This window comes from Poecile atricapillus, chromosome 38 (assembly GCF_030490865.1).
Source record: "Poecile atricapillus isolate bPoeAtr1 chromosome 38, bPoeAtr1.hap1, whole genome shotgun sequence".
NCBI classification, from domain to species: Eukaryota; Metazoa; Chordata; class Aves; order Passeriformes; family Paridae; genus Poecile; species Poecile atricapillus.
In genome coordinates, this window is record NC_081286.1 from 262,101 (window position 1) to 1,415,533 (window position 1,153,433).

A 1,153,433-nucleotide genomic window follows, 5' to 3' on the forward strand; every position below is an offset into this window, starting at 1 on the left:
GAGCGTGGCATAGCAAAATGAAACAGGAAAAAGCATTTGCTACATGTGCCCTTGTTGTCGCCTAACAACAGGTAGCAGCATAAACCAGATGCGGGTGAAGTTCTTGCAGGTGACACCAAACGTCAAATGAGCAAGCCGGCTTACCACAGCTACAGTCCTCCGACAGTCTGAAAGCTTTGCGCACAAGCCGCATGCTAAGCGCCTTCCTTTGCCTTTTAGCAGTGCTCGTGCATTGCCAGCACTAGGCGTGAATGCTCACTATACCGCACACACGATTCGTTGTGCCCGGTGCCAAGCGCTCTGGAGCACTGTTTATGACGAAGCGGAACACATCTTGCCGCTCCATTCTCAGAGCTCCTGAGTTAAGCAATCAGCAACTCTTGCTGCGAATGCCAGAGGAAAACATTTCCAATGTGTCTGGCAGGGAGAAACTGAACCTGGAGAAAACCTTTGTCAGGAGCTGGCACCTGCACCTTACACACACACAGATTTGCATCACATTTAAATGGCCGAGCTCTTTCTTCGGCAAGTTGAAAGCTGCTGTCAGAAGGCTGTGCTCCTTGTCAGATGGAAGCAGCAGCACGCACATAGCAGTTTGGCAAGCACTAAAGAGCCACAGAAGAGTGTGGCATAGCAAAACGAGACAGGAAAAAGCATTTGCTACATGTCCCTTTGTTGTCGCCTAACAACAGGTAGCAGCATAAACCAGATGCGGGTGAAGTTCTTGCAGGTGACACCTAACGTCAAATGAGCAAGCCGGCTTACCACAGCTATGGTCCTCCGGCAGTCTGAAAGCTTTGCGCACAAGCCGCATGCTACGCGCCTTCCTTTGCCTTTTGGCAGTGCTCGTGCATTGCCAGCACTAGGTGTGAATGCTCACTATCCCGCACACACGATTCGTTGTGCCCGTTACCAAGCGCTCTGGAGCACTGTTTATGACGAAAGCGGAACACATCTTGCCGCTCCATTCTCAGAGCTCCTGGGTTAAGCAATCTGCAACTCTTGGTGCGAATGCCAGAGGAAAACATTTCCAATGTGTCTGGCAGGGAGAAACTGAACCTGGAGAAAACCTTTGTCAGGAGCTTGCACCTGCACCTTACACACACACAGATTTGCAGCATATCTAAATGGCCAAGCTCTTTCTTAGGCAAGTTGAAAGCTGCTGTCAGAAGGCTGTGCTCCTTGTCAGATGGAAGCAGCAGCACGCACATAGCAGTTTGGCAAGCACTAAAGAGCCACAGAAGAGCGTGGCATAGCAAAATGAAACAGGAAAAAGCATTTGCTACATGTGCCCTTGTTATCGCCTAACAACAGGTAGCAGCATAAACCAGATGCGGGTGAAGTTCTTGCAGGTGACACCTAACGTCAAATGAGCAAGCCGGCTTACCACAGCTACGGTCCTCCGGCAGTCTGAAAGCTTTGCGCACAAGCCGCATGCTAAGCGCCTTCCTTTGCCTTTTAGCAGTGCTCGTGCATTGCCAGCACTAGGCGTGAATGCTCACTATCCCGCACACACGATTCGTTGTGCCCGGTGCCAAGTGCTCTGGAGCACTGTTTATGACGAAAGCGGAACACATCTTGCCGCTCCATTCTCAGAGCTCCTGGGTTAAGCAATCTGCAACTCTTGGTGCGAATGCCAGAGGAAAACATTTCCAATGTGTCTGGCAGGGAGAAACTGAACCTGGAGAAAACCTTTGTCAGGAGCTTGCACCTGCACCTTACACACACACAGATTTGCAGCATAACTAAATGGCCAAGCTCTTTCTTAGGCAAGTTGAAAGCTGCTGTCAGAAGGCTGTGCTCCTTGTCAGATGGAAGCAGCAGCACGCACATAGCAGTTTGGCAAGCACTAAAGAGCCACAGAAGAGCGTGGCATAGCAAAATGAAAGAGGAAAAAGCATTTGCTACATGTGCCCTTGTTGTCGCCTAACAACAGGTAGCAGCATAAACCAGATGCGGGTGAAGTTCTTGCAGGTGACACCTAACGTCAAATGAGCAAGCCGGATTACCACAGCTACGGTCCTCCGGCAGTCTGAATGCTTTGCGCACAAGCCGCATGCTAAGCGCCTTCCTTTGCCTTTTGGCAGTGCTCGTGCATTGCCAACACTAGGCGTGAATGCTCACTATCCCGCACACACGATTCGTTGTTCCCGTTACCAAGCGCTCTGGAGCACTGTTTATGACGAAAGCGGAACACATCTTGCCGCTCCATTCTCAGAGCTCCTGAGTTAAGCAATCTGCAACTCTTGCTGCGAATGTCAGAGGAAAACATTTCCAATGTGTCTGGCAGGGAGAAACTGAACCTGGAGAAAACCTTTGTCAGGAGCTGGCACCGGCACCTTACACACACACACAGATTTGCAGCATATCTAAATGGCCAAGCTCGTTCTTAGGCAAGTTGAAAGCTGCTGTCAGAAGGCTGTGCTCCTTGTCAGATGGAAGCAGCAGCACGCACATAGCAGTTTGGCAAGCACTAAAGAGCCACAGAAGAGCGTGGCATAGCAAAATGAAAGAGGAAAAAGCATTTGCTACATGTGCCCTTGTTATCGCCTAACAACAGGTAGCAGCATAAACCAGATGCGGGTGAAGTTCTTGCAGGTGACACCTAACGTCAAATGAGCAAGCCGGCTTACCACAGCTGCGGTCCTCCGGCAGTCTGAATGCTTTGGGTACAAGCCGGATGCTAAGCGTCTTCCTTTGCCTTTTGGCAGTGCTCGTGCATTGCCAGCACTAGGCGTGAATGCTCACTATCCCGCACACACGATTCGTTGTGCCCGGTGCCAAGCGCTCTGGAGCACTGTTTATGACGAAAGCGGAACACATCTTGCCGCTCCATTCTCAGAGCTCCTGAGTTAAGCAATCTGAAACTCTTGCTGCGAATGTCAGAGGAAAACATTTCCAATGTGTCTGGCAGGGAGAAACTGAACCTGGAGAAAACCTTTGTCAGGAGCTTGCACCTGCACCTTACACACACACAGATTTGCAGCATATCTAAATGGCCAAGTTCTTTCTTAGACAAGTTGAAAGCTGCTGTCAGAAGGCTGTGATCCTTGTCAGATGGAAGCAGCAGCACGCACATAGCAGTTTGGCAAGCACTAAAGGGCCACAGAAGAGTGTGGCCTAGCAAAATGAAAGAGGAAAAAGCATTTGCTACATGTGCCCTTGTTGTCGCCTAACAACAGGTAGCAGCATAAACCAGATGCGGGTGAAGTTCTTGCAGGTGACACCTAACGTCAAATGAGCAAGCCGGCTTACCACAGCTGCGGTCCTCTGGCAGTCTGAATGCTTTGGGCACAAGCTGGATGCTAAGCGCCTTCGTTTGCCTTTTGGCAGTGCTCGTGCATTGCCAGCACTAGGTGTGAATGCTCACTATCCCGCACACACGATTCGTTGTGCCCGGTGCCAAGCGCTCTGAAGCACTGTTTATGACGAAAGCGGAACACATCTTGCCGCTCCATTCTCAGAGCTCCTGGGGTAAGCAATCTGCAACTCTTGGTGCGAATGCCAGAGGAAAACATTTCCAATGTGTCTGGCAGGGAGAAACTGAACCTGGAGAAAACCTTTGTCAGGAGCTGGCACCTGCACCCTACACACACACAGATTTGCATCACATTTAAATGGCCAAGCTCTTTCTTAGGCAAGTTGAAAGCTGCTGTCAGAAGGCTGTGCTCCTTGTCAGATGGAAGCAGCAGCACGCACATAGCAGCTTGGCAAGCACTAAAGAGCCACAGAAGAGTGTGGCCTAGCAAAATGAAACAGGAAAAAGCATTTGCTACATGTGCCCTTGTTGTCGCCTAACAACAGGTAGCAGCATAAACCAGATGCGGGTGAAGTTCTTGCAGGTGACACCTAACGTCAAATGAGCAAGCCGGCTTACCACAGCTACGGTCCTCCGGCAGTCTGAAAGCTTTGCGCACAAGCCACATGCTAAGCGCCTTCCTTTGCCTTTTGGCAGTGCTCGTGCATTGCCAACACTAGGCGTGAATGCTCACTATCCCGCACACACGATTCGTTGTTCCCGTTACCAAGCGCTCTGGAGCACTGTTTATGACGAAAGCGGAACACATCTTGCCGCTCCATTCTCAGAGCTCCTGAGTTAAGCAATCTGCAACTCTTGGTGCGAATGCCAGAGGAAAACATTTCCAATGTGTCTGGCAGGGAGAAACTGAACCTGGAGAAAACCTTTGTCAGGAGCTGGCACCGGCACCTTACACACACACACAGATTTGCAGCATATCTAAATGGCCAAGCTCGTTCTTAGGCAAGTTGAAAGCTGCTGTCAGAAGGCTGTGATCCTTGTCAGATGGAAGCAGCAGCACGCACATAGCAGTTTGGCAAGCACTAAAGGGCCACAGAAGAGTGTGGCCTAGCAAAATGAAAGAGGAAAAAGCATTTGCTACATGTGCCCTTGTTGTCGCCTAACAACAGGTAGCAGCATAAACCAGATGCGGGTGAAGTTCTTGCAGGTGACACCTAACGTCAAATGAGCAAGCCGGCTTACCACAGCTGCGGTCCTCTGGCAGTCTGAATGCTTTGGGCACAAGCTGGATGCTAAGCGCCTTCGTTTGCCTTTTGGCAGTGCTCGTGCATTGCCAGCACTAGGTGTGAATGCTCACTATCCCGCACACACGATTCGTTGTGCCCGGTGCCAAGCGCTCTGAAGCACTGTTTATGACGAAAGCGGAACACATCTTGCCGCTCCATTCTCAGAGCTCCTGGGGTAAGCAATCTGCAACTCTTGGTGCGAATGCCAGAGGAAAACATTTCCAATGTGTCTGGCAGGGAGAAACTGAACCTGGAGAAAACCTTTGTCAGGAGCTGGCACCTGCACCTTACACACACACAGATTTGCATCACATTTAAATGGCCAAGCTCTTTCTTAGGCAAGTTGAAAGCTGCTGTCAGAAGGCTGTGCTCCTTGTCAGATGGAAGCAGCAGCACGCACATAGCAGTTTGGCAAGCACTAAAGAGCCACAGAAGAGTGTGGCCTAGCAAAATGAAACAGGAAAAAGCATTTGCTACATGTGCCCTTGTTGTCGCCTAACAACAGGTAGCAGCATAAACCAGATGCGGGTGAAGTTCTTGCAGGTGACACCTAATGTCAAATGAGCAAGCCGGCTTACCACAGCTGCGGTCCTCTGGCAGTCTGAATGCTTTGGGCACAAGCTGGATGCTAAGCGCCTTCGTTTGCCTTTTGGCAGTGCTCGTGCATTGCCAGCACTAGGCGTGAATGCTCACTATCCCGCACACACGATTCGTTGTGCCCGGTGCCAAGCGCTCTGAAGCACTGTTTATGACGAAAGCGGAACACATCTTGGCGCTCCATTCTCAGAGCTCCTGAGTTAAGCAATCTGCAACTCTTGGTGCGAATGCCAGAGGAAAACATTTCCAATGTGTCTGGCAGGGAGAAACTGAACCTGGAGAAAACCTTTGTCAGGAGCTTGCACGTCCACTTTACACACACACAGATTTGCATCACATTTAAATGGCCAAGCTCTTTCTTAGGCAAGTTGAAAGCTGCTGTCAGAAGGCTGTGCTCCTTGTCAGATGGAAGCAGCAGCACGAACATGGCAGTTTGGCAAGCACTAAAGAGCCACAGAAGTGCGTGGCATAGCAAAATGAAACAGGAAAAAGCATTTGCTACATGTGCCCTTGTTGTCGCCTAACAACAGGTAGCAGCATAAACCAGATGCGGGTGAAGTTCTTGCAGGTGACACCTAACGTCAAATGAGCAAGCCGGCTTACCACAACAACGGTCCTCCGGCAGTCTGAATGCTTTGCGCACAAGCCGCATGCTAAGCGCCTTCCTTTGCCTTTTGGCAGTGCTCGTGCATTGCCAGCACTAGGCGTGAATGCTCACTATCCCGCACACACGATTCGTTGTTCCCGTTACCAAGCGCTCTGGAGCACTGTTTATGACGAAAGCGGAACACATCTTGCCGCTCCATTCTCAGAGCTCCTGAGTTAAGCAATCTGCAACTCTTGCTGCGAATGTCAGAGGAAAACATTTCCAATGTGTCTGGCAGGGAGAAACTGAACCTGGAGAAAACCTTTGTCAGGAGCTGGCACCGGCACCATACACACACACACAGATCTGCAGCATATCAAAATGGCCAAGCTCTTTCTTAGGCAAGTTGAAAGCTGCTGTCAGAAGGCTGTGCTCCTTGTCAGATGGAAGCAGCAGCACGCACATAGCAGTTTGGCAAGCACTAAAGAGCCACAGAAGAGTGTGGCATAGCAAAATGAAAGAGGAAAAAGCATTTGCTACATGTGCCCTTGTTGTCGCCTAACAACAGGTAGCAGCATAAACCAGATGCGGGTGAAGTTCTTGCAGGTGACACCTAACGTCAAATGAGCAAGCCGGCTTACCACAGCTACGGTCCTCCGGCAGTCTGAAAGCTTTGGGCACAAGCCACATGCTAAGCGCCTTCGTTTGCCTTTTAGCAGTGCTCGTGCACTGCCAGCACTAGGCGTGAATGCTCACTATCCCGCACACACGATTCGTTGTGCCCGGTGCCAAGCGCTCTTGAGCACTGTTTATGACGAAAGCGGAACACATCTTGCCGCTCCATTCTCAGAGCTCCTGAGTTAAGCAATCTGCAACTCTTGCTGCGAATGTCAGAGGAAAACATTTCCAATGTGTCTGGCAGGGAGAAACTGAACCTGGAGAAAACCTTTGTCAGGAGCTGGCACCGGCACCTTACACACACACACAGATTTGCAGCATATCTAAATGGCCAAGCTCGTTCTTAGGCAAGTTGAAAGCTGCTGTCAGAAGGCTGTGCTCCTTGTCAGATGGAAGCAGCAGCACGCACATAGCAGTTTGGCAAGCACTAAAGGGCCACAGAAGAGTGTGGACTAGCAAAATGAAAGAGGAAAAAGCATTTGCTACATGTGCCCTTGTTGTCGCCTAACAACAGGTAGCAGCATAAACCAGATGCGGGTGAAGTTCTTGCAGGTGACACCTAACGTCAAATGAGCAAGCCGGCTTACCACAGCTATGGTCCTCCAGCAGTCTGAAAGCTTTGGGCACAAGCCGCATGCTAAGCGCCTTCCTTTGCCTTTTGGCAGTGCTCGTGCATTGCCAGCACTAGGCGTGAATGCTCACTATCCCGCACACACGATTCGTTGTGCCCGGTGCCAAGCGCTCTGGAGCACTGTTTATGACGAAAGCGGAACACATCTTGCCGCTCCATTCTCAGAGCTCCTGGGTTAAGCAATCTGCAACTCTTGCTGCAAATGCCAGAGGAAAACATTTCCAATGTGTCTGGCAGGGAGAAACTGAACCTGGAGAAAACCTTTGTCAGGAGCTTGCACCTGCACCTTACACACACACAGATTTGCAGCATATCTAAATGGCCAAGCTCTTTCTTAGGCAAGTTGAAAGCTGCTGTCAGAAGGCTGTGCTCCTTGTCAGATGGAAGCAGCAGCATGCACATAGCAGTTTGGCAAGCACTAAAAAGCCACAGAAGAGTGTGGCATAGCAAAATGAAAGAGGAGAAAGCATTTGCTACATGTGCCCTTGTTGTCGCCTAACAACAGGTAGCAGCATAAACCAGATGCGGGTGAAGTTCTTGCAGGTGACACCTAACGTCAAATGAGCAAGCCGGCTTACCACAGCTACGGTCCTCCGGCAGTCTGAAAGCTTTGCGCACAAGCCGCATGCTAAGCGCCTTCCTTTGCCTTTTGGCAGTGCTCGTGCATTGCCAACACTAGGCGTGAATGCTCACTATCCCGCACACACAATTCGTTGTGCCCGGTGCCAAGTGCTCTGGAGCACTGTTTATGACGAAAGTGGAAAACATCTTGCCGCTCCATTCTCAGAGCTCCTGGGTTAAGCAATCTGCAACTCTTGCTGCGAATGCCAGAGGAAAACATTTCCAATGTGTCTGGCAGGGAGAAACTGAACCTGGAGAAAACCTTTGTCAGGAGCTTGCACCTGCACCTTACACACACACAGATTTGCATCACATTTAAAATGGCCAAGCTCTTTCTAAGCAAGTTGAAAGCTGCTGTCAGAAGGCTGTACTCCTTGTCAGATGGAAGCAGCAGCACGCACATAGCAGTTTGGCAAGCACTAAAGAGCCACAGAAGAGTGTGGCCTAGCAAAATGAAAGAGGAAAAAGCATTTGCTACATGTGCCCTTGTTGTCGCCTAACAACAGGTAGCAGCATAAACCAGATGCGGGTGAAGTTCTTGCAGGTGACACCTAACGTCAAATGAGCAAGCCGGCTTACCACAGCTGCGGTCCTCTGGCAGTCTGAATGCTTTGGGCACAAGCCGGATGCTAAGCGCCTTCGTTTGCCTTTTGGCAGTGCTCGTGCATTGCCAGCACTAGGTGTGAATGCTCACTATCCCGCACACACGATTCGTTGTGCCCGGTGCCAAGCGCTCTGAAGCACTGTTTATGACGAAAGCGGAACACATCTTGCCGCTCCATTCTCAGAGCTCCTGGGGTAAGCAATCTGCAACTCTTGGTGCGAATGCCAGAGGAAAACATTTCCAATGTGTCTGGCAGGGAGAAACTGAACCTGGAGAAAACCTTTGTCAGGAGCTGGCACCTGCACCTTACACACACACAGATTTGCATCACATTTAAATGGCCAAGCTCTTTCTTAGGCAAGTTGAAAGCTGCTGTCAGAAGGCTGTGCTCCTTGTCAGATGGAAGCAGCAGCACGCACATAGCAGTTTGGCAAGCACTAAAGAGCCACAGAAGAGTGTGGCCTAGCAAAATGAAACAGGAAAATGCATTTGCTACATGTGCCCTTGTTGTCGCCTAACAACAGGTAGCAGCATAAACCAGATGCGGGTGAAGTTCTTGCAGGTGACACCTAATGTCAAATGAGCAAGCCGGCTTACCACAGCTGCGGTCCTCTGGCAGTGTGAATGCTTTGGGCACATGCTGGATGCTAAGCGCCTTCGTTTGCCTTTTGGCAGTGCTCGTGCATTGCCAGCACTAGGCGTGAATGCTCACTATCCCGCACACACGATTCGTTGTGCCCGTTACCAAGCGCTCTGGAGCACTGTTTATGACGAAAGCGGAACACATCTTGCCGCTCCATTCTCAGAGCTCCTGGGTTAAGCAATCTGCAACTCTTGGTGCGAATGCCAGAGGAAAACATTTCCAATGTGTCTGGCAGGGAGAAACTGAACCTGGAGAAAACCTTTGTCAGGAGCTGGCACCTGCACCTTACACACACACAGATTTGCATCACATTTAAATGGCCAAGCTCTTTCTTAGGCAAGTTGAAAGCTGCTGTCAGAAGGCTGTGCTCCTTGTCAGATGGAAGCAGCAGCACGCACATAGCAGTTTGGCAAGCACTAAAGAGCCACAGAAGAGTGTGGCCTAGCAAAATGAAACAGGAAAAAGCATTTGCTACATGTGCCCTTGTTGTCGCCTAACAACAGGTAGCAGCATAAACCAGATGCGGGTGAAGTTCTTGCAGGTGACACCGAACGTCAAATGAGCAAGCCGGCTTACCACAGCTACGGTCCTCCGGCAGTCTGAAAGCTTTGCGCACAAGCCACATGCTAAGCGCCTTCCTTTGCCTTTTAGCAGTGCTCGTGCATTGCCAGCACTAGGCGTGAATGCTCACTATCCCGCACACACGATTCGTTGTGCCCGGTGCCAAGTGCTCTGGAGCACTGTTTATGACGAAAGCGGAACACATCTTGCCGCTCCATTCTCAGAGCTCCTGGGTTAAGCAATCTGCAACTCTTGCTGCGAATGCCAGAGGAAAACATTTCCAATGTGTCTGGCAGGGAGAAACTGAACCTGGAGAAAACCTTTGTCAGGAGCTTGCACCTGCACCTTACACACACACAGATTTGCAGCATAACTAAATGGCCAAGCTCTTTCTTAGGCAAGTTGAAAGCTGCTGTCAGAAGGCTGTGCTCCTTGTCAGATGGAAGCAGCAGCACGCACATAGCAGTTTGGCAAGCACTAAAGAGCCACAGAAGAGCGTGGCATAGCAAAATGAAAGAGGAAAAAGCATTTGCTACATGTGCCCTTGTTGTCGCCTAACAACAGGTAGCAGCATAAACCAGATGCGGGTGAAGTTCTTGCAGGTGACACCTAACGTCAAATGAGCAAGCCGGCTTACCACAGCTACGGTCCTCCGGCAGTCTGAAAGCTTTGCGCACAAGCCGCATGCTAAGCGCCTTCCTTTGCCTTTTGGCAGTGCTCGTGCATTGCCAACACTAGGCGTGAATGCTCACTATCCCGCACACACGATTCGTTGTTCCAGTTACCAAGCGCTCTGGAGCACTGTTTATGACGAAAGCGGAACACATCTTGCCGCTCCATTCTCAGAGCTCCTGAGTTAAGCAATCTGCAACTCTTGCTGCGAATGTCAGAGGAAAACATTTCCAATGTGTCTGGCAGGGAGAAACTGAACCTGGAGAAAACCTTTGTCAGGAGCTGGCACCGGCACCATACACACACACACAGATTTGCAGCATATCAAAATGGCCAAGCTCTTTCTTAGGCAAGTTGAAAGCTGCTGTCAGAAGGCTGTGCTCCTTGTCAGATGGAAGCAGCAGCACGCACATAGCAGTTTGGCAAGCACTAAAGAGCCACAGAAGAGCGTGGCATAGCAAAATGAAAGAGGAAAAAGCATTTGCTACATGTGCCCTTGTTGTCGCCTAACAACAGGTAGCAGCATAAACCAGATGCGGGTGAAGTTCTTGCAGGTGACACCTAACGTCAAATGAGCAAGCCGGCTTACCACAGCTACGGTCCTCCGGCAGTCTGAAAGCTTTGGGCACAAGCCGCATTCTAAGCGCCTTCGTTTGCCTTTTAGCAGTGCTCGTGCACTGCCAGCACTAGGCGTGAATACTCACTATCCCGCACACACGATTCGTTGTGCCCGGTGCCAAGCGCTCTTGAGCACTGTTTATGACGAAAGTGGAAAACATCTTGCCGCTCCATTCTCAGAGCTCCTGGGTTAAGCAATCTGCAACTCTTGGTGCGAATGCCAGAGGAAAACATTTCCAATGTGTCTGGCAGGGAGAAACTGAACCTGGAGAAAACCTTTGTCAGGAGCTTGCACCTGCACCTTACACACACACAGATTTGCATCACATTTAAATGGCCAAGCTCTTTCTTAAGCAAGTTGAAAGCTGCTGTCAGAAGGCTGTACTCCTTGTCAGATGGAAGCAGCAGCACGCACATAGCAGTTTGGCAAGCACTAAAGAGCCACAGAAGAGTGTGGCCTAGCAAAATGAAAGAGGAAAAAGCATTTGCTACATGTGCCCTTGTTGTCGCCTAACAACAGGTAGCAGCATAAACCAGATGCGGGTGAAGTTCTTGCAGGTGACACCTAACGTCAAATGAGCAAGCCGGCTTACCACAGCTACGGTCCTCCGGCAGTCTGAAAGCTTTGCGCACAAGCCACATGCTAAGCGCCTTCCTTTGCCTTTTAGCAGTGCTCGTGCATTGCCAGCACTAGGCGTGAATGCTCACTATCCCGCACACACGATTCGTTGTGCCCGGTGCCAAGCGCTCTGGAGCACTGTTTATGACGAAAGCGGAACACATCTTGCCGCTCCATTCTCAGAGCTCCTGGGTTAAGCAATCTGCAACTCTTGCTGCGAATGCCAGAGGAAAACATTTCCAATGTGTCTGGCAGGGAGAAACTGAACCTGGAGAAAACCTTTGTCAGGAGCTTGCACCTGCACCTTACACACACACAGATTTGCAGCATAACTAAATGGCCAAGCTCTTTCTTAGGCAAGTTGAAAGCTGCTGTCAGAAGGCTGTGCTCCTTGTCAGATGGAAGCAGCAGCACGCACATAGCAGTTTGGCAAGCACTAAAGAGCCACAGAAGAGTGTGGCATAGCAAAATGAAAGAGGAAAAAGCATTTGCTACATGTGCCCTTGTTGTCGCCTAACAACAGGTAGCAGCATAAACCAGATGCGGGTGAAGTTCTTGCAGGTGACACCTAACGTCAAATGAGCAAGCCGGCTTACCACAGCTACGGTCCTCCGGCAGTCTGAAAGCTTTGCGCACAAGCCGCATGCTAAGCGCCTTCCTTTGCCTTTTGGCAGTGCTCGTGCATTGCCAACACTAGGCGTGAATGCTCACTATCCCGCACACACGATTCGTTGTTCCCGTTACCAAGCGCTCTGGAGCACTGTTTATGACGAAAGCGGAACACATCTTGCCGCTCCATTCTCAGAGCTCCTGGGTTAAGCAATCTGCAACTCTTGCTGCAAATGCCAGAGGAAAACATTTCCAATGTGTCTGGCAGGGAGAAACTGAACCTGGAGAAAACCTTTGTCAGGAGCTTGCACCTGCACCTTACACACACACAGATTTGCAGCATATCTAAATGGCCAAGCTCTTTCTTAGGCAAGTTGAAAGCTGCTGTCAGAAGGCTGTGCTCCTTGTCAGATGGAAGCAGCAGCATGCACATAGCAGCTTGGCAAGCACTAAAAAGCCACAGAAGAGTGTGGCATAGCAAAATGAAAGAGGAGAAAGCATTTTCTACATGTGCCCTTGTTGTCGCCTAACAACAGGTAGCAGCATAAACCAGATGCGGGTGAAGTTCTTGCAGGTGACACCTAACGTCAAATGAGCAAGCCGGCTTACCACAGCTACGGTCCTCCGCAGTCTGAAAGCTTTGCGCACAAGCCGCATGCTAAGCGCCTTCCTTTGCCTTTTGGCAGTGCTCGTGCATTGCCAACACTAGGCGTGAATGCTCACTATCCCGCACACACAATTCGTTGTGCCCGGTGCCAAGTGCTCTGGAGCACTGTTTATGACGAAAGTGGAAAACATCTTGCCGCTCCATTCTCAGAGCTCCTGGGTTAAGCAATCTGCAACTCTTGGTGCGAATGCCAGAGGAAAACATTTCCAATGTGTCTGGCAGGGAGAAACTGAACCTGGAGAAAACCTTTGTCAGGAGCTTGCACCTGCACCTTACACACACACAGATTTGCATCACATTTAAATGGCCAAGCTCTTTCTTAAGCAAGTTGAAAGCTGCTGTCAGAAGGCTGTACTCCTTGTCAGATGGAAGCAGCAGCACGCACATAGCAGTTTGGCAAGCACTAAAGAGCCACAGAAGAGTGTGGCCTAGCAAAATGAAACAGGAAAAAGCATTTGCTACATGTGCCCTTGTTGTCGCCTAACAACAGGTAGCAGCATAAACCAGATGCGGGTGAAGTTCTTGCAGGTGACACCTAACGTCAAATGAGCAAGCCGGCTTACCACAGCTACGGTCCTCCGGCAGTCTGAAAGCTTTGCGCACAAGCCACATGCTAAGCGCCTTCCTTTGCCTTTTAGCAGTGCTCGTGCATTGCCAGCACTAGGCGTGAATGCTCACTATCCCGCACACACGATTCGTTGTGCCCGGTGCCAAGCGCTCTGGAGCACTGTTTATGACGAAAGCGGAACACATCTTGCCGCTCCATTCTCAGAGCTCCTGGGTTAAGCAATCTGCAACTCTTGGTGCGAATGCCAGAGGAAAACATTTCCAATGTGTCTGGCAGGGAGAAACTGAACCTGGAGAAAACCTTTGTCAGGAGCTTACACCTGCACCTTACACACACACAGATTTGCAGCATAACTAAATGGCCAAGCTCTTTCTTAGGCAAGTTGAAAGCTGCTGTCAGAAGGCTGTGCTCCTTGTCAGATGGAAGCAGCAGCACGCACATAGCAGTTTGGCAAGCACTAAAGAGCCACAGAAGAGCGTGGCATAGCAAAATGAAAGAGGAAAAAGCATTTGCTACATGTGCCCTTGTTGTCGCCTAACAACAGGTAGCAGCATAAACCAGATGCGGGTGAAGTTCTTGCAGGTGACACCTAACGTCAAATGAGCAAGCCGGCTTACCACAGCTACGGTCCTCCGGCAGTCTGAAAGCTTTGCGCACAAGCCGCATGCTAAGCGCCTTCCTTTGCCTTTTGGCAGTGCTCGTGCATTGCCAACACTAGGCGTGAATGCTCACTATCCCGCACACACGATTCGTTGTTCCCGTTACCAAGCGCTCTGGAGCACTGTTTATGACGAAAGCGGAACACATCTTGCCGCTCCATTCTCAGAGCTCCTGAGTTAAGCAATCTGCAACTCTTGCTGCGAATGTCAGAGGAAAACATTTCCAATGTGTCTGGCAGGGAGAAACTGAACCTGGAGAAAACCTTTGTCAGGAGCTGGCACCGGCACCTTACACACACACACAGATTTGCAGCATATCTAAATGGCCAAGCTCGTTCTTAGGCAAGTTGAAAGCTGCTGTCAGAAGGCTGTGCTCCTTGTCAGATGGAAGCAGCAGCACGCACATAGCAGTTTGGCAAGCACTAAAGAGCCACAGAAGAGTGTGGCATAGCAAAATGAAAGAGGAAAAAGCATTTGCTACATGTGCCCTTGTTGTCGCCTAACAACAGGTAGCAGCATAAACCAGATGCGGGTGAAGTTCTTGCAGGTGACACCTAACGTCAAATGAGCAAGCCGGCTTACCACAGCTATGGTCCTCCAGCAGTCTGAAAGCTTTGGGCACAAGCCGCATGCTAAGCGCCTTCGTTTGCCTTTTGGCAGTGCTCGTGCATTGCCAGCACTAGGCGTGAATGCTCACTATCCCGCACACACGATTTGTTGTGCCCGGTGCCAAGCGCTCTGGAGCACTGTTTATGACGAAAGCGGAACACATCTTGCCGCTCCATTCTCAGAGCTCCTGGGTTAAGCAATCTGCAACTCTTGGTGCGAATGCCAGAGGAAAACATTTCCAATGTGTCTGGCAGGGAGAAACTGAACCTGGAGAAAACCTTTGTCAGGAGCTGGCACCTGCACCTTACACACACACAGATTTGCATCACATTTAAATGGCCGAGCTCTTTCTTCGGCAAGTTGAAAGCTGCTGTCAGAAGGCTGTGCTCCTTGTCAGATGGAAGCAGCAGCATGCACATAGCAGTTTGGCAAGCATTAAAGAGCCACAGAAGAGTGTGGCATAGCAAAACGAGACAGGAAAAAGCATTTGCTACATGTCCCTTTGTTGTCGCCTAACAACAGGTAGCAGCATAAACCAGATGCGGGTGAAGTTCTTGCAGGTGACACCTAACGTCAAATGAGCAAGCCGGCTTACCACAGCTATGGTCCTCCGGCAGTCTGAAAGCTTTGCGCACAAGCCGCATGCTAAGCGCCTTCCTTTGCCTTTTGGCAGTGCTCGTGCATTGCCAGCACTAGGTGTGAATGCTCACTATCCCGCACACACGATTCGTTGTGCCCGTTACCAAGCGCTCTGGAGCACTGTTTATGACGAAAGCGGAACACATCTTGCCGCTCCATTCTCAGAGCTCCTGGGTTAAGCAATCTGCAACTCTTGGTGCGAATGCCAGAGGAAAACATTTCCAATGTGTCTGGCAGGGAGAAACTGAACCTGGAGAAAACCTTTGTCAGGAGCTTGCACCTGCACCTTACACACACACAGATTTGCAGCATATCTAAATGGCCAAGCTCTTTCTTAGGCAAGTTGAAAGCTGCTGTCAGAAGGCTGTGCTCCTTGTCAGATGGAAGCAGCAGCACGCACATAGCAGTTTGGCAAGCACTAAAGAGCCACAGAAGAGCGTGGCCTAGCAAAATGAAACAGGAAAAAGCATTTGCTACATGTGCCCTTGTTGTCGCCTAACAACAGGTAGCAGCATAAACCAGATGCGGGTGAAGTTCTTGCAGGTGACACCTAACGTCAAATGAGCAAGCCGGCTTACCACAGCTACGGTCCTCCGGCAGTCTGAAAGCTTTGCGCACAAGCCGCATGCTAAGCGCCTTCCTTTGCCTTTTAGCAGTGCTCGTGCATTGCCAGCACTAGGCGTGAATGCTCACTATCCCGCACACACGATTCGTTGTGCCCGGTGCCAAGCGCTCTGAAGCACTGTTTATGACGAAAGCGGAACACATCTTGCCGCTCCATTCTCAGAGCTCCTGAGTTAAGCAATCTGCAACCCTTGGTGCGAATGTCAGAGGAAAACATTTCCAATGTGTCTGGCAGGGAGAAACTGAACCTGGAGAAAACCTTTGTCAGGAGCTTGCACCTGCACCTTACACACACACAGATTTGCATCACATTTTAATGGCCAAGTTCTTTCTTAGACAAGTTGAAAGCTGCTGTCAGAAGGCTGTGCTCCTTGTCAGATGGAAGCAGCAGCACGCACATAGCAGTTTGGCAAGCACTAAAGAGCCACAGAAGAGTGTGGCCTAGCAAAATGAAAGAGGAAAAAGCATTTGCTACATGTGCCCTTGTTGTCGCCTAACAACAGGTAGCAGCATAAACCAGATGCGGGTGAAGTTCTTGCAGGTGACACCTAACGTCAAATGAGCAAGCCGGCTTACCACAGCTACGGTCCTCCGGCAGTCTGAAAGCTTTGCGCACAAGCCGCATGCTAAGCGCCTTCCTTTGCCTTTTGGCAGTGCTCGTGCATTGCCAACACTAGGCGTGAATGCTCACTATCCCGCACACACGATTCGTTGTGCCCGGTGCCAAGTGCTCTGGAGCACTGTTTATGACGAAAGCGGAACACATCTTGCCGCTCCATTCTCAGAGCTCCTGGGTTAAGCAATCTGCAACTCTTGCTGCGAATGCCAGAGGAAAACATTTCCAATGTGTCTGGCAGGGAGAAACTGAACCTGGAGAAAACCTTTGTCAGGAGCTTGCACCTGCACCTTACACACACACAGATTTGCAGCATAACTAAATGGCCAAGCTCTTTCTTAGGCAAGTTGAAAGCTGCTGTCAGAAGGCTGTGCTCCTTGTCAGATGGAAGCAGCAGCACGCACATAGCAGTTTGGCAAGCACTAAAGAGCCACAGAAGAGCGTGGCATAGCAAAATGAAAGAGGAAAAAGCATTTGCTACATGTGCCCTTGTTGTCGCCTAACAACAGGTAGCAGCATAAACCAGATGCGGGTGAAGTTCTTGCAGGTGACACCTAACGTCAAATGAGCAAGCCGGCTTACCACAGCTACGGTCCTCCGGCAGTCTGAAAGCTTTGGGCACAAGCCGCATGCTAATCGCCTTCGTTTGCCTTTTAGCAGTGCTCGTGCATTGCCAGCACTAGGCGTGAATGCTCACTATCCCGCACACACGATTCGTTGTTCCCGTTACCAAGCGCTCTGGAGCACTGTTTATGACGAAAGCGGAACACATCTTGCCGCTCCATTCTCAGAGCTCCTGAGTTAAGCAATCTGCAACTCTTGCTGCGAATGTCAGAGGAAAACATTTCCAATGTGTCTGGCAGGGAGAAACTGAACCTGGAGAAAACCTTTGTCAGGAGCTGGCACCGGCACCTTACACACACACACAGATTTGCAGCATATCTAAATGGCCAAGCTCGTTCTTAGGCAAGTTGAAAGCTGCTGTCAGAAGGCTGTGCTCCTTGTCAGATGGAAGCAGCAGCACGCACATAGCAGTTTGGCAAGCACTAAAGAGCCACAGAAGAGCGTGGCATAGCAAAATGAAACAGGAAAAAGCATTTGCTACATGTGCCCTTGTTATCGCCTAACAACAGGTAGCAGCATAAACCAGATGCGGGTGAAGTTCTTGCAGGTGACACCTAACGTCAAATGAGCAAGCCGGCTTACCACAGCTACGGTCCTCTGGCAGTCTGAATGCTTTGGGTACAAGCCGGATGCTAAGCGTCTTCCTTTGCCTTTTGGCAGTGCTCGTGCATTGCCAGCACTAGGCGTGAATGCTCACTATCCCGCACACACGATTCGTTGTGCCCGGTGCCAAGCGCTCTGGAGCACTGTTTATGACGAAAGCGGAACACATCTTGCCGCTCCATTCTCAGAGCTCCTGAGTTAAGCAATCTGCAACTCTTGCTGCGAATGTCAGAGGAAAACATTTCCAATGTGTCTGGCAGGGAGAAACTGAACCTGGAGAAAACCTTTGTCAGGAGCTTGCACCTGCACCTTACACACACACAGATTTGCAGCATATCTAAATGGCCAAGTTCTTTCTTAGACAAGTTGAAAGCTGCTGTCAGAAGGCTGTGATCCTTGTCAGATGGAAGCAGCAGCACGCACATAGCAGTTTGGCAAGCACTAAAGGGCCACAGAAGAGTGTGGCCTAGCAAAATGAAAGAGGAAAAAGCATTTGCTACATGTGCCCTTGTTGTCGCCTAACAACAGGTAGCAGCATAAACCAGATGCGGGTGAAGTTCTTGCAGGTGACACCTAACGTCAAATGAGCAAGCCGGCTTACCACAGCTGCGGTCCTCTGGCAGTCTGAATGCTTTGGGCACAAGCTGGATGCTAAGCGCCTTCGTTTGCCTTTTGGCAGTGCTCGTGCATTGCCAGCACTAGGTGTGAATGCTCACTATCCCGCACACACGATTCGTTGTGCCCGGTGCCAAGCGCTCTGAAGCACTGTTTATGACGAAAGCGGAACACATCTTGCCGCTCCATTCTCAGAGCTCCTGGGTTAAGCAATCTGCAACTCTTGGTGCGAATGCCAGAGGAAAACATTTCCAATGTGTCTGGCAGGGAGAAACTGAACCTGGAGAAAACCTTTGTCAGGAGCTGGCACCTGCACCTTACACACACACAGATTTGCATCACATTTAAATGGCCAAGCTCGTTCTTAGGCAAGTTGAAAGCTGCTGTCAGAAGGCTGTGCTCCTTGTCAGATGGAAGCAGCAGCACGCACATAGCAGTTTGGCAAGCACTAAAGAGCCACAGAAGAGTGTGGCCTAGCAAAATGAAAGAGGAAAAAGCATTTGCTACATGTGCCCTTGTTGTCGCCTAACAAGCGGTAGCAGCATAAACCAGATGCGGGTGAAGTTCTTGCAGGTGACACCTAACGTCAAATGAGCAAGCCGGCTTACCACAGCTGCGGTCCTCTGGCAGTCTGAATGCTTTGGGCACAAGCTTGATGCTAAGCGCCTTCCTTTGCCTTTTGGCAGTGCTCGTGCATTGCGAGCACTAGGCGTGAATGCTCACTATACCGCACACACGATTCGTTGTGCCCGGTGCCAAGCGCTCTGGAGCACTGTTTATGACGAAGCGGAACACATCTTGCCGCTCCATTCTCAGAGCTCCTGAGTTAAGCAATCTGCAACTCTTGCTGCGAATGCCAGAGGAAAACATTTCCAATGTGTCTGGCAGGGAGAAACTGAACCTGGAGAAAACCTTTGTCAGGAGCTGGCACCTGCACCTTACACACACACAGATTTGCATCACATTTAAATGGCCGAGCTCTTTCTTCGGCAAGTTGAAAGCTGCTGTCAGAAGGCTGTGCTCCTTGTCAGATGGAAGCAGCAGCACGCACATAGCAGTTTGGCAAGCACTAAAGAGCCACAGAAGAGTGTGGCATAGCAAAACGAGACAGGAAAAAGCATTTGCTACATGTCCCTTTGTTGTCGCCTAACAACAGGTAGCAGCATAAACCAGATGCGGGTGAAGTTCTTGCAGGTGACACCTAACGTCAAATGAGCAAGCCGGCTTACCACAGCTATGGTCCTCCGGCAGTCTGAAAGCTTTGCGCACAAGCCGCATGCTAAGCGCCTTCCTTTGCCTTTTGGCAGTGCTCGTGCATTGCCAGCACTAGGTGTGAATGCTCACTATCCCGCACACACGATTCGTTGTGCCCGTTACCAAGCGCTCTGGAGCACTGTTTATGACGAAAGCGGAACACATCTTGCCGCTCCATTCTCAGAGCTCCTGGGTTAAGCAATCTGCAACTCTTGCTGCGAATGTCAGAGGAAAACATTTCCAATGTGTCTGGCAGGGAGAAACTGAACCTGGAGAAAACCTTTGTCAGGAGCTTGCACCTGCACCTTACACACACACAGATTTGCATCACATTTAAATGGCCAAGTTCTTTCTTAGACAAGTTGAAAGCTGCTGTCAGAAGGCTGTGATCCTTGTCAGATGGAAGCAGCAGCACGCACATAGCAGTTTGGCAAGCACTAAAGGGCCACAGAAGAGTGTGGCCTAGCAAAATGAAAGAGGAAAAAGCATTTGCTACATGTGCCCTTGTTGTCGCCTAACAACAGGTAGCAGCATAAACCAGATGCGGGTGAAGTTCTTGCAGGTGACACCTAACGTCAAATGAGCAAGCCGGCTTACCACAGCTGCGGTCCTCTGGCAGTCTGAATGCTTTGGGCACAAGCTGGATGCTAAGCGCCTTCGTTTGCCTTTTGGCAGTGCTCGTGCATTGCCAGCACTAGGTGTGAATGCTCACTATCCCGCACACACGATTCGTTGTGCCCGGTGCCAAGCGCTCTGAAGCACTGTTTATGACGAAAGCGGAACACATCTTGCCGCTCCATTCTCAGAGCTCCTGGGGTAAGCAATCTGCAACTCTTGGTGCGAATGCCAGAGGAAAACATTTCCAATGTGTCTGGCAGGGAGAAACTGAACCTGGAGAAAACCTTTGTCAGGAGCTGGCACCTGCACCTTACACACACACAGATTTGCATCACATTTAAATGGCCAAGCTCTTTCTTAGGCAAGTTGAAAGCTGCTGTCAGAAGGCTGTGCTCCTTGTCAGATGGAAGCAGCAGCACGCACATAGCAGTTTGGCAAGCACTAAAGAGCCACAGAAGAGTGTGGCCTAGCAAAATGAAAGAGGAAAAAGCATTTGCTACATGTGCCCTTGTTGTCGCCTAACAACAGGTAGCAGCATAAACCAGATGCGGGTGAAGTTCTTGCAGGTGACACCTAACGTCAAATGAGCAAGCCGGCTTACCACAGCTACGGTCCTCCGGCAGTCTGAAAGCTTTGCGCACAAGCCGCATGCTAAGCGCCTTCCTTTGCCTTTTAGCAGTGCTCGTGCATTGCCAGCACTAGGCGTGAATGCTCACTATCCCGCACACACGATTCGTTGTGCCCGGTGCCAAGTGCTCTGGAGTACTGTTTATGACGAAAGCGGAACACATCTTGCCGCTCCATTCTCAGAGCTCCTGGGTTAAGCAATCTGCAACTCTTGGTGCGAATGCCAGAGGAAAACATTTCCAATGTGTCTGGCAGGGAGAAACTGAACCTGGAGAAAACCTTTGTCAGGAGCTTGCACCTGCACCTTACACACACACAGATTTGCAGCATAACTAAATGGCCAAGCTCTTTCTTAGGCAAGTTGAAAGCTGCTGTCAGAAGGCTGTGCTCCTTGTCAGATGGAAGCAGCAGCACGCACATAGCAGTTTGGCAAGCACTAAAGAGCCACAGAAGAGTGTGGCCTAGCAAAATGAAACAGGAAAAAGCATTTGCTACATGTGCCCTTGTTGTCGCCTAACAACAGGTAGCAGCATAAACCAGATGCGGGTGAAGTTCTTGCAGGTGACACCTAACGTCAAATGAGCAAGCCGGCTTACCACAGCTACGGTCCTCCGGCAGTCTGAAAGCTTTGCGCACAAGCCGCATGCTAAGCGCCTTCCTTTGCCTTTTAGCAGTGCTCGTGCATTGCCAGCACTAGGCGTGAATGCTCACTATCCCGCACACACGATTCGTTGTGCCCGGTGCCAAGTGCTCTGGAGTACTGTTTATGACGAAAGCGGAACACATCTTGCCGCTCCATTCTCAGAGCTCCTGGGTTAAGCAATCTGCAACTCTTGCTGCGAATGCCAGAGGAAAACATTTCCAATGTGTCTGGCAGGGAGAAACTGAACCTGGAGAAAACCTTTGTCAGGAGCTTGCACCTGCACCTTACACACACACAGATTTGCAGCATAACTAAATGGCCAAGCTCTTTCTTAGGCAAGTTGAAAGCTGCTGTCAGAAGGCTGTGCTCCTTGTCAGATGGAAGCAGCAGCACGCACATAGCAGTTTGGCAAGCACTAAAGAGCCACAGAAGAGTGTGGCCTAGCAAAATGAAACAGGAAAAAGCATTTGCTACATGTGCCCTTGTTGTCGCCTAACAACAGGTAGCAGCATAAACCAGATGCGGGTGAAGTTCTTGCAGGTGACACCTAACGTCAAATGAGCAAGCCGGCTTACCACAGCTACGGTCCTCCGGCAGTCTGAAAGCTTTGCGCACAAGCCGCATGCTAAGCGCCTTCCTTTGCCTTTTAGCAGTGCTCGTGCATTGCCAGCACTAGGCGTGAATGCTCACTATCCCGCACACACGATTCGTTGTGCCCGGTGCCAAGTGCTCTGGAGCACTGTTTATGACGAAAGCGGAACACATCTTGCCGCTCCATTCTCAGAGCTCCTGGGTTAAGCAATCTGCAACTCTTGCTGCGAATGTCAGAGGAAAACATTTCCAATGTGTCTGGCAGGGAGAAACTGAACCTGGAGAAAACCTTTGTCAGGAGCTTGCACCTGCACCTTACACACACACAGATTTGCAGCATATCTAAATGGCCAAGTTCTTTCTTAGACAAGTTGAAAGCTGCTGTCAGAAGGCTGTGATCCTTGTCAGATGGAAGCAGCAGCACGCACATAGCAGTTTGGCAAGCACTAAAGGGCCACAGAAGAGTGTGGCCTAGCAAAATGAAAGAGGAAAAAGCATTTGCTACATGTGCCCTTGTTGTCGCCTAACAACAGGTAGCAGCATAAACCAGATGCGGGTGAAGTTCTTGCAGGTGACACCTAACGTCAAATGAGCAAGCCGGCTTACCACAGCTACGGTCCTCTGGCAGTCTGAATGCTTTGGGCACAAGCTGGATGCTAAGCGCCTTCGTTTGCCTTTTGGCAGTGCTCGTGCATTGCCAGCACTAGGTGTGAATGCTCACTATCCCGCACACACGATTCGTTGTGCCCGGTGCCAAGCGCTCTGAAGCACTGTTTATGACGAAAGCGGAACACATCTTGCCGCTCCATTCTCAGAGCTCCTGGGGTAAGCAATCTGCAACTCTTGGTGCGAATGCCAGAGGAAAACATTTCCAATGTGTCTGGCAGGGAGAAACTGAACCTGGAGAAAACCTTTGTCAGGAGCTGGCACCTGCACCTTACACACACACAGATTTGCATCACATTTAAATGGCCAAGCTCTTTCTTAGGCAAGTTGAAAGCTGCTGTCAGAAGGCTGTGCTCCTTGTCAGATGGAAGCAGCAGCACGCACATAGCAGTTTGGCAAGCACTAAAGAGCCACAGAAGAGTGTGGCCTAGCAAAATGAAACAGGAAAAAGCATTTGCTACATGTGCCCTTGTTGTCGCCTAACAACAGGTAGCAGCATAAACCAGATGCGGGTGAAGTTCTTGCAGGTGACACCTAATGTCAAATGAGCAAGCCGGCTTACCACAGCTGCGGTCCTCTGGCAGTCTGAATGCTTTGGGCACAAGCTGGATGCTAAGCGCCTTCGTTTGCCTTTTGGCAGTGCTCGTGCATTGCCAGCACTAGGCGTGAATGCTCACTATCCCGCACACACGATTCGTTGTGCCCGGTGCCAAGCGCTCTGAAGCACTGTTTATGACGAAAGCGGAACACATCTTGCCGCTCCATTCTCAGAGCTCCTGGGGTAAGCAATCTGCAACTCTTGGTGCGAATGCCAGAGGAAAACATTTCCAATGTGTCTGGCAGGGAGAAACTGAACCTGGAGAAAACCTTTGTCAGGAGCTGGCACCTGCACCTTACACACACACAGATTTGCATCACATTTAAATGGCCAAGCTCGTTCTTAGGCAAGTTGAAAGCTGCTGTCAGAAGGCTGTGCTCCTTGTCAGATGGAAGCAGCAGCACGCACATAGCAGTTTGGCAAGCACTAAAGAGCCACAGAAGAGTGTGGCCTAGCAAAATGAAACAGGAAAAAGCATTTGCTACATGTGCCCTTGTTGTCGCCTAACAACAGGTAGCAGCATAAACCAGATGCGGGTGAAGTTCTTGCAGGTGACACCTAACGTCAAATGAGCAAGCCGGCTTACCACAGCTACGGTCCTCCGGCAGTCTGAAAGCTTTGCGCACAAGCCACATGCTAAGCGCCTTCCTTTGCCTTTTAGCAGTGCTCGTGCATTGCCAGCACTAGGCGTGAATGCTCACTATCCCGCACACACGATTCGTTGTGCCCGGTGCCAAGCGCTCTGGAGCACTGTTTATGACGAAAGCGGAACACATCTTGCCGCTCCATTCTCAGAGCTCCTGGGTTAAGCAATCTGCAACTCTTGCTGCGAATGCCAGAGGAAAACATTTCCAATGTGTCTGGCAGGGAGAAACTGAACCTGGAGAAAACCTTTGTCAGGAGCTTGCACCTGCACCTTACACACACACAGATTTGCAGCATAACTAAATGGCCAAGCTCTTTCTTAGGCAAGTTGAAAGCTGCTGTCAGAAGGCTGTGCTCCTTGTCAGATGGAAGCAGCAGCACGCACATAGCAGTTTGGCAAGCACTAAAGAGCCACAGAAGAGCGTGGCATAGCAAAATGAAAGAGGAAAAAGCATTTGCTACATGTGCCCTTGTTGTCGCCTAACAACAGGTAGCAGCATAAACCAGATGCGGGTGAAGTTCTTGCAGGTGACACCTAACGTCAAATGAGCAAGCCGGCTTACCACAGCTACAGTCCTCCGGCAGTCTGAAAGCTTTGCGCACAAGCCGCATGCTAAGCGCCTTCGTTTGCCTTTTGGCAGTGCTCGTGCATTGCCAACACTAGGCGTGAATGCTCACTATCCCGCACACACGATTCGTTGTTCCCGTTACCAAGCGCTCTGGAGCACTGTTTATGACGAAAGCGGAACACATCTTGCCGCTCCATTCTCAGAGCTCCTGAGTTAAGCAATCTGCAACTCTTGCTGCGAATGTCAGAGGAAAACATTTCCAATGTGTCTGGCAGGGAGAAACTGAACCTGGAGAAAACCTTTGTCAGGAGCTGGCACCGGCACCATACACACACACACAGATTTGCAGCATATCAAAATGGCCAAGCTCTTTCTTAGGCAAGTTGAAAGCTGCTGTCAGAAGGCTGTGCTCCTTGTCAGATGGAAGCAGCAGCACGCACATAGCAGTTTGGCAAGCACTAAAGAGCCACAGAAGAGTGTGGCATAGCAAAATGAAAGAGGAAAAAGCATTTGCTACATGTGCCCTTGTTGTCGCCTAACAACAGGTAGCAGCATAAACCAGATGCGGGTGAAGTTCTTGCAGGTGACACCTAACGTCAAATGAGCAAGCCGGCTTACCACAGCTACGGTCCTCCGGCAGTCTGAAAGCTTTGGGCACAAGCCGCATTCTAAGCGCCTTCGTTTGCCTTTTAGCAGTGCTCGTGCACTGCCAGCACTAGGCGTGAATGCTCACTATCCCGCACACACGATTCGTTGTGCCCGGTGCCAAGCGCTCTTGAGCACTGTTTATGACGAAAGCGGAACACATCTTGCCGCTCCATTCTCAGAGCTCCTGAGTTAAGCAATCTGCAACTCTTGCTGCGAATGTCAGAGGAAAACATTTCCAATGTGTCTGGCAGGGAGAAACTGAACCTGGAGAAAACCTTTGTCAGGAGCTGGCACCGGCACCTTACACACACACACAGATTTGCAGCATATCTAAATGGCCAAGCTCGTTCTTAGGCAAGTTGAAAGCTGCTGTCAGAAGGCTGTGCTCCTTGTCAGATGGAAGCAGCAGCACGCACATAGCAGTTTGGCAAGCACTAAAGAGCCACAGAAGAGTGTGGCATAGCAAAATGAAAGAGGAAAAAGCATTTGCTACATGTGCCCTTGTTGTCGCCTAACAACAGGTAGCAGCATAAACCAGATGCGGGTGAAGTTCTTGCAGGTGACACCTAACGTCAAATGAGCAAGCCGGCTTACCACAGCTATGGTCCTCCAGCAATCTGAAAGCTTTGGGCACAAGCCGCATGCTAAGCGCCTTCCTTTGCCTTTTGGCAGTGCTCGTGCATTGCCAGCACTAGGCGTGAATGCTCACTATCCCGCACACACGATTCGTTGTGCCCGGTGCCAAGCGCTCTGGAGCACTGTTTATGACGAAAGCGGAACACATCTTGCCGCTCCATTCTCAGAGCTCCTGGGTTAAGCAATCTGCAACTCTTGCTGCAAATGCCAGAGGAAAACATTTCCAATGTGTCTGGCAGGGAGAAACTGAACCTGGAGAAAACCTTTGTCAGGAGCTGGCACCTGCACCTTACACACACACAGATTTGCAGCATATCTAAATGGCCAAGCTCTTTCTTAGGCAAGTTGAAAGCTGCTGTCAGAAGGCTGTGCTCCTTGTCAGATGGAAGCAGCAGCATGCACATAGCAGCTTGGCAAGCACTAAAAAGCCACAGAAGAGTGTGGCATAGCAAAATGAAAGAGGAGAAAGCATTTGCTACATGTGCCCTTGTTGTCGCCTAACAACAGGTAGCAGCATAAACCAGATGCGGGTGAAGTTCTTGCAGGTGACACCTAATGTCAAATGAGCAAGCCGGCTTACCACAGCTGCGGTCCTCTGGCAGTCTGAATGCTTTGGGCACAAGCTGGATGCTAAGCGCCTTCGTTTGCCTTTTGGCAGTGCTCGTGCATTGCCAGCACTAGGCGTGAATGCTCACTATCCCGCACACACGATTCGTTGTGCCCGGTGCCAAGCGCTCTGAAGCACTGTTTATGACGAAAGCGGAACACATCTTGCCGCTCCATTCTCAGAGCTCCTGGGGTAAGCAATCTGCAACTCTTGGTGCGAATGCCAGAGGAAAACATTTCCAATGTGTCTGGCAGGGAGAAACTGAACCTGGAGAAAACCTTTGTCAGGAGCTGGCACCTGCACCTTACACACACACAGATTTGCATCACATTTAAATGGCCAAGCTCTTTCTTAGGCAAGTTGAAAGCTGCTGTCAGAAGGCTGTGCTCCTTGTCAGATGGAAGCAGCAGCACGCACATAGCAGTTTGGCAAGCACTAAAGAGCCACAGAAGAGTGTGGCCTAGCAAAATGAAACAGGAAAAAGCATTTGCTACATGTGCCCTTGTTGTCGCCTAACAACAGGTAGCAGCATAAACCAGATGCGGGTGAAGTTCTTGCAGGTGACACCTAACGTCAAATGAGCAAGCCGGCTTACCACAGCTACGGTCCTCCGGCAGTCTGAAAGCTTTGCGCACAAGCCACATGCTAAGCGCCTTCCTTTGCCTTTTAGCAGTGCTCGTGCATTGCCAGCACTAGGCGTGAATGCTCACTATCCCGCACACACGATTCGTTGTGCCCGGTGCCAAGTGCTCTGGAGCACTGTTTATGACGAAAGCGGAACACATCTTGCCGCTCCATTCTCAGAGCTCCTGGGTTAAGCAATCTGCAACTCTTGCTGCGAATGCCAGAGGAAAACATTTCCAATGTGTCTGGCAGGGAGAAACTGAACCTGGAGAAAACCTTTGTCAGGAGCTTGCACCTGCACCTTACACACACACAGATTTGCAGCATAACTAAATGGCCAAGCTCTTTCTTAGGCAAGTTGAAAGCTGCTGTCAGAAGGCTGTGCTCCTTGTCAGATGGAAGCAGCAGCACGCACATAGCAGTTTGGCAAGCACTAAAGAGCCACAGAAGAGCGTGGCATAGCAAAATGAAAGAGGAAAAAGCATTTGCTACATGTGCCCTTGTTGTCGCCTAACAACAGGTAGCAGCATAAACCAGATGCGGGTGAAGTTCTTGCAGGTGACACCTAACGTCAAATGAGCAAGCCGGCTTACCACAGCTACGGTCCTCCGGCAGTCTGAAAGCTTTGCGCACAAGCCGCATGCTAAGCGCCTTCCTTTGCCTTTTGGCAGTGCTCGTGCATTGCCAACACTAGGCGTGAATGCTCACTATCCCGCACACACGATTCGTTGTTCCCGTTACCAAGCGCTCTGGAGCACTGTTTATGACGAAAGCGGAACACATCTTGCCGCTCCATTCTCAGAGCTCCTGAGTTAAGCAATCTGCAACTCTTGCTGCGAATGTCAGAGGAAAACATTTCCAATGTGTCTGGCAGGGAGAAACTGAACCTGGAGAAAACCTTTGTCAGGAGCTGGCACCGGCACCATACACACACACACAGATTTGCAGCATATCAAAATGGCCAAGCTCTTTCTTAGGCAAGTTGAAAGCTGCTGTCAGAAGGCTGTGCTCCTTGTCAGATGGAAGCAGCAGCACGCACATAGCAGTTTGGCAAGCACTAAAGAGCCACAGAAGAGTGTGGCATAGCAAAATGAAAGAGGAAAAAGCATTTGCTACATGTGCCCTTGTTGTCGCCTAACAACAGGTAGCAGCATAAACCAGATGCGGGTGAAGTTCTTGCAGGTGACACCTAACGTCAAATGAGCAAGCCGGCTTACCACAGCTACGGTCCTCCGGCAGTCTGAAAGCTTTGGGCACAAGCCGCATTCTAAGCGCCTTCGTTTGCCTTTTAGCAGTGCTCGTGCACTGCCAGCACTAGGCGTGAATGCTCACTATCCCGCACACACGATTCGTTGTGCCCGGTGCCAAGCGCTCTGGAGCACTGTTTATGACGAAAGCGGAACACATCTTGCCGCTCCATTCTCAGAGCTCCTGAGTTAAGCAATCTGCAACTCTTGCTGCGAATGTCAGAGGAAAACATTTCCAATGTGTCTGGCAGGGAGAAACTGAACCTGGAGAAAACCTTTGTCAGGAGCTGGCACCGGCACCTTACACACACACACAGATTTGCAGCATATCTAAATGGCCAAGCTCTTTCTTAGGCAAGTTGAAAGCTGCTGTCAGAAGGCTGTGCTCCTTGTCAGATGGAAGCAGCAGCACGCACATAGCAGTTTGGCAAGCACTAAAGAGCCACGGAAGAGTGTGGCATAGCAAAATGAAAGAGGAAAAAGCATTTGCTACATGTGCCCTTGTTGTCGCCTAACAACAGGTAGCAGCATAAACCAGATGCGGGTGAAGTTCTTGCAGGTGACACCTAACGTCAAATGAGCAAGCCGGCTTACCACAGCTATGGTCCTCCGGCAGTCTGAAAGCTTTGGGCACAAGCCGCATGCTAAGCGCCTTCCTTTGCCTTTTGGCAGTGCTCGTGCATTGCCAGCACTAGGCGTGAATGCTCACTATCCCGCACACACGATTCGTTGTGCCCGGTGCCAAGCGCTCTGGAGCACTGTTTATGACGAAAGCGGAACACATCTTGCCGCTCCATTCTCAGAGCTCCTGGGTTAAGCAATCTGCAACTCTTGCTGCAAATGCCAGAGGAAAACATTTCCAATGTGTCTGGCAGGGAGAAACTGAACCTGGAGAAAACCTTTGTCAGGAGCTGGCACCTGCACCTTACACACACACAGATTTGCAGCATATCTAAATGGCCAAGCTCTTTCTTAGGCAAGTTGAAAGCTGCTGTCAGAAGGCTGTGCTCCTTGTCAGATGGAAGCAGCAGCATGCACATAGCAGCTTGGCAAGCACTAAAAAGCCACAGAAGAGTGTGGCATAGCAAAATGAAACAGGAGAAAGCATTTGCTACATGTGCCCTTGTTGTCGCCTAACAACAGGTAGCAGCATAAACCAGATGCGGGTGAAGTTCTTGCAGGTGACACCTAACGTCAAATGAGCAAGCCGGCTTACCACAGCTACGGTCCTCCGGCAGTCTGAAAGCTTTGCGCACAAGCCGCATGCTAAGCGCCTTCCTTTGCCTTTTGGCAGTGCTCGTGCATTGCCAACACTAGGCGTGAATGCTCACTATCCCGCACACACAATTCGTTGTGCCCGGTGCCAAGTGCTCTGGAGCACTGTTTATGACGAAAGTGGAAAACATCTTGCCGCTCCATTCTCAGAGCTCCTGGGTTAAGCAATCTGCAACTCTTGGTGCGAATGCCAGAGGAAAACATTTCCAATGTGTCTGGCAGGGAGAAACTGAACCTGGAGAAAACCTTTGTCAGGAGCTTGCACCTGCACCTTACACACACACAGATTTGCATCACATTTAAATGGCCAAGCTCTTTCTTAAGCAAGTTGAAAGCTGCTGTCAGAAGGCTGTACTCCTTGTCAGATGGAAGCAGCAGCACGCACATAGCAGTTTGGCAAGCACTAAAGAGCCACAGAAGAGTGTGGCCTAGCAAAATGAAAGAGGAAAAAGCATTTGCTACATGTGCCCTTGTTGTCGCCTAACAACAGGTAGCAGCATAAACCAGATGCGGGTGAAGTTCTTGCAGGTGACACCTAACGTCAAATGAGCAAGCCGGCTTACCACAGCTACGGTCCTCCGGCAGTCTGAAAGCTTTGCGCACAAGCCGCATGCTAAGCGCCTTCCTTTGCCTTTTGGCAGTGCTCGTGCATTGCCAACACTAGGCGTGAATGCTCACTATCCCGCACACACGATTCGTTGTTCCCGTTACCAAGCGCTCTGGAGCACTGTTTATGACGAAAGCGGAACACATCTTGCCGCTCCATTCTCAGAGCTCCTGAGTTAAGCAATCTGCAACTCTTGCTGCGAATGTCAGAGGAAAACATTTCCAATGTGTCTGGCAGGGAGAAACTGAACCTGGAGAAAACCTTTGTCAGGAGCTGGCACCGGCACCATACACACACACACAGATTTGCAGCATATCAAAATGGCCAAGCTCTTTCTTAGGCAAGTTGAAAGCTGCTGTCAGAAGGCTGTGCTCCTTGTCAGATGGAAGCAGCAGCACGCACATAGCAGTTTGGCAAGCACTAAAGAGCCACAGAAGAGTGTGGCATAGCAAAATGAAAGAGGAAAAAGCATTTGCTACATGTGCCCTTGTTGTCGCCTAACAACAGGTAGCAGCATAAACCAGATGCGGGTGAAGTTCTTGCAGGTGACACCTAACGTCAAATGAGCAAGCCGGCTTACCACAGCTACGGTCCTCCGGCAGTCTGAAAGCTTTGGGCACAAGCCGCATTCTAAGCGCCTTCGTTTGCCTTTTAGCAGTGCTCGTGCACTGCCAGCACTAGGCGTGAATGCTCACTATCCCGCACACACGATTCGTTGTGCCCGGTGCCAAGCGCTCTTGAGCACTGTTTATGACGAAAGCGGAACACATCTTGCCGCTCCATTCTCAGAGCTCCTGAGTTAAGCAATCTGCAACTCTTGCTGCGAATGCCAGAGGAAAACATTTCCAATGTGTCTGGCAGGGAGAAACTGAACCTGGAGAAAACCTTTGTCAGGAGCTGGCACCGGCACCTTACACACACACACAGATTTGCAGCATATCTAAATGGCCAAGCTCGTTCTTAGGCAAGTTGAAAGCTGCTGTCAGAAGGCTGTGCTCCTTGTCAGATGGAAGCAGCAGCACGCACATAGCAGTTTGGCAAGCACTAAAGAGCCACAGAAGAGTGTGGCATAGCAAAATGAAAGAGGAAAAAGCATTTGCTACATGTGCCCTTGTTGTCGCCTAACAACAGGTAGCAGCATAAACCAGATGCGGGTGAAGTTCTTGCAGGTGACACCTAACGTCAAATGAGCAAGCCGGCTTACCACAGCTACGGTCCTCCGGCAGTCTGAAAGCTTTGGGCACAAGCCGCATTCTAAGCGCCTTCGTTTGCCTTTTAGCAGTGCTCGTGCACTGCCAGCACTAGGCGTGAATGCTCACTATCCCGCACACACGATTCGTTGTGCCCGGTGCCAAGCGCTCTGGAGCACTGTTTATGACGAAAGCGGAACACATCTTGCCGCTCCATTCTCAGAGCTCCTGAGTTAAGCAATCTGCAACTCTTGCTGCGAATGTCAGAGGAAAACATTTCCAATGTGTCTGGCAGGGAGAAACTGAACCTGGAGAAAACCTTTGTCAGGAGCTGGCACCGGCACCTTACACACACACACAGATTTGCAGCATATCTAAATGGCCAAGCTCTTTCTTAGGCAAGTTGAAAGCTGCTGTCAGAAGGCTGTGCTCCTTGTCAGATGGAAGCAGCAGCACGCACATAGCAGTTTGGCAAGCACTAAAGAGCCACGGAAGAGTGTGGCATAGCAAAATGAAAGAGGAAAAAGCATTTGCTACATGTGCCCTTGTTGTCGCCTAACAACAGGTAGCAGCATAAACCAGATGCGGGTGAAGTTCTTGCAGGTGACACCTAACGTCAAATGAGCAAGCCGGCTTACCACAGCTATGGTCCTCCAGCAGTCTGAAAGCTTTGGGCACAAGCCGCATGCTAAGCGCCTTCCTTTGCCTTTTGGCAGTGCTCGTGCATTGCCAGCACTAGGCGTGAATGCTCACTATCCCGCACACACGATTCGTTGTGCCCGGTGCCAAGCGCTCTGGAGCACTGTTTATGACGAAAGCGGAACACATCTTGCCGCTCCATTCTCAGAGCTCCTGGGTTAAGCAATCTGCAACTCTTGCTGCAAATGCCAGAGGAAAACATTTCCAATGTGTCTGGCAGGGAGAAACTGAACCTGGAGAAAACCTTTGTCAGGAGCTGGCACCTGCACCTTACACACACACAGATTTGCAGCATATCTAAATGGCCAAGCTCTTTCTTAGGCAAGTTGAAAGCTGCTGTCAGAAGGCTGTGCTCCTTGTCAGATGGAAGCAGCAGCATGCACATAGCAGCTTGGCAAGCACTAAAAAGCCACAGAAGAGTGTGGCATAGCAAAATGAAACAGGAGAAAGCATTTGCTACATGTGCCCTTGTTGTCGCCTAACAACAGGTAGCAGCATAAACCAGATGCGGGTGAAGTTCTTGCAGGTGACACCTAACGTCAAATGAGCAAGCCGGCTTACCACAGCTACGGTCCTCCGGCAGTCTGAAAGCTTTGCGCACAAGCCGCATGCTAAGCGCCTTCCTTTGCCTTTTGGCAGTGCTCGTGCATTGCCAACACTAGGCGTGAATGCTCACTATCCCGCACACACAATTCGTTGTGCCCGGTGCCAAGTGCTCTGGAGCACTGTTTATGACGAAAGTGGAAAACATCTTGCCGCTCCATTCTCAGAGCTCCTGGGTTAAGCAATCTGCAACTCTTGGTGCGAATGCCAGAGGAAAACATTTCCAATGTGTCTGGCAGGGAGAAACTGAACCTGGAGAAAACCTTTGTCAGGAGCTTGCACCTGCACCTTACACACACACAGATTTGCATCACATTTAAATGGCCAAGCTCTTTCTTAAGCAAGTTGAAAGCTGCTGTCAGAAGGCTGTACTCCTTGTCAGATGGAAGCAGCAGCACGCACATAGCAGTTTGGCAAGCACTAAAGAGCCACAGAAGAGTGTGGCCTAGCAAAATGAAAGAGGAAAAAGCATTTGCTACATGTGCCCTTGTTGTCGCCTAACAACAGGTAGCAGCATAAACCAGATGCGGGTGAAGTTCTTGCAGGTGACACCTAACGTCAAATGAGCAAGCCGGCTTACCACAGCTACGGTCCTCCGGCAGTCTGAAAGCTTTGCGCACAAGCCGCATGCTAAGCGCCTTCCTTTGCCTTTTGGCAGTGCTCGTGCATTGCCAACACTAGGCGTGAATGCTCACTATCCCGCACACACGATTCGTTGTTCCCGTTACCAAGCGCTCTGGAGCACTGTTTATGACGAAAGCGGAACACATCTTGCCGCTCCATTCTCAGAGCTCCTGAGTTAAGCAATCTGCAACTCTTGCTGCGAATGTCAGAGGAAAACATTTCCAATGTGTCTGGCAGGGAGAAACTGAACCTGGAGAAAACCTTTGTCAGGAGCTGGCACCGGCACCATACACACACACACAGATTTGCAGCATATCAAAATGGCCAAGCTCTTTCTTAGGCAAGTTGAAAGCTGCTGTCAGAAGGCTGTGCTCCTTGTCAGATGGAAGCAGCAGCACGCACATAGCAGTTTGGCAAGCACTAAAGAGCCACAGAAGAGTGTGGCATAGCAAAATGAAAGAGGAAAAAGCATTTGCTACATGTGCCCTTGTTGTCGCCTAACAACAGGTAGCAGCATAAACCAGATGCGGGTGAAGTTCTTGCAGGTGACACCTAACGTCAAATGAGCAAGCCGGCTTACCACAGCTACGGTCCTCCGGCAGTCTGAAAGCTTTGGGCACAAGCCGCATTCTAAGCGCCTTCGTTTGCCTTTTAGCAGTGCTCGTGCACTGCCAGCACTAGGCGTGAATGCTCACTATCCCGCACACACGATTCGTTGTGCCCGGTGCCAAGCGCTCTTGAGCACTGTTTATGACGAAAGCGGAACACATCTTGCCGCTCCATTCTCAGAGCTCCTGAGTTAAGCAATCTGCAACTCTTGCTGCGAATGCCAGAGGAAAACATTTCCAATGTGTCTGGCAGGGAGAAACTGAACCTGGAGAAAACCTTTGTCAGGAGCTGGCACCGGCACCTTACACACACACACAGATTTGCAGCATATCTAAATGGCCAAGCTCGTTCTTAGGCAAGTTGAAAGCTGCTGTCAGAAGGCTGTGCTCCTTGTCAGATGGAAGCAGCAGCACGCACATAGCAGTTTGGCAAGCACTAAAGAGCCACAGAAGAGTGTGGCATAGCAAAATGAAAGAGGAAAAAGCATTTGCTACATGTGCCCTTGTTGTCGCCTAACAACAGGTAGCAGCATAAACCAGATGCGGGTGAAGTTCTTGCAGGTGACACCTAACGTCAAATGAGCAAGCCGGCTTACCACAGCTATGGTCCTCCAGCAGTCTGAAAGCTTTGTGCACAAGCCGCATGCTAAGCGCCTTCCTTTGCCTTTTGGCAGTGCTCGTGCATTGCCAGCACTAGGCGTGAATGCTCACTATCCCGCACACACGATTCGTTGTGCCCGGTGCCAAGCGCTCTGGAGCACTGTTTATGACGAAAGCGGAACACATCTTGCCGCTCCATTCTCAGAGCTCCTGAGTTAAGCAATCTGCAACTCTTGCTGCGAATGCCAGAGGAAAACATTTCCAATGTGTCTGGCAGGGAGAAACTGAACCTGGAGAAAACCTTTGTCAGGAGCTTGCACCTGCACCTTACACACACACAGATTTGCAGCATATCTAAATGGCCAAGCTCTTTCTTCGGCAAGTTGAAAGCTGCTGTCAGAAGGCTGTGCTCCTTGTCAGATGGAAGCAGCAGCATGCACATAGCAGCTTGGCAAGCCCTAAAGAGCCACAGAAGAGTGTGGCATAGCAAAATGAAAGAGGAGAAAGCATTTGCTACATGTGCCCTTGTTGTCGCCTAACAACAGGTAGCAGCATAAACCAGATGCGGGTGAAGTTCTTGCAGGTGACACCTAATGTCAAATGAGCAAGCCGGCTTACCACAGCTACGGTCCTCCGGCAGTCTGAATGCTTTGGGCACAAGCTGGATGCTAAGCGCCTTCGTTTGCCTTTTGGCAGTGCTCGTGCATTGCCAGCACTAGGCGTGAATGCTCACTATCCCGCACACACGATTCGTTGTGCCCGGTGCCAAGCGCTCTGGAGCACTGTTTATGATGAAAGCGGAACACATCTTGCCGCTCCATTCTCAGAGCTCCTGGGGTAAGCAATCTGCAACTCTTGCTGCGAATGCCAGAGGAAAACATTTCCAATGTGTCTGGCAGGGAGAAACTGAACCTGGAGAAAACCTTTGTCAGGAGCTGGCACCGGCACCTTACACACACACACAGATTTGCAGCATATCTAAATGGCCAAGCTCGTTCTTAGGCAAGTTGAAAGCTGCTGTCAGAAGGCTGTGCTCCTTGTCAGATGGAAGCAGCAGCACGCACATAGCAGTTTGGCAAGCCCTAAAGAGCCACAGAAGAGTGTGGCATAGCAAAATGAAAGAGGAAAAAGCATTTGCTACATGTGCCCTTGTTGTCGCCTAACAACAGGTAGCAGCATAAACCAGATGCGGGTGAAGTTCTTGCAGGTGACACCTAACGTCAAATGAGCAAGCCGGCTTACCACAGCTACGGTCCTCCGGCAGTCTGAAAGCTTTGGGCACAAGCCGCATGCTAAGCGCCTTCGTTTGCCTTTTAGCAGTGCTCGTGCATTGCCAGCACTAGGCGTGAATGCTCACTATCCCGCACACACGATTCGTTGTGCCCGGTGCCAAGCGCTCTGGAGCACTGTTTATGACGAAAGCGGAACACATCTTGCCGCTCCATTCTCAGAGCTCCTGAGTTAAGCAATCTGCAACTCTTGCTGCGAATGCCAGAGGAAAACATTTCCAATGTGTCTGGCAGGGAGAAACTGAACCTGGAGAAAACCTTTGTCAGGAGCTTGCACCTGCACCTTACACACACACAGATTTGCATCACATTTAAATGGCCAAGCTCTTTCTTAAGCAAGTTGAAAGCTGCTGTCAGAAGGCTGTACTCCTTGTCAGATGGAAGCAGCAGCACGCACATAGCAGTTTGGCAAGCACTAAAGAGCCACAGAAGAGTGTGGCCTAGCAAAATGAAAGAGGAAAAAGCATTTGCTACATGTGCCCTTGTTGTCGCCTAACAACAGGTAGCAGCATAAACCAGATGCGGGTGAAGTTCTTGCAGGTGACACCTAACGTCAAATGAGCAAGCCGGCTTACCACAGCTACGGTCGTCCGGCAGTCTGAAAGCTTTGGGCACAAGCCGCATGCTAAGCGCCTTCCTTTGCCTTTTGGCAGTGCTCGTGCATTGCCAGCACTAGGCGTGAATGCTCACTATCCCGCACACACGATTCGTTGTGCCCGTTACCAAGCGCTCTGGAGCACTGTTTATGACGAAAGCGGAACACATCTTGCCGCTCCATTCTCAGAGCTCCTGGGTTAAGCAATCTGCAACTCTTGCTGCGAATGCCAGAGGAAAACATTTCCAAGGTGTCTGGCAGGGAGAAACTGAACCTGGAGAAAACCTTTGTCAGGAGCTGGCACCGGCACCTTACACACACACACAGATTTGCAGCATATCTAAATGGCCAAGCTCGTTCTTAGGCAAGTTGAAAGCTGCTGTCAGAAGGCTGTGCTCCTTGTCAGATGGAAGCAGCAGCACGCACATAGCAGTTTGGCAAGCACTAAAGAGCCACAGAAGAGTGTGGCCTAGCAAAATGAAAGAGGAAAAAGCATTTGCTACATGTGCCCTTGTTGTCGCCTAACAACAGGTAGCAGCATAAACCAGATGCGGGTGAAGTTCTTGCAGGTGACACCTAACGTCAAATGAGCAAGCCGGCTTACCACAGCTACGGTCCTCCAGCAGTCTGAAAGCTTTGCGCACAAGCCGCATGCTAAGCGCCTTCCTTTGCCTTTTGGCAGTGCTCGTGCACTGCCAGCACTAGGCGTGAATGCTCACTATCCCGCACACACGATTCGTTGTGCCCGGTGCCAAGCGCTCTGGAGCACTGTTTATGACGAAAGCGGAACACATCTTGCCGCTCCATTCTCAGAGCACCTGAGTTAAGCAATCTGCAACTCTTGCTGCGAATGCCAGAGGAAAACATTTCCAATGTGTCTGGCAGGGAGAAACTGAACCTGGAGAAAACCTTTGTCAGGAGCTTGCACCTGCACCTTACACACACACAGATTTGCAGCATATCTAAATGGCCAAGCTCTTTCTTCGGCAAGTTGAAAGCTGCTGTCAGAAGGCTGTGCTCCTTGTCAGATGGAAGCAGCAGCATGCACATAGCAGCTTGGCAAGCCCTAAAGAGCCACAGAAGAGTGTGGCATAGCAAAATGAAAGAGGAGAAAGCATTTGCTACATGTGCCCTTGTTGTCGCCTAACAACAGGTAGCAGCATAAACCAGATGCGGGTGAAGTTCTTGCAGGTGACACCTAATGTCAAATGAGCAAGCCGGCTTACCACAGCTACGGTCCTCCGGCAGTCTGAATGCTTTGGGCACAAGCTGGATGCTAAGCGCCTTCGTTTGCCTTTTGGCAGTGCTCGTGCATTGCCAGCACTAGGTGTGAATGCTCACTATCCCGCACACACGATTCGTTGTGCCCGGTGCCAAGCGCTCTGGAGCACTGTTTATGATGAAAGCGGAACACATCTTGCCGCTCCATTCTCAGAGCTCCTGGGGTAAGCAATCTGCAACTCTTGCTGCGAATGCCAGAGGAAAACATTTCCAATGTGTCTGGCAGGGAGAAACTGAACCTGGAGAAAACCTTTGTCAGGAGCTGGCACCGGCACCTTACACACACACACAGATTTGCAGCATATCTAAATGGCCAAGCTCGTTCTTAGGCAAGTTGAAAGCTGCTGTCAGAAGGCTGTGCTCCTTGTCAGATGGAAGCAGCAGCACGCACATAGCAGTTTGGCAAGCACTAAAGAGCCACAGAAGAGTGTGGCATAGCAAAATGAAAGAGGAAAAAGCATTTGCTACATGTGCCCTTGTTGTCGCCTAACAACAGGTAGCAGCATAAACCAGATGCGGGTGAAGTTCTTGCAGGTGACACCTAACGTCAAATGAGCAAGCCGGCTTACCACAGCTACGGTCCTCCGGCAGTCTGAAAGCTTTGGGCACAAGCCGCATGCTAAGCGCCTTCGTTTGCCTTTTAGCAGTGCTCGTGCATTGCCAGCACTAGGCGTGAATGCTCACTATCCCGCACACACGATTCGTTGTGCCCGGTGCCAAGCGCTCTGGAGCACTGTTTATGACGAAAGCGGAACACATCTTGCCGCTCCATTCTCAGAGCTCCTGAGTTAAGCAATCTGCAACTCTTGCTGCGAATGCCAGAGGAAAACATTTCCAATGTGTCTGGCAGGGAGAAACTGAACCTGGAGAAAACCTTTGTCAGGAGCTTGCACCTGCACTTACACACACACAGATTTGCATCACATTTAAATGGCCAAGCTCTTTCTTAAGCAAGTTGAAAGCTGCTGTCAGAAGGCTGTACTCCTTGTCAGATGGAAGCAGCAGCACGCACATAGCAGTTTGGCAAGCCCTAAAGAGCCACAGAAGAGTGTGGCATAGCAAAATGAAAGAGGAAAAAGCATTTGCTACATGTGCCCTTGTTGTCGCCTAACAACAGGTAGCAGCATAAACCAGATGCGGGTGAAGTTCTTGCAGGTGACACCTAACGTCAAATGAGCAAGCCGGCTTACCACAGCTACGGTCCTCCGGCAGTCTGAAAGCTTTGCGCACAAGCCGCATGCTAAGCGCCTTCCTCTGCCTTTTGGCAGTGCTCGTGCATTGCCAGCACTAGGTGTGAATGCTCACTATCCCGCACACACGATTCGTTGTGCCCGGTGCCAAGCGCTCTGGAGCACTGTTTATGATGAAAGCGGAACACATCTTGCCGCTCCATTCTCAGAGCTCCTGGGGTAAGCAATCTGCAACTCTTGCTGCGAATGCCAGAGGAAAACATTTCCAATGTGTCTGGCAGGGAGAAACTGAACCTGGAGAAAACCTTTGTCAGGAGCTTGCACCTGCACCTTACACACACACAGATTTGCATCACATTTAAATGGCCAAGCTCTTTCTTAAGCAAGTTGAAAGCTGCTGTCAGAAGGCTGTACTCCTTGTCAGATGGAAGCAGCAGCACGCACATAGCAGTTTGGCAAGCACTAAAGAGCCACAGAAGAGTGTGGCCTAGCAAAATGAAAGAGGAAAAAGCATTTGCTACATGTGCCCTTGTTGTCGCCTAACAACAGGTAGCAGCATAAACCAGATGCGGGTGAAGTTCTTGCAGGTGACACCTAATGTCAAATGAGCAAGCCGGCTTACCACAGCTACGGTCCTCCGGCAGTCTGAAAGCTTTGCGCACAAGCCGCATGCTAAGCGCCTTCCTTTGCCTTTTGGCAGTGCTCGTGCATTGCCAGCACTCGGTGTGAATGCTCACTATCCCGCACACACGATTCGTTGTGCCCGGTGCCAAGCGCTCTGGAGCACTGTTTATGATGAAAGCGGAACACATCTTGCCGCTCCATTCTCAGAGCTCCTGGGTTAAGCAATCTGCAACTCTTGCTGCGAATGCTAGAGGAAAACATTTCCAATGTGTCTGGCAGGGAGAAACTGAACCTGGAGAAAACCTTTGTCAGGAGCTTGCACCTGCACCTTACACACACACAGATTTGCAGCATATCTAAATGGCCAAGCTTTCTTAGGCAAGTTGAAAGCTGCTGTCAGAAGGCTGTGCTCCTTGTCAGATGGAAGCAGCAGCATGCACATAGCAGCTTGGCAAGCACTAAAGAGCCACAGAAGAGTGTGGCAAAGCAAAATGAAAGAGGAAAAAGCATTTGCTACATGTGCCCTTGTTGTCGCCTAACAACAGGTAGCAGCATAAACCAGATGCGGGTGAAGTTCTTGCAGGTGACACCTAACGTCAAATGAGCAAGCCGGCTTACCACAGCTACGGTCCTCCGGCAGTCTGAAAGCTTTGTGCACAAGCCGCATGCTAAGCGCCTTCCTTTGCCTTTTGGCAGTGCTCGTGCATTGCCAGCACTAGGCGTGAATGCTCACTATCCCGCACACACGATTCGTTGTGCCCGTTACCAAGCGCTCTGGAGCACTGTTTATGACGAAAGCGGAACACATCTTGCCGCTCCATTCTCAGAGCTCCTGGGTTAAGCAATCTGCAACTCTTGCTGCGAATGCCAGAGGAAAACATTTCCAAGGTGTCTGGCAGGGAGAAACTGAACCTGGAGAAAACCTTTGTCAGGAGCTGGCACCGGCACCTTACACACACACACAGATTTGCAGCATATCTAAATGGCCAAGCTCGTTCTTCGGCAAGTTGAAAGCTGCTGTCAGAAGGCTGTGCTCCTTGTCAGATGGAAGCAGCAGCATGCACATAGCAGCTTGGCAAGCACTAAAGAGCCACAGAAGAGTGTGGCCTAGCAAAATGAAAGAGGAAAAAGCATTTGCTACATGTGCCCTTGTTGTCGCCTAACAACAGGTAGCAGCATAAACCAGATGCGGGTGAAGTTCTTGCAGGTGACACCTAACGTCAAATGAGCAAGCCGGCTTACCACAGCTATGGTCCTCCGGCAGTCTGAAAGCTTTGGGCACAAGCCGCATGCTAAGCGCCTTCCTTTGCCTTTTGGCAGTGCTCGTGCATTGCCAGCACTAGGCGTGAATGCTCACTATCCCGCACACACGATTCGTTGTGCCCGGTGCCAAGCGCTCTGGAGCACTGTTTATGACGAAAGCGGAACACATCTTGCCGCTCCATTCTCAGAGCTCCTGGGTTAAGCAATCTGCAACTCTTGCTGCAAATGCCAGAGGAAAACATTTCCAATGTGTCTGGCAGGGAGAAACTGAACCTGGAGAAAACCTTTGTCAGGAGCTGGCACCGGCACCTTACACACACACACAGATTTGCAGCATATCTAAATGGCCAAGCTCGTTCTTAGGCAAGTTGAAAGCTGCTGTCAGAAGGCTGTGCTCCTTGTCAGATGGAAGCAGCAGCACGCACATAGCAGTTTGGCAAGCACTAAAGAGCCACAGAAGAGTGTGGCATAGCAAAATGAAAGAGGAAAAAGCATTTGCTACATGTGCCCTTGTTGTCGCCTAACAACAGGTAGCAGCATAAACCAGATGCGGGTGAAGTTCTTGCAGGTGACACCTAACGTCAAATGAGCAAGCCGGCTTACCACAGCTACGGTCCTCCGACAGTCTGAAAGCTTTGGGCACAAGCCGCATGCTAAGCGCCTTCGTTTGCCTTTTAGCAGTGCTCGTGCACTGCCAGCACTAGGCGTGAATGCTCACTATCCCGCACACACGATTCGTTGTGCCCGGTGCCAAGCGCTCTGGAGCACTGTTTATGACGAAAGCGGAACACATCTTGCCGCTCCATTCTCAGAGCTCCTGAGTTAAGCAATCTGCAACTCTTGCTGCAAATGCCAGAGGAAAACATTTCCAATGTGTCTGGCAGGGAGAAACTGAACCTGGAGAAAACCTTTGTCAGGAGCTTGCACCTGCACCTTACACACACACAGATTTGCAGCATATCTAAATGGCCAAGCTCTTTCTTAGGCAAGTTGAAAGCTGCTGTCAGAAGGCTGTGCTCCTTGTCAGATGGAAGCAGCAGCATGCACATAGCAGCTTGGCAAGCCCTAAAGAGCCACAGAAGAGTGTGGCATAGCAAAATGAAAGAGGAAAAAGCATTTGCTACATGTGCCCTTGTTGTCGCCTAACAACAGGTAGCAGCATAAACCAGATGCGGGTGAAGTTCTTGCAGGTGACACCTAACGTCAAATGAGCAAGCCGGCTTACCACAGCTACGGTCCTCCGGCAGTCTGAAAGCTTTGTGCACAAGCCGCATGCTAAGCGCCTTCCTTTGCCTTTTGGCAGTGCTCGTGCATTGCCAGCACTAGGCGTGAATGCTCACTATCCCGCACACACGATTCGTTGTGCCCGTTACCAAGCGCTCTGGAGCACTGTTTATGACGAAAGCGGAACACATCTTGCCGCTCCATTCTCAGAGCTCCTGAGTTAAGCAATCTGCAACTCTTGCTGCGAATGTCAGAGGAAAACATTTCCAATGTGTCTGGCAGGGAGAAACTGAACCTGGAGAAAACCTTTGTCAGGAGCTGGCACCGGCACCATACACACACACACAGATTTGCAGCATATCAAAATGGCCAAGCTCTTTCTTAGGCAAGTTGAAAGCTGCTGTCAGAAGGCTGTGCTCCTTGTTAGATGGAAGCAGCAGCACGCACATAGCAGTTTGGCAAGCACTAAAGAGCCACAGAAGAGTGTGGCATAGCAAAATGAAAGAGGAAAAAGCATTTGCTACATGTGCCCTTGTTGTCGCCTAACAACAGGTAGCAGCATAAACCAGATGCGGGTGAAGTTCTTGCAGGTGACACCTAACGTCAAATGAGCAAGCCGGCTTACCACAGCTACGGTCCTCCGGCAGTCTGAAAGCTTTGGGCACAAGCCGCATTCTAAGCGCCTTCGTTTGCCTTTTAGCAGTGCTCGTGCACTGCCAGCACTAGGCGTGAATGCTCACTATCCCGCACACACGATTCGTTGTGCCCGGTGCCAAGCGCTCTTGAGCACTGTTTATGACGAAAGCGGAACACATCTTGCCGCTCCATTCTCAGAGCTCCTGAGTTAAGCAATCTGCAACTCTTGCTGCGAATGTCAGAGGAAAACATTTCCAATGTGTCTGGCAGGGAGAAACTGAACCTGGAGAAAACCTTTGTCAGGAGCTGGCACCGGCACCTTACACACACACACAGATTTGCAGCATATCTAAATGGCCAAGCTCGTTCTTAGGCAAGTTGAAAGCTGCTGTCAGAAGGCTGTGCTCCTTGTCAGATGGAAGCAGCAGCACGCACATAGCAGTTTGGCAAGCACTAAAGAGCCACAGAAGAGTGTGGCATAGCAAAATGAAAGAGGAAAAAGCATTTGCTACATGTGCCCTTGTTGTCGCCTAACAACAGGTAGCAGCATAAACCAGATGCGGGTGAAGTTCTTGCAGGTGACACCTAACGTCAAATGAGCAAGCCGGCTTACCACAGCTATGGTCCTCCAGCAGTCTGAAAGCTTTGGGCACAAGCCGCATGCTAAGCGCCTTCCTTTGCCTTTTGGCAGTGCTCGTGCATTGCCAGCACTAGGCGTGAATGCTCACTATCCCGCACACACGATTCGTTGTGCCCGGTGCCAAGCGCTCTGGAGCACTGTTTATGACGAAAGCGGAACACATCTTGCCGCTCCATTCTCAGAGCTCCTGAGTTAAGCAATCTGCAACTCTTGCTGCGAATGCCAGAGGAAAACATTTCCAATGTGTCTGGCAGGGAGAAACTGAACCTGGAGAAAACCTTTGTCAGGAGCTTGCACCTGCACCTTACACACACACAGATTTGCAGCATATCTAAATGGCCAAGCTCTTTCTTCGGCAAGTTGAAAGCTGCTGTCAGAAGGCTGTGCTCCTTGTCAGATGGAAGCAGCAGCATGCACATAGCAGCTTGGCAAGCCCTAAAGAGCCACAGAAGAGTGTGGCATAGCAAAATGAAAGAGGAGAAAGCATTTGCTACATGTGCCCTTGTTGTCGCCTAACAACAGGTAGCAGCATAAACCAGATGCGGGTGAAGTTCTTGCAGGTGACACCTAATGTCAAATGAGCAAGCCGGCTTACCACAGCTACGGTCCTCCGGCAGTCTGAATGCTTTGGGCACAAGCTGGATGCTAAGCGCCTTCGTTTGCCTTTTGGCAGTGCTCGTGCATTGCCAGCACTAGGTGTGAATGCTCACTATCCCGCACACACGATTCGTTGTGCCCGGTGCCAAGCGCTCTGGAGCACTGTTTATGATGAAAGCGGAACACATCTTGCCGCTCCATTCTCAGAGCTCCTGGGGTAAGCAATCTGCAACTCTTGCTGCAAATGCCAGAGGAAAACATTTCCAATGTGTCTGGCAGGGAGAAACTGAACCTGGAGAAAACCTTTGTCAGGAGCTGGCACCGGCACCTTACACACACACACAGATTTGCAGCATATCTAAATGGCCAAGCTCGTTCTTAGGCAAGTTGAAAGCTGCTGTCAGAAGGCTGTGCTCCTTGTCAGATGGAAGCAGCAGCACGCACATAGCAGTTTGGCAAGCCCTAAAGAGCCACAGAAGAGTGTGGCATAGCAAAATGAAAGAGGAAAAAGCATTTGCTACATGTGCCCTTGTTGTCGCCTAACAACAGGTAGCAGCATAAACCAGATGCGGGTGAAGTTCTTGCAGGTGACACCTAACGTCAAATGAGCAAGCCGGCTTACCACAGCTACGGTCCTCCGGCAGTCTGAAAGCTTTGCGCACAAGCCGCATGCTAAGCGCCTTCGTTTGCCTTTTAGCAGTGCTCGTGCATTGCCAGCACTAGGCGTGAATGCTCACTATCCCGCACACACGATTCGTTGTGCCCGGTGCCAAGCGCTCTGGAGCACTGTTTATGACGAAAGCGGAACACATCTTGCCGCTCCATTCTCAGAGCTCCTGAGTTAAGCAATCTGCAACTCTTGCTGCGAATGCCAGAGGAAAACATTTCCAATGTGTCTGGCAGGGAGAAACTGAACCTGGAGAAAACCTTTGTCAGGAGCTTGCACCTGCACCTTACACACACACAGATTTGCATCACATTTAAATGGCCAAGCTCTTTCTTAAGCAAGTTGAAAGCTGCTGTCAGAAGGCTGTACTCCTTGTCAGATGGAAGCAGCAGCACGCACATAGCAGTTTGGCAAGCACTAAAGAGCCACAGAAGAGTGTGGCCTAGCAAAATGAAAGAGGAAAAAGCATTTGCTACATGTGCCCTTGTTGTCGCCTAACAACAGGTAGCAGCATAAACCAGATGCGGGTGAAGTTCTTGCAGGTGACACCTAACGTCAAATGAGCAAGCCGGCTTACCACAGCTACGGTCGTCCGGGAGTCTGAAAGCTTTGTGCACAAGCCGCATGCTAAGCGCCTTCCTTTGCCTTTTGGCAGTGCTCGTGCATTGCCAGCACTAGGCGTGAATGCTCACTATCCCGCACACACGATTCGTTGTGCCCGGTACCAAGCGCTCTGGAGCACTGTTTATGACGAAAGCGGAACACATCTTGCCGCTCCATTCTCAGAGCTCCTGGGTTAAGCAATCTGCAACTCTTGCTGCGAATGCCAGAGGAAAACATTTCCAAGGTGTCTGGCAGGGAGAAACTGAACCTGGAGAAAACCTTTGTCAGGAGCTGGCACCGGCACCTTACACACACACACAGATTTGCAGCATATCTAAATGGCCAAGCTCGTTCTTAGGCAAGTTGAAAGCTGCTGTCAGAAGGCTGTGCTCCTTGTCAGATGGAAGCAGCAGCACGCACATAGCAGTTTGGCAAGCACTAAAGAGCCACAGAAGAGTGTGGCATAGCAAAATGAAAGAGGAAAAAGCATTTGCTACATGTGCCCTTGTTGTCGCCTAACAACAGGTAGCAGCATAAACCAGATGCGGGTGAAGTTCTTGCAGGTGACACCTAACGTCAAATGAGCAAGCCGGCTTACCACAGCTATGGTCCTCCGGCAGTCTGAAAGCTTTGGGCACAAGCCGCATGCTAAGCGCCTTCGTTTGCCTTTTGGCAGTGCTCGTGCATTGCCAGCACTAGGCGTGAATGCTCACTATCCCGCACACACGATTCGTTGTGCCCGGTGCCAAGCGCTCTGGAGCACTGTTTATGACGAAAGCGGAACACATCTTGCCGCTCCATTCTCAGAGCTCCTGGGTTAAGCAATCTGCAACTCTTGCTGCAAATGCCAGAGGAAAACATTTCCAATGTGTCTGGCAGGGAGAAACTGAACCTGGAGAAAACCTTTGTCAGGAGCTGGCACCGGCACCTTACACACACACACAGATTTGCAGCATATCTAAATGGCCAAGCTCGTTCTTAGGCAAGTTGAAAGCTGCTGTCAGAAGGCTGTGCTCCTTGTCAGATGGAAGCAGCAGCACGCACATAGCAGTTTGGCAAGCACTAAAGAGCCACAGAAGAGTGTGGCATAGCAAAATGAAAGAGGAAAAAGCATTTGCTACATGTGCCCTTGTTGTCGCCTAACAACAGGTAGCAGCATAAACCAGATGCGGGTGAAGTTCTTGCAGGTGACACCTAACGTCAAATGAGCAAGCCGGCTTACCACAGCTACGGTCCTCCAGCAGTCTGAAAGCTTTGCGCACAAGCCGCATGCTAAGCGCCTTCCTTTGCCTTTTGGCAGTGCTCGTGCACTGCCAGCACTAGGCGTGAATGCTCACTATCCCGCACACACGATTCGTTGTGCCCGGTGCCAAGCGCTCTGGAGCACTGTTTATGACGAAAGCGGAACACATCTTGCCGCTCCATTCTCAGAGCACCTGAGTTAAGCAATCTGCAACTCTTGCTGCGAATGCCAGAGGAAAACATTTCCAATGTGTCTGGCAGGGAGAAACTGAACCTGGAGAAAACCTTTGTCAGGAGCTTGCACCTGCACCTTACACACACACAGATTTGCAGCATATCTAAATGGCCAAGCTCTTTCTTCGGCAAGTTGAAAGCTGCTGTCAGAAGGCTGTGCTCCTTGTCAGATGGAAGCAGCAGCATGCACATAGCAGCTTGGCAAGCCCTAAAGAGCCACAGAAGAGTGTGGCATAGCAAAATGAAAGAGGAGAAAGCATTTGCTACATGTGCCCTTGTTGTCGCCTAACAACAGGTAGCAGCATAAACCAGATGCGGGTGAAGTTCTTGCAGGTGACACCTAATGTCAAATGAGCAAGCCGGCTTACCACAGCTACGGTCCTCCGGCAGTCTGAATGCTTTGGGCACAAGCTGGATGCTAAGCGCCTTCGTTTGCCTTTTGGCAGTGCTCGTGCATTGCCAGCACTAGGTGTGAATGCTCACTATCCCGCACACACGATTCGTTGTGCCCGGTGCCAAGCGCTCTGGAGCACTGTTTATGATGAAAGCGGAACACATCTTGCCGCTCCATTCTCAGAGCTCCTGGGGTAAGCAATCTGCAACTCTTGCTGCGAATGCCAGAGGAAAACATTTCCAATGTGTCTGGCAGGGAGAAACTGAACCTGGAGAAAACCTTTGTCAGGAGCTGGCACCGGCACCTTACACACACACACAGATTTGCAGCATATCTAAATGGCCAAGCTCGTTCTTAGGCAAGTTGAAAGCTGCTGTCAGAAGGCTGTGCTCCTTGTCAGATGGAAGCAGCAGCACGCACATAGCAGTTTGGCAAGCACTAAAGAGCCACAGAAGAGTGTGGCATAGCAAAATGAAAGAGGAAAAAGCATTTGCTACATGTGCCCTTGTTGTCGCCTAACAACAGGTAGCAGCATAAACCAGATGCGGGTGAAGTTCTTGCAGGTGACACCTAACGTCAAATGAGCAAGCCGGCTTACCACAGCTACGGTCCTCCGGCAGTCTGAAAGCTTTGGGCACAAGCCGCATGCTAAGCGCCTTCGTTTGCCTTTTAGCAGTGCTCGTGCATTGCCAGCACTAGGCGTGAATGCTCACTATCCCGCACACACGATTCGTTGTGCCCGGTGCCAAGCGCTCTGGAGCACTGTTTATGACGAAAGCGGAACACATCTTGCCGCTCCATTCTCAGAGCTCCTGAGTTAAGCAATCTGCAACTCTTGCTGCGAATGCCAGAGGAAAACATTTCCAATGTGTCTGGCAGGGAGAAACTGAACCTGGAGAAAACCTTTGTCAGGAGCTTGCACCTGCACTTACACACACACAGATTTGCATCACATTTAAATGGCCAAGCTCTTTCTTAAGCAAGTTGAAAGCTGCTGTCAGAAGGCTGTACTCCTTGTCAGATGGAAGCAGCAGCACGCACATAGCAGTTTGGCAAGCCCTAAAGAGCCACAGAAGAGTGTGGCATAGCAAAATGAAAGAGGAAAAAGCATTTGCTACATGTGCCCTTGTTGTCGCCTAACAACAGGTAGCAGCATAAACCAGATGCGGGTGAAGTTCTTGCAGGTGACACCTAACGTCAAATGAGCAAGCCGGCTTACCACAGCTACGGTCCTCCGGCAGTCTGAAAGCTTTGCGCACAAGCCGCATGCTAAGCGCCTTCCTCTGCCTTTTGGCAGTGCTCGTGCATTGCCAGCACTAGGTGTGAATGCTCACTATCCCGCACACACGATTCGTTGTGCCCGGTGCCAAGCGCTCTGGAGCACTGTTTATGACGAAAGCGGAACACATCTTGCCGCTCCATTCTCAGAGCACCTGAGTTAAGCAATCTGCAACTCTTGCTGCGAATGCCAGAGGAAAACATTTCCAATGTGTCTGGCAGGGAGAAACTGAACCTGGAGAAAACCTTTGTCAGGAGCTTGCACCTGCACCTTACACACACACAGATTTGCAGCATATCTAAATGGCCAAGCTCTTTCTTCGGCAAGTTGAAAGCTGCTGTCAGAAGGCTGTGCTCCTTGTCAGATGGAAGCAGCAGCATGCACATAGCAGCTTGGCAAGCCCTAAAGAGCCACAGAAGAGTGTGGCATAGCAAAATGAAAGAGGAGAAAGCATTTGCTACATGTGCCCTTGTTGTCGCCTAACAACAGGTAGCAGCATAAACCAGATGCGGGTGAAGTTCTTGCAGGTGACACCTAATGTCAAATGAGCAAGCCGGCTTACCACAGCTACGGTCCTCCGGCAGTCTGAATGCTTTGGGCACAAGCTGGATGCTAAGCGCCTTCGTTTGCCTTTTGGCAGTGCTCGTGCATTGCCAGCACTAGGTGTGAATGCTCACTATCCCGCACACACGATTCGTTGTGCCCGGTGCCAAGCGCTCTGGAGCACTGTTTATGATGAAAGCGGAACACATCTTGCCGCTCCATTCTCAGAGCTCCTGGGTTAAGCAATCTGCAACTCTTGCTGCGAATGCCAGAGGAAAACATTTCCAATGTGTCTGGCAGGGAGAAACTGAACCTGGAGAAAACCTTTGTCAGGAGCTGGCACCGGCACCTTACACACACACACAGATTTGCAGCATATCTAAATGGCCAAGCTCGTTCTTAGGCAAGTTGAAAGCTGCTGTCAGAAGGCTGTGCTCCTTGTCAGATGGAAGCAGCAGCACGCACATAGCAGTTTGGCAAGCACTAAAGAGCCACAGAAGAGTGTGGCATAGCAAAATGAAAGAGGAAAAAGCATTTGCTACATGTGCCCTTGTTGTCGCCTAACAACAGGTAGCAGCATAAACCAGATGCGGGTGAAGTTCTTGCAGGTGACACCTAACGTCAAATGAGCAAGCCGGCTTACCACAGCTACGGTCCTCCGGCAGTCTGAAAGCTTTGGGCACAAGCCGCATGCTAAGCGCCTTCGTTTGCCTTTTAGCAGTGCTCGTGCATTGCCAGCACTAGGCGTGAATGCTCACTATCCCGCACACACGATTCGTTGTGCCCGGTGCCAAGCGCTCTGGAGCACTGTTTATGACGAAAGCGGAACACATCTTGCCGCTCCATTCTCAGAGCTCCTGAGTTAAGCAATCTGCAACTCTTGCTGCGAATGCCAGAGGAAAACATTTCCAATGTGTCTGGCAGGGAGAAACTGAACCTGGAGAAAACCTTTGTCAGGAGCTTGCACCTGCACTTACACACACACAGATTTGCATCACATTTAAATGGCCAAGCTCTTTCTTAAGCAAGTTGAAAGCTGCTGTCAGAAGGCTGTACTCCTTGTCAGATGGAAGCAGCAGCACGCACATAGCAGTTTGGCAAGCCCTAAAGAGCCACAGAAGAGTGTGGCATAGCAAAATGAAAGAGGAAAAAGCATTTGCTACATGTGCCCTTGTTGTCGCCTAACAACAGGTAGCAGCATAAACCAGATGCGGGTGAAGTTCTTGCAGGTGACACCTAACGTCAAATGAGCAAGCCGGCTTACCACAGCTACGGTCCTCCGGCAGTCTGAAAGCTTTGCGCACAAGCCGCATGCTAAGCGCCTTCCTCTGCCTTTTGGCAGTGCTCGTGCATTGCCAGCACTAGGTGTGAATGCTCACTATCCCGCACACACGATTCGTTGTGCCCGGTGCCAAGCGCTCTGGAGCACTGTTTATGATGAAAGCGGAACACATCTTGCCGCTCCATTCTCAGAGCTCCTGGGGTAAGCAATCTGCAACTCTTGCTGCGAATGCCAGAGGAAAACATTTCCAATGTGTCTGGCAGGGAGAAACTGAACCTGGAGAAAACCTTTGTCAGGAGCTTGCACCTGCACCTTACACACACACAGATTTGCATCACATTTAAATGGCCAAGCTCTTTCTTAAGCAAGTTGAAAGCTGCTGTCAGAAGGCTGTACTCCTTGTCAGATGGAAGCAGCAGCACGCACATAGCAGTTTGGCAAGCACTAAAGAGCCACAGAAGAGTGTGGCCTAGCAAAATGAAAGAGGAAAAAGCATTTGCTACATGTGCCCTTGTTGTCGCCTAACAACAGGTAGCAGCATAAACCAGATGCGGGTGAAGTTCTTGCAGGTGACACCTAATGTCAAATGAGCAAGCCGGCTTACCACAGCTACGGTCCTCCGGCAGTCTGAAAGCTTTGCGCACAAGCCGCATGCTAAGCGCCTTCCTTTGCCTTTTGGCAGTGCTCGTGCATTGCCAGCACTCGGTGTGAATGCTCACTATCCCGCACACACGATTCGTTGTGCCCGGTGCCAAGCGCTCTGGAGCACTGTTTATGATGAAAGCGGAACACATCTTGCCGCTCCATTCTCAGAGCTCCTGGGTTAAGCAATCTGCAACTCTTGCTGCGAATGCTAGAGGAAAACATTTCCAATGTGTCTGGCAGGGAGAAACTGAACCTGGAGAAAACCTTTGTCAGGAGCTTGCACCTGCACCTTACACACACACAGATTTGCAGCATATCTAAATGGCCAAGCTTTCTTAGGCAAGTTGAAAGCTGCTGTCAGAAGGCTGTGCTCCTTGTCAGATGGAAGCAGCAGCATGCACATAGCAGCTTGGCAAGCACTAAAGAGCCACAGAAGAGTGTGGCAAAGCAAAATGAATCAGGAGAAAGCATTTGCTACATGTGCCCTTGTTGTCGCCTAACAACAGGTAGCAGCATAAACCAGATGCGGGTGAAGTTCTTGCAGGTGACACCTAACGTCAAATGAGCAAGCCGGCTTACCACAGCTACGGTCCTCCGGCAGTCTGAAAGCTTTGTGCACAAGCCGCATGCTAAGCGCCTTCCTTTGCCTTTTGGCAGTGCTCGTGCATTGCCAGCACTAGGCGTGAATGCTCACTATCCCGCACACACGATTCGTTGTGCCCGTTACCAAGCGCTCTGGAGCACTGTTTATGACGAAAGCGGAACACATCTTGCCGCTCCATTCTCAGAGCTCCTGGGTTAAGCAATCTGCAACTCTTGCTGCGAATGCCAGAGGAAAACATTTCCAAGGTGTCTGGCAGGGAGAAACTGAACCTGGAGAAAACCTTTGTCAGGAGCTGGCACCGGCACCTTACACACACACACAGATTTGCAGCATATCTAAATGGCCAAGCTCGTTCTTAGGCAAGTTGAAAGCTGCTGTCAGAAGGCTGTGCTCCTTGTCAGATGGAAGCAGCAGCACGCACATAGCAGCTTGGCAAGCACTAAAGAGCCACAGAAGAGTGTGGCCTAGCAAAATGAAAGAGGAAAAAGCATTTGCTACATGTGCCCTTGTTGTCGCCTAACAACAGGTAGCAGCATAAACCAGATGCGGGTGAAGTTCTTGCAGGTGACACCTAACGTCAAATGAGCAAGCCGGCTTACCACAGCTATGGTCCTCCGGCAGTCTGAAAGCTTTGGGCACAAGCCGCATGCTAAGCGCCTTCCTTTGCCTTTTGGCAGTGCTCGTGCATTGCCAGCACTAGGCGTGAATGCTCACTATCCCGCACACACGATTCGTTGTGCCCGGTGCCAAGCGCTCTGGAGCACTGTTTATGACGAAAGCGGAACACATCTTGCCGCTCCATTCTCAGAGCTCCTGGGTTAAGCAATCTGCAACTCTTGCTGCAAATGCCAGAGGAAAACATTTCCAATGTGTCTGGCAGGGAGAAACTGAACCTGGAGAAAACCTTTGTCAGGAGCTGGCACCGGCACCTTACACACACACACAGATTTGCAGCATATCTAAATGGCCAAGCTCGTTCTTAGGCAAGTTGAAAGCTGCTGTCAGAAGGCTGTGCTCCTTGTCAGATGGAAGCAGCAGCACGCACATAGCAGTTTGGCAAGCACTAAAGAGCCACAGAAGAGTGTGGCATAGCAAAATGAAAGAGGAAAAAGCATTTGCTACATGTGCCCTTGTTGTCGCCTAACAACAGGTAGCAGCATAAACCAGATGCGGGTGAAGTTCTTGCAGGTGACACCTAACGTCAAATGAGCAAGCCGGCTTACCACAGCTACGGTCCTCCGACAGTCTGAAAGCTTTGGGCACAAGCCGCATGCTAAGCGCCTTCGTTTGCCTTTTAGCAGTGCTCGTGCACTGCCAGCACTAGGCGTGAATGCTCACTATCCCGCACACACGATTCGTTGTGCCCGGTGCCAAGCGCTCTGGAGCACTGTTTATGACGAAAGCGGAACACATCTTGCCGCTCCATTCTCAGAGCTCCTGGGTTAAGCAATCTGCAACTCTTGCTGCAAATGCCAGAGGAAAACATTTCCAATGTGTCTGGCAGGGAGAAACTGAACCTGGAGAAAACCTTTGTCAGGAGCTGGCACCGGCACCTTACACACACACACAGATTTGCAGCATATCTAAATGGCCAAGCTCGTTCTTAGGCAAGTTGAAAGCTGCTGTCAGAAGGCTGTGCTCCTTGTCAGATGGAAGCAGCAGCACGCACATAGCAGTTTGGCACGCACTAAAGAGCCACAGAAGAGTGTGGCATAGCAAAATGAAAGAGGAAAAAGCATTTGCTACATGTGCCCTTGTTGTCGCCTAACAACAGGTAGCAGCATAAACCAGATGCGGGTGAAGTTCTTGCAGGTGACACCTAACGTCAAATGAGCAAGCCGGCTTACCACAGCTACGGTCCTCCGACAGTCTGAAAGCTTTGGGCACAAGCCGCATGCTAAGCGCCTTCGTTTGCCTTTTAGCAGTGCTCGTGCACTGCCAGCACTAGGCGTGAATGCTCACTATCCCGCACACACGATTCGTTGTGCCCGGTGCCAAGCGCTCTGGAGCACTGTTTATGACGAAAGCGGAACACATCTTGCCGCTCCATTCTCAGAGCTCCTGGGGTAAGCAATCTGCAACTCTTGCTGCGAATGCCAGAGGAAAACATTTCCAATGTGTCTGGCAGGGAGAAACTGAACCTGGAGAAAACCTTTGTCAGGAGCTTGCACCTGCACCTTACACACACACAGATTTGCATCACATTTAAATGGCCAAGCTCTTTCTTAAGCAAGTTGAAAGCTGCTGTCAGAAGGCTGTACTCCTTGTCAGATGGAAGCAGCAGCACGCACATAGCAGTTTGGCAAGCACTAAAGAGCCACAGAAGAGTGTAGCCTAGCAAAATGAAAGAGGAGAAAGCATTTGCTACATGTGCCCTTGTTGTCGCCTAACAACAGGTAGCAGCATAAACCAGATGCGGGTGAAGTTCTTGCAGGTGACACCTAACGTCAACTGAGCAAGCCGGCTTACCACAGCTACGGTCCTCCGGCAGTCTGAAAGCTTTGCGCACAAGCCGCATGCTAAGCGCCTTCCTCTGCCTTTTAGCAGTGCTCGTGCATTGCCAGCACTAGGCGTGAATGCTCACTATCCCGCACACACGATTCGTTGTGCCCGGTGCCAAGCGCTCTGGAGCACTGTTTATGACGAAAGCGGAACACATCTTGCCGCTCCATTCTCAGAGCTCCTGGGTTAAGCAATCTGCAACTCTTGCTGCGAATGCCAGAGGAAAACATTTCCAATGTGTCTGGCAGGGAGAAACTGAACCTGGAGAAAACCTTTGTCAGGAGCTGGCACCGGCACCTTACACACACACACAGATTTGCAGCATATCTAAATGGCCAAGCTCGTTCTTAGGCAAGTTGAAAGCTGCTGTCAGAAGGCTGTGCTCCTTGTCAGATGGAAGCAGCAGCACGCACATAGCAGTTTGGCAAGCACTAAAGAGCCACAGAAGAGTGTGGCATAGCAAAATGAAAGAGGAGAAAGCATTTGCTACATGTGCCCTTGTTGTCGCCTAACAACAGGTAGCAGCATAAACCAGATGCGGGTGAAGTTCTTGCAGGTGACACCTAACGTCAAATGAGCAAGCCGGCTTACCACAGCTACGGTCCTCCGGCAGTCTGAAAGCTTTGCGCACAAGCCGCATGCTAAGCGCCTTCCTTTGCCTTTTGGCAGTGCTCGTGCATTGCCAGCACTAGGCGTGAATGCTCACTATCCCGCACACACGATTCGTTGTGCCCGGTGCCAAGCGCTCTGGAGCACTGTTTATGACGAAAGCGGAACACATCTTGCCGCTCCATTCTCAGAGCTCCTGGGTTAAGCAATCTGCAACTCTTGCTGCGAATGCCAGAGGAAAACATTTCCAATGTGTCTGGCAGGGAGAAACTGAACCTGGAGAAAACCTTTGTCAGGAGCTTGCACCTGCACCTTACACACACACAGATTTGCAGCATTTCTAAATGGCCAAGCTTTCTTAGGCAAGTTGAAAGCTGCTGTCAGAAGGCTGTGATCCTTGTCAGATGGAAGCAGCAGCATGCACATAGCAGCTTGGCAAGCACTAAAGAGCCACAGAAGAGTGTAGCATAGCAAAATGAAAGAGGAAAAAGCATTTGCTACATGTGCCCTTGTTGTCGCCTAACAACAGGTAGCAGCATAAACCAGATGCGGGTGAAGTTCTTGCAGGTGACACCTAACGTCAAATGAGCAAGCCGGCTTACCACAGCTACGGTCCTCCGGCAGTCTGAAAGCTTTGCGCACAAGCCGCATGCTAAGCGCCTTCCTTTGCCTTTTGGCAGTGCTCGTGCATTGCCAGCACTAGGCGTGAATGCTCACTATCCCGCACACACGATTCGTTGTGCCCGGTGCCAAGCGCTCTGGAGCACTGTTTATGACGAAAGCGGAACACATCTTGCCGCTCCATTCTCAGAGCTCCTGGGTTAAGCAATCTGCAACTCTTGCTGCGAATGCCAGAGGAAAACATTTCCAATGTGTCTGGCAGGGAGAAACTGAACCTGGAGAAAACCTTTGTCAGGAGCTTGCACCTGCACCTTACACACACACAGATTTGCAGCATATCTAAATGGCCAAGCTCTTTCTAAGGCAAGTTGAAAGCTGCTGTCAGAAGGCTGTGCTCCTTGTCAGATGGAAGCAGCAGCACGCACATAGCAGTTTGGCAAGCACTAAAGAGCCACAGAAGAGCGTGGCATAGCAAAATGAAAGAGGAAAAAGCATTTGCTACATGTGCCCTTGTTGTCGCCTAACAACAGGTAGCAGCATAAACCAGATGCGGGTGAAGTTCTTGCAGGTGACACCTAACGTCAAATGAGCAAGCCGGCTTACCACAGCTACGGTCCTCCGGCAGTCTGAAAGCTTTGCGCACAAGCCGCATGCTAAGCGCCTTCCTTTGCCTTTTGGCAGTGCTCGTGCATTGCCAACACTAGGCGTGAATGCTCACTATCCCGCACACACGATTCGTTGTGCCCAGTGCCAAGCGCTCTGGAGCACTGTTTATGACGAAAGCGGAACACATCTTGCTGCTCCATTCTCAGAGCTTCTGAGTTAAGCAATCTGCAACGCTTGCTGCGAATGCCAGAGGAAAACATTTCCAATGTGTCTGGCAGGGAGAAACTGAACCTGGAGAAAACCTTTGTCAGGAGCTTGCACCTGCACCTTACACACACACAGATTTGCATCACATTTAAATGGCCAAGCTCTTTCTTAAGCAAGTTGAAAGCTGCTGTCAGAAGGCTGTGCTCCTTGTCAGATGGAAGCAGCAGCATGCACATAGCAGCTTGGCAAGCCCTAAAGAGCCACAGAAGAGTGTGGCATAGCAAAATGAAAGAGGAAAAAGCATTTGCTACATGTGCCCTTGTTGTCGCCTAACAACAGGTAGCAGCATAAACCAGATGCGGGTGAAGTTCTTGCAGGTGACACCTAATGTCAAATGAGCAAGCCGGCTTACCACAGCTACGGTCCTCCGGCAGTCTGAATGCTTTGGGCACAAGCTGGATGCTAAGCGCCTTCGTTTGCCTTTTGGCAGTGCTCGTGCATTGCCAGCACTAGGTGTGAATGCTCACTATACCGCACACACGATTCGTTGTGCCCGATGCCAAGCGCTCTGGAGCACTGTTTATGACGAAAGCGGAACACATCTTGCCGCTCCATTCTCAGAGCTCCTGGGGTAAGCAATCTGCAACTCTTGCTGCAAATGCCAGAGGAAAACATTTCCAATGTGTCTGGCAGGGAGAAACTGAACCTGGAGAAAACCTTTGTCAGGAGCTTGCACCTGCACCTTACACACACACAGATTTGCATCACATTTAAATGGCCAAGCTCTTTCTTAAGCAAGTTGAAAGCTGCTGTCAGAAGGCTGTACTCCTTGTCAGATGGAAGCAGCAGCACGCACATAGCAGTTTGGCAAGCACTAAAGAGCCACAGAAGAGTGTGGCCTAGCAAAATGAAACAGGAAAAAGCATTTGCTACATGTGCCCTTGTTGTCGCCTAACAACAGGTAGCAGCATAAACCAGATGCGGGTGAAGTTCTTGCAGGTGACACCTAACGTCAAATGAGCAAGCCGGCTTACCACAGCTACGGTCCTCCGGCAGTCTGAAAGCTTTGCGCACAAGCCGCATGCTAAGCGCCTTCGTTTGCCTTTTGGCAGTGCTCGTGCATTGCCAGCACTAGGTGTGAATGCTCACTATCCCGCACACACGATTCGTTGTGCCCGGTGCCAAGCGCTCTGGAGCACTGTTTATGATGAAAGCGGAACACATCTTGCCGCTCCATTCTCAGAGCTCCTGGGGTAAGCAATCTGCAACTCTTGCTGCGAATGCCAGAGGAAAACATTTCCAATGTGTCTGGCAGGGAGAAACTGAACCTGGAGAAAACCTTTGTCAGGAGCTTGCACCTGCACCTTACACACACACAGATTTGCATCACATTTAAATGGCCAAGCTCTTTCTTAAGCAAGTTGAAAGCTGCTGTCAGAAGGCTGTACTCCTTGTCAGATGGAAGCAGCAGCACGCACATAGCAGTTTGGCAAGCACTAAAGAGCCACAGAAGAGTGTGGCCTAGCAAAATGAAAGAGGAAAAAGCATTTGCTACATGTGCCCTTGTTGTCGCCTAACAACAGGTAGCAGCATAAACCAGATGCGGGTGAAGTTCTTGCAGGTGACACCTAATGTCAAATGAGCAAGCCGGCTTACCACAGCTACGGTCCTCCGGCAGTCTGAAAGCTTTGCGCACAAGCCGCATGCTAAGCGCCTTCCTTTGCCTTTTGGCAGTGCTCGTGCATTGCCAGCACTAGGTGTGAATGCTCACTATCCCGCACACACGATTCGTTGTGCCCGGTGCCAAGCGCTCTGGAGCACTGTTTATGATGAAAGCGGAACACATCTTGCCGCTCCATTCTCAGAGCTCCTGGGGTAAGCAATCTGCAACTCTTGCTGCGAATGCCAGAGGAAAACATTTCCAATGTGTCTGGCAGGGAGAAACTGAACCTGGAGAAAACCTTTGTCAGGAGCTTGCACCTGCACCTTACACACACACAGATTTGCAGCATATCTAAATCGCCAAGCTTTCTTAGGCAAGTTGAAAGCTGCTGTCAGAAAGCTGTGCTCCTTGTCAGATGGAAGCAGCAGCATGCACATAGCAGCTTGGCAAGCACTAAAGGGCCACAGAAGAGTGTGGCAAAGCAAAATGAATCAGGAGAAAGCATTTGCTACATGTGCCCTTGTTGTCGCCTAACAACAGGTAGCAGCATAAACCAGATGCGGGTGAAGTTCTTGCAGGTGACACCTAACGTCAAATGAGCAAGCCGGCTTACCACAGCTACGGTCCTCCGGCAGTCTGAAAGCTTTGTGCACAAGCCGCATGCTAAGCGCCTTCCTTTGCCTTTTGGCAGTGCTCGTGCATTGCCAGCACTAGGCGTGAATGCTCACTATCCCGCACACACGATTCGTTGTGCCCGGTGCCAAGCGCTCTGGAGCACTGTTTATGACGAAAGCGGAACACATCTTGCCGCTCCATTCTCAGAGCTCCTGGGTTAAGCAATCTGCAACTCTTGCTGCAAATGCCAGAGGAAAACATTTCCAATGTGTCTGGCAGGGAGAAACTGAACCTGGAGAAAACCTTTGTCAGGAGCTGGCACCGGCACCTTACACACACACACAGATTTGCAGCATATCTAAATGGCCAAGCTCGTTCTTAGGCAAGTTGAAAGCTGCTGTCAGAAGGCTGTGCTCCTTGTCAGATGGAAGCAGCAGCACGCACATAGCAGTTTGGCACGCACTAAAGAGCCACAGAAGAGTGTGGCATAGCAAAATGAAAGAGGAAAAAGCATTTGCTACATGTGCCCTTGTTGTCGCCTAACAACAGGTAGCAGCATAAACCAGATGCGGGTGAAGTTCTTGCAGGTGACACCTAACGTCAAATGAGCAAGCCGGCTTACCACAGCTACGGTCCTCCGACAGTCTGAAAGCTTTGGGCACAAGCCGCATGCTAAGCGCCTTCGTTTGCCTTTTAGCAGTGCTCGTGCACTGCCAGCACTAGGCGTGAATGCTCACTATCCCGCACACACGATTCGTTGTGCCCGGTGCCAAGCGCTCTGGAGCACTGTTTATGACGAAAGCGGAACACATCTTGCCGCTCCATTCTCAGAGCTCCTGGGGTAAGCAATCTGCAACTCTTGCTGCGAATGCCAGAGGAAAACATTTCCAATGTGTCTGGCAGGGAGAAACTGAACCTGGAGAAAACCTTTGTCAGGAGCTTGCACCTGCACCTTACACACACACAGATTTGCATCACATTTAAATGGCCAAGCTCTTTCTTAAGCAAGTTGAAAGCTGCTGTCAGAAGGCTGTACTCCTTGTCAGATGGAAGCAGCAGCACGCACATAGCAGTTTGGCAAGCACTAAAGAGCCACAGAAGAGTGTAGCCTAGCAAAATGAAAGAGGAGAAAGCATTTGCTACATGTGCCCTTGTTGTCGCCTAACAACAGGTAGCAGCATAAACCAGATGCGGGTGAAGTTCTTGCAGGTGACACCTAACGTCAACTGAGCAAGCCGGCTTACCACAGCTACGGTCCTCCGGCAGTCTGAAAGCTTTGCGCACAAGCCGCATGCTAAGCGCCTTCCTCTGCCTTTTAGCAGTGCTCGTGCATTGCCAGCACTAGGCGTGAATGCTCACTATCCCGCACACACGATTCGTTGTGCCCGGTGCCAAGCGCTCTGGAGCACTGTTTATGACGAAAGCGGAACACATCTTGCCGCTCCATTCTCAGAGCTCCTGGGTTAAGCAATCTGCAACTCTTGCTGCAAATGCCAGAGGAAAACATTTCCAATGTGTCTGGCAGGGAGAAACTGAACCTGGAGAAAACCTTTGTCAGGAGCTGGCACCGGCACCTTACACACACACACAGATTTGCAGCATATCTAAATGGCCAAGCTCGTTCTTAGGCAAGTTGAAAGCTGCTGTCAGAAGGCTGTGCTCCTTGTCAGATGGAAGCAGCAGCACGCACATAGCAGTTTGGCAAGCACTAAAGAGCCACAGAAGAGTGTGGCATAGCAAAATGAAAGAGGAAAAAGCATTTGCTACATGTGCCCTTGTTGTCGCCTAACAACAGGTAGCAGCATAAACCAGATGCGGGTGAAGTTCTTGCAGGTGACACCTAACGTCAAATGAGCAAGCCGGCTTACCACAGCTACGGTCCTCCGGCAGTCTGAATGCTTTGGGCACAAGCTGGATGCTAAGCGCCTTCCTTTGCCTTTTGGCAGTGCTCGTGCATTGCCAGCACTAGGTGTGAATGCTCACTATCCCGCACACACGATTCGTTGTGCCCGGTGCCAAGCGCTCTGGAGCACTGTTTATGATGAAAGCGGAACACATCTTGCCGCTCCATTCTCAGAGCTCCTGGGGTAAGCAATCTGCAACTCTTGCTGCGAATGCCAGAGGAAAACATTTCCAATGTGTCTGGCAGGGAGAAACTGAACCTGGAGAAAACCTTTGTCAGGAGCTTGCACCTGCACCTTACACACACACAGATTTGCATCACATTTAAATGGCCAAGCTCTTTCTTAAGCAAGTTGAAAGCTGCTGTCAGAAGGCTGTACTCCTTGTCAGATGGAAGCAGCAGCACGCACATAGCAGTTTGGCAAGCCCTAAAGAGCCACAGAAGAGTGTGGCCTAGCAAAATGAAAGAGGAAAAAGCATTTGCTACATGTGCCCTTGTTGTCGCCTAACAACAGGTAGCAGCATAAACCAGATGCGGGTGAAGTTCTTGCAGGTGACACCTAACGTCAAATGAGCAAGCCGGCTTACCACAGCTACGGTCCTCCGGCAGTCTGAAAGCTTTGGGCACAAGCCGCATGCTAAGCGCCTTCCTCTGCCTTTTAGCAGTGCTCGTGCATTGCCAGCACTAGGCGTGAATGCTCACTATCCCGCACACACGATTCGTTGTGCCCGGTGCCAAGCGCTCTGGAGCACTGTTTATGACGAAAGCGGAACACATCTTGCCGCTCCATTCTCAGAGCTCCTGGGTTAAGCAATCTGCAACTCTTGCTGCGAATGCCAGAGGAAAACATTTCCAATGTGTCTGGCAGGGAGAAACTGAACCTGGAGAAAACCTTTGTCAGGAGCTTGCACCTGCACCGTACACACACACAGATTTGCAGCATTTCTAAATGGCCAAGCTTTCTTAGGCAAGTTGAAAGCTGCTGTCAGAAGGCTGTGCTCCTTGTCAGATGGAAGCAGCAGCATGCACATAGCAGCTTGGCAAGCACTAAAGAGCCACAGAAGAGTGTAGCATAGCAAAATGAAAGAGGAAAAAGCATTTGCTACATGTGCCCTTGTTGTCGCCTAACAACAGGTAGCAGCATAAACCAGATGCGGGTGAAGTTCTTGCAGGTGACACCTAACGTCAAATGAGCAAGCCGGCTTACCACAGCTACGGTCCTCCGGCAGTCTGAAAGCTTTGCGCACAAGCCGCATGCTAAGCGCCTTCCTTTGCCTTTTGGCAGTGCTCGTGCATTGCCAGCACTAGGCGTGAATGCTCACTATCCCGCACACACGATTCGTTGTGCCCGGTGCCAAGCGCTCTGGAGCACTGTTTATGACGAAAGCGGAACACATCTTGCCGCTCCATTCTCAGAGCTCCTGGGTTAAGCAATCTGCAACTCTTGCTGCGAATGCCAGAGGAAAACATTTCCAATGTGTCTGGCAGGGAGAAACTGAACCTGGAGAAAACCTTTGTCAGGAGCTTGCACCTGCACCTTACACACACACAGATTTGCAGCATATCTAAATGGCCAAGCTCTTTCTAAGGCAAGTTGAAAGCTGCTGTCAGAAGGCTGTGCTCCTTGTCAGATGGAAGCAGCAGCACGCACAAAGCAGTTTGGCAAGCACTAAAGAGCCACAGAAGAGCGTGGCATAGCAAAATGAAAGAGGAAAAAGCATTTGCTACATGTGCCCTTGTTGTCGCCTAACAACAGGTAGCAGCATAAACCAGATGCGGGTGAAGTTCTTGCAGGTGACACCTAACGTCAAATGAGCAAGCCGGCTTACCACAGCTACGGTCCTCCGGCAGTCTGAAAGCTTTGCGCACAAGCCGCATGCTAAGCGCCTTCCTTTGCCTTTTGGCAGTGCTCGTGCATTGCCAACACTAGGCGTGAATGCTCACTATCCCGCACACACGATTCGTTGTGCCCGTTACCAAGCGCTCTGGAGCACTGTTTATGACGAAAGCGGAACACATCTTGCCGCTCCATTCTCAGAGCTCCTGGGTTAAGCAATCTGCAACTCTTGCTGCAAATGCCAGAGGAAAACATTTCCAATGTGTCTGGCAGGGAGAAACTGAACCTGGAGAAAACCTTTGTCAGGAGCTTGCACCTGCACCTTACACACACACAGATTTGCAGCATATCTAAATGGCCAAGCTTTCTTAGGCAAGTTGAAAGCTGCTGTCAGAAGGCTGTGCTCCTTGTCAGATGGAAGCAGCAGCATGCACATAGCAGCTTGGCAAGCACTAAAGAGCCACAGAAGAGTGTGGCATAGCAAAATGAAAGAGGAAAAAGCATTTGCTACATGTGCCCTTGTTGTCGCCTAACAACAGGTAGCAGCATAAACCAGATGCGGGTGAAGTTCTTGCAGGTGACACCTAACGTCAAATGAGCAAGCCGGCTTACCACAGCTACGGTCCTCCGGCAGTCTGAAAGCTTTGCGCACAAGCCGCATGCTAAGCGCCTTCCTTTGCCTTTTGGCAGTGCTCGTGCATTGCCAACACTAGGCGTGAATGCTCACTATCCCGCACACACGATTCGTTGTGCCCAGTGCCAAGCGCTCTGGAGCACTGTTTATGACGAAAGCGGAACACATCTTGCCGCTCCATTCTCAGAGCTCCTGGGTTAAGCAATCTGCAACTCTTGCTGCAAATGCCAGAGGAAAACATTTCCAATGTGTCTGGCAGGGAGAAACTGAACCTGGAGAAAACCTTTGTCAGGAGCTTGCACCTGCACCTTACACACACACAGATTTGCAGCATATCTAAATGGCCAAGCTTTCTTAGGCAAGTTGAAAGCTGCTGTCAGAAGGCTGTGCTCCTTGTCAGATGGAAGCAGCAGCATGCACATAGCAGCTTGGCAAGCACTAAAGAGCCACAGAAGAGTGTGGCATAGCAAAATGAAAGAGGAAAAAGCATTTGCTACATGTGCCCTTGTTGTCGCCTAACAACAGGTAGCAGCATAAACCAGATGCGGGTGAAGTTCTTGCAGGTGACACCTAACGTCAAATGAGCAAGCCGGCTTACCACAGCTACGGTCCTCCGGCAGTCTGAAAGCTTTGCGCACAAGCCGCATGCTAAGCGCCTTCCTTTGCCTTTTGGCAGTGCTCGTGCATTGCCAACACTAGGCGTGAATGCTCACTATCCCGCACACACGATTCGTTGTGCCCAGTGCCAAGCGCTCTGGAGCACTGTTTATGACGAAAGCGGAACACATCTTGCTGCTCCATTCTCAGAGCTTCTGAGTTAAGCAATCTGCAACGCTTGCTGCGAATGCCAGAGGAAAACATTTCCAATGTGTCTGGCAGGGAGAAACTGAACCTGGAGAAAACCTTTGTCAGGAGCTTGCACCTGCACCTTACACACACACAGATTTGCATCACATTTAAATGGCCAAGCTCTTTCTTAAGCAAGTTGAAAGCTGCTGTCAGAAGGCTGTACTCCTTGTCAGATGGAAGCAGCAGCACGCACATAGCAGTTTGGCAAGCACTAAAGAGCCACAGAAGAGTGTGGCCTAGCAAAATGAAAGAGGAAAAAGCATTTGCTACATGTGCCCTTGTTGTCGCCTAACAACAGGTAGCAGCATAAACCAGATGCGGGTGAAGTTCTTGCAGGTGACACCTAACGTCAAATGAGCAAGCCGGCTTACCACAGCTACGGTCCTCCGGCAGTCTGAAAGCTTTGCGCACAAGCCGCATGCTAAGCGCCTTCCTTTGCCTTTTGGCAGTGCTCGTGCATTGCCAACACTAGGCGTGAATGCTCACTATCCCGCACACACAATTCGTTGTGCCCGGTGCCAAGTGCTCTGGAGCACTGTTTATGACGAAAGTGGAAAACATCTTGCCGCTCCATTCTCAGAGCTCCTGGGTTAAGCAATCTGCAACTCTTGGTGCGAATGCCAGAGGAAAACATTTCCAATGTGTCTGGCAGGGAGAAACTGAACCTGGAGAAAACCTTTGTCAGGAGCTTGCACCTGCACCTTACACACACACAGATTTGCAGCATATCTAAATGGCCAAGCTTTCTTAGGCAAGTTGAAAGCTGCTGTCAGAAGGCTGTGCTCCTTGTCAGATGGAAGCAGCAGCATGCACATAGCAGCTTGGCAAGCACTAAAGGGCCACAGAAGAGTGTGGCAAAGCAAAATGAATCAGGAGAAAGCATTTGCTACATGTGCCCTTGTTGTCGCCTAACAACAGGTAGCAGCATAAACCAGATGCGGGTGAAGTTCTTGCAGGTGACACCTAACGTCAAATGAGCAAGCCGGCTTACCACAGCTACGGTCGTCCGGCAGTCTGAAAGCTTTGTGCACAAGCCGCATGCTAAGCGCCTTCCTTTGCCTTTTGGCAGTGCTCGTGCATTGCCAGCACTAGGCGTGAATGCTCACTATCCCGCACACACGATTCGTTGTGCCCGTTACCAAGCGCTCTGGAGCACTGTTTATGACGAAAGCGGAACACATCTTGCCGCTCCATTCTCAGAGCTCCTGGGTTAAGCAATCTGCAACTCTTGCTGCGAATGCCAGAGGAAAACATTTCCAAGGTGTCTGGCAGGGAGAAACTGAACCTGGAGAAAACCTTTGTCAGGAGCTGGCACCGGCACCTTACACACACACACAGATTTGCAGCATATCTAAATGGCCAAGCTCGTTCTTAGGCAAGTTGAAAGCTGCTGTCAGAAGGCTGTGCTCCTTGTCAGATGGAAGCAGCAGCACGCACATAGCAGCTTGGCAAGCACTAAAGAGCCACAGAAGAGTGTGGCATAGCAAAATGAAAGAGGAAAAAGCATTTGCTACATGTGCCCTTGTTGTCGCCTAACAACAGGTAGCAGCATAAACCAGATGCGGGTGAAGTTCTTGCAGGTGACACCTAACGTCAAATGAGCAAGCCGGCTTACCACAGCTATGGTCCTCCGGCAGTCTGAAAGCTTTGGGCACAAGCCGCATGCTAAGCGCCTTCGTTTGCCTTTTGGCAGTGCTCGTGCATTGCCAGCACTAGGCGTGAATGCTCACTATCCCGCACACACGATTCGTTGTGCCCGGTGCCAAGCGCTCTGGAGCACTGTTTATGACGAAAGCGGAACACATCTTGCCGCTCCATTCTCAGAGCTCCTGGGTTAAGCAATCTGCAACTCTTGCTGCAAATGCCAGAGGAAAACATTTCCAATGTGTCTGGCAGGGAGAAACTGAACCTGGAGAAAACCTTTGTCAGGAGCTGGCACCGGCACCTTACACACACACACAGATTTGCAGCATATCTAAATGGCCAAGCTCGTTCTTAGGCAAGTTGAAAGCTGCTGTCAGAAGGCTGTGCTCCTTGTCAGATGGAAGCAGCAGCACGCACATAGCAGCTTGGCAAGCACTAAAGGGCCACAGAAGAGTGTTGCATAGCAAAATGAAAGAGGAAAAAGCATTTGCTACATGTGCCCTTGTTGTCGCCTAACAACAGGTAGCAGCATAAACCAGATGCGGGTGAAGTTCTTGCAGGTGACACCTAACGTCAAATGAGCAAGCCGGCTTACCACAGCTACGGTCCTCCGGCAGTCTGAAAGCTTTGCGCACAAGCCGCATGCTAAGCGCCTTCCTTTGCCTTTTGGCAGTGCTCGTGCACTGCCAGCACTAGGCGTGAATGCTCACTATCCCGCACACACGATTCGTTGTGCCCGGTGCCAAGCGCTCTGAAGCACTGTTTATGACGAAAGCGGAACACATCTTGCCGCTCCATTCTCAGAGCTCCTGAGTTAAGCAATCTGCAACTCTTGCTGCGAATGCCAGAGGAAAACATTTCCAATGTGTCTGGCAGGGAGAAACTGAACCTGGAGAAAACCTTTGTCAGGAGCTTGCACCTGCACCTTACACACACACAGATTTGCAACATATCTAAATGGCCAAGCTCGTTCTTAGGCAAGTTGAAAGCTGCTGTCAGAAGGCTGTGCTCCTTGTCAGATGGAAGCAGCAGCACGCACATAGCAGTTTGGCAAGCACTAAAGAGCCACAGAAGAGTGTGGCCTAGCAAAATGAAAGAGGAGAAAGCATTTGCTACATGTGCCCTTGTTGTCGCCTAACAACAGGTAGCAGCATAAACCAGATGCGGGTGAAGTTCTTGCAGGTGACACCTAACGTCAAATGAGCAAGCCGGCTTACCACAGCTACGGTCCTCCGGCAGTCTGAAAGCTTTGGGCACAAGCCGCATGCTAAGCGCCTTCGTTTGCCTTTTAGCAGTGCTCGTGCATTGCCAGCACTAGGCGTGAATGCTCACTATCCCGCACACACGATTCGTTGTGCCCGGTGCCAAGCGCTCTGGAGCACTGTTTATGACGAAAGCGGAACACATCTTGCCGCTCCATTCTCAGAGCTCCTGGGTTAAGCAATCTGCAACTCTTGCTGCGAATGCCAGAGGAAAACATTTCCAATGTGTCTGGCAGGGAGAAACTGAACCTGGAGAAAACCTTTGTCAGGAGCTTGCACCTGCACCTTACACACACACAGATTTGCATCACATTTAAATGGCCAAGCTCTTTCTTAAGCAAGTTGAAAGCTGCTGTCAGAAGGCTGTACTCCTTGTCAGATGGAAGCAGCAGCACGCACATAGCAGTTTGGCAAGCACTAAAGAGCCACAGAAGAGTGTGGCCTAGCAAAATGAAAGAGGAAAAAGCATTTGCTACATGTGCCCTTGTTGTCGCCTAACAACAGGTAGCAGCATAAACCAGATGCGGGTGAAGTTCTTGCAGGTGACACCTAACGTCAAATGAGCAAGCCGGCTTACCACAGCTACGGTCCTCCGGCAGTCTGAAAGCTTTGCGCACAAGCCGCATGCTAAGCGCCTTCCTCTGCCTTTTAGCAGTGCTCGTGCATTGCCAGCACTAGGCGTGAATGCTCACTATCCCGCACACACGATTCGTTGTGCCCGGTGCCAAGCGCTCTGGAGCACTGTTTATGACGAAAGCGGAACACATCTTGCCGCTCCATTCTCAGAGCTCCTGGGTTAAGCAATCTGCAACTCTTGCTGCAAATGCCAGAGGAAAACATTTCCAATGTGTCTGGCAGGGAGAAACTGAACCTGGAGAAAACCTTTGTCCGGAGCTGGCACCGGCACCTTACACACACACACAGATTTGCAGCATATCTAAATGGCCAAGCTCGTTCATAGGCAAGTTGAAAGCTGCTGTCAGAAGGCTGTGCTCCTTGTCAGATGGAAGCAGCAGCACGCACATAGCAGTTTGGCAAGCACTAAAGAGCCACAGAAGAGTGTGGCATAGCAAAATGAAAGAGGAAAAAGCATTTGCTACATGTGCCCTTGTTGTCGCCTAACAACAGGTAGCAGCATAAACCAGATGCGGGTGAAGTTCTTGCAGGTGACACCTAACGTCAAATGAGCAAGCCGGCTTACCACAGCTATGGTCCTCCGGCAGTCTGAAAGCTTTGGGCACAAGCCGCATGCTAAGCGCCTTCGTTTGCCTTTTAGCAGTGCTCGTGCACTGCCAGCACTAGGCGTGAATGCTCACTATCCCGCACACACGATTCGTTGTGCCCGGAGCCAAGCGCTCTGGAGCACTGTTTATGACGAAAGCGGAACACATCTTGCCGCTCCATTCTCAGAGCTCCTGAGTTAAGCAATCTGCAACTCTTGCTGCGAATGCCAGAGGAAAACATTTCCAGTGTGTCTGGCAGGGAGAAACTGAACCTGGAGAAAACCTTTGTCAGGAGCTTGCACCTGCACCTTACACACACACAGATTTGCAGCATATCTAAATGGCCAAGCTCTTTCTTGGCAAGTTGAAAGCTGCTGTCAGAAGGCTGTGCTCCTTGTCAGATGGAAGCAGCAGCATGCACATAGCAGCTTGGCAAGCACTAAAGAGCCACAGAAGAGTGTGGCCTAGCAAAATGAAAGAGGAGAAAGCATTTGCTACATGTGCCCTTGTTGTCGCCTAACAACAGGTAGCAGCATAAACCAGATGCGGGTGAAGTTCTTGCAGGTGACACCTAACGTCAAATGAGCAAGCCGGCTTACCACAGCTATGGTCCTCCGGCAGTCTGAATGCTTTGGGCACAAGCTGGATGCTAAGCGCCTTCGTTTGCCTTTTGGCAGTGCTCGTGCATTGCCAGCACTAGGTGTGAATGCTCACTATCCCGCACACACGATTCGTTGTGCCCGGTGCCAAGCGCTCTGGAGCACTGTTTATGACGAAAGCGGAACACATCTTGCCGCTCCATTCTCAGAGCTCCTGAGTTAAGCAATCTGCAACTCTTGCTGCGAATGCCAGAGGAAAACATTTCCAATGTGTCTGGCAGGGAGAAACTGAACCTGGAGAAAACCTTTGTCAGGAGCTTGCACCTGCACCTTACACACACACAGATTTGCATCACATTTAAATGGCCAAGCTCTTTCTTAAGCAAGTTGAAAGCTGCTGTCAGAAGGCTGTACTCCTTGTCAGATGGAAGCAGCAGCACGCACATAGCAGTTTGGCAAGCACTAAAGAGCCACAGAAGAGTGTGGCCTAGCAAAATGAAAGAGGAGAAAGCATTTGCTACATGTGCCCTTGTTGTCGCCTAACAACAGGTAGCAGCATAAACCAGATGCGGGTGAAGTTCTTGCAGGTGACACCTAACGTCAAATGAGCAAGCCGGCTTACCACAGCTACGGTCCTCCGGCAGTCTGAAAGCTTTGCGCACAAGCCGCATGCTAAGCGCCTTCCTCTGCCTTTTAGCAGTGCTCGTGCATTGCCAGCACTAGGCGTGAATGCTCACTATCCCGCACACACGATTCGTTGTGCCCGGTGCCAAGCGCTCTGGAGCACTGTTTATGACGAAAGCGGAACACATCTTGCCGCTCCATTCTCAGAGCTCCTGGGTTAAGCAATCTGCAACTCTTGCTGCAAATGCCAGAGGAAAACATTTCCAATGTGTCTGGCAGGGAGAAACTGAACCTGGAGAAAACCTTTGTCAGGAGCTGGCACCGGCACCTTACACACACACACAGATTTGCAGCATATCTAAATGGCCAAGCTCGTTCTTAGGCAAGTTGAAAGCTGCTGTCAGAAGGCTGTGCTCCTTGTCAGATGGAAGCAGCAGCACGCACATAGCAGTTTGGCAAGCACTAAAGAGCCACAGAAGAGTGTGGCATAGCAAAATGAAAGAGGAAAAAGCATTTGCTACATGTGCCCTTGTTGTCGCCTAACAACAGGTAGCAGCATAAACCAGATGCGGGTGAAGTTCTTGCAGGTGACACCTAACGTCAAATGAGCAAGCCGGCTTACCACAGCTATGGTCCTCCGGCAGTCTGAAAGCTTTGGGCACAAGCCGCATGCTAAGCGCCTTCGTTTGCCTTTTAGCAGTGCTCGTGCACTGCCAGCACTAGGCGTGAATGCTCACTATCCCGCACACACGATTCGTTGTGCCCGGAGCCAAGCGCTCTGGAGCACTGTTTATGACGAAAGCGGAACACATCTTGCCGCTCCATTCTCAGAGCTCCTGAGTTAAGCAATCTGCAACTCTTGCTGCGAATGCTAGAGGAAAACATTTCCAATGTGTCTGGCAGGGAGAAACTGAACCTGGAGAAAACCTTTGTCAGGAGCTTGCACCTGCACCTTACACACACACAGATTTGCAGCATATCTAAATGGCCAAGCTCTTTCTTGGCAAGTTGAAAGCTGCTGTCAGAAGGCTGTGCTCCTTGTCAGATGGAAGCAGCAGCATGCACATAGCAGCTTGGCAAGCCCTAAAGAGCCACAGAAGAGTGTGGCCTAGCAAAATGAAAGAGGAGAAAGCATTTGCTACATGTGCCCTTGTTGTCGCCTAACAACAGGTAGCAGCATAAACCAGATGCGGGTGAAGTTCTTGCAGGTGACACCTAACGTCAAATGAGCAAGCCGGCTTATCACAGCTATGGTCCTCCGGCAGTCTGAATGCTTTGGGCACAAGCTGGATGCTAAGCGCCTTCGTTTGCCTTTTGGCAGTGCTCGTGCATTGCCAGCACTAGGTGTGAATGCTCACTATCCCGCACACACGATTCGTTGTGCCCGGTGCCAAGCGCTCTGGAGCACTGTTTATGATGAAAGCGGAACACATCTTGCCGCTCCATTCTCAGAGCTCCTGGGGTAAGCAATCTGCAACTCTTGCTGCGAATGCCAGAGGAAAACATTTCCAATGTGTCTGGCAGGGAGAAACTGAACCTGGAGAAAACCTTTGTCAGGAGCTTGCACCTGCACCTTACACACACACAGATTTGCATCACATTTAAATGGCCAAGCTCTTTCTTAGGCAAGTTGAAAGCTGCTGTCAGAAGGCTGTGCTCCTTGTCAGATGGAAGCAGCAGCATGCACATAGCAGCTTGGCAAGCACTAAAGGGCCACAGAAGAGTGTGGCAAAGCAAAATGAATCAGGAGAAAGCATTTGCTACATGTGCCCTTGTTGTCGCCTAACAACAGGTAGCAGCATAAACCAGATGCGGGTGAAGTTCTTGCAGGTGACACCTAACGTCAAATGAGCAAGCCGGCTTACCACAGCTACGGTCCTCCGGCAGTCTGAAAGCTTTGTGCACAAGCCGCATGCTAAGCGCCTTCCTTTGCCTTTTGGCAGTGCTCGTGCATTGCCAGCACTAGGCGTGAATGCTCACTATCCCGCACACACGATTCGTTGTGCCCGTTACCAAGCGCTCTGGAGCACTGTTTATGACGAAAGCGGAACACATCTTGCCGCTCCATTCTCAGAGCTCCTGGGTTAAGCAATCTGCAACTCTTGCTGCGAATGCCAGAGGAAAACATTTCCAAGGTGTCTGGCAGGGAGAAACTGAACCTGGAGAAAACCTTTGTCAGGAGCTGGCACCGGCACCTTACACACACACACAGATTTGCAGCATATCTAAATGGCCAAGCTCGTTCTTAGGCAAGTTGAAAGCTGCTGTCAGAAGGCTGTGCTCCTTGTCAGATGGAAGCAGCAGCACGCACATAGCAGCTTGGCAAGCACTAAAGGGCCACAGAAGAGTGTTGCATAGCAAAATGAAAGAGGAAAAAGCATTTGCTACATGTGCCCTTGTTGTCGCCTAACAACAGGTAGCAGCATAAACCAGATGCGGGTGAAGTTCTTGCAGGTGACACCTAACGTCAAATGAGCAAGCCGGCTTACCACAGCTACGGTCCTCCGGCAGTCTGAAAGCTTTGCGCACAAGCCGCATGCTAAGCGCCTTCCTTTGCCTTTTGGCAGTGCTCGTGCACTGCCAGCACTAGGCGTGAATGCTCACTATCCCGCACACACGATTCGTTGTGCCCGGTGCCAAGCGCTCTGAAGCACTGTTTATGACGAAAGCGGAACACATCTTGCCGCTCCATTCTCAGAGCTCCTGAGTTAAGCAATCTGCAACTCTTGGTGCGAATGCCAGAGGAAAACATTTCCAATGTGTCTGGCGGGGAGAAACTGAACCTGGAGAAAACCTTTGTCAGGAGCTTGCACCTGCACCTTACACACACACAGATTTGCAACATATCTAAATGGCCAAGCTCGTTCTTAGGCAAGTTGAAAGCTGCTGTCAGAAGGCTGTGCTCCTTGTCAGATGGAAGCAGCAGCACGCACATAGCAGTTTGGCAAGCACTAAAGAGCCACAGAAGAGTGTGGCCTAGCAAAATGAAAGAGGAGAAAGCATTTGCTACATGTGCCCTTGTTGTCGCCTAACAACAGGTAGCAGCATAAACCAGATGCGGGTGAAGTTCTTGCAGGTGACACCTAACGTCAAATGAGCAAGCCGGCTTACCACAGCTACGGTCCTCCGGCAGTCTGAAAGCTTTGGGCACAAGCCGCATGCTAAGCGCCTTCGTTTGCCTTTTAGCAGTGCTCGTGCATTGCCAGCACTAGGCGTGAATGCTCACTATCCCGCACACACGATTCGTTGTGCCCGGTGCCAAGCGCTCTGGAGCACTGTTTATGACGAAAGCGGAACACATCTTGCCGCTCCATTCTCAGAGCTCCTGGGTTAAGCAATCTGCAACTCTTGCTGCGAATGCCAGAGGAAAACATTTCCAATGTGTCTGGCAGGGAGAAACTGAACCTGGAGAAAACCTTTGTCAGGAGCTTGCACCTGCACCTTACACACACACAGATTTGCATCACATTTAAATGGCCAAGCTCTTTCTGAAGCAAGTTGAAAGCTGCTGTCAGAAGGCTGTACTCCTTGTCAGATGGAAGCAGCAGCACGCACATAGCAGTTTGGCAAGCACTAAAGAGCCACAGAAGAGTGTGGCCTAGCAAAATGAAAGAGGAAAAAGCATTTGCTACATGTGCCCTTGTTGTCGCCTAACAACAGGTAGCAGCATAAACCAGATGCGGGTGAAGTTCTTGCAGGTGACACCTAACGTCAAATGAGCAAGCCGGCTTACCACAGCTACGGTCCTCCGGCAGTCTGAAAGCTTTGCGCACAAGCCGCATGCTAAGCGCCTTCCTCTGCCTTTTAGCAGTGCTCGTGCATTGCCAGCACTAGGCGTGAATGCTCACTATCCCGCACACACGATTCGTTGTGCCCGGTGCCAAGCGCTCTGGAGCACTGTTTATGACGAAAGCGGAACACATCTTGCCGCTCCATTCTCAGAGCTCCTGGGTTAAGCAATCTGCAACTCTTGCTGCAAATGCCAGAGGAAAACATTTCCAATGTGTCTGGCAGGGAGAAACTGAACCTGGAGAAAACCTTTGTCCGGAGCTGGCACCGGCACCTTACACACACACACAGATTTGCAGCATATCTAAATGGCCAAGCTCGTTCATAGGCAAGTTGAAAGCTGCTGTCAGAAGGCTGTGCTCCTTGTCAGATGGAAGCAGCAGCACGCACATAGCAGTTTGGCAAGCACTAAAGAGCCACAGAAGAGTGTGGCATAGCAAAATGAAAGAGGAAAAAGCATTTGCTACATGTGCCCTTGTTGTCGCCTAACAACAGGTAGCAGCATAAACCAGATGCGGGTGAAGTTCTTGCAGGTGACACCTAACGTCAAATGAGCAAGCCGGCTTACCACAGCTATGGTCCTCCGGCAGTCTGAAAGCTTTGGGCACAAGCCGCATGCTAAGCGCCTTCGTTTGCCTTTTAGCAGTGCTCGTGCACTGCCAGCACTAGGCGTGAATGCTCACTATCCCGCACACACGATTCGTTGTGCCCGGAGCCAAGCGCTCTGGAGCACTGTTTATGACGAAAGCGGAACACATCTTGCCGCTCCATTCTCAGAGCTCCTGAGTTAAGCAATCTGCAACTCTTGCTGCGAATGCCAGAGGAAAACATTTCCAATGTGTCTGGCAGGGAGAAACTGAACCTGGAGAAAACCTTTGTCAGGAGCTTGCACCTGCACCTTACACACACACAGATTTGCAGCATATCTAAATGGCCAAGCTCTTTCTTGGCAAGTTGAAAGCTGCTGTCAGAAGGCTGTGCTCCTTGTCAGATGGAAGCAGCAGCATGCACATAGCAGCTTGGCAAGCCCTAAAGAGCCACAGAAGAGTGTGGCCTAGCAAAATGAAAGAGGAGAAAGCATTTGCTACATGTGCCCTTGTTGTCGCCTAACAACAGGTAGCAGCATAAACCAGATGCGGGTGAAGTTCTTGCAGGTGACACCTAACGTCAAATGAGCAAGCCGGCTTACCACAGCTATGGTCCTCCGGCAGTCTGAATGCTTTGGGCACAAGCTGGATGCTAAGCGCCTTCGTTTGCCTTTTGGCAGTGCTCGTGCATTGCCAGCACTAGGTGTGAATGCTCACTATCCCGCACACACGATTCGTTGTGCCCGGTGCCAAGCGCTCTGGAGCACTGTTTATGACGAAAGCGGAACACATCTTGCCGCTCCATTCTCAGAGCTCCTGAGTTAAGCAATCTGCAACTCTTGCTGCGAATGCCAGAGGAAAACATTTCCAATGTGTCTGGCAGGGAGAAACTGAACCTGGAGAAAACCTTTGTCAGGAGCTTGCACCTGCACCTTACACACACACAGATTTGCATCACATTTAAATGGCCAAGCTCTTTCTTAAGCAAGTTGAAAGCTGCTGTCAGAAGGCTGTACTCCTTGTCAGATGGAAGCAGCAGCACGCACATAGCAGTTTGGCAAGCACTAAAGAGCCACAGAAGAGTGTGGCCTAGCAAAATGAAAGAGGAGAAAGCATTTGCTACATGTGCCCTTGTTGTCGCCTAACAACAGGTAGCAGCATAAACCAGATGCGGGTGAAGTTCTTGCAGGTGACACCTAACGTCAAATGAGCAAGCCGGCTTACCACAGCTACGGTCCTCCGGCAGTCTGAAAGCTTTGCGCACAAGCCGCATGCTAAGCGCCTTCCTCTGCCTTTTAGCAGTGCTCGTGCATTGCCAGCACTAGGCGTGAATGCTCACTATCCCGCACACACGATTCGTTGTGCCCGGTGCCAAGCGCTCTGGAGCACTGTTTATGACGAAAGCGGAACACATCTTGCCGCTCCATTCTCAGAGCTCCTGGGTTAAGCAATCTGCAACTCTTGCTGCAAATGCCAGAGGAAAACATTTCCAATGTGTCTGGCAGGGAGAAACTGAACCTGGAGAAAACCTTTGTCAGGAGCTTGCACCTGCACCTTACACACACACACAGATTTGCAGCATATCTAAATGGCCAAGCTCGTTCTTAGGCAAGTTGAAAGCTGCTGTCAGAAGGCTGTGCTCCTTGTCAGATGGAAGCAGCAGCACGCACATAGCAGTTTGGCAAGCACTAAAGAGCCACAGAAGAGTGTGGCATAGCAAAATGAAAGAGGAAAAAGCATTTGCTACATGTGCCCTTGTTGTCGCCTAACAACAGGTAGCAGCATAAACCAGATGCGGGTGAAGTTCTTGCAGGTGACACCTAACGTCAAATGAGCAAGCCGGCTTACCACAGCTATGGTCCTCCGGCAGTCTGAAAGCTTTGGGCACAAGCCGCATGCTAAGCGCCTTCGTTTGCCTTTTAGCAGTGCTCGTGCACTGCCAGCACTAGGCGTGAATGCTCACTATCCCGCACACACGATTCGTTGTGCCCGGAGCCAAGCGCTCTGGAGCACTGTTTATGACGAAAGCGGAACACATCTTGCCGCTCCATTCTCAGAGCTCCTGAGTTAAGCAATCTGCAACTCTTGCTGCGAATGCCAGAGGAAAACATTTCCAATGTGTCTGGCAGGGAGAAACTGAACCTGGAGAAAACCTTTGTCAGGAGCTTGCACCTGCACCTTACACACACACAGATTTGCAGCATATCTAAATGGCCAAGCTCTTTCTTGGCAAGTTGAAAGCTGCTGTCAGAAGGCTGTGCTCCTTGTCAGATGGAAGCAGCAGCATGCACATAGCAGCTTGGCAAGCCCTAAAGAGCCACAGAAGAGTGTGGCCTAGCAAAATGAAAGAGGAGAAAGCATTTGCTACATGTGCCCTTGTTGTCGCCTAACAACAGGTAGCAGCATAAACCAGATGCGGGTGAAGTTCTTGCAGGTGACACCTAACGTCAAATGAGCAAGCCGGCTTACCACAGCTATGGTCCTCCGGCAGTCTGAATGCTTTGGGCACAAGCTGGATGCTAAGCGCCTTCGTTTGCCTTTTGGCAGTGCTCGTGCATTGCCAGCACTAGGTGTGAATGCTCACTATCCCGCACACACGATTCGTTGTGCCCGGTGCCAAGCGCTCTGGAGCACTGTTTATGATGAAAGCGGAACACATCTTGCCGCTCCATTCTCAGAGCTCCTGGGGTAAGCAATCTGCAACTCTTGCTGCGAATGCCAGAGGAAAACATTTCCAATGTGTCTGGCAGGGAGAAACTGAACCTGGAGAAAACCTTTGTCAGGAGCTTGCACCTGCACCTTACACACACACAGATTTGCATCACATTTAAATGGCCAAGCTCTTTCTTAAGCAAGTTGAAAGCTGCTGTCAGAAGGCTGTACTCCTTGTCAGATGGAAGCAGCAGCACGCACATAGCAGTTTGGCAAGCACTAAAGAGCCACAGAAGAGTGTGGCCTAGCAAAATGAAAGAGGAAAAAGCATTTGCTACATGTGCCCTTGTTGTCGCCTAACAACAGGTAGCAGCATAAACCAGATGCGGGTGAAGTTCTTGCAGGTGACACCTAATGTCAAATGAGCAAGCCGGCTTACCACAGCTACGGTCCTCCGGCAGTCTGAAAGCTTTGCGCACAAGCCGCATGCTAAGCGCCTTCCTTTGCCTTTTGGCAGTGCTCGTGCATTGCCAGCACTAGGTGTGAATGCTCACTATCCCGCACACACGATTCGTTGTGCCCGGTGCCAAGCGCTCTGGAGCACTGTTTATGATGAAAGCGGAACACATTTGCCGCTCCATTCTCAGAGCTCCTGGGGTAAGCAATCTGCAACTCTTGCTGCGAATGCTAGAGGAAAACATTTCCAATGTGTCTGGCAGGGAGAAACTGAACCTGGAGAAAACCTTTGTCAGGAGCTTGCCCCTGCACCTTACACACACACAGATTTGCAGCATATCTAAATGGCCAAGCTTTCTTAGGCAAGTTGAAAGCTGCTGTCAGAAGGCTGTGCTCCTTGTCAGATGGAAGCAGCAGCATGCACATAGCAGCTTGGCAAGCACTAAAGGGCCACAGAAGAGTGTGGCAAAGCAAAATGAATCAGGAGAAAGCATTTGCTACATGTGCCCTTGTTGTCGCCTAACAACAGGTAGCAGCATAAACCAGATGCGGGTGAAGTTCTTGCAGGTGACACCTAACGTCAAATGAGCAAGCCGGCTTACCACAGCTACGGTCCTCCGGCAGTCTGAAAGCTTTGTGCACAAGCCGCATGCTAAGCGCCTTCCTTTGCCTTTTGGCAGTGCTCGTGCATTGCCAGCACTAGGCGTGAATGCTCACTATCCCGCACACACGATTCGTTGTGCCCGTTACCAAGCGCTCTGGAGCACTGTTTATGACGAAAGCGGAGCACATCTTGCCGCTCCATTCTCAGAGCTCCTGGGTTAAGCAATCTGCAACTCTTGCTGCGAATGCCAGAGGAAAACATTTCCAAGGTGTCTGGCAGGGAGAAACTGAACCTGGAGAAAACCTTTGTCAGGAGCTGGCACCGGCACCTTACACACACACACAGATTTGCAGCATATCTAAATGGCCAAGCTCGTTCTTAGGCAAGTTGAAAGCTGCTGTCAGAAGGCTGTGCTCCTTGTCAGATGGAAGCAGCAGCACGCACATAGCAGCTTGGCAAGCACTAAAGAGCCACAGAAGAGTGTGGCATAGCAAAATGAAAGAGGAAAAAGCATTTGCTACATGTGCCCTTGTTGTCGCCTAACAACAGGTAGCAGCATAAACCAGATGCGGGTGAAGTTCTTGCAGGTGACACCTAACGTCAAATGAGCAAGCCGGCTTACCACAGCTATGGTCCTCCGGCAGTCTGAAAGCTTTGGGCACAAGCCGCATGCTAAGCGCCTTCGTTTGCCTTTTGGCAGTGCTCGTGCATTGCCAGCACTAGGCGTGAATGCTCACTATCCCGCACACACGATTCGTTGTGCCCGGTGCCAAGCGCTCTGGAGCACTGTTTATGACGAAAGCGGAACACATCTTGCCGCTCCATTCTCAGAGCTCCTGGGTTAAGCAATCTGCAACTCTTGCTGCAAATGCCAGAGGAAAACATTTCCAATGTGTCTGGCAGGGAGAAACTGAACCTGGAGAAAACCTTTGTCAGGAGCTGGCACCGGCACCTTACACACACACACAGATTTGCAGCATATCTAAATGGCCAAGCTCGTTCTTAGGCAAGTTGAAAGCTGCTGTCAGAAGGCTGTGCTCCTTGTCAGATGGAAGCAGCAGCACGCACATAGCAGTTTGGCAAGCACTAAAGAGCCACAGAAGAGTGTGGCATAGCAAAATGAAAGAGGAAAAAGCATTTGCTACATGTGCCCTTGTTGTCGCCTAACAACAGGTAGCAGCATAAACCAGATGCGGGTGAAGTTCTTGCAGGTGACACCTAACGTCAAATGAGCAAGCCGGCTTACCACAGCTACGGTCCTCCGACAGTCTGAAAGCTTTGGGCACAAGCCGCATGCTAAGCGCCTTCGTTTGCCTTTTGGCAGTGCTCGTGCATTGCCAGCACTAGGTGTGAATGCTCACTATCCCGCACACACGATTCGTTGTGCCCGGTGCCAAGCGCTCTGGAGCACTGTTTATGACGAAAGCGGAACACATCTTGCCGCTCCATTCTCAGAGCTCCTGGGGTAAGCAATCTGCAACTCTTGCTGCGAATGCCAGAGGAAAACATTTCCAATGTGTCTGGCAGGGAGAAACTGAACCTGGAGAAAACCTTTGTCAGGAGCTTGCACCTGCACCTTACACACACACAGATTTGCATCACATTTAAATGGCCAAGCTCTTTCTTAAGCAAGTTGAAAGCTGCTGTCAGAAGGCTGTGCTCCTTGTCAGATGGAAGCAGCAGCATGCACATAGCAGCTTGGCAAGCACTAAAGGGCCACAGAAGAGTGTGGCAAAGCAAAATGAATCAGGAGAAAGCATTTGCTACATGTGCCCTTGTTGTCGCCTAACAACAGGTAGCAGCATAAACCAGATGCGGGTGAAGTTCTTGCAGGTGACACCTAACGTCAAATGAGCAAGCTGGCTTACCACAGCTACGGTCCTCCGGCAGTCTGAAAGCTTTGTGCACAAGCCGCATGCTAAGCGCCTTCCTTTGCCTTTTGGCAGTGCTCGTGCATTGCCAGCACTAGGCGTGAATGCTCACTATCCCGCACACACGATTCGTTGTGCCCGTTACCAAGCGCTCTGGAGCACTGTTTATGACGAAAGCGGAGCACATCTTGCCGCTCCATTCTCAGAGCTCCTGGGTTAAGCAATCTGCAACTCTTGCTGCGAATGCCAGAGGAAAACATTTCCAAGGTGTCTGGCAGGGAGAAACTGAACCTGGAGAAAACCTTTGTCAGGAGCTGGCACCGGCACCTTACACACACACACAGATTTGCAGCATATCTAAATGGCCAAGCTCGTTCTTAGGCAAGTTGAAAGCTGCTGTCAGAAGGCTGTGCTCCTTGTCAGATGGAAGCAGCAGCACGCACATAGCAGCTTGGCAAGCACTAAAGAGCCACAGAAGAGTGTGGCATAGCAAAATGAAAGAGGAAAAAGCATTTGCTACATGTGCCCTTGTTGTCGCCTAACAACAGGTAGCAGCATAAACCAGATGCGGGTGAAGTTCTTGCAGGTGACACCTAACGTCAAATGAGCAAGCCGGCTTACCACAGCTACGGTCCTCCGGCAGTCTGAATGCTTTGGGCACAAGCTGGATGCTAAGCGCCTTCGTTTGCCTTTTGGCAGTGCTCGTGCATTGCCAGCACTAGGCGTGAATGCTCACTATCCCGCACACACGATTCGTTGTGCCCGGAGCCAAGCGCTCTGGAGCACTGTTTATGACGAAAGCGGAACACATCTTGCCGCTCCATTCTCAGAGCTCCTGAGTTAAGCAATCTGCAACTCTTGCTGCGAATGCCAGAGGAAAACATTTCCAATGTGTCTGGCAGGGAGAAACTGAACCTGGAGAAAACCTTTGTCAGGAGCTTGCACCTGCACCTTACACACACACAGATTTGCAGCATATCTAAATGGCCAAGCTCTTTCTTGGCAAGTTGAAAGCTGCTGTCAGAAGGCTGTGCTCCTTGTCAGATGGAAGCAGCAGCATGCACATAGCAGCTTGGCAAGCCCTAAAGAGCCACAGAAGAGTGTGGCCTAGCAAAATGAAAGAGGAGAAAGCATTTGCTACATGTGCCCTTGTTGTCGCCTAACAACAGGTAGCAGCATAAACCAGATGCGGGTGAAGTTCTTGCAGGTGACACCTAACGTCAAATGAGCAAGCCGGCTTACCACAGCTATGGTCCTCCGGCAGTCTGAATGCTTTGGGCACAAGCTGGATGCTAAGCGCCTTCGTTTGCCTTTTGGCAGTGCTCGTGCATTGCCAGCACTAGGTGTGAATGCTCACTATCCCGCACACACGATTCGTTGTGCCCGGTGCCAAGCGCTCTGGAGCACTGTTTATGACGAAAGCGGAACACATCTTGCCGCTCCATTCTCAGAGCTCCTGAGTTAAGCAATCTGCAACTCTTGCTGCGAATGCCAGAGGAAAACATTTCCAATGTGTCTGGCAGGGAGAAACTGAACCTGGAGAAAACCTTTGTCAGGAGCTTGCACCTGCACCTTACACACACACAGATTTGCATCACATTTAAATGGCCAAGCTCTTTCTTAAGCAAGTTGAAAGCTGCTGTCAGAAGGCTGTACTCCTTGTCAGATGGAAGCAGCAGCACGCACATAGCAGTTTGGCAAGCACTAAAGAGCCACAGAAGAGTGTGGCCTAGCAAAATGAAAGAGGAGAAAGCATTTGCTACATGTGCCCTTGTTGTCGCCTAACAACAGGTAGCAGCATAAACCAGATGCGGGTGAAGTTCTTGCAGGTGACACCTAACGTCAAATGAGCAAGCCGGCTTACCACAGCTACGGTCCTCCGGCAGTCTGAAAGCTTTGCGCACAAGCCGCATGCTAAGCGCCTTCCTCTGCCTTTTAGCAGTGCTCGTGCATTGCCAGCACTAGGCGTGAATGCTCACTATCCCGCACACACGATTCGTTGTGCCCGGTGCCAAGCGCTCTGGAGCACTGTTTATGACGAAAGCGGAACACATCTTGCCGCTCCATTCTCAGAGCTCCTGGGTTAAGCAATCTGCAACTCTTGCTGCAAATGCCAGAGGAAAACATTTCCAATGTGTCTGGCAGGGAGAAACTGAACCTGGAGAAAACCTTTGTCAGGAGCTTGCACCTGCACCTTACACACACACACAGATTTGCAGCATATCTAAATGGCCAAGCTCGTTCTTAGGCAAGTTGAAAGCTGCTGTCAGAAGGCTGTGCTCCTTGTCAGATGGAAGCAGCAGCACGCACATAGCAGTTTGGCAAGCACTAAAGAGCCACAGAAGAGTGTGGCATAGCAAAATGAAAGAGGAAAAAGCATTTGCTACATGTGCCCTTGTTGTCGCCTAACAACAGGTAGCAGCATAAACCAGATGCGGGTGAAGTTCTTGCAGGTGACACCTAACGTCAAATGAGCAAGCCGGCTTACCACAGCTATGGTCCTCCGGCAGTCTGAAAGCTTTGGGCACAAGCCGCATGCTAAGCGCCTTCGTTTGCCTTTTAGCAGTGCTCGTGCACTGCCAGCACTAGGCGTGAATGCTCACTATCCCGCACACACGATTCGTTGTGCCCGGAGCCAAGCGCTCTGGAGCACTGTTTATGACGAAAGCGGAACACATCTTGCCGCTCCATTCTCAGAGCTCCTGAGTTAAGCAATCTGCAACTCTTGCTGCGAATGCCAGAGGAAAACATTTCCAATGTGTCTGGCAGGGAGAAACTGAACCTGGAGAAAACCTTTGTCAGGAGCTTGCACCTGCACCTTACACACACACAGATTTGCAGCATATCTAAATGGCCAAGCTCTTTCTTGGCAAGTTGAAAGCTGCTGTCAGAAGGCTGTGCTCCTTGTCAGATGGAAGCAGCAGCATGCACATAGCAGCTTGGCAAGCCCTAAAGAGCCACAGAAGAGTGTGGCCTAGCAAAATGAAAGAGGAGAAAGCATTTGCTACATGTGCCCTTGTTGTCGCCTAACAACAGGTAGCAGCATAAACCAGATGCGGGTGAAGTTCTTGCAGGTGACACCTAACGTCAAATGAGCAAGCCGGCTTACCACAGCTATGGTCCTCCGGCAGTCTGAATGCTTTGGGCACAAGCTGGATGCTAAGCGCCTTCGTTTGCCTTTTGGCAGTGCTCGTGCATTGCCAGCACTAGGTGTGAATGCTCACTATCCCGCACACACGATTCGTTGTGCCCGGTGCCAAGCGCTCTGGAGCACTGTTTATGATGAAAGCGGAACACATCTTGCCGCTCCATTCTCAGAGCTCCTGGGGTAAGCAATCTGCAACTCTTGCTGCGAATGCCAGAGGAAAACATTTCCAATGTGTCTGGCAGGGAGAAACTGAACCTGGAGAAAACCTTTGTCAGGAGCTTGCACCTGCACCTTACACACACACAGATTTGCATCACATTTAAATGGCCAAGCTCTTTCTTAAGCAAGTTGAAAGCTGCTGTCAGAAGGCTGTACTCCTTGTCAGATGGAAGCAGCAGCACGCACATAGCAGTTTGGCAAGCACTAAAGAGCCACAGAAGAGTGTGGCCTAGCAAAATGAAAGAGGAAAAAGCATTTGCTACATGTGCCCTTGTTGTCGCCTAACAACAGGTAGCAGCATAAACCAGATGCGGGTGAAGTTCTTGCAGGTGACACCTAATGTCAAATGAGCAAGCCGGCTTACCACAGCTACGGTCCTCCGGCAGTCTGAAAGCTTTGCGCACAAGCCGCATGCTAAGCGCCTTCCTTTGCCTTTTGGCAGTGCTCGTGCATTGCCAGCACTAGGTGTGAATGCTCACTATCCCGCACACACGATTCGTTGTGCCCGGTGCCAAGCGCTCTGGAGCACTGTTTATGATGAAAGCGGAACACATTTGCCGCTCCATTCTCAGAGCTCCTGGGGTAAGCAATCTGCAACTCTTGCTGCGAATGCTAGAGGAAAACATTTCCAATGTGTCTGGCAGGGAGAAACTGAACCTGGAGAAAACCTTTGTCAGGAGCTTGCCCCTGCACCTTACACACACACAGATTTGCAGCATATCTAAATGGCCAAGCTTTCTTAGGCAAGTTGAAAGCTGCTGTCAGAAGGCTGTGCTCCTTGTCAGATGGAAGCAGCAGCATGCACATAGCAGCTTGGCAAGCACTAAAGGGCCACAGAAGAGTGTGGCAAAGCAAAATGAATCAGGAGAAAGCATTTGCTACATGTGCCCTTGTTGTCGCCTAACAACAGGTAGCAGCATAAACCAGATGCGGGTGAAGTTCTTGCAGGTGACACCTAACGTCAAATGAGCAAGCCGGCTTACCACAGCTACGGTCCTCCGGCAGTCTGAAAGCTTTGTGCACAAGCCGCATGCTAAGCGCCTTCCTTTGCCTTTTGGCAGTGCTCGTGCATTGCCAGCACTAGGCGTGAATGCTCACTATCCCGCACACACGATTCGTTGTGCCCGTTACCAAGCGCTCTGGAGCACTGTTTATGACGAAAGCGGAGCACATCTTGCCGCTCCATTCTCAGAGCTCCTGGGTTAAGCAATCTGCAACTCTTGCTGCGAATGCCAGAGGAAAACATTTCCAAGGTGTCTGGCAGGGAGAAACTGAACCTGGAGAAAACCTTTGTCAGGAGCTGGCACCGGCACCTTACACACACACACAGATTTGCAGCATATCTAAATGGCCAAGCTCGTTCTTAGGCAAGTTGAAAGCTGCTGTCAGAAGGCTGTGCTCCTTGTCAGATGGAAGCAGCAGCACGCACATAGCAGCTTGGCAAGCACTAAAGAGCCACAGAAGAGTGTGGCATAGCAAAATGAAAGAGGAAAAAGCATTTGCTACATGTGCCCTTGTTGTCGCCTAACAACAGGTAGCAGCATAAACCAGATGCGGGTGAAGTTCTTGCAGGTGACACCTAACGTCAAATGAGCAAGCCGGCTTACCACAGCTATGGTCCTCCGGCAGTCTGAAAGCTTTGGGCACAAGCCGCATGCTAAGCGCCTTCGTTTGCCTTTTGGCAGTGCTCGTGCATTGCCAGCACTAGGCGTGAATGCTCACTATCCCGCACACACGATTCGTTGTGCCCGGTGCCAAGCGCTCTGGAGCACTGTTTATGACGAAAGCGGAACACATCTTGCCGCTCCATTCTCAGAGCTCCTGGGTTAAGCAATCTGCAACTCTTGCTGCAAATGCCAGAGGAAAACATTTCCAATGTGTCTGGCAGGGAGAAACTGAACCTGGAGAAAACCTTTGTCAGGAGCTGGCACCGGCACCTTACACACACACACAGATTTGCAGCATATCTAAATGGCCAAGCTCGTTCTTAGGCAAGTTGAAAGCTGCTGTCAGAAGGCTGTGCTCCTTGTCAGATGGAAGCAGCAGCACGCACATAGCAGTTTGGCAAGCACTAAAGAGCCACAGAAGAGTGTGGCATAGCAAAATGAAAGAGGAAAAAGCATTTGCTACATGTGCCCTTGTTGTCGCCTAACAACAGGTAGCAGCATAAACCAGATGCGGGTGAAGTTCTTGCAGGTGACACCTAACGTCAAATGAGCAAGCCGGCTTACCACAGCTACGGTCCTCCGACAGTCTGAAAGCTTTGGGCACAAGCCGCATGCTAAGCGCCTTCGTTTGCCTTTTGGCAGTGCTCGTGCATTGCCAGCACTAGGTGTGAATGCTCACTATCCCGCACACACGATTCGTTGTGCCCGGTGCCAAGCGCTCTGGAGCACTGTTTATGACGAAAGCGGAACACATCTTGCCGCTCCATTCTCAGAGCTCCTGGGGTAAGCAATCTGCAACTCTTGCTGCGAATGCCAGAGGAAAACATTTCCAATGTGTCTGGCAGGGAGAAACTGAACCTGGAGAAAACCTTTGTCAGGAGCTTGCACCTGCACCTTACACACACACAGATTTGCATCACATTTAAATGGCCAAGCTCTTTCTTAAGCAAGTTGAAAGCTGCTGTCAGAAGGCTGTGCTCCTTGTCAGATGGAAGCAGCAGCATGCACATAGCAGCTTGGCAAGCACTAAAGGGCCACAGAAGAGTGTGGCAAAGCAAAATGAATCAGGAGAAAGCATTTGCTACATGTGCCCTTGTTGTCGCCTAACAACAGGTAGCAGCATAAACCAGATGCGGGTGAAGTTCTTGCAGGTGACACCTAACGTCAAATGAGCAAGCTGGCTTACCACAGCTACGGTCCTCCGGCAGTCTGAAAGCTTTGTGCACAAGCCGCATGCTAAGCGCCTTCCTTTGCCTTTTGGCAGTGCTCGTGCATTGCCAGCACTAGGCGTGAATGCTCACTATCCCGCACACACGATTCGTTGTGCCCGTTACCAAGCGCTCTGGAGCACTGTTTATGACGAAAGCGGAGCACATCTTGCCGCTCCATTCTCAGAGCTCCTGGGTTAAGCAATCTGCAACTCTTGCTGCGAATGCCAGAGGAAAACATTTCCAAGGTGTCTGGCAGGGAGAAACTGAACCTGGAGAAAACCTTTGTCAGGAGCTGGCACCGGCACCTTACACACACACACAGATTTGCAGCATATCTAAATGGCCAAGCTCGTTCTTAGGCAAGTTGAAAGCTGCTGTCAGAAGGCTGTGCTCCTTGTCAGATGGAAGCAGCAGCACGCACATAGCAGCTTGGCAAGCACTAAAGAGCCACAGAAGAGTGTGGCATAGCAAAATGAAAGAGGAAAAAGCATTTGCTACATGTGCCCTTGTTGTCGCCTAACAACAGGTAGCAGCATAAACCAGATGCGGGTGAAGTTCTTGCAGGTGACACCTAACGTCAAATGAGCAAGCCGGCTTACCACAGCTACGGTCCTCCGGCAGTCTGAATGCTTTGGGCACAAGCTGGATGCTAAGCGCCTTCGTTTGCCTTTTGGCAGTGCTCGTGCATTGCCAGCACTAGGTGTGAATGCTCACTATCCCGCACACACGATTCGTTGTGCCCGGTGCCAAGCGCTCTGGAGCACTGTTTATGACGAAAGCGGAACACATTTTGCCGCTCCATTCTCAGAGCTCCTGAGTTAAGCAATCTGCAACTCTTGCTGCGAATGCCAGAGGAAAACATTTCCAATGTGTCTGGCAGGGAGAAACTGAACCTGGAGAAAACCTTTGTCAGGAGCTTGCACCTGCACCTTACACACACACAGATTTGCAGCATATCTAAATGGCCAAGCTCGTTCTTAGGCAAGTTGAAAGCTGCTGTCAGAAGGCTGTGCTCCTTGTCAGATGGAAGCAGCAGCATGCACATAGCAGCTTGGCAAGCCCTAAAGAGCCACAGAAGAGTGTGGCATAGCAAAATGAAAGAGGAGAAAGCATTTGCTACATGTGCCCTTGTTGTCGCCTAACAACAGGTAGCAGCATAAACCAGATGCGGGTGAAGTTCTTGCAGGTGACACCTAATGTCAAATGAGCAAGCCGGCTTACCACAGCTACGGTCCTCCGGCAGTCTGAATGCTTTGGGCACAAGCTGGATGCTAAGCGCCTTCGTTTGCCTTTTGGCAGTGCTCGTGCATTGCCAGCACTAGGTGTGAATGCTCACTATCCCGCACACACGATTCGTTGTGCCCGTTGCCAAGCGCTCTGGAGCACTGTTTATGACGAAAGCGGAACACATCTTGCCGCTCCATTCTCAGAGCTCCTGGGGTAAGCAATCTGCAACTCTTGCTGCGAATGCCAGAGGAAAACATTTCCAATGTGTCTGGCAGGGAGAAACTGAACCTGGAGAAAACCTTTGTCAGGAGCTTGCACCTGCACCTTACACACACACAGATTTGCATCACATTTAAATGGCCAAGCTCTTTCTTAAGCACGTTGAAAGCTGCTGTCAGAAGGCTGTACTCCTTGTCAGATGGAAGCAGCAGCACGCACATAGCAGTTTGGCAAGCACTAAAGAGCCACAGAAGAGTGTGGCCTAGCAAAATGAAAGAGGAGAAAGCATTTGCTACATGTGCCCTTGTTGTCGCCTAACAACAGGTAGCAGCATAAACCAGATGCGGGTGAAGTTCTTGCAGGTGACACCTAACGTCAAATGAGCAAGCCGGCTTACCACAGCTATGGTCCTCCGGCAGTCTGAATGCTTTGGGCACAAGCTGGATGCTAAGCGCCTTCGTTTGCCTTTTGGCAGTGCTCGTGCATTGCCAGCACTAGGTGTGAATGCTCACTATCCCGCACACACGATTCGTTGTGCCCGGTGCCAAGCGCTCTGGAGCACTGTTTATGATGAAAGCGGAACACATCTTGCCGCTCCATTCTCAGAGCTCCTGGGGTAAGCAATCTGCAACTCTTGCTGCGAATGCCAGAGGAAAACATTTCCAATGTGTCTGGCAGGGAGAAACTGAACCTGGAGAAAACCTTTGTCAGGAGCTTGCACCTGCACCTTACACACACACAGATTTGCATCACATTTAAATGGCCAAGCTCTTTCTTAAGCAAGTTGAAAGCTGCTGTCAGAAGGCTGTACTCCTTGTCAGATGGAAGCAGCAGCACGCACATAGCAGTTTGGCAAGCACTAAAGAGCCACAGAAGAGTGTGGCCTAGCAAAATGAAAGAGGAAAAAGCATTTGCTACATGTGCCCTTGTTGTCGCCTAACAACAGGTAGCAGCATAAACCAGATGCGGGTGAAGTTCTTGCAGGTGACACCTAATGTCAAATGAGCAAGCCGGCTTACCACAGCTACGGTCCTCCGGCAGTCTGAAAGCTTTGCGCACAAGCCGCATGCTAAGCGCCTTCCTTTGCCTTTTGGCAGTGCTCGTGCATTGCCAGCACTAGGTGTGAATGCTCACTATCCCGCACACACGATTCGTTGTGCCCGGTGCCAAGCGCTCTGGAGCACTGTTTATGATGAAAGCGGAACACATTTGCCGCTCCATTCTCAGAGCTCCTGGGGTAAGCAATCTGCAACTCTTGCTGCGAATGCTAGAGGAAAACATTTCCAATGTGTCTGGCAGGGAGAAACTGAACCTGGAGAAAACCTTTGTCAGGAGCTTGCACCTGCACCTTACACACACACAGATTTGCAGCATATCTAAATGGCCAAGCTTTCTTAGGCAAGTTGAAAGCTGCTGTCAGAAGGCTGTGCTCCTTGTCAGATGGAAGCAGCAGCATGCACATAGCAGCTTGGCAAGCACTAAAGGGCCACAGAAGAGTGTGGCAAAGCAAAATGAATCAGGAGAAAGCATTTGCTACATGTGCCCTTGTTGTCGCCTAACAACAGGTAGCAGCATAAACCAGATGCGGGTGAAGTTCTTGCAGGTGACACCTAACGTCAAATGAGCAAGCCGGCTTACCACAGCTACGGTCCTCCGGCAGTCTGAAAGCTTTGTGCACAAGCCGCATGCTAAGCGCCTTCCTTTGCCTTTTGGCAGTGCTCGTGCATTGCCAGCACTAGGCGTGAATGCTCACTATCCCGCACACACGATTCGTTGTGCCCGGTGCCAAGCGCTCTGGAGCACTGTTTATGACGAAAGCGGAACACATCTTGCCGCTCCATTCTCAGAGCTCCTGGGTTAAGCAATCTGCAACTCTTGCTGCAAATGCCAGAGGAAAACATTTCCAATGTGTCTGGCAGGGAGAAACTGAACCTGGAGAAAACCTTTGTCAGGAGCTGGCACCGGCACCATACACACACACAGATTTGCAGCATATCTAAATGGCCAAGCTCTTTCTTAGGCAAGTTGAAAGCTGCTGTCAGAAGGCTGTGCTCCTTGTCAGATGGAAGCAGCAGCATGCACATAGCAGCTTGGCAAGCCCTAAAGAGCCACAGAAGAGTGTGGCATAGCAAAATGAAAGAGGAGAAAGCATTTGCTACATGTGCCCTTGTTGTCGCCTAACAACAGGTAGCAGCATAAACCAGATGCGGGTGAAGTTCTTGCAGGTGACACCTAATGTCAAATGAGCAAGCCGGCTTACCACAGCTACGGTCCTCCGGCAGTCTGAATGCTTTGGGCACAAGCTGGATGCTAAGCGCCTTCGTTTGCCTTTTGGCAGTGCTCGTGCATTGCCAGCACTAGGTGTGAATGCTCACTATCCCGCACACACGATTCGTTGTGCCCGGTGCCAAGCGCTCTGGAGCACTGTTTATGACGAAAGCGGAACACATCTTGCCGCTCCATTCTCAGAGCTCCTGGGGTAAGCAATCTGCAACTCTTGCTGCGAATGCCAGAGGAAAACATTTCCAATGTGTCTGGCAGGGAGAAACTGAACCTGGAGAAAACCTTTGTCAGGAGCTTGCACCTGCACCTTACACACACACAGATTTGCATCACATTTAAATGGCCAAGCTCTTTCTTAAGCAAGTTGAAAGCTGCTGTCAGAAGGCTGTACTCCTTGTCAGATGGAAGCAGCAGCACGCACATAGCAGTTTGGCAAGCACTAAAGAGCCACAGAAGAGTGTGGCATAGCAAAATGAAAGAGGAGAAAGCATTTGCTACATGTGCCCTTGTTGTCGCCTAACAACAGGTAGCAGCATAAACCAGATGCGGGTGAAGTTCTTGCAGGTGACACCTAACGTCAAATGAGCAAGCCGGCTTACCACAGCTACGGTCCTCCGGCAGTCTGAAAGCTTTGCGCACAAGCCGCATGCTAAGCGCCTTCCTCTGCCTTTTAGCAGTGCTCGTGCATTGCCAGCACTAGGCGTGAATGCTCACTATCCCGCACACACGATTCGTTGTGCCCGGTGCCAAGCGCTCTGGAGCACTGTTTATGACGAAAGCGGAACACATCTTGCCGCTCCATTCTCAGAGCTCCTGGGTTAAGCAATCTGCAACTCTTGCTGCAAATGCCAGAGGAAAACATTTCCAATGTGTCTGGCAGGGAGAAACTGAACCTGGAGAAAACCTTTGTCAGGAGCTGGCACCGGCACCTTACACACACACACAGATTTGCAGCATATCTAAATGGCCAAGCTCGTTCTTAGGCAAGTTGAAAGCTGCTGTCAGAAGGCTGTGCTCCTTGTCAGATGGAAGCAGCAGCACGCACATAGCAGTTTGGCAAGCACTAAAGAGCCACAGAAGAGTGTGGCATAGCAAAATGAAAGAGGAGAAAGCATTTGCTACATGTGCCCTTGTTGTCGCCTAACAACAGGTAGCAGCATAAACCAGATGCGGGTGAAGTTCTTGCAGGTGACACCTAACGTCAAATGAGCAAGCCGGCTTACCACAGCTATGGTCCTCCGGCAGTCTGAAAGCTTTGGGCACAAGCCGCATGCTAAGCGCCTTCGTTTGCCTTTTAGCAGTGCTCGTTCACTGCCAGCACTAGGCGTGAATGCTCACTATCCCGCACACACGATTCGTTGTGCCCGGAGCCAAGCGCTCTGGAGACTGTTTATGACGAAAGCGGAACACATCTTGCCGCTCCATTCTCAGAGCTCCTGAGTTAAGCAATCTGCAACTCTTGCTGCGAATGCCAGAGGAAAACATTTCCAATGTGTCTGGCAGGGAGAAACTGAACCTGGAGAAAACCTTTGTCAGGAGCTTGCACCTGCACCTTACACACACACAGATTTGCAGCATATCTAAATGGCCAAGCTCTTTCTTGGCAAGTTGAAAGCTGCTGTCAGAAGGCTGTGCTCCTTGTCAGATGGAAGCAGCAGCATGCACATAGCAGCTTGGCAAGCCCTAAAGAGCCACAGAAGAGTGTGGCCTAGCAAAATGAAAGAGGAGAAAGCATTTGCTACATGTGCCCTTGTTGTCGCCTAACAACAGGTAGCAGCATAAACCAGATGCGGGTGAAGTTCTTGCAGGTGACACCTAACGTCAAATGAGCAAGCCGGCTTACCACAGCTATGGTCCTCCGGCAGTCTGAATGCTTTGGGCACAAGCTGGATGCTAAGCGCCTTCGTTTGCCTTTTGGCAGTGCTCGTGCATTGCCAGCACTAGGTGTGAATGCTCACTATCCCGCACACACGATTCGTTGTGCCCGGTGCCAAGCGCTCTGGAGCACTGTTTATGATGAAAGCGGAACACATCTTGCCGCTCCATTCTCAGAGCTCCTGGGGTAAGCAATCTGCAACTCTTGCTGCGAATGCCAGAGGAAAACATTTCCAATGTGTCTGGCAGGGAGAAACTGAACCTGGAGAAAACCTTTGTCAGGAGCTTGCACCTGCACCTTACACACACACAGATTTGCATCACATTTAAATGGCCAAGCTCTTTCTTAAGCAAGTTGAAAGCTGCTGTCAGAAGGCTGTACTCCTTGTCAGATGGAAGCAGCAGCACGCACATAGCAGTTTGGCAAGCACTAAAGAGCCACAGAAGAGTGTGGCCTAGCAAAATGAAAGAGGAAAAAGCATTTGCTACATGTGCCCTTGTTGTCGCCTAACAACAGGTAGCAGCATAAACCAGATGCGGGTGAAGTTCTTGCAGGTGACACCTAATGTCAAATGAGCAAGCCGGCTTACCACAGCTACGGTCCTCCGGCAGTCTGAAAGCTTTGCGCACAAGCCGCATGCTAAGCGCCTTCCTTTGCCTTTTGGCAGTGCTCGTGCATTGCCAGCACTAGGTGTGAATGCTCACTATCCCGCACACACGATTCGTTGTGCCCGGTGCCAAGCGCTCTGGAGCACTGTTTATGATGAAAGCGGAACACATTTGCCGCTCCATTCTCAGAGCTCCTGGGGTAAGCAATCTGCAACTCTTGCTGCGAATGCTAGAGGAAAACATTTCCAATGTGTCTGGCAGGGAGAAACTGAACCTGGAGAAAACCTTTGTCAGGAGCTTGCACCTGCACCTTACACACACACAGATTTGCAGCATATCTAAATGGCCAAGCTTTCTTAGGCAAGTTGAAAGCTGCTGTCAGAAGGCTGTGCTCCTTGTCAGATGGAAGCAGCAGCATGCACATAGCAGCTTGGCAAGCACTAAAGAGCCACAGAAGAGTGTGGCATAGCAAAATGAAAGAGGAAAAAGCATTTGCTACATGTGCCCTTGTTGTCGCCTAACAACAGGTAGCAGCATAAACCAGATGCGGGTGAAGTTCTTGCAGGTGACACCTAACGTCAAATGAGCAAGCCGGCTTACCACAGCTACGGTCCTCCGGCAGTCTGAAAGCTTTGCGCACAAGCCGCATGCTAAGCGCCTTCCTTTGCCTTTTGGCAGTGCTCGTGCATTGCCAACACTAGGCGTGAATGCTCACTATCCCGCACACACGATTCGTTGTGCCCAGTGCCAAGCGCTCTGGAGCACTGTTTATGACGAAAGCGGAACACATCTTGCCGCTCCATTCTCAGAGCTCCTGGGTTAAGCAATCTGCAACTCTTGCTGCAAATGCCAGAGGAAAACATTTCCAATGTGTCTGGCAGGGAGAAACTGAACCTGGAGAAAACCTTTGTCAGGAGCTTGCACCTGCACCTTACACACACACAGATTTGCAGCATATCTAAATGGCCAAGCTTTCTTAGGCAAGTTGAAAGCTGCTGTCAGAAGGCTGTGCTCCTTGTCAGATGGAAGCAGCAGCATGCACATAGCAGCTTGGCAAGCACTAAAGAGCCACAGAAGAGTGTGGCATAGCAAAATGAAAGAGGAAAAAGCATTTGCTACATGTGCCCTTGTTGTCGCCTAACAACAGGTAGCAGCATAAACCAGATGCGGGTGAAGTTCTTGCAGGTGACACCTAACGTCAAATGAGCAAGCCGGCTTACCACAGCTACGGTCCTCCGGCAGTCTGAAAGCTTTGCGCACAAGCCGCATGCTAAGCGCCTTCCTTTGCCTTTTGGCAGTGCTCGTGCATTGCCAACACTAGGCGTGAATGCTCACTATCCCGCACACACGATTCGTTGTGCCCAGTGCCAAGCGCTCTGGAGCACTGTTTATGACGAAAGCGGAACACATCTTGCTGCTCCATTCTCAGAGCTTCTGAGTTAAGCAATCTGCAACGCTTGCTGCGAATGCCAGAGGAAAACATTTCCAATGTGTCTGGCAGGGAGAAACTGAACCTGGAGAAAACCTTTGTCAGGAGCTTGCACCTGCACCTTACACACACACAGATTTGCATCACATTTAAATGGCCAAGCTCTTTCTTAAGCAAGTTGAAAGCTGCTGTCAGAAGGCTGTACTCCTTGTCAGATGGAAGCAGCAGCACGCACATAGCAGTTTGGCAAGCACTAAAGAGCCACAGAAGAGTGTGGCCTAGCAAAATGAAAGAGGAAAAAGCATTTGCTACATGTGCCCTTGTTGTCGCCTAACAACAGGTAGCAGCATAAACCAGATGCGGGTGAAGTTCTTGCAGGTGACACCTAACGTCAAATGAGCAAGCCGGCTTACCACAGCTACGGTCCTCCGGCAGTCTGAAAGCTTTGCGCACAAGCCGCATGCTAAGCGCCTTCCTTTGCCTTTTGGCAGTGCTCGTGCATTGCCAACACTAGGCGTGAATGCTCACTATCCCGCACACACAATTCGTTGTGCCCGGTGCCAAGTGCTCTGGAGCACTGTTTATGACGAAAGTGGAAAACATCTTGCCGCTCCATTCTCAGAGCTCCTGGGTTAAGCAATCTGCAACTCTTGGTGCGAATGCCAGAGGAAAACATTTCCAATGTGTCTGGCAGGGAGAAACTGAACCTGGAGAAAACCTTTGTCAGGAGCTTGCACCTGCACCTTACACACACACAGATTTGCAGCATATCTAAATGGCCAAGCTTTCTTAGGCAAGTTGAAAGCTGCTGTCAGAAGGCTGTGCTCCTTGTCAGATGGAAGCAGCAGCATGCACATAGCAGCTTGGCAAGCACTAAAGGGCCACAGAAGAGTGTGGCAAAGCAAAATGAATCAGGAGAAAGCATTTGCTACATGTGCCCTTGTTGTCGCCTAACAACAGGTAGCAGCATAAACCAGATGCGGGTGAAGTTCTTGCAGGTGACACCTAACGTCAAATGAGCAAGCCGGCTTACCACAGCTACGGTCGTCCGGCAGTCTGAAAGCTTTGTGCACAAGCCGCATGCTAAGCGCCTTCCTTTGCCTTTTGGCAGTGCTCGTGCATTGCCAGCACTAGGCGTGAATGCTCACTATCCCGCACACACGATTCGTTGTGCCCGTTACCAAGCGCTCTGGAGCACTGTTTATGACGAAAGCGGAACACATCTTGCCGCTCCATTCTCAGAGCTCCTGGGTTAAGCAATCTGCAACTCTTGCTGCGAATGCCAGAGGAAAACATTTCCAAGGTGTCTGGCAGGGAGAAACTGAACCTGGAGAAAACCTTTGTCAGGAGCTGGCACCGGCACCTTACACACACACACAGATTTGCAGCATATCTAAATGGCCAAGCTCGTTCTTAGGCAAGTTGAAAGCTGCTGTCAGAAGGCTGTGCTCCTTGTCAGATGGAAGCAGCAGCACGCACATAGCAGCTTGGCAAGCACTAAAGAGCCACAGAAGAGTGTGGCATAGCAAAATGAAAGAGGAAAAAGCATTTGCTACATGTGCCCTTGTTGTCGCCTAACAACAGGTAGCAGCATAAACCAGATGCGGGTGAAGTTCTTGCAGGTGACACCTAACGTCAAATGAGCAAGCCGGCTTACCACAGCTATGGTCCTCCGGCAGTCTGAAAGCTTTGGGCACAAGCCGCATGCTAAGCGCCTTCGTTTGCCTTTTGGCAGTGCTCGTGCATTGCCAGCACTAGGCGTGAATGCTCACTATCCCGCACACACGATTCGTTGTGCCCGGTGCCAAGCGCTCTGGAGCACTGTTTATGACGAAAGCGGAACACATCTTGCCGCTCCATTCTCAGAGCTCCTGGGTTAAGCAATCTGCAACTCTTGCTGCAAATGCCAGAGGAAAACATTTCCAATGTGTCTGGCAGGGAGAAACTGAACCTGGAGAAAACCTTTGTCAGGAGCTGGCACCGGCACCTTACACACACACACAGATTTGCAGCATATCTAAATGGCCAAGCTCGTTCTTAGGCAAGTTGAAAGCTGCTGTCAGAAGGCTGTGCTCCTTGTCAGATGGAAGCAGCAGCACGCACATAGCAGCTTGGCAAGCACTAAAGGGCCACAGAAGAGTGTTGCATAGCAAAATGAAAGAGGAAAAAGCATTTGCTACATGTGCCCTTGTTGTCGCCTAACAACAGGTAGCAGCATAAACCAGATGCGGGTGAAGTTCTTGCAGGTGACACCTAACGTCAAATGAGCAAGCCGGCTTACCACAGCTACGGTCCTCCGGCAGTCTGAAAGCTTTGCGCACAAGCCGCATGCTAAGCGCCTTCCTTTGCCTTTTGGCAGTGCTCGTGCACTGCCAGCACTAGGCGTGAATGCTCACTATCCCGCACACACGATTCGTTGTGCCCGGTGCCAAGCGCTCTGAAGCACTGTTTATGACGAAAGCGGAACACATCTTGCCGCTCCATTCTCAGAGCTCCTGAGTTAAGCAATCTGCAACTCTTGCTGCGAATGCCAGAGGAAAACATTTCCAATGTGTCTGGCAGGGAGAAACTGAACCTGGAGAAAACCTTTGTCAGGAGCTTGCACCTGCACCTTACACACACACAGATTTGCAACATATCTAAATGGCCAAGCTCGTTCTTAGGCAAGTTGAAAGCTGCTGTCAGAAGGCTGTGCTCCTTGTCAGATGGAAGCAGCAGCACGCACATAGCAGTTTGGCAAGCACTAAAGAGCCACAGAAGAGTGTGGCCTAGCAAAATGAAAGAGGAGAAAGCATTTGCTACATGTGCCCTTGTTGTCGCCTAACAACAGGTAGCAGCATAAACCAGATGCGGGTGAAGTTCTTGCAGGTGACACCTAACGTCAAATGAGCAAGCCGGCTTACCACAGCTACGGTCCTCCGGCAGTCTGAAAGCTTTGGGCACAAGCCGCATGCTAAGCGCCTTCGTTTGCCTTTTAGCAGTGCTCGTGCATTGCCAGCACTAGGCGTGAATGCTCACTATCCCGCACACACGATTCGTTGTGCCCGGTGCCAAGCGCTCTGGAGCACTGTTTATGACGAAAGCGGAACACATCTTGCCGCTCCATTCTCAGAGCTCCTGGGTTAAGCAATCTGCAACTCTTGCTGCGAATGCCAGAGGAAAACATTTCCAATGTGTCTGGCAGGGAGAAACTGAACCTGGAGAAAACCTTTGTCAGGAGCTTGCACCTGCACCTTACACACACACAGATTTGCATCACATTTAAATGGCCAAGCTCTTTCTTAAGCAAGTTGAAAGCTGCTGTCAGAAGGCTGTACTCCTTGTCAGATGGAAGCAGCAGCACGCACATAGCAGTTTGGCAAGCACTAAAGAGCCACAGAAGAGTGTGGCCTAGCAAAATGAAAGAGGAAAAAGCATTTGCTACATGTGCCCTTGTTGTCGCCTAACAACAGGTAGCAGCATAAACCAGATGCGGGTGAAGTTCTTGCAGGTGACACCTAACGTCAAATGAGCAAGCCGGCTTACCACAGCTACGGTCCTCCGGCAGTCTGAAAGCTTTGCGCACAAGCCGCATGCTAAGCGCCTTCCTCTGCCTTTTAGCAGTGCTCGTGCATTGCCAGCACTAGGCGTGAATGCTCACTATCCCGCACACACGATTCGTTGTGCCCGGTGCCAAGCGCTCTGGAGCACTGTTTATGACGAAAGCGGAACACATCTTGCCGCTCCATTCTCAGAGCTCCTGGGTTAAGCAATCTGCAACTCTTGCTGCAAATGCCAGAGGAAAACATTTCCAATGTGTCTGGCAGGGAGAAACTGAACCTGGAGAAAACCTTTGTCCGGAGCTGGCACCGGCACCTTACACACACACACAGATTTGCAGCATATCTAAATGGCCAAGCTCGTTCATAGGCAAGTTGAAAGCTGCTGTCAGAAGGCTGTGCTCCTTGTCAGATGGAAGCAGCAGCACGCACATAGCAGTTTGGCAAGCACTAAAGAGCCACAGAAGAGTGTGGCATAGCAAAATGAAAGAGGAAAAAGCATTTGCTACATGTGCCCTTGTTGTCGCCTAACAACAGGTAGCAGCATAAACCAGATGCGGGTGAAGTTCTTGCAGGTGACACCTAACGTCAAATGAGCAAGCCGGCTTACCACAGCTATGGTCCTCCGGCAGTCTGAAAGCTTTGGGCACAAGCCGCATGCTAAGCGCCTTCGTTTGCCTTTTAGCAGTGCTCGTGCACTGCCAGCACTAGGCGTGAATGCTCACTATCCCGCACACACGATTCGTTGTGCCCGGAGCCAAGCGCTCTGGAGCACTGTTTATGACGAAAGCGGAACACATCTTGCCGCTCCATTCTCAGAGCTCCTGAGTTAAGCAATCTGCAACTCTTGCTGCGAATGCCAGAGGAAAACATTTCCAGTGTGTCTGGCAGGGAGAAACTGAACCTGGAGAAAACCTTTGTCAGGAGCTTGCACCTGCACCTTACACACACACAGATTTGCAGCATATCTAAATGGCCAAGCTCTTTCTTGGCAAGTTGAAAGCTGCTGTCAGAAGGCTGTGCTCCTTGTCAGATGGAAGCAGCAGCATGCACATAGCAGCTTGGCAAGCACTAAAGAGCCACAGAAGAGTGTGGCCTAGCAAAATGAAAGAGGAGAAAGCATTTGCTACATGTGCCCTTGTTGTCGCCTAACAACAGGTAGCAGCATAAACCAGATGCGGGTGAAGTTCTTGCAGGTGACACCTAACGTCAAATGAGCAAGCCGGCTTACCACAGCTATGGTCCTCCGGCAGTCTGAATGCTTTGGGCACAAGCTGGATGCTAAGCGCCTTCGTTTGCCTTTTGGCAGTGCTCGTGCATTGCCAGCACTAGGTGTGAATGCTCACTATCCCGCACACACGATTCGTTGTGCCCGGAGCCAAGCGCTCTGGAGCACTGTTTATGACGAAAGCGGAACACATCTTGCCGCTCCATTCTCAGAGCTCCTGAGTTAAGCAATCTGCAACTCTTGCTGCGAATGCCAGAGGAAAACATTTCCAATGTGTCTGGCAGGGAGAAACTGAACCTGGAGAAAACCTTTGTCAGGAGCTTGCACCTGCACCTTACACACACACAGATTTGCATCACATTTAAATGGCCAAGCTCTTTCTTAAGCAAGTTGAAAGCTGCTGTCAGAAGGCTGTACTCCTTGTCAGATGGAAGCAGCAGCACGCACATAGCAGTTTGGCAAGCACTAAAGAGCCACAGAAGAGTGTGGCCTAGCAAAATGAAAGAGGAGAAAGCATTTGCTACATGTGCCCTTGTTGTCGCCTAACAACAGGTAGCAGCATAAACCAGATGCGGGTGAAGTTCTTGCAGGTGACACCTAACGTCAAATGAGCAAGCCGGCTTACCACAGCTACGGTCCTCCGGCAGTCTGAAAGCTTTGCGCACAAGCCGCATGCTAAGCGCCTTCCTCTGCCTTTTAGCAGTGCTCGTGCATTGCCAGCACTAGGCGTGAATGCTCACTATCCCGCACACACGATTCGTTGTGCCCGGTGCCAAGCGCTCTGGAGCACTGTTTATGACGAAAGCGGAACACATCTTGCCGCTCCATTCTCAGAGCTCCTGGGTTAAGCAATCTGCAACTCTTGCTGCAAATGCCAGAGGAAAACATTTCCAATGTGTCTGGCAGGGAGAAACTGAACCTGGAGAAAACCTTTGTCAGGAGCTGGCACCGGCACCTTACACACACACACAGATTTGCAGCATATCTAAATGGCCAAGCTCGTTCTTAGGCAAGTTGAAAGCTGCTGTCAGAAGGCTGTGCTCCTTGTCAGATGGAAGCAGCAGCACGCACATAGCAGTTTGGCAAGCACTAAAGAGCCACAGAAGAGTGTGGCCTAGCAAAATGAAAGAGGAAAAAGCATTTGCTACATGTGCCCTTGTTGTCGCCTAACAACAGGTAGCAGCATAAACCAGATGCGGGTGAAGTTCTTGCAGGTGACACCTAACGTCAAATGAGCAAGCCGGCTTACCACAGCTACGGTCCTCCGGCAGTCTGAAAGCTTTGCGCACAAGCCGCATGCTAAGCGCCTTCCTCTGCCTTTTAGCAGTGCTCGTGCATTGCCAGCACTAGGCGTGAATGCTCACTATCCCGCACACACGATTCGTTGTGCCCGGTGCCAAGCGCTCTGGAGCACTGTTTATGACGAAAGCGGAACACATCTTGCCGCTCCATTCTCAGAGCTCCTGGGTTAAGCAATCTGCAACTCTTGCTGCAAATGCCAGAGGAAAACATTTCCAATGTGTCTGGCAGGGAGAAACTGAACCTGGAGAAAACCTTTGTCCGGAGCTGGCACCGGCACCTTACACACACACACAGATTTGCAGCATATCTAAATGGCCAAGCTCGTTCATAGGCAAGTTGAAAGCTGCTGTCAGAAGGCTGTGCTCCTTGTCAGATGGAAGCAGCAGCACGCACATAGCAGTTTGGCAAGCACTAAAGAGCCACAGAAGAGTGTGGCATAGCAAAATGAAAGAGGAAAAAGCATTTGCTACATGTGCCCTTGTTGTCGCCTAACAACAGGTAGCAGCATAAACCAGATGCGGGTGAAGTTCTTGCAGGTGACACCTAACGTCAAATGAGCAAGACGGCTTACCACAGCTATGGTCCTCCGGCAGTCTGAAAGCTTTGGGCACAAGCCGCATGCTAAGCGCCTTCGTTTGCCTTTTAGCAGTGCTCGTGCACTGCCAGCACTAGGCGTGAATGCTCACTATCCCGCACACACGATTCGTTGTGCCCGGAGCCAAGCGCTCTGGAGCACTGTTTATGACGAAAGCGGAACACATCTTGCCGCTCCATTCTCAGAGCTCCTGAGTTAAGCAATCTGCAACTCTTGCTGCGAATGCCAGAGGAAAACATTTCCAGTGTGTCTGGCAGGGAGAAACTGAACCTGGAGAAAACCTTTGTCAGGAGCTTGCACCTGCACCTTACACACACACAGATTTGCAGCATATCTAAATGGCCAAGCTCTTTCTTGGCAAGTTGAAAGCTGCTGTCAGAAGGCTGTGCTCCTTGTCAGATGGAAGCAGCAGCATGCACATAGCAGCTTGGCAAGCACTAAAGAGCCACAGAAGAGTGTGGCCTAGCAAAATGAAAGAGGAGAAAGCATTTGCTACATGTGCCCTTGTTGTCGCCTAACAACAGGTAGCAGCATAAACCAGATGCGGGTGAAGTTCTTGCAGGTGACACCTAACGTCAAATGAGCAAGCCGGCTTACCACAGCTATGGTCCTCCGGCAGTCTGAATGCTTTGGGCACAAGCTGGATGCTAAGCGCCTTCGTTTGCCTTTTGGCAGTGCTCGTGCATTGCCAGCACTAGGTGTGAATGCTCACTATCCCGCACACACGATTCGTTGTGCCCGGTGCCAAGCGCTCTGGAGCACTGTTTATGACGAAAGCGGAACACATCTTGCCGCTCCATTCTCAGAGCTCCTGAGTTAAGCAATCTGCAACTCTTGCTGCGAATGCCAGAGGAAAACATTTCCAATGTGTCTGGCAGGGAGAAACTGAACCTGGAGAAAACCTTTGTCAGGAGCTGGCACCGGCACCTTACACACACACACAGATTTGCAGCATATCTAAATGGCCAAGCTCGTTCTTAGGCAAGTTGAAAGCTGCTGTCAGAAGGCTGTGCTCCTTGTCAGATGGAAGCAGCAGCACGCACATAGCAGTTTGGCAAGCACTAAAGAGCCACAGAAGAGTGTGGCATAGCAAAATGAAAGAGGAAAAAGCATTTGCTACATGTGCCCTTGTTGTCGCCTAACAACAGGTAGCAGCATAAACCAGATGCGGGTGAAGTTCTTGCAGGTGACACCTAACGTCAAATGAGCAAGCCGGCTTACCACAGCTATGGTCCTCCGGCAGTCTGAAAGCTTTGGGCACAAGCCGCATGCTAAGCGCCTTCGTTTGCCTTTTAGCAGTGCTCGTGCACTGCCAGCACTAGGCGTGAATGCTCACTATCCCGCACACACGATTCGTTGTGCCCGGAGCCAAGCGCTCTGGAGCACTGTTTATGACGAAAGCGGAACACATCTTGCCGCTCCATTCTCAGAGCTCCTGAGTTAAGCAATCTGCAACTCTTGCTGCGAATGCTAGAGGAAAACATTTCCAATGTGTCTGGCAGGGAGAAACTGAACCTGGAGAAAACCTTTGTCAGGAGCTTGCACCTGCACCTTACACACACACAGATTTGCAGCATATCTAAATGGCCAAGCTCTTTCTTGGCAAGTTGAAAGCTGCTGTCAGAAGGCTGTGCTCCTTGTCAGATGGAAGCAGCAGCATGCACATAGCAGCTTGGCAAGCCCTAAAGAGCCACAGAAGAGTGTGGCCTAGCAAAATGAAAGAGGAGAAAGCATTTGCTACATGTGCCCTTGTTGTCGCCTAACAACAGGTAGCAGCATAAACCAGATGCGGGTGAAGTTCTTGCAGGTGACACCTAACGTCAAATGAGCAAGCCGGCTTATCACAGCTATGGTCCTCCGGCAGTCTGAATGCTTTGGGCACAAGCTGGATGCTAAGCGCCTTCGTTTGCCTTTTGGCAGTGCTCGTGCATTGCCAGCACTAGGTGTGAATGCTCACTATCCCGCACACACGATTCGTTGTGCCCGGTGCCAAGCGCTCTGGAGCACTGTTTATGATGAAAGCGGAACACATCTTGCCGCTCCATTCTCAGAGCTCCTGGGGTAAGCAATCTGCAACTCTTGCTGCGAATGCCAGAGGAAAACATTTCCAATGTGTCTGGCAGGGAGAAACTGAACCTGGAGAAAACCTTTGTCAGGAGCTTGCACCTGCACCTTACACACACACAGATTTGCATCACATTTAAATGGCCAAGCTCTTTCTTAGGCAAGTTGAAAGCTGCTGTCAGAAGGCTGTGCTCCTTGTCAGATGGAAGCAGCAGCATGCACATAGCAGCTTGGCAAGCACTAAAGGGCCACAGAAGAGTGTGGCAAAGCAAAATGAATCAGGAGAAAGCATTTGCTACATGTGCCCTTGTTGTCGCCTAACAACAGGTAGCAGCATAAACCAGATGCGGGTGAAGTTCTTGCAGGTGACACCTAACGTCAAATGAGCAAGCCGGCTTACCACAGCTACGGTCCTCCGGCAGTCTGAAAGCTTTGTGCACAAGCCGCATGCTAAGCGCCTTCCTTTGCCTTTTGGCAGTGCTCGTGCATTGCCAGCACTAGGCGTGAATGCTCACTATCCCGCACACACGATTCGTTGTGCCCGTTACCAAGCGCTCTGGAGCACTGTTTATGACGAAAGCGGAACACATCTTGCCGCTCCATTCTCAGAGCTCCTGGGTTAAGCAATCTGCAACTCTTGCTGCGAATGCCAGAGGAAAACATTTCCAAGGTGTCTGGCAGGGAGAAACTGAACCTGGAGAAAACCTTTGTCAGGAGCTGGCACCGGCACCTTACACACACACACAGATTTGCAGCATATCTAAATGGCCAAGCTCGTTCTTAGGCAAGTTGAAAGCTGCTGTCAGAAGGCTGTGCTCCTTGTCAGATGGAAGCAGCAGCACGCACATAGCAGCTTGGCAAGCACTAAAGGGCCACAGAAGAGTGTTGCATAGCAAAATGAAAGAGGAAAAAGCATTTGCTACATGTGCCCTTGTTGTCGCCTAACAACAGGTAGCAGCATAAACCAGATGCGGGTGAAGTTCTTGCAGGTGACACCTAACGTCAAATGAGCAAGCCGGCTTACCACAGCTACGGTCCTCCGGCAGTCTGAAAGCTTTGCGCACAAGCCGCATGCTAAGCGCCTTCCTTTGCCTTTTGGCAGTGCTCGTGCACTGCCAGCACTAGGCGTGAATGCTCACTATCCCGCACACACGATTCGTTGTGCCCGGTGCCAAGCGCTCTGAAGCACTGTTTATGACGAAAGCGGAACACATCTTGCCGCTCCATTCTCAGAGCTCCTGAGTTAAGCAATCTGCAACTCTTGGTGCGAATGCCAGAGGAAAACATTTCCAATGTGTCTGGCGGGGAGAAACTGAACCTGGAGAAAACCTTTGTCAGGAGCTTGCACCTGCACCTTACACACACACAGATTTGCAACATATCTAAATGGCCAAGCTCGTTCTTAGGCAAGTTGAAAGCTGCTGTCAGAAGGCTGTGCTCCTTGTCAGATGGAAGCAGCAGCACGCACATAGCAGTTTGGCAAGCACTAAAGAGCCACAGAAGAGTGTGGCCTAGCAAAATGAAAGAGGAGAAAGCATTTGCTACATGTGCCCTTGTTGTCGCCTAACAACAGGTAGCAGCATAAACCAGATGCGGGTGAAGTTCTTGCAGGTGACACCTAACGTCAAATGAGCAAGCCGGCTTACCACAGCTACGGTCCTCCGGCAGTCTGAAAGCTTTGGGCACAAGCCGCATGCTAAGCGCCTTCGTTTGCCTTTTAGCAGTGCTCGTGCATTGCCAGCACTAGGCGTGAATGCTCACTATCCCGCACACACGATTCGTTGTGCCCGGTGCCAAGCGCTCTGGAGCACTGTTTATGACGAAAGCGGAACACATCTTGCCGCTCCATTCTCAGAGCTCCTGGGTTAAGCAATCTGCAACTCTTGCTGCGAATGCCAGAGGAAAACATTTCCAATGTGTCTGGCAGGGAGAAACTGAACCTGGAGAAAACCTTTGTCAGGAGCTTGCACCTGCACCTTACACACACACAGATTTGCATCACATTTAAATGGCCAAGCTCTTTCTTAAGCAAGTTGAAAGCTGCTGTCAGAAGGCTGTACTCCTTGTCAGATGGAAGCAGCAGCACGCACATAGCAGTTTGGCAAGCACTAAAGAGCCACAGAAGAGTGTGGCCTAGCAAAATGAAAGAGGAAAAAGCATTTGCTACATGTGCCCTTGTTGTCGCCTAACAACAGGTAGCAGCATAAACCAGATGCGGGTGAAGTTCTTGCAGGTGACACCTAACGTCAAATGAGCAAGCCGGCTTACCACAGCTACGGTCCTCCGGCAGTCTGAAAGCTTTGCGCACAAGCCGCATGCTAAGCGCCTTCCTCTGCCTTTTAGCAGTGCTCGTGCATTGCCAGCACTAGGCGTGAATGCTCACTATCCCGCACACACGATTCGTTGTGCCCGGTGCCAAGCGCTCTGGAGCACTGTTTATGACGAAAGCGGAACACATCTTGCCGCTCCATTCTCAGAGCTCCTGGGTTAAGCAATCTGCAACTCTTGCTGCAAATGCCAGAGGAAAACATTTCCAATGTGTCTGGCAGGGAGAAACTGAACCTGGAGAAAACCTTTGTCAGGAGCTGGCACCGGCACCTTACACACACACACAGATTTGCAGCATATCTAAATGGCCAAGCTCGTTCATAGGCAAGTTGAAAGCTGCTGTCAGAAGGCTGTGCTCCTTGTCAGATGGAAGCAGCAGCACGCACATAGCAGTTTGGCAAGCACTAAAGAGCCACAGAAGAGTGTGGCATAGCAAAATGAAAGAGGAAAAAGCATTTGCTACATGTGCCCTTGTTGTCGCCTAACAACAGGTAGCAGCATAAACCAGATGCGGGTGAAGTTCTTGCAGGTGACACCTAACGTCAAATGAGCAAGCCGGCTTACCACAGCTATGGTCCTCCGGCAGTCTGAAAGCTTTGGGCACAAGCCGCATGCTAAGCGCCTTCGTTTGCCTTTTAGCAGTGCTCGTGCACTGCCAGCACTAGGCGTGAATGCTCACTATCCCGCACACACGATTCGTTGTGCCCGGAGCCAAGCGCTCTGGAGCACTGTTTATGACGAAAGCGGAACACATCTTGCCGCTCCATTCTCAGAGCTCCTGAGTTAAGCAATCTGCAACTCTTGCTGCGAATGCCAGAGGAAAACATTTCCAATGTGTCTGGCAGGGAGAAACTGAACCTGGAGAAAACCTTTGTCAGGAGCTTGCACCTGCACCTTACACACACACAGATTTGCAGCATATCTAAATGGCCAAGCTCTTTCTTGGCAAGTTGAAAGCTGCTGTCAGAAGGCTGTGCTCCTTGTCAGATGGAAGCAGCAGCATGCACATAGCAGCTTGGCAAGCCCTAAAGAGCCACAGAAGAGTGTGGCCTAGCAAAATGAAAGAGGAGAAAGCATTTGCTACATGTGCCCTTGTTGTCGCCTAACAACAGGTAGCAGCATAAACCAGATGCGGGTGAAGTTCTTGCAGGTGACACCTAACGTCAAATGAGCAAGCCGGCTTACCACAGCTATGGTCCTCCGGCAGTCTGAATGCTTTGGGCACAAGCTGGATGCTAAGCGCCTTCGTTTGCCTTTTGGCAGTGCTCGTGCATTGCCAGCACTAGGTGTGAATGCTCACTATCCCGCACACACGATTCGTTGTGCCCGGTGCCAAGCGCTCTGGAGCACTGTTTATGACGAAAGCGGAACACATCTTGCCGCTCCATTCTCAGAGCTCCTGAGTTAAGCAATCTGCAACTCTTGCTGCGAATGCCAGAGGAAAACATTTCCAATGTGTCTGGCAGGGAGAAACTGAACCTGGAGAAAACCTTTGTCAGGAGCTTGCACCTGCACCTTACACACACACAGATTTGCATCACATTTAAATGGCCAAGCTCTTTCTTAAGCAAGTTGAAAGCTGCTGTCAGAAGGCTGTACTCCTTGTCAGATGGAAGCAGCAGCACGCACATAGCAGTTTGGCAAGCACTAAAGAGCCACAGAAGAGTGTGGCCTAGCAAAATGAAAGAGGAGAAAGCATTTGCTACATGTGCCCTTGTTGTCGCCTAACAACAGGTAGCAGCATAAACCAGATGCGGGTGAAGTTCTTGCAGGTGACACCTAACGTCAAATGAGCAAGCCGGCTTACCACAGCTACGGTCCTCCGGCAGTCTGAAAGCTTTGCGCACAAGCCGCATGCTAAGCGCCTTCCTCTGCCTTTTAGCAGTGCTCGTGCATTGCCAGCACTAGGCGTGAATGCTCACTATCCCGCACACACGATTCGTTGTGCCCGGTGCCAAGCGCTCTGGAGCACTGTTTATGACGAAAGCGGAACACATCTTGCCGCTCCATTCTCAGAGCTCCTGGGTTAAGCAATCTGCAACTCTTGCTGCAAATGCCAGAGGAAAACATTTCCAATGTGTCTGGCAGGGAGAAACTGAACCTGGAGAAAACCTTTGTCAGGAGCTTGCACCTGCACCTTACACACACACACAGATTTGCAGCATATCTAAATGGCCAAGCTCGTTCTTAGGCAAGTTGAAAGCTGCTGTCAGAAGGCTGTGCTCCTTGTCAGATGGAAGCAGCAGCACGCACATAGCAGTTTGGCAAGCACTAAAGAGCCACAGAAGAGTGTGGCATAGCAAAATGAAAGAGGAAAAAGCATTTGCTACATGTGCCCTTGTTGTCGCCTAACAACAGGTAGCAGCATAAACCAGATGCGGGTGAAGTTCTTGCAGGTGACACCTAACGTCAAATGAGCAAGCCGGCTTACCACAGCTATGGTCCTCCGGCAGTCTGAAAGCTTTGGGCACAAGCCGCATGCTAAGCGCCTTCGTTTGCCTTTTAGCAGTGCTCGTGCACTGCCAGCACTAGGCGTGAATGCTCACTATCCCGCACACACGATTCGTTGTGCCCGGAGCCAAGCGCTCTGGAGCACTGTTTATGACGAAAGCGGAACACATCTTGCCGCTCCATTCTCAGAGCTCCTGAGTTAAGCAATCTGCAACTCTTGCTGCGAATGCCAGAGGAAAACATTTCCAATGTGTCTGGCAGGGAGAAACTGAACCTGGAGAAAACCTTTGTCAGGAGCTTGCACCTGCACCTTACACACACACAGATTTGCAGCATATCTAAATGGCCAAGCTCTTTCTTGGCAAGTTGAAAGCTGCTGTCAGAAGGCTGTGCTCCTTGTCAGATGGAAGCAGCAGCATGCACATAGCAGCTTGGCAAGCCCTAAAGAGCCACAGAAGAGTGTGGCCTAGCAAAATGAAAGAGGAGAAAGCATTTGCTACATGTGCCCTTGTTGTCGCCTAACAACAGGTAGCAGCATAAACCAGATGCGGGTGAAGTTCTTGCAGGTGACACCTAACGTCAAATGAGCAAGCCGGCTTACCACAGCTATGGTCCTCCGGCAGTCTGAATGCTTTGGGCACAAGCTGGATGCTAAGCGCCTTCGTTTGCCTTTTGGCAGTGCTCGTGCATTGCCAGCACTAGGTGTGAATGCTCACTATCCCGCACACACGATTCGTTGTGCCCGGTGCCAAGCGCTCTGGAGCACTGTTTATGATGAAAGCGGAACACATCTTGCCGCTCCATTCTCAGAGCTCCTGGGGTAAGCAATCTGCAACTCTTGCTGCGAATGCCAGAGGAAAACATTTCCAATGTGTCTGGCAGGGAGAAACTGAACCTGGAGAAAACCTTTGTCAGGAGCTTGCACCTGCACCTTACACACACACAGATTTGCATCACATTTAAATGGCCAAGCTCTTTCTTAAGCAAGTTGAAAGCTGCTGTCAGAAGGCTGTACTCCTTGTCAGATGGAAGCAGCAGCACGCACATAGCAGTTTGGCAAGCACTAAAGAGCCACAGAAGAGTGTGGCCTAGCAAAATGAAAGAGGAAAAAGCATTTGCTACATGTGCCCTTGTTGTCGCCTAACAACAGGTAGCAGCATAAACCAGATGCGGGTGAAGTTCTTGCAGGTGACACCTAATGTCAAATGAGCAAGCCGGCTTACCACAGCTACGGTCCTCCGGCAGTCTGAAAGCTTTGCGCACAAGCCGCATGCTAAGCGCCTTCCTTTGCCTTTTGGCAGTGCTCGTGCATTGCCAGCACTAGGTGTGAATGCTCACTATCCCGCACACACGATTCGTTGTGCCCGGTGCCAAGCGCTCTGGAGCACTGTTTATGATGAAAGCGGAACACATTTGCCGCTCCATTCTCAGAGCTCCTGGGGTAAGCAATCTGCAACTCTTGCTGCGAATGCTAGAGGAAAACATTTCCAATGTGTCTGGCAGGGAGAAACTGAACCTGGAGAAAACCTTTGTCAGGAGCTTGCCCCTGCACCTTACACACACACAGATTTGCAGCATATCTAAATGGCCAAGCTTTCTTAGGCAAGTTGAAAGCTGCTGTCAGAAGGCTGTGCTCCTTGTCAGATGGAAGCAGCAGCATGCACATAGCAGCTTGGCAAGCACTAAAGGGCCACAGAAGAGTGTGGCAAAGCAAAATGAATCAGGAGAAAGCATTTGCTACATGTGCCCTTGTTGTCGCCTAACAACAGGTAGCAGCATAAACCAGATGCGGGTGAAGTTCTTGCAGGTGACACCTAACGTCAAATGAGCAAGCCGGCTTACCACAGCTACGGTCCTCCGGCAGTCTGAAAGCTTTGTGCACAAGCCGCATGCTAAGCGCCTTCCTTTGCCTTTTGGCAGTGCTCGTGCATTGCCAGCACTAGGCGTGAATGCTCACTATCCCGCACACACGATTCGTTGTGCCCGTTACCAAGCGCTCTGGAGCACTGTTTATGACGAAAGCGGAGCACATCTTGCCGCTCCATTCTCAGAGCTCCTGGGTTAAGCAATCTGCAACTCTTGCTGCGAATGCCAGAGGAAAACATTTCCAAGGTGTCTGGCAGGGAGAAACTGAACCTGGAGAAAACCTTTGTCAGGAGCTGGCACCGGCACCTTACACACACACACAGATTTGCAGCATATCTAAATGGCCAAGCTCGTTCTTAGGCAAGTTGAAAGCTGCTGTCAGAAGGCTGTGCTCCTTGTCAGATGGAAGCAGCAGCACGCACATAGCAGCTTGGCAAGCACTAAAGAGCCACAGAAGAGAGTGGCATAGCAAAATGAAAGAGGAAAAAGCATTTGCTACATGTGCCCTTGTTGTCGCCTAACAACAGGTAGCAGCATAAACCAGATGCGGGTGAAGTTCTTGCAGGTGACACCTAACGTCAAATGAGCAAGCCGGCTTACCACAGCTATGGTCCTCCGGCAGTCTGAAAGCTTTGGGCACAAGCCGCATGCTAAGCGCCTTCGTTTGCCTTTTGGCAGTGCTCGTGCATTGCCAGCACTAGGCGTGAATGCTCACTATCCCGCACACACGATTCGTTGTGCCCGGTGCCAAGCGCTCTGGAGCACTGTTTATGACGAAAGCGGAACACATCTTGCCGCTCCATTCTCAGAGCTCCTGGGTTAAGCAATCTGCAACTCTTGCTGCAAATGCCAGAGGAAAACATTTCCAATGTGTCTGGCAGGGAGAAACTGAACCTGGAGAAAACCTTTGTCAGGAGCTGGCACCGGCACCTTACACACACACACAGATTTGCAGCATATCTAAATGGCCAAGCTCGTTCTTAGGCAAGTTGAAAGCTGCTGTCAGAAGGCTGTGCTCCTTGTCAGATGGAAGCAGCAGCACGCACATAGCAGTTTGGCAAGCACTAAAGAGCCACAGAAGAGTGTGGCATAGCAAAATGAAAGAGGAAAAAGCATTTGCTACATGTGCCCTTGTTGTCGCCTAACAACAGGTAGCAGCATAAACCAGATGCGGGTGAAGTTCTTGCAGGTGACACCTAACGTCAAATGAGCAAGCCGGCTTACCACAGCTACGGTCCTCCGACAGTCTGAAAGCTTTGGGCACAAGCCGCATGCTAAGCGCCTTCGTTTGCCTTTTGGCAGTGCTCGTGCATTGCCAGCACTAGGTGTGAATGCTCACTATCCCGCACACACGATTCGTTGTGCCCGGTGCCAAGCGCTCTGGAGCACTGTTTATGACGAAAGCGGAACACATCTTGCCGCTCCATTCTCAGAGCTCCTGGGGTAAGCAATCTGCAACTCTTGCTGCGAATGCCAGAGGAAAACATTTCCAATGTGTCTGGCAGGGAGAAACTGAACCTGGAGAAAACCTTTGTCAGGAGCTTGCACCTGCACCTTACACACACACAGATTTGCATCACATTTAAATGGCCAAGCTCTTTCTTAAGCAAGTTGAAAGCTGCTGTCAGAAGGCTGTGCTCCTTGTCAGATGGAAGCAGCAGCATGCACATAGCAGCTTGGCAAGCACTAAAGGGCCACAGAAGAGTGTGGCAAAGCAAAATGAATCAGGAGAAAGCATTTGCTACATGTGCCCTTGTTGTCGCCTAACAACAGGTAGCAGCATAAACCAGATGCGGGTGAAGTTCTTGCAGGTGACACCTAACGTCAAATGAGCAAGCTGGCTTACCACAGCTACGGTCCTCCGGCAGTCTGAAAGCTTTGTGCACAAGCCGCATGCTAAGCGCCTTCCTTTGCCTTTTGGCAGTGCTCGTGCATTGCCAGCACTAGGCGTGAATGCTCACTATCCCGCACACACGATTCGTTGTGCCCGTTACCAAGCGCTCTGGAGCACTGTTTATGACGAAAGCGGAGCACATCTTGCCGCTCCATTCTCAGAGCTCCTGGGTTAAGCAATCTGCAACTCTTGCTGCGAATGCCAGAGGAAAACATTTCCAAGGTGTCTGGCAGGGAGAAACTGAACCTGGAGAAAACCTTTGTCAGGAGCTGGCACCGGCACCTTACACACACACACAGATTTGCAGCATATCTAAATGGCCAAGCTCGTTCTTAGGCAAGTTGAAAGCTGCTGTCAGAAGGCTGTGCTCCTTGTCAGATGGAAGCAGCAGCACGCACATAGCAGCTTGGCAAGCACTAAAGAGCCACAGAAGAGTGTGGCATAGCAAAATGAAAGAGGAAAAAGCATTTGCTACATGTGCCCTTGTTGTCGCCTAACAACAGGTAGCAGCATAAACCAGATGCGGGTGAAGTTCTTGCAGGTGACACCTAACGTCAAATGAGCAAGCCGGCTTACCACAGCTACGGTCCTCCGGCAGTCTGAATGCTTTGGGCACAAGCTGGATGCTAAGCGCCTTCGTTTGCCTTTTGGCAGTGCTCGTGCATTGCCAGCACTAGGTGTGAATGCTCACTATCCCGCACACACGATTCGTTGTGCCCGGTGCCAAGCGCTCTGGAGCACTGTTTATGACGAAAGCGGAACACATTTTGCCGCTCCATTCTCAGAGCTCCTGAGTTAAGCAATCTGCAACTCTTGCTGCGAATGCCAGAGGAAAACATTTCCAATGTGTCTGGCAGGGAGAAACTGAACCTGGAGAAAACCTTTGTCAGGAGCTTGCACCTGCACCTTACACACACACAGATTTGCAGCATATCTAAATGGCCAAGCTCGTTCTTAGGCAAGTTGAAAGCTGCTGTCAGAAGGCTGTGCTCCTTGTCAGATGGAAGCAGCAGCATGCACATAGCAGCTTGGCAAGCCCTAAAGAGCCACAGAAGAGTGTGGCATAGCAAAATGAAAGAGGAGAAAGCATTTGCTACATGTGCCCTTGTTGTCGCCTAACAACAGGTAGCAGCATAAACCAGATGCGGGTGAAGTTCTTGCAGGTGACACCTAATGTCAAATGAGCAAGCCGGCTTACCACAGCTACGGTCCTCCGGCAGTCTGAATGCTTTGGGCACAAGCTGGATGCTAAGCGCCTTCGTTTGCCTTTTGGCAGTGCTCGTGCATTGCCAGCACTAGGTGTGAATGCTCACTATCCCGCACACACGATTCGTTGTGCCCGTTGCCAAGCGCTCTGGAGCACTGTTTATGACGAAAGCGGAACACATCTTGCCGCTCCATTCTCAGAGCTCCTGGGGTAAGCAATCTGCAACTCTTGCTGCGAATGCCAGAGGAAAACATTTCCAATGTGTCTGGCAGGGAGAAACTGAACCTGGAGAAAACCTTTGTCAGGAGCTTGCACCTGCACCTTACACACACACAGATTTGCATCACATTTAAATGGCCAAGCTCTTTCTTAAGCACGTTGAAAGCTGCTGTCAGAAGGCTGTACTCCTTGTCAGATGGAAGCAGCAGCACGCACATAGCAGTTTGGCAAGCACTAAAGAGCCACAGAAGAGTGTGGCCTAGCAAAATGAAAGAGGAGAAAGCATTTGCTACATGTGCCCTTGTTGTCGCCTAACAACAGGTAGCAGCATAAACCAGATGCGGGTGAAGTTCTTGCAGGTGACACCTAACGTCAAATGAGCAAGCCGGCTTACCACAGCTATGGTCCTCCGGCAGTCTGAATGCTTTGGGCACAAGCTGGATGCTAAGCGCCTTCGTTTGCCTTTTGGCAGTGCTCGTGCATTGCCAGCACTAGGTGTGAATGCTCACTATCCCGCACACACGATTCGTTGTGCCCGGTGCCAAGCGCTCTGGAGCACTGTTTATGATGAAAGCGGAACACATCTTGCCGCTCCATTCTCAGAGCTCCTGGGGTAAGCAATCTGCAACTCTTGCTGCGAATGCCAGAGGAAAACATTTCCAATGTGTCTGGCAGGGAGAAACTGAACCTGGAGAAAACCTTTGTCAGGAGCTTGCACCTGCACCTTACACACACACAGATTTGCATCACATTTAAATGGCCAAGCTCTTTCTTAAGCAAGTTGAAAGCTGCTGTCAGAAGGCTGTACTCCTTGTCAGATGGAAGCAGCAGCACGCACATAGCAGTTTGGCAAGCACTAAAGAGCCACAGAAGAGTGTGGCCTAGCAAAATGAAAGAGGAAAAAGCATTTGCTACATGTGCCCTTGTTGTCGCCTAACAACAGGTAGCAGCATAAACCAGATGCGGGTGAAGTTCTTGCAGGTGACACCTAATGTCAAATGAGCAAGCCGGCTTACCACAGCTACGGTCCTCCGGCAGTCTGAAAGCTTTGCGCACAAGCCGCATGCTAAGCGCCTTCCTTTGCCTTTTGGCAGTGCTCGTGCATTGCCAGCACTAGGTGTGAATGCTCACTATCCCGCACACACGATTCGTTGTGCCCGGTGCCAAGCGCTCTGGAGCACTGTTTATGATGAAAGCGGAACACATTTGCCGCTCCATTCTCAGAGCTCCTGGGGTAAGCAATCTGCAACTCTTGCTGCGAATGCTAGAGGAAAACATTTCCAATGTGTCTGGCAGGGAGAAACTGAACCTGGAGAAAACCTTTGTCAGGAGCTTGCACCTGCACCTTACACACACACAGATTTGCAGCATATCTAAATGGCCAAGCTTTCTTAGGCAAGTTGAAAGCTGCTGTCAGAAGGCTGTGCTCCTTGTCAGATGGAAGCAGCAGCATGCACATAGCAGCTTGGCAAGCACTAAAGGGCCACAGAAGAGTGTGGCAAAGCAAAATGAATCAGGAGAAAGCATTTGCTACATGTGCCCTTGTTGTCGCCTAACAACAGGTAGCAGCATAAACCAGATGCGGGTGAAGTTCTTGCAGGTGACACCTAACGTCAAATGAGCAAGCCGGCTTACCACAGCTACGGTCCTCCGGCAGTCTGAAAGCTTTGTGCACAAGCCGCATGCTAAGCGCCTTCCTTTGCCTTTTGGCAGTGCTCGTGCATTGCCAGCACTAGGCGTGAATGCTCACTATCCCGCACACACGATTCGTTGTGCCCGGTGCCAAGCGCTCTGGAGCACTGTTTATGACGAAAGCGGAACACATCTTGCCGCTCCATTCTCAGAGCTCCTGGGTTAAGCAATCTGCAACTCTTGCTGCAAATGCCAGAGGAAAACATTTCCAATGTGTCTGGCAGGGAGAAACTGAACCTGGAGAAAACCTTTGTCAGGAGCTGGCACCGGCACCATACACACACACAGATTTGCAGCATATCTAAATGGCCAAGCTCTTTCTTAGGCAAGTTGAAAGCTGCTGTCAGAAGGCTGTGCTCCTTGTCAGATGGAAGCAGCAGCATGCACATAGCAGCTTGGCAAGCCCTAAAGAGCCACAGAAGAGTGTGGCATAGCAAAATGAAAGAGGAGAAAGCATTTGCTACATGTGCCCTTGTTGTCGCCTAACAACAGGTAGCAGCATAAACCAGATGCGGGTGAAGTTCTTGCAGGTGACACCTAATGTCAAATGAGCAAGCCGGCTTACCACAGCTACGGTCCTCCGGCAGTCTGAATGCTTTGGGCACAAGCTGGATGCTAAGCGCCTTCGTTTGCCTTTTGGCAGTGCTCGTGCATTGCCAGCACTAGGTGTGAATGCTCACTATCCCGCACACACGATTCGTTGTGCCCGGTGCCAAGCGCTCTGGAGCACTGTTTATGACGAAAGCGGAACACATCTTGCCGCTCCATTCTCAGAGCTCCTGGGGTAAGCAATCTGCAACTCTTGCTGCGAATGCCAGAGGAAAACATTTCCAATGTGTCTGGCAGGGAGAAACTGAACCTGGAGAAAACCTTTGTCAGGAGCTTGCACCTGCACCTTACACACACACAGATTTGCATCACATTTAAATGGCCAAGCTCTTTCTTAAGCAAGTTGAAAGCTGCTGTCAGAAGGCTGTACTCCTTGTCAGATGGAAGCAGCAGCACGCACATAGCAGTTTGGCAAGCACTAAAGAGCCACAGAAGAGTGTGGCATAGCAAAATGAAAGAGGAGAAAGCATTTGCTACATGTGCCCTTGTTGTCGCCTAACAACAGGTAGCAGCATAAACCAGATGCGGGTGAAGTTCTTGCAGGTGACACCTAACGTCAAATGAGCAAGCCGGCTTACCACAGCTACGGTCCTCCGGCAGTCTGAAAGCTTTGCGCACAAGCCGCATGCTAAGCGCCTTCCTCTGCCTTTTAGCAGTGCTCGTGCATTGCCAGCACTAGGCGTGAATGCTCACTATCCCGCACACACGATTCGTTGTGCCCGGTGCCAAGCGCTCTGGAGCACTGTTTATGACGAAAGCGGAACACATCTTGCCGCTCCATTCTCAGAGCTCCTGGGTTAAGCAATCTGCAACTCTTGCTGCAAATGCCAGAGGAAAACATTTCCAATGTGTCTGGCAGGGAGAAACTGAACCTGGAGAAAACCTTTGTCAGGAGCTGGCACCGGCACCTTACACACACACACAGATTTGCAGCATATCTAAATGGCCAAGCTCGTTCTTAGGCAAGTTGAAAGCTGCTGTCAGAAGGCTGTGCTCCTTGTCAGATGGAAGCAGCAGCACGCACATAGCAGTTTGGCAAGCACTAAAGAGCCACAGAAGAGTGTGGCATAGCAAAATGAAAGAGGAGAAAGCATTTGCTACATGTGCCCTTGTTGTCGCCTAACAACAGGTAGCAGCATAAACCAGATGCGGGTGAAGTTCTTGCAGGTGACACCTAACGTCAAATGAGCAAGCCGGCTTACCACAGCTATGGTCCTCCGGCAGTCTGAAAGCTTTGGGCACAAGCCGCATGCTAAGCGCCTTCGTTTGCCTTTTAGCAGTGCTCGTTCACTGCCAGCACTAGGCGTGAATGCTCACTATCCCGCACACACGATTCGTTGTGCCCGGAGCCAAGCGCTCTGGAGACTGTTTATGACGAAAGCGGAACACATCTTGCCGCTCCATTCTCAGAGCTCCTGAGTTAAGCAATCTGCAACTCTTGCTGCGAATGCCAGAGGAAAACATTTCCAATGTGTCTGGCAGGGAGAAACTGAACCTGGAGAAAACCTTTGTCAGGAGCTTGCACCTGCACCTTACACACACACAGATTTGCAGCATATCTAAATGGCCAAGCTCTTTCTTGGCAAGTTGAAAGCTGCTGTCAGAAGGCTGTGCTCCTTGTCAGATGGAAGCAGCAGCATGCACATAGCAGCTTGGCAAGCCCTAAAGAGCCACAGAAGAGTGTGGCCTAGCAAAATGAAAGAGGAGAAAGCATTTGCTACATGTGCCCTTGTTGTCGCCTAACAACAGGTAGCAGCATAAACCAGATGCGGGTGAAGTTCTTGCAGGTGACACCTAACGTCAAATGAGCAAGCCGGCTTACCACAGCTATGGTCCTCCGGCAGTCTGAATGCTTTGGGCACAAGCTGGATGCTAAGCGCCTTCGTTTGCCTTTTGGCAGTGCTCGTGCATTGCCAGCACTAGGTGTGAATGCTCACTATCCCGCACACACGATTCGTTGTGCCCGGTGCCAAGCGCTCTGGAGCACTGTTTATGATGAAAGCGGAACACATCTTGCCGCTCCATTCTCAGAGCTCCTGGGGTAAGCAATCTGCAACTCTTGCTGCGAATGCCAGAGGAAAACATTTCCAATGTGTCTGGCAGGGAGAAACTGAACCTGGAGAAAACCTTTGTCAGGAGCTTGCACCTGCACCTTACACACACACAGATTTGCATCACATTTAAATGGCCAAGCTCTTTCTTAAGCAAGTTGAAAGCTGCTGTCAGAAGGCTGTACTCCTTGTCAGATGGAAGCAGCAGCACGCACATAGCAGTTTGGCAAGCACTAAAGAGCCACAGAAGAGTGTGGCCTAGCAAAATGAAAGAGGAAAAAGCATTTGCTACATGTGCCCTTGTTGTCGCCTAACAACAGGTAGCAGCATAAACCAGATGCGGGTGAAGTTCTTGCAGGTGACACCTAATGTCAAATGAGCAAGCCGGCTTACCACAGCTACGGTCCTCCGGCAGTCTGAAAGCTTTGCGCACAAGCCGCATGCTAAGCGCCTTCCTTTGCCTTTTGGCAGTGCTCGTGCATTGCCAGCACTAGGTGTGAATGCTCACTATCCCGCACACACGATTCGTTGTGCCCGGTGCCAAGCGCTCTGGAGCACTGTTTATGATGAAAGCGAAACACATTTGCCGCTCCATTCTCAGAGCTCCTGGGGTAAGCAATCTGCAACTCTTGCTGCGAATGCTAGAGGAAAACATTTCCAATGTGTCTGGCAGGGAGAAACTGAACCTGGAGAAAACCTTTGTCAGGAGCTTGCACCTGCACCTTACACACACACAGATTTGCAGCATATCTAAATGGCCAAGCTTTCTTAGGCAAGTTGAAAGCTGCTGTCAGAAGGCTGTGCTCCTTGTCAGATGGAAGCAGCAGCATGCACATAGCAGCTTGGCAAGCACTAAAGGGCCACAGAAGAGTGTGGCAAAGCAAAATGAATCAGGAGAAAGCATTTGCTACATGTGCCCTTGTTGTCGCCTAACAACAGGTAGCAGCATAAACCAGATGCGGGTGAAGTTCTTGCAGGTGACACCTAACGTCAAATGAGCAAGCCGGCTTACCACAGCTACGGTCCTCCGGCAGTCTGAAAGCTTTGTGCACAAGCCGCATGCTAAGCGCCTTCCTTTGCCTTTTGGCAGTGCTCGTGCATTGCCAGCACTAGGCGTGAATGCTCACTATCCCGCACACACGATTCGTTGTGCCCGTTACCAAGCGCTCTGGAGCACTGTTTATGACGAAAGCGGAGCACATCTTGCCGCTCCATTCTCAGAGCTCCTGGGTTAAGCAATCTGCAACTCTTGCTGCGAATGCCAGAGGAAAACATTTCCAAGGTGTCTGGCAGGGAGAAACTGAACCTGGAGAAAACCTTTGTCAGGAGCTGGCACCGGCACCTTACACACACACACAGATTTGCAGCATATCTAAATGGCCAAGCTCGTTCTTAGGCAAGTTGAAAGCTGCTGTCAGAAGGCTGTGCTCCTTGTCAGATGGAAGCAGCAGCACGCACATAGCAGCTTGGCAAGCACTAAAGAGCCACAGAAGAGTGTGGCATAGCAAAATGAAAGAGGAAAAAGCATTTGCTACATGTGCCCTTGTTGTCGCCTAACAACAGGTAGCAGCATAAACCAGATGCGGGTGAAGTTCTTGCAGGTGACACCTAACGTCAAATGAGCAAGCCGGCTTACCACAGCTATGGTCCTCCGGCAGTCTGAAAGCTTTGGGCACAAGCCGCATGCTAAGCGCCTTCGTTTGCCTTTTGGCAGTGCTCGTGCATTGCCAGCACTAGGCGTGAATGCTCACTATCCCGCACACACGATTCGTTGTGCCCGGTGCCAAGCGCTCTGGAGCACTGTTTATGACGAAAGCGGAACACATCTTGCCGCTCCATTCTCAGAGCTCCTGGGTTAAGCAATCTGCAACTCTTGCTGCAAATGCCAGAGGAAAACATTTCCAATGTGTCTGGCAGGGAGAAACTGAACCTGGAGAAAACCTTTGTCAGGAGCTGGCACCGGCACCTTACACACACACAGATTTGCAGCATATCTAAATGGCCAAGCTCGTTCTTAGGCAAGTTGAAAGCTGCTGTCAGAAGGCTGTGCTCCTTGTCAGATGGAAGCAGCAGCACGCACATAGCAGTTTGGCAAGCACTAAAGAGCCACAGAAGAGTGTGGCATAGCAAAATGAAAGAGGAAAAAGCATTTGCTACATGTGCCCTTGTTGTCGCCTAACAACAGGTAGCAGCATAAACCAGATGCGGGTGAAGTTCTTGCAGGTGACACCTAACGTCAAATGAGCAAGCCGGCTTACCACAGCTACGGTCCTCCGACAGTCTGAAAGCTTTGGGCACAAGCCGCATGCTAAGCGCCTTCGTTTGCCTTTTGGCAGTGCTCGTGCACTGCCAGCACTAGGCGTGAATGCTCACTATCCCGCACACACGATTCGTTGTGCCCGGTGCCAAGCGCTCTGGAGCACTGTTTATGACGAAAGCGGAACACATCTTGCCGCTCCATTCTCAGAGCTCCTGAGTTAAGCAATCTGCAACTCTTGCTGCGAATGCCAGAGGAAAACATTTCCAATGTGTCTGGCAGGGAGAAACTGAACCTGGAGAAAACCTTTGTCAGGAGCTTGCACCTGCACCTTACACACACACAGATTTGCAGCATATCTAAATGGCCAAGCTCTTTCTTAGGCAAGTTGAAAGCTGCTGTCAGAAGGCTGTGCTCCTTGTCAGATGGAAGCAGCAGCATGCACATAGCAGCTTGGCAAGCCCTAAAGAGCCACAGAAGAGTGTGGCATAGCAAAATGAAAGAGGAGAAAGCATTTGCTACATGTGCCCTTGTTGTCGCCTAACAACAGGTAGCAGCATAAACCAGATGCGGGTGAAGTTCTTGCAGGTGACACCTAATGTCAAATGAGCAAGCCGGCTTACCACAGCTACGGTCCTCCGGCAGTCTGAATGCTTTGGGCACAAGCTGGATGCTAAGCGCCTTCGTTTGCCTTTTGGCAGTGCTCGTGCATTGCCAGCACTAGGTGTGAATGCTCACTATCCCGCACACACGATTCGTTGTGCCCGGTGCCAAGCGCTCTGGAGCACTGTTTATGACGAAAGCGGAACACATCTTGCCGCTCCATTCTCAGAGCTCCTGGGGTAAGCAATCTGCAACTCTTGCTGCGAATGCCAGAGGAAAACATTTCCAATGTGTCTGGCAGGGAGAAACTGAACCTGGAGAAAACCTTTGTCAGGAGCTTGCACCTGCACCTTACACACACACAGATTTGCATCACATTTAAATGGCCAAGCTCTTTCTTAAGCAAGTTGAAAGCTGCTGTCAGAAGGCTGTGCTCCTTGTCAGATGGAAGCAGCAGCATGCACATAGCAGCTTGGCAAGCACTAAAGGGCCACAGAAGAGTGTGGCAAAGCAAAATGAATCAGGAGAAAGCATTTGCTACATGTGCCCTTGTTGTCGCCTAACAACAGGTAGCAGCATAAACCAGATGCGGGTGAAGTTCTTGCAGGTGACACCTAACGTCAAATGAGCAAGCTGGCTTACCACAGCTACGGTCCTCCGGCAGTCTGAAAGCTTTGTGCACAAGCCGCATGCTAAGCGCCTTCCTTTGCCTTTTGGCAGTGCTCGTGCATTGCCAGCACTAGGCGTGAATGCTCACTATCCCGCACACACGATTCGTTGTGCCCGTTACCAAGCGCTCTGGAGCACTGTTTATGACGAAAGCGGAGCACATCTTGCCGCTCCATTCTCAGAGCTCCTGGGTTAAGCAATCTGCAACTCTTGCTGCGAATGCCAGAGGAAAACATTTCCAAGGTGTCTGGCAGGGAGAAACTGAACCTGGAGAAAACCTTTGTCAGGAGCTGGCACCGGCACCTTACACACACACACAGATTTGCAGCATATCTAAATGGCCAAGCTCGTTCTTAGGCAAGTTGAAAGCTGCTGTCAGAAGGCTGTGCTCCTTGTCAGATGGAAGCAGCAGCACGCACATAGCAGCTTGGCAAGCACTAAAGAGCCACAGAAGAGTGTGGCATAGCAAAATGAAAGAGGAAAAAGCATTTGCTACATGTGCCCTTGTTGTCGCCTAACAACAGGTAGCAGCATAAACCAGATGCGGGTGAAGTTCTTGCAGGTGACACCTAACGTCAAATGAGCAAGCCGGCTTACCACAGCTACGGTCCTCCGGCAGTCTGAATGCTTTGGGCACAAGCTGGATGCTAAGCGCCTTCGTTTGCCTTTTGGCAGTGCTCGTGCATTGCCAGCACTAGGTGTGAATGCTCACTATCCCGCACACACGATTCGTTGTGCCCGGTGCCAAGCGCTCTGGAGCACTGTTTATGACGAAAGCGGAACACATCTTGCCGCTCCATTCTCAGAGCTCCTGAGTTAAGCAATCTGCAACTCTTGCTGCGAATGCCAGAGGAAAACATTTCCAATGTGTCTGGCAGGGAGAAACTGAACCTGGAGAAAACCTTTGTCAGGAGCTTGCACCTGCACCTTACACACACACAGATTTGCAGCATATCTAAATGGCCAAGCTCGTTCTTAGGCAAGTTAAAGCTGCTGTCAGAAGGCTGTGCTCCTTGTCAGATGGAAGCAGCAGCATGCACATAGCAGCTTGGCAAGCCCTAAAGAGCCACAGAAGAGTGTGGCATAGCAAAATGAAAGAGGAGAAAGCATTTGCTACATGTGCCCTTGTTGTCGCCTAACAACAGGTAGCAGCATAAACCAGATGCGGGTGAAGTTCTTGCAGGTGACACCTAACGTCAAATGAGCAAGCCGGCTTACCACAGCTACGGTCCTCCGGCAGTCTGAATGCTTTGGGCACAAGCTGGATGCTAAGCGCCTTCGTTTGCCTTTTGGCAGTGCTCGTGCATTGCCAGCACTAGGTGTGAATGCTCACTATCCCGCACACACGATTCGTTGTGCCCGGTGCCAAGCGCTCTGGAGCACTGTTTATGACGAAAGCGGAACACATCTTGCCGCTCCATTCTCAGAGCTCCTGGGGTAAGCAATCTGCAACTCTTGCTGCGAATGCCAGAGGAAAACATTTCCAATGTGTCTGGCAGGGAGAAACTGAACCTGGAGAAAACCTTTGTCAGGAGCTTGCACCTGCACCTTACACACACACAGATTTGCATCACATTTAAATGGCCAAGCTCTTTCTTAAGCACGTTGAAAGCTGCTGTCAGAAGGCTGTACTCCTTGTCAGATGGAAGCAGCAGCACGCACATAGCAGTTTGGCAAGCACTAAAGAGCCACAGAAGAGTGTGGCCTAGCAAAATGAAAGAGGAGAAAGCATTTGCTACATGTGCCCTTGTTGTCGCCTAACAACAGGTAGCAGCATAAACCAGATGCGGGTGAAGTTCTTGCAGGTGACACCTAACGTCAAATGAGCAAGCCGGCTTACCACAGCTATGGTCCTCCGGCAGTCTGAATGCTTTGGGCACAAGCTGGATGCTAAGCGCCTTCGTTTGCCTTTTGGCAGTGCTCGTGCATTGCCAGCACTAGGTGTGAATGCTCACTATCCCGCACACACGATTCGTTGTGCCCGGTGCCAAGCGCTCTGGAGCACTGTTTATGATGAAAGCGGAACACATCTTGCCGCTCCATTCTCAGAGCTCCTGGGGTAAGCAATCTGCAACTCTTGCTGCGAATGCCAGAGGAAAACATTTCCAATGTGTCTGGCAGGGAGAAACTGAACCTGGAGAAAACCTTTGTCAGGAGCTTGCACCTGCACCTTACACACACACAGATTTGCATCACATTTAAATGGCCAAGCTCTTTCTTAAGCAAGTTGAAAGCTGCTGTCAGAAGGCTGTACTCCTTGTCAGATGGAAGCAGCAGCACGCACATAGCAGTTTGGCAAGCACTAAAGAGCCACAGAAGAGTGTGGCCTAGCAAAATGAAAGAGGAAAAAGCATTTGCTACATGTGCCCTTGTTGTCGCCTAACAACAGGTAGCAGCATAAACCAGATGCGGGTGAAGTTCTTGCAGGTGACACCTAATGTCAAATGAGCAAGCCGGCTTACCACAGCTACGGTCCTCCGGCAGTCTGAATGCTTTGGGCACAAGCTGGATGCTAAGCTCCTTCGTTTGCCTTTTGGCAGTGCTCGTGCATTGCCAGCACTAGGTGTGAATGCTCACTATCCCGCACACACGATTCGTTGTGCCCGGTGCCAAGCGCTCTGGAGCACTGTTTATGACGAAAGCGGAACACATCTTGCCGCTCCATTCTCAGAGCTCCTGGGGTAAGCAATCTGCAACTCTTGCTGCGAATGCCAGAGGAAAACATTTCCAATGTGTCTGGCAGGGAGAAACTGAACCTGGAGAAAACCTTTGTCAGGAGCTTGCACCTGCACCTTACACACACACAGATTTGCATCACATTTAAATGGCCAAGCTCTTTCTTAAGCAAGTTGAAAGCTGCTGTCAGAAGGCTGTACTCCTTGTCAGATGGAAGCAGCAGCACGCACATAGCAGTTTGGCAAGCACTAAAGAGCCACAGAAGAGTGTGGCATAGCAAAATGAAAGAGGAGAAAGCATTTGCTACATGTGCCCTTGTTGTCGCCTAACAACAGGTAGCAGCATAAACCAGATGCGGGTGAAGTTCTTGCAGGTGACACCTAACGTCAAATGAGCAAGCCGGCTTACCACAGCTACGGTCCTCCGGCAGTCTGAAAGCTTTGCGCACAAGCCGCATGCTAAGCGCCTTCCTCTGCCTTTTAGCAGTGCTCGTGCATTGCCAGCACTAGGCGTGAATGCTCACTATCCCGCACACACGATTCGTTGTGCCCGGTGCCAAGCGCTCTGGAGCACTGTTTATGACGAAAGCGGAACACATCTTGCCGCTCCATTCTCAGAGCTCCTGGGTTAAGCAATCTGCAACTCTTGCTGCAAATGCCAGAGGAAAACATTTCCAATGTGTCTGGCAGGGAGAAACTGAACCTGGAGAAAACCTTTGTCAGGAGCTGGCACCGGCACCTTACACACACACACAGATTTGCAGCATATCTAAATGGCCAAGCTCGTTCTTAGGCAAGTTGAAAGCTGCTGTCAGAAGGCTGTGCTCCTTGTCAGATGGAAGCAGCAGCACGCACATAGCAGTTTGGCAAGCACTAAAGAGCCACAGAAGAGTGTGGCATAGCAAAATGAAAGAGGAGAAAGCATTTGCTACATGTGCCCTTGTTGTCGCCTAACAACAGGTAGCAGCATAAACCAGATGCGGGTGAAGTTCTTGCAGGTGACACCTAACGTCAAATGAGCAAGCCGGCTTACCACAGCTACGGTCCTCCGGCAGTCTGAATGCTTTGGGCACAAGCTGGATGCTAAGCGCCTTCGTTTGCCTTTTGGCAGTGCTCGTGCATTGCCAGCACTAGGTGTGAATGCTCACTATCCCGCACACACGATTCGTTGTGCCCGGTGCCAAGCGCTCTGGAGCACTGTTTATGATGAAAGCGGAACACATCTTGCCGCTCCATTCTCAGAGCTCCTGGGGTAAGCAATCTGCAACTCTTGCTGCGAATGCCAGAGGAAAACATTTCCAATGTGTCTGGCAGGGAGAAACTGAACCTGGAGAAAACCTTTGTCAGGAGCTTGCACCTGCACCTTACACACACACAGATTTGCATCACATTTAAATGGCCAAGCTCTTTCTTAAGCACGTTGAAAGCTGCTGTCAGAAGGCTGTACTCCTTGTCAGATGGAAGCAGCAGCACGCACATAGCAGTTTGGCAAGCACTAAAGAGCCACAGAAGAGTGTGGCCTAGCAAAATGAAAGAGGAAAAAGCATTTGCTACATGTGCCCTTGTTGTCGCCTAACAACAGGTAGCAGCATAAACCAGATGCGGGTGAAGTTCTTGCAGGTGACACCTAACGTCAAATGAGCAAGCCGGCTTACCACAGCTACGGTCCTCCGGCAGTCTGAAAGCTTTGCGCACAAGCCGCATGCTAAGCGCCTTCCTTTGCCTTTTAGCAGTGCTCGTGCATTGCCAGCACTAGGCGTGAATGCTCACTATCCCGCACACACGATTCGTTGTGCCCGGTGCCAAGCGCTCTGGAGCACTGTTTATGACGAAAGCGGAACACATCTTGCCGCTCCATTCTCAGAGCTCCTGAGTTAAGCAATCTGCAACTCTTGCTGCGAATGCCAGAGGAAAACATTTCCAATGTGTCTGGCAGGGAGAAACTGAACCTGGAGAAAACCTTTGTCAGGAGCTTGCACCTGCACCGTACACACACACAGATTTGCAGCATATCTAAATGGCCAAGCTTTCTTAGGAAAGTTGAAAGCTGCTGTCAGAAGGCTGTGCTCCTTGTCAGATGGAAGCAGCAGCATGCACATAGCAGCTTGGCAAGCACTAAAGAGCCACAGAAGAGTGTAGCATAGCAAAATGAAAGAGGAAAAATAATTTGCTACATGTGCCCTTGTTGTCGCCTAACAACAGGTAGCAGCATAAACCAGATGCGGGTGAAGTTCTTGCAGGTGACACCTAACGTCAAATGAGCAAGCCGGCTTACCACAGCTACGGTCCTCCGGCAGTCTGAATGCTTTGTGCACAAGCCGCATGCTAAGCGCCTTCCTTTGCCTTTTGGCAGTGCTCGTGCATTGCCAGCACTAGGCGTGAATGCTCACTATCCCGCACACACGATTCGTTGTGCCCGGTGCCAAGCGCTCTGGAGCACTGTTTATGACGAAAGCGGAACACATCTTGCCGCTCCATTCTCAGAGCTCCTGGGTTAAGCAATCTGCAACTCTTGCTGCGAATGCCAGAGGAAAACATTTCCAATGTGTCTGGCAGGGAGAAACTGAACCTGGAGAAAACCTTTGTCAGGAGCTTGCACCTGCACCTTACACACACACAGATTTGCAGCATATCTAAACGGCCAAGCTCTTTCTAAGGCAAGTTGAAAGCTGCTGTCAGAAGGCTGTGCTCCTTGTCAGATGGAAGCAGCAGCACGCACAAAGCAGTTTGGCAAGCACTAAAGAGCCACAGAAGAGCGTGGCATAGCAAAATGAAAGAGGAAAAAGCATTTGCTACATGTGCCCTTGTTGTCGCCTAACAACAGGTAGCAGCATAAACCAGATGCGGGTGAAGTTCTTGCAGGTGACACCTAACGTCAAATGAGCAAGCCGGCTTACCACAGCTACGGTCCTCCGGCAGTCTGAAAGCTTTGCGCACAAGCCGCATGCTAAGCGCCTTCCTTTGCCTTTTGGCAGTGCTCGTGCATTGCCAGCACTAGGCGTGAATGCTCACTATCCCGCACACACGATTCGTTGTGCCCGGTGCCAAGTGCTCTGGAGCACTGTTTATGACGAAAGCGGAAAACATCTTGCCGCTCCATTCTCAGAGCTCCTGGGTTAAGCAATCTGCAACTCTTGCTGCGAATGCCAGAGGAAAACATTTCCAATGTGTCTGGCAGGGAGAAACTGAACCTGGAGAAAACCTTTGTCAGGAGCTTGCACCTGCACCTTACACACACATAGATTTGCAGCATATCTAAATGGCCAAGCTTTCTTAGGCAAGTTGAAAGCTGCTGTCAGAAGGCTGTGCTCCTTGTCAGATGGAAGCAGCAGCATGCACATAGCAGCTTGGCAAGCACTAAAGAGCCACAGAAGAGTGTGGCAAAGCAAAATGAAAGAGGAGAAAACATTTGCTACATGTGCCCTTGTTGTCGCCTAACAACAGGTAGCAGCATAAACCAGATGCGGGTGAAGTTCTTGCAGGTGACACCTAACGTCAAATGAGCAAGCCGGCTTACCACAGCTACGGTCCTCCGGCAGTCTGAATGCTTTGTGCACAAGCCGCATGCTAAGCGCCTTCCTTTGCCTTTTGGCAGTGCTCGTGCATTGCCAGCACTAGGCGTGAATGCTCACTATCCCGCACACACGATTCGTTGTGCCCGGTGCCAAGCGCTCTGGAGCACTGTTTATGACGAAAGCGGAACACATCTTGCCGCTCCATTCTCAGAGCTCCTGGGTTAAGCAATCTGCAACTCTTGCTGCGAATGCCAGAGGAAAACATTTCCAATGTGTCTGGCAGGGAGAAACTGAACCTGGAGAAAACCTTTGTCAGGAGCTTGCACCTGCACCTTACACACACACAGATTTGCAGCATATCTAAACGGCCAAGCTCTTTCTAAGGCAAGTTGAAAGCTGCTGTCAGAAGGCTGTGCTCCTTGTCAGATGGAAGCAGCAGCACGCACAAAGCAGTTTGGCAAGCACTAAAGAGCCACAGAAGAGCGTGGCATAGCAAAATGAAAGAGGAAAAAGCATTTGCTACATGTGCCCTTGTTGTCGCCTAACAACAGGTAGCAGCATAAACCAGATGCGGGTGAAGTTCTTGCAGGTGACACCTAACGTCAAATGAGCAAGCCGGCTTACCACAGCTACGGTCCTCCGGCAGTCTGAAAGCTTTGCGCACAAGCCGCATGCTAAGCGCCTTCCTTTGCCTTTTGGCAGTGCTCGTGCATTGCCAGCACTAGGCGTGAATGCTCACTATCCCGCACACACGATTCGTTGTGCCCGGTGCCAAGTGCTCTGGAGCACTGTTTATGACGAAAGCGGAAAACATCTTGCCGCTCCATTCTCAGAGCTCCTGGGTTAAGCAATCTGCAACTCTTGCTGCGAATGCCAGAGGAAAACATTTCCAATGTGTCTGGCAGGGAGAAACTGAACCTGGAGAAAACCTTTGTCAGGAGCTTGCACCTGCACCTTACACACACATAGATTTGCAGCATATCTAAATGGCCAAGCTTTCTTAGGCAAGTTGTAAGCTGCTGTCAGAAGGCTGTGCTCCTTGTCAGATGGAAGCAGCAGCATGCACATAGCAGCTTGGCAAGCACTAAAGAGCCACAGAAGAGTGTGGCAAAGCAAAATGAAAGAGGAGAAAACATTTGCTACATGTGCCCTTGTTGTCGCCTAACAACAGGTAGCAGCATAAACCAGATGCGGGTGAAGTTCTTGCAGGTGACACCTAACGTCAACTGAGCAAGCCGGCTTACCACAGCTACGGTCCTCCGGCAGTCTGAAAGCTTTGTGCACAAGCCGCATGCTAAGCGCCTTCCTTTGCCTTTTGGCAGTGCTCGTGCATTGCCAGCACTAGGTGTGAATGCTCACTATCCCGCACACACGATTCGTTGTGCCCGGTGCCAAGCGCTCTGGAGCACTGTTTATGACGAAAGCGGAACACATCTTGCCGCTCCATTCTCAGAGCTCCTGAGTTAAGCAATCTGCAACTCTTGCTGAGAATGCCAGAGGAAAACATTTCCAAGGTGTCTGGCAGGGAGAAACTGAACCTGGAGAAAACCTTTGTCAGGAGCTGGCACCTGCACCTTACACACACACAGATTTGCAGCATAACTAAATGGCCAAACTCTTTCTTAGGCAAGTTGAAAGCTGCTGTCAGAAGGCTGTGCTCCTTGTCAGATGGAAGCAGCAGCACGCGCATAGCAGTTTGGCAAGCACTAAAGAGCCACAGAAGAGCGTGGCATAGCAAAATGAAAGAGGAAAAAGCATTTGCTACATGTGCCCTTGTTGTCGCCTAACAACAGGTAGCAGCATAAACCAGATGCAGGTGAAGTTCTTGCAGGTGACACCCAACGTCAACTGAGCAAGCCGGCTTACCACAGCTACGGTCCTCCGGCAGTCTGAAAGCTTTGCGCACAAGCCGCATGCTAAGCGACTTCCTTTGCCTTTTAGCAGTGCTCGTGCATTGCCAGCACTAGGCGTGAATGCTCACTATCCCGCACACACGATTCGTTGTGCCCGGTGCCAAGCGCTCTGGAGCACTGTTTATGACGAAAGCGGAACACATCTTGCCGCTCCATTCTCAGAGCTCCTGGGTTAAGCAATCTGCAACTCTTGCTGCGAATGCCAGAGGAAAACATTTCCAATGTGTCTGGCAGGGAGAAACTGAACCTGGAGAAAACCTTTGTCAGGAGCTTGCACCTGCACCTTACACACACACAGATTTGCAGCATATCTAAATGGCCAAGCTCTTTCTTAAGCACGTTGAAAGCTGCTGTCAGAAGGCTGTACTCCTTGTCAGATGGAAGCAGCAGCACGCACATAGCAGTTTGGCAAGCACTAAAGAGCCACAGAAGAGTGTGGCCTAGCAAAATGAAAGAGGAGAAAGCATTTGCTACATGTGCCCTTGTTGTCGCCTAACAACAGGTAGCAGCATAAACCAGATGCGGGTGAAGTTCTTGCAGGTGACACCTAACGTCAAATGAGCAAGCCGGCTTACCACAGCTATGGTCCTCCGGCAGTCTGAATGCTTTGGGCACAAGCTGGATGCTAAGCGCCTTCGTTTGCCTTTTGGCAGTGCTCGTGCATTGCCAGCACTAGGTGTGAATGCTCACTATCCCGCACACACGATTCGTTGTGCCCGGTGCCAAGCGCTCTGGAGCACTGTTTATGATGAAAGCGGAACACATCTTGCCGCTCCATTCTCAGAGCTCCTGGGGTAAGCAATCTGCAACTCTTGCTGCGAATGCCAGAGGAAAACATTTCCAATGTGTCTGGCAGGGAGAAACTGAACCTGGAGAAAACCTTTGTCAGGAGCTTGCACCTGCACCTTACACACACACAGATTTGCATCACATTTAAATGGCCAAGCTCTTTCTTAAGCAAGTTGAAAGCTGCTGTCAGAAGGCTGTACTCCTTGTCAGATGGAAGCAGCAGCACGCACATAGCAGTTTGGCAAGCACTAAAGAGCCACAGAAGAGTGTGGCCTAGCAAAATGAAAGAGGAAAAAGCATTTGCTACATGTGCCCTTGTTGTCGCCTAACAACAGGTAGCAGCATAAACCAGATGCGGGTGAAGTTCTTGCAGGTGACACCTAATGTCAAATGAGCAAGCCGGCTTACCACAGCTACGGTCCTCCGGCAGTCTGAATGCTTTGGGCACAAGCTGGATGCTAAGCTCCTTCGTTTGCCTTTTGGCAGTGCTCGTGCATTGCCAGCACTAGGTGTGAATGCTCACTATCCCGCACACACGATTCGTTGTGCCCGGTGCCAAGCGCTCTGGAGCACTGTTTATGACGAAAGCGGAACACATCTTGCCGCTCCATTCTCAGAGCTCCTGGGGTAAGCAATCTGCAACTCTTGCTGCGAATGCCAGAGGAAAACATTTCCAATGTGTCTGGCAGGGAGAAACTGAACCTGGAGAAAACCTTTGTCAGGAGCTTGCACCTGCACCTTACACACACACAGATTTGCATCACATTTAAATGGCCAAGCTCTTTCTTAAGCAAGTTGAAAGCTGCTGTCAGAAGGCTGTACTCCTTGTCAGATGGAAGCAGCAGCACGCACATAGCAGTTTGGCAAGCACTAAAGAGCCACAGAAGAGTGTGGCATAGCAAAATGAAAGAGGAGAAAGCATTTGCTACATGTGCCCTTGTTGTCGCCTAACAACAGGTAGCAGCATAAACCAGATGCGGGTGAAGTTCTTGCAGGTGACACCTAACGTCAAATGAGCAAGCCGGCTTACCACAGCTACGGTCCTCCGGCAGTCTGAAAGCTTTGCGCACAAGCCGCATGCTAAGCGCCTTCCTCTGCCTTTTAGCAGTGCTCGTGCATTGCCAGCACTAGGCGTGAATGCTCACTATCCCGCACACACGATTCGTTGTGCCCGGTGCCAAGCGCTCTGGAGCACTGTTTATGACGAAAGCGGAACACATCTTGCCGCTCCATTCTCAGAGCTCCTGGGTTAAGCAATCTGCAACTCTTGCTGCAAATGCCAGAGGAAAACATTTCCAATGTGTCTGGCAGGGAGAAACTGAACCTGGAGAAAACCTTTGTCAGGAGCCGGCACCGGCACCTTACACACACACACAGATTTGCAGCATATCTAAATGGCCAAGCTCGTTCTTAGGCAAGTTGAAAGCTGCTGTCAGAAGGCTGTGCTCCTTGTCAGATGGAAGCAGCAGCACGCACATAGCAGTTTGGCAAGCACTAAAGAGCCACAGAAGAGTGTGGCATAGCAAAATGAAAGAGGAGAAAGCATTTGCTACATGTGCCCTTGTTGTCGCCTAACAACAGGTAGCAGCATAAACCAGATGCGGGTGAAGTTCTTGCAGGTGACACCTAACGTCAAATGAGCAAGCCGGCTTACCACAGCTACGGTCCTCCGGCAGTCTGAATGCTTTGGGCACAAGCTGGATGCTAAGCGCCTTCGTTTGCCTTTTGGCAGTGCTCGTGCATTGCCAGCACTAGGTGTGAATGCTCACTATCCCGCACACACGATTCGTTGTGCCCGGTGCCAAGCGCTCTGGAGCACTGTTTATGATGAAAGCGGAACACATCTTGCCGCTCCATTCTCAGAGCTCCTGGGGTAAGCAATCTGCAACTCTTGCTGCGAATGCCAGAGGAAAACATTTCCAATGTGTCTGGCAGGGAGAAACTGAACCTGGAGAAAACCTTTGTCAGGAGCTTGCACCTGCACCTTACACACACACAGATTTGCATCACATTTAAATGGCCAAGCTCTTTCTTAAGCACGTTGAAAGCTGCTGTCAGAAGGCTGTACTCCTTGTCAGATGGAAGCAGCAGCACGCACATAGCAGTTTGGCAAGCACTAAAGAGCCACAGAAGAGTGTGGCCTAGCAAAATGAAAGAGGAAAAAGCATTTGCTACATGTGCCCTTGTTGTCGCCTAACAACAGGTAGCAGCATAAACCAGATGCGGGTGAAGTTCTTGCAGGTGACACCTAACGTCAAATGAGCAAGCCGGCTTACCACAGCTACGGTCCTCCGGCAGTCTGAAAGCTTTGCGCACAAGCCGCATGCTAAGCGCCTTCCTTTGCCTTTTGGCAGTGCTCGTGCATTGCCAGCACTAGGCGTGAATGCTCACTATCCCGCACACACGATTCGTTGTGCCCGGTGCCAAGCGCTCTGGAGCACTGTTTATGACGAAAGCGGAACACATCTTGCCGCTCCATTCTCAGAGCTCCTGAGTTAAGCAATCTGCAACTCTTGCTGCGAATGCCAGAGGAAAACATTTCCAATGTGTCTGGCAGGGAGAAACTGAACCTGGAGAAAACCTTTGTCAGGAGCTTGCACCTGCACCGTACACACACACAGATTTGCAGCATATCTAAATGGCCAAGCTTTCTTAGGAAAGTTGAAAGCTGCTGTCAGAAGGCTGTGCTCCTTGTCAGATGGAAGCAGCAGCATGCACATAGCAGCTTGGCAAGCACTAAAGAGCCACAGAAGAGTGTAGCATAGCAAAATGAAAGAGGAAAAATAATTTGCTACATGTGCCCTTGTTGTCGCCTAACAACAGGTAGCAGCATAAACCAGATGCGGGTGAAGTTCTTGCAGGTGACACCTAACGTCAAATGAGCAAGCCGGCTTACCACAGCTACGGTCCTCCGGCAGTCTGAATGCTTTGTGCACAAGCCGCATGCTAAGCGCCTTCCTTTGCCTTTTGGCAGTGCTCGTGCATTGCCAGCACTAGGCGTGAATGCTCACTATCCCGCACACACGATTCGTTGTGCCCGGTGCCAAGCGCTCTGGAGCACTGTTTATGACGAAAGCGGAACACATCTTGCCGCTCCATTCTCAGAGCTCCTGGGTTAAGCAATCTGCAACTCTTGCTGCGAATGCCAGAGGAAAACATTTCCAATGTGTCTGGCAGGGAGAAACTGAACCTGGAGAAAACCTTTGTCAGGAGCTTGCACCTGCACCTTACACACACACAGATTTGCAGCATATCTAAACGGCCAAGCTCTTTCTAAGGCAAGTTGAAAGCTGCTGTCAGAAGGCTGTGCTCCTTGTCAGATGGAAGCAGCAGCACGCACAAAGCAGTTTGGCAAGCACTAAAGAGCCACAGAAGAGCGTGGCATAGCAAAATGAAAGAGGAAAAAGCATTTGCTACATGTGCCCTTGTTGTCGCCTAACAACAGGTAGCAGCATAAACCAGATGCGGGTGAAGTTCTTGCAGGTGACACCTAACGTCAAATGAGCAAGCCGGCTTACCACAGCTACGGTCCTCCGGCAGTCTGAAAGCTTTGCGCACAAGCCGCATGCTAAGCGCCTTCCTTTGCCTTTTGGCAGTGCTCGTGCATTGCCAGCACTAGGCGTGAATGCTCACTATCCCGCACACACGATTCGTTGTGCCCGGTGCCAAGTGCTCTGGAGCACTGTTTATGACGAAAGCGGAAAACATCTTGCCGCTCCATTCTCAGAGCTCCTGGGTTAAGCAATCTGCAACTCTTGCTGCGAATGCCAGAGGAAAACATTTCCAATGTGTCTGGCAGGGAGAAACTGAACCTGGAGAAAACCTTTGTCAGGAGCTTGCACCTGCACCTTACACACACATAGATTTGCAGCATATCTAAATGGCCAAGCTTTCTTAGGCAAGTTGAAAGCTGCTGTCAGAAGGCTGTGCTCCTTGTCAGATGGAAGCAGCAGCATGCACATAGCAGCTTGGCAAGCACTAAAGAGCCACAGAAGAGTGTGGCAAAGCAAAATGAAAGAGGAGAAAACATTTGCTACATGTGCCCTTGTTGTCGCCTAACAACAGGTAGCAGCATAAACCAGATGCGGGTGAAGTTCTTGCAGGTGACACCTAACGTCAACTGAGCAAGCCGGCTTACCACAGCTACGGTCCTCCGGCAGTCTGAAAGCTTTGTGCACAAGCCGCATGCTAAGCGCCTTCCTTTGCCTTTTGGCAGTGCTCGTGCATTGCCAGCACTAGGTGTGAATGCTCACTATCCCGCACACACGATTCGTTGTGCCCGGTGCCAAGCGCTCTGGAGCACTGTTTATGACGAAAGCGGAACACATCTTGCCGCTCCATTCTCAGAGCTCCTGAGTTAAGCAATCTGCAACTCTTGCTGAGAATGCCAGAGGAAAACATTTCCAAGGTGTCTGGCAGGGAGAAACTGAACCTGGAGAAAACCTTTGTCAGGAGCTGGCACCTGCACCTTACACACACACAGATTTGCAGCATAACTAAATGGCCAAACTCTTTCTTAGGCAAGTTGAAAGCTGCTGTCAGAAGGCTGTGCTCCTTGTCAGATGGAAGCAGCAGCACGCGCATAGCAGTTTGGCAAGCACTAAAGAGCCACAGAAGAGCGTGGCATAGCAAAATGAAAGAGGAAAAAGCATTTGCTACATGTGCCCTTGTTGTCGCCTAACAACAGGTAGCAGCATAAACCAGATGCAGGTGAAGTTCTTGCAGGTGACACCCAACGTCAACTGAGCAAGCCGGCTTACCACAGCTACGGTCCTCCGGCAGTCTGAAAGCTTTGCGCACAAGCCGCATGCTAAGCGACTTCCTTTGCCTTTTAGCAGTGCTCGTGCATTGCCAGCACTAGGCGTGAATGCTCACTATCCCGCACACACGATTCGTTGTGCCCGGTGCCAAGCGCTCTGGAGCACTGTTTATGACGAAAGCGGAACACATCTTGCCGCTCCATTCTCAGAGCTCCTGGGTTAAGCAATCTGCAACTCTTGCTGCGAATGCCAGAGGAAAACATTTCCAATGTGTCTGGCAGGGAGAAACTGAACCTGGAGAAAACCTTTGTCAGGAGCTTGCACCTGCACCTTACACACACACAGATTTGCAGCATATCTAAATGGCCAAGCTCTTTCTTAGGCAAGTTGAAAGCTGCTGTCAGAAGGCTGTGCTCCTTGTCAGATGGAAGCAGCAGCACGCACATAGCAGTTTGGCAAGCACTAAAGAGCCACAGAAGAGTGTGGCATAGCAAAATGAAAGAGGAAAAAGCATTTGCTACATGTGCCCTTGTTGTCACCTAACAACAGGTAGCAGCATAAACCAGATGCGGGTGAAGTTCTTGCAGGTGACACCTAACGTCAAATGAGCAAGCCGGCTTACCACAGCTACGGTCCTCCGGCAGTCTGAAAGCTTTGCGCACAAGCCGCATGCTAAGCGCCTTCCTTTGCCTTTTGGCAGTGCTTGTGCATTGCCAGCACTAGGTGTGAATGCTCACTATCCCGCACACACGATTCGTTGTGCACGTTACCAAGCGCTCTGGAGCACTGTTTATGACGAAAGCGGAACACATCTTGCCGCTCCATTCTCAGAGCTCCTGAGTTAAGCAATCTGCAACTCTTGCTGCGAATGCCAGAGGAAAATATTTCCAATGTGTCTGGCAGGGAGAAACTGAACCTGGAGAAAACCTTTGTCAGGAGCTGGCACCGGCACCTTACACACACACAGATTTGCAGCATATCTAAATGGCCAAGCTCGTTCTTAGGCAAGTTGAAAGCTGCTGTCAGAAGGCTGTGCTCCTTGTCAGATGGAAGCAGCAGCACGCACATAGCAGTTTGGCAAGCACTAAAGAGCCACAGAAGAGTGTGGCCTAGCAAAATGAAAGAGGAAAAAGCATTTGCTACATGTGCCCTTGTTGTCGCCTAACAACAGGTAGCAGCATAAACCAGATGCGGGTGAAGTTCTTGCAGGTGACACCTAACGTCAAATGAGCAAGCCGGCTTACCACAGCTATGGTCCTCCGGCAGTCTGAAAGCTTTGCGCACAAGCCGCATGCTAAGCGCCTTCCTTTGCCTTTTGGCAGTGCTCGTGCATTGCCAGCACTAGGCGTGAATGCTCACTATCCCGCACACACGATTCGTTGTGCCCGGTGCCAAGCGCTCTGGAGCACTGTTTATGACGAAAGCGGAACACATCTTGCCGCTCCATTCTCAGCGCTCCTGAGTTAAGCAATCTGCAACTCTTGCTGCGAATGTCAGAGGAAAACATTTCCAATGTGTCTGGCAGGGAGAAACTGAACCTGGAGAAAACCTTTGTCAGGAGCTTGCACCTGCACCTTACACACACACAGATTTGCAGCATATCTAAATGGCCAAGCTTTCTTAGGCAAGTTGAAAGCTGCTGTCAGAAGGCTGTGCTCCTTGTCAGATGGAAGCAGCAGCATGCACATAGCAGCTTGGCAAGCACTAAAGAGCCACAGAAGAGTGTGGCAAAGCAAAATGAATCAGGAGAAAGCATTTGCTACATGTGCCCTTGTTGTCGCCTAACAACAGGTAGCAGCATAAACCAGATGCGGGTGAAGTTCTTGCAGGTGACACCTAACGTCAACTGAGCAAGCCGGCTTACCACAGCTACGGTCCTCCGGCAGTCTGAAAGCTTTGTGCACAAGCCGCATGCTAAGCGCCTTCCTTTGCCTTTTGGCAGTGCTCGTGCATTGCCAGCACTAGGTGTGAATGCTCACTATCCCGCACACACGATTCGTTGTGCCCGGTGCCAAGCGCTCTGGAGCACTGTTTATGACGAAAGCGGAACACATCTTGCCGCTCCATTCTCAGAGCTCCTGGGTTAAGCAATCTGCAACTCTTGCTGCGAATGCCAGAGGAAAACATTTCCAAGGTGTCTGGCAGGGAGAAACTGAACCTGGAGAAAACCTTTGTCAGGAGCTGGCACCTGCACCTTACACACACACAGATTTGCAGCATAACTAAATGGCCAAGCTCTTTCTTAGGCAAGTTGAAAGCTGCTGTCAGAAGGCTGTGCTCCTTGTCAGATGGAAGCAGCAGCACGCACATAGCAGTTTGGCAAGCACTAAAGAGCCACAGAAGAGCGTGGCATAGCAAAATGAAAGAGGAAAAAGCATTTGCTACATGTGCCCTTGTTGTTGCCTAACAACAGGTAGCAGCATAAACCAGATACAGGTGAAGTTCTTGCAGGTGACACCTAACGTCAACTGAGCAAGCCGGCTTACCACAGCTACGGTCCTCCGGCAGTCTGAAAGCTTTGGGAACAAGCCGCATGCTAAGCGCCTTCCTTTGCCTTTTGGCAGTGCTCGTGCATTGCCAACACTAGGCGTGAATGCTCACTATCCCGCACACACGATTCGTTGTGCCCGTTACAAAGCGCTCTGGAGCACTGTTTATGACGAAAGCGGAAAACATCTTGCCGCTCCATTCTCAGAGCTCCTGAGTTAAGCAATCTGCAACTCTTGCTGCGAATGCCAGAGGAAAACATTTCCAATGTGTCTGGCAGGGAGAAACTGAACCTGGAGAAAACCTTTGTCAGGAGCTGGCACCGGCACCTTACACACACACACAGATTTGCAGCATATCTAAATGGCCAAGCTCGTTCTTCGGCAAGTTGAAAGCTGCTGTCAGAAGGCTGTGCTCCTTGTCAGATGGAAGCAGCAGCACGCACATAGCAGCTTGGCAAGCACTAAAGAGCCACAGAAGAGTGTGGCATAGCAAAATGAAAGAGGAAAAAGCATTTGCTACATGTGCCCTTGTTGTCGCCTAACAACAGGTAGCAGCATAAACCAGATGCGGGTGAAGTTCTTGCAGGTGACACCTAACGTCAAATGAGCAAGCCGGCTTACCACAGCTACGGTCCTCCGGCAGTCTGAAAGCTTTGCGCACAAGCCGCATGCTAAGCGCCTTCCTTTGCCTTTTGGCAGTGCTCGTGCATTGCCAGCACTAGGTGTGAATGCTCACTATCCCGCACACACGATTCGTTGCGCCCGTTACCAAGCGCTCTGGAGCACTGTTTATGACGAAAGCGGAACACATCTTGCCGCTCCATTCTCAGAGCTCCTGGGTTAAGCAATCTGCAACTCTTGCTGCAAATGCCAGAGGAAAACATTTCCAATGTGTCTGGCAGGGAGAAACTGAACCTGGAGAAAACCTTTGTCAGGAGCTTGCACCTGCACCTTACACACACACAGATTTGCAGCATATCTAAATGGCCAAGCTTTCTTAGGCAAGTTGAAAGCTGCTGTCAGAAGGCTGTGCTCCTTGTCAGATGGAAGCAGCAGCACGCACATAGCAGTTTGGCAAGCACTAAAGAGCCACAGAAGAGCGTGGCATAGCAAAATGAAAGAGGAAAAAGCATTTGCTACATGTGCCCTTGTTGTCACCTAACAACAGGTAGCAGCATAAACCAGATGCGGGTGAAGTTCTTGCAGGTGACACCTAACGTCAAATGAGCAAGCCGGCTTACCACAGCTACGGTCCTCCGGCAGTCTGAAAGCTTTGCGCACAAGCCGCATGCTAAGCGCCTTCCTTTGCCTTTTGGCAGTGCTTGTGCATTGCCAGCACTAGGTGTGAATGCTCACTATCCCGCACACACGATTCGTTGTGCACGTTACCAAGCGCTCTGGAGCACTGTTTATGACGAAAGCGGAACACATCATGGCGCTCCATTCTCAGAGCTCCTGAGTTAAGCAATCTGCAACTCTTGCTGCGAATGCCAGAGGAAAATATTTCCAATGTGTCTGGCAGGGAGAAACTGAACCTGGAGAAAACCTTTGTCAGGAGCTGGCACCGGCACCTTACACACACACAGATTTGCAGCATATCTAAATGGCCAAGCTCGTTCTTAGGCAAGTTGAAAGCTGCTGTCAGAAGGCTGTGCTCCTTGTCAGATGGAAGCAGCAGCACGCACAAAGCAGTTTGGCAAGCACTAAAGAGCCACAGAAGAGTGTGGCCTAGCAAAATGAAAGAGGAAAAAGCATTTGCTACATGTGCCCTTGTTGTCGCCTAACAACAGGTAGCAGCATAAACCAGATGCGGGTGAAGTTCTTGCAGGTGACACCTAACGTCAAATGAGCAAGCCGGCTTACCACAGCTATGGTCCTCCGGCAGTCTGAAAGCTTTGCGCACAAGCCGCATGCTAAGCGCCTTCCTTTGCCTTTTGGCAGTGCTCGTGCATTGCCAGCACTAGGCGTGAATGCTCACTATCCCGCACACACGATTCGTTGTGCCCGGTGCCAAGCGCTCTGGAGCACTGTTTATGACGAAAGCGGAACACATCTTGCCGCTCCATTCTCAGCGCTCCTGAGTTAAGCAATCTGCAACTCTTGCTGCGAATGTCAGAGGAAAACATTTCCAATGTGTCTGGCAGGGAGAAACTGAACCTGGAGAAAACCTTTGTCAGGAGCTTGCACCTGCACCTTACACACACACAGATTTGCAGCATATCTAAATGGCCAAGCTTTCTTAGGCAAGTTGAAAGCTGCTGTCAGAAGGCTGTGCTCCTTGTCAGATGGAAGCAGCAGCATGCACATAGCAGCTTGGCAAGCACTAAAGAGCCACAGAAGAGTGTGGCAAAGCAAAATGAATCAGGAGAAAGCATTTGCTACATGTGCCCTTGTTGTCGCCTAACAACAGGTAGCAGCATAAACCAGATGCGGGTGAAGTTCTTGCAGGTGACACCTAACGTCAACTGAGCAAGCCAGCTTACCACAGCTACGGTCCTCCGGCAGTCTGAAAGCTTTGCGCACAAGCCGCATGCTAAGCGCCTTCCATTGCCTTTTGGCAGTGCTCGTGCATTGCCAGCACTAGGTGTGAATGCTCACTATCCCGCACACACGATTCGTTGTGCCCGGTGCCAAGCGCTCTGGAGCACTGTTTATGACGAAAGCGGAACACATCTTGCCGCTCCATTCTCAGCGCTCCTGAGTTAAGCAATCTGCAACTCTTGCTGCGAATGTCAGAGGAAAACATTTCCAATGTGTCTGGCAGGGAGAAACTGAACCTGGAGAAAACCTTTGTCAGGAGCTTGCACCTGCACCTTACACACACACAGATTTGCAGCATATCTAAATGGCCAAGCTTTCTTAGGCAAGTTGAAAGCTGCTGTCAGAAGGCTGTGCTCCTTGTCAGATGGAAGCAGCAGCATGCACATAGCAGCTTGGCAAGCACTAAAGAGCCACAGAAGAGTGTGGCAAAGCAAAATGAATCAGGAGAAAGCATTTGCTACATGTGCCCTTGTTGTCGCCTAACAACAGGTAGCAGCATAAACCAGATGCGGGTGAAGTTCTTGCAGGTGACACCTAACGTCAACTGAGCAAGCCAGCTTACCACAGCTACGGTCCTCCGGCAGTCTGAAAGCTTTGCGCACAAGCCGCATGCTAAGCGCCTTCCATTGCCTTTTGGCAGTGCTCGTGCATTGCCAGCACTAGGTGTGAATGCTCACTATCCCGCACACACGATTCGTTGTGCCCGGTGCCAAGCGCTCTGGAGCACTGTTTATGACGAAAGCGGAACACATCTTGCCGCTCCATTCTCAGAGCTCCTGAGTTAAGCAATCTGCAACTCTTGCTGCGAATGCCAGAGGAAAACATTTCCAATGTGTCTGGCAGGGAGAAACTGAACCTGGAGAAAACCTTTGTCAGGAGCTGGCACCGGCACCTTACACACACACACAGATTTGCAGCATATCTAAATGGCCAAGCTCGTTCTTCGGCAAGTTGAAAGCTGCTGTCAGAAGGCTGTGCTCCTTGTCAGATGGAAGCAGCAGCACGCACATAGCAGCTTGGCAAGCACTAAAGAGCCACAGAAGAGTGTGGCCTAGCAAAATGAAAGAGGAAAAAGCATTTGCTACATGTGCCCTTGTTGTCGCCTAACAACAGGTAGCAGCATAAACCAGATGCGGGTGAAGTTCTTGCAGGTGACACCTAACGTCAAATGAGCAAGCCGGCTTACCACAGCTACGGTCCTCCGGCAGTCTGAAAGCTTTGCGCACAAGCCGCATGCTAAGCGCCTTCCTTTGCCTTTTGGCAGTGCTCGTGCATTGCCAGCACTAGGTGTGAATGCTCACTATCCCGCACACACGATTCGTTGTGCCCGTTGCCAAGCGCTCTGGAGCACTGTTTATGACGAAAGCGGAACACATCTTGCCGCTCCATTCTCAGAGCTCCTGAGTTAAGCAATCTGCAACTCTTGCTGCGAATGCCAGAGGAAAACATTTCCAATGTGTCTGGCAGGGAGAAACTGAACCTGGAGAAAACCTTTGTCAGGAGCTTGCACCTGCACCTTACACACACACAGATTTGCAGCATATCTAAATGGCCAAGCTCTTTCTTAGGCAAGTTGAAAGCTGCTGTCAGAAGGCTGTGCTCCTTGTCAGATGGAAGCAGCAGCACGCACATAGCAGTTTGGCAAGCACTAAAGAGCCACAGAAGAGTGTGGCATAGCAAAATGAAAGAGGAAAAAGCATTTGCTACATGTGCCCTTGTTGTTGCCTAACAACAGGTAGCAGCATAAACCAGATGCGGGTGAAGTTCTTGCAGGTGACACCTAACGTCAAATGAGCAAGCCGGCTTACCACAGCTGCGGTCCTCCGGCAGTCTGAAAGCTTTGCGCACAAGCCGCATGCTAAGCGCCTTCCTTTGCCTTTTGGCAGTGCTCGTGCATTGCCAGCACTAGGTGTGAATGCTCACTATCCCGCACACACGATTCGTTGTGCCCGTTGCCAAGCGCTCTGGAGCACTGTTTATGACGAAAGCGGAACACATCTTGCCGCTCCATTCTCAGAGCTCCTGAGTTAAGCAATCTGCAACTCTTGCTGCGAATGCCAGAGGAAAACATTTCCAATGTGTCTGGCAGGGAGAAACTGAACCTGGAGAAAACCTTTGTCAGGAGCTTGCACCTGCACCTTACACACACACAGATTTGCAGCATATCTAAATGGCCAAGCTCTTTCTTAGGCAAGTTGAAAGCTGCTGTCAGAAGGCTGTGCTCCTTGTCAGATGGAAGCAGCAGCACGCACATAGCAGTTTGGCAAGCACTAAAGAGCCACAGAAGAGTGTGGCATAGCAAAATGAAAGAGGAAAAAGCATTTGCTACATGTGCCCTTGTTGTTGCCTAACAACAGGTAGCAGCATAAACCAGATGCGGGTGAAGTTCTTGCAGGTGACACCTAACGTCAAATGAGCAAGCCGGCTTACCACAGCTACGGTCCTCCGGCAGTCTGAAAGCTTTGCGCACAAGCCGCATGCTAAGCGCCTTCCATTGCCTTTTGGCAGTGCTCGTGCATTGCCAGCACTAGGTGTGAATGCTCACTATCCCGCACACACGATTCGTTGTGCCCGGTGCCAAGCGCTCTGGAGCACTGTTTATGACGAAAGCGGAACACATCTTGCCGCTCCATTCTCAGAGCTCCTGAGTTAAGCAATCTGCAACTCTTGCTGCGAATGCCAGAGGAAAACATTTCCAATGTGTCTGGCAGGGAGAAACTGAACCTGGAGAAAACCTTTGTCAGGAGCTGGCACCGGCACCTTACACACACACACAGATTTGCAGCATATCTAAATGGCCAAGCTCGTTCTTCGGCAAGTTGAAAGCTGCTGTCAGAAGGCTGTGCTCCTTGTCAGATGGAAGCAGCAGCACGCACATAGCAGCTTGGCAAGCACTAAAGAGCCACAGAAGAGTGTGGCCTAGCAAAATGAAAGAGGAAAAAGCATTTGCTACATGTGCCCTTGTTGTCGCCTAACAACAGGTAGCAGCATAAACCAGATGCGGGTGAAGTTCTTGCAGGTGACACCTAACGTCAAATGAGCAAGCCGGCTTACCACAGCTACGGTCCTCCGGCAGTCTGAAAGCTTTGCGCACAAGCCGCATGCTAAGCGCCTTCCTTTGCCTTTTGGCAGTGCTCGTGCATTGCCAGCACTAGGTGTGAATGCTCACTATCCCGCACACACGATTCGTTGTGCCCGGTGCCAAGCGCTCTGGAGCACTGTTTATGACGAAAGCGGAACACATCTTGCCGCTCCATTCTCAGAGCTCCTGAGTTAAGCAATCTGCAACTCTTGCTGCGAATGCCAGAGGAAAACATTTCCAATGTGTCTGGCAGGGAGAAACTGAACCTGGAGAAAACCTTTGTCAGGAGCTTGCACCTGCACCTTACACACACACAGATTTGCAGCATATCTAAATGGCCAAGCTCTTTCTTAGGCAAGTTGAAAGCTGCTGTCAGAAGGCTGTGCTCCTTGTCAGATGGAAGCAGCAGCACGCACATAGCAGTTTGGCAAGCACTAAAGAGCCACAGAAGAGTGTGGCATAGCAAAATGAAAGAGGAAAAAGCATTTGCTACATGTGCCCTTGTTGTTGCCTAACAACAGGTAGCAGCATAAACCAGATGCAGGTGAAGTTCTTGCAGGTGACACCTAACGTCAAATGAGCAAGCCGGCTTACCACAGCTACGGTCCTCCGGCAGTCTGAAAGCTTTGCGCACAAGCCGCATGCTAAGCGCCTTCCTTTGCCTTTTGGCAGTGCTCGTGCATTGCCAGCACTAGGTGTGAATGCTCACTATCCCGCACACACGATTCGTTGTGCCCGGTGCCAAGCGCTCTGGAGCACTGTTTATGACGAAAGCGGAACACATCTTGCCGCTCCATTCTCAGAGCTCCTGAGTTAAGCAATCTGCAACTCTTGCTGCGAATGCCAGAGGAAAACATTTCCAATGTGTCTGGCAGGGAGAAACTGAACCTGGAGAAAACCTTTGTCAGGAGCTGGCACCGGCACCTTACACACACACACAGATTTGCAGCATATCTAAATGGCCAAGCTCGTTCTTCGGCAAGTTAAAAGCTGCTGTCAGAAGGCTGTGCTCCTTGTCAGATGGAAGCAGCAGCACGCACATAGCAGCTTGGCAAGCACTAAAGAGCCACAGAAGAGTGTGGCCTAGCAAAATGAAAGAGGAAAAAGCATTTGCTACATGTGCCCTTGTTGTCGCCTAACAACAGGTAGCAGCATAAACCAGATGCGGGTGAAGTTCTTGCAGGTGACACCTAACGTCAAATGAGCAAGCCGGCTTACCACAGCTGCGGTCCTCCGGCAGTCTGAAAGCTTTGCGCACAAGCCGCATGCTAAGCGCCTTCCTTTGCCTTTTGGCAGTGCTCGTGCATTGCCAGCACTAGGTGTGAATGCTCACTATCCCGCACACACGATTCGTTGTGCCCGTTGCCAAGCGCTCTGGAGCACTGTTTATGACGAAAGCGGAACACATCTTGCCGCTCCATTCTCAGAGCTCCTGAGTTAAGCAATCTGCAACTCTTGCTGCGAATGCCAGAGGAAAACATTTCCAATGTGTCTGGCAGGGAGAAACTGAACCTGGAGAAAACCTTTGTCAGGAGCTTGCACCTGCACCTTACACACACACAGATTTGCAGCATATCTAAATGGCCAAGCTCTTTCTTAGGCAAGTTGAAAGCTGCTGTCAGAAGGCTGTGCTCCTTGTCAGATGGAAGCAGCAGCACGCACATAGCAGTTTGGCAAGCACTAAAGAGCCACAGAAGAGTGTGGCATAGCAAAATGAAAGAGGAAAAAGCATTTGCTACATGTGCCCTTGTTGTTGCCTAACAACAGGTAGCAGCATAAACCAGATGCGGGTGAAGTTCTTGCAGGTGACACCTAACGTCAAATGAGCAAGCCGGCTTACCACAGCTACGGTCCTCCGGCAGTCTGAAAGCTTTGCGCACAAGCCGCATGCTAAGCGCCTTCCTTTGCCTTTTGGCAGTGCTCGTGCATTGCCAGCACTAGGTGTGAATGCTCACTATCCCGCACACACGATTCGTTGTGCCCGTTGCCAAGCGCTCTGGAGCACTGTTTATGACGAAAGCGGAACACATCTTGCCGCTCCATTCTCAGAGCTCCTGAGTTAAGCAATCTGCAACTCTTGCTGCGAATGCCAGAGGAAAACATTTCCAATGTGTCTGGCAGGGAGAAACTGAACCTGGAGAAAACCTTTGTCAGGAGCTGGCACCGGCACCTTACACACACACACAGATTTGCAGCATATCTAAATGGCCAAGCTCGTTCTTCGGCAAGTTGAAAGCTGCTGTCAGAAGGCTGTGCTCCTTGTCAGATGGAAGCAGCAGCACGCACATAGCAGCTTGGCAAGCACTAAAGAGCCACAGAAGAGTGTGGCCTAGCAAAATGAAAGAGGAAAAAGCATTTGCTACATGTGCCCTTGTTGTCGCCTAACAACAGGTAGCAGCATAAACCAGATGCGGGTGAAGTTCTTGCAGGTGACACCTAACGTCAAATGAGCAAGCCGGCTTACCACAGCTACGGTCCTCCGGCAGTCTGAAAGCTTTGCGCACAAGCCGCATGCTAAGCGCCTTCCTTTGCCTTTTGGCAGTGCTCGTGCATTGCCAGCACTAGGTGTGAATGCTCACTATCCCGCACACACGATTCGTTGTGCCCGTTGCCAAGCGCTCTGGAGCACTGTTTATGACGAAAGCGGAACACATCTTGCCGCTCCATTCTCAGAGCTCCTGAGTTAAGCAATCTGCAACTCTTGCTGCGAATGCCAGAGGAAAACATTTCCAATGTGTCTGGCAGGGAGAAACTGAACCTGGAGAAAACCTTTGTCAGGAGCTTGCACCTGCACCTTACACACACACAGATTTGCAGCATATCTAAATGGCCAAGCTCTTTCTTAGGCAAGTTGAAAGCTGCTGTCAGAAGGCTGTGCTCCTTGTCAGATGGAAGCAGCAGCACGCACATAGCAGTTTGGCAAGCACTAAAGAGCCACAGAAGAGTGTGGCATAGCAAAATGAAAGAGGAAAAAGCATTTGCTACATGTGCCCTTGTTGTTGCCTAACAACAGGTAGCAGCATAAACCAGATGCAGGTGAAGTTCTTGCAGGTGACACCTAACGTCAAATGAGCAAGCCGGCTTACCACAGCTACGGTCCTCCGGCAGTCTGAAAGCTTTGCGCACAAGCCGCATGCTAAGCGCCTTCCTTTGCCTTTTGGCAGTGCTCGTGCATTGCCAGCACTAGGTGTGAATGCTCACTATCCCGCACACACGATTCGTTGTGCCCGGTGCCAAGCGCTCTGGAGCACTGTTTATGACGAAAGCGGAACACATCTTGCCGCTCCATTCTCAGAGCTCCTGAGTTAAGCAATCTGCAACTCTTGCTGCGAATGCCAGAGGAAAACATTTCCAATGTGTCTGGCAGGGAGAAACTGAACCTGGAGAAAACCTTTGTCAGGAGCTGGCACCGGCACCTTACACACACACACAGATTTGCAGCATATCTAAATGGCCAAGCTCGTTCTTCGGCAAGTTGAAAGCTGCTGTCAGAAGGCTGTGCTCCTTGTCAGATGGAAGCAGCAGCACGCACATAGCAGTTTGGCAAGCACTAAAGAGCCACAGAAGAGTGTGGCCTAGCAAAATGAAAGAGGAAAAAGCATTTGCTACATGTGCCCTTGTTGTCGCCTAACAACAGGTAGCAGCATAAACCAGATGCGGGTGAAGTTCTTGCAGGTGACACCTAACGTCAAATGAGCAAGCCGGCTTACCACAGCTGCGGTCCTCCGGCAGTCTGAAAGCTTTGCGCACAAGCCGCATGCTAAGCGCCTTCGTTTGCCTTTTGGCAGTGCTCGTGCATTGCCAGCACTAGGTGTGAATGCTCACTATCCCGCACACACGATTCGTTGTGCCCGTTGCCAAGCGCTCTGGAGCACTGTTTATGACGAAAGCGGAACACATCTTGCCGCTCCATTCTCAGAGCTCCTGAGTTAAGCAATCTGCAACTCTTGCTGCGAATGCCAGAGGAAAACATTTCCAATGTGTCTGGCAGGGAGAAACTGAACCTGGAGAAAACCTTTGTCAGGAGCTTGCACCTGCACCTTACACACACACAGATTTGCAGCATATCTAAATGGCCAAGCTCTTTCTTAGGCAAGTTGAAAGCTGCTGTCAGAAGGCTGTGCTCCTTGTCAGATGGAAGCAGCAGCACGCACATAGCAGTTTGGCAAGCACTAAAGAGCCACAGAAGAGTGTGGCATAGCAAAATGAAAGAGGAAAAAGCATTTGCTACATGTGCCCTTGTTGTCACCTAACAACAGGTAGCAGCATAAACCAGATGCGGGTGAAGTTCTTGCAGGTGACACCTAACGTCAAATGAGCAAGCCGGCTTACCACAGCTACGGTCCTCCGGCAGTCTGAAAGCTTTGCGCACAAGCCGGATGCTAAGCGCCTTCCTTTGCCTTTTGGCAGTGCTTGTGCATTGCCAGCACTAGGTGTGAATGCTCACTATCCCGCACACACGATTCGTTGTGCCCGGTGCCAAGCGCTCTGGAGCACTGTTTATGACGAAAGCGGAACACATCTTGCCGCTCCATTCTCAGAGCTCCTGAGTTAAGCAATCTGCAACTCTTGCTGCGAATGCCAGAGGAAAACATTTCCAATGTGTCTGGCAGGGAGAAACTGAACCTGGAGAAAACCTTTGTCAGGAGCTGGCACCTGCACCTTACACACACACAGATTTGCAGCATAACTAAATGGCCAAGCTCTTTCTTAGGCAAGTTGAAAGCTGCTGTCAGAAGGCTGTGCTCCTTGTCAGATGGAAGCAGCAGCACGCACATAGCAGTTTGGCAAGCACTAAAGAGCCACAGAAGAGCGTGGCATAGCAAAATGAAAGAGGAGAAAGCATTTGCTACATGTGCCCTTGTTGTCGCCTAACAACAGGTAGCAGCATAAACCAGATGCGGGTGAAGTTCTTGCAGGTGACACCTAACGTCAAATGAGCAAGCCGGCTTACCACAGCTACGGTCCTCCGGCAGTCTGAATGCTTTGTGCACAAGCCGCATGCTAAGCGCCTTCCTTTGCCTTTTGGCAGTGCTCGTGCATTGCCAGCACTAGGCGTGAATGCTCACTATCCCGCACACACGATTCGTTGTGCCCGGTGCCAAGCGCTCTGGAGCACTGTTTATGACGAAAGCGGAACACATCTTGCCGCTCCATTCTCAGAGTTCCTGGGTTAAGCAATCTGCAACTCTTGGTGCGAATGCCAGAGGAAAACATTTCCAATGTGTCTGGCAGGGAGAAACTGAACCTGGAGAAAACCTTTGTCAGGAGCTTGCACCTGCACCTTACACACACACAGATTTGCAGCATATCTAAACGGCCAAGCTCTTTCTAAGGCAAGTTGAAAGCTGCTGTCAGAAGGCTGTGCTCCTTGTCAGATGGAAGCAGCAGCACGCACAAAGCAGTTTGGCAAGCACTAAAGAGCCACAGAAGAGCGTGGCATAGCAAAATGAAAGAGGAAAAAGCATTTGCTACATGTGCCCTTGTTGTCGCCTAACAACAGGTAGCAGCATAAACCAGATGCGGGTGAAGTTCTTGCAGGTGACACCTAACGTCAAATGAGCAAGCCGGCTTACCACAGCTACGGTCCTCCGGCAGTCTGAAAGCTTTGCGCACAAGCCGCATGCTAAGCGCCTTCCTTTGCCTTTTGGCAGTGCTCGTGCATTGCCAGCACTAGGCGTGAATGCTCACTATCCCGCACACACGATTCGTTGTGCCCGGTGCCAAGTGCTCTGGAGCACTGTTTATGACGAAAGCGGAAAACATCTTGCCGCTCCATTCTCAGAGCTCCTGGGTTAAGCAATCTGCAACTCTTGCTGCGAATGCCAGAGGAAAACATTTCCAATGTGTCTGGCAGGGAGAAACTGAACCTGGAGAAAACCTTTGTCAGGAGCTTGCACCTGCACCTTACACACACATAGATTTGCAGCATATCTAAATGGCCAAGCTTTCTTAGGCAAGTTGAAAGCTGCTGTCAGAAGGCTGTGCTCCTTGTCAGATGGAAGCAGCAGCATGCACATAGCAGCTTGGCAAGCACTAAAGAGCCACAGAAGAGTGTGGCAAAGCAAAATGAAAGAGGAGAAAACATTTGCTACATGTGCCCTTGTTGTCGCCTAACAACAGGTAGCAGCATAAACCAGATGCGGGTGAAGTTCTTGCAGGTGACACCTAACGTCAACTGAGCAAGCCGGCTTACCACAGCTACGGTCCTCCGGCAGTCTGAAAGCTTTGTGCACAAGCCGCATGCTAAGCGCCTTCCTTTGCCTTTTGGCAGTGCTCGTGCATTGCCAGCACTAGGCGTGAATGCTCACTATCCCGCACACACGATTCGTTGTGCCCGGTGCCAAGCGCTCTGGAGCACTGTTTATGACGAAAGCGGAACACATCTTGCCGCTCCATTCTCAGAGCTCCTGAGTTAAGCAATCTGCAACTCTTGCTGAGAATGCCAGAGGAAAACATTTCCAAGGTGTCTGGCAGGGAGAAACTGAACCTGGAGAAAACCTTTGTCAGGAGCTTGCACCTGCACCTTACACACACACAGATTTGCAGCATAACTAAATGGCCAAACTCTTTCTTAGGCAAGTTGAAAGCTGCTGTCAGAAGGCTGTGCTCCTTGTCAGATGGAAGCAGCAGCACGCACATAGCAGTTTGGCAAGCACTAAAGAGCCACAGAAGAGTGTGGCATAGCAAAATGAAAGAGGAAAAAGCATTTGCTACATGTGCCCTTGTTGTCACCTAACAACAGGTAGCAGCATAAACCAGATGCGGGTGAAGTTCTTGCAGGTGACACCTAACGTCAAATGAGCAAGCCGGCTTACCACAGCTACGGTCCTCCGGCAGTCTGAAAGCTTTGCGCACAAGCCGGATGCTAAGCGCCTTCCTTTGCCTTTTGGCAGTGCTTGTGCATTGCCAGCACTAGGTGTGAATGCTCACTATCCCGCACACACGATTCGTTGTGCCCGGTGCCAAGCGCTCTGGAGCACTGTTTATGACGAAAGCGGAACACATCTTGCCGCTCCATTCTCAGAGCTCCTGAGTTAAGCAATCTGCAACTCTTGCTGCGAATGCCAGAGGAAAACATTTCCAATGTGTCTGGCAGGGAGAAACTGAACCTGGAGAAAACCTTTGTCAGGAGCTGGCACCTGCACCTTACACACACACAGATTTGCAGCATAACTAAATGGCCAAGCTCTTTCTTAGGCAAGTTGAAAGCTGCTGTCAGAAGGCTGTGCTCCTTGTCAGATGGAAGCAGCAGCACGCACATAGCAGTTTGGCAAGCACTAAAGAGCCACAGAAGAGCGTGGCATAGCAAAATGAAAGAGGAAAAAGCATTTGCTACATGTGCCCTTGTTGTCGCCTAACAACAGGTAGCAGCATAAACCAGATGCGGGTGAAGTTCTTGCAGGTGACACCTAACGTCAAATGAGCAAGCCGGCTTACCACAGCTACGGTCCTCCGGCAGTCTGAAAGCTTTGTGCACAAGCCGCATGCTAAGCGCCTTCCTTTGCCTTTTGGCAGTGCTCGTGCATTGCCAGCACTAGGCGTGAATGCTCACTATCCCGCACACACGATTCGTTGTGCCCGGTGCCAAGCGCTCTGGAGCACTGTTTATGACGAAAGCGGAACACATCTTGCCGCTCCATTCTCAGAGCTCCTGAGTTAAGCAATCTGCAACTCTTGCTGAGAATGCCAGAGGAAAACATTTCCAAGGTGTCTGGCAGGGAGAAACTGAACCTGGAGAAAACCTTTGTCAGGAGCTTGCACCTGCACCTTACACACACACAGATTTGCAGCATAACTAAATGGCCAAACTCTTTCTTAGGCAAGTTGAAAGCTGCTGTCAGAAGGCTGTGCTCCTTGTCAGATGGAAGCAGCAGCACGCACATAGCAGTTTGGCAAGCACTAAAGAGCCACAGAAGAGTGTGGCATAGCAAAATGAAAGAGGAAAAAGCATTTGCTACATGTGCCCTTGTTGTCACCTAACAACAGGTAGCAGCATAAACCAGATGCGGGTGAAGTTCTTGCAGGTGACACCTAACGTCAAATGAGCAAGCCGGCTTACCACAGCTACGGTCCTCCGGCAGTCTGAAAGCTTTGCGCACAAGCCGGATGCTAAGCGCCTTCCTTTGCCTTTTGGCAGTGCTTGTGCATTGCCAGCACTAGGTGTGAATGCTCACTATCCCGCACACACGATTCGTTGTGCCCGGTGCCAAGCGCTCTGGAGCACTGTTTATGACGAAAGCGGAACACATCTTGCCGCTCCATTCTCAGAGCTCCTGAGTTAAGCAATCTGCAACTCTTGCTGCGAATGCCAGAGGAAAACATTTCCAATGTGTCTGGCAGGGAGAAACTGAACCTGGAGAAAACCTTTGTCAGGAGCTGGCACCTGCACCTTACACACACACAGATTTGCAGCATAACTAAATGGCCAAGCTCTTTCTTAGGCAAGTTGAAAGCTGCTGTCAGAAGGCTGTGCTCCTTGTCAGATGGAAGCAGCAGCACGCACATAGCAGTTTGGCAAGCACTAAAGAGCCACAGAAGAGCGTGGCATAGCAAAATGAAAGAGGAAAAAGCATTTGCTACATGTGCCCTTGTTGTCGCCTAACAACAGGTAGCAGCATAAACCAGATGCGGGTGAAGTTCTTGCAGGTGACACCTAACGTCAAATGAGCAAGCCGGCTTACCACAGCTATGGTCCTCCGGCAGTCTGAAAGCTTTGGGCACAAGCCGCATGCTAAGCGCCTTCGTTTGCCTTTTGGCAGTGCTCGTGCATTGCCAGCACTAGGCGTGAATGCTCACTATCCCGCACACACGATTCGTTGTGCCCGGTGCCAAGCGCTCTGGAGCACTGTTTATGACGAAAGCGGAACACATCTTGCCGCTCCATTCTCAGAGCTCCTGGGTTAAGCAATCTGCAACTCTTGCTGCGAATGTCAGAGGAAAACATTTCCAATGTGTCTGGCAGGGAGAAACTGAACCTGGAGAAAACCTTTGTCAGGAGCTTGCACCTGCACCTTACACACACACAGATTTGCAGCATATCTAAATGGCCAAGCTCTTTCTTAGGCAAGTTGAAAGCTGCTGTCAGAAGGCTGTGCTCCTTGTCAGATGGAAGCAGCAGCACGCACATAGCAGTTTGGCAAGCACTAAAGAGCCACAGAAGAGCGTGGCATAGCAAAATGAAAGAGGAAAAAGCATTTGCTACATGTGCCCTTGTTGTCGCCTAACAACAGGTAGCAGCATAAACCAGATGCAGGTGAAGTTCTTGCAGGTGACACCTAACGTCAACTGAGCAAGCCGGCTTACCACAGCTACGGTCCTCCGGCAGTCTGAAAGCTTTGGGAACAAGCCGCATGCTAAGCGCCTTCCTTTGCCTTTTGGCAGTGCTCGTGCATTGCCAACACTAGGCGTGAATGCTCACTATCCCGCACACACGATTCGTTGTGCCCGTTACCAAGCGCTCTGGAGCACTGTTTATGACGAAAGCGGAAAACATCTTGCCGCTCCATTCTCAGAGCTCCTGAGTTAAGCAATCTGCAACTCTTGGTGCGAATGCCAGAGGAAAACATTTCCAATGTGTCTGGCAGGGAGAAACTGAACCTGGAGAAAACCTTTGTCAGGAGCTGGCACCGGCACCTTACACACACACACAGATTTGCAGCATATCTAAATGGCCAAGCTCGTTCTTCGGCAAGTTGAAAGCTGCTGTCAGAAGGCTGTGCTCCTTGTCAGATGGAAGCAGCAGCACGCACATAGCAGCTTGGCAAGCACTAAAGAGCCACAGAAGAGTGTGGCCTAGCAAAATGAAAGAGGAAAAAGCATTTGCTACATGTGCCCTTGTTGTCGCCTAACAACAGGTAGCAGCATAAACCAGATGCGGGTGAAGTTCTTGCAGGTGACACCTAACGTCAAATGAGCAAGCCGGCTTACCACAGCTATGGTCCTCCGGCAGTCTGAAAGCTTTGGGCACAAGCCGCATGCTAAGCGCCTTCGTTTGCCTTTTGGCAGTGCTCGTACATTGCCAGCACTAGGCGTGAATGCTCACTATCCCGCACACACGATTCGTTGTGCCCGGTGCCAAGCGCTCTGAAGCACTGTTTATGACGAAAGCGGAACACATCTTGCCGCTCCATTCTCAGAGCTCCTGGGTTAAGCAATCTGCAACTCTTGCTGCAAATGCCAGAGGAAAACATTTCCAATGTGTCTGGCAGGGAGAAACTGAACCTGGAGAAAACCTTTGTCAGGAGCTTGCACCTGCACCTTACACACACACAGATTTGCAGCATATCTAAATGGCCAAGCTTTCTTAGGCAAGTTGAAAGCTGCTGTCAGAAGGCTGTGCTCCTTGTCAGATGGAAGCAGCAGCACGCACATAGCAGTTTGGCAAGCACTAAAGAGCCACAGAAGAGCGTGGCATAGCAAAATGAAAGAGGAAAAAGCATTTGCTACATGTGCCCTTGTTGTTGCCTAACAACAGGTAGCAGCATAAACCAGATGCGGGTGAAGTTCTTGCAGGTGACACCTAACGTCAAATGAGCAAGCCGGCTTACCACAGCTACGATCCTCCGGCAGTCTGAAAGCTTTGCGCACAAGCCGCATGCTAAGCGCCTTCCTTTGCCTTTTGGCAGTGCTCGTGCATTGCCAGCAGTAGGTGTGAATGCTCACTATCCCGCACACACGATTCGTTGTGCCCGTTGCCAAGCGCTCTGGAGCACTGTTTATGACGAAAGCGGAACACATCTTGCCGCTCCATTCTCAGAGCTCCTGAGTTAAGCAATCTGCAACTCTTGCTGCGAATGCCAGAGGAAAACATTTCCAATGTGTCTGGCAGGGAGAAACTGAACCTGGAGAAAACCTTTGTCAGGAGCTTGCACCTGCACCTTACACACACACAGATTTGCAGCATATCTAAATGGCCAAGCTCTTTCTTAGGCAAGTTGAAAGCTGCTGTCAGAAGGCTGTGCTCCTTGTCAGATGGAAGCAGCAGCACGCACATAGCAGTTTGGCAAGCACTAAAGAGCCACAGAAGAGTGTGGCATAGCAAAATGAAAGAGGAAAAAGCATTTGCTACATGTGCCCTTGTTGTCACCTAACAACAGGTAGCAGCATAAACCAGATGCGGGTGAAGTTCTTGCAGGTGACACCTAACGTCAAATGAGCAAGCCGGCTTACCACAGCTACGGTCCTCCGGCAGTCTGAAAGCTTTGCGCACAAGCCGCATGCTAAGCGCCTTCCTTTGCCTTTTGGCAGTGCTTGTGCATTGCCAGCACTAGGTGTGAATGCTCACTATCCCGCACACACGATTCGTTGTGCCCGGTGCCAAGCGCTCTGGAGCACTGTTTATGACGAAAGCGGAACACATCTTGCCGCTCCATTCTCAGAGCTCCTGAGTTAAGCAATCTGCAACTCTTGCTGCGAATGCCAGAGGAAAACATTTCCAATGTGTCTGGCAGGGAGAAACTGAACCTGGAGAAAACCTTTGTCAGGAGCTGGCACCTGCACCTTACACACACACAGATTTGCAGCATAACTAAATGGCCAAGCTCTTTCTTAGGCAAGTTGAAAGCTGCTGTCAGAAGGCTGTGCTCCTTGTCAGATGGAAGCAGCAGCACGCACATAGCAGTTTGGCAAGCACTAAAGAGCCACAGAAGAGCGTGGCATAGCAAAATGAAAGAGGAAAAAGCATTTGCTACATGTGCCCTTGTTGTCGCCTAACAACAGGTAGCAGCATAAACCAGATGCAGGCGAAGTTCTTGCAGGTGACAACTAACGTCAACTGAGCAAGCCAGCTTACCACAGCTACGGTCCTCCGGCAGTCTGAAAGCTTTGCGCACAAGCCGCATGCTAAGCGACTTCCTTTGCCTTTTAGCAGTGCTCGTGCATTGCCAGCACTAGGCGTGAATGCTCACTATCCCACACACACAATTCGTTGTGCCCGTTACCAAGCGCTCTGGAGCAGTGTTTATGACGAAAGCGGAACACATCATGGCGCTCCATTCTCAGAGCTCCTGAGTTAAGCAATCTGCAACTCTTGCTGCGAATGCCAGAGGAAAATATTTCCAATGTGTCTGGCAGGGAGAAACTGAACCTGGAGAAAACCTTTGTCAGGAGCTGGCACCGGCACCTTACTCACACACAGATTTGCAGCATATCTAAATGGCCAAGCTCGTTCTTAGGCAAGTTGAAAGCTGCTGTCAGAAGGCTGTGCTCCTTGTCAGATGGAAGCAGCAGCACGCACATAGCAGCTTGGCAAGCACTAAAGAGCCACAGAAGAGTGTGGCCTAGCAAAATGAAAGAGGAAAAAGCATTTGCTACATGTGCCCTTGTTGTCGCCTAACAACAGGTAGCAGCATAAACCAGATGCGGGTGAAGTTCTTGCAGGTGACACCTAACGTCAAATGAGCAAGCCGGCTTACCACAGCTACGGTCCTCCGGCAGTCTGAAAGCTTTGCGCACAAGCCGCATGCTAAGCGCCTTCCTTTGCCTTTTGGCAGTGCTCGTGCATTGCCAGCACTAGGTGTGAATGCTCACTATCCCGCACACACGATTCGTTGTGCCCGTTGCCAAGCGCTCTGGAGCACTGTTTATGACGAAAGCGGAACACATCTTGCCGCTCCATTCTCAGAGCTCCTGAGTTAAGCAATCTGCAACTCTTGCTGCGAATGCCAGAGGAAAACATTTCCAATGTGTCTGGCAGGGAGAAACTGAACCTGGAGAAAACCTTTGTCAGGAGCTTGCACCTGCACCTTACACACACACAGATTTGCAGCATATCTAAATGGCCAAGCTCTTTCTTAGGCAAGTTGAAAGCTGCTGTCAGAAGGCTGTGCTCCTTGTCAGATGGAAGCAGCAGCACGCACATAGCAGTTTGGCAAGCACTAAAGAGCCACAGAAGAGTGTGGCATAGCAAAATGAAAGAGGAAAAAGCATTTGCTACATGTGCCCTTGTTGTTGCCTAACAACAGGTAGCAGCATAAACCAGATGCGGGTGAAGTTCTTGCAGGTGACACCTAACGTCAAATGAGCAAGCCGGCTTACCACAGCTACGGTCCTCCGGTAGTCTGAAAGCTTTGCGCACAAGCCGCATGCTAAGCGCCTTCCTTTGCCTTTTGGCAGTGCTCGTGCATTGCCAGCACTAGGTGTGAATGCTCACTATCCCGCACACACGATTCGTTGTGCCCGGTGCCAAGCGCTCTGGAGCACTGTTTATGACGAAAGCGGAACACATCTTGCCGCTCCATTCTCAGAGCTCCTGAGTTAAGCAATCTGCAACTCTTGCTGCGAATGCCAGAGGAAAACATTTCCAATGTGTCTGGCAGGGAGAAACTGAACCTGGAGAAAACCTTTGTCAGGAGCTGGCACCGGCACCTTACACACACACACAGATTTGCAGCATATCTAAATGGCCAAGCTCGTTCTTCGGCAAGTTGAAAGCTGCTGTCAGAAGGCTGTGCTCCTTGTCAGATGGAAGCAGCAGCACGCACATAGCAGCTTGGCAAGCACTAAAGAGCCACAGAAGAGTGTGGCCTAGCAAAATGAAAGAGGAAAAAGCATTTGCTACATGTGCCCTTGTTGTCGCCTAACAACAGGTAGCAGCATAAACCAGATGCGGGTGAAGTTCTTGCAGGTGACACCTAACGTCAAATGAGCAAGCCGGCTTACCACAGCTACGGTCCTCCGGCAGTCTGAAAGCTTTGCGCACAAGCCGCATGCTAAGCGCCTTCCTTTGCCTTTTGGCAGTGCTCGTGCATTGCCAGCACTAGGTGTGAATGCTCACTATCCCGCACACACGATTCGTTGTGCCCGTTGCCAAGCGCTCTGGAGCACTGTTTATGACGAAAGCGGAACACATCTTGCCGCTCCATTCTCAGAGCTCCTGAGTTAAGCAATCTGCAACTCTTGCTGCGAATGCCAGAGGAAAACATTTCCAATGTGTCTGGCAGGGAGAAACTGAACCTGGAGAAAACCTTTGTCAGGAGCTTGCACCTGCACCTTACACACACACAGATTTGCAGCATATCTAAATGGCCAAGCTCTTTCTTAGGCAAGTTGAAAGCTGCTGTCAGAAGGCTGTGCTCCTTGTCAGATGGAAGCAGCAGCACGCACATAGCAGTTTGGCAAGCACTAAAGAGCCACAGAAGAGTGTGGCATAGCAAAATGAAAGAGGAAAAAGCATTTGCTACATGTGCCCTTGTTGTTGCCTAACAACAGGTAGCAGCATAAACCAGATGCGGGTGAAGTTCTTGCAGGTGACACCTAACGTCAAATGAGCAAGCCGGCTTACCACAGCTGCGGTCCTCCGGCAGTCTGAAAGCTTTGCGCACAAGCCGCATGCTAAGCGCCTTCCTTTGCCTTTTGGCAGTGCTCGTGCATTGCCAGCACTAGGTGTGAATGCTCACTATCCCGCACACACGATTCGTTGTGCCCGTTGCCAAGCGCTCTGGAGCACTGTTTATGACGAAAGCGGAACACATCTTGCCGCTCCATTCTCAGAGCTCCTGAGTTAAGCAATCTGCAACTCTTGCTGCGAATGCCAGAGGAAAACATTTCCAATGTGTCTGGCAGGGAGAAACTGAACCTGGAGAAAACCTTTGTCAGGAGCTGGCACCGGCACCTTACACACACACAGATTTGCAGCATATCTAAATGGCCAAGCTCGTTCTTAGGCAAGTTGAAAGCTGCTGTCAGAAGGCTGTGCTCCTTGTCAGATGGAAGCAGCAGCACGCACATAGCAGTTTGGCAAGCACTAAAGAGCCACAGAAGAGCGTGGCATAGCAAAATGAAAGAGGAAAAAGCATTTGCTACATGTGCCCTTGTTGTCGCCTAACAACAGGTAGCAGCATAAACCAGATGCGGGTGAAGTTCTTGCAGGTGACACCTAACGTCAAATGAGCAAGCCGGCTTACCACAGCTATGGTCCTCCGGCAGTCTGAAAGCTTTGCGCACAAGCCGCATGCTAAGCGCCTTCCTTTGCCTTTTGGCAGTGCTCGTGCATTGCCAGCACTAGGTGTGAATGCTCACTATCCCGCACACACGATTCGTTGTGCCCGGTGCCAAGCGCTCTGGAGCACTGTTTATGACGAAAGCGGAACACATCTTGCCGCTCCATTCTCAGAGCTCCTGAGTTAAGCAATCTGCAACTCTTGCTGCGAATGCCAGAGGAAAACATTTCCAATGTGTCTGGCAGGGAGAAACTGAACCTGGAGAAAACCTTTGTCAGGAGCTGGCACCGGCACCTTACACACACACACAGATTTGCAGCATATCTAAATGGCCAAGCTCGTTCTTCGGCAAGTTGAAAGCTGCTGTCAGAAGGCTGTGCTCCTTGTCAGATGGAAGCAGCAGCACGCACATAGCAGCTTGGCAAGCACTAAAGAGCCACAGAAGAGTGTGGCCTAGCAAAATGAAAGAGGAAAAAGCATTTGCTACATGTGCCCTTGTTGTCGCCTAACAACAGGTAGCAGCATAAACCAGATGCGGGTGAAGTTCTTGCAGGTGACACCTAACGTCAAATGAGCAAGCCGGCTTACCACAGCTACGGTCCTCCGGCAGTCTGAAAGCTTTGCGCACAAGCCGCATGCTAAGCGCCTTCCTTTGCCTTTTGGCAGTGCTCGTGCATTGCCAGCACTAGGTGTGAATGCTCACTATCCCGCACACACGATTCGTTGTGCCCGTTGCCAAGCGCTCTGGAGCACTGTTTATGACGAAAGCGGAACACATCTTGCCGCTCCATTCTCAGAGCTCCTGAGTTAAGCAATCTGCAACTCTTGCTGCGAATGCCAGAGGAAAACATTTCCAATGTGTCTGGCAGGGAGAAACTGAACCTGGAGAAAACCTTTGTCAGGAGCTTGCACCTGCACCTTACACACACACAGATTTGCAGCATATATAAATGGCCAAGCTCTTTCTTAGGCAAGTTGAAAGCTGCTGTCAGAAGGCTGTGCTCCTTGTCAGATGGAAGCAGCAGCACGCACATAGCAGTTTGGCAAGCACTAAAGAGCCACAGAAGAGTGTGGCATAGCAAAATGAAAGAGGAAAAAGCATTTGCTACATGTGCCCTTGTTGTTGCCTAACAACAGGTAGCAGCATAAACCAGATGCGGGTGAAGTTCTTGCAGGTGACACCTAACGTCAACTGAGCAAGCCGGCTTACCACAGCTACGGTCCTCCGGCAGTCTGAAAGCTTTGCGCACAAGCCGCATGCTAAGAGCCTTCCTTTGCCTTTTGGCAGTGCTCGTGCATTGCCAGCACTAGGTGTGAATGCTCACTATCCCGCACACACGATTCGTTGTGCCCGGTGCCAAGCGCTCTGGAGCACTGTTTATGACGAAAGCGGAACACATCTTGCCGCTCCATTCTCAGAGCTCCTGAGTTAAGCAATCTGCAACTCTTGCTGCGAATGCCAGAGGAAAACATTTCCAATGTGTCTGGCAGGGAGAAACTGAACCTGGAGAAAACCTTTGTCAGGAGCTGGCACCGGCACCTTACACACACACACAGATTTGCAGCATATCTAAATGGCCAAGCTCGTTCTTCGGCAAGTTGAAAGCTGCTGTCAGAAGGCTGTGCTCCTTGTCAGATGGAAGCAGCAGCACGCACATAGCAGCTTGGCAAGCACTAAAGAGCCACAGAAGAGTGTGGCCTAGCAAAATGAAAGAGGAAAAAGCATTTGCTACATGTGCCCTTGTTGTCGCCTAACAACAGGTAGCAGCATAAACCAGATGCGGGTGAAGTTCTTGCAGGTGACACCTAACGTCAAATGAGCAAGCCGGCTTACCACAGCTGCGGTCCTCCGGCAGTCTGAAAGCTTTGCGCACAAGCCGCATGCTAAGCGCCTTCCTTTGCCTTTTGGCAGTGCTCGTGCATTGCCAGCACTAGGTGTGAATGCTCACTATCCCGCACACACGATTCGTTGTGCCCGTTGCCAAGCGCTCTGGAGCACTGTTTATGACGAAAGCGGAACACATCTTGCCGCTCCATTCTCAGAGCTCCTGAGTTAAGCAATCTGCAACTCTTGCTGCGAATGCCAGAGGAAAACATTTCCAATGTGTCTGGCAGGGAGAAACTGAACCTGGAGAAAACCTTTGTCAGGAGCTTGCACCTGCACCTTACACACACACAGATTTGCAGCATATCTAAATGGCCAAGCTCTTTCTTAGGCAAGTTGAAAGCTGCTGTCAGAAGGCTGTGCTCCTTGTCAGATGGAAGCAGCAGCACGCACATAGCAGTTTGGCAAGCACTAAAGAGCCACAGAAGAGTGTGGCATAGCAAAATGAAAGAGGAAAAAGCATTTGCTACATGTGCCCTTGTTGTTGCCTAACAACAGGTAGCAGCATAAACCAGATGCGGGTGAAGTTCTTGCAGGTGACACCTAACGTCAAATGAGCAAGCCGGCTTACCACAGCTACGGTCCTCCGGCAGTCTGAAAGCTTTGCGCACAAGCCGCATGCTAAGCGCCTTCCTTTGCCTTTTGGCAGTGCTCGTGCATTGCCAGCACTAGGTGTGAATGCTCACTATCCCGCACACACGATTCGTTGTGCCCGTTGCCAAGCGCTCTGGAGCACTGTTTATGACGAAAGCGGAACACATCTTGCCGCTCCATTCTCAGAGCTCCTGAGTTAAGCAATCTGCAACTCTTGCTGCGAATGCCAGAGGAAAACATTTCCAATGTGTCTGGCAGGGAGAAACTGAACCTGGAGAAAACCTTTGTCAGGAGCTTGCACCTGCACCTTACACACACACAGATTTGCAGCATATCTAAATGGCCAAGCTCTTTCTTAGGCAAGTTGAAAGCTGCTGTCAGAAGGCTGTGCTCCTTGTCAGATGGAAGCAGCAGCACGCACATAGCAGTTTGGCAAGCACTAAAGAGCCACAGAAGAGTGTGGCATAGCAAAATGAAAGAGGAAAAAGCATTTGCTACATGTGCCCTTGTTGTCACCTAACAACAGGTAGCAGCATAAACCAGATGCGGGTGAAGTTCTTGCAGGTGACACCTAACGTCAAATGAGCAAGCCGGCTTACCACAGCTACGGTCCTCCGGCAGTCTGAAAGCTTTGCGCACAAGCCGGATGCTAAGCGCCTTCCTTTGCCTTTTGGCAGTGCTTGTGCATTGCCAGCACTAGGTGTGAATGCTCACTATCCCGCACACACGATTCGTTGTGCCCGGTGCCAAGCGCTCTGGAGCACTGTTTATGACGAAAGCGGAACACATCTTGCCGCTCCATTCTCAGAGCTCCTGGGTTAAGCAATCTGCAACTCTTGCTGCAAATGCCAGAGGAAAACATTTCCAATGTGTCTGGCAGGGAGAAACTGAACCTGGAGAAAACCTTTGTCAGGAGCTTGCACCTGCACCTTACACACACACAGATTTGCAGCATATCTAAATGGCCAAGCTTTCTTAGGCAAGTTGAAAGCTGCTGTCAGAAGGCTGTGCTCCTTGTCAGATGGAAGCAGCAGCACGCACATAGCAGTTTGGCAAGCACTAAAGAGCCACAGAAGAGCGTGGCATAGCAAAATGAAAGAGGAAAAAGCATTTGCTACATGTGCCCTTGTTGTTGCCTAACAACAGGTAGCAGCATAAACCAGATGCGGGTGAAGTTCTTGCAGGTGACACCTAACGTCAAATGAGCAAGCCGGCTTACCACAGCTACGATCCTCCGGCAGTCTGAAAGCTTTGCGCACAAGCCGCATGCTAAGCGCCTTCCTTTGCCTTTTGGCAGTGCTCGTGCATTGCCAGCAGTAGGTGTGAATGCTCACTATCCCGCACACACGATTCGTTGTGCCCGTTGCCAAGCGCTCTGGAGCACTGTTTATGACGAAAGCGGAACACATCTTGCCGCTCCATTCTCAGAGCTCCTGAGTTAAGCAATCTGCAACTCTTGCTGCGAATGCCAGAGGAAAACATTTCCAATGTGTCTGGCAGGGAGAAACTGAACCTGGAGAAAACCTTTGTCAGGAGCTTGCACCTGCACCTTACACACACACAGATTTGCAGCATATCTAAATGGCCAAGCTCTTTCTTAGGCAAGTTGAAAGCTGCTGTCAGAAGGCTGTGCTCCTTGTCAGATGGAAGCAGCAGCACGCACATAGCAGTTTGGCAAGCACTAAAGAGCCACAGAAGAGTGTGGCATAGCAAAATGAAAGAGGAAAAAGCATTTGCTACATGTGCCCTTGTTGTCACCTAACAACAGGTAGCAGCATAAACCAGATGCGGGTGAAGTTCTTGCAGGTGACACCTAACGTCAAATGAGCAAGCCGGCTTACCACAGCTACGGTCCTCCGGCAGTCTGAAAGCTTTGCGCACAAGCCGCATGCTAAGCGCCTTCCTTTGCCTTTTGGCAGTGCTTGTGCATTGCCAGCACTAGGTGTGAATGCTCACTATCCCGCACACACGATTCGTTGTGCCCGGTGCCAAGCGCTCTGGAGCACTGTTTATGACGAAAGCGGAACACATCTTGCCGCTCCATTCTCAGAGCTCCTGAGTTAAGCAATCTGCAACTCTTGCTGCGAATGCCAGAGGAAAACATTTCCAATGTGTCTGGCAGGGAGAAACTGAACCTGGAGAAAACCTTTGTCAGGAGCTGGCACCTGCACCTTACACACACACAGATTTGCAGCATAACTAAATGGCCAAGCTCTTTCTTAGGCAAGTTGAAAGCTGCTGTCAGAAGGCTGTGCTCCTTGTCAGATGGAAGCAGCAGCACGCACATAGCAGTTTGGCAAGCACTAAAGAGCCACAGAAGAGCGTGGCATAGCAAAATGAAAGAGGAAAAAGCATTTGCTACATGTGCCCTTGTTGTCGCCTAACAACAGGTAGCAGCATAAACCAGATGCAGGCGAAGTTCTTGCAGGTGACAACTAACGTCAACTGAGCAAGCCAGCTTACCACAGCTACGGTCCTCCGGCAGTCTGAAAGCTTTGCGCACAAGCCGCATGCTAAGCGACTTCCTTTGCCTTTTAGCAGTGCTCGTGCATTGCCAGCACTAGGCGTGAATGCTCACTATCCCACACACACAATTCGTTGTGCCCGTTACCAAGCGCTCTGGAGCAGTGTTTATGACGAAAGCGGAACACATCATGGCGCTCCATTCTCAGAGCTCCTGAGTTAAGCAATCTGCAACTCTTGCTGCGAATGCCAGAGGAAAATATTTCCAATGTGTCTGGCAGGGAGAAACTGAACCTGGAGAAAACCTTTGTCAGGAGCTGGCACCGGCACCTTACTCACACACAGATTTGCAGCATATCTAAATGGCCAAGCTCGTTCTTAGGCAAGTTGAAAGCTGCTGTCAGAAGGCTGTGCTCCTTGTCAGATGGAAGCAGCAGCACGCACATAGCAGCTTGGCAAGCACTAAAGAGCCACAGAAGAGTGTGGCCTAGCAAAATGAAAGAGGAAAAAGCATTTGCTACATGTGCCCTTGTTGTCGCCTAACAACAGGTAGCAGCATAAACCAGATGCGGGTGAAGTTCTTGCAGGTGACACCTAACGTCAAATGAGCAAGCCGGCTTACCACAGCTACGGTCCTCCGGCAGTCTGAAAGCTTTGCGCACAAGCCGCATGCTAAGCGCCTTCCTTTGCCTTTTGGCAGTGCTCGTGCATTGCCAGCACTAGGTGTGAATGCTCACTATCCCGCACACACGATTCGTTGTGCCCGTTGCCAAGCGCTCTGGAGCACTGTTTATGACGAAAGCGGAACACATCTTGGTGCTCCATTCTCAGAGCTCCTGAGTTAAGCAATCTGCAACTCTTGCTGCGAATGCCAGAGGAAAACATTTCCAATGTGTCTGGCAGGGAGAAACTGAACCTGGAGAAAACCTTTGTCAGGAGCTTGCACCTGCACCTTACACACACACAGATTTGCAGCATATCTAAATGGCCAAGCTCTTTCTTAGGCAAGTTGAAAGCTGCTGTCAGAAGGCTGTGCTCCTTGTCAGATGGAAGCAGCAGCACGCACATAGCAGTTTGGCAAGCACTAAAGAGCCACAGAAGAGTGTGGCATAGCAAAATGAAAGAGGAAAAAGCATTTGCTACATGTGCCCTTGTTGTTGCCTAACAACAGGTAGCAGCATAAACCAGATGCGGGTGAAGTTCTTGCAGGTGACACCTAACGTCAAATGAGCAAGCCGGCTTACCACAGCTACGGTCCTCCGGTAGTCTGAAAGCTTTGCGCACAAGCCGCATGCTAAGCGCCTTCCTTTGCCTTTTGGCAGTGCTCGTGCATTGCCAGCACTAGGTGTGAATGCTCACTATCCCGCACACACGATTCGTTGTGCCCGGTGCCAAGCGCTCTGGAGCACTGTTTATGACGAAAGCGGAACACATCTTGCCGCTCCATTCTCAGAGCTCCTGAGTTAAGCAATCTGCAACTCTTGCTGCGAATGCCAGAGGAAAACATTTCCAATGTGTCTGGCAGGGAGAAACTGAACCTGGAGAAAACCTTTGTCAGGAGCTGGCACCGGCACCTTACACACACACACAGATTTGCAGCATATCTAAATGGCCAAGCTCGTTCTTCGGCAAGTTGAAAGCTGCTGTCAGAAGGCTGTGCTCCTTGTCAGATGGAAGCAGCAGCACGCACATAGCAGCTTGGCAAGCACTAAAGAGCCACAGAAGAGTGTGGCCTAGCAAAATGAAAGAGGAAAAAGCATTTGCTACATGTGCCCTTGTTGTCGCCTAACAACAGGTAGCAGCATAAACCAGATGCGGGTGAAGTTCTTGCAGGTGACACCTAACGTCAAATGAGCAAGCCGGCTTACCACAGCTACGGTCCTCCGGCAGTCTGAAAGCTTTGCGCACAAGCCGCATGCTAAGCGCCTTCCTTTGCCTTTTGGCAGTGCTCGTGCATTGCCAGCACTAGGTGTGAATGCTCACTATCCCGCACACACGATTCGTTGTGCCCGTTGCCAAGCGCTCTGGAGCACTGTTTATGACGAAAGCGGAACACATCTTGCCGCTCCATTCTCAGAGCTCCTGAGTTAAGCAATCTGCAACTCTTGCTGCGAATGCCAGAGGAAAACATTTCCAATGTGTCTGGCAGGGAGAAACTGAACCTGGAGAAAACCTTTGTCAGGAGCTTGCACCTGCACCTTACACACACACAGATTTGCAGCATATCTAAATGGCCAAGCTCTTTCTTAGGCAAGTTGAAAGCTGCTGTCAGAAGGCTGTGCTCCTTGTCAGATGGAAGCAGCAGCACGCACATAGCAGTTTGGCAAGCACTAAAGAGCCACAGAAGAGTGTGGCATAGCAAAATGAAAGAGGAAAAAGCATTTGCTACATGTGCCCTTGTTGTTGCCTAACAACAGGTAGCAGCATAAACCAGATGCGGGTGAAGTTCTTGCAGGTGACACCTAACGTCAAATGAGCAAGCCGGCTTACCACAGCTGCGGTCCTCCGGCAGTCTGAAAGCTTTGCGCACAAGCCGCATGCTAAGCGCCTTCCTTTGCCTTTTGGCAGTGCTCGTGCATTGCCAGCACTAGGTGTGAATGCTCACTATCCCGCACACACGATTCGTTGTGCCCGTTGCCAAGCGCTCTGGAGCACTGTTTATGACGAAAGCGGAACACATCTTGCCGCTCCATTCTCAGAGCTCCTGAGTTAAGCAATCTGCAACTCTTGCTGCGAATGCCAGAGGAAAACATTTCCAATGTGTCTGGCAGGGAGAAACTGAACCTGGAGAAAACCTTTGTCAGGAGCTGGCACCGGCACCTTACACACACACAGATTTGCAGCATATCTAAATGGCCAAGCTCGTTCTTAGGCAAGTTGAAAGCTGCTGTCAGAAGGCTGTGCTCCTTGTCAGATGGAAGCAGCAGCACGCACATAGCAGTTTGGCAAGCACTAAAGAGCCACAGAAGAGCGTGGCATAGCAAAATGAAAGAGGAAAAAGCATTTGCTACATGTGCCCTTGTTGTCGCCTAACAACAGGTAGCAGCATAAACCAGATGCGGGTGAAGTTCTTGCAGGTGACACCTAACGTCAAATGAGCAAGCCGGCTTACCACAGCTATGGTCCTCCGGCAGTCTGAAAGCTTTGCGCACAAGCCGCATGCTAAGCGCCTTCCTTTGCCTTTTGGCAGTGCTCGTGCATTGCCAGCACTAGGTGTGAATGCTCACTATCCCGCACACACGATTCGTTGTGCCCGGTGCCAAGCGCTCTGGAGCACTGTTTATGACGAAAGCGGAACACATCTTGCCGCTCCATTCTCAGAGCTCCTGAGTTAAGCAATCTGCAACTCTTGCTGCGAATGCCAGAGGAAAACATTTCCAATGTGTCTGGCAGGGAGAAACTGAACCTGGAGAAAACCTTTGTCAGGAGCTGGCACCGGCACCTTACACACACACACAGATTTGCAGCATATCTAAATGGCCAAGCTCGTTCTTCGGCAAGTTGAAAGCTGCTGTCAGAAGGCTGTGCTCCTTGTCAGATGGAAGCAGCAGCACGCACATAGCAGCTTGGCAAGCACTAAAGAGCCACAGAAGAGTGTGGCCTAGCAAAATGAAAGAGGAAAAAGCATTTGCTACATGTGCCCTTGTTGTCGCCTAACAACAGGTAGCAGCATAAACCAGATGCGGGTGAAGTTCTTGCAGGTGACACCTAACGTCAAATGAGCAAGCCGGCTTACCACAGCTACGGTCCTCCGGCAGTCTGAAAGCTTTGCGCACAAGCCGCATGCTAAGCGCCTTCCTTTGCCTTTTGGCAGTGCTCGTGCATTGCCAGCACTAGGTGTGAATGCTCACTATCCCGCACACACGATTCGTTGTGCCCGTTGCCAAGCGCTCTGGAGCACTGTTTATGACGAAAGCGGAACACATCTTGCCGCTCCATTCTCAGAGCTCCTGAGTTAAGCAATCTGCAACTCTTGCTGCGAATGCCAGAGGAAAACATTTCCAATGTGTCTGGCAGGGAGAAACTGAACCTGGAGAAAACCTTTGTCAGGAGCTTGCACCTGCACCTTACACACACACAGATTTGCAGCATATATAAATGGCCAAGCTCTTTCTTAGGCAAGTTGAAAGCTGCTGTCAGAAGGCTGTGCTCCTTGTCAGATGGAAGCAGCAGCACGCACATAGCAGTTTGGCAAGCACTAAAGAGCCACAGAAGAGTGTGGCATAGCAAAATGAAAGAGGAAAAAGCATTTGCTACATGTGCCCTTGTTGTTGCCTAACAACAGGTAGCAGCATAAACCAGATGCGGGTGAAGTTCTTGCAGGTGACACCTAACGTCAACTGAGCAAGCCGGCTTACCACAGCTACGGTCCTCCGGCAGTCTGAAAGCTTTGCGCACAAGCCGCATGCTAAGAGCCTTCCTTTGCCTTTTGGCAGTGCTCGTGCATTGCCAGCACTAGGTGTGAATGCTCACTATCCCGCACACACGATTCGTTGTGCCCGGTGCCAAGCGCTCTGGAGCACTGTTTATGACGAAAGCGGAACACATCTTGCCGCTCCATTCTCAGAGCTCCTGAGTTAAGCAATCTGCAACTCTTGCTGCGAATGCCAGAGGAAAACATTTCCAATGTGTCTGGCAGGGAGAAACTGAACCTGGAGAAAACCTTTGTCAGGAGCTGGCACCGGCACCTTACACACACACACAGATTTGCAGCATATCTAAATGGCCAAGCTCGTTCTTCGGCAAGTTGAAAGCTGCTGTCAGAAGGCTGTGCTCCTTGTCAGATGGAAGCAGCAGCACGCACATAGCAGCTTGGCAAGCACTAAAGAGCCACAGAAGAGTGTGGCCTAGCAAAATGAAAGAGGAAAAAGCATTTGCTACATGTGCCCTTGTTGTCGCCTAACAACAGGTAGCAGCATAAACCAGATGCGGGTGAAGTTCTTGCAGGTGACACCTAACGTCAAATGAGCAAGCCGGCTTACCACAGCTGCGGTCCTCCGGCAGTCTGAAAGCTTTGCGCACAAGCCGCATGCTAAGCGCCTTCCTTTGCCTTTTGGCAGTGCTCGTGCATTGCCAGCACTAGGTGTGAATGCTCACTATCCCGCACACACGATTCGTTGTGCCCGTTGCCAAGCGCTCTGGAGCACTGTTTATGATGAAAGCGGAACACATCTTGCCGCTCCATTCTCAGAGCTCCTGAGTTAAGCAATCTGCAACTCTTGCTGCGAATGCCAGAGGAAAACATTTCCAATGTGTCTGGCAGGGAGAAACTGAACCTGGAGAAAACCTTTGTCAGGAGCTTGCACCTGCACCTTACACACACACAGATTTGCAGCATATCTAAATGGCCAAGCTCTTTCTTAGGCAAGTTGAAAGCTGCTGTCAGAAGGCTGTGCTCCTTGTCAGATGGAAGCAGCAGCACGCACATAGCAGTTTGGCAAGCACTAAAGAGCCACAGAAGAGTGTGGCATAGCAAAATGAAAGAGGAAAAAGCATTTGCTACATGTGCCCTTGTTGTTGCCTAACAACAGGTAGCAGCATAAACCAGATGCGGGTGAAGTTCTTGCAGGTGACACCTAACGTCAAATGAGCAAGCCGGCTTACCACAGCTACGGTCCTCCGGCAGTCTGAAAGCTTTGCGCACAAGCCGCATGCTAAGCGCCTTCCTTTGCCTTTTGGCAGTGCTCGTGCATTGCCAGCACTAGGTGTGAATGCTCACTATCCCGCACACACGATTCGTTGTGCCCGTTGCCAAGCGCTCTGGAGCACTGTTTATGACGAAAGCGGAACACATCTTGCCGCTCCATTCTCAGAGCTCCTGAGTTAAGCAATCTGCAACTCTTGCTGCGAATGCCAGAGGAAAACATTTCCAATGTGTCTGGCAGGGAGAAACTGAACCTGGAGAAAACCTTTGTCAGGAGCTTGCACCTGCACCTTACACACACACAGATTTGCAGCATATCTAAATGGCCAAGCTCTTTCTTAGGCAAGTTGAAAGCTGCTGTCAGAAGGCTGTGCTCCTTGTCAGATGGAAGCAGCAGCACGCACATAGCAGTTTGGCAAGCACTAAAGAGCCACAGAAGAGTGTGGCATAGCAAAATGAAAGAGGAAAAAGCATTTGCTACATGTGCCCTTGTTGTCACCTAACAACAGGTAGCAGCATAAACCAGATGCGGGTGAAGTTCTTGCAGGTGACACCTAACGTCAAATGAGCAAGCCGGCTTACCACAGCTACGGTCCTCCGGCAGTCTGAAAGCTTTGCGCACAAGCCGGATGCTAAGCGCCTTCCTTTGCCTTTTGGCAGTGCTTGTGCATTGCCAGCACTAGGTGTGAATGCTCACTATCCCGCACACACGATTCGTTGTGCCCGGTGCCAAGCGCTCTGGAGCACTGTTTATGACGAAAGCGGAACACATCTTGCCGCTCCATTCTCAGAGCTCCTGAGTTAAGCAATCTGCAACTCTTGCTGCGAATGCCAGAGGAAAACATTTCCAATGTGTCTGGCAGGGAGAAACTGAACCTGGAGAAAACCTTTGTCAGGAGCTGGCACCTGCACCTTACACACACACAGATTTGCAGCATAACTAAATGGCCAAGCTCTTTCTTAGGCAAGTTGAAAGCTGCTGTCAGAAGGCTGTGCTCCTTGTCAGATGGAAGCAGCAGCACGCACATAGCAGTTTGGCAAGCACTAAAGAGCCACAGAAGAGTGTGGCATAGCAAAATAAAAGAGGAAAAAGCATTTGCTACATGTGCCCTTGTTGTCACCTAACAACAGGCAGCAGCATAAACCAGATGCGGGTGAAGTTCTTGCAGGTGACACCTAACGTCAAATGAGCAAGCCGGCTTACCACAGCTACGGTCCTCCGGCAGTCTGAAAGCTTTGCGCACAAGCCGGATGCTAAGCGCCTTCCTTTGCCTTTTGGCAGTGCTTGTGCATTGCCAGCACTAGGTGTGAATGCTCACTATCCCGCACACACGATTCGTTGTGCCCGGTGCCAAGCGCTCTGGAGCACTGTTTATGACGAAAGCGGAACACATCTTGCCGCTCCATTCTCAGAGCTCCTGAGTTAAGCAATCTGCAACTCTTGCTGCGAATGCCAGAGGAAAACATTTCCAATGTGTCTGGCAGGGAGAAACTGAACCTGGAGAAAACCTTTGTCAGGAGCTGGCACCTGCACCTTACACACACACAGATTTGCAGCATAACTAAATGGCCAAGCTCTTTCTTAGGCAAGTTGAAAGCTGCTGTCAGAAGGCTGTGCTCCTTGTCAGATGGAAGCAGCAGCACGCACATAGCAGTTTGGCAAGCACTAAAGAGCCACAGAAGAGCGTGGCATAGCAAAATGAAAGAGGAAAAAGCATTTGCTACATGTGCCCTTGTTGTCGCCTAACAACAGGTAGCAGCATAAACCAGATGCGGGTGAAGTTCTTGCAGGTGACACCTAACGTCAAATGAGCAAGCCGGCTTACCACAGCTATGGTCCTCCGGCAGTCTGAAAGCTTTGGGCACAAGCCGCATGCTAAGCGCCTTCGTTTGCCTTTTGGCAGTGCTCGTGCATTGCCAGCACTAGGCGTGAATGCTCACTATCCCGCACACACGATTCGTTGTGCCCGGTGCCAAGCGCTCTGGAGCACTGTTTATGACGAAAGCGGAACACATCTTGCCGCTCCATTCTCAGAGCTCCTGGGTTAAGCAATCTGCAACTCTTGCTGCGAATGTCAGAGGAAAACATTTCCAATGTGTCTGGCAGGGAGAAACTGAACCTGGAGAAAACCTTTGTCAGGAGCTTGCACCTGCACCTTACACACACACAGATTTGCAGCATATCTAAATGGCCAAGCTCTTTCTTAGGCAAGTTGAAAGCTGCTGTCAGAAGGCTGTGCTCCTTGTCAGATGGAAGCAGCAGCACGCACATAGCAGTTTGGCAAGCACTAAAGAGCCACAGAAGAGTGTGGCATAGCAAAATGAAAGAGGAAAAAGCATTTGCTACATGTGCCCTTGTTGTCACCTAACAACAGGTAGCAGCATAAACCAGATGCGGGTGAAGTTCTTGCAGGTGACACCTAACGTCAAATGAGCAAGCCGGCTTACCACAGCTACGGTCCTCCGGCAGTCTGAAAGCTTTGCGCACAAGCCGCATGCTAAGCGCCTTCCTTTGCCTTTTGGCAGTGCTTGTGCATTGCCAGCACTAGGTGTGAATGCTCACTATCCCGCACACACGATTCGTTGTGCCCGGTGCCAAGCGCTCTGGAGCACTGTTTATGACGAAAGCGGAACACATCTTGCCGCTCCATTCTCAGAGCTCCTGAGTTAAGCAATCTGCAACTCTTGCTGCGAATGCCAGAGGAAAACATTTCCAATGTGTCTGGCAGGGAGAAACTGAACCTGGAGAAAACCTTTGTCAGGAGCTGGCACCGGCACCTTACACACACACACAGATTTGCAGCATATCTAAATGGCCAAGCTCGTTCTTCGGCAAGTTGAAAGCTGCTGTCAGAAGGCTGTGCTCCTTGTCAGATGGAAGCAGCAGCACGCACATAGCAGCTTGGCAAGCACTAAAGAGCCACAGAAGAGTGTGGCCTAGCAAAATGAAAGAGGAAAAAGCATTTGCTACATGTGCCCTTGTTGTCGCCTAACAACAGGTAGCAGCATAAACCAGATGCGGGTGAAGTTCTTGCAGGTGACACCTAACGTCAAATGAGCAAGCCGGCTTACCACAGCTGCGGTCCTCCGGCAGTCTGAAAGCTTTGCGCACAAGCCGCATGCTAAGCGCCTTCCTTTGCCTTTTGGCAGTGCTCGTGCATTGCCAGCACTAGGTGTGAATGCTCACTATCCCGCACACACGATTCGTTGTGCCCGTTGCCAAGCGCTCTGGAGCACTGTTTATGACGAAAGCGGAACACATCTTGCCGCTCCATTCTCAGAGCTCCTGAGTTAAGCAATCTGCAACTCTTGCTGCAAATGCCAGAGGAAAACATTTCCAATGTGTCTGGCAGGGAGAAACTGAACCTGGAGAAAACCTTTGTCAGGAGCTTGCACCTGCACCTTACACACACACAGATTTGCAGCATATCTAAATGGCCAAGCTCTTTCTTAGGCAAGTTGAAAGCTGCTGTCAGAAGGCTGTGCTCCTTGTCAGATGGAAGCAGCAGCACGCACATAGCAGTTTGGCAAGCACTAAAGAGCCACAGAAGAGTGTGGCATAGCAAAATGAAAGAGGAAAAAGCATTTGCTACATGTGCCCTTGTTGTTGCCTAACAACAGGTAGCAGCATAAACCAGATGCGGGTGAAGTTCTTGCAGGTGACACCTAACGTCAAATGAGCAAGCCGGCTTACCACAGCTACGGTCCTCCGGCAGTCTGAAAGCTTTGCGCACAAGCCGCATGCTAAGCGCCTTCCTTTGCCTTTTGGCAGTGCTTGTGCATTGCCAGCACTAGGTGTGAATGCTCACTATCCCGCACACACGATTCGTTGTGCCCGGTGCCAAGCGCTCTGGAGCACTGTTTATGACGAAAGCGGAACACATCTTGCCGCTCCATTCTCAGAGCTCCTGAGTTAAGCAATCTGCAACTCTTGCTGCGAATGCCAGAGGAAAACATTTCCAATGTGTCTGGCAGGGAGAAACTGAACCTGGAGAAAACCTTTGTCAGGAGCTGGCACCTGCACCTTACACACACACAGATTTGCAGCATAACTAAATGGCCAAGCTCTTTCTTAGGCAAGTTGAAAGCTGCTGTCAGAAGGCTGTGCTCCTTGTCAGATGGAAGCAGCAGCACGCACATAGCAGTTTGGCAAGCACTAAAGAGCCACAGAAGAGTGTGGCATAGCAAAATAAAAGAGGAAAAAGCATTTGCTACATGTGCCCTTGTTGTCACCTAACAACAGGTAGCAGCATAAACCAGATGCGGGTGAAGTTCTTGCAGGTGACACCTAACGTCAAATGAGCAAGCCGGCTTACCACAGCTACGGTCCTCCGGCAGTCTGAAAGCTTTGCGCACAAGCCGGATGCTAAGCGCCTTCCTTTGCCTTTTGGCAGTGCTTGTGCATTGCCAGCACTAGGTGTGAATGCTCACTATCCCGCACACACGATTCGTTGTGCCCGGTGCCAAGCGCTCTGGAGCACTGTTTATGACGAAAGCGGAACACATCTTGCCGCTCCATTCTCAGAGCTCCTGAGTTAAGCAATCTGCAACTCTTGCTGCGAATGCCAGAGGAAAACATTTCCAATGTGTCTGGCAGGGAGAAACTGAACCTGGAGAAAACCTTTGTCAGGAGCTGGCACCTGCACCTTACACACACACAGATTTGCAGCATAACTAAATGGCCAAGCTCTTTCTTAGGCAAGTTGAAAGCTGCTGTCAGAAGGCTGTGCTCCTTGTCAGATGGAAGCAGCAGCACGCACATAGCAGTTTGGCAAGCACTAAAGAGCCACAGAAGAGCGTGGCATAGCAAAATGAAAGAGGAAAAAGCATTTGCTACATGTGCCCTTGTTGTCGCCTAACAACAGGTAGCAGCATAAACCAGATGCGGGTGAAGTTCTTGCAGGTGACACCTAACGTCAAATGAGCAAGCCGGCTTACCACAGCTATGGTCCTCCGGCAGTCTGAAAGCTTTGGGCACAAGCCGCATGCTAAGCGCCTTCGTTTGCCTTTTGGCAGTGCTCGTGCATTGCCAGCACTAGGCGTGAATGCTCACTATCCCGCACACACGATTCGTTGTGCCCGGTGCCAAGCGCTCTGGAGCACTGTTTATGACGAAAGCGGAACACATCTTGCCGCTCCATTCTCAGAGCTCCTGGGTTAAGCAATCTGCAACTCTTGCTGCGAATGTCAGAGGAAAACATTTCCAATGTGTCTGGCAGGGAGAAACTGAACCTGGAGAAAACCTTTGTCAGGAGCTTGCACCTGCACCTTACACACACACAGATTTGCAGCATATCTAAATGGCCAAGCTCTTTCTTAGGCAAGTTGAAAGCTGCTGTCAGAAGGCTGTGCTCCTTGTCAGATGGAAGCAGCAGCACGCACATAGCAGTTTGGCAAGCACTAAAGAGCCACAGAAGAGTGTGGCATAGCAAAATGAAAGAGGAAAAAGCATTTGCTACATGTGCCCTTGTTGTCACCTAACAACAGGTAGCAGCATAAACCAGATGCGGGTGAAGTTCTTGCAGGTGACACCTAACGTCAAATGAGCAAGCCGGCTTACCACAGCTACGGTCCTCCGGCAGTCTGAAAGCTTTGCGCACAAGCCGCATGCTAAGCGCCTTCCTTTGCCTTTTGGCAGTGCTTGTGCATTGCCAGCACTAGGTGTGAATGCTCACTATCCCGCACACACGATTCGTTGTGCACGTTACCAAGCGCTCTGGAGCACTGTTTATGACGAAAGCGGAACACATCATGGCGCTCCATTCTCAGAGCTCCTGAGTTAAGCAATCTGCAACTCTTGCTGCGAATGCCAGAGGAAAATATTTCCAATGTGTCAGGCAGGGAGAAACTGAACCTGGAGAAAACCTTTGTCAGGAGCTGGCACCGGCACCTTACACACACACAGATTTGCAGCATATCTAAATGGCCAAGCTCGTTCTTAGGCAAGTTGAAAGCTGCTGTCAGAAGGCTGTGCTCCTTGTCAGATGGAAGCAGCAGCACGCACATAGCAGTTTGGCAAGCACTAAAGAGCCACAGAAGAGTGTGGCCTAGCAAAATGAAAGAGGAAAAAGCATTTGCTACATGTGCCCTTGTTGTCGCCTAACAACAGGTAGCAGCATAAACCAGATGCGGGTGAAGTTCTTGCAGGTGACACCTAACGTCAAATGAGCAAGCCGGCTTACCACAGCTACGGTTCTCCGGCAGTCTGAAAGCTTTGCGCACAAGCCGCATGCTAAGCGCCTTCCTTTGCCTTTTGGCAGTGCTTGTGCATTGCCAGCACTAGGTGTGAATGCTCACTATCCCGCACACACGATTCGTTGTGCCCGGTGCCAAGCGCTCTGGAGCACTGTTTATGACGAAAGCGGAACACATCATGGCGCTCCATTCTCAGAGCTCCTGAGTTAAGCAATCTGCAACTCTTGCTGCGAATGCCAGAGGAAAACATTTCCAATGTGTCTGGCAGGGAGAAACTGAACCTGGAGAAAACCTTTGTCAGGAGCTGGCACCTGCACCTTACACACACACAGATTTGCAGCATAACTAAATGGCCAAGCTCTTTCTTAGGCAAGTTGAAAGCTGCTGTCAGAAGGCTGTGCTCCTTGTCAGATGGAAGCAGCAGCACGCACATAGCAGTTTGGCAAGCACTAAAGAGCCACAGAAGAGCGTGGCATAGCAAAATGAAAGAGGAAAAAGCATTTGCTACATGTGCCCTTGTTGTCGCCTAACAACAGGTAGCAGCATAAACCAGATGCAGGTGAAGTTCTTGCAGGTGACACCTAACGTCAACTGAGCAAGCCGGCTTACCACAGCTACGGTCCTCCGGCAGTCTGAAAGCTTTGCGCACAAGCCGCATGCTAAGCGACTTCCTTTGCCTTTTAGCAGTGCTCGTGCATTGCCAGCACTAGGCGTGAATGCTCACTATCCCACACACACGATTCGTTGTGCCCGTTACCAAGCGCTCTGGAGCACTGTTTATGACGAAAGCGGAACACATCATGGCGCTCCATTCTCAGAGCTCCTGAGTTAAGCAATCTGCAACTCTTGCTGCGAATGCCAGAGGAAAATATTTCCAATGTGTCTGGCAGGGAGAAACTGAACCTGGAGAAAACCTTTGTCAGGAGCTGGCACCGGCACCTTACACACACACAGATTTGCAGCATATCTAAATGGCCAAGCTCGTTCTTAGGCAAGTTGAAAGCTGCTGTCAGAAGGCTGTGCTCCTTGTCAGATGGAAGCAGCAGCACGCACATAGCAGTTTGGCAAGCACTAAAGAGCCACAGAAGAGTGTGGCCTAGCAAAATGAAAGAGGAAAAAGCATTTGCTACATGTGCCCTTGTTGTCGCCTAACAACAGGTAGCAGCATAAACCAGATGCGGGTGAAGTTCTTGCAGGTGACACCTAACGTCAAATGAGCAAGCCGGCTTACCACAGCTATGGTCCTCCGGCAGTCTGAAAGCTTTGCGCACAAGCCGCATGCTAAGCGCCTTCCTTTGCCTTTTGGCAGTGCTCGTGCATTGCCAGCACTAGGCGTGAATGCTCACTATCCCGCACACACGATTCGTTGTGCCCGGTGCCAAGCGCTCTGGAGCACTGTTTATGACGAAAGCGGAACACATCTTGCCGCTCCATTCTCAGAGCTCCTGGGTTAAGCAATCTGCAACTCTTGCTGCAAATGCCAGAGGAAAACATTTCCAATGTGTCTGGCAGGGAGAAACTGAACCTGGAGAAAACCTTTGTCAGGAGCTTGCACCTGCACCTTACACACACACAGATTTGCAGCATATCTAAATGGCCAAGCTTTCTTAGGCAAGTTGAAAGCTGCTGTCAGAAGGCTGTGCTCCTTGTCAGATGGAAGCAGCAGCATGCACATAGCAGCTTGGCAAGCACTAAAGAGCCACAGAAGAGTGTGGCAAAGCAAAATGAAAGAGGAGAAAGCATTTGCTACATGTGCCCTTGTTGTCGCCTAACAACAGGTAGCAGCATAAACCAGATGCGGGTGAAGTTCTTGCAGGTGACACCTAACGTCAACTGAGCAAGCCGGCTTACCACAGCTACGGTCCTCCGGCAGTCTGAAAGCTTTGTGCACAAGCCGCATGCTAAGCGCCTTCCTTTGCCTTTTGGCAGTGCTCGTGCATTGCCAGCACTAGGCGTGAATGCTCACTATCCCGCACACACGATTCGTTGTGCCCGGTGCCAAGCGCTCTGGACCACTGTTTATGACGAAAGCGGAACACATCTTGCCGCTCCATTCTCAGAGCTCCTGGGTTAAGCAATCTGCAACTCTTGCTGCGAATGCCAGAGGAAAACATTTCCAATGTGTCTGGCAGGGAGAAACTGAACCTGGAGAAAACCTTTGTCAGGAGCTTGCACCTGCACCTTTCACACACACAGATTTGCAGCATATCTAAATGGCCAAGCTCTTTCTTAGGCAAGTTGAAAGCTGCTGTCAGAAGGCTGTGCTCCTTGTCAGATGGAAGCAGCAGCACGCACATAGCAGTTTGGCAAGCACTAAAGAGCCACAGAAGAGTGTGGCATAGCAAAATGAAAGAGGAAAAAGCATTTGCTACATGTGCCCTTGTTGTCACCTAACAACAGGTAGCAGCATAAACCAGATGCGGGTGAAGTTCTTGCAGGTGACACCTAACGTCAAATGAGCAAGCCGGCTTACCACAGCTACGGTCCTCCGGCAGTCTGAAAGCTTTGCGCACAAGCCGGATGCTAAGCGCCTTCCTTTGCCTTTTGGCAGTGCTTGTGCATTGCCAGCACTAGGTGTGAATGCTCACTATCCCGCACACACGATTCGTTGTGCCCGGTGCCAAGCGCTCTGGAGCACTGTTTATGACGAAAGCGGAACACATCTTGCCGCTCCATTCTCAGAGCTCCTGAGTTAAGCAATCTGCAACTCTTGCTGCGAATGCCAGAGGAAAACATTTCCAATGTGTCTGGCAGGGAGAAACTGAACCTGGAGAAAACCTTTGTCAGGAGCTGGCACCTGCACCTTACACACACACAGATTTGCAGCATAACTAAATGGCCAAGCTCTTTCTTAGGCAAGTTGAAAGCTGCTGTCAGAAGGCTGTGCTCCTTGTCAGATGGAAGCAGCAGCACGCACATAGCAGTTTGGCAAGCACTAAAGAGCCACAGAAGAGCGTGGCATAGCAAAATGAAAGAGGAAAAAGCATTTGCTACATGTGCCCTTGTTGTCACCAAACAACAGGTAGCAGCATAAACCAGATGCGGGTGAAGTTCTTGCAGGTGACACCTAACGTCAAATGAGCAAGCCGGCTTACCACAGCTATGGTCCTCCGGCAGTCTGAAAGCTTTGGGCACAAGCCGCATGCTAAGCGCCTTCGTTTGCCTTTTGGCAGTGCTCGTGCATTGCCAGCACTAGGCGTGAATGCTCACTATCCCGCACACACGATTCGTTGTGCCCGGTGCCAAGCGCTCTGGAGCACTGTTTATGACGAAAGCGGAACACATCTTGCCGCTCCATTCTCAGAGCTCCTGGGTTAAGCAATCTGCAACTCTTGCTGCGAATGTCAGAGGAAAACATTTCCAATGTGTCTGGCAGGGAGAAACTGAACCTGGAGAAAACCTTTGTCAGGAGCTTGCACCTGCACCTTACACACACACAGATTTGCAGCATATCTAAATGGCCAAGCTCTTTCTTAGGCAAGTTGAAAGCTGCTGTCAGAAGGCTGTGCTCCTTGTCAGATGGAAGCAGCAGCACGCACATAGCAGTTTGGCAAGCACTAAAGAGCCACAGAAGAGTGTGGCATAGCAAAATGAAAGAGGAAAAAGCATTTGCTACATGTGCCCTTGTTGTCACCTAACAACAGGTAGCAGCATAAACCAGATGCGGGTGAAGTTCTTGCAGGTGACACCTAACGTCAAATGAGCAAGCCGGCTTACCACAGCTACGGTCCTCCGGCAGTCTGAAAGCTTTGCGCACAAGCCGGATGCTAAGCGCCTTCCTTTGCCTTTTGGCAGTGCTTGTGCATTGCCAGCACTAGGTGTGAATGCTCACTATCCCGCACACACGATTCGTTGTGCCCGGTGCCAAGCGCTCTGGAGCACTGTTTATGACGAAAGCGGAACACATCTTGCCGCTCCATTCTCAGAGCTCCTGAGTTAAGCAATCTGCAACTCTTGCTGCGAATGCCAGAGGAAAACATTTCCAATGTGTCTGGCAGGGAGAAACTGAACCTGGAGAAAACCTTTGTCAGGAGCTGGCACCTGCACCTTACACACAAACAGATTTGCAGCATAACTAAATGGCCAAGCTCTTTCTTAGGCAAGTTGAAAGCTGCTGTCAGAAGGCTGTGCTCCTTGTCAGATGGAAGCAGCAGCACGCACATAGCAGTTTGGCAAGCACTAAAGAGCCACAGAAGAGCGTGGCATAGCAAAATGAAAGAGGAAAAAGCATTTGCTACATGTGCCCTTGTTGTCGCCTAACAACAGGTAGCAGCATAAACCAGATGCAGGTGAAGTTCTTGCAGGTGACACCTAACGTCAACTGAGCAAGCCGGCTTACCACAGCTACGGTCCTCCGGCAGTCTGAAAGCTTTGCGCACAAGCCGCATGCTAAGCGACTTCCTTTGCCTTTTGGCAGTGCTCGTGCATTGCCAGCACTAGGCGTGAATGCTCACTATCCCACACACACGATTCGTTGTGCCCGTTACCAAGCGCTCTGGAGCACTGTTTATGACGAAAGCGGAACACATCATGGCGCTCCATTCTCAGAGCTCCTGAGTTAAGCAATCTGCAACTCTTGCTGCGAATGCCAGAGGAAAATATTTCCAATGTGTCTGGCAGGGAGAAACTGAACCTGGAGAAAACCTTTGTCAGGAGCTGGCACCGGCACCTGACACACACACAGATTTGCAGCATATCTAAATGGCCAAGCTCGTTCTTAGGCAAGTTGAAAGCTGCTGTCAGAAGGCTGTGCTCCTTGTCAGATGGAAGCAGCAGCACGCACATAGCAGTTTGGCAAGCACTAAAGAGCCACAGAAGAGTGTGGCCTAGCAAAATGAAAGAGGAAAAAGCATTTGCTACATGTGCCCTTGTTGTCGCCTAACAACAGGTAGCAGCATAAACCAGATGCGGGTGAAGTTCTTGCAGGTGACACCTAACGTCAAATGAGCAAGCCGGCTTACCACAGCTATGGTCCTCCGGCAGTCTGAAAGCTTTGCGCACAAGCCGCATGCTAAGCGCCTTCCTTTGCCTTTTGGCAGTGCTCGTGCATTGCCAGCACTAGGCGTGAATGCTCACTATCCCGCACACACGATTCGTTGTGCCCGGTGCCAAGCGCTCTGGAGCACTGTTTATGACGAAAGCGGAACACATCTTGCCGCTCCATTCTCAGAGCTCCTGGGTTAAGCAATCTGCAACTCTTGCTGCAAATGCCAGAGGAAAACATTTCCAATGTGTCTGGCAGGGAGAAACTGAACCTGGAGAAAACCTTTGTCAGGAGCTTGCACCTGCACCTTACACACACACAGATTTGCAGCATATCTAAATGGCCAAGCTTTCTTAGGCAAGTTGAAAGCTGCTGTCAGAAGGCTGTGCTCCTTGTCAGATGGAAGCAGCAGCATGCACATAGCAGCTTGGCAAGCACTAAAGAGCCACAGAAGAGTGTGGCAAAGCAAAATGAATCAGGAGAAAGCATTTGCTACATGTGCCCTTGTTGTCGCCTAACAACAGGTAGCAGCATAAACCAGATGCGGGTGAAGTTCTTGCAGGTGACACCTAACGTCAAATGAGCAAGCCGGCTTACCACAGCTACGGTCCTCCGGCAGTCTGAAAGCTTTGTGCACAAGCCGCATGCTAAGCGCCTTCCTTTGCCTTTTGGCAGTGCTCGTGCATTGCCAGCACTAGGCGTGAATGCTCACTATCCCGCACACACGATTCGTTGTGCCCGGTGCCAAGCGCTCTGGAGCACTGTTTATGACGAAAGCGGAACACATCTTGCCGCTCCATTCTCAGAGCTCCTGGGTTAAGCAATCTGCAACTCTTGCTGCGAATGCCAGAGGAAAACATTTCCAAGGTGTCTGGCAGGGAGAAACTGAACCTGGAGAAAACCTTTGTCAGGAGCTGGCACCTGCACCTTACACACACACAGATTTGCAGCATAACTAAATGGCCAAGCTCTTTCTTAGGCAAGTTGAAAGCTGCTGTCAGAAGGCTGTGCTCCTTGTCAGATGGAAGCAGCAGCACGCACATAGCAGTTTGGCAAGCACTAAAGAGCCACAGAAGAGCGTGGCATAGCAAAATGAAAGAGGAAAAAGCATTTGCTACATGTGCCCTTGTTGTCGCCTAACAACAGGTAGCAGCATAAACCAGATGCAGGTGAAGTTCTTGCAGGTGACACCTAACGTCAACTGAGCAAGCCGGCTTACCACAGCTACGGTCCTCCGGCAGTCTGAAAGCTTTGGGAACAAGCCGCATGCTAAGCGCCTTCCTTTGCCTTTTGGCAGTGCTCGTGCATTGCCAACACTAGGCGTGAATGCTCACTATCCCGCACACACGATTCGTTGTGCCCGTTACCAAGCGCTCTGGAGCACTGTTTATGACGAAAGCGGAAAACATCTTGCCGCTCCATTCTCAGAGCTCCTGAGTTAAGCAATCTGCAACTCTTGCTGCGAATGCCAGAGGAAAACATTTCCAATGTGTCTGGCAGGGAGAAACTGAACCTGGAGAAAACCTTTGTCAGGAGCTGGCACCGGCACCTTACACACACACACAGATTTGCAGCATATCTAAATGGCCAAGCTCGTTCTTCGGCAAGTTGAAAGCTGCTGTCAGAAGGCTGTGCTCCTTGTCAGATGGAAGCAGCAGCACGCACATAGCAGTTTGGCAAGCACTAAAGAGCCACAGAAGAGTGTGGCCTAGCAAAATGAAAGAGGAAAAAGCATTTGCTACATGTGCCCTTGTTGTCGCCTAACAACAGGTAGCAGCATAAACCAGATGCAGGTGAAGTTCTTGCAGGTGACACCTAACGTCAAATGAGCAAGCCGGCTTACCACAGCTATGGTCCTCCGGCAGTCTGAAAGCTTTGGGCACAAGCCGCATGCTAAGCGCCTTCGTTTGCCTTTTGGCAGTGCTCGTACATTGCCAGCACTAGGCGTGAATGCTCACTATCCCGCACACACGATTCGTTGTGCCCGTTGCCAAGCGCTCTGAAGCACTGTTTATGACGAAAGCGGAACACATCTTGCCGCTCCATTCTCAGAGCTCCTGGGTTAAGCAATCTGCAACTCTTGCTGCAAATGCCAGAGGAAAACATTTCCAATGTGTCTGGCAGGGAGAAACTGAACCTGGAGAAAACCTTTGTCAGGAGCTGGCACCTGCACCTTACACACACACAGATTTGCAGCATATCTAAATGGCCAAGCTTTCTTAGGCAAGTTGAAAGCTGCTGTCAGAAGGCTGTGCTCCTTGTCAGATGGAAGCAGCAGCACGCACATAGCAGTTTGGCAAGCACTAAAGAGCCACAGAAGAGCGTGGCATAGCAAAATGAAAGAGGAAAAAGCATTTGCTACATGTGCCCTTGTTGTTGCCTAACAACAGGTAGCAGCATAAACCAGATGCGGGTGAAGTTCTTGCAGGTGACACCTAACGTCAAATGAGCAAGCCGGCTTACCACAGCTACGGTCCTCCGGCAGTCTGAAAGCTTTGCGCACAAGCCGCATGCTAAGCGCCTTCCTTTGCCTTTTGGCAGTGCTCGTGCATTGCCAGCACTAGGTGTGAATGCTCACTATCCCGCACACACGATTCGTTGTGCCCGTTGCCAAGCGCTCTGGAGCACTGTTTATGACGAAAGCGGAACACATCTTGCCGCTCCATTCTCAGAGCTCCTGAGTTAAGCAATCTGCAACTCTTGCTGCGAATGCCAGAGGAAAACATTTCCAATGTGTCTGGCAGGGAGAAACTGAACCTGGAGAAAACCTTTGTCAGGAGCTTGCACCTGCACCTTACACACACACAGATTTGCAGCATATCTAAATGGCCAAGCTCTTTCTTAGGCAAGTTGAAAGCTGCTGTCAGAAGGCTGTGCTTCTTGTCAGATGGAAGCAGCAGCACGCACATAGCAGTTTGGCAAGCACTAAAGAGCCACAGAAGAGCGTGGCATAGCAAAATGAAAGAGGAAAAAGCATTTGCTACATGTGCCCTTGTTGTCGCCTAACAACAGGTAGCAGCATAAACCAGATGCAGGTGAAGTTCTTGCAGGTGACACCTAACGTCAAATGAGCAAGCCGGCTTACCACAGCTACGGTCCTCCGGCAGTCTGAAAGCTTTGGGCACAAGCCGCATGCTAAGCGCCTTCCTTTGCCTTTTGGCAGTGCTCGTGCATTGCCAGCACTAGGCGTGAATGCTCACTATCCCGCACACACGATTCGTTGCGCCCGTTACCAAGCGCTCTGGAGCACTGTTTATGACGAAAGCGGAACACATCTTGCCGCTCCATTCTCAGAGCTCCTGGGTTAAGCAATCTGCAACTCTTGCTGCGAATGCCAGAGGAAAACATTTCCAATGTGTCTGGCAGGGAGAAACTGAACCTGGAGAAAACCTTTGTCAGGAGCTGGCACCGGCACTTTACACACACACAGATTTGCAGCATATCTAAATGGCCAATCTCGTTCTTAGGCAAGTTGAAAGCTGCTGTCAGAAGGCTGTGCTCCTTGTCAGATGGAAGCAGCAGCACGCACATAGCAGTTTGGCAAGCACTAAAGAGCCACAGAAGAGCGTGGCATAGCAAAATGAAAGAGGAAAAAGCATTTGCTACATGTGCCCTTGTTGTTGCCTAACAACAGGTAGCAGCATAAACCAGATGCGGGTGAAGTTCTTGCAGGTGACACCTAACGTCAAATGAGCAAGCCGGCTTACCACAGCTACGGTCCTCCGGCAGTCTGAAAGCTTTGCGCACAAGCCGCATGCTAAGCGCCTTCCTTTGCCTTTTGGCAGTGCTCGTGCATTGCCAGCACTAGGTGTGAATGCTCACTATCCCGCACACACGATTCGTTGTGCCCGTTGCCAAGCGCTCTGGAGCACTGTTTATGACGAAAGCGGAACACATCTTGCCGCTCCATTCTCAGAGCTCCTGAGTTAAGCAATCTGCAACTCTTGCTGCGAATGCCAGAGGAAAACATTTCCAATGTGTCTGGCAGGGAGAAACTGAACCTGGAGAAAACCTTTGTCAGGAGCTTGCACCTGCACCTTACACACACACAGATTTGCAGCATATCTAAATGGCCAAGCTCTTTCTTAGGCAAGTTGAAAGCTGCTGTCAGAAGGCTGTGCTCCTTGTCAGATGGAAGCAGCAGCACGCACATAGCACTTTGGCAAGCACTAAAGAGCCACAGAAGAGTGTGGCATAGCAAAATGAAAGAGGAAAAAGCATTTGCTACATGTGCCCTTGTTGTCACCAAACAACAGGTAGCAGCATAAACCAGATGCGGGTGAAGTTCTTGCAGGTGACACCTAACGTCAAATGAGCAAGCCGGCTTACCACAGCTACGGTCCTCCGGCAGTCTGAAAGCTTTGCGCACAAGCCGCATGCTAAGCGCCTTCCTTTGCCTTTTGGCAGTGCTTGTGCATTGCCAGCACTAGGTGTGAATGCTCACTATCCCGCACACACGATTCGTTGTGCCCGGTGCCAAGCGCTCTGGAGCACTGTTTATGACGAAAGCGGAACACATCTTGCCGCTCCATTCTCAGAGCTCCTGAGTTAAGCAATCTGCAACTCTTGCTGAGAATGCCAGAGGAAAACATTTCCAAGGTGTCTGGCAGGGAGAAACTGAACCTGGAGAAAACCTTTGTCAGGAGCTGGCACCTGCACCTTACACACACACAGATTTGCAGCATAACTAAATGGCCAAACTCTTTCTTAGGCAAGTTGAAAGCTGCTGTCAGAAGGCTGTGCTCCTTGTCAGATGGAAGCAGCAGCACGCACATAGCAGTTTGGCAAGCACTAAAGAGCCACAGAAGAGCGTGGCATAGCAAAATGAAAGAGGAAAAAGCATTTGCTACATGTGCCCTTGTTGTCGCCTAACAACAGGTAGCAGCATAAACCAGATGCGGGTGAAGTTCTTGCAGGTGACACCTAACGTCAAATGAGCAAGCCGGCTTACCACAGCTACGGTCCTCCGGCAGTCTGAAAGCTTTGCGCACAAGCCGCATGCTAAGCGCCTTCCTTTGCCTTTTGGCAGTGCTCGTGCATTGCCAGCACTAGGCGTGAATGCTCACTATCCCGCACACACGATTCGTTGTGCCCGGTGCCAAGCGCTCTGGAGCACTGTTTATGACGAAAGCGGAACACATCTTGCCGCTCCATTCTCAGAGCTCCTGGGTTAAGCAATCTGCAACTCTTGCTGCAAATGCCAGAGGAAAACATTTCCAATGTGTCTGGCAGGGAGAAACTGAACCTGGAGAAAACCTTTGTCAGGAGCTTGCACCTGCACCTTACACACACACAGATTTGCAGCATATCTAAATGGCCAAGCTTTCTTAGGCAAGTTGAAAGCTGCTGTCAGAAGGCTGTGCTCCTTGTCAGATGGAAGCAGCAGCATGCACATAGCAGCTTGGCAAGCACTAAAGAGCCACAGAAGAGTGTGGCAAAGCAAAATGAATCAGGAGAAAGCATTTGCTACATGTGCCCTTGTTGTCGCCTAACAACAGGTAGCAGCATAAACCAGATGCAGGTGAAGTTCTTGCAGGTGACACCTAACGTCAACTGAGCAAGCCGGCTTACCACAGCTACGGTCCTCCGGCAGTCTGAAAGCTTTGTGCACAAGCCGCATGCTAAGCGCCTTCCTTTGCCTTTTGGCAGTGCTCGTGCATTGCCAGCACTAGGTGTGAATGCTCACTATCCCGCACACACGATTCGTTGTGCCCGGTGCCAAGCGCTCTGGAGCACTGTTTATGACGAAAGCGGAACACATCTTGCCGCTCCATTCTCAGAGCTCCTGAGTTAAGCAATCTGCAACTCTTGCTGCGAATGCCAGAGGAAAACATTTCCAATGTGTCTGGCAGGGAGAAACTGAACCTGGAGAAAACCTTTGTCAGGAGCTGGCACCGGCACCTTACACACACACACAGATTTGCAGCATATCTAAATGGCCAAGCTCGTTCTTAGGCAAGTTAAAAGCTGCTGTCAGAAGGCTGTGCTCCTTGTCAGATGGAAGCAGCAGCACGCACATAGCAGCTTGGCAAGCACTAAAGAGCCACAGAAGAGTGTGGCCTAGCAAAATGAAAGAGGAAAAAGCATTTGCTACATGTGCCCTTGTTGTCGCCTAACAACAGGTAGCAGCATAAACCAGATGCGGGTGAAGTTCTTGCAGGTGACACCTAACGTCAAATGAGCAAGCCGGCTTACCACAGCTATGGTCCTCCGGCAGTCTGAAAGCTTTGCGCACAAGCCGCATGCTAAGCGCCTTCGTTTGCCTTTTGGCAGTGCTCGTGCATTGCCAGCACTAGGCGTGAATGCTCACTATCCCGCACACACGATTCGTTGTGCCCGGTGCCAAGCGCTCTGAAGCACTGTTTATGACGAAAGCGGAACACATCTTGCCGCTCCATTCTCAGAGCTCCTGGGTTAAGCAATCTGCAACTCTTGCTGCAAATGCCAGAGGAAAACATTTCCAATGTGTCTGGCAGGGAGAAACTGAACCTGGAGAAAACCTTTGTCAGGAGCTGGCACCTGCACCTTACACACACACAGATTTGCAGCATATCTAAATGGCCAAGCTTTCTTAGGCAAGTTGAAAGCTGCTGTCAGAAGGCTGTGCTCCTTGTCAGATGGAAGCAGCAGCACGCACATAGCAGTTTGGCAAGCACTAAAGAGCCACAGAAGAGTGTGGCATAGCAAAATGAAAGAGGAAAAAGCATTTGCTACATGTGCCCTTGTTGTTGCCTAACAACAGGTAGCAGCATAAACCAGATGCGGGTGAAGTTCTTGCAGGTGACACCTAACGTCAAATGAGCAAGCCGGCTTACCACAGCTACGGTCCTCCGGCAGTCTGAAAGCTTTGCGCACAAGCCGCATGCTAAGCGCCTTCCTTTGCCTTTTGGCAGTGCTTGTGCATTGCCAGCACTAGGTGTGAATGCTCACTATCCCGCACACACGATTCGTTGTGCCCGGTGCCAAGCGCTCTGGAGCACTGTTTATGACGAAAGCGGAACACATCTTGCCGCTCCATTCTCAGAGCTCCTGAGTTAAGCAATCTGCAACTCTTGCTGCGAATGCCAGAGGAAAACATTTCCAATGTGTCTGGCAGGGAGAAACTGAACCTGGAGAAAACCTTTGTCAGGAGCTGGCACCTGCACCTTACACACACACAGATTTGCAGCATATCTAAATGGCCAAGCTCTTTCTTAGGCAAGTTGAAAGCTGCTGTCAGAAGGCTGTGCTCCTTGTCAGATGGAAGCAGCAGCACGCACATAGCAGTTTGGCAAGCACTAAAGAGCCACAGAAGAGTGTGGCATAGCAAAATGAAAGAGGAAAAAGCATTTGCTACATGTGCCCTTGTTGTCACCTAACAACAGGTAGCAGCATAAACCAGATGCGGGTGAAGTTCTTGCAGGTGACACCTAACGTCAAATGAGCAAGCCGGCTTCCCACAGCTACGGTCCTCCGGCAGTCTGAAAGCTTTGCGCACAAGCCGCATGCTAAGCGCCTTCCTTTGCCTTTTGGCAGTGCTCGTGCATTGCCAGCACTAGGTGTGAATGCTCACTATCCCGCACACACGATTCGTTGTGCCCGTTGCCAAGCGCTCTGGAGCACTGTTTATGACGAAAGCGGAACACATCTTGCCGCTCCATTCTCAGAGCTCCTGAGTTAAGCAATCTGCAACTCTTGCTGCGAATGCCAGAGGAAAACATTTCCAATGTGTCTGGCAGGGAGAAACTGAACCTGGAGAAAACCTTTGTCAGGAGCTTGCACCTGCACCTTACACACACACAGATTTGCAGCATATCTAAATGGCCAAGCTCTTTCTTAGGCAAGTTGAAAGCTGCTGTCAGAAGGCTGTGCTCCTTGTCAGATGGAAGCAGCAGCACGCACATAGCAGTTTGGCAAGCACTAAAGAGCCACAGAAGAGTGTGGCATAGCAAAATGAAAGAGGAAAAAGCATTTGCTACATGTGCCCTTGTTGTCGCCTAACAACAGGTAGCAGCATAAACCAGATGCAGGTGAAGTTCTTGCAGGTGACACCTAACGTCAACTGAGCAAGCCGGCTTACCACAGCTACGGTCCTCCGGCAGTCTGAAAGCTTTGGGAACAAGCCGCATGCTAAGCGCCTTCCTTTGCCTTTTGGCAGTGCTCGTGCATTGCCAGCACTAGGCGTGAATGCTCACTATCCCGCACACACGATTCGTTGCGCCCGTTACCAAGCGCTCTGGAGCACTGTTTATGACGAAAGCGGAACACATCTTGCCGCTCCATTCTCAGAGCTCCTGAGTTAAGCAATCTGCAACTCTTGCTGCGAATGCCAGAGGAAAACATTTCCAATGTGTCTGGCAGGGAGAAACTGAACCTGGAGAAAACCTTTGTCAGGAGCTGGCACCGGCACCTTACACACACACACAGATTTGCAGCATATCTAAATGGCCAAGCTCGTTCTTCGGCAAGTTGAAAGCTGCTGTCAGAAGGCTGTGCTCCTTGTCAGATGGAAGCAGCAGCACGCACATAGCAGCTTGGCAAGCACTAAAGAGCCACAGAAGAGTGTGGCCTAGCAAAATGAAAGAGGAAAAAGCATTTGCTACATGTGCCCTTGTTGTCGCCTAACAACAGGTAGCAGCATAAACCAGATGCGGGTGAAGTTCTTGCAGGTGACACCTAACGTCAAATGAGCAAGCCGGCTTACCACAGCTACGGTCCTCCGGCAGTCTGAAAGCTTTGCGCACAAGCCGCATGCTAAGCGCCTTCCTTTGCCTTTTGGCAGTGCTCGTGCATTGCCAGCACTAGGTGTGAATGCTCACTATCCCGCACACACGATTCGTTGTGCCCGTTGCCAAGCGCTCTGGAGCACTGTTTATGACGAAAGCGGAACACATCTTGCCGCTCCATTCTCAGAGCTCCTGAGTTAAGCAATCTGCAACTCTTGCTGAGAATGCCAGAGGAAAACATTTCCAATGTGTCTGGCAGGGAGAAACTGAACCTGGAGAAAACCTTTGTCAGGAGCTTGCACCTGCACCTTACACACACACAGATTTGCAGCATATCTAAATGGCCAAGCTCTTTCTTAGGCAAGTTGAAAGCTGCTGTCAGAAGGCTGTGCTCCTTGTCAGATGGAAGCAGCAGCACGCACATAGCAGTTTGGCAAGCACTAAAGAGCCACAGAAGAGTGTGGCCTAGCAAAATGAAAGAGGAAAAAGCATTTGCTACATGTGCCCTTGTTGTCGCCTAACAACAAGTAGCAGCATAAACCAGATGCGGGTGAAGTTCTTGCAGGTGACACCTAACGTCAAATGAGCAAGCCGGCTTACCACAGCTACGGTCCTCCGGCAGTCTGAAAGCTTTGCGCACAAGCCGCATGCTAAGCGACTTCCTTTGCCTTTTAGCAGTGCTCGTGCATTGCCAGCACTAGGCGTGAATGCTCACTATCCCACACACACGATTCGTTGTGCCCGTTACCAAGCGCTCTGGAGCACTGTTTATGACGAAAGCGGAACACATCATGGCGCTCCATTCTCAGAGCTCCTGAGTTAAGCAATCTGCAACTCTTGCTGCGAATGCCAGAGGAAAATATTTCCAATGTGTCTGGCAGGGAGAAACTGAACCTGGAGAAAACCTTTGTCAGGAGCTGGCACCGGCACCTTACACACACACAGATTTGCAGCATATCTAAATGGCCAAGCTCGTTCTTAGGCAAGTTGAAAGCTGCTGTCAGAAGGCTGTGCTCCTTGTCAGATGGAAGCAGCAGCACGCACATAGCAGTTTGGCAAGCACTAAAGAGCCACAGAAGAGTGTGGCCTAGCAAAATGAAAGAGGAAAAAGCATTTGCTACATGTGCCCTTGTTGTCGCCTAACAACAGGTAGCAGCATAAACCAGATGCGGGTGAAGTTCTTGCAGGTGACACCTAACGTCAAATGAGCAAGCCGGCTTACCACAGCTATGGTCCTCCGGCAGTCTGAAAGCTTTGCGCACAAGCCGCATGCTAAGCGCCTTCCTTTGCCTTTTGGCAGTGCTCGTGCATTGCCAGCACTAGGCGTGAATGCTCACTATCCCGCACACACGATTCGTTGTGCCCGGTGCCAAGCGCTCTGGAGCACTGTTTATGACGAAAGCGGAACACATCTTGCCGCTCCATTCTCAGAGCTCCTGGGTTAAGCAATCTGCAACTCTTGCTGCAAATGCCAGAGGAAAACATTTCCAATGTGTCTGGCAGGGAGAAACTGAACCTGGAGAAAACCTTTGTCAGGAGCTTGCACCTGCACCTTACACACACACAGATTTGCAGCATATCTAAATGGCCAAGCTTTCTTAGGCAAGTTGAAAGCTGCTGTCAGAAGGCTGTGCTCCTTGTCAGATGGAAGCAGCAGCATGCACATAGCAGCTTGGCAAGCACTAAAGAGCCACAGAAGAGTGTGGCAAAGCAAAATGAAAGAGGAGAAAGCATTTGCTACATGTGCCCTTGTTGTCGCCTAACAACAGGTAGCAGCATAAACCAGATGCGGGTGAAGTTCTTGCAGGTGACACCTAACGTCAACTGAGCAAGCCGGCTTACCACAGCTACGGTCCTCCGGCAGTCTGAAAGCTTTGTGCACAAGCCGCATGCTAAGCGCCTTCCTTTGCCTTTTGGCAGTGCTCGTGCATTGCCAGCACTAGGCGTGAATGCTCACTATCCCGCACACACGATTCGTTGTGCCCGGTGCCAAGCGCTCTGGACCACTGTTTATGACGAAAGCGGAACACATCTTGCCGCTCCATTCTCAGAGCTCCTGGGTTAAGCAATCTGCAACTCTTGCTGCGAATGCCAGAGGAAAACATTTCCAATGTGTCTGGCAGGGAGAAACTGAACCTGGAGAAAACCTTTGTCAGGAGCTTGCACCTGCACCTTTCACACACACAGATTTGCAGCATATCTAAATGGCCAAGCTCTTTCTTAGGCAAGTTGAAAGCTGCTGTCAGAAGGCTGTGCTCCTTGTCAGATGGAAGCAGCAGCACGCACATAGCAGTTTGGCAAGCACTAAAGAGCCACAGAAGAGTGTGGCATAGCAAAATGAAAGAGGAAAAAGCATTTGCTACATGTGCCCTTGTTGTCACCTAACAACAGGTAGCAGCATAAACCAGATGCGGGTGAAGTTCTTGCAGGTGACACCTAACGTCAAATGAGCAAGCCGGCTTACCACAGCTACGGTCCTCCGGCAGTCTGAAAGCTTTGCGCACAAGCCGGATGCTAAGCGCCTTCCTTTGCCTTTTGGCAGTGCTTGTGCATTGCCAGCACTAGGTGTGAATGCTCACTATCCCGCACACACGATTCGTTGTGCCCGGTGCCAAGCGCTCTGGAGCACTGTTTATGACGAAAGCGGAACACATCTTGCCGCTCCATTCTCAGAGCTCCTGAGTTAAGCAATCTGCAACTCTTGCTGCGAATGCCAGAGGAAAACATTTCCAATGTGTCTGGCAGGGAGAAACTGAACCTGGAGAAAACCTTTGTCAGGAGCTGGCACCTGCACCTTACACACACACAGATTTGCAGCATAACTAAATGGCCAAGCTCTTTCTTAGGCAAGTTGAAAGCTGCTGTCAGAAGGCTGTGCTCCTTGTCAGATGGAAGCAGCAGCACGCACATAGCAGTTTGGCAAGCACTAAAGAGCCACAGAAGAGCGTGGCATAGCAAAATGAAAGAGGAAAAAGCATTTGCTACATGTGCCCTTGTTGTCACCAAACAACAGGTAGCAGCATAAACCAGATGCGGGTGAAGTTCTTGCAGGTGACACCTAACGTCAAATGAGCAAGCCGGCTTACCACAGCTATGGTCCTCCGGCAGTCTGAAAGCTTTGGGCACAAGCCGCATGCTAAGCGCCTTCGTTTGCCTTTTGGCAGTGCTCGTGCATTGCCAGCACTAGGCGTGAATGCTCACTATCCCGCACACACGATTCGTTGTGCCCGGTGCCAAGCGCTCTGGAGCACTGTTTATGACGAAAGCGGAACACATCTTGCCGCTCCATTCTCAGAGCTCCTGGGTTAAGCAATCTGCAACTCTTGCTGCGAATGTCAGAGGAAAACATTTCCAATGTGTCTGGCAGGGAGAAACTGAACCTGGAGAAAACCTTTGTCAGGAGCTTGCACCTGCACCTTACACACACACAGATTTGCAGCATATCTAAATGGCCAAGCTCTTTCTTAGGCAAGTTGAAAGCTGCTGTCAGAAGGCTGTGCTCCTTGTCAGATGGAAGCAGCAGCACGCACATAGCAGTTTGGCAAGCACTAAAGAGCCACAGAAGAGTGTGGCATAGCAAAATGAAAGAGGAAAAAGCATTTGCTACATGTGCCCTTGTTGTCACCTAACAACAGGTAGCAGCATAAACCAGATGCGGGTGAAGTTCTTGCAGGTGACACCTAACGTCAAATGAGCAAGCCGGCTTACCACAGCTACGGTCCTCCGGCAGTCTGAAAGCTTTGCGCACAAGCCGGATGCTAAGCGCCTTCCTTTGCCTTTTGGCAGTGCTTGTGCATTGCCAGCACTAGGTGTGAATGCTCACTATCCCGCACACACGATTCGTTGTGCCCGGTGCCAAGCGCTCTGGAGCACTGTTTATGACGAAAGCGGAACACATCTTGCCGCTCCATTCTCAGAGCTCCTGAGTTAAGCAATCTGCAACTCTTGCTGCGAATGCCAGAGGAAAACATTTCCAATGTGTCTGGCAGGGAGAAACTGAACCTGGAGAAAACCTTTGTCAGGAGCTGGCACCTGCACCTTACACACAAACAGATTTGCAGCATAACTAAATGGCCAAGCTCTTTCTTAGGCAAGTTGAAAGCTGCTGTCAGAAGGCTGTGCTCCTTGTCAGATGGAAGCAGCAGCACGCACATAGCAGTTTGGCAAGCACTAAAGAGCCACAGAAGAGCGTGGCATAGCAAAATGAAAGAGGAAAAAGCATTTGCTACATGTGCCCTTGTTGTCGCCTAACAACAGGTAGCAGCATAAACCAGATGCAGGTGAAGTTCTTGCAGGTGACACCTAACGTCAACTGAGCAAGCCGGCTTACCACAGCTACGGTCCTCCGGCAGTCTGAAAGCTTTGCGCACAAGCCGCATGCTAAGCGACTTCCTTTGCCTTTTGGCAGTGCTCGTGCATTGCCAGCACTAGGCGTGAATGCTCACTATCCCACACACACGATTCGTTGTGCCCGTTACCAAGCGCTCTGGAGCACTGTTTATGACGAAAGCGGAACACATCATGGCGCTCCATTCTCAGAGCTCCTGAGTTAAGCAATCTGCAACTCTTGCTGCGAATGCCAGAGGAAAATATTTCCAATGTGTCTGGCAGGGAGAAACTGAACCTGGAGAAAACCTTTGTCAGGAGCTGGCACCGGCACCTGACACACACACAGATTTGCAGCATATCTAAATGGCCAAGCTCGTTCTTAGGCAAGTTGAAAGCTGCTGTCAGAAGGCTGTGCTCCTTGTCAGATGGAAGCAGCAGCACGCACATAGCAGTTTGGCAAGCACTAAAGAGCCACAGAAGAGTGTGGCCTAGCAAAATGAAAGAGGAAAAAGCATTTGCTACATGTGCCCTTGTTGTCGCCTAACAACAGGTAGCAGCATAAACCAGATGCGGGTGAAGTTCTTGCAGGTGACACCTAACGTCAAATGAGCAAGCCGGCTTACCACAGCTATGGTCCTCCGGCAGTCTGAAAGCTTTGCGCACAAGCCGCATGCTAAGCGCCTTCCTTTGCCTTTTGGCAGTGCTCGTGCATTGCCAGCACTAGGCGTGAATGCTCACTATCCCGCACACACGATTCGTTGTGCCCGGTGCCAAGCGCTCTGGAGCACTGTTTATGACGAAAGCGGAACACATCTTGCCGCTCCATTCTCAGAGCTCCTGGGTTAAGCAATCTGCAACTCTTGCTGCAAATGCCAGAGGAAAACATTTCCAATGTGTCTGGCAGGGAGAAACTGAACCTGGAGAAAACCTTTGTCAGGAGCTTGCACCTGCACCTTACACACACACAGATTTGCAGCATATCTAAATGGCCAAGCTTTCTTAGGCAAGTTGAAAGCTGCTGTCAGAAGGCTGTGCTCCTTGTCAGATGGAAGCAGCAGCATGCACATAGCAGCTTGGCAAGCACTAAAGAGCCACAGAAGAGTGTGGCAAAGCAAAATGAATCAGGAGAAAGCATTTGCTACATGTGCCCTTGTTGTCGCCTAACAACAGGTAGCAGCATAAACCAGATGCGGGTGAAGTTCTTGCAGGTGACACCTAACGTCAAATGAGCAAGCCGGCTTACCACAGCTACGGTCCTCCGGCAGTCTGAAAGCTTTGTGCACAAGCCGCATGCTAAGCGCCTTCCTTTGCCTTTTGGCAGTGCTCGTGCATTGCCAGCACTAGGCGTGAATGCTCACTATCCCGCACACACGATTCGTTGTGCCCGGTGCCAAGCGCTCTGGAGCACTGTTTATGACGAAAGCGGAACACATCTTGCCGCTCCATTCTCAGAGCTCCTGGGTTAAGCAATCTGCAACTCTTGCTGCGAATGCCAGAGGAAAACATTTCCAAGGTGTCTGGCAGGGAGAAACTGAACCTGGAGAAAACCTTTGTCAGGAGCTGGCACCTGCACCTTACACACACACAGATTTGCAGCATAACTAAATGGCCAAGCTCTTTCTTAGGCAAGTTGAAAGCTGCTGTCAGAAGGCTGTGCTCCTTGTCAGATGGAAGCAGCAGCACGCACATAGCAGTTTGGCAAGCACTAAAGAGCCACAGAAGAGCGTGGCATAGCAAAATGAAAGAGGAAAAAGCATTTGCTACATGTGCCCTTGTTGTCGCCTAACAACAGGTAGCAGCATAAACCAGATGCAGGTGAAGTTCTTGCAGGTGACACCTAACGTCAACTGAGCAAGCCGGCTTACCACAGCTACGGTCCTCCGGCAGTCTGAAAGCTTTGGGAACAAGCCGCATGCTAAGCGCCTTCCTTTGCCTTTTGGCAGTGCTCGTGCATTGCCAACACTAGGCGTGAATGCTCACTATCCCGCACACACGATTCGTTGTGCCCGTTACCAAGCGCTCTGGAGCACTGTTTATGACGAAAGCGGAAAACATCTTGCCGCTCCATTCTCAGAGCTCCTGAGTTAAGCAATCTGCAACTCTTGCTGCGAATGCCAGAGGAAAACATTTCCAATGTGTCTGGCAGGGAGAAACTGAACCTGGAGAAAACCTTTGTCAGGAGCTGGCACCGGCACCTTACACACACACACAGATTTGCAGCATATCTAAATGGCCAAGCTCGTTCTTCGGCAAGTTGAAAGCTGCTGTCAGAAGGCTGTGCTCCTTGTCAGATGGAAGCAGCAGCACGCACATAGCAGTTTGGCAAGCACTAAAGAGCCACAGAAGAGTGTGGCCTAGCAAAATGAAAGAGGAAAAAGCATTTGCTACATGTGCCCTTGTTGTCGCCTAACAACAGGTAGCAGCATAAACCAGATGCAGGTGAAGTTCTTGCAGGTGACACCTAACGTCAAATGAGCAAGCCGGCTTACCACAGCTATGGTCCTCCGGCAGTCTGAAAGCTTTGGGCACAAGCCGCATGCTAAGCGCCTTCGTTTGCCTTTTGGCAGTGCTCGTACATTGCCAGCACTAGGCGTGAATGCTCACTATCCCGCACACACGATTCGTTGTGCCCGTTGCCAAGCGCTCTGAAGCACTGTTTATGACGAAAGCGGAACACATCTTGCCGCTCCATTCTCAGAGCTCCTGGGTTAAGCAATCTGCAACTCTTGCTGCAAATGCCAGAGGAAAACATTTCCAATGTGTCTGGCAGGGAGAAACTGAACCTGGAGAAAACCTTTGTCAGGAGCTGGCACCTGCACCTTACACACACACAGATTTGCAGCATATCTAAATGGCCAAGCTTTCTTAGGCAAGTTGAAAGCTGCTGTCAGAAGGCTGTGCTCCTTGTCAGATGGAAGCAGCAGCACGCACATAGCAGTTTGGCAAGCACTAAAGAGCCACAGAAGAGCGTGGCATAGCAAAATGAAAGAGGAAAAAGCATTTGCTACATGTGCCCTTGTTGTTGCCTAACAACAGGTAGCAGCATAAACCAGATGCGGGTGAAGTTCTTGCAGGTGACACCTAACGTCAAATGAGCAAGCCGGCTTACCACAGCTACGGTCCTCCGGCAGTCTGAAAGCTTTGCGCACAAGCCGCATGCTAAGCGCCTTCCTTTGCCTTTTGGCAGTGCTCGTGCATTGCCAGCACTAGGTGTGAATGCTCACTATCCCGCACACACGATTCGTTGTGCCCGTTGCCAAGCGCTCTGGAGCACTGTTTATGACGAAAGCGGAACACATCTTGCCGCTCCATTCTCAGAGCTCCTGAGTTAAGCAATCTGCAACTCTTGCTGCGAATGCCAGAGGAAAACATTTCCAATGTGTCTGGCAGGGAGAAACTGAACCTGGAGAAAACCTTTGTCAGGAGCTTGCACCTGCACCTTACACACACACAGATTTGCAGCATATCTAAATGGCCAAGCTCTTTCTTAGGCAAGTTGAAAGCTGCTGTCAGAAGGCTGTGCTTCTTGTCAGATGGAAGCAGCAGCACGCACATAGCAGTTTGGCAAGCACTAAAGAGCCACAGAAGAGCGTGGCATAGCAAAATGAAAGAGGAAAAAGCATTTGCTACATGTGCCCTTGTTGTCGCCTAACAACAGGTAGCAGCATAAACCAGATGCAGGTGAAGTTCTTGCAGGTGACACCTAACGTCAAATGAGCAAGCCGGCTTACCACAGCTACGGTCCTCCGGCAGTCTGAAAGCTTTGGGCACAAGCCGCATGCTAAGCGCCTTCCTTTGCCTTTTGGCAGTGCTCGTGCATTGCCAGCACTAGGCGTGAATGCTCACTATCCCGCACACACGATTCGTTGCGCCCGTTACCAAGCGCTCTGGAGCACTGTTTATGACGAAAGCGGAACACATCTTGCCGCTCCATTCTCAGAGCTCCTGGGTTAAGCAATCTGCAACTCTTGCTGCGAATGCCAGAGGAAAACATTTCCAATGTGTCTGGCAGGGAGAAACTGAACCTGGAGAAAACCTTTGTCAGGAGCTGGCACCGGCACTTTACACACACACAGATTTGCAGCATATCTAAATGGCCAATCTCGTTCTTAGGCAAGTTGAAAGCTGCTGTCAGAAGGCTGTGCTCCTTGTCAGATGGAAGCAGCAGCACGCACATAGCAGTTTGGCAAGCACTAAAGAGCCACAGAAGAGCGTGGCATAGCAAAATGAAAGAGGAAAAAGCATTTGCTACATGTGCCCTTGTTGTTGCCTAACAACAGGTAGCAGCATAAACCAGATGCGGGTGAAGTTCTTGCAGGTGACACCTAACGTCAAATGAGCAAGCCGGCTTACCACAGCTACGGTCCTCCGGCAGTCTGAAAGCTTTGCGCACAAGCCGCATGCTAAGCGCCTTCCTTTGCCTTTTGGCAGTGCTCGTGCATTGCCAGCACTAGGTGTGAATGCTCACTATCCCGCACACACGATTCGTTGTGCCCGTTGCCAAGCGCTCTGGAGCACTGTTTATGACGAAAGCGGAACACATCTTGCCGCTCCATTCTCAGAGCTCCTGAGTTAAGCAATCTGCAACTCTTGCTGCGAATGCCAGAGGAAAACATTTCCAATGTGTCTGGCAGGGAGAAACTGAACCTGGAGAAAACCTTTGTCAGGAGCTTGCACCTGCACCTTACACACACACAGATTTGCAGCATATCTAAATGGCCAAGCTCTTTCTTAGGCAAGTTGAAAGCTGCTGTCAGAAGGCTGTGCTCCTTGTCAGATGGAAGCAGCAGCACGCACATAGCACTTTGGCAAGCACTAAAGAGCCACAGAAGAGTGTGGCATAGCAAAATGAAAGAGGAAAAAGCATTTGCTACATGTGCCCTTGTTGTCACCAAACAACAGGTAGCAGCATAAACCAGATGCGGGTGAAGTTCTTGCAGGTGACACCTAACGTCAAATGAGCAAGCCGGCTTACCACAGCTACGGTCCTCCGGCAGTCTGAAAGCTTTGCGCACAAGCCGCATGCTAAGCGCCTTCCTTTGCCTTTTGGCAGTGCTTGTGCATTGCCAGCACTAGGTGTGAATGCTCACTATCCCGCACACACGATTCGTTGTGCCCGGTGCCAAGCGCTCTGGAGCACTGTTTATGACGAAAGCGGAACACATCTTGCCGCTCCATTCTCAGAGCTCCTGAGTTAAGCAATCTGCAACTCTTGCTGAGAATGCCAGAGGAAAACATTTCCAAGGTGTCTGGCAGGGAGAAACTGAACCTGGAGAAAACCTTTGTCAGGAGCTGGCACCTGCACCTTACACACACACAGATTTGCAGCATAACTAAATGGCCAAACTCTTTCTTAGGCAAGTTGAAAGCTGCTGTCAGAAGGCTGTGCTCCTTGTCAGATGGAAGCAGCAGCACGCACATAGCAGTTTGGCAAGCACTAAAGAGCCACAGAAGAGCGTGGCATAGCAAAATGAAAGAGGAAAAAGCATTTGCTACATGTGCCCTTGTTGTCGCCTAACAACAGGTAGCAGCATAAACCAGATGCGGGTGAAGTTCTTGCAGGTGACACCTAACGTCAAATGAGCAAGCCGGCTTACCACAGCTACGGTCCTCCGGCAGTCTGAAAGCTTTGCGCACAAGCCGCATGCTAAGCGCCTTCCTTTGCCTTTTGGCAGTGCTCGTGCATTGCCAGCACTAGGCGTGAATGCTCACTATCCCGCACACACGATTCGTTGTGCCCGGTGCCAAGCGCTCTGGAGCACTGTTTATGACGAAAGCGGAACACATCTTGCCGCTCCATTCTCAGAGCTCCTGGGTTAAGCAATCTGCAACTCTTGCTGCAAATGCCAGAGGAAAACATTTCCAATGTGTCTGGCAGGGAGAAACTGAACCTGGAGAAAACCTTTGTCAGGAGCTTGCACCTGCACCTTACACACACACAGATTTGCAGCATATCTAAATGGCCAAGCTTTCTTAGGCAAGTTGAAAGCTGCTGTCAGAAGGCTGTGCTCCTTGTCAGATGGAAGCAGCAGCATGCACATAGCAGCTTGGCAAGCACTAAAGAGCCACAGAAGAGTGTGGCAAAGCAAAATGAATCAGGAGAAAGCATTTGCTACATGTGCCCTTGTTGTCGCCTAACAACAGGTAGCAGCATAAACCAGATGCAGGTGAAGTTCTTGCAGGTGACACCTAACGTCAACTGAGCAAGCCGGCTTACCACAGCTACGGTCCTCCGGCAGTCTGAAAGCTTTGTGCACAAGCCGCATGCTAAGCGCCTTCCTTTGCCTTTTGGCAGTGCTCGTGCATTGCCAGCACTAGGTGTGAATGCTCACTATCCCGCACACACGATTCGTTGTGCCCGGTGCCAAGCGCTCTGGAGCACTGTTTATGACGAAAGCGGAACACATCTTGCCGCTCCATTCTCAGAGCTCCTGAGTTAAGCAATCTGCAACTCTTGCTGCGAATGCCAGAGGAAAACATTTCCAATGTGTCTGGCAGGGAGAAACTGAACCTGGAGAAAACCTTTGTCAGGAGCTGGCACCGGCACCTTACACACACACACAGATTTGCAGCATATCTAAATGGCCAAGCTCGTTCTTAGGCAAGTTAAAAGCTGCTGTCAGAAGGCTGTGCTCCTTGTCAGATGGAAGCAGCAGCACGCACATAGCAGCTTGGCAAGCACTAAAGAGCCACAGAAGAGTGTGGCCTAGCAAAATGAAAGAGGAAAAAGCATTTGCTACATGTGCCCTTGTTGTCGCCTAACAACAGGTAGCAGCATAAACCAGATGCGGGTGAAGTTCTTGCAGGTGACACCTAACGTCAAATGAGCAAGCCGGCTTACCACAGCTATGGTCCTCCGGCAGTCTGAAAGCTTTGCGCACAAGCCGCATGCTAAGCGCCTTCGTTTGCCTTTTGGCAGTGCTCGTGCATTGCCAGCACTAGGCGTGAATGCTCACTATCCCGCACACACGATTCGTTGTGCCCGGTGCCAAGCGCTCTGAAGCACTGTTTATGACGAAAGCGGAACACATCTTGCCGCTCCATTCTCAGAGCTCCTGGGTTAAGCAATCTGCAACTCTTGCTGCAAATGCCAGAGGAAAACATTTCCAATGTGTCTGGCAGGGAGAAACTGAACCTGGAGAAAACCTTTGTCAGGAGCTGGCACCTGCACCTTACACACACACAGATTTGCAGCATATCTAAATGGCCAAGCTTTCTTAGGCAAGTTGAAAGCTGCTGTCAGAAGGCTGTGCTCCTTGTCAGATGGAAGCAGCAGCACGCACATAGCAGTTTGGCAAGCACTAAAGAGCCACAGAAGAGTGTGGCATAGCAAAATGAAAGAGGAAAAAGCATTTGCTACATGTGCCCTTGTTGTTGCCTAACAACAGGTAGCAGCATAAACCAGATGCGGGTGAAGTTCTTGCAGGTGACACCTAACGTCAAATGAGCAAGCCGGCTTACCACAGCTACGGTCCTCCGGCAGTCTGAAAGCTTTGCGCACAAGCCGCATGCTAAGCGCCTTCCTTTGCCTTTTGGCAGTGCTTGTGCATTGCCAGCACTAGGTGTGAATGCTCACTATCCCGCACACACGATTCGTTGTGCCCGGTGCCAAGCGCTCTGGAGCACTGTTTATGACGAAAGCGGAACACATCTTGCCGCTCCATTCTCAGAGCTCCTGAGTTAAGCAATCTGCAACTCTTGCTGCGAATGCCAGAGGAAAACATTTCCAATGTGTCTGGCAGGGAGAAACTGAACCTGGAGAAAACCTTTGTCAGGAGCTGGCACCTGCACCTTACACACACACAGATTTGCAGCATATCTAAATGGCCAAGCTCTTTCTTAGGCAAGTTGAAAGCTGCTGTCAGAAGGCTGTGCTCCTTGTCAGATGGAAGCAGCAGCACGCACATAGCAGTTTGGCAAGCACTAAAGAGCCACAGAAGAGTGTGGCATAGCAAAATGAAAGAGGAAAAAGCATTTGCTACATGTGCCCTTGTTGTCACCTAACAACAGGTAGCAGCATAAACCAGATGCGGGTGAAGTTCTTGCAGGTGACACCTAACGTCAAATGAGCAAGCCGGCTTCCCACAGCTACGGTCCTCCGGCAGTCTGAAAGCTTTGCGCACAAGCCGCATGCTAAGCGCCTTCCTTTGCCTTTTGGCAGTGCTCGTGCATTGCCAGCACTAGGTGTGAATGCTCACTATCCCGCACACACGATTCGTTGTGCCCGTTGCCAAGCGCTCTGGAGCACTGTTTATGACGAAAGCGGAACACATCTTGCCGCTCCATTCTCAGAGCTCCTGAGTTAAGCAATCTGCAACTCTTGCTGCGAATGCCAGAGGAAAACATTTCCAATGTGTCTGGCAGGGAGAAACTGAACCTGGAGAAAACCTTTGTCAGGAGCTTGCACCTGCACCTTACACACACACAGATTTGCAGCATATCTAAATGGCCAAGCTCTTTCTTAGGCAAGTTGAAAGCTGCTGTCAGAAGGCTGTGCTCCTTGTCAGATGGAAGCAGCAGCACGCACATAGCAGTTTGGCAAGCACTAAAGAGCCACAGAAGAGTGTGGCATAGCAAAATGAAAGAGGAAAAAGCATTTGCTACATGTGCCCTTGTTGTCGCCTAACAACAGGTAGCAGCATAAACCAGATGCAGGTGAAGTTCTTGCAGGTGACACCTAACGTCAACTGAGCAAGCCGGCTTACCACAGCTACGGTCCTCCGGCAGTCTGAAAGCTTTGGGAACAAGCCGCATGCTAAGCGCCTTCCTTTGCCTTTTGGCAGTGCTCGTGCATTGCCAGCACTAGGCGTGAATGCTCACTATCCCGCACACACGATTCGTTGCGCCCGTTACCAAGCGCTCTGGAGCACTGTTTATGACGAAAGCGGAACACATCTTGCCGCTCCATTCTCAGAGCTCCTGAGTTAAGCAATCTGCAACTCTTGCTGCGAATGCCAGAGGAAAACATTTCCAATGTGTCTGGCAGGGAGAAACTGAACCTGGAGAAAACCTTTGTCAGGAGCTGGCACCGGCACCTTACACACACACACAGATTTGCAGCATATCTAAATGGCCAAGCTCGTTCTTCGGCAAGTTGAAAGCTGCTGTCAGAAGGCTGTGCTCCTTGTCAGATGGAAGCAGCAGCACGCACATAGCAGCTTGGCAAGCACTAAAGAGCCACAGAAGAGTGTGGCCTAGCAAAATGAAAGAGGAAAAAGCATTTGCTACATGTGCCCTTGTTGTCGCCTAACAACAGGTAGCAGCATAAACCAGATGCGGGTGAAGTTCTTGCAGGTGACACCTAACGTCAAATGAGCAAGCCGGCTTACCACAGCTACGGTCCTCCGGCAGTCTGAAAGCTTTGCGCACAAGCCGCATGCTAAGCGCCTTCCTTTGCCTTTTGGCAGTGCTCGTGCATTGCCAGCACTAGGTGTGAATGCTCACTATCCCGCACACACGATTCGTTGTGCCCGTTGCCAAGCGCTCTGGAGCACTGTTTATGACGAAAGCGGAACACATCTTGCCGCTCCATTCTCAGAGCTCCTGAGTTAAGCAATCTGCAACTCTTGCTGAGAATGCCAGAGGAAAACATTTCCAATGTGTCTGGCAGGGAGAAACTGAACCTGGAGAAAACCTTTGTCAGGAGCTTGCACCTGCACCTTACACACACACAGATTTGCAGCATATCTAAATGGCCAAGCTCTTTCTTAGGCAAGTTGAAAGCTGCTGTCAGAAGGCTGTGCTCCTTGTCAGATGGAAGCAGCAGCACGCACATAGCAGTTTGGCAAGCACTAAAGAGCCACAGAAGAGTGTGGCATAGCAAAATGAAAGAGGAAAAAGCATTTGCTACATGTGCCCTTGTTGTTGCCTAACAACAAGTAGCAGCATAAACCAGATGCGGGTGAAGTTCTTGCAGGTGACACCTAACGTCAAATGAGCAAGCCGGCTTACCACAGCTACGGTCCTCCGGCAGTCTGAAAGCTTTGCGCACAAGCCGCATGCTAAGCGCCTTCCTTTGCCTTTTGGCAGTGCTCGTGCATTGCCAGCACTAGGTGTGAATGCTCACTATCCCGCACACACGATTCGTTGTGCCCGGTGCCAAGCGCTCTGGAGCACTGTTTATGACGAAAGCGGAACACATCTTGCCGCTCCATTCTCAGAGCTCCTGAGTTAAGCAATCTGCAACTCTTGCTGCGAATGCCAGAGGAAAACATTTCCAATGTGTCTGGCAGGGAGAAACTGAACCTGGAGAAAACCTTTGTCAGGAGCTGGCACCTGCACCTTACACACACACAGATTTGCAGCATATCTAAATGGCCAAGCTCTTTCTTAGGCAAGTTGAAAGCTGCTGTCAGAAGGCTGTGCTCCTTGTCAGATGGAAGCAGCAGCACGCACATAGCAGTTTGGCAAGCACTAAAGAGCCACAGAAGAGTGTGGCATAGCAAAATGAAAGAGGAAAAAGCATTTGCTACATGTGCCCTTGTTGTCACCTAACAACAGGTAGCAGCATAAACCAGATGCGGGTGAAGTTCTTGCAGGTGACACCTAACGTCAAATGAGCAAGCCGGCTTACCACAGCTACGGTCCTCCGGCAGTCTGAAAGCTTTGCGCACAAGCCGCATGCTAAGCGCCTTCCTTTGCCTTTTGGCAGTGCTCGTGCATTGCCAGCACTAGGTGTGAATGCTCACTATCCCGCACACACGATTCGTTGTGCCCGTTGCCAAGCGCTCTGGAGCACTGTTTATGACGAAAGCGGAACACATCTTGCCGCTCCATTCTCAGAGCTCCTGAGTTAAGCAATCTGCAACTCTTGCTGCGAATGCCAGAGGAAAACATTTCCAATGTGTCTGGCAGGGAGAAACTGAACCTGGAGAAAACCTTTGTCAGGAGCTTGCACCTGCACCTTACACACACACAGATTTGCAGCATATCTAAATGGCCAAGCTCTTTCTTAGGCAAGTTGAAAGCTGCTGTCAGAAGGCTGTGCTCCTTGTCAGATGGAAGCAGCAGCACGCACATAGCAGTTTGGCAAGCACTAAAGAGCCACAGAAGAGTGTGGCATAGCAAAATGAAAGAGGAAAAAGCATTTGCTACATGTGCCCTTGTTGTCGCCTAACAACAGGTAGCAGCATAAACCAGATGCAGGTGAAGTTCTTGCAGGTGACACCTAACGTCAACTGAGCAAGCCGGCTTACCACAGCTACGGTCCTCCGGCAGTCTGAAAGCTTTGGGCACAAGCCGCATGCTAAGCGCCTTCCTTTGCCTTTTGGCAGTGCTCGTGCATTGCCAGCACTAGGCGTGAATGCTCACTATCCCGCACACACGATTCGTTGCGCCCGTTACCAAGCGCTCTGGAGCACTGTTTATGACGAAAGCGGAACACATCTTGCCGCTCCATTCTCAGAGCTTCTGAGTTAAGCAATCTGCAACTCTTGCTGCGAATGCCAGAGGAAAACATTTCCAATGTGTCTGGCAGGGAGAAACTGAACCTGGAGAAAACCTTTGTCAGGAGCTGGCACCGGCACCTTACACACACACACAGATTTGCAGCATATCTAAATGGCCAAGCTCGTTCTTCGGCAAGTTGAAAGCTGCTGTCAGAAGGCTGTGCTCCTTGTCAGATGGAAGCAGCAGCACGCACATAGCAGCTTGGCAAGCACTAAAGAGCCACAGAAGAGTGTGGCCTAGCAAAATGAAAGAGGAAAAAGCATTTGCTACATGTGCCCTTGTTGTCGCCTAACAACAGGTAGCAGCATAAACCAGATGCGGGTGAAGTTCTTGCAGGTGACACCTAACGTCAACTGAGCAAGCCGGCTTACCACAGCTACGGTCCTCCGGCAGTCTGAAAGCTTTGCGCACAAGCCGCATGCTAAGCGCCTTCCTTTGCCTTTTGGCAGTGCTCGTGCATTGCCAGCACTAGGTGTGAATGCTCACTATCCCGCACACACGATTCGTTGTGCCCGTTGCCAAGCGCTCTGGAGCACTGTTTATGACGAAAGCGGAACACATCTTGCCGCTCCATTCTCAGAGCTCCTGAGTTAAGCAATCTGCAACTCTTGCTGAGAATGCCAGAGGAAAACATTTCCAATGTGTCTGGCAGGGAGAAACTGAACCTGGAGAAAACCTTTGTCAGGAGCTTGCACCTGCACCTTACACACACACAGATTTGCAGCATATCTAAATGGCCAAGCTCTTTCTTAGGCAAGTTGAAAGCTGCTGTCAGAAGGCTGTGCTCCTTGTCAGATGGAAGCAGCAGCACGCACATAGCAGTTTGGCAAGCACTAAAGAGCCACAGAAGAGTGTGGCATAGCAAAATGAAAGAGGAAAAAGCATTTGCTACATGTGCCCTTGTTGTTGCCTAACAACAAGTAGCAGCATAAACCAGATGCGGGTGAAGTTCTTGCAGGTGACACCTAACGTCAAATGAGCAAGCCGGCTTACCACAGCTACGGTCCTCCGGCAGTCTGAAAGCTTTGCGCACAAGCCGCATGCTAAGCGCCTTCCTTTGCCTTTTGGCAGTGCTCGTGCATTGCCAGCACTAGGTGTGAATGCTCACTATCCCGCACACACGATTCGTTGTGCCCGTTGCCAAGCGCTCTGGAGCACTGTTTATGACGAAAGCGGAACACATCTTGCCGCTCCATTCTCAGAGCTCCTGAGTTAAGCAATCTGCAACTCTTGCTGCGAATGCCAGAGGAAAACATTTCCAATGTGTCTGGCAGGGAGAAACTGAACCTGGAGAAAACCTTTGTCAGGAGCTTGCACCTGCACCTTACACACACACAGATTTGCAGCATATCTAAATGGCCAAGCTCTTTCTTAGGCAAGTTGAAAGCTGCTGTCAGAAGGCTGTGCTCCTTGTCAGATGGAAGCAGCAGCACGCACATAGCAGTTTGGCAAGCACTAAAGAGCCACAGAAGAGTGTGGCATAGCAAAATGAAACAGGAAAAAGCATTTGCTACATGTGCCCTTGTTGTCACCTAACAACAGGTAGCAGCATAAACCAGATGCGGGTGAAGTTCTTGCAGGTGACACCTAACGTCAAATGAGCAAGCCGGCTTACCACAGCTACGGTCCTCCGGCAGTCTGAAAGCTTTGCGCACAAGCCGGATGCTAAGCGCCTTCCTTTGCCTTTTGGCAGTGCTTGTGCATTGCCAGCACTAGGTGTGAATGCTCACTATCCCGCACACACGATTCGTTGTGCCCGGTGCCAAGCGCTCTGGAGCACTGTTTATGACGAAAGCGGAACACATCTTGCCGCTCCATTCTCAGAGCTCCTGAGTTAAGCAATCTGCAACTCTTGCTGCAAATGCCAGAGGAAAACATTTCCAATGTGTCTGGCAGGGAGAAACTGAACCTGGAGAAAACCTTTGTCAGGAGCTGGCACCTGCACCTTACACACACACAGATTTGCAGCATAACTAAATGGCCAAGCTCTTTCTTAGGCAAGTTGAAAGCTGCTGTCAGAAGGCTGTGCTCCTTGTCAGATGGAAGCAGCAGCACGCACATAGCAGTTTGGCAAGCACTAAAGAGCCACAGAAGAGCGTGGCATAGCAAAATGAAAGAGGAGAAAGCATTTGCTACATGTGCCCTTGTTGTCGCCTAACAACAGGTAGCAGCATAAACCAGATGCGGGTGAAGTTCTTGCAGGTGACACCTAACGTCAAATGAGCAAGCCGGCTTACCACAGCTACGGTCCTCCGGCAGTCTGAATGCTTTGTGCACAAGCCGCATGCTAAGCGCCTTCCTTTGCCTTTTGGCAGTGCTCGTGCATTGCCAGCACTAGGCGTGAATGCTCACTATCCCGCACACACGATTCGTTGTGCCCGGTGCCAAGCGCTCTGGAGCACTGTTTATGACGAAAGCGGAACACATCTTGCCGCTCCATTCTCAGAGCTCCTGGGTTAAGCAATCTGCAACTCTTGCTGCGAATGCCAGAGGAAAACATTTCCAATGTGTCTGGCAGGGAGAAACTGAACCTGGAGAAAACCTTTGTCAGGAGCTTGCACCTGCACCTTACACACACATAGATTTGCAGCATATCTAAATGGCCAAGCTTTCTTAGGCAAGTTGAAAGCTGCTGTCAGAAGGCTGTGCTCCTTATCAGATGGAAGCAGCAGCATGCACATAGCAGCTTGGCAAGCACTAAAGAGCCACAGAACAGTGTGGCAAAGCAAAATGAAAGAGGAGAAAACATTTGCTACATGTGCCCTTGTTGTCGCCTAACAACAGGTAGCAGCATAAACCAGATGCGGGTGAAGTTCTTGCAGGTGACACCTAACGTCAACTGAGCAAGCCGGCTTACCACAGCTACGGTCCTCCGGCAGTCTGAAAGCTTTGTGCACAAGCCGCATGCTAAGCGCCTTCCTTTGCCTTTTGGCAGTGCTCGTGCATTGCCAGCACTAGGTGTGAATGCTCACTATCCCGCACACACGATTCGTTGTGCCCGGTGCCAAGCGCTCTGGAGCACTGTTTATGACGAAAGCGGAACACATCTTGCCGCTCCATTCTCAGAGCTCCTGAGTTAAGCAATCTGCAACTCTTGCTGAGAATGCCAGAGGAAAACATTTCCAAGGTGTCTGGCAGGGAGAAACTGAACCTGGAGAAAACCTTTGTCAGGAGCTGGCACCTGCACCTTACACACACACAGATTTGCAGCATAACTAAATGGCCAAACTCTTTCTTAGGCAAGTTGAAAGCTGCTGTCAGAAGGCTGTGCTCCTTGTCAGATGGAAGCAGCAGCACGCACATAGCAGTTTGGCAAGCACTAAAGAGCCACAGAAGAGCGTGGCATAGCAAAATAAAAGAGGAAAAAGCATTTGCTACATGTGCCCTTGTTGTCGCCTAACAACAGGTAGCAGCATAAACCAGATGCAGGTGAAGTTCTTGCAGGTGACACCTAACGTCAACTGAGCAAGCCGGCTTACCACAGCTACGGTCCTCCGGCAGTCTGAAAGCTTTGCGCACAAGCCGCATGCTAAGCGACTTCCTTTGCCTTTTAGCAGTGCTCGTGCATTGCCAGCACTAGGCGTGAATGCTCACTATCCCACACACACAATTCGTTGTGCCCGTTACCAAGCGCTCTGGAGCACTGTTTATGACGAAAGCGGAACACATCATGGCGCTCCATTCTCAGAGCTCCTGAGTTAAGCAATCTGCAACTCTTGCTGCGAATGCCAGAGGAAAATATTTCCAATGTGTCTGGCAGGGAGAAACTGAACCTGGAGAAAACCTTTGTCAGGAGCTGGCACCGGCACCTTACACACACACAGATTTGCAGCATATCTAAATGGCCAAGCTCGTTCTTAGGCAAGTTGAAAGCTGCTGTCAGAAGGCTGTGCTCCTTGTCAGATGGAAGCAGCAGCACGCACATAGCAGTTTGGCAAGCACTAAAGAGCCACAGAAGAGCGTGGCATAGCAAAATGAAAGAGGAAAAAGCATTTGCTACATGTGCCCTTGTTGTCGCCTAACAACAGGTAGCAGCATAAACCAGATGCGGGTGAAGTTCTTGCAGGTGACACCTAACGTCAAATGAGCAAGCCGGCTTACCACAGCTATGGTCCTCCGGCAGTCTGAAAGCTTTGGGCACAAGCCGCATGCTAAGCGCCTTCGTTTGCCTTTTGGCAGTGCTCGTGCATTGCCAGCACTAGGCGTGAATGCTCACTATCCCGCACACACGATTCGTTGTGCCCGGTGCCAAGCGCTCTGGAGCACTGTTTATGACGAAAGCGGAACACATCTTGCCGCTCCATTCTCAGAGCTCCTGAGTTAAGCAATCTGCAACTCTTGCTGCGAATGCCAGAGGAAAACATTTCCAATGTGTCTGGCAGGGAGAAACTGAACCTGGAGAAAACCTTTGTCAGGAGCTGGCACCTGCACCTTACACACAAACAGATTTGCAGCATAACTAAATGGCCAAGCTCTTTCTTAGGCAAGTTGAAAGCTGCTGTCAGAAGGCTGTGCTCCTTGTCAGATGGAAGCAGCAGCACGCACATAGCAGTTTGGCAAGCACTAAAGAGCCACAGAAGAGCGTGGCATAGCAAAATGAAAGAGGAAAAAGCATTTGCTACATGTGCCCTTGTTGTCGCCTAACAACAGGTAGCAGCATAAACCAGATGCAGGTGAAGTTCTTGCAGGTGACACCTAACGTCAACTGAGCAAGCCGGCTTACCACAGCTACGGTCCTCCGGCAGTCTGAAAGCTTTGCGCACAAGCCGCATGCTAAGCGACTTCCTTTGCCTTTTAGCAGTGCTCGTGCATTGCCAGCACTAGGCGTGAATGCTCACTATCCCACACACACAATTCGTTGTGCCCGTTACCAAGCGCTCTGGAGCACTGTTTATGACGAAAGCGGAACACATCTTGCCGCTCCATTCTCAGAGCTCCTGAGTTAAGCAATCTGCAACTCTTGCTGCGAATGCCAGAGGAAAACATTTCCAATGTGTCTGGCAGGGAGAAACTGAACCTGGAGAAAACCTTTGTCAGGAGCTTGCACCTGCACCTTACACACACACAGATTTGCAGCATATCTAAATGGCCAAGCTCTTTCTTAGGCAAGTTGAAAGCTGCTGTCAGAAGGCTGTGCTCCTTGTCAGATGGAAGCAGCAGCACGCACATAGCAGTTTGGCAAGCACTAAAGAGCCACAGAAGAGTGTGGCATAGCAAAATGAAAGAGGAAAAAGCATTTGCTACATGTGCCCTTGTTGTCACCTAACAACAGGTAGCAGCATAAACCAGATGCGGGTGAAGTTCTTGCAGGTGACACCTAACGTCAAATGAGCAAGCCGGCTTACCACAGCTACGGTCCTCCGGCAGTCTGAAAGCTTTGCGCACAAGCCGGATGCTAAGCGCCTTCCTTTGCCTTTTGGCAGTGCTTGTGCATTGCCAGCACTAGGTGTGAATGCTCACTATCCCGCACACACGATTCGTTGTGCCCGTTGCCAAGCGCTCTGGAGCACTGTTTATGACGAAAGCGGAACACATCTTGCCGCTCCATTCTCAGAGCTCCTGAGTTAAGCAATCTGCAACTCTTGCTGCGAATGCCAGAGGAAAACATTTCCAATGTGTCTGGCAGGGAGAAACTGAACCTGGAGAAAACCTTTGTCAGGAGCTGGCACCTGCACCTTACACACACACAGATTTGCAGCATAACTAAATGGCCAAGCTCTTTCTTAGGCAAGTTGAAAGCTGCTGTCAGAAGGCTGTGCTCCTTGTCAGATGGAAGCAGCAGCACGCACATAGCAGTTTGGCAAGCACTAAAGAGCCACAGAAGAGCGTGGCATAGCAAAATGAAAGAGGAGAAAGCATTTGCTACATGTGCCCTTGTTGTCGCCTAACAACAGGTAGCAGCATAAACCAGATGCGGGTGAAGTTCTTGCAGGTGACACCTAACGTCAAATGAGCAAGCCGGCTTACCACAGCTACGGTCCTCCGGCAGTCTGAATGCTTTGTGCACAAGCCGCATGCTAAGCGCCTTCCTTTGCCTTTTGGCAGTGCTCGTGCATTGCCAGCACTAGGCGTGAATGCTCACTATCCCGCACACACGATTCGTTGTGCCCGGTGCCAAGCGCTCTGGAGCACTGTTTATGACGAAAGCGGAACACATCTTGCCGCTCCATTCTCAGAGCTCCTGGGTTAAGCAATCTGCAACTCTTGCTGCGAATGCCAGAGGAAAACATTTCCAATGTGTCTGGCAGGGAGAAACTGAACCTGGAGAAAACCTTTGTCAGGAGCTTGCACCTGCACCTTACACACACATAGATTTGCAGCATATCTAAATGGCCAAGCTTTCTTAGGCAAGTTGAAAGCTGCTGTCAGAAGGCTGTGCTCCTTATCAGATGGAAGCAGCAGCATGCACATAGCAGCTTGGCAAGCACTAAAGAGCCACAGAACAGTGTGGCAAAGCAAAATGAAAGAGGAGAAAACATTTGCTACATGTGCCCTTGTTGTCGCCTAACAACAGGTAGCAGCATAAACCAGATGCGGGTGAAGTTCTTGCAGGTGACACCTAACGTCAACTGAGCAAGCCGGCTTACCACAGCTACGGTCCTCCGGCAGTCTGAAAGCTTTGTGCACAAGCCGCATGCTAAGTGCCTTCCTTTGCCTTTTGGCAGTGCTCGTGCATTGCCAGCACTAGGCGTGAATGCTCACTATCCCGCACACACGATTCGTTGTGCCCGGTGCCAAGCGCTCTGGAGCACTGTTTATGACGAAAGCGGAACACATCTTGCCGCTCCATTCTCAGAGCTCCTGAGTTAAGCAATCTGCAACTCTTGCTGCGAATGCCAGAGGAAAACATTTCCAATGTGTCTGGCAGGGAGAAACTGAACCTGGAGAAAACCTTTGTCAGGAGCTGGCACCTGCACCTTACACACACACAGATTTGCAGCATAACTAAATGGCCAAGCTCTTTCTTAGGCAAGTTGAAAGCTGCTGTCAGAAGGCTGTGCTCCTTGTCAGATGGAAGCAGCAGCACGCACATAGCAGTTTGGCAAGCACTAAAGAGCCACAGAAGAGCGTGGCATAGCAAAATGAAAGAGGAAAAAGCATTTGCTACATGTGCCCTTGTTGTCGCCTAACAACAGGTAGCAGCATAAACCAGATGCAGGTGAAGTTCTTGCAGGTGACACCTAACGTCAACTGAGCAAGCCGGCTTACCACAGCTACGGTCCTCCGGCAGTCTGAAAGCTTTGCGCACAAGCCGCATGCTAAGCGACTTCCTTTGCCTTTTAGCAGTGCTCGTGCATTGCCAGCACTAGGCGTGAATGCTCACTATCCCACACACACGATTCGTTGTGCCCGTTGCCAAGCGCTCTGGAGCACTGTTTATGACGAAAGCGGAACACATCATGGCGCTCCATTCTCAGAGCTCCTGAGTTAAGCAATCTGCAACTCTTGCTGCGAATGCCAGAGGAAAATATTTCCAATGTGTCTGGCAGGGAGAAACTGAACCTGGAGAAAACCTTTGTCAGGAGCTGGCACCGGCACCTTACACACACACAGATTTGCAGCATATCTAAATGGCCAAGCTCGTTCTTAGGCAAGTTGAAAGCTGCTGTCAGAAGGCTGTGCTCCTTGTCAGATGGAAGCAGCAGCACGCACATAGCAGTTTGGCAAGCACTAAAGAGCCACAGAAGAGTGTGGCATAGCAAAATGAAAGAGGAAAAAGCATTTGCTACATGTGCCCTTGTTGTCACCTAACAACAGGTAGCAGCATAAACCAGATGCGGGTGAAGTTCTTGCAGGTGACACCTAACGTCAAATGAGCAAGCCGGCTTACCACAGCTACGGTCCTCCGGCAGTCTGAAAGCTTTGCGCACAAGCCGCATGCTAAGCGCCTTCCTTTGCCTTTTGGCAGTGCTCGTGCATTGCCAGCACTAGGTGTGAATGCTCACTATCCCGCACACACGATTCGTTGTGCCCGTTGCCAAGCGCTCTGGAGCACTGTTTATGACGAAAGCGGAACACATCTTGCCGCTCCATTCTCAGAGCTCCTGAGTTAAGCAATCTGCAACTCTTGCTGCGAATGCCAGAGGAAAACATTTCCAATGTGTCTGGCAGGGAGAAACTGAACCTGGAGAAAACCTTTGTCAGGAGCTTGCACCTGCACCTTACACACACACAGATTTGCAGCATATCTAAATGGCCAAGCTCTTTCTTAGGCAAGTTGAAAGCTGCTGTCAGAAGGCTGTGCTCCTTGTCAGATGGAAGCAGCAGCACGCACATAGCAGTTTGGCAAGCACTAAAGAGCCACAGAAGAGTGTGGCATAGCAAAATGAAAGAGGAAAAAGCATTTGCTACATGTGCCCTTGTTGTCGCCTAACAACAGGTAGCAGCATAAACCAGATGCAGGTGAAGTTCTTGCAGGTGACACCTAACGTCAACTGAGCAAGCCGGCTTACCACAGCTACGGTCCTCCGGCAGTCTGAAAGCTTTGGGCACAAGCCGCATGCTAAGCGCCTTCCTTTGCCTTTTGGCAGTGCTCGTGCATTGCCAGCACTAGGCGTGAATGCTCACTATCCCGCACACACGATTCGTTGCGCCCGTTACCAAGCGCTCTGGAGCACTGTTTATGACGAAAGCGGAACACATCTTGCCGCTCCATTCTCAGAGCTTCTGAGTTAAGCAATCTGCAACTCTTGCTGCGAATGCCAGAGGAAAACATTTCCAATGTGTCTGGCAGGGAGAAACTGAACCTGGAGAAAACCTTTGTCAGGAGCTGGCACCGGCACCTTACACACACACACAGATTTGCAGCATATCTAAATGGCCAAGCTCGTTCTTCGGCAAGTTGAAAGCTGCTGTCAGAAGGCTGTGCTCCTTGTCAGATGGAAGCAGCAGCACGCACATAGCAGCTTGGCAAGCACTAAAGAGCCACAGAAGAGTGTGGCCTAGCAAAATGAAAGAGGAAAAAGCATTTGCTACATGTGCCCTTGTTGTCGCCTAACAACAGGTAGCAGCATAAACCAGATGCGGGTGAAGTTCTTGCAGGTGACACCTAACGTCAACTGAGCAAGCCGGCTTACCACAGCTACGGTCCTCCGGCAGTCTGAAAGCTTTGCGCACAAGCCGCATGCTAAGCGCCTTCCTTTGCCTTTTGGCAGTGCTCGTGCATTGCCAGCACTAGGTGTGAATGCTCACTATCCCGCACACACGATTCGTTGTGCCCGTTGCCAAGCGCTCTGGAGCACTGTTTATGACGAAAGCGGAACACATCTTGCCGCTCCATTCTCAGAGCTCCTGAGTTAAGCAATCTGCAACTCTTGCTGAGAATGCCAGAGGAAAACATTTCCAATGTGTCTGGCAGGGAGAAACTGAACCTGGAGAAAACCTTTGTCAGGAGCTTGCACCTGCACCTTACACACACACAGATTTGCAGCATATCTAAATGGCCAAGCTCTTTCTTAGGCAAGTTGAAAGCTGCTGTCAGAAGGCTGTGCTCCTTGTCAGATGGAAGCAGCAGCACGCACATAGCAGTTTGGCAAGCACTAAAGAGCCACAGAAGAGTGTGGCATAGCAAAATGAAAGAGGAAAAAGCATTTGCTACATGTGCCCTTGTTGTTGCCTAACAACAAGTAGCAGCATAAACCAGATGCGGGTGAAGTTCTTGCAGGTGACACCTAACGTCAAATGAGCAAGCCGGCTTACCACAGCTACGGTCCTCCGGCAGTCTGAAAGCTTTGCGCACAAGCCGCATGCTAAGCGCCTTCCTTTGCCTTTTGGCAGTGCTCGTGCATTGCCAGCACTAGGTGTGAATGCTCACTATCCCGCACACACGATTCGTTGTGCCCGTTGCCAAGCGCTCTGGAGCACTGTTTATGACGAAAGCGGAACACATCTTGCCGCTCCATTCTCAGAGCTCCTGAGTTAAGCAATCTGCAACTCTTGCTGCGAATGCCAGAGGAAAACATTTCCAATGTGTCTGGCAGGGAGAAACTGAACCTGGAGAAAACCTTTGTCAGGAGCTTGCACCTGCACCTTACACACACACAGATTTGCAGCATATCTAAATGGCCAAGCTCTTTCTTAGGCAAGTTGAAAGCTGCTGTCAGAAGGCTGTGCTCCTTGTCAGATGGAAGCAGCAGCACGCACATAGCAGTTTGGCAAGCACTAAAGAGCCACAGAAGAGTGTGGCATAGCAAAATGAAACAGGAAAAAGCATTTGCTACATGTGCCCTTGTTGTCACCTAACAACAGGTAGCAGCATAAACCAGATGCGGGTGAAGTTCTTGCAGGTGACACCTAACGTCAAATGAGCAAGCCGGCTTACCACAGCTACGGTCCTCCGGCAGTCTGAAAGCTTTGCGCACAAGCCGGATGCTAAGCGCCTTCCTTTGCCTTTTGGCAGTGCTTGTGCATTGCCAGCACTAGGTGTGAATGCTCACTATCCCGCACACACGATTCGTTGTGCCCGGTGCCAAGCGCTCTGGAGCACTGTTTATGACGAAAGCGGAACACATCTTGCCGCTCCATTCTCAGAGCTCCTGAGTTAAGCAATCTGCAACTCTTGCTGCAAATGCCAGAGGAAAACATTTCCAATGTGTCTGGCAGGGAGAAACTGAACCTGGAGAAAACCTTTGTCAGGAGCTGGCACCTGCACCTTACACACACACAGATTTGCAGCATAACTAAATGGCCAAGCTCTTTCTTAGGCAAGTTGAAAGCTGCTGTCAGAAGGCTGTGCTCCTTGTCAGATGGAAGCAGCAGCACGCACATAGCAGTTTGGCAAGCACTAAAGAGCCACAGAAGAGCGTGGCATAGCAAAATGAAAGAGGAGAAAGCATTTGCTACATGTGCCCTTGTTGTCGCCTAACAACAGGTAGCAGCATAAACCAGATGCGGGTGAAGTTCTTGCAGGTGACACCTAACGTCAAATGAGCAAGCCGGCTTACCACAGCTACGGTCCTCCGGCAGTCTGAATGCTTTGTGCACAAGCCGCATGCTAAGCGCCTTCCTTTGCCTTTTGGCAGTGCTCGTGCATTGCCAGCACTAGGCGTGAATGCTCACTATCCCGCACACACGATTCGTTGTGCCCGGTGCCAAGCGCTCTGGAGCACTGTTTATGACGAAAGCGGAACACATCTTGCCGCTCCATTCTCAGAGCTCCTGGGTTAAGCAATCTGCAACTCTTGCTGCGAATGCCAGAGGAAAACATTTCCAATGTGTCTGGCAGGGAGAAACTGAACCTGGAGAAAACCTTTGTCAGGAGCTTGCACCTGCACCTTACACACACATAGATTTGCAGCATATCTAAATGGCCAAGCTTTCTTAGGCAAGTTGAAAGCTGCTGTCAGAAGGCTGTGCTCCTTATCAGATGGAAGCAGCAGCATGCACATAGCAGCTTGGCAAGCACTAAAGAGCCACAGAACAGTGTGGCAAAGCAAAATGAAAGAGGAGAAAACATTTGCTACATGTGCCCTTGTTGTCGCCTAACAACAGGTAGCAGCATAAACCAGATGCGGGTGAAGTTCTTGCAGGTGACACCTAACGTCAACTGAGCAAGCCGGCTTACCACAGCTACGGTCCTCCGGCAGTCTGAAAGCTTTGTGCACAAGCCGCATGCTAAGCGCCTTCCTTTGCCTTTTGGCAGTGCTCGTGCATTGCCAGCACTAGGTGTGAATGCTCACTATCCCGCACACACGATTCGTTGTGCCCGGTGCCAAGCGCTCTGGAGCACTGTTTATGACGAAAGCGGAACACATCTTGCCGCTCCATTCTCAGAGCTCCTGAGTTAAGCAATCTGCAACTCTTGCTGAGAATGCCAGAGGAAAACATTTCCAAGGTGTCTGGCAGGGAGAAACTGAACCTGGAGAAAACCTTTGTCAGGAGCTGGCACCTGCACCTTACACACACACAGATTTGCAGCATAACTAAATGGCCAAACTCTTTCTTAGGCAAGTTGAAAGCTGCTGTCAGAAGGCTGTGCTCCTTGTCAGATGGAAGCAGCAGCACGCACATAGCAGTTTGGCAAGCACTAAAGAGCCACAGAAGAGCGTGGCATAGCAAAATAAAAGAGGAAAAAGCATTTGCTACATGTGCCCTTGTTGTCGCCTAACAACAGGTAGCAGCATAAACCAGATGCAGGTGAAGTTCTTGCAGGTGACACCTAACGTCAACTGAGCAAGCCGGCTTACCACAGCTACGGTCCTCCGGCAGTCTGAAAGCTTTGCGCACAAGCCGCATGCTAAGCGACTTCCTTTGCCTTTTAGCAGTGCTCGTGCATTGCCAGCACTAGGCGTGAATGCTCACTATCCCACACACACAATTCGTTGTGCCCGTTACCAAGCGCTCTGGAGCACTGTTTATGACGAAAGCGGAACACATCATGGCGCTCCATTCTCAGAGCTCCTGAGTTAAGCAATCTGCAACTCTTGCTGCGAATGCCAGAGGAAAATATTTCCAATGTGTCTGGCAGGGAGAAACTGAACCTGGAGAAAACCTTTGTCAGGAGCTGGCACCGGCACCTTACACACACACAGATTTGCAGCATATCTAAATGGCCAAGCTCGTTCTTAGGCAAGTTGAAAGCTGCTGTCAGAAGGCTGTGCTCCTTGTCAGATGGAAGCAGCAGCACGCACATAGCAGTTTGGCAAGCACTAAAGAGCCACAGAAGAGCGTGGCATAGCAAAATGAAAGAGGAAAAAGCATTTGCTACATGTGCCCTTGTTGTCGCCTAACAACAGGTAGCAGCATAAACCAGATGCGGGTGAAGTTCTTGCAGGTGACACCTAACGTCAAATGAGCAAGCCGGCTTACCACAGCTATGGTCCTCCGGCAGTCTGAAAGCTTTGGGCACAAGCCGCATGCTAAGCGCCTTCGTTTGCCTTTTGGCAGTGCTCGTGCATTGCCAGCACTAGGCGTGAATGCTCACTATCCCGCACACACGATTCGTTGTGCCCGGTGCCAAGCGCTCTGGAGCACTGTTTATGACGAAAGCGGAACACATCTTGCCGCTCCATTCTCAGAGCTCCTGAGTTAAGCAATCTGCAACTCTTGCTGCGAATGCCAGAGGAAAACATTTCCAATGTGTCTGGCAGGGAGAAACTGAACCTGGAGAAAACCTTTGTCAGGAGCTGGCACCTGCACCTTACACACAAACAGATTTGCAGCATAACTAAATGGCCAAGCTCTTTCTTAGGCAAGTTGAAAGCTGCTGTCAGAAGGCTGTGCTCCTTGTCAGATGGAAGCAGCAGCACGCACATAGCAGTTTGGCAAGCACTAAAGAGCCACAGAAGAGCGTGGCATAGCAAAATGAAAGAGGAAAAAGCATTTGCTACATGTGCCCTTGTTGTCGCCTAACAACAGGTAGCAGCATAAACCAGATGCAGGTGAAGTTCTTGCAGGTGACACCTAACGTCAACTGAGCAAGCCGGCTTACCACAGCTACGGTCCTCCGGCAGTCTGAAAGCTTTGCGCACAAGCCGCATGCTAAGCGACTTCCTTTGCCTTTTAGCAGTGCTCGTGCATTGCCAGCACTAGGCGTGAATGCTCACTATCCCACACACACAATTCGTTGTGCCCGTTACCAAGCGCTCTGGAGCACTGTTTATGACGAAAGCGGAACACATCTTGCCGCTCCATTCTCAGAGCTCCTGAGTTAAGCAATCTGCAACTCTTGCTGCGAATGCCAGAGGAAAACATTTCCAATGTGTCTGGCAGGGAGAAACTGAACCTGGAGAAAACCTTTGTCAGGAGCTTGCACCTGCACCTTACACACACACAGATTTGCAGCATATCTAAATGGCCAAGCTCTTTCTTAGGCAAGTTGAAAGCTGCTGTCAGAAGGCTGTGCTCCTTGTCAGATGGAAGCAGCAGCACGCACATAGCAGTTTGGCAAGCACTAAAGAGCCACAGAAGAGTGTGGCATAGCAAAATGAAAGAGGAAAAAGCATTTGCTACATGTGCCCTTGTTGTCACCTAACAACAGGTAGCAGCATAAACCAGATGCGGGTGAAGTTCTTGCAGGTGACACCTAACGTCAAATGAGCAAGCCGGCTTACCACAGCTACGGTCCTCCGGCAGTCTGAAAGCTTTGCGCACAAGCCGGATGCTAAGCGCCTTCCTTTGCCTTTTGGCAGTGCTTGTGCATTGCCAGCACTAGGTGTGAATGCTCACTATCCCGCACACACGATTCGTTGTGCCCGTTGCCAAGCGCTCTGGAGCACTGTTTATGACGAAAGCGGAACACATCTTGCCGCTCCATTCTCAGAGCTCCTGAGTTAAGCAATCTGCAACTCTTGCTGCGAATGCCAGAGGAAAACATTTCCAATGTGTCTGGCAGGGAGAAACTGAACCTGGAGAAAACCTTTGTCAGGAGCTGGCACCTGCACCTTACACACACACAGATTTGCAGCATAACTAAATGGCCAAGCTCTTTCTTAGGCAAGTTGAAAGCTGCTGTCAGAAGGCTGTGCTCCTTGTCAGATGGAAGCAGCAGCACGCACATAGCAGTTTGGCAAGCACTAAAGAGCCACAGAAGAGCGTGGCATAGCAAAATGAAAGAGGAGAAAGCATTTGCTACATGTGCCCTTGTTGTCGCCTAACAACAGGTAGCAGCATAAACCAGATGCGGGTGAAGTTCTTGCAGGTGACACCTAACGTCAAATGAGCAAGCCGGCTTACCACAGCTACGGTCCTCCGGCAGTCTGAATGCTTTGTGCACAAGCCGCATGCTAAGCGCCTTCCTTTGCCTTTTGGCAGTGCTCGTGCATTGCCAGCACTAGGCGTGAATGCTCACTATCCCGCACACACGATTCGTTGTGCCCGGTGCCAAGCGCTCTGGAGCACTGTTTATGACGAAAGCGGAACACATCTTGCCGCTCCATTCTCAGAGCTCCTGGGTTAAGCAATCTGCAACTCTTGCTGCGAATGCCAGAGGAAAACATTTCCAATGTGTCTGGCAGGGAGAAACTGAACCTGGAGAAAACCTTTGTCAGGAGCTTGCACCTGCACCTTACACACACATAGATTTGCAGCATATCTAAATGGCCAAGCTTTCTTAGGCAAGTTGAAAGCTGCTGTCAGAAGGCTGTGCTCCTTATCAGATGGAAGCAGCAGCATGCACATAGCAGCTTGGCAAGCACTAAAGAGCCACAGAACAGTGTGGCAAAGCAAAATGAAAGAGGAGAAAACATTTGCTACATGTGCCCTTGTTGTCGCCTAACAACAGGTAGCAGCATAAACCAGATGCGGGTGAAGTTCTTGCAGGTGACACCTAACGTCAACTGAGCAAGCCGGCTTACCACAGCTACGGTCCTCCGGCAGTCTGAAAGCTTTGTGCACAAGCCGCATGCTAAGTGCCTTCCTTTGCCTTTTGGCAGTGCTCGTGCATTGCCAGCACTAGGCGTGAATGCTCACTATCCCGCACACACGATTCGTTGTGCCCGGTGCCAAGCGCTCTGGAGCACTGTTTATGACGAAAGCGGAACACATCTTGCCGCTCCATTCTCAGAGCTCCTGAGTTAAGCAATCTGCAACTCTTGCTGCGAATGCCAGAGGAAAACATTTCCAATGTGTCTGGCAGGGAGAAACTGAACCTGGAGAAAACCTTTGTCAGGAGCTGGCACCTGCACCTTACACACACACAGATTTGCAGCATAACTAAATGGCCAAGCTCTTTCTTAGGCAAGTTGAAAGCTGCTGTCAGAAGGCTGTGCTCCTTGTCAGATGGAAGCAGCAGCACGCACATAGCAGTTTGGCAAGCACTAAAGAGCCACAGAAGAGCGTGGCATAGCAAAATGAAAGAGGAAAAAGCATTTGCTACATGTGCCCTTGTTGTCGCCTAACAACAGGTAGCAGCATAAACCAGATGCAGGTGAAGTTCTTGCAGGTGACACCTAACGTCAACTGAGCAAGCCGGCTTACCACAGCTACGGTCCTCCGGCAGTCTGAAAGCTTTGCGCACAAGCCGCATGCTAAGCGACTTCCTTTGCCTTTTAGCAGTGCTCGTGCATTGCCAGCACTAGGCGTGAATGCTCACTATCCCACACACACGATTCGTTGTGCCCGTTGCCAAGCGCTCTGGAGCACTGTTTATGACGAAAGCGGAACACATCATGGCGCTCCATTCTCAGAGCTCCTGAGTTAAGCAATCTGCAACTCTTGCTGCGAATGCCAGAGGAAAATATTTCCAATGTGTCTGGCAGGGAGAAACTGAACCTGGAGAAAACCTTTGTCAGGAGCTGGCACCGGCACCTTACACACACACAGATTTGCAGCATATCTAAATGGCCAAGCTCGTTCTTAGGCAAGTTGAAAGCTGCTGTCAGAAGGCTGTGCTCCTTGTCAGATGGAAGCAGCAGCACGCACATAGCAGTTTGGCAAGCACTAAAGAGCCACAGAAGAGCGTGGTCTAGCAAAACGGGGCAGGAAAAAGCATTTGCTACATGTGCCCTTGTTGTCGCCTAACAACAGGTAGCAGCATAAACCAGATGCGGGTGAAGTTCTTGCAGGTGACACCTAACGTCAAATGAGCAAGCCGGCTTACCACAGCTATGGTCCTCCGGCAGTCTGAAAGCTTTGCGCACAAGCCGCATGCTAAGCGCCTTCCTTTGCCTTTTGGCAGTGCTCGTGCATTGCCAGCACTAGGCGTGAATGCTCACTATCCCGCACACACGATTCGTTGTGCCCGGTGCCAAGCGCTCTGGAGCACTGTTTATGACGAAAGCGGAACACATCTTGCCGCTCCATTCTCAGAGCTCCTGGGTTAAGCAATCTGCAACTCTTGCTGCAAATGCCAGAGGAAAACATTTCCAATGTGTCTGGCAGGGAGAAACTGAACCTGGAGAAAACCTTTGTCAGGAGCTTGCACCTGCACCTTACACACACACAGATTTGCAGCATAACTAAATGGCCAAGCTCTTTCTTAGGCAAGTTGAAAGCTGCTGTCAGAAGGCTGTGCTCCTTGTCAGATGGAAGCAGCAGCACGCACATAGCAGTTTGGCAAGCACTAAAGAGCCACAGAAGAGCGTGGCATAGCAAAATGAAAGAGGAGAAAGCATTTGCTACATGTGCCCTTGTTGTCGCCTAACAACAGGTAGCAGCATAAACCAGATGCGGGTGAAGTTCTTGCAGGTGACACCTAACGTCAAATGAGCAAGCCGGCTTACCACAGCTACGGTCCTCCGGCAGTCTGAATGCTTTGTGCACAAGCCGCATGCTAAGCGCCTTCCTTTGCCTTTTGGCAGTGCTCGTGCATTGCCAGCACTAGGCGTGAATGCTCACTATCCCGCACACACGATTCGTTGTGCCCGGTGCCAAGCGCTCTGGAGCACTGTTTATGACGAAAGCGGAACACATCTTGCCGCTCCATTCTCAGAGCTCCTGGGTTAAGCAATCTGCAACTCTTGCTGCGAATGCCAGAGGAAAACATTTCCAATGTGTCTGGCAGGGAGAAACTGAACCTGGAGAAAACCTTTGTCAGGAGCTTGCACCTGCACCTTACACACACATAGATTTGCAGCATATCTAAATGGCCAAGCTTTCTTAGGCAAGTTGAAAGCTGCTGTCAGAAGGCTGTGCTCCTTATCAGATGGAAGCAGCAGCATGCACATAGCAGCTTGGCAAGCACTAAAGAGCCACAGAACAGTGTGGCAAAGCAAAATGAAAGAGGAGAAAACATTTGCTACATGTGCCCTTGTTGTCGCCTAACAACAGGTAGCAGCATAAACCAGATGCGGGTGAAGTTCTTGCAGGTGACACCTAACGTCAACTGAGCAAGCCGGCTTACCACAGCTACGGTCCTCCGGCAGTCTGAAAGCTTTGTGCACAAGCCGCATGCTAAGCGCCTTCCTTTGCCTTTTGGCAGTGCTCGTGCATTGCCAGCACTAGGCGTGAATGCTCACTATCCCGCACACACGATTCGTTGTGCCCGGTGCCAAGCGCTCTGGAGCACTGTTTATGACGAAAGCGGAACACATCTTGCCGCTCCATTCTCAGAGCTCCTGAGTTAAGCAATCTGCAACTCTTGCTGCGAATGCCAGAGGAAAACATTTCCAATGTGTCTGGCAGGGAGAAACTGAACCTGGAGAAAACCTTTGTCAGGAGCTGGCACCTGCACCTTACACACAAACAGATTTGCAGCATAACTAAATGGCCAAGCTCTTTCTTAGGCAAGTTGAAAGCTGCTGTCAGAAGGCTGTGCTCCTTGTCAGATGGAAGCAGCAGCACGCACATAGCAGTTTGGCAAGCACTAAAGAGCCACAGAAGAGCGTGGCATAGCAAAATGAAAGAGGAAAAAGCATTTGCTACATGTGCCCTTGTTGTTGCCTAACAACAGGTAGCAGCATAAACCAGATGCAGGTGAAGTTCTTGCAGGTGACACCTAACGTCAACTGAGCAAGCCGGCTTACCACAGCTACGGTCCTCCGGCAGTCTGAAAGCTTTGCGCACAAGCCGCATGCTAAGCGACTTCCTTTGCCTTTTAGCAGTGCTCGTGCATTGCCAGCACTAGGCGTGAATGCTCACTATCCCACACACACGATTCGTTGTGCCCGTTACCAAGCGCTCTGGAGCACTGTTTATGACGAAAGCGGAACACATCATGGCGCTCCATTCTCAGAGCTCCTGAGTTAAGCAATCTGCAACTCTTGCTGCGAATGCCAGAGGAAAACATTTCCAATGTGTCTGGCAGGGAGAAACTGAACCTGGAGAAAACCTTTGTCAGGAGCTGGCACCTGCACCTTACACACACACAGATTTGCAGCATATCTAAATGGCCAAGCTCGTTCTTAGGCAAGTTGAAAGCTGCTGTCAGAAGGCTGTGCTCCTTGTCAGATGGAAGCAGCAGCACGCACATAGCAGTTTGGCAAGCACTAAAGAGCCACAGAAGAGTGTGGCCTAGCAAAATGAAAGAGGAAAAAGCATTTGCTACATGTGCCCTTGTTGTCGCCTAACAACAGGTAGCAGCATAAACCAGATGCGGGTGAAGTTCTTGCAGGTGACACCTAACGTCAAATGAGCAAGCCGGCTTACCACAGCTATGGTCCTCCGGCAGTCTGAAAGCTTTGCGCACAAGCCGCATGCTAAGCGCCTTCCTTTGCCTTTTGGCAGTGCTCGTGCATTGCCAGCACTAGGCGTGAATGCTCACTATCCCGCACACACGATTCGTTGTGCCCGGTGCCAAGCGCTCTGGAGCACTGTTTATGACGAAAGCGGAACACATCTTGCCGCTCCATTCTCAGAGCTCCTGGGTTAAGCAATCTGCAACTCTTGCTGCAAATGCCAGAGGAAAACATTTCCAATGTGTCTGGCAGGGAGAAACTGAACCTGGAGAAAACCTTTGTCAGGAGCTTGCACCTGCACCTTACACACACACAGATTTGCAGCATATCTAAATGGCCAAGCTCTTTCTTAGGCAAGTTGAAAGCTGCTGTCAGAAGGCTGTGCTCCTTGTCAGATGGAAGCAGCAGCATGCACATAGCAGCTTGGCAAGCACTAAAGAGCCACAGAAGAGTGTGGCAAAGCAAAATGAAAGAGGAAAAAGCATTTGCTACATGTGCCCTTGTTGTCGCCTAACAACAGGTAGCAGCATAAACCAGATGCGGGTGAAGTTCTTGCAGGTGACACCTAACGTCAAATGAGCAAGCCGGCTTACCACAGCTATGGTCCTCCGGCAGTCTGAAAGCTTTGCGCACAAGCCGCATGCTAAGCGCCTTCCTTTGCCTTTTGGCAGTGCTCGTGCATTGCCAGCACTAGGCGTGAATGCTCACTATCCCGCACACACGATTCGTTGCGCCCGTTACCAAGCGCTCTGGAGCACTGTTTATGACGAAAGCGGAACACATCTTGCCGCTCCATTCTCAGAGCTCCTGAGTTAAGCAATCTGCAACTCTTGCTGCGAATGCCAGAGGAAAACATTTCCAATGTGTCTGGCAGGGAGAAACTGAACCTGGAGAAAACCTTTGTCAGGAGCTGGCACCGGCACCTTACACACACACACAGATTTGCAGCATATCTAAATGGCCAAGCTCGTTCTTCGGCAAGTTGAAAGCTGCTGTCAGAAGGCTGTGCTCCTTGTCAGATGGAAGCAGCAGCACGCACATAGCAGCTTGGCAAGCACTAAAGAGCCACAGAAGAGTGTGGCCTAGCAAAATGAAAGAGGAAAAAGCATTTGCTACATGTGCCCTTGTTGTCGCCTAACAACAGGTAGCAGCATAAACCAGATGCGGGTGAAGTTCTTGCAGGTGACACCTAACGTCAAATGAGCAAGCCGGCTTACCACAGCTACGGTCCTCCGGCAGTCTGAAAGCTTTGCGCACAAGCCGCATGCTAAGCGCCTTCCTTTGCCTTTTGGCAGTGCTCGTGCATTGCCAGCACTAGGTGTGAATGCTCACTATCCCGCACACACGATTCGTTGTGCCCGTTGCCAAGCGCTCTGGAGCACTGTTTATGACGAAAGCGGAACACATCTTGCCGCTCCATTCTCAGAGCTCCTGAGTTAAGCAATCTGCAACTCTTGCTGAGAATGCCAGAGGAAAACATTTCCAATGTGTCTGGCAGGGAGAAACTGAACCTGGAGAAAACCTTTGTCAGGAGCTTGCACCTGCACCTTACACACACACAGATTTGCAGCATATCTAAATGGCCAAGCTCTTTCTTAGGCAAGTTGAAAGCTGCTGTCAGAAGGCTGTGCTCCTTGTCAGATGGAAGCAGCAGCACGCACATAGCAGTTTGGCAAGCACTAAAGAGCCACAGAAGAGTGTGGCATAGCAAAATGAAAGAGGAAAAAGCATTTGCTACATGTGCCCTTGTTGTTGCCTAACAACAAGTAGCAGCATAAACCAGATGCGGGTGAAGTTCTTGCAGGTGACACCTAACGTCAAATGAGCAAGCCGGCTTACCACAGCTACGGTCCTCCGGCAGTCTGAAAGCTTTGCGCACAAGCCGCATGCTAAGCGCCTTCCTTTGCCTTTTGGCAGTGCTCGTGCATTGCCAGCACTAGGTGTGAATGCTCACTATCCCGCACACACGATTCGTTGTGCCCGGTGCCAAGCGCTCTGGAGCACTGTTTATGACGAAAGCGGAACACATCTTGCCGCTCCATTCTCAGAGCTCCTGAGTTAAGCAATCTGCAACTCTTGCTGCGAATGCCAGAGGAAAACATTTCCAATGTGTCTGGCAGGGAGAAACTGAACCTGGAGAAAACCTTTGTCAGGAGCTGGCACCTGCACCTTACACACACACAGATTTGCAGCATATCTAAATGGCCAAGCTCTTTCTTAGGCAAGTTGAAAGCTGCTGTCAGAAGGCTGTGCTCCTTGTCAGATGGAAGCAGCAGCACGCACATAGCAGTTTGGCAAGCACTAAAGAGCCACAGAAGAGTGTGGCATAGCAAAATGAAAGAGGAAAAAGCATTTGCTACATGTGCCCTTGTTGTCACCTAACAACAGGTAGCAGCATAAACCAGATGCGGGTGAAGTTCTTGCAGGTGACACCTAACGTCAAATGAGCAAGCCGGCTTACCACAGCTACGGTCCTCCGGCAGTCTGAAAGCTTTGCGCACAAGCCGCATGCTAAGCGCCTTCCTTTGCCTTTTGGCAGTGCTCGTGCATTGCCAGCACTAGGTGTGAATGCTCACTATCCCGCACACACGATTCGTTGTGCCCGTTGCCAAGCGCTCTGGAGCACTGTTTATGACGAAAGCGGAACACATCTTGCCGCTCCATTCTCAGAGCTCCTGAGTTAAGCAATCTGCAACTCTTGCTGCGAATGCCAGAGGAAAACATTTCCAATGTGTCTGGCAGGGAGAAACTGAACCTGGAGAAAACCTTTGTCAGGAGCTTGCACCTGCACCTTACACACACACAGATTTGCAGCATATCTAAATGGCCAAGCTCTTTCTTAGGCAAGTTGAAAGCTGCTGTCAGAAGGCTGTGCTCCTTGTCAGATGGAAGCAGCAGCACGCACATAGCAGTTTGGCAAGCACTAAAGAGCCACAGAAGAGTGTGGCATAGCAAAATGAAAGAGGAAAAAGCATTTGCTACATGTGCCCTTGTTGTCGCCTAACAACAGGTAGCAGCATAAACCAGATGCAGGTGAAGTTCTTGCAGGTGACACCTAACGTCAACTGAGCAAGCCGGCTTACCACAGCTACGGTCCTCCGGCAGTCTGAAAGCTTTGCGCACAAGCCGCATGCTAAGCGCCTTCCTTTGCCTTTTGGCAGTGCTCGTGCATTGCCAGCACTAGGCGTGAATGCTCCCTATCCCGCACACACGATTCGTTGCGCCCGTTACCAAGCGCTCTGGAGCACTGTTTATGACGAAAGCGGAACACATCTTGCCGCTCCATTCTCAGAGCTTCTGAGTTAAGCAATCTGCAACTCTTGCTGCGAATGCCAGAGGAAAACATTTCCAATGTGTCTGGCAGGGAGAAACTGAACCTGGAGAAAACCTTTGTCAGGAGCTGGCACCGGCACCTTACACACACACACAGATTTGCAGCATATCTAAATGGCCAAGCTCGTTCTTCGGCAAGTTGAAAGCTGCTGTCAGAAGGCTGTGCTCCTTGTCAGATGGAAGCAGCAGCACGCACATAGCAGCTTGGCAAGCACTAAAGAGCCACAGAAGAGTGTGGCCTAGCAAAATGAAAGAGGAAAAAGCATTTGCTACATGTGCCCTTGTTGTCGCCTAACAACAGGTAGCAGCATAAACCAGATGCGGGTGAAGTTCTTGCAGGTGACACCTAACGTCAACTGAGCAAGCCGGCTTACCACAGCTACGGTCCTCCGGCAGTCTGAAAGCTTTGCGCACAAGCCGCATGCTAAGCGCCTTCCTTTGCCTTTTGGCAGTGCTCGTGCATTGCCAGCACTAGGTGTGAATGCTCACTATCCCGCACACACGATTCGTTGTGCCCGTTGCCAAGCGCTCTGGAGCACTGTTTATGACGAAAGCGGAACACATCTTGCCGCTCCATTCTCAGAGCTCCTGAGTTAAGCAATCTGCAACTCTTGCTGAGAATGCCAGAGGAAAACATTTCCAATGTGTCTGGCAGGGAGAAACTGAACCTGGAGAAAACCTTTGTCAGGAGCTTGCACCTGCACCTTACACACACACAGATTTGCAGCATATCTAAATGGCCAAGCTCTTTCTTAGGCAAGTTGAAAGCTGCTGTCAGAAGGCTGTGCTCCTTGTCAGATGGAAGCAGCAGCACGCACATAGCAGTTTGGCAAGCACTAAAGAGCCACAGAAGAGTGTGGCATAGCAAAATGAAAGAGGAAAAAGCATTTGCTACATGTGCCCTTGTTGTTGCCTAACAACAAGTAGCAGCATAAACCAGATGCGGGTGAAGTTCTTGCAGGTGACACCTAACGTCAAATGAGCAAGCCGGCTTACCACAGCTACGGTCCTCCGGCAGTCTGAAAGCTTTGCGCACAAGCCGCATGCTAAGCGCCTTCCTTTGCCTTTTGGCAGTGCTCGTGCATTGCCAGCACTAGGTGTGAATGCTCACTATCCCGCACACACGATTCGTTGTGCCCGTTGCCAAGCGCTCTGGAGCACTGTTTATGACGAAAGCGGAACACATCTTGCCGCTCCATTCTCAGAGCTCCTGAGTTAAGCAATCTGCAACTCTTGCTGCGAATGCCAGAGGAAAACATTTCCAATGTGTCTGGCAGGGAGAAACTGAACCTGGAGAAAACCTTTGTCAGGAGCTTGCACCTGCACCTTACACACACACAGATTTGCAGCATATCTAAATGGCCAAGCTCTTTCTTAGGCAAGTTGAAAGCTGCTGTCAGAAGGCTGTGCTCCTTGTCAGATGGAAGCAGCAGCACGCACATAGCAGTTTGGCAAGCACTAAAGAGCCACAGAAGAGTGTGGCATAGCAAAATGAAACAGGAAAAAGCATTTGCTACATGTGCCCTTGTTGTCACCTAACAACAGGTAGCAGCATAAACCAGATGCGGGTGAAGTTCTTGCAGGTGACACCTAACGTCAAATGAGCAAGCCGGCTTACCACAGCTACGGTCCTCCGGCAGTCTGAAAGCTTTGCGCACAAGCCGCATGCTAAGCGCCTTCCTTTGCCTTTTGGCAGTGCTCGTGCATTGCCAGCACTAGGTGTGAATGCTCACTATCCCGCACACACGATTCGTTGTGCCCGGTGCCAAGCGCTCTGGAGCACTGTTTATGACGAAAGCGGAACACATCTTGCCGCTCCATTCTCAGAGCTCCTGAGTTAAGCAATCTGCAACTCTTGCTGCGAATGCCAGAGGAAAACATTTCCAATGTGTCTGGCAGGGAGAAACTGAACCTGGAGAAAACCTTTGTCAGGAGCTGGCACCTGCACCTTACACACACACAGATTTGCAGCATATCTAAATGGCCAAGCTCTTTCTTAGGCAAGTTGAAAGCTGCTGTCAGAAGGCTGTGCTCCTTGTCAGATGGAAGCAGCAGCACGCACATAGCAGTTTGGCAAGCACTAAAGAGCCACAGAAGAGTGTGGCATAGCAAAATGAAAGAGGAAAAAGCATTTGCTACATGTGCCCTTGTTGTCACCTAACAACAGGTAGCAGCATAAACCAGATGCGGGTGAAGTTCTTGCAGGTGACACCTAACGTCAAATGAGCAAGCCGGCTTACCACAGCTACGGTCCTCCGGCAGTCTGAAAGCTTTGCGCACAAGCCGCATGCTAAGCGCCTTCCTTTGCCTTTTGGCAGTGCTCGTGCATTGCCAGCACTAGGTGTGAATGCTCACTATCCCGCACACACGATTCGTTGTGCCCGTTGCCAAGCGCTCTGGAGCACTGTTTATGACGAAAGCGGAACACATCTTGCCGCTCCATTCTCAGAGCTCCTGAGTTAAGCAATCTGCAACTCTTGCTGCGAATGCCAGAGGAAAACATTTCCAATGTGTCTGGCAGGGAGAAACTGAACCTGGAGAAAACCTTTGTCAGGAGCTTGCACCTGCACCTTACACACACACAGATTTGCAGCATATCTAAATGGCCAAGCTCTTTCTTAGGCAAGTTGAAAGCTGCTGTCAGAAGGCTGTGCTCCTTGTCAGATGGAAGCAGCAGCACGCACATAGCAGTTTGGCAAGCACTAAAGAGCCACAGAAGAGTGTGGCATAGCAAAATGAAAGAGGAAAAAGCATTTGCTACATGTGCCCTTGTTGTCGCCTAACAACAGGTAGCAGCATAAACCAGATGCAGGTGAAGTTCTTGCAGGTGACACCTAACGTCAAATGAGCAAGCCGGCTTACCACAGCTACGGTCCTCCGGCAGTCTGAAAGCTTTGGGCACAAGCCGCATGCTAAGCGCCTTCCTTTGCCTTTTGGCAGTGCTCGTGCATTGCCAGCACTAGGCGTGAATGCTCCCTATCCCGCACACACGATTCGTTGCGCCCGTTACCAAGCGCTCTGGAGCACTGTTTATGACGAAAGCGGAACACATCTTGCCGCTCCATTCTCAGAGCTTCTGAGTTAAGCAATCTGCAACTCTTGCTGCGAATGCCAGAGGAAAACATTTCCAATGTGTCTGGCAGGGAGAAACTGAACCTGGAGAAAACCTTTGTCAGGAGCTGGCACCGGCACCTTACACACACACACAGATTTGCAGCATATCTAAATGGCCAAGCTCGTTCTTCGGCAAGTTGAAAGCTGCTGTCAGAAGGCTGTGCTCCTTGTCAGATGGAAGCAGCAGCACGCACATAGCAGCTTGGCAAGCACTAAAGAGCCACAGAAGAGTGTGGCCTAGCAAAATGAAAGAGGAAAAAGCATTTGCTACATGTGCCCTTGTTGTCGCCTAACAACAGGTAGCAGCATAAACCAGATGCGGGTGAAGTTCTTGCAGGTGACACCTAACGTCAACTGAGCAAGCCGGCTTACCACAGCTACGGTCCTCCGGCAGTCTGAAAGCTTTGCGCACAAGCCGCATGCTAAGCGCCTTCCTTTGCCTTTTGGCAGTGCTCGTGCATTGCCAGCACTAGGTGTGAATGCTCACTATCCCACACACACGATTCGTTGTGCCCGTTGCCAAGCGCTCTGGAGCACTGTTTATGACGAAAGCGGAACACATCTTGCCGCTCCATTCTCAGAGCTCCTGAGTTAAGCAATCTGCAACTCTTGCTGAGAATGCCAGAGGAAAACATTTCCAATGTGTCTGGCAGGGAGAAACTGAACCTGGAGAAAACCTTTGTCAGGAGCTTGCACCTGCACCTTACACACACACAGATTTGCAGCATATCTAAATGGCCAAGCTCTTTCTTAGGCAAGTTGAAAGCTGCTGTCAGAAGGCTGTGCTCCTTGTCAGATGGAAGCAGCAGCACGCACATAGCAGTTTGGCAAGCACTAAAGAGCCACAGAAGAGTGTGGCATAGCAAAATGAAAGAGGAAAAAGCATTTGCTACATGTGCCCTTGTTGTTGCCTAACAACAAGTAGCAGCATAAACCAGATGCGGGTGAAGTTCTTGCAGGTGACACCTAACGTCAAATGAGCAAGCCGGCTTACCACAGCTACGGTCCTCCGGCAGTCTGAAAGCTTTGCGCACAAGCCGCATGCTAAGCGCCTTCCTTTGCCTTTTGGCAGTGCTCGTGCATTGCCAGCACTAGGTGTGAATGCTCACTATCCCGCACACACGATTCGTTGTGCCCGTTGCCAAGCGCTCTGGAGCACTGTTTATGACGAAAGCGGAACACATCTTGCCGCTCCATTCTCAGAGCTCCTGAGTTAAGCAATCTGCAACTCTTGCTGCGAATGCCAGAGGAAAACATTTCCAATGTGTCTGGCAGGGAGAAACTGAACCTGGAGAAAACCTTTGTCAGGAGCTTGCACCTGCACCTTACACACACACAGATTTGCAGCATATCTAAATGGCCAAGCTCTTTCTTAGGCAAGTTGAAAGCTGCTGTCAGAAGGCTGTGCTCCTTGTCAGATGGAAGCAGCAGCACGCACATAGCAGTTTGGCAAGCACTAAAGAGCCACAGAAGAGTGTGGCATAGCAAAATGAAACAGGAAAAAGCATTTGCTACATGTGCCCTTGTTGTCACCTAACAACAGGTAGCAGCATAAACCAGATGCGGGTGAAGTTCTTGCAGGTGACACCTAACGTCAAATGAGCAAGCCGGCTTACCACAGCTACGGTCCTCCGGCAGTCTGAAAGCTTTGCGCACAAGCCGGATGCTAAGCGCCTTCCTTTGCCTTTTGGCAGTGCTTGTGCATTGCCAGCACTAGGTGTGAATGCTCACTATCCCGCACACACGATTCGTTGTGCCCGGTGCCAAGCGCTCTGGAGCACTGTTTATGACGAAAGCGGAACACATCTTGCCGCTCCATTCTCAGAGCTCCTGAGTTAAGCAATCTGCAACTCTTGCTGCAAATGCCAGAGGAAAACATTTCCAATGTGTCTGGCAGGGAGAAACTGAACCTGGAGAAAACCTTTGTCAGGAGCTGGCACCTGCACCTTACACACACACAGATTTGCAGCATAACTAAATGGCCAAGCTCTTTCTTAGGCAAGTTGAAAGCTGCTGTCAGAAGGCTGTGCTCCTTGTCAGATGGAAGCAGCAGCACGCACATAGCAGTTTGGCAAGCACTAAAGAGCCACAGAAGAGCGTGGCATAGCAAAATGAAAGAGGAGAAAGCATTTGCTACATGTGCCCTTGTTGTCGCCTAACAACAGGTAGCAGCATAAACCAGATGCGGGTGAAGTTCTTGCAGGTGACACCTAACGTCAAATGAGCAAGCCGGCTTACCACAGCTACGGTCCTCCGGCAGTCTGAATGCTTTGTGCACAAGCCGCATGCTAAGCGCCTTCCTTTGCCTTTTGGCAGTGCTCGTGCATTGCCAGCACTAGGCGTGAATGCTCACTATCCCGCACACACGATTCGTTGTGCCCGGTGCCAAGCGCTCTGGAGCACTGTTTATGACGAAAGCGGAACACATCTTGCCGCTCCATTCTCAGAGCTCCTGGGTTAAGCAATCTGCAACTCTTGCTGCGAATGCCAGAGGAAAACATTTCCAATGTGTCTGGCAGGGAGAAACTGAACCTGGAGAAAACCTTTGTCAGGAGCTTGCACCTGCACCTTACACACACATAGATTTGCAGCATATCTAAATGGCCAAGCTTTCTTAGGCAAGTTGAAAGCTGCTGTCAGAAGGCTGTGCTCCTTATCAGATGGAAGCAGCAGCATGCACATAGCAGCTTGGCAAGCACTAAAGAGCCACAGAACAGTGTGGCAAAGCAAAATGAAAGAGGAGAAAACATTTGCTACATGTGCCCTTGTTGTCGCCTAACAACAGGTAGCAGCATAAACCAGATGCGGGTGAAGTTCTTGCAGGTGACACCTAACGTCAACTGAGCAAGCCGGCTTACCACAGCTACGGTCCTCCGGCAGTCTGAAAGCTTTGTGCACAAGCCGCATGCTAAGCGCCTTCCTTTGCCTTTTGGCAGTGCTCGTGCATTGCCAGCACTAGGTGTGAATGCTCACTATCCCGCACACACGATTCGTTGTGCCCGGTGCCAAGCGCTCTGGAGCACTGTTTATGACGAAAGCGGAACACATCTTGCCGCTCCATTCTCAGAGCTCCTGAGTTAAGCAATCTGCAACTCTTGCTGAGAATGCCAGAGGAAAACATTTCCAAGGTGTCTGGCAGGGAGAAACTGAACCTGGAGAAAACCTTTGTCAGGAGCTGGCACCTGCACCTTACACACACACAGATTTGCAGCATAACTAAATGGCCAAACTCTTTCTTAGGCAAGTTGAAAGCTGCTGTCAGAAGGCTGTGCTCCTTGTCAGATGGAAGCAGCAGCACGCACATAGCAGTTTGGCAAGCACTAAAGAGCCACAGAAGAGCGTGGCATAGCAAAATAAAAGAGGAAAAAGCATTTGCTACATGTGCCCTTGTTGTCGCCTAACAACAGGTAGCAGCATAAACCAGATGCAGGTGAAGTTCTTGCAGGTGACACCTAACGTCAACTGAGCAAGCCGGCTTACCACAGCTACGGTCCTCCGGCAGTCTGAAAGCTTTGCGCACAAGCCGCATGCTAAGCGACTTCCTTTGCCTTTTAGCAGTGCTCGTGCATTGCCAGCACTAGGCGTGAATGCTCACTATCCCACACACACAATTCGTTGTGCCCGTTACCAAGCGCTCTGGAGCACTGTTTATGACGAAAGCGGAACACATCATGGCGCTCCATTCTCAGAGCTCCTGAGTTAAGCAATCTGCAACTCTTGCTGCGAATGCCAGAGGAAAATATTTCCAATGTGTCTGGCAGGGAGAAACTGAACCTGGAGAAAACCTTTGTCAGGAGCTGGCACCGGCACCTTACACACACACAGATTTGCAGCATATCTAAATGGCCAAGCTCGTTCTTAGGCAAGTTGAAAGCTGCTGTCAGAAGGCTGTGCTCCTTGTCAGATGGAAGCAGCAGCACGCACATAGCAGTTTGGCAAGCACTAAAGAGCCACAGAAGAGCGTGGCATAGCAAAATGAAAGAGGAAAAAGCATTTGCTACATGTGCCCTTGTTGTCGCCTAACAACAGGTAGCAGCATAAACCAGATGCGGGTGAAGTTCTTGCAGGTGACACCTAACGTCAAATGAGCAAGCCGGCTTACCACAGCTATGGTCCTCCGGCAGTCTGAAAGCTTTGGGCACAAGCCGCATGCTAAGCGCCTTCGTTTGCCTTTTGGCAGTGCTCGTGCATTGCCAGCACTAGGCGTGAATGCTCACTATCCCGCACACACGATTCGTTGTGCCCGGTGCCAAGCGCTCTGGAGCACTGTTTATGACGAAAGCGGAACACATCTTGCCGCTCCATTCTCAGAGCTCCTGAGTTAAGCAATCTGCAACTCTTGCTGCGAATGCCAGAGGAAAACATTTCCAATGTGTCTGGCAGGGAGAAACTGAACCTGGAGAAAACCTTTGTCAGGAGCTGGCACCTGCACCTTACACACAAACAGATTTGCAGCATAACTAAATGGCCAAGCTCTTTCTTAGGCAAGTTGAAAGCTGCTGTCAGAAGGCTGTGCTCCTTGTCAGATGGAAGCAGCAGCACGCACATAGCAGTTTGGCAAGCACTAAAGAGCCACAGAAGAGCGTGGCATAGCAAAATGAAAGAGGAAAAAGCATTTGCTACATGTGCCCTTGTTGTCGCCTAACAACAGGTAGCAGCATAAACCAGATGCAGGTGAAGTTCTTGCAGGTGACACCTAACGTCAACTGAGCAAGCCGGCTTACCACAGCTACGGTCCTCCGGCAGTCTGAAAGCTTTGCGCACAAGCCGCATGCTAAGCGACTTCCTTTGCCTTTTAGCAGTGCTCGTGCATTGCCAGCACTAGGCGTGAATGCTCACTATCCCACACACACAATTCGTTGTGCCCGTTACCAAGCGCTCTGGAGCACTGTTTATGACGAAAGCGGAACACATCTTGCCGCTCCATTCTCAGAGCTCCTGAGTTAAGCAATCTGCAACTCTTGCTGCGAATGCCAGAGGAAAACATTTCCAATGTGTCTGGCAGGGAGAAACTGAACCTGGAGAAAACCTTTGTCAGGAGCTTGCACCTGCACCTTACACACACACAGATTTGCAGCATATCTAAATGGCCAAGCTCTTTCTTAGGCAAGTTGAAAGCTGCTGTCAGAAGGCTGTGCTCCTTGTCAGATGGAAGCAGCAGCACGCACATAGCAGTTTGGCAAGCACTAAAGAGCCACAGAAGAGTGTGGCATAGCAAAATGAAAGAGGAAAAAGCATTTGCTACATGTGCCCTTGTTGTCACCTAACAACAGGTAGCAGCATAAACCAGATGCGGGTGAAGTTCTTGCAGGTGACACCTAACGTCAAATGAGCAAGCCGGCTTACCACAGCTACGGTCCTCCGGCAGTCTGAAAGCTTTGCGCACAAGCCGGATGCTAAGCGCCTTCCTTTGCCTTTTGGCAGTGCTTGTGCATTGCCAGCACTAGGTGTGAATGCTCACTATCCCGCACACACGATTCGTTGTGCCCGTTGCCAAGCGCTCTGGAGCACTGTTTATGACGAAAGCGGAACACATCTTGCCGCTCCATTCTCAGAGCTCCTGAGTTAAGCAATCTGCAACTCTTGCTGCGAATGCCAGAGGAAAACATTTCCAATGTGTCTGGCAGGGAGAAACTGAACCTGGAGAAAACCTTTGTCAGGAGCTGGCACCTGCACCTTACACACACACAGATTTGCAGCATAACTAAATGGCCAAGCTCTTTCTTAGGCAAGTTGAAAGCTGCTGTCAGAAGGCTGTGCTCCTTGTCAGATGGAAGCAGCAGCACGCACATAGCAGTTTGGCAAGCACTAAAGAGCCACAGAAGAGCGTGGCATAGCAAAATGAAAGAGGAGAAAGCATTTGCTACATGTGCCCTTGTTGTCGCCTAACAACAGGTAGCAGCATAAACCAGATGCGGGTGAAGTTCTTGCAGGTGACACCTAACGTCAAATGAGCAAGCCGGCTTACCACAGCTACGGTCCTCCGGCAGTCTGAATGCTTTGTGCACAAGCCGCATGCTAAGCGCCTTCCTTTGCCTTTTGGCAGTGCTCGTGCATTGCCAGCACTAGGCGTGAATGCTCACTATCCCGCACACACGATTCGTTGTGCCCGGTGCCAAGCGCTCTGGAGCACTGTTTATGACGAAAGCGGAACACATCTTGCCGCTCCATTCTCAGAGCTCCTGGGTTAAGCAATCTGCAACTCTTGCTGCGAATGCCAGAGGAAAACATTTCCAATGTGTCTGGCAGGGAGAAACTGAACCTGGAGAAAACCTTTGTCAGGAGCTTGCACCTGCACCTTACACACACATAGATTTGCAGCATATCTAAATGGCCAAGCTTTCTTAGGCAAGTTGAAAGCTGCTGTCAGAAGGCTGTGCTCCTTATCAGATGGAAGCAGCAGCATGCACATAGCAGCTTGGCAAGCACTAAAGAGCCACAGAACAGTGTGGCAAAGCAAAATGAAAGAGGAGAAAACATTTGCTACATGTGCCCTTGTTGTCGCCTAACAACAGGTAGCAGCATAAACCAGATGCGGGTGAAGTTCTTGCAGGTGACACCTAACGTCAACTGAGCAAGCCGGCTTACCACAGCTACGGTCCTCCGGCAGTCTGAAAGCTTTGTGCACAAGCCGCATGCTAAGCGCCTTCCTTTGCCTTTTGGCAGTGCTCGTGCATTGCCAGCACTAGGCGTGAATGCTCACTATCCCGCACACACGATTCGTTGTGCCCGGTGCCAAGCGCTCTGGAGCACTGTTTATGACGAAAGCGGAACACATCTTGCCGCTCCATTCTCAGAGCTCCTGAGTTAAGCAATCTGCAACTCTTGCTGCGAATGCCAGAGGAAAACATTTCCAATGTGTCTGGCAGGGAGAAACTGAACCTGGAGAAAACCTTTGTCAGGAGCTGGCACCTGCACCTTACACACACACAGATTTGCAGCATAACTAAATGGCCAAGCTCTTTCTTAGGCAAGTTGAAAGCTGCTGTCAGAAGGCTGTGCTCCTTGTCAGATGGAAGCAGCAGCACGCACATAGCAGTTTGGCAAGCACTAAAGAGCCACAGAAGAGCGTGGCATAGCAAAATGAAAGAGGAAAAAGCATTTGCTACATGTGCCCTTGTTGTCGCCTAACAACAGGTAGCAGCATAAACCAGATGCAGGTGAAGTTCTTGCAGGTGACACCTAACGTCAACTGAGCAAGCCGGCTTACCACAGCTACGGTCCTCCGGCAGTCTGAAAGCTTTGCGCACAAGCCGCATGCTAAGCGACTTCCTTTGCCTTTTAGCAGTGCTCGTGCATTGCCAGCACTAGGCGTGAATGCTCACTATCCCACACACACGATTCGTTGTGCCCGTTGCCAAGCGCTCTGGAGCACTGTTTATGACGAAAGCGGAACACATCATGGCGCTCCATTCTCAGAGCTCCTGAGTTAAGCAATCTGCAACTCTTGCTGCGAATGCCAGAGGAAAATATTTCCAATGTGTCTGGCAGGGAGAAACTGAACCTGGAGAAAACCTTTGTCAGGAGCTGGCACCGGCACCTTACACACACACAGATTTGCAGCATATCTAAATGGCCAAGCTCGTTCTTAGGCAAGTTGAAAGCTGCTGTCAGAAGGCTGTGCTCCTTGTCAGATGGAAGCAGCAGCACGCACATAGCAGTTTGGCAAGCACTAAAGAGCCACAGAAGAGCGTGGTCTAGCAAAACGGGGCAGGAAAAAGCATTTGCTACATGTGCCCTTGTTGTCGCCTAACAACAGGTAGCAGCATAAACCAGATGCGGGTGAAGTTCTTGCAGGTGACACCTAACGTCAAATGAGCAAGCCGGCTTACCACAGCTATGGTCCTCCGGCAGTCTGAAAGCTTTGCGCACAAGCCGCATGCTAAGCGCCTTCCTTTGCCTTTTGGCAGTGCTCGTGCATTGCCAGCACTAGGCGTGAATGCTCACTATCCCGCACACACGATTCGTTGTGCCCGGTGCCAAGCGCTCTGGAGCACTGTTTATGACGAAAGCGGAACACATCTTGCCGCTCCATTCTCAGAGCTCCTGGGTTAAGCAATCTGCAACTCTTGCTGCAAATGCCAGAGGAAAACATTTCCAATGTGTCTGGCAGGGAGAAACTGAACCTGGAGAAAACCTTTGTCAGGAGCTTGCACCTGCACCTTACACACACACAGATTTGCAGCATAACTAAATGGCCAAGCTCTTTCTTAGGCAAGTTGAAAGCTGCTGTCAGAAGGCTGTGCTCCTTGTCAGATGGAAGCAGCAGCACGCACATAGCAGTTTGGCAAGCACTAAAGAGCCACAGAAGAGCGTGGCATAGCAAAATGAAAGAGGAGAAAGCATTTGCTACATGTGCCCTTGTTGTCGCCTAACAACAGGTAGCAGCATAAACCAGATGCGGGTGAAGTTCTTGCAGGTGACACCTAACGTCAAATGAGCAAGCCGGCTTACCACAGCTACGGTCCTCCGGCAGTCTGAATGCTTTGTTCACAAGCCGCATGCTAAGCGCCTTCCTTTGCCTTTTGGCAGTGCTCGTGCATTGCCAGCACTAGGCGTGAATGCTCACTATCCCGCACACACGATTCGTTGTGCCCGGTGCCAAGCGCTCTGGAGCACTGTTTATGACGAAAGCGGAACACATCTTGCCGCTCCATTCTCAGAGCTCCTGGGTTAAGCAATCTGCAACTCTTGCTGCGAATGCCAGAGGAAAACATTTCCAATGTGTCTGGCAGGGAGAAACTGAACCTGGAGAAAACCTTTGTCAGGAGCTTGCACCTGCACCTTACACACACATAGATTTGCAGCATATCTAAATGGCCAAGCTTTCTTAGGCAAGTTGAAAGCTGCTGTCAGAAGGCTGTGCTCCTTATCAGATGGAAGCAGCAGCATGCACATAGCAGCTTGGCAAGCACTAAAGAGCCACAGAACAGTGTGGCAAAGCAAAATGAAAGAGGAGAAAACATTTGCTACATGTGCCCTTGTTGTCGCCTAACAACAGGTAGCAGCATAAACCAGATGCGGGTGAAGTTCTTGCAGGTGACACCTAACGTCAACTGAGCAAGCCGGCTTACCACAGCTACGGTCCTCCGGCAGTCTGAAAGCTTTGTGCACAAGCCGCATGCTAAGCGCCTTCCTTTGCCTTTTGGCAGTGCTCGTGCATTGCCAGCACTAGGCGTGAATGCTCACTATCCCGCACACACGATTCGTTGTGCCCGGTGCCAAGCGCTCTGGAGCACTGTTTATGACGAAAGCGGAACACATCTTGCCGCTCCATTCTCAGAGCTCCTGAGTTAAGCAATCTGCAACTCTTGCTGCGAATGCCAGAGGAAAACATTTCCAATGTGTCTGGCAGGGAGAAACTGAACCTGGAGAAAACCTTTGTCAGGAGCTGGCACCTGCACCTTACACACAAACAGATTTGCAGCATAACTAAATGGCCAAGCTCTTTCTTAGGCAAGTTGAAAGCTGCTGTCAGAAGGCTGTGCTCCTTGTCAGATGGAAGCAGCAGCACGCACATAGCAGTTTGGCAAGCACTAAAGAGCCACAGAAGAGCGTGGCATAGCAAAATGAAAGAGGAAAAAGCATTTGCTACATGTGCCCTTGTTGTTGCCTAACAACAGGTAGCAGCATAAACCAGATGCAGGTGAAGTTCTTGCAGGTGACACCTAACGTCAACTGAGCAAGCCGGCTTACCACAGCTACGGTCCTCCGGCAGTCTGAAAGCTTTGCGCACAAGCCGCATGCTAAGCGACTTCCTTTGCCTTTTAGCAGTGCTCGTGCATTGCCAGCACTAGGCGTGAATGCTCACTATCCCACACACACGATTCGTTGTGCCCGTTACCAAGCGCTCTGGAGCACTGTTTATGACGAAAGCGGAACACATCATGGCGCTCCATTCTCAGAGCTCCTGAGTTAAGCAATCTGCAACTCTTGCTGCGAATGCCAGAGGAAAACATTTCCAATGTGTCTGGCAGGGAGAAACTGAACCTGGAGAAAACCTTTGTCAGGAGCTGGCACCTGCACCTTACACACACACAGATTTGCAGCATATCTAAATGGCCAAGCTCGTTCTTAGGCAAGTTGAAAGCTGCTGTCAGAAGGCTGTGCTCCTTGTCAGATGGAAGCAGCAGCACGCACATAGCAGTTTGGCAAGCACTAAAGAGCCACAGAAGAGTGTGGCCTAGCAAAATGAAAGAGGAAAAAGCATTTGCTACATGTGCCCTTGTTGTCGCCTAACAACAGGTAGCAGCATAAACCAGATGCGGGTGAAGTTCTTGCAGGTGACACCTAACGTCAAATGAGCAAGCCGGCTTACCACAGCTATGGTCCTCCGGCAGTCTGAAAGCTTTGCGCACAAGCCGCATGCTAAGCGCCTTCCTTTGCCTTTTGGCAGTGCTCGTGCATTGCCAGCACTAGGCGTGAATGCTCACTATCCCGCACACACGATTCGTTGTGCCCGGTGCCAAGCGCTCTGGAGCACTGTTTATGACGAAAGCGGAACACATCTTGCCGCTCCATTCTCAGAGCTCCTGGGTTAAGCAATCTGCAACTCTTGCTGCAAATGCCAGAGGAAAACATTTCCAATGTGTCTGGCAGGGAGAAACTGAACCTGGAGAAAACCTTTGTCAGGAGCTTGCACCTGCACCTTACACACACACAGATTTGCAGCATATCTAAATGGCCAAGCTCTTTCTTAGGCAAGTTGAAAGCTGCTGTCAGAAGGCTGTGCTCCTTGTCAGATGGAAGCAGCAGCATGCACATAGCAGCTTGGCAAGCACTAAAGAGCCACAGAAGAGTGTGGCAAAGCAAAATGAAAGAGGAAAAAGCATTTGCTACATGTGCCCTTGTTGTCGCCTAACAACAGGTAGCAGCATAAACCAGATGCGGGTGAAGTTCTTGCAGGTGACACCTAACGTCAAATGAGCAAGCCGGCTTACCACAGCTATGGTCCTCCGGCAGTCTGAAAGCTTTGCGCACAAGCCGCATGCTAAGCGCCTTCCTTTGCCTTTTGGCAGTGCTCGTGCATTGCCAGCACTAGGCGTGAATGCTCACTATCCCGCACACACGATTCGTTGTGCCCGGTGCCAAGCGCTCTGGAGCACTGTTTATGACGAAAGCGGAACACATCTTGCCGCTCCATTCTCAGAGCTCCTGGGTTAAGCAATCTGCAACTCTTGCTGCAAATGCCAGAGGAAAACATTTCCAATGTGTCTGGCAGGGAGAAACTGAACCTGGAGAAAACCTTTGTCAGGAGCTTGCACCTGCACCTTACACACACACAGATTTGCAGCATATCTAAATGGCCAAGCTTTCTTAGGCAAGTTGAAAGCTGCTGTCAGAAGGCTGTGCTCCTTGTCAGATGGAAGCAGCAGCATGCACATAGCAGCTTGGCAAGCACTAAAGAGCCACAGAAGAGTGTGGCAAAGCAAAATGAATCAGGAGAAAGCATTTGCTACATGTGCCCTTGTTGTCGCCTAACAACAGGTAGCAGCATAAACCAGATGCGGGTGAAGTTCTTGCAGGTGACACCTAACGTCAAATGAGCAAGCCGGCTTACCACAGCTATGGTCCTCCGGCAGTCTGAAAGCTTTGGGCACAAGCCGCATGCTAAGCGCCTTCGTTTGCCTTTTGGCAGTGCTCGTGCATTGCCAGCACTAGGCGTGAATGCTCACTATCCCGCACACACGATTCGTTGTGCCCGGTGCCAAGCGCTCTGAAGCACTGTTTATGACGAAAGCGGAACACATCTTGCCGCTCCATTCTCAGAGCTCCTGGGTTAAGCAATCTGCAACTCTTGCTGCAAATGCCAGAGGAAAACATTTCCAATGTGTCTGGCAGGGAGAAACTGAACCTGGAGAAAACCTTTGTCAGGAGCTTGCACCTGCACCTTACACACACACAGATTTGCAGCATATCTAAATGGCCAAGCTTTCTTAGGCAAGTTGAAAGCTGCTGTCAGAAGGCTGTGCTCCTTGTCAGATGGAAGCAGCAGCACGCACATAGCAGTTTGGCAAGCACTAAAGAGCCAGAGAAGAGCGTGGCATAGCAAAATGAAAGAGGAAAAAGCATTTGCTACATGTGCCCTTGTTGTTGCCTAACAACAGGTAGCAGCATAAACCAGATGCGGGTGAAGTTCTTGCAGGTGACACCTAACGTCAAATGAGCAAGCCGGCTTACCACAGCTACGGTCCTCCGGCAGTCTGAAAGCTTTGCGCACAAGCCGCATGCTAAGCGCCTTCCTTTGCCTTTTGGCAGTGCTCGTGCATTGCCAGCACTAGGTGTGAATGCTCACTATCCCGCACACACGATTCGTTGTGCCCGTTGCCAAGCGCTCTGGAGCACTGTTTATGACGAAAGCGGAACACATCTTGCCGCTCCATTCTCAGAGCTCCTGAGTTAAGCAATCTGCAACTCTTGCTGCGAATGCCAGAGGAAAACATTTCCAATGTGTCTGGCAGGGAGAAACTGAACCTGGAGAAAACCTTTGTCAGGAGCTTGCACCTGCACCTTACACACACACAGATTTGCAGCATATCTAAATGGCCAAGCTCTTTCTTAGGCAAGTTGAAAGCTGCTGTCAGAAGGCTGTGCTCCTTGTCAGATGGAAGCAGCAGCACGCACATAGCAGTTTGGCAAGCACTAAAGAGCCACAGAAGAGTGTGGCATAGCAAAATGAAAGAGGAAAAAGCATTTGCTACATGTGCCCTTGTTGTTGCCTAACAACAGGTAGCAGCATAAACCAGATGCGGGTGAAGTTCTTGCAGGTGACACCTAACGTCAAATGAGCAAGCCGGCTTACCACAGCTACGGTCCTCCGGCAGTCTGAAAGCTTTGGGCACAAGCCGCATGCTAAGCGCCTTCCTTTGCCTTTTGGCAGTGCTCGTGCATTGCCAGCACTAGGTGTGAATGCTCACTATCCCGCACACACGATTCGTTGTGCCCGGTGCCAAGCGCTCTGGAGCACTGTTTATGACGAAAGCGGAACACATCTTGCCGCTCCATTCTCAGAGCTCCTGAGTTAAGCAATCTGCAACTCTTGCTGCAAATGCCAGAGGAAAACATTTCCAATGTGTCTGGCGGGGAGAAACTGAACCTGGAGAAAACCTTTGTCAGGAGCTTGCACCTGCACCTTACACACACACAGATTTGCAGCATATCTAAATGGCCAAGCTCTTTCTTAGGCAAGTTGAAAGCTGCTGTCAGAAGGCTGTGCTCCTTGTCAGATGGAAGCAGCAGCACACACATAGCAGTTTGGCAAGCACTAAAGAGCCACAGAAGAGTGTGGCATAGCAAAATGAAAGAGGAAAAAGCATTTGCTACATGTGCCCTTGTTGTTGCCTAACAACAGGTAGCAGCATAAACCAGATGCGGGTGAAGTTCTTGCAGGTGACACCTAACGTCAAATGAGCAAGCCGGCTTACCACAGCTACGGTCCTCCGGCAGTCTGAAAGCTTTGCGCACAAGCCGCATGCTAAGCGCCTTCCTTTGCCTTTTGGCAGTGCTCGTGCATTGCCAGCACTAGGTGTGAATGCTCACTATCCCGCACACACGATTCGTTGTGCACGTTACCAAGCGCTCTGGAGCACTGTTTATGACGAAAGCGGAACACATCTTGCCGCTCCATTCTCAGAGCTCCTGAGTTAAGCAATCTGCAACTCTTGCTGCGAATGCCAGAGGAAAACATTTCCAATGTGTCTGGCAGGGAGAAACTGAACCTGGAGAAAACCTTTGTCAGGAGCTGGCACCTGCACCTTACACACACACAGATTTGCAGCATAACTAAATGGCCAAGCTCTTTCTTAGGCAAGTTGAAAGCTGCTGTCAGAAGGCTGTGCTCCTTGTCAGATGGAAGCAGCAGCACGCACATAGCAGTTTGGCAAGCACTAAAGAGCCACAGAAGAGCGTGGCATAGCAAAATGAAAGAGGAGAAAGCATTTGCTACATGTGCCCTTGTTGTCGCCTAACAACAGGTAGCAGCATAAACCAGATGCGGGTGAAGTTCTTGCAGGTGACACCTAACGTCAAATGAGCAAGCCGGCTTACCACAGCTACGGTCCTCCGGCAGTCTGAATGCTTTGTGCACAAGCCGCATGCTAAGCGCCTTCCTTTGCCTTTTGGCAGTGCTCGTGCATTGCCAGCACTAGGCGTGAATGCTCACTATCCCGCACACACGATTCGTTGTGCCCGGTGCCAAGCGCTCTGGAGCACTGTTTATGACGAAAGCGGAACACATCTTGCCGCTCCATTCTCAGAGCTCCTGGGTTAAGCAATCTGCAACTCTTGCTGCGAATGCCAGAGGAAAACATTTCCAATGTGTCTGGCAGGGAGAAACTGAACCTGGAGAAAACCTTTGTCAGGAGCTTGCACCTGCACCTTACACACACATAGATTTGCAGCATATCTAAATGGCCAAGCTTTCTTAGGCAAGTTGAAAGCTGCTGTCAGAAGGCTGTGCTCCTTATCAGATGGAAGCAGCAGCATGCACATAGCAGCTTGGCAAGCACTAAAGAGCCACAGAACAGTGTGGCAAAGCAAAATGAAAGAGGAGAAAACATTTGCTACATGTGCCCTTGTTGTCGCCTAACAACAGGTAGCAGCATAAACCAGATGCGGGTGAAGTTCTTGCAGGTGACACCTAACGTCAAATGAGCAAGCCGGCTTACCACAGCTACGGTCCTCCGGCAGTCTGAAAGCTTTGCGCACAAGCCGCATGCTAAGCGCCTTCCTTTGCCTTTTGGCAGTGCTCGTGCATTGCCAGCACTAGGTGTGAATGCTCACTATCCCGCACACACGATTCGTTGTGCCCGGTGCCAAGCGCTCTGGAGCACTGTTTATGACGAAAGCGGAACACATCTTGCCGCTCCATTCTCAGAGCTCCTGAGTTAAGCAATCTGCAACTCTTGCTGAGAATGCCAGAGGAAAACATTTCCAAGGTGTCTGGCAGGGAGAAACTGAACCTGGAGAAAACCTTTGTCAGGAGCTGGCACCTGCACCTTACACACACACAGATTTGCAGCATAACTAAATGGCCAAACTCTTTCTTAGGCAAGTTGAAAGCTGCTGTCAGAAGGCTGTGCTCCTTGTCAGATGGAAGCAGCAGCACGCACATAGCAGTTTGGCAAGCACTAAAGAGCCACAGAAGAGCGTGGCATAGCAAAATAAAAGAGGAAAAAGCATTTGCTACATGTGCCCTTGTTGTCGCCTAACAACAGGTAGCAGCATAAACCAGATGCAGGTGAAGTTCTTGCAGGTGACACCTAACGTCAACTGAGCAAGCCGGCTTACCACAGCTACGGTCCTCCGGCAGTCTGAAAGCTTTGCGCACAAGCCGCATGCTAAGCGACTTCCTTTGCCTTTTAGCAGTGCTCGTGCATTGCCAGCACTAGGCGTGAATGCTCACTATCCCACACACACAATTCGTTGTGCCCGTTACCAAGCGCTCTGGAGCACTGTTTATGACGAAAGCGGAACACATCATGGCGCTCCATTCTCAGAGCTCCTGAGTTAAGCAATCTGCAACTCTTGCTGCGAATGCCAGAGGAAAATATTTCCAATGTGTCTGGCAGGGAGAAACTGAACCTGGAGAAAACCTTTGTCAGGAGCTGGCACCGGCACCTTACACACACACAGATTTGCAGCATATCTAAATGGCCAAGCTCGTTCTTAGGCAAGTTGAAAGCTGCTGTCAGAAGGCTGTGCTCCTTGTCAGATGGAAGCAGCAGCACGCACATAGCAGTTTGGCAAGCACTAAAGAGCCACAGAAGAGCGTGGCATAGCAAAATGAAAGAGGAAAAAGCATTTGCTACATGTGCCCTTGTTGTCGCCTAACAACAGGTAGCAGCATAAACCAGATGCGGGTGAAGTTCTTGCAGGTGACACCTAACGTCAAATGAGCAAGCCGGCTTACCACAGCTATGGTCCTCCGGCAGTCTGAAAGCTTTGGGCACAAGCCGCATGCTAAGCGCCTTCGTTTGCCTTTTGGCAGTGCTCGTGCATTGCCAGCACTAGGCGTGAATGCTCACTATCCCGCACACACGATTCGTTGTGCCCGGTGCCAAGCGCTCTGGAGCACTGTTTATGACGAAAGCGGAACACATCTTGCCGCTCCATTCTCAGAGCTCCTGAGTTAAGCAATCTGCAACTCTTGCTGCGAATGCCAGAGGAAAACATTTCCAATGTGTCTGGCAGGGAGAAACTGAACCTGGAGAAAACCTTTGTCAGGAGCTGGCACCTGCACCTTACACACAAACAGATTTGCAGCATAACTAAATGGCCAAGCTCTTTCTTAGGCAAGTTGAAAGCTGCTGTCAGAAGGCTGTGCTCCTTGTCAGATGGAAGCAGCAGCACGCACATAGCAGTTTGGCAAGCACTAAAGAGCCACAGAAGAGCGTGGCATAGCAAAATGAAAGAGGAAAAAGCATTTGCTACATGTGCCCTTGTTGTCGCCTAACAACAGGTAGCAGCATAAACCAGATGCAGGTGAAGTTCTTGCAGGTGACACCTAACGTCAACTGAGCAAGCCGGCTTACCACAGCTACGGTCCTCCGGCAGTCTGAAAGCTTTGCGCACAAGCCGCATGCTAAGCGACTTCCTTTGCCTTTTAGCAGTGCTCGTGCATTGCCAGCACTAGGCGTGAATGCTCACTATCCCACACACACGATTCGTTGTGCCCGTTACCAAGCGCTCTGGAGCACTGTTTATGACGAAAGCGGAACACATCATGGCGCTCCATTCTCAGAGCTCCTGAGTTAAGCAATCTGCAACTCTTGCTGCGAATGCCAGAGGAAAATATTTCCAATGTGTCTGGCAGGGAGAAACTGAACCTGGAGAAAACCTTTGTCAGGAGCTGGCACCGGCACCTTACACACACACAGATTTGCAGCATATCTAAATGGCCAAGCTCGTTCTTAGGCAAGTTGAAAGCTGCTGTCAGAAGGCTGTGCTCCTTGTCAGATGGAAGCAGCAGCACGCACATAGCAGTTTGGCAAGCACTAAAGAGCCACAGAAGAGTGTGGCCTAGCAAAATGAAAGAGGAAAAAGCATTTGCTACATGTGCCCTTGTTGTCGCCTAACAACAGGTAGCAGCATAAACCAGATGCGGGTGAAGTTCTTGCAGGTGACACCTAACGTCAAATGAGCAAGCCGGCTTACCACAGCTATGGTCCTCCGGCAGTCTGAAAGCTTTGCGCACAAGCCGCATGCTAAGCGCCTTCCTTTGCCTTTTGGCAGTGCTCGTGCATTGCCAGCACTAGGCGTGAATGCTCACTATCCCGCACACACGATTCGTTGTGCCCGGTGCCAAGCGCTCTGGAGCACTGTTTATGACGAAAGCGGAACACATCTTGCCGCTCCATTCTCAGAGCTCCTGGGTTAAGCAATCTGCAACTCTTGCTGCAAATGCCAGAGGAAAACATTTCCAATGTGTCTGGCAGGGAGAAACTGAACCTGGAGAAAACCTTTGTCAGGAGCTTGCACCTGCACCTTACACACACACAGATTTGCAGCATATCTAAATGGCCAAGCTTTCTTAGGCAAGTTGAAAGCTGCTGTCAGAAGGCTGTGCTCCTTGTCAGATGGAAGCAGCAGCATGCACATAGCAGCTTGGCAAGCACTAAAGAGCCACAGAAGAGTGTGGCAAAGCAAAATGAAAGAGGAAAAAGCATTTGCTACATGTGCCCTTGTTGTCGCCTAACAACAGGTAGCAGCATAAACCAGATGCGGGTGAAGTTCTTGCAGGTGACACCTAACGTCAAATGAGCAAGCCGGCTTACCACAGCTATGGTCCTCCGGCAGTCTGAAAGCTTTGCGCACAAGCCGCATGCTAAGCGCCTTCCTTTGCCTTTTGGCAGTGCTCGTGCATTGCCAGCACTAGGCGTGAATGCTCACTATCCCGCACACACGATTCGTTGTGCCCGGTGCCAAGCGCTCTGGAGCACTGTTTATGACGAAAGCGGAACACATCTTGGCGCTCCATTCTCAGAGCTCCTGGGTTAAGCAATCTGCAACTCTTGCTGCAAATGCCAGAGGAAAACATTTCCAATGTGTCTGGCAGGGAGAAACTGAACCTGGAGAAAACCTTTGTCAGGAGCTTGCACCTGCACCTTACACACACACAGATTTGCAGCATATCTAAATGGCCAAGCTTTCTTAGGCAAGTTGAAAGCTGCTGTCAGAAGGCTGTGCTCCTTGTCAGATGGAAGCAGCAGCATGCACATAGCAGCTTGGCAAGCACTAAAGAGCCACAGAAGAGTGTGGCAAAGCAAAATGAATCAGGAGAAAGCATTTGCTACATGTGCCCTTGTTGTCGCCTAACAACAGGTAGCAGCATAAACCAGATGCGGGTGAAGTTCTTGCAGGTGACACCTAACGTCAACTGAGCAAGCCGGCTTACCACAGCTACGGTCCTCCGGCAGTCTGAAAGCTTTGTGCACAAGCCGCATGCTAAGCGCCTTCCTTTGCCTTTTGGCAGTGCTTGTGCATTGCCAGCACTAGGTGTGAATGCTCACTATCCCGCACACACGATTCGTTGTGCCCGGTGCCAAGCGCTCTGGAGCACTGTTTATGACGAAAGCGGAACACATCTTGCCGCTCCATTCTCAGAGCTCCTGAGTTAAGCAATCTGCAACTCTTGCTGCGAATGCCAGAGGAAAACATTTCCAATGTGTCTGGCAGGGAGAAACTGAACCTGGAGAAAACCTTTGTCAGGAGCTGGCACCGGCACCTTACACACACACACAGATTTGCAGCATATCTAAATGGCCAAGCTCGTTCTTCAGCAAGTTGAAAGCTGCTGTCAGAAGGCTGTGCTCCTTGTCAGATGGAAGCAGCAGCACGCACATAGCAGCTTGGCAAGCACTAAAGAGCCACAGAAGAGTGTGGCCTAGCAAAATGAAAGAGGAAAAAGCATTTGCTACATGTGCCCTTGTTGTCGCCTAACAACAGGTAGCAGCATAAACCAGATGCGGGTGAAGTTCTTGCAGGTGACACCTAACGTCAAATGAGCAAGCCGGCTTACCACAGCTATGGTCCTCCGGCAGTCTGAAAGCTTTGGGCACAAGCCGCATGCTAAGCGCCTTCCTTTGCCTTTTGGCAGTGCTCGTGCATTGCCAGCACTAGGCGTGAATGCTCACTATCCCGCACACACGATTCGTTGTGCCCGGTGCCAAGCGCTCTGAAGCACTGTTTATGACGAAAGCGGAACACATCTTGCCGCTCCATTCTCAGAGCTCCTGGGTTAAGCAATCTGCAACTCTTGCTGCAAATGCCAGAGGAAAACATTTCCAATGTGTCTGGCAGGGAGAAACTGAACCTGGAGAAAACCTTTGTCAGGAGCTTGCACCTGCACCTTACACACACACAGATTTGCAGCATATCTAAATGGCCAAGCTTTCTTAGGCAAGTTGAAAGCTGCTGTCAGAAGGCTGTGCTCCTTGTCAGATGGAAGCAGCAGCACGCACATAGCAGTTTGGCAAGCACTAAAGAGCCAGAGAAGAGCGTGGCATAGCAAAATGAAAGAGGAAAAAGCATTTGCTACATGTGCCCTTGTTGTTGCCTAACAACAGGTAGCAGCATAAACCAGATGCGGGTGAAGTTCTTGCAGGTGACACCTAACGTCAAATGAGCAAGCCGGCTTACCACAGCTACGGTCCTCCGGCAGTCTGAAAGCTTTGCGCACAAGCCGCATGCTAAGCGCCTTCCTTTGCCTTTTGGCAGTGCTCGTGCATTGCCAGCACTAGGTGTGAATGCTCACTATCCCGCACACACGATTCGTTGTGCCCGTTGCCAAGCGCTCTGGAGCACTGTTTATGACGAAAGCGGAACACATCTTGCCGCTCCATTCTCAGAGCTCCTGAGTTAAGCAATCTGCAACTCTTGCTGCGAATGCCAGAGGAAAACATTTCCAATGTGTCTGGCAGGGAGAAACTGAACCTGGAGAAAACCTTTGTCAGGAGCTTGCACCTGCACCTTACACACACACAGATTTGCAGCATATCTAAATGGCCAAGCTCTTTCTTAGGCAAGTTGAAAGCTGCTGTCAGAAGGCTGTGCTCCTTGTCAGATGGAAGCAGCAGCACGCACATAGCAGTTTGGCAAGCACTAAAGAGCCACAGAAGAGTGTGGCATAGCAAAATGAAACAGGAAAAAGCATTTGCTACATGTGCCCTTGTTGTTGCCTAACAACAGGTAGCAGCATAAACCAGATGCGGGTGAAGTTCTTGCAGGTGACACCTAACGTCAAATGAGCAAGCCGGCTTACCACAGCTACGGTCCTCCGGCAGTCTGAAAGCTTTGGGCACAAGCCGCATGCTAAGCGCCTTCCTTTGCCTTTTGGCAGTGCTCGTGCATTGCCAGCACTAGGTGTGAATGCTCACTATCCCGCACACACGATTCGTTGTGCCCGGTGCCAAGCGCTCTGGAGCACTGTTTATGACGAAAGCGGAACACATCTTGCCGCTCCATTCTCAGAGCTCCTGAGTTAAGCAATCTGCAACTCTTGCTGCGAATGCCAGAGGAAAACATTTCCAATGTGTCTGGCAGGGAGAAACTGAACCTGGAGAAAACCTTTGTCAGGAGCTTGCACCTGCACCTTACACACACACAGATTTGCAGCATATCTAAATGGCCAAGCTCTTTCTTAGGCAAGTTGAAAGCTGCTGTCAGAAGGCTGTGCTCCTTGTCAGATGGAAGCAGCAGCACGCACATAGCAGTTTGGCAAGCACTAAAGAGCCACAGAAGAGTGTGGCATAGCAAAATGAAAGAGGAAAAAGCATTTGCTACATGTGCCCTTGTTGTTGCCTAACAACAGGTAGCAGCATAAACCAGATGCGGGTGAAGTTCTTGCAGGTGACACCTAACGTCAAATGAGCAAGCCGGCTTACCACAGCTACGGTCCTCCGGCAGTCTGAAAGCTTTGCACACAAGCCGCATGCTAAGCGCCTTCCTTTGCCTTTTGGCAGTGCTCGTGCATTGCCAGCACTAGGTGTGAATGCTCACTATCCCGCACACACGATTCGTTGTGCCCGTTGCCAAGCGCTCTGGAGCACTGTTTATGACGAAAGCGGAACACATCTTGCCGCTCCATTCTCAGAGCTCCTGAGTTAAGCAATCTGCAACTCTTGCTGCGAATGCCAGAGGAAAACATTTCCAATGTGTCTGGCAGGGAGAAACTGAACCTGGAGAAAACCTTTGTCAGGAGCTTGCACCTGCACCTTACACACACACAGATTTGCAGCATATCTAAATGGCCAAGCTCTTTCTTAGGCAAGTTGAAAGCTGCTGTCAGAAGGCTGTGCTCCTTGTCAGATGGAAGCAGCAGCACGCACATAGCAGTTTGGCAAGCACTAAAGAGCCACAGAAGAGTGTGGCCTAGCAAAATGAAAGAGGAAAAAGCATTTGCTACATGTGCCCTTGTTGTCGCCTAACAACAGGTAGCAGCATAAACCAGATGCGGGTGAAGTTCTTGCAGGTGACACCTAACGTCAAATGAGCAAGCCGGCTTACCACAGCTATGGTCCTCCGGCAGTCTGAAAGCTTTGGGCACAAGCCGCATGCTAAGCGCCTTCCTTTGCCTTTTGGCAGTGCTCGTGCATTGCCAGCACTAGGCGTGAATGCTCACTATCCCGCACACACGATTCGTTGTGCCCGGTGCCAAGCGCTCTGAAGCACTGTTTATGACGAAAGCGGAACACATCTTGCCGCTCCATTCTCAGAGCTCCTGGGTTAAGCAATCTGCAACTCTTGCTGCAAATGCCAGAGGAAAACATTTCCAATGTGTCTGGCAGGGAGAAACTGAACCTGGAGAAAACCTTTGTCAGGAGCTTGCACCTGCACCTTACACACACACAGATTTGCAGCATATCTAAATGGCCAAGCTTTCTTAGGCAAGTTGAAAGCTGCTGTCAGAAGGCTGTGCTCCTTGTCAGATGGAAGCAGCAGCACGCACATAGCAGTTTGGCAAGCACTAAAGAGCCAGAGAAGAGCGTGGCATAGCAAAATGAAAGAGGAAAAAGCATTTGCTACATGTGCCCTTGTTGTTGCCTAACAACAGGTAGCAGCATAAACCAGATGCGGGTGAAGTTCTTGCAGGTGACACCTAACGTCAAATGAGCAAGCCGGCTTACCACAGCTACGGTCCTCCGGCAGTCTGAAAGCTTTGCGCACAAGCCGCATGCTAAGCGCCTTCCTTTGCCTTTTGGCAGTGCTCGTGCATTGCCAGCACTAGGTGTGAATGCTCACTATCCCGCACACACGATTCGTTGTGCCCGTTGCCAAGCGCTCTGGAGCACTGTTTATGACGAAAGCGGAACACATCTTGCCGCTCCATTCTCAGAGCTCCTGAGTTAAGCAATCTGCAACTCTTGCTGCGAATGCCAGAGGAAAACATTTCCAATGTGTCTGGCAGGGAGAAACTGAACCTGGAGAAAACCTTTGTCAGGAGCTTGCACCTGCACCTTACACACACACAGATTTGCAGCATATCTAAATGGCCAAGCTCTTTCTTAGGCAAGTTGAAAGCTGCTGTCAGAAGGCTGTGCTCCTTGTCAGATGGAAGCAGCAGCACGCACATAGCAGTTTGGCAAGCACTAAAGAGCCACAGAAGAGTGTGGCATAGCAAAATGAAAGAGGAAAAAGCATTTGCTACATGTGCCCTTGTTGTTGCCTAACAACAGGTAGCAGCATAAACCAGATGCGGGTGAAGTTCTTGCAGGTGACACCTAACGTCAAATGAGCAAGCCGGCTTACCACAGCTACGGTCCTCCGGCAGTCTGAAAGCTTTGGGCACAAGCCGCATGCTAAGCGCCTTCCTTTGCCTTTTGGCAGTGCTCGTGCATTGCCAGCACTAGGTGTGAATGCTCACTATCCCGCACACACGATTCGTTGTGCCCGGTGCCAAGCGCTCTGGAGCACTGTTTATGACGAAAGCGGAACACATCTTGCCGCTCCATTCTCAGAGCTCCTGAGTTAAGCAATCTGCAACTCTTGCTGCGAATGCCAGAGGAAAACATTTCCAATGTGTCTGGCAGGGAGAAACTGAACCTGGAGAAAACCTTTGTCAGGAGCTTGCACCTGCACCTTACACACACACAGATTTGCAGCATATCTAAATGGCCAAGCTCTTTCTTAGGCAAGTTGAAAGCTGCTGTCAGAAGGCTGTGCTCCTTGTCAGATGGAAGCAGCAGCACGCACATAGCAGTTTGGCAAGCACTAAAGAGCCACAGAAGAGTGTGGCATAGCAAAATGAAAGAGGAAAAAGCATTTGCTACATGTGCCCTTGTTGTTGCCTAACAACAGGTAGCAGCATAAACCAGATGCGGGTGAAGTTCTTGCAGGTGACACCTAACGTCAAATGAGCAAGCCGGCTTACCACAGCTACGGTCCTCCGGCAGTCTGAAAGCTTTGCACACAAGCCGCATGCTAAGCGCCTTCCTTTGCCTTTTGGCAGTGCTCGTGCATTGCCAGCACTAGGTGTGAATGCTCACTATCCCGCACACACGATTCGTTGTGCCCGTTGCCAAGCGCTCTGGAGCACTGTTTATGACGAAAGCGGAACACATCTTGCCGCTCCATTCTCAGAGCTCCTGAGTTAAGCAATCTGCAACTCTTGCTGCGAATGCCAGAGGAAAACATTTCCAATGTGTCTGGCAGGGAGAAACTGAACCTGGAGAAAACCTTTGTCAGGAGCTTGCACCTGCACCTTACACACACACAGATTTGCAGCATATCTAAATGGCCAAGCTCTTTCTTAGGCAAGTTGAAAGCTGCTGTCAGAAGGCTGTGCTCCTTGTCAGATGGAAGCAGCAGCACGCACATAGCAGTTTGGCAAGCACTAAAGAGCCACAGAAGAGTGTGGCATAGCAAAATGAAAGAGGAAAAAGCATTTGCTACATGTGCCCTTGTTGTCACCTAACAACAGGTAGCAGCATAAACCAGATGCAGGTGAAGTTCTTGCAGGTGACACCTAACGTCAACTGAGCAAGCCGGCTTACCACAGCTACGGTCCTCCGGCAGTCTGAAAGCTTTGCGCACAAGCCGCATGCTAAGCGACTTCCTTTGCCTTTTAGCAGTGCTCGTGCATTGCCAGCACTAGGCGTGAATGCTCACTATCCCACACACACGATTCGTTGTGCCCGTTACCAAGCGCTCTGGAGCACTGTTTATGACGAAAGCGGAACACATCATGGCGCTCCATTCTCAGAGCTCCTGGGTTAAGCAATCTGCAACTCTTGCTGCAAATGCCAGAGGAAAACATTTCCAATGTGTCTGGCAGGGAGAAACTGAACCTGGAGAAAACCTTTGTCAGGAGCTTGCACCGGCACCTTACACACACACAGATTTGCAGCATATCTAAATGGCCAAGCTCGTTCTTAGGCAAGTTGAAAGCTGCTGTCAGAAGGCTGTGCTCCTTGTCAGATGGAAGCAGCAGCACGCACATAGCAGCTTGGCAAGCACTAAAGAGCCACAGAAGAGTGTGGCAAAGCAAAATGAATCAGGAGAAAGCATTTGCTCCATGTGCCCTTGTTGTCGCCTAACAACAGGTAGCAGCATAAACCAGATGCGGGTGAAGTTCTTGCAGGTGACACCTAACGTCAAATGAGCAAGCCGGCTTACCACAGCTATGGTCCTCCGGCAGTCTGAAAGCTTTGGGCACAAGCCGCATGCTAAGCGCCTTCGTTTGCCCTTTGGCAGTGCTCGTGCATTGCCAGCACTAGGTGTGAATGCTCACTATCCCGCACACACGATTCGTTGTACCCGGTGCCAAGCGCTCTGGAGCACTGTTTATGACGAAAGCGGAACACATCTTGCCGCTCCATTCTCAGAGCTCCTGGGTTAAGCAATCTGCAACTCTTGCTGCGAATGCCAGAGGAAAACATTTCCAATGTGTCTGGCAGGGAGAAACTGAACCTGGAGAAAACCTTTGTCAGGAGCTGGCACCTGCACCTTACACACACACAGATTTGCAGCATAACTAAATGGCCAAGCTCTTTCTTAGGCAAGTTGAAAGCTGCTGTCAGAAGGCTGTGCTCCTTGTCAGATGGAAGCAGCAGCACGCACATAGCAGTTTGGCAAGCACTAAAGAGCCACAGAAGAGCGTGGCATAGCAAAATGAAAGAGGAAAAAGCATTTGCTACATGTGCCCTTGTTGTCGCCTAACAACAGGTAGCAGCATAAACCAGATGCGGGTGAAGTTCTTGCAGGTGACACCTAACGTCAACTGAGCAAGCCGGCTTACCACAGCTACGGTCCTCCGGCAGTCTGAAAGCTTTGGGAACAAGCCGCATGCTAAGCGCCTTCCTTTGCCTTTTGGCAGTGCTCGTGCATTGCCAACACTAGGCGTGAATGCTCACTATCCCGCACACACGATTCGTTGTGCCCGTTACCAAGCGCTCTGGAGCACTGTTTATGACGAAAGCGGAAAACATCTTGGCGCTCCATTCTCAGAGCTCCTGAGTTAAGCAATCTGCAACTCTTGCTGCGAATGCCAGAGGAAAACATTTCCAATGTGTCTGGCAGGGAGAAACTGAACCTGGAGAAAACCTTTGTCAGGAGCTGGCACCGGCACCTTACACACACACACAGATTTGCAGCATATCTAAATGGCCAAGCTCGTTCTTCGGCAAGTTGAAAGCTGCTGTCAGAAGGCTGTGCTCCTTGTCAGATGGAAGCAGCAGCACGCACATAGCAGCTTGGCAAGCACTAAAGAGCCACAGAAGAGTGTGGCCTAGCAAAATGAAAGAGGAAAAAGCATTTGCTACATGTGCCCTTGTTGTCGCCTAACAACAGGTAGCAGCATAAACCAGATGCGGGTGAAGTTCTTGCAGGTGACACCTAACGTCAAATGAGCAAGCCGGCTTACCACAGCTATGGTCCTCCGGCAGTCTGAAAGCTTTGGGCACAAGCCGCATGCTAAGCGCCTTCGTTTGCCCTTTGGCAGTGCTCGTGCATTGCCATCACTAGGCGTGAATGCTCACTATCCCGCACACACGATTCGTTGTGCCCGGTGCCAAGCGCTCTGAAGCACTGTTTATGACGAAAGCGGAACACATCTTGCCGCTCCATTCTCAGAGCTCCTGGGTTAAGCAATCTGCAACTCTTGCTGCAAATGCCAGAGGAAAACATTTCCAATGTGTCTGGCAGGGAGAAACTGAACCTGGAGAAAACCTTTGTCAGGAGCTTGCACCTGCACCTTACACACACACAGATTTGCAGCATATCTAAATGGCCAAGCTTTCTTAGGCAAGTTGAAAGCTGCTGTCAGAAGGCTGTGCTCCTTGTCAGATGGAAGCAGCAGCACGCACATAGCAGTTTGGCAAGCACTAAAGAGCCACAGAAGAGCGTGGCATAGCAAAATGAAAGAGGAAAAAGCATTTGCTACATGTGCCCTTGTTGTTGCCCAACAACAGGTAGCAGCATAAACCAGATGCGGGTGAAGTTCTTGCAGGTGACACCTAACGTCAACTGAGCAAGCCGGCTTACCACAGCTACGGTCCTCCGGCAGTCTGAAAGCTTTGCGCACAAGCCGCATGCTAAGCGCCTTCCTTTGCCTTTTGGCAGTGCTCGTGCATTGCCAGCACTAGGTGTGAATGCTCACTATCCCGCACACACGATTCGTTGTGCCCGGTGCCAAGCGCTCTGGAGCACTGTTTATGACGAAAGCGGAACACATCTTGCCGCTCCATTCTCAGAGCTCCTGAGTTAAGCAATCTGCAACTCTTGCTGCGAATGCCAGAGGAAAACATTTCCAATGTGTCTGGCAGGGAGAAACTGAACCTGGAGAAAACCTTTGTCAGGAGCTTGCACCTGCACCTTACACACACACAGATTTGCAGCATATCTAAATGGCCAAGCTCTTTCTTAGGCAAGTTGAAAGCTGCTGTCAGAAGGCTGTGCTCCTTGTCAGATGGAAGCAGCAGCACGCACATAGCAGTTTGGCAAGCACTAAAGAGCCACAGAAGAGTGTGGCATAGCAAAATGAAAGAGGAAAAAGCATTTGCTACATGTGCCCTTGTTGTCACCTAACAACAGGTAGCAGCATAAACCAGATGCGGGTGAAGTTCTTGCAGGTGACACCTAACGTCAAATGAGCAAGCCGGCTTACCACAGCTACGGTCCTCCGGCAGTCTGAAAGCTTTGCGCACAAGCCGCATGCTAAGCGCCTTCCTTTGCCTTTTGGCAGTGCTTGTGCATTGCCAGCACTAGGTGTGAATGCTCACTATCCCGCACACACAATTCGTTGTGCCCGGTGCCAAGCGCTCTGGAGCACTGTTTATGACGAAAGCGGAACACATCTTGCCGCTCCATTCTCAGAGCTCCTGAGTTAAGCAATCTGCAACTCTTGCTGCAAATGCCAGAGGAAAACATTTCCAATGTGTCTGGCAGGGAGAAACTGAACCTGGAGAAAACCTTTGTCAGGAGCTGGCACCTGCACCTTACACACACACAGATTTGCAGCATAACTAAATGGCCAAGCTCTTTCTTAGGCAAGTTGAAAGCTGCTGTCAGAAGGCTGTGCTCCTTGTCAGATGGAAGCAGCAGCACGCACATAGCAGTTTGGCAAGCACTAAAGAGCCACAGAAGAGCGTGGCATAGCAAAATGAAAGAGGAAAAAGCATTTGCTACATGTGCCCTTGTTGTCGCCTAACAACAGGTAGCAGCATAAACCAGATGCGGGTGAAGTTCTTGCAGGTGACACCTAACGTCAACTGAGCAAGCCGGCTTACCACAGCTACGGTCCTCCGGCAGTCTGAAAGCTTTGGGCACAAGCCGCATGCTAAGCGCCTTCCTTTGCCTTTTGGCAGTGCTCGTGCATTGCCAGCACTAGGCGTGAATGCTCACTATCCCGCACACACGATTCGTTGTGCCCGTTACCAAGCGCTCTGGAGCACTGTTTATGACGAAAGCGGAACACATCTTGCCGCTCCATTCTCAGAGCTCCTGAGTTAAGCAATCTGCAACTCTTGCTGCGAATGCCAGAGGAAAACATTTCCAATGTGTCTGGCAGGGAGAAACTGAACCTGGAGAAAACCTTTGTCAGGAGCTGGCACCGGCACCTTACACACACACAGATTTGCAGCATATCTAAATGGCCAAGCTCGTTCTTAGGCAAGTTGAAAGCTGCTGTCAGAAGGCTGTGCTCCTTGTCAGATGGAAGCAGCAGCACGCACATAGCAGTTTGGCAAGCACTAAAGAGCCACAGAAGAGTGTGGCATAGCAAAATGAAAGAGGAAAAAGCATTTGCTACATGTGCCCTTGTTGTTGCCTAACAACAGGTAGCAGCATAAACCAGATGCGGGTGAAGTTCTTGCAGGTGACACCTAACGTCAAATGAGCAAGCCGGCTTACCACAGCTATGGTCCTCCGGCAGTCTGAAAGCTTTGCGCACAAGCCGCATGCTAAGCGCCTTCCTTTGCCTTTTGGCAGTGCTCGTGCACTGCCAGCACTAGGTGTGAATGCTCACTATCCCGCACACACGATTCGTTGTGCCCGTTGCCAAGCGCTCTGGAGCACTGTTTATGACGAAAGCGGAACACATCTTGCCGCTCCATTTTCAGAGCTCCTGAGTTAAGCAATCTGCAACTCTTGCTGCGAATGCCAGAGGAAAACATTTCCAATGTGTCTGGCAGGGAGAAACTGAACCTGGAGAAAACCTTTGTCAGGAGCTTGCACCTGCACCTTACACACACACAGATTTGCAGCATATCTAAATGGCCAAGCTCTTTCTTAGGCAAGTTGAAAGCTGCTGTCAGAAGGCTGTGCTCCTTGTCAGATGGAAGCAGCAGCACGCACATAGCAGTTTGGCAAGCACTAAAGAGCCACAGAAGAGTGTGGCCTAGCAAAATGAAAGAGGAAAAAGCATTTGCTACATGTGCCCTTGTTGTCACCTAACAACAGGTAGCAGCATAAACCAGATGCGGGTGAAGTTCTTGCAGGTGACACCTAACGTCAAATGAGCAAGCCGGCTTACCACAGCTACGGTCCTCCGGCAGTCTGAAAGCTTTGCGCACAAGCCGCATGCTAAGCGCCTTCCTTTGCCTTTTGGCAGTGCTCGTGCATTGCCAGCACTAGGTGTGAATGCTCACTATCCCGCACACACGATTCGTTGTGCCCGTTGCCAAGCGCTCTGGAGCACTGTTTATGACGAAAGCGGAACACATCTTGCCGCTCCATTCTCAGAGCTCCTGAGTTAAGCAATCTGCAACTCTTGCTGCGAATGCCAGAGGAAAACATTTCCAATGTGTCTGGCAGGGAGAAACTGAACCTGGAGAAAACCTTTGTCAGGAGCTTGCACCTGCACCTTACACACACACAGATTTGCAGCATATCTAAATGGCCAAGCTCTTTCTTAGGCAAGTTGAAAGCTGCTGTCAGAAGGCTGTGCTCCTTGTCAGATGGAAGCAGCAGCACGCACATAGCAGTTTGGCAAGCACTAAAGAGCCACAGAAGAGTGTGGCATAGCAAAATGAAACAGGAAAAAGCATTTGCTACATGTGCCCTTGTTGTCACCTAACAACAGGTAGCAGCATAAACCAGATGCGGGTGAAGTTCTTGCAGGTGACACCTAACGTCAAATGAGCAAGCCGGCTTACCACAGCTACCGTCCTCCGGCAGTCTGAAAGCTTTGCGCACAAGCCGCATGCTAAGCGCCTTCCTTTGCCTTTTGGCAGTGCTTGTGCATTGCCAGCACTAGGTGTGAATGCTCACTATCCCGCACACACGATTCGTTGTGCCCGGTGCCAAGCGCTCTGGAGCACTGTTTATGACGAAAGCGGAACACATCTTGCCGCTCCATTCTCAGAGCTCCTGAGTTAAGCAATCTGCAACTCTTGCTGCGAATGCCATAGGAAAACATTTCCAATGTGTCTGGCAGGGAGAAACTGAACCTGGAGAAAACCTTTGTCAGGAGCTGGCACCTGCACCTTACACACACACAGATTTGCAGCATAACTAAATGGCCAAGCTCTTTCTTAGGCAAGTTGAAAGCTGCTGTCAGAAGGCTGTGCTCCTTGTCAGATGGAAGCAGCAGCACGCACATAGCAGTTTGGCAAGCACTAAAGAGCCACAGAAGAGCGTGGCATAGCAAAATGAAAGAGGAAAAAGCATTTGCTACATGTGCCCTTGTTGTCGCCTAACAACAGGTAGCAGCATAAACCAGATGCAGGTGAAGTTCTTGCAGGTGACACCTAACGTCAACTGAGCAAGCCGGCTTACCACAGCTACGGTCCTCCGGCAGTCTGAAAGCTTTGGGCACAAGCCGCATGCTAAGCGCCTTCCTTTGCCTTTTGGCAGTGCTCGTGCATTGCCAGCACTAGGCGTGAATGCTCACTATCCCGCACACACGATTCGTTGCGCCCGTTACCAAGCGCTCTGGAGCACTGTTTATGACGAAAGCGGAACACATCTTGCCGCTCCATTCTCAGAGCTCCTGAGTTAAGCAATCTGCAACTCTTGCTGCGAATGCCAGAGGAAAACATTTCCAATGTGTCTGGCAGGGAGAAACTGAACCTGGAGAAAACCTTTGTCAGGAGCTGGCACCGGCACCTTACACACACACAGATTTGCAGCATATCTAAATGGCCAAGCTCGTTCTTAGGCAAGTTGAAAGCTGCTGTCAGAAGGCTGTGCTCCTTGTCAGATGGAAGCAGCAGCACGCACATAGCAGTTTGGCAAGCACTAAAGAGCCACAGAAGAGTGTGGCCTAGCAAAATGAAAGAGGAAAAAGCATTTGCTACATGTGCCCTTGTTGTCACCTAACAACAGGTAGCAGCATAAACCAGATGCAGGTGAAGTTCTTGCAGGTGACACCTAACGTCAACTGAGCAAGCCGGCTTACCACAGCTACGGTCCTCCGGCAGTCTGAAAGCTTTGCGCACAAGCCGCATGCTAAGCGCCTTCCTTTGCCTTTTGGCAGTGCTCGTGCATTGCCAGCACTAGGTGTGAATGCTCACTATCCCGCACACACGATTCGTTGCGCCCGGTGCCAAGCGCTCTGGAGCACTGTTTATGACGAAAGCGGAACACATCTTGCCGCTCCATTCTCAGAGCTCCTGAGTTAAGCAATCTGCAACTCTTGCTGCGAATGCCAGAGGAAAACATTTCCAATGTGTCTGGCAGGGAGAAACTGAACCTGGAGAAAACCTTTGTCAGGAGCTTGCACCTGCACCTTACACACACACAGATTTGCAGCATATCTAAATGGCCAAGCTCTTTCTTAGGCAAGTTGAAAGCTGCTGTCAGAAGGCTGTGCTCCTTGTCAGATGGAAGCAGCAGCACGCACATAGCAGTTTGGCAAGCACTAAAGAGCCACAGAAGAGCGTGGCATAGCAAAATGAAAGAGGAAAAAGCATTTGCTACATGTGCCCTTGTTGTCGCCTAACAACAGGTAGCAGCATAAACCAGATGCGGGTGAAGTTCTTGCAGGTGACACCTAACGTCAAATGAGCAAGCCGGCTTACCACAGCTACGGTCCTCCGGCAGTCTGAAAGCTTTGCGCACAAGCCGCATGCTAAGCGACTTCCTTTGCCTTTTAGCAGTGCTCGTGCATTGCCAGCACTAGGCGTGAATGCTCACTATCCCGCACACACGATTCGTTGTGCCCGTTACCAAGCGCTCTGGAGCACTGTTTATGACGAAAGCGGAACACATCATGGCGCTCCATTCTCAGAGCTCCTGAGTTAAGCAATCTGCAACTCTTGCTGCGAATGCCAGAGGAAAACATTTCCAATGTGTCTGGCAGGGAGAAACTGAACCTGGAGAAAACCTTTGTCAGGAGCTGGCACCTGCACCTTACACACACACAGATTTGCAGCATATCTAAATGGCCAAGCTCGTTCTTAGGCAAGTTGAAAGCTGCTGTCAGAAGGCTGTGCTCCTTGTCAGATGGAAGCAGCAGCACGCACATAGCAGTTTGGCAAGCACTAAAGAGCCACAGAAGAGCGTGGCATAGCAAAATGAAAGAGGAAAAAGCATTTGCTACATGTGCCCTTGTTGTCGCCTAACAACAGGTAGCAGCATAAACCAGATGCGGGTGAAGTTCTTGCAGGTGACACCTAACGTCAAATGAGCAAGCCGGCTTACCACAGCTACGGTCCTCCGGCAGTCTGAAAGCTTTGCGCACAAGCCGCATGCTAAGCGCCTTCCTTTGCCTTTTGGCAGTGCTCGTGCATTGCCAGCACTAGGTGTGAATGCTCACTATCCCGCACACACGATTCGTTGTGCCCGGTGCCAAGCGCTCTGGAGCACTGTTTATGACGAAAGCGGAACACATCTTGCCGCTCCATTCTCAGAGCTCCTGAGTTAAGCAATCTGCAACTCTTGCTGCGAATGCCAGAGGAAAACATTTCCAATGTGTCTGGCAGGGAGAAACTGAACCTGGAGAAAACCTTTGTCAGGAGCTTGCACCTGCACCTTACACACACACAGATTTGCAGCATATCTAAATGGCCAAGCTCTTTCTTAGGCAAGTTGAAAGCTGCTGTCAGAAGGCTGTGCTCCTTGTCAGATGGAAGCAGCAGCACGCACATAGCAGTTTGGCAAGCACTAAAGAGCCACAGAAGAGTGTGGCATAGCAAAATGAAAGAGGAGAAAGCATTTGCTACATGTGCCCTTGTTGTCGCCTAACAACAGGTAGCAGCATAAACCAGATGCGGGTGAAGTTCTTGCAGGTGACACCTAACGTCAAATGAGCAAGCCGGCTTACCACAGCTACGGTCCTCCGGCAGTCTGAAAGCTTTGCGCACAAGCCGGATGCTAAGCGACTTCCTTTGCCTTTTAGCAGTGCTCGTGCATTGCCAGCACTAGGCGTGAATGCTCACTATCCCGCACACACGATTCGTTGTTCCCGTTACCAAGCGCTCTGGAGCACTGTTTATGACGAAAGCGGAACACATCTTGGCGCTCCATTCTCAGAGCTCCTGAGTTAAGCAATCTGCAACTCTTGGTGCGAATGCCAGAGGAAAACATTTCCAATGTGTCTGGCAGGGAGAAACTGAACCTGGAGAAAACCTTTGTCAGGAGCTGGCACCGGCACCTTACACACACACAGATTTGCAGCATATCTAAATGGCCAAGCTCGTTCTTAGGCAAGTTGAAAGCTGCTGTCAGAAGGCTGTGCTCCTTGTCAGATGGAAGCAGCAGCACGCACATAGCAGTTTGGCAAGCACTAAAGAGCCACAGAAGAGTGTGGCATAGCAAAATGAAAGAGGAGAAAGCATTTGCTACATGTGCCCTTGTTGTCGCCTAACAACAGGTAGCAGCATAAACCAGATGCGGGTGAAGTTCTTGCAGGTGACACCTAACGTCAACTGAGCAAGCCGGCTTACCACAGCTACAGTCCTCCGGCAGTCTGAAAGCTTTGCGCACAAGCCGCATGCTAAGCGACTTCCTTTGCCTTTTCGCAGTGCTCGTGCATTGCCAGCACTAGGCGTGAATGCTCACTATCCCGCACACACGATTCGTTGTGCCCGTTACCAAGCGCTCTGGAGCACTGTTTATGACGAAAGCGGAACACATCTTGGCATTCCATTCTCAGAGCTCCTGAGTTAAGCAATCTGCAACTCTTGGTGCGAATGCCAGAGGAAAACATTTCCAATGTGTCTGGCAGGGAGAAACTGAACCTGGAGAAAACCTTTGTCAGGAGCTGGCACCGGCACCTTACACACACACAGATTTGCAGCATATCTAAATGGCCAAGCTCGTTCTTAGGCAAGTTGAAAGCTGCTGTCAGAAGGCTGTGCTCCTTGTCAGATGGAAGCAGCAGCACGCACATAGCAGTTTGGCAAGCACTAAAGAGCCACAGAAGAGCGTGGCATAGCAAAATGAAAGAGGAAAAAGCATTTGCTACATGTGCCCTTGTTGTCGCCTAACAACAGGTAGCAGCATAAACCAGATGCAGGTGAAGTTCTTGCAGGTGACACCTAACGTCAACTGAGAAAGCCGGCTTACCAAAGCTACGGTCCTCCGGCAGTCTGAAAGCTTTGCGCACAAGCCGCATGCTAAGCGACTTCCTTTGCCTTTTGGCAGTGCTCGTGCATTGCCAGCACTAGGTGTGAATGCTCACTATCCCGCACACACGATTCGTTGTGCCCGGTGCCAAGCGCTCTGGAGCACTGTTTATGACGAAAGCGGAACACATCTTGCCGCTCCATTCTCAGAGCTCCTGAGTTAAGCAATCTGCAACTCTTGCTGCGAATGCCAGAGGAAAACATTTCCAATGTGTCTGGCAGGGAGAAACTGAACCTGGAGAAAACCTTTGTCAGGAGCTTGCACCTGCACCTTACACACACACAGATTTGCAGCATATCTAAATGGCCAAGCTCTTTCTTAGGCAAGTTGAAAGCTGCTGTCAAAAGGCTGTGCTCCTTGTCAGATGGAAGCAGCAGCACGCACATAGCAGTTTGGCAAGCACTAAAGAGCCACAGAAGAGCGTGGCATAGCAAAATGAAAGAGGAAAAAGCATTTGCTACATGTGCCCTTGTTGTCGCCTAACAACAGGTAGCAGCATAAACCAGATGCGGGTGAAGTTCTTGCAGGTGACACCTAACGTCAAATGAGCAAGCCGGCTTACCACAGCTACGGTCCTCCGGCAGTCTGAAAGCTTTGCGCACAAGCCGCATGCTAAGCGCCTTCCTTTGCCTTTTGGCAGTGCTCGTGCATTGCCAGCACTAGGTGTGAATGCTCACTATCCCGCACACACGATTCGTTGTGCCCGGTGCCAAGCGCTCTGGAGCACTGTTTATGACGAAAGCGGAACACATCTTGCCGCTCCATTCTCAGAGCTCCTGAGTTAAGCAATCTGCAACTCTTGCTGCGAATGCCAGAGGAAAACATTTCCAATGTGTCTGGCAGGGAGAAACTGAACCTGGAGAAAACCTTTGTCAGGAGCTTGCACCTGCACCTTACACACACACAGATTTGCAGCATATCTAAATGGCCAAGCTCTTTCTTAGGCAAGTTGAAAGCTGCTGTCAGAAGGCTGTGCTCCTTGTCAGATGGAAGCAGCAGCACGCACATAGCAGTTTGGCAAGCACTAAAGAGCCACAGAAGAGTGTGGCATAGCAAAATGAAAGAGGAGAAAGCATTTGCTACATGTGCCCTTGTTGTCGCCTAACAACAGGTAGCAGCATAAACCAGATGCGGGTGAAGTTCTTGCAGGTGACACCTAACGTCAAATGAGCAAGCCGGCTTACCACAGCTACGGTCCTCCGGCAGTCTGAAAGCTTTGCGCACAAGCCGGATGCTAAGCGACTTCCTTTGCCTTTTAGCAGTGCTCGTGCATTGCCAGCACTAGGCGTGAATGCTCCCTATCCCGCACACACGATTCGTTGTTCCCGTTACCAAGCGCTCTGGAGCACTGTTTATGACGAAAGCGGAACACATCTTGGCGCTCCATTCTCAGAGCTCCTGAGTTAAGCAATCTGCAACTCTTGGTGCGAATGCCAGAGGAAAACATTTCCAATGTGTCTGGCAGGGAGAAACTGAACCTGGAGAAAACCTTTGTCAGGAGCTGGCACCGGCACCTTACACACACACAGATTTGCAGCATATCTAAATGGCCAAGCTCGTTCTTAGGCAAGTTGAAAGCTGCTGTCAGAAGGCTGTGCTCCTTGTCAGATGGAAGCAGCAGCACGCACATAGCAGTTTGGCAAGCACTAAAGAGCCACAGAAGAGTGTGGCATAGCAAAATGAAAGAGGAGAAAGCATTTGCTACATGTGCCCTTGTTGTTGCCTAACAACAGGTAGCAGCATAAACCAGATGCGGGTGAAGTTCTTGCAGGTGACACCTAACGTCAACTGAGCAAGCCGGCTTACCACAGCTACGGTCCTCCGGCAGTCTGAAAGCTTTGCGCACAAGCCGCATGCTAAGCGACTTCCTTTGCCTTTTAGCAGTGCTCGTGCATTGCCAGCACTAGGCGTGAATGCTCACTATCCCGCACACACGATTCGTTGTGCCCGGTGCCAAGTGCTCTGGAGCACTGTTTATGACGAAAGCGGAACACATCTTGCCGCTCCATTCTCAGAGCTCCTGGGTTAAGCAATCTGCAACTCTTGCTGCGAATGCCAGAGGAAAACATTTCCAATGTGTCTGGCAGGGAGAAACTGAACCTGGAGAAAACCTTTGTCAGGAGCTTGCACCTGCACCTTACACACACACAGATTTGCAGCATAACTAAATGGCTAAGCACTTTCTTAGGCAAGTTGAAAGCTGCTGTCAGAAGGCTATGCTCCTTGTCAGATGGAAGCAGCAGCACGCACATAGCAGTTTGGCAAGCACTAAAGAGCCACAGAAGAGCGTGGCATAGCAAAATGAAAGAGGAAAAAGCATTTGCTACATGTGCCCTTGTTGTCGCCTAACAACAGGTAGCAGCATAAACCAGATGCGGGTGAAGTTCTTGCAGGTGACACCTAACGTCAAATGAGCAAGCCGGCTTACCACAGCTACGGTCCTCCGGCAGTCTGAAAGCTTTGCGCACAAGCCGCATGCTAAGCGCCTTCCTTTGCCTTTTGGCAGTGCTCGTGCATTGCCAGCACTAGGTGTGAATGCTCACTATCCCGCACACACGATTCGTTGTGCCCGGTGCCAAGCGCTCTGGAGCACTGTTTATGACGAAAGCGGAACACATCTTGCCGCTCCATTCTCAGAGCTCCTGAGTTAAGCAATCTGCAACTCTTGCTGCGAATGCCAGAGGAAAACATTTCCAATGTGTCTGGCAGGGAGAAACTGAACCTGGAGAAAACCTTTGTCAGGAGCTTGCACCTGCACCTTACACACACACAGATTTGCAGCATATCTAAATGGCCATGCTCTTTCTTAGGCAAGTTAAAAGCTGCTGTCAGAAGGCTGTGCTCCTTGTCAGATGGAAGCAGCAGCACGCACATAGCAGTTTGGCAAGCACTAAAGAGCCACAGAAGAGCGTGGCATAGCAAAATGAAAGAGGAAAAAGCATTTGCTACATGTGCCCTTGTTGTCGCCTAACAACAGGTAGCAGCATAAACCAGATGCGGGTGAAGTTCTTGCAGGTGACACCTAACGTCAAATGAGCAAGCCGGCTTACCACAGCTACGGTCCTCTGGCAGTCTGAATGCTTTGTGCACAAGCCGCATGCTAAGCGACTTCCTTTGCCTTTTAGCAGTGCTCGTGCATTGCCAGCACTAGGCGTGAATGCTCACTATCCCGCACACACGATTCGTTGTGCCCGTTACCAAGCGCTCTGGAGCACTGTTTATGACGAAAGCGGAACACATCTTGCCGCTCCATTCTCAGAGCTCCTGGGTTAAGCAATCTGCAACTCTTGCTGCGAATGCCAGAGGAAAACATTTCCAATGTGTCTGGCAGGGAGAAACTGAACCTGGAGAAAACCTTTGTCAGGAGCTTGCACCTGCACCTTACACACACACAGATTTGCAGCATAACTAAATGGCTAAGCTCTTTCTTAGGCAAGTTGAAAGCTGCTGTCAGAAGGCTGTGCTCCTTGTCAGATGGAAGCAGCAGCACGCACATAGCAGTTTGGCAAGCACTAAAGAGCCACAGAAGAGCGTGGCATAGCAAAATGAAAGAGGAAAAAGCATTTGCTACATGTGCCCTTGTTGTCGCCTAACAACAGGTAGCAGCATAAACCAGATGCGGGTGAAGTTCTTGCAGGTGACACCTAACGTCAAATGAGCAAGCCGGCTTACCACAGCTACGGTCCTCCGGCAGTCTGAAAGCTTTGCGCACAAGCCGCATGCTAAGCGCCTTCCTTTGCCTTTTGGCAGTGCTCGTGCATTGCCAGCACTAGGTGTGAATGCTCACTATCCCGCACACACGATTCGTTGTGCCCGGTGCCAAGCGCTCTGGAGCACTGTTTATGACGAAAGCGGAACACATCTTGCCGCTCCATTCTCAGAGCTCCTGAGTTAAGCAATCTGCAACTCTTGCTGCGAATGCCAGAGGAAAACATTTCCAATGTGTCTGGCAGGGAGAAACTGAACCTGGAGAAAACCTTTGTCAGGAGCTGGCACCGGCACCTTACACACACACACAGATTTGCAGCATATCTAAATGGCCAAGCTCGTTCTTAGGCAAGTTGAAAGCTGCTGTCAGAAGGCTGTGCTCCTTGTCAGATGGAAGCAGCAGCACGCACATAGCAGTTTGGCAAGCACTAAAGAGCCACAGAAGAGTGTGGCATAGCAAAATGAAAGAGGAAAAAGCATTTGCTACATGTGCCCTTGTTGTCGCCTAACAACAGGTAGCAGCATAAACCAGATGCGGGTGAAGTTCTTGCAGGTGACATCTAACGTCAAATGAGCAAGCCGGCTTACCACAGCTACGGTCCTCCGGCAGTCTGAAAGCTTTGGGCACAAGCCGCATGCTAAGCGCCTTCCTTTGCCTTTTGGCAGTGCTCGTGCATTGCCAGCACTAGGCGTGAATGCTCACTATCCCGCACACACGATTCGTTGTGCCCGTTACCAAGCGCTCTGGAGCACTGTTTATGACGAAAGCGGAACACATCTTGCCGCTCCATTCTCAGAGCTCCTGGGTTAAGCAATCTGCCACTCTTGCTGCGAATGCCAGAGGAAAACATTTCCAATGTGTCTGGCAGGGAGAAACTGAACCTGGAGAAAACCTTTGTCAGGAGCTGGCACCGGCACCTTACACACACACACAGATTTGCAGCATATCTAAATGGCCAAGCTTTCTTAGGCAAGTTGAAAGCTGCTGTCAGAAGGCTGTACTCCTTCTCAGATGGAAGCAGCAGCACGCACATAGCAGTTTGGCAAGCACTAAAGAGCCACAGAAGAGTGTGGCATAGCAAAATGAAAGAGGAAAAAGCATTTGCTACATGTGCCCTTGTTGTCGCCTAACAACAGGTAGCAGCATAAACCAGATGCGGGTGAAGTTCTTGCAGGTGACACCTAACGTCAAATGAGCAAGCCGGCTTACCACAGCTATGGTCCTCCGGCAGTCTGAAAGCTTTGGGCACAAGCCGCATGCTAAGCGACTTCCTTTGCCTTTTGGCAGTGCTCGTGCATTGCCAGCACTAGGCGTGAATGCTCACTATCCCGCACACACGATTCGTTGTTCCCGGTGCCAAGCGCTCTGGAGCACTGTTTATGACGAAAGCGGAACACATCTTGGTGCTCCATTCTCAGAGCTCCTGGGTTAAGCAATCTGCAACTCTTGCTGCAAATGCCAGAGGAAAACATTTCCAATGTGTCTGGCAGGGAGAAACTGAACCTGGAGAAAACCTTTGTCAGGAGCTTGCACCTGCACCTTACACACACACAGATTTGCAGCATATCTAAATGGCCAAGCTCTTTCTTAGGCAAGTTGAAAGCTGCTGTCAGAAGGCTGTACTCCTTGTCAGATGGAAGCAGCAGCACGCACATAGCAGTTTGGCAAGCACTAAAGAGCCACAGAAGAGCGTGGCATAGCAAAATGAAAGAGGAAAAAGCATTTGCTACATGTGCCCTTGCTGTCGCCTAACAACAGGTAGCAGCATAAACCAGATGCGGGTGAAGTTCTTGCAGGTGACACCTAACGTCAACTGAGCAAGCCGGCTTACCACAGCTACGGTCCTCCGGCAGTCTGAAAGCTTTGCGCACAAGCCGCATGCTAAGCGCCTTCCTTTGCCTTTTAGCAGTGCTCGTGCATTGCCAGCACTAGGCGTGAATGCTCACTATCCCGCACACACGATTCGTTGTGCCCGGTGCCAAGCGCTCTGGAGCACTGTTTATGACGAAAGCGGAACACATCTTGCCGCTCCATTCTCAGAGCTCCTGGGTTAAGCAATCTGCAACTCTTGCTGCAAATGCCAGAGGAAAACATTTCCAATGTGTCTGGCAGGGAGAAACTGAACCTGGAGAAAACCTTTGTCAGGAGCTTGCACCTGCACCTTACACACACACAGATTTGCAGCATATCTAAATGGCCAAGCTTTCTTAGGCAAGTTGAAAGCTGCTGTCAGAAGGCTGTGCTCCTTGTCAGATGGAAGCAGCAGCATGCACATAGCAGCTTGGCAAGCACTAAAGAGCCACAGAAGAGTGTGGCATAGCAAAATGAAAGAGGAGAAAGCATTTGCTACATGTGCCCTTGTTGTCGCCTAACAACAGGTAGCAGCATAAACCAGATGCGGGTGAAGTTCTTGCAGGTGACACCTAACGTCAAATGAGCAAGCCGGCTTACCACAGCTACGGTCCTCCGGCAGTCTGAAAGCTTTGGGCACAAGCCGCATGCTAAGCGACTTCCTTTGCCTTTTAGCAGTGCTCGTGCATTGCCAGCACTAGGCGTGAATGCTCACTATCCCGCACACACGATTCGTTGTGCCCGTTACCAAGCGCTCTGGAGCACTGTTTATGACGAAAGCGGAACACATCTTGCCGCTCCATTCTCAAAGCTCCTGAGTTAAGCAATCTGCAACTCTTGCTGCGAATGCCAGAGGAAAACATTTCCAATGTGTCTGGCAGGGAGAAACTGAACCTGGAGAAAACCTTTGTCAGGAGCTTGCACCTGCACCTTACACACACACAGATTTGCAGCATATCTGAATGGCCAAGCTCTTTCTTAGGCAAGTTGAAAGCTGCTGTCAGAAGGCTGTGCTCCTTGTCAGATGGAAGCAGCAGCACGCACATAGCAGTTTGGCAAGCACTAAAGAGCCACAGAAGAGTGTGGCATAGCAAAATGAAACAGGAAAAAGCATTTGCTACATGTGCCCTTGCTGTCGCCTAACAACAGGTAGCAGCATAAACCAGATGCGGGTGAAGTTCTTGCAGGTGACACCTAACGTCAAATGAGCAAGCCGGCTTACCACAGCTACGGTCCTCCGGCAGTCTGAAAGCTTTGCGCACAAGCCGGATGCTAAGCGCCTTCCTTTGCCTTTTGGCAGTGCTCGTGCATTGCCAGCACTAGGCGTGAATGCTCACTATCCCGCACACACGATTCGTTGTGCCCGGTGCCAAGCGCTCTGGAGCACTGTTTATGACGAAAGCGGAACACATCTTGCCGCTCCATTCTCAGAGCTCCTGGGTTAAGCAATCTGCAACTCTTGCTGCAAATGCCAGAGGAAAACATTTCCAATGTGTCTGGCAGGGAGAAACTGAACCTGGAGAAAACCTTTGTCAGGAGCTTGCACCTGCACCTTACACACACACAGATTTTCAGCATATCTAAATGGCCAAGCTTTCTTAGGCAAGTTGAAAGCTGCTGTCAGAAGGCTGTGCTCCTTGTCAGATGGAAGCAGCAGCATGCACATAGCAGCTTGGCAAGCACTAAAGAGCCACAGAAGAGTGTGGCATAGCAAAATGAAAGAGGAAAAAGCATTTGCTACATGTGCCCTTGTTGTCGCCTAACAACAGGTAGCAGCATAAACCAGATGCGGGTGAAGTTCTTGCAGGTGACACCTAACGTCAAATGAGCAAGCCGGCTTCCCACAGCTACGGTCCTCCGGCAGTCTGAAAGCTTTGCGCACAAGCCGCATGCTAAGCGCCTTCCTTTGCCTTTTGGCAGTGCTTGTGCATTGCCAGCACTAGGTGTGAATGCTCACTATCCCGCACACATGATTCGTTGTGCCCGGTGCCAAGCGCTCTGTACCACTGTTTATGACGAAAGCGGAACACATCTTGCCGCTCCATTCTCAGAGCTCCTGGGTTAAGCAATCTGCAACTCTTGCTGCAAATGCCAGAGGAAAACATTTCCAATGTGTCTGGCAGGGAGAAACTGAACCTGGAGAAAACCTTTGTCAGGAGCTTGCACCTGCACCTTACACACACACAGATTTGCAGCATATCTAAATGGCCAAGCTCTTTCTTAGGCAAGTTGAAAGCTGCTGTCAGAAGGCTGTGCTCCTTGTCAGATGGAAGCAGCAGCACGCACATAGCAGTTTGGCAAGCACTAAAGAGCCACAGAAGAGTGTGGCATAGCAAAATGAAAGAGGAAAAAGCATTTGCTACATGTGCCCTTGTTGTCGCCTAACAACAGGTAGCAGCATAAACCAGATGCGGGTGAAGTTCTTGCAGGTGACACCTAACGTCAAATGAGCAAGCCGGCTTACCACAGCTACGGTCCTCCGGCAGTCTGACAGCTTTGCGCACAAGCCGCATGCTAAGCGACTTCCTTTGCCTTTTAGCAGTGCTCGTGCATTGCCAGCACTAGGCGTGAATGCTCACTATCCCGCACACACGATTCGTTGTGCCCGGTGCCAAGCGCTCTGGAGCACTGTTTATGACGAAAGCGGAACACATCTTGCCGCTCCATTCTCAGAGCTCCTGAGTTAAGCAATCTGCAACTCTTGCTGCGAATGCCAGAGGAAAACATTTCCAATGTGTCTGGCAGGGAGAAACTGAACCTGGAGAAAACCTTTGTCAGGAGCTTGCACCTGCACCTTACACACACACAGATTTGCAGCATATCTAAATGGCCAAGCTCTTTCTTAGGCAAGTTGAAAGCTGCTGTCAGAAGGCTGTGCTCCTTGTCAGATGGAAGCAGCAGCACGCACATAGCAGTTTGGCAAGCACTAAAGAGCCACAGAAGAGTGTGGCATAGCAAAATGAAAGAGGAGAAAGCATTTGCTACATGTGCCCTTGTTGTCGCCTAACAACAGGTAGCAGCATAAACCAGATGCGGGTGAAGTTCTTGCAGGTGACACCTAACGTCAAATGAGCAAGCCGGCTTACCACAGCTACGGTCCTCCGGCAGTCTGAAAGCTTTGCGCACAAGCCGCATGCTAAGCGACTTCCTTTGCCTTTTAGCAGTGCTCGTGCATTGCCAGCACTAGGCGTGAATGCTCACTATCCCGCACACACGATTCGTTGTTCCCGTTACCAAGCGCTCTGGAGCACTGTTTATGACGAAAGCGGAACACATCTTGGCGCTCCATTCTCAGAGCTCCTGAGTTAAGCAATCTGCAACTCTTGCTGCGAATGCCAGAGGAAAACATTTCCAATGTGTCTGGCAGGGAGAAACTGAACCTGGAGAAAACCTTTGTCAGGAGCTGGCACCGGCACCTTACACACACACAGATTTGCAGCATATCTAAATGGCCAAGCTCGTTCTTAGGCAAGTTGAAAGCTGCTGTCAGAAGGCTGTGCTCCTTGTCAGATGGAAGCAGCAGCACGCACATAGCAGTTTGGCAAGCACTAAGGAGCCACAGAAGAGTGTGGCATAGCAAAATGAAAGAGGAGAAAGCATTTGCTACATGTGCCCTTGTTGCTGCCTAACAACAGGTAGCAGCATAAACCAGATGCGGGTGAAGTTCTTGCAGGTGACACCTAACGTCAACTGAGCAAGCCGGCTTACCACAGCTACGGTCCTCCGGCAGTCTGAAAGCTTTGCGCACAAGCCGCATGCTAAGCGCCTTCCTTTGCCTTTTAGCAGTGCTCGTGCATTGCCAGCACTAGGCGTGAATGCTCACTATCCCGCACACACGATTCGTTGTGCCCGGTGCCAAGTGCTCTGGAGCACTGTTTATGACGAAAGCGGAACACATCTTGCCGCTCCATTCTCAGAGCTCCTGGGTTAAGCAATCTGCAACTCTTGCTGCGAATGCCAGAGGAAAACATTTCCAATGTGTCTGGCAGGGAGAAACTGAACCTGGAGAAAACCTTTGTCAGGAGCTTGCACCTGCACCTTACACACACACAGATTTGCAGCATATCTAAATGGCCAAGCTCTTTCTTAGGCAAGTTGAAAGCTGCTGTCAGAAGGCTGTGCTCCTTGTCAGATGGAAGCAGCAGCACGCACATAGCAGTTTGGCAAGCACTAAAGAGCCACAGAAGAGTGTGGCATAGCAAAATGAAAGAGGAAAAAGCATTTGCTACATGTGCCCTTGTTGTCGCCTAACAACAGGTAGCAGCATAAACCAGATGCGGGTGAAGTTCTTGCAGGTGACACCTAACGTCAAATGAGCAAGCCGGCTTACCACAGCTACGGTCCTCCGGCAGTCTGAAAGCTTTGCGCACAAGCCGCATGCTAAGCGCCTTCCTTTGCCTTTTGGCAGTGCTCGTGCATTGCCAGCACTAGGCGTGAATGCTCACTATCCCGCACACACGATTCGTTGTGCCCGTTACCAAGCGCTCTGGAGCACTGTTTATGACGAAAGCGGAACACATCTTGCCGCTCCATTCTCAGAGCTCCTGAGTTAAGCAATCTGCAACTCTTGCTGCGAATGCCAGAGGAAAACATTTCCAATGTGTCTGGCAGGGAGAAACTGAACCTGGAGAAAACCTTTGTCAGGAGCTGGCACCTGCACCTTACACACACACACAGATTTGCAGCATATCTAAATGGCCAAGCTCGTTCTTAGGCAAGTTGAAAGCTGCTGTCAGAAGGCTGTGCTCCTTGTCAGATGGAAGCAGCAGCACGCACATAGCAGTTTGGCAAGCACTAAAGAGCCACAGAAGAGTGTGGCATAGCAAAATGAAACAGGAAAAAGCATTTGCTACATGTGCCCTTGTTGTCGCCTAACAACAGGTAGCAGCATAAACCAGATGCGGGTGAAGTTCTTGCAGGTGACACCTAACGTCAAATGAGCAAGCCGGCTTACCACAGCTATGGTCCTCCGGCAGTCTGAAAGCTTTGGGCACAAGCCGCATGCTAAGCGACTTCCTTTGCCTTTTGGCAGTGCTCGTGCATTGCCAGCACTAGGCGTGAATGCTCACTATCCCGCACACACGATTCGTTGTTCCCGGTGCCAAGCGCTCTGGAGCACTGTTTATGACGAAAGCGGAACACATCTTGGTGCTCCATTCTCAGAGCTCCTGGGTTAAGCAATCTGCAACTCTTGCTGCAAATGTCATAGGAAAACATTTCCAATGTGTCTGGCAGGGAGAAACTGAACCTGGAGAAAACCTTTGTCAGAAGCTTGCACCTGCACCTTACACACGCACAGATTTGCAGCATATCTAAATGGCCAAGCTCTTTCTTAGGCAAGTTGAAAGCTGCTGTCAGAAGGCTGTACTCCTTGTCAGATGGAAGCAGCAGCACGCACATAGCAGTTTGGCAAGCACTAAAGAGCCACAGAAGAGCGTGGCATAGCAAAATGAAAGAGGAAAAAGCATTTGCTACATGTGCCCTTGCTGTCGCCTAACAACAGGTAGCAGCATAAACCAGATGCGGGTGAAGTTCTTGCAGGTGACACCTAACGTCAAATGAGCAAGCCGGCTTACCACAGCTACGGTCCTCCGGCAGTCTGAAAGCTTTGCGCACAAGCCGCATGCTAAGCGCCTTCCTTTGCCTTTTAGCAGTGCTCGTGCATTGCCAGCACTAGGCGTGAATGCTCACTATCCCGCACACACGATTCGTTGTGCCCGGTGCCAAGCGCTCTGGAGCACTGTTTATGACGAAAGCGGAACACATCTTGCCGCTCCATTCTCAGAGCTCCTGGGTTAAGCAATCTGCAACTCTTGCTGCAAATGCCAGAGGAAAACATTTCCAATGTGTCTGGCAGGGAGAAACTGAACCTGGAGAAAACCTTTGTCAGGAGCTTGCACCTGCACCTTACACACACACAGATTTGCAGCATATCTAAATGGCCAAGCTTTCTTAGGCAAGTTGAAAGCTGCTGTCAGAAGGCTGTGCTCCTTGTCAGATGGAAGCAGCAGCATGCACATAGCAGCTTGGCAAGCACTAAAGAGCCACAGAAGAGTGTGGCATAGCAAAATGAAAGAGGAAAAAGCATTTGCTACATGTGCCCTTGTTGTCGCCTAACAACAGGTAGCAGCATAAACCAGATGCGGGTGAAGTTCTTGCAGGTGACACCTAACGTCAAATGAGCAAGCCGGCTTACCACAGCTACGGTCCTCCGGCAGTCTGAAAGCTTTGCGCACAAGCCGCATGCTAAGCGCCTTCCTTTGCCTTTTGGCAGTGCTTGTGCATTGCCAGCTCTAGGTGTGAATGCTCACTATCCCGCACACATGATTCGTTGTGCCCGGTGCCAAGCGCTCTGTAGCACTGTTTATGACGAAAGCGGAACACATCTTGCCGCTCCATTCTCAGAGCTCCTGGGTTAAGCAATCTGCAACTCTTGCTGCAAATGCCAGAGGAAAACATTTCCAATGTGTCTGGCAGGGAGAAACTGAACCTGGAGAAAACCTTTGTCAGGAGCTTGCACCTGCACCTTACACACACACAGATTTGCAGCATATCTAAATGGCCAAGCTCGTTCTTAGGCAAGTTGAAAGCTGCTGTCAGAAGGCTGTGCTCCTTGTCAGATGGAAGCAGCAGCACGCACATAGAAGTTTGGCAAGCACTAAAGAGCCACAGAAGAGCGTGGCATAGCAAAATGAAACAGGAAAAAGCATTTGCTACATGTGCCCTTGTTGTCGCCTAACAACAGGTAGCAGCATAAACCAGATGCGGGTGAAGTTCTTGCAGGTGACACCTAACGTCAAATGAGCAAGCCGGCTTACCACAGCTACGGTCCTCCGGCAGTCTGAAAGCTTTGCGCACAAGCCGCATGCTAAGCGACTTCCTTTGCCTTTTAGCAGTGCTCGTGCATTGCCAGCACTAGGCGTGAATGCTCACTATCCCGCACACACGATTCGTTGTGCCCGTTACCAAGCGCTCTGGAGCACTGTTTATGACGAAAGCGGAACACATCTTGCCGCTCCATTCTCAGAGCTCCTGAGTTAAGCAATCTGCAACTCTTGCTGCGAATGCCAGAGGAAAACATTTCCAATGTGTCTGGCAGGGAGAAACTGAACCTGGAGAAAACCTTTGTCAGGAGCTTGCACCTGCACCTTACACACACACAGATTTGCAGCATATCTGAATGGCCAAGCTCTTTCTTAGGCAAGTTGAAAGCTGCTGTCAGAAGGCTGTGCTCCTTGTCAGATGGAAGCAGCAGCACGCACATAGCAGTTTGGCAAGCACTAAAGAGCCACAGAAGAGTGTGGCATAGCAAAATGAAACAGGAAAAAGCATTTGCTACATGTGCCCTTGCTGTCGCCTAACAACAGGTAGCAGCATAAACCAGATGCGGGTGAAGTTCTTGCAGGTGACACCTAACGTCAAATGAGCAAGCCGGCTTACCACAGCTACGGTCCTACGGCAGTCTGAAAGCTTTGCGCACAAGCCGCATGCTAAGCGCCTTCCTTTGCCTTTTGGCAGTGCTCGTGCATTGCCAGCACTAGGCGTGAATGCTCACTATCCCGCACACACGATTCGTTGTGCCCGTTACCAAGCGCTCTGGAGCACTGTTTATGACGAAAGCGGAACACATCTTGCCGCTCCATTCTCAGAGCTCCTGAGTTAAGCAATCTGCAACTCTTGCTGCGAATGCCAGAGGAAAACATTTCCAATGTGTCTGGCAGGGAGAAACTGAACCTGGAGAAAACCTTTGTCAGGAGCTTGCACCTGCACCTTACACACACACAGATTTGCAGCATATCTAAATGGCCAAGCTCTTTCTTAGGCAAGTTGAAAGCTGCTGTCAGAAGGCTGTGCTCCTTGTCAGATGGAAGCAGCAGCATGCACATAGCAGCTTGGCAAGCACTAAAGAGCCACAGAAGAGTGTGGCATAGCAAAATGAAAGAGGAAAAAGCATTTGCTACATGTGCCCTTGTTGTCGCCTAACAACAGGTAGCAGCATAAACCAGATGCGGGTGAAGTTCTTGCAGGTGACACCTAACGTCAAATGAGCAAGCCGGCTTACCACAGCTACGGTCCTCCGGCAGTCTGAAAGCTTTGCGCACAAGCCGCATGCTAAGCGCCTTCCTTTGCCTTTTGGCAGTGCTCGTGCATTGCCAACACTAGGCGTGAATGCTCACTATCCCGCACACACGATTCGTTGTGCCCGTTACCAAGCGCTCTGGAGCACTGTTTATGACGAAAGCGGAACACATCTTGCCGCTCCATTCTCAGAGCTCCTGGGTTAAGCAATCTGCAACTCTTGCTGCGAATGCCAGAGGAAAACATTTCCAATGTGTCTGGCAGGGAGAAACTGAACCTGGAGAAAACCTTTGTCAGGAGCTGGCACCTGCACCTTACACACACACACAGATTTGCAGCATATCTAAATGGCCAAGCTCGTTCTTAGGCAAGTTGAAAGCTGCTGTCAGAAGGCTGTGCTCCTTGTCAGATGGAAGCAGCAGCACGCACATAGCAGTTTGGCAAGCACTAAAGAGCCACAGAAGAGTGTGGCATAGCAAAATGAAACAGGAAAAAGCATTTGCTACATGTGCCCTTGTTGTCGCCTAACAACAGGTAGCAGCATAAACCAGATGCGGGTGAAGTTCTTGCAGGTGACACCTAACGTCAAATGAGCAAGCCGGCTTACCACAGCTATGGTCCTCCGGCAGTCTGAAAGCTTTGGGCACAAGCCGCATGCTAAGCGACTTCCTTTGCCTTTTGGCAGTGCTCGTGCATTGCCAGCACTAGGCGTGAATGCTCACTATCCCGCACACACGATTCGTTGTGCCCGGTGCCAAGCGCTCTGGAGCACTGTTTATGACGAAAGCGGAACACATCTTGGTGCTCCATTCTCAGAGCTCCTGGGTTAAGCAATCTGCAACTCTTGCTGCAAATGCCAGAGGAAAACATTTCCAATGTGTCTGGCAGGGAGAAACTGAACCTGGAGAAAACCTTTGTCAGAAGCTTGCACCTGCACCTTACACACACACAGATTTGCAGCATATCTAAATGGCCAAGCTCTTTCTTAGGCAAGTTGAAAGCTGCTGTCAGAAGGCTGTACTCCTTGTCAGATGGAAGCAGCAGCACGCACATAGCAGTTTGGCAAGCACTAAAGAGCCACAGAAGAGCGTGGCATAGCAAAATGAAAGAGGAAAAAGCATTTGCTACATGTGCCCTTGCTGTCGCCTAACAACAGGTAGCAGCATAAACCAGATGCGGGTGAAGTTCTTGCAGGTGACACCTAACGTCAAATGAGCAAGCCGGCTTACCACAGCTACGGTCCTCCGGCAGTCTGAAAGCTTTGCGCACAAGCCGCATGCTAAGCGCCTTCCTTTGCCTTTTAGCAGTGCTCGTGCATTGCCAGCACTAGGCGTGAATGCTCACTATCCCGCACACACGATTCGTTGTGCCCGGTGCCAAGCGCTCTGGAGCACTGTTTATGACGAAAGCGGAACACATCTTGCCGCTCCATTCTCAGAGCTCCTGGGTTAAGCAATCTGCAACTCTTGCTGCAAATGCCAGAGGAAAACATTTCCAATGTGTCTGGCAGGGAGAAACTGAACCTGGAGAAAACCTTTGTCAGGAGCTTGCACCTGCACCTTACACACACACAGATTTGCAGCATATCTAAATGGCCAAGCTTTCTTAGGCAAGTTGAAAGCTGCTGTCAGAAGGCTGTGCTCCTTGTCAGATGGAAGCAGCAGCATGCACATAGCAGCTTGGCAAGCACTAAAGAGCCACAGAAGAGTGTGGCATAGCAAAATGAAAGAGGAAAAAGCATTTGCTACATGTGCCCTTGTTGTCGCCTAACAACAGGTAGCAGCATAAACCAGATGCGGGTGAAGTTCTTGCAGGTGACACCTAACGTCAAATGAGCAAGCCGGCTTACCACAGCTACGGTCCTCCGGCAGTCTGAAAGCTTTGCGCACAAGCCGCATGCTAAGCGCCTTCCTTTGCCTTTTGGCAGTGCTCGTGCATTGCCAGCACTAGGTGTGAATGCTCACTATCCCGCACACATGATTCGTTGTGCCCGGTGCCAAGCGCTCTGTAGCACTGTTTATGACGAAAGCGGAACACATCTTGCCGCTCCATTCTCAGAGCTCCTGAGTTAAGCAATCTGCAACTCTTGCTGCAAATGCCAGAGGAAAACATTTCCAATGTGTCTGGCAGGGAGAAACTGAACCTGGAGAAAACCTTTGTCAGGAGCTTGCACCTGCACCTTACACACACACAGATTTGCAGCATATCTAAATGGCCAAGCTCGTTCTTAGGCAAGTTGAAAGCTGCTGTCAGAAGGCTGTGCTCCTTGTCAGATGGAAGCAGCAGCACGCACATAGAAGTTTGGCAAGCACTAAAGAGCCACAGAAGAGCGTGGCATAGCAAAATGAAACAGGAAAAAGCATTTGCTACATGTGCCCTTGTTGTCGCCTAACAACAGGTAGCAGCATAAACCAGATGCGGGTGAAGTTCTTGCAGGTGACACCTAACGTCAAATGAGCAAGCCGGCTTACCACAGCTACGGTCCTCCGGCAGTCTGAAAGCTTTGGGCACAAGCCGCATGCTAAGCGACTTCCTTTGCCTTTTAGCAGTGCTCGTGCATTGCCAGCACTAGGCGTGAATGCTCACTATCCCGCACACACGATTCGTTGTTCCCGTTACCAAGCGCTCTGGAGCACTGTTTATGACGAAAGCGGAACACATCTTGGCATTCCATTCTCAGAGCTCCTGAGTTAAGCAATCTGCAACTCTTGCTGCGAATGCCAGAGGAAAACATTTCCAATGTGTCTGGCAGGGAGAAACTGAACCTGGAGAAAACCTTTGTCAGGAGCTTGCACCTGCACCTTACACACACACAGATTTGCAGCATATCTGAATGGCCAAGCTCTTTCTTAGGCAAGTTGAAAGCTGCTGTCAGAAGGCTGTGCTCCTTGTCAGATGGAAGCAGCAGCACGCACATAGCAGTTTGGCAAGCACTAAAGAGCCACAGAAGAGTGTGGCATAGCAAAATGAAACAGGAAAAAGCATTTGCTACATGTGCCCTTGCTGTCGCCTAACAACAGGTAGCAGCATAAACCAGATGCGGGTGAAGTTCTTGCAGGTGACACCTAACGTCAAATGAGCAAGCCGGCTTACCACAGCTACGGTCCTACGGCAGTCTGAAAGCTTTGCGCACAAGCCGCATGCTAAGCGCCTTCCTTTGCCTTTTGGCAGTGCTCGTGCATTGCCAGCACTAGGCGTGAATGCTCACTATCCCGCACACACGATTCGTTGTGCCCGTTACCAAGCGCTCTGGAGCACTGTTTATGACGAAAGCGGAACACATCTTGCCGCTCCATTCTCAGAGCTCCTGAGTTAAGCAATCTGCAACTCTTGCTGCGAATGCCAGAGGAAAACATTTCCAATGTGTCTGGCAGGGAGAAACTGAACCTGGAGAAAACCTTTGTCAGGAGCTTGCACCTGCACCTTACACACACACAGATTTGCAGCATATCTAAATGGCCAAGCTCTTTCTTAGGCAAGTTGAAAGCTGCTGTCAGAAGGCTGTGCTCCTTGTCAGATGGAAGCAGCAGCATGCACATAGCAGCTTGGCAAGCACTAAAGAGCCACAGAAGAGTGTGGCATAGCAAAATGAAAGAGGAAAAAGCATTTGCTACATGTGCCCTTGTTGTCGCCTAACAACAGGTAGCAGCATAAACCAGATGCGGGTGAAGTTCTTGCAGGTGACACCTAACGTCAAATGAGCAAGCCGGCTTACCACAGCTACGGTCCTCCGGCAATCTGAAAGCTTTGCGCACAAGCCGCATGCTAAGCGCCTTCCTTTGCCTTTTGGCAGTGCTCGTGCATTGCCAACACTAGGCGTGAATGCTCACTATCCCGCACACACGATTCGTTGTGCCCGTTACCAAGCGCTCTGGAGCACTGTTTATGACGAAAGCGGAACACATCTTGCCGCTCCATTCTCAGAGCTCCTGGGTTAAGCAATCTGCAACTCTTGCTGCGAATGCCAGAGGAAAACATTTCCAATGTGTCTGGCAGGGAGAAACTGAACCTGGAGAAAACCTTTGTCAGGAGCTGGCACCTGCACCTTACACACACACACAGATTTGCAGCATATCTAAATGGCCAAGCTCGTTCTTAGGCAAGTTGAAAGCTGCTGTCAGAAGGCTGTGCTCCTTGTCAGATGGAAGCAGCAGCACGCACATAGCAGTTTGGCAAGCACTAAAGAGCCACAGAAGAGTGTGGCATAGCAAAATGAAACAGGAAAAAGCATTTGCTACATGTGCCCTTGTTGTCGCCTAACAACAGGTAGCAGCATAAACCAGATGCGGGTGAAGTTCTTGCAGGTGACACCTAACGTCAAATGAGCAAGCCGGCTTACCACAGCTATGGTCCTCCGGCAGTCTGAAAGCTTTGGGCACAAGCCGCATGCTAAGCGACTTCCTTTGCCTTTTGGCAGTGCTCGTGCATTGCCAGCACTAGGCGTGAATGCTCACTATCCCGCACACACGATTCGTTGTTCCCGGTGCCAAGCGCTCTGGAGCACTGTTTATGACGAAAGCGGAACACATCTTGGTGCTCCATTCTCAGAGCTCCTGGGTTAAGCAATCTGCAACTCTTGCTGCGAATGCCAGAGGAAAACATTTCCAATGTGTCTGGCAGGGAGAAACTGAACCTGGAGAAAACCTTTGTCAGAAGCTTGCACCTGCACCTTACACACACACAGATTTGCAGCATATCTAAATGGCCAAGCTCTTTCTTAGGCAAGTTGAAAGCTGCTGTCAGAAGGCTGTACTCCTTGTCAGATGGAAGCAGCAGCACGCACATAGCAGTTTGGCAAGCACTAAAGAGCCACAGAAGAGCGTGGCATAGCAAAATGAAAGAGGAAAAAGCATTTGCTACATGTGCCCTTGCTGTCGCCTAACAACAGGTAGCAGCATAAACCAGATGCGGGTGAAGTTCTTGCAGGTGACACCTAACGTCAACTGAGCAAGCCGGCTTACCACAGCTACGGTCCTCCGGCAGTCTGAAAGCTTTGCGCACAAGCCGCATGCTAAGCGCCTTCCTTTGCCTTTTAGCAGTGCTCGTGCATTGCCAGCACTAGGCGTGAATGCTCACTATCCCGCACACACGATTCGTTGTGCCCGGTGCCAAGCGCTCTGGAGCACTGTTTATGACGAAAGCGGAACACATCTTGCCGCTCCATTCTCAGAGCTCCTGGGTTAAGCAATCTGCAACTCTTGCTGCAAATGCCAGAGGAAAACATTTCCAATGTGTCTGGCAGGGAGAAACTGAACCTGGAGAAAACCTTTGTCAGGAGCTTGCACCTGCACCTTACACACACACAGATTTGCAGCATATCTAAATGGCCAAGCTTTCTTAGGCAAGTTGAAAGCTGCTGTCAGAAGGCTGTGCTCCTTGTCAGATGGAAGCAGCAGCATGCACATAGCAGCTTGGCAAGCACTAAAGAGCCACAGAAGAGTGTGGCATAGCAAAATGAAAGAGGAAAAAGCATTTGCTACATGTGCCCTTGTTGTCGCCTAACAACAGGTAGCAGCATAAACCAGATGCGGGTGAAGTTCTTGCAGGTGACACCTAACGTCAAATGAGCAAGCCGGCTTACCACAGCTACGGTCCTCCGGCAGTCTGAAAGCTTTGCGCACAAGCCGCATGCTAAGCGCCTTCCTTTGCCTTTTGGCAGTGCTTGTGCATTGCCAGCACTAGGTGTGAATGCTCACTATCCCGCACACATGATTCGTTGTGCCCGGTGCCAAGCGATCTGTAGCACTGTTTATGACGAAAGCGGAACACATCTTGCCGCTCCATTCTCAGAGCTCCTGGGTTAAGCAATCTGCAACTCTTGCTGCAAATGCCAGAGGAAAACATTTCCAATGTGTCTGGCAGGGAGAAACTGAACCTGGAGAAAACCTTTGTCAGGAGCTTGCACCTGCACCTTACACACACACAGATTTGCAGCATATCTAAATGGCCAAGCTCTTTCTTAGGCAAGTTGAAAGCTGCTGTCAGAAGGCTGTGCTCCTTGTCAGATGGAAGCAGCAGCACGCACATAGAAGTTTGGCAAGCACTAAAGAGCCACAGAAGAGTGTGGCATAGCAAAATGAAACAGGAAAAAGCATTTGCTACATGTGCCCTTGTTGTCGCCTAACAACAGGTAGCAGCATAAACCAGATGCGGGTGAAGTTCTTGCAGGTGACACCTAACGTCAAATGAGCAAGCCGGCTTACCACAGCTATGGTCCTCCGGCAGTCTGAAAGCTTTGGGCACAAGCCGCATGCTAAGCGCCTTCCTTTGCCTTTTGGCAGTGCTCGTGCATTGCCAGCACTAGGCGTGAATGCTCACTATCCCGCACACACGATTCGTTGTTCCCGGTGCCAAGCGCTCTGGAGCACTGTTTATGACGAAAGCGGAACACATCTTGGTGCTCCATTCTCAGAGCTCCTGGGTTAAGCAATCTGCAACTCTTGCTGCAAATGTCAGAGGAAAACATTTCCAATGTGTCTGGCAGGGAGAAACTGAACCTGGAGAAAACCTTTGTCAGAAGCTTGCACCTGCACCTTACACACACACAGATTTGCAGCATATCTAAATGGCCAAGCTCTTTCTTAGGCAAGTTGAAAGCTGCTGTCAGAAGGCTGTACTCCTTGTCAGATGGAAGCAGCAGCACGCACATAGCAGTTTGGCAAGCACTAAAGAGCCACAGAAGAGCGTGGCATAGCAAAATGAAAGAGGAAAAAGCATTTGCTACATGTGCCCTTGCTGTCGCCTAACAACAGGTAGCAGCATAAACCAGATGCGGGTGAAGTTCTTGCAGGTGACACCTAACGTCAAATGAGCAAGCCGGCTTACCACAGCTACGGTCCTCCGGCAGTCTGAAAGCTTTGCGCACAAGCCGCATGCTAAGCGCCTTCCTTTGCCTTTTAGCAGTGCTCGTGCATTGCCAGCACTAGGCGTGAATGCTCACTATCCCGCACACACGATTCGTTGTGCCCGGTGCCAAGCGCTCTGGAGCACTGTTTATGACGAAAGCGGAACACATCTTGCCGCTCCATTCTCAGAGCTCCTGGGTTAAGCAATCTGCAACTCTTGCTGCAAATGCCAGAGGAAAACATTTCCAATGTGTCTGGCAGGGAGAAACTGAACCTGGAGAAAACCTTTGTCAGGAGCTTGCACCTGCACCTTACACACACACAGATTTGCAGCATATCTAAATGGCCAAGCTTTCTTAGGCAAGTTGAAAGCTGCTGTCAGAAGGCTGTGCTCCTTGTCAGATGGAAGCAGCAGCATGCACATAGCAGCTTGGCAAGCACTAAAGAGCCACAGAAGAGTGTGGCATAGCAAAATGAAAGAGGAAAAAGCATTTGCTACATGTGCCCTTGTTGTCGCCTAACAACAGGTAGCAGCATAAACCAGATGCGGGTGAAGTTCTTGCAGGTGACACCTAACGTCAAATGAGCAAGCCGGCTTACCACAGCTACGGTCCTCCGGCAGTCTGAAAGCTTTGCGCACAAGCCGCATGCTAAGCGCCTTCCTTTGCCTTTTGGCAGTGCTTGTGCATTGCCAGCACTAGGTGTGAATGCTCACTATCCCGCACACATGATTCGTTGTGCCCGGTGCCAAGCGCTCTGTAGCACTGTTTATGACGAAAGCGGAACACATCTTGCCGCTCCATTCTCAGAGCTCCTGGGTTAAGCAATCTGCAACTCTTGCTGCAAATGCCAGAGGAAAACATTTCCAATGTGTCTGGCAGGGAGAAACTGAACCTGGAGAAAACCTTTGTCAGGAGCTTGCACCTGCACCTTACACACACACAGATTTGCAGCATATCTAAATGGCCAAGCTCGTTCTTAGGCAAGTTGAAAGCTGCTGTCAGAAGGCTGTGCTCCTTGTCAGATGGAAGCAGCAGCACGCACATAGAAGTTTGGCAAGCACTAAAGAGCCACAGAAGAGCGTGGCATAGCAAAATGAAAGAGGAAAAAGCATTTGCTACATGTGCCCTTGTTGTCGCCTAACAACAGGTAGCAGCATAAACCAGATGCGGGTGAAGTTCTTGCAGGTGACACCTAACGTCAAATGAGCAAGCCGGCTTACCACAGCTACGGTCCTCCGGCAGTCTGAAAGCTTTGCGCACAAGCCGCATGCTAAGCGACTTCCTTTGCCTTTTAGCAGTGCTCGTGCATTGCCAGCACTAGGCGTGAATGCTCACTATCCCGCACACACGATTCGTTGTGCCCGTTACCAAGCGCTCTGGAGCACTGTTTATGACGAAAGCGGAACACATCTTGCCGCTCCATTCTCAGAGCTCCTGAGTTAAGCAATCTGCAACTCTTGCTGCGAATGCCAGAGGAAAACATTTCCAATGTGTCTGGCAGGGAGAAACTGAACCTGGAGAAAACCTTTGTCAGGAGCTTGCACCTGCACCTTACACACACACAGATTTGCAGCATATCTGAATGGCCAAGCTCTTTCTTAGGCAAGTTGAAAGCTGCTGTCAGAAGGCTGTGCTCCTTGTCAGATGGAAGCAGCAGCACGCACATAGCAGTTTGGCAAGCACTAAAGAGCCACAGAAGAGTGTGGCATAGCAAAATGAAACAGGAAAAAGCATTTGCTACATGTGCCCTTGCTGTCGCCTAACAACAGGTAGCAGCATAAACCAGATGCGGGTGAAGTTCTTGCAGGTGACACCTAACGTCAAATGAGCAAGCCGGCTTACCACAGCTACGGTCCTACGGCAGTCTGAAAGCTTTGCGCACAAGCCGCATGCTAAGCGCCTTCCTTTGCCTTTTGGCAGTGCTCGTGCATTGCCAGCACTAGGCGTGAATGCTCACTATCCCGCACACACGATTCGTTGTGCCCGTTACCAAGCGCTCTGGAGCACTGTTTATGACGAAAGCGGAACACATCTTGCCGCTCCATTCTCAGAGCTCCTGAGTTAAGCAATCTGCAACTCTTGCTGCGAATGCCAGAGGAAAACATTTCCAATGTGTCTGGCAGGGAGAAACTGAACCTGGAGAAAACCTTTGTCAGGAGCTTGCACCTGCACCTTACACACACACAGATTTGCAGCATATCTAAATGGCCAAGCTCTTTCTTAGGCAAGTTGAAAGCTGCTGTCAGAAGGCTGTGCTCCTTGTCAGATGGAAGCAGCAGCATGCACATAGCAGCTTGGCAAGCACTAAAGAGCCACAGAAGAGTGTGGCATAGCAAAATGAAAGAGGAAAAAGCATTTGCTACATGTGCCCTTGTTGTCGCCTAACAACAGGTAGCAGCATAAACCAGATGCGGGTGAAGTTCTTGCAGGTGACACCTAACGTCAAATGAGCAAGCCGGCTTACCACAGCTACGGTCCTCCGGCAGTCTGAAAGCTTTGCGCACAAGCCGCATGCTAAGCGCCTTCCTTTGCCTTTTGGCAGTGCTCGTGCATTGCCAACACTAGGCGTGAATGCTCACTATCCCGCACACACGATTCGTTGTGCCCGTTACCAAGCGCTCTGGAGCACTGTTTATGACGAAAGCGGAACACATCTTGCCGCTCCATTCTCAGAGCTCCTGGGTTAAGCAATCTGCAACTCTTGCTGCGAATGCCAGAGGAAAACATTTCCAATGTGTCTGGCAGGGAGAAACTGAACCTGGAGAAAACCTTTGTCAGGAGCTGGCACCTGCACCTTACACACACACACAGATTTGCAGCATATCTAAATGGCCAAGCTCGTTCTTAGGCAAGTTGAAAGCTGCTGTCAGAAGGCTGTGCTCCTTGTCAGATGGAAGCAGCAGCACGCACATAGCAGTTTGGCAAGCACTAAAGAGCCACAGAAGAGTGTGGCATAGCAAAATGAAACAGGAAAAAGCATTTGCTACATGTGCCCTTGTTGTCGCCTAACAACAGGTAGCAGCATAAACCAGATGCGGGTGAAGTTCTTGCAGGTGACACCTAACGTCAAATGAGCAAGCCGGCTTACCACAGCTATGGTCCTCCGGCAGTCTGAAAGCTTTGGGCACAAGCCGCATGCTAAGCGACTTCCTTTGCCTTTTGGCAGTGCTCGTGCATTGCCAGCACTAGGCGTGAATGCTCACTATCCCGCACACACGATTCGTTGTGCCCGGTGCCAAGCGCTCTGGAGCACTGTTTATGACGAAAGCGGAACACATCTTGGTGCTCCATTCTCAGAGCTCCTGGGTTAAGCAATCTGCAACTCTTGCTGCAAATGCCAGAGGAAAACATTTCCAATGTGTCTGGCAGGGAGAAACTGAACCTGGAGAAAACCTTTGTCAGAAGCTTGCACCTGCACCTTACACACACACAGATTTGCAGCATATCTAAATGGCCAAGCTCTTTCTTAGGCAAGTTGAAAGCTGCTGTCAGAAGGCTGTACTCCTTGTCAGATGGAAGCAGCAGCACGCACATAGCAGTTTGGCAAGCACTAAAGAGCCACAGAAGAGCGTGGCATAGCAAAATGAAAGAGGAAAAAGCATTTGCTACATGTGCCCTTGCTGTCGCCTAACAACAGGTAGCAGCATAAACCAGATGCGGGTGAAGTTCTTGCAGGTGACACCTAACGTCAAATGAGCAAGCCGGCTTACCACAGCTACGGTCCTCCGGCAGTCTGAAAGCTTTGCGCACAAGCCGCATGCTAAGCGCCTTCCTTTGCCTTTTAGCAGTGCTCGTGCATTGCCAGCACTAGGCGTGAATGCTCACTATCCCGCACACACGATTCGTTGTGCCCGGTGCCAAGCGCTCTGGAGCACTGTTTATGACGAAAGCGGAACACATCTTGCCGCTCCATTCTCAGAGCTCCTGGGTTAAGCAATCTGCAACTCTTGCTGCAAATGCCAGAGGAAAACATTTCCAATGTGTCTGGCAGGGAGAAACTGAACCTGGAGAAAACCTTTGTCAGGAGCTTGCACCTGCACCTTACACACACACAGATTTGCAGCATATCTAAATGGCCAAGCTTTCTTAGGCAAGTTGAAAGCTGCTGTCAGAAGGCTGTGCTCCTTGTCAGATGGAAGCAGCAGCATGCACATAGCAGCTTGGCAAGCACTAAAGAGCCACAGAAGAGTGTGGCATAGCAAAATGAAAGAGGAAAAAGCATTTGCTACATGTGCCCTTGTTGTCGCCTAACAACAGGTAGCAGCATAAACCAGATGCGGGTGAAGTTCTTGCAGGTGACACCTAACGTCAAATGAGCAAGCCGGCTTACCACAGCTACGGTCCTCCGGCAGTCTGAAAGCTTTGCGCACAAGCCGCATGCTAAGCGCCTTCCTTTGCCTTTTGGCAGTGCTCGTGCATTGCCAGCACTAGGTGTGAATGCTCACTATCCCGCACACATGATTCGTTGTGCCCGGTGCCAAGCGCTCTGTAGCACTGTTTATGACGAAAGCGGAACACATCTTGCCGCTCCATTCTCAGAGCTCCTGAGTTAAGCAATCTGCAACTCTTGCTGCAAATGCCAGAGGAAAACATTTCCAATGTGTCTGGCAGGGAGAAACTGAACCTGGAGAAAACCTTTGTCAGGAGCTTGCACCTGCACCTTACACACACACAGATTTGCAGCATATCTAAATGGCCAAGCTCGTTCTTAGGCAAGTTGAAAGCTGCTGTCAGAAGGCTGTGCTCCTTGTCAGATGGAAGCAGCAGCACGCACATAGAAGTTTGGCAAGCACTAAAGAGCCACAGAAGAGCGTGGCATTGCAAAATGAAACAGGAAAAAGCATTTGCTACATGTGCCCTTGTTGTCGCCTAACAACAGGTAGCAGCATAAACCAGATGCGGGTGAAGTTCTTGCAGGTGACACCTAACGTCAAATGAGCAAGCCGGCTTACCACAGCTACGGTCCTCCGGCAGTCTGAAAGCTTTGGGCACAAGCCGCATGCTAAGCGACTTCCTTTGCCTTTTAGCAGTGCTCGTGCATTGCCAGCACTAGGCGTGAATGCTCACTATCCCGCACACACGATTCGTTGTTCCCGTTACCAAGCGCTCTGGAGCACTGTTTATGACGAAAGCGGAACACATCTTGGCATTCCATTCTCAGAGCTCCTGAGTTAAGCAATCTGCAACTCTTGCTGCGAATGCCAGAGGAAAACATTTCCAATGTGTCTGGCAGGGAGAAACTGAACCTGGAGAAAACCTTTGTCAGGAGCTTGCACCTGCACCTTACACACACACAGATTTGCAGCATATCTGAATGGCCAAGCTCTTTCTTAGGCAAGTTGAAAGCTGCTGTCAGAAGGCTGTGCTCCTTGTCAGATGGAAGCAGCAGCACGCACATAGCAGTTTGGCAAGCACTAAAGAGCCACAGAAGAGTGTGGCATAGCAAAATGAAACAGGAAAAAGCATTTGCTACATGTGCCCTTGCTGTCGCCTAACAACAGGTAGCAGCATAAACCAGATGCGGGTGAAGTTCTTGCAGGTGACACCTAACGTCAAATGAGCAAGCCGGCTTACCACAGCTACGGTCCTACGGCAGTCTGAAAGCTTTGCGCACAAGCCGCATGCTAAGCGCCTTCCTTTGCCTTTTGGCAGTGCTCGTGCATTGCCAGCACTAGGCGTGAATGCTCACTATCCCGCACACACGATTCGTTGTGCCCGTTACCAAGCGCTCTGGAGCACTGTTTATGACGAAAGCGGAACACATCTTGCCGCTCCATTCTCAGAGCTCCTGAGTTAAGCAATCTGCAACTCTTGCTGCGAATGCCAGAGGAAAACATTTCCAATGTGTCTGGCAGGGAGAAACTGAACCTGGAGAAAACCTTTGTCAGGAGCTTGCACCTGCACCTTACACACACACAGATTTGCAGCATATCTAAATGGCCAAGCTCTTTCTTAGGCAAGTTGAAAGCTGCTGTCAGAAGGCTGTGCTCCTTGTCAGATGGAAGCAGCAGCATGCACATAGCAGCTTGGCAAGCACTAAAGAGCCACAGAAGAGTGTGGCATAGCAAAATGAAAGAGGAAAAAGCATTTGCTACATGTGCCCTTGTTGTCGCCTAACAACAGGTAGCAGCATAAACCAGATGCGGGTGAAGTTCTTGCAGGTGACACCTAACGTCAAATGAGCAAGCCGGCTTACCACAGCTACGGTCCTCCGGCAATCTGAAAGCTTTGCGCACAAGCCGCATGCTAAGCGCCTTCCTTTGCCTTTTGGCAGTGCTCGTGCATTGCCAACACTAGGCGTGAATGCTCACTATCCCGCACACACGATTCGTTGTGCCCGTTACCAAGCGCTCTGGAGCACTGTTTATGACGAAAGCGGAACACATCTTGCCGCTCCATTCTCAGAGCTCCTGGGTTAAGCAATCTGCAACTCTTGCTGCGAATGCCAGAGGAAAACATTTCCAATGTGTCTGGCAGGGAGAAACTGAACCTGGAGAAAACCTTTGTCAGGAGCTGGCACCTGCACCTTACACACACACACAGATTTGCAGCATATCTAAATGGCCAAGCTCGTTCTTAGGCAAGTTGAAAGCTGCTGTCAGAAGGCTGTGCTCCTTGTCAGATGGAAGCAGCAGCACGCACATAGCAGTTTGGCAAGCACTAAAGAGCCACAGAAGAGTGTGGCATAGCAAAATGAAACAGGAAAAAGCATTTGCTACATGTGCCCTTGTTGTCGCCTAACAACAGGTAGCAGCATAAACCAGATGCGGGTGAAGTTCTTGCAGGTGACACCTAACGTCAAATGAGCAAGCCGGCTTACCACAGCTATGGTCCTCCGGCAGTCTGAAAGCTTTGGGCACAAGCCGCATGCTAAGCGACTTCCTTTGCCTTTTGGCAGTGCTCGTGCATTGCCAGCACTAGGCGTGAATGCTCACTATCCCGCACACACGATTCGTTGTTCCCGGTGCCAAGCGCTCTGGAGCACTGTTTATGACGAAAGCGGAACACATCTTGGTGCTCCATTCTCAGAGCTCCTGGGTTAAGCAATCTGCAACTCTTGCTGCGAATGCCAGAGGAAAACATTTCCAATGTGTCTGGCAGGGAGAAACTGAACCTGGAGAAAACCTTTGTCAGAAGCTTGCACCTGCACCTTACACACACACAGATTTGCAGCATATCTAAATGGCCAAGCTCTTTCTTAGGCAAGTTGAAAGCTGCTGTCAGAAGGCTGTACTCCTTGTCAGATGGAAGCAGCAGCACGCACATAGCAGTTTGGCAAGCACTAAAGAGCCACAGAAGAGCGTGGCATAGCAAAATGAAAGAGGAAAAAGCATTTGCTACATGTGCCCTTGCTGTCGCCTAACAACAGGTAGCAGCATAAACCAGATGCGGGTGAAGTTCTTGCAGGTGACACCTAACGTCAACTGAGCAAGCCGGCTTACCACAGCTACGGTCCTCCGGCAGTCTGAAAGCTTTGCGCACAAGCCGCATGCTAAGCGCCTTCCTTTGCCTTTTAGCAGTGCTCGTGCATTGCCAGCACTAGGCGTGAATGCTCACTATCCCGCACACACGATTCGTTGTGCCCGGTGCCAAGCGCTCTGGAGCACTGTTTATGACGAAAGCGGAACACATCTTGCCGCTCCATTCTCAGAGCTCCTGGGTTAAGCAATCTGCAACTCTTGCTGCAAATGCCAGAGGAAAACATTTCCAATGTGTCTGGCAGGGAGAAACTGAACCTGGAGAAAACCTTTGTCAGGAGCTTGCACCTGCACCTTACACACACACAGATTTGCAGCATATCTAAATGGCCAAGCTTTCTTAGGCAAGTTGAAAGCTGCTGTCAGAAGGCTGTGCTCCTTGTCAGATGGAAGCAGCAGCATGCACATAGCAGCTTGGCAAGCACTAAAGAGCCACAGAAGAGTGTGGCATAGCAAAATGAAAGAGGAAAAAGCATTTTCTACATGTGCCCTTGTTGTCGCCTAACAACAGGTAGCAGCATAAACCAGATGCGGGTGAAGTTCTTGCAGGTGACACCTAACGTCAAATGAGCAAGCCGGCTTACCACAGCTACGGTCCTCCGGCAGTCTGAAAGCTTTGCGCACAAGCCGCATGCTAAGCGCCTTCCTTTGCCTTTTGGCAGTGCTTGTGCATTGCCAGCACTAGGTGTGAATGCTCACTATCCCGCACACATGATTCGTTGTGCCCGGTGCCAAGCGATCTGTAGCACTGTTTATGACGAAAGCGGAACACATCTTGCCGCTCCATTCTCAGAGCTCCTGGGTTAAGCAATCTGCAACTCTTGCTGCAAATGCCAGAGGAAAACATTTCCAATGTGTCTGGCGGGGAGAAACTGAACCTGGAGAAAACCTTTGTCAGGAGCTTGCACCTGCACCTTACACACACACAGATTTGCAGCATATCTAAATGGCCAAGCTCTTTCTTAGGCAAGTTGAAAGCTGCTGTCAGAAGGCTGTGCTCCTTGTCAGATGGAAGCAGCAGCACGCACATAGAAGTTTGGCAAGCACTAAAGAGCCACAGAAGAGCGTGGCATAGCAAAATGAAAGAGGAGAAAGCATTTGCTACATGTGCCCTTGTTGTCGCCTAACAACAGGTAGCAGCATAAACCAGATGCGGGTGAAGTTCTTGCAGGTGACACCTAACGTCAAATGAGCAAGCCGGCTTACCACAGCTACGGTCCTCCGGCAGTCTGAAAGCTTTGCGCACAAGCCGCATGCTAAGCGACTTCCTTTGCCTTTTAGCAGTGCTCGTGCATTGCCAGCACTAGGCGTGAATGCTCACTATCCCGCACACACGATTCGTTGTGCCCGTTACCAAGCGCTCTGGAGCACTGTTTATGACGAAAGCGGAACACATCTTGCCGCTCCATTCTCAGAGCTCCTGAGTTAAGCAATCTGCAACTCTTGCTGCGAATGCCAGAGGAAAACATTTCCAATGTGTCTGGCGGGGAGAAACTGAACCTGGAGAAAACCTTTGTCAGGAGCTTGCACCTGCACCTTACACACACACAGATTTGCAGCATATCTGAATGGCCAAGCTCTTTCTTAGGCAAGTTGAAAGCTGCTGTCAGAAGGCTGTGCTCCTTGTCAGATGGAAGCAGCAGCACGCACATAGCAGTTTGGCAAGCACTAAAGAGCCACAGAAGAGTGTGGCATAGCAAAATGAAACAGGAAAAAGCATTTGCTACATGTGCCCTTGCTGTCGCCTAACAACAGGTAGCAGCATAAACCAGATGCGGGTGAAGTTCTTGCAGGTGACACCTAACGTCAAATGAGCAAGCCGGCTTACCACAGCTACGGTCCTCTGGCAGTCTGAAAGCTTTGCGCACAAGCCGCATGCTAAGCGCCTTCCTTTGCCTTTTGGCAGTGCTCGTGCATTGCCAGCACTAGGCGTGAATGCTCACTATCCCGCACACACGATTCGTTGTGCCCGGTGCCAAGCGCTCTGGAGCACTGTTTATGACGAAAGCGGAACACATCTTGCCGCTCCATTCTCAGAGCTCCTGGGTTAAGCAATCTGCAACTCTTGCTGCAAATGCCAGAGGAAAACATTTCCAATGTGTCTGGCAGGGAGAAACTGAACCTGGAGAAAACCTTTGTCAGGAGCTTGCACCTGCACCTTACACACACACAGATTTGCAGCATATCTAAATGGCCAAGCTTTCTTAGGCAAGTTGAAAGCTGCTGTCAGAAGGCTGTGCTCCTTGTCAGATGGAAGCAGCAGCATGCACATAGCAGCTTGGCAAGCACTAAAGAGCCACAGAAGAGTGTGGCATAGCAAAATGAAAGAGGAAAAAGCATTTGCTACATGTGCCCTTGTTGTCGCCTAACAACAGGTAGCAGCATAAACCAGATGCGGGTGAAGTTCTTGCAGGTGACACCTAACGTCAAATGAGCAAGCCGGCTTACCACAGCTACGGTCCTCCGGCAGTCTGAAAGCTTTGCGCACAAGCCGCATGCTAAGCGCCTTCCTTTGCCTTTTGGCAGTGCTTGTGCATTGCCAGCACTAGGTGTGAATGCTCACTATCCCGCACACATGATTCGTTGTGCCCGGTGCCAAGCGCTCTGTACCACTGTTTATGACGAAAGCGGAACACATCTTGCCGCTCCATTCTCAGAGCTCCTGGGTTAAGCAATCTGCAACTCCTGCTGCAAATGCCAGAGGAAAACATTTCCAATGTGTCTGGCAGGGAGAAACTGAACCTGGAGAAAACCTTTGTCAGGAGCTTGCACCTGCACCTTACACACACACAGATTTGCAGCATATCTAAATGGCCAAGCTCTTTCTTAGGCAAGTTGAAAGCTGCTGTCAGAAGGCTGTGCTCCTTGTCAGATGGAAGCAGCAGCACGCACATAGCAGTTTGGCAAGCACTAAAGAGCCACAGAAGAGTGTGGCATAGCAAAATGAAAGAGGAAAAAGCATTTGCTACATGTGCCCTTGTTGTCGCCTAACAACAGGTAGCAGCATAAACCAGATGCGGGTGAAGTTCTTGCAGGTGACACCTAACGTCAAATGAGCAAGCCGGCTTACCACAGCTACGGTCCTCCGGCAGTCTGAAAGCTTTGCGCACAAGCCGCATGCTAAGCGACTTCCTTTGCCTTTTAGCAGTGCTCGTGCATTGCCAGCACTAGGCGTGAATGCTCACTATCCCGCACACACGACTCGTTGTGCCCGGTGCCAAGCGCTCTGGAGCACTGTTTATGACGAAAGCGGAACACATCTTGCCGCTCCATTCTCAGAGCTCCTGAGTTAAGCAATCTGCAACTCTTGCTGCAAATGCCAGAGGAAAACATTTCCAATGTGTCTGGCAGGGAGAAACTGAACCTGGAGAAAACCTTTGTCAGGAGCTTGCACCTGCACCTTACACACACACAGATTTGCAGCATATCTAAATGGCCAAGCTTTCTTAGGCAAGTTGAAAGCTGCTGTCAGAAGGCTGTGCTCCTTGTCAGATGGAAGCAGCAGCATGCACATAGCAGCTTGGCAAGCACTAAAGAGCCACAGAAGAGTGTGGCATAGCAAAATGAAAGAGGAAAAAGCATTTGCTACATGTGCCCTTGTTGTCGCCTAACAACAGGTAGCAGCATAAACCAGATGCGGGTGAAGTTCTTGCAGGTGACACCTAACGTCAAATGAGCAAGCCGGCTTACCACAGCTACGGTCCTCCGGCAGTCTGAAAGCTTTGCGCACAAGCCGCATGCTAAGCGCCTTCCTTTGCCTTTTGGCAGTGCTTGTGCATTGCCAGCACTAGGTGTGAATGCTCACTATCCCGCACACATGATTCGTTGTGCCCGGTGCCAAGCGCTCTGTAGCACTGTTTATGACGAAAGCGGAACACATCTTGCCGCTCCATTCTCAGAGCTCCTGGGTTAAGCAATCTGCAACTCTTGCTGCAAATGCCAGAGGAAAACATTTCCAATGTGTCTGGCAGGGAGAAACTGAACCTGGAGAAAACCTTTGTCAGGAGCTTGCACCTGCACCTTACACACACACAGATTTGCAGCATATCTAAATGGCCAAGCTCTTTCTTAGGCAAGTTGAAAGCTGCTGTCAGAAGGCTGTGCTCCTTGTCAGATGGAAGCAGCAGCACGCACATAGAAGTTTGGCAAGCACTAAAGAGCCACAGAAGAGTGTGGCATAGCAAAATGAAAGAGGAAAAAGCATTTGCTACATGTGCCCTTGTTGTCGCCTAACAACAGGTAGCAGCATAAACCAGATGCGGGTGAAGTTCTTGCAGGTGACACCTAACGTCAAATGAGCAAGCCGGCTTACCACAGCTACGGTCCTCCGGCAGTCTGAAAGCTTTGCGCACAAGCCGCATGCTAAGCGACTTCCTTTGCCTTTTAGCAGTGCTCGTGCATTGCCAGCACTAGGCGTGAATGCTCACTATCCCGCACACACGATTCGTTGTGCCCGGTGCCAAGCGCTCTGGAGCACTGTTTATGACGAAAGCGGAACACATCTTGCCGCTCCATTCTCAGAGCTCCTGAGTTAAGCAATCTGCAACTCTTGCTGCGAATGCCAGAGGAAAACATTTCCAATGTGTCTGGCAGGGAGAAACTGAACCTGGAGAAAACCTTTGTCAAGAGCTGGCACCGGCACCTTACACACACACAGATTTGCAGCATATCTAAATGGCCAAGCTCTTTCTTAGGCAAGTTGAAAGCTGCTGTCAGAAGGCTGTGCTCCTTGTCAGATGGAAGCAGGAGCACGCACATAGCAGTTTGGCAAGCACTAAGGAGCCACAGAAGAGTGTGGCATAGCAAAATGAAAGAGGAGAAAGCATTTGCTACATGTGCCCTTGTTGCTGCCTAACAACAGGTAGCAGCATAAACCAGATGCGGGTGAAGTTCTTGCAGGTGACACCTAACGTCAACTGAGCAAGCCGGCTTACCACAGCTACGGTCCTCCGGCAGTCTGAAAGCTTTGCGCACAAGCCGCATGCTAAGCGCCTTCCTTTGCCTTTTAGCAGTGCTCGTGCATTGCCAGCACTAGGCGTGAATGCTCACTATCCCGCACACACGATTCGTTGTGCCCGGTGCCAAGTGCTCTGGAGCACTGTTTATGACGAAAGCGGAACACATCTTGCCGCTCCATTCTCAGAGCTCCTGGGTTAAGCAATCTGCAACTCTTGCTGCGAATGCCAGAGGAAAACATTTCCAATGTGTCTGGCAGGGAGAAACTGAACCTGGAGAAAACCTTTGTCAGGAGCTTGCACCTGCACCTTACACACACACAGATTTGCAGCATATCTAAATGGCCAAGCTCTTTCTTAGGCAAGTTGAAAGCTGCTGTCAGAAGGCTGTACTCCTTGTCAGATGGAAGCAGCAGCACGCACATAGCAGTTTGGCAAGCACTAAAGAGCCACAGAAGAGCGTGGCATAGCAAAATGAAAGAGGAAAAAGCATTTGCTACATGTGCCCTTGTTGTCGCCTAACAACAGGTAGCAGCATAAACCAGATGCGGGTGAAGTTCTTGCAGGTGACACCTAACGTCAAATGAGCAAGCCGGCTTACCACAGCTACGGTCCTCCGGCAGTCTGAAAGCTTTGCGCACAAGCCGCATGCTAAGCGCCTTCCTTTGCCTTTTGGCAGTGCTCGTGCATTGCCAGCACTAGGCGTGAATGCTCACTATCCCGCACACACGATTCGTTGTGCCCGTTACCAAGCGCTCTGGAGCACTGTTTATGACGAAAGCGGAACACATCTTGCCGCTCCATTCTCAGAGCTCCTGAGTTAAGCAATCTGCAACTCTTGCTGCGAATGCCAGAGGAAAACATTTCCAATGTGTCTGGCAGGGAGAAACTGAACCTGGAGAAAACCTTTGTCAGGAGCTTGCACCTGCACCTTACACACACACAGATTTGCAGCATATCTAAATGGCCAAGCTCTTTCTTAGGCAAGTTGAAAGCTGCTGTCAGAAGGCTGTGCTCCTTGTCAGATGGAAGCAGCAGCATGCACATAGCAGCTTGGCAAGCACTAAAGAGCCACAGAAGAGTGTGGCATAGCAAAATGAAAGAGGAAAAAGCATTTGCTACATGTGCCCTTGTTGTCGCCTAACAACAGGTAGCAGCATAAACCAGATGCGGGTGAAGTTCTTGCAGGTGACACCTAACGTCAAATGAGCAAGCCGGCTTACCACAGCTACGGTCCTCCGGCAGTCTGAAAGCTTTGCGCACAAGCCGCATGCTAAGCGCCTTCCTTTGCCTTTTGGCAGTGCTCGTGCATTGCCAACACTAGGCGTGAATGCTCACTATCCCGCACACACGATTCGTTGTGCCCGTTACCAAGCGCTCTGGAGCACTGTTTATGACGAAAGCGGAACACATCTTGCCGCTCCATTCTCAGAGCTCCTGGGTTAAGCAATCTGCAACTCTTGCTGCGAATGCCAGAGGAAAACATTTCCAATGTGTCTGGCAGGGAGAAACTGAACCTGGAGAAAACCTTTGTCAGGAGCTGGCACCTGCACCTTACACACACACACAGATTTGCAGCATATCTAAATGGCCAAGCTCGTTCTTAGGCAAGTTGAAAGCTGCTGTCAGAAGGCTGTGCTCCTTGTCAGATGGAAGCAGCAGCACGCACATAGCAGTTTGGCAAGCACTAAAGAGCCACAGAAGAGTGTGGCATAGCAAAATGAAACAGGAAAAAGCATTTGCTACATGTGCCCTTGTTGTCGCCTAACAACAGGTAGCAGCATAAACCAGATGCGGGTGAAGTTCTTGCAGGTGACACCTAACGTCAAATGAGCAAGCCGGCTTACCACAGCTATGGTCCTCCGGCAGTCTGAAAGCTTTGGGCACAAGCCGCATGCTAAGCGACTTCCTTTGCCTTTTGGCAGTGCTCGTGCATTGCCAGCACTAGGCGTGAATGCTCACTATCCCGCACACACGATTCGTTGTTCCCGGTGCCAAGCGCTCTGGAGCACTGTTTATGACGAAAGCGGAACACATCTTGCCGCTCCATTCTCAGATCTCCTGGGTTAAGCAATCTGCAACTCTTGCTGCAAATGCCAGAGGAAAACATTTCCAATGTGTCTGGCAGGGAGAAACTGAACCTGGAGAAAACCTTTGTCAGAAGCTTGCACCTGCACCTTACACACACACAGATTTGCAGCATATCTAAATGGCCAAGCTCTTTCTTAGGCAAGTTGAAAGCTGCTGTCAGAAGGCTGTACTCCTTGTCAGATGGAAGCAGCAGCACGCACATAGCAGTTTGGCAAGCACTAAAGAGCCACAGAAGAGCGTGGCATAGCAAAATGAAAGAGGAAAAAGCATTTGCTACATGTGCCCTTGCTGTCGCCTAACAACAGGTAGCAGCATAAACCAGATGCGGGTGAAGTTCTTGCAGGTGACACCTAACGTCAAATGAGCAAGCCGGCTTACCACAGCTATGGTCCTCCGGCAGTCTGAAAGCTTTGGGCACAAGCCGCATGCTAAGCGACTTCCTTTGCCTTTTGGCAGTGCTCGTGCATTGCCAGCACTAGGCGTGAATGCTCACTATCCCGCACACACGATTCGTTGTTCCCGGTGCCAAGCGCTCTGGAGCACTGTTTATGACGAAAGCGGAACACATCTTGCCGCTCCATTCTCAGATCTCCTGGGTTAAGCAATCTGCAACTCTTGCTGCAAATGCCAGAGGAAAACATTTCCAATGTGTCTGGCAGGGAGAAACTGAACCTGGAGAAAACCTTTGTCAGAAGCTTGCACCTGCACCTTACACACACACAGATTTGCAGCATATCTAAATGGCCAAGCTCTTTCTTAGGCAAGTTGAAAGCTGCTGTCAGAAGGCTGTACTCCTTGTCAGATGGAAGCAGCAGCACGCACATAGCAGTTTGGCAAGCACTAAAGAGCCACAGAAGAGCGTGGCATAGCAAAATGAAAGAGGAAAAAGCATTTGCTACATGTGCCCTTGCTGTCGCCTAACAACAGGTAGCAGCATAAACCAGATGCGGGTGAAGTTCTTGCAGGTGACACCTAACGTCAACTGAGCAAGCCGGCTTACCACAGCTACGGTCCTCCGGCAGTCTGAAAGCTTTGCGCACAAGCCGCATGCTAAGCGCCTTCCTTTGCCTTTTAGCAGTGCTCGTGCATTGCCAGCACTAGGCGTGAATGCTCACTATCCCGCACACACGATTCGTTGTGCCCGGTGCCAAGCGCTCTGGAGCACTGTTTATGACGAAAGCGGAACACATCTTGCCGCTCCATTCTCAGAGCTCCTGGGTTAAGCAATCTGCAACTCTTGCTGCAAATGCCAGAGGAAAACATTTCCAATGTGTCTGGCAGGGAGAAACTGAACCTGGAGAAAACCTTTGTCAGGAGCTTGCACCTGCACCTTACACACACACAGATTTGCAGCATATCTAAATGGCCAAGCTTTCTTAGGCAAGTTGAAAGCTGCTGTCAGAAGGCTGTGCTCCTTGTCAGATGGAAGCAGCAGCATGCACATAGCAGCTTGGCAAGCACTAAAGAGCCACAGAAGAGTGTGGCATAGCAAAATGAAAGAGGAAAAAGCATTTGCTACATGTGCCCTTGTTGTCGCCTAACAACAGGTAGCAGCATAAACCAGATGCGGGTGAAGTTCTTGCAGGTGACACCTAACGTCAAATGAGCAAGCCGGCTTACCACAGCTACGGTCCTCCGGCAGTCTGAAAGCTTTGCGCACAAGCCGCATGCTAAGCGCCTTCCTTTGCCTTTTGGCAGTGCTTGTGCATTGCCAGCACTAGGTGTGAATGCTCACTATCCCGCACACATGATTCGTTGTGCCCGGTGCCAAGCGCTCTGTAGCACTGTTTATGACGAAAGCGGAACACATCTTGCCGCTCCATTCTCAGAGCTCCTGGGTTAAGCAATCTGCAACTCTTGCTGCAAATGCCAGAGGAAAACATTTCCAATGTGTCTGGCAGGGAGAAACTGAACCTGGAGAAAACCTTTGTCAGGAGCTTGCACCTGCACCTTACACACACACAGATTTGCAGCATATCTAAATGGCCAAGCTCTTTCTTAGGCAAGTTGAAAGCTGCTGTCAGAAGGCTGTGCTCCTTGTCAGATGGAAGCAGCAGCACGCACATAGAAGTTTGGCAAGCACTAAAGAGCCACAGAAGAGCGTGGCATAGCAAAATGAAAGAGGAGAAAGCATTTGCTACATGTGCCCTTGTTGTCGCCTAACAACAGGTAGCAGCATAAACCAGATGCGGGTGAAGTTCTTGCAGGTGACACCTAACGTCAAATGAGCAAGCCGGCTTACCACAGCTACGGTCCTCCGGCAGTCTGAAAGCTTTGCGCACAAGCCGCATGCTAAGCGACTTCCTTTGCCTTTTAGCAGTGCTCGTGCATTGCCAGCACTAGGCGTGAATGCTCACTATCCCGCACACACGATTCGTTGTGCCCGTTACCAAGCGCTCTGGAGCACTGTTTATGACGAAAGCGGAACACATCTTGGCGCTCCATTCTCAGAGCTCCTGAGTTAAGCAATCTGCAACTCTTGCTGCGAATGCCAGAGGAAAACATTTCCAATGTGTCTGGCAGGGAGAAACTGAACCTGGAGAAAACCTTTGTCAGGAGCTTGCACCTGCACCTTACACACACACAGATTTGCAGCATATCTGAATGGCCAAGCTCTTTCTTAGGCAAGTTGAAAGCTGCTGTCAGAAGGCTGTGCTCCTTGTCAGATGGAAGCAGCAGCACGCACATAGCAGTTTGGCAAGCACTAAAGAGCCACAGAAGAGTGTGGCATAGCAAAATGAAACAGGAAAAAGCATTTGCTACATGTGCCCTTGCTGTCGCCTAACAACAGGTAGCAGCATAAACCAGATGCGGGTGAAGTTCTTGCAGGTGACACCTAACGTCAAATGAGCAAGCCGGCTTACCACAGCTACGGTCCTACGGCAGTCTGAAAGCTTTGCGCACAAGCCGCATGCTAAGCGCCTTCCTTTACCTTTTGGCAGTGCTCGTGCATTGCCAGCACTAGGCGTGAATGCTCACTATCCCGCACACACGATTCGTTGTGCCCGGTGCCAAGCGCTCTGGAGCACTGTTTATGACGAAAGCGGAACACATCTTGCCGCTCCATTCTCAGAGCTCCTGGGTTAAGCAATCTGCAACTCTTGCTGCAAATGCCAGAGGAAAACATTTCCAATGTGTCTGGCAGGGAGAAACTGAACCTGGAGAAAACCTTTGTCAGGAGCTTGCACCTGCACCTTACACACACACAGATTTGCAGCATATCTAAATGGCCAAGCTTTCTTAGGCAAGTTGAAAGCTGCTGTCAGAAGGCTGTGCTCCTTGTCAGATGGAAGCAGCAGCATGCACATAGCAGCTTGGCAAGCACTAAAGAGCCACAGAAGAGTGTGGCATAGCAAAATGAAAGAGGAAAAAGCATTTGCTACATGTGCCCTTGTTGTCGCCTAACAACAGGTAGCAGCATAAACCAGATGCGGGTGAAGTTCTTGCAGGTGACACCTAACGTCAAATGAGCAAGCCGGCTTACCACAGCTACGGTCCTCCGGCAGTCTGAAAGCTTTGCGCACAAGCCGCATGCTAAGCGCCTTCCTTTGCCTTTTGGCAGTGCTCGTGCATTGCCAACACTAGGCGTGAATGCTCACTATCCCGCACACACGATTCGTTGTGCCCGTTACCAAGCGCTCTGGAGCACTGTTTATGACGAAAGCGGAACACATCTTGCCGCTCCATTCTCAGAGCTCCTGGGTTAAGCAATCTGCAACTCTTGCTGCGAATGCCAGAGGAAAACATTTCCAATGTGTCTGGCAGGGAGAAACTGAACCTGGAGAAAACCTTTGTCAGGAGCTGGCACCTGCACCTTACACACACACAGATTTGCAGCATATCTAAATGGCCAAGCTCGTTCTTAGGCAAGTTGAAAGCTGCTGTCAGAAGGCTGTGCTCCTTGTCAGATGGAAGCAGCAGCACGCACATAGCAGTTTGGCAAGCACTAAAGAGCCACAGAAGAGTGTGGCATAGCAAAATGAAACAGGAAAAAGCATTTGCTACATGTGCCCTTGTTGTCGCCTAACAACAGGTAGCAGCATAAACCAGATGCGGGTGAAGTTCTTGCAGGTGACACCTAACGTCAAATGAGCAAGCCGGCTTACCACAGCTATGGTCCTCCGGCAGTCTGAAAGCTTTGGGCACAAGCCGCATGCTAAGCGACTTCCTTTGCCTTTTGGCAGTGCTCGTGCATTGCCAGCACTAGGCGTGAATGCTCACTATCCCGCACACACGATTCGTTGTTCCCGGTGCCAAGCGCTCTGGAGCACTGTTTATGACGAAAGCGGAACACATCTTGGTGCTCCATTCTCAGAGCTCCTGGGTTAAGCAATCTGCAACTCTTGCTGCAAATGCCAGAGGAAAACATTTCCAATGTGTCTGGCAGGGAGAAACTGAACCTGGAGAAAACCTTTGTCAGAAGCTTGCACCTGCACCTTACACACACACAGATTTGCAGCATATCTAAATGGCCAAGCTCTTTCTTAGGCAAGTTGAAAGCTGCTGTCAGAAGGCTGTACTCCTTGTCAGATGGAAGCAGCAGCACGCACATAGCAGTTTGGCAAGCACTAAAGAGCCACAGAAGAGCGTGGCATAGCAAAATGAAAGAGGAAAAAGCATTTGCTACATGTGCCCTTGTTGTCGCCTAACAACAGGTAGCAGCATAAACCAGATGCGGGTGAAGTTCTTGCAGGTGACACCTAACGTCAAATGAGCAAGCCGGCTTACCACAGCTACGGTCCTCCGGCAGTCTGAAAGCTTTGCGCACAAGCCGCATGCTAAGCGCCTTCCTTTGCCTTTTGGCAGTGCTTGTGCATTGCCAGCACTAGGTGTGAATGCTCACTATCCCGCACACATGATTCGTTGTGCCCGGTGCCAAGCGCTCTGTAGCACTGTTTATGACGAAAGCGGAACACATCTTGCCGCTCCATTCTCAGAGCTCCTGGGTTAAGCAATCTGCAACTCTTGCTGCAAATGCCAGAGGAAAACATTTCCAATGTGTCTGGCAGGGAGAAACTGAACCTGGAGAAAACCTTTGTCAGGAGCTTGCACCTGCACCTTACACACACACAGATTTGCAGCATATCTAAATGGCCAAGCTCTTTCTTAGGCAAGTTGAAAGCTGCTGTCAGAAGGCTGTGCTCCTTGTCAGATGGAAGCAGCAGCACGCACATAGAAGTTTGGCAAGCACTAAAGAGCCACAGAAGAGCGTGGCATAGCAAAATGAAAGAGGAGAAAGCATTTGCTACATGTGCCCTTGTTGTCGCCTAACAACAGGTAGCAGCATAAACCAGATGCGGGTGAAGTTCTTGCAGGTGACACCTAACGTCAAATGAGCAAGCCGGCTTACCACAGCTACGGTCCTCCGGCAGTCTGAAAGCTTTGCGCACAAGCCGCATGCTAAGCGACTTCCTTTGCCTTTTAGCAGTGCTCGTGCATTGCCAGCACTAGGCGTGAATGCTCACTATCCCGCACACACGATTCGTTGTGCCCGTTACCAAGCGCTCTGGAGCACTGTTTATGACGAAAGCGGAACACATCTTGGCGCTCCATTCTCAGAGCTCCTGAGTTAAGCAATCTGCAACTCTTGCTGCGAATGCCAGAGGAAAACATTTCCAATGTGTCTGGCAGGGAGAAACTGAACCTGGAGAAAACCTTTGTCAGGAGCTTGCACCTGCACCTTACACACACACAGATTTGCAGCATATCTGAATGGCCAAGCTCTTTCTTAGGCAAGTTGAAAGCTGCTGTCAGAAGGCTGTGCTCCTTGTCAGATGGAAGCAGCAGCACGCACATAGCAGTTTGGCAAGCACTAAAGAGCCACAGAAGAGTGTGGCATAGCAAAATGAAACAGGAAAAAGCATTTGCTACATGTGCCCTTGCTGTCGCCTAACAACAGGTAGCAGCATAAACCAGATGCGGGTGAAGTTCTTGCAGGTGACACCTAACGTCAAATGAGCAAGCCGGCTTACCACAGCTACGGTCCTACGGCAGTCTGAAAGCTTTGCGCACAAGCCGCATGCTAAGCGCCTTCCTTTACCTTTTGGCAGTGCTCGTGCATTGCCAGCACTAGGCGTGAATGCTCACTATCCCGCACACACGATTCGTTGTGCCCGGTGCCAAGCGCTCTGGAGCACTGTTTATGACGAAAGCGGAACACATCTTGCCGCTCCATTCTCAGAGCTCCTGGGTTAAGCAATCTGCAACTCTTGCTGCAAATGCCAGAGGAAAACATTTCCAATGTGTCTGGCAGGGAGAAACTGAACCTGGAGAAAACCTTTGTCAGGAGCTTGCACCTGCACCTTACACACACACAGATTTGCAGCATATCTAAATGGCCAAGCTTTCTTAGGCAAGTTGAAAGCTGCTGTCAGAAGGCTGTGCTCCTTGTCAGATGGAAGCAGCAGCATGCACATAGCAGCTTGGCAAGCACTAAAGAGCCACAGAAGAGTGTGGCATAGCAAAATGAAAGAGGAAAAAGCATTTGCTACATGTGCCCTTGTTGTCGCCTAACAACAGGTAGCAGCATAAACCAGATGCGGGTGAAGTTCTTGCAGGTGACACCTAACGTCAAATGAGCAAGCCGGCTTACCACAGCTACGGTCCTCCGGCAGTCTGAAAGCTTTGCGCACAAGCCGCATGCTAAGCGCCTTCCTTTGCCTTTTGGCAGTGCTCGTGCATTGCCAACACTAGGCGTGAATGCTCACTATCCCGCACACACGATTCGTTGTGCCCGTTACCAAGCGCTCTGGAGCACTGTTTATGACGAAAGCGGAACACATCTTGCCGCTCCATTCTCAGAGCTCCTGGGTTAAGCAATCTGCAACTCTTGCTGCGAATGCCAGAGGAAAACATTTCCAATGTGTCTGGCAGGGAGAAACTGAACCTGGAGAAAACCTTTGTCAGGAGCTGGCACCTGCACCTTACACACACACAGATTTGCAGCATATCTAAATGGCCAAGCTCGTTCTTAGGCAAGTTGAAAGCTGCTGTCAGAAGGCTGTGCTCCTTGTCAGATGGAAGCAGCAGCACGCACATAGCAGTTTGGCAAGCACTAAAGAGCCACAGAAGAGTGTGGCATAGCAAAATGAAACAGGAAAAAGCATTTGCTACATGTGCCCTTGTTGTCGCCTAACAACAGGTAGCAGCATAAACCAGATGCGGGTGAAGTTCTTGCAGGTGACACCTAACGTCAAATGAGCAAGCCGGCTTACCACAGCTATGGTCCTCCGGCAGTCTGAAAGCTTTGGGCACAAGCCGCATGCTAAGCGACTTCCTTTGCCTTTTGGCAGTGCTCGTGCATTGCCAGCACTAGGCGTGAATGCTCACTATCCCGCACACACGATTCGTTGTTCCCGGTGCCAAGCGCTCTGGAGCACTGTTTATGACGAAAGCGGAACACATCTTGGTGCTCCATTCTCAGAGCTCCTGGGTTAAGCAATCTGCAACTCTTGCTGCAAATGCCAGAGGAAAACATTTCCAATGTGTCTGGCAGGGAGAAACTGAACCTGGAGAAAACCTTTGTCAGAAGCTTGCACCTGCACCTTACACACACACAGATTTGCAGCATATCTAAATGGCCAAGCTCTTTCTTAGGCAAGTTGAAAGCTGCTGTCAGAAGGCTGTACTCCTTGTCAGATGGAAGCAGCAGCACGCACATAGCAGTTTGGCAAGCACTAAAGAGCCACAGAAGAGCGTGGCATAGCAAAATGAAAGAGGAAAAAGCATTTGCTACATGTGCCCTTGCTGTCGCCTAACAACAGGTAGCAGCATAAACCAGATGCGGGTGAAGTTCTTGCAGGTGACACCTAACGTCAACTGAGCAAGCCGGCTTACCACAGCTACGGTCCTCCGGCAGTCTGAAAGCTTTGCGCACAAGCCGCATGCTAAGCGCCTTCCTTTGCCTTTTAGCAGTGCTCGTGCATTGCCAGCACTAGGCGTGAATGCTCACTATCCCGCACACACGATTCGTTGTGCCCGGTGCCAAGCGCTCTGGAGCACTGTTTATGACGAAAGCGGAACACATCTTGCCGCTCCATTCTCAGAGCTCCTGGGTTAAGCAATCTGCAACTCTTGCTGCAAATGCCAGAGGAAAACATTTCCAATGTGTCTGGCAGGGAGAAACTGAACCTGGAGAAAACCTTTGTCAGGAGCTTGCACCTGCACCTTACACACACACAGATTTGCAGCATATCTAAATGGCCAAGCTTTCTTAGGCAAGTTGAAAGCTGCTGTCAGAAGGCTGTGCTCCTTGTCAGATGGAAGCAGCAGCATGCACATAGCAGCTTGGCAAGCACTAAAGAGCCACAGAAGAGTGTGGCATAGCAAAATGAAAGAGGAAAAAGCATTTGCTACATGTGCCCTTGTTGTCGCCTAACAACAGGTAGCAGCATAAACCAGATGCGGGTGAAGTTCTTGCAGGTGACACCTAACGTCAAATGAGCAAGCCGGCTTACCACAGCTACGGTCCTCCGGCAGTCTGAAAGCTTTGCGCACAAGCCGCATGCTAAGCGCCTTCCTTTGCCTTTTGGCAGTGCTTGTGCATTGCCAGCACTAGGTGTGAATGCTCACTATCCCGCACACATGATTCGTTGTGCCCGGTGCCAAGCGCTCTGTAGCACTGTTTATGACGAAAGCGGAACACATCTTGCCGCTCCATTCTCAGAGCTCCTGGGTTAAGCAATCTGCAACTCTTGCTGCAAATGCCAGAGGAAAACATTTCCAATGTGTCTGGCAGGGAGAAACTGAACCTGGAGAAAACCTTTGTCAGGAGCTTGCACCTGCACCTTACACACACACAGATTTGCAGCATATCTAAATGGCCAAGCTCTTTCTTAGGCAAGTTGAAAGCTGCTGTCAGAAGGCTGTGCTCCTTGTCAGATGGAAGCAGCAGCACGCACATAGAAGTTTGGCAAGCACTAAAGAGCCACAGAAGAGCGTGGCATAGCAAAATGAAAGAGGAGAAAGCATTTGCTACATGTGCCCTTGTTGTCGCCTAACAACAGGTAGCAGCATAAACCAGATGCGGGTGAAGTTCTTGCAGGTGACACCTAACGTCAAATGAGCAAGCCGGCTTACCACAGCTACGGTCCTCCGGCAGTCTGAAAGCTTTGCGCACAAGCCGCATGCTAAGCGACTTCCTTTGCCTTTTAGCAGTGCTCGTGCATTGCCAGCACTAGGCGTGAATGCTCACTATCCCGCACACACGATTCGTTGTGCCCGTTACCAAGCGCTCTGGAGCACTGTTTATGACGAAAGCGGAACACATCTTGGCGCTCCATTCTCAGAGCTCCTGAGTTAAGCAATCTGCAACTCTTGCTGCGAATGCCAGAGGAAAACATTTCCAATGTGTCTGGCAGGGAGAAACTGAACCTGGAGAAAACCTTTGTCAGGAGCTTGCACCTGCACCTTACACACACACAGATTTGCAGCATATCTGAATGGCCAAGCTCTTTCTTAGGCAAGTTGAAAGCTGCTGCCAGAAGGCTGTGCTCCTTGTCAGATGGAAGCAGCAGCACGCACATAGCAGTTTGGCAAGCACTAAAGAGCCACAGAAGAGTGTGGCATAGCAAAATGAAACAGGAAAAAGCATTTGCTACATGTGCCCTTGCTGTCGCCTAACAACAGGTAGCAGCATAAACCAGATGCGGGTGAAGTTCTTGCAGGTGACACCTAACGTCAAATGAGCAAGCCGGCTTACCACAGCTACGGTCCTACGGCAGTCTGAAAGCTTTGCGCACAAGCCGCATGCTAAGCGCCTTCCTTTACCTTTTGGCAGTGCTCGTGCATTGCCAGCACTAGGCGTGAATGCTCACTATCCCGCACACACGATTCGTTGTGCCCGGTGCCAAGCGCTCTGGAGCACTGTTTATGACGAAAGCGGAACACATCTTGCCGCTCCATTCTCAGAGCTCCTGGGTTAAGCAATCTGCAACTCTTGCTGCAAATGCCAGAGGAAAACATTTCCAATGTGTCTGGCAGGGAGAAACTGAACCTGGAGAAAACCTTTGTCAGGAGCTTGCACCTGCACCTTACACACACACAGATTTGCAGCATATCTAAATGGCCAAGCTTTCTTAGGCAAGTTGAAAGCTGCTGTCAGAAGGCTGTGCTCCTTGTCAGATGGAAGCAGCAGCATGCACATAGCAGCTTGGCAAGCACTAAAGAGCCACAGAAGAGTGTGGCATAGCAAAATGAAAGAGGAAAAAGCATTTGCTACATGTGCCCTTGTTGTCGCCTAACAACAGGTAGCAGCATAAACCAGATGCGGGTGAAGTTCTTGCAGGTGACACCTAACGTCAAATGAGCAAGCCGGCTTACCACAGCTACGGTCCTCCGGCAGTCTGAAAGCTTTGCGCACAAGCCGCATGCTAAGCGCCTTCCTTTGCCTTTTGGCAGTGCTTGTGCATTGCCAGCACTAGGTGTGAATGCTCACTATCCCGCACACATGATTCGTTGTGCCCGGTGCCAAGCGCTCTGTACCACTGTTTATGACGAAAGCGGAACACATCTTGCCGCTCCATTCTCAGAGCTCCTGGGTTAAGCAATCTGCAACTCTTGCTGCAAATGCCAGAGGAAAACATTTCCAATGTGTCTGGCAGGGAGAAACTGAACCTGGAGAAAACCTTTGTCAGGAGCTTGCACCTGCACCTTACACACACACAGATTTGCAGCATATCTAAATGGCCAAGCTCTTTCTTAGGCAAGTTGAAAGCTGCTGTCAGAAGGCTGTGCTCCTTGTCAGATGGAAGCAGCAGCACGCACATAGCAGTTTGGCAAGCACTAAAGAGCCACAGAAGAGTGTGGCATAGCAAAATGAAAGAGGAAAAAGCATTTGCTACATGTGCCCTTGTTGTCGCCTAACAACAGGTAGCAGCATAAACCAGATGCGGGTGAAGTTCTTGCAGGTGACACCTAACGTCAAATGAGCAAGCCGGCTTACCACAGCTACGGTCCTCCGGCAGTCTGAAAGCTTTGCGCACAAGCCGGATGCTAAGCGACTTCCTTTGCCTTTTAGCAGTGCTCGTGCATTGCCAGCACTAGGCGTGAATGCTCACTATCCCGCACACACGACTCGTTGTGCCCGGTGCCAAGCGCTCTGGAGCACTGTTTATGACGAAAGCGGAACACATCTTGCCGCTCCATTCTCAGAGCTCCTGAGTTAAGCAATCTGCAACTCTTGCTGCGAATGCCAGAGGAAAACATTTCCAATGTGTCTGGCAGGGAGAAACTGAACCTGGAGAAAACCTTTGTCAGGAGCTTGCACCTGCACCTTACACACACACAGATTTGCAGCATATCTAAATGGCCAAGCTCTTTCTTAGGCAAGTTGAAAGCTGCTGTCAGAAGGCTGTGCTCCTTGTCAGATGGAAGCAGCAGCACGCACATAGCAGTTTGGCAAGCACTAAAGAGCCACAGAAGAGCGTGGCATAGCAAAATGAAACAGGAAAAAGCATTTGCTACATGTGCCCTTGTTGTCGCCTAACAACAGGTAGCAGCATAAACCAGATGCGGGTGAAGTTCTTGCAGGTGACACCTAACGTCAAATGAGCAAGCCGGCTTACCACAGCTATGGTCCTCCGGCAGTCTGAAAGCTTTGCGCACAAGCCGCATGCTAAGCGACTTCCTTTGCCTTTTAGTAGTGCTCGTGCATTGCCAGCACTAGGCGTGAATGCTCACTATCCCGCACACACGATTCGTTGTGCCCGTTACCAAGCGCTCTGGAGCACTGTTTATGACGAAAGCGGAACACATCTTGCCGCTCCATTCTCAGAGCTCCTGAGTTAAGCAATCTGCAACTCTTGCTGCGAATGCCAGAGGAAAACATTTCCAATGTGTCTGGCAGGGAGAAACTGAACCTGGAGAAAACCTTTGTCAGGAGCTGGCACCGGCACCTTACACACACACAGATTTGCAGCATATCTAAATGGCCAAGCTCGTTCTTAGGCAAGTTGAAAGCTGCTGTCAGAAGGCTGTGCTCCTTGTCAGATGGAAGCAGCAGCACGCACATAGCAGTTTGGCAAGCACTAAAGAGCCACAGAAGAGCGTGGCATAGCAAAATGAAACAGGAAAAAGCATTTGCTACATGTGCCCTTGTTGTCGCCTAACAACAGGTAGCAGCATAAACCAGATGCGGGTGAAGTTCTTGCAGGTGACACCTAACGTCAAATGAGCAAGCCGGCTTACCACAGCTATGGTCCTCCGGCAGTCTGAAAGCTTTGCGCACAAGCCGCATGCTAAGCGACTTCCTTTGCCTTTTAGTAGTGCTCGTGCATTGCCAGCACTAGGCGTGAATGCTCACTATCCCGCACACACGATTCGTTGTGCCCGTTACCAAGCGCTCTGGAGCACTGTTTATGACGAAAGCGGAACACATCTTGCCGCTCCATTCTCAGAGCTCCTGAGTTAAGCAATCTGCAACTCTTGCTGCGAATGCCAGAGGAAAACATTTCCAATGTGTCTGGCAGGGAGAAACTGAACCTGGAGAAAACCTTTGTCAGGAGCTGGCACCGGCACCTTACACACACACAGATTTGCAGCATATCTAAATGGCCAAGCTCGTTCTTAGGCAAGTTGAAAGCTGCTGTCAGAAGGCTGTGCTCCTTGTCAGATGGAAGCAGCAGCACGCACATAGCAGTTTGGCAAGCACTAAAGAGCCACAGAAGAGTGTGGCATAGCAAAATGAAAGAGGAGAAAGCATTTGCTACATGTGCCCTTGTTGTTGCCTAACAACAGGTAGCAGCATAAACCAGATGCGGGTGAAGTTCTTGCAGGTGACACCTAACGTCAAATGAGCAAGCCGGCTTACCACAGCTACGGTCCTCCGGCAGTCTGAAAGCTTTGCGCACAAGCCGGATGCTAAGCGACTTCCTTTGCCTTTTAGCAGTGCTCGTGCATTGCCAGCACTAGGCGTGAATGCTCACTATCCCGCACACACGATTCGTTGTGCCCGTTACCAAGAGCTCTGGAGCACTGTTTATGACGAAAGCGGAACACATCTTGCCGCTCCATTCTCAGAGCTCCTGAGTTAAGCAATCTGCAACTCTTGCTGCGAATGCCAGAGGAACACATTTCCAATGTGTCTGGCAGGGAGAAACTGAACCTGGAGAAAACCTTTGTCAGGAGCTGGCACCGGCACCTTACACACACACACAGATTTGCAGCATATCTAAATGGCCAAGCTCTTTCTTAGGCAAGTTGAAAGCTGCTGTCAGAAGGCTGTGCTCCTTGTCAGATGGAAGCAGCAGCACGCACATAGAAGTTTGGCAAGCACTAAAGAGCCACAGAAGAGCGTGGCATAGAAAAATGAAACAGGAAAAAGCATTTGCTACATGTGCCCTTGTTGTCGCCTAACAACAGGTAGCAGCATAAACCAGATGCGGGTGAAGTTCTTGCAGGTGACACCTAACGTCAAATGAGCAAGCCGGCTTACTACAGCTACGGTCCTCCGGCAGTCTGAATGCTTTGCGCACAAGCCGCATGCTAAGCGCCTTCCTTTGCCTTTTGGCAGTGCTCGTGCATTGCCAGCACTAGGCGTGAATGCTCACTATCCCACACACACGATTCGTTGTGCCCGTTACCAAGCGCTCTGGAGCACTGTTTATGACGAAAGCGGAACACATCTTGCCGCTCCATTCTCAGAGCTCCTGAGTTAAGCAATCTGCAACTCTTGCTGCGAATGCCAGAGGAAAACATTTCCAATGTGTCTGGCAGGGAGAAACTGAACCTGGAGAAAACCTTTGTCAGGAGCTGGCACCTGCACCTTACACACACACAGATTTGCATCACATTTAAATGGCCAAGCTCTTTCTTAGACAAGTTGAAAGCTGCTGTCAGAAGGCTGTGCTCCTTGTCAGATGGAAGCAGCAGCAAGAACATAGAAGTTTGGCAAGCACTAAAGAGCCACAGAAGAGCGTGGCATAGAAAAATGAAACAGGAAAAAGCATTTGCTACATGTGCCCTTGTTGTCGCCTAACAACAGGTCGCAGCATAAACCAGATGCGGGTGAAGTTCCTGCAGGTGACACCTAACGTCAAATGAGCAAGCCGGCTTACCACAGCTACGGTCCTCCGGCAGTCTGAAAGCTTTGCGCACAAGCCGCATGCTAAGCGCCTTCCTTTGCCTTTTGGCAGTGCTCGTGCATTGCCAGCACCAGGCGTGAATGCTCACTATCCCGCACATACGATTCCTTGTGCACGTTACCAAGCGCTCTGGAGCACTGTTTATGACGAAAGCGGAACACATCTTGGCGCTCCATTCTCAGAGCTCCTGAGTTAAGCAATCTGCAACTCTTGATGCGAATGCCAGAGGAAAACATTTCCAATGTGTCTGGCAGGGAGAAACTGAACCTGGAGAAAACCTTTGTCAGGAGCTTGCACCTGCACTTTACACACACACAGATTTGCATCACATTTAAATGGCCAAGCTCTTTCTTAGGCAAGTTGAAAGCTGCTGTCAGAAGGCTGTGCTCCTTGTCAGATGGAAGTAGCAGCAAGAACATGGCAGTTTGGCAAGCACTAAAGAGCCACAGAAGAGCGTGGTCTAGCAAAACGGGGCAGGAAAAAGCATTTGCTACATGTGCCCTTGTTGTCGCCTAACAACAGGTAGCAGCATTATCCAGATGCGGGTGAAGTTCCTGCAGGTTACACCTAACGTCAAATGAGCAAGCCGGCTTACCACAGCTACGGTCCTCCGGCAGTCTGAATGCTTTGTGCACAAGCCGGATGCTAAGCGCCTTCCTTTGCCTTTTGGCAGTGCTCGTGCATTGCCAGCACTAGGCGTGAATGCTCACTATCCCGCACACACGATTCGTTGTTCCCGTTACCAAGCGCTCTGGAGCACTGTTTATGACGAAAGCGGAACACATCTTGGCGCTCCATTCTCAGAGCTCCTGAGTTAAGCAATCTGCAACTCTTGGTGCGAATGCCAGAGGAAAACATTTCCAATGTGTCTGGCGGGGAGAAACTGAACCTGGAGAAAACCTTTGTCAGGAGCTGGCACCTGCACCTTACACACACACAGATTTGCAGCACATCTAAATGGCCAAGCTCTTTCTTAGACAAGTTGAAAGCTGCTGTCAGAAGGCTGTGCTCCTTGTCAGATGGAAGCAGCAGCACGCACATAGAAGTTTGGCAAGCACTAAAGAGCCACAGAAGAGCGTGGCATAGAAAAATGAAACAGGAAAAAGCATTTGCTACATGTGCCCTTGTTGTCGCCTAACAACAGGTAGCAGCATAAACCAGATGCGGGTGAAGTTCCTGCAGGTGACACCTAACGTCAAATGAGCAAGCCGGCTTACCACACCTACGGTCCTCTGGCAGTCTGAATGCTTCGTGCACAAGCCGCATGCTAAGCGCCTTCCTTTGCCTTTTGGCAGTGCTCGTGCATTGCCAGCACTAGGCGTGAATGCTCACTATCCCGCACACACGATTCGTTGTTCCCGTTACCAAGCGCTCTGGAGCACTGTTTATGACGAAAGCGGAACACATCTTGCCGCTCCATTCTCAGAGCTCCTGAGTTAAGCAATCTGCAACTCTTGATGCGAATGCCAGAGGAAAACATTTCCAATGTGTCTGGCAGGGAGAAACTGAACCTGGAGAAAACCTTTGTCAGGAGCTTGCACCTGCACCTTACACACACACAGATTTGCAGCATATCTAAATGGCCAAGCTTTCTTAGGCAAGTTGAAAGCTGCTGTCAGAAGGCTGTGCTCCTTGTCAGATGGAAGCAGCAGCATGCACATAGCAGCTTGGCAAGCACTAAAGAGCCACAGAAGAGTGTGGCATAGCAAAATGAAAGAGGAAAAAGCATTTGCTACATGTGCCCTTGTTGTCGCCTAACAACAGGTAGCAGCATAAACCAGATGCGGGTGAAGTTCTTGCAGGTGACACCTAACGTCAAATGAGCAAGCCGGCTTACCACAGCTACGGTCCTCCGGCAGTCTGAAAGCTTTGCGCACAATCCGCATGCTAAGCGCCTTCCTTTGCCTTTTGGCAGTGCTTGTGCATTGCCAGCACTAGGTGTGAATGCTCACTATCCCGCACACACGATTCGTTGTGCCCGGTGCCAAGCGCTCTGGAGCACTGTTTATGACGAAAACGGAACACATCTTGCCGCTCCATTCTCAGAGCTCCTGAGTTACGCAATCTGCAACTCTTGCTGCGAATGCCAGAGGAAAACATCTCCAATGTGTCTGGCAGGGAGAAACTGAACCTGGAGAAAACCTTTGTCAGGAGCTTGCACCTGCACCTTACACACACACAGATTTGCAGCATATCTAAATGGCCAAGCTCGTTCTTAGGCAAGTTGAAAGCTGCTGTCAGGAGGCTGTGCTCCTTGTCAGATGGAAGCAGCAGCACGCACATAGCAGTTTGGCAAGCACTAAAGAGCCACAGAAGAGCGTGGCATAGCAAAATGAAAGAGGAAAAAGCATTGGCTACATGTGCCCTTGTTGTCGCCTAACAACAGGTAGCAGCATAAACCAGATGCGGGTGAAGTTCTTGCAGGTGACACCTAACGTCAAATGAGCAAGCCGGCTTACCACAGCTACGGTCCTCCGGCAGTCTGAAAGCTTTGCGCACAAGCCGCATGCTAAGCGACTTCCTTTGCCTTTTAGCAGTGCTCGTGCATTGCCAGCACTAGGCGTGAATGCTCACTATCCCGCACACACGATTCGTTGTGCCCGTTACCAAGCGCTCTGGAGCACTGTTTATGACGAAAGCGGAACACATCTTGCCGCTCCATTCTCAGAGCTCCTGAGTTAAGCAATCTGCAACTCTTGGTGCGAATGCCAGAGGAAAACATTTGCAATGTGTCTGGCAGGGAGAAACTGAACCTGGAGAAAACCTTTGTCAGGAGCTTGCACCTGCACCTTACACACACACAGATTTGCAGCATATCTAAATGGCCAAGCTCTTTCTTAGGCAAGTTGAAAGCTGCTGTCAGAAGGCTGTGCTCCTTGTCAGATGGAAGCTGCAGCACGAACATGGCAGTTTGGCTAGCACTAAAGAGCCACAGAAGAGCGTGGTCTAGCAAAACGGGGCAGGAAAAAGCATTTGCTACATGTGCCCTTGTTGTCGCCTAACAACAGGTAGCAGCATAAACCAGATGCGGGTGAAGTTCTTGCAGGTGACACCTAACGTCAAATGAGCAAGCCGGCTTACCACAGCTACGGTCCTCCAGCAGTCTGAATGCTTTGCGCACAAGCCGCATGCTAAGCGCCTTCCTTTGCCTTTTGGCAGTGCTCGGGCATTGCCAGCACTAGGCGTGAATGCTCACTATCCCTCACACACGATTCGTTGTTCCCGTTACCAAGCGCTCTGGAGCACTGTTTATGACGAAAACGGAACACATCTTGGCGCTCCATTCTCAGAGCTCCTGACTTAAGCAATCTGCAACTCTTGGTGCGAATGCCAGAGGAACACATTTCCAATGTGTCTGGCATGGAGAAACTGAACCTGAAGAAAACCTTTGTCAGGAGCTGGCACCTGCACCTTACACACACACAGATTTGCAGCACATTTAAATGGCCAAGCTCTTTCTTAGACAAGTTGAAAGCTGCTGCCAGAAGGCTGTGCTCCTTGTCAGATGGAAGCAGCAGCACGCACATAGCAGTTTGGCAAGCACTAAAGAGCCACAGAAGAGCGTGGCATAGCAAAATGAAAGAGGAAAAAGCATTTGCTACATGTGCCCTTGTTGTCGCCTAACAACAGGTAGCAGCATAAACCAGATGCGGGTGAAGTTCTTGCAGGTGACACCTAACGTCAAATGAGCAAGCCGGCTTACCACAGCTACGGTCCTCCGGCAGTCTGAAAGCTTTGCGCACAAGCCGCATGCTAAGCGCCTTCCTTTGCCTTTTGGCAGTGCTCGTGCATTGCCAGCACTAGGCGTGAATGCTCACTATCCCGCACACACGATTCGTTGTGCACGTTACCAAGCGCTCTGGAGCACTGTTTATGACGAAAGCGGAACACATCTTGCCGCTCCATTCTCAGAGCTCCTGAGTTAAGCAATCTGCAACTCTTGCTGCGAATGCCAGAGGAAAACATTTCCAATGTGTCTGGCAGGGAGAAACTGAACCTGGAGAAAACTTTTGTCAGGAGCTTGCACCTGCACCTTACACACACACAGATTTGCAGCATATCTAAATGGCCAAGCTTTCTTAGGCAAGTTGAAAGCTGCTGTCAGAAGGCTGTGCTCCTTGTCAGATGGAAGCAGCAGCACGCACATAGCAGTTTGGCAAGCACTAGAGAGCCACAGAAGAGTGTGGCATAGCAAAATGAAAGAGGAAAAAGCATTTGCTACATGTGCCCTTGTTGTCGCCTAACAACAGGTAGCAGCATAAACCAGATGCGGGTGAAGTTCTTGCAGGTGACACCTAACGTCAAATGAGCAAGCCGGCTTACCACAGCTACGGTCCTCCGGCAGTCTGAAAGCTTTGGGCACAAGCCGCATGCTAAGCGACTTCCTTTGCCTTTTGGCAGTGCTCGTGCATTGCCAGCACTAGGCGTGAATGCTCACTATCCCGCACACACGATTCGTTGTGCCCGGTGCCAAGCGCTCTGGAGCACTGTTTATGACGAAAGCGGAACACATCTTGCTGCTCCATTCTCAGAGCTCCTGGGTTAAGCAATCTGCAACTCTTGCTGCAAATGCCAGAGGAAAACATTTCCAATGTGTCTGGCAGGGAGAAACTGAACCTGGAGAAAACCTTTGTCAGGAGCTGGCACCTGCACCTTACACACACACAGATTTGCAGCATATCTAAATGGCCAAGCTCTTTCTTAGGCAAGTTGAAAGCTGCTGTCAGAAGGCTGTGCTCCTTGTCAGATGGAAGCTGCAGCACGAACATGGCAGTTTGGCAAGCACTAAAGAGCCACAGAAGAGCGTGGTCTAGCAAAACGGGGCAGGAAAAAGCATTTGCTACATGTGCCCTTGTTGTCGCCTAACAACAGGTAGCAGCATAAACCAGATGCGGGTGAAGTTCTTGCAGGTGACACCTAACGTCAAATGAGCAAGCCGGCTTACCACAACAACGGTCCTCCGGCAGTCTGAATGCTTTGCGCACAAGCCGCATGCTAAGTGCCTTCCTTTGCCTTTTGGCAGTGCTCGTGCATTGCCAGCACTAGGCGTGAATGCTCACTATCCCTCACACACGATTCGTTGTTCCCGTTACCAAGCGCTCTGGAGCACTGTTTATGACGAAAACGGAACACATCTTGGCGCTCCATTCTCAGAGCTCCTGAGTTAAGCAATCTGCAACTCTTGGTGCGAATGCCAGAGGAACACATTTCCAATGTGTCTGGCATGGAGAAACTGAACCTGAAGAAAACCTTTGTCAGGAGCTTGCACCTGCACCTTACACACACACAGATTTGCAGCACATTTAAATGGCCAAGCTCTTTCTTAGACAAGTTGAAAGCTGCTGCCAGAAGGCTGTGCTCCTTGTCAGATGGAAGCAGCAGCACGCACATAGCAGTTTGGCAAGCACTAAAGAGCCACAGAAGAGCGTGGCATAGCAAAATGAAAGAGGAAAAAGCATTTGCTACATGTGCCCTTGTTGTCGCCTAACAACAGGTAGCAGCATAAACCAGATGCGGGTGAAGTTCTTGCAGGTGACACCTAACGTCAAATGAGCAAGCCGGCTTACCACAGCTACGGTCCTCCGGCAGTCTGAAAGCTTTGCGCACAAGCCGCATGCTAAGCGCCTTCCTTTGCCTTTTGGCAGTGCTCGTGCATTGCCAGCACTAGGCGTGAATGCTCACTATGCCGCACACACGATTCGTTGTGCACGTTACCAAGCGCTCTGGAGCACTGTTTATGACGAAAGCGGAACACATCTTGCCGCTCCATTCTCAGAGCTCCTGAGTTAAGCAATCTGCAACTCTTGATGCGAATGCCAGAGGAAAACATTTCCAATGTGTCTGGCGGGGAGAAACTGAACCTGGAGAAAACCTTTGTCAGGAGCTTGCACCTGCACTTTACACACACACAGATTTGCATCACATTTAAATGGCCAAGCTCTTTCTTAGGCAAGTTGAAAGCTGCTGTCAGAAGGCTGTGCTCCTTGTCAGATGGAAGCAGCAGCATGCACATAGAAGTTTGGCAAGCACTAAAGAGCCACCGAAGAGCGTGGCATAGAAAAATGAAACAGGAAAAAGCATTTGCTACATGTGCCCTTGTTGTCGCCTAACAACAGGTAGCAGCATAAACCAGATGCGGGTGAAGTTCTTGCAGGTGACACCTAACGTCAAATGAGCAAGCCGGCTTACCACAACAACGGTCCTCTGGCAGTCTGAATGCTTTGCGCACAAGCCGCATGCTAAGCGCCTTCCTTTGCCTTTTGGCAGTGCTCGTGCATTGCCAGCACTAGGCGTGAATGCTCACTATCCCTCACACACGATTCGTTATGCATGTTACCAAGCGCTCTGGAGCACTGTTTATGACGAAAGCGGAATACATCTTGCCGCTCCATTCTCAGAGCTCCTGAGTTAAGCAATCTGCAACTCTTGGTGCGAATGCCAGAGGAAAACATTTCCAATGTGTCTGGCAGGGAGAAACTGAACCTGGAGAAAACCTTTGTCAGGAGCTTGCACCTGCACTTTACACACACACAGATTTGCATCACATTTAAATGGCCAAGCTCTTTCTTAGGCAAGTTGAAAGCTGCTGTCAGAAGGCTGTGCTCCTTGTCAGATGGAAGCAGCAGCACGCACATAGAAGTTTGGCAAGCACTAAAGAGCCACAGAAGAGCGTGGCATAGCAAAATGAAAGAGGAAAAAGCATTTGCTACATGTGCCCTTGTTGTCGCCTAAAAACAGGTCGCAGCATAAACCAGATGCGGGTGAAGTTCTTGCAGGTGACACCTAACGTCAAATGAGCAAGCCGGCTTACCACAGCTGCGGTCCTCCGGCAGTCTGAATGCTTTGGGCACAAGCCGCATGCTAAGCGCCTTCCTTTGCCTTTTGGCAGTGCTCGTGCATTGCCAGCACTAGGCGTGAATGCTCACTATCCCTCACACACGATTCGTTGTGCACCTTACCAAGCGCTTTGGAGCACTGTTTATGACGAAAGCGGAACACATCTTGGTGCTCCATTCTCAGAGCTCCTGAGTTAAGCAATCTGCAACTCTTGATGCGAATGCCAGAGGAAAACATTTCCAATGTGTCTGGCAGGGAGAAACTGAACCTGGAGAAAACTTTTGTCAGGAGCTGGCACCAGCACCTTACACACACACAGATTTGCAGCACATCTAAATGGCCAAGCTCTTTCTTAGGCAAGTTGAAAGCTGCTGTCAGAAGGCTGTGCTCCTTGTCAGATGGAAGCAGCAGCACGCACATAGAAGTTTGGCAAGCACTAAAGAGCCAAAGAAGAGCGTGGCATAGAAAAATGAAACAGGAAAAAGCATTTGCTACATGTGCCCTTGTTGTCGCCTAACAACAGGTAGCAGCATAAACCAGACGCGGGTGAAGTTCTTGCAGGTGACACCTAACGTCAAATGAGCAAGCCGGCTTACTACAGCTACGGTCCTCCGGCAGTCTGAATGCTTTGCGCACAAGCCGCATGCTAAGCGCCTTCCTTTGCCTTTTGGCAGTGCTCGTGCATTGCCAGCACCAGGCGTGAATGCTCACTATCCCGCACATACGATTCATTGTGCACGTTACCAAGCGCTCTGGAGCACTGTTTATGACGAAAGCGGAACACATCTTGGCGCTCCATTCTCAGAGCTCCTGAGTTAAGCAATCTGCAACTCTTGATGCGAATGCCAGAGGAAAACATTTCCAATGTGTCTGGCAGGGAGAAACTGAACCTGGAGAAAACCTTTGTCAGGAGCTTGCACCTGCACTTTACACACACACTGATTTGCATCACATTTAAATGGCCAAGCTCTTTCTTAGGCAAGTTGAAAGCTGCTGTCAGAAGGCTGTGCTCCTTGTCAGATGGAAGCAGCAGCACGAACATGGCAGTTTGGCAAGCACTAAAGAGCCACAGAAGAGCGTGGCATAGAAAAATGAAACAGGAAAAAGCATTTGCTACATGTGCCCTTGTTGTCGCCTAACAACAGGTAGCAGCATAAACCAGATGCGGGTGAAGTTCTTGCAGGTGACACCTAACGTCAAATGAGCAAGCCGGCTTACCACAACAACGGTCCTCCGGCAGTCTGAATGCTTTGTGCACAAGCCGGATGCTAAGCGCCTTCCTTTGCCTTTTGGCAGTGCTCGTGCATTGCCAGCACTAGGCGTGAATGCTCACTATCCCGCACACACGATTCGTTGTGCACGTTACCAAGCGCTCTGGAGCACTGTTTATGACGAAAGCGGAACGCATCTTGCCGCTCCATTCTCAGATCTCCTGGGTTAAGCAATCTGCAACTCTTGATGCGAATGCCAGAGGAAAACATTTCCAATGTGTCTGGCAGGGAGAAACTGAACCTGGAGAAAACCTTTGTCAGGAGCTGGCACCTGCACCTTACACACACACAGATTTGCATCACATTTAAATGGCCAAGCTCTTTCTTAGGCAAGTTGAAAGCTGCTGCCAGAAGGCTGTGCTCCTTGTCAGATGGAAGCAGCAGCACGAACATGGCAGTTTGGCTAGCACTAAAGAGCCACAGAAGAGCGTGGTCTAGCAAAACAAGGCAGGAAAAAGCATTTGCTACATGTGCCCTTGTTGTCGCCTAACAACAGGTAGCAGCATAAACCAGATGCGGGTGAAGTTCTTGCAGGTGACACCTAACGTCAAATGAGCAAGCCGGCTTACTACAGCTACGGTCCTCCGGCAGTCTGAATGCTTTGCGCACAAGCCGCATGCTAAGCGCCTTCCTTTGCCTTTTGGCAGTGCTCGTGCATTGCCAGCACTAGGCGTGAATGCTCACTATCCCTCACACACGATTCGTTGTTCCCGGTGCCAAGCGCTCTGGAGCACTGTTTATGACGAAAGCGGAACACATCTTGCCGCTCCATTCTCAGAGCTCCTGAGTTAAGCAATCTGCAACTCTTGGTGCGAATGCCAGAGGAAAACATTTCCAATGTGTCTGGCGGGGAGAAACTGAACCTGGAGAAAACCTTTGTCAGGAGCTGGCACCTGCACCTTACACACACACAGATTTGCATCACATTTAAATGGCCAAGCACTTTCTTAGGCAAGTTGAAAGCTGCTGTCAGAAGGCTGTGCTCCTTGTCAGATGGAAGCAGCAGCACGCACATAGAAGTTTGGCAAGCACTAAAGAGCCACCGAAGAGCGTGGCATAGCAAAATGAAACAGGAAAAAGCATTTGCTACATGTGCCCTTGTTGTCGCCTAACACCAGGTAGCAGCATAAACCAGATGCGGGTGAAGTTCTTGCAGGTGACACCTAACGTCAAATGAGCAAGCCGGCTTACCACAGCAACGGTCCTCTGGCAGTCTGAATGCTTTGCGCACAAGCCGCATGCTAAGCGCCTTCCTTTGCCTTTTGGCAGTGCTCGTGCATTGCCAGCACTAGGCGTGAATGCTCACTATCCCGCACACACAATTCGTTGTGCACGTTACCAAGCGCTCTGGAGCACTGTTTATGATGAAAGCGGAACACATCTTGCTGCTCCATTCTCAGATCACCTGGGTTAAGCAATCTGCAACTCTTGGTGCGAATGCCAGAGGAAAACATTTCCAATGTGTCTGGCAGGGAGAAACTGAACCTGGAGAAAACCTTTGTCAGGAGCTGGCACCTGCACCTTACACACACATAGATTTGCAGCACATCTAAATGGCCAAGCTCTTTCATAGACAAGTTGAAAGCTGCTGTCAGAAGGCTGTGCTCCTTGTCAGATGGAAGCAGCAGCACGCACATAGAAGTTTGGCAAGCACTAAAGAGCCACAGAAGAGCGTGGCATAGAAAAATGAAACGGGAAAAAGCATTTGCTACATGTGCCCTTGTTGTCGCCTAACAACAGGTAGCAGCATAAACCAGATGCGGGTGAAGTTCCTGCAGGTGACACCTAACGTCAAATGAGCAAGCCGGCTTACTACACCTACAGTCCTCTGGCAGTCTTAATGCTTTGTGCACAAGCCGGATGCTAAGCGCCTTCCTTTGCCTTTTGGCAGTGCTCATGCATTGCCAGCACTAGGCGTGAATGCTCACTATCCCGCACACACGATTCGTTGTGCACGTTACCAAGCGCTCTGGAGCACTGTTTATGATGAAAGCGGAACACATCTTGCCGCTCCATTCTCAGAGCTCCTGAGTTAAGCAATCTGCAACTCTTGATGCGAATGCCAGAGGAAAACATTTCCAATATGTCTGGCAGGGAGAAACTGAACCTGGAGAAAACCTTTGTCAGGAGCTGGCACCTACACTTTACACACACACAGATTTGCATCACATTTAAATGGCCAAGCTCTTTCTTAGGCAAGTTGAAAGCTGCTGTCAGAAGGCTGTGCTCCTTGTCAGATGGAAGCAGCAGCATGCACATAGAAGTTTGGCAAGCACTAAAGAGCCACCGAAGAGCATGGCATAGCAAAATGAAACAGGAAAAAGCATTTGCTACATGTGCCCTTGTTGTCGCCTAACAACAGGTAGCAGCATAAACCAGATGCGGGTGAAGTTCTTGCAGGTGACACCTAACGTCAAATGAGCAAGCCGGCTTACCACAGCAACGGTCCTCTGGCAGTCTGAATGCTTTGCGCACAAGCCGCATGCTAAGCGCCTTCCTTTGCCTTTTGGCAGTGCTCGTGCATTGCCAGCACTAGGCGTGAATGCTCACTATCCCGCACACACAATTCGTTGTGCACGTTACCAAGCGCTCTGGAGCACTGTTTATGACGAAAGCGGAACACATCTTGCCGCTCCATTCTCAGATCTCCTGGGTTAAGCAATCTGCAACTCTTGATGCGAATGCCAGAGGAAAACATTTCCAATGTGTCTGGCAGGGAGAAACTGAACCTGGAGAAAACCTTTGTCAGGAGCTGGCACCTGCACCTTACACACACACAGATTTGCATCACATTTATATGGCCAAGCTCTTTCTTAAGCAAGTTGAAAGCTGCTGTCAGAAGGCTGTGCTCCATGTCAGATGGAAGCTGCAGCACGAACATGGCAGTTTGGCTAGCACTAAAGAGCCACAGAAGAGCGTGGTCTAGGAAAACGGGGCAGGAAAAAGCATTTGCTACATGTGCCCTTGTTGTCGCCTAACAACAGGTAGCAGCATAAACCAGATGCGGGTGAAGTTCTTGCAGGTGACACCTAACGTCAAATGAGCAAGCCGGCTTACCACAGCTACGGTCCTCCGGCAGTCTGAATGCTTTGCGCACAAGCCGCATGCTAAGCGCCTTCCTTTGCCTTTTGGCAGTGCTCGTGCATTGCCAGCACTAGGCATGAATGCTCACTATCCCGCACACACGATTCGTTGTTCCCGTTACCAAGCGCTCTGGAGCACTGTTTATGACGAAAGCGGAACACATCTTGGTGCTCCATTCTCAGAGCTCCTGGGTTAAGCAATCTGCAACTCTTGCGGAGAATGCCAGAGGAACACATTTCCAATGTGTCTGGCATGGAGAAACTGAACCTGGAGAAAACCTTTGTCAGGAGCTGGCACCTGCACCTTACACACACACAGATTTGCAGCACATTTAAATGGCCAAGCTCTTTCTTAGGCAAGTTGAAAGCTGCTGTCAGAAGGCTGTGCTCCTTGTCAGATGGAAGCAGCAGCACGCACATAGAAGTTTGGCAAGCACTTAAGAGCCACAGAAGAGCGTGGCATAGCAAAATGAAACAGGAAAAAGCATTTGCTACATGTGCCCTTGTTGTCGCCTAACAACAGGTAGCAGCATAAACCAGATGCGGGTGAAGTTCTTGCAGGTGACACCTAACGTCAAATGAGCAAGCCGGCTTACCACAACAACGGTCCTCCGGCAGTCTGAATGCTTTGCGCACAAGCCGGATGCTAAGCGCCTTCCTTTGCCTTTTGGCAGTGCTCGTGCATTGCCAGCACTAGGCGTGAATGCTCACTATCCCGCACACACGATTCGTTGTGCACGTTACCAAGCGCTCTGGAGCACTGTTTATGACGAAAGCGGAACACATCTTGCCGCTCCATTCTCAGAGCTCCTGGGTTAAGCAATCTGCAACTCTTGGTGCGAATGCCAGAGGAAAACATTTCCAATGTGTCTGGCAGGGAGAAACTGAACCTGGAGAAAACCTTTGTCAGGAGCTGGCACCTGCACCTTACACACACACAGATTTGCATCACATTTAAATGGCCAAGCTCTTTCTTAGGCAAGTTGAAAGCTGCTGCCAGAAGGCTGTGCTCCTTGTCAGATGGAAGCTGCAGCACGAACATGGCAGTTTGGCTAGCACTAAAGAGCCACAGAAGAGCGTGGCATAGCAAAATGAAACAGGAAAAAGCATTTGCTACATGTGCCCTTGTTGTCGACTAACAACAGGTAGCAGCATAAACCAGATGCGGGTGAAGTTCTTGCAGGTGACACCTAACGTCAAATGAGCAAGCCGGCTTACCACAGCTACGGTCCTCCGGCAGTCTGAAAGCTTTGCGCACAAGCCGCATGCTAAGCGCCTTCCTTTGCCTTTTGGCAGTGCTCGTGCATTGCCAGCACTAGGCGTGAATGCTCACTGTCCCGCACACACGATTCGTTGTGCCCGTTACCAAGCGCTCTGGAGCACTGTTTATGACAAAAGCGGAACGCATCTTGCCGCTCCATTCTCAGAGCTCCTGAGTTAAGCAATCTGCAACTCTTGGTGCGAATGCCAGAGGAAAACATTTCCAATGTGTCTGGCAGGGAGAAACTGAACCTGGAGAAAACCTTTGTCAGGAGCTGGCACCTGCACCTTACACACACACAGATTTGCATCACATTTAAATGGCCAAGCTCTTTCTTAGAGAAGTTGAAAGCTGCTGTCAGAAGGCTGTGCTCCTTGTCAGATGGAAGTAGCAGCACGAACATAGAAGTTTGGCAAGCACTAAAGACCCACCGAAGAGCGTGGCATAGAAAAATGAAACAGGAAAAAGCATTTGCTACATGTGCCCTTGTTGTCGCCTAACAACAGGTAGCAGCATAAACCAGATGCGGGTGAAGTTCCTGCAGGTGACACCTAACGTCAAATGAGCAAGCCGGCTTACCACACCTACGGTCCTCTGGCAGTCTGAATGCTTTGTGCACAAGCCGCATGCTAAGCGCCTTCCTTTGCCTTTTGGCAGTGCTCGTGCATTGCCAGCACTAGGCGTGAATGCTCACTATCCCTCACACACGATTCGTTGTTCCCGTTACCAAGCGCTCTGGAGCACTGTTTATGACGAAAACGGAAAACATCTTGGCGCTCCATTCTCAGAGCTCCTGAGTTAAGCAATCTGCAACTCTTGGTGCGAATGCCAGAGGAACACATTTCCAATGTGTCTGGCATGGAGAAACTGAACCTGAAGAAAACCTTTGTCAGGAGCTGGCACCTGCACCTTACACACACACAGATTTGCAGCACATTTAAATGGCCAAGCTCTTTCTTAGGCAAGTTGAAAGCTGCTGTCAGAAGGCTGTGCTCCTTGTCAGATGGAATCAGCAGCACGAACATGGAAGTTTGGCTAGCACTAAAGAGCCACAGAAGAGCGTGGCATAGAAAAATGAAACAGGAAAAAGCATTTGCTACATGTGCCCTTGTTGTCGCCTAACAACAGGTAGCAGCATAAACCAGATGCGGGTGAAGTTCTTGCAGGTGACACCTAACGTCAAATGAGCAAGCCGGCTTACCACAGCTACGGTCCTCCGGCAGTCTGAATGCTTTGCGCACAAGCCGGATGCTAAGCGCCTTCCTTTGCCTTTTGGCAGTGCTCGTGCATTGCCAGCACTAGGCGTGAATGCTCACTATCCCGCACACACGATTCATAGTGCACGTTACCAAGCGCTCTGGAGCACTGTTTATGACGAAAGCGGAACACATCTTGCCGCTCCATTCTCAGAGCTCCTGAGTTAAGCAATCTGCAACTCTTGGTGCGAATGCCAGAGGAACACATTTCCAATGTGTCTGGCAGGGAGAAACTGAACCTGGAGAAAACCTTTGTCAGGAGCTGGCACCTGCACCTTACACACACATAGATTTGCAGCACATCTAAATGGCCAAGCTCTTTCTTAGGCAAGTTGAAAGCTGCTGTCAGAAGGCTGTGCTCCTTGTCAGATGGAAGCAGCAGCACGCACATAGAAGTTTGGCAAGCACTAAAGAGCCACAGAAGAGCGTGGCATAGAAAAATGAAACGGGAAAAAGCATTTGCTACATGTGCCCTTGTTGTCGCCTAACAACAGGTAGCAGCATAAACCAGATGCGGGTGAAGTTCCTGCAGGTGACACCTAACGTCAAATGAGCAAGCCGGCTTACTACACCTACAGTCCTCTGGCAGTCTTAATGCTTTGTGCACAAGCCGGATGCTAAGCGCCTTCCTTTGCCTTTTGGCAGTGCTCATGCATTGCCAGCACTAGGCGTGAATGCTCACTATCCCGCACACACGATTCGTTGTGCACGTTACCAAGCGCTCTGGAGCACTGTTTATGATGAAAGCGGAACACATCTTGCCGCTCCATTCTCAGAGCTCCTGAGTTAAGCAATCTGCAACTCTTGATGCGAATGCCAGAGGAAAACATTTCCAATATGTCTGGCAGGGAGAAACTGAACCTGGAGAAAACCTTTGTCAGGAGCTGGCACCTACACTTTACACACACACAGATTTGCATCACATTTAAATGGCCAAGCTCTTTCTTAGGCAAGTTGAAAGCTGCTGTCAGAAGGCTGTGCTCCTTGTCAGATGGAAGCAGCAGCATGCACATAGAAGTTTGGCAAGCACTAAAGAGCCACCGAAGAGCATGGCATAGCAAAATGAAACAGGAAAAAGCATTTGCTACATGTGCCCTTGTTGTCGCCTAACAACAGGTAGCAGCATAAACCAGATGCGGGTGAAGTTCTTGCAGGTGACACCTAACGTCAAATGAGCAAGCCGGCTTACCACAGCAACGGTCCTCTGGCAGTCTGAATGCTTTGCGCACAAGCCGCATGCTAAGCGCCTTCCTTTGCCTTTTGGCAGTGCTCGTGCATTGCCAGCACTAGGCGTGAATGCTCACTATCCCGCACACACAATTCGTTGTGCACGTTACCAAGCGCTCTGGAGCACTGTTTATGACGAAAGCGGAACACATCTTGCCGCTCCATTCTCAGATCTCCTGGGTTAAGCAATCTGCAACTCTTGATGCGAATGCCAGAGGAAAACATTTCCAATGTGTCTGGCAGGGAGAAACTGAACCTGGAGAAAACCTTTGTCAGGAGCTGGCACCTGCACCTTACACACACACAGATTTGCATCACATTTATATGGCCAAGCTCTTTCTTAAGCAAGTTGAAAGCTGCTGTCAGAAGGCTGTGCTCCATGTCAGATGGAAGCTGCAGCACGAACATGGCAGTTTGGCTAGCACTAAAGAGCCACAGAAGAGCGTGGTCTAGGAAAACGGGGCAGGAAAAAGCATTTGCTACATGTGCCCTTGTTGTCGCCTAACAACAGGTAGCAGCATAAACCAGATGCGGGTGAAGTTCTTGCAGGTGACACCTAACGTCAAATGAGCAAGCCGGCTTACCACAGCTACGGTCCTCCGGCAGTCTGAATGCTTTGCGCACAAGCCGCATGCTAAGCGCCTTCCTTTGCCTTTTGGCAGTGCTCGTGCATTGCCAGCACTAGGCATGAATGCTCACTATCCCGCACACACGATTCGTTGTTCCCGTTACCAAGCGCTCTGGAGCACTGTTTATGACGAAAGCGGAACACATCTTGGTGCTCCATTCTCAGAGCTCCTGGGTTAAGCAATCTGCAACTCTTGCGGAGAATGCCAGAGGAACACATTTCCAATGTGTCTGGCATGGAGAAACTGAACCTGGAGAAAACCTTTGTCAGGAGCTGGCACCTGCACCTTACACACACACAGATTTGCAGCACATTTAAATGGCCAAGCTCTTTCTTAGGCAAGTTGAAAGCTGCTGTCAGAAGGCTGTGCTCCTTGTCAGATGGAAGCAGCAGCACGCACATAGAAGTTTGGCAAGCACTTAAGAGCCACAGAAGAGCGTGGCATAGCAAAATGAAACAGGAAAAAGCATTTGCTACATGTGCCCTTGTTGTCGCCTAACAACAGGTAGCAGCATAAACCAGATGCGGGTGAAGTTCTTGCAGGTGACACCTAACGTCAAATGAGCAAGCCGGCTTACCACAACAACGGTCCTCCGGCAGTCTGAATGCTTTGCGCACAAGCCGGATGCTAAGCGCCTTCCTTTGCCTTTTGGCAGTGCTCGTGCATTGCCAGCACTAGGCGTGAATGCTCACTATCCCGCACACACGATTCGTTGTGCACGTTACCAAGCGCTCTGGAGCACTGTTTATGACGAAAGCGGAACACATCTTGCCGCTCCATTCTCAGAGCTCCTGGGTTAAGCAATCTGCAACTCTTGGTGCGAATGCCAGAGGAAAACATTTCCAATGTGTCTGGCAGGGAGAAACTGAACCTGGAGAAAACCTTTGTCAGGAGCTGGCACCTGCACCTTACACACACACAGATTTGCATCACATTTAAATGGCCAAGCTCTTTCTTAGGCAAGTTGAAAGCTGCTGCCAGAAGGCTGTGCTCCTTGTCAGATGGAAGCTGCAGCACGAACATGGCAGTTTGGCTAGCACTAAAGAGCCACAGAAGAGCGTGGCATAGCAAAATGAAACAGGAAAAAGCATTTGCTACATGTGCCCTTGTTGTCGACTAACAACAGGTAGCAGCATAAACCAGATGCGGGTGAAGTTCTTGCAGGTGACACCTAACGTCAAATGAGCAAGCCGGCTTACCACAGCTACGGTCCTCCGGCAGTCTGAAAGCTTTGCGCACAAGCCGCATGCTAAGCGCCTTCCTTTGCCTTTTGGCAGTGCTCGTGCATTGCCAGCACTAGGCGTGAATGCTCACTGTCCCGCACACACGATTCGTTGTGCCCGTTACCAAGCGCTCTGGAGCACTGTTTATGACAAAAGCGGAACGCATCTTGCCGCTCCATTCTCAGAGCTCCTGAGTTAAGCAATCTGCAACTCTTGGTGCGAATGCCAGAGGAAAACATTTCCAATGTGTCTGGCAGGGAGAAACTGAACCTGGAGAAAACCTTTGTCAGGAGCTGGCACCTGCACCTTACACACACACAGATTTGCATCACATTTAAATGGCCAAGCTCTTTCTTAGAGAAGTTGAAAGCTGCTGTCAGAAGGCTGTGCTCCTTGTCAGATGGAAGTAGCAGCACGAACATAGAAGTTTGGCAAGCACTAAAGAGCCACAGAAGAGCGTGGCATAGAAAAATGAAACAGGAAAAAGCATTTGCTACATGTGCCCTTGTTGTCGCCTAACAACAGGTAGCAGCATAAACCAGATGCGGGTGAAGTTCCTGCAGGTGACACCTAACGTCAAATGAGCAAGCCGGCTTACCACACCTACGGTCCTCTGGCAGTCTGAATGCTTTGTGCACAAGCCGCATGCTAAGCGCCTTCCTTTGCCTTTTGGCAGTGCTCGTGCATTGCCAGCACTAGGCGTGAATGCTCACTATCCCTCACACACGATTCGTTGTTCCCGTTACCAAGCGCTCTGGAGCACTGTTTATGACGAAAACGGAACACATCTTGGCGCTCCATTCTCAGAGCTCCTGAGTTAAGCAATCTGCAACTCTTGGTGCGAATGCCAGAGGAACACATTTCCAATGTGTCTGGCAGGGAGAAACTGAACCTGGAGAAAACCTTTGTCAGGAGCTTGCACCTGCACTTTATACACACACAGATTTGCATCACATTTAAATGGCCAAGCTCTTTCTTAGGCAAGTTGAAAGCTGCTGTCAGAAGGCTGTGCTCCTTGTCAGATGGAAGCAGCAGCACGCACATAGAAGTTTGGCAAGCACTAAAGACCCACCGAAGAGCGTGGCATAGCAAAATAAAAGAGGAAAAAGCATTTGCTACATGTGCCCTTGTTGTCGCCTAACAACAGGTAGCAGCATAAACCAGATGCGGGTGAAGTTCTTGCAGGTGACACCTAACGTCAAATGAGCAAGCCGGCTTACCACAACAACGGTCCTCTGGCAGTCTGAATGCTTTGCGCACAAGCCGCATGCTAAGCGCCTTCCTTTGCCTTTTGGCAGTGCTCGTGCATTGCCAGCACTAGGCGTGAATGCTCACTATCCCTCACACACGATTCGTTGTTCCCGTTACCAAGCGCTCTGGAGCACTGTTTATGACGAAAACGGAAAACATCTTGGCGCTCCATTCTCAGAGCTCCTGAGTTAAGCAATCTGCAACTCTTGGTGCGAATGCCAGAGGAACACATTTCCAATGTGTCTGGCATGGAGAAACTGAACCTGAAGAAAACCTTTGTCAGGAGCTGGCACCTGCACCTTACACACACACAGATTTGCAGCACATTTAAATGGCCAAGCTCTTTCTTAGGCAAGTTGAAAGCTGCTGTCAGAAGGCTGTGCTCCTTGTCAGATGGAAGCAGCAGCACGCACATAGAAGTTTGGCAAGCACTAAAGAGCCACCGAAGAGCGTGGCATAGCAAAATAAAAGAGGAAAAAGCATTTGCTACATGTGCCCTTGTTGTCGCCTAACAACAGGTAGCAGCATAAACCAGATGCGGGTGAAGTTCTTGCAGGTGACACCTAACGTCAAATGAGCAAGCCGGCTTACTACAGCTACGGTCCTCCGGCAGTCTGAAAGCTTTGCGCACAAGCCGCATGCTAAGCGCCTTCCTTTGCCTTTTGGCAGTGCTCGTGCATTGCCAGCACTAGGCGTGAATGCTCACTATCCCGCACACACGATTCGTTGTGCACGTTACCAGGCGCTCTGGAGCACTGTTTATGACGAAAGCGGAACACATCTTGGCGCTCCATTCTCAGAGCTCCTGAGTTAAGCAATCTGCAACTCTTGCTGCGAATGCCAGAGGAAAACATTTCCAATGTGTCTGGCATGGAGAAACTGAACATGGAGAAAACCTTTGTCAGGAGCTGGCACCTGCACCTTACACACACACAGATTTGCAGCACATCTAAATGGCCAAGCTCTTTCATAGACAAGTTGAAAGCTGCTGTCAGAAGGCTGTGCTCCTTGTCAGATGGAAGCAGCAGCACGCACATAAAAGTTTGGCAAGCACTAAAGAGCCACAGAAGAGCGTGGCATAGCAAAATGAAACGGGAAAAAGCATTTGCTACATGTGCCCTTGTTGTCGCCTAACAACAGGTAGCAGCATAAACCAGATGCGGGTGAAGTTCCTGCAGGTGACACCTAACGTCAAATGAGCAAGCCGGCTTACCACAGCTACGGTCCTCCGGCAGTCTGAAAGCTTTGCGCACAAGCCGCATGCTAAGCGCCTTCCTTTGCCTTTTGGCAGTGCTCGTGCATTGCCAGCACTAGGCGTGAATGCTCACTATCCCGCACACACGATTCGTTGTGCACGTTACCAAGCGCTCTGGAGCACTGTTTATGACGAAAGCGGAACACATCTGGCCGCTCCATTCTCAGATCTCCTGGGTTAAGCAATCTGCAACTCTTGATGCGAATGCCAGAGGAAAACATTTCCAATGTGTCTGGCAGGGAGAAACTGAACCTGGAGAAAACCTTTGTCAGGAGCTGGCACCTGCACCTTACACACACACAGATTTGCATCACATTTAAATGGCCAAGCTCTTTCTTAGGCAAGTTGAAAGCTGCTGCCAGAAGGCTGTGCTCCTTGTCAGATGGAAGCTGCAGCACGAACATGGCAGTTTGGCTAGCACTAAAGAGCCACAGAAGAGCGTGGTCTAGCAAAATGAAACAGGAAAAAGCATTTGCTACATGTGCCCTTGTTGTCGCCTAACAACAGGTAGCAGCATAAACCAGATGCGGGTGAAGTTCTTGCAGGTGACACCTAACGTCAAATGAGCAAGCCGGCTTACCACAACAACGGTCCTCCGGCAGTCTGAATGCTTTGTGCACAAGCCGCATGCTAAGCGCCTTCATTTGCCTTTTGGCAGTGCTCGTGCATTGCCAGCACCAGGCGTGAATGCTCACTATCCCGCACATACGATTCACAGTGCACGTTACCAAGCGCTCTGGAGCACTGTTTATGACGAAAGCGGAACACATCTTGCCGCTCCATTCTCAGAGCTCCTGAGTTAAGCAATCTGCAACTCTTGATGCGAATGCCAGAGGAAAACATTTCCAATGTGTCTGGCAGGGAGAAACTGAACCTGGAGAAAACCTTTGTCAGGAGCTGGCACCTGCACTTTACACACACACAGATTTGCATCACATTTAAATGGCCAAGCTCTTTCTTAGGCAAGTTGAAAGCTGCTGTCAGAAGGCTGTGCTCCTTGTCAGATGGAAGCAGCAGCACGCACATAGCAGTTTGGCAAGCACTAAAGAGCCACAGAAGAGCGTGGCATAGAAAAATGAAACAGGAAAAAGCATTTGCTACATGTGCCCTTGTTGTCGCCTAACAACAGGTAGCAGCATAAACCAGATGCGGGTGAAGTTCTTGCAGGTGACACCTAACGTCAAATGAGCAAGCCGGCTTACCACAACAACGGTCCTCCGGCAGTCTGAATGCTTTGCGCACAAGCCGGATGCTAAGCGCCTTCCTTTGCCTTTTGGCAGTGCTCGTGCATTGCCAGCACTAGGCGTGAATGCTCACTATCCCGCACACACGATTCGTTGTGCACGTTACCAAGCGCTCTGGAGCACTGTTTATGACGAAAGCGGAACACATCTTGCCGCTCCATTCTCAGAGCTCCTGGGTTAAGCAATCTGCAACTCTTGATGCGAATGCCAGAGGAAAACATTTCCAATGTGTCTGGCAGGGAGAAACTGAACCTGGAGAAAACCTTTGTCAGGAGCTGGCACCTGCACCTTACACACACACAGATTTGCATCACATTTAAATGGCCAAGCTCTTTCTTAGAGAAGTTGAAAGCTGCTGTCAGAAGGCTGTGCTCCTTGTCAGATGGAAGTAGCAGCACGAACATAGAAGTTTGGCAAGCACTAAAGAGCCACAGAAGAGCGTGGCATAGAAAAATGAAACAGGAAAAAGCATTTGCTACATGTGCCCTTGTTGTCGCCTAACAACAGGTAGCAGCATAAACCAGATGCGGGTGAAGTTCTTGCAGGTGACACCTAACGTCAAATGAGCAAGCCGGCTTACCACAACAACGGTCCTCTGGCAGTCTGAATGCTTTGCGCACAAGCCGCATGCTAAGCGCCTTCCTTTGCCTTTTGGCAGTGCTCGTGCATTGCCAGCACTAGGCGTGAATGCTCACTATCCCTCACACACGATTCGTTGTTCCCGTTACCAAGCGCTCTGGAGCACTGTTTATGACGAAAACGGAACACATCTTGGCGCTCCATTCTCAGAGCTCCTGAGTTAAGCAATCTGCAACTCTTGGTGCGAATGCCAGAGGAACACATTTCCAATGTGTCTGGCATGGAGAAACTGAACCTGAAGAAAACCTTTGTCAGGAGCTGGCACCTGCACCTTACACACACACAGATTTGCAGCACATTTAAATGGCCAAGCTCTTTCTTAGACAAGTTGAAAGCTGCTGTCAGAAGGCTGTGCTCCTTGTCAGATGGAAGCAGCAGCACGCACATAGAAGTTTGGCAAGCACTAAAGAGCCACAGAAGAGCGTGGCATAGAAAAATGAAACAGGAAAAAGCATTTGCTACATGTGCCCTTGTTGTCGCCTAACAACAGGTAGCAGCATAAACCAGATGCGGGTGAAGTTCTTGCAGGTGACACCTAACGTCAAATGAGCAAGCCGGCTTACCACAACAACGGTCCTCCGGCAGTCTGAATGCTTTGCGCACAAGCCGGATGCTAAGCGCCTTCCTTTGCCTTTTGGCAGTGCTCGTGCATTGCCAGCACTAGGCGTGAATGCTCACTATCCCGCACACACGATTCGTTGTGCACGTTACCAAGCGCTTTGGAGCACTGTTTATGACGAAAGCGGAACACATCTTGCCGCTCCATTCTCAGAGCTCCTGAGTTAAGCAATCTGCAACTCTTGATGCGAATGCCAGAGGAAAACATTTCCAATATGTCTGGCAGGGAGAAACTGAACCTGGAGAAAACCTTTGTCAGGAGCTTGCACCTGCACTTTACACACACACAGATTTGCATCACATTTAAATGGCCAAGCTCTTTCTTAGGCAAGTTGAAAGCTGCTGTCAGAAGGCTGTGCTCCTTGTCAGATGGAAGCAGCAGCATGAACATAGAAGTTTGGCAAGCACTAAAGAGCCACCGAAGAGCGTGGCATAGCAAAACGGGGCAGGAAAAAGCATTTGCTACATGTGCCCTTGTTGTCGCCTAACAACAGGTAGCAGCATAAACCAGATGCGGGTGAAGTTCTTGCAGGTGACACCTAACGTCAAATGAGCAAGCCGGCTTACCACAGCTACGGTCCTCCGGCAGTCTGAAAGTTTTGCGCACAAGCCGCATGCTAAGCGCCTTCCTTTGCCTTTTGGCAGTGCTCGTGCATTGCCAGCACTAGGCGTGAATGCTCACTATCCCGCACACACGATTCGTTGTGCACGTTACCAAGCGCTCTGGAGCACTGTTTATGACGAAAGCGGAACACATCTTGCCGCTCCATTCTCAGATCTCCTGGGTTAAGCAATCTGCAACTCTTGATGCGAATGCCAGAGGAAAACATTTCCAATGTGTCTGGCAGGGAGAAACTGAACCTGGAGAAAACCTTTGTCAGGAGCTGGCACCTGCACCTTACACACACACAGATTTGCATCACATTTAAATGGCCAAGCTCTTTCTTAGGCAAGTTGAAAGCTGCTGCCAGAAGGCTGTGCTCCTTGTCAGATGGAAGCTGCAGCACGAACATGGCAGTTTGGCTAGCACTAAAGAGCCACAGAAGAGCGTGGTCTAGCAAAATGAAACAGGAAAAAGCATTTGCTACATGTGCCCTTGTTGTCGCCTAACAACAGGTAGCAGCATAAACCAGATGCGGGTGAAGTTCTTGCAGGTGACACCTAACGTCAAATGAGCAAGCCGGCTTACCACAACAACGGTCCTCCGGCAGTCTGAATGCTTTGTGCACAAGCCGCATGCTAAGCGCCTTCATTTGCCTTTTGGCAGTGCTCGTGCATTGCCAGCACCAGGCGTGAATGCTCACTATCCCGCACATACGATTCATAGTGCACGTTACCAAGCGCTCTGGAGCACTGTTTATGACGAAAGCGGAACACATCTTGCCGCTCCATTCTCAGAGCTCCTGAGTTAAGCAATCTGCAACTCTTGGTGCGAATGCCAGAGGAAAACATTTCCAATGTGTCTGGCGGGGAGAAACTGAACCTGGAGAAAACCTTTGTCAGGAGCTGGCACCTGCACTTTACACACACACAGATTTGCATCACATTTAAATGGCCAAGCTCTTTCTTAGGCAAGTTGAAAGCTGCTGTCAGAAGGCTGTGCTCCTTGTCAGATGGAAGCAGCAGCACGAACATGGCAGTTTGGCAAGCACTAAAGAGCCACAGAAGAGCGTGGCATAGAAAAATGAAACAGGAAAAAGCATTTGCTACATGTGCCCTTGTTGTCGCCTAACAACAGGTAGCAGCATAAACCAGATGCGGGTGAAGTTCTTGCAGGTGACACCTAACGTCAAATGAGCAAGCCGGCTTACCACAACAACGGTCCTCCGGCAGTCTGAATGCTTTGCGCACAAGCCGGATGCTAAGCGCCTTCCTTTGCCTTTTGGCAGTGCTCGTGCATTGCCAGCACTAGGCGTGAATGCTCACTATCCCGCACACATGATTCGTTGTGCACGTTACCAAGCGCTTTGGAGCACTGTTTATGACGAAAGCGGAACACATCTTGCCGCTCCATTCTCAGAGCTCCTGAGTTAAGCAATCTGCAACTCTTGATGCGAATGCCAGAGGAAAACATTTCCAATATGTCTGGCAGGGAGAAACTGAACCTGGAGAAAACCTTTGTCAGGAGCTTGCACCTGCACTTTACACACACACAGATTTGCATCACATTTAAATGGCCAAGCTCTTTCTTAGGCAAGTTGAAAGCTGCTGTCAGAAGGCTGTGCTCCTTGTCAGATGGAAGCAGCAGCATGAACATAGAAGTTTGGCAAGCACTAAAGAGCCACCGAAGAGCGTGGCATAGCAAAACGGGGCAGGAAAAAGCATTTGCTACATGTGCCCTTGTTGTCGCCTAACAACAGGTAGCAGCATAAACCAGATGCAGGTGAAGTTCTTGCAGGTGACACCTAACGTCAAATGAGCAAGCCGGCTTACCACAGCAACGGTCCTCTGGCAGTCTGAATGCTTTGCGCACAAGCCGCATGCTAAGCGCCTTCCTTTGCCTTTTGGCAGTGCTCGTGCATTGCCAGCACTAGGCGTGAATGCTCACTATCCCGCACACACAATTCGTTGTGCACGTTACCAAGCGCTCTGGAGCACTGTTTATGACGAAAGCGGAACACATCTTGCCGCTCCATTCTCAGATCTCCTGGGTTAAGCAATCTGCAACTCTTGATGCGAATGCCAGAGGAAAACATTTCCAATGTGTCTGGCAGGGAGAAACTGAACCTGGAGAAAACCTTTGTCAGGAGCTGGCACCTGCACTTTACACACACACAGATTTGCAGCACATTTAAATGGCCAAGCTCTTTCTTAGGCAAGTTGAAAGCTGCTGTCAGAAGGCTGTGCTCCTTGTCAGATGGAAGCAGCAGCACGCACATAGAAGTTTGGCAAGCACTAAAGAGCCACAGAAGAGCGTGGCATAGAAAAATGAAACAGGAAAAAGCATTTGCTACATGTGCCCTTATTGTCGCCTAACAACAGGTTGCAGCATAAACCAGATGCGGGTGAAGTTCCTGCAGGTGACACCTAACGTCAAATGAGCAAGCCGGCTTACCACAGCTACGGTCCTCTGGCAGTCTGAATGCTTTGTGCACAAGCCGGATGCTAAGCGCCTTCCTTTGCCTTTTGGCAGTGCTCATGCATTGCCAGCACTAGGCGTGAATGCTCACTATCCCGCACACACGATTCGTTGTGCACGTTACCAAGCGCTCTGGAGCACTGTTTATGACGAAAGCGGAACACATCTTGCCGCTCCATTCTCAGAGCTCCTGGGTTAAGCAATCTGCAACTCTTGATGCGAATGCCAGAGGAAAACATTTCCAATGTGTCTGGCGGGGAGAAACTGAACCTGGAGAAAACCTTTGTCAGGAGCTGGCACCTGCACCTTACACACACACAGATTTGCATCACATTTAAATGGCCAAGCTCTTTCTTAGGCAAGTTGAAAGCTGCTGCCAGAAGGCTGTGCTCCTTGTCAGATGGAAGCTGCAGCACGAACATGGCAGTTTGGCTAGCACTAAAGAGCCACAGAAGACCGTGGTCTAGCAAAACGGGGCAGGAAAAAGCATTTGCTACATGTGCCCTTGTTGTCGCCTAACAACAGGTAGCAGCATAAACCAGATGCGGGTGAAGTTCTTGCAGGTGACACCTAACGTCAAATGAGCAAGCCGGCTTACCACAACAACGGTCCTCCGGCAGTCTGAATGCTTTGCGCACAAGCCGCATGCTAAGCGCCTTCCTTTGCCTTTTGGCAGTGCTCGTGCATTGCCAGCACTAGGCGTGAATGCTCACTATCCCGCACACACGATTCGTTGTGCCCGTTACCAAGCGCTCTGGAGCACTGTTTATGACGAAAGCGGAACGCATCTTAGCGCTCCATTCTCAGAGCTCCTGAGTTAAGCAATCTGCAACTCTTGGTGCGAATGCCAGAGGAAAACATTTCCAATGTGTCTGGCAGGGAGAAACTGAACCTGGAGAAAACCTTTGTCAGGAGCTGGCACCTGCACCTTACACACACACAGATTTGCATCACATTTAAATGGCCAAGCTCTTTCTTAGACAAGTTGAAAGCTGCTGTCAGAAGGCTGTGCTCCTTGTCAGATGGAAGCAGCAGCACGCACATAGAAGTTTGGCAAGCACTAAAGAGCCACAGAAGAGCGTGGCATAGCAAAATGAAAGAGGAAAAAGCATTTGCTACATGTGCCCTTGTTGTCGCCTAACAACAGGTAGCAGCATAAACCAGATGCGGGTGAAGTTCTTGCAGGTGACACCTAACGTCAAATGAGCAAGCCGGCTTACCACAGCTACGGTCCTCCGGCAGTCTGAAAGCTTTGCGCACAAGCCGCATGCTAAGCGCCTTCCTTTGCCTTTTGGCAGTGCTCGGGCATTGCCAGTACTAGGCGTGAATGCTCACTATCCCGCACACACGATTCGTTGTGCACGTTACCAAGCGCTCTGGAGCTCTGTTTAGGACGAAAGCGGAACACATCTTGCCGCTCCATTCTCAGATCTCCTGGGTTAAGCAATCTGCAACTCTTGCTGCGAATGCCAGAGGAAAACATTTCCAATGTGTCTGGCAGGGAGAAACTGAACCTGGAGAAAACTTTTGTCAGGAGCTGGCACCTGCACCTTACACACACACAGATTTGCATCACATTTAAATGGCCAAGCTCTTTCTTAGGCAAGTTGAAAGCTGCTGTCAGAAGGCTGTGCTCCTTGTCAGATGGAAGCTGCAGCACGAACATGGCAGTTTGGCTAGCACTAAAGAGCCACAGAAGAGCGTGGTCTAGCAAAACGGGGCAGGAAAAAGCATTTGCTACATGTGCCCTTGTTGTCGCCTAACAACAGGTAGCAGCATAAACCAGATGCGGGTGAAGTTCTTGCAGGTGACACCTAACGTCAAATGAGCAAGCCGGCTTACCACAACAACGGTCCTCCGGCAGTCTGAATGCTTTGCGCACAAGCCGCATGCTAAGCGCCTTCCTTTGCCTTTTGGCAGTGCTCGTGCATTGCCAGCACTAGGCGTGAATGCTCACTATCCCGCACACACGATTCGTTGTGCCCGTTACCAAGCGCTCTGGAGCACTGTTTATGACGAAAGCGGAACACATCTTGCCGCTCCATTCTCAGAGCTCCTGAGTTAAGCAATCTGCAACTCTTGATGCGAATGCCAGAGGAAAACATTTCCAATATGTCTGGCAGGGAGAAACTGAACCTGGAGAAAACCTTTGTCAGGAGCTTGCACCTGCACTTTACACACACAGAGATTTGCATCACATTTAAATGGCCAAGCTCTTTCTTAGGCAAGTTGAAAGCTGCTGTCAGAAGGCTGTGCTCCTTGTCAGATGGTAGCAGCAGCACGCTCATAGATGTTTGGCAAGCACTAAAGAGCCACAGAAGAGCGTGGCATAGAAAAATGAAACAGGAAAAAGCATTTGCTACATGTGCCCTTGTTGTCGCCTAACAACAGGTCGCAGCATAAACCAGATGCGGGTGAAGTTCCTGCAGGTGACACCTAACGTCAAATGAGCAAGCCGGCTTACCACAGCTACGGTCCTCCGGCAGTCTGAAAGCTTTGCGCACAAGCCGCATGCTAAGCGCCTTCCTTTGCCTTTTGGCAGTGCTCGTGCATTGCCAGCACCAGGCGTGAATGCTCACTATCCCGCACACACGATTCGTTGTGCCCGGTGCCAAGCGCTCTGGAGCACTGTTTATGACGAAAGCGGAACACATCTTGCCGCTCCATTCTCAGAGCTCCTGAGTTAAGCAATCTGCAACTCTTGATGCGAATGCCAGAGGAAAACATTTCCAATGTGTCTGGCAGGGAGAAACTGAACCTGGAGAAAACCTTTGTCAGGAGCTTGCACCTGCACTTTACACACACACAGATTTGCATCACATTTAAATGGCCAAGCTCTTTCTTAGGCAAGTTGAAAGCTGCTGTCAGAAGGCTGTGCTCCTTGTCAGATGGAAGCAGCAGCACGCACATAGAAATTTGGCAAGCACTAAAGAGCCACAGAAGAGCGTGGCATAGCAAAATGAAACAGGAAAAAGCATTTGCTACATGTGCCCTTGTTGTCGCCTAACAACAGGTAGCAGCATAAACCAGATGCGGGTGAAGTTCTTGCAGGTGACACCTAACGTCAAATGAGCAAGCCGGCTTACCACAGCTGCGGTCCTCTGGCAGTCTGAATGCTTTGCGCACAAGCCGCATGCTAAGCGCCTTCCTTTGCCTTTTGGCAGTGCTCGTGCATTGCCAGCACTAGGCGTGAATGCTCACTATCCCGCACACACAATTCGTTGTGCACGTTACCAAGCGCTTTGGAGCACTGTTTATGACGAAAGCGGAACACATCTTGGTGCTCCATTTTCAGAGCTCCTGAGTTAAGCAATCTGCAACTCTTGATGCGAATGCCAGAGGAAAACATTTCCAATGTGTCTGGCAGGGAGAAACTGAACCTGGAGAAAACCTTTGTCAGGAGCTGGCACCTGCACCTTACACACACACAGATTTGCAGCACATCTAAATGGCCAAGCTCTTTCTTAGGCAAGTTGAAAGCTGCTGTCAGAAGGCTGTGCTCCTTGTCAGATGGAAGTAGCAGCAAGAACATGGCAGTTTGGCAAGCACTAAAGAGCCACAGAAGAGCGTGGTCTAGCAAAACGGGGCAGGAAAAAGCATTTGCTACATGTGCCCTTGTTGTCGCCTAACAACAGGTAGCAGCATTATCCAGATGAGGGTGAAGTTCCTGCAGGTGACACCTAACGTCAAATGAGCAAGCCGGCTTACCACAGCTACGGTCCTCCGGCAGTCTGAATGCTTTGTGCACAAGCCGGATGCTAAGCGCCTTCCTTTGCCTTTTGGCAGTGCTCGTGCATTGCCAGCACTAGGCGTGAATGCTCACTATCCCGCACACACGATTCGTTGTGCACCTTACCAAGCGCTCTGGAGCACTGTTTATGACGATAGTGGAATACATCTTGCCGCTCCATTCTCAGAGCTCCTGAGTTAAGCAATCTGCAACTCTTGATGCGAATGCCAGAGGAAAACATTTCCAATGTGTCTGGCAGGGAGAAACTGAACCTGGAGAAAACCTTTGTCAGGAGCTTGCACCTGCACTTTACACACACACAGATTTGCATCACATTTAAATGGCCAAGCTCTTTCTTAGGCAAGTTGAAAGCTGCTGTCAGAAGGCTGTGCTCCTTGTCAGATGGAAGCAGTAGCACGCACATAGAAGTTTGGCAAGCACTAAAGAGCCACAGAAGAGCGTGGCATAGCAAAATGAAACAGGAAAAAGCATTTGCTACATGTGCCCTTGTTGTCTCCTAACAACAGGTTGCAGCATAAACCAGATGCGGGTGAAGTTCCTGCAGGTGACACCTAACGTCAAATGAGCAAGCCGGCTTACCACAGCTACGGTCCTCTGGCAGTCTGAATGCTTTGTGCACAAGCCGGATGCTAAGCGCCTTCCTTTGCCTTTTGGCAGTGCTCATGCATTGCCAGCACTAGGCGTGAATGCTCACTATCCCGCACACACGATTCGTTGTGCACGTTACCAAGCGCTCTGGAGCACTGTTTATGACGAAAGCGGAACACATCTTGCCGCTCCATTCTCAGAGCTCCTGGGTTAAGCAATCTGCAACTCTTGATGCGAATGCCAGAGGAAAACATTTCCAATGTGTCTGGCAGGGAGAAACTGAACCTGGAGAAAACCTTTGTCAGGAGCTGGCACCTGCACCTTACACACACACAGATTTGCATCACATTTAAATGGCCAAGCTCTTTCTTAGGCAAGTTGAAAGCTGCTGCCAGAAGGCTGTGCTCCTTGTCAGATGGAAGCTGCAGCACGAACATGGCAGTTTGGCTAGCACTAAAGAGCCACAGAAGAGCGTGGTCTAGCAAAACGGGGCAGGAAAAAGCATTTGCTACATGTGCCCTTGTTGTCGCCTAACAACAGGTAGCAGCATAAACCAGATGCGGGTGAAGTTCTTGCAGGTGACACCTAACGTCAAATGAGCAAGCCGGCTTACCACAGCTACGGTCCTCCGGCAGTCTGAAAGCTTTGCGCACAAGCCGCATGCTAAGCGCCTTCCTTTGCCTTTTGGCAGTGCTCGTGCATTGCCAGCACCAGGCGTGAATGCTCACTATCCCGCACATACGATTCGTTGTGCACGTTACCAAGCGCTCTGGAGCACTGTTTATGACGAAAGCGGAACACATCTTGCCGCTCCATTCTCAGAGCTCCTGAGTTAAGCAATCTGCAACTCTTGATGCGAATGCCAGAGGAAAACATTTCCAATGTGTCTGGCAGGGAGAAACTGAACCTGGAGAAAACCTTTGTCAGGAGCTTGTACCTGCACTTTACACACACACAGATTTGCATCACATTTAAATGGCCAAGCTCTTTCTTAGGCAAGTTGAAAGCTGCTGCCAGAAGGCTGTGCTCCTTGTCAGATGGAAGCAGCAGCACGAACATGGCAGTTTGGCAAGCACTAAAGAGCCACAGAAGAGCGTGGTCTAGCAAAATGAAACAGGAAAAAGCATTTGCTACATGTGCCCTTGTTGTCGCCTAACAACAGGTAGCAGCATAAACCAGATGCGGGTGAAGTTCTTGCAGGTGACACCTAACGTCAAATGAGCAAGCCGGCTTACTACAGCTACGGTCCTCCGGCAGTCTGAATGCTTTGCGCACAAGCCGGATGCTAAGCGCCTTCCTTTGCCTTTTGGCAGTGCTCGTGCATTGCCAGCACTAGGCGTGAATGCTCACTATCCCTCACACACGATTCGTTGTGCCCGGTGCCAAGCGCTCTGGAGCACTGTTTATGACGAAAGCGGAACACATCTTGGCGCTCCATTCTCAGAGCTCCTGAGTTAAGCAATCTGCAACTCTTGGTGCGAATGCCAGAGGAAAACATTTCCAATGTGTCTGGCGGGGAGAAACTGAACCTGGAGAAAACCTTTGTCAGGAGCTGGCACCTGCACCTTACACACACACAGATTTGCAGCACATCTAAATGGCCAAGCTCTTTCTTAGACAAGTTGAAAGCTGCTGTCAGAAGGCTGTGCTCCTTGTCAGATGGAAGCAGCAGCACGCACATAGAAGTTTGGCAAGCACTAAAGAGCCACAGAAGAGCGTGGCATAGAAAAATGAAACAGGAAAAAGCATTTGCTACATGTGCCCTTGTTGTCGCCTAACAACAGGTAGCAGCATAAACCAGATGCGGGTGAAGTTCCTGCAGGTGACACCTAACGTCAAATGAGCAAGCCGGCTTACCACAGCTACGGTCCTCCGGCAGTCTGAAAGCTTTGCGCACAAACCGCATGCTAAGCGCCTTCCTTTGCCTTTTGGCAGTGCTCGTGCATTGCCAGCACCAGGCGTGAATGCTCACTATCCCGCACATACGATTCGTTGTGCACGTTACCAAGCGCTCTGGAGCACTGTTTATGACGAAAGCGGAACACATCTTGCCGCTCCATTCTCAGAGCTCCTGAGTTAAGCAATCTGCAACTCTTGCTGCGAATGCCAGAGGAAAACATTTCCAATGTGTCTGGCAGGGAGAAACTGAACCTGGAGAAAACCTTTGTCAGGAGCTTGCACCTGCACTTTACACACACACAGATTTGCATCACATTTAAATGGCCAAGCTCTTTCTTAGGCAAGTTGAAAGCTGCTGTCAGAAGGCTGTGCTCCTTGTCAGATGGAAGCAGCAGCACGAACATGGCAGTTTGGCAAGCACTAAAGAGCCACAGAAGAGCGTGGCATAGCAAAATGAAACAGGAAAAAGCATTTGCTACATGTGCCCTTGTTGTCGCCTAACAACAGGTAGCAGCATAAACCAGATGCGGGTGAAGTTCTTGCAGGTGACACCTAACGTCAAATGAGCAAGCCGGCTTACCACAGCTGCGGTCCTCTGGCAGTCTGAATGCTTTGCGCACAAGCCGCATGCTAAGCGCCTTCCTTTGCCTTTTGGCAGTGCTCGTGCATTGCCAGCACTAGGCGTGAATGCTCACTATCCCGCACACACAATTCGTTGTGCACGTTACCAAGCGCTTTGGAGCACTGTTTATGACGAAAGCGGAACACATCTTGGTGCTCCATTTTCAGAGCTCCTGAGTTAAGCAATCTGCAACTCTTGATGCGAATGCCAGAGGAAAACATTTCCAATGTGTCTGGCAGGGAGAAACTGAACCTGGAGAAAACCTTTGTCAGGAGCTGGCACCTGCACCTTACACACACACAGATTTGCAGCACATCTAAATGGCCAAGCTCTTTCTTAGGCAAGTTGAAAGCTGCTGTCAGAAGGCTGTGCTCCTTGTCAGATGGAAGTAGCAGCAAGAACATGGCAGTTTGGCAAGCACTAAAGAGCCACAGAAGAGCGTGGTCTAGCAAAACGGGGCAGGAAAAAGCATTTGCTACATGTGCCCTTGTTGTCGCCTAACAACAGGTAGCAGCATTATCCAGATGCGGGTGAAGTTCCTGCAGGTGACACCTAACGTCAAATGAGCAAGCCGGCTTACCACAGCTACGGTCCTCCGGCAGTCTGAAAGCTTTGCGCACAAACCGCATGCTAAGCGCCTTCCTTTGCCTTTTGGCAGTGCTCGTGCATTGCCAGCACCAGGCGTGAATGCTCACTATCCCGCACATACGATTCGTTGTGCCCGTTACCAAGCGCTCTGGAGCACTGTTTATGACGAAAGCGGAACACATCTTGCCGCTCCATTCTCAGAGCTCCTGAGTTAAGCAATCTGCAACTCTTGCTGCGAATGCCAGAGGAAAACATTTCCAATGTGTCTGGCAGGGAGAAACTGAACCTGGAGAAAACCTTTGTCAGGAGCTTGCACCTGCACTTTACACACACACAGATTTGCATCACATTTAAATGGCCAAGCTCTTTCTTAGGCAAGTTGAAAGCTGCTGTCAGAAGGCTGTGCTCCTTGTCAGATGGAAGCAGCAGCATGCACATAGAAGTTTGGCAAGCACTAAAGAGCCACAGAAGAGCGTGGCATAGCAAAATGAAAGAGGAAAAAGCATTTGCTACATGTGCCCTTGTTGTCGCCTAACAACAGGTAGCAGCATAAACCAGATGCGGGTGAAGTTCTTGCAGGTGACACCTAACGTCAAATGAGCAAGCCGGCTTACCACAGCTACGGTCCTCTGGCAGTCTGAAAGCTTTGCGCACAAGCCGCATGCTAAGCGCCTTCCTTTGCCTTTTGGCAGTGCTCGTGCATTGCCAGCACTAGGCGTGAATGCTCACTATCCCGCACACACAATTCGTTGTGCACGTTACCAAGCGCTTTGGAGCACTGTTTATGACGAAAGCGGAACACATCTTGGTGCTCCATTTTCAGAGCTCCTGAGTTAAGCAATCTGCAACTCTTGATGCGAATGCCAGAGGAAAACATTTCCAATGTGTCTGGCAGGGAGAAACTGAACCTGGAGAAAACCTTTGTCAGGAGCTGGCACCTGCACCTTACACACACACAGATTTGCAGCACATCTAAATGGCCAAGCTCTTTCTTAGGCAAGTTGAAAGCTGCTGTCAGAAGGCTGTGCTCCTTGTCAGATGGAAGTAGCAGCAAGAACATGGCAGTTTGGCAAGCACTAAAGAGCCACAGAAGAGCGTGGTCTAGCAAAACGGGGCAGGAAAAAGCATTTGCTACATGTGCCCTTGTTGTCGCCTAACAACAGGTAGCAGCATTATCCAGATGCGGGTGAAGTTCCTGCAGGTGACACCTAACGTCAAATGAGCAAGCCGGCTTACCACAGCTACGGTCCTCCGGCAGTCTGAATGCTTTGTGCACAAGCCGGATGCTAAGCGCCTTCCTTTGCCTTTTGGCAGTGCTCGTGCATTGCCAGCACTAGGCGTGAATGCTCACTATGCCGCACACACGATTCGTTGTGCACCTTACCAAGCGCTCTGGAGCAGTGTTTATGACGAAAGTGGAATACATCTTGCTGCTCCATTCTCAGAGCTCCTGAGTTAAGCAATCTGCAACTCTTGATGCGAATGCCAGAGGAAAACATTTCCAATGTGTCTGGCAGGGAGAAACTGAACCTGGAGAAAACCTTTGTCAGGAGCTTGCACCTGCACTTTACACACACACAGATTTGCATCACATTTAAATGGCCAAGCTCTTTCTTAGGCAAGTTGAAAGCTGCTGTCAGAAGGCTGTGCTCCTTGTCAGATGGAAGCAGCAGCACGCACATAGAAGTTTGGCAAGCACTAAAGAGCCACAGAAGAGCGTGGCATAGCAAAATGAAACAGGAAAAAGCATTTGCTACATGTGCCCTTGTTGTCTCCTAACAACAGGTAGCAGCATAAACCAGATGCGGGTGAAGTTCCTGCAGGTGACACCTAACGTCAAATGAGCAAGCCGGCTTACCACAGCTACGGTCCTCTGGCAGTCTGAATGCTTTGTGCACAAGCCGCATGCTAAGCGCCTTCCTTTGCCTTTTGGCAGTGCTCGTGCATTGCCAGCACTAGGCGTGAATGCTCACTATCCCGCACACACGATTCGTTGTGCCCGTTACCAAGCGCTCTGGAGCACTGTTTATGACGAAAGCGGAACACATCTTGCCGCTCCATTCTCAGATCTCCTGGGTTAAGCAATCTGCAACTCTTGATGCGAATGCCAGAGGAAAACATTTCCAATGTGTCTGGCAGGGAGAAACTGAACCTGGAGAAAACCTTTGTCAGGAGCTGGCACCTGCACCTTACACACACACAGATTTGCATCACATTTAAATGGCCAAGCTCTTTCTTAGGCAAGTTGAAAGCTGCTGCCAGAAGGCTGTGCTCCTTGTCAGATGGAAGCAGCAGCACGAACATGGCAGTTTGGCTAGCACTAAAGAGCCACAGAAGAGCGTGGTCTAGCAAAACGGGGCAGGAAAAAGCATTTGCTACATGTGCCCTTGTTGTCGCCTAACAACAGGTAGCAGCATAAACCAGATGCGGGTGAAGTTCTTGCAGGTGACACCTAACGTCAAATGAGCAAGCCGGCTTACCACAACAACGGTCCTCTGGCAGTCTGAATGCTTTGCGCACAAGCCGCATGCTAAGCGCCTTCCTTTGCCTTTTGGCAGTGCTCGTGCATTGCCAGCACTAGGCGTGAATGCTCACTATCCCTCACACACGATTCGTTGTTCCCGTTACCAAGCGCTCTGGAGCACTGTTTATGACGAAAACGGAACACATCTTGGCGCTCCATTCTCAGAGCTCCTGAGTTAAGCAATCTGCAACTCTTGGTGCGAATGCCAGAGGAACACATTTCCAATGTGTCTGGCATGGAGAAACTGAACCTGAAGAAAACCTTTGTCAGGGGCTGGCACCTGCACCTTACACACACACAGATTTGCAGCACATTTAAATGGCCAAGCTCTTTCTTAGACAAGTTGAAAGCTGCTGTCAGAAGGCTGTGCTCCTTGTCAGATGGAAGCAGCAGCACGCACATAGAAGTTTGGCAAGCACTAAAGAGCCACAGAAGAGCGTGGCATAGAAAAATGAAACAGGAAAAAGCATTTGCTACATGTGCCCTTGTTGTCGCCTAACAACAGGTAGCAGCATAAACCAGATGCGGGTGAAGTTCTTGCAGGTGACACCTAACGTCAAATGAGCAAGCCGGCTTACCACAACAACGGTCCTCCGGCAGTCTGAATGCTTTGCGCACAAGCCGGATGCTAAGCGCCTTCCTTTGCCTTTTGGCAGTGCTCGTGCATTGCCAGCACTAGGCGTGAATGCTCACTATCCCGCACACACGATTCGTTGTGCACGTTACCAAGCGCTTTGGAGCACTGTTTATGACGAAAGCGGAACACATCTTGCCGCTCCATTCTCAGAGCTCCTGAGTTAAGCAATCTGCAACTCTTGATGCGAATGCCAGAGGAAAACATTTCCAATATGTCTGGCAGGGAGAAACTGAACCTGGAGAAAACCTTTGTCAGGAGCTTGCACCTGCACTTTACACACACACAGATTTGCATCACATTTAAATGGCCAAGCTCTTTCTTAGGCAAGTTGAAAGCTGCTGTCAGAAGGCTGTGCTCCTTGTCAGATGGAAGCAGCAGCATGAACATAGAAGTTTGGCAAGCACTAAAGAGCCACCGAAGAGCGTGGCATAGCAAAACGGGGCAGGAAAAAGCATTTGCTACATGTGCCCTTGTTGTCGCCTAACAACAGGTAGCAGCATAAACCAGATGCGGGTGAAGTTCTTGCAGGTGACACCTAACGTCAAATGAGCAAGCCGGCTTACCACAGCTACGGTCCTCCGGCAGTCTGAAAGTTTTGCGCACAAGCCGCATGCTAAGCGCCTTCCTTTGCCTTTTGGCAGTGCTCGTGCATTGCCAGCACTAGGCGTGAATGCTCACTATCCCGCACACACGATTCGTTGTGCACGTTACCAAGCGCTCTGGAGCACTGTTTATGACGAAAGCGGAACACATCTTGCCGCTCCATTCTCAGATCTCCTGGGTTAAGCAATCTGCAACTCTTGATGCGAATGCCAGAGGAAAACATTTCCAATGTGTCTGGCAGGGAGAAACTGAACCTGGAGAAAACCTTTGTCAGGAGCTGGCACCTGCACCTTACACACACACAGATTTGCATCACATTTAAATGGCCAAGCTCTTTCTTAGGCAAGTTGAAAGCTGCTGCCAGAAGGCTGTGCTCCTTGTCAGATGGAAGCTGCAGCACGAACATGGCAGTTTGGCTAGCACTAAAGAGCCACAGAAGAGCGTGGTCTAGCAAAATGAAACAGGAAAAAGCATTTGCTACATGTGCCCTTGTTGTCGCCTAACAACAGGTAGCAGCATAAACCAGATGCGGGTGAAGTTCTTGCAGGTGACACCTAACGTCAAATGAGCAAGCCGGCTTACCACAACAACGGTCCTCCGGCAGTCTGAATGCTTTGTGCACAAGCCGCATGCTAAGCGCCTTCATTTGCCTTTTGGCAGTGCTCGTGCATTGCCAGCACCAGGCGTGAATGCTCACTATCCCGCACATACGATTCATAGTGCACGTTACCAAGCGCTCTGGAGCACTGTTTATGACGAAAGCGGAACACATCTTGCCGCTCCATTCTCAGAGCTCCTGAGTTAAGCAATCTGCAACTCTTGGTGCGAATGCCAGAGGAAAACATTTCCAATGTGTCTGGCGGGGAGAAACTGAACCTGGAGAAAACCTTTGTCAGGAGCTGGCACCTGCACTTTACACACACACAGATTTGCATCACATTTAAATGGCCAAGCTCTTTCTTAGGCAAGTTGAAAGCTGCTGTCAGAAGGCTGTGCTCCTTGTCAGATGGAAGCAGCAGCACGAACATGGCAGTTTGGCAAGCACTAAAGAGCCACAGAAGAGCGTGGCATAGAAAAATGAAACAGGAAAAAGCATTTGCTACATGTGCCCTTGTTGTCGCCTAACAACAGGTAGCAGCATAAACCAGATGCGGGTGAAGTTCTTGCAGGTGACACCTAACGTCAAATGAGCAAGCCGGCTTACCACAACAACGGTCCTCCGGCAGTCTGAATGCTTTGCGCACAAGCCGGATGCTAAGCGCCTTCCTTTGCCTTTTGGCAGTGCTCGTGCATTGCCAGCACTAGGCGTGAATGCTCACTATCCCGCACACATGATTCGTTGTGCACGTTACCAAGCGCTTTGGAGCACTGTTTATGACGAAAGCGGAACACATCTTGCCGCTCCATTCTCAGAGCTCCTGAGTTAAGCAATCTGCAACTCTTGATGCGAATGCCAGAGGAAAACATTTCCAATATGTCTGGCAGGGAGAAACTGAACCTGGAGAAAACCTTTGTCAGGAGCTTGCACCTGCACTTTACACACACACAGATTTGCATCACATTTAAATGGCCAAGCTCTTTCTTAGGCAAGTTGAAAGCTGCTGTCAGAAGGCTGTGCTCCTTGTCAGATGGAAGCAGCAGCATGAACATAGAAGTTTGGCAAGCACTAAAGAGCCACCGAAGAGCGTGGCATAGCAAAACGGGGCAGGAAAAAGCATTTGCTACATGTGCCCTTGTTGTCGCCTAACAACAGGTAGCAGCATAAACCAGATGCAGGTGAAGTTCTTGCAGGTGACACCTAACGTCAAATGAGCAAGCCGGCTTACCACAGCAACGGTCCTCTGGCAGTCTGAATGCTTTGCGCACAAGCCGCATGCTAAGCGCCTTCCTTTGCCTTTTGGCAGTGCTCGTGCATTGCCAGCACTAGGCGTGAATGCTCACTATCCCGCACACACAATTCGTTGTGCACGTTACCAAGCGCTCTGGAGCACTGTTTATGACGAAAGCGGAACACATCTTGCCGCTCCATTCTCAGATCTCCTGGGTTAAGCAATCTGCAACTCTTGATGCGAATGCCAGAGGAAAACATTTCCAATGTGTCTGGCAGGGAGAAACTGAACCTGGAGAAAACCTTTGTCAGGAGCTGGCACCTGCACTTTACACACACACAGATTTGCAGCACATTTAAATGGCCAAGCTCTTTCTTAGGCAAGTTGAAAGCTGCTGTCAGAAGGCTGTGCTCCTTGTCAGATGGAAGCAGCAGCACGCACATAGAAGTTTGGCAAGCACTAAAGAGCCACAGAAGAGCGTGGCATAGAAAAATGAAACAGGAAAAAGCATTTGCTACATGTGCCCTTATTGTCGCCTAACAACAGGTTGCAGCATAAACCAGATGCGGGTGAAGTTCCTGCAGGTGACACCTAACGTCAAATGAGCAAGCCGGCTTACCACAGCTACGGTCCTCTGGCAGTCTGAATGCTTTGTGCACAAGCCGGATGCTAAGCGCCTTCCTTTGCCTTTTGGCAGTGCTCATGCATTGCCAGCACTAGGCGTGAATGCTCACTATCCCGCACACACGATTCGTTGTGCACGTTACCAAGCGCTCTGGAGCACTGTTTATGACGAAAGCGGAACACATCTTGCCGCTCCATTCTCAGAGCTCCTGGGTTAAGCAATCTGCAACTCTTGATGCGAATGCCAGAGGAAAACATTTCCAATGTGTCTGGCGGGGAGAAACTGAACCTGGAGAAAACCTTTGTCAGGAGCTGGCACCTGCACCTTACACACACACAGATTTGCATCACATTTAAATGGCCAAGCTCTTTCTTAGGCAAGTTGAAAGCTGCTGCCAGAAGGCTGTGCTCCTTGTCAGATGGAAGCTGCAGCACGAACATGGCAGTTTGGCTAGCACTAAAGAGCCACAGAAGACCGTGGTCTAGCAAAACGGGGCAGGAAAAAGCATTTGCTACATGTGCCCTTGTTGTCGCCTAACAACAGGTAGCAGCATAAACCAGATGCGGGTGAAGTTCTTGCAGGTGACACCTAACGTCAAATGAGCAAGCCGGCTTACCACAACAACGGTCCTCCGGCAGTCTGAATGCTTTGCGCACAAGCCGCATGCTAAGCGCCTTCCTTTGCCTTTTGGCAGTGCTCGTGCATTGCCAGCACTAGGCGTGAATGCTCACTATCCCGCACACACGATTCGTTGTGCCCGTTACCAAGCGCTCTGGAGCACTGTTTATGACGAAAGCGGAACGCATCTTAGCGCTCCATTCTCAGAGCTCCTGAGTTAAGCAATCTGCAACTCTTGGTGCGAATGCCAGAGGAAAACATTTCCAATGTGTCTGGCAGGGAGAAACTGAACCTGGAGAAAACCTTTGTCAGGAGCTGGCACCTGCACCTTACACACACACAGATTTGCATCACATTTAAATGGCCAAGCTCTTTCTTAGACAAGTTGAAAGCTGCTGTCAGAAGGCTGTGCTCCTTGTCAGATGGAAGCAGCAGCACGCACATAGAAGTTTGGCAAGCACTAAAGAGCCACAGAAGAGCGTGGCATAGCAAAATGAAAGAGGAAAAAGCATTTGCTACATGTGCCCTTGTTGTCGCCTAACAACAGGTAGCAGCATAAACCAGATGCGGGTGAAGTTCTTGCAGGTGACACCTAACGTCAAATGAGCAAGCCGGCTTACCACAGCTACGGTCCTCCGGCAGTCTGAAAGCTTTGCGCACAAGCCGCATGCTAAGCGCCTTCCTTTGCCTTTTGGCAGTGCTCGGGCATTGCCAGTACTAGGCGTGAATGCTCACTATCCCGCACACACGATTCGTTGTGCACGTTACCAAGCGCTCTGGAGCTCTGTTTAGGACGAAAGCGGAACACATCTTGCCGCTCCATTCTCAGATCTCCTGGGTTAAGCAATCTGCAACTCTTGCTGCGAATGCCAGAGGAAAACATTTCCAATGTGTCTGGCAGGGAGAAACTGAACCTGGAGAAAACTTTTGTCAGGAGCTGGCACCTGCACCTTACACACACACAGATTTGCATCACATTTAAATGGCCAAGCTCTTTCTTAGGCAAGTTGAAAGCTGCTGTCAGAAGGCTGTGCTCCTTGTCAGATGGAAGCTGCAGCACGAACATGGCAGTTTGGCTAGCACTAAAGAGCCACAGAAGAGCGTGGTCTAGCAAAACGGGGCAGGAAAAAGCATTTGCTACATGTGCCCTTGTTGTCGCCTAACAACAGGTAGCAGCATAAACCAGATGCGGGTGAAGTTCTTGCAGGTGACACCTAACGTCAAATGAGCAAGCCGGCTTACCACAACAACGGTCCTCCGGCAGTCTGAATGCTTTGCGCACAAGCCGCATGCTAAGCGCCTTCCTTTGCCTTTTGGCAGTGCTCGTGCATTGCCAGCACTAGGCGTGAATGCTCACTATCCCGCACACACGATTCGTTGTGCCCGTTACCAAGCGCTCTGGAGCACTGTTTATGACGAAAGCGGAACACATCTTGCCGCTCCATTCTCAGAGCTCCTGAGTTAAGCAATCTGCAACTCTTGATGCGAATGCCAGAGGAAAACATTTCCAATATGTCTGGCAGGGAGAAACTGAACCTGGAGAAAACCTTTGTCAGGAGCTTGCACCTGCACTTTACACACACAGAGATTTGCATCACATTTAAATGGCCAAGCTCTTTCTTAGGCAAGTTGAAAGCTGCTGTCAGAAGGCTGTGCTCCTTGTCAGATGGTAGCAGCAGCACGCTCATAGATGTTTGGCAAGCACTAAAGAGCCACAGAAGAGCGTGGCATAGAAAAATGAAACAGGAAAAAGCATTTGCTACATGTGCCCTTGTTGTCGCCTAACAACAGGTCGCAGCATAAACCAGATGCGGGTGAAGTTCCTGCAGGTGACACCTAACGTCAAATGAGCAAGCCGGCTTACCACAGCTACGGTCCTCCGGCAGTCTGAAAGCTTTGCGCACAAGCCGCATGCTAAGCGCCTTCCTTTGCCTTTTGGCAGTGCTCGTGCATTGCCAGCACCAGGCGTGAATGCTCACTATCCCGCACACACGATTCGTTGTGCCCGGTGCCAAGCGCTCTGGAGCACTGTTTATGACGAAAGCGGAACACATCTTGCCGCTCCATTCTCAGAGCTCCTGAGTTAAGCAATCTGCAACTCTTGATGCGAATGCCAGAGGAAAACATTTCCAATGTGTCTGGCAGGGAGAAACTGAACCTGGAGAAAACCTTTGTCAGGAGCTTGCACCTGCACTTTACACACACACAGATTTGCATCACATTTAAATGGCCAAGCTCTTTCTTAGGCAAGTTGAAAGCTGCTGTCAGAAGGCTGTGCTCCTTGTCAGATGGAAGCAGCAGCACGCACATAGAAATTTGGCAAGCACTAAAGAGCCACAGAAGAGCGTGGCATAGCAAAATGAAACAGGAAAAAGCATTTGCTACATGTGCCCTTGTTGTCGCCTAACAACAGGTAGCAGCATAAACCAGATGCGGGTGAAGTTCTTGCAGGTGACACCTAACGTCAAATGAGCAAGCCGGCTTACCACAGCTGCGGTCCTCTGGCAGTCTGAATGCTTTGCGCACAAGCCGCATGCTAAGCGCCTTCCTTTGCCTTTTGGCAGTGCTCGTGCATTGCCAGCACTAGGCGTGAATGCTCACTATCCCGCACACACAATTCGTTGTGCACGTTACCAAGCGCTTTGGAGCACTGTTTATGACGAAAGCGGAACACATCTTGGTGCTCCATTTTCAGAGCTCCTGAGTTAAGCAATCTGCAACTCTTGATGCGAATGCCAGAGGAAAACATTTCCAATGTGTCTGGCAGGGAGAAACTGAACCTGGAGAAAACCTTTGTCAGGAGCTGGCACCTGCACCTTACACACACACAGATTTGCAGCACATCTAAATGGCCAAGCTCTTTCTTAGGCAAGTTGAAAGCTGCTGTCAGAAGGCTGTGCTCCTTGTCAGATGGAAGTAGCAGCAAGAACATGGCAGTTTGGCAAGCACTAAAGAGCCACAGAAGAGCGTGGTCTAGCAAAACGGGGCAGGAAAAAGCATTTGCTACATGTGCCCTTGTTGTCGCCTAACAACAGGTAGCAGCATTATCCAGATGAGGGTGAAGTTCCTGCAGGTGACACCTAACGTCAAATGAGCAAGCCGGCTTACCACAGCTACGGTCCTCCGGCAGTCTGAATGCTTTGTGCACAAGCCGGATGCTAAGCGCCTTCCTTTGCCTTTTGGCAGTGCTCGTGCATTGCCAGCACTAGGCGTGAATGCTCACTATCCCGCACACACGATTCGTTGTGCACCTTACCAAGCGCTCTGGAGCACTGTTTATGACGATAGTGGAATACATCTTGCCGCTCCATTCTCAGAGCTCCTGAGTTAAGCAATCTGCAACTCTTGATGCGAATGCCAGAGGAAAACATTTCCAATGTGTCTGGCAGGGAGAAACTGAACCTGGAGAAAACCTTTGTCAGGAGCTTGCACCTGCACTTTACACACACACAGATTTGCATCACATTTAAATGGCCAAGCTCTTTCTTAGGCAAGTTGAAAGCTGCTGTCAGAAGGCTGTGCTCCTTGTCAGATGGAAGCAGTAGCACGCACATAGAAGTTTGGCAAGCACTAAAGAGCCACAGAAGAGCGTGGCATAGCAAAATGAAACAGGAAAAAGCATTTGCTACATGTGCCCTTGTTGTCTCCTAACAACAGGTTGCAGCATAAACCAGATGCGGGTGAAGTTCCTGCAGGTGACACCTAACGTCAAATGAGCAAGCCGGCTTACCACAGCTACGGTCCTCTGGCAGTCTGAATGCTTTGTGCACAAGCCGGATGCTAAGCGCCTTCCTTTGCCTTTTGGCAGTGCTCATGCATTGCCAGCACTAGGCGTGAATGCTCACTATCCCGCACACACGATTCGTTGTGCACGTTACCAAGCGCTCTGGAGCACTGTTTATGACGAAAGCGGAACACATCTTGCCGCTCCATTCTCAGAGCTCCTGGGTTAAGCAATCTGCAACTCTTGATGCGAATGCCAGAGGAAAACATTTCCAATGTGTCTGGCAGGGAGAAACTGAACCTGGAGAAAACCTTTGTCAGGAGCTGGCACCTGCACCTTACACACACACAGATTTGCATCACATTTAAATGGCCAAGCTCTTTCTTAGGCAAGTTGAAAGCTGCTGCCAGAAGGCTGTGCTCCTTGTCAGATGGAAGCTGCAGCACGAACATGGCAGTTTGGCTAGCACTAAAGAGCCACAGAAGAGCGTGGTCTAGCAAAACGGGGCAGGAAAAAGCATTTGCTACATGTGCCCTTGTTGTCGCCTAACAACAGGTAGCAGCATAAACCAGATGCGGGTGAAGTTCTTGCAGGTGACACCTAACGTCAAATGAGCAAGCCGGCTTACCACAGCTACGGTCCTCCGGCAGTCTGAAAGCTTTGCGCACAAGCCGCATGCTAAGCGCCTTCCTTTGCCTTTTGGCAGTGCTCGTGCATTGCCAGCACCAGGCGTGAATGCTCACTATCCCGCACATACGATTCGTTGTGCACGTTACCAAGCGCTCTGGAGCACTGTTTATGACGAAAGCGGAACACATCTTGCCGCTCCATTCTCAGAGCTCCTGAGTTAAGCAATCTGCAACTCTTGATGCGAATGCCAGAGGAAAACATTTCCAATGTGTCTGGCAGGGAGAAACTGAACCTGGAGAAAACCTTTGTCAGGAGCTTGTACCTGCACTTTACACACACACAGATTTGCATCACATTTAAATGGCCAAGCTCTTTCTTAGGCAAGTTGAAAGCTGCTGCCAGAAGGCTGTGCTCCTTGTCAGATGGAAGCAGCAGCACGAACATGGCAGTTTGGCAAGCACTAAAGAGCCACAGAAGAGCGTGGTCTAGCAAAATGAAACAGGAAAAAGCATTTGCTACATGTGCCCTTGTTGTCGCCTAACAACAGGTAGCAGCATAAACCAGATGCGGGTGAAGTTCTTGCAGGTGACACCTAACGTCAAATGAGCAAGCCGGCTTACTACAGCTACGGTCCTCCGGCAGTCTGAATGCTTTGCGCACAAGCCGGATGCTAAGCGCCTTCCTTTGCCTTTTGGCAGTGCTCGTGCATTGCCAGCACTAGGCGTGAATGCTCACTATCCCTCACACACGATTCGTTGTGCCCGGTGCCAAGCGCTCTGGAGCACTGTTTATGACGAAAGCGGAACACATCTTGGCGCTCCATTCTCAGAGCTCCTGAGTTAAGCAATCTGCAACTCTTGGTGCGAATGCCAGAGGAAAACATTTCCAATGTGTCTGGCGGGGAGAAACTGAACCTGGAGAAAACCTTTGTCAGGAGCTGGCACCTGCACCTTACACACACACAGATTTGCAGCACATCTAAATGGCCAAGCTCTTTCTTAGACAAGTTGAAAGCTGCTGTCAGAAGGCTGTGCTCCTTGTCAGATGGAAGCAGCAGCACGCACATAGAAGTTTGGCAAGCACTAAAGAGCCACAGAAGAGCGTGGCATAGAAAAATGAAACAGGAAAAAGCATTTGCTACATGTGCCCTTGTTGTCGCCTAACAACAGGTAGCAGCATAAACCAGATGCGGGTGAAGTTCCTGCAGGTGACACCTAACGTCAAATGAGCAAGCCGGCTTACCACAGCTACGGTCCTCCGGCAGTCTGAAAGCTTTGCGCACAAACCGCATGCTAAGCGCCTTCCTTTGCCTTTTGGCAGTGCTCGTGCATTGCCAGCACCAGGCGTGAATGCTCACTATCCCGCACATACGATTCGTTGTGCACGTTACCAAGCGCTCTGGAGCACTGTTTATGACGAAAGCGGAACACATCTTGCCGCTCCATTCTCAGAGCTCCTGAGTTAAGCAATCTGCAACTCTTGCTGCGAATGCCAGAGGAAAACATTTCCAATGTGTCTGGCAGGGAGAAACTGAACCTGGAGAAAACCTTTGTCAGGAGCTTGCACCTGCACTTTACACACACACAGATTTGCATCACATTTAAATGGCCAAGCTCTTTCTTAGGCAAGTTGAAAGCTGCTGTCAGAAGGCTGTGCTCCTTGTCAGATGGAAGCAGCAGCACGAACATGGCAGTTTGGCAAGCACTAAAGAGCCACAGAAGAGCGTGGCATAGCAAAATGAAACAGGAAAAAGCATTTGCTACATGTGCCCTTGTTGTCGCCTAACAACAGGTAGCAGCATAAACCAGATGCGGGTGAAGTTCTTGCAGGTGACACCTAACGTCAAATGAGCAAGCCGGCTTACCACAGCTGCGGTCCTCTGGCAGTCTGAATGCTTTGCGCACAAGCCGCATGCTAAGCGCCTTCCTTTGCCTTTTGGCAGTGCTCGTGCATTGCCAGCACTAGGCGTGAATGCTCACTATCCCGCACACACAATTCGTTGTGCACGTTACCAAGCGCTTTGGAGCACTGTTTATGACGAAAGCGGAACACATCTTGGTGCTCCATTTTCAGAGCTCCTGAGTTAAGCAATCTGCAACTCTTGATGCGAATGCCAGAGGAAAACATTTCCAATGTGTCTGGCAGGGAGAAACTGAACCTGGAGAAAACCTTTGTCAGGAGCTGGCACCTGCACCTTACACACACACAGATTTGCAGCACATCTAAATGGCCAAGCTCTTTCTTAGGCAAGTTGAAAGCTGCTGTCAGAAGGCTGTGCTCCTTGTCAGATGGAAGTAGCAGCAAGAACATGGCAGTTTGGCAAGCACTAAAGAGCCACAGAAGAGCGTGGTCTAGCAAAACGGGGCAGGAAAAAGCATTTGCTACATGTGCCCTTGTTGTCGCCTAACAACAGGTAGCAGCATTATCCAGATGCGGGTGAAGTTCCTGCAGGTGACACCTAACGTCAAATGAGCAAGCCGGCTTACCACAGCTACGGTCCTCCGGCAGTCTGAAAGCTTTGCGCACAAACCGCATGCTAAGCGCCTTCCTTTGCCTTTTGGCAGTGCTCGTGCATTGCCAGCACCAGGCGTGAATGCTCACTATCCCGCACATACGATTCGTTGTGCCCGTTACCAAGCGCTCTGGAGCACTGTTTATGACGAAAGCGGAACACATCTTGCCGCTCCATTCTCAGAGCTCCTGAGTTAAGCAATCTGCAACTCTTGCTGCGAATGCCAGAGGAAAACATTTCCAATGTGTCTGGCAGGGAGAAACTGAACCTGGAGAAAACCTTTGTCAGGAGCTTGCACCTGCACTTTACACACACACAGATTTGCATCACATTTAAATGGCCAAGCTCTTTCTTAGGCAAGTTGAAAGCTGCTGTCAGAAGGCTGTGCTCCTTGTCAGATGGAAGCAGCAGCATGCACATAGAAGTTTGGCAAGCACTAAAGAGCCACAGAAGAGCGTGGCATAGCAAAATGAAAGAGGAAAAAGCATTTGCTACATGTGCCCTTGTTGTCGCCTAACAACAGGTAGCAGCATAAACCAGATGCGGGTGAAGTTCTTGCAGGTGACACCTAACGTCAAATGAGCAAGCCGGCTTACCACAGCTACGGTCCTCTGGCAGTCTGAAAGCTTTGCGCACAAGCCGCATGCTAAGCGCCTTCCTTTGCCTTTTGGCAGTGCTCGTGCATTGCCAGCACTAGGCGTGAATGCTCACTATCCCGCACACACAATTCGTTGTGCACGTTACCAAGCGCTTTGGAGCACTGTTTATGACGAAAGCGGAACACATCTTGGTGCTCCATTTTCAGAGCTCCTGAGTTAAGCAATCTGCAACTCTTGATGCGAATGCCAGAGGAAAACATTTCCAATGTGTCTGGCAGGGAGAAACTGAACCTGGAGAAAACCTTTGTCAGGAGCTGGCACCTGCACCTTACACACACACAGATTTGCAGCACATCTAAATGGCCAAGCTCTTTCTTAGGCAAGTTGAAAGCTGCTGTCAGAAGGCTGTGCTCCTTGTCAGATGGAAGTAGCAGCAAGAACATGGCAGTTTGGCAAGCACTAAAGAGCCACAGAAGAGCGTGGTCTAGCAAAACGGGGCAGGAAAAAGCATTTGCTACATGTGCCCTTGTTGTCGCCTAACAACAGGTAGCAGCATTATCCAGATGCGGGTGAAGTTCCTGCAGGTGACACCTAACGTCAAATGAGCAAGCCGGCTTACCACAGCTACGGTCCTCCGGCAGTCTGAATGCTTTGTGCACAAGCCGGATGCTAAGCGCCTTCCTTTGCCTTTTGGCAGTGCTCGTGCATTGCCAGCACTAGGCGTGAATGCTCACTATGCCGCACACACGATTCGTTGTGCACCTTACCAAGCGCTCTGGAGCAGTGTTTATGACGAAAGTGGAATACATCTTGCTGCTCCATTCTCAGAGCTCCTGAGTTAAGCAATCTGCAACTCTTGATGCGAATGCCAGAGGAAAACATTTCCAATGTGTCTGGCAGGGAGAAACTGAACCTGGAGAAAACCTTTGTCAGGAGCTTGCACCTGCACTTTACACACACACAGATTTGCATCACATTTAAATGGCCAAGCTCTTTCTTAGGCAAGTTGAAAGCTGCTGTCAGAAGGCTGTGCTCCTTGTCAGATGGAAGCAGCAGCACGCACATAGAAGTTTGGCAAGCACTAAAGAGCCACAGAAGAGCGTGGCATAGCAAAATGAAACAGGAAAAAGCATTTGCTACATGTGCCCTTGTTGTCTCCTAACAACAGGTAGCAGCATAAACCAGATGCGGGTGAAGTTCCTGCAGGTGACACCTAACGTCAAATGAGCAAGCCGGCTTACCACAGCTACGGTCCTCTGGCAGTCTGAATGCTTTGTGCACAAGCCGCATGCTAAGCGCCTTCCTTTGCCTTTTGGCAGTGCTCGTGCATTGCCAGCACTAGGCGTGAATGCTCACTATCCCGCACACACGATTCGTTGTGCCCGTTACCAAGCGCTCTGGAGCACTGTTTATGACGAAAGCGGAACACATCTTGCCGCTCCATTCTCAGATCTCCTGGGTTAAGCAATCTGCAACTCTTGATGCGAATGCCAGAGGAAAACATTTCCAATGTGTCTGGCAGGGAGAAACTGAACCTGGAGAAAACCTTTGTCAGGAGCTGGCACCTGCACCTTACACACACACAGATTTGCATCACATTTAAATGGCCAAGCTCTTTCTTAGGCAAGTTGAAAGCTGCTGCCAGAAGGCTGTGCTCCTTGTCAGATGGAAGCAGCAGCACGAACATGGCAGTTTGGCTAGCACTAAAGAGCCACAGAAGAGCGTGGTCTAGCAAAACGGGGCAGGAAAAAGCATTTGCTACATGTGCCCTTGTTGTCGCCTAACAACAGGTAGCAGCATAAACCAGATGCGGGTGAAGTTCTTGCAGGTGACACCTAACGTCAAATGAGCAAGTCGGCTTACCACAGCTACGGTCCTCCAGCAGTCTGAATGCTTTGCGCACAAGCCGCATGCTAAGCGCCTTCCTTTGCCTTTTGGCAGTGCTCGTGCATTGCCAGCACTAGGCGTGAATGCTCACTATCCCTCACACACGATTCGTTGTGCCCGTTACCAAGCGCTCTGGAGCACTGTTTATGACAAAAGCGGAACGCATCTTGCCGCTCCATTCTCAGAGCTCCTGAGTTAAGCAATCTGCAACTCTTGGTGCGAATGCCAGAGGAAAACATTTCCAATGTGTCTGGCAGGGAGAAACTGAACCTGGAGAAAACCTTTGTCAGGAGCTGGCACCTGCACCTTACACACACACAGATTTGCATCACATTTAAATGGCCAAGCTCTTTCTTAGACAAGTTGAAAGCTGCTGTCAGAAGGCTGTGCTCCTTGTCAGATGGAAGTAGCAGCACGAACATAGAAGTTTGGCAAGCACTAAAGAGCCACAGAAGAGCGTGGCATAGAAAAATGAAACAGGAAAAAGCATTTGCTACATGTGCCCTTGTTGTCGCCTAACAACAGGTAGCAGCATAAACCAAATGCGGGTGAAGTTCCTGCAGGTGACACCTAACGTCAAATGAGCAAGCCGGCTTACCACAGCTACGGTCCTCCGGCAGTCTGATAGCTTTGCGCACAAGCCGCATGCTAAGCGCCTTCCTTTGCCTTTTGGCAGTGCTCGTGCATTGCCAGCACCAGGCGTGAATGCTCACTATCCCGCACACACAATTCGTTGTGCACGTTACCAAGCGCTCTGGAGCACTGTTTATGACGAAAGCGGAACCCATCTTGCCGCTCCATTCTCAGAGCTCCTGAGTTAAGCAATCTGCAACTCTTGATGCGAATGCCAGAGGAAAACATTTCCAATGTGTCTGGCAGGGAGAAACTGAACCTGGAGAAAACCTTTGTCAGGAGCTTGTACCTGCACCTTACACACACACAGATTTGCATCACATTTAAATGGCCAAGCTCTTTCTTAGGCAAGTTGAAAGCTGCTGCCAGAAGGCTGTGCTCCTTGTCAGATGGAAGCAGCAGCACGAACATGGCAGTTTGGCAAGCACTAAAGAGCCACAGAAGAGCGTGGTCTAGCAAAACGGGGCAGGAAAAAGCATTTGCTACATGTGCCCTTGTTGTCGCCTAACAACAGGTAGCAGCATAAACCAGATGCGGGTGAAGTTCTTGCAGGTGACACCTAACGTCAAATGAGCAAGCCGGCTTACTACAGCTACGGTCCTCCGGCAGTCTGAATGCTTTGCGCACAAGCCGCATGCTAAGCGCCTTCCTTTGCCTTTTGGCAGTGCTCGTGCATTGCCAGCACTAGGCGTGAATGCTCACTATCCCTCACACACGATTCGTTGTGCCCGGTGCCAAGCGCTCTGGAGCACTGTTTATGACGAAAGTGGAACACATCTTGGCGCTCCATTCTCAGAGCTCCTGAGTTAAGCAATCTGCAACTCTTGGTGCGAATGCCAGAGGAAAACATTTCCAATGTGTCTGGCGGGGAGAAACTGAACCTGGAGAAAACCTTTGTCAGGAGCTGGCACCTGCACCTTACACACACACAGATTTGCAGCACATCTAAATGGCCAAGCTCTTTCTTAGACAAGTTGAAAGCTGCTGTCAGAAGGCTGTGCTCCTTGTCAGATGGAAGCAGCAGCACGCACATAGAAGTTTGGCAAGCACTAAAGAGCCACAGAAGAGCGTGGCATAGAAAAATGAAACGGGAAAAAGCATTTGCTACATGTGCCCTTGTTGTCGCCTAACAACAGGTAGCAGCATAAACCAGATGCCGGTGAAGTTCCTGCAGGTGACACCTAACGTCAAATGAGCAAGCCGGCTTACCACACCTACGGTCCTCTGGCAGTCTTAATGCTTTGTGCACAAGCCGGATGCTAAGCGCCTTCCTTTGCCTTTTGGCAGTGCTCATGCATTGCCAGCACTAGGCGTGAATGCTCACTATCCCGCACACACGATTCGTTGTGCACGTTACCAAGCGCTCTGGAGCACTGTTTATGACGAATGCGGAACACATCTTGCCGCTCCATTCTCAGAGCTCCTGAGTTAAGCAATCTGCAACTCTTGATGCGAATGCCAGTGGAAAACATTTCCAATATGTCTGGCAGGGAGAAACTGAACCTGGAGAAAACCTTTGTCAGGAGCTTGCACCTGCACTTTACACACACAGAGATTTACATCACATTTAAATGGCCAAGCTCTTTCTTAGGCAAGTTGAAAGCTGCTGTCAGAAGGCTGTGCTCCTTGTCAGATGGAAGCAGCAGCATGCACATAGAAGTTTGGCAAGCACTAAAGAGCCACAGAAGAGCGTGGCATAGAAAAATGAAACAGGAAAAAGCATTTGCTACATGTGCCCTTGTTGTCGCCTAACAACAGGTAGCAGCATAAACCAGATGCGGGTGAAGTTCCTGCAGGTGACACCTAACGTCAAATGAGCAAGCCGGCTTACCACAGCTACGGTCCTCCGGCAGTCTGAAAGCTTTGCGCACAAGCCGCATGCTAAGCGCCTTCCTTTGCCTTTTGGCAGTGCTCGTGCATTGCCAGCACCAGGCGTGAATGCTCACTATCCCGCACATACGATTCATTGTGCACGTTACCAAGCGCTCTGGAGCACTGTTTATGACGAAAGCGGAACACATCTTGCCGCTCCATTCTCAGAGCTCCTGAGTTAAGCAATCTGCAACTCTTGATGCGAATGCCAGAGGAAAACATTTCCAATGTGTCTGGCAGGGAGAAACTGAACCTGGAGAAAACCTTTGTCAGGAGCTGGCACCTGCACTTTACACACACACAGATTTGCATCACATTTAAATGGCCAAGCTCTTTCTTAGGCAAGTTGAAAGCTGCTGTCAGAAGGCTGTGCTCCTTGTCAGATGGAAGCAGCAGCACGAACATGGCAGTTTGGCAAGCACTAAAGAGCCACAGAAGAGCGTGGCATAGAAAAATGAAACAGGAAAAAGCATTTGCTACATGTGCCCTTGTTGTCGCCTAACAACAGGTAGCAGCATAAACCAGATGCGGGTGAAGTTCTTGCAGGTGACACCTAACGTCAAATGAGCAAGCCGGCTTACCACAGCTGCGGTCCTCTGGCAGTCTGAATGCTTTGCGCACAAGCCGCATGCTAAGCGCCTTCCTTTGCCTTTTGGCAGTGCTCGTGCATTGCCAGCACTAGGCGTGAATGCTCACTATCCCGCACACACAATTCGTTGTGCACGTTACCAAGCGCTTTGGAGCACTGTTTATGACGAAAGCGGAACACATCTTGGTGCTCCATTCTCAGAGCTCCTGAGTTAAGCAATCTGCAACTCTTGATGCGAATGCCAGAGGAAAACATTTCCAATGTGTCTGGCAGGGAGAAACTGAACCTGGAGAAAACCTTTGTCAGGAGCTGGCACCTGCACCTTACACACACACAGATTTGCAGCACATCTAAATGGCCAAGCTCTTTCTTAGGCAAGTTGAAAGCTGCTGTCAGAAGGCTGTGCTCCTTGTCAGATGGAAGTAGCAGCAAGAACATGGCAGTTTGGCAAGCACTAAAGAGCCACAGAAGAGCGTGGTCTAGCAAAACGGGGCAGGAAAAAGCATTTGCTACATGTGCCCTTGTTGTCGCCTAACAACAGGTAGCAACATTATCCAGATGCGGGTGAAGTTCCTGCAGGTGACACCTAACGTCAAATGAGCAAGCCGGCTTACCACAGCTACGGTCCTCCGGCAGTCTGAATGCTTTGCGCACAAGCCGCATGCTAAGCGCCTTCCTTTGCCTTTTGGCAGTGCTCGTGCATTGCCAGCACTAGGCGTGAATGCTCACTATCCCTCACACACGATTCGTTGTGCCCGGTGCCAAGCGCTCTGGAGCACTGTTTATGACGAAAGCGGAACACATCTTGGCGCTCCATTCTCAGAGCTCCTGAGTTAAGCAATCTGCAACTCTTGGTGCGAATGCCAGAGGAAAACATTTCCAATGTGTCTGGCGGGGAGAAACTGAACCTGGAGAAAACCTTTGTCAGGAGCTGGCACCTGCACCTTACACACACACAGATTTGCAGCACATCTAAATGGCCAAGCTCTTTCTTAGACAAGTTGAAAGCTGCTGTCAGAAGGCTGTGCTCCTTGTCAGATGGAAGCAGCAGCACGCACATAGCAGTTTGGCAAGCACTAAAGAGCCACAGAAGAGCGTGGCATAGAAAAATGAAACGGGAAAAAGCATTTGCTACATGTGCCCTTGTTGTCGCCTAACAACAGGTAGCAGCATAAACCAGATGCCGGTGAAGTTCCTGCAGGTGACACCTAACGTCAAATGAGCAAGCCGGCTTACCACAGCTGCGGTCCTCTGGCAGTCTGAATGCTTTGGGCACAAGCCGCATGCTAAGCGCCTTCCTTTGCCTTTTGGCAGTGCTCGTGCATTGCCAGCACTAGGCGTGAATGCTCACTATCCCGCACGCACGATTCGTTGTGCACCTTACCAAGCGCTCTGGAGCACTGTTTATGACGAAAGTGGAATACATCTTGCCGCTCCATTCTCAGAGCTCCTGAGTTAAGCAATCTGCAACTCTTGATGCGAATGCCAGAGGAAAACATTTCCAATGTGTCTGGCAGGGAGAAACTGAACCTGGAGAAAACCTTTGTCAGGAGCTTGCACCTGCACTTTACACACACACAGATTTGCATCACATTTAAATGGCCAAGCTCTTTCTTAGGCAAGTTGAAAGCTGCTGTCAGAAGGCTGTGCTCCTTGTCAGATGGAAGCAGTAGCACGCACATAGAAGTTTGGCAAGCACTAAAGAGCCACAGAAGAGCGTGGCATAGCAAAATGAAACAGGAAAAAGCATTTGCTACATGTGCCCTTGTTGTCTCCTAACAACAGGTTGCAGCATAAACCAGATGCGGGTGAAGTTCCTGCAGGTGACACCTAACGTCAAATGAGCAAGCCGGCTTACCACAGCTACGGTCCTCTGGCAGTCTGAATGCTTTGTGCACAAGCCGGATGCTAAGCGCCTTCCTTTGCCTTTTGGCAGTGCTCGTGCATTGCCAGCACTAGGCGTGAATGCTCACTATCCCGCACACACGATTCGTTCTGCACGTTACCAAGCGCTCTGGAGCACTGTTTATGACGAAAGCGGAACACATCTTGCCGCTCCATTCTCAGATCTCCTGGGTTAAGCAATCTGCAACTCTTGATGCGAATGCCAGAGGAAAACATTTCCAATGTGTCTGGCAGGGAGAAACTGAACCTGGAGAAAACCTTTGTCAGGAGCTGGCACCTGCACCTTACACACACACAGATTTGCATCACATTTAAATGGCCAAGCTCTTTCTTAGGCAAGTTGAAAGCTGCTGCCAGAAGGCTGTGCTCCTTGTCAGATGGAAGCTGCAGCACGAACATGGCAGTTTGGCTAGCACTAAAGAGCCACAGAAGAGCGTGGTCTAGCAAAACGGGGCAGGAAAAAGCATTTGCTACATGTGCCCTTGTTGTCGCCTAACAACAGGTAGCAGCATAAACCAGATGCGGGTGAAGTTCCTGCAGGTGACACCTAACGTCAAATGAGCAAGCCGGCTTACCACAGCTACGGTCCTCCGGCAGTCTGATAGCTTTGCGCACAAGCCGCATGCTAAGCGCCTTCCTTTGCCTTTTGGCAGTGCTCGTGCATTGCCAGCACCAGGCGTGAATGCTCACTATCCCGCACATACGATTCGTTGTGCACGTTACCAAGCGCTCTGGAGCACTGTTTATGACGAAAGCGGAACACATCTTGCCGCTCCATTCTCAGAGCTCCTGAGTTAAGCAATCTGCAACTCTTGATGCGAATGCCAGAGGAAAACATTTCCAATGTGTCTGGCAGGGAGAAACTGAACCTGGAGAAAACCTTTGTCAGGAGCTTGTAACTGCACTTTACACACACACAGATTTGCATCACATTTAAATGGCCAAGCTCTTTCTTAGGCAAGTTGAAAGCTGCTGCCAGAAGGCTGTGCTCCTTGTCAGATGGAAGCAGCAGCACGAACATGGCAGTTTGGCAAGCACTAAAGAGCCACAGAAGAGCGTGGTCTAGCAAAACGGGGCAGGAAAAAGCATTTGCTACATGTGCCCTTGTTGTCGCCTAACAACAGGTAGCAGCATAAACCAGATGCGGGTGAAGTTCTTGCAGGTGACACCTAACGTCAAATGAGCAAGCCGGCTTACTACAGCTACGGTCCTCCGGCAGTCTGAATGCTTTGCGCACAAGCCGGATGCTAAGCGCCTTCCTTTGCCTTTTGGCAGTGCTCGTGCATTGCCAGCACTAGGCGTGAATGCTCACTATCCCTCACACACGATTCGTTGTGCCCGGTGCCAAGCGCTCTGGAGCACTGTTTATGACGAAAGCGGAACACATCTTGGCGCTCCATTCTCAGAGCTCCTGAGTTAAGCAATCTGCAACTCTTGGTGCGAATGCCAGAGGAAAACATTTCCAATGTGTCTGGCGGGGAGAAACTGAACCTGGAGAAAACCTTTGTCAGGAGCTGGCACCTGCACCTTACACACACACAGATTTGCAGCACATCTAAATGGCCAAGCTCTTTCTTAGACAAGTTGAAAGCTGCTGTCAGAAGGCTGTGCTCCTTGTCAGATGGAAGCAGCAGCACGCACATAGAAGTTTGGCAAGCACTAAAGAGCCACAGAAGAGCGTGGCATAGAAAAATGAAACGGGAAAAAGCATTTGCTACATGTGCCCTTGTTGTCGCCTAACAACAGGTAGCAGCATAAACCAGATGCCGGTGAAGTTCCTGCAGGTGACACCTAACGTCAAATGAGCAAGCCGGCTTACCACAGCTGCGGTCCTCTGGCAGTCTGAATGCTTTGGGCACAAGCCGCATGCTAAGCGCCTTCCTTTGCCTTTTGGCAGTGCTCGTGCATTGCCAGCACTAGGCGTGAATGCTCACTATCCCGCACGCACGATTCGTTGTGCACCTTACCAAGCGCTCTGGAGCACTGTTTATGACGAAAGTGGAACACATCTTGCCGCTCCATTCTCAGAGCTCCTGAGTTAAGCAATCTGCAACTCTTGATGCGAATGCCAGAGGAAAACATTTCCAATGTGTCTGGCAGGGAGAAACTGAACCTGGAGAAAACCTTTGTCAGGAGCTTGCACCTGCACTTTACACACACACAGATTTGCATCACATTTAAATGGCCAAGCTCTTTCTTAGGCAAGTTGAAAGCTGCTGTCAGAAGGCTGTGCTCCTTGTCAGATGGAAGCAGTAGCACGCACATAGAAGTTTGGCAAGCACTAAAGAGCCACAGAAGAGCGTGGCATAGCAAAATGAAACAGGAAAAAGCATTTGCTACATGTGCCCTTGTTGTCTCCTAACAACAGGTTGCAGCATAAACCAGATGCGGGTGAAGTTCCTGCAGGTGACACCTAACGTCAAATGAGCAAGCCGGCTTACCACAGCTACGGTCCTCTGGCAGTCTGAATGCTTTGTGCACAAGCCGGATGCTAAGCGCCTTCCTTTGCCTTTTGGCAGTGCTCGTGCATTGCCAGCACTAGGCGTGAATGCTCACTATCCCGCACACACGATTCGTTCTGCACGTTACCAAGCGCTCTGGAGCACTGTTTATGACGAAAGCGGAACACATCTTGCCGCTCCATTCTCAGATCTCCTGGGTTAAGCAATCTGCAACTCTTGATGCGAATGCCAGAGGAAAACATTTCCAATGTGTCTGGCAGGGAGAAACTGAACCTGGAGAAAACCTTTGTCAGGAGCTGGCACCTGCACCTTACACACACACAGATTTGCATCACATTTAAATGGCCAAGCTCTTTCTTAGGCAAGTTGAAAGCTGCTGCCAGAAGGCTGTGCTCCTTGTCAGATGGAAGCTGCAGCACGAACATGGCAGTTTGGCTAGCACTAAAGAGCCACAGAAGAGCGTGGTCTAGCAAAACGGGGCAGGAAAAAGCATTTGCTACATGTGCCCTTGTTGTCGCCTAACAACAGGTAGCAGCATAAACCAGATGCGGGTGAAGTTCCTGCAGGTGACACCTAACGTCAAATGAGCAAGCCGGCTTACCACAGCTACGGTCCTCCGGCAGTCTGATAGCTTTGCGCACAAGCCGCATGCTAAGCGCCTTCCTTTGCCTTTTGGCAGTGCTCGTGCATTGCCAGCACCAGGCGTGAATGCTCACTATCCCGCACATACGATTCGTTGTGCACGTTACCAAGCGCTCTGGAGCACTGTTTATGACGAAAGCGGAACACATCTTGCCGCTCCATTCTCAGAGCTCCTGAGTTAAGCAATCTGCAACTCTTGATGCGAATGCCAGAGGAAAACATTTCCAATGTGTCTGGCAGGGAGAAACTGAACCTGGAGAAAACCTTTGTCAGGAGCTTGTAACTGCACTTTACACACACACAGATTTGCATCACATTTAAATGGCCAAGCTCTTTCTTAGGCAAGTTGAAAGCTGCTGCCAGAAGGCTGTGCTCCTTGTCAGATGGAAGCAGCAGCACGAACATGGCAGTTTGGCAAGCACTAAAGAGCCACAGAAGAGCGTGGTCTAGCAAAACGGGGCAGGAAAAAGCATTTGCTACATGTGCCCTTGTTGTCGCCTAACAACAGGTAGCAGCATAAACCAGATGCGGGTGAAGTTCTTGCAGGTGACACCTAACGTCAAATGAGCAAGCCGGCTTACTACAGCTACGGTCCTCCGGCAGTCTGAATGCTTTGCGCACAAGCCGGATGCTAAGCGCCTTCCTTTGCCTTTTGGCAGTGCTCGTGCATTGCCAGCACTAGGCGTGAATGCTCACTATCCCTCACACACGATTCGTTGTTCCCGGTGCCAAGCGCTCTGGAGCACTGTTTATGACGAAAGCGGAACACATCTTGGCGCTCCATTCTCAGAGCTCCTGAGTTAAGCAATCTGCAACTCTTGGTGCGAATGCCAGAGGAAAACATTTCCAATGTGTCTGGCGGGGAGAAACTGAACCTGGAGAAAACCTTTGTCAGGAGCTGGCACCTGCACCTTACACACACACAGATTTGCAGCACATCTAAATGGCCAAGCTCTTTCTTAGACAAGTTGAAAGCTGCTGTCAGAAGGCTGTGCTCCTTGTCAGATGGAAGCAGCAGCACGCACATAGAAGTTTGGCAAGCACTAAAGAGCCACAGAAGAGCGTGGCATAGAAAAATGAAACGGGAAAAAGCATTTGCTACATGTGCCCTTGTTGTCGCCTAACAACAGGTAGCAGCATAAACCAGATGCGGGTGAAGTTCCTGCAGGTGACACCTAACGTCAAATGAGCAAGCCGGCTTACCACAGCTACGGTCCTCCGGCAGTCTGATAGCTTTGCGCACAAGCCGCATGCTAAGCGCCTTCCTTTGCCTTTTGGCAGTGCTCGTGCATTGCCAGCACCAGGCGTGAATGCTCACTATCCCGCACACACGATTCGTTGTGCCCGTTACCAAGCGCTCTGGAGCACTGTTTATGACGAAAGCGGAACACATCTTGCCGCTCCATTTTCAGAGCTCCTGGCTTAAGCAATCTGCAACTCTTGATGCGAATGCCAGAGGAAAACATTTCCAATATGTCTGGCAGGGAGAAACTGAACCTGGAGAAAACCTTTGTCAGGAGCTTGCACCTGCACTTTACACACACACAGATTTGCATCACATTTAAATGGCCAAGCTCTTTCTTAGGCAAGTTGAAAGCTGCTGTCAGAAGGCTGTGCTCCTTGTCAGATGGAAGCAGCAGCATGCACATAGAAGTTTGGCAAGCACTAAAGAGCCACAGAAGAGCGTGGCATAGAAAAATGAAACAGGAAAAAGCATTTGCTACATGTGCCCTTGTTGTCGCCTAACAACAGGTAGCAGCATAAACCAGATGCGGGTGAAGTTCCTGCAGGTGACACCTAACGTCAAATGAGCAAGCCGGCTTACAACAGCTACGGTCCTCCGGCAGTCTGAAAGCTTTGCGCACAAACCGCATGCTAAGCGCCTTCCTTTGCCTTTTGGCAGTGCTCGTGCATTGCCAGCACCAGGCGTGAATGCTCACTATCCCGCACATACGATTCATTGTGCACGTTACCAAGCGCTCTGGAGCACTGTTTATGACGAAAGCGGAACACATCTTGGTGCTCCATTTTCAGAGCTCCTGAGTTAAGCAATCTGCAACTCTTGATGCGAATGCCAGAGGAAAACATTTCCAATGTGTCTGGCAGGGAGAAACTGAACCTGGAGAAAACCTTTGTCAGGAGCTGGCACCTGCACCTTACACACACACAGATTTGCAGCACATCTAAATGGCCAAGCTCTTTCTTAGGCAAGTTGAAAGCTGCTGTCAGAAGGCTGTGCTCCTTGTCAGATGGAAGTAGCAGCAAGAACATGGCAGTTTGGCAAGCACTAAAGAGCCACAGAAGAGCGTGGTCTAGCAAAACGGGGCAGGAAAAAGCATTTGCTACATGTGCCCTTGTTGTCGCCTAACAACAGGTAGCAGCATTATCCAGATGCGGGTGAAGTTCCTGCAGGTGACACCTAACGTCAAATGAGCAAGCCGGCTTACCACAGCTACGGTCCTCCGGCAGTCTGAATGCTTTGTGCACAAGCCGGATGCTAAGCGCCTTCCTTTGCCTTTTGGCAGTGCTCGTGCATTGCCAGCACTAGGCGTGAATGCTCACTATCCCGCACACACGATTCGTTGTGCACCTTACCAAGCGCTCTGGAGCACTGTTTATGACGAAAGTGGAATACATCTTGCTGCTCCATTCTCAGAGCTCCTGAGTTAAGCAATCTGCAACTCTTGATGCGAATGCCAGAGGAAAACATTTCCAATGTGCCTGGCAGGGAGAAACTGAACCTGGAGAAAACCTTTGTCAGGAGCTTGCACCTGCACTTTACACACACACAGATTTGCATCACATTTAAATGGCCAAGCTCTTTCTTAGGCAAGTTGAAAGCTGCTGTCAGAAGGCTGTGCTCCTTGTCAGATGGAAGCAGCAGCACGCACATAGAAGTTTGGCAAGCACTAAAGAGCCACAGAAGAGCGTGGCATAGCAAAATGAAACAGGAAAAAGCATTTGCTACATGTGCCCTTGTTGTCGCCTAACAACAGGTAGCAGCATAAACCAGATGCCGGTGAAGTTCCTGCAGGTGACACCTAACGTCAAATGAGCAAGCCGGCTTACCACACCTACGGTCCTCTGGCAGTCTGAATGCTTTGCGCACAAGCCGGATGCTGAGCGCCTTCCTTTGCCTTTTGGCAGTGCTCATGCATTGCCAGCACTAGGCGTGAATGCTCACTATCCCGCACACACGATTCATTGTGCACGTTACCAAGCGCTCTGGAGCACTGTTTATGACGAAAGCGGAACGCATCTTGCCGCTCCATTCTCAGATCTCCTGGGTTAAGCAATCTGCAACTCTTGGTGCGAATGCCAGAGGAAAACATTTCCAATGTGTCTGGCGGGGAGAAACTGAACCTGGAGAAAACCTTTGTCAGGAGCTGGCACCTGCACCTTACACACACACAGATTTGCAGCACATCTAAATGGCCAAGCTCTTTCTTAGACAAGTTGAAAGCTGCTGTCAGAAGGCTGTGCTCCTTGTCAGATGGAAGCAGCAGCACGCACATAGATGTTTGGCAAGCACTAAAGAGCCACAGAAGAGCGTGGCATAGCAAAATGAAACAGGAAAAAGCATTTGCTACATGTGCCCTTGTTGTCGCCTAACAACAGGTAGCAGCATAAACCAGATGCGGGTGAAGTTCTTGCAGGTGACACCTAACGTCAAATGAGCAAGCCGGCTTACCACAGCTACAGTCCTCCGGCAGTCTGAAAGCTTTGCGCACAAGCCGCATGCTAAGCGCCTTCCTTTGCCTTTTGGCAGTGCTCGTGCATTGCCAGCACTAGGCTTGAATGCTCACTATCCCGCACACACGATTCGTTGTGCCCGTTACCAAGCGCTCTGGAGCACTGTTTATGACAAAAGCGGAACGCATCTTGCCTCTCCATTCTCAGAGCTCCTGAGTTAAGCAATCTGCAACTCTTGGTGCGAATGCCAGAGGAAAACATTTCCAATGTGTCTGGCAGGGAGAAACTGATCCTGGAGAAAACCTTTGTCAGGAGCTCGCACCTGCACCTTACACACACACAGATTTGCATCACATTTAAATGGCCAAGCTCTTTCTTAGACAAGTTGAAAGCTGCTGTCAGAAGGCTGTGCTCCTTGTCAGATGGAAGTAGCAGCACGAACATAGAAGTTTGGCAAGCACTAAAGAGCCACAGAAGAGCGTGGCATAGAAAAATGAAACAGGAAAAAGCATTTGCTACATGTGCCCTTGTTGTCGCCTAACAACAGGTAGCAGCATAAACCAGATGCGGGTGAAGTTCCTGCAGGTGACACCTAACGTCAAATGAGCAAGCCGGCTTACCACAGCTACAGTCCTCCGGCAGTCTGATAGCTTTGCGCACAAGCCGCATGCTAAGCGCCTTCCTTTGCCTTTTGGCAGTGCTCGTGCATTGCCAGCACCAGGCGTGAATGCTCACTATCCCGCACATACGATTCGTTGTGCACGTTACCAAGCGCTCTGGAGCACTGTTTATGACGAAAGCGGAACACATCTTGCCGCTCCATTCTCAGAGCTCCTGAGTTAAGCAATCTGCAACTCTTGATGCGAATGCCAGAGGAAAACATTTCCAATGTGTCTGGCAGGGAGAAACTGAACCTGGAGAAAACCTTTGTCAGGAGCTTGTAACTGCACTTTACACACACACAGATTTGCATCACATTTAAATGGCCAAGCTCTTTCTTAGGCAAGTTGAAAGCTGCTGCCAGAAGGCTGTGCTCCTTGTCAGATGGAAGCAGCAGCACGAACATGGCAGTTTGGCAAGCACTAAAGAGCCACAGAAGAGCGTGGTCTAGCAAAACGGGGCAGGAAAAAGCAATTTGCTACATGTGCCCTTGTTGTAGCCTAACAACAGGTAGCAGCATAAACCAGATGCGGGTGAAGTTCCTGCAGGTGACACCTAACGTCAAATGAGCAAGCCGGCTTACTACAGCTACGGTCCTCCAGCAGTCTGAATGCTTTGCGCACAAGCCGCATGCTAAGCGCCTTCCTTTGCCTTTTGGCAGTGCTCGTGCATTGCCAGCACTAGGCGTGAATGCTCACTATCCCGCACATACGATTTATTGTGCACGTTACCAAGCGCTCTGGAGCACTGTTTATGACGAAAGCGGAACACATCTTGCCGCTCCATTCTCAGAGCTCCTGAGTTAAGCAATCTGCAACTCTTGATGCGAATGCCAGAGGAAAACATTTCCAATGTGTCTGGCAGGGAGAAACTGAACCTGGAGAAAACCTTTGTCAGGAGCTTGCACCTGCACTTTACACACACACAGATTTGCATCACATTTAAATGGCCAAGCTCTTTCTTAGGCAAGTTGAAAGCTGCTGTCAGAAGGCTGTGCTCCTTGTCAGATGGAAGCAGCAGCACGAACATGGCAGTTTGGCAAGCACTAAAGAGCCACAGAAGAGCGTGGCATAGAAAAATGAAACAGGAAAAAGCATTTGCTACATGTGCCCTTGTTGTCGCCTAACAACAGGTAGCAGCATAAACCAGATGCGGGTGAAGTTCTTGCAGGTGACACCTAACGTCAAATGAGCAAGCCGGCTTACCACAGCTGCGGTCCTCTGGCAGTCTGAATGCTTTGCGCACAAGCCGCATGCTAAGCGCCTTCCTTTGCCTTTTGGCAGTGCTCGTGCATTGCCAGCACTAGGCGTGAATGCTCACTATCCCGCACACACAATTCGTTGTGCACGTTACCAAGCGCTTTGGAGCACTGTTTATGACGAAAGCGGAACACATCTTGGTGCTCCATTTTCAGAGCTCCTGAGTTAAGCAATCTGCAACTCTTGATGCGAATGCCAGAGGAAAACATTTCCAATGTGTCTGGCAGGGAGAAACTGAACCTGGAGAAAACCTTTGTCAGGAGCTGGCACCTGCACCTTACACACACACAGATTTGCAGCACATCTAAATGGCCAAGCTCTTTCTTAGGCAAGTTGAAAGCTGCTGTCAGAAGGCTGTGCTCCTTGTCAGATGGAAGTAGCAGCAAGAACATGGCAGTTTGGCAAGCACTAAAGAGCCACAGAAGAGCGTGGTCTAGCAAAACGGGGCAGGAAAAAGCATTTGCTACATGTGCCCTTGTTGTCGCCTAACAACAGGTAGCAGCATTATCCAGATGCGGGTGAAGTTCCTGCAGGTGACACCTAACGTCAAATGAGCAAGCCGGCTTACCACAGCTACGGTCCTCCGGCAGTCTGAATGCTTTGTGCACAAGCCGGATGCTAAGCGCCTTCCTTTGCCTTTTGGCGGTGCTCGTGCATTGCCAGCACTAGGCGTGAATGCTCACTATCCCACACACACGATTCGTTGTGCACGTTACCAAGCGCTCTGAAGCACTGTTTATGACGAAAGTGGAATACATCTTGCCGCTCCATTCTCAGAGCTCCTGAGTTAAGCAATCTGCAACTCTTGATGCGAATGCCAGAGGAAAACATTTCCAATGTGTCTGGCAGGGAGAAACTGAACCTGGAGAAAACCTTTGTCAGGAGCTTGCACCTGCACTTTACACACACACAGATTTGCATCACATTTAAATGGCCAAGCTCTTTCTTAGGCAAGTTGAAAGCTGCTGTCAGAAGGCTGTGCTCCTTGTCAGATGGAAGCAGCAGCACGCACATAGAAGTTTGGCAAGCACTAAAGAGCCACAGAAGAGCGTGGCATAGAAAAATGAAACAGGAAAAAGCATTTGCTACATGTGCCCTTGTTGTCTCCTAACAACAGGTAGCAGCATAAACCAGATGCGGGTGAAGTTCTTGCAGGTGACACCTAACGTCAAATGAGCAAGCCGGCTTACCACAGCAACGGTCCTCTGGCAGTCTGAATGCTTTGCGCACAAGCCGGATGCTGAGCGCCTTCCTTTGCCTTTTGGCAGTGCTCATGCATTGCCAGCACTAGGCGTGAATGCTCACTATCCCGCACACACGATTCGTTGTGCACGTTACCAAGCGCTCTGGAGCACTGTTTATGACGAAAGCGGAACGCATCTTTCCGCTCCATTCTCAGATCTCCTGGGTTAAGCAATCTGCAACTCTTGGTGCGAATGCCAGAGGAAAACATTTCCAATGTGTCTGGCGGGGAGAAACTGAACCTGGAGAAAACCTTTGTCAGGAGCTTGTACCTGCACTTTACACACACACAGATTTGCATCACATTTAAATGGCCAAGCTCTTTCTTAGGCAAGTTGAAAGCTGCTGTCAGAAGGCTGTGCTCCTTGTCAGATGGAAGCAGCAGCACGAACATGGCAGTTTGGCAAGCACTAAAGAGCCACAGAAGAGCGTGGTCTAGCAAAACGGGGCAGGAAAAAGCATTTGCTACATGTGCCCTTGTTGTCGCCTAACAACAGGTAGCAGCATAAACCAGATGCGGGTGAAGTTCTTGCAGGTGACACCTAACGTCAAATGAGCAAGCCGGCTTACTACAGCTACGGTCCTCCGGCAGTCTGAATGCTTTGCGCACAAGCCGCATGCTAAGCGCCTTCCTTTGCCTTTTGGCAGTGCTCGTGCATTGCCAGCACTAGGCGTGAATGCTCACTATCCCTCACACACGATTCGTTGTGCCCGGTGCCAAGCGCTCTGGAGCACTGTTTATGACGAAAGCGGAACACATCTTGGCGCTCCATTCTCAGAGCTCCTGAGTTAAGCAATCTGCAACTCTTGGTGCGAATGCCAGAGGAAAACATTTCCAATGTGTCTGGCGGGGAGAAACTGAACCTGGAGAAAACCTTTGTCAGGAGCTGGCACCTGCACCTTACACACACACAGATTTGCAGCACATCTAAATGGCCAAGCTCTTTCTTAGACAAGTTGAAAGCTGCTGTCAGAAGGCTGTGCTCCTTGTCAGATGGAAGCAGCAGCACGCACATAGAAGTTTGGCAAGCACTAAAGAGCCACAGAAGAGCGTGGCATAGAAAAATGAAACGGGAAAAAGCATTTGCTACATGTGCCCTTGTTGTCGCCTAACAACAGGTAGCAGCATAAACCAGATGCAGGTGAAGTTCCTGCAGGTGACACCTAACGTCAAATGAGCAAGCCGGCTTACCACACCTACGGTCCTCTGGCAGTCTTAATGCTTTGTGCACAAGCCGGATGCTAAGCGCCTTCCTTTGCCTTTTGGCAGTGCTCATGCATTGCCAGCACTAGGCGTGAATGCTCACTATCCCGCACACACGATTCGTTGTGCACGTTACCAAGCGCTCTGGAGCACTGTTTATGACGAAAGCGGAACGCATCTTGCCGCTCCATTCTCAGAGCTCCTGAGTTAAGCAATCTGCAACTCTTGATGCGAATGCCAGAGGAAAACATTTCCAATATGTCTGGCAGGGAGAAACTGAACCTGGAGAAAACCTTTGTCAGGAGCTTGCACCTGCACTTTACACACACAGAGATTTGCATCACATTTAAATGGCCAAGCTCTTTCTTAGGCAAGTTGAAAGCTGCTGTCAGAAGGCTGTGCTCCTTGTCAGATGGAAGCAGCAGCATGCACATGGAAGTTTGGCAAGCACTAAAGAGCCACAGAAGAGCGTGGCATAGAAAAATGAAACAGGAAAAAGCATTTGCTACATGTGCCCTTGTTGTCGCCTAACAACAGGTAGCAGCATAAACCAGATGCGGGTGAAGTTCCTGCAGGTGACACCTAACGTCAAATGAGCAAGCCGGCTTACCACAGCTACGGTCCTCCGGCAGTCTGAAAGCTTTGCGCACAAGCCGCATGCTAAGCGCCTTCCTTTGCCTTTTGGCAGTGCTCGTGCATTGCCAGCACCAGGCGTGAATGCTCACTATCCCGCACATACGATTCATTGTGCACGTTACCAAGCGCTCTGGAGCACTGTTTATGACGAAAGCGGAACACATCTTGCCGCTCCATTCTCAGAGCTCCTGAGTTAAGCAATCTGCAACTCTTGATGCGAATGCCAGAGGAAAACATTTCCAATGTGTCTGGCAGGGAGAAACTGAACCTGGAGAAAACCTTTGTCAGGAGCTTGCACCTGCACTTTACACACACACAGATTTGCATCACATTTAAATGGCCAAGCTCTTTCTTAGGCAAGTTGAAAGCTGCTGTCAGAAGGCTGTGCTCCTTGTCAGATGGAAGCAGCAGCACGAACATGGCAGTTTGGCAAGCACTAAAGAGCCACAGAAGAGCGTGGCATAGAAAAATGAAACAGGAAAAAGCATTTGCTACATGTGCCCTTGTTGTCGCCTAACAACAGGTAGCAGCATAAACCAGATGCGGGTTGTCGCTGCCCGAATCGGCCTCTTTTGCCTCGGCTAGCTGTGGCCGATGTCAGCGGCAGGAGTGGGGAACCAGGCTAGCACTGCGAGGCTCAACCTGGAACCTCCAGAGCTCCTCTGCGCTCTGGCGTTGGGGCTTACAGGGCGACACAGGATGCGGCGAAGGGAGAAAGAGTGCTCAAACTCCTCCGATTTCCCAGGAACAAGTTTATTCCAACAGGTGCGGGGCTGGGATCACAGGGGAGAGGTCTGAGCCGAGACCCTGGGCACCCCCATGCGCCAGGTTTTAAGGACCGTGGGCGGCTCGTATGGTGCCCAATGGGACAACAGCAACGGAGGGGTTAAGGGTGGGGATTACAATATGCAGGACCAATGGTAGGGACCCGGGGGGGGGGGAAGCAACTGTACAATCAATAGGGCGTCGAGGAAGGGATGATAGGCAAGGAAAGAACTGGAACAAAAGGTGGGGGTTCACATAGATTGACAGGGCTTAGGGGCAGGATTAGGGTGATGGATGGGGAACAATCTGGAAAAATGGGAAGGGTTTACCATGATGGGCACCTGGGGACAAACCATTCTTTATGACCGGGGAGCAACTGGGGTAAACTACCTCTGAACTTAATAAAACCAAGCAATATGGGCGGCAACATCTCCCCCTTTCCTTTTAAGAAACAGAGGAAGGCGTGGGGTCTAGGGGAGCAGAGGGTACAGCAAACCATTCAGGAGTGGGAGAGGGAAGAGGAGGAGGAGGGGAAAGAGGGTTTACATCAACATAGTTAACTTGCCGTGGGGGGAATAACAAAGAAAGGATAAATTGAATTAAACACTTCCACAACACCGCGAATGTACCTAATAAAATTCACAAAAACAATCTATAATATGGTTCTTATAACAGAAGAGAGCCATCCGGAGACACCCCATCCTGCAGGAGCACGGTGGCTAGTGCGACGTTCGGGGTGGTCATCCTTCTGATGGCTCTCTAAAATTAAAGGAAAACAAATACTTCAGTTAACATAAAGGGAGAGCAAAAAATCAATAGAGAAAAGGGGTTCGAGACATTCCTCCTCCTCGTCGTCCTCGGGGGTTACTGGGGCGGCCTGCACGGACGCAGCGACATCCTCTTGCTCATCTGGTGGCCTGGTAGGATGTTTTGGGACATAAGGTTTCACCCACTTTTGTGGGATCCACCTTAGTCCCTGGGGCGAGGAGACGCAAGCGTAACCTCGCCCCCAGGTCACCAGATCGAATGGACCCATGATCTTTTGGGTCTCTGGGTCCCGGACCAGCACTGGAGGGCGATGTTGGAGCTCGTAGTTGCTGGTGGAGTTAAAGTGCAGTGCCACTGGAGGATTGGGATTAGTATCAGTACAGTTCAGAAAATTGATAGTAAACAGCGCCTTTGATAGCCTATCCTGAGGGGCGCAACCTTTCATTGAATCCCATTGACGTTTTAGGACGCGTTTGAGCGACTGGTGGGCTCGCTCTACAATCGCTTGGCCGGTGGGGGAGTGTGGGATGCCTCTCTTATGTGTCACTCCCCAACTCTGCAGGAATTCTTCCAGTTTCCTGGAAATGTATGCTGGGCCATTATCTGTCTTTAGCTCTTTGGGGACCCCCAGCACAGAGAAAGCCTGCAAGAGGTGTTTGCAGACATGCTCGGCTTTCTCTCCTGTGTGGGCAGAAGCAAAGACTGCCCCTGAGAAAGTGTCTATGGATACATGTACGAACTTCAGCCCGCCAAATTCGGGAATGTGAGTTATATCCATCTGCCACACCTCACAGCTCCCCAGGCCTCGAGGGTTCACCCCCGCCCCTAGAGAGGGCATGACAGTGGTCTGGCAATGGGGGCATGTGGCCACAATGGCTCTGGCCTGATCCCGCCGCAGGTGGAATTGGCGGACCAGGCCAGGCACATTCTGATGGAACATTTGGTGGCTCAGCTTAGCTTGTTGGAACCGATCGGGGAGCTGAGCCATGGAAACAGGGGCAGCGAGGGAATCAGCCATCTGGTTTCCCTCGGCTACTGGGCCGGGGAGATCTGTGTGCGACCTCACATGCATCACGAAAAATGGTTGCTTCCTGTGGGAAACAGTATATATTAATTTAGAAAGCAACTCGAACAATTTTGGGTTAGAGACCTCCTTCAGGGCAGCGTGTTCTGCTCTGGCAACCACCCCTGCAACATAGGCCGAATCAGTGACTAAATTGAAAGGTTCAGAGAACCTCTCAAAGGCCCTGACGACTGCATCTAACTCAGCAACCTGTGGAGATCCCTCCACATATTGAACATCTGCTTCCCACTGCTGAGTCTCAGGATTTCTCCAAGTCACCACAGACTTGTGAGATGCCCCAGATGCGTCAGTGAACACAGTCAGGGCTTTGAGGGGCTTCCTGCTCCGTACTTCTTTTGGAATTGGTTCGAATTTGGAATTGAAAAATTTGTGGGCCGGGGCATGAACAGAGACCTGGCCCTCAAAACTATCTAAAGCAATCTGGAGTGTCTCATTTTCCCGAAGTAACTGATTAAACATCTCTTTTGTCAGCTTATTTGGGGACTCTTTGTCCCGAGACAAGCTGACTGGTACCCGAATGCATGCAAAGTCGCACCCAGCCATCTCCCGAAGCCTGGCCCGAGCTCTCCCGATGAGCTGAGCCATCAGCTCCTGTGGCCGGGTGACACTTTTGGACCTTTGATGGCTCAAGAAAACCCACTCTATGATTAAGAGGGGATCCTTTGAGCCCTGGTCCCACTGAAAAATCAGCCCACTGAGGTGTGGCATTCTCCCGAGCACAATAAACTCAAAAGGCAGGGTCGGTTCGTACCGATGCGCCTGTCTTTCAACAAGGGCCTCTTCTACTTTCTCCAGGGCTTTCCTCGCTTCTGGGGTCAGGGTCCTGGGAGAACTCAGCTCTTTCTCCCCCTTCAAAAGTGTGAAGAGGGGGGCTAGGTCTTCAGTGGAAAGGCCCAGCCAAGGCCTGACCCAGTTTAAGGTCCCACACAGCGAGTGAAGGTCTGACAAGGTTTTCGGATTGCTGTTTATTGCCAATTTTTGAGGCACAACGGTCCTCTCAGCAATCCGCAGACCCAGATACTTCCAGGGTGGCATCCGTTGAACTTTATCCTCCTGGAGTTGAAAGCCTGCAGATGTTAAAGCCTTAATCACTCGGTCAAGTGATCGGGTGAGTAGATCGTCATGGGGGGCGCACACTAGGACATCATCCATATAGTGATGGATGATGACCTCCCCCATCTCTTTGCGCACGGGAGACAGCAATGAGGAGACATACCACTGGCAGATGGTGGGTGAATTCTTCATGCCTTGTGGCAACACCCGCCAGTGGAATCTCCTCATTGGGGCTTCTCGGTTGAGAGTAGGCACCGAGAAGGCAAACCGTGGGGCGTCATCAGGGTGCAAGGGAATTTGAAAGAAGCAGTCTTTTATATCAATTACGGCCAGATTCCAATTTCGGGGGAGCATCGTTGGAGTAGGCATCCCTGGTTGGAGGGGTCCCATGTCAACAATGATTTTATTGATGGCACGAAGGTCGTGAAGGAGCCTCCACTTGTCTTTCCCCGGCTTCCGGATAACAAATACCGGGGAGTTCCAAGGGCTGGTAGTCTCTACAATATTACCTTTTAATAATTGCTCCTCTACGAGCTCGTTGAGCGCCTTTAATTTGTCTTTTCGAAGCGGCCACTGATCAATCCAGATTGCTTCATCAGTGGTCTAATCAAGTTTTTGGAAGGGGCGCTCTACAGTGGCCGCTATTAAAAATCCCGAGGGGTTTTCGGGATTTCAATCTTTACCCCCCATTGTGACATAAGGTCTCTCCCCCACAAGGGAACCTGGAAATCCGCAATGAATGGGCGTAAATTTGCCAATTGCCCATCCGGCCCCATAATTTGCACTACGCTCCTTGATACTTGCGCTAATTGAGTACCCCCTATACCCTGAATTTTCCCTGCCACAGGTTGCAGCTCCCAATGTGACGGCCATCTCCTCTGGGGGATGATCGTCACATCTGCCCCCGTATCAAGCAGACCCTTCAGATGGACAGATTCCGCACCCTGCTTGATGCTGCAATCGATGATGGGTTTGTCCTCACCCACTATTTCAGTCCAGTAGACGCCTGGTGCGTGATCGTCCACTGGGACTCCCTCCGGGACAGGAATATATTGGGCTATGATTTGCCCCTTTGGGAGAAAATATGGTGGGTGAATGCAGCGCGCTAAGAGGAGGAGATCTTCCGGACCCTCTGGGAAGGTGATCGGGGAGATCTCAATCTCTGGGGGTGTGTGTTTAGTGTCCCCGATGGCGATGTACTTACAGTCACATCCAGTGTTTTTCTTGCCTCCCTCCAGTGGATCCACAGCAACTACTGTCCAGTGCTGGGTTTGAAAGAGGATGTCCTTGGTGGTGGTTAGATGTCGCGTCCGGTTGGGTGTCCAAGCCTGATGTGAAAAGCCCCCCTCCCCCGCAAGACCTGCCCCATTTATCGCTTCGCGCGGGGCAGGCTCGCGCAGCTCCCCTAGTTTTTTTTTATTATTGTATTGTTTGCCCTCGCCCCCGCACTGCTCCCTTGGCTAGGATGCTCTGCCGGGCAGTCCCTAGCTAGATGTCCAGGTTGCCTGCAGCGGAAACACAGTGGTTGATGCGCTGGTGATGGTGGAAACTGCGTCACTGCTGCCGTAGGCGCTCGTCTCAACTGTTGCGGTGGGATGGCTCTGGACATCCCCATCATCGGCACCTTCCTGGAGCAGGCTTCGATGAGGATGTCTAGTGTCGGGGTTGGGTAGAGAGGCAAACTGAAAATTATCTGTTTACAAATGTCATTGGCATTGGCTTTTGCCACTTCTAATACAAGCTGTTCTTGTAGATTTGCCTCTTCTACTTGCTTCTCTGCCTGGGCTTGCAATCTATTGATAAACTTATTAAAAGGTTCATTAGGGAGCTGGAAAATACTCATTAAATTTATCTGGGGTCCCTCCTCAGGTAATGTATTGAAAACCTTTTCTGCGGCCTCCATGATTTTAATCAGGACAGGCCGGGGTAATACCCTGGCCTGCTCCTCTGGCTTGTCCCAATTTCCCTCACCGCACAAGTGATCTAAAGTCAGAGGGACTCCATCTATACATCTATCAATACTGTGCAAGAGGCTTGGAAGGATGGTCTCTAATGATCTCTTCCACCCCTGTTTCCACAACCTGAAGTCAGCTGTGGAAAGGAGGCAGGAAAACAGCTCCTTCAGATCACTGGGCACCATTTCGTTCGCAGAAAAGGTAGCTTTTAATAGACCTTTAAAATATTCACTACCTCTCCCAAACTCCTTCTGTGCCTTGCACAGCTCTCTCTTAGTCTGGAAGGAGAGGGCTTCCCATTCCCGGGACCGCCCCCCCCTTCCACTAGAAGTCACCGGTGCGGCAAGGGGGATTTCTACCTGTTCCGGGTTCTGGCTTCCAGGCTTACCACCTCTAGCTCCCAAAGCATGGGAACCGGGTGTGGTACCGTGGGAACCGGAAGAAAGGGTGTGGGAACCAGGAGCCGGAGGGGGCGGGACTGGAGGACCGACTGAGGAGGAGGGCAAGGGGGAGGAGCGGCAATCAGAAAAGGCGGGGTTTAGGTGCATGACTTCAGAGGGGCCCGCCCCTGAGGAGGAGGAGGTTTTCGAGGGGAACTGGGTGGAGTTAGGGTAGGGAGAAGGGGTGGAGCTAGGGAGGAAAGGGTTGTTCCTGGGGGTCTGAAAGGGATTATGGGGAGAAGAGGCACAAGGGAAGGTCCCAGCCATGTGGTCCCCGCCATTTTGTGCCCTCCGGGAGCCCTCTTGAGGGTTAGGAGAGGGGTAGGGGAACACAGGGGAACACTGGAAACTGGGGGAAACTGAGGCACGGGGGTCTGAGGGTGAAAACTGGGGACTTGCAACTTGGGAAATGTTTAGCTGAGGGTTTGTAACTGGGGAGACGGGGGAATCGAAAAGTGCTCTGGTAACTTGGCCAGGGCTACCAGGGCAGGGGGTCTGGGAGAGACGTGGGGGGCCAGGGATCCTGTTACCCTTGGGGGAACCCTGAACAGGACAATTTGCCCTGCAGGTCGCTCCGCAGGTCTCCCTCAACTCGGGATCAGGGGGAGAGGAACACGGGGATGGGGAAACTGGGGAAACCGGGGCAGTCTGTGGCAGCTGCTCCTGCAATTTTTTTTCTTTTATTACGGCAGACTGAATTAAGATAAACAATGTTACAAATTTGTCAGCCGATGTATCTCCTTCATTTACTAACTCTGTTAACTTTATTCCGACTTCATTCCAAAACTCTACGGTGTTTGCTCTGTCTGGGGTGAAGTTGGGGAAATGCAGGAACAGCCATCTCACAAACTGTTTCACCCTCCCACGAGAAAACCGTCTACTCTCTCCTTCAAGGGTAGTCACAACTTGGTAGAAAACTCTTTTTTGCTGTGCTGACAGACGTGCTCCCATCTTTTTAACCCCAGCACAGCAATTCCCACCACCCCCTGCAGCTAAAGGCACACGTAACAAAGTACGGGTCTGAACCGGGCTACCCCACACTCCCTCCCCGAGGGATTCTCAACACACAGCAGGGGGAGCTGCACACCAACACACAGCAGGGGGAGCTGCACACACTTGCACACCCCCTCGTCCCCCACGTGGGGCTACTCACCCAAGTCCAGACCGGTGCTGCAGGAGACGTCCACAAACCCCGAGGCGATCGTCGGCACGTCGACGGTTGCCACCTCGATCCCCTGGAGCAGCACTCGACAAAAATGAGTCTGCTCTACCGGGGTAGCTGCCGCTCACAGTCTTTTGTAAAATCCACACAAGTGCGTAGATTCACCGACTTCTCCGGGGGTCTCCACGCCTCACGAGAGGCCCCGCGTTGAGCGTCATCTGTCGCTGCCCGAATCGGCCTCTTTTGCCTCGGCTAGCTGTGGCCGATGTCAGCGGCAGGAGTGGGGAACCAGGCTAGCACTGCGAGGCTCAACCTGGAACCTCCAGAGCTCCTCTGCGCTCTGGCGTTGGGGCTTACAGGGCGACACAGGATGCGGCGAAGGGAGAAAGAGTGCTCAAACTCCTCCGATTTCCCAGGAACAAGTTTATTCCAACAGGTGCGGGGCTGGGATCACAGGGGAGAGGTCTGAGCCGAGACCCTAGGCACCCCCATGCGCCAGGTTTTAAGGACCGTGGGCGGCTCGTATGGTGCCCAATGGGACAACAGCAACGGAGGGGTTAAGGGTGGGGATTACAATATGCAGGACCAATGGTAGGGACCCGGGGGGGGGGGAAGCAACTGTACAATCAATAGGGCGTCGAGGAAGGGATGATAGGCAAGGAAAGAACTGGAACAAAAGGTGGGGGTTCACATAGATTGACAGGGCTTAGGGGCAGGATTAGGGTGATGGATGGGGAACAATCTGGAAAAATGGGAAGGGTTTACCATGATGGGCACCTGGGGACAAACCATTCTTTATGACCGGGGAGCAACTGGGGTAAACTACCTCTGAACTTAATAAAACCAAGCAATATGGGCGGCAACAGCGGGTGAAGTTCTTGCAGGTGACACCTAACGTCAAATGAGCAAGCCGGCTTACCACAGCTGCGGTCCTCTGGCAGTCTGAATGCTTTGCGCACAAGCCGCATGCTAAGCGCCTTCCTTTGCCTTTTGGCAGTGCTCGTGCATTGCCAGCACCAGGCGTGAATGCTCACTATCCCGCACACACAATTCGTTGTGCACGTTACCAAGCGCTTTGGAGCACTGTTTATGACGAAAGCGGAACACATCTTGGTGCTCCATTTTCAGAGCTCCTGAGTTAAGCAATCTGCAACTCTTGATGCGAATGCCAGAGGAAAACATTTCCAATGTGTCTGGCAGGGAGAAACTGAACCTGGAGAAAACCTTTGTCAGGAGCTGGCACCTGCACCTTACACACACACAGATTTGCAGCACATCTAAATGGCCAAGCTCTTTCTTAGGCAAGTTGAAAGCTGCTGCCAGAAGGCTGTGCTCCTTGTCAGATGGAAGTAGCAGCAAGAACATGGCAGTTTGGCAAGCACTAAAGAGCCACAGAAGAGCGTGGTCTAGCAAAACGGGGCAGGAAAAAGCATTTGCTACATGTGCCCTTGTTGTCGCCTAACAACAGGTAGCAGCATAAACCAGATGCGGGTGAAGTTCTTGCAGGTGACACCTAACGTCAAATGAGCAAGCCGGCTTACCACAGCAACGGTCCTCTGGCAGTCTGAATGCTTTGCGCACAAGCCGGATGCTGAGCGCCTTCCTTTGCCTTTTGGCAGTGCTCGTGCATTGCCAGCACTAGGCGTGAATGCTCACTATCCCGCACACACGATTCGTTGTTCCCGTTACCAAGCGCTCTGGAGCACTGTTTATGACGAAAGCAGAACGCATCTTGCCGCTCCATTCTCAGATCTCCTGGGTTAAGCAATCTGCAACACTTGGTGCGAATGCCAGAGGAAAACATTTCCAATGTGTCTGGCAGGGAGAAACTGAACCTGGAGAAAACCTTTGTCAGGAGCTGGCACCTGCACTTTACACACACACAGATTTGCAGCACATCTAAATGGCCAAGCTCTTTCTTAGACAAGTTGAAAGCTGCTGTCAGAAGGCTGTGCTCCTTGTCAGATGGAAGCAGCAGCACGCATATAGAAGTTTGGCAAGCACTAAAGAGCCACAGAAGAGCGTGGCATAGAAAAATGAAACAGGAAAAAGCATTTGCTACATGTGCCCTTATTGTCGCCTAACAACAGGTTGCAGCATAAACCAGATGCGGGTGAAGTTCCTGCAGGTGACACCTAACGTCAAATGAGCAAGCCGGCTTACCACAGCTACGGTCCTCTGGCAGTCTGAATGCTTTGTGCACAAGCCGGATGCTAAGCGCCTTCCTTTGCCTTTTGGCAGTGCTCATGCATTGCCAGCACTAGGCGTGAATGCTCACTATCCCGCACACACGATTCGTTGTGCACGTTACCAAGCGCTCTGGAGCACTGTTTATGACGAAAGTGGAATACATCTTGCCGCTCCATTCTCAGAGCTCCTGGGTTAAGCAATCTGCAACTCTTGATGCGAATGCCAGAGGAAAACATTTCCAATGTGTCTGGCAGGGAGAAACTGAACCTGGAGAAAACCTTTGTCAGGAGCTGGCACCTGCACCTTACACACACACAGATTTGCATCACATTTAAATGGCCAAGCTCTTTCTTAGGCAAGTTGAAAGCTGCTGCCAGAAGGCTGTGCTCCTTGTCAGATGGAAGCTGCAGCACGAACATGGCAGTTTGGCTAGCACTAAAGAGCCACAGAAGAGCGTGGTCTAGCAAAACGGGGCAGGAAAAAGCATTTGCTACATGTGCCCTTGTTGTCGCCTAACAACAGGTAGCAGCATAAACCAGATGCGGGTGAAGTTCTTGCAGGTGACACCTAACGTCAAATGAGCAAGCCGGCTTACTACAGCTACGGTCCTCCGGCAGTCTGAATGCATTGCGCACAAGCCGCATGCTAAGCGCCTTCCTTTGCCTTTTGGCAGTGCTCGTGCATTGCCAGCACTAGGCGTGAATGCTCACTATCCCTCACACACGATTCGTTGTGCCCGGTGCCAAGCGCTCTGGAGCACTCTTTATGACGAAAGCGGAACACATCTTGGCGCTCCATTCTCAGAGCTCCTGAGTTAAGCAATCTGCAACTCTTGGTGCGAATGCCAGAGGAAAACATTTCCAATGTGTCTGGCGGGGAGAAACTGAACCTGGAGAAAACCTTTGTCAGGAGCTGGCACCTGCACCTTACACACACACAGATTTGCAGCACATCTAAATGGCCAAGCTCTTTCTTAGGCAAGTTGAAAGCTGCTGTCAGAAGGCTGTGCTCCTTGTCAGATGGAAGCAGCAGCATGCACATAGAAGTTTGGCAAGCACTAAAGAGCCACAGAAGAGCGTGGCATAGAAAAATGAAAGAGGAGAAAGCATTTGCTACATGTGCCCTTGTTGTCGCCTAACAACAGGTAGCAGCATAAACCAGATGCGGGTGAAGTTCCTGCAGGTGACACCTAACGTCAACTGAGCAAGCCGGCTTACCACAGCTACGGTCCTCCGGCAGTCTGAAAGCTTTGCGCACAAGCCGCATGCTAAGCGCCTTCCTTTGCCTTTTGGCAGTGCTCGTGCATTGCCAGCACCAGGCGTGAATGCTCACTATCCCGCACATACGATTCATTGTGCACGTTACCAAGCGCTCTGGAGCACTGTTTATGACGAAAGCGGAACACATCTTGCCGCTCCATTCTCAGAGCTCCTGAGTTAAGCAATCTGCAACTCTTGATGCGAATGCCAGAGGAAAACATTTCCAATGTGTCTGGCAGGGAGAAACTGAACCTGGAGAAAACCTTTGTCAGGAGCTTGCACCTGCACTTTACACACACACAGATTTGCATCACATTTAAATGGCCAAGCTCTTTCTTAGGCAAGTTGAAAGCTGCTGTCAGAAGGCTGTGCTCCTTGTCAGATGGAAGCAGCAGCACGAACATGGCAGTTTGGCAAGCACTAAAGAGCCACAGAAGAGCGTGGCATAGAAAAATGAAACAGGAAAAAGCATTTGCTACATGTGCCCTTGTTTTCGCCTAACAACAGGTAGCAGCATAAACCAGATGCGGGTGAAGTTCTTGCAGGTGACACCTAACGTCAAATGAGCAAGCCGGCTTACCACAGCTGCGGTCCTCTGGCAGTCTGAATGCTTTGCGCACAAGCCGCATGCTAAGCGCCTTCCTTTGCCTTTTGGCAGTGCTCGTGCATTGCCAGCACTAGGCGTGAATGCTCACTATCCCGCACACACAATTCGTTGTGCACGTTACCAAGCGCTTTGGAGCACTGTTTATGACGAAAGCGGAACACATCTTGGTGCTCCATTTTCAGAGCTCCTGAGTTAAGCAATCTGCAACTCTTGATGCGAATGCCAGAGGAAAACATTTCCAATGTGTCTGGCAGGGAGAAACTGAACCTGGAGAAAACCTTTGTCAGGAGCTGGCACCTGCACCTTACACACACACAGATTTGCAGCACATCTAAATGGCCAAGCTCTTTCTTAGGCAAGTTGAAAGCTGCTGTCAGAAGGCTGTGCTCCTTGTCAGATGGAAGTAGCAGCAAGAACATGGCAGTTTGGCAAGCACTAAAGAGCCACAGAAGAGCGTGGTCTAGCAAAACGGGGCAGGAAAAAGCATTTGCTACATGTGCCCTTGTTGTCGCCTAACAACAGGTAGCAGCATTATCCAGATGCGGGTGAAGTTCCTGCAGGTGACACCTAACGTCAAATGAGCAAGCCGGCTTACCACAGCTACGGTCCTCCGGCAGTCTGAATGCTTTGTGCACAAGCCGGATGCTAAGCGCCTTCCTTTGCCTTTTGGCAGTGCTCGTGCATTGCCAGCACTAGGCGTGAATGCTCACTATCCCGCACACACGATTCGTTGTGCACCTTACCAAGCGCTCTGGAGCACTGTTTATGACGAAAGTGGAATACATCTTGCCGCTCCATTCTCAGAGCTCCTGAGTTAAGCAATCTGCAACTCTTGATGCGAATGCCAGAGGAAAACATTTCCAATGTGTCTGGCAGGGAGAAACTGAACCTGGAGAAAACCTTTGTCAGGAGCTTGCACCTGCACTTTACACACACACAGATTTGCATCACATTTAAATGGCCAAGCTCTTTCTTAGGCAAGTTGAAAGCTGCTGTCAGAAGGCTGTGCTCCTTGTCAGATGGAAGCAGCAGCACGAACATGGCAGTTTGGCAAGCACTAAAGAGCCACAGAAGAGCGTGGCATAGAAAAATGAAACAGGAAAAAGCATTTGCTACATGTGCCCTTGTTGTCTCCTAACAACAGGTAGCAGCATAAACCAGATGCGGGTGAAGTTCTTGCAGGTGACACCTAACGTCAAATGAGCAAGCCGGCTTACCACAGCAACGGTCCTCTGGCAGTCTGAATGCTTTGCGCACAAGCCGGATGCTGAGCGCCTTCCTTTGCCTTTTGGCAGTGCTCATGCATTGCCAGCACTAGGCGTGAATGCTCACTATCCCGCACACACGATTCGTTGTGCCCGTTACCAAGCGCTCTGGAGCACTGTTTATGACGAAAGCGGAACGCATCTTGCCGCTCCATTCTCAGATCTCCTGGGTTAAGCAATCTGCAACTCTTGGTGCGAATGCCAGAGGAAAACATTTCCAATGTGTCTGGCGGGGAGAAACTGAACCTGGAGAAAACCTTTGTCAGGAGCTGGCACCTGCACCTTACACACACACAGATTTGCAGCACATCTAAATGGCCAAGCTCTTTCTTAGACAAGTTGAAAGCTGCTGTCAGAAGGCTGTGCTCCTTGTCAGATGGAAGCAGCAGCACGCACATAGAAGTTTGGCAAGCACTAAAGAGCCACAGAAGAGCGTGGCATAGAAAAATGAAACAGGAAAAAGCATTTGCTACATGTGCCCTTGTTGTCGCCTAACAACAGGTAGCAGCATAAACCAGATGCGGGTGAAGTTCCTGCAGGTGACACCTAACGTCAAATGAGCAAGCCGGCTTACCACAGCTACGGTCCTCCGGCAGTCTGAAAGCTTTGCGCACAAGCCGCATGCTAAGCGCCTTCCTTTGCCTTTTGGCAGTGCTCGTGCATTGCCAGCACCAGGCGTGAATGCTCACTATCCCGCACATACGATTCATTGTGCACGTTACCAAGCGCTCTGGAGCACTGTTTATGACGAAAGCGGAACACATCTTGCCGCTCCATTCTCAGAGCTCCTGAGTTAAGCAATCTGCAACTCTTGATGCGAATGCCAGAGGAAAACATTTCCAATGTGTCTGGCAGGGAGAAACTGAACCTGGAGAAAACCTTTGTCAGGAGCTTGCACCTGCACTTTACACACACACAGATTTGCATCACATTTAAATGGCCAAGCTCTTTCTTAGGCAAGTTGAAAGCTGCTGTCAGAAGGCTGTGCTCCTTGTCAGATGGAAGCAGCAGCACGAACATGGCAGTTTGGCAAGCACTAAAGAGCCACAGAAGAGCGTGGCATAGAAAAATGAAACAGGAAAAAGCATTTGCTACATGTGCCCTTGTTGTCGCCTAACAACAGGTAGCAGCATAAACCAGATGCGGGTTGTCGCTGCCCGAATCGGCCTCTTTTGCCTCGGCTAGCTGTGGCCGATGTCAGCGGCAGGAGTGGGGAACCAGGCTAGCACTGCGAGGCTCAACCTGGAACCTCCAGAGCTCCTCTGCGCTCTGGCGTTGGGGCTTACAGGGCGACACAGGATGCGGCGAAGGGAGAAAGAGTGCTCAAACTCCTCCGATTTCCCAGGAACAAGTTTATTCCAACAGGTGCGGGGCTGGGATCACAGGGGAGAGGTCTGAGCCGAGACCCTGGGCACCCCCATGCGCCAGGTTTTAAGGACCGTGGGCGGCTCGTATGGTGCCCAATGGGACAACAGCAACGGAGGGGTTAAGGGTGGGGATTACAATATGCAGGACCAATGGTAGGGACCCGGGGGGGGGGGAAGCAACTGTACAATCAATAGGGCGTCGAGGAAGGGATGATAGGCAAGGAAAGAACTGGAACAAAAGGTGGGGGTTCACATAGATTGACAGGGCTTAGGGGCAGGATTAGGGTGATGGATGGGGAACAATCTGGAAAAATGGGAAGGGTTTACCATGATGGGCACCTGGGGACAAACCATTCTTTATGACCGGGGAGCAACTGGGGTAAACTACCTCTGAACTTAATAAAACCAAGCAATATGGGCGGCAACAGCGGGTGAAGTTCTTGCAGGTGACACCTAACGTCAAATGAGCAAGCCGGCTTACCACAGCTGCGGTCCTCTGGCAGTCTGAATGCTTTGCGCACAAGCCGCATGCTAAGCGCCTTCCTTTGCCTTTTGGCAGTGCTCGTGCATTGCCAGCACCAGGCGTGAATGCTCACTATCCCGCACACACAATTCGTTGTGCACGTTACCAAGCGCTTTGGAGCACTGTTTATGACGAAAGCGGAACACATCTTGGTGCTCCATTTTCAGAGCTCCTGAGTTAAGCAATCTGCAACTCTTGATGCGAATGCCAGAGGAAAACATTTCCAATGTGTCTGGCAGGGAGAAACTGAACCTGGAGAAAACCTTTGTCAGGAGCTGGCACCTGCACCTTACACACACACAGATTTGCAGCACATCTAAATGGCCAAGCTCTTTCTTAGGCAAGTTGAAAGCTGCTGCCAGAAGGCTGTGCTCCTTGTCAGATGGAAGTAGCAGCAAGAACATGGCAGTTTGGCAAGCACTAAAGAGCCACAGAAGAGCGTGGTCTAGCAAAACGGGGCAGGAAAAAGCATTTGCTACATGTGCCCTTGTTGTCGCCTAACAACAGGTAGCAGCATAAACCAGATGCGGGTGAAGTTCTTGCAGGTGACACCTAACGTCAAATGAGCAAGCCGGCTTACCACAGCAACGGTCCTCTGGCAGTCTGAATGCTTTGCGCACAAGCCGGATGCTGAGCGCCTTCCTTTGCCTTTTGGCAGTGCTCGTGCATTGCCAGCACTAGGCGTGAATGCTCACTATCCCGCACACACGATTCGTTGTTCCCGTTACCAAGCGCTCTGGAGCACTGTTTATGACGAAAGCAGAACGCATCTTGCCGCTCCATTCTCAGATCTCCTGGGTTAAGCAATCTGCAACACTTGGTGCGAATGCCAGAGGAAAACATTTCCAATGTGTCTGGCAGGGAGAAACTGAACCTGGAGAAAACCTTTGTCAGGAGCTGGCACCTGCACTTTACACACACACAGATTTGCAGCACATCTAAATGGCCAAGCTCTTTCTTAGACAAGTTGAAAGCTGCTGTCAGAAGGCTGTGCTCCTTGTCAGATGGAAGCAGCAGCACGCATATAGAAGTTTGGCAAGCACTAAAGAGCCACAGAAGAGCGTGGCATAGAAAAATGAAACAGGAAAAAGCATTTGCTACATGTGCCCTTATTGTCGCCTAACAACAGGTTGCAGCATAAACCAGATGCGGGTGAAGTTCCTGCAGGTGACACCTAACGTCAAATGAGCAAGCCGGCTTACCACAGCTACGGTCCTCTGGCAGTCTGAATGCTTTGTGCACAAGCCGGATGCTAAGCGCCTTCCTTTGCCTTTTGGCAGTGCTCATGCATTGCCAGCACTAGGCGTGAATGCTCACTATCCCGCACACACGATTCGTTGTGCACGTTACCAAGCGCTCTGGAGCACTGTTTATGACGAAAGTGGAATACATCTTGCCGCTCCATTCTCAGAGCTCCTGGGTTAAGCAATCTGCAACTCTTGATGCGAATGCCAGAGGAAAACATTTCCAATGTGTCTGGCAGGGAGAAACTGAACCTGGAGAAAACCTTTGTCAGGAGCTGGCACCTGCACCTTACACACACACAGATTTGCATCACATTTAAATGGCCAAGCTCTTTCTTAGGCAAGTTGAAAGCTGCTGCCAGAAGGCTGTGCTCCTTGTCAGATGGAAGCTGCAGCACGAACATGGCAGTTTGGCTAGCACTAAAGAGCCACAGAAGAGCGTGGTCTAGCAAAACGGGGCAGGAAAAAGCATTTGCTACATGTGCCCTTGTTGTCGCCTAACAACAGGTAGCAGCATAAACCAGATGCGGGTGAAGTTCTTGCAGGTGACACCTAACGTCAAATGAGCAAGCCGGCTTACTACAGCTACGGTCCTCCGGCAGTCTGAATGCATTGCGCACAAGCCGCATGCTAAGCGCCTTCCTTTGCCTTTTGGCAGTGCTCGTGCATTGCCAGCACTAGGCGTGAATGCTCACTATCCCTCACACACGATTCGTTGTGCCCGGTGCCAAGCGCTCTGGAGCACTCTTTATGACGAAAGCGGAACACATCTTGGCGCTCCATTCTCAGAGCTCCTGAGTTAAGCAATCTGCAACTCTTGGTGCGAATGCCAGAGGAAAACATTTCCAATGTGTCTGGCGGGGAGAAACTGAACCTGGAGAAAACCTTTGTCAGGAGCTGGCACCTGCACCTTACACACACACAGATTTGCAGCACATCTAAATGGCCAAGCTCTTTCTTAGGCAAGTTGAAAGCTGCTGTCAGAAGGCTGTGCTCCTTGTCAGATGGAAGCAGCAGCATGCACATAGAAGTTTGGCAAGCACTAAAGAGCCACAGAAGAGCGTGGCATAGAAAAATGAAAGAGGAGAAAGCATTTGCTACATGTGCCCTTGTTGTCGCCTAACAACAGGTAGCAGCATAAACCAGATGCGGGTGAAGTTCCTGCAGGTGACACCTAACGTCAACTGAGCAAGCCGGCTTACCACAGCTACGGTCCTCCGGCAGTCTGAAAGCTTTGCGCACAAGCCGCATGCTAAGCGCCTTCCTTTGCCTTTTGGCAGTGCTCGTGCATTGCCAGCACCAGGCGTGAATGCTCACTATCCCGCACATACGATTCATTGTGCACGTTACCAAGCGCTCTGGAGCACTGTTTATGACGAAAGCGGAACACATCTTGCCGCTCCATTCTCAGAGCTCCTGAGTTAAGCAATCTGCAACTCTTGATGCGAATGCCAGAGGAAAACATTTCCAATGTGTCTGGCAGGGAGAAACTGAACCTGGAGAAAACCTTTGTCAGGAGCTTGCACCTGCACTTTACACACACACAGATTTGCATCACATTTAAATGGCCAAGCTCTTTCTTAGGCAAGTTGAAAGCTGCTGTCAGAAGGCTGTGCTCCTTGTCAGATGGAAGCAGCAGCACGAACATGGCAGTTTGGCAAGCACTAAAGAGCCACAGAAGAGCGTGGCATAGAAAAATGAAACAGGAAAAAGCATTTGCTACATGTGCCCTTGTTTTCGCCTAACAACAGGTAGCAGCATAAACCAGATGCGGGTGAAGTTCTTGCAGGTGACACCTAACGTCAAATGAGCAAGCCGGCTTACCACAGCTGCGGTCCTCTGGCAGTCTGAATGCTTTGCGCACAAGCCGCATGCTAAGCGCCTTCCTTTGCCTTTTGGCAGTGCTCGTGCATTGCCAGCACTAGGCGTGAATGCTCACTATCCCGCACACACAATTCGTTGTGCACGTTACCAAGCGCTTTGGAGCACTGTTTATGACGAAAGCGGAACACATCTTGGTGCTCCATTTTCAGAGCTCCTGAGTTAAGCAATCTGCAACTCTTGATGCGAATGCCAGAGGAAAACATTTCCAATGTGTCTGGCAGGGAGAAACTGAACCTGGAGAAAACCTTTGTCAGGAGCTGGCACCTGCACCTTACACACACACAGATTTGCAGCACATCTAAATGGCCAAGCTCTTTCTTAGGCAAGTTGAAAGCTGCTGTCAGAAGGCTGTGCTCCTTGTCAGATGGAAGTAGCAGCAAGAACATGGCAGTTTGGCAAGCACTAAAGAGCCACAGAAGAGCGTGGTCTAGCAAAACGGGGCAGGAAAAAGCATTTGCTACATGTGCCCTTGTTGTCGCCTAACAACAGGTAGCAGCATTATCCAGATGCGGGTGAAGTTCCTGCAGGTGACACCTAACGTCAAATGAGCAAGCCGGCTTACCACAGCTACGGTCCTCCGGCAGTCTGAATGCTTTGTGCACAAGCCGGATGCTAAGCGCCTTCCTTTGCCTTTTGGCAGTGCTCGTGCATTGCCAGCACTAGGCGTGAATGCTCACTATCCCGCACACACGATTCGTTGTGCACCTTACCAAGCGCTCTGGAGCACTGTTTATGACGAAAGTGGAATACATCTTGCCGCTCCATTCTCAGAGCTCCTGAGTTAAGCAATCTGCAACTCTTGATGCGAATGCCAGAGGAAAACATTTCCAATGTGTCTGGCAGGGAGAAACTGAACCTGGAGAAAACCTTTGTCAGGAGCTTGCACCTGCACTTTACACACACACAGATTTGCATCACATTTAAATGGCCAAGCTCTTTCTTAGGCAAGTTGAAAGCTGCTGTCAGAAGGCTGTGCTCCTTGTCAGATGGAAGCAGCAGCACGAACATGGCAGTTTGGCAAGCACTAAAGAGCCACAGAAGAGCGTGGCATAGAAAAATGAAACAGGAAAAAGCATTTGCTACATGTGCCCTTGTTGTCTCCTAACAACAGGTAGCAGCATAAACCAGATGCGGGTGAAGTTCTTGCAGGTGACACCTAACGTCAAATGAGCAAGCCGGCTTACCACAGCAACGGTCCTCTGGCAGTCTGAATGCTTTGCGCACAAGCCGGATGCTGAGCGCCTTCCTTTGCCTTTTGGCAGTGCTCATGCATTGCCAGCACTAGGCGTGAATGCTCACTATCCCGCACACACGATTCGTTGTGCCCGTTACCAAGCGCTCTGGAGCACTGTTTATGACGAAAGCGGAACGCATCTTGCCGCTCCATTCTCAGATCTCCTGGGTTAAGCAATCTGCAACTCTTGGTGCGAATGCCAGAGGAAAACATTTCCAATGTGTCTGGCGGGGAGAAACTGAACCTGGAGAAAACCTTTGTCAGGAGCTGGCACCTGCACCTTACACACACACAGATTTGCAGCACATCTAAATGGCCAAGCTCTTTCTTAGACAAGTTGAAAGCTGCTGTCAGAAGGCTGTGCTCCTTGTCAGATGGAAGCAGCAGCACGCACATAGAAGTTTGGCAAGCACTAAAGAGCCACAGAAGAGCGTGGCATAGAAAAATGAAACAGGAAAAAGCATTTGCTACATGTGCCCTTGTTGTCGCCTAACAACAGGTAGCAGCATAAACCAGATGCGGGTGAAGTTCCTGCAGGTGACACCTAACGTCAAATGAGCAAGCCGGCTTACCACAGCTACGGTCCTCCGGCAGTCTGATAGCTTTGCGCACAAGCCGCATGCTTAGCGCCTTCCTTTGCCTTTTGGCAGTGCTCGTGCATTGCCAGCACTAGGCGTGAATGCTCACTATCCCGCACATACGATTCGTTGTGCACGTTACCAAGCGCTCTGGAGCACTGTTTATGACGAAAGCGGAACACATCTTGCCGCTCCATTCTCAGAGCTCCTGAGTTAAGCAATCTGCAACTCTTGATGCGAATGCCAGAGGAAAACATTTCCAATGTGTCTGGCGGGGAGAAACTGAACCTGGAGAAAACCTTTGTCAGGAGCTGGCACCTGCACTTTACACACACACAGATTTGCATCACATTTAAATGGCCAAGCTCTTTCTTAGGCAAGTTGAAAGCTGCTGTCAGAAGGCTGTGCTCCTTGTCAGATGGAAGCAGCAGCACGAACATGGCAGTTTGGCAAGCACTAAAGAGCCACAGAAGAGCGTGGCATAGAAAAATGAAACAGGAAAAAGCATTTGCTACATGTGCCCTTGTTGTCGCCTAACAACAGGTAGCAGCATAAACCAGATGCGGGTGAAGTTCTTGCAGGTGACACCTAACGTCAAATGAGCAAGCCGGCTTACTACAGCTACGGTCCTCCGGCAGTCTGAATGCTTTGCGCACAAGCCGCATGCTAAGCGCCTTCCTTTGCCTTTTGGCAGTGCTCGTGCATTGCCAGCACTAGGCGTGAATGCTCACTATCCCTCACACACGATTCGTTGTGCCCGGTGCCAAGCGCTCTGGAGCACTGTTTATGACGAAAGCGGAACACATCTTGCCGCTCCATTCTCAGAGCTCCTGAGTTAAGCAATCTGCAACTCTTGGTGCGAATGCCAGAGGAAAACATTTCCAATGTGTCTGGCGGGGAGAAACTGAACCTGGAGAAAACCTTTGTCAGGAGCTGGCACCTGCACTTTGCACACACAGAGATTTGCATCACATTTAAATGGCCAAGCTCTTTCTTAGGCAAGTTGAAAGCTGCTGTCAGAAGGCTGTGCTCCTTGTCAGATGGAAGCAGCAGCATGCACATGGAAGTTTGGCAAGCACTAAAGAGCCACAGAAGAGCGTGGCATAGAAAAATGAAACAGGAAAAAGCATTTGCTACATGTGCCCTTGTTGTCGCCTAACAACAGGTAGCAGCATAAACCAGATGCGGGTGAAGTTCCTGCAGGTGACACCTAACGTCAAATGAGCAAGCCGGCTTCCCACAGCTGCGGTCCTCTGGCAGTCTGAATGCTTTGCGCACAAGCCGCATGCTAAGCGCCTTCCTTTGCCTTTTAGCAGTGCTCGTGCATTGCCAGCACCAGGCGTGAATGCTCACTATCCCGCACACACAATTCGTTGTGCACGTTACCAAGCGCTTTGGAGCACTGTTTATGACGAAAGCGGAACACATCTTGGTGCTCCATTTTCAGAGCTCCTGAGTTAAGCAATCTGCAACTCTTGATGCGAATGCCAGAGGAAAACATTTCCAATGTGTCTGGCAGGGAGAAACTGAACCTGGAGAAAACCTTTGTCAGGAGCTGGCACCTGCACCTTACACACACACAGATTTGCAGCACATCTAAATGGCCAAGCTCTTTCTTAGGCAAGTTGAAAGCTGCTGTCAGAAGGCTGTGCTCCTTGTCAGATGGAAGTAGCAGCAAGAACATGGCAGTTTGGCAAGCACTAAAGAGCCACAGAAGAGCGTGGTCTAGCAAAACGGGGCAGGAAAAAGCATTTGCTACATGTGCCCTTGTTGTCGCCTAACAACAGGTAGCAGCATAAACCAGATGCGGGTGAAGTTCTTGCAGGTGACACCTAACGTCAAATGAGCAAGCCGGCTTACCACAGCAACGGTCCTCTGGCAGTCTGAATGCTTTGCGCACAAGCCGGATGCTGAGCGCCTTCCTTTGCCTTTTGGCAGTGCTCGTGCATTGCCAGCACTAGGCGTGAATGCTCACTATCCCGCACACACGATTCGTTGTTCCCGTTACCAAGCGCTCTGGAGCACTGTTTATGACGAAAGCGGAACGCATCTTGCCGCTCCATTCTCAGATCTCCTGGGTTAAGCAATCTGCAACACTTGGTGCGAATGCCAGAGGAAAACATTTCCAATGTGTCTGGCGGGGAGAAACTGAACCTGGAGAAAACCTTTGTCAGGAGCTGGCACCTGCACCTTACACACACACAGATTTGCAGCACATCTAAATGGCCAAGCTCTTTCTTAGACAAGTTGAAAGCTGCTGTCAGAAGGCTGTGCTCCTTGTCAGATGGAAGCAGCAGCACGCACATAGAAGTTTGGCAAGCACTAAAGAGCCACAGAAGAGCGTGGCATAGAAAAATGAAACAGGAAAAAGCATTTGCTACATGTGCCCTTATTGTCGCCTAACAACAGGTTGCAGCATAAACCAGATGCGGGTGAAGTTCCTGCAGGTGACACCTAACGTCAAATGAGCAAGCCGGCTTACCACAGCTACGGTCCTCTGGCAGTCTGAATGCTTTGTGCACAAGCCAGATGCTAAGCGCCTTCCTTTGCCTTTTGGCAGTGCTCATGCATTGCCAGCACTAGGCGTGAATGCTCACTATCCCGCACACACGATTCGTTGTGCACGTTACCAAGCGCTCTGGAGCACTGTTTATGACGAAAGTGGAACACATCTTGCCGCTCCATTCTCAGAGCTCCTGGGTTAAGCAATCTGCAACTCTTGATGCGAATGCCAGAGGAAAACATTTCCAATGTGTCTGGCAGGGAGAAACTGAACCTGGAGAAAACCTTTGTCAGGAGCTGGCACCTGCACCTTACACACACACAGATTTGCATCACATTTAAATGGCCAAGCTCTTTCTTAGGCAAGTTGAAAGCTGCTGCCAGAAGGCTGTGCTCCTTGTCAGATGGAAGCTGCAGCACGAACATGGCAGTTTGGCTAGCACTAAAGAGCCACAGAAGAGCGTGGTCTAGCAAAACGGGGCAGGAAAAAGCATTTGCTACATGTGCCCTTGTTGTCGCCTAACAACAGGTAGCAGCATAAACCAGATGCGGGTGAAGTTCTTGCAGGTGACACCTAACGTCAAATGAGCAAGCCGGCTTACTACAGCTACGGTCCTCCGGCAGTCTGAATGCATTGCGCACAAGCCGCATGCTAAGCGCCTTCCTTTGCCTTTTGGCAGTGCTCGTGCATTGCCAGCACTAGGCGTGAATGCTCACTATCCCTCACACACGATTCGTTGTGCCCGGTGCCAAGCGCTCTGGAGCACTGTTTATGACGAAAGCGGAACACATCTTGGCGCTCCATTCTCAGATCTCCTGGGTTAAGCAATCTGCAACTCTTGGTGCGAATGCCAGAGGAAAACATTTCCAATGTGTCTGGCGAGGAGAAACTGAACCTGGAGAAAACCTTTGTCAGGAGCTGGCACCTGCACCTTACACACACACAGATTTGCAGCACATCTAAATGGCCAAGCTCTTTCTTAGACAAGTTGAAAGCTGCTGTCAGAAGGCTGTGCTCCTTGTCAGATGGAAGCAGCAGCACGCACATAGAAGTTTGGCAAGCACTAAAGAGCCACAGAAGAGCGTGGCATAGAAAAATGAAACAGGAAAAAGCATTTGCTACATGTGCCCTTGTTGTCGCCTAACAACAGGTAGCAGCATAAACCAGATGCGGGTGAAGTTCCTGCAGGTGACACCTAACGTCAAATGAGCAAGCCGGCTTACCACAGCTACGGTCCTCTGGCAGTCTGAATGCTTTGTGCACAAGCCGGATGCTAAGCGCCTTCCTTTGCCTTTTGGCAGTGCTCGTGCATTGCCAGCACTAGGCGTGAATGCTCACTATCCCGCACACACGATTCGTTGTGCACGTTACCAAGCGCTCTGGAGCACTGTTTATGACGAAAGTGGAATACATCTTGCCGCTCCATTCTCAGAGCTCCTGGGTTAAGCAATCTGCAACTCTTGATGCGAATGCCAGAGGAAAACATTTCCAATGTGTCTGGCAGGGAGAAACTGAACCTGGAGAAAACCTTTGTCAGGAGCTGGCACCTGCACCTTACACACACACAGATTTGCAGCACATCTAAATGGCCAAGCTCTTTCTTAGGCAAGTTGAAAGCTGCTGCCAGAAGGCTGTGCTCCTTGTCAGATGGAAGCTGCAGCACGAACATGGCAGTTTGGCTAGCACTAAAGAGCCACAGAAGAGCGTGGTCTAGCAAAACGGGGCAGGAAAAAGCATTTGCTACATGTGCCCTTGTTGTCGCCTAACAACAGGTAGCAGCATAAACCAGATGCGGGTGAAGTTCTTGCAGGTGACACCTAACGTCAAATGAGCAAGCCGGCTTACTACAGCTACGGTCCTCCGGCAGTCTAAATGCATTGCGCACAAGCCGCATGCTAAGCGCCTTCCTTTGCCTTTTGGCAGTGCTCGTGCATTGCCAGCACCAGGCGTGAATGCTCACTATCCCGCACATACGATTCATTGTGCACGTTACCAAGCGCTCTGGAGCACTGTTTATGACGAAAGCGGAACACATCTTGCCGCTCCATTCTCAGAGCTCCTGAGTTAAGCAATCTGCAACTCTTGATGCGAATGCCAGAGGAAAACATTTCCAATGTGTCTGGCAGGGAGAAACTGAACCTGGAGAAAACCTTTGTCAGGAGCTTGCACCTGCACTTTACACACACACAGATTTGCATCACATTTAAATGGCCAAGCTCTTTCTTAGGCAAGTTGAAAGCTGCTGTCAGAAGGCTGTGCTCCTTGTCAGATGGAAGCAGCAGCACGAACATGGCAGTTTGGCAAGCACTAAAGAGCCACAGAAGAGCGTGGCATAGAAAAATGAAACAGGAAAAAGCATTTGCTACATGTGCCCTTGTTTTCGCCTAACAACAGGTAGCAGCATAAACCAGATGCGGGTGAAGTTCTTGCAGGTGACACCTAACGTCAAATGAGCAAGCCGGCTTACCACAGCTGCGGTCCTCTGGCAGTCTGAATGCTTTGCGCACAAGCCGCATGCTAAGCGCCTTCCTTTGCCTTTTGGCAGTGCTCGTGCATTGCCAGCACTAGGCGTGAATGCTCACTATCCCGCACACACAATTCGTTGTGCACGTTACCAAGCGCTTTGGAGCACTGTTTATGACGAAAGCGGAACACATCTTGGTGCTCCATTTTCAGAGCTCCTGAGTTAAGCAATCTGCAACTCTTGATGCGAATGCCAGAGGAAAACATTTCCAATGTGTCTGGCAGGGAGAAACTGAACCTGGAGAAAACCTTTGTCAGGAGCTGGCACCTGCACCTTACACACACACAGATTTGCAGCACATCTAAATGGCCAAGCTCTTTCTTAGGCAAGTTGAAAGCTGCTGTCAGAAGGCTGTGCTCCTTGTCAGATGGAAGTAGCAGCAAGAACATGGCAGTTTGGCAAGCACTAAAGAGCCACAGAAGAGCGTGGTCTAGCAAAACGGGGCAGGAAAAAGCATTTGCTACATGTGCCCTTGTTGTCGCCTAACAACAGGTAGCAGCATTATCCAGATGCGGGTGAAGTTCCTGCAGGTGACACCTAACGTCAAATGAGCAAGCCGGCTTACCACAGCTACGGTCCTCCGGCAGTCTGAATGCTTTGTGCACAAGCCGGATGCTAAGCGCCTTCCTTTGCCTTTTGGCAGTGCTCGTGCATTGCCAGCACTAGGCGTGAATGCTCACTATCCCGCACACACGATTCGTTGTGCACCTTACCAAGCGCTCTGGAGCACTGTTTATGACGAAAGTGGAATACATCTTGCCGCTCCATTCTCAGAGCTCCTGAGTTAAGCAATCTGCAACTCTTGATGCGAATGCCAGAGGAAAACATTTCCAATGTGTCTGGCAGGGAGAAACTGAACCTGGAGAAAACCTTTGTCAGGAGCTTGCACCTGCACTTTACACACACACAGATTTGCATCACATTTAAATGGCCAAGCTCTTTCTTAGGCAAGTTGAAAGCTGCTGTCAGAAGGCTGTGCTCCTTGTCAGATGGAAGCAGCAGCACGAACATGGCAGTTTGGCAAGCACTAAAGAGCCACAGAAGAGCGTGGCATAGAAAAATGAAACAGGAAAAAGCATTTGCTACATGTGCCCTTGTTGTCGCCTAACAACAGGTAGCAGCATAAACCAGATGCGGGTGAAGTTCTTGCAGGTGACACCTAACGTCAAATGAGCAAGCCGGCTTACTACAGCTACGGTCCTCCGGCAGTCTGAATGCTTTGCGCACAAGCCGCATGCTAAGCGCCTTCCTTTGCCTTTTGGCAGTGCTCGTGCATTGCCAGCACTAGGCGTGAATGCTCACTATCCCTCACACACGATTCGTTGTGCCCGGTGCCAAGCGCTCTGGAGCACTGTTTATGACGAAAGCGGAACACATCTTGGCGCTCCATTCTCAGAGCTCCTGAGTTAAGCAATCTGCAACTCTTGGTGCGAATGCCAGAGGAAAACATTTCCAATGTGTCTGGCGGGGAGAAACTGAACCTGGAGAAAACCTTTGTCAGGAGCTGGCACCTGCACTTTGCACACACAGAGATTTGCATCACATTTAAATGGCCAAGCTCTTTCTTAGGCAAGTTGAAAGCTGCTGTCAGAAGGCTGTGCTCCTTGTCAGATGGAAGCAGCAGCATGCACATGGAAGTTTGGCAAGCACTAAAGAGCCACAGAAGAGCGTGGCATAGAAAAATGAAACAGGAAAAAGCATTTGCTACATGTGCCCTTGTTGTCGCCTAACAACAGGTAGCAGCATAAACCAGATGCGGGTGAAGTTCCTGCAGGTGACACCTAACGTCAAATGAGCAAGCCGGCTTCCCACAGCTGCGGTCCTCTGGCAGTCTGAATGCTTTGCGCACAAGCCGCATGCTAAGCGCCTTCCTTTGCCTTTTAGCAGTGCTCGTGCATTGCCAGCACCAGGCGTGAATGCTCACTATCCCGCACACACAATTCGTTGTGCACGTTACCAAGCGCTTTGGAGCACTGTTTATGACGAAAGCGGAACACATCTTGGTGCTCCATTTTCAGAGCTCCTGAGTTAAGCAATCTGCAACTCTTGATGCGAATGCCAGAGGAAAACATTTCCAATGTGTCTGGCAGGGAGAAACTGAACCTGGAGAAAACCTTTGTCAGGAGCTGGCACCTGCACCTTACACACACACAGATTTGCAGCACATCTAAATGGCCAAGCTCTTTCTTAGGCAAGTTGAAAGCTGCTGTCAGAAGGCTGTGCTCCTTGTCAGATGGAAGTAGCAGCAAGAACATGGCAGTTTGGCAAGCACTAAAGAGCCACAGAAGAGCGTGGTCTAGCAAAACGGGGCAGGAAAAAGCATTTGCTACATGTGCCCTTGTTGTCGCCTAACAACAGGTAGCAGCATAAACCAGATGCGGGTGAAGTTCTTGCAGGTGACACCTAACGTCAAATGAGCAAGCCGGCTTACCACAGCAACGGTCCTCTGGCAGTCTGAATGCTTTGCGCACAAGCCGGATGCTGAGCGCCTTCCTTTGCCTTTTGGCAGTGCTCGTGCATTGCCAGCACTAGGCGTGAATGCTCACTATCCCGCACACACGATTCGTTGTTCCCGTTACCAAGCGCTCTGGAGCACTGTTTATGACGAAAGCGGAACGCATCTTGCCGCTCCATTCTCAGATCTCCTGGGTTAAGCAATCTGCAACACTTGGTGCGAATGCCAGAGGAAAACATTTCCAATGTGTCTGGCGGGGAGAAACTGAACCTGGAGAAAACCTTTGTCAGGAGCTGGCACCTGCACCTTACACACACACAGATTTGCAGCACATCTAAATGGCCAAGCTCTTTCTTAGACAAGTTGAAAGCTGCTGTCAGAAGGCTGTGCTCCTTGTCAGATGGAAGCAGCAGCACGCACATAGAAGTTTGGCAAGCACTAAAGAGCCACAGAAGAGCGTGGCATAGAAAAATGAAACAGGAAAAAGCATTTGCTACATGTGCCCTTATTGTCGCCTAACAACAGGTTGCAGCATAAACCAGATGCGGGTGAAGTTCCTGCAGGTGACACCTAACGTCAAATGAGCAAGCCGGCTTACCACAGCTACGGTCCTCTGGCAGTCTGAATGCTTTGTGCACAAGCCGGATGCTAAGCGCCTTCCTTTGCCTTTTGGCAGTGCTCGTGCATTGCCAGCACTAGGCGTGAATGCTCACTATCCCGCACACACGATTCGTTGTGCACGTTACCAAGCGCTCTGGAGCACTGTTTATGACGAAAGTGGAACACATCTTGCCGCTCCATTCTCAGAGCTCCTGGGTTAAGCAATCTGCAACTCTTGATGCGAATGCCAGAGGAAAACATTTCCAATGTGTCTGGCAGGGAGAAACTGAACCTGGAGAAAACCTTTGTCAGGAGCTGGCACCTGCACCTTACACACACACAGATTTGCATCACATTTAAATGGCCAAGCTCTTTCTTAGGCAAGTTGAAAGCTGCTGCCAGAAGGCTGTGCTCCTTGTCAGATGGAAGCTGCAGCACGAACATGGCAGTTTGGCTAGCACTAAAGAGCCACAGAAGAGCGTGGTCTAGCAAAACGGGGCAGGAAAAAGCATTTGCTACATGTGCCCTTGTTGTCGCCTAACAACAGGTAGCAGCATAAACCAGATGCGGGTGAAGTTCTTGCAGGTGACACCTAACGTCAAATGAGCAAGCCGGCTTACTACAGCTACGGTCCTCCGGCAGTCTGAATGCATTGCGCACAAGCCGCATGCTAAGCGCCTTCCTTTGCCTTTTGGCAGTGCTCGTGCATTGCCAGCACTAGGCGTGAATGCTCACTATCCCTCACACACGATTCGTTGTGCCCGGTGCCAAGCGCTCTGGAGCACTGTTTATGACGAAAGCGGAACACATCTTGGCGCTCCATTCTCAGATCTCCTGGGTTAAGCAATCTGCAACTCTTGGTGCGAATGCCAGAGGAAAACATTTCCAATGTGTCTGGCGAGGAGAAACTGAACCTGGAGAAAACCTTTGTCAGGAGCTGGCACCTGCACCTTACACACACACAGATTTGCAGCACATCTAAATGGCCAAGCTCTTTCTTAGACAAGTTGAAAGCTGCTGTCAGAAGGCTGTGCTCCTTGTCAGATGGAAGCAGCAGCACGCACATAGAAGTTTGGCAAGCACTAAAGAGCCACAGAAGAGCGTGGCATAGAAAAATGAAACAGGAAAAAGCATTTGCTACATGTGCCCTTGTTGTCGCCTAACAACAGGTAGCAGCATAAACCAGATGCGGGTGAAGTTCCTGCAGGTGACACCTAACGTCAAATGAGCAAGCCGGCTTACCACAGCTACGGTCCTCTGGCAGTCTGAATGCTTTGTGCACAAGCCGGATGCTAAGCGCCTTCCTTTGCCTTTTGGCAGTGCTCGTGCATTGCCAGCACTAGGCGTGAATGCTCACTATCCCGCACACACGATTCGTTGTGCACGTTACCAAGCGCTCTGGAGCACTGTTTATGACGAAAGTGGAATACATCTTGCCGCTCCATTCTCAGAGCTCCTGGGTTAAGCAATCTGCAACTCTTGATGCGAATGCCAGAGGAAAACATTTCCAATGTGTCTGGCAGGGAGAAACTGAACCTGGAGAAAACCTTTGTCAGGAGCTGGCACCTGCACCTTACACACACACAGATTTGCAGCACATCTAAATGGCCAAGCTCTTTCTTAGGCAAGTTGAAAGCTGCTGCCAGAAGGCTGTGCTCCTTGTCAGATGGAAGCTGCAGCACGAACATGGCAGTTTGGCTAGCACTAAAGAGCCACAGAAGAGCGTGGTCTAGCAAAACGGGGCAGGAAAAAGCATTTGCTACATGTGCCCTTGTTGTCGCCTAACAACAGGTAGCAGCATAAACCAGATGCGGGTGAAGTTCTTGCAGGTGACACCTAACGTCAAATGAGCAAGCCGGCTTACTACAGCTACGGTCCTCCGGCAGTCTAAATGCATTGCGCACAAGCCGCATGCTAAGCGCCTTCCTTTGCCTTTTGGCAGTGCTCGTGCATTGCCAGCACTAGGCGTGAATGCTCACCATCCCTCACACACGATTCGTTGTGCCCGGTGCCAAGCGATCTGGAGCACTCTTTATGACGAAAGCGGAACACATCTTGGCGCTCCATTCTCAGAGCTCCTGAGTTAAGCAATCTGCAACTCTTGGTGCGAATGCCAGAGGAAAACATTTCCAATGTGTCTGGCGGGGAGAAACTGAACCTGGAGAAAACCTTTGTCAGGAGCTGGCACCTGCACCTTACACACACACAGATTTGCAGCACATCTAAATGGCCAAGCTCTTTCTTAGGCAAGTTGAAAGCTGCTGTCAGAAGGCTGTGCTCCTTGTCAGATGGAAGCAGCAGCACGAACATGGCAGTTTGGCAAGCACTAAAGAGCCACAGAAGAGCGTGGCATAGAAAAATGAAACAGGAAAAAGCATTTGCTACATGTGCCCTTGTTTTCGCCTAACAACAGGTAGCAGCATAAACCAGATGCGGGTGAAGTTCTTGCAGGTGACACCTAACGTCAAATGAGCAAGCCGGCTTACCACAGCTGCGGTCCTCTGGCAGTCTGAATGCTTTGCGCACAAGCCGCATGCTAAGCGCCTTCCTTTGCCTTTTGGCAGTGCTCGTGCATTGCCAGCACTAGGCGTGAATGCTCACTATCCCGCACACACAATTCGTTGTGCACGTTACCAAGCGCTTTGGAGCACTGTTTATGACGAAAGCGGAACACATCTTGGTGCTCCATTTTCAGAGCTCCTGAGTTAAGCAATCTGCAACTCTTGATGCGAATGCCAGAGGAAAACATTTCCAATGTGTCTGGCAGGGAGAAACTGAACCTGGAGAAAACCTTTGTCAGGAGCTGGCACCTGCACCTTACACACACACAGATTTGCAGCACATCTAAATGGCCAAGCTCTTTCTTAGGCAAGTTGAAAGCTGCTGTCAGAAGGCTGTGCTCCTTGTCAGATGGAAGTAGCAGCAAGAACATGGCAGTTTGGCAAGCACTAAAGAGCCACAGAAGAGCGTGGTCTAGCAAAACGGGGCAGGAAAAAGCATTTGCTACATGTGCCCTTGTTGTCGCCTAACAACAGGTAGCAGCATTATCCAGATGCGGGTGAAGTTCCTGCAGGTGACACCTAACGTCAAATGAGCAAGCCGGCTTACCACAGCTACGGTCCTCCGGCAGTCTGAATGCTTTGTGCACAAGCCGGATGCTAAGCGCCTTCCTTTGCCTTTTGGCAGTGCTCGTGCATTGCCAGCACTAGGCGTGAATGCTCACTATCCCGCACACACGATTCGTTGTGCACCTTACCAAGCGCTCTGGAGCACTGTTTATGACGAAAGTGGAATACATCTTGCCGCTCCATTCTCAGAGCTCCTGAGTTAAGCAATCTGCAACTCTTGGTGCGAATGCCAGAGGAAAACATTTCCAATGTGTCTGGCAGGGAGAAACTGAACCTGGAGAAAACCTTTGTCAGGAGCTTGCACCTGCACCTTACACACACACAGATTTGCATCACATTTAAATGGCCAAGCTCTTTCTTAGGCAAGTTGAAAGCTGCTGTCAGAAGGCTGTGCTCCTTGTCAGATGGAAGCAGCAGCACGCACATAGAAGTTTGGCAAGCACTAAAGAGCCACAGAAGAGCGTGGCATAGCAAAATGAAACAGGAAAAAGCATTTGCTACATGTGCCCTTGTTGTCTCCTAACAACAGGTAGCAGCATAAACCAGATGCGGGTGAAGTTCTTGCAGGTGACACCTAACGTCAAATGAGCAAGCCGGCTTACCACAGCAACGGTCCTCTGGCAGTCTGAATGCTTTGCGCACAAGCCGGATGCTGAGCGCCTTCCTTTGCCTTTTGGCAGTGCTCGTGCATTGCCAGCACTAGGCGTGAATGCTCACTATCCCGCACACACGATTCATTGTGCACGTTACCAAGCGCTCTGGAGCACTGTTTATGACGAAAGCGGAACGCATCTTGCCGCTCCATTCTCAGATCTCCTGGGTTAAGCAATCTGCAACACTTGGTGCGAATGCCAGAGGAAAACATTTCCAATGTGTCTGGCAGGGAGAAACTGAACCTGGAGAAAACCTTTGTCAGGAGCTGGCACCTGCACCTTACACACACACAGATTTGCAGCACATCTAAATGGCCAAGCTCTTTCTTAGGCAAGTTGAAAGCTGCTGTCAGAAGGCTGTGCTCCTTGTCAGATGGAAGCAGCAGCACGCACATAGAAGTTTGGCAAGCACTAAAGAGCCACAGAAGAGCGTGGCATAGAAAAATGAAACAGGAAAAAGCATTTGCTACATGTGCCCTTATTGTCGCCTAACAACAGGTTGCAGCATAAACCAGATGCGGGTGAAGTTCCTGCAGGTGACACCTAACGTCAAATGAGCAAGCCGGCTTACCACAGCTACGGTCCTCTGGCAGTCTGAATGCTTTGTGCACAAGCCGGATGCTAAGCGCCTTCCTTTGCCTTTTGGCAGTGCTCATGCATTGCCAGCACTAGGCGTGAATGCTCACTATCCCGCACACACGATTCGTTGTGCACGTTACCAAGCGCTCTGGAGCACTGTTTATGACGAAAGCGGAACACATCTTGCCGCTTCATTCTCAGAGCTCCTGGGTTAAGCAATCTGCAACTCTTGATGCGAATGCCAGAGGAAAACATTTCCAATGTGTCTGGCAGGGAGAAACTGAACCTGGAGAAAACCTTTGTCAGGAGCTGGCACCTGCACCTTACACACACACAGATTTGCATCACATTTAAATGGCCAAGCTCTTTCTTAGGCAAGTTGAAAGCTGCTGCCAGAAGGCTGTGCTCCTTGTCAGATGGAAGCTGCAGCACGAACATGGCAGTTTGGCTAGCACTAAAGAGCCACAGAAGAGCGTGGTCTAGCAAAACGGGGCAGGAAAAAGCATTTGCTACATGTGCCCTTGTTGTCGCCTAACAACAGGTAGCAGCATAAACCAGATGCGGGTGAAGTTCTTGCAGGTGACACCTAACGTCAAATGAGCAAGCCGGCTTACTACAGCTACGGTCCTCCGGCAGTCTGAATGCATTGCGCACAAGCCGCATGCTAAGCGCCTTCCTTTGCCTTTTGGCAGTGCTCGTGCATTGCCAGCACTAGGCGTGAATGCTCACTATCCCTCACACACGATTCGTTGTGCCCGGTGCCAAGCGCTCTGGAGCACTGTTTATGACGAAAGCGGAACACATCTTGCCGCTCCATTCTCAGAGCTCCTGAGTTAAGCAATCTGCAACTCTTGGTGCGAATGCCAGAGGAAAACATTTCCAATGTGTCTGGCGGGGAGAAACTGAACCTGGAGAAAACCTTTGTCAGGAGCTGGCACCTGCACCTTACACACACACAGATTTGCAGCACATCTAAATGGCCAAGCTCTTTCTTAGGCAAGTTGAAAGCTGCTGCCAGAAGGCTGTGCTCCTTGTCAGATGGAAGCAGCAGCATGCACATAGAAGTTTGGCAAGCACTAAAGAGCCACAGAACAGCGTGGCATAGAAAAATGAAACAGGAAAAAGCATTTGCTACATGTGCCCTTGTTGTCGCCTAACAACAGGTAGCAGCATAAACCAGATGCGGGTGAAGTTCCTGCAGGTGACACCTAACGTCAAATGAGCAAGCCGGCTTACCACAGCTACGGTCCTCCGGCAGTCTGAAAGCTTTGCGCACAAGCCGCATGCTAAGCGCCTTCCTTTGCCTTTTGGCAGTGCTCGTGCATTGCCATCACCAGGCGTGAATGCTCACTATCCCGCACATACGATTCATTGTGCACGTTACCAAGCGCTCTGGAGCACTGTTTATGACGAAAGCGGAACACATCTTGCCGCTCCATTCTCAGAGCTCCTGAGTTAAGCAATCTGCAACTCTTGATGCGAATGCCAGAGGAAAACATTTCCAATGTGTCTGGCAGGGAGAAACTGAACCTGGAGAAAACCTTTGTCAGGAGCTTGCACCTGCACTTTACACACACACAGATTTGCATCACATTTAAATGGCCAAGCTCTTTCTTAGGCAAGTTGAAAGCTGCTGTCAGAAGGCTGTGCTCCTTGTCAGATGGAAGCAGCAGCACGAACATGGCAGTTTGGCAAGCACTAAAGAGCCACAGAAGAGCGTGGCATAGAAAAATGAAACAGGAAAAAGCATTTGCTACATGTGCCCTTGTTGTCGCCTAACAACAGGTAGCAGCATAAACCAGATGCGGGTGAAGTTCTTGCAGGTGACACCTAACGTCAAATGAGCAAGCCGGCTTACTACAGCTACGGTCCTCCGGCAGTCTGAATGCATTGCGCACAAGCCGCATGCTAAGCGCCTTCCTTTGCCTTTTGGCAGTGCTCGTGCATTGCCAGCACTAGGCGTGAATGCTCACTATCCCTCACACACGATTCGTTGTGCCCGGTGCCAAGCGCTCTGGAGCACTGTTTATGACGAAAGCGGAACACATCTTGGCGCTCCATTCTCAGAGCTCCTGAGTTAAGCAATCTGCAACTCTTGGTGCGAATGCCAGAGGAAAACATTTCCAATGTGTCTGGCGGGGAGAAACTGAACCTGGAGAAAACCTTTGTCAGGAGCTGGCACCTGCACCTTACACACACACAGATTTGCAGCACATCTAAATGGCCAAGCTCTTTCTTAGGCAAGTTGAAAGCTGCTGTCAGAAGGCTGTGCTCCTTGTCAGATGGAAGCAGCAGCATGCACATAGAAGTTTGGCAAGCACTAAAGAGCCACAGAAGAGCGTGGCATAGAAAAATGAAACAGGAAAAAGCATTTGCTACATGTGCCCTTGTTGTCGCCTAACAACAGGTAGCAGCATAAACCAGATGCGGGTGAAGTTCCTGCAGGTGACACCTAACGTCAAATGAGCAAGCGGGCTTACCACACCTACGGTCCTCTGGCAGTCTGAATGCTTTGCGCACAAGCCGCATGCTAAGCGCCTTCCTTTGCCTTTTGGCAGTGCTCGTGCATTGCCAGCACTAGGCGTGAATGCTCACTATCCCGCACACACGATTCGTTGTGCCCGTTACCAAGCGCTCTGGAGCACTGTTTATGACGAAAGCGGAACACATCTTGCCGCTCCATTCTCAGATCTCCTGGGTTAAGCAATCTGCAACTCTTGATGCGAATGCCAGAGGAAAACATTTCCAATGTGTCTGGCAGGGAGAAACTGAACCTGGAGAAAACCTTTGTCAGGAGCTGGCACCTGCACCTTACACACACACAGATTTGCATCACATTTAAATGGCCAAGCTCATTCTTAGGCAAGTTGAAAGCTGCTGCCAGAAGGCTGTGCTCCTTGTCAGATGGAAGTAGCAGCACGAACATGGCAGTTTGGCTAGCACTAAAGAGCCACAGAAGAGCGTGGTCTAGCAAAACGGGGCAGGAAAAAGCATTTGCTACATGTGCCCTTGTTGTCGCCTAACAACAGGTAGCAGCATAAACCAGATGCGGGTGAAGTTCTTGCAGGTGACACCTAACGTCAAATGAGCAAGCCGGCTTACCACAACAACGGTCCTCTGGCAGTCTGAATGCTTTGCGCACAAGCCGCATGCTAAGTGCCTTCCTTTGCCTTTTGGCAGTGCTCGTGCATTGCCAGCACTAGGCGTGAATGCTCACTATCCCTCACACACGATTCGTTGTTCCCGTTACCAAGCGCTCTGGAGCACTGTTTATGACGAAAACGGAACACATCTTGGCGCTCCATTCTCAGAGCTCCTGAGTTAAGCAATCTGCAACTCTTGGTGCGAATGCCAGAGGAACACATTTCCAATGTGTCTGGCATGGAGAAACTGAACCTGAAGAAAACCTTTGTCAGGAGCTGGCACCTGCACCTTACACACACACAGATTTGCATCACATTTAAATGGCCAAGCTCTTTCTTAGACAAGTTGAAAGCTGCTGTCAGAAGGCTGTGCTCCTTGTCAGATGGAAGCAGCAGCACGCACATAGAAGTTTGGCAAGCACTAAAGAGCCACAGAAGAGCGTGGCATAGCAAAATGAAACAGGAAAAAGCATTTGCTACATGTGCCCTTGTTGTCGCCTAACAACAGGTAGCAGCATAAACCAGATGCGGGTGAAGTTCTTGCAGGTGACACCTAACGTCAAATGAGCAAGCCGGCTTACCACAGCTACGGTCCTCCGGCAGTCTGAAAGCTTTGCGCACAAGCCGCATGCTAAGCGCCTTCCTTTGCCTTTTGGCAGTGCTCGTGCATTGCCAGCACTAGGCGTGAATGCTCACTATCCCGCACACATGATTCGTTGTGCACGTTACCAAGCGCTCTGGAGCACTGTTTATGACGAAAGCGGAACACATCTTGCCGCTCCATTCTCAGATCTCCTGGGTTAAGCAATCTGCAACTCTTGATGCGAATGCCAGAGGAAAACATTTCCAATGTGTCTGGCAGGGAGAAACTGAACCTGGAGAAAACTTTTGTCAGGAGCTGGCACCTGCACCTTACACACACACAGATTTGCATCACATTTAATTGGCCAAGCTCTTTCTTAGGCAAGTTGAAAGCTGCTGCCAGAAGGCTGTGCTCCTTGTCAGATGGAAGCAGCAGCACGAACATGGCAGTTTGGCTAGCACTAAAGAGCCACAGAAGAGCGTGGTCTAGCAAAACGGGGCAGGAAAAAGCATTTGCTACATGTGCCCTTGTTGTCGCCTAACAACAGGTAGCAGCATAAACCAGATGCGGGTGAAGTTCTTGCAGGTGACACCTAACGTCAAATGAGCAAGCCGGCTTACCACAACAACGGTCCTCCGGCAGTCTGAATGCTTTGTGCACAAGCCGCATGCTAAGTGCCTTCCTTTGCCTTTTGGCAGTGCTCGTGCATTGCCAGCACTAGGCGTGAATGCTCACTATCCCTCACACACGATTCGTTGTTCCCGTTACCAAGCACTCTGGAGCACTGTTTATGAAGAAAGCGGAACACATCTTGGCGCTCCATTCTCAGAGCTCCTGAGTTAAGCAATCTGCAACTCTTGGTGCGAATGCCAGAGGAACACATTTCCAATGTGTCTGGCATGGAGAAACTGAACCTGGAGAAAACCTTTGTCAGGAGCTGGCACCTGCACCTTACACACACACAGATTTGCATCACATTTAAATGGCCAAGCTCTTTCTTAGGCAAGTTGAAAGCTGCTGTCAGAAGGCTGTGCTCCTTGTCAGATGGAAGCAGCAGCACGAACATGGCAGTTTGGCAAGCACTAAAGAGCCACAGAAGAGCGTGGCATAGAAAAATGAAACAGGAAAAAGCATTTGCTACATGTGCCCTTGTTGTCGCCTAACAACAGGTAGCAGCATAAACCAGATGCGGGTGAAGTTCCTGCAGGTGACACCTAACGTCAAATGAGCAAGCCGGCTTACCACAGCTACGGTCCTCCGGCAGTCTGAAAGCTTTGCGCACAAGCCGCATGCTAAGCGCCTTCCTTTGCCTTTTGGCAGTGCTCGTGCATTGCCAGCACTAGGCGTGAATGCTCACTATCCCGCACACACGATTCGTTGTGCACGTTACCAAGCGCTCTGGAGCACTGTTTATGACGAAAGCGGAACACATCTTGCCGCTCCATTCTCAGATCTCCTGGGTTAAGCAATCTGCAACTCTTGATGCGAATGCCAGAGGAAAACATTTCCAATGTGTCTGGCAGGGAGAAACTGAACCTGGAGAAAACTTTTGTCAGGAGCTGGCACCTGCACCTTACACACACACAGATTTGCATCACATTTAATTGGCCAAGCTCTTTCTTAGGCAAGTTGAAAGCTGCTGTCAGAAGGCTGTGCTCCTTGTCAGATGGAAGCAGCAGCACGCACATAGCAATTTGGCAAGCACTAAAGAGCCACAGAAGAGCGTGGCATAGCAAAATGAAACAGGAAAAAGCATTTGCTACATGTGCCCTTGTTGTCGCCTAACAACAGGTAGCAGCATAAACCAGATGCGGGTGAAGTTCTTGCAGGTGACACCTAACGTCAAATGAGCAAGCCGGCTTACCACAACAACGGTCCTCCGGCAGTCTGAATGCTTTGTGCACAAGCCGCATGCTAAGTGCCTTCCTTTGCCTTTTGGCAGTGCTCGTGCATTGCCAGCACTAGGCGTGAATGCTCACTATCCCTCACACACGATTCGTTGTTCCCGTTACCAAGCGCTCTGGAGCACTGTTTATGAAGAAAGCGGAACACATCTTGGCGCTCCATTCTCAGAGCTCCTGAGTTAAGCAATCTGCAACTCTTGGTGCGAATGCCAGAGGAAAACATTTCCAATGTGTCTGGCAGGGAGAAACTGAACCTGGAGAAAACCTTTGTCAGGAGCTTGCACCTGCACCTTACACACACACAGATTTGCATCACATTTAAATGGCCAAGCTCTTTCTTAGGCAAGTTGAAAGCTGCTGCCAGAAGGCTGTGCTCCTTGTCAGATGGAAGCTGAAGCACGAACATGGCAGTTTGGCTAGCACTAAAGAGCCACAGAAGAGCGTGGTCTAGCAAAACGGGGCAGGAAAAAGCATTTGCTACATGTGCCCTTGTTGTCGCCTAACAACAGGTAGCAGCATAAACCAGATGCGGGTGAAGTTCTTGCAGGTGACACCTAACGTCAAATGAGCAAGCCGGATTACCACAGCTACGGTCCTCCGGCAGTCTGAATGCTTTGTGCACAAGCCGCATGCTAAGCGCCTTCCTTTGCCTTTTAGCAGTGCTCGTGCATTGCCAGCACTAGGCGTGAATGCTCACTATCCCGCACACACGATTCGTTATGCATGTTACCAAGCGCTCTGGAGCACTGTTTATGACGAAAGCGGAATACATCTTGCCGCTCCATTCTCAGATCTCCTGAGTAAAGCAATCTGCAACTCTTGGTGCGAATGCCAGAGGAAAACATTTCCAATGTGTCTGGCAGGGAGAAACTGAACCTGGAGAAAACCTTTGTCAGGACCTTGCACGTGCACTTTACACACACACAGATTTGCATCACATTTAAATGGCCAAGCTCTTTCTTAGGCAAGTTGAAAGCTGCTGTCAGAAGGCTGTGCTCCTTGTCAGATGGAAGCAGCAGCACGCACATAGCAGTTTGGCAAGCACTAAAGAGCCACAGAAGAGCGTGGCATAGCAAAATGAAACAGGAAAAAGCATTTCCTACATGTGCCCTTGTTGTCGCCTAACAACAGGTAGCAGCATAAACCAGATGCGGGTGAAGTTCTTGCAGGTGACACCTAACGTCAAATGAGCAAGCCGGCTTACCACAACAACGGTCCTCCGGCAGTCTGAATGCTTTGCGCACAAGCCGCATGCTAAGCGCCTTCCTTTGCCTTTTGGCAGTGCTCGTGCATTGCCAGCACTAGGCGTGAATGCTCACTATCCCGCACACACGATTCGTTGTTCCCGTTACCAAGCGCTCTGGAGCACTGTTTATGACGAAAGCGGAACACATCTTGCCGCTCCATTCTCAGAGCTCCTGAGTTAAGCAATCTGCAACTCTTGGTGCGAATGCCAGAGGAAAACATTTCCAATGTGTCTGGCGGGGAGAAACTGAACCTGGAGAAAACCTTTGTCAGGAGCTGGCACCTGCACTTTACACACACACAGATTTGCATCACATTTAAATGGCCAAGCTCTTTCTTAGGCAAGTTGAAAGCTGCTGTCAGAAGGCTGTGCTCCTTGTCAGATGGAAGCAGCAGCACGAACATGGCAGTTTGGCAAGCACTAAAGAGCCACAGAAGAGCGTGGCATAGCAAAATGAAACAGGAAAAAGCATTTGCTACATGTGCCCTTGTTGTCGCCTAACAACAGGTAGCAGCATAAACCAGATGCGGGTGAAGTTCTTGCAGGTGACACCTAACGTCAAATGAGCAAGCCGGCTTACCACAACAACGGTCCTCTGGCAGTCTGAATGCTTTGCGCACAAGCCGGATGCTAAGCGCCTTCCTTTGCCTTTTGGCAGTGCTCGTGCATTGCCAGCACTAGGCGTGAATGCTCACTATCCCGCACACATGATTCGTTGTGCACGTTACCAAGCGCTTTGGAGCACTGTTTATGACGAAAGCGGAACACATCTTGCCGCTCCATTCTCAGAGCTCCTGAGTTAAGCAATCTGCAACTCTTGGTGCGAATGCCAGAGGAAAACATTTCCAATATGTCTGGCAGGGAGAAACTGAACCTGGAGAAAACCTTTGTCAGGAGCTTGCACTTGCACTTTACACACACACAGATTTGCATCACATTTAAATGGCCAAGCTCTTTCTTAGGCAAGTTGAAAGCTGCTGTCAGAAGGCTGTGCTCCTTGTCAGATGGAAGCAGCAGCATGCACATAGAAGTTTGGCAAACACTAAAGAGCCACAGAAGAGCGTGGTCTAGCAAAACGGGGCAGGAAAAAGCATTTGCTACATGTGCCCTTGTTGTCGCCTAACAACAGGTAGCAGCATAAACCAGATGCGGGTGAAGTTCTTGCAGGTGACACCTAACGTCAAATGAGCAAGCCGGCTTACCACAGCTACGGTCCTCCGGCAGTCTGAATGCTTTGCGCACAAGCCGCATGCTAAGTGCCTTCCTTTGCCTTTTGGCAGTGCTCGTGCATTGCCAGCACTAGGCGTGAATGCTCACTATCCCTCACACACGATTCGTTGTTCCCGTTACCAAGCGCTCTGGAGCACTGTTTATGACGAAAAAGGAACACATCTTGGCGCTCCATTCTCAGAGCTCCTGAGTTAAGCAATCTGCAACTCTTGGTGCGAATGCCAGAGGAACACATTTCCAATGTGTCTGGCATGGAGAAACTGAACCTGAAGAAAACCTTTGTCAGGAGCTGGCACCTGCACCTTACACACACACAGATTTGCAGCACATCTAAATGGCCAAGCTCTTTCTTAGACAAGTTGAAAGCTGCTGTCAGAAGGCTGTGCTCCTTGTCAGATGGAAGCAGCAGCACGCACATAGAAGTTTGGCAAGCACTAAAGAGCCACAGAAGAGCGTGGCATAGCAAAATGAAACAGGAAAAAGCATTTGCTACATGTGCCCTTGTTGTCGCCTAACAACAGGTAGCAGCATAAACCAGATGCGGGTGAAGTTCTTGCAGGTGACACCTAACGTCAAATGAGCAAGCCGGCTTACCACAGCTGCGGTCCTCCGGCAGTCTGAAAGCTTTGCGCACAAGCCGCATGCTAAGCGCCTTCCTTTGCCTTTTGGCAGTGCTCGTGCATTGCCAGCACTAGGCGTGAATGCTCACTATCCCTCACACACGATTCGTTGTACCCGTTACCAAGCGCTCTGGAGCACTGTTTATGAAGAAAGCGGGACACATCTTGGCGCTCCATTCTCAGAGCTCCTGAGTTAAGCAATCTGCAACTCTTGGTGCGAATGCCAGAGGAAAACATTTCCAATGTGTCTGGCAGGGAGAAACTGAACCTGGAGAAAACCTTTGTCAGGAGCTTGCACGTGCACTTTACACACACACAGATTTGCATCACATTTAAATGGCCAAGCTCTTTCTTAGGCAAGTTGAAAGCTGCTGTCAGAAGGCTGTGCTCCTTGTCAGATGGAAGCAGCAGCACGCACATAGCAGTTTGGCAAGCACTAAAGAGCCACAGAAGAGCGTGGCATAGCAAAATGAAACAGGAAAAAGCATTTGCTACATGTGCCCTTGTTGTCGCCTAACAACAGGTAGCAGCATAAACCAGATGCGGGTGAAGTTCTTGCAGGTGACACCTAACGTCAAATGAGCAAGCCGGCTTACCACAACAACGGTCCTCCGGCAGTCTGAATGCTTTGCGCACAAGCCGGATGCTAAGCGCCTTCCTTTGCCTTTTGGCAGTGCTCGTGCATTGCCAGCACTAGGCGTGAATGCTCACTATCCCGCACACACGATTCGTTGTTCCCGTTACCAAGCGCTCTGGAGCACTGTTTATGACGAAAGCGGAACACATCTTGCCGCTCCATTCTCAGAGCTCCTGAGTTAAGCAATCTGCAACTCTTGGTGCGAATGCCAGAGGAAAACATTTCCAATGTGTCTGGCGGGGAGAAACTGAACCTGGAGAAAACCTTTGTCAGGAGCTGGCACCTGCACCTTACACACACACAGATTTGCATCACATTTAAATGGCCAAGCTCTTTCTTAGGCAAGTTGAAAGCTGCTGTCAGAAGGCTGTGCTCCTTGTCAGATGGAAGCAGCAGCACGAACATGGCAGTTTGGCAAGCACTAAAGAGCCACAGAAGAGCGTGGCATAGAAAAATGAAACAGGAAAAAGCATTTGCTACATGTGCCCTTGTTGTCGCCTAACAACAGGTAGCAGCATAAACCAGATGCGGGTGAAGTTCTTGCAGGTGACACCTAACGTCAAATGAGCAAGCCGGCTTACCACAACAACGGTCCTCCGGCAGTCTGAATGCTTTGCGCACAAGCCGGATGCTAAGCGCCTTCCTTTGCCTTTTGGCAGTGCTCGTGCATTGCCAGCACTAGGCGTGAATGCTCACTATCCCGCACACATGATTCGTTGTTCCCGTTACCAAGCGCTCTGGAGCACTGTTTATGACGAAAGCGGAACACATCTTGCCGCTCCATTCTCAGAGCTCCTGAGTTAAGCAATCTGCAACTCTTGGTGCGAATGCCAGAGGAAAACATTTCCAATATGTCTGGCAGGGAGAAACTGAACCTGGAGAAAACCTTTGTCAGGAGCTTGCACCTGCACTTTACACACACACAGATTTGCAGCACATTTAAATGGCCAAGCTCTTTCTTAGGCAAGTTGAAAGCTGCTGTCAGAAGGCTGTGCTCCTTGTCAGATGGAAGCAGCAGCATGCACATAGAAGTTTGGCAAACACTAAAGAGCCACAGAAGAGCGTGGTCTAGCAAAACGGGGCAGGAAAAAGCATTTGCTACATGTGCCCTTGTTGTCGCCTAACAACAGGTAGCAGCATAAACCAGATGCGGGTGAAGTTCTTGCAGGTGACACCTAACGTCAAATGAGCAAGCCGGCTTACCACAGCTACGGTCCTCCGGCAGTCTGAAAGCTTTGCGCACAAGCCGCATGCTAAGCGCCTTCCTTTGCCTTTTGGCAGTGCTCGTGCATTGCCAGCACTAGGCGTGAATGCTCACTATCCCGCACACACGATTCGTTGTGCACGTTACCAAGCGCTCTGGAGCACTGTTTATGACGAAAGCGGAACACATCTTGCCGCTCCATTCTCAGAGCTCCTGAGTTAAGCAATCTGCAACTCTTGTTGCGAATGCCAGAGGAAAACATTTCCAATGTGTCTGGCGGGGAGAAACTGAACCTGGAGAAAACCTTTGTCAGGAGCTGGCACCTGCACCTTACACACGCACAGATTTGCAGCACATTTAATTGGCCAAGCTCTTTCTTAGGCAAGTTGAAAGCTGCTGTCAGAAGGCTGTGCTCCTTGTCAGATGGAAGCAGCAGCACGAACATGGCAGTTTGGCAAGCACTAAAGAGCCACAGAAGAGCGTGGCATAGAAAAATGAAACAGGAAAAAGCATTTGCTACATGTGCCCTTGTTGTCGCCTAACAACAGGTAGCAGCATAAACCAGATGCGGGTGAAGTTCTTGCAGGTGACACCTAACGTCAAATGAGCAAGCCGGCTTACCACAACAACGGTCCTCCGGCAGTCTGAATGCTTTGCGCACAAGCCGGATGCTAAGCGCCTTCCTTTGCCTTTTGGCAGTGCTCGTGCATTGCCAGCACTAGGCGTGAATGCTCACTATCCCGCACACACGATTCGTTGTTCCCGTTACCAAGCGCTCTGGAGCACTGTTTATGACGAAAGCGGAACACATCTTGCCGCTCCATTCTCAGAGCTCCTGAGTTAAGCAATCTGCAACTCTTGGTGCGAATGCCAGAGGAAAACATTTCCAATGTGTCTGGCAGGGAGAAACTGAACCTGGAGAAAACCTTTGTCAGGAGCTGGCACCTGCACCTTACACACACACAGATTTGCATCACATTTAAATGGCCAAGCTCTTTCTTAGGCAAGTTGAAAGCTGCTGTCAGAAGGCTGTGCTCCTTGTCAGATGGAAGCAGCAGCACGAACATGGCAGTTTGGCAAGCACTAAAGAGCCACAGAAGAGCGTGGCATAGAAAAATGAAACAGGAAAAAGCATTTGCTACATGTGCCCTTGTTGTCGCCTAACAACAGGTAGCAGCATAAACCAGATGCGGGTGAAGTTCTTGCAGGTGACACCTAACGTCAAATGAGCAAGCCGGCTTACCACAACAACGGTCCTCCGGCAGTCTGAATGCTTTGCGCACAAGCCGGATGCTAAGCGCCTTCCTTTGCCTTTTGGCAGTGCTCGTGCATTGCCAGCACTAGGCGTGAATGCTCACTATCCCGCACACATGATTCGTTGTGCACGTTACCAAGCGCTTTGGAGCACTGTTTATGACGAAAGCGGAACACATCTTGCCGCTCCATTCTCAGAGCTCCTGAGTTAAGCAATCTGCAACTCTTGGTGCGAATGCCAGAGGAAAACATTTCCAATATGTCTGGCAGGGAGAAACTGAACCTGGAGAAAACCTTTGTCAGGAGCTTGCACCTGCACTTTACACACACACAGATTTGCATCACATTTAAATGGCCAAGCTCTTTCTTAGGCAAGTTGAAAGCTGCTGTCAGAAGGCTGTGCTCCTTGTCAGATGGAAGCAGCAGCATGCACATAGAAGTTTGGCAAACACTAAAGAGCCACAGAAGAGCGTGGTCTAGCAAAACGGGGCAGGAAAAAGCATTTGCTACATGTGCCCTTGTTGTCGCCTAACAACAGGTAGCAGCATAAACCAGATGCGGGTGAAGTTCTTGCAGGTGACACCTAACGTCAAATGAGCAAGCCGGCTTACCACAACAACGGTCCTCTGGCAGTCTGAATGCTTTGCGCACAAGCCGCATGCTAAGTGCCTTCCTTTGCCTTTTGGCAGTGCTCGTGCATTGCCAGCACTAGGCGTGAATGCTCACTATCCCTCACACACGATTCGTTGTTCCCGTTACCAAGCGCTCTGGAGCACTGTTTATGACGAAAGCGGAACACATCTTGGCGCTCCATTCTCAGAGCTCCTGAGTTAAGCAATCTGCAACTCTTGGTGCGAATGCCAGAGGAACACATTTCCAATGTGTCTGGCATGGAGAAACTGAACCTGAAGAAAACCTTTGTCAGGAGCTTGCACCTGCACCTTACACACACACAGATTTGCAGCACATTTAAATGGCCAAGCTCTTTCTTAGACAAGTTGAAAGCTGCTGTCAGAAGGCTGTGCTCCTTGTCAGATGGAAGCAGCAGCACGCACATAGAAGTTTGGCAAGCACTAAAGAGCCACAGAAGAGCGTGGCATAGCAAAATGAAACAGGAAAAAGCATTTGCTACATGTGCCCTTGTTGTCGCCTAACAACAGGTAGCAGCATAAACCAGATGCGGGTGAAGTTCTTGCAGGTGACACCTAACGTCAAATGAGCAAGCCGGCTTACCACAGCTACGGTCCTCCGGCAGTCTGAAAGCTTTGCGCACAAGCCGCATGCTAAGCGCCTTCCTTTGCCTTTTGGCAGTGCTCGTGCATTGCCAGCACTAGGCGTGAATGCTCACTATCCCGCACACACGATTCTTTGTGCACGTTACCAAGCGCTCTGGAGCACTGTTTATGACGAAAACGGAACACATCTTGGCGCTCCATTCTCAGAGCTCCTGAGTTAAGCAATCTGCAACTCTTGGTGCGAATGCCAGAGGAACACATTTCCAATGTGTCTGGCATGGAGAAACTGAACCTGGAGAAAACCTTTGTCAGGAGCTGGCACCTGCACCTTACACACACACAGATTTGCATCACATTTAAATGGCCAAGCTCATTCTTAGGCAAGTTGAAAGCTGCTGCCAGAAGGCTGTGCTCCTTGTCAGATGGAAGCTGCAGCACGAACATGGCAGTTTGGCTAGCACTAAAGAGCCACAGAAGAGCGTGGTCTAGCAAAACGGAGCAGGAAAAAGCATTTGCTACATGTGCCCTTGTTGTCGCCTAACAACAGGTAGCAGCATAAACCAGATGCGGGTGAAGTTCTTGCAGGTGACACCTAACGTCAAATGAGCAAGCCGGATTACCACAGCTACGGTCCTCCGGCAGTCTGAATGCTTTGTGCACAAGCCGCATGCTAAGCGCCTTCCTTTGCCTTTTAGCAGTGCTCGTGCATTGCCAGCACTAGGCGTGAATGCTCACTATCCCGCACACACGATTCGTTATGCATGTTACCAAGCGCTCTGGAGCACTGTTTATGACGAAAGCGGAATACATCTTGCCGCTCCATTCTCAGAGCTCCTGAGTTAAGCAATCTGCAACTCTTGGTGCGAATGCCAGAGGAAAACATTTCCAATGTGTCTGGCGGGGAGAAACTGAACCTGGAGAAAACCTTTGTCAGGAGCTGGCACCTGCACCTTACACACACACAGATTTGCAGCACATCTAAATGGCCAAGCTCTTTCTTAGACAAGTTGAAAGCTGCTGTCAGAAGGCTGTGCTCCTTGTCAGATGGAAGCAGCAGCACGCACATAGAAGTTTGGCAAGCACTAAAGAGCCACAGAAGAGCGTGGCATAGAAAAATGAAACAGGAAAAAGCATTTGCTACATGTGCCCTTGTTGTCGCCTAACAACAGGTAGCAGCATAAACCAGATGCGGGTGAAGTTCCTGCAGGTGACACCTAACGTCAAATGAGCAAGCCGGCATACCACACCTACGGTCCTCTGGCAGTCTGAATGCTTTGTGCACAAGCCGCATGCTAAGCGCCTTCCTTTGCCTTTTGGCAGTGCTCGTGCATTGCCAGCACTAGGCGTGAATGCTCACTATCCCGCACACATGATTCGTTGTGCCCGTTACCAAGCGCTCTGGAGCACTGTTTATGACGAAAGCGGAACACATCTTGCCGCTCCATTCTCAGATCTCCTGGGTTAAGCAATCTGCAACTCTTGATGCGAATGCCAGAGGAAAACATTTCCAATATGTCTGGCAGGGAGAAACTGAACCTGGAGAAAACCTTTGTCAGGAGCTGGCACCTGCACCTTACACACACACAGATTTGCATCACATTTAAATGGCCAAGCTCATTCTTAGGCAAGTTGAAAGCTGCTGCCAGAAGGCTGTGTTCCTTGTCAGATGGAAGTAGCAGCACGAACATGGCAGTTTGGCTAGCACTAAAGAGCCACAGAAGAGCGTGGCATAGAAAAATGAAACAGGAAAAAGCATTTGCTACATATGCCCTTGTTGACGCCTAACAACAGGTAGCAGCATAAACCAGATGCGGGTGAAGTTCTTGCAGGTGACACCTAACGTCAAATGAGCAAGCCGGCTTACCACAGCTGCGGTCCTCTGGCAGTCTGAATGCTTTGCGCACAAGCCGCATGCTAAGCGCCTTCCTTTGCCTTTTGGCAGTGCTCGTGCATTGCCAGCACTAGGCGTGAATGCTCACTATCCCGCACACACAATTCGTTGTGCACGTTACCAAGCGCTTTGGAGCACTGTTTATGACGAAAGCGGAACACATCTTGCCGCTCCATTTTCAGAGCTCCTGAGTTAAGCAATCTGCAACTCTTGATGCGAATGCCAGAGGAAAACATTTCCAATGTGTCTGGCAGGGAGAAACTGAACCTGGAGAAAACCTTTGTCAGGAGCTGGCACCTGCACCTTACACACACACAGATTTGCATCACATTTAAATGGCCAAGCTCTTTCTTAGGCAAGTTGAAAGCTGCTGTCAGAAGGCTGTGCTCCTTGTCAGATGGAAGCAGCAGCATGCACATAGAAGTTTGGCAAGCACTAAAGAGCCACAGAAGAGCGTGGCATAGAAAAATGAAACAGGAAAAAGCATTTGCTACATGTGCCCTTGTTGTCGCCTAACAACAGGTAGCAGCATAAACCAGATGCGGGTGAAGTTCTTGCAGGTGACACCTAACGTCAAATGAGCAAGCCGGCTTACCACAGCTACGGTCCTCCGGCAGTCTGAAAGCTTTGCGCACAAGCCGCATGCTAAGCGCCTTCCTTTGCCTTTTGGCAGTGCTCGTGCATTGCCAGCACTAGGCGTGAATGCTCACTATCCCGCACACACGATTCGTTGTGCACGTTACCAAGCGCTCTGGAGCACTGTTTATGACGAAAGCGGAACACATCTTGCCGCTCCATTCTCAGAGCTCCTGAGTTAAGCAATCTGCAACTCTTGTTGCGAATGCCAGAGGAAAACATTTCCAATGTGTCTGGCGGGGAGAAACTGAACCTGGAGAAAACCTTTGTCAGGAGCTGGCACCTGCACCTTACACACACACAGATTTGCAGCACATTTAATTGGCCAAGCTCTTTCTTAGGCAAGTTGAAAGCTGCTGTCAGAAGGCTGTGCTCCTTGTCAGATGGAAGCAGCAGCACGAACATGGCAGTTTGGCAAGCACTAAAGAGCCACAGAAGAGCGTGGCATAGAAAAATGAAACAGGAAAAAGCATTTGCTACATGTGCCCTTGTTGTCGCCTAACAACAGGTAGCAGCATAAACCAGATGCGGGTGAAGTTCTTGCAGGTGACACCTAACGTCAAATGAGCAAGCCGGCTTACCACAACAACGGTCCTCCGGCAGTCTGAATGCTTTGCGCACAAGCCGGATGCTAAGCGCCTTCCTTTGCCTTTTGGCAGTGCTCGTGCATTGCCAGCACTAGGCGTGAATGCTCACTATCCCGCACACACGATTCGTTGTTCCCGTTACCAAGCGCTCTGGAGCACTGTTTATGACGAAAGCGGAACACATCTTGCCGCTCCATTCTCAGAGCTCCTGAGTTAAGCAATCTGCAACTCTTGGTGCGAATGCCAGAGGAAAACATTTCCAATGTGTCTGGCAGGGAGAAACTGAACCTGGAGAAAACCTTTGTCAGGAGCTGGCACCTGCACCTTACACACACACAGATTTGCATCACATTTAAATGGCCAAGCTCTTTCTTAGGCAAGTTGAAAGCTGCTGTCAGAAGGCTGTGCTCCTTGTCAGATGGAAGCAGCAGCACGAACATGGCAGTTTGGCAAGCACTAAAGAGCCACAGAAGAGCGTGGCATAGAAAAATGAAACAGGAAAAAGCATTTGCTACATGTGCCCTTGTTGTCGCCTAACAACAGGTAGCAGCATAAACCAGATGCGGGTGAAGTTCTTGCAGGTGACACCTAACGTCAAATGAGCAAGCCGGCTTACCACAACAACGGTCCTCCGGCAGTCTGAATGCTTTGCGCACAAGCCGGATGCTAAGCGCCTTCCTTTGCCTTTTGGCAGTGCTCGTGCATTGCCAGCACTAGGCGTGAATGCTCACTATCCCGCACACATGATTCGTTGTGCACGTTACCAAGCGCTTTGGAGCACTGTTTATGACGAAAGCGGAACACATCTTGCCGCTCCATTCTCAGAGCTCCTGAGTTAAGCAATCTGCAACTCTTGGTGCGAATGCCAGAGGAAAACATTTCCAATATGTCTGGCAGGGAGAAACTGAACCTGGAGAAAACCTTTGTCAGGAGCTTGCACCTGCACTTTACACACACACAGATTTGCATCACATTTAAATGGCCAAGCTCTTTCTTAGGCAAGTTGAAAGCTGCTGTCAGAAGGCTGTGCTCCTTGTCAGATGGAAGCAGCAGCATGCACATAGAAGTTTGGCAAACACTAAAGAGCCACAGAAGAGCGTGGCATAGCAAAATGAAACAGGAAAAAGCATTTGCTACATGTGCCCTTGTTGTCGCCTAACAACAGGTAGCAGCATAAACCAGATGCGGGTGAAGTTCTTGCAGGTGACACCTAACGTCAAATGAGCAAGCCGGCTTACCACAGCTACGGTCCTCCGGCAGTCTGAAAGCTTTGCGCACAAGCCGCATGCTAAGCGCCTTCCTTTGCCTTTTGGCAGTGCTCGTGCATTGCCAGCACTAGGCGTGAATGCTCACTATCCCGCACACACGATTCGTTGTGCACGTTACCAAGCGCTCTGGAGCACTGTTTATGACGAAAACGGAACACATCTTGGCGCTCCATTCTCAGAGCTCCTGAGTTAAGCAATCTGCAACTCTTGGTGCGAATGCCAGAGGAACACATTTCCAATGTGTCTGGCATGGAGAAACTGAACCTGGAGAAAACCTTTGTCAGGAGCTGGCACCTGCACCTTACACACACACAGATTTGCATCACATTTAAATGGCCAAGCTCATTCTTAGGCAAGTTGAAAGCTGCTGCCAGAAGGCTGTGCTCCTTGTCAGATGGAAGCTGCAGCACGAACATGGCAGTTTGGCTAGCACTAAAGAGCCACAGAAGAGCGTGGTCTAGCAAAACGGAGCAGGAAAAAGCATTTGCTACATGTGCCCTTGTTGTCGCCTAACAACAGGTAGCAGCATAAACCAGATGCGGGTGAAGTTCTTGCAGGTGACACCTAACGTCAAATGAGCAAGCCGGATTACCACAGCTACGGTCCTCCGGCAGTCTGAATGCTTTGTGCACAAGCCGCATGCTAAGCGCCTTCCTTTGCCTTTTAGCAGTGCTCGTGCATTGCCAGCACTAGGCGTGAATGCTCACTATCCCGCACACACGATTCGTTATGCATGTTACCAAGCGCTCTGGAGCACTGTTTATGACGAAAGCGGAATACATCTTGCCGCTCCATTCTCAGAGCTCCTGAGTTAAGCAATCTGCAACTCTTGGTGCGAATGCCAGAGGAAAACATTTCCAATGTGTCTGGCGGGGAGAAACTGAACCTGGAGAAAACCTTTGTCAGGAGCTGGCACCTGCACCTTACACACACACAGATTTGCAGCACATCTAAATGGCCAAGCTCTTTCTTAGGCAAGTTGAAAGCTGCTGTCAGAAGGCTGTGCTCCTTGTCAGATGGAAGCAGCAGCACGCACATAGAAGTTTGGCAAGCACTAAAGAGCCACAGAAGAGCGTGGCATAGAAAAATGAAACAGGAGAAAGCATTTGCTACATGTGCCCTTGTTGTCGCCTAACAACAGGTAGCAGCATAAACCAGATGCGGGTGAAGTTCCTGCAGGTGACACCTAACGTCAAATGAGCAAGCCGGCATACCACACCTACGGTCCTCTGGCAGTCTGAATGCTTTGTGCACAAGCCGCATGCTAAGCGCCTTCCTTTGCCTTTTGGCAGTGCTCGTGCATTGCCAGCACTAGGCGTGAATGCTCACTATCCCGCACACACGATTCGTTGTGCCCGTTACCAAGCGCTCTGGAGCACTGTTTATGACGAAAGCGGAACACATCTTGCCGCTCCATTCTCAGATCTCCTGGGTTAAGCAATCTGCAACTCTTGATGCGAATGCCAGAGGAAAACATTTCCAATATGTCTGGCAGGGAGAAACTGAACCTGGAGAAAACCTTTGTCAGGAGCTGGCACCTGCACCTTACACACACACAGATTTGCATCACATTTAAATGGCCAAGCTCATTCTTAGGCAAGTTGAAAGCTGCTGCCAGAAGGCTGTGTTCCTTGTCAGATGGAAGTAGCAGCACGAACATGGCAGTTTGGCTAGCACTAAAGAGCCACAGAAGAGCGTGGCATAGAAAAATGAAACAGGAAAAAGCATTTGCTACATATGCCCTTGTTGACGCCTAACAACAGGTAGCAGCATAAACCAGATGCGGGTGAAGTTCTTGCAGGTGACACCTAACGTCAAATGAGCAAGCCGGCTTACCACAGCTGCGGTCCTCAGGCAGTCTGAATGCTTTGCGCACAAGCCGCATGCTAAGCGCCTTCCTTTGCCTTTTGGCAGTGCTCGTGCATTGCCAGCACTAGGCGTGAATGCTCACTATCCCGCACACACAATTCGTTGTGCACGTTACCAAGCGCTTTGGAGCACTGTTTATGACGAAAGCGGAACACATCTTGGTGCTCCATTTTCAGAGCTCCTGAGTTAAGCAATCTGCAACTCTTGATGCGAATGCCAGAGGAAAACATTTCCAATGTGTCTGGCAGGGAGAAACTGAACCTGGAGAAAACCTTTGTCAGGAGCTGGCACCTGCACCTTACACACACACAGATTTGCATCACATTTAAATGGCCAAGCTCTTTCTTAGGCAAGTTGAAAGCTGCTGTCAGAAGGCTGTGCTCCTTGTCAGATGGAAGCAGCAGCATGCACATAGAAGTTTGGCAAGCACTAAAGAGCCACAGAAGAGCGTGGCATAGAAAAATGAAACAGGAAAAAGCATTTGCTACATGTGCCCTTGTTGTCGCCTAACAACAGGTAGCAGCATTATCCAGATGCGGGTGAAGTTCCTGCAGGTGACACCTAACGTCAAATGAGCAAGCCGGCTTACCACAGCTACGGTCCTCCGGCAGTCTGAATGCTTTGTGCACAAGCCGGATGCTAAGCGCCTTCCTTTGCCTTTTGGCAGTGCTCGTGCATTGCTAGCACTAGGCGTGAATGCTCACTATCCCGCACACACGATTCGTTGTGCACGTTACCAAGCGCTCTGGAGCACTGTTTATGACGAAAGCGGAACGCATCTTGCCGCTCCATTCTCAGATCTCCTGGGTTAAGCAATCTGCAACACTTGGTGCGAATGCCAGAGGAAAACATTTCCAATGTGTCTGGCGGGGAGAAACTGAACCTGGAGAAAACCTTTGTCAGGAGCTGGCACCTGCACCTTACACACACACAGATTTGCAGCACATCTAAATGGCCAAGCTCTTTCTTAGACAAGTTGAAAGCTGCTGTCAGAAGGCTGTGCTCCTTGTCAGATGGAAGCAGCAGCACGCACATAGAAGTTTGGCAAGCACTAAAGAGCCACAGAAGAGCGTGGCATAGAAAAATGAAACAGGAAAAAGCATTTGCTACATGTGCCCTTGTTGTCGCCTAACAACAGGTAGCAGCATAAACCAGATGCGGGTGAAGTTCTTGCAGGTGACACCTAACGTCAAATGAGCAAGCCGGCTTACTACAGCTACGGTCCTCCGGCAGTCTGAATGCATTGCGCACAAGCCGCATGCTAAGCGCCTTCCTTTGCCTTTTGGCAGTGCTCGTGCATTGCCAGCACTAGGCGTGAATGCTCACTATCCCTCACACACGATTCGTTGTGCCCGGTGCCAAGCGCTCTGGAGCACTGTTTATGACGAAAGCGGAACACATCTTGGCGCTCCATTCTCAGAGCTCCTGAGTTAAGCAATCTGCAACTCTTGGTGCGAATGCCAGAGGAAAACATTTCCAATGTGTCTGGCGGGGAGAAACTGAACCTGGAGAAAACCTTTGTCAGGAGCTGGCACCTGCACCTTACACACACACAGATTTGCAGCACATCTAAATGGCCAAGCTCTTTCTTAGACAAGTTGAAAGCTGCTGTCAGAAGGCTGTGCTCCTTGTCAGATGGAAGCAGCAGCACGCACATAGAAGTTTGGCAAGCACTAAAGAGCCACAGAAGAGCGTGGCATAGAAAAATGAAACAGGAAAAAGCATTTGCTACATGTGCCCTTGTTGTCGCCTAACAACAGGTAGCTGCATAAACCAGATGCGGGTGAAGTTCCTGCAGGTGACACCTAACGTCAAATGAGCAAGCCGGCTTACCACACCTACGGTCCTCTGGCAGTCTGAATGCTTTGTGCACAAGCCGCATGCTAAGCGCCTTCCTTTGCCTTTTGGCAGTGCTCGTGCATTGCCAGCACTAGGCGTGAATGCTCACTATCCCGCACACATGATTCGTTGTGCACGTTACCAAGCGCTTTGGAGCACTGTTTATGAAGAAAGCGGAACACATCTTGCCGCTCCATTCTCAGAGCTCCTGAGTTAAGCAATCTGCAACTCTTGGTGCGAATGCCAGAGGAAAACATTTCCAATATGTCTGGCAGGGAGAAACTGAACCTGGAGAAAACCTTTGTCAGGAGCTTGCACCTGCACTTTACACACACACAGATTTGCATCACATTTAAATGGCCAAGCTCTTTCTTAGGCAAGTTGAAAGCTGCTGTCAGAAGGCTGTGCTCCTTGTCAGATGGAAGCAGCAGCATGCACATAGAAGTTTGGCAAACACTAAAGAGCCACAGAAGAGCGTGGTCTAGCAAAACGGGGCAGGAAAAAGCATTTGCTACATGTGCCCTTGTTGTCGCCTAACAACAGGTAGCAGCATAAACCAGATGCGGGTGAAGTTCTTGCAGGTGACACCTAACGTCAAATGAGCAAGCCGGCTTACCACAACAACGGTCCTCTGGCAGTCTGAATGCTTTGCGCACAAGCCGCATGCTAAGTGCCTTCCTTTGCCTTTTGGCAGTGCTCGTGCATTGCCAGCACTAGGCGTGAATGCTCACTATCCCTCACACACGATTCGTTGTTCCCGTTACCAAGCGCTCTGGAGCACTGTTTATGACGAAAGCGGAACACATCTTGGCGCTCCATTCTCAGAGCTCCTGAGTTAAGCAATCTGCAACTCTTGGTGCGAATGCCAGAGGAACACATTTCCAATGTGTCTGGCATGGAGAAACTGAACCTGAAGAAAACCTTTGTCAGGAGCTTGCACCTGCACCTTACACACACACAGATTTGCAGCACATTTAAATGGCCAAGCTCTTTCTTAGACAAGTTGAAAGCTGCTGTCAGAAGGCTGTGCTCCTTGTCAGATGGAAGCAGCAGCACGCACATAGAAGTTTGGCAAGCACTAAAGAGCCACAGAAGAGCGTGGCATAGCAAAATGAAACAGGAAAAAGCATTTGCTACATGTGCCCTTGTTGTCGCCTAACAACAGGTAGCAGCATAAACCAGATGCGGGTGAAGTTCTTGCAGGTGACACCTAACGTCAAATGAGCAAGCCGGCTTACCACAGCTACGGTCCTCCGGCAGTCTGAAAGCTTTGCGCACAAGCCGCATGCTAAGCGCCTTCCTTTGCCTTTTGGCAGTGCTCGTGCATTGCCAGCACTAGGCGTGAATGCTCACTATCCCGCACACACGATTCGTTGTGCACGTTACCAAGCGCTCTGGAGCACTGTTTATGACGAAAACGGAACACATCTTGGCGCTCCATTCTCAGAGCTCCTGAGTTAAGCAATCTGCAACTCTTGGTGCGAATGCCAGAGGAACACATTTCCAATGTGTCTGGCATGGAGAAACTGAACCTGGAGAAAACCTTTGTCAGGAGCTGGCACCTGCACCTTACACACACACAGATTTGCATCACATTTAAATGGCCAAGCTCATTCTTAGGCAAGTTGAAAGCTGCTGCCAGAAGGCTGTGCTCCTTGTCAGATGGAAGCTGCAGCACGAACATGGCAGTTTGGCTAGCACTAAAGAGCCACAGAAGAGCGTGGTCTAGCAAAACGGAGCAGGAAAAAGCATTTGCTACATGTGCCCTTGTTGTCGCCTAACAACAGGTAGCAGCATAAACCAGATGCGGGTGAAGTTCTTGCAGGTGACACCTAACGTCAAATGAGCAAGCCGGCTTACCACAGCAACGGTCCTCTGGCAGTCTGAATGCTTTGCGCACAAGCCGGATGCTGAGCGCCTTCCTTTGCCTTTTGGCAGTGCTCGTGCATTGCCAGCACTAGGCGTGAATGCTCACTATCCCGCACACACGATTCGTTATGCATGTTACCAAGCGCTCTGGAGCACTGTTTATGACGAAAGCGGAATACATCTTGCCGCTCCATTCTCAGAGCTCCTGAGTTAAGCAATCTGCAACTCTTGGTGCGAATGCCAGAGGAAAACATTTCCAATGTGTCTGGCGGGGAGAAACTGAACCTGGAGAAAACCTTTGTCAGGAGCTGGCACCTGCACCTTACACACACACAGATTTGCAGCACATCTAAATGGCCAAGCTCTTTCTTAGACAAGTTGAAAGCTGCTGTCAGAAGGCTGTGCTCCTTGTCAGATGGAAGCAGCAGCACGCACATAGAAGTTTGGCAAGCACTAAAGAGCCACAGAAGAGCGTGGCATAGAAAAATGAAACAGGAAAAAGCATTTGCTACATGTGCCCTTGTTGTCGCCTAACAACAGGTAGCAGCATAAACCAGATGCGGGTGAAGTTCCTGCAGGTGACACCTAACGTCAAATGAGCAAGCCGGCATACCACACCTACGGTCCTCTGGCAGTCTGAATGCTTTGTGCACAAGCCGCATGCTAAGCGCCTTCCTTTGCCTTTTGGCAGTGCTCGTGCATTGCCAGCACTAGGCGTGAATGCTCACTATCCCGCACACATGATTCGTTGTGCCCGTTACCAAGCGCTCTGGAGCACTGTTTATGACGAAAGCGGAACACATCTTGCCGCTCCATTCTCAGATCTCCTGGGTTAAGCAATCTGCAACTCTTGATGCGAATGCCAGAGGAAAACATTTCCAATATGTCTGGCAGGGAGAAACTGAACCTGGAGAAAACCTTTGTCAGGAGCTGGCACCTGCACCTTACACACACACAGATTTGCATCACATTTAAATGGCCAAGCTCATTCTTAGGCAAGTTGAAAGCTGCTGCCAGAAGGCTGTGTTCCTTGTCAGATGGAAGTAGCAGCACGAACATGGCAGTTTGGCTAGCACTAAAGAGCCACAGAAGAGCGTGGCATAGAAAAATGAAACAGGAAAAAGCATTTGCTACATATGCCCTTGTTGACGCCTAACAACAGGTAGCAGCATAAACCAGATGCGGGTGAAGTTCTTGCAGGTGACACCTAACGTCAAATGAGCAAGCCGGCTTACCACAGCTGCGGTCCTCTGGCAGTCTGAATGCTTTGCGCACAAGCCGCATGCTAAGCGCCTTCCTTTGCCTTTTGGCAGTGCTCGTGCATTGCCAGCACTAGGCGTGAATGCTCACTATCCCGCACACACAATTCGTTGTGCACGTTACCAAGCGCTTTGGAGCACTGTTTATGACGAAAGCGGAACACATCTTGCCGCTCCATTTTCAGAGCTCCTGAGTTAAGCAATCTGCAACTCTTGATGCGAATGCCAGAGGAAAACATTTCCAATGTGTCTGGCAGGGAGAAACTGAACCTGGAGAAAACCTTTGTCAGGAGCTGGCACCTGCACCTTACACACACACAGATTTGCATCACATTTAAATGGCCAAGCTCTTTCTTAGGCAAGTTGAAAGCTGCTGTCAGAAGGCTGTGCTCCTTGTCAGATGGAAGCAGCAGCATGCACATAGAAGTTTGGCAAGCACTAAAGAGCCACAGAAGAGCGTGGCATAGAAAAATGAAACAGGAAAAAGCATTTGCTACATGTGCCCTTGTTGTCGCCTAACAACAGGTAGCAGCATAAACCAGATGCGGGTGAAGTTCTTGCAGGTGACACCTAACGTCAAATGAGCAAGCCGGCTTACCACAGCTACGGTCCTCCGGCAGTCTGAAAGCTTTGCGCACAAGCCGCATGCTAAGCGCCTTCCTTTGCCTTTTGGCAGTGCTCGTGCATTGCCAGCACTAGGCGTGAATGCTCACTATCCCGCACACACGATTCGTTGTGCACGTTACCAAGCGCTCTGGAGCACTGTTTATGACGAAAGCGGAACACATCTTGCCGCTCCATTCTCAGAGCTCCTGAGTTAAGCAATCTGCAACTCTTGTTGCGAATGCCAGAGGAAAACATTTCCAATGTGTCTGGCGGGGAGAAACTGAACCTGGAGAAAACCTTTGTCAGGAGCTGGCACCTGCACCTTACACACACACAGATTTGCAGCACATTTAATTGGCCAAGCTCTTTCTTAGGCAAGTTGAAAGCTGCTGTCAGAAGGCTGTGCTCCTTGTCAGATGGAAGCAGCAGCACGAACATGGCAGTTTGGCAAGCACTAAAGAGCCACAGAAGAGCGTGGCATAGAAAAATGAAACAGGAAAAAGCATTTGCTACATGTGCCCTTGTTGTCGCCTAACAACAGGTAGCAGCATAAACCAGATGCGGGTGAAGTTCTTGCAGGTGACACCTAACGTCAAATGAGCAAGCCGGCTTACCACAACAACGGTCCTCCGGCAGTCTGAATGCTTTGCGCACAAGCCGGATGCTAAGCGCCTTCCTTTGCCTTTTGGCAGTGCTCGTGCATTGCCAGCACTAGGCGTGAATGCTCACTATCCCGCACACACGATTCGTTGTTCCCGTTACCAAGCGCTCTGGAGCACTGTTTATGACGAAAGCGGAACACATCTTGCCGCTCCATTCTCAGAGCTCCTGAGTTAAGCAATCTGCAACTCTTGGTGCGAATGCCAGAGGAAAACATTTCCAATGTGTCTGGCAGGGAGAAACTGAACCTGGAGAAAACCTTTGTCAGGAGCTGGCACCTGCACCTTACACACACACAGATTTGCATCACATTTAAATGGCCAAGCTCTTTCTTAGGCAAGTTGAAAGCTGCTGTCAGAAGGCTGTGCTCCTTGTCAGATGGAAGCAGCAGCACGAACATGGCAGTTTGGCAAGCACTAAAGAGCCACAGAAGAGCGTGGCATAGAAAAATGAAACAGGAAAAAGCATTTGCTACATGTGCCCTTGTTGTCGCCTAACAACAGGTAGCAGCATAAACCAGATGCGGGTGAAGTTCTTGCAGGTGACACCTAACGTCAAATGAGCAAGCCGGCTTACCACAACAACGGTCCTCCGGCAGTCTGAATGCTTTGCGCACAAGCCGGATGCTAAGCGCCTTCCTTTGCCTTTTGGCAGTGCTCGTGCATTGCCAGCACTAGGCGTGAATGCTCACTATCCCGCACACATGATTCGTTGTGCACGTTACCAAGCGCTTTGGAGCACTGTTTATGACGAAAGCGGAACACATCTTGCCGCTCCATTCTCAGAGCTCCTGAGTTAAGCAATCTGCAACTCTTGGTGCGAATGCCAGAGGAAAACATTTCCAATATGTCTGGCAGGGAGAAACTGAACCTGGAGAAAACCTTTGTCAGGAGCTTGCACCTGCACTTTACACACACACAGATTTGCATCACATTTAAATGGCCAAGCTCTTTCTTAGGCAAGTTGAAAGCTGCTGTCAGAAGGCTGTGCTCCTTGTCAGATGGAAGCAGCAGCATGCACATAGAAGTTTGGCAAACACTAAAGAGCCACAGAAGAGCGTGGTCTAGCAAAACGGGGCAGGAAAAAGCATTTGCTACATGTGCCCTTGTTGTCGCCTAACAACAGGTAGCAGCATAAACCAGATGCGGGTGAAGTTCTTGCAGGTGACACCTAACGTCAAATGAGCAAGCCGGCTTACCACAACAACGGTCCTCTGGCAGTCTGAATGCTTTGCGCACAAGCCGCATGCTAAGTGCCTTCCTTTGCCTTTTGGCAGTGCTCGTGCATTGCCAGCACTAGGCGTGAATGCTCACTATCCCTCACACACGATTCGTTGTTCCCGTTACCAAGCGCTCTGGAGCACTGTTTATGACGAAAGCGGAACACATCTTGGCGCTCCATTCTCAGAGCTCCTGAGTTAAGCAATCTGCAACTCTTGGTGCGAATGCCAGAGGAACACATTTCCAATGTGTCTGGCATGGAGAAACTGAACCTGAAGAAAACCTTTGTCAGGAGCTTGCACCTGCACCTTACACACACACAGATTTGCAGCACATTTAAATGGCCAAGCTCTTTCTTAGACAAGTTGAAAGCTGCTGTCAGAAGGCTGTGCTCCTTGTCAGATGGAAGCAGCAGCACGCACATAGAAGTTTGGCAAGCACTAAAGAGCCACAGAAGAGCGTGGCATAGCAAAATGAAACAGGAAAAAGCATTTGCTACATGTGCCCTTGTTGTCGCCTAACAACAGGTAGCAGCATAAACCAGATGCGGGTGAAGTTCTTGCAGGTGACACCTAACGTCAAATGAGCAAGCCGGCTTACCACAGCTACGGTCCTCCGGCAGTCTGAAAGCTTTGCGCACAAGCCGCATGCTAAGCGCCTTCCTTTGCCTTTTGGCAGTGCTCGTGCATTGCCAGCACTAGGCGTGAATGCTCACTATCCCGCACACACGATTCGTTGTGCACGTTACCAAGCGCTCTGGAGCACTGTTTATGACGAAAACGGAACACATCTTGGCGCTCCATTCTCAGAGCTCCTGAGTTAAGCAATCTGCAACTCTTGGTGCGAATGCCAGAGGAACACATTTCCAATGTGTCTGGCATGGAGAAACTGAACCTGGAGAAAACCTTTGTCAGGAGCTGGCACCTGCACCTTACACACACACAGATTTGCATCACATTTAAATGGCCAAGCTCATTCTTAGGCAAGTTGAAAGCTGCTGCCAGAAGGCTGTGCTCCTTGTCAGATGGAAGCTGCAGCACGAACATGGCAGTTTGGCTAGCACTAAAGAGCCACAGAAGAGCGTGGTCTAGCAAAACGGAGCAGGAAAAAGCATTTGCTACATGTGCCCTTGTTGTCGCCTAACAACAGGTAGCAGCATAAACCAGATGCGGGTGAAGTTCTTGCAGGTGACACCTAACGTCAAATGAGCAAGCCGGATTACCACAGCTACGGTCCTCCGGCAGTCTGAATGCTTTGTGCACAAGCCGCATGCTAAGCGCCTTCCTTTGCCTTTTAGCAGTGCTCGTGCATTGCCAGCACTAGGCGTGAATGCTCACTATCCCGCACACACGATTCGTTATGCATGTTACCAAGCGCTCTGGAGCACTGTTTATGACGAAAGCGGAATACATCTTGCCGCTCCATTCTCAGAGCTCCTGAGTTAAGCAATCTGCAACTCTTGGTGCGAATGCCAGAGGAAAACATTTCCAATGTGTCTGGCGGGGAGAAACTGAACCTGGAGAAAACCTTTGTCAGGAGCTGGCACCTGCACCTTACACACACACAGATTTGCAGCACATCTAAATGGCCAAGCTCTTTCTTAGGCAAGTTGAAAGCTGCTGTCAGAAGGCTGTGCTCCTTGTCAGATGGAAGCAGCAGCACGCACATAGAAGTTTGGCAAGCACTAAAGAGCCACAGAAGAGCGTGGCATAGAAAAATGAAACAGGAGAAAGCATTTGCTACATGTGCCCTTGTTGTCGCCTAACAACAGGTAGCAGCATAAACCAGATGCGGGTGAAGTTCCTGCAGGTGACACCTAACGTCAAATGAGCAAGCCGGCATACCACACCTACGGTCCTCTGGCAGTCTGAATGCTTTGTGCACAAGCCGCATGCTAAGCGCCTTCCTTTGCCTTTTGGCAGTGCTCGTGCATTGCCAGCACTAGGCGTGAATGCTCACTATCCCGCACACACGATTCGTTGTGCCCGTTACCAAGCGCTCTGGAGCACTGTTTATGACGAAAGCGGAACACATCTTGCCGCTCCATTCTCAGATCTCCTGGGTTAAGCAATCTGCAACTCTTGATGCGAATGCCAGAGGAAAACATTTCCAATATGTCTGGCAGGGAGAAACTGAACCTGGAGAAAACCTTTGTCAGGAGCTGGCACCTGCACCTTACACACACACAGATTTGCATCACATTTAAATGGCCAAGCTCATTCTTAGGCAAGTTGAAAGCTGCTGCCAGAAGGCTGTGTTCCTTGTCAGATGGAAGTAGCAGCACGAACATGGCAGTTTGGCTAGCACTAAAGAGCCACAGAAGAGCGTGGCATAGAAAAATGAAACAGGAAAAAGCATTTGCTACATATGCCCTTGTTGACGCCTAACAACAGGTAGCAGCATAAACCAGATGCGGGTGAAGTTCTTGCAGGTGACACCTAACGTCAAATGAGCAAGCCGGCTTACCACAGCTGCGGTCCTCAGGCAGTCTGAATGCTTTGCGCACAAGCCGCATGCTAAGCGCCTTCCTTTGCCTTTTGGCAGTGCTCGTGCATTGCCAGCACTAGGCGTGAATGCTCACTATCCCGCACACACAATTCGTTGTGCACGTTACCAAGCGCTTTGGAGCACTGTTTATGACGAAAGCGGAACACATCTTGGTGCTCCATTTTCAGAGCTCCTGAGTTAAGCAATCTGCAACTCTTGATGCGAATGCCAGAGGAAAACATTTCCAATGTGTCTGGCAGGGAGAAACTGAACCTGGAGAAAACCTTTGTCAGGAGCTGGCACCTGCACCTTACACACACACAGATTTGCATCACATTTAAATGGCCAAGCTCTTTCTTAGGCAAGTTGAAAGCTGCTGTCAGAAGGCTGTGCTCCTTGTCAGATGGAAGCAGCAGCATGCACATAGAAGTTTGGCAAGCACTAAAGAGCCACAGAAGAGCGTGGCATAGAAAAATGAAACAGGAAAAAGCATTTGCTACATGTGCCCTTGTTGTCGCCTAACAACAGGTAGCAGCATTATCCAGATGCGGGTGAAGTTCCTGCAGGTGACACCTAACGTCAAATGAGCAAGCCGGCTTACCACAGCTACGGTCCTCCGGCAGTCTGAATGCTTTGTGCACAAGCCGGATGCTAAGCGCCTTCCTTTGCCTTTTGGCAGTGCTCGTGCATTGCTAGCACTAGGCGTGAATGCTCACTATCCCGCACACACGATTCGTTGTGCACGTTACCAAGCGCTCTGGAGCACTGTTTATGACGAAAGCGGAACGCATCTTGCCGCTCCATTCTCAGATCTCCTGGGTTAAGCAATCTGCAACACTTGGTGCGAATGCCAGAGGAAAACATTTCCAATGTGTCTGGCGGGGAGAAACTGAACCTGGAGAAAACCTTTGTCAGGAGCTGGCACCTGCACCTTACACACACACAGATTTGCAGCACATCTAAATGGCCAAGCTCTTTCTTAGACAAGTTGAAAGCTGCTGTCAGAAGGCTGTGCTCCTTGTCAGATGGAAGCAGCAGCACGCACATAGAAGTTTGGCAAGCACTAAAGAGCCACAGAAGAGCGTGGCATAGAAAAATGAAACAGGAAAAAGCATTTGCTACATGTGCCCTTGTTGTCGCCTAACAACAGGTAGCAGCATAAACCAGATGCGGGTGAAGTTCTTGCAGGTGACACCTAACGTCAAATGAGCAAGCCGGCTTACTACAGCTACGGTCCTCCGGCAGTCTGAATGCATTGCGCACAAGCCGCATGCTAAGCGCCTTCCTTTGCCTTTTGGCAGTGCTCGTGCATTGCCAGCACTAGGCGTGAATGCTCACTATCCCTCACACACGATTCGTTGTGCCCGGTGCCAAGCGCTCTGGAGCACTGTTTATGACGAAAGCGGAACACATCTTGGCGCTCCATTCTCAGAGCTCCTGAGTTAAGCAATCTGCAACTCTTGGTGCGAATGCCAGAGGAAAACATTTCCAATGTGTCTGGCGGGGAGAAACTGAACCTGGAGAAAACCTTTGTCAGGAGCTGGCACCTGCACCTTACACACACACAGATTTGCAGCACATCTAAATGGCCAAGCTCTTTCTTAGACAAGTTGAAAGCTGCTGTCAGAAGGCTGTGCTCCTTGTCAGATGGAAGCAGCAGCACGCACATAGAAGTTTGGCAAGCACTAAAGAGCCACAGAAGAGCGTGGCATAGAAAAATGAAACAGGAAAAAGCATTTGCTACATGTGCCCTTGTTGTCGCCTAACAACAGGTAGCTGCATAAACCAGATGCGGGTGAAGTTCCTGCAGGTGACACCTAACGTCAAATGAGCAAGCCGGCTTACCACACCTACGGTCCTCTGGCAGTCTGAATGCTTTGTGCACAAGCCGCATGCTAAGCGCCTTCCTTTGCCTTTTGGCAGTGCTCGTGCATTGCCAGCACTAGGCGTGAATGCTCACTATCCCGCACACATGATTCGTTGTGCACGTTACCAAGCGCTTTGGAGCACTGTTTATGAAGAAAGCGGAACACATCTTGCCGCTCCATTCTCAGAGCTCCTGAGTTAAGCAATCTGCAACTCTTGGTGCGAATGCCAGAGGAAAACATTTCCAATATGTCTGGCAGGGAGAAACTGAACCTGGAGAAAACCTTTGTCAGGAGCTTGCACCTGCACTTTACACACACACAGATTTGCATCACATTTAAATGGCCAAGCTCTTTCTTAGGCAAGTTGAAAGCTGCTGTCAGAAGGCTGTGCTCCTTGTCAGATGGAAGCAGCAGCATGCACATAGAAGTTTGGCAAACACTAAAGAGCCACAGAAGAGCGTGGTCTAGCAAAACGGGGCAGGAAAAAGCATTTGCTACATGTGCCCTTGTTGTCGCCTAACAACAGGTAGCAGCATAAACCAGATGCGGGTGAAGTTCTTGCAGGTGACACCTAACGTCAAATGAGCAAGCCGGCTTACCACAACAACGGTCCTCTGGCAGTCTGAATGCTTTGCGCACAAGCCGCATGCTAAGTGCCTTCCTTTGCCTTTTGGCAGTGCTCGTGCATTGCCAGCACTAGGCGTGAATGCTCACTATCCCTCACACACGATTCGTTGTTCCCGTTACCAAGCGCTCTGGAGCACTGTTTATGACGAAAGCGGAACACATCTTGGCGCTCCATTCTCAGAGCTCCTGAGTTAAGCAATCTGCAACTCTTGGTGCGAATGCCAGAGGAACACATTTCCAATGTGTCTGGCATGGAGAAACTGAACCTGAAGAAAACCTTTGTCAGGAGCTTGCACCTGCACCTTACACACACACAGATTTGCAGCACATTTAAATGGCCAAGCTCTTTCTTAGACAAGTTGAAAGCTGCTGTCAGAAGGCTGTGCTCCTTGTCAGATGGAAGCAGCAGCACGCACATAGAAGTTTGGCAAGCACTAAAGAGCCACAGAAGAGCGTGGCATAGCAAAATGAAACAGGAAAAAGCATTTGCTACATGTGCCCTTGTTGTCGCCTAACAACAGGTAGCAGCATAAACCAGATGCGGGTGAAGTTCTTGCAGGTGACACCTAACGTCAAATGAGCAAGCCGGCTTACCACAGCTACGGTCCTCCGGCAGTCTGAAAGCTTTGCGCACAAGCCGCATGCTAAGCGCCTTCCTTTGCCTTTTGGCAGTGCTCGTGCATTGCCAGCACTAGGCGTGAATGCTCACTATCCCGCACACACGATTCGTTGTGCACGTTACCAAGCGCTCTGGAGCACTGTTTATGACGAAAACGGAACACATCTTGGCGCTCCATTCTCAGAGCTCCTGAGTTAAGCAATCTGCAACTCTTGGTGCGAATGCCAGAGGAACACATTTCCAATGTGTCTGGCATGGAGAAACTGAACCTGGAGAAAACCTTTGTCAGGAGCTGGCACCTGCACCTTACACACACACAGATTTGCATCACATTTAAATGGCCAAGCTCATTCTTAGGCAAGTTGAAAGCTGCTGCCAGAAGGCTGTGCTCCTTGTCAGATGGAAGCTGCAGCACGAACATGGCAGTTTGGCTAGCACTAAAGAGCCACAGAAGAGCGTGGTCTAGCAAAACGGAGCAGGAAAAAGCATTTGCTACATGTGCCCTTGTTGTCGCCTAACAACAGGTAGCAGCATAAACCAGATGCGGGTGAAGTTCTTGCAGGTGACACCTAACGTCAAATGAGCAAGCCGGCTTACCACAGCAACGGTCCTCTGGCAGTCTGAATGCTTTGCGCACAAGCCGGATGCTGAGCGCCTTCCTTTGCCTTTTGGCAGTGCTCGTGCATTGCCAGCACTAGGCGTGAATGCTCACTATCCCGCACACACGATTCGTTGTGCACGTTACCAAGCGCTCTGGAGCACTGTTTATGACGAAAGCGGAACGCATCTTGCCGCTCCATTCTCAGAACTCCTGAGTAAAGCAATCTGCAACTCTTGGTGCGAATGCCAGAGGAAAACATTTCCAATGTGTCTGGCAGGGAGAAACTGAACCTGGAGAAAACCTTTGTCAGGAGCTTGCACCTGCACTTTACACACACACAGATTTGCATCACATTTAAATGGCCAAGCTCTTTCTTAGACAAGTTGAAAGCTGCTGTCAGAAGGCTGTGCTCCTTGTCAGATGGAAGTAGCAGCACGAACATAGAAGTTTGGCAAGCACTAAAGAGCCACAGAAGAGAGTGGCATAGAAAAATGAAACAGGAAAAAGCATTTGCTACATGTGCCCTTGTTGTCGCCTAACAACAGGTAGCAGCATAAACCAGATGCCGGTGAAGTTCTTGCAGGTGACACCTAACGTCAAATGAGCAAGCCGGCTTACCACAGCTACGGTCCTCCGGCAGTCTGAATGCTTTGTGCACAAGCCGCATGCTAAGCGCCTTCCTTTGCCTTTTGGCAGTGCTCGTGCATTGCCAGCACCAGGCGTGAATGCTCACTATCCCGCACACACGATTCGTTGTGCACGTTACCAAGCGCTCTGGAGCACTGTTTATGATGAAAGCGGAACACATCTTGCCGCTCCATTCTCAGAGCTCCTGAGTTAAGCAATCTGCAACTCTTGATGCGAATGCCAGAGGAAAACATTTCCAATGTGTCTGGCAGGGAGAAACTGAACCTGGAGAAAACCTTTGTCAGGAGCTTGCACGTGCACTTTACACACACACAGATTTGCATCACATTTAAATGGCCAAGCTCTTTCTTAGGCAAGTTGAAAGCTGCTGTCAGAAGGCTGTGCTCCTTGTCAGATGGAAGCAGCAGCACGCACATAGCAGTTTGGCAAGCACTAAAGAGCCACAGAAGAGCGTGGCATAGCAAAATGAAACAGGAAAAAGCATTTGCTACATGTGCCCTTGTTGTCGCCTAACAACAGGTAGCAGCATAAACCAGATGCGGGTGAAGTTCTTGCAGGTGACACCTAACGTCAAATGAGCAAGCCGGCTTACCACAACAACGGTCCTCCGGCAGTCTGAATGCTTTGCGCACAAGCCGGATGCTAAGCGCCTTCCTTTGCCTTTTGGCAGTGCTCGTGCATTGCCAGCACTAGGCGTGAATGCTCACTATCCCGCACACACGATTCGTTGTTCCCGTTACCAAGCGCTCTGGAGCACTGTTTATGACGAAAGCGGAACACATCTTGCCGCTCCATTCTCAGAGCTCCTGAGTTAAGCAATCTGCAACTCTTGGTGCGAATGCCAGAGGAAAACATTTCCAATGTGTCTGGCGGGGAGAAACTGAACCTGGAGAAAACCTTTGTCAGGAGCTGGCACCTGCACTTTACACACACACAGATTTGCATCACATTTAAATGGCCAAGCTCTTTCTTAGGCAAGTTGAAAGCTGCTGTCAGAAGGCTGTGCTCCTTGTCAGATGGAAGCAGCAGCACGAACATGGCAGTTTGGCAAGCACTAAAGAGCCACAGAAGAGCGTGGCATAGAAAAATGAAACAGGAAAAAGCATTTGCTACATGTGCCCTTGTTGTCGCCTAACAACAGGTAGCAGCATAAACCAGATGCGGGTGAAGTTCTTGCAGGTGACACCTAACGTCAAATGAGCAAGCCGGCTTACCACAACAACGGTCCTCCGGCAGTCTGAATGCTTTGCGCACAAGCCGGATGCTAAGCGCCTTCCTTTGCCTTTTGGCAGTGCTCGTGCATTGCCAGCACTAGGCGTGAATGCTCACTATCCCGCACACACGATTCTTTATGCATGTTACCAAGCGCTCTGGAGCACTGTTTATGACGAAAGCGGAATACATCTTGCCGCTCCATTCTCAGAGCTCCTGAGTAAAGCAATCTGCAACTCTTGGTGCGAATGCCAGAGGAAAACATTTCCAATGTGTCTGGCAGGGAGAAACTGAACCTGGAGAAAACCTTTGTCAGGAGCTTGCACCTGCACTTTACACAGACACAGATTTGCATCACATTTAAATGGCCAAGCTCTTTCTTAGGCAAGTTGAAAGCTGCTGTCAGAAGGCTGTGCTCCTTGTCAGATGGAAGCATCAGCACGCACATAGAAGTTTGGCAAGCACTAAAGAGCCACAGAAGAGCGTGGCATAGCAAAATGAAACAGGAAAAAGCATTTGCTACATGTGCCCTTGTTGTCGCCTAACAACAGGTAGCAGCATAAACCAGATGCGGGTGAAGTTCCTGCAGGTGACACCTAACGTCAAATGAGCAAGCCGGCTTACCACAACAACGGTCCTCTGGCAGTCTGAAAGCTTTGCGCACAAGCCGCATGCTAAGCGCCTTCCTTTGCCTTTTGGCAGTGCTCGTGCATTGCCAGCACCAGGCGTGAATGCTCACTATCCCGCACACACGATTCGTTGTGCACGTTACCAAGCGCTCTGGAGCACTGTTTATGATGAAAGCGGAACACATCTTGCCGCTCCATTCTCAGAGCTCCTGAGTTAAGCAATCTGCAACTCTTGATGCGAATGCCAGAGGAAAACATTTCCAATGTGTCTGGCAGGGAGAAACTGAACCTGGAGAAAACCTTTGTCAGGAGCTTGCACGTGCACTTTACACACACACAGATTTGCATCACATTTAAATGGCCAAGCTCTTTCTTAGGCAAGTTGAAAGCTGCTGTCAGAAGGCTGTGCTCCTTGTCAGATGGAAGCAGCAGCACGCACATAGCAGTTTGGCAAGCACTAAAGAGCCACAGAAGAGCGTGGCATAGCAAAATGAAACAGGAAAAAGCATTTGCTACATGTGCCCTTGTTGTCGCCTAACAACAGGTAGCAGCATAAACCAGATGCGGGTGAAGTTCTTGCAGGTGACACCTAACGTCAAATGAGCAAGCCGGCTTACCACAACAACGGTCCTCCGGCAGTCTGAATGCTTTGCGCACAAGCCGGATGCTAAGCGCCTTCCTTTGCCTTTTGGCAGTGCTCGTGCATTGCCAGCACTAGGCGTGAATGCTCACTATCCCGCACACACGATTCGTTGTTCCCGTTACCAAGCGCTCTGGAGCACTGTTTATGACGAAAACGGAACACATCTTGGCGCTCCATTCTCAGAGCTCCTGAGTTAAGCAATCTGCAACTCTTGGTGCGAATGCCAGAGGAACACATTTCCAATGTGTCTGGCATGGAGAAACTGAACCTGAAGAAAACCTTTGTCAGGAGCTGGCACCTGCACCTTACACACACACAGATTTGCATCACATTTAAATGGCCAAGCTCTTTCTTAGGCAAGTTGAAAGCTGCTGTCAGAAGGCTGTGCTCCTTGTCAGATGGAAGCAGCAGCACGAACATGGCAGTTTGGCAAGCACTAAAGAGCCACAGAAGAGCGTGGCATAGAAAAATGAAACAGGAAAAAGCATTTGCTACATGTGCCCTTGTTGTCGCCTAACAACAGGTAGCAGCATAAACCAGATGCGGGTGAAGTTCTTGCAGGTGACACCTAACGTCAAATGAGCAAGCCGGCTTACCACAACAACGGTCCTCCGGCAGTCTGAATGCTTTGTGCACAAGCCGCATGCTAAGTGCCTTCCTTTGCCTTTTGGCAGTGCTCGTGCATTGCCAGCACTAGGCGTGAATGCTCACTATCCCTCACACACGATTCGTTGTTCCCGTTACCAAGCGCTCTGGAGCACTGTTTATGAAGAAAGCGGAACACATCTTGGCGCTCCATTCTCAGAGCTCCTGAGTTAAGCAATCTGCAACTCTTGGTGCGAATGCCAGAGGAAAACATTTCCAATGTGTCTGGCAGGGAGAAACTGAACCTGGAGAAAACCTTTGTCAGGAGCTTGCACGTGCACTTTACACACACACAGATTTGCATCACATTTAAATGGCCAAGCTCTTTCTTAGGCAAGTTGAAAGCTGCTGTCAGAAGGCTGTGCTCCTTGTCAGATGGAAGCAGCAGCACGCACATAGCAGTTTGGCAAGCACTAAAGAGCCACCGAAGAGCGTGGCATAGAAAAATGAAACAGGAGAAAGCATTTGCTACATGTGCCCTTGTTGTCGCCTAACAACAGGTAGCAGCATAAACCAGATGCGGGTGAAGTTCTTGCAGGTGACACCTAACGTCAAATGAGCAAGCCGGCTTACCACAACAACGGTCCTCCGGCAGTCTGAATGCTTTGCGCACAAGCCGGATGCTAAGCGCCTTCCTTTGCCTTTTGGCAGTGCTCGTGCATTGCCAGCACTAGGCGTGAATGCTCACTATCCCGCACACATGATTCGTTGTGCACGTTACCAAGCGCTTTGGAGCACTGTTTATGACGAAAGCGGAACACATCTTGCCGCTCCATTCTCAGAGCTCCTGAGTTAAGCAATCTGCAACTCTTGGTGCGAATGCCAGAGGAAAACATTTCCAATATATCTGGCAGGGAGAAACTGAACCTGGAGAAAACCTTTGTCAGGAGCTTGCACCTGCACTTTACACACACACAGATTTGCATCACATTTAAATGGCCAAGCTCTTTCTTAGGCAAGTTGAAAGCTGCTGTCAGAAGGCTGTGCTCCTTGTCAGATGGAAGTAGCAGCACGAACATAGAAGTTTGGCAAGCACTAAAGAGCCACAGAAGAGCGTGGCATAGAAAAATGAAACAGGAAAAAGCATTTGCTACATGTGCCCTTGTTGTCGCCTAACAACAGGTAGCAGCATAAACCAGATGCGGGTGAAGTTCTTGCAGGTGACACCTAACGTCAAATGAGCAAGCCGGCTTACCACAACAACGGTCCTCCGGCAGTCTGAATGCTTTGTGCACAAGCCGCATGCTAAGCGCCTTCCTTTGCCTTTTAGCAGTGCTCGTGCATTGCCAGCACTAGGCGTGAATGCTCACTATCCCGCACACACGATTCGTTATGCATGTTACCAAGCGCTCTGGAGCACTGTTTATGACGAAAGCGGAATACATCTTGCCGCTCCATTCTCAGAGCTCCTGAGTAAAGCAATCTGCAACTCTTGGTGCGAATGCCAGAGGAAAATATTTCCAATGTGTCTGGCAGGGAGAAACTGAACCTGGAGAAAACCTTTGTCAGGAGCTTGCACCTGCACTTTACACACACACAGATTTGCATCACATTTAAATGGCCAAGCTCTTTCTTAGGCAAGTTGAAAGCTGCTGTCAGAAGGCTGTGCTCCTTGTCAGATGGAAGTAGCAGCACGAACATAGAAGTTTGGCAAGCACTAAAGAGCCACAGAAGAGAGTGGCATAGCAAAATGAAACAGGAAAAAGCATTTGCTACATGTGCCCTTGTTGTCGCCTAACAACAGGTAGCAGCATAAACCAGATGCGGGTGAAGTTCCTGCAGGTGACACCTAACGTCAAATGAGCAAGCCGGCTTACCACAGCTACGGTCCTCTGGCAGTCTGAAAGCTTTGCGCACAAGCCGCATGCTAAGCGCCTTCCTTTGCCTTTTGGCAGTGCTCGTGCATTGCCAGCACCAGGCGTGAATGCTCACTATCCCGCACACACGATTCGTTGTGCACGTTACCAAGCGCTCTGGAGCACTGTTTATGATGAAAGCGGAACACATCTTGCCGCTCCATTCTCAGAGCTCCTGAGTTAAGCAATCTGCAACTCTTGATGCGAATGCCAGAGGAAAACATTTCCAATGTGTCTGGCAGGGAGAAACTGAACCTGGAGAAAACCTTTGTCAGGAGCTTGCACGTGCACTTTACACACACACAGATTTGCATCACATTTAAATGGCCAAGCTCTTTCTTAGGCAAGTTGAAAGCTGCTGTCAGAAGGCTGTGCTCCTTGTCAGATGGAAGCAGCAGCACGCACATAGCAGTTTGGCAAGCACTAAAGAGCCACAGAAGAGCGTGGCATAGCAAAATGAAACAGGAAAAAGCATTTGCTACATGTGCCCTTGTTGTCGCCTAACAACAGGTAGCAGCATAAACCAGATGCGGGTGAAGTTCTTGCAGGTGACACCTAACGTCAAATGAGCAAGCCGGCTTACCACAACAACGGTCCTCCGGCAGTCTGAATGCTTTGCGCACAAGCCGGATGCTAAGCGCCTTCCTTTGCCTTTTGGCAGTGCTCGTGCATTGCCAGCACTAGGCGTGAATGCTCACTATCCCTCACACACGATTCGTTGTTCCCGTTACCAAGCGCTCTGGAGCACTGTTTATGACGAAAGCGGAACACATCTTGCCGCTCCATTCTCAGAGCTCCTGAGTTAAGCAATCTGCAACTCTTGGTGCGAATGCCAGAGGAAAACATTTCCAATGTGTCTGGCGGGGAGAAACTGAACCTGGAGAAAACCTTTGTCAGGAGCTGGCACCTGCACTTTACACACACACAGATTTGCATCACATTTAAATGGCCAAGCTCTTTCTTAGGCAAGTTGAAAGCTGCTGTCAGAAGGCTGTGCTCCTTGTCAGATGGAAGCAGCAGCACGAACATGGCAGTTTGGCAAGCACTAAAGAGCCACAGAAGAGCGTGGCATAGAAAAATGAAACAGGAAAAAGCATTTGCTACATGTGCCCTTGTTGTCGCCTAACAACAGGTAGCAGCATAAACCAGATGCGGGTGAAGTTCTTGCAGGTGACACCTAACGTCAAATGAGCAAGCCGGCTTACCACAACAACGGTCCTCCGGCGGTCTGAATGCTTTGCGCACAAGCCGGATGCTAAGCGCCTTCCTTTGCCTTTTGGCAGTGCTCGTGCATTGCCAGCACTAGGCGTGAATGCTCACTATCCCTCACACACGATTCGTTGTTCCCGTTACCAAGCGCTCTGGAGCACTGTTTATGACGAAAACGGAACACATCTTGGCGCTCCATTCTCAGAGCTCCTGAGTTAAGCAATCTGCAACTCTTGGTGCGAATGCCAGAGGAACACATTTCCAATGTGTCTGGCATGGAGAAACTGAACCTGAAGAAAACCTTTGTCAGGAGCTGGCACCTGCACCTTACACACACACAGATTTGCATCACATTTAAATGGCCAAGCTCTTTCTTAGGCAAGTTGAAAGCTGCTGTCAGAAGGCTGTGCTCCTTGTCAGATGGAAGCAGCAGCACGAACATGGCAGTTTGGCAAGCACTAAAGAGCCACAGAAGAGCGTGGCATAGAAAAATGAAACAGGAAAAAGCATTTGCTACATGTGCCCTTGTTGTCGCCTAACAACAGGTAGCAGCATAAACCAGATGCGGGTGAAGTTCTTGCAGGTGACACCTAACGTCAAATGAGCAAGCCGGCTTACCACAACAACGGTCCTCCGGCAGTCTGAATGCTTTGTGCACAAGCCGCATGCTAAGTGCCTTCCTTTGCCTTTTGGCAGTGCTCGTGCATTGCCAGCACTAGGCGTGAATGCTCACTATCCCTCACACACGATTCGTTGTTCCCGTTACCAAGCGCTCTGGAGCACTGTTTATGAAGAAAGCGGAACACATCTTGGCGCTCCATTCTCAGAGCTCCTGAGTTAAGCAATCTGCAACTCTTGGTGCGAATGCCAGAGGAAAACATTTCCAATGTGTCTGGCAGGGAGAAACTGAACCTGGAGAAAACCTTTGTCAGGAGCTTGCACGTGCACTTTACACACACACAGATTTGCATCACATTTAAATGGCCAAGCTCTTTCTTAGGCAAGTTGAAAGCTGCTGTCAGAAGGCTGTGCTCCTTGTCAGATGGAAGCAGCAGCATGCACATAGAAGTTTGGCAAACACTAAAGAGCCACAGAAGAGCGTGGTCTAGCAAAACGGGGCAGGAAAAAGCATTTGCTACATGTGCCCTTGTTGTCGCCTAACAACAGGTAGCAGCATAAACCAGATGCGGGTGAAGTTCTTGCAGGTGACACCTAACGTCAAATGAGCAAGCCGGCTTACCACAACAACGGTCCTCTGGCAGTCTGAATGCTTTGCGCACAAGCCGGATGCTAAGCGCCTTCCTTTGCCTTTTGGCAGTACTCGTGCATTGCCAGCACTAGGCGTGAATGCTCACTATCCCTCACACACGATTCGTTGTTCCCGTTACCAAGCGCTCTGGAGCACTGTTTATGATGAAAACGGAACACATCTTGGCGCTCCATTCTCAGAGCTCCTGAGTTAAGCAATCTGCAACTCTTGGTGCGAATGCCAGAGGAACACATTTCCAATGTGTCTGGCATGGAGAAACTGAACCTGAAGAAAACCTTTGTCAGGAGCTGGCACCTGCACCTTACACACACACAGATTTGCAGCACATTTAAATGGCCAAGCTCTTTCTTAGACAAGTTGAAAGCTGCTGTCAGAAGGCTGTGCTCCTTGTCAGATGGAAGCAGCAGCACGCACATAGAAGTTTGGCAAGCACTAAAGAGCCACAGAAGAGCGTGGCATAGCAAAATGAAACAGGAAAAAGCATTTGCTACATGTGCCCTTGTTGTCGCCTAACAACAGGTAGCAGCATAAACCAGATGCGGGTGAAGTTCTTGCAGGTGACACCTAACGTCAAATGAGCAAGCCGGCTTACCACAGCTACGGTCCTCCGGCAGTCTGAAAGCTTTGCGCACAAGCCGCATGCTAAGCGCCTTCCTTTGCCTTTTGGCAGTGCTCGTGCATTGCCAGCACTAGGCGTGAATGCTCACTATCCCGCACACACAATTCGTTGTGCACGTTACCAAGCGCTCTGGAGCACTGTTTATAACGAAAGCGGAACACATCTTGCCGCTCCATTCTCAGAGCTCCTGAGTTAAGCAATCTGCAACTCTTGGTGCGAATGCCAGAGGAAAACATTTCCAATGTGTCTGGCGGGGAGAAACTGAACCTGGAGAAAACCTTTGTCAGGAGCTGGCACCTGCACCTTACACACACACAGATTTGCATCACATTTAAATGGCCAAGCTCTTTCTTAGGCAAGTTGAAAGCTGCTGTCAGAAGGCTGTGCTCCTTGTCAGATGGAAGCAGCAGCACGAACATGGCAGTTTGGCAAGCACTAAAGAGCCACAGAAGAGCGTGGCATAGAAAAATGAAACAGGAAAAAGCATTTGCTACATGTGCCCTTGTTGTCGCCTAACAACAGGTAGCAGCATAAACCAGATGCGGGTGAAGTTCTTGCAGGTGACACCTAACGTCAAATGAGCAAGCCGGCTTACCACAACAACGGTCCTCCGGCAGTCTGAATGCTTTGCGCACAAGCCGGATGCTAAGCGCCTTCCTTTGCCTTTTGGAAGTGCTCGTGCATTGCCAGCACTAGGCGTGAATGCTCACTATCCCGCACACACGATTCGTTGTGCACGTTACCAAGCGCTCTGGAGCACTGTTTATGACGAAAGCGGAGCACATCTGGCCGCTCCATTCTCAGATCTCCTGGGTTAAGCAATCTGCAACTCTTGATGCGAATGCCAGAGGAAAACATCTCCAATGTGTCTGGCAGGGAGAAACTGAACCTGAAGAAAACCTTTGTCAGGAGCTGGCACCTGCACCTTACACACACACAGATTTGCAGCACATCTAAATGGCCAAGCTCTTTCTTAGACAAGTTGAAAGCTGCTGCCAGAAGGCTGTGCTCCTTGTCAGATGGAAGCTGCAGCACGAACATGGCAGTTTGGCTAGCACTAAAGAGCCACAGAAGAGCGTGGTCTAGCAAAACGGAGCAGGAAAAAGCATTTGCTACATGTGCCCTTGTTGTCGCCTAACAACAGGTAGCAGCATAAACCAGATGCGGGTGAAGTTCCTGCAGGTGACACCTAACGTCAAATGAGCAAGCCGGCTTACCACACCTACGATCCTCTGGCAGTCTGAATGCTTTGTGCACAAGCCGCATGCTAAGCGCCTTCCTTTGCCTTTTGGCAGTGCTCGTGCATTGCCAGCACTAGGCGTGAATGCTCACTATCCCGCACACACGATTCGTTGTGCCCGTTACCAAGCGCTCTGGAGCACTGTTTATGACGAAAGCGGAACACATCTTGGCGCTCCATTCTCAGAGCTCCTGAGTTAAGCAATCTGCAACTCTTGGTGCGAATGCCAGAGGAACACATTTCCAATGTGTCTGGCATGGAGAAACTGAACCTGAAGAAAACCTTTGTCAGGAGCTGGCACCTGCACCTTACACACACACAGATTTGCATCACATTTAAATGGCCAAGCTCTTTCTTAGACAAGTTGAAAGCTGCTGTCAGAAGGCTGTGTTCCTTGTCAGATGGAAGCAGCAGCACGCACATAGCAGTTTGGCAAGCACTAAAGAGCCACAGAAGAGCGTGGCATAGCAAAATGAAACAGGAAAAAGCATTTGCTACATGTGCCCTTGTTGTCGCCTAACAACAGGTAGCAGCATAAACCAGATGCGGGTGAAGTTCTTGCAGGTGACACCTAACGTCAAATGAGCAAGCCGGCTTACCACAACAACGGTCCTCTGGCAGTCTGAATGCTTTGCGCACAAGCCGGATGCTAAGCGCCTTCCTTTGCCTTTTGGCAGTGCTCGTGCATTGCCAGCACTAGGCGTGAATGCTCACTATCCCGCACACACGATTCGTTGTGCACGTTACCAAGCGCTTTGGAGCACTGTTTATGACGAAAGCGGAACACATCTTGGCGCTCCATTCTCAGAGCTCCTGAGTTAAGCAATCTGCAACTCTTGGTGCGAATGCCAGAGGAAAACATTTCCAATATGTGTGGCAGGGAGAAACTGAACCTGGAGAAAACCTTTGTCAGGAGCTTGCACTTGCACTTTACACACACACAGATTTGCATCACATCTAAATGGCCAAGCTCTTTCTTAGACAAGTTGAAAGCTGCTGTCAGAAGGCTGTGCTCCTTGTCAGATGGAAGCAGCAGCACGCACATAGAAGTTTGGCAAGCACTAAAGAGCCACAGAAGAGCGTGGCATAGCAAAATGAAACAGGAAAAAGCATTTGCTACATGTGCCCTTGTTGTCGCCTAACAACAGGTAGCAGCATAAACCAGATGCGGGTGAAGTTCTTGCAGGTGACACCTAACGTCAAATGAGCAAGCCGGCTTACCACAGCTACGGTCCTCCGGCAGTCTGAAAGCTTTGCGCACAAGCCGCATGCTAAGCGCCTTCCTTTGCCTTTTGGCAGTGCTCGTGCATTGCCAGCACTAGGCGTGAATGCTCACTATCCCGCACACACGATTCGTTGTGCACGTTACCAAGCGCTCTGGAGCACTGTTTATGACGAAAGCGGAACACATCTTGCCGCTCCATTCTCAGAGCTCCTGAGTTAAGCAATCTGCAACTCTTGGTGCGAATGCCAGAGGAACACATTTCCAATGTGTCTGGCATGGAGAAACTGAACCTGGAGAAAACCTTTGTCAGGAGCTGGCACCTGCACCTTACACACACACAGATTTGCATCACATTTAAATGGCCAAGCTCTTTCTTAGGCAAGTTGAAAGCTGCTGTCAGAAGGCTGTGCTCCTTGTCAGATGGAAGCAGCAGCACGAACATGGCAGTTTGGCAAGCACTAAAGAGCCACAGAAGAGCGTGGCATAGAAAAATGAAACAGGAAAAAGCATTTGCTACATGTGCCCTTGTTGTCGCCTAACAACAGGTAGCAGCATAAACCAGATGCGGGTGAAGTTCTTGCAGGTGACACCTAACGTCAAATGAGCAAGCCGGCTTACCACAACAACGGTCCTCCGGCAGTCTGAATGCTTTGTGCACAAGCCGCATGCTAAGTGCCTTCCTTTGCCTTTTGGCAGTGCTCGTGCATTGCCAGCACTAGGCGTGAATGCTCACTATCCCTCACACACGATTCGTTGTTCCCGTTACCAAGCGCTCTGGAGCACTGTTTATGAAGAAAGCGGAACACATCTTGGCGCTCCATTCTCAGAGCTCCTGAGTTAAGCAATCTGCAACTCTTGGTGCGAATGCCAGAGGAAAACATTTCCAATGTGTCTGGCAGGGAGAAACTGAACCTGGAGAAAACCTTTGTCAGGAGCTTGCACGTCCACTTTACACACACACAGATTTGCATCACATTTAAATGGCCAAGCTCTTTCTTAGGCAAGTTGAAAGCTGCTGTCAGAAGGCTGTGCTCCTTGTCAGATGGAAGCAGCAGCACGAACATGGCAGTTTGGCAAGCACTAAAGAGCCACAGAAGTACGTGGCATAGCAAAATGAAACAGGAAAAAGCATTTGCTACATGTGCCCTTGTTGTCGCCTAACAACAGGTAGCAGCATAAACCAGATGCGGGTGAAGTTCTTGCAGGTGACACCTAACGTCAAATGAGCAAGCCGGCTTACCACAACAACGGTCCTCCGGCAGTCTGAATGCTTTGCGCACAAGCCGCATGCTAAGCGCCTTCCTTTGCCTTTTGGCAGTGCTCGTGCATTGCCAGCACTAGGCGTGAATGCTCACTATCCCGCACACACGATTCGTTGTGCCCGTTACCAAGCGCTCTGGAGCACTGTTTATGACGAAAGCGGAACACATCTTGCCGCTCCATTCTCAGAGCTCCTGAGTTAAGCAATCTGCAACTCTTGGTGCGAATGCCAGAGGAAAACATTTCCAATGTGTCTGGCGGGGAGAAACTGAACCTGGAGAAAACCTTTGTCAGGAGCTGGCACCTGCACCTTACACACACACAGATTTGCATCACATTTAAATGGCCAAGCTCTTTCTTAGGCAAGTTGAAAGCTGCTGTCAGAAGGCTGTGCTCCTTGTCAGATGGAAGCAGCAGCACGAACATGGCAGTTTGGCAAGCACTAAAGAGCCACAGAAGAGCGTGGTCTAGCAAAACGGGGCAGGAAAAAGCATTTGCTACATGTGCCCTTGTTGTCGCCTAACAACAGGTAGCAGCATAAACCAGATGCGGGTGAAGTTCTTGCAGGTGACACCTAACGTCAAATGAGCAAGCCGGCTTACCACAACAACGGTCCTCTGGCAGTCTGAATGCTTTGCGCACAAGCCGCATGCTAAGTGCCTTCCTTTGCCTTTTGGCAGTGCTCGTGCATTGCCAGCACTAGGCGTGAATGCTCACTATCCCTCACACACGATTCGTTGTTCCCGTTACCAAGCGCTCTGGAGCACTGTTTATGACGAAAGCGGAACACATCTTGCCGCTCCATTCTCAGAGCTCCTGAGTTAAGCAATCTGCAACTCTTGGTGCGAATGCCAGAGGAAAACATTTCCAATGTGTCTGGCGGGGAGAAACTGAACCTGGAGAAAACCTTTGTCAGGAGCTGGCACCTGCACCTTACACACACACAGATTTGCATCACATTTAAATGGCCAAGCTCTTTCTTAGGCAAGTTGAAAGCTGCTGTCAGAAGGCTGTGCTCCTTGTCAGATGGAAGCTGCAGCACGAACATGGCAGTTTGGCTAGCACTAAAGAGCCACAGAAGAGCGTGGTCTAGCAAAACGGAGCAGGAAAAAGCATTTGCTACATGTGCCCTTGTTGTCGCCTAACAACAGGTAGCAGCATAAACCAGATGCGGGTGAAGTTCTTGCAGGTGACACCTAACGTCAAATGAGCAAGCCGGATTACCACAGCTACGGTCCTCCGGCAGTCTGAATGCTTTGTGCACAAGCCGCATGCTAAGCGCCTTCCTTTGCCTTTTAGCAGTGCTCGTGCATTGCCAGCACTAGGCGTGAATGCTCACTATCCCGCACACACGATTCGTTATGCATGTTACCAAGCGCTCTGGAGCACTGTTTATGACGAAAACGGAACACATCTTGGCGCTCCATTCTCAGAGCTCCTGAGTTAAGCAATCTGCAACTCTTGGTGCGAATGCCAGAGGAACACATTTCCAATGTGTCTGGCATGGAGAAACTGAACCTGAAGAAAACCTTTGTCAGGAGCTGGCACCTGCACCTTACACACACACAGATTTGCAGCACATTTAAATGGCCAAGCTCTTTCTTAGACAAGTTGAAAGCTGCTGTCAGAAGGCTGTGCTCCTTGTCAGATGGAAGCAGCAGCACGCACATAGAAGTTTGGCAAGCACTAAAGAGCCACAGAAGAGCGTGGCATAGAAAAATGAAACAGGAAAAAGCATTTGCTACATGTGCCCTTGTTGTCGCCTAACAACAGGTAGCAGCATAAACCAGATGCGGGTGAAGTTCTTGCAGGTGACACCTAACGTCAAATGAGCAAGCCGGCTTACCACAACAACGGTCCTCCGGCAGTCTGAATGCTTTGCGCACAAGCCGGATGCTAAGCGCCTTCCTTTGCCTTTTGGCAGTGCTCGTGCATTGCCAGCACTAGGCGTGAATGCTCACTATCCCACACACACGATTCGTTGTGCACGTTACCAAGCGCTCTGGAGCACTGTTTATGACGAAAGCGGAACACATCTTGCCGCTCCATTCTCAGATCTCCTGGGTTAAGCAATCTGCAACTCTTGATGCGAATGCCAGAGGAAAACATTTCCAATGTGTCTGGTAGGGAGAAACTGAACCTGGAGAAAACTTTTGTCAGGAGCTGGCACCTGCACCTTACACACACACAGATTTGCATCACATTTAATTGGCCAAGCTCTTTCTTAGGCAAGTTGAAAGCTGCTGCCAGAAGGCTGTGCTCCTTGTCAGATGGAAGCAGCAGCACGAACATGGCAGTTTGGCAAGCACTAAAGAGCCACAGAAGAGCGTGGCATAGAAAAATGAAACAGGAAAAAGCATTTGCTACATGTGCCCTTGTTGTCGCCTAACAACAGGTAGCAGCATAAACCAGATGCGGGTGAAGTTCTTGCAGGTGACACCTAACGTCAAATGAGCAAGCCGGCTTACCACAACAACGGTCCTCTGGCAGTCTGAATGCTTTGCGCACAAGCCGGATGCTAAGCGCCTTCCTTTGCCTTTTGGCAGTGCTCGTGCATTGCCAGCACTAGGCGTGAATGCTCACTATCCCGCACACACGATTCGTTGTGCACGTTACCAAGCGCTTTGGAGCACTGTTTATGACGAAAGCGGAACACATCTTGGCGCTCCATTCTCAGAGCTCCTGAGTTAAGCAATCTGCAACTCTTGGTGCGAATGCCAGAGGAAAACATTTCCAATGTGTCTGGCGGGGAGAAACTGAACCTGGAGAAAACCTTTGTCAGGAGCTGGCACCTGCACCTTACACACACACAGATTTGCATCACATTTAAATGGCCAAGCTCTTTCTTAGGCAAGTTGAAAGCTGCTGTCAGAAGGCTGTGCTCCTTGTCAGATGGAAGCAGCAGCACGAACATGGCAGTTTGGCAAGCACTAAAGAGCCACAGAAGAGCGTGGCATAGAAAAATGAAACAGGAAAAAGCATTTGCTACATGTGCCCTTGTTGTCGCCTAACAACAGGTAGCAGCATAAACCAGATGCGGGTGAAGTTCTTGCAGGTGACACCTAACGTCAAATGAGCAAGCCGGCTTACCACAACAACGGTCCTCCGGCAGTCTGAATGCTTTGTGCACAAGCCGCATGCTAAGTGCCTTCCTTTGCCTTTTGGCAGTGCTCGTGCATTGCCAGCACTAGGCGTGAATGCTCACTATCCCTCACACACGATTCGTTGTTCCCGTTACCAAGCGCTCTGGAGCACTGTTTATGAAGAAAGCGGAACACATCTTGGCGCTCCATTCTCAGAGCTCCTGAGTTAAGCAATCTGCAACTCTTGGTGCGAATGCCAGAGGAAAACATTTCCAATGTGTCTGGCAGGGAGAAACTGAACCTGGAGAAAACCTTTGTCAGGAGCTTGCACGTCCACTTTACACACACACAGATTTGCATCACATTTAAATGGCCAAGCTCTTTCTTAGGCAAGTTGAAAGCTGCTGTCAGAAGGCTGTGCTCCTTGTCAGATGGAAGCAGCAGCACGAACATGGCAGTTTGGCAAGCACTAAAGAGCCACAGAAGTACGTGGCATAGCAAAATGAAACAGGAAAAAGCATTTGCTACATGTGCCCTTGTTGTCGCCTAACAACAGGTAGCAGCATAAACCAGATGCGGGTGAAGTTCTTGCAGGTGACACCTAACGTCAAATGAGCAAGCCGGCTTACCACAACAACGGTCCTCCGGCAGTCTGAATGCTTTGCGCACAAGCCGCATGCTAAGCGCCTTCCTTTGCCTTTTGGCAGTGCTCGTGCATTGCCAGCACTAGGCATGAATGCTCACTATCCCGCACACACGATTCGTTGTGCCCGTTACCAAGCGCTCTGGAGCACTGTTTATGACGAAAGCGGAACACATCTTGCCGCTCCATTCTCAGAGCTCCTGAGTTAAGCAATCTGCAACTCTTGGTGCGAATGCCAGAGGAAAACATTTCCAATGTGTCTGGCGGGGAGAAACTGAACCTGGAGAAAACCTTTGTCAGGAGCTGGCACCTGCACCTTACACACACACAGATTTGCATCACATTTAAATGGCCAAGCTCTTTCTTAGGCAAGTTGAAAGCTGCTGTCAGAAGGCTGTGCTCCTTGTCAGATGGAAGCAGCAGCACGAACATGGCAGTTTGGCAAGCACTAAAGAGCCACAGAAGAGCGTGGCATAGAAAAATGAAACAGGAAAAAGCATTTGCTACATGTGCCCTTGTTGTCGCCTAACAACAGGTAGCAGCATAAACCAGATGCGGGTGAAGTTCTTGCAGGTGACACCTAACGTCAAATGAGCAAGCCGGCTTACCACAACAACGGTCCTCCGGCAGTCTGAATGCTTTGTGCACAAGCCGGATGCTAAGCGCCTTCCTTTGCCTTTTGGCAGTGCTCGTGCATTGCCAGCACTAGGCGTGAATGCTCACTATCCCGCACACATGATTCGTTGTGCACGTTACCAAGCGCTTTGGAGCACTGTTTATGACGAAAGCGGAACACATCTTGGCGCTCCATTCTCAGATCTCCTGAGTTAAGCAATCTGCAACTCTTGGTGCGAATGCCAGAGGAAAACATTTCCAATATGTCTGGCAGGGAGAAACTGAACCTGGAGAAAACCTTTGTCAGGAGCTTGCACCTGCACTTTACACACACACAGATTTGCATCACATTTAAATGGCCAAGCTCTTTCTTAGGCAAGTTGAAAGCTGCTGTCAGAAGGCTGTGCTCCTTGTCAGATGGAAGCAGCAGCATGCACATAGAAGTTTGGCAAACACTAAAGAGCCACAGAAGAGCGTGGTCTAGCAAAACGGGGCAGGAAAAAGCATTTGCTACATGTGCCCTTGTTGTCGCCTAACAACAGGTAGCAGCATAAACCAGATGCGGGTGAAGTTCTTGCAGGTGACACCTAACGTCAAATGAGCAAGCCGGCTTACCACAACAACGGTCCTCTGGCAGTCTGAATGCTTTGCGCACAAGCCGCATGCTAAGTGCCTTCCTTTGCCTTTTGGCAGTGCTCGTGCATTGCCAGCACTAGGCGTGAATGCTCACTATCCCTCACACACGATTCGTTGTTCCCGTTACCAAGCGCTCTGGAGCACTGTTTATGACGAAAGCGGAACACATCTTGCCGCTCCATTCTCAGAGCTCCTGAGTTAAGCAATCTGCAACTCTTGGTGCGAATGCCAGAGGAAAACATTTCCAATGTGTCTGGCGGGGAGAAACTGAACCTGGAGAAAACCTTTGTCAGGAGCTGGCACCTGCACCTTACACACACACAGATTTGCATCACATTTAAATGGCCAAGCTCTTTCTTAGGCAAGTTGAAAGCTGCTGCCAGAAGGCTGTGCTCCTTGTCAGATGGAAGCTGCAGCACGAACATGGCAGTTTGGCTAGCACTAAAGAGCCACAGAAGAGCGTGGTCTAGCAAAACGGAGCAGGAAAAAGCATTTGCTACATGTGCCCTTGTTGTCGCCTAACAACAGGTAGCAGCATAAACCAGATGCGGGTGAAGTTCTTGCAGGTGACACCTAACGTCAAATGAGCAAGCCGGATTACCACAGCTACGGTCCTCCGGCAGTCTGAATGCTTTGTGCACAAGCCGCATGCTAAGCGCCTTCCTTTGCCTTTTAGCAGTGCTCGTGCATTGCCAGCACTAGGCGTGAATGCTCACTATCCCGCACACACGATTCGTTATGCATGTTACCAAGCGCTCTGGAGCACTGTTTATGACGAAAACGGAACACATCTTGGCGCTCCATTCTCAGAGCTCCTGAGTTAAGCAATCTGCAACTCTTGGTGCGAATGCCAGAGGAACACATTTCCAATGTGTCTGGCATGGAGAAACTGAACCTGAAGAAAACCTTTGTCAGGAGCTGGCACCTGCACCTTACACACACACAGATTTGCAGCACATTTAAATGGCCAAGCTCTTTCTTAGACAAGTTGAAAGCTGCTGTCAGAAGGCTGTGCTCCTTGTCAGATGGAAGCAGCAGCACGCACATAGAAGTTTGGCAAGCACTAAAGAGCCACAGAAGAGCGTGGCATAGCAAAATGAAACAGGAAAAAGCATTTGCTACATGTGCCCTTGTTGTCGCCTAACAACAGGTAGCAGCATAAACCAGATGCGGGTGAAGTTCTTGCAGGTGACACCTAACGTCAAATGAGCAAGCCGGCTTACCACAACAACGGTCCTCCGGCAGTCTGAATGCTTTGCGCACAAGCCGGATGCTAAGCGCCTTCCTTTGCCTTTTGGCAGTGCTCGTGCATTGCCAGCACTAGGCGTGAATGCTCACTATCCCACACACACGATTCGTTGTGCACGTTACCAAGCGCTCTGGAGCACTGTTTATGACGAAAGCGGAACACATCTTGCCGCTCCATTCTCAGATCTCCTGGGTTAAGCAATCTGCAACTCTTGATGCGAATGCCAGAGGAAAACATTTCCAATGTGTCTGGTAGGGAGAAACTGAACCTGGAGAAAACTTTTGTCAGGAGCTGGCACCTGCACCTTACACACACACAGATTTGCATCACATTTAATTGGCCAAGCTCTTTCTTAGGCAAGTTGAAAGCTGCTGCCAGAAGGCTGTGCTCCTTGTCAGATGGAAGCAGCAGCACGAACATGGCAGTTTGGCAAGCACTAAAGAGCCACAGAAGAGCGTGGCATAGAAAAATGAAACAGGAAAAAGCATTTGCTACATGTGCCCTTGTTGTCGCCTAACAACAGGTAGCAGCATAAACCAGATGCGGGTGAAGTTCTTGCAGGTGACACCTAACGTCAAATGAGCAAGCCGGCTTACCACAACAACGGTCCTCTGGCAGTCTGAATGCTTTGCGCACAAGCCGGATGCTAAGCGCCTTCCTTTGCCTTTTGGCAGTGCTCGTGCATTGCCAGCACTAGGCGTGAATGCTCACTATCCCGCACACACGATTCGTTGTGCACGTTACCAAGCGCTTTGGAGCACTGTTTATGACGAAAGCGGAACACATCTTGCCGCTCCATTCTCAGAGCTCCTGAGTTAAGCAATCTGCAACTCTTGGTGCGAATGCCAGAGGAAAACATTTCCAATATGTGTGGCAGGGAGAAACTGAACCTGGAGAAAACCTTTGTCAGGAGCTTGCACCTGCACTTTACACACACACAGATTTGCATCACATCTAAATGGCCAAGCTCTTTCTTAGACAAGTTGAAAGCTGCTGTCAGAAGGCTGTGCTCCTTGTCAGATGGAAGCAGCAGCACGCACATAGAAGTTTGGCAAGCACTAAAGAGCCACAGAAGAGCGTGGCATAGCAAAATGAAACAGGAAAAAGCATTTGCTACATGTGCCCTTGTTGTCGCCTAACAACAGGTAGCAGCATAAACCAGATGCGGGTGAAGTTCTTGCAGGTGACACCTAACGTCAAATGAGCAAGCCGGCTTACCACAGCTACGGTCCTCCGGCAGTCTGAAAGCTTTGCGCACAAGCCGCATGCTAAGCGCCTTCCTTTGCCTTTTGGCAGTGCTCGTGCATTGCCAGCACTAGGCGTGAATGCTCACTATCCCGCACACACGATTCGTTGTGCACGTTACCAAGCGCTCTGGAGCACTGTTTATGACGAAAGCGGAACACATCTTGCCGCTCCATTCTCAGAGCTCCTGAGTTAAGCAATCTGCAACTCTTGGTGCGAATGCCAGAGGAAAACATTTCCAATGTGTCTGGCGGGGAGAAACTGAACCTGGAGAAAACCTTTGTCAGGAGCTGGCACCTGCACCTTACACACACACAGATTTGCATCACATTTAAATGGCCAAGCTCTTTCTTAGGCAAGTTGAAAGCTGCTGTCAGAAGGCTGTGCTCCTTGTCAGATGGAAGCAGCAGCACGAACATGGCAGTTTGGCAAGCACTAAAGAGCCACAGAAGAGCGTGGCATAGCAAAATGAAACAGGAAAAAGCATTTGCTACATGTGCCCTTGTTGTCGCCTAACAACAGGTAGCAGCATAAACCAGATGCGGGTGAAGTTCTTGCAGGTGACACCTAACGTCAAATGAGCAAGCCGGCTTACCACAACAACGGTCCTCTGGCAGTCTGAATGCTTTGTGCACAAGCCGCATGCTAAGTGCCTTCCTTTGCCTTTTGGCAGTGCTCGTGCATTGCCAGCACTAGGCGTGAATGCTCACTATCCCTCACACACGATTCGTTGTTCCCGTTACCAAGCCCTCTGGAGCACTGTTTATGAAGAAAGCGGAACACATCTTGGCGCTCCATTCTCAGAGCTCCTGAGTTAAGCAATCTGCAACTCTTGGTGCGAATGCCAGAGGAACACATTTCCAATGTGTCTGGCATGGAGAAACTGAACCTGGAGAAAACCTTTGTCAGGAGCTGGCACCTGCACCTTACACACACACAGATTTGCATCACATTTAAATGGCCAAGCTCTTTCTTAGGCAAGTTGAAAGCTGCTGCCAGAAGGCTGTGCTCCTTGTCAGATGGAAGCTGCAGCACGAACATGGCAGTTTGGCTAGCACTAAAGAGCCACAGAAGAGCGTGGTCTAGCAAAACGGAGCAGGAAAAAGCATTTGCTACATGTGCCCTTGTTGTCGCCTAACAACAGGTAGCAGCATAAACCAGATGCGGGTGAAGTTCTTGCAGGTGACACCTAACGTCAAATGAGCAAGCCGGATTACCACAGCTACGGTCCTCCGGCAGTCTGAATGCTTTGTGCACAAGCCGCATGCTAAGCGCCTTCCTTTGCCTTTTAGCAGTGCTCGTGCATTGCCAGCACTAGGCGTGAATGCTCACTATCCCGCACACACGATTCGTTATGCATGTTACCAAGCGCTCTGGAGCACTGTTTATGACGAAAGCGGAACACATCTTGGCGCTCCATTCTCAGAGCTCCTGAGTTAAGCAATCTGCAACTCTTGGTGCGAATGCCAGAGGAAAACATTTCCAATGTGTCTGGCAGGGAGAAACTGAACCTGGAGAAAACCTTTGTCAGGAGCTGGCACCTGCACCTTACACACACACAGATTTGCAGCACATCTAAATGGCCAAGCTCTTTCTTAGACAAGTTGAAAGCTGCTGTCAGAAGGCTGTGCTCCTTGTCAGATGGAAGCAGCAGCACGCACATAGAAGTTTGGCAAGCACTAAAGAGCCACAGAAGAGCGTGGCATAGAAAAATGAAACAGGAAAAAGCATTTGCTACATGTGCCCTTGTTGTCGCCTAACAACAGGTAGCAGCATAAACCAGATGCGGGTGAAGTTCCTGCAGGTGACACCTAACGTCAAATGAGCAAGCCGGCTTACCACACCTACGGTCCTCTGGCAGTCTGAATGCTTTGTGCACAAGCCGCATGCTAAGCGCCTTCCATTGCCTTTTGGCAGTGCTCGTTCATTGCCAGCACTAGGCGTGAATGCTCACTATCCCTCACACACGATTCGTTGTTCCCGTTACCAAGCGCTCTAGAGCACTGTTTATGACGAAAACGGAACACATCTTGGCGCTCCATTCTCAGAGCTTCTGAGTTAAGCAATCTGCAACTCTTGATGCGAATGCCAGAGGAAAACATTTCCAATGTGTCTGGCAGGGAGAAACTGAACCTGGAGAAAACCTTTGTCAGGAGCTGGCACCTGCACCTTACACACACACAGATTTGCATCACATTTAAATGGCCAAGCTCATTCTTAGGCAAGTTGAAAGCTGCTGCCAGAAGGCTGTGCTCCTTGTCAGATGGAAGTAGCAGCACGAACATGGCAGTTTGGCTAGCACTAAAGAGCCACAGAAGAGCGTGGTCTAGCAAAACGGGGCAGGAAAAAGCATTTGCTACATGTGCCCTTGTTGTCGCCTAACAACAGGTAGCAGCATAAACCAGATGCGGGTGAAGTTCTTGCAGGTGACACCTAACGTCAAATGAGCAAGCCGGCTTACCACAACAACGGTCCTCTGGCAGTCTGAATGCTTTGCGCACAAGCCGCATGCTAAGTGCCTTCCTTTGCCTTTTGGCAGTGCTCGTGCATTGCCAGCACTAGGCGTGAATGCTCACTATCCCTCACACACGATTCGTTGTTCCCGTTACCAAGCGCTCTGGAGCACTGTTTATGAAGAAAGCGGAACACATCTTGGCGCTCCATTCTCAGAGCTCCTGAGTTAAGCAATCTGCAACTCTTGGTGCGAATGCCAGAGGAACACATTTCCAATGTGTCTGGCATGGAGAAACTGAACCTGGAGAAAACCTTTGTCAGGAGCTGGCACGTGCACTTTACACACACACAGATTTGCATCACATTTAAATGGCCAAGCTCTTTCTTAGGCAAGTTGAAAGCTGCTGCCAGAAGGCTGTGCTCCTTGTCAGATGGAAGCAGCAGCACGAACATGGCAGTTTGGCTAGCACTAAAGAGCCACAGAAGAGCGTGGTCTAGCAAAACGGAGCAGGAAAAAGCATTTGCTACATGTGCCCTTGTTGTCGCCTAACAACAGGTAGCAGCATAAACCAGATGCGGGTGAAGTTCTTGCAGGTGACACCTAACGTCAAATGAGCAAGCCGGATTACCACAGCTACGGTCCTCCGGCAGTCTGAATGCTTTGTGCACAAGCCGCATGCTAAGCGCCTTCCTTTGCCTTTTAGCAGTGCTCGTGCATTGCCAGCACTAGGCGTGAATGCTCACTATCCCGCACACACGATTCGTTATGCATGTTACCAAGCGCTCTGGAGCACTGTTTATGACGAAAGCGGAACACATCTTGCCGCTCCATTCTCAGAGCTCCTGAGTTAAGCAATCTGCAACTCTTGCTGCGAATGCCAGAGGAAAACATTTCCAATGTGTCTGGCAGGGAGAAACTGAACCTGGAGAAAACCTTTGTCAGGAGCTTGCACCTGCACCTTACACACACACAGATTTGCAGCATATCTAAATGGCCAAGCTCGTTCTTAGGCAAGTTGAAAGCTGCTGTCAGAAGGCTGTGCTCCTTGTCAGATGGAAGCAGCAGCACGCACATAGAAGTTTGGCAAGCACTAAAGAGCCACAGAAGAGCGTGGCATAGAAAAATGAAACAGGAAAAAGCATTTGCTACATGTGCCCTTGTTGTCGCCTAACAACAGGTAGCAGCATAAACCAGATGCGGGTGAAGTTCCTGCAGGTGACACCTAACGTCAAATGAGCAAGCCGGCTTACCACACCTACGGTCCTCCGGCAGTCTGAATGCTTTGCGCACAAGCCGCATGCTAAGCGCCTTCCATTGCCTTTTGGCAGTGCTCGTGCATTGCCAGCACTAGGCGTGAATGCTCACTATCCCGCACACACGATTCGTTGTTCCCGTTACCAAGCGCTCTGGAGCACTGTTTATGACGAAAGCGGAACACATCTTGGCGCTCCATTCTCAGAGCTCCTGAGTTAAGCAATCTGCAACTCTTGGTGCGAATGCCAGAGGAAAACATTTCCAATGTGTCTGGCGGGGAGAAACTGAACCTGGAGAAAACCTTTGTCAGGAGCTGGCACCTGCACCTTACACACACACAGATTTGCATCACATTTAAATGGCCAAGCTCTTTCTTAGGCAAGTTGAAAGCTGCTGTCAGAAGGCTGTGCTCCTTGTCAGATGGAAGCAGCAGCACGAACATGGCAGTTTGGCAAGCACTAAAGAGCCACAGAAGAGCGTGGCATAGAAAAATGAAACAGGAAAAAGCATTTGCTACATGTGCCCTTGTTGTCGCCTAACAACAGGTAGCAGCATAAACCAGATGCGGGTGAAGTTCTTGCAGGTGACACCTAACGTCAAATGAGCAAGCCGGCTTACCACAACAACGGTCCTCTGGCAGTCTGAATGCTTTGCGCACAAGCCGGATGCTAAGCGCCTTCCTTTGCCTTTTGGCAGTGCTCGTGCATTGCCAGCACTAGGCGTGAATGCTCACTATCCCGCACACATGATTCGTTGTGCACGTTACCAAGCGCTTTGGAGCACTGTTTATGACGAAAGCGGAACACATCTTGGCGCTCCATTCTCAGAGCTCCTGAGTTAAGCAATCTGCAACTCTTGGTGCGAATGCCAGAGGAAAACATTTCCAATATGTGTGGCAGGGAGAAACTGAACCTGGAGAAAACCTTTGTCAGGAGCTTGCACCTGCACTTTACACACACACAGATTTGCATCACATTTAAATGGCCAAGCTCTTTCTTAGGCAAGTTGAAAGCTGCTGTCAGAAGGCTGTGCTCCTTGTCAGATGGAAGCAGCAGCACGAACATGGCAGTTTGGCTAGCACTAAAGAGCCACAGAAGAGCGTGGTCTAGCAAAACGGGGCAGGAAAAAGCATTTGCTACATGTGCCCTTGTTGTCGCCTAACAACAGGTAGCAGCATAAACCAGATGCGGGTGAAGTTCTTGCAGGTGACACCTAACGTCAAATGAGCAAGCCGGCTTACCACAACAACGGTCCTCCGGCAGTCTGAATGCTTTGTGCACAAGCCGCATGCTAAGTGCCTTCCTTTGCCTTTTGGCAGTGCTCGTGCATTGCCAGCACTAGGCGTGAATGCTCACTATCCCTCACACACGATTCGTTGTTCCCGTTACCAAGCGCTCTGGAGCACTGTTTATGAAGAAAGCGGAACACATCTTGGCGCTCCATTCTCAGAGCTCCTGAGTTAAGCAATCTGCAACTCTTGGTGCGAATGCCAGAGGAACACATTTCCAATGTGTCTGGCATGGAGAAACTGAACCTGGAGAAAACCTTTGTCAGGAGCTGGCACCTGCACCTTACACACACACAGATTTGCATCACATTTAAATGGCCAAGCTCTTTCTTAGGCAAGTTGAAAGCTGCTGTCAGAAGGCTGTGCTCCTTGTCAGATGGAAGCAGCAGCACGAACATGGCAGTTTGGCTAGCACTAAAGAGCCACAGAAGAGCGTGGTCTAGCAAAACGGGGCAGGAAAAAGCATTTGCTACATGTGCCCTTGTTGTCGCCTAACAACAGGTAGCAGCATAAACCAGATGCGGGTGAAGTTCTTGCAGGTGACACCTAACGTCAAATGAGCAAGCCGGCTTACCACAACAACGGTCCTCCGGCAGTCTGAATGCTTTGTGCACAAGCCGCATGCTAAGTGCCTTCCTTTGCCTTTTGGCAGTGCTCGTGCATTGCCAGCACTAGGCGTGAATGCTCACTATCCCTCACACACGATTCGTTGTTCCCGTTACCAAGCGCTCTGGAGCACTGTTTATGAAGAAAGCGGAACACATCTTGGCGCTCCATTCTCAGAGCTCCTGAGTTAAGCAATCTGCAACTCTTGGTGCGAATGCCAGAGGAACACATTTCCAATGTGTCTGGCATGGAGAAACTGAACCTGGAGAAAACCTTTGTCAGGAGCTGGCACCTGCACCTTACACACACACAGATTTGCATCACATTTAAATGGCCAAGCTCTTTCTTAGGCAAGTTGAAAGCTGCTGCCAGAAGGCTGTGCTCCTTGTCAGATGGAAGCAGCAGCACGAACATGGCAGTTTGGCAAGCACTAAAGAGCCACAGAAGAGCGTGGCATAGAAAAATGAAACAGGAAAAAGCATTTGCTACATGTGCCCTTGTTGTCGCCTAACAACAGGTAGCAGCATAAACCAGATGCGGGTGAAGTTCTTGCAGGTGACACCTAACGTCAAATGAGCAAGCCGGCTTACCACAACAACGGTCCTCCGGCAGTCTGAATGCTTTGCGCACAAGCCGGATGCTAAGCGCCTTCCTTTGCCTTTTGGCAGTGCTCGTGCATTGCCAGCACTAGGCGTGAATGCTCACTATCCCGCACACACGATTCGTTGTTCCCGTTACCAAGCGCTCTGGAGCACTGTTTATGACGAAAGCGGAACACATCTTGCCGCTCCATTCTCAGAGCTCCTGAGTTAAGCAATCTGCAACTCTTGGTGCGAATGCCAGAGGAAAACATTTCCAATGTGTCTGGCGGGGAGAAACTGAACCTGGAGAAAACCTTTGTCAGGAGCTGGCACCTGCACCTTACACACACACAGATTTGCAGCACATTTAAATGGCCAAGCTCTTTCTTAGGCAAGTTGAAAGCTGCTGTCAGAAGGCTGTGCTCCTTGTCAGATGGAAGCAGCAGCACGAACATGGCAGTTTGGCAAGCACTAAAGAGCCACAGAAGAGCGTGGCATAGAAAAATGAAACAGGAAAAAGCATTTGCTACATGTGCCCTTGTTGTCGCCTAACAACAGGTAGCAGCATAAACCAGATGCGGGTGAAGTTCTTGCAGGTGACACCTAACGTCAAATGAGCAAGCCGGCTTACCACAACAACGGTCCTCCGGCAGTCTGAATGCTTTGCGCACAAGCCGGATGCTAAGCGCCTTCCTTTGCCTTTTGGCAGTGCTCGTGCATTGCCAGCACTAGGCGTGAATGCTCACTATCCCGCAAACATGATTCGTTGTGCACGTTACCAAGCGCTTTGGAGCACTGTTTATGACGAAAGCGGAACACATCTTGGCGCTCCATTCTCAGAGCTCCTGAGTTAAGCAATCTGCAACTCTTGGTGCGAATGCCAGAGGAAAACATTTCCAATATGTCTGGCAGGGAGAAACTGAACCTGGAGAAAACCTTTGTCAGGAGCTTGCACCTGCACTTTACACACACACAGATTTGCATCACATTTAAATGGCCAAGCTCTTTCTTAGGCAAGTTGAAAGCTGCTGTCAGAAGGCTGTGCTCCTTGTCAGATGGAAGCAGCAGCATGCACATAGAAGTTTGGCAAACACTAAAGAGCCACAGAAGAGCGTGGTCTAGCAAAACGGGGCAGGAAAAAGCATTTGCTACATGTGCCCTTGTTGTCGCCTAACAACAGGTAGCAGCATAAACCAGATGCGGGTGAAGTTCTTGCAGGTGACACCTAACGTCAAATGAGCAAGCCGGCTTACCACAACAACGGTCCTCTGGCAGTCTGAATGCTTTGCGCACAAGCTGCATGCTAAGTGCCTTCCTTTGCCTTTTGGCAGTGCTCGTGCATTGCCAGCACTAGGCGTGAATGCTCACTATCCCGCACACACGATTCGTTGTGCACGTTACCAAGCGCTCTGGAGCACTGTTTATGACGAAAGCGGAACACATCTTGCCGCTCCATTCTCAGAGCTCCTGAGTTAAGCAATCTGCAACTCTTGGTGCGAATGCCAGAGGAAAACATTTCCAATGTGTCTGGCGGGGAGAAACTGAACCTGGAGAAAACCTTTGTCAGGAGCTGGCACCTGCACCTTACACACACACAGATTTGCATCACATTTAAATGGCCAAGCTCTTTCTTAGGCAAGTTGAAAGCTGCTGTCAGAAGGCTGTGCTCCTTGTCAGATGGAAGCAGCAGCACGAACATGGCAGTTTGGCAAGCACTAAAGAGCCACAGAAGAGCGTGGCATAGAAAAATGAAACAGGAAAAAGCATTTGCTACATGTGCCCTTGTTGTCGCCTAACAACAGGTAGCAGCATAAACCAGATGCGGGTGAAGTTCTTGCAGGTGACACCTAACGTCAAATGAGCAAGCCGGCTTACCACAACAACGGTCCTCCGGCAGTCTGAATGCTTTGTGCACAAGCCGCATGCTAAGTGCCTTCCTTTGCCTTTTGGCAGTGCTCGTGCATTGCCAGCACTAGGCGTGAATGCTCACTATCCCTCACACACGATTCGTTGTTCCCGTTACCAAGCGCTCTGGAGCACTGTTTATGAAGAAAGCGGAACACATCTTGGCGCTCCATTCTCAGAGCTCCTGAGTTAAGCAATCTGCAACTCTTGGTGCGAATGCCAGAGGAACACATTTCCAATGTGTCTGGCATGGAGAAACTGAACCTGGAGAAAACCTTTGTCAGGAGCTGGCACCTGCACCTTACACACACACAGATTTGCATCACATTTAAATGGCCAAGCTCTTTCTTAGGCAAGTTGAAAGCTGCTGCCAGAAGGCTGTGCTCCTTGTCAGATGGAAGCTGCAGCACGAACATGGCAGTTTGGCTAGCACTAAAGAGCCACAGAAGAGCGTGGTCTAGCAAAACGGAGCAGGAAAAAGCATTTGCTACATGTGCCCTTGTTGTCGCCTAACAACAGGTAGCAGCATAAACCAGATGCGGGTGAAGTTCTTGCAGGTGACACCTAACGTCAAATGAGCAAGCCGGATTACCACAGCTACGGTCCTCCGGCAGTCTGAATGCTTTGTGCACAAGCCGCATGCTAAGCGCCTTCCTTTGCCTTTTAGCAGTGCTCGTGCATTGCCAGCACTAGGCGTGAATGCTCACTATCCCGCACACACGATTCGTTATGCATGTTACCAAGCGCTCTGGAGCACTGTTTATGACGAAAGCGGAATACATCTTGCCGCTCCATTCTCAGAGCTCCTGAGTTAAGCAATCTGCAACTCTTGCTGCGAATGCCAGAGGAAAACATTTCCAATGTGTCTGGCGGGGAGAAACTGAACCTGGAGAAAACCTTTGTCAGGAGCTGGCACCTGCACCTTACACACACACAGATTTGCAGCACATTTAAATGGCCAAGCTCTTTCTTAGGCAAGTTGAAAGCTGCTGTCAGAAGGCTGTGCTCCTTGTCAGATGGAAGCAGCAGCACGAACATGGCAGTTTGGCAAGCACTAAAGAGCCACAGAAGAGCGTGGCATAGAAAAATGAAACAGGAAAAAGCATTTGCTACATGTGCCCTTGTTGTCGCCTAACAACAGGTAGCAGCATAAACCAGATGCGGGTGAAGTTCTTGCAGGTGACACCTAACGTCAAATGAGCAAGCCGGCTTACCACAACAACGGTCCTCCGGCAGTCTGAATGCTTTGCGCACAAGCCGGATGCTAAGCGCCTTCCTTTGCCTTTTGGCAGTGCTCGTGCATTGCCAGCACTAGGCGTGAATGCTCACTATCCCGCAAACATGATTCGTTGTGCACGTTACCAAGCGCTTTGGAGCACTGTTTATGACGAAAGCGGAACACATCTTGGCGCTCCATTCTCAGAGCTCCTGAGTTAAGCAATCTGCAACTCTTGGTGCGAATGCCAGAGGAAAACATTTCCAATATGTCTGGCAGGGAGAAACTGAACCTGGAGAAAACCTTTGTCAGGAGCTTGCACCTGCACTTTACACACACACAGATTTGCATCACATTTAAATGGCCAAGCTCTTTCTTAGGCAAGTTGAAAGCTGCTGTCAGAAGGCTGTGCTCCTTGTCAGATGGAAGCAGCAGCATGCACATAGAAGTTTGGCAAACACTAAAGAGCCACAGAAGAGCGTGGTCTAGCAAAACGGGGCAGGAAAAAGCATTTGCTACATGTGCCCTTGTTGTCGCCTAACAACAGGTAGCAGCATAAACCAGATGCGGGTGAAGTTCTTGCAGGTGACACCTAACGTCAAATGAGCAAGCCGGCTTACCACAACAACGGTCCTCTGGCAGTCTGAATGCTTTGCGCACAAGCTGCATGCTAAGTGCCTTCCTTTGCCTTTTGGCAGTGCTCGTGCATTGCCAGCACTAGGCGTGAATGCTCACTATCCCGCACACACGATTCGTTGTGCACGTTACCAAGCGCTCTGGAGCACTGTTTATGACGAAAGCGGAACACATCTTGCCGCTCCATTCTCAGAGCTCCTGAGTTAAGCAATCTGCAACTCTTGGTGCGAATGCCAGAGGAAAACATTTCCAATGTGTCTGGCGGGGAGAAACTGAACCTGGAGAAAACCTTTGTCAGGAGCTGGCACCTGCACCTTACACACACACAGATTTGCATCACATTTAAATGGCCAAGCTCTTTCTTAGGCAAGTTGAAAGCTGCTGTCAGAAGGCTGTGCTCCTTGTCAGATGGAAGCAGCAGCACGAACATGGCAGTTTGGCAAGCACTAAAGAGCCACAGAAGAGCGTGGCATAGAAAAATGAAACAGGAAAAAGCATTTGCTACATGTGCCCTTGTTGTCGCCTAACAACAGGTAGCAGCATAAACCAGATGCGGGTGAAGTTCTTGCAGGTGACACCTAACGTCAAATGAGCAAGCCGGCTTACCACAACAACGGTCCTCCGGCAGTCTGAATGCTTTGTGCACAAGCCGCATGCTAAGTGCCTTCCTTTGCCTTTTGGCAGTGCTCGTGCATTGCCAGCACTAGGCGTGAATGCTCACTATCCCTCACACACGATTCGTTGTTCCCGTTACCAAGCGCTCTGGAGCACTGTTTATGAAGAAAGCGGAACACATCTTGGCGCTCCATTCTCAGAGCTCCTGAGTTAAGCAATCTGCAACTCTTGGTGCGAATGCCAGAGGAACACATTTCCAATGTGTCTGGCATGGAGAAACTGAACCTGGAGAAAACCTTTGTCAGGAGCTGGCACCTGCACCTTACACACACACAGATTTGCATCACATTTAAATGGCCAAGCTCTTTCTTAGGCAAGTTGAAAGCTGCTGCCAGAAGGCTGTGCTCCTTGTCAGATGGAAGCTGCAGCACGAACATGGCAGTTTGGCTAGCACTAAAGAGCCACAGAAGAGCGTGGTCTAGCAAAACGGGGCAGGAAAAAGCATTTGCTACATGTGCCCTTGTTGTCGCCTAACAACAGGTAGCAGCATAAACCAGATGCGGGTGAAGTTCTTGCAGGTGACACCTAACGTCAAATGAGCAAGCCGGCTTACCACAACAACGGTCCTCCGGCAGTCTGAATGCTTTGTGCACAAGCCGCATGCTAAGTGCCTTCCTTTGCCTTTTGGCAGTGCTCGTGCATTGCCAGCACTAGGCGTGAATGCTCACTATCCCTCACACACGATTCGTTGTTCCCGTTACCAAGCGCTCTGGAGCACTGTTTATGAAGAAAGCGGAACACATCTTGGCGCTCCATTCTCAGAGCTCCTGAGTTAAGCAATCTGCAACTCTTGGTGCGAATGCCAGAGGAACACATTTCCAATGTGTCTGGCATGGAGAAACTGAACCTGGAGAAAACCTTTGTCAGGAGCTGGCACCTGCACCTTACACACACACAGATTTGCATCACATTTAAATGGCCAAGCTCTTTCTTAGGCAAGTTGAAAGCTGCTGCCAGAAGGCTGTGCTCCTTGTCAGATGGAAGCAGCAGCACGAACATGGCAGTTTGGCAAGCACTAAAGAGCCACAGAAGAGCGTGGCATAGAAAAATGAAACAGGAAAAAGCATTTGCTACATGTGCCCTTGTTGTCGCCTAACAACAGGTAGCAGCATAAACCAGATGCGGGTGAAGTTCTTGCAGGTGACACCTAACGTCAAATGAGCAAGCCGGCTTACCACAACAACGGTCCTCCGGCAGTCTGAATGCTTTGCGCACAAGCCGGATGCTAAGCGCCTTCCTTTGCCTTTTGGCAGTGCTCGTGCATTGCCAGCACTAGGCGTGAATGCTCACTATCCCGCACACACGATTCGTTGTTCCCGTTACCAAGCGCTCTGGAGCACTGTTTATGACGAAAGCGGAACACATCTTGCCGCTCCATTCTCAGAGCTCCTGAGTTAAGCAATCTGCAACTCTTGGTGCGAATGCCAGAGGAAAACATTTCCAATGTGTCTGGCGGGGAGAAACTGAACCTGGAGAAAACCTTTGTCAGGAGCTGGCACCTGCACCTTACACACACACAGATTTGCAGCACATTTAAATGGCCAAGCTCTTTCTTAGGCAAGTTGAAAGCTGCTGTCAGAAGGCTGTGCTCCTTGTCAGATGGAAGCAGCAGCACGAACATGGCAGTTTGGCAAGCACTAAAGAGCCACAGAAGAGCGTGGCATAGAAAAATGAAACAGGAAAAAGCATTTGCTACATGTGCCCTTGTTGTCGCCTAACAACAGGTAGCAGCATAAACCAGATGCGGGTGAAGTTCTTGCAGGTGACACCTAACGTCAAATGAGCAAGCCGGCTTACCACAACAACGGTCCTCCGGCAGTCTGAATGCTTTGCGCACAAGCCGGATGCTAAGCGCCTTCCTTTGCCTTTTGGCAGTGCTCGTGCATTGCCAGCACTAGGCGTGAATGCTCACTATCCCGCAAACATGATTCGTTGTGCACGTTACCAAGCGCTTTGGAGCACTGTTTATGACGAAAGCGGAACACATCTTGGCGCTCCATTCTCAGAGCTCCTGAGTTAAGCAATCTGCAACTCTTGGTGCGAATGCCAGAGGAAAACATTTCCAATATGTCTGGCAGGGAGAAACTGAACCTGGAGAAAACCTTTGTCAGGAGCTTGCACCTGCACTTTACACACACACAGATTTGCATCACATTTAAATGGCCAAGCTCTTTCTTAGGCAAGTTGAAAGCTGCTGTCAGAAGGCTGTGCTCCTTGTCAGATGGAAGCAGCAGCATGCACATAGAAGTTTGGCAAACACTAAAGAGCCACAGAAGAGCGTGGTCTAGCAAAACGGGGCAGGAAAAAGCATTTGCTACATGTGCCCTTGTTGTCGCCTAACAACAGGTAGCAGCATAAACCAGATGCGGGTGAAGTTCTTGCAGGTGACACCTAACGTCAAATGAGCAAGCCGGCTTACCACAACAACGGTCCTCTGGCAGTCTGAATGCTTTGCGCACAAGCTGCATGCTAAGTGCCTTCCTTTGCCTTTTGGCAGTGCTCGTGCATTGCCAGCACTAGGCGTGAATGCTCACTATCCCGCACACACGATTCGTTGTGCACGTTACCAAGCGCTCTGGAGCACTGTTTATGACGAAAGCGGAACACATCTTGGCGCTCCATTCTCAGAGCTCCTGAGTTAAGCAATCTGCAACTCTTGGTGCGAATGCCAGAGGAAAACATTTCCAATGTGTCTGGCGGGGAGAAACTGAACCTGGAGAAAACCTTTGTCAGGAGCTGGCACCTGCACCTTACACACACACAGATTTGCATCACATTTAAATGGCCAAGCTCTTTCTTAGGCAAGTTGAAAGCTGCTGTCAGAAGGCTGTGCTCCTTGTCAGATGGAAGCAGCAGCACGAACATGGCAGTTTGGCAAGCACTAAAGAGCCACAGAAGAGCGTGGCATAGAAAAATGAAACAGGAAAAAGCATTTGCTACATGTGCCCTTGTTGTCGCCTAACAACAGGTAGCAGCATAAACCAGATGCGGGTGAAGTTCTTGCAGGTGACACCTAACGTCAAATGAGCAAGCCGGCTTACCACAACAACGGTCCTCCGGCAGTCTGAATGCTTTGTGCACAAGCCGCATGCTAAGTGCCTTCCTTTGCCTTTTGGCAGTGCTCGTGCATTGCCAGCACTAGGCGTGAATGCTCACTATCCCTCACACACGATTCGTTGTTCCCGTTACCAAGCGCTCTGGAGCACTGTTTATGAAGAAAGCGGAACACATCTTGGCGCTCCATTCTCAGAGCTCCTGAGTTAAGCAATCTGCAACTCTTGGTGCGAATGCCAGAGGAACACATTTCCAATGTGTCTGGCATGGAGAAACTGAACCTGGAGAAAACCTTTGTCAGGAGCTGGCACCTGCACCTTACACACACACAGATTTGCATCACATTTAAATGGCCAAGCTCTTTCTTAGGCAAGTTGAAAGCTGCTGCCAGAAGGCTGTGCTCCTTGTCAGATGGAAGCTGCAGCACGAACATGGCAGTTTGGCTAGCACTAAAGAGCCACAGAAGAGCGTGGTCTAGCAAAACGGAGCAGGAAAAAGCATTTGCTACATGTGCCCTTGTTGTCGCCTAACAACAGGTAGCAGCATAAACCAGATGCGGGTGAAGTTCTTGCAGGTGACACCTAACGTCAAATGAGCAAGCCGGATTACCACAGCTACGGTCCTCCGGCAGTCTGAATGCTTTGTGCACAAGCCGCATGCTAAGCGCCTTCCTTTGCCTTTTAGCAGTGCTCGTGCATTGCCAGCACTAGGCGTGAATGCTCACTATCCCGCACACACGATTCGTTATGCATGTTACCAAGCGCTCTGGAGCACTGTTTATGACGAAAGCGGAATACATCTTGCCGCTCCATTCTCAGAGCTCCTGAGTTAAGCAATCTGCAACTCTTGCTGCGAATGCCAGAGGAAAACATTTCCAATGTGTCTGGCGGGGAGAAACTGAACCTGGAGAAAACCTTTGTCAGGAGCTGGCACCTGCACCTTACACACACACAGATTTGCATCACATTTAAATGGCCAAGCTCTTTCTTAGGCAAGTTGAGAGCTGCTGTCAGAAGGCTGTGCTCCTTGTCAGATGGAAGCAGCAGCATGCACATAGAAGTTTGGCAAGCACTAAAGAGCCACCGAAGAGCGTGGCATAGCAAAATGAAACAGGAAAAAGCATTTGCTACATGTGCCCTTGTTGTCGCCTAACAACAGGTAGCAGCATAAACCAGATGCGGGTGAAGTTCTTGCAGGTGACACCTAACGTCAAATGAGCAAGCCGGCTTACCACAGCTACGGTCCTCCGGCAGTCTGAAAGCTTTGCGCACAAGCCGCATGCTAAGCGCCTTCCTTTGCCTTTTGGCAGTGCTCGTGCATTGCCAGCACTAGGCGTGAATGCTCACTATCCCGCACACACGATTCGTTGTGCACGTTACCAAGCGCTCTGGAGCACTGTTTATGACGAAAGCGGAACACATCTTGCCGCTCCATTCTCAGATCTCCTGGGTTAAGCAATCTGCAACTCTTGATGCGAATGCCAGAGGAAAACATTTCCAATGTGTCTGGCAGGGAGAAACTGAACCTGGAGAAAACTTTTGTCAGGAGCTGCCACCTGCACCTTACACACACACAGATTTGCATCACATTTAATTGGCCAAGCTCTTTCTTAGGCAAGTTGAAAGCTGCTGTCAGAAGGCTGTGCTCCTTGTCAGATGGAAGCAGCAGCACGCACATAGAAGTTTGGCAAGCACTAAAGAGCCACAGAAGAGCGTGGCATAGAAAAATGAAACAGGAAAAAGCATTTGCTACATGTGCCCTTGTTGTCGCCTAACAACAGGTAGCAGCATAAACCAGATGCGGGTGAAGTTCTTGCAGGTGACACCTAACGTCAAATGAGCAAGCCGGCTTACCACAACAACGGTCCTCCGGCAGTCTGAATGCTTTGTGCACAAGCCGCATGCTAAGCGCCTTCCTTTGCCTTTTAGCAGTGCTCGTGCATTGCCAGCACTAGGCGTGAATGCTCACTATCCCGCACACACGATTCGTTATGCATGTTACCAAGCGCTCTGGAGCACTGTTTATGACGAAAGCGGAATACATCTTGCCGCTCCATTCTCAGAGCTCCTGAGTAAAGCAATCTGCAACTCTTGGTGCGAATGCCAGAGGAAAACATTTCCAATGTGTCTGGCAGGGAGAAACTGAACCTGGAGAAAACCTTTGTCAGGAGCTTGCACGTGCACTTTACACACACACAGATTTGCATCACATTTAAATGGCCAAGCTCTTTCTTAGGCAAGTTGAAAGCTGCTGTCAGAAGGCTGTGCTCCTTGTCAGATGGAAGCAGCAGCACGCACATAGAAGTTTGGCAAACACTAAAGAGCCACAGAAGAGCGTGGTCTAGCAAAACGGGGCAGGAAAAAGCATTTGCTACATGTGCCCTTGTTGTCGCCTAACAACAGGTAGCAGCATAAACCAGATGCGGGTGAAGTTCTTGCAGGTGACACCTAACGTCAAATGAGCAAGCCGGCTTACCACAGCTACGGTCCTCCGGCAGTCTGAAAGCTTTGCGCACAAGCCGCATGCTAAGCGCCTTCCTTTGCCTTTTGGCAGTGCTCGTGCATTGCCAGCACTAGGCGTGAATGCTCACTATCCCGCACACACGATTCGTTGTGCACGTTACCAAGCGCTCTGGAGCACTGTTTATGACGAAAACGGAACACATCTTGCCGCTCCATTCTCAGAGCTCCTGAGTTAAGCAATCTGCAACTCTTGGTGCGAATGCCAGAGGAAAACATTTCCAATATGTCTGGCGGGGAGAAACTGAACCTGGAGAAAACCTTTGTCAGGAGCTGGCACCTGCACCTTACACACACACAGATTTGCATCACATTTAAATGGCCAAGCTCTTTCTTAGGCAAGTTGAAAGCTGCTGTCAGAAGGCTGTGCTCCTTGTCAGATGGAAGCAGCAGCACGAACATGGCAGTTTGGCAAGCACTAAAGAGCCACAGAAGAGCGTGGCATAGAAAAATGAAACAGGAAAAAGCATTTGTTACATGTGCCCTTGTTGTCGCCTAACAACAGGTAGCAGCATAAACCAGATGCGGGTGAAGTTCTTGCAGGTGACACCTAACGTCAAATGAGCAAGCCGGCTTACCACAACAACGGTCCTCCGGCAGTCTGAATGCTTTGTGCACAAGCCGCATGCTAAGTGCCTTCCTTTGCCTTTTGGCAGTGCTCGTGCATTGCCAGCACTAGGCGTGAATGCTCACTATCCCTCACACACGATTCGTTGTTCCCGTTACCAAGCGCTCTGGAGCACTGTTTATGAAGAAAGCGGAACACATCTTGCCGCTCCATTCTCAGAGCTCCTGAGTTAAGCAATCTGCAACTCTTGGTGCGAATGCCAGAGGAAAACATTTCCAATGTGTCTGGCAGGGAGAAACTGAACCTGGAGAAAACCTTTGTCAGGAGCTTGCACGTGCACTTTACACACACACAGATTTGCATCACATTTAAATGGCCAAGCTCTTTCTTAGGCAAGTTGAAAGCTGCTGTCAGAAGGCTGTGCTCCTTGTCAGATGGAAGCAGCAGCACGCACATAGCAGTTTGGCAAGCACTAAAGAGCCACAGAAGAGCGTGGCATAGCAAAATGAAACAGGAAAAAGCATTTGCTACATGTGCCCTTGTTGTCGCCTAACAACAGGTAGCAGCATAAACCAGATGCGGGTGAAGTTCCTGCAGGTGACACCTAACGTCAAATGAGCAAGCCGGCTTACCACAGCTACGGTCCTCCGGCAGTCTGAAAGCTTTGAGCACAAGCCGCATGCTAAGCGCCTTCCTTTGCCTTTTGGCAGTGCTCGTGCATTGCCAGCACCAGGCGTGAATGCTCACTATCCCGCACGCACGATTCGTTGTGCACGTTACCAAGCGCTCTGGAGCACTGTTTATGACGAAAGCGGAACACATCTTGCCGCTCCATTCTCAGAGCTCCTGAGTTAAGCAATCTGCAACTCTTGATGCGAATGCCAGAGGAAAACATTTCCAATGTGTCTGGCAGGGAGAAACTGAACCTGGAGAAAACCTTTGTCAGGACCTTGCACGTGCACTTTACACACACACAGATTTGCATCACATTTAAATGGCCAAGCTCTTTCTTAGGCAAGTTGAAAGCTGCTGTCAGAAGGCTGTGCTCCTTGTCAGATGGAAGCAGCAGCACGCACATAGCAGTTTGGCAAGCACTAAAGAGCCACAGAAGAGCGTGGCATAGCAAAATGAAACAGGAAAAAGCATTTGCTACATGTGCCCTTGTTGTCGCCTAACAACAGGTAGCAGCATAAACCAGATGCGGGTGAAGTTCTTGCAGGTGACACCTAACGTCAAATGAGCAAGCCGGCTTACCACAACAACGGTCCTCCGGCAGTCTGAATGCTTTGCGCACAAGCCGCATGCTAAGCGCCTTCCTTTGCCTTTTGGCAGTGCTCGTGCATTGCCAGCACTAGGCGTGAATGCTCACTATCCCGCACACACGATTCGTTGTTCCCGTTACCAAGCGCTCTGGAGCACTGTTTATGACGAAAGCGGAACACATCTTGCCGCTCCATTCTCAGAGCTCCTGAGTTAAGCAATCTGCAACTCTTGGTGCGAATGCCAGAGGAAAACATTTCCAATGTGTCTGGCGGGGAGAAACTGAACCTGGAGAAAACCTTTGTCAGGAGCTGGCACCTGCACTTTACACACACACAGATTTGCATCACATTTAAATGGCCAAGCTCTTTCTTAGGCAAGTTGAAAGCTGCTGTCAGAAGGCTGTGCTCCTTGTCAGATGGAAGCAGCAGCACGAACATGGCAGTTTGGCAAGCACTAAAGAGCCACAGAAGAGCGTGGCATAGAAAAATGAAACAGGAAAAAGCATTTGCTACATGTGCCCTTGTTGTCGCCTAACAACAGGTAGCAGCATAAACCAGATGCGGGTGAAGTTCTTGCAGGTGACACCTAACGTCAAATGAGCAAGCCGGCTTACCACAACAACGGTCCTCCGGCAGTCTGAAAGCTTTGCGCACAAGCCGGATGCTAAGCGCCTTCCTTTGCCTTTTGGCAGTGCTCGTGCATTGCCAGCACTAGGCGTGAATGCTCACTATCCCGCACACATGATTCGTTGTGCACGTTACCAAGCGCTTTGGAGCACTGTTTATGACGAAAGCGGAACACATCTTGCCGCTCCATTCTCAGAGCTCCTGAGTTAAGCAATCTGCAACTCTTGGTGCTAATGCCAGAGGAAAACATTTCCAATATGTCTGTCAGGGAGAAACTGAACCTGGAGAAAACCTTTGTCAGGAGCTTGCACTTGCACTTTACACACACACAGATTTGCATCACATTTAAATGGCCAAGCTCTTTCTTAGGCAAGTTGAAAGCTGCTGTCAGAAGGCTGTGCTCCTTGTCAGATGGAAGCAGCAGCATGCACATAGAAGTTTGGCAAACACTAAAGAGCCACAGAAGAGCGTGGTCTAGCAAAACGGGGCAGGAAAAAGCATTTGCTACATGTGCCCTTGTTGTCGCCTAACAACAGGTAGCAGCATAAACCAGATGCGGGTGAAGTTCTTGCAGGTGACACCTAACGTCAAATGAGCAAGCCGGCTTACCACAGCTACGGTCCTCCGGCAGTCTGAATGCTTTGCGCACAAGCCGCATGCTAAGTGCCTTCCTTTGCCTTTTGGCAGTGCTCGTGCATTGCCAGCACTAGGCGTGAATGCTCACTATCCCTCACACACGATTCGTTGTTCCCGTTACCAAGCGCTCTGGAGCACTGTTTATGACGAAAAAGGAACACATCTTGGCGCTCCATTCTCAGAGCTCCTGAGTTAAGCAATCTGCAACTCTTGGTGCGAATGCCAGAGGAACACATTTCCAATGTGTCTGGCATGGAGAAACTGAACCTGAAAAAAACCTTTGTCAGGAGCTGGCACCTGCACCTTACACACACACAGATTTGCAGCACATCTAAATGGCCAAGCTCTTTCTTAGACAAGTTGAAAGCTGCTGTCAGAAGGCTGTGCTCCTTGTCAGATGGAAGGAGCAGCACGCACATAGAAGTTTGGCAAGCACTAAAGAGCCACAGAAGAGCGTGGCATAGCAAAATGAAACAGGAAAAAGCATTTGCTACATGTGCCCTTGTTGTCGCCTAACAACAGGTAGCAGCATAAGCCAGATGCGGGTGAAGTTCTTGCAGGTGACACCTAACGTCAAATGAGCAAGCCGGCTTACCACAGCTACGGTCCTCCGGCAGTCTGAAAGCTTTGCGCACAAGCCGCATGCTAAGCGCCTTCCTTTGCCTTTTGGCAGTGCTCGTGCATTGCCAGCACTAGGCGTGAATGCTCACTATCCCGCACACACGATTCGTTGTGCACGTTACCAAGCGCTCTGGAGCACTGTTTATGACGAAAGCGGAATACATCTTGCCGCTCCATTCTCAGAGCTCCTGAGTTAAGCAATCTGCAACTCTTGGTGCGAATGCCAGAGGAAAACATTTCCAATGTGTCTGGCAGGGAGAAACTGAACCTGGAGAAAACCTTTGTCAGGAGCTTGCACGTGCACTTTACACACACACAGATTTGCATCACATTTAAATGGCCAAGCTCTTTCTTAGGCAAGTTGAAAGCTGCTGTCAGAAGGCTGTGCTCCTTGTCAGATGGAAGCAGCAGCACGCACATAGCAGTTTGGCAAGCACTAAAGAGCCACAGAAGAGCGTGGCATAGCAAAATGAAACAGGAAAAAGCATTTGCTACATGTGCCCTTGTTGTCGCCTAACAACAGGTAGCAGCATAAACCAGATGCGGGTGAAGTTCTTGCAGGTGACACCTAACGTCAAATGAGCAAGCCGGCTTACCACAGCTACGGTCCTCCGGCAGTCTGAAAGCTTTGCGCACAAGCCGCATGCTAAGCGCCTTCCTTTGCCTTTTGGCAGTGCTCGTGCATTGCCAGCACTAGGCGTGAATGCTCACTATCCCGCACACACGATTCGTTGTGCACGTTACCAAGCGCTCTGGAGCACTGTTTATGACGAAAGCGGAACACATCTTGCCGCTCCATTCTCAGATCTCCTGGGTTAAGCAATCTGCAACTCTTGATGCGAATGCCAGAGGAAAACATTTCCAATGTGTCTGGCAGGGAGAAACTGAACCTGGAGAAAACTTTTGTCAGGAGCTGCCACCTGCACCTTACACACACACAGATTTGCATCACATTTAATTGGCCAAGCTCTTTCTTAGGCAAGTTGAAAGCTGCTGTCAGAAGGCTGTGCTCCTTGTCAGATGGAAGCAGCAGCACGAACATGGCAGTTTGGCTAGCACTAAAGAGCCACAGAAGAGCGTGGTCTAGCAAAACGGGGCAGGAAAAAGCATTTGCTACATGTGCCCTTGTTGTCGCCTAACAACAGGTAGCAGCATAAACCAGATGCGGGTGAAGTTCTTGCAGGTGACACCTAACGTCAAATGAGCAAGCCGGCTTACCACAACAACGGTCCTCCGGCAGTCTGAATGCTTTGTGCACAAGCCGCATGCTAAGCGCCTTCCTTTGCCTTTTAGCAGTGCTCGTGCATTGCCAGCACTAGGCGTGAATGCTCACTATCCCGCACACACGATTCGTTATGCATGTTACCAAGCGCTCTGGAGCACTGTTTATGACGAAAGCGGAATACATCTTGCCGCTCCATTCTCAGAGCTCCTGAGTAAAGCAATCTGCAACTCTTGGTGCGAATGCCAGAGGAAAACATTTCCAATGTGTCTGGCAGGGAGAAACTGAACCTGGAGAAAACCTTTGTCAGGAGCTTGCACGTGCACTTTACACACACACAGATTTGCATCACATTTAAATGGCCAAGCTCTTTCTTAGGCAAGTTGAAAGCTGCTGTCAGAAGGCTGTGCTCCTTGTCAGATGGAAGCAGCAGCACGCACATAGCAGTTTGGCAAGCACTAAAGAGCCACAGAAGAGCGTGGCATAGCAAAATGAAACAGGAAAAAGCATTTGCTACATGTGCCCTTGTTGTCGCCTAACAACAGGTAGCAGCATAAACCAGATGCGGGTGAAGTTCTTGCAGGTGACACCTAACGTCAAATGAGCAAGCCGGCTTACCACAGCTACGGTCCTCCGGCAGTCTGAAAGCTTTGCGCACAAGCCGCATGCTAAGCGCCTTCCTTTGCCTTTTGGCAGTGCTCGTGCATTGCCAGCACTAGGCGTGAATGCTCACTATCCCGCACACACGATTCGTTGTGCACGTTACCAAGCGCTCTGGAGCACTGTTTATGACGAAAGCGGAACACATCTTGCCGCTCCATTCTCAGATCTCCTGGGTTAAGCAATCTGCAACTCTTGATGCGAATGCCAGAGGAAAACATTTCCAATGTGTCTGGCAGGGAGAAACTGAACCTGGAGAAAACTTTTTTCAGGAGCTGCCACCTGCACCTTACACACACACAGATTTGCATCACATTTAATTGGCCAAGCTCTTTCTTAGGCAAGTTGAAAGCTGCTGTCAGAAGGCTGTGCTCCTTGTCAGATGGAAGCAGCAGCACGAACATGGCAGTTTGGCTAGCACTAAAGAGCCACAGAAGAGCGTGGTCTAGCAAAACGGGGCAGGAAAAAGCATTTGCTACATGTGCCCTTGTTGTCGCCTAACAACAGGTAGCAGCATAAACCAGATGCGGGTGAAGTTCTTGCAGGTGACACCTAACGTCAAATGAGCAAGCCGGCTTACCACAACAACGGTCCTCCGGCAGTCTGAATGCTTTGTGCACAAGCCGCATGCTAAGCGCCTTCCTTTGCCTTTTAGCAGTGCTCGTGCATTGCCAGCACTAGGCGTGAATGCTCACTATCCCGCACACACGATTCGTTATGCATGTTACCAAGCGCTCTGGAGCACTGTTTATGACGAAAGCGGAATACATCTTGCCGCTCCATTCTCAGAGCTCCTGAGTAAAGCAATCTGCAACTCTTGGTGCGAATGCCAGAGGAAAACATTTCCAATGTGTCTGGCAGGGAGAAACTGAACCTGGAGAAAACCTTTGTCAGGAGCTTGCACGTGCACTTTACACACACACAGATTTGCATCACATTTAAATGGCCAAGCTCTTTCTTAGGCAAGTTGAAAGCTGCTGTCAGAAGGCTGTGCTCCTTGTCAGATGGAAGCAGCAGCACGCACATAGAAGTTTGGCAAACACTAAAGAGCCACAGAAGAGCGTGGTCTAGCAAAACGGGGCAGGAAAAAGCATTTGCTACATGTGCCCTTGTTGTCGCCTAACAACAGGTAGCAGCATAAACCAGATGCGGGTGAAGTTCTTGCAGGTGACACCTAACGTCAAATGAGCAAGCCGGCTTACCACAGCTACGGTCCTCCGGCAGTCTGAAAGCTTTGCGCACAAGCCGCATGCTAAGCGCCTTCCTTTGCCTTTTGGCAGTGCTCGTGCATTGCCAGCACTAGGCGTGAATGCTCACTATCCCGCACACACGATTCGTTGTACACGTTACCAAGCGCTCTGGAGCACTGTTTATGACGAAAGCGGAACACATCTTGCCGCTCCATTCTCAGACCTCCTGGGTTAAGCAATCTGCAACTCTTGATGCGAATGCCAGAGGAAAACATTTCCAATGTGTCTGGCAGGGAGAAACTGAACCTGGAGAAAACTTTTGTCAGGAGCTGGCACCTGCACCTTACACACACACAGATTTGCATCACATTTAATTGGCCAAGCTCTTTCTTAGGCAAGTTGAAAGCTGCTGTCAGAAGGCTGTGCTCCTTGTCAGATGGAAGCAGCAGCACGCACATAGCAGTTTGGAAAGCACTAAAGAGCCACAGAAGAGCGTGGCATAGCAAAATGAAACAGGAAAAAGCATTTGCTACATGTGCCCTTGTTGTCGCCAAACAACAGGTAGCAGCATAAACAAGATGAGGGTGAAGTTCTTGCAGGTGACACCTAACGTCAAATGAGCAAGCCGGCTTACCACAACAACGGTCCTCCGGCAGTCTGAATGCTTTGCGCACAAGCCGCATGCTAAGCGCCTTCCTTTGCCTTTTGGCAGTGCTCGTGCATTGCCAGCACTAGGCGTGAATGCTCACTATCCCGCACACACGATTCGTTGTTCCCGTTACCAAGCGCTCTGGAGCACTGTTTATGACGAAAGCGGAACACATCTTGCCGCTCCATTCTCAGAGCTCCTGAGTTAAGCAATCTGCAACTCTTGGTGCGAATGCCAGAGGAAAACATTTCCAATGTGTCTGGCGGGGAGAAACTGAACCTGGAGAAAACCTTTGTCAGGAGCTGGCACCTGCACTTTACACACACACAGATTTGCATCACATTTAAATGGCCAAGCTCTTTCTTAGGCAAGTTGAAAGCTGCTGTCAGAAGGCTGTGCTCCTTGTCAGATGGAAGCAGCAGCACGATCATAGCAGTTTGGCAAGCACTAAAGAGCCACAGAAGAGCGTGGCATAGAAAAATGAAACAGGAAAAAGCATTTGCTACATGTGCCCTTGTTGTCGCCTAACAACAGGTAGCAGCATAAACCAGATGCGGGTGAAGTTCTTGCAGGTGACACCTAACGTCAAATGAGCAAGCCGGCTTACCACAACAACGGTCCTCCGGCAGTCTGAATGCTTTGCGCACAAGCCGGATGCTAAGCGCCTTCCTTTGCCTTTTGGCAGTGCTCGTGCATTGCCAGCACTAGGCGTGAATGCTCACTATCCCGCACACATGATTCGTTGTGCACGTTACCAAGCGCTTTGGAGCACTGTTTATGACGAAAGCGGAACACATCTTGCCGCTCCATTCTCAGAGCTCCTGAGTTAAGCAATCTGCAACTCTTGGTGCGAATGCCAGAGGAAAACATTTCCAATATGTCTGGCACGGAGAAACTGAACCTGGAGAAAACCTTTGTCAGGAGCTTGCACCTGCACTTTACACACACACAGATTTGCATCACATTTAAATGGCCAAGCTCTTTCTTAGGCAAGTTGAAAGCTGCTGTCAGAAGGCTGTGCTCCTTGTCAGATGGAAGCAGCAGCATGCACATAGAAGTTTGGCAAACACTAAAGAGCCACAGAAGAGCGTGGTCTAGCAAAACGGGGCAGGAAAAAGCATTTGCTACATGTGCCCTTGTTGTCGCCTAACAACAGGTAGCAGCATAAACCAGATGCGGGTGAAGTTCTTGCAGGTGACACCTAACGTCAAATGAGCAAGCTGGCTTACCACAGCTACGGTCCTCCGGCAGTCTGAATGCTTTGCGCACAAGCCGCATGCTAAGTGCCTTCCTTTGCCTTTTGGCAGTGCTCGTGCATTGCCAGCACTAGGCGTGAATGCTCACTATCCCTCACACACGATTCGTTGTTCCCGTTACCAAGCGCTCTGGAGCACTGTTTATGACGAAAAAGGAACACATCTTGGCGCTCCATTCTCAGAGCTCCTGAGTTAAGCAATCTGCAACTCTTGGTGCGAATGCCAGAGGAACACATTTCCAATGTGTCTGGCATGGAGAAACTGAACCTGAAGAAAACCTTTGTCAGGAGCTGGCACCTGCACCTTACACACACACAGATTTGCAGCACATCTAAATGGCCAAGCTCTTTCTTAGACAAGTTGAAAGCTGCTGTCAGAAGGCTGTGCTCCTTGTCAGATGGAAGCAGCAGCACGCACATAGAAGTTTGGCAAGCACTAAAGAGCCACAGAAGAGCGTGGCATAGCAAAATGAAACAGGAAAAAGCATTTGCTACATGTGCCCTTGTTGTCGCCTAACAACAGGTAGCAGCATAAACCAGATGCGGGTGAAGTTCTTGCAGGTGACACCTAACGTCAAATGAGCAAGCCGGCTTACCACAGCTACGGTCCTCCGGCAGTCTGAAAGCTTTGCGCACAAGCCGCATGCTAAGCGCCTTCCTTTGCCTTTTGGCAGTGCTCGTGCATTGCCAGCACTAGGCGTGAATGCTCACTATCCCGCACACACGATTCGTTGTGCACGTTACCAAGCGCTCTGGAGCACTGTTTATGACGAAAACGGAACACATCTTGCCGCTCCATTCTCAGAGCTCCTGAGTTAAGCAATCTGCAACTCTTGGTGCGAATGCCAGAGGAAAACATTTCCAATGTGTCTGGCGGGGAGAAACTGAACCTGGAGAAAACCTTTGTCAGGAGCTGCCACCTGCACCTTACACACACACAGATTTGCATCACATTTAAATGGCCAAGCTCTTTCTTAGGCAAGTTGAAAGCTGCTGTCAGAAGGCTGTGCTCCTTGTCAGATGGAAGCAGCAGCACGAACATGGCAGTTTGGCAAGCACTAAAGAGCCACAGAAGAGCGTGGCATAGAAAAATGAAACAGGAAAAAGCATTTGTTACATGTGCCCTTGTTGTCGCCTAACAACAGGTAGCAGCATAAACCAGATGCGGGTGAAGTTCTTGCAGGTGACACCTAACGTCAAATGAGCAAGCCGGCTTACCACAACAACGGTCCTCCGGCAGTCTGAATGCTTTGTGCACAAGCCGCATGCTAAGTGCCTTCCTTTGCCTTTTGGCAGTGCTCGTGCATTGCCAGCACTAGGCGTGAATGCTCACTATCCCTCACACACGATTCGTTGTTCCCGTTACCAAGCGCTCTGGAGCACTGTTTATGAAGAAAGCGGAACACATCTTGCCGCTCCATTCTCAGAGCTCCTGAGTTAAGCAATCTGCAACTCTTGGTGCGAATGCCAGAGGAAAACATTTCCAATGTGTCTGGCAGGGAGAAACTGAACCTGGAGAAAACCTTTGTCAGGAGCTTGCACGTGCACTTTACACACACACAGATTTGCATCACATTTAAATGGCCAAGCTCTTTCTTAGGCAAGTTGAAAGCTGCTGTCAGAAGGCTGTGCTCCTTGTCAGATGGAAGCAGCAGCACGCACATAGCAGTTTGGCAAGCACTAAAGAGCCACAGAAGAGCGTGGCATAGCAAAATGAAACAGGAAAAAGCATTTGCTACATGTGCCCTTGTTGTCGCCTAACAACAGGTAGCAGCATAAACCAGATGCGGGTGAAGTTCTTGCAGGTGACACCTAACGTCAAATGAGCAAGCCGGCTTACCACAACAACGGTCCTCTGGCAGTCTGAATGCTTTGCGCACAAGCCGCATGCTAAGTGCCTTCCTTTGCCTTTTGGCAGTGCTCGTGCATTGCCAGCACTAGGCGTGAATGCTCACTATCCCGCACACACGATTCGTTGTGCACGTTACCAAGCGCTCTGGAGCACTGTTTATGACGAAAACGGAACACATCTTGGCGCTCCATTCTCAGAGCTCCTGAGTTAAGCAATCTGCAACTCTTGGTGCGAATGCCAGAGGAACACATTTCCAATGTGTCTGGCATGGAGAAACTGAACCTGGAGAAAACCTTTGTCAGGAGCTGGCACCTGCACCTTACACACACACAGATTTGCATCACATTTAAATGGCCAAGCTCATTCTTAGGCAAGTTGAAAGCTGCTGCCAGAAGGCTGTGCTCCTTGTCAGATGGAAGCTGCAGCACGAACATGGCAGTTTGGCTAGCACTAAAGAGCCACAGAAGAGCGTGGTCTAGCAAAACGGAGCAGGAAAAAGCATTTGCTACATGTGCCCTTGTTGTCGCCTAACAACAGGTAGCAGCATAAACCAGATGCGGGTGAAGTTCTTGCAGGTGACACCTAACGTCAAATGAGCAAGCCGGATTACCACAGCTACGGTCCTCCGGCAGTCTGAATGCTTTGTGCACAAGCCGCATGCTAAGCGCCTTCCTTTGCCTTTTAGCAGTGCTCGTGCATTGCCAGCACTAGGCGTGAATGCTCACTATCCCGCACACACGATTCGTTATGCATGTTACCAAGCGCTCTGGAGCACTGTTTATGACGAAAGCGGAATACATCTTGCCGCTCCATTCTCAGAGCTCCTGAGTTAAGCAATCTGCAACTCTTGGTGCGAATGCCAGAGGAAAACATTTCCAATGTGTCTGGCGGGGAGAAACTGAACCTGGAGAAAACCTTTGTCAGGAGCTGGCACCTGCACCTTACACACACACAGATTTGCATCACATTTAAATGGCCAAGCTCATTCTTAGGCAAGTTGAAAGCTGCTGCCAGAAGGCTGTGTTCCTTGTCAGATGGAAGTAGCAGCACGAACATGGCAGTTTGGCTAGCACTAAAGAGCCACAGAAGAGCGTGGTCTAGCAAAACGGGGCAGGAAAAAGCATTTGCTACATGTGCCCTTGTTGTCGCCTAACAACAGGTAGCAGCATAAACCAGATGCGGGTGAAGTTCTTGCAGGTGACACCTAACGTCAAATGAGCAAGCCGGCTTACCACAACAACGGTCCTCTGGCAGTCTGAATGCTTTGCGCACAAGCCGCATGCTAAGTGCCTTCCTTTGCCTTTTGGCAGTGCTCGTGCATTGCCAGCACTAGGCGTGAATGCTCACTATCCCTCACACACGATTCGTTGTTCCCGTTACCAAGCGCTCTGGAGCACTGTTTATGACGAAAGCGGAACACATCTTGCCGCTCCATTCTCAGAGCTCCTGAGTTAAGCAATCTGCAACTCTTGGTGCGAATGCCAGAGGAACACATTTCCAATGTGTCTGGCATGGAGAAACTGAACCTGAAGAAAACCTTTGTCAGGAGCTGGCACCTGCACCTTACACACACACAGATTTGCAGCACATTTAAATGGCCAAGCTCTTTCTTAGACAAGTTGAAAGCTGCTGTCAGAAGGCTGTGCTCCTTGTCAGATGGAAGCAGCAGCACGCACATAGAAGTTTGGCAAGCACTAAAGAGCCACAGAAGAGCGTGGCATAGCAAAATGAAACAGGAAAAAGCATTTGCTACATGTGCCCTTGTTGTCGCCTAACAACAGGTAGCAGCATAAACCAGATGCGGGTGAAGTTCTTGCAGGTGACACCTAACGTCAAATGAGCAAGCCGGCTTACCACAGCTACGGTCCTCCGGCAGTCTGAAAGCTTTGCGCACAAGCCGCATGCTAAGCGCCTTCCTTTGCCTTTTGGCAGTGCTCGTGCATTGCCAGCACTAGGCGTGAATGCTCACTATCCCGCACACACGATTCGTTGTGCACGTTACCAAGCGCTCTGGAGCACTGTTTATGACGAAAACGGAACACATCTTGGCGCTCCATTCTCAGAGCTCCTGAGTTAAGCAATCTGCAACTCTTGGTGCGAATGCCAGAGGAACACATTTCCAATGTGTCTGGCATGGAGAAACTGAACCTGGAGAAAACCTTTGTCAGGAGCTGGCACCTGCACCTTACACACACACAGATTTGCATCACATTTAAATGGCCAAGCTCATTCTTAGGCAAGTTGAAAGCTGCTGCCAGAAGGCTGTGCTCCTTGTCAGATGGAAGCTGCAGCACGAACATGGCAGTTTGGCTAGCACTAAAGAGCCACAGAAGAGCGTGGTCTAGCAAAACGGAGCAGGAAAAAGCATTTGCTACATGTGCCCTTGTTGTCGCCTAACAACAGGTAGCAGCATAAACCAGATGCGGGTGAAGTTCTTGCAGGTGACACCTAACGTCAAATGAGCAAGCCGGATTACCACAGCTACGGTCCTCCGGCAGTCTGAATGCTTTGTGCACAAGCCGCATGCTAAGCGCCTTCCTTTGCCTTTTAGCAGTGCTCGTGCATTGCCAGCACTAGGCGTGAATGCTCACTATCCCGCACACACGATTCGTTATGCATGTTACCAAGCGCTCTGGAGCACTGTTTATGACGAAAGCGGAATACATCTTGCCGCTCCATTCTCAGAGCTCCTGAGTTAAGCAATCTGCAACTCTTGGTGCGAATGCCAGAGGAAAACATTTCCAATGTGTCTGGCGGGGAGAAACTGAACCTGGAGAAAACCTTTGTCAGGAGCTGGCACCTGCACCTTACACACACACAGATTTGCATCACATTTAAATGGCCAAGCTCATTCTTAGGCAAGTTGAAAGCTGCTGCCAGAAGGCTGTGTTCCTTGTCAGATGGAAGAAGCAGCACGAACATGGCAGTTTGGCTAGCACTAAAGAGCCACAGAAGAGCGTGGTCTAGCAAAACGGGGCAGGAAAAAGCATTTGCTACATGTGCCCTTGTTGTCGCCTAACAACAGGTAGCAGCATAAACCAGATGCGGGTGAAGTTCTTGCAGGTGACACCTAACGTCAAATGAGCAAGCCGGCTTACCACAACAACGGTCCTCTGGCAGTCTGAATGCTTTGCGCACAAGCCGCATGCTAAGTGCCTTCCTTTGCCTTTTGGCAGTGCTCGTGCATTGCCAGCACTAGGCGTGAATGCTCACTATCCCTCACACACGATTCGTTGTTCCCGTTACCAAGCGCTCTGGAGCACTGTTTATGACGAAAACGGAACACATCTTGCCGCTCCATTCTCAGAGCTCCTGAGTTAAGCAATCTGCAACTCTTGGTGCGAATGCCAGAGGAACACATTTCCAATGTGTCTGGCATGGAGAAACTGAACCTGAAGAAAACCTTTGTCAGGAGCTGGCACCTGCACCTTACACACACACAGATTTGCATCACATTTAAATGGCCAAGCTCTTTCTTAGACAAGTTGAAAGCTGCTGTCAGAAGGCTGTGCTCCTTGTCAGATGGAAGCAGCAGCACGCACATAGAAGTTTGGCAAGCACTAAAGAGCCACAGAAGAGCGTGGCATAGCAAAATGAAACAGGAAAAAGCATTTGCTACATGTGCCCTTGTTGTCGCCTAACAACAGGTAGCAGCATAAACCAGATGCGGGTGAAGTTCTTGCAGGTGACACCTAACGTCAAATGAGCAAGCCGGCTTACCACAACAACGGTCCTCCGGCAGTCTGAATGCTTTGCGCACAAGCCGCATGCTAAGCGCCTTCCTTTGCCTTTTGGCAGTGCTCGTGCATTGCCAGCACTAGGCGTGAATGCTCACTATCCCGCACACACGATTCGTTGTGCACGTTACCAAGCGCTCTGGAGCACTGTTTATGACGAAAGCGGAACACATCTTGCCGCTCCATTCTCAGATCTCCTGGGTTAAGCAATCTGCAACTCTTGATGCGAATGCCAGAGGAAAACATTTCCAATGTGTCTGGCAGGGAGAAACTGAACCTGGAGAAAACTTTTGTCAGGAGCTGGCACCTGCACCTTACACACACACAGATTTGCATCACATTTAATTGGCCAAGCTCTTTCTTAGGCAAGTTGAAAGCTGCTGCCAGAAGGCTGTGCTCCTTGTCAGATGGAAGCAGCAGCACGAACATGGCAGTTTGGCTAGCACTAAAGAGCCACAGAAGAGCGTGGTCTAGCAAAACGGGGCAGGAAAAAGCATTTGCTACATGTGCCCTTGTTGTCGCCTAACAACAGGTAGCAGCATAAACCAGATGCGAGTGAAGTTCTTGCAGGTGACACCTAACGTCAAATGAGCAAGCCGGCTTACCACAACAACGGTCCTCCGGCAGTCTGAATGCTTTGCGCACAAGCCGCATGCTAAGTGCCTTCCTTTGCCTTTTGGCAGTGCTCGTGCATTGCCAGCACTAGGCGTGAATGCTCACTATCCCTCACACACGATTCGTTGTTCCCGTTACCAAGCGCTCTGGAGCACTGTTTATGAAGAAAACGGAACACATCTTGGCGCTCCATTCTCAGAGCTCCTGAGTTAAGCAATCTGCAACTCTTGGTGCGAATGCCAGAGGAAAACATTTCCAATGTGTCTGGCGGGGAGAAACTGAACCTGGAGAAAACCTTTGTCAGGAGCTGGCACCTGCACCTTACACACACACAGATTTGCAGCACATTTAAATGGCCAAGCTCTTTCTTAGGCAAGTTGAAAGCTGCTGTCAGAAGGCTGTGCTCCTTGTCAGATGGAAGCAGCAGCATGCACATAGATGTTTGGCAAGCACTAAAGAGCCACCGAAGAGCGTGGCATAGCAAAATGAAACAGGAAAAAGCATTTGCTACATGTGCCCTTGTTGTCGCCTAACAACAGGTAGCAGCATAAACCAGATGCGGGTGAAGTTCTTGCAGGTGACACCTAACGTCAAATGAGCAAGCCGGTTTACCACAGCTACGGTCCTCCGGCAGTCTGAATGCTTTGCGCACAAGCCGCATGCTAAGCGCCTTCCTTTGCCTTTTGGCAGTGCTCGTGCATTGCCAGCACTAGGCGTGAATGCTCACTATCCCGCACACACGATTCGTTGTGCACGTTACCAAGCGCTCTGGAGCACTGTTTATGACGAAAGCGGAACACATCTTGCCGCTCCATTCTCAGATCTCCTGGGTTAAGCAATCTGCAACTCTTGATGCGAATGCCAGAGGAAAACATTTCCAATGTGTCTGGCAGGGAGAAACTGAACCTGGAGAAAACTTTTGTCAGGAGCTGGCACCTGCACCTTACACACACACAAATTTGCATCACATTTAATTGGCCAAGCTCTTTCTTAGGCAAGTTGAAAGCTGCTGTCATAAGGCTGTGCTCCTTGTCAGATGGAAGCAGCAGCACGAACATGGCAGTTTGGCTAGCACTAAAGAGCCACAGAAGAGCGTGGTCTAGCAAAACGGGGCAGGAAAAAGCATTTGCTACATGTGCCCTTGTTGTCGCCTAACAACAGGTAGCAGCATAAACCAGATGCGGGTGAAGTTCTTGCAGGTGACACCTAACGTCAAATGAGCAAGCCGGCTTACCACAGCTACGGTCCTCCGGCAGTCTGAAAGCTTTGCGCACAAGCCGCATGCTAAGCGCCTTCCTTTGCCTTTTGGCAGTGCTCGTGCATTGCCAGCACTAGGCGTGAATGCTCACTATCCCGCACACACGATTCGTTGTGCACGTTACCAAGCGCTCTGGAGCACTGTTTATGACGAAAGCGGAACACATCTTGCCGCTCCATTCTCAGATCTCCTGGGTTAAGCAATCTGCAACTCTTGGTGCGAATGCCAGAGGAAAACATTTCCAATGTGTCTGGCAGGGAGAAACTGAACCTGGAGAAAACCTTTGTCAGGAGCTTGCACGTGCACTTTACACACACACAGATTTGCATCACATTTAAATGGCCAAGCTCTTTCTTAGACAAGTTGAAAGCTGCTGTCAGAAGGCTGTGCTCCTTGTCAGATGGAAGCAGCAGCACGCACATAGATGTTTGGCAAGCACTAAAGAGCCACAGAAGAGCGTGGCATTGCAAAATGAAACAGGAAAAAGCATTTGCTACATGTGCCCTTGTTGTCGCCTAACAACAGGTAGCAGCATAAACCAGATGCGGGTGAAGTTCTTGCAGGTGACACCTAACGTCAAATGAGCAAGCCGGCTTACCACAGCTACGGTCCTCCGGCAGTCTGAAAGCTTTGCGCACAAGCCGCATGCTAAGCGCCTTCCTTTGCCTTTTGGCAGTGCTCGTGCATTGCCAGCACTAGGCGTGAATGCTCACTATCCCGCACACACGATTCGTTGTTCCCGTTACCAAGCGCTCTGGAGCACTGTTTATGACGAAAACGGAACACATCTTGCCGCTCCATTCTCAGAGCTCCTGAGTTAAGCAATCTGCAACTCTTGGTGCGAATGCCAGAGGAAAACATTTCCAATGTGTCTGGCAGGGAGAAACTGAACCTGGAGAAAACCTTTGTCAGGAGCTTGCACGTGCACTTTACACACACACAGATTTGCATCACATTTAAATGGCCAAGCTCTTTCTTAGACAAGTTGAAAGCTGCTGTCAGAAGGCTGTGCTCCTTGTCAGATGGAAGCAGCAGCACGCACATAGATGTTTGGCAAGCACTAAAGAGCCACAGAAGAGCGTGGCATTGCAAAATGAAACAGGAAAAAGCATTTGCTACATGTGCCCTTGTTGTCGCCTAACAACAGGTAGCAGCATAAACCAGATGCGGGTGAAGTTCTTGCAGGTGACACCTAACGTCAAATGAGCAAGCCGGCTTACCACAGCTACGGTCCTCCGGCAGTCTGAAAGCTTTGCGCACAAGCCGCATGCTAAGCGCCTTCCTTTGCCTTTTGGCAGTGCTCGTGCATTGCCAGCACTAGGCGTGAATGCTCACTATCCCGCACACACGATTCGTTGTTCCCGTTACCAAGCGCTCTGGAGCACTGTTTATGACGAAAGCGGAACACATCTTGCTGCTCCATTCTCAGAGCTCCTGAGTTAAGCAATCTGCAACTCTTGGTGCGAATGCCAGAGGAAAACATTTCCAATGTGTCTGGCAGGGAGAAACTGAACCTGGAGAAAACCTTTGTCAGGAGCTGGCACCTGCACCTTACACACACACAGATTTGCATCACATTTAAATGGCCAAGCTCTTTCTTAGGCAAGTTGAAAGCTGCTGTCAGAAGGCTGTGCTCCTTGTCAGATGGAAGCAGCAGCATGCACATAGAAGTTCGGCAAGCACTAAAGAGCCACCGAAGAGCGTGGCATAGCAAAATGAAACAGGAAAAAGCATTTGCTACATGTGCCCTTGTTGTCGCCTAACAACAGGTAGCAGCATAAACCAGATGCGGGTGAAGTTCTTGCAGGTGACACCTAACGTCAAATGAGCAAGCCGGCTTACCACAACAACGGTCCTCTGGCAGTCTGAATGCTTTGCGCACAAGCCGCATGCTAAGTGCTTCCTTTGCCTTTTGGCAGTGCTCGTGCATTGCCAGCACTAGGCGTGAATGCTCACTATCCCTCACACACGATTCGTTGTTCCCGTTACCAAGCGCTCTGGAGCACTGTTTATGACGAAAACGGAACACATCTTGGCGCTCCATTCTCAGAGCTCCTGAGTTAAGCAATCTGCAACTCTTGGTGCGAATGCCAGAGGAACACATTTCCAATGTGTCTGGCATGGAGAAACTGAACCTGAAGAAAACCTTTGTCAGGAGCTGGCACCTGCACCTTACACACACACAGATTTGCATCACATTTAAATGGCCAAGCTCTTTCTTAGACAAGTTGAAAGCTGCTGTCAGAAGGCTGTGCTCCTTGTCAGATGGAAGCAGCAGCACGCACATAGAAGTTTGGCAAGCACTAAAGAGCCACAGAAGAGCGTGGCATAGCAAAATGAAACAGGAAAAAGCATTTGCTACATGTGCCCTTGTTGTCGCCTAACAACAGGTAGCAGCATAAACCAGATGCGGGTGAAGTTCTTGCAGGTGACACCTAACGTCAAATGAGCAAGCCGGCTTACCACAGCTACGGTCCTCTGGCAGTCTGAAAGCTTTGCGCACAAGCCGCATGCTAAGCGCCTTCCTTTGCCTTTTGGCAGTGCTCGTGCATTGCCAGCACTAGGCGTGAATGCTCACTATCCCGCACACACGATTCGTTGTGCACGTTACCAAGCGCTCTGGAGCACTGTTTATGACGAAAGCGGAACACATCTTGCCGCTCCATTCTCAGATCTCCTGGGTTAAGCAATCTGCAACTCTTGATGCGAATGCCAGAGGAAAACATTTCCAATGTGTCTGGCAGGGAGAAACTGAACCTGGAGAAAACTTTTGTCAGGAGCTGGCACCTGCACCTTACACACACACAGATTTGCATCACATTTAATTGGCCAAGCTCTTTCTTAGGCAAGTTGAAAGCTGCTGTCAGAAGGCTGTGCTCCTTGTCAGATGGAAGCAGCAGCACGAACATGGCAGTTTGGCTAGCACTAAAGAGCCACAGAAGAGCGTGGTCTAGCAAAACGGGGCAGGAAAAAGCATTTGCTACATGTGCCCTTGTTGTCGCCTAACAACAGGTAGCAGCATAAACCAGATGCGGGTGAAGTTCTTGCAGGTGACACCTAACGTCAAATGAGCAAGCCGGCTTACCACAATAACGGTCCTCTGGCAGTCTGAATGCTTTGCGCACAAGCCGCATGCTAAGTGCCTTCCTTTGCCTTTTGGCAGTGCTCGTGCATTGCCAGCACTAGGCGTGAATGCTCACTATCCCTCACACACGATTCGTTGTTCCCGTTACCAAGCGCTCTGGAGCACTGTTTATGACGAAAACGGAACACATCTTGGCGCTCCATTCTCAGAGCTCCTGAGTTAAGCAATCTGCAACTCTTGGTGCGAATGCCAGAGGAACACATTTCCAATGTGTCTGGCATGGAGAAACTGAACCTGAAGAAAACCTTTGTCAGGAGCTGGCACCTGCACCTTACACACACACAGATTTGCATCACATTTAAATGGCCAAGCTCTTTCTTAGACAAGTTGAAAGCTGCTGTCAGAAGGCTGTGCTCCTTGTCAGATGGAAGCAGCAGCACGCACATAGAAGTTTGGCAAGCACTAAAGAGCCACAGAAGAGCGTGGCATAGCAAAATGAAACAGGAAAAAGCATTTGCTACATGTGCCCTTGTTGTCGCCTAACAACAGGTAGCAGCATAAACCAGATGCGGGTGAAGTTCTTGCAGGTGACACCTAACGTCAAATGAGCAAGCCGGCTTACCACAGCTACGGTCCTCTGGCAGTCTGAAAGCTTTGCGCACAAGCCGCATGCTAAGCGCCTTCCTTTGCCTTTTGGCAGTGCTCGTGCATTGCCAGCACTAGGCGTGAATGCTCACTATCCCGCACACACGATTCGTTGTTCCCGTTACCAAGCGCTCTGGAGCACTGTTTATGACGAAAGCGGAACACATCTTGGCGCTCCATTCTCAGAGCTCCTGAGTTAAGCAATCTGCAACTCTTGGTGCGAATGCCAGAGGAAAACATTTCCAATGTGTCTGGCGGGGAGAAACTGAACCTGGAGAAAACCTTTGTCAGGAGCTGGCACCTGCACCTTACACACACACAGATTTGCATCACATTTAAATGGCCAAGCTCTTTCTTAGGCAAGTTGAAAGCTGCTGTCAGAAGGCTGTGCTCCTTGTCAGATGGAAGCAGCAGCATGCACATAGAAGTTTGGCAAGCACTAAAGAGCCACCGAAGAGCGTGGCATAGCAAAATGAAACAGGAAAAAGCATTTGCTACATGTGCCCTTGTTGTCGCCTAACAACAGGTAGCAGCATAAACCAGATGCGGGTGAAGTTCTTGCAGGTGACACCTAACGTCAAATGAGCAAGCCGGATTACCACAGCTACGGTCCTCCGGCAGTCTGAAAGCTTTGCGCACAAGCCGCATGCTAAGCGCCTTCCTTTGCCTTTTGGCAGTGCTCGTGCATTGCCAGCACTAGGCGTGAATGCTCACTATCCCGCACACACGATTCGTTGTGCACGTTACCAAGCGCTCTGGAGCACTGTTTATGACGAAAGCGGAACACATCTTGCCGCTCCATTCTCAGATCTCCTGGGTTAAGCAATCTGCAACTCTTGATGCGAATGCCAGAGGAAAACATTTCCAATGTGTCTGGCAGGGAGAAACTGAACCTGGAGAAAACTTTTGTCAGGAGCTGGCACCTGCACCTTACACACACACAGATTTGCATCACATTTAATTGGCCAAGCTCTTTCTTAGGCAAGTTGAAAGCTGCTGTCATAAGGCTGTGCTCCTTGTCAGATGGAAGCAGCAGCACGAACATGGCAGTTTGGCTAGCACTAAAGAGCCACAGAAGAGCGTGGTCTAGCAAAACGGGGCAGGAAAAAGCATTTGCTACATGTGCCCTTGTTGTCGCCTAACAACAGGTAGCAGCATAAACCAGATGCGGGTGAAGTTCTTGCAGGTGACACCTAACGTCAAATGAGCAAGCCGGCTTACCACAACAACGGTCCTCCGGCAGTCTGAATGCTTTGCGCACAAGCCGCATGCTAAGTGCCTTCCTTTGCCTTTTGGCAGTGCTCGTGCATTGCCAGCACTAGGCGTGAATGCTCACTATCCCTCACACACGATTCGTTGTTCCCGTTACCAAGCGCTCTGGAGCACTGTTTATGAAGAAAGCGGAACACATCTTGCCGCTCCATTCTCAGAGCTCCTGAGTTAAGCAATCTGCAACTCTTGGTGCGAATGCCAGAGGAACACATTTCCAATGTGTCTGGCATGGAGAAACTGAACCTGGAGAAAACCTTTGTCAGGAGCTGGCACCTGCACCTTACACACACACAGATTTGCATCACATTTAAATGGCCAAGCTCTTTCTTAGGCAAGTTGAAAGCTGCTGCCAGAAGGCTGTGCTCCTTGTCAGATGGAAGCTGCAGCACGAACATGGCAGTTTGGCTAGCACTAAAGAGCCACAGAAGAGCGTGGTCTAGCAAAACGGAGCAGGAAAAAGCATTTGCTACATGTGCCCTTGTTGTCGCCTAACAACAGGTAGCAGCATAAACCAGATGCGGGTGAAGTTCTTGCAGGTGACACCTAACGTCAAATGAGCAAGCCGGATTACCACAGCTACGGTCCTCCGGCAGTCTGAATGCTTTGTGCACAAGCCGCATGCTAAGCGCCTTCCTTTGCCTTTTAGCAGTGCTCGTGCATTGCCAGCACTAGGCGTGAATGCTCACTATCCCGCACACACGATTCGTTGTGCCCGTTACCAAGCGCTCTGGAGCACTGTTTATGACGAAAGCGGAATACATCTTGCCGCTCCATTCTCAGAGCTCCTGAGTAAAGCAATCTGCAACTCTTGGTGCGAATGCCAGAGGAAAACATTTCCAATGTGTCTGGCAGGGAGAAACTGAACCTGGAGAAAACCTTTGTCAGGAGCTTGCACGTGCACTTTACACACACACAGATTTGCATCACATTTAAATGGCCAAGCTCTTTCTTAGACAAGTTGAAAGCTGCTGTCAGAAGGCTGTGCTCCTTGTCAGATGGAAGCAGCAGCACGCACATAGATGTTTGGCAAGCACTAAAGAGCCACAGAAGAGCGTGGCATTGCAAAATGAAACAGGAAAAAGCATTTGCTACATGTGCCCTTGTTGTCGCCTAACAACAGGTAGCAGCATAAACCAGATGCGGGTGAAGTTCTTGCAGGTGACACCTAACGTCAAATGAGCAAGCCGGCTTACCACAGCTACGGTCCTCCGGCAGTCTGAAAGCTTTGCGCACAAGCCGCATGCTAAGCGCCTTCCTTTGCCTTTTGGCAGTGCTCGTGCATTGCCAGCACTAGGCGTGAATGCTCACTATCCCGCACACACGATTCGTTGTTCCCGTTACCAAGCGCTCTGGAGCACTGTTTATGACGAAAGCGGAACACATCTTGCCGCTCCATTCTCAGAGCTCCTGAGTTAAGCAATCTGCAACTCTTGGTGCGAATGCCAGAGGAAAACATTTCCAATGTGTCTGGCAGGGAGAAACTGAACCTGGAGAAAACCTTTGTCAGGAGCTGGCACCTGCACCTTACACACACACAGATTTGCATCACATTTAAATGGCCAAGCTCTTTCTTAGGCAAGTTGAAAGCTGCTGTCAGAAGGCTGTGCTCCTTGTCAGATGGAAGCAGCAGCATGCACATAGAAGTTTGGCAAGCACTAAAGAGCCACCGAAGAGCGTGGCATAGCAAAATGAAACAGGAAAAAGCATTTGCTACATGTGCCCTTGTTGTCGCCTAACAACAGGTAGCAGCATAAACCAGATGCGGGTGAAGTTCTTGCAGGTGACACCTAACGTCAAATGAGCAAGCCGGATTACCACAGCTACGGTCCTCCGGCAGTCTGAAAGCTTTGCGCACAAGCCGCATGCTAAGCGCCTTCCTTTGCCTTTTGGCAGTGCTCGTGCATTGCCAGCACTAGGCGTGAATGCTCACTATCCCGCACACACGATTCGTTGTGCACGTTACCAAGCGCTCTGGAGCACTGTTTATGACGAAAGCGGAACACATCTTGCCGCTCCATTCTCAGATCTCCTCGGTTAAGCAATCTGCAACTCTTGATGCGAATGCCAGAGGAAAACATTTCCAATGTGTCTGGCAGGGAGAAACTGAACCTGGAGAAAACTTTTGTCAGGAGCTGGCACCTGCACCTTACACACACACAGATTTGCATCACATTTAATTGGCCAAGCTCTTTCTTAGGCAAGTTGAAAGCTGCTGTCAGAAGGCTGTGCTCCTTGTCAGATGGAAGCAGCAGCACGAACATGGCAGTTTGGCTAGCACTAAAGAGCCACAGAAGAGCGTGGTCTAGCAAAACGGGGCAGGAAAAAGCATTTGCTACATGTGCCCTTGTTGTCGCCTAACAACAGGTAGCAGCATAAACCAGATGCGGGTGAAGTTCTTGCAGGTGACACCTAACGTCAAATGAGCAAGCCGGCTTACCACAATAACGGTCCTCTGGCAGTCTGAATGCTTTGCGCACAAGCCGCATGCTAAGTGCCTTCCTTTGCCTTTTGGCAGTGCTCGTGCATTGCCAGCACTAGGCGTGAATGCTCACTATCCCTCACACACGATTCGTTGTTCCCGTTACCAAGCGCTCTGGAGCACTGTTTATGACGAAAACGGAACACATCTTGCCGCTCCATTCTCAGAGCTCCTGAGTTAAGCAATCTGCAACTCTTGGTGCGAATGCCAGAGGAACACATTTCCAATGTGTCTGGCATGGAGAAACTGAACCTGAAGAAAACCTTTGTCAGGAGCTGGCACCTGCACCTTACACACACACAGATTTGCATCACATTTAAATGGCCAAGCTCTTTCTTAGACAAGTTGAAAGCTGCTGTCAGAAGGCTGTGCTCCTTGTCAGATGGAAGCAGCAGCATGCACATAGAAGTTTGGCAAGCACTAAAGAGCCACCGAAGAGCGTGGCATAGAAAAATGAAACAGGAAAAAGCATTTGCTACATGTGCCCTTGTTGTCGCCTAACAACAGGTAGCAGCATAAACCAGATGCGGGTGAAGTTCTTGCAGGTGACACCTAACGTCAAATGAGCAAGCCGGCTTACCACAGCTACGGTCCTCCGGCAGTCTGAAAGCTTTGCGCACAAGCCGCATGCTAAGCGCCTTCCTTTGCCTTTTGGCAGTGCTCGTGCATTGCCAGCACCAGGCGTGAATGCTCACTATCCCGCACATACGATTCATTGTGCACGTTACCAAGCGCTCTGGAGCACTGTTTATGACGAAAACGGAACACATCTTGGCGCTCCATTCTCAGAGCTCCTGAGTTAAGCAATCTGCAACTCTTGGTGCGAATGCCAGAGGAACACATTTCCAATGTGTCTGGCATGGAGAAACTGAACCTGAAGAAAACCTTTGTCAGGAGCTGGCACCTGCACCTTACACACACACAGATTTGCATCACATTTAAATGGCCAAGCTCTTTCTTAGGCAAGTTGAAAGCTGCTGTCAGAAGGCTGTGCTCCTTGTCAGATGGAAGCAGCAGCACGAACATGGCAGTTTGGCAAGCACTAAAGAGCCACAGAAGAGCGTGGCATAGAAAAATGAAACAGGAAAAAGCATTTGCTACATGTGCCCTTGTTGTCGCCTAACAACAGGTAGCAGCATAAACCAGATGCGGGTGAAGTTCTTGCAGGTGACACCTAACGTCAAATGAGCAAGCCGGCTTACCACAGCAACGGTCCTCTGGCAGTCTGAATGCTTTGCGCACAAGCCGGATGCTGAGCGCCTTCCTTTGCCTTTTGGCAGTGCTCGTGCATTGCCAGCACTAGGCGTGAATGCTCACTATCCCGCACACACGATTCGTTGTGCACGTTACCAAGCGCTCTGGAGCACTGTTTATGACGAAAGCGGAACGCATCTTGCCGCTCCATTCTCAGATCTCCTGGGTTAAGCAATCTGCAACTCTTGGTGCGAATGCCAGAGGAAAACATTTCCAATGTGTCTGGCGGGGAGAAACTGAACCTGGAGAAAACCTTTGTCAGGAGCTTGCACCTGCACCTTACACACACACAGATTTGCAGCACATCTAAATGGCCAAGCTCTTTCTTAGACAAGTTGAAAGCTGCTGTCAGAAGGCTGTGCTCCTTGTCAGATGGAAGCAGCAGCACGCACATAGAAGTTTGGCAAGCACTAAAGAGCCACAGAAGAGCGTGGCATAGAAAAATGAAACAGGAAAAAGCATTTGCTACATGTGCCCTTGTTGTCGCCTAACAACAGGTAGCAGCATAAACCAGATGCGGGTGAAGTTCTTGCAGGTGACACCTAACGTCAAATGAGCAAGCCGGCTTACCACAACAACGGTCCTCCGGCAGTCTGAATGCTTTGCGCACAAGCCGGATGCTAAGCGCCTTCCTTTGCCTTTTGGCAGTGCTCGTGCATTGCCAGCACTAGGCGTGAATGCTCACTATCCCTCACACACAATTCGTTGTGCACGTTACCAAGCGCTCTGGAGCACTGTTTATGACGAAAGCGGAACGCATCTTAGCGCTCCATTCTCAGAGCTCCTGAGTTAAGCAATCTGCAACTCTTGGTGCGAATGCCAGAGGAAAACATTTCCAATGTGTCTGGCAGGGAGAAACTGAACCTGGAGAAAACCTTTGTCAGGAGCTTGCACCTGCACTTTACACACACACAGATTTGCATCACATTTAAATGGCCAAGCTCTTTCTTAGGCAAGTTGAAAGCTGCTGTCAGAAGGCTGTGCTCCTTGTCAGATGGAAGCAGCAGCACGCACATAGAAGTTTGGCAAGCACTAAAGAGCCACAGAAGAGCGTGGCATAGCAAAATGAAACAGGAAAAAGCATTTGCTACATGTGCCCTTGTTGTCGCCTAACAACAGGTAGCAGCATAAACCAGATGCGGGTGAAGTTCTTGCAGGTGACACCTAACGTCAAATGAGCAAGCCGGCTTACCACAACAACGGTCCTCTGGCAGTCTGAATGCTTTGCGCACAAGCCGCATGCTAAGTGCCTTCCTTTGCCTTTTGGCAGTGCTCGTGCATTGCCAGCACTAGGCGTGAATGCTCACTATCCCGCACACACGATTCGTTGTGCACGTTACCAAGCGCTCTGGAGCACTGTTTATGACGAAAGCGGAACACATCTTGCCGCTCCATTCTCAGATCTCCTCGGTTAAGCAATCTGCAACACTTGGTGCGAATGCCAGAGGAAAACATTTCCAATGTGTCTGGCGGGGAGAAACTGAACCTGGAGAAAACCTTTGTCAGGAGCTTGCACCTGCACTTTACACACACACAGATTTGCAGCACATTTAAATGGCCAAGCTCTTTCTTAGGCAAGTTGAAAGCTGCTGTCAGAAGGCTGTGCTCCTTGTCAGATGGAAGCAGCAGCATGCACATAGAAGTTTGGCAAACACTAAAGAGCCACAGAAGAGCGTGGTCTAGCAAAACGGGGCAGGAAAAAGCATTTGCTACATGTGCCCTTGTTGTCGCCTAACAACAGGTAGCAGCATAAACCAGATGCGGGTGAAGTTCTTGCAGGTGACACCTAACGTCAAATGAGCAAGCCGGCTTACCACAGCTACGGTCCTCCGGCAGTCTGAAAGCTTTGCGCACAAGCCGCATGCTAAGCGCCTTCCTTTGCCTTTTGGCAGTGCTCGTGCATTGCCAGCACTAGGCGTGAATGCTCACTATCCCGCACACACGATTCGTTGTGCACGTTACCAAGCGCTCTGGAGCACTGTTTATGACGAAAGCGGAACACATCTTGGCGCTCCATTCTCAGAGCTCCTGAGTTAAGCAATCTGCAACTCTTGGTGCGAATGCCAGAGGAAAACATTTCCAATGTGTCTGGCGGGGAGAAACTGAACCTGGAGAAAACCTTTGTCAGGAGCTGGCACCTGCACCTTACACACACACAGATTTGCATCACATTTAAATGGCCAAGCTCTTTCTTAGGCAAGTTGAAAGCTGCTGTCAGAAGGCTGTGCTCCTTGTCAGATGGAAGCAGCAGCATGCACATAGAAGTTTGGCAAGCACTAAAGAGCCACCGAAGAGCGTGGCATAGCAAAATGAAACAGGAAAAAGCATTTGCTACATGTGCCCTTGTTGTCGCCTAACAACAGGTAGCAGCATAAACCAGATGCGGGTGAAGTTCTTGCAGGTGACACCTAACGTCAAATGAGCAAGCCGGCTTACCACAACAACGGTCCTCCGGCAGTCTGAATGCTTTGCGCACAAGCCGCATGCTAAGCGCCTTCCTTTGCCTTTTGGCAGTGCTCGTGCATTGCCAGCACTAGGCGTGAATGCTCACTATCCCGCACACATGATTCGTTGTGCACGTTACCAAGCGCTTTGGAGCACTGTTTATGACGAAAGCGGAACACATCTTGCCGCTCCATTCTCAGAGCTCCTGAGTTAAGCAATCTGCAACTCTTGGTGCGAATGCCAGAGGAAAACATTTCCAATATGTCTGGCAGGGAGAAACTGAACCTGGAGAAAACCTTTGTCAGGAGCTTGCACCTGCACTTTACACACACACAGATTTGCATCACATTTAAATGGCCAAGCTCTTTCTTAGGCAAGTTGAAAGCTGCTGTCAGAAGGCTGTGCTCCTTGTCAGATGGAAGCAGCAGCATGCACATAGAAGTTTGGCAAACACTAAAGAGCCACAGAAGAGCGTGGTCTAGCAAAACGGGGCAGGAAAAAGCATTTGCTACATGTGCCCTTGTTGTCGCCTAACAACAGGTAGCAGCATAAACCAGATGCGGGTGAAGTTCTTGCAGGTGACACCTAACGTCAAATGAGCAAGCCGGCTTACCACAACAACGGTCCTCTGGCAGTCTGAATGCTTTGCGCACAAGCCGCATGCTAAGTGCCTTCCTTTGCCTTTTGGCAGTGCTCGTGCATTGCCAGCACTAGGCGTGAATGCTCACTATCCCTCACACACGATTCGTTGTTCCCGTTACCAAGCGCTCTGGAGCACTGTTTATGACGAAAGCGGAACACATCTTGCCGCTCCATTCTCAGAGCTCCTGAGTTAAGCAATCTGCAACTCTTGGTGCGAATGCCAGAGGAACACATTTCCAATGTGTCTGGCATGGAGAAACTGAACCTGGAGAAAACCTTTGTCAGGAGCTGGCACCTGCACCTTACACACACACAGATTTGCATCACATTTAAATGGCCAAGCTCATTCTTAGGCAAGTTGAAAGCTGCTGCCAGAAGGCTGTGCTCCTTGTCAGATGGAAGCTGCAGCACGAACATGGCAGTTTGGCAAGCACTAAAGAGCCACAGAAGAGCGTGGTCTAGCAAAACGAAGCAGAAAAAAGCATTTGCTACATGTGCCCTTGTTGTCGCCTAACAACAGGTAGCAGCATAAACCAGATGCGGGTGAAGTTCTTGCAGGTGACACCTAACGTCAAATGAGCAAGCCGGATTACCACAGCTACGGTCCTCCGGCAGTCTGAATGCTTTGTGCACAAGCCGCATGCTAAGCGCCTTCCTTTGCCTTTTAGCAGTGCTCGTGCATTGCCAGCACTAGGCGTGAATGCTCACTATCCCGCACACACGATTCGTTATGCATGTTACCAAGCGCTCTGGAGCACTGTTTATGACGAAAGCGGAATACATCTTGCCGCTCCATTCTCAGATCTCCTGAGTTAAGCAATCTGCAACTCTTGGTGCGAATGCCAGAGGAAAACATTTCCAATGTGTCTGGCGGGGAGAAACTGAACCTGGAGAAAACCTTTGTCAGGAGCTGGCACCTGCACCTTACACACACACAGATTTGCAGCACATTTAAATGGCCAAGCTCATTCTTAGGCAAGTTGAAAGCTGCTGCCAGAAGGCTGTGTTCCTTGTCAGATGGAAGTAGCAGCACGAACATGGCAGTTTGGCTAGCACTAAAGAGCCACAGAAGAGCGTGGTCTAGCAAAACGGGGCAGGAAAAAGCATTTGCTACATGTGCCCTTGTTGTCGCCTAACAACAGGTAGCAGCATAAACCAGATGCGGGTGAAGTTCTTGCAGGTGACAGCTAACGTCAAATGAGCAAGCCGGCTTACCACAACAACGGTCCTCTGGCGGTCTGAATGCTTTGCGCACAAGCCGCATGCTAAGTGCCTTCCTTTGCCTTTTGGCAGTGCTCGTGCATTGCCAGCACTAGGCGTGAATGCTCACTATCCCTCACACACGATTCGTTGTTCCCGTTACCAAGCGCTCTGGAGCACTGTTTATGACGAAAACGGAACACATCTTGGCGCTCCATTCTCAGAGCTCCTGAGTTAAGCAATCTGCAACTCTTGGTGCGAATGCCAGAGGAACACATTTCCAATGTGTCTGGCATGGAGAAACTGAACCTGAAGAAAACCTTTGTCAGGAGCTGGCACCTGCACCTTACACACACACAGATTTGCATCACATTTAAATGGCCAAGCTCTTTCTTAGACAAGTTGAAAGCTGCTGTCAGAAGGCTGTGCTCCTTGTCAGATGGAAGCAGCAGCACGCACATAGAAGTTTGGCAAGCACTAAAGAGCCACAGAAGAGCGTGGCATAGCAAAATGAAACAGGAAAAAGCATTTGCTACATGTGCCCTTGTTGTCGCCTAACAACAGGTAGCAGCATAAACCAGATGCGGGTGAAGTTCTTGCAGGTGACACCTAACGTCAAATGAGCAAGCCGGCTTACCACAACAACGGTCCTCCGGCAGTCTGAATGCTTTGCGCACAAGCCGCATGCTAAGCGCCTTCCTTTGCCTTTTGGCAGTGCTCGTGCATTGCCAGCACTAGGCGTGAATGCTCACTATCCCGCACACACGATTCGTTGTGCACGTTACCAAGCGCTCTGGAGCACTGTTTATGACGAAAGCGGAACACATCTTGCCGCTCCATTCTCAGATCTCCTGGGTTAAGCAATCTGCAACTCTTGATGCGAATGCCAGAGGAAAACATTTCCAATGTGTCTGGCAGGGAGAAACTGAACCTGGAGAAAACTTTTGTCAGGAGCTGGCACCTGCACCTTACACACACACAGATTTGCATCACATTTAATTGGCCAAGCTCTTTCTTAGGCAAGTTGAAAGCTGCTGCCAGAAGGCTGTGCTCCTTGTCAGATGGAAGCAGCAGCACGAACATGGCAGTTTGGCTAGCACTAAAGAGCCACAGAAGAGCGTGGTCTAGCAAAACGGGGCAGGAAAAAGCATTTGCTACATGTGCCCTTGTTGTCGCCTAACAACAGGTAGCAGCATAAACCAGATGCGAGTGAAGTTCTTGCAGGTGACACCTAACGTCAAATGAGCAAGCCGGCTTACCACAACAACGGTCCTCCGGCAGTCTGAATGCTTTGTGCACAAGCCGCATGCTAAGTGCCTTCCTTTGCCTTTTGGCAGTGCTCGTGCATTGCCAGCACTAGGCGTGAATGCTCACTATCCCTCACACACGATTCGTTGTTCCCGTTACCAAGCGCTCTGGAGCACTGTTTATGAAGAAAACGGAACACATCTTGGCGCTCCATTCTCAGAGCTCCTGAGTTAAGCAATCTGCAACTCTTGGTGCGAATGCCAGAGGAACACATTTCCAATGTGTCTGGCATGGAGAAACTGAACCTGGAGAAAACCTTTGTCAGGAGCTGGCACCTGCACCTTACACACACACAGATTTGCATCACATTTAAATGGCCAAGCTCTTTCTTAGGCAAGTTGAAAGCTGCTGTCAGAAGGCTGTGCTCCTTGTCAGATGGAAGCAGCAGCATGCACATAGAAGTTTGGCAAGCACTAAAGAGCCACCGAAGAGCGTGGCATAGCAAAATGAAACAGGAAAAAGCATTTGCTACATGTGCCCTTGTTGTCGCCTAACAACAGGTAGCAGCATAAACCAGATGCGGGTGAAGTTCTTGCAGGTGACACCTAACGTCAAATGAGCAAGCCGGATTACCACAGCTACGGTCCTCCGGCAGTCTGAAAGCTTTGCGCACAAGCCGCATGCTAAGCGCCTTCCTTTGCCTTTTGGCAGTGCTCGTGCATTGCCAGCACTAGGCGTGAATGCTCACTATCCCGCACACACGATTCGTTGTGCACGTTACCAAGCGCTCTGGAGCACTGTTTATGACGAAAGCGGAACACATCTTGCCGCTCCATTCTCAGATCTCCTCGGTTAAGCAATCTGCAACTCTTGATGCGAATGCCAGAGGAAAACATTTCCAATGTGTCTGGCAGGGAGAAACTGAACCTGGAGAAAACTTTTGTCAGGAGCTGGCACCTGCACCTTACACACACACAGATTTGCATCACATTTAATTGGCCAAGCTCTTTCTTAGGCAAGTTGAAAGCTGCTGTCAGAAGGCTGTGCTCCTTGTCAGATGGAAGCAGCAGCACGAACATGGCAGTTTGGCTAGCACTAAAGAGCCACAGAAGAGCGTGGTCTAGCAAAACGGGGCAGGAAAAAGCATTTGCTACATGTGCCCTTGTTGTCGCCTAACAACAGGTAGCAGCATAAACCAGATGCGGGTGAAGTTCTTGCAGGTGACACCTAACGTCAAATGAGCAAGCCGGCTTACCACAATAACGGTCCTCTGGCAGTCTGAATGCTTTGCGCACAAGCCGCATGCTAAGTGCCTTCCTTTGCCTTTTGGCAGTGCTCGTGCATTGCCAGCACTAGGCGTGAATGCTCACTATCCCTCACACACGATTCGTTGTTCCCGTTACCAAGCGCTCTGGAGCACTGTTTATGACGAAAACGGAACACATCTTGCCGCTCCATTCTCAGAGCTCCTGAGTTAAGCAATCTGCAACTCTTGGTGCGAATGCCAGAGGAACACATTTCCAATGTGTCTGGCATGGAGAAACTGAACCTGAAGAAAACCTTTGTCAGGAGCTGGCACCTGCACCTTACACACACACAGATTTGCATCACATTTAAATGGCCAAGCTCTTTCTTAGACAAGTTGAAAGCTGCTGTCAGAAGGCTGTGCTCCTTGTCAGATGGAAGCAGCAGCATGCACATAGAAGTTTGGCAAGCACTAAAGAGCCACCGAAGAGCGTGGCATAGAAAAATGAAACAGGAAAAAGCATTTGCTACATGTGCCCTTGTTGTCGCCTAACAACAGGTAGCAGCATAAACCAGATGCGGGTGAAGTTCTTGCAGGTGACACCTAACGTCAAATGAGCAAGCCGGCTTACCACAGCTACGGTCCTCCGGCAGTCTGAAAGCTTTGCGCACAAGCCGCATGCTAAGCGCCTTCCTTTGCCTTTTGGCAGTGCTCGTGCATTGCCAGCACCAGGCGTGAATGCTCACTATCCCGCACATACGATTCATTGTGCACGTTACCAAGCGCTCTGGAGCACTGTTTATGACGAAAACGGAACACATCTTGGCGCTCCATTCTCAGAGCTCCTGAGTTAAGCAATCTGCAACTCTTGGTGCGAATGCCAGAGGAACACATTTCCAATGTGTCTGGCATGGAGAAACTGAACCTGAAGAAAACCTTTGTCAGGAGCTGGCACCTGCACCTTACACACACACAGATTTGCATCACATTTAAATGGCCAAGCTCTTTCTTAGGCAAGTTGAAAGCTGCTGTCAGAAGGCTGTGCTCCTTGTCAGATGGAAGCAGCAGCACGAACATGGCAGTTTGGCAAGCACTAAAGAGCCACAGAAGAGCGTGGCATAGAAAAATGAAACAGGAAAAAGCATTTGCTACATGTGCCCTTGTTGTCGCCTAACAACAGGTAGCAGCATAAACCAGATGCGGGTGAAGTTCTTGCAGGTGACACCTAACGTCAAATGAGCAAGCCGGCTTACCACAGCTGCGGTCCTCTGGCAGTCTGAATGCTTTGCGCACAAGCCGCATGCTAAGAGCCTTCCTTTGCCTTTTGGCAGTGCTCGTGCATTGCCAGCACTAGGCGTGAATGCTCACTATCCCGCACACACAATTCGTTGTGCACGTTACCAAGCGCTCTGGAGCACTGTTTATGACGAAAGCGGAATACATCTTGCCGCTCCATTCTCAGAGCTCCTGAGTTAAGCAATCTGCAACTCTTGGTGCGAATGCCAGAGGAAAACATTTCCAATGTGTCTGGCAGGGAGAAACTGAACCTGGAGAAAACCTTTGTCAGGAGCTTGCACCTGCACTTTACACACACACAGATTTGCATCACATTTAAATGGCCAAGCTCTTTCTTAGGCAAGTTGAAAGCTGCTGTCAGAAGGCTGTGCTCCTTGTCAGATGGAAGCAGCAGCACGCACATAGAAGTTTGGCAAGCACTAAAGAGCCACAGAAGAGCGTGGCATAGCAAAATGAAACAGGAAAAAGCATTTGCTACATGTGCCCTTGTTGTCGCCTAACAACAGGTAGCAGCATAAACCAGATGCGGGTGAAGTTCTTGCAGGTGACACCTAACGTCAAATGAGCAAGCCGGCTTACCACAGCAACGGTCCTCTGGCAGTCTGAATGCTTTGCGCACAAGCCGGATGCTGAGCGCCTTCCTTTGCCTTTTGGCAGTGCTCGTGCATTGCCAGCACTAGGCGTGAATGCTCACTATCCCGCACACACGATTCGTTGTGCACGTTACCAAGCGCTCTGGAGCACTGTTTATGACGAAAGCGGAACGCATCTTGCCGCTCCATTCTCAGATCTCCTGGGTTAAGCAATCTGCAACTCTTGGTGCGAATGCCAGAGGAAAACATTTCCAATGTGTCTGGCGGGGAGAAACTGAACCTGGAGAAAACCTTTGTCAGGAGCTTGCACCTGCACCTTACACACACACAGATTTGCAGCACATCTAAATGGCCAAGCTCTTTCTTAGACAAGTTGAAAGCTGCTGTCAGAAGGCTGTGCTCCTTGTCAGATGGAAGCAGCAGCATGCACATAGAAGTTTGGCAAGCACTAAAGAGCCACAGAAGAGCGTGGCATAGAAAAATGAAACAGGAAAAAGCATTTGCTACATGTGCCCTTGTTGTCGCCTAACAACAGGTAGCAGCATAAACCAGATGCGGGTGAAGTTCTTGCAGGTGACACCTAACGTCAAATGAGCAAGCCGGCTTACCACAACAACGGTCCTCCGGCAGTCTGAATGCTTTGCGCACAAGCCGGATGCTAAGCGCCTTCCTTTGCCTTTTGGCAGTGCTCGTGCATTGCCAGCACTAGGCGTGAATGCTCACTATCCCTCACACACAATTCGTTGTGCACGTTACCAAGCGCTCTGGAGCACTGTTTATGACGAAAGCGGAACGCATCTTAGCGCTCCATTCTCAGAGCTCCTGAGTTAAGCAATCTGCAACTCTTGGTGCGAATGCCAGAGGAAAACATTTCCAATGTGTCTGGCGGGGAGAAACTGAACCTGGAGAAAACCTTTGTCAGGAGCTTGCACCTGCACTTTACACACACACAGATTTGCAGCACATTTAAATGGCCAAGCTCTTTCTTAGGCAAGTTGAAAGCTGCTGTCAGAAGGCTGTGCTCCTTGTCAGATGGAAGCAGCAGCATGCACATAGAAGTTTGGCAAACACTAAAGAGCCACAGAAGAGCGTGGTCTAGCAAAACGGGGCAGGAAAAAGCATTTGCTACATGTGCCCTTGTTGTCGCCTAACAACAGGTAGCAGCATAAACCAGATGCGGGTGAAGTTCTTGCAGGTGACACCTAACGTCAAATGAGCAAGCCGGCTTACCACAGCTACGGTCCTCCGGCAGTCTGAAAGCTTTGCGCACAAGCCGCATGCTAAGCGCCTTCCTTTGCCTTTTGGCAGTGCTCGTGCATTGCCAGCACTAGGCGTGAATGCTCACTATCCCGCACACACGATTCGTTGTGCACGTTACCAAGCGCTCTGGAGCACTGTTTATGACGAAAGCGGAACACATCTTGGCGCTCCATTCTCAGAGCTCCTGAGTTAAGCAATCTGCAACTCTTGGTGCGAATGCCAGAGGAAAACATTTCCAATGTGTCTGGCGGGGAGAAACTGAACCTGGAGAAAACCTTTGTCAGGAGCTGGCACCTGCACCTTACACACACACAGATTTGCATCACATTTAAATGGCCAAGCTCTTTCTTAGGCAAGTTGAAAGCTGCTGTCAGAAGGCTGTGCTCCTTGTCAGATGGAAGCAGCAGCATGCACATAGAAGTTTGGCAAACACTAAAGAGCCACAGAAGAGCGTGGTCTAGCAAAACGGGGCAGGAAAAAGCATTTGCTACATGTGCCCTTGTTGTCGCCTAACAACAGGTAGCAGCATAAACCAGATGCGGGTGAAGTTCTTGCAGGTGACACCTAACGTCAAATGAGCAAGCCGGCTTACCACAACAACGGTCCTCTGGCAGTCTGAATGCTTTGCGCACAAGCCGCATGCTAAGTGCCTTCCTTTGCCTTTTGGCAGTGCTCGTGCATTGCCAGCACTAGGCGTGAATGCTCACTATCCCTCACACACGATTCGTTGTTCCCGTTACCAAGCGCTCTGGAGCACTGTTTATGACGAAAGCGGAACACATCTTGCCGCTCCATTCTCAGAGCTCCTGAGTTAAGCAATCTGCAACTCTTGGTGCGAATGCCAGAGGAACACATTTCCAATGTGTCTGGCATGGAGAAACTGAACCTGAAGAAAACCTTTGTCAGGAGCTGGCACCTGCACCTTACACACACACAGATTTGCAGCACATTTAAATGGCCAAGCTCTTTCTTAGACAAGTTGAAAGCTGCTGTCAGAAGGCTGTGCTCCTTGTCAGATGGAAGCAGCAGCACGCACATAGAAGTTTGGCAAGCACTAAAGAGCCACAGAAGAGCGTGGCATAGCAAAATGAAACAGGAAAAAGCATTTGCTACATGTGCCCTTGTTGTCGCCTAACAACAGGTAGCAGCATAAACCAGATGCGGGTGAAGTTCTTGCAGGTGACACCTAACGTCAAATGAGCAAGCCGGCTTACCACAGCTACGGTCCTCCGGCAGGCTGAAAGCTTTGCGCACAAGCCGCATGCTAAGCGCCTTCCTTTGCCTTTTGGCAGTGCTCGTGCATTGCCAGCACTAGGCGTGAATGCTCACTATCCCGCACACACGATTCGTTGTGCACGTTACCAAGCGCTCTGGAGCACTGTTTATGACGAAAACGGAACACATCTTGGCGCTCCATTCTCAGAGCTCCTGAGTTAAGCAATCTGCAACTCTTGGTGCGAATGCCAGAGGAACACATTTCCAATGTGTCTGGCGGGGAGAAACTGAACCTGGAGAAAACCTTTGTCAGGAGCTGGCACCTGCACCTTACACACACACAGATTTGCATCACATTTAAATGGCCAAGCTCTTTCTTAGGCAAGTTGAAAGCTGCTGTCAGAAGGCTGTGCTCCTTGTCAGATGGAAGCAGCAGCATGCACATAGAAGTTTGGCAAGCACTAAAGAGCCACCGAAGAGCGTGGCATAGCAAAATGAAACAGGAAAAAGCATTTGCTACATGTGCCCTTGTTGTCGCCTAACAACAGGTAGCAGCATAAACCAGATGCGGGTGAAGTTCTTGCAGGTGACACCTAACGTCAAATGAGCAAGCCGGCTTACCACAACAACGGTCCTCCGGCAGTCTGAATGCTTTGCGCACAAGCCGCATGCTAAGCGCCTTCCTTTGCCTTTTGGCAGTGCTCGTGCATTGCCAGCACTAGGCGTGAATGCTCACTATCCCGCACACATGATTCGTTGTGCACGTTACCAAGCGCTTTGGAGCACTGTTTATGACGAAAGCGGAACACATCTTGCCGCTCCATTCTCAGAGCTCCTGAGTTAAGCAATCTGCAACTCTTGGTGCGAATGCCAGAGGAAAACATTTCCAATATGTCTGGCAGGGAGAAACTGAACCTGGAGAAAACCTTTGTCAGGAGCTTGCACCTGCACTTTACACACACACAGATTTGCATCACATTTAAATGGCCAAGCTCTTTCTTAGGCAAGTTGAAAGCTGCTGTCAGAAGGCTGTGCTCCTTGTCAGATGGAAGCAGCAGCATGCACATAGAAGTTTGGCAAACACTAAAGAGCCACAGAAGAGCGTGGTCTAGCAAAACGGGGCAGGAAAAAGCATTTGCTACATGTGCCCTTGTTGTCGCCTAACAACAGGTAGCAGCATAAACCAGATGCGGGTGAAGTTCTTGCAGGTGACACCTAACGTCAAATGAGCAAGCCGGCTTACCACAACAACGGTCCTCTGGCAGTCTGAATGCTTTGCGCACAAGCCGCATGCTAAGTGCCTTCCTTTGCCTTTTGGCAGTGCTCGTGCATTGCCAGCACTAGGCGTGAATGCTCACTATCCCGCACACACGATTCGTTGTGCACGTTACCAAGTGCTCTGGAGCACTGTTTATGACGAAAGCGGAACACATCTTGCCGCTCCATTCTCAGAGCTCCTGAGTTAAGCAATCTGCAACTCTTGGTGCGAATGCCAGAGGAACACATTTCCAATGTGTCTGGCATGGAGAAACTGAACCTGAAGAAAACCTTTGTCAGGAGCTGGCACCTGCACCTTACACACACACAGATTTGCAGCACATTTAAATGGCCAAGCTCTTTCTTAGACAAGTTGAAAGCTGCTGTCAGAAGGCTGTGCTCCTTGTCAGATGGAAGCAGCAGCACGCACATAGAAGTTTGGCAAGCACTAAAGAGCCACAGAAGAGCGTGGCATAGCAAAATGAAACAGGAAAAAGCATTTGCTACATGTGCCCTTGTTGTCGCCTAACAACAGGTAGCAGCATAAACCAGATGCGGGTGAAGTTCTTGCAGGTGACACCTAACGTCAAATGAGCAAGCCGGCTTACCACAGCTACGGTCCTCCGGCAGTCTGAAAGCTTTGCGCACAAGCCGCATGCTAAGCGCCTTCCTTTGCCTTTTGGCAGTGCTCGTGCATTGCCAGCACTAGGCGTGAATGCTCACTATCCCGCACACACGATTCGTTGTGCACGTTACCAAGCGCTCTGGAGCACTGTTTATGACGAAAACGGAACACATCTTGGCGCTCCATTCTCAGAGCTCCTGAGTTAAGCAATCTGCAACTCTTGGTGCGAATGCCAGAGGAACACATTTCCAATGTGTCTGGCATGGAGAAACTGAACCTGGAGAAAACCTTTGTCAGGAGCTGGCACCTGCACCTTACACACACACAGATTTGCATCACATTTAAATGGCCAAGCTCATTCTTAGGCAAGTTGAAAGCTGCTGCCAGAAGGCTGTGCTCCTTGTCAGATGGAAGCTGCAGCACGAACATGGCAGTTTGGCTAGCACTAAAGAGCCACAGAAGAGCGTGGTCTAGCAAAACGAAGCAGGAAAAAGCATTTGCTACATGTGCCCTTGTTGTCGCCTAACAACAGGTAGCAGCATAAACCAGATGCGGGTGAAGTTCTTGCAGGTGACACCTAACGTCAAATGAGCAAGCCGGATTACCACAGCTGCGGTCCTCCGGCAGTCTGAATGCTTTGTGCACAAGCCGCATGCTAAGCGCCTTCCTTTGCCTTTTGGCAGTGCTCGTGCATTGCCAGCACTAGGCGTGAATGCTCACTATCCCGCACACACGATTCGTTATGCATGTTACCAAGCGCTCTGGAGCACTGTTTATGACGAAAGCGGAATACATCTTGCCGCTCCATTCTCAGAGCTCCTGAGTTAAGCAATCTGCAACTCTTGGTGCGAATGCCAGAGGAACACATTTCCAATGTGTCTGGCGGGGAGAAACTGAACCTGGAGAAAACCTTTGTCAGGAGCTGGCACCTGCACCTTACACACACACAGATTTGCAGCACATTTAAATGGCCAAGCTCATTCTTAGGCAAGTTGAAAGCTGCTGCCAGAAGGCTGTGTTCCTTGTCAGATGGAAGTAGCAGCACGAACATGGCAGTTTGGCTAGCACTAAAGAGCCACAGAAGAGCGTGGTCTAGCAAAACGGGGCAGGAAAAAGCATTTGCTACATGTGCCCTTGTTGTCGCCTAACAACAGGTAGCAGCATAAACCAGATGCGGGTGAAGTTCTTGCAGGTGACACCTAACGTCAAATGAGCAAGCCGGCTTACCACAACAACGGTCCTCTGGCGGTCTGAATGCTTTGCGCACAAGCCGCATGCTAAGTGCCTTCCTTTGCCTTTTGGCAGTGCTCGTGCATTGCCAGCACTAGGCGTGAATGCTCACTATCCCTCACACACGATTCGTTGTTCCCGTTACCAAGCGCTCTGGAGCACTGTTTATGACGAAAACGGAACACATCTTGCCGCTCCATTCTCAGAGCTCCTGAGTTAAGCAATCTGCAACTCTTGGTGCGAATGCCAGAGGAACACATTTCCAATGTGTCTGGCATGGAGAAACTGAACCTGGAGAAAACCTTTGTCAGGAGCTGGCACCTGCACCTTACACACACACAGATTTGCATCACATTTAAATGGCCAAGCTCTTTCTTAGACAAGTTGAAAGCTGCTGTCAGAAGGCTGTGCTCCTTGTCAGATGGAAGCAGCAGCACGCACATAGAAGTTTGGCAAGCACTAAAGAGCCACAGAAGAGCGTGGCATAGCAAAATGAAACAGGAAAAAGCATTTGCTACATGTGCCCTTGTTGTCGCCTAACAACAGGTAGCAGCATAAACCAGATGCGGGTGAAGTTCTTGCAGGTGACACCTAACGTCAAATGAGCAAGCCGGCTTACCACAACAACGGTCCTCTGGCAGTCTGAATGCTTTGCGCACAAGCCGCATGCTAAGTGCCTTCCTTTGCCTTTTGGCAGTGCTCGTGCATTGCCAGCACTAGGCGTGAATGCTCACTATCCCGCACACACGATTCGTTGTGCACGTTACCAAGCGCTCTGGAGCACTGTTTATGACGAAAGCGGAACACATCTTGCCGCTCCATTCTCAGATCTCCTGGGTTAAGCAATCTGCAACTCTTGATGCGAATGCCAGAGGAAAACATTTCCAATGTGTCTGGCAGGGAGAAACTGAACCTGGAGAAAACTTTTGTCAGGAGCTGGCACCTGCACCTTACACACACACAGATTTGCATCACATTTAATTGGCCAAGCTCTTTCTTAGGCAAGTTGAAAGCTGCTGCCAGAAGGCTGTGCTCCTTGTCAGATGGAAGCAGCAGCACGAACATGGCAGTTTGGCTAGCACTAAAGAGCCACAGAAGAGCGTGGTCTAGCAAAACGGGGCAGGAAAAAGCATTTGCTACATGTGCCCTTGTTGTCGCCTAACAACAGGTAGCAGCATAAACCAGATGCGAGTGAAGTTCTTGCAGGTGACACCTAACGTCAAATGAGCAAGCCGGCTTACCACAACAACGGTCCTCCGGCAGTCTGAATGCTTTGTGCACAAGCCGCATGCTAAGTGCCTTCCTTTGCCTTTTGGCAGTGCTCGTGCATTGCCAGCACTAGGCGTGAATGCTCACTATCCCTCACACACGATTCGTTGTTCCCGTTACCAAGCGCTCTGGAGCACTGTTTATGAAGAAAACGGAACACATCTTGGCGCTCCATTCTCAGAGCTCCTGAGTTAAGCAATCTGCAACTCTTGGTGCGAATGCCAGAGGAACACATTTCCAATGTGTCTGGCATGGAGAAACTGAACCTGGAGAAAACCTTTGTCAGGAGCTGGCACCTGCACCTTACACACACACAGATTTGCATCACATTTAAATGGCCAAGCTCTTTCTTAGGCAAGTTGAAAGCTGCTGCCAGAAGGCTGTGCTCCTTGTCAGATGGAAGCTGCAGCACGAACATGGCAGTTTGGCTAGCACTAAAGAGCCACAGAAGAGCGTGGCATAGAAAAATGAAACAGGAAAAAGCATTTGCTACATGTGCCCTTGTTGTCGCCTAACAACAGGTAGCAGCATAAACCAGATGCGGGTGAAGTTCTTGCAGGTGACACCTAACGTCAAATGAGCAAGCCGGCTTACCACAGCTGCGGTCCTCTGGCAGTCTGAATGCTTTGCGCACAAGCCGCATGCTAAGCGCCTTCCTTTGCCTTTTGGCAGTGCTCGTGCATTGCCAGCACTAGGCGTGAATGCTCACTATCCCGCACACACAATTCGTTGTGCACGTTACCAAGCGCTTTGGAGCACTGTTTATGACGAAAGCGGAACACATCTTGGTGCTCCATTTTCAGAGCTCCTGAGTTAAGCAATCTGCAACTCTTGATGCGAATGCCAGAGGAAAACATTTCCAATGTGTCTGGCAGGGAGAAACTGAACCTGGAGAAAACCTTTGTCAGGAGCTGGCACCTGCACCTTACACACACACAGATTTGCAGCACATCTAAATGGCCAAGCTCTTTCTTAGGCAAGTTGAAAGCTGCTGTCAGAAGGCTGTGCTCCTTGTCAGATGGAAGTAGCAGCAAGAACATAGAAGTTTGGCAAGCACTAAAGAGCCACAGAAGAGCGTGGCATAGAAAAATGAAACAGGAAAAAGCATTTGCTACATGTGCCCTTGTTGTCGCCTAACAACAGGTAGCAGCATAAACCAGATGCGGGTGAAGTTCTTGCAGGTGACACCTAACGTCAAATGAGCAAGCCGGCTTACCACAACAACGGTCCTCCGGCAGTCTGAATGCTTTGTGCACAAGCCGCATCCTAAGTGCCTTCCTTTGCCTTTTGGCAGTGCTCGTGCATTGCCAGCACTAGGCGTGAATGCTCACTATCCCTCACACACGATTCGTTGTTCCCGTTACCAAGCGCTCTGGAGCACTGTTTATGAAGAAAGCGGAACACATCTTGCCGCTCCATTCTCAGAGCTCCTGAGTTAAGCAATCTGCAACTCTTGGTGCGAATGCCAGAGGAACACATTTCCAATGTGTCTGGCATGGAGAAACTGAACCTGGAGAAAACCTTTGTCAGGAGCTGGCACCTGCACCTTACACACACACAGATTTGCATCACATTTAAATGGCCAAGCTCTTTCTTAGGCAAGTTGAAAGCTGCTGCCAGAAGGCTGTGCTCCTTGTCAGATGGAAGCTGCAGCACGAACATGGCAGTTTGGCTAGCACTAAAGAGCCACAGAAGAGCGTGGTCTAGCAAAACGGAGCAGGAAAAAGCATTTGCTACATGTGCCCTTGTTGTCGCCTAACAACAGGTAGCAGCATAAACCAGATGCGGGTGAAGTTCTTGCAGGTGACACCTAACGTCAAATGAGCAAGCCGGATTACCACAGCTACGGTCCTCCGGCAGTCTGAATGCTTTGCGCACAAGCCGCATGCTAAGCGCCTTCCTTTGCCTTTTGGCAGTGCTCGTGCATTGCCAGCACTAGGCGTGAATGCTCACTATCCCGCACACACGATTCGTTGTGCACGTTACCAAGCGCTCTGGAGCACTGTTTATGACGAAAGCGGAACACATCTTGCCGCTCCATTCTCAGATCTCCTCGGTTAAGCAATCTGCAACTCTTGATGCGAATGCCAGAGGAAAACATTTCCAATGTGTCTGGCAGGGAGAAACTGAACCTGGAGAAAACTTTTGTCAGGAGCTGGCACCTGCACCTTACACACACACAGATTTGCATCACATTTAATTGGCCAAGCTCTTTCTTAGGCAAGTTGAAAGCTGCTGTCAGAAGGCTGTGCTCCTTGTCAGATGGAAGCAGCAGCACGAACATGGCAGTTTGGCTAGCACTAAAGAGCCACAGAAGAGCGTGGTCTAGCAAAACGGGGCAGGAAAAAGCATTTGCTACATGTGCCCTTGTTGTCGCCTAACAACAGGTAGCAGCATAAACCAGATGCGGGTGAAGTTCTTGCAGGTGACACCTAACGTCAAATGAGCAAGCCGGCTTACCACAACAACGGTCCTCTGGCAGTCTGAATGCTTTGCGCACAAGCCGCATGCTAAGTGCCTTCCTTTGCCTTTTGGCAGTGCTCGTGCATTGCCAGCACTAGGCGTGAATGCTCACTATCCCGCACACACGATTCGTTGTGCACGTTACCAAGCGCTCTGGAGCACTGTTTATGACGAAAGCGGAACACATCTTGCCGCTCCATTCTCAGATCTCCTGGGTTAAGCAATCTGCAACACTTGGTGCGAATGCCAGAGGAAAACATTTCCAATGTGTCTGGCGGGGAGAAACTGAACCTGGAGAAAACCTTTGTCAGGAGCTTGCACCTGCACTTTACACACACACAGATTTGCAGCACATTTAAATGGCCAAGCTCTTTCTTAGGCAAGTTGAAAGCTGCTGTCAGAAGGCTGTGCTCCTTGTCAGATGGAAGCAGCAGCATGCACATAGAAGTTTGGCAAACACTAAAGAGCCACAGAAGAGCGTGGTCTAGCAAAACGGGGCAGGAAAAAGCATTTGCTACATGTGCCCTTGTTGTCGCCTAACAACAGGTAGCAGCATAAACCAGATGCGGGTGAAGTTCTTGCAGGTGACACCTAACGTCAAATGAGCAAGCCGGCTTACCACAACAACGGTCCTCTGGCAGTCTGAATGCTTTGCGCACAAGCCGCATGCTAAGTGCCTTCCTTTGCCTTTTGGCAGTGCTCGTGCATTGCCAGCACTAGGCGTGAATGCTCACTATCCCGCACACACGATTCGTTGTGCACGTTACCAAGCGCTCTGGAGCACTGTTTATGACGAAAGCGGAACACATCTTGCCGCTCCATTCTCAGATCTCCTGGGTTAAGCAATCTGCAACACTTGGTGCGAATGCCAGAGGAAAACATTTCCAATGTGTCTGGCGGGGAGAAACTGAACCTGGAGAAAACCTTTGTCAGGAGCTTGCACCTGCACTTTACACACACACAGATTTGCAGCACATTTAAATGGCCAAGCTCTTTCTTAGGCAAGTTGAAAGCTGCTGTCAGAAGGCTGTGCTCCTTGTCAGATGGAAGCAGCAGCATGCACATAGAAGTTTGGCAAACACTAAAGAGCCACAGAAGAGCGTGGTCTAGCAAAACGGGGCAGGAAAAAGCATTTGCTACATGTGCCCTTGTTGTCGCCTAACAACAGGTAGCAGCATAAACCAGATGCGGGTGAAGTTCTTGCAGGTGACACCTAACGTCAAATGAGCAAGCCGGCTTACCACAGCTACGGTCCTCCGGCAGTCTGAAAGCTTTGCGCACAAGCCGCATGCTAAGCGCCTTCCTTTGCCTTTTGGCAGTGCTCGTGCATTGCCAGCACTAGGCGTGAATGCTCACTATCCCGCACACACGATTCGTTGTGCACGTTACCAAGCGCTCTGGAGCACTGTTTATGACGAAAGCGGAACACATCTTGGCGCTCCATTCTCAGAGCTCCTGAGTTAAGCAATCTGCAACTCTTGGTGCGAATGCCAGAGGAAAACATTTCCAATGTGTCTGGCGGGGAGAAACTGAACCTGGAGAAAACCTTTGTCAGGAGCTGGCACCTGCACCTTACACACACACAGATTTGCATCACATTTAAATGGCCAAGCTCTTTCTTAGGCAAGTTGAAAGCTGCTCTCAGAAGGCTGTGCTCCTTGTCAGATGGAAGCAGCAGCACGAACATGGCAGTTTGGCAAGCACTAAAGAGCCACAGAAGAGCGTGGTCTAGCAAAACGGGGCAGGAAAAAGCATTTGCTACATGTGCCCTTGTTGTCGCCTAACAACAGGTAGCAGCATAAACCAGATGCGGGTGAAGTTCTTGCAGGTGACACCTAACGTCAAATGAGCAAGCCGGCTTACCACAGCTGCGGTCCTCTGGCAGTCTGAATGCTTTGCGCACAAGCCGCATGCTAAGCGCCTTCCTTTGCCTTTTGGCAGTGCTCGTGCATTGCCAGCACTAGGCGTGAATGCTCACTATCCCGCACACACGATTCGTTGTGCACGTTACCAAGCGCTCTGGAGCACTGTTTATGACGAAAGCGGAACACATCTTGCCGCTCCATTCTCAGAGCTCCTGAGTTAAGCAATCTGCAACTCTTGGTGCGAATGCCAGAGGAAAACATTTCCAATGTGTCTGGCGGGGAGAAACTGAACCTGGAGAAAACCTTTGTCAGGAGCTGGCACCTGCACCTTACACACACACAGATTTGCATCACATTTAAATGGCCAAGCTCTTTCTTAGGCAAGTTGAAAGCTGCTGTCAGAAGGCTGTGCTCCTTGTCAGATGGAAGCAGCAGCATGCACATAGAAGTTTGGCAAGCACTAAAGAGCCACCGAAGAGCGTGGCATAGCAAAATGAAACAGGAAAAAGCATTTGCTACATGTGCCCTTGTTGTCGCCTAACAACAGGTAGCAGCATAAACCAGATGCGGGTGAAGTTCTTGCAGGTGACACCTAACGTCAAATGAGCAAGCCGGCTTACCACAGCTACGGTCCTCCGGCAGTCTGAAAGCTTTGCGCACAAGCCGCATGCTAAGCGCCTTCCTTTGCCTTTTGGCAGTGCTCGTGCATTGCCAGCACTAGGCGTGAATGCTCACTATCCCGCACACACGATTCGTTGTGCACGTTACCAAGCGCTCTGGAGCACTGTTTATGACGAAAGCGGAACACATCTTGCCGCTCCATTCTCAGATCTCCTGGGTTAAGCAATCTGCAACTCTTGATGCGAATGCCAGAGGAAAACATTTCCAATGTGTCTGGCAGGGAGAAACTGAACCTGGAGAAAACTTTTGTCAGGAGCTGGCACCTGCACCTTACACACACACAGATTTGCATCACATTTAATTGGCCAAGCTCTTTCTTAGGCAAGTTGAAAGCTGCTGTCATAAGGCTGTGCTCCTTGTCAGATGGAAGCAGCAGCACTAACATGGCAGTTTGGCTAGCACTAAAGAGCCACAGAAGAGCGTGGTCTAGCAAAACGGGGCAGGAAAAAGCATTTGCTACATGTGCCCTTGTTGTCGCCTAACAACAGGTAGCAGCATAAACCAGATGCGGGTGAAGTTCTTGCAGGTGACACCTAACGTCAAATGAGCAAGCCGGCTTACCACAACAACGGTCCTCCGGCAGTCTGAAAGCTTTGCGCACAAGCCGCATGCTAAGCGCCTTCCTTTGCCTTTTGGCAGTGCTCGTGCATTGCCAGCACTAGGCGTGAATGCTCACTATCCCGCACACACGATTCGTTGTTCCCGTTACCAAGCGCTCTGGAGCACTGTTTATGACGAAAGCGGAACACATCTTGCCGCTCCATTCTCAGAGCTCCTGAGTTAAGCAATCTGCAACTCTTGGTGCGAATGCCAGAGGAAAACATTTCCAATGTGTCTGGCGGGGAGAAACTGAACCTGGAGAAAACCTTTGTCAGGAGCTGGCACCTGCACCTTACACACACACAGATTTGCATCACATTTAAATGGCCAAGCTCTTTCTTAGACAAGTTGAAAGCTGCTGTCAGAAGGCTGTGCTCCTTGTCAGATGGAAGCAGCAGCATGCACATAGAAGTTTGGCAAGCACTAAAGAGCCACCGAAGAGCGTGGCATAGCAAAATGAAACAGGAAAAAGCATTTGCTACATGTGCCCTTGTTGTCGCCTAACAACAGGTAGCAGCATAAACCAGATGCGGGTGAAGTTCTTGCAGGTGACACCTAACGTCAAATGAGCAAGCCGGCTTACCACAGCTACGGTCCTCCGGCAGTCTGAAAGCTTTGCGCACAAGCCGCATGCTAAGCGCCTTCCTTTGCCTTTTGGCAGTGCTCGTGCATTGCCAGCACTAGGCGTGAATGCTCACTATCCCGCACACACGATTCGTTGTGCACGTTACCAAGCGCTCTGGAGCACTGTTTATGACGAAAGCGGAACACATCTTGCCGCTCCATTCTCAGATCTCCTGGGTTAAGCAATCTGCAACTCTTGATGCGAATGCCAGAGGAAAACATTTCCAATGTGTCTGGCAGGGAGAAACTGAACCTGGAGAAAACTTTTGTCAGGAGCTGGCACCTGCACCTTACACACACACAGATTTGCATCACATTTAATTGGCCAAGCTCTTTCTTAGGCAAGTTGAAAGCTGCTGTCATAAGGCTGTGCTCCTTGTCAGATGGAAGCAGCAGCACTAACATGGCAGTTTGGCTAGCACTAAAGAGCCACAGAAGAGCGTGGTCTAGCAAAACGGGGCAGGAAAAAGCATTTGCTACATGTGCCCTTGTTGTCGCCTAACAACAGGTAGCAGCATAAACCAGATGCGGGTGAAGTTCTTGCAGGTGACACCTAACGTCAAATGAGCAAGCCGGCTTACCACAACAACGGTCCTCCGGCAGTCTGAAAGCTTTGCGCACAAGCCGCATGCTAAGTGCCTTCCTTTGCCTTTTGGCAGTGCTCGTGCATTGCCAGCACTAGGCGTGAATGCTCACTATCCCGCACACACGATTCGTTGTTCCCGTTACCAAGCGCTCTGGAGCACTGTTTATGACGAAAGCGGAACACATCTTGCCGCTCCATTCTCAGAGCTCCTGAGTTAAGCAATCTGCAACTCTTGGTGCGAATGCCAGAGGAAAACATTTCCAATGTGTCTGGCGGGGAGAAACTGAACCTGGAGAAAACCTTTGTCAGGAGCTGGCACCTGCACCTTACACACACACAGATTTGCAGCACATTTAAATGGCCAAGCTCTTTCTTAGACAAGTTGAAAGCTGCTGTCAGAAGGCTGTGCTCCTTGTCAGATGGAAGCAGCAGCACGCACATAGATGTTTGGCAAGCACTAAAGAGCCACAGAAGAGCGTGGCATTGCAAAATGAAACAGGAAAAAGCATTTGCTACATGTGCCCTTGTTGTCGCCTAACAACAGGTAGCAGCATAAACCAGATGCGGGTGAAGTTCTTGCAGGTGACACCTAACGTCAAATGAGCAAGCCGGCTTACCACAGCTACGGTCCTCCGGCAGTCTGAAAGCTTTGCGCACAAGCCGCATGCTAAGCGCCTTCCTTTGCCTTTTGGCAGTGCTCGTGCATTGCCAGCACTAGGCGTGAATGCTCACTATCCCGCACACACGATTCGTTGTTCCCGTTACCAAGCGCTCTGGAGCACTGTTTATGACGAAAGCGGAACACATCTTGCCGCTCCATTCTCAGAGCTCCTGAGTTAAGCAATCTGCAACTCTTGGTGCGAATGCCAGAGGAAAACATTTCCAATGTGTCTGGCAGGGAGAAACTGAACCTGGAGAAAACCTTTGTCAGGAGCTTGCACGTGCACTTTACACACACACAGATTTGCATCACATTTAAATGGCCAAGCTCTTTCTTAGACAAGTTGAAAGCTGCTGTCAGAAGGCTGTGCTCCTTGTCAGATGGAAGCAGCAGCACGCACATAGATGTTTGGCAAGCACTAAAGAGCCACAGAAGAGCGTGGCATTGCAAAATGAAACAGGAAAAAGCATTTGCTACATGTGCCCTTGTTGTCGCCTAACAACAGGTAGCAGCATAAACCAGATGCGGGTGAAGTTCTTGCAGGTGACACCTAACGTCAAATGAGCAAGCCGGCTTACCACAGCTACGGTCCTCCGGCAGTCTGAAAGCTTTGCGCACAAGCCGCATGCTAAGCGCCTTCCTTTGCCTTTTGGCAGTGCTCGTGCATTGACAGCACTAGGCGTGAATGCTCACTATCCCGCACACACGATTCGTTGTTCCCGTTACCAAGCGCTCTGGAGCACTGTTTATGACGAAAGCGGAACACATCTTGCCGCTCCATTCTCAGAGCTCCTGAGTTAAGCAATCTGCAACTCTTGGTGCGAATGCCAGAGGAAAACATTTCCAATGTGTCTGGCAGGGAGAAACTGAACCTGGAGAAAACCTTTGTCAGGAGCTGGCACCTGCACCTTACACACACACAGATTTGCATCACATTTAAATGGCCAAGCTCTTTCTTAGGCAAGTTGAAAGCTGCTGTCAGAAGGCTGTGCTCCTTGTCAGATGGAAGCAGCAGCATGCACATAGAAGTTTGGCAAGCACTAAAGAGCCACCGAAGAGCGTGGCATAGCAAAATGAAACAGGAAAAAGCATTTGCTACATGTGCCCTTGTTGTCGCCTAACAACAGGTAGCAGCATAAACCAGATGCGGGTGAAGTTCTTGCAGGTGACACCTAACGTCAAATGAGCAAGCCGGCTTACCACAGCTACGGTCCTCCGGCAGTCTGAAAGCTTTGCGCACAAGCCGCATGCTAAGCGCCTTCCTTTGCCTTTTGGCATTGCTCGTGCATTGCCAGCACTAGGCGTGAATGCTCACTATCCCGCACACACGATTCGTTGTGCACGTTACCAAGCGCTCTGGAGCACTGTTTATGACGAAAGCGGAACACATCTTGCCGCTCCATTCTCAGATCTCCTCGGTTAAGCAATCTGCAACTCTTGATGCGAATGCCAGAGGAAAACATTTCCAATGTGTCTGGCAGGGAGAAACTGAACCTGGAGAAAACTTTTGTCAGGAGCTGGCACCTGCACCTTACACACACACAGATTTGCATCACATTTAATTGGCCAAGCTCTTTCTTAGGCAAGTTGAAAGCTGCTGTCAGAAGGCTGTGCTCCTTGTCAGATGGAAGCAGCAGCACGAACATGGCAGTTTGGCTAGCACTAAAGAGCCACAGAAGAGCGTGGTCTAGCAAAACGGGGCAGGAAAAAGCATTTGCTACATGTGCCCTTGTTGTCGCCTAACAACAGGTAGCAGCATAAACCAGATGCGGGTGAAGTTCTTGCAGGTGACACCTAACGTCAAATGAGCAAGCCGGATTACCACAGCTACGGTCCTCCGGCAGTCTGAAAGCTTTGCGCACAAGCCGCATGCTAAGCGCCTTCCTTTGCCTTTTGGCAGTGCTCGTGCATTGCCAGCACTAGGCGTGAATGCTCACTATCCCGCACACACGATTCGTTGTTCCCGTTACCAAGCGCTCTGGAGCACTGTTTATGACGAAAGCGGAACACATCTTGCCGCTCCATTCTCAGAGCTCCTGAGTTAAGCAATCTGCAACTCTTGGTGCGAATGCCAGAGGAAAACATTTCCAATGTGTCTGGCGGGGAGAAACTGAACCTGGAGAAAACCTTTGTCAGGAGCTGGCACCTGCACCTTACACACACACAGATTTGCATCACATTTAAATGGCCAAGCTCTTTCTTAGGCAAGTTGAAAGCTGCTGTCAGAAGGCTGTGCTCCTTGTCAGATGGAAGCAGCAGCATGCACATAGAAGTTTGGCAAGCACTAAAGAGCCACCGAAGAGCGTGGCATAGCAAAATGAAACAGGAAAAAGCATTTGCTACATGTGCCCTTGTTGTCGCCTAACAACAGGTAGCAGCATAAACCAGATGCGGGTGAAGTTCTTGCAGGTGACACCTAACGTCAAATGAGCAAGCCGGCTTACCACAGCTACGGTCCTCCGGCAGTCTGAAAGCTTTGCGCACAAGCCGCATGCTAAGCGCCTTCCTTTGCCTTTTGGCAGTGCTCGTGCATTGCCAGCACTAGGCGTGAATGCTCACTATCCCGCACACACGATTCGTTGTTCCCGTTACCAAGCGCTCTGGAGCACTGTTTATGACGAAAGCGGAACACATCTTGCTGCTCCATTCTCAGAGCTCCTGAGTTAAGCAATCTGCAACTCTTGGTGCGAATGCCAGAGGAAAACATTTCCAATGTGTCTGGCAGGGAGAAACTGAACCTGGAGAAAACCTTTGTCAGGAGCTTGCACGTGCACTTTACACACACACAGATTTGCATCACATTTAAATGGCCAAGCTCTTTCTTAGACAAGTTGAAAGCTGCTGTCAGAAGGCTGTGCTCCTTGTCAGATGGAAGCAGCAGCACGCACATAGATGTTTGGCAAGCACTAAAGAGCCACAGAAGAGCGTGGCATTGCAAAATGAAACAGGAAAAAGCATTTGCTACATGTGCCCTTGTTGTCGCCTAACAACAGGTAGCAGCATAAACCAGATGCGGGTGAAGTTCTTGCAGGTGACACCTAACGTCAAATGAGCAAGCCGGCTTACCACAGCTACGGTCCTCCGGCAGTCTGAAAGCTTTGCGCACAAGCCGCATGCTAAGCGCCTTCCTTTGCCTTTTGGCAGTGCTCGTGCATTGCCAGCACTAGGCGTGAATGCTCACTATCCCGCACACACGATTCGTTGTTCCCGTTACCAAGCGCTCTGGAGCACTGTTTATGACGAAAGCGGAACACATCTTGCCGCTCCATTCTCAGAGCTCCTGAGTTAAGCAATCTGCAACTCTTGGTGCGAATGCCAGAGGAAAACATTTCCAATGTGTCTGGCAGGGAGAAACTGAACCTGGAGAAAACCTTTGTCAGGAGCTGGCACCTGCACCTTACACACACACAGATTTGCATCACATTTAAATGGCCAAGCTCTTTCTTAGGCAAGTTGAAAGCTGCTGCCAGAAGGCTGTGCTCCTTGTCAGATGGAAGCTGCAGCACGAACATGGCAGTTTGGCTAGCACTAAAGAGCCACAGAAGAGCGTGGTCTAGCAAAACGGAGCAGGAAAAAGCATTTGCTACATGTGCCCTTGTTGTCGCCTAACAACAGGTAGCAGCATAAACCAGATGCGGGTGAAGTTCTTGCAGGTGACACCTAACGTCAAATGAGCAAGCCGGATTACCACAGCTACGGTCCTCCGGCAGTCTGAATGCTTTGCGCACAAGCCGCATGCTAAGCGCCTTCCTTTGCCTTTTGGCAGTGCTCGTGCATTGCCAGCACTAGGCGTGAATGCTCACTATCCCGCACACACGATTCGTTGTGCACGTTACCAAGCGCTCTGGAGCACTGTTTATGACGAAAGCGGAACACATCTTGCCGCTCCATTCTCAGATCTCCTGGGTTAAGCAATCTGCAACTCTTGATGCGAATGCCAGAGGAAAACATTTCCAATGTGTCTGGCAGGGAGAAACTGAACCTGGAGAAAACTTTTGTCAGGAGCTGGCACCTGCACCTTACACACACACAGATTTGCATCACATTTAATTGGCCAAGCTCTTTCTTAGGCAAGTTGAAAGCTGCTGTCAGAAGGCTGTGCTCCTTGTCAGATGGAAGCAGCAGCACGAACATGGCAGTTTGGCTAGCACTAAAGAGCCACAGAAGAGCGTGGTCTAGCAAAACGGGGCAGGAAAAAGCATTTGCTACATGTGCCCTTGTTGTCGCCTAACAACAGGTAGCAGCATAAACCAGATGCGGGTGAAGTTCTTGCAGGTGACACCTAACGTCAAATGAGCAAGCCGGCTTACCACAACAACGGTCCTCTGGCAGTCTGAATGCTTTGCGCACAAGCCGCATGCTAAGTGCCTTCCTTTGCCTTTTGGCAGTGCTCGTGCATTGCCAGCACTAGGCGTGAATGCTCACTATCCCGCACACACGATTCGTTGTGCACGTTACCAAGCGCTCTGGAGCACTGTTTATGACGAAAGCGGAACACATCTTGCCGCTCCATTCTCAGATCTCCTGGGTTAAGCAATCTGCAACACTTGGTGCGAATGCCAGAGGAAAACATTTCCAATGTGTCTGGCGGGGAGAAAGTGAACCTGGAGAAAACCTTTGTCAGGAACTTGCACCTGCACTTTACACACACACAGATTTGCAGCACATTTAAATGGCCAAGCTCTTTCTTAGGCAAGTTGAAAGCTGCTGTCAGAAGGCTGTGCTCCTTGTCAGATGGAAGCAGCAGCATGCACATAGAAGTTTGGCAAACACTAAAGAGCCACAGAAGAGCGTGGTCTAGCAAAACGGGGCAGGAAAAAGCATTTGCTACATGTGCCCTTGTTGTCGCCTAACAACAGGTAGCAGCATAAACCAGATGCGGGTGAAGTTCTTGCAGGTGACACCTAACGTCAAATGAGCAAGCCGGCTTACCACAACAACGGTCCTCTGGCAGTCTGAATGCTTTGCGCACAAGCCGCATGCTAAGTGCCTTCCTTTGCCTTTTGGCAGTGCTCGTGCATTGCCAGCACTAGGCGTGAATGCTCACTATCCCGCACACACGATTCGTTGTGCACGTTACCAAGCGCTCTGGAGCACTGTTTATGACGAAAGCGGAACACATCTTGCCGCTCCATTCTCAGATCTCCTGGGTTAAGCAATCTGCAACACTTGGTGCGAATGCCAGAGGAAAACATTTCCAATGTGTCTGGCGGGGAGAAACTGAACCTGGAGAAAACCTTTGTCAGGAGCTTGCACCTGCACTTTACACACACACAGATTTGCAGCACATTTAAATGGCCAAGCTCTTTCTTAGGCAAGTTGAAAGCTGCTGTCAGAAGGCTGTGCTCCTTGTCAGATGGAAGCAGCAGCATGCACATAGAAGTTTGGCAAACACTAAAGAGCCACAGAAGAGCGTGGTCTAGCAAAACGGGGCAGGAAAAAGCATTTGCTACATGTGCCCTTGTTGTCGCCTAACAACAGGTAGCAGCATAAACCAGATGCGGGTGAAGTTCTTGCAGGTGACACCTAACGTCAAATGAGCAAGCCGGCTTACCACAGCTACGGTCCTCCGGCAGTCTGAAAGCTTTGCGCACAAGCCGCATGCTAAGCGCCTTCCTTTGCCTTTTGGCAGTGCTCGTGCATTGCCAGCACTAGGCGTGAATGCTCACTATCCCGCACACACGATTCGTTGTGCACGTTACCAAGCGCTCTGGAGCACTGTTTATGACGAAAGCGGAACACATCTTGGCGCTCCATTCTCAGAGCTCCTGAGTTAAGCAATCTGCAACTCTTGGTGCGAATGCCAGAGGAAAACATTTCCAATGTGTCTGGCGGGGAGAAACTGAACCTGGAGAAAACCTTTGTCAGGAGCTGGCACCTGCACCTTACACACACACAGATTTGCATCACATTTAAATGGCCAAGCTCTTTCTTAGGCAAGTTGAAAGCTGCTCTCAGAAGGCTGTGCTCCTTGTCAGATGGAAGCAGCAGCACGAACATGGCAGTTTGGCAAGCACTAAAGAGCCACAGAAGAGCGTGGTCTAGCAAAACGGGGCAGGAAAAAGCATTTGCTACATGTGCCCTTGTTGTCGCCTAACAACAGGTAGCAGCATAAACCAGATGCGGGTGAAGTTCTTGCAGGTGACACCTAACGTCAAATGAGCAAGCCGGCTTACCACAGCTGCGGTCCTCTGGCAGTCTGAATGCTTTGCGCACAAGCCGCATGCTAAGCGCCTTCCTTTGCCTTTTGGCAGTGCTCGTGCATTGCCAGCACTAGGCGTGAATGCTCACTATCCCGCACACACAATTCGTTGTGCACGTTACCAAGCGCTTTGGAGCACTGTTTATGACGAAAGCGGAACACATCTTGGTGCTCCATTTTCAGAGCTCCTGAGTTAAGCAATCTGCAACTCTTGATGCGAATGCCAGAGGAAAACATTTCCAATGTGTCTGGCAGGGAGAAACTGAACCTGGAGAAAACCTTTGTCAGGAGCTGGCACCTGCACCTTACACACACACAGATTTGCATCACATTTAAATGGCCAAGCTCTTTCTTAGACAAGTTGAAAGCTGCTGTCAGAAGGCTGTGCTCCTTGTCAGATGGAAGCAGCAGCACGCACATAGAAGTTTGGCAAGCACTAAAGAGCCACAGAAGAGCGTGGCATAGCAAAATGAAACAGGAAAAAGCATTTGCTACATGTGCCCTTGTTGTCGCCTAACAACAGGTAGCAGCATAAACCAGATGCGGGTGAAGTTCTTGCAGGTGACACCTAACGTCAAATGAGCAAGCCGGCTTACCACAGCTACGGTCCTCCGGCAGTCTGAAAGCTTTGCGCACAAGCCGCATGCTAAGCGCCTTCCTTTGCCTTTTGGCAGTGCTCGTGCATTGCCAGCACTAGGCGTGAATGCTCACTATCCCGCACACACGATTCGTTGTTCCCGTTACCAAGCGCTCTGGAGCACTGTTTATGACGAAAGCGGAACACATCTTGCCGCTCCATTCTCAGAGCTCCTGAGTTAAGCAATCTGCAACTCTTGGTGCGAATGCCAGAGGAAAACATTTCCAATGTGTCTGGCGGGGAGAAACTGAACCTGGAGAAAACCTTTGTCAGGAGCTGGCACCTGCACCTTACACACACACAGATTTGCATCACATTTAAATGGCCAAGCTCTTTCTTAGGCAAGTTGAAAGCTGCTGTCAGAAGGCTGTGCTCCTTGTCAGATGGAAGCAGCAGCATGCACATAGAAGTTTGGCAAGCACTAAAGAGCCACCGAAGAGCGTGGCATAGCAAAATGAAACAGGAAAAAGCATTTGCTACATGTGCCCTTGTTGTCGCCTAACAACAGGTAGCAGCATAAACCAGATGCGGGTGAAGTTCTTGCAGGTGACACCTAACGTCAAATGAGCAAGCCGGCTTACCACAGCTACGGTCCTCCGGCAGTCTGAAAGCTTTGCGCACAAGCCGCATGCTAAGCGCCTTCCTTTGCCTTTTGGCAGTGCTCGTGCATTGCCAGCACTAGGCGTGAATGCTCACTATCCCGCACACACGATTCGTTGTGCACGTTACCAAGCGCTCTGGAGCACTGTTTATGACGAAAGCGGAACACATCTTGCCGCTCCATTCTCAGATCTCCTGGGTTAAGCAATCTGCAACTCTTGATGCGAATGCCAGAGGAAAACATTTCCAATGTGTCTGGCAGGGAGAAACTGAACCTGGAGAAAACTTTTGTCAGGAGCTGGCACCTGCACCTTACACACACACAGATTTGCATCACATTTAATTGGCCAAGCTCTTTCTTAGGCAAGTTGAAAGCTGCTGTCATAAGGCTGTGCTCCTTGTCAGATGGAAGCAGCAGCACGAACATGGCAGTTTGGCTAGCACTAAAGAGCCACAGAAGAGCGTGGTCTAGCAAAACGGGGCAGGAAAAAGCATTTGCTACATGTGCCCTTGTTGTCGCCTAACAACAGGTAGCAGCATAAACCAGATGCGGGTGAAGTTCTTGCAGGTGACACCTAACGTCAAATGAGCAAGCCGGCTTACCACAACAACGGTCCTCCGGCAGTCTGAAAGCTTTGCGCACAAGCCGCATGCTAAGCGCCTTCCTTTGCCTTTTGGCAGTGCTCGTGCATTGCCAGCACTAGGCGTGAATGCTCACTATCCCGCACACACGATTCGTTGTTCCCGTTACCAAGCGCTCTGGAGCACTGTTTATGACGAAAGCGGAACACATCTTGCCGTTCCATTCTCAGAGCTCCTGAGTTAAGCAATCTGCAACTCTTGGTGCGAATGCCAGAGGAAAACATTTCCAATGTGTCTGGCGGGGAGAAACTGAACCTGGAGAAAACCTTTGTCAGGAGCTGGCACCTGCACCTTACACACACACAGATTTGCAGCACATTTAAATGGCCAAGCTCTTTCTTAGGCAAGTTGAAAGCTGCTGTCAGAAGGCTGTGCTCCTTGTCAGATGGAAGCAGCAGCATGCACATAGATGTTTGGCAAGCACTAAAGAGCCACCGAAGAGCGTGGCATAGCAAAATGAAACAGGAAAAAGCATTTGCTACATGTGCCCTTGTTGTCGCCTAACAACAGGTAGCAGCATAAACCAGATGCGGGTGAAGTTCTTGCAGGTGACACCTAACGTCAAATGAGCAAGCCGGTTTACCACAGCTACGGTCCTCCGGCAGTCTGAATGCTTTGCGCACAAGCCGCATGCTAAGCGCCTTCCTTTGCCTTTTGGCAGTGCTCGTGCATTGCCAGCACTAGGCGTGAATGCTCACTATCCCGCACACACGATTCGTTGTGCACGTTACCAAGCGCTCTGGAGCACTGTTTATGACGAAAGCGGAACACATCTTGCCGCTCCATTCTCAGATCTCCTGGGTTAAGCAATCTGCAACTCTTGATGCGAATGCCAGAGGAAAACATTTCCAATGTGTCTGGCAGGGAGAAACTGAACCTGGAGAAAACTTTTGTCAGGAGCTGGCACCTGCACCTTACACACACACAAATTTGCATCACATTTAATTGGCCAAGCTCTTTCTTAGGCAAGTTGAAAGCTGCTGTCATAAGGCTGTGCTCCTTGTCAGATGGAAGCAGCAGCACGAACATGGCAGTTTGGCTAGCACTAAAGAGCCACAGAAGAGCGTGGTCTAGCAAAACGGGGCAGGAAAAAGCATTTGCTACATGTGCCCTTGTTGTCGCCTAACAACAGGTAGCAGCATAAACCAGATGCGGGTGAAGTTCTTGCAGGTGACACCTAACGTCAAATGAGCAAGCCGGCTTACCACAGCTACGGTCCTCCGGCAGTCTGAAAGCTTTGCGCACAAGCCGCATGCTAAGCGCCTTCCTTTGCCTTTTGGCAGTGCTCGTGCATTGCCAGCACTAGGCGTGAATGCTCACTATCCCGCACACACGATTCGTTGTGCACGTTACCAAGCGCTCTGGAGCACTGTTTATGACGAAAGCGGAACACATCTTGCCGCTCCATTCTCAGATCTCCTGGGTTAAGCAATCTGCAACTCTTGGTGCGAATGCCAGAGGAAAACATTTCCAATGTGTCTGGCAGGGAGAAACTGAACCTGGAGAAAACCTTTGTCAGGAGCTTGCACGTGCACTTTACACACACACAGATTTGCATCACATTTAAATGGCCAAGCTCTTTCTTAGACAAGTTGAAAGCTGCTGTCAGAAGGCTGTGCTCCTTGTCAGATGGAAGCAGCAGCACGCACATAGATGTTTGGCAAGCACTAAAGAGCCACAGAAGAGCGTGGCATTGCAAAATGAAACAGGAAAAAGCATTTGCTACATGTGCCCTTGTTGTCGCCTAACAACAGGTAGCAGCATAAACCAGATGCGGGTGAAGTTCTTGCAGGTGACACCTAACGTCAAATGAGCAAGCCGGCTTACCACAGCTACGGTCCTCCGGCAGTCTGAAAGCTTTGCGCACAAGCCGCATGCTAAGCGCCTTCCTTTGCCTTTTGGCAGTGCTCGTGCATTGCCAGCACTAGGCGTGAATGCTCACTATCCCGCACACACGATTCGTTGTTCCCGTTACCAAGCGCTCTGGAGCACTGTTTATGACGAAAGCGGAACACATCTTGCCGCTCCATTCTCAGAGCTCCTGAGTTAAGCAATCTGCAACTCTTGGTGCGAATGCCAGAGGAAAACATTTCCAATGTGTCTGGCAGGGAGAAACTGAACCTGGAGAAAACCTTTGTCAGGAGCTTGCACGTGCACTTTACACACACACAGATTTGCATCACATTTAAATGGCCAAGCTCTTTCTTAGACAAGTTGAAAGCTGCTGTCAGAAGGCTGTGCTCCTTGTCAGATGGAAGCAGCAGCACGCACATAGATGTTTGGCAAGCACTAAAGAGCCACAGAAGAGCGTGGCATTGCAAAATGAAACAGGAAAAAGCATTTGCTACATGTGCCCTTGTTGTCGCCTAACAACAGGTAGCAGCATAAACCAGATGCGGGTGAAGTTCTTGCAGGTGACACCTAACGTCAAATGAGCAAGCCGGCTTACCACAGCTACGGTCCTCCGGCAGTCTGAAAGCTTTGCGCACAAGCCGCATGCTAAGCGCCTTCCTTTGCCTTTTGGCAGTGCTCGTGCATTGCCAGCACTAGGCGTGAATGCTCACTATCCCGCACACACGATTCGTTGTTCCCGTTACCAAGCGCTCTGGAGCACTGTTTATGACGAAAGCGGAACACATCTTGCCGCTCCATTCTCAGAGCTCCTGAGTTAAGCAATCTGCAACTCTTGGTGCGAATGCCAGAGGAAAACATTTCCAATGTGTCTGGCAGGGAGAAACTGAACCTGGAGAAAACCTTTGTCAGGAGCTGGCACCTGCACCTTACACACACACAGATTTGCATCACATTTAAATGGCCAAGCTCTTTCTTAGGCAAGTTGAAAGCTGCTGTCAGAAGGCTGTGCTCCTTGTCAGATGGAAGCAGCAGCATGCACATAGAAGTTTGGCAAGCACTAAAGAGCCACCGAAGAGCGTGGCATAGCAAAATGAAACAGGAAAAAGCATTTGCTACATGTGCCCTTGTTGTCGCCTAACAACAGGTAGCAGCATAAACCAGATGCGGGTGAAGTTCTTGCAGGTGACACCTAACGTCAAATGAGCAAGCCGGATTACCACAGCTACGGTCCTCCGGCAGTCTGAAAGCTTTGCGCACAAGCCGCATGCTAAGCGCCTTCCTTTGCCTTTTGGCATTGCTCGTGCATTGCCAGCACTAGGCGTGAATGCTCACTATCCCGCACACACGATTCGTTGTGCACGTTACCAAGCGCTCTGGAGCACTGTTTATGACGAAAACGGAACACATCTTGCCGCTCCATTCTCAGATCTCCTCGGTTAAGCAATCTGCAACTCTTGATGCGAATGCCAGAGGAAAACATTTCCAATGTGTCTGGCAGGGAGAAACTGAACCTGGAGAAAACTTTTGTCAGGAGCTGGCACCTGCACCTTACACACACACAGATTTGCATCACATTTAATTGGCCAAGCTCTTTCTTAGGCAAGTTGAAAGCTGCTGTCAGAAGGCTGTGCTCCTTGTCAGATGGAAGCAGCAGCACGAACATGGCAGTTTGGCTAGCACTAAAGAGCCACAGAAGAGCGTGGTCTAGCAAAACGGGGCAGGAAAAAGCATTTGCTACATGTGCCCTTGTTGTCGCCTAACAACAGGTAGCAGCATAAACCAGATGCGGGTGAAGTTCTTGCAGGTGACACCTAACGTCAAATGAGCAAGCCGGCTTACCACAGCTACGGTCCTCCGGCAGTCTGAAAGCTTTGCGCACAAGCCGCATGCTAAGCGCCTTCCTTTGCCTTTTGGCAGTGCTCGTGCATTGCCAGCACTAGGCGTGAATGCTCACTATCCCGCACACACGATTCGTTGTTCCCGTTACCAAGCGCTCTGGAGCACTGTTTATGACGAAAGCGGAACACATCTTGCCGCTCCATTCTCAGAGCTCCTGAGTTAAGCAATCTGCAACTCTTGGTGCGAATGCCAGAGGAAAACATTTCCAATGTGTCTGGCGGGGAGAAACTGAACCTGGAGAAAACCTTTGTCAGGAGCTGGCACCTGCACCTTACACACACACAGATTTGCATCACATTTAAATGGCCAAGCTCTTTCTTAGGCAAGTTGAAAGCTGCTGTCAGAAGGCTGTGCTCCTTGTCAGATGGAAGCAGCAGCATGCACATAGAAGTTTGGCAAGCACTAAAGAGCCACCGAAGAGCGTGGCATAGCAAAATGAAACAGGAAAAAGCATTTGCTACATGTGCCCTTGTTGTCGCCTAACAACAGGTAGCAGCATAAACCAGATGCGGGTGAAGTTCTTGCAGGTGACACCTAACGTCAAATGAGCAAGCCGGCTTACCACAGCTACGGTCCTCCGGCAGTCTGAAAGCTTTGCGCACAAGCCGCATGCTAAGCGCCTTCCTTTGCCTTTTGGCAGTGCTCGTGCATTGCCAGCACTAGGCGTGAATGCTCACTATCCCGCACACACGATTCGTTGTTCCCGTTACCAAGCGCTCTGGAGCACTGTTTATGACGAAAGCGGAACACATCTTGCTGCTCCATTCTCAGAGCTCCTGAGTTAAGCAATCTGCAACTCTTGGTGCGAATGCCAGAGGAAAACATTTCCAATGTGTCTGGCAGGGAGAAACTGAACCTGGAGAAAACCTTTATCAGGAGCTGGCACCTGCACCTTACACACACACAGATTTGCATCACATTTAAATGGCCAAGCTCTTTCTTAGGCAAGTTGAAAGCTGCTGTCAGAAGGCTGTGCTCCTTGTCAGATGGAAGCAGCAGCATGCACATAGAAGTTCGGCAAGCACTAAAGAGCCACCGAAGAGCGTGGCATAGCAAAATGAAACAGGAAAAAGCATTTGCTACATGTGCCCTTGTTGTCGCCTAACAACAGGTAGCAGCATAAACCAGATGCGGGTGAAGTTCTTGCAGGTGACACCTAACGTCAAATGAGCAAGCCGGATTACCACAGCTACGGTCCTCCGGCAGTCTGAAACCTTTGCGCACAAGCCGCATGCTAAGCGCCTTCCTTTGCCTTTTGGCAGTGCTCGTGCATTGCCAGCACTAGGCGTGAATGCTCACTATCCCGCACACACGATTCGTTGTGCACGTTACCAAGCGCTCTGGAGCACTGTTTATGACGAAAGCGGAACACATCTTGCCGCTCCATTCTCAGAGCTCCTGAGTTAAGCAATCTGCAACTCTTGATGCGAATGCCAGAGGAAAATATTTCCAATGTGTCTGGCAGGGAGAAACTGAACCTGGAGAAAACCTTTGTCAGGAGCTGGCACCTGCACCTTACACACACACAGATTTGCATCACATTTAAATGGCCAAGCTCTTTCTTAGGCAAGTTGAAAGCTGCTGCCAGAAGGCTGTGCTCCTTGTCAGATGGAAGCAGCAGCACGAACATGGCAGTTTGGCTAGCACTAAAGAGCCACAGAAGAGCGTGGTCTAGCAAAACGGGGCAGGAAAAAGCATTTGCTACATGTGCCCTTGTTGTCGCCTAACAACAGGTAGCAGCATAAACCAGATGCGGGTGAAGTTCTTGCAGGTGACACCTAACGTCAAATGAGCAAGCCGGCTTACCACAGCTACGGTCCTCTGGCAGTCTGAAAGCTTTGCGCACAAGCCGCATGCTAAGCGCCTTCCTTTGCCTTTTGGCAGTGCTCGTGCATTGCCAGCACTAGGCGTGAATGCTCACTATCCCGCACACACGATTCGTTGTTCCCGTTACCAAGCGCTCTGGAGCACTGTTTATGACGAAAGCGGAACACATCTTGCCGCTCCATTCTCAGAGCTCCTGAGTAAAGCAATCTGCAACTCTTGGTGCGAATGCCAGAGGAAAACATTTCCAATGTGTCTGGCAGGGAGAAACTGAACCTGGAGAAAACCTTTGTCAGGAGCTTGCACGTGCACTTTACACACACACAGATTTGCATCACATTTAAATGGCCAAGCTCTTTCTTAGACAAGTTGAAAGCTGCTGTCAGAAGGCTGTGCTCCTTGTCAGATGGAAGCAGCAGCACGCACATAGATGTTTGGCAAGCACTAAAGAGCCACAGAAGAGCGTGGCATTGCAAAATGAAACAGGAAAAAGCATTTGCTACATGTGCCCTTGTTGTCGCCTAACAACAGGTAGCAGCATAAACCAGATGCGGGTGAAGTTCTTGCAGGTGACACCTAACGTCAAATGAGCAAGCCGGCTTACCACAACAACGGTCCTCTGGCAGTCTGAATGCTTTGCGCACAAGCCGCATGCTAAGTGCTTCCTTTGCCTTTTGGCAGTGCTCGTGCATTGCCAGCACTAGGCGTGAATGCTCACTATCCCTCACACACGATTCGTTGTTCCCGTTACCAAGCGCTCTGGAGCACTGTTTATGACGAAAACGGAACACATCTTGGCGCTCCATTCTCAGAGCTCCTGAGTTAAGCAATCTGCAACTCTTGGTGCGAATGCCAGAGGAACACATTTCCAATGTGTCTGGCATGGAGAAACTGAACCTGAAGAAAACCTTTGTCAGGAGCTGGCACCTGCACCTTACACACACACAGATTTGCATCACATTTAAATGGCCAAGCTCTTTCTTAGGCAAGTTGAAAGCTGCTGTCAGAAGGCTGTGCTCCTTGTCAGATGGAAGCAGCAGCACGCACATAGAAGTTTGGCAAGCACTAAAGAGCCACAGAAGAGCGTGGCATAGCAAAATGAAACAGGAAAAAGCATTTGCTACATGTGCCCTTGTTGTCGCCTAACAACAGGTAGCAGCATAAACCAGATGCGGGTGAAGTTCTTGCAGGTGACACCTAACGTCAAATGAGCAAGCCGGCTTACCACAGCTACGGTCCTCTGGCAGTCTGAAAGCTTTGCGCACAAGCCGCATGCTAAGCGCCTTCCTTTGCCTTTTGGCAGTGCTCGTGCATTGCCAGCACTAGGCGTGAATGCTCACTATCCCGCACACACGATTCGTTGTTCCCGTTACCAAGCGCTCTGGAGCACTGTTTATGACGAAAGCGGAACACATCTTGCCGCTCCATTCTCAGAGCTCCTGAGTTAAGCAATCTGCAACTCTTGGTGCGAATGCCAGAGGAAAACATTTCCAATGTGTCTGGCGGGGAGAAACTGAACCTGGAGAAAACCTTTGTCAGGAGCTGGCACCTGCACCTTACACACACACAGATTTGCATCACATTTAAATGGCCAAGCTCTTTCTTAGGCAAGTTGAAAGCTGCTGTCAGAAGGCTGTGCTCCTTGTCAGATGGAAGCAGCAGCATGCACATAGAAGTTTGGCAAGCACTAAAGAGCCACCGAAGAGCGTGGCATAGCAAAATGAAACAGGAAAAAGCATTTGCTACATGTGCCCTTGTTGTCGCCTAACAACAGGTAGCAGCATAAACCAGATGCGGGTGAAGTTCTTGCAGGTGACACCTAACGTCAAATGAGCAAGCCGGCTTACCACAGCTACGGTCCTCTGGCAGTCTGAAAGCTTTGCGCACAAGCCGCATGCTAAGCGCCTTCCTTTGCCTTTTGGCAGTGCTCGTGCATTGCCAGCACTAGGCGTGAATGCTCACTATCCCGCACACACGATTCGTTGTGCACGTTACCAAGCGCTCTGGAGCACTGTTTATGACGAAAGCGGAACACATCTTGCCGCTCCATTCTCAGATCTCCTCGGTTAAGCAATCTGCAACTCTTGATGCGAATGCCAGAGGAAAACATTTCCAATGTGTCTGGCAGGGAGAAACTGAACCTGGAGAAAACTTTTGTCAGGAGCTGGCACCTGCACCTTACACACACACAGATTTGCATCACATTTAATTGGCCAAGCTCTTTCTTAGGCAAGTTGAAAGCTGCTGTCAGAAGGCTGTGCTCCTTGTCAGATGGAAGCAGCAGCACGAACATGGCAGTTTGGCTAGCACTAAAGAGCCACAGAAGAGCGTGGTCTAGCAAAACGGGGCAGGAAAAAGCATTTGCTACATGTGCCCTTGTTGTCGCCTAACAACAGGTAGCAGCATAAACCAGATGCGGGTGAAGTTCTTGCAGGTGACACCTAACGTCAAATGAGCAAGCCGGCTTACCACAATAACGGTCCTCTGGCAGTCTGAATGCTTTGCGCACAAGCCGCATGCTAAGTGCCTTCCTTTGCCTTTTGGCAGTGCTCGTGCATTGCCAGCACTAGGCGTGAATGCTCACTATCCCTCACACACGATTCGTTGTTCCCGTTACCAAGCGCTCTGGAGCACTGTTTATGACGAAAACGGAACACATCTTGGCGCTCCATTCTCAGAGCTCCTGAGTTAAGCAATCTGCAACTCTTGGTGCGAATGCCAGAGGAACACATTTCCAATGTGTCTGGCATGGAGAAACTGAACCTGAAGAAAACCTTTGTCAGGAGCTGGCACCTGCACCTTACACACACACAGATTTGCATCACATTTAAATGGCCAAGCTCTTTCTTAGACAAGTTGAAAGCTGCTGTCAGAAGGCTGTGCTCCTTGTCAGATGGAAGCAGCAGCACGCACATAGAAGTTTGGCAAGCACTAAAGAGCCACAGAAGAGCGTGGCATAGCAAAATGAAACAGGAAAAAGCATTTGCTACATGTGCCCTTGTTGTCGCCTAACAACAGGTAGCAGCATAAACCAGATGCGGGTGAAGTTCTTGCAGGTGACACCTAACGTCAAATGAGCAAGCCGGCTTACCACAGCTACGGTCCTCTGGCAGTCTGAAAGCTTTGCGCACAAGCCGCATGCTAAGCGCCTTCCTTTGCCTTTTGGCAGTGCTCGTGCATTGCCAGCACTAGGCGTGAATGCTCACTATCCCGCACACACGATTCGTTGTTCCCGTTACCAAGCGCTCTGGAGCACTGTTTATGACGAAAGCGGAACACATCTTGCCGCTCCATTCTCAGAGCTCCTGAGTTAAGCAATCTGCAACTCTTGGTGCGAATGCCAGAGGAAAACATTTCCAATGTGTCTGGCGGGGAGAAACTGAACCTGGAGAAAACCTTTGTCAGGAGCTGGCACCTGCACCTTACACACACACAGATTTGCATCACATTTAAATGGCCAAGCTCTTTCTTAGGCAAGTTGAAAGCTGCTGTCAGAAGGCTGTGCTCCTTGTCAGATGGAAGCAGCAGCATGCACATAGAAGTTTGGCAAGCACTAAAGAGCCACCGAAGAGCGTGGCATAGCAAAATGAAACAGGAAAAAGCATTTGCTACATGTGCCCTTGTTGTCGCCTAACAACAGGTAGCAGCATAAACCAGATGCGGGTGAAGTTCTTGCAGGTGACACCTAACGTCAAATGAGCAAGCCGGCTTACCACAGCTACGGTCCTCCGGCAGTCTGAAAGCTTTGCGCACAAGCCGCATGCTAAGTGCCTTCCTTTGCCTTTTGGCAGTGCTCGTGCATTGCCAGCACTAGGCGTGAATGCTCACTATCCCGCACACACGATTCGTTGTGCACGTTACCAAGCGCTCTGGAGCACTGTTTATGACGAAAGCGGAACACATCTTGCCGCTCCATTCTCAGATCTCCTCGGTTAAGCAATCTGCAACTCTTGATGCGAATGCCAGAGGAAAACATTTCCAATGTGTCTGGCAGGGAGAAACTGAACCTGGAGAAAACTTTTGTCAGGAGCTGGCACCTGCACCTTACACACACACAGATTTGCATCACATTTAATTGGCCAAGCTCTTTCTTAGGCAAGTTGAAAGCTGCTGTCAGAAGGCTGTGCTCCTTGTCAGATGGAAGCAGCAGCACGAACATGGCAGTTTGGCTAGCACTAAAGAGCCACAGAAGAGCGTGGTCTAGCAAAACGGGGCAGGAAAAAGCATTTGCTACATGTGCCCTTGTTGTCGCCTAACAACAGGTAGCAGCATAAACCAGATGCGGGTGAAGTTCTTGCAGGTGACACCTAACGTCAAATGAGCAAGCCGGCTTACCACAATAACGGTCCTCTGGCAGTCTGAATGCTTTGCGCACAAGCCGCATGCTAAGTGCCTTCCTTTGCCTTTTGGCAGTGCTCGTGCATTGCCAGCACTAGGCGTGAATGCTCACTATCCCTCACACACGATTCGTTGTTCCCGTTACCAAGCGCTCTGGAGCACTGTTTATGACGAAAACGGAACACATCTTGCCGCTCCATTCTCAGAGCTCCTGAGTTAAGCAATCTGCAACTCTTGGTGCGAATGCCAGAGGAACACATTTCCAATGTGTCTGGCATGGAGAAACTGAACCTGAAGAAAACCTTTGTCAGGAGCTGGCACCTGCACCTTACACACACACAGATTTGCATCACATTTAAATGGCCAAGCTCTTTCTTAGACAAGTTGAAAGCTGCTGTCAGAAGGCTGTGCTCCTTGTCAGATGGAAGCAGCAGCATGCACATAGAAGTTTGGCAAGCACTAAAGAGCCACCGAAGAGCGTGGCATAGAAAAATGAAACAGGAAAAAGCATTTCCTACATGTGCCCTTGTTGTCGCCTAACAACAGGTAGCAGCATAAACCAGATGCGGGTGAAGTTCTTGCAGGTGACACCTAACGTCAAATGAGCAAGCCGGCTTACCACAGCTACGGTCCTCCGGCAGTCTGAAAGCTTTGCGCACAAGCCGCATGCTAAGCGCCTTCCTTTGCCTTTTGGCAGTGCTCGTGCATTGCCAGCACCAGGCGTGAATGCTCACTATCCCGCACATACGATTCATTGTGCACGTTACCAAGCGCTCTGGAGCACTGTTTATGACGAAAACGGAACACATCTTGGCGCTCCATTCTCAGAGCTCCTGAGTTAAGCAATCTGCAACTCTTGGTGCGAATGCCAGAGGAACACATTTCCAATGTGTCTGGCATGGAGAAACTGAACCTGAAGAAAACCTTTGTCAGGAGCTGGCACCTGCACCTTACACACACACAGATTTGCATCACATCTAAATGGCCAAGCTCTTTCTTAGACAAGTTGAAAGCTGCTGTCAGAAGGCTGTGCTCCTTGTCAGATGGAAGCAGCAGCACGCACATAGAAGTTTGGCAAGCACTAAAGAGCCACAGAAGAGCGTGGCATAGAAAAATGAAACAGGAAAAAGCATTTGCTACATGTGCCCTTGTTGTCGCCTAACAACAGGTAGCAGCATAAACCAGATGCGGGTGAAGTTCTTGCAGGTGACACCTAACGTCAAATGAGCAAGCCGGCTTACCACAACAACGGTCCTCCGGCAGTCTGAATGCTTTGCGCACAAGCCGCATGCTAAGTGCCTTCCTTTGCCTTTTGGCAGTGCTCGTGCATTGCCAGCACTAGGCGTGAATGCTCACTATCCCTCACACACAATTCGTTGTGCACGTTACCAAGCGCTCTGGAGCACTGTTTATGACGAAAGCGGAACGCATCTTAGCGCTCCATTCTCAGAGCTCCTGAGTTAAGCAATCTGCAACTCTTGGTGCGAATGCCAGAGGAAAACATTTCCAATGTGTCTGGCAGGGAGAAACTGAACCTGGAGAAAACCTTTGTCAGGAGCTTGCACCTGCACTTTACACACACACAGATTTGCATCACATTTAAATGGCCAAGCTCTTTCTTAGGCAAGTTGAAAGCTGCTGTCAGAAGGCTGTGCTCCTTGTCAGATGGAAGCAGCAGCACGCACATAGAAGTTTGGCAAGCACTAAAGAGCCACAGAAGAGCGTGGCATAGCAAAATGAAACAGGAAAAAGCATTTGCTACATGTGCCCTTGTTGTCGCCTAACAACAGGTAGCAGCATAAACCAGATGCGGGTGAAGTTCTTGCAGGTGACACCTAACGTCAAATGAGCAAGCCGGCTTACCACAACAACGGTCCTCTGGCAGTCTGAATGCTTTGCGCACAAGCCGCATGCTAAGTGCCTTCCTTTGCCTTTTGGCAGTGCTCGTGCATTGCCAGCACTAGGCGTGAATGCTCACTATCCCGCACACACGATTCGTTGTGCACGTTACCAAGCGCTCTGGAGCACTGTTTATGACGAAAGCGGAACACATCTTGCCGCTCCATTCTCAGATCTCCTCGGTTAAGCAATCTGCAACACTTGGTGCGAATGCCAGAGGAAAACATTTCCAATGTGTCTGGCGGGGAGAAACTGAACCTGGAGAAAACCTTTGTCAGGAGCTTGCACCTGCACTTTACACACACACAGATTTGCAGCACATTTAAATGGCCAAGCTCTTTCTTAGGCAAGTTGAAAGCTGCTGTCAGAAGGCTGTGCTCCTTGTCAGATGGAAGCAGCAGCATGCACATAGAAGTTTGGCAAACACTAAAGAGCCACAGAAGAGCGTGGTCTAGCAAAACGGGGCAGGAAAAAGCATTTGCTACATGTGCCCTTGTTGTCGCCTAACAACAGGTAGCAGCATAAACCAGATGCGGGTGAAGTTCTTGCAGGTGACACCTAACGTCAAATGAGCAAGCCGGCTTACCACAGCTACGGTCCTCCGGCAGTCTGAAAGCTTTGCGCACAAGCCGCATGCTAAGCGCCTTCCTTTGCCTTTTGGCAGTGCTCGTGCATTGCCAGCACTAGGCGTGAATGCTCACTATCCCGCACACACGATTCGTTGTGCACGTTACCAAGCGCTCTGGAGCACTGTTTATGACGAAAGCGGAACACATCTTGGCGCTCCATTCTCAGAGCTCCTGAGTTAAGCAATCTGCAACTCTTGGTGCGAATGCCAGAGGAAAACATTTCCAATGTGTCTGGCGGGGAGAAACTGAACCTGGAGAAAACCTTTGTCAGGAGCTGGCACCTGCACCTTACACACACACAGATTTGCATCACATTTAAATGGCCAAGCTCTTTCTTAGGCAAGTTGAAAGCTGCTCTCAGAAGGCTGTGCTCCTTGTCAGATGGAAGCAGCAGCACGAACATGGCAGTCTGGCAAGCACTAAAGAGCCACAGAAGAGCGTGGTCTAGCAAAACGGGGCAGGAAAAAGCATTTGCTACATGTGCCCTTGTTGTCGCCTAACAACAGGTAGCAGCATAAACCAGATGCGGGTGAAGTTCTTGCAGGTGACACCTAACGTCAAATGAGCAAGCCGGCTTACCACAACAACGGTCCTCCGGCAGTCTGAATGCTTTGCGCACAAGCCGGATGCTAAGCGCCTTCCTTTGCCTTTTGGCAGTGCTCGTGCATTGCCAGCACTAGGCGTGAATGCTCACTATCCCTCACACACAATTCGTTGTGCACGTTACCAAGCGCTCTGGAGCACTGTTTATGACGAAAGCGGAACGCATCTTAGCGCTCCATTCTCAGAGCTCCTGAGTTAAGCAATCTGCAACTCTTGGTGCGAATGCCAGAGGAAAACATTTCCAATGTGTCTGGCAGGGAGAAACTGAACCTGGAGAAAACCTTTGTCAGGAGCTTGCACCTGCACTTTACACACACACAGATTTGCATCACATTTAAATGGCCAAGCTCTTTCTTAGGCAAGTTGAAAGCTGCTGTCAGAAGGCTGTGCTCCTTGTCAGATGGAAGCAGCAGCACGCACATAGAAGTTTGGCAAGCACTAAAGAGCCACAGAAGAGCGTGGCATAGCAAAATGAAACAGGAAAAAGCATTTGCTACATGTGCCCTTGTTGTCGCCTAACAACAGGTAGCAGCATAAACCAGATGCGGGTGAAGTTCTTGCAGGTGACACCTAACGTCAAATGAGCAAGCCGGCTTACCACAACAACGGTCCTCTGGCAGTCTGAATGCTTTGCGCACAAGCCGCATGCTAAGTGCCTTACTTTGCCTTTTGGCAGTGCTCGTGCATTGCCAGCACTAGGCGTGAATGCTCACTATCCCGCACACACGATTCGTTGTGCACGTTACCAAGCGCTCTGGAGCACTGTTTATGACGAAAGCGGAACACATCTTGCCGCTCCATTCTCAGATCTCCTGGGTTAAGCAATCTGCAACTCTTGGTGCGAATGCCAGAGGAAAACATTTCCAATGTGTCTGGCAGGGAGAAACTGAACCTGGAGAAAACCTTTGTCAGGAGCTTGCACGTGCACTTTACACACACACAGATTTGCATCACATTTAAATGGCCAAGCTCTTTCTTAGACAAGTTGAAAGCTGCTGTCAGAAGGCTGTGCTCCTTGTCAGATGGAAGCAGCAGCACGCACATAGATGTTTGGCAAGCACTAAAGAGCCACAGAAGAGCGTGGCATTGCAAAATGAAACAGGAAAAAGCATTTGCTACATGTGCCCTTGTTGTCGCCTAACAACAGGTAGCAGCATAAACCAGATGCGGGTGAAGTTCTTGCAGGTGACACCTAACGTCAAATGAGCAAGCCGGCTTACCACAACAACGGTCCTCCGGCAGTCTGAATGCTTTGTGCACAAGCCGCATGCTAAGTGCCTTCCTTTGCCTTTTGGCAGTGCTCGTGCATTGCCAGCACTAGGCGTGAATGCTCACTATCCCTCACACACGATTCGTTGTTCCCGTTACCAAGCGCTCTGGAGCACTGTTTATGAAGAAAGCGGAACACATCTTGGCGCTCCATTCTCAGAGCTCCTGAGTTAAGCAATCTGCAACTCTTGGTGCGAATGCCAGAGGAACACATTTCCAATGTGTCTGGCATGGAGAAACTGAACCTGGAGAAAACCTTTGTCAGGAGCTGGCACCTGCACCTTACACACACACAGATTTGCATCACATTTAAATGGCCAAGCTCTTTCTTAGGCAAGTTGAAAGCTGCTGCCAGAAGGCTGTGCTCCTTGTCAGATGGAAGCTGCAGCACGAACATGGCAGTTTGGCTAGCACTAAAGAGCCACAGAAGAGCGTGGTCTAGCAAAACGGAGCAGGAAAAAGCATTTGCTACATGTGCCCTTGTTGTCGCCTAACAACAGGTAGCAGCATAAACCAGATGCGGGTGAAGTTCTTGCAGGTGACACCTAACGTCAAATGAGCAAGCCGGATTACCACAGCTACGGTCCTCCGGCAGTCTGAATGCTTTGTGCACAAGCCGCATGCTAAGCGCCTTCCTTTGCCTTTTAGCAGTGCTCGTGCATTGCCAGCACTAGGCGTGAATGCTCACTATCCCGCACACACGATTCGTTGTGCCCGTTACCAAGCGCTCTGGAGCACTGTTTATGACGAAAGCGGAATACATCTTGCCGCTCCATTCTCAGAGCTCCTGAGTAAAGCAATCTGCAACTCTTGGTGCGAATGCCAGAGGAAAACATTTCCAATGTGTCTGGCAGGGAGAAACTGAACCTGGAGAAAACTTTTGTCAGGAGCTGGCACCTGCACCTTACACACACACAGATTTGCATCACATTTAATTGGCCAAGCTCTTTCTTAGGCAAGTTGAAAGCTGCTGTCAGAAGGCTGTGCTCCTTGTCAGATGGAAGCAGCAGCACGCACATAGATGTTTGGCAAGCACTAAAGAGCCACAGAAGAGCGTGGCATTGCAAAATGAAACAGGAAAAAGCATTTGCTACATGTGCCCTTGTTGTCGCCTAACAACAGGTAGCAGCATAAACCAGATGCGGGTGAAGTTCTTGCAGGTGACACCTAACGTCAAATGAGCAAGCCGGCTTACCACAGCTACGGTCCTCCGGCAGTCTGAAAGCTTTGCGCACAAGCCGCATGCTAAGCGCCTTCCTTTGCCTTTTGGCAGTGCTCGTGCATTGCCAGCACTAGGCGTGAATGCTCACTATCCCGCACACACGATTCGTTGTTCCCGTTACCAAGCGCTCTGGAGCACTGTTTATGACGAAAGCGGAACACATCTTGCCGCTCCATTCTCAGAGCTCCTGAGTTAAGCAATCTGCAACTCTTGGTGCGAATGCCAGAGGAAAACATTTCCAATGTGTCTGGCAGGGAGAAACTGAACCTGGAGAAAACTTTTGTCAGGAGCTGGCACCTGCACCTTACACACACACAGATTTGCATCACATTTAATTGGCCAAGCTCTTTCTTAGGCAAGTTGAAAGCTGCTGTCAGAAGGCTGTGCTCCTTGTCAGATGGAAGCAGCAGCACGAACATGGCAGTTTGGCTAGCACTAAAGAGCCACAGAAGAGCGTGGTCTAGCAAAACGGGGCAGGAAAAAGCATTTGCTACATGTGCCCTTGTTGTCGCCTAACAACAGGTAGCAGCATAAACCAGATGCGGGTGAAGTTCTTGCAGGTGACACCTAACGTCAAATGAGCAAGCCGGCTTACCACAGCTACGGTCCTCCGGCAGTCTGAAAGCTTTGCGCACAAGCCGCATGCTAAGCGCCTTCCTTTGCCTTTTGGCAGTGCTCGTGCATTGCCAGCACTAGGCGTGAATGCTCACTATCCCGCACACACGATTCGTTGTTCCCGTTACCAAGCGCTCTGGAGCACTGTTTATGACGAAAGCGGAACACATCTTGCCGCTCCATTCTCAGAGCTCCTGAGTTAAGCAATCTGCAACTCTTGGTGCGAATGCCAGAGGAAAACATTTCCAATGTGTCTGGCGGGGAGAAACTGAACCTGGAGAAAACCTTTGTCAGGAGCTGGCACCTGCACCTTACACACACACAGATTTGCATCACATTTAAATGGCCAAGCTCTTTCTTAGGCAAGTTGAAAGCTGCTGTCAGAAGGCTGTGCTCCTTGTCAGATGGAAGCAGCAGCATGCACATAGAAGTTTGGCAAGCACTAAAGAGCCACCGAAGAGCGTGGCATAGCAAAATGAAACAGGAAAAAGCATTTGCTACATGTGCCCTTGTTGTCGCCTAACAACAGGTAGCAGCATAAACCAGATGCGGGTGAAGTTCTTGCAGGTGACACCTAACGTCAAATGAGCAAGCCGGCTTACCACAATAACGGTCCTCTGGCAGTCTGAATGCTTTGCGCACAAGCCGCATGCTAAGTGCCTTCCTTTGCCTTTTGGCAGTGCTCGTGCATTGCCAGCACTAGGCGTGAATGCTCACTATCCCTCACACACGATTCGTTGTTCCCGTTACCAAGCGCTCTGGAGCACTGTTTATGACGAAAACGGAACACATCTTGCCGCTCCATTCTCAGAGCTCCTGAGTTAAGCAATCTGCAACTCTTGGTGCGAATGCCAGAGGAACACATTTCCAATGTGTCTGGCATGGAGAAACTGAACCTGAAGAAAACCTTTGTCAGGAGCTGGCACCTGCACCTTACACACACACAGATTTGCATCACATTTAAATGGCCAAGCTCTTTCTTAGACAAGTTGAAAGCTGCTGTCAGAAGGCTGTGCTCCTTGTCAGATGGAAGCAGCAGCATGCACATAGAAGTTTGGCAAACACTAAAAAGCCACAGAAGAGCGTGGTCTAGCAAAACGGGGCAGGAAAAAGCATTTGCTACATGTGCCCTTGTTGTCGCCTAACAACAGGTAGCAGCATAAACCAGATGCGGGTGAAGTTCTTGCAGGTGACACCTAACGTCAAATGAGCAAGCCGGCTTACCACAGCTACGGTCCTCCGGCAGTCTGAAAGCTTTGCGCACAAGCCGCATGCTAAGCGCCTTCCTTTGCCTTTTGGCAGTGCTCGTGCATTGCCAGCACTAGGCGTGAATGCTCACTATCCCGCACACACGATTCGTTGTGCACGTTACCAAGCGCTCTGGAGCACTGTTTATGACGAAAGCGGAACACATCTTGGCGCTCCATTCTCAGAGCTCCTGAGTTAAGCAATCTGCAACTCTTGGTGCGAATGCCAGAGGAAAACATTTCCAATGTGTCTGGCGGGGAGAAACTGAACCTGGAGAAAACCTTTGTCAGGAGCTGGCACCTGCACCTTACACACACACAGATTTGCATCACATTTAAATGGCCAAGCTCTTTCTTAGGCAAGTTGAAAGCTGCTGTCAGAAGGCTGTGCTCCTTGTCAGATGGAAGCAGCAGCATGCACATAGAAGTTTGGCAAGCACTAAAGAGCCACCGAAGAGCGTGGCATAGCAAAATGAAACAGGAAAAAGCATTTGCTACATGTGCCCTTGTTGTCGCCTAACAACAGGTAGCAGCATAAACCAGATGCGGGTGAAGTTCTTGCAGGTGACACCTAACGTCAAATGAGCAAGCCGGCTTACCACAGCTACGGTCCTCCGGCAGTCTGAAAGCTTTGCGCACAAGCCGCATGCTAAGCGCCTTCCTTTGCCTTTTGGCAGTGCTCGTGCATTGCCAGCACTAGGCGTGAATGCTCACTATCCCGCACACACGATTCGTTGTGCACGTTACCAAGCGCTCTGGAGCACTGTTTATGACGAAAGCGGAACACATCTTGCCGCTCCATTCTCAGATCTCCTCGGTTAAGCAATCTGCAACTCTTGATGCGAATGCCAGAGGAAAACATTTCCAATGTGTCTGGCAGGGAGAAACTGAACCTGGAGAAAACTTTTGTCAGGAGCTGGCACCTGCACCTTACACACACACAGATTTGCATCACATTTAATTGGCCAAGCTCTTTCTTAGGCAAGTTGAAAGCTGCTGTCATAAGGCTGTGCTCCTTGTCAGATGGAAGCAGCAGCACGAACATGGCAGTTTGGCTAGCACTAAAGAGCCACAGAAGAGCGTGGTCTAGCAAAACGGGGCAGGAAAAAGCATTTGCTACATGTGCCCTTGTTGTCGCCTAACAACAGGTAGCAGCATAAACCAGATGCGGGTGAAGTTCTTGCAGGTGACACCTAACGTCAAATGAGCAAGCCGGCTTACCACAACAACGGTCCTCCGGCAGTCTGAATGCTTTGCGCACAAGCCGGATGCTAAGCGCCTTCCTTTGCCTTTTGGCAGTGCTCGTGCATTGCCAGCACTAGGCGTGAATGCTCACTATCCCTCACACACAATTCGTTGTGCACGTTACCAAGCGCTCTGGAGCACTGTTTATGACGAAAGCGGAACGCATCTTAGCGCTCCATTCTCAGAGCTCCTGAGTTAAGCAATCTGCAACTCTTGGTGCGAATGCCAGAGGAAAACATTTCCAATGTGTCTGGCAGGGAGAAACTGAACCTGGAGAAAACCTTTGTCAGGAGCTTGCACCTGCACTTTACACACACACAGATTTGCATCACATTTAAATGGCCAAGCTCTTTCTTAGGCAAGTTGAAAGCTGCTGTCAGAAGGCTGTGCTCCTTGTCAGATGGAAGCAGCAGCACGCACATAGAAGTTTGGCAAGCACTAAAGAGCCACAGAAGAGCGTGGCATAGCAAAATGAAACAGGAAAAAGCATTTGCTACATGTGCCCTTGTTGTCGCCTAACAACAGGTAGCAGCATAAACCAGATGCGGGTGAAGTTCTTGCAGGTGACACCTAACGTCAAATGAGCAAGCCGGCTTACCACAACAACGGTCCTCTGGCAGTCTGAATGCTTTGCGCACAAGCCGCATGCTAAGTGCCTTACTTTGCCTTTTGGCAGTGCTCGTGCATTGCCAGCACTAGGCGTGAATGCTCACTATCCCGCACACACGATTCGTTGTGCACGTTACCAAGCGCTCTGGAGCACTGTTTATGACGAAAGCGGAACACATCTTGCCGCTCCATTCTCAGATCTCCTGGGTTAAGCAATCTGCAACACTTGGTGCGAATGCCAGAGGAAAACATTTCCAATGTGTCTGGCGGGGAGAAACTGAACCTGGAGAAAACCTTTGTCAGGAGCTTGCACCTGCACTTTACACACACACAGATTTGCAGCACATTTAAATGGCCAAGCTCTTTCTTAGGCAAGTTGAAAGCTGCTGTCAGAAGGCTGTGCTCCTTGTCAGATGGAAGCAGCAGCATGCACATAGAAGTTTGGCAAACACTAAAAAGCCACAGAAGAGCGTGGTCTAGCAAAACGGGGCAGGAAAAAGCATTTGCTACATGTGCCCTTGTTGTCGCCTAACAACAGGTAGCAGCATAAACCAGATGCGGGTGAAGTTCTTGCAGGTGACACCTAACGTCAAATGAGCAAGCCGGCTTACCACAGCTACGGTCCTCCGGCAGTCTGAAAGCTTTGCGCACAAGCCGCATGCTAAGCGCCTTCCTTTGCCTTTTGGCAGTGCTCGTGCATTGCCAGCACTAGGCGTGAATGCTCACTATCCCGCACACACGATTCGTTGTGCACGTTACCAAGCGCTCTGGAGCACTGTTTATGACGAAAGCGGAACACATCTTGGCGCTCCATTCTCAGAGCTCCTGAGTTAAGCAATCTGCAACTCTTGGTGCGAATGCCAGAGGAAAACATTTCCAATGTGTCTGGCGGGGAGAAACTGAACCTGGAGAAAACCTTTGTCAGGAGCTGGCACCTGCACCTTACACACACACAGATTTGCATCACATTTAAATGGCCAAGCTCTTTCTTAGGCAAGTTGAAAGCTGCTGTCAGAAGGCTGTGCTCCTTGTCAGATGGAAGCAGCAGCATGCACATAGAAGTTTGGCAAGCACTAAAGAGCCACCAAAGAGCGTGGCATAGCAAAATGAAACAGGAAAAAGCATTTGCTACATGTGCCCTTGTTGTCGCCTAACAACAGGTAGCAGCATAAACCAGATGCGGGTGAAGTTCTTGCAGGTGACACCTAACGTCAAATGAGCAAGCCGGCTTACCACAGCTACGGTCCTCCGGCAGTCTGAAAGCTTTGCGCACAAGCCGCATGCTAAGCGCCTTCCTTTGCCTTTTGGCAGTGCTCGTGCATTGCCAGCACTAGGCGTGAATGCTCACTATCCCGCACACACGATTCGTTGTGCACGTTACCAAGCGCTCTGGAGCACTGTTTATGACGAAAGCGGAACACATCTTGCCGCTCCATTCTCAGATCTCCTCGGTTAAGCAATCTGCAACTCTTGATGCGAATGCCAGAGGAAAACATTTCCAATGTGTCTGGCAGGGAGAAACTGAACCTGGAGAAAACTTTTGTCAGGAGCTGGCACCTGCACCTTACACACACACAGATTTGCATCACATTTAATTGGCCAAGCTCTTTCTTAGGCAAGTTGAAAGCTGCTGTCATAAGGCTGTGCTCCTTGTCAGATGGAAGCAGCAGCACGAACATGGCAGTTTGGCTAGCACTAAAGAGCCACAGAAGAGCGTGGTCTAGCAAAACGGGGCAGGAAAAAGCATTTGCTACATGTGCCCTTGTTGTCGCCTAACAACAGGTAGCAGCATAAACCAGATGCGGGTGAAGTTCTTGCAGGTGACACCTAACGTCAAATGAGCAAGCCGGCTTACCACAACAACGGTCCTCCGGCAGTCTGAATGCTTTGCGCACAAGCCGGATGCTAAGCGCCTTCCTTTGCCTTTTGGCAGTGCTCGTGCATTGCCAGCACTAGGCGTGAATGCTCACTATCCCTCACACACAATTCGTTGTGCACGTTACCAAGCGCTCTGGAGCACTGTTTATGACGAAAGCGGAACGCATCTTAGCGCTCCATTCTCAGAGCTCCTGAGTTAAGCAATCTGCAACTCTTGGTGCGAATGCCAGAGGAAAACATTTCCAATGTGTCTGGCAGGGAGAAACTGAACCTGGAGAAAACCTTTGTCAGGAGCTTGCACCTGCACTTTACACACACACAGATTTGCATCACATTTAAATGGCCAAGCTCTTTCTTAGGCAAGTTGAAAGCTGCTGTCAGAAGGCTGTGCTCCTTGTCAGATGGAAGCAGCAGCACGCACATAGAAGTTTGGCAAGCACTAAAGAGCCACAGAAGAGCGTGGCATAGCAAAATGAAACAGGAAAAAGCATTTGCTACATGTGCCCTTGTTGTCGCCTAACAACAGGTAGCAGCATAAACCAGATGCGGGTGAAGTTCTTGCAGGTGACACCTAACGTCAAATGAGCAAGCCGGCTTACCACAACAACGGTCCTCTGGCAGTCTGAATGCTTTGCGCACAAGCCGCATGCTAAGTGCCTTACTTTGCCTTTTGGCAGTGCTCGTGCATTGCCAGCACTAGGCGTGAATGCTCACTATCCCGCACACACGATTCGTTGTGCACGTTACCAAGCGCTCTGGAGCACTGTTTATGACGAAAGCGGAACACATCTTGCCGCTCCATTCTCAGATCTCCTGGGTTAAGCAATCTGCAACTCTTGGTGCGAATGCCAGAGGAAAACATTTCCAATGTGTCTGGCAGGGAGAAACTGAACCTGGAGAAAACCTTTGTCAGGAGCTTGCACGTGCACTTTACACACACACAGATTTGCATCACATTTAAATGGCCAAGCTCTTTCTTAGACAAGTTGAAAGCTGCTGTCAGAAGGCTGTGCTCCTTGTCAGATGGAAGCAGCAGCACGCACATAGATGTTTGGCAAGCACTAAAGAGCCACAGAAGAGCGTGGCATTGCAAAATGAAACAGGAAAAAGCATTTGCTACATGTGCCCTTGTTGTCGCCTAACAACAGGTAGCAGCATAAACCAGATGCGGGTGAAGTTCTTGCAGGTGACACCTAACGTCAAATGAGCAAGCCGGCTTACCACAACAACGGTCCTCCGGCAGTCTGAATGCTTTGTGCACAAGCCGCATGCTAAGTGCCTTCCTTTGCCTTTTGGCAGTGCTCGTGCATTGCCAGCACTAGGCGTGAATGCTCACTATCCCTCACACACGATTCGTTGTTCCCGTTACCAAGCGCTCTGGAGCACTGTTTATGAAGAAAGCGGAACACATCTTGGCGCTCCATTCTCAGAGCTCCTGAGTTAAGCAATCTGCAACTCTTGGTGCGAATGCCAGAGGAACACATTTCCAATGTGTCTGGCATGGAGAAACTGAACCTGGAGAAAACCTTTGTCAGGAGCTGGCACCTGCACCTTACACACACACAGATTTGCATCACATTTAAATGGCCAAGCTCTTTCTTAGGCAAGTTGAAAGCTGCTGCCAGAAGGCTGTGCTCCTTGTCAGATGGAAGCAGCAGCACGAACATGGCAGTTTGGCTAGCACTAAAGAGCCACAGAAGAGCGTGGTCTAGCAAAACGGAGCAGGAAAAAGCATTTGCTACATGTGCCCTTGTTGTCGCCTAACAACAGGTAGCAGCATAAACCAGATGCGGGTGAAGTTCTTGCAGGTGACACCTAACGTCAAATGAGCAAGCCGGATTACCACAGCTACGGTCCTCCGGCAGTCTGAATGCTTTGTGCACAAGCCGCATGCTAAGCGCCTTCCTTTGCCTTTTAGCAGTGCTCGTGCATTGCCAGCACTAGGCGTGAATGCTCACTATCCCGCACACACGATTCGTTGTGCCCGTTACCAAGCGCTCTGGAGCACTGTTTATGACGAAAGCGGAATACATCTTGCCGCTCCATTCTCAGAGCTCCTGAGTAAAGCAATCTGCAACTCTTGGTGCGAATGCCAGAGGAAAACATTTCCAATGTGTCTGGCAGGGAGAAACTGAACCTGGAGAAAACCTTTGTCAGGAGCTTGCACGTGCACTTTACACACACACAGATTTGCATCACATTTAAATGGCCAAGCTCTTTCTTAGACAAGTTGAAAGCTGCTGTCAGAAGGCTGTGCTCCTTGTCAGATGGAAGCAGCAGCACGCACATAGATGTTTGGCAAGCACTAAAGAGCCACAGAAGAGCGTGGCATTGCAAAATGAAACAGGAAAAAGCATTTGCTACATGTGCCCTTGTTGTCGCCTAACAACAGGTAGCAGCATAAACCAGATGCGGGTGAAGTTCTTGCAGGTGACACCTAACGTCAAATGAGCAAGCCGGCTTACCACAGCTACGGTCCTCCGGCAGTCTGAAAGCTTTGCGCACAAGCCGCATGCTAAGCGCCTTCCTTTGCCTTTTGGCAGTGCTCGTGCATTGCCAGCACTAGGCGTGAATGCTCACTATCCCGCACACACGATTCGTTGTTCCCGTTACCAAGCGCTCTGGAGCACTGTTTATGACGAAAGCGGAACACATCTTGCCGCTCCATTCTCAGAGCTCCTGAGTTAAGCAATCTGCAACTCTTGGTGCGAATGCCAGAGGAAAACATTTCCAATGTGTCTGGCAGGGAGAAACTGAACCTGGAGAAAACCTTTGTCAGGAGCTGGCACCTGCACCTTACACACACACAGATTTGCATCACATTTAAATGGCCAAGCTCTTTCTTAGGCAAGTTGAAAGCTGCTGTCAGAAGGCTGTGCTCCTTGTCAGATGGAAGCAGCAGCATGCACATAGAAGTTTGGCAAGCACTAAAGAGCCACCGAAGAGCGTGGCATAGCAAAATGAAACAGGAAAAAGCATTTGCTACATGTGCCCTTGCTGTCGCCTAACAACAGGTAGCAGCATAAACCAGATGCGGGTGAAGTTCTTGCAGGTGACACCTAACGTCAAATGAGCAAGCCGGATTACCACAGCTACGGTCCTCCGGCAGTCTGAAAGCTTTGCGCACAAGCCGCATGCTAAGCGCCTTCCTTTGCCTTTTGGCAGTGCTCGTGCATTGCCAGCACTAGGCGTGAATGCTCACTATCCCGCACACACGATTCGTTGTGCACGTTACCAAGCGCTCTGGAGCACTGTTTATGACGAAAGCGGAACACATCTTGCCGCTCCATTCTCAGATCTCCTCGGTTAAGCAATCTGCAACTCTTGATGCGAATGCCAGAGGAAAACATTTCCAATGTGTCTGGCAGGGAGAAACTGAACCTGGAGAAAACTTTTGTCAGGAGCTGGCACCTGCACCTTACACACACACAGATTTGCATCACATTTAATTGGCCAAGCTCTTTCTTAGGCAAGTTGAAAGCTGCTGTCAGAAGGCTGTGCTCCTTGTCAGATGGAAGCAGCAGCACGAACATGGCAGTTTGGCTAGCACTAAAGAGCCACAGAAGAGCGTGGTCTAGCAAAACGGGGCAGGAAAAAGCATTTGCTACATGTGCCCTTGTTGTCGCCTAACAACAGGTAGCAGCATAAACCAGATGCGGGTGAAGTTCTTGCAGGTGACACCTAACGTCAAATGAGCAAGCCGGCTTACCACAGCTACGGTCCTCCGGCAGTCTGAAAGCTTTGCGCACAAGCCGCATGCTAAGCGCCTTCCTTTGCCTTTTGGCAGTGCTCGTGCATTGCCAGCACTAGGCGTGAATGCTCACTATCCCGCACACACGATTCGTTGTTCCCGTTACCAAGCGCTCTGGAGCACTGTTTATGACGAAAGCGGAACACATCTTGCCGCTCCATTCTCAGAGCTCCTGAGTTAAGCAATCTGCAACTCTTGGTGCGAATGCCAGAGGAAAACATTTCCAATGTGTCTGGCGGGGAGAAACTGAACCTGGAGAAAACCTTTGTCAGGAGCTGGCACCTGCACCTTACACACACACAGATTTGCATCACATTTAAATGGCCAAGCTCTTTCTTAGGCAAGTTGAAAGCTGCTGTCAGAAGGCTGTGCTCCTTGTCAGATGGAAGCAGCAGCATGCACATAGAAGTTTGGCAAGCACTAAAGAGCCACCGAAGAGCGTGGCATAGCAAAATGAAACAGGAAAAAGCATTTGCTACATGTGCCCTTGTTGTCGCCTAACAACAGGTAGCAGCATAAACCAGATGCGGGTGAAGTTCTTGCAGGTGACACCTAACGTCAAATGAGCAAGCCGGCTTACCACAATAACGGTCCTCTGGCAGTCTGAATGCTTTGCGCACAAGCCGCATGCTAAGTGCCTTCCTTTGCCTTTTGGCAGTGCTCGTGCATTGCCAGCACTAGGCGTGAATGCTCACTATCCCTCACACACGATTCGTTGTTCCCGTTACCAAGCGCTCTGGAGCACTGTTTATGACGAAAACGGAACACATCTTGCCGCTCCATTCTCAGAGCTCCTGAGTTAAGCAATCTGCAACTCTTGGTGCGAATGCCAGAGGAACACATTTCCAATGTGTCTGGCATGGAGAAACTGAACCTGAAGAAAACCTTTGTCAGGAGCTGGCACCTGCACCTTACACACACACAGATTTGCATCACATTTAAATGGCCAAGCTCTTTCTTAGACAAGTTGAAAGCTGCTGTCAGAAGGCTGTGCTCCTTGTCAGATGGAAGCAGCAGCATGCACATAGAAGTTTGGCAAGCACTAAAGAGCCACCGAAGAGCGTGGCATAGAAAAATGAAACAGGAAAAAGCATTTGCTACATGTGCCCTTGTTGTCGCCTAACAACAGGTAGCAGCATAAACCAGATGCGGGTGAAGTTCTTGCAGGTGACACCTAACGTCAAATGAGCAAGCCGGCTTACCACAGCTACGGTCCTCCGGCAGTCTGAAAGCTTTGCGCACAAGCCGCATGCTAAGCGCCTTCCTTTGCCTTTTGGCAGTGCTCGTGCATTGCCAGCACCAGGCGTGAATGCTCACTATCCCGCACATACGATTCATTGTGCACGTTACCAAGCGCTCTGGAGCACTGTTTATGACGAAAACGGAACACATCTTGGCGCTCCATTCTCAGAGCTCCTGAGTTAAGCAATCTGCAACTCTTGGTGCGAATGCCAGAGGAACACATTTCCAATGTGTCTGGCATGGAGAAACTGAACCTGAAGAAAACCTTTGTCAGGAGCTGGCACCTGCACCTTACACACACACAGATTTGCATCACATCTAAATGGCCAAGCTCTTTCTTAGACAAGTTGAAAGCTGCTGTCAGAAGGCTGTGCTCCTTGTCAGATGGAAGCAGCAGCACGCACATAGAAGTTTGGCAAGCACTAAAGAGCCACAGAAGAGCGTGGCATAGAAAAATGAAACAGGAAAAAGCATTTGCTACATGTGCCCTTGTTGTCGCCTAACAACAGGTAGCAGCATAAACCAGATGCGGGTGAAGTTCTTGCAGGTGACACCTAACGTCAAATGAGCAAGCCGGCTTACCACAACAACGGTCCTCCGGCAGTCTGAATGCTTTGCGCACAAGCCGCATGCTAAGCGCCTTCCTTTGCCTTTTGGCAGTGCTCGTGCATTGCCAGCACTAGGCGTGAATGCTCACTATCCCTCACACACAATTCGTTGTGCACGTTACCAAGCGCTCTGGAGCACTGTTTATGACGAAAGCGGAACGCATCTTAGCGCTCCATTCTCAGAGCTCCTGAGTTAAGCAATCTGCAACTCTTGGTGCGAATGCCAGAGGAAAACATTTCCAATGTGTCTGGCAGGGAGAAACTGAACCTGGAGAAAACCTTTGTCAGGAGCTTGCACCTGCACTTTACACACACACAGATTTGCATCACATTTAAATGGCCAAGCTCTTTCTTAGGCAAGTTGAAAGCTGCTGTCAGAAGGCTGTGCTCCTTGTCAGATGGAAGCAGCAGCACGCACATAGAAGTTTGGCAAGCACTAAAGAGCCACAGAAGAGCGTGGCATAGCAAAATGAAACAGGAAAAAGCATTTGCTACATGTGCCCTTGTTGTCGCCTAACAACAGGTAGCAGCATAAACCAGATGCGGGTGAAGTTCTTGCAGGTGACACCTAACGTCAAATGAGCAAGCCGGCTTACCACAACAACGGTCCTCTGGCAGTCTGAATGCTTTGCGCACAAGCCGCATGCTAAGTGCCTTCCTTTGCCTTTTGGCAGTGCTCGTGCATTGCCAGCACTAGGCGTGAATGCTCACTATCCCGCACACACGATTCGTTGTGCACGTTACCAAGCGCTCTGGAGCACTGTTTATGACGAAAGCGGAACACATCTTGCCGCTCCATTCTCAGATCTCCTCGGTTAAGCAATCTGCAACACTTGGTGCGAATGCCAGAGGAAAACATTTCCAATGTGTCTGGCGGGGAGAAACTGAACCTGGAGAAAACCTTTGTCAGGAGCTTGCACCTGCACTTTACACACACACAGATTTGCAGCACATTTAAATGGCCAAGCTCTTTCTTAGGCAAGTTGAAAGCTGCTGTCAGAAGGCTGTGCTCCTTGTCAGATGGAAGCAGCAGCATGCACATAGAAGTTTGGCAAGCACTAAAGAGCCACCGAAGAGCGTGGCATAGAAAAATGAAACAGGAAAAAGCATTTGCTACATGTGCCCTTGTTGTCGCCTAACAACAGGTAGCAGCATAAACCAGATGCGGGTGAAGTTCTTGCAGGTGACACCTAACGTCAAATGAGCAAGCCGGCTTACCACAGCTACGGTCCTCCGGCAGTCTGAAAGCTTTGCGCACAAGCCGCATGCTAAGCGCCTTCCTTTGCCTTTTGGCAGTGCTCGTGCATTGCCAGCACCAGGCGTGAATGCTCACTATCCCGCACATACGATTCATTGTGCACGTTACCAAGCGCTCTGGAGCACTGTTTATGACGAAAACGGAACACATCTTGGCGCTCCATTCTCAGAGCTCCTGAGTTAAGCAATCTGCAACTCTTGGTGCGAATGCCAGAGGAACACATTTCCAATGTGTCTGGCATGGAGAAACTGAACCTGAAGAAAACCTTTGTCAGGAGCTGGCACCTGCACCTTACACACACACAGATTTGCATCACATCTAAATGGCCAAGCTCTTTCTTAGACAAGTTGAAAGCTGCTGTCAGAAGGCTGTGCTCCTTGTCAGATGGAAGCAGCAGCACGCACATAGAAGTTTGGCAAGCACTAAAGAGCCACAGAAGAGCGTGGCATAGAAAAATGAAACAGGAAAAAGCATTTGCTACATGTGCCCTTGTTGTCGCCTAACAACAGGTAGCAGCATAAACCAGATGCGGGTGAAGTTCTTGCAGGTGACACCTAACGTCAAATGAGCAAGCCGGCTTACCACAACAACGGTCCTCCGGCAGTCTGAATGCTTTGCGCACAAGCCGCATGCTAAGCGCCTTCCTTTGCCTTTTGGCAGTGCTCGTGCATTGCCAGCACTAGGCGTGAATGCTCACTATCCCTCACACACAATTCGTTGTGCACGTTACCAAGCGCTCTGGAGCACTGTTTATGACGAAAGCGGAACGCATCTTAGCGCTCCATTCTCAGAGCTCCTGAGTTAAGCAATCTGCAACTCTTGGTGCGAATGCCAGAGGAAAACATTTCCAATGTGTCTGGCAGGGAGAAACTGAACCTGGAGAAAACCTTTGTCAGGAGCTTGCACCTGCACTTTACACACACACAGATTTGCATCACATTTAAATGGCCAAGCTCTTTCTTAGGCAAGTTGAAAGCTGCTGTCAGAAGGCTGTGCTCCTTGTCAGATGGAAGCAGCAGCACGCACATAGAAGTTTGGCAAGCACTAAAGAGCCACAGAAGAGCGTGGCATAGCAAAATGAAACAGGAAAAAGCATTTGCTACATGTGCCCTTGTTGTCGCCTAACAACAGGTAGCAGCATAAACCAGATGCGGGTGAAGTTCTTGCAGGTGACACCTAACGTCAAATGAGCAAGCCGGCTTACCACAACAACGGTCCTCTGGCAGTCTGAATGCTTTGCGCACAAGCCGCATGCTAAGTGCCTTCCTTTGCCTTTTGGCAGTGCTCGTGCATTGCCAGCACTAGGCGTGAATGCTCACTATCCCGCACACACGATTCGTTGTGCACGTTACCAAGCGCTCTGGAGCACTGTTTATGACGAAAGCGGAACACATCTTGCCGCTCCATTCTCAGATCTCCTCGGTTAAGCAATCTGCAACACTTGGTGCGAATGCCAGAGGAAAACATTTCCAATGTGTCTGGCGGGGAGAAACTGAACCTGGAGAAAACCTTTGTCAGGAGCTTGCACCTGCACTTTACACACACACAGATTTGCAGCACATTTAAATGGCCAAGCTCTTTCTTAGGCAAGTTGAAAGCTGCTGTCAGAAGGCTGTGCTCCTTGTCAGATGGAAGCAGCAGCATGCACATAGAAGTTTGGCAAACACTAAAGAGCCACAGAAGAGCGTGGTCTAGCAAAACGGGGCAGGAAAAAGCATTTGCTACATGTGCCCTTGTTGTCGCCTAACAACAGGTAGCAGCATAAACCAGATGCGGGTGAAGTTCTTGCAGGTGACACCTAACGTCAAATGAGCAAGCCGGCTTACCACAGCTACGGTCCTCCGGCAGTCTGAAAGCTTTGCGCACAAGCCGCATGCTAAGCGCCTTCCTTTGCCTTTTGGCAGTGCTCGTGCATTGCCAGCACTAGGCGTGAATGCTCACTATCCCGCACACACGATTCGTTGTTCCCGTTACCAAGCGCTCTGGAGCACTGTTTATGACGAAAGCGGAACACATCTTGCCGCTCCATTCTCAGAGCTCCTGAGTTAAGCAATCTGCAACTCTTGGTGCGAATGCCAGAGGAACACATTTCCAATGTGTCTGGCATGGAGAAACTGAACCTGAAGAAAACCTTTGTCAGGAGCTGGCACCTGCACCTTACACACACACAGATTTGCATCACATTTAAATGGCCAAGCTCTTTCTTAGACAAGTTGAAAGCTGCTGTCAGAAGGCTGTGCTCCTTGTCAGATGGAAGCAGCAGCATGCACATAGAAGTTTGGCAAGCACTAAAGAGCCACCGAAGAGCGTGGCATAGAAAAATGAAACAGGAAAAAGCATTTGCTACATGTGCCCTTGTTGTCGCCTAACAACAGGTAGCAGCATAAACCAGATGCGGGTGAAGTTCTTGCAGGTGACACCTAACGTCAAATGAGCAAGCCGGCTTACCACAGCTACGGTCCTCCGGCAGTCTGAAAGCTTTGCGCACAAGCCGCATGCTAAGCGCCTTCCTTTGCCTTTTGGCAGTGCTCGTGCATTGCCAGCACCAGGCGTGAATGCTCACTATCCCGCACATACGATTCATTGTGCACGTTACCAAGCGCTCTGGAGCACTGTTTATGACGAAAACGGAACACATCTTGGCGCTCCATTCTCAGAGCTCCTGAGTTAAGCAATCTGCAACTCTTGGTGCGAATGCCAGAGGAACACATTTCCAATGTGTCTGGCATGGAGAAACTGAACCTGAAGAAAACCTTTGTCAGGAGCTGGCACCTGCACCTTACACACACACAGATTTGCATCACATCTAAATGGCCAAGCTCTTTCTTAGACAAGTTGAAAGCTGCTGTCAGAAGGCTGTGCTCCTTGTCAGATGGAAGCAGCAGCACGCACATAGAAGTTTGGCAAGCACTAAAGAGCCACAGAAGAGCGTGGCATAGAAAAATGAAACAGGAAAAAGCATTTGCTACATGTGCCCTTGTTGTCGCCTAACAACAGGTAGCAGCATAAACCAGATGCGGGTGAAGTTCTTGCAGGTGACACCTAACGTCAAATGAGCAAGCCGGCTTACCACAACAACGGTCCTCCGGCAGTCTGAATGCTTTGCGCACAAGCCGCATGCTAAGCGCCTTCCTTTGCCTTTTGGCAGTGCTCGTGCATTGCCAGCACTAGGCGTGAATGCTCACTATCCCTCACACACAATTCGTTGTGCACGTTACCAAGCGCTCTGGAGCACTGTTTATGACGAAAGCGGAACGCATCTTAGCGCTCCATTCTCAGAGCTCCTGAGTTAAGCAATCTGCAACTCTTGGTGCGAATGCCAGAGGAAAACATTTCCAATGTGTCTGGCAGGGAGAAACTGAACCTGGAGAAAACCTTTGTCAGGAGCTTGCACCTGCACTTTACACACACACAGATTTGCATCACATTTAAATGGCCAAGCTCTTTCTTAGGCAAGTTGAAAGCTGCTGTCAGAAGGCTGTGCTCCTTGTCAGATGGAAGCAGCAGCACGCACATAGAAGTTTGGCAAGCACTAAAGAGCCACAGAAGAGCGTGGCATAGCAAAATGAAACAGGAAAAAGCATTTGCTACATGTGCCCTTGTTGTCGCCTAACAACAGGTAGCAGCATAAACCAGATGCGGGTGAAGTTCTTGCAGGTGACACCTAACGTCAAATGAGCAAGCCGGCTTACCACAACAACGGTCCTCTGGCAGTCTGAATGCTTTGCGCACAAGCCGCATGCTAAGTGCCTTCCTTTGCCTTTTGGCAGTGCTCGTGCATTGCCAGCACTAGGCGTGAATGCTCACTATCCCGCACACACGATTCGTTGTGCACGTTACCAAGCGCTCTGGAGCACTGTTTATGACGAAAGCGGAACACATCTTGCCGCTCCATTCTCAGATCTCCTCGGTTAAGCAATCTGCAACACTTGGTGCGAATGCCAGAGGAAAACATTTCCAATGTGTCTGGCGGGGAGAAACTGAACCTGGAGAAAACCTTTGTCAGGAGCTTGCACCTGCACTTTACACACACACAGATTTGCAGCACATTTAAATGGCCAAGCTCTTTCTTAGGCAAGTTGAAAGCTGCTGTCAGAAGGCTGTGCTCCTTGTCAGATGGAAGCAGCAGCATGCACATAGAAGTTTGGCAAACACTAAAGAGCCACAGAAGAGCGTGGTCTAGCAAAACGGGGCAGGAAAAAGCATTTGCTACATGTGCCCTTGTTGTCGCCTAACAACAGGTAGCAGCATAAACCAGATGCGGGTGAAGTTCTTGCAGGTGACACCTAACGTCAAATGAGCAAGCCGGCTTACCACAGCTACGGTCCTCCGGCAGTCTGAAAGCTTTGCGCACAAGCCGCATGCTAAGCGCCTTCCTTTGCCTTTTGGCAGTGCTCGTGCATTGCCAGCACTAGGCGTGAATGCTCACTATCCCGCACACACGATTCGTTGTGCACGTTACCAAGCGCTCTGGAGCACTGTTTATGACGAAAGCGGAACACATCTTGGCGCTCCATTCTCAGAGCTCCTGAGTTAAGCAATCTGCAACTCTTGGTGCGAATGCCAGAGGAAAACATTTCCAATGTGTCTGGCGGGGAGAAACTGAACCTGGAGAAAACCTTTGTCAGGAGCTGGCACCTGCACCTTACACACACACAGATTTGCATCACATTTAAATGGCCAAGCTCTTTCTTAGGCAAGTTGAAAGCTGCTCTCAGAAGGCTGTGCTCCTTGTCAGATGGAAGCAGCAGCACGAACATGGCAGTCTGGCAAGCACTAAAGAGCCACAGAAGAGCGTGGTCTAGCAAAACGGGGCAGGAAAAAGCATTTGCTACATGTGCCCTTGTTGTCGCCTAACAACAGGTAGCAGCATAAACCAGATGCGGGTGAAGTTCTTGCAGGTGACACCTAACGTCAAATGAGCAAGCCGGCTTACCACAGCTGCGGTCCTCTGGCAGTCTGAATGCTTTGCGCACAAGCCGCATGCTAAGCGCCTTCCTTTGCCTTTTGGCAGTGCTCGTGCATTGCCAGCACTAGGCGTGAATGCTCACTATCCCGCACACACGATTCGTTGTTCCCGTTACCAAGCGCTCTGGAGCACTGTTTATGACGAAAGCGGAACACATCTTGCCGCTCCATTCTCAGAGCTCCTGAGTTAAGCAATCTGCAACTCTTGGTGCGAATGCCAGAGGAAAACATTTCCAATGTGTCTGGCATGGAGAAACTGAACCTGGAGAAAACCTTTGTCAGGAGCTGGCACCTGTACCTTACACACACACAGATTTGCATCACATTTAAATGGCCAAGCTCTTTCTTAGGCAAGTTGAAAGCTGCTGTCAGAAGGCTGTGCTCCTTGTCAGATGGAAGCAGCAGCATGCACATAGAAGTTTGGCAAGCACTAAAGAGCCACCGAAGAGCGTGGCATAGCAAAATGAAACAGGAAAAAGCATTTGCTACATGTGCCCTTGTTGTCGCCTAACAACAGGTAGCAGCATAAACCAGATGCGGGTGAAGTTCTTGCAGGTGACACCTAACGTCAAATGAGCAAGCCGGCTTACCACAGCTACGGTCCTCCGGCAGTCTGAAAGCTTTGCGCACAAGCCGCATGCTAAGCGCCTTCCTTTGCCTTTTGGCAGTGCTCGTGCATTGCCAGCACTAGGCGTGAATGCTCACTATCCCGCACACACGATTCGTTGTGCACGTTACCAAGCGCTCTGGAGCACTGTTTATGACGAAAGCGGAACACATCTTGCCGCTCCATTCTCAGATCTCCTGGGTTAAGCAATCTGCAACTCTTGATGCGAATGCCAGAGGAAAACATTTCCAATGTGTCTGGCAGGGAGAAACTGAACCTGGAGAAAACTTTTGTCAGGAGCTTGCACCTGCACTTTACACACACACAGATTTGCAGCACATTTAAATGGCCAAGCTCTTTCTTAGGCAAGTTGAAAGCTGCTGTCAGAAGGCTGTGCTCCTTGTCAGATGGAAGCAGCAGCATGCACATAGAAGTTTGGCAAACACTAAAGAGCCACAGAAGAGCGTGGTCTAGCAAAACGGGGCAGGAAAAAGCATTTGCTACATGTGCCCTTGTTGTCGCCTAACAACAGGTAGCAGCATAAACCAGATGCGGGTGAAGTTCTTGCAGGTGACACCTAACGTCAAATGAGCAAGCCGGCTTACCACAGCTACGGTCCTCCGGCAGTCTGAAAGCTTTGCGCACAAGCCGCATGCTAAGCGCCTTCCTTTGCCTTTTGGCAGTGCTCGTGCATTGCCAGCACTAGGCGTGAATGCTCACTATCCCGCACACACGATTCGTTGTGCACGTTACCAAGCGCTCTGGAGCACTGTTTATGACGAAAGCGGAACACATCTTGGCGCTCCATTCTCAGAGCTCCTGAGTTAAGCAATCTGCAACTCTTGGTGCGAATGCCAGAGGAAAACATTTCCAATGTGTCTGGCGGGGAGAAACTGAACCTGGAGAAAACCTTTGTCAGGAGCTGGCACCTGCACCTTACACACACACAGATTTGCATCACATTTAAATGGCCAAGCTCTTTCTTAGGCAAGTTGAAAGCTGCTCTCAGAAGGCTGTGCTCCTTGTCAGATGGAAGCAGCAGCACGAACATGGCAGTCTGGCAAGCACTAAAGAGCCACAGAAGAGCGTGGTCTAGCAAAACGGGGCAGGAAAAAGCATTTGCTACATGTGCCCTTGTTGTCGCCTAACAACAGGTAGCAGCATAAACCAGATGCGGGTGAAGTTCTTGCAGGTGACACCTAACGTCAAATGAGCAAGCCGGCTTACCACAGCTGCGGTCCTCTGGCAGTCTGAATGCTTTGCGCACAAGCCGCATGCTAAGCGCCTTCCTTTGCCTTTTGGCAGTGCTCGTGCATTGCCAGCACTAGGCGTGAATGCTCACTATCCCGCACACACGATTCGTTGTTCCCGTTACCAAGCGCTCTGGAGCACTGTTTATGACGAAAGCGGAACACATCTTGCCGCTCCATTCTCAGAGCTCCTGAGTTAAGCAATCTGCAACTCTTGGTGCGAATGCCAGAGGAAAACATTTCCAATGTGTCTGGCGGGGAGAAACTGAACCTGGAGAAAACCTTTGTCAGGAGCTGGCACCTGCACCTTACACACACACAGATTTGCATCACATTTAAATGGCCAAGCTCTTTCTTAGGCAAGTTGAAAGCTGCTGTCAGAAGGCTGTGCTCCTTGTCAGATGGAAGCAGCAGCATGCACATAGAAGTTTGGCAAGCACTAAAGAGCCACCGAAGAGCGTGGCATAGCAAAATGAAACAGGAAAAAGCATTTGCTACATGTGCCCTTGTTGTCGCCTAACAACAGGTAGCAGCATAAACCAGATGCGGGTGAAGTTCTTGCAGGTGACACCTAACGTCAAATGAGCAAGCCGGCTTACCACAGCTACGGTCCTCCGGCAGTCTGAAAGCTTTGCGCACAAGCCGCATGCTAAGCGCCTTCCTTTGCCTTTTGGCAGTGCTCGTGCATTGCCAGCACTAGGCGTGAATGCTCACTATCCCGCACACACGATTCGTTGTGCACGTTACCAAGCGCTCTGGAGCACTGTTTATGACGAAAGCGGAACACATCTTGCCGCTCCATTCTCAGATCTCCTGGGTTAAGCAATCTGCAACTCTTGATGCGAATGCCAGAGGAAAACATTTCCAATGTGTCTGGCAGGGAGAAACTGAACCTGGAGAAAACTTTTGTCAGGAGCTGGCACCTGCACCTTACACACACACAGATTTGCATCACATTTAATTGGCCAAGCTCTTTCTTAGGCAAGTTGAAAGCTGCTGTCATAAGGCTGTGCTCCTTGTCAGATGGAAGCAGCAGCACGAACATGGCAGTTTGGCTAGCACTAAAGAGCCACAGAAGAGCGTGGTCTAGCAAAACGGGGCAGGAAAAAGCATTTGCTACATGTGCCCTTGTTGTCGCCTAACAACAGGTAGCAGCATAAACCAGATGCGGGTGAAGTTCTTGCAGGTGACACCTAACGTCAAATGAGCAAGCCGGCTTACCACAACAACGGTCCTCCGGCAGTCTGAATGCTTTGCGCACAAGCCGGATGCTAAGCGCCTTCCTTTGCCTTTTGGCAGTGCTCGTGCATTGCCAGCACTAGGCGTGAATGCTCACTATCCCTCACACACAATTCGTTGTGCACGTTACCAAGCGCTCTGGAGCACTGTTTATGACGAAAGCGGAACGCATCTTAGCGCTCCATTCTCAGAGCTCCTGAGTTAAGCAATCTGCAACTCTTGGTGCGAATGCCAGAGGAAAACATTTCCAATGTGTCTGGCAGGGAGAAACTGAACCTGGAGAAAACCTTTGTCAGGAGCTTGCACCTGCACTTTACACACACACAGATTTGCATCACATTTAAATGGCCAAGCTCTTTCTTAGGCAAGTTGAAAGCTGCTGTCAGAAGGCTGTGCTCCTTGTCAGATGGAAGCAGCAGCACGCACATAGAAGTTTGGCAAGCACTAAAGAGCCACAGAAGAGCGTGGCATAGCAAAATGAAACAGGAAAAAGCATTTGCTACATGTGCCCTTGTTGTCGCCTAACAACAGGTAGCAGCATAAACCAGATGCGGGTGAAGTTCTTGCAGGTGACACCTAACGTCAAATGAGCAAGCCGGCTTACCACAACAACGGTCCTCTGGCAGTCTGAATGCTTTGCGCACAAGCCGCATGCTAAGTGCCTTACTTTGCCTTTTGGCAGTGCTCGTGCATTGCCAGCACTAGGCGTGAATGCTCACTATCCCGCACACACGATTCGTTGTGCACGTTACCAAGCGCTCTGGAGCACTGTTTATGACGAAAGCGGAACACATCTTGCCGCTCCATTCTCAGATCTCCTGGGTTAAGCAATCTGCAACTCTTGGTGCGAATGCCAGAGGAAAACATTTCCAATGTGTCTGGCAGGGAGAAACTGAACCTGGAGAAAACCTTTGTCAGGAGCTTGCACGTGCACTTTACACACACACAGATTTGCATCACATTTAAATGGCCAAGCTCTTTCTTAGACAAGTTGAAAGCTGCTGTCAGAAGGCTGTGCTCCTTGTCAGATGGAAGCAGCAGCACGCACATAGATGTTTGGCAAGCACTAAAGAGCCACAGAAGAGCGTGGCATTGCAAAATGAAACAGGAAAAAGCATTTGCTACATGTGCCCTTGTTGTCGCCTAACAACAGGTAGCAGCATAAACCAGATGCGGGTGAAGTTCTTGCAGGTGACACCTAACGTCAAATGAGCAAGCCGGCTTACCACAACAACGGTCCTCCGGCAGTCTGAATGCTTTGTGCACAAGCCGCATGCTAAGTGCCTTACTTTGCCTTTTGGCAGTGCTCGTGCATTGCCAGCACTAGGCGTGAATGCTCACTATCCCTCACACACGATTCGTTGTTCCCGTTACCAAGCGCTCTGGAGCACTGTTTATGAAGAAAGCGGAACACATCTTGGCGCTCCATTCTCAGAGCTCCTGAGTTAAGCAATCTGCAACTCTTGGTGCGAATGCCAGAGGAACACATTTCCAATGTGTCTGGCATGGAGAAACTGAACCTGGAGAAAACCTTTGTCAGGAGCTGGCACCTGCACCTTACACACACACAGATTTGCATCACATTTAAATGGCCAAGCTCTTTCTTAGGCAAGTTGAAAGCTGCTGCCAGAAGGCTGTGCTCCTTGTCAGATGGAAGCTGCAGCACGAACATGGCAGTTTGGCTAGCACTAAAGAGCCACAGAAGAGCGTGGTCTAGCAAAACGGAGCAGGAAAAAGCATTTGCTACATGTGCCCTTGTTGTCGCCTAACAACAGGTAGCAGCATAAACCAGATGCGGGTGAAGTTCTTGCAGGTGACACCTAACGTCAAATGAGCAAGCCGGATTACCACAGCTACGGTCCTCCGGCAGTCTGAATGCTTTGTGCACAAGCCGCATGCTAAGCGCCTTCCTTTGCCTTTTAGCAGTGCTCGTGCATTGCCAGCACTAGGCGTGAATGCTCACTATCCCGCACACACGATTCGTTGTGCCCGTTACCAAGCGCTCTGGAGCACTGTTTATGACGAAAGCGGAATACATCTTGCCGCTCCATTCTCAGAGCTCCTGAGTAAAGCAATCTGCAACTCTTGGTGCGAATGCCAGAGGAAAACATTTCCAATGTGTCTGGCAGGGAGAAACTGAACCTGGAGAAAACCTTTGTCAGGAGCTTGCACGTGCACTTTACACACACACAGATTTGCATCACATTTAAATGGCCAAGCTCTTTCTTAGACAAGTTGAAAGCTGCTGTCAGAAGGCTGTGCTCCTTGTCAGATGGAAGCAGCAGCACGCACATAGATGTTTGGCAAGCACTAAAGAGCCACAGAAGAGCGTGGCATTGCAAAATGAAACAGGAAAAAGCATTTGCTACATGTGCCCTTGTTGTCGCCTAACAACAGGTAGCAGCATAAACCAGATGCGGGTGAAGTTCTTGCAGGTGACACCTAACGTCAAATGAGCAAGCCGGCTTACCACAGCTACGGTCCTCCGGCAGTCTGAAAGCTTTGCGCACAAGCCGCATGCTAAGCGCCTTCCTTTGCCTTTTGGCAGTGCTCGTGCATTGCCAGCACTAGGCGTGAATGCTCACTATCCCGCACACACGATTCGTTGTTCCCGTTACCAAGCGCTCTGGAGCACTGTTTATGACGAAAGCGGAACACATCTTGCCGCTCCATTCTCAGAGCTCCTGAGTTAAGCAATCTGCAACTCTTGGTGCGAATGCCAGAGGAAAACATTTCCAATGTGTCTGGCAGGGAGAAACTGAACCTGGAGAAAACCTTTGTCAGGAGCTGGCACCTGCACCTTACACACACACAGATTTGCATCACATTTAAATGGCCAAGCTCTTTCTTAGGCAAGTTGAAAGCTGCTGTCAGAAGGCTGTGCTCCTTGTCAGATGGAAGCAGCAGCATGCACATAGAAGTTTGGCAAGCACTAAAGAGCCACCGAAGAGCGTGGCATAGCAAAATGAAACAGGAAAAAGCATTTGCTACATGTGCCCTTGTTGTCGCCTAACAACAGGTAGCAGCATAAACCAGATGCGGGTGAAGTTCTTGCAGGTGACACCTAACGTCAAATGAGCAAGCCGGATTACCACAGCTACGGTCCTCCGGCAGTCTGAAAGCTTTGCGCACAAGCCGCATGCTAAGCGCCTTCCTTTGCCTTTTGGCAGTGCTCGTGCATTGCCAGCACTAGGCGTGAATGCTCACTATCCCGCACACACGATTCGTTGTGCACGTTACCAAGCGCTCTGGAGCACTGTTTATGACGAAAGCGGAACACATCTTGCCGCTCCATTCTCAGATCTCCTCGGTTAAGCAATCTGCAACTCTTGATGCGAATGCCAGAGGAAAACATTTCCAATGTGTCTGGCAGGGAGAAACTGAACCTGGAGAAAACTTTTGTCAGGAGCTGGCACCTGCACCTTACACACACACAGATTTGCATCACATTTAATTGGCCAAGCTCTTTCTTAGGCAAGTTGAAAGCTGCTGTCAGAAGGCTGTGCTCCTTGTCAGATGGAAGCAGCAGCACGAACATGGCAGTTTGGCTAGCACTAAAGAGCCACAGAAGAGCGTGGTCTAGCAAAACGGGGCAGGAAAAAGCATTTGCTACATGTGCCCTTGTTGTCGCCTAACAACAGGTAGCAGCATAAACCAGATGCGGGTGAAGTTCTTGCAGGTGACACCTAACGTCAAATGAGCAAGCCGGCTTACCACAATAACGGTCCTCTGGCAGTCTGAATGCTTTGCGCACAAGCCGCATGCTAAGTGCCTTCCTTTGCCTTTTGGCAGTGCTCGTGCATTGCCAGCACTAGGCGTGAATGCTCACTATCCCTCACACACGATTCGTTGTTCCCGTTACCAAGCGCTCTGGAGCACTGTTTATGACGAAAACGGAACACATCTTGCCGCTCCATTCTCAGAGCTCCTGAGTTAAGCAATCTGCAACTCTTGGTGCGAATGCCAGAGGAACACATTTCCAATGTGTCTGGCATGGAGAAACTGAACCTGAAGAAAACCTTTGTCAGGAGCTGGCACCTGCACCTTACACACACACAGATTTGCATCACATTTAAATGGCCAAGCTCTTTCTTAGACAAGTTGAAAGCTGCTGTCAGAAGGCTGTGCTCCTTGTCAGATGGAAGCAGCAGCATGCACATAGAAGTTTGGCAAGCACTAAAGAGCCACCGAAGAGCGTGGCATAGCAAAATGAAACAGGAAAAAGCATTTGCTACATGTGCCCTTGTTGTCGCCTAACAACAGGTAGCAGCATAAACCAGATGCGGGTGAAGTTCTTGCAGGTGACACCTAACGTCAAATGAGCAAGCCGGATTACCACAGCTACGGTCCTCCGGCAGTCTGAAAGCTTTGCGCACAAGCCGCATGCTAAGCGCCTTCCTTTGCCTTTTGGCATTGCTCGTGCATTGCCAGCACTAGGCGTGAATGCTCACTATCCCGCACACACGATTCGTTGTGCACGTTACCAAGCGCTCTGGAGCACTGTTTATGACGAAAACGGAACACATCTTGCCGCTCCATTCTCAGATCTCCTCGGTTAAGCAATCTGCAACTCTTGATGCGAATGCCAGAGGAAAACATTTCCAATGTGTCTGGCAGGGAGAAACTGAACCTGGAGAAAACTTTTGTCAGGAGCTGGCACCTGCACCTTACACACACACAGATTTGCATCACATTTAATTGGCCAAGCTCTTTCTTAGGCAAGTTGAAAGCTGCTGTCAGAAGGCTGTGCTCCTTGTCAGATGGAAGCAGCAGCACGAACATGGCAGTTTGGCTAGCACTAAAGAGCCACAGAAGAGCGTGGTCTAGCAAAACGGGGCAGGAAAAAGCATTTGCTACATGTGCCCTTGTTGTCGCCTAACAACAGGTAGCAGCATAAACCAGATGCGGGTGAAGTTCTTGCAGGTGACACCTAACGTCAAATGAGCAAGCCGGCTTACCACAGCTACGGTCCTCCGGCAGTCTGAAAGCTTTGCGCACAAGCCGCATGCTAAGCGCCTTCCTTTGCCTTTTGGCAGTGCTCGTGCATTGCCAGCACTAGGCGTGAATGCTCACTATCCCGCACACACGATTCGTTGTTCCCGTTACCAAGCGCTCTGGAGCACTGTTTATGACGAAAGCGGAACACATCTTGCCGCTCCATTCTCAGAGCTCCTGAGTTAAGCAATCTGCAACTCTTGGTGCGAATGCCAGAGGAAAACATTTCCAATGTGTCTGGCGGGGAGAAACTGAACCTGGAGAAAACCTTTGTCAGGAGCTGGCACCTGCACCTTACACACACACAGATTTGCATCACATTTAAATGGCCAAGCTCTTTCTTAGGCAAGTTGAAAGCTGCTGTCAGAAGGCTGTGCTCCTTGTCAGATGGAAGCAGCAGCATGCACATAGAAGTTTGGCAAGCACTAAAGAGCCACCGAAGAGCGTGGCATAGCAAAATGAAACAGGAAAAAGCATTTGCTACATGTGCCCTTGTTGTCGCCTAACAACAGGTAGCAGCATAAACCAGATGCGGGTGAAGTTCTTGCAGGTGACACCTAACGTCAAATGAGCAAGCCGGCTTACCACAGCTACGGTCCTCCGGCAGTCTGAAAGCTTTGCGCACAAGCCGCATGCTAAGCGCCTTCCTTTGCCTTTTGGCAGTGCTCGTGCATTGCCAGCACTAGGCGTGAATGCTCACTATCCCGCACACACGATTCGTTGTTCCCGTTACCAAGCGCTCTGGAGCACTGTTTATGACGAAAGCGGAACACATCTTGCTGCTCCATTCTCAGAGCTCCTGAGTTAAGCAATCTGCAACTCTTGGTGCGAATGCCAGAGGAAAACATTTCCAATGTGTCTGGCAGGGAGAAACTGAACCTGGAGAAAACCTTTATCAGGAGCTGGCACCTGCACCTTACACACACACAGATTTGCATCACATTTAAATGGCCAAGCTCTTTCTTAGGCAAGTTGAAAGCTGCTGTCAGAAGGCTGTGCTCCTTGTCAGATGGAAGCAGCAGCATGCACATAGAAGTTCGGCAAGCACTAAAGAGCCACCGAAGAGCGTGGCATAGCAAAATGAAACAGGAAAAAGCATTTGCTACATGTGCCCTTGTTGTCGCCTAACAACAGGTAGCAGCATAAACCAGATGCGGGTGAAGTTCTTGCAGGTGACACCTAACGTCAAATGAGCAAGCCGGATTACCACAGCTACGGTCCTCCGGCAGTCTGAAAGCTTTGCGCACAAGCCGCATGCTAAGCGCCTTCCTTTGCCTTTTGGCAGTGCTCGTGCATTGCCAGCACTAGGCGTGAATGCTCACTATCCCGCACACACGATTCGTTGTGCACGTTACCAAGCGCTCTGGAGCACTGTTTATGACGAAAGCGGAACACATCTTGCCGCTCCATTCTCAGATCTCCTCGGTTAAGCAATCTGCAACTCTTGATGCGAATGCCAGAGGAAAATATTTCCAATGTGTCTGGCAGGGAGAAACTGAACCTGGAGAAAACCTTTGTCAGGAGCTGGCACCTGCACCTTACACACACACAGATTTGCATCACATTTAAATGGCCAAGCTCTTTCTTAGGCAAGTTGAAAGCTGCTGCCAGAAGGCTGTGCTCCTTGTCAGATGGAAGCAGCAGCACGAACATGGCAGTTTGGCTAGCACTAAAGAGCCACAGAAGAGCGTGGTCTAGCAAAACGGGGCAGGAAAAAGCATTTGCTACATGTGCCCTTGTTGTCGCCTAACAACAGGTAGCAGCATAAACCAGATGCGGGTGAAGTTCTTGCAGGTGACACCTAACGTCAAATGAGCAAGCCGGCTTACCACAACAACGGTCCTCTGGCAGTCTGAATGCTTTGCGCACAAGCCGCATGCTAAGTGCTTCCTTTGCCTTTTGGCAGTGCTCGTGCATTGCCAGCACTAGGCGTGAATGCTCACTATCCCTCACACACGATTCGTTGTTCCCGTTACCAAGCGCTCTGGAGCACTGTTTATGACGAAAACGGAACACATCTTGGCGCTCCATTCTCAGAGCTCCTGAGTTAAGCAATCTGCAACTCTTGGTGCGAATGCCAGAGGAACACATTTCCAATGTGTCTGGCATGGAGAAACTGAACCTGAAGAAAACCTTTGTCAGGAGCTGGCACCTGCACCTTACACACACACAGATTTGCATCACATTTAAATGGCCAAGCTCTTTCTTAGGCAAGTTGAAAGCTGCTGTCAGAAGGCTGTGCTCCTTGTCAGATGGAAGCAGCAGCACGCACATAGAAGTTTGGCAAGCACTAAAGAGCCACAGAAGAGCGTGGCATAGCAAAATGAAACAGGAAAAAGCATTTGCTACATGTGCCCTTGTTGTCGCCTAACAACAGGTAGCAGCATAAACCAGATGCGGGTGAAGTTCTTGCAGGTGACACCTAACGTCAAATGAGCAAGCCGGCTTACCACAGCTACGGTCCTCTGGCAGTCTGAAAGCTTTGCGCACAAGCCGCATGCTAAGCGCCTTCCTTTGCCTTTTGGCAGTGCTCGTGCATTGCCAGCACTAGGCGTGAATGCTCACTATCCCGCACACACGATTCGTTGTTCCCGTTACCAAGCGCTCTGGAGCACTGTTTATGACGAAAGCGGAACACATCTTGCCGCTCCATTCTCAGAGCTCCTGAGTTAAGCAATCTGCAACTCTTGGTGCGAATGCCAGAGGAAAACATTTCCAAAGTGTCTGGCGGGGAGAAACTGAACCTGGAGAAAACCTTTGTCAGGAGCTGGCACCTGCACCTTACACACACACAGATTTGCATCACATTTAAATGGCCAAGCTCTTTCTTAGGCAAGTTGAAAGCTGCTGTCAGAAGGCTGTGCTCCTTGTCAGATGGAAGCAGCAGCATGCACATAGAAGTTTGGCAAGCACTAAAGAGCCACCGAAGAGCGTGGCATAGCAAAATGAAACAGGAAAAAGCATTTGCTACATGTGCCCTTGTTGTCGCCTAACAACAGGTAGCAGCATAAACCAGATGCGGGTGAAGTTCTTGCAGGTGACACCTAACGTCAAATGAGCAAGCCGGCTTACCACAGCTACGGTCCTCTGGCAGTCTGAAAGCTTTGCGCACAAGCCGCATGCTAAGCGCCTTCCTTTGCCTTTTGGCAGTGCTCGTGCATTGCCAGCACTAGGCGTGAATGCTCACTATCCCGCACACACGATTCGTTGTGCACGTTACCAAGCGCTCTGGAGCACTGTTTATGACGAAAGCGGAACACATCTTGCCGCTCCATTCTCAGATCTCCTCGGTTAAGCAATCTGCAACTCTTGATGCGAATGCCAGAGGAAAACATTTCCAATGTGTCTGGCAGGGAGAAACTGAACCTGGAGAAAACTTTTGTCAGGAGCTGGCACCTGCACCTTACACACACACAGATTTGCATCACATTTAATTGGCCAAGCTCTTTCTTAGGCAAGTTGAAAGCTGCTGTCAGAAGGCTGTGCTCCTTGTCAGATGGAAGCAGCAGCACGAACATGGCAGTTTGGCTAGCACTAAAGAGCCACAGAAGAGCGTGGTCTAGCAAAACGGGGCAGGAAAAAGCATTTGCTACATGTGCCCTTGTTGTCGCCTAACAACAGGTAGCAGCATAAACCAGATGCGGGTGAAGTTCTTGCAGGTGACACCTAACGTCAAATGAGCAAGCCGGCTTACCACAATAACGGTCCTCTGGCAGTCTGAATGCTTTGCGCACAAGCCGCATGCTAAGTGCCTTCCTTTGCCTTTTGGCAGTGCTCGTGCATTGCCAGCACTAGGCGTGAATGCTCACTATCCCTCACACACGATTCGTTGTTCCCGTTACCAAGCGCTCTGGAGCACTGTTTATGACGAAAACGGAACACATCTTGGCGCTCCATTCTCAGAGCTCCTGAGTTAAGCAATCTGCAACTCTTGGTGCGAATGCCAGAGGAACACATTTCCAATGTGTCTGGCATGGAGAAACTGAACCTGAAGAAAACCTTTGTCAGGAGCTGGCACCTGCACCTTACACACACACAGATTTGCATCACATTTAAATGGCCAAGCTCTTTCTTAGACAAGTTGAAAGCTGCTGTCAGAAGGCTGTGCTCCTTGTCAGATGGAAGCAGCAGCACGCACATAGAAGTTTGGCAAGCACTAAAGAGCCACAGAAGAGCGTGGCATAGCAAAATGAAACAGGAAAAAGCATTTGCTACATGTGCCCTTGTTGTCGCCTAACAACAGGTAGCAGCATAAACCAGATGCGGGTGAAGTTCTTGCAGGTGACACCTAACGTCAAATGAGCAAGCCGGCTTACCACAGCTACGGTCCTCTGGCAGTCTGAAAGCTTTGCGCACAAGCCGCATGCTAAGCGCCTTCCTTTGCCTTTTGGCAGTGCTCGTGCATTGCCAGCACTAGGCGTGAATGCTCACTATCCCGCACACACGATTCGTTGTTCCCGTTACCAAGCGCTCTGGAGCACTGTTTATGACGAAAGCGGAACACATCTTGGCGCTCCATTCTCAGAGCTCCTGAGTTAAGCAATCTGCAACTCTTGGTGCGAATGCCAGAGGAAAACATTTCCAATGTGTCTGGCGGGGAGAAACTGAACCTGGAGAAAACCTTTGTCAAGAGCTGGCACCTGCACCTTACACACACACAGATTTGCATCACATTTAAATGGCCAAGCTCTTTCTTAGGCAAGTTGAAAGCTGCTGTCAGAAGGCTGTGCTCCTTGTCAGATGGAAGCAGCAGCATGCACATAGAAGTTTGGCAAGCACTAAAGAGCCACCGAAGAGCGTGGCATAGCAAAATGAAACAGGAAAAAGCATTTGCTACATGTGCCCTTGTTGTCGCCTAACAACAGGTAGCAGCATAAACCAGATGCGGGTGAAGTTCTTGCAGGTGACACCTAACGTCAAATGAGCAAGCCGGATTACCACAGCTACGGTCCTCCGGCAGTCTGAAAGCTTTGCGCACAAGCCGCATGCTAAGCGCCTTCCTTTGCCTTTTGGCAGTGCTCGTGCATTGCCAGCACTAGGCGTGAATGCTCACTATCCCGCACACACGATTCGTTGTGCACGTTACCAAGCGCTCTGGAGCACTGTTTATGACGAAAGCGGAACACATCTTGCCGCTCCATTCTCAGATCTCCTCGGTTAAGCAATCTGCAACTCTTGATGCGAATGCCAGAGGAAAACATTTCCAATGTGTCTGGCAGGGAGAAACTGAACCTGGAGAAAACTTTTGTCAGGAGCTGGCACCTGCACCTTACACACACACAGATTTGCATCACATTTAATTGGCCAAGCTCTTTCTTAGGCAAGTTGAAAGCTGCTGTCAGAAGGCTGTGCTCCTTGTCAGATGGAAGCAGCAGCACGAACATGGCAGTTTGGCTAGCACTAAAGAGCCACAGAAGAGCGTGGTCTAGCAAAACGGGGCAGGAAAAAGCATTTGCTACATGTGCCCTTGTTGTCGCCTAACAACAGGTAGCAGCATAAACCAGATGCGGGTGAAGTTCTTGCAGGTGACACCTAACGTCAAATGAGCAAGCCGGCTTACCACAATAACGGTCCTCTGGCAGTCTGAATGCTTTGCGCACAAGCCGCATGCTAAGTGCCTTCCTTTGCCTTTTGGCAGTGCTCGTGCATTGCCAGCACTAGGCGTGAATGCTCACTATCCCTCACACACGATTCGTTGTTCCCGTTACCAAGCGCTCTGGAGCACTGTTTATGACGAAAACGGAACACATCTTGCCGCTCCATTCTCAGAGCTCCTGAGTTAAGCAATCTGCAACTCTTGGTGCGAATGCCAGAGGAACACATTTCCAATGTGTCTGGCATGGAGAAACTGAACCTGAAGAAAACCTTTGTCAGGAGCTGGCACCTGCACCTTACACACACACAGATTTGCATCACATTTAAATGGCCAAGCTCTTTCTTAGACAAGTTGAAAGCTGCTGTCAGAAGGCTGTGCTCCTTGTCAGATGGAAGCAGCAGCATGCACATAGAAGTTTGGCAAGCACTAAAGAGCCACCGAAGAGCGTGGCATAGCAAAATGAAACAGGAAAAAGCATTTGCTACATGTGCCCTTGTTGTCGCCTAACAACAGGTAGCAGCATAAACCAGATGCGGGTGAAGTTCTTGCAGGTGACACCTAACGTCAAATGAGCAAGCCGGATTACCACAGCTACGGTCCTCCGGCAGTCTGAAAGCTTTGCGCACAAGCCGCATGCTAAGCGCCTTCCTTTGCCTTTTGGCATTGCTCGTGCATTGCCAGCACTAGGCGTGAATGCTCACTATCCCGCACACACGATTCGTTGTGCACGTTACCAAGCGCTCTGGAGCACTGTTTATGACGAAAACGGAACACATCTTGCCGCTCCATTCTCAGATCTCCTCGGTTAAGCAATCTGCAACTCTTGATGCGAATGCCAGAGGAAAACATTTCCAATGTGTCTGGCAGGGAGAAACTGAACCTGGAGAAAACTTTTGTCAGGAGCTGGCACCTGCACCTTACACACACACAGATTTGCATCACATTTAATTGGCCAAGCTCTTTCTTAGGCAAGTTGAAAGCTGCTGTCAGAAGGCTGTGCTCCTTGTCAGATGGAAGCAGCAGCACGAACATGGCAGTTTGGCTAGCACTAAAGAGCCACAGAAGAGCGTGGTCTAGCAAAACGGGGCAGGAAAAAGCATTTGCTACATGTGCCCTTGTTGTCGCCTAACAACAGGTAGCAGCATAAACCAGATGCGGGTGAAGTTCTTGCAGGTGACACCTAACGTCAAATGAGCAAGCCGGCTTACCACAGCTACGGTCCTCCGGCAGTCTGAAAGCTTTGCGCACAAGCCGCATGCTAAGCGCCTTCCTTTGCCTTTTGGCAGTGCTCGTGCATTGCCAGCACTAGGCGTGAATGCTCACTATCCCGCACACACGATTCGTTGTTCCCGTTACCAAGCGCTCTGGAGCACTGTTTATGACGAAAGCGGAACACATCTTGCCGCTCCATTCTCAGAGCTCCTGAGTTAAGCAATCTGCAACTCTTGGTGCGAATGCCAGAGGAAAACATTTCCAATGTGTCTGGCGGGGAGAAACTGAACCTGGAGAAAACCTTTGTCAGGAGCTGGCACCTGCACCTTACACACACACAGATTTGCATCACATTTAAATGGCCAAGCTCTTTCTTAGGCAAGTTGAAAGCTGCTGTCAGAAGGCTGTGCTCCTTGTCAGATGGAAGCAGCAGCATGCACATAGAAGTTTGGCAAGCACTAAAGAGCCACCGAAGAGCGTGGCATAGCAAAATGAAACAGGAAAAAGCATTTGCTACATGTGCCCTTGTTGTCGCCTAACAACAGGTAGCAGCATAAACCAGATGCGGGTGAAGTTCTTGCAGGTGACACCTAACGTCAAATGAGCAAGCCGGCTTACCACAGCTACGGTCCTCCGGCAGTCTGAAAGCTTTGCGCACAAGCCGCATGCTAAGCGCCTTCCTTTGCCTTTTGGCAGTGCTCGTGCATTGCCAGCACTAGGCGTGAATGCTCACTATCCCGCACACACGATTCGTTGTTCCCGTTACCAAGCGCTCTGGAGCACTGTTTATGACGAAAGCGGAACACATCTTGCTGCTCCATTCTCAGAGCTCCTGAGTTAAGCAATCTGCAACTCTTGGTGCGAATGCCAGAGGAAAACATTTCCAATGTGTCTGGCAGGGAGAAACTGAACCTGGAGAAAACCTTTATCAGGAGCTGGCACCTGCACCTTACACACACACAGATTTGCATCACATTTAAATGGCCAAGCTCTTTCTTAGGCAAGTTGAAAGCTGCTGTCAGAAGGCTGTGCTCCTTGTCAGATGGAAGCAGCAGCATGCACATAGAAGTTCGGCAAGCACTAAAGAGCCACCGAAGAGCGTGGCATAGCAAAATGAAACAGGAAAAAGCATTTGCTACATGTGCCCTTGTTGTCGCCTAACAACAGGTAGCAGCATAAACCAGATGCGGGTGAAGTTCTTGCAGGTGACACCTAACGTCAAATGAGCAAGCCGGATTACCACAGCTACGGTCCTCCGGCAGTCTGAAAGCTTTGCGCACAAGCCGCATGCTAAGCGCCTTCCTTTGCCTTTTGGCAGTGCTCGTGCATTGCCAGCACTAGGCGTGAATGCTCACTATCCCGCACACACGATTCGTTGTGCACGTTACCAAGCGCTCTGGAGCACTGTTTATGACGAAAGCGGAACACATCTTGCCGCTCCATTCTCAGATCTCCTCGGTTAAGCAATCTGCAACTCTTGATGCGAATGCCAGAGGAAAATATTTCCAATGTGTCTGGCAGGGAGAAACTGAACCTGGAGAAAACCTTTGTCAGGAGCTGGCACCTGCACCTTACACACACACAGATTTGCATCACATTTAAATGGCCAAGCTCTTTCTTAGGCAAGTTGAAAGCTGCTGCCAGAAGGCTGTGCTCCTTGTCAGATGGAAGCAGCAGCACGAACATGGCAGTTTGGCTAGCACTAAAGAGCCACAGAAGAGCGTGGTCTAGCAAAACGGGGCAGGAAAAAGCATTTGCTACATGTGCCCTTGTTGTCGCCTAACAACAGGTAGCAGCATAAACCAGATGCGGGTGAAGTTCTTGCAGGTGACACCTAACGTCAAATGAGCAAGCCGGCTTACCACAACAACGGTCCTCTGGCAGTCTGAATGCTTTGCGCACAAGCCGCATGCTAAGTGCTTCCTTTGCCTTTTGGCAGTGCTCGTGCATTGCCAGCACTAGGCGTGAATGCTCACTATCCCTCACACACGATTCGTTGTTCCCGTTACCAAGCGCTCTGGAGCACTGTTTATGACGAAAACGGAACACATCTTGGCGCTCCATTCTCAGAGCTCCTGAGTTAAGCAATCTGCAACTCTTGGTGCGAATGCCAGAGGAACACATTTCCAATGTGTCTGGCATGGAGAAACTGAACCTGAAGAAAACCTTTGTCAGGAGCTGGCACCTGCACCTTACACACACACAGATTTGCATCACATTTAAATGGCCAAGCTCTTTCTTAGGCAAGTTGAAAGCTGCTGTCAGAAGGCTGTGCTCCTTGTCAGATGGAAGCAGCAGCACGCACATAGAAGTTTGGCAAGCACTAAAGAGCCACAGAAGAGCGTGGCATAGCAAAATGAAACAGGAAAAAGCATTTGCTACATGTGCCCTTGTTGTCGCCTAACAACAGGTAGCAGCATAAACCAGATGCGGGTGAAGTTCTTGCAGGTGACACCTAACGTCAAATGAGCAAGCCGGCTTACCACAGCTACGGTCCTCTGGCAGTCTGAAAGCTTTGCGCACAAGCCGCATGCTAAGCGCCTTCCTTTGCCTTTTGGCAGTGCTCGTGCATTGCCAGCACTAGGCGTGAATGCTCACTATCCCGCACACACGATTCGTTGTTCCCGTTACCAAGCGCTCTGGAGCACTGTTTATGACGAAAGCGGAACACATCTTGCCGCTCCATTCTCAGAGCTCCTGAGTTAAGCAATCTGCAACTCTTGGTGCGAATGCCAGAGGAAAACATTTCCAATGTGTCTGGCGGGGAGAAACTGAACCTGGAGAAAACCTTTGTCAGGAGCTGGCACCTGCACCTTACACACACACAGATTTGCATCACATTTAAATGGCCAAGCTCTTTCTTAGGCAAGTTGAAAGCTGCTGTCAGAAGGCTGTGCTCCTTGTCAGATGGAAGCAGCAGCATGCACATAGAAGTTTGGCAAGCACTAAAGAGCCACCGAAGAGCGTGGCATAGCAAAATGAAACAGGAAAAAGCATTTGCTACATGTGCCCTTGTTGTCGCCTAACAACAGGTAGCAGCATAAACCAGATGCGGGTGAAGTTCTTGCAGGTGACACCTAACGTCAAATGAGCAAGCCGGCTTACCACAGCTACGGTCCTCCGGCAGTCTGAAAGCTTTGCGCACAAGCCGCATGCTAAGCGCCTTCCTTTGCCTTTTGGCAGTGCTCGTGCATTGCCAGCACTAGGCGTGAATGCTCACTATCCCGCACACACGATTCGTTGTTCCCGTTACCAAGCGCTCTGGAGCACTGTTTATGACGAAAGCGGAACACATCTTGCTGCTCCATTCTCAGAGCTCCTGAGTTAAGCAATCTGCAACTCTTGGTGCGAATGCCAGAGGAAAACATTTCCAATGTGTCTGGCAGGGAGAAACTGAACCTGGAGAAAACCTTTATCAGGAGCTGGCACCTGCACCTTACACACACACAGATTTGCATCACATTTAAATGGCCAAGCTCTTTCTTAGGCAAGTTGAAAGCTGCTGTCAGAAGGCTGTGCTCCTTGTCAGATGGAAGCAGCAGCATGCACATAGAAGTTCGGCAAGCACTAAAGAGCCACCGAAGAGCGTGGCATAGCAAAATGAAACAGGAAAAAGCATTTGCTACATGTGCCCTTGTTGTCGCCTAACAACAGGTAGCAGCATAAACCAGATGCGGGTGAAGTTCTTGCAGGTGACACCTAACGTCAAATGAGCAAGCCGGATTACCACAGCTACGGTCCTCCGGCAGTCTGAAAGCTTTGCGCACAAGCCGCATGCTAAGCGCCTTCCTTTGCCTTTTGGCAGTGCTCGTGCATTGCCAGCACTAGGCGTGAATGCTCACTATCCCGCACACACGATTCGTTGTGCACGTTACCAAGCGCTCTGGAGCACTGTTTATGACGAAAGCGGAACACATCTTGCCGCTCCATTCTCAGATCTCCTCGGTTAAGCAATCTGCAACTCTTGATGCGAATGCCAGAGGAAAATATTTCCAATGTGTCTGGCAGGGAGAAACTGAACCTGGAGAAAACCTTTGTCAGGAGCTGGCACCTGCACCTTACACACACACAGATTTGCATCACATTTAAATGGCCAAGCTCTTTCTTAGGCAAGTTGAAAGCTGCTGCCAGAAGGCTGTGCTCCTTGTCAGATGGAAGCAGCAGCACGAACATGGCAGTTTGGCTAGCACTAAAGAGCCACAGAAGAGCGTGGTCTAGCAAAACGGGGCAGGAAAAAGCATTTGCTACATGTGCCCTTGTTGTCGCCTAACAACAGGTAGCAGCATAAACCAGATGCGGGTGAAGTTCTTGCAGGTGACACCTAACGTCAAATGAGCAAGCCGGCTTACCACAACAACGGTCCTCTGGCAGTCTGAATGCTTTGCGCACAAGCCGCATGCTAAGTGCTTCCTTTGCCTTTTGGCAGTGCTCGTGCATTGCCAGCACTAGGCGTGAATGCTCACTATCCCTCACACACGATTCGTTGTTCCCGTTACCAAGCGCTCTGGAGCACTGTTTATGACGAAAACGGAACACATCTTGGCGCTCCATTCTCAGAGCTCCTGAGTTAAGCAATCTGCAACTCTTGGTGCGAATGCCAGAGGAACACATTTCCAATGTGTCTGGCATGGAGAAACTGAACCTGAAGAAAACCTTTGTCAGGAGCTGGCACCTGCACCTTACACACACACAGATTTGCATCACATTTAAATGGCCAAGCTCTTTCTTAGGCAAGTTGAAAGCTGCTGTCAGAAGGCTGTGCTCCTTGTCAGATGGAAGCAGCAGCACGCACATAGAAGTTTGGCAAGCACTAAAGAGCCACAGAAGAGCGTGGCATAGCAAAATGAAACAGGAAAAAGCATTTGCTACATGTGCCCTTGTTGTCGCCTAACAACAGGTAGCAGCATAAACCAGATGCGGGTGAAGTTCTTGCAGGTGACACCTAACGTCAAATGAGCAAGCCGGCTTACCACAGCTACGGTCCTCTGGCAGTCTGAAAGCTTTGCGCACAAGCCGCATGCTAAGCGCCTTCCTTTGCCTTTTGGCAGTGCTCGTGCATTGCCAGCACTAGGCGTGAATGCTCACTATCCCGCACACACGATTCGTTGTTCCCGTTACCAAGCGCTCTGGAGCACTGTTTATGACGAAAGCGGAACACATCTTGCCGCTCCATTCTCAGAGCTCCTGAGTTAAGCAATCTGCAACTCTTGGTGCGAATGCCAGAGGAAAACATTTCCAAAGTGTCTGGCGGGGAGAAACTGAACCTGGAGAAAACCTTTGTCAGGAGCTGGCACCTGCACCTTACACACACACAGATTTGCATCACATTTAAATGGCCAAGCTCTTTCTTAGGCAAGTTGAAAGCTGCTGTCAGAAGGCTGTGCTCCTTGTCAGATGGAAGCAGCAGCATGCACATAGAAGTTTGGCAAGCACTAAAGAGCCACCGAAGAGCGTGGCATAGCAAAATGAAACAGGAAAAAGCATTTGCTACATGTGCCCTTGTTGTCGCCTAACAACAGGTAGCAGCATAAACCAGATGCGGGTGAAGTTCTTGCAGGTGACACCTAACGTCAAATGAGCAAGCCGGCTTACCACAGCTACGGTCCTCTGGCAGTCTGAAAGCTTTGCGCACAAGCCGCATGCTAAGCGCCTTCCTTTGCCTTTTGGCAGTGCTCGTGCATTGCCAGCACTAGGCGTGAATGCTCACTATCCCGCACACACGATTCGTTGTGCACGTTACCAAGCGCTCTGGAGCACTGTTTATGACGAAAGCGGAACACATCTTGCCGCTCCATTCTCAGATCTCCTCGGTTAAGCAATCTGCAACTCTTGATGCGAATGCCAGAGGAAAACATTTCCAATGTGTCTGGCAGGGAGAAACTGAACCTGGAGAAAACTTTTGTCAGGAGCTGGCACCTGCACCTTACACACACACAGATTTGCATCACATTTAATTGGCCAAGCTCTTTCTTAGGCAAGTTGAAAGCTGCTGTCAGAAGGCTGTGCTCCTTGTCAGATGGAAGCAGCAGCACGAACATGGCAGTTTGGCTAGCACTAAAGAGCCACAGAAGAGCGTGGTCTAGCAAAACGGGGCAGGAAAAAGCATTTGCTACATGTGCCCTTGTTGTCGCCTAACAACAGGTAGCAGCATAAACCAGATGCGGGTGAAGTTCTTGCAGGTGACACCTAACGTCAAATGAGCAAGCCGGCTTACCACAATAACGGTCCTCTGGCAGTCTGAATGCTTTGCGCACAAGCCGCATGCTAAGTGCCTTCCTTTGCCTTTTGGCAGTGCTCGTGCATTGCCAGCACTAGGCGTGAATGCTCACTATCCCTCACACACGATTCGTTGTTCCCGTTACCAAGCGCTCTGGAGCACTGTTTATGACGAAAACGGAACACATCTTGGCGCTCCATTCTCAGAGCTCCTGAGTTAAGCAATCTGCAACTCTTGGTGCGAATGCCAGAGGAACACATTTCCAATGTGTCTGGCATGGAGAAACTGAACCTGAAGAAAACCTTTGTCAGGAGCTGGCACCTGCACCTTACACACACACAGATTTGCATCACATTTAAATGGCCAAGCTCTTTCTTAGACAAGTTGAAAGCTGCTGTCAGAAGGCTGTGCTCCTTGTCAGATGGAAGCAGCAGCACGCACATAGAAGTTTGGCAAGCACTAAAGAGCCACAGAAGAGCGTGGCATAGCAAAATGAAACAGGAAAAAGCATTTGCTACATGTGCCCTTGTTGTCGCCTAACAACAGGTAGCAGCATAAACCAGATGCGGGTGAAGTTCTTGCAGGTGACACCTAACGTCAAATGAGCAAGCCGGCTTACCACAGCTACGGTCCTCTGGCAGTCTGAAAGCTTTGCGCACAAGCCGCATGCTAAGCGCCTTCCTTTGCCTTTTGGCAGTGCTCGTGCATTGCCAGCACTAGGCGTGAATGCTCACTATCCCGCACACACGATTCGTTGTTCCCGTTACCAAGCGCTCTGGAGCACTGTTTATGACGAAAGCGGAACACATCTTGGCGCTCCATTCTCAGAGCTCCTGAGTTAAGCAATCTGCAACTCTTGGTGCGAATGCCAGAGGAAAACATTTCCAATGTGTCTGGCGGGGAGAAACTGAACCTGGAGAAAACCTTTGTCAAGAGCTGGCACCTGCACCTTACACACACACAGATTTGCATCACATTTAAATGGCCAAGCTCTTTCTTAGGCAAGTTGAAAGCTGCTGTCAGAAGGCTGTGCTCCTTGTCAGATGGAAGCAGCAGCATGCACATAGAAGTTTGGCAAGCACTAAAGAGCCACCGAAGAGCGTGGCATAGCAAAATGAAACAGGAAAAAGCATTTGCTACATGTGCCCTTGTTGTCGCCTAACAACAGGTAGCAGCATAAACCAGATGCGGGTGAAGTTCTTGCAGGTGACACCTAACGTCAAATGAGCAAGCCGGATTACCACAGCTACGGTCCTCCGGCAGTCTGAATGCTTTGCGCACAAGCCGCATGCTAAGCGCCTTCCTTTGCCTTTTGGCAGTGCTCGTGCATTGCCAGCACTAGGCGTGAATGCTCACTATCCCGCACACACGATTCGTTGTGCACGTTACCAAGCGCTCTGGAGCACTGTTTATGACGAAAGCGGAACACATCTTGCCGCTCCATTCTCAGATCTCCTGGGTTAAGCAATCTGCAACTCTTGATGCGAATGCCAGAGGAAAACATTTCCAATGTGTCTGGCAGGGAGAAACTGAACCTGGAGAAAACTTTTGTCAGGAGCTGGCACCTGCACCTTACACACACACAGATTTGCATCACATTTAATTGGCCAAGCTCTTTCTTAGGCAAGTTGAAAGCTGCTGTCAAAAGGCTGTGCTCCTTGTCAGATGGAAGCAGCAGCACGAACATGGCAGTTTGGCTAGCACTAAAGAGCCACAGAAGAGCGTGGTCTAGCAAAACGGGGCAGGAAAAAGCATTTGCTACATGTGCCCTTGTTGTCGCCTAACAACAGGTAGCAGCATAAACCAGATGCGGGTGAAGTTCTTGCAGGTGACACCTAACGTCAAATGAGCAAGCCGGCTTACCACAACAACGGTCCTCCGGCAGTCTGAATGCTTTGCGCACAAGCCGCATGCTAAGTGCCTTCCTTTGCCTTTTGGCAGTGCTCGTGCATTGCCAGCACTAGGCGTGAATGCTCACTATCCCTCACACACGATTCGTTGTTCCCGTTACCAAGCGCTCTGGAGCACTGTTTATGAAGAAAGCGGAACACATCTTGCCGCTCCATTCTCAGAGCTCCTGAGTTAAGCAATCTGCAACTCTTGGTGCGAATGCCAGAGGAACACATTTCCAATGTGTCTGGCATGGAGAAACTGAACCTGGAGAAAACCTTTGTCAGGAGCTGGCACCTGCACCTTACACACACACAGATTTGCATCACATTTAATTGGCCAAGCTCTTTCTTAGGCAAGTTGAAAGCTGCTGTCAGAAGGCTGTGCTCCTTGTCAGATGGAAGCAGCAGCACGAACATGGCAGTTTGGCTAGCACTAAAGAGCCACAGAAGAGCGTGGTCTAGCAAAACGGGGCAGGAAAAAGCATTTGCTACATGTGCCCTTGTTGTCGCCTAACAACAGGTAGCAGCATAAACCAGATGCGGGTGAAGTTCTTGCAGGTGACACCTAACGTCAAATGAGCAAGCCGGCTTACCACAATAACGGTCCTCTGGCAGTCTGAATGCTTTGCGCACAAGCCGCATGCTAAGTGCCTTCCTTTGCCTTTTGGCAGTGCTCGTGCATTGCCAGCACTAGGCGTGAATGCTCACTATCCCTCACACACGATTCGTTGTTCCCGTTACCAAGCGCTCTGGAGCACTGTTTATGACGAAAACGGAACACATCTTGGCGCTCCATTCTCAGAGCTCCTGAGTTAAGCAATCTGCAACTCTTGGTGCGAATGCCAGAGGAACACATTTCCAATGTGTCTGGCAGGGAGAAACTGAACCTGGAGAAAACCTTTGTCAGGAGCTGGCACCTGCACCTTACACACACACAGATTTGCATCACATTTAAATGGCCAAGCTCTTTCTTAGACAAGTTGAAAGCTGCTGTCAGAAGGCTGTGCTCCTTGTCAGATGGAAGCAGCAGCACGCACATAGAAGTTTGGCAAGCACTAAAGAGCCACAGAAGAGCGTGGCATAGCAAAATGAAACAGGAAAAAGCATTTGCTACATGTGCCCTTGTTGTCGCCTAACAACAGGTAGCAGCATAAACCAGATGCGGGTGAAGTTCTTGCAGGTGACACCTAACGTCAAATGAGCAAGCCGGCTTACCACAGCTACGGTCCTCTGGCAGTCTGAAAGCTTTGCGCACAAGCCGCATGCTAAGCGCCTTCCTTTGCCTTTTGGCAGTGCTCGTGCATTGCCAGCACTAGGCGTGAATGCTCACTATCCCGCACACACGATTCGTTGTTCCCGTTACCAAGCGCTCTGGAGCACTGTTTATGACGAAAGCGGAACACATCTTGGCGCTCCATTCTCAGAGCTCCTGAGTTAAGCAATCTGCAACTCTTGGTGCGAATGCCAGAGGAAAACATTTCCAATGTGTCTGGCGGGGAGAAACTGAACCTGGAGAAAACCTTTGTCAAGAGCTGGCACCTGCACCTTACACACACACAGATTTGCATCACATTTAAATGGCCAAGCTCTTTCTTAGGCAAGTTGAAAGCTGCTGTCAGAAGGCTGTGCTCCTTGTCAGATGGAAGCAGCAGCATGCACATAGAAGTTTGGCAAGCACTAAAGAGCCACCGAAGAGCGTGGCATAGCAAAATGAAACAGGAAAAAGCATTTGCTACATGTGCCCTTGTTGTCGCCTAACAACAGGTAGCAGCATAAACCAGATGCGGGTGAAGTTCTTGCAGGTGACACCTAACGTCAAATGAGCAAGCCGGATTACCACAGCTACGGTCCTCCGGCAGTCTGAAAGCTTTGCGCACAAGCCGCATGCTAAGCGCCTTCCTTTGCCTTTTGGCAGTGCTCGTGCATTGCCAGCACTAGGCGTGAATGCTCACTATCCCGCACACACGATTCGTTGTGCACGTTACCAAGCGCTCTGGAGCACTGTTTATGACGAAAGCGGAACACATCTTGCCGCTCCATTCTCAGATCTCCTGGGTTAAGCAATCTGCAACTCTTGATGCGAATGCCAGAGGAAAACATTTCCAATGTGTCTGGCAGGGAGAAACTGAACCTGGAGAAAACTTTTGTCAGGAGCTGGCACCTGCACCTTACACACACACAGATTTGCATCACATTTAATTGGCCAAGCTCTTTCTTAGGCAAGTTGAAAGCTGCTGTCAAAAGGCTGTGCTCCTTGTCAGATGGAAGCAGCAGCACGAACATGGCAGTTTGGCTAGCACTAAAGAGCCACAGAAGAGCGTGGTCTAGCAAAACGGGGCAGGAAAAAGCATTTGCTACATGTGCCCTTGTTGTCGCCTAACAACAGGTAGCAGCATAAACCAGATGCGGGTGAAGTTCTTGCAGGTGACACCTAACGTCAAATGAGCAAGCCGGCTTACCACAACAACGGTCCTCCGGCAGTCTGAATGCTTTGCGCACAAGCCGCATGCTAAGTGCCTTCCTTTGCCTTTTGGCAGTGCTCGTGCATTGCCAGCACTAGGCGTGAATGCTCACTATCCCTCACACACGATTCGTTGTTCCCGTTACCAAGCGCTCTGGAGCACTGTTTATGAAGAAAGCGGAACACATCTTGCCGCTCCATTCTCAGAGCTCCTGAGTTAAGCAATCTGCAACTCTTGGTGCGAATGCCAGAGGAACACATTTCCAATGTGTCTGGCATGGAGAAACTGAACCTGGAGAAAACCTTTGTCAGGAGCTGGCACCTGCACCTTACACACACACAGATTTGCATCACATTTAAATGACCAAGCTCTTTCTTAGACAAGTTGAAAGCTGCTGTCAGAAGGCTGTGCTCCTTGTCAGATGGAAGCAGCAGCATGCACATAGAAGTTTGGCAAGCACTAAAGAGCCACCGAAGAGCGTGGCATAGAAAAATGAAACAGGAAAAAGCATTTGCTACATGTGCCCTTGTTGTCGCCTAACAACAGATAGCAGCATAAACCAGATGCGGGTGAAGTTCTTGCAGGTGACACCTAACGTCAAATGAGCAAGCCGGCTTACCACAGCTACGGTCCTCCGGCAGTCTGAAAGCTTTGCGCACAAGCCGCATGCTAAGCGCCTTCCTTTGCCTTTTGGCAGTGCTCGTGCATTGCCAGCACCAGGCGTGAATGCTCACTATCCCGCACATACGATTCATTGTGCACGTTACCAAGCGCTCTGGAGCTCTGTTTATGACGAAAACGGAACACATCTTGGCGCTCCATTCTCAGAGCTCCTGAGTTAAGCAATCTGCAACTCTTGGTGCGAATGCCAGAGGAACACATTTCCAATGTGTCTGGCATGGAGAAACTGAACCTGAAGAAAACCTTTGTCAGGAGCTGGCACCTGCACCTTACACACACACAGATTTGCATCACATCTAAATGGCCAAGCTCTTTCTTAGACAAGTTGAAAGCTGCTGTCAGAAGGCTGTGCTCCTTGTCAGATGGAAGCAGCAGCACGCACATAGAAGTTTGGCAAGCACTAAAGAGCCACAGAAGAGCGTGGCATAGAAAAATGAAACAGGAAAAAGCATTTGCTACATGTGCCCTTGTTGTCGCCTAACAACAGGTAGCAGCATAAACCAGATGCGGGTGAAGTTCTTGCAGGTGACACCTAACGTCAAATGAGCAAGCCGGCTTACCACAACAACGGTCCTCCGGCAGTCTGAATGCTTTGCGCACAAGCCGCATGCTAAGCGCCTTCCTTTGCCTTTTGGCAGTGCTCGTGCATTGCCAGCACTAGGCGTGAATGCTCACTATCCCTCACACACAATTCGTTGTGCACGTTACCAAGCGCTCTGGAGCACTGTTTATGACGAAAGCGGAACGCATCTTAGCGCTCCATTCTCAGAGCTCCTGAGTTAAGCAATCTGCAACTCTTGGTGCGAATGCCAGAGGAAAACATTTCCAATGTGTCTGGCAGGGAGAAACTGAACCTGGAGAAAACCTTTGTCAGGAGCTTGCACCTGCACTTTACACACACACAGATTTGCATCACATTTAAATGGCCAAGCTCTTTCTTAGGCAAGTTGAAAGCTGCTGTCAGAAGGCTGTGCTCCTTGTCAGATGGAAGCAGCAGCACGCACATAGATGTTTGGCAAGCACTAAAGAGCCACAGAAGAGCGTGGCATAGCAAAATGAAACAGGAAAAAGCATTTGCTACATGTGCCCTTGTTGTCGCCTAACAACAGGTAGCAGCATAAACCAGATGCGGGTGAAGTTCTTGCAGGTGACACCTAACGTCAAATGAGCAAGCCGGCTTACCACAACAACGGTCCTCTGGCAGTCTGAATGCTTTGCGCACAAGCCGCATGCTAAGTGCCTTCCTTTGCCTTTTGGCAGTGCTCGTGCATTGCCAGCACTAGGCGTGAATGCTCACTATCCCGCACACACGATTCGTTGTGCACGTTACCAAGCGCTCTGGAGCACTGTTTATGACGAAAGCGGAACACATCTTGCCGCTCCATTCTCAGATCTCCTCGGTTAAGCAATCTGCAACACTTGGTGCGAATGCCAGAGGAAAACATTTCCAATGTGTCTGGCGGGGAGAAACTGAACCTGGAGAAAACCTTTGTCAGGAGCTTGCACCTGCACTTTACACACACACAGATTTGCAGCACATTTAAATGGCCAAGCTCTTTCTTAGGCAAGTTGAAAGCTGCTGTCAGAAGGCTGTGCTCCTTGTCAGATGGAAGCAGCAGCATGCACATAGAAGTTTGGCAAACACTAAAGAGCCACAGAAGAGCGTGGTCTAGCAAAACGGGGCAGGAAAAAGCATTTGCTACATGTGCCCTTGTTGTCGCCTAACAACAGGTAGCAGCATAAACCAGATGCGGGTGAAGTTCTTGCAGGTGACACCTAACGTCAAATGAGCAAGCCGGCTTACCACAGCTACGGTCCTCCGGCAGTCTGAAAGCTTTGCGCACAAGCCGCATGCTAAGCGCCTTCCTTTGCCTTTTGGCAGTGCTCGTGCATTGCCAGCACTAGGCGTGAATGCTCACTATCCCGCACACACGATTCGTTGTGCACGTTACCAAGCGCTCTGGAGCACTGTTTATGACGAAAGCGGAACACATCTTGGCGCTCCATTCTCAGAGCTCCTGAGTTAAGCAATCTGCAACTCTTGGTGCGAATGCCAGAGGAAAACATTTCCAATGTGTCTGGCGGGGAGAAACTGAACCTGGAGAAAACCTTTGTCAGGAGCTGGCACCTGCACCTTACACACACACAGATTTGCATCACATTTAAATGGCCAAGCTCTTTCTTAGGCAAGTTGAAAGCTGCTCTCAGAAGGCTGTGCTCCTTGTCAGATGGAAGCAGCAGCACGAACATGGCAGTCTGGCAAGCACTAAAGAGCCACAGAAGAGCGTGGTCTAGCAAAACGGGGCAGGAAAAAGCATTTGCTACATGTGCCCTTGTTGTCGCCTAACAACAGGTAGCAGCATAAACCAGATGCGGGTGAAGTTCTTGCAGGTGACACCTAACGTCAAATGAGCAAGCCGGCTTACCACAGCTGCGGTCCTCTGGCAGTCTGAATGCTTTGCGCACAAGCCGCATGCTAAGCGCCTTCCTTTGCCTTTTGGCAGTGCTCGTGCATTGCCAGCACTAGGCGTGAATGCTCACTATCCCGCACACACGATTCGTTGTTCCCGTTACCAAGCGCTCTGGAGCACTGTTTATGACGAAAGCGGAACACATCTTGCCGCTCCATTCTCAGAGCTCCTGAGTTAAGCAATCTGCAACTCTTGGTGCGAATGCCAGAGGAAAACATTTCCAATGTGTCTGGCGGGGAGAAACTGAACCTGGAGAAAACCTTTGTCAGGAGCTGGCACCTGCACCTTACACACACACAGATTTGCATCACATCTAAATGGCCAAGCTCTTTCTTAGGCAAGTTGAAAGCTGCTGTCAGAAGGCTGTGCTCCTTGTCAGATGGAAGCAGCAGCATGCACATAGAAGTTTGGCAAGCACTAAAGAGCCACCGAAGAGCGTGGCATAGCAAAATGAAACAGGAAAAAGCATTTGCTACATGTGCCCTTGTTGTCGCCTAACAACAGGTAGCAGCATAAACCAGATGCGGGTGAAGTTCTTGCAGGTGACACCTAACGTCAAATGAGCAAGCCGGCTTACCACAGCTACGGTCCTCCGGCAGTCTGAAAGCTTTGCGCACAAGCCGCATGCTAAGCGCCTTCCTTTGCCTTTTGGCAGTGCTCGTGCATTGCCAGCACTAGGCGTGAATGCTCACTATCCCGCACACACGATTCGTTGTGCACGTTACCAAGCGCTCTGGAGCACTGTTTATGACGAAAGCGGAACACATCTTGCCGCTCCATTCTCAGATCTCCTGGGTTAAGCAATCTGCAACTCTTGATGCGAATGCCAGAGGAAAACATTTCCAATGTGTCTGGCAGGGAGAAACTGAACCTGGAGAAAACTTTTGTCAGGAGCTGGCACCTGCACCTTACACACACACAGATTTGCATCACATTTAATTGGCCAAGCTCTTTCTTAGGCAAGTTGAAAGCTGCTGTCATAAGGCTGTGCTCCTTGTCAGATGGAAGCAGCAGCACGAACATGGCAGTTTGGCTAGCACTAAAGAGCCACAGAAGAGCGTGGTCTAGCAAAACGGGGCAGGAAAAAGCATTTGCTACATGTGCCCTTGTTGTCGCCTAACAACAGGTAGCAGCATAAACCAGATGCGGGTGAAGTTCTTGCAGGTGACACCTAACGTCAAATGAGCAAGCCGGCTTACCACAACAACGGTCCTCCGGCAGTCTGAATGCTTTGCGCACAAGCCGGATGCTAAGCGCCTTCCTTTGCCTTTTGGCAGTGCTCGTGCATTGCCAGCACTAGGCGTGAATGCTCACTATCCCTCACACACAATTCGTTGTGCACGTTACCAAGCGCTCTGGAGCACTGTTTATGACGAAAGCGGAACGCATCTTAGCGCTCCATTCTCAGAGCTCCTGAGTTAAGCAATCTGCAACTCTTGGTGCGAATGCCAGAGGAAAACATTTCCAATGTGTCTGGCAGGGAGAAACTGAACCTGGAGAAAACCTTTGTCAGGAGCTTGCACCTGCACTTTACACACACACAGATTTGCATCACATTTAAATGGCCAAGCTCTTTCTTAGGCAAGTTGAAAGCTGCTGTCAGAAGGCTGTGCTCCTTGTCAGATGGAAGCAGCAGCACGCACATAGAAGTTTGGCAAGCACTAAAGAGCCACAGAAGAGCGTGGCATAGCAAAATGAAACAGGAAAAAGCATTTGCTACATGTGCCCTTGTTGTCGCCTAACAACAGGTAGCAGCATAAACCAGATGCGGGTGAAGTTCTTGCAGGTGACACCTAACGTCAAATGAGCAAGCCGGCTTACCACAACAACGGTCCTCTGGCAGTCTGAATGCTTTGCGCACAAGCCGCATGCTAAGTGCCTTACTTTGCCTTTTGGCAGTGCTCGTGCATTGCCAGCACTAGGCGTGAATGCTCACTATCCCGCACACACGATTCGTTGTGCACGTTACCAAGCGCTCTGGAGCACTGTTTATGACGAAAGCGGAACACATCTTGCCGCTCCATTCTCAGATCTCCTGGGTTAAGCAATCTGCAACTCTTGGTGCGAATGCCAGAGGAAAACATTTCCAATGTGTCTGGCAGGGAGAAACTGAACCTGGAGAAAACCTTTGTCAGGAGCTTGCACGTGCACTTTACACACACACAGATTTGCATCACATTTAAATGGCCAAGCTCTTTCTTAGACAAGTTGAAAGCTGCTGTCAGAAGGCTGTGCTCCTTGTCAGATGGAAGCAGCAGCACGAACATGGCAGTTTGGCTAGCACTAAAGAGCCACAGAAGAGCGTGGTCTAGCAAAACGGGGCAGGAAAAAGCATTTGCTACATGTGCCCTTGTTGTCGCCTAACAACAGGTAGCAGCATAAACCAGATGCGGGTGAAGTTCTTGCAGGTGACACCTAACGTCAAATGAGCAAGCCGGCTTACCACAATAACGGTCCTCTGGCAGTCTGAATGCTTTGCGCACAAGCCGCATGCTAAGTGCCTTCCTTTGCCTTTTGGCAGTGCTCGTGCATTGCCAGCACTAGGCGTGAATGCTCACTATCCCTCACACACGATTCGTTGTTCCCGTTACCAAGCGCTCTGGAGCACTGTTTATGACGAAAACGGAACACATCTTGCCGCTCCATTCTCAGAGCTCCTGAGTTAAGCAATCTGCAACTCTTGGTGCGAATGCCAGAGGAACACATTTCCAATGTGTCTGGCATGGAGAAACTGAACCTGAAGAAAACCTTTGTCAGGAGCTGGCACCTGCACCTTACACACACACAGATTTGCATCACATTTAAATGGCCAAGCTCTTTCTTAGACAAGTTGAAAGCTGCTGTCAGAAGGCTGTGCTCCTTGTCAGATGGAAGCAGCAGCATGCACATAGAAGTTTGGCAAGCACTAAAGAGCCACCGAAGAGCGTGGCATAGAAAAATGAAACAGGAAAAAGCATTTGCTACATGTGCCCTTGTTGTCGCCTAACAACAGGTAGCAGCATAAACCAGATGCGGGTGAAGTTCTTGCAGGTGACACCTAACGTCAAATGAGCAAGCCGGCTTACCACAGCTACGGTCCTCCGGCAGTCTGAAAGCTTTGCGCACAAGCCGCATGCTAAGCGCCTTCCTTTGCCTTTTGGCAGTGCTCGTGCATTGCCAGCACCAGGCGTGAATGCTCACTATCCCGCACATACGATTCATTGTGCACGTTACCAAGCGCTCTGGAGCACTGTTTATGACGAAAACGGAACACATCTTGGCGCTCCATTCTCAGAGCTCCTGAGTTAAGCAATCTGCAACTCTTGGTGCGAATGCCAGAGGAACACATTTCCAATGTGTCTGGCATGGAGAAACTGAACCTGAAGAAAACCTTTGTCAGGAGCTGGCACCTGCACCTTACACACACACAGATTTGCATCACATTTAAATGGCCAAGCTCTTTCTTAGGCAAGTTGAAAGCTGCTGTCAGAAGGCTGTGCTCCTTGTCAGATGGAAGCAGCAGCACGAACATGGCAGTTTGGCAAGCACTAAAGAGCCACAGAAGAGCGTGGCATAGCAAAATGAAACAGGAAAAAGCATTTGCTACATGTGCCCTTGTTGTCGCCTAACAACAGGTAGCAGCATAAACCAGATGCGGGTGAAGTTCTTGCAGGTGACACCTAACGTCAAATGAGCAAGCCGGCTTACCACAGCTGCGGTCCTCTGGCAGTCTGAATGCTTTGCGCACAAGCCGCATGCTAAGAGCCTTCCTTTGCCTTTTGGCAGTGCTCGTGCATTGCCAGCACTAGGCGTGAATGCTCACTATCCCTCACACACAATTCGTTGTGCACGTTACCAAGCGCTCTGGAGCACTGTTTATGACGAAAGCGGAACGCATCTTAGCGCTCCATTCTCAGAGCTCCTGAGTTAAGCAATCTGCAACTCTTGGTGCGAATGCCAGAGGAAAACATTTCCAATGTGTCTGGCAGGGAGAAACTGAACCTGGAGAAAACCTTTGTCAGGAGCTTGCACGTGCACTTTACACACACACAGATTTGCATCACATTTAAATGGCCAAGCTCTTTCTTAGACAAGTTGAAAGCTGCTGTCAGAAGGCTGTGCTCCTTGTCAGATGGAAGCAGCAGCACGCACATAGATGTTTGGCAAGCACTAAAGAGCCACAGAAGAGCGTGGCATTGCAAAATGAAACAGGAAAAAGCATTTGCTACATGTGCCCTTGTTGTCGCCTAACAACAGGTAGCAGCATAAACCAGATGCGGGTGAAGTTCTTGCAGGTGACACCTAACGTCAAATGAGCAAGCCGGCTTACCACAACAACGGTCCTCCGGCAGTCTGAATGCTTTGTGCACAAGCCGCATGCTAAGTGCCTTCCTTTGCCTTTTGGCAGTGCTCGTGCATTGCCAGCACTAGGCGTGAATGCTCACTATCCCTCACACACGATTCGTTGTTCCCGTTACCAAGCGCTCTGGAGCACTGTTTATGACGAAAGCGGAACACATCTTGCCGCTCCATTCTCAGAGCTCCTGAGTTAAGCAATCTGCAACTCTTGGTGCGAATGCCAGAGGAACACATTTCCAATGTGTCTGGCATGGAGAAACTGAACCTGGAGAAAACCTTTGTCAGGAGCTGGCACCTGCACCTTACACACACACAGATTTGCATCACATTTAAATGGCCAAGCTCTTTCTTAGGCAAGTTGAAAGCTGCTGCCAGAAGGCTGTGCTCCTTGTCAGATGGAAGCTGCAGCACGAACATGGCAGTTTGGCTAGCACTAAAGAGCCACAGAAGAGCGTGGTCTAGCAAAACGGAGCAGGAAAAAGCATTTGCTACATGTGCCCTTGTTGTCGCCTAACAACAGGTAGCAGCATAAACCAGATGCGGGTGAAGTTCTTGCAGGTGACACCTAACGTCAAATGAGCAAGCCGGATTACCACAGCTACGGTCCTCCGGCAGTCTGAATGCTTTGTGCACAAGCCGCATGCTAAGCGCCTTCCTTTGCCTTTTAGCAGTGCTCGTGCATTGCCAGCACTAGGCGTGAATGCTCACTATCCCGCACACACGATTCGTTGTGCCCGTTACCAAGCGCTCTGGAGCACTGTTTATGACGAAAGCGGAATACATCTTGCCGCTCCATTCTCAGAGCTCCTGAGTAAAGCAATCTGCAACTCTTGGTGCGAATGCCAGAGGAAAACATTTCCAATGTGTCTGGCAGGGAGAAACTGAACCTGGAGAAAACCTTTGTCAGGAGCTTGCACGTGCACTTTACACACACACAGATTTGCATCACATTTAAATGGCCAAGCTCTTTCTTAGACAAGTTGAAAGCTGCTGCCAGAAGGCTGTGCTCCTTGTCAGATGGAAGCAGCAGCACGCACATAGATGTTTGGCAAGCACTAAAGAGCCACAGAAGAGCGTGGCATTGCAAAATGAAACAGGAAAAAGCATTTGCTACATGTGCCCTTGTTGTCGCCTAACAACAGGTAGCAGCATAAACCAGATGCGGGTGAAGTTCTTGCAGGTGACACCTAACGTCAAATGAGCAAGCCGGCTTACCACAGCTACGGTCCTCCGGCAGTCTGAAAGCTTTGCGCACAAGCCGCATGCTAAGCGCCTTCCTTTGCCTTTTGGCAGTGCTCGTGCATTGCCAGCACTAGGCGTGAATGCTCACTATCCCGCACACACGATTCGTTGTGCACGTTACCAAGCGCTCTGGAGCACTGTTTATGACGAAAGCGGAACACATCTTGCCGCTCCATTCTCAGATCTCCTGGGTTAAGCAATCTGCAACTCTTGATGCGAATGCCAGAGGAAAACATTTCCAATGTGTCTGGCAGGGAGAAACTGAACCTGGAGAAAACTTTTGTCAGGAGCTGGCACCTGCACCTTACACACACACAGATTTGCATCACATTTAAATGGCCAAGCTCTTTCTTAGGCAAGTTGAAAGCTGCTGTCAGAAGGCTGTGCTCCTTGTCAGATGGAAGCAGCAGCATGCACATAGAAGTTTGGCAAGCACTAAAGAGCCACCGAAGAGCGTGGTCTAGCAAAATGAAACAGGAAAAAGCATTTGCTACATGTGCCCTTGTTGTCGCCTAACAACAGGTAGCAGCATAAACCAGATGCGGGTGAAGTTCTTGCAGGTGACACCTAACGTCAAATGAGCAAGCCGGCTTACCACAGCTACGGTCCTCCGGCAGTCTGAAAGCTTTGCGCACAAGCCGCATGCTAAGCGCCTTCCTTTGCCTTTTGGCAGTGCTCGTGCATTGCCAGCACTAGGCGTGAATGCTCACTATCCCGCACACACGATTCGTTGTGCACGTTACCAAGCGCTCTGGAGCACTGTTTATGACGAAAGCGGAACACATCTTGCCGCTCCATTCTCAGATCTCCTGGGTTAAGCAATCTGCAACTCTTGATGCGAATGCCAGAGGAAAACATTTCCAATGTGTCTGGCAGGGAGAAACTGAACCTGGAGAAAACTTTTGTCAGGAGCTGGCACCTGCACCTTACACACACACAGATTTGCATCACATTTAATTGGCCAAGCTCTTTCTTAGGCAAGTTGAAAGCTGCTGTCATAAGGCTGTGCTCCTTGTCAGATGGAAGCAGCAGCACGAACATGGCAGTTTGGCTAGCACTAAAGAGCCACAGAAGAGCGTGGTCTAGCAAAACGGGGCAGGAAAAAGCATTTGCTACATGTGCCCTTGTTGTCGCCTAACAACAGGTAGCAGCATAAACCAGATGCGGGTGAAGTTCTTGCAGGTGACACCTAACGTCAAATGAGCAAGCCGGCTTACCACAACAACGGTCCTCCGGCAGTCTGAATGCTTTGCGCACAAGCCGGATGCTAAGCGCCTTCCTTTGCCTTTTGGCAGTGCTCGTGCATTGCCAGCACTAGGCGTGAATGCTCACTATCCCTCACACACAATTCGTTGTGCACGTTACCAAGCGCTCTGGAGCACTGTTTATGACGAAAGCGGAACGCATCTTAGCGCTCCATTCTCAGAGCTCCTGAGTTAAGCAATCTGCAACTCTTGGTGCGAATGCCAGAGGAAAACATTTCCAATGTGTCTGGCAGGGAGAAACTGAACCTGGAGAAAACCTTTGTCAGGAGCTTGCACGTGCACTTTACACACACACAGATTTGCATCACATTTAAATGGCCAAGCTCTTTCTTAGACAAGTTGAAAGCTGCTGTCAGAAGGCTGTGCTCCTTGTCAGATGGAAGCAGCAGCACGCACATAGATGTTTGGCAAGCACTAAAGAGCCACAGAAGAGCGTGGCATTGCAAAATGAAACAGGAAAAAGCATTTGCTACATGTGCCCTTGTTGTCGCCTAACAACAGGTAGCAGCATAAACCAGATGCGGGTGAAGTTCTTGCAGGTGACACCTAACGTCAAATGAGCAAGCCGGCTTACCACAGCTACGGTCCTCCGGCAGTCTGAAAGCTTTGCGCACAAGCCGCATGCTAAGCGCCTTCCTTTGCCTTTTGGCAGTGCTCGTGCATTGCCAGCACTAGGCGTGAATGCTCACTATCCCGCACACACGATTCGTTGTGCACGTTACCAAGCGCTCTGGAGCACTGTTTATGACGAAAGCGGAACACATCTTGCCGCTCCATTCTCAGATCTCCTGGGTTAAGCAATCTGCAACTCTTGATGCGAATGCCAGAGGAAAACATTTCCAATGTGTCTGGCAGGGAGAAACTGAACCTGGAGAAAACTTTTGTCAGGAGCTGGCACCTGCACCTTACACACACACAGATTTGCATCACATTTAAATGGCCAAGCTCTTTCTTAGGCAAGTTGAAAGCTGCTGTCAGAAGGCTGTGCTCCTTGTCAGATGGAAGCAGCAGCATGCACATAGAAGTTTGGCAAGCACTAAAGAGCCACCGAAGAGCGTGGTCTAGCAAAATGAAACAGGAAAAAGCATTTGCTACATGTGCCCTTGTTGTCGCCTAACAACAGGTAGCAGCATAAACCAGATGCGGGTGAAGTTCTTGCAGGTGACACCTAACGTCAAATGAGCAAGCCGGCTTACCACAGCTACGGTCCTCCGGCAGTCTGAAAGCTTTGCGCACAAGCCGCATGCTAAGCGCCTTCCTTTGCCTTTTGGCAGTGCTCGTGCATTGCCAGCACTAGGCGTGAATGCTCACTATCCCGCACACACGATTCGTTGTGCACGTTACCAAGCGCTCTGGAGCACTGTTTATGACGAAAGCGGAACACATCTTGCCGCTCCATTCTCAGATCTCCTGGGTTAAGCAATCTGCAACTCTTGATGCGAATGCCAGAGGAAAACATTTCCAATGTGTCTGGCAGGGAGAAACTGAACCTGGAGAAAACTTTTGTCAGGAGCTGGCACCTGCACCTTACACACACACAGATTTGCATCACATTTAATTGGCCAAGCTCTTTCTTAGGCAAGTTGAAAGCTGCTGTCATAAGGCTGTGCTCCTTGTCAGATGGAAGCAGCAGCACGAACATGGCAGTTTGGCTAGCACTAAAGAGCCACAGAAGAGCGTGGTCTAGCAAAACGGGGCAGGAAAAAGCATTTGCTACATGTGCCCTTGTTGTCGCCTAACAACAGGTAGCAGCATAAACCAGATGCGGGTGAAGTTCTTGCAGGTGACACCTAACGTCAAATGAGCAAGCCGGCTTACCACAACAACGGTCCTCCGGCAGTCTGAATGCTTTGCGCACAAGCCGGATGCTAAGCGCCTTCCTTTGCCTTTTGGCAGTGCTCGTGCATTGCCAGCACTAGGCGTGAATGCTCACTATCCCTCACACACAATTCGTTGTGCACGTTACCAAGCGCTCTGGAGCACTGTTTATGACGAAAGCGGAACGCATCTTAGCGCTCCATTCTCAGAGCTCCTGAGTTAAGCAATCTGCAACTCTTGGTGCGAATGCCAGAGGAAAACATTTCCAATGTGTCTGGCAGGGAGAAACTGAACCTGGAGAAAACCTTTGTCAGGAGCTTGCACCTGCACTTTACACACACACAGATTTGCATCACATTTAAATGGCCAAGCTCTTTCTTAGGCAAGTTGAAAGCTGCTGTCAGAAGGCTGTGCTCCTTGTCAGATGGAAGCAGCAGCACGCACATAGAAGTTTGGCAAGCACTAAAGAGCCACAGAAGAGCGTGGCATAGCAAAATGAAACAGGAAAAAGCATTTGCTACATGTGCCCTTGTTGTCGCCTAACAACAGGTAGCAGCATAAACCAGATGCGGGTGAAGTTCTTGCAGGTGACACCTAACGTCAAATGAGCAAGCCGGCTTACCACAACAACGGTCCTCTGGCAGTCTGAATGCTTTGCGCACAAGCCGCATGCTAAGTGCCTTACTTTGCCTTTTGGCAGTGCTCGTGCATTGCCAGCACTAGGCGTGAATGCTCACTATCCCGCACACACGATTCGTTGTGCACGTTACCAAGCGCTCTGGAGCACTGTTTATGACGAAAGCGGAACACATCTTGCCGCTCCATTCTCAGATCTCCTGGGTTAAGCAATCTGCAACTCTTGGTGCGAATGCCAGAGGAAAACATTTCCAATGTGTCTGGCAGGGAGAAACTGAACCTGGAGAAAACCTTTGTCAGGAGCTTGCACGTGCACTTTACACACACACAGATTTGCATCACATTTAAATGGCCAAGCTCTTTCTTAGACAAGTTGAAAGCTGCTGTCAGAAGGCTGTGCTCCTTGTCAGATGGAAGCAGCAGCACGAACATGGCAGTTTGGCTAGCACTAAAGAGCCACAGAAGAGCGTGGTCTAGCAAAACGGGGCAGGAAAAAGCATTTGCTACATGTGCCCTTGTTGTCGCCTAACAACAGGTAGCAGCATAAACCAGATGCGGGTGAAGTTCTTGCAGGTGACACCTAACGTCAAATGAGCAAGCCGGCTTACCACAATAACGGTCCTCTGGCAGTCTGAATGCTTTGCGCACAAGCCGCATGCTAAGTGCCTTCCTTTGCCTTTTGGCAGTGCTCGTGCATTGCCAGCACTAGGCGTGAATGCTCACTATCCCTCACACACGATTCGTTGTTCCCGTTACCAAGCGCTCTGGAGCACTGTTTATGACGAAAACGGAACACATCTTGCCGCTCCATTCTCAGAGCTCCTGAGTTAAGCAATCTGCAACTCTTGGTGCGAATGCCAGAGGAACACATTTCCAATGTGTCTGGCATGGAGAAACTGAACCTGAAGAAAACCTTTGTCAGGAGCTGGCACCTGCACCTTACACACACACAGATTTGCATCACATTTAAATGGCCAAGCTCTTTCTTAGACAAGTTGAAAGCTGCTGTCAGAAGGCTGTGCTCCTTGTCAGATGGAAGCAGCAGCATGCACATAGAAGTTTGGCAAGCACTAAAGAGCCACCGAAGAGCGTGGCATAGAAAAATGAAACAGGAAAAAGCATTTGCTACATGTGCCCTTGTTGTCGCCTAACAACAGGTAGCAGCATAAACCAGATGCGGGTGAAGTTCTTGCAGGTGACACCTAACGTCAAATGAGCAAGCCGGCTTACCACAGCTACGGTCCTCCGGCAGTCTGAAAGCTTTGCGCACAAGCCGCATGCTAAGCGCCTTCCTTTGCCTTTTGGCAGTGCTCGTGCATTGCCAGCACCAGGCGTGAATGCTCACTATCCCGCACATACGATTCATTGTGCACGTTACCAAGCGCTCTGGAGCACTGTTTATGACGAAAACGGAACACATCTTGGCGCTCCATTCTCAGAGCTCCTGAGTTAAGCAATCTGCAACTCTTGGTGCGAATGCCAGAGGAACACATTTCCAATGTGTCTGGCATGGAGAAACTGAACCTGAAGAAAACCTTTGTCAGGAGCTGGCACCTGCACCTTACACACACACAGATTTGCATCACATTTAAATGGCCAAGCTCTTTCTTAGGCAAGTTGAAAGCTGCTGTCAGAAGGCTGTGCTCCTTGTCAGATGGAAGCAGCAGCACGAACATGGCAGTTTGGCAAGCACTAAAGAGCCACAGAAGAGCGTGGCATAGAAAAATGAAACAGGAAAAAGCATTTGCTACATGTGCCCTTGTTGTCGCCTAACAACAGGTAGCAGCATAAACCAGATGCGGGTGAAGTTCTTGCAGGTGACACCTAACGTCAAATGAGCAAGCCGGCTTACCACAGCTGCGGTCCTCTGGCAGTCTGAATGCTTTGCGCACAAGCCGCATGCTAAGAGCCTTCCTTTGCCTTTTGGCAGTGCTCGTGCATTGCCAGCACTAGGCGTGAATGCTCACTATCCCTCACACACAATTCGTTGTGCACGTTACCAAGCGCTCTGGAGCACTGTTTATGACGAAAGCGGAACGCATCTTAGCGCTCCATTCTCAGAGCTCCTGAGTTAAGCAATCTGCAACTCTTGGTGCGAATGCCAGAGGAAAACATTTCCAATGTGTCTGGCAGGGAGAAACTGAACCTGGAGAAAACCTTTGTCAGGAGCTTGCACGTGCACTTTACACACACACAGATTTGCATCACATTTAAATGGCCAAGCTCTTTCTTAGACAAGTTGAAAGCTGCTGTCAGAAGGCTGTGCTCCTTGTCAGATGGAAGCAGCAGCACGCACATAGATGTTTGGCAAGCACTAAAGAGCCACAGAAGAGCGTGGCATTGCAAAATGAAACAGGAAAAAGCATTTGCTACATGTGCCCTTGTTGTCGCCTAACAACAGGTAGCAGCATAAACCAGATGCGGGTGAAGTTCTTGCAGGTGACACCTAACGTCAAATGAGCAAGCCGGCTTACCACAACAACGGTCCTCCGGCAGTCTGAATGCTTTGTGCACAAGCCGCATGCTAAGTGCCTTCCTTTGCCTTTTGGCAGTGCTCGTGCATTGCCAGCACTAGGCGTGAATGCTCACTATCCCTCACACACGATTCGTTGTTCCCGTTACCAAGCGCTCTGGAGCACTGTTTATGAAGAAAGCGGAACACATCTTGCCGCTCCATTCTCAGAGCTCCTGAGTTAAGCAATCTGCAACTCTTGGTGCGAATGCCAGAGGAACACATTTCCAATGTGTCTGGCATGGAGAAACTGAACCTGGAGAAAACCTTTGTCAGGAGCTGGCACCTGCACCTTACACACACACAGATTTGCATCACATTTAAATGGCCAAGCTCTTTCTTAGGCAAGTTGAAAGCTGCTGCCAGAAGGCTGTGCTCCTTGTCAGATGGAAGCTGCAGCACGAACATGGCAGTTTGGCTAGCACTAAAGAGCCACAGAAGAGCGTGGTCTAGCAAAACGGAGCAGGAAAAAGCATTTGCTACATGTGCCCTTGTTGTCGCCTAACAACAGGTAGCAGCATAAACCAGATGCGGGTGAAGTTCTTGCAGGTGACACCTAACGTCAAATGAGCAAGCCGGATTACCACAGCTACGGTCCTCCGGCAGTCTGAATGCTTTGTGCACAAGCCGCATGCTAAGCGCCTTCCTTTGCCTTTTAGCAGTGCTCGTGCATTGCCAGCACTAGGCGTGAATGCTCACTATCCCGCACACACGATTCGTTGTGCCCGTTACCAAGCGCTCTGGAGCACTGTTTATGACGAAAGCGGAATACATCTTGCCGCTCCATTCTCAGAGCTCCTGAGTAAAGCAATCTGCAACTCTTGGTGCGAATGCCAGAGGAAAACATTTCCAATGTGTCTGGCAGGGAGAAACTGAACCTGGAGAAAACCTTTGTCAGGAGCTTGCACGTGCACTTTACACACACACAGATTTGCATCACATTTAAATGGCCAAGCTCTTTCTTAGACAAGTTGAAAGCTGCTGTCAGAAGGCTGTGCTCCTTGTCAGATGGAAGCAGCAGCACGCACATAGATGTTTGGCAAGCACTAAAGAGCCACAGAAGAGCGTGGCATTGCAAAATGAAACAGGAAAAAGCATTTGCTACATGTGCCCTTGTTGTCGCCTAACAACAGGTAGCAGCATAAACCAGATGCGGGTGAAGTTCTTGCAGGTGACACCTAACGTCAAATGAGCAAGCCGGCTTACCACAGCTACGGTCCTCCGGCAGTCTGAAAGCTTTGCGCACAAGCCGCATGCTAAGCGCCTTCCTTTGCCTTTTGGCAGTGCTCGTGCATTGACAGCACTAGGCGTGAATGCTCACTATCCCGCACACACGATTCGTTGTTCCCGTTACCAAGCGCTCTGGAGCACTGTTTATGACGAAAGCGGAACACATCTTGCCGCTCCATTCTCAGAGCTCCTGAGTTAAGCAATCTGCAACTCTTGGTGCGAATGCCAGAGGAAAACATTTCCAATGTGTCTGGCAGGGAGAAACTGAACCTGGAGAAAACCTTTGTCAGGAGCTGGCACCTGCACCTTACACACACACAGATTTGCATCACATTTAAATGGCCAAGCTCTTTCTTAGACAAGTTGAAAGCTGCTGTCAGAAGGCTGTGCTCCTTGTCAGATGGAAGCAGCAGCATGCACATAGAAGTTTGGCAAGCACTAAAGAGCCACCGAAGAGCGTGGCATTGCAAAATGAAACAGGAAAAAGCATTTGCTACATGTGCCCTTGTTGTCGCCTAACAACAGGTAGCAGCATAAACCAGATGCGGGTGAAGTTCTTGCAGGTGACACCTAACGTCAAATGAGCAAGCCGGCTTACCACAGCTACGGTCCTCCGGCAGTCTGAAAGCTTTGCGCACAAGCCGCATGCTAAGCGCCTTCCTTTGCCTTTTGGCAGTGCTCGTGCATTGCCAGCACCAGGCGTGAATGCTCACTATCCCGCACATACGATTCATTGTGCACGTTACCAAGCGCTCTGGAGCACTGTTTATGACGAAAACGGAACACATCTTGGCGCTCCATTCTCAGAGCTCCTGAGTTAAGCAATCTGCAACTCTTGGTGCGAATGCCAGAGGAACACATTTCCAATGTGTCTGGCATGGAGAAACTGAACCTGAAGAAAACCTTTGTCAGGAGCTGGCACCTGCACCTTACACACACACAGATTTGCATCACATTTAAATGGCCAAGCTCTTTCTTAGGCAAGTTGAAAGCTGCTGTCAAAAGGCTGTGCTCCTTGTCAGATGGAAGCAGCAGCACGAACATGGCAGTTTGGCAAGCACTAAAGAGCCACAGAAGAGCGTGGCATAGAAAAATGAAACAGGAAAAAGCATTTGCTACATGTGCCCTTGTTGTCGCCTAACAACAGGTAGCAGCATAAACCAGATGCGGGTGAAGTTCTTGCAGGTGACACCTAACGTCAAATGAGCAAGCGGGCTTACCACAGCTGCGGTCCTCTGGCAGTCTGAATGCTTTGCGCACAAGCCGCATGCTAAGAGCCTTCCTTTGCCTTTTGGCAGTGCTCGTGCATTGCCAGCACTAGGCGTGAATGCTCACTATCCCGCACACACAATTCGTTGTGCACGTTACCAAGCGCTCTGGAGCACTGTTTATGACGAAAGCGGAATACATCTTGCCGCTCCATTCTCAGAGCTCCTGAGTTAAGCAATCTGCAACTCTTGGTGCGAATGCCAGAGGAAAACATTTCCAATGTGTCTGGCAGGGAGAAACTGAACCTGGAGAAAACCTTTGTCAGGAGCTTGCACCTGCACTTTACACACACACAGATTTGCATCACATTTAAATGGCCAAGCTCTTTCTTAGGCAAGTTGAAAGCTGCTGTCAGAAGGCTGTGCTCCTTGTCAGATGGAAGCAGCAGCACGCACATAGAAGTTTGGCAAGCACTAAAGAGCCACAGAAGAGCGTGGCATAGCAAAATGAAACAGGAAAAAGCATTTGCTACATGTGCCCTTGTTGTCGCCTAACAACAGGTAGCAGCATAAACCAGATGCGGGTGAAGTTCTTGCAGGTGACACCTAACGTCAAATGAGCAAGCCGGCTTACCACAGCTACGGTCCTCCGGCAGTCTGAATGCTTTGCGCACAAGCCGGATGCTGAGCGCCTTCCTTTGCCTTTTGGCAGTGCTCGTGCATTGCCAGCACTAGGCGTGAATGCTCACTATCCCGCACACACGATTCGTTGTGCACGTTACCAAGCGCTCTGGAGCACTGTTTATGACGAAAGCGGAACGCATCTTGCCGCTCCATTCTCAGATCTCCTGGGTTAAGCAATCTGCAACTCTTGGTGCGAATGCCAGAGGAAAACATTTCCAATGTGTCTGGCGGGGAGAAACTGAACCTGGAGAAAACCTTTGTCAGGAGCTTGCACCTGCACCTTACACACACACAGATTTGCAGCACATCTAAATGGCCAAGCTCTTTCTTAGACAAGTTGAAAGCTGCTGTCAGAAGGCTGTGCTCCTTGTCAGATGGAAGCAGCAGCACGCACATAGAAGTTTGGCAAGCACTAAAGAGCCACAGAAGAGCGTGGCATAGCAAAATGAAACAGGAAAAAGCATTTGCTACATGTGCCCTTGTTGTCGCCTAACAACAGGTAGCAGCATAAACCAGATGCGGGTGAAGTTCTTGCAGGTGACACCTAACGTCAAATGAGCAAGCCGGCTTACCACAACAACGGTCCTCCGGCAGTCTGAATGCTTTGCGCACAAGCCGGATGCTAAGCGCCTTCCTTTGCCTTTTGGCAGTGCTCGTGCATTGCCAGCACTAGGCGTGAATGCTCACTATCCCTCACACACAATTCGTTGTGCACGTTACCAAGCGCTCTGGAGCACTGTTTATGACGAAAGCGGAACGCATCTTAGCGCTCCATTCTCAGAGCTCCTGAGTTAAGCAATCTGCAACTCTTGGTGCGAATGCCAGAGGAAAACATTTCCAATGTGTCTGGCAGGGAGAAACTGAACCTGGAGAAAACCTTTGTCAGGAGCTTGCACCTGCACTTTACACACACACAGATTTGCATCACATTTAAATGGCCAAGCTCTTTCTTAGGCAAGTTGAAAGCTGCTGTCAGAAGGCTGTGCTCCTTGTCAGATGGAAGCAGCAGCACGCACATAGAAGTTTGGCAAGCACTAAAGAGCCACAGAAGAGCGTGGCATAGCAAAATGAAACAGGAAAAAGCATTTGCTACATGTGCCCTTGTTGTCGCCTAACAACAGGTAGCAGCATAAACCAGATGCGGGTGAAGTTCTTGCAGGTGACACCTAACGTCAAATGAGCAAGCCGGCTTACCACAACAACGGTCCTCTGGCAGTCTGAATGCTTTGCGCACAAGCCGCATGCTAAGTGCCTTCCTTTGCCTTTTGGCAGTGCTCGTGCATTGCCAGCACTAGGCGTGAATGCTCACTATCCCGCACACACGATTCGTTGTGCACGTTACCAAGCGCTCTGGAGCACTGTTTATGACGAAAGCGGAACACATCTTGCCGCTCCATTCTCAGATCTCCTCGGTTAAGCAATCTGCAACACTTGGTGCGAATGCCAGAGGAAAACATTTCCAATGTGTCTGGCGGGGAGAAACTGAACCTGGAGAAAACCTTTGTCAGGAGCTTGCACCTGCACTTTACACACACACAGATTTGCAGCACATTTAAATGGCCAAGCTCTTTCTTAGGCAAGTTGAAAGCTGCTGTCAGAAGGCTGTGCTCCTTGTCAGATGGAAGCAGCAGCATGCACATAGAAGTTTGGCAAACACTAAAGAGCCACAGAAGAGCGTGGTCTAGCAAAACGGGGCAGGAAAAAGCATTTGCTACATGTGCCCTTGTTGTCGCCTAACAACAGGTAGCAGCATAAACCAGATGCGGGTGAAGTTCTTGCAGGTGACACCTAACGTCAAATGAGCAAGCCGGCTTACCACAGCTACGGTCCTCCGGCAGTCTGAAAGCTTTGCGCACAAGCCGCATGCTAAGCGCCTTCCTTTGCCTTTTGGCAGTGCTCGTGCATTGCCAGCACTAGGCGTGAATGCTCACTATCCCGCACACACGATTCGTTGTGCACGTTACCAAGCGCTCTGGAGCACTGTTTATGACGAAAGCGGAACACATCTTGGCGCTCCATTCTCAGAGCTCCTGAGTTAAGCAATCTGCAACTCTTGGTGCGAATGCCAGAGGAAAACATTTCCAATGTGTCTGGCGGGGAGAAACTGAACCTGGAGAAAACCTTTGTCAGGAGCTGGCACCTGCACCTTACACACACACAGATTTGCATCACATTTAAATGGCCAAGCTCTTTCTTAGGCAAGTTGAAAGCTGCTCTCAGAAGGCTGTGCTCCTTGTCAGATGGAAGCAGCAGCACGAACATGGCAGTTTGGCAAGCACTAAAGAGCCACAGAAGAGCGTGGTCTAGCAAAACGGGGCAGGAAAAAGCATTTGCTACATGTGCCCTTGTTGTCGCCTAACAACAGGTAGCAGCATAAACCAGATGCGGGTGAAGTTCTTGCAGGTGACACCTAACGTCAAATGAGCAAGCCGGCTTACCACAGCTGCGGTCCTCTGGCAGTCTGAATGCTTTGCGCACAAGCCGCATGCTAAGCGCCTTCCTTTGCCTTTTGGCAGTGCTCGTGCATTGCCAGCACTAGGCGTGAATGCTCACTATCCCGCACACACAATTCGTTGTGCACGTTACCAAGCGCTTTGGAGCACTGTTTATGACGAAAGCGGAACACATCTTGGTGCTCCATTTTCAGAGCTCCTGAGTTAAGCAATCTGCAACTCTTGATGCGAATGCCAGAGGAAAACATTTCCAATGTGTCTGGCAGGGAGAAACTGAACCTGGAGAAAACCTTTGTCAGGAGCTGGCACCTGCACCTTACACACACACAGATTTGCATCACATTTAAATGGCCAAGCTCTTTCTTAGACAAGTTGAAAGCTGCTGTCAGAAGGCTGTGCTCCTTGTCAGATGGAAGCAGCAGCACGCACATAGAAGTTTGGCAAGCACTAAAGAGCCACAGAAGAGCGTGGCATAGCAAAATGAAACAGGAAAAAGCATTTGCTACATGTGCCCTTGTTGTCGCCTAACAACAGGTAGCAGCATAAACCAGATGCGGGTGAAGTTCTTGCAGGTGACACCTAACGTCAAATGAGCAAGCCGGCTTACCACAGCTACGGTCCTCCGGCAGTCTGAAAGCTTTGCGCACAAGCCGCATGCTAAGCGCCTTCCTTTGCCTTTTGGCAGTGCTCGTGCATTGCCAGCACTAGGCGTGAATGGTCACTATCCCGCACACACGATTCGTTGTTCCCGTTACCAAGCGCTCTGGAGCACTGTTTATGACGAAAGCGGAACACATCTTGCCGCTCCATTCTCAGAGCTCCTGAGTTAAGCAATCTGCAACTCTTGGTGCGAATGCCAGAGGAAAACATTTCCAATGTGTCTGGCGGGGAGAAACTGAACCTGGAGAAAACCTTTGTCAGGAGCTGGCACCTGCACCTTACACACACACAGATTTGCATCACATTTAAATGGCCAAGCTCTTTCTTAGGCAAGTTGAAAGCTGCTGTCAGAAGGCTGTGCTCCTTGTCAGATGGAAGCAGCAGCATGCACATAGAAGTTTGGCAAGCACTAAAGAGCCACCGAAGAGCGTGGCATAGCAAAATGAAACAGGAAAAAGCATTTGCTACATGTGCCCTTGTTGTCGCCTAACAACAGGTAGCAGCATAAACCAGATGCGGGTGAAGTTCTTGCAGGTGACACCTAACGTCAAATGAGCAAGCCGGCTTACCACAGCTACGGTCCTCCGGCAGTCTGAAAGCTTTGCGCACAAGCCGCATGCTAAGCGCCTTCCTTTGCCTTTTGGCAGTGCTCGTGCATTGCCAGCACTAGGCGTGAATGCTCACTATCCCGCACACACGATTCGTTGTGCACGTTACCAAGCGCTCTGGAGCACTGTTTATGACGAAAGCGGAACACATCTTGCCGCTCCATTCTCAGATCTCCTGGGTTAAGCAATCTGCAACTCTTGATGCGAATGCCAGAGGAAAACATTTCCAATGTGTCTGGCAGGGAGAAACTGAACCTGGAGAAAACTTTTGTCAGGAGCTGGCACCTGCACCTTACACACACACAGATTTGCATCACATTTAATTGGCCAAGCTCTTTCTTAGGCAAGTTGAAAGCTGCTGTCATAAGGCTGTGCTCCTTGTCAGATGGAAGCAGCAGCACGAACATGGCAGTTTGGCTAGCACTAAAGAGCCACAGAAGAGCGTGGTCTAGCAAAACGGGGCAGGAAAAAGCATTTGCTACATGTGCCCTTGTTGTCGCCTAACAACAGGTAGCAGCATAAACCAGATGCGGGTGAAGTTCTTGCAGGTGACACCTAACGTCAAATGAGCAAGCCGGCTTACCACAACAACGGTCCTCCGGCAGTCTGAATGCTTTGCGCACAAGCCGCATGCTAAGTGCCTTCCTTTGCCTTTTGGCAGTGCTCGTGCATTGCCAGCACTAGGCGTGAATGCTCACTATCCCTCACACACGATTCGTTGTTCCCGTTACCAAGCGCTCTGGAGCACTGTTTATGACGAAAACGGAACACATCTTAGCGCTCCATTCTCAGAGCTCCTGAGTTAAGCAATCTGCAACTCTTGGTGCGAATGCCAGAGGAACACATTTCCAATGTGTCTGGCAGGGAGAAACTGAACCTGGAGAAAACCTTTGTCAGGAGCTGGCACCTGCACCTTACACACACACAGATTTGCATCACATTTAAATGGCCAAGCTCTTTCTTAGGCAAGTTGAAAGCTGCTGCCAGAAGGCTGTGCTCCTTGTCAGATGGAAGCAGCAGCACGAACATGGCAGTTTGGCTAGCACTAAAGAGCCACAGAAGAGCGTGGCATAGCAAAATGAAACAGGAAAAAGCATTTGCTACATGTGCCCTTGTTGTCGCCTAACAACAGGTAGCAGCATAAACCAGATGCGGGTGAAGTTCTTGCAGGTGACACCTAACGTCAAATGAGCAAGCCGGTTTACCACAGCTACGGTCCTCCGGCAGTCTGAATGCTTTGCGCACAAGCCGCATGCTAAGCGCCTTCCTTTGCCTTTTGGCAGTGCTCGTGCATTGCCAGCACTAGGCGTGAATGCTCACTATCCCGCACACACGATTCGTTGTGCACGTTACCAAGCGCTCTGGAGCACTGTTTATGACGAAAGCGGAACACATCTTGCCGCTCCATTCTCAGATCTCCTGGGTTAAGCAATCTGCAACTCTTGATGCGAATGCCAGAGGAAAACATTTCCAATGTGTCTGGCAGGGAGAAACTGAACCTGGAGAAAACTTTTGTCAGGAGCTGGCACCTGCACCTTACACACACACAGATTTGCATCACATTTAATTGGCCAAGCTCTTTCTTAGGCAAGTTGAAAGCTGCTGTCAGAAGGCTGTGCTCCTTGTCAGATGGAAGCAGCAGCATGCACATAGAAGTTTGGCAAGCACTAAAGAGCCACCGAAGAGCGTGGCATAGCAAAATGAAACAGGAAAAAGCATTTGCTACATGTGCCCTTGTTGTCGCCTAACAACAGGTAGCAGCATAAACCAGATGCGGGTGAAGTTCTTGCAGGTGACACCTAACGTCAAATGAGCAAGCCGGCTTACCACAACAACGGTCCTCCGGCAGTCTGAATGCTTTGTGCACAAGCCGCATGCTAAGTGCCTTCCTTTGCCTTTTGGCAGTGCTCGTGCATTGCCAGCACTAGGCGTGAATGCTCACTATCCCTCACACACGATTCGTTGTTCCCGTTACCAAGCGCTCTGGAGCACTGTTTATGAAGAAAGCGGAACACATCTTGCCGCTCCATTCTCAGAGCTCCTGAGTTAAGCAATCTGCAACTCTTGGTGCGAATGCCAGAGGAACACATTTCCAATGTGTCTGGCATGGAGAAACTGAACCTGGAGAAAACCTTTGTCAGGAGCCGGCACCTGCACCTTACACACACACAGATTTGCATCACATTTAAAAGGCCAAGCTCTTTCTTAGGCAAGTTGAAAGCTGCTGCCAGAAGGCTGTGCTCCTTGTCAGATGGAAGCTGCAGCACGAACATGGCAGTTTGGCTAGCACTAAAGAGCCACAGAAGAGCGTGGTCTAGCAAAACGGAGCAGGAAAAAGCATTTGCTACATGTGCCCTTGTTGTCGCCTAACAACAGGTAGCAGCATAAACCAGATGCGGGTGAAGTTCTTGCAGGTGACACCTAACGTCAAATGAGCAAGCCGGATTACCACAGCTACGGTCCTCCGGCAGTCTGAATGCTTTGTGCACAAGCCGCATGCTAAGCGCCTTCCTTTGCCTTTTAGCAGTGCTCGTGCATTGCCAGCACTAGGCGTGAATGCTCACTATCCCGCACACACGATTCGTTGTTCCCGTTACCAAGCGCTCTGGAGCACTGTTTATGACGAAAGCGGAACACATCTTGCCGCTCCATTCTCAGATCTCCTGGGTTAAGCAATCTGCAACTCTTGGTGCGAATGCCAGAGGAAAACATTTCCAATGTGTCTGGCAGGGAGAAACTGAACCTGGAGAAAACCTTTGTCAGGAGCTTGCACGTGCACTTTACACACACACAGATTTGCATCACATTTAAATGGCCAAGCTCTTTCTTAGACAAGTTGAAAGCTGCTGTCAGAAGGCTGTGCTCCTTGTCAGATGGAAGCAGCAGCACGCACATAGATGTTTGGCAAGCACTAAAGAGCCACAGAAGAGCGTGGCATTGCAAAATGAAACAGGAAAAAGCATTTGCTACATGTGCCCTTGTTGTCGCCTAACAACAGGTAGCAGCATAAACCAGATGCGGGTGAAGTTCTTGCAGGTGACACCTAACGTCAAATGAGCAAGCCGGCTTACCACAACAACGGTCCTCCGGCAGTCTGAATGCTTTGTGCACAAGCCGCATGCTAAGTGCCTTCCTTTGCCTTTTGGCAGTGCTCGTGCATTGCCAGCACTAGGCGTGAATGCTCACTATCCCTCACACACGATTCGTTGTTCCCGTTACCAAGCGCTCTGGAGCACTGTTTATGAAGAAAGCGGAACACATCTTGCCGCTCCATTCTCAGAGCTCCTGAGTTAAGCAATCTGCAACTCTTGGTGCGAATGCCAGAGGAACACATTTCCAATGTGTCTGGCATGGAGAAACTGAACCTGGAGAAAACCTTTGTCAGGAGCTGGCACCTGCACCTTACACACACACAGATTTGCATCACATTTAAATGGCCAAGCTCTTTCTTAGGCAAGTTGAAAGCTGCTGCCAGAAGGCTGTGCTCCTTGTCAGATGGAAGCTGCAGCACGAACATGGCAGTTTGGCTAGCACTAAAGAGCCACAGAAGAGCGTGGTCTAGCAAAACGGAGCAGGAAAAAGCATTTGCTACATGTGCCCTTGTTGTCGCCTAACAACAGGTAGCAGCATAAACCAGATGCGGGTGAAGTTCTTGCAGGTGACACCTAACGTCAAATGAGCAAGCCGGATTACCACAGCTACGGTCCTCCGGCAGTCTGAATGCTTTGTGCACAAGCCGCATGCTAAGCGCCTTCCTTTGCCTTTTAGCAGTGCTCGTGCATTGCCAGCACTAGGCGTGAATGCTCACTATCCCGCACACACGATTCGTTGTGCCCGTTACCAAGCGCTCTGGAGCACTGTTTATGACGAAAGCGGAACACATCTTGCCGCTCCATTCTCAGATCTCCTGGGTTAAGCAATCTGCAACTCTTGATGCGAATGCCAGAGGAAAACATTTCCAATGTGTCTGGCAGGGAGAAACTGAACCTGGAGAAAACTTTTGTCAGGAGCTGGCACCTGCACCTTACACACACACAGATTTGCATCACATTTAATTGGCCAAGCTCTTTCTAAGGCAAGTTGAAAGCTGCTGTCAGAAGGCTGTGCTCCTTGTCAGATGGAAGCAGCAGCATGCACATAGAAGTTTGGCAAGCACTAAAGAGCCACCGAAGAGCGTGGCATAGCAAAATGAAACAGGAAAAAGCATTTGCTACATGTGCCCTTGTTGTCGCCTAACAACAGGTAGCAGCATAAACCAGATGCGGGTGAAGTTCTTGCAGGTGACACCTAACGTCAAATGAGCAAGCCGGTTTACCACAGCTACGGTCCTCCGGCAGTCTGAATGCTTTGCGCACAAGCCGCATGCTAAGTGCCTTCCTTTGCCTTTTGGCAGTGCTCGTGCATTGCCAGCACTAGGCGTGAATGCTCACTATCCCTCACACACGATTCGTTGTTCCCGTTACCAAGCGCTCTGGAGCACTGTTTATGAAGAAAGCGGAACACATCTTGCCGCTCCATTCTCAGAGCTCCTGAGTTAAGCAATCTGCAACTCTTGGTGCGAATGCCAGAGGAACACATTTCCAATGTGTCTGGCATGGAGAAACTGAACCTGGAGAAAACCTTTGTCAGGAGCCGGCACCTGCACCTTACACACACACAGATTTGCATCACATTTAAAAGGCCAAGCTCTTTCTTAGGCAAGTTGAAAGCTGCTGCCAGAAGGCTGTGCTCCTTGTCAGATGGAAGCTGCAGCACGAACATGGCAGTTTGGCTAGCACTAAAGAGCCACAGAAGAGCGTGGTCTAGCAAAACGGAGCAGGAAAAAGCATTTGCTACATGTGCCCTTGTTGTCGCCTAACAACAGGTAGCAGCATAAACCAGATGCGGGTGAAGTTCTTGCAGGTGACACCTAACGTCAAATGAGCAAGCCGGATTACCACAGCTACGGTCCTCCGGCAGTCTGAATGCTTTGTGCACAAGCCGCATGCTAAGCGCCTTCCTTTGCCTTTTAGCAGTGCTCGTGCATTGCCAGCACTAGGCGTGAATGCTCACTATCCCGCACACACGATTCGTTGTTCCCGTTACCAAGCGCTCTGGAGCACTGTTTATGACGAAAGCGGAACACATCTTGCCGCTCCATTCTCAGATCTCCTGGGTTAAGCAATCTGCAACTCTTGGTGCGAATGCCAGAGGAAAACATTTCCAATGTGTCTGGCAGGGAGAAACTGAACCTGGAGAAAACCTTTGTCAGGAGCTTGCACGTGCACTTTACACACACACAGATTTGCATCACATTTAAATGGCCAAGCTCTTTCTTAGACAAGTTGAAAGCTGCTGTCAGAAGGCTGTGCTCCTTGTCAGATGGAAGCAGCAGCACGCACATAGATGTTTGGCAAGCACTAAAGAGCCACAGAAGAGCGTGGCATTGCAAAATGAAACAGGAAAAAGCATTTGCTACATGTGCCCTTGTTGTCGCCTAACAACAGGTAGCAGCATAAACCAGATGCGGGTGAAGTTCTTGCAGGTGACACCTAACGTCAAATGAGCAAGCCGGCTTACCACAACAACGGTCCTCCGGCAGTCTGAATGCTTTGTGCACAAGCCGCATGCTAAGTGCCTTCCTTTGCCTTTTGGCAGTGCTCGTGCATTGCCAGCACTAGGCGTGAATGCTCACTATCCCTCACACACGATTCGTTGTTCCCGTTACCAAGCGCTCTGGAGCACTGTTTATGAAGAAAGCGGAACACATCTTGCCGCTCCATTCTCAGAGCTCCTGAGTTAAGCAATCTGCAACTCTTGGTGCGAATGCCAGAGGAACACATTTCCAATGTGTCTGGCATGGAGAAACTGAACCTGGAGAAAACCTTTGTCAGGAGCTGGCACCTGCACCTTACACACACACAGATTTGCATCACATTTAAATGGCCAAGCTCTTTCTTAGGCAAGTTGAAAGCTGCTGCCAGAAGGCTGTGCTCCTTGTCAGATGGAAGCTGCAGCACGAACATGGCAGTTTGGCTAGCACTAAAGAGCCACAGAAGAGCGTGGTCTAGCAAAACGGAGCAGGAAAAAGCATTTGCTACATGTGCCCTTGTTGTCGCCTAACAACAGGTAGCAGCATAAACCAGATGCGGGTGAAGTTCTTGCAGGTGACACCTAACGTCAAATGAGCAAGCCGGATTACCACAGCTACGGTCCTCCGGCAGTCTGAATGCTTTGTGCACAAGCCGCATGCTAAGCGCCTTCCTTTGCCTTTTAGCAGTGCTCGTGCATTGCCAGCACTAGGCGTGAATGCTCACTATCCCGCACACACGATTCGTTGTGCCCGTTACCAAGCGCTCTGGAGCACTGTTTATGACGAAAGCGGAATACATCTTGCCGCTCCATTCTCAGAGCTCCTGAGTAAAGCAATCTGCAACTCTTGGTGCGAATGCCAGAGGAAAACATTTCCAATGTGTCTGGCAGGGAGAAACTGAACCTGGAGAAAACCTTTGTCAGGAGCTTGCACGTGCACTTTACACACACACAGATTTGCATCACATTTAAATGGCCAAGCTCTTTCTTAGACAAGTTGAAAGCTGCTGTCAGAAGGCTGTGCTCCTTGTCAGATGGAAGCAGCAGCACGCACATAGATGTTTGGCAAGCACTAAAGAGCCACAGAAGAGCGTGGCATTGCAAAATGAAACAGGAAAAAGCATTTGCTACATGTGCCCTTGTTGTCGCCTAACAACAGGTAGCAGCATAAACCAGATGCGGGTGAAGTTCTTGCAGGTGACACCTAACGTCAAATGAGCAAGCCGGCTTACCACAACAACGGTCCTCCGGCAGTCTGAATGCTTTGTGCACAAGCCGCATGCTAAGTGCCTTCCTTTGCCTTTTGGCAGTGCTCGTGCATTGCCAGCACTAGGCGTGAATGCTCACTATCCCTCACACACGATTCGTTGTTCCCGTTACCAAGCGCTCTGGAGCACTGTTTATGAAGAAAGCGGAACACATCTTGCCGCTCCATTCTCAGAGCTCCTGAGTTAAGCAATCTGCAACTCTTGGTGCGAATGCCAGAGGAACACATTTCCAATGTGTCTGGCATGGAGAAACTGAACCTGGAGAAAACCTTTGTCAGGAGCCGGCACCTGCACCTTACACACACACAGATTTGCATCACATTTAAATGGCCAAGCTCTTTCTTAGGCAAGTTGAAAGCTGCTGCCAGAAGGCTGTGCTCCTTGTCAGATGGAAGCTGCAGCACGAACATGGCAGTTTGGCTAGCACTAAAGAGCCACAGAAGAGCGTGGTCTAGCAAAACGGAGCAGGAAAAAGCATTTGCTACATGTGCCCTTGTTGTCGCCTAACAACAGGTAGCAGCATAAACCAGATGCGGGTGAAGTTCTTGCAGGTGACACCTAACGTCAAATGAGCAAGCCGGATTACCACAGCTACGGTCCTCCGGCAGTCTGAATGCTTTGTGCACAAGCCGCATGCTAAGCGCCTTCCTTTGCCTTTTAGCAGTGCTCGTGCATTGCCAGCACTAGGCGTGAATGCTCACTATCCCGCACACACGATTCGTTGTTCCCGTTACCAAGCGCTCTGGAGCACTGTTTATGACGAAAGCGGAACACATCTTGCCGCTCCATTCTCAGATCTCCTGGGTTAAGCAATCTGCAACTCTTGGTGCGAATGCCAGAGGAAAACATTTCCAATGTGTCTGGCAGGGAGAAACTGAACCTGGAGAAAACCTTTGTCAGGAGCTTGCACGTGCACTTTACACACACACAGATTTGCATCACATTTAAATGGCCAAGCTCTTTCTTAGACAAGTTGAAAGCTGCTGTCAGAAGGCTGTGCTCCTTGTCAGATGGAAGCAGCAGCACGCACATAGATGTTTGGCAAGCACTAAAGAGCCACAGAAGAGCGTGGCATTGCAAAATGAAACAGGAAAAAGCATTTGCTACATGTGCCCTTGTTGTCGCCTAACAACAGGTAGCAGCATAAACCAGATGCGGGTGAAGTTCTTGCAGGTGACACCTAACGTCAAATGAGCAAGCCGGCTTACCACAACAACGGTCCTCCGGCAGTCTGAATGCTTTGTGCACAAGCCGCATGCTAAGTGCCTTCCTTTGCCTTTTGGCAGTGCTCGTGCATTGCCAGCACTAGGCGTGAATGCTCACTATCCCTCACACACGATTCGTTGTTCCCGTTACCAAGCGCTCTGGAGCACTGTTTATGAAGAAAGCGGAACACATCTTGCCGCTCCATTCTCAGAGCTCCTGAGTTAAGCAATCTGCAACTCTTGGTGCGAATGCCAGAGGAACACATTTCCAATGTGTCTGGCAGGGAGAAACTGAACCTGGAGAAAACCTTTGTCAGGAGCTGGCACCTGCACCTTACACACACACAGATTTGCATCACATTTAAATGGCCAAGCTCTTTCTTAGGCAAGTTGAAAGCTGCTGCCAGAAGGCTGTGCTCCTTGTCAGATGGAAGCTGCAGCACGAACATGGCAGTTTGGCTAGCACTAAAGAGCCACAGAAGAGCGTGGTCTAGCAAAACGGAGCAGGAAAAAGCATTTGCTACATGTGCCCTTGTTGTCGCCTAACAACAGGTAGCAGCATAAACCAGATGCGGGTGAAGTTCTTGCAGGTGACACCTAACGTCAAATGAGCAAGCCGGATTACCACAGCTACGGTCCTCCGGCAGTCTGAATGCTTTGTGCACAAGCCGCATGCTAAGCGCCTTCCTTTGCCTTTTAGCAGTGCTCGTGCATTGCCAGCACTAGGCGTGAATGCTCACTATCCCGCACACACGATTCGTTGTGCCCGTTACCAAGCGCTCTGGAGCACTGTTTATGACGAAAGCGGAATACATCTTGCCGCTCCATTCTCAGAGCTCCTGAGTAAAGCAATCTGCAACTCTTGGTGCGAATGCCAGAGGAAAACATTTCCAATGTGTCTGGCAGGGAGAAACTGAACCTGGAGAAAACCTTTGTCAGGAGCTTGCACGTGCACTTTACACACACACAGATTTGCATCACATTTAAATGGCCAAGCTCTTTCTTAGACAAGTTGAAAGCTGCTGTCAGAAGGCTGTGCTCCTTGTCAGATGGAAGCAGCAGCACGCACATAGATGTTTGGCAAGCACTAAAGAGCCACAGAAGAGCGTGGCATTGCAAAATGAAACAGGAAAAAGCATTTGCTACATGTGCCCTTGTTGTCGCCTAACAACAGGTAGCAGCATAAACCAGATGCGGGTGAAGTTCTTGCAGGTGACACCTAACGTCAAATGAGCAAGCCGGCTTACCACAGCTACGGTCCTCCGGCAGTCTGAAAGCTTTGCGCACAAGCCGCATGCTAAGCGCCTTCCTTTGCCTTTTGGCAGTGCTCGTGCATTGCCAGCACTAGGCGTGAATGCTCACTATCCCGCACACACGATTCGTTGTTGCCGTTACCAAGCGCTCTGGAGCACTGTTTATGACGAAAGCGGAACACATCTTGCCGCTCCATTCTCAGAGCTCCTGAGTTAAGCAATCTGCAACTCTTGGTGCGAATGCCAGAGGAAAACATTTCCAATGTGTCTGGCAGGGAGAAACTGAACCTGGAGAAAACCTTTGTCAGGAGCTGGCACCTGCACCTTACACACACACAGATTTGCATCACATTTAAATGGCCAAGCTCTTTCTTAGGCAAGTTGAAAGCTGCTGCCAGAAGGCTGTGCTCCTTGTCAGATGGAAGCAGCAGCACGAACATGGCAGTTTGGCTAGCACTAAAGAGCCACAGAAGAGCGTGGTCTAGCAAAACGGGGCAGGAAAAAGCATTTGCTACATGTGCCCTTGTTGTCGCCTAACAACAGGTAGCAGCATAAACCAGATGCGGGTGAAGTTCTTGCAGGTGACACCTAACGTCAAATGAGCAAGCCGGATTACCACAGCTACGGTCCTCCGGCAGTCTGAATGCTTTGTGCACAAGCCGCATGCTAAGCGCCTTCCTTTGCCTTTTAGCAGTGCTCGTGCATTGCCAGCACTAGGCGTGAATGCTCACTATCCCGCACACACGATTCGTTGTGCACGTTACCAAGCGCTCTGGAGCACTGTTTATGACGAAAGCGGAACACATCTTGCCGCTCCATTCTCAGATCTCCTGGGTTAAGCAATCTGCAAGTCTTGGTGCGAATGCCAGAGGAAAACATTTCCAATGTGTCTGGCAGGGAGAAACTGAACCTGGAGAAAACCTTTGTCAGGAGCTTGCACGTGCACTTTACACACACACAGATTTGCATCACATTTAAATGGCCAAGCTCTTTCTTAGGCAAGTTGAAAGCTGCTGCCAGAAGGCTGTGCTCCTTGTCAGATGGAAGCAGCAGCACGCACATAGAAGTTTGGCAAGCACTAAAGAGCCACAGAAGAGCGTGGCATAGCAAAATGAAACAGGAAAAAGCATTTGCTACATGTGCCCTTGTTGTCGCCTAACAACAGGTAGCAGCATAAACCAGATGCGGGTGAAGTTCTTGCAGGTGACACCTAACGTCAAATGAGCAAGCCGGCTTACCACAGCAACGGTCCTCTGGCAGTCTGAATGCTTTGCGCACAAGCCGGATGCTGAGCGCCTTCCTTTGCCTTTTGGCAGTGCTCGTGCATTGCCAGCACTAGGCGTGAATGCTCACTATCCCGCACACACGATTCGTTGTGCACGTTACCAAGCGCTCTGGAGCACTGTTTATGACGAAAGCGGAACGCATCTTGCCGCTCCATTCTCAGATCTCCTGGGTTAAGCAATCTGCAACTCTTGGTGCGAATGCCAGAGGAAAACATTTCCAATGTGTCTGGCGGGGAGAAACTGAACCTGGAGAAAACCTTTGTCAGGAGCTTGCACCTGCACCTTACACACACACAGATTTGCAGCACATCTAAATGGCCAAGCTCTTTCTTAGACAAGTTGAAAGCTGCTGTCAGAAGGCTGTGCTCCTTGTCAGATGGAAGCAGCAGCACGCACATAGAAGTTTGGCAAGCACTAAAGAGCCACAGAAGAGCGTGGCATAGAAAAATGAAACAGGAAAAAGCATTTGCTACATGTGCCCTTGTTGTCGCCTAACAACAGGTAGCAGCATAAACCAGATGCGGGTGAAGTTCTTGCAGGTGACACCTAACGTCAAATGAGCAAGCCGGCTTACCACAACAACGGTCCTCCGGCAGTCTGAATGCTTTGTGCACAAGCCGCATGCTAAGTGCCTTCCTTTGCCTTTTGGCAGTGCTCGTGCATTGCCAGCACTAGGCGTGAATGCTCACTATCCCTCACACACGATTCGTTGTTCCCGTTACCAAGCGCTCTGGAGCACTGTTTATGAAGAAAGCGGAACACATCTTGCCGCTCCATTCTCAGAGCTCCTGAGTTAAGCAATCTGCAACTCTTGGTGCGAATGCCAGAGGAACACATTTCCAATGTGTCTGGCATGGAGAAACTGAACCTGGAGAAAACCTTTGTCAGGAGCTGGCACCTGCACCTTACACACACACAGATTTGCATCACATTTAAATGGCCAAGCTCTTTCTTAGGCAAGTTGAAAGCTGCTGCCAGAAGGCTGTGCTCCTTGTCAGATGGAAGCTGCAGCACGAACATGGCAGTTTGGCTAGCACTAAAGAGCCACAGAAGAGCGTGGTCTAGCAAAACGGAGCAGGAAAAAGCATTTGCTACATGTGCCCTTGTTGTCGCCTAACAACAGGTAGCAGCATAAACCAGATGCGGGTGAAGTTCTTGCAGGTGACACCTAACGTCAAATGAGCAAGCCGGATTACCACAGCTACGGTCCTCCGGCAGTCTGAATGCTTTGTGCACAAGCCGCATGCTAAGCGCCTTCCTTTGCCTTTTAGCAGTGCTCGTGCATTGCCAGCACTAGGCGTGAATGCTCACTATCCCGCACACACGATTCGTTGTGCCCGTTACCAAGCGCTCTGGAGCACTGTTTATGACGAAAGCGGAATACATCTTGCCGCTCCATTCTCAGAGCTCCTGAGTAAAGCAATCTGCAACTCTTGGTGCGAATGCCAGAGGAAAACATTTCCAATGTGTCTGGCAGGGAGAAACTGAACCTGGAGAAAACCTTTGTCAGGAGCTTGCACGTGCACTTTACACACACACAGATTTGCATCACATTTAAATGGCCAAGCTCTTTCTTAGACAAGTTGAAAGCTGCTGTCAGAAGGCTGTGCTCCTTGTCAGATGGAAGCAGCAGCACGCACATAGATGTTTGGCAAGCACTAAAGAGCCACAGAAGAGCGTGGCATTGCAAAATGAAACAGGAAAAAGCATTTGCTACATGTGCCCTTGTTGTCGCCTAACAACAGGTAGCAGCATAAACCAGATGCGGGTGAAGTTCTTGCAGGTGACACCTAACGTCAAATGAGCAAGCCGGCTTACCACAGCTACGGTCCTCCGGCAGTCTGAAAGCTTTGCGCACAAGCCGCATGCTAAGCGCCTTCCTTTGCCTTTTGGCAGTGCTCGTGCATTGCCAGCACTAGGCGTGAATGCTCACTATCCCGCACACACGATTCGTTGTTCCCGTTACCAAGCGCTCTGGAGCACTGTTTATGACGAAAGCGGAACACATCTTGCCGCTCCATTCTCAGAGCTCCTGAGTTAAGCAATCTGCAACTCTTGGTGCGAATGCCAGAGGAAAACATTTCCAATGTGTCTGGCAGGGAGAAACTGAACCTGGAGAAAACCTTTGTCAGGAGCTGGCACCTGCACCTTACACACACACAGATTTGCATCACATTTAAATGGCCAAGCTCTTTCTTAGGCAAGTTGAAAGCTGCTGTCAGAAGGCTGTGCTCCTTGTCAGATGGAAGCAGCAGCACGAACATGGCAGTTTGGCTAGCACTAAAGAGCCACAGAAGAGCGTGGTCTAGCAAAACGGGGCAGGAAAAAGCATTTGCTACATGTGCCCTTGTTGTCGCCTAACAACAGGTAGCAGCATAAACCAGATGCGGGTGAAGTTCTTGCAGGTGACACCTAACGTCAAATGAGCAAGCCGGCTTACCACAACAACGGTCCTCCGGCAGTCTGAATGCTTTGTGCACAAGCCGCATGCTGAGTGCCTTCCTTTGCCTTTTGGCAGTGCTCGTGCATTGCCAGCACTAGGCGTGAATGCTCACTATCCCGCACACACGATTCGTTGTTCCCGTTACCAAGCGCTCTGGAGCACTGTTTATGAAGAAAGCGGAACACATCTTGCCGCTCCATTCTCAGAGCTCCTGAGTTAAGCAATCTGCAACTCTTGGTGCGAATGCCAGAGGAACACATTTCCAATGTGTCTGGCATGGAGAAACTGAACCTGGAGAAAACCTTTGTCAGGAGCTGGCACCTGCACCTTACACACACACAGATTTGCATCACATTTAAATGGCCAAGCTCTTTCTTAGGCAAGTTGAAAGCTGCTGTCAGAAGGCTGTGCTCCTTGTCAGATGGAAGCTGCAGCACGAACATGGCAGTTTGGCTAGCACTAAAGAGCCACAGAAGAGCGTGGTCTAGCAAAACGGAGCAGGAAAAAGCATTTGCTACATGTGCCCTTGTTGTCGCCTAACAACAGGTAGCAGCATAAACCAGATGCGGGTGAAGTTCTTGCAGGTGACACCTAACGTCAAATGAGCAAGCCGGATTACCACAGCTACGGTCCTCCGGCAGTCTGAATGCTTTGTGCACAAGCCGCATGCTAAGCGCCTTCCTTTGCCTTTTAGCAGTGCTCGTGCATTGCCAGCACTAGGCGTGAATGCTCACTATCCCGCACACACGATTCGTTGTGCACGTTACCAAGCGCTCTGGAGCACTGTTTATGACGAAAGCGGAACACATCTTGCCGCTCCATTCTCAGATCTCCTGGGTTAAGCAATCTGCAACTCTTGGTGCGAATGCCAGAGGAAAACATTTCCAATGTGTCTGGCAGGGAGAAACTGAACCTGGAGAAAACCTTTGTCAGGAGCTTGCACGTGCACTTTACACACACACAGATTTGCATCACATTTAAATGGCCAAGCTCTTTCTTAGACAAGTTGAAAGCTGCTGTCAGAAGGCTGTGCTCCTTGTCAGATGGAAGCAGCAGCACGCACATAGATGTTTGGCAAGCACTAAAGAGCCACAGAAGAGCGTGGCATTGCAAAATGAAACAGGAAAAAGCATTTGCTACATGTGCCCTTGTTGTCGCCTAACAACAGGTAGCAGCATAAACCAGATGCGGGTGAAGTTCTTGCAGGTGACACCTAACGTCAAATGAGCAAGCCGGATTACCACAGCTACGGTCCTCCGGCAGTCTGAAAGCTTTGCGCACAAGCCGCATGCTAAGCGCCTTCCTTTGCCTTTTGGCAGTGCTCGTGCATTGCCAGCACTAGGCGTGAATGCTCACTATCCCTCACACACGATTCGTTGTTCCCGTTACCAAGCGCTCTGGAGCACTGTTTATGAAGAAAGCGGAACACATCTTGCCGCTCCATTCTCAGAGCTCCTGAGTTAAGCAATCTGCAACTCTTGGTGCGAATGCCAGAGGAACACATTTCCAATGTGTCTGGCATGGAGAAACTGAACCTGGAGAAAACCTTTGTCAGGAGCTGGCACCTGCACCTTACACACACACAGATTTGCATCACATTTAAATGGCCAAGCTCTTTCTTAGGCAAGTTGAAAGCTGCTGTCAGAAGGCTGTGCTCCTTGTCAGATGGAAGCTGCAGCACGAACATGGCAGTTTGGCTAGCACTAAAGAGCCACAGAAGAGCGTGGTCTAGCAAAACGGAGCAGGAAAAAGCATTTGCTACATGTGCCCTTGTTGTCGCCTAACAACAGGTAGCAGCATAAACCAGATGCGGGTGAAGTTCTTGCAGGTGACACCTAACGTCAAATGAGCAAGCCGGATTACCACAGCTACGGTCCTCCGGCAGTCTGAATGCTTTGTGCACAAGCCGCATGCTAAGCGCCTTCCTTTGCCTTTTAGCAGTGCTCGTGCATTGCCAGCACTAGGCGTGAATGCTCACTATCCCGCACACACGATTCGTTGTGCACGTTACCAAGCGCTCTGGAGCACTGTTTATGACGAAAGCGGAACACATCTTGCCGCTCCATTCTCAGATCTCCTGGGTTAAGCAATCTGCAACTCTTGGTGCGAATGCCAGAGGAAAACATTTCCAATGTGTCTGGCAGGGAGAAACTGAACCTGGAGAAAACCTTTGTCAGGAGCTTGCACGTGCACTTTACACACACACAGATTTGCATCACATTTAAATGGCCAAGCTCTTTCTTAGACAAGTTGAAAGCTGCTGTCAGAAGGCTGTGCTCCTTGTCAGATGGAAGCAGCAGCACGCACATAGATGTTTGGCAAGCACTAAAGAGCCACAGAAGAGCGTGGCATTGCAAAATGAAACAGGAAAAAGCATTTGCTACATGTGCCCTTGTTGTCGCCTAACAACAGGTAGCAGCATAAACCAGATGCGGGTGAAGTTCTTGCAGGTGACACCTAACGTCAAATGAGCAAGCCGGATTACCACAGCTACGGTCCTCCGGCAGTCTGAAAGCTTTGCGCACAAGCCGCATGCTAAGCGCCTTCCTTTGCCTTTTGGCAGTGCTCGTGCATTGCCAGCACTAGGCGTGAATGCTCACTATCCCTCACACACGATTCGTTGTTCCCGTTACCAAGCGCTCTGGAGCACTGTTTATGAAGAAAGCGGAACACATCTTGCCGCTCCATTCTCAGAGCTCCTGAGTTAAGCAATCTGCAACTCTTGGTGCGAATGCCAGAGGAACACATTTCCAATGTGTCTGGCATGGAGAAACTGAACCTGGAGAAAACCTTTGTCAGGAGCTGGCACCTGCACCTTACACACACACAGATTTGCATCACATTTAAATGGCCAAGCTCTTTCTTAGGCAAGTTGAAAGCTGCTGCCAGAAGGCTGTGCTCCTTGTCAGATGGAAGCTGCAGCACGAACATGGCAGTTTGGCTAGCACTAAAGAGCCACAGAAGAGCGTGGTCTAGCAAAACGGAGCAGGAAAAAGCATTTGCTACATGTGCCCTTGTTGTCGCCTAACAACAAGTAGCAGCATAAACCAGATGCGGGTGAAGTTCTTGCAGGTGACACCTAACGTCAAATGAGCAAGCCGGATTACCACAGCTACGGTCCTCCGGCAGTCTGAATGCTTTGTGCACAAGCCGCATGCTAAGCGCCTTCCTTTGCCTTTTAGCAGTGCTCGTGCATTGCCAGCACTAGGCGTGAATGCTCACTATCCCGCACACACGATTCGTTGTGCCCGTTACCAAGCGCTCTGGAGCACTGTTTATGACGAAAGCGGAATACATCTTGCCGCTCCATTCTCAGAGCTCCTGAGTAAAGCAATCTGCAACTCTTGGTGCGAATGCCAGAGGAAAACATTTCCAATGTGTCTGGCGGGGAGAAACTGAACCTGGAGAAAACCTTTGTCAGGAGCTTGCACGTGCACTTTACACACACACAGATTTGCATCACATTTAAATGGCCAAGCTCTTTCTTAGACAAGTTGAAAGCTGCTGTCAGAAGGCTGTGCTCCTTGTCAGATGGAAGCAGCAGCACGCACATAGATGTTTGGCAAGCACTAAAGAGCCACAGAAGAGCGTGGCATTGCAAAATGAAACAGGAAAAAGCATTTGCTACATGTGCCCTTGTTGTCGCCTAACAACAGGTAGCAGCATAAACCAGATGCGGGTGAAGTTCTTGCAGGTGACACCTAACGTCAAATGAGCAAGCCGGCTTACCACAGCTACGGTCCTCCGGCAGTCTGAAAGCTTTGCGCACAAGCCGCATGCTAAGCGCCTTCCTTTGCCTTTTGGCAGTGCTCGTGCATTGCCAGCACCAGGCGTGAATGCTCACTATCCCGCACATACGATTCATTGTGCACGTTACCAAGCGCTCTGGAGCACTGTTTATGACGAAAACGGAACACATCTTGGCGCTCCATTCTCAGAGCTCCTGAGTTAAGCAATCTGCAACTCTTGGTGCGAATGCCAGAGGAAAACATTTCCAATGTGTCTGGCAGGGAGAAACTGAACCTGGAGAAAACCTTTGTCAGGAGCTTGCACCTGCACTTTACACACACACAGATTTGCATCACATTTAAATGGCCAAGCTCTTTCTTAGGCAAGTTGAAAGCTGCTGTCAGAAGGCTGTGCTCCTTGTCAGATGGAAGCAGCAGCACGCACATAGATGTTTGGCAAGCACTAAAGAGCCACAGAAGAGCGTGGCATAGCAAAATGAAACAGGAAAAAGCATTTGCTACATGTGCCCTTGTTGTCGCCTAACAACAGGTAGCAGCATAAACCAGATGCGGGTGAAGTTCTTGCAGGTGACACCTAACGTCAAATGAGCAAGCCGGCTTACCACAGCAACGGTCCTCTGGCAGTCTGAATGCTTTGCGCACAAGCCGGATGCTGAGCGCCTTCCTTTGCCTTTTGGCAGTGCTCGTGCATTGCCAGCACTAGGCGTGAATGCTCACTATCCCGCACACACGATTCGTTGTGCACGTTACCAAGCGCTCTGGAGCACTGTTTATGACGAAAGCGGAACGCATCTTGCCGCTCCATTCTCAGATCTCCTGGGTTAAGCAATCTGCAACTCTTGGTGCGAATGCCAGAGGAAAACATTTCCAATGTGTCTGGCGGGGAGAAACTGAACCTGGAGAAAACCTTTGTCAGGAGCTTGCACCTGCACCTTACACACACACAGATTTGCAGCACATCTAAATGGCCAAGCTCTTTCTTAGACAAGTTGAAAGCTGCTGTCAGAAGGCTGTGCTCCTTGTCAGATGGAAGCAGCAGCACGCACATAGAAGTTTGGCAAGCACTAAAGAGCCACAGAAGAGCGTGGCATAGAAAAATGAAACAGGAAAAAGCATTTGCTACATGTGCCCTTGTTGTCGCCTAACAACAGGTAGCAGCATAAACCAGATGCGGGTGAAGTTCTTGCAGGTGACACCTAACGTCAAATGAGCAAGCCGGCTTACCACAACAACGGTCCTCCGGCAGTCTGAATGCTTTGCGCACAAGCCGGATGCTAAGCGCCTTCCTTTGCCTTTTGGCAGTGCTCGTGCATTGCCAGCACTAGGCGTGAATGCTCACTATCCCTCACACACAATTCGTTGTGCACGTTACCAAGCGCTCTGGAGCACTGTTTATGACGAAAGCGGAACGCATCTTAGCGCTCCATTCTCAGAGCTCCTGAGTTAAGCAATCTGCAACTCTTGGTGCGAATGCCAGAGGAAAACATTTCCAATGTGTCTGGCAGGGAGAAACTGAACCTGGAGAAAACCTTTGTCAGGAGCTTGCACCTGCACTTTACACACACACAGATTTGCATCACATTTAAATGGCCAAGCTCTTTCTTAGGCAAGTTGAAAGCTGCTGTCAGAAGGCTGTGCTCCTTGTCAGATGGAAGCAGCAGCATGCACATAGAAGTTTGGCAAACACTAAAGAGCCACAGAAGAGCGTGGTCTAGCAAAATGAAACAGGAAAAAGCATTTGCTACATGTGCCCTTGTTGTCGCCTAACAACAGGTAGCAGCATAAACCAGATGCGGGTGAAGTTCTTGCAGGTGACACCTAACGTCAAATGAGCAAGCCGGCTTACCACAGCTACGGTCCTCCGGCAGTCTGAAAGCTTTGCGCACAAGCCGCATGCTAAGCGCCTTCCTTTGCCTTTTGGCAGTGCTCGTGCATTGCCAGCACTAGGCGTGAATGCTCACTATCCCGCACACACGATTCGTTGTGCACGTTACCAAGCGCTCTGGAGCACTGTTTATGACGAAAGCGGAACACATCTTGCCGCTCCATTCTCAGATCTCCTGGGTTAAGCAATCTGCAACTCTTGATGCGAATGCCAGAGGAAAACATTTCCAATGTGTCTGGCAGGGAGAAACTGAACCTGGAGAAAACTTTTGTCAGGAGCTGGCACCTGCACCTTACACACACACAGATTTGCATCACATTTAATTGGCCAAGCTCTTTCTTAGGCAAGTTGAAAGCTGCTGTCATAAGGCTGTGCTCCTTGTCAGATGGAAGCAGCAGCACGAACATGGCAGTTTGGCTAGCACTAAAGAGCCACAGAAGAGCGTGGTCTAGCAAAACGGGGCAGGAAAAAGCATTTGCTACATGTGCCCTTGTTGTCGCCTAACAACAGGTAGCAGCATAAACCAGATGCGGGTGAAGTTCTTGCAGGTGACACCTAACGTCAAATGAGCAAGCCGGCTTACCACAACAACGGTCCTCCGGCAGTCTGAATGCTTTGCGCACAAGCCGCATGCTAAGTGCCTTCCTTTGCCTTTTGGCAGTGCTCGTGCATTGCCAGCACTAGGCGTGAATGCTCACTATCCCTCACACACGATTCGTTGTTCCCGTTACCAAGCGCTCTGGAGCACTGTTTATGACGAAAACGGAACACATCTTAGCGCTCCATTCTCAGAGCTCCTGAGTTAAGCAATCTGCAACTCTTGGTGCGAATGCCAGAGGAAAACATTTCCAATGTGTCTGGCATGGAGAAACTGAACCTGGAGAAAACCTTTGTCAGGAGCTGGCACCTGCACCTTACACACACACAGATTTGCATCACATTTAAATGGCCAAGCTCTTTCTTAGGCAAGTTGAAAGCTGCTGTCAGAAGGCTGTGCTCCTTGTCAGATGGAAGCAGCAGCACGCACATAGAAGTTTGGCAAGCACTAAAGAGCCACAGAAGAGCGTGGCATAGCAAAATGAAACAGGAAAAAGCATTTGTTACATGTGCCCTTGTTGTCGCCTAACAACAGGTAGCAGCATAAACCAGATGCGGGTGAAGTTCTTGCAGGTGACACCTAACGTCAAATGAGCAAGCCGGCTTACCACAGCTACGGTCCTCCGGCAGTCTGAAAGCTTTGCGCACAAGCCGCATGCTAAGCGCCTTCCTTTGCCTTTTGGCAGTGCTCGTGCATTGCCAGCACTAGGCGTGAATGCTCACTATCCCGCACACACGATTCGTTGTTCCCGTTACCAAGCGCTCTGGAGCACTGTTTATGACGAAAGCGGAACACATCTTGCCGCTCCATTCTCAGAGCTCCTGAGTTAAGCAATCTGCAACTCTTGGTGCGAATGCCAGAGGAAAACATTTCCAATGTGTCTGGCGGGGAGAAACTGAACCTGGAGAAAACCTTTGTCAGGAGCTGGCACCTGCACCTTACACACACACAGATTTGCAGCACATTTAAATGGCCAAGCTCTTTCTTAGGCAAGTTGAAAGCTGCTGTCAGAAGGCTGTGCTCCTTGTCAGATGGAAGCAGCAGCATGCACATAGAAGTTTGGCAAGCACTAAAGAGCCACCGAAGAGCGTGGCATAGCAAAATGAAACAGGAAAAAGCATTTGCTACATGTGCCCTTGTTGTCGCCTAACAACAGGTAGCAGCATAAACCAGATGCGGGTGAAGTTCTTGCAGGTGACACCTAACGTCAAATGAGCAAGCCGGATTACCACAGCTACGGTCCTCCGGCAGTCTGAATGCTTTGTGCACAAGCCGCATGCTAAGCGCCTTCCTTTGCCTTTTAGCAGTGCTCGTGCATTGCCAGCACTAGGCGTGAATGCTCACTATCCCGCACACACGATTCGTTGTGCACGTTACCAAGCGCTCTGGAGCACTGTTTATGACGAAAGCGGAACACATCTTGCCGCTCCATTCTCAGATCTCCTGGGTTAAGCAATCTGCAACTCTTGGTGCGAATGCCAGAGGAAAACATTTCCAATGTGTCTGGCAGGGAGAAACTGAACCTGGAGAAAACCTTTGTCAGGAGCTTGCACGTGCACTTTACACACACACAGATTTGCATCACATTTAAATGGCCAAGCTCTTTCTTAGACAAGTTGAAAGCTGCTGTCAGAAGGCTGTGCTCCTTGTCAGATGGAAGCAGCAGCACGCACATAGATGTTTGGCAAGCACTAAAGAGCCACAGAAGAGCGTGGCATTGCAAAATGAAACAGGAAAAAGCATTTGCTACATGTGCCCTTGTTGTCGCCTAACAACAGGTAGCAGCATAAACCAGATGCGGGTGAAGTTCTTGCAGGTGACACCTAACGTCAAATGAGCAAGCCGGATTACCACAGCTACGGTCCTCCGGCAGTCTGAAAGCTTTGCGCACAAGCCGCATGCTAAGCGCCTTCCTTTGCCTTTTGGCAGTGCTCGTGCATTGCCAGCACTAGGCGTGAATGCTCACTATCCCGCACACACGATTCGTTGTTCCCGTTACCAAGCGCTCTGGAGCACTGTTTATGAAGAAAGCGGAACACATCTTGCCGCTCCATTCTCAGAGCTCCTGAGTTAAGCAATCTGCAACTCTTGGTGTGAATGCCAGAGGAACACATTTCCAATGTGTCTGGCATGGAGAAACTGAACCTGGAGAAAACCTTTGTCAGGAGCTGGCACCTGCACCTTACACACACACAGATTTGCATCACATTTAAATGGCCAAGCTCTTTCTTAGGCAAGTTGAAAGCTGCTGCCAGAAGGCTGTGCTCCTTGTCAGATGGAAGCTGCAGCACGAACATGGCAGTTTGGCTAGCACTAAAGAGCCACAGAAGAGCGTGGTCTAGCAAAACGGAGCAGGAAAAAGCATTTGCTACATGTGCCCTTGTTGTCGCCTAACAACAAGTAGCAGCATAAACCAGATGCGGGTGAAGTTCTTGCAGGTGACACCTAACGTCAAATGAGCAAGCCGGATTACCACAGCTACGGTCCTCCGGCAGTCTGAATGCTTTGTGCACAAGCCGCATGCTAAGCGCCTTCCTTTGCCTTTTAGCAGTGCTCGTGCATTGCCAGCACTAGGCGTGAATGCTCACTATCCCGCACACACGATTCGTTGTGCCCGTTACCAAGCGCTCTGGAGCACTGTTTATGACGAAAGCGGAATACATCTTGCCGCTCCATTCTCAGAGCTCCTGAGTAAAGCAATCTGCAACTCTTGGTGCGAATGCCAGAGGAAAACATTTCCAATGTGCCTGGCGGGGAGAAACTGAACCTGGAGAAAACCTTTGTCAGGAGCTTGCACGTGCACTTTACACACACACAGATTTGCATCACATTTAAATGGCCAAGCTCTTTCTTAGACAAGTTGAAAGCTGCTGTCAGAAGGCTGTGCTCCTTGTCAGATGGAAGCAGCAGCACGCACATAGATGTTTGGCAAGCACTAAAGAGCCACAGAAGAGCGTGGCATTGCAAAATGAAACAGGAAAAAGCATTTGCTACATGTGCCCTTGTTGTCGCCTAACAACAGGTAGCAGCATAAACCAGATGCGGGTGAAGTTCTTGCAGGTGACACCTAACGTCAAATGAGCAAGCCGGCTTACCACAGCTACGGTCCTCCGGCAGTCTGAAAGCTTTGCGCACAAGCCGCATGCTAAGCGCCTTCCTTTGCCTTTTGGCAGTGCTCGTGCATTGCCAGCACCAGGCGTGAATGCTCACTATCCCGCACATACGATTCATTGTGCACGTTACCAAGCGCTCTGGAGCACTGTTTATGACGAAAACGGAACACATCTTGGCGCTCCATTCTCAGAGCTCCTGAGTTAAGCAATCTGCAACTCTTGGTGCGAATGCCAGAGGAACACATTTCCAATGTGTCTGGCATGGAGAAACTGAACCTGGAGAAAACCTTTGTCAGGAGCTGGCACCTGCACCTTACACACACACAGATTTGCATCACATTTAAATGGCCAAGCTCTTTCTTAGGCAAGTTGAAAGCTGCTGTCAGAAGGCTGTGCTCCTTGTCAGATGGAAGCAGCAGCACGAACATGGCAGTTTGGCAAGCACTAAAGAGCCACCGAAGAGCGTGGCATAGAAAAATGAAACAGGAAAAAGCATTTGCTACATGTGCCCTTGTTGTCGCCTAACAACAGGTAGCAGCATAAACCAGATGCGGGTGAAGTTCTTGCAGGTGACACCTAACGTCAAATGAGCAAGCCGGCTTACCACAGCTGCGGTCCTCTGGCAGTCTGAATGCTTTGCGCACAAGCCGCATGCTAAGAGCCTTCCTTTGCCTTTTGGCAGTGCTCGTGCATTGCCAGCACTAGGCGTGAATGCTCACTATCCCGCACACACGATTCGTTGTTCCCGTTACCAAGCGCTCTGGAGCACTGTTTATGACGAAAGCGGAACACATCTTGCCGCTCCATTCTCAGAGCTCCTGAGTTAAGCAATCTGCAACTCTTGGTGCGAATGCCAGAGGAAAACATTTCCAATGTGTCTGGCAGGGAGAAACTGAACCTGGAGAAAACCTTTGTCAGGAGCTGGCACCTGCACCTTACACACACACAGATTTGCATCACATTTAAATGGCCAAGCTCTTTCTTAGGCAAGTTGAAAGCTGCTGTCAGAAGGCTGTGCTCCTTGTCAGATGGAAGCAGCAGCACGCACATAGAAGTTTGGCAAGCACTAAAGAGCCACAGAAGAGCGTGGCATAGCAAAATGAAACAGGAAAAAGCATTTGCTACATGTGCCCTTGTTGTCGCCTAACAACAGGTAGCAGCATAAACCAGATGCGGGTGAAGTTCTTGCAGGTGACACCTAACGTCAAATGAGCAAGCCGGCTTACCACAGCAACGGTCCTCTGGCAGTCTGAATGCTTTGCGCACAAGCCGGATGCTGAGCGCCTTCCTTTGCCTTTTGGCAGTGCTCGTGCATTGCCAGCACTAGGCGTGAATGCTCACTATCCCGCACACACGATTCGTTGTGCACGTTACCAAGCGCTCTGGAGCACTGTTTATGACGAAAGCGGAACGCATCTTGCCGCTCCATTCTCAGATCTCCTGGGTTAAGCAATCTGCAACTCTTGGTGCGAATGCCAGAGGAAAACATTTCCAATGTGTCTGGCGGGGAGAAACTGAACCTGGAGAAAACCTTTGTCAGGAGCTTGCACCTGCACCTTACACACACACAGATTTGCAGCACATCTAAATGGCCAAGCTCTTTCTTAGACAAGTTGAAAGCTGCTGTCAGAAGGCTGTGCTCCTTGTCAGATGGAAGCAGCAGCACGCACATAGAAGTTTGGCAAGCACTAAAGAGCCACAGAAGAGCGTGGCATAGAAAAATGAAACAGGAAAAAGCATTTGCTACATGTGCCCTTGTTGTCGCCTAACAACAGGTAGCAGCATAAACCAGATGCGGGTGAAGTTCTTGCAGGTGACACCTAACGTCAAATGAGCAAGCCGGCTTACCACAACAACGGTCCTCTGGCAGTCTGAATGCTTTGCGCACAAGCCGGATGCTAAGCGCCTTCCTTTGCCTTTTGGCAGTGCTCGTGCATTGCCAGCACTAGGCGTGAATGCTCACTATCCCTCACACACAATTCGTTGTGCACGTTACCAAGCGCTCTGGAGCACTGTTTATGACGAAAGCGGAACGCATCTTAGCGCTCCATTCTCAGAGCTCCTGAGTTAAGCAATCTGCAACTCTTGGTGCGAATGCCAGAGGAAAACATTTCCAATGTGTCTGGCAGGGAGAAACTGAACCTGGAGAAAACCTTTGTCAGGAGCTTGCACCTGCACTTTACACACACACAGATTTGCATCACATTTAAATGGCCAAGCTCTTTCTTAGGCAAGTTGAAAGCTGCTGTCAGAAGGCTGTGCTCCTTGTCAGATGGAAGCAGCAGCATGCACATAGAAGTTTGGCAAACACTAAAGAGCCACAGAAGAGCGTGGTCTAGCAAAACGGGGCAGGAAAAAGCATTTGCTACATGTGCCCTTGTTGTCGCCTAACAACAGGTAGCAGCATAAACCAGATGCGGGTGAAGTTCTTGCAGGTGACACCTAACGTCAAATGAGCAAGCCGGCTTACCACAGCTACGGTCCTCCGGCAGTCTGAAAGCTTTGCGCACAAGCCGCATGCTAAGCGCCTTCCTTTGCCTTTTGGCAGTGCTCGTGCATTGCCAGCACTAGGCGTGAATGCTCACTATCCCGCACACACGATTCGTTGTTCCCGTTACCAAGCGCTCTGGAGCACTGTTTATGACGAAAGCGGAACACATCTTGCCGCTCCATTCTCAGAGCTCCTGAGTTAAGCAATCTGCAACTCTTGGTGCGAATGCCAGAGGAACACATTTCCAATGTGTCTGGCATGGAGAAACTGAACCTGGAGAAAACCTTTGTCAGGAGCCGGCACCTGCACCTTACACACACACAGATTTGCATCACATTTAAATGGCCAAGCTCTTTCTTAGGCAAGTTGAAAGCTGCTGCCAGAAGGCTGTGCTCCTTGTCAGATGGAAGCTGCAGCACGAACATGGCAGTTTGGCTAGCACTAAAGAGCCACAGAAGAGCGTGGTCTAGCAAAACGGAGCAGGAAAAAGCATTTGCTACATGTGCCCTTGTTGTCGCCTAACAACAGGTAGCAGCATAAACCAGATGCGGGTGAAGTTCTTGCAGGTGACACCTAACGTCAAATGAGCAAGCCGGATTACCACAGCTACGGTCCTCCGGCAGTCTGAATGCTTTGTGCACAAGCCGCATGCTAAGCGCCTTCCTTTGCCTTTTAGCAGTGCTCGTGCATTGCCAGCACTAGGCGTGAATGCTCACTATCCCGCACACACGATTCGTTGTTCCCGTTACCAAGCGCTCTGGAGCACTGTTTATGACGAAAGCGGAACACATCTTGCCGCTCCATTCTCAGATCTCCTGGGTTAAGCAATCTGCAACTCTTGGTGCGAATGCCAGAGGAAAACATTTCCAATGTGTCTGGCAGGGAGAAACTGAACCTGGAGAAAACCTTTGTCAGGAGCTTGCACGTGCACTTTACACACACACAGATTTGCATCACATTTAAATGGCCAAGCTCTTTCTTAGACAAGTTGAAAGCTGCTGTCAGAAGGCTGTGCTCCTTGTCAGATGGAAGCAGCAGCACGCACATAGATGTTTGGCAAGCACTAAAGAGCCACAGAAGAGCGTGGCATTGCAAAATGAAACAGGAAAAAGCATTTGCTACATGTGCCCTTGTTGTCGCCTAACAACAGGTAGCAGCATAAACCAGATGCGGGTGAAGTTCTTGCAGGTGACACCTAACGTCAAATGAGCAAGCCGGCTTACCACAACAACGGTCCTCCGGCAGTCTGAATGCTTTGTGCACAAGCCGCATGCTAAGTGCCTTCCTTTGCCTTTTGGCAGTGCTCGTGCATTGACAGCACTAGGCGTGAATGCTCACTATCCCTCACACACGATTCGTTGTTCCCGTTACCAAGCGCTCTGGAGCACTGTTTATGAAGAAAGCGGAACACATCTTGCCGCTCCATTCTCAGAGCTCCTGAGTTAAGCAATCTGCAACTCTTGGTGCGAATGCCAGAGGAACACATTTCCAATGTGTCTGGCAGGGAGAAACTGAACCTGGAGAAAACCTTTGTCAGGAGCTGGCACCTGCACCTTACACACACACAGATTTGCATCACATTTAAATGGCCAAGCTCTTTCTTAGGCAAGTTGAAAGCTGCTGCCAGAAGGCTGTGCTCCTTGTCAGATGGAAGCTGCAGCACGAACATGGCAGTTTGGCTAGCACTAAAGAGCCACAGAAGAGCGTGGTCTAGCAAAACGGAGCAGGAAAAAGCATTTGCTACATGTGCCCTTGTTGTCGCCTAACAACAGGTAGCAGCATAAACCAGATGCGGGTGAAGTTCTTGCAGGTGACACCTAACGTCAAATGAGCAAGCCGGATTACCACAGCTACGGTCCTCCGGCAGTCTGAATGCTTTGTGCACAAGCCGCATGCTAAGCGCCTTCCTTTGCCTTTTAGCAGTGCTCGTGCATTGCCAGCACTAGGCGTGAATGCTCACTATCCCGCACACACGATTCGTTGTGCCCGTTACCAAGCGCTCTGGAGCACTGTTTATGACGAAAGCGGAATACATCTTGCCGCTCCATTCTCAGAGCTCCTGAGTAAAGCAATCTGCAACTCTTGGTGCGAATGCCAGAGGAAAACATTTCCAATGTGTCTGGCAGGGAGAAACTGAACCTGGAGAAAACCTTTGTCAGGAGCTTGCACGTGCACTTTACACACACACAGATTTGCATCACATTTAAATGGCCAAGCTCTTTCTTAGACAAGTTGAAAGCTGCTGTCAGAAGGCTGTGCTCCTTGTCAGATGGAAGCAGCAGCACGCACATAGATGTTTGGCAAGCACTAAAGAGCCACAGAAGAGCGTGGCATTGCAAAATGAAACAGGAAAAAGCATTTGCTACATGTGCCCTTGTTGTCGCCTAACAACAGGTAGCAGCATAAACCAGATGCGGGTGAAGTTCTTGCAGGTGACACCTAACGTCAAATGAGCAAGCCGGCTTACCACAACAACGGTCCTCCGGCAGTCTGAATGCTTTGTGCACAAGCCGCATGCTAAGTGCCTTCCTTTGCCTTTTGGCAGTGCTCGTGCATTGCCAGCACTAGGCGTGAATGCTCACTATCCCTCACACACGATTCGTTGTTCCCGTTACCAAGCGCTCTGGAGCACTGTTTATGAAGAAAGCGGAACACATCTTGCCGCTCCATTCTCAGAGCTCCTGAGTTAAGCAATCTGCAACTCTTGGTGCGAATGCCAGAGGAACACATTTCCAATGTGTCTGGCATGGAGAAACTGAACCTGGAGAAAACCTTTGTCAGGAGCCGGCACCTGCACCTTACACACACACAGATTTGCATCACATTTAAATGGCCAAGCTCTTTCTTAGGCAAGTTGAAAGCTGCTGCCAGAAGGCTGTGCTCCTTGTCAGATGGAAGCTGCAGCACGAACATGGCAGTTTGGCTAGCACTAAAGAGCCACAGAAGAGCGTGGTCTAGCAAAACGGAGCAGGAAAAAGCATTTGCTACATGTGCCCTTGTTGTCGCCTAACAACAGGTAGCAGCATAAACCAGATGCGGGTGAAGTTCTTGCAGGTGACACCTAACGTCAAATGAGCAAGCCGGATTACCACAGCTACGGTCCTCCGGCAGTCTGAATGCTTTGTGCACAAGCCGCATGCTAAGCGCCTTCCTTTGCCTTTTAGCAGTGCTCGTGCATTGCCAGCACTAGGCGTGAATGCTCACTATCCCGCACACACGATTCGTTGTTCCCGTTACCAAGCGCTCTGGAGCACTGTTTATGACGAAAGCGGAACACATCTTGCCGCTCCATTCTCAGATCTCCTGGGTTAAGCAATCTGCAACTCTTGGTGCGAATGCCAGAGGAAAACATTTCCAATGTGTCTGGCAGGGAGAAACTGAACCTGGAGAAAACCTTTGTCAGGAGCTTGCACGTGCACTTTACACACACACAGATTTGCATCACATTTAAATGGCCAAGCTCTTTCTTAGACAAGTTGAAAGCTGCTGTCAGAAGGCTGTGCTCCTTGTCAGATGGAAGCAGCAGCACGCACATAGATGTTTGGCAAGCACTAAAGAGCCACAGAAGAGCGTGGCATTGCAAAATGAAACAGGAAAAAGCATTTGCTACATGTGCCCTTGTTGTCGCCTAACAACAGGTAGCAGCATAAACCAGATGCGGGTGAAGTTCTTGCAGGTGACACCTAACGTCAAATGAGCAAGCCGGCTTACCACAACAACGGTCCTCCGGCAGTCTGAATGCTTTGTGCACAAGCCGCATGCTAAGTGCCTTCCTTTGCCTTTTGGCAGTGCTCGTGCATTGCCAGCACTAGGCGTGAATGCTCACTATCCCTCACACACGATTCGTTGTTCCCGTTACCAAGCGCTCTGGAGCACTGTTTATGAAGAAAGCGGAACACATCTTGCCGCTCCATTCTCAGAGCTCCTGAGTTAAGCAATCTGCAACTCTTGGTGCGAATGCCAGAGGAACACATTTCCAATGTGTCTGGCAGGGAGAAACTGAACCTGGAGAAAACCTTTGTCAGGAGCTGGCACCTGCACCTTACACACACACAGATTTGCATCACATTTAAATGGCCAAGCTCTTTCTTAGGCAAGTTGAAAGCTGCTGCCAGAAGGCTGTGCTCCTTGTCAGATGGAAGCTGCAGCACGAACATGGCAGTTTGGCTAGCACTAAAGAGCCACAGAAGAGCGTGGTCTAGCAAAACGGAGCAGGAAAAAGCATTTGCTACATGTGCCCTTGTTGTCGCCTAACAACAGGTAGCAGCATAAACCAGATGCGGGTGAAGTTCTTGCAGGTGACACCTAACGTCAAATGAGCAAGCCGGATTACCACAGCTACGGTCCTCCGGCAGTCTGAATGCTTTGTGCACAAGCCGCATGCTAAGCGCCTTCCTTTGCCTTTTAGCAGTGCTCGTGCATTGCCAGCACTAGGCGTGAATGCTCACTATCCCGCACACACGATTCGTTGTGCCCGTTACCAAGCGCTCTGGAGCACTGTTTATGACGAAAGCGGAATACATCTTGCCGCTCCATTCTCAGAGCTCCTGAGTAAAGCAATCTGCAACTCTTGGTGCGAATGCCAGAGGAAAACATTTCCAATGTGTCTGGCAGGGAGAAACTGAACCTGGAGAAAACCTTTGTCAGGAGCTTGCACGTGCACTTTACACACACACAGATTTGCATCACATTTAAATGGCCAAGCTCTTTCTTAGACAAGTTGAAAGCTGCTGTCAGAAGGCTGTGCTCCTTGTCAGATGGAAGCAGCAGCACGCACATAGATGTTTGGCAAGCACTAAAGAGCCACAGAAGAGCGTGGCATTGCAAAATGAAACAGGAAAAAGCATTTGCTACATGTGCCCTTGTTGTCGCCTAACAACAGGTAGCAGCATAAACCAGATGCGGGTGAAGTTCTTGCAGGTGACACCTAACGTCAAATGAGCAAGCCGGCTTACCACAGCTACGGTCCTCCGGCAGTCTGAAAGCTTTGCGCACAAGCCGCATGCTAAGCGCCTTCCTTTGCCTTTTGGCAGTGCTCGTGCATTGCCAGCACTAGGCGTGAATGCTCACTATCCCGCACACACGATTCGTTGTTGCCGTTACCAAGCGCTCTGGAGCACTGTTTATGACGAAAGCGGAACACATCTTGCCGCTCCATTCTCAGAGCTCCTGAGTTAAGCAATCTGCAACTCTTGGTGCGAATGCCAGAGGAAAACATTTCCAATGTGTCTGGCAGGGAGAAACTGAACCTGGAGAAAACCTTTGTCAGGAGCTGGCACCTGCACCTTACACACACACAGATTTGCATCACATTTAAATGGCCAAGCTCTTTCTTAGGCAAGTTGAAAGCTGCTGCCAGAAGGCTGTGCTCCTTGTCAGATGGAAGCAGCAGCACGAACATGGCAGTTTGGCTAGCACTAAAGAGCCACAGAAGAGCGTGGTCTAGCAAAACGGGGCAGGAAAAAGCATTTGCTACATGTGCCCTTGTTGTCGCCTAACAACAGGTAGCAGCATAAACCAGATGCGGGTGAAGTTCTTGCAGGTGACACCTAACGTCAAATGAGCAAGCCGGATTACCACAGCTACGGTCCTCCGGCAGTCTGAATGCTTTGCGCACAAGCCGCATGCTAAGCGCCTTCCTTTGCCTTTTGGCAGTGCTCGTGCATTGCCAGCACTAGGCGTGAATGCTCACTATCCCTCACACACGATTCGTTGTTCCCGTTACCAAGCGCTCTGGAGCACTGTTTATGAAGAAAGCGGAACACATCTTGCCGCTCCATTCTCAGAGCTCCTGAGTTAAGCAATCTGCAACTCTTGGTGCGAATGCCAGAGGAACACATTTCCAATGTGTCTGGCATGGAGAAACTGAACCTGGAGAAAACCTTTGTCAGGAGCTGGCACCTGCACCTTACACACACACAGATTTGCATCACATTTAAATGGCCAAGCTCTTTCTTAGGCAAGTTGAAAGCTGCTGCCAGAAGGCTGTGCTCCTTGTCAGATGGAAGCAGCAGCACGCACATAGAAGTTTGGCAAGCACTAAAGAGCCACAGAAGAGCGTGGCATAGCAAAATGAAACAGGAAAAAGCATTTGCTACATGTGCCCTTGTTGTCGCCTAACAACAGGTAGCAGCATAAACCAGATGCGGGTGAAGTTCTTGCAGGTGACACCTAACGTCAAATGAGCAAGCCGGCTTACCACAGCAACGGTCCTCTGGCAGTCTGAATGCTTTGCGCACAAGCCGGATGCTGAGCGCCTTCCTTTGCCTTTTGGCAGTGCTCGTGCATTGCCAGCACTAGGCGTGAATGCTCACTATCCCGCACACACGATTCGTTGTGCACGTTACCAAGCGCTCTGGAGCACTGTTTATGACGAAAGCGGAACGCATCTTGCCGCTCCATTCTCAGATCTCCTGGGTTAAGCAATCTGCAACTCTTGGTGCGAATGCCAGAGGAAAACATTTCCAATGTGTCTGGCGGGGAGAAACTGAACCTGGAGAAAACCTTTGTCAGGAGCTTGCACCTGCACCTTACACACACACAGATTTGCAGCACATCTAAATGGCCAAGCTCTTTCTTAGACAAGTTGAAAGCTGCTGTCAGAAGGCTGTGCTCCTTGTCAGATGGAAGCAGCAGCACGCACATAGAAGTTTGGCAAGCACTAAAGAGCCACAGAAGAGCGTGGCATAGAAAAATGAAACAGGAAAAAGCATTTGCTACATGTGCCCTTGTTGTCGCCTAACAACAGGTAGCAGCATAAACCAGATGCGGGTGAAGTTCTTGCAGGTGACACCTAACGTCAAATGAGCAAGCCGGCTTACCACAACAACGGTCCTCCGGCAGTCTGAATGCTTTGTGCACAAGCCGCATGCTAAGTGCCTTCCTTTGCCTTTTGGCAGTGCTCGTGCATTGCCAGCACTAGGCGTGAATGCTCACTATCCCTCACACACGATTCGTTGTTCCCGTTACCAAGCGCTCTGGAGCACTGTTTATGAAGAAAGCGGAACACATCTTGCCGCTCCATTCTCAGAGCTCCTGAGTTAAGCAATCTGCAACTCTTGGTGCGAATGCCAGAGGAACACATTTCCAATGTGTCTGGCATGGAGAAACTGAACCTGGAGAAAACCTTTGTCAGGAGCTGGCACCTGCACCTTACACACACACAGATTTGCATCACATTTAAATGGCCAAGCTCTTTCTTAGGCAAGTTGAAAGCTGCTGCCAGAAGGCTGTGCTCCTTGTCAGATGGAAGCTGCAGCACGAACATGGCAGTTTGGCTAGCACTAAAGAGCCACAGAAGAGCGTGGTCTAGCAAAACGGAGCAGGAAAAAGCATTTGCTACATGTGCCCTTGTTGTCGCCTAACAACAGGTAGCAGCATAAACCAGATGCGGGTGAAGTTCTTGCAGGTGACACCTAACGTCAAATGAGCAAGCCGGATTACCACAGCTACGGTCCTCCGGCAGTCTGAATGCTTTGTGCACAAGCCGCATGCTAAGCGCCTTCCTTTGCCTTTTAGCAGTGCTCGTGCATTGCCAGCACTAGGCGTGAATGCTCACTATCCCGCACACACGATTCGTTGTGCCCGTTACCAAGCGCTCTGGAGCACTGTTTATGACGAAAGCGGAATACATCTTGCCGCTCCATTCTCAGAGCTCCTGAGTAAAGCAATCTGCAACTCTTGGTGCGAATGCCAGAGGAAAACATTTCCAATGTGTCTGGCAGGGAGAAACTGAACCTGGAGAAAACCTTTGTCAGGAGCTTGCACGTGCACTTTACACACACACAGATTTGCATCACATTTAAATGGCCAAGCTCTTTCTTAGACAAGTTGAAAGCTGCTGTCAGAAGGCTGTGCTCCTTGTCAGATGGAAGCAGCAGCACGCACATAGATGTTTGGCAAGCACTAAAGAGCCACAGAAGAGCGTGGCATTGCAAAATGAAACAGGAAAAAGCATTTGCTACATGTGCCCTTGTTGTCGCCTAACAACAGGTAGCAGCATAAACCAGATGCGGGTGAAGTTCTTGCAGGTGACACCTAACGTCAAATGAGCAAGCCGGCTTACCACAGCTACGGTCCTCCGGCAGTCTGAAAGCTTTGCGCACAAGCCGCATGCTAAGCGCCTTCCTTTGCCTTTTGGCAGTGCTCGTGCATTGCCAGCACTAGGCGTGAATGCTCACTATCCCGCACACACGATTCGTTGTTCCCGTTACCAAGCGCTCTGGAGCACTGTTTATGACGAAAGCGGAACACATCTTGCCGCTCCATTCTCAGAGCTCCTGAGTTAAGCAATCTGCAACTCTTGGTGCGAATGCCAGAGGAAAACATTTCCAATGTGTCTGGCAGGGAGAAACTGAACCTGGAGAAAACCTTTGTCAGGAGCTGGCACCTGCACCTTACACACACACAGATTTGCATCACATTTAAATGGCCAAGCTCTTTCTTAGGCAAGTTGAAAGCTGCTGTCAGAAGGCTGTGCTCCTTGTCAGATGGAAGCAGCAGCACGAACATGGCAGTTTGGCTAGCACTAAAGAGCCACAGAAGAGCGTGGTCTAGCAAAACGGGGCAGGAAAAAGCATTTGCTACATGTGCCCTTGTTGTCGCCTAACAACAGGTAGCAGCATAAACCAGATGCGGGTGAAGTTCTTGCAGGTGACACCTAACGTCAAATGAGCAAGCCGGCTTACCACAACAACGGTCCTCCGGCAGTCTGAATGCTTTGTGCACAAGCCGCATGCTGAGTGCCTTCCTTTGCCTTTTGGCAGTGCTCGTGCATTGCCAGCACTAGGCGTGAATGCTCACTATCCCGCACACACGATTCGTTGTTCCCGTTACCAAGCGCTCTGGAGCACTGTTTATGAAGAAAGCGGAACACATCTTGCCGCTCCATTCTCAGAGCTCCTGAGTTAAGCAATCTGCAACTCTTGGTGCGAATGCCAGAGGAACACATTTCCAATGTGTCTGGCATGGAGAAACTGAACCTGGAGAAAACCTTTGTCAGGAGCTGGCACCTGCACCTTACACACACACAGATTTGCATCACATTTAAATGGCCAAGCTCTTTCTTAGGCAAGTTGAAAGCTGCTGTCAGAAGGCTGTGCTCCTTGTCAGATGGAAGCTGCAGCACGAACATGGCAGTTTGGCTAGCACTAAAGAGCCACAGAAGAGCGTGGTCTAGCAAAACGGAGCAGGAAAAAGCATTTGCTACATGTGCCCTTGTTGTCGCCTAACAACAGGTAGCAGCATAAACCAGATGCGGGTGAAGTTCTTGCAGGTGACACCTAACGTCAAATGAGCAAGCCGGATTACCACAGCTACGGTCCTCCGGCAGTCTGAATGCTTTGTGCACAAGCCGCATGCTAAGCGCCTTCCTTTGCCTTTTAGCAGTGCTCGTGCATTGCCAGCACTAGGCGTGAATGCTCACTATCCCGCACACACGATTCGTTGTGCACGTTACCAAGCGCTCTGGAGCACTGTTTATGACGAAAGCGGAACACATCTTGCCGCTCCATTCTCAGATCTCCTGGGTTAAGCAATCTGCAACTCTTGGTGCGAATGCCAGAGGAAAACATTTCCAATGTGTCTGGCAGGGAGAAACTGAACCTGGAGAAAACCTTTGTCAGGAGCTTGCACGTGCACTTTACACACACACAGATTTGCATCACATTTAAATGGCCAAGCTCTTTCTTAGACAAGTTGAAAGCTGCTGTCAGAAGGCTGTGCTCCTTGTCAGATGGAAGCAGCAGCACGCACATAGATGTTTGGCAAGCACTAAAGAGCCACAGAAGAGCGTGGCATTGCAAAATGAAACAGGAAAAAGCATTTGCTACATGTGCCCTTGTTGTCGCCTAACAACAGGTAGCAGCATAAACCAGATGCGGGTGAAGTTCTTGCAGGTGACACCTAACGTCAAATGAGCAAGCCGGATTACCACAGCTACGGTCCTCCGGCAGTCTGAAAGCTTTGCGCACAAGCCGCATGCTAAGCGCCTTCCTTTGCCTTTTGGCAGTGCTCGTGCATTGCCAGCACTAGGCGTGAATGCTCACTATCCCTCACACACGATTCGTTGTTCCCGTTACCAAGCGCTCTGGAGCACTGTTTATGAAGAAAGCGGAACACATCTTGCCGCTCCATTCTCAGAGCTCCTGAGTTAAGCAATCTGCAACTCTTGGTGCGAATGCCAGAGGAACACATTTCCAATGTGTCTGGCATGGAGAAACTGAACCTGGAGAAAACCTTTGTCAGGAGCTGGCACCTGCACCTTACACACACACAGATTTGCATCACATTTAAATGGCCAAGCTCTTTCTTAGGCAAGTTGAAAGCTGCTGTCAGAAGGCTGTGCTCCTTAGATGGAAGCTGCAGCACGAACATGGCAGTTTGGCTAGCACTAAAGAGCCACAGAAGAGCGTGGTCTAGCAAAACGGAGCAGGAAAAAGCATTTGCTACATGTGCCCTTGTTGTCGCCTAACAACAGGTAGCAGCATAAACCAGATGCGGGTGAAGTTCTTGCAGGTGACACCTAACGTCAAATGAGCAAGCCGGATTACCACAGCTACGGTCCTCCGGCAGTCTGAATGCTTTGTGCACAAGCCGCATGCTAAGCGCCTTCCTTTGCCTTTTAGCAGTGCTCGTGCATTGCCAGCACTAGGCGTGAATGCTCACTATCCCGCACACACGATTCGTTGTGCACGTTACCAAGCGCTCTGGAGCACTGTTTATGACGAAAGCGGAACACATCTTGCCGCTCCATTCTCAGATCTCCTGGGTTAAGCAATCTGCAACTCTTGGTGCGAATGCCAGAGGAAAACATTTCCAATGTGTCTGGCAGGGAGAAACTGAACCTGGAGAAAACCTTTGTCAGGAGCTTGCACGTGCACTTTACACACACACAGATTTGCATCACATTTAAATGGCCAAGCTCTTTCTTAGACAAGTTGAAAGCTGCTGTCAGAAGGCTGTGCTCCTTGTCAGATGGAAGCAGCAGCACGCACATAGATGTTTGGCAAGCACTAAAGAGCCACAGAAGAGCGTGGTCTAGCAAAACGGGGCAGGAAAAAGCATTTGCTACATGTGCCCTTGTTGTCGCCTAACAACAGGTAGCAGCATAAACCAGATGCGGGTGAAGTTCTTGCAGGTGACACCTAACGTCAAATGAGCAAGCCGGATTACCACAGCTACGGTCCTCCGGCAGTCTGAATGCTTTGCGCACAAGCCGCATGCTAAGCGCCTTCCTTTGCCTTTTGGCAGTGCTCGTGCATTGCCAGCACTAGGCGTGAATGCTCACTATCCCTCACACACGATTCGTTGTTCCCGTTACCAAGCGCTCTGGAGCACTGTTTATGAAGAAAGCGGAACACATCTTGCCGCTCCATTCTCAGAGCTCCTGAGTTAAGCAATCTGCAACTCTTGGTGCGAATGCCAGAGGAACACATTTCCAATGTGTCTGGCATGGAGAAACTGAACCTGGAGAAAACCTTTGTCAGGAGCTGGCACCTGCACCTTACACACACACAGATTTGCATCACATTTAAATGGCCAAGCTCTTTCTTAGGCAAGTTGAAAGCTGCTGCCAGAAGGCTGTGCTCCTTGTCAGATGGAAGCAGCAGCACGCACATAGAAGTTTGGCAAGCACTAAAGAGCCACAGAAGAGCGTGGCATAGCAAAATGAAACAGGAAAAAGCATTTGCTACATGTGCCCTTGTTGTCGCCTAACAACAGGTAGCAGCATAAACCAGATGCGGGTGAAGTTCTTGCAGGTGACACCTAACGTCAAATGAGCAAGCCGGCTTACCACAGCAACGGTCCTCTGGCAGTCTGAATGCTTTGCGCACAAGCCGGATGCTGAGCGCCTTCCTTTGCCTTTTGGCAGTGCTCGTGCATTGCCAGCACTAGGCGTGAATGCTCACTATCCCGCACACACGATTCGTTGTGCACGTTACCAAGCGCTCTGGAGCACTGTTTATGACGAAAGCGGAACGCATCTTGCCGCTCCATTCTCAGATCTCCTGGGTTAAGCAATCTGCAACTCTTGGTGCGAATGCCAGAGGAAAACATTTCCAATGTGTCTGGCGGGGAGAAACTGAACCTGGAGAAAACCTTTGTCAGGAGCTTGCACCTGCACCTTACACACACACAGATTTGCAGCACATCTAAATGGCCAAGCTCTTTCTTAGACAAGTTGAAAGCTGCTGTCAGAAGGCTGTGCTCCTTGTCAGATGGAAGCAGCAGCACGCACATAGAAGTTTGGCAAGCACTAAAGAGCCACAGAAGAGCGTGGCATAGAAAAATGAAACAGGAAAAAGCATTTGCTACATGTGCCCTTGTTGTCGCCTAACAACAGGTAGCAGCATAAACCAGATGCGGGTGAAGTTCTTGCAGGTGACACCTAACGTCAAATGAGCAAGCCGGCTTACCACAACAACGGTCCTCCGGCAGTCTGAATGCTTTGTGCACAAGCCGCATGCTAAGTGCCTTCCTTTGCCTTTTGGCAGTGCTCGTGCATTGCCAGCACTAGGCGTGAATGCTCACTATCCCTCACACACGATTCGTTGTTCCCGTTACCAAGCGCTCTGGAGCACTGTTTATGAAGAAAGCGGAACACATCTTGCCGCTCCATTCTCAGAGCTCCTGAGTTAAGCAATCTGCAACTCTTGGTGCGAATGCCAGAGGAACACATTTCCAATGTGTCTGGCATGGAGAAACTGAACCTGGAGAAAACCTTTGTCAGGAGCTGGCACCTGCACCTTACACACACACAGATTTGCATCACATTTAAATGGCCAAGCTCTTTCTTAGGCAAGTTGAAAGCTGCTGCCAGAAGGCTGTGCTCCTTGTCAGATGGAAGCTGCAGCACGAACATGGCAGTTTGGCTAGCACTAAAGAGCCACAGAAGAGCGTGGTCTAGCAAAACGGAGCAGGAAAAAGCATTTGCTACATGTGCCCTTGTTGTCGCCTAACAACAGGTAGCAGCATAAACCAGATGCGGGTGAAGTTCTTGCAGGTGACACCTAACGTCAAATGAGCAAGCCGGATTACCACAGCTACGGTCCTCCGGCAGTCTGAATGCTTTGTGCACAAGCCGCATGCTAAGCGCCTTCCTTTGCCTTTTAGCAGTGCTCGTGCATTGCCAGCACTAGGCGTGAATGCTCACTATCCCGCACACACGATTCGTTGTGCCCGTTACCAAGCGCTCTGGAGCACTGTTTATGACGAAAGCGGAATACATCTTGCCGCTCCATTCTCAGAGCTCCTGAGTAAAGCAATCTGCAACTCTTGGTGCGAATGCCAGAGGAAAACATTTCCAATGTGTCTGGCAGGGAGAAACTGAACCTGGAGAAAACCTTTGTCAGGAGCTTGCACGTGCACTTTACACACACACAGATTTGCATCACATTTAAATGGCCAAGCTCTTTCTTAGACAAGTTGAAAGCTGCTGTCAGAAGGCTGTGCTCCTTGTCAGATGGAAGCAGCAGCACGCACATAGATGTTTGGCAAGCACTAAAGAGCCACAGAAGAGCGTGGCATTGCAAAATGAAACAGGAAAAAGCATTTGCTACATGTGCCCTTGTTGTCGCCTAACAACAGGTAGCAGCATAAACCAGATGCGGGTGAAGTTCTTGCAGGTGACACCTAACGTCAAATGAGCAAGCCGGCTTACCACAGCTACGGTCCTCCGGCAGTCTGAAAGCTTTGCGCACAAGCCGCATGCTAAGCGCCTTCCTTTGCCTTTTGGCAGTGCTCGTGCATTGCCAGCACTAGGCGTGAATGCTCACTATCCCGCACACACGATTCGTTGTTCCCGTTACCAAGCGCTCTGGAGCACTGTTTATGACGAAAGCGGAACACATCTTGCCGCTCCATTCTCAGAGCTCCTGAGTTAAGCAATCTGCAACTCTTGGTGCGAATGCCAGAGGAAAACATTTCCAATGTGTCTGGCAGGGAGAAACTGAACCTGGAGAAAACCTTTGTCAGGAGCTGGCACCTGCACCTTACACACACACAGATTTGCATCACATTTAAATGGCCAAGCTCTTTCTTAGGCAAGTTGAAAGCTGCTGTCAGAAGGCTGTGCTCCTTGTCAGATGGAAGCAGCAGCACGAACATGGCAGTTTGGCTAGCACTAAAGAGCCACAGAAGAGCGTGGTCTAGCAAAACGGGGCAGGAAAAAGCATTTGCTACATGTGCCCTTGTTGTCGCCTAACAACAGGTAGCAGCATAAACCAGATGCGGGTGAAGTTCTTGCAGGTGACACCTAACGTCAAATGAGCAAGCCGGCTTACCACAACAACGGTCCTCCGGCAGTCTGAATGCTTTGTGCACAAGCCGCATGCTGAGTGCCTTCCTTTGCCTTTTGGCAGTGCTCGTGCATTGCCAGCACTAGGCGTGAATGCTCACTATCCCGCACACACGATTCGTTGTTCCCGTTACCAAGCGCTCTGGAGCACTGTTTATGAAGAAAGCGGAACACATCTTGCCGCTCCATTCTCAGAGCTCCTGAGTTAAGCAATCTGCAACTCTTGGTGCGAATGCCAGAGGAACACATTTCCAATGTGTCTGGCATGGAGAAACTGAACCTGGAGAAAACCTTTGTCAGGAGCTGGCACCTGCACCTTACACACACACAGATTTGCATCACATTTAAATGGCCAAGCTCTTTCTTAGGCAAGTTGAAAGCTGCTGTCAGAAGGCTGTGCTCCTTGTCAGATGGAAGCTGCAGCACGAACATGGCAGTTTGGCTAGCACTAAAGAGCCACAGAAGAGCGTGGTCTAGCAAAACGGAGCAGGAAAAAGCATTTGCTACATGTGCCCTTGTTGTCGCCTAACAACAGGTAGCAGCATAAACCAGATGCGGGTGAAGTTCTTGCAGGTGACACCTAACGTCAAATGAGCAAGCCGGATTACCACAGCTACGGTCCTCCGGCAGTCTGAATGCTTTGTGCACAAGCCGCATGCTAAGCGCCTTCCTTTGCCTTTTAGCAGTGCTCGTGCATTGCCAGCACTAGGCGTGAATGCTCACTATCCCGCACACACGATTCGTTGTGCACGTTACCAAGCGCTCTGGAGCACTGTTTATGACGAAAGCGGAACACATCTTGCCGCTCCATTCTCAGATCTCCTGGGTTAAGCAATCTGCAACTCTTGGTGCGAATGCCAGAGGAAAACATTTCCAATGTGTCTGGCAGGGAGAAACTGAACCTGGAGAAAACCTTTGTCAGGAGCTTGCACGTGCACTTTACACACACACAGATTTGCATCACATTTAAATGGCCAAGCTCTTTCTTAGACAAGTTGAAAGCTGCTGTCAGAAGGCTGTGCTCCTTGTCAGATGGAAGCAGCAGCACGCACATAGATGTTTGGCAAGCACTAAAGAGCCACAGAAGAGCGTGGCATTGCAAAATGAAACAGGAAAAAGCATTTGCTACATGTGCCCTTGTTGTCGCCTAACAACAGGTAGCAGCATAAACCAGATGCGGGTGAAGTTCTTGCAGGTGACACCTAACGTCAAATGAGCAAGCCGGATTACCACAGCTACGGTCCTCCGGCAGTCTGAAAGCTTTGCGCACAAGCCGCATGCTAAGCGCCTTCCTTTGCCTTTTGGCAGTGCTCGTGCATTGCCAGCACTAGGCGTGAATGCTCACTATCCCTCACACACGATTCGTTGTTCCCGTTACCAAGCGCTCTGGAGCACTGTTTATGAAGAAAGCGGAACACATCTTGCCGCTCCATTCTCAGAGCTCCTGAGTTAAGCAATCTGCAACTCTTGGTGCGAATGCCAGAGGAACACATTTCCAATGTGTCTGGCATGGAGAAACTGAACCTGGAGAAAACCTTTGTCAGGAGCTGGCACCTGCACCTTACACACACACAGATTTGCATCACATTTAAATGGCCAAGCTCTTTCTTAGGCAAGTTGAAAGCTGCTGTCAGAAGGCTGTGCTCCTTGTCAGATGGAAGCTGCAGCACGAACATGGCAGTTTGGCTAGCACTAAAGAGCCACAGAAGAGCGTGGTCTAGCAAAACGGAGCAGGAAAAAGCATTTGCTACATGTGCCCTTGTTGTCGCCTAACAACAGGTAGCAGCATAAACCAGATGCGGGTGAAGTTCTTGCAGGTGACACCTAACGTCAAATGAGCAAGCCGGATTACCACAGCTACGGTCCTCCGGCAGTCTGAATGCTTTGTGCACAAGCCGCATGCTAAGCGCCTTCCTTTGCCTTTTAGCAGTGCTCGTGCATTGCCAGCACTAGGCGTGAATGCTCACTATCCCGCACACACGATTCGTTGTGCACGTTACCAAGCGCTCTGGAGCACTGTTTATGACGAAAGCGGAACACATCTTGCCGCTCCATTCTCAGATCTCCTGGGTTAAGCAATCTGCAACTCTTGGTGCGAATGCCAGAGGAAAACATTTCCAATGTGTCTGGCAGGGAGAAACTGAACCTGGAGAAAACCTTTGTCAGGAGCTTGCACGTGCACTTTACACACACACAGATTTGCATCACATTTAAATGGCCAAGCTCTTTCTTAGACAAGTTGAAAGCTGCTGTCAGAAGGCTGTGCTCCTTGTCAGATGGAAGCAGCAGCACGCACATAGATGTTTGGCAAGCACTAAAGAGCCACAGAAGAGCGTGGCATTGCAAAATGAAACAGGAAAAAGCATTTGCTACATGTGCCCTTGTTGTCGCCTAACAACAGGTAGCAGCATAAACCAGATGCGGGTGAAGTTCTTGCAGGTGACACCTAACGTCAAATGAGCAAGCCGGATTACCACAGCTACGGTCCTCCGGCAGTCTGAAAGCTTTGCGCACAAGCCGCATGCTAAGCGCCTTCCTTTGCCTTTTGGCAGTGCTCGTGCATTGCCAGCACTAGGCGTGAATGCTCACTATCCCTCACACACGATTCGTTGTTCCCGTTACCAAGCGCTCTGGAGCACTGTTTATGAAGAAAGCGGAACACATCTTGCCGCTCCATTCTCAGAGCTCCTGAGTTAAGCAATCTGCAACTCTTGGTGCGAATGCCAGAGGAACACATTTCCAATGTGTCTGGCATGGAGAAACTGAACCTGGAGAAAACCTTTGTCAGGAGCTGGCACCTGCACCTTACACACACACAGATTTGCATCACATTTAAATGGCCAAGCTCTTTCTTAGGCAAGTTGAAAGCTGCTGCCAGAAGGCTGTGCTCCTTGTCAGATGGAAGCTGCAGCACGAACATGGCAGTTTGGCTAGCACTAAAGAGCCACAGAAGAGCGTGGTCTAGCAAAACGGAGCAGGAAAAAGCATTTGCTACATGTGCCCTTGTTGTCGCCTAACAACAAGTAGCAGCATAAACCAGATGCGGGTGAAGTTCTTGCAGGTGACACCTAACGTCAAATGAGCAAGCCGGATTACCACAGCTACGGTCCTCCGGCAGTCTGAATGCTTTGTGCACAAGCCGCATGCTAAGCGCCTTCCTTTGCCTTTTAGCAGTGCTCGTGCATTGCCAGCACTAGGCGTGAATGCTCACTATCCCGCACACACGATTCGTTGTGCCCGTTACCAAGCGCTCTGGAGCACTGTTTATGACGAAAGCGGAATACATCTTGCCGCTCCATTCTCAGAGCTCCTGAGTAAAGCAATCTGCAACTCTTGGTGCGAATGCCAGAGGAAAACATTTCCAATGTGTCTGGCGGGGAGAAACTGAACCTGGAGAAAACCTTTGTCAGGAGCTTGCACCTGCACTTTACACACACACAGATTTGCATCACATTTAAATGGCCAAGCTCTTTCTTAGACAAGTTGAAAGCTGCTGTCAGAAGGCTGTGCTCCTTGTCAGATGGAAGCAGCAGCACGCACATAGATGTTTGGCAAGCACTAAAGAGCCACAGAAGAGCGTGGCATTGCAAAATGAAACAGGAAAAAGCATTTGCTACATGTGCCCTTGTTGTCGCCTAACAACAGGTAGCAGCATAAACCAGATGCGGGTGAAGTTCTTGCAGGTGACACCTAACGTCAAATGAGCAAGCCGGCTTACCACAGCTACGGTCCTCCGGCAGTCTGAAAGCTTTGCGCACAAGCCGCATGCTAAGCGCCTTCCTTTGCCTTTTGGCAGTGCTCGTGCATTGCCAGCACCAGGCGTGAATGCTCACTATCCCGCACATACGATTCATTGTGCACGTTACCAAGCGCTCTGGAGCACTGTTTATGACGAAAACGGAACACATCTTGGCGCTCCATTCTCAGAGCTCCTGAGTTAAGCAATCTGCAACTCTTGGTGCGAATGCCAGAGGAACACATTTCCAATGTGTCTGGCATGGAGAAACTGAACCTGAAGAAAACCTTTGTCAGGAGCTGGCACCTGCACCTTACACACACACAGATTTGCATCACATTTAAATGGCCAAGCTCTTTCTTAGGCAAGTTGAAAGCTGCTGTCAGAAGGCTGTGCTCCTTGTCAGATGGAAGCAGCAGCACGAACATGGCAGTTTGGCAAGCACTAAAGAGCCACAGAAGAGCGTGGCATAGAAAAATGAAACAGGAAAAAGCATTTGCTACATGTGCCCTTGTTGTCGCCTAACAACAGGTAGCAGCATAAACCAGATGCGGGTGAAGTTCTTGCAGGTGACACCTAACGTCAAATGAGCAAGCCGGCTTACCACAGCTGCGGTCCTCTGGCAGTCTGAATGCTTTGCGCACAAGCCGCATGCTAAGAGCCTTCCTTTGCCTTTTGGCAGTGCTCGTGCATTGCCAGCACTAGGCGTGAATGCTCACTATCCCGCACACACAATTCGTTGTGCACGTTACCAAGCGCTCTGGAGCACTGTTTATGACGAAAGCGGAATACATCTTGCCGCTCCATTCTCAGAGCTCCTGAGTTAAGCAATCTGCAACTCTTGGTGCGAATGCCAGAGGAAAACATTTCCAATGTGTCTGGCAGGGAGAAACTGAACCTGGAGAAAACCTTTGTCAGGAGCTTGCACCTGCACTTTACACACACACAGATTTGCATCACATTTAAATGGCCAAGCTCTTTCTTAGGCAAGTTGAAAGCTGCTGTCAGAAGGCTGTGCTCCTTGTCAGATGGAAGCAGCAGCACGCACATAGATGTTTGGCAAGCACTAAAGAGCCACAGAAGAGCGTGGCATAGCAAAATGAAACAGGAAAAAGCATTTGCTACATGTGCCCTTGTTGTCGCCTAACAACAGGTAGCAGCATAAACCAGATGCGGGTGAAGTTCTTGCAGGTGACACCTAACGTCAAATGAGCAAGCCGGCTTACCACAGCAACGGTCCTCTGGCAGTCTGAATGCTTTGCGCACAAGCCGGATGCTGAGCGCCTTCCTTTGCCTTTTGGCAGTGCTCGTGCATTGCCAGCACTAGGCGTGAATGCTCACTATCCCGCACACACGATTCGTTGTGCACGTTACCAAGCGCTCTGGAGCACTGTTTATGACGAAAGCGGAACGCATCTTGCCGCTCCATTCTCAGATCTCCTGGGTTAAGCAATCTGCAACTCTTGGTGCGAATGCCAGAGGAAAACATTTCCAATGTGTCTGGCGGGGAGAAACTGAACCTGGAGAAAACCTTTGTCAGGAGCTTGCACCTGCACCTTACACACACACAGATTTGCAGCACATCTAAATGGCCAAGCTCTTTCTTAGACAAGTTGAAAGCTGCTGTCAGAAGGCTGTGCTCCTTGTCAGATGGAAGCAGCAGCACGCACATAGAAGTTTGGCAAGCACTAAAGAGCCACAGAAGAGCGTGGCATAGAAAAATGAAACAGGAAAAAGCATTTGCTACATGTGCCCTTGTTGTCGCCTAACAACAGGTAGCAGCATAAACCAGATGCGGGTGAAGTTCTTGCAGGTGACACCTAACGTCAAATGAGCAAGCCGGCTTACCACAACAACGGTCCTCCGGCAGTCTGAATGCTTTGCGCACAAGCCGGATGCTAAGCGCCTTCCTTTGCCTTTTGGCAGTGCTCGTGCATTGCCAGCACTAGGCGTGAATGCTCACTATCCCTCACACACAATTCGTTGTGCACGTTACCAAGCGCTCTGGAGCACTGTTTATGACGAAAGCGGAACGCATCTTAGCGCTCCATTCTCAGAGCTCCTGAGTTAAGCAATCTGCAACTCTTGGTGCGAATGCCAGAGGAAAACATTTCCAATGTGTCTGGCAGGGAGAAACTGAACCTGGAGAAAACCTTTGTCAGGAGCTTGCACCTGCACTTTACACACACACAGATTTGCATCACATTTAAATGGCCAAGCTCTTTCTTAGGCAAGTTGAAAGCTGCTGTCAGAAGGCTGTGCTCCTTGTCAGATGGAAGCAGCAGCATGCACATAGAAGTTTGGCAAACACTAAAGAGCCACAGAAGAGCGTGGTCTAGCAAAATGAAACAGGAAAAAGCATTTGCTACATGTGCCCTTGTTGTCGCCTAACAACAGGTAGCAGCATAAACCAGATGCGGGTGAAGTTCTTGCAGGTGACACCTAACGTCAAATGAGCAAGCCGGCTTACCACAGCTACGGTCCTCCGGCAGTCTGAAAGCTTTGCGCACAAGCCGCATGCTAAGCGCCTTCCTTTGCCTTTTGGCAGTGCTCGTGCATTGCCAGCACTAGGCGTGAATGCTCACTATCCCGCACACACGATTCGTTGTGCACGTTACCAAGCGCTCTGGAGCACTGTTTATGACGAAAGCGGAACACATCTTGCCGCTCCATTCTCAGATCTCCTGGGTTAAGCAATCTGCAACTCTTGATGCGAATGCCAGAGGAAAACATTTCCAATGTGTCTGGCAGGGAGAAACTGAACCTGGAGAAAACTTTTGTCAGGAGCTGGCACCTGCACCTTACACACACACAGATTTGCATCACATTTAATTGGCCAAGCTCTTTCTTAGGCAAGTTGAAAGCTGCTGTCATAAGGCTGTGCTCCTTGTCAGATGGAAGCAGCAGCACGAACATGGCAGTTTGGCTAGCACTAAAGAGCCACAGAAGAGCGTGGTCTAGCAAAACGGGGCAGGAAAAAGCATTTGCTACATGTGCCCTTGTTGTCGCCTAACAACAGGTAGCAGCATAAACCAGATGCGGGTGAAGTTCTTGCAGGTGACACCTAACGTCAAATGAGCAAGCCGGCTTACCACAACAACGGTCCTCCGGCAGTCTGAATGCTTTGCGCACAAGCCGCATGCTAAGTGCCTTCCTTTGCCTTTTGGCAGTGCTCGTGCATTGCCAGCACTAGGCGTGAATGCTCACTATCCCTCACACACGATTCGTTGTTCCCGTTACCAAGCGCTCTGGAGCACTGTTTATGACGAAAACGGAACACATCTTAGCGCTCCATTCTCAGAGCTCCTGAGTTAAGCAATCTGCAACTCTTGGTGCGAATGCCAGAGGAAAACATTTCCAATGTGTCTGGCATGGAGAAACTGAACCTGGAGAAAACCTTTGTCAGGAGCTGGCACCTGCACCTTACACACACACAGATTTGCATCACATTTAAATGGCCAAGCTCTTTCTTAGGCAAGTTGAAAGCTGCTGTCAGAAGGCTGTGCTCCTTGTCAGATGGAAGCAGCAGCACGCACATAGAAGTTTGGCAAGCACTAAAGAGCCACAGAAGAGCGTGGCATAGCAAAATGAAACAGGAAAAAGCATTTGTTACATGTGCCCTTGTTGTCGCCTAACAACAGGTAGCAGCATAAACCAGATGCGGGTGAAGTTCTTGCAGGTGACACCTAACGTCAAATGAGCAAGCCGGCTTACCACAGCTACGGTCCTCCGGCAGTCTGAAAGCTTTGCGCACAAGCCGCATGCTAAGCGCCTTCCTTTGCCTTTTGGCAGTGCTCGTGCATTGCCAGCACTAGGCGTGAATGCTCACTATCCCGCACACACGATTCGTTGTTCCCGTTACCAAGCGCTCTGGAGCACTGTTTATGACGAAAGCGGAACACATCTTGCCGCTCCATTCTCAGAGCTCCTGAGTTAAGCAATCTGCAACTCTTGGTGCGAATGCCAGAGGAAAACATTTCCAATGTGTCTGGCGGGGAGAAACTGAACCTGGAGAAAACCTTTGTCAGGAGCTGGCACCTGCACCTTACACACACACAGATTTGCAGCACATTTAAATGGCCAAGCTCTTTCTTAGGCAAGTTGAAAGCTGCTGTCAGAAGGCTGTGCTCCTTGTCAGATGGAAGCAGCAGCATGCACATAGAAGTTTGGCAAGCACTAAAGAGCCACCGAAGAGCGTGGCATAGCAAAATGAAACAGGAAAAAGCATTTGCTACATGTGCCCTTGTTGTCGCCTAACAACAGGTAGCAGCATAAACCAGATGCGGGTGAAGTTCTTGCAGGTGACACCTAACGTCAAATGAGCAAGCCGGATTACCACAGCTACGGTCCTCCGGCAGTCTGAATGCTTTGTGCACAAGCCGCATGCTAAGCGCCTTCCTTTGCCTTTTAGCAGTGCTCGTGCATTGCCAGCACTAGGCGTGAATGCTCACTATCCCGCACACACGATTCGTTGTGCACGTTACCAAGCGCTCTGGAGCACTGTTTATGACGAAAGCGGAACACATCTTGCCGCTCCATTCTCAGATCTCCTGGGTTAAGCAATCTGCAACTCTTGGTGCGAATGCCAGAGGAAAACATTTCCAATGTGTCTGGCAGGGAGAAACTGAACCTGGAGAAAACCTTTGTCAGGAGCTTGCACGTGCACTTTACACACACACAGATTTGCATCACATTTAAATGGCCAAGCTCTTTCTTAGACAAGTTGAAAGCTGCTGTCAGAAGGCTGTGCTCCTTGTCAGATGGAAGCAGCAGCACGCACATAGATGTTTGGCAAGCACTAAAGAGCCACAGAAGAGCGTGGCATTGCAAAATGAAACAGGAAAAAGCATTTGCTACATGTGCCCTTGTTGTCGCCTAACAACAGGTAGCAGCATAAACCAGATGCGGGTGAAGTTCTTGCAGGTGACACCTAACGTCAAATGAGCAAGCCGGATTACCACAGCTACGGTCCTCCGGCAGTCTGAAAGCTTTGCGCACAAGCCGCATGCTAAGCGCCTTCCTTTGCCTTTTGGCAGTGCTCGTGCATTGCCAGCACTAGGCGTGAATGCTCACTATCCCTCACACACGATTCGTTGTTCCCGTTACCAAGCGCTCTGGAGCACTGTTTATGAAGAAAGCGGAACACATCTTGCCGCTCCATTCTCAGAGCTCCTGAGTTAAGCAATCTGCAACTCTTGGTGTGAATGCCAGAGGAACACATTTCCAATGTGTCTGGCATGGAGAAACTGAACCTGGAGAAAACCTTTGTCAGGAGCTGGCACCTGCACCTTACACACACACAGATTTGCATCACATTTAAATGGCCAAGCTCTTTCTTAGGCAAGTTGAAAGCTGCTGCCAGAAGGCTGTGCTCCTTGTCAGATGGAAGCTGCAGCACGAACATGGCAGTTTGGCTAGCACTAAAGAGCCACAGAAGAGCGTGGTCTAGCAAAACGGAGCAGGAAAAAGCATTTGCTACATGTGCCCTTGTTGTCGCCTAACAACAAGTAGCAGCATAAACCAGATGCGGGTGAAGTTCTTGCAGGTGACACCTAACGTCAAATGAGCAAGCCGGATTACCACAGCTACGGTCCTCCGGCAGTCTGAATGCTTTGTGCACAAGCCGCATGCTAAGCGCCTTCCTTTGCCTTTTAGCAGTGCTCGTGCATTGCCAGCACTAGGCGTGAATGCTCACTATCCCGCACACACGATTCGTTGTGCCCGTTACCAAGCGCTCTGGAGCACTGTTTATGACGAAAGCGGAATACATCTTGCCGCTCCATTCTCAGAGCTCCTGAGTAAAGCAATCTGCAACTCTTGGTGCGAATGCCAGAGGAAAACATTTCCAATGTGCCTGGCGGGGAGAAACTGAACCTGGAGAAAACCTTTGTCAGGAGCTTGCACGTGCACTTTACACACACACAGATTTGCATCACATTTAAATGGCCAAGCTCTTTCTTAGACAAGTTGAAAGCTGCTGTCAGAAGGCTGTGCTCCTTGTCAGATGGAAGCAGCAGCACGCACATAGATGTTTGGCAAGCACTAAAGAGCCACAGAAGAGCGTGGCATTGCAAAATGAAACAGGAAAAAGCATTTGCTACATGTGCCCTTGTTGTCGCCTAACAACAGGTAGCAGCATAAACCAGATGCGGGTGAAGTTCTTGCAGGTGACACCTAACGTCAAATGAGCAAGCCGGCTTACCACAGCTACGGTCCTCCGGCAGTCTGAAAGCTTTGCGCACAAGCCGCATGCTAAGCGCCTTCCTTTGCCTTTTGGCAGTGCTCGTGCATTGCCAGCACCAGGCGTGAATGCTCACTATCCCGCACATACGATTCATTGTGCACGTTACCAAGCGCTCTGGAGCACTGTTTATGACGAAAACGGAACACATCTTGGCGCTCCATTCTCAGAGCTCCTGAGTTAAGCAATCTGCAACTCTTGATGCGAATGCCAGAGGAACACATTTCCAATGTGTCTGGCATGGAGAAACTGAACCTGGAGAAAACCTTTGTCAGGAGCTGGCACCTGCACCTTACACACACACAGATTTGCATCACATTTAAATGGCCAAGCTCTTTCTTAGGCAAGTTGAAAGCTGCTGTCAGAAGGCTGTGCTCCTTGTCAGATGGAAGCAGCAGCACGAACATGGCAGTTTGGCAAGCACTAAAGAGCCACAGAAGAGCGTGGCATAGAAAAATGAAACAGGAAAAAGCATTTGCTACATGTGCCCTTGTTGTCGCCTAACAACAGGTAGCAGCATAAACCAGATGCGGGTGAAGTTCTTGCAGGTGACACCTAACGTCAAATGAGCAAGCCGGCTTACCACAGCTGCGGTCCTCTGGCAGTCTGAATGCTTTGCGCACAAGCCGCATGCTAAGAGCCTTCCTTTGCCTTTTGGCAGTGCTCGTGCATTGCCAGCACTAGGCGTGAATGCTCACTATCCCTCACACACGATTCGTTGTTCCCGTTACCAAGCGCTCTGGAGCACTGTTTATGACGAAAGCGGAACACATCTTGCCGCTCCATTCTCAGAGCTCCTGAGTTAAGCAATCTGCAACTCTTGGTGCGAATGCCAGAGGAAAACATTTCCAATGTGTCTGGCAGGGAGAAACTGAACCTGGAGAAAACCTTTGTCAGGAGCTGGCACCTGCACCTTACACACACACAGATTTGCATCACATTTAAATGGCCAAGCTCTTTCTTAGGCAAGTTGAAAGCTGCTGTCAGAAGGCTGTGCTCCTTGTCAGATGGAAGCAGCAGCACGCACATAGAAGTTTGGCAAGCACTAAAGAGCCACAGAAGAGCGTGGCATAGCAAAATGAAACAGGAAAAAGCATTTGCTACATGTGCCCTTGTTGTCGCCTAACAACAGGTAGCAGCATAAACCAGATGCGGGTGAAGTTCTTGCAGGTGACACCTAACGTCAAATGAGCAAGCCGGCTTACCACAGCAACGGTCCTCTGGCAGTCTGAATGCTTTGCGCACAAGCCGGATGCTGAGCGCCTTCCTTTGCCTTTTGGCAGTGCTCGTGCATTGCCAGCACTAGGCGTGAATGCTCACTATCCCGCACACACGATTCGTTGTGCACGTTACCAAGCGCTCTGGAGCACTGTTTATGACGAAAGCGGAACGCATCTTGCCGCTCCATTCTCAGATCTCCTGGGTTAAGCAATCTGCAACTCTTGGTGCGAATGCCAGAGGAAAACATTTCCAATGTGTCTGGCGGGGAGAAACTGAACCTGGAGAAAACCTTTGTCAGGAGCTTGCACCTGCACCTTACACACACACAGATTTGCAGCACATCTAAATGGCCAAGCTCTTTCTTAGACAAGTTGAAAGCTGCTGTCAGAAGGCTGTGCTCCTTGTCAGATGGAAGCAGCAGCACGCACATAGAAGTTTGGCAAGCACTAAAGAGCCACAGAAGAGCGTGGCATAGAAAAATGAAACAGGAAAAAGCATTTGCTACATGTGCCCTTGTTGTCGCCTAACAACAGGTAGCAGCATAAACCAGATGCGGGTGAAGTTCTTGCAGGTGACACCTAACGTCAAATGAGCAAGCCGGCTTACCACAACAACGGTCCTCCGGCAGTCTGAATGCTTTGCGCACAAGCCGGATGCTAAGCGCCTTCCTTTGCCTTTTGGCAGTGCTCGTGCATTGCCAGCACTAGGCGTGAATGCTCACTATCCCTCACACACAATTCGTTGTGCACGTTACCAAGCGCTCTGGAGCACTGTTTATGACGAAAGCGGAACGCATCTTAGCGCTCCATTCTCAGAGCTCCTGAGTTAAGCAATCTGCAACTCTTGGTGCGAATGCCAGAGGAAAACATTTCCAATGTGTCTGGCAGGGAGAAACTGAACCTGGAGAAAACCTTTGTCAGGAGCTTGCACCTGCACTTTACACACACACAGATTTGCATCACATTTAAATGGCCAAGCTCTTTCTTAGGCAAGTTGAAAGCTGCTGTCAGAAGGCTGTGCTCCTTGTCAGATGGAAGCAGCAGCATGCACATAGAAGTTTGGCAAACACTAAAGAGCCACAGAAGAGCGTGGTCTAGCAAAACGGGGCAGGAAAAAGCATTTGCTACATGTGCCCTTGTTGTCGCCTAACAACAGGTAGCAGCATAAACCAGATGCGGGTGAAGTTCTTGCAGGTGACACCTAACGTCAAATGAGCAAGCCGGCTTACCACAGCTACGGTCCTCCGGCAGTCTGAAAGCTTTGCGCACAAGCCGCATGCTAAGCGCCTTCCTTTGCCTTTTGGCAGTGCTCGTGCATTGCCAGCACTAGGCGTGAATGCTCACTATCCCGCACACACGATTCGTTGTGCACGTTACCAAGCGCTCTGGAGCACTGTTTATGACGAAAGCGGAACACATCTTGGCGCTCCATTCTCAGAGCTCCTGAGTTAAGCAATCTGCAACTCTTGGTGCGAATGCCAGAGGAAAACATTTCCAATGTGTCTGGCGGGGAGAAACTGAACCTGGAGAAAACTTTTGTCAGGAGCTGGCACCTGCACCTTACACACACACAGATTTGCATCACATTTAATTGGCCAAGCTCTTTCTTAGGCAAGTTGAAAGCTGCTGTCATAAGGCTGTGCTCCTTGTCAGATGGAAGCAGCAGCACGAACATGGCAGTTTGGCTAGCACTAAAGAGCCACAGAAGAGCGTGGTCTAGCAAAACGGGGCAGGAAAAAGCATTTGCTACATGTGCCCTTGTTGTCGCCTAACAACAGGTAGCAGCATAAACCAGATGCGGGTGAAGTTCTTGCAGGTGACACCTAACGTCAAATGAGCAAGCCGGCTTACCACAGCTACGGTCCTCCGGCAGTCTGAAAGCTTTGCGCACAAGCCGCATGCTAAGCGCCTTCCTTTGCCTTTTGGCAGTGCTCGTGCATTGCCAGCACTAGGCGTGAATGCTCACTATCCCGCACACACGATTCGTTGTTCCCGTTACCAAGCGCTCTGGAGCACTGTTTATGACGAAAGCGGAACACATCTTGCCGCTCCATTCTCAGAGCTCCTGAGTTAAGCAATCTGCAACTCTTGGTGCGAATGCCAGAGGAAAACATTTCCAATGTGTCTGGCGGGGAGAAACTGAACCTGGAGAAAACCTTTGTCAGGAGCTGGCACCTGCACCTTACACACACACAGATTTGCAGCACATTTAAATGGCCAAGCTCTTTCTTAGGCAAGTTGAAAGCTGCTGTCAGAAGGCTGTGCTCCTTGTCAGATGGAAGCAGCAGCATGCACATAGAAGTTTGGCAAGCACTAAAGAGCCACCGAAGAGCGTGGCATAGCAAAATGAAACAGGAAAAAGCATTTGCTACATGTGCCCTTGTTGTCGCCTAACAACAGGTAGCAGCATAAACCAGATGCGGGTGAAGTTCTTGCAGGTGACACCTAACGTCAAATGAGCAAGCCGGTTTACCACAGCTACGGTCCTCCGGCAGTCTGAATGCTTTGCGCACAAGCCGCATGCTAAGCGCCTTCCTTTGCCTTTTGGCAGTGCTCGTGCATTGCCAGCACTAGGCGTGAATGCTCACTATCCCGCACACACGATTCGTTGTGCACGTTACCAAGCGCTCTGGAGCACTGTTTATGACGAAAGCGGAACACATCTTGCCGCTCCATTCTCAGATCTCCTCGGTTAAGCAATCTGCAACTCTTGATGCGAATGCCAGAGGAAAACATTTCCAATGTGTCTGGCCGGGAGAAACTGAACCTGGAGAAAACTTTTGTCAGGAGCTGGCACCTGCACCTTACACACACACAGATTTGCATCACATTTAATTGGCCAAGCTCTTTCTTAGGCAAGTTGAAAGCTGCTGTCAGAAGGCTGTGCTCCTTGTCAGATGGAAGCAGCAGCACGAACATGGCAGTTTGGCTAGCACTAAAGAGCCACAGAAGAGCGTGGTCTAGCAAAACGGGGCAGGAAAAAGCATTTGCTACATGTGCCCTTGTTGTCGCCTAACAACAGGTAGCAGCATAAACCAGATGCGGGTGAAGTTCTTGCAGGTGACACCTAACGTCAAATGAGCAAGCCGGCTTACCACAACAACGGTCCTCTGGCAGTCTGAATGCTTTGCGCACAAGCCGCATGCTAAGTGCCTTCCTTTGCCTTTTGGCAGTGCTCGTGCATTGCCAGCACTAGGCGTGAATGCTCACTATCCCTCACACACGATTCGTTGTTCCCGTTACCAAGCGCTCTGGAGCACTGTTTATGACGAAAACGGAACACATCTTGGCGCTCCATTCTCAGAGCTCCTGAGTTAAGCAATCTGCAACTCTTGGTGCGAATGCCAGAGGAACACATTTCCAATGTGTCTGGCATGGAGAAACTGAACCTGAAGAAAACCTTTGTCAGGAGCTGGCACCTGCACCTTACACACACACAGATTTGCATCACATTTAAATGGCCAAGCTCTTTCTTAGACAAGTTGAAAGCTGCTGTCAGAAGGCTGTGCTCCTTGTCAGATGGAAGCAGCAGCACGCACATAGAAGTTTGGCAAGCACTAAAGAGCCACAGAAGAGCGTGGCATAGCAAAATGAAACAGGAAAAAGCATTTGCTACATGTGCCCTTGTTGTCGCCTAACAACAGGTAGCAGCATAAACCAGATGCGGGTGAAGTTCTTGCAGGTGACACCTAACGTCAAATGAGCAAGCCGGCTTACCACAGCTACGGTCCTCCGGCAGTCTGAAAGCTTTGCGCACAAGCCGCATGCTAAGCGCCTTCCTTTGCCTTTTGGCAGTGCTCGTGCATTGCCAGCACTAGGCGTGAATGCTCACTATCCCGCACACACGATTCGTTGTTCCCGTTACCAAGCGCTCTGGAGCACTGTTTATGACGAAAGCGGAACACATCTTGCCGCTCCATTCTCAGAGCTCCTGAGTTAAGCAATCTGCAACTCTTGGTGCGAATGCCAGAGGAAAACATTTCCAATGTGTCTGGCGGGGAGAAACTGAACCTGGAGAAAACCTTTGTCAGGAGCTGGCACCTGCACCTTACACACACACAGATTTGCATCACATTTAAATGGCCAAGCTCTTTCTTAGGCAAGTTGAAAGCTGCTGTCAGAAGGCTGTGCTCCTTGTCAGATGGAAGCAGCAGCATGCACATAGAAGTTTGGCAAGCACTAAAGAGCCACCGAAGAGCGTGGCATAGCAAAATGAAACAGGAAAAAGCATTTGCTACATGTGCCCTTGTTGTCGCCTAACAACAGGTAGCAGCATAAACCAGATGCGGGTGAAGTTCTTGCAGGTGACACCTAACGTCAAATGAGCAAGCCGGTTTACCACAGCTACGGTCCTCCGGCAGTCTGAATGCTTTGCGCACAAGCCGCATGCTAAGCGCCTTCCTTTGCCTTTTGGCAGTGCTCGTGCATTGCCAGCACTAGGCGTGAATGCTCACTATCCCGCACACACGATTCGTTGTTCCCGTTACCAAGCGCTCTGGAGCACTGTTTATGACGAAAGCGGAACACATCTTGCCGCTCCATTCTCAGATCTCCTCGGTTAAGCAATCTGCAACTCTTGATGCGAATGCCAGAGGAAAACATTTCCAATGTGTCTGGCAGGGAGAAACTGAACCTGGAGAAAACTTTTGTCAGGAGCTGGCACCTGCACCTTACACACACACAGATTTGCATCACATTTAATTGGCCAAGCTCTTTCTTAGGCAAGTTGAAAGCTGCTGTCAGAAGGCTGTGCTCCTTGTCAGATGGAAGCAGCAGCACGAACATGGCAGTTTGGCTAGCACTAAAGAGCCACAGAAGAGCGTGGTCTAGCAAAACGGGGCAGGAAAAAGCATTTGCTACATGTGCCCTTGTTGTCGCCTAACAACAGGTAGCAGCATAAACCAGATGCGGGTGAAGTTCTTGCAGGTGACACCTAACGTCAAATGAGCAAGCCGGCTTACCACAACAACGGTCCTCTGGCAGTCTGAATGCTTTGCGCACAAGCCGCATGCTAAGTGCCTTCCTTTGCCTTTTGGCAGTGCTCGTGCATTGCCAGCACTAGGCGTGAATGCTCACTATCCCTCACACACGATTCGTTGTTCCCGTTACCAAGCGCTCTGGAGCACTGTTTATGACGAAAACGGAACACATCTTGGCGCTCCATTCTCAGAGCTCCTGAGTTAAGCAATCTGCAACTCTTGGTGCGAATGCCAGAGGAAAACATTTCCAATGTGTCTGGCGGGGAGAAACTGAACCTGGAGAAAACTTTTGTCAGGAGCTGGCACCTGCACCTTACACACACACAGATTTGCATCACATTTAAATGGCCAAGCTCTTTCTTAGACAAGTTGAAAGCTGCTGTCAGAAGGCTGTGCTCCTTGTCAGATGGAAGCAGCAGCACGCACATAGAAGTTTGGCAAGCACTAAAGAGCCACAGAAGAGCGTGGCATAGCAAAATGAAACAGGAAAAAGCATTTGCTACATGTGCCCTTGTTGTCGCCTAACAACAGGTAGCAGCATAAACCAGATGCGGGTGAAGTTCTTGCAGGTGACACCTAACGTCAAATGAGCAAGCCGGCTTACCACAGCTACGGTCCTCCGGCAGTCTGAAAGCTTTGCGCACAAGCCGCATGCTAAGCGCCTTCCTTTGCCTTTTGGCAGTGCTCGTGCATTGCCAGCACTAGGCGTGAATGCTCACTATCCCGCACACACGATTCGTTGTTCCCGTTACCAAGCGCTCTGGAGCACTGTTTATGACGAAAGCGGAACACATCTTGCCGCTCCATTCTCAGAGCTCCTGAGTTAAGCAATCTGCAACTCTTGGTGCGAATGCCAGAGGAAAACATTTCCAATGTGTCTGGCGGGGAGAAACTGAACCTGGAGAAAACCTTTGTCAGGAGCTGGCACCTGCACCTTACACACACACAGATTTGCATCACATTTAAATGGCCAAGCTCTTTCTTAGGCAAGTTGAAAGCTGCTGTCAGAAGGCTGTGCTCCTTGTCAGATGGAAGCAGCAGCATGCACATAGAAGTTTGGCAAGCACTAAAGAGCCACCGAAGAGCGTGGCATAGCAAAATGAAACAGGAAAAAGCATTTGCTACATGTGCCCTTGTTGTCGCCTAACAACAGGTAGCAGCATAAACCAGATGCGGGTGAAGTTCTTGCAGGTGACACCTAACGTCAAATGAGCAAGCCGGCTTACCACAACAACGGTCCTCCGGCAGTCTGAATGCTTTGCGCACAAGCCGCATGCTAAGTGCCTTCCTTTGCCTTTTGGCAGTGCTCGTGCATTGCCAGCACTAGGCGTGAATGCTCACTATCCCTCACACACGATTCGTTGTTCCCGTTACCAAGCGCTCTGGAGCACTGTTTATGACGAAAACGGAACACATCTTGGCGCTCCATTCTCAGAGCTCCTGAGTTAAGCAATCTGCAACTCTTGGTGCGAATGCCAGAGGAACACATTTCCAATGTGTCTGGCATGGAGAAACTGAACCTGAAGAAAACCTTTGTCAGGAGCTGGCACCTGCACCTTACACACACACAGATTTGCATCACATTTAAATGGCCAAGCTCTTTCTTAGACAAGTTGAAAGCTGCTGTCAGAAGGCTGTGCTCCTTGTCAGATGGAAGCAGCAGCACGCACATAGAAGTTTGGCAAGCACTAAAGAGCCACAGAAGAGCGTGGCATTGCAAAATGAAACAGGAAAAAGCATTTGCTACATGTGCCCTTGTTGTCGCCTAACAACAGGTAGCAGCATAAACCAGATGCGGGTGAAGTTCTTGCAGGTGACACCTAACGTCAAATGAGCAAGCCGGCTTACCACAGCTACGGTCCTCCGGCAGTCTGAAAGCTTTGCGCACAAGCCGCATGCTAAGCGCCTTCCTTTGCCTTTTGGCAGTGCTCGTGCATTGCCAGCACTAGGCGTGAATGCTCACTATCCCGCACACACGATTCGTTGTTCCCGTTACCAAGCGCTCTGGAGCACTGTTTATGACGAAAGCGGAACACATCTTGCCGCTCCATTCTCAGAGCTCCTGAGTTAAGCAATCTGCAACTCTTGGTGCGAATGCCAGAGGAAAACATTTCCAATGTGTCTGGCAGGGAGAAACTGAACCTGGAGAAAACCTTTGTCAGGAGCTGGCACCTGCACCTTACACACACACAGATTTGCATCACATTTAAATGGCCAAGCTCTTTCTTAGGCAAGTTGAAAGCTGCTGTCAGAAGGCTGTGCTCCTTGTCAGATGGAAGCAGCAGCATGCACATAGAAGTTTGGCAAGCACTAAAGAGCCACCGAAGAGCGTGGCATAGCAAAATGAAACAGGAAAAAGCATTTGCTACATGTGCCCTTGTTGTCGCCTAACAACAGGTAGCAGCATAAACCAGATGCGGGTGAAGTTCCTGCAGGTGACACCTAACGTCAAATGAGCAAGCCGGCTTACCACAGCTACGGTCCTCCGGCAGTCTGAAAGCTTTGCGCACAAGCCGCATGCTAAGTGCCTTCCTTTGCCTTTTGGCAGTGCTCGTGCATTGCCAGCACCAGGCGTGAATGCTCACTATCCCGCACACACGATTCGTTGTGCACGTTACCAAGCGCTCTGGAGCACTGTTTATGACGAAAGCGGAACACATCTTGCCGCTCCATTCTCAGATCTCCTCGGTTAAGCAATCTGCAACTCTTGATGCGAATGCCAGAGGAAAACATTTCCAATGTGTCTGGCAGGGAGAAACTGAACCTGGAGAAAACTTTTGTCAGGAGCTGGCACCTGCACCTTACACACACACAGATTTGCATCACATTTAATTGGCCAAGCTCTTTCTTAGGCAAGTTGAAAGCTGCTGTCAGAAGGCTGTGCTCCTTGTCAGATGGAAGCAGCAGCACGAACATGGCAGTTTGGCTAGCACTAAAGAGCCACAGAAGAGCGTGGTCTAGCAAAACGGGGCAGGAAAAAGCATTTGCTACATGTGCCCTTGTTGTCGCCTAACAACAGGTAGCAGCATAAACCAGATGCGGGTGAAGTTCTTGCAGGTGACACCTAACGTCAAATGAGCAAGCCGGCTTACCACAACAACGGTCCTCTGGCAGTCTGAATGCTTTGCGCACAAGCCGCATGCTAAGTGCCTTCCTTTGCCTTTTGGCAGTGCTCGTGCATTGCCAGCACTAGGCGTGAATGCTCACTATCCCTCACACACGATTCGTTGTTCCCGTTACCAAGCGCTCTGGAGCACTGTTTATGACGAAAACGGAACACATCTTGGCGCTCCATTCTCAGAGCTCCTGAGTTAAGCAATCTGCAACTCTTGGTGCGAATGCCAGAGGAACACATTTCCAATGTGTCTGGCATGGAGAAACTGAACCTGAAGAAAACCTTTGTCAGGAGCTGGCACCTGCACCTTACACACACACAGATTTGCATCACATTTAAATGGCCAAGCTCTTTCTTAGACAAGTTGAAAGCTGCTGTAAGAAGGCTGTGCTCCTTGTCAGATGGAAGCAGCAGCACGCACATAGAAGTTTGGCAAGCACTAAAGAGCCACAGAAGAGCGTGGCATAGCAAAATGAAACAGGAAAAAGCATTTGCTACATGTGCCCTTGTTGTCGCCTAACAACAGGTAGCAGCATAAACCAGATGCGGGTGAAGTTCTTGCAGGTGACACCTAACGTCAAATGAGCAAGCCGGATTACCACAGCTACGGTCCTCCGGCAGTCCGAATGCTTTGCGCACAAGCCGCATGCTAAGCGCCTTCCTTTGCCTTTTGGCAGTGCTCGTGCATTGCCAGCACTAGGCGTGAATGCTCACTATCCCGCACACACGATTCGTTGTGCCCGGTGCCAAGCGATCTGGAGCACTGTTTATGACAAAAGCGGAACGCATCTTGCCGCTCCATTCTCAGAGCTCTTGAGTTAAGCAATCTGCAACTCTTGGTGCGAATGCCAGAGGAAAACATTTCCAATGTGTCTGGCAGGGAGAAACTGAACCTGGAGAAAACCTTTGTCAGGAGCTGGCACCTGCACCTTACACACACACAGATTTGCATCACATTTAAATGGCCAAGCTCTTTCTTAGGCAAGTTGAAAGCTGCTGTCAGAAGGCTGTGCTCCTTGTCAGATGGAAGCAGCAGCACGAACATGGCAGTTTGGCAAGCACTAAAGAGCCACAGAAGAGCGTGGCATAGAAAAATGAAACAGGAAAAAGCATTTGCTACATGTGCCCTTGTTGTCGCCTAACAACAGGTAGCAGCATAAACCAGATGCGGGTGAAGTTCTTGCAGGTGACACCTAACGTCAAATGAGCAAGCCGGCTTACCACAGCTGCGGTCCTCTGGCAGTCTGAATGCTTTGCGCACAAGCCGCATGCTAAGAGCCTTCCTTTGCCTTTTGGCAGTGCTCGTGCATTGCCAGCACTAGGCGTGAATGCTCACTATCCCGCACACACAATTCGTTGTGCACGTTACCAAGCGCTCTGGAGCACTGTTTATGACGAAAGCGGAATACATCTTGCCGCTCCATTCTCAGAGCTCCTGAGTTAAGCAATCTGCAACTCTTGGTGCGAATGCCAGAGGAAAACATTTCCAATGTGTCTGGCAGGGAGAAACTGAACCTGGAGAAAACCTTTGTCAGGAGCTTGCACCTGCACTTTACACACACACAGATTTGCATCACATTTAAATGGCCAAGCTCTTTCTTAGGCAAGTTGAAAGCTGCTGTCAGAAGGCTGTGCTCCTTGTCAGATGGAAGCAGCAGCACGCACATAGAAGTTTGGCAAGCACTAAAGAGCCACAGAAGAGCGTGGCATAGCAAAATGAAACAGGAAAAAGCATTTGCTACATGTGCCCTTGTTGTCGCCTAACAACAGGTAGCAGCATAAACCAGATGCGGGTGAAGTTCTTGCAGGTGACACCTAACGTCAAATGAGCAAGCCGGCTTACCACAGCAACGGTCCTCTGGCAGTCTGAATGCTTTGCGCACAAGCCGGATGCTGAGCGCTTTCCTTTGCCTTTTGGCAGTGCTCGTGCATTGCCAGCACTAGGCGTGAATGCTCACTATCCCGCACACACGATTCGTTGTGCACGTTACCAAGCGCTCTGGAGCACTGTTTATGACGAAAGCGGAACGCATCTTGCCGCTCCATTCTCAGATCTCCTGGGTTAAGCAATCTGCAACTCTTGGTGCGAATGCCAGAGGAAAACATTTCCAATGTGTCTGGCGGGGAGAAACTGAACCTGGAGAAAACCTTTGTCAGGAGCTTGCACCTGCACCTTACACACACACAGATTTGCAGCACATCTAAATGGCCAAGCTCTTTCTTAGACAAGTTGAAAGCTGCTGCCAGAAGGCTGTGCTCCTTGTCAGATGGAAGCTGCAGCACGAACATGGCAGTTTGGCTAGCACTAAAGAGCCACAGAAGAGCGTGGTCTAGCAAAACGGGGCAGGAAAAAGCATTTGCTACATGTGCCCTTGTTGTCGCCTAACAACAGGTAGCAGCATAAACCAGATGCGGGTGAAGTTCTTGCAGGTGACACCTAACGTCAAATGAGCAAGCCGGCTTACCACAACAACGGTCCTCCGGCAGTCTGAATGCTTTGCGCACAAGCCGCATGCTAAGCGCCTTCCTTTGCCTTTTGGCAGTGCTCGTGCATTGCCAGCACTAGGCGTGAATGCTCACTATCCCTCACACACGATTCGTTGTGCACGTTACCAAGCGCTCTGGAGCACTGTTTATGACGAAAGCGGAACGCATCTTAGCGCTCCATTCTCAGAGCTCCTGAGTTAAGCAATCTGCAACTCTTGATGCGAATGCCAGAGGAAAACATTTCCAATGTGTCTGGCAGGGAGAAACTGAACCTGGAGAAAACCTTTGTCAGGAGTTTGCACCTGCACTTTACACACACACAGATTTGCATCACATTTAAATGGCCAAGCTCTTTCTTAGGCAAGTTGAAAGCTGCTGTCAGAAGGCTGTGCTCCTTGTCAGATGGAAGCAGCAGCACGCACATAGAAGTTTGGCAAGCACTAAAGAGCCACAGAAGAGCGTGGCATAGAAAAATGAAACAGGAAAAAGCATTTGCTACATGTGCCCTTATTGTCGCCTAACAACAGGTAGCAGCATAAACCAGATGCGGGTGAAGTTCTTGCAGGTGACACCTAACGTCAAATGAGCAAGCCGGCTTACCACAACAACGGTCCTCCGGCAGTCTGAATGCTTTGTGCACAAGCCAGATGCTAAGCGCCTTCCTTTGCCTTTTGGCAGTGCTCATGCATTGCCAGCACTAGGCGTGAATGCTCACTATCCCGCACACACGATTCGTTGTGCACGTTACCAAGCGCTCTGGAGCACTGTTTATGACGAAAGCGGAACACATCTTGCCGCTCCATTCTCAGATCTCCTGGGTTAAGCAATCTGCAACTCTTGATGCGAATGCCAGAGGAAAACATTTCCAATGTGTCTGGCAGGGAGCAACTGAACCTGGAGAAAACCTTTGTCAGGAGCTGGCACCTGCACCTTACACACACACAGATTTGCATCACATTTAAATGGCCAAGCTCATTCTTAGGCAAGTTGAAAGCTGCTGCCAGAAGGCTGTGCTCCTTGTCAGATGGAAGCTGCAGCAAGAACATGGCAGTTTGGCTAGCACTAAAGAGCCACAGAAGAGCGTGGTCTAGCAAAACGGGGCAGGAAAAAGCATTTGCTACATGTGCCCTTGTTGTCGCCTAACAACAGGTAGCAGCATAAACCAGATGCGGGTGAAGTTCTTGCAGGTGACACCTAACGTCAAATGAGCAAGCCGGCTTACCACAACAACGGTCCTCCGGCAGTCTGAATGCTTTGTGCACAAGCCGCATGCTAAGTGCCTTCCTTTGCCTTTTGGCAGTGCTCGTGCATTGCCAGCACTAGGCGTGAATGCTCACTATCCCTCACACACGATTCGCTCTGGAGCACTGTTTATGAAGAAAGCGGAACACATCTTGGCGCTCCATTCTCAGAGCTCCTGAGTTAAGCAATCTGCAACTCTTGGTGCGAATGCCAGAGGAACACATTTCCAATGTGTCTGGCATGGAGAAACTGAACCTGGAGAAAACCTTTGTCAGGAGCTGGCACCTGCACTTTACACACACACAGATTTGCAGCACATCTAAATGGCCAAGCTCTTTCTTAGACAAGTTGAAAGCTGCTGTTAGAAGGCTGTGCTCCTTGTCAGATGGAAGCAGCAGCACGCACATAGAAGTTTGGCAAGCACTAAAGAGCCACAGAAGTGCGTGGCATAGAAAAATGAAACAGGAAAAAGCATTTGCTACATGTGCCCTTGTTGTCGCCTAACAACAGGTAGCAGCATAAACCAGATGCGGGTGAAGTTCCTGCAGGTGACACCTAACGTCAAATGAGCAAGCCGGCTTACCACAGCTACGGTCCTCCGGCAGTCTGAAAGCTTTGCGCACAAGCCGCATGCTAAGCGCCTTCCTTTGCCTTTTGGCAGTGCTCGTGCATTGCCAGCACTAGGCGTGAATGCTCACTATCCCGCACACACGATTCGTTGTGCCCGTTACCAAGCGCTCTGGAGCACTGTTTATGACGAAAGCCGAAAACATCTTGCCGCTCCATTCTCAGAGCTCCTGAGTTAAGCAATCTGCAACTCTTGATGCGAATGCCAGAGGAAAACATTTCCAATGTGTCTGGCAGGGAGAAACTGAACCTGGAGAAAACCTTTGTCAGGAGCTTGCACCTGCACCTTACACACACACAGATTTGCATCACATTTAAATGGCCAAGCTCTTTCTTAGACAAGTTGAAAGCTGCTGCCAGAAGGCTGTGCTCCTTGTCAGATGGAAGCAGCAGCACGAACATGGCAGTTTGGCAAGCACTAAAGAGCCACAGAAGAGCGTGGTCTAGCAAAACGGGGCAGGAAAAAGCATTTGCTACATGTGCCCTTGTTGTCGCCTAACAACAGGTAGCAGCATAAACCAGATGCGGGTGAAGTTCCTGCAGGTGACACCTAACGTCAAATGAGCAAGCCGGCTTACCACAGCTGCGGTCCTCTGGCAGTCTGAATGCTTTGCGCACAAGCCGCATGCTAAGAGCCTTCCTTTGCCTTTTGGCAGTGCTCGTGCATTGCCAGCACTAGGCGTGAATGGTCACTATCCCGCACACACAATTCGTTGTGCACGTTACCAAGCGCTCTGGAGCACTGTTTATGACGAAAGCGGAATACATCTTGCCGCTCCATTCTCAGAGCTCCTGAGTTAAGCAATCTGCAACTCTTGGTGCGAATGCCAGAGGAAAACATTTCCAATGTGTCTGGCAGGGAGAAACTGAACCTGGAGAAAACCTTTGTCAGGAGCTTGCACCTGCACTTTACACACACACAGATTTGCATCACATTTAAATGGCCAAGCTCTTTCTTAGGCAAGTTGAAAGCTGCTGTCAGAAGGCTGTGCTCCTTGTCAGATGGAAGCAGCAGCACGCACATAGAAGTTTGGCAAGCACTAAAGAGCCACAGAAGAGCGTGGCATAGCAAAATGAAACAGGAAAAAGCATTTGCTACATGTGCCCTTGTTGTCGCCTAACTACAGGTAGCAGCATAAACCAGATGCGGGTGAAGTTCTTGCAGGTGACACCTAACGTCAAATGAGCAAGCCGGCTTACCACAGCAACGGTCCTCTGGCAGTCTGAATGCTTTGCGCACAAGCCGGATGCTGAGCGCCTTCCTTTGCCTTTTGGCAGTGCTCGTGCATTGCCAGCACTAGGCGTGAATGCTCACTATCCCGCACACACGATTCGTTGTGCACGTTACCAAGCGCTCTGGAGCACTGTTTATGACGAAAGCGGAACGCATCTTGCCGCTCCATTCTCAGATCTCCTGGGTTAAGCAATCTGCAACTCTTGGTGCGAATGCCAGAGGAAAACATTTCCAATGCGTCTGGCAGGGAGAAACTGAACCTGGAGAAAACCTTTGTCAGGAGCTTGCACCTGCACCTTACACACACACAGATTTGCAGCACATCTAAATGGCCAAGCTCTTTCTTAGACAAGTTGAAAGCTGCTGTCAGAAGGCTGTGCTCCTTGTCAGATGGAAGCAGCAGCACGCACATAGAAGTTTGGCAAGCACTAAAGAGCCACAGAAGAGCGTGGCATAGAAAAATGAAACAGGAAAAAGCATTTGCTACATGTGCCCTTATTGTCGCCTAACAACAGGTTGCAGCATAAACCAGATGCGGGTGAAGTTCCTGCAGGTGACACCTAACGTCAAATGAGCAAGCCGGCTTACCACAGCTACGGTCCTCCGGCAGTCTGAATGCTTTGTGCACAAGCCAGATGCTAAGCGCCTTCCTTTGCCTTTTGGCAGTGCTCATGCATTGCCAGCACTAGGCGTGAATGCTCACTATCCCGCACACACGATTCGTTGTGCACGTTACCAAGCGCTCTGGAGCACTGTTTATGACGAAAGCGGAACACATCTTGCCGCTCCATTCTCAGAGCTCCTGGGTTAAGCAATCTGCAACTCTTGATGCGAATGCCAGAGGAAAACATTTCCAATGTGTCTGGCAGGGAGAAACTGAACCTGGAGAAAACCTTTGTCAGGAGCTGGCACCTGCACCTTACACACACACAGATTTGCAGCACATTTCAATGGCCAAGCTCTTTCTTAGGCAAGTTGAAAGCTGCTGCCAGAAGGCTGTGCTCCTTGTCAGATGGAAGCTGCAGCACGAACATGGCAGTTTGGCTAGCACTAAAGAGCCACAGAAGAGCGTGGTCTAGCAAAACGGGGCAGGAAAAAGCATTTGCTACATGTGCCCTTGTTGTCGCCTAACAACAGGTAGCAGCATAAACCAGATGCGGGTGAAGTTCTTGCAGGTGACACCTAACGTCAAATGAGCAAGCCGGCTTACCACAACAACGGTCCTCCGGCAGTCTGAATGCTTTGTGCACAAGCCGCATGCTAAGTGCCTTCCTTTGCCTTTTGGCAGTGCTCGTGCATTGCCAGCACTAGGCGTGAATGCTCACTATCCCTCACACACGATTCGTTGTTCCCGTTACCAAGCGCTCTGGAGCACTGTTTATGAAGAAAGCGGAACACATCTTGGCGCTCCATTCTCAGAGCTCCTGAGTTAAGCAATCTGCAACTCTTGGTGCGAATGCCAGAGGAACACATTTCCAATGTGTCTGGCATGGAGAAACTGAACCTGGAGAAAACCTTTGTCAGGAGCTGGCACCTGCACTTTACACACACACAGATTTGCAGCACATCTAAATGGCCAAGCTCTTTCTTAGACAAGTTGAAAGCTGCTGTTAGAAGGCTGTGCTCCTTGTCAGATGGAAGCAGCAGCACGCACATAGAAGTTTGGCAAGCACTAAAGAGCCACAGAAGTGCGTGGCATAGAAAAATGAAACAGGAAAAAGCATTTGCTACATGTGCCCTTGTTGTCGCCTAACAACAGGTAGCAGCATAAACCAGATGCGGGTGAAGTTCCTGCAGGTGACACCTAACGTCAAATGAGCAAGCCGGCTTACCACAGCTACGGTCCTCCGGCAGTCTGAAAGCTTTGCGCACAAGCCGCATGCTAAGCGCCTTCCTTTGCCTTTTGGCAGTGCTCGTGCATTGCCAGCACTAGGCGTGAATGCTCACTATCCCGCACACACGATTCGTTGTGCACGTTACCAAGCGCTCTGGAGCACTGTTTATGACGAAAGCGGAACGCATCTTGCCGCTCCATTCTCAGATCTCCTGGGTTAAGCAATCTGCAACTCTTGGTGCGAATGCCAGAGGAAAACATTTCCAATGCGTCTGGCAGGGAGAAACTGAACCTGGAGAAAACCTTTGTCAGGAGCTTGCACCTGCACCTTACACACACACAGATTTGCAGCACATCTAAATGGCCAAGCTCTTTCTTAGACAAGTTGAAAGCTGCTGTCAGAAGGCTGTGCTCCTTGTCAGATGGAAGCAGCAGCACGCACATAGAAGTTTGGCAAGCACTAAAGAGCCACAGAAGAGCGTGGCATAGAAAAATGAAACAGGAAAAAGCATTTGCTACATGTGCCCTTATTGTCGCCTAACAACAGGTTGCAGCATAAACCAGATGCGGGTGAAGTTCCTGCAGGTGACACCTAACGTCAAATGAGCAAGCCGGCTTACCACAGCTACGGTCCTCCGGCAGTCTGAATGCTTTGTGCACAAGCCAGATGCTAAGCGCCTTCCTTTGCCTTTTGGCAGTGCTCATGCATTGCCAGCACTAGGCGTGAATGCTCACTATCCCGCACACACGATTCGTTGTGCACGTTACCAAGCGCTCTGGAGCACTGTTTATGACGAAAGCGGAACACATCTTGCCGCTCCATTCTCAGAGCTCCTGGGTTAAGCAATCTGCAACTCTTGATGCGAATGCCAGAGGAAAACATTTCCAATGTGTCTGGCAGGGAGAAACTGAACCTGGAGAAAACCTTTGTCAGGAGCTGGCACCTGCACCTTACACACACACAGATTTGCAGCACATTTCAATGGCCAAGCTCTTTCTTAGGCAAGTTGAAAGCTGCTGCCAGAAGGCTGTGCTCCTTGTCAGATGGAAGCTGCAGCACGAACATGGCAGTTTGGCTAGCACTAAAGAGCCACAGAAGAGCGTGGTCTAGCAAAACGGGGCAGGAAAAAGCATTTGCTACATGTGCCCTTGTTGTCGCCTAACAACAGGTAGCAGCATAAACCAGATGCGGGTGAAGTTCTTGCAGGTGACACCTAACGTCAAATGAGCAAGCCGGCTTACCACAACAACGGTCCTCCGGCAGTCTGAATGCTTTGTGCACAAGCCGCATGCTAAGTGCCTTCCTTTGCCTTTTGGCAGTGCTCGTGCATTGCCAGCACTAGGCGTGAATGCTCACTATCCCTCACACACGATTCGTTGTTCCCGTTACCAAGCGCTCTGGAGCACTGTTTATGAAGAAAGCGGAACACATCTTGGCGCTCCATTCTCAGAGCTCCTGAGTTAAGCAATCTGCAACTCTTGGTGCGAATGCCAGAGGAACACATTTCCAATGTGTCTGGCATGGAGAAACTGAACCTGGAGAAAACCTTTGTCAGGAGCTGGCACCTGCACTTTACACACACACAGATTTGCAGCACATCTAAATGGCCAAGCTCTTTCTTAGACAAGTTGAAAGCTGCTGTTAGAAGGCTGTGCTCCTTGTCAGATGGAAGCAGCAGCACGCACATAGAAGTTTGGCAAGCACTAAAGAGCCACAGAAGTGCGTGGCATAGAAAAATGAAACAGGAAAAAGCATTTGCTACATGTGCCCTTGTTGTCGCCTAACAACAGGTAGCAGCATAAACCAGATGCGGGTGAAGTTCCTGCAGGTGACACCTAACGTCAAATGAGCAAGCCGGCTTACCACAGCTACGGTCCTCCGGCAGTCTGAAAGCTTTGCGCACAAGCCGCATGCTAAGCGCCTTCCTTTGCCTTTTGGCAGTGCTCGTGCATTGCCAGCACTAGGCGTGAATGCTCACTATCCCGCACACACGATTCGTTGTGCCCGTTACCAAGCGCTCTGGAGCACTGTTTATGACGAAAGCCGAAAACATCTTGCCGCTCCATTCTCAGAGCTCCTGAGTTAAGCAATCTGCAACTCTTGATGCGAATGCCAGAGGAAAACATTTCCAATGTGTCTGGCAGGGAGAAACTGAACCTGGAGAAAACCTTTGTCAGGAGCTTGCACCTGCACCTTACACACACACAGATTTGCATCACATTTAAATGGCCAAGCTCTTTCTTAGACAAGTTGAAAGCTGCTGCCAGAAGGCTGTGCTCCTTGTCAGATGGAAGCAGCAGCACGAACATGGCAGTTTGGCAAGCACTAAAGAGCCACAGAAGAGCGTGGTCTAGCAAAACGGGGCAGGAAAAAGCATTTGCTACATGTGCCCTTGTTGTCGCCTAACAACAGGTAGCAGCATAAACCAGATGCGGGTGAAGTTCCTGCAGGTGACACCTAACGTCAAATGAGCAAGCCGGCTTACCACAGCTACGGTCCTCCGGCAGTCTGAAAGCTTTGCGCACAAGCCGCATGCTAAGCGCCTTCCTTTGCCTTTTGGCAGTGCTCGTGCATTGCCAGCACTAGGCGTGAATGCTCACTATCCCGCACACACGATTCGTTGTGCCCGTTACCAAGCGCTCTGGAGCACTGTTTATGACGAAAGCCGAAAAAATCTTGCCGCTCCATTCTCAGAGCTCCTGAGTTAAGCAATCTGCAACTCTTGATGCGAATGCCAGAGGAAAACATTTCCAATGTGTCTGGCAGGGAGAAACTGAACCTGGAGAAAACCTTTGTCAGGAGCTTGCACCTGCACCTTACACACACACAGATTTGCATCACATTTAAATGGCCAAGCTCTTTCTTAGACAAGTTGAAAGCTGCTGCCAGAAGGCTGTGCTCCTTGTCAGATGGAAGCAGCAGCACGAACATGGCAGTTTGGCAAGCACTAAAGAGCCACAGAAGAGCGTGGTCTAGCAAAACGGGGCAGGAAAAAGCATTTGCTACATGTGCCCTTGTTGTCGCCTAACAACAGGTAGCAGCATAAACCAGATGCGGGTGAAGTTCTTGCAGGTGACACCTAACGTCAAATGAGCAAGCCGGCTTACCACAGCTGCGGTCCTCCGGCAGTCTGAATGCTTTGCGCACAAGCCGCATGCTAAGAGCCTTCCTTTGCCTTTTGGCAGTGCTCGTGCATTGCCAGCACTAGGCGTGAATGGTCACTATCCCGCACACACAATTCGTTGTGCACGTTACCAAGCGCTCTGGAGCACTGTTTATGACGAAAGCGGAATACATCTTGCCGCTCCATTCTCAGAGCTCCTGAGTTAAGCAATCTGCAACTCTTGGTGCGAATGCCAGAGGAAAACATTTCCAATGTGTCTGGCAGGGAGAAACTGAACCTGGAGAAAACCTTTGTCAGGAGCTTGCACCTGCACTTTACACACACACAGATTTGCATCACATTTAAATGGCCAAGCTCTTTCTTAGGCAAGTTGAAAGCTGCTGTCAGAAGGCTGTGCTCCTTGTCAGATGGAAGCAGCAGCACGCACATAGAAGTTTGGCAAGCACTAAAGAGCCACAGAAGAGCGTGGCATAGCAAAATGAAACAGGAAAAAGCATTTGCTACATGTGCCCTTGTTGTCGCCTAACTACAGGTAGCAGCATAAACCAGATGCGGGTGAAGTTCTTGCAGGTGACACCTAACGTCAAATGAGGAAGCCGGCTTACCACAGCAACGGTCCTCTGGCAGTCTGAATGCTTTGCGCACAAGCCGGATGCTGAGCGCCTTCCTTTGCCTTTTGGCAGTGCTCGTGCATTGCCAGCACTAGGCGTGAATGCTCACTATCCCGCACACACGATTCGTTGTGCACGTTACCAAGCGCTCTGGAGCACTGTTTATGACGAAAGCGGAACGCATCTTGCCGCTCCATTCTCAGATCTCCTGGGTTAAGCAATCTGCAACTCTTGGTGCGAATGCCAGAGGAAAACATTTCCAATGCGTCTGGCGGGGAGAAACTGAACCTGGAGAAAACCTTTGTCAGGAGCTTGCACCTGCACCTTACACACACACAGATTTGCAGCACATCTAAATGGCCAAGCTCTTTCTTAGACAAGTTGAAAGCTGCTGTCAGAAGGCTGTGCTCCTTGTCAGATGGAAGCAGCAGCACGCACATAGAAGTTTGGCAAGCACTAAAGAGCCACAGAAGAGCGTGGCATAGAAAAATGAAACAGGAAAAAGCATTTGCTACATGTGCCCTTATTGTCGCCTAACAACAGGTTGCAGCATAAACCAGATGCGGGTGAAGTTCCTGCAGGTGACACCTAACGTCAAATGAGCAAGCCGGCTTACCACAGCTACGGTCCTCCGGCAGTCTGAATGCTTTGTGCACAAGCCAGATGCTAAGCGCCTTCCTTTGCCTTTTGGCAGTGCTCATGCATTGCCAGCACTAGGCGTGAATGCTCACTATCCCGCACACACGATTCGTTGTGCACGTTACCAAGCGCTCTGGAGCACTGTTTATGACGAAAGCGGAACACATCTTGCCGCTCCATTCTCAGAGCTCCTGGGTTAAGCAATCTGCAACTCTTGATGCGAATGCCAGAGGAAAACATTTCCAATGTGTCTGGCAGGGAGAAACTGAACCTGGAGAAAACCTTTGTCAGGAGCTGGCACCTGCACCTTACACACACACAGATTTGCAGCACATTTCAATGGCCAAGCTCTTTCTTAGGCAAGTTGAAAGCTGCTGCCAGAAGGCTGTGCTCCTTGTCAGATGGAAGCTGCAGCACGAACATGGCAGTTTGGCTAGCACTAAAGAGCCACAGAAGAGCGTGGTCTAGCAAAACGGGGCAGGAAAAAGCATTTGCTACATGTGCCCTTGTTGTCGCCTAACAACAGGTAGCAGCATAAACCAGATGCGGGTGAAGTTCCTGCAGGTGACACCTAACGTCAAATGAGCAAGCCGGCTTACCACAACAACGGTCCTCCGGCAGTCTGAATGCTTTGCGCACAAGCCGCATGCTAAGCGCCTTCCTTTGCCTTTTGGCAGTGCTCGTGCATTGCCAGCACTAGGCGTGAATGCTCACTATCCCGTACACACAATTCGTTGTGCACGTTACCAAGCGCTCTGGAGCACTGTTTATGACGAAAGCGGAACGCATCTTGCCGCTCCATTCTCAGATCTCCTGGGTTAAGCAATCTGCAACTCTTGGTGCGAATGCCAGAGGAAAACATTTCCAATGTGTCTGGCAGGGAGAAACTGAACCTGGAGAAAACCTTTGTCAGGAGCTTACACCTGCACCTTACACACACACAGATTTGCAGCACATCTAAATGGCCAAGCTCTTTCTTAGACAAGTTGAAAGCTGCTGTCAGAAGGCTGTGCTCCTTGTCAGATGGAAGCAGCAGCACGCACATAGAAGTTTGGCAAGCACTAAAGAGCCACAGAAGAGCGTGGCATAGAAAAATGAAACAGGAAAAAGCATTTGCTACATGTGCCCTTATTGTCGCCTAACAACAGGTTGCAGCATAAACCAGATGCGGGTGAAGTTCCTGCAGGTGACACCTAACGTCAAATGAGCAAGCCGGCTTACCACAGCTACGGTCCTCCGGCAGTCTGAATGCTTTGTGCACAAGCCAGATGCTAAGCGCCTTCCTTTGCCTTTTGGCAGTGCTCATGCATTGCCAGCACTAGGCGTGAATGCTCACTATCCCGCACACACGATTCGTTGTGCACGTTACCAAGCGCTCTGGAGCACTGTTTATGACGAAAGCGGAACACATCTTGCCGCTCCATTCTCAGAGCTCCTGGGTTAAGCAATCTGCAACTCTTGATGCGAATGCCAGAGGAAAACATTTCCAATGTGTCTGGCAGGGAGAAACTGAACCTGGAGAAAACCTTTGTCAGGAGCTGGCACCTGCACCTTACACACACACAGATTTGCAGCACATTTCAATGGCCAAGCTCTTTCTTAGGCAAGTTGAAAGCTGCTGCCAGAAGGCTGTGCTCCTTGTCAGATGGAAGCTGCAGCACGAACATGGCAGTTTGGCTAGCACTAAAGAGCCACAGAAGAGCGTGGTCTAGCAAAACGGGGCAGGAAAAAGCATTTGCTACATGTGCCCTTGTTGTCGCCTAACAACAGGTAGCAGCATAAACCAGATGCGGGTGAAGTTCTTGCAGGTGACACCTAACGTCAAATGAGCAAGCCGGCTTACCACAACAACGGTCCTCCGGCAGTCTGAATGCTTTGTGCACAAGCCGCATGCTAAGTGCCTTCCTTTGCCTTTTGGCAGTGCTCGTGCATTGCCAGCACTAGGCGTGAATGCTCACTATCCCTCACACACGATTCGTTGTTCCCGTTACCAAGCGCTCTGGAGCACTGTTTATGACGAAAGCGGAACACATCTTGGCGCTCCATTCTCAGAGCTCCTGAGTTAAGCAATCTGCAACTCTTGGTGCGAATGCCAGAGGAACACATTTCCAATGTGTCTGGCATGGAGAAACTGAACCTGGAGAAAACCTTTGTCAGGAGCTGGCACCTGCACTTTACACACACACAGATTTGCAGCACATCTAAATGGCCAAGCTCTTTCTTAGACAAGTTGAAAGCTGCTGTTAGAAGGCTGTGCTCCTTGTCAGATGGAAGCAGCAGCACGCACATAGAAGTTTGGCAAGCACTAAAGAGCCACAGAAGTGCGTGGCATAGAAAAATGAAACAGGAAAAAGCATTTGCTACATGTGCCCTTGTTGTCGCCTAACAACAGGTAGCAGCATAAACCAGATGCGGGTGAAGTTCTTGCAGGTGACACCTAACGTCAAATGAGCAAGCCGGCTTACCACAGCTACGGTCCTCCGGCAGTCTGAAAGCTTTGCGCACAAGCCGCATGCTAAGCGCCTTCCTTTGCCTTTTGGCAGTGCTCGTGCATTGCCAGCACTAGGCGTGAATGCTCACTATCCCGCACACACGATTCGTTGTTCCCGTTACCAAGCGCTCTGGAGCACTGTTTATGACGAAAGCGGAACACATCTTGCCGCTCCATTCTCAGAGCTCCTGAGTTAAGCAATCTGCAACTCTTGGTGCGAATGCCAGAGGAAAACATTTCCAATGTGTCTGGCAGGGAGAAACTGAACCTGGAGAAAACCTTTGTCAGGAGCTGGCACCTGCACCTTACACACACACAGATTTGCATCACATTTAAATGGCCAAGCTCTTTCTTAGGCAAGTTGAAAGCTGCTGTCAGAAGGCTGTGCTCCTTGTCAGATGGAAGCAGCAGCATGCACATAGAAGTTTGGCAAGCACTAAAGAGCCACCGAAGAGCGTGGCATAGCAAAATGAAACAGGAAAAAGCATTTGCTACATGTGCCCTTGTTGTCGCCTAACAACAGGTAGCAGCATAAACCAGATGCGGGTGAAGTTCCTGCAGGTGACACCTAACGTCAAATGAGCAAGCCGGCTTACCACAGCTACGGTCCTCCGGCAGTCTGAAAGCTTTGCGCACAAGCCGCATGCTAAGTGCCTTCCTTTGCCTTTTGGCAGTGCTCGTGCATTGCCAGCACCAGGCGTGAATGCTCACTATCCCGCACACACGATTCGTTGTGCACGTTACCAAGCGCTCTGGAGCACTGTTTATGACGAAAGCGGAACACATCTTGCCGCTCCATTCTCAGATCTCCTCGGTTAAGCAATCTGCAACTCTTGATGCGAATGCCAGAGGAAAACATTTCCAATGTGTCTGGCAGGGAGAAACTGAACCTGGAGAAAACTTTTGTCAGGAGCTGGCACCTGCACTTTACACACACACAGATTTGCATCACATTTAATTGGCCAAGCTCTTTCTTAGGCAAGTTGAAAGCTGCTGTCAGAAGGCTGTGCTCCTTGTCAGATGGAAGCAGCAGCACGAACATGGCAGTTTGGCTAGCACTAAAGAGCCACAGAAGAGCGTGGTCTAGCAAAACGGGGCAGGAAAAAGCATTTGCTACATGTGCCCTTGTTGTCGCCTAACAACAGGTAGCAGCATAAACCAGATGCGGGTGAAGTTCTTGCAGGTGACACCTAACGTCAAATGAGCAAGCCGGCTTACCACAACAACGGTCCTCTGGCAGTCTGAATGCTTTGCGCACAAGCCGCATGCTAAGTGCCTTCCTTTGCCTTTTGGCAGTGCTCGTGCATTGCCAGCACTAGGCGTGAATGCTCACTATCCCTCACACACGATTCGTTGTTCCCGTTACCAAGCGCTCTGGAGCACTGTTTATGACGAAAACGGAACACATCTTGGCGCTCCATTCTCAGAGCTCCTGAGTTAAGCAATCTGCAACTCTTGGTGCGAATGCCAGAGGAACACATTTCCAATGTGTCTGGCATGGAGAAACTGAACCTGAAGAAAACCTTTGTCAGGAGCTGGCACCTGCACCTTACACACACACAGATTTGCATCACATTTAAATGGCCAAGCTCTTTCTTAGACAAGTTGAAAGCTGCTGTAAGAAGGCTGTGCTCCTTGTCAGATGGAAGCAGCAGCACGCACATAGAAGTTTGGCAAGCACTAAAGAGCCACAGAAGAGCGTGGCATAGCAAAATGAAACAGGAAAAAGCATTTGCTACATGTGCCCTTGTTGTCGCCTAACAACAGGTAGCAGCATAAACCAGATGCGGGTGAAGTTCTTGCAGGTGACACCTAACGTCAAATGAGCAAGCCGGATTACCACAGCTACGGTCCTCCGGCAGTCCGAATGCTTTGCGCACAAGCCGCATGCTAAGCGCCTTCCTTTGCCTTTTGGCAGTGCTCGTGCATTGCCAGCACTAGGCGTGAATGCTCACTATCCCGCACACACGATTCGTTGTGCCCGGTGCCAAGCGATCTGGAGCACTGTTTATGACAAAAGCGGAACGCATCTTGCCGCTCCATTCTCAGAGCTCTTGAGTTAAGCAATCTGCAACTCTTGGTGCGAATGCCAGAGGAAAACATTTCCAATGTGTCTGGCAGGGAGAAACTGAACCTGGAGAAAACCTTTGTCAGGAGCTGGCACCTGCACCTTACACACACACAGATTTGCATCACATTTAAATGGCCAAGCTCTTTCTTAGGCAAGTTGAAAGCTGCTGTCAGAAGGCTGTGCTCCTTGTCAGATGGAAGCAGCAGCACGAACATGGCAGTTTGGCAAGCACTAAAGAGCCACAGAAGAGCGTGGCATAGAAAAATGAAACAGGAAAAAGCATTTGCTACATGTGCCCTTGTTGTCGCCTAACAACAGGTAGCAGCATAAACCAGATGCGGGTGAAGTTCTTGCAGGTGACACCTAACGTCAAATGAGCAAGCCGGCTTACCACAGCTGCGGTCCTCTGGCAGTCTGAATGCTTTGCGCACAAGCCGCATGCTAAGAGCCTTCCTTTGCCTTTTGGCAGTGCTCGTGCATTGCCAGCACTAGGCGTGAATGCTCACTATCCCGCACACACAATTCGTTGTGCACGTTACCAAGCGCTCTGGAGCACTGTTTATGACGAAAGCGGAATACATCTTGCCGCTCCATTCTCAGAGCTCCTGAGTTAAGCAATCTGCAACTCTTGGTGCGAATGCCAGAGGAAAACATTTCCAATGTGTCTGGCAGGGAGAAACTGAACCTGGAGAAAACCTTTGTCAGGAGCTTGCACCTGCACTTTACACACACACAGATTTGCATCACATTTAAATGGCCAAGCTCTTTCTTAGGCAAGTTGAAAGCTGCTGTCAGAAGGCTGTGCTCCTTGTCAGATGGAAGCAGCAGCACGCACATAGAAGTTTGGCAAGCACTAAAGAGCCACAGAAGAGCGTGGTCTAGCAAAACGGGGCAGGAAAAAGCATTTGCTACATGTGCCCTTGTTGTCGCCTAACAACAGGTAGCAGCATAAACCAGATGCGGGTGAAGTTCTTGCAGGTGACACCTAACGTCAAATGAGCAAGCCGGCTTACCACAACAACGGTCCTCCGGCAGTCTGAATGCTTTGCGCACAAGCCGCATGCTAAGCGCCTTCCTTTGCCTTTTGGCAGTGCTCGTGCATTGCCAGCACTAGGCGTGAATGCTCACTATCCCTCACACACGATTCGTTGTGCACGTTACCAAGCGCTCTGGAGCACTGTTTATGACGAAAGCGGAACGCATCTTAGCGCTCCATTCTCAGAGCTCCTGAGTTAAGCAATCTGCAACTCTTGGTGCGAATGCCAGAGGAACACATTTCCAATGTGTCTGGCATGGAGAAACTGAACCTGGAGAAAACCTTTGTCAGGAGCTGGCACCTGCACCTTACACACACACAGATTTGCATCACATTTAAATGGCCAAGCTCATTCTTAGGCAAGTTGAAAGCTGCTGCCAGAAGGCTGTGCTCCTTGTCAGATGGAAGCTGCAGCAAGAACATGGCAGTTTGGCTAGCACTAAAGAGCCACAGAAGAGCGTGGTCTAGCAAAACGGGGCAGGAAAAAGCATTTGCTACATGTGCCCTTGTTGTCGCCTAACAACAGGTAGCAGCATAAACCAGATGCGGGTGAAGTTCTTGCAGGTGACACCTAACGTCAAATGAGCAAGCCGGCTTACCACAACAACGGTCCTCCGGCAGTCTGAATGCTTTGTGCACAAGCCGCATGCTAAGTGCCTTCCTTTGCCTTTTGGCAGTGCTCGTGCATTGCCAGCACTAGGCGTGAATGCTCACTATCCCTCACACACGATTCGCTCTGGAGCACTGTTTATGAAGAAAGCGGAACACATCTTGGCGCTCCATTCTCAGAGCTCCTGAGTTAAGCAATCTGCAACTCTTGGTGCGAATGCCAGAGGAACACATTTCCAATGTGTCTGGCATGGAGAAACTGAACCTGGAGAAAACCTTTGTCAGGAGCTGGCACCTGCACTTTACACACACACAGATTTGCAGCACATCTAAATGGCCAAGCTCTTTCTTAGACAAGTTGAAAGCTGCTGTTAGAAGGCTGTGCTCCTTGTCAGATGGAAGCAGCAGCACGCACATAGAAGTTTGGCAAGCACTAAAGAGCCACAGAAGTGCGTGGCATAGAAAAATGAAACAGGAAAAAGCATTTGCTACATGTGCCCTTGTTGTCGCCTAACAACAGGTAGCAGCATAAACCAGATGCGGGTGAAGTTCCTGCAGGTGACACCTAACGTCAAATGAGCAAGCCGGCTTACCACAGCTACGGTCCTCCGGCAGTCTGAAAGCTTTGCGCACAAGCCGCATGCTAAGCGCCTTCCTTTGCCTTTTGGCAGTGCTCGTGCATTGCCAGCACTAGGCGTGAATGCTCACTATCCCGCACACACGATTCGTTGTGCCCGTTACCAAGCGCTCTGGAGCACTGTTTATGACGAAAGCCGAAAACATCTTGCCGCTCCATTCTCAGAGCTCCTGAGTTAAGCAATCTGCAACTCTTGATGCGAATGCCAGAGGAAAACATTTCCAATGTGTCTGGCAGGGAGAAACTGAACCTGGAGAAAACCTTTGTCAGGAGCTTGCACCTGCACCTTACACACACACAGATTTGCATCACATTTAAATGGCCAAGCTCTTTCTTAGACAAGTTGAAAGCTGCTGCCAGAAGGCTGTGCTCCTTGTCAGATGGAAGCAGCAGCACGAACATGGCAGTTTGGCAAGCACTAAAGAGCCACAGAAGAGCGTGGTCTAGCAAAACGGGGCAGGAAAAAGCATTTGCTACATGTGCCCTTGTTGTCGCCTAACAACAGGTAGCAGCATAAACCAGATGCGGGTGAAGTTCCTGCAGGTGACACCTAACGTCAAATGAGCAAGCCGGCTTACCACAGCTGCGGTCCTCTGGCAGTCTGAATGCTTTGCGCACAAGCCGCATGCTAAGAGCCTTCCTTTGCCTTTTGGCAGTGCTCGTGCATTGCCAGCACTAGGCGTGAATGGTCACTATCCCGCACACACAATTCGTTGTGCACGTTACCAAGCGCTCTGGAGCACTGTTTATGACGAAAGCGGAATACATCTTGCCGCTCCATTCTCAGAGCTCCTGAGTTAAGCAATCTGCAACTCTTGGTGCGAATGCCAGAGGAAAACATTTCCAATGTGTCTGGCAGGGAGAAACTGAACCTGGAGAAAACCTTTGTCAGGAGCTTGCACCTGCACTTTACACACACACAGATTTGCATCACATTTAAATGGCCAAGCTCTTTCTTAGGCAAGTTGAAAGCTGCTGTCAGAAGGCTGTGCTCCTTGTCAGATGGAAGCAGCAGCACGCACATAGAAGTTTGGCAAGCACTAAAGAGCCACAGAAGAGCGTGGCATAGCAAAATGAAACAGGAAAAAGCATTTGCTACATGTGCCCTTGTTGTCGCCTAACTACAGGTAGCAGCATAAACCAGATGCGGGTGAAGTTCTTGCAGGTGACACCTAACGTCAAATGAGCAAGCCGGCTTACCACAGCAACGGTCCTCTGGCAGTCTGAATGCTTTGCGCACAAGCCGGATGCTGAGCGCCTTCCTTTGCCTTTTGGCAGTGCTCGTGCATTGCCAGCACTAGGCGTGAATGCTCACTATCCCGCACACACGATTCGTTGTGCACGTTACCAAGCGCTCTGGAGCACTGTTTATGACGAAAGCGGAACGCATCTTGCCGCTCCATTCTCAGATCTCCTGGGTTAAGCAATCTGCAACTCTTGGTGCGAATGCCAGAGGAAAACATTTCCAATGCGTCTGGCAGGGAGAAACTGAACCTGGAGAAAACCTTTGTCAGGAGCTTGCACCTGCACCTTACACACACACAGATTTGCAGCACATCTAAATGGCCAAGCTCTTTCTTAGACAAGTTGAAAGCTGCTGTCAGAAGGCTGTGCTCCTTGTCAGATGGAAGCAGCAGCACGCACATAGAAGTTTGGCAAGCACTAAAGAGCCACAGAAGAGCGTGGCATAGAAAAATGAAACAGGAAAAAGCATTTGCTACATGTGCCCTTATTGTCGCCTAACAACAGGTTGCAGCATAAACCAGATGCGGGTGAAGTTCCTGCAGGTGACACCTAACGTCAAATGAGCAAGCCGGCTTACCACAGCTACGGTCCTCCGGCAGTCTGAATGCTTTGTGCACAAGCCAGATGCTAAGCGCCTTCCTTTGCCTTTTGGCAGTGCTCATGCATTGCCAGCACTAGGCGTGAATGCTCACTATCCCGCACACACGATTCGTTGTGCACGTTACCAAGCGCTCTGGAGCACTGTTTATGACGAAAGCGGAACACATCTTGCCGCTCCATTCTCAGAGCTCCTGGGTTAAGCAATCTGCAACTCTTGATGCGAATGCCAGAGGAAAACATTTCCAATGTGTCTGGCAGGGAGAAACTGAACCTGGAGAAAACCTTTGTCAGGAGCTGGCACCTGCACCTTACACACACACAGATTTGCAGCACATTTCAATGGCCAAGCTCTTTCTTAGGCAAGTTGAAAGCTGCTGCCAGAAGGCTGTGCTCCTTGTCAGATGGAAGCTGCAGCACGAACATGGCAGTTTGGCTAGCACTAAAGAGCCACAGAAGAGCGTGGTCTAGCAAAACGGGGCAGGAAAAAGCATTTGCTACATGTGCCCTTGTTGTCGCCTAACAACAGGTAGCAGCATAAACCAGATGCGGGTGAAGTTCTTGCAGGTGACACCTAACGTCAAATGAGCAAGCCGGCTTACCACAACAACGGTCCTCCGGCAGTCTGAATGCTTTGTGCACAAGCCGCATGCTAAGTGCCTTCCTTTGCCTTTTGGCAGTGCTCGTGCATTGCCAGCACTAGGCGTGAATGCTCACTATCCCTCACACACGATTCGTTGTTCCCGTTACCAAGCGCTCTGGAGCACTGTTTATGAAGAAAGCGGAACACATCTTGGCGCTCCATTCTCAGAGCTCCTGAGTTAAGCAATCTGCAACTCTTGGTGCGAATGCCAGAGGAACACATTTCCAATGTGTCTGGCATGGAGAAACTGAACCTGGAGAAAACCTTTGTCAGGAGCTGGCACCTGCACTTTACACACACACAGATTTGCAGCACATTTAAATGGCCAAGCTCTTTCTTAGACAAGTTGAAAGCTGCTGTTAGAAGGCTGTGCTCCTTGTCAGATGGAAGCAGCAGCACGCACATAGAAGTTTGGCAAGCACTAAAGAGCCACAGAAGTGCGTGGCATAGAAAAATGAAACAGGAAAAAGCATTTGCTACATGTGCCCTTGTTGTCGCCTAACAACAGGTAGCAGCATAAACCAGATGCGGGTGAAGTTCCTGCAGGTGACACCTAACGTCAAATGAGCAAGCCGGCTTACCACAGCTACGGTCCTCCGGCAGTCTGAAAGCTTTGCGCACAAGCCGCATGCTAAGCGCCTTCCTTTGCCTTTTGGCAGTGCTCGTGCATTGCCAGCACTAGGCGTGAATGCTCACTATCCCGCACACACGATTCGTTGTGCCCGTTACCAAGCGCTCTGGAGCACTGTTTATGACGAAAGCCGAAAACATCTTGCCGCTCCATTCTCAGAGCTCCTGAGTTAAGCAATCTGCAACTCTTGATGCGAATGCCAGAGGAAAACATTTCCAATGTGTCTGGCAGGGAGAAACTGAACCTGGAGAAAACCTTTGTCAGGAGCTTGCACCTGCACCTTACACACACACAGATTTGCATCACATTTAAATGGCCAAGCTCTTTCTTAGACAAGTTGAAAGCTGCTGCCAGAAGGCTGTGCTCCTTGTCAGATGGAAGCAGCAGCACGAACATGGCAGTTTGGCAAGCACTAAAGAGCCACAGAAGAGCGTGGTCTAGCAAAACGGGGCAGGAAAAAGCATTTGCTACATGTGCCCTTGTTGTCGCCTAACAACAGGTAGCAGCATAAACCAGATGCGGGTGAAGTTCCTGCAGGTGACACCTAACGTCAAATGAGCAAGCCGGCTTACCACAGCTACGGTCCTCCGGCAGTCTGAAAGCTTTGCGCACAAGCCGCATGCTAAGCGCCTTCCTTTGCCTTTTGGCAGTGCTCGTGCATTGCCAGCACTAGGCGTGAATGCTCACTATCCCGCACACACGATTCGTTGTGCCCGTTACCAAGCGCTCTGGAGCACTGTTTATGACGAAAGCCGAAAAAATCTTGCCGCTCCATTCTCAGAGCTCCTGAGTTAAGCAATCTGCAACTCTTGATGCGAATGCCAGAGGAAAACATTTCCAATGTGTCTGGCAGGGAGAAACTGAACCTGGAGAAAACCTTTGTCAGGAGCTTGCACCTGCACCTTACACACACACAGATTTGCATCACATTTAAATGGCCAAGCTCTTTCTTAGACAAGTTGAAAGCTGCTGCCAGAAGGCTGTGCTCCTTGTCAGATGGAAGCAGCAGCACGAACATGGCAGTTTGGCAAGCACTAAAGAGCCACAGAAGAGCGTGGTCTAGCAAAACGGGGCAGGAAAAAGCATTTGCTACATGTGCCCTTGTTGTCGCCTAACAACAGGTAGCAGCATAAACCAGATGCGGGTGAAGTTCTTGCAGGTGACACCTAACGTCAAATGAGCAAGCCGGCTTACCACAGCTGCGGTCCTCCGGCAGTCTGAATGCTTTGCGCACAAGCCGCATGCTAAGAGCCTTCCTTTGCCTTTTGGCAGTGCTCGTGCATTGCCAGCACTAGGCGTGAATGCTCACTATCCCGCACACACAATTCGTTGTGCACGTTACCAAGCGCTCTGGAGCACTGTTTATGACGAAAGCGGAATACATCTTGCCGCTCCATTCTCAGAGCTCCTGAGTTAAGCAATCTGCAACTCTTGGTGCGAATGCCAGAGGAAAACATTTCCAATGTGTCTGGCAGGGAGAAACTGAACCTGGAGAAAACCTTTGTCAGGAGCTTGCACCTGCACTTTACACACACACAGATTTGCATCACATTTAAATGGCCAAGCTCTTTCTTAGGCAAGTTGAAAGCTGCTGTCAGAAGGCTGTGCTCCTTGTCAGATGGAAGCAGCAGCACGCACATAGAAGTTTGGCAAGCACTAAAGAGCCACAGAAGAGCGTGGCATAGCAAAATGAAACAGGAAAAAGCATTTGCTACATGTGCCCTTGTTGTCGCCTAACTACAGGTAGCAGCATAAACCAGATGCGGGTGAAGTTCTTGCAGGTGACACCTAACGTCAAATGAGGAAGCCGGCTTACCACAGCAACGGTCCTCTGGCAGTCTGAATGCTTTGCGCACAAGCCGGATGCTGAGCGCCTTCCTTTGCCTTTTGGCAGTGCTCGTGCATTGCCAGCACTAGGCGTGAATGCTCACTATCCCGCACACACGATTCGTTGTGCACGTTACCAAGCGCTCTGGAGCACTGTTTATGACGAAAGCGGAACGCATCTTGCCGCTCCATTCTCAGATCTCCTGGGTTAAGCAATCTGCAACTCTTGGTGCGAATGCCAGAGGAAAACATTTCCAATGCGTCTGGCGGGGAGAAACTGAACCTGGAGAAAACCTTTGTCAGGAGCTTGCACCTGCACCTTACACACACACAGATTTGCAGCACATCTAAATGGCCAAGCTCTTTCTTAGACAAGTTGAAAGCTGCTGTCAGAAGGCTGTGCTCCTTGTCAGATGGAAGCAGCAGCACGCACATAGAAGTTTGGCAAGCACTAAAGAGCCACAGAAGAGCGTGGCATAGAAAAATGAAACAGGAAAAAGCATTTGCTACATGTGCCCTTATTGTCGCCTAACAACAGGTTGCAGCATAAACCAGATGCGGGTGAAGTTCCTGCAGGTGACACCTAACGTCAAATGAGCAAGCCGGCTTACCACAGCTACGGTCCTCCGGCAGTCTGAATGCTTTGTGCACAAGCCAGATGCTAAGCGCCTTCCTTTGCCTTTTGGCAGTGCTCATGCATTGCCAGCACTAGGCGTGAATGCTCACTATCCCGCACACACGATTCGTTGTGCACGTTACCAAGCGCTCTGGAGCACTGTTTATGACGAAAGCGGAACACATCTTGCCGCTCCATTCTCAGAGCTCCTGGGTTAAGCAATCTGCAACTCTTGATGCGAATGCCAGAGGAAAACATTTCCAATGTGTCTGGCAGGGAGAAACTGAACCTGGAGAAAACCTTTGTCAGGAGCTGGCACCTGCACCTTACACACACACAGATTTGCAGCACATTTCAATGGCCAAGCTCTTTCTTAGGCAAGTTGAAAGCTGCTGCCAGAAGGCTGTGCTCCTTGTCAGATGGAAGCTGCAGCACGAACATGGCAGTTTGGCTAGCACTAAAGAGCCACAGAAGAGCGTGGTCTAGCAAAACGGGGCAGGAAAAAGCATTTGCTACATGTGCCCTTGTTGTCGCCTAACAACAGGTAGCAGCATAAACCAGATGCGGGTGAAGTTCCTGCAGGTGACACCTAACGTCAAATGAGCAAGCCGGCTTACCACAACAACGGTCCTCCGGCAGTCTGAATGCTTTGCGCACAAGCCGCATGCTAAGCGCCTTCCTTTGCCTTTTGGCAGTGCTCGTGCATTGCCAGCACTAGGCGTGAATGCTCACTATCCCGTACACACAATTCGTTGTGCACGTTACCAAGCGCTCTGGAGCACTGTTTATGACGAAAGCGGAACGCATCTTGCCGCTCCATTCTCAGATCTCCTGGGTTAAGCAATCTGCAACTCTTGGTGCGAATGCCAGAGGAAAACATTTCCAATGTGTCTGGCAGGGAGAAACTGAACCTGGAGAAAACCTTTGTCAGGAGCTTACACCTGCACCTTACACACACACAGATTTGCAGCACATCTAAATGGCCAAGCTCTTTCTTAGACAAGTTGAAAGCTGCTGTCAGAAGGCTGTGCTCCTTGTCAGATGGAAGCAGCAGCACGCACATAGAAGTTTGGCAAGCACTAAAGAGCCACAGAAGAGCGTGGCATAGAAAAATGAAACAGGAAAAAGCATTTGCTACATGTGCCCTTATTGTCGCCTAACAACAGGTTGCAGCATAAACCAGATGCGGGTGAAGTTCCTGCAGGTGACACCTAACGTCAAATGAGCAAGCCGGCTTACCACAGCTACGGTCCTCCGGCAGTCTGAATGCTTTGTGCACAAGCCAGATGCTAAGCGCCTTCCTTTGCCTTTTGGCAGTGCTCATGCATTGCCAGCACTAGGCGTGAATGCTCACTATCCCGCACACACGATTCGTTGTGCACGTTACCAAGCGCTCTGGAGCACTGTTTATGACGAAAGCGGAACACATCTTGCCGCTCCATTCTCAGAGCTCCTGGGTTAAGCAATCTGCAACTCTTGATGCGAATGCCAGAGGAAAACATTTCCAATGTGTCTGGCAGGGAGAAACTGAACCTGGAGAAAACCTTTGTCAGGAGCTGGCACCTGCACCTTACACACACACAGATTTGCAGCACATTTCAATGGCCAAGCTCTTTCTTAGGCAAGTTGAAAGCTGCTGCCAGAAGGCTGTGCTCCTTGTCAGATGGAAGCTGCAGCACGAACATGGCAGTTTGGCTAGCACTAAAGAGCCACAGAAGAGCGTGGTCTAGCAAAACGGGGCAGGAAAAAGCATTTGCTACATGTGCCCTTGTTGTCGCCTAACAACAGGTAGCAGCATAAACCAGATGCGGGTGAAGTTCTTGCAGGTGACACCTAACGTCAAATGAGCAAGCCGGCTTACCACAACAACGGTCCTCCGGCAGTCTGAATGCTTTGTGCACAAGCCGCATGCTAAGTGCCTTCCTTTGCCTTTTGGCAGTGCTCGTGCATTGCCAGCACTAGGCGTGAATGCTCACTATCCCTCACACACGATTCGTTGTTCCCGTTACCAAGCGCTCTGGAGCACTGTTTATGAAGAAAGCGGAACACATCTTGGCGCTCCATTCTCAGAGCTCCTGAGTTAAGCAATCTGCAACTCTTGGTGCGAATGCCAGAGGAACACATTTCCAATGTGTCTGGCATGGAGAAACTGAACCTGGAGAAAACCTTTGTCAGGAGCTGGCACCTGCACTTTACACACACACAGATTTGCAGCACATCTAAATGGCCAAGCTCTTTCTTAGACAAGTTGAAAGCTGCTGTTAGAAGGCTGTGCTCCTTGTCAGATGGAAGCAGCAGCACGCACATAGAAGTTTGGCAAGCACTAAAGAGCCACAGAAGTGCGTGGCATAGAAAAATGAAACAGGAAAAAGCATTTGCTACATGTGCCCTTGTTGTCGCCTAACAACAGGTAGCAGCATAAACCAGATGCGGGTGAAGTTCCTGCAGGTGACACCTAACGTCAAATGAGCAAGCCGGCTTACCACAGCTACGGTCCTCCGGCAGTCTGAAAGCTTTGCGCACAAGCCGCATGCTAAGCGCCTTCCTTTGCCTTTTGGCAGTGCTCGTGCATTGCCAGCACTAGGCGTGAATGCTCACTATCCCGCACACACGATTCGTTGTGCCCGTTACCAAGCGCTCTGGAGCACTGTTTATGACGAAAGCGGAACACATCTTGCCGCTCCATTCTCAGAGCTCCTGGGTTAAGCAATCTGCAACTCTTGATGCGAATGATAGAGGAAAACATTTCCAATATGTCTGGCAGGGAGAAACTGAACCTGGAGAAAACCTTTGTCAGGAGCTGGCACCTGCACCTTACACACACACAGATTTGCATCACATTTAAATGGCCAAGCTCTTTCTTAGGCAAGTTGAAAGCTGCTGCCAGAAGGCTGTGCTCCTTGTCAGATGGAAGCTGCAGCACGAACATGGCAGTTTGGCTAGCACTAAAGAGCCACAGAAGAGCGTGGTCTAGCAAAACGGGGCAGGAAAAAGCATTTGCTACATGTGCCCTTGTTGTCGCCTAACAACAGGTAGCAGCATAAACCAGATGCGGGTGAAGTTCTTGCAGGTGACACCTAACGTCAAATGAGCAAGCCGGCTTACCACAACAACAGTCCTCCGGCAGTCTGAATGCTTTGCGCACAAGCCGCATGCTAAGCGCCTTCCTTTGCCTTTTGGCAGTGCTCGTGCATTGCCAGCACTAGGCGTGAATGCTCACTATCCCGCACACACGATTCGTTGTGCACGTTACCAAGCGCTCTGGAGCACTGTTTATGACGAAAGCGGAACGCATCTTAGCGCTCCATTCTCAGAGCTCCTGAGTTAAGCAATCTGCAACTCTTGGTGCGAATGCCAGAGGAAAACATTTCCAATGTGTCTGGCAGGGAGAAACTGAACCTGGAGAAAACCTTTGTCAGGAGCTTGCACCTGCACTTTACACACACACAGATTTGCATCACATTTAAATGGCCAAGCTCTTTCTTAGGCAAGTTGAAAGCTGCTGTCAGAAGGCTGTGCTCCTTGTCAGATGGAAGCAGCAGCACGCACATAGAAGTTTGGCAAGCACTAAAGAGCCACAGAAGAGCGTGGCATAGAAAAATGAAACAGGAAAAAGCATTTGCTACATGTGCCCTTGTTGTCGCCTAACAACAGGTTGCAGCATAAACCAGATGCGGGTGAAGTTCCTGCAGGTGACACCTAACGTCAAATGAGCAAGCCGGCTTACCACAGCTACGGTCCTCCGGCAGTCTGAATGCTTTGTGCACAAGCCAGATGCTAAGCGCCTTCCTTTGCCTTTTGGCAGTGCTCATGCATTGCCAGCACTAGGCGTGAATGCTCACTATCCCGCACACACGATTCGTTGTGCACGTTACCAAGCGCTCTGGAGCACTGTTTATGACGAAAGCGGAACACATCTTGCCGCTCCATTCTCAGAGCTCCTGGGTTAAGCAATCTGCAACTCTTGATGCGAATGCCAGAGGAAAACATTTCCAATGTGTCTGGCAGGGAGAAACTGAACCTGGAGAAAACCTTTGTCAGGAGCTGGCACCTGCACCTTACACACACACAGATTTGCAGCACATTTCAATGGCCAAGCTCTTTCTTAGGCAAGTTGAAAGCTGCTGCCAGAAGGCTGTGCTCCTTGTCAGATGGAAGCAGCAGCACGAACATGGCAGTTTGGCTAGCACTAAAGAGCCACAGAAGAGCGTGGTCTAGCAAAACGGGGCAGGAAAAAGCATTTGCTACATGTGCCCTTGTTGTCGCCTAACAACAGGTAGCAGCATAAACCAGATGCGGGTGAAGTTCTTGCAGGTGACACCTAACGTCAAATGAGCAAGCCGGCTTACCACAACAACGGTCCTCCGGCAGTCTGAATGCTTTGTGCACAAGCCGCATGCTAAGTGCCTTCCTTTGCCTTTTGGCAGTGCTCGTGCATTGCCAGCACTAGGCGTGAATGCTCACTATCCCTCACACACGATTCGTTGTTCCCGTTACCAAGCGCTCTGGAGCACTGTTTATGAAGAAAGCGGAACACATCTTGGCGCTCCATTCTCAGATCTCCTGAGTTAAGCAATCTGCAACTCTTGGTGCGAATGCCAGAGGAACACATTTCCAATGTGTCTGGCATGGAGAAACTGAACCTGGAGAAAACCTTTGTCAGGAGCTGGCACCTGCACTTTACACACACACAGATTTGCAGCACATCTAAATGGCCAAGCTCTTTCTTAGACAAGTTGAAAGCTGCTGTTAGAAGGCTGTGCTCCTTGTCAGATGGAAGCAGCAGCACGCACATAGAAGTTTGGCAAGCACTAAAGAGCCACAGAAGTGCGTGGCATAGAAAAATGAAACAGGAAAAAGCATTTGCTACATGTGCCCTTGTTGTCGCCTAACAACAGGTAGCAGCATAAACCAGATGCGGGTGAAGTTCCTGCAGGTGACACCTAACGTCAAATGAGCAAGCTAGGCTTACCACAGCTACGGTCCTCCGGCAGTCTGAAAGCTTTGCGCACAAGCCGCATGCTAAGTGCCTTCCTTTGCCTTTTGGCAGTGCTCGTGCATTGCCAGCACTAGGCGTGAATGCTCACTATCCCGCACACACGATTCGTTGTGCCCGTTACCAAGCGCTCTGGAGCACTGTTTATGACGAAAGCCGAAAACATCTTGCCGTTCCATTCTCAGAGCTCCTGAGTTAAGCAATCTGCAACTCTTGATGCGAATGCCAGAGGAAAACATTTCCAATGTGTCTGGCAGGGAGAAACTGAACCTGGAGAAAACCTTTGTCAGGAGCTTGCACCTGCACCTTACACACACACAGATTTGCATCACATTTAAATGGCCAAGCTCTTTCTTAGACAAGTTGAAAGCTGCTGCCAGAAGGCTGTGCTCCTTGTCAGATGGAAGCAGCAGCACGAACATGGCAGTTTGGCAAGCACTAAAGAGCCACAGAAGAGCGTGGTCTAGCAAAACGGGGCAGGAAAAAGCATTTGCTACATGTGCCCTTGTTGTCGCCTAACAACAGGTAGCAGCATAAACCAGATGCGGGTGAAGTTCCTGCAGGTGACACCTAACGTCAAATGAGCAAGCCGGCTTACCACAGCTACGGTCCTCCGGCAGTCTGAAAGCTTTGCGCACAAGCCGCATGCTAAGCGCCTTCCTTTGCCTTTTGGCAGTGCTCGTGCATTGCCAGCACTAGGCGTGAATGCTCACTATCCCGCACACACGATTCGTTGTGCCCGTTACCAAGCGCTCTGGAGCACTGTTTATGACGAAAGCCGAAAAAATCTTGCCGCTCCATTCTCAGAGCTCCTGAGTTAAGCAATCTGCAACTCTTGGTGCGAATGCCAGAGGAAAACATTTCCAATGTGTCTGGCAGGGAGAAACTGAACCTGGAGAAAACCTTTGTCAGGAGCTTGCACCTGCACCTTACACACACACAGATTTGCATCACATTTAAATGGCCAAGCTCTTTCTTAGACAAGTTGAAAGCTGCTGCCAGAAGGCTGTGCTCCTTGTCAGATGGAAGCAGCAGCACGAACATGGCAGTTTGGCAAGCACTAAAGAGCCACAGAAGAGCGTGGTCTAGCAAAACGGGGCAGGAAAAAGCATTTGCTACATGTGCCCTTGTTGTCGCCTAACAACAGGTAGCAGCATAAACCAGATGCGGGTGAAGTTCTTGCAGGTGACACCTAACGTCAAATGAGCAAGCCGGCTTACCACAGCTGCGGTCCTCTGGCAGTCTGAATGCTTTGCGCACAAGCCGCATGCTAAGAGCCTTCCTTTGCCTTTTGGCAGTGCTCGTGCATTGCCAGCACTAGGCGTGAATGGTCACTATCCCGCACACACAATTCGTTGTGCACGTTACCAAGCGCTCTGGAGCACTGTTTATGACGAAAGCGGAATACATCTTGCCGCTCCATTCTCAGAGCTCCTGAGTTAAGCAATCTGCAACTCTTGGTGCGAATGCCAGAGGAAAACATTTCCAATGTGTCTGGCAGGGAGAAACTGAACCTGGAGAAAACCTTTGTCAGGAGCTTGCACCTGCACTTTACACACACACAGATTTGCATCACATTTAAATGGCCAAGCTCTTTCTTAGGCAAGTTGAAAGCTGCTGTCTGAAGGCTGTGCTCCTTGTCAGATGGAAGCAGCAGCACGCACATAGAAGTTTGGCAAGCACTAAAGAGCCACAGAAGAGCGTGGCATAGCAAAATGAAACAGGAAAAAGCATTTGCTACATGTGCCCTTGTTGTCGCCTAACTACAGGTAGCAGCATAAACCAGATGCGGGTGAAGTTCTTGCAGGTGACACCTAACGTCAAATGAGCAAGCCGGCTTACCACAGCAACGGTCCTCTGGCAGTCTGAATGCTTTGCGCACAAGCCGGATGCTGAGCGCCTTCCTTTGCCTTTTGGCAGTGCTCGTGCATTGCCAGCACTAGGCGTGAATGCTCACTATCCCGCACACACGATTCGTTGTGCACGTTACCAAGCGCTCTGGAGCACTGTTTATGACGAAAGCGGAACGCATCTTGCCGCTCCATTCTCAGATCTCCTGGGTTAAGCAATCTGCAACTCTTGGTGCGAATGCCAGAGGAAAACATTTCCAATGCGTCTGGCAGGGAGAAACTGAACCTGGAGAAAACCTTTGTCAGGAGCTTGCACCTGCACCTTACACACACACAGATTTGCAGCACATCTAAATGGCCAAGCTCTTTCTTAGACAAGTTGAAAGCTGCTGTCAGAAGGCTGTGCTCCTTGTCAGATGGAAGCAGCAGCACGCACATAGAAGTTTGGCAAGCACTAAAGAGCCACAGAAGAGCGTGGCATAGAAAAATGAAACAGGAAAAAGCATTTGCTACATGTGCCCTTATTGTCGCCTAACAACAGGTTGCAGCATAAACCAGATGCGGGTGAAGTTCCTGCAGGTGACACCTAACGTCAAATGAGCAAGCCGGCTTACCACAGCTACGGTCCTCCGGCAGTCTGAATGCTTTGTGCACAAGCCAGATGCTAAGCGCCTTCCTTTGCCTTTTGGCAGTGCTCATGCATTGCCAGCACTAGGCGTGAATGCTCACTATCCCGCACACACGATTCGTTGTGCACGTTACCAAGCGCTCTGGAGCACTGTTTATGACGAAAGCGGAACACATCTTGCCGCTCCATTCTCAGAGCTCCTGGGTTAAGCAATCTGCAACTCTTGATGCGAATGCCAGAGGAAAACATTTCCAATGTGTCTGGCAGGGAGAAACTGAACCTGGAGAAAACCTTTGTCAGGAGCTGGCACCTGCACCTTACACACACACAGATTTGCAGCACATTTCAATGGCCAAGCTCTTTCTTAGGCAAGTTGAAAGCTGCTGCCAGAAGGCTGTGCTCCTTGTCAGATGGAAGCTGCAGCACGAACATGGCAGTTTGGCTAGCACTAAAGAGCCACAGAAGAGCGTGGTCTAGCAAAACGGGGCAGGAAAAAGCATTTGCTACATGTGCCCTTGTTGTCGCCTAACAACAGGTAGCAGCATAAACCAGATGCGGGTGAAGTTCTTGCAGGTGACACCTAACGTCAAATGAGCAAGCCGGCTTACCACAACAACGGTCCTCCGGCAGTCTGAATGCTTTGTGCACAAGCCGCATGCTAAGTGCCTTCCTTTGCCTTTTGGCAGTGCTCGTGCATTGCCAGCACTAGGCGTGAATGCTCACTATCCCTCACACACGATTCGTTGTTCCCGTTACCAAGCGCTCTGGAGCACTGTTTATGAAGAAAGCGGAACACATCTTGGCGCTCCATTCTCAGAGCTCCTGAGTTAAGCAATCTGCAACTCTTGGTGCGAATGCCAGAGGAACACATTTCCAATGTGTCTGGCATGGAGAAACTGAACCTGGAGAAAACCTTTGTCAGGAGCTGGCACCTGCACTTTACACACACACAGATTTGCAGCACATCTAAATGGCCAAGCTCTTTCTTAGACAAGTTGAAAGCTGCTGTTAGAAGGCTGTGCTCCTTGTCAGATGGAAGCAGCAGCACGCACATAGAAGTTTGGCAAGCACTAAAGAGCCACAGAAGTGCGTGGCATAGAAAAATGAAACAGGAAAAAGCATTTGCTACATGTGCCCTTGTTGTCGCCTAACAACAGGTAGCAGCATAAACCAGATGCGGGTGAAGTTCCTGCAGGTGACACCTAACGTCAAATGAGCAAGCCGGCTTACCACAGCTACGGTCCTCCGGCAGTCTGAAAGCTTTGCGCACAAGCCGCATGCTAAGCGCCTTCCTTTGCCTTTTGGCAGTGCTCGTGCATTGCCAGCACTAGGCGTGAATGCTCACTATCCCGCACACACGATTCGTTGTGCCCGTTACCAAGCGCTCTGGAGCACTGTTTATGACGAAAGCGGAACACATCTTGCCGCTCCATTCTCAGAGCTCCTGGGTTAAGCAATCTGCAACTCTTGATGCGAATGATAGAGGAAAACATTTCCAATATGTCTGGCAGGGAGAAACTGAACCTGGAGAAAACCTTTGTCAGGAGCTGGCACCTGCACCTTACACACACACAGATTTGCATCACATTTAAATGGCCAAGCTCTTTCTTAGGCAAGTTGAAAGCTGCTGCCAGAAGGCTGTGCTCCTTGTCAGATGGAAGCTGCAGCACGAACATGGCAGTTTGGCTAGCACTAAAGAGCCACAGAAGAGCGTGGTCTAGCAAAACGGGGCAGGAAAAAGCATTTGCTACATGTGCCCTTGTTGTCGCCTAACAACAGGTAGCAGCATAAACCAGATGCGGGTGAAGTTCTTGCAGGTGACACCTAACGTCAAATGAGCAAGCCGGCTTACCACAACAACAGTCCTCCGGCAGTCTGAATGCTTTGCGCACAAGCCGCATGCTAAGCGCCTTCCTTTGCCTTTTGGCAGTGCTCGTGCATTGCCAGCACTAGGCGTGAATGCTCACTATCCCGCACACACGATTCGTTGTGCACGTTACCAAGCGCTCTGGAGCACTGTTTATGACGAAAGCGGAACGCATCTTAGCGCTCCATTCTCAGAGCTCCTGAGTTAAGCAATCTGCAACTCTTGGTGCGAATGCCAGAGGAAAACATTTCCAATGTGTCTGGCAGGGAGAAACTGAACCTGGAGAAAACCTTTGTCAGGAGCTTGCACCTGCACTTTACACACACACAGATTTGCATCACATTTAAATGGCCAAGCTCTTTCTTAGGCAAGTTGAAAGCTGCTGTCAGAAGGCTGTGCTCCTTGTCAGATGGAAGCAGCAGCACGCACATAGAAGTTTGGCAAGCACTAAAGAGCCACAGAAGAGCGTGGCATAGAAAAATGAAACAGGAAAAAGCATTTGCTACATGTGCCCTTGTTGTCGCCTAACAACAGGTTGCAGCATAAACCAGATGCGGGTGAAGTTCCTGCAGGTGACACCTAACGTCAAATGAGCAAGCCGGCTTACCACAGCTACGGTCCTCCGGCAGTCTGAATGCTTTGTGCACAAGCCAGATGCTAAGCGCCTTCCTTTGCCTTTTGGCAGTGCTCATGCATTGCCAGCACTAGGCGTGAATGCTCACTATCCCGCACACACGATTCGTTGTGCACGTTACCAAGCGCTCTGGAGCACTGTTTATGACGAAAGCGGAACACATCTTGCCGCTCCATTCTCAGAGCTCCTGGGTTAAGCAATCTGCAACTCTTGATGCGAATGCCAGAGGAAAACATTTCCAATGTGTCTGGCAGGGAGAAACTGAACCTGGAGAAAACCTTTGTCAGGAGCTGGCACCTGCACCTTACACACACACAGATTTGCAGCACATTTCAATGGCCAAGCTCTTTCTTAGGCAAGTTGAAAGCTGCTGCCAGAAGGCTGTGCTCCTTGTCAGATGGAAGCAGCAGCACGAACATGGCAGTTTGGCTAGCACTAAAGAGCCACAGAAGAGCGTGGTCTAGCAAAACGGGGCAGGAAAAAGCATTTGCTACATGTGCCCTTGTTGTCGCCTAACAACAGGTAGCAGCATAAACCAGATGCGGGTGAAGTTCTTGCAGGTGACACCTAACGTCAAATGAGCAAGCCGGCTTACCACAACAACGGTCCTCCGGCAGTCTGAATGCTTTGTGCACAAGCCGCATGCTAAGTGCCTTCCTTTGCCTTTTGGCAGTGCTCGTGCATTGCCAGCACTAGGCGTGAATGCTCACTATCCCTCACACACGATTCGTTGTTCCCGTTACCAAGCGCTCTGGAGCACTGTTTATGAAGAAAGCGGAACACATCTTGGCGCTCCATTCTCAGATCTCCTGAGTTAAGCAATCTGCAACTCTTGGTGCGAATGCCAGAGGAACACATTTCCAATGTGTCTGGCATGGAGAAACTGAACCTGGAGAAAACCTTTGTCAGGAGCTGGCACCTGCACTTTACACACACACAGATTTGCAGCACATCTAAATGGCCAAGCTCTTTCTTAGACAAGTTGAAAGCTGCTGTTAGAAGGCTGTGCTCCTTGTCAGATGGAAGCAGCAGCACGCACATAGAAGTTTGGCAAGCACTAAAGAGCCACAGAAGTGCGTGGCATAGAAAAATGAAACAGGAAAAAGCATTTGCTACATGTGCCCTTGTTGTCGCCTAACAACAGGTAGCAGCATAAACCAGATGCGGGTGAAGTTCCTGCAGGTGACACCTAACGTCAAATGAGCAAGCCGGCTTACCACAGCTACGGTCCTCCGGCAGTCTGAAAGCTTTGCGCACAAGCCGCATGCTAAGTGCCTTCCTTTGCCTTTTGGCAGTGCTCGTGCATTGCCAGCACTAGGCGTGAATGCTCACTATCCCGCACACACGATTCGTTGTGCCCGTTACCAAGCGCTCTGGAGCACTGTTTATGACGAAAGCCGAAAACATCTTGCCGCTCCATTCTCAGAGCTCCTGAGTTAAGCAATCTGCAACTCTTGATGCGAATGCCAGAGGAAAACATTTCCAATGTGTCTGGCAGGGAGAAACTGAACCTGGAGAAAACCTTTGTCAGGAGCTTGCACCTGCACCTTACACACACACAGATTTGCATCACATTTAAATGGCCAAGCTCTTTCTTAGACAAGTTGAAAGCTGCTGCCAGAAGGCTGTGCTCCTTGTCAGATGGAAGCAGCAGCACGAACATGGCAGTTTGGCAAGCACTAAAGAGCCACAGAAGAGCGTGGTCTAGCAAAACGGGGCAGGAAAAAGCATTTGCTACATGTGCCCTTGTTGTCGCCTAACAACAGGTAGCAGCATAAACCAGATGCGGGTGAAGTTCTTGCAGGTGACACCTAACGTCAAATGAGCAAGCCGGCTTACCACAGCTGCGGTCCTCTGGCAGTCTGAATGCTTTGCGCACAAGCCGCATGCTAAGAGCCTTCCTTTGCCTTTTGGCAGTGCTCGTGCATTGCCAGCACTAGGCGTGAATGGTCACTATCCCGCACACACAATTCGTTGTGCACGTTACCAAGCGCTCTGGAGCACTGTTTATGACGAAAGCGGAATACATCTTGCCGCTCCATTCTCAGAGCTCCTGAGTTAAGCAATCTGCAACTCTTGGTGCGAATGCCAGAGGAAAACATTTCCAATGTGTCTGGCAGGGAGAAACTGAACCTGGAGAAAACCTTTGTCAGGAGCTTGCACCTGCACTTTACACACACACAGATTTGCATCACATTTAAATGGCCAAGCTCTTTCTTAGGCAAGTTGAAAGCTGCTGTCTGAAGGCTGTGCTCCTTGTCAGATGGAAGCAGCAGCACGCACATAGAAGTTTGGCAAGCACTAAAGAGCCACAGAAGAGCGTGGCATAGCAAAATGAAACAGGAAAAAGCATTTGCTACATGTGCCCTTGTTGTCGCCTAACTACAGGTAGCAGCATAAACCAGATGCGGGTGAAGTTCTTGCAGGTGACACCTAACGTCAAATGAGCAAGCCGGCTTACCACAGCAACGGTCCTCTGGCAGTCTGAATGCTTTGCGCACAAGCCGGATGCTGAGCGCCTTCCTTTGCCTTTTGGCAGTGCTCGTGCATTGCCAGCACTAGGCGTGAATGCTCACTATCCCGCACACACGATTCGTTGTGCACGTTACCAAGCGCTCTGGAGCACTGTTTATGACGAAAGCGGAACGCATCTTGCCGCTCCATTCTCAGATCTCCTGGGTTAAGCAATCTGCAACTCTTGGTGCGAATGCCAGAGGAAAACATTTCCAATGCGTCTGGCAGGGAGAAACTGAACCTGGAGAAAACCTTTGTCAGGAGCTTGCACCTGCACCTTACACACACACAGATTTGCAGCACATCTAAATGGCCAAGCTCTTTCTTAGACAAGTTGAAAGCTGCTGTCAGAAGGCTGTGCTCCTTGTCAGATGGAAGCAGCAGCACGCACATAGAAGTTTGGCAAGCACTAAAGAGCCACAGAAGAGCGTGGCATAGAAAAATGAAACAGGAAAAAGCATTTGCTACATGTGCCCTTATTGTCGCCTAACAACAGGTTGCAGCATAAACCAGATGCGGGTGAAGTTCCTGCAGGTGACACCTAACGTCAAATGAGCAAGCCGGCTTACCACAGCTACGGTCCTCCGGCAGTCTGAATGCTTTGTGCACAAGCCAGATGCTAAGCGCCTTCCTTTGCCTTTTGGCAGTGCTCATGCATTGCCAGCACTAGGCGTGAATGCTCACTATCCCGCACACACGATTCGTTGTGCACGTTACCAAGCGCTCTGGAGCACTGTTTATGACGAAAGCGGAACACATCTTGCCGCTCCATTCTCAGAGCTCCTGGGTTAAGCAATCTGCAACTCTTGATGCGAATGCCAGAGGAAAACATTTCCAATGTGTCTGGCAGGGAGAAACTGAACCTGGAGAAAACCTTTGTCAGGAGCTGGCACCTGCACCTTACACACACACAGATTTGCAGCACATTTCAATGGCCAAGCTCTTTCTTAGGCAAGTTGAAAGCTGCTGCCAGAAGGCTGTGCTCCTTGTCAGATGGAAGCTGCAGCACGAACATGGCAGTTTGGCTAGCACTAAAGAGCCACAGAAGAGCGTGGTCTAGCAAAACGGGGCAGGAAAAAGCATTTGCTACATGTGCCCTTGTTGTCGCCTAACAACAGGTAGCAGCATAAACCAGATGCGGGTGAAGTTCTTGCAGGTGACACCTAACGTCAAATGAGCAAGCCGGCTTACCACAACAACGGTCCTCCGGCAGTCTGAATGCTTTGTGCACAAGCCGCATGCTAAGTGCCTTCCTTTGCCTTTTGGCAGTGCTCGTGCATTGCCAGCACTAGGCGTGAATGCTCACTATCCCTCACACACGATTCGTTGTTCCCGTTACCAAGCGCTCTGGAGCACTGTTTATGAAGAAAGCGGAACACATCTTGGCGCTCCATTCTCAGAGCTCCTGAGTTAAGCAATCTGCAACTCTTGGTGCGAATGCCAGAGGAACACATTTCCAATGTGTCTGGCATGGAGAAACTGAACCTGGAGAAAACCTTTGTCAGGAGCTGGCACCTGCACTTTACACACACACAGATTTGCAGCACATCTAAATGGCCAAGCTCTTTCTTAGACAAGTTGAAAGCTGCTGTTAGAAGGCTGTGCTCCTTGTCAGATGGAAGCAGCAGCACGCACATAGAAGTTTGGCAAGCACTAAAGAGCCACAGAAGTGCGTGGCATAGAAAAATGAAACAGGAAAAAGCATTTGCTACATGTGCCCTTGTTGTCGCCTAACAACAGGTAGCAGCATAAACCAGATGCGGGTGAAGTTCCTGCAGGTGACACCTAACGTCAAATGAGCAAGCCGGCTTACCACAGCTACGGTCCTCCGGCAGTCTGAAAGCTTTGCGCACAAGCCGCATGCTAAGCGCCTTCCTTTGCCTTTTGGCAGTGCTCGTGCATTGCCAGCACTAGGCGTGAATGCTCACTATCCCGCACACACGATTCGTTGTGCCCGTTACCAAGCGCTCTGGAGCACTGTTTATGACGAAAGCCGAAAACATCTTGCCGCTCCATTCTCAGAGCTCCTGAGTTAAGCAATCTGCAACTCTTGATGCGAATGCCAGAGGAAAACATTTCCAATGTGTCTGGCAGGGAGAAACTGAACCTGGAGAAAACCTTTGTCAGGAGCTTGCACCTGCACCTTACACACACACAGATTTGCATCACATTTAAATGGCCAAGCTCTTTCTTAGACAAGTTGAAAGCTGCTGCCAGAAGGCTGTGCTCCTTGTCAGATGGAAGCAGCAGCACGAACATGGCAGTTTGGCAAGCACTAAAGAGCCACAGAAGAGCGTGGTCTAGCAAAACGGGGCAGGAAAAAGCATTTGCTACATGTGCCCTTGTTGTCGCCTAACAACAGGTAGCAGCATAAACCAGATGCGGGTGAAGTTCCTGCAGGTGACACCTAACGTCAAATGAGCAAGCCGGCTTACCACAGCTACGGTCCTCCGGCAGTCTGAAAGCTTTGCGCACAAGCCGCATGCTAAGCGCCTTCCTTTGCCTTTTGGCAGTGCTCGTGCATTGCCAGCACTAGGCGTGAATGCTCACTATCCCGCACACACGATTCGTTGTGCCCGTTACCAAGCGCTCTGGAGCACTGTTTATGACGAAAGCCGAAAAAATCTTGCCGCTCCATTCTCAGAGCTCCTGAGTTAAGCAATCTGCAACTCTTGATGCGAATGCCAGAGGAAAACATTTCCAATGTGTCTGGCAGGGAGAAACTGAACCTGGAGAAAACCTTTGTCAGGAGCTTGCACCTGCACCTTACACACACACAGATTTGCATCACATTTAAATGGCCAAGCTCTTTCTTAGACAAGTTGAAAGCTGCTGCCAGAAGGCTGTGCTCCTTGTCAGATGGAAGCAGCAGCACGAACATGGCAGTTTGGCAAGCACTAAAGAGCCACAGAAGAGCGTGGTCTAGCAAAACGGGGCAGGAAAAAGCATTTGCTACATGTGCCCTTGTTGTCGCCTAACAACAGGTAGCAGCATAAACCAGATGCGGGTGAAGTTCTTGCAGGTGACACCTAACGTCAAATGAGCAAGCCGGCTTACCACAGCTGCGGTCCTCCGGCAGTCTGAATGCTTTGCGCACAAGCCGCATGCTAAGCGCCTTCCTTTGCCTTTTGGCAGTGCTCGTGCATTGCCAGCACTAGGCGTGAATGCTCACTATCCCGCACACACGATTCGTTGTGCACGTTACCAAGCGCTCTGGAGCACTGTTTATGACGAAAGCGGAATACATCTTGCCGCTCCATTCTCAGAGCTCCTGAGTTAAGCAATCTGCAACTCTTGGTGCGAATGCCAGAGGAAAACATTTCCAATGTGTCTGGCAGGGAGAAACTGAACCTGGAGAAAACCTTTGTCAGGAGCTTGCACCTGCACTTTACACACACACAGATTTGCATCACATTTAAATGGCCAAGCTCTTTCTTAGGCAAGTTGAAAGCTGCTGTCAGAAGGCTGTGCTCCTTGTCAGATGGAAGCAGCAGCACGCACATAGAAGTTTGGCAAGCACTAAAGAGCCACAGAAGAGCGTGGCATAGCAAAATGAAACAGGAAAAAGCATTTGCTACATGTGCCCTTGTTGTCGCCTAACTACAGGTAGCAGCATAAACCAGATGCGGGTGAAGTTCTTGCAGGTGACACCTAACGTCAAATGAGGAAGCCGGCTTACCACAGCAACGGTCCTCTGGCAGTCTGAATGCTTTGCGCACAAGCCGGATGCTGAGCGCCTTCCTTTGCCTTTTGGCAGTGCTCGTGCATTGCCAGCACTAGGCGTGAATGCTCACTATCCCGCACACACGATTCGTTGTGCACGTTACCAAGCGCTCTGGAGCACTGTTTATGACGAAAGCGGAACGCATCTTGCCGCTCCATTCTCAGATCTCCTGGGTTAAGCAATCTGCAACTCTTGGTGCGAATGCCAGAGGAAAACATTTCCAATGCGTCTGGCGGGGAGAAACTGAACCTGGAGAAAACCTTTGTCAGGAGCTTGCACCTGCACCTTACACACACACAGATTTGCAGCACATCTAAATGGCCAAGCTCTTTCTTAGACAAGTTGAAAGCTGCTGTCAGAAGGCTGTGCTCCTTGTCAGATGGAAGCAGCAGCACGCACATAGAAGTTTGGCAAGCACTAAAGAGCCACAGAAGAGCGTGGCATAGAAAAATGAAACAGGAAAAAGCATTTGCTACATGTGCCCTTATTGTCGCCTAACAACAGGTTGCAGCATAAACCAGATGCGGGTGAAGTTCCTGCAGGTGACACCTAACGTCAAATGAGCAAGCCGGCTTACCACAGCTACGGTCCTCCGGCAGTCTGAATGCTTTGTGCACAAGCCAGATGCTAAGCGCCTTCCTTTGCCTTTTGGCAGTGCTCATGCATTGCCAGCACTAGGCGTGAATGCTCACTATCCCGCACACACGATTCGTTGTGCACGTTACCAAGCGCTCTGGAGCACTGTTTATGACGAAAGCGGAACACATCTTGCCGCTCCATTCTCAGAGCTCCTGGGTTAAGCAATCTGCAACTCTTGATGCGAATGCCAGAGGAAAACATTTCCAATGTGTCTGGCAGGGAGAAACTGAACCTGGAGAAAACCTTTGTCAGGAGCTGGCACCTGCACCTTACACACACACAGATTTGCAGCACATTTCAATGGCCAAGCTCTTTCTTAGGCAAGTTGAAAGCTGCTGCCAGAAGGCTGTGCTCCTTGTCAGATGGAAGCTGCAGCACGAACATGGCAGTTTGGCTAGCACTAAAGAGCCACAGAAGAGCGTGGTCTAGCAAAACGGGGCAGGAAAAAGCATTTGCTACATGTGCCCTTGTTGTCGCCTAACAACAGGTAGCAGCATAAACCAGATGCGGGTGAAGTTCCTGCAGGTGACACCTAACGTCAAATGAGCAAGCCGGCTTACCACAACAACGGTCCTCCGGCAGTCTGAATGCTTTGCGCACAAGCCGCATGCTAAGCGCCTTCCTTTGCCTTTTGGCAGTGCTCGTGCATTGCCAGCACTAGGCGTGAATGCTCACTATCCCGTACACACAATTCGTTGTGCACGTTACCAAGCGCTCTGGAGCACTGTTTATGACGAAAGCGGAACGCATCTTGCCGCTCCATTCTCAGATCTCCTGGGTTAAGCAATCTGCAACTCTTGGTGCGAATGCCAGAGGAAAACATTTCCAATGTGTCTGGCAGGGAGAAACTGAACCTGGAGAAAACCTTTGTCAGGAGCTTACACCTGCACCTTACACACACACAGATTTGCAGCACATCTAAATGGCCAAGCTCTTTCTTAGACAAGTTGAAAGCTGCTGTCAGAAGGCTGTGCTCCTTGTCAGATGGAAGCAGCAGCACGCACATAGAAGTTTGGCAAGCACTAAAGAGCCACAGAAGAGCGTGGCATAGAAAAATGAAACAGGAAAAAGCATTTGCTACATGTGCCCTTATTGTCGCCTAACAACAGGTTGCAGCATAAACCAGATGCGGGTGAAGTTCCTGCAGGTGACACCTAACGTCAAATGAGCAAGCCGGCTTACCACAGCTACGGTCCTCCGGCAGTCTGAATGCTTTGTGCACAAGCCAGATGCTAAGCGCCTTCCTTTGCCTTTTGGCAGTGCTCATGCATTGCCAGCACTAGGCGTGAATGCTCACTATCCCGCACACACGATTCGTTGTGCACGTTACCAAGCGCTCTGGAGCACTGTTTATGACGAAAGCGGAACACATCTTGCCGCTCCATTCTCAGAGCTCCTGGGTTAAGCAATCTGCAACTCTTGATGCGAATGCCAGAGGAAAACATTTCCAATGTGTCTGGCAGGGAGAAACTGAACCTGGAGAAAACCTTTGTCAGGAGCTGGCACCTGCACCTTACACACACACAGATTTGCAGCACATTTCAATGGCCAAGCTCTTTCTTAGGCAAGTTGAAAGCTGCTGCCAGAAGGCTGTGCTCCTTGTCAGATGGAAGCTGCAGCACGAACATGGCAGTTTGGCTAGCACTAAAGAGCCACAGAAGAGCGTGGTCTAGCAAAACGGGGCAGGAAAAAGCATTTGCTACATGTGCCCTTGTTGTCGCCTAACAACAGGTAGCAGCATAAACCAGATGCGGGTGAAGTTCTTGCAGGTGACACCTAACGTCAAATGAGCAAGCCGGCTTACCACAACAACGGTCCTCCGGCAGTCTGAATGCTTTGTGCACAAGCCGCATGCTAAGTGCCTTCCTTTGCCTTTTGGCAGTGCTCGTGCATTGCCAGCACTAGGCGTGAATGCTCACTATCCCTCACACACGATTCGTTGTTCCCGTTACCAAGCGCTCTGGAGCACTGTTTATGAAGAAAGCGGAACACATCTTGGCGCTCCATTCTCAGAGCTCCTGAGTTAAGCAATCTGCAACTCTTGGTGCGAATGCCAGAGGAACACATTTCCAATGTGTCTGGCATGGAGAAACTGAACCTGGAGAAAACCTTTGTCAGGAGCTGGCACCTGCACTTTACACACACACAGATTTGCAGCACATCTAAATGGCCAAGCTCTTTCTTAGACAAGTTGAAAGCTGCTGTTAGAAGGCTGTGCTCCTTGTCAGATGGAAGCAGCAGCACGCACATAGAAGTTTGGCAAGCACTAAAGAGCCACAGAAGTGCGTGGCATAGAAAAATGAAACAGGAAAAAGCATTTGCTACATGTGCCCTTGTTGTCGCCTAACAACAGGTAGCAGCATAAACCAGATGCGGGTGAAGTTCCTGCAGGTGACACCTAACGTCAAATGAGCAAGCCGGCTTACCACAGCTACGGTCCTCCGGCAGTCTGAAAGCTTTGCGCACAAGCCGCATGCTAAGCGCCTTCCTTTGCCTTTTGGCAGTGCTCGTGCATTGCCAGCACTAGGCGTGAATGCTCACTATCCCGCACACACGATTCGTTGTGCCCGTTACCAAGCGCTCTGGAGCACTGTTTATGACGAAAGCGGAACACATCTTGCCGCTCCATTCTCAGAGCTCCTGGGTTAAGCAATCTGCAACTCTTGATGCGAATGATAGAGGAAAACATTTCCAATATGTCTGGCAGGGAGAAACTGAACCTGGAGAAAACCTTTGTCAGGAGCTGGCACCTGCACCTTACACACACACAGATTTGCATCACATTTAAATGGCCAAGCTCTTTCTTAGGCAAGTTGAAAGCTGCTGCCAGAAGGCTGTGCTCCTTGTCAGATGGAAGCTGCAGCACGAACATGGCAGTTTGGCTAGCACTAAAGAGCCACAGAAGAGCGTGGTCTAGCAAAACGGGGCAGGAAAAAGCATTTGCTACATGTGCCCTTGTTGTCGCCTAACAACAGGTAGCAGCATAAACCAGATGCGGGTGAAGTTCTTGCAGGTGACACCTAACGTCAAATGAGCAAGCCGGCTTACCACAACAACAGTCCTCCGGCAGTCTGAATGCTTTGCGCACAAGCCGCATGCTAAGCGCCTTCCTTTGCCTTTTGGCAGTGCTCGTGCATTGCCAGCACTAGGCGTGAATGCTCACTATCCCGCTCACACGATTCGTTGTGCACGTTACCAAGCGCTCTGGAGCACTGTTTATGACGAAAGCGGAACGCATCTTAGCGCTCCATTCTCAGAGCTCCTGAGTTAAGCAATCTGCAACTCTTGGTGCGAATGCCAGAGGAAAACATTTCCAATGTGTCTGGCAGGGAGAAACTGAACCTGGAGAAAACCTTTGTCAGGAGCTTGCACCTGTACTTTACACACACACAGATTTGCATCACATTTAAATGGCCAAGCTCTTTCTTAGGCAAGTTGAAAGCTGCTGTCAGAAGGCTGTGCTCCTTGTCAGATGGAAGCAGCAGCACGCACATAGAAGTTTGGCAAGCACTAAAGAGCCACAGAAGAGCGTGGCATAGAAAAATGAAACAGGAAAAAGCATTTGCTACATGTGCCCTTGTTGTCGCCTAACAACAGGTTGCAGCATAAACCAGATGCGGGTGAAGTTCCTGCAGGTGACACCTAACGTCAAATGAGCAAGCCGGCTTACCACAGCTACGGTCCTCCGGCAGTCTGAATGCTTTGTGCACAAGCCAGATGCTAAGCGCCTTCCTTTGCCTTTTGGCAGTGCTCATGCATTGCCAGCACTAGGCGTGAATGCTCACTATCCCGCACACACGATTCGTTGTGCACGTTACCAAGCGCTCTGGAGCACTGTTTATGACGAAAGCGGAACACATCTTGCCGCTCCATTCTCAGAGCTCCTGGGTTAAGCAATCTGCAACTCTTGATGCGAATGCCAGAGGAAAACATTTCCAATGTGTCTGGCAGGGAGAAACTGAACCTGGAGAAAACCTTTGTCAGGAGCTGGCACCTGCACCTTACACACACACAGATTTGCAGCACATTTCAATGGCCAAGCTCTTTCTTAGGCAAGTTGAAAGCTGCTGCCAGAAGGCTGTGCTCCTTGTCAGATGGAAGCTGCAGCACGAACATGGCAGTTTGGCTAGCACTAAAGAGCCACAGAAGAGCGTGGTCTAGCAAAACGGGGCAGGAAAAAGCATTTGCTACATGTGCCCTTGTTGTCGCCTAACAACAGGTAGCAGCATAAACCAGATGCGGGTGAAGTTCTTGCAGGTGACACCTAACGTCAAATGAGCAAGCCGGCTTACCACAACAACGGTCCTCCGGCAGTCTGAATGCTTTGTGCACAAGCCGCATGCTAAGTGCCTTCCTTTGCCTTTTGGCAGTGCTCGTGCATTGCCAGCACTAGGCGTGAATGCTCACTATCCCTCACACACGATTCGTTGTTCCCGTTACCAAGCGCTCTGGAGCACTGTTTATGAAGAAAGCGGAACACATCTTGGCGCTCCATTCTCAGAGCTCCTGAGTTAAGCAATCTGCAACTCTTGGTGCGAATGCCAGAGGAACACATTTCCAATGTGTCTGGCATGGAGAAACTGAACCTGGAGAAAACCTTTGTCAGGAGCTGGCACCTGCACTTTACACACACACAGATTTGCAGCACATCTAAATGGCCAAGCTCTTTCTTAGACAAGTTGAAAGCTGCTGTTAGAAGGCTGTGCTCCTTGTCAGATGGAAGCAGCAGCACGCACATAGAAGTTTGGCAAGCACTAAAGAGCCACAGAAGTGCGTGGCATAGAAAAATGAAACAGGAAAAAGCATTTGCTACATGTGCCCTTGTTGTCGCCTAACAACAGGTAGCAGCATAAACCAGATGCGGGTGAAGTTCCTGCAGGTGACACCTAACGTCAAATGAGCAAGCCGGCTTACCACAGCTACGGTCCTCCGGCAGTCTGAATGCTTTGTGCACAAGCCAGATGCTAAGCGCCTTCCTTTGCCTTTTGGCAGTGCTCATGCATTGCCAGCACTAGGCGTGAATGCTCACTATCCCGCACACACGATTCGTTGTGCACGTTACCAAGCGCTCTGGAGCACTGTTTATGACGAAAGCGGAACACATCTTGCCGCTCCATTCTCAGAGCTCCTGGGTTAAGCAATCTGCAACTCTTGATGCGAATGCCAGAGGAAAACATTTCCAATGTGTCTGGCAGGGAGAAACTGAACCTGGAGAAAACCTTTGTCAGGAGCTGGCACCTGCACCTTACACACACACAGATTTGCAGCACATTTCAATGGCCAAGCTCTTTCTTAGGCAAGTTGAAAGCTGCTGCCAGAAGGCTGTGCTCCTTGTCAGATGGAAGCTGCAGCACGAACATGGCAGTTTGGCTAGCACTAAAGAGCCACAGAAGAGCGTGGTCTAGCAAAACGGGGCAGGAAAAAGCATTTGCTACATGTGCCCTTGTTGTCGCCTAACAACAGGTAGCAGCATAAACCAGATGCGGGTGAAGTTCTTGCAGGTGACACCTAACGTCAAATGAGCAAGCCGGCTTACCACAACAACGGTCCTCCGGCAGTCTGAATGCTTTGTGCACAAGCCGCATGCTAAGTGCCTTCCTTTGCCTTTTGGCAGTGCTCGTGCATTGCCAGCACTAGGCGTGAATGCTCACTATCCCGCACACACGATTCGTTGTGCCCGTTACCAAGCGCTCTGGAGCACTGTTTATGACGAAAGCCGAAAAAATCTTGCCGCTCCATTCTCAGAGCTCCTGAGTTAAGCAATCTGCAACTCTTGATGCGAATGCCAGAGGAAAACATTTCCAATGTGTCTGGCAGGGAGAAACTGAACCTGGAGAAAACCTTTGTCAGGAGCTTGCACCTGCACCTTACACACACACAGATTTGCATCACATTTAAATGGCCAAGCTCTTTCTTAGACAAGTTGAAAGCTGCTGCCAGAAGGCTGTGCTCCTTGTCAGATGGAAGCAGCAGCACGAACATGGCAGTTTGGCAAGCACTAAAGAGCCACAGAAGAGCGTGGTCTAGCAAAACGGGGCAGGAAAAAGCATTTGCTACATGTGCCCTTGTTGTCGCCTAACAACAGGTAGCAGCATAAACCAGATGCGGGTGAAGTTCTTGCAGGTGACACCTAACGTCAAATGAGCAAGCCGGCTTACTACAGCTACGGTCCTCCGGCAGTCTGAATGCTTTGAGCACAAGCCGCATGCTAAGCGCCTTCCTTTGCCTTTTGGCAGTGCTCGTGCATTGCCAGCACTAGGCGTGAATGCGCACTATCCCTCACACACGATTCGTTGTGCCCGGTGCCAAGCGCTCTGGAGCACTGTTTATGACGAAAGCGGAACACATCTTGCCGCTCCATTCTCAGAGCTCCTGAGTTAAGCAATCTGCAACTCTTGGTGCGAATGCCAGAGGAAAACATTTCCAATGTGTCTGGCGGGGAGAAACTGAACCTGGAGAAAACCTTTGTCAGGAGCTTGCACCTGCACTTTACACACACACAGATTTGCATCACATTTAAATGGCCAAGCTCTTTCTTAGGCAAGTTGAAAGCTGCTGTCAGAAGGCTGTGCTCCTTGTCAGATGGAAGCAGCAGCACGCACATAGAAGTTTGGCAAGCACTAAAGAGCCACAGAAGAGCGTGGCATAGCAAAATGAAACAGGAAAAAGCATTTGCTACATGTGCCCTTGTTGTCGCCTAACAACAGGTAGCAGCATAAACCAGATGCGGGTGAAGTTCTTGCAGGTGACACCTAACGTCAAATGAGCAAGCCGGCTTACCACAGCTGCGGTCCTCTGGCAGTCTGAATGCTTTGCGCACAAGCCGCATGCTAAGAGCCTTCCTTTGCCTTTTGGCAGTGCTCGTGCATTGCCAGCACTAGGCGTGAATGCTCACTATCCCGCACACACGATTCGTTGTGCACGTTACCAAGCGCTCTGGAGCACTGTTTATGACGAAAGCGGAATACATCTTGCCGCTCCATTCTCAGAGCTCCTGAGTTAAGCAATCTGCAACTCTTGGTGCGAATGCCAGAGGAAAACATTTCCAATGTGTCTGGCAGGGAGAAACTGAACCTGGAGAAAACCTTTGTCAGGAGCTTGCACCTGCACCTTACACACACACAGATTTGCATCACATTTAAATGGCCAAGCTCTTTCTTAGACAAGTTGAAAGCTGCTGCCAGAAGGCTGTGCTCCTTGTCAGATGGAAGCAGCAGCACGAACATGGCAGTTTGGCAAGCACTAAAGAGCCACAGAAGAGCGTGGTCTAGCAAAACGGGGCAGGAAAAAGCATTTGCTACATGTGCCCTTGTTGTCGCCTAACAACAGGTAGCAGCATAAACCAGATGCGGGTGAAGTTCCTGCAGGTGACACCTAACGTCAAATGAGCAAGCCGGCTTACCACAGCTACGGTCCTCCGGCAGTCTGAAAGCTTTGCGCACAAGCCGCATGCTAAGCGCCTTCCTTTGCCTTTTGGCAGTGCTCGTGCATTGCCAGCACTAGGCGTGAATGCTCACTATCCCGCACACACGATTCGTTGTGCCCGTTACCAAGCGCTCTGGAGCACTGTTTATGACGAAAGCCGAAAAAATCTTGCCGCTCCATTCTCAGAGCTCCTGAGTTAAGCAATCTGCAACTCTTGGTGCGAATGCCAGAGGAAAACATTTCCAATGTGTCTGGCAGGGAGAAACTGAACCTGGAGAAAACCTTTGTCAGGAGCTTGCACCTGCACCTTACACACACACAGATTTGCATCACATTTAAATGGCCAAGCTCTTTCTTAGACAAGTTGAAAGCTGCTGCCAGAAGGCTGTGCTCCTTGTCAGATGGAAGCAGCAGCACGAACATGGCAGTTTGGCAAGCACTAAAGAGCCACAGAAGAGCGTGGTCTAGCAAAACGGGGCAGGAAAAAGCATTTGCTACATGTGCCCTTGTTGTCGCCTAACAACAGGTAGCAGCATAAACCAGATGCGGGTGAAGTTCTTGCAGGTGACACCTAACGTCAAATGAGCAAGCCGGCTTACCACAGCAACGGTCCTCTGGCAGTCTGAATGCTTTGCGCACAAGCCGGATGCTGAGCGCCTTCCTTTGCCTTTTGGCAGTGCTCGTGCATTGCCAGCACTAGGCGTGAATGCTCACTATCCCGCACACACGATTCGTTGTGCACGTTACCAAGCGCTCTGGAGCACTGTTTATGACGAAAGCGGAACGCATCTTGCCGCTCCATTCTCAGATCTCCTGGGTTAAGCAATCTGCAACTCTTGATGCGAATGCCAGAGGAAAACATTTCCAATGTGTCTGGCGGGGAGAAACTGAACCTGGAGAAAACCTTTGTCAGGAGCTTGCACCTGCACCTTACACACACACAGATTTGCAGCACATCTAAATGGCCAAGCTCTTTCTTAGACAAGTTGAAAGCTGCTGCCAGAAGGCTGTGCTCCTTGTCAGATGGAAGCAGCAGCACGCACATAGAAGTTTGGCAAGCACTAAAGAGCCACAGAAGAGCGTGGCATAGAAAAATGAAACAGGAAAAAGCATTTGCTACATGTGCCCTTATTGTCGCCTAACAACAGGTAGCAGCATAAACCAGATGCGGGTGAAGTTCCTGCAGGTGACACCTAACGTCAAATGAGCAAGCCGGCTTACCACAGCTACGGTCCTCCGGCAGTCTGAATGCTTTGTGCCCAAGCCAGATGCTAAGCGCCTTCCTTTGCCTTTTGGCAGTGCTCATGCATTGCCAGCACTAGGCGTGAATGCTCACTATCCCGCACACACGATTCGTTGTGCACGTTACCAAGCGCTCTGGAGCACTGTTTATGACGAAAGCGGAACACATCTTGCCGCTCCATTCTCAGAGCTCCTGGGTTAAGCAATCTGCAACTCTTGATGCGAATGATAGAGGAAAACATTTCCAATATGTCTGGCAGGGAGAAACTGAACCTGGAGAAAACCTTTGTCAGGAGCTGGCACCTGCACCTTACACACACACAGATTTGCATCACATTTAAATGGCCAAGCTCTTTCTTAGGCAAGTTGAAAGCTGCTGCCAGAAGGCTGTGCTCCTTGTCAGATGGAAGCTGCAGCACGAACATGGCAGTTTGGCTAGCACTAAAGAGCCACAGAAGAGCGTGGTCTAGCAAAACGGGGCAGGAAAAAGCATTTGCTACATGTGCCCTTGTTGTCGCCTAACAACAGGTAGCAGCATAAACCAGATGCGGGTGAAGTTCTTGCAGGTGACACCTAACGTCAAATGAGCAAGCCGGCTTACCACAACAACAGTCCTCCGGCAGTCTGAATGCTTTGCGCACAAGCCGCATGCTAAGCGCCTTCCTTTGCCTTTTGGCAGTGCTCGTGCATTGCCAGCACTAGGCGTGAATGCTCACTATCCCGCACACACGATTCGTTGTGCACGTTACCAAGCGCTCTGGAGCACTGTTTATGACGAAAGCGGAACGCATCTTAGCGCTCCATTCTCAGAGCTCCTGAGTTAAGCAATCTGCAACTCTTGGTGCGAATGCCAGAGGAAAACATTTCCAATGTGTCTGGCAGGGAGAAACTGAACCTGGAGAAAACCTTTGTCAGGAGCTGGCACCTGCACTTTACACACACACAGATTTGCAGCACATCTAAATGGCCAAGCTCTTTCTTAGACAAGTTGAAAGCTGCTGTTAGAAGGCTGTGCTCCTTGTCAGATGGAAGCAGCAGCACGCACATAGAAGTTTGGCAAGCACTAAAGAGCCACAGAAGTGCGTGGCATAGAAAAATGAAACAGGAAAAAGCATTTGCTACATGTGCCCTTGTTGTCGCCTAACAACAGGTAGCAGCATAAACCAGATGCGGGTGAAGTTCCTGCAGGTGACACCTAACGTCAAATGAGCAAGCCGGCTTACCACAGCTACGGTCCTCCGGCAGTCTGAATGCTTTGTGCACAAGCCAGATGCTAAGCGCCTTCCTTTGCCTTTTGGCAGTGCTCATGCATTGCCAGCACTAGGCGTGAATGCTCACTATCCCGCACACACGATTCGTTGTGCACGTTACCAAGCGCTCTGGAGCACTGTTTATGACGAAAGCGGAACACATCTTGCCGCTCCATTCTCAGAGCTCCTGGGTTAAGCAATCTGCAACTCTTGATGCGAATGCCAGAGGAAAACATTTCCAATGTGTCTGGCAGGGAGAAACTGAACCTGGAGAAAACCTTTGTCAGGAGCTGGCACCTGCACCTTACACACACACAGATTTGCAGCACATTTCAATGGCCAAGCTCTTTCTTAGGCAAGTTGAAAGCTGCTGCCAGAAGGCTGTGCTCCTTGTCAGATGGAAGCTGCAGCACGAACATGGCAGTTTGGCTAGCACTAAAGAGCCACAGAAGAGCGTGGTCTAGCAAAACGGGGCAGGAAAAAGCATTTGCTACATGTGCCCTTGTTGTCGCCTAACAACAGGTAGCAGCATAAACCAGATGCGGGTGAAGTTCTTGCAGGTGACACCTAACGTCAAATGAGCAAGCCGGCTTACCACAACAACGGTCCTCCGGCAGTCTGAATGCTTTGTGCACAAGCCGCATGCTAAGTGCCTTCCTTTGCCTTTTGGCAGTGCTCGTGCATTGCCAGCACTAGGCGTGAATGCTCACTATCCCGCACACACGATTCGTTGTGCCCGTTACCAAGCGCTCTGGAGCACTGTTTATGACGAAAGCCGAAAAAATCTTGCCGCTCCATTCTCAGAGCTCCTGAGTTAAGCAATCTGCAACTCTTGATGCGAATGCCAGAGGAAAACATTTCCAATGTGTCTGGCAGGGAGAAACTGAACCTGGAGAAAACCTTTGTCAGGAGCTTGCACCTGCACCTTACACACACACAGATTTGCATCACATTTAAATGGCCAAGCTCTTTCTTAGACAAGTTGAAAGCTGCTGCCAGAAGGCTGTGCTCCTTGTCAGATGGAAGCAGCAGCACGAACATGGCAGTTTGGCAAGCACTAAAGAGCCACAGAAGAGCGTGGTCTAGCAAAACGGGGCAGGAAAAAGCATTTGCTACATGTGCCCTTGTTGTCGCCTAACAACAGGTAGCAGCATAAACCAGATGCGGGTGAAGTTCTTGCAGGTGACACCTAACGTCAAATGAGCAAGCCGGCTTACCACAGCTACGGTCCTCCGGCAGTCTGAATGCTTTGAGCACAAGCCGCATGCTAAGCGCCTTCCTTTGCCTTTTGGCAGTGCTCGTGCATTGCCAGCACTAGGCGTGAATGCGCACTATCCCTCACACACGATTCGTTGTGCCCGGTGCCAAGCGCTCTGGAGCACTGTTTATGACGAAAGCGGAACACATCTTGCCGCTCCATTCTCAGAGCTCCTGAGTTAAGCAATCTGCAACTCTTGGTGCGAATGCCAGAGGAAAACATTTCCAATGTGTCTGGCGGGGAGAAACTGAACCTGGAGAAAACCTTTGTCAGGAGCTTGCACCTGCACTTTACACACACACAGATTTGCATCACATTTAAATGGCCAAGCTCTTTCTTAGGCAAGTTGAAAGCTGCTGTCAGAAGGCTGTGCTCCTTGTCAGATGGAAGCAGCAGCACGCACATAGAAGTTTGGCAAGCACTAAAGAGCCACAGAAGAGCGTGGCATAGCAAAATGAAACAGGAAAAAGCATTTGCTACATGTGCCCTTGTTGTCGCCTAACAACAGGTAGCAGCATAAACCAGATGCGGGTGAAGTTCTTGCAGGTGACACCTAACGTCAAATGAGCAAGCCGGCTTACCACAGCTGCGGTCCTCTGGCAGTCTGAATGCTTTGCGCACAAGCCGCATGCTAAGAGCCTTCCTTTGCCTTTTGGCAGTGCTCGTGCATTGCCAGCACTAGGCGTGAATGCTCACTATCCCGCACACACGATTCGTTGTGCACGTTACCAAGCGCTCTGGAGCACTGTTTATGACGAAAGCGGAATACATCTTGCCGCTCCATTCTCAGAGCTCCTGAGTTAAGCAATCTGCAACTCTTGGTGCGAATGCCAGAGGAAAACATTTCCAATGTGTCTGGCAGGGAGAAACTGAACCTGGAGAAAACCTTTGTCAGGAGCTTGCACCTGCACCTTACACACACACAGATTTGCATCACATTTAAATGGCCAAGCTCTTTCTTAGACAAGTTGAAAGCTGCTGCCAGAAGGCTGTGCTCCTTGTCAGATGGAAGCAGCAGCACGAACATGGCAGTTTGGCAAGCACTAAAGAGCCACAGAAGAGCGTGGTCTAGCAAAACGGGGCAGGAAAAAGCATTTGCTACATGTGCCCTTGTTGTCGCCTAACAACAGGTAGCAGCATAAACCAGATGCGGGTGAAGTTCCTGCAGGTGACACCTAACGTCAAATGAGCAAGCCGGCTTACCACAGCTACGGTCCTCCGGCAGTCTGAAAGCTTTGCGCACAAGCCGCATGCTAAGCGCCTTCCTTTGCCTTTTGGCAGTGCTCGTGCATTGCCAGCACTAGGCGTGAATGCTCACTATCCCGCACACACGATTCGTTGTGCCCGTTACCAAGCGCTCTGGAGCACTGTTTATGACGAAAGCCGAAAAAATCTTGCCGCTCCATTCTCAGAGCTCCTGAGTTAAGCAATCTGCAACTCTTGGTGCGAATGCCAGAGGAAAACATTTCCAATGTGTCTGGCAGGGAGAAACTGAACCTGGAGAAAACCTTTGTCAGGAGCTTGCACCTGCACCTTACACACACACAGATTTGCATCACATTTAAATGGCCAAGCTCTTTCTTAGACAAGTTGAAAGCTGCTGCCAGAAGGCTGTGCTCCTTGTCAGATGGAAGCAGCAGCACGAACATGGCAGTTTGGCAAGCACTAAAGAGCCACAGAAGAGCGTGGTCTAGCAAAACGGGGCAGGAAAAAGCATTTGCTACATGTGCCCTTGTTGTCGCCTAACAACAGGTAGCAGCATAAACCAGATGCGGGTGAAGTTCTTGCAGGTGACACCTAACGTCAAATGAGCAAGCCGGCTTACCACAGCAACGGTCCTCTGGCAGTCTGAATGCTTTGCGCACAAGCCGGATGCTGAGCGCCTTCCTTTGCCTTTTGGCAGTGCTCGTGCATTGCCAGCACTAGGCGTGAATGCTCACTATCCCGCACACACGATTCGTTGTGCACGTTACCAAGCGCTCTGGAGCACTGTTTATGACGAAAGCGGAACGCATCTTGCCGCTCCATTCTCAGATCTCCTGGGTTAAGCAATCTGCAACTCTTGATGCGAATGCCAGAGGAAAACATTTCCAATGTGTCTGGCGGGGAGAAACTGAACCTGGAGAAAACCTTTGTCAGGAGCTTGCACCTGCACCTTACACACACACAGATTTGCAGCACATCTAAATGGCCAAGCTCTTTCTTAGACAAGTTGAAAGCTGCTGCCAGAAGGCTGTGCTCCTTGTCAGATGGAAGCAGCAGCACGCACATAGAAGTTTGGCAAGCACTAAAGAGCCACAGAAGAGCGTGGCATAGAAAAATGAAACAGGAAAAAGCATTTGCTACATGTGCCCTTATTGTCGCCTAACAACAGGTAGCAGCATAAACCAGATGCGGGTGAAGTTCCTGCAGGTGACACCTAACGTCAAATGAGCAAGCCGGCTTACCACAGCTACGGTCCTCCGGCAGTCTGAATGCTTTGTGCCCAAGCCAGATGCTAAGCGCCTTCCTTTGCCTTTTGGCAGTGCTCATGCATTGCCAGCACTAGGCGTGAATGCTCACTATCCCGCACACACGATTCGTTGTGCACGTTACCAAGCGCTCTGGAGCACTGTTTATGACGAAAGCGGAACACATCTTGCCGCTCCATTCTCAGAGCTCCTGGGTTAAGCAATCTGCAACTCTTGATGCGAATGATAGAGGAAAACATTTCCAATATGTCTGGCAGGGAGAAACTGAACCTGGAGAAAACCTTTGTCAGGAGCTGGCACCTGCACCTTACACACACACAGATTTGCATCACATTTAAATGGCCAAGCTCTTTCTTAGGCAAGTTGAAAGCTGCTGCCAGAAGGCTGTGCTCCTTGTCAGATGGAAGCTGCAGCACGAACATGGCAGTTTGGCTAGCACTAAAGAGCCACAGAAGAGCGTGGTCTAGCAAAACGGGGCAGGAAAAAGCATTTGCTACATGTGCCCTTGTTGTCGCCTAACAACAGGTAGCAGCATAAACCAGATGCGGGTGAAGTTCTTGCAGGTGACACCTAACGTCAAATGAGCAAGCCGGCTTACCACAACAACAGTCCTCCGGCAGTCTGAATGCTTTGCGCACAAGCCGCATGCTAAGCGCCTTCCTTTGCCTTTTGGCAGTGCTCGTGCATTGCCAGCACTAGGCGTGAATGCTCACTATCCCGCACACACGATTCGTTGTGCACGTTACCAAGCGCTCTGGAGCACTGTTTATGACGAAAGCGGAACGCATCTTAGCGCTCCATTCTCAGAGCTCCTGAGTTAAGCAATCTGCAACTCTTGGTGCGAATGCCAGAGGAAAACATTTCCAATGTGTCTGGCAGGGAGAAACTGAACCTGGAGAAAACCTTTGTCAGGAGCTTGCACCTGCACTTTACACACACACAGATTTGCATCACATTTAAATGGCCAAGCTCTTTCTTAGGCAAGTTGAAAGCTGCTGTCAGAAGGCTGTGCTCCTTGTCAGATGGAAGCAGCAGCACGCACATAGAAGTTTGGCAAGCACTAAAGAGCCACAGAAGAGCGTGGCATAGAAAAATGAAACAGGAAAAAGCATTTGCTACATGTGCCCTTATTGTCGCCTAACAACAGGTTGCAGCATAAACCAGATGCGGGTGAAGTTCCTGCAGGTGACACCTAACGTCAAATGAGCAAGCCGGCTTACCACAGCTACGGTCCTCCGGCAGTCTGAATGCTTTGTGCACAAGCCGCATGCTAAGCGCCTTCCTTTGCCTTTTGGCAGTGCTCATGCATTGCCAGCACTAGGCGTGAATGCTCACTATCCCGCACACACGATTCGTTGTGCACGTTACCAAGCGCTCTGGAGCACTGTTTATGACGAAAGCGGAACACATCTTGCCGCTCCATTCTCAGAGCTCCTGGGTTAAGCAATCTGCAACTCTTGATGCGAATGCCAGAGGAAAACATTTCCAATGTGTCTGGCAGGGAGAAACTGAACCTGGAGAAAACCTTTGTCAGGAGCTGGCACCTGCACCTTACACACACACAGATTTGCAGCACATTTCAATGGCCAAGCTCTTTCTTAGGCAAGTTGAAAGCTGCTGCCAGAAGGCTGTGCTCCTTGTCAGATGGAAGCTGCAGCACGAACATGGCAGTTTGGCTAGCACTAAAGAGCCACAGAAGAGCGTGGTCTAGCAAAACGGGGCAGGAAAAAGCATTTGCTACATGTGCCCTTGTTGTCGCCTAACAACAGGTAGCAGCATAAACCAGATGCGGGTGAAGTTCTTGCAGGTGACACCTAACGTCAAATGAGCAAGCCGGCTTACCACAACAACGGTCCTCCGGCAGTCTGAATGCTTTGTGCACAAGCCGCATGCTAAGCGCCTTCCTTTGCCTTTTGGCAGTGCTCGTGCATTGCCAGCACTAGGCGTGAATGCTCACTATCCCGCACACACGATTCGTTGTGCCCGTTACCAAGCGCTCTGGAGCACTGTTTATGACGAAAGCCGAAAACATCTTGCCGCTCCATTCTCAGAGCTCCTGAGTTAAGCAATCTGCAACTCTTGATGCGAATGCCAGAGGAAAACATTTCCAATGTGTCTGGCAGGGAGAAACTGAACCTGGAGAAAACCTTTGTCAGGAGCTTGCACCTGCACCTTACACACACACAGATTTGCATCACATTTAAATGGCCAAGCTCTTTCTTAGACAAGTTGAAAGCTGCTGCCAGAAGGCTGTGCTCCTTGTCAGATGGAAGCAGCAGCACGAACATGGCAGTTTGGCAAGCACTAAAGAGCCACAGAAGAGCGTGGTCTAGCAAAACGGGGCAGGAAAAAGCATTTGCTACATGTGCCCTTGTTGTCGCCTAACAACAGGTAGCAGCATAAACCAGATGCGGGTGAAGTTCTTGCAGGTGACACCTAACGTCAAATGAGCAAGCCGGCTTACTACAGCTACGGTCCTCCGGCAGTCTGAATGCTTTGAGCACAAGCCGCATGCTAAGCGCCTTCCTTTGCCTTTTGGCAGTGCTCGTGCATTGCCAGCACTAGGCGTGAATGCGCACTATCCCTCACACACGATTCGTTGTGCCCGGTGCCAAGCGCTCTGGAGCACTGTTTATGACGAAAGCGGAACACATCTTGCCGCTCCATTCTCAGAGCTCCTGAGTTAAGCAATCTGCAACTCTTGGTGCGAATGCCAGAGGAAAACATTTCCAATGTGTCTGGCAGGGAGAAACTGAACCTGGAGAAAACCTTTGTCAGGAGCTTGCACCTGCACTTTACACACACACAGATTTGCATCACATTTAAATGGCCAAGCTCTTTCTTAGGCAAGTTGAAAGCTGCTGTCAGAAGGCTGTGCTCCTTGTCAGATGGAAGCAGCAGCACGCACATAGATGTTTGGCAAGCACTAAAGAGCCACAGAAGAGCGTGGCATAGCAAAATGAAACAGGAAAAAGCATTTGCTACATGTGCCCTTGTTGTCGACTAACAACAGGTAGCAGCATAAACCAGATGCGGCTGAAGTTCTTGCAGGTGACACCTAACGTCAAATGAGCAAGCCGGCTTACCACAGCTACGGTCCTCCGGCAGTCTGAAAGCTTTGCGCACAAGCCGGATGCTAAGCGCCTTCCTTTGCCTTTTGGCAGTGCTCGTGCATTGCCAGCACTAGGCGTGAATGCTCACTATCCCTCACACACGATTCGTTGTGCCCGTTACCAAGCGCTCTGGAGCACTGTTTATGACGAAAGCGGAACACATCTTGCCGCTCCATTCTCAGAGCTCCTGAGTTAAGCAATCTGCAACTCTTGATGCGAATGCCAGAGGAAAACATTTCCAATGTGTCTGGCAGGGAGAAACTGAACCTGGAGAAAACCTTTGTCAGGAGTTTGCACCTGCACTTTACACACACACAGATATGCATCACATTTAAATGGCCAAGCTCATTCTTAGGCAAGTTGAAAGCTGCTGCCAGAAGGCTGTGCTCCTTGTCAGATGGAAGCTGCAGCACGAACATGGCAGTTTGGCTAGCACTAAAGAGCCACAGAAGAGCGTGGTCTAGCAAAACGGGGCAGGAAAAAGCATTTGCTACATGTGCCCTTGTTGTCGCCTAACAACAGGTAGCAGCATAAACCAGATGCGGGTGAAGTTCTTGCAGGTGACACCTAACGTCAAATGAGCAAGCCGGCTTACCACAACAACGGTCCTCCGGCAGTCTGAATGCTTTGTGCACAAGCCGCATGCTAAGTGCCTTCCTTTGCCTTTTGGCAGTGCTCGTGCATTGCCAGCACTAGGCGTGAATGCTCACTATCCCTCACACACGATTCGTTGTTCCCGTTACCAAGCGCTCTGGAGCACTGTTTATGAAGAAAGCGGAACACATCTTGGCGCTCCATTCTCAGAGCTTCTGAGTTAAGCAATCTGCAACTCTTGGTGCGAATGCCAGAGGAACACATTTCCAATGTGTCTGGCATGGAGAAACTGAACCTGGAGAAAACCTTTGTCAGGAGCTGGCACCTGCACTTTACACACACACAGATTTGCAGCACATCTAAATGGCCAAGCTCTTTCTTAGACAAGTTGAAAGCTGCTGTTAGAAGGCTGTGCTCCTTGTCAGATGGAAGTAGCAGCAGGCACATAGAAGTTTGGCAAGCACTAAAGAGCCACAGAAGAGCGTGGCATAGCAAAATGAAACAGGAAAAAGCATTTGCTACATGTGCCCTTGTTGTCGCCTAACAACAGGTAGCAGCATAAACCAGATGCGGGTGAAGTTCTTGCAGGTGACACCTAACGTCAAATGAGCAAGCCGGCTTACCACAACAACGGTCCTCCGGCAGTCTGAAAGCTTTGCGCACAAGCCGCATGCTAAGCGCCTTCCTTTGCCTTTTGGCAGTGCTCGTGCATTGCCAGCACTAGGCGTGAATGCTCACTATCCCGCACACACGATTCGTTCTGCACGTTACCAAGCGCTCTGGAGCACTGTTTATGACGAAAGCGGAACACATCTTGCCGCTCCATTCTCAGAGCTCCTGAGTTAAGCAATCTGCAACTCTTGATGCGAATGCCAGAGGAAAACATTTCCAATGTGTCTGGCAGGGAGAAACTGAACCTGGAGAAAACCTTTGTCAGGAGCTTGTACCTGCACTTTACACACACACAGATTTGCATCACATTTAAATGGCCAAGCTCTTTCTTAGGCAAGTTGAAAGCTGCTGCCAGAAGGCTGTGCTCCTTGTCAGATGGAAGCAGCAGCACGAACATGGCAGTTTGGCAAGCACTAAAGAGCCACAGAAGAGCGTGGTCTAGCAAAACGGGGCAGGAAAAAGCATTTGCTACATGTGCCCTTGTTGTCGCCTAACAACAGGTAGCAGCATAAACCAGATGCGGGTGAAGTTCCTGCAGGTGACACCTAACGTCAAATGAGCAAGCCGGCTTACCACAGCTACGGTCCTCCGGCAGTCTGAATGCTTTGCGCACAAGCCGCATGCTAAGCGCCTTCCTTTGCCTTTTGGCAGTGCTCGTGCATTGCCAGCACCAGGCGTGAATGCTCACTATCCCGCACATACGATTCATTGTGCACGTTACCAAGCGCTCTGGAGCACTGTTTATGACGAAAGCGGAACACATCTTGCCGCTCCATTCTCAGAGCTCCTGAGTTAAGCAATCTGCAACTCTTGATGCGAATGCCAGAGGAAAACATTTCCAATGTGTCTGGCAGGGAGAAACTGAACCTGGAGAAAACCTTTGTCAGGAGCTTGTACCTGCACCTTACACACACACAGATTTGCATCACATTTAAATGGCCAAGCTCTTTCTTAGGCAAGTTGAAAGCTGCTGCCAGAAGGCTGTGCTCCTTGTCAGATGGAAGCTGCAGCACGAACATGGCAGTTTGGCTAGCACTAAAGAGCCACAGAAGAGCGTGGTCTAGCAAAACGGGGCAGGAAAAAGCATTTGCTACATGTGCCCTTGTTGTCGCCTAACAACAGGTAGCAGCATAAACCAGATGCGGGTGAAGTTCTTGCAGGTGACACCTAACGTCAAATGAGCAAGCCGGCTTACCACAGCTGCGGTCCTCTGGCAGTCTGAATGCTTTGAGCACAAGCCGCATGCTAAGCGCCTTCCTTTGCCTTTTGGCAGTGCTCGTGCATTGCCAGCACTAGGCGTGAATGCTCACTATCCCTCACACACGATTCGTTGTTCCCGTTACCAAGCGCTCTGGAGCACTGTTTATGACGAAAGCGGAACACATATTGCCGCTCCATTCTCAGAGCTCCTGAGTTAAGCAATCTGCAACTCTTGGTGCGAATGCCAGAGGAACACATTTCCAATGTGTCTGGCATGGAGAAACTGAACCTGAAGAAAACCTTTGTCAGGAGCTTGCACCTGCACCTTACACACACACAGATTTGCATCACATTTAAATGGCCAAGCTCTTAGACAAGTTGAAAGCTGCTGTCAGAAGGCTGTGCTCCTTGTCAGATGGAAGTAGCAGCAGGCACATAGAAGTTTGGCAAGCACTAAAGAGCCACAGAAGAGCGTGGCATAGCAAAATGAAACAGGAAAAAGCATTTGCTACATGTGCCCTTGTTGTCGCCTAACAACAGGTAGCAGCATAAACCAGATGCGGGTGAAGTTCTTGCAGGTGACACCTAACGTCAAATGAGCAAGCCGGCTTACCACAACAACGGTCCTCCGGCAGTCTGAATGCTTTGTGCACAAGCCGCATGCTAAGTGCCTTCCTTTGCCTTTTGGCAGTGCTCGTGCATTGCCAGCACTAGGCGTGAATGCTCACTATCCCGCACACACGATTCGTTGTGCCCGTTACCAAGCGCTCTGGAGCACTGTTTATGACGAAAGCGGAACACATCTTGCCGCTCCATTCTCAGAGCTCCTGAGTTAAGCAATCTGCAACTCTTGGTGCGAATGCCAGAGGAACACATTTCCAATGTGTCTGGCATGGAGAAACTGAACATGGAGAAAACCTTTGTCAGGAGCTGGCACCTGCACCTTACACACACACAGATTTGCATCACATTTAAATGGCCAAGCTCTTTCTTAGGCAAGTTGAAAGCTGCTGCCAGAAGGCTGTGCTCCTTGTCAGATGGAAGCTGCAGCACGAACATGGCAGTTTGGCTAGCACTAAAGAGCCACAGAAGAGCGTGGTCTAGCAAAACGGGGCAGGAAAAAGCATTTGCTACATGTGCCCTTGTTGTCGCCTAACAACAGGTAGCAGCATAAACCAGATGCGGGTGAAGTTCTTGCAGGTGACACCTAACGTCAAATGAGCAAGCCGGCTTACCACAACAACGGTCCTCCGGCAGTCTGAATGCTTTGCGCACAAGCCGCATGCTAAGCGCCTTCCTTTGCCTTTTGGCAGTGCTCGTGCATTGCCAGCACTAGGCGTGAATGCTCACTATCCCTCACACACGATTCGTTGTTCCCGTTACCAAGCGCTCTGGAGCACTGTTTATGACGAAAACGGAACACATCTTGGCGCTCCATTCTCAGAGCTCCTGAGTTAAGCAATCTGCAACTCTTGGTGCGAATGCCAGAGGAACACATTTCCAATGTGTCTGGCATGGAGAAACTGAACCTGAAGAAAACCTTTGTCAGGAGCTTGCACCTGCACCTTACACACACACAGATTTGCAGCACATTTAAATGGCCAAGCTCTTAGACAAGTTGAAAGCTGCTGTCAGAAGGCTGTGTTCCTTGTCAGATGGAAGCAGCAGCACGAACATGGCAGTTTGGCAAGCACTAAAGAGCCACAGAAGAGCGTGGCATAGAAAAATGAAACAGTAAAAAGCATTTGCTACATGTGCCCTTGTTGTCGCCTAACAACAGGTAGCAGCATAAACCAGATGCGGGTGAAGTTCCTGCAGGTGACACCTAACGTCAAATGAGCAAGCCGGCTTACCACAGCTACGGTCCTCCGGCAGTCTGAAAGCTTTGCGCACAAGCCGCATGCTAAGCGCCTTCCTTTGCCTTTTGGCAGTGCTCGTGCATTGCCAGCACCAGGCGTGAATGCTCACTATCCCGCACATACGATTCATTGTGCACGTTACCAAGCGCTCTGGAGCACTGTTTATGACGAAAGCGGAACACATCTTGCCGCTCCATTCTCAGAGCTCCTGAGTTAAGCAATCTGCAACTCTTGATGCGAATGCCAGAGGAAAACATTTCCAATGTGTCTGGCAGGGAGAAACTGAACATGGAGAAAACCTTTGTCAGGAGCTTGTACCTGCACCTTACACACACACAGATTTGCATCACATTTAAATGGCCAAGCTCTTTCTTAGGCAAGTTGAAAGCTGCTGCCAGAAGGCTGTGCTCCTTGTCAGATGGAAGCTGCAGCACGAACATGGCAGTTTGGCTAGCACTAAAGAGCCACAGAAGAGCGTGGTCTAGCAAAACGGGGCAGGAAAAAGCATTTGCTACATGTGCCCTTGTTGTCGCCTAACAACAGGTAGCAGCATAAACCAGATGCGGGTGAAGTTCTTGCAGGTGACACCTAACGTCAAATGAGCAAGCCGGCTTACCACAGCTGCGGTCCTCTGGCAGTCTGAATGCTTTGAGCACAAGCCGCATGCTAAGCGCCTTCCTTTGCCTTTTGGCAGTGCTCGTGCATTGCCAGCACTAGGCGTGAATGCTCACTATCCCTCACACACGATTCGTTGTTCCCGTTACCAAGCGCTCTGGAGCACTGTTTATGACGAAAGCGGAACACATATTGCCGCTCCATTCTCAGAGCTCCTGAGTTAAGCAATCTGCAACTCTTGGTGCGAATGCCAGAGGAACACATTTCCAATGTGTCTGGCATGGAGAAACTGAACCTGAAGAAAACCTTTGTCAGGAGCTTGCACCTGCACCTTACACACACACAGATTTGCATCACATTTAAATGGCCAAGCTCTTAGACAAGTTGAAAGCTGCTGTCAGAAGGCTGTGCTCCTTGTCAGATGGAAGTAGCAGCAGGCACATAGAAGTTTGGCAAGCACTAAAGAGCCACAGAAGAGCGTGGCATAGCAAAATGAAACAGGAAAAAGCATTTGCTACATGTGCCCTTGTTGTCGCCTAACAACAGGTAGCAGCATAAACCAGATGCGGGTGAAGTTCTTGCAGGTGACACCTAACGTCAAATGAGCAAGCCGGCTTACCACAACAACGGTCCTCCGGCAGTCTGAATGCTTTGTGCACAAGCCGCATGCTAAGTGCCTTCCTTTGCCTTTTGGCAGTGCTCGTGCATTGCCAGCACTAGGCGTGAATGCTCACTATCCCGCACACACGATTCGTTGTGCCCGTTACCAAGCGCTCTGGAGCACTGTTTATGACGAAAGCGGAACACATCTTGCCGCTCCATTCTCAGAGCTCCTGAGTTAAGCAATCTGCAACTCTTGGTGCGAATGCCAGAGGAACACATTTCCAATGTGTCTGGCATGGAGAAACTGAACATGGAGAAAACCTTTGTCAGGAGCTGGCACCTGCACCTTACACACACACAGATTTGCATCACATTTAAATGGCCAAGCTCTTTCTTAGGCAAGTTGAAAGCTGCTGCCAGAAGGCTGTGCTCCTTGTCAGATGGAAGCTGCAGCACGAACATGGCAGTTTGGCTAGCACTAAAGAGCCACAGAAGAGCGTGGTCTAGCAAAACGGGGCAGGAAAAAGCATTTGCTACATGTGCCCTTGTTGTCGCCTAACAACAGGTAGCAGCATAAACCAGATGCGGGTGAAGTTCTTGCAGGTGACACCTAACGTCAAATGAGCAAGCCGGCTTACCACAACAACGGTCCTCCGGCAGTCTGAATGCTTTGCGCACAAGCCGCATGCTAAGCGCCTTCCTTTGCCTTTTGGCAGTGCTCGTGCATTGCCAGCACTAGGCGTGAATGCTCACTATCCCTCACACACGATTCGTTGTTCCCGTTACCAAGCGCTCTGGAGCACTGTTTATGACGAAAACGGAACACATCTTGGCGCTCCATTCTCAGAGCTCCTGAGTTAAGCAATCTGCAACTCTTGGTGCGAATGCCAGAGGAACACATTTCCAATGTGTCTGGCATGGAGAAACTGAACCTGAAGAAAACCTTTGTCAGGAGCTTGCACCTGCACCTTACACACACACAGATTTGCAGCACATTTAAATGGCCAAGCTCTTAGACAAGTTGAAAGCTGCTGTCAGAAGGCTGTGCTCCTTGTCAGATGGAAGCAGCAGCACGAACATGGCAGTTTGGCAAGCACTAAAGAGCCACAGAAGAGCGTGGCATAGAAAAATGAAACAGGAAAAAGCATTTGCTACATGTGCCCTTGTTGTCGCCTAACAACAGGTAGCAGCATAAACCAGATGCGGGTGAAGTTCTTGCAGGTGACACCTAACGTCAAATGAGCAAGCCGGCTTACCACAACAACGGTCCTCTGGCAGTCTGAATGCTTTGCGCACAAGCCGCATGCTAAGTGCCTTCCTTTGCCTTTTGGCAGTGCTCGTGCATTGCCAGCACTAGGCGTGAATGCTCACTATCCCGCACACACGATTCGTTGTGCCCGTTACCAAGCGCTCTGGAGCACTGTTTATGACGAAAGCGGAACACATCTTGCCGCTCCATTCTCAGAGCTCCTGAGTTAAGCAATCTGCAACTCTTGGTGCGAATGCCAGAGGAACACATTTCCAATGTGTCTGGCATGGAGAAACTGAACCTGAAGAAAACCTTTGTCAGGAGCTTGCACCTGCACCTTACACACACACAGATTTGCAGCACATTTAAATGGCCAAGCTCTTAGACAAGTTGAAAGCTGCTGTCAGAAGGCTGTGCTCCTTGTCAGATGGAAGCAGCAGCACGAACATGGCAGTTTGGCAAGCACTAAAGAGCCACAGAAGAGCGTGGCATAGAAAAATGAAACAGGAAAAAGCATTTGCTACATGTGCCCTTGTTGTCGCCTAACAACAGGTAGCAGCATAAACCAGATGCGGGTGAAGTTCTTGCAGGTGACACCTAACGTCAAATGAGCAAGCCGGCTTACCACAACAACGGTCCTCTGGCAGTCTGAATGCTTTGCGCACAAGCCGCATGCTAAGTGCCTTCCTTTGCCTTTTGGCAGTGCTCGTGCATTGCCAGCACTAGGCGTGAATGCTCACTATCCCGCACACACGATTCGTTGTGCCCGTTACCAAGCGCTCTGGAGCACTGTTTATGACGAAAGCGGAACACATCTTGCCGCTCCATTCTCAGAGCTCCTGAGTTAAGCAATCTGCAACTCTTGGTGCGAATGCCAGAGGAAAACATTTCCAATGTGTCTGGCGGGGAGAAACTGAACCTGGAGAAAACCTTTGTCAGGAGCTGGCACCTGCACCTTACACACACACAGATTTGCATCACATTTAAATGGCCAAGCTCTTTCTTAGACAAGTTGAAAGCTGCTGTCAGAAGGCTGTGCTCCTTGTCAGATGGAAGTAGCAGCAAGAACATAGAAGTTTGGCAAGCACTAAAGAGCCACAGAAGAGCGTGGCATAGAAAAATGAAACAGGAAAAAGCATTTGCTACATGTGCCCTTGTTGTCGCCTAACAACAGGTAGCAGCATAAACCAGATGCGGGTGAAGTTCCTGCAGGTGACACCTAACGTCAAATGAGCAAGCCGGCTTACCACAGCTACGGTCCTCCGGCAGTCTGAAAGCTTTGCGCACAAGCCGCATGCTAAGCGCCTTCCTTTGCCTTTTGGCAGTGCTCGTGCATTGCCAGCACCAGGCGTGAATGCTCACTATCCCGCACATACGATTCATTGTGCACGTTACCAAGCGCTCTGGAGCACTGTTTATGACGAAAGCGGAACACATCTTGCCGCTCCATTCTCAGAGCTCCTGAGTTAAGCAATCTGCAACTCTTGATGCGAATGCCAGAGGAAAACATTTCCAATGTGTCTGGCAGGGAGAAACTGAACCTGGAGAAAACCTTTGTCAGGAGCTTGTACCTGCACCTTACACACACACAGATTTGCATCACATTTAAATGGCCAAGCTCATTCTTAGGCAAGTTGAAAGCTGCTGCCAGAAGGCTGTGCTCCTTGTCAGATGGAAGCAGCAGCACGCACATAGAAGTTTGGCAAGCACTAAAGAGCCACAGAAGAGCGTGGCATAGAAAAATGAAACAGGAAAAAGCATTTGCTACATGTGCCCTTATTGTCGCCTAACAACAGGTTGCAGCATAAACCAGATGCGGGTGAAGTTCCTGCAGGTGACACCTAACGTCAAATGAGCAAGCCGGCTTACCACAGCTACGGTCCTCTGGCAGTCTGAATGCTTTGTGCACAAGCCAGATGCTAAGCGCCTTCCTTTGCCTTTTGGCAGTGCTCGTGCATTGCCAGCACTAGGCGTGAATGCTCACTATCCCTCACACACGATTCGTTGTTCCCGTTACCAAGCGCTCTGGAGCACTGTTTATGACGAAAACGGAACACATCTTGGCGCTCCATTCTCAGAGCTCCTGAGTTAAGCAATCTGCAACTCTTGGTGCGAATGCCAGAGGAACACATTTCCAATGTGTCTGGCATGGAGAAACTGAACCTGAAGAAAACCTTTGTCAGGAGCTTGCACCTGCACCTTACACACACACAGATTTGCAGCACATTTAAATGGCCAAGCTCTTAGACAAGTTGAAAGCTGCTGTCAGAAGGCTGTGTTCCTTGTCAGATGGAAGCAGCAGCACGAACATGGCAGTTTGGCAAGCACTAAAGAGCCACAGAAGAGCGTGGCATAGAAAAATGAAACAGTAAAAAGCATTTGCTACATGTGCCCTTGTTGTCGCCTAACAACAGGTAGCAGCATAAACCAGATGCGGGTGAAGTTCCTGCAGGTGACACCTAACGTCAAATGAGCAAGCCGGCTTACCACAGCTACGGTCCTCCGGCAGTCTGAAAGCTTTGCGCACAAGCCGCATGCTAAGCGCCTTCCTTTGCCTTTTGGCAGTGCTCGTGCATTGCCAGCACCAGGCGTGAATGCTCACTATCCCGCACATACGATTCATTGTGCACGTTACCAAGCGCTCTGGAGCACTGTTTATGACGAAAGCGGAACACATCTTGCCGCTCCATTCTCAGAGCTCCTGAGTTAAGCAATCTGCAACTCTTGATGCGAATGCCAGAGGAAAACATTTCCAATGTGTCTGGCAGGGAGAAACTGAACATGGAGAAAACCTTTGTCAGGAGCTTGTACCTGCACCTTACACACACACAGATTTGCATCACATTTAAATGGCCAAGCTCTTTCTTAGGCAAGTTGAAAGCTGCTGCCAGAAGGCTGTGCTCCTTGTCAGATGGAAGCTGCAGCACGAACATGGCAGTTTGGCTAGCACTAAAGAGCCACAGAAGAGCGTGGTCTAGCAAAACGGGGCAGGAAAAAGCATTTGCTACATGTGCCCTTGTTGTCGCCTAACAACAGGTAGCAGCATAAACCAGATGCGGGTGAAGTTCTTGCAGGTGACACCTAACGTCAAATGAGCAAGCCGGCTTACCACAGCTGCGGTCCTCTGGCAGTCTGAATGCTTTGAGCACAAGCCGCATGCTAAGCGCCTTCCTTTGCCTTTTGGCAGTGCTCGTGCATTGCCAGCACTAGGCGTGAATGCTCACTATCCCTCACACACGATTCGTTGTTCCCGTTACCAAGCGCTCTGGAGCACTGTTTATGACGAAAGCGGAACACATATTGCCGCTCCATTCTCAGAGCTCCTGAGTTAAGCAATCTGCAACTCTTGGTGCGAATGCCAGAGGAACACATTTCCAATGTGTCTGGCATGGAGAAACTGAACCTGAAGAAAACCTTTGTCAGGAGCTTGCACCTGCACCTTACACACACACAGATTTGCATCACATTTAAATGGCCAAGCTCTTAGACAAGTTGAAAGCTGCTGTCAGAAGGCTGTGCTCCTTGTCAGATGGAAGTAGCAGCAGGCACATAGAAGTTTGGCAAGCACTAAAGAGCCACAGAAGAGCGTGGCATAGCAAAATGAAACAGGAAAAAGCATTTGCTACATGTGCCCTTGTTGTCGCCTAACAACAGGTAGCAGCATAAACCAGATGCGGGTGAAGTTCTTGCAGGTGACACCTAACGTCAAATGAGCAAGCCGGCTTACCACAACAACGGTCCTCCGGCAGTCTGAATGCTTTGTGCACAAGCCGCATGCTAAGTGCCTTCCTTTGCCTTTTGGCAGTGCTCGTGCATTGCCAGCACTAGGCGTGAATGCTCACTATCCCGCACACACGATTCGTTGTGCCCGTTACCAAGCGCTCTGGAGCACTGTTTATGACGAAAGCGGAACACATCTTGCCGCTCCATTCTCAGAGCTCCTGAGTTAAGCAATCTGCAACTCTTGGTGCGAATGCCAGAGGAACACATTTCCAATGTGTCTGGCATGGAGAAACTGAACATGGAGAAAACCTTTGTCAGGAGCTGGCACCTGCACCTTACACACACACAGATTTGCATCACATTTAAATGGCCAAGCTCTTTCTTAGGCAAGTTGAAAGCTGCTGCCAGAAGGCTGTGCTCCTTGTCAGATGGAAGCTGCAGCACGAACATGGCAGTTTGGCTAGCACTAAAGAGCCACAGAAGAGCGTGGTCTAGCAAAACGGGGCAGGAAAAAGCATTTGCTACATGTGCCCTTGTTGTCGCCTAACAACAGGTAGCAGCATAAACCAGATGCGGGTGAAGTTCTTGCAGGTGACACCTAACGTCAAATGAGCAAGCCGGCTTACCACAACAACGGTCCTCCGGCAGTCTGAATGCTTTGCGCACAAGCCGCATGCTAAGCGCCTTCCTTTGCCTTTTGGCAGTGCTCGTGCATTGCCAGCACTAGGCGTGAATGCTCACTATCCCTCACACACGATTCGTTGTTCCCGTTACCAAGCGCTCTGGAGCACTGTTTATGACGAAAACGGAACACATCTTGGCGCTCCATTCTCAGAGCTCCTGAGTTAAGCAATCTGCAACTCTTGGTGCGAATGCCAGAGGAACACATTTCCAATGTGTCTGGCATGGAGAAACTGAACCTGAAGAAAACCTTTGTCAGGAGCTTGCACCTGCACCTTACACACACACAGATTTGCAGCACATTTAAATGGCCAAGCTCTTAGACAAGTTGAAAGCTGCTGTCAGAAGGCTGTGCTCCTTGTCAGATGGAAGCAGCAGCACGAACATGGCAGTTTGGCAAGCACTAAAGAGCCACAGAAGAGCGTGGCATAGAAAAATGAAACAGGAAAAAGCATTTGCTACATGTGCCCTTGTTGTCGCCTAACAACAGGTAGCAGCATAAACCAGATGCGGGTGAAGTTCTTGCAGGTGACACCTAACGTCAAATGAGCAAGCCGGCTTACCACAACAACGGTCCTCTGGCAGTCTGAATGCTTTGCGCACAAGCCGCATGCTAAGTGCCTTCCTTTGCCTTTTGGCAGTGCTCGTGCATTGCCAGCACTAGGCGTGAATGCTCACTATCCCGCACACACGATTCGTTGTGCCCGTTACCAAGCGCTCTGGAGCACTGTTTATGACGAAAGCGGAACACATCTTGCCGCTCCATTCTCAGAGCTCCTGAGTTAAGCAATCTGCAACTCTTGGTGCGAATGCCAGAGGAACACATTTCCAATGTGTCTGGCATGGAGAAACTGAACCTGAAGAAAACCTTTGTCAGGAGCTTGCACCTGCACCTTACACACACACAGATTTGCATCACATTTAAATGGCCAAGCTCTTTCTTAGGCAAGTTGAAAGCTGCTGCCAGAAGGCTGTGCTCCTTGTCAGATGGAAGCAGCAGCACGAACATGGCAGTTTGGCAAGCACTAAAGAGCCACAGAAGAGCGTGGTCTAGCAAAACGGGGCAGGAAAAAGCATTTGCTACATGTGCCCTTGTTGTCGCCTAACAACAGGTAGCAGCATAAACCAGATGCGGGTGAAGTTCCTGCAGGTGACACCTAACGTCAAATGAGCAAGCCGGCTTACCACAGCTACGGTCCTCCGGCAGTCTGAATGCTTTGCGCACAAGCCGCATGCTAAGCGCCTTCCTTTGCCTTTTGGCAGTGCTCGTGCATTGCCAGCACCAGGCGTGAATGCTCACTATCCCGCACATACGATTCATTGTGCACGTTACCAAGCGCTCTGGAGCACTGTTTATGACGAAAGCGGAACACATCTTGCCGCTCCATTCTCAGAGCTCCTGAGTTAAGCAATCTGCAACTCTTGATGCGAATGCCAGAGGAAAACATTTCCAATGTGTCTGGCAGGGAGAAACTGAACCTGGAGAAAACCTTTGTCAGGAGCTTGTACCTGCACCTTACACACACACAGATTTGCATCACATTTAAATGGCCAAGCTCTTTCTTAGGCAAGTTGAAAGCTGCTGCCAGAAGGCTGTGCTCCTTGTCAGATGGAAGCTGCAGCACGAACATGGCAGTTTGGCTAGCACTAAAGAGCCACAGAAGAGCGTGGTCTAGCAAAACGGGGCAGGAAAAAGCATTTGCTACATGTGCCCTTGTTGTCGCCTAACAACAGGTAGCAGCATAAACCAGATGCGGGTGAAGTTCTTGCAGGTGACACCTAACGTCAAATGAGCAAGCCGGCTTACCACAGCTGCGGTCCTCTGGCAGTCTGAATGCTTTGAGCACAAGCCGCATGCTAAGCGCCTTCCTTTGCCTTTTGGCAGTGCTCGTGCATTGCCAGCACTAGGCGTGAATGCTCACTATCCCTCACACACGATTCGTTGTTCCCGTTACCAAGCGCTCTGGAGCACTGTTTATGACGAAAGCGGAACACATATTGCCGCTCCATTCTCAGAGCTCCTGAGTTAAGCAATCTGCAACTCTTGGTGCGAATGCCAGAGGAACACATTTCCAATGTGTCTGGCATGGAGAAACTGAACCTGAAGAAAACCTTTGTCAGGAGCTTGCACCTGCACCTTACACACACACAGATTTGCATCACATTTAAATGGCCAAGCTCTTAGACAAGTTGAAAGCTGCTGTCAGAAGGCTGTGCTCCTTGTCAGATGGAAGTAGCAGCAGGCACATAGAAGTTTGGCAAGCACTAAAGAGCCACAGAAGAGCGTGGCATAGCAAAATGAAACAGGAAAAAGCATTTGCTACATGTGCCCTTGTTGTCGCCTAACAACAGGTAGCAGCATAAACCAGATGCGGGTGAAGTTCTTGCAGGTGACACCTAACGTCAAATGAGCAAGCCGGCTTACCACAACAACGGTCCTCCGGCAGTCTGAATGCTTTGTGCACAAGCCGCATGCTAAGTGCCTTCCTTTGCCTTTTGGCAGTGCTCGTGCATTGCCAGCACTAGGCGTGAATGCTCACTATCCCGCACACACGATTCGTTGTGCCCGTTACCAAGCGCTCTGGAGCACTGTTTATGACGAAAGCGGAACACATCTTGCCGCTCCATTCTCAGAGCTCCTGAGTTAAGCAATCTGCAACTCTTGGTGCGAATGCCAGAGGAACACATTTCCAATGTGTCTGGCATGGAGAAACTGAACATGGAGAAAACCTTTGTCAGGAGCTGGCACCTGCACCTTACACACACACAGATTTGCATCACATTTAAATGGCCAAGCTCTTTCTTAGGCAAGTTGAAAGCTGCTGCCAGAAGGCTGTGCTCCTTGTCAGATGGAAGCTGCAGCACGAACATGGCAGTTTGGCTAGCACTAAAGAGCCACAGAAGAGCGTGGTCTAGCAAAACGGGGCAGGAAAAAGCATTTGCTACATGTGCCCTTGTTGTCGCCTAACAACAGGTAGCAGCATAAACCAGATGCGGGTGAAGTTCTTGCAGGTGACACCTAACGTCAAATGAGCAAGCCGGCTTACCACAACAACGGTCCTCCGGCAGTCTGAATGCTTTGCGCACAAGCCGCATGCTAAGCGCCTTCCTTTGCCTTTTGGCAGTGCTCGTGCATTGCCAGCACTAGGCGTGAATGCTCACTATCCCTCACACACGATTCGTTGTTCCCGTTACCAAGCGCTCTGGAGCACTGTTTATGACGAAAACGGAACACATCTTGGCGCTCCATTCTCAGAGCTCCTGAGTTAAGCAATCTGCAACTCTTGGTGCGAATGCCAGAGGAACACATTTCCAATGTGTCTGGCATGGAGAAACTGAACCTGAAGAAAACCTTTGTCAGGAGCTTGCACCTGCACCTTACACACACACAGATTTGCAGCACATTTAAATGGCCAAGCTCTTAGACAAGTTGAAAGCTGCTGTCAGAAGGCTGTGTTCCTTGTCAGATGGAAGCAGCAGCACGAACATGGCAGTTTGGCAAGCACTAAAGAGCCACAGAAGAGCGTGGCATAGAAAAATGAAACAGTAAAAAGCATTTGCTACATGTGCCCTTGTTGTCGCCTAACAACAGGTAGCAGCATAAACCAGATGCGGGTGAAGTTCCTGCAGGTGACACCTAACGTCAAATGAGCAAGCCGGCTTACCACAGCTACGGTCCTCCGGCAGTCTGAAAGCTTTGCGCACAAGCCGCATGCTAAGCGCCTTCCTTTGCCTTTTGGCAGTGCTCGTGCATTGCCAGCACCAGGCGTGAATGCTCACTATCCCGCACATACGATTCATTGTGCACGTTACCAAGCGCTCTGGAGCACTGTTTATGACGAAAGCGGAACACATCTTGCCGCTCCATTCTCAGAGCTCCTGAGTTAAGCAATCTGCAACTCTTGATGCGAATGCCAGAGGAAAACATTTCCAATGTGTCTGGCAGGGAGAAACTGAACATGGAGAAAACCTTTGTCAGGAGCTTGTACCTGCACCTTACACACACACAGATTTGCATCACATTTAAATGGCCAAGCTCTTTCTTAGGCAAGTTGAAAGCTGCTGCCAGAAGGCTGTGCTCCTTGTCAGATGGAAGCTGCAGCACGAACATGGCAGTTTGGCTAGCACTAAAGAGCCACAGAAGAGCGTGGTCTAGCAAAACGGGGCAGGAAAAAGCATTTGCTACATGTGCCCTTGTTGTCGCCTAACAACAGGTAGCAGCATAAACCAGATGCGGGTGAAGTTCTTGCAGGTGACACCTAACGTCAAATGAGCAAGCCGGCTTACCACAGCTGCGGTCCTCTGGCAGTCTGAATGCTTTGAGCACAAGCCGCATGCTAAGCGCCTTCCTTTGCCTTTTGGCAGTGCTCGTGCATTGCCAGCACTAGGCGTGAATGCTCACTATCCCTCACACACGATTCGTTGTTCCCGTTACCAAGCGCTCTGGAGCACTGTTTATGACGAAAGCGGAACACATATTGCCGCTCCATTCTCAGAGCTCCTGAGTTAAGCAATCTGCAACTCTTGGTGCGAATGCCAGAGGAACACATTTCCAATGTGTCTGGCATGGAGAAACTGAACCTGAAGAAAACCTTTGTCAGGAGCTTGCACCTGCACCTTACACACACACAGATTTGCATCACATTTAAATGGCCAAGCTCTTAGACAAGTTGAAAGCTGCTGTCAGAAGGCTGTGCTCCTTGTCAGATGGAAGTAGCAGCAGGCACATAGAAGTTTGGCAAGCACTAAAGAGCCACAGAAGAGCGTGGCATAGCAAAATGAAACAGGAAAAAGCATTTGCTACATGTGCCCTTGTTGTCGCCTAACAACAGGTAGCAGCATAAACCAGATGCGGGTGAAGTTCTTGCAGGTGACACCTAACGTCAAATGAGCAAGCCGGCTTACCACAACAACGGTCCTCCGGCAGTCTGAATGCTTTGTGCACAAGCCGCATGCTAAGTGCCTTCCTTTGCCTTTTGGCAGTGCTCGTGCATTGCCAGCACTAGGCGTGAATGCTCACTATCCCGCACACACGATTCGTTGTGCCCGTTACCAAGCGCTCTGGAGCACTGTTTATGACGAAAGCGGAACACATCTTGCCGCTCCATTCTCAGAGCTCCTGAGTTAAGCAATCTGCAACTCTTGGTGCGAATGCCAGAGGAACACATTTCCAATGTGTCTGGCATGGAGAAACTGAACATGGAGAAAACCTTTGTCAGGAGCTGGCACCTGCACCTTACACACACACAGATTTGCATCACATTTAAATGGCCAAGCTCTTTCTTAGGCAAGTTGAAAGCTGCTGCCAGAAGGCTGTGCTCCTTGTCAGATGGAAGCTGCAGCACGAACATGGCAGTTTGGCTAGCACTAAAGAGCCACAGAAGAGCGTGGTCTAGCAAAACGGGGCAGGAAAAAGCATTTGCTACATGTGCCCTTGTTGTCGCCTAACAACAGGTAGCAGCATAAACCAGATGCGGGTGAAGTTCTTGCAGGTGACACCTAACGTCAAATGAGCAAGCCGGCTTACCACAACAACGGTCCTCCGGCAGTCTGAATGCTTTGCGCACAAGCCGCATGCTAAGCGCCTTCCTTTGCCTTTTGGCAGTGCTCGTGCATTGCCAGCACTAGGCGTGAATGCTCACTATCCCTCACACACGATTCGTTGTTCCCGTTACCAAGCGCTCTGGAGCACTGTTTATGACGAAAACGGAACACATCTTGGCGCTCCATTCTCAGAGCTCCTGAGTTAAGCAATCTGCAACTCTTGGTGCGAATGCCAGAGGAACACATTTCCAATGTGTCTGGCATGGAGAAACTGAACCTGAAGAAAACCTTTGTCAGGAGCTTGCACCTGCACCTTACACACACACAGATTTGCAGCACATTTAAATGGCCAAGCTCTTAGACAAGTTGAAAGCTGCTGTCAGAAGGCTGTGCTCCTTGTCAGATGGAAGCAGCAGCACGAACATGGCAGTTTGGCAAGCACTAAAGAGCCACAGAAGAGCGTGGCATAGAAAAATGAAACAGGAAAAAGCATTTGCTACATGTGCCCTTGTTGTCGCCTAACAACAGGTAGCAGCATAAACCAGATGCGGGTGAAGTTCTTGCAGGTGACACCTAACGTCAAATGAGCAAGCCGGCTTACCACAACAACGGTCCTCTGGCAGTCTGAATGCTTTGCGCACAAGCCGCATGCTAAGTGCCTTCCTTTGCCTTTTGGCAGTGCTCGTGCATTGCCAGCACTAGGCGTGAATGCTCACTATCCCGCACACACGATTCGTTGTGCCCGTTACCAAGCGCTCTGGAGCACTGTTTATGACGAAAGCGGAACACATCTTGCCGCTCCATTCTCAGAGCTCCTGAGTTAAGCAATCTGCAACTCTTGGTGCGAATGCCAGAGGAACACATTTCCAATGTGTCTGGCATGGAGAAACTGAACCTGAAGAAAACCTTTGTCAGGAGCTTGCACCTGCACCTTACACACACACAGATTTGCAGCACATTTAAATGGCCAAGCTCTTAGACAAGTTGAAAGCTGCTGTCAGAAGGCTGTGCTCCTTGTCAGATGGAAGCAGCAGCACGAACATGGCAGTTTGGCAAGCACTAAAGAGCCACAGAAGAGCGTGGCATAGAAAAATGAAACAGGAAAAAGCATTTGCTACATGTGCCCTTGTTGTCGCCTAACAACAGGTAGCAGCATAAACCAGATGCGGGTGAAGTTCTTGCAGGTGACACCTAACGTCAAATGAGCAAGCCGGCTTACCACAACAACGGTCCTCTGGCAGTCTGAATGCTTTGCGCACAAGCCGCATGCTAAGTGCCTTCCTTTGCCTTTTGGCAGTGCTCGTGCATTGCCAGCACTAGGCGTGAATGCTCACTATCCCGCACACACGATTCGTTGTGCCCGTTACCAAGCGCTCTGGAGCACTGTTTATGACGAAAGCGGAACACATCTTGCCGCTCCATTCTCAGAGCTCCTGAGTTAAGCAATCTGCAACTCTTGGTGCGAATGCCAGAGGAAAACATTTCCAATGTGTCTGGCGGGGAGAAACTGAACCTGGAGAAAACCTTTGTCAGGAGCTGGCACCTGCACCTTACACACACACAGATTTGCATCACATTTAAATGGCCAAGCTCTTTCTTAGACAAGTTGAAAGCTGCTGTCAGAAGGCTGTGCTCCTTGTCAGATGGAAGTAGCAGCAAGAACATAGAAGTTTGGCAAGCACTAAAGAGCCACAGAAGAGCGTGGCATAGAAAAATGAAACAGGAAAAAGCATTTGCTACATGTGCCCTTGTTGTCGCCTAACAACAGGTAGCAGCATAAACCAGATGCGGGTGAAGTTCCTGCAGGTGACACCTAACGTCAAATGAGCAAGCCGGCTTACCACAGCTACGGTCCTCCGGCAGTCTGAAAGCTTTGCGCACAAGCCGCATGCTAAGCGCCTTCCTTTGCCTTTTGGCAGTGCTCGTGCATTGCCAGCACCAGGCGTGAATGCTCACTATCCCGCACATACGATTCATTGTGCACGTTACCAAGCGCTCTGGAGCACTGTTTATGACGAAAGCGGAACACATCTTGCCGCTCCATTCTCAGAGCTCCTGAGTTAAGCAATCTGCAACTCTTGATGCGAATGCCAGAGGAAAACATTTCCAATGTGTCTGGCAGGGAGAAACTGAACCTGGAGAAAACCTTTGTCAGGAGCTTGTACCTGCACCTTACACACACACAGATTTGCATCACATTTAAATGGCCAAGCTCATTCTTAGGCAAGTTGAAAGCTGCTGCCAGAAGGCTGTGCTCCTTGTCAGATGGAAGCAGCAGCACGCACATAGAAGTTTGGCAAGCACTAAAGAGCCACAGAAGAGCGTGGCATAGAAAAATGAAACAGGAAAAAGCATTTGCTACATGTGCCCTTATTGTCGCCTAACAACAGGTTGCAGCATAAACCAGATGCGGGTGAAGTTCCTGCAGGTGACACCTAACGTCAAATGAGCAAGCCGGCTTACCACAGCTACGGTCCTCTGGCAGTCTGAATGCTTTGTGCACAAGCCAGATGCTAAGCGCCTTCCTTTGCCTTTTGGCAGTGCTCGTGCATTGCCAGCACTAGGCGTGAATGCTCACTATCCCTCACACACGATTCGTTGTTCCCGTTACCAAGCGCTCTGGAGCACTGTTTATGACGAAAACGGAACACATCTTGGCGCTCCATTCTCAGAGCTCCTGAGTTAAGCAATCTGCAACTCTTGGTGCGAATGCCAGAGGAACACATTTCCAATGTGTCTGGCATGGAGAAACTGAACCTGAAGAAAACCTTTGTCAGGAGCTTGCACCTGCACCTTACACACACACAGATTTGCAGCACATTTAAATGGCCAAGCTCTTAGACAAGTTGAAAGCTGCTGTCAGAAGGCTGTGTTCCTTGTCAGATGGAAGCAGCAGCACGAACATGGCAGTTTGGCAAGCACTAAAGAGCCACAGAAGAGCGTGGCATAGAAAAATGAAACAGTAAAAAGCATTTGCTACATGTGCCCTTGTTGTCGCCTAACAACAGGTAGCAGCATAAACCAGATGCGGGTGAAGTTCCTGCAGGTGACACCTAACGTCAAATGAGCAAGCCGGCTTACCACAGCTACGGTCCTCCGGCAGTCTGAAAGCTTTGCGCACAAGCCGCATGCTAAGCGCCTTCCTTTGCCTTTTGGCAGTGCTCGTGCATTGCCAGCACCAGGCGTGAATGCTCACTATCCCGCACATACGATTCATTGTGCACGTTACCAAGCGCTCTGGAGCACTGTTTATGACGAAAGCGGAACACATCTTGCCGCTCCATTCTCAGAGCTCCTGAGTTAAGCAATCTGCAACTCTTGATGCGAATGCCAGAGGAAAACATTTCCAATGTGTCTGGCAGGGAGAAACTGAACATGGAGAAAACCTTTGTCAGGAGCTTGTACCTGCACCTTACACACACACAGATTTGCATCACATTTAAATGGCCAAGCTCTTTCTTAGGCAAGTTGAAAGCTGCTGCCAGAAGGCTGTGCTCCTTGTCAGATGGAAGCTGCAGCACGAACATGGCAGTTTGGCTAGCACTAAAGAGCCACAGAAGAGCGTGGTCTAGCAAAACGGGGCAGGAAAAAGCATTTGCTACATGTGCCCTTGTTGTCGCCTAACAACAGGTAGCAGCATAAACCAGATGCGGGTGAAGTTCTTGCAGGTGACACCTAACGTCAAATGAGCAAGCCGGCTTACCACAGCTGCGGTCCTCTGGCAGTCTGAATGCTTTGAGCACAAGCCGCATGCTAAGCGCCTTCCTTTGCCTTTTGGCAGTGCTCGTGCATTGCCAGCACTAGGCGTGAATGCTCACTATCCCTCACACACGATTCGTTGTTCCCGTTACCAAGCGCTCTGGAGCACTGTTTATGACGAAAGCGGAACACATATTGCCGCTCCATTCTCAGAGCTCCTGAGTTAAGCAATCTGCAACTCTTGGTGCGAATGCCAGAGGAACACATTTCCAATGTGTCTGGCATGGAGAAACTGAACCTGAAGAAAACCTTTGTCAGGAGCTTGCACCTGCACCTTACACACACACAGATTTGCATCACATTTAAATGGCCAAGCTCTTAGACAAGTTGAAAGCTGCTGTCAGAAGGCTGTGCTCCTTGTCAGATGGAAGTAGCAGCAGGCACATAGAAGTTTGGCAAGCACTAAAGAGCCACAGAAGAGCGTGGCATAGCAAAATGAAACAGGAAAAAGCATTTGCTACATGTGCCCTTGTTGTCGCCTAACAACAGGTAGCAGCATAAACCAGATGCGGGTGAAGTTCTTGCAGGTGACACCTAACGTCAAATGAGCAAGCCGGCTTACCACAACAACGGTCCTCCGGCAGTCTGAATGCTTTGTGCACAAGCCGCATGCTAAGTGCCTTCCTTTGCCTTTTGGCAGTGCTCGTGCATTGCCAGCACTAGGCGTGAATGCTCACTATCCCGCACACACGATTCGTTGTGCCCGTTACCAAGCGCTCTGGAGCACTGTTTATGACGAAAGCGGAACACATCTTGCCGCTCCATTCTCAGAGCTCCTGAGTTAAGCAATCTGCAACTCTTGGTGCGAATGCCAGAGGAACACATTTCCAATGTGTCTGGCATGGAGAAACTGAACATGGAGAAAACCTTTGTCAGGAGCTGGCACCTGCACCTTACACACACACAGATTTGCATCACATTTAAATGGCCAAGCTCTTTCTTAGGCAAGTTGAAAGCTGCTGCCAGAAGGCTGTGCTCCTTGTCAGATGGAAGCTGCAGCACGAACATGGCAGTTTGGCTAGCACTAAAGAGCCACAGAAGAGCGTGGTCTAGCAAAACGGGGCAGGAAAAAGCATTTGCTACATGTGCCCTTGTTGTCGCCTAACAACAGGTAGCAGCATAAACCAGATGCGGGTGAAGTTCTTGCAGGTGACACCTAACGTCAAATGAGCAAGCCGGCTTACCACAACAACGGTCCTCCGGCAGTCTGAATGCTTTGCGCACAAGCCGCATGCTAAGCGCCTTCCTTTGCCTTTTGGCAGTGCTCGTGCATTGCCAGCACTAGGCGTGAATGCTCACTATCCCTCACACACGATTCGTTGTTCCCGTTACCAAGCGCTCTGGAGCACTGTTTATGACGAAAACGGAACACATCTTGGCGCTCCATTCTCAGAGCTCCTGAGTTAAGCAATCTGCAACTCTTGGTGCGAATGCCAGAGGAACACATTTCCAATGTGTCTGGCATGGAGAAACTGAACCTGAAGAAAACCTTTGTCAGGAGCTTGCACCTGCACCTTACACACACACAGATTTGCAGCACATTTAAATGGCCAAGCTCTTAGACAAGTTGAAAGCTGCTGTCAGAAGGCTGTGCTCCTTGTCAGATGGAAGCAGCAGCACGAACATGGCAGTTTGGCAAGCACTAAAGAGCCACAGAAGAGCGTGGCATAGAAAAATGAAACAGGAAAAAGCATTTGCTACATGTGCCCTTGTTGTCGCCTAACAACAGGTAGCAGCATAAACCAGATGCGGGTGAAGTTCTTGCAGGTGACACCTAACGTCAAATGAGCAAGCCGGCTTACCACAACAACGGTCCTCTGGCAGTCTGAATGCTTTGCGCACAAGCCGCATGCTAAGTGCCTTCCTTTGCCTTTTGGCAGTGCTCGTGCATTGCCAGCACTAGGCGTGAATGCTCACTATCCCGCACACACGATTCGTTGTGCCCGTTACCAAGCGCTCTGGAGCACTGTTTATGACGAAAGCGGAACACATCTTGCCGCTCCATTCTCAGAGCTCCTGAGTTAAGCAATCTGCAACTCTTGGTGCGAATGCCAGAGGAACACATTTCCAATGTGTCTGGCATGGAGAAACTGAACCTGAAGAAAACCTTTGTCAGGAGCTTGCACCTGCACCTTACACACACACAGATTTGCAGCACATTTAAATGGCCAAGCTCTTAGACAAGTTGAAAGCTGCTGTCAGAAGGCTGTGCTCCTTGTCAGATGGAAGCAGCAGCACGAACATGGCAGTTTGGCAAGCACTAAAGAGCCACAGAAGAGCGTGGCATAGAAAAATGAAACAGGAAAAAGCATTTGCTACATGTGCCCTTGTTGTCGCCTAACAACAGGTAGCAGCATAAACCAGATGCGGGTGAAGTTCTTGCAGGTGACACCTAACGTCAAATGAGCAAGCCGGCTTACCACAACAACGGTCCTCTGGCAGTCTGAATGCTTTGCGCACAAGCCGCATGCTAAGTGCCTTCCTTTGCCTTTTGGCAGTGCTCGTGCATTGCCAGCACTAGGCGTGAATGCTCACTATCCCGCACACACGATTCGTTGTGCCCGTTACCAAGCGCTCTGGAGCACTGTTTATGACGAAAGCGGAACACATCTTGCCGCTCCATTCTCAGAGCTCCTGAGTTAAGCAATCTGCAACTCTTGGTGCGAATGCCAGAGGAAAACATTTCCAATGTGTCTGGCGGGGAGAAACTGAACCTGGAGAAAACCTTTGTCAGGAGCTGGCACCTGCACCTTACACACACACAGATTTGCATCACATTTAAATGGCCAAGCTCTTTCTTAGACAAGTTGAAAGCTGCTGTCAGAAGGCTGTGCTCCTTGTCAGATGGAAGTAGCAGCAAGAACATAGAAGTTTGGCAAGCACTAAAGAGCCACAGAAGAGCGTGGCATAGAAAAATGAAACAGGAAAAAGCATTTGCTACATGTGCCCTTGTTGTCGCCTAACAACAGGTAGCAGCATAAACCAGATGCGGGTGAAGTTCCTGCAGGTGACACCTAACGTCAAATGAGCAAGCCGGCTTACCACAGCTACGGTCCTCCGGCAGTCTGAAAGCTTTGCGCACAAGCCGCATGCTAAGCGCCTTCCTTTGCCTTTTGGCAGTGCTCGTGCATTGCCAGCACCAGGCGTGAATGCTCACTATCCCGCACATACGATTCATTGTGCACGTTACCAAGCGCTCTGGAGCACTGTTTATGACGAAAGCGGAACACATCTTGCCGCTCCATTCTCAGAGCTCCTGAGTTAAGCAATCTGCAACTCTTGATGCGAATGCCAGAGGAAAACATTTCCAATGTGTCTGGCAGGGAGAAACTGAACCTGGAGAAAACCTTTGTCAGGAGCTTGTACCTGCACCTTACACACACACAGATTTGCATCACATTTAAATGGCCAAGCTCATTCTTAGGCAAGTTGAAAGCTGCTGCCAGAAGGCTGTGCTCCTTGTCAGATGGAAGCAGCAGCACGCACATAGAAGTTTGGCAAGCACTAAAGAGCCACAGAAGAGCGTGGCATAGAAAAATGAAACAGGAAAAAGCATTTGCTACATGTGCCCTTATTGTCGCCTAACAACAGGTTGCAGCATAAACCAGATGCGGGTGAAGTTCCTGCAGGTGACACCTAACGTCAAATGAGCAAGCCGGCTTACCACAGCTACGGTCCTCTGGCAGTCTGAATGCTTTGTGCACAAGCCAGATGCTAAGCGCCTTCCTTTGCCTTTTGGCAGTGCTCGTGCATTGCCAGCACTAGGCGTGAATGCTCACTATCCCGCACACACGATTCGTTGTTCCCGTTACCAAGCGCTCTGGAGCACTGTTTATGACGAAAGCGGAACGCATCTTGCCGCTCCATTCTCAGAGCTCCTGAGTTAAGCAATCTGCAACTCTTGGTGCGAATGCCAGAGGAAAACATTTCCAATGTGTCTGGCAGGGAGAAACTGAACCTGGAGAAAACCTTTGTCAGGAGCTGGCACCTGCACCTTACACACACACAGATTTGCATCACATTTAAATGGCCAAGCTCTTTCTTAGACAAGTTGAAAGCTGCTGTCAGAAGGCTGTGCTCCTTGTCAGATGGAAGTAGCAGCAAGAACATAGAAGTTTGGCAAGCACTAAAGAGCCACAGAAGAGCGTGGCATAGAAAAATGAAACAGGAAAAAGCATTTGCTACATGTGCCCTTGTTGTCGCCTAACAACAGGTAGCAGCATAAACCAGATGCGGGTGAAGTTCCTGCAGGTGACACCTAACGTCAAATGAGCAAGCCGGCTTACCACAGCTACGGTCCTCCGGCAGTCTGAAAGCTTTGCGCACAAGCCGCATGCTAAGCGCCTTCCTTTGCCTTTTGGCAGTGCTCGTGCATTGCCAGCACCAGGCGTGAATGCTCACTATCCCGCACATACGATTCATTGTGCACGTTACCAAGCGCTCTGGAGCACTGTTTATGACGAAAGCGGAACACATCTTGCCGCTCCATTCTCAGAGCTCCTGAGTTAAGCAATCTGCAACTCTTGATGCGAATGCCAGAGGAAAACATTTCCAATGTGTCTGGCAGGGAGAAACTGAACCTGGAGAAAACCTTTGTCAGGAGCTTGTACCTGCACCTTACACACACACAGATTTGCATCACATTTAAATGGCCAAGCTCTTTCTTAGGCAAGTTGAAAGCTGCTGCCAGAAGGCTGTGCTCCTTGTCAGATGGAAGCTGCAGCACGAACATGGGAGTTTAGCAAGCACTAAAGAGCCACAGAAGAGCGTGGTCTAGCAAAACGGGGCAGGAAAAAGCATTTGCTACATGTGCCCTTGTTGTCGCCTAACAACAGGTAGCAGCATAAACCAGATGCGGGTGAAGTTCTTGCAGGTGACACCTAACGTCAAATGAGCAAGCCGGCTTACCACAGCTGCGGTCCTCTGGCAGTCTGAATGCTTTGAGCACAAGCCGCATGCTAAGCGCCTTCCTTTGCCTTTTGGCAGTGCTCGTGCATTGCCAGCACTAGGCGTGAATGCTCACTATCCCTCACACACGATTCTTTGTGCCCGGTGCCAAGCGCTCTGGAGCACTGTTTATGACGAAAACGGAACACATCTTGGCGCTCCATTCTCAGAGCTCCTGAGTTAAGCAATCTGCAACTCTTGATGCGAATGCCAGAGGAAAACATTTCCAATGTGTCTGGCAGGGAGAAACTGAACCTGGAGAAAACCTTTGTCAGGAGTTTGCACCTGCACCTTACACACACACAGATTTGCAGCACATTTCAATGGCCAAGCTCTTAGACAAGTTGAAAGCTGCTGTCAGAAGGCTGTGCTCCTTGTCAGATGGAAGTAGCAGCAGGCACATAGAAGTTTGGCAAGCACTAAAGAGCCACAGAAGAGCGTGGCATAGCAAAATGAAACAGGAAAAAGCATTTGCTACATGTGCCCTTGTTGTCGCCTAACAACAGGTAGCAGCATAAACCAGATGCGGGTGAAGTTCTTGCAGGTGACACCTAACGTCAAATGAGCAAGCCGGCTTACCACAACAACGGTCCTCTGGCAGTCTGAATGCTTTGCGCACAAGCCGCATGCTAAGTGCCTTCCTTTGCCTTTTGGCAGTGCTCGTGCATTGCCAGCACTAGGCGTGAATGCTCACTATCCCGCACACACGATTCGTTGTGCCCGTTACCAAGCGCTCTGGAGCACTGTTTATGACGAAAGCGGAACACATCTTGCCGCTCCATTCTCAGAGCTCCTGAGTTAAGCAATCTGCAACTCTTGATGCGAATGCCAGAGGAAAACATTTCCAATGTGTCTGGCAGGGAGAAACTGAACCTGGAGAAAACCTTTGTCAGGAGCTTGTACCTGCACCTTACACACACACAGATTTGCATCACATTTAAATGGCCAAGCTCATTCTTAGGCAAGTTGAAAGCTGCTGCCAGAAGGCTGTGCTCCTTGTCAGATGGAAGCAGCAGCACGCACATAGAAGTTTGGCAAGCACTAAAGAGCCACAGAAGAGCGTGGCATAGAAAAATGAAACAGGAAAAAGCATTTGCTACATGTGCCCTTATTGTCGCCTAACAACAGGTTGCAGCATAAACCAGATGCGGGTGAAGTTCCTGCAGGTGACACCTAACGTCAAATGAGCAAGCCGGCTTACCACAGCTACGGTCCTCTGGCAGTCTGAATGCTTTGTGCACAAGCCAGATGCTAAGCGCCTTCCTTTGCCTTTTGGCAGTGCTCGTGCATTGCCAGCACTAGGCGTGAATGCTCACTATCCCGCACACACGATTCGTTGTTCCCGTTACCAAGCGCTCTGGAGCACTGTTTATGACGAAAGCGGAACGCATCTTGCCGCTCCATTCTCAGAGCTCCTGAGTTAAGCAATCTGCAACTCTTGGTGCGAATGCCAGAGGAAAACATTTCCAATGTGTCTGGCAGGGAGAAACTGAACCTGGAGAAAACCTTTGTCAGGAGCTGGCACCTGCACCTTACACACACACAGATTTGCATCACATTTAAATGGCCAAGCTCTTTCTTAGACAAGTTGAAAGCTGCTGTCAGAAGGCTGTGCTCCTTGTCAGATGGAAGTAGCAGCAAGAACATAGAAGTTTGGCAAGCACTAAAGAGCCACAGAAGAGCGTGGCATAGAAAAATGAAACAGGAAAAAGCATTTGCTACATGTGCCCTTGTTGTCGCCTAACAACAGGTAGCAGCATAAACCAGATGCGGGTGAAGTTCCTGCAGGTGACACCTAACGTCAAATGAGCAAGCCGGCTTACCACAGCTACGGTCCTCCGGCAGTCTGAAAGCTTTGCGCACAAGCCGCATGCTAAGCGCCTTCCTTTGCCTTTTGGCAGTGCTCGTGCATTGCCAGCACCAGGCGTGAATGCTCACTATCCCGCACATACGATTCATTGTGCACGTTACCAAGCGCTCTGGAGCACTGTTTATGACGAAAGCGGAACACATCTTGCCGCTCCATTCTCAGAGCTCCTGAGTTAAGCAATCTGCAACTCTTGATGCGAATGCCAGAGGAAAACATTTCCAATGTGTCTGGCAGGGAGAAACTGAACCTGGAGAAAACCTTTGTCAGGAGCTTGTACCTGCACCTTACACACACACAGATTTGCATCACATTTAAATGGCCAAGCTCTTTCTTAGGCAAGTTGAAAGCTGCTGCCAGAAGGCTGTGCTCCTTGTCAGATGGAAGCTGCAGCACGAACATGGGAGTTTAGCAAGCACTAAAGAGCCACAGAAGAGCGTGGTCTAGCAAAACGGGGCAGGAAAAAGCATTTGCTACATGTGCCCTTGTTGTCGCCTAACAACAGGTAGCAGCATAAACCAGATGCGGGTGAAGTTCTTGCAGGTGACACCTAACGTCAAATGAGCAAGCCGGCTTACCACAGCTGCGGTCCTCTGGCAGTCTGAATGCTTTGAGCACAAGCCGCATGCTAAGCGCCTTCCTTTGCCTTTTGGCAGTGCTCGTGCATTGCCAGCACTAGGCGTGAATGCTCACTATCCCTCACACACGATTCTTTGTGCCCGGTGCCAAGCGCTCTGGAGCACTGTTTATGACGAAAACGGAACACATCTTGGCGCTCCATTCTCAGAGCTCCTGAGTTAAGCAATCTGCAACTCTTGATGCGAATGCCAGAGGAAAACATTTCCAATGTGTCTGGCAGGGAGAAACTGAACCTGGAGAAAACCTTTGTCAGGAGTTTGCACCTGCACCTTACACACACACAGATTTGCAGCACATTTCAATGGCCAAGCTCTTAGACAAGTTGAAAGCTGCTGTCAGAAGGCTGTGCTCCTTGTCAGATGGAAGTAGCAGCAGGCACATAGAAGTTTGGCAAGCACTAAAGAGCCACAGAAGAGCGTGGCATAGCAAAATGAAACAGGAAAAAGCATTTGCTACATGTGCCCTTGTTGTCGCCTAACAACAGGTAGCAGCATAAACCAGATGCCGGTGAAGTTCTTGCAGGTGACACCTAACGTCAAATGAGCAAGCCGGCTTACTACAGCTACGGTCCTCCGGCAGTCTGAATGCTTTGAGCACAAGCCGCATGCTAAGCGCCTTCCTTTGCCTTTTGGCAGTGCTCGTGCATTGCCAGCACTAGGCGTGAATGCGCACTATCCCTCACACACGATTCGTTGTGCCCGGTGCCAAGCGCTCTGGAGCACTGTTTATGACGAAAGCGGAACACATCTTGCCGCTCCATTCTCAGAGCTCCTGAGTTAAGCAATCTGCAACTCTTGGTGCGAATGCCAGAGGAAAACATTTCCAATGTGTCTGGCAGGGAGAAACTGAACCTGGAGAAAACCTTTGTCAGGAGCTTGCACCTGCACTTTACACACACACAGATTTGCATCACATTTAAATGGCCAAGCTCTTTCTTAGGCAAGTTGAAAGCTGCTGTCAGAAGGCTGTGCTCCTTGTCAGATGGAAGCAGCAGCACGCACATAGATGTTTGGCAAGCACTAAAGAGCCACAGAAGAGCGTGGCATAGCAAAATGAAACAGGAAAAAGCATTTGCTACATGTGCCCTTGTTGTCGACTAACAACAGGTAGCAGCATAAACCAGATGCGGCTGAAGTTCTTGCAGGTGACACCTAACGTCAAATGAGCAAGCCGGCTTACCACAGCTACGGTCCTCCGGCAGTCTGAAAGCTTTGCGCACAAGCCGGATGCTAAGCGCCTTCCTTTGCCTTTTGGCAGTGCTCGTGCATTGCCAGCACTAGGCGTGAATGCTCACTATCCCTCACACACGATTCGTTGTGCCCGTTACCAAGCGCTCTGGAGCACTGTTTATGACGAAAGCGGAACACATCTTGCCGCTCCATTCTCAGAGCTCCTGAGTTAAGCAATCTGCAACTCTTGATGCGAATGCCAGAGGAAAACATTTCCAATGTGTCTGGCAGGGAGAAACTGAACCTGGAGAAAACCTTTGTCAGGAGTTTGCACCTGCACTTTACACACACACAGATATGCATCACATTTAAATGGCCAAGCTCATTCTTAGGCAAGTTGAAAGCTGCTGCCAGAAGGCTGTGCTCCTTGTCAGATGGAAGCTGCAGCACGAACATGGCAGTTTGGCTAGCACTAAAGAGCCACAGAAGAGCGTGGTCTAGCAAAACGGGGCAGGAAAAAGCATTTGCTACATGTGCCCTTGTTGTCGCCTAACAACAGGTAGCAGCATAAACCAGATGCGGGTGAAGTTCTTGCAGGTGACACCTAACGTCAAATGAGCAAGCCGGCTTACCACAACAACGGTCCTCCGGCAGTCTGAATGCTTTGTGCACAAGCCGCATGCTAAGTGCCTTCCTTTGCCTTTTGGCAGTGCTCGTGCATTGCCAGCACTAGGCGTGAATGCTCACTATCCCTCACACACGATTCGTTGTTCCCGTTACCAAGCGCTCTGGAGCACTGTTTATGAAGAAAGCGGAACACATCTTGGCGCTCCATTCTCAGAGCTTCTGAGTTAAGCAATCTGCAACTCTTGGTGCGAATGCCAGAGGAACACATTTCCAATGTGTCTGGCATGGAGAAACTGAACCTGGAGAAAACCTTTGTCAGGAGCTGGCACCTGCACTTTACACACACACAGATTTGCAGCACATCTAAATGGCCAAGCTCTTTCTTAGACAAGTTGAAAGCTGCTGTTAGAAGGCTGTGCTCCTTGTCAGATGGAAGTAGCAGCAGGCACATAGAAGTTTGGCAAGCACTAAAGAGCCACAGAAGAGCGTGGCATAGCAAAATGAAACAGGAAAAAGCATTTGCTACATGTGCCCTTGTTGTCGCCTAACAACAGGTAGCAGCATAAACCAGATGCGGGTGAAGTTCTTGCAGGTGACACCTAACGTCAAATGAGCAAGCCGGCTTACCACAACAACGGTCCTCCGGCAGTCTGAAAGCTTTGCGCACAAGCCGCATGCTAAGCGCCTTCCTTTGCCTTTTGGCAGTGCTCGTGCATTGCCAGCACTAGGCGTGAATGCTCACTATCCCGCACACACGATTCGTTCTGCACGTTACCAAGCGCTCTGGAGCACTGTTTATGACGAAAGCGGAACACATCTTGCCGCTCCATTCTCAGAGCTCCTGAGTTAAGCAATCTGCAACTCTTGATGCGAATGCCAGAGGAAAACATTTCCAATGTGTCTGGCAGGGAGAAACTGAACCTGGAGAAAACCTTTGTCAGGAGCTTGCACCTGCACTTTACACACACACAGATTTGCATCACATTTAAATGGCCAAGCTCTTTCTTAGGCAAGTTGAAAGCTGCTGTCAGAAGGCTGTGCTCCTTGTCAGATGGAAGCAGCAGCACGCACATAGATGTTTGGCAAGCACTAAAGAGCCACAGAAGAGCGTGGCATAGCAAAATGAAACAGGAAAAAGCATTTGCTACATGTGCCCTTGTTGTCGACTAACAACAGGTAGCAGCATAAACCAGATGCGGCTGAAGTTCTTGCAGGTGACACCTAACGTCAAATGAGCAAGCCGGCTTACCACAGCTACGGTCCTCCGGCAGTCTGAAAGCTTTGCGCACAAGCCGGATGCTAAGCGCCTTCCTTTGCCTTTTGGCAGTGCTCGTGCATTGCCAGCACTAGGCGTGAATGCTCACTATCCCTCACACACGATTCGTTGTGCCCGTTACCAAGCGCTCTGGAGCACTGTTTATGACGAAAGCGGAACACATCTTGCCGCTCCATTCTCAGAGCTCCTGAGTTAAGCAATCTGCAACTCTTGATGCGAATGCCAGAGGAAAACATTTCCAATGTGTCTGGCAGGGAGAAACTGAACCTGGAGAAAACCTTTGTCAGGAGTTTGCACCTGCACTTTACACACACACAGATATGCATCACATTTAAATGGCCAAGCTCATTCTTAGGCAAGTTGAAAGCTGCTGCCAGAAGGCTGTGCTCCTTGTCAGATGGAAGCTGCAGCACGAACATGGCAGTTTGGCTAGCACTAAAGAGCCACAGAAGAGCGTGGTCTAGCAAAACGGGGCAGGAAAAAGCATTTGCTACATGTGCCCTTGTTGTCGCCTAACAACAGGTAGCAGCATAAACCAGATGCGGGTGAAGTTCTTGCAGGTGACACCTAACGTCAAATGAGCAAGCCGGCTTACCACAACAACGGTCCTCCGGCAGTCTGAATGCTTTGTGCACAAGCCGCATGCTAAGTGCCTTCCTTTGCCTTTTGGCAGTGCTCGTGCATTGCCAGCACTAGGCGTGAATGCTCACTATCCCTCACACACGATTCGTTGTTCCCGTTACCAAGCGCTCTGGAGCACTGTTTATGAAGAAAGCGGAACACATCTTGGCGCTCCATTCTCAGAGCTTCTGAGTTAAGCAATCTGCAACTCTTGGTGCGAATGCCAGAGGAACACATTTCCAATGTGTCTGGCATGGAGAAACTGAACCTGGAGAAAACCTTTGTCAGGAGCTGGCACCTGCACTTTACACACACACAGATTTGCAGCACATCTAAATGGCCAAGCTCTTTCTTAGACAAGTTGAAAGCTGCTGTTAGAAGGCTGTGCTCCTTGTCAGATGGAAGTAGCAGCAGGCACATAGAAGTTTGGCAAGCACTAAAGAGCCACAGAAGAGCGTGGCATAGCAAAATGAAACAGGAAAAAGCATTTGCTACATGTGCCCTTGTTGTCGCCTAACAACAGGTAGCAGCATAAACCAGATGCGGGTGAAGTTCTTGCAGGTGACACCTAACGTCAAATGAGCAAGCCGGCTTACCACAACAACGGTCCTCCGGCAGTCTGAAAGCTTTGCGCACAAGCCGCATGCTAAGCGCCTTCCTTTGCCTTTTGGCAGTGCTCGTGCATTGCCAGCACTAGGCGTGAATGCTCACTATCCCGCACACACGATTCGTTCTGCACGTTACCAAGCGCTCTGGAGCACTGTTTATGACGAAAGCGGAACACATCTTGCCGCTCCATTCTCAGAGCTCCTGAGTTAAGCAATCTGCAACTCTTGATGCGAATGCCAGAGGAAAACATTTCCAATGTGTCTGGCAGGGAGAAACTGAACATGGAGAAAACCTTTGTCAGGAGCTTGTACCTGCACCTTACACACACACAGATTTGCATCACATTTAAATGGCCAAGCTCTTTCTTAGGCAAGTTGAAAGCTGCTGCCAGAAGGCTGTGCTCCTTGTCAGATGGAAGCTGCAGCACGAACATGGCAGTTTGGCTAGCACTAAAGAGCCACAGAAGAGCGTGGTCTAGCAAAACGGGGCAGGAAAAAGCATTTGCTACATGTGCCCTTGTTGTCGCCTAACAACAGGTAGCAGCATAAACCAGATGCGGGTGAAGTTCTTGCAGGTGACACCTAACGTCAAATGAGCAAGCCGGCTTACCACAGCTGCGGTCCTCTGGCAGTCTGAATGCTTTGAGCACAAGCCGCATGCTAAGCGCCTTCCTTTGCCTTTTGGCAGTGCTCGTGCATTGCCAGCACTAGGCGTGAATGCTCACTATCCCTCACACACGATTCGTTGTTCCCGTTACCAAGCGCTCTGGAGCACTGTTTATGACGAAAGCGGAACACATATTGCCGCTCCATTCTCAGAGCTCCTGAGTTAAGCAATCTGCAACTCTTGGTGCGAATGCCAGAGGAACACATTTCCAATGTGTCTGGCATGGAGAAACTGAACCTGAAGAAAACCTTTGTCAGGAGCTTGCACCTGCACCTTACACACACACAGATTTGCATCACATTTAAATGGCCAAGCTCTTAGACAAGTTGAAAGCTGCTGTCAGAAGGCTGTGCTCCTTGTCAGATGGAAGTAGCAGCAGGCACATAGAAGTTTGGCAAGCACTAAAGAGCCACAGAAGAGCGTGGCATAGCAAAATGAAACAGGAAAAAGCATTTGCTACATGTGCCCTTGTTGTCGCCTAACAACAGGTAGCAGCATAAACCAGATGCGGGTGAAGTTCTTGCAGGTGACACCTAACGTCAAATGAGCAAGCCGGCTTACCACAACAACGGTCCTCCGGCAGTCTGAATGCTTTGTGCACAAGCCGCATGCTAAGTGCCTTCCTTTGCCTTTTGGCAGTGCTCGTGCATTGCCAGCACTAGGCGTGAATGCTCACTATCCCGCACACACGATTCGTTGTGCCCGTTACCAAGCGCTCTGGAGCACTGTTTATGACGAAAGCGGAACACATCTTGCCGCTCCATTCTCAGAGCTCCTGAGTTAAGCAATCTGCAACTCTTGGTGCGAATGCCAGAGGAACACATTTCCAATGTGTCTGGCATGGAGAAACTGAACATGGAGAAAACCTTTGTCAGGAGCTGGCACCTGCACCTTACACACACACAGATTTGCATCACATTTAAATGGCCAAGCTCTTTCTTAGGCAAGTTGAAAGCTGCTGCCAGAAGGCTGTGCTCCTTGTCAGATGGAAGCTGCAGCACGAACATGGCAGTTTGGCTAGCACTAAAGAGCCACAGAAGAGCGTGGTCTAGCAAAACGGGGCAGGAAAAAGCATTTGCTACATGTGCCCTTGTTGTCGCCTAACAACAGGTAGCAGCATAAACCAGATGCGGGTGAAGTTCTTGCAGGTGACACCTAACGTCAAATGAGCAAGCCGGCTTACCACAACAACGGTCCTCCGGCAGTCTGAATGCTTTGCGCACAAGCCGCATGCTAAGCGCCTTCCTTTGCCTTTTGGCAGTGCTCGTGCATTGCCAGCACTAGGCGTGAATGCTCACTATCCCTCACACACGATTCGTTGTTCCCGTTACCAAGCGCTCTGGAGCACTGTTTATGACGAAAACGGAACACATCTTGGCGCTCCATTCTCAGAGCTCCTGAGTTAAGCAATCTGCAACTCTTGGTGCGAATGCCAGAGGAACACATTTCCAATGTGTCTGGCATGGAGAAACTGAACCTGAAGAAAACCTTTGTCAGGAGCTTGCACCTGCACCTTACACACACACAGATTTGCAGCACATTTAAATGGCCAAGCTCTTAGACAAGTTGAAAGCTGCTGTCAGAAGGCTGTGCTCCTTGTCAGATGGAAGCAGCAGCACGAACATGGCAGTTTGGCAAGCACTAAAGAGCCACAGAAGAGCGTGGCATAGAAAAATGAAACAGGAAAAAGCATTTGCTACATGTGCCCTTGTTGTCGCCTAACAACAGGTAGCAGCATAAACCAGATGCGGGTGAAGTTCCTGCAGGTGACACCTAACGTCAAATGAGCAAGCCGGCTTACCACAGCTACGGTCCTCCGGCAGTCTGAAAGCTTTGCGCACAAGCCGCATGCTAAGCGCCTTCCTTTGCCTTTTGGCAGTGCTCGTGCATTGCCAGCACCAGGCGTGAATGCTCACTATCCCGCACATACGATTCATTGTGCACGTTACCAAGCGCTCTGGAGCACTGTTTATGACGAAAGCGGAACACATCTTGCCGCTCCATTCTCAGAGCTCCTGAGTTAAGCAATCTGCAACTCTTGATGCGAATGCCAGAGGAAAACATTTCCAATGTGTCTGGCAGGGAGAAACTGAACATGGAGAAAACCTTTGTCAGGAGCTTGTACCTGCACCTTACACACACACAGATTTGCATCACATTTAAATGGCCAAGCTCTTTCTTAGGCAAGTTGAAAGCTGCTGCCAGAAGGCTGTGCTCCTTGTCAGATGGAAGCTGCAGCACGAACATGGCAGTTTGGCTAGCACTAAAGAGCCACAGAAGAGCGTGGTCTAGCAAAACGGGGCAGGAAAAAGCATTTGCTACATGTGCCCTTGTTGTCGCCTAACAACAGGTAGCAGCATAAACCAGATGCGGGTGAAGTTCTTGCAGGTGACACCTAACGTCAAATGAGCAAGCCGGCTTACCACAGCTGCGGTCCTCTGGCAGTCTGAATGCTTTGAGCACAAGCCGCATGCTAAGCGCCTTCCTTTGCCTTTTGGCAGTGCTCGTGCATTGCCAGCACTAGGCGTGAATGCTCACTATCCCTCACACACGATTCGTTGTTCCCGTTACCAAGCGCTCTGGAGCACTGTTTATGACGAAAGCGGAACACATATTGCCGCTCCATTCTCAGAGCTCCTGAGTTAAGCAATCTGCAACTCTTGGTGCGAATGCCAGAGGAACACATTTCCAATGTGTCTGGCATGGAGAAACTGAACCTGAAGAAAACCTTTGTCAGGAGCTTGCACCTGCACCTTACACACACACAGATTTGCATCACATTTAAATGGCCAAGCTCTTAGACAAGTTGAAAGCTGCTGTCAGAAGGCTGTGCTCCTTGTCAGATGGAAGTAGCAGCAGGCACATAGAAGTTTGGCAAGCACTAAAGAGCCACAGAAGAGCGTGGCATAGCAAAATGAAACAGGAAAAAGCATTTGCTACATGTGCCCTTGTTGTCGCCTAACAACAGGTAGCAGCATAAACCAGATGCGGGTGAAGTTCTTGCAGGTGACACCTAACGTCAAATGAGCAAGCCGGCTTACCACAACAACGGTCCTCCGGCAGTCTGAATGCTTTGTGCACAAGCCGCATGCTAAGTGCCTTCCTTTGCCTTTTGGCAGTGCTCGTGCATTGCCAGCACTAGGCGTGAATGCTCACTATCCCGCACACACGATTCGTTGTGCCCGTTACCAAGCGCTCTGGAGCACTGTTTATGACGAAAGCGGAACACATCTTGCCGCTCCATTCTCAGAGCTCCTGAGTTAAGCAATCTGCAACTCTTGGTGCGAATGCCAGAGGAACACATTTCCAATGTGTCTGGCATGGAGAAACTGAACATGGAGAAAACCTTTGTCAGGAGCTGGCACCTGCACCTTACACACACACAGATTTGCATCACATTTAAATGGCCAAGCTCTTTCTTAGGCAAGTTGAAAGCTGCTGCCAGAAGGCTGTGCTCCTTGTCAGATGGAAGCTGCAGCACGAACATGGCAGTTTGGCTAGCACTAAAGAGCCACAGAAGAGCGTGGTCTAGCAAAACGGGGCAGGAAAAAGCATTTGCTACATGTGCCCTTGTTGTCGCCTAACAACAGGTAGCAGCATAAACCAGATGCGGGTGAAGTTCTTGCAGGTGACACCTAACGTCAAATGAGCAAGCCGGCTTACCACAACAACGGTCCTCCGGCAGTCTGAATGCTTTGCGCACAAGCCGCATGCTAAGCGCCTTCCTTTGCCTTTTGGCAGTGCTCGTGCATTGCCAGCACTAGGCGTGAATGCTCACTATCCCTCACACACGATTCGTTGTTCCCGTTACCAAGCGCTCTGGAGCACTGTTTATGACGAAAACGGAACACATCTTGGCGCTCCATTCTCAGAGCTCCTGAGTTAAGCAATCTGCAACTCTTGGTGCGAATGCCAGAGGAACACATTTCCAATGTGTCTGGCATGGAGAAACTGAACCTGAAGAAAACCTTTGTCAGGAGCTTGCACCTGCACCTTACACACACACAGATTTGCAGCACATTTAAATGGCCAAGCTCTTAGACAAGTTGAAAGCTGCTGTCAGAAGGCTGTGCTCCTTGTCAGATGGAAGCAGCAGCACGAACATGGCAGTTTGGCAAGCACTAAAGAGCCACAGAAGAGCGTGGCATAGAAAAATGAAACAGGAAAAAGCATTTGCTACATGTGCCCTTGTTGTCGCCTAACAACAGGTAGCAGCATAAACCAGATGCGGGTGAAGTTCTTGCAGGTGACACCTAACGTCAAATGAGCAAGCCGGCTTACCACAACAACGGTCCTCTGGCAGTCTGAATGCTTTGCGCACAAGCCGCATGCTAAGTGCCTTCCTTTGCCTTTTGGCAGTGCTCGTGCATTGCCAGCACTAGGCGTGAATGCTCACTATCCCGCACACACGATTCGTTGTGCCCGTTACCAAGCGCTCTGGAGCACTGTTTATGACGAAAGCGGAACACATCTTGCCGCTCCATTCTCAGAGCTCCTGAGTTAAGCAATCTGCAACTCTTGGTGCGAATGCCAGAGGAAAACATTTCCAATGTGTCTGGCGGGGAGAAACTGAACCTGGAGAAAACCTTTGTCAGGAGCTGGCACCTGCACCTTACACACACACAGATTTGCATCACATTTAAATGGCCAAGCTCTTTCTTAGACAAGTTGAAAGCTGCTGTCAGAAGGCTGTGCTCCTTGTCAGATGGAAGTAGCAGCAAGAACATAGAAGTTTGGCAAGCACTAAAGAGCCACAGAAGAGCGTGGCATAGAAAAATGAAACAGGAAAAAGCATTTGCTACATGTGCCCTTGTTGTCGCCTAACAACAGGTAGCAGCATAAACCAGATGCGGGTGAAGTTCCTGCAGGTGACACCTAACGTCAAATGAGCAAGCCGGCTTACCACAGCTACGGTCCTCCGGCAGTCTGAAAGCTTTGCGCACAAGCCGCATGCTAAGCGCCTTCCTTTGCCTTTTGGCAGTGCTCGTGCATTGCCAGCACCAGGCGTGAATGCTCACTATCCCGCACATACGATTCATTGTGCACGTTACCAAGCGCTCTGGAGCACTGTTTATGACGAAAGCGGAACACATCTTGCCGCTCCATTCTCAGAGCTCCTGAGTTAAGCAATCTGCAACTCTTGATGCGAATGCCAGAGGAAAACATTTCCAATGTGTCTGGCAGGGAGAAACTGAACCTGGAGAAAACCTTTGTCAGGAGCTTGTACCTGCACCTTACACACACACAGATTTGCATCACATTTAAATGGCCAAGCTCATTCTTAGGCAAGTTGAAAGCTGCTGCCAGAAGGCTGTGCTCCTTGTCAGATGGAAGCAGCAGCACGCACATAGAAGTTTGGCAAGCACTAAAGAGCCACAGAAGAGCGTGGCATAGAAAAATGAAACAGGAAAAAGCATTTGCTACATGTGCCCTTATTGTCGCCTAACAACAGGTTGCAGCATAAACCAGATGCGGGTGAAGTTCCTGCAGGTGACACCTAACGTCAAATGAGCAAGCCGGCTTACCACAGCTACGGTCCTCTGGCAGTCTGAATGCTTTGTGCACAAGCCAGATGCTAAGCGCCTTCCTTTGCCTTTTGGCAGTGCTCGTGCATTGCCAGCACTAGGCGTGAATGCTCACTATCCCGCACACACGATTCGTTGTTCCCGTTACCAAGCGCTCTGGAGCACTGTTTATGACGAAAGCGGAACGCATCTTGCCGCTCCATTCTCAGAGCTCCTGAGTTAAGCAATCTGCAACTCTTGGTGCGAATGCCAGAGGAAAACATTTCCAATGTGTCTGGCAGGGAGAAACTGAACCTGGAGAAAACCTTTGTCAGGAGCTGGCACCTGCACCTTACACACACACAGATTTGCATCACATTTAAATGGCCAAGCTCTTTCTTAGACAAGTTGAAAGCTGCTGTCAGAAGGCTGTGCTCCTTGTCAGATGGAAGTAGCAGCAAGAACATAGAAGTTTGGCAAGCACTAAAGAGCCACAGAAGAGCGTGGCATAGAAAAATGAAACAGGAAAAAGCATTTGCTACATGTGCCCTTGTTGTCGCCTAACAACAGGTAGCAGCATAAACCAGATGCGGGTGAAGTTCCTGCAGGTGACACCTAACGTCAAATGAGCAAGCCGGCTTACCACAGCTACGGTCCTCCGGCAGTCTGAAAGCTTTGCGCACAAGCCGCATGCTAAGCGCCTTCCTTTGCCTTTTGGCAGTGCTCGTGCATTGCCAGCACCAGGCGTGAATGCTCACTATCCCGCACATACGATTCATTGTGCACGTTACCAAGCGCTCTGGAGCACTGTTTATGACGAAAGCGGAACACATCTTGCCGCTCCATTCTCAGAGCTCCTGAGTTAAGCAATCTGCAACTCTTGATGCGAATGCCAGAGGAAAACATTTCCAATGTGTCTGGCAGGGAGAAACTGAACCTGGAGAAAACCTTTGTCAGGAGCTTGTACCTGCACCTTACACACACACAGATTTGCATCACATTTAAATGGCCAAGCTCTTTCTTAGGCAAGTTGAAAGCTGCTGCCAGAAGGCTGTGCTCCTTGTCAGATGGAAGCTGCAGCACGAACATGGGAGTTTAGCAAGCACTAAAGAGCCACAGAAGAGCGTGGTCTAGCAAAACGGGGCAGGAAAAAGCATTTGCTACATGTGCCCTTGTTGTCGCCTAACAACAGGTAGCAGCATAAACCAGATGCGGGTGAAGTTCTTGCAGGTGACACCTAACGTCAAATGAGCAAGCCGGCTTACCACAGCTGCGGTCCTCTGGCAGTCTGAATGCTTTGAGCACAAGCCGCATGCTAAGCGCCTTCCTTTGCCTTTTGGCAGTGCTCGTGCATTGCCAGCACTAGGCGTGAATGCTCACTATCCCTCACACACGATTCTTTGTGCCCGGTGCCAAGCGCTCTGGAGCACTGTTTATGACGAAAACGGAACACATCTTGGCGCTCCATTCTCAGAGCTCCTGAGTTAAGCAATCTGCAACTCTTGATGCGAATGCCAGAGGAAAACATTTCCAATGTGTCTGGCAGGGAGAAACTGAACCTGGAGAAAACCTTTGTCAGGAGTTTGCACCTGCACCTTACACACACACAGATTTGCAGCACATTTCAATGGCCAAGCTCTTAGACAAGTTGAAAGCTGCTGTCAGAAGGCTGTGCTCCTTGTCAGATGGAAGTAGCAGCAGGCACATAGAAGTTTGGCAAGCACTAAAGAGCCACAGAAGAGCGTGGCATAGCAAAATGAAACAGGAAAAAGCATTTGCTACATGTGCCCTTGTTGTCGCCTAACAACAGGTAGCAGCATAAACCAGATGCGGGTGAAGTTCTTGCAGGTGACACCTAACGTCAAATGAGCAAGCCGGCTTACCACAACAACGGTCCTCTGGCAGTCTGAATGCTTTGCGCACAAGCCGCATGCTAAGTGCCTTCCTTTGCCTTTTGGCAGTGCTCGTGCATTGCCAGCACTAGGCGTGAATGCTCACTATCCCGCACACACGATTCGTTGTGCCCGTTACCAAGCGCTCTGGAGCACTGTTTATGACGAAAGCGGAACACATCTTGCCGCTCCATTCTCAGAGCTCCTGAGTTAAGCAATCTGCAACTCTTGATGCGAATGCCAGAGGAAAACATTTCCAATGTGTCTGGCAGGGAGAAACTGAACCTGGAGAAAACCTTTGTCAGGAGCTTGTACCTGCACCTTACACACACACAGATTTGCATCACATTTAAATGGCCAAGCTCATTCTTAGGCAAGTTGAAAGCTGCTGCCAGAAGGCTGTGCTCCTTGTCAGATGGAAGCAGCAGCACGCACATAGAAGTTTGGCAAGCACTAAAGAGCCACAGAAGAGCGTGGCATAGAAAAATGAAACAGGAAAAAGCATTTGCTACATGTGCCCTTATTGTCGCCTAACAACAGGTTGCAGCATAAACCAGATGCGGGTGAAGTTCCTGCAGGTGACACCTAACGTCAAATGAGCAAGCCGGCTTACCACAGCTACGGTCCTCTGGCAGTCTGAATGCTTTGTGCACAAGCCAGATGCTAAGCGCCTTCCTTTGCCTTTTGGCAGTGCTCGTGCATTGCCAGCACTAGGCGTGAATGCTCACTATCCCGCACACACGATTCGTTGTTCCCGTTACCAAGCGCTCTGGAGCACTGTTTATGACGAAAGCGGAACGCATCTTGCCGCTCCATTCTCAGAGCTCCTGAGTTAAGCAATCTGCAACTCTTGGTGCGAATGCCAGAGGAAAACATTTCCAATGTGTCTGGCAGGGAGAAACTGAACCTGGAGAAAACCTTTGTCAGGAGCTGGCACCTGCACCTTACACACACACAGATTTGCATCACATTTAAATGGCCAAGCTCTTTCTTAGACAAGTTGAAAGCTGCTGTCAGAAGGCTGTGCTCCTTGTCAGATGGAAGTAGCAGCAAGAACATAGAAGTTTGGCAAGCACTAAAGAGCCACAGAAGAGCGTGGCATAGAAAAATGAAACAGGAAAAAGCATTTGCTACATGTGCCCTTGTTGTCGCCTAACAACAGGTAGCAGCATAAACCAGATGCGGGTGAAGTTCCTGCAGGTGACACCTAACGTCAAATGAGCAAGCCGGCTTACCACAGCTACGGTCCTCCGGCAGTCTGAAAGCTTTGCGCACAAGCCGCATGCTAAGCGCCTTCCTTTGCCTTTTGGCAGTGCTCGTGCATTGCCAGCACCAGGCGTGAATGCTCACTATCCCGCACATACGATTCATTGTGCACGTTACCAAGCGCTCTGGAGCACTGTTTATGACGAAAGCGGAACACATCTTGCCGCTCCATTCTCAGAGCTCCTGAGTTAAGCAATCTGCAACTCTTGATGCGAATGCCAGAGGAAAACATTTCCAATGTGTCTGGCAGGGAGAAACTGAACCTGGAGAAAACCTTTGTCAGGAGCTTGTACCTGCACCTTACACACACACAGATTTGCATCACATTTAAATGGCCAAGCTCTTTCTTAGGCAAGTTGAAAGCTGCTGCCAGAAGGCTGTGCTCCTTGTCAGATGGAAGCTGCAGCACGAACATGGGAGTTTAGCAAGCACTAAAGAGCCACAGAAGAGCGTGGTCTAGCAAAACGGGGCAGGAAAAAGCATTTGCTACATGTGCCCTTGTTGTCGCCTAACAACAGGTAGCAGCATAAACCAGATGCGGGTGAAGTTCTTGCAGGTGACACCTAACGTCAAATGAGCAAGCCGGCTTACCACAGCTGCGGTCCTCTGGCAGTCTGAATGCTTTGAGCACAAGCCGCATGCTAAGCGCCTTCCTTTGCCTTTTGGCAGTGCTCGTGCATTGCCAGCACTAGGCGTGAATGCTCACTATCCCTCACACACGATTCTTTGTGCCCGGTGCCAAGCGCTCTGGAGCACTGTTTATGACGAAAACGGAACACATCTTGGCGCTCCATTCTCAGAGCTCCTGAGTTAAGCAATCTGCAACTCTTGATGCGAATGCCAGAGGAAAACATTTCCAATGTGTCTGGCAGGGAGAAACTGAACCTGGAGAAAACCTTTGTCAGGAGTTTGCACCTGCACCTTACACACACACAGATTTGCAGCACATTTCAATGGCCAAGCTCTTAGACAAGTTGAAAGCTGCTGTCAGAAGGCTGTGCTCCTTGTCAGATGGAAGTAGCAGCAGGCACATAGAAGTTTGGCAAGCACTAAAGAGCCACAGAAGAGCGTGGCATAGCAAAATGAAACAGGAAAAAGCATTTGCTACATGTGCCCTTGTTGTCGCCTAACAACAGGTAGCAGCATAAACCAGATGCGGGTGAAGTTCTTGCAGGTGACACCTAACGTCAAATGAGCAAGCCGGCTTACCACAACAACGGTCCTCTGGCAGTCTGAATGCTTTGCGCACAAGCCGCATGCTAAGTGCCTTCCTTTGCCTTTTGGCAGTGCTCGTGCATTGCCAGCACTAGGCGTGAATGCTCACTATCCCGCACACACGATTCGTTGTGCCCGTTACCAAGCGCTCTGGAGCACTGTTTATGACGAAAGCGGAACACATCTTGCCGCTCCATTCTCAGAGCTCCTGAGTTAAGCAATCTGCAACTCTTGGTGCGAATGCCAGAGGAAAACATTTCCAATGTGTCTGGCGGGGAGAAACTGAACCTGGAGAAAACCTTTGTCAGGAGCTGGCACCTGCACCTTACACACACACAGATTTGCATCACATTTAAATGGCCAAGCTCTTTCTTAGACAAGTTGAAAGCTGCTGTCAGAAGGCTGTGCTCCTTGTCAGATGGAAGTAGCAGCAAGAACATAGAAGTTTGGCAAGCACTAAAGAGCCACAGAAGAGCGTGGCATAGAAAAATGAAACAGGAAAAAGCATTTGCTACATGTGCCCTTGTTGTCGCCTAACAACAGGTAGCAGCATAAACCAGATGCGGGTGAAGTTCCTGCAGGTGACACCTAACGTCAAATGAGCAAGCCGGCTTACCACAGCTACGGTCCTCCGGCAGTCTGAAAGCTTTGCGCACAAGCCGCATGCTAAGCGCCTTCCTTTGCCTTTTGGCAGTGCTCGTGCATTGCCAGCACCAGGCGTGAATGCTCACTATCCCGCACATACGATTCATTGTGCACGTTACCAAGCGCTCTGGAGCACTGTTTATGACGAAAGCGGAACACATCTTGCCGCTCCATTCTCAGAGCTCCTGAGTTAAGCAATCTGCAACTCTTGATGCGAATGCCAGAGGAAAACATTTCCAATGTGTCTGGCAGGGAGAAACTGAACCTGGAGAAAACCTTTGTCAGGAGCTTGTACCTGCACCTTACACACACACAGATTTGCATCACATTTAAATGGCCAAGCTCATTCTTAGGCAAGTTGAAAGCTGCTGCCAGAAGGCTGTGCTCCTTGTCAGATGGAAGCAGCAGCACGCACATAGAAGTTTGGCAAGCACTAAAGAGCCACAGAAGAGCGTGGCATAGAAAAATGAAACAGGAAAAAGCATTTGCTACATGTGCCCTTATTGTCGCCTAACAACAGGTTGCAGCATAAACCAGATGCGGGTGAAGTTCCTGCAGGTGACACCTAACGTCAAATGAGCAAGCCGGCTTACCACAGCTACGGTCCTCTGGCAGTCTGAATGCTTTGTGCACAAGCCAGATGCTAAGCGCCTTCCTTTGCCTTTTGGCAGTGCTCGTGCATTGCCAGCACTAGGCGTGAATGCTCACTATCCCGCACACACGATTCGTTGTTCCCGTTACCAAGCGCTCTGGAGCACTGTTTATGACGAAAGCGGAACGCATCTTGCCGCTCCATTCTCAGAGCTCCTGAGTTAAGCAATCTGCAACTCTTGGTGCGAATGCCAGAGGAAAACATTTCCAATGTGTCTGGCAGGGAGAAACTGAACCTGGAGAAAACCTTTGTCAGGAGCTGGCACCTGCACCTTACACACACACAGATTTGCATCACATTTAAATGGCCAAGCTCTTTCTTAGACAAGTTGAAAGCTGCTGTCAGAAGGCTGTGCTCCTTGTCAGATGGAAGTAGCAGCAAGAACATAGAAGTTTGGCAAGCACTAAAGAGCCACAGAAGAGCGTGGCATAGAAAAATGAAACAGGAAAAAGCATTTGCTACATGTGCCCTTGTTGTCGCCTAACAACAGGTAGCAGCATAAACCAGATGCGGGTGAAGTTCCTGCAGGTGACACCTAACGTCAAATGAGCAAGCCGGCTTACCACAGCTACGGTCCTCCGGCAGTCTGAAAGCTTTGCGCACAAGCCGCATGCTAAGCGCCTTCCTTTGCCTTTTGGCAGTGCTCGTGCATTGCCAGCACCAGGCGTGAATGCTCACTATCCCGCACATACGATTCATTGTGCACGTTACCAAGCGCTCTGGAGCACTGTTTATGACGAAAGCGGAACACATCTTGCCGCTCCATTCTCAGAGCTCCTGAGTTAAGCAATCTGCAACTCTTGATGCGAATGCCAGAGGAAAACATTTCCAATGTGTCTGGCAGGGAGAAACTGAACCTGGAGAAAACCTTTGTCAGGAGCTTGTACCTGCACCTTACACACACACAGATTTGCATCACATTTAAATGGCCAAGCTCTTTCTTAGGCAAGTTGAAAGCTGCTGCCAGAAGGCTGTGCTCCTTGTCAGATGGAAGCTGCAGCACGAACATGGGAGTTTAGCAAGCACTAAAGAGCCACAGAAGAGCGTGGTCTAGCAAAACGGGGCAGGAAAAAGCATTTGCTACATGTGCCCTTGTTGTCGCCTAACAACAGGTAGCAGCATAAACCAGATGCGGGTGAAGTTCTTGCAGGTGACACCTAACGTCAAATGAGCAAGCCGGCTTACCACAGCTGCGGTCCTCTGGCAGTCTGAATGCTTTGAGCACAAGCCGCATGCTAAGCGCCTTCCTTTGCCTTTTGGCAGTGCTCGTGCATTGCCAGCACTAGGCGTGAATGCTCACTATCCCTCACACACGATTCTTTGTGCCCGGTGCCAAGCGCTCTGGAGCACTGTTTATGACGAAAACGGAACACATCTTGGCGCTCCATTCTCAGAGCTCCTGAGTTAAGCAATCTGCAACTCTTGATGCGAATGCCAGAGGAAAACATTTCCAATGTGTCTGGCAGGGAGAAACTGAACCTGGAGAAAACCTTTGTCAGGAGTTTGCACCTGCACCTTACACACACACAGATTTGCAGCACATTTCAATGGCCAAGCTCTTAGACAAGTTGAAAGCTGCTGTCAGAAGGCTGTGCTCCTTGTCAGATGGAAGTAGCAGCAGGCACATAGAAGTTTGGCAAGCACTAAAGAGCCACAGAAGAGCGTGGTCTAGCAAAACGGGGCAGGAAAAAGCATTTGCTACATGTGCCCTTGTTGTCGCCTAACAACAGGTAGCAGCATAAACCAGATGCGGGTGAAGTTCTTGCAGGTGACACCTAACGTCAAATGAGCAAGCCGGCTTACCACAACAACGGTCCTCCGGCAGTCTGAATGCTTTGTGCACAAGCCGCATGCTAAGTGCCTAACTTTGCCTTTTGGCAGTGCTCGTGCATTGCCAGCACTAGGCGTGAATGCTCACTATCCCTCACACACGATTCGTTGTTCCCGTTACCAAGCGCTCTGGAGCACTGCTTATGACAAAAGCGGAACGCATCTTGCCGCTCCATTCTCAGAGCTCCTGAGTTAAGCAATCTGCAACTCTTGGTGCGAATGCCAGAGGAAAACATTTCCAATGTGTCTGGCATGGAGAAACTGAACATGGAGAAAACCTTTGTCAGGAGCTGGCACCTGCACCTTACACACACACAGATTTGCATCACATTTAAATGGCCAAGCTCTTTCTTAGACAAGTTGAAAGCTGCTGTCAGAAGGCTGTGCTCCTTGTCAGATGGAAGTAGCAGCAAGAACATAGAAGTTTGGAAAGCACTAAAGAGCCACAGAAGAGCGTGGCATAGAAAAATGAAACAGGAAAAAGCATTTGCTACATGTGCCCTTGTTGTTGCCTAACAACAGGTAGCAGCATAAACCAGATGCGGGTGAAGTTCCTGCAGGTGACACCTAACGTCAAATGAGCAAGCCGGCTTACCACAGCTACGGTCCTCCGGCAGTCTGAAAGCTTTGCGCACAAGCCGCATGCTAAGCGCCTTCCTTTGCCTTTTGGCAGTGCTCGTGCATTGCCAGCACCAGGCGTGAATGCTCACTATCCCGCACATACGATTCATTGTGCACGTTACCAAGCGCTCTGGAGCACTGTTTATGACGAAAGCGGAACACATCTTGCCGCTCCATTCTCAGAGCTCCTGAGTTAAGCAATCTGCAACTCTTGATGCGAATGCCAGAGGAAAACATTTCCAATGTGTCTGGCAGGGAGAAACTGAACATGGAGAAAACCTTTGTCAGGAGCTTGTACCTGCACCTTACACACACACAGATTTGCATCACATTTAAATGGCCAAGCTCTTTCTTAGGCAAGTTGAAAGCTGCTGCCAGAAGGCTGTGCTCCTTGTCAGATGGAAGCTGCAGCACGAACATGGCAGTTTGGCTAGCACTAAAGAGCCACAGAAGAGCGTGGTCTAGCAAAACGGGGCAGGAAAAAGCATTTGCTACATGTGCCCTTGTTGTCGCCTAACAACAGGTAGCAGCATAAACCAGATGCGGGTGAAGTTCTTGCAGGTGACACCTAACGTCAAATGAGCAAGCCGGCTTACCACAGCTGCGGTCCTCTGGCAGTCTGAATGCTTTGAGCACAAGCCGCATGCTAAGCGCCTTCCTTTGCCTTTTGGCAGTGCTCGTGCATTGCCAGCACTAGGCGTGAATGCTCACTATCCCTCACACACGATTCGTTGTTCCCGTTACCAAGCGCTCTGGAGCACTGTTTATGACGAAAGCGGAACACATATTGCCGCTCCATTCTCAGAGCTCCTGAGTTAAGCAATCTGCAACTCTTGGTGCGAATGCCAGAGGAACACATTTCCAATGTGTCTGGCATGGAGAAACTGAACCTGAAGAAAACCTTTGTCAGGAGCTTGCACCTGCACCTTACACACACACAGATTTGCATCACATTTAAATGGCCAAGCTCTTAGACAAGTTGAAAGCTGCTGTCAGAAGGCTGTGCTCCTTGTCAGATGGAAGTAGCAGCAGGCACATAGAAGTTTGGCAAGCACTAAAGAGCCACAGAAGAGCGTGGCATAGCAAAATGAAACAGGAAAAAGCATTTGCTACATGTGCCCTTGTTGTCGCCTAACAACAGGTAGCAGCATAAACCAGATGCGGGTGAAGTTCTTGCAGGTGACACCTAACGTCAAATGAGCAAGCCGGCTTACCACGACAACGGTCCTCCGGCAGTCTGAATGCTTTGTGCACAAGCCGCATGCTAAGCGCCTTCCTTTGCCTTTTGGCAGTGCTCGTGCATTGCCAGCACTAGGCGTGAATGCTCACTATCCCGCACACACGATTCGTTGTGCCCGTTACCAAGCGCTCTGGAGCACTGTTTATGACGAAAGCGGAACACATCTTGCCGCTCCATTCTCAGAGCTCCTGAGTTAAGCAATCTGCAACTCTTGGTGCGAATGCCAGAGGAACACATTTCCAATGTGTCTGGCATGGAGAAACTGAACATGGAGAAAACCTTTGTCAGGAGCTGGCACCTGCACCTTACACACACACAGATTTGCATCACATTTAAATGGCCAAGCTCTTTCTTAGGCAAGTTGAAAGCTGCTGCCAGAAGGCTGTGCTCCTTGACAGATGGAAGCTGCAGCACGAACATGGCAGTTTGGCTAGCACTAAAGAGCCACAGAAGAGCGTGGTCTAGCAAAACGGGGCAGGAAAAAGCATTTGCTACATGTGCCCTTGTTGTCGCCTAACAACAGGTAGCAGCATAAACCAGATGCGGGTGAAGTTCTTGCAGGTGACACCTAACGTCAAATGAGCAAGCCGGCTTACCACAACAACGGTCCTCCGGCAGTCTGAATGCTTTGCGCACAAGCCGCATGCTAAGCGCCTTCCTTTGCCTTTTGGCAGTGCTCGTGCATTGCCAGCACTAGGCGTGAATGCTCACTATCCCTCACACACGATTCGTTGTTCCCGTTACCAAGCGCTCTGGAGCACTGTTTATGACGAAAACGGAACACATCTTGGCGCTCCATTCTCAGAGCTCCTGAGTTAAGCAATCTGCAACTCTTGGTGCGAATGCCAGAGGAAAACATTTCCAATGTGTCTGGCATGGAGAAACTGAACCTGAAGAAAACCTTTGTCAGGAGCTTGCACCTGCACCTTACACACACACAGATTTGCAGCACATTTAAATGGCCAAGCTCTTAGACAAGTTGAAAGCTGCTGTCAGAAGGCTGTGCTCCTTGTCAGATGGAAGCAGCAGCACGAACATGGCAGTTTGGCAAGCACTAAAGAGCCACAGAAGAGCGTGGCATAGAAAAATGAAACAGGAAAAAGCATTTGCTACATGTGCCCTTGTTGTCGCCTAACAACAGGTAGCAGCATAAACCAGATGCGGGTGAAGTTCTTGCAGGTGACACCTAACGTCAAATGAGCAAGCCGGCTTACCACAGCAACGGTCCTCTGGCAGTCTGAATGCTTTGCGCACAAGCCGCATGCTAAGCGCCTTCCTTTGCCTTTTGGCAGTGCTCGTGCATTGCCAGCACTAGGCGTGAATGCTCACTATCCCGCACACACAATTCGTTGTGCACGTTACCAAGCGCTCTGGAGCACTGTTTATGACGAAAGCAGAACACATCTTGCCGCTCCATTCTCAGATCTCCTGGGTTAAGCAATCTGCAACTCTTGATGCGAATGCCAGAGGAAAACATTTCCAATGTGTCTGGCAGGGAGAAACTGAACCTGGAGAAAACCTTTGTCAGGAGCTGGCACCTGCACCTTACACACACACAGATTTGCATCACATTTAAATGGCCAAGCTCTTTCTTAGACAAGTTGAAAGCTGCTGTCAGAAGGCTGTGCTCCTTGTCAGATGGAAGTAGCAGCACGAACATAGAAGTTTGGCAAGCACTAAAGAGCCACCGAAGAGCGTGGCATAGAAAAATGAAACAGGAAAAAGCATTTGCTACATGTGCCCTTGTTGTCGCCTAACAACAGGTAGCAGCATAAACCAGATGCGGGTGAAGTTCCTGCAGGTGACACCTAACGTCAAATGAGCAAGCCGGCTTACCACACCTACGGTCCTCCGGCAGTCTGATAGCTTTGCGCACAAGCCGCATGCTAAGCGCCTTCCTTTGCCTTTTGGCAGTGCTCGTGCATTGCCAGCACTAGGCGTGAATGCTCACTATCCCGCACACACGATTCGTTGTGCACGTTACCAAGCGCTCTGGAGCACTGTTTATGACGAAAGCGGAACGCATCTTGCCGCTCCATTCTCAGATCTCCTGGGTTAAGCAATCTGCAACTCTTGGTGCGAATGCCAGAGGAAAACATTTCCAATGTGTCTGGCAGGGAGAAACTGAACCTGGAGAAAACCTTTGTCAGGAGATGGCACCTGCACCTTACACACACACAGATTTGCATCACATTTAAATGGCCAAGCTCTTTCTTAGGCAAGTTGAAAGCTGCTGCCAGAAGGCTGTGCTCCTTGTCAGATGGAAGCTGCAGCACGAACATGGCAGTTTGGCTAGCACTAAAGAGCCACAGAAGAGCGTGGTCTAGCAAAACGGGGCAGGAAAAAGCATTTGCTACATGTGCCCTTGTTGTCGCCTAACAACAGGTAGCAGCATAAACCAGATGCGGGTGAAGTTCTTGCAGGTGACACCTAACGTCAAATGAGCAAGCCGGCTTACCACAGCTGCGGTCCTCCGGCAGTCTGAATGCTTTGCGCACAAGCCGCATGCTAAGCGCCTTCCTTTGCCTTTTGGCAGTGCTCGTGCATTGCCAGCACTAGGCGTGAATGCTCACTATCCCGCACACACGATTCGTTGTGCCCGTTACCAAGCGCTCTGGAGCACTGTTTATGACGAAAGCGGAACGCATCTTGCCGCTCCATTCTCAGATCTCCTGGGTTAAGCAATCTGCAACTCTTGCTGCGAATGCCAGAGGAAAACATTTCCAATGTGTCTGGCAGGGAGAAACTGAACCTGGAGAAAACCTTTGTCAGGAGCTGGCACCTGCACCTTACACACACACAGATTTGCATCACATTTAAATGGCCAAGCTCTTTCTTAGGCAAGTTGAAAGCTGCTGCCAGAAGGCTGTGCTCCTTGTCAGATGGAAGCTGCAGCACGAACATGGCAGTTTGGCTAGCACTAAAGAGCCACAGAAGAGCGTGGCATAGAAAAATGAAACAGGAAAAAGCATTTGCTACATGTGCCCTTGTTGTCGCCTAACAACAGGTAGCAGCATAAACCAGATGCGGGTGAAGTTCTTGCAGGTGACACCTAACGTCAAATGAGCAAGCCGGCTTACCACAACAACGGTCCTCCGGCAGTCTGAAAGCTTTGCGCACAAGCCGGATGCTAAGCGCCTTCCTTTGCCTTTTGGCAGTGCTCGTGCATTGCCAGCACTAGGCGTGAATGCTCACTATCCCGCACACATGATTCGTTGTGCACGTTACCAAGCGCTTTGGAGCACTGTTTATGACGAAAGCGGAACACATCTTGCCGCTCCATTCTCAGAGCTCCTGAGTTAAGCAATCTGCAACTCTTGATGCGAATGCCAGAGGAAAACATTTCCAATATGTCTGGCAGGGAGAAACTGAACCTGGAGAAAACCTTTGTCAGGAGCTTGCACCTGCACTTTACACACACACAGATTTGCATCACATTTAAATGGCCAGGCTCTTTCTTAGGCAAGTTGAAAGCTGCTGTCAGAAGGCTGTGCTCCTTGTCAGATGGAAGCAGCAGCATGCACATAGAAGTTTGGCAAGCACTAAAGAGCCACCGAAGAGCGTGGCATAGAAAAATGAAACAGGAAAAAGCATTTGCTACATGTGCCCTTGTTGTCGCCTAACAACAGGTAGCAGCATAAACCAGATACGGGTGAAGTTCTTGCAGGTGACACCTAACGTCAAATGAGCAAGCCGGCTTACCACAACAACGGTCGTCTGGCAGTCTGAATGCTTTGCGCATAAGCCGCATGCTAAGCGCCTTCCTTTGCCTTTTGGCAGTGCTCGTGCATTGCCAGCACTAGGCGTGAATGCTCACTATCCCGCACACACGATTCGTTGTGCACATTACCAAGCGCTCTGGAGCACTGTTTATGACGAAAGCGGAACGCATCTTGCCGCTCCATTCTCAGATCTCCTGGGTTAAGCAATCTGCAACTCTTGCTGCGAATGCCAGAGGAAAACATTTCCAATGTGTCTGGCAGGGAGAAACTGAACCTGGAGAAAACCTTTGTCAGGAGCTGGCACCTGCACCTTACACACACACAGATTTGCATCACATTTAAATGGCCAAGCTCTTTCTTAGACAAGTTGAAAGCTGCTGTCAGAAGGCTGTGCTCCTTGTCAGATGGAAGCAGCAGCACGAACATGGCAGTTTGGCAAGCACTAAAGAGCCACAGAAGAGCGTGGCATAGAAAAATGAAACAGGAAAAAGCATTTGCTACATGTGCCCTTGTTGTCGCCTAACAACAGGTAGTAGCATAAACCAGATGCGGGTGAAGTTCTTGCAGGTGACACCTAACGTCAAATGAGCAAGCCGGCTTACCACAACAACGGTCCTCCGGCAGTCTGAATGCTTTGCGCCCAAGCCGGATGCTAAGCGCCTTCCTTTGCCTTTTGGCAGTGCTCGTGCATTGCCAGCACTAGGCGTGAATGCTCACTATCCCGCACACATGATTCGTTGTGCACGTTACCAAGCGCTTTGGAGCACTGTTTATGACGAAAGCGGAACACATCTTGCCGCTCCATTCTCAGAGCTCCTGAGTTAAGCAATCTGCAACTCTTGATGCGAATGCCAGAGGAAAACATTTCCAATATGTCTGGCAGGGAGAAACTGAACCTGGAGAAAACCTTTGTCAGGAGCTTGCACCTGCACTTTACACACACACAGATTTGCATCACATTTAAATGGCCAAGCTCTTTCTTAGGCAAGTTGAAAGCTGCTGTCAGAAGGCTGTGCTCCTTGTCAGATGGAAGCAGCAGCACGAACATGGCAGTTTGGCTAGCACTAAAGAGCCACAGAAGAGCGTGGCATAGCAAAATGAAACAGGAAAAAGCATTTGCTACATGTGCCCTTGTTGTCGCCTAACAACAGGTAGCAGCATAAACCAGATGCGGGTGAAGTTCCTGCAGGTGACACCTAACGTCAAATGAGCAAGCCGGCTTACCACACCTACGGTCCTCCGGCAGTCTGATAGCTTTGCGCACAAGCCGCATGCTAAGCGCCTTCCTTTGCCTTTTGGCAGTGCTCGTGCATTGCCAGCACTAGGCGTGAATGCTCACTATCCCGCACACACGATTCGTTGTGCCCGTTACCAAGCGCTCTGGAGCACTGTTTATGACAAAAGCGGAACGCATCTTAGCGCTCCATTCTCAGAGCTCCTGAGTTAAGCAATCTGCAACTCTTGGTGCGAATGCCAGAGGAAAACATTTCCAATGTGTCTGGCAGGGAGAAACTGAACCTGGAGAAAACCTTTGTCAGGAGCTGGCACCTGCACCTTACACACACACAGATTTGCATCACATTTAAATGGCCAAGCTCTTTCTTAGACAAGTTGAAAGCTGCTGTCAGAAGGCTGTGCTCCTTGTCAGATGGAAGTAGCAGCAAGAACATAGAAGTTTGGCAAGCACTAAAGAGCCACAGAAGAGCGTGGCATAGAAAAATGAAACAGGAAAAAGCATTTGCTACATGTGCCCTTGTTGTCGCCTAACAACAGGTAGCAGCATAAACCAGATGCGGGTGAAGTTCTTGCAGGTGACACCTAACGTCAAATGAGCAAGCCGGCTTACCACAGCTGCGGTCCTCTGGCAGTCTGAATGCTTTGTGCACAAGCCGCATGCTAAGCGCCTTCCTTTGCCTTTTGGCAGTGCTCGTGCATTGCCAGCACTAGGCGTGAATGCTCACTATCCCGCACACACGATTCGTTGTGCACGTTACCAAGCGCTCTGGAGCACTGTTTATGACGAAAGCGGAACGCATCTTGCCGCTCCATTCTCAGATCTCCTGGGTTAAGCAATCTGCAACTCTTGCTGCGAATGCCAGAGGAAAACATTTCCAATGTGTCTGGCAGGGAGAAACTGAACCTGGAGAAAACCTTTGTCAGGAGCTGGCACCTGCACCTTACACACACACAGATTTGCATCACATTTAAATGGCCAAGCTCTTTCTTAGACAAGTTGAAAGCTGCTGTCAGAAGGCTGTGCTCCTTGTCAGATGGAAGTAGCAGCACGAACATAGAAGTTTGGCAAGCACTAAAGAGCCACAGAAGAGCGTGGCATAGAAAAATGAAACAGGAAAAAGCATTTGCTACATGTGCCCTTGTTGTCGCCTAACAACAGGTAGCAGCATAAACCAGATGCGGGTGAAGTTCCTGCAGGTGACACCTAACGTCAAATGAGCAAGCCGGCTTACCACACCTACAGTCCTCCGGCAGTCTGATAGCTTTGCGCACAAGCCGCATGCTAAGCGCCTTCCTTTGCCTTTTGGCAGTGCTCGTGCATTGCCAGCACTAGGCGTGAATGCTCACTATCCCGCACACACGATTCGTTGTGCCCGTTACCAAGCGCTCTGGAGCACTGTTTATGACGAAAGCGGAACGCATCTTGCCGCTCCATTCTCAGAGCTCCTGAGTTAAGCAATCTGCAACTCTTGGTGCGAATGCCAGAGGAAAACATTTCCAATGTGTCTGGCAGGGAGAAACTGAACCTGGAGAAAACCTTTGTCAGGAGCTGGCACCTGCACCTTACACACACACAGATTTGCATCACATTTAAATGGCCAAGCTCTTTCTTAGACAAGTTGAAAGCTGCTGTCAGAAGGCTGTGCTCCTTGTCAGATGGAAGTAGCAGCAAGAACATAGAAGTTTGGCAAGCACTAAAGAGCCACAGAAGAGCGTGGCATAGAAAAATGAAACAGGAAAAAGCATTTGCTACATGTGCCCTTGTTGTCGCCTAACAACAGGTAGCAGCATAAACCAGATGCGGGTGAAGTTCTTGCAGGTGACACCTAACGTCAAATGAGCAAGCCGGCTTACCACAACAACGGTCCTCCGGCAGTCTGAAAGCTTTGCGCACAAGCCGCATGCTAAGCGCCTTCCTTTGCCTTTTGGCAGTGCTCGTGCATTGCCAGCACTAGGCGTGAATGCTCACTATCCCGCACACATGATTCGTTGTGCACGTTACCAAGCGCTTTGGAGCACTGTTTATGACGAAAGCGGAACACATCTTGCCGCTCCATTCTCAGAGCTCCTGAGTTAAGCAATCTGCAACTCTTGATGCGAATGCCAGAGGAAAACATTTCCAATATGTCTGGCAGGGAGAAACTGAACCTGGAGAAAACCTTTGTCAGGAGCTTGCACCTGCACTTTACACACACACAGATTTGCATCACATTTAAATGGCCAAGCTCTTTCTTAGGCAAGTTGAAAGCTGCTGTCAGAAGGCTGTGCTCCTTGTCAGATGGAAGCAGCAGCATGCACATAGAAGTTTGGCAAGCACTAAAGAGCCACAGAAGAGCGTGGCATAGAAAAATGAAACAGGAAAAAGCATTTGCTACATGTGCCCTTGTTGTCGCCTAACAACAGGTAGCAGCATAAACCAGATACGGGTGAAGTTCTTGCAGGTGACACCTAATGTCAAATGAGCAAGCCGGCTTACCACAACAACGGTCGTCTGGCAGTCTGAATGCTTTGCGCACAAGCCGCATGCTAAGCGCCTTCCTTTGCCTTTTGGCAGTGCTCGTGCATTGCCAGCACTAGGCGTGAATGCTCACTATCCCGCACACACGATTCGTTGTGCACGTTACCAAGCGCTCTGGAGCACTGTTTATGACGAAAGCGGAACGCATCTTGCCGCTCCATTCTCAGATCTCCTGGGTTAAGCAATCTGCAACTCTTGGTGCGAATGCCAGAGGAAAACATTTCCAATGTGTCTGGCAGGGAGAAACTGAACCTGGAGAAAACCTTTGTCAGGAGCTGGCACCTGCACCTTACACACACACAGATTTGCAGCACATTTAAATGGCCAAGCTCTTTCTTAGACAAGTTGAAAGCTGCTGTCAGAAGGCTGTGCTCCTTGTCAGATGGAAGCAGCAGCACGAACATGGCAGTTTGGCAAGCACTAAAGAGCCACAGAAGAGCGTGGCATAGAAAAATGAAACAGGAAAAAGCATTTGCTACATGTGCCCTTGTTGTCGCCTAACAACAGGTAGTAGCATAAACCAGATGCGGGTGAAGTTCTTGCAGGTGACACCTAACGTCAAATGAGCAAGCCGGCTTACCACAACAACGGTCCTCCGGCAGTCTGAATGCTTTGCGCACAAGCCGGATGCTAAGCGCCTTCCTTTGCCTTTTGGCAGTGCTCGTGCATTGCCAGCACTAGGCGTGAATGCTCACTATCCCGCACACATGATTCGTTGTGCACGTTACCAAGCGCTTTGGAGCACTGTTTATGACGAAAGCGGAACACATCTTGCCGCTCCATTCTCAGAGCTCCTGAGTTAAGCAATCTGCAACTCTTGATGCGAATGCCAGAGGAAAACATTTCCAATATGTCTGGCAGGGAGAAACTGAACCTGGAGAAAACCTTTGTCAGGAGCTTGCACCTGCACTTTACACACACACAGATTTGCATCACATTTAAATGGCCAAGCTCTTTCTTAGGCAAGTTGAAAGCTGCTGTCAGAAGGCTGTGCTCCTTGTCAGATGGAAGTAGCAGCAAGAACATAGAAGTTTGGCAAGCACTAAAGAGCCACAGAAGAGCGTGGCATAGAAAAATGAAACAGGAAAAAGCATTTGCTACATGTGCCCTTGTTGTCGCCTAACAACAGGTAGCAGCATAAACCAGATGCGGGTGAAGTTCCTGCAGGTGACACCTAACGTCAAATGAGCAAGCCGGCTTACCACACCTACGGTCCTCCGGCAGTCTGATAGCTTTGCGCACAAGCCGCATGCTAAGCGCCTTCCTTTGCCTTTTGGCAGTGCTCGTGCATTGCCAGCACTAGGCGTGAATGCTCACTATCCCGCACACACGATTCGTTGTGCCCGTTACCAAGCGCTCTGGAGCACTGTTTATGACAAAAGCGGAACGCATCTTGCCGCTCCATTCTCAGAGCTCCTGAGTTAAGCAATCTGCAACTCTTGGTGCGAATGCCAGAGGAAAACATTTCCAATGTGTCTGGCAGGGAGAAACTGAACCTGGAGAAAACCTTTGTCAGGAGCTGGCACCTGCACCTTACACACACACAGATTTGCATCACATTTAAATGGCCAAGCTCTTTCTTAGACAAGTTGAAAGCTGCTGTCAGAAGGCTGTGCTCCTTGTCAGATGGAAGTAGCAGCAAGAACATAGAAGTTTGGCAAGCACTAAAGAGCCACAGAAGAGCGTGGCATAGAAAAATGAAACAGGAAAAAGCATTTGCTACATGTGCCCTTGTTGTCGCCTAACAACAGGTAGCAGCATAAACCAGATGCGGGTGAAGTTCTTGCAGGTGACACCTAACGTCAAATGAGCAAGCCGGCTTACCACAGCTGCGGTCCTCTGGCAGTCTGAATGCTTTGTGCACAAGCCGCATGCTAAGCGCCTTCCTTTGCCTTTTGGCAGTGCTCGTGCATTGCCAGCACTAGGCGTGAATGCTCACTATCCCGCACACACGATTCGTTGTGCACGTTACCAAGCGCTCTGGAGCACTGTTTATGACGAAAGCGGAACGCATCTTGCCGCTCCATTCTCAGATCTCCTGGGTTAAGCAATCTGCAACTCTTGCTGCGAATGCCAGAGGAAAACATTTCCAATGTGTCTGGCAGGGAGAAACTGAACCTGGAGAAAACCTTTGTCAGGAGCTGGCACCTGCACCTTACACACACACAGATTTGCATCACATTTAAATGGCCAAACTCTTTCTTAGACAAGTTGAAAGCTGCTGTCAGAAGGCTGTGCTCCTTGTCAGATGGAAGTAGCAGCACGAACATAGAAGTTTGGCAAGCACTAAAGAGCCACAGAAGAGCGTGGCATAGAAAAATGAAACAGGAAAAAGCATTTGCTACATGTGCCCTTGTTGTCGCCTAACAACAGGTAGCAGCATAAACCAGATGCGGGTGAAGTTCCTGCAGGTGACACCTAACGTCAAATGAGCAAGCCGGCTTACCACACCTACAGTCCTCCGGCAGTCTGATAGCTTTGCGCACAAGCCGCATGCTAAGCGCCTTCCTTTGCCTTTTGGCAGTGCTCGTGCATTGCCAGCACTAGGCGTGAATGCTCACTATCCCGCACACACGATTCGTTGTGCCCGTTACCAAGCGCTCTGGAGCACTGTTTATGACGAAAGCGGAACGCATCTTGCCGCTCCATTCTCAGAGCTCCTGAGTTAAGCAATCTGCAACTCTTGGTGCGAATGCCAGAGGAAAACATTTCCAATGTGTCTGGCAGGGAGAAACTGAACCTGGAGAAAACCTTTGTCAGGAGCTGGCACCTGCACCTTACACACACACAGATTTGCATCACATTTAAATGGCCAAGCTCTTTCTTAGACAAGTTGAAAGCTGCTGTCAGAAGGCTGTGCTCCTTGTCAGATGGAAGTAGCAGCAAGAACATAGAAGTTTGGCAAGCACTAAAGAGCCACAGAAGAGCGTGGCATAGAAAAATGAAACAGGAAAAAGCATTTGCTACATGTGCCCTTGTTGTCGCCTAACAACAGGTAGCAGCATAAACCAGATGCGGGTGAAGTTCTTGCAGGTGACACCTAACGTCAAATGAGCAAGCCGGCTTACCACAACAACGGTCCTCCGGCAGTCTGAAAGCTTTGCGCACAAGCCGGATGCTAAGCGCCTTCCTTTGCCTTTTGGCAGTGCTCGTGCATTGCCAGCACTAGGCGTGAATGCTCACTATCCCGCACACATGATTCGTTGTGCACGTTACCAAGCGCTTTGGAGCACTGTTTATGACGAAAGCGGAACACATCTTGCCGCTCCATTCTCAGAGCTCCTGAGTTAAGCAATCTGCAACTCTTGATGCGAATGCCAGAGGAAAACATTTCCAATATGTCTGGCAGGGAGAAACTGAACCTGGAGAAAACCTTTGTCAGGAGCTTGCACCTGCACTTTACACACACACAGATTTGCATCACATTTAAATGGCCAAGCTCTTTCTTAGGCAAGTTGAAAGCTGCTGTCAGAAGGCTGTGCTCCTTGTCAGATGGAAGCAGCAGCATGCACATAGAAGTTTGGCAAGCACTAAAGAGCCACAGAAGAGCGTGGCATAGAAAAATGAAACAGGAAAAAGCATTTGCTACATGTGCCCTTGTTGTCGCCTAACAACAGGTAGCAGCATAAACCAGATACGGGTGAAGTTCTTGCAGGTGACACCTAATGTCAAATGAGCAAGCCGGCTTACCACAACAACGGTCGTCTGGCAGTCTGAATGCTTTGCGCACAAGCCGCATGCTAAGCGCCTTCCTTTGCCTTTTGGCAGTGCTCGTGCATTGCCAGCACTAGGCGTGAATGCTCACTATCCCGCACACACGATTCGTTGTGCACGTTACCAAGCGCTCTGGAGCACTGTTTATGACGAAAGCGGAACGCATCTTGCCGCTCCATTCTCAGATCTCCTGGGTTAAGCAATCTGCAACTCTTGGTGCGAATGCCAGAGGAAAACATTTCCAATGTGTCTGGCAGGGAGAAACTGAACCTGGAGAAAACCTTTGTCAGGAGCTGGCACCTGCACCTTACACACACACAGATTTGCAGCACATTTAAATGGCCAAGCTCTTTCTTAGACAAGTTGAAAGCTGCTGTCAGAAGGCTGTGCTCCTTGTCAGATGGAAGCAGCAGCACGAACATGGCAGTTTGGCAAGCACTAAAGAGCCACAGAAGAGCGTGGCATAGAAAAATGAAACAGGAAAAAGCATTTGCTACATGTGCCCTTGTTGTCGCCTAACAACAGGTAGTAGCATAAACCAGATGCGGGTGAAGTTCTTGCAGGTGACACCTAACGTCAAATGAGCAAGCCGGCTTACCACAACAACGGTCCTCCGGCAGTCTGAATGCTTTGCGCACAAGCCGGATGCTAAGCGCCTTCCTTTGCCTTTTGGCAGTGCTCGTGCATTGCCAGCACTAGGCGTGAATGCTCACTATCCCGCACACATGATTCGTTGTGCACGTTACCAAGCGCTTTGGAGCACTGTTTATGACGAAAGCGGAACACATCTTGCCGCTCCATTCTCAGAGCTCCTGAGTTAAGCAATCTGCAACTCTTGATGCGAATGCCAGAGGAAAACATTTCCAATATGTCTGGCAGGGAGAAACTGAACCTGGAGAAAACCTTTGTCAGGAGCTTGCACCTGCACTTTACACACACACAGATTTGCATCACATTTAAATGGCCAAGCTCTTTCTTAGGCAAGTTGAAAGCTGCTGTCAGAAGGCTGTGCTCCTTGTCAGATGGAAGTAGCAGCAAGAACATAGAAGTTTGGCAAGCACTAAAGAGCCACAGAAGAGCGTGGCATAGAAAAATGAAACAGGAAAAAGCATTTGCTACATGTGCCCTTGTTGTCGCCTAACAACAGGTAGCAGCATAAACCAGATGCGGGTGAAGTTCTTGCAGGTGACACCTAACGTCAAATGAGCAAGCCGGCTTACCACAACAACGGTCGTCTGGCAGTCTGAATGCTTTGCGCACAAGCCGCATGCTAAGCGCCTTCCTTTGCCTTTTGGCAGTGCTCGTGCATTGCCAGCACTAGGCGTGAATGCTCACTATCCCGCACACATGATTCGTTGTGCACGTTACCAAGCGCTTTGGAGCACTGTTTATGACGAAAGCGGAACACATCTTGCCGCTCCATTCTCAGAGCTCCTGAGTTAAGCAATCTGCAACTCTTGATGCGAATGCCAGAGGAAAACATTTCCAATATGTCTGGCAGGGAGAAACTGAACCTGGAGAAAACCTTTGTCAGGAGCTTGCACCTGCACTTTACACACACACAGATTTGCATCACATTTAAATGGCCAAGCTCTTTCTTAGGCAAGTTGAAAGCTGCTGTCAGAAGGCTGTGCTCCTTGTCAGATGGAAGCAGCAGCATGCACATAGAAGTTTGGCAAGCACTAAAGAGCCACCGAAGAGCGTGGCATAGCAAAATGAAACAGGAAAAAGCATTTGCTACATGTGCCCTTGTTGTCGCCTAACAACAGGTAGCAGCATAAACCAGATGCGGGTGAAGTTCCTGCAGGTGACACCTAACGTCAAATGAGCAAGCCGGCTTACCACACCTACGGTCCTCCGGCAGTCTGATAGCTTTGCGCACAAGCCGCATGCTAAGCGCCTTCCTTTGCCTTTTGGCAGTGCTCGTGCATTGCCAGCACTAGGCGTGAATGCTCACTATCCCGCACACACGATTCGTTGTGCCCGTTACCAAGCGCTCTGGAGCACTGTTTATGACAAAAGCGGAACGCATCTTGCCGCTCCATTCTCAGAGCTCCTGAGTTAAGCAATCTGCAACTCTTGGTGCGAATGCCAGAGGAAAACATTTCCAATGTGTCTGGCAGGGAGAAACTGAACCTGGAGAAAACCTTTGTCAGGAGCTGGCACCTGCACCTTACACACACACAGATTTGCATCACATTTAAATGGCCAAGCTCTTTCTTAGACAAGTTGAAAGCTGCTGTCAGAAGGCTGTGCTCCTTGTCAGATGGAAGTAGCAGCAAGAACATAGAAGTTTGGCAAGCACTAAAGAGCCACAGAAGAGCGTGGCATAGAAAAATGAAACAGGAAAAAGCATTTGCTACATGTGCCCTTGTTGTCGCCTAACAACAGGTAGCAGCATAAACCAGATGCGGGTGAAGTTCTTGCAGGTGACACCTAACGTCAAATGAGCAAGCCGGCTTACCACAGCTGCGGTCCTCTGGCAGTCTGAATGCTTTGTGCACAAGCCGCATGCTAAGCGCCTTCCTTTGCCTTTTGGCAGTGCTCGTGCATTGCCAGCACTAGGCGTGAATGCTCACTATCCCGCACACACGATTCGTTGTGCACGTTACCAAGCGCTCTGGAGCACTGTTTATGACGAAAGCGGAACGCATCTTGCCGCTCCATTCTCAGATCTCCTGGGTTAAGCAATCTGCAACTCTTGGTGCGAATGCCAGAGGAAAACATTTCCAATGTGTCTGGCAGGGAGAAACTGAACCTGGAGAAAACCTTTGTCAGGAGCTGGCACCTGCACCTTACACACACACAGATTTGCACCACATTTAAATGGCCAAACTCTTTCTTAGGCAAGTTGAAAGCTGCTGCCAGAAGGCTGTGCTCCTTGTCAGATGGAAGCTGCAGCACGAACATGGCAGTTTGGCTAGCACTAAAGAGCCACAGAAGAGCGTGGTCTAGCAAAACGGGGCAGGAAAAAGCATTTGCTACATGTGCCCTTGTTGTCGCCTAACAACAGGTAGCAGCATAAACCAGATGCGGGTGAAGTTCTTGCAGGTGACACCTAACGTCAAATGAGCAAGCCGGCTTACCACAACAACGGTCCTCTGGCAGTCTGAATGCTTTGCGCACAAGCCGCATGCTAAGCGCCTTCCTTTGCCTTTTGGCAGTGCTCGTGCATTGCCAGCACTAGGCGTGAATGCTCACTATCCCGCACACACGATTCGTTGTGCCCGTTACCAAGCGCTCTGGAGCACTGTTTATGACGAAAGCGGAACGCATCTTGCCGCTCCATTCTCAGAGCTCCTGAGTTAAGCAATCTGCAACTCTTGATGCGAATGCCAGAGGAAAACATTTCCAATGTGTCTGGCAGGGAGAAACTGAACCTGGAGAAAACCTTTGTCAGAAGCTGGCACCTGCACCTTACACACACACAGATTTGCATCACATTTAAATGGCCAAACTCTTTCTTAGACAAGTTGAAAGCTGCTGTCAGAAGGCTGTGCTCCTTGTCAGATGGAAGTAGCAGCACGAACATAGAAGTTTGGCAAGCACTAAAGAGCCACAGAAGAGCGTGGCATAGAAAAATGAAACAGGAAAAAGCATTTGCTACATGTGCCCTTGTTGTCGCCTAACAACAGGTAGCAGCATAAACCAGATGCGGGTGAAGTTCCTGCAGGTGACACCTAACGTCAAATGAGCAAGCCGGCTTACCACACCTACGGTCCTCCGGCAGTCTGATAGCTTTGCGCACAAGCCGCATGCTAAGCGCCTTCCTTTGCCTTTTGGCAGTGCTCGTGCATTGCCAGCACTAGGCGTGAATGCTCACTATCCCGCACACACGATTCGTTGTGCCCGTTACCAAGCGCTCTGGAGCACTGTTTATGACAAAAGCGGAACGCATCTTGCCGCTCCATTCTCAGAGCTCCTGAGTTAAGCAATCTGCAACTCTTGGTGCGAATGCCAGAGGAAAACATTTCCAATGTGTCTGGCAGGGAGAAACTGAACCTGGAGAAAACCTTTGTCAGGAGCTGGCACCTGCACCTTACACACACACAGATTTGCAGCACATTTAAATGGCCAAGCTCTTTCTTAGACAAGTTGAAAGCTGCTGTCAGAAGGCTGTGCTCCTTGTCAGATGGAAGTAGCAGCAAGAACATAGAAGTTTGGCAAGCACTAAAGAGCCACAGAAGAGCGTGGCATAGAAAAATGAAAGAGGAAAAAGCATTTGCTACATGTGCCCTTGTTGTCGCCTAACAACAGGTAGCAGCATAAACCAGATGCGGGTGAAGTTCTTGCAGGTGACACCTAACGTCAAATGAGCAAGCCGGCTTACCACAGCTGCGGTCCTCTGGCAGTCTGAATGCTTTGCGCACAAGCCGCATGCTAAGCGCCTTCCTTTGCCTTTTGGCAGTGCTCGTGCATTGCCAGAACTAGGCGTGAATGCTCACTATCCCGCACACACGATTCGTTGTGCACGTTACCAAGCGCTCTGGAGCACTGTTTATGACGAAAGCGGAACGCATCTTGCCGCTCCATTCTCAGATCTCCTGGGTTAAGCAATCTGCAACTCTTGGTGCGAATGCCAGAGGAAAACATTTCCAATGTGTCTGGCAGGGAGAAACTGAACCTGGAGAAAACCTTTGTCAGGAGCTGGCACCTGCACCTTACACACACACAGATTTGCATCACATTTAAATGGCCAAACTCTTTCTTAGACAAGTTGAAAGCTGCTGTCAGAAGGCTGTGCTCCTTGTCAGATGGAAGTAGCAGCACGAACATAGAAGTTTGGCAAGCACTAAAGAGCCACAGAAGAGCGTGGCATAGAAAAATGAAACAGGAAAAAGCATTTGCTACATGTGCCCTTGTTGTCGCCTAACAACAGGTAGCAGCATAAACCAGATGCGGGTGAAGTTCCTGCAGGTGACACCTAACGTCAAATGAGCAAGCCGGCTTACCACACCTACGGTCCTCCGGCAGTCTGATAGCTTTGCGCACAAGCCGCATGCTAAGCGCCTTCCTTTGCCTTTTGGCAGTGCTCGTGCATTGCCAGCACTAGGCGTGAATGCTCACTATCCCGCACACACGATTCGTTGTGCCCGTTACCAAGCGCTCTGGAGCACTGTTTATGACAAAAGCGGAACGCATCTTGCCGCTCCATTCTCAGAGCTCCTGAGTTAAGCAATCTGCAACTCTTGGTGCGAATGCCAGAGGAAAACATTTCCAATGTGTCTGGCAGGGAGAAACTGAACCTGGAGAAAACCTTTGTCAGGAGCTGGCACCTGCACCTTACACACACACAGATTTGCATCACATTTAAATGGCCAAGCTCTTTCTTAGACAAGTTGAAAGCTGCTGTCAGAAGGCTGTGCTCCTTGTCAGATGGAAGTAGCAGCAAGAACATAGAAGTTTGGCAAGCACTAAAGAGCCACAGAAGAGCGTGGCATAGAAAAATGAAAGAGGAAAAAGCATTTGCTACATGTGCCCTTGTTGTCGCCTAACAACAGGTAGCAGCATAAACCAGATGCGGGTGAAGTTCTTGCAGGTGACACCTAACGTCAAATGAGCAAGCCGGCTTACCACAGCTGCGGTCCTCTGGCAGTCTGAATGCTTTGCGCACAAGCCGCATGCTAAGCGCCTTCCTTTGCCTTTTGGCAGTGCTCGTGCATTGCCAGCACTAGGCGTGAATGCTCACTATCCCGCACACACGATTCGTTGTGCACGTTACCAAGCGCTCTGGAGCACTGTTTATGACGAAAGCGGAACGCATCTTGCCGCTCCATTCTCAGATCTCCTGGGTTAAGCAATCTGCAACTCTTGGTGCGAATGCCAGAGGAAAACATTTCCAATGTGTCTGGCAGGGAGAAACTGAACCTGGAGAAAACCTTTGTCAGGAGCTGGCACCTGCACCTTACACACACACAGATTTGCATCACATTTAAATGGCCAAGCTCTTTCTTAGGCAAGTTGAAAGCTGCTGCCAGAAGGCTGTGCTCCTTGTCAGATGGAAGCTGCAGCACGAACATGGCAGTTTGGCTAGCACTAAAGAGCCACAGAAGAGCGTGGCATAGAAAAATGAAACAGGAAAAAGCATTTGCTACATGTGCCCTTGTTGTCGACTAACAACAGGTAGCAGTATAAACCAGATGCGGGTGAAGTTCTTGCAGGTGACACCTAACGTCAAATGAGCAAGCCGGCTTACCACAGCTGCGGTCCTCTGGCAGTCTGAATGCTTTGCGCACAAGCCGCATGCTAAGCGCCTTCCTTTGCCTTTTGGCAGTGCTCGTGCATTGCCAGCACTAGGCGTGAATGCTCACTATCCCGCACACACGATTCGTTGTGCATGTTACCAAGCGCTCTGGAGCACTGTTTATGACAAAAGCGGAACGCATCTTGCCGCTCCATTCTCAGATCTCCTGAGTTAAGCAATCTGCAACTCTTGATGCGAATGCCAGAGGAAAACATTTCCAATGTGTCTGGCAGGGAGAAACTGAACCTGGAGAAAACCTTTGTCAGGAGCTGGCACCTGCACCTTACACACACACAGATTTGCATCACATTTAAATGGCCAAGCTCTTTCTTAGACAAGTTGAAAGCTGCTGTCAGAAGGCTGTGCTCCTTGTCAGATGGAAGTAGCAGCAAGAACATAGAAGTTTGGCAAGCACTAAAGAGCCACAGAAGAGCGTGGCGTAGAAAAATGAAACAGGAAAAAGCATTTGCTACATGTGCCCTTGTTGTCGCCTAACAACAGGTAGCAGCATAAACCAGATGCGGGTGAAGTTCCTGCAGGTGACACCTAACGTCAAATGAGCAAGCCGGCTTACCACAGCTACGGTCCTCCGGCAGTCTGAAAGCTTTGCGCACAAGCCGCATGCTAAGCGCCTTCCTTTGCCTTTTGGCAGTGCTCGTGCATTGCCAGCACTAGGCGTGAATGCTCACTATCCCGCACACACGATTCGTTGTGCACGTTACCAAGCGCTCTGGAGCACTGTTTATGACGAAAGCGGAACGCATCTTGCCGCTCCATTCTCAGATCTCCTGGGTTAAGCAATCTGCAACTCTTGCTGCGAATGCCAGAGGAAAACATTTCCAATGTGTCTGGCAGGGAGAAACTGAACCTGGAGAAAACCTTTGTCAGGAGCTGGCACCTGCACCTTACACACACACAGATTTGCATCACATTTAAATGGCCAAGCTCTTTCTTAGGCAAGTTGAAAGCTGCTGCCAGAAGGCTGTGCTCCTTGTCAGATGGAAGCTGCAGCACGAACATGGCAGTTTGGCTAGCACTAAAGAGCCACAGAAGAGCGTGGTCTAGCAAAACGGGGCAGGAAAAAGCATTTGCTACATGTGCCCTTGTTGTCGCCTAACAACAGGTAGCAGCATAAACCAGATGCGGGTGAAGTTCTTGCAGGTGACACCTAACGTCAAATGAGCAAGCCGGCTTACCACAACAGCGGTCCTCCGGCAGTCTGAATTCTTTGCGCACAAGCCGGATGCTAAGCGCCTTCCTTTGCCTTTTGGCAGTGCTCGTGCATTGCCAGCACTAGGCGTGAATGCTCACTATCCCGCACACATGATTCGTTGTGCACGTTACCAAGCGCTTTGGAGCACTGTTTATGACGAAAGCGGAACACATATTGCCGCTCCATTCTCAGAGCTCCTGAGTTAAGCAATCTGCAACTCTTGATGCGAATGCCAGAGGAAAACATTTCCAATATGTCTGGCAGGGAGAAACTGAACCTGGAGAAAACCTTTGTCAGGAGCTTGCACCTGCACTTTACACACACACAGATTTGCATCACATTTAAATGGCCAAGCTCTTTCTTAGGCAAGTTGAAAGCTGCTGTCAGAAGGCTGTGCTCCTTGTCAGATGGAAGCAGCAGCATGCACATAGAAGTTTGGCAAGCACTAAAGAGCCACAGAAGAGCGTGGCATAGAAAAATGAAACAGGAAAAAGCATTTGCTACATGTGCCCTTGTTGTCGCCTAACAACAGGTAGCAGCATAAACCAGATGCGGGTGACGTTCCTGCAGGTGACACCTAACGTCAAATGAGCAAGCCGGCTTACCACACCTACGGTCCTCCGGCAGTCTGATAGCTTTGCGCACAAGCCGCATGCTAAGCGCCTTCCTTTGCCTTTTGGCAGTGCTCGTGCATTGCCAGCACTAGGCGTGAATGCTCACTATCCCGCACACACGATTCGTTGTGCCCGTTACCAAGCGCTCTGGAGCACTGTTTATGACAAAAGCGGAACGCATCTTGCCGCTCCATTCTCAGAGCTCCTGAGTTAAGCAATCTGCAACTCTTGGTGCGAATGCCAGAGGAAAACATTTCCAATGTGTCTGGCAGGGAGAAACTGAACCTGGAGAAAACCTTTGTCAGGAGCTGGCACCTGCACCTTACACACACACAGATTTGCATCACATTTAAATGGCCAAGCTCTTTCTTAGACAAGTTGAAAGCTGCTGTCAGAAGGCTGTGCTCCTTGTCAGATGGAAGTAGCAGCAAGAACATAGAAGTTTGGCAAGCACTAAAGAGCCACAGAAGAGCGTGGCATAGAAAAATGAAACAGGAAAAAGCATTTGCTACATGTGCCCTTGTTGTCGCCTAACAACAGGTAGCAGCATAAACCAGATGCGGGTGAAGTTCTTGCAGGTGACACCTAACGTCAAATGAGCAAGCCGGCTTACCACAGCTGCGGTCCTCTGGCAGTCTGAATGCTTTGCGCACAAGCCGCATGCTAAGCGCCTTCCTTTGCCTTTTGGCAGTGCTCGTGCATTGCCAGCACTAGGCGTGAATGCTCACTATCCCGCACACACGATTCGTTGTGCACGTTACCAAGCGCTCTGGAGCACTGTTTATGACAAAAGCGGAACGCATCTTGCCGCTCCATTCTCAGATCTCCTGGGTTAAGCAATCTGCAACTCTTGCTGCGAATGCCAGAGGAAAACATTTCCAATGTGTCTGGCAGGGAGAAACTGAACCTGGAGAAAACCTTTGTCAGGAGCTGGCACCTGCACCTTACACACACACAGATTTGCACCACATTTAAATGGCCAAACTCTTTCTTAGGCAAGTTGAAAGCTGCTGCCAGAAGGCTGTGCTCCTTGTCAGATGGAAGCTGCAGCACGAACATGGCAGTTTGGCTAGCACTAAAGAGCCACAGAAGAGCGTGGTCTAGCAAAACGGGGCAGGAAAAAGCATTTGCTACATGTGCCCTTGTTGTCGCCTAACAACAGGTAGCAGCATAAACCAGATGCGGGTGAAGTTCTTGCAGGTGACACCTAACGTCAAATGAGCAAGCCGGCTTACCACAACAACGGTCCTCTGGCAGTCTGAATGCTTTGCGCACAAGCCGCATGCTAAGCGCCTTCCTTTGCCTTTTGGCAGTGCTCGTGCATTGCCAGCACTAGGCGTGAATGCTCAGTATCCCGCACACACGATTCGTTGTTCCCGTTACCAAGCGCTCTGGAGCACTGTTTATGACGAAAGCGGAACGCATCTTGCCGCTCCATTCTCAGAGCTCCTGAGTTAAGCAATCTGCAACTCTTGGTGCGAATGCCAGAGGAAAACATTTCCAATGTGTCTGGCAGGGAGAAACTGAACCTGGAGAAAACCTTTGTCAGGAGCTGGCACCTGCACCTTACACACACACAGATTTGCATCACATTTAAATGGCCAAACTCTTTCTTAGACAAGTTGAAAGCTGCTGTCAGAAGGCTGTGCTCCTTGTCAGATGGAAGTAGCAGCACGAACATAGAAGTTTGGCAAGCACTAAAGAGCCACAGAAGAGCGTGGCATAGAAAAATGAAACAGGAAAAAGCATTTGCTACATGTGCCCTTGTTGTCGCCTAACAACAGGTAGCAGCATAAACCAGATGCGGGTGAAGTTCCTGCAGGTGACACCTAACGTCAAATGAGCAAGCCGGCTTACCACACCTACGGTCCTCCGGCAGTCTGATAGCTTTGCGCACAAGCCGCATGCTAAGCGCCTTCCTTTGCCTTTTGGCAGTGCTCGTGCATTGCCAGCACTAGGCGTGAATGCTCACTATCCCGCACACACGATTCGTTGTGCCCGTTACCAAGCGCTCTGGAGCACTGTTTATGACAAAAGCGGAACGCATCTTGCCGCTCCATTCTCAGAGCTCCTGAGTTAAGCAATCTGCAACTCTTGGTGCGAATGCCAGAGGAAAACATTTCCAATGTGTCTGGCAGGGAGAAACTGAACCTGGAGAAAACCTTTGTCAGGAGCTGGCACCTGCACCTTACACACACACAGATTTGCATCACATTTAAATGGCCAAGCTCTTTCTTAGACAAGTTGAAAGCTGCTGTCAGAAGGCTGTGCTCCTTGTCAGATGGAAGTAGCAGCAAGAACATAGAAGTTTGGCAAGCACTAAAGAGCCACAGAAGAGCGTGGCATAGAAAAATGAAACAGGAAAAAGCATTTGCTACATGTGCCCTTGTTGTCGCCTAACAACAGGTAGCAGCATAAACCAGATGCGGGTGAAGTTCTTGCAGGTGACACCTAACGTCAAATGAGCAAGCCGGCTTACCACAGCTGCGGTCCTCTGGCAGTCTGAATGCTTTGCGCACAAGCCGCATGCTAAGCGCCTTCCTTTGCCTTTTGGCAGTGCTCGTGCATTGCCAGAACTAGGCGTGAATGCTCACTATCCCGCACACACGATTCGTTGTGCACGTTACCAAGCGCTCTGGAGCACTGTTTATGACGAAAGCGGAACGCATCTTGCCGCTCCATTCTCAGATCTCCTGGGTTAAGCAATCTGCAACTCTTGGTGCGAATGCCAGAGGAAAACATTTCCAATGTGTCTGGCAGGGAGAAACTGAACCTGGAGAAAACCTTTGTCAGGAGCTGGCACCTGCACCTTACACACACACAGATTTGCATCACATTTAAATGGCCAAACTCTTTCTTAGACAAGTTGAAAGCTGCTGTCAGAAGGCTGTGCTCCTTGTCAGATGGAAGTAGCAGCACGAACATAGAAGTTTGGCAAGCACTAAAGAGCCACAGAAGAGCGTGGCATAGAAAAATGAAACAGGAAAAAGCATTTGCTACATGTGCCCTTGTTGTCGCCTAACAACAGGTAGCAGCATAAACCAGATGCGGGTGAAGTTCCTGCAGGTGACACCTAACGTCAAATGAGCAAGCCGGCTTACCACACCTACGGTCCTCCGGCAGTCTGATAGCTTTGCGCACAAGCCGCATGCTAAGCGCCTTCCTTTGCCTTTTGGCAGTGCTCGTGCATTGCCAGCACTAGGCGTGAATGCTCACTATCCCGCACACACGATTCGTTGTGCCCGTTACCAAGCGCTCTGGAGCACTGTTTATGACAAAAGCGGAACGCATCTTGCCGCTCCATTCTCAGAGCTCCTGAGTTAAGCAATCTGCAACTCTTGGTGCGAATGCCAGAGGAAAACATTTCCAATGTGTCTGGCAGGGAGAAACTGAACCTGGAGAAAACCTTTGTCAGGAGCTGGCACCTGCACCTTACACACACACAGATTTGCATCACATTTAAATGGCCAAGCTCTTTCTTAGACAAGTTGAAAGCTGCTGTCAGAAGGCTGTGCTCCTTGTCAGATGGAAGTAGCAGCAAGAACATAGAAGTTTGGCAAGCACTAAAGAGCCACAGAAGAGCGTGGCATAGAAAAATGAAACAGGAAAAAGCATTTGCTACATGTGCCCTTGTTGTCGCCTAACAACAGGTAGCAGCATAAACCAGATGCGGGTGAAGTTCTTGCAGGTGACACCTAACGTCAAATGAGCAAGCCGGCTTACCACAGCTGCGGTCCTCTGGCAGTCTGAATGCTTTGCGCACAAGCCGCATGCTAAGCGCCTTCCTTTGCCTTTTGGCAGTGCTCGTGCATTGCCAGAACTAGGCGTGAATGCTCACTATCCCGCACACACGATTCGTTGTGCACGTTACCAAGCGCTCTGGAGCACTGTTTATGACGAAAGCGGAACGCATCTTGCCGCTCCATTCTCAGATCTCCTGGGTTAAGCAATCTGCAACTCTTGGTGCGAATGCCAGAGGAAAACATTTCCAATGTGTCTGGCAGGGAGAAACTGAACCTGGAGAAAACCTTTGTCAGGAGCTGGCACCTGCACCTTACACACACACAGATTTGCATCACATTTAAATGGCCAAACTCTTTCTTAGACAAGTTGAAAGCTGCTGTCAGAAGGCTGTGCTCCTTGTCAGATGGAAGTAGCAGCACGAACATAGAAGTTTGGCAAGCACTAAAGAGCCACAGAAGAGCGTGGCATAGAAAAATGAAACAGGAAAAAGCATTTGCTACATGTGCCCTTGTTGTCGCCTAACAACAGGTAGCAGCATAAACCAGATGCGGGTGAAGTTCCTGCAGGTGACACCTAACGTCAAATGAGCAAGCCGGCTTACCACACCTACGGTCCTCCGGCAGTCTGATAGCTTTGCGCACAAGCCGCATGCTAAGCGCCTTCCTTTGCCTTTTGGCAGTGCTCGTGCATTGCCAGCACTAGGCGTGAATGCTCACTATCCCGCACACACGATTCGTTGTGCCCGTTACCAAGCGCTCTGGAGCACTGTTTATGACAAAAGCGGAACGCATCTTGCCGCTCCATTCTCAGAGCTCCTGAGTTAAGCAATCTGCAACTCTTGGTGCGAATGCCAGAGGAAAACATTTCCAATGTGTCTGGCAGGGAGAAACTGAACCTGGAGAAAACCTTTGTCAGGAGCTGGCACCTGCACCTTACACACACACAGATTTGCATCACATTTAAATGGCCAAGCTCTTTCTTAGACAAGTTGAAAGCTGCTGTCAGAAGGCTGTGCTCCTTGTCAGATGGAAGTAGCAGCAAGAACATAGAAGTTTGGCAAGCACTAAAGAGCCACAGAAGAGCGTGGCATAGAAAAATGAAAGAGGAAAAAGCATTTGCTACATGTGCCCTTGTTGTCGCCTAACAACAGGTAGCAGCATAAACCAGATGCGGGTGAAGTTCTTGCAGGTGACACCTAACGTCAAATGAGCAAGCCGGCTTACCACAGCTGCGGTCCTCTGGCAGTCTGAATGCTTTGCGCACAAGCCGCATGCTAAGCGCCTTCCTTTGCCTTTTGGCAGTGCTCGTGCATTGCCAGCACTAGGCGTGAATGCTCACTATCCCGCACACACGATTCGTTGTTCCCGTTACCAAGCGCTCTGGAGCACTGTTTATGACGAAAGCGGAACGCATCTTGCCGCTCCATTCTCAGATCTCCTGGGTTAAGCAATCTGCAACTCTTGGTGCGAATGCCAGAGGAAAACATTTCCAATGTGTCTGGCAGGGAGAAACTGAACCTGGAGAAAACCTTTGTCAGGAGCTGGCACCTGCACCTTACACACACACAGATTTGCATCACATTTAAATGGCCAAGCTCTTTCTTAGGCAAGTTGAAAGCTGCTGCCAGAAGGCTGTGCTCCTTGTCAGATGGAAGCTGCAGCACGAACATGGCAGTTTGGCTAGCACTAAAGAGCCACAGAAGAGCGTGGTCTAGCAAAACGGGGCAGGAAACAGCATTTGCTACATGTGCCCTTGTTGTCGCCTAACAACAGGTAGCAGCATAAACCAGATGCGGGTGAAGTTCTTGCAGGTGACACCTAACGTCAAATGAGCAAGCCGGCTTACCACAACAACGGTCCTCCGGCAGTCTGAATGCTTTGCGCACAAGCCGCATGCTAAGCGCCTTTTTTTGCCTTTTGGCAGTGCTCGTGCATTGCCAGCACTAGGCGTGAATGCTCACTATCCCGCACACACGATTCGTTGTGCCCGTTACCAAGCGCTCTGGAGCACTGTTTATGACGAAAGCGGAACGCATCTTGCCGCTCCATTCTCAGAGCTCCTGAGTTAAGCAATCTGCAACTCTTGGTGCGAATGCCAGAGGAAAACATTTTCAATGTGTCTGGCAGGGAGAAACTGAACCTGGAGAAAACCTTTGTCAGGAGCTGGCACCTGCACCTTACACACACACAGATTTGCATCACATTTAAATGGCCAAACTCTTTCTTAGACAAGTTGAAAGCTGCTGTCAGAAGGCTGTGCTCCTTGTCAGATGGAAGTAGCAGCACGAACATAGAAGTTTGGCAAGCACTAAAGAGCTACAGAAGAGCGTGGCATAGAAAAATGAAACAGGAAAAAGCATTTGCTACATGTGCCCTTGTTGTCGCCTAACAACAGGTAGCAGCATAAACCAGATGCGGGTGAAGTTCCTGCAGGTGACACCTAACGTCAAATGAGCAAGCCGGCTTACCACACCTACGGTCCTCCGGCAGTCTGATAGCTTTGCGCACAAGCCGCATGCTAAGCGCCTTCCTTTGCCTTTTGGCAGTGCTCGTGCATTGCCAGCACTAGGCGTGAATGCTCACTATCCCGCACACATGATTCGTTGTGCCCGTTACCAAGCGCTCTGGAGCACTGTTTATGACAAAAGCGGAACGCATCTTGCCGCTCCATTCTCAGAGCTCCTGAGTTAAGCAATCTGCAACTCTTGGTGCGAATGCCAGAGGAAAACATTTCCAATGTGTCTGGCAGGGAGAAACTGAACCTGGAGAAAACCTTTGTCAGGAGCTGGCACCTGCACCTTACACACACACAGATTTGCATCACATTTAAATGGCCAAGCTCTTTCTTAGGCAAGTTGAAAGCTGCTGCCAGAAGGCTGTGCTCCTTGTCAGATGGAAGCTGCAGCACGAACATGGCAGTTTGGCAAGCACTAAAGAGCCACAGAAGAGCGTGGTCTAGCAAAACGGGGCAGGAAAAAGCATTTGCTACATGTGCCCTTGTTGTCGCCTAACAACAGGTAGCAGCATAAACCAGATGCGGGTGAAGTTCTTGCAGGTGACACCTAACGTCAAATGAGCAAGCCGGCTTACCACAACAACGGTCCTCCGGCAGTCTGAATTCTTTGCGCACAAGCCGGATGCTAAGCGCCTTCCTTTGCCTTTTGGCAGTGCTCGTGCATTGCCAGCACTAGGCGTGAATGCTCACTATCCCGCACACATGATTCGTTGTGCACGTTACCAAGCGCTTTGGAGCACTGTTTATGACGAAAGCGGAACACATATTGCCGCTCCATTCTCAGAGCTCCTGAGTTAAGCAATCTGCAACTCTTGATGCGAATGCCAGAGGAAAACATTTCCAATATGTCTGGCAGGGAGAAACTGAACCTGGAGAAAACCTTTGTCAGGAGCTTGCACCTGCACTTTACACACACACAGATTTGCATCACATTTAAATGGCCAAGCTCTTTCTTAGGCAAGTTGAAAGCTGCTGTCAGAAGGCTGTGCTCCTTGTCAGATGGAAGCAGCAGCATGCACATAGAAGTTTGGCAAGCACTAAAGAGCCACAGAAGAGCGTGGCATAGAAAAATGAAACAGGAAAAAGCATTTGCTACATGTGCCCTTGTTGTCGCCTAACAACAGGTAGCAGCATAAACCAGATGCGGGTGAAGTTCCTGCAGGTGACACCTAACGTCAAATGAGCAAGCCGGCTTACCACACCTACGGTCCTCCGGCAGTCTGATAGCTTTGCGCACAAGCCGCATGCTAAGCGCCTTCCTTTGCCTTTTGGCAGTGCTCGTGCATTGCCAGCACTAGGCGTGAATGCTCACTATCCCGCACACACGATTCGTTGTGCCCGTTACCAAGCGCTCTGGAGCACTGTTTATGACAAAAGCGGAACGCATCTTGCCGCTCCATTCTCAGAGCTCCTGAGTTAAGCAATCTGCAACTCTTGGTGCGAATGCCAGAGGAAAACATTTCCAATGTGTCTGGCAGGGAGAAACTGAACCTGGAGAAAACCTTTGTCAGGAGCTGGCACCTGCACCTTACACACACACAGATTTGCATCACATTTAAATGGCCAAGCTCTTTCTTAGACAAGTTGAAAGCTGCTGTCAGAAGGCTGTGCTCCTTGTCAGATGGAAGTAGCAGCAAGAACATAGAAGTTTGGCAAGCACTAAAGAGCCACAGAAGAGCGTGGCATAGAAAAATGAAACAGGAAAAAGCATTTGCTACATGTGCCCTTGTTGTCGCCTAACAACAGGTAGCAGCATAAACCAGATGCGGGTGAAGTTCTTGCAGGTGACACCTAACGTCAAATGAGCAAGCCGGCTTACCACAGCTGCGGTCCTCTGGCAGTCTGAATGCTTTGCGCACAAGCCGCATGCTAAGCGCCTTCCTTTGCCTTTTGGCAGTGCTCGTGCATTGCCAGCACTAGGCGTGAATGCTCACTATCCCGCACACACGATTCGTTGTGCACGTTACCAAGCGCTCTGGAGCACTGTTTATGACGAAAGCGGAACGCATCTTGCCGCTCCATTCTCAGATCTCCTGGGTTAAGCAATCTGCAACTCTTGCTGCGAATGCCAGAGGAAAACATTTCCAATGTGTCTGGCAGGGAGAAACTGAACCTGGAGAAAACCTTTGTCAGGAGCTGGCACCTGCACCTTACACACACACAGATTTGCACCACATTTAAATGGCCAAACTCTTTCTTAGGCAAGTTGAAAGCTGCTGCCAGAAGGCTGTGCTCCTTGTCAGATGGAAGCTGCAGCACGAACATGGCAGTTTGGCTAGCACTAAAGAGCCACAGAAGAGCGTGGTCTAGCAAAACGGGGCAGGAAAAAGCATTTGCTACATGTGCCCTTGTTGTCGCCTAACAACAGGTAGCAGCATAAACCAGATGCGGGTGAAGTTCTTGCAGGTGACACCTAACGTCAAATGAGCAAGCCGGCTTACCACAACAACGGTCCTCTGGCAGTCTGAATGCTTTGCGCACAAGCCGCATGCTAAGCGCCTTCCTTTGCCTTTTGGCAGTGCTCGTGCATTGCCAGCACTAGGCGTGAATGCTCACTATCCCGCACACACGATTCGTTGTTCCCGTTACCAAGCGCTCTGGAGCACTGTTTATGACGAAAGCGGAACGCATCTTGCCGCTCCATTCTCAGAGCTCCTGAGTTAAGCAATCTGCAACTCTTGGTGCGAATGCCAGAGGAAAACATTTCCAATGTGTCTGGCAGGGAGAAACTGAACCTGGAGAAAACCTTTGTCAGGAGCTGGCACCTGCACCTTACACACACACAGATTTGCATCACATTTAAATGGCCAAACTCTTTCTTAGACAAGTTGAAAGCTGCTGTCAGAAGGCTGTGCTCCTTGTCAGATGGAAGTAGCAGCACGAACATAGAAGTTTGGCAAGCACTAAAGAGCCACAGAAGAGCGTGGCATAGAAAAATGAAACAGGAAAAAGCATTTGCTACATGTGCCCTTGTTGTCGCCTAACAACAGGTAGCAGCATAAACCAGATGCGGGTGAAGTTCCTGCAGGTGACACCTAACGTCAAATGAGCAAGCCGGCTTACCACACCTACGGTCCTCCGGCAGTCTGATAGCTTTGCGCACAAGCCGCATGCTAAGCGCCTTCCTTTGCCTTTTGGCAGTGCTCGTGCATTGCCAGCACTAGGCGTGAATGCTCACTATCCCGCACACACGATTCGTTGTGCCCGTTACCAAGCGCTCTGGAGCACTGTTTATGACAAAAGCGGAACGCATCTTGCCGCTCCATTCTCAGAGCTCCTGAGTTAAGCAATCTGCAACTCTTGGTGCGAATGCCAGAGGAAAACATTTCCAATGTGTCTGGCAGGGAGAAACTGAACCTGGAGAAAACCTTTGTCAGGAGCTGGCACCTGCACCTTACACACACACAGATTTGCATCACATTTAAATGGCCAAGCTCTTTCTTAGACAAGTTGAAAGCTGCTGTCAGAAGGCTGTGCTCCTTGTCAGATGGAAGTAGCAGCAAGAACATAGAAGTTTGGCAAGCACTAAAGAGCCACAGAAGAGCGTGGCATAGAAAAATGAAACAGGAAAAAGCATTTGCTACATGTGCCCTTGTTGTCGCCTAACAACAGGTAGCAGCATAAACCAGATGCGGGTGAAGTTCTTGCAGGTGACACCTAACGTCAAATGAGCAAGCCGGCTTACCACAGCTGCGGTCCTCTGGCAGTCTGAATGCTTTGCGCACAAGCCGCATGCTAAGCGCCTTCCTTTGCCTTTTGGCAGTGCTCGTGCATTGCCAGAACTAGGCGTGAATGCTCACTATCCCGCACACACGATTCGTTGTGCACGTTACCAAGCGCTCTGGAGCACTGTTTATGACGAAAGCGGAACGCATCTTGCCGCTCCATTCTCAGATCTCCTGGGTTAAGCAATCTGCAACTCTTGGTGCGAATGCCAGAGGAAAACATTTCCAATGTGTCTGGCAGGGAGAAACTGAACCTGGAGAAAACCTTTGTCAGGAGCTGGCACCTGCACCTTACACACACACAGATTTGCATCACATTTAAATGGCCAAACTCTTTCTTAGACAAGTTGAAAGCTGCTGTCAGAAGGCTGTGCTCCTTGTCAGATGGAAGTAGCAGCACGAACATAGAAGTTTGGCAAGCACTAAAGAGCCACAGAAGAGCGTGGCATAGAAAAATGAAACAGGAAAAAGCATTTGCTACATGTGCCCTTGTTGTCGCCTAACAACAGGTAGCAGCATAAACCAGATGCGGGTGAAGTTCCTGCAGGTGACACCTAACGTCAAATGAGCAAGCCGGCTTACCACACCTACGGTCCTCCGGCAGTCTGATAGCTTTGCGCACAAGCCGCATGCTAAGCGCCTTCCTTTGCCTTTTGGCAGTGCTCGTGCATTGCCAGCACTAGGCGTGAATGCTCACTATCCCGCACACACGATTCGTTGTGCCCGTTACCAAGCGCTCTGGAGCACTGTTTATGACAAAAGCGGAACGCATCTTGCCGCTCCATTCTCAGAGCTCCTGAGTTAAGCAATCTGCAACTCTTGGTGCGAATGCCAGAGGAAAACATTTCCAATGTGTCTGGCAGGGAGAAACTGAACCTGGAGAAAACCTTTGTCAGGAGCTGGCACCTGCACCTTACACACACACAGATTTGCATCACATTTAAATGGCCAAGCTCTTTCTTAGACAAGTTGAAAGCTGCTGTCAGAAGGCTGTGCTCCTTGTCAGATGGAAGTAGCAGCAAGAACATAGAAGTTTGGCAAGCACTAAAGAGCCACAGAAGAGCGTGGCATAGAAAAATGAAACAGGAAAAAGCATTTGCTACATGTGCCCTTGTTGTCGCCTAACAACAGGTAGCAGCATAAACCAGATGCGGGTGAAGTTCTTGCAGGTGACACCTAACGTCAAATGAGCAAGCCGGCTTACCACAGCTGCGGTCCTCTGGCAGTCTGAATGCTTTGCGCACAAGCCGCATGCTAAGCGCCTTCCTTTGCCTTTTGGCAGTGCTCGTGCATTGCCAGAACTAGGCGTGAATGCTCACTATCCCGCACACACGATTCGTTGTGCACGTTACCAAGCGCTCTGGAGCACTGTTTATGACGAAAGCGGAACGCATCTTGCCGCTCCATTCTCAGATCTCCTGGGTTAAGCAATCTGCAACTCTTGGTGCGAATGCCAGAGGAAAACATTTCCAATGTGTCTGGCAGGGAGAAACTGAACCTGGAGAAAACCTTTGTCAGGAGCTGGCACCTGCACCTTACACACACACAGATTTGCATCACATTTAAATGGCCAAACTCTTTCTTAGACAAGTTGAAAGCTGCTGTCAGAAGGCTGTGCTCCTTGTCAGATGGAAGTAGCAGCACGAACATAGAAGTTTGGCAAGCACTAAAGAGCCACAGAAGAGCGTGGCATAGAAAAATGAAACAGGAAAAAGCATTTGCTACATGTGCCCTTGTTGTCGCCTAACAACAGGTAGCAGCATAAACCAGATGCGGGTGAAGTTCCTGCAGGTGACACCTAACGTCAAATGAGCAAGCCGGCTTACCACACCTACGGTCCTCCGGCAGTCTGATAGCTTTGCGCACAAGCCGCATGCTAAGCGCCTTCCTTTGCCTTTTGGCAGTGCTCGTGCATTGCCAGCACTAGGCGTGAATGCTCACTATCCCGCACACACGATTCGTTGTGCCCGTTACCAAGCGCTCTGGAGCACTGTTTATGACAAAAGCGGAACGCATCTTGCCGCTCCATTCTCAGAGCTCCTGAGTTAAGCAATCTGCAACTCTTGGTGCGAATGCCAGAGGAAAACATTTCCAATGTGTCTGGCAGGGAGAAACTGAACCTGGAGAAAACCTTTGTCAGGAGCTGGCACCTGCACCTTACACACACACAGATTTGCATCACATTTAAATGGCCAAGCTCTTTCTTAGACAAGTTGAAAGCTGCTGTCAGAAGGCTGTGCTCCTTGTCAGATGGAAGTAGCAGCAAGAACATAGAAGTTTGGCAAGCACTAAAGAGCCACAGAAGAGCGTGGCATAGAAAAATGAAACAGGAAAAAGCATTTGCTACATGTGCCCTTGTTGTCGCCTAACAACAGGTAGCAGCATAAACCAGATGCGGGTGAAGTTCTTGCAGGTGACACCTAACGTCAAATGAGCAAGCCGGCTTACCACAGCTGCGGTCCTCTGGCAGTCTGAATGCTTTGCGCACAAGCCGCATGCTAAGCGCCTTCCTTTGCCTTTTGGCAGTGCTCGTGCATTGCCAGCACTAGGCGTGAATGCTCACTATCCCGCACACACGATTCGTTGTGCACGTTACCAAGCGCTCTGGAGCACTGTTTATGACGAAAGCGGAACGCATCTTGCCGCTCCATTCTCAGATCTCCTGGGTTAAGCAATCTGCAACTCTTGGTGCGAATGCCAGAGGAAAACATTTCCAATGTGTCTGGCAGGGAGAAACTGAACCTGGAGAAAACCTTTGTCAGGAGCTGGCACCTGCACCTTACACACACACAGATTTGCATCACATTTAAATGGCCAAGCTCTTTCTTAGGCAAGTTGAAAGCTGCTGCCAGAAGGCTGTGCTCCTTGTCAGATGGAAGCTGCAGCACGAACATGGCAGTTTGGCTAGCACTAAAGAGCCACAGAAGAGCGTGGCATAGAAAAATGAAACAGGAAAAAGCATTTGCTACATGTGCCCTTGTTGTCGACTAACAACAGGTAGCAGTATAAACCAGATGCGGGTGAAGTTCTTGCAGGTGACACCTAACGTCAAATGAGCAAGCCGGCTTACCACAGCTGCGGTCCTCTGGCAGTCTGAATGCTTTGCGCACAAGCCGCATGCTAAGCGCCTTCCTTTGCCTTTTGGCAGTGCTCGTGCATTGCCAGCACTAGGCGTGAATGCTCACTATCCCGCACACACGATTCGTTGTGCACGTTACCAAGCGCTCTGGAGCACTGTTTATGACAAAAGCGGAACGCATCTTGCCGCTCCATTCTCAGATCTCCTGAGTTAAGCAATCTGCAACTCTTGATGCGAATGCCAGAGGAAAACATTTCCAATGTGTCTGGCAGGGAGAAACTGAACCTGGAGAAAACCTTTGTCAGGAGCTGGCACCTGCACCTTACACACACACAGATTTGCATCACATTTAAATGGCCAAGCTCTTTCTTAGACAAGTTGAAAGCTGCTGTCAGAAGGCTGTGCTCCTTGTCAGATGGAAGTAGCAGCAAGAACATAGAAGTTTGGCAAGCACTAAAGAGCCACAGAAGAGCGTGGCGTAGAAAAATGAAACAGGAAAAAGCATTTGCTACATGTGCCCTTGTTGTCGCCTAACAACAGGTAGCAGCATAAACCAGATGCGGGTGAAGTTCCTGCAGGTGACACCTAACGTCAAATGAGCAAGCCGGCTTACCACAGCTACGGTCCTCCGGCAGTCTGAAAGCTTTGCGCACAAGCCGCATGCTAAGCGCCTTCCTTTGCCTTTTGGCAGTGCTCGTGCATTGCCAGCACTAGGCGTGAATGCTCACTATCCCGCACACACGATTCGTTGTGCACGTTACCAAGCGCTCTGGAGCACTGTTTATGACGAAAGCGGAACGCATCTTGCCGCTCCATTCTCAGATCTCCTGGGTTAAGCAATCTGCAACTCTTGCTGCGAATGCCAGAGGAAAACATTTCCAATGTGTCTGGCAGGGAGAAACTGAACCTGGAGAAAACCTTTGTCAGGAGCTGGCACCTGCACCTTACACACACACAGATTTGCATCACATTTAAATGGCCAAGCTCTTTCTTAGGCAAGTTGAAAGCTGCTGCCAGAAGGCTGTGCTCCTTGTCAGATGGAAGCTGCAGCACGAACATGGCAGTTTGGCTAGCACTAAAGAGCCACAGAAGAGCGTGGTCTAGCAAAACGGGGCAGGAAACAGCATTTGCTACATGTGCCCTTGTTGTCGCCTAACAACAGGTAGCAGCATAAACCAGATGCGGGTGAAGTTCTTGCAGGTGACACCTAACGTCAAATGAGCAAGCCGGCTTACCACAACAACGGTCCTCCGGCAGTCTGAATGCTTTGCGCACAAGCCGCATGCTAAGCGCCTTTTTTTGCCTTTTGGCAGTGCTCGTGCATTGCCAGCACTAGGCGTGAATGCTCACTATCCCGCACACACGATTCGTTGTGCCCGTTACCAAGCGCTCTGGAGCACTGTTTATGACGAAAGCGGAACGCATCTTGCCGCTCCATTCTCAGAGCTCCTGAGTTAAGCAATCTGCAACTCTTGGTGCGAATGCCAGAGGAAAACATTTTCAATGTGTCTGGCAGGGAGAAACTGAACCTGGAGAAAACCTTTGTCAGGAGCTGGCACCTGCACCTTACACACACACAGATTTGCATCACATTTAAATGGCCAAACTCTTTCTTAGACAAGTTGAAAGCTGCTGTCAGAAGGCTGTGCTCCTTGTCAGATGGAAGTAGCAGCACGAACATAGAAGTTTGGCAAGCACTAAAGAGCTACAGAAGAGCGTGGCATAGAAAAATGAAACAGGAAAAAGCATTTGCTACATGTGCCCTTGTTGTCGCCTAACAACAGGTAGCAGCATAAACCAGATGCGGGTGAAGTTCCTGCAGGTGACACCTAACGTCAAATGAGCAAGCCGGCTTACCACACCTACGGTCCTCCGGCAGTCTGATAGCTTTGCGCACAAGCCGCATGCTAAGCGCCTTCCTTTGCCTTTTGGCAGTGCTCGTGCATTGCCAGCACTAGGCGTGAATGCTCACTATCCCGCACACACGATTCGTTGTGCCCGTTACCAAGCGCTCTGGAGCACTGTTTATGACAAAAGCGGAACGCATCTTGCCGCTCCATTCTCAGAGCTCCTGAGTTAAGCAATCTGCAACTCTTGGTGCGAATGCCAGAGGAAAACATTTCCAATGTGTCTGGCAGGGAGAAACTGAACCTGGAGAAAACCTTTGTCAGGAGCTGGCACCTGCACCTTACACACACACAGATTTGCATCACATTTAAATGGCCAAGCTCTTTCTTAGGCAAGTTGAAAGCTGCTGCCAGAAGGCTGTGCTCCTTGTCAGATGGAAGCTGCAGCACGAACATGGCAGTTTGGCAAGCACTAAAGAGCCACAGAAGAGCGTGGTCTAGCAAAACGGGGCAGGAAAAAGCATTTGCTACATGTGCCCTTGTTGTCGCCTAACAACAGGTAGCAGCATAAACCAGATGCGGGTGAAGTTCTTGCAGGTGACACCTAACGTCAAATGAGCAAGCCGGCTTACCACAACAACGGTCCTCCGGCAGTCTGAATTCTTTGCGCACAAGCCGGATGCTAAGCGCCTTCCTTTGCCTTTTGGCAGTGCTCGTGCATTGCCAGCACTAGGCGTGAATGCTCACTATCCCGCACACATGATTCGTTGTGCACGTTACCAAGCGCTTTGGAGCACTGTTTATGACGAAAGCGGAACACATATTGCCGCTCCATTCTCAGAGCTCCTGAGTTAAGCAATCTGCAACTCTTGATGCGAATGCCAGAGGAAAACATTTCCAATATGTCTGGCAGGGAGAAACTGAACCTGGAGAAAACCTTTGTCAGGAGCTTGCACCTGCACTTTACACACACACAGATTTGCATCACATTTAAATGGCCAAGCTCTTTCTTAGGCAAGTTGAAAGCTGCTGTCAGAAGGCTGTGCTCCTTGTCAGATGGAAGCAGCAGCATGCACATAGAAGTTTGGCAAGCACTAAAGAGCCACAGAAGAGCGTGGCATAGAAAAATGAAACAGGAAAAAGCATTTGCTACATGTGCCCTTGTTGTCGCCTAACAACAGGTAGCAGCATAAACCAGATGCGGGTGACGTTCCTGCAGGTGACACCTAACGTCAAATGAGCAAGCCGGCTTACCACACCTACGGTCCTCCGGCAGTCTGATAGCTTTGCGCACAAGCCGCATGCTAAGCGCCTTCCTTTGCCTTTTGGCAGTGCTCGTGCATTGCCAGCACTAGGCGTGAATGCTCACTATCCCGCACACACGATTCGTTGTGCCCGTTACCAAGCGCTCTGGAGCACTGTTTATGACAAAAGCGGAACGCATCTTGCCGCTCCATTCTCAGAGCTCCTGAGTTAAGCAATCTGCAACTCTTGGTGCGAATGCCAGAGGAAAACATTTCCAATGTGTCTGGCAGGGAGAAACTGAACCTGGAGAAAACCTTTGTCAGGAGCTGGCACCTGCACCTTACACACACACAGATTTGCATCACATTTAAATGGCCAAGCTCTTTCTTAGACAAGTTGAAAGCTGCTGTCAGAAGGCTGTGCTCCTTGTCAGATGGAAGTAGCAGCAAGAACATAGAAGTTTGGCAAGCACTAAAGAGCCACAGAAGAGCGTGGCATAGAAAAATGAAACAGGAAAAAGCATTTGCTACATGTGCCCTTGTTGTCGCCTAACAACAGGTAGCAGCATAAACCAGATGCGGGTGAAGTTCTTGCAGGTGACACCTAACGTCAAATGAGCAAGCCGGCTTACCACAGCTGCGGTCCTCTGGCAGTCTGAATGCTTTGCGCACAAGCCGCATGCTAAGCGCCTTCCTTTGCCTTTTGGCAGTGCTCGTGCATTGCCAGCACTAGGCGTGAATGCTCACTATCCCGCACACACGATTCGTTGTGCACGTTACCAAGCGCTCTGGAGCACTGTTTATGACGAAAGCGGAACGCATCTTGCCGCTCCATTCTCAGATCTCCTGGGTTAAGCAATCTGCAACTCTTGCTGCGAATGCCAGAGGAAAACATTTCCAATGTGTCTGGCAGGGAGAAACTGAACCTGGAGAAAACCTTTGTCAGGAGCTGGCACCTGCACCTTACACACACACAGATTTGCATCACATTTAAATGGCCAAGCTCTTTCTTAGGCAAGTTGAAAGCTGCTGCCAGAAGGCTGTGCTCCTTGTCAGATGGAAGCTGCAGCACGAACATGGCAGTTTGGCTAGCACTAAAGAGCCACAGAAGAGCGTGGTCTAGCAAAACGGGGCAGGAAAAAGCATTTGCTACATGTGCCCTTGTTGTCGCCTAACAACAGGTAGCAGCATAAACCAGATGCGGGTGAAGTTCTTGCAGGTGACACCTAACGTCAAATGAGCAAGCCGGCTTACCACAACAACGGTCCTCCGGCAGTCTGAATGCTTTGCGCACAAGCCGCATGCTAAGCGCCTTTTTTTGCCTTTTGGCAGTGCTCGTGCATTGCCAGCACTAGGCGTGAATGCTCACTATCCCGCACACACGATTCGTTGTGCACGTTACCAAGCGCTCTGGAGCACTGTTTATGACGAAAGCGGAACGCATCTTGCCGCTCCATTCTCAGAGCTCCTGAGTTAAGCAATCTGCAACTCTTGGTGCGAATGCCAGAGGAAAACATTTCCAATGTGTCTGGCAGGGAGAAACTGAACCTGGAGAAAACCTTTGTCAGGAGCTGGCACCTGCACCTTACACACACACAGATTTGCATCACATTTAAATGGCCAAACTCTTTCTTAGACAAGTTGAAAGCTGCTGTCAGAAGGCTGTGCTCCTTGTCAGATGGAAGTAGCAGCACGAACATAGAAGTTTGGCAAGCACTAAAGAGCCACAGAAGAGCGTGGCATAGAAAAATGAAACAGGAAAAAGCATTTGCTACATGTGCCCTTGTTGTCGCCTAACAACAGGTAGCAGCATAAACCAGATGCGGGTGAAGTTCCTGCAGGTGACACCTAACGTCAAATGAGCAAGCCGGCTTACCACACCTACGGTCCTCCGGCAGTCTGATAGCTTTGCGCACAAGCCGCATGCTAAGCGCCTTCCTTTGCCTTTTGGCAGTGCTCGTGCATTGCCAGCACTAGGCGTGAATGCTCACTATCCCGCACACACGATTCGTTGTGCCCGTTACCAAGCGCTCTGGAGCACTGTTTATGACAAAAGCGGAACGCATCTTGCCGCTCCATTCTCAGAGCTCCTGAGTTAAGCAATCTGCAACTCTTGGTGCGAATGCCAGAGGAAAACATTTCCAATGTGTCTGGCAGGGAGAAACTGAACCTGGAGAAAACCTTTGTCAGGAGCTGGCACCTGCACCTTACACACACACAGATTTGCATCACATTTAAATGGCCAAGCTCTTTCTTAGGCAAGTTGAAAGCTGCTGCCAGAAGGCTGTGCTCCTTGTCAGATGGAAGTAGCAGCAAGAACATAGAAGTTTGGCAAGCACTAAAGAGCCACAGAAGAGCGTGGCATAGAAAAATGAAACAGGAAAAAGCATTTGCTACATGTGCCCTTGTTGTCGCCTAACAACAGGTAGCAGCATAAACCAGATGCGGGTGAAGTTCTTGCAGGTGACACCTAACGTCAAATGAGCAAGCCGGCTTACCACAACAACGGTCCTCCGGCAGTCTGAATGCTTTGAGCACAAGCCGCATGCTAAGCGCCTTCCTTTGCCTTTTGGCAGTGCTCGTGCATTGCCAGCACTAGGCGTGAATGCTCACTATCCCGCACACACGATTCGTTGTGCCCGTTACCAAGCGCTCTGGAGCACTGTTTATGACGAAAGCGGAACGCATCTTGCCGCTCCATTCTCAGAGCTCCTGAGTTAAGCAATCTGCAACTCTTGGTGCGAATGCCAGAGGAAAACATTTCCAATGTGTCTGGCAGGGAGAAACTGAACCTGGAGAAAACCTTTGTCAGGAGCTGGCACCTGCACCTTACACACACACAGATTTGCATCACATTTAAATGGCCAAGCTCTTTCTTAGACAAGTTGAAAGCTGCTGTCAGAAGGCTGTGCTCCTTGTCAGATGGAAGTAGCAGCAAGAACATAGAAGTTTGGCAAGCACTAAAGAGCCACAGAAGAGCGTGGCATAGAAAAATGAAACAGGAAAAAGCATTTGCTACATGTGCCCTTGTTGTCGCCTAACAACAGGTAGCAGCATAAACCAGATGCGGGTGAAGTTCTTGCAGGTGACACCTAACGTCAAATGAGCAAGCCGGCTTACCACAGCTGCGGTCCTCTGGCAGTCTGAATGCTTTGCGCACAAGCCGCATGCTAAGCGCCTTCCTTTGCCTTTTGGCAGTGCTCGTGCATTGCCAGCACTAGGCGTGAATGCTCACTATCCCGCACACACGATTCGTTGTGCACGTTACCAAGCGCTCTGGAGCACTGTTTATGACGAAAGCGGAACGCATCTTGCCGCTCCATTCTCAGATCTCCTGGGTTAAGCAATCTGCAACTCTTGCTGCGAATGCCAGAGGAAAACATTTCCAATGTGTCTGGCAGGGAGAAACTGAACCTGGAGAAAACCTTTGTCAGGAGCTGGCACCTGCACCTTACACACACACAGATTTGCATCACATTTAAATGGCCAAGCTCTTTCTTAGGCAAGTTGAAAGCTGCTGCCAGAAGGCTGTGCTCCTTGTCAGATGGAAGCTGCAGCACGAACATGGCAGTTTGGCTAGCACTAAAGAGCCACAGAAGAGCGTGGTCTAGCAAAACGGGGCAGGAAAAAGCATTTGCTACATGTGCCCTTGTTGTCGCCTAACAACAGGTAGCAGCATAAACCAGATGCGGGTGAAGTTCTTGCAGGTGACACCTAACGTCAAATGAGCAAGCCGGCTTACCACAGCTGCGGTCCTCTGGCAGTCTGAATGCTTTGTGCACAAGCCGCATGCTAAGCGCCTTCCTTTGCCTTTTGGCAGTGCTCGTGCATTGCCAGCACTAGGCGTGAATGCTCACTATCCCGCACACACGATTCGTTGTGCCCGTTACCAAGCGCTCTGGAGCACTGTTTATGACGAAAGCGGAACACATCTTGCCGCTCCATTCTCAGATCTCCTGGGTTAAGCAATCTGCAACTCTTGCTGCGAATGCCAGAGGAAAACATTTCCAATGTGTCTGGCAGGGAGAAACTGAACCTGGAGAAAACCTTTGTCAGGAGCTGGCACCTGCACCTTACACACACACAGATTTGCATCACATTTAAATGGCCAAGCTCTTTCTTAGGCAAGTTGAAAGCTGCTGCCAGAAGGCTGTGCTCCTTGTCAGATGGAAGCTGCAGCACGAACATGGCAGTTTGGCTAGCACTAAAGAGCCACAGAAGAGCGTGGTCTAGCAAAACGGGGCAGGAAACAGCATTTGCTACATGTGCCCTTGTTGTCGCCTAACAACAGGTAGCAGCATAAACCAGATGCGGGTGAAGTTCTTGCAGGTGACACCTAACGTCAAATGAGCAAGCCGGCTTACCACAACAACGGTCCTCCGGCAGTCTGAATGCTTTGCGCACAAGCCGCATGCTAAGCGCCTTCCTTTGCCTTTTGGCAGTGCTCGTGCATTGCCAGCACTAGGCGTGAATGCTCACTATCCCGCACACACGATTCGTTGTGCCCGTTACCAAGCGCTCTGGAGCACTGTTTATGACGAAAGCGGAACGCATCTTGCCGCTCCATTCTCAGAGCTCCTGAGTTAAGCAATCTGCAACTCTTGGTGCGAATGCCAGAGGAAAACATTTCCAATGTGTCTGGCAGGGAGAAACTGAACCTGGAGAAAACCTTTGTCAGGAGCTGGCACCTGCACCTTACACACACACAGATTTGCATCACATTTAAATGGCCAAACTCTTTCTTAGACAAGTTGAAAGCTGCTGTCAGAAGGCTGTGCTCCTTGTCAGATGGAAGCAGCAGCACGAACATAGAAGTTTGGCAAGCACTAAAGAGCCACAGAAGAGCGTGGCATAGAAAAATGAAACAGGAAAAAGCATTTGCTACATGTGCCCTTGTTGTCGCCTAACAACAGGTAGCAGCATAAACCAGATGCGGGTGAAGTTCCTGCAGGTGACACCTAAAGTCAAATGAGCAAGCCGGCTTACCACACCTACGGTCCTCCGGCAGTCTGATAGCTTTGCGCACAAGCCGCATGCTAAGCGCCTTCCTTTGCCTTTTGGCAGTGCTCGTGCATTGCCAGCACTAGGCGTGAATGCTCACTATCCCGCACACACGATTCGTTGTGCCCGTTACCAAGCGCTCTGGAGCACTGTTTATGACGAAAGCGGAACACATCTTGCCGCTCCATTCTCAGAGCTCCTGAGTTAAGCAATCTGCAACTCTTGGTGCGAATGCCAGAGGAAAACATTTCCAATGTGTCTGGCAGGGAGAAACTGAACCTGGAGAAAACCTTTGTCAGGAGCTGGCACCTGCACCTTACACACACACAGATTTGCATCACATTTAAATGGCCAAGCTCTTTCTTAGACAAGTTGAAAGCTGCTGTCAGAAGGCTGTGCTCCTTGTCAGATGGAAGTAGCAGCAAGAACATAGAAGTTTGGCAAGCACTAAAGAGCCACAGAAGAGCGTGGCATAGAAAAATGAAACAGGAAAAAGCATTTGCTACATGTGCCCTTGTTGTCGCCTAACAACAGGTAGCAGCATAAACCAGATGCGGGTGAAGTTCCTGCAGGTGACACCTAACGTCAAATGAGCAAGCCGGATTACCACAGCTACGGTCCTCTGGCAGTCTGAATGCTTTGCGCACAAGCCGCATGCTAAGCGCCTTCCTTTGCCTTTTGGCAGTGCTCGTGCATTGCCAGCACTAGGCGTGAATGCTCACTATCCCGCACACACGATTCGTTGTGCCCGTTACCAAGCGCTCTGGAGCACTGTTTATGACGAAAGCGGAACACATCTTGCCGCTCCATTCTCAGAGCTCCTGAGTTAAGCAATCTGCAACTCTTGGTGCGAATGCCAGAGGAAAACATTTCCAATGTGTCTGGCAGGGAGAAACTGAACCTGGAGAAAACCTTTGTCAGGAGCTGGCACCTGCACCTTACACACACACAGATTTGCATCACATTTAAATGGCCAAGCTCTTTCTTAGACAAGTTGAAAGCTGCTGTCAGAAGGAAGCAGCAGCACGCACATAGAAGTTTGGCAAGCACTAAAGAGCCACAGAACAGCGTGGTCTAGCAAAACGGGGCAGGAAAAAGCATTTGCTACATGTGCCCTTGTTGTCGCCTAACAACAGGTAGCAGCATAAACCAGATGCGGGTGAAGTTCTTGCAGGTGACACCTAACGTCAAATGAGCAAGCCGGCTTACCACAACAACGGTCCTCCGGCAGTCTGAATGCTTTGCGCACAAGCCGGATGCTAAGCGCCTTCCTTTGCCTTTTGGCAGTGCTCGTGCATTGCCAGCACTAGGCGTGAATGCTCACTATCCCGCACACACGATTCGTTGTTCCCGTTACCAAGCGCTCTGGAGCACTGTTTATGACGAAAGCGGAACACATCTTGCCGCTCCATTCTCAGAGCTCCTGAGTTAAGCAATCTGCAACTCTTGGTGCGAATGCCAGAGGAAAACATTTCCAATGTGTCTGGCGGGGAGAAACTGAACCTGGAGAAAACCTTTGTCAGGAGCTGGCACCTGCACCTTACACACACACAGATTTGCATCACATTTAAATGGCCAAGCTCTTTCTTAGGCAAGTTGAAAGCTGCTGTCAGAAGGCTGTGCTCCTTGTCAGATGGAAGCAGCAGCACGAACATGGCAGTTTGGCTAGCACTAAAGAGCCACAGAAGAGCGTGGCATAGAAAAATGAAACAGGAAAAAGCATTTGCTACATGTGCCCTTGTTGTCGCCTAACAACAGGTAGCAGCATAAACCAGATGCGGGTGAAGTTCTTGCAGGTGACACCTAACGTCAAATGAGCAAGCCGGCTTACCACAGCTGCGGTCCTCTGGCAGTCTGAATGCTTTGCGCACAAGCCGGATGCTAAGCGCCTTCCTTTGCCTTTTGGCAGTGCTCGTGCATTGCCAGCACTAGGCGTGAATGCTCACTATCCCGCACACACGATTCGTTGTGCGCGTTACCAAGCGCTCTGGAGCACTGTTTATGACGAAAGCGGAACGCATCTTGCCGCTCCATTCTCAGATCTCCTGGGTTAAGCAATCTGCAACTCTTGCTGCGAATGCCAGAGGAAAACATTTCCAATGTGTCTGGCAGGGAGAAACTGAACCTGGAGAAAACCTTTGTCAGGAGCTGGCACCTGCACCTTACACACACACAGATTTGCATCACATTTAAATGGCCAAGCTCTTTCTTAGGCAAGTTGAAAGTTGCTGCCAGAAGGCTGTGCTCCTTGTCAGATGGAAGCTGCAGCACGAACATGGCAGTTTGGCTAGCACTAAAGAGCCACAGAAGAGCGTGGTCTAGCAAAACGGGGCAGGAAAAAGCATTTGCTACATGTGCCCTTGTTGTCGCCTAACAACAGGTAGCAGCATAAACCAGATGCGGGTGAAGTTCTTGCAGGTGACACCTAACGTCAAATGAGCAAGCCGGCTTACCACAGCTGCGGTCCTCTGGCAGTCTGAATGCTTTGCGCACAAGCCGCATGCTAAGCGCCTTCCTTTGCCTTTTGGCAGTGCTCGTGCATTGCCAGCACTAGGCGTGAATGCTCACTATCCCGCACACACGATTCGTTGTGCACGTTACCAAGCGCTCTGGAGCACTGTTTATGACGAAAGCGGAACGCATCTTGCCGCTCCATTCTAAGATCTCCTGGGTTAAGCAATCTGCAACTCTTGATGCGAATGCCAGAGGAAAACATTTCCAATGTGTCTGGCAGGGAGAAACTGAACCTGGAGAAAACCTTTGTCAGGAGCTGGCACCTGCACCTTACACACACACAGATTTGCATCACATTTAAATGGCCAAGCTCTTTCTTAGGCAAGTTGAAAGCTGCTGCCAGAAGGCTGTGCTCCTTGTCAGATGGAAGCTGCAGCACGAACATGGCAGTTTGGCTAGCACTAAAGAGCCACAGAAGAGCGTGGTCTAGCAAAATGGGGCAGGAAAAAGCATTTGCTACATGTGCCCTTGTTGTCGCCTAACAACAGGTAGCAGCATAAACCAGATGCGGGTGAAGTTCTTGCAGGTGACACCTAACGTCAAATGAGCAAGCCGGCTTACCACAACAACGGTCCTCCGGCAGTCTGAATGCTTTGCGCACAAGCCGCATGCTAAGCGCCTTCCTTTGCCTTTTGGCAGTGCTCGTGCATTGCCAGCACTAGGCGTGAATGCTCACTATCCCGCACACACGATTCGTTGTGCCCGTTACCAAGCGCTCTGGAGCACTGTTTATGACGAAAGCGGAACGCATCTTGCCGCTCCATTCTCAGAGCTCCTGAGTTAAGCAATCTGCAACTCTTGGTGCGAATGCCAGAGGAAAACATTTCCAATGTGTCTGGCAGGGAGAAACTGAACCTGGAGAAAACCTTTGTCAGGAGCTGGCACCTGCACCTTACACACACACAGATTTGCATCACATTTAAATGGCCAAACTCTTTCTTAGACAAGTTGAAAGCTGCTGTCAGAAGGCTGTGCTCCTTGTCAGATGGAAGTAGCAGCACGAACATAGAAGTTTGGCAAGCACTATAGAGCCACAGAAGAGCGTGGCATAGAAAAATGAAACAGGAAAAAGCATTTGCTACATGTGCCCTTGTTGTCGCCTAACAACAGGTAGCAGCATAAACCAGATGCGGGTGAAGTTCTTGCAGGTGACACCTAACGTCAAATGAGCAAGCCGGCTTACCACAGCTGCGGTCCTCTGGCAGTCTGAATGCTTTGCGCACAAGCCGCATGCTAAGCGCCTTCCTTTGCCTTTTGGCAGTGCTCGTGCATTGCCAGCACTAGGCGTGAATGCTCACTATCCCGCGCACACGATTCGTTGTGCACGTTACCAAGCGCTCTGGAGCACTGTTTATGACGAAAGCGGAACGCATCTTGCCGCTCCATTCTCAGATCTCCTGGGTTAAGCAATCTGCAACTCTTGGTGCGAATGCCAGAGGAAAACATTTCCAATGTGTCTGGCAGGGAGAAACTGAACCTGGAGAAAACCTTTGTCAGGAGCTGGCACCTGCACCTTACACACACACAGATTTGCATCACATTTAAATGGCCAAGCTCTTTCTTAGGCAAGTTGAAAGCTGCTGCCAGAAGGCTGTGCTCCTTGTCAGATGGAAGCTGCAGCACGAACAAGGCAGTTTGGCTAGCACTAAAGAGCCACAGAAGAGCGTGGTCTAGCAAAATGGGGCAGGAAAAAGCATTTGCTACATGTGCCCTTGTTGTCGCCTAACAACAGGTAGCAGCATAAACCAGATGCGGGTGAAGTTCCTGCAGGTGACACCTAACGTCAAATGAGCAAGCCGGCTTACCACAGCTACGGTCCTCCGGCAGTCTGAAAGCTTTGCGCACAAGCCGCATGCTAAGCGCCTTCCTTTGCCTTTTGGCAGTGCTCGTGCATTGCCAGCACCAGGCGTGAATGCTCACTATCCCGCACATACGATTCATTGTGCACGTTACCAAGCGCTCTGGAGCACTGTTTATGACGAAAGCGGAACACATCTTGCCGCTCCATTCTCAGAGCTCCTGAGTTAAGCAATCTGCAACTCTTGATGCGAATGCCAGAGGAAAACATTTCCAATGTGTCTGGCAGGGAGAAACTGAACCTGGAGAAAACCTTTGTCAGGAGCTTGCACCTGCGCTTTACACACACACAGATTTGCATCACATTTAAATGGCCAAGCTCTTTCTTAGGCAAGTTGAAAGCTGCTGTCAGAAGGCTGTGCTCCTTGTCAGATGGAAGCAGCAGCACGAACATGGCAGTTTGGCAAGCACTAAAGAGCCACAGAAGAGCGTGGCATAGAAAAATGAAACAGGAAAAAGCATTTGCTACATGTGCCCTTGTTGTTGCCTAACAACAGGTAGCAGCATAAACGAGATGCGGGTGAAGTTCTTGCAGGTGACACCTAACGTCAAATGAGCAAGCCGGCTTACCACAACAACGGTCCTCCGGCAGTCTGAATGCTTTGCGCACAAGCCGGATGCTAAGCGCCTTCCTTTGCCTTTTGGCAGTGCTCGTGCATTGCCAGCACTAGGCGTGAATGCTCACTATCCCGCACACATGATTCGTTGTGCACGTTACCAAGCGCTTTGGAGCACTGTTTATGACGAAAGCGGAACGCATCTTGCCGCTCCATTCTCAGAGCTCCTGAGTTAAGCAATCTGCAACTCTTGATGCGAATGCCAGAGGAAAACATTTCCAATATGTCTGGCAGGGAGAAACTGAACCTGGAGAAAACCTTTGTCAGGAGCTTGCACCTGCACTTTACACGCACACAGATTTGCATCACATTTAAATGGCCAAGCTCTTTCTTAGGCAAGTTGAAAGCTGCTGTCAGAAGGCTGTGCTCCTTGTCAGATGGAAGCAGCAGCATGCACATAGAAGTTTGGCAAGCACTAAAGAGCCACCGAAGAGCGTGGCATAGCAAAATGAAACAGGAAAAAGCATTTGCTACATGTGCCCTTGTTGTCGCCTAACAACAGGTAGCAGCATAAACCAGATGCGGGTGAAGTTCTTGCAGGTGACACCTAACGTCAAATGAGCAAGCCGGCTTACCACAGCTACGGTCCTCCGGCAGTCTGAATGCTTTGCGCACAAGCCGCATGCTAAGCGCCTTCCTTTGCCTTTTGGCAGTGCTCGTACATTGCCAGCACTAGGCGTGAATGCTCACTATCCCGCACACACGATTCGTTGTGCCCGTTACCAAGCGCTCTGGAGCACTGTTTATGACGAAAGCGGAACACATCTTGCCGCTCCATTCTCAGAGCTCCTGAGTTAAGCAATCTGCAACTCTTGGTGCGAATGCCAGAGGAAAACATTTCCAATGTGTCTGGCAGGGAGAAACTGAACCTGGAGAAAACCTTTGTCAGGAGCTGGCACCTGCACCTTACACACACACAGATTTGCATCACATTTAAATGGCCAAGCTCTTTCTTAGACAAGTTGAAAGCTGCTGTCAGAAGGCTGTGCTCCTTGTCAGATGGAAGCAGCAGCACGCACATAGAAGTTTGGCAAGCACTAAAGAGCCACAGAACAGCGTGGTCTAGCAAAACGGGGCAGGAAAAAGCATTTGCTACATGTGCCCTTGTTGTCGCCTAACAACAGGTAGCAGCATAAACCAGATGCGGGTGAAGTTCTTGCAGGTGACACCTAACGTCAAATGAGCAAGCCGGCTTACCACAGCTGCGGTCCTCTGGCAGTCTGAATGCTTTGCGCACAAGCCGCATGCTAAGCGCCTTCCTTTGCCTTTTGGCAGTGCTCGTGCATTGCCAGCACTAGGCGTGAATGCTCACTATCCCGCACACACAATTCGTTGTGCACGTTACCAAGCGCTTTGGAGCACTGTTTATGACGAAAGCGGAACACATCTTGGTGCTCCATTCTCAGAGCTCCTGAGTTAAGCAATCTGCAACTCTTGATGCGAATGCCAGAGGAAAACATTTCCAATGTGTCTGGCGGGGAGAAACTGAACCTGGAGAAAACCTTTGTCAGGAGCTGGCACCTGCACCTTACACACACACAGATTTGCAGCACATCTAAATGGCCAAGCTCTTTCTTAGGCAAGTTGAAAGCTGCTGTCAGAAGGCTGTGCTCCTTGTCAGATGGAAGTAGCAGCAAGAACATGGCAGTTTGGCAAGCACTAAAGAGCCAAAGAAGAGCGTGGTCTAGCAAAACGGGGCAGGAAAAAGCATTTGCTACATGTGCCCTTGTTGTCGCCTAACAACAGGTAGCAGCATTATCCAGATGCGGGTGAAGTTCCTGCAGGTGACACCTAACGTCAAATGAGCAAGCCGGCTTACCACAGCTACGGTCCTCCGGCAGTCTGAATGCTTTGTGCACAAGCCGGATGCTAAGCGCCTTCCTTTGCCTTTTGGCAGTGCTCGTGCATTGCCAGCACTAGGCGTGAATGCTCACTATCCCGCACACACGATTCGTTGTGCACCTTACCAAGCGCTCTGGAGCACTGTTTATGACGAAAGTGGAATACATCTTGCCGCTCCATTCTCAGAGCTCCTGAGTTAAGCAATCTGCAACTCTTGATGCGAATGCCAGAGGAAAACATTTCCAATGTGTCTGGCAGGGAGAAACTGAACCTGGAGAAAACCTTTGTCAGGAGCTTGCACCTGCACTTTACACACACACAGATTTGCATCACATTTAAATGGCCAAGCTCTTTCTTAGGCAAGTTGAAAGCTGCTGTCAGAAGGCTGTGCTCCTTGTCAGATGGAAGCAGCAGCATGCACATAGAAGTTTGGCAAGCACTAAAGAGCCACAGAAGAGCGTGGCATAGAAAAATGAAACAGGAAAAAGCATTTGCTACATGTGCCCTTGTTGTCTCCTAACAACAGGTAGCAGCATAAACCAGATGCGGGTGAAGTTCTTGCAGGTGACACCTAACGTCAAATGAGGAAGCCGGCTTACCACAGCAACGGTCCTCTGGCAGTCTGAATGCTTTGCGCACAAGCCGGATGCTAAGCGCCTTCCTTTGCCTTTTGGCAGTGCTCGTGCATTGCCAGCACTAGGCGTGAATGCTCACTATCCCGCACACACGATTCGTTGTGCACGTTACCAAGCGCTCTGGAGCACTGTTTATGACGAAAGCGGAACGCATCTTGCCGCTCCATTCTCAGATCTCCTGGGTTAAGCAATCTGCAACTCTTGGTGCGAATGCCAGAGGAAAACATTTCCAATGTGTCTGGCAGGGAGAAACTGAACCTGGAGAAAACCTTTGTCAGGAGCTGGCACCTGCACCTTACACACACACAGATTTGCATCACATTTAAATGGCCAAGCTCTTTCTTAGGCAAGTTGAAAGCTGCTGTCAGAAGGCTGTGCTCCTTGTCAGATGGAAGCTGCAGCACGAACATGGCAGTTTGGCTAGCACTAAAGAGCCACAGAAGAGCGTGGTCTAGCAAAACGGGGCAGGAAAAAGCATTTGCTACATGTGCCCTTGTTGTCGCCTAACAACAGGTAGCAGCATAAACCAGATGCGGGTGAAGTTCTTGCAGGTGACACCTAACGTCAAATGAGCAAGCCGGCTTACCACAACAACGGTCCTCCGGCAGTCTGAATGCTTTGCGCACAAGCCGCATGCTAAGCGCCTTCCTTTGCCTTTTGGCAGTGCTCGTGCATTGCCAGCACTAGGCGTGAATGCTCACTATCCCGCACACACGATTCGTTGTGCCCGTTACCAAGCGCTCTGGAGCACTGTTTATGACGAAAGCGGAACACATCTTAGCGCTCCATTCTCAGAGCTCCTGAGTTAAGCAATCTGCAACTCTTGGTGCGAATGCCAGAGGAACACATTTCCAATGTGTCTGGCATGGAGAAACTGAACATGGAGAAAACCTTTGTCAGGAGCTGGCACCTGCACCTTACACACACACAGATTTGCATCACATTTAAATGGCCAAGCTCTTTCTTAGACAAGTTGAAAGCTGCTGTCAGAAGGCTGTGCTCCTTGTCAGATGGAAGCAGCAGCACGCACATAGATGTTTGGCAAGCACTAAAGAGCCACAGAAGAGCGTGGCATAGCAAAATGAAACAGGAAAAAGCATTTGCTACATGTGCCCTTGTTGTCGACTAACAACAGGTAGCAGCATAAACCAGATGCGGGTGAAGTTCTTGCAGGTGACACCTAACGTCAAATGAGCAAGCCGGCTTACCACAACAACGGTCCTCCGGCAGTCTGAAAGCTTTGCGCACAAGCCGCATGCTAAGCGCCTTCCTTTGCCTTTTGGCAGTGCTCGTGCATTGCCAGCACTAGGCGTGAATGCTCACTATCCCGCACACACGATTCGTTGTTCCCGTTACCAAGCGCTCTGGAGCACTGTTTATGACGAAAGCGGAACACATCTTGCCGCTCCATTCTCAGAGCTCCTGAGTTAAGCAATCTGCAACTCTTGGTGCGAATGCCAGAGGAAAACATTTCCAATGTGTCTGGCAGGGAGAAACTGAACCTGGAGAAAACCTTTGTCAGGAGCTGGCACCTGCACCTTACACACACACAGATTTGCATCACATTTAAATGGCCAAGCTCTTTCTTAGACAAGTTGAAAGCTGCTGTCAGAAGGCTGTGCTCCTTGTCAGATGGAAGTAGCAGCAAGAACATAGAAGTTTGGCAAGCACTAAAGAGCCACAGAAGAGCGTGGCATAGAAAAATGAAACAGGAAAAAGCATTTGCTACATGTGCCCTTGTTGTCGCCTAACAACAGGTAGCAGGATAAACCAGATGCGGGTGAAGTTCTTGCAGGTGACACCTAACGTCAAATGAGCAAGCCGGCTTACCACAACAACGGTCCTCCGGCAGTCTGAATGCTTTGCGCACAAGCCGGATGCTAAGCGCCTTCCTTTGCCTTTTGGCAGTGCTCGTGCATTGCCAGCACTAGGCGTGAATGCTCACTATCCCGCACACACGATTCGTTGTGCACGTTACCAAGCGCTTTGGAGCACTGTTTATGACGAAAGCGGAACACATCTTGCCGCTCCATTCTCAGAGCTCCTGAGTTAAGCAATCTGCAACTCTTGATGCGAATGCCAGAGGAAAACATTTCCAATATGTCTGGCAGGGAGAAACTGAACCTGGAGAAAACCTTTGTCAGGAGCTTGCACCTGCACTTTACACACACACAGATTTGCATCACATTTAAATGGCCAAGCTCTTTCTTAGGCAAGTTGAAAGCTGCTGTCAGAAGGCTGTGCTCCTTGTCAGATGGAAGCAGCAGCATGCACATAGAAGTTTGGCAAGCACTAAAGAGCCACCGAAGAGCGTGGCATAGCAAAATGAAACAGGAAAAAGCATTTGCTACATGTGCCCTTGTTGTCGCCTAACAACAGGTAGCAGCATAAACCAGATGCGGGTGAAGTTCTTGCAGGTGACACCTAACGTCAAATGAGCAAGCCGGCTTACCACAGCTACGGTCCTCTGGCAGTCTGAATGCTTTGCGCACAAGCCGCATGCTAAGCGCCTTCCTTTGCCTTTTGGCAGTGCTCGTGCATTGCCAGCACTAGGCGTGAATGCTCACTATCCCGCACACACGATTCGTTGTGCCCGTTACCAAGCGCTCTGGAGCACTGTTTATGACGAAAGCGGAACACATCTTGCCGCTCCATTCTCAGAGCTCCTGAGTTAAGCAATCTGCAACTCTTGGTGCGAATGCCAGAGGAAAACATTTCCAATGTGTCTGGCAGGGAGAAACTGAACCTGGAGAAAACCTTTGTCAGGAGCTGGCACCTGCACCTTACACACACACAGATTTGCATCACATTTAAATGGCCAAGCTCTTTCTTAGACAAGTTGAAAGCTGCTGTCAGAAGGCTGTGCTCCTTGTCAGATGGAAGCAGCAGCACGCACATAGAAGTTTGGCAAGCACTAAAGAGCCACAGAAGAGCGTGGTCTAGCAAAACGGGGCAGGAAAAAGCATTTGCTACATGTGCCCTTGTTGTCGCCTAACAACAGGTAGCAGCATAAACCAGATGCGGGTGAAGTTCTTGCAGGTGACACCTAACGTCAAATGAGCAAGCCGGCTTACCACAACAACGGTCCTCTGGCAGTCTGAATGCTTTGCGCACAAGCCGGATGCTAAGCGCCTTCCTTTGCCTTTTGGCAGTGCTCGTGCATTGCCAGCACTAGGCGTGAATGCTCACTATCCCGCACACACGATTCGTTGTTCCCGTTACCAAGCGCTCTGGAGCACTGTTTATGACGAAAGCGGAACACATCTTGCCGCTCCATTCTCAGAGCTCCTGAGTTAAGCAATCTGCAACTCTTGGTGCGAATGCCAGAGGAAAACATTTCCAATGTGTCTGGCGGGGAGAAACTGAACCTGGAGAAAACCTTTGTCAGGAGCTGGCACCTGCACCTTACACACACACAGATTTGCATCACATTTAAATGGCCAAGCTCTTTCTTAGGCAAGTTGAAAGCTGCTGTCAGAAGGCTGTGCTCCTTGTCAGATGGAAGCAGCAGCACGAACATGGCAGTTTGGCAAGCACTAAAGAGCCACAGAAGAGCGTGGCATAGAAAAATGAAACAGGAAAAAGCATTTGCTACATGTGCCCTTGTTGTCGCCTAACAACAGGTAGCAGCATAAACCAGATGCGGGTGAAGTTCTTGCAGGTGACACCTAACGTCAAATGAGCAAGCCGGCTTACCACAACAACGGTCCTCCGGCAGTCTGAATGCTTTGCGCACAAGCCGGATGCTAAGCGCCTTCCTTTGCCTTTTGGCAGTGCTCGTGCATTGCCAGCACTAGGCGTGAATGCTCACTATCCCGCACACATGATTCGTTGTGCACGTTACCAAGCGCTTTGGAGCACTGTTTATGACGAAAGCGGAACACATCTTGCCGCTCCATTCTCAGAGCTCCTGAGTTAAGCAATCTGCAACTCTTGATGCGAATGCCAGAGGAAAACATTTCCAATATGTCTGGCAGGGAGAAACTGAACCTGGAGAAAACCTTTGTCAGGAGCTTGCACCTGCACTTTACACACACACAGATTTGCATCACATTTAAATGGCCAAGCTCTTTCTTAGGCAAGTTGAAAGCTGCTGTCAGAAGGCTGTGCTCCTTGTCAGATGGAAGCAGCAGCATGCACATAGAAGTTTGGCAAGCACTAAAGAGCCACAGAAGAGCGTGGCATAGCAAAATGAAACAGGAAAAAGCATTTGCTACATGTGCCCTTGTTGTCGCCTAACAACAGGTAGCAGCATAAACCAGATGCGGGTGAAGTTCTTGCAGGTGACACCTAACGTCAAATGAGCAAGCCGGCTTACCACAACAACGGTCCTCCGGCAGTCTGAATGCTTTGCGCACAAGCCGCATGCTAAGCGCCTTCCTTTGCCTTTTGGCAGTGCTCGTGCATTGCCAGCACTAGGCGTGAATGCTCACTATCCCGCACACACGATTCGTTGTGCCCGTTACCAAGCGCTCTGGAGCACTGTTTATGACGAAAGCGGAACACATCTTAGCGCTCCATTCTCAGAGCTCCTGAGTTAAGCAATCTGCAACTCTTGGTGCGAATGCCAGAGGAACACATTTCCAATGTGTCTGGCATGGAGAAACTGAACATGGAGAAAACCTTTGTCAGGAGCTGGCACCTGCACCTTACACACACACAGATTTGCATCACATTTAAATGGCCAAGCTCTTTCTTAGACAAGTTGAAAGCTGCTGTCAGAAGGCTGTGCTCCTTGTCAGATGGAAGCAGCAGCACGCACATAGATGTTTGGCAAGCACTAAAGAGCCACAGAAGAGCGTGGTCTAGCAAAACGGGGCAGGAAAAAGCATTTGCTACATGTGCCCTTGTTGTCGCCTAACAACAGGTAGCAGCATAAACCAGATGCGGGTGAAGTTCTTGCAGGTGACACCTAACGTCAAATGAGCAAGCCGGCTTACCACAACAACGGTCCTCTGGCAGTCTGAATGCTTTGCGCACAAGCCGGATGCTAAGCGCCTTCCTTTGCCTTTTGGCAGTGCTCGTGCATTGCCAGCACTAGGCGTGAATGCTCACTATCCCGCACACACGATTCGTTGTTCCCGTTACCAAGCGCTCTGGAGCACTGTTTATGACGAAAGCGGAACACATCTTGCCGCTCCATTCTCAGAGCTCCTGAGTTAAGCAATCTGCAACTCTTGGTGCGAATGCCAGAGGAAAACATTTCCAATGTGTCTGGCGGGGAGAAACTGAACCTGGAGAAAACCTTTGTCAGGAGCTGGCACCTGCACCTTACACACACACAGATTTGCATCACATTTAAATGGCCAAGCTCTTTCTTAGGCAAGTTGAAAGCTGCTGTCAGAAGGCTGTGCTCCTTGTCAGATGGAAGCAGCAGCACGAACATGGCAGTTTGGCAAGCACTAAAGAGCCACAGAAGAGCGTGGCATAGAAAAATGAAACAGGAAAAAGCATTTGCTACATGTGCCCTTGTTGTCGCCTAACAACAGGTAGCAGCATAAACCAGATGCGGGTGAAGTTCTTGCAGGTGACACCTAACGTCAAATGAGCAAGCCGGCTTACCACAACAACGGTCCTCCGGCAGTCTGAATGCTTTGCGCACAAGCCGGATGCTAAGCGCCTTCCTTTGCCTTTTGGCAGTGCTCGTGCATTGCCAGCACTAGGCGTGAATGCTCACTATCCCGCACACATGATTCGTTGTGCACGTTACCAAGCGCTTTGGAGCACTGTTTATGACGAAAGCGGAACACATCTTGCCGCTCCATTCTCAGAGCTCCTGAGTTAAGCAATCTGCAACTCTTGATGCGAATGCCAGAGGAAAACATTTCCAATATGTCTGGCAGGGAGAAACTGAACCTGGAGAAAACCTTTGTCAGGAGCTTGCACCTGCACTTTACACACACACAGATTTGCATCACATTTAAATGGCCAAGCTCTTTCTTAGGCAAGTTGAAAGCTGCTGTCAGAAGGCTGTGCTCCTTGTCAGATGGAAGCAGCAGCATGCACATAGAAGTTTGGCAAGCACTAAAGAGCCACAGAAGAGCGTGGCATAGCAAAATGAAACAGGAAAAAGCATTTGCTACATGTGCCCTTGTTGTCGCCTAACAACAGGTAGCAGCATAAACCAGATGCGGGTGAAGTTCTTGCAGGTGACACCTAACGTCAAATGAGCAAGCCGGCTTACCACAGCAACGGTCCTCTGGCAGTCTGAATGCTTTGCGCACAAGCCGGATGCTAAGCGCCTTCCTTTGCCTTTTGGCAGTGCTCGTGCATTGCCAGCACTAGGCGTGAATGCTCACTATCCCGCACACACAATTCGTTGTGCACGTTACCAAGCGCTCTGGAGCACTGTTTATGACGAAAGCGGAACACATCTTGCCGCTCCATTCTCAGATCTCCTGGGTTAAGCAATCTGCAACTCTTGATGCGAATGCCAGAGGAAAACATTTCCAATGTGTCTGGCAGGGAGAAACTGAACCTGGAGAAAACCTTTGTCAGGAGCTGGCACCTGCACTTTACACACACACAGATTTGCATCACATTTAAATGGCCAAGCTCTTTCTTAGGCAAGTTGAAAGCTGCTGTCAGAAGGCTGTGCTCCTTGTCAGATGGAAGCAGCAGCACGCACATAGATGTTTGGCAAACACTAAAGAGCCACAGAAGAGCGTGGCATAGAAAAATGAAACAGGAAAAAGCATTTGCTACATGTGCCCTTGTTGTCGCCTAACAACAGGTAGCAGCATAAACCAGATGCGGGTGAAGTTCTTGCAGGTGACACCTAACGTCAAATGAGCAAGCCGGCTTACCACAGCTGCGGTCCTCTGGCAGTCTGAATGCTTTGCGCACAAGCCGCATGCTAAGCGCCTTCCTTTGCCTTTTGGCAGTGCTCGTGCATTGCCAGCACTAGGCGTGAATGCTCACTATCCCGCACACACAATTCGTTGTGCACGTTACCAAGCGCTTTGGAGCACTGTTTATGACGAAAGCGGAACACATCTTGGTGCTCCATTCTCAGATCTCCTGAGTTAAGCAATCTGCAACTCTTGATGCGAATGCCAGAGGAAAACATTTCCAATGTGTCTGGCAGGGAGAAACTGAACCTGGAGAAAACCTTTGTCAGGAGCTGGCACCTACACCTTACACACACACAGATTTGCAGCACATCTAAATGGCCAAGCTCTTTCTTAGGCAAGTTGAAAGCTGCTGTCAGAAGGCTGTGCTCCTTGTCAGATGGAAGTAGCAGCAAGAACATGGCAGTTTGGCAAGCACTAAAGAGCCAAAGAAGAGCGTGGTCTAGCAAAACGGGGCAGGAAAAAGCATTTGCTACATGTGCCCTTGTTGTCGCCTAACAACAGGTAGCAGCATTATCCAGATGCGGGTGAAGTTCCTGCAGGTGACACCTAACGTCAAATGAGCAAGCCGGCTTACCACAGCTACGGTCCTCCGGCAGTCTGAATGCTTTGTGCACAAGCCGGATGCTAAGCGCCTTCCTTTGCCTTTTGGCAGTGCTCGTGCATTGCCAGCACTAGGCGTGAATGCTCACTATCCCGCACACACGATTCGTTGTGCACCTTACCAAGCGCTCTGGAGCACTGTTTATGACGAAAGTGGAACGCATCTTGCCGCTCCATTCTCAGATCTCCTGGGTTAAGCAATCTGCAACTCTTGATGCGAATGCCAGAGGAAAACATTTCCAATGTGTCTGGCAGGGAGAAACTGAACCTGGAGAAAACCTTTGTCAGGAGCTTGCACCTGCACTTTACACACACACAGATTTGCATCACATTTAAATGGCCAAGCTCTTTCTTAGGCAAGTTGAAAGCTGCTGTCAGAAGGCTGTGCTCCTTGTCAGATGGAAGCAGCAGCATGCACATAGAAGTTTGGCAAGCACTAAAGAGCCACAGAAGAGCGTGGCATAGAAAAATGAAACAGGAAAAAGCATTTGCTACATGTGCCCTTGTTGTCTCCTAACAACAGGTAGCAGCATAAACCAGATGCGGGTGAAGTTCTTGCAGGTGACACCTAACGTCAAATGAGGAAGCCGGCTTACCACAGCAACGGTCCTCTGGCAGTCTGAATGCTTTGCGCACAAGCCGGATGCTGAGCGCCTTCCTTTGCCTTTTGGCAGTGCTCGTGCATTGCCAGCACTAGGCGTGAATGCTCACTATCCCGCACACACGATTCGTTGTGCACGTTACCAAGCGCTCTGGAGCACTGTTTATGACGAAAGCGGAACGCATCTTGCCGCTCCATTCTCAGATCTCCTGGGTTAAGCAATCTGCAACTCTTGCTGCGAATGCCAGAGGAAAACATTTCCAATGTGTCTGGCAGGGAGAAACTGAACCTGGAGAAAACCTTTGTCAGGAGCTGGCACCTGCACCTTACACACACACAGATTTGCATCACATTTAAATGGCCAAGCTCTTTCTTAGGCAAGTTGAAAGCTGCTGCCAGAAGGCTGTGCTCCTTGTCAGATGGAAGCTGCAGCACGAACATGGCAGTTTGGCTAGCACTAAAGAGCCACAGAAGAGCGTGGTCTAGCAAAACGGGGCAGGAAAAAGCATTTGCTACATGTGCCCTTGTTGTCGCCTAACAACAGGTAGCAGCATAAACCAGATGCGGGTGAAGTTCTTGCAGGTGACACCTAACGTCAAATGAGCAAGCCGGCTTACCACAACAACGGTCCTCCGGCAGTCTGAATGCTTTGCGCACAAGCCGCATGCTAAGCGCCTTCCTTTGCCTTTTGGCAGTGCTCGTGCATTGCCAGCACTAGGCGTGAATGCTCACTATCCCGCACACACGATTCGTTGTGCCCGTTACCAAGCGCTCTGGAGCACTGTTTATGACGAAAGCGGAACACATCTTAGCGCTCCATTCTCAGAGCTCCTGAGTTAAGCAATCTGCAACTCTTGGTGCGAATGCCAGAGGAAAACATTTCCAATGTGTCTGGCAGGGAGAAACTGAACCTGGAGAAAACCTTTGTCAGGAGCTGGCACCTGCACCTTACACACACACAGATTTGCATCACATTTAAATGGCCAAGCTCTTTCTTAGACAAGTTGAAAGCTGCTGTCAGAAGGCTGTGCTCCTTGTCAGATGGAAGTAGCAGCAAGAACATGGCAGTTTGGCAAGCACTAAAGAGCCACAGAAGAGCGTGGCATAGAAAAATGAAACAGGAAAAAGCATTTGCTACATGTGCCCTTGTTGTCGCCTAACAACAGGTAGCAGCATAAACCAGATGCGGGTGAAGTTCTTGCAGGTGACACCTAACGTCAAATGAGCAAGCCGGCTTACCACAGCTACGGTCCTCCGGCAGTCTGAATGCTTTGCGCACAAGCCGCATGCTAAGCGCCTTCCTTTGCCTTTTGGCAGTGCTCGTGCATTGCCAGCACTAGGCGTGAATGCTCACTATCCCGCACACACGATTCGTTGTGCCCGTTACCAAGCGCTCTGGAGCACTGTTTATGACGAAAGCGGAACACATCTTGCCGCTCCATTCTCAGAGCTCCTGAGTTAAGCAATCTGCAACTCTTGATGCGAATGCCAGAGGAAAACATTTCCAATGTGTCTGGCGGGGAGAAACTGAACCTGGAGAAAACCTTTGTCAGGAGCTGGCACCTGCACCTTACACACACACAGATTTGCAGCACATCTAAATGGCCAAGCTCTTTCTTAGGCAAGTTGAAAGCTGCTGTCAGAAGGCTGTGCTCCTTGTCAGATGGAAGTAGCAGCAAGAACATGGCAGTTTGGCAAGCACTAAAGAGCCAAAGAAGAGCGTGGTCTAGCAAAACGGGGCAGGAAAAAGCATTTGCTACATGTGCCCTTGTTGTCGCCTAACAACAGGTAGCAGCATTATCCAGATGCGGGTGAAGTTCCTGCAGGTGACACCTAACGTCAAATGAGCAAGCCGGCTTACCACAGCTACGGTCCTCCGGCAGTCTGAATGCTTTGTGCACAAGCCGGATGCTAAGCGCCTTCCTTTGCCTTTTGGCAGTGCTCGTGCATTGCCAGCACTAGGCGTGAATGCTCACTATCCCGCACACACGATTCGTTGTGCACCTTACGAAGCGCTCTGGAGCACTGTTTATGACGAAAGTGGAATACATCTTGCCGCTCCATTCTCAGAGCTCCTGAGTTAAGCAATCTGCAACTCTTGATGCGAATGCCAGAGGAAAACATTTCCAATGTGTCTGGCAGGGAGAAACTGAACCTGGAGAAAACCTTTGTCAGGAGCTTGCACCTGCACTTTACACACACACAGATTTGCATCACATTTAAATGGCCAAGCTCTTTCTTAGGCAAGTTGAAAGCTGCTGTCAGAAGGCTGTGCTCCTTGTCAGATGGAAGCAGCAGCATGCACATAGAAGTTTGGCAAGCACTAAAGAGCCACAGAAGAGCGTGGCATAGAAAAATGAAACAGGAAAAAGCATTTGCTACATGTGCCCTTGTTGTCTCCTAACAACAGGTAGCAGCATAAACCAGATGCGGGTGAAGTTCTTGCAGGTGACACCTAACGTCAAATGAGGAAGCCGGCTTACCACAGCAACGGTCCTCTGGCAGTCTGAATGCTTTGCGCACAAGCCGGATGCTGAGCGCCTTCCTTTGCCTTTTGGCAGTGCTCGTGCATTGCCAGCACTAGGCGTGAATGCTCACTATCCCGCACACACGATTCGTTGTGCACGTTACCAAGCGCTCTGGAGCACTGTTTATGACGAAAGCGGAACGCATCTTGCCGCTCCATTCTCAGATCTCCTGGGTTAAGCAATCTGCAACTCTTGCTGCGAATGCCAGAGGAAAACATTTCCAATGTGTCTGGCAGGGAGAAACTGAACCTGGAGAAAACCTTTGTCAGGAGCTGGCACCTGCACCTTACACACACACAGATTTGCATCACATTTAAATGGCCAAGCTCTTTCTTAGGCAAGTTGAAAGCTGCTGTCAGAAGGCTGTGCTCCTTGTCAGATGGAAGCTGCAGCACGAACATGGCAGTTTGGCTAGCACTAAAGAGCCACAGAAGAGCGTGGTCTAGCAAAACGGGGCAGGAAAAAGCATTTGCTACATGTGCCCTTGTTGTCGCCTAACAACAGGTAGCAGCATAAACCAGATGCGGGTGAAGTTCTTGCAGGTGACACCTAACGTCAAATGAGCAAGCCGGCTTACCACAACAACGGTCCTCTGGCAGTCTGAATGCTTTGCGCACAAGCCGGATGCTAAGCGCCTTCCTTTGCCTTTTGGCAGTGCTCGTGCATTGCCAGCACTAGGCGTGAATGCTCACTATCCCGCACACACGATTCGTTGTTCCCGTTACCAAGCGCTCTGGAGCACTGTTTATGACGAAAGCGGAACACATCTTGCCGCTCCATTCTCAGAGCTCCTGAGTTAAGCAATCTGCAACTCTTGGTGCGAATGCCAGAGGAAAACATTTCCAATGTGTCTGGCGGGGAGAAACTGAACCTGGAGAAAACCTTTGTCAGGAGCTGGCACCTGCACCTTACACACACACAGATTTGCATCACATTTAAATGGCCAAGCTCTTTCTTAGGCAAGTTGAAAGCTGCTGTCAGAAGGCTGTGCTCCTTGTCAGATGGAAGCAGCAGCACGAACATGGCAGTTTGGCAAGCACTAAAGAGCCACAGAAGAGCGTGGCATAGAAAAATGAAACAGGAAAAAGCATTTGCTACATGTGCCCTTGTTGTCGCCTAACAACAGGTAGCAGCATAAACCAGATGCGGGTGAAGTTCTTGCAGGTGACACCTAACGTCAAATGAGCAAGCCGGCTTACCACAACAACGGTCCTCCGGCAGTCTGAATGCTTTGCGCACAAGCCGGATGCTAAGCGCCTTCCTTTGCCTTTTGGCAGTGCTCGTGCATTGCCAGCACTAGGCGTGAATGCTCACTATCCCGCACACATGATTCGTTGTGCACGTTACCAAGCGCTTTGGAGCACTGTTTATGACGAAAGCGGAACACATCTTGCCGCTCCATTCTCAGAGCTCCTGAGTTAAGCAATCTGCAACTCTTGATGCGAATGCCAGAGGAAAACATTTCCAATATGTCTGGCAGGGAGAAACTGAACCTGGAGAAAACCTTTGTCAGGAGCTTGCACCTGCACTTTACACACACACAGATTTGCATCACATTTAAATGGCCAAGCTCTTTCTTAGGCAAGTTGAAAGCTGCTGTCAGAAGGCTGTGCTCCTTGTCAGATGGAAGCAGCAGCATGCACATAGAAGTTTGGCAAGCACTAAAGAGCCACAGAAGAGCGTGGCATAGCAAAATGAAACAGGAAAAAGCATTTGCTACATGTGCCCTTGTTGTCGCCTAACAACAGGTAGCAGCATAAACCAGATGCGGGTGAAGTTCTTGCAGGTGACACCTAACGTCAAATGAGCAAGCCGGCTTACCACAGCTGCGGTCCTCTGGCAGTCTGAATGCTTTGCGCACAAGCCGCATGCTAAGCGCCTTCCTTTGCCTTTTGGCAGTGCTCGTGCATTGCCAGCACTAGGCGTGAATGCTCACTATCCCGCACACACAATTCGTTGTGCACGTTACCAAGCGCTTTGGAGCACTGTTTATGACGAAAGCGGAACACATCTTGGTGCTCCATTCTCAGAGCTCCTGAGTTAAGCAATCTGCAACTCTTGATGCGAATGCCAGAGGAAAACATTTCCAATGTGTCTGGCAGGGAGAAACTGAACCTGGAGAAAACCTTTGTCAGGAGCTGGCACCTACACCTTACACACACACAGATTTGCAGCACATCTAAATGGCCAAGCTCTTTCTTAGGCAAGTTGAAAGCTGCTGTCAGAAGGCTGTGCTCCTTGTCAGATGGAAGTAGCAGCAAGAACATGGCAGTTTGGCAAGCACTAAAGAGCCAAAGAAGAGCGTGGTCTAGCAAAACGGGGCAGGAAAAAGCATTTGCTACATGTGCCCTTGTTGTCGCCTAACAACAGGTAGCAGCATTATCCAGATGCGGGTGAAGTTCCTGCAGGTGACACCTAACGTCAAATGAGCAAGCCGGCTTACCACAGCTACGGTCCTCCGGCAGTCTGAATGCTTTGTGCACAAGCCGGATGCTAAGCGCCTTCCTTTGCCTTTTGGCAGTGCTCGTGCATTGCCAGCACTAGGCGTGAATGCTCACTATCCCGCACACACGATTCGTTGTGCACCTTACCAAGCGCTCTGGAGCACTGTTTATGACGAAAGTGGAACGCATCTTGCCGCTCCATTCTCAGATCTCCTGGGTTAAGCAATCTGCAACTCTTGATGCGAATGCCAGAGGAAAACATTTCCAATGTGTCTGGCAGGGAGAAACTGAACCTGGAGAAAACCTTTGTCAGGAGCTTGCACCTGCACTTTACACACACACAGATTTGCATCACATTTAAATGGCCAAGCTCTTTCTTAGGCAAGTTGAAAGCTGCTGTCAGAAGGCTGTGCTCCTTGTCAGATGGAAGCAGCAGCATGCACATAGAAGTTTGGCAAGCACTAAAGAGCCACAGAAGAGCGTGGCATAGAAAAATGAAACAGGAAAAAGCATTTGCTACATGTGCCCTTGTTGTCTCCTAACAACAGGTAGCAGCATAAACCAGATGCGGGTGAAGTTCTTGCAGGTGACACCTAACGTCAAATGAGGAAGCCGGCTTACCACAGCAACGGTCCTCTGGCAGTCTGAATGCTTTGCGCACAAGCCGGATGCTGAGCGCCTTCCTTTGCCTTTTGGCAGTGCTCGTGCATTGCCAGCACTAGGCGTGAATGCTCACTATCCCGCACACACGATTCGTTGTGCACGTTACCAAGCGCTCTGGAGCACTGTTTATGACGAAAGCGGAACGCATCTTGCCGCTCCATTCTCAGATCTCCTGGGTTAAGCAATCTGCAACTCTTGCTGCGAATGCCAGAGGAAAACATTTCCAATGTGTCTGGCAGGGAGAAACTGAACCTGGAGAAAACCTTTGTCAGGAGCTGGCACCTGCACCTTACACACACACAGATTTGCATCACATTTAAATGGCCAAGCTCTTTCTTAGGCAAGTTGAAAGCTGCTGCCAGAAGGCTGTGCTCCTTGTCAGATGGAAGCTGCAGCACGAACATGGCAGTTTGGCTAGCACTAAAGAGCCACAGAAGAGCGTGGTCTAGCAAAACGGGGCAGGAAAAAGCATTTGCTACATGTGCCCTTGTTGTCGCCTAACAACAGGTAGCAGCATAAACCAGATGCGGGTGAAGTTCTTGCAGGTGACACCTAACGTCAAATGAGCAAGCCGGCTTACCACAACAACGGTCCTCCGGCAGTCTGAATGCTTTGCGCACAAGCCGCATGCTAAGCGCCTTCCTTTGCCTTTTGGCAGTGCTCGTGCATTGCCAGCACTAGGCGTGAATGCTCACTATCCCGCACACACGATTCGTTGTGCCCGTTACCAAGCGCTCTGGAGCACTGTTTATGACGAAAGCGGAACACATCTTAGCGCTCCATTCTCAGAGCTCCTGAGTTAAGCAATCTGCAACTCTTGGTGCGAATGCCAGAGGAAAACATTTCCAATGTGTCTGGCAGGGAGAAACTGAACCTGGAGAAAACCTTTGTCAGGAGCTGGCACCTGCACCTTACACACACACAGATTTGCATCACATTTAAATGGCCAAGCTCTTTCTTAGACAAGTTGAAAGCTGCTGTCAGAAGGCTGTGCTCCTTGTCAGATGGAAGTAGCAGCAAGAACATAGAAGTTTGGCAAGCACTAAAGAGCCACAGAAGAGCGTGGCATAGAAAAATGAAACAGGAAAAAGCATTTGCTACATGTGCCCTTGTTGTCGCCTAACAACAGGTAGCAGCATAAACCAGATGCGGGTGAAGTTCTTGCAGGTGACACCTAACGTCAAATGAGCAAGCCGGCTTACCACAACAACGGTCCTCCGGCAGTCTGAATGCTTTGCGCACAAGCCGGATGCTAAGCGCCTTCCTTTGCCTTTTGGCAGTGCTCGTGCATTGCCAGCACTAGGCGTGAATGCTCACTATCCCGCACACACGATTCGTTGTTCCCGTTACCAAGCGCTCTGGAGCACTGTTTATGACGAAAGCGGAACACATCTTGCCGCTCCATTCTCAGATCTCCTGGGTTAAGCAATCTGCAACTCTTGATGCGAATGCCAGAGGAAAACATTTCCAATGTGTCTGGCAGGGAGAAACTGAACCTGGAGAAAACCTTTGTCAGGAGCTTGCACCTGCACTTTACACACACACAGATTTGCATCACATTTAAATGGCCAAGCTCTTTCTTAGGCAAGTTGAAAGCTGCTGTCAGAAGGCTGTGCTCCTTGTCAGATGGAAGCAGCAGCACGAACATGGCAGTTTGGCAAGCACTAAAGAGCCACAGAAGAGCGTGGCATAGAAAAATGAAACAGGAAAAAGCATTTGCTACATGTGCCCTTGTTGTCGCCTAACAACAGGTAGCAGCATAAACCAGATGCGGGTGAAGTTCTTGCAGGTGACACCTAACGTCAAATGAGCAAGCCGGCTTACCACAACAACGGTCTTCCGGCAGTCTGAATGCTTTGCGCACAAGCCGGATGCTAAGCGCCTTCCTTTGCCTTTTGGCAGTGCTCGTGCATTGCCAGCACTAGGCGTGAATGCTCACTATCCCGCACACATGATTCGTTGTGCACGTTACCAAGCGCTTTGGAGCACTGTTTATGACGAAAGCGGAACACATCTTGCCGCTCCATTCTCAGAGCTCCTGAGTTAAGCAATCTGCAACTCTTGGTGCGAATGCCAGAGGAAAACATTTCCAATATGTCTGGCAGGGAGAAACTGAACCTGGAGAAAACCTTTGTCAGGAGCTGGCACCTGCACCTTACACACACACAGATTTGCATCACATTTAAATGGCCAAGCTCTTTCTTAGACAAGTTGAAAGCTGCTGTCAGAAGGCTGTGCTCCTTGTCAGATGGAAGCAGCAGCATGCACATAGAAGTTTGGCAAGCACTAAAGAGCCACCGAAGAGCGTGGCATAGCAAAATGAAACAGGAAAAAGCATTTGCTACATGTGCCCTTGTTGTCGCCTAACAACAGGTAGCAGCATAAACCAGATGCGGGTGAAGTTCTTGCAGGTGACACCTAACGTCAAATGAGCAAGCCGGCTTACCACAGCAACGGTCCTCTGGCAGTCTGAATGCTTTGCGCACAAGCCGCATGCTAAGCGCCTTCCTTTGCCTTTTGGCAGTGCTCGTGCATTGCCAGCACTAGGCGTGAATGCTCACTATCCCGCACACACAATTCGTTGTGCACGTTACCAAGCGCTCTGGAGCACTGTTTATGACGAAAGCGGAACGCATCTTGCCGCTCCATTCTCAGATCTCCTGGGTTAAGCAATCTGCAACTCTTGCTGCGAATGCCAGAGGAAAACATTTCCAATGTGTCTGGCAGGGAGAAACTGGACCCGGAGAAAACCTTTGTCAGGAGCTGGCACCTGCACCTTACACACACACAGATTTGCATCACATTTAAATGGCCAAGCTCTTTCTTAGGCAAGTTGAAAGCTGCTGCCAGAAGGCTGTGCTCCTTGTCAGATGGAAGCTGCAGCACGAACATGGCAGTTTGGCTAGCACTAAAGAGCCACAGAAGAGCGTGGTCTAGCAAAACGGGGCAGGAAAAAGCATTTGCTACATGTGCCCTTGTTGTCGCCTAACAACAGGTAGCAGCATAAACCAGATGCGGGTGAAGTTCTTGCAGGTGACACCTAACGTCAAATGAGCAAGCCGGCTTACCACAACAACGGTCCTCCGGCAGTCTGAATGCTTTGCGCACAAGCCGGATGCTAAGCGCCTTCCTTTGCCTTTTGGCAGTGCTCGTGCATTGCCAGCACTAGGCGTGAATGCTCACTATCCCGCACACATGATTCGTTGTGCACGTTACCAAGTGCTTTGGAGCACTGTTTATGACGAAAGCGGAACACATCTTGCCGCTCCATTCTCAGAGCTCCTGAGTTAAGCAATCTGCAACTCTTGATGCGAATGCCAGAGGAAAACATTTCCAATATGTCTGGCAGGGAGAAACTGAACCTGGAGAAAACCTTTGTCAGGAGCTTGCACCTGCACTTTACACACACACAGATTTGCATCACATTTAAATGGCCAAGCTCTTTCTTAGGCAAGTTGAAAGCTGCTGCCAGAAGGCTGTGCTCCTTGTCAGATGGAAGCTGCAGCACGAACATGGCAGTTTGGCTAGCACTAAAGAGCTACAGAAGAGCGTGGTCTAGCAAAACGGGGCAGGAAAAAGCATTTGCTACATGTGCCCTTGTTGTCGCCTAACAACAGGTAGCAGCATAAACCAGATGCGGGTGAAGTTCTTGCAGGTGACACCTAACGTCAAATGAGCAAGCCGGCTTACCACAACAACGGTCCTCCGGCAGTCTGAATGCTTTGCGCACAAGCTGCATGCTAAGCGCCTTCCTTTGCCTTTTGGCAGTGCTCGTGCATTGCCAGCACTAGGCGTGAATGCTCACTATCCCGCACACACGATTCGTTGTTCCCGTTACCAAGCGCTCTGGAGCACTGTTTATGACGAAAGCGGAACACATCTTAGCGCTCCATTCTCAGAGCTCCTGAGTTAAGCAATCTGCAACTCTTGGTGCGAATGCCAGAGGAACACATTTCCAATGTGTCTGGCATGGAGAAACTGAACCTGGAGAAAACCTTTGTCAGGAGCTGGCACCTGCACCTTACACACACACAGATTTGCATCACATTTAAATGGCCAAGCTCTTTCTTAGACAAGTTGAAAGCTGCTGTCAGAAGGCTGTGCTCCTTGTCAGATGGAAGCAGCAGCACGCACATAGATGTTTGGCAAGCACTAAAGAGCCACAGAAGAGCGTGGCATAGCAAAACGAAACAGGAAAAAGCATTTGCTACATGTGCCCTTGTTGTCGACTAACAACAGGTAGCAGCATAAACCAGATGCGGGTGAAGTTCTTGCAGGTGACACCTAACGTCAAATGAGCAAGCCGGCTTACCACAACAACGGTCCTCCGGCAGTCTGAATGCTTTGCGCACAAGCCGGATGCTAAGCGCCTTCCTTTGCCTTTTGGCAGTGCTCGTGCATTGCCAGCACCAGGCGTGAATGCTCACTATCCCGCACACACGATTCGTTGTTCCCGTTACCAAGCGCTCTGGAGCACTGTTTATGACGAAAGCGGAACACATCTTGCCGCTCCATTCTCAGAGCTCCTGAGTTAAGCAATCTGCAACTCTTGGTGCGAATGCCAGAGGAAAACATTTCCAATGTGTCTGGCGGGGAGAAACTGAACCTGGAGAAAACCTTTGTCAGGAGCTGGCACCTGCACTTTACACACACACAGATTTGCATCACATTTAAATGGCCAAGCTCTTTCTTAGGCAAGTTGAAAGCTGCTGTCAGAAGGCTGTGCTCCTTGTCAGATGGAAGCAGCAGCACGAACATGGCAGTTTGGCAAGCACTAAAGAGCCACAGAAGAGCGTGGCATAGCAAAATGAAACAGGAAAAAGCATTTGCTACATGTGCCCTTGTTGTCGCCTAACAACAGGTAGCAGCATAAACCAGATGCGGGTGAAGTTCTTGCAGGTGACACCTAACGTCAAATGAGCAAGCCGGCTTACCACAGCAACGGTCCTCTGGCAGTCTGAATGCTTTGTGCACAAGCCGCATGCTAAGCGCCTTCCTTTGCCTTTTGGCAGTGCTCGTGCATTGCCAGCACTAGGCGTGAATGCTCACTATCCCGCACACACGATTCGTTGTGCACGTTACCAAGCGCTCTGGAGCACTGTTTATGACGAAAGCGGAACACATCTTGCCGCTCCATTCTCAGAGCTCCTGAGTTAAGCAATCTGCAACTCTTGATGCGAATGCCAGAGGAAAACATTTCCAATGTGTCTGGCAGGGAGAAACTGAACCTGGAGAAAACCTTTGTCAGGAGCTGGCACCTGCACCTTACACACACACAGATTAGCATCACATTTAAATGGCCAAGCTCTTTCTTAGACAAGTTGAAAGCTGCTGTCAGAAGGCTGTGCTCCTTGTCAGATGGAAGTAGCAGCAAGAACATAGAAGTTTGGCAAGCACTAAAGAGCCACAGAAGAGCGTGGCATAGAAAAATGAAACAGGAAAAAGCATTTGCTACATGTGCCCTTGTTGTCGCCTAACAACAGGTAGCAGCATAAACCAGATGCGGGTGAAGTTCCTGCAGGTGACACCTAATGTCAAATGAGCAAGCCGGCTTACCACAGCTACGGTCCTCCGGCAGTCTGAAAGCTTTGCGCACAAGCCGCATGCTAAGCGCCTTCCTTTGCCTTTTGGCAGTGCTCGTGCATTGCCAGCACTAGGCGTGAATGCTCACTATCCCGCACATACGATTCATTGTGCACGTTACCAAGCGCTCTGGAGCACTGTTTATGACGAAAGCGGAACACATCTTGCCGCTCCATTCTCAGAGCTCCTGAGTTAAGCAATCTGCAACTCTTGATGCGAATGCCAGAGGAAAACATTTCCAATGTGTCTGGCAGGGAGAAACTGAACCTGGAGAAAACCTTTGTCAGGAGCTTGCACCTGCACTTTACACACACACAGATTTGCATCACATTTAAATGGCCAAGCTCTTTCTTAGGCAAGTTGAAAGCTGCTGTCAGAAGGCTGTGCTCCTTGTCAGATGGAAGCAGCAGCACGAACATGGCAGTTTGGCAAGCACTAAAGAGCCACAGAAGAGCGTGGCATAGAAAAATGAAACAGGAAAAAGCATTTGCTACATGTGCCCTTGTTGTCGCCTAACAACAGGTAGCAGCATAAACCAGATGCGGGTGAAGTTCTTGCAGGTGACACCTAACGTCAAATGAGCAAGCCGGCTTACCACAACAACGGTCCTCCGGCAGTCTGAATGCTTTGCGCACAAGCCGGATGCTAAGCGCCTTCCTTTGCCTTTTGGCAGTGCTCGTGCATTGCCAGCACTAGGCGTGAATGCTCACTATCCCGCACACACGATTCGTTGTTCCCGTTACCAAGCGCTCTGGAGCACTGTTTATGACGAAAGCGGAACACATCTTGCCGCTCCATTCTCAGAGCTCCTGAGTTAAGCAATCTGCAACTCTTGGTGCGAATGCCAGAGGAAAACATTTCCAATGTGTCTGGCGGGGAGAAACTGAACCTGGAGAAAACCTTTGTCAGGAGCTTGCACCTGCACTTTACACACACACAGATTTGCATCACATTTAAATGGCCAAGCTCTTTCTTAGGCAAGTTGAAAGCTGCTGTCAGAAGGCTGTGCTCCTTGTCAGATGGAAGCAGCAGCATGCACATAGAAGTTTGGCAAGCACTAAAGAGCCACCGAAGAGCGTGGCATAGCAAAATGAAACAGGAAAAAGCATTTGCTACATGTGCCCTTGTTGTCGCCTAACAACAGGTAGCAGCATAAACCAGATGCGGGTGAAGTTCTTGCAGGTGACACCTAACGTCAAATGAGCAAGCCGGCTTACCACAGCAACGGTCCTCTGGCAGTCTGAATGCTTTGCGCACAAGCCGCATGCTAAGCGCCTTCCTTTGCCTTTTGGCAGTGCTCGTGCATTGCCAGCACTAGGCGTGAATGCTCACTATCCCGCACACACGATTCGTTGTGCACGTTACCAAGCGCTCTGGAGCACTGTTTATGACGAAAGCGGAACACATCTTGCCGCTCCATTCTCAGATCTCCTGGGTTAAGCAATCTGCAACTCTTGCTGCGAATGCCAGAGGAAAACATTTCCAATGTGTCTGGCAGGGAGAAACTGAACCTGGAGAAAACCTTTGTCAGGAGCTGGCACCTGCACCTTACACACACACAGATTTGCATCACATTTAAATGGCCAAGCTCTTTCTTAGGCAAGTTGAAAGCTGCTGCCAGAAGGCTGTGCTCCTTGTCAGATGGAAGCTGCAGCACGAACATGGCAGTTTGGCTAGCACTAAAGAGCCACAGAAGAGCGTGGTCTAGCAAAACGGGGCAGGAAAAAGCATTTGCTACATGTGCCCTTGTTGTCGCCTAACAACAGGTAGCAGCATAAACCAGATGCGGGTGAAGTTCTTGCAGGTGACACCTAACGTCAAATGAGCAAGCCGGCTTACCACAACAACGGTCCTCCGGCAGTCTGAATGCTTTGCGCACAAGCCGGATGCTAAGCGCCTTCCTTTGCCTTTTGGCAGTGCTCGTGCATTGCCAGCACTAGGCGTGAATGCTCACTATCCCGCACACATGATTCGTTGTGCACGTTACCAAGCGCTTTGGAGCACTGTTTATGACGAAAGCGGAACACATCTTGCCGCTCCATTCTCAGAGCTCCTGAGTTAAGCAATCTGCAACTCTTGATGCGAATGCCAGAGGAAAACATTTCCAATGTGTCTGGCAGAGAGAAACTGAACCTGGAGAAAACCTTTGTCAGGAGCTTGCACCTGCACTTTACACACACACAGATTTGCATCACATTTAAATGGCCAAGCTCTTTCTTAGGCAAGTTGAAAGCTGCTGTCAGAAGGCTGTGCTCCTTGTCAGATGGAAGCAGCAGCATGCACATAGAAGTTTGGCAAGCACTAAAGAGCCACCGAAGAGCGTGGCATAGCAAAATGAAACAGGAAAAAGCATTTGCTACATGTGCCCTTGTTGTCGCCTAACAACAGGTAGCAGCATAAACCAGATGCGGGTGAAGTTCTTGCAGGTGACACCTAACGTCAAATGAGCAAGCCGGCTTACCACAGCAACGGTCCTCCGGCAGTCTGAATGCTTTGCGCACAAGCCGCATGCTAAGCGCCTTCCTTTGCCTTTTGGCAGTGCTCGTGCATTGCCAGCACTAGGCGTGAATGCTCACTATCCCGCACACACGATTCGTTGTGCACGTTACCAAGCGCTCTGGAGCACTGTTTATGACGAAAGCGGAACACATCTTGCCGCTCCATTCTCAGAGCTCCTGAGTTAAGCAATCTGCAACTCTTGGTGCGAATGCCAGAGGAAAACATTTCCAATGTGTCTGGCAGGGAGAAACTGAACCTGGAGAAAACCTTTGTCAGGAGCTGGCACCTGCACCTTACACACACACAGATTTGCATCACATTTAAATGGCCAAGCTCTTTCTTAGACAAGTTGAAAGCTGCTGTCAGAAGGCTGTGCTCCTTGTCAGATGGAAGTAGCAGCAAGAACATAGAAGTTTGGCAAGCACTAAAGAGCCACAGAAGAGCGTGGCATAGAAAAATGAAACAGGAAAAAGCATTTGCTACATGTGCCCTTGTTGTCGCCTAACAACAGGTTGCAGCATAAACCAGATGCGGGTGAAGTTCCTGCAGGTGACACCTAACGTCAAATGAGCAAGCCGGCTTACCACAGCTACGGTCCTCCGGCAGTCTGAAAGCTTTGCGCACAAGCCGCATGCTAAGCGCCTTCCTTTGCCTTTTGGCAGTGCTCGTGCATTGCCAGCACCAGGCGTGAATGCTCACTATCCCGCACATACGATTCATTGTGCACGTTACCAAGCGCTCTGGAGCACTGTTTATGAGGAAAGCGGAACACATCTTGCCGCTCCATTCTCAGAGCTCCTGAGTTAAGCAATCTGCAACTCTTGATGCGAATGCCAGAGGAAAACATTTCCAATGTGTCTGGCAGGGAGAAACTGAACCTGGAGAAAACCTTTGTCAGGAGCTTGCACCTGCACTTTACACACACACAGATTTGCATCACATTTAAATGGCCAAGCTCTTTCTTAGGCAAGTTGAAAGCTGCTGTCAGAAGGCTGTGCTCCTTGTCAGATGGAAGCAGCAGCACGAACATGGCAGTTTGGCAAGCACTAAAGAGCCACAGAAGAGCGTGGCATAGAAAAATGAAACAGGAAAAAGCATTTGCTACATGTGCCCTTGTTGTCGCCTAACAACAGGTAGCAGCATAAACCAGATGCGGGTGAAGTTCTTGCAGGTGACACCTAACGTCAAATGAGCAAGCCGGCTTACCACAACAACGGTCCTCCGGCAGTCTGAATGCTTTGCGCACAAGCCGGATGCTAAGCGCCTTCCTTTGCCTTTTGGCAGTGCTCGTGCATTGCCAGCACTAGGCGTGAATGCTCACTATCCCGCACACACGATTCGTTGTGCACGTTACCAAGCGCTCTGGAGCACTGTTTATGACGAAAGCGGAACGCATCTTGCCGCTCCATTCTCAGATCTCCTGGGTTAAGCAATCTGCAACTCTTGCTGCGAATGCCAGAGGAAAACATTTCCAATGTGTCTGGCAGGGAGAAACTGAACCTGGAGAAAACCTTTGTCAGGAGCTGGCACCTGCACCTTACACACACACAGATTTGCATCACATTTAAATGGCCAAGCTCTTTCTTAGACAAGTTGAAAGCTGCTGTCAGAAGGCTGTGCTCCTTGTCAGATGGAAGTAGCAGCAAGAACATAGAAGTTTGGCAAGCACTAAAGAGCCACAGAAGAGCGTGGCATAGAAAAATGAAACAGGAAAAAGCATTTGCTACATGTGCCCTTGTTGTCGCCTAACAACAGGTAGCAGCATAAACCAGATGCGGGTGAAGTTCCTGCAGGTGACACCTAACGTCAAATGAGCAAGCCGGCTTACCACAGCTACGGTCCTCCGGCAGTCTGAAAGCTTTGCGCACAAGCCGCATGCTAAGCGCCTTCCTTTGCCTTTTGGCAGTGCTCGTGCATTGCCAGCACCAGGCGTGAATGCTCACTATCCCGCACATACGATTCATTGTGCACGTTACCAAGCGCTCTGGAGCACTGTTTATGAGGAAAGCGGAACACATCTTGCCGCTCCATTCTCAGAGCTCCTGAGTTAAGCAATCTGCAACTCTTGATGCGAATGCCAGAGGAAAACATTTCCAATGTGTCTGGCAGGGAGAAACTGAACCTGGAGAAAACCTTTGTCAGGAGCTTGCACCTGCACTTTACACACACACAGATTTGCATCACATTTAAATGGCCAAGCTCTTTCTTAGGCAAGTTGAAAGCTGCTGTCAGAAGGCTGTGCTCCTTGTCAGATGGAAGCAGCAGCACGAACATGGCAGTTTGGCAAGCACTAAAGAGCCACAGAAGAGCGTGGCATAGAAAAATGAAACAGGAAAAAGCATTTGCTACATGTGCCCTTGTTGTCGCCTAACAACAGGTAGCAGCATAAACCAGATGCGGGTGAAGTTCTTGCAGGTGACACCTAACGTCAAATGAGCAAGCCGGCTTACCACAACAACGGTCCTCCGGCAGTCTGAATGCTTTGCGCACAAGCCGGATGCTAAGCGCCTTCCTTTGCCTTTTGGCAGTGCTCGTGCATTGCCAGCACTAGGCGTGAATGCTCACTATCCCGCACACACGATTCGTTGTTCCCGTTACCAAGCGCTCTGGAGCACTGTTTATGACGAAAGCGGAACACATCTTGCCGCTCCATTCTCAGAGCTCCTGAGTTAAGCAATCTGCAACTCTTGGTGCGAATGCCAGAGGAAAACATTTCCAATGTGTCTGGCGGGGAGAAACTGAACCTGGAGAAAACCTTTGTCAGGAGCTGGCACCTGCACTTTACACACACACAGATTTGCATCACATTTAAATGGCCAAGCTCTTTCTTAGGCAAGTTGAAAGCTGCTGTCAGAAGGCTGTGCTCCTTGTCAGATGGAAGTAGCAGCAAGAACATAGAAGTTTGGCAAGCACTAAAGAGCCACAGAAGAGCGTGGCATAGAAAAATGAAACAGGAAAAAGCATTTGCTACATGTGCCCTTGTTGTCGCCTAACAACAGGTAGCAGCATAAACCAGATGCGGGTGAAGTTCTTGCAGGTGACACCTAACGTCAAATGAGCAAGCCGGCTTACCACACCTACGGTCCTCTGGCAGTCTGAATGCTTTGCGCACAAGCCGCATGCTAAGCGCCTTCCTTTGCCTTTTGGCAGTGCTCGTGCATTGCCAGCACTAGGCGTGAATGCTCACTATCCCGCACACACGATTCGTTGTGCCCGTTACCAAGCGCTCTGGAGCACTGTTTATGACGAAAGCGGAACGCATCTTGCCGCTCCATTCTCAGATCTCCTGGGTTAAGCAATCTGCAACTCTTGCTGCGAATGCCAGAGGAAAACATTTCCAATGTGTCTGGCAGGGAGAAACTGAACCTGGAGAAAACCTTTGTCAGGAGCTGGCACCTGCACCTTACAGACACACAGATTTGCATCACATTTAAATGGCCAAGCTCTTTCTTAGGCAAGTTGAAAGCTGCTGCCAGAAGGCTGTGCTCCTTGTCAGATGGAAGCTGCAGCACGAACATGGCAGTTTGGCTAGCACTAAAGAGCCACAGAAGAGCGTGGTCTAGCAAAACGGGGCAGGAAAAAGCATTTGCTACATGTGCCCTTGTTGTCGCCTAACAACAGGTAGCAGCATAAACCAGATGCGGGTGAAGTTCTTGCAGGTGACACCTAACGTCAAATGAGCAAGCCGGCTTACCACAACAACGGTCCTCCGGCAGTCTGAATGCTTTGCGCACAAGCCGGATGCTAAGCGCCTTCCTTTGCCTTTTGGCAGTGCTCGTGCATTGCCAGCACTAGGCGTGAATGCTCACTATCCCGCACACACGATTCGTTGTGCACGTTACCAAGCGCTCTGGAGCACTGTTTATGACGAAAGCGGAACGCATCTTGCCGCTCCATTCTCAGATCTCCTGGGTTAAGCAATCTGCAACTCTTGCTGCGAATGCCAGAGGAAAACATTTCCAATGTGTCTGGCAGGGAGAAACTGAACCTGGAGAAAACCTTTGTCAGGAGCTGGCACCTGCACCTTACACACACACAGATTTGCATCACATTTAAATGGCCAAGCTCTTTCTTAGACAAGTTGAAAGCTGCTGTCAGAAGGCTGTGCTCCTTGTCAGATGGAAGTAGCAGCAAGAACATAGAAGTTTGGCAAGCACTAAAGAGCCACAGAAGAGCGTGGCATAGAAAAATGAAACAGGAAAAAGCATTTGCTACATGTGCCCTTGTTGTCGCCTAACAACAGGTAGCAGCATAAACCAGATGCGGGTGAAGTTCCTGCAGGTGACACCTAACGTCAAATGAGCAAGCCGGCTTACCACAGCTACGGTCCTCCGGCAGTCTGAAAGCTTTGCGCACAAGCCGCATGCTAAGCGCCTTCCTTTGCCTTTTGGCAGTGCTCGTGCATTGCCAGCACCAGGCGTGAATGCTCACTATCCCGCACATACGATTCATTGTGCACGTTACCAAGCGCTCTGGAGCACTGTTTATGAGGAAAGCGGAACACATCTTGCCGCTCCATTCTCAGAGCTCCTGAGTTAAGCAATCTGCAACTCTTGATGCGAATGCCAGAGGAAAACATTTCCAATGTGTCTGGCAGGGAGAAACTGAACCTGGAGAAAACCTTTGTCAGGAGCTTGCACCTGCACTTTACACACACACAGATTTGCATCACATTTAAATGGCCAAGCTCTTTCTTAGGCAAGTTGAAAGCTGCTGTCAGAAGGCTGTGCTCCTTGTCAGATGGAAGCAGCAGCACGAACATGGCAGTTTGGCAAGCACTAAAGAGCCACAGAAGAGCGTGGCATAGAAAAATGAAACAGGAAAAAGCATTTGCTACATGTGCCCTTGTTGTCGCCTAACAACAGGTAGCAGCATAAACCAGATGCGGGTGAAGTTCTTGCAGGTGACACCTAACGTCAAATGAGCAAGCCGGCTTACCACAACAACGGTCCTCCGGCAGTCTGAATGCTTTGCGCACAAGCCGGATGCTAAGCGCCTTCCTTTACCTTTTGGCAGTGCTCGTGCATTGCCAGCACTAGGCGTGAATGCTCACTATCCCGCACACACGATTCGTTGTTCCCGTTACCAAGCGCTCTGGAGCACTGTTTATGACGAAAGCGGAACACATCTTGGTGCTCCATTCTCAGAGCTCCTGAGTTAAGCAATCTGCAACTCTTGATGCGAATGCCAGAGGAAAACATTTCCAATGTGTCTGGCAGGGAGAAACTGAACCTGGAGAAAACCTTTGTCAGGAGCTGGCACCTGCACCTTACACACACACAGATTTGCATCACATTTAAATGGCCAAGCTCTTTCTTAGGCAAGTTGAAAGCTGCTGCCAGAAGGCTGTGCTCCTTGTCAGATGGAAGCTGCAGCACGAACATGGCAGTTTGGCTAGCACTAAAGAGCCACAGAAGAGCGTGGTCTAGCAAAACGGGGCAGGAAAAAGCATTTGCTACATGTGCCCTTGTTGTCGCCTAACAACAGGTAGCAGCATAAACCAGATGCGGGTGAAGTTCTTGCAGGTGACACCTAACGTCAAATGAGCAAGCCGGCTTACCACAACAACGGTCCTCCGGCAGTCTGAATGCTTTGCGCACAAGCCGCATGCTAAGCGCCTTCCTTTGCCTTTTGGCAGTGCTCGTGCATTGCCAGCACTAGGCGTGAATGCTCACTATCCCGCACACACGATTCGTTGTTCCCGTTACCAAGCGCTCTGGAGCACTGTTTATGACGAAAGCGGAACACATCTTGCCGCTCCATTCTCAGAGCTCCTGAGTTAAGCAATCTGCAACTCTTGGTGCGAATGCCAGAGGAAAACATTTCCAATGTGTCTGGCAGGGAGAAACTGAACCTGGAGAAAACCTTTGTCAGGAGCTGGCACCTGCACTTTACACACACACAGATTTGCATCACATTTAAATGGCCAAGCTCTTTCTTAGGCAAGTTGAAAGCTGCTGTCAGAAGGCTGTGCTCCTTGTCAGATGGAAGCAGCAGCACGAACATGGCAGTTTGGCAAGCACTAAAGAGCCACAGAAGAGCGTGGCATAGAAAAATGAAACAGGAAAAAGCATTTGCTACATGTGCCCTTGTTGTCGCCTAACAACAGGTAGCAGCATAAACCAGATGCGGGTGAAGTTCTTGCAGGTGACACCTAACGTCAAATGAGCAAGCCGGCTTACCACAACAACGGTCCTCCGGCAGTCTGAATGCTTTGCGCACAAGCCGGATGCTAAGCGCCTTCCTTTGCCTTTTGGCAGTGCTCGTGCATTGCCAGCACTAGGCGTGAATGCTCACTATCCCGCACACACGATTCGTTATGCATGTTACCAAGCGCTCTGGAGCACTGTTTATGACGAAAGCGGAACACATCTTGCCGCTCCATTCTCAGAGCTCCTGAGTTAAGCAATCTGCAACTCTTGCTGCGAATGCCAGAGGAAAACATTTCCAATGTGTCTGGCAGGGAGAAACTGAACATGGAGAAAACCTTTGTCAGGAGCTGGCACCTGCACCTTACACACACACAGATTTGCATCACATTTAAATGGCCAAGCTCTTTCTTAGACAAGTTGAAAGCTGCTGTCAGAAGGCTGTGCTCCTTGTCAGATGGAAGTAGCAGCAAGAACATAGAAGTTTGGCAAGCACTAAAGAGCCACAGAAGAGCGTGGCATAGAAAAATGAAACAGGAAAAAGCATTTGCTACATGTGCCCTTGTTGTCGCCTAACAACAGGTAGCAGCATAAACCAGATGCGGGTGAAGTTCCTGCAGGTGACACCTAACGTCAAATGAGCAAGCCGGCTTACCACAGCTACGGTCCTCCGGCAGTCTGAAAGCTTTGCGCACAAGCCGCATGCTAAGCGCCTTCCTTTGCCTTTTGGCAGTGCTCGTGCATTGCCAGCACCAGGCGTGAATGCTCACTATCCCGCACATACGATTCATTGTGCACGTTACCAAGCGCTCTGGAGCACTGTTTATGACGAAAGCGGAACACATCTTAGCGCTCCATTCTCAGAGCTCCTGAGTTAAGCAATCTGCAACTCTTGATGCGAATGCCAGAGGAAAACATTTCCAATGTGTCTGGCGGGGAGAAACTGAACCTGGAGAAAACCTTTGTCAGGAGCTGGCACCTGCACTTTACACACACACAGATTTGCATCACATTTAAATGGCCAAGCTCTTTCTTAGGCAAGTTGAAAGCTGCTGTCAGAAGGCTGTGCTCCTTGTCAGATGGAAGCAGCAGCACGAACATGGCAGTTTGGCAAGCACTAAAGAGCCACAGAAGAGCGTGGCATAGAAAAATGAAACAGGAAAAAGCATTTGCTACATGTGCCCTTGTTGTCGCCTAACAACAGGTAGCAGCATAAACCAGATGCGGGTGAAGTTCTTGCAGGTGACACCTAACGTCAAATGAGCAAGCCGGCTTACCACAACAACGGTCCTCCGGCAGTCTGAATGCTTTGCGCACAAGCCGCATGCTAAGCGCCTTCCTTTGCCTTTTGGCAGTGCTCGTGCATTGCCAGCACTAGGCGTGAATGCTCACTATCCCGCACACATGATTCGTTGTGCACGTTACCAAGCGCTTTGGAGCACTGTTTATGACGAAAGCGGAACACATCTTGCCGCTCCATTCTCAGAGCTCCTGAGTTAAGCAATCTGCAACTCTTGATGCGAATGCCAGAGGAAAACATTTCCAATATGTCTGGCAGGGAGAAACTGAACCTGGAGAAAACCTTTGTCAGGAGCTTGCACCTGCACTTTACACACACACAGATTTGCATCACATTTAAATGGCCAAGCTCTTTCTTAGGCAAGTTGAAAGCTGCTGTCAGAAGGCTGTGCTCCTTGTCAGATGGAAGCAGCAGCATGCACATAGAAGTTTGGCAAGCACTAAAGAGCCACCGAAGAGCGTGGCATAGCAAAATGAAACAGGAAAAAGCATTTGCTACATGTGCCCTTGTTGTCGCCTAACAACAGGTAGCAGCATAAACCAGATGCGGGTGAAGTTCTTGCAGGTGACACCTAACGTCAAATGAGCAAGCCGGCTTACCACAGCAACGGTCCTCTGGCAGTCTGAATGCTTTGCGCACAAGCCGCATGCTAAGCGCCTTCCTTTGCCTTTTGGCAGTGCTCGTGCATTGCCAGCACCAGGCGTGAATGCTCACTATCCCGCACATACGATTCGTTGTTCCCGTTACCAAGCGCTCTGGAGCACTGTTTATGACGAAAGCGGAACACATCTTGCCGCTCCATTCTCAGAGCTCCTGAGTTAAGCAATCTGCAACTCTTGGTGCGAATGCCAGAGGAAAACATTTCCAATGTGTCTGGCAGGGAGAAACTGAACCTGGAGAAAACCTTTGTCAGGAGCTGGCACCTGCACTTTACACACACACAGATTTGCATCACATTTAAATGGCCAAGCTCTTTCTTAGGCAAGTTGAAAGCTGCTGTCAGAAGGCTGTGCTCCTTGTCAGATGGAAGCAGCAGCACGAACATGGCAGTTTGGCAAGCACTAAAGAGCCACAGAAGAGCGTGGCAGAGAAAAATGAAACAGGAAAAAGCATTTGCTACATGTGCCCTTGTTGTCGCCTAACAACAGGTAGCAGCATAAACCAGATGCGGGTGAAGTTCTTGCAGGTGACACCTAACGTCAAATGAGCAAGCCGGCTTACCACAGCAACGGTCCTCTGGCAGTCTGAATGCTTTGCGCACAAGCCGCATGCTAAGCGCCTTCCTTTGCCTTTTGGCAGTGCTCGTGCATTGCCAGCACTAGGCGTGAATGCTCACTATCCCGCACACACGATTCGTTGTGCCCGTTACCAAGCGCTCTGGAGCACTGTTTATGACGAAAGCGGAACGCATCTTGCCGCTCCATTCTCAGATCTCCTGGGTTAAGCAATCTGCAACTCTTGCTGCGAATGCCAGAGGAAAACATTTCCAATGTGTCTGGCAGGGAGAAACTGAACCTGGAGAAAACCTTTGTCAGGAGCTGGCACCTGCACCTTACACACACACAGATTTGCATCACATTTAAATGGCCAAGCTCTTTCTTAGGCAAGTTGAAAGCTGCAGCCAGAAGGCTGTGCTCCTTGTCAGATGGAAGCTGCAGCACGAACATGGCAGTTTGGCTAGCACTAAAGAGCCACAGAAGAGCGTGGTCTAGCAAAACGGGGCAGGAAAAAGCATTTGCTACATGTGCCCTTGTTGTCGCCTAACAACAGGTAGCAGCATAAACCAGATGCGGGTGAAGTTCTTGCAGGTGACACCTAACGTCAAATGAGCAAGCCGGCTTACCACAACAACGGTCCTCCGGCAGTCTGAAAGCTTTGCGCACAAGCCGCATGCTAAGCGCCTTCCTTTGCCTTTTGGCAGTGCTCGTGCATTGCCAGCACTAGGCGTGAATGCTCACTATCCCGCACACACGATTCGTTGTGCCCGTTACCAAGCGCTCTGGAGCACTGTTTATGACAAAAGCGGAACGCATCTTGCCGCTCCATTCTCAGAGCTCCTGAGTTAAGCAATCTGCAACTCTTGCTGCGAATGCCAGAGGAAAACATTTCCAATGTGTCTGGCAGGGAGAAACTGAACCTGGAGAAAACCTTTGTCAGGAGCTGGCACCTGCACCTTACACACACACAGATTTGCATCACATTTAAATGGCCAAGCTCTTTCTTAGACAAGTTGAAAGCTGCTGTCAGAAGGCTGTGCTCCTTGTCAGATGGAAGTAGCAGCACGAACATAGAAGTTTGGCAAGCACTAAAGAGCCACAGAAGAGCGTGGCATAGAAAAATGAAACAGGAAAAAGCATTTGCTACATGTGCCCTTGTTGTCGCCTAACAACAGGTAGCAGCATAAACCAGATGCGGGTGAAGTTCCTGCAGGTGACACCTAACGTCAAATGAGCAAGCCGGCTTACCACACCTACGGTCCTCCGGCAGTCTGATAGCTTAGCGCACAAGCCGCATGCTAAGCGCCTTCCTTTGCCTTTTGGCAGTGCTCGTGCATTGCCAGCACCAGGCGTGAATGCTCACTATCCCGCACATACGATTCATTGTGCACGTTACCAAGCGCTCTGGAGCACTGTTTATGACGAAAGCGGAACACATCTTGCCGCTCCATTCTCAGAGCTCCTGAGTTAAGCAATCTGCAACTCTTGATGCGAATGCCAGAGGAAAACATTTCCAATGTGTCTGGCAGGGAGAAACTGAACCTGGAGAAAACCTTTGTCAGGAGCTTGCACCTGCACTTTACACACACACAGATTTGCATCACATTTAAATGGCCAAGCTCTTTCTTAGGCAAGTTGAAAGCTGCTGTCAGAAGGCTGTGCTCCTTGTCAGATGGAAGCAGCAGCACGAACATGGCAGTTTGGCTAGCACTAAAGAGCCACAGAAGAGCGTGGTCTAGCAAAACGGGGCAGGAAAAAGCATTTGCTACATGTGCCCTTGTTGTCGCCTAACAACAGGTAGCAGCATAAACCAGATGCGGGTGAAGTTCCTGCAGGTGACACCTAACGTCAAATGAGCAAGCCGGCTTACCACACCTACGGTCCTCCGGCAGTCTGATAGCTTTGCGCACAAGCCGCATGCTGAGCGCCTTCCTTTGCCTTTTGGCAGTGCTCGTGCATTGCCAGCACTAGGCGTGAATGCTCACTATCCCGCACACACGATTCGTTGTGCCCGTTACCAAGCGCTCTGGAGCACTGTTTATGACGAAAGCGGAACGCATCTTGCCGCTCCATTCTCAGAGCTCCTGAGTTAAGCAATCTGCAACTCTTGGTGCGAATGCCAGAGGAAAACATTTCCAATGTGTCTGGCAGGGAGAAACTGAACCTGGAGAAAACCTTTGTCAGGAGCTGGCACCTGCACCTTACACACACACAGATTTGCATCACATTTAAATGGCCAAGCTCTTTCTTAGACAAGTTGAAAGCTGCTGTCAGAAGGCTGTGCTCCTTGTCAGATGGAAGTAGCAGCAAGAACATAGAAGTTTGGCAAGCACTAAAGAGCCACAGAAGAGCGTGGCATAGAAAAATGAAACAGGAAAAAGCATTTGCTACATGTGCCCTTGTTGTCGCCTAACAACAGGTAGCAGCATAAACCAGATGCGGGTGAAGTTCCTGCAGGTGACACCTAACGTCAAATGAGCAAGCCGGCTTACCACAGCTACGGTCCTCCGGCAGTCTGAAAGCTTTGCGCACAAGCCGCATGCTAAGCGCCTTCCTTTGCCTTTTGGCAGTGCTCGTGCATTGCCAGCACCAGGCGTGAATGCTCACTATCCCGCACATACGATTCATTGTGCACGTTACCAAGCGCTCTGGAGCACTGTTTATGACGAAAGCGGAACACATCTTGCCGCTCCATTCTCAGAGCTCCTGAGTTAAGCAATCTGCAACTCTTGGTGCGAATGCCAGAGGAAAACATTTCCAATGTGTCTGGCGGGGAGAAACTGAACCTGGAGAAAACCTTTGTCAGGAGCTTGCACCTGCACTTTACACACACACAGATTTGCATCACATTTAAATGGCCAAGCTCTTTCTTAGGCAAGTTGAAAGCTGCTGTCAGAAGGCTGTGCTCCTTGTCAGATGGAAGCAGCAGCATGCACATAGAAGTTTGGCAAGCACTAAAGAGCCACCGAAGAGCGTGGCATAGAAAAATGAAACAGGAAAAAGCATTTGCTACATGTGCCCTTGTTGTCGCCTAACAACAGGTAGCAGCATAAACCAGATGCGGGTGAAGTTCTTGCAGGTGACACCTAACGTCAAATGAGCAAGCCGGCTTACCACAGCTGCGGTCCTCTGGCAGTCTGAATGCTTTGCGCACAAGCCGCATGCTAAGCGCCTTCCTTTGCCTTTTGTCAGTGCTCGTGCATTGCCAGCACTAGGCGTGAATGCTCACTATCCCGCACACACAATTCGTTGTGCACGTTACCAAGCGCTTTGGAGCACTGTTTATGACGAAAGCGGAACACATCTTGGTGCTCCATTCTCAGAGCTCCTGAGTTAAGCAATCTGCAACTCTTGATGCGAATGCCAGAGGAAAACATTTCCAATGTGTCTGGCAGGGAGAAACTGAACCTGGAGAAAACCTTTGTCAGGAGCTGGCACCTGCACCTTACACACACACAGATTTGCATCACATTTAAATGGCCAAGCTCTTTCTTAGGCAAGTTGAAAGCTGCTGCCAGAAGGCTGTGCTCCTTGTCAGATGGAAGCTGCAGCACGAACATGGCAGTTTGGCTAGCACTAAAGAGCCACAGAAGAGCGTGGTCTAGCAAAACGGGGCAGGAAACAGCATTTGCTACATGTGCCCTTGTTGTCGCCTAACAACAGGTAGCAGCATAAACCAGATGCGGGTGAAGTTCTTGCAGGTGACACCTAACGTCAAATGAGCAAGCCGGCTTACCACAACAACGGTCCTCCGGCAGTCTGAATGCTTTGCGCACAAGCCGCATGCTAAGCGCCTTCCTTTGCCTTTTGGCAGTGCTCGTGCATTGCCAGCACTAGGCGTGAATGCTCACTATCCCGCACACACGATTCGTTGTGCCCGTTACCAAGCGCTCTGGAGCACTGTTTATGACGAAAGCGGAACACATCTTAGCGCTCCATTCTCAGAGCTCCTGAGTTAAGCAATCTGCAACTCTTGGTGCGAATGCCAGAGGAACACATTTCCAATGTGTCTGGCATGGAGAAACTGAACATGGAGAAAACCTTTGTCAGGAGCTGGCACCTGCACCTTACACACACACAGATTTGCAGCACATTTAAATGGCCAAGCTCTTTCTTAGACAAGTTGAAAGCTGCTGTCAGAAGGCTGTGCTCCTTGTCAGATGGAAGCAGCAGCACGCACATAGATGTTTGGCAAGCACTAAAGAGCCACAGAAGAGCGTGGCATAGCAAAATGAAACAGGAAAAAGCATTTGCTACATGTGCCCTTGTTGTCGCCTAACAACAGGTAGCAGCATAAACCAGATGCGGGTGAAGTTCTTGCAGGTGACACCTAACGTCAAATGAGCAAGCCGGCTTACCACAACAACGGTCCTCCGGCAGTCTGAATGCTTTGCGCACAAGCCGGATGCTAAGCGCCTTCCTTTGCCTTTTGGCAGTGCTCGTGCATTGCCAGCACTAGGCGTGAATGCTCACTATCCCGCACACACGATTCGTTGTTCCCGTTACCAAGCGCTCTGGAGCACTGTTTATGACGAAAGCGGAACACATCTTGCCGCTCCATTCTCAGAGCTCCTGAGTTAAGCAATCTGCAACTCTTGGTGCGAATGCCAGAGGAAAACATTTCCAATGTGTCTGGCGGGGAGAAACTGAACCTGGAGAAAACCTTTGTCAGGAGCTTGCACCTGCACTTTACACACACACAGATTTGCATCACATTTAAATGGCCAAGCTCTTTCTTAGGCAAGTTGAAAGCTGCTGTCAGAAGGCTGTGCTCCTTGTCAGATGGAAGTAGCAGCATGTACATAGAAGTTTGGCAAGCACTAAAGAGCCACCGAAGAGCGTGGCATAGCAAATTGAAACAGGAAAAAGCATTTGCTACATGTGCCCTTGTTGTCGCCTAACAACAGGTAGCAGCATAAACCAGATGCGGGTGAAGTTCTTGCAGGTGACACCTAACGTCAAATGAGCAAGCCGGCTTACCACAGCAACGGTCCTCTGGCAGTCTGAATGCTTTGCGCACAAGCCGCATGCTAAGCGCCTTCCTTTGCCTTTTGGCAGTGCTCGTGCATTGCCAGCACTAGGCGTGAATGCTCACTATCCCGCACACACGATTCGTTGTGCCCGTTACCAAGCGCTCTGGAGCACTGTTTATGACGAAAGCGGAACGCATCTTGCCGCTCCATTCTCAGATCTCCTGGGTTAAGCAATCTGCAACTCTTGATGCGAATGCCAGAGGAAAACATTTCCAATGTGTCTGGCAGGGAGAAACTGAACCTGGAGAAAACCTTTGTCAGGAGCTGGCACCTGCACCTTACAGACACACAGATTTGCATCACATTTAAATGGCCAAGCTCTTTCTTAGGCAAGTTGAAAGCTGCTGCCAGAAGGCTGTGCTCCTTGTCAGATGGAAGCTGCAGCACGAACATGGCAGTTTGGCTAGCACTAAAGAGCCACAGAAGAGCGTGGTCTAGCAAAACGGGGCAGGAAAAAGCATTTGCTACATGTGCCCTTGTTGTCGCCTAACAACAGGTAGCAGCATAAACCAGATGCGGGTGAAGTTCTTGCAGGTGACACCTAACGTCAAATGAGCAAGCCGGCTTACCACAACAACGGTCCTCCGGCAGTCTGAATGCTTTGCGCACAAGCCGGATGCTAAGCGCCTTCCTTTGCCTTTTGGCAGTGCTCGTGCATTGCCAGCACTAGGCGTGAATGCTCACTATCCCGCACACACGATTCGTTGTTCCCGTTACCAAGCGCTCTGGAGCACTGTTTATGACGAAAGCGGAACGCATCTTGCCGCTCCATTCTCAGAGCTCCTGAGTTAAGCAATCTGCAACTCTTGGTGCGAATGCCAGAGGAAAACATTTCCAATGTGTCTGGCAGGGAGAAACTGACCCTGGAGAAAACCTTTGTCAGGAGCTGGCACCTGCACTTTACACACACACAGATTTGCATCACATTTAAATGGCCAAGCTCTTTCTTAGGCAAGTTGAAAGCTGCTGTCAGAAGGCTGTGCTCCTTGTCAGATGGAAGCAGCAGCACGAACATGGCAGTTTGGCAAGCACTAAAGAGCCACAGAAGAGCGTGGCATAGAAAAATGAAACAGGAAAAAGCATTTGCTACATGTGCCCTTGTTGTCGCCTAACAACAGGTAGCAGCATAAACCAGATGCGGGTGAAGTTCTTGCAGGTGACACCTAACGTCAAATGAGCAAGCCGGCTTACCACAACAACGGTCCTCCGGCAGTCTGAATGCTTTGCGCACAAGCCGGATGCTAAGCGCCTTCCTTTGCCTTTTGGCAGTGCTCGTGCATTGCCAGCACTAGGCGTGAATGCTCACTATCCCGCACACACGATTCGTTGTGCCCGTTACCAAGCGCTCTGGAGCACTGTTTATGACGAAAGCGGAACACATCTTGCCGCTCCATTCTCAGAGCTCCTGAGTTAAGCAATCTGCAACTCTTGGTGCGAATGCCAGAGGAAAACATTTCCAATGTGTCTGGCGGGGAGAAACTGAACCTGGAGAAAACCTTTGTCAGGAGCTGGCACCTGCACTTTACACACACACAGATTTGCATCACATTTAAATGGCCAAGCTCTTTCTTAGGCAAGTTGAAAGCTGCTGTCAGAAGGCTGTGCTCCTTGTCAGATGGAAGCAGCAGCACGAACATGGCAGTTTGGCAAGCACTAAAGAGCCACAGAAGAGCGTGGCATAGAAAAATGAAACAGGAAAAAGCATTTGCTACATGTGCCCTTGTTGTCGCCTAACAACAGGTAGCAGCATAAACCAGATGCGGGTGAAGTTCTTGCAGGTGACACCTAACGTCAAATGAGCAAGCCGGCTTACCACACCTACGGTCCTCCGGCAGTCTGAATGCTTTGCGCACAAGCCGCATGCTAAGCGCCTTCCTTTGCCTTTTGGCAGTGCTCATGCATTGCCAGCACTAGGCGTGAATGCTCACTATCCCGCACACACGATTCGTTGTGCACGTTACCAAGCGCTCTGGAGCACTGTTTATGACGAAAGCGGAACACATCTTAGCGCTCCATTCTCAGAGCTCCTGAGTTAAGCAATCTGCAACTCTTGGTGTGAATGCCAGAGGAAAACATTTCCAATGTGTCTGGCAGGGAGAAACTGAACATGGAGAAAACCTTTGTCAGGAGCTGGCACCTGCACCTTACACACACACACAGATTTGCAGCACATTTAAATGGCCAAGCTCTTTCATAGACAAGTTGAAAGCTGCTGTCAGAAGGCTGTGCTCCTTGTCAGATGGAAGTAGCAGCAAGAACATAGAAGTTTGGCAAGCACTAAAGAGCCACAGAAGAGCGTGGCATAGAAAAATGAAACAGGAAAAAGCATTTGCTACATGTGCCCTTGTTGTCGCCTAACAACAGGTAGCAGCATAAACCAGATGCGGGTGAAGTTCCTGCAGGTGACACCTAACGTCAAATGAGCAAGCCGGCTTACCACAGCTACGGTCCTCCAGCAGTCTGAAAGCTTTGCGCACAAGCCGCATGCTAAGCGCCTTCCTTTGCCTTTTGGCAGTGCTCGTGCATTGCCAGCACCAGGCGTGAATGCTCACTATCCCGCACATACGATTCGTTGTGCACGTTACCAAGCGCTCTGGAGCACTGTTTATGACGAAAGCGGAACACATCTTGCCGCTCCATTCTCAGAGCTCCTGAGTTAAGCAATCTGCAACTCTTGATGCGAATGCCAGAGGAAAACATTTCCAATGTGTCTGGCAGGGAGAAACTGAACCTGGAGAAAACCTTTGTCAGGAGCTTGCACCTGCACTTTACACACACACAGATTTGCATCACATTTAAATGGCCAAGCTCTTTCTTAGGCAAGTTGAAAGCTGCTGTCAGAAGGCTGTGCTCCTTGTCAGATGGAAGCAGCAGCATGCACATAGAAGTTTGGCAAGCACTAAAGAGCCACCGAAGAGCGTGGCATAGCAAAATGAAACAGGAAAAAGCATTTGCTACATGTGCCCTTGTTGTCGCCTAACAACAGGTAGCAGCATAAACCAGATGCGGGTGAAGTTCTTGCAGGTGACACCTAACGTCAAATGAGCAAGCCGGCTTACCACAGCTACGGTCCTCTGGCAGTCTGAATGCTTTGCGCACAAGCCGCATGCTAAGCGCCTTCCTTTGCCTTTTGGCAGTGCTCGTGCATTGCCAGCACTAGGCGTGAATGCTCACTATCGAGCACACACGATTCGTTGTGCACGTTACCAAGCGCTCTGGAGCACTGTTTATGACGAAAGCGGAACACATCTTGGTGCTCCATTCTCAGAGCTCCTGAGTTAAGCAATCTGCAACTCTTGCTGCGAATGCCAGAGGAAAACATTTCCAATGTGTCTGGCAGGGAGAAACTGAACCTGGAGAAAACCTTTGTCAGGAGCTTGCACCTGCACTTTACACACACACAGATTTGCATCACATTTAAATGGCCAAGCTCTTTCTTAGACAAGTTGAAAGCTGCTGTCAGAAGGCTGTGCTCCTTGTCAGATGGAAGCAGCAGCACGAACATGGCAGTTTGGCAAGCACTAAAGAGCCACAGAAGAGCGTGGCATAGAAAAATGAAACAGGAAAAAGCATTTGCTACATGTGCCCTTGTTGTCGCCTAACAACAGGTAGCAGCATAAACCAGATGCGGGTGAAGTTCTTGCAGGTGACACCTAACGTCAAATGAGCAAGCCGGCTTACCACAGCAACGGTCCTCTGGCAGTCTGAATGCTTTGCGCACAAGCCGGATGCTGAGCGCCTTCCTTTGCCTTTTGGCAGTGCTCGTGCATTGCCAGCACTAGGCGTGAATGCTCACTATCCCGCACACACGATTCGTTGTGCACGTTACCAAGCGCTCTGGAGCACTGTTTATGACAAAAGCGGAACGCATCTTGCCGCTCCATTCTCAGAGCTCCTGGGTTAAGCAATCTGCAACTCTTGCTGCGAATGCCAGAGGAAAACATTTCCAATGTGTCTGGCAGGGAGAAACTGAACCTGGAGAAAACCTTTGTCAGGAGCTGGCACCTGCACCTTACACACACACAGATTTGCATCACATTTAAATGGCCAAGCTCTTTCTTAGGCAAGTTGAAAGCTGCTGCCAGAAGGCTGTGCTCCTTGTCAGATGGAAGCTGCAGCACGAACATGGCAGTTTGGCTAGCACTAAAGAGCCACAGAAGATCGTGGTCTAGCAAAACGGGGCAGGAAAAAGCATTTGCTACATGTGCCCTTGTTGTCGCCTAACAACAGGTAGCAGCATAAACCAGATGCGGGTGAAGTTCTTGCAGGTGACACCTAACGTCAAATGAGCAAGCCGGCTTACCACAGCTACGGTCCTCCGGCAGTCTGAATGCTTTGCGCACAAGCCGCATGCTAAGCGCCTTCCTTTGCCTTTTGGCAGTGCTCGTGCATTGCCAGCACTAGGCGTGAATGCTCACTATCCCGCACACACGATTCGTTGTGCCCGTTACCAAGCGCTCTGGAGCACTGTTTATGACGAAAGCGGAACGCATCTTAGCGCTCCATTCTCAGAGCTCCTGAGTTAAGCAATCTGCAACTCTTGGTGCGAATGCCAGAGGAACACATTTCCAATGTGTCTGGCATGGAGAAACTGAACCTGGAGAAAACCTTTGTCAGGAGCTGGCACCTGCACCTTACACACACACAGATTTGCAGCACATTTAAATGGCCAAGCTCTTTCTTAGACAAGTTGAAAGCTGCTGTCAGAAGGCTGTGCTCCTTGTCAGATGGAAGCAGCAGCACGCACATAGATGTTTGGCAAGCACTAAAGAGCCACAGAAGAGCGTGGCATAGCAAAATGAAACAGGAAAAAGCATTTGCTACATGTGCCCTTGTTGTCGCCTAACAACAGGTAGCAGCATAAACCAGATGCGGGTGAAGTTCTTGCAGGTGACACCTAACGTCAAATGAGCAAGCCGGCTTACCACAACAACGGTCCTCCGGCAGTCTGAATGCTTTGCGCACAAGCCGCATGCTAAGCGCCTTCCTTTGCCTTTTGGCAGTGCTCGTGCATTGCCAGCACCAGGCGTGAATGCTCACTATCCCGCACACACGATTCGTTGTGCCCGTTACCAAGCGCTCTGGAGCACTGTTTATGACAAAAGCGGAACGCATCTTGCCGCTCCATTCTCAGAGCTCCTGAGTTAAGCAATCTGCAACTCTTGGTGCGAATGCCAGAGGAAAACATTTCCAATGTGTCTGGCAGGGAGAAACTGAACCTGGAGAAAACCTTTGTCAGGAGCTGGCACCTGCACCTTACACACACACAGATTTGCATCACATTTAAATGGCCAAGCTCTTTCTTAGACAAGTTGAAAGCTGCTGTCAGAAGGCTGTGCTCCTTGTCAGATGGAAGTAGCAGCACGAACATAGAAGTTTGGCAAGCACTAAAGAGCCACAGAAGAGCGTGGCATAGAAAAATGAAACAGGAAAAAGCATTTGCTACATGTGCCCTTGTTGTCGCCTAACAACAGGTAGCAGCATAAACCAGATGCGGGTGAAGTTCCTGCAGGTGACACCTAACGTCAAATGAGCAAGCCTACTTACCACACCTACGGTCCTCCGGCAGTCTGATAGCTTTGCACACAAGCCGCATGCTAAGCGCCTTCCTTTGCCTTTTGGCAGTGCTCGTGCATTGCCAGCACTAGGCGTGAATGCTCACTATCCCGCACACACGATTCGTTGTGCCCGTTACCAAGCGCTCTGGAGCACTGTTTATGACAAAAGCGGAACGCATCTTGCCTCTCCATTCTCAGAGCTCCTGAGTTAAGCAATCTGCAACTCTTGGTGCGAATGCCAGAGGAAAACATTTCCAATGTGTCTGGCAGGGAGAAACTGAACCTGGAGAAAACCTTTGTCAGGAGCTGGCACCTGCACCTTACACACACACAGATTTGCATCACATTTAAATGGCCAAGCTCTTTCTTAGACAAGTTGAAAGCTGCTGTCAGAAGGCTGTGCTCCTTGTCAGATGGAAGTAGCAGCAAGAACATAGAAGTTTGGCAAGCACTAAAGAGCCACAGAAGAGCGTGGCATAGAAAAATGAAACAGGAAAAAGCATTTGCTACATGTGCCCTTGTTGTCGCCTAACAACAGGTAGCAGCATAAACCAGATGCGGGTGAAGTTCCTGCAGGTGACACCTAACGTCAAATGAGCAAGCCGGCTTACCACAGCTACGGTCCTCCGGCAGTCTGAAAGCTTTGCGCACAAGCCGCATGCTAAGCGCCTTCCTTTGCCTTTTGGCAGTGCTCGTGCATTGCCAGCACCAGGCGTGAATGCTCACTATCCCGCACATACGATTCATTGTGCACGTTACCAAGCGCTCTGGAGCACTGTTTATGACGAAAGCGGAACACATCTTGCCGCTCCATTCTCAGAGCTCCTGAGTTAAGCAATCTGCAACTCTTGGTGCGAATGCCAGAGGAAAACATTTCCAATGTGTCTGGCGGGGAGAAACTGAACCTGGAGAAAACCTTTGTCAGGAGCTTGCACCTGCACTTTACACACACACAGATTTGCATCACATTTAAATGGCCAAGCTCTTTCTTAGGCAAGTTGAAAGCTGCTGTCAGAAGGCTGTGCTCCTTGTCAGATGGAAGCAGCAGCATGCACATAGAAGTTTGGCAAGCACTAAAGAGCCACCGAAGAGCGTGGCATAGCAAAATGAAACAGGAAAAAGCATTTGCTACATGTGCCCTTGTTGTCGCCTAACAACAGGTAGCAGCATAAACCAGATGCGGGTGAAGTTCTTGCAGGTGACACCTAACGTCAAATGAGCAAGCCGGCTTACCACAACAACGGTCCTCCGGCAGTCTGAATGCTTTGCGCACAAGCCGCATGCTAAGCGCCTTCCTTTGCCTTTTGGCAGTGCTCGTGCATTGCCAGCACCAGGCGTGAATGCTCACTATCCCGCACACACGATTCGTTGTGCCCGTTACCAAGCGCTCTGGAGCACTGTTTATGACAAAAGCGGAACGCATCTTGCCGCTCCATTCTCAGAGCTCCTGAGTTAAGCAATCTGCAACTCTTGGTGCGAATGCCAGAGGAAAACATTTCCAATGTGTCTGGCAGGGAGAAACTGAACCTGGAGAAAACCTTTGTCAGGAGCTGGCACCTGCACCTTACACACACACAGATTTGCATCACATTTAAATGGCCAAGCTCTTTCTTAGACAAGTTGAAAGCTGCTGTCAGAAGGCTGTGCTCCTTGTCAGATGGAAGTAGCAGCACGAACATAGAAGTTTGGCAAGCACTAAAGAGCCACAGAAGAGCGTGGCATAGAAAAATGAAACAGGAAAAAGCATTTGCTACATGTGCCCTTGTTGTCGCCTAACAACAGGTAGCAGCATAAACCAGATGCGGGTGAAGTTCCTGCAGGTGACACCTAACGTCAAATGAGCAAGCCTACTTACCACACCTACGGTCCTCCGGCAGTCTGATAGCTTTGCGCACAAGCCGCATGCTAAGCGCCTTCCTTTGCCTTTTGGCAGTGCTCGTGCATTGCCAGCACTAGGCGTGAATGCTCACTATCCCGCACACACGATTCGTTGTGCCCGTTACCAAGCGCTCTGGAGCACTGTTTATGACAAAAGCGGAACACATCTTGGTGCTCCATTCTCAGAGCTCCTGAGTTAAGCAATCTGCAACTCTTGATGCGAATGCCAGAGGAAAACATTTCCAATGTGTCTGGCAGGGAGAAACTGAACCTGGAGAAAACCTTTGTCAGGAGCTGGCACCTGCACCTTACACACACACAGATTTGCATCACATTTAAATGGCCAAGCTCTTTCTTAGGCAAGTTGAAAGCTGCTGCCAGAAGGCTGTGCTCCTTGTCAGATGGAAGCTGCAGCACGAACATGGCAGTTTGGCTAGCACTAAAGAGCCACAGAAGAGCGTGGTCTAGCAAAACGGGGCAGGAAACAGCATTTGCTACATGTGCCCTTGTTGTCGCCTAACAACAGGTAGCAGCATAAACCAGATGCGGGTGAAGTTCCTGCAGGTGACACCTAACGTCAAATGAGCAAGCCGGCTTACCACAGCTACGGTCCTCCGGCAGTCTGAAAGCTTTGCGCACAAGCCGCATGCTAAGCGCCTTCCTTTGCCTTTTGGCAGTGCTCGTGCATTGCCAGCACCAGGCGTGAATGCTCACTATCCCGCACACACGATTCGTTGTGCCTGTTACCAAGCGCTCTGGAGCACTGTTTATGACGAAAGCGGAACACATCTTAGCGCTCCATTCTCAGAGCTCCTGAGTTAAGCAATCTGCAACTCTTGGTGCGAATGCCAGAGGAACACATTTCCAATGTGTCTGGCATGGAGAAACTGAACATGGAGAAAACCTTTGTCAGGAGCTTGCACCTGCACCTTACACACACACAGATTTGCAGCACATTTAAATGGCCAAGCTCTTTCTTAGACAAGTTGAAAGCTGCTGTCAGAAGGCTGTGCTCCTTGTCAGATGGAAGCAGCAGCACGCACATAGATGTTTGGCAAGCACTAAAGAGCCACAGAAGAGCGTGGCATAGCAAAATGAAACAGGAAAAAGCATTTGCTACATGTGCCCTTGTTGTCGCCTAACAACAGGTAGCAGCATAAACCAGATGCGGGTGAAGTTCTTGCAGGTGACACCTAACGTCAAATGAGCAAGCCGGCTTACCACAACAACGGTCCTCCGGCAGTCTGAATGCTTTGCGCACAAGCCGGATGCTAAGCGCCTTCCTTTGCCTTTTGGCAGTGCTCGTGCATTGCCAGCACTAGGCGTGAATGCTCACTATCCCGCACACACGATTCGTTGTTCCCGTTACCAAGCGCTCTGGAGCACTGTTTATGACGAAAGCGGAACACATCTTGCCGCTCCATTCTCAGAGCTCCTGAGTTAAGCAATCTGCAACTCTTGGTGCGAATGCCAGAGGAAAACATTTCCAATGTGTCTGGCGGGGAGAAACTGAACCTGGAGAAAACCTTTGTCAGGAGCTGGCACCTGCACTTTACACACACACAGATTTGCATCACATTTAAATGGCCAAGCTCTTTCTTAGGCAAGTTGAAAGCTGCTGTCAGAAGGCTGTGCTCCTTGTCAGATGGAAGCAGCAGCACGAACATGGCAGTTTGGCAAGCACTAAAGAGCCACAGAAGAGCGTGGCATAGAAAAATGAAACAGGAAAAAGCATTTGCTACATGTGCCCTTGTTGTCGCCTAACAACAGGTAGCAGCATAAACCAGATGCGGGTGAAGTTCTTGCAGGTGACACCTAACGTCAAATGAGCAAGCCGGCTTACCACACCTACGGTCCTCCGGCAGTCTGAATGCTTTGCGCACAAGCCGCATGCTAAGCGCCTTCCTTTGCCTTTTGGCAGTGCTCGTGCATTGCCAGCACTAGGCGTGAATGCTCACTATCCCGCACACACGATTCGTTGTGCACGTTACCAAGCGCTCTGGAGCACTGTTTATGACGAAAGCGGAACACATCTTGCCGCTCCATTCTCAGAGCTCCTGAGTTAAGCAATCTGCAACTCTTGGTGCGAATGCCAGAGGAAAACATTTCCAATGTGTCTGGCAGGGAGAAACTGAACCTGGAGAAAACCTTTGTCAGGAGCTGGCACCTGCACCTTACACACACACACAGATTTGCAGCACATTTAAATGGCCAAGCTCTTTCATAGACAAGTTGAAAGCTGCTGTCAGAAGGCTGTGCTCCTTGTCAGATGGAAGTAGCAGCAAGAACATAGAAGTTTGGCAAGCACTAAAGAGCCACAGAAGAGCGTGGCATAGAAAAATGAAACAGGAAAAAGCATTTGCTACATGTGCCCTTGTTGTCGCCTAACAACAGGTAGCAGCATAAACCAGATGCGGGTGAAGTTCCTGCAGGTGACACCTAACGTCAAATGAGCAAGCCGGCTTACCACAGCTACGGTCCTCCAGCAGTCTGAAAGCTTTGCGCACAAGCCGCATGCTAAGCGCCTTCCTTTGCCTTTTGGCAGTGCTCGTGCATTGCCAGCACCAGGCGTGAATGCTCACTATCCCGCACATACGATTCATTGTGCACGTTACCAAGCGCTCTGGAGCACTGTTTATGACGAAAGCGGAACACATCTTGCCGCTCCATTCTCAGAGCTCCTGAGTTAAGCAATCTGCAACTCTTGATGCGAATGCCAGAGGAAAACATTTCCAATGTGTCTGGCAGGGAGAAACTGAACCTGGAGAAAACCTTTGTCAGGAGCTTGCACCTGCACTTTACACACACACAGATTTGCATCACATTTAAATGGCCAAGCTCTTTCTTAGGCAAGTTGAAAGCTGCTGTCAGAAGGCTGTGCTCCTTGTCAGATGGAAGCAGCAGCATGCACATAGAAGTTTGGCAAGCACTAAAGAGCCACCGAAGAGCGTGGCATAGCAAAATGAAACAGGAAAAAGCATTTGCTACATGTGCCCTTGTTGTCGCCTAACAACAGGTAGCAGCATAAACCAGATGCGGGTGAAGTTCTTGCAGGTGACACCTAACGTCAAATGAGCAAGCCGGCTTACCACAGCAACGGTCCTCTGGCAGTCTGAATGCTTTGCGCACAAGCCGCATGCTAAGCGCCTTCCTTTGCCTTTTGGCAGTGCTCGTGCATTGCCAGCACTAGGCGTGAATGCTCACTATCGAGCACACACGATTCGTTGTGCACGTTACCAAGCGCTCTGGAGCACTGTTTATGACGAAAGCGGAACACATCTTGCCGCTCCATTCTCAGAGCTCCTGAGTTAAGCAATCTGCAACTCTTGCTGCGAATGCCAGAGGAAAACATTTCCAATGTGTCTGGCAGGGAGAAACTGAACCTGGAGAAAACCTTTGTCAGGAGCTTGCACCTGCACTTTACACACACACAGATTTGCATCACATTTAAATGGCCAAGCTCTTTCTTAGACAAGTTGAAAGCTGCTGTCAGAAGGCTGTGCTCCTTGTCAGATGGAAGCAGCAGCACGAACATGGCAGTTTGGCAAGCACTAAAGAGCCACAGAAGAGCGTGGCATAGAAAAATGAAACAGGAAAAAGCATTTGCTACATGTGCCCTTGTTGTCGCCTAACAACAGGTAGCAGCATAAACCAGATGCGGGTGAAGTTCTTGCAGGTGACACCTAACGTCAAATGAGCAAGCCGGCTTACCACAGCAACGGTCCTCTGGCAGTCTGAATGCTTTGCGCACAAGCCGCATGCTAAGCGCCTTCCTTTGCCTTTTGGCAGTGCTCGTGCATTGCCAGCACTAGGCGTGAATGCTCACTATCCCGCACACACGATTCGTTGTGCCCGTTACCAAGCGCTCTGGAGCACTGTTTATGACGAAAGCGGAACGCATCTTGCCGCTCCATTCTCAGATCTCCTGGGTTAAGCAATCTGCAACTCTTGCTGCGAATGCCAGAGGAAAACATTTCCAATGTGTCTGGCAGGGAGAAACTGAACCTGGAGAAAACCTTTGTCAGGAGCTGGCACCTGCACCTTACACACACACAGATTTGCATCACATTTAAATGGCCAAGCTCTTTCTTAGGCAAGTTGAAAGCTGCTGCCAGAAGGCTGTGCTCCTTGTCAGATGGAAGCTGCAGCACGAACATGGCAGTTTGGCTAGCACTAAAGAGCCACAGAAGAGCGTGGCATAGCAAAATGAAACAGGAAAAAGCATTTGCTACATGTGCCCTTGTTGTCGCCTAACAACAGGTAGCAGCATAAACCAGATGCGGGTGAAGTTCTTGCAGGTGACACCTAACGTCAAATGAGCAAGCCGGCTTACCACAACAACGGCCCTCCGGCAGTCTGAAAGCTTTGCGCACAAGCCGCATGCTAAGCGCCTTCCTTTGCCTTTTGGCAGTGCTCGTGCATTGCCAGCACCAGGCGTGAATGCTCACTATCCCGCACACACGATTCGTTGTGCCCGTTACCAAGCGCTCTGGAGCACTGTTTATGACAAAAGCGGAACGCATCTTGCCGCTCCATTCTCAGAGCTCCTGAGTTAAGCAATCTGCAACTCTTGGTGCGAATGCCAGAGGAAAACATTTCCAATGTGTCTGGCAGGGAGAAACTGAACCTGGAGAAAACCTTTGTCAGGAGCTGGCACCTGCACCTTACACACACACAGATTTGCATCACATTTAAATGGCCAAGCTCTTTCTTAGGCAAGTTGAAAGCTGCTGTCAGAAGGCTGTGCTCCTTGTCAGATGGAAGTAGCAGCACGAACATAGAAGTTTGGCAAGCACTAAAGAGCCACAGAAGAGCGTGGCATAGAAAAATGAAACAGGAAAAAGCATTTGCTACATGTGCCCTTGTTGTCGCCTAACAACAGGTAGCAGCATAAACCAGATGCGGGTGAAGTTCCTGCAGGTGACACCTAACGTCAAATGAGCAAGCCGGCTTACCACAGCTACGGTCCTCCGGCAGTCTGAAAGCTTTGCGCACAAGCCGCATGCTAAGCGCCTTCCTTTGCCTTTTGGCAGTGCTCGTGCATTGCCAGCACCAGGCGTGAATGCTCACTATCCCGCACATACGATTCATTGTGCACGTTACCAAGCGCTCTGGAGCACTGTTTATGACGAAAGCGGAACACATCTTGCCGCTCCATTCTCAGAGCTCCTGAGTTAAGCAATCTGCAACTCTTGATGCGAATGCCAGAGGAAAACATTTCCAATGTGTCTGGCAGGGAGAAACTGAACCTGGAGAAAACCTTTGTCAGGAGCTTGCACCTGCACTTTACACACACACAGATTTGCATCACATTTAAATGGCCAAGCTCTTTCTTAGGCAAGTTGAAAGCTGCTGTCAGAAGGCTGTGCTCCTTGTCAGATGGAAGCAGCAGCACGAACATGGCAGTTTGGCAAGCATTAAAGAGCCACAGAAGAGCGTGGCATAGAAAAATGAAACAGGAAAAAGCATTTGCTACATGTGCCCTTGTTGTCGCCTAACAACAGGTAGCAGCATAAACCAGATGCGGGTGAAGTTCTTGCAGGTGACACCTAACGTCAAATGAGGAAGCCGGCTTACCACAGCAACGGTCCTCTGGCAGTCTGAATGCTTTGCGCACAAGCCGGATGCTGAGCGCCTTCCTTTGCCTTTTGGCAGTGCTCGTGCATTGCCAGCACTAGGCGTGAATGCTCACTATCCCGCACACACGATTCGTTGTGCACGTTACCAAGCGCTCTGGAGCACTGTTTATGACAAAAGCGGAACGCATCTTGCCGCTCCATTCTCAGATCTCCTGGGTTAAGCAATCTGCAACTCTTGCTGCGAATGCCAGAGGAAAACATTTCCAATGTGTCTGGCAGGGAGAAACTGAACCTGGAGAAAACCTTTGTCAGGAGCTGGCACCTGCACCTTACACACACACAGATTTGCATCACATTTAAATGGCCAAGCTCTTTCTTAGGCAAGTTGAAAGCTGCTGCCAGAAGGCTGTGCTCCTTGTCAGATGGAAGCTGCAGCACGAACATGGCAGTTTGGCTAGCACTAAAGAGCCACAGAAGATCGTGGTCTAGCAAAACGGGGCAGGAAAAAGCATTTGCTACATGTGCCCTTGTTGTCGCCTAACAACAGGTAGCAGCATAAACCAGATGCGGGTGAAGTTCTTGCAGGTGACACCTAACGTCAAATGAGCAAGCCGGCTTACCACAGCTATGGTCCTCCGGCAGTCTGAATGCTTTGCGCACAAGCCGCATGCTAAGCGCCTTCCTTTGCCTTTTGGCAGTGCTCGTGCATTGCCAGCACTAGGCGTGAATGCTCACTATCCCGCACACACGATTCGTTGTGCCCGTTACCAAGCGCTCTGGAGCACTGTTTATGACGAAAGCGGAACGCATCTTAGCGCTCCATTCTCAGAGCTCCTGAGTTAAGCAATCTGCAACTCTTGGTGCGAATGCCAGAGGAACACATTTCCAATGTGTCTGGCATGGAGAAACTGAACATGGAGAAAACCTTTGTCAGGAGCTGGCACCTGCACCTTACACACACACAGATTTGCAGCACATTTAAATGGCCAAGCTCTTTCTTAGACAAGTTGAAAGCTGCTGTCAGAAGGCTGTGCTCCTTGTCAGATGGAAGCAGCAGCACGCACATAGATGTTTGGCAAGCACTAAAGAGCCACAGAAGAGCGTGGCATAGCAAAATGAAACAGGAAAAAGCATTTGCTACATGTGCCCTTGTTGTCGCCTAACAACAGGTAGCAGCATAAACCAGATGCGGGTGAAGTTCTTGCAGGTGACACCTAACGTCAAATGAGCAAGCCGGCTTACCACAACAACGGTCCTCCGGCAGTCTGAATGCTTTGCGCACAAGCCGCATGCTAAGCGCCTTCCTTTGCCTTTTGGCAGTGCTCGTGCATTGCCAGCACCAGGCGTGAATGCTCACTATCCCGCACACACGATTCGTTGTGCCCGTTACCAAGCGCTCTGGAGCACTGTTTATGACAAAAGCGGAACGCATCTTGCCGCTCCATTCTCAGAGCTCCTGAGTTAAGCAATCTGCAACTCTTGGTGCGAATGCCAGAGGAAAACATTTCCAATGTGTCTGGCAGGGAGAAACTGAACCTGGAGAAAACCTTTGTCAGGAGCTGGCACCTGCACCTTACACACACACAGATTTGCATCACATTTAAATGGCCAAGCTCTTTCTTAGACAAGTTGAAAGCTGCTGTCAGAAGGCTGTGCTCCTTGTCAGATGGAAGTAGCAGCACGAACATAGAAGTTTGGCAAGCACTAAAGAGCCACAGAAGAGCGTGGCATAGAAAAATGAAACAGGAAAAAGCATTTGCTACATGTGCCCTTGTTGTCGCCTAACAACAGGTAGCAGCATAAACCAGATGCGGGTGAAGTTCCTGCAGGTGACACCTAACGTCAAATGAGCAAGCCTACTTACCACACCTACGGTCCTCCGGCAGTCTGATAGCTTTGCGCACAAGCCGCATGCTAAGCGCCTTCCTTTGCCTTTTGGCAGTGCTCGTGCATTGCCAGCACTAGGCGTGAATGCTCACTATCCCGCACACACGATTCGTTGTGCCCGTTACCAAGCGCTCTGGAGCACTGTTTATGACAAAAGCGGAACGCATCTTGCCTCTCCATTCTCAGAGCTCCTGAGTTAAGCAATCTGCAACTCTTGGTGCGAATGCCAGAGGAAAACATTTCCAATGTGTCTGGCAGGGAGAAACTGAACCTGGAGAAAACCTTTGTCAGGAGCTGGCACCTGCACCTTACACACACACAGATTTGCATCACATTTAAATGGCCAAGCTCTTTCTTAGACAAGTTGAAAGCTGCTGTCAGAAGGCTGTGCTCCTTGTCAGATGGAAGTAGCAGCAAGAACATAGAAGTTTGGCAAGCACTAAAGAGCCACAGAAGAGCGTGGCATAGAAAAATGAAACAGGAAAAAGCATTTGCTACATGTGCCCTTGTTGTCGCCTAACAACAGGTAGCAGCATAAACCAGATGCGGGTGAAGTTCCTGCAGGTGACACCTAACGTCAAATGAGCAAGCCGGCTTACCACAGCTACGGTCCTCCGGCAGTCTGAAAGCTTTGCGCACAAGCCGCATGCTAAGCGCCTTCCTTTGCCTTTTGGCAGTGCTCGTGCATTGCCAGCACCAGGCGTGAATGCTCACTATCCCGCACATACGATTCATTGTGCACGTTACCAAGCGCTCTGGAGCACTGTTTATGACGAAAGCGGAACACATCTTGCCGCTCCATTCTCAGAGCTCCTGAGTTAAGCAATCTGCAACTCTTGGTGCGAATGCCAGAGGAAAACATTTCCAATGTGTCTGGCGGGGAGAAACTGAACCTGGAGAAAACCTTTGTCAGGAGCTTGCACCTGCACTTTACACACACACAGATTTGCATCACATTTAAATGGCCAAGCTCTTTCTTAGGCAAGTTGAAAGCTGCTGTCAGAAGGCTGTGCTCCTTGTCAGATGGAAGCAGCAGCATGCACATAGAAGTTTGGCAAGCACTAAAGAGCCACCGAAGAGCGTGGCATAGCAAAATGAAACAGGAAAAAGCATTTGCTACATGTGCCCTTGTTGTCGCCTAACAACAGGTAGCAGCATAAACCAGATGCGGGTGAAGTTCTTGCAGGTGACACCTAACGTCAAATGAGCAAGCCGGCTTACCACAACAACGGTCCTCCGGCAGTCTGAATGCTTTGCGCACAAGCCGCATGCTAAGCGCCTTCCTTTGCCTTTTGGCAGTGCTCGTGCATTGCCAGCACCAGGCGTGAATGCTCACTATCCCGCACACACGATTCGTTGTGCCCGTTACCAAGCGCTCTGGAGCACTGTTTATGACAAAAGCGGAACGCATCTTGCCGCTCCATTCTCAGAGCTCCTGAGTTAAGCAATCTGCAACTCTTGGTGCGAATGCCAGAGGAAAACATTTCCAATGTGTCTGGCAGGGAGAAACTGAACCTGGAGAAAACCTTTGTCAGGAGCTGGCACCTGCACCTTACACACACACAGATTTGCATCACATTTAAATGGCCAAGCTCTTTCTTAGACAAGTTGAAAGCTGCTGTCAGAAGGCTGTGCTCCTTGTCAGATGGAAGTAGCAGCACGAACATAGAAGTTTGGCAAGCACTAAAGAGCCACAGAAGAGCGTGGCATAGAAAAATGAAACAGGAAAAAGCATTTGCTACATGTGCCCTTGTTGTCGCCTAACAACAGGTAGCAGCATAAACCAGATGCGGGTGAAGTTCCTGCAGGTGACACCTAACGTCAAATGAGCAAGCCTACTTACCACACCTACGGTCCTCCGGCAGTCTGATAGCTTTGCGCACAAGCCGCATGCTAAGCGCCTTCCTTTGCCTTTTGGCAGTGCTCGTGCATTGCCAGCACTAGGCGTGAATGCTCACTATCCCGCACACACGATTCGTTGTGCCCGTTACCAAGCGCTCTGGAGCACTGTTTATGACAAAAGCGGAACGCATCTTGCCGCTCCATTCTCAGAGCTCCTGAGTTAAGCAATCTGCAACTCTTGGTGCGAATGCCAGAGGAAAACATTTCCAATGTGTCTGGCAGGGAGAAACTGAACCTGGAGAAAACCTTTGTCAGGAGCTGGCACCTGCACCTTACACACACACAGATTTGCATCACATTTAAATGGCCAAGCTCTTTCTTAGACAAGTTGAAAGCTGCTGTCAGAAGGCTGTGCTCCTTGTCAGATGGAAGTAGCAGCAAGAACATAGAAGTTTGGCAAGCACTAAAGAGCCACAGAAGAGCGTGGCATAGAAAAATGAAACAGGAAAAAGCATTTGCTACATGTGCCCTTGTTGTCGCCTAACAACAGGTAGCAGCATAAACCAGATGCGGGTGAAGTTCCTGCAGGTGACACCTAACGTCAAATGAGCAAGCCGGCTTACCACAGCTACGGTCCTCCGGCAGTCTGAAAGCTTTGCGCACAAGCCGCATGCTAAGCGCCTTCCTTTGCCTTTTGGCAGTGCTCGTGCATTGCCAGCACCAGGCGTGAATGCTCACTATCCCGCACATACGATTCATTGTGCACGTTACCAAGCGCTCTGGAGCACTGTTTATGACGAAAGCGGAACACATCTTGCCGCTCCATTCTCAGAGCTCCTGAGTTAAGCAATCTGCAACTCTTGGTGCGAATGCCAGAGGAAAACATTTCCAATGTGTCTGGCGGGGAGAAACTGAACCTGGAGAAAACCTTTGTCAGGAGCTTGCACCTGCACTTTACACACACACAGATTTGCATCACATTTAAATGGCCAAGCTCTTTCTTAGGCAAGTTGAAAGCTGCTGTCAGAAGGCTGTGCTCCTTGTCAGATGGAAGCAGCAGCATGCACATAGAAGTTTGGCAAGCACTAAAGAGCCACCGAAGAGCGTGGCATAGCAAAATGAAACAGGAAAAAGCATTTGCTACATGTGCCCTTGTTGTCGCCTAACAACAGGTAGCAGCATAAACCAGATGCGGGTGAAGTTCTTGCAGGTGACACCTAACGTCAAATGAGCAAGCCGGCTTACCACAGCTGCGGTCCTCTGGCAGTCTGAATGCTTTGCGCACAAGCCGCATGCTAAGCGCCTTCCTTTGCCTTTTGGCAGTGCTCGTGCATTGCCAGCACTAGGCGTGAATGTTCACTATCCCGCACACACAATTCGTTGTGCACGTTACCAAGCGCTTTGGAGCACTGTTTATGACGAAAGCGGAACACATCTTGGTGCTCCATTCTCAGAGCTCCTGAGTTAAGCAATCTGCAACTCTTGATGCGAATGCCAGAGGAAAACATTTCCAATGTGTCTGGCAGGGAGAAACTGAACCTGGAGAAAACCTTTGTCAGGAGCTGGCACCTGCACCTTACACACACACAGATTTGCATCACATTTAAATGGCCAAGCTCTTTCTTAGGCAAGTTGAAAGCTGCTGCCAGAAGGCTGTGCTCCTTGTCAGATGGAAGCTGCAGCACGAACATGGCAGTTTGGCTAGCACTAAAGAGCCACAGAAGAGCGTGGTCTAGCAAAACGGGGCAGGAAACAGCATTTGCTACATGTGCCCTTGTTGTCGCCTAACAACAGGTAGCAGCATAAACCAGATGCGGGTGAAGTTCTTGCAGGTGACACCTAACGTCAAATGAGCAAGCCGGCTTACCACAACAACGGTCCTCCGGCAGTCTGAATGCTTTGCGCACAAGCCGCATGCTAAGCGCCTTCCTTTGCCTTTTGGCAGTGCTCGTGCATTGCCAGCACTAGGCGTGAATGCTCACTATCCCGCACACACGATTCGTTGTTCCCGTTACTAAGCGCTCTGGAGCACTGTTTATGACGAAAGCGGAACACATCTTGCCGCTCCATTCTCAGAGCTCCTGAGTTAAGCAATCTGCAACTCTTGGTGCGAATGCCAGAGGAAAACATTTCCAATGTGTCTGGCGGGGAGAAACTGAACCTGGAGAAAACCTTTGTCAGGAGCTTGCACCTGCACTTTACACACACACAGATTTGCATCACATTTAAATGGCCAAGCTCTTTCTTAGGCAAGTTGAAAGCTGCTGTCAGAAGGCTGTGCTCCTTGTCAGATGGAAGTAGCAGCATGTACATAGAAGTTTGGCAAGCACTAAAGAGCCACCGAAGAGCGTGGCATAGCAAATTGAAACAGGAAAAAGCATTTGCTACATGTGCCCTTGTTGTCGCCTAACAACAGGTAGCAGCATAAACCAGATGCGGGTGAAGTTCTTGCAGGTGACACCTAACGTCAAATGAGCAAGCCGGCTTACCACAGCAACGGTCCTCTGGCAGTCTGAATGCTTTGCGCACAAGCCGCATGCTAAGCGCCTTCCTTTGCCTTTTGGCAGTGCTCGTGCATTGCCAGCACTAGGCGTGAATGCTCACTATCCCGCACACACGATTCGTTGTGCCCGTTACCAAGCGCTCTGGAGCACTGTTTATGACGAAAGCGGAACGCATCTTGCCGCTCCATTCTCAGATCTCCTGGGTTAAGCAATCTGCAACTCTTGATGCGAATGCCAGAGGAAAACATTTCCAATGTGTCTGGCAGGGAGAAACTGAACCTGGAGAAAACCTTTGTCAGGAGCTGGCACCTGCACCTTACAGACACACAGATTTGCATCACATTTAAATGGCCAAGCTCTTTCTTAGGCAAGTTGAAAGCTGCTGCCAGAAGGCTGTGCTCCTTGTCAGATGGAAGCTGCAGCACGAACATGGCAGTTTGGCAAGCACTAAAGAGCCACAGAAGAGCGTGGTCTAGCAAAACGGGGCAGGAAAAAGCATTTGCTACATGTGCCCTTGTTGTCGCCTAACAACAGGTAGCAGCATAAACCAGATGCGGGTGAAGTTCTTGCAGGTGACACCTAACGTCAAATGAGCAAGCCGGCTTACCACAACAACGGTCCTCCGGCAGTCTGAAAGCTTTGCGCACAAGCCGCATGCTAAGCGCCTTCCTTTGCCTTTTGGCAGTGCTCGTGCATTGCCAGCACCAGGCGTGAATGCTCACTATCCCGCACACACGATTCGTTGTGCCCGTTACCAAGCGCTCTGGAGCACTGTTTATGACAAAAGTGGAACGCATCTTGCCGCTCCATTCTCAGAGCTCCTGAGTTAAGCAATCTGCAACTCTTGGTGCGAATGCCAGAGGAAAACATTTCCAATGTGTCTGGCAGGGAGAAACTGACCCTGGAGAAAACCTTTGTCAGGAGCTGGCACCTGCACCTTACACACACACAGATTTGCATCACATTTAAATGGCCAAGCTCTTTCTTAGGCAAGTTGAAAGCTGCTGTCAGAAGGCTGTGCTCCTTGTCAGATGGAAGCAGCAGCACGAACATGGCAGTTTGGCAAGCACTAAAGAGCCACAGAAGAGCGTGGCATAGCAAAATGAAACAGGAAAAAGCATTTGCTACATGTGCCCTTGTTGTCGCCTAACAACAGGTAGCAGCATAAACCAGATGCGGGTGAAGTTCTTGCAGGTGACACCTAACGTCAAATGAGCAAGCCGGCTTACCACACCTACGGTCCTCCGGCAGTCTGAATGCTTTGCGCACAAGCCGCATGCTAAGCGCCTTCCTTTGCCTTTTGGCAGTGCTCGTGCATTGCCAGCACTAGGCGTGAATGCTCACTATCCCGCACACACGATTCGTTGTGCACGTTACCAAGCGCTCTGGAGCACTGTTTATGACGAAAGCGGAACACATCTTGCCGCTCCATTCTCAGAGCTCCTGAGTTAAGCAATCTGCAACTCTTGGTGCGAATGCCAGAGGAAAACATTTCCAATGTGTCTGGCAGGGAGAAACTGAACATGGAGAAAACCTTTGTCAGGAGCTGGCACCTGCACCTTACACACACACACAGATTTGCAGCACATTTAAATGGCCAAGCTCTTTCATAGACAAGTTGAAAGCTGCTGTCAGAAGGCTGTGCTCCTGGTCAGATGGAAGTAGCAGCATGTACATAGAAGTTTGGCAAGCACTAAAGAGCCACAGAAGAGCGTGGCATAGAAAAATGAAACAGGAAAAAGCATTTGCTACATGTGCCCTTGTTGTCGCCTAACAACAGGTAGCAGCATAAACCAGATGCGGGTGAAGTTCTTGCAGGTGACACCTAACGTCAAATGAGCAAGCCGGCTTACCACACCTACGGTCCTCCGGCAGTCTGAATGCTTTGCGCACAAGCCGCATGCTAAGCGCCTTCCTTTGCCTTTTGGCAGTGCTCGTGCATTGCCAGCACCAGGCGTGAATGCTCACTATCCCGCACATACGATTCATTGTGCACGTTACCAAGCGCTCTGGAGCACTGTTTATGACGAAAGCGGAACACATCTTGCCGCTCCATTCTCAGAGCTCCTGAGTTAAGCAATCTGCAACTCATGATGCGAATGCCAGAGGAAAACATTTCCAATGTGTCTGGCAGGGAGAAACTGAACCTGGAGAAAACCTTTGTCAGGAGCTTGCACCTGCACTTTACACACACACAGATTTGCATCACATTTAAATGGCCAAGCTCTTTCTTAGGCAAGTTGAAAGCTGCTGTCAGAAGGCTGTGCTCCTTGTCAGATGGAAGCAGCAGCATGCACATAGAAGTTTGGCAAGCACTAAAGAGCCACAGAAGAGCGTGGCATAGCAAAATGAAACAGGAAAAAGCATTTGCTACATGTGCCCTTGTTGTCGCCTAACAACAGGTAGCAGCATAAACCAGATGCGGGTGAAGTTCTTGCAGGTGACACCTAACGTCAAATGAGCAAGCCGGCTTACCACAGCAAAGGTCCTCTGGCAGTCTGAATGCTTTGCGCACAAGCCGCATGCTAAGCGCCTTCCTTTGCCTTTTGGCAGTGCTCGTGCATTGCCAGCACTAGGCGTGAATGCTCACTATCCCGCACACACGATTCGTTGTTCCCGTTACCAAGCGCTCTGGAGCACTGTTTATGACGAAAGCGGAACGCATCTTGCCGCTCCATTCTCAGATCTCCTGGGTTAAGCAATCTGCAACTCTTGATGCGAATGCCAGAGGAAAACATTTCCAATGTGTCTGGCAGGGAGAAACTGAACCTGGAGAAAACCTTTGTCAGGAGCTGGCACCTGCACCTTACACACACACAGATTTGCATCACATTTAAATGGCCAAGCTCTTTCTTAGGCAAGTTGAAAGCTGCTGCCAGAAGGCTGTGCTCCTTGTCAGATGGAAGCTGCAGCAAGAACATGGAAGTTTGGCTAGCACTAAAGAGCCACAGAAGAGCGTGGTCTAGCAAAACGGGGCAGGAAAAAGCATTTGCTACATGTGCCCTTGTTGTCGCCTAACAACAGGTAGCAGCATAAACCAGATGCGGGTGAAGTTCTTGCAGGTGACACCTAACGTCAAATGAGCAAGCCGGCTTACCACAACAACGGTCCTCCGGCAGTCTGAATGCTTTGCGCACAAGCCGGATGCTAAGCGCCTTCCTTTGCCTTTTGGCAGTGCTCGTGCATTGCCAGCACTAGGCGTGAGTGGTCACTATCCAGCACACACGTTTCGTTGTGCCCGTTGCCAAGCGCTCTGGAGCACTGTTTATGACAAAAGCGGAACGCATCTTAGCGCTCCATTCTCAGAGCTCCTGAGTTAAGCAATCTGCAACTCTTGGTGCGAATGCCAGAGGAACACATTTCCAATGTGTCTGGCATGGAGAAACTGAACATGGAGAAAACCTTTGTCAGGAGCTGGCACCTGCACCTTACACACACACAGATTTGCAGCACATTTAAATGGCCAAGCTCTTTCTTAGACAAGTTGAAAGCTGCTGTCAGAAGGCTGTGCTCCTTGTCAGATGGAAGCAGCAGCACGCACATAGATGTTTGGCAAGCACTAAAGAGCCACAGAAGAGCGTGGCATAGCAAAATGAAACAGGAAAAAGCATTTGCTACATGTGCCCTTGTTGTCGCCTAACAACAGGTAGCAGCATAAACCAGATGCGGGTGAAGTTCTTGCAGGTGACACCTAACGTCAAATGAGCAAACCGGCTTACCACAACAACGGTCCTCCGGCAGTCTGAAAGCTTTGCGCACAAGCCGCATGCTAAGCGCCTTCCTTTGCCTTTTGGCAGTGCTCGTGCATTGCCAGCACCAGGCGTGAATGCTCACTATCCCGCACACACGATTCGTTGTGCCCGTTACCAAGCGCTCTGGAGCACTGTTTATGACAAAAGTGGAACGCATCTTGCCGCTCCATTCTCAGAGCTCCTGAGTTAAGCAATCTGCAACTCTTGGTGCGAATGCCAGAGGAAAACATTTCCAATGTGTCTGGCAGGGAGAAACTGAACCTGGAGAAAACCTTTGTCAGGAGCTGGCACCTGCACCTTACACACACACAGATTTGCATCACATTTAAATGGCCAAGCTCTTTCTTAGGCAAGTTGAAAGCTGCTGTCAGAAGGCTGTGCTCCTTGTCAGATGGAAGTAGCAGCACGAACATAGAAGTTTGGCAAGCACTAAAGAGCCACAGAAGAGCGTGGTCTAGCAAAACGGGGCAGGAAAAAGCATTTGCTACATGTGCCCTTGTTGTCGCCTAACAACAGGTAGCAGCATAAACCAGATGCGGGTGAAGTTCCTGCAGGTGACACCTAACGTCAAATGAGCAAGCCGGCTTACCACACCTACGGTCCTCCGGCAGTCTGATAGCTTTGCGCACAAGCCGCATGCTAAGCGCCTTCCTTTGCCTTTTGGCAGTGCTCGTGCATTGCCAGCACTAGGCGTGAATGCTCACTATCCCGCACACACGATTCGTTGTGCCCGTTACCAAGCGCTCTGGAGCACTGTTTATGACAAAAGCGGAACGCATCTTGCCGCTCCATTCTCAGAGCTCCTGAGTTAAGCAATCTGCAACTCTTGGTGCGAATGCCAGAGGAAAACATTTCCAATGTGTCTGGCAGGGAGAAACTGAACCTGGAGAAAACCTTTGTCAGGAGCTTGCACCTGCACCATACACACACACAGATTTGCATCACATTTAAATGGCCAAGCTCTTTCTTAGACAAGTTGAAAGCTGCTGTCAGAAGGCTGTGCTCCTTGTCCGATGGAAGTAGCAGCAAGAACATAGAAGTTTGGCAAGCACTAAAGAGCCACAGAAGAGCGTGGCATAGAAAAATGAAACAGGAAAAAGCATTTGCTACATGTGCCCTTGTTGTCGCCTAACAACAGGTAGCAGCATAAACCAGATGCGGGTGAAGTTCCTGCAGGTGACACCTAACGTCAAATGAGCAAGCCGGCTTACCACAGCTACGGTCCTCCGGCAGTCTGAAAGCTTTGCGCACAAGCCGCATGCTAAGCGCCTTCCTTTGCCTTTCGGCAGTGCTCGTGCATTGCCAGCACCAGGCGTGAATGCTCACTATCCCGCACATACGATTCATTGTGCACGTTACCAAGCGCTCTGGAGCACTGTTTATGACGAAAGCGGAACACATCTTGCCGCTCCATTCTCAGAGCTCCTGAGTTAAGCAATCTGCAACTCTTGATGCGAATGCCAGAGGAAAACATTTCCAATGTGTCTGGCAGGGAGAAACTGAACCTGGAGAAAACCTTTGTCAGGAGCTTGCACCTGCACTTTACACACACACAGATTTGCATCACATTTAAATGGCCAAGCTCTTTCTTAGGCAAGTTGAAAGCTGCTGTCAGAAGGCTGTGCTCCTTGTCAGATGGAAGCAGCAGCAAGAACATGGCAGTTTGGCAAGCACTAAAGAGCCACAGAAGAGCGTGGCATAGAAAAATGAAACAGGAAAAAGCATTTGCTACATGTGCCTTTGTTGTCGCCTAACAACAGGTAGCAGCATAAACCAGATGCGGGTGAAGTTCTTGCAGGTGACACCTAACGTCAAATGAGCAAGCCGGCTTACCACAACAACGGTCCTCCGGCAGTCTGAATGCTTTGCGCACAAGCCGCATGCTAAGCGCCTTCCTTTGCCTTTTGGCAGTGCTCGTGCATTGCCAGCACTAGGCGTGAATGCTCACTATCCCGCACACACGATTCGTTGTTCCCGTTACCAAGCGCTCTGGAGCACTGTTTATGACGAAAGCGGAACACATCTTGGTGCTCCATTCTCAGAGCTCCTGAGTTAAGCAATCTGCAACTCTTGGTGCGAATGCCAGAGGAAAACATTTCCAATGTGTCTGGCAGGGAGAAACTGAACCTGGAGAAAACCTTTGTCAGGAGCTGGCACCTGCACTTTACACACACACAGATTTGCATCACATTTAAATGGCCAAGCTCTTTCTTAGGCAAGTTGAAAGCTGCTGTCAGAAGGCTGTGCTCCTTGTCAGATGGAAGCAGCAGCACGAACATGGCAGTTTGGCAAGCACTAAAGAGCCACAGAAGAGCGTGGCATAGCAAAATGAAACAGGAAAAAGCATTTGCTACATGTGCCCTTGTTGTCGCCTAACAACAGGTAGCAGCATAAACCAGATGCGGGTGAAGTTCTTGCAGGTGACACCTAACGTCAAATGAGCAAGCCGGCTTACCACAACAACGGTCCTCCGGCAGTCTGAATGCTTTGCGCACAAGCCGCATGCTAAGCGCCTTCCTTTGCCTTTTGGCAGTGCTCGTGCATTGCCAGCACTAGGCGTGAATGCTCACTATCCCGCACACACGATTCGTTGTTCCCGTTACTAAGCGCTCTGGAGCACTGTTTATGACGAAAGCGGAACACATCTTGCCGCTCCATTCTCAGAGCTCCTGAGTTAAGCAATCTGCAACTCTTGGTGCGAATGCCAGAGGAAAACATTTCCAATGTGTCTGGCAGGGAGAAACTGAACCTGGAGAAAACCTTTGTCAGGAGCTTGCACCTGCACTTTACACACACACAGATTTGCATCACATTTAAATGGCCAAGCTCTTTCTTAGACAAGTTGAAAGCTGCTGTCAGAAGGCTGTGCTCCTTGTCAGATGGAAGCAGCAGCACGCACATAGATGTTTGGCAAGCACTAAAGAGCCACAGAAGAGCGTGGCATAGCAAAATGAAACAGGAAAAAGCATTTGCTACATGTGCCCTTGTTGTCGCCTAACAACAGGTAGCAGCATAAACCAGATGCGGGTGAAGTTCTTGCAGGTGACACCTAACGTCAAATGAGCAAGCCGGCTTACCACAACAACGGTCCTCCGGCAGTCTGAAAGCTTTGCGCACAAGCCGCATGCTAAGCGCCTTCCTTTGCCTTTTGGCAGTGCTCGTGCATTGCCAGCACCAGGCGTGAATGCTCACTATCCCGCACACACGATTCGTTGTGCCCGTTACCAAGCGCTCTGGAGCACTGTTTATGACAAAAGTGGAACGCATCTTGCCGCTCCATTCTCAGAGCTCCTGAGTTAAGCAATCTGCAACTCTTGGTGCGAATGCCAGAGGAAAACATTTCCAATGTGTCTGGCAGGGAGAAACTGAACCTGGAGAAAACCTTTGTCAGGAGCTGGCACCTGCACCTTACACACACACAGATTTGCATCACATTTAAATGGCCAAGCTCTTTCATAGACAAGTTGAAAGCTGCTGTCAGAAGGCTGTGCTCCTTGTCAGATGGAAGTAGCAGCAAGAACATAGAAGTTTGGCAAGCACTAAAGAGCCACAGAAGAGCGTGGCATAGAAAAATGAAACAGGAAAAAGCATTTGCTACATGTGCCCTTGTTGTCGCCTAACAACAGGTAGCAGCATAAACCAGATGCGGGTGAAGTTCCTGCAGGTGACACCTAACGTCAAATGAGCAAGCCGGCTTACCACAGCTACGGTCCTCCGGCAGTCTGAAAGCTTTGCGCACAAGCCGCATGCTAAGCGCCTTCCTTTGCCTTTTGGCAGTGCTCGTGCATTGCCAGCACCAGGCGTGAATGCTCACTATCCCGCACATACGATTCATTGTGCACGTTACCAAGCGCTCTGGAGCACTGTTTATGACGAAAGCGGAACACATCTTAGCGCTCCATTCTCAGAGCTCCTGAGTTAAGCAATCTGCAACTCTTGATGCGAATGCCAGAGGAAAATATTTCCAATGTGTCTGGCGGGGAGAAACTGAACCTGGAGAAAACCTTTGTCAGGAGCTGGCACCTGCACTTTACACACACACAGATTTGCATCACATTTAAATGGCCAAGCTCTTTCTTAGGCAAGTTGAAAGCTGCTGTCAGAAGGCTGTGCTCCTTGTCAGATGGAAGCAGCAGCACGAACATGGCAGTTTGGCAAGCACTAAAGAGCCACAGAAGAGCGTGGCATAGCAAAATGAAACAGGAAAAAGCATTTGCTACATGTGCCCTTGTTGTCGCCTAACAACAGGTAGCAGCATAAACCAGATGCGGGTGAAGTTCTTGCAGGTGACACCTAACGTCAAATGAGCAAGCCGGCTTACCACAGCTACGGTCCTCCGGCAGTCTGAAAGCTTTGCGCACAAGCCGCATGCTAAGCGCCTTCCTTTGCCTTTCGGCAGTGCTCGTGCATTGCCAGCACCAGGCGTGAATGCTCACTATCCCGCACATACGATTCATTGTGCACGTTACCAAGCGCTCTGGAGCACTGTTTATGACGAAAGCGGAACACATCTTGCCGCTCCATTCTCAGAGCTCCTGAGTTAAGCAATCTGCAACTCTTGATGCGAATGCCAGAGGAAAACATTTCCAATGTGTCTGGCAGGGAGAAACTGAACCTGGAGAAAACCTTTGTCAGGAGCTGGCACCTGCACCTTACACACACACAGATTTGCAGCACATTTAAATGGCCAAGCTCATTCTTAGACAAGTTGAAAGCTGCTGTCAGAAGGCTGTGCTCCTTGTCAGATGGAAGCAGCAGCACGCACATAGATGTTTGGCAAGCACTAAAGAGCCACAGAAGAGCGTGGCATAGCAAAATGAAACAGGAAAAAGCATTTGCTACATGTGCCCTTGTTGTCGCCTAACAACAGGTAGCAGCATAAACCAGATGCGGGTGAAGTTCTTGCAGGTGACACCTAACGTCAAATGAGCAAGCCGGCTTACCACAACAACGGTCCTCCGGCAGTCTGAAAGCTTTGCGCACAAGCCGCATGCTAAGCGCCTTCCTTTGCCTTTTGGCAGTGCTCGTGCATTGCCAGCACCAGGCGTGAATGCTCACTATCCCGCACACACGATTCGTTGTGCCCGTTACCAAGCGCTCTGGAGCACTGTTTATGACAAAAGTGGAACGCATCTTGCCGCTCCATTCTCAGAGCTCCTGAGTTAAGCAATCTGCAACTCTTGGTGCGAATGCCAGAGGAAAACATTTCCAATGTGTCTGGCAGGGAGAAACTGAACCTGGAGAAAACCTTTGTCAGGAGCTGGCACCTGCACCTTACACACACACAGATTTGCATCACATTTAAATGGCCAAGCTCTTTCATAGACAAGTTGAAAGCTGCTGTCAGAAGGCTGTGCTCCTTGTCAGATGGAAGTAGCAGCAAGAACATAGAAGTTTGGCAAGCACTAAAGAGCCACAGAAGAGCGTGGCATAGAAAAATGAAACAGGAAAAAGCATTTGCTACATGTGCCCTTGTTGTCGCCTAACAACAGGTAGCAGCATAAACCAGATGCGGGTGAAGTTCCTGCAGGTGACACCTAACGTCAAATGAGCAAGCCGGCTTACCACAGCTACGGTCCTCCGGCAGTCTGAAAGCTTTGCGCACAAGCCGCATGCTAAGCGCCTTCCTTTGCCTTTTGGCAGTGCTCGTGCATTGCCAGCACCAGGCGTGAATGCTCACTATCCCGCACATACGATTCATTGTGCACGTTACCAAGCGCTCTGGAGCACTGTTTATGACGAAAGCGGAACACATCTTAGCGCTCCATTCTCAGAGCTCCTGAGTTAAGCAATCTGCAACTCTTGATGCGAATGCCAGAGGAAAATATTTCCAATGTGTCTGGCGGGGAGAAACTGAACCTGGAGAAAACCTTTGTCAGGAGCTGGCACCTGCACTTTACACACACACAGATTTGCATCACATTTAAATGGCCAAGCTCTTTCTTAGGCAAGTTGAAAGCTGCTGTCAGAAGGCTGTGCTCCTTGTCAGATGGAAGCAGCAGCACGAACATGGCAGTTTGGCAAGCACTAAAGAGCCACAGAAGAGCGTGGCATAGAAAAATGAAACAGGAAAAAGCATTTGCTACATGTGCCCTTGTTGTCGCCTAACAACAGGTAGCAGCATAAACCAGATGCGGGTGAAGTTCTTGCAGGTGACACCTAACGTCAAATGAGCAAGCCGGCTTACCACAACATCGGTCCTCCGGCAGTCTGAATGCTTTGCGCACAAGCCGCATGCTAAGCGCCTTCCTTTGCCTTTTGGCAGTGCTCGTGCATTGCCAGCACTAGGCGTGAATGCTCACTATCCCGCACACATGATTCGTTGTGCACGTTACCAAGCGCTTTGGAGCACTGTTTATGACGAAAGCGGAACACATCTTGCCGCTCCATTCTCAGAGCTCCTGAGTTAAGCAATCTGCAACTCATGATGCGAATGCCAGAGGAAAACATTTCCAATGTGTCTGGCAGGGAGAAACTGAACCTGGAGAAAACCTTTGTCAGGAGCTTGCACCTGCACTTTACACACACACAGATTTGCATCACATTTAAATGGCCAAGCTCTTTCTTAGGCAAGTTGAAAGCTGCTGCCAGAAGGCTGTGCTCCTTGTCAGATGGAAGCTGCAGCAAGAACATGGCAGTTTGGCTAGCACTAAAGAGCCACAGAAGAGCGTGGTCTAGCAAAACGGGGCAGGAAAAAGCATTTGCTACATGTGCCCTTGTTGTCGCCTAACAACAGGTAGCAGCATAAACCAGATGCGGGTGAAGTTCTTGCAGGTGACACCTAACGTCAAATGAGCAAGCCGGCTTACCACAACAACGGTCCTCCGGCAGTCTGAATGCTTTGCGCACAAGCCGCATGCTAAGCGCCTTCCTTTGCCTTTTGCAGTGCTCGTGCATTGCCAGCACTAGGCGTGAATGGTCACTATCCAGCACACACGTTTCGTTGTGCCCGTTGCCAAGCGCTCTGGAGCACTGTTTATGACAAAAGCGGAACGCATCTTAGCGCTCCATTCTCAGAGCTCCTGAGTTAAGCAATCTGCAACTCTTGGTGCGAATGCCAGAGGAACACATTTCCAATGTGTCTGGCATGGAGAAACTGAACATGGAGAAAACCTTTGTCAGGAGCTGGCACCTGCACTTTACACACACACAGATTTGCATCACATTTAAATGGCCAAGCTCTTTCTTAGACAAGTTGAAAGCTGCTGTCAGAAGGCTGTGCTCCTTGTCAGATGGAAGCAGCAGCACGAACATGGCAGTTTGACAAGCACTAAAGAGCCACAGAAGAGCGTGGCATAGAAAAATGAAACAGGAAAAAGCATTTGCTACATGTGCCCTTGTTGTCGCCTAACAACAGGTAGCAGCATAAACCAGATGCGGGTGAAGTTCTTGCAGGTGACACCTAACGTCAAATGAGCAAGCCGGCTTACCACAACAACGGTCCTCCGGCAGTCTGAATGCTTTGCGCACAAGCCGGATGCTAAGCGCCTTCCTTTGCCTTTTGGCAGTGCTCGTGCATTGCCAGCACTAGGCGTGAATGCTCACTATCCCGCACACACGATTCGTTGTGCCCGTTACCAAGCGCTCTGGAGCACTGTTTATGACGAAAGCGGAACGCATCTTGCCGCTCCATTCTCAGATCTCCTGGGTTAAGCAATCTGCAACTCTTGCTGCGAATGCCAGAGGAAAACATTTCCAATGTGTCTGGCAGGGAGAAACTGAACCTGGAGAAAACCTTTGTCAGGAGCTGGCACCTGCACCTTACACACACACAGATTTGCAGCACATTTAAATGGCCAAGCTCATTCTTAGACAAGTTGAAAGCTGCTGTCAGAAGGCTGTGCTCCTTGTCAGATGGAAGCAGCAGCACGCACATAGATGTTTGGCAAGCACTAAAGAGCCACAGAAGAGCGTGGCATAGAAAAATGAAACAGGAAAAAGCATTTGCTACATGTGCCCTTGTTGTCGCCTAACAACAGGTAGCAGCATAAACCAGATGCGGGTGAAGTTCCTGCAGGTGACACCTAACGTCAAATGAGCAAGCCGGCTTACCACAGCTACGGTCCTCCGGCAGTCTGAAAGCTTTGCGCACAAGCCGCATGCTAAGCGCCTTCCTTTGCCTTTCGGCAGTGCTCGTGCATTGCCAGCACCAGGCGTGAATGCTCACTATCCCGCACATACGATTCATTGTGCACGTTACCAAGCGCTCTGGAGCACTGTTTATGACGAAAGCGGAACACATCTTGCCGCTCCATTCTCAGAGCTCCTGAGTTAAGCAATCTGCAACTCTTGATGCGAATGCCAGAGGAAAACATTTCCAATGTGTCTGGCAGGGAGAAACTGAACCTGGAGAAAACCTTTGTCAGGAGCTTGCACCTGCACTTTACACACACACAGATTTGCATCACATTTAAATGGCCAAGCTCTTTCTTAGGCAAGTTGAAAGCTGCTGTCAGAAGGCTGTGCTCCTTGTCAGATGGAAGCAGCAGCAAGAACATGGCAGTTTGGCAAGCACTAAAGAGCCACAGAAGAGCGTGGCATAGAAAAATGAAACAGGAAAAAGCATTTGCTACATGTGCCTTTGTTGTCGCCTAACAACAAGTAGCAGCATAAACCAGATGCGGGTGAAGTTCTTGCAGGTGACACCTAACGTCAAATGAGCAAGCCGGCTTACCACAACAACGGTCCTCCGGCAGTCTGAATGCTTTGCGCACAAGCCGCATGCTAAGCGCCTTCCTTTGCCTTTTGGCAGTGCTCGTGCATTGCCAGCACTAGGCGTGAATGCTCACTATCCCGCACACACGATTCGTTGTTCCCGTTACCAAGCGCTCTGGAGCACTGTTTATGACGAAAGCGGAACACATCTTGGTGCTCCATTCTCAGAGCTCCTGAGTTAAGCAATCTGCAACTCTTGGTGCGAATGCCAGAGGAAAACATTTCCAATGTGTCTGGCAGGGAGAAACTGAACCTGGAGAAAACCTTTGTCAGGAGCTGGCACCTGCACTTTACACACACACAGATTTGCATCACATTTAAATGGCCAAGCTCTTTCTTAGGCAAGTTGAAAGCTGCTGTCAGAAGGCTGTGCTCCTTGTCAGATGGAAGCAGCAGCACGAACATGGCAGTTTGGCAAGCACTAAAGAGCCACAGAAGAGCGTGGCATAGCAAAATGAAACAGGAAAAAGCATTTGCTACATGTGCCCTTGTTGTCGCCTAACAACAGGTAGCAGCATAAACCAGATGCGGGTGAAGTTCTTGCAGGTGACACCTAACGTCAAATGAGCAAGCCGGCTTACCACAACAACGGTCCTCCGGCAGTCTGAATGCTTTGCGCACAAGCCGCATGCTAAGCGCCTTCCTTTGCCTTTTGGCAGTGCTCGTGCATTGCCAGCACTAGGCGTGAATGGTCACTATCCAGCACACACGTTTCGTTGTGCCCGTTGCCAAGCGCTCTGGAGCACTGTTTATGACAAAAGCGGAACGCATCTTAGCGCTCCATTCTCAGAGCTCCTGAGTTAAGCAATCTGCAACTCTTGGTGCGAATGCCAGAGGAACACATTTCCAATGTGTCTGGCATGGAGAAACTGAACATGGAGAAAACCTTTGTCAGGAGCTGGCACCTGCACCTTACACACACACAGATTTGCATCACATTTAAATGGCCAAGCTCTTTCTTAGACAAGTTGAAAGCTGCTGCCAGAAGGCTGTGCTCCTTGTCAGATGGAAGCAGCAGCACGCACATAGATGTTTGGCAAGCACTAAAGAGCCACAGAAGAGCGTGGCATAGCAAAATGAAACAGGAAAAAGCATTTGCTACATGTGCCCTTGTTGTCGCCTAACAACAGGTAGCAGCATAAACCAGATGCGGGTGAAGTTCTTGCAGGTGACACCTAACGTCAAATGAGCAAGCCGGCTTACCACAACAACGGTCCTCCGGCAGTCTGAAAGCTTTGCGCACAAGCCGCATGCTAAGCGCCTTCCTTTGCCTTTTGGCAGTGCTCGTGCATTGCCAGCACCAGGCGTGAATGCTCACTATCCCGCACACACGATTCGTTGTGCCCGTTACCAAGCGCTCTGGAGCACTGTTTATGACAAAAGTGGAACGCATCTTGCCGCTCCATTCTCAGAGCTCCTGAGTTAAGCAATCTGCAACTCTTGGTGCGAATGCCAGAGGAAAACATTTCCAATGTGTCTGGCAGGGAGAAACTGAACCTGGAGAAAACCTTTGTCAGGAGCTGGCACCTGCACCTTACACACACACAGATTTGCATCACATTTAAATGGCCAAGCTCTTTCATAGACAAGTTGAAAGCTGCTGTCAGAAGGCTGTGCTCCTTGTCAGATGGAAGTAGCAGCAAGAACATAGAAGTTTGGCAAGCACTAAAGAGCCACAGAAGAGCGTGGCATAGAAAAATGAAACAGGAAAAAGCATTTGCTACATGTGCCCTTGTTGTCGCCTAACAACAGGTAGCAGCATAAACCAGATGCGGGTGAAGTTCCTGCAGGTGACACCTAACGTCAAATGAGCAAGCCGGCTTACCACAGCTACGGTCCTCCGGCAGTCTGAAAGCTTTGCGCACAAGCCGCATGCTAAGCGCCTTCCTTTGCCTTTTGGCAGTGCTCGTGCATTGCCAGCACCAGGCGTGAATGCTCACTATCCCGCACATACGATTCATTGTGCACGTTACCAAGCGCTCTGGAGCACTGTTTATGACGAAAGCGGAACACATCTTAGCGCTCCATTCTCAGAGCTCCTGAGTTAAGCAATCTGCAACTCTTGATGCGAATGCCAGAGGAAAATATTTCCAATGTGTCTGGCGGGGAGAAACTGAACCTGGAGAAAACCTTTGTCAGGAGCTGGCACCTGCACTTTACACACACACAGATTTGCATCACATTTAAATGGCCAAGCTCTTTCTTAGGCAAGTTGAAAGCTGCTGTCAGAAGGCTGTGCTCCTTGTCAGATGGAAGCAGCAGCACGAACATGGCAGTTTGGCAAGCACTAAAGAGCCACAGAAGAGCGTGGCATAGAAAAATGAAACAGGAAAAAGCATTTGCTACATGTGCCCTTGTTGTCACCTAACAACAGGTAGCAGCATAAACCAGATGCGGGTGAAGTTCTTGCAGGTGACACCTAACGTCAAATGAGCAAGCCGGCTTACCACAACATCGGTCCTCCGGCAGTCTGAATGCTTTGCGCACAAGCCGCATGCTAAGCGCCTTCCTTTGCCTTTTGGCAGTGCTCGTGCATTGCCAGCACTAGGCGTGAATGCTCACTATCCCGCACACATGATTCGTTGTGCACGTTACCAAGCGCTTTGGAGCACTGTTTATGACGAAAGCGGAACACATCTTGCCGCTCCATTCTCAGAGCTCCTGAGTTAAGCAATCTGCAACTCTTGATGCGAATGCCAGAGGAAAACATTTCCAATATGTCTGGCAGGGAGAAACTGAACCTGGAGAAAACCTTTGTCAGGAGCTTGCACCTGCACTTTACACACACACAGATTTGCATCACATTTAAATGGCCAAGCTCTTTCTTAGGCAAGTTGAAAGCTGCTGCCAGAAGGCTGTGCTCCTTGTCAGATGGAAGCTGCAGCAAGAACATGGCAGTTTGGCTAGCACTAAAGAGCCACAGAAGAGCGTGGTCTAGCAAAACGGGGCAGGAAAAAGCATTTGCTACATGTGCCCTTGTTGTCGCCTAACAACAGGTAGCAGCATAAACCAGATGCGGGTGAAGTTCTTGCAGGTGACACCTAACGTCAAATGAGCAAGCCGGCTTACCACAACAACGGTCCTCCGGCAGTCTGAATGCTTTGCGCACAAGCCGCATGCTAAGCGCCTTCCTTTGCCTTTTGCAGTGCTCGTGCATTGCCAGCACTAGGCGTGAATGGTCACTATCCAGCACACACGTTTCGTTGTGCCCGTTGCCAAGCGCTCTGGAGCACTGTTTATGACAAAAGCGGAACGCATCTTAGCGCTCCATTCTCAGAGCTCCTGAGTTAAGCAATCTGCAACTCTTGGTGCGAATGCCAGAGGAACACATTTCCAATGTGTCTGGCATGGAGAAACTGAACATGGAGAAAACCTTTGTCAGGAGCTGGCACCTGCACTTTACACACACACAGATTTGCATCACATTTAAATGGCCAAGCTCTTTCTTAGGCAAGTTGAAAGCTGCTGTCAGAAGGCTGTGCTCCTTGTCAGATGGAAGCAGCAGCACGAACATGGCAGTTTGACAAGCACTAAAGAGCCACAGAAGAGCGTGGCATAGAAAAATGAAACAGGAAAAAGCATTTGCTACATGTGCCCTTGTTGTCGCCTAACAACAGGTAGCAGCATAAACCAGATGCGGGTGAAGTTCTTGCAGGTGACACCTAACGTCAAATGAGCAAGCCGGCTTACCACAACAACGGTCCTCCGGCAGTCTGAATGCTTTGCGCACAAGCCGGATGCTAAGCGCCTTCCTTTGCCTTTTGGCAGTGCTCGTGCATTGCCAGCACTAGGCGTGAATGCTCACTATCCCGCACACACGATTCGTTGTGCCCGTTACCAAGCGCTCTGGAGCACTGTTTATGACGAAAGCGGAACGCATCTTGCCGCTCCATTCTCAGATCTCCTGGGTTAAGCAATCTGCAACTCTTGCTGCGAATGCCAGAGGAAAACATTTCCAATGTGTCTGGCAGGGAGAAACTGAACCTGGAGAAAACCTTTGTCAGGAGCTGGCACCTGCACCTTACACACACACAGATTTGCAGCACATTTAAATGGCCAAGCTCATTCTTAGACAAGTTGAAAGCTGCTGTCAGAAGGCTGTGCTCCTTGTCAGATGGAAGCAGCAGCACGCACATAGATGTTTGGCAAGCACTAAAGAGCCACAGAAGAGCGTGGCATAGCAAAATGAAACAGGAAAAAGCATTTGCTACATGTGCCCTTGTTGTCGCCTAACAACAGGTAGCAGCATAAACCAGATGCGGGTGAAGTTCTTGCAGGTGACACCTAACGTCAAATGAGCAAGCCGGCTTACCACAACAACGGTCCTCCGGCAGTCTGAAAGCTTTGCGCACAAGCCGCATGCTAAGCGCCTTCCTTTGCCTTTTGGCAGTGCTCGTGCATTGCCAGCACCAGGCGTGAATGCTCACTATCCCGCACACACGATTCGTTGTGCCCGTTACCAAGCGCTCTGGAGCACTGTTTATGACAAAAGTGGAACGCATCTTGCCGCTCCATTCTCAGAGCTCCTGAGTTAAGCAATCTGCAACTCTTGGTGCGAATGCCAGAGGAAAACATTTCCAATGTGTCTGGCAGGGAGAAACTGAACCTGGAGAAAACCTTTGTCAGGAGCTGGCACCTGCACCTTACACACACACAGATTTGCATCACATTTAAATGGCCAAGCTCTTTCATAGACAAGTTGAAAGCTGCTGTCAGAAGGCTGTGCTCCTTGTCAGATGGAAGTAGCAGCAAGAACATAGAAGTTTGGCAAGCACTAAAGAGCCACAGAAGAGCGTGGCATAGAAAAATGAAACAGGAAAAAGCATTTGCTACATGTGCCCTTGTTGTCGCCTAACAACAGGTAGCAGCATAAACCAGATGCGGGTGAAGTTCCTGCAGGTGACACCTAACGTCAAATGAGCAAGCCGGCTTACCACAGCTACGGTCCTCCGGCAGTCTGAAAGCTTTGCGCACAAGCCGCATGCTAAGCGCCTTCCTTTGCCTTTTGGCAGTGCTCGTGCATTGCCAGCACCAGGCGTGAATGCTCACTATCCCGCACATACGATTCATTGTGCACGTTACCAAGCGCTCTGGAGCACTGTTTATGACGAAAGCGGAACACATCTTAGCGCTCCATTCTCAGAGCTCCTGAGTTAAGCAATCTGCAACTCTTGATGCGAATGCCAGAGGAAAATATTTCCAATGTGTCTGGCGGGGAGAAACTGAACCTGGAGAAAACCTTTGTCAGGAGCTGGCACCTGCACTTTACACACACACAGATTTGCATCACATTTAAATGGCCAAGCTCTTTCTTAGGCAAGTTGAAAGCTGCTGTCAGAAGGCTGTGCTCCTTGTCAGATGGAAGCAGCAGCACGAACATGGCAGTTTGGCAAGCACTAAAGAGCCACAGAAGAGCGTGGCATAGAAAAATGAAACAGGAAAAAGCATTTGCTACATGTGCCCTTGTTGTCGCCTAACAACAGGTAGCAGCATAAACCAGATGCGGGTGAAGTTCTTGCAGGTGACACCTAACGTCAAATGAGCAAGCCGGCTTACCACAACATCGGTCCTCCGGCAGTCTGAATGCTTTGCGCACAAGCCGCATGCTAAGCGCCTTCCTTTGCCTTTTGGCAGTGCTCGTGCATTGCCAGCACTAGGCGTGAATGCTCACTATCCCGCACACATGATTCGTTGTGCACGTTACCAAGCGCTCTGGAGCACTGTTTATGACGAAAGCGGAACACATCTTGCCGCTCCATTCTCAGAGCTCCTGAGTTAAGCAATCTGCAACTCTTGATGCGAATGCCAGAGGAAAACATTTCCAATATGTCTGGCAGGGAGAAACTGAACCTGGAGAAAACCTTTGTCAGGAGCTTGCACCTGCACTTTACACACACACAGATTTGCATCACATTTAAATGGCCAAGCTCTTTCTTAGGCAAGTTGAAAGCTGCTGCCAGAAGGCTGTGCTCCTTGTCAGATGGAAGCTGCAGCAAGAACATGGCAGTTTGGCCAACACTAAAGAGCCACAGAAGAGCGTGGTCTAGCAAAACGGGGCAGGAAAAAGCATTTGCTACATGTGCCCTTGTTGTCGCCTAACAACAGGTAGCAGCATAAACCAGATGCGGGTGAAGTTCTTGCAGGTGACACCTAACGTCAAATGAGCAAGCCGGCTTACCACAACAACGGTCCTCCGGCAGTCTGAATGCTTTGCGCACAAGCCGCATGCTAAGCGCCTTCCTTTGCCTTTTGCAGTGCTCGTGCATTGCCAGCACTAGGCGTGAATGGTCACTATCCAGCACACACGTTTCGTTGTGCCCGTTGCCAAGCGCTCTGGAGCACTGTTTATGACAAAAGCGGAACGCATCTTAGCGCTCCATTCTCAGAGCTCCTGAGTTAAGCAATCTGCAACTCTTGGTGCGAATGCCAGAGGAACACATTTCCAATGTGTCTGGCATGGAGAAACTGAACATGGAGAAAACCTTTGTCAGGAGCTGGCACCTGCACCTTACACACACACAGATTTGCAGCACATTTAAATGGCCAAGCTCTTTCTTAGACAAGTTGAAAGCTGCTGTCAGAAGGCTGTGCTCCTTGTCAGATGGAAGCAGCAGCACGCACATAGATGTTTGGCAAGCACTAAAGAGCCACAGAAGAGCGTGGCATAGCAAAATGAAACAGGAAAAAGCATTTGCTACATGTGCCCTTGTTGTCGCCTAACAACAGGTAGCAGCATAAACCAGATGCGGGTGAAGTTCTTGCAGGTGACACCTAACGTCAAATGAGCAAGCCGGCTTACCACAACAACGGTCCTCCGGCAGTCTGAATGCTTTGCGCACAAGCCGGATGCTAAGCGCCTTCCTTTGCCTTTTGGCAGTGCTCGTGCATTGCCAGCACTAGGCGTGAATGCTCACTATCCCGCACACACGATTCGTTGTGCACGTTACCAAGCGCTCTGGAGCACTGTTTATGACGAAAGCGGAACACATCTTGCCGCTCCATTCTCAGAGCTCCTGAGTTAAGCAATCTGCAACTCTTGATGCGAATGCCAGAGGAAAACATTTCCAATGTGTCTGGCAGGGAGAAACTGAACCTGGAGAAAACCTTTGTCAGGAGCTTGCACCTGCACTTTACACACACACAGATTTGCATCACATTTAAATGGCCAAGCTCTTTCTTAGGCAAGTTGAAAGCTGCTGTCAGAAGGCTGTGCTCCTTGTCAGATGGAAGCAGCAGCACGCACATAGAAGTTTGGCAAGCACTAAAGAGCCACCGAAGAGCGTGGCATAGCAAAATGAAACAGGAAAAAGCATTTGCTACATGTGCCCTTGTTGTCGCCTAACAACAGGTAGCAGCATAAACCAGATGCGGGTGAAGTTCTTGCAGGTGACACCTAACGTCAAATGAGCAAGCCGGCTTACCACAGCAACGGTCCTCTGGCAGTCTGAATGCTTTGCGCACAAGCCGCATGCTAAGCGCCTTCCTTTGCCTTTTGGCAGTGCTCGTGCATTGCCAGCACTAGGCGTGAATGCTCACTATCCCGCACACACGATTCGTTGTGCCCGTTACCAAGCGCTCTGGAGCACTGTTTATGACAAAAGCGGAACGCATCTTGCCGCTCCATTCTCAGATCTCCTGGGTTAAGCAATCTGCAACTCTTGCTGCGAATGCCAGAGGAAAACATTTCCAATGTGTCTGGCAGGGAGAAACTGAACCTGGAGAAAACCTTTGTCAGGAGCTGGCACCTGCACCTTACACACACACAGATTTGCATCACATTTAAATGGCCAAGCTCTTTCTTAGGCAAGTTGAAAGCTGCTGCCAGAAGGCTGTGCTCCTTGTCAGATGGAAGCTGCAGCAAGAACATGGCAGTTTGGCTAGCACTAAAGAGCCTCAGAAGAGCGTGGTCTAGCAAAACGGGGCAGGAAAAAGCATTTGCTACATGTGCCCTTGTTGTCGCCTAACAACAGGTAGCAGCATAAACCAGATGCGGGTGAAGTTCTTGCAGGTGACACCTAACGTCAAATGAGCAAGCCGGCTTACCACAACAACGGTCCTCCGGCAGTCTGAATGCTTTGCGCACAAGCCGCATGCTAAGCGCCTTCCTTTGCCTTTTGGCAGTGCTCGTGCATTGCCAGCACTAGGCGTGAATGGTAACTATCCAGCACACACGTTTCGTTGTGCCCGTTGCCAAGCGCTCTGGAGCACTGTTTATGACAAAAGCGGAACGCATCTTAGCGCTCCATTCTCAGAGCTCCTGAGTTAAGCAATCTGCAACTCTTGGTGCGAATGCCAGAGGAAAACATTTCCAATGTGTCTGGCAGGGAGAAACTGAACCTGGAGAAAACCTTTGTCAGGAGCTTGCACCTGCACCTTACACACACACAGATTTGCATCACATTTAAATGGCCAAGCTCTTTCTTAGACAAGTTGAAAGCTGCTGTCAGAAGGCTGTGCTCCTTGTCCGATGGAAGTAGCAGCAAGAACATAGAAGTTTGGCAAGCACTAAAGAGCCACAGAAGAGCGTGGCATAGAAAAATGAAACAGGAAAAAGCATTTGCTACATGTGCCCTTGTTGTCGCCTAACAACAGGTAGCAGCATAAACCAGATGCGGGTGAAGTTCCTGCAGGTGACACCTAACGTCAAATGAGCAAGCCGGCTTACCACAGCTACGGTCCTCCGGCAGTCTGAAAGCTTTGCGCACAAGCCGCATGCTAAGCGCCTTCCTTTGCCTTTCGGCAGTGCTCGTGCATTGCCAGCACTAGGCGTGAATGCTCACTATCCCGCACATACGATTCATTGTGCACGTTACCAAGCGCTCTGGAGCACTGTTTATGACGAAAGCGGAACACATCTTGCCGCTCCATTCTCAGAGCTCCTGAGTTAAGCAATCTGCAACTCTTGATGCGAATGCCAGAGGAAAACATTTCCAATGTGTCTGGCAGGGAGAAACTGAACCTGGAGAAAACCTTTGTCAGGAGCTTGCACCTGCACTTTACACACACACAGATTTGCATCACATTTAAATGGCCAAGCTCTTTCTTAGGCAAGTTGAAAGCTGCTGTCAGAAGGCTGTGCTCCTTGTCAGATGGAAGCAGCAGCAAGAACATGGCAGTTTGGCAAGCACTAAAGAGCCACAGAAGAGCGTGGCATAGAAAAATGAAACAGGAAAAAGCATTTGCTACATGTGCCCTTGTTGTCGCCTAACAACAGGTAGCAGCATAAACCAGATGCGGGTGAAGTTCTTGCAGGTGACACCTAACGTCAAATGAGGAAGCCGGCTTACCACAGCAACGGTCCTCTGGCAGTCTGAATGCTTTGCGCACAAGCCGGATGCTGAGCGCCTTCCTTTGCCTTTTGGCAGTGCTCGTGCATTGCCAGCACTAGGCGTGAATGCTCACTATCCCGCACACACGATTCGTTGTGCACGTTACCAAGCGCTCTGGAGCACTGTTTATGACGAAAGCGGAACACATCTTGCCGCTCCATTCTCAGAGCTCCTGAGTTAAGCAATCTGCAACTCTTGGTGCGAATGCCAGAGGAAAACATTTCCAATGTGTCTGGCGGGGAGAAACTGAACCTGGAGAAAACCTTTGTCAGGAGCTTGCACCTGCACTTTACACACACACAGATTTGCATCACATTTAAATGGCCAAGCTCTTTCTTAGGCAAGTTGAAAGCTGCTGTCAGAAGGCTGTGCTCCTTGTCAGATGGAAGTAGCAGCATGCACATAGAAGTTTGGCAAGCACTAAAGAGCCACCGAAGAGCGTGGCATAGCAAATTGAAACAGGAAAAAGCATTTGCTACATGTGCCCTTGTTGTCGCCTAACAACAGGTAGCAGCATAAACCAGATGCGGGTGAAGTTCTTGCAGGTGACACCTAACGTCAAATGAGCAAGCCGGCTTACCACAGCAACGGTCCTCTGGCAGTCTGAATGCTTTGCGCACAAGCCGCATGCTAAGCGCCTTCCTTTGCCTTTTGGCAGTGCTCGTGCATTGCCAGCACTAGGCGTGAATGCTCACTATCCCGCACACACGATTCGTTGTGCCCGTTACCAAGCGCTCTGGAGCACTGTTTATGACGAAAGCGGAACGCATCTTGCCGCTCCATTCTCAGATCTCCTGGGTTAAGCAATCTGCAACTCTTGGTGCGAATGCCAGAGGAAAACATTTCCAATGTGTCTGGCAGGGAGAAACTGAACCTGGAGAAAACCTTTGTCAGGAGCTGGAACCTGCACCTTACAGACACACAGATTTGCATCACATTTAAATGGCCAAGCTCTTTCTTAGGCAAGTTGAAAGCTGCTGCCAGAAGGCTGTGCTCCTTGTCAGATGGAAGCTGCAGCACGAACATGGCAGTTTGGCTAGCACTAAAGAGCCACAGAAGAGCGTGGTCTAGCAAAACGGGGCAGGAAAAAGCATTTGCTACATGTGCCCTTGTTGTCGCCTAACAACAGGTAGCAGCATAAACCAGATGCGGGTGAAGTTCTTGCAGGTGACACCTAACGTCAAATGAGCAAGCCGGCTTACCACAACAACGGTCCTCCGGCAGTCTGAATGCTTTGCGCACAAGCCGGATGCTAAGCGCCTTCCTTTGCCTTTTGGCAGTGCTCGTGCATTGCCAGCACTAGGCGTGAATGCTCACTATCCCGCACACACGATTCGTTGTTCCCGTTACCAAGCGCTCTGGAGCACTGTTTATGACGAAAGCGGAACACATCTTGGTGCTCCATTCTCAGAGCTCCTGAGTTAAGCAATCTGCAACTCTTGGTGCGAATGCCAGAGGAAAACATTTCCAATGTGTCTGGCAGGGAGAAACTGAACCTGGAGAAAACCTTTGTCAGGAGCTGGCACCTGCACTTTACACACACACAGATTTGCATCACATTTAAATGGCCAAGCTCTTTCTTAGGCAAGTTGAAAGCTGCTGTCAGAAGGCTGTGCTCCTTGTCAGATGGAAGCAGCAGCACGCACATAGATGTTTGGCAAGCACTAAAGAGCCACAGAAGAGCGTGGCATAGCAAAATGAAACAGGAAAAAGCATTTGCTACATGTGCCCTTGTTGTCGCCTAACAACAGGTAGCAGCATAAACCAGATGCGGGTGAAGTTCTTGCAGGTGACACCTAACGTCAAATGAGCAAGCCGGCTTACCACAACAACGGTCCTCCGGCAGTCTGAATGCTTTGCGCACAAGCCGGATGCTAAGCGCCTTCCTTTGCCTTTTGGCAGTGCTCGTGCATTGCCAGCACTAGGCGTGAATGCTCACTATCCCGCACACATGATTCGTTGTGCACGTTACCAAGCGCTCTGGAGCACTGTTTATGACGAAAGCGGAACACATCTTGGTGCTCCATTCTCAGAGCTCCTGAGTTAAGCAATCTGCAACTCTTGATGCGAATGCCAGAGGAAAACATTTCCAATGTGTCTGGCAGGGAGAAACTGAACCTGGAGAAAACCTTTGTCAGGAGCTTGCACCTGCACTTTACACACACACAGATTTGCATCACATTTAAATGGCCAAGCTCTTTCTTAGGCAAGTTGAAAGCTGCTGTCAGAAGGCTGTGCTCCTTGTCAGATGGAAGCAGCAGCACGAACATGGCAGTTTGACAAGCACTAAAGAGCCACAGAAGAGCGTGGCATAGAAAAATGAAACAGGAAAAAGCATTTGCTACATGTGCCCTTGTTGTCGCCTAACAACAGGTAGCAGCATAAACCAGATGCGGGTGAAGTTCTTGCAGGTGACACCTAACGTCAAATGAGCAAGCCGGCTTACCACAACAACGGTCCTCCGGCAGTCTGAATGCTTTGCGCACAAGCCGGATGCTAAGCGCCTTCCTTTGCCTTTTGGCAGTGCTCGTGCATTGCCAGCACTAGGCGTGAATGCTCACTATCCCGCACACACGATTCGTTGTGCCCGTTACCAAGCGCTCTGGAGCACTGTTTATGACGAAAGCGGAACGCATCTTGCCGCTCCATTCTCAGATCTCCTGGGTTAAGCAATCTGCAACTCTTGCTGCGAATGCCAGAGGAAAACATTTCCAATGTGTCTGGCAGGGAGAAACTGAACCTGGAGAAAACCTTTGTCAGGAGCTGGCACCTGGACCTTACACACACACAGATTTGCAGCACATTTAAATGGCCAAGCTCATTCTTAGACAAGTTGAAAGCTGCTGTCAGAAGGCTGTGCTCCTTGTCAGATGGAAGCAGCAGCACGCACATAGATGTTTGGCAAGCACTAAAGAGCCACAGAAGAGCGTGGCATAGCAAAATGAAACAGGAAAAAGCATTTGCTACATGTGCCCTTGTTGTCGCCTAACAACAGGTAGCAGCATAAACCAGATGCGGGTGAAGTTCTTGCAGGTGACACCTAACGTCAAATGAGCAAGCCGGCTTACCACAACAACGGTCCTCCGGCAGTCTGAAAGCTTTGCGCACAAGCCGCATGCTAAGCGCCTTCCTTTGCCTTTTGGCAGTGCTCGTGCATTGCCAGCACCAGGCGTGAATGCTCACTATCCCGCACACACGATTCGTTGTGCCCTTTACCAAGCGCTCTGGAGCACTGTTTATGACAAAAGTGGAACGCATCTTGCCGCTCCATTCTCAGAGCTCCTGAGTTAAGCAATCTGCAACTCTTGGTGCGAATGCCAGAGGAAAACATTTCCAATGTGTCTGGCAGGGAGAAACTGAACCTGGAGAAAACCTTTGTCAGGAGCTGGCACCTGCACCTTACACACACACAGATTTGCATCACATTTAAATGGCCAAGCTCTTTCTTAGGCAAGTTGAAAGCTGCTGTCAGAAGGCTGTGCTCCTTGTCAGATGGAAGCTGCAGCAAGAACATGGCAGTTTGGCTAGCACTAAAGAGCCACAGAAGAGCGTGGTCTAGCAAAACGGGGCAGGAAAAAGCATTTGCTACATGTGCCCTTGTTGTCGCCTAACAACAGGTAGCAGCATAAACCAGATGCGGGTGAAGTTCTTGCAGGTGACACCTAACGTCAAATGAGCAAGCCGGCTTACCACAACAACGGTCCTCCGGCAGTCTGAATGCTTTGCGCACAAGCCGCATGCTAAGCGCCTTCCTTTGCCTTTTGCAGTGCTCGTGCATTGCCAGCACTAGGCGTGAATGGTCACTATCCAGCACACACGTTTCGTTGTGCCCGTTGCCAAGCGCTCTGGAGCACTGTTTATGACAAAAGCGGAACGCATCTTAGCGCTCCATTCTCAGAGCTCCTGAGTTAAGCAATCTGCAACTCTTGGTGCGAATGCCAGAGGAACACATTTCCAATGTGTCTGGCATGGAGAAACTGAACCTGGAGAAAACCTTTGTCAGGAGCTGGCACCTGCACCTTACACACACACAGATTTGCATCACATTTAAATGGCCAAGCTCTTTCTTAGACAAGTTGAAAGCTGCTGTCAGAAGGCTGTGCTCCTTGTCAGATGGAAGCAGCAGCACGCACATAGAAGTTTGGCAAGCACTAAAGAGCCACAGAAGAGCGTGGCATAGAAAAATGAAACAGGAAAAAGCATTTGCTACATGTGCCCTTGTTGTCGCCTAACAACAGGTAGCAGCATAAACCAGATGCGGGTGAAGTTCTTGCAGGTGACACCTAACGTCAAATGAGCAAGCCGGCTTACCACAACAACGGTCCTCCGGCAGTCTGAATGCTTTGCGCACAAGCCGGATGCTAAGCGCCTTCCTTTGCCTTTTGGCAGTGCTCGTGCATTGCCAGCACTAGGCGTGAATGCTCACTATCCCGCACACACGATTCGTTGTGCACGTTACCAAGCGCTCTGGAGCACTGTTTATGACGAAAGCGGAACACATCTTGCCGCTCCATTCTCAGAGCTCCTGAGTTAAGCAATCTGCAACTCTTGATGCGAATGCCAGAGGAAAACATTTCCAATGTGTCTGGCAGGGAGAAACTGAACCTGGAGAAAACCTTTGTCAGGAGCTTGCACCTGCACTTTACACACACACAGATTTGCATCACATTTAAATGGCCAAGCTCTTTCTTAGGCAAGTTGAAAGCTGCTGTCAGAAGGCTGTGCTCCTTGTCAGATGGAAGCAGCAGCACGAACATGGCAGTTTGGCAAGCACTAAAGAGCCACAGAAGAGCGTGGCATAGAAAAATGAAACAGGAAAAAGCATTTGCTACATGTGCCCTTGTTGTCGCCTAACAACAGGTAGCAGCATAAACCAGATGCGGGTGAAGTTCTTGCAGGTGACACCTAACGTCAAATGAGCAAGCCGGCTTACCACAACAACGGTCCTCCGGCAGTCTGAATGCTTTGCGCACAAGCCGGATGCTAAGCGCCTTCCTTTGCCTTTTGGCAGTGCTCGTGCATTGCCAGCACTAGGCGTGAATGCTCACTATCCCGCACACACGATTCGTTGTTCCCGTTACCAAGCGCTCTGGAGCACTGTTTATGACGAAAGCGGAACACATCTTGCCGCTCCATTCTCAGAGCTCCTGAGTTAAGCAATCTGCAACTCTTGATGCGAATGCCAGAGGAAAACATTTCCAATGTGTCTGGCAGGGAGAAACTGAACCTGGAGAAAACCTTTGTCAGGAGCTTGCACCTGCACTTTACACACACACAGATTTGCATCACATTTAAATGGCCAAGCTCTTTCTTAGGCAAGTTGAAAGCTGCTGTCAGAAGGCTGTGCTCCTTGTCAGATGGAAGCAGCAGCACGCACATAGAAGTTTGGCAAGCACTAAAGAGCCACCGAAGAGCGTGGCATAGCAAAATGAAACAGGAAAAAGCATTTGCTACATGTGCCCTTGTTGTCGCCTAACAACAGGTAGCAGCATAAACCAGATGCGGGTGAAGTTCTTGCAGGTGACACCTAACGTCAAATGAGCAAGCCGGCTTACCACAGCAACGGTCCTCTGGCAGTCTGAATGCTTTGCGCACAAGCCGCATGCTAAGCGCCTTCCTTTGCCTTTTGGCAGTGCTCGTGCATTGCCAGCACTAGGCGTGAATGCTCACTATCCCGCACACACGATTCGTTGTGCCCGTTACCAAGCGCTCTGGAGCACTGTTTATGACAAAAGCGGAACGCATCTTGCCGCTCCATTCTCAGATCTCCTGGGTTAAGCAATCTGCAACTCTTGCTGCGAATGCCAGAGGAAAACATTTCCAATGTGTCTGGCAGGGAGAAACTGAACCTGGAGAAAACCTTTGTCAGGAGCTGGCACCTGCACCTTACACACACACAGATTTGCATCACATTTAAATGGCCAAGCTCTTTCTTAGGCAAGTTGAAAGCTGCTGCCAGAAGGCTGTGCTCCTTGTCAGATGGAAGCTGCAGCAAGAACATGGCAGTTTGGCTAGCACTAAAGAGCCACAGAAGAGCGTGGTCTAGCAAAACGGGGCAGGAAAAAGCATTTGCTACATGTGCCCTTGTTGTCGCCTAACAACAGGTAGCAGCATAAACCAGATGCGGGTGAAGTTCTTGCAGGTGACACCTAACGTCAAATGAGCAAGCCGGCTTACCACAACAACGGTCCTCCGGCAGTCTGAATGCTTTGGGCACAAGCCGCATGCTAAGCGCCTTCCTTTGCCTTTTGGCAGTGCTCGTGCATTGCCAGCACTAGGCGTGAATGGTCACTATCCAGCACACACGTTTCGTTGTGCCCGTTGCCAAGCGCTCTGGAGCCCTGTTTATGACAAAAGCGGAACGCATCTTAGCGCTCCATTCTCAGAGCTCCTGAGTTAAGCAATCTGCAACTCTTGGTGCGAATGCCAGAGGAACACATTTCCAATGTGTCTGGCATGGAGAAACTGAACATGGAGAAAACCTTTGTCAGGAGCTGGCACCTGCACCTTACACACACACAGATTTGCAGCACATTTAAATGGCCAAGCTCTTTCTTAGACAAGTTGAAAGCTGCTGTCAGAAGGCTGTGCTCCTTGTCAGATGGAAGCAGCAGCACGCACATAGATGTTTGGCAAGCACTAAAGAGCCACAGAAGAGCGTGGCATAGCAAAATGAAACAGGAAAAAGCATTTGCTACATGTGCCCTTGTTGTCGCCTAACAACAGGTAGCAGCATAAACCAGATGCGGGTGAAGTTCTTGCAGGTGACACCTAACGTCAAATGAGCAAGCCGGCTTACCACAACAACGGTCCTCCGGCAGTCTGAATGCTTTGAGCACAAGCCGCATGCTAAGCGCCTTCCTTTGCCTTTTGGCAGTGCTCGTGCATTGCCAGCACTAGGCGTGAATGCTCACTATCCCGCACACACGATTCGTTGTGCCCGTTACCAAGCGCTCTGGAGCACTGTTTATGACAAAAGTGGAACGCATCTTGCCGCTCCATTCTCAGAGCTCCTGAGTTAAGCAATCTGCAACTCTTGGTGCGAATGCCAGAGGAAAACATTTCCAATGTGTCTGGCAGGGAGAAACTGAACCTGGAGAAAACCTTTGTCAGGAGCTGGCACCTGCACCTTACACACACACAGATTTGCATCACATTTAAATGGCCAAGCTCTTTCTTAGGCAAGTTGAAAGCTGCTGTCAGAAGGCTGTGCTCCTTGTCAGATGGAAGTAGCAGCACGAACATAGAAGTTTGGCAAGCACTAAAGAGCCACAGAAGAGCGTGGCATAGAAAAATGAAACAGGAAAAAGCATTTGCTACATGTGCCCTTGTTGTCGCCTAACAACAGGTAGCAGCATAAACCAGATGCGGGTGAAGTTCCTGCAGGTGACATCTAACGTCAAATGAGCAAGCCGGCTTACCACAGCAACGGTCCTCCGGCAGTCTGATGGCTTTGCGCACAAGCCGCATGCTAAGCGCCTTCCTTTGCCTTTTGGCAGTGCTCGTGCATTGCCAGCACCAGGCGTGAATGCTCACTATCCCGCACATACGATTCATTGTGCACGTTACCAAGCGCTCTGGAGCACTGTTTATGACGAAAGCGGAACACATCTTGCCGCTCCATTCTCAGAGCTCCTGAGTTAAGCAATCTGCAACTCTTGATGCGAATGCCAGAGGAAAACATTTCCAATGTGTCTGGCAGGGAGAAACTGAACCTGGAGAAAACCTTTGTCAGGAGCTTGCACCTGCACTTTACACACACACAGATTTGCATCACATTTAAATGGCCAAGCTCTTTCTTAGGCAAGTTGAAAGCTGCTGTCAGAAGGCTGTGCTCCTTGTCAGATGGAAGCAGCAGCACGCACATAGAAGTTTGGCAAGCACTAAAGAGCCACAGAAGAGCGTGGCATAGAAAAATGAAACAGGAAAAAGCATTTGCTACATGTGCCCTTGTTGTCGCCTAACAACAGGTAGCAGCATAAACCAGATGCGGGTGAAGTTCTTGCAGGTGACACCTAACGTCAAATGAGGAAGCCGGCTTACCACAGCAACGGTCCTCTGGCAGTCTGAATGCTTTGCGCACAAGCCGGATGCTGAGCGCCTTCCTTTGCCTTTTGGCAGTGCTCGTGCATTGCCAGCACTAGGCGTGAATGCTCACTATCCCGCACACACGATTCGTTGTGCACGTTACCAAGCGCTCTGGAGCACTGTTTATGACGAAAGCGGAACGCATCTTGCCGCTCCATTCTCAGATCTCCTGGGTTAAGCAATCTGCAACTCTTGCTGCGAATGCCAGAGGAAAACATTTCCAATGTGTCTGGCAGGGAGAAACTGAACCTGGAGAAAACCTTTGTCAGGAGCTGGCACCTGCACCTTACACACACACAGATTTGCATCACATTTAAATGGCCAAGCTCTTTCTTAGGCAAGTTGAAAGCTGCTGCCAGAAGGCTGTGCTCCTTGTCAGATGGAAGTAGCAGCACGAACATAGAAGTTTGGCAAGCACTAAAGAGCCACAGAAGAGCGTGGTCTAGCAAAACGGGGCAGGAAAAAGCATTTGCTACATGTGCCCTTGTTGTCGCCTAACAACAGGTAGCAGCATAAACCAGATGCGGGTGAAGTTCTTGCAGGTGACACCTAACGTCAAATGAGCAAGCCGGCTTACCACAACAACGGTCCTCCGGCAGTCTGAATGCTTTGCGCACAAGCCGCATGCTAAGCGCCTTCCTTTGCCTTTTGGCAGTGCTCGTGCATTGCCAGCACTAGGCGTGAATGCTCACTATCCCGCACACACGATTCGTTGTGCCCGTTACCAAGCGCTCTGGAGCACTGTTTATGACGAAAGCGGAACGCATCTTAGCGCTCCATTCTCAGAGCTCCTGAGTTAAGCAATCTGCAACTCTTGGTGCGAATGCCAGAGGAACATATTTCCAATGTGTCTGGCATGGAGAAACTGAACATGGAGAAAACCTTTGTCAGGAGCTGGCACCTGCACCTTACACACACACAGATTTGCATCACATTTAAATGGCCAAGCTCTTTCTTAGACAAGTTGAAAGCTGCTGTCAGAAGGCTGTGCTCCTTGTCAGATGGAAGCAGCAGCACGCACATAGATGTTTGGCAAGCACTAAAGAGCCACAGAAGAGCGTGGCATAGCAAAATGAAACAGGAAAAAGCATTTGCTACATGTGCCCTTGTTGTTGCCTAACAACAGGTAGCAGCATAAACCAGATGCGGGTGAAGTTCTTGCAGGTGACACCTAACGTCAAATGAGCAAGCCGGCTTACCACAACAACGGTCCTCCGGCAGTCTGAAAGCTTTGCGCACAAGCCGCATGCTAAGCACCTTCCTTTGCCTTTTGGCAGTGCTCGTGCATTGCCAGCACCAGGCGTGAATGGTCACTATCCCGCACACACGATTCGTTGTGCCCGTTACCAAGCGCTCTGGAGCACTGTTTATGACAAAAGCGGAACGCATCTTGCCGCTCCATTCTCAGAGCTCCTGAGTTAAGCAATCTGCAACTCTTGGTGCGAATGCCAGAGGAAAACATTTCCAATGTGTCTGGCAGGGAGAAACTGAACCTGGAGAAAACCTTTGTCAGGAGCTGGCACCTGCACCTTACACACACACAGATTTGCATCACATTTAAATGGCCAAGCTCTTTCTTAGACAAGTTGAAAGCTGCTGTCAGAAGGCTGTGCTCCTTGTCAGATGGAAGTAGCAGCACGAACATAGAAGTTTGGCAAGCACTAAAGAGCCACAGAAGAGCGTGGCATAGAAAAATGAAACAGGAAAAAGCATTTGCTACATGTGCCCTTGTTGTCGCCTAACAACAGGTAGCAGCATAAACCAGATGCGGGTGAAGTTCTTGCAGGTGACACCTAACGTCAAATGAGCAAGCCGGCTTACCACACCTACGGTCCTCCGGCAGTCTGATAGCTTTGCGCACAAGCCGCATGCTAAGCGCCTTCCTTTGCCTTTTGGCAGTGCTCGTGCATTGCCAGCACTAGGCGTGAATGCTCACTATCCCGCACACACGATTCGTTGTGCCCGTTACCAAGCGCTCTGGAGCACTGTTTATGACAAAAGCGGAACGCATCTTGCCGCTCCATTCTCAGAGCTCCTGAGTTAAGCAATCTGCAACTCTTGGTGCGAATGCCAGAGGAAAACATTTCCAATGTGTCTGGCAGGTAGAAACTGAACCTGGAGAAAACCTTTGTCAGGAGCTTGCACCTGCACCTTACACACACACAGATTTGCATCACATTTAAATGGCCAAGCTCTTTCTTAGACAAGTTGAAAGCTGCTGTCAGAAGGCTGTGCTCCTTGTCAGATGGAAGTAGCAGCACGAACATAGAAGTTTGGCAAGCACTAAAGAGCCACAGAAGAGCGTGGCATAGAAAAATGAAACAGGAAAAAGCATTTGCTACATGTGCCCTTGTTGTCGCCTAACAACAGGTAGCAGCATAAACCAGATGCGGGTGAAGTTCCTGCAGGTGACACCTAACGTCAAATGAGCAAGCCGGCTTACCACAGCTACGGTCCTCCGGCAGTCTGAAAGCTTTGCGCACAAGCCGCATGCTAAGCGCCTTCCTTTGCCTTTTGGCAGTGCTCGTGCATTGCCAGCACTAGGCGTGAATGCTCACTATCCCGCACACACGATTCGTTGTGCACGTTACCAAGCGCTCTGGAGCACTGTTTATGACGAAAGCGGAACACATCTTGCCGCTCCATTCTCAGAGCTCCTGAGTTAAGCAATCTGCAACTCTTGATGCGAATGCCAGAGGAAAACATTTCCAATGTGTCTGGCAGGGAGAAACTGAACCTGGAGAAAACCTTTGTCAGGAGCTTGCACCTGCACTTTACACACACACAGATTTGCATCACATTTAAATGGCCAAGCTCTTTCTTAGGCAAGTTGAAAGCTGCTGTCAGAAGGCTGTGCTCCTTGTCAGATGGAAGCAGCAGCAAGAACATGGCAGTTTGGCAAGCACTAAAGAGCCACAGAAGAGCGTGGCATAGAAAAATGAAACAGGAAAAAGCATTTGCTACATGTGCCCTTGTTGTCGCCTAACAACAGGTAGCAGCATAAACCAGATGCGGGTGAAGTTCTTGCAGGTGACACCTAACGTCAAATGAGCAAGCCGGCTTACCACAGCAACGGTCCTCTGGCAGTCTGAATGCTTTGCGCACAAGCCGGATGCTGAGCGCCTTCCTTTGCCTTTTGGCAGTGCTCGTGCATTGCCAGCACTAGGCGTGAATGCTCACTATCCCGCACACACGATTCGTTGTGCACGTTACCAAGCGCTCTGGAGCACTGTTTATGACGAAAGCGGAACGCATCTTGCCGCTCCATTCTCAGATCTCCTGGGTTAAGCAATCTGCAACTCTTGCTGCGAATGCCAGAGGAAAACATTTCCAATGTGTCTGGCAGGGAGAAACTGAACCTGGAGAAAACCTTTGTCAGGAGCTGGCACCTGCACCTTACAGACACACAGATTTGCATCACATTTAAATGGCCAAGCTCTTTCTTAGGCAAGTTGAAAGCTGCTGCCAGAAGGCTGTGCTCCTTGTCAGATGGAAGCTGCAGCACGAACATGGCAGTTTGGCTAGCACTAAAGAGCCACAGAAGAGCGTGGTCTAGCAAAACGGGGCAGGAAAAAGCATTTGCTACATGTGCCCTTGTTGTCGCCTAACAACAGGTAGCAGCATAAACCAGATGCGGGTGAAGTTCTTGCAGGTGACACCTAACGTCAAATGAGCAAGCCGGCTTACCACAACAACGGTCCTCCGGCAGTCTGAATGCTTTGCGCACAAGCCGCATGCTAAGCGCCTTCCTTTGCCTTTTGGCAGTGCTCGTGCATTGCCAGCACTAGGCGTGAATGCTCACTATCCCGCACACATGATTCGTTGTGCCCGTTACCAAGCGCTCTGGAGCACTGTTTATGACGAAAGCGGAACGCATCTTAGCGCTCCATTCTCAGAGCTCCTGAGTTAAGCAATCTGCAACTCTTGGTGCGAATGCCAGAGGAACATATTTCCAATGTGTCTGGCATGGAGAAACTGAACATGGAGAAAACCTTTGTCAGGAGCTGGCACCTGCACCTTACACACACACAGATTTGCATCACATTTAAATGGCCAAGCTCTTTCTTAGACAAGTTGAAAGCTGCTGTCAGAAGGCTGTGCTCCTTGTCAGATGGAAGCAGCAGCACGCACATAGATGTTTGGCAAGCACTAAAGAGCCACAGAAGAGCGTGGCATAGCAAAATGAAACAGGAAAAAGCATTTGCTACATGTGCCCTTGTTGTCGCCTAACAACAGGTAGCAGCATAAACCAGATGCGGGTGAAGTTCTTGCAGGTGACACCTAACGTCAAATGAGCAAGCCGGCTTACCACAACAACGGTCCTCCGGCAGTCTGAATGCTTTGCGCACAAGCCGCATGCTAAGCGCCTTCCTTTGCCTTTTGCAGTGCTCGTGCATTGCCAGCACTAGGCGTGAATGGTCACTATCCAGCACACACGTTTCGTTGTGCCCGTTGCCAAGCGCTCTGGAGCACTGTTTATGACAAAAGCGGAACGCATCTTAGCGCTCCATTCTCAGAGCTCCTGAGTTAAGCAATCTGCAACTCTTGGTGCGAATGCCAGAGGAACACATTTCCAATGTGTCTGGCATGGAGAAACTGAACCTGGAGAAAACCTTTGTCAGGAGCTGGCACCTGCACCTTACACACACACAGATTTGCATCACATTTAAATGGCCAAGCTCTTTCTTAGACAAGTTGAAAGCTGCTGTCAGAAGGCTGTGCTCCTTGTCAGATGGAAGCAGCAGCACGCACATAGAAGTTTGGCAAGCACTAAAGAGCCACAGAAGAGCGTGGCATAGCAAAATGAAACAGGAAAAAGCATTTGCTACATGTGCCCTTGTTGTCGCCTAACAACAGGTAGCAGCATAAACCAGATGCGGGTGAAGTTCTTGCAGGTGACACCTAACGTCAAATGAGCAAGCCGGCTTACCACAACAACGGTCCTCCGGCAGTCTGAATGCTTTGCGCACAAGCCGGATGCTAAGCGCCTTCCTTTGCCTTTTGGCAGTGCTCGTGCATTGCCAGCACTAGGCGTGAATGCTCACTATCCCGCACACACGATTCGTTGTGCACGTTACCAAGCGCTCTGGAGCACTGTTTATGACGAAAGCGGAACACATATTGCCGCTCCATTCTCAGAGCTCCTGAGTTAAGCAATCTGCAACTCTTGATGCGAATGCCAGAGGAAAACATTTCCAATGTGTCTGGCAGGGAGAAACTGAACCTGGAGAAAACCTTTGTCAGGAGCTTGCACCTGCACTTTACACACACACAGATTTGCATCACATTTAAATGGCCAAGCTCTTTCTTAGGCAAGTTGAAAGCTGCTGTCAGAAGGCTGTGCTCCTTGTCAGATGGAAGCAGCAGCACGAACATGGCAGTTTGGCAAGCACTAAAGAGCCACAGAAGAGCGTGGCATAGAAAAATGAAACAGGAAAAAGCATTTGCTACATGTGCCCTTGTTGTCGCCTAACAACAGGTAGCAGCATAAACCAGATGCGGGTGAAGTTCTTGCAGGTGACACCTAACGTCAAATGAGCAAGCCGGCTTACCACAACAACGGTCCTCCGGCAGTCTGAATGCTTTGCGCACAAGCCGGATGCTAAGCGCCTTCCTTTGCCTTTTGGCAGTGCTCGTGCATTGCCAGCACTAGGCGTGAATGCTCACTATCCCGCACACACGATTCGTTGTTCCCGTTACCAAGCGCTCTGGAGCACTGTTTATGACGAAAGCGGAACACATCTTGCCGCTCCATTCTCAGAGCTCCTGAGTTAAGCAATCTGCAACTCTTGATGCGAATGCCAGAGGAAAACATTTCCAATGTGTCTGGCAGGGAGAAACTGAACCTGGAGAAAACCTTTGTCAGGAGCTTGCACCTGCACTTTACACACACACAGATTTGCATCACATTTAAATGGCCAAGCTCTTTCTTAGGCAAGTTGAAAGCTGCTGTCAGAAGGCTGTGCTCCTTGTCAGATGGAAGCAGCAGCACGCACATAGAAGTTTGGCAAGCACTAAAGAGCCACCGAAGAGCGTGGCATAGCAAAATGAAACAGGAAAAAGCATTTGCTACATGTGCCCTTGTTGTCGCCTAACAACAGGTAGCAGCATAAACCAGATGCGGGTGAAGTTCTTGCAGGTGACACCTAACGTCAAATGAGCAAGCCGGCTTACCACAGCAACGGTCCTCTGGCAGTCTGAATGCTTTGCGCACAAGCCGCATGCTAAGCGCCTTCCTTTGCCTTTTGGCAGTGCTCGTGCATTGCCAGCACTAGGCGTGAATGCTCACTATCCCGCACACACGATTCGTTGTGCCCGTTACCAAGCGCTCTGGAGCACTGTTTATGACAAAAGCGGAACGCATCTTGCCGCTCCATTCTCAGATCTCCTGGGTTAAGCAATCTGCAACTCTTGCTGCGAATGCCAGAGGAAAACATTTCCAATGTGTCTGGCAGGGAGAAACTGAACCTGGAGAAAACCTTTGTCAGGAGCTGGCACCTGCACCTTACACACACACAGATTTGCATCACATTTAAATGGCCAAGCTCTTTCTTAGGCAAGTTGAAAGCTGCTGCCAGAAGGCTGTGCTCCTTGTCAGATGGAAGCTGCAGCAAGAACATGGCAGTTTGGCTAGCACTAAAGAGCCACAGAAGAGCGTGGTCTAGCAAAACGGGGCAGGAAAAAGCATTTGCTACATGTGCCCTTGTTGTCGCCTAACAACAGGTAGCAGCATAAACCAGATGCGGGTGAAGTTCTTGCAGGTGACACCTAACGTCAAATGAGCAAGCCGGCTTACCACAACAACGGTCCTCCGGCAGTCTGAATGCTTTGGGCACAAGCCGCATGCTAAGCGCCTTCCTTTGCCTTTTGGCAGTGCTCGTGCATTGCCAGCACTAGGCGTGAATGGTCACTATCCAGCACACACGTTTCGTTGTGCCCGTTGCCAAGCGCTCTGGAGCCCTGTTTATGACAAAAGCGGAACGCATCTTAGCGCTCCATTCTCAGAGCTCCTGAGTTAAGCAATCTGCAACTCTTGGTGCGAATGCCAGAGGAACACATTTCCAATGTGTCTGGCATGGAGAAACTGAACATGGAGAAAACCTTTGTCAGGAGCTGGCACCTGCACCTTACACACACACAGATTTGCAGCACATTTAAATGGCCAAGCTCTTTCTTAGACAAGTTGAAAGCTGCTGTCAGAAGGCTGTGCTCCTTGTCAGATGGAAGCAGCAGCACGCACATAGATGTTTGGCAAGCACTAAAGAGCCACAGAAGAGCGTGGCATAGCAAAATGAAACAGGAAAAAGCATTTGCTACATGTGCCCTTGTTGTCGCCTAACAACAGGTAGCAGCATAAACCAGATGCGGGTGAAGTTCTTGCAGGTGACACCTAACGTCAAATGAGCAAGCCGGCTTACCACAACAACGGTCCTCCGGCAGTCTGAATGCTTTGAGCACAAGCCGCATGCTAAGCGCCTTCCTTTGCCTTTTGGCAGTGCTCGTGCATTGCCAGCACTAGGCGTGAATGCTCACTATCCCGCACACACGATTCGTTGTGCCCGTTACCAAGCGCTCTGGAGCACTGTTTATGACAAAAGTGGAACGCATCTTGCCGCTCCATTCTCAGAGCTCCTGAGTTAAGCAATCTGCAACTCTTGGTGCGAATGCCAGAGGAAAACATTTCCAATGTGTCTGGCAGGGAGAAACTGAACCTGGAGAAAACCTTTGTCAGGAGCTGGCACCTGCACCTTACACACACACAGATTTGCATCACATTTAAATGGCCAAGCTCTTTCTTAGGCAAGTTGAAAGCTGCTGTCAGAAGGCTGTGCTCCTTGTCAGATGGAAGTAGCAGCACGAACATAGAAGTTTGGCAAGCACTAAAGAGCCACAGAAGAGCGTGGCATAGAAAAATGAAACAGGAAAAAGCATTTGCTACATGTGCCCTTGTTGTCGCCTAACAACAGGTAGCAGCATAAACCAGATGCGGGTGAAGTTCCTGCAGGTGACACCTAACGTCAAATGAGCAAGCCGGCTTACCACAGCAACGGTCCTCCGGCAGTCTGATGGCTTTGCGCACAAGCCGCATGCTAAGCGCCTTCCTTTGCCTTTTGGCAGTGCTCGTGCATTGCCAGCACCAGGCGTGAATGCTCACTATCCCGCACATACGATTCATTGTGCACGTTACCAAGCGCTCTGGAGCACTGTTTATGACGAAAGCGGAACACATCTTGCCGCTCCATTCTCAGAGCTCCTGAGTTAAGCAATCTGCAACTCTTGATGCGAATGCCAGAGGAAAACATTTCCAATGTGTCTGGCAGGGAGAAACTGAACCTGGAGAAAACCTTTGTCAGGAGCTTGCACCTGCACTTTACACACACACAGATTTGCATCACATTTAAATGGCCAAGCTCTTTCTTAGGCAAGTTGAAAGCTGCTGTCAGAAGGCTGTGCTCCTTGTCAGATGGAAGCAGCAGCACGCACATAGAAGTTTGGCAAGCACTAAAGAGCCACAGAAGAGCGTGGCATAGAAAAATGAAACAGGAAAAAGCATTTGCTACATGTGCCCTTGTTGTCGCCTAACAACAGGTAGCAGCATAAACCAGATGCGGGTGAAGTTCTTGCAGGTGACACCTAACGTCAAATGAGGAAGCCGGCTTACCACAGCAACGGTCCTCTGGCAGTCTGAATGCTTTGCGCACAAGCCGGATGCTGAGCGCCTTCCTTTGCCTTTTGGCAGTGCTCGTGCATTGCCAGCACTAGGCGTGAATGCTCACTATCCCGCACACACGATTCGTTGTGCACGTTACCAAGCGCTCTGGAGCACTGTTTATGACGAAAGCGGAACGCATCTTGCCGCTCCATTCTCAGATCTCCTGGGTTAAGCAATCTGCAACTCTTGCTGCGAATGCCAGAGGAAAACATTTCCAATGTGTCTGGCAGGGAGAAACTGAACCTGGAGAAAACCTTTGTCAGGAGCTGGCACCTGCACCTTACACACACACAGATTTGCATCACATTTAAATGGCCAAGCTCTTTCTTAGGCAAGTTGAAAGCTGCTGCCAGAAGGCTGTGCTCCTTGTCAGATGGAAGTAGCAGCACGAACATAGAAGTTTGGCAAGCACTAAAGAGCCACAGAAGAGCGTGGTCTAGCAAAACGGGGCAGGAAAAAGCATTTGCTACATGTGCCCTTGTTGTCGCCTAACAACAGGTAGCAGCATAAACCAGATGCGGGTGAAGTTCTTGCAGGTGACACCTAACGTCAAATGAGCAAGCCGGCTTACCACAACAACGGTCCTCCGGCAGTCTGAATGCTTTGCGCACAAGCCGCATGCTAAGCGCCTTCCTTTGCCTTTTGGCAGTGCTCGTGCATTGCCAGCACTAGGCGTGAATGCTCACTATCCCGCACACACGATTCGTTGTGCCCGTTACCAAGCGCTCTGGAGCACTGTTTATGACGAAAGCGGAACGCATCTTAGCGCTCCATTCTCAGAGCTCCTGAGTTAAGCAATCTGCAACTCTTGGTGCGAATGCCAGAGGAACATATTTCCAATGTGTCTGGCATGGAGAAACTGAACATGGAGAAAACCTTTGTCAGGAGCTGGCACCTGCACCTTACACACACACAGATTTGCATCACATTTAAATGGCCAAGCTCTTTCTTAGACAAGTTGAAAGCTGCTGTCAGAAGGCTGTGCTCCTTGTCAGATGGAAGCAGCAGCACGCACATAGATGTTTGGCAAGCACTAAAGAGCCACAGAAGAGCGTGGCATAGCAAAATGAAACAGGAAAAAGCATTTGCTACATGTGCCCTTGTTGTTGCCTAACAACAGGTAGCAGCATAAACCAGATGCGGGTGAAGTTCTTGCAGGTGACACCTAACGTCAAATGAGCAAGCCGGCTTACCACAACAACGGTCCTCCGGCAGTCTGAAAGCTTTGCGCACAAGCCGCATGCTAAGCACCTTCCTTTGCCTTTTGGCAGTGCTCGTGCATTGCCAGCACCAGGCGTGAATGGTCACTATCCCGCACACACGATTCGTTGTGCCCGTTACCAAGCACTCTGGAGCACTGTTTATGACAAAAGCGGAACGCATCTTGCCGCTCCATTCTCAGAGCTCCTGAGTTAAGCAATCTGCAACTCTTGGTGCGAATGCCAGAGGAAAACATTTCCAATGTGTCTGGCAGGGAGAAACTGAACCTGGAGAAAACCTTTGTCAGGAGCTGGCACCTGCACCTTACACACACACAGATTTGCATCACATTTAAATGGCCAAGCTCTTTCTTAGACAAGTTGAAAGCTGCTGTCAGAAGGCTGTGCTCCTTGTCAGATGGAAGTAGCAGCACGAACATAGAAGTTTGGCAAGCACTAAAGAGCCACAGAAGAGCGTGGCATAGAAAAATGAAACAGGAAAAAGCATTTGCTACATGTGCCCTTGTTGTCGCCTAACAACAGGTAGCAGCATAAACCAGATGCGGGTGAAGTTCTTGCAGGTGACACCTAACGTCAAATGAGCAAGCCGGCTTACCACACCTACGGTCCTCCGGCAGTCTGATAGCTTTGCGCACAAGCCGCATGCTAAGCGCCTTCCTTTGCCTTTTGGCAGTGCTCGTGCATTGCCAGCACTAGGCGTGAATGCTCACTATCCCGCACACACGATTCGTTGTGCCCGTTACCAAGCGCTCTGGAGCACTGTTTATGACAAAAGCGGAACGCATCTTGCCGCTCCATTCTCAGAGCTCCTGAGTTAAGCAATCTGCAACTCTTGGTGCGAATGCCAGAGGAAAACATTTCCAATGTGTCTGGCAGGGAGAAACTGAACCTGGAGAAAACCTTTGTCAGGAGCTTGCACCTGCACCTTACACACACACAGATTTGCATCACATTTAAATGGCCAAGCTCTTTCTTAGACAAGTTGAAAGCTGCTGTCAGAAGGCTGTGCTCCTTGTCAGATGGAAGTAGCAGCACGAACATAGAAGTTTGGCAAGCACTAAAGAGCCACAGAAGAGCGTGGCATAGAAAAATGAAACAGGAAAAAGCATTTGCTACATGTGCCCTTGTTGTCGCCTAACAACAGGTAGCAGCATAAACCAGATGCGGGTGAAGTTCCTGCAGGTGACACCTAACGTCAAATGAGCAAGCCGGCTTACCACAGCTACGGTCCTCCGGCAGTCTGAAAGCTTTGCGCACAAGCCGCATGCTAAGCGCCTTCCTTTGCCTTTTGGCAGTGCTCGTGCATTGCCAGCACTAGGCGTGAATGCTCACTATCCCGCACACACGATTCGTTGTGCACGTTACCAAGCGCTCTGGAGCACTGTTTATGACGAAAGCGGAACACATCTTGCCGCTCCATTCTCAGAGCTCCTGAGTTAAGCAATCTGCAACTCTTGATGCGAATGCCAGAGGAAAACATTTCCAATGTGTCTGGCAGGGAGAAACTGAACCTGGAGAAAACCTTTGTCAGGAGCTTGCACCTGCACTTTACACACACACAGATTTGCATCACATTTAAATGGCCAAGCTCTTTCTTAGGCAAGTTGAAAGCTGCTGTCAGAAGGCTGTGCTCCTTGTCAGATGGAAGCAGCAGCAAGAACATGGCAGTTTGGCAAGCACTAAAGAGCCACAGAAGAGCGTGGCATAGAAAAATGAAACAGGAAAAAGCATTTGCTACATGTGCCCTTGTTGTCGCCTAACAACAGGTAGCAGCATAAACCAGATGCGGGTGAAGTTCTTGCAGGTGACACCTAACGTCAAATGAGCAAGCCGGCTTACCACAGCAACGGTCCTCTGGCAGTCTGAATGCTTTGCGCACAAGCCGGATGCTGAGCGCCTTCCTTTGCCTTTTGGCAGTGCTCGTGCATTGCCAGCACTAGGCGTGAATGCTCACTATCCCGCACACACGATTCGTTGTGCACGTTACCAAGCGCTCTGGAGCACTGTTTATGACGAAAGCGGAACGCATCTTGCCGCTCCATTCTCAGATCTCCTGGGTTAAGCAATCTGCAACTCTTGCTGCGAATGCCAGAGGAAAACATTTCCAATGTGTCTGGCAGGGAGAAACTGAACCTGGAGAAAACCTTTGTCAGGAGCTGGCACCTGCACCTTACACACACACAGATTTGCATCACATTTAAATGGCCAAGCTCTTTCTTAGGCAAGTTGAAAGCTGCTGCCAGAAGGCTGTGCTCCTTGTCAGATGGAAGCTGCAGCACGAACATGGCAGTTTGGCTAGCACTAAAGAGCCACAGAAGAGCGTGGTCTAGCAAAACGGGGCAGGAAAAAGCATTTGCTACATGTGCCCTTGTTGTCGCCTAACAACAGGTAGCAGCATAAACCAGATGCGGGTGAAGTTCTTGCAGGTGACACCTAACGTCAAATGAGCAAGCCGGCTTACCACAACAACGGTCCTCCGGCAGTCTGAATGCTTTGCGCACAAGCCGCATGCTAAGCGCCTTCCTTTGCCTTTTGGCAGTGCTCGTGCATTGCCAGCACTAGGCGTGAATGCTCACTATCCCGCACACACGATTCGTTGTGCCCGTTACCAAGCGCTCTGGAGCACTGTTTATGACGAAAGCGGAACGCATCTTAGCGCTCCATTCTCAGAGCTCCTGAGTTAAGCAATCTGCAACTCTTGGTGCGAATGCCAGAGGAACATATTTCCAATGTGTCTGGCATGGAGAAACTGAACATGGAGAAAACCTTTGTCAGGAGCTGGCACCTGCACCTTACACACACACAGATTTGCATCACATTTAAATGGCCAAGCTCTTTCTTAGACAAGTTGAAAGCTGCTGTCAGAAGGCTGTGCTCCTTGTCAGATGGAAGCAGCAGCACGCACATAGATGTTTGGCAAGCACTAAAGAGCCACAGAAGAGCGTGGCATAGCAAAATGAAACAGGAAAAAGCATTTGCTACATGTGCCCTTGTTGTCGCCTAACAACAGGTAGCAGCATAAACCAGATGCGGGTGAAGTTCTTGCAGGTGACACCTAACGTCAAATGAGCAAGCCGGCTTACCACACCTACGGTCCTCCGGCAGTCTGATAGCTTTGCGCACAAGCCGCATGCTAAGCGCCTTCCTTTGCCTTTTGGCAGTGCTCGTGCATTGCCAGCACTAGGCGTGAATGCTCACTATCCCGCACACACGATTCGTTGTGCCCGTTACCAAGCGCTCTGGAGCACTGTTTATGACAAAAGCGGAACGCATCTTGCCGCTCCATTCTCAGAGCTCCTGAGTTAAGCAATCTGCAACTCTTGATGCGAATGCCAGAGGAAAACATTTCCAATGTGTCTGGCAGGGAGAAACTGAACCTGGAGAAAACCTTTGTCAGGAGCTGGCACCTGCACCTTACACACACACAGATTTGCATCACATTTAAATGGCCAAGCTCTTTCTTAGACAAGTTGAAAGCTGCTGTCAGAAGGCTGTGCTCCTTGTCAGATGGAAGTAGCAGCAAGAACATAGAAGTTTGGCAAGCACTAAAGAGCCACAGAAGAGCGTGGCATAGAAAAATGAAACAGGAAAAAGCATTTGCTACATGTGCCCTTGTTGTCGCCTAACAACAGGTAGCAGCATAAACCAGATGCGGGTGAAGTTCCTGCAGGTGACACCTAACGTCAAATGAGCAAGCCGGCTTACCACAGCTACGGTCCTCCGGCAGTCTGAAAGCTTTGCGCACAAGCCGCATGCTAAGCGCCTTCCTTTGCCTTTTGGCAGTGCTCGTGCATTGCCAGCACCAGGCGTGAATGCTCACTATCCCGCACATACGATTCATTGTGCACGTTACCAAGCGCTCTGGAGCACTGTTTATGACGAAAGCGGAACACATCTTGCCGCTCCATTCTCAGAGCTCCTGAGTTAAGCAATCTGCAACTCTTGGTGCGAATGCCAGAGGAAAACATTTCCAATGTGTCTGGCGGGGAGAAACTGAACCTGGAGAAAACCTTTGTCAGGAGCTTGCACCTGCACTTTACACACACACAGATTTGCATCACATTTAAATGGCCAAGCTCTTTCTTAGGCAAGTTGAAAGCTGCTGTCAGAAGGCTGTGCTCCTTGTCAGATGGAAGCAGCAGCATGCACATAGAAGTTTGGCAAGCACTAAAGAGCCACCGAAGAGCGTGGCATAGCAAAATGAAACAGGAAAAAGCATTTGCTACATGTGCCCTTGTTGTCGCCTAACAACAGGTAGCAGCATAAACCAGATGCGGGTGAAGTTCTTGCAGGTGACACCTAACGTCAAATGAGCAAGCCGGCTTACCACAGCTGCGGTCCTCTGGCAGTCTGAATGCTTTGCGCACAAGCCGCATGCTAAGCGCCTTCCTTTGCCTTTTGGCAGTGCTCGTGCATTGCCAGCACTAGGCGTGAATGCTCACTATCCCGCACACACAATTCGTTGTGCACGTTACCAAGCGCTTTGGAGCACTGTTTATGACGAAAGCGGAACACATCTTGGTGCTCCATTCTCAGAGCTCCTGAGTTAAGCAATCTGCAACTCTTGATGCGAATGCCAGAGGAAAACATTTCCAATGTGTCTGGCAGGGAGAAACTGAACCTGGAGAAAACCTTTGTCAGGAGCTGGCACCTGCACCTTACACACACACAGATTTGCAGCACATCTAAATGGCCAAGCTCTTTCTTAGGCAAGTTGAAAGCTGCTGTCAGAAGGCTGTGCTCCTTGTCAGATGGAAGTAGCAGCAAGAACATGGCAGTTTGACAAGCACTAAAGAGCCAAAGAAGAGCGTGGTCTAGCAAAACGGGGCAGGAAAAAGCATTTGCTACATGTGCCCTTGTTGTCGCCTAACAACAGGTAGCAGCATTATCCAGATGCGGGTGAAGTTCCTGCAGGTGACACCTAACGTCAAATGAGCAAGCCGGCTTACCACAGCTACGGTCCTCCGGCAGTCTGAATGCTTTGTGCACAAGCCGGATGCTAAGCGCCTTCCTTTGCCTTTTGGCAGTGCTCGTGCATTGCCAGCACTAGGCGTGAATGCTCACTATCCCGCACACACGATTCGTTGTGCACCTTACCAAGCGCTCTGGAGCACTGTTTATGGCGAAAGTGGAATACATCTTGCCGCTCCATTCTCAGAGCTCCTGAGTTAAGCAATCTGCAACTCTTGATGCGAATGCCAGAGGAAAACATTTCCAATGTGTCTGGCAGGGAGAAACTGAACCTGGAGAAAACCTTTGTCAGGAGCTTGCACCTGCACTTTACACACACACAGATTTGCATCACATTTAAATGGCCAAGCTCTTTCTTAGGCAAGTTGAAAGCTGCTGTCAGAAGGCTGTGCTCCTTGTCAGATGGAAGCAGCAGCACGCACATAGAAGTTTGGCAAGCACTAAAGAGCCACAGAAGAGCGTGGCATAGCAAAATGAAACAGGAAAAAGCATTTGCTACATGTGCCCTTGTTGTCTCCTAACAACAGGTAGCAGCATAAACCAGATGCGGGTGAAGTTCTTGCAGGTGACACCTAACGTCAAATGAGCAAGCCGGCTTACCACAACAACGGTCCTCTGGCAGTCTGAATGCTTTGCGCACAAGCCGGATGCTGAGCGCCTTCCTTTGCCTTTTGGCAGTGCTCGTGCATTGCCAGCACTAGGCGTGAATGCTCACTATCCCGCACACACGATTCGTTGTGCACGTTACCAAGCGCTCTGGAGCACTGTTTATGACGAAAGCGGAACGCATCTTGCCGCTCCATTCTCAGATCTCCAGGGTTAAGCAATCTGCAACTCTTGCTGCGAATGCCAGAGGAAAACATTTCCAATGTGTCTGGCGGGGAGAAACTGAACCTGGAGAAAACCTTTGTCAGGAGCTTGCACCTGCACTTTACACACACACAGATTTGCATCACATTTAAATGGCCAAGCTCTTTCTTAGGCAAGTTGAAAGCTGCTGTCAGAAGGCTGTGCTCCTTGTCAGATGGAAGCAGCAGCATGCACATAGAAGTTTGGCAAGCACTAAAGAGCCACAGAAGAGCGTGGCATAGAAAAATGAAACAGGAAAAAGCATTTGCTATATGTGCCCTTGTTGTCGCCTAACAACAGGTAGCAGCATAAACCAGATGCGGGTGAAGTTCCTGCAGGTGACACCTAACGTCAAATGAGCAAGCCGGCTTACCACAGCTACGGTCCTCCGGCAGTCTGAAAGCTTTGCGCACAAGCCGCATGCTAAGCGCCTTCCTTTGCCTTTTGGCAGTGCTCGTGCATTGCCAGCACCAGGCGTGAATGCTCACTATCCCGCACATACGATTCATTGTGCACGTTACCAAGCGCTCTGGAGCACTGTTTATGACGAAAGCGGAACACATCTTAGCGCTCCATTCTCAGAGCTCCTGAGTTAAGCAATCTGCAACTCTTGATGCGAATGCCAGAGGAAAATATTTCCAATGTGTCTGGCGGGGAGAAACTGAACCTGGAGAAAACCTTTGTCAGGAGCTGGCACCTGCACTTTACACACACACAGATTTGCATCACATTTAAATGGCCAAGCTCTTTCTTAGGCAAGTTGAAAGCTGCTGTCAGAAGGCTGTGCTCCTTGTCAGATGGAAGCAGCAGCACGAACATGGCAGTTTGGCAAGCACTAAAGAGCCACAGAAGAGCGTGGCATAGAAAAATGAAACAGGAAAAAGCATTTGCTACATGTGCCCTTGTTGTCGCCTAACAACAGGTAGCAGCATAAACCAGATGCGGGTGAAGTTCTTGCAGGTGACACCTAACGTCAAATGAGCAAGCCGGCTTACCACAACAACGGTCCTCCGGCAGTCTGAATGCTTTGCGCACAAGCCGCATGCTAAGCGCCTTCCTTTGCCTTTTGGCAGTGCTCGTGCATTGCCAGCACTAGGCGTGAATGCTCACTATCCCGCACACACGATTCGTTGTGCCCGTTACCAAGCGCTCTGGAGCACTGTTTATGACGAAAGCGGAACGCATCTTAGCGCTCCATTCTCAGAGCTCCTGAGTTAAGCAATCTGCAACTCTTGGTGCGAATGCCAGAGGAACATATTTCCAATGTGTCTGGCATGGAGAAACTGAACATGGAGAAAACCTTTGTCAGGAGCTGGCACCTGCACCTTACACACACACAGATTTGCAGCACATTTAAATGGCCAAGCTCTTTCTTAGACAAGTTGAAAGCTGCTGTCAGAAGGCTGTGCTCCTTGTCAGATGGAAGCAGCAGCACGCACATAGATGTTTGGCAAGCACTAAAGAGCCACAGAAGAGCGTGGCATAGCAAAATGAAACAGGAAAAAGCATTTGCTACATGTGCCCTTGTTGTCGCCTAACAACAGGTAGCAGCATAAACCAGATGCGGGTGAAGTTCCTGCAGGTGACACCTAACGTCAAATGAGCAAGCCGGCTTACCACACCTACGGTCCTCCGGCAGTCTGATAGCTTTGCGCACAAGCCGCATGCTAAGCGCCTTCCTTTGCCTTTTGGCAGTGCTCGTGCATTGCCAGCACTAGGCGTGAATGCTCACTATCCCGCACACACGATTCGTTGTGCCCGTTACCAAGCGCTCTGGAGCACTGTTTATGACAAAAGCGGAACGCATCTTGCCGCTCCATTCTCAGAGCTCCTGAGTTAAGCAATCTGCAACTCTTGGTGCGAATGCCAGAGGAAAACATTTCCAATGTGTCTGGCAGGGAGAAACTGAACCTGGAGAAAACCTTTGTCAGGAGCTGGCACCTGCACCTTACACACACACAGATTTGCATCACATTTAAATGGCCAAGCTCTTTCTTAGACAAGTTGAAAGCTGCTGTCAGAAGGCTGTGCTCCTTGTCAGATGGAAGTAGCAGCAAGAACATAGAAGTTTGGCAAGCACTAAAGAGCCACAGAAGAGCGTGGCATAGAAAAATGAAACAGGAAAAAGCATTTGCTACATGTGCCCTTGTTGTCGCCTAACAACAGGTAGCAGCATAAACCAGATGCGGGTGAAGTTCCTGCAGGTGACACCTAACGTCAAATGAGCAAGCCGGCTTACCACAGCTACGGTCCTCCGGCAGTCTGAAAGCTTTGCGCACAAGCCGCATGCTAAGCGCCTTCCTTTGCCTTTTGGCAGTGCTCGTGCATTGCCAGCACCAGGCGTGAATGCTCACTATCCCGCACATACGATTCATTGTGCACGTTACCAAGCGCTCTGGAGCACTGTTTATGACGAAAGCGGAACACATCTTGCCGCTCCATTCTCAGAGCTCCTGAGTTAAGCAATCTGCAACTCTTGGTGCGAATGCCAGAGGAAAACATTTCCAATGTGTCTGGCGGGGAGAAACTGAACCTGGAGAAAACCTTTGTCAGGAGCTTGCACCTGCACTTTACACACACACAGATTTGCATCACATTTAAATGGCCAAGCTCTTTCTTAGGCAAGTTGAAAGCTGCTGTCAGAAGGCTGTGCTCCTTGTCAGATGGAAGCAGCAGCATGCACATAGAAGTTTGGCAAGCACTAAAGAGCCACCGAAGAGCGTGGCATAGCAAAATGAAACAGGAAAAAGCATTTGCTACATGTGCCCTTGTTGTCGCCTAACAACAGGTAGCAGCATAAACCAGATGCGGGTGAAGTTCTTGCAGGTGACACCTAACGTCAAATGAGCAAGCCGGCTTACCACAGCTGCGGTCCTCTGGCAGTCTGAATGCTTTGCGCACAAGCCGCATGCTAAGCGCCTTCCTTTGCCTTTTGGCAGTGCTCGTGCATTGCCAGCACTAGGCGTGAATGCTCACTATCCCGCACACACAATTCGTTGTGCACGTTACCAAGCGCTTTGGAGCACTGTTTATGACGAAAGCGGAACACATCTTGGTGCTCCATTCTCAGAGCTCCTGAGTTAAGCAATCTGCAACTCTTGATGCGAATGCCAGAGGAAAACATTTCCAATGTGTCTGGCAGGGAGAAACTGAACCTGGAGAAAACCTTTGTCAGGAGCTGGCACCTGCACCTTACACACACACAGATTTGCAGCACATCTAAATGGCCAAGCTCTTTCTTAGGCAAGTTGAAAGCTGCTGTCAGAAGGCTGTGCTCCTTGTCAGATGGAAGTAGCAGCAAGAACATGGCAGTTTGACAAGCACTAAAGAGCCAAAGAAGAGCGTGGTCTAGCAAAACGGGGCAGGAAAAAGCATTTGCTACATGTGCCCTTGTTGTCGCCTAACAACAGGTAGCAGCATTATCCAGATGCGGGTGAAGTTCCTGCAGGTGACACCTAACGTCAAATGAGCAAGCCGGCTTACCACAGCTACGGTCCTCCGGCAGTCTGAATGCTTTGTGCACAAGCCGGATGCTAAGCGCCTTCCTTTGCCTTTTGGCAGTGCTCGTGCATTGCCAGCACTAGGCGTGAATGCTCACTATCCCGCACACACGATTCGTTGTGCACCTTACCAAGCGCTCTGGAGCACTGTTTATGACGAAAGCGGAACACATCTTAGCGCTCCATTCTCAGAGCTCCTGAGTTAAGCAATCTGCAACTCTTGATGCGAATGCCAGAGGAAAATATTTCCAATGTGTCTGGCGGGGAGAAACTGAACCTGGAGAAAACCTTTGTCAGGAGCTGGCACCTGCACTTTACACACACACAGATTTGCATCACATTTAAATGGCCAAGCTCTTTCTTAGGCAAGTTGAAAGCTGCTGTCAGAAGGCTGTGCTCCTTGTCAGATGGAAGCAGCAGCACGAACATGGCAGTTTGGCAAGCACTAAAGAGCCACAGAAGAGCGTGGCATAGAAAAATGAAACAGGAAAAAGCATTTGCTACATGTGCCCTTGTTGTCGCCTAACAACAGGTAGCAGCATAAACCAGATGCGGGTGAAGTTCTTGCAGGTGACACCTAACGTCAAATGAGCAAGCCGGCTTACCACAACAACGGTCCTCCGGCAGTCTGAATGCTTTGCGCACAAGCCGCATGCTAAGCGCCTTCCTTTGCCTTTTGGCAGTGCTCGTGCATTGCCAGCACTAGGCGTGAATGCTCACTATCCCGCACACACGATTCGTTGTGCCCGTTACCAAGCGCTCTGGAGCACTGTTTATGACGAAAGCGGAACGCATCTTAGCGCTCCATTCTCAGAGCTCCTGAGTTAAGCAATCTGCAACTCTTGGTGCGAATGCCAGAGGAACATATTTCCAATGTGTCTGGCATGGAGAAACTGAACATGGAGAAAACCTTTGTCAGGAGCTGGCACCTGCACCTTACACACACACAGATTTGCAGCACATTTAAATGGCCAAGCTCTTTCTTAGACAAGTTGAAAGCTGCTGTCAGAAGGCTGTGCTCCTTGTCAGATGGAAGCAGCAGCACGCACATAGATGTTTGGCAAGCACTAAAGAGCCACAGAAGAGCGTGGCATAGCAAAATGAAACAGGAAAAAGCATTTGCTACATGTGCCCTTGTTGTCGCCTAACAACAGGTAGCAGCATAAACCAGATGCGGGTGAAGTTCTTGCAGGTGACACCTAACGTCAAATGAGCAAGCCGGCTTACCACACCTACGGTCCTCCGGCAGTCTGATAGCTTTGCGCACAAGCCGCATGCTAAGCGCCTTCCTTTGCCTTTTGGCAGTGCTCGTGCATTGCCAGCACTAGGCGTGAATGCTCACTATCCCGCACACACGATTCGTTGTGCCCGTTACCAAGCGCTCTGGAGCACTGTTTATGACAAAAGCGGAACGCATCTTGCCGCTCCATTCTCAGAGCTCCTGAGTTAAGCAATCTGCAACTCTTGATGCGAATGCCAGAGGAAAACATTTCCAATGTGTCTGGCAGGGAGAAACTGAACCTGGAGAAAACCTTTGTCAGGAGCTGGCACCTGCACCTTACACACACACAGATTTGCATCACATTTAAATGGCCAAGCTCTTTCTTAGACAAGTTGAAAGCTGCTGTCAGAAGGCTGTGCTCCTTGTCAGATGGAAGTAGCAGCAAGAACATAGAAGTTTGGCAAGCACTAAAGAGCCACAGAAGAGCGTGGCATAGAAAAATGAAACAGGAAAAAGCATTTGCTACATGTGCCCTTGTTGTCGCCTAACAACAGGTAGCAGCATAAACCAGATGCGGGTGAAGTTCCTGCAGGTGACACCTAACGTCAAATGAGCAAGCCGGCTTACCACAGCTACGGTCCTCCGGCAGTCTGAAAGCTTTGCGCACAAGCCGCATGCTAAGCGCCTTCCTTTGCCTTTTGGCAGTGCTCGTGCATTGCCAGCACCAGGCGTGAATGCTCACTATCCCGCACATACGATTCATTGTGCACGTTACCAAGCGCTCTGGAGCACTGTTTATGACGAAAGCGGAACACATCTTGCCGCTCCATTCTCAGAGCTCCTGAGTTAAGCAATCTGCAACTCTTGGTGCGAATGCCAGAGGAAAACATTTCCAATGTGTCTGGCGGGGAGAAACTGAACCTGGAGAAAACCTTTGTCAGGAGCTTGCACCTGCACTTTACACACACACAGATTTGCATCACATTTAAATGGCCAAGCTCTTTCTTAGGCAAGTTGAAAGCTGCTGTCAGAAGGCTGTGCTCCTTGTCAGATGGAAGCAGCAGCATGCACATAGAAGTTTGGCAAGCACTAAAGAGCCACCGAAGAGCGTGGCATAGCAAAATGAAACAGGAAAAAGCATTTGCTACATGTGCCCTTGTTGTCGCCTAACAACAGGTAGCAGCATAAACCAGATGCGGGTGAAGTTCTTGCAGGTGACACCTAACGTCAAATGAGCAAGCCGGCTTACCACAGCTGCGGTCCTCTGGCAGTCTGAATGCTTTGCGCACAAGCCGCATGCTAAGCGCCTTCCTTTGCCTTTTGGCAGTGCTCGTGCATTGCCAGCACTAGGCGTGAATGCTCACTATCCCGCACACACAATTCGTTGTGCACGTTACCAAGCGCTTTGGAGCACTGTTTATGACGAAAGCGGAACACATCTTGGTGCTCCATTCTCAGAGCTCCTGAGTTAAGCAATCTGCAACTCTTGATGCGAATGCCAGAGGAAAACATTTCCAATGTGTCTGGCAGGGAGAAACTGAACCTGGAGAAAACCTTTGTCAGGAGCTGGCACCTGCACCTTACACACACACAGATTTGCAGCACATCTAAATGGCCAAGCTCTTTCTTAGGCAAGTTGAAAGCTGCTGTCAGAAGGCTGTGCTCCTTGTCAGATGGAAGTAGCAGCAAGAACATGGCAGTTTGACAAGCACTAAAGAGCCAAAGAAGAGCGTGGTCTAGCAAAACGGGGCAGGAAAAAGCATTTGCTACATGTGCCCTTGTTGTCGCCTAACAACAGGTAGCAGCATTATCCAGATGCGGGTGAAGTTCCTGCAGGTGACACCTAACGTCAAATGAGCAAGCCGGCTTACCACAGCTACGGTCCTCCGGCAGTCTGAATGCTTTGTGCACAAGCCGGATGCTAAGCGCCTTCCTTTGCCTTTTGGCAGTGCTCGTGCATTGCCAGCACTAGGCGTGAATGCTCACTATCCCGCACACACGATTCGTTGTGCACCTTACCAAGCGCTCTGGAGCACTGTTTATGGCGAAAGTGGAATACATCTTGCCGCTCCATTCTCAGAGCTCCTGAGTTAAGCAATCTGCAACTCTTGATGCGAATGCCAGAGGAAAACATTTCCAATGTGTCTGGCAGGGAGAAACTGAACCTGGAGAAAACCTTTGTCAGGAGCTTGCACCTGCACTTTACACACACACAGATTTGCATCACATTTAAATGGCCAAGCTCTTTCTTAGGCAAGTTGAAAGCTGCTGTCAGAAGGCTGTGCTCCTTGTCAGATGGAAGCAGCAGCACGCACATAGAAGTTTGGCAAGCACTAAAGAGCCACAGAAGAGCGTGGCATAGCAAAATGAAACAGGAAAAAGCATTTGCTACATGTGCCCTTGTTGTCTCCTAACAACAGGTAGCAGCATAAACCAGATGCGGGTGAAGTTCTTGCAGGTGACACCTAACGTCAAATGAGGAAGCCGGCTTACCACAACAACGGTCCTCTGGCAGTCTGAATGCTTTGCGCACAAGCCGGATGCTGAGCGCCTTCCTTTGCCTTTTGGCAGTGCTCGTGCATTGCCAGCACTAGGCGTGAATGCTCACTATCCCGCACACACGATTCGTTGTGCACGTTACCAAGCGCTCTGGAGCACTGTTTATGACGAAAGCGGAACGCATCTTGCCGCTCCATTCTCAGATCTCCAGGGTTAAGCAATCTGCAACTCTTGCTGCGAATGCCAGAGGAAAACATTTCCAATGTGTCTGGCGGGGAGAAACTGAACCTGGAGAAAACCTTTGTCAGGAGCTTGCACCTGCACTTTACACACACACAGATTTGCATCACATTTAAATGGCCAAGCTCTTTCTTAGGCAAGTTGAAAGCTGCTGTCAGAAGGCTGTGCTCCTTGTCAGATGGAAGCAGCAGCATGCACATAGAAGTTTGGCAAGCACTAAAGAGCCACAGAAGAGCGTGGCATAGAAAAATGAAACAGGAAAAAGCATTTGCTACATGTGCCCTTGTTGTCGCCTAACAACAGGTAGCAGCATAAACCAGATGCGGGTGAAGTTCCTGCAGGTGACACCTAACGTCAAATGAGCAAGCCGGCTTACCACAGCTACGGTCCTCCGGCAGTCTGAAAGCTTTGCGCACAAGCCGCATGCTAAGCGCCTTCCTTTGCCTTTTGGCAGTGCTCGTGCATTGCCAGCACCAGGCGTGAATGCTCACTATCCCGCACATACGATTCATTGTGCACGTTACCAAGCGCTCTGGAGCACTGTTTATGACGAAAGCGGAACACATCTTAGCGCTCCATTCTCAGAGCTCCTGAGTTAAGCAATCTGCAACTCTTGATGCGAATGCCAGAGGAAAATATTTCCAATGTGTCTGGCGGGGAGAAACTGAACCTGGAGAAAACCTTTGTCAGGAGCTGGCACCTGCACTTTACACACACACAGATTTGCATCACATTTAAATGGCCAAGCTCTTTCTTAGGCAAGTTGAAAGCTGCTGTCAGAAGGCTGTGCTCCTTGTCAGATGGAAGCAGCAGCACGAACATGGCAGTTTGGCAAGCACTAAAGAGCCACAGAAGAGCGTGGCATAGAAAAATGAAACAGGAAAAAGCATTTGCTACATGTGCCCTTGTTGTCGCCTAACAACAGGTAGCAGCATAAACCAGATGCGGGTGAAGTTCTTGCAGGTGACACCTAACGTCAAATGAGCAAGCCGGCTTACCACAACATCGGTCCTCCGGCAGTCTGAATGCTTTGCGCACAAGCCGCATGCTAAGCGCCTTCCTTTGCCTTTTGGCAGTGCTCGTGCATTGCCAGCACTAGGCGTGAATGCTCACTATCCCGCACACATGATTCGTTGTGCACGTTACCAAGCGCTTTGGAGCACTGTTTATGACGAAAGCGGAACACATCTTGCCGCTCCATTCTCAGAGCTCCTGAGTTAAGCAATCTGCAACTCTTGATGCGAATGCCAGAGGAAAACATTTCCAATATGTCTGGCAGGGAGAAACTGAACCTGGAGAAAACCTTTGTCAGGAGCTTGCACCTGCACTTTACACACACACAGATTTGCATCACATTTAAATGGCCAAGCTCTTTCTTAGGCAAGTTGAAAGCTGCTGCCAGAAGGCTGTGCTCCTTGTCAGATGGAAGCTGCAGCAAGAACATGGCAGTTTGGCTAGCACTAAAGAGCCACAGAAGAGCGTGGTCTAGCAAAACGGGGCAGGAAAAAGCATTTGCTACATGTGCCCTTGTTGTCGCCTAACAACAGGTAGCAGCATAAACCAGATGCGGGTGAAGTTCTTGCAGGTGACACCTAACGTCAAATGAGCAAGCCGGCTTACCACAACAACGGTCCTCCGGCAGTCTGAATGCTTTGCGCACAAGCCGCATGCTAAGCGCCTTCCTTTGCCTTTTGCAGTGCTCGTGCATTGCCAGCACTAGGCGTGAATGGTCACTATCCAGCACACACGTTTCGTTGTGCCCGTTGCCAAGCGCTCTGGAGCACTGTTTATGACAAAAGCGGAACGCATCTTAGCGCTCCATTCTCAGAGCTCCTGAGTTAAGCAATCTGCAACTCTTGGTGCGAATGCCAGAGGAACACATTTCCAATGTGTCTGGCATGGAGAAACTGAACCTGGAGAAAACCTTTGTCAGGAGCTTGCACCTGCACTTTACACACACACAGATTTGCATCACATTTAAATGGCCAAGCTCTTTCTTAGGCAAGTTGAAAGCTGCTGTCAGAAGGCTGTGCTCCTTGTCAGATGGAAGCAGCAGCAAGAACATGGCAGTTTGGCAAGCACTAAAGAGCCACAGAAGAGCGTGGCATAGAAAAATGAAACAGGAAAAAGCATTTGCTACATGTGCCCTTGTTGTCGCCTAACAACAGGTAGCAGCATAAACCAGATGCGGGTGAAGTTCTTGCAGGTGACACCTAACGTCAAATGAGCAAGCCGGCTTACCACAGCAACGGTCCTCTGGCAGTCTGAATGCTTTGCGCACAAGCCGGATGCTGAGCGCCTTCCTTTGCCTTTTGGCAGTGCTCGTGCATTGCCAGCACTAGGCGTGAATGCTCACTATCCCGCACACACGATTCGTTGTGCACGTTACCAAGCGCTCTGGAGCACTGTTTATGACGAAAGCGGAACGCATCTTGCCGCTCCATTCTCAGATCTCCTGGGTTAAGCAATCTGCAACTCTTGCTGCGAATGCCAGAGGAAAACATTTCCAATGTGTCTGGCAGGGAGAAACTGAACCTGGAGAAAACCTTTGTCAGGAGCTGGCACCTGCACCTTACACACACACAGATTTGCATCACATTTAAATGGCCAAGCTCTTTCTTAGGCAAGTTGAAAGCTGCTGCCAGAAGGCTGTGCTCCTTGTCAGATGGAAGCTGCAGCACGAACATGGCAGTTTGGCTAGCACTAAAGAGCCACAGAAGAGCGTGGTCTAGCAAAACGGGGCAGGAAAAAGCATTTGCTACATGTGCCCTTGTTGTCGCCTAACAACAGGTAGCAGCATAAACCAGATGCGGGTGAAGTTCTTGCAGGTGACACCTAACGTCAAATGAGCAAGCCGGCTTACCACAACAACGGTCCTCCGGCAGTCTGAATGCTTTGCGCACAAGCCGCATGCTAAGCGCCTTCCTTTGCCTTTTGGCAGTGCTCGTGCATTGCCAGCACTAGGCGTGAATGCTCACTATCCCGCACACACGATTCGTTGTGCCCGTTACCAAGCGCTCTGGAGCACTGTTTATGACGAAAGCGGAACGCATCTTAGCGCTCCATTCTCAGAGCTCCTGAGTTAAGCAATCTGCAACTCTTGGTGCGAATGCCAGAGGAACATATTTCCAATGTGTCTGGCATGGAGAAACTGAACATGGAGAAAACCTTTGTCAGGAGCTGGCACCTGCACCTTACACACACACAGATTTGCAGCACATTTAAATGGCCAAGCTCTTTCTTAGACAAGTTGAAAGCTGCTGTCAGAAGGCTGTGCTCCTTGTCAGATGGAAGCAGCAGCACGCACATAGATGTTTGGCAAGCACTAAAGAGCCACAGAAGAGCGTGGCATAGCAAAATGAAACAGGAAAAAGCATTTGCTACATGTGCCCTTGTTGTCGCCTAACAACAGGTAGCAGCATAAACCAGATGCGGGTGAAGTTCTTGCAGGTGACACCTAACGTCAAATGAGCAAGCCGGCTTACCACAACAACGGTCCTCCGGCAGTCTGAAAGCTTTGCGCACAAGCCGCATGCTAAGCGCCTTCCTTTGCCTTTTGGCAGTGCTCGTGCATTGCCAGCACCAGGCGTGAATGCTCACTATCCCGCACACACGATTCGTTGTGCCCGTTACCAAGCGCTCTGGAGCACTGTTTATGACAAAAGCGGAACGCATCTTGCCGCTCCATTCTCAGAGCTCCTGAGTTAAGCAATCTGCAACTCTTGGTGCGAATGCCAGAGGAAAACATTTCCAATGTGTCTGGCAGGGAGAAACTGAACCTGGAGAAAACCTTTGTCAGGAGCTGGCACCTGCACCTTACACACACACAGATTTGCATCACATTTAAATGGCCAAGCTCTTTCTTAGACAAGTTGAAAGCTGCTGTCAGAAGGCTGTGCTCCTTGTCAGATGGAAGTAGCAGCACGAACATAGAAGTTTGGCAAGCACTAAAGAGCCACAGAAGAGCGTGGCATAGAAAAATGAAACAGGAAAAAGCATTTGCTACATGTGCCCTTGTTGTCGCCTAACAACAGGTAGCAGCATAAACCAGATGCGGGTGAAGTTCCTGCAGGTGACACCTAACGTCAAATGAGCAAGCCGGCTTACCACACCTACGGTCCTCCGGCAGTCTGATAGCTTTGCGCACAAGCCGCATGCTAAGCGCCTTCCTTTGCCTTTTGGCAGTGCTCGTGCATTGCCAGCACTAGGCGTGAATGCTCACTATCCCGCACACACGATTCGTTGTGCCCGTTACCAAGCGCTCTGGAGCACTGTTTATGACGAAAGCGGAACGCATCTTGCCGCTCCATTCTCAGAGCTCCTGAGTTAAGCAATCTGCAACTCTTGGTGCGAATGCCAGAGGAAAACATTTCCAATGTGTCTGGCAGGGAGAAACTGAACCTGGAGAAAACCTTTGTCAGGAGCTGGCACCTGCACCTTACACACACACAGATTTGCATCACATTTAAATGGCCAAGCTCTTTCTTAGACAAGTTGAAAGCTGCTGTCAGAAGGCTGTGCTCCTTGTCAGATGGAAGTAGCAGCAAGAACATAGAAGTTTGGCAAGCACTAAAGAGCCACAGAAGAGCGTGGCATAGAAAAATGAAACAGGAAAAAGCATTTGCTACATGTGCCCTTGTTGTCGCCTAACAACAGGTAGCAGCATAAACCAGATGCGGGTGAAGTTCCTGCAGGTGACACCTAACGTCAAATGAGCAAGCCGGCTTACCACAGCTACGGTCCTCCGGCAGTCTGAAAGCTTTGCGCACAAGCCGCATGCTAAGCGCCTTCCTTTGCCTTTTGGCAGTGCTCGTGCATTGCCAGCACCAGGCGTGAATGCTCACTATCCCGCACATACGATTCATTGTGCACGTTACCAAGCGCTCTGGAGCACTGTTTATGACGAAAGCGGAACACATCTTGCCGCTCCATTCTCAGAGCTCCTGAGTTAAGCAATCTGCAACTCTTGGTGCGAATGCCAGAGGAAAACATTTCCAATGTGTCTGGCGGGGAGAAACTGAACCTGGAGAAAACCTTTGTCAGGAGCTTGCACCTGCACTTTACACACACACAGATTTGCATCACATTTAAATGGCCAAGCTCTTTCTTAGGCAAGTTGAAAGCTGCTGTCAGAAGGCTGTGCTCCTTGTCAGATGGAAGCAGCAGCATGCACATAGAAGTTTGGCAAGCACTAAAGAGCCACCGAAGAGCGTGGCATAGCAAAATGAAACAGGAAAAAGCATTTGCTACATGTGCCCTTGTTGTCGCCTAACAACAGGTAGCAGCATAAACCAGATGCGGGTGAAGTTCTTGCAGGTGACACCTAACGTCAAATGAGCAAGCCGGCTTACCACAGCTGCGGTCCTCTGGCAGTCTGAATGCTTTGCGCACAAGCCGCATGCTAAGCGCCTTCCTTTGCCTTTTGGCAGTGCTCGTGCATTGCCAGCACTAGGCGTGAATGCTCACTATCCCGCACACACAATTCGTTGTGCACGTTACCAAGCGCTTTGGAGCACTGTTTATGACGAAAGCGGAACACATCTTGGTGCTCCATTCTCAGAGCTCCTGAGTTAAGCAATCTGCAACTCTTGATGCGAATGCCAGAGGAAAACATTTCCAATGTGTCTGGCAGGGAGAAACTGAACCTGGAGAAAACCTTTGTCAGGAGCTGGCACCTGCACCTTACACACACACAGATTTGCAGCACATCTAAATGGCCAAGCTCTTTCTTAGGCAAGTTGAAAGCTGCTGTCAGAAGGCTGTGCTCCTTGTCAGATGGAAGTAGCAGCAAGAACATGGCAGTTTGACAAGCACTAAAGAGCCAAAGAAGAGCGTGGTCTAGCAAAACGGGGCAGGAAAAAGCATTTGCTACATGTGCCCTTGTTGTCGCCTAACAACAGGTAGCAGCATTATCCAGATGCGGGTGAAGTTCCTGCAGGTGACACCTAACGTCAAATGAGCAAGCCGGCTTACCACAGCTACGGTCCTCCGGCAGTCTGAATGCTTTGTGCACAAGCCGGATGCTAAGCGCCTTCCTTTGCCTTTTGGCAGTGCTCGTGCATTGCCAGCACTAGGCGTGAATGCTCACTATCCCGCACACACGATTCGTTGTGCACCTTACCAAGCGCTCAGGAGCACTGTTTATGGCGAAAGTGGAATACATCTTGCCGCTCCATTCTCAGAGCTCCTGAGTTAAGCAATCTGCAACTCTTGATGCGAATGCCAGAGGAAAACATTTCCAATGTGTCTGGCAGGGAGAAACTGAACCTGGAGAAAACCTTTGTCAGGAGCTTGCACCTGCACTTTACACACACACAGATTTGCATCACATTTAAATGGCCAAGCTCTTTCTTAGGCAAGTTGAAAGCTGCTGTCAGAAGGCTGTGCTCCTTGTCAGATGGAAGCAGCAGCACGCACATAGAAGTTTGGCAAGCACTAAAGAGCCACAGAAGAGCGTGGCATAGCAAAATGAAACAGGAAAAAGCATTTGCTACATGTGCCCTTGTTGTCTCCTAACAACAGGTAGCAGCATAAACCAGATGCGGGTGAAGTTCTTGCAGGTGACACCTAACGTCAAATGAGGAAGCCGGCTTACCACAACAACGGTCCTCTGGCAGTCTGAATGCTTTGCGCACAAGCCGGATGCTGAGCGCCTTCCTTTGCCTTTTGGCAGTGCTCGTGCATTGCCAGCACTAGGCGTGAATGCTCACTATCCCGCACACACGATTCGTTGTGCACGTTACCAAGCGCTCTGGAGCACTGTTTATGACGAAAGCGGAACGCATCTTGCCGCTCCATTCTCAGATCTCCAGGGTTAAGCAATCTGCAACTCTTGCTGCGAATGCCAGAGGAAAACATTTCCAATGTGTCTGGCGGGGAGAAACTGAACCTGGAGAAAACCTTTGTCAGGAGCTTGCACCTGCACTTTACACACACACAGATTTGCATCACATTTAAATGGCCAAGCTCTTTCTTAGGCAAGTTGAAAGCTGCTGTCAGAAGGCTGTGCTCCTTGTCAGATGGAAGCAGCAGCATGCACATAGAAGTTTGGCAAGCACTAAAGAGCCACAGAAGAGCGTGGCATAGAAAAATGAAACAGGAAAAAGCATTTGCTACATGTGCCCTTGTTGTCGCCTAACAACAGGTAGCAGCATAAACCAGATGCGGGTGAAGTTCCTGCAGGTGACACCTAACGTCAAATGAGCAAGCCGGCTTACCACAGCTACGGTCCTCCGGCAGTCTGAAAGCTTTGCGCACAAGCCGCATGCTAAGCGCCTTCCTTTGCCTTTTGGCAGTGCTCGTGCATTGCCAGCACCAGGCGTGAATGCTCACTATCCCGCACATACGATTCATTGTGCACGTTACCAAGCGCTCTGGAGCACTGTTTATGACGAAAGCGGAACACATCTTAGCGCTCCATTCTCAGAGCTCCTGAGTTAAGCAATCTGCAACTCTTGATGCGAATGCCAGAGGAAAATATTTCCAATGTGTCTGGCGGGGAGAAACTGAACCTGGAGAAAACCTTTGTCAGGAGCTGGCACCTGCACTTTACACACACACAGATTTGCATCACATTTAAATGGCCAAGCTCTTTCTTAGGCAAGTTGAAAGCTGCTGTCAGAAGGCTGTGCTCCTTGTCAGATGGAAGCAGCAGCACGAACATGGCAGTTTGGCAAGCACTAAAGAGCCACAGAAGAGCGTGGCATAGAAAAATGAAACAGGAAAAAGCATTTGCTACATGTGCCCTTGTTGTCGCCTAACAACAGGTAGCAGCATAAACCAGATGCGGGTGAAGTTCTTGCAGGTGACACCTAACGTCAAATGAGCAAGCCGGCTTACCACAACATCGGTCCTCCGGCAGTCTGAATGCTTTGCGCACAAGCCGCATGCTAAGCGCCTTCCTTTGCCTTTTGGCAGTGCTCGTGCATTGCCAGCACTAGGCGTGAATGCTCACTATCCCGCACACATGATTCGTTGTGCACGTTACCAAGCGCTTTGGAGCACTGTTTATGACGAAAGCGGAACACATCTTGCCGCTCCATTCTCAGAGCTCCTGAGTTAAGCAATCTGCAACTCTTGATGCGAATGCCAGAGGAAAACATTTCCAATATGTCTGGCAGGGAGAAACTGAACCTGGAGAAAACCTTTGTCAGGAGCTTGCACCTGCACTTTACACACACACAGATTTGCATCACATTTAAATGGCCAAGCTCTTTCTTAGGCAAGTTGAAAGCTGCTGCCAGAAGGCTGTGCTCCTTGTCAGATGGAAGCTGCAGCAAGAACATGGCAGTTTGGCTAGCACTAAAGAGCCACAGAAGAGCGTGGTCTAGCAAAACGGGGCAGGAAAAAGCATTTGCTACATGTGCCCTTGTTGTCGCCTAACAACAGGTAGCAGCATAAACCAGATGCGGGTGAAGTTCTTGCAGGTGACACCTAACGTCAAATGAGCAAGCCGGCTTACCACAACAACGGTCCTCCGGCAGTCTGAATGCTTTGCGCACAAGCCGCATGCTAAGCGCCTTCCTTTGCCTTTTGGCAGTGCTCGTGCATTGCCAGCACTAGGCGTGAATGCTCACTATCCCGCACACACGATTCGTTGTGCACGTTACCAAGCGCTCTGGAGCACTGTTTATGACGAAAGCGGAACACATCTTGCCGCTCCATTCTCAGAGCTCCTGAGTTAAGCAATCTGCAACTCTTGATGCGAATGCCAGAGGAAAACATTTCCAATGTGTCTGGCAGGGAGAAACTGAACCTGGAGAAAACCTTTGTCAGGAGCTTGCACCTGCACTTTACACACACACAGATTTGCATCACATTTAAATGGCCAAGCTCTTTCTTAGGCAAGTTGAAAGCTGCTGTCAGAAGGCTGTGCTCCTTGTCAGATGGAAGCAGCAGCACGAACATGGCAGTTTGGCAAGCACTAAAGAGCCACAGAAGAGCGTGGCATAGAAAAATGAAACAGGAAAAAGCATTTGCTACATGTGCCCTTGTTGTCGCCTAACAACAGGTAGCAGCATAAACCAGATGCGGGTGAAGTTCTTGCAGGTGACACCTAACGTCAAATGAGCAAGCCGGCTTACCACAGCAACGGTCCTCTGGCAGTCTGAATGCTTTGCGCACAAGCCGGATGCTGAGCGCCTTCCTTTGCCTTTTGGCAGTGCTCGTGCATTGCCAGCACTAGGCGTGAATGCTCACTATCCCGCACACACGATTCGTTGTGCACGTTACCAAGCGCTCTGGAGCACTGTTTATGACGAAAGCGGAACGCATCTTGCCGCTCCATTCTCAGATCTCCTGGGTTAAGCAATCTGCAACTCTTGCTGCGAATGCCAGAGGAAAACATTTCCAATGTGTCTGGCAGGGAGAAACTGAACCTGGAGAAAACCTTTGTCAGGAGCTGGCACCTGCACCTTACACACACACAGATTTGCATCACATTTAAATGGCCAAGCTCTTTCTTAGGCAAGTTGAAAGCTGCTGCCAGAAGGCTGTGCTCCTTGTCAGATGGAAGCTGCAGCACGAACATGGCAGTTTGGCTAGCACTAAAGAGCCACAGAAGAGCGTGGTCTAGCAAAACGGGGCAGGAAAAAGCATTTGCTACATGTGCCCTTGTTGTCGCCTAACAACAGGTAGCAGCATAAACCAGATGCGGGTGAAGTTCTTGCAGGTGACACCTAACGTCAAATGAGCAAGCCGGCTTACCACAACAACGGTCCTCCGGCAGTCTGAATGCTTTGCGCACAAGCCGCATGCTAAGCGCCTTCCTTTGCCTTTTGGCAGTGCTCGTGCATTGCCAGCACTAGGCGTGAATGCTCACTATCCCGCACACACGATTCGTTGTGCCCGTTACCAAGCGCTCTGGAGCACTGTTTATGACGAAAGCGGAACGCATCTTAGCGCTCCATTCTCAGAGCTCCTGAGTTAAGCAATCTGCAACTCTTGGTGCGAATGCCAGAGGAACATATTTCCAATGTGTCTGGCATGGAGAAACTGAACATGGAGAAAACCTTTGTCAGGAGCTGGCACCTGCACCTTACACACACACAGATTTGCATCACATTTAAATGGCCAAGCTCTTTCTTAGACAAGTTGAAAGCTGCTGTCAGAAGGCTGTGCTCCTTGTCAGATGGAAGCAGCAGCACGCACATAGATGTTTGGCAAGCACTAAAGAGCCACAGAAGAGCGTGGCATAGCAAAATGAAACAGGAAAAAGCATTTGCTACATGTGCCCTTGTTGTCGCCTAACAACAGGTAGCAGCATAAACCAGATGCGGGTGAAGTTCTTGCAGGTGACACCTAACGTCAAATGAGCAAGCCGGCTTACCACAACAACGGTCCTCCGGCAGTCTGAAAGCTTTGCGCACAAGCCGCATGCTAAGCACCTTCCTTTGCCTTTTGGCAGTGCTCGTGCATTGCCAGCACCAGGCGTGAATGGTCACTATCCCGCACACACGATTCGTTGTGCCCGTTACCAAGCGCTCTGGAGCACTGTTTATGACAAAAGCGGAACGCATCTTGCCGCTCCATTCTCAGAGCTCCTGAGTTAAGCAATCTGCAACTCTTGGTGCGAATGCCAGAGGAAAACATTTCCAATGTGTCTGGCAGGGAGAAACTGAACCTGGAGAAAACCTTTGTCAGGAGCTGGCACCTGCACCTTACACACACACAGATTTGCATCACATTTAAATGGCCAAGCTCTTTCTTAGACAAGTTGAAAGCTGCTGTCAGAAGGCTGTGCTCCTTGTCAGATGGAAGTAGCAGCACGAACATAGAAGTTTGGCAAGCACTAAAGAGCCACAGAAGAGCGTGGCATAGAAAAATGAAACAGGAAAAAGCATTTGCTACATGTGCCCTTGTTGTCGCCTAACAACAGGTAGCAGCATAAACCAGATGCGGGTGAAGTTCCTGCAGGTGACACCTAACGTCAAATGAGCAAGCCGGCTTACCACAGCTACGGTCCTCCGGCAGTCTGAAAGCTTTGCGCACAAGCCGCATGCTAAGCGCCTTCCTTTGCCTTTTGGCAGTGCTCGTGCATTGCCAGCACCAGGCGTGAATGCTCACTATCCCGCACATACGATTCATTGTGCACGTTACCAAGCGCTCTGGAGCACTGTTTATGACGAAAGCGGAACACATCTTGCCGCTCCATTCTCAGAGCTCCTGAGTTAAGCAATCTGCAACTCTTGATGCGAATGCCAGAGGAAAACATTTCCAATGTGTCTGGCAGGGAGAAACTGAACCTGGAGAAAACCTTTGTCAGGAGCTTGCACCTGCACTTTACACACACACAGATTTGCATCACATTTAAATGGCCAAGCTCTTTCTTAGGCAAGTTGAAAGCTGCTGTCAGAAGGCTGTGCTCCTTGTCAGATGGAAGCAGCAGCAAGAACATGGCAGTTTGGCAAGCACTAAAGAGCCACAGAAGAGCGTGGCATAGAAAAATGAAACAGGAAAAAGCATTTGCTACATGTGCCCTTGTTGTCGCCTAACAACAGGTAGCAGCATAAACCAGATGCGGGTGAAGTTCTTGCAGGTGACACCTAACGTCAAATGAGCAAGCCGGCTTACCACAGCAACGGTCCTCTGGCAGTCTGAATGCTTTGCGCACAAGCCGGATGCTGAGCGCCTTCCTTTGCCTTTTGGCAGTGCTCGTGCATTGCCAGCACTAGGCGTGAATGCTCACTATCCCGCACACACGATTCGTTGTGCACGTTACCAAGCGCTCTGGAGCACTGTTTATGACGAAAGCGGAACGCATCTTGCCGCTCCATTCTCAGATCTCCTGGGTTAAGCAATCTGCAACTCTTGCTGCGAATGCCAGAGGAAAACATTTCCAATGTGTCTGGCAGGGAGAAACTGAACCTGGAGAAAACCTTTGTCAGGAGCTGGCACCTGCACCTTACACACACACAGATTTGCATCACATTTAAATGGCCAAGCTCTTTCTTAGGCAAGTTGAAAGCTGCTGCCAGAAGGCTGTGCTCCTTGTCAGATGGAAGCTGCAGCACGAACATGGCAGTTTGGCTAGCACTAAAGAGCCACAGAAGAGCGTGGTCTAGCAAAACGGGGCAGGAAAAAGCATTTGCTACATGTGCCCTTGTTGTCGCCTAACAACAGGTAGCAGCATAAACCAGATGCGGGTGAAGTTCTTGCAGGTGACACCTAACGTCAAATGAGCAAGCCGGCTTACCACAACAACGGTCCTCCGGCAGTCTGAATGCTTTGCGCACAAGCCGCATGCTAAGCGCCTTCCTTTGCCTTTTGGCAGTGCTCGTGCATTGCCAGCACTAGGCGTGAATGCTCACTATCCCGCACACACGATTCGTTGTGCCCGTTACCAAGCGCTCTGGAGCACTGTTTATGACGAAAGCGGAACGCATCTTAGCGCTCCATTCTCAGAGCTCCTGAGTTAAGCAATCTGCAACTCTTGGTGCGAATGCCAGAGGAACATATTTCCAATGTGTCTGGCATGGAGAAACTGAACATGGAGAAAACCTTTGTCAGGAGCTGGCACCTGCACCTTACACACACACAGATTTGCAGCACATTTAAATGGCCAAGCTCTTTCTTAGACAAGTTGAAAGCTGCTGTCAGAAGGCTGTGCTCCTTGTCAGATGGAAGCAGCAGCACGCACATAGATGTTTGGCAAGCACTAAAGAGCCACAGAAGAGCGTGGCATAGCAAAATGAAACAGGAAAAAGCATTTGCTACATGTGCCCTTGTTGTCGCCTAACAACAGGTAGCAGCATAAACCAGATGCGGGTGAAGTTCTTGCAGGTGACACCTAACGTCAAATGAGCAAGCCGGCTTACCACAACAACGGTCCTCCGGCAGTCTGAAAGCTTTGCGCACAAGCCGCATGCTAAGCGCCTTCCTTTGCCTTTTGGCAGTGCTCGTGCATTGCCAGCACCAGGCGTGAATGCTCACTATCCCGCACACACGATTCGTTGTGCCCGTTACCAAGCGCTCTGGAGCACTGTTTATGACAAAAGCGGAACGCATCTTGCCGCTCCATTCTCAGAGCTCCTGAGTTAAGCAATCTGCAACTCTTGGTGCGAATGCCAGAGGAAAACATTTCCAATGTGTCTGGCAGGGAGAAACTGAACCTGGAGAAAACCTTTGTCAGGAGCTGGCACCTGCACCTTACACACACACAGATTTGCATCACATTTAAATGGCCAAGCTCTTTCTTAGACAAGTTGAAAGCTGCTGTCAGAAGGCTGTGCTCCTTGTCAGATGGAAGTAGCAGCAAGAACATAGAAGTTTGGCAAGCACTAAAGAGCCACAGAAGAGCGTGGCATAGAAAAATGAAACAGGAAAAAGCATTTGCTACATGTGCCCTTGTTGTCGCCTAACAACAGGTAGCAGCATAAACCAGATGCGGGTGAAGTTCCTGCAGGTGACACCTAACGTCAAATGAGCAAGCCGGCTTACCACAGCTACGGTCCTCCGGCAGTCTGAAAGCTTTGCGCACAAGCCGCATGCTAAGCGCCTTCCTTTGCCTTTTGGCAGTGCTCGTGCATTGCCAGCACCAGGCGTGAATGCTCACTATCCCGCACATACGATTCATTGTGCACGTTACCAAGCGCTCTGGAGCACTGTTTATGACGAAAGCGGAACACATCTTGCCGCTCCATTCTCAGAGCTCCTGAGTTAAGCAATCTGCAACTCTTGGTGCGAATGCCAGAGGAAAACATTTCCAATGTGTCTGGCGGGGAGAAACTGAACCTGGAGAAAACCTTTGTCAGGAGCTTGCACCTGCACTTTACACACACACAGATTTGCATCACATTTAAATGGCCAAGCTCTTTCTTAGGCAAGTTGAAAGCTGCTGTCAGAAGGCTGTGCTCCTTGTCAGATGGAAGCAGCAGCATGCACATAGAAGTTTGGCAAGCACTAAAGAGCCACCGAAGAGCGTGGCATAGCAAAATGAAACAGGAAAAAGCATTTGCTACATGTGCCCTTGTTGTCGCCTAACAACAGGTAGCAGCATAAACCAGATGCGGGTGAAGTTCTTGCAGGTGACACCTAACGTCAAATGAGCAAGCCGGCTTACCACAGCTGCGGTCCTCTGGCAGTCTGAATGCTTTGCGCACAAGCCGCATGCTAAGCTCCTTCCTTTGCCTTTTGGCAGTGCTCGTGCATTGCCAGCACTAGGCGTGAATGCTCACTATCCCGCACACACAATTCGTTGTGCACGTTACCAAGCGCTTTGGAGCACTGTTTATGACGAAAGCGGAACACATCTTGGTGCTCCATTCTCAGAGCTCCTGAGTTAAGCAATCTGCAACTCTTGATGCGAATGCCAGAGGAAAACATTTCCAATGTGTCTGGCAGGGAGAAACTGAACCTGGAGAAAACCTTTGTCAGGAGCTGGCACCTGCACCTTACACACACACAGATTTGCAGCACATCTAAATGGCCAAGCTCTTTCTTAGGCAAGTTGAAAGCTGCTGTCAGAAGGCTGTGCTCCTTGTCAGATGGAAGTAGCAGCAAGAACATGGCAGTTTGACAAGCACTAAAGAGCCAAAGAAGAGCGTGGTCTAGCAAAACGGGGCAGGAAAAAGCATTTGCTACATGTGCCCTTGTTGTCGCCTAACAACAGGTAGCAGCATTATCCAGATGCGGGTGAAGTTCCTGCAGGTGACACCTAACGTCAAATGAGCAAGCCGGCTTACCACAGCTACGGTCCTCCGGCAGTCTGAATGCTTTGTGCACAAGCCGGATGCTAAGCGCCTTCCTTTGCCTTTTGGCAGTGCTCGTGCATTGCCAGCACTAGGCGTGAATGCTCACTATCCCGCACACACGATTCGTTGTGCACCTTACCAAGCGCTCTGGAGCACTGTTTATGGCGAAAGTGGAATACATCTTGCCGCTCCATTCTCAGAGCTCCTGAGTTAAGCAATCTGCAACTCTTGATGCGAATGCCAGAGGAAAACATTTCCAATGTGTCTGGCAGGGAGAAACTGAACCTGGAGAAAACCTTTGTCAGGAGCTTGCACCTGCACTTTACACACACACAGATTTGCATCACATTTAAATGGCCAAGCTCTTTCTTAGGCAAGTTGAAAGCTGCTGTCAGAAGGCTGTGCTCCTTGTCAGATGGAAGCAGCAGCACGCACATAGAAGTTTGGCAAGCACTAAAGAGCCACAGAAGAGCGTGGCATAGCAAAATGAAACAGGAAAAAGCATTTGCTACATGTGCCCTTGTTGTCTCCTAACAACAGGTAGCAGCATAAACCAGATGCGGGTGAAGTTCTTGCAGGTGACACCTAACGTCAAATGAGGAAGCCGGCTTACCACAACAACGGTCCTCTGGCAGTCTGAATGCTTTGCGCACAAGCCGGATGCTGAGCGCCTTCCTTTGCCTTTTGGCAGTGCTCGTGCATTGCCAGCACTAGGCGTGAATGCTCACTATCCCGCACACACGATTCGTTGTGCACGTTACCAAGCGCTCTGGAGCACTGTTTATGACGAAAGCGGAACGCATCTTGCCGCTCCATTCTCAGATCTCCAGGGTTAAGCAATCTGCAACTCTTGCTGCGAATGCCAGAGGAAAACATTTCCAATGTGTCTGGCGGGGAGAAACTGAACCTGGAGAAAACCTTTGTCAGGAGCTTGCACCTGCACTTTACACACACACAGATTTGCATCACATTTAAATGGCCAAGCTCTTTCTTAGGCAAGTTGAAAGCTGCTGTCAGAAGGCTGTGCTCCTTGTCAGATGGAAGCAGCAGCATGCACATAGAAGTTTGGCAAGCACTAAAGAGCCACCGAAGAGCGTGGCATAGCAAAATGAAACAGGAAAAAGCATTTGCTACATGTGCCCTTGTTGTCGCCTAACAACAGGTAGCAGCATAAACCAGATGCGGGTGAAGTTCTTGCAGGTGACACCTAACGTCAAATGAGCAAGCCGGCTTACCACAGCTGCGGTCCTCTGGCAGTCTGAATGCTTTGCGCACAAGCCGCATGCTAAGCGCCTTCCTTTGCCTTTTGGCAGTGCTCGTGCATTGCCAGCACTAGGCGTGAATGCTCACTATCCCGCACACACAATTCGTTGTGCACGTTACCAAGCGCTTTGGAGCACTGTTTATGACGAAAGCGGAACACATCTTGGTGCTCCATTCTCAGAGCTCCTGAGTTAAGCAATCTGCAACTCTTGATGCGAATGCCAGAGGAAAACATTTCCAATGTGTCTGGCAGGGAGAAACTGAACCTGGAGAAAACCTTTGTCAGGAGCTGGCACCTGCACCTTACACACACACAGATTTGCAGCACATCTAAATGGCCAAGCTCTTTCTTAGGCAAGTTGAAAGCTGCTGTCAGAAGGCTGTGCTCCTTGTCAGATGGAAGTAGCAGCAAGAACATGGCAGTTTGACAAGCACTAAAGAGCCAAAGAAGAGCGTGGTCTAGCAAAACGGGGCAGGAAAAAGCATTTGCTACATGTGCCCTTGTTGTCGCCTAACAACAGGTAGCAGCATTATCCAGATGCGGGTGAAGTTCCTGCAGGTGACACCTAACGTCAAATGAGCAAGCCGGCTTACCACAGCTACGGTCCTCCGGCAGTCTGAATGCTTTGTGCACAAGCCGGATGCTAAGCGCCTTCCTTTGCCTTTTGGCAGTGCTCGTGCATTGCCAGCACTAGGCGTGAATGCTCACTATCCCGCACACACGATTCGTTGTGCACCTTACCAAGCGCTCTGGAGCACTGTTTATGGCGAAAGTGGAATACATCTTGCCGCTCCATTCTCAGAGCTCCTGAGTTAAGCAATCTGCAACTCTTGATGCGAATGCCAGAGGAAAACATTTCCAATGTGTCTGGCAGGGAGAAACTGAACCTGGAGAAAACCTTTGTAAGGAGCTGGCACCTGCACCTTACACACACACAGATTTGCAGCACATTTAAATGGCCAAGCTCTTTCTTAGGCAAGTTGAAAGCTGCTGTCAGAAGGCTGTGCTCCTTGTCAGATGGAAGCAGCAGCACGCACATAGAAGTTTGGCAAGCACTAAAGAGCCACAGAAGAGCGTGGCATAGCAAAATGAAACAGGAAAAAGCATTTGCTACATGTGCCCTTGTTGTCTCCTAACGACAGGTAGCAGCATAAACCAGATGCGGGTGAAGTTCTTGCAGGTGACACCTAACGTCAAATGAGGAAGCCGGCTTACCACAGCAACGGTCCTCTGGCAGTCTGAATGCTTTGCGCACAAGCCGGATGCTGAGCGCCTTCCTTTGCCTTTTGGCAGTGCTCGTGCATTGCCAGCACTAGGCGTGAATGCTCACTATCCCGCACACACGATTCGTTGTGCACGTTACCAAGCGCTCTGGAGCACTGTTTATGACGAAAGCGGAACGCATCTTGCCGCTCCATTCTCAGATCTCCTGGGTTAAGCAATCTGCAAGTCTTGCTGCGAATGCCAGAGGAAAACATTTCCAATGTGTCTGGCAGGGAGAAACTGAACCTGGAGAAAACCTTTGTCAGGAGCTGGCACCTGCACCTTACACACACACAGATTTGCATCACATTTAAATGGCCAAGCTCTTTCTTAGGCAAGTTGAAAGCTGCTGCCAGAAGGCTGTGCTCCTTGTCAGATGGAAGCTGCAGCACGAACATGGCAGTTTGGCAAGCACTAAAGAGCCACAGAAGAGCGTGGCATAGCAAAATGAAACAGGAAAAAGCATTTGCTACATGTGCCCTTGTTGTCGCCTAACAACAGGTAGCAGCATAAACCAGATGCGGGTGAAGTTCTTGCAGGTGACACCTAACGTCAAATGAGCAAGCCGGCTTACCACAACAACGGTCCTCCGGCAGTCTGAATGCTTTGCGCACAAGCCGCATGCTAAGCGCCTTCCTTTGCCTTTTGGCAGTGCTCGTGCATTGCCAGCACTAGGCGTGAATGCTCACTATCCCGCACACACGATTCGTTGTGCCCGTTACCAAGCGCTCTGGAGCACTGTTTATGACGAAAGCGGAACGCATCTTAGCGCTCCATTCTCAGAGCTCCTGAGTTAAGCAATCTGCAACTCTTGGTGCGAATGCCAGAGGAACACATTTCCAATGTGTCTGGCATGGAGAAACTGAACATGGAGAAAACCTTTGTCAGGAGCTGGCACCTGCACCTTACACACACACAGATTTGCAGCACATTTAAATGGCCAAGCTCTTTCTTAGACAAGTTGAAAGCTGCTGTCAGAAGGCTGTGCTCCTTGTCAGATGGAAGCAGCAGCACGCACATAGATGTTTGGCAAGCACTAAAGAGCCACAGAAGAGCGTGGCATAGCAAAATGAAACAGGAAAAAGCATTTGCTACATGTGCCCTTGTTGTCGCCTAACAACAGGTAGCAGCATAAACCAGATGCGGGTGAAGTTCTTGCAGGTGACACCTAACGTCAAATGAGCAAGCCGGCTTACCACAACAACGGTCCTCCGGCAGTCTGAATGCTTTGCGCACAAGCCGCATGCTAAGCGCCTTCCTTTGCCTTTTGGCAGTGCTCGTGCATTGCCAGCACCAGGCGTGAATGCTCACTATCCCGCACACACGATTCGTTGTGCCCGTTACCAAGCGCTCTGGAGCACTGTTTATGACAAAAGCGGAACGCATCTTGCCGCTCCATTCTCAGAGCTCCTGAGTTAAGCAATCTGCAACTCTTGGTGCGAATGCCAGAGGAAAACATTTCCAATGTGTCTGGCAGGGAGAAACTGAACCTGGAGAAAACCTTTGTCAGGAGCTGGCACCTGCACCTTACACACACACAGATTTGCATCACATTTAAATGGCCAAGCTCTTTCTTAGACAAGTTGAAAGCTGCTGTCAGAAGGCTGTGCTCCTTGTCAGATGGAAGTAGCAGCACGAACATAGAAGTTTGGCAAGCACTAAAGAGCCACAGAAGAGCGTGGCATAGAAAAATGAAACAGGAAAAAGCATTTGCTACATGTGCCCTTGTTGTCGCCTAACAACAGGTAGCAGCATAAACCAGATGCGGGTGAAGTTCCTGCAGGTGACACCTAACGTCAAATGAGCAAGCCGGCTTACCACACCTACGGTCCTCCGGCAGTCTGATAGCTTTGCGCACAAGCCGCATGCTAAGCGCCTTCCTTTGCCTTTTGGCAGTGCTCGTGCATTGCCAGCACTAGGCGTGAATGCTCACTATCCCGCACACACGATTCGTTGTGCCCGTTACCAAGCGCTCTGGAGCACTGTTTATGACAAAAGCGGAATGCATCTTGCCGCTCCATTCTCAGAGCTCCTGAGTTAAGCAATCTGCAACTCTTGGTGCGAATGCCAGAGGAAAACATTTCCAATGTGTCTGGCAGGGAGAAACTGAACCTGGAGAAAACCTTTGTCAGGAGCTTGCACCTGCACCTTACACACACACAGATTTGCATCACATTTAAATGGCCAAGCTCTTTCTTAGACAAGTTGAAAGCTGCTGTCAGAAGGCTGTGCTCCTTGTCAGATGGAAATAGCAGCACGAACATAGAAGTTTGGCAAGCACTAAAGAGCCACAGAAGAGCGTGGCATAGAAAAATGAAACAGGAAAAAGCATTTGCTACATGTGCCCTTGTTGTCGCCTAACAACAGGTAGCAGCATAAACCAGATGCGGGTGAAGTTCCTGCAGGTGACACCTAACGTCAAATGAGCAAGCCGGCTTACCACAGCTACGGTCCTCTGGCAGTCTGAATGCTTTGCGCACAAGCCGCATGCTAAGCGCCTTCCTTTGCCTTTTGGCAGTGCTCGTGCATTGCCAGCACCAGGCGTGAATGCTCACTATCCCGCACACACGATTCGTTGTGCCCGTTACCAAGCGCTCTGGAGCACTGTTTATGACAAAAGCGGAACGCATCTTGCCGCTCCATTCTCAGAGCTCCTGAGTTAAGCAATCTGCAACTCTTGGTGCGAATGCCAGAGGAAAACATTTCCAATGTGTCTGGCAGGGAGAAACTGAACCTGGAGAAAACCTTTGTCAGGAGCTGGCACCTGCACCTTACACACACACAGATTTGCATCACATTTAAATGGCCAAGCTCTTTCTTAGACAAGTTGAAAGCTGCTGTCAGAAGGCTGTGCTCCTTGTCAGATGGAAGTAGCAGCACGAACATAGAAGTTTGGCAAGCACTAAAGAGCCACCGAAGAGCGTGGCATAGAAAAATGAAACAGGAAAAAGCATTTGCTACATGTGCCCTTGTTGTCGCCTAACAACAGGTAGCAGCATAAACCAGATGCGGGTGAAGTTCCTGCAGGTGACACCTAACGTCAAATGAGCAAGCCGGCTTACCACACCTACGGTCCTCCGGCAGTCTGATAGCTTTGCGCACAAGCCGCATGCTAAGCGCCTTCCTTTGCCTTTTGGCAGTGCTCGTGCATTGCCAGCACTAGGCGTGAATGCTCACTATCCCGCACACACGATTCGTTGTGCCCGTTACCAAGCGCTCTGGAGCACTGTTTATGACAAAAGCGGAACGCATCTTGCCGCTCCATTCTCAGAGCTCCTGAGTTAAGCAATCTGCAACTCTTGGTGCGAATGCCAGAGGAAAACATTTCCAATGTGTCTGGCAGGGAGAAACTGAACCTGGAGAAAACCTTTGTCAGGAGCTGGCACCTGCACCTTACACACACACAGATTTGCATCACATTTAAATGGCCAAGCTCTTTCTTAGACAAGTTGAAAGCTGCTGTCAGAAGGCTGTGCTCCTTGTCAGATGGAAGTAGCAGCACGAACATAGAAGTTTGGCAAGCACTAAAGAGCCACAGAAGAGCGTGGCATAGAAAAATGAAACAGGAAAAAGCATTTGCTACATGTGCCCTTGTTGTCGCCTAACAACAGGTAGCAGCATAAACCAGATGCGGGTGAAGTTCCTGCAGGTGACACCTAACGTCAAATGAGCAAGCCGGCTTACCACAGCTACGGTCCTCCGGCAGTCTGAAAGCTTTGCGCACAAGCCGCATGCTAAGCGCCTTCCTTTGCCTTTTGGCAGTGCTCGTGCATTGCCAGCACCAGGCGTGAATGCTCACTATCCCGCACATACGATTCATTGTGCACGTTACCAAGCGCTCTGGAGCACTGTTTATGACGAAAGCGGAACACATCTTGCCGCTCCATTCTCAGAGCTCCTGAGTTAAGCAATCTGCAACTCTTGGTGCGAATGCCAGAGGAAAACATTTCCAATGTGTCTGGCAGGGAGAAACTGAACCTGGAGAAAACCTTTGTCAGGAGCTTGCACCTGCACCTTACACACACACAGATTTGCATCACATTTAAATGGCCAAGCTCTTTCTTAGACAAGTTGAAAGCTGCTGTCAGAAGGCTGTGCTCCTTGTCAGATGGAAGTAGCAGCACGAACATAGAAGTTTGGCAAGCACTAAAGAGCCACAGAAGAGCGTGGCATAGAAAAATGAAACAGGAAAAAGCATTTGCTACATGTGCCCTTGTTGTCGCCTAACAACAGGTAGCAGCATAAACCAGATGCGGGTGAAGTTCCTGCAGGTGACACCTAACGTCAAATGAGCAAGCCGGCTTACCACAGCTACGGTCCTCTGGCAGTCTGAATGCTTTGCGCACAAGCCGCATGCTAAGCGCCTTCCTTTGCCTTTTGGCAGTGCTCGTGCATTGCCAGCACCAGGCGTGAATGCTCACTATCCCGCACACACGATTCGTTGTGCCCGTTACCAAGCGCTCTGGAGCACTGTTTATGACAAAAGCGGAACGCATCTTGCCGCTCCATTCTCAGAGCTCCTGAGTTAAGCAATCTGCAACTCTTGGTGCGAATGCCAGAGGAAAACATTTCCAATGTGTCTGGCAGGGAGAAACTGAACCTGGAGAAAACCTTTGTCAGGAGCTGGCACCTGCACCTTACACACACACAGATTTGCATCACATTTAAATGGCCAAGCTCTTTCTTAGACAAGTTGAAAGCTGCTGTCAGAAGGCTGTGCTCCTTGTCAGATGGAAGTAGCAGCACGAACATAGAAGTTTGGCAAGCACTAAAGAGCCACCGAAGAGCGTGGCATAGAAAAATGAAACAGGAAAAAGCATTTGCTACATGTGCCCTTGTTGTCGCCTAACAACAGGTAGCAGCATAAACCAGATGCGGGTGAAGTTCCTGCAGGTGACACCTAACGTCAAATGAGCAAGCCGGCTTACCACACCTACGGTCCTCCGGCAGTCTGATAGCTTTGCGCACAAGCCGCATGCTAAGCGCCTTCCTTTGCCTTTTGGCAGTGCTCGTGCATTGCCAGCACTAGGCGTGAATGCTCACTATCCCGCACACACGATTCGTTGTGCCCGTTACCAAGCGCTCTGGAGCACTGTTTATGACAAAAGCGGAACGCATCTTGCCGCTCCATTCTCAGAGCTCCTGAGTTAAGCAATCTGCAACTCTTGGTGCGAATGCCAGAGGAAAACATTTCCAATGTGTCTGGCAGGGAGAAACTGAACCTGGAGAAAACCTTTGTCAGGAGCTGGCACCTGCACCTTACACACACACAGATTTGCAGCACATTTAAATGGCCAAGCTCTTTCTTAGACAAGTTGAAAGCTGCTGTCAGAAGGCTGTGCTCCTTGTCAGATGGAAGCAGCAGCACGCACATAGATGTTTGGCAAGCACTAAAGAGCCACAGAAGAGCGTGGCATAGCAAAATGAAACAGGAAAAAGCATTTGCTACATGTGCCCTTGTTGTCGCCTAACAACAGGTAGCAGCATAAACCAGATGCGGGTGAAGTTCTTGCAGGTGACACCTAACGTCAAATGAGCAAGCCGGCTTACCACAGCTGCAGTCCTCTGGCAGTCTGAAAGCTTTGCGCACAAGCCGCATGCTAAGCGCCTTCCTTTGCCTTTTGGCAGTGCTCGTGCATTGCCAGCACTAGGCGTGAATGCTCACTATCCCGCACACACGATTCGTTGTGCCCGTTACCAAGCGCTCTGGAGCACTGTTTATGACAAAAGCGGAACGCATCTTGCCGCTCCATTCTCAGAGCTCCTGAGTTAAGCAATCTGCAACTCTTGGTGCGAATGCCAGAGGAAAACATTTCCAATGTGTCTGGCAGGGAGAAACTGAACCTGGAGAAAACCTTTGTCAGGAGCTGGCACCTGCACCTTACACACACACAGATTTGCATCACATTTAAATGGCCAAGCTCTTTCTTAGACAAGTTGAAAGCTGCTGTCAGAAGGCTGTGCTCCTTGTCAGATGGAAGTAGCAGCAAGAACATAGAAGTTTGGCAAGCACTAAAGAGCCACAGAAGAGCGTGGCATAGAAAAATGAAACAGGAAAAAGCATTTGCTACATGTGCCCTTGTTGTCGCCTAACAACAGGTAGCAGCATAAACCAGATGCGGGTGAAGTTCCTGCAGGTGACACCTAACGTCAAATGAGCAAGCCGGCTTACCACAGCTACGGTCCTCCGGCAGTCTGATAGCTTTGCGCACAAGCCGCATGCTAAGCGCCTTCCTTTGCCTTTTGGCAGTGCTCGTGCATTGCCAGCACCAGGCGTGAATGCTCACTATCCCGCACATACGATTCATTGTGCACGTTACCAAGCGCTCTGGAGCACTGTTTATGACGAAAGCGGAACACATCTTGCCGCTCCATTCTCAGAGCTCCTGAGTTAAGCAATCTGCAACTCTTGATGCGAATGCCAGAGGAAAACATTTCCAATGTGTCTGGCAGGGAGAAACTGAACCTGGAGAAAACCTTTGTCAGGAGCTTGTACCTGCACTTTACACACACACAGATTTGCATCACATTTAAATGGCCAAGCTCTTTCTTAGGCAAGTTGAAAGCTGCTGTCAGAAGGCTGTGCTCCTTGTCAGATGGAAGCAGCAGCACGAACATGGCAGTTTGGCAAGCACTAAAGAGCCACAGAAGAGCGTGGCATAGAAAAATGAAACAGGAAAAAGCATTTGCTACATGTGCCCTTGTTGTCGCCTAACAACAGGTAGCAGCATAAACCAGATGCGGGTGAAGTTCTTGCAGGTGACACCTAACGTCAAATGAGCAAGCCGGCTTACCACAACAACGGTCCTCCGGCAGTCTGAATGCTTTGCGCACAAGCCGGATGCTAAGCGCCTTCCTTTGCCTTTTGGCAGTGCTCGTGCATTGCCAGCACTAGGCGTGAATGCTCACTATCCCGCACACACGATTCGTTGTTCCCGTTACCAAGCGCTCTGGAGCACTGTTTATGACGAAAGCGGAACACATCTTGCCGCTCCATTCTCAGAGCTCCTGAGTTAAGCAATCTGCAACTCTTGGTGCGAATGCCAGAGGAAAACATTTCCAATGTGTCTGGCGGGGAGAAACTGAACCTGGAGAAAACCTTTGTCAGGAGCTTGCACCTGCACTTTACACACACACAGATTTGCATCACATTTAAATGGCCAAGCTCTTTCTTAGGCAAGTTGAAAGCTGCTGTCAGAAGGCTGTGCTCCTTGTCAGATGGAAGCAGCAGCATGCACATAGAAGTTTGGCAAGCACTAAAGAGCCACCGAAGAGCGTGGCATAGCAAAATGAAACAGGAAAAAGCATTTGCTACATGTGCCCTTGTTGTCGCCTAACAACAGGTAGCAGCATAAACCAGATGCGGGTGAAGTTCTTGCAGGTGACACCTAACGTCAAATGAGCAAGCCGGCTTACCACAGCTGCGGTCCTCTGGCAGTCTGAATGCTTTGCGCACAAGCCGCATGCTAAGCGCCTTCCTTTGCCTTTTGGCAGTGCTCGTGCATTGCCAGCACTAGGCGTGAATGCTCACTATCCCGCACACACAATTCGTTGTGCACGTTACCAAGCGCTTTGGAGCACTGTTTATGACGAAAGCGGAACACATCTTGGTGCTCCATTCTCAGAGCTCCTGAGTTAAGCAATCTGCAACTCTTGATGCGAATGCCAGAGGAAAACATTTCCAATGTGTCTGGCAGGGAGAAACTGAACATGGAGAAAACCTTTGTCAGGAGCTGGCACCTGCACCTTACACACACACAGATTTGCAGCACATCTAAATGGCCAAGCTCTTTCTTAGGCAAGTTGAAAGCTGCTGTCAGAAGGCTGTGCTCCTTGTCAGATGGAAGTAGCAGCAAGAACATGGCAGTTTGACAAGCACTAAAGAGCCAAAGAAGAGCGTGGTCTAGCAAAACGGGGCAGGAAAAAGCATTTGCTACATGTGCCCTTGTTGTCGCCTAACAACAGGTAGCAGCATTATCCAGATGCGGGTGAAGTTCCTGCAGGTGACACCTAACGTCAAATGAGCAAGCCGGCTTACCACAGCTACGGTCCTCCGGCAGTCTGAATGCTTTGTGCACAAGCCGCATGCTAAGCGCCTTCCTTTGCCTTTTGGCAGTGCTCGTGCATTGCCAGCACTAGGCGTGAATGCTCACTATCCCGCACACACGATTCGTTGTGCACCTTACCAAGCGCTCTGGAGCACTGTTTATGACAAAAGTGGAATACATCTTGCCGCTCCATTCTCAGAGCTCCTGAGTTAAGCAATCTGCAACTCTTGATGCGAATGCCAGAGGAAAACATTTCCAATGTGTCTGGCAGGGAGAAACTGAACCTGGAGAAAACCTTTGTCAGGAGCTTGCACCTGCACTTTACACACACACAGATTTGCATCACATTTAAATGGCCAAGCTCTTTCTTAGGCAAGTTGAAAGCTGCTGTCAGAAGGCTGTGCTCCTTGTCAGATGGAAGCAGCAGCACGCACATAGAAGTTTGGCAAGCACTAAAGAGCCACAGAAGAGCGTGGCATAGCAAAATGAAACAGGAAAAAGCATTTGCTACATGTGCCCTTGTTGTCTCCTAACAACAGGTAGCAGCATAAACCAGATGCGGGTGAAGTTCTTGCAGGTGACACCTAACGTCAAATGAGGAAGCCGGCTTACCACAGCAACGGTCCTCTGGCAGTCTGAATGCTTTGCGCACAAGCCGGATGCTGAGCGCCTTCCTTTGCCTTTTGGCAGTGCTCGTGCATTGCCAGCACTAGGCGTGAATGCTCACTATCCCGCACATACGATTCATTGTGCACGTTACCAAGCGCTCTGGAGCACTGTTTATGACGAAAGCGGAACGCATCTTGCCGCTCCATTCTCAGATCTCCTGGGTTAAGCAATCTGCAACTCTTGCTGCGAATGCCAGAGGAAAACATTTCCAATGTGTCTGGCAGGGAGAAACTGAACCTGGAGAAAACCTTTGTCAGGAGCTGGCACCTGCACCTTACACACACACAGATTTGCATCACATTTAAATGGCCAAGCTCTTTCTTAGGCAAGTTGAAAGCTGCTGTCAGAAGGCTGTGCTCCTTGTCAGATGGAAGCTGCAGCACGAACATGGCAGTTTGGCTAGCACTAAAGAGCCACAGAAGAGCGTGGTCTAGCAAAACGGGGCAGGAAAAAGCATTTGCTACATGTGCCCTTGTTGTCGCCTAACAACAGGTAGCAGCATAAACCAGATGCGGGTGAAGTTCTTGCAGGTGACACCTAACGTCAAATGAGCAAGCCGGCTTACCACAACAACGGTCCTCCGGCAGTCTGAAAGCTTTGCGCACAAGCCGCATGCTAAGCGCCTTCCTTTGCCTTTTGGCAGTGCTCGTGCATTGCCAGCACCAGGCGTGAATGCTCACTATCCCGCACACACGATTCGTTGTGCCCGTTACCAAGCGCTCTGGAGCACTGTTTATGACAAAAGCGGAACGCATCTTGCCGCTCCATTCTCAGAGCTCCTGAGTTAAGCAATCTGCAACTCTTGGTGCGAATGCCAGAGGAAAACATTTCCAATGTGTCTGGCAGGGAGAAACTGAACCTGGAGAAAACCTTTGTCAGGAGCTGGCACCTGCACCTTACACACACACAGATTTGCATCACATTTAAATGGCCAAGCTCTTTCTTAGACAAGTTGAAAGCTGCTGTCAGAAGGCTGTGCTCCTTGTCAGATGGAAGTAGCAGCACGAACATAGAAGTTTGGCAAGCACTAAAGAGCCACAGAAGAGCGTGGCATAGAAAAATGAAACAGGAAAAAGCATTTGCTACATATGCCCTTGTTGTCGCCTAACAACAGGTAGCAGCATAAACCAGATGCGGGTGAAGTTCCTGCAGGTGACACCTAACGTCAAATGAGGAAGCCGGCTTACCACATCAACGGTCCTCTGGCAGTCTGAATGCTTTGCGCACAAGCCGGATGCTAAGCGCCTTCCTTTGCCTTTTGGCAGTGCTCGTGCATTGCCAGCACCAGGCGTGAATGCTCACTATCCCGCACACACGATTCGTTGTGCACGTTACCAAGCGCTCTGGAGCACTGTTTATGACGAAAGCGGAACGCATCTTGCCGCTCCATTCTCAGATCTCCTGGGTTAAGCAATCTGCAACTCTTGCTGCGAATGCCAGAGGAAAACATTTCCAATGTGTCTGGCAGGGAGAAACTGAACCTGGAGAAAACCTTTGTCAGGAGCTGGCACCTGCACCTTACACACACACAGATTTGCATCACATTTAAATGGCCAAGCTCTTTCTTAGGCAAGTTGAAAGCTGCTGCCAGAAGGCTGTGCTCCTTGTCAGATGGAAGCTGCAGCACGAACATGGCAGTTTGGCTAGCACTAAAGAGCCACAGAAGAGCGTGGTCTAGCAAAACGGGGCAGGAAAAAGCATTTGCTACATGTGCCCTTGTTGTCGCCTAACAACAGGTAGCAGCATAAACCAGATGCGGGTGAAGTTCTTGCAGGTGACACCTAACGTCAAATGAGCAAGCCGGCTTACCACAACAACGGTCCTCCGGCAGTCTGAATGCTTTGCGCACAAGCCGCATGCTAAGCGCCTTCCTTTGCCTTTTGGCAGTGCTCGTGCATTGCCAGCACTAGGCGTGAATGCTCACTATCCCGCACACACGATTCGTTGTGCCCGTTACCAAGCGCTCTGGAGCACTGTTTATGACGAAAGCGGAACGCATCTTAGCGCTCCATTCTCAGAGCTCCTGAGTTAAGCAATCTGCAACTCTTGGTGCGAATGCCAGAGGAACATATTTCCAATGTGTCTGGCATGGAGAAACTGAACATGGAGAAAACCTTTGTAAGGAGCTGGCACCTGCACCTTACACACACACAGATTTGCAGCACATTTAAATGGCCAAGCTCTTTCTTAGACAAGTTGAAAGCTGCTGTCAGAAGGCTGTGCTCCTTGTCAGATGGAAGCAGCAGCACGCACATAGATGTTTGGCAAGCACTAAAGAGCCACAGAAGAGCGTGGCATAGCAAAATGAAACAGGAAAAAGCATTTGCTACATGTGCCCTTGTTGTCGCCTAACAACAGGTAGCAGCATAAACCAGATGCGGGTGAAGTTCTTGCAGGTGACACCTAACGTCAAATGAGGAAGCCGGCTTACCACAGCAACGGTCCTCTGGCAGTCTGAATGCTTTGCGCACAAGCCGCATGCTGAGCGCCTTCCTTTGCCTTTTGGCAGTGCTCGTGCATTGCCAGCACTAGGCGTGAATGCTCACTATCCCGCACACACGATTCGTTGTGCACGTTACCAAGCGCTCTGGAGCACTGTTTATGACGAAAGCGGAACGCATCTTGCCGCTCCATTCTCAGATCTCCTGGGTTAAGCAATCTGCAACTCTTGCTGTGAATGCCAGAGGAAAACATTTCCAATGTGTCTGGCAGGGAGAAACTGAACCTGGAGAAAACCTTTGTCAGGAGCTGGCACCTGCACCTTACACACACACAGATTTGCATCACATTTAAATGGCCAAGCTCTTTCTTAGGCAAGTTGAAAGCTGCTGCCAGAAGGCTGTGCTCCTTGTCAGATGGAAGCTGCAGCACGAACATGGCAGTTTGGCTAGCACTAAAGAGCCACAGAAGAGCGTGGTCTAGCAAAACGGGGCAGGAAAAAGCATTTGCTACATGTGCCCTTGTTGTCGCCTAACAACAGGTAGCAGCATAAACCAGATGCGGGTGAAGTTCTTGCAGGTGACACCTAACGTCAAATGAGCAAGCCGGCTTACCACAGCTACGGTCCTCCGGCAGTCTGAAAGCTTTGTGCACAAGCCGCATGCTAAGCGCCTTCCTTTGCCTTTTGGCAGTGCTCGTGCATTGCCAGCACTAGGCGTGAATGCTCACTATCCCGCACACACGATTCGTTGTGCCCGTTACCAAGCGCTCTGGAGCACTGTTTATGACAAAAGCGGAACGCATCTTAGCGCTCCATTCTCAGAGCTCCTGAGTTAAGCAATCTGCAACTCTTGGTGCGAATGCCAGAGGAACACATTTCCAATGTGTCTGGCATGGAGAAACTGAACATGGAGAAAACCTTTGTCAGGAGCTGGCACCTGCACCTTACACACACACAGATTTGCAGCACATTTAAATGGCCAAGCTCTTTCTTAGACAAGTTGAAAGCTGCTGTCAGAAGGCTGTGCTCCTTGTCAGATGGAAGCAGCAGCACGCACATAGAAGTTTGGCAAGCACTAAAGAGCCACAGAAGAGCGTGGCATAGCAAAATGAAACAGGAAAAAGCATTTGCTACATGTGCCCTTGTTGTCTCCTAACAACAGGTAGCAGCATAAACCAGATGCGGGTGAAGTTCTTGCAGGTGACACCTAACGTCAAATGAGGAAGCCGGCTTACCACAGCAACGGTCCTCTGGCAGTCTGAATGCTTTGCGCACAAGCCGGATGCTGAGCGCCTTCCTTTGCCTTTTGGCAGTGCTCGTGCATTGCCAGCACTAGGCGTGAATGCTCACTATCCCGCACACACGATTCGTTGTGCACGTTACCAAGCGCTCTGGAGCACTGTTTATGACGAAAGCGGAACGCATCTTGCCGCTCCATTCTCAGATCTCCTGGGTTAAGCAATCTGCAACTCTTGCTGCGAATGCCAGAGGAAAACATTTCCAATGTGTCTGGCAGGGAGAAACTGAACCTGGAGAAAACCTTTGTCAGGAGCTGGCACCTGCACCTTACACACACACAGATTTGCATCACATTTAAATGGCCAAGCTCTTTCTTAGGCAAGTTGAAAGCTGCTGCCAGAAGGCTGTGCTCCTTGTCAGATGGAAGCTGCAGCACGAACATGGCAGTTTGGCTAGCACTAAAGAGCCACAGAAGAGCGTGGTCTAGCAAAACGGGGCAGGAAAAAGCATTTGCTACATGTGCCCTTGTTGTCGCCTAACAACAGGTAGCAGCATAAACCAGATGCGGGTGAAGTTCTTGCAGGTGACACCTAACGTCAAATGAGCAAGCCGGCTTACCACAACAACGGTCCTCCGGCAGTCTGAAAGCTTTGCGCACAAGCCGCATGCTAAGCGCCTTCCTTTGCCTTTTGGCAGTGCTCGTGCATTGCCAGCACCAGGCGTGAATGCTCACTATCCCGCACACACGATTCGTTGTGCCCGTTACCAAGCGCTCTGGAGCACTGTTTATGACAAAAGCGGAACGCATCTTGCCGCTCCATTCTCAGAGCTCCTGAGTTAAGCAATCTGCAACTCTTGGTGCGAATGCCAGAGGAAAACATTTCCAATGTGTCTGGCAGGGAGAAACTGAACCTGGAGAAAACCTTTGTCAGGAGCTGGCACCTGCACCTTACACACACACAGATTTGCATCACATTTAAATGGCCAAGCTCTTTCTTAGACAAGTTGAAAGCTGCTGTCAGAAGGCTGTGCTCCTTGTCAGATGGAAGTAGCAGCACGAACATAGAAGTTTGGCAAGCACTAAAGAGCCACAGAAGAGCGTGGCATAGAAAAATGAAACAGGAAAAAGCATTTGCTACATGTGCCCTTGTTGTCGCCTAACAACAGGTAGCAGCATAAACCAGATGCGGTTGAAGTTCCTGCAGGTGACACCTAACGTCAAATGAGCAAGCCGGCTTACCACATCAACGGTCCTCTGGCAGTCTGAATGCTTTGCGCACAAGCCGGATGCTGAGCGCCTTCCTTTGCCTTTTGGCAGTGCTCGTGCATTGCCAGCACTAGGCGTGAATGCTCACTATCCCGCACACACGATTCGTTGTGCACGTTACCAAGCGCTCTGGAGCACTGTTTATGACGAAAGCGGAACGCATCTTGCCGCTCCATTCTCAGATCTCCTGGGTTAAGCAATCTGCAACTCTTGCTGCGAATGCCAGAGGAAAACATTTCCAATGTGTCTGGCAGGGAGAAACTGAACCTGGAGAAAACCTTTGTCAGGAGCTGGCACCTGCACCTTACACACACACAGATTTGCATCACATTTAAATGGCCAAGCTCTTTCTTAGGCAAGTTGAAAGCTGCTGTCAGAAGGCTGTGCTCCTTGTCAGATGGAAGCTGCAGCACGAACATGGCAGTTTGGCTAGCACTAAAGAGCCACAGAAGAGCGTGGTCTAGCAAAACGGGGCAGGAAAAAGCATTTGCTACATGTGCCCTTGTTGTCGCCTAACAACAGGTAGCAGCATAAACCAGATGCGGGTGAAGTTCTTGCAGGTGACACCTAACGTCAAATGAGCAAGCCGGCTTACCACAACAACGGTCCTCCGGCAGTCTGAATGCTTTGCGCACAAGCCGCATGCTAAGCGCCTTCCTTTGCCTTTTGGCAGTGCTCGTGCATTGCCAGCACTAGGCGTGAATGCTCACTATCCCGCACACACGATTCGTTGTGCACGTTACCAAGCGCTCTGGAGCACTGTTTATGACGAAAGCGGAACACATCTTGCTGCTCCATTCTCAGAGCTTCTGAGTTAAGCAATCTGCAACTCTTGGTGCGAATGCCAGAGGAACACATTTCCAATGTGTCTGGCATGGAGAAACTGAACATGGAGAAAACCTTTGTCAGGAGCTGGCACCTGCACCTTACACACACACAGATTTGCAGCACATTTAAATGGCCAAGCTCTTTCTTAGACAAGTTGAAAGCTGCTGTCAGAAGGCTGTGCTCCTTGTCAGATGGAAGCAGCAGCACGCACATAGATGTTTGGCAAGCACTAAAGAGCCACAGAAGAGCGTGGCATAGCAAAATGAAACAGGAAAAAGCATTTGCTACATGTGCCCTTGTTGTCGCCTAACAACAGGTAGCAGCATAAACCAGATGCGGGTGAAGTTCTTGCAGGTGACACCTAACGTCAAATGAGCAAGCCGGCTTACCACAACAACGGTCCTCCGGCAGTCTGAAAGCTTTGCGCACAAGCCGCATGCTAAGCGCCTTCCTTTGCCTTTTGGCAGTGCTCGTGCATTGCCAGCACCAGGCGTGAATGCTCACTATCCCGCACACACGATTCGTTGTGCCCGTTACCAAGCGCTCTGGAGCACTGTTTATGACAAAAGCGGAACGCATCTTGCCGCTCCATTCTCAGAGCTCCTGAGTTAAGCAATCTGCAACTCTTGGTGCGAATGCCAGAGGAAAACATTTCCAATGTGTCTGGCAGGGAGAAACTGAACCTGGAGAAAACCTTTGTCAGGAGCTGGCACCTGCACCTTACACACACACAGATTTGCATCACATTTAAATGGCCAAGCTCTTTCTTAGACAAGTTGAAAGCTGCTGTCAGAAGGCTGTGCTCCTTGTCAGATGGAAGTAGCAGCACGAACATAGAAGTTTGGCAAGCACTAAAGAGCCACAGAAGAGCGTGGCATAGAAAAATGAAACAGGAAAAAGCATTTGCTACATGTGCCCTTGTTGTCGCCTAACAACAGGTAGCAGCATAAACCAGATGCGGGTGAAGTTCTTGCAGGTGACACCTAACGTCAAATGAGCAAGCCGGCTTACCACAACAACGGTCCTCCGGCAGTCTGAATGCTTTGCGCACAAGCCGGATGCTAAGCGCCTTCCTTTGCCTTTTGGCAGTGCTCGTGCATTGCCAGCACTAGGCGTGAATGCTCACTATCCCGCACACACGATTCGTTGTTCCCGTTACCAAGCGCTCTGGAGCACTGTTTATGACGAAAGCGGAACACATCTTGCCGCTCCATTCTCAGAGCTCCTGAATTAAGCAATCTGCAACTCTTGGTGCGAATGCCAGAGGAAAACATTTCCAATGTGTCTGGCGGGGAGAAACTGAACCTGGAGAAAACCTTTGTCAGGAGCTTGCACCTGCACTTTACACACACACAGATTTGCATCACATTTAAATGGCCAAGCTCTTTCTTAGACAAGTTGAAAGCTGCTGTCAGAAGGCTGTGCTCCTTGTCAGATGGAAGTAGCAGCAAGAACATAGAAGTTTGGCAAGCACTAAAGAGCCACAGAAGAGCGTGGCATAGAAAAATGAAACAGGAAAAAGCATTTGCTACATGTGCCCTTGTTGTCGCCTAACAACAGGTAGCAGCATAAACCAGATGCGGGTGAAGTTCTTGCAGGTGACACCTAACGTCAAATGAGCAAGCCGGCTTACCACAGCTGCAGTCCTCTGGCAGTCTGAAAGCTTTGCGCACAAGCCGCATGCTAAGCGCCTTCCTTTGCCTTTTGGCAGTGCTCGTGCATTGCCAGCACTAGGCGTGAATGCTCACTATCCCGCACACACGATTCGTTGTGCCCGTTACCAAGCGCTCTGGAGCACTGTTTATGACGAAAGTGGAACACATTTTGCCGCTCCATTCTCAGATCTCCTGGGTTAAGCAATCTGCAACTCTTGGTGCGAATGCCAGAGGAACACATTTCCAATGTGTCTGGCATGGAGAAACTGAACCTGGAGAAAACCTTTGTCAGGAGCTGGCACCTGCACCTTACACACACACAGATTTGCAGCACATTTAAATGGCCAAGCTCTTTCTTAGGCAAGTTGAAAGCTGCTGTCAGAAGGCTGTGCTCCTTGTCAGATGGAAGCAGCAGCATGCACATAGAAGTTTGGCAAGCACTAAAGAATTTTGTGGGAATTTAAGGTAATTAAGAGAATTTAGTTAAAGTTTTTTGTAGAATTTTATGGACTATTTGTGGAATTTTTTGAAATATTACAGGAATTTTGTGGAATTTTCTGAAATTTTGTGGGATTTTGAGGAGATTTCAAGAATTTTGAAGAATTTTTGTTAGATGTTGTGGGAATTTGAGGAGATTTAGGGAATTTTGTTGGGGTATTTGTGGAATTTTGTGCATTTTTTCAAAAATTTTGTGGGATTTAAAGAAAATTTAAAAATTTATGGGATTTTTCATTAATTTTTGTGGAATTCTTCTGGAATTTTGTGGATTTTTTCTGCCATTTAGTGGATTTTTTCTGCAATTTGTGGGAGTTAAAAAAAAATTAGGGAATTTTGGGGGATTTTTCTGCCGTTTTTTGAGATTTTTGTGGGAAGTTTGTCAGATTATACTGGAATTCTGTGGGATCTTTTTATTAATGAAGAAGACAATGGATATTTTGCCAAAGCTCCTTTCACACAACAAAACTTGGGGCAGCACGACAGAAAAGAAGAAAAGAAAATATTCCCCAGTTAGAACAGAGCCAGAGTCCCACCATTTTCCCCTCCACCTTTATTGATTTTCTACATTTAGAGGCAAACCTTCCATCTCCAAAAGCTTCCATCTCTCCCTTCCTGATGCTCTTTGCTACCCTTTAGCCTTGACCCCCACGGATCTGAGTGCTGTCCATGTGGGGCTGGGGATGCTCAGCCTGGAAAGAGAAGGTGCTGGGGAGGCCTCCCTGCAGCTCTAGGAAAGATGGGCACAGAGAGGAGAAGCCTTTCAACTGCAGGAGTGAGATTGAAGTTGGATCTAATGAAGCTGCTCTTTTCCACTCAGGCTGCTGGGGCACTGGCCCAGGCTGTGCACAGAGGCTGGGGATGCTCCATCCTTGGCAACATCCAAGGCCAGCTGGGAGCAGGGCTCTGAGCAACATATTCTGGGGGAAGATTGCTCCGCTTGGAACAAGATGGTCTTTAGGGTCCCTTCCAAGCCCAAGCAGCCAGGGATTCCATCATTCTAGGATCTCCCTTGTCCACTTCAGCCTGGGCCTGGACTCCTGGCAGTGATGTCACAGTGCACGCTCCAGCTAGAACTTCCAGCATCCAGCAACGGCCACAACACAACCCTTGGCTCCTTGTGTCAGCACGCTCTTCACCCTGCTCCAAGCCTACCCCTGTCACCTTGTTGTCACCTGCTCCCTCATACCCCCAGCAGTCCCCAAAACTCCCCATTGTGTGCATTTTGCTCTCCATCCCTGCACGATGTCTGCATTTGCTCCAAAGAAGGTATGGTACTATTCCACGGAGGTGGACACCCCGCAGCTGCCTGGGTGGGCTGGAGCTGTGTGGGATAGTGTGGGAAAGGGACCCCACTCGGAGATTTTGCTACCTCTGCAGGCTGTCACAGACAGAGAGGAGGAGATGGAGGTGGATGTGACAGAGATGGAGGAAGAGATGGAAGTGGATACAGAGAATGATACAGAAGAGGACATGGAAGTGGACGAAGAGGAGATCGGAGAGGAAGAGATGGAGGTGGACATGGAAGATATTGAGGAGATGGAGATTGATATGGAAGACGAGGAGGAGGACATGGTGTTGGGATGAAGACCGATGCCAGCAGCAGAACAGGCAGGTGCTCCCCACAGGCAGAGCGGGTCCCCTGCTGCCAGGCTGGGGCTGGGCTGGGCACTCCCTGCTCAGGGACACGCTAGCCCATGCACTGGATTCTGGTGGCCATCCCTGGCCTGGCCTGGCCTTGCTTTGGGCCACACAAGCCCTGTTCCAGTGCCTGGGCCACAGCCCCCAGCCCCAGCCAGGCTCACTTCTGGCAGCAGAGTCCCCCTGTGCCAGTGTCCCAGCCTGGCAGCACATGGAACACCCCTCCATGCCTGACTGCACTGACCGTGCTACTTATTTTTCTTCCAGGGCTGAGGCACATCCCGGACAGAGATGCCACCCTGCTGTATATACGTTTTACAGTTGTTGTGTTCAGATCCACGTTTTAGAGTTTGCTTAAGTGTTCTGTAAATACGTTCCATGTAGTTTTGTTAGATATGTTCTTAGGTCAATAGGTTCTATAGTTTGTTGTTGTTGTTACCAATATTCTTACAATGTAAATATGTTGTGTAGCTCATTCTTGTTCCTTTTCTTCTACAAATAAACATTCTTTGTTTTTCACACCCCAGTTCTCTTTGCATTTTCTTTGGGCACATTTGCAAAGTTGTGGATTGTTTTGGGAACAATGTTTTCAGGACTCTAATAAGAATATCAAAACCACTCTGCCACACTCTCAGCTGCTGCAGCCCCAAAAAGCACTGGCTCTCTTTGCTCACAGAGTCACAATTGTGCTGGGATTTCTACCACATCACAGGACAGCGATTTTTTTCTTTTTCTCCTGGAAATTCCTATAGCAGTTCTGGGTAGCAAGGCAAACGTGAGCCTCTTTTAGTGGCCCTTGAAATTGGACATGTGAAATGAGGTACACAAAGCCAAAGGCCAGCTGAACCTGGGATCTCTGAATGGGTCTTCACATTCTTCCCGGGAAGATGAATGGCAATCACTATTTTGGCAGGGAAACTGCATCAGCTGGCAATTTGGTGTAGAAAATGTGCTTTCTGCTGCTCTCACAGCCAAAACTCCTACCCATTTCTTGCAAGTCCTTCTTAGATAAGGACCATGTTCAACTGAGTGACAGTGAAGCCAAATGGCAATCCAAGAATCAATTGTCCTGTACACAATCTCCTCCATCCACGTGGAAGGTTACTCACGGGCACACAGGAGTAAGTGTAGTGGTTTAGATTTGCTAATTTCATTTTCCCGGGCGGCGCACCAAAGTTATGTTGTGGTTTTAAAGCAGTAACTAAAAAATTACTAGAAAACTCACTTATCTCTTGCTGTGAGATATGGATTAGAGCAAGAGCAAAACAGGCTTAGAACTTCAAAGGAATAAAGAAAGTTTGTTAACAAAACTACAAGAATAAGAACAGCAGAATAAACTTCCAGAACAACCCTTTTATCCCCCACTACCCACCATTCCCTTGTTCACATGACTACATAGAGACAAAAACTTTGGAACTTTGGTGTTTAAAACAGTCCTAATTCTTGCTAGAGTGTTTTCATCACCCCTTGTAGAGAAACAGAAGTCTTCTTCTGTTAATCGATGGAGTTATTCACACATAAATCTATTTCTGTTATAGTTTTCTATTTCTCTGATGCCAGCTGTCCAGAAATCTGTCATCAGTTCACTCCTCCCATTTCACATCACTCTGAGGTGTGTATGGGTCAATGAGTCTAGGGATGTCATTTTTAAGGATGAGTTATTCAAAGGCAAAAGTTCTCTTCTTCATCTCTCTCTGTGAGCTTTCCTGGAAACAGAAGTTTTCTCTTTGCCTCTCCAACGGCCCCAAATCTTCAACTATTACTACTCCCCTTCTGTTCCAGCACCTCTCTGTATCACAATTACTCCACCTCTTGCTCAAAATCCACCCTTTGGACACTCTATTCCTTCCAATATACTGTCATGAAATTAAAGGAGTTTTTTCAGAACACTATTGTCCATCTCCATAGCTTTAACAAAAAAATATTTCAGCTTATAAAGCATCTCCTTATTCTCTCTTCCACATCTAAAACTTAACTCTTTTCTTCACTGTCTCTGATGGTTTTATGATGTCTTCTTCATGTTGATTGTCTCTGTCTCTCAGTCTCTCTGGGGAAAAAGGAGTAATCTGTATGTTTTATCCAGGTAGTAAAAGAGTTAAAGTCTTGGAAAGCTGCAGATGTTCATGGTGTCAGGTTTCAGCCCAGCAGCAGAAACTGCAAACCAAGCCAGGCCGGCCGGCTCCGTTTCTCCCCCCCCGCCCTCTGCGGCCTTGTCCGGCCTGGAGGGGGGGAGGAGGCCGAGACAGAGCCTGTTACCTCGTCAGAAGCCAGAAACCAAAGAGAACAAGAGAGCCCTGGCTTTACATCTCAAGGTGGTGTTCACAAGTTGATCTCACTTTTCAATGGTCAAAACTGCTGTCAATTCTTAGAAATGACCGATAATTGGTCAGGAGAAAGTACTGCCCTCAGTCACCAGCAGCTTCAACTTCCTTCCAGCTCCCAAAGCTTAAAGGTAAAGTCACTCCATGACACCGACAAAATCTCTAATTTCCACAAAGTCTAAGAAAAATCCCACAAAATTCTCCAAGTCTCCTCAATACCCCACAAAATTCTGGAAAAGACCCACAAAATTCTAGAAAAGTCCCCCAAAATTCCCTAAATCTTCTCAAAATTCTACCAAATTCCAGAAACATCTCACAAAATCTTTACCAATTTCCACGAAATCTAAGAAAAAACACTTAAAATCCTTCAAGTTTTTTCAAAATCCCACAAAATTCTGGAAAAGCCCTACAAATTTCAGAATAATTCCAAAAAATTCCCTAAATCTTCTCAAAACCCAAACAAATTCCTGCAACATGTCACAAAATCTCCACCAATTTTCACAAAATCTAAGAAAAATCATCCTCAAAAAAATTCAAGTCTCCTCCAAATCCCACAAAAATCCCACAAAATTCCACAAACATCCCACAAAATCTCCTCAATATCCCACAAAATTCTAGAGAAATTCCACAAAATTCCAGGAAAATCCAACAAAATACTAAGAAAATCCCACCAAATTCCTTAAATCTTCTCAAAACCCTACCAAATTCCCGAAACATCTCACAAAATATCCACAAATGTCCACAAAATTCCAGAAAAATCCCACAAGTTTCCATAGATCTTCGCAATATCCCACAAAATTCCAGAACGATCTCACAAAATCTCCACAAATTTCCACAAAATTCTAGAAATATTCCACAAAATTCCCTAAATCTTCTCAAAACCCAACCAAATTCCAGCAACAACCCACAAAACATCCACAAATTTCCACAAAATTCCAGAAAAGTGCCTCAAAATTCTTCAAGTCTCCTCCAAATCCCACAAAATCCAACAAACATCCCACAAAAATCACACAAAATCCCCTCCAAATCCCACAAAATTCTAGAGAAATTCCACAAAATTCCAGAAAAATCTCCTCAAAATTCCCTAAATCTTCTAAAAACCCAACCAAATTCCTGCAACATATCTCAAAACCTCCACCAATATCCATGAAATGTAAGAAAAATCCCTCAAAATTCTTCAAGTCTCCTCCAAATCCCTCAAAATTCAAGAGAAATCCTCAAAATTCCAGGAAAATGCCACCAAATTCCCTAAATCCTTTCAAAACCCTACCAAATTCCTGCAACATCCCACAAAATCGCCACCAATTCCCACAAAATCTAAGAAAAATTCCTCAAAATTCTTCAAGTCTCTTCCAAATCCTACAAAAATCCCACAAAAATTCCAGAAACATCCCACAAAATCTTCTCAATATTCCACAAAATTCTGGAAAAGCCCCACAGAATTTCAGAAAAATCCCACAAAATTCCCTAAATTTTTCCAAGCCCCAACCAAATTCCTGAAAAATCCCACAAAGTCTCCAATTTTCACAAAATCTAAGAAAAATCATCCTCAAAATTCTTCAAGTCTCCTCAAAATCTCACAAAATCCCCAAAAAATCCCACAGGATTTCAGAAAAATGCCACAAAATTCCCTAAATCTTCTCAAAACCCAAATTCAATAAAAATCCAACAAAATCTCCAACAATTCCCAAAAAATCTAAGAAAAATTCCTCAAAATTCTTCAAGTCTCCTCAAAATCCCACAAAAGTCCAGTAAAATCTGATGAAATTGTTGGCGTTCAGGAACACACATCATCACAGAATGATTATATGAAGGTGCTTTATTGAAGAGCTCTGGGTGTCAGGGGTACACAGACCCAAATCTGACCCATCTTGCTTTTGAGTTGAACATATTTTATACTCTATCATTATTCAACTTACATATTAATTATTAAACTTACACTGTTCTATTGTATGCATTGTTTTTCACCCAAGCTTGGATTTCTCGTGTTCCCCCCTCAAACCCCCTAACATTGTTCCTCATGTTCTTTAAACAATAATTATATCTAATCACATCTAACAATTCTATCATTTATCATACATTGATTACACAGGTGCAGTTTCACATGATCTTTAGCAAGCACAAGGCCTAACATTTCCCAGGGCCTACTTTTCCTGGGCTTGCCAAACCCAACTTTCTTTCTAAGTCCCCAAATTTTCTATGATTTTAAAACCTTTTACTATCATTTCCCCTTTTGAAAGCATTTTCACTTCACTATAAGTGCAAATGTTTTCACTGGATACAGTCCTTTGTTTCTGAGTTTACACTTGATGTTCTTCGAATCCTTGATTGATGTAAGCGCTGTCCTGGATGCTGTCAGGAACTGGAGAACCAGAAGATGGTGGGGGTGGATCTCGTGTCAGTGCCTTTATTATTTTCTGGTTCCAGGACGTTTTCTTCTGTATTTCTCCTTTCAAGATGCTGTAAACTAACCAAATTGCTAAGAATATAATCGGTAAGATTACCACACTCTCAATGATAGATTTAATCCATGAACTCACATTCCACCCTAACCCTTTAAAGATTTTGCCTAACCAACTTGTAGTCAAATCCTTTTGCTCTTCCTGTGCTTTGTGCTCTATTTGTTGCAACTGATTGATGTCATATTCTACATCTGCAGTCACATTTGGGATGTGGACACAGCAATGATCAATCCATCCCTTTAAAAATTCACACACTCCATGCTCTTTCAGGAGTAGTAAATTGTAATTGTATGTTTAGTTCTTTAAATCTTTCCCAGGTCACTCTTGCTAATTTATCTGCCTGACCTGTAAGTTTGTACAACATTTCTTTATTCTGATAGTTTGCTATAGGACCGAGCAAAGACTCCAGGGCCCACCCAAATTTCACATCACTAGAGGGTTCTTGCCAAGTGTCATCTTGATTCTATTCCTATCCTAATCTTCCCCAGCTATGCCTGTGTCTAGCTACTGAGTTGTTTTTAAGCAGATTTCACATTTTGACATTACTGATTTTGCCATTGTTAGCATCCGTACCAAGATAAATTTTTGTTTCATCCATTTTGCCAATGCCTCTGCACCCCAATGACATTTGTTATGTTTAATTTATAGAATTTCTCTCATTATCAAAGGGGTTTACACTATTTGTCTTTGTGCAGTTATATACGATTCTTCTGAATTCTTTTGTGCATTTAGCAAATATCCCAATTTCTCATCTTCTATGGAATATTTTGGTTTTGGAGGCAAATTAAATTGAGATACATTAACTTTTAAAGATATCAATGCCATTGTTCTTTGCATTTTTCAAGCAATCTGTCGAGCTGTCCAGTCTGCTTCTCGATTTTCTTCACAAATTTTGGAGTTTCCTGATTGGTGTCCTTTGCAGTGCATAATTGCTACTTGTTCAGGTTTTTGTATTGCTTTTATCAATTGCAGGACTGCATCTTGATGTTTAATGTGCGTGCCTTGAGAAGACAGCAGTCTTCTTTCTTTCCACAGTACTCTGTGGACATGCACTACTCCAAAGCACACTTTGAGCCAGTCCAGATGTTTACCCTTTTCCCTTTACTCAATTCTAGTGCTCTGCTTAAGGCAACCAGTTCTGCCCTCTGGGCTGATGGATTTGCTGATAATGCTTTTGCCTCCACCATTGTACTGACTGTTGTTATCGCATATCCAGCGTATCTGGTCCCGTTCTCCACGAAGCTGCTTCCATCTGTCAATAGCTCTCACTCTGCTTGCTCTAGTGGGATGTCTTTCAGGTCTTCTCTTGCCAAATAGGTGTCCTCTATTACTTCTACACAGTCATGCTCTAATGGGCCTTCTTCACTTGTGGTACTGTAGTGGTTTTAAACCAGTAATTAACAAAAGGGGAAAAAAAAAATTACTTATTTCTTGCTGTGAGATATGGATTAAAACAAGAGCAAAACAGGCATAAAACTTAAAAGGAATAAAGAAAGTTTATTGACAAAACTACAATAATAAGAACACCAGAATAAACTTCCAGAAAAACCTTTTCATTTCTTATTGCCCACCATTCCTTTGTTCACATGACAACAGAGACAAAAACTTTAGAGCTTTGATGGTTTAAACAGTCCCAATTCCTTCCACAGTCTTTTCACCAGTCTCTGTAGAGAAACAGAAGTTTCTTCCTGTTAATTTATGGAGTTTCTCACAAGAAAACTATTTTTGTTATAGTTTTCCGATTCCCTGATATCAGCTGCCCAGAGCTGCTGTTATCAGAGCTCATTCCTCCCATTCTCACATAACTCTGAGGTGTGCTATGGGCCATGAGTCTAGGGATACCATTTTTAAGGATAAGTTATTCAAAAGCAAAAGTTTTCTTCATCTGTTTTCTGTGAGCTTCACTAGAAAACAGTTTTTCTCATTGCCCTCCCAAGGCTTCAAATTTTTGCTTTACTGTTTCTAGCACTTCACTATACCACAATCACTCTACTTTTTACTCAATTTTCACTTTGAACACTCTATTCCTCCCCATACTCCGTCATGAATTAAAGGAGTTCTTTTCAGGACTTCATTGTCCATCCCCATAGTTTTAACAAAAAGATATTTCAGCTTAATTAAAGCATCTTCTTAATTCTCTACCTTTCTTGAAGTTTCTTTTCTTTCTTGTCACTAGTAGTTTATAAAGTCTCTTTTCATGTTGATCACTCTCCTTTTCTCTCTCTGGATAAAAAGATTAATCCACAAGTCTCATCTGGGTAAGAAAGAGTTAAAATCCTGCCCAAGCTTTTGTAGATGTTTCAGTGATCTCTGCTGAACAGGAGCTGGAGCCGTCTGCGATGGAAAGTTCTTCATAGCTGCTCTAGAGAGTGTGGTCGGTGTCTCTGCTTGCTGCAGGCCCAGAGCCCCTCTCCTTTCTTCACTTGGCAGTTTCTGGTGAATTCCATCACGGCAAAACCTGCAGCCGAGCCAGGAACCGGCCTGGCCCGGCCAGAGCCCGGGGCAAGCCCCCGCAGGCCCCATCTCCCGGCCGGGAGAACGGCAGGCCCAGCCCGGCCCCCGCCCGGCCACGTGGCCGGGCAGAGACCGAGAGGCCGGAGCTCAGTTACCTTTCACAGCCAGGAAACAAAGAGACCAAGAGAGCTCTGGTTTTACAGTTTAAGGTGGGGTTCACAAGTTGATCCCCCTTTTCAATGGCTAAAACTGCTGTCAGTTCTCAGCAATGACCGATAATTGGTCAGGAGAAAACACTCCAGGCAGTCCCCAGCAACTTTAACCTTCTAAAAGGTAAAGTAACCCCATGACAGGTACCTAGGAACAGAGCTGGATTCAAGAGGTTAGTTGTCTTTAGTGTGACATCATCCTGCCCAGTCAGGATTACCTGGAATTTCATCATCCTGCTTGGAGATAGCCAATGGCCCCTCTTTTGTTCTAAAACAGTGCTCACCATGTGTGGCACATAGACATCTATGTGTGTCCCCATCGTGAGTTTCCTGGCTTCTTGTGTCAGCATCACGGTGGCTGCAACTACCCGCAGGCATGAAGGCCATCCAGCACTCACCTTGTCAAGCTGTTTGGAAAAGCAGCCTACCGGCCTTTCCCAGCTTCCCAAACCTTGGGTCAGCACTCCCAGTGCTAGGTGGAGTCTTTCATGCACAAACAGCTGGAAATCTTTGGACAAATCTGGCAATCCTAACGCCGGAGCAGTTGTCAATGCCTCCTTCAGTTTGAGGAAGGCCTCCTTCTGTGCTCTGCCCGAGGTAAACGGCTGCGTCTTCTGGGCCTCATCCAGGGCTTTTGCAATTAGTCCATAGTCCATGATCCACAGGCAGCACCACCCTGTCATCCCAAGGAAGACTCGCAGCTCATGCAGCTTCTGGGGTTCTGCAATAGCACAAATAGCTTGAATACAATTAGTACCCAGCTTACATTGCCCTTGTGAGATTTCTCATCACAGGTAAATCACAGTCTGCCAGGCAATTTGTGCCTTTTCTTTAGACTCCTCATATCCTCCCATTCCCAGGTGATTTAAAATTTCAATTGTTACCTTTATGCAGGTTGTTTTCTCTTCTGTAGCTATCAGTATATCATCAACATACTGTAACAGCAGGTATTGTTTTCTCAGTACTTGCCCATTCTCGGTCCAAATCTCCAGCTCCTTCCCCAGCTGGCTTCCAAATAGGGTTGGACTGTTCTTGTATCCTTGTGGGAGTCGTATTCAGGTGAGCTGAGTTTTCCTTCCATTTCTGGATTTTCCCATTCAAAGGCAAACAGTTTCCTACTTTTTTTGTCAAAGGGGTATGCAGAAAAAGGCATCTTTTAAACCAAGTACAGTAAACCATTTCTATTTCTCTTTTATAGATGCTATCAATGTGCAAGGATTAGCTACCACTGGGTAAATATCTTTAGTTATTCCATTTAACGCTCTCAAAGTACTAGTCTGTACTCACCATTTGGTTTCTTCACTGGATATATTGGTGCATTAAATTCTGATTCACATTCTTCTAAAATTTGGTGCTTCAAAAACTTTTCAATAATCTTTACTATTCTTTGCCGTGCTTCTGCCTTTATAGGATACTGTTTAACCTGTACAGCTTTTGCTCCTTCTTTTAATTCTACATGTACTGGTTGTGCCAATTTAGATTTTCCTGGTATGTCTGTTTCCCATACTGAGGGAATCACTGCGTCCTCTACTTCCCGAGGGATAGCAGGGACTGCTTTTTCTTTTATCATTAAAATTTGTCCTGTCTTTGATTTGGGTATTTTCATTAAAAGTTTTTCATTCTCAAAAGTTATCACTGCATCAAGTTTTGCTAATAAATCTCATCCTAAAAGTGGAATTGGACACTCAGGCATATATCAAAATTCATGTGTCAAAACTTTGTTTCCAAAACACAAATCCAGGGGTTGCAGGAATGGCCAATTCTCTTCCTTCCCTGTGGCCCCAACTATTCTTGTTGTTTTGTCCCCAATTTGCCCTTTCAGGTAATTTAATACAGAATATGGAGCTCCCATATCCACCAGGAATTTTACTTCTTTATCTCCCAATTGTAGAGTTACTAAAGGCTCCTGTACTGACTTTTGTTCTGATTCTAGTCAGCTGCTGTACTCTCCCAGTACCAGAGCCTTGGCAACATCTTCCTGCTGGAACTGATTGCCCTGGTTAAACCGGTTCTTCGGGTTGTTTGGGCATTCTTTTTTCCAATGCCCCTCCTGTTTGCAATATGCACATTGGTTTAACCCTGATCTTGGCAAAACCGATCCCCCTCGTCCTCAGCCGAGTCCGCCCCTCCCCAATCCACGACCACCCCTGCCGCGTCCTGGATTCTCTCTTCTTTGTATCACTGCCAAGAGATTTTGCTGCTGCTTCTTACTAGCTTCCCTTTCCCTGCTATTGTATACCTTCCAAGCCACCTCAAGTAATTTATCCAAATTCCTTAATTCCTCTCCTTCTAACTTCTGTCATTTTCTCCTGATATCATCTTGCCACTGCCCAAGGAAAAGAAGAGCAAGCTGAACTTTTGCTGGTTCTGTTTCTATTTGCAGATCTGTATATTTTCTCGCTGCTTCTTTGAGCCTTTCCAAAAATGCAGTGGGGGATTCTTTCCTTTCCTGCCTTATCTCACACAATTTACACCAATTCATAGTCTTAGGCACAGCATTCTGAACCCCTATCAGAACCCATTCTTGATATCTCTTCAGCCTCCGCATATCCCTAAATACATTAGGGTCCCATCCTGGATCCTCAGTCGGAAAGTTCTCATCTAAAGTCCCCGTCACCACCCCAGTTCTGAGATCTTCTCTCGCTCTCTCCTTGGCTGCTCTAAGCACCATCTCTTTTTCAGCAGGATCCATTAAAGTATCTAATATTACTTGTATATCATCCCAACCCGGATTCTGAGTTTTCATAACCATTTTTACCACCCTTGCCACTTGGTCAGGATTCTCTCTATAAGTTCCAGCTGATTGTTTCCAAATTACCAAATCCACAGGAGAGAAAGGTACCTTTACAAACACCGGCCCCTCTACTACTCCTTGTCTCAAGGGGGCAATCACAGTCTGCTTTTGTCTGTCCAAGTCTCTTTCCGTTTTATACAGGACCGGGGCAAGCTTGGACCACGTCCGGTGAGATACCGCTGTTACTATATAATAATGATTTATTATCATTCCACCCACTACTGCTATTTTCCCCCCCAGCATTTTTCACATTTCCTTGTATTACGGTTAAATTTTGATCATCTCCTGGGGAAGAAGGATCTGGTGTAGGCGGGAGAGGAGGGTAAAGAGGGAAGGGTGAAGGAGGATTAAGTGGACTAGAATTAGGTGTAATAGGGTTAGGTGGAATAAGATTGGGTGAAGTGGGGGCAGACAAAACAGAGTCAGGTTCTTTTGGTTCTGTTAAAGCCACCTGTAAATCAACATCCATATCGTTCCCCCGACACAAACTTTCTTTTAGTGCCAGGTGTTTTAAACGTTTCCCTTTTACACAAACCTCACACTTATCATTCGCAAATGCTTTAACCACCATCATTAATCCACACTCAGCCTGCCATTCTGGCTTATCTGGCAGATAGAAAAACAAGTCAACATACAGAACTTTCATCCCATTTTCCCTCTCACTTACACAACTACATCAACTATAAAATAGTATTATATTGCAAAGATCTATTCTTCGGCCACTTTTCTCCACTATCCAGGACATATCCTGGCCACCATGTATTACAATAATCAATCAACTTGGCCTTATGTAATTCTTTCCCAAAATTACCTTGTTTCCAATGTGCTAATTAGCACCCCAAAGGAGAAGTACCTGCTATGAGAGCATTGCTGCCCAAAACCCCTTTAAGCTTCTCCATGTCACAACTACAATACACCACAAATGCCGAACCTGCAGCGCTTTCGCAGTCGTCTGACGGACGGCGCCTAGGCAATACCAACAGGAATTCCTTTAGCCCAACCAAGCCCAGCTTTTGCTGCCTCTTATTGGCAGGCACCCAAACCAAAGTAAAAGCACCTTACCTCTTCTGCTGGGGACGCTGTGAGCAGCGCAGACGGTCGCGGCCGATGGGCTCCCCGAGAATCCCTCGGTGCCGGCTGGAGCAGGATCGGGTCGCGAGCTCGCTCAGCAGCACTCACAAGGTCCCATCTGGGTCACCAAAATGTTAGAGTTCAGGAACACACATCATCACAGAATGATTATATGAAGGTGCTTTATTGAAGAGCTCTGGGTGTCAGGGGTACACAGACCCAAATCTGACCCATCTTGGTTTTGAGCTTGTCCTGGGGTGACTTTATGATACTGGTACCCCCAATCGTCTGGTTTATGTTATATATTAAGTTCTGCTCCTTTAAGACTGGCTTTGAGAGCAAGAGAGGGGGAAGAAGAAGCGCACAGTTTCTGTTAAGGAAAAACATCACTCCCACACATCTCGCTCCTGGACTGTGTTGTCTGCAGCACAGACAGACAGCGGGACAGAGCTTCTCTCTGGATTTTAGTTAGTTTTAGCTAGCTGAGGCAGAGGAGTTCCCTGGACCTTTGTTTTTTTCCAATTTTCTTGAATCTGTTCAAGCCTGCTGTGGACTGAACACCCAGCCAAACCCCGGGAGCTCACACCTGTCGCCCACTGGGGCCTGGGCCTCGGCACTTTCCAGCACCGGAGGGACTGATAAGAACCTGAGCGAGCCGAGCTACACCACATGAAAAGGACTTTTCTTCCTAGATTTGCCATCCCATCGAACAGCAAGAGGTTTTATTATTTAATATTGCTCAATTTCTGTTAAATAAACAGTTTTTCCACTTCTCTCCAAGGAAAATTTTTTTTCCCTTTTCCTGGACCAGTTGGTGGGGACGGGGCATTTCCCTGGGGAAATCCCCATTTGGAGTTTTCCTTCCTAATTTTCCCTAAACTAGGACAGAGCTGAACATGTTTTATACTCTATCATTATACAACTTACATACGAATCATTAAACTAACATTGATCTATTGTATGCATTGTTTTTACCCAAGCATGAATTTCTCGTGTTCCCCTCTCAACCCCCTAACTTTGTTCCTCATGTTCTTCAAACAATAATTATATCTAATCACATGTAAAAATTTGATCATTTATCATACATTCATTACACCAGTGCAGTTTGACCTGATCTTTAGCAAGCACAAGGCCTAACGTTTCCCAGAGCCTACTTTTCCTGGGCTTGCCCAGGCAAAATATTTACCTCCCACATCTGAAGCCATGAGCTGCCAAGTACTGTCCCTGCTGTCATACCCTGTCCCCTGGAGGTCTGCTGATGCCATTTCAAAGGGCTTGCCAATGAAAACAAGTTTGAATATTTTGGTAGCTTCCAAATTAGCATTAAAATCCTTGACTAGAAAAATCACAAGTCAAGATTTCTAGGGTTCTTCCATACAGTCATTTTCACCCTGGATTTTAGAGTGTCTGAACAGTCAGACAAGGTTTTAGTTTTAGACACTACAGACAAAGTCCCGGCTGTTCGGCGATACCATTCTATCAGCATATAGTCCTGATGATTCCTTTAGGCAGGAGCAGCAAAGGCAAGAATGAGCCAAACAAGCTGTTCCTGTGTTCTCATGTCCTGCACAGCAGTAACTGGGAATTCAAGAATGGATTCAGGAGACAATGTGTGCACAGGGAGCCACAAAGACTTTGGGATGCTGAAATGGACCAGCCTGGTGCCTGTGCCCGGGCTGCACCAGGCTGAGCTCCAACTGGACCATCTAACAATGGTTGAATGGACACACCATGGGCCACAGGAGACTTTGTCTCCTAGTTCTGTAAGCTACACTATTCACCTTTGATTCACCAGATTTTTTCATCTTTGCTTGAAATCCAGGAGAGGAAAAGGTCAACATGGAAAAGTGTTCTCCCAGTTCTAGTGACAGCTGTGCCTGCACACCACCTGTGCCCATGGCAGGGTGGTTGGAGACTGCATGATGTTGATGATACTTTGCAACACCAAGTGCTCTGGGATTCTGGGATTGCCCAAGTGGAGAGCAAAACTGAGCCGTGTAAGTCCCTGCTTTTTTTCAGCACATGCTGCTTCTTCCTTTCTTCCAAGCAAGCACAGGATTTCTTTCATGTGTCTTTAAGGTGCCTGGACAGAAGAGAGGGAGGGCAGCTGCAGCACAGGGCTCCTGCCCCATCAGACTCTCTCTCTCTCTCTCTCTCTCTCTCTCTCTCTCACGATGGTGCCAATGCCGCTGCCTTGAGACACCTGAGTGTGGAAGGCGAGCTCACCCTCAAGCACGGCCATCCAAGTCAGTCACGGGCACAGGCTGCAGCTGAAGCTGGCAAGCGTTGCTGTGAGGCTGCAAGTGAAGAGAAAGCCATTGTGGCCAACTCTGCTGAAGCCTTTTGCCAAAGCAAAGGCAATTGTGCCCACAGCCTCCCCCTGTTTGGCACCCGGCTGCTGCGGACGCCTCAGTGCGCAGGTGCCGACGTTGGGGCTGCTGCTGTTCCTGTGCACACTCTGCTGCTGTTTCTGTGGGCTCCAGAGCCGCTTGGGCAGCAGCGACTGGGCAGCCCTGCTGGAGGAGACATCACCACCCTCCCCATGGTGGCAGCAGCTCTGTGGGCCCCGAGCTCTGTGTCAGGGGGGCCTCGGTCACAGCAGCGTGGCCTGGGCAGCCGCGAGGGCCCGGGCTGGCTGCCAGCCCTGCCTCTGCCCACTGCCCCTTCCTGGAGGCACCCAGTGGCCGTGGCCTGGCAGCACCCCCCTGCCCTCCATGTCCCCAGCCAGCCCAGCCTGGCCACCTCGGGCTGTCCCCACCCTCCCGCTGCGGTGGTGTCCCAGCCTCCAGGCCTTCTGCTGCAGGCCTGGGGGACATTTTGGGGAAGCACCGGAGCAGCCGGGTGTCAGGAACCAGGCAGCTGCCCGGGGGCTGCTTATGGCCTCTGACACCCAATTCCTCAGGGCTTCCCACCAGCCCGGCTCCTCCAGGGCCTTCTGTCCCCTTGGAGCCTCCTGCCACCCATTCCCTCACACATGCCCCTCGTGCCTTCCCACTGCCTTGTCCCGTCTGGGCCTCCGCAGCCCCTCATCCCTTCACGGCCTCCCAGCACCCCGTGCCCTCAGGGGCTCCCCCAGCCTGGCCCGGCAGCAGCGCCGCAGCCCCACAGCAGCTCCAGCAGCTCCTCAGCCATCACGGCAGCAACACACGGGCAGCAGGACACACATGGCGCTTCCTGCCTGGCACAGGGCTTGTGGCTTCAGCACAGCCACCAAAGGCCAAGGGGCTTCTGCCCATTTCCCCTGCACCACTGCACGCCCCGGCAGGTTGCTGAACACAAGAACCCTTTTCCCTCTCTTCCCCTATGCCCCACACACCCTGGGCAGCAAAAGAAAGGCCTTGGGACTCTTGTGTACTAGAACATGTCCTATATTATTTATAAACTAAAAAGGAGAAAAGGAAAAGAACAATCCTTATGAAATAAAAAATCCCGGCTGGGCCAGGTGGCCCCAAAAGACAGAGCTGCCCAAATCATCTCTCAGCACAGCTCCAGCAGTGCAGCCAGCCCAGGCCCGACAGACGAGGCCGTGTCCTCCATGCCCTGACGATTTGGTCTTGCATCTTCTGGAGAATGGAATATCGGGCACTCTGGATGGTCCGGAGGACATAAAGCGTTTCAAGTGCCAGGTTTGACACGGCACAGCTTCAGTCCTCCGTCAGGCATTCAAGGGCTGGAAGAGAGACGAACAGAGCCACGGTCAGACCCCAGAGCTGTGGGGGCCCAGCGAGAGCCCCCTGCCAGGGCCATGCCAGCCGGCTCTTGCCTTGGCCAGGAGGGAGCAGGGACAAAGGGGATCAGCCCGAAGCTGCTGGCCACAAATGCCCCACATGGCCCTGAAATCTTGCTGTGCTCTGCCCACGCCGTCCCTCATCGGCACAGGGAGCAGAGCCCTCCACAGCCAGGCCAGGCCTTGCAGCTGCCCCCGACAGCCACTGCTGTCAGCCCGCTGCCCTGCCTCACCTCTGCACAAGTCCTGGAGCTCTGCCTGCTGCCCCCTCAGCTGCTCCCGGCCATCCCTGAGAACACAGAGCCTGTCAGGGTCCCAGCAGCACAGCTCCCTGCCAGCGGCGCTGCCAGCCCTGTGGCCACACGGCCTCCTGCCCCGGCAGGGCTCAGCCCGGGCCCTTGCCGCATCCTGAGCCAGCCCAAGGGCACGGCTGCCAGAGGCCGGCAGCAGCAGCCCCGAGGGCAGCCGGGGCTCCAGAGCGCCGGGCCCGGCTGCCGCTGCCGGGGCAGCAGCCGGGGCTGGGGCCGAGCTGCGGCGGGGCGGGGAGGGAGCCGGGGCTCGTGGCTCACCGATGACCCTGATGGCCGCCGCTCGCAGGGTCTCCTGTGGGTCCTGCAGGTACTGCAGGGCCCGGCGCAGGTGCTCGGCCAAGGGGATCCTGTTGTCTGCCAGCTGGAGAGAGCGGCAGGAGGGAAGGGTTGGCGCGGGCTCTGCCCCTCGGCCGGGCGCTGCTGCCCGCGGCCAGCCCCGGCCTCCCGTGCCCGGCCAGCCCTGAGGCCCGGCCAGCAGCCGCTCCAGGGCGCCGGGCTCTGGAGGGGGCAGAGGGCCGGCTGCTGCCGGGGGAGCCGCGGTGCCGGCCCGGCCCGCAGCCCCGCTGGGCCGGGGCTCCATCGGCACCCGGCTCGGGGCCACAGGGGGCTGGAGAAGAAGCCGTGCGGGCCCCGGGTGCAGCAGTGGGCAGGGGCACAGCTGCCAGCCCCACACACTGAGCACCGGGGCCAGGGGGCTTCTCTAGCCTGAGGCTGGCACTTCCAGGCCGTCCTTACCAGGAGCTTGGCAAACTTCCACAGTTTCTCCTTCCTCACAGCTTTTTCCAGGTCTGGCCTCTTCAGGAATTCAGCCGCGCAAAGGAGCGTTGTCCGAGAGGCCTGGGGAGCAGCAGAGAGCAGCAAATGGCCCCACAAGCCAGGGCACAGGAGTGTCCCAGTGCCAAGGCCTGGAGGAGGCTGCAGCCTGCAAGCCTGCGTCAGGGCAGGAGGCAGCTGAGCCCCCTGCCAAGGTGCAGCAGCAGCCCAGGAGTCCTCACCTCTGCCACATGCCGATTCTCATCTTGGCAGTGGAAAAAGAGTGGGAGCAGGCTCTGGTACACTTTTTTCTTCAGGGGCTTTCTTCCTTCTTCTTCTGCCAAAGACGTTATTCTTTGAAGGAGAGACATGGAGAGCAGCTGCACCTGGCTATCAGGCTGTATGAAGGAAAGGAAGGAAAAATGACCTCATCATTGGCTTCTTCTGGCCCACATTGGCACAGCCCTTCAAATTCAGAGGGCACAAAGTGTCCGGGCAGTGGCCAGTGGCTGTGGCTGGGGCACAGAGCCTTACATTGTCCAGGAGTTTCAGGAGCGGCTCAGCCAGCTGCAGGGCCCTGCGCCAGGATACTGGGGTGTCTATATCCAGGAAAATATAGCCGAGGAGAACAATGCTCATCCTGACCACGTCATTATCAATGTCCCACAGGAGGTGCACTAGTCTTCCTGTCAGGCTCTGAATTCTTTCGGCCTGTGCAGAACACAAGGGTGTGAAAGCCCGGGCAGCTGGGGCAGGGCCCAGAGGCCAAAGGCCTGTCCCAAAGCACTCGGGCAGCTGAAGCAGGAGGCAGGAGAGCTGGGAGGAGCTGCCTCAGCGCCCAAGGCAAAGGCCAGCCAAGGCCAAGTGACAGCATTGCCCAGGCTCATGCTGCCCCCACGGCTTCAGCTGCTGCCCCCTTCTCACCATGGAGGGATGGTCCCTTAGCAGGAGGAGAGCCCTGAGAACCTGGTGATGCATCTTCCTGCTATTGAACCACAGGTACTTGTACAAGATCTCCATTAGGCTGTCACCGCATTCACTCAAGTCCAGGCAATCTAGGAGCTGAAAGGCACAGGGCAGTGAGAGGGGAGCCGGCCGGCAGGAGCCTGGAAGTGCGCAGGGCTGGGCCCAGGCAGCAGCACAGGGCGCGGGTGCCGTGCCAGGCAGCTGTGGCTATGCAAGGGGACAGGGCTGGCAGGGAGCTGAGCGAGGTAGTGCTGGCCATCAGGCTCACCTCCACAAGGAATGCCATGGCAGGGACATCCCAGTGTGGCATCGGTTTGCTGAGCAGCTCAAGCAGGTAGCTTGAGATGCCTTTACACAAATGGACGGATGCACGGCGCATTACCCTGGAAGGCAGAAAACGGCACAAAGAGCCTCAGCAAGGGGGAGAAAAACCTCTGCCAGGACTGACTGACACAGTTGTCATATTGCCCCAGCACCCTGTGAGGGGATGTGGGTCCTTGAGATGTGGCTGCTCCTGGACACCCTCCTCTCACAGCCTTTTCCAGTCTCCTTGCCCATCCCTCGGTGACGAGGCCCTCAGGGCCATGGCCATGGGGACTGTGGGGGGCATCCCGGGCAGGGGGCACAAATGTCAAAGGCAGTGGGGAGAAGGGGGGCTCACCTGGCCAGCAGACCCACGGCATAGCGGTGGGTGTCAGCACAGAGCAGCGTGTCCCAGCCACGCTTGCGTTCCATTGCCACCACCACATGCTCAAAGTGGAGACTGCAGAGCAGGGCCTTCAGGGTCTGCACTGTAAACCTGTGTGCACAGCAAAGCCCAGGTGATGCTGGGAGCACTGGCTCTGAGGCTGGGGAAGTGGCAGGGACAGGAGGGCTGGCATGGAGCACCTGTTGGGGCTGGTGGAGAGGCCGTGTTGCTCCTGGCATTCCTTCCAGAAGGTACGGACGTCCTCTGTCATGTACAAAGTACTGAAGTGCATTTGGAAGAGGAGATGCACAAAGAGGCGGGGGAAATAGACTGTCAGGATCTGTGGACAACAGGGCCCCTGGAGGATCTTCCACATCACCAGAGTTGCCTGCAGAGGACAAAGCAGCCCGAGACAGCGCTCAGTGCCGGGGCGTCCGTGTGGCAGGGCCTGAGCGTGGCAGGGAGAGGCCGGGGGAGACGCAGGGGGAGCAGCGGGCCTGGTGGCCCTGAAGCTGCCCCTAGGCCAGGTTTGTGCCCAGTGCCTGAAGCAGGGAGATGCAGTGGGGGAAGGAGGCAAGAGAGCTGCTGGAGAGGCGGCCGGCCTTGCGGTGAGCAAAGGCCAGCTTCAGAAACTCACAGCCAGGGAAAAGACAGCCGTCTTGTCCCCATCAGAGGTGCCCAGGTTTTTCTGCGGCCAGCTCCCCACCACATTGATGAGGAGCAGTGTCACATCCTCTGAAATCCAGGGTGAGAGCAAGATGGTCGTCCACATGGCCATAGCAGCTCTGCGGGGTCAGACACAGCACCGTGGGCTGGGCAGCAGCGGGGTGCTGCGCTGGCCGCCAGCTCTGCCTGTGCCCACTGCCCCTCAGCGGCAGCAGCAGCCAGGCAGCCCAGCCCTGTGGGGACAGGCCCCTGAGGGGCAGGCTGGCAGCACGGCAGCAGGCTCGGGGGCCGACTTTGTAGCAGGGCTGGCAAAGGGAGCAGCCAGAGGGCCCTGGAACTCTGTGTTGCTCACAGCCCTGGGCCGGGCTGTCCAGGGTGATGGGCTGGGGAGCCCTGAGGCCTCGGGGCAGGTGGGCCCCATACCTGTCACACGTTGGGGCCACCCGCAGGAGAGTGATGGCCACATCATCGGGCTCTGCCTCGGCCACTTGCATCAGGGCCCAGTCCATCCTGTGCTCAGCAGACTCATTGGCCATGAGCCACTGGTGGATGTACCTCACCACGGCAGGCACCTGGAGAAGGCACAGGGAGACTTGGAATGCTAGCAGAGGGAGTCAGCAATGTGCCCAGCTTCTTCCCCAGACAAGTGCTTCTCTTCCACCAAGCTGCCATGGCCTCAAAATTGTCAAGTGAGCAGCAGGCGTGGCTTGGGAAAGCCAAGCAATTGCTGGAGGATCAAAGGCTGGCCACAGGCTGCTTACTTGCTCTGGACTGAAAAGAGCCGTCTCTACAAGCGAATCCAGCTGGGCAGCGCTGCTCTGTTCTTCCAAGACCTCTGAGGATGCTTTGACCTCAGTGTCCATGGGTCTGGGCTCTTCCTTGCCAATTCTCGTGACGAATTGGTAAAGAAGCTGTAGGAGAAGGGCAGGAAGGCAGGGAAGTTGCATGGAGTGCTCCAAGTGCGGTGCTGGGCTGAGCAGTGCCAGCAGGCCCAGCCCAGGTGGGGATGGCTGCAGGTACCTGCGCTGCTCTGCGGAAGCGGCCACGGGCGGTGTCCTGCTCTTGTGTCCCGTCCATGGCTGCATCTGGCAAAGAGCAGCCAGAGCTGAGGGGCTGCGGGAGAGGCCGGAGAACACAGCCCAGCCCTGCTTTCCCCAGGCAGGGACAGTCCCGGGATGCCCCAGGGGATGCAGCACGGTCACTGCAGAGAGAGGCAGCCCTGGCCTCTCTTCCATCTTTTCTGTGGCCTTTTCCAGGGGACAGGACAGGACAGGACGGGACGGGATGGGGCCAAGTCGGCCACAGTCAGAACCCTGTTGGCCAGTTCTGCCACTCACCCTCCTGCAGTGGCTGGAACGGCTGCACCTCTTCAGTCTCTGCTGCTGGGGCAGTTTGAGGGCTTTCTTCCTCCTCCTCCTCTTCAACCCAGGCCAACTTGGGCACTCTCGGGGGTCGCCACTCCATGGCAGTGCCTGGATTTCTGGCTACCTGCAGGAGAGATGCCTGGGAGAAGCTCCGAGCTGGGAGAAGCTGCAGTCGTGCCTTGAAGGCACCTGCAAGACTCAAGTTCTGCCAAGACTACAGGACAGCAAGTCCTGCAGTCGGCTCCTGAGGGCTCCTGCCACAAGGACAGGAGTCTCCTGATTGTGGTCTGGCCTCAGGGGCAGTGACTGCAGGGATTGGAGATGCCTGGGACAAGCTCCAAGTCCCCAAGTGCTGTGGTGTGGTCCTGAGGTCAGCTGCAGGAATAAGGGCTCAGAAAGGCTCCAGGTCAGACTGATTGTGGTCTGGCCTCAGGGGGAGTTACTGCAGGGATTTTAGATGCCTCGGACAGGAACCTCCGTGCATGAATGAAATGCCGCAGGTCCTGACACCGCTCCGAGCGCTCCAGCACCATCACGATGACGTTGGGGAGCTCAAACCACTCCAACAGCTGCACCACACCAGGAAAGCCTGTGGACACCTTGTCCAGCAGCACGATCTCCAGAGCTGCGCTGGTGCCGTCGGGCTGCAGGAGGAGCACGGTGCTGTCAGTTGGGCTGAGGCCGTGCCAGGGCTCAGGAAGCCGTCAGCCAGCTCTGCTGAGCCATCAGGTACATCCCAAAGCACCCTGTGGGACCAGAGCAGCAGCTCCCTGGCATGGGGACAGGGATGCTCCCTTGGCAAGCCGCCTGCATCACCCATGGGATTTGCAAGATCTGTTTCTAAAGACCCCAACATCCAAAAAACTCTGCATTCAAAGCCTTTCCTTTGGGGTTTCACTTCTCCATCTGTCTCTTGTCACTAGACAGCTGCTTCACTTCAGCACCCTTCTGGATGGGGTCAAATTTTCTCCGAATTTCCAGCCTAAACAGGAAGTTACTTCCATTCATTCTTCTGCAAGTACTGGCAGCTTGTAGCTGCTCTGCTCTTCCTCTCCTGCTGTGCATTTGTGCACATCAAGTGCCAAGAGCATTTCCTTGTTTCAATGATGTCATTTTGCCTTATTATTTCCTTCCCATACAGTTGCACAGATTTGGTGCTGGCTCAACACTCAGAACATTGACAGCACAAAGTCGAGTTTTCGCACCAACTTCTCCAACCTTGGCACCTGTTGCAGTCCGCAACCTCAGGATCTCGGCCAGGGAAACCACAGGGTTCTGGGGACCAGCATGGAACACCAGCGAGACGGGCCTTTGTTCATGAAACCATTTATTCAGCATAGGAACAAACTCAGATCCAGAACAGAGAGCCCCAAACAGAGGCAGGGCAGGGGTTTTTGAGGGACAGAACTCTTGAGGGTCTCCACCCTTGAGGCTGGAGTTCAGGGTCAGGGACCACTAGAAACACAGCAAGGGAGAAGCCCCCCAGGGATTCAAAGCCAATCTGAACCCCTGGGCCATCCTTCACAAGGGATTTGGAGTGGGACAATGGAATTCGTTGCCTCCCCCAAGGTACCTCACAACATCTGCTCCTTTTTTTTTTTTCCCCTTCAAATTTTAATTTGGAGCTTAAAAATGTTTCCAAAACTTACAGCATAAAATCTTACCTCCTCCACAGAGGACCCGCTTTGTGGCAGCGGCCTCAGGGAGACAAAGAGTTACATTGTTCCACCCCAAACCCCTTGTGAAGGGCGGCCCAGGAGTTCTGATTGGGTTTGAGTCCCTGGGGGGTTCTCCCTTGGTGTGTTTCTAATGGTCCCTGACCCTGAACTCCACCCTCAAAGGTGTAAATCCTCGGTTCTGTCCCTCAAAAACCCCTGCTGTGCCTCTGTTCGGGGCTCTCTGTTCTGGACCTGAGTTTGTTCTCATGCTGAATAAATGGTTTCATGAACGGGAGCCCGTCTCGTTGGTGTTTCATGCTAGTCCCCAGAACCCTGCTGCTTCTCTGGACGAGATCCTGAGGTTGCAGACTGCAACAAATGGTGAGAGAATGCGTGGCATCCAGTGAAGCACCAGGAGAACAGCAGGACCCGGCTCCATGGACACCTCGTAAGTCCCCGGCTGATGGCTTGAGAGCCGGCGAGACCCCCGCCTTGGAAAGGAGGACTCGAGAGTACCTGGCAGGGAGACTGGGTTGAGAGTGCCTCGGGCATGGGGGAAGAAAAGGGATTACGGAGGTGTGGGAGCCGAGACCAGACGCTGGGACAAGCACCTAACATCACCCAACGAGACGTATTATGGACGATATCAACATTATGGACGATTATGGACGATATCAACATTATGGACGATTAACATTATGGACGATTAACATTATGGACGGTATGGCTCTTCCAGTAGACTGTTTTTTGTCTTCTGTGAAGTTCCTTTTTTTGGTGTATACCTCCCTGTACCTTCCCCTTTCCTCTGTTCCTAAGGGCAGGACAAAGGGTGAAAAAAGCCAAGGTGGCTCGGGGTTGCTGCCGACTCCCCGTCACCCCGGTGTCTCTGCCATCCCATCCCCTGTTCTCCTGAAGGCAGGCAAGGGACGGAGAACATCCAGAGTGATGCGGGTCTGCTGCCGTCTGCCCGCCGTTCCGTGTCCTCCTTCACCCCTGTCTTTCCATATTCCCCGTTCCCTGTCCGGGAAAGTCCGTCCCGGCCTCCCCCCCCCTTCCCAAGATGGCGCCGGCCACGCTGCCTGGGATCCCTTGTTTCCCGCCTTGCTCCTTCTTTTCCGGTCCCAAACCTTCCCTTCCCGAACCTCCCAGTAACTCCTGCTTCGGTCCCACCCCTTTGTTCGGTGCTCCACCCCTGGGGGCTGTGCCTGTTCCATCGTGGGCAACACCTCCTCCAGGGAAATCAAAACTGTAACCTGATGTCCCGAAGCCAGTGTTTCACCGAGATCATCTAAAGGGGTGACGCCCACATGGGAGCCGGAGCTGAAGCTGGAGATCGAAGAATTCTGCCCCTCGTGAGAGGAGATCTAAGAGCTGCGCCCTTCCAAAGAGAGAATCCTGAAGTGGAAGAGACTGAACTAAAAAACATTATGTTTGCATTAAGTACCATCACCGTTTAATTTGCCCGGCGTGGTCCGAGATTTAAGTGTTTGTTTGTAATTTTGTTTTTTTTTTCTGTTTGCCTAATGTGTTTTGTGATTGAGTTTTTGGTGTCCCACAAAGCAAAGTGGGTGCTCTGTGGAGGAGGTGAGATTTTAAGGTGTATGTTTGGAAACATTTTAAGCTCCTAATTAAAAATTGAAAAAAAAAAAAAAAAAAAAAGGAGCAGATGTGGCAGCGGCCTCAGGGAGACAAAGAGTTACATTGTTCCACCCCAAACCGCTTGTGAAGGGCGGCCCAGGAGTTCTGATTGGGTTTGAGTCCCTGGGGGGTTCTCCCTTGGTGTGTTTCTAATGGTCCCTGACCCTGAACTCCACCCTCAAAGGTGTAAATCCTCGGTTCTGTCCCTCAAAAACCCCTGCTGTGCCTCTGTTCGGGGCTCTCTGTTCTGGACCTGAGTTTGTTCTCATGCTGAATAAATGGTTTCATGAACGGGAGCCCGTCTCGTTGGTGTTTCATGCTAGTCCCCAGAACCCTGCTGCTTCTCTGGACGAGATCCTGAGGTTGCAGACTGCAACACCGCTTTGCTCTGTGGGAAACTAAAAACTCAATAACAAAACATGTTAAGCAAACAAACAGAAAAAAACAAAATTAAAAACAAACACTTAAATTAAACAGTGATGGTACTTACGGTTTTTTAGTTCAGTCTCTTCCAGTACTGGAGTTTCTTTCAGGAAGGGCGCAGCTCTTAGATCTCCTCTCACGAGGGGCAGAGTTCTTAGATCTCCAGCTTTGGCTCTGGTCTCATAGGTGTGGGCGTCGCCACTTGAGATGTTCTTGGTGAAACGCTGGCTTTCAGAGCTCGGTTCCAGTTTTGATTTCCCCAGAGGGGGTGTTGCCCACCATGGAAAAGGCACAGCCCCCAGGGGTGGAGCAGCTAAAGAAAGGGCTGGGAGCGAAGCAGGAGTTACTGGGGGAAGGGAAGGTTGGGGGCCAGAAAAGAAGGAGCAAGTTGGGAAAAAAGGAATCCCAGACCGTGTGGGCAGTGCCATCTTGGGAAGAGGGCAGGGAGCGGGATGGACTTTCCCGGCCAGGGAACGGGAATATGGAAAGACAGGGGGTGAAGGAGGACACGGAACGGCGGGCAGACGGCAGCAGACCCGCAGCACTCTGGATGTTCCCCGTCCCTTGCCTGCATTCAGGAAAACAGGGGATGGGATGGCAGAAAGACACCGGGGTGACGGGGACTCGGCAGCAACCCCGAGCCATCTTGGCATTTTTCCCCCTTTGTCCTGCCCTTAGGAACAGAGGAGAGGGGAAGATACAGGGAGGTATACACCAAAAAAAATGAGGGACTTGACAGAAGCCAAAAAACTGTCCACAGGAAGGGCCATACCATCCATAATCGTCCATAATCGTCCATAATGTTAATATCGTCCATAAAGGTCCTTCCCATCTATATAAAAAAAACCAAAACCCTCCATAATACGTCTCGTTGGGTGATGTTAGATGTTTGTCCCAGTGTCTGGTCTCTCGGCTCTCCCACCTCCATAAGCCCTTTTCCCCCATGGCCCTGAGGCACTCCCAACTTGGCCCTCCTGCCAGGTACTCTCGACTCCTCCTTTCTAAGGCGGGAGTCTCGCTGGCTCTCGAGCCATCAGCCGGGGATTTACGGAGTGTCCATGGAGCCGCTCCTGCTGTTCTCCTGGTGCCTCGCTGGATGCCGTGCATTCTCCACCATTTGTTGCAGTCCGCAACTGCAGGATCAGGTCAAGGGATGATATTTTCTGGAAACTGGCATGTACTACAATGAGAAGCGCCTCTGTTCATGAAACCATTTCTTCAGCATGGGAACAACTCAGATCCAGAACAGAGAGCCCCCAACAAAGGCAGGGCAGGGGTTTTTGAGGGACAGAACTCTTGAGGGTCTCCACCTTTGAGGGTGGAGTTCAGGGTCAGGGACCACTAGAAACACAGCAAGGGAGAAACCCCCCAGGGACTGAAACCCAATCAGAACCCCTGGGCCACCCTTCACAAGGGGTTTGGGGTGGGACAACTTCATCCAGGGCTCCCACGCCCATCTCCCAAAGCAGGAGGTCAAAATTCACTAGCTTGGCTTACAGCCATGCCTCTCCTGTAACAATGCTTATCTGAAACTAACTCTTTGCCTCCCTGAAGCACCTCACAACAGTTTATGCTGTCTCTTTCCATGTTGATCACTCTCTCTCTCTCTTCCCCTATCTCTGGAAAAAAGGATGAATTTGCAAGTCTCACCTGAGTAGTGAGCAGGTTCAACTCTTGCCCAGGCCTTGTGGATGGTCCCGGGATCTCTGCCGGAGCAGCGGCTGGAGCTGTCTGCGCTAGAAGATTTTTTCCCATGGCTGCTGTGGGGAGTGTGGCCATTATCTGAGCACGCTGCAAGCTCCTATCTTTCCCTGCATATCTTTAGTGGGCAGTGTGTGGTGAAACTGAGCAGCGGCAGCAAGTGCAGGCCAGGCAGGGAGCGGCCTGGCCCGGCAGCCCCGCTGTGCAAGGCCCAGCCAAGCCTCTGAGAAGGGGCTCCTGTCACTTGCCAGTCTCCATCCTCCCCGGGAAGCGCAGAGCTGCGGCCAGCCCCGCTCCCCTCCCGTGGCCTTGGCTGGCCTGGGGGGAAGGAGGCTGAAGCGGAGCCCTGGTACCTCTTGAAAAGGCGGAAAGCAAAGAGAGCAAGGAATTGCCGGCCTTAGGTCTTCAAGTGGTGTTCCCAGGTTGATGTCACTTTTCAATGGTCCCAACTGCTGTCAGTTCTCAGCAATGGCCACTTGTTGGCCAAGAGAAAAACTTGGTGGCATTTTTAGGAGATTTGGGGAATCTTGAGGGATTTTTGTAGAAGTTTATAGGATCTTGAGCAGATTGAAATAATTTTGTAGGTTTTTTGTGGATTTTTGTGGGATTTTTGTGGAATCTGTAAAATATTTATGGGATTTTGTGTGATATTGAGAAGATTTAAATAATTTTGTGGGATTTTTGTGGAATTTGTGGGATTTTTCTGGAATTTTGAGGGATTTTTCTTTAATTGTTCGAAATTTGTGGGGATTTTGTGGGATGTTTCTGGAATTTGGTATGGTTTTGAGATTATTTAAAGAATTTTGTGGTATTTTTCTGGAATTTTGCGGATTTTTCTGGTATTCTGTGGTATTTTGAGGAGACTTGAAGAATTTTGAAGGATTTTTCTTAGATTTTGAGATTTGTGGAGATTTTGTGGGATGTATCTTAAATTTGATGAGGTTTTGAAAAAATTTAGGGAATTTTGTGGGAATTTCTCTGGAATTTTTGGACTTTTTTCAAGAATTCTGAAAGTTTCAGAGGAGACCTGAAGAATTTGGAGGAATTTTTCTTCGATTTTATGCAAATTTGTGGGATTTTGTGGGATTTTTGTGGAATTTTGTTGGATATTGAGGAGATTTAGGGATTCTGTTGGATTCTTCATAATGTGGTATTTTCTGGATTTTTTTGGGGATTTTGCGGAGACTTCAAGAAGTTTGAGGAATTTTTCTTAGATTTTTTGGGAACTTCTGAAGATTTTGAGAGATTATTTTTAATTTTTGTGGACATTTGTGGAGATTTTGTGGGATGTTACTGCAATTTTGTGGGATATTGTGGAGATTTAGGGAATGTTCTAGGATTTTTCCGTAATTTGGTGGGATATAGTGGAGACTTGATGAATTTTGCAGGATTTCTCTTAGATTTTGTGGACATTTGTAGAGATTTGGTGGGATGTTTCTGGAAGTGGGTAGGGGTTTGTGAAGGTCTAAGGAATTTTGAAGTATTTTTCTGGAATTTTGTGGGCCTTTTCAAGGACTTTGTGTGGTTTTGAGGAGAGTTGAAGAATTTTTGAGGAATTTTTCTTAGATTTTTTGGAAACTTGTGGAGGTTTGGTGTAATTTTTGTGGAATTTTGTGGGATATTGAGGAGATTTTGGCATTTTGAGGGATTTTTCTTGAATTTTGTGGGAATTTGTGGAGATTTTGTGGGATGTTTCTGTATTTCACTTGGGTTTTGAGAAGATTTAGGGAATTTTGTGGCATATTCCTGGAATTTGGTATTGTTTTAAGGTGATTTAGGGAATTTTGAGGGATTGCTCTTAAATTTTATGTAAATTAGTGGGGATTTTGTGGGATGTTTCTGGAATTTGGTAGGGTTTTGGAATGATTTAGGAAATTTTGTGGGATATTTCTGGAATTTTGTGGGGCTATTCAAGAATTTTGTGGTATTTTGAAAAGATTGAGCGAATTTTGTGGTGTTCTTGAATTTTGTGGGAATTTGTGGAGATTTTATGGCGTGTTTCTGGAATTTGGTAGAGTTTTCAGAAGATTTAGGGAATTTTGTAGGATTTTTCAGGAATTTTGTGTATTTTTCCTGTGAATTGTGTGGGATTCTGAGGAGGCTTGAAGAATTTTGTGGAATTTTTCTTAGATTTTGGGTACATTTGTTGAAGAATTTTGTGGGAATTTTCTTAGATTTTGTGAGATTGTGAGGCGGCTTGAAGAATTTTGAGGGATTTTTCATGTATTTTGTGGGAAATTGTGGAGATTTTGTGGGATGTTTCTGAAATTCGGTTGGGTTTTGAGAAGATTTGGGGAATTTTGTGGGACTTCTCTGGAATTTTGTGGGGTTTCTCAGGAATTTTGTGGGAATTTGCGGAGATTTTATGGGGCGTTTCTGGAATTTGGTAGAGTTTTCAGAAGATTAAGGGAATTTTGAGTGATTTTTTTGAAATTTTGTAAGGCTTTTCAAGGATTTTGTGGGATTTAGAGAAAACTTGATGAATTTTGCGGGATTTTTCTTAGATTTTGTGGACATTTGTGGAGATTTTGTGAGAATTTTCTGGAATTTCGTGGGATTCTGCAGAAAATTGAAGAATTTTGAGGGATTTTTCTTGGATTTTGTGGGAATTTGTGGAGATTTTGTGGGATGTTTCTGGAATTCAGTTGGGTTTTGAGAAGATTTAGGGAATTTTGTGGGATGTTTCAGGAATTTTGTAAATTTTTCTGGAATTCTGTGGTATTCTGAGGAAACCTGAGGAATTTTGAGGAATTTTTCTTAGATTTTGTGGAAAGTTGTGGATATTTTTTGTGATTTTTGTAGGAATTTTGTGGGATATTGAGGAGATTTTGGCATTTTGAGGGATTTTTCATGTATTTTGTGGTTATTTGTGGAGATTTTGTGGGATGTTTCTGGAATTCAGTTGGGTTTTGAGAAGATTTAGGGGATTTTGTGGGATTTTTCAGGAATTTTGTTGGCTATTGAGGAGATTTTGTGGGATGTTTCTGGAATTTGTTGGGATTTGAGAAGATTTAGGGAATTTTGTGGCATATTCCTGGAATTTGGTATGGTTTTAAGGTGATTTAGGGAATTTTGAGGGATTTTCCTTGAATTCGATGGAAATTTGTGTAGATTTTGTGGGATGTTTCTGGAATTTGGTAGGGTTTTGGAATGATTTAGGAAATTTTGTGGGATATTTCTGGAATTTTGTGGGATATTGAGGAGATTTTGGCATTTTGAGGGATTTTTCATGTATTTTGTGGGAATTTTTGGAGATTTTTCGAGATTATTCTGGAATTCAGTTGGGTTTTGAGAAGTTTTAGGCAATTTTGTGGGATTTTTCAGGAATTTTGTTGGATATTGAGGAGATTTTGTGGGATGTTTCTGGAATTTGGTAGGGTTTTGGAATGATTTAGGAAATTTTGTGGGATATTTCTGGAATTCTGTGGGGCTTTTCAAGAATTGTGTGATATTTTGAAAAGATTGAGCGAATTTTGTGGTGTCCTTCTTGAATTTTGTGGGAATTTGTGGGGATTTTATGGGACGTTTCTGGAATTTGGTAGAGTTTTCAGAAGATTTAGGGAATTTTGAGGGATTTTTGTGGGATTTTGTGGGAATCGGTGGAGATTTTGTTAAACATTCCTGTGAATTGGTATGGTTTTGAAATGATTTAGGGAATTTTGCATGACTTCTCTGGAATTTTGTGGGATTTTTCAAGAATTTTGTGGGATTCTGAGGAGACTTGAAGAATTTTGAGGGATTTTTCATGTATTTTGTGGGAATTTGTGGAGATTTTGTGGGATGTTTCTGGAATTCAGTTGGGTTTTGAGAAAATTTAGGGAATTTTGTGGAAGTTTTCTTGAATTTTTTGGATTTTTCTGGAATTTTGTGGGATTTTCAGGAGACTTGAAGAATTTTGAAATTTTTTTCTTGAATTTTGTGGCAATTTTTGTGTGCTGTTTCTTGAATATGGTGGGGTTATGAGGTTTAGGGAATTCTGTAAATATCTCTGGAATTTTGTGGGGTTTTTCAAGAATTTTGAGGCATTCTGAGGAGATTTTAAAAAATTTTCCGGAATATTTCTCAGATTTTGTGGGATTCTTGTGGAATTTTGTTGGTTATTTATGAGATTTAGGGATTTTGAGGGATTTTTCTTGAATTTTGTGGGAAGTTGTGGAGATTTTGTGGGATGTTTCTGGAATTTGGTATAATTTTCTGAATATTTAGGGAATTTTGTTGGATTTCTCTGGAATTTTATAATATTTTGGGAAAATTTAAATAATTTTAAGGGATTTTTCGTGAGTTTTGTGGAAATTGTTGGAGATTATGTGGGATTTTTCTGGAATTTTGTGTGGCTTTTCAAGGATTTTGTGGGATTCTGAGGGGACTTGAAGGCCCGTCTCCCCTAGGAACACGCACGTACTGCCCGCCCGAGTGGATCGGCCTTCGCTGCTACCACGGCGATGGGGCCACCATCTGGTCCCTGGGCGTGCTGCTGTTTGAGATGGTGTGCGGGTACTTACCCTTGGAGAACGAGCGAGACATCGTGTTGGGGCAGCTCTTCTTCCCGCAGGAGGTCTCTCCAGGTTGGTATGGGGCCTGAAGAAGGCAGGCTTTGGCAGGTGGCACCGCGCAGCCCAGCCCGGCCCTCCCGCAGCTGCGCGGGACGTCCATGTGCCCTCAAGGGCCGGCTGCAGCAGGTGGCCCGTGGCAGGCTGGCTGTGGCACGCTTGGCTGAAGGAGGGGACGCTTGTCCTGCCGTGCCGCTCTCCCGCCAAGGGCAGCTCCCAGCACACGCAGCGTGGCCCGGCTTCTGCAGGCGCCGGGAGCAGCTGGGCAGGAGCCTTCTGCAAGTGAGCGCCGCTTTCTGCCTTCTCTCCCCAGAGTGCCAACATCTGATCCGCTGCTGTTTGTCCAAGCACCCCATGGATCGGCCAGTGCTGGAGCAGATCTTCTACCACCCTTGGGTGTTGGGCGGCCATTTCTGATGCCTTGCCGCAGCCTCTGCAGCACCCAGTTCCCGTGTCCCACGCAGGACTGAGGGCCCAGGAAATAAAAGAACCCGAAACCCAGTGGGGGCCGGCAAGTCTGGTCCTTGTTAGCAACTTCAGCTAAGGGAACCTCTTGGCAAAAGGGGTAATCAGAGCATTCCCTTCAGCCTTTGTCAAGCTTTTGGTGCCTTTCCTCCAGGTTGTCCCTCAAAATCAGAGAGCGGTTGGAGCCTGCACCAGTCCCCCCAAATCAGTGGGAGGCAGAGACTACTCCCAGGCCCCACAAAACTGGAGGAGGATGGAGACGATCCCTGGGCCCACAACACTAAAGGGAGATAAATACCCGGCCCCCCCAAAATAAGAGATGGATGGAGCCCACAGCGGCCCCCAAGTCAGAGGGGGAAGGGGAGACTGCCAGCCCCCCTAAAGAGGAGGGGAATTGTGCCTGTGCCAGCCCCGCAAATTGCAAGGGGACAGAGAACACCCCTGGCCTGGCAAAGGGCAAAGAGCGGCCGGGGGCTGCCAGGATGGTGACAACACTGACAGCCCCCAAATCAGAGAGGGACAAAGAGCCCGCACAGGCTTCCCAGGAGAAGAAAGGGGGCAGCAAATATCCCCTGTCCCCCTAAGTCGGAGGGGCACAGACACAACGCCCACTCCCCCCATAGCGGAGGGGGACAGACACAAAAGGCCCCAAAAAAAAAAGCATGGGGAACCAGGAGCACTGCCAGCCCCACAAAGGTAAGGAGGATGGAGAAACTCCCCATCTGTCTTTGTTTTGGAAGACAGGTGTCTGCTAGGGAGGGCAGGGGCCTCCCCTGGAATGGAAATGTAGACCCCCTCCCTCTGAATCATTATGATTTTGAACTCAAGGGGCTCTCAGGCAGAGATCTCTGGATACGAATAACAGTTCTTTACTAGTGTGTATAATGAGGCACATAAACAACAACAACTACAGCGTTAACAACAAAACAGAACCAGGGACCCCGTGACAGCCTTCTTGGCCAACATGGGAAAGAATGGAGGAGAGGCTTTGCTTCACAAACCCCCTCGGGTTGGCAGTCAGTGCCGGTGCTCCTGCAGGGCTCTGAGGAACACTCAGCTGGAACAGCAGGGATGAGCTGAGATCCCGGGCCGGTGGCTGAGGTAGATCAGCAGCTCCGTGGTGGTGCCTGGCACTGCCACACGTCCCAGCAGGACAGGGGGTGTGAGGCCACCAAGGAAGAGGGAAGAAGGAGAAGAAGAAGCAGCAGCTCCATCTGGGTGATGGCAAATTCCCATCTCTCTGCAGCAACAGCTCCCAGCAAAGTGTCCTTCTCTGAAGCTGAAGAAGCTGCCAAACTCTGCCCACCATCCCCTTCTCCTGCCCCCTTCAGCCCTGGGCCCAACCTAACTCTTTGTGTTTCTCAAGTACCACCCACAGTCAGGTTTTCCCCGCAACTAATGGGTAAAACTTCCACAGTTGAGCCAGAACTAAAAGAAGGACACCTAACCCCCAACAGCTTCTCATCTCCATCTCTTTGCGCTCCAAAAACCAGGAGGGATCGATCTGTCACCTCAAAACCACTCAATCCCACTGAAAACAGCTCCATTTTACCCCAAAACGGCTCAATCCCAACTCAAAAGGGCTTGTTCCTCCTCAGAAAATCTCAATCCCACACCAAAATTACTCAGTTCCACCGCTGCCAAGTGAGATGGAGTGGGAAGGTGTTCTGGTTTAGAGCAAATATGGAAGAAACTCTCTGAATGGGGTCCCTGTAAAAAGCAAATTAAAGTTGTCCCTTGAATATGAATAATATGAATAATATGAATAATATGAATAATATTAAAGAATAAATCCTCTGGCTGCTTGATGAGATGGCAAAGCCAGAAAAGTCCTTTCCATGGGGTGGAGCTCAGCTCGCTCAGTCTCTTATCAGTTCCTCCGGCGCTGGAAAGGGCCCAGGCCCAGGCCCCCGTGAGCCAGAGCCGTGAGCTCCCAGGGTTTGTCTGGGTTCTCAGTCCAGAGCAGCTTTGAACAGATCCAAGGAAAAAGGCAAAAAACACTCCGGGAAACTCTTGTGCCTCAGCTAGCTAAAAACCAGCTAAACTAAACTAAAAACTAACTAAAAAGGAAACTGAACTGAAGTGCCTAGAAGCAAAGGAGAGCTCTGTCCCGCTGTCTGTCCCTGCTGCAGACAACACAGGCTGGGGAAGCATGGGGGGCAGTGAGTGCCATTTCTGCAAACAAACTGCAGCTTCTTCTTCCCCCCCTTGGCTCTCAGAGCCAGTCTTGAAGGTGCAGAACTTAATAGGCAGCAGAAACAGAACAGATGCCTGGGGATCCAAGGATCACAAAGTCACCCCAGGCCAGAAGGAGGTTGGGAGAAGTGGGATCCACATTTGGATCGGTGGGATGGGGATTGTGTGGGGCTGGCTGGCTGAGCTGTATTTGATAGGAAATCAAACTTTCAGAGTTCCTGATTTCTGTCCCATTCATTTTCAGTCAGGTGCAGCTCTGTTTGCAGAGTGTCACTGTGGCACTCGAGACGGACACACGACGCAGCGAGGTTGGCACAGCAAGAGCAATCTTTATTGTTCAGAAGCTGCTTTTCCATGGTTGACTGTGGGGGCTGGGGAACTGCCTGATTCAGAGATCCTGGCCCTTCCTTGGAGGCAAGATACATTTTTCTAAGAGAGGGTAAAGTATCAGTCCCAGCAATCTTGGAGTTAGTTATGTTAAACTGTTACACTCTATTGCTGTTCTCCCCTGCCATCCCACCCCAATACCTGTATCCCAGTGTCATGGAGTTACTTCACCTTTAAGGAAACTTGGAGTTGCTGGGGACTGCCTGGAGTCTTTTCTCCTGACCAATTATCGGTCATTGCTGAGAACTGACAGCAGTTTTAGCCATTGAAAAGGGGGATCAACTTGTGAACCCTACCTTAAAGTGTAAAACCAGAGCTTTTTTGTGCTCTTTGTTTCCTGGCTGTGAAAGGTAACTGAGCTCCGGCCTCTCGGTCTCTGCCCGGCCACGTGGCCGGGCGGGGGCCGGGCTGGGCCTGCCGTTCTCCCGGCCGGGAGATGGGGCCTGCGGGGGCTTACCCCGGGCTCTGGCCGGGCCAGGCCGGTTCCTGGCTTGGCTGCAGGTTTTGCCGTGATGGAATTTACCAGAAACTGCTGAGTGAAGAAGGAGAGGGGCTCTGGGCCTGCAGCAAGCAGAGACACCGACTACACTCTCTAGAGCAGCTATGAAGAACTTTCCATCGCAGACAGCTCCAGCTCCTGTTCAGCAGAGATCACTGAAACATCTACAAAAGCTTGGGCAGGATTTTAACTCTTTCTTACCCAGATGAGACTTGTGGATTAATCTTTTTATCCAGAGAGAGATAAGGAGAGTGATCAACATGAAAAGAGACTTTATAAACTACCAGTGACAGGAAAGAAAAGAAGCTTCAAGAAAGGTAGAGAATTAAGAAGATGCTTTAATTAAGCTGAAATATCTTTCTGTTAAAACTATGGGGATGCACAATGAAGTCCTGAAAAGAACTCCTTTAATTCATGACAGAGTATGGGGAGGAATAGAGTGTTCTAAGTAAAATTTGAGTAAAAAGTAGAGTGATTGTGGTATAGTGAAGTGCTAGAAACAGTAAAGCAAATATTTGAAGCCTTGGGAGGGCAATGAGAAAAACTGTTTTCTGGTGAAGCTCACAGAAAACAGATGAAGAAAACTTTTGCTTTTGAATAACATCCTTAAAAATGCTATCCCCAAACTCATGACCCATAACACATTTCAGAGTGATGTGGAATAGGAGGGGTGAGCTCGGATAACAGCAGCTCTGGGCAGCTGATATCAGGGAAACGGAAAACTATAACAAAAATAGTTTTCTTGTGAGAAACTCCATAAATTAACAGAAAGAAACTTCTGTTTCTCTACAGAGACTGGTGAAAAGACTGTAGAAAGAATTGGGACTGTTTAAACCATCAAAATTCTAAAGTTTTTGTCTCTGTTGTCATGTGAACAAAGGAATGGAGGGCAGTAAGAAATGAAAAGGTTTTTCTGGAATTTATTCTGGTGTTCTTATTATTGTAGTTTGTCAATAAACTTTCTTTATTCCTTTTAAGTTTTATGCCTGTTTTCCTCTTGTTTTAATCCATCTCTCACAGCAAGAAATAAGTAATTTTTTTTCCCCCTTTTGATAATTACTGGTTTAAAACCACGACACCCAGTTTCGCCCCAGCACCTCTCCTCCCCTATAAATACCCCAGTTTATCCCCTGTTCCAGAGAGCTGCTGTCACTGGCTCCCTTCGCCCAGGGCCCAGCTGTAATAAAGGCCATTTCTCTGCGGAACGCCACACAGCGCTCTGCTCTCTCCCTCCGTGTCGCCTGCACGCTGCCGCTGAGCTGAGCTGAGCTGAAATCACTCGCCGGGCAGAGGACGTGTCTGTGCCCCGGGCAGTCCAACCGCGGACCGCTTTTCCGGGAGTCGCGGCACCCCTGCCACCTCCACCGCCGCGGCAACCTATGAGAAAGCACAGCTGGGTTCTGCTCAGGGCATTTCAAACTACCTGGGGTGTTTGGGACTTGCCCTTGCAAAGGCAGCATCTCAGGAAAAGTCCAAGTTTCTCTTCATGGACTCCCAGGATGTGTTGGCTTGGAAGACACCTTAAAGCTCCTCTTGTTCCAACTCTCAGCACACTCAGGACACCTTCCCCTAGACCAGCTTGCTCCAAGCCCTATCCAACCTGGCCTTGAACCCATCAAGGGTCAGACAATCACAGCTTCTCTGCAACCTTGTCTATTCCTCCCACATCTAAAATCATACCAAACTTAGCAGCCTCAGACATCGTTTTCTATCAAATATCTCCATTTATCTAGGAAAGAAATATGGCAAAACTTATTTGCATCTGACATTGCAAAATAAACATGACCTCTTCAGAAAGATCTGCTGCCCGCCCACTTTACTTATTTTTGCCCATTTGGTGGAACATTTGCATTCTGTTGTTGTTTGGAGCAGTATTTTAATGTATCTGGCGGAGGCTGCTTCAAATAGTCCAGCGAGATACCAGGGTGTGAGGGGTGGAAAACTGAGCTCTTACACATCCAGTACTTCTCTTGTTGGAAGTCTTCAATCCCACCTCTCTGCTAGGATGAAATAGGTGCTACTCATCCAATTTCTAAAGTATCGTGCATCAAGCTGACACTATTTGAAGACTTCAAAATAGAAAAGCCACTTGAAACAAACCTCTCCTCCTTTCCATTTTCTCTGTTCCAGAGTTTAGGACAGAAGACAGGAGAGAAAGATTGTTTTGGCAACAATGTTTTCAGGACTCTAAAAAGAATATCAAAACCACTCTGCCACACTCTCAGCTCTTGCAGTGCCAAAAAACACTGGCTGGGTTTGCTCACAGACTCACAATTGTGGTGGCATTTCTAGCACACCACAGGACAGCGATGTTTTTCCTTTTCTCCTGGAAATACCTACAGCACTTCTGGGTAGCAAGGCAAACATGAGCCTCTTTTAGTGGCCCTTGAAATTGGACGTGTGAAATGAGCTACACAAAACCACAGGCCAGCTGAACCTGGGATCTCTGAATGGGTCTTCACATTCTTCCCAGGAAGATGAATGGCAATCACTATTTTGGCAGGGAAACTGCATCAGCTGGAAATTTGGAATAGAAAATGTGCTTTCTGTTCCTCTCAGAGCCAAAACTCCTACCCATTTCTTGCAAGTCCTTCTTAGATAAGGACCATGTTCAACTGAGCGACAGTGAAGCCAAATGGCAATCCAGGAATCAATTGTCCTGTACACAATCTCCTCCATCCACGTGGAAGGTTACTCAGGGGCACACAGGAGGAAGGAAGAAACCCAAATGCATCATTGGACATAAAGTCAGACGTGTTGAGGGATGAAGAAATCTTACGGAGAGATATGTATAGCTCCCCTGAAAAGCCAGTTCAGGGAGAGCCTGAGCTGTTTTGTGCTTCTAGGCCTGAAGATGCTCAGGATCTTTCCCAGATGCTCAGCAGGCAGTAGGATTGTGCCTGAATCTGGCTCTGGAAATGCCAGTGCCTCAACTGAGAGCTGTGGCAATGATTTCCATTGCATGGAGAGGGGCCACAGTCCTGCAAGAGTCTTTCAGCAGAGCAAACAGCAGCCTGGAGGGTGGGCAATGCTGCATCTGTACCACTGCATGCTCATCCTTCACCGTAATGCAGAACTGCCCCCCAAGCTGCCGTGGATCACTTTTTAGATTTCTCCTGCTGGATATATTTTGGAGAAGTTGTTCTAGGTGGCTTTGGATGGAGATCCTGTAGGAAGCAGCCATTCGCCTGTTGTGATGTCCTTACAACTAATCCTAACTTCTCATTCCCTTTGGTTTTATGTGGGATTTTTTATCTGTTTGTTTGATTGGTTGGTTTGGGTTTGTTTCTTTCTGTTTTTGTCTGTTTCAGTGTGAGCTTTTTCCTTTTTTATAAATGACTGGTGTAGTTGGCACAGGCCAACTCCAGAAGATGAAAACCAGGCTTGACTTTCCTGAAATGACTTTTGGCTGGCTTTAGCTGCATTCCCCAGGATCAGGATCCCCAGTAGATATTTCCAGGTTTTGCTCTGCATCATCAGCTTGCCCTGACTTTGCTCAGTGTTTCACCAATGGAGAAGAAAATTGATATTTTGCCAAACCTCCTTTCAAACAACAAAACTTGGGGCAGCACGACAGAAAAGAAGAAAAGAAAATATTCCACAGTTAGAACAGAGCCAGAGTCCCACCATTTTCCCCTCCACTTTTATTGATTTTCTACATTTAGAGGCAAAGCTTCCATCTCTAAAAGCTTCCATCTCTCACTTCCTGATGCTCTTTGCTACCCTTTAGCCTTCACCCCCACGCATCGGACTGCTGCCCATGTGGGGCTGGGGATGCTCAGCCTGGAAAGAGAAGGTGCTGGGGAGGCCTCCCTGCAGCTCTAGGAAAGATGGGCACAGAGAGGAGAAGCCTTTCAACTGCAGGAGTGAGATTGAAGTTGCATCTAAAGAAGCTGCTCTTTTCCACTCAGGCTGCTGGGGCACTGGCCCAGGCTGTGCACACAGGCTGCGGATGCTCCATCCTTGGCAACATCCAAGGCCAGCTGGGAGCAGGGCTCTGAGCAACATATTCTGGGGGAAGATTGCTCCGCTTGGAACAAGATGGTCTTTAGGGTCCCTTCCAAGCCCAGCCACCCAGGGATTCCATCATTCTATGGTCTCCATTGTCCACTTCAGCCTGGGCCTGGGCTCCTGGCAGTGATGTCACAGTGCACGCTCCAGCTAGAACTTCCAGCATCCAGCAACGGCCACAACGCAACCCTTGGCTCCTTGTGTCAGGACGCTCTTCAGAGTGCTCCAAGCCAATCCCTGTCACCTTGTTGCTACCTGCCCCCTGATTCCCCCAGCAGTCCCCAAAGCTCCCCATTACCTGGATTTTGCTGCCCATCCCTGCAGGATGTCTGCCTTTGTTCCAAAGAAGGTATGGTACTATTCCATGGAGGTGGACACCCCGCAGCTGCCTTGCTTGGCTGGAGCTCTGTTCAATACCGTGGGAACGGGGCCCCACTCTGAGATTTTGCTACCTCTGCAGGCTGTCCCAGACCGAGAGGAGGAGATGGAGGTTGATACAAAGATTGATAGAGAAGAGAAAATGGAAGTGGACGGAGAGGATACTGGGGAGGAAGAGATGGATGTGGATGTTGATGAGACAGAAGAAGAGATGGAGGTGGAGATGGAAGATGATATTGAGGACATGGAAATCGATCTAGAAGACGAGGAGGAGGACATGGTGTTGGGATGAAGACTGATGCCAGCAGCAGAACAGGCAGGTGCTCCCCACGGGCAGAGTGGGTCCCCTGCTGCCAGGCTGGGGCTGGGCTGGGCACTCCCTGCTCAGGGACACGCTAGCCCATGCACTGGATTCTGCTGGCCATCCCTGGCCTGGCCTGGCCTTGCTTTGGGCCACACAAGCCCTGTTCCAGTGCCTGGGCCACAGCCCCCAACCCCAGCCAGGCTCACTTCTGGCAGCAGAGTCCCCCTGTGCCAGTGTCCCAGCCCGGGAGCACATGGAACACCCCTCCATGCCTGACTGCACTGACCGTGCTACTTGTTTTTCTTCCAGGACTGACGCACATCCCAGACAGAGATGATACGCTTCTGTATATACGTTTTACATTTGTTGTCTTCATGATAGATGTTTTAGGGCTTGCTTAATTTTCTGTAAATATGTTTCATATAGTTTTGTTAGATAAGTTCTTAGGTTAATAAGTTCTATAGTTTGTTGTTGTTGTTGTTACAAATACTCTTACAATGTAAATATGTTGCGTAGTTCATTCTTGTTCCTTTTCTTCTACAAATAAACATTCTTTGTTTTTCACACCCCAGTTCTCTTTGCATTTGCTTGGGGCACATTTGCAAAGTTGTGCTTTCCACTCTCTCTAGGTTCCCAGGGCTGGATGTCCCAGAGGGAGCTGGCACAGCCACCCCAGCAGTGGGCTCCCTGTGCACAGGGGGTCCCACTGACAGAGCTCACCCTCTCCTTGCAGTTTCTCTGGACACACTTGGGAGCTGGAGGGGCAAATCCCAGTGGGCCCTGTCCCATGGCATCCCACATGGGAGCAGGGCTCAGCCTCATCCATGGCTCTTCCCGGGCTAGCCCCAGGGCTAAGGAGGCTGCACTGGGCTGCGGGCAGCCTGCTTCCTGGGCACCCTGAGGGGCTGGAGCCAGCCTGGAGGGAGCCTCAGCACAGGGGCCTCTGGCCTACATGCACCAACATTTCCTTTGCAAACCCCCTCTGTCACCACACTCTGCTACAAGCACAACATCAATTGTTCCTCCGAGTTCAAGGGGAGACCTTAATTGGCACAAATTTGTCCCTTGGACTTTCTAGCACAGCAAATGTCAGTGCTTGCAATCCCTCTTCTGCACTCCCTGCTCGTGCACCAAAACACTGGAACCTGCCAGAACATCTTGAATTAGCACCAACCTGCAGAGAGCTACAGGGGGACAACCTACCCCCAACCACACAGGGACATTGATGGGCTGGGGCAGAGGTGAAACTAAAGTATTTTAATGCTAAGAGACAGGAGTTTTTATTGCTGAATTAATTATCCCACAAGAATGAAAGCTTTCAGTCTACTCACCTGCCACGCATGTCTATTGCCAAGGTTTGCTTCTGGGTTACCACTGATTTTTATTCATCTCTACAGAACTTAGCTTTTCCTGCCTAAGGTGCAGAGATGATATTTCAGAGCCAGATGAGCTCAGCACAGCTTGTGAAACACACAGGATTTCCAGACCCAGAGATTCAGACCATGCAAACTGATACTTTTTTGTTTCTGTGCAAAGATCACTGGAAGGATGTCAGTGATGTACCACACACTTCTCAGAGCTTTCCCTTCTATCCAGCTCTCCCCAGTCACTTCACACACTTCACTCCAAGCAGGTTCTGATAGAGTTCAGTAGCACATGGGATTTCATTCTGGCTTTTCTTCATTTTCTCCTGAGCTGTCTCCAGACACAGTGTGTGGGCACTGCAGCAGCATTAACGTGGCACCTCCCTGACACTGAGATTCATGTCACAACTTTTCATCAAAAGCAACAAAGAAATGATTCCCACTGGGTCCCACACGGATCCCTTGCAACTTTGTGCTGCTGCAGCTCCAGCACCAGGCCTGGTGCACAGGAATTTCAGGAGGAGACACACCGAAGGAATCAACCATTCCCAGAGAAGAAACATCTGTTTGCATGGCCCAAATCCTCACAACACTGCAGACTCTGGTGACCCACACTCTGCATTTGCACTTCAGCCTCTGTGCCTCACTTTTCCTCTCACTAAAGTCCCCCCAGTTTCCCTCATGCTCAGATTCCCAAGAGAATTCAAAGCAGCATTAGGAGCAGGGAGAGATGATGGGAACTGTCCTAGGGCTCAACCAAATTTCTCAGGCCTGACAAATCTAGCCAAGGACAGAGGAAAAACCTGCATGAACGAGGTGTGAAATCAAAGCAGGAATCAAATTTAGGTAGAGTGAGAGAAGCTGAAGAGCTTTTCAGTGTTTGCAACAAGATTAGAAGCTCCAGGTCCAGGAGGGATGCAACATTTTCCCCACTCTAACAACTCTGTGATCCAAATTGCAGCTCAAATCCTTCTCCCCAGCTCTGGGACTTGTTCAGCCACCAACATGGGGCTGAATTTTTCAAGCAAAGTGGAAGCTGGTCAGAGAGGTGGCTTGCAAATCAAAATCCCACAGGACAGCTTGGAAGCACCAGGCAGAGCAAAGAGAGGCAGAGCCTGGCCCTGGGGTGCAGCACAGCCACACAACACATGCCTGAAACTCTAAAAAATGGAAGAATTTGCCACAGGAGACACAGAAGGTACTTGATGGAATCCTGCCTCCTTCACGATGCATCAGCACGCAGGAGAGCACTAGGATGAAGATGGCAGCACCTTCTGCTGCTGCTTCCATCTCCTGAGTCAAATCACCCCAATATCTCTCACTATTGGCCATTCCCAAAGCCTCAGATTCCCTCAGTCCTTGCAGGATTTCAGTGCTGAGCAGCATGAAGGGAGATAAAGGCCCTTGCAGAGACCAGAGATGCATTTTCTGCCTGAGGTGCATTTCACTGCCCAGCTTAGTTCCTCTAAAACCATTCCAATCAGCCCCTTGGACAGCACCAAGCCAGCAGCAGAACATCAGCACCTGAAAATGCTTGGAAATGCCATTCTTTGAGATTTCTCTCCAGCTCTCCCATTTCATGGTGCCATTGCAGGGCTTTATCCCATCACACAGCACTTGCAGCAAGTCTTGGCAACCAGCTTCAAATGGATTTGTAGTGCTGAGCAAATAAGAGGCAATTTGATTTTGTCTCCAGTGAATGAAATTTCACCTCAATCAGACCAACTCTGTGTTCTGTCATTGGCCAGGCACCAGCTCCCCCCAAGCCTGGATGTCAAACTGCCTTCATATTGGAAAGTTAAATTTAGTTGGTTTTATGAACAAGATTATTCTGTCTCCAAATCATTTGTATCCATAGAATTGCATTTCCAAGGACTAAACTCAGAGCAGCCACAAAGAGCACAAGAGGCAGGAAAAGAAAGAAAAATAGAGATTTCAAGGAGATGGAAATTGAATGCTGAGTTTTTTCCCATTCCAGGAAGTTCAATCAATTATCACCTGCCACCTCCTTGCCTTCACTTGTGTGGCCACCACTGAATACACTCCCAGAGAAGAAAATGTTGGTCCTACTGAAAACTGGGGTTAGAAGTAGAAAAAGGCTCCGCTATCTGACTTCAAAGACAACATCATGAAAAGAGCTGCCTTATAATAGCAAGATATGATGGGCAGCAGGAATGGCTGAAGCCAGGAGAGAGAAGTCCATGAACTATTGGTGCTACAAAGATTTCTGACAAAACCCCCAAGAAACCAAAACCAACGTTTGGTCTGGCCCAGCTGATAGGAGCCCTGTGCATTTAATTCAGTCATTGGCAGCACATGGAGATTGGCTTTAAGCTCCTTTGGTCCACTACTATTTTATTTTATTTTATTTTATTTTATTTTATTTTATTTTATTTTATTTTATTTTATTTTATTTTATTTTATTTTATTTTATTTTATTTTATTTTATTTTATTTTATTTTATTTTATTTTATTTTATTTTATTTTATTTTATTTTATTTTATTTTATTTTTTCCACCCAGAAAATGTAATTGCTTCTCCTCTTTGGGAAGAGATTACTGCTTTGAATGGTTCAAGGCAAGGAGTTTCTTCCCATACCCACTTGCAATCGGTCACCAAGAGAAATATTTTCTCAAAAGATCTCTTAAAAATTTTGGAGTTACTTTCAACATAAATAACTGGGTGATTTTGCTCCAAATGAGAAAGGAATTGAATTTGGCTCCCTCAGCTTAAAAAGAAGTCTTTCTTCCCAGGTCTTCACCAAGAGGAACAAAACACTTGGTTGCAGCAAAATGAAGGGAGGAAGAAGTTTCCTTCCCCCTGAGCTGCACAACAGGAGACAATTTTGTTGCCAAGAGGTGACAAAACCCAGCCAATTTCCAGTTCTTTCAGTTTCAGGGAAAAGCTCCAAGGATCATAGCTGGGGCAGACACAGAGTGGGAGGAGCAGGGGATCTGCTGGGGGGTTTTGGGCTGGGGCATAGATTAAAGAAATCTTCAAGTGAAACCCGTCAGAGCTCAAGACTTCATCCCGCAGAGGAGAAATTGGATTTGACCCAAATGCCATTCAAATCCAAAAAACATTGAGGCATTTCCCCAAGCTCTGCTGAGCCATCAGGTACAACCCAAAGCACTCTGTGCGACCAGAGCAGCAGCTCCCTGGCATGGGGACAGGGATGCTCCCTTGGCAAGCCGCCTGCATCACCCATGGGATTTGCAAGATCTGTTTCTAAAGACCCCAACATCCAAAAAACTCCACATTCAAAGCCTTTCCTTTGGGGTTTCACTTCTCCATCTGTCTCTTGTCACTAGACAGCTGCTTCACTTCAACACCCTTCTGGATGGGGTCAAATTTTCTCCGAATTTCCAGCCTAAACAGGAAGTTACTTCCATTCATTCTTCTGCAAGTACTGGCAGCTTGTAGCTGCTCTGCTCTTCCTCTCCTGCTGTGCATTTGTGCACATCAAGTGCCAAGAGCATTTCCTTGTTTCAATGCCGCAGCGACAGAAAGCCTGGAGTACCGCGACTTCTCTAGATATTCAGCCCTGATAAGGGCTGGGCCGAGGCGCGTGAGCAGCTTCGAGCAGGCGAGTGATTCAGCTCAGGCTCAGCGGTAGTTGAGTGATTTCAGCTCAACTTAGCTCGGCTCGGCAGCAGCGGCAGGCAGGCAACACAGGAAGCAGGGACGGGAATGCTGGTCCAGCGTTCCACCAAGGCAAAACCTTTTATTCAGGCAGAGCTTCAGCGAAGGGCGCCGGCAACAGCAAATCTGTCGAACAGGGGAAAAGCTGGGATATTTATGGGGAAAGAGAGGGGCGGGGGGAAGCCCGAGATACCTGTATCGGGATGGGAAAGCAGGCAGGAACACCAATAGGACACAACAGTTTAACATATCTAACTCAAAGACCCCTGGGAGCGACACATTGTCTCTCTCTTACAGAGAAGTATCTTGTCTCCAGGGTAGAGCCAGAATCTCAGGCCCAGCGGGCTCCTCCGTACCCACATTTCAATGATGTCATTTTGCCTTATTATTTCCTTCCCATACAGTTGCACAGATTTGGTGCTGGCTCAACACTCAGAACATTGACAGCACAAAGTCGAGTTTTCACACCAACTTCTCCAACCTTGGCACCTGTTGCAGTCCGCAACCTCAGGATCTCGGCCAGGGAAACCACAGGGTTCTGGGGACCAGCATGGAACACCAGCGAGACGGGCCTTTGTTCATGAAACCATTTATTCAGCATGGGAACAAACTCAGATCCAGAAGAGAGAGCCCCAAACAGAGGCAGGGCAGGGGTTTTTGAGGGACAGAACTCTTGAGGGTCTCCACCCTTGAGGCTGGAGTTCAGGGTCAGGGACCACTAGAAACACAGCAAGGGAGAAGCCCCCCAGGGATTCAAAGCCAATCTGAACCCCTGGGCCGCCCTTCACAAGGGGTTTGGGGTGGGACAATGGAATTCATTGCCTCCCCCAAAGTACCTCACAACATCTGCTCCTTTTTTTTTTTCCTCCCCTTCAAATTTTAATTTGGAGCTTAAAAATGTTTCCAAAACTTACAGCATAAAATCTTACCTCCTCCACAGAGGACCCGCTTTGCTCTGTGGGACACTAAAAACTCAATAACAAAACACAATAAAAATTTAAGTGTTTGTTTTTAATTTTGTTTTTTTCTGTTTGTTTGTTGAAGCAAACAAACAAACAGAAAAAAACAAAATTAAAAACAAACACTTAAATTAAACAGTGATGGTACTTAATACAAACAAAACGGTTTTTTAGTTCAGTCTCTTCCAGACCAGGAGTTTCTTTCAGGAAGGGCGCAGCTCTTGGATCTCCTCTCACGAGGGGCAGAGTTCTTAGATCTCCAGCTTCGGCTCTGGTCTCGTAGGTGTGGGCGTTGCCACTTGAGATGTTCTTGGTGAAACGCTGGCTTTCAGAGCTCGGTTCCAGTTTTGATTTCCCCAGAGGGGGTGTTGCCCACCATGGAAAAGGCACAGCCCCCAGGGGTGGAGCAGCCAAAGAAAGGGCTGGGAGCGAAGCAGGAGTTACTGGGGGAAAGGAAGGTTGCGGGCCGGAAAAGAAGGAGCAAGGTGGGAAAAAAGGAATCCCAGACTGTGTGGGCAGTGCCATCTTGGGAAGAGGGCAGGGAGCGGGATGGACTTTCCCGGCCAGGGAACGGGAATATGGAAAGACAGGGGGTGAAGGAGGACACGGAACGGCGGGCAGACGGCAGCAGACCCGCAGCACTCTGGATGTTCCCCGTCCCTTGCCTGCCTTCAGGAAAACAGGGGATGGGATGGCAGAAAGACACCGGGGTGACGGGGAGTCGGCAGCAACCCCGAGCCATCTTGGCATTTTTCCCCCTTTGTCCTGCCCTTAGGAACAGAGGAGAGGGGAAGATACAGGGAGGTATACACCAAAAAAAAATGAGGGACTTCACAGAAGCCAAAAAACAGCCCACAGGAAGGGCCATACCGTCCATAATCGTCCATAATCGTCCATAATCGTCCATAATCGTCCATAATGTTAATATCGTCCATAAAGGTCCTTCCCATCTATATAAAAAAACCCAAACCCCTCCATAATACGTCTCGTTGGGTGATGTTAGATGTTTGTCCCAGTGTCTGGTCTCTCGGCTCCCCCACCTCCATAAGCCCTTTTCCCCCATGGCCCTGAGGCACTCCCAACTTGGCCCTCCTGCCAGGTATTCTCGACTCCTCCTTTCTAAGGCGGGAGTCTCGCTGGCTCTCGAGCCATCAGCCGGGGATTTACAGAGTGTCCATGGAGCCGCTCCTGCTGTTCTCCTGGTGCCTCACTGGATGCCGTGCATTCTCCACCATTTGTTGCAGTCCGCAACTGCAGGATCAGGTTCAGGGATGATACTCTCTGGAAACCGGCATGTACTACAACGAGAAGCGCCTCTGTTCATGAAACCATTTCTTCAGCATGGGAACAACTCAGATCCACAACAAAGAGCCCCCAGCAAAGGCAGGGCAGGGGTTTTTGAGGGACAGAACTCTTGAGGGTCTCCACCTTTGAGGGTGGAGTTCAGGGTCAGGGACCACTAGAAACACAACAAGGGAGAAACCCCCCAGGGACTGAAACCCAATCAGAACCCCTGGGCCATCCTTCACAAGGGGTTTGGGGTGGGACAACTTCATCCAGGGCTCCCACGCCCATCTCCCAAAGCAGGAGGTCAAAATTCACTAGCTTGGCTTACAGCCATGCCTCTCCTGTAACAATGCTTATCTGAAACTAACTCTTTGCCTCCCTGAAGCACCTCACAACAGTTTATGCTGTCTCTTTCCATGTTGATCACTCTCTCTCTCTCTTCCCCTATTTCTGGAAAAAAGGATGAATTTGCAAGTCTCACCTGAGTAGTGAGCAGGTTCAACTCTTGCCCAGGCCTTGTGGATGGTCCCGGGATCTCTGCCGGAGCAGCGGCTGGAGCTGTCTGCGCTAGAAGATTTTTTCCCATGGCTGCTGTGGGGAGTGTGGCCATTATCTGAGCACGCTGCAAGCTCCTATCTTTCCCTGCATATCTTTAGTGGGCAGTGTGTGGTGAAACTGAGCAGCGGCAGCAAGTGCAGGCCAGGCAGGGAGCGGCCTGGCCCGGCAGCCCCGCTGTGCAAGGCCCAGCCAAGCCTCTGAGAAGGGGCTCCTGTCACTTGCCAGTCTCCATCCTCCCCGGGAAGCGCAGAGCTGCGGCCAGCCCCGCTCCCCTCCCGTGGCCTTGGCTGGCCTGGGGGGAAGGAGGCTGAAGGGGAGCCCTGGTACCTCTTGAAAAGGCGGAAAGCAAAGAGAGCAAGGAATTGCCGGCCTTAGGTCTTCAAGTGGTGTTCCCAGGTTGATGTCACTTTTCAATGGTCCCAACTGCTGTCAGTTCTCAGCAATGGCCACTTGTTGGCCAGGAGAAAAACTTTGTGGCCTTTTGAAGAGATCTGGGGAATTCTGAGGGATTTTTGTTGAAGTTTATGGGATCTTGAGCATATTGAAATAATTTTGTGGTAATTTTTGTTATTTTTTGTGGGATTTTTGTGGAATTTGTGGGATGTTTCTGGAATTTGGTAAGGTTTCAAGATTATTTAAAGAATTTTGTGGTATATTTCTGGAATTTCATATATTTTTCTGGTATTCTGTGGTATTTTGAGGAGACTTGAAGAATTTTGAAGGATTTTTCTTAGATTTTGAGATTTGTAGAGAATTTGTAAGATGTTTCTTGAATTTGATAGGGTTTTAAAAAAATTGGTGAATTTTGTGGGATTTCTCTGGAATTTTTTGGCATTTTTCAAGAATTCTGAGGGTTGCAGAGGAGAGTTGAAAATTTTGAGGAATTTTTCTTAGATTTTCTGGAAACTTGTGAAGATTTTCTGGGATTTTTGTGGAATTTTATGGAATTTTGGGTGATATTGCGGAGATTTAGGGATTTTTAGGGATTTTTCATGTATTTTGTGAACATTTGTGGAGATTTTGTGGAATGTTTTTGGAATTTGTTGGGTTTTGAGAAGATTTAGGAAATTTTGTAGCATATTTCTGAAATTCGGTATGGTTATAAGAAGAGTTAGGGAATTTTGTGGGACTTCTCTGGAATTTTGTGGGGTTTTTCAAGAATGTTGTCGAATTCTGAGGAGACTTGAAGAATTTTGAGGAATTTTTTTTAGATTTTGTAGAAATGTGTGGAAATTCTGTGGGATTTTTCTGGAATTTTGTGGGCCTTTCCAAGGACTTGGTGTGGTTTTGAGGAGAGTTGAAGAATTTTGAGGAATTTTTGTAAGATTCTGTGAACATTTGTAAAGCTTTTGTGTGATTTTTGTGGAATTTTGTGGGATATTGAAGAGATTTTGGCATTTTGAGGGATTTTTCATGTATTTTGTGGGAATTTGTGGAGATTTTGTGGGATGTTTCTGGAATTTGGTTGGGTTTTGAGAAAATTTAGGGAATTTTGTATGATTCTTCTTGGATTTTGTGTGATTTTCCTGGAATTTTGTGGGATTCTGAGGAGACCTGTAGAATTTTGTGGAATTTTTCTGAGATTTGGTGGAAATTTGTAAAGGTTCTGTGTGATTTTTTTGGAATTTGGTGGGATATTGAAAACATTTAGGGATTTTGTGGGATTTTTCTTGAATTTTGTGGACATTTGTGGAGATTTTGCGGGGTGTTTGTGGAATTTGGTAGAGTTTTCAGAAAATTTAGGGAATTCTGTGGGATTTTTATGAAATTTTCTAGCTCTTTTCAAGGATTTTGTGGGATTTTGAAGAGACTTGAAGAATTTTCAGGAATTTTTCTAAGTTTTTGTGGAAATTTGTGTAGATTTTGTGGGATGTTTCTGGAATTTGGAAGGCTTTGGAGAATATTTGTGGAGATTTTGTGGAATTTTTTTGGAATGTTGTGGCATTTCCTAGATTTTGTATAATTTTGAGAAGAATTGAAGAATTGCGAGGGATTTGTCTTGAATTTTGGGGAAATTTGTGGAGATTTTGTGGGATGTTCCTGGAATTTGGTCGAGTTTTCAGGAGATTTAGGGAATTTGGAGGGATTTGTCTTGAATTTTGTGGAAATTTGTGTAGATTTTGTGGGATGTTCCTGAAATTTGGTAGGGTTTTGAGAAGATTTGATGAATTTGGTGGGATTTTTCATGAATTTTGTAGATTTTTCAGGAATTCTGTGGGATTCTGAGGAGACTTGAAGAATTTTGAGGAATTTTTTTTAGATTTTGTGGAAATGTGTGGAGATTCTGTGGTATTTTTCTGGAATTTTGTGGGCCTTTTCAAGGACTTGGTGTGGTTTTGAGGAGAGTTGAAGAATTTTGAGGAATTTTTCTTAGATTTTGTGGAAACTTGTGGAGCTTTTGTGTGATTTTTGTGGAATTTGGTGGGATATTGAGGAGATTTAGGGATTTTGAGGGATTTTTCATGGATTTTGTGGGAATTTGAGGAGATTTAGTGGGATTTTTCTGGGATTTGGTGGCATATTGAGGAGATTTAGGGATTTTGAGGGATTTCTCTTGAATTTTGTGGGAATTTGTGGAGATTTTGTGGGGTGCTTCTGGAATTTGATTGCATTTTCTGAATATTTAGGGAATTTTGTGTGATTTTTCTGGAATTCAGTAGGGTTTTGAGGAGATCTAGGGAATTTTGTGTGATGTTCCTGGAATTCAGTAGGCTTTTGAAGAGATTTAGGGAATTTGGAGTGATTTTTTCTTAGATTTTGGGGAAATTTGTTGGTGATTTGGTGGGATTTTTGTGGAATTTGGTGGGATATTAAGGAGATTTAGGGATTTTGTGGGATTTTTCTTGAATTTTGTGGACATTTGTGGAGATTTTGCGGGGTGTTTGTGGAATTTGGTAGAGTTTTCAGAAAATTTAGGGAATTCTGTGGGATTTTTATGAAATTTTCTAACTCTTTTCAAGGATTTTGTGGGATTTTGAAGAGACTTGAAGAATTTTCAGGAATTTTTCTAAGATTTTGGGGAAATTTGTGTAGATTTTGTGGGATGTTTCTGGAATTTGGAATGCTTTGGAGAATATTTGTGGAGATTTTGTGGAATTTTTTTGGAATGTTGTGGCATTTCTTAGATTTTGTATAATTTTGAGAAGAATTGAAGAATTGCGAGGGATTTGTCTTGAATTTTGGGGAAATTTGTGGAGATTTTGTGGGATGTTCCTGGAATTTGGTCGAGTTTTCAGGAGATTTAGGGAATTTGGAGGGATTTGTCTTGAATTTTGTGGAAATTTGTGGAGATTTTGTGGGATGTTCCTGAAATTTGGTAGGGTTTTGAGAAGATTTGATGAATTTGGTGGGATTTTTCATGAATTTTGTAGATTTTTCAGGAATTCTGTGGGATTCTGAGGAGACTTGAAGAATTTTGAGGAATTTTTTTTAGATTTTGTGGAAATGTGTGGAGATTCTGTGGTATTTTTCTGGAATTTTGTGGGCCTTTTCAAGGACTTGGTGTGGTTTTGAGGAGAGTTGAAGAATTTTGAGGAATTTTTCTTAGATTTCGTGGAAACTTGTGGAGCTTTTGTGTGATTTTTGTGGAATTTGGTGGCATATTGAGGAGATTTAGGGATTTTGAGGGATTTTTCATGGATTTTGTGGGAATTTGTGGAGATTTTGTGGGGTGCTTCTGGAATTTGATTGCATTTTCTGTATATTTAAGGAATTTTGTGTGATTTTTCTGGAATTCAGTAGGGTTTTGAGGAGATCTAGGGAATTTTGTGTGATGTTCCTGGAATTCAGTAGGCTTTTGAAGAGATTTAGGGAATTTGGAGTGATTTTTTCTTAGATTTTGGGGAAATTTGTTGGTGATTTGGTGGGATTTTTGTGGAATTTGGTGGGATATTGAGGAGATTTAGGGATTTGGTGGGATTTTTCTTGAATTTTGTGGACATTTGTGGAGATTTTGCGGGGTGTTTGTGGAATTTGGTAGAGTTTTCAGAACATTTAGGGAATTCTGTGGGATTTTTATGAAATTTTCTAACTCTTTTCAAGGATTTTGTGGGATTTTGAAGAGACTTGAAGAATTTTCAGGAATTTTTCTAAGATTTTGTGGAAATTGGTGGAGATTTTGTGGGGTGTTTCTGGAATTTGGAAGGTTTTTCTAAAGATTTGGTGAAATTGGTGGGATTTTTCTGATATTATGTGTGGCTTTTGAAGAATTTTGTAAGAGTTTTGAGGAATTTGGTGGGGCTTTACTGCAATTTTGTGGGATCCTGAGAAAATTTCAAGAATTTTGTGAGATTTTCTGGAATGTTGTGGAATTCGTGGAGATTCTGTGAGATCTTTCTGAAATTTGGTAGGGTTTTGAAAAGATTTTTTGGGAATTTTGTGGGATGTTTCTGGAACTTTGAGGGACTTTTCCGGAATTTTGTGGGATTCTGCAGAGACTTGAGGAATTATCAGGTATTTTTTTTGGATTTTGTGGAAATTTGTGTAGATTTTGTGGGATGTTTCTGGAATTTGGAAGGTTTTGGAGAATATTTGTGGAGATTTTGTGGATTTTTTTTGGAATGTTGTGGCATTTCTTAGATTTTGTATAATTTTGAGAAGAATTGAAGAATTGCGAGGGATTTGTCTTGAATTTTGGGGAAATTTGTGGAGATTTTGTGGGATGTTCCTGGAATTTGGTCGAGTTTTCAGGAGATTTAGGGAATTTGGAGGGATTTGTCTTGAATTTTGTGGAAATTTGTGGAGATTTTGTGGGATGTTCCTGAAATTTGGTAGGGTTTTGAGAAGATTTGATGAATTTGGTGGGATTTTTCATGAATTTTGTAGATTTTTCAGGAATTCTGTGGGATTCTGAGGAGACTTGAAGAATTTTGAGGAATTTTTTTTAGATTTTGTGGAAATGTGTGGAGATTCTGTGGTATTTTTCTGGAATTTTGTGGGCCTTTTCAAGGACTTGGTGTGGTTTTGAGGAGAGTTGAAGAATTTTGAGGAATTTTTCTTAGATTTTGTGGAAACTTGTGGAGCTTTTGTGTGATTTTTGTGGGATTTGGTGGGATATTGAGGAGATTTAGGGATTTTGAGGGATTTTTCATGGATTTTGTGGGAATTTGAGGAGATTTAGTGGGATTTTTCTGGGATTTGGTGGCATATTGAGGAGATTTAGGGATTTTGAGGGATTTCTCTTGAATTTTGTGGGAATTTGTGGAGATTTTGTGGGGTGCTTCTGGAATTTGATTGCATTTTCTGAATATTTAGGGAATTTTGTGTGATTTTTCTGGAATTCAGTAGGGTTTTGAGGAGATCTAGGGAATTTTGTGTGATGTTCCTGGAATTCAGTAGGCTTTTGAAGAGATTTAGGGAATTTGGAGTGATTTTTTCTTAGATTTTGGGGAAATTTGTTGGTGATTTGGTGGGATTTTTGTGGAATTTGGTGGGATATTGAGGAGATTTAGGGATTTGGTGGGATTTTTCTTGAATTTTGTGGACATTTGTGGAGATTTTGCGGGGTGTTTGTGGAATTTGGTAGAGTTTTCAGAAGATTTAGGGAATTCTGTGGGATTTTTATGAAATTTTCTAACTCTTTTCAAGGATTTTGTGGGATTTTGAAGAGACTTGAAGAATTTTCAGGAATTTTTCTAAGATTTTGTGGAAATTGGTGGAGATTTTGTGGGGTGTTTCTGGAATTTGGAAGGTTTTTCTAAAGATTTGGTGAAATTGGTGGGATTTTTCTGATATTATGTGTGGCTTTTGAAGAATTTTGTAAGAGTTTTGAGGAATTTGGTGGGGCTTTACTGCAATTTTGTGGGATCCTGAGAAAATTTCAAGAATTTTGTGAGATTTTCTGGAATGTTGTGGAATTCGTGGAGATTCTGTGAGATCTTTCTGAAATTTGGTAGGGTTTTGAAAAGATTTTTTGGGAATTTTGTGGGATGTTTCTGGAACTTTGAGGGACTTTTCCGGAATTTTGTGGGATTCTGCAGAGACTTGAGGAATTATCAGGTATTTTTTTTGGATTTTGTGGAAATTTGTGTAGATTTTGTGGGATGTTTCTGGAATTTGGAAGGTTTTGGAGAATATTTGTGGAGATTTTGTGGAATTTTTTTGGAATGTTGTGGCATTTCTTAGATTTTGTATAATTTTGAGAAGAATTGAAGAATTGCGAGGGATTTGTCTTGAATTTTGGGGAAATTTGTGGAGATTTTGTGGGATGTTCCTGGAATTTGGTCGAGTTTTCAGGAGATTTAGGGAATTTGGAGGGATTTGTCTTGAATTTTGGGGAAATTTGTGTAGATTTTGTGGGATGTTCCTGAAATTTGGTAGGGTTTTGAGAAGATTTGATGAATTTGGTGGGATTTTTCATGAATTTTGTAGATTTTTCAGGAATTCTGTGGGATTCTGAGGAGACTTGAAGAATTTTGAGGAATTTTTTTTAGATTTTGTGGAAATGTGTGGAGATTCTGTGGTATTTTTCTGGAATTTTGTGGGCCTTTTCAAGGACTTGGTGTGGTTTTGAGGAGAGTTGAAGAATTTTGAGGAATTTTTCTTAGATTTTGTGGAAACTTGTGGAGCTTTTGTGTGATTTTTGTGGAATTTGGTGGGATATTGAGGAGATTTAGGGATTTTGAGGGATTTTTCATGGATTTTGTGGGAATTTGAGGAGATTTAGTGGGATTTTTCTGGGATTTGGTGGCATATTGAGGAGATTTAGGGATTTTGAGGGATTTCTCTTGAATTTTGTGGGAATTTGTGGAGATTTTGTGGGGTGCTTCTGGAATTTGATTGCATTTTCTGAATATTTAGGGAATTTTGTGTGATTTTTCTGGAATTCAGTAGGGTTTTGAGGAGATCTAGGGAATTTTGTGTGATGTTCCTGGAATTCAGTAGGCTTTTGAAGAGATTTAGGGAATTTGGAGTGATTTTTTCTTAGATTTTGGGGAAATTTGTTGGTGATTTGGTGGGATTTTTGTGGAATTTGGTGGGATATTGAGGAGATTTAGGGATTTGGTGGGATTTTTCTTGAATTTTGTGGACATTTGTGGAGATTTTGCGGGGTGTTTGTGGAATTTGGTAGAGTTTTCAGAAGATTTAGGGAATTCTGTGGGATTTTTATGAAATTTTCTAACTCTTTTCAAGGATTTTGTGGGATTTTGAAGAGACTTGAAGAATTTTCAGGAATTTTTCTAAGATTTTGTGGAAATTGGTGGAGATTTTGTGGGGTGTTTCTGGAATTTGGAAGGTTTTTCTAAAGATTTGGTGAAATTGGTGGGATTTTTCTGATATTATGTGTGGCTTTTGAAGAATTTTGTAAGAGTTTTGAGGAATTTGGTGGGGCTTTACTGCAATTTTGTGGGATCCTGAGAAAATTTCAAGAATTTTGTGAGATTTTCTGGAATGTTGTGGAATTCGTGGAGATTCTGTGAGATCTTTCTGAAATTTGGTAGGGTTTTGAAAAGATTTTTTGGGAATTTTGTGGGATGTTTCTGGAACTTTGAGGGACTTTTCCGGAATTTTGTGGGATTCTGCAGAGACTTGAGGAATTATCAGGTATTTTTTTTGGATTTTGTGGAAATTTGTGTAGATTTTGTGGGATGTTTCTGGAATTTGGAAGGTTTTGGAGAATATTTGTGGAGATTTTGTGGAATTTTTTTGGAATGTTGTGGCATTTCTTAGATTTTGTATAATTTTGAGAAGAATTGAAGAATTGCGAGGGATTTGTCTTGAATTTTGGGGAAATTTGTGGAGATTTTGTGGGATGTTCCTGGAATTTGGTCGAGTTTTCAGGAGATTTAGGGAATTTGGAGGGATTTGTCTTGAATTTTGGGGAAATTTGTGGAGATTTTGTGGGATGTTCCTGAAATTTGGTAGGGTTTTGAGAAGATTTGATGAATTTGGTGGGATTTTTCATGAATTTTGTAGATTTTTCAGGAATTCTGTGGGATTCTGAGGAGACTTGAAGAATTTTGAGGAATTTTTTTTAGATTTTGTGGAAATGTGTGGAGATTCTGTGGTATTTTTCTGGAATTTTGTGGGCCTTTTCAAGGACTTGGTGTGGTTTTGAGGAGAGTTGAAGAATTTTGAGGAATTTTTCTTAGATTTTGTGGAAACTTGTGGAGCTTTTGTGTGATTTTTGTGGAATTTGGTGGGATATTGAGGAGATTTAGGGATTTTGAGGGATTTTTCATGGATTTTGTGGGAATTTGAGGAGATTTAGTGGGATTTTTCTGGGATTTGGTGGCATATTGAGGAGATTTAGGGATTTTGAGGGATTTCTCTTGAATTTTGTGGGAATTTGTGGAGATTTTGTGGGGTGCTTCTGGAATTTGATTGCATTTTCTGAATATTTAGGGAATTTTGTGTGATTTTTCTGGAATTCAGTAGGGTTTTGAGGAGATCTAGGGAATTTTGTGTGATGTTCCTGGAATTCAGTAGGCTTTTGAAGAGATTTAGGGAATTTGGAGTGATTTTTTCTTAGATTTTGGGGAAATTTGTTGGTGATTTGGTGGGATTTTTGTGGAATTTGGTGGGATATTGAGGAGATTTAGGGATTTGGTGGGATTTTTCTTGAATTTTGTGGACATTTGTGGAGATTTTGCGGGGTGTTTGTGGAATTTGGTAGAGTTTTCAGAAGATTTAGGGAATTCTGTGGGATTTTTATGAAATTTTCTAACTCTTTTCAAGGATTTTGTGGGATTTTGAAGAGACTTGAAGAATTTTCAGGAATTTTTCTAAGATTTTGTGGAAATTGGTGGAGATTTTGTGGGGTGTTTCTGGAATTTGGAAGGTTTTTCTAAAGATTTGGTGAAATTGGTGGGATTTTTCTGATATTATGTGTGGCTTTTGAAGAATTTTGTAAGAGTTTTGAGGAATTTGGTGGGGCTTTACTGCAATTTTGTGGGATCCTGAGAAAATTTCAAGAATTTTGTGAGATTTTCTGGAATGTTGTGGAATTCGTGGAGATTCTGTGAGATCTTTCTGAAATTTGGTAGGGTTTTGAAAAGATTTTTTGGGAATTTTGTGGGATGTTTCTGGAACTTTGAGGGACTTTTCCGGAATTTTGTGGGATTCTGCAGAGACTTGAGGAATTATCAGGTATTTTTTTTGGATTTTGTGGAAATTTGTGTAGATTTTGTGGGATGTTTCTGGAATTTGGAAGGTTTTGGAGAATATTTGTGGAGATTTTGTGGATTTTTTTTGGAATGTTGTGGCATTTCTTAGATTTTGTATAATTATGAGAAGAATTGAAGAATTGCGAGGGATTTGTCTTGAATTTTGGGGAAATTTGTGGAGATTTTGTGGGATGTTCCTGGAATTTGGTCGAGTTTTCAGGAGATTTAGGGAATTTGGAGGGATTTGTCTTGAATTTTGGGGAAATTTGTGGAGATTTTGTGGGATGTTCCTGAAATTTGGTAGGGTTTTGAGAAGATTTGATGAATTTGGTGGGATTTTTCATGAATTTTGTAGATTTTTCAGGAATTCTGTGGGATTCTGAGGAGACTTGAAGAATTTTGAGGAATTTTTTTTAGATTTTGTGGAAATGTGTGGAGATTCTGTGGTATTTTTCTGGAATTTTGTGGGCCTTTTCAAGGACTTGGTGTGGTTTTGAGGAGAGTTGAAGAATTTTGAGGAATTTTTCTTAGATTTTGTGGAAACTTGTGGAGCTTTTGTGTGATTTTTGTGGAATTTTGTGGGATATTGAGGAGATTTAGGGATTTTGTGGGATTTTTTATGGATTTTGTGGGAATTTGGGGAGATTTTATGGGGCGTTTCTGGACTTTGCTAGGGTTTTCAGAAGATTCAGGGAATTTTGAGGTATTTTTGTGGGATTTTTGTGGGATTTTTTGGGAATTGGTGGAGATTTTGTGGGACATTCCTGTGAATTGGTATGGTTTTGAAATGATTTAGGGAATTTTGTGGTACTTCCCTGGAAGTTTCTGGGGCTTTTCAAGAATTTTGTGGGATTCTGAGGGGACTTGAAGGCCCATCTCCCCTAGGAACACTCACGTACTGCCCGCCCGAGTGGATCGGCCTTCGCTGCTACCACGGCGATGGGGCGACCATCTGGTCCCTGGTTGTGCTGCTGTTTGAGATGGTGTGCGGGTACTTACCCTTGGAGAACGAGCGAGACATCGTGTTGGGGCAACTCTTCTTCCCGCCGGACGTCTCTCCAGGTTGGTAAGGGGCCTGAAGAAGGCAGGCTTTGGCAGGTGGCACCGCGCAGCCCAGCCCGGCCCTCCCGCAGCTGCGCGGGACGTCCATGTGCCCTCAAGGGCCGGCTGCAGCAGGTGGCCCGTGGCAGGCTGGCTGTGGCACGCTTGGCTGAAGGAGGGGACGCTTGTCCTGCCGTGCCGCTCTCCTGCCAAGGGCAGCTCCCAGCACACGCAGCGTGGCCCGGCTTCTGCAGGCACCGGGAGCAGCTGGGCAGGAGCCTTCTGCAAGTGAGCGCCGCTTTCTGCCTTCTCTCCCCAGAGTGCCAACATCTGATCTGCTGCTGTTTGTCCAAGCACCCCATGGATCGGGCAGTGCTGCAGCAGATCTTCTACCACCCTTGGGTGTTGGGCGGCCATTTCTGATGCCTTGCCTCAGCCGCTGCAGCACCCAGTTCCCGTGTCCCACGCAGGACTGAGGGCCCAGGAAATAAAAGAACCCGAAACCCAGTGCAGGCCGACAAGTCTGGTCCTTGTTAGCAACTTCAGCTTAGGGGACCTCTTGGCAAAAGGGGTAATCAGAGCGTTCCCTTCAGCCTTTGTCAAGCTTTTGATGCCTTTCCTCCAGGTTGTCCCTCAAAATCAGAGAGGGGTAGAGCCTGCACCAGTCCCCTTAAATCGGTGGGCAGCAGAGACTACTCCCAGGCCCCTGAAAACTGGAGGAGGATGGAGATGATCCCTGGGCCCACAACACTGAAGGGAGATAAATACCCGGCCCCCCAAAATAAGAGATGGATGGATCCCACAGAGGCCCCCAAGTCAGAGGGAGTAGGGGAGACTTCCAGGCCCCCTAAAGAGGAGGGGAATTGTGCCTGTGCCAGCCCCACAAATTGCAAGGGGACAGAGAACACCCCTGGCCTGGCAAAGGGCAAAGAGCGGCCGGGGGCTGCCAGGATGGTGACAACACTGGCACCCCCCAAATCAGAGAGGGACAAAGAGCCCGCACAGGCTTCTCAGGAGAAGAAAGGGGGCAGCAAATATCCCCTGTCCCCCTAAGTCGGAGGGGCACAGACACAACGCCCACCCCCCCTATAGCAGAGGGGGTCAGACACAAAAGGCCCCTCAAAAAGAGCATGGGGAACCAAGAGCACTGCCGGCCCCACAAAGGTAAGGAGGATGGAGAAACTCCCCATCTGTCTTTGTTTTGGAAGACAGGTGTCTGCTAGGGAGGACAGGGGCCTCCCCTGGAATGGAAATGTAGACCCCCTCCCTTTGAATCATTATAATTTGTAACTCGAGGGGCTCTCAGGCAGAGATCTGGGGATAGGAATAACAGTTCTTTATTAGTGTGTATAACGAGGCACACAAACAACAATAACTACAGCATTAACAACAAAACAGAACCAGGGACCCCATGACAGCCTTCTCGGCCGGGACGGGAAAGGATGGAGGAGAGGCTTTGCTTCACAAACCCCCTCGGGTTGGCAGTCAGTGCCGGTGCTCCTGCAGGGCTCTGAGGAACACTCAGCTGGAACAGCAGGGATGAGCTGAGATCCCGGGCCGGTGGCTGAGGTAGATCAGCAGCTCCGTGGTGGTGCCTGGCACTGCCACACGTCCCAGCAGGACAGGGGGTGTGAGGCCACCAAGGAAGAGGGAAGAAGGAGAAGAAGAAGCAGCAGCTCCGTCTGCGTGATGGCGAATTCCCTTCTCTCAGCAGCAACAGCTCCCAGCAAAGTGTCTTTCACTGAAGCTGAAGAAGCTGCCAAACTCTGCCCACCATCCCCTTTTCCTATTCCCTTCCCCCCTGGGCCCAGCCGAAATCCTTGTGTTTATCAAGTACCACCCGCAGTCAGGTTTTCCCCACAACTAATGGGTAAAAATTCCACAGTTGAGCCAGAACTAAAAGAAGGACACCTAACCCCCAACAGCTTCTCATCTCCATCTCTTTGCACTCCAAAAGCCAGGAGGGATGGATCTGTCACCTCTAAACAACTCAATCCCACTGAAAACAGCTCCATTTTACCCCAAAAGGGCTCATTCCGAACTCAAAAGTGCTTGTTCCTCCTCAGAAAATCTCAATCCCACACTAAAATTACTCAGTTCCACCACCGCCAGGTGAGATGGAGGTGGAAGATGTTCTGGTTTAGGGCAAATTTGGAAGAAACCCTCTGAATGGGGTCCCTGTAAAAAGCAAATTAAAGTTGCCTCTCATCCAAATATTTCAGGAAAATTATTTTCTTGGAGAAAAGTGGAAAAACGCAGTTTACTTAACAATCAAAGTATCTACAAGCATGAGCAAGATGAATAATATTAAAGAATAAATCCTCTGGCTGCTTGAAGAGATGGCAAAGCCAGAAAAGTCCTTTCCATGGGGTGGAGCTCAGCTCACTCAGTCTCTTATCAGTTCCTCTGGTGCTGGAAAGGGCCCAGGCCCAGGCCCCCGTGGGCCAGAGAAGTGAGCTCCCGGGGTTTGTCTGGGTTCTCAGTCCACAGCAGCTTTGAACAGATCCAAGGAAAAAGGCAAAAAACACTCTGGGGAACTCCTGTGCCTCAGCTAGCTAAAAACCAACTAAACTAAACTAAAAACTAACTAAAAAGGAAACTGAACTGAAGTGCCTAGAAGCAAAGGAGAGCTCTGTCCCGCTGTCTGTCCCTGCTGCAGACAACACAGGCCAGGGAAGCGTGCAGGGCAGTGAGTGCCATTTCTGCAAACAAACTGCAGCTTCTTCTTCCCCCCCTTGGCTCTCAGAGCCAGTCTTGAAGGTGCAGAACTTAATGGGCAGCAGAAATAGAACAGACGCCTGGGGATCCAAGGATCACAAAGTCACCCCAGGCCAGAAGGAGGTTGGGAGAAGTGGGATCCACATTTGGAGCGGTGGGATGGGGATTGTGTGGGGCTGGCTGGCTGGGCTGTATTTGATAGGAAATCAAAGTTTCAGAGTTCCTGATTTGTGTCCCATTCATTTTCAGTCAGGTGCAGCTCTGTTTGCAGAGTGCCGCTGTGGCGCTCGAGACGGACACACGACGCAGCGAGGTTGGCACGGCAAGAGCAATCTTTATTGTTCAGAAGCTGCTTTTCTATGGTTGACTGCGGAGGCTGGGGAACCTGGTGATTCAGAGATCCTGGCCCTCCCTTGGAGTCAAGATGCATTTTTCTAAGAGACAGTAAAGTATAACTCCCAGCAATCTTGGAGTTAGTTATGTTAAACTGTTACACTCCATTGCTGTTCTCCCCTGCCATCCCACCCCCATACCTGTATCCCAGTTTCCCCCAGCCCCTCTCCTCCCCCATAAATACCCCTGTTCCAGAGAGCTGCTGTCACTGGCTCCCTTCGCCGAGGGCCCAGCTGTAATAAAGGCCATTTCTCTGCGGAACGCCACACAGCGCTCTGCTCTCTCCCTCCGTGTCGCCTGCACGCTGCCGCTGAGCTGAGCTGAGCTGAAATCACTCGCCGGGCAGAGGACGTGTCTGTGCCCCGGGCAGTCCAACCGCGGACCGCTTTTCCGGGAGTCGCGGCACCCCTGCCACCTCCACCGCCGCGGCAACCTATGAGAAAGCACAGCTGGGTTCTGCTCAGGGCATTTCAAACTACCTGGGGTGTTTGGGACTTGCCCTTGCAAAGGCAGCATCTCAGGAAAAGTCCAAGTTTCTCTTCATGGACTCCCAGGATGTGTTGGCTTGGAAGACACCTTAAAGCTCCTCTTGTTCCAACTCTCAGCACACTCAGGACACCTCCCCCTAGACCAGCTTGCTCCAAGCCCCATCCAATCTGGCCTTGAACCCTTCCAAGGGTCAGACAATCACAGTTCTCTGCAACCTGGTCTATTCCTCCCACATCGAAAATCATACCAAATGAAATAGCCTAAGAAATTGATTTCTATTCAATAGCTACATTTTTCTAGGAAAGAAATACGGCAAAACTTCTTTGCATCTGACTTTGCAAAATCAACACAAGCTCTTCAGAAAGGGCTGCCGCCCACCCACTTTGCTTATTTTTGCCCATTTGGTGGAACATTTCCATTCTGTTGTTGTTTAGAGCAGTATTTTAATGTGTCTGGATTAGGCTGCTTGAAATAGTCCAGTGAGATACCAGGTTGTGAGGGGTGGAAAACTGAGCTCTTACACATCCAGTACTTCTCTTGTTGGAAGTCTTCAATCCCACCTCTCTGGTGGCATGAAATAGGTGCTACTCATCCAATTTCTAAAGTATCGTGCATCAATCTGACACTATTAGAAGACTTCAAAATAAAAAAGCCAATTGAAACAAACCTCTCCTCCTTTCCATTTTGTCTGTTCTACTGTTTAGGACAGAAGACAGGAGAGAAAGATTGTTTTGGCAACAATGTTTTCAGGACTCTAAAAAGAATATCAAAAGCGCTCTGCCACACTCTCAGCTCTTGCAGTGCCAAAAAGCACTGGCTGGGTTTGCTCACAGACTCACAATTGTGGTGGCATTTCTAGCACACCACAGGACAGTGATTTCTTTGTTTTTCTCCTGGAAATACCTACAGCACTTCTGGCTAGCAAGGCAAACATGAGCCTCTTTTAGTGGCCCTTGAAATTGGGCGTGTGAAATGAGGTACACAAAGCCAAAGGCCAGCTGAACCTGGGATCTCTGAATGGATCTTCACATTCTTCCCAGGAAGATGAATGGCAATCACTATTTTGGCAGGGAAACTGCATCAGCTGGCAATTTTGTAGAAAATGTGCTTTCTGCTGCTCTCAGAGCCAAAACTCCTACCCATTTCTTGCAAGTCCTTCTTAGATAAGGACCATGTTCAACTGAGTGACAGTGAAGCCAAATGGCAATCCAGGAATCAATTGTCCTGTACACAATCTCCTCCATCCACGTGGAAGGTTACTCAGGGGCACACAGGAGGAAGGAAGAAACCCAAATGCATCATTGGACATAAAGTCAGACGTGTTGAGGGATGAAGAAATCTTACGGAGAGATATGTATAGCTCCCCTGAAAAGCCAGTTCAGGGAGAGCCTGAGCTGTTTTGTGCTTCTAGGCCTGAAGATGCTCAGGATCTTTTCCAGATGCTCAGCAGGCAGTAGGATTGTGCCTGAATCTGGCTCTGGAAATGCCAGTGCCTCAACTGAGAGTGGTGGCAATGATTTCCATTGCATGGAGAGGGGCCACAGTCCTGCAAGAGTCTTTCAGCAGAGCAAACAGCAGCCTGGAGGGTGGGCAATGCTGCATCTGTACCACTGCATGCTCATCCTTCACCGTAATGCAGAACTGCCCCCAAAGCTGCCATGGATCACTTTTTAGATTTCTCCCGTTGGATATATTTTGGAGAAGTTGTTCTAGGTGGCTTTGGATGGAGATCCTGTAAGAAGCAGCCATTCGCCTGCTGTGATATCCTTACATCTAATCCTAACTTCTCATTGCCCTTGGTTTTATTTGGGGTTTTTTATCTGTTTGTTTGATTGGTTTCTTTGGGTTTGTTTGTTTGTGTTTTTGTCTCTTTTGCTTTGAGATTTTTGCTTTTTTATAAATGACTAGTGAAGTTGGAACAGCCTAACTCCAGAAAACATAAACCAGGCTTGACTTTCCAGAAATGGCTTTTAGCTGGTTTTAGCTGCATTCCCCAGGATCAGGATCACCAGGAGACATTTGCAGGTTTTTCTCTGCATCATCCACTTGCCCTGACTTTGCTTAGAGTTTCACCAATGGAGAAGACAATGGATATTTTGCCAAACCTCCTTTCAAACAACCAAACTTGGGGCGGCACGACAGAAAAGAAGAAAAAGAAAATCTTCGCCAGTTAGAACAGAGCCAGAGTCCCACCATTTTCCCCTCCACTTTTATTGATTTTCTACATTTAGAGGCAAAGCTTCCATCTCCAGAAGCTTCCATCTCTCACTTCCTGATGCTCTTTGCTACCCTTTAGCCTTCACCCCCACGCATCGGACTGCTGTCCATGTGGGGCTGGGGATGCTCAGCGTGGAAAGAGAAGGTGCTGGCGAGGCCTCCCTGCAGCTCTAGGAAAGATGGGCACAGAGAGGAGAAGCCTTTCAACTGCAGGAGTGAGATTGAAGTTGCATCTAATGAAGCTGCTCTTTTCAGCTCAGGCTGCTGGGGCACTGGCCCAGGCTGTGCACACAGGCTGCGGATGCTCCATCCTTGGCAACATCCAAGGCCAGCTGGGAGCAGGGCTCTGAGCAACCTGTTCTGGGGGAAGATTGCTCCGCTTGGAACAAGATGGTCTTTATGGTCCCTTCCAAGCCCAGCCACCCAGGGATTCCATCATTCTATGGTCTCCGTTGTCCTCTTCAGCCTGGGCCTGGACTCCTGGCAGTGATGTCACAGTGCACGCTCCAGCTAGAACTTCCAGCATCCAGCAACGGCCACAACACAACCCTTGGCTCCTTGTGTCAGGACGCTCTTCACCCTGCTCCAAGCCTACCCCTCTCACCTTGCTTTTTACCTGCTCCCTGATACCCCAGTCATTTCCAGAAACCTTCCCATTGCCTGGAGTTTGCTATCCATCCCTGCACGATGTTTGCATTTCTTCCAAAGAAGGTATGGTACTATTTCACGGAGGTGGACACCCCGCAACTGCCTGGGTGGGCTGGAGTTGTGTGGGATAGTGTGGGAAAGGGACCTCACTCTGAGATTTCACTACCTCTGCAGGCTGTCCCAGACCAAGTGGAAGAGATGGAGGTGGATGTCCAGAACAATTCAGAAGAGAAAATGGAAGTGGATAGAGATGCGACTCAAGAGGAAAAGATGGATGTGGATGTGAAAGACATGGATGAGGAGATGGAAGTAGATACAGAGATTGATACAGAAGAGGACATGGAAGTGGATGGAGAGGAGACCGGAGAGGAAGAGATGGAGGTGGAAATGGAAGAGCATGATCAGGAGATGGATATTGATGGAAAAGACGAGGAAGAGGACATGGTCTTGGATGAAGACCGATGACAGCAGCAGAGCAGGCAGGTGCTCCCCACGGGCAGAGCGGGTCCCCTGCTGCCAGGCTGGGGCTGGGCTGGGCACTCCCTGCTCAGGGACACGCTAGCCCATGCACTGGATTCTGCTGGCCATCCCTGGCCTGGCCTGGCCTTGCTTTGGGCCACACAAGCCCTGTTCCAGTGCCTGGGCCACAACCCCCAGCCCCAGCCAGGCTCACTTCTGGCAGCAGAGTCCCCCTGTGCCAGTGTCCCAGCCTGGGAGCACATGGAACACCCCTCCATGCCTGACTGCACTGACCGTGCTACTTTGTTTTCTTCCAGGACTGACGCACATCCCAGACAGAGACGCACCCATCTGTATATACGTTTTAGACTTGTTGTGTTCAGAGAGATGTTTTAGACTTTGCTGTAATCTTCTGTAAATACGTTTCATATAGTTTTGTTAGATAAGTTCTTAGGTAAATAGGTTCTATAGTTTGTTGTTGTTGTTGTTGTTGTTACAAATATTCTTACAATGTAAATATGTTGTGTAGTTCATTCTTGTTCCTTTTCTTCTACAAATAAACATTCTTTGTTTTTCACACCCCAGTTCTCTTTGCATTTGCTTTGGGCACATTTGCAAAGTTGTGCTCTCCGCTCGCTCCAGGTTCCCAGGGCTGGATGTCCCGGAGGGAGCTGGCACAGCCACCCCAGCAGTGGGCTCCCTGTGCACAGGGGGTCCCACTGACAGAGCTCACCCTCTCCTTGCAGTTTCTCTGGACACACTTGGGAGCTGGAGGGGCAAATCCCAGTGGGCCCTGTCCCATGGCATCCCACATGGGAGCAGGGCTCAGCCTCATCCATGCCTCTTCCCTGGCTAGCCCCAGGGCTAAGGAGGCTGCACTGGGCTGCGGGCAGCCTGCTTCCTGGGCACCCTGAGGGGCTGGAGCTTGCCTGGAGGGAGCCTCAGCACAGGGGCCTCTGGCCTACATGCACCAACATTTCCTTTGGAAACCCCCTCTGTCACCACACTCTGCCACAAGCACAACATCAATTGTTCCTCCTAGTTCAAGGAGAGACCTTAATTGGCACAAATTTGTCCCTTGCACTCTCTAGCACAAGAAATGTCAGCGCTTGGAATCCCTGTTCTGCACTCCCTGCTCGGGCACCAAAACATTGCAACCTGCCAGAACATCTTGAATTAGCACCAACCTGCAGAGAGCTACAGGGGGACAACCTACCCCCAACCACACAGGGACATTGATGGGCTGGGGCAGAGCTGAAACTAAAGTATTTTAATGCCAAGAGACAGGATTTTTTAGTGCTGAATTCATTCTCCCAGAATTCTTCCCAAGAATGAAAGCTTTCAGTCTCCTCACCTGCCACACATGTCTATTGCCAAGGTTTGCTTCTGGGTTACCACTGATTTTTATTCATCTCTTCACAACTCTGATGCTCTTCCTGCCTAAGGTGCAGAGATGATATTTCAGAGCCAGATGAGCTCAGCACAGCCTGTGCAACACGCAGGATTTCCAGACCCAGAGATTCAAGCCATGCAAACTGATACTTTTTCGTCTCTGTACAAGGATCACGGGAAGGATGTCAGTGAGGTACCACACACTTCTCAGAGCTGTCCTTTCTATCCAGCTCTCCCCAGTCACTTCACACACTTCACTCCAAGCAGGTTCTGATAGAGTTCAGTAGCACATGGGATTTCATCCTGGCTTTTCTTCATTTTTTCCTGAGCTGTCTCCAGACACAGTGTGTGGGCACTGCAGCAGCATTAACGGGGCACCTCCCTGACACTGAGATTCATGTCACAACTTTTCATCAAAAGCAGCAAAGAAATGATTCCCACTGGGTCCCACATGGCTCCCTGGCAACTTTGTGCTGCTGCAGCTCCAGCACCAGGCCTGGTGCACAGGAATTTCAGGAGGAGACACACCGAAGGAATCAACCATTCCCAGAGAAGAAACATCTGTTTGCATGGCCCAAATCCCCACAACACTGCAGATTCTGGTGACCCACACTCTGCATTTGCACTTCAGCCTCTGTGCCTCACTTTTCCTCTCACTGAAGTCCCCCCAGCTTCCCTCATGCTCAGATTCCCAAGAGAATTCAAAGCAGCATTAGGAGCAGGGAGAGATGATGGGAGCTGTCCCAAGGATCGACCAAATTTCTCAGGCCTGACAATTCTAGCCAAGGACAGAGGAAAAACCTGCATGAAAAAGGTGTGAAATCAAAGCAGGAATCAAATTTAGGTAGAGTGAGAGAAGCTGAAGAGCTATTCAGTGTTTGCAACAAGATTAGCAGTTCCAGACACAGGAGGGATGTGACATTTCCCCCACTCTAACAACTCTGTGATGCAAATTGCAGCTCAAATCCTTCTGCCCAGCTCTGGGACTTGTTCAGCCACCAACATGGTGCTGAATTTTTTAAGCAAAGTGGAAGCTGGTGGAAGAGGTGGCTTGCAAATCAAAATCACAGCGGACAGCTTGGAAGCACCAGGCAGAGCAAAGAGAGGCAGAGCCTGGCCCTGGGGTGCAGCACAGCCACACAACACATGCCTGAAACTCTAAGAAATGGAAGAATTTGCCACAGGAGACACAGAAGGTACTTGATGGAATCCTGCCTCCTTCACGATGCATCAGCACGCAGGAGAGCACTAGGATGAAGATGGCAGCACCTTCTGCTGCTGCTTCCATCTCCTGAGTCAAATCTCCCCAATATCTCTCACTATTAGGCATTCCCAAAGCCTCAGATTCCCTCAGTCCTTGCAGGATTTCAGTGCTGAGCAGCATGAAGGGAGATAAAGGCACTTGCAGAGACCAGAGATGCATTTTCTGCCTGAGGTGCATTTCACTGCCCAGCTTAGTTCCTCTAAAACCATTCCAATCAGCCCCTTGGACAGCACCAAGCCAGCAGCACAACATCAGTGCCTGAAAATGCTTGGAAATGCCATTCTTTGAGATTTCTCTCCAGCTCTCCCATTTCACGGTGCCACTGCAGGGCTTTATCCCATCACTCAGCACTTGCAGCAAGTCTTGGCAACCAGCTTCCAATGGATTTGTAGTGCTGAGCAAATAAGAGGCAATTTGACTTTGTCTCCAGTGAATGAAATTTCACCTCAATCAGATGAACTCTGTATTCTGTGATTGGCCAGGCACTAACTACTGCCAGCTCCCCCCAAGCCTGGATGTCAAACTGCCTTCATATTGGAAAGTTAAATTGATTTGGTTTTATGTACAAGATTATTCTGTCTCCAAATCATTTGGATCCATAGAATTGCATTTCCAAGGACTAAACTCAGAGCAGCCACAAAGAGCACAAGAGGCAGGAAAAGAAAGAAAAATAGAGATTTCTAAAGAGATGGAAATTGAATGCTGAGTTTTTTCCCATTCCAGGAAGTTTCATCAATTATCACCTGCTACCTCCTTGCCTTCACTTGTGTGGCCACCACTGAATACACTCCCAGACAAGAAAATGTTGGTCCTACTGAAAACTGGGGTTAGAAGTAGAAAAAGGCTCCACTATCTGGCTTCAAAGACAACATCATGAAAAGAGCTGTCTTATAATAGCAAGATATGATGGGCAGCAGGAATGGCTGAAGCCAGGAGAGAGAAGTCCATGAACTATTGGTGCTACAAAGATTTCTGACAAAACCCCCAAGAAGCCAAAAACAGCGTTTGGTGTGGCCCAGCTGATAGGAGCCCTGTGCATTTAATTCAGTCATTGGCAGCACATGGAGATTGGCTTTAAGCTCCTTTGCTCCACTACTACTTGATTTTATTTCATTTTATTTTATTTTTCCAGCCAGAAAATGCAATTGCTCCTCCTCTGTGGGAAGAGATTACTGCTTTGAATGGTTCAAGGCAAGGAGTTTCTTCCCATACCCACTTGCAATCAGTCACCAAGAGAAATATTTTCTCAAAAAATCTCTTAAAACTTTTGGAGTTACTTTCAACGTAAATAATTTAGTAATTTTGCTCCAAAAAATAAAGGAATTGAATTTGGCTCCCTCAGCTTAAAAAGAAGTCTTTCTTCCCAGTTCTTCACCAAGAAGAACAAAACACTTGGTTGCAGCAAACTGAAGGGCGGAAGAAGTTTCTTTCCCCCTGAGCTGCACAACAGGAGACAATTTTGTTGCCAAGAGGTGACAAAACCCAGCCAATTTCCAGTTCTTTTTAGTTTCAGGGAAAAGCTCCAAGGATCATAGCTGGGGCAGACACAGAGTGGGAGGAGCAGGGATCTGCTGGGGGGTTTTGGCCTGGGGCATAGATTAAAGAAATCTTCAAGTGAAACCCATCAGAGCTCAAGACTTCATCCCACAGAGGAGAAATTGGATTTGACCCAAATGCCATTCAAATCCAAAAAACATTGAGGCATTTCCCCAAGCTCTGCTGAGCCATCAGGCACAACCCAAAGCACCCTGTGGGACCAGAGCAGCAGCTCCCTGGCATGGGGACAGGGATGCTCCCTTGGCAAGCCGCCTGCATCACCCATGGGATTCGCAAGATCTGTTTCTAAAGACCCCACCATCCAAAAAACTCCACATTCAAAGCCTTTCCTTTGGGCTTTCACTTCTCCATCTGTCTCTTGTCACTAGACAGCTGCTTCACTTCAACACCCTTCTGGATGGGGTCAAATTTTCTCCGAATTTCCAGCCTAAACAGGAAGTTACTTCCATTCATTCTTCTGCAAGTACTGGCAGCTTGTAGCTGCTCTGCTCTTCCTCTCCTGCTGTGCATTTGTGCACATCAAGTGCCAAGAGCATTTCCTTGTTTCAATGTCATTTTTCCTTATTATTTCCTTCCCCTAAAGTTGCACAGATTTGGTGCTGGCTCAACACTCAGAACATTGACAGCACAAAGTCGAGTTTTCGCACCAACTTCTCCAACCTTGGCACCTGTTGCAGTCTGCAACCTCAGGATCTCGGCCAGGGAAGCCGCAGGGTTCTGGGGACCAGCATGGAACACCAGCGAGACGAGCCTTTGTTCATGAAACCATTTATTCAGCATGGGAACAAACTCAGATCCAGAAGAGAGAGCCCCAAACAGATGCAGGGCAGGGGTTTTTGAGGGACAGAACTCCTGAGGGTCTCCACCCTTGAGGCTGGAGTTCAGGGTAAGGGACCACTAGAAACACAGCAAGGGAGAAGCACCCCAGGGATTCATAGCCAATCTGAACCCCTGGGCCGTTTTTCACAAGGGGTTTGGAGTGGGACAATGGAATTCGTTGCCTCCCCCAAGGCACGTCACAACATCTGCTCCTTTTTTTTTTTTCCCCTTCAAATTTTAATTTCGAGCTTAAAAATGTTTCCAAAACTTACAGCATAAAATCTTACCTCCTCCACAGAGCACCCACTTTGCTCTGTGGGAAACTAAAAACTCAATAACAAAACATGTTAAGCAAACAAACAGAAAAAAACAAAATTAAAAACAAACACTTAAATTAAACAGTGATGGTACTTACGGTTTTTTAGTTCAGTCTCTTCCAGTTCTGGAGTTTCTTTCAGGAAGGGCGCAGCTCTTAGATCTCCTCTCACGAGGGGCAGAGTTCTTAGATCTCCAGCTTCGCCTCTGGTCTCGTAGGTGTGGGCGTTGCCACTTGAGATGTTCTTGGTGAAACGCTGGCTTTCAGAGCTCGGTTCCAGTTTTGATTTCCCCAGAGGGGGTGTTGCCCACCATGGAAAAGGCATAGCCCCCAGGGGTGGAGCAGCCAAAGAAAAGGCTGGGAGCGAAGCAGGAGTTACTGGGGGAAGGGAAGGTTGGGGGCCAGAAAAGAAGGAGCAAGGTGGGAAAAAAGGAATCCCAGACCGTGTGGGCAGTGCCATCTTGGGAAGAGGGCAGGGAGCGGGATGGACTTTCCTGGCCAGGGAACGGGAATATGGAAAGACAGGGGGTGAAGGAGGACACGGAACGGTGGGCAGACGGCAGCAGACCCGCAGCACTCTGGATGTTCCCCGTCCCTTGCCTGCATTCAGGAAAACAGGGGATGGGATGGCAGAAAGACACCGGGGTGACGGGGAGTCGGCAGCAACCCCGAGCCATCTTGGCATTTTTCATCCTTTGTCCTGCCCTTAGGAACAGAGGAGAGGGGAAGATACAGGGAGGTATACACCAAAAAAAAAAAGAGGGGCTTCACAGAAGCCAAAAACCAGTCCACAGGAAGGGCCATACCATCCATAATCGTCCATAATCGTCCATAATGTTAATATCGTCCATAAAGGTCCTTCCCGTGTATATTAAAAAAAACCAAAACCCTCCATAATACGTCTCGTTGGGTGATGTTAGATGTTTGTCCCAGTGTCTGGTCTCTCGGCTCTCCCACCTCCATAAGCCCTTTTTCCCCATGGCCCTGAGGCACTCCCAACTTGGCCCTCCTGCCAGGTATTCTCGACTCCTCCTTTCTAAGGCGGGAGTCTCGCCGGCTCTCGAGCCATCAGCCGGGGATTTACGGAGTGTCCATGGAGCCGCTCCTGCTGTTCTCCTGGTGCCTCACTGGATGCCATGCATTCTCCACCATTTGTTGTAGTCCGCAACTGCAGGATCAGGTCCAGCGATGATATTTTCTGGAAACCGGCATGTACTACAACGAGAAGCACCTCTGTTCATGAAACCATTTCTTCAGCATGGGAACAACTCCGATCCAGAACAGAGAGCCCTCAACAAAGGCAGGGCAGGGGTTTTTGTGGGACAGAACTCTTGAGGGTCTCCACCTTTGAGGCTGGAGTTCAGGGTCAGGGACCACTAGAAACACAACAAGGGAGAAACCCCCCAGGGACTCAAACCCAATCAGAACCCCTGGGCCATCCTTCACAAGGGGTTTGGGGTGGGACAACTTCATCCAGGGCTCCCACGCCCATTCCCCAAAGCAGGAGGTCAAAATTCACTAGCTTGGCTTACAGCCATGCCTCTCCTGTAACAATGCTTATCTGAAACTAACTCTTTGCCTCCCTGAAGCACCTCACAACAGTTTATGCTGTCTCTTTCCATGTTGATCACTCTCTCTCTCTCTTCCCCTATCTCTGGAAAAAAGGATGAATTTGCAAGTCTCATCTGAGCAGTGAGCAGGTTCAACTCTTGCCCAGGCCTTGTGGATGGTCCCGGGATCTCTGCCGGAGCAGCGGCTGGAGCTGTCTGCGCTAGAAGATTTTTTCCCATGGCTGCTGTGGGGAGTGTGGCCATTATCTGAGCACGCTGCAAGCTCCTATCTTTGCCTGCATATCTTTAGTGGGCAGTGTGTGGTGAAACTGAGCAGCGGCAGCAAGTGCAGGCCAGGCAGGGAGCGGCCTGGCCCGGCAGCCCCGCTGTGCAAGGCCCAGCCAAGCCTCTGAGAAGGGGCTCCTGTCACTTGCCAGTCTCCATCCTCCCCGGGAAGCGCAGAGCTGCGGCCAGCCCCGCTCCCCTCCCGTGGCCTTGGCTGGCCTGGGGGGAAGGAGGCTGAAGGGGAGCCCTGGTACCTCTTGAAAAGGCGGAAAGCAAAGAGAGCAAGGAATTGCCGGCCTTAGGTCTTCAAGTGCTGTTCCCAGCTTGATGTCACATTTCAATGGTCCCAACTGCTGTCAGTTCTCAGCATCGGCCATTTGTTGGCCAGGAGAAAAACTTTGTGGCATTTTGAAGAGATCTAGGGAATTTTGAGGGATTTTTGTTGAAGTTTATAGGATCTTGAGCAGATTGAAATAATTTTGTGGGATTTTTGTGGATTTTTTTTTTTTTTATTTTTGTGGAATCTGTAAAATATTTCTGGAATTTTGTGTGATATTGAAAAGATTTAAATAATTTTGTTGGATTTTTGTGGAATTTGGTAGAGTTTTCAGAAGATTTCGGGAATGTTGAGTGATTTTTTTGAAATTTTGTAAGGCTTTTCAAGGATTTTGTGGGATTTAGAGGAGACTTGATGAATTTTGCGGGATTTTTCTTAGATTTTGTGGACATTTGTGGAGATTTTGTGGGATGTTTCTGGAATTCAGTTGGGTTTTGAGAGGATTAAGGGAATATTGTGGGATTTTTCTAGAATTTTGTTGGATTATGAGGAGATTTTGTGGGATGTTTCTGGAACTTTGACGGACTTGTCAAAAATTTTGTATTTCAATTTTGCAGAGAATTGACAAATTACCAGGAATTTTTCTTAGATATTGTGGACATTTGTAAAGATTTTGTGGGATTTTTCTGGAATTCAGTTGGGTTTTAAGAAGATTTAGGGAATTTTGGGGTATGTTCCTAAAATTTGGTATGGTTTTAAGGTGATTTAGGGAATTTTGTGGGTTTTTCCTTGAATTTGATGGAAATTTGTGGGGATTTTGTGGGATATTCCTGGAATTTGGTAGGGTATTGAGGAGAGTTAGGGAATTTTGTGGGATTTTTCTTGGATTTTGTGGAATTTTTTGTAGATTTTGTGGGATGTTTCTGCAATTTAGTAGGGTAATGAGAAAATTTTGTGGGATTTTCCAGGAATTTTGTGAATTTTTCTGGAATTCTGCAGGATTCTGAGGAAACCTGAAGAATTTTGGGGGATTTTTCTTAGGTTTTGTGGAAAGTTGTGGATTTTTTGTGTGATGTTTGTGGAATTTTGTGGGATATTGAGGAGATTTAGGGGATTTGAGGGATTTTTCTTGAATGTTGTGGGAATTTGTGGAGATTTTGTGGGATGTTTCTGGAATTCAGTTGGGTTTTGAGAAGATTTAGGGAATTTTGTGGGATGTTTCTGGAATTTTGTGGGGCTTTTCAAAAAGTTTGTGGTATATTGAAAAGATTTAGCGAATTTTGTGGTGTTTTTCTTGAATTTTGTGGGAATTTGTGGAGATTTTATAAGGCGTTTCTGGAATTTGGTATAGTTTTCAGAAGATTTCGGGAATGTTGAGTGATATTTTGAAATTTGTAAGGCTTTTCAAGGATTTTGTGGGATTGAAAGGAGACTTGATGAATTTTGCAGGATTTTTCTTGAATGTTGTGGACATTTGTGGAGATTTTGTGGGATGTTTCTGGAATTCAGTTGGGTTTTGAGAAGATTTAGGGGATTTTGTGGGATTTTCCTTGAATTTGATGGAAATGAGTGGGGATTTTGTGGGATATTCCTGAAATTTGGTAGGGTATTGAGGAGATGTAGGGAATTTTGTAAGATTTTTCTTGGATTTTGCGGAAATTTGTGAATATTTTGTGTGATTTTTGTGGAATTTTGTGGGATATTGAGGAGATTTAGGGGTTTTGAGGGATTTTTCTTGAATTTTGTGGGAATTTGTGGAGATTTTGTGGGATGTTTCTGGAATTCAGCTGGGTCTTGGGAAGATTTAGGGAATTTTCTGGAACTTCTCTGGAATTTTGTGGGGTTTTTCAGGAATTTGGTGGGATTCTGAGGAGACTTGAAGAATTTTGAGGAATCTTTCTTAGGATTTGTGGAAATGTGTGGAGATTGTGTGGGATTTCCTGGAATTTGGTGGGCCTTTTCAAGGACTTGGGCTGGTTTCTGAGGAGGCTTGAAGAATTTTGAGGAATTTTTCTTAGATTTCGTGGAATCTTGTGGAGGTTTTGTGGGATTTTTGTGGAATTTTGTGGAATATTGAGGAGATTTAGGCATTTGGAGGGATTTTTCGTGAATTTTGTGGGAATTTGTGGAAATTTTGTGGGATTTTGGCGGAATTTGGTAGAGTTTTCAGAAGATTTCGGGAATGTTGAGTGATATTTTGAAATTTTGTAAGGCTTTTCAAAGATTTTGTGGGATTTAGAGGAGACTTGATGAATTTTGTGGGATGTTTCTGGAATTCAGTTGGGTTTTGATAAGACTTAGGGAATTTTGTGGGATTTTTCTAGAATTTTGTTGTATTATGAGGAGATTTTGTGGAAATTTTCTGGAACTTTGAGGGACTTTTCTGGAATTTTGTGGGATTCTGTAGAAAATTGATGAATTATCTGGAATTTTTCTTAGATTTTGTGGAAATTAGTGGAGATTTTGTGGGATGTTTCTGGAATTCAGTTGGGTTTTGAGAAGATTTAGGGGATTTTGTGGGATGTTTCTGGAATTTTGTTGGATATTGAGGAGATTTTGTGGGATGTTTGTGAAATTTTTTGGGGCTTTTCAAAAAGTTTCTGGTATATTGAAAAGATTTAGCGAATTTTGTGGTGTTTTTCTTGAATTTTGTGGGAATTTGTGGAGATTTTATGGGGCATTTTCTGAATTTGGTAGAGTTTTCAGAAGATTCAGGGAATTTTGCGGGATTTTTCTGGAATTATGTAAGGCTTTTCAAGGATTTTGTGGGATTGAGAGGAGACTTGATGAATTTTGTGGGATTTTTCTTAGATTTTGTGGACATTTCTGGAGATTTGGTGGGATGTTTCTGGAACTTGGTAGGGTTTTGTGAAGATTTAGGGAATTTTGAGGGATTTTTCTAGAATTTTGTGGGCCTTTTCAAAGACTTTGTGTGGTTTTGAGGAGACTTGAAGTATTTTGAAAAATTTTTCTTAGATTTTGTGGAAACTCGTGGAGCTTTTGTGTGATTTTTGTGGAATTTTGTGGGATATTGCAGAGATTTAGGGATTTTGATGGATTTTTCATGTATTTTGTGGGAATTTGTGGAAATTGTGTGGGATGTTTCTGGAATTCAGTTGGGTTTTGAGAAGTTTTAGGGAATTTTGTGGGATTTTTCAGGAATTTTGATGGATATTGAGGAGATTTTGTGGGATGTTTCTGGAATTTGTTGGGTTTTGGAATCATTTAGGAAATTTTGTGGGATATTTCTGCAATTTTGTGAGGCTTTTCAAGTATTTTGTGGTATTTTGAAAAGATTTAGGGAATCTTGTGGTGTTTTTCTTGAATTTCGTGGAAAATTGTGGAGATTTTAAGGGGCGTTACTGGAATTTGGTAGTGTTTTCAGAAGTTTTAGGGCATTTTGAGGGATTTTTCTGGAATTTTGGAAGGCTTTTCAAGGATTTTGTGGGATTTAGAGGAGTCTTGATTAATTTTATGGGATTTTTCTTAGATCCTGTGGACCTTTGTGTAGATTTTGTGGAATGTTTCTGGAATTTGGAAGGGTTTTGAGAAGATTACAGGATTTTTGAGGGATTTTTCAGGAATTTTGTGGATTTTTCTGGAATGCTGTGAGATTCTGAGGAGACTTGAATAATTTTGAGGAATTTTTCTAAGATTTTGTGGGAATTTGTGGAGATTCTGTGGGATTTTTCTGGAATTTTGTCGGCCTTGTCAAAGACTTGGTATGGTTTTGAGGAGACTTGAAGAATTTTGAGGAATTTTTCTTAGATTTTGTGGAAACTCGTGGAGGTTTTGTGTGATTTTTGTGGAATTTGGTGGGATATTGACAAGATTTAGGGATTTTGAGGGATTTTTCATGTATTTTGTGAGAATTTGTGGAGATTTTGTGGGATGTTTCTGGAATTCAGTTGGGTTTTGAGAAGATTTAGGGAATTTTGTGGGATTTTTCAGGAATTTTGTTAGATATTGAAGAATTTTTTTTTATGTTTCTGGCACTTTGAGGGACTTTTCTGGAATTTTGTGGGATTCTGCAGAGAATTGTTGAATTATCAGGAATTTTTCTTAGATTTTGTGGACATTTGTGGAGATTTTGTGGGATGTTTCTGGAATTCAGTTGGGTTTTGAGAAGATTTAGGGAATTTTGTGGGATGTTCCTGGAATTTGGTAGGGTTTTGAGATGATTTTGGGGATTTTGTGGGAATTTTCTGGAATTTTGTTGGATATTGAAGAGATTTAGAGATTTTGAGGGATTTTTCTTTAATTTTATGGAAATCTGCGGGGATATTGTGGGATGTTTCTGGAATTTGGTAGGGTTTTGAAAAGATTTAGGGAATTTTGGGGGATTTTTCTGGAATTTTGCGGATTTTTCTGGAATTCTGTGGGATTCTGAGGAGACTGGAAGAATGTTGAGGAATTTTTCTTATATTTTGTGGAAACTTGTAGAGATTTTGTGGGACATTCCTGGAATTTCGTATGGATTTGAAATGATCTAGGGAATTCTGTGGGACTTCTCAGGAATTTTGTGGGGTTTTTCAAGAATTTTGTGGGATTCTGAGGAGACTTGAATTATTTTGAGGAATTTATTTTAGATTTTGTGATAATTTGTGGAGATTCTGTGGGATTTTTCTGGAATTTTGTGGGATATTGGGGAGATTTAGGGATTTTCAGGAGATTTTTCATGTATTTTGTGGGAATTTGTAGGGATTGTGTGGATGTTTCTGGAATTTGGTTGAGTTTTCTGAATATTTAGGGAATTGTCTGGGATTTTTCTGGAACTTTGTGTATTTTTCTCTGGAAGTTTGTAATATTTTGTGAAAAGTTAAATAATTTTAAGGGCTTTTTCTGGAGTTTTGTGGAAATTTGTGGAGATTTTGTGGGATTTTTCTGGAATTTTCTGGGGCTTTTCAAGAATTTTGTGGGATTCTGAGGGGACTTGAAGGCCCATCTCCCCTAGGAACACGCACGTACTGCCCGCCCGAGTGGATCGGCCTTCGCTGCTACCACGGCGATGTGGCGACCATCTGGTCCCTGGGCGTGCTGCTGTTTGAGATGGTGTGCGGGTACTTACCCTTGGAGAAGGAGCGAGACATCGTGTTGGGGCAGCTCTTCTTCCCGCAGGAGGTCTCTCCAGGTTGGTATGGGGCCTGAAGAAGGCAGGCTTTGGCAGGTGGCACCGCGCAGCCCAGCCCGGCCCTCCCGCAGCTGCGCGGGACGTCCATGTGCCCTCAAGGGCCGGCTGCAGCAGGTGGCCCGTGGCAGGCTGGCTGTGGCACGCTTGGCTGAAGGAGGGGACGCTTGTCCTGCCGTGCCGCTCTCCCGCCAAGGGCAGCTCCCAGCACACGCAGCGTGGCCCGGCTTCTGCAGGCACCAGGAGCAGCTGGGCAGGAGCCTTCTGCAAGTGAGCGCCGCTTTCTGCCTTCTCTCCCCGGAGTGCCAACATCTGATCCGCTGCTGTTTGTCCAAGCACCCCATGGATCGGCCAGTGCTGGAGCAGATCTTCTACCACCCTTGGGTGTTGGGCGGCCATTTCTGATGCCTTGCCACAGCCGCTGCAGCACCCAGTTCCCGTGTCCCACACAGGACCGAGGGCCCAGGAAATAAAAGAACCTGAAACCCACTGAGGGCCGGCAAGTCTGGTCCTTGTTAGCAACTTCAGCTTAGGGGACCTCTTGGTAAAAGGGGTAATCAGAGCGTTCCCTTCAGCCTTTGTCAAGCTTTTGATGCCTTTCCTCCAGGTTGTCCCTCAAAATCAGAGAGGGGTAGAGCCTGCACCAGTACCCCCAAATCGGTGGGCGGCAGAGACTACTCCCAGGCCCCTGAAAACTGGAGGAGGATGGAGACGATCCCTGGGCCCACAACACTTAAGGGAGATAAATACCCGTCCCCTCCAAAATAAGAGATGGATGGAGCCCACAGTGGCCCCCAAGTCAGCGGGGGAAGGGGAGACTTCCAGCCCCCCTAAAGAGGAGGGGAATTGTGCCTGTGCCAGCCCCGCAAATTGCAAGGGGACAGAGAACACCCCTGGCCTGGCAAAGGGCAAAGAGCGGCCGGGGGCTGCCAGGATGGTGACAACACTGGCACCCCCCAAATCAGAGAGGGACAAAGAGCCCGCACAGGCTTCCCAGGAGAAGAAAGGGGGCAGCAAATATCCCCTGTCCCCCTAAGTCGGAGGGGCACAGACACAACGCCCACTCCCCCTATAGTGGAGGGGGACAGACACAAAAGGCCCCACAAAAAGAGCATGGGGAACCAAGAGCACTGCCGGCCCCACAAAGGTAAGGAGGATGGAGAAACTCCCCATCTGTCTTTGTTTTGGAAGACAGGTGTCTGCTAGGGAGGGCAAGGTCCTCCCCTGGAATGGAAATGTAGACCCCCTCCCTCCGAATCATTATAATTTGTAACTCAAGGGGCTCTCAGGCATAGATCTGGGGATAGGAATAACAGTTCTTTACTAGTGTGTATAACGAGGCACACAAACAACAATAACTACAGCATTAACAACAAAACAGAACCAGGGACCCCGTGACAGCCTTCTCGGCCAAGACGGGAAAGGATGGAGGAGAGGCTTTGCTTCACAAACCCCCTCGGGTTGGCAGTCAGTGCTGGTGCTCCTGCAGGGCTCTGAGGAACACTCAGCTGGAACAGCAGGGATGAGCTGAGATCCCGGGCCGGTGGGTGAGGTGGATCAGCAGCTCTGTGGTGGTGCCCGGCACTGCCACACGTCCCAGCAGGACAGGGGGTGTGAGGCCACCAAGGAAGAGGGAAAAAGGAGAAGAAGAAGCAGCAGCTCCGTCTGGGTGATGGCGAATTCCCTTCTCTCCGCAGCAACAGCTCCCAGCAAAGTGTCCTTCACTGAAGCTGAAGAAGCTGCCAAACTCTGCCCACCATCCCCTTTTCCTATTCCCTTCCCCCCTGGGCCCAGCCGAAATCCTTGTGTTTATCAAGTACCACCCGCAGTCAGGTTTTCCCCACAACTAATGGGTAAAAATTCCACAGTTGAGCCAGAACTAAAAGAAGGACACCTAACCCCCAACAGCTTCTCATCTCCATCTCTTTGCACTCCAAAAGCCAGGAGGGATGGATCTGTCACCTCTAAACAACTCAATCCCACTGAAAACAGCTCCATTTTACCACAAAAGGGCTCAATCCCAACTCAAAAGGGCTTGTTCCTCCTCAGAAAATCTCAATCCCACACTAAAATTACTCAGTTCCACTGCTGCCAGGTGAGATGGAGTTGGAAGGTGTTCTGGTTTAGGGCAAATTTGGAAGAAACCCTCTGAATGGTGTCCCTGTAAAAAGATGATGAAGAGATGGCAAAGCCAGAAAAGTCCTTTCCATGGGGTGTAGCTCAGCTCGCTCAGTCTCTTATCAGCTCCTCCAGCGCTGGAAAGGGCCCAGGCCCAGGCCCCTGTGGGCCAGAGAAGTGAGCTCCTGGGGTTTGTCTGGGTTCTCAGTCCACAGCAGCTTTGAACAGATCCAAGGAAAAAGGCAAAAAACACTCCAGGAAACTCCTGTGCCTCAGCTAGCTAAAAACCAGCTAAACTAAACTAAAAACTAACTAAAAAGGAAACTGAACTGAAGTGCCTAGAAGCAAAGGAGAGCTCTGTCCCGCTGTCTGTCCCTGCTGCAGACAACACAGGCCGGGGAAGCGTGCGGGGCAGTGAGTGCCATTTCTGCAAACAAACTGCAGCTTCTTCTTCCCCCCCTTGGCTCTCAGAGCCAGTCTTGAAGGTGCAGAACTTAATAGGCAGCAGAAACAGAACAGACGCCTGGGGATCCAAGGATCGCAAAGTCACCCCAGGCTAGAAGGAGGTTGGGAGAAGTGGGATCCACATTTGGAGCGGTGGGATGGGGATTGTGTGGGGCTGGCTGGCTGGGCTGTATTTGATAGGAAATCAAAGTTTCAGAGTTCCTGATTTGTGTCCCATTCATTTTCAGTCAGGTGCAGCTCTGTTTGCAGAGTGCCGCTGTGGCGCTCGAGACGGACACACGACACAGCGAGGTTGGCACGGCAAGAGCAATCTTTATTGTTCAGAAGCTGCTTTTCCATGGTTGACTGCGCAGACTGGGGAACCCGGTGATTCAGAGATCCTGGCCCTCCCTTGGAGTCAAGATACATTTTTCTAAGAGAGAGTAAAGTATCAGTCCCAGCAATCTTGGAGTTAGTTATGTTAAACTGTTACACTCCATTGCTGTTCTCCCCTGCCATCCCACCCCCATACCTGTATCCCAGTTTCCCCCAGCCCCTCTCCTCCCCTATAAATACCCCAGTTTATCCCCTGTTCCAGAGAGCTGCTGTCACTGGCTCCCTTGGCCCAGGGCCCGGCTGTAATAAAGGCCAGTTCTCTGCGGAACGCCACACAGCGCTCTGCTCTCTCCCTCCGTGTCGCCTGCACGCTGCCGCTGAGCTGAGCTGAGCTGAAATCACTCGCCAGGCAGAGGACGTGTCTGTGCCCCGGGCAGTCCAACCGCGGACCGCTTTTCCGGGAGTCGCGGCACCCCTGCCACCTCCACCGCCGCGGCAACCTATGAGAAAGCACAGCTGGGTTCTGCTCAGGGCATTTCAAACTACCTGGCGTGTTTGGGACTTGCCCTTGCAAAGGCAGCATCTCAGGAAAAGTCCAAGTTTCTCTTCATGGACTCCCAGGATGTGTTGGCTTGGAAGACACCTTAAAGCTCCTCTTGTTCCAGCTCTCAGCACACTCAGGACACCTTCCCCTAGACCAGCTTGCTCCAAGCCCCATCCAACCTGGCCTTGAATCCTTCCAAGGGTCAGACAATCACAGCTTCTCTGCAACCTGGTCTATTCCTCCCACATCGAAAATCATACCAAACTTAGCAGCCTCAGAGATAGATTTCTATTCAATAGCTATATTTTTCTAGCAAAGAAATATGACAAAAAACTTGTTTGCATCTGACTTTGCAAAATCAACACGAGCTCTTCAGAAAGGGGTGCAGCCCTCACACTTTGCTTATTTTTGCCCATTTGGTGGAACATTTGCATTCTGTTGTTGTTTGGAGCAGTATTTTAATGTATCTAGCTGAGGCTGCTTCAAATAGTCCAGCGAGATACCAGGGTGTGAGGGCTGGAAAACAGAGCTCTTACACATCCAGTACTTCTGTTGTTGGAAGTCTTCAATCCCATTTCTCTGCTGGGATGAAATAGGTGCTACTCATCCAATTTCTAAAGTATCGTGCATCAAGCTGACACTATTAGAAGACTTCAAAATAAAAAAGCCAATTGAAACAAACTTCTGCCCCTTTCCATTTTGTCTGTTCCACTGTTTAGGACAGAAGACAGGAGAGAAAGATTGTTTTGGCAACAATGTTTTCAGGACTCTTAAAACGAGTATCAAAAGCGCTCTGCCACACTCTCAGCTCTTGCAGTGCCAAAAAGCACTGGCTGGGTTTGCTCACAGACTCACAATTGTGGTGGCATTTCTAGCACACCACAGGACAGTGATTTCTTTGTTTTTCTCCTGGAAATACCTACAGCACTTCTGGGTAGCAAGGCAAACATGAGCCTCTTTTAGTGGCCCTTGAAATTGGACAGGTGAAATGAGCTACACAAAGCCAAAGGCCAGCTGAACCTGGGATCTCTGAACGGGTCTTCACATTCTTCCCAGGAAGATGAATGGCAATCACTATTTTGGCAGGGAAACTGCATCAGCTGGCAATTTGGTGTAGAAAATGTGCTTTCTGCTCCTCTCAGAGCCAAAACTCCTACCCATTTCCTGGAAGTCCTTCTTAGATAAGGACCATGTTCAACTGAGCGACAGTGAAGCCAAATGGCAATCCAGGAATCAATTGTCCTGTACACAATCTCCTCCATCCACGTGGAAGGTTACTCAGGGGCACACAGGAGGAAGGAAGAAACCCAAATGCATCATTGGACAAAAAGTCAGACGTGTTGAGGGATGAAGAAATCTTGCAGAGCTATGGAAAGCTGCCCTGAAAAGCCAGTTCAGGAAGAGCCTGAGCTGTTTTGTGCTTCTAGGCCTGAAGATGCTCAGGATCTTTCCAGATGCTCAGCAGGCAGTAGGATTGTGCCTGAATCTGGCTCTGGAAATGCCAGTGCCTCAACTGAGAGCTGTGGCAATGATTTCCATTGCATGGAGAGGGGCCACAGTCCTGCAAGAGTCTTTCAGCAGAGCAAACAGCAGCCTGGAGGGTGGGCAATGCTGCATCTGTACCACTGCATGCTCATCCTTCACCGTAATGCAGAGCTGCCCCCCAAGCTGCCATGGATCACTTTTCAGATTTCTCCCGTTGGATATATTTTGGAGAAGTTGTTCTAGGTGGCTTTGGATGGAGATCCTGTAAGAAGCAGCCATTCGCCTGCTGTGATATCCTTACATCTAATCCTAACTTCTCATTGCCCTTGGTTTTATTTGGGGTTTTTTATCTGTTTGTTTGATTGGTTTCTTTGGGTTTGTTTGTTTGTGTTTTTGTCTCTTTTGCTTTGAGTTTTTTTCCATTTTTATAAATGACTGGTGAAGTTGGAACAGCCAAACTCCAGAAAATGTAAACCAGGTTTGACTTTCCAGAAATTGCTTTTGGCTGGCTTTAGCTGCATTCCCCAGGATCAGGATCCCCAGTAGATATTTGCAGGTTTTGCTCTGCGTCTTCAGCCTGCCCAGACTTTGCTCAGTGTTTCACCAATGGAGAAGACAATGGATATCTTGCCAAACCTCCTTTCAAACAACCAAACTTGGGGCAGCAACACAGAAAAGAAGAAAAGAAAATCTTTGCCAGTTAGAACAGAGCCAGAGTCCCACCATTTTCCCCTCCACTTTTATTGATTTTCTACATTTAGAGGCAAAGCTTCCATCTCCAAAAGCTTCCATCTCTCACTTCCTGATGCTCTTTGCTACCCTTTAGCCTTCACCCCCACGCATCGGACTGCTGTCCATGTGGGGCTGGGGATGCTCAGCCTGGAAAGAGAAGGTGCTGGCGAGGCCTCCCTGCAGCTCTAGGAAAGATGGGCACAGAGAGGAGAAGCCTTTCAACTGCAGGAGTGAGATTGAAGTTGCATCTAATGAAGCTGCTCTTTTCCACTCAGGCTGCTGGTGCACTGGCCCAGGCTGTGCACACAGGCTGCGGATGCTCCATCCTTGGCAACATCCAAGGCCAGCTGGGAGCAGGGCTCTGAGCAACATATTCTGGGGGAAGATTGCTCCGCTTGGAACAAGATGGTCTTTAGGGTCCCTTCCAAGCCCAGCCACCCAGGGATTCCATCATTCTATGGTCTCCGTTGTCCACTTCAGCCTGGGCCTGGGCTCCTGGCAGTGATGTCACAGTGCACGCTCCAGCTAGAACTTCCAGCATCCAGCAACGGCCACAACACAACCCTTGGCTCGTTGTGTCTGCACGCTCTTCACCCTGCTCCACAGCTACCCCTGTCACCTTGCTTGTCACCTGCTCCCTGATACCCCCAGCAGTCCTGAAAGCTCCCCATTGTCTGGAGTTGTCTATCCATCCCTGCACGATGTTTGCATTTGTTCCAAAGAAGGTATGGTACTATTCCACGGAGGTGGACACCCCGCAGCTGCCTGGGTGGGCTGGAGCTGTGTGGGATAGTGTGGGAAAGGGACCCCACACTGAGATTTCACTACCTCTGCAGGCTGTCACAGACGGAGAGGAGGAGATGGAGGTTGATACACCAATTGATATAGAAGAGAAAATGGAAGTGGATGGAGAAGATACTGGAGAGGAAGAGATGGACGTGGATGTGAAAGAGTCAGAGGAACAAATGGAGGTGGAGATGGAAGACCTCGTTGAGGGGATGGATGTAGATGGAAAAGATGAGGAGGAGGACATGGTCTTGGGATGAAGACCAATGCCAGCAGCAGAGCAGGCAGGTGCTCCCCACGGGCAGAGTGGGTCCCCTGCTGCCAGGCTGGGGCTGGGCTGGGCACTCCCTGCTCAGGGACACGCTAGCCCATGCACTGGATTCTGGTGGCCATCCCTGGCCTGGCCTGGCCTTGCTTTGGGCCACACAAGCCCTGTTCCAGTGCCTGGGCCACAGCCCCCAGCCCCAGCCAGGCTCACTTCTGGCAGCAGAGTCCCCCTGTGCCAGTGTCCCAGCCCGGGAGCACATGGAACACCCCTCCATGCCTGACTGCACTGACCGTGCTACTTGTTTTTCTTCCAGGACTGACGCACATCCCAGACACAGATGACACCCTTTTGTATATACTTTTTAGAGTTGTTGTCTTCACGCTAGATGTTTTTGAGTTTGTTTAAGTTTTCTGTAAATACGTTTCATATTGTTTTGTTAGATATGTTCATAGGTTAATAGGTTCTATAGTTTGTTGTTGTTGTTGTTACAAATATTCAGACATTGTAAATATGTTGTGTAGTTCATTCTTGTTCCTTTTCTTCTACAAATAAACATTCTTTGTTTTTCACACTCCAGTTCTCTTTGCATTTGCTTCGGGCACATTTGCAAAGTTGTGCTTTCCACTCGCTCCAGGTTCCCAGGGCTGGATGTCCCGGAGGGAGCTGGCACAGCCACCCCAGCAGTGGGCTCCCTGTGCACAGGGGGTCCCACTGACAGAGCTCACCCTCTCCTTGCAGTTTCTCTGGACACACTTGGGAGCTGGAGGGGCAAATCCCAGTGGGCCCTGTCCCATGGCATCCCACATGGGAGCAGGGCTCAGCCTCATCCATGCCTCTTCCCTGGCTAGCCCCAGGGCTAAGGAGGCTGCACTGGGCTGCGGGCAGCCTGCTTCCTGGGCACCCTGAGGGGCTGGAGCCAGCCTGGAGGGAGCCTCAGCACAGGGGCCTCTGGCCTACATGCACCAACATTTCCTTTGCAAACCCCCTCTGTCACCACACTCTGCTACAAGCACAACATCAATTGTTCCTCCTAGTTCAAGGGGAGACCTTAATTGGCACAAATTTGTCCCTTGGACTTTCTAGCACAGCAAATGTCAGCGCTTGGAATCCCTGTTCTGCACTCCCTGCTCGGGCACCAAAACATTGCAACCTGCCAGAACATCTTGAATTAGCACCAACCTGCAGAGAGCTACACGGGGAGAACCCACCCCCAACCACACAGGGACACTGATGGGCTGGGGCAGAGCTGAAACTAAAGTATTTTAATGCCAAGAGACAGGATTTTTTAGTGCTGAATTCATTCTCCCAGAATTCTTCCCAAGAATGAAAGCTTTCAGTCTCCTCACCTGCCACACATGTCTATTGCCAAGGTTTGCTTCTGGGTTACCACTGATTTTTATTCATCTCTTCACAACTCTGATGCTCTTCCTGCCTAAGATGCAGAGATGATATTTCAGAGCCAGATGAGCTCAGCACAGCTTGTGCAACACGCAGGATTTCCAGACCCAGAGATTCAGGCCATGCAAACTGATACTTTTTTGTCTGTGTGCAAAGATCACTGGAAGGATGTCAGTGATGTACCACACACTTCTCAGAGCTGTCCCTTCTATCCAGCTCTCCCCAGTCACTTCACACACTTCACTCCAAGCAGGTTCTGATAGAATTCAGTAGCACATGGGATTTCATCCTGGCTTTTCTTCATTTTCTCCTGAGCTGTCTCCAGACACAGTGTGTGGGCACTGCAGCAGCATTAACGGGGCACCTCCCTGACACTGAGATTCATGTCACAACTTTTCATCAAAAGCAGCAAAGAAATGATTCCCACTGGGTCCTACTCGGCTTCCTGGCAACTTTGTGCTGCTGCAGCTCCAGCACCAGGCCTGGTGCACAGGAATTTCAGGAGGAGACACACCGAAGGAATCAACCATTCTCAGAGAAGAAACATCTGTTTGAGTGGCCCAAATCCCCACAACCCTGCAGACTCTGGTGACCCACACTCTGCATTTGCACTTCAGCCTCTGTGCCTCACTTTTCCTCTCACTGAAGTCCCCCCAGCTTCCCTCATGCTCAGATTCCCAAGAGAATTCAAAGCAGCATTTGGAGAAGGGAGAGACGACGGGAGCTATCTCAAGGCTCGACCAAATTTCTCAGGCCTGACAATTCTAGCCAAGGACAGAGGAAAAACCTGCATGAACGAGGTATGAAATCAAAGCAGGAATCAAATTTATGTAGAATGAGAGAAGCTGAAGAGGTTTTCAATGTTTGCAACAAGATTAGCAGCTGCAGGCTGTCTTAGTTTAGGGCAAATTAGGGAGGAAAACTCTAAATGGGGATTTCCCCAGGGAAATGCCCCCTCCCCACCAATTGGTCCAGGAAAGGGAAAAAAAAAAATTCTTTGTCGAGAAGTGGAAAAAGCTGTTTATTTAACATAAATTGAATAATATTAAATAATAAAATCTCTCGCTGTTCGATGGGATGGCAAGTCTAGGAAGAAAAGTCCTTTTCATGCGGTGTAGCTCGGCTCACTCAGGTTCTTATCAGTCCTTTCAGCGCTGGAAAGTGCCAAGGCCCAGGCCCTGGTGGGCCAAAGGCATGAGCTCCCGGGGTTTGTCTGGGTGTTCAGTCCAGAGCAGGTTTGCACAGATCCAAGAAAAAAAGAAATAAAACAAAGGTTCAGGGAACTCCTCTGTCTCAGCTAGCTAAAACTAACTAAAAGACAGAGAGAAGCTCTGTCCCGCTGTCTGTCTGTGCTGCAGACACCACAGTGCAGGTGCGGGATGTGTGGGAGTGATGTTTTTCTTTAACACAAACTGCGGCTTCTTCTTCCCCCTCTCTTGCTCTCAAAGCCAGTCTTAAAGGTGCAGAACTTAATATATAACATAAACCAGACAATTGGGGATACCAGTATCATAAAATCACCCCAGGACACTTTGAAATCAATATCTTGATTTTCTTGTTGTTTTGTTTTCTCTTTTTCCTTTTTCTGTCCCTTATCTTTTCCCTACTACCTGTCTCTGTTTTTTCTGGGATATACTACCAACTGTAATGAGTCCTGAAGGCTTCAAAGAAGTATTTTGCAACAGCACTACGACATCGTGCAGAAAGACCTCGCTTAACAACGATCATGAGCCACGGGGTGGTGTAAGAGCTGGTCCGAAGATTCTCCTATCTGTCTCACGACCATCTCAAAGACCCTGAACATCACAAGGGACTCAGTACAGGGGCTCTGGCCTGGTTGAGGTGGAAGTTTGCCAAGCTATTGTTTGCAGTTGTGCTTGCTGTGCTACCATGGTACACTGCCCTCGCTGCATCTGGTGAGTAGAGACTTGTACCCCACGCTTGCCCCCCTGAGCAATGGGCCTCATCACAATAATCATCAGTCTCCCCTGGTTTTGGCCCTGTGCCCCTCGCTTTGTAAAAGACTATAAAATACACCCCAAAACTTACTTTCATTTGAGATCTCCCCAACGGATAGAAGACTCTGCATTGGTGGACAACTGAGTGGACTTCAACGTTGGTAGCTATAGTCCCCTTACTCTCTTTTTCTTATGCTTTGCTTTCTCCTCTTTTCCCTCTATCACATATTATTGCTGATGAGCACTCAATAAAGTGTGTTTTGCTGTTTAAGTCTCTGGTTTGCTGATAATCTTTTGTACTCTAAGACCGACTAAAAGAACCACATCACAAATCCCACCTTGGAGATCGTGACACAGGGCCCCAGCCCTGCTGGGCTGTGCTCAGGAGCTGCTCCTGCCCAGAGCTGTCTCTCTGCAGCGCTGCCCTTGCCAGGAGCTGCCTCTGGGCCAGGAGCCCGGCCCAGCTCAGCAGCAGCACAGACACAGCACCAGCACTTTCATCACCCTCTCGGGCCTTTGGAGCTCTTTGCATCAAACTCAGTCCCTCTGAGTGTGCTCCAAAAGCTTTTCAAGAGCTCAAAGTCAGATGGAAACACTGAAGTTTCTTGTAGTTGAAATGAGAGACATGACTGAGAAAGCGTCCCCAGGTTCCAGGCAGAGCAGAACACTGGAGGCCCTGATGACAGCTGGGGACAAGCAAGGGAAAGGTGTCTGTGGTGCTGAGCAAAGCTGGATGTGTTTCAGGAATGCAAAGGGCCAAGGGCTGAGCCCCAGCCCCTGGCAAGGCCAGTCCCTCCCTCATTGCTCAGGGCTCTTCCCGGGCCACTGGCATGTGGGGATGTGCAATGCCAAGGGCAGGACTGTTACCGCTGAAGATGAATAGATCACACGGACACAGGTCAAGGTGTGGTGAAGGAAAGAGAGCGTTTATTTTTCCCCCCAGGATTTATAGGCTTCTTACCACGGCCAGGGATTGGATGGTCAGGATAACACTTTCTCACTGCACTGGCCATGAGAGATGCTCATCACAAGATGTGTAACAGAAAGAATGTACACATATCTATGTTTACAGTTACTGTCCTGGGAAAGTCTTTAGAAAACTATGTTAACAAGCTCAGAAGCTGAGTATTCAGGGCGACACAGGACCATGGGGTGGCCCCTGCCAGGCTGCTGGGCAGGGACAAGGAGGAAATGAGGCCCCAAGGCTGCCAGGGTCACTTGTCCCCTGCTGGCCTCAGGCCCAGGGCCAACAGCCATGGCCAAAGGGCTGCAGAAATTGCCTCTGGCAGGGCCTTGCAGCTGCTGCCCATCCCTGTGCCCTCTCCAGCCCAGGCTGCCCTACGCTGTCCATGTCCTGTGCCTCTCTCCCTGCAGGCTGTCGTCATCCCCTGCCTGCCCCACCTCGCTGGCCCCTTCCTTTGCTGACAGCTCTGTGTATGTCAAAAGGATCCACCATCTCTGAAACCACTCTTTAAACACTCTCATGGCTCTCCTCCACTGTCCTCAGTCTCCACCCCACGGAGCACAGAGCTCCTTTGTCCCTATAGAGTGGTCATGTGCCCGAGGCCTCCAGACTCCTCCTTGGCAGATCTCTGAGATTTCTGCAAGGTGTTTCCAAATTAAAACCATCTTCTCATAGTGTAAGCACATCACCAGAGGAGAGGGCCAACCCGACCTCTCTGTCCCAGCAGCCTTTTTCTGGGAACAATCCTTAGATATACAGAATTTGGGAGGCCAAATTCTAAATGGTCCCTGGACAAGAAGGCTGGTGCTTTTCCATAGGAAGGAGCAGAGCCCACTCTTTCAGGGGCAGATGCAGTGTGACCAACAGGGGCCATGGCTAGCCAGAGCTGGCAGTTTTTTCTGGGAGATATGCTTGGATACAGGAAGTTTTTTAAGGAAAGAACCAATTTTGGCCATGGGCATCTGAAAAGACGGATGGTATTGCCTTGTTAGTGCCATAGGGCAAATTGCATTACAGCTCAATTCCACCTGTCCAATCTTAATACATAAATCTTTGAAAAAGTCTGGGGCTGGGATCAGATTTCCACTTCTAGGAGGAATTTAAAAGTCTAGGTGTCCAGGAGGGGTTTGAGGATCCATGGTGGCTGTTTGGTGTCATTTCTCCACCTCATGACTCAGCAGGAGTTTCTCTAATAAAGAAATAAAGCTTTTGCCTGATGCTCCCACTCTGCCCATGACAGGAAACCCTGGGAGTGTCTGTGACATTCCGGCTCTTTGGCAGCCTGGCGGCTCCTGGGATGTCACCGTGGAGCCCCCGTCAGTGCCTGTGACAGAGCGGTGCCTTTGCAGCCCACGGTCCCTGAGATGTCACCATGGAATTGCTGTGACTGTGTCTGACCACACGGCTCTTCAGCATCCCCAGAAACCCCTGGGAGGTCTCTGTGGAGCTCCTGTCTCTACTTGTGACATTCTGGCTCTTGAACAGCCTGGAGACTCTTAGAGTGTGCCCATGAGGCCCTCTGAGGGCCTGTAACAAATCTGACCCTTGGAAGGCAACCATCACCAGGACCTGTTGCTACGGTCTATTTCCACAGCAACCATCACAGCCCGTGTAGCTATAGTCTATTTCCATGGCAACCATAACAGCGCCCTGCTGCTATGGTTTGTTGCCATGACAAGCATCACAGACACCCTGCTGCTATGGCCTGTTTCCATGGCAACCATCACAGCCTCAGTTGCCATGGTCTGTTTCCATGGCAAACATCACCACCCTTCTGTTGCTATGGTCTGTTTCCATGGGAACCATCACATCTCCCATTGTCCTGGTCTGTTTCTATGGCAAACATCCCCACCCTTCTGCTGCTATGGTCTGTTTCTATGGCAACCATCACATCCCTGTTGTCATTGTCTGTTTCCATGGAAACCATCAACAGCCTTCTGTTGCTATTGTCTGTTGCCATGGCAACCATCACAGCCTCCGTTGTTCTGTATCTCATTACTGGACCTTTGGATTGGGTTCTTTTTCCCTTTGAACTGAAGATTGATGAGAGGGAGGCAGTTTTCTCTTGTTTGGTCTCAGTTGTTTATTTTTTCTTATCAGCATTCCAAGGTACAAGGAGCTATGTGCACTAAAATAGAAAAGGGATAAAATGGCTTACAAAGATCTTCTTCAAGGTCTTTTATATGTCCATTTACCCAATTAACAGATGCCAACTAAATTATTTTTCTTAGTGACCCAATGACCCAACACCTGTGTGCTGCACTGCAGCATTCTCTATCCAATCACTTACTACTATCCAAAAACCCTTAGGAAAAGAACATGAAGAAGAAAGAAGAAGGACAAGAGACAACACCCTAAATCCTCCATCTTGTCTCCTGTTCTCTAAACTACTTTTTCACCCAGTGATTTAAAAAACTTTCTAATCTACACACTTACACTTTTCCTATCTAACTTTAACATTTGTTTTCACGTATCACCATGAAAACATGCTCATGAATTTCATATAATATGAAATTCAGTGGTTTTTTTGAATCCTATAACTAAGTATTAGAAACAAGAGCACACAATCTGTATCTCAGACTCCAACAGTTATGGTCTGTTTCCAAGGCAAGAATCACAGACCCCTGTGCTGCTATGGTCTGTTTCCATGGCAACCATCACATACCCTTCTGTTGCTATGGTCTGTTTCCATGGCAACCATCAGAGCCCCCTGTTCCAATGGTCTGTTTCCATGGCAAACATTTCCACCCTTCTATTGCTATCGTCTGTTTCCATGGTAACCATCACAGCCTCTGTTTTTATGGTCTCTTTCCATGGCAAACATCACAGCCTCTGTTGCTACGGTCTGTTTCCATGGCAACCATCACATCCCTGTTGGGTTGGTCTGTTTCCATGGAAACCATCAGCACCCTTCCATTGCTATGGTCTGTTGTCATGGCAACCATCACAGCCTCTGCTGTTGTGGTCCGTTTCCATGGCAACAATCACGGACCCCTGTGCTGCCATGGTCTGCTGCCATGGCAACTATCACATCCCCTGTTGTCATCATCTCTTTCCATGGCAACCAGCACTGTTGCCTTTTAAGCAAGGCAGACACCCTGGTTCAAGAGCAGCACGGCAGCCACACCCAGGCCACTCGGTCCTTTCGCACACAAGGCATCAATGTGATGGATGGCAAAATGGCGTTTATTGCTAGAGAATTTGACCTTTTATAGCCTAGGTTCACACTGTTACTCCCATCTGCTTTCATCACAGCCAGGTGCTGTTGGCTAATTGCAGGGGTCCTTACCATACTAAAGAGAAGGGGGGGTCACTATCTTTCCCTTACATCCCGATATCTTCCGAGCTGCCAGGCCCTGCTTCTACACAGCACAGACTCCCCTCTTACTATGGTCTGCTTCCATGGCAACCATCACAGCCAACTGTTGCTATGTCCTGTTTCTATGGCAACCATCACATACCCTTCTGGTGCTATGGTCTGCTTCCATGGCAACCATCACAGCCCCCTGCTGCTATGGTTTGTTTCCATGGCAACCATCACATCCCCTCTTGTCGTGGTCTGTTTCCATAGCAAAAATCACCACCCTTCTCTTGCCGTGGTCTGTTTCCATGGCAACCATTGCAGCCCCCTTTTGCTATGGTCTGCTTCCATGGGAACCATCACAGCCCCACATTGCTATGGTCTGTTGCCATGGCAACTATCACAAGCCACCTGCTGCTACAGTCTCTTTCCATGGCAACCATCACAGCCCCTGTTTCCATGGTATGTTTCCATGGCAACCATCACAGACCCCCTGCTGCTATGGCCTGTTTCCATGGCAACAATCACCACCCTTCTATTGCTATGGTCTATTTCCATGGCAACCAGCACAGCCTCTGCTGCTATGGTCTGTTTCAATGGCAACCATCACCACCATTTTTTTATGGAATTTTTGTAGGATTTTGTGGAGGTTTATGGAAATTTGGGGAAATTTTTTGGGAATTTTGTGGGATTCATCTGGAATTTTGTAGGAATTTGAGAAAATTTAAATAATATTGTGGGATTTTTGTGGAATTTTCTGGGATTTTGAGAACAAATGGGGAATCTTGAGGGATTTTTGTGGAATTTTTTGAGATGTTTCTGGAATTTTGTAAGATTTTTGAGGATATTTAAATAATTTTGAAGGCTTTTAATGGAATTTTGTGAAATTTTTGTGGAATTTGGTGGGATTTTGTGGGATTTTTGTGATTTTGAAAAGATTAGGGGTATTTTGTGAGATTTTTTTTTGTGTGATTTTGTGGGACTTTGTGGAGATTTATGCAATTTTGTGGAAATTTTGTGGAATTTTGTGGAGTTTTCATGAGACTTAAATAATTGGATTTTCGTTGGATTTTGTGTGATTGTGGAATTTTGTGGGATTCCATGGAAATTTTGTGGAATTTTGTGGGATTCATCTGGAATTCTGCAGGATTTTGAGGAAATTTAAATAATCTTGTGGGATGTTTCTAGAATTTTGTAGTATTTTGTGGATTTTGAAGATATTTATGGAATTTTGTGGAATTTTTGAAGAATTTTGAAGGATTTTTAAAGGATTTATGGAATTTTGAGGAATTTTTATGGATTTTTGTATGACTCATCTGGAATTTTGTAAGAATTTGAGAAAATTTAAATAGTTTTGTAGGGCGTTTTAGGATTTTGCAGGATTTTGAGAACATTTGTGTAATTTTGTGCGATTTTTATGGAATTTTGTTGGATTTTTGTGGAATTTCAAATAATTTTGGGGATTTTTGTGGAATTTTGTGGGATTCATCTGGAATTTTGTAGGAATTTGAGAAAATTCTAATAATATTGTGGGATTTTGACAAGATTTGTGAAATTCTTTGGAATTTTTGTGGGATTTTGTGAGATTTTAGTGGAATTTTGTTAGATCTTTAGGAGATTTAAATAATTCTGTGGAATTTCCAAGGAAATTTGTGGGATTTTTGTAAAATTTTGTATGATGTTTCTGGAATTTTGCTGGATTTTGAGGAGATTTTATGGGGGCTGGGGAACCTGGTGATTCAGAGATCATGGCCCTCCCTTGGAGGCAAGATACTTTTTTCTAAGAGAGAGTAAAGTATCACTCCCAGCAATCTTGGAGTTAGTTATGTTAAACTGTTACACCCCATTGCTGTTCTCCCCTGCCATCCCACCCCCATACCTGTATCCCAGTTTCCCCCCGCCCCTCTCCTCTCCTATAAATACCCCAGTTTATCCCCTGTTCCAGAGAGCTGCTGTCACTGGCTCCCTTCGCCGAGGGCCCAGCTGTAATAAAGGCCATTTCTCTGCGGAACGCCACACAGCGCTCTGCTCTCTCCCTCCGTGTCGCCTGCACGCTGCCGCTGAGCTGAGCTGAGCTGAAATCACTGGCCGGGCAGAGGACGTGTTGTCGCCCTGAAAACTCAGCTTCTGAGCTTGCTGACATGGTTTTCTAAGGACTTTCCCAGGACAGTAACTGTAAACATAGATATGTGTACATTCTTTCTGCTACACGTCCTGTGATGGACATCTCTCATGGCCAGTGCAGTGAGAAAGTGTTATCCTGACCATCCAATCCCTGCCTGTGGTCAGAAACCTATAAATCCTGGAGGGAAAAATAAACCTCTCTCTTTCCTTCACCACACCTCGACCTGTGTCCGTGTGATCTGTTCATCTTCAGCGGTAACAACGTGTCTGTGCCCCGGGCAGTCCAACCGCGGACCGCTTTTCCGGGAGTCGCGGCACCCCTGCCACCTCCACCGCCGCGGCAACCTATGAGAAAGCACAGCTGGGTTCTGCTCAGGGCATTTCAAACTACCTGGGGTGTTTGGGACTTGCCCTTGCAAAGGCAGCATCTCAGGAAAAGTCCAAGTTTCTCTTCATGGACTCCCAAGATGTGTTGGCTTGGAAGGCACCTTAAAGCTCCTCTTGTTCCAACTCTCAGCACACTCAGGACACCTTCCCCTAGACCAGCTTGCTCCAAGCCCCATCCAACCTGGCCTTGAACCCTTCCAAGGGTCAGACAATCACAGCTTCTCTACAACCTGGTCTATTCCTCCCACATCTAAAATCATACCAAACTTAGCAGCCTCAGAGATAGATTTCTATTCAATAGCTACATTTTTCTAGGAAAGAAATATGGCAAAACTTGTTTGCATCTGACTTTGCAAAATCAACATGAGCTCTTCAGAAAGGGATGCCGCCCACCAACTTTTCTTATTTTTGCCCATTTGGTGGAACATTTGCATTCTGTTGTTGTTGGGAGCAGTATTTTAATGTATCTGGCTGAGGCTGCTTCAAATAGTCCAGTGAGATACCAGGGTGTGAGGGCTGGAAAACTGAGCTCTTACACATCCAGTACTTCTCTTGTTGGAAGTCTTCAATCCCACCTCTCTGGTGGCATGAAATAGGTGCTACTCATCCAATTTCTAAAGTATCGTGCATCAAGCTGACATTATTGAAGACTTCAAAATAGAAAAGCCAATTGAAACAAACCTCTGCTCATTTCCATTTTCTCTGTTCCACAGTTTAGGAGAGAAGACAGGAGAGAAAGATTGTTTTGGCAACAATGTTTTCAGGACTCTAAACAGAACATCAAAACCACTCGGCCACACTCTCAGCTCTTGCAGCCCCAAAAAGCACTGGCTGGCTTTGCTCACAGACTCACAATTGTGGTGGCATTTCTAGCACACCACAGGACAGCGATGTTTTTCCTTTTCTCCTGGAAATACCTACAGCACTTCTGGCTAGCAAGGCAAACATAAGCCTCTTTTAGTGGCCCTTGAAATTGGACATGTGAAATGAGCTACACAAAGCCACAGGCCGGCTGAACCTGGGATCTCTCAATGGGTCTTCACATTCTTCCCAGGAAGATGAATGGCAATCACTCATTTGGCAGGGAAACTGCATCAGCTGGCAATTTGGTATAGAAAATGTGCTTTCTGCTGCTCTCAGAGCCAAAACTCCTACCCATTTCTTGCAAGTCCCTCTTAGATAAGGACCATGTTCAACTGAGTGACAGTGGAGCCAAATGGCAATCCAGGAATCAATTGTCCTGTACACAATCTCCTCCATCCACGTGGAAGGTTACTCAGGGGCACACAGGAGGAAGGAAGAAACCCAAATGCATCATTGGACATAAAGTCAGACGTGTTGAGGGATGAACAAATCTTACGGAGAGATATGTATAGCTCCCCTGAAAAGCCAGTTCAGGAAGAGGTTGAGCTGTTTTGTGCTTCTAGGCCTGAAGATGCTCAGGATCTTTCCCAGATGCTCAGCAGGCAGTAGGGTTGTGCCTGAATCTGGCTCTGGAAATGCCAGTGCCTCAACTGAGAGCGGTGGCAATGATTTCCATTGCATGGAGAGGGGGCACAGTCCTGCAAGAGTCTTTCAGCAGAGCAAACAGCAGCCTGGAGGGTGGGCAATGCTGCATCAGTACCACTGCATGCTCATCCTTCACCATAATGCAGAGCTGCCCACCAGGCTGCCATGGATCACTTTTTAGATTTCTCCCATTGGATATATTTTGGAAAAGTTGTTCTAGGTGGCTTTGGATGGTGATCCTGTAGGAAGCAGCCATTCGCCTGCTGTGATATCCTCACAACTAATCCTAACTTCTCATTGCCTTTGGTTTTATTTGGGTTTTTTATCTGTTTGTTTGATTGGTTCGTTTGGGTTTGTTTGTTTGTGTTTTTGTCTGTTTTGCTTTGAGTTTTTTTCCTTCTTCATAAATGACTGGTGAAGTTGGCACAGCCCAACTCCAGGAGACGTAAACCAGGCTTGACTTTCCAGAAATGGCTTTAGGCTGGCTTTAGCAGCATTCCCCAGGATCAGGATCCCCAGTTGATATTTGCAGGTTTTGCTCTGCATCATCAGCCTGTCCAGACGTTGTTCAGTGTTTCACCAATGGAGAAGACAATGGATATTTTGCCAAACCTCCTTTCAAACAACAAAACTTGGGGCAGCACGACAGAAAAGAAGAAAAGAAAATATTCCACAGTTAGAACAGAGCCAGAGTCCCACCATTTTCCCCTCCACTTTTATTGATTTTCTACATTTAGAGGCAAAGCTTCCATCTCCAAAAGCTTCCATCTCTCACTTCCTGATGCTCTTTGCTACCCTTTAGCCTTCACCCCCACCCATCGGACTGCTGTCCATGTGGGGCTGGGGATGCTCAGCCTGGAAAGAGAAGGTGCTGGTGAGGCCTCCCTGCAGCTCTAGGAAAGATGGGCACAGAGAGGAGAAGCCTTTCAACTGCAGGAGTGAGATTGAAGTTGCATCTAATGAAGCTGCTCTTTTCCACTCAGGCTGCTGGGGCACTGGCCCAGGCTGTGCACACAGGCTGCGGATGCTCCATCCTTGGCAACATCCAAGGCCAGCTGGGAGCAGGGCTCTGAGCAACATATTCTGGGGGAAGATTGCTCCGCTTGGAACAAGATGGTCTTTACGGTCCCTTCCAAGCCCAGCCACCCAGGGATTCCATCATTCTATGGTCTCCGTTGTCCTCTTCAGCCTGGGCCTGGGCTCCTGGCAGTGATGTCACAGTGCACGCTCCAGCTAGAACTTCCAGCATCCAGCAACGGCCACAACACAACCCTTGGCTCCTTGTGTCTGCACGCTCTTAACCCTGCTCCACAACTACCCCTGTCACCTTGTTGCCACCGGCTCCCTGATTCTCCCAGCAGTCCCTAAAGCTCCCCATTCCTTGGATTTCGCTACCCATCCCTGCAGGATGTCTGCATTTGTTCCAAAGAAGGTATGGTACTATTCCACGGAGGTGGACACCCCGCAGCTGCCTGGGTGGGCTGGAGCTGTGTGAGGTAGAGTGGTAAAGGGACCCCACACTGAGATTTTGCTACCTCTGCAGGCTGGCACAGACCGAGAGGAGGAGATGGAGGTGGATACAAACAGTAACACAGAGGAAAAAATGGAAGTGGATGAAGAGGATAGTGGAGAGGAAGAGATGGACGTGGATGTGGATGTGGATGAAACAGAAGAAATGGAGGTGGAGATGGAAGACTCCATTGAGGACATGGATATTGATCTAGAAGACGAGGAGGAGAAAATGGTGTTGGGATGAAGACCGATGCCAGCAGCAGAACAGGCAGGTGCTCCCCACGGGCAGAGTGGGTCCCCTGCTGCCAGGCTGGGGCTGGGCTGGGCACTCCCTGCTCAGGGACACGCTAGCCCATGCACTGGATTCTGCTGTCCATCCCGGGCCTGGCCTGGCCTTGCTTTGGGCCACACAAGCCCTGTTCCAGTGCCTGGGCCACAGCCCCCAGCCCCAGCCAGGCTCACTTCTGGCAGCAGAGTCCCCCTGTGCCAGTGTCCCAGCCCGGGAGCACATGGAACACCCCTCCATGCCTGACTGCACTGACCGTGCTACTTGTTTTTCTTACAGGACTGACGCACATCCCAGACACAGATGACACCCTTCTGTATATATGTTTTACAGTTGTTGTCTTCACGATAGATGTTTTAGGGCTTGCTTAAGTTTTCTGTAAATATGTTTCATATAGTTTTGTTAGATATGTTCTTAGGTAAATAGGTTCTATAGGTTGTTGTTGTTGTTACAAATATTCTGACACTGTAAATATGTTGTGTAGTTCATTCTTGTTCCTTTTCTTCTACAAATAAACATTCTTTGTTTTTCACACCCCAGTTCTCTTTGCATTTGTTTCGGGCACATTTGCAAAGTTGTGCTTTCCACTCGCTCCAGGTTCCCAGGGCTGGATGTCCCGGAGGGAGCTGGCACAGCCACCCCAGCAGTGGGCTCCCTGTGCACAGGGGGTCCCACTGACAGAGCTCACCCCCTCCTTGCAGTTTCTCTGGACACACTTGGGAGCTGGAGGGGCAAATCCCAGTGGGCCCTGTCCCATGGCATCCCACATGGGAGCAGGGCTCAGCCTCATCCATGCCTCTTCCCTGGCTAGCCCCAGGGCTAAGGAGGCTGCACTGGGCTGCGGGCAGCCTGCTTCCTGGGCACCCTGAGGGGCTGGAGCCAGCCTGGAGGGAGCCTCAGCACAGGGGCCTCTGGCCTACATGCACCAACATTTCCTTTGGAAACCCCCTCTGTCATTACACTCTGCCACAAGCACAACATCAATTGTTCCTCCGAGTTCAAGGGGAGACCTTAATTGGCACAAATTTGTCCCTTGCACTCTCTAGCACAGCACATGTCAGCGCTTGCAATCCCTGTTCTGCACTCCCTGCTCAGGCACAACAACATTGGAACCTGCCAGAACATCTTGAATTAGCACCAACCTGCAGAGAGCTACAGGGGGAGAACCCACACCCAAACACACAGGGAAATTGATGAGCTGGGGCAGAGCTGAAACTGAAGTATTTTAATGCCAAGAGACAGGATTTTTTATTGCTGAATTCATTCTCCCAGAATTCTTCCCAAGAATGAAAGCTTTCAGTCTCCTCACCTGCCACACATGTCTATTGCCAAGGTTTGCTTCTGGGTTACCACTGATTTTTATTCATCTCTTCACAACTCTGATGCTCTTCCTGCCTAAGGTGCAGAGATGATATTTCAGAGCCAGATGAGCTCAGCACAGCCTGTGCAACACGCAGGATTTCCAGACCCAGAGATTCAGGCCATGCAAACTGATACTTTTTTGCCTGTGTGCAAAGATCACTGGAAGGATGTCAGTGATGTACCACACACTTCTCAAAGCTGTCCCTTCTATCCAGCTCTCCCCAGTCACTTCACACACTTCACTCCAAGCAGGTTCTGATAGAGTTCAGTAGCACATGGGATTTCATCCTGGCTTTTCTTCATTTTCTCCTGAGCTGTCTCCAGACACAGTGTGTGGGCACTGCAGCAGCATTAACGGGGCACCTCCCTGACACTGAGATTCATGTCACAACTTTTCATCAAAAGCAGCAAAGAAATGATTCCCACTGGGTCCCACACAGCTCCCTGGCAACTTTGTGCTGCTGCAGCTCCAGCACCAGGCCTGGTGCACAGGAATTTCAGGAGGAGACACACCGAAGGAATCAACCATTCCCAGAGAAGAAACATCTGTTTGAGTGGCCCAAATCCCCACAACACTGCAGATTCTGGTGACCCACACTCTGCATTTGCACTTCAGCCTCTGTGCCTCACTTTTCCTCTCACTGAAGTCCCCCCAGCTTCCCTCATGCTCAGATTCCCAAGAGAATTCAAAGCAGCATTTGGAGAAGGGAGAGACGACGGGAGCTGTCCCAAGGCTCGACCAAATTTCTCAGGCCTGATAATTCTAGCCAAGGACAGAGGAAAAACCTGCATGAAAGAGGTGTGAAATCAAAGCAGGAATCAAATTTAGGTAGAACGAGAGAAGCTGAAGAGCTATTCAGTGTTTGCAACAAGATTAGAAGCTCCAGGTCCAGGAGCGATGCAACATTTCCCCCACTCTAACAACTCTGTGATGCAAATTGCAGCTCAAATCCTTCTGCCCAGCTCTGGGACTTGTTCAGCCACCAACATGGTGCGGAATTTTTCAAGCAAAGTGGAAGCTGGTCAGAGAGGTGGCTTGCAAATCAAAATCCCACAGGACAGCTTGGAAGCACCAGGCAGAGCAAAGAGAGGCAGAGCCTGGCCCTGGGGTGCAGCACAGCCACACAACACATTCCTGAAACTCTAAGACATGAAAGAATTTGCCACAGGAGACACAGAAGGTACTTGATGGAATCCTGCCTCCTTCACGATGTATCAGCACGCAGGAGAGCACTAGGATGAAGATGACAGCTGACCTTCTGCTGCTGCTTCCATCTCCTGAGTCAAATCTCACCAAAATCTCTCACTATTGGCCATTCCCAAAGCCTCAGATTCCCTCAGTCCTTGCAGGATTTCAGTGCTGAGCAGCATGGAGGGAGATAAAGGCACTTGCAGAGACCAGAGATGCATTTTCTGCCTGAGGTGCATTTCACTGCCCAGCTTAGTTCCTCTAAAACCATTCCAATCAGCCCCTTGGACAGCACCAAGCCAGCAGCACAACATCAGCACCTGAAAATGCTTGGAAATGCCATTCTTTGAGATTTCTCTCCAGCTCTCCCTCACGGTGCCACTGCAGGGCTTTATCTCATCACTCAGCACTTGCAGCAAGTCTTGGCAACCAGCTTCAAATGGATTTGTGGTGCTGAGCAAATAAGAGGCAATTTGATTTTGTCTCCAATGAATGAAATTTCACCTCAATCACATGAACTCTGTGTTCTGTCATTGGCCAGGCACTAACTACTGCCTAGCTCCCACCAAGCCTGGATGTCAAACTGCCTTCATATTGGAAAGTTAAATTGATTTGGTTTTATGTACAAGATTATTCTGTCTCCAAATCATTTGGATCCATAGAATTGCATTTCCAAGGACTAAACTCAGAGCAGCCACAAAGAGCACAAGAGGCAGGAAAAGAAAGAAAAATAGAGATTTCTAAGGAGATGGAAATTGAATGCTGAGTTTTTTCCCATTCCAGGAAGTTTCATCAATTATCACCTGCCACCTCCTTGCCTTCACTTGTGTGGCCACCACTGAATACACTCCCAGACAAGAAAATGTTGGTCCTACTGAAAACTGGGGTTAGAAGTAGAAAAAGGCTCAGAGATCTGACTTCAAAGACAACACCATGAAAGGAGCTGCCTTATAATAGCAAGATATGATGGGCAGCAGGAATGGCTGAAGCCAGGAGAGAGAAGTCCATGAACTATTGGTGCTACAAAGATTTCTGACAAAACCCCCAAGAAGCCAAAACCAACATTTGGTCTGGCCCAGCTGATAGGAGCCCTGTGCATTTAATTCAGTCATCAGCAGCACTTTAAGCTCCTTTGCTCCACTACTACTTGATTTTATTTCATTTTATTTTATTTTTCCAGCCAGAAAATGCAATTGCTCCTCCTCTGTGGGAAGAGATTACTGCTTTGAATGGTTCAAGGCAAGGAGTTTCTTCCCATACCCACTTGCAATCAGTCACTAAGAGAAATATTTTCTCAAAAAATCTCTTAAAAATTTTGGAGTTACTTTCAACGTAAATAATTTGGTAGTTTTGCTCCAAATAATAAAGGAATTGATTTTGGCTCGCTCATCTTAAAAAGAAGTCTTTCTTCCCAGTTCTTCACCAAGAGGAACAAAACACTTGGTTGCAGCAAACTGAAGGGAGAAAGAAGTTTCTTTCCCCCCATGAGCTGCACAACAGGAGACAATTTTGTTGCCAGGAGGTGACAAAACCCAGCCAATTTCCAGTTCTTTTTAGTTTCAGGGAAAAGCTCCAAGGATCATAGCTGGGGCAGACACAGAGTGGGAGGAGCAGGGGATCTGCTGGGGGGTTTTGGCCTGGGGGATAGGTTAAAGAAATCTTCAAGTGAAACCCGTCAGAGCTCAAGACCATCCCACAGAGGAGAAATTGGATTTGACCCAAATGCCATTCAAATCCAAAAAACACTGAGGAATCTCCCCAAGCTCTGCTGAGCCATCAGGTACAACCCAAAGCACCTTGTGTGACCAGAGCAGCAGCTCCCTGGCATGGGGACAGGGATGCTCCCTTGGCAAGCTGCCTACATCACCCATGGGATTCACAAGATCTGTTTCTAAAGACCCCACCATCCAAAAAACTCCACATTCAAAGCCTTTCCTTTGGGCTTTCACTTCTCCATCTGTCTCTTGTCACTAGACAGCTGCTTCACTTCCACACCCTTCTGGATGGGGTCAAATTTTCTCCGAATTTCCAGCCTAAACAGGAAGTTACTTCCATTCATTCTTCTGCAAGTACTGGCAGCTTGTAGCTGCTCTGCTCTTCCTCTCCTGCTGTGCATTTGTGCACGTCAAGTGCCAAGACCATTTCCTTGTTTCAATGATGTCATTTTGCCTTATTATTTCCTTCCCCTAGAGTTGCACAGATTTGGTGCTGGCTCAACACTCAGAACATTGACAGCACAAAGTCGAGTTTTCGCACCAACTTCTCCAACCTTGGCACCTGTTGCAGTCTGCAACCTCAGGATCTCGTCCAGGGAAGCCGCAGGGTTCTGGGGACCAGCTAAACGGGCCTTTGTTCATGAAACCATTTCTTCAGCATGGGAACAAACTCAGATCCACAACAAAGAGCCCCCAACAAAGGCAGGGCAGGGGTTTTTGAGGGACAGAACTCTTGAGGGTCTCCACCTTTGAGGCTGGAGTTCAGGGTCAGGGACCACTAGAAACACAGCAAGGGAGAAACCCCCCAGGGACTGAAACCCAATCAGAACCCCTGGGCCACCCTTCACAAGGGGTTTGGGGTGGGACAACTTCATCCAGGGCTCCCACGCCCATCTCCCAAAGCAGGAGGTCAAAATTCACTAGCTTGGCTTACAGCCATGCCTCTCCTGTAACAATGCTTATCTGAAACTAACTCATTGTCTCCCTGAAGCACCTCACAACAGTTTATGCTGTCTCTTTCCGTGTTGATCACTCTCTCTCTCTCTTCCCCTATCTCTGGAAAAAAGGATGAATTTGCAAGTCTCACCTGAGTAGTGAGCAGGTTCAACTCTTGCCCAGGCCTTGTGGATGGTCCCGGGATCTCTGCCGGAGCAGCGGCTGGAGCTGTCTGTGCTAGAAGATTTTTTCCCATGGCTGCTGTGGGGAGTGTGGCCATTATCTGAGCACGCTGCAAGCTCCTATCTTTCCCTGCATATCTTTAGTGGGCAGTGTGTGGTGAAACTGAGCAGCGGCAGCAAGTGCAGGCCAGGCAGGGAGCGGCCTGGCCCGGCAGCCCCGCTGTGCAAGGCCCAGCCAAGCCTCTGAGAAGGGGCTCCTGTCACTTGCCAGTCTCCATCCTCCCCGGGAAGCGCAGAGCTGCGGCCAGCCCCGCTCCCCTCCCGTGGCCTTGGCTGGCCTGGGGGGAAGGAGGCTGAAGCGGAGCCCTGGTACCTCTTGAAAAGGCGGAAAGCAAAGAGAGCAAGGAATTGCCGGCCTTAGGTCTTCAAGTGCTGTTCCCAGCTTGATGTCACTTTTCAATGGTCCCAACTGCTGTCAGTTCTCAGCAATGGCCACTTGTTGGCCAGGAGAAAAACTTTGTGGCATTTTGAGGAGATTTGGGGAATTTTGAGGGATTTTTGTTGAAGTTTATAGGATCTTGAGCAGATTGAAATAATTTTGTGGTAATTTTTCTTATTTTTTGTGGGATTTTTGTGGAATCGGTAAAATACTTCTGGAATTTTGTGTGATATTGAGATTTAAATAATTTTGTGGGATTTTTGTGGACTTTGTGGGATTTTTCTGGAATTTTGAGGAATTTTTTTGTAAGTTTTGGAAATTTGTGGGGATTTTGTGGGATGTTTCTGGAATTTGGTAAGGTTTCAAGATTATTTAAAGAATTTTGTTGTATTTTTCTGGAATTTCAAGTATTTTTCTGGTATTCTGTGTTATTTTGATGAGACTTGAAGAATTTTGAAGGATTTTTCTTAGATTTTGAGATTTATAGAGAATTTGTGGGATGTTTCTTGAATGTGGTAGGGTTTTGAAAAAAATTAGGGAATTTTGTGGGATTTCACAGGAATTTTTGGGCGTTTTTCAAAAATTCTGAGGGTTGCAGAAGAGAGTTAAAAATTTTGAGGAATTTTTCTTAGATTTTCTGGAAACCTGAGAAGATTTTCTGGGATTTTTGTGGAATTTTTTGTAATTTTGGGTGATATTGCAGAGATTTAGGGATTCTGAGGGATTTTTCATGTATTTTGTGAACATTTGTGGAGATTTTGTGGGATGTGTCTGGAATTTGTTGGGTTTTGAAAATATTTAGGAAATTTTGTGGCATATTTCTGAAATTTGGTATGGTTTTAAGGTGATTTAGGGAATTTTGTGGAACTTCTCTGGAATGTTGTGGGGTTTTTCAAGAATTTGGTGGGATTCTGAATAGACTTGAAGTATTTTGAGGAATTTTTTTTAGATTTTGTGGGAATTTGTGGAGATTCTGTGGTATTTTTCTGGAATTTTGTGGGCCTTTCCAAGGACTTGGTGTGGTTTTGAGGAGACTTGAAGAATATTGAGGAATTTTTCTTAGATTTTGTGGAAACTTCTGGAGCTTTTATGTGATTTTTGTGGAATTTGGTAGGATATTGAGGAGATTTAGGGATTTTGAGGGATTTTTCATGTATTTTGTGAGAATTTGTGGAGATTTTGTGGGATGCTTTTTGGATTTTGGTAGCATTTTCAGAAGACTTAGGGAATTTTGTGGGATGTTCCTGGAATTTGGTATGGTTTTAAGGTGATTTAGGGAATTTTGTATGACTTTTCTTGGAATTTTGTGTGATTCTTCTGGAATTTTGTGGGATTCTGAGGAGACCTGTAGAATTTTGAGGAATTTTTCTGAGATTTGGTGGAAATTTGTAAAGGTTCTGTGTGATTTTTGTGGAATTTGGTGGGATATTGAGGAAATTTAGGGATTTTGTGGGATTTTTCTTGAATTTTGTGGACATTTGTGAAGATTTTGCGGGATGTTTGTGGAATTTTGTCGAGTTTTCAGAAAATTTAGGGGATTCTGTGGGATTTTTATGAAATTTTCTAACTCTTTTCAAGGATTTTGTGGGATTTTGAAGAGACTTGAAGAATTTTCAGGAATTTTTCCAAGATTTTGTGGAAATTTGTGGAGATTTTGTGGGGTGTTTCTGGAATTTGGAAGGTTTTTCTAAAGATTTGGTGAAATTTGTGGGATTTTTCTGATATTATGTGTGGCTTTTGAAGAATTTTGTAAGAGTTTTGAGGAATTTAGTGGGGCTTTACTGCAATTTCGTGGGATCCTGAGAAAATTTCAAGAATTTTGTGGGACTTTCTGGAATGTTGTGGAATTCGTGGAGATTCTGTGAGATCTTTCTGAAATTTGGTAGGGTTTTGAAAAGATTTTTTGGGAATTTTGTGGGATGTTTCTGGAACTTTGAGGGACTTTTCCGGAATTTTGTGGGATTCTGCAGAGACTTGAGGAATTATCAGGTATTTTTTTTTTATTTTGTGGAAATTTGTGTAGATTGTGTGGGATGTTTCTGGAATTTGGAAGGTTTTGGAGAATATTTGTGGAGATTTTGTGGAATTTTTTTGGAATGTTGTGGCATTTCTTAGATTTTGTATAATTTTGAGAAGAATTGAAGAATTGCGAGGGATTTTTCTTAGATTTTGTGAACATTTGTGGAGATTTTGTGGGATGTTCCTAAAATTGGGCAGAGTTTTCAGGAGATTTAGGGAATTTGGAGGGATTTGTCTTGAATTTTGAGGAAATCTGTGGAGATTTTGTGGGATGTTCCTGAAATTTGGTAGGGTTTTGAGAAGATTTGATGAATTTGGTGGGATTTTTCATGAATTTTGTAGATTTTTCTGGAATTCTGTGGGATTCTTAGGAGATTTGAAGAATTTTGAGGAATTTTTTTTAGATTTTGTGGAAATGTGTGGAGATTCTGTGGTATTTTTCTGGAATTTTGTGGGCCTTTCCAAGGACTTGGTGTGGTTTTGAGGAGAGTTGAAGAATTTTGAGGAATTTTTCTTAGATTTTGTGGAAACTTGTGGAGCTTTTGTGTGATTTTTGTGGAATTTGGTAGGATATTGAGGAGATTTAGGGATTTTGAGGGATTTTTGAGAGATTTTTCTGGAATTTTGTGGGAATTGGTGGAGATTTTGTGGGACATTCCTGTGAATTGGTATGTTTTTGAAATGATTTAGGGAATTTTGTGGGGCATCCCTGGAATTTGTGGGGTTTTTCAAGAATTTTGTGGGATTCTGAGGGGACTTGAAGGCCCATCTCCCCTAGGAACACTCACGTACTGCCCGCCCGAGTGGATCGGCCTTCGCTGCTACCACGGCGATGGGGCGACCATCTGGTCCCTGGGCGTGCTGCTGTTTGAGATGGTGTGCGGGTACTTACCCTTGGAGAACGAGCGAGACACCGTGTTGGGGCAGCTCTTCTTCCCGCAGGAGGTCTCTCCAGGTTGGTATGGGGCCTGAAGAAGGCAGGCTTTGGCAGGTGGCAGCGCGCAGCCCAGCCCGGCCCTCCCGCAGCTGCGCGGGACGTCCATGTGCCCTCAAGGGCCGGCTGCAGCAGGTGGCCCGTGGCAGGCTGGCTGTGGCACGCTTGGCTGAAGGAGGGGACGCTTGTCCTGCCGTGCCGCTCTCCCGCCAAGGGCAGCTCCCAGCACACGCAGCGTGGCCCGGCTTCTGCAGGCGCCGGGAGCAGCTGGGCAGGAGCCTTCTGCAAGTGAGCGCCGCTTTCTGCCTTCTCTCCCCAGAGTGCCAACATCTGATCCGCTGCTGTTTGTCCAAGCACCCCATGGATCGGCCAGTGCTGGAGCAGATCTTCTACCACCCTTGGGTGTTGGACGGCCATTTCTGATGCCTTGCCGTAGCCTCTGCAGCACCCAGTTCCCGTGTCCCACGCAGGACTGAGGGCCCAGGAAATAAAAGAACCCGAAACCCAGTGGGGGCCGGCAAGTCTGGTCCTTGTTAGCAACTTCAGCTAAGGGAACATCTTGGCAAAAGGGGTAATCAGAGCATTCCCTTCAGCCTTTGTCAAGCTTTTGGTGCCTTTCCTCCAGGTTGTCCCTCAAAATCAGAGAGGGGTTGGAGCCTGCACCAGTCCCCTTAAATCGGTGGGCGGCAGAGACTACTCCCAGGCCCCTGAAAACTGGAAGAGGATGGAGACGATCCCTGGGCCCACAACACTAAAGGGAGATAAATACCCGGCCCCCCCAAAATAAGAGATGGATGGAGCCCACAGAGGCCCCCAAGTCAGAGGGAGTAGGGGAGACTTCCAGCCCCCCTAAAGAGGAGGGGAATTGTGCCTGTGCCAGCCCCACAAATTGCAAGGAGACAGAGAACACCCCTGGCCTGGCAAAGGGCAAAGAGCGGCCGGGGACTTCCAGGATGGTGACAACACTGGCACCCCCCAAATCAGAGAGGGACAAACAGCACGCACAGGCTTCCCAGGAGAAGAAAGGGGGCAGCAAATATCCCCTGTCCCCCTAAGTCGGAGGGGCACAGACACAACGCCCACTCCCCCTATAGTGGAGGGGGACAGACACAAAAGGCCCCACAAAAAGACCATGGGGAACCAAGAGCACTGCCAGCCCCACAAAGGTAAGGAGGATGGAGAAACTCCCCATCTGTCTTTGGTTTGGAAGACAGGTGTCTGCTAGGGAGGGCAAGGTCCTCCCCTGGAATGGAAATGTAGACCCCCTCCCTCCGAATCATTATAATTATAACTCAAGGGGCTCTCAGGCAGAGATCTGGGGATAGGAATAACAGTTCTTTACTAGTGTGTATAACGAGGCACACAAACAACAATAACTACAGCATTAACAACAAAACAGAACCAGGGACCCCGTGACAGCCTTCTCGGCCAAGATGGGAAAGGATGGAGGAGAGGCTTTGCTTCACAAACCCCCTCGGGTTGGCAGTCAGTGCCGATGCTCCTGCAGGGCTCTGAGGAACACTCAGCTGGAACAGCAGGGATGAGCTGAGATCCCGGGCCGGTGGCTGAGGTGGATCAGCAGCTCTGTGGCGGTGCCTGGCACTGCCACACGTCCCAGCAGGACAGGGGGTATGAAGCCACCAAGGAAGAGGGAAGAAGGAGAAGAAGAAGCAGCAGCTCCGTCTGGGTGATGGCGAATTCCCTTCTCTCCGCAGCAACAGCTCCCAGCAAAGTGTCCTTCTCTGAAGCTGAAGAAGCTGCCAAACTGTGCCCTCCCTCCCCTTTTCCTGCCCCCTTCCCTCCTGGGCCCAGCCGAAATCCTTGTGTTTATCAAGTACCACCCGCAGTCAGGTTTTCCCCACAACTAATGGGTAAAAATTCCACAGTTGGGCCAGAACTAAAAGAAGGACACCTAACCCCCAACAGCTTCTCATCTCCATCTCTTTGCACTCTAAAAGCCAGGAGGGATCGATCTGTCACCTCAAAACAACTCAATCCCACTGAAAACAGCTCCATTTTACCCCAAAATGGCTCAATCCCAACTCAAAAGGGCTTGTTCCACCTCAGAAAATCTCAATCCCACACTAAAATTACTCAGTTCCACCACCGCCAGGTGAGATGGAGTTGGAAGATGTTCTGGTTTAGAGAAAATTTGGAAGAAACCCTCTGAATGGGGTCCCTGGAAAAAGCAAATTAAAGTTGTCCCTCCCCTGAGTGTTTCAGGAAAAATATTTTCTTGGAGAAAAGTGGAAAAACACAGTTTACTTAACAATCGAAGTATCTACAAGCATGAGCAAGATGAATAATATTAAAGAATAAATCCTCTGTCTGCTTGAAGAGATGGCAAAGCCAGAAAAGTCCTTTCCATGGGGTGGAGCTCAGCTCGCTCAGTCTCTTATCAGTTCCTCCGGCACTGGAAAGGGCCCAGGCCCAGGCCCCTGTGGGCCAGAGAAGTGAGCTCCTGGGGTTTGTCTGGGTTCTCAGTCCACAGCAGCTTTGAACAGATCCAAGGAAAAAGGCAAAAAACACTCCAGGAAACTCCTGTGCCTCAGCTAGCTAAAAACCAGCTAAACTAAACTAAAAACTAACTAAAAAGGAAACTGAACTGAAGTGCCTAGAAGCAAAGGAGAGCTCTGTCCCGCTGTCTGTCCCTGCTGCAGACAACACAGGCCGGGGAAGCGTGCGGGGCAGTGAGTGCCATTTCTGCAAACAAACTGCAGCTTCTTCTTCCCCCCCTTGGCTCTCAGAGCCAGTCTTGAAGGTGCAGAACTTAATAGGCAGCAGAAATAGAACAGACGCCTGGGGATCCAAGGATCACAAAGTCGCCCCAGGCCAGAAGGAGGTTGGGAGAAGTGGGATCCACATTTGGAGCGGTGGGATGGGGATTGTGTGGGGCTGGCTGGCTGGGCTGTATTTGATAGGAAATCAAAGTTTCAGAGTTCCTGATTTGTGTCCCATTCATTTTCAGTCAGGTGCAGCTCTGTTTGCAGAGTGCCGCTGTGGCGCTCGAGACGGACACACGACACAGCGAGGTTGGCACGACAAGAGCAATCTTTATTGTTCAGAAGCTGCTTTTCCATGGTTGACTGTGGGGGCTGGGGAACCTGGTGATTCAGAGATCCTGGCCCTCCCTTGGAGGCAAGATACTTTTTTCTAAGAGAGAGTAAAGTATCACTCCCAGCAATCTTGGAGTTAGTTACGTTAAACTGTTACACTCCATTGCTGTTCTCCCCTGCCATCCCACCCCCATACCTGTATCCCAGTTTCCCCCAGCCCCTCTCCTTCCCTATAAATACCCCAGTTTATCCCCTGTTCCAGAGAGCTGCTGTCACTGGCTCCCTTCGCCGAGGGCCCAGCTGTAATAAAGGCCATTTCTCTGCGGAACGCCACACAGCGCTCTGCTCTCTCCCTCCGTGTCGCCTGCACGCTGCCGCTGAGCTGAGCTGAGCTGAAATCACTCGCCGGGCAGAGGACGTGTCTGTGCCCCGGGCAGTCCAACCGCGGACCGCTTTTCCGGGAGTCGCGGCACCCCTGCCACCTCCACCGCCGCGGCAACCTATGAGAAAGCACAGCTGGGTTCTGCTCAGGGCATTTCAAACTACCTGGGGTATTTGGGACTTGCCCTTGCAAAGGCAGCATCTCAGGAAAAGTCCAAGTTTCTCTTCATGGACTCCCAAGATGTGTTGGCTTGGAAGGCGCCTTAAAGCTCCTCTTGTTCCAGCTCTCAGCACACTCAGGACACCTTCCCCTAGACCAGCTTGCTCCAAGCCCCATCCAACCTGGCCTTGAACCCTTCCAAGGGTCAGACAATCACAGTTCTCTGCAACCTGGTCTACTCCTCCCAGATCGAAAATCATACCAAACTTAGCAGCCTCAGAGATCGATTTCTATCAAATATCTACATTTTTCTAGGAAAGAAATATGGCAAAACTTGTTTGCATCTGACTTTGTAGAATCAACACAAGCTCTTCAGAAAGGGGTGCCGCTCGCCCACTTTGCTTTTTTTTGCCCATTTGGTGGAACATTTGCATTCTGTTGTTGTTGGGAGCAGTATTTTAATGTATCTGGCTGAGGCTGCTTCAAATAGTCCAGTGAGATACCAGGGTGTGAGGGCTGGAAAACTGAGCTCTTACACATCCAGTACTTCTCTTGTTGGAAGTCTTCAATCCCACCTCTCTGGTGGCATGAAATAGGTGCTACTCTTCCAATTTCTAAAGTATCGTGCATCAAGCTGACACTATTTGAAGACTTCAAAATAGAAAAGCCAATTGAAACAAACCTCTGCTCATTTCCATTTTCTCTGTTCCACAGTTTAGGAGAGAAGACAGGAGAGAAAGATTGTTTTGGCAACAATGTTTTCAGGACTCTAAAAAGAACATCAAAACTGCCCTGCCACACTCTCAGCTGCTGCAGCCCCAAAAAGCACTGGCTGGGTTTGCTCACAGACTCACAATTGTGGTGGCATTTCTAGCACACCACAGGACAGCGATGTTTTTCCTTTTCTCCTGGAAATACCTACAGCACTTCTGGGTAGCAAGGCAAACATGAGCCTCTTTTAGTGGCCCTTGAAATTGGACAGGTGAAATGAGGTACACAAAGCCAAAGGCTGGCTGAACCTGGGATCTCTCAATGAGTCTTCACATTCTTCCCAGGAAGATGAATGGCAATCACTCATTTGGCAGGGAAACTGCATCAGCTGGCAATTTGGTGTAGAAAATGTGCTTTCTGCTCCTCTCAGAGCCAAAACTCCTACCCATTTCTTGCAAGTCCTTCTTAGATAAGGACCATGTTCAACTGAGTGACAGTGATGCCAAATGGCAATCCAGGAATCAATTGTCCTGTACACAATCTCCTCCATCCACGTGGAAGGTTACTCAGGGGCACACAGGAGGAAGGAAGAAACCCAAATGCATCACTGGACATAAAGTCAGACGTGTTGAGGGATGAAGAAATCTTACGGAGAGATATGTATAGCTCCCCTGAAAAGCCAGTTCAGGAAGAGCCTGAGCTGTTTTGTGCTTCTAGGCCTGAAGATGCTCAGGATCTTTCCCAGATGCTCAGCAGGCAGTAGGATTGTGCCTGAATCTGGCTCTGGAAATGCCAGTGCCTCAACTGAGAGCTGTGGCAATGATTTCCATTGCATGGAGAGGGGCCACAGTCCTGCAAGAGTCTTTCAGCAGAGCAAACAGCAGCCTGGAGGGTGGGCAATGCTGCATCTGTACCACTGCATGCTCATCCTTCACCGTAATGCAGAGCTGCCCCCCAAGCTGCCATGGATCACTTTTTAGATTTCTCCCGTTGGATATATTTTGCAGAAGTTGTTCTAGGTGGCTTTGGATGGTGATCCTGTAGGAAGCAGCCATTCGCCTGCTGTGATATCCTTACAACTAATCCTAACTTCTCATTCCTTTTGGTTTTATTTGGATTTTTGGCTATTTGTTTGATTGGTTCCTTTGGGTTTGTTTGTTTGTGTTTTTGTCTCTTTTGGTTTGAGTTTTTTTCCTTTATTATAAATGACTGGTGAAGTTGCCACAGCCAAACTTCAGAAAATGTAAACCAGGCTTGACTTTCCAGAAATGACTTTTGGCTGCCTTTGCTGCATTCCCCAGGATCAGGATCCCCAGTATGTATTTGCAGGTTTTCCTCTGCATCATCAGCCTGCCCAGATGTTGTTCAGTGTTTCACCAATGGAGAAGAAAATTGATATTTTGCCAAACCTCCTTTCAAACAACAAAACTTGGGGCAGCACGACAGAAAAGAAGAAAATAAAATCTTCACCAGTTAGAACAAAGCCAGAGTCCCACCATTTTCCCCTCCACTTTTATTCATTTTCTACATTTAGAGGCAAAGCTTCCATCTCCAAAAGCTTCCATCTCTCACTTCCTGATGCTCTTTGCTACCCTTTAGCCTTCACCCCCACGCATCGGACTGCTGTCCATGTGGGGCTGGGGATGCTCAGCCTGGAAAGAGAAGGTGCTGGCGAGGCCTCCCTGCAGCTCTAGGAAAGATGGGCACAGAGAGGAGAAGCCTTTCAACTGCAGCAGTGAGATTGAAGTTGCATCTAATGAAGCTGCTCTTTTCAACTCAGGCTGCTGGGGCACTGGCCCAGGCTGTGCACACAGGCTGCGGATGCTCCATCCTTGGCAACATCCAAGGCCAGCTGGGAGCAGGGCTCTGAGCAACATATTCTGGGGGAAGATTGCTCCGCTTGGAACAAGATGGTCTTTAGGGTCCCTTCCAAGCCCAGCCACCCAGGGATTCCATCATTCTATGGTCTCCATTGTCCACTTCAGCCTGGGCCTGGGCTCCTGGCAGTGATGTCACAGTGCACGCTCCAGCTAGAACTTCCAGCATCCAGCAACGGCCACAACGCAACCCTTGGCTCCTTGTGTCAGGACGCTCTTCATCCTGCTCCACAGCTACCCCTGTCACCTTGCTTGACACCTGCTCCCTGATACCCCAGTCATTTCCAGAAACCTCCCCATTGTCTGGAGTTGTCTATCCATCCCTGCACGATGTTTGCATTTGTTCCAAAGAAGGTATGGTACTATTTCACGGAGGTGGACACCCCGCAACTGCCTGGGTGGGCTGGAGCTGTGTGGGATAGTGTGGGAAAGGGACCTCACTCTGAGATTTCACTACCTCTGCAGGCTGTCCCAGACCAAGTGGAAGAGATGGAGGTGGATGTCCAGAACAATTCAGAAGAGAAAATGGAAGTGGATAGAGACGAGACTCAAGAGGAAAAAATGGATGTGGATGTGAAAGACATGGATGAGGAGATGGAAGTAGATACAGAGATTGATACAGAAGAGGACATGGAAGTGGATGGAGAGGGTACCGGAGAGGAAGAGATGGAGGTGGAAATGGAACAGCATGATCAGGAGATGGATATTGATGGAAAAGACGAGGAAGAGGACATGGTCTTGGGATGAAGACCGATGCCAGCAGCAGAACAGGCAGGTGCTCCCCACGGGCAGAGTGGGTCCCCTGCTGCCAGGCTGGGGCTGGGCTGGGCACTCCCTGCTCAGGGACACGCTACCCCATGCACTGGATTCTGGTGGCCATCCCGGGCCTGGCCTGGCCTTGCTTTGGGCCACACAAGCCCTGTTCCAGTGCCTGGGCCACAGCCCCCAGCCCCAGCCAGGCTCACTTCTGGCAGCAGAGTCCCCCTGTGCCAGTGTCCCAGCCTGGGAGCACATGGAACACTCCTCCATGCCTGACTGCACTGACCGTGCTACTTCTTTTTCTTCCAGGACTGAGGCACATCCCAGACACAGATGACACCCTTCTGTATATAAGTTTCACAGTTTTTGTCTTCACCATAGAGGTTTTAGGATTTGATTAAGTCTTCTGTAAATACGTTTCACATAGTTTTTTTAGATATGTTCTTAGGTTAATAGGTTCTACAGTTTGTTGTTGTTGTTGTTGTTACAAATATTCAGACATTGTAAATATGTTGTGTAGTTCATTCTTGTTCCTTTTCTTCTACAAATAAACATTCTTTGTTTTTCACACTCCAGTTCTCTTTGCATTTGCTTCGGGCACATTTGCAAAGTTGTGCTTTCCACTCGCTCCAGGTTCCCAGGGCTGGATGTCCCGGAGGGAGCTGGCACAGCCACCCCAGCAGTGGGCTCCCTGTGCACAGGGGGTCCCACTGACAGAGCTCACCCTCTCCTTGCAGTTTCTCTGGACACACTTGGGAGCTGGAGGGGCAAATCCCAGTGGGCCCTGTCCCATGGCATCCCACATGGGAGCAGGGCTCAGCCTCATCCATGGCTCTTCCCTGGCTAGCCCCAGGGCTAAGGAGGCTGCACTGGGCTGCGGGCAGCCTGCTTCCTGGGCACCCTGAGGGGCTGGAGCCAGCCTGGAGGGAGCCTCAGTACAGGGGCCTCTGGCCTACATGCACCAACATTTCCTTTGGAAACCCCCTCTGTCACCACACTCTGCTACAAGCACAACATCAATTGTTCCTCCGAGTTCAAGGGGAGACCTTAATTGGCACAAATTTGTCCCTTGCACTCTCTAGCACAGCACATGTCAGCGCTTGCAATCCCTGTTCTGCACTCCCTGCTCAGGCACAACAACATTGGAACCTGCCAGAACATCTTGAATTAGCACCAACCTGCAGAGAGCTACACGGGGAGAACCTACCCCCAACCACACAGGGACACTGATGGGCTGGGGCAGAGCTGAAACTAAAGTATTTTAATGCCAAGAGACGGGATTTTTTAGTGCTGAATTCATTCTCCCAGAATTCTTCCCAAGAATGAAAGCTTTCAGTCTCCTCACCTGCCACACATGTCTATTGCCAAGGTTTGCTTCTGGGTTACCACTGATTTTTATTCATCTCTTCACAACTCTGATGCTCTTCCTGCCTAAGATGCAGAGATGATATTTCAGAGCCAGATGAGCTCAGCACAGCTTGTGCAACACGCAGGATTTCCAGACCCAGAGATTCAGGCCATGCAAACTGATACTTTTTTGTCTGTGTGCAAAGATCACTGGAAGGATGTCAGTGATGTACCACACACTTCTCAGAGCTGTCCCTTCTATCCAGCTCTCCCCAGTCACTTCACACACTTCACTCCAAGCAGGTTCTGATAGAATTCAGTAGCACATGGGATTTCATCCTGGCTTTTCTTCATTTTCTCCTGAGCTGTCTCCAGACACAGTGTGTGGGCACTGCAGCAGCATTAACGGGGCACCTCCCTGACACTGAGATTCATGTCACAACTTTTCATCAAAAGCAGCAAAGAAATGATTCCCACTGGGTCCCACACGGCTCCCTGGCAACTTTGTGCTGCTGCAGCTCCAGCACCAGGCCTGGTGCACAGGAATTTCAGGAGGAGACACACCGAAGGAATCAACCATTCCCAGAGAAGAAACATCTGTTTGCATGGCCCAAATCCCCACAACCCTGCAGACTCTGGTGACCCACACTCTGCATTTGCACTTCAGCCTCTGTGCCTCACTTTTCCTCTCACTGAAGTCCCCCCAGCTTCCCTCATGCTCAGATTCCCAAGAGAATTCAAAGCAGCATTAGGAGCAGGGAGAGATGATGGGAGCTGTCCCAAGGCTCAACCAAATTTCTCAGGCCTGACAATTCTAGCCATGGACAGAGGAAAAAGCTGCATGAAAAAGGTGTGAAATCAAAGCAGGAATCAAATTTATGTAGAATGAGAGAAGCTGAAGAAGTTTTGAATGTTTGCAACAAGATTAGCAGCTCCAGACACAGGAGGGATGTGACATTTCCCCCACTCTAACAACTCTGTGATGCAAATTGCAGCTCAAATCCTTCTCCCCAGCTCTGGGACTTGTTCAGCACCCAACATGGTGCTGAATTTTTCAAGCAAAGTGGAATCTGGTCAGAGAGGTGGCTTGCAAATCAAAATCCCACAGGACAGCTTGGAAGCACCAGGCAGAGCAAAGAGAGGCAGAGCCTGGCCCTGGGGTGCAGCACAGCCACACAACACATGCCTGAAACTCTAAAAAATGGAAGAATTTGCCACAGGAGACACAGAAGGTACTTGATGGAATCCTGCCTCCTTCACGATGCATCAGCACACAGGAGAGCACTAGGATGAAGATGACAGCACCTTCTGCTGCTGCTTCCATCTCCTGAGTCAAATCTCCCCAATATCTCTCACTATTGGCCATTCCCAAAGCCTCAGATTCCCTCAGTCCTTGCAGGATTTCAGTGCTGAGCAGCATGAAGGGAGATAAAGGCACTTGCAGAGACCAGAGATGCATTTTCTGCCTGAGGTGCATTTCACTGCCCAGCTTAGTTCCTCTAAAACCATTCCAATCAGCCCCTTGGACAGCACCAAGCCAGCAGCAGAACATCAGCATTTGAAAATGCTTGGAAATGCCATTCTTTGAGATTTCTCTCCAGCTCTCCCACTTCACGGTGCCACTGCAGGGCTTTATCCCATCACTCAGCACTTGCAGCAAGTCTTGGCAACCAGCTTCAAATGGATTTGTAGTGCTGAGCAAATAAGAGGCAATTTGATTTTGTCTCCAGTGAATGAAATTTCACCTCAATCACATGAACTCTGTGTTCTGTCATTGGCCAGGCACTAACTACTGCCAGCTCCCCCCAAGCCTGGATGTCAAACTGCCTTCATATTGGAAAGTTAAATTTAGTTGGTTTTATGTACAAGATTATTCTGTCTCCAAATCATTTGGATCCATAGAATTGCATTTCCAAGGACTAAACTCAGAGCAGCCACAAAGAGCACAAGAGGCAGGAAAAGAAAGAAAAATAGAGATTTCTAAGGAGATGGAAATTGAATGCTGAGTTTTTTCCCATTCCAGGAAGTTTCATCAATTATCACCTGCCACCTCCTTGCCTTCACTTGTGTGGCCACCACTGAATACACTCCCAGACAAGAAAATGTTGGTCCTACTGAACACTGGGGTTAGAAGTAGAAAAAGGCTCAGAGATCTGACTTCAAAGACAACACCATGAAAGGAGCTGCCTTATAATAGCAAGATATGATGGGCAGCAGGAATGGCTGAAGCCAGGAGAGAGAAGTCCATGAACTATTGGTGCTACAAAGATTTCTGACAAAACCCCCAAGAAGCCAAAAACAGCGTTTGGTCTGGCCCAGCTGATAGGAGCCCTGTGCATTTAATTCAGTCATTGGCAGCACATGGAGATTGGCTTTAAGCTCCTTTGGTCCACTACATTTTATTTTATTTTATTTTATTTTATTTTATTTTATTTTATTTTATTTTATTTTATTTTATTTTATTTTATTTTATTTTATTTTATTTTATTTTATTTTATTTTATTTTATTTTATTTTATTTTATTTTATTTTATTTTTCCACCAAGAAAATGTAATTGCTTCTACTATTTGGGAAGAAATTACTGCTTTGAATGGTTCTGTTGGAGTCTGAAATACAGACTGTGTGCCCTTGTTTTTAATATTTAGTTCTGGGATCCAAGAAAACACTGAATTTCATATAATATGAAAATAATATGAAATATATATGAAAATAATATGAAATTCATGATCGTGTTTTCATGGTGATACATGAAAACAAATGCTAAAGTTAGATAAGAAAGGTAAGTGTGTAGATTAGAAAGTTTCTTAAATCACTGGGTGAAAAAGTAGTTTAGAAAACAGGAGACAAGATAGAGGATTTAGAGTGTTGTCCCTTGTCCTTCTTCTTTCTTCTTCATGTTCTTGTCCTGGACGTTTTTGGGTAGTAGTTAGTAATTGGATAGAAAATGCCGCAGTGCATCACAGAGGTGATGGGTCATTGGGTCATTAGGAAAAATAATATACGTGTCTATTGTTAATTGGATAAAAATAGGTATAAAGATAAAAGAACTGCGTAGTTCTGGGCCATTTTGTGTATCAGACATGAAGTGTGCCACAAGGCCTTGTTTGTACCATCAGAAGAAAGAAATGTACCAAATTGCAAAGATTAACCTTGTAACCAGCCTAGAGAAACCTGTTAAGTTTTGTAAGGATCCTTCAATAAACACGAGAAATCAGAATCTAATGAGTCCGGGAGCTTACTTCGAATAATAAGGACTGAGATAAGTGGAACTCCCCACGAGGGAGGATCCCAGAAGAATTCAGCCCAGAGAAGGCTGGGAGATTAGAGAAAAGCTGTATCTACAGAGAATTCAGCCCAGAGAAGGCTGGGAAACTAGAGAAAAGTTGTATCCACAGAGAATTGAGCCCAAAGGAGGCAAAGAGAGAGAGAGCTAACAGGTTCAAGGCAAAGAATTTCTTCCCATACCCACTTGCAATCAGTCACCAAGAGAAAAATTTTCTCAAAAGGTCTCTTAAAAATTTTGGAGTTACTTTCAACAGAAATAACTTGGTGATTTTGCACCAGATGAGAAGGGAATTGAATTTGACTCCCTCAGCTTAAAAAGAAGTCTTTCTTCCCAGTTCTTCACCAAGAGGAACAAAACACTTGGTTGCAGCAAAATGAAGGGAGGAAGAAGTTTCCTTCCCCCTGAGCTGCACAACAGGAGACAATTCTGTTGCCAAGAGGTGACAAAACCCAGCCAATTTCCAGTTCTTTTTAGTTTCAGGGAAAAGCTCCAAGGATCATAGCTGGGGCAGACACAGAGTGGGAGGAGCAGGGGATCTGCTGGGGGGTTTTGGCCTGGGGGATAAATTAAAGAAATGTTCAAATGAAACCCGTCAGAGCTCAAGACCATCCCGCAGAGGAGAAATTGGATTTGACCCAAATGCCATTCAAATCCAAAAAACATTGAGGCATTTCCCCAAGCTCTGCTGAGCCATCAGGTACAACCCAAAGCACCCTGTGCAACCAGAGCAGCAGCTCCCTGGCATGGGGACAGGGATGCTCCCTTGGCAAGCTGCCTACATCACCCATGGCATTCGCAAGATCTGTTTCTAAAGACCCCACCATCCAAAAAACTCCACATTCAAAGCCTTTCCTTTGGGCTTTCACTTCTCCATCTGTCTCTTGTCACTAGACAGCTGCTTCACTTCAACACCCTTCTGGATGGGGTCAAATTTTCTCCGAATTTCCAGCCTAAACAGGAAGTTATTTCCATTCATTCTTCTGCAAGTACTGGCAGCTTGTAGCTGCTCTGCTCTTCCTCTCCTGCTGTGCATTTGTGCACATCAAGTGCCAAGAGCATTTCCTTGTTTCAATTACATCATTTTGCCTTATTATTTCCTTCCCCTAGAGTTGCACAGATTTGGTGCTGGCTCAACACTCAGAACATTGACAGCACAAAGTCGAGTTTTCGCACCAACTTCTCCAACCTTGGCACCTGTTGCAGTCCGCAACCTCAGGATCTCGGCCAGGGAAGCCATAGGGTTCTGGGGACCAGCATGGAAAACCAGCGAGACGAGCCTTTGTTCATGAAACCATTTATTCAGCATAGGAACAAACTCAGATCCAGAACAGAGAGCCCCAAACAGAGGCACGGCAGGGGTTTTTGAGGGACAGAACTCTTGAGGGTCTCCACCCTTGAGGCTGGAGTTCAGGGTAAGGGACCACTAGAAACACAGCAAGGGAGAAGCCCCCCAGGGATTCAAAGCCAATCTGAACCCCTGGGCCGTTTTTCACAAGGGGTTTGGAGTGGGACAATGGAATTTGTTGCCTCCCCCAAGGCACGTCACAACATCTGCTCCTTTTTTTTTTTTTCCCCTTCAAATTTTAATTTGGAGCTTAAAAATGTTTCCAAAACTTACAGCATAAAATCTTACCTCCTCCACAGAGCACCTGCTTTGCTCTGTGGGACACTAGAAACTCAATAACAAAACACGTTAAGGAAACAAACAAACAGAAAAAACCAAAATTAAAACCAAACACTTAAATTAAACAGTGATGGTACTTAATACAAACGTAACAGGTTTTTAGTTCAGTCTCTTCCAGTACTGGAGTTTCTTTCAGGAAGGGCGCAGCTCTTAGATCTCCTCTCATGAGGGGCAGAGTTCTTAGATCTCCAGCTTCGGCTCTGGTCTCGTAGGGGTGGGCGTCGCCACTTGAGATGTTCTTGGTGAAACGCTGGCTTTCAGAGCTCGGTTCCAGTTTTGATTTCCCCAGAGGGGGTGTTGCCCACCATGGAAAAGGCACAGCCCCCAGGGGTGGAGCAGCCAAAGAAAGGGCTGGGAGCGAAGCAGGAGTTACTGGGGGAAGGGAAGGTTGGGGGCCAGAAAAGAAGGAGCAAGGTGGGAAAAAAGGAATCCCAGACCGTGTGGGCAGTGCCATCTTGGGAAGAGGGCAGGGAGCGGGATGGACTTTCCTGGCCAGGGAACGGGAATATGGAAAGACAGGGGGTGAAGGAGGACACGGAACGGCGGGCAGACGGCAGCAGACCCGCAGCACTCTGGATGTTCCCCGTCCCTTGCCTGCCTTCAGGAAAACAGGGGATGGGATGGCAGAAAGACACCGGGGTGACGGGGAGTCGGCAGCAACCCCGAGCCATCTTGGCATTTTTCCCCCTTTGTCCTGCCCTTAGGAACAGAGGAGAGGGGAAGATACAGGGAGGTATACACCAAAAAAATGAGGGACTTCACAGAAGCCAAAAAACAGTCCACAGGAAGGGCCATACCGTCCATAATCGTCCATAATCGTCCATAATGTTTATATCGTCCATAAACGTCCTTCCCATCTGTATAGAAAAAACCAAAACCCTCCATAATACGTCTCGTTGGGTGATGTTAGATGTTTGTCCCAGTGTCTTGTCTCTCGGCTCCCCCACCTCCATAAGCCCTTTTCCCCCATGGCCCTGAGGCACTCCCAACTTGGCCCTCCTGCCAGGTACTCTCGACTCCTCCTTTCTAAGGTGGGAGTCTCGCCGGCTCTCGAGCCATCAGCTGGGGATTTACGGAGTGTCCATGGAGCCGCTCCTGCTGTTCTCCTGGTGCCTCACTGGATGCCGTGCATTCTCCACCATTTCTTGCAGTCCGCAACTGCAGGATCAGGTTCAGGGATGATATTTTCTGGAAACCGGCATGTACTACAATGAGAAGCGCCTCTGTTCATGAAACCATTTCTTCAGCATGGGAACAACTCAGATCCAGAACAGAGAGCCCCCAACAAAGGCAGGGCAGGGGTTTTTGAGGGACAGAACTCTTGAGGGTCTCCACCCTTGAGGGTGGAGTTCAGAGTCAGGGACCATTAGAAACACAACAAGGGAGAAACCCCCCAGGGACTCAAACTCAATCAGAACCCCTGGGCCACCCTTCACAAGGGGTTTGGGGTGGGACAACTTCATCCAGGTCTCCCACGCCCATCTCCCAAAGCAGGAGGTCAAAATTCACTAGCTTGGCTTACAGCCATGCCTCTCCTGTAACAATGCTTATCTGAAACTAACTCTTTGCCTCCCTGAAACACCTCACAACAGTTTATGCTGTCTCTTTCCATGTTGATCACTCTCTCTCTCTCTTCCCCTATCTCTGGAAAAAAGGATGAATTTGCAAGACTCACCTGAGTAGTGAGCAGGTTCAACTCTTGCCCAGGCCTTGTGGATGGTCCCGGGATCTCTGCCGGAGCAGCAGCTGGAGCTGTCTGCGCTAGAAGATTTTTTTCCATGGCTGCTGTGGGGAGTGTGGCCATTATCTGAGCACGCTGCAAGCTCATCTCTTTCCCTGCATATCTTTAGTGGGCAGTGTGTGGTGAAACTGAGCAGCGGCAGCAAGTGCAGGCCAGGCAGGGAGCGGCCTGGCCCGGCAGCCCCGCTGTGCAAGGCCCAGCCAAGCCTCTGAGAAGGGGCTCCTGTCACTTGCCAGTCTCCATCCTCCCCGGGAAGCGCAGAGCTGCGGCCAGCCCCGCTCCCCTCCCGTGGCCTTGGCTGGCCTGGGGGGAAGGAGGCTGAAGCGGAGCCCTGGTACCTCTTGAAAAGGCGGAAAGCAAAGAGAGCAAGGAATTGCCGGCCTTAGGTCTTCAAGTGCTGTTCCCAGGTTGATGTCACTTTTCAATGGTCCCAACTGCTGTCAGTTCTCAGCAATGGCCACTTGTTGGCCAGGAGAAAAAGTTTGTGGCATTTTGAGGAGATTTGGGGAATCTTGAGTGATTTTTGTTGAAGTTTATGGGATCTTGAGCAGATTGAAATAATTTTGTGGGATTTTTGTTGATTTTTGTGGGATTTTTTTGGGATCTGTAAAATATTTCTGAAATTTTGTGAGATATTGAAAAGATTTAAATAATTTTGTTGGATTTTTGTATAATTCGGTAGAGTTTTCAGAAGATTTAGGGAATGTTGAGTGATATTTTGAAATTTTGTAAGGCTTTTCAAGGATTTTGTGGGATTTAGAGGAGATTTGATGAATTTTGTGGGATTTTTCATGTATTTTGTGGATATTTGTGGAATTTTGTAAGATGTTTCTGGAATTCAGTTGGGTTTTGAGAAGATTTAGGGAATTTTGTGGGATTTTTCAGGAATTTTGTGAATTTTTCTGGAATTCTGTGCAATTCTGAAGAAACCTGAAGAATTTTGAGGAATTTTTCATAGATTTTGTGGAAAGTTGTGGATATTTTGTGTGATTTTTGTGGAATTTTGTGGGATATTGAGGAGATTTAGGGGTTTTGAAGGATTTTTCCTGAATTTTGTGGGAATTTGTGGAGATTTTGTGGGATGTTTCTGGAATTCAGTAGGGTTTTGGGAAGATTTAGGGAATTTTCTGGAACTTCTCTGGAATTTTGTGGGGTTTTTCAGGAATTTGGTGGGATTCTGAGGAGACGAATTTTGAGGAATTTTTCTTAGGATTTGTGGAAATGTGTGGAGGTTTTGTGGGATTTTTGTGGAATTTTGTGGAATATTGAGGACACTTAGACATTTTGAGGGATTTTTAATGAATTTTGTGGAAATTTGTGGAAATTTTTTGGGATTTTTTGTGGAATTTGGTAGAGTTTTCAGAAGATTTTGGGAATGTTGAGTGATATTTTGAAAATTTGTAAGGCTTTTCAAGGATTTTGTTGGATTTAGAGGAGACTTGATGAATTTTGATGGATTTTTCATGTATTTTGTGGGAATTTGTGGAGATTTTGTGGGATGTTTCTGGAATTCAGTTGGGTTTTGAGAAGATTTAGGGAATTTTGTGGGATGTTTCTGGAATTTGGTATGGTTTTATGGTGATTTTGGGAATTTTGTGGGATTTTCCTTGAATTTGATGGAAATTAGTGGGGATTTTGTGCGATATTCCTAGAATTTGGTAGGGTATTGAGGAGATTTAGGGAATTTTGTGGGATTTTTCTTGGAATTTTGTGAATTTTTCTGGAATTCTGTGGGATTCTGAGGAAACTGGAAGAATTTTGAGGAATTTTTCTTAGGTTTTGTGGAAAGTTGTGGATATTTTGTGTGATTTTTGTGGCATTTTGTGGGATATTAAAGAGATTTAGGGGTTTTGAGGGATTTTTCTTGAATTTTGTGGGAATTTGTGGTGATTTTGTGGGATGTTTCTGGAATTTTGTGTGGCTTTTCAAGAATTTGTTGGTATTTTGAAAAGATGGAGCAAATGTTGTGGTGTATTTCTTAAATTTTGTGGGAATTTGTAGAGATTTTGTGGGATTTTTGTGGAATTTGGTAGAGTTTTCAGAATGTTTTTTTCGGGAATGTTGAGTGATATTTTGAAATTTTGTAAGGCTTTTCAAGGATTTTGTGGGATTTACAGGAGACTTGATGAAATTTGCGGGATTTTTCTCAGATTTTGTGGACATTTGTGGAGATTTTGTGGGATGTTTCTGGAATTCAGTTGGGTTTTGAGAAGATTTAGGGAATTTTGTGGGATGTTTCTAGAATTTTGTTGGATATTGAGGAGATTTTGTGGGATGTTTCTGGAACTTTGAAAGACTTTTCAGGAATTTTGTGGGATTCTGTAGAAAATTGATGAATTATCAGGAATTTTTCTTAGATTTTGTGGACATTTGTGGAGATTTTGTGGGATGTTTCTGGAATTCAGTTGGGTTTTGGGAAGATTTAGGGGATTTTGTGGCATGTTCCTGGAATTTGGTATGGTTTTAAGGTGATTTTGGGAATTTTGTGGGATTTTCCTTGAATTTGATGGAAATGAGTGGGGATTTTGTGGGATATTCCTGGAATTTGGTAGGGTATTGAGGAGATTTAGGGAATTTTGTGGGATTTTTCAGGAATTTTGTGAATTTTTCTGGAATTCTGTGGGATTCTGAGGAAACCGGAAGAATTTTGAGGAATTTTTCTTAGGTTTTGTGGAAAGTTGTGGATATTTTGTGTGATTTTTGTGGAATTTTGTGGGATATTGAGGAGATTTAGGGGTTTTGAAGGATTTTTCCTGAATTTTGTGGGAATTTGTGGAGATTTTGTGGGATGTTTCTGGAATTCAGTAGGGTTTTGGGAAGATTTAGGGAATTTTCTGGAACTTCTCTGGAATTTTGTGGGGTTTTTCAGGAATTTGGTGGGATTCTGAGGAGACGAATTTTGAGGAATTTTTCTTAGGATTTGTGGAAATGTGTGGAGGTTTTGTGGGATTTTTGTGGAATTTTGTGGAATATTGAGGACATTTAGACATTTTGAGGGATTTTTCATGAATTTTGTGGAAATTTTTTGGGATTTTTTGTGGAATTTGGTAGAGTTTTCAGAAGATTTCGGGAATGTTGAGTGATATTATGAAAATTTGTAAGGCTTTTCAAGGATTTTGTGGGATTGAGAGGAGACGATGAATTTTGCAGGATTTTTCATGAATTTTGTGGGAATTTGTGGAGATTTTGTGGGATGTTTCTGGAATTCAGTTGGGTTTTGAGAAGATTTAGGGAATTTTGTGGGATGTTTCTGGAATTTGGTATGGTTTTAGGGTGATTTTGGGAATTTTGTGGGATTTTCCTTGAATTTGATGGAAATTAGTGGGGATTTTGTGGGATGTTTCTGGAATTCAGTTGGGTTTTGAGGAGATTTAGGGAATTTTGTGGGATGTTTCTAGAATTTTGTTGGATATTGAGGAGATTTTGTGGGATGTTTCTGGAACTCTGAGGGACTTTTCAGGAATTTTGTGGGATTCTGTAGAAAATTGATGAATTATCAGGAATTTTTCTTAGATTTTGTGGACATTTGTGGAGATTTTGTGGGATGTTTCTGGAATTCAGTTGGGTTTTGGGAAGATTTAGGGGATTTTGTGGCATGTTCCTGGAATTTGGTATGGTTTTAGGGTGATTTTGGGAATTTTGTGGGATTTTCCTTGAATTTGATGGAAATGAGTGGGGATTTTGTGGGATATTCCTGGAATTTGGTAGGGTATTGAGGAGATTTAGGGAATTTTGTGGGATTTTTCAGGAATTTTGTGTATTTTTCTGGAATTCTGTGGGATTCTGAGGAAACCGGAAGAATTTTGAGGAATTTTTCTTAGGTTTTGTGGAAAGTTGTGGATATTTTGTGTGATTTTTGTGGAATTTGGTAGAGTTTTCAGAAGATTTCGGGAATGTTGAGTGATATTTTGAAATTTTGTAAGGCTTTTCAAGGATTTTGTGGGATTTAGAGGAGACTTGATGAAATTTGCGGGATTTTTCTTAGATTTTGTGGACATTTGTGGAGATTTTGTGGGATGTTTCTGGAATTCAGTTGGGTTTTGAGAAGATTTAGGGAATTTTGTGGGATGTTTCTAGAATTTTGTTGGATATTGAGGAGATTTTGTGGGATGTTTCTGGAACTTTGAGGGACTTTTCAGGAATTTTGTGGGATTCTGTAGAAAATTGATGAATTATCAGGAATTTTTCTTAGATTTTGTGGACATTTGTGGAGATTTTGTGGGATGTTTCTGGAATTCAGTTGGGTTTTGAGAAGATTTAGGGGATTTTGTGGCATGTTCCTGGAATTTGGTATGGTTTTAAGGTGATTTCGGGAATTTTGTGGGATTTTCCTTGAATTTGATGGAAATGAGTGGGGATTTTGTGGGATATTCCTGGAATTTGGTAGGGTATTGAGGAGATTTAGGGAATTTTGTGGGATTTTTCAGGAATTTTGTGAATTTTTCTGGAATTCTGTGGGATTCTGAGGAAACCTGAAGAATTTTGAGGAATTTTTCTTAGGTTTTGTGGAAAGTTGTGGATATTTTGTGTGATTTTTGTGGAATTTTGTGGGATATTGAGGAGATTTAGGGGTTTTGAAGGATTTTTCCTGAATTTTGTGGGAATTTGTGGAGATTTTGTGGGATGTTTCTGGAATTCAGTAGGGTTTTGGGAAGATTTAGGGAATTTTCTGGAACTTCTCTGGAATTTTGTGGGGTTTTTCAGGAATTTGGTGGGATTCTGAGGAGACGAATTTTGAGGAATTTTTCTTAGGATTTGTGGAAATGTGTGGAGGTTTTGTGGGATTTTTGTGGAATTTTGTGGAATATTGAGGACATTTAGACATTTTGAGGGATTTTTCATGAATTTTGTGGAAATTTGTGGAAATTTTTTGGGATTTTTTTTGGAATTTGGTAGAGTTTTCAGAAGATTTTGGGAATGTTGAGTGATATTTTGAAAATTTGTAAGGCTTTTCAAGGATTTTGTGGGATTGAGAGGAGACGATGGATTTTGCAGGATTTTTCATGAATTTTGTGGGAATTTGTGGAGATTTTGTGGGATGTTTCTGGAATTCAGTTGGGTTTTGAGAAGATTTAGGGAATTTTGTGGGATGTTTCTGGAATTTGGTATGGTTTTATGGTGATTTTGGGAATTTTGTGGGATTTTCCTTGAATTTGATGGAAATGAGTGGGGATTTTGTGGGATGTTTCTGGAACTTTGAGGGACTTTTCAGGAATTTTGTGGGATTCTGTAGAAAATTGATGAATTATCAGGAATTTTTCTTAGATTTTGTGGACATTTGTGGAGATTTTGTGGGATGTTTCTGGAATTCAGTTGGGTTTTGGGAAGATTTAGGGGATTTTGTGGCATGTTCCTGGAATTTGGTATGGTTTTAGGGTGATTTTGGGAATTTTGTGGGATTTTCCTTGAATTTGATGGAAATTAGTGGGGATTTTGTGGGATGTTTCTGGAATTCAGTTGGGTTTTGAGGAGATTTAGGGAATTTTGTGGGATGTTTCTAGAATTTTGTTGGATATTGAGGAGATTTTGTGGGATGTTTCTGGAACTTTGAGGGACTTTTCAGGAATTTTGTGGGATTCTGTAGAAAATTGATGAATTATCAGGAATTTTTCTTAGATTTTGTGGACATTTGTGGAGATTTTGTGGGATGTTTCTGGAATTCAGTTGGGTTTTGAGAAGATTTAGGGGATTTTGTGGCATGTTCCTGGAATTTGGTATGGTTTTAAGGTGATTTTGGGAATTTTGTGGGATTTTCCTTGAATTTGATGGAAATGAGTGGGGATTTTGTGGGATATTCCTGGAATTTGGTAGGGTATTGAGGAGATTTAGGGAATTTTGTGGGATTTTTCAGGAATTTTGTGAATTTTTCTGGAATTCTGTGGGATTCTGAGGAAACCTGAAGAATTTTGAGGAATTTTTCTTAGGTTTTGTGGAAAGTTGTGGATATTTTGTGTGATTTTTGTGGAATTTGGTAGAGTTTTCAGAAGATTTCGGGAATGTTGAGTGATATTTTGAAATTTTGTAAGGCTTTTCAAGGATTTTGTGGGATTTAGAGGAGACTTGATGAAATTTGCGGGATTTTTCTTAGATTTTGTGGACATTTGTGGAGATTTTGTGGGATGTTTCTGGAATTCAGTTGGGTTTTGAGAAGATTTAGGGAATTTTGTGGCATGTTCCTGGAATTTGGTATGGTTTTATGGTGATTTTGGGAATTTTGTGGGATTTTCCTTGAATTTGATGGAAATTAGTGGAGATTTTGTGGGATGTTTCTGGAACTTTGAGGGACTTTTCAGGAATTTTGTGGGATTCTGTAGAAAATTGATGAATTATCAGGAATTTTTCTTAGATTTTGTGGACATTTGTGGAGATTTTGTGGGATGTTTCTGGAATTCAGTTGGGTTTTGAGAAGATTTAGGGGATTTTGTGGCATGTTCCTGGAATTTGGTATGGTTTTAGGGTGATTTTGGGAATTTTGTGGGATTTTCCTTGAATTTGATGGAAATGAGTGGGGATTTTGTGGGATGTTTCTGGAATTCAGTTGGGTTTTGAGAAGATTTAGGGAATTTTGTGGGATGTTTCTAGAATTTTGTTGGATATTGAGGAGATTTTGTGGGATGTTTCTGGAACTTTGAGGGACTTTTCAGGAATTTTGTGGGATTCTGTAGAAAATTGATGAATTATCAGGAATTTTTCTTAGATTTTGTGGACATTTGTGGAGATTTTGTGGGATGTTTCTGGAATTCAGTTGGGTTTTGAGAAGATTTAGGAAATTTTGTGGCATGTTCCTGGAATTTGGTATGGTTTTAGGGTGATTTTGGGAATTCTGTGGGATGTTTCTAGAATTTTGTTGGATATTGAGGAGATTTTGTGGGATGTTTCTGGAACTTTGAGGGACTTTTCAGGAATTTTGTGGGATTCTGTAGAAAATTGATGAATTATCAGGAATTTTTCTTAGATTTTGTGGACATTTGTGGAGATTTTGTGGGATGTTTCTGGAATTCAGTTGGGTTTTGGGAAGATTTAGGGGATTTTGTGGCATGTTCCTGGAATTTGGTATGGTTTTAGGGTGATTTTGGGAATTTTGTGGGATTTTCCTTGAATTTGATGGAAATGAGTGGGGATTTTGTGGGATATTCCTGGAATTTGGTAGGGTATTGAGGAGATTTAGGGAATTTTGTGGGATTTTTCAGGAATTTTGTGAATTTTTCTGGAATTCTGTGGGATTCTGAGGAAACCTGAAGAATTTTGAGGAATTTTTCTTAGGTTTTGTGGAAAGTTGTGGATATTTTGTGTGATTTTTGTGGAATTTGGTAGAGTTTTCAGAAGATTTCGGGAATGTTGAGTGATATTTTGAAATTTTGTAAGGCTTTTCAAGGATTTTGTGGGATTTAGAGGAGACTTGATGAAATTTGCGGGATTTTTCTTAGATTTTGTGGACATTTGTGGAGATTTTGTGGGATGTTTCTGGAATTCAGTTGGGTTTTGAGAAGATTTAGGGAATTTTGTGGCATGTTCCTGGAATTTGGTATGGTTTTATGGTGATTTTGGGAATTTTGTGGGATTTTCCTTGAATTTGATGGAAATTAGTGGAGATTTTGTGGGATGTTTCTGGAATTCAGTTGGGTTTTGAGGAGATTTAGGGAATTTTGTGGGATGTTTCTAGAATTTTGTTGGATATTGAGGAGATTTTGTGGGATGTTTCTGGAACTTTGAGGGACTTTTCAGGAATTTTGTGGGATTCTGTAGAAAATTGATGAATTATCAGGAATTTTTCTTAGATTTTGTGGACATTTGTGGAGATTTTGTGGGATGTTTCTGGAATTCAGTTGGGTTTTGGGAAGATTTAGGGGATTTTGTGGCATGTTCCTGGAATTTGGTATGGTTTTAGGGTGATTTTGGGAATTTTGTGGGATTTTCCTTGAATTTGATGGAAATGAGTGGGGATTTTGTGGGATGTTTCTGGAATTCAGTTGGGTTTTGAGAAGATTTAGGGAATTTTGTGGGATGTTTCTAGAATTTGGTTGGATATTGAGGAGATTTTGTGGGATGTTTCTGGAACTTTGAGGGACTTTTCAGGAATTTTGTGGGATTCTGTAGAAAATTGATGAATTATCAGGAATTTTTCTTAGATTTTGTGGACATTTGTGGAGATTTTTGGGATGTTTCTGGAATTCAGTTGGGTTTTGGGAAGATTTAGGGGATTTTGTGGCATGTTCCTGGAATTTGGTATGGTTTTAGGGTGATTTCGGGAATTTTGTGGGATTTTCCTTGAATTTGATGGAAATGAGTGGGGATTTTGTGGGATATTCCTGGAATTTGGTAGGGTATTGAGGAGATTTAGGGAATTTTGTGGGATTTTTCAGGAATTTTGTGAATTTTTCTGGAATTCTGTGGGATTCTGAGGAAACCTGAAGAATTTTGAGGAATTTTTCTTAGGTTTTGTGGAAAGTTGTGGATATTTTGTGTGATTTTTGTGGAATTTGGTAGAGTTTTCAGAAGATTTCGGGAATGTTGAGTGATATTTTGAAATTTTGTAAGGCTTTTCAAGGATTTTGTGGGATTTAGAGGAGACTTGATGAAATTTGCGGGATTTTTCTTAGATTTTGTGGACATTTGTGGAGATTTTGTGGGATGTTTCTGGAATTCAGTTGGGTTTTGAGAAGATTTAGGGAATTTTGTGGGATATTCCTGGAATTTGGTATGGTTTTATGGTGATTTTGGGAACTTTGTGGGATTTTTCAGGAATTTTGTGAATTTTTCTGGAATTCTGTGGGATTCTGAGGAAACCGGAAGAATTTTGAGGAATTTTTCTTAGGTTTTGTGGAAAGTTGTGGATATTTTGTGTGATTTTTGTGGAATTTGGTAGAGTTTTCAGAAGATTTCGGGAATGTTGAGTGATATTTTGAAATTTTGTAAGGCTTTTCAAGGATTTTGTGGGATTTAGAGGAGACTTGATGAAATTTGCGGGATTTTTCTTAGATTTTGTGGACATTTGTGGAGATTTTGTGGGATGTTTCTGGAATTCAGTTGGGTTTTGAGAAGATTTAGGGAATTTTGTGGGATGTTTCTAGAATTTTGTTGGATATTGAGGAGATTTTGTGGGATGTTTCTGCAACTTTGAGGGACTTTTCAGGAATTTTGTGGGATTCTGTAGAAAATTGATGAATTATCAGGAATTTTTCTTAGATTTTGTGGACATTTGTGGAGATTTTGTGGGATGTTTCTGGAATTCAGTTGGGTTTTGGGAAGATTTAGGGGATTTTGTGGCATGTTCCTGGAATTTGGTATGGTTTTAGGGTGATTTCGGGAATTTTGTGGGATTTTCCTTGAATTTGATGGAAATGAGTGGGGATTTTGTGGGATATTCCTGGAATTTGGTAGGGTATTGAGGAGATTTAGGGAATTTTGTGGGATTTTTCAGGAATTTTGTGAATTTTTCTGGAATTCTGTGGGATTCTGAGGAAACCTGAAGAATTTTGAGGAATTTTTCTTAGGTTTTGTGGAAAGTTGTGGATATTTTGTGTGATTTTTGTGGAATTTTGTGGGATATTGAGGAGATTTAGGGGTTTTGAAGGATTTTTCCTGAATTTTGTGGGAATTTGTGGAGATTTTGTGGGATGTTTCTGGAATTCAGTAGGGTTTTGGGAAGATTTAGGGAATTTTCTGGAACTTCTCTGGAATTTTGTGGGGTTTTTCAGGAATTTGGTGGGATTCTGAGGAGACGAATTTTGAGGAATTTTTCTTAGGATTTGTGGAAATGTGTGGAGGTTTTGTGGGATTTTTGTGGAATTTTGTGGAATATTGAGGACATTTAGACATTTTGAGGGATTTTTCATGAATTTTGTGGAAATTTGTGGAAATTTTTTGGGATTTTTTTTGGAATTTGGTAGAGTTTTCAGAAGATTTTGGGAATGTTGAGTGATATTTTGAAAATTTGTAAGGCTTTTCAAGGATTTTGTGGGATTGAGAGGAGACGATGAATTTTGCAGGATTTTTCATGAATTTTGTGGGAATTTGTGGAGATTTTGTGGGATGTTTCTGGAATTCAGTTGGGTTTTGAGAAGATTTAGGGAATTTTGTGGGATGTTTCTGGAATTTGGTATGGTTTTATGGTGATTTTGGGAATTTTGTGGGATTTTCCTTGAATTTGATGGAAATGAGTGGGGATTTTGTGGGATGTTTCTGGAATTCAGTTGGGTTTTGAGGAGATTTAGGGAATTTTGTGGGATGTTTCTAGAATTTTGTTGGATATTGAGGAGATTTTGTGGGATGTTTCTGGAACTTTGAGGGACTTTTCAGGAATTTTGTGGGATTCTGTAGAAAATTGATGAATTATCAGGAATTTTTCTTAGATTTTGTGGACATTTGTGGAGATTTTGTGGGATGTTTCTGGAATTCAGTTGGGTTTTGGGAAGATTTAGGGGATTTTGTGGCATGTTCCTGGTATTTGGTATGGTTTTAGGGTGATTTTGGGAATTTTGTGGGATTTTCCTTGAATTTGATGGAAATGAGTGGGGATTTTGTGGGATATTCCTGGAATTTGGTAGGGTATTGAGGAGATTTAGGGAATTTTGTGGGATTTTTCTGGAATTTTGTGAATTTTTCTGGAATTCTGTGGGATTCTGAGGAAACCTGAAGAATTTTGAGGAATTTTTCTTAGGTTTTGTGGAAAGTTGTGGATATTTTGTGTGATTTTTGTGGAATTTTGTGGGATATTGAGGAGATTTAGGGGTTTTGAAGGATTTTTCCTGAATTTTGTGGGAATTTGTGGAGATTTTGTGGGATGTTTCTGGAATTCAGTAGGGTTTTGGGAAGATTTAGGGAATTTTCTGGAACTTCTCTGGAATTTTGTGGGGTTTTTCAGGAATTTGGTGGGATTCTGAGGAGACGAATTTTGAGGAATTTTTCTTAGGATTTGTGGAAATGTGTGGAGGTTTTGTGGGATTTTTGTGGAATTTTGTGGAATATTGAGGACATTTAGACATTTTGAGGGATTTTTCATGAATTTTGTGGAAATTTGTGGAAATTTTTTGGGATTTTTTTTGGAATTTGGTAGAGTTTTCAGAAGATTTTGGGAATGTTGAGTGATATTTTGAAAATTTGTAAGGCTTTTCAAGGATTTTGTGGGATTGAGAGGAGACGATGGATTTTGCAGGATTTTTCATGAATTTTGTGGGAATTTGTGAAGATTTTGTGGGATGTTTCTGGAATTCAGTTGGGTTTTGAGAAGATTTAGGGAATTTTGTGGGATGTTTCTGGAATTTGGTATGGTTTTATGGTGATTTTGGGAATTTTGTGGGATTTTCCTTGAATTTGATGGAAATGAGTGGGGATTTTGTGGGATGTTTCTGGAACTTTGAGGGACTTTTCAGGAATTTTGTGGGATTCTGTAGAAAATTGATGAATTATCAGGAATTTTTCTTAGATTTTGTGGACATTTGTGGAGATTTTTGGGATGTTTCTGGAATTCAGTTGGGTTTTGGGAAGATTTAGGGGATTTTGTGGCATGTTCCTGGAATTTGGTATGGTTTTATGGTGATTTCGGGAATTTTGTGGGATTTTCCTTGAATTTGATGGAAATGAGTGGGGATTTTGTGGGATATTCCTGGAATTTGGTAGGGTATTGAGGAGATTTAGGGAATTTTGTGGGATTTTTCAGGAATTTTGTGAATTTTTCTGGAATTCTGTGGGATTCTGAGGAAACCGGAAGAATTTTGAGGAATTTTTCTTAGGTTTTGTGGAAAGTTGTGGATATTTTGTGTGATTTTTGTGGAATTTGGTAAAGTTTTCAGAAGATTTCGGGAATGTTGAGTGATATTTTGAAATTTTGTAAGGCTTTTCAAGGATTTTGTGGGATTTAGAGGAGACTTGATGAAATTTGCGGGATTTTTCTTAGATTTTGTGGACATTTGTGGAGATTTTGTGGGATGTTTCTGGAATTCAGTTGGGTTTTGAGAAGATTTAGGGAATTTTGTGGCATGTTCCTGGAATTTGGTATGGTTTTATGGTGATTTTGGGAATTTTGTGGGATTTTCCTTGAATTTGATGGAAATTAGTGGGGATTTTGTGGGATGTTTCTGGAATTCAGTTGGGTTTTGAGGAGATTTAGGGAATTTTGTGGGATGTTTCTAGAATTTTGTTGGATATTGAGGAGATTTTGTGGGATGTTTCTGGAACTTTGAGGGACTTTTCAGGAATTTTGTGGGATTCTGTAGAAAATTGATGAATTATCAGGAATTTTTCTTAGATTTTGTGGACATTTGTGGAGATTTTGTGGGATGTTTCTGGAATTCAGTTGGGTTTTGGGAAGATTTAGGGGATTTTGTGGCATGTTCCTGGTATTTGGTATGGTTTTAGGGTGATTTTGGGAATTTTGTGGGATTTTCCTTGAATTTGATGGAAATGAGTGGGGATTTTGTGGGATGTTTCTGGAATTCAGTTGGGTTTTGAGAAGATTTAGGGAATTTTGTGGGATGTTTCTAGAATTTTGTTGGATATTGAGGAGATTTTGTGGGATGTTTCTGGAACTTTGAGGGACTTTTCAGGAATTTTGTGGGATTCTGTAGAAAATTGATGAATTATCAGGAATTTTTCTTAGATTTTGTGGACATTTGTGGAGATTTTTGGGATGTTTCTGGAATTCAGTTGGGTTTTGGGAAGATTTAGGGGATTTTGTGGCATGTTCCTGGAATTTGGTATGGTTTTAGGGTGATTTCGGGAATTTTGTGGGATTTTCCTTGAATTTGATGGAAATGAGTGGGGATTTTGTGGGATATTCCTGGAATTTGGTAGGGTATTGAGGAGATTTAGGGAATTTTGTGGGATTTTTCAGGAATTTTGTGAATTTTTCTGGAATTCTGTGGGATTCTGAGGAAACCGGAAGAATTTTGAGGAATTTTTCTTAGGTTTTGTGGAAAGTTGTGGATATTTTGTGTGATTTTTGTGGAATTTGGTAAAGTTTTCAGAAGATTTCGGGAATGTTGAGTGATATTTTGAAATTTTGTAAGGCTTTTCAAGGATTTTGTGGGATTTAGAGGAGACTTGATGAAATTTGCGGGATTTTTCTTAGATTTTGTGGACATTTGTGGAGATTTTGTGGGATGTTTCTGGAATTCAGTTGGGTTTTGAGAAGATTTAGGGAATTTTGTGGGATATTCCTGGAATTTGGTATGGTTTTATGGTGATTTTGGGAACTTTGTGGGATTTTTCAGGAATTTTGTGAATTTTTCTGGAATTCTGTGGGATTCTGAGGAAACCGGAAGAATTTTGAGGAATTTTTCTTAGGTTTTGTGGAAAGTTGTGGATATTTTGTGTGATTTTTGTGGAATTTGGTAGAGTTTTCAGAAGATTTCGGGAATGTTGAGTGATATTTTGAAATTTTGTAAGGCTTTTCAAGGATTTTGTGGGATTTAGAGGAGACTTGATGAAATTTGCGGGATTTTTCTTAGATTTTGTGGACATTTGTGGAGATTTTGTGGGATGTTTCTGGAATTCAGTTGGGTTTTGAGAAGATTTAGGGAATTTTGTGGCATGTTCCTGGAATTTGGTATGGTTTTATGGTGATTTTGGGAATTTTGTGGGATTTTCCTTGAATTTGATGGAAATTAGTGGAGATTTTGTGGGATGTTTCTGGAACTTTGAGGGACTTTTCAGGAATTTTGTGGGATTCTGTAGAAAATTGATGAATTATCAGGAATTTTTCTTAGATTTTGTGGACATTTGTGGAGATTTTGTGGGATGTTTCTGGAATTCAGTTGGGTTTTGAGAAGATTTAGGGGATTTTGTGGCATGTTCCTGGAATTTGGTATGGTTTTAGGGTGATTTTGGGAATTTTGTGGGATTTTCCTTGAATTTGATGGAAATGAGTGGGGATTTTGTGGGATGTTTCTGGAATTCAGTTGGGTTTTGAGAAGATTTAGGGAATTTTGTGGGATGTTTCTAGAATTTTGTTGGATATTGAGGAGATTTTGTGGGATGTTTCTGGAACTTTGAGGGACTTTTCAGGAATTTTGTGGGATTCTGTAGAAAATTGATGAATTATCAGGAATTTTTCTTAGATTTTGTGGACATTTGTGGAGATTTTGTGGGATGTTTCTGGAATTCAGTTGGGTTTTGGGAAGATTTAGGGGATTTTGTGGCATGTTCCTGGAATTTGGTATGGTTTTAGGGTGATTTTGGGAATTTTGTGGGATTTTCCTTGAATTTGATGGAAATGAGTGGGGATTTTGTGGGATATTCCTGGAATTTGGTAGGGTATTGAGGAGATTTAGGGAATTTTGTGGGATTTTTCAGGAATTTTGTGAATTTTTCTGGAATTCTGTGGGATTCTGAGGAAACCTGAAGAATTTTGAGGAATTTTTCTTAGGTTTTGTGGAAAGTTGTGGATATTTTGTGTGATTTTTGTGGAATTTGGTAGAGTTTTCAGAAGATTTCGGGAATGTTGAGTGATATTTTGAAATTTTGTAAGGCTTTTCAAGGATTTTGTGGGATTTAGAGGAGACTTGATGAAATTTGCGGGATTTTTCTTAGATTTTGTGGACATTTGTGGAGATTTTGTGGGATGTTTCTGGAATTCAGTTGGGTTTTGAGAAGATTTAGGGAATTTTGTGGCATGTTCCTGGAATTTGGTATGGTTTTATGGTGATTTTGGGAATTTTGTGGGATTTTCCTTGAATTTGATGGAAATTAGTGGAGATTTTGTGGGATGTTTCTGGAATTCAGTTGGGTTTTGAGGAGATTTAGGGAATTTTGTGGGATGTTTCTAGAATTTTGTTGGATATTGAGGAGATTTTGTGGGATGTTTCTGGAACTTTGAGGGACTTTTCAGGAATTTTGTGGGATTCTGTAGAAAATTGATGAATTATCAGGAATTTTTCTTAGATTTTGTGGACATTTGTGGAGATTTTGTGGGATGTTTCTGGAATTCAGTTGGGTTTTGGGAAGATTTAGGGGATTTTGTGGCATGTTCCTGGAATTTGGTATGGTTTTAGGGTGATTTTGGGAATTTTGTGGGATTTTCCTTGAATTTGATGGAAATGAGTGGGGATTTTGTGGGATGTTTCTGGAATTCAGTTGGGTTTTGAGAAGATTTAGGGAATTTTGTGGGATGTTTCTAGAATTTGGTTGGATATTGAGGAGATTTTGTGGGATGTTTCTGGAACTTTGAGGGACTTTTCAGGAATTTTGTGGGATTCTGTAGAAAATTGATGAATTATCAGGAATTTTTCTTAGATTTTGTGGACATTTGTGGAGATTTTTGGGATGTTTCTGGAATTCAGTTGGGTTTTGGGAAGATTTAGGGGATTTTGTGGCATGTTCCTGGAATTTGGTATGGTTTTAGGGTGATTTCGGGAATTTTGTGGGATTTTCCTTGAATTTGATGGAAATGAGTGGGGATTTTGTGGGATATTCCTGGAATTTGGTAGGGTATTGAGGAGATTTAGGGAATTTTGTGGGATTTTTCAGGAATTTTGTGAATTTTTCTGGAATTCTGTGGGATTCTGAGGAAACCTGAAGAATTTTGAGGAATTTTTCTTAGGTTTTGTGGAAAGTTGTGGATATTTTGTGTGATTTTTGTGGAATTTGGTAAAGTTTTCAGAAGATTTCGGGAATGTTGAGTGATATTTTGAAATTTTGTAAGGCTTTTCAAGGATTTTGTGGGATTTAGAGGAGACTTGATGAAATTTGCGGGATTTTTCTTAGATTTTGTGGACATTTGTGGAGATTTTGTGGGATGTTTCTGGAATTCAGTTGGGTTTTGAGAAGATTTAGGGAATTTTGTGGGATATTCCTGGAATTTGGTAGGGTATTGAGGAGATTTAGGGAATTTTGTGGGATTTTTCAGGAATTTTGTGAATTTTTCTGGAATTCTGTGGGATTCTGAGGAAACCTGAAGAATTTTGAGGAATTTTTCTTAGGTTTTGTGGAAAGTTGTGGATATTTTGTGTGATTTTTGTGGAATTTGGTAGAGTTTTCAGAAGATTTCGGGAATGTTGAGTGATATTTTGAAATTTTGTAAGGCTTTTCAAGGATTTTGTGGGATTTAGAGGAGACTTGATGAAATTTGCGGGATTTTTCTTAGATTTTGTGGACATTTGTGGAGATTTTGTGGGATGTTTCTGGAATTCAGTTGGGTTTTGAGAAGATTTAGGGAATTTTGTGGGATGTTTCTAGAATTTTGTTGGATATTGAGGAGATTTTGTGGGATGTTTCTGGAACTTTGAGGGACTTTTCAGGAATTTTGTGGGATTCTGTAGAAAATTGATGAATTATCAGGAATTTTTCTTAGATTTTGTGGACATTTGTGGAGATTTTGTGGGATGTTTCTGGAATTCAGTTGGGTTTTGGGAAGATTTAGGGGATTTTGTGGCATGTTCCTGGAATTTGGTATGGTTTTAGGGTGATTTTGGGAATTTTGTGGGATTTTCCTTGAATTTGATGGAAATGAGTGGGGATTTTGTGGGATGTTTCTGGAATTCAGTTGGGTTTTGAGAAGATTTAGGGAATTTTGTGGGATGTTTCTAGAATTTGGTTGGATATTGAGGAGATTTTGTGGGATGTTTCTGGAACTTTGAGGGACTTTTCAGGAATTTTGTGGGATTCTGTAGAAAATTGATGAATTATCAGGAATTTTTCTTAGATTTTGTGGACATTTGTGGAGATTTTTGGGATGTTTCTGGAATTCAGTTGGGTTTTGGGAAGATTTAGGGGATTTTGTGGCATGTTCCTGGAATTTGGTATGGTTTTAGGGTGATTTCGGGAATTTTGTGGGATTTTCCTTGAATTTGATGGAAATGAGTGGGGATTTTGTGGGATATTCCTGGAATTTGGTAGGGTATTGAGGAGATTTAGGGAATTTTGTGGGATTTTTCAGGAATTTTGTGAATTTTTCTGGAATTCTGTGGGATTCTGAGGAAACCTGAAGAATTTTGAGGAATTTTTCTTAGGTTTTGTGGAAAGTTGTGGATATTTTGTGTGATTTTTGTGGAATTTGGTAAAGTTTTCAGAAGATTTCGGGAATGTTGAGTGATATTTTGAAATTTTGTAAGGCTTTTCAAGGATTTTGTGGGATTTAGAGGAGACTTGATGAAATTTGCGGGATTTTTCTTAGATTTTGTGGACATTTGTGGAGATTTTGTGGGATGTTTCTGGAATTCAGTTGGGTTTTGAGAAGATTTAGGGAATTTTGTGGGATATTCCTGGAATTTGGTAGGGTATTGAGGAGATTTAGGGAATTTTGTGGGATTTTTCAGGAATTTTGTGAATTTTTCTGGAATTCTGTGGGATTCTGAGGAAACCTGAAGAATTTTGAGGAATTTTTCTTAGGTTTTGTGGAAAGTTGTGGATATTTTGTGTGATTTTTGTGGAATTTGGTAGAGTTTTCAGAAGATTTCGGGAATGTTGAGTGATATTTTGAAATTTTGTAAGGCTTTTCAAGGATTTTGTGGGATTTAGAGGAGACTTGATGAAATTTGCGGGATTTTTCTTAGATTTTGTGGACATTTGTGGAGATTTTGTGGGATGTTTCTGGAATTCAGTTGGGTTTTGAGAAGATTTAGGGAATTTTGTGGGATGTTTCTAGAATTTTGTTGGATATTGAGGAGATTTTGTGGGATGTTTCTGGAACTTTGAGGGACTTTTCAGGAATTTTGTGGGATTCTGTAGAAAATTGATGAATTATCAGGAATTTTTCTTAGATTTTGTGGACATTTGTGGAGATTTTGTGGGATGTTTCTGGAATTCAGTTGGGTTTTGGGAAGATTTAGGGGATTTTGTGGCATGTTCCTGGAATTTGGTATGGTTTTAGGGTGATTTTGGGAATTTTGTGGGATTTTCCTTGAATTTGATGGAAATGAGTGGGGATTTTGTGGGATATTCCTGGAATTTGGTAGGGTATTGAGGAGATTTAGGGAATTTTGTGGGATTTTTCAGGAATTTTGTGAATTTTTCTGGAATTCTGTGGGATTCTGAGGAAACCTGAAGAATTTTGAGGAATTTTTCTTAGGTTTTGTGGAAAGTTGTGGATATTTTGTGTGATTTTTGTGGAATTTTGTGGGATATTGAGGAGATTTAGGGGTTTTGAAGGATTTTTCCTGAATTTTGTGGGAATTTGTGGAGATTTTGTGGGATGTTTCTGGAATTCAGTAGGGTTTTGGGAAGATTTAGGGAATTTTCTGGAACTTCTCTGGAATTTTGTGGGGTTTTTCAGGAATTTGGTGGGATTCTGAGGAGACGAATTTTGAGGAATTTTTCTTAGGATTTGTGGAAATGTGTGGAGGTTTTGTGGGATTTTTGTGGAATTTTGTGGAATATTGAGGACATTTAGACATTTTGAGGGATTTTTCATGAATTTTGTGGAAATTTGTGGAAATTTTTTGGGATTTTTTTTGGAATTTGGTAGAGTTTTCAGAAGATTTTGGGAATGTTGAGTGATATTTTGAAAATTTGTAAGGCTTTTCAAGGATTTTGTGGGATTGAGAGGAGACGATGGATTTTGCAGGATTTTTCATGAATTTTGTGGGAATTTGTGGAGATTTTGTGGGATGTTTCTGGAATTCAGTTGGGTTTTGAGAAGATTTAGGGAATTTTGTGGGATGTTTCTGGAATTTGGTATGGTTTTATGGTGATTTTGGGAATTTTGTGGGATTTTCCTTGAATTTGATGGAAATGAGTGGGGATTTTGTGGGATGTTTCTGGAACTTTGAGGGACTTTTCAGGAATTTTGTGGGATTCTGTAGAAAATTGATGAATTATCAGGAATTTTTCTTAGATTTTGTGGACATTTGTGGAGATTTTTGGGATGTTTCTGGAATTCAGTTGGGTTTTGGGAAGATTTAGGGGATTTTGTGGCATGTTCCTGGAATTTGGTATGGTTTTAGGGTGATTTCGGGAATTTTGTGGGATTTTCCTTGAATTTGATGGAAATGAGTGGGGATTTTGTGGGATATTCCTGGAATTTGGTAGGGTATTGAGGAGATTTAGGGAATTTTGTGGGATTTTTCAGGAATTTTGTGAATTTTTCTGGAATTCTGTGGGATTCTGAGGAAACCGGAAGAATTTTGAGGAATTTTTCTTAGGTTTTGTGGAAAGTTGTGGATATTTTGTGTGATTTTTGTGGAATTTGGTAAAGTTTTCAGAAGATTTCGGGAATGTTGAGTGATATTTTGAAATTTTGTAAGGCTTTTCAAGGATTTTGTGGGATTTAGAGGAGACTTGATGAAATTTGCGGGATTTTTCTTAGATTTTGTGGACATTTGTGGAGATTTTGTGGGATGTTTCTGGAATTCAGTTGGGTTTTGGGAAGATTTAGGGGATTTTGTGGCATGTTCCTGGAATTTGGTATGGTTTTATGGTGATTTTGGGAATTTTGTGGGATTTTCCTTGAATTTGATGGAAATGAGTGGGGATTTTGTGGGATGTTTCTGGAATTCAGTTGGGTTTTGAGGAGATTTAGGGAATTTTGTGGGATGTTTCTAGAATTTTGTTGGATATTGAGGAGATTTTGTGGGATGTTTCTGGAACTTTGAGGGACTTTTCAGGAATTTTGTGGGATTCTGTAGAAAATTGATGAATTATCAGGAATTTTTCTTAGATTTTGTGGACATTTGTGGAGATTTTGTGGGATGTTTCTGGAATTCAGTTGGGTTTTGGGAAGATTTAGGGGATTTTGTGGCATGTTCCTGGTATTTGGTATGGTTTTAGGGTGATTTTGGGAATTTTGTGGGATTTTCCTTGAATTTGATGGAAATGAGTGGGGATTTTGTGGGATGTTTCTGGAATTCAGTTGGGTTTTGAGAAGATTTAGGGAATTTTGTGGGATGTTTCTAGAATTTTGTTGGATATTGAGGAGATTTTGTGGGATGTTTCTGGAACTTTGAGGGACTTTTCAGGAATTTTGTGGGATTCTGTAGAAAATTGATGAATTATCAGGAATTTTTCTTAGATTTTGTGGACATTTGTGGAGATTTTTGGGATGTTTCTGGAATTCAGTTGGGTTTTGGGAAGATTTAGGGGATTTTGTGGCATGTTCCTGGAATTTGGTATGGTTTTAGGGTGATTTCGGGAATTTTGTGGGATTTTCCTTGAATTTGATGGAAATGAGTGGGGATTTTGTGGGATATTCCTGGAATTTGGTAGGGTATTGAGGAGATTTAGGGAATTTTGTGGGATTTTTCAGGAATTTTGTGAATTTTTCTGGAATTCTGTGGGATTCTGAGGAAACCGGAAGAATTTTGAGGAATTTTTCTTAGGTTTTGTGGAAAGTTGTGGATATTTTGTGTGATTTTTGTGGAATTTGGTAAAGTTTTCAGAAGATTTCGGGAATGTTGAGTGATATTTTGAAATTTTGTAAGGCTTTTCAAGGATTTTGTGGGATTTAGAGGAGACTTGATGAAATTTGCGGGATTTTTCTTAGATTTTGTGGACATTTGTGGAGATTTTGTGGGATGTTTCTGGAATTCAGTTGGGTTTTGAGAAGATTTAGGGAATTTTGTGGGATATTCCTGGAATTTGGTAGGGTATTGAGGAGATTTAGGGAATTTTGTGGGATTTTTCAGGAATTTTGTGAATTTTTCTGGAATTCTGTGGGATTCTGAGGAAACCTGAAGAATTTTGAGGAATTTTTCTTAGGTTTTGTGGAAAGTTGTGGATATTTTGTGTGATTTTTGTGGAATTTGGTAGAGTTTTCAGAAGATTTCGGGAATGTTGAGTGATATTTTGAAATTTTGTAAGGCTTTTCAAGGATTTTGTGGGATTTAGAGGAGACTTGATGAAATTTGCGGGATTTTTCTTAGATTTTGTGGACATTTGTGGAGATTTTGTGGGATGTTTCTGGAATTCAGTTGGGTTTTGAGAAGATTTAGGGAATTTTGTGGGATGTTTCTAGAATTTTGTTGGATATTGAGGAGATTTTGTGGGATGTTTCTGCAACTTTGAGGGACTTTTCAGGAATTTTGTGGGATTCTGTAGAAAATTGATGAATTATCAGGAATTTTTCTTAGATTTTGTGGACATTTGTGGAGATTTTGTGGGATGTTTCTGGAATTCAGTTGGGTTTTGGGAAGATTTAGGGGATTTTGTGGCATGTTCCTGGAATTTGGTATGGTTTTAGGGTGATTTTGGGAATTTTGTGGGATTTTCCTTGAATTTGATGGAAATGAGTGGGGATTTTGTGGGATATTCCTGGAATTTGGTAGGGTATTGAGGAGATTTAGGGAATTTTGTGGGATTTTTCAGGAATTTTGTGAATTTTTCTGGAATTCTGTGGGATTCTGAGGAAACCTGAAGAATTTTGAGGAATTTTTCTTAGGTTTTGTGGAAAGTTGTGGATATTTTGTGTGATTTTTGTGGAATTTTGTGGGATATTGAGGAGATTTAGGGGTTTTGAAGGATTTTTCCTGAATTTTGTGGGAATTTGTGGAGATTTTGTGGGATGTTTCTGGAATTCAGTAGGGTTTTGGGAAGATTTAGGGAATTTTCTGGAACTTCTCTGGAATTTTGTGGGGTTTTTCAGGAATTTGGTGGGATTCTGAGGAGACGAATTTTGAGGAATTTTTCTTAGGATTTGTGGAAATGTGTGGAGGTTTTGTGGGATTTTTGTGGAATTTTGTGGAATATTGAGGACATTTAGACATTTTGAGGGATTTTTCATGAATTTTGTGGAAATTTGTGGAAATTTTTTGGGATTTTTTTTGGAATTTGGTAGAGTTTTCAGAAGATTTTGGGAATGTTGAGTGATATTTTGAAAATTTGTAAGGCTTTTCAAGGATTTTGTGGGATTGAGAGGAGACGATGAATTTTGCAGGATTTTTCATGAATTTTGTGGGAATTTGTGGAGATTTTGTGGGATGTTTCTGGAATTCAGTTGGGTTTTGAGAAGATTTAGGGAATTTTGTGGGATGTTTCTGGAATTTGGTATGGTTTTATGGTGATTTTGGGAATTTTGTGGGATTTTCCTTGAATTTGATGGAAATGAGTGGGGATTTTGTGGGATGTTTCTGGAATTCAGTTGGGTTTTGAGGAGATTTAGGGAATTTTGTGGGATGTTTCTAGAATTTTGTTGGATATTGAGGAGATTTTGTGGGATGTTTCTGGAACTTTGAGGGACTTTTCAGGAATTTTGTGGGATTCTGTAGAAAATTGATGAATTATCAGGAATTTTTCTTAGATTTTGTGGACATTTGTGGAGATTTTGTGGGATGTTTCTGGAATTCAGTTGGGTTTTGGGAAGATTTAGGGGATTTTGTGGCATGTTCCTGGTATTTGGTATGGTTTTAGGGTGATTTTGGGAATTTTGTGGGATTTTCCTTGAATTTGATGGAAATGAGTGGGGATTTTGTGGGATATTCCTGGAATTTGGTAGGGTATTGAGGAGATTTAGGGAATTTTGTGGGATTTTTCAGGAATTTTGTGAATTTTTCTGGAATTCTGTGGGATTCTGAGGAAACCTGAAGAATTTTGAGGAATTTTTCTTAGGTTTTGTGGAAAGTTGTGGATATTTTGTGTGATTTTTGTGGAATTTTGTGGGATATTGAGGAGATTTAGGGGTTTTGAAGGATTTTTCCTGAATTTTGTGGGAATTTGTGGAGATTTTGTGGGATGTTTCTGGAATTCAGTAGGGTTTTGGGAAGATTTAGGGAATTTTCTGGAACTTCTCTGGAATTTTGTGGGGTTTTTCAGGAATTTGGTGGGATTCTGAGGAGACGAATTTTGAGGAATTTTTCTTAGGATTTGTGGAAATGTGTGGAGGTTTTGTGGGATTTTTGTGGAATTTTGTGGAATATTGAGGACATTTAGACATTTTGAGGGATTTTTCATGAATTTTGTGGAAATTTGTGGAAATTTTTTGGGATTTTTTTTGGAATTTGGTAGAGTTTTCAGAAGATTTTGGGAATGTTGAGTGATATTTTGAAAATTTGTAAGGCTTTTCAAGGATTTTGTGGGATTGAGAGGAGACGATGAATTTTGCAGGATTTTTCATAAATTTTGTGGGAATTTGTGGAGATTTTGTGGGATGTTTCTGGAATTCAGTTGGGTTTTGAGAAGATTTAGGGAATTTTGTGGGATGTTTCTGGAATTTGGTATGGTTTTATGGTGATTTTGGGAATTTTGTGGGATTTTCCTTGAATTTGATGGAAATTAGTGGAGATTTTGTGGGATGTTTCTGGAACTTTGAGGGACTTTTCAGGAATTTTGTGGGATACTGTAGAAAATTGATGAATTATCAGGAATTTTTCTTAGGTTTTGTGGACATTTGTGGAGATTTTGTGGGATGTTTCTGGAATTCAGTTGGGTTTTGGGAAGATTTAGGGGATTTTGTGGCATGTTCCTGGAATTTGGTATGGTTTTAGGGTGATTTTGGGAATTTTGTGGGATTTTCCTTGAATTTGATGGAAATTAGTGGGGATTTTGTGGGATGTTTCTGGAATTCAGTTGGGTTTTGAGGAGATTTAGGGAATTTTGTGGGATGTTTCTAGAATTTTGTTGGATATTGAGGAGATTTTGTGGGATGTTTCTGGAACTTTGAGGGACTTTTCAGGAATTTTGTGGGATTCTGTAGAAAATTGATGAATTATCAGGAATTTTTCTTAGATTTTGTGGACATTTGTGGAGATTTTGTGGGATGTTTCTGGAATTCAGTTGGGTTTTGGGAAGATTTAGGGGATTTTGTGGCATGTTCCTGGAATTTGGTATGGTTTTAAGGTGATTTTGGGAATTTTGTGGGATTTTCCTTGAATTTGATGGAAATGAGTGGGGATTTTGTGGGATATTCCTGGAATTTGGTAGGGTATTGAGGAGATTTAGGGAATTTTGTGGGATTTTCCTGGAATTTGGTATGGTTTTATGGTGATTTTGGGAACTTTGTGGGATTTTTCAGGAATTTTGTGAATTTTTCTGGAATTCTGTGGGATTCTGAGGAAACCGGAAGAATTTTGAGGAATTTTTCTTAGGTTTTGTGGAAAGTTGTGGATATTTTGTGTGATTTTTGTGGAATTTGGTAGAGTTTTCAGAAGATTTCGGGAATGTTGAGTGATATTTTGAAATTTTGTAAGGCTTTTCAAGGATTTTGTGGGATTTAGAGGAGACTTGATGAAATTTGCGGGATTTTTCTTAGATTTTGTGGACATTTGTGGAGATTTTGTGGGATGTTTCTGGAATTCAGTTGGGTTTTGAGAAGATTTAGGGAATTTTGTGGGATGTTTCTAGAATTTTGTTGGATATTGAGGAGATTTTGTGGGATGTTTCTGGAACTTTGAGGGACTTTTCAGGAATTTTGTGGGATTCTGTAGAAAATTGATGAATTATCAGGAATTTTTCTTAGATTTTGTGGACATTTGTGGAGATTTTGTGGGATGTTTCTGGAATTCAGTTGGGTTTTGGGAAGATTTAGGGGATTTTGTGGCATGTTCCTGGAATTTGGTATGGTTTTAGGGTGATTTCGGGAATTTTGTGGGATTTTCCTTGAATTTGATGGAAATGAGTGGGGATTTTGTGGGATATTCCTGGAATTTGGTAGGGTATTGAGGAGATTTAGGGAATTTTGTGGGATTTTTCAGGAATTTTGTGGATTTTTCTGGAATTCTGTGGGATTCTGAGGAAACCGGAAGAATTTTGAGGAATTTTTCTTAGGTTTTGTGGAAAGTTGTGGATATTTTGTGTGATTTTTGTGGAATTTGGTAGAGTTTTCAGAAGATTTCGGGAATGTTGAGTGATATTTTGAAATTTTGTAAGGCTTTTCAAGGATTTTGTGGGATTTAGAGGAGACTTGATGAAATTTGCGGGATTTTTCTTAGATTTTGTGGACATTTGTGGAGATTTTGTGGGATGTTTCTGGAATTCAGTTGGGTTTTGAGAAGATTTAGGGAATTTTGTGGCATGTTCCTGGAATTTGGTATGGTTTTATGGTGATTTTGGGAATTTTGTGGGATTTTCCTTGAATTTGATGGAAATTAGTGGAGATTTTGTGGGATGTTTCTGGAATTCAGTTGGGTTTTGAGGAGATTTAGGGAATTTTGTGGGATGTTTCTAGAATTTTGTTGGATATTGAGGAGATTTTGTGGGATGTTTCTGGAACTTTGAGGGACTTTTCAGGAATTTTGTGGGATTCTGTAGAAAATTGATGAATTATCAGGAATTTTTCTTAGATTTTGTGGACATTTGTGGAGATTTTGTGGGATGTTTCTGGAATTCAGTTGGGTTTTGGGAAGATTTAGGGGATTTTGTGGCATGTTCCTGGAATTTGGTATGGTTTTAGGGTGATTTTGGGAATTTTGTGGGATTTTCCTTGAATTTGATGGAAATGAGTGGGGATTTTGTGGGATGTTTCTGGAATTCAGTTGGGTTTTGAGAAGATTTAGGGAATTTTGTGGGATGTTTCTAGAATTTTGTTGGATATTGAGGAGATTTTGTGGGATGTTTCTGCAACTTTGAGGGACTTTTCAGGAATTTTGTGGGATTCTGTAGAAAATTGATGAATTATCAGGAATTTTTCTTAGATTTTGTGGACATTTGTGGAGATTTTGTGGGATGTTTCTGGAATTCAGTTGGGTTTTGGGAAGATTTAGGGGATTTTGTGGCATGTTCCTGGAATTTGGTATGGTTTTAGGGTGATTTTGGGAATTTTGTGGGATTTTCCTTGAATTTGATGGAAATGAGTGGGGATTTTGTGGGATATTTCTGGAATTCAGTTGGGTTTTGAGGAGATTTAGGGGATTTTGTGGCATGTTCCTGGAATTTGGTATGGTTTTAAGGTGATTTTGGGAATTTTGTGGGATTTTCCTTGAATTTGATGGAAATGAGTGGGGATTTTGTGGGATATTCCTGGAATTTGGTAGGGTATTGAGGAGATTTAGGGAATTTTGTGGGATTTTTCAGGAATTTTGTGAATTTTTCTGGAATTCTGTGGGATTCTGAGGAAACCTGAAGAATTTTGAGGAATTTTTCTTAGGTTTTGTGGAAAGTTGTGGATATTTTGTGTGATTTTTGTGGAATTTGGTAGAGTTTTCAGAAGATTTCGGGAATGTTGAGTGATATTTTGAAATTTTGTAAGGCTTTTCAAGGATTTTGTGGGATTTAGAGGAGACTTGATGAAATTTGCGGGATTTTTCTTAGATTTTGTGGACATTTGTGGAGATTTTGTGGGATGTTTCTGGAATTCAGTTGGGTTTTGAGAAGATTTAGGGAATTTTGTGGCATGTTCCTGGAATTTGGTATGGTTTTATGGTGATTTTGGGAATTTTGTGGGATTTTCCTTGAATTTGATGGAAATTAGTGGAGATTTTGTGGGATGTTTCTGGAATTCAGTTGGGTTTTGAGGAGATTTAGGAAATTTTGTGGGATGTTTCTAGAATTTTGTTGGATATTGAGGAGATTTTGTGGGATGTTTCTGGAACTTTGAGGGACTTTTCAGGAATTTTGTGGGATTCTGTAGAAAATTGATGAATTATCAGGAATTTTTCTTAGATTTTGTGGACATTTGTGGAGATTTTGTGGGATGTTTCTGGAATTCAGTTGGGTTTTGGGAAGATTTAGGGGATTTTGTGGCATGTTCCTGGAATTTGGTATGGTTTTAGGGTGATTTTGGGAATTTTGTGGGATTTTCCTTGAATTTGATGGAAATGAGTGGGGATTTTGTGGGATGTTTCTGGAATTCAGTTGGGTTTTGAGAAGATTTAGGGAATTTTGTGGGATGTTTCTAGAATTTTGTTGGATATTGAGGAGATTTTGTGGGATGTTTCTGCAACTTTGAGGGACTTTTCAGGAATTTTGTGGGATTCTGTAGAAAATTGATGAATTATCAGGAATTTTTCTTAGATTTTGTGGACATTTGTGGAGATTTTTGGGATGTTTCTGGAATTCAGTTGGGTTTTGGGAAGATTTAGGGGATTTTGTGGCATGTTCCTGGAATTTGGTATGGTTTTAGGGTGATTTCGGGAATTTTGTGGGATTTTCCTTGAATTTGATGGAAATGAGTGGGGATTTTGTGGGATATTCCTGGAATTTGGTAGGGTATTGAGGAGATTTAGGGAATTTTGTGGGATTTTTCAGGAATTTTGTGAATTTTTCTGGAATTCTGTGGGATTCTGAGGAAACCGGAAGAATTTTGAGGAATTTTTCTTAGGTTTTGTGGAAAGTTGTGGATATTTTGTGTGATTTTTGTGGAATTTGGTAGAGTTTTCAGAAGATTTCGGGAATGTTGAGTGATATTTTGAAATTTTGTAAGGCTTTTCAAGGATTTTGTGGGATTTAGAGGAGACTTGATGAAATTTGCGGGATTTTTCTTAGATTTTGTGGACATTTGTGGAGATTTTGTGGGATGTTTCTGGAATTCAGTTGGGTTTTGAGAAGATTTAGGGAATTTTGTGGCATGTTCCTGGAATTTGGTATGGTTTTATGGTGATTTTGGGAATTTTGTGGGATTTTCCTTGAATTTGATGGAAATTAGTGGAGATTTTGTGGGATGTTTCTGGAACTTTGAGGGACTTTTCAGGAATTTTGTGGGATTCTGTAGAAAATTGATGAATTATCAGGAATTTTTCTTAGATTTTGTGGACATTTGTGGAGATTTTGTGGGATGTTTCTGGAATTCAGTTGGGTTTTGAGAAGATTTAGGGGATTTTGTTGCATGTTCCTGGAATTTGGTATGGTTTTAGGGTGATTTTGGGAATTTTGTGGGATTTTCCTTGAATTTGATGGAAATGAGTGGGGATTTTGTGGGATGTTTCTGGAATTCAGTTGGGTTTTGAGAAGATTTAGGGAATTTTGTGGGATGTTTCTAGAATTTTGTTGGATATTGAGGAGATTTTGTGGGATGTTTCTGGAACTTTGAGGGACTTTTCAGGAATTTTGTGGGATTCTGTAGAAAATTGATGAATTATCAGGAATTTTTCTTAGATTTTGTGGACATTTGTGGAGATTTTGTGGGATGTTTCTGGAATTCAGTTGGGTTTTGGGAAGATTTAGGGGATTTTGTGGCATGTTCCTGGAATTTGGTATGGTTTTAGGGTGATTTCGGGAATTTTGTGGGATTTTCCTTGAATTTGATGGAAATGAGTGGGGATTTTGTGGGATATTCCTGGAATTTGGTAGGGTATTGAGGAGATTTAGGGAATTTTGTGGGATTTTTCAGGAATTTTGTGAATTTTTCTGGAATTCTGTGGGATTCTGAGGAAACCTGAAGAATTTTGAGGAATTTTTCTTAGGTTTTGTGGAAAGTTGTGGATATTTTGTGTGATTTTTGTGGAATTTGGTAGAGTTTTCAGAAGATTTCGGGAATGTTGAGTGATATTTTGAAATTTTGTAAGGCTTTTCAAGGATTTTGTGGGATTTAGAGGAGACTTGATGAAATTTGCGGGATTTTTCTTAGATTTTGTGGACATTTGTGGAGATTTTGTGGGATGTTTCTGGAATTCAGTTGGGTTTTGAGAAGATTTAGGGAATTTTGTGGCATGTTCCTGGAATTTGGTATGGTTTTATGGTGATTTTGGGAATTTTGTGGGATTTTCCTTGAATTTGATGGAAATTAGTGGAGATTTTGTGGGATGTTTCTGGAACTTTGAGGGACTTTTCAGGAATTTTGTGGGATTCTGTAGAAAATTGATGAATTATCAGGAATTTTTCTTAGATTTTGTGGACATTTGTGGAGATTTTGTGGGATGTTTCTGGAATTCAGTTGGGTTTTGAGAAGATTTAGGGGATTTTGTGGCATGTTCCTGGAATTTGGTATGGTTTTAGGGTGATTTTGGGAATTTTGTGGGATTTTCCTTGAATTTGATGGAAATGAGTGGGGATTTTGTGGGATGTTTCTGGAATTCAGTTGGGTTTTGAGAAGATTTAGGGAATTTTGTGGGATGTTTCTAGAATTTTGTTGGATATTGAGGAGATTTTGTGGGATGTTTCTGGAACTTTGAGGGACTTTTCAGGAATTTTGTGGGATTCTGTAGAAAATTGATGAATTATCAGGAATTTTTCTTAGATTTTGTGGACATTTGTGGAGATTTTGTGGGATGTTTCTGGAATTCAGTTGGGTTTTGGGAAGATTTAGGGGATTTTGTGGCATGTTCCTGGAATTTGGTATGGTTTTAGGGTGATTTTGGGAATTTTGTGGGATTTTCCTTGAATTTGATGGAAATGAGTGGGGATTTTGTGGGATGTTTCTGGAATTCAGTTGGGTTTTGAGAAGATTTAGGGAATTTTGTGGGATGTTTCTAGAATTTTGTTGGATATTGAGGAGATTTTGTGGGATGTTTCTGCAACTTTGAGGGACTTTTCAGGAATTTTGTGGGATTCTGTAGAAAATTGATGAATTATCAGGAATTTTTCTTAGATTTTGTGGACATTTGTGGAGATTTTTGGGATGTTTCTGGAATTCAGTTGGGTTTTGGGAAGATTTAGGGGATTTTGTGGCATGTTCCTGGAATTTGGTATGGTTTTAGGGTGATTTCGGGAATTTTGTGGGATTTTCCTTGAATTTGATGGAAATGAGTGGGGATTTTGTGGGATATTCCTGGAATTTGGTAGGGTATTGAGGAGATTTAGGGAATTTTGTGGGATTTTTCAGGAATTTTGTGAATTTTTCTGGAATTCTGTGGGATTCTGAGGAAACCGGAAGAATTTTGAGGAATTTTTCTTAGGTTTTGTGGAAAGTTGTGGATATTTTGTGTGATTTTTGTGGAATTTGGTAGAGTTTTCAGAAGATTTCGGGAATGTTGAGTGATATTTTGAAATTTTGTAAGGCTTTTCAAGGATTTTGTGGGATTTAGAGGAGACTTGATGAAATTTGCGGGATTTTTCTTAGATTTTGTGGACATTTGTGGAGATTTTGTGGGATGTTTCTGGAATTCAGTTGGGTTTTGAGAAGATTTAGGGAATTTTGTGGCATGTTCCTGGAATTTGGTATGGTTTTATGGTGATTTTGGGAATTTTGTGGGATTTTCCTTGAATTTGATGGAAATTAGTGGAGATTTTGTGGGATGTTTCTGGAACTTTGAGGGACTTTTCAGGAATTTTGTGGGATTCTGTAGAAAATTGATGAATTATCAGGAATTTTTCTTAGATTTTGTGGACATTTGTGGAGATTTTGTGGGATGTTTCTGGAATTCAGTTGGGTTTTGAGAAGATTTAGGGGATTTTGTTGCATGTTCCTGGAATTTGGTATGGTTTTAGGGTGATTTTGGGAATTTTGTGGGATTTTCCTTGAATTTGATGGAAATGAGTGGGGATTTTGTGGGATGTTTCTGGAATTCAGTTGGGTTTTGAGAAGATTTAGGGAATTTTGTGGGATGTTTCTAGAATTTTGTTGGATATTGAGGAGATTTTGTGGGATGTTTCTGGAACTTTGAGGGACTTTTCAGGAATTTTGTGGGATTCTGTAGAAAATTGATGAATTATCAGGAATTTTTCTTAGATTTTGTGGACATTTGTGGAGATTTTGTGGGATGTTTCTGGAATTCAGTTGGGTTTTGGGAAGATTTAGGGGATTTTGTGGCATGTTCCTGGAATTTGGTATGGTTTTAGGGTGATTTCGGGAATTTTGTGGGATTTTCCTTGAATTTGATGGAAATGAGTGGGGATTTTGTGGGATATTCCTGGAATTTGGTAGGGTATTGAGGAGATTTAGGGAATTTTGTGGGATTTTTCAGGAATTTTGTGAATTTTTCTGGAATTCTGTGGGATTCTGAGGAAACCTGAAGAATTTTGAGGAATTTTTCTTAGGTTTTGTGGAAAGTTGTGGATATTTTGTGTGATTTTTGTGGAATTTGGTAGAGTTTTCAGAAGATTTCGGGAATGTTGAGTGATATTTTGAAATTTTGTAAGGCTTTTCAAGGATTTTGTGGGATTTAGAGGAGACTTGATGAAATTTGCGGGATTTTTCTTAGATTTTGTGGACATTTGTGGAGATTTTGTGGGATGTTTCTGGAATTCAGTTGGGTTTTGAGAAGATTTAGGGAATTTTGTGGCATGTTCCTGGAATTTGGTATGGTTTTATGGTGATTTTGGGAATTTTGTGGGATTTTCCTTGAATTTGATGGAAATTAGTGGAGATTTTGTGGGATGTTTCTGGAACTTTGAGGGACTTTTCAGGAATTTTGTGGGATTCTGTAGAAAATTGATGAATTATCAGGAATTTTTCTTAGATTTTGTGGACATTTGTGGAGATTTTGTGGGATGTTTCTGGAATTCAGTTGGGTTTTGAGAAGATTTAGGGGATTTTGTGGCATGTTCCTGGAATTTGGTATGGTTTTAGGGTGATTTTGGGAATTTTGTGGGATTTTCCTTGAATTTGATGGAAATGAGTGGGGATTTTGTGGGATGTTTCTGGAATTCAGTTGGGTTTTGAGAAGATTTAGGGAATTTTGTGGGATGTTTCTAGAATTTTGTTGGATATTGAGGAGATTTTGTGGGATGTTTCTGGAACTTTGAGGGACTTTTCAGGAATTTTGTGGGATTCTGTAGAAAATTGATGAATTATCAGGAATTTTTCTTAGATTTTGTGGACATTTGTGGAGATTTTGTGGGATGTTTCTGGAATTCAGTTGGGTTTTGGGAAGATTTAGGGGATTTTGTGGCATGTTCCTGGTATTTGGTATGGTTTTAGGGTGATTTTGGGAATTTTGTGGGATTTTCCTTGAATTTGATGGAAATGAGTGGGGATTTTGTGGGATATTCCTGGAATTTGGTAGGGTATTGAGGAGATTTAGGGAATTTTGTGGGATTTTTCAGGAATTTTGTGAATTTTTCTGGAATTCTGTGGGATTCTGAGGAAACCTGAAGAATTTTGAGGAATTTTTCTTAGGTTTTGTGGAAAGTTGTGGATATTTTGTGTGATTTTTGTGGAATTTGGTAGAGTTTTCAGAAGATTTCGGGAATGTTGAGTGATATTTTGAAATTTTGTAAGGCTTTTCAAGGATTTTGTGGGATTTAGAGGAGACTTGATGAAATTTGCGGGATTTTTCTTAGATTTTGTGGACATTTGTGGAGATTTTGTGGGATGTTTCTGGAATTCAGTTGGGTTTTGAGAAGATTTAGGGAATTTTGTGGCATGTTCCTGGAATTTGGTATGGTTTTATGGTGATTTTGGGAATTTTGTGGGATTTTCCTTGAATTTGATGGAAATTAGTGGAGATTTTGTGGGATGTTTCTGGAATTCAGTTGGGTTTTGAGGAGATTTAGGAAATTTTGTGGGATGTTTCTAGAATTTTGTTGGATATTGAGGAGATTTTGTGGGATGTTTCTGGAACTTTGAGGGACTTTTCAGGAATTTTGTGGGATTCTGTAGAAAATTGATGAATTATCAGGAATTTTTCTTAGATTTTGTGGACATTTGTGGAGATTTTGTGGGATGTTTCTGGAATTCAGTTGGGTTTTGGGAAGATTTAGGGGATTTTGTGGCATGTTCCTGGAATTTGGTATGGTTTTAGGGTGATTTTGGGAATTTTGTGGGATTTTCCTTGAATTTGATGGAAATGAGTGGGGATTTTGTGGGATGTTTCTGGAATTCAGTTGGGTTTTGAGAAGATTTAGGGAATTTTGTGGGATGTTTCTAGAATTTTGTTGGATATTGAGGAGATTTTGTGGGATGTTTCTGCAACTTTGAGGGACTTTTCAGGAATTTTGTGGGATTCTGTAGAAAATTGATGAATTATCAGGAATTTTTCTTAGATTTTGTGGACATTTGTGGAGATTTTTGGGATGTTTCTGGAATTCAGTTGGGTTTTGGGAAGATTTAGGGGATTTTGTGGCATGTTCCTGGAATTTGGTATGGTTTTAGGGTGATTTCGGGAATTTTGTGGGATTTTCCTTGAATTTGATGGAAATGAGTGGGGATTTTGTGGGATATTCCTGGAATTTGGTAGGGTATTGAGGAGATTTAGGGAATTTTGTGGGATTTTTCAGGAATTTTGTGAATTTTTCTGGAATTCTGTGGGATTCTGAGGAAACCGGAAGAATTTTGAGGAATTTTTCTTAGGTTTTGTGGAAAGTTGTGGATATTTTGTGTGATTTTTGTGGAATTTGGTAAAGTTTTCAGAAGATTTCGGGAATGTTGAGTGATATTTTGAAATTTTGTAAGGCTTTTCAAGGATTTTGTGGGATTTAGAGGAGACTTGATGAAATTTGCGGGATTTTTCTTAGATTTTGTGGACATTTGTGGAGATTTTGTGGGATGTTTCTGGAATTCAGTTGGGTTTTGAGAAGATTTAGGGAATTTTGTGGGATATTCCTGGAATTTGGTATGGTTTTATGGTGATTTTGGGAACTTTGTGGGATTTTTCAGGAATTTTGTGAATTTTTCTGGAATTCTGTGGGATTCTGAGGAAACCGGAAGAATTTTGAGGAATTTTTCTTAGGTTTTGTGGAAAGTTGTGGATATTTTGTGTGATTTTTGTGGAATTTGGTAGAGTTTTCAGAAGATTTCGGGAATGTTGAGTGATATTTTGAAATTTTGTAAGGCTTTTCAAGGATTTTGTGGGATTTAGAGGAGACTTGATGAAATTTGCGGGATTTTTCTTAGATTTTGTGGACATTTGTGGAGATTTTGTGGGATGTTTCTGGAATTCAGTTGGGTTTTGAGAAGATTTAGGGAATTTTGTGGGATGTTTCTAGAATTTTGTTGGATATTGAGGAGATTTTGTGGGATGTTTCTGGAACTTTGAGGGACTTTTCAGGAATTTTGTGGGATTCTGTAGAAAATTGATGAATTATCAGGAATTTTTCTTAGATTTTGTGGACATTTGTGGAGATTTTTGGGATGTTTCTGGAATTCAGTTGGGTTTTGGGAAGATTTAGGGGATTTTGTGGCATGTTCCTGGAATTTGGTATGGTTTTAGGGTGATTTCGGGAATTTTGTGGGATTTTCCTTGAATTTGATGGAAATGAGTGGGGATTTTGTGGGATATTCCTGGAATTTGGTAGGGTATTGAGGAGATTTAGGGAATTTTGTGGGATTTTTCAGGAATTTTGTGAATTTTTCTGGAATTCTGTGGGATTCTGAGGAAACCGGAAGAATTTTGAGGAATTTTTCTTAGGTTTTGTGGAAAGTTGTGGATATTTTGTGTGATTTTTGTGGAATTTGGTAAAGTTTTCAGAAGATTTCGGGAATGTTGAGTGATATTTTGAAATTTTGTAAGGCTTTTCAAGGATTTTGTGGGATTTAGAGGAGACTTGATGAAATTTGCGGGATTTTTCTTAGATTTTGTGGACATTTGTGGAGATTTTGTGGGATGTTTCTGGAATTCAGTTGGGTTTTGAGAAGATTTAGGGAATTTTGTGGGATATTCCTGGAATTTGGTATGGTTTTATGGTGATTTTGGGAACTTTGTGGGATTTTTCAGGAATTTTGTGAATTTTTCTGGAATTCTGTGGGATTCTGAGGAAACCGGAAGAATTTTGAGGAATTTTTCTTAGGTTTTGTGGAAAGTTGTGGATATTTTGTGTGATTTTTGTGGAATTTGGTAGAGTTTTCAGAAGATTTCGGGAATGTTGAGTGATATTTTGAAATTTTGTAAGGCTTTTCAAGGATTTTGTGGGATTTAGAGGAGACTTGATGAAATTTGCGGGATTTTTCTTAGATTTTGTGGACATTTGTGGAGATTTTGTGGGATGTTTCTGGAATTCAGTTGGGTTTTGAGAAGATTTAGGGAATTTTGTGGGATGTTTCTAGAATTTTGTTGGATATTGAGGAGATTTTGTGGGATGTTTCTGGAACTTTGAGGGACTTTTCAGGAATTTTGTGGGATTCTGTAGAAAATTGATGAATTATCAGGAATTTTTCTTAGATGTTGTGGACATTTGTGGAGATTTTGTGGGATGTTTCTGGAATTCAGTTGGGTTTTGGGAAGATTTAGGGGATTTTGTGGCATGTTCCTGGTATTTGGTATGGTTTTAGGGTGATTTCGGGAATTTTGTGGGATTTTCCTTGAATTTGATGGAAATGAGTGGGGATTTTGTGGGATATTCCTGGAATTTGGTAGGGTATTGAGGAGATTTAGGGAATTTTGTGGGATTTTTCAGGAATTTTGTGAATTTTTCTGGAATTCTGTGGGATTCTGAGGAAACCGGAAGAATTTTGAGGAATTTTTCTTAGGTTTTGTGGAAAGTTGTGGATATTTTGTGTGATTTTTGTGGAATTTTGTGGGATATTGAGGAGATTTAGGGGTTTTGAAGGATTTTTCCTGAATTTTGTGGGAATTTGTGGAGATTTTGTGGGATGTTTCTGGAATTCAGTAGGGTTTTGGGAAGATTTAGGGAATTTTCTGGAACTTCTCTGGAATTTTGTGGGGTTTTTCAGGAATTTGGTGGGATTCTGAGGAGACGAATTTTGAGGAATTTTTCTTAGGATTTGTGGAAATGTGTGGAGGTTTTGTGGGATTTTTGTGGAATTTTGTGGAATATTGAGGACATTTAGACATTTTGAGGGATTTTTCATGAATTTTGTGGAAATTTGTGGAAATTTTTTGGGATTTTTTTTGGAATTTGGTAGAGTTTTCAGAAGATTTTGGGAATGTTGAGTGATATTTTGAAAATTTGTAAGGCTTTTCAAGGATTTTGTGGGATTGAGAGGAGACGATGGATTTTGCAGGATTTTTCATGAATTTTGTGGGAATTTGTGGAGATTTTGTGGGATGTTTCTGGAATTCAGTTGGGTTTTGAGAAGATTTAGGGGATTTTGTGGCATGTTCCTGGAATTTGGTATGGTTTTAAGGTGATTTCGGGAATTTTGTGGGATTTTCCTTGAATTTGATGGAAATGAGTGGGGATTTTGTGGGATATTCCTGGAATTTGGTAGGGTATTGAGGAGATTTAGGGAATTTTGTGGGATTTTTCAGGAATTTTGTGAATTTTTCTGGAATTCTGTGGGATTCTGAGGAAACCTGAAGAATTTTGAGGAATTTTTCTTAGGTTTTGTGGAAAGTTGTGGATATTTTGTGTGATTTTTGTGGAATTTTGTGGGATATTGAGGAGATTTAGGGGTTTTGAAGGATTTTTCCTGAATTTTGTGGGAATTTGTGGAGATTTTGTGGGATGTTTCTGGAATTCAGTAGGGTTTTGGGAAGATTTAGGGAATTTTCTGGAACTTCTCTGGAATTTTGTGGGGTTTTTCAGGAATTTGGTGGGATTCTGAGGAGACGAATTTTGAGGAATTTTTCTTAGGATTTGTGGAAATGTGTGGAGGTTTTGTGGGATTTTTGTGGAATTTTGTGGAATATTGAGGACATTTAGACATTTTGAGGGATTTTTCATGAATTTTGTGGAAATTTGTGGAAATTTTTTGGGATTTTTTGTGGAATTTGGTAGAGTTTTCAGAAGATTTTGGGAATGTTGAGTGATATTTTGAAAATTTGTAAGGCTTTTCAAGGATTTTGTGGGATTGAGAGGAGACGATGGATTTTGCAGGATTTTTCATGAATTTTGTGGGAATTTGTGGAGATTTTGTGGGATGTTTCTGGAATTCAGTTGGGTTTTGAGAAGATTTAGGGAATTTTGTGGGATGTTTCTGGAATTTGGTATGGTTTTATGGTGATTTTGGGAATTTTGTGGGATTTTCCTTGAATTTGATGGAAATTAGTGGGGATTTTGTGGGATGTTTCTGGAATTCAGTTGGGTTTTGAGGAGATTTAGGGAATTTTGTGGGATGTTTCTAGAATTTTGTTGGATATTGAGGAGATTTTGTGGGATGTTTCTGGAACTTTGAGGGACTTTTCAGGAATTTTGTGGGATTCTGTAGAAAATTGATGAATTATCAGGAATTTTTCTTAGATTTTGTGGACATTTGTGGAGATTTTGTGGGATGTTTCTGGAATTCAGTTGGGTTTTGGGAAGATTTAGGGGATTTTGTGGCATGTTCCTGGAATTTGGTATGGTTTTAGGGTGATTTTGGGAATTTTGTGGGATTTTCCTTGAATTTGATGGAAATGAGTGGGGATTTTGTGGGATGTTTCTGGAATTCAGTTGGGTTTTGAGAAGATTTAGGGAATTTTGTGGGATGTTTCTAGAATTTTGTTGGATATTGAGGAGATTTTGTGGGATGTTTCTGCAACTTTGAGGGACTTTTCAGGAATTTTGTGGGATTCTGTAGAAAATTGATGAATTATCAGGAATTTTTCTTAGATTTTGTGGACATTTGTGGAGATTTTTGGGATGTTTCTGGAATTCAGTTGGGTTTTGGGAAGATTTAGGGGATTTTGTGGCATGTTCCTGGAATTTGGTATGGTTTTAGGGTGATTTCGGGAATTTTGTGGGATTTTCCTTGAATTTGATGGAAATGAGTGGGGATTTCGTGGGATATTCCTGGAATTTGGTAGGGTATTGAGGAGATTTAGGGAATTTTGTGGGATTTTTCAGGAATTTTGTGAATTTTTCTGGAATTCTGTGGGATTCTGAGGAAACCGGAAGAATTTTGAGGAATTTTTCTTAGGTTTTGTGGAAAGTTGTGGATATTTTGTGTGATTTTTGTGGAATTTGGTAAAGTTTTCAGAAGATTTCGGGAATGTTGAGTGATATTTTGAAATTTTGTAAGGCTTTTCAAGGATTTTGTGGGATTTAGAGGAGACTTGATGAAATTTGCGGGATTTTTCTTAGATTTTGTGGACATTTGTGGAGATTTTGTGGGATGTTTCTGGAATTCAGTTGGGTTTTGAGAAGATTTAGGGAATTTTGTGGGATATTCCTGGAATTTGGTATGGTTTTATGGTGATTTTGGGAACTTTGTGGGATTTTTCAGGAATTTTGTGAATTTTTCTGGAATTCTGTGGGATTCTGAGGAAACCGGAAGAATTTTGAGGAATTTTTCTTAGGTTTTGTGGAAAGTTGTGGATATTTTGTGTGATTTTTGTGGAATTTGGTAGAGTTTTCAGAAGATTTCGGGAATGTTGAGTGATATTTTGAAATTTTGTAAGGCTTTTCAAGGATTTTGTGGGATTTAGAGGAGACTTGATGAAATTTGCGGGATTTTTCTTAGATTTTGTGGACATTTGTGGAGATTTTGTGGGATGTTTCTGGAATTCAGTTGGGTTTTGAGAAGATTTAGGGAATTTTGTGGGATGTTTCTAGAATTTTGTTGGATATTGAGGAGATTTTGTGGGATGTTTCTGGAACTTTGAGGGACTTTTCAGGAATTTTGTGGGATTCTGTAGAAAATTGATGAATTATCAGGAATTTTTCTTAGATGTTGTGGACATTTGTGGAGATTTTGTGGGATGTTTCTGGAATTCAGTTGGGTTTTGGGAAGATTTAGGGGATTTTGTGGCATGTTCCTGGTATTTGGTATGGTTTTAGGGTGATTTTGGGAATTTTGTGGGATTTTCCTTGAATTTGATGGAAATGAGTGGGGATTTTGTGGGATATTCCTGGAATTTGGTAGGGTATTGAGGAGATTTAGGGAATTTTGTGGGATTTTTCAGGAATTTTGTGAATTTTTCTGGAATTCTGTGGGATTCTGAGGAAACCGGAAGAATTTTGAGGAATTTTTCTTAGGTTTTGTGGAAAGTTGTGGATATTTTGTGTGATTTTTGTGGAATTTTGTGGGATATTGAGGAGATTTAGGGGTTTTGAAGGATTTTTCCTGAATTTTGTGGGAATTTGTGGAGATTTTGTGGGATGTTTCTGGAATTCAGTAGGGTTTTGGGAAGATTTAGGGAATTTTCTGGAACTTCTCTGGAATTTTGTGGGGTTTTTCAGGAATTTGGTGGGATTCTGAGGAGACGAATTTTGAGGAATTTTTCTTAGGATTTGTGGAAATGTGTGGAGGTTTTGTGGGATTTTTGTGGAATTTTGTGGAATATTGAGGACATTTAGACATTTTGAGGGATTTTTCATGAATTTTGTGGAAATTTGTGGAAATTTTTTGGGATTTTTTTTGGAATTTGGTAGAGTTTTCAGAAGATTTTGGGAATGTTGAGTGATATTTTGAAAATTTGTAAGGCTTTTCAAGGATTTTGTGGGATTGAGAGGAGACGATGGATTTTGCAGGATTTTTCATGAATTTTGTGGGAATTTGTGGAGATTTTGTGGGATGTTTCTGGAATTCAGTTGGGTTTTGAGAAGATTTAGGGGATTTTGTGGCATGTTCCTGGAATTTGGTATGGTTTTAAGGTGATTTCGGGAATTTTGTGGGATTTTCCTTGAATTTGATGGAAATGAGTGGGGATTTTGTGGGATATTCCTGGAATTTGGTAGGGTATTGAGGAGATTTAGGGAATTTTGTGGGATTTTTCAGGAATTTTGTGAATTTTTCTGGAATTCTGTGGGATTCTGAAGAAACCTGAAGAATTTTGAGGAATTTTTCTTAGGTTTTGTGGAAAGTTGTGGATATTTTGTGTGATTTTTGTGGAATTTTGTGGGATATTGAGGAGATTTAGGGGTTTTGAAGGATTTTTCCTGAATTTTGTGGGAATTTGTGGAGATTTTGTGGGATGTTTCTGGAATTCAGTAGGGTTTTGGGAAGATTTAGGGAATTTTCTGGAACTTCTCTGGAATTTTGTGGGGTTTTTCAGGAATTTGGTGGGATTCTGAGGAGACGAATTTTGAGGAATTTTTCTTAGGATTTGTGGAAATGTGTGGAGGTTTTGTGGGATTTTTGTGGAATTTTGTGGAATATTGAGGACATTTAGACATTTTGAGGGATTTTTCATGAATTTTGTGGAAATTTGTGGAAATTTTTTGGGATTTTTTGTGGAATTTGGTAGAGTTTTCAGAAGATTTTGGGAATGTTGAGTGATATTTTGAAAATTTGTAAGGCTTTTCAAGGATTTTGTGGGATTGAGAGGAGACGATGGATTTTGCAGGATTTTTCATGAATTTTGTGGGAATTTGTGGAGATTTTGTGGGATGTTTCTGGAATTCAGTTGGGTTTTGAGAAGATTTAGGGAATTTTGTGGGATGTTTCTGGAATTTGGTATGGTTTTAGGGTGATTTTGGGAATTTTGTGGGATTTTCCTTGAATTTGATGGAAATGAGTGGGGATTTTGTGGGATGTTTCTGGAATTCAGTTGGGTTTTGAGGAGATTTAGGGAATTTTGTGGGATGTTTCTAGAATTTTGTTGGATATTGAGGAGATTTTGTGGGATGTTTCTGGAACTTTGAGGGACTTTTCAGGAATTTTGTGGGATTCTGTAGAAAATTGATGAATTATCAGGAATTTTTCTTAGATTTTGTGGACATTTGTGGAGATTTTGTGGGATGTTTCTGGAATTCAGTTGGGTTTTGGGAAGATTTAGGGGATTTTGTGGCATGTTCCTGGAATTTGGTATGGTTTTAGGGTGATTTTGGGAATTTTGTGGGATTTTCCTTGAATTTGATGGAAATGAGTGGGGATTTTGTGGGATATTCCTGGAATTTGGTAGGGTATTGAGGAGATTTAGGGAATTTTGTGGGATTTTTCAGGAATTTTGTGAATTTTTCTGGAATTCTGTGGGATTCTGAGGAAACCGGAAGAATTTTGAGGAATTTTTCTTAGGTTTTGTGGAAAGTTGTGGATATTTTGTGTGATTTTTGTGGAATTTTGTGGGATATTGAGGAGATTTAGGGGTTTTGAAGGATTTTTCCTGAATTTTGTGGGAATTTGTGGAGATTTTGTGGGATGTTTCTGGAATTCAGTAGGGTTTTGGGAAGATTTAGGGAATTTTCTGGAACTTCTCTGGAATTTTGTGGGGTTTTTCAGGAATTTGGTGGGATTCTGAGGAGACGAATTTTGAGGAATTTTTCTTAGAATTTGTGGAAATGTGTGGAGGTTTTGTGGGATTTTTGTGGAATTTTGTGGAATATTGAGGACATTTAGACATTTTGAGGGATTTTTCATGAATTTTGTGGAAATTTGTGGAAATTTTTTGGGATTTTTTTTGGAATTTGGTAGAGTTTTCAGAAGATTTTGGGAATGTTGAGTGATATTTTGAAAATTTGTAAGGCTTTTCAAGGATTTTGTGGGATTGAGAGGAGACGATGGATTTTGCAGGATTTTTCATGAATTTTGTGGGAATTTGTGGAGATTTTGTGGGATGTTTCTGGAATTCAGTTGGGTTTTGAGAAGATTTAGGGAATTTTGTGGGATGTTTCTGGAATTTGGTATGGTTTTATGGTGATTTTGGGAATTTTGTGGGATTTTCCTTGAATTTGATGGAAATGAGTGGGGATTTTGTGGGATGTTTCTGGAACTTTGAGGGACTTTTCAGGAATTTTGTGGGATTCTGTAGAAAATTGATGAATTATCAGGAATTTTTCTTAGATTTTGTGGACATTTGTGGAGATTTTGTGGGATGTTTCTGGAATTCAGTTGGGTTTTGGGAAGATTTAGGGGATTTTGTTGCATGTTCCTGGAATTTGGTATGGTTTTAGGGTGATTTTGGGAATTTTGTGGGATTTTCCTTGAATTTGATGGAAATGAGTGGGGAGTTTGTGGGATGTTTCTGGAATTCAGTTGGGTTTTGAGAAGATTTAGGGAATTTTGTGGGATGTTTCTAGAATTTTGTTGGATATTGAGGAGATTTTGTGGGATGTTTCTGGAACTTTGAGGGACTTTTCAGGAATTTTGTGGGATTCTGTAGAAAATTGATGAATTATCAGGAATTTTTCTTAGATTTTGTGGACATTTGTGGAGATTTTGTGGGATGTTTCTGGAATTCAGTTGGGTTTTGAGAAGATTTAGGGGATTTTGTGGCATGTTCCTGGAATTTGGTATGGTTTTAGGGTGATTTTGGGAATTTTGTGGGATTTTCCTTGAATTTGATGGAAATGAGTGGGGATTTTGTGGGATATTCCTGGAATTTGGTAGGGTATTGAGGAGATTTAGGGAATTTTGTGGGATTTTTCAGGAATTTTGTGAATTTTTCTGGAATTCTGTGGGATTCTGAGGAAACCTGAAGAATTTTGAGGAATTTTTCTTAGGTTTTGTGGAAAGTTGTGGATATTTTGTGTGATTTTTGTGGAATTTTGTGGGATATTGAGGAGATTTAGGGGTTTTGAAGGATTTTTCCTGAATTTTGTGGGAATTTGTGGAGATTTTGTGGGATGTTTCTGGAATTCAGTAGGGTTTTGGGAAGATTTAGGGAATTTTCTGGAACTTCTCTGGAATTTTGTGGGGTTTTTCAGGAATTTGGTGGGATTCTGAGGAGACGAATTTTGAGGAATTTTTCTTAGGATTTGTGGAAATGTGTGGAGGTTTTGTGGGATTTTTGTGGAATTTTGTGGAATATTGAGGACATTTAGACATTTTGAGGGATTTTTCATGAATTTTGTGGAAATTTGTGGAAATTTTTTGGGATTTTTTGTGGAATTTGGTAGAGTTTTCAGAAGATTTCGGGAATGTTGAGTGATATTTTGAAAATTTGTAAGGCTTTTCAAGGATTTTGTGGGATTGAGAGGAGACGATGAATTTTGCAGGATTTTTCATGAATTTTGTGGGAATTTGTGGAGATTTTGTGGGATGTTTCTGGAATTCAGTTGGGTTTTGAGAAGATTTAGGGAATTTTGTGGGATGTTTCTGGAATTTGGTATGGTTTTATGGTGATTTTGGGAATTTTGTGGGATTTTCCTTGAATTTGATGGAAATTAGTGGAGATTTTGTGGGATGTTTCTGGAACTTTGAGGGACTTTTCAGGAATTTTGTGGGATACTGTAGAAAATTGATGAATTATCAGGAATTTTTCTTAGATTTTGTGGACATTTGTGGAGATTTTGTGGGATGTTTCTGGAATTCAGTTGGGTTTTGGGAAGATTTAGGGGATTTTGTGGCATGTTCCTGGAATTTGGTATGGTTTTAGGGTGATTTTGGGAATTTTGTGGGATTTTCCTTGAATTTGATGGAAATGAGTGGGGATTTTGTGGGATGTTTCTGGAATTCAGTTGGGTTTTGAGAAGATTTAGGGGATTTTGTGGCATGTTCCTGGAATTTGGTATGGTTTTAAGGTGATTTCGGGAATTTTGTGGGATTTTCCTTGAATTTGATGGAAATGAGTGGGGATTTTGTGGGATATTCCTGGAATTTGGTAGGGTATTGAGGAGATTTAGGGAATTTTGTGGGATTTTTCAGGAACTTTGTTGGATATTGAGGAGATTTTGTGGGATGTTTCTGGAACTTTGAGGGACTTTTCAGGGATTTTGTGGGATTCTGTAGAAAATTGATGAATTATCAGGAATTTTTCTTAGATTTTGTGGACATTTGTGGAGATTTTGTGGGATGTTTCTGGAATTCAGTTGGGTTTTGAGAAGATTTAGGGGATTTTGTGGCATGTTCCTGGTATTTGGTATGGTTTTAGGGTGATTTTGGGAATTTTGTGGGATTTTCCTTGAATTTGATGGAAATGAGTGGGGATTTTGTGGGATATTCCTGGAATTTGGTAGGGTATTGAGGAGATTTAGGGAATTTTGTGGGATTTTTCAGGAATTTTGTGAATTTTTCTGGAATTCTGTGGGATTCTGAGGAAACCTGAAGAATTTTGAGGAATTTTTCTTAGGTTTTGTGGAAAGTTGTGGATATTTTGTGTGATTTTTGTGGAATTTTGTGGGATATTGAGGAGATTTAGGGGTTTTGAAGGATTTTTCCTGAATTTTGTGGGAATTTGTGGAGATTTTGTGGGATGTTTCTGGAATTCAGTAGGGTTTTGGGAAGATTTAGGGAATTTTCTGGAACTTCTCTGGAATTTTGTGGGGTTTTTCAGGAATTTGGTGGGATTCTGAGGAGACGAATTTTGAGGAATTTTTCTTAGGATTTGTGGAAATGTGTGGAGGTTTTGTGGGATTTTTGTGGAATTTTGTGGAATATTGAGGACATTTAGACATTTTGAGGGATTTTTCATGAATTTTGTGGAAATTTGTGGAAATTTTTTGGGATTTTTTTTGGAATTTGGTAGAGTTTTCAGAAGATTTTGGGAATGTTGAGTGATATTTTGAAAATTTGTAAGGCTTTTCAAGGATTTTGTGGGATTGAGAGGAGACGATGGATTTTGCAGGATTTTTCATGAATTTTGTGGGAATTTGTGGAGATTTTGTGGGATGTTTCTGGAATTCAGTTGGGTTTTGAGAAGATTTAGGGGATTTTGTGGCATGTTCCTGGAATTTGGTATGGTTTTAAGGTGATTTCGGGAATTTTGTGGGATTTTCCTTGAATTTGATGGAAATGAGTGGGGATTTTGTGGGATATTCCTGGAATTTGGTAGGGTATTGAGGAGATTTAGGGAATTTTGTGGGATTTTTCAGGAATTTTGTGAATTTTTCTGGAATTCTGTGGGATTCTGAGGAAACCGGAAGAATTTTGAGGAATTTTTCTTAGGTTTTGTGGAAAGTTGTGGATATTTTGTGTGATTTTTGTGGAATTTTGTGGGATATTGAGGAGATTTAGGGGTTTTGAAGGATTTTTCCTGAATTTTGTGGGAATTTGTGGAGATTTTGTGGGATGTTTCTGGAATTCAGTAGGGTTTTGGGAAGATTTAGGGAATTTTCTGGAACTTCTCTGGAATTTTGTGGGGTTTTTCAGGAATTTGGTGGGATTCTGAGGAGACGAATTTTGAGGAATTTTTCTTAGGATTTGTGGAAATGTGTGGAGGTTTTGTGGGATTTTTGTGGAATTTTGTGGAATATTGAGGACATTTAGACATTTTGAGGGATTTTTCATGAATTTTGTGGAAATTTGTGGAAATTTTTTGGGATTTTTTGTGGAATTTGGTAGAGTTTTCAGAAGATTTTGGGAATGTTGAGTGATATTTTGAAAATTTGTAAGGCTTTTCAAGGATTTTGTGGGATTGAGAGGAGACGATGGATTTTGCAGGATTTTTCATGAATTTTGTGGGAATTTGTGGAGATTTTGTGGGATGTTTCTGGAATTCAGTTGGGTTTTGAGAAGATTTAGGGAATTTTGTGGGATGTTTCTGGAATTTGGTATGGTTTTATGGTGATTTTGGGAATTTTGTGGGATTTTCCTTGAATTTGATGGAAATGAGTGGGGATTTTGTGGGATGTTTCTGGAACTTTGAGGGACTTTTCAGGAATTTTGTGGGATTCTGTAGAAAATTGATGAATTATCAGGAATTTTTCTTAGATTTTGTGGACATTTGTGGAGATTTTGTGGGATGTTTCTGGAATTCAGTTGGGTTTTGGGAAGATTTAGGGGATTTTGTGGCATGTTCCTGGAATTTGGTATGGTTTTAGGGTGATTTTGGGAATTTTGTGGGATTTTCCTTGAATTTGATGGAAATGAGTGGGGATTTTGTGGGATGTTTCTGGAATTCAGTTGGGTTTTGAGAAGATTTAGGGGATTTTGTGGCATGTTCCTGGAATTTGGTATGGTTTTAAGGTGATTTCGGGAATTTTGTGGGATTTTCCTTGAATTTGATGGAAATGAGTGGGGATTTTGTGGGATATTCCTGGAATTTGGTAGGGTATTGAGGAGATTTAGGGAATTTTGTGGGATTTTTCAGGAATTTTGTGAATTTTTCTGGAATTCTGTGGGATTCTGAAGAAACCTGAAGAATTTTGAGGAATTTTTCTTAGGTTTTGTGGAAAGTTGTGGATATTTTGTGTGATTTTTGTGGAATTTTGTGGGATATTGAGGAGATTTAGGGGTTTTGAAGGATTTTTCCTGAATTTTGTGGGAATTTGTGGAGATTTTGTGGGATGTTTCTGGAATTCAGTAGGGTTTTGGGAAGATTTAGGGAATTTTCTGGAACTTCTCTGGAATTTTGTGGGGTTTTTCAGGAATTTGGTGGGATTCTGAGGAGACGAATTTTGAGGAATTTTTCTTAGGATTTGTGGAAATGTGTGGAGGTTTTGTGGGATTTTTGTGGAATTTTGTGGAATATTGAGGACATTTAGACATTTTGAGGGATTTTTCATGAATTTTGTGGAAATTTGTGGAAATTTTTTGGGATTTTTTGTGGAATTTGGTAGAGTTTTCAGAAGATTTTGGGAATGTTGAGTGATATTTTGAAAATTTGTAAGGCTTTTCAAGGATTTTGTGGGATTGAGAGGAGACGATGGATTTTGCAGGATTTTTCATGAATTTTGTGGGAATTTGTGGAGATTTTGTGGGATGTTTCTGGAATTCAGTTGGGTTTTGAGAAGATTTAGGGAATTTTGTGGGATGTTTCTGGAATTTGGTATGGTTTTAGGGTGATTTTGGGAATTTTGTGGGATTTTCCTTGAATTTGATGGAAATTAGTGGGGATTTTGTGGGATGTTTCTGGAATTCAGTTGGGTTTTGAGGAGATTTAGGGAATTTTGTGGGATGTTTCTAGAATTTTGTTGGATATTGAGGAGATTTTGTGGGATGTTTCTGGAACTTTGAGGGACTTTTCAGGAATTTTGTGGGATTCTGTAGAAAATTGATGAATTATCAGGAATTTTTCTTAGATGTTGTGGACATTTGTGGAGATTTTGTGGGATGTTTCTGGAATTCAGTTGGGTTTTGGGAAGATTTAGGGGATTTTGTGGCATGTTCCTGGTATTTGGTATGGTTTTAGGGTGATTTTGGGAATTTTGTGGGATTTTCCTTGAATTTGATGGAAATGAGTGGGGATTTTGTGGGATATTCCTGGAATTTGGTAGGGTATTGAGGAGATTTAGGGAATTTTGTGGGATTTTTCAGGAATTTTGTGAATTTTTCTGGAATTCTGTGGGATTCTGAGGAAACCTGAAGAATTTTGAGGAATTTTTCTTAGGTTTTGTGGAAAGTTGTGGATATTTTGTGTGATTTTTGTGGAATTTTGTGGGATATTGAGGAGATTTAGGGGTTTTGAAGGATTTTTCCTGAATTTTGTGGGAATTTGTGGAGATTTTGTGGGATGTTTCTGGAATTCAGTAGGGTTTTGGGAAGATTTAGGGAATTTTCTGGAACTTCTCTGGAATTTTGTGGGGTTTTTCAGGAATTTGGTGGGATTCTGAGGAGACGAATTTTGAGGAATTTTTCTTAGGATTTGTGGAAATGTGTGGAGGTTTTGTGGGATTTTTGTGGAATTTTGTGGAATATTGAGGACATTTAGACATTTTGAGGGATTTTTCATGAATTTTGTGGAAATTTGTGGAAATTTTTTGGGATTTTTTTTGGAATTTGGTAGAGTTTTCAGAAGATTTTGGGAATGTTGAGTGATATTTTGAAAATTTGTAAGGCTTTTCAAGGATTTTGTGGGATTGAGAGGAGACGATGGATTTTGCAGGATTTTTCATGAATTTTGTGGGAATTTGTGGAGATTTTGTGGGATGTTTCTGGAATTCAGTTGGGTTTTGAGAAGATTTAGGGAATTTTGTGGGATGTTTCTGGAATTTGGTATGGTTTTATGGTGATTTTGGGAATTTTGTGGGATTTTCCTGGAATTTGATGGAAATGAGTGGGGATTTTGTGGGATGTTTCTGGAACTTTGAGGGACTTTTCAGGAATTTTGTGGGATTCTGTAGAAAATTGATGAATTATCAGGAATTTTTCTTAGATTTTGTGGACATTTGTGGAGATTTTGTGGGATGTTTCTGGAATTCAGTTGGGTTTTGGGAAGATTTAGGGGATTTTGTTGCATGTTCCTGGAATTTGGTATGGTTTTAGGGTGATTTTGGGAATTTTGTGGGATTTTCCTTGAATTTGATGGAAATGAGTGGGGAGTTTGTGGGATGTTTCTGGAATTCAGTTGGGTTTTGAGAAGATTTAGGGAATTTTGTGGGATGTTTCTAGAATTTTGTTGGATATTGAGGAGATTTTGTGGGATGTTTCTGGAACTTTGAGGGACTTTTCAGGAATTTTGTGGGATTCTGTAGAAAATTGATGAATTATCAGGAATTTTTCTTAGATTTTGTGGACATTTGTGGAGATTTTGTGGGATGTTTCTGGAATTCAGTTGGGTTTTGAGAAGATTTAGGGGATTTTGTGGCATGTTCCTGGAATTTGGTATGGTTTTAGGGTGATTTTGGGAATTTTGTGGGATTTTCCTTGAATTTGATGGAAATGAGTGGGGATTTTGTGGGATATTCCTGGAATTTGGTAGGGTATTGAGGAGATTTAGGGAATTTTGTGGGATTTTTCAGGAATTTTGTGAATTTTTCTGGAATTCTGTGGGATTCTGAGGAAACCTGAAGAATTTTGAGGAATTTTTCTTAGGTTTTGTGGAAAGTTGTGGATATTTTGTGTGATTTTTGTGGAATTTTGTGGGATATTGAGGAGATTTAGGGGTTTTGAAGGATTTTTCCTGAATTTTGTGGGAATTTGTGGAGATTTTGTGGGATGTTTCTGGAATTCAGTAGGGTTTTGGGAAGATTTAGGGAATTTTCTGGAACTTCTCTGGAATTTTGTGGGGTTTTTCAGGAATTTGGTGGGATTCTGAGGAGACGAATTTTGAGGAATTTTTCTTAGGATTTGTGGAAATGTGTGGAGGTTTTGTGGGATTTTTGTGGAATTTTGTGGAATATTGAGGACATTTAGACATTTTGAGGGATTTTTCATGAATTTTGTGGAAATTTGTGGAAATTTTTTGGGATTTTTTGTGGAATTTGGTAGAGTTTTCAGAAGATTTTGGGAATGTTGAGTGATATTTTGAAAATTTGTAAGGCTTTTCAAGGATTTTGTGGGATTGAGAGGAGACGATGGATTTTGCAGGATTTTTCATGAATTTTGTGGGAATTTGTGGAGATTTTGTGGGATGTTTCTGGAATTCAGTTGGGTTTTGAGAAGATTTAGGGAATTTTGTGGGATGTTTCTGGAATTTGGTATGGTTTTATGGTGATTTTGGGAATTTTGTGGGATTTTCCTTGAATTTGATGGAAATGAGTGGGGATTTTGTGGGATGTTTCTGGAACTTTGAGGGACTTTTCAGGAATTTTGTGGGATACTGTAGAAAATTGATGAATTATCAGGAATTTTTCTTAGATTTTGTGGACATTTGTGGAGATTTTGTGGGATGTTTCTGGAATTCAGTTGGGTTTTGGGAAGATTTAGGGGATTTTGTGGCATGTTCCTGGAATTTGGTATGGTTTTAGTGTGATTTTGGGAATTTTGTGGGATTTTCCTTGAATTTGATGGAAATGAGTGGGGATTTTGTGGGATGTTTCTGGAATTCAGTTGGGTTTTGAGGAGATTTAGGGAATTTTGTGGGATGTTTCTAGAATTTTGTTGGATATTGAGGAGATTTTGTGGGATGTTTCTGGAACTTTGAGGGACTTTTCAGGAATTTTGTGGGATTCTGTAGAAAATTGATGAATTATCAGGAATTTTTCTTAGATTTTGTGGACATTTGTGGAGATTTTGTGGGATGTTTCTGGAATTCAGTTGGGTTTTGAGAAGATTTAGGGAATTTTGTGGGATGTTTCTGGAATTTGATGTGGTTTTATGGTGATTTTGGGAATTTTGTGGGATTTTCCTTGAATTTGATGGAAATTAGTGGAGATTTTGTGGGATGTTTCTGGAATTCAGTTGGGTTTTGAGGAGATTTAGGGAATTTTGTGGGATTTTTCTTGGATTTTGTGGAAAGTTGTGGATATTTTGTGTGATTTTTGTGGAATTTTGTGGGATATTGAGGAGATTTAGGGGTTTTGAGGGATTTATCATGCATTTTGTGGATATTTGTGGGGATTTTGTGGGATGTTTCTGGAATTCAGTTGGGTTTTGAGCAGATTTAGGGAATTTTCTGGAACTTCTCTGGAATTTTGTGGGGTTTTTCAGGAATTTGGTGGGATTCTGAGGAGACGAATTTTGAGGAATTTTTCTTAGGATTTGTGGAAATGTGTGGAGGTTTTGTGGGATTTTTGTGGAATTTTGTGGAATATTGAGGACATTTAGACATTTTGAGGGATTTTTCATGAATTTTGTGGGAATTTGTGGAAATTTTTTGGGATTTTTTTTGGAATTTGGTAGAGTTTTCAGAAGATTTTGGGAATGTTGAGTGATATTTTGAAAATTTGTAAGGCTTTTCAAGGATTTTGTGGGATTGAGAGGAGACGATGGATTTTGCAGGATTTTTCATGAATTTTGTGGGAATTTGTGGAGATTTTGTGGGATGTTTCTGGAATTCAGTTGGGTTTTGAGAAGATTTAGGGAATTTTGTGGGATGTTTCTGGAATTTGGTATGGTTTTATGGTGATTTTGGGAATTTTGTGGGATTTTCCTTGAATTTGATGGAAATGAGTGGGGATTTTGTGGGATGTTTCTGGAACTTTGAGGGACTTTTCAGGAATTTTGTGGGATTCTGTAGAAAATTGATGAATTATCAGGAATTTTTCTTAGATTTTGTGGACATTTGTGGAGATTTTGTGGGATGTTTCTGGAATTCAGTTGGGTTTTGGGAAGATTTAGGGGATTTTGTTGCATGTTCCTGGAATTTGGTATGGTTTTAGGGTGATTTTGGGAATTTTGTGGGATTTTCCTTGAATTTGATGGAAATGAGTGGGGAGTTTGTGGGATGTTTCTGGAATTCAGTTGGGTTTTGAGAAGATTTAGGGAATTTTGTGGGATGTTTCTAGAATTTTGTTGGATATTGAGGAGATTTTGTGGGATGTTTCTGGAACTTTGAGGGACTTTTCAGGAATTTTGTGGGATTCTGTAGAAAATTGATGAATTATCAGGAATTTTTCTTAGATTTTGTGGACATTTGTGGAGATTTTGTGGGATGTTTCTGGAATTCAGTTGGGTTTTGAGAAGATTTAGGGGATTTTGTGGCATGTTCCTGGAATTTGGTATGGTTTTAGGGTGATTTTGGGAATTTTGTGGGATTTTCCTTGAATTTGATGGAAATGAGTGGGGATTTTGTGGGATATTCCTGGAATTTGGTAGGGTATTGAGGAGATTTAGGGAATTTTGTGGGATTTTTCAGGAATTTTGTGAATTTTTCTGGAATTCTGTGGGATTCTGAGGAAACCTGAAGAATTTTGAGGAATTTTTCTTAGGTTTTGTGGAAAGTTGTGGATATTTTGTGTGATTTTTGTGGAATTTTGTGGGATATTGAGGAGATTTAGGGGTTTTGAAGGATTTTTCCTGAATTTTGTGGGAATTTGTGGAGATTTTGTGGGATGTTTCTGGAATTCAGTAGGGTTTTGGGAAGATTTAGGGAATTTTCTGGAACTTCTCTGGAATTTTGTGGGGTTTTTCAGGAATTTGGTGGGATTCTGAGGAGACGAATTTTGAGGAATTTTTCTTAGGATTTGTGGAAATGTGTGGAGGTTTTGTGGGATTTTTGTGGAATTTTGTGGAATATTGAGGACATTTAGACATTTTGAGGGATTTTTCATGAATTTTGTGGAAATTTGTGGAAATTTTTTGGGATTTTTTGTGGAATTTGGTAGAGTTTTCAGAAGATTTCGGGAATGTTGAGTGATATTTTGAAAATTTGTAAGGCTTTTCAAGGATTTTGTGGGATTGAGAGGAGACGATGAATTTTGCAGGATTTTTCATGAATTTTGTGGGAATTTGTGGAGATTTTGTGGGATGTTTCTGGAATTCAGTTGGGTTTTGAGAAGATTTAGGGAATTTTGTGGGATGTTTCTGGAATTTGGTATGGTTTTATGGTGATTTTGGGAATTTTGTGGGATTTTCCTTGAATTTGATGGAAATTAGTGGAGATTTTGTGGGATGTTTCTGGAACTTTGAGGGACTTTTCAGGAATTTTGTGGGATACTGTAGAAAATTGATGAATTATCAGGAATTTTTCTTAGATTTTGTGGACATTTGTGGAGATTTTGTGGGATGTTTCTGGAATTCAGTTGGGTTTTGGGAAGATTTAGGGGATTTTGTGGCATGTTCCTGGAATTTGGTATGGTTTTAGTGTGATTTTGGGAATTTTGTGGGATTTTCCTTGAATTTGATGGAAATGAGTGGGGATTTTGTGGGATGTTTCTGGAATTCAGTTGGGTTTTGAGGAGATTTAGGGAATTTTGTGGGATGTTTCTAGAATTTTGTTGGATATTGAGGAGATTTTGTGGGATGTTTCTGGAACTTTGAGGGACTTTTCAGGAATTTTGTGGGATTCTGTAGAAAATTGATGAATTATCAGGAATTTTTCTTAGATTTTGTGGACATTTGTGGAGATTTTGTGGGATGTTTCTGGAATTCAGTTGGGTTTTGAGAAGATTTAGGGAATTTTGTGGGATGTTTCTGGAATTTGATGTGGTTTTATGGTGATTTTGGGAATTTTGTGGGATTTTCCTTGAATTTGATGGAAATTAGTGGAGATTTTGTGGGATGTTTCTGGAATTCAGTTGGGTTTTGAGGAGATTTAGGGAATTTTGTGGGATTTTTCTTGGATTTTGTGGAAAGTTGTGGATATTTTGTGTGATTTTTGTGGAATTTTGTGGGATATTGAGGAGATTTAGGGGTTTTGAGGGATTTATCATGCATTTTGTGGATATTTGTGGGGATTTTGTGGGATGTTTCTGGAATTCAGTTGGGTTTTGAGCAGATTTAGGGAATTTTCTGGAACTTCTCTGGAATTTTGTGGGGTTTTTCAGGAATTTGGTGGGATTCTGAGGAGACGAATTTTGAGGAATTTTTCTTAGGATTTGTGGAAATGTGTGGAGGTTTTGTGGGATTTTTGTGGAATTTTGTGGAATATTGAGGACATTTAGACATTTTGAGGGATTTTTCATGAATTTTGTGGGAATTTGTGGAAATTTTTTGGGATTTTTTTTGGAATTTGGTAGAGTTTTCAGAAGATTTTGGGAATGTTGAGTGATATTTTGAAAATTTGTAAGGCTTTTCAAGGATTTTGTGGGATTGAGAGGAGACGATGGATTTTGCAGGATTTTTCATGAATTTTGTGGGAATTTGTGGAGATTTTGTGGGATGTTTCTGGAATTCAGTTGGGTTTTGAGAAGATTTAGGGAATTTTGTGGGATGTTTCTGGAATTTGGTATGGTTTTATGGTGATTTTGGGAATTTTGTGGGATTTTCCTTGAATTTGATGGAAATGAGTGGGGATTTTGTGGGATGTTTCTGGAACTTTGAGGGACTTTTCAGGAATTTTGTGGGATTCTGTAGAAAATTGATGAATTATCAGGAATTTTTCTTAGATTTTGTGGACATTTGTGGAGATTTTGTGGGATGTTTCTGGAATTCAGTTGGGTTTTGAGAAGATTTAGGGGATTTTGTGGCATGTTCCTGGAATTTGGTATGGTTTTAGGGTGATTTTGGGAATTTTGTGGGATTTTCCTTGAATTTGATGGAAATGAGTGGGGATTTTGTGGGATATTCCTGGAATTTGGTAGGGTATTGAGGAGATTTAGGGAATTTTGTGGGATTTTTCAGGAATTTTGTGAATTTTTCTGGAATTCTGTGGGATTCTGAGGAAACCTGAAGAATTTTGAGGAATTTTTCTTAGGTTTTGTGGAAAGTTGTGGATATTTTGTGTGATTTTTGTGGAATTTTGTGGGATATTGAGGAGATTTAGGGGTTTTGAAGGATTTTTCCTGAATTTTGTGGGAATTTGTGGAGATTTTGTGGGATGTTTCTGGAATTCAGTAGGGTTTTGGGAAGATTTAGGGAATTTTCTGGAACTTCTCTGGAATTTTGTGGGGTTTTTCAGGAATTTGGTGGGATTCTGAGGAGACGAATTTTGAGGAATTTTTCTTAGGATTTGTGGAAATGTGTGGAGGTTTTGTGGGATTTTTGTGGAATTTTGTGGAATATTGAGGACATTTAGACATTTTGAGGGATTTTTCATGAATTTTGTGGAAATTTGTGGAAATTTTTTGGGATTTTTTGTGGAATTTGGTAGAGTTTTCAGAAGATTTTGGGAATGTTGAGTGATATTTTGAAAATTTGTAAGGCTTTTCAAGGATTTTGTGGGATTGAGAGGAGACGATGGATTTTGCAGGATTTTTCATGAATTTTGTGGGAATTTGTGGAGATTTTGTGGGATGTTTCTGGAATTCAGTTGGGTTTTGAGAAGATTTAGGGAATTTTGTGGGATGTTTCTGGAATTTGGTATGGTTTTAGGGTGATTTTGGGAATTTTGTGGGATTTTCCTTGAATTTGATGGAAATTAGTGGGGATTTTGTGGGATGTTTCTGGAACTTTGAGGGACTTTTCAGGAATTTTGTGGGATACTGTAGAAAATTGATGAATTATCAGGAATTTTTCTTAGATTTTGTGGACATTTGTGGAGATTTTGTGGGATGTTTCTGGAATTCAGTTGGGTTTTGGGAAGATTTAGGGGATTTTGTGGCATGTTCCTGGAATTTGGTATGGTTTTAGTGTGATTTTGGGAATTTTGTGGGATTTTCCTTGAATTTGATGGAAATGAGTGGGGATTTTGTGGGATGTTTCTGGAATTCAGTTGGGTTTTGAGGAGATTTAGGGAATTTTGTGGGATGTTTCTAGAATTTTGTTGGATATTGAGGAGATTTTGTGGGATGTTTCTGGAACTTTGAGGGACTTTTCAGGAATTTTGTGGGATTCTGTAGAAAATTGATGAATTATCAGGAATTTTTCTTAGATTTTGTGGACATTTGTGGAGATTTTGTGGGATGTTTCTGGAATTCAGTTGGGTTTTGAGAAGATTTAGGGAATTTTGTGGGATGTTTCTGGAATTTGATGTGGTTTTATGGTGATTTTGGGAATTTTGTGGGATTTTCCTTGAATTTGATGGAAATTAGTGGAGATTTTGTGGGATGTTTCTGGAATTCAGTTGGGTTTTGAGGAGATTTAGGGAATTTTGTGGGATTTTTCTTGGATTTTGTGGAAAGTTGTGGATATTTTGTGTGATTTTTGTGGAATTTTGTGGGATATTGAGGAGATTTAGGGGTTTTGAGGGATTTATCATGCATTTTGTGGATATTTGTGGGGATTTTGTGGGATGTTTCTGGAATTCAGTTGGGTTTTGAGCAGATTTAGGGAATTTTCTGGAACTTCTCTGGAATTTTGTGGGGTTTTTCAGGAATTTGGTGGGATTCTGAGGAGACGAATTTTGAGGAATTTTTCTTAGGATTTGTGGAAATGTGTGGAGGTTTTGTGGGATTTTTGTGGAATTTTGTGGAATATTGAGGACATTTAGACATTTTGAGGGATTTTTCATGAATTTTGTGGGAATTTGTGGAAATTTTTTGGGATTTTTTTTGGAATTTGGTAGAGTTTTCAGAAGATTTTGGGAATGTTGAGTGATATTTTGAAAATTTGTAAGGCTTTTCAAGGATTTTGTGGGATTGAGAGGAGACGATGGATTTTGCAGGATTTTTCATGAATTTTGTGGGAATTTGTGGAGATTTTGTGGGATGTTTCTGGAATTCAGTTGGGTTTTGAGAAGATTTAGGGAATTTTGTGGGATGTTTCTGGAATTTGGTATGGTTTTATGGTGATTTTGGGAATTTTGTGGGATTTTCCTTGAATTTGATGGAAATGAGTGGGGATTTTGTGGGATGTTTCTGGAACTTTGAGGGACTTTTCAGGAATTTTGTGGGATTCTGTAGAAAATTGATGAATTATCAGGAATTTTTCTTAGATTTTGTGGACATTTGTGGAGATTTTGTGGGATGTTTCTGGAATTCAGTTGGGTTTTGGGAAGATTTAGGGGATTTTGTTGCATGTTCCTGGAATTTGGTATGGTTTTAGGGTGATTTTGGGAATTTTGTGGGATTTTCCTTGAATTTGATGGAAATGAGTGGGGAGTTTGTGGGATGTTTCTGGAATTCAGTTGGGTTTTGAGAAGATTTAGGGAATTTTGTGGGATGTTTCTAGAATTTTGTTGGATATTGAGGAGATTTTGTGGGATGTTTCTGGAACTTTGAGGGACTTTTCAGGAATTTTGTGGGATTCTGTAGAAAATTGATGAATTATCAGGAATTTTTCTTAGATTTTGTGGACATTTGTGGAGATTTTGTGGGATGTTTCTGGAATTCAGTTGGGTTTTGAGAAGATTTAGGGGATTTTGTGGCATGTTCCTGGAATTTGGTATGGTTTTAGGGTGATTTTGGGAATTTTGTGGGATTTTCCTTGAATTTGATGGAAATGAGTGGGGATTTTGTGGGATATTCCTGGAATTTGGTAGGGTATTGAGGAGATTTAGGGAATTTTGTGGGATTTTTCAGGAATTTTGTGAATTTTTCTGGAATTCTGTGGGATTCTGAGGAAACCTGAAGAATTTTGAGGAATTTTTCTTAGGTTTTGTGGAAAGTTGTGGATATTTTGTGTGATTTTTGTGGAATTTTGTGGGATATTGAGGAGATTTAGGGGTTTTGAAGGATTTTTCCTGAATTTTGTGGGAATTTGTGGAGATTTTGTGGGATGTTTCTGGAATTCAGTAGGGTTTTGGGAAGATTTAGGGAATTTTCTGGAACTTCTCTGGAATTTTGTGGGGTTTTTCAGGAATTTGGTGGGATTCTGAGGAGACGAATTTTGAGGAATTTTTCTTAGGATTTGTGGAAATGTGTGGAGGTTTTGTGGGATTTTTGTGGAATTTTGTGGAATATTGAGGACATTTAGACATTTTGAGGGATTTTTCATGAATTTTGTGGAAATTTGTGGAAATTTTTTGGGATTTTTTGTGGAATTTGGTAGAGTTTTCAGAAGATTTCGGGAATGTTGAGTGATATTTTGAAAATTTGTAAGGCTTTTCAAGGATTTTGTGGGATTGAGAGGAGACGATGAATTTTGCAGGATTTTTCATGAATTTTGTGGGAATTTGTGGAGATTTTGTGGGATGTTTCTGGAATTCAGTTGGGTTTTGAGAAGATTTAGGGAATTTTGTGGGATGTTTCTGGAATTTGGTATGGTTTTATGGTGATTTTGGGAATTTTGTGGGATTTTCCTTGAATTTGATGGAAATTAGTGGAGATTTTGTGGGATGTTTCTGGAACTTTGAGGGACTTTTCAGGAATTTTGTGGGATACTGTAGAAAATTGATGAATTATCAGGAATTTTTCTTAGATTTTGTGGACATTTGTGGAGATTTTGTGGGATGTTTCTGGAATTCAGTTGGGTTTTGGGAAGATTTAGGGGATTTTGTGGCATGTTCCTGGAATTTGGTATGGTTTTAGTGTGATTTTGGGAATTTTGTGGGATTTTCCTTGAATTTGATGGAAATGAGTGGGGATTTTGTGGGATGTTTCTGGAATTCAGTTGGGTTTTGAGGAGATTTAGGGAATTTTGTGGGATGTTTCTAGAATTTTGTTGGATATTGAGGAGATTTTGTGGGATGTTTCTGGAACTTTGAGGGACTTTTCAGGAATTTTGTGGGATTCTGTAGAAAATTGATGAATTATCAGGAATTTTTCTTAGATTTTGTGGACATTTGTGGAGATTTTGTGGGATGTTTCTGGAATTCAGTTGGGTTTTGAGAAGATTTAGGGAATTTTGTGGGATGTTTCTGGAATTTGATGTGGTTTTATGGTGATTTTGGGAATTTTGTGGGATTTTCCTTGAATTTGATGGAAATTAGTGGAGATTTTGTGGGATGTTTCTGGAATTCAGTTGGGTTTTGAGGAGATTTAGGGAATTTTGTGGGATTTTTCTTGGATTTTGTGGAAAGTTGTGGATATTTTGTGTGATTTTTGTGGAATTTTGTGGGATATTGAGGAGATTTAGGGGTTTTGAGGGATTTATCATGCATTTTGTGGATATTTGTGGGGATTTTGTGGGATGTTTCTGGAATTCAGTTGGGTTTTGAGCAGATTTAGGGAATTTTCTGGAACTTCTCTGGAATTTTGTGGGGTTTTTCAGGAATTTGGTGGGATTCTGAGGAGACGAATTTTGAGGAATTTTTCTTAGGATTTGTGGAAATGTGTGGAGGTTTTGTGGGATTTTTGTGGAATTTTGTGGAATATTGAGGACATTTAGACATTTTGAGGGATTTTTCATGAATTTTGTGGGAATTTGTGGAAATTTTTTGGGATTTTTTTTGGAATTTGGTAGAGTTTTCAGAAGATTTTGGGAATGTTGAGTGATATTTTGAAAATTTGTAAGGCTTTTCAAGGATTTTGTGGGATTGAGAGGAGACGATGGATTTTGCAGGATTTTTCATGAATTTTGTGGGAATTTGTGGAGATTTTGTGGGATGTTTCTGGAATTCAGTTGGGTTTTGAGAAGATTTAGGGAATTTTGTGGGATGTTTCTGGAATTTGGTATGGTTTTATGGTGATTTTGGGAATTTTGTGGGATTTTCCTTGAATTTGATGGAAATGAGTGGGGATTTTGTGGGATGTTTCTGGAACTTTGAGGGACTTTTCAGGAATTTTGTGGGATTCTGTAGAAAATTGATGAATTATCAGGAATTTTTCTTAGATTTTGTGGACATTTGTGGAGATTTTGTGGGATGTTTCTGGAATTCAGTTGGGTTTTGAGAAGATTTAGGGGATTTTGTGGCATGTTCCTGGAATTTGGTATGGTTTTAGGGTGATTTTGGGAATTTTGTGGGATTTTCCTTGAATTTGATGGAAATGAGTGGGGATTTTGTGGGATATTCCTGGAATTTGGTAGGGTATTGAGGAGATTTAGGGAATTTTGTGGGATTTTTCAGGAATTTTGTGAATTTTTCTGGAATTCTGTGGGATTCTGAGGAAACCTGAAGAATTTTGAGGAATTTTTCTTAGGTTTTGTGGAAAGTTGTGGATATTTTGTGTGATTTTTGTGGAATTTTGTGGGATATTGAGGAGATTTAGGGGTTTTGAAGGATTTTTCCTGAATTTTGTGGGAATTTGTGGAGATTTTGTGGGATGTTTCTGGAATTCAGTAGGGTTTTGGGAAGATTTAGGGAATTTTCTGGAACTTCTCTGGAATTTTGTGGGGTTTTTCAGGAATTTGGTGGGATTCTGAGGAGACGAATTTTGAGGAATTTTTCTTAGGATTTGTGGAAATGTGTGGAGGTTTTGTGGGATTTTTGTGGAATTTTGTGGAATATTGAGGACATTTAGACATTTTGAGGGATTTTTCATGAATTTTGTGGAAATTTGTGGAAATTTTTTGGGATTTTTTGTGGAATTTGGTAGAGTTTTCAGAAGATTTTGGGAATGTTGAGTGATATTTTGAAAATTTGTAAGGCTTTTCAAGGATTTTGTGGGATTGAGAGGAGACGATGGATTTTGCAGGATTTTTCATGAATTTTGTGGGAATTTGTGGAGATTTTGTGGGATGTTTCTGGAATTCAGTTGGGTTTTGAGAAGATTTAGGGAATTTTGTGGGATGTTTCTGGAATTTGGTATGGTTTTAGGGTGATTTTGGGAATTTTGTGGGATTTTCCTTGAATTTGATGGAAATTAGTGGGGATTTTGTGGGATGTTTCTGGAACTTTGAGGGACTTTTCAGGAATTTTGTGGGATACTGTAGAAAATTGATGAATTATCAGGAATTTTTCTTAGATTTTGTGGACATTTGTGGAGATTTTGTGGGATGTTTCTGGAATTCAGTTGGGTTTTGGGAAGATTTAGGGGATTTTGTGGCATGTTCCTGGAATTTGGTATGGTTTTAGTGTGATTTTGGGAATTTTGTGGGATTTTCCTTGAATTTGATGGAAATGAGTGGGGATTTTGTGGGATGTTTCTGGAATTCAGTTGGGTTTTGAGGAGATTTAGGGAATTTTGTGGGATGTTTCTAGAATTTTGTTGGATATTGAGGAGATTTTGTGGGATGTTTCTGGAACTTTGAGGGACTTTTCAGGAATTTTGTGGGATTCTGTAGAAAATTGATGAATTATCAGGAATTTTTCTTAGATTTTGTGGACATTTGTGGAGATTTTGTGGGATGTTTCTGGAATTCAGTTGGGTTTTGAGAAGATTTAGGGGATTTTGTGGCATGTTCCTGGAATTTGGTATGGTTTTAGGGTGATTTTGGGAATTTTGTGGGATTTTCCTTGAATTTGATGGAAATGAGTGGGGATTTTGTGGGATATTCCTGGAATTTGGTAGGGTATTGAGGAGATTTAGGGAATTTTGTGGGATTTTTCAGGAATTTTGTGAATTTTTCTGGAATTCTGTGGGATTCTGAGGAAACCGGAAGAATTTTGAGGAATTTTTCTTAGGTTTTGTGGAAAGTTGTGGATATTTTGTGTGATTTTTGTGGAATTTGGTAGAGTTTTCAGAAGATTTTGGGAATGTTGAGTGATATTTTGAAATTTTGAAAGGCTTTTCAAGGATTTTGTGGGATTTAGAGGAGACTTGATGAAATTTGCGGGATTTTTCTTAGATTTTGTGGACATTTGTGGAGATTTTGTGGGATGTTTCTGGAATTCAGTTGGGTTTTGAGAAGATTTAGGGAATTTTGTGGGATGTTTCTGGAATTTGATGTGGTTTTATGGTGATTTTGGGAATTTTGTGGGATTTTCCTTGAATTTGATGGAAATTAGTGGAGATTTTGTGGGATGTTTCTGGAATTCAGTTGGGTTTTGAGGAGATTTAGGGAATTTTGTGGGATTTTTCTTGGATTTTGTGGAAAGTTGTGGATATTTTGTGTGATTTTTGTGGAATTTTGTGGGATATTGAGGAGATTTAGGGGTTTTGAGGGATTTATCATGCATTTTGTGGATATTTGTGGGGATTTTGTGGGATGTTTCTGGAATTCAGTTGGGTTTTGAGCAGATTTAGGGAATTTTCTGGAACTTCTCTGGAATTTTGTGGGGTTTTTCAGGAATTTGGTGGGATTCTGAGGAGACGAATTTTGAGGAATTTTTCTTAGGATTTGTGGAAATGTGTGGAGGTTTTGTGGGATTTTTGTGGAATTTTGTGGAATATTGAGGACATTTAGACATTTTGAGGGATTTTTCATGAATTTTGTGGGAATTTGTGGAAATTTTTTGGGATTTTTTTTGGAATTTGGTAGAGTTTTCAGAAGATTTTGGGAATGTTGAGTGATATTTTGAAAATTTGTAAGGCTTTTCAAGGATTTTGTGGGATTGAGAGGAGACGATGGATTTTGCAGGATTTTTCATGAATTTTGTGGGAATTTGTGGAGATTTTGTGGGATGTTTCTGGAATTCAGTTGGGTTTTGAGAAGATTTAGGGAATTTTGTGGGATGTTTCTGGAATTTGGTATGGTTTTATGGTGATTTTGGGAATTTTGTGGGATTTTCCTTGAATTTGATGGAAATGAGTGGGGATTTTGTGGGATGTTTCTGGAACTTTGAGGGACTTTTCAGGAATTTTGTGGGATACTGTAGAAAATTGATGAATTATCAGGAATTTTTCTTAGATTTTGTGGACATTTGTGGAGATTTTGTGGGATGTTTCTGGAATTCAGTTGGGTTTTGGGAAGATTTAGGGGATTTTGTGGCATGTTCCTGGAATTTGGTATGGTTTTAGTGTGATTTTGGGAATTTTGTGGGATTTTCCTTGAATTTGATGGAAATGAGTGGGGATTTTGTGGGATGTTTCTGGAATTCAGTTGGGTTTTGAGGAGATTTAGGGAATTTTGTGGGATGTTTCTAGAATTTTGTTGGATATTGAGGAGATTTTGTGGGATGTTTCTGGAACTTTGAGGGACTTTTCAGGAATTTTGTGGGATTCTGTAGAAAATTGATGAATTATCAGGAATTTTTCTTAGATTTTGTGGACATTTGTGGAGATTTTGTGGGATGTTTCTGGAATTCAGTTGGGTTTTGAGAAGATTTAGGGGATTTTGTGGCATGTTCCTGGAATTTGGTATGGTTTTAAGGTGATTTCGGGAATTTTGTGGGATTTTCCTTGAATTTGATGGAAATGAGTGGGGATTTTGTGGGATATTCCTGGAATTTGGTAGGGTATTGAGGAGATTTAGGGAATTTTGTGGGATTTTTCAGGAATTTTGTGAATTTTTCTGGAATTCTGTGGGATTCTGAGGAAACCGGAAGAATTTTGAGGAATTTTTCTTAGGTTTTGTGGAAAGTTGTGGATATTTTGTGTGATTTTTGTGGAATTTGGTAGAGTTTTCAGAAGATTTTGGGAATGTTGAGTGATATTTTGAAATTTTGAAAGGCTTTTCAAGGATTTTGTGGGATTTAGAGGAGACTTGATGAAATTTGCGGGATTTTTCTTAGATTTTGTGGACATTTGTGGAGATTTTGTGGGATGTTTCTGGAATTCAGTTGGGTTTTGAGAAGATTTAGGGAATTTTGTGGGATGTTTCTGGAATTTGATGTGGTTTTATGGTGATTTTGGGAATTTTGTGGGATTTTCCTTGAATTTGATGGAAATTAGTGGAGATTTTGTGGGATGTTTCTGGAATTCAGTTGGGTTTTGAGGAGATTTAGGGAATTTTGTGGGATTTTTCTTGGATTTTGTGGAAAGTTGTGGATATTTTGTGTGATTTTTGTGGAATTTTGTGGGATATTGAGGAGATTTAGGGGTTTTGAGGGATTTATCATGCATTTTGTGGATATTTGTGGGGATTTTGTGGGATGTTTCTGGAATTCAGTTGGGTTTTGAGCAGATTTAGGGAATTTTCTGGAACTTCTCTGGAATTTTGTGGGGTTTTTCAGGAATTTGGTGGGATTCTGAGGAGACGAATTTTGAGGAATTTTTCTTAGGATTTGTGGAAATGTGTGGAGGTTTTGTGGGATTTTTGTGGAATTTTGTGGAATATTGAGGACATTTAGACATTTTGAGGGATTTTTCATGAATTTTGTGGGAATTTGTGGAAATTTTTTGGGATTTTTTTTGGAATTTGGTAGAGTTTTCAGAAGATTTCGGGAATGTTGAGTGATATTTTGAAAATTTGTAAGGCTTTTCAAGGATTTTGTGGGATTGAGAGGAGACGATGGATTTTGCAGGATTTTTCATGAATTTTGTGGGAATTTGTGGAGATTTTGTGGGATGTTTCTGGAATTCAGTTGGGTTTTGAGAAGATTTAGGGAATTTTGTGGGATGTTTCTGGAATTTGGTATGGTTTTATGGTGATTTTGGGAATTTTGTGGGATTTTCCTTGAATTTGATGGAAATGAGTGGGGATTTTGTGGGATGTTTCTGGAACTTTGAGGGACTTTTCAGGAATTTTGTGGGATTCTGTAGAAAATTGATGAATTATCAGGAATTTTTCTTAGATTTTGTGGACATTTGTGGAGATTTTGTGGGATGTTTCTGGAATTCAGTTGGGTTTTGGGAAGATTTAGGGGATTTTGTTGCATGTTCCTGGAATTTGGTATGGTTTTAGGGTGATTTTGGGAATTTTGTGGGATTTTCCTTGAATTTGATGGAAATGAGTGGGGAGTTTGTGGGATGTTTCTGGAATTCAGTTGGGTTTTGAGAAGATTTAGGGAATTTTGTGGGATGTTTCTAGAATTTTGTTGGATATTGAGGAGATTTTGTGGGATGTTTCTGGAACTTTGAGGGACTTTTCAGGAATTTTGTGGGATTCTGTAGAAAATTGATGAATTATCAGGAATTTTTCTTAGATTTTGTGGACATTTGTGGAGATTTTTTGGGATGTTTCTGGAATTCAGTTGGGTTTTGAGAAGATTTAGGGGATTTTGTGGCATGTTCCTGGAATTTGGTATGGTTTTAGGGTGATTTTGGGAATTTTGTGGGATTTTCCTTGAATTTGATGGAAATGAGTGGGGATTTTGTGGGATATTCCTGGAATTTGGTAGGGTATTGAGGAGATTTAGGGAATTTTGTGGGATTTTTCAGGAATTTTGTGAATTTTTCTGGAATTCTGTGGGATTCTGAGGAAACCTGAAGAATTTTGAGGAATTTTTCTTAGGTTTTGTGGAAAGTTGTGGATATTTTGTGTGATTTTTGTGGAATTTTGTGGGATATTGAGGAGATTTAGGGGTTTTGAAGGATTTTTCCTGAATTTTGTGGGAATTTGTGGAGATTTTGTGGGATGTTTCTGGAATTCAGTAGGGTTTTGGGAAGATTTAGGGAATTTTCTGGAACTTCTCTGGAATTTTGTGGGGTTTTTCAGGAATTTGGTGGGATTCTGAGGAGACGAATTTTGAGGAATTTTTCTTAGGATTTGTGGAAATGTGTGGAGGTTTTGTGGGATTTTTGTGGAATTTTGTGGAATATTGAGGACATTTAGACATTTTGAGGGATTTTTCATGAATTTTGTGGAAATTTGTGGAAATTTTTTGGGATTTTTTTTGGAATTTGGTAGAGTTTTCAGAAGATTTTGGGAATGTTGAGTGATATTTTGAAAATTTGTAAGGCTTTTCAAGGATTTTGTGGGATTGAGAGGAGACGATGGATTTTGCAGGATTTTTCATGAATTTTGTGGGAATTTGTGGAGATTTTGTGGGATGTTTCTGGAATTCAGTTGGGTTTTGAGAAGATTTAGGGGATTTTGTGGCATGTTCCTGGAATTTGGTATGGTTTTAAGGTGATTTTGGGAATTTTGTGGGATTTTCCTTGAATTTGATGGAAATGAGTGGGGATTTTGTGGGATATTCCTGGAATTTGGTAGGGTATTGAGGAGATTTAGGGAATTTTGTGGGATTTTTCAGGAATTTTGTGAATTTTTCTGGAATTCTGTGGGATTCTGAGGAAACCTGAAGAATTTTGAGGAATTTTTCTTAGGTTTTGTGGAAAGTTGTGGATATTTTGTGTGATTTTTGTGGAATTTTGTGGGATATTGAGGAGATTTAGGGGTTTTGAAGGATTTTTCCTGAATTTTGTGGGAATTTGTGGAGATTTTGTGGGATGTTTCTGGAATTCAGTAGGGTTTTGGGAAGATTTAGGGAATTTTCTGGAACTTCTCTGGAATTTTGTGGGGTTTTTCAGGAATTTGGTGGGATTCTGAGGAGACGAATTTTGAGGAATTTTTCTTAGGATTTGTGGAAATGTGTGGAGGTTTTGTGGGATTTTTGTGGAATTTTGTGGAATATTGAGGACATTTAGACATTTTGAGGGATTTTTCATGAATTTTGTGGAAATTTGTGGAAATTTTTTGGGATTTTTTGTGGAATTTGGTAGAGTTTTCAGAAGATTTTGGGAATGTTGAGTGATATTTTGAAAATTTGTAAGGCTTTTCAAGGATTTTGTGGGATTGAGAGGAGACGATGGATTTTGCAGGATTTTTCATGAATTTTGTGGGAATTTGTGGAGATTTTGTGGGATGTTTCTGGAATTCAGTTGGGTTTTGAGAAGATTTAGGGAATTTTGTGGGATGTTTCTGGAATTTGGTATGGTTTTAGGGTGATTTTGGGAATTTTGTGGGATTTTCCTTGAATTTGATGGAAATTAGTGGGGATTTTGTGGGATGTTTCTGGAATTCAGTTGGGTTTTGAGGAGATTTAGGGAATTTTGTGGGATGTTTCTAGAATTTTGTTGGATATTGAGGAGATTTTGTGGGATGTTTCTGGAACTTTGAGGGACTTTTCAGGAATTTTGTGGGATTCTGTAGAAAATTGATGAATTATCAGGAATTTTTCTTAGATGTTGTGGACATTTGTGGAGATTTTGTGGGATGTTTCTGGAATTCAGTTGGGTTTTGGGAAGATTTAGGGGATTTTGTGGCATGTTCCTGGTATTTGGTATGGTTTTAGGGTGATTTTGGGAATTTTGTGGGATTTTCCTTGAATTTGATGGAAATGAGTGGGGATTTTGTGGGATATTCCTGGAATTTGGTAGGGTATTGAGGAGATTTAGGGAATTTTGTGGGATTTTTCAGGAATTTTGTGAATTTTTCTGGAATTCTGTGGGATTCTGAGGAAACCTGAAGAATTTTGAGGAATTTTTCTTAGGTTTTGTGGAAAGTTGTGGATATTTTGTGTGATTTTTGTGGAATTTTGTGGGATATTGAGGAGATTTAGGGGTTTTGAAGGATTTTTTTTGAATTTTGTGGGAATTTGTGGAGATTTTGTGGGATGTTTCTGGAATTCAGTAGGGTTTTGGGAAGATTTAGGGAATTTTCTGGAACTTCTCTGGAATTTTGTGGGGTTTTTCAGGAATTTGGTGGGATTCTGAGGAGACGAATTTTGAGGAATTTTTCTTAGGATTTGTGGAAATGTGTGGAGGTTTT